Source organism: Anabrus simplex, chromosome 6 (genome assembly GCF_040414725.1).
Source record: "Anabrus simplex isolate iqAnaSimp1 chromosome 6, ASM4041472v1, whole genome shotgun sequence".
Taxonomy (NCBI): Eukaryota; Metazoa; Arthropoda; class Insecta; order Orthoptera; family Tettigoniidae; genus Anabrus; species Anabrus simplex.
In genome coordinates this window covers 42340878-43494310 of record NC_090270.1, presented here as the reverse complement: position 1 = coordinate 43494310, position 1153433 = coordinate 42340878, and the positions used below count along the sequence as shown (strand labels likewise).

Genomic DNA, 1153433 nt, shown 5'->3' with positions numbered 1-1153433 from the left:
AGTACAAAGAATAGCCTTGTTTCAAAGCGTGTACACATTACCTATCCATAATGTATGTATCGAATATCGTACTAAACTTCTTCCGCTAGACTGTGCTGCTATCTTAGCATAACCTATACGCATGACTTTAAGGTACAAAGAATAGTCATGTTTCAAAGCGTGTACACATTACCAATCGACTTTGCATGTATCGACTCTCGTACAAAACTTCTTCCGCTAGGTTGTGCTGCTATCTTAGCATAACTCATACACATGAACTTAAAGTACAAAGAATAGCTATGTTTCAAAGTGTGTACACATCACCTATCGATTTTGCATGCATCGAATCTCGTACTAAACTTCTTCCGCTAGATTGTGCTGGTATCTTAGCATAACTTATACCCATGAACTTAAAGTACAAAGAATAGCCATGCTTCAAAGCGTGTACACGTCACCTATCGATTTTGCATGTCTCGTACTAAACTTCTTGCGCTAGATTGTGCTGCTATGTTAGCATAACCTGTACGCATGAACTTAAAGTACAAAGAATAGCCTTGTTTCAAAGCGTTTACACATTACCTAATGATTTTGCACGAAACGACTATCATACTAAACTTTTTCCACTAGATTATGCTAAAATCATGTAAGTGTGCTGCTATCTTAGCATAACCTATCGATTTTACATGCATCGACTATCGTACTAGACTTCTTCCGCTAGAGCATGTAGCAATCGCTTTTGTGTATCCCAAACCCATGTGCACGAACTTAAAGCATAAAGATGAGCTATGTTCTAAAGCGTGTACACATCACCTATCGATAATGTATGTATCGAATATCGTACTAAACTTCTCCTGCTAGAGCGTACGAGTATCGCTTGTGTGTGTGTGTGCACGAACATAAAGCATAAAGAATAGCAATGTATAAAAATCTTGTAAACAAAGCAGCAGCATTACGTATAGTCAAGATTAAATGCGTGCACACATCATGTATCCATGATGCACACAGTACTAAACTTATTCCATTAGAATGTACAAAGTTCGCATGTGTTTGTACTGCTATCTTAGCATAGCCTATGTGCATGAACTTAAAGCATAAAGAATAGTTATGTGTAAAAAATCTTGTGAACATAGCAGAGTGTTAACTACGTAGGTGTAGACATTGAACTTTACATGCTGAGGCAACATACTACGTGACCGTGACGTCACGACCACGTGCTCTTGTTTGGTAAACATAGCCACGTGCTTTTTTGACAGCTGTCTTCTTGACGAACGCTAACCTCACTTTGAAGGACAATAGAGCGTCGCTAACCTCACTGCTGCCATCTTTACGGCGGTAAACCTCAAGGCTGCCACCTTTTGCATGTTATAGCGCGGAATTTTAAATCCAACAACAGAACATTGCTAACCTCACTCTTGCCATCTTTACGGCGGTAAACCTCAAGGGCTACCACCTTATGCATGTTGTAGCGCGGAATTTAAAATCCGACAACAGAACATTGCTAACCTCACTCTTGCCATCTTGAAAAGTTCAGTGTTCCAAACACCAGTTCGAAAAACGTAACTCATCGCACCTCGGGGATTTTATTAGGTAAGACGTAACCCCTAGGTTCCATTCCTTGTTCAGAACATAAAACCATTTACCAATAAAGATTAATTTTCTACAAAGTACAAGCGTTCTTGCTGATAGCGATCGATGAGGTTGTTGCACCTTTAGCCCTTTAGCCCTTTAGCCCATTAGCCCTTTAGCCCTTTAGCCCATTAGCCCTTTAGCCCATTAGCCCTTTAGCCAAGGAATGTGCGGTAAGGAGGAGGAAGAGTCCTTTCATCCTTTTTGCCCTTCTGATAAGATGTAACCCCTGGGTTCCATACCCTATCACGATTTTTTTTCAGCCATGTTTATGCGATAACTTGTTCGACTGATTTTTACACACAAGACGAATGATGGAAGGTAAATAATTTGAAGTTATACTTTGGCTATACCGTTTACCGAGCGAGTTAGCTGCGCAGTATGGGTACAGTGTGTTTTTGATTTTTACACTATGCAAATCATTGAAGTTGTAGTTTTGCAATATTGCTTACTGAGCGAGTTAGCTACGCGATATGTGCACAGTGTGTTTCCATAGTTTTTGATTTTACACTAAGCAAATCATCAAAATTGTACTTTTGCTCTGAACACATCAAACAATGTTCTGATCATATGTTGAGGTTAACAACATCGATTACAGTGTTCGATTCTAGTCTTGTTATGTTTCATTCTGATCTTCTTAGAACAAGGGTACCCCCTAACATGTTCTAAACACATGTTGTATTGAGTACAGTGTTCGATTCTAGTCTTGATCACTTATTTCGTGTTCTGAACACATCGATCAATGTTCTGATCACATGTTGTATCGAGTACAGTGTTCGATTCTAGTCATGATCACTTATTTTGTGTTCTGAACACATCAATCAATGTTCTGATCACATGTTGAAGTTAACAACATCGATTACAGTGTTCTATTCTAGTCTTGTTATGTTTCAATCTGATCTTCTTAGAACAAGCGTATCCCCTGACATATTCTAAACACATGATGTATTGAGTACATTGTTCGATTCTAGTCTTGATCACTTATTTTGTTTTTCTGAACGCATCAATCAATGTTCTGATCACATGTCGTATCGAGTACAGCGTTTGATTCTACTCTTCTTATGTTTCGAAAGTCTAAACATGCACAATAATGTTATCGCTGCACACGCTTGCCTTCGCGATGCAGGTTTAAACTTGTTCGATATAAAGCTATGCCTTGACATAAGAGGCGGAGGAGGAGGTAGAGAAGGAGGAGGGGGAGGAGGAGGAGGAGGAGGAGGAGGAGAATGATAAGACCTTAACAGCCTATGTATAGTCGCCATTGTTTTTAAAGATGATAGCTGTCAAAAGAATTTTTCAAATTATCCACCACCACATTTCAGCTAAAGAAGGCAGCAGGGTGCTCTGTTGATTAAGCACATAGAATTTCAAATTGCCCTCCACCACATGCATAACAGCAGCTGTTATCTTGCGCAGTAGCCTCTAAGCTAGCTTTCTTCATAAGAGTAGCCGCCATCTTGTGCGAGCACCCCTAGGCCGTCTCATAAGGAGCTATGTATAGTCACCATTGTGTGTCTGCCATCTTGCGTAAACATCCCTAGGACGTCTCAAGGCATCTTGTTTCTCATAAGAGCAGCCACCATCTTGTAGAAATAGATAGCTGCGAATGCCAAAGGGCTTAAGTAGGAATCGAACCGTTGATCTCATCATTAGACTATGTTTTTTCTTGTTCCTGATACTACGAACCTACGTATTAGGCGGAAAAATTTTGTCCGTTTTGCTCTACGATGCATCGTTTTCGAGATATTTAACATTTTGCATTTAAGCCTCCAAATTTAATGAATCGAACCTGCACGGTACGTTATACTCTCTACCATAGCTACACCTGATCATGTTACGAAGACTCGCTTCAATACAAGCTAAAACAGAGCAAATGTCAAAGGGCCTAAGTAGGAACCGAACCGTTGATCCCATCATTAGACTATGATTTTCTTGTTCCTCATACTGCGAACCTAGGTATTAGGCAGAAAAATTTTGTCCGTTTTGCTCTACGGTGCACCGTTTTCGATATATTTAACATTTTGCATTTAAGCCCTAAATTTAATGAATCGAACTATCACGACACGTTAGCCTCTAAGCTAGCATTCTTCATAAGAGTAGCAACTATCTTGCGCAAGCACCCTTAAAGCGTCTCATAAGGAGTTATGTATAGCTGCCATCTTGTGTCCGCCATCTTGCGCAAGCATCCTTAGGGTGTCTCAAGCCATCTTGTCCAAGGACCCTTAAGCCGTCCCATAAGATCAGCCGCTATCTTGCGCAAGCATCCCTAGGGTATCTCATAAGGAGCCATGTATAACTGTCATCTTGCGCAAGCATCCCAAGGGCGTCTCATAAGAACCTGTGTATAGCAGCCATCTTGCGTAAGCACCCTTAAGGAGTCATGTATAGCCACCATCTTATGCAATTAGCGTCGAGAGAGGGCTGCTGTAGAATTTTTCTTTTTAAATTATCCGCCACCACTTTTCAAAGGTATCTAGCTAAAGATGGCAGCACCGCGGATGACAGGTGACGAATTTACATCTACTACGATAAAGAGGGCAGCACGGTGCTCTCTGTATTAAAGATGGCGGATGACAGCTGTCAAAAAAGCACATGGCTATGTTTACCAAACAAGAGCACGTGGAATTTGCCGCCATCACATTTCAAACTAAAGAGGGCAGCACTATGCTCTGTTGATTAAAGATGGCGGATGGTAGCTGTCGAAAAAGCACGTGAGTTTGTTTCCAAACAAGAGCACGTGGAATTTTTCAATTTGCCGCCACCACATTTCAAAGGTATCTAGCTAAAGATGGCAGCACGGTGCTCTCTTGATTAAAGATGGCGGATGATAGCTAACAGAACTTTTCAAATTGTCCGCTACTACGTGCTTAAGGTAGTAGCCATATAGAGGGCAGCACGGTGTTCTGTGGATTAAAGATGGCGGATGACAGGTGATGAAATTGCCCGCATGATAGTAGCACAGTGCTCTGTTGATTAAAGATGGCGGATGACAGCTGCACGTGGCTTTGTTTCCAAACAAGAGCACGTGGAATTTACCACCACCACATTTCAAACTAAAGAGGGCAGCACTGTGCTCTATAGATTAAAGATGGCAGATGACAGCTGTCAAAAAAGCACGTGAGTTTGTTTTCAAACAAGAGCATGTGGAATTTTTCAATTTGCCGCCACCACATAGAGGGCAGCACTGTTCTCTCTGGATTAAAGATGGCTGCTTGTCGAAAAGCATTTTTCAAATTATCCGCCACCACATTTCAAAGGTAAGTAGCTAAAGAGGGCAGCACTGTGCTCTATAGATTAAAGATGGCGGATGACAGCTATCAAAAAAGCACGTAGCTGTCAAAAAGCACGTGGATTTGTTTATCTCGAGCTAGTGAGGTTAAGTTGGTAGCACTAAGGTTTAGGCCCGTCAAGATGGCAGCACTGCCGATGACAGGTGACGAAAGAGGGCAGCACGGTGCTCTGTAGTTTAAAGATGGCGGATGACAGCTGTCAAAAAAGCACGTGGCTGTCAAAAAGCACGTGGCTTTGTTTATCTCGCGCTAGTTAGGTTAAGTTGGTACTACTGAGGTTTAGGCCCGTCAAGATGGCAGTACTGGGGTTAGCGATGCGTTGTTGTCGATGACAGCTGTCAAAAAGCACGTGGCTTTGTTTACAAATCTGTCGAAAAGCACGTGGCTGTCAAAAAAACACGTGGCTTTGTTTACCTCATGCTAGTTAGGTTAAGTTGGTACCACTAAGGTTTAGGCCCGTCAAGATGGTAGTACTGAGGTTTGCGATGCGTTGTTGTTGATGAGAGCTGTCAAAAAGCACGTGGCTTTGTTTACAAATCTGTCAAAAAGCACGTGGCTGTCAAAAAAAAACACGTGGCTTTGTTTACCTCATGCTAGTTAGGTTAAGTTGGTACCACTAAGGTTTAGGCCCGTCAAGATGGTAGTACTGAGGTTTGCGATGCGTTGTTGTTGATGAGAGCTGTCAAAAAGCACGTGGCTTTGTTTACAAATCTGTCAAAAAGCACGTGGCTGTCAAAAAGCACGTGGCTTTGTTTACCTCGCGCTAGTTAGGTTAAGTTGGCACTACTGAGGTTTAGGCCCGTCAAGATGGCAGTACTGAGGTTAGCGATGCGTTGTTGTCGATGACAGCTGTCAAAAAGCACGTGGCTTTGTTTACAAATTCAAATTTCCCGCGGGAGGTGGAGGAGACCTCTGGGAGGCCTCTGGCTGAGGTGGAGGTGGAGGAGGCATCTGGGAGGCCTCTGGCTGAGGTGGAGGTGGAGGTGGCCTCTGGGAGCCTGAGGTGGAGGTGGCCGCAGAACCCGCCTATTATACTACTTTAATTCATAAGGATGTGGAATATTCTTTGGATAATTGTGACAGTTGAAAGACAGAAGTTTATATTTAAGTATATTGAGTGCTTGTTCTTTAAATTTATCACATCAGGATTTACGGAAACAGCTATTATTAAGACAAATGCTGGGGCTGTACCTTAATTAAGGCCACGGCCGCTTCCTTCCCACTCCTAGCTCTCCCCTGTCCCATCGTCGCCATAAGACCTATCTGTGTCGGTGCGACGTAAAGCAACTAGCAAAAAAAAAAAAAAAAAAGAAATAGCAAATCATAGTTGAGGTTAGGTATGGTATCTTCAGGTGGTAATATAAATTCAAGGGACGTAATACTTCTCGTGGGATTTATTCACTTAATTGTTATCGTATAACACGTTTTAGTGGAAATACAACGTATTGCAAATTTAAATACAGTGTGTGAAATTTCACAGTTGTGCGTACCACGGCGAAAATAAACTTTACAACTAAATATACATTGATATTTTCATTTTCTTCGTATGAGGGCAGGCTACTTTTATGAGAAACGAAAATCCCAACCAAAAAATTACCTGTTACAAAGAGTAAAGGAGGATGTTTCACTCATTTTCCAGAGCTGATGATGAGTTTTGCTTTTGACTTTCTTGTTACGCAGGTATACAGCAGGGCGTTTTATTCTTGATACAGAACAAGCATAAAAGTGGACAGCAACCAATTGAATCTACATATGGTTATTTCTTGGGTTAGTAATGTTGAGTACGCACTGCGTTTTCTCCCCAAAAATAATGCGAGTAAATACTATTCTTCGGCAATTTTGCGTGAATGTGGGAAGTAACCAACAGATCTTTCTGGCCAGTGCATTAATATTTGGGAAAACATAGGCTATGGCTATTCCTGAACAAAAAAATATACAAATGTTTGTGTGGAAGAAAGGGTTTCAAAGAAGTCTGCGAAAGATAGTGCCAGAAGTGTCAGAAAAAAAAGGGAAAAAAAACAAGAAAGCTACTGTATTTATGGCCATCTAGAGGTACGGAAGTAAACTGTATTATTGTTGTTATTATTATTATTATTATTATTATTATTATTACTATTATTATTATTATTATTATTATTGCCGGGCGAGTTAGCCGTGCGACTAGGGCCACGCAGCTGTGAGCTTGCATTCGGGAGATAGTGGGTTCGAACCCCACTGTCGGCAGCCCTGAAGATGGTTTTCCGTGGTTTCCCATTTTCACACCAGGCAAATGCTGGGGCTGTACCTCAATTAGGGCCACGGCCGCTTCCTTCCCACTCCTAGACCTTTCCTGTCCCATCCTCGCCATAAGACCTATCTGTGTCGGTGCAACGTAAAGGGAATAGCAAAAAAAATATTATTATTGTTGTTGTTGTTGTTCATTGTATCAATGCATAATAATTATTTGTTGGGTAAATAAACAAGTAAAACACTCAAGCTTTGTACGCGTAGATCGCTGTACAAACCAACTTCTCCTAAAATTACATAGACCTGACTTACGGAATATGACGCGATTACAGGTGTTAGTGATCTCAACTGTAATATTAATACAACATTTGTCAATATTCCATTATTAAAAGGGGTACAGGCATACCATGTCCTTGCATTGCACAGGTCGGACGCGGGAAATAGTTCGCCTCTTTGCGTGACGTCATCGGAGTTACAGTACGGCCTGTACATCACGAAGGCAGTGTTGCGACCAATTAGAGTATGCAGTAGATTCTTTTACCAATTTTTTTATTTTTTGGTGTGACCTTCAACGAGTTAAAAATTCATAATTTCTACAGTACTTGGACTAAATCAATAAAATCAGGCGACATATATCCTATTAGATGTGAGAACTGCGAAAGAAAATTACAGAGGTCTAGTGGCAAAATTTTAGGTTCTAGATGACATTTCGTGATTTCTTTATATGGTCTTAAACTTTTGACCGGTACTTTTGCTCAACTAGATAGAGAAACCGACGCAAAATCGAGAGGTTGTGGGTTCGAGTCCCACTGGTTTCCAATTGGCCCTTTTTGTTCTGCACTTAATACATCTTTAATCTGTACTATTTATACTGAAAAGTCCTAATAAGGTGAAAATTCACTTCGAACAAAATGTGGTCGTGAAAATCAAATATTCATTAAGATGAAACGTGCAGGAAAACCTTCAGAACTAAAAAAATGCTGAAATTCCTCGCTTATTATGTTCGGAATTTAGTCCCAAAAGGATTTCGTTCAATTCAGTACCTAAGTGCACTTAAGAATTTAAATTCCTAACACTTGCGCGTCAGGTGCCTGCTCCTTTTTTCATGCAATGGTATTTTTAAATTTCACTGAATTATTTACGTTTGTTTAGTCGAGCAGTTGACAGTATTACACTTAAAACTAGTGAAGAAGGCTGTGAAGCATTATTTGCAGTTGGTCAAGCATGGCGATTACTGCGGAAAGTTTGTTTTAATCAGAATGATAGAGTGTCAGGTTGCGTGATGAGAAATGCAATTGTTTTCTCCAAGACTTCCTTTTTCATGACAAATGTACCTCTTTGTTTTGAACTACTAAAGATATCAATCTGAAACTTTATAGACAGGTAGGCTTAACACTGTCACAGATTTTCCTGCAAGGGAATTACAAAATCTGTATTTTTACGGACTTCAGAGTTAATTTATTTTTTTAAATCGAAATAGGCATGCAATTAAAAATGCCTGCACCGGGCGAGTTGGCCGTGCGGTTAGGGACGCGCAGCTGCGAGCTTGCATCCGGGAAATGGTTCGAACCCCACTGCAGGCAGCCCTGAAGATGATTTTCCGTGGTTTCCCATTTTCACACCATGCAAATGCTGGGGCTGTATCTTAATTAAGGCCACGGCCGCTTCCTTCCCGTTCATAAGCCTTTCCTCTCCTATCGGTGTCGGTGCGACGTAAAGCAAATAGCAAAAAAAAATACCTGCAGAAATTAAATCACCAAGGTATTAGAAATCACTAAAGAAGTAATTACAAGGTCCAGGACTTCACCGTTGCTGAGGAAAAGGTACTTCAATATAGCCAACATTCAAACTTGAAAAAATATTTTTCCAAAATGTTTAGATAAAACATTAACTGATTAATGCTTGCAACTAAGATCAATGTATTTCAAATCAATTTCATGATTCTAAGGGAAATAGTCTCCGAGTTACAGAAATATTTTAAATAATAATAATAATAATGCTACTTGCTTTACGTCCCACTAACTACTTTTACGGTTTTCGGAGACGCCGAAGTGCCGGAATTTTGTCCCGCAGGAGATCTTTTACGTGCCAGTAAATCTACCGACACGAGGCTGACATATTTGAGCACCTTCAAATATTACCGGACTGAGCCAGGATCGAACCTGCCAAGTTGGGGTCAGAAGGCCAACGCCTCAACCCTCTGAGCCACTTAGCCCGGCAGAAATATTTGAAAAAATCAATGAATCACCGTCAGCAGCACTGAATATGGTTTTACGTAATTTCTCATTTACACACCAGGCAAATTCTGGGACTGTACCACGGCTAATCAACAACGAAATTTAGTTCTTACTGTCTCTTATTTCACAGTTGTAAAAGATTTTTCTTTCTTTCGTGTTAACTACTTGTTAGATACTTCAACTACGCCAAACAATGGAAGATTAAATTTTGCCATTCAGTTTGTTGCCACATAGTAAAAGATGTAGAAAGTTGCAGAAGCAAGAAAAATAAATTTCACCGGTGCTGTACAAAGACGTGCAGATCGTTTCAAGAGGAATTATAAAAGAGTTCGTATCTAATGGAATAGCCGAGTCATGTGCGCTGTATAATGATCTAAGATAACTCGTTATTTTATGGCTCTATGTTTACATGGCATTTCACTAACCAACAAGTCTAATTCGATATGGAAACTGCTATTAGCGGCTTATTTATGAAGGAGACTCAAAGCAGAGCAATGAGGGGCATCTTTAATATGCACGTTTATTTACTAGGAGTTCAGTCGGCAAAGATCAGGAGGCAGGATGAAGACGACAGCAATCTTAGTTACTGTAACAAGTAAGTTCGTTGTTATTGTAAGTTTATTTGACAGCAGCTGAACTACCCATTGCCGATGATAGGGATGTGTGCCAATGGCGCTTAGAACGAGGTGGTGGTGGTGATTACAGTTTTAACAGTAAGTACAACCATCCTCTATGTAACATTAAGCGGAGAGAAAAGTGGAAGGGGTCCGACAATTCGAAAAACAAAGCTATCGGCTAAAGGAAGACAAGGGCCATGAATGGCGTGAAATGAAAGGCATCTTTTTTTAACAAGTTGCTTTGCGTCGCAGTGACACAGATAGGTCTTACGGCGACGATGGGATAGGAATGGCCTGGGAAAGGGAAGGAATTGGCCGTGGCCTTAATTAAGGTACAGCACCAGCATTTGCCTGGTGTGAAAATGGGAAACCATGGAAAACCATCTTCAGGGCTGCCGACAGTGGGGATCGAACCCACTATCTCCTGGATGCAAGCTCACAGCTGCGCGCCCCTAACCGCACGGCCAACTCGCTCGGCAATGAAAGACTCCCTAGCACTCGCAACCTAATACCGTCGAGGTCGGAAAAGAACAAGAGCTGACCAAGGGAGGTCGGATAGGATAGATGAAAGTGAGGAACCTAGTATAAGTAAGTGGAAGCAATGCCAGAAATCAGCTAAGGAACCCGGGGTCGCCAACCAATGCTCCCAAGTCGAGAGCCCCTGGGGCCCCTTTTAGTCGCCTCTTATAACAGGAAGGGGATACCGTCGATGTTATTCTACAATCTTCAACGACAGGCGGGGTTAAAATGAGGAGGATCAGTACCTTCGGGACAGGGTAAGGCAAATAGCTTCATGATTACAAGTGGCGTACGTAAATTTCCTCCCATTAGGCTCACAGTCAATCATCGCGTAGTAAACTTAACAGTCTTTTCAGTGCCAGCCATCTAAATATGTATGGCTTTACTTAAGTTCTTAAACAAGAAATCTAGGCAACAGAAGAAATATCTTATGTGTAAATAATTATTTTTACAAAATAATTATTTGCGTTTGGTAAGAATAGATTGGGTTTGTGACGGCCGTTTGCTCTTCCTGGCTGTTTAAGTTTTATGACCGAGCGAGTTGGCCGTACAGTTAGGGTCGCGTGGCTGTGAGCTTGCATTCGGGAGGTGATGGGTTTGAAACCCACCGTCAGCAGCCCTGAATATGTTTTTCCGTATCCCATTTCCACACTAGGTAAATGGTGGGGCTGTACTTAATTAAGACCACAGCTGCTTCCTTGCCTCTTCTAGCCCTTTCCTGTCCTATCGTCGTCATAACACCTATCTGTGTCGGTGTGACGTAAGGAGCTTGTAAATAAAATGGTAGTTCGACGTTAAACCACTAGCAAAAGCAAAAAAAACTTACGACGAAGTATTTCTAACTGAAGCTGGCCTATATTTTAACCTCCTCAAACCTTGTATCCTTTTATAAGATATCAAAGTTTCAAAAGTCGAATCCCCGGCTGAAATACAATTGAATATAGGCCTGCGTATTAATATAAATACGTCTTATGGCTGGAGGGTCATTTCAGATTATGCGTTACGGAAGTTAGTGTGGCAGAAGTGTTACCTAGCACCCGTGCAGGCTGCGTTGTCAGGTGTGGGTGGATGGTCAGACAATGTTACCTAGCGACCGTACAGGGTGTGATGTAAGGTATGGATGGCCAGACAATGTTACCTAGCAACCGTACAGGCTGTGATGTAAGGTATGGATGGCCAGACAATGTTACCTAGCAACTGTACAGGCTGTGATGTAAGGTATGGAAGGATGGCCAGACAATGTTACCTAGCAACCGTGCACCCTGTGATGTGAAGTATGGATGGCCAGACAATGTTACCTAGCGACCGTACAGGGTGTGATGTAAGGTATGGAAGGATGGTCAGACAATGTTACCTAGCAACCGTGCAAGCTGTAAGGTAAGGCATGGAAGGATGGCCAGACAATGTTACCTAGCAACCATGCAGGCTGTGATGTAAGGTATGGAAGGATGGCCAGACAATGTTACCTAGCAACCATGCAGGCTGTGAAGTAAGGTATGGATGGATGGCCAGACAATGTTACCTAGCAACCATGCAGGCTGTGAAGTAAGGTATGGAAGGATGGTCAGACAATGTTACCTAGCAACCATGCACCCTGTGATGTGAAGTATGGATGGCCAGACAATGTTACCTAGCAACCATGCACCCTGTGATGTGAAGTATGGATGGCCAGACAATGTTACCTAGCAACCATGCATGCTGTGATGTGAAGTATGGATGGCCAGACAGTGTTACCTAGCACCCGCGCAGGCTGTGATGTAAGGTAAGGAAGGATGGTCAGACAATGTTACCTAGCAACCGTGCAGGCTATGGCTTATGGCAGGTGGTCATTTGAAATTAGCTGCCCTTGATAGATGAGTATGACCGAGAAACACATTCATGACCATTTGAGTTTCGCAAAGGGAAAAGTATTTCTTTCTTTCTTTCTTTTTAACGTAGACTTACGTTCCCTGACAATGGATATATGGAAAAAATAATTTTCAGAAGCTTTTAGTGTTTGGGTAGAACACGTGTATCACCTAGAGTATTTAATTTACGATTATGTTTAATGTCTCAATTGACATAAAAGAGAAGGGCACCTGTTGAAAAAATAATTGAAAATCTGAAACATACTTTTCATGAAAGTAAGGTAAGGGTGTATTCTGCCCGAAGGCAGGTCTGAACTTCCGCAGAGGTGTGCCTGAGCCGGAGTTTACGTGCGGTAGGGTGGCCAGTTCCTTTCCGCTCCTCCATTCCCTTACCTCCCACAACAGCGCGTGACAACCCATCCACATCTTGACCACGCCCAATGTTGCTTAACTTCGGAGATCTCACGGGATCCGGTGTTTCAGCACGGCTACGGCCGTTGGCACTTTTCATGAAACAGCGCTTCACAGTAAAGCAAAAGCTGTACTAAACATGTGACGTCACACTCATACTCTGTTATAAGATGGCGTTGTGTATGAATCGTCCGCCTCTGTGGTGTAGTGGTTAGCGTGATTAGCTGCCACCCCCGGAGGCCCGGGTTCGATTCCCGGCTCTGCCACGAAATTTGAAAAGTGGTACGAGGGCTGGAACGGGGTCCACTCAGCCTCGGGAGGTCAACTGAGTAGAGGTGGGTTCGATTCCCACCTCAGCCATCCTGGAAGTGGTTTTCCGTGGTTTCCCACTTCTCCTCCAGGTGAATGCCGGGATGGTACCTAACTTGAGGCCACGGCCGCTTCCTTCCCTCTTCCTTGTCTATCCCTTCCAATCTTCCCATCCCTCCACAAGGCCCCTGTTCAGCATAGCAGGTGAGGCCGCCTGGGCGAGGTACTGGTCATTCTCCCCAGTCGTATCCCCCGACCAAGAGTCTGAAGCTCCAGGACACTGCCCTTGAGGCGGTAGAGGTGGGATCCCTCGCTGAGTCCGAGGGAAAAACCGAACCTGGAGGGTAAACAGATGATGATGATGATGTGTATGAATCAGTCCAAATCAGTGTTTCTTTCTTTCTTTAGTCTGATCTCTTTCCGCTTGAGAGAAAATAGTCTTAAATTTCTGCTGCATTCTAGCGGATGTATATTTCACTACGGAACGTTTCCTTACGTAGATTGGTAGTATAAATCACCGTCATTCCACTGATATGCATGTTTTCATGATCTGGTGAGGATCCATATAAATCTTTCAACGCCTTTACGACTCGTAATTACTTGGCTTGCTGTCACTTTGAGATGCGTGACGCGGAATCATAGCACGATGAGGTTTAAATGTAAGTGAAAAAACAATTAATAAGTTTCGGAAGTTAAGGAGAAGTCATATTTCTTTCCCGAGCTCATTTTACCCGCAATCTGAAAAATATGTGTGAATGACAGATTAAAGCAATTTAATGTAGCGTATAAATGCATATTTCGGCCATTTTTTTATTTTCATCTTATTTTGCTCTTTTTAGTAGCAAACTCGTGTCCTCATCTTGAGGTGGTGCAGCTCTTTTCTGGCAATACCGGGAATCGACCCCTGGCCCCTGAGGACGGCGGATAATAACACTAACCGTTATGCTACGGAGGCGGAGAGCTCATTTTACTGGTATAAGGTCATATTTGATTCAGCATTTTTGTTTAAATTGAAGCGTCGTTAACAACGTACGTGTTATCTACGTCGAGTTTCAAACAGTGTAGTAGATATATTTTTTCTTCCTTTTCCCGAAAACCTGATTCCAAGAAGGTGCTGATGTATGGATGTCTTTAAGCACATCTTTCTGGGCAGATTAGATGAAATGAAATGTCGTATGGCTTTTAGTGCCGGGAGATCCCAGGACGGGTTCGGCTCGCCAGGTGCAGGTCTTTTGGTTTGACGCCGATAGGCGACCTGCGTGTCGTGATGAAGATGAAATGAAGATGAATACAACACATAAACCCATCCCCCGTGCCAGCGAAATTAACCAATGGGGGTAAAATTCCCGACCCTGCCGGCAATCGAACCCGGGACCCCTGTGACCAAAGGCCAGCAAGCTAACCATTTAGCCATGGAGCCGGACGGCAGGTGAGATTGCAACACGATACGCATGAACTCGCGAAACGTCACCATAGTGTGTTTCCACCTTTGAATATGATGTCACTCCAGTAGATATATTTAGCTCAGATGCAATTAGCAAACAAGAAAATTCTATGGTATCTCTCACCCAGTTTCATCCTTGACTGGTCTAGTTACAGCTCCCTTCTGCTTTCACTACCAACGTATTTCAACAGATTGGTCACACTTGTAGTACTACGGTGAACCTCGTCATAAGGAACATTAAGTTCAATGGAAGTCTAAAATTAAGTGAAAGTGTTCGCTGAAGAGATCTTCAGTACTGATTGAACATTTATTTATTTTGTATTTATTTATTTATTTATTTATTTATTTATTTATTTATTTATTTATTTATTTATTTATTTACCTAGGTATTTATTTAAAGCGTAAGAAGTTAAGGTAGCGACGATAAAGCGATTTAGGCCCGGTTTCATCAACTTGGGTTAAACATACTCTAACCCCGGGTTTGTTAACTTAGGATTAATATTTTAACACATTCTTAGGAGCCACTCGTTTCGGCAGAGGGTCAACTAACACCGTAATAACCCTCCCCGGAAACAGCTGCCGTAGCGATCAAGGAGGCAGTGACTAAAAATCAGAGCTTATGAACACACCTCTTGCGTTGTTCTTTTGTTTATTTCTTGCGCGGTAGTTTGTTTCCTTCCTCATTTCCACGGTAGATATTATTCTTTCCTGATCGTGATAGAACTGATTGCACTGATCGTAAGAGGGAGGAAGTTCAGAAGGGATATAAAGGCGAGAATTTTTCTGCTTGTTGAATTATGCAAGAAGACTGCCGGTGAAAAATTAAAAGAAAAGGAGGACACATGGGAAAAAATAACAGGGAAATTTAATAGCGTTGCACATGCTACAGGCCATCTTGCAACTATATAACGAATTTTGAGGTTAGAATCACTGATTACTCGACAATTAACACAAAAAAGGTAACCCTTGTTGTCTCCGATCATTGTATGAAACGACCCTGTGTTAAAAAAACCTTAATGCAATCAATACTTTTAGTATAGAAAAGAGAGGCCTGTTTCCGTCAGTTGTGTATTCTAATCTCCCGCGAATTTCATCGATGACTTTACTGACGACGGTTTTTGACAGTCTATACCTCTTCGGAAATTGTTCCTCAGATAGATTTTGAAAGTCGTTCCTTCTTATAATAGACCTATTCTGTTAGGAACACCATTTAACAAATTTGAATATAAAAACTCTGCACCAAACACATGGCTTACGGCGGCCATTTTGCTTTTAACCTCGAGTTAACAGTTTAACCCAGGTGAAAGGAGGCGTTAACTTAACTCCAGTCTTGATCTATAGTTAAAATTAGCCCTCCTTGATGGAACAAAATGAATAGTCAAACTGAGAGTTAAAACTGTATAACTCGGGGTTAAGGTTTAACCCACGTTGATGAAACCGGTCCTTGATATGCAACTGCGCTACGGCTGAGCATAAAAAGCTGTGCGAATCGACAGTCTTCTGAACAGAGCAGGTAGGCTCTTTTGTTTGATACAGCGAAATCTTCGTCTGCCAAACATTCCAATTTTTCAAAATCCTATGTGAAATGTTCGTATCTACACCGCTTTTCACAAGAGTTTAATCCTGATATAAACAAATAGGCGTTGCACCTTGCCTCTGCACGTGGACATAGAAGTAGTTGATTGGAGAAGCAACCGTCGCACTCACTCGACTGTATACGAGCTCGAAGAAAAGTAGTACGTAGCATTAATTTTATTTTATTTTAGTGTATTACATTTAGAGAGTTTGGAAGAGTACGTAATCAAATTAAAATATGGTTGTCATATATACCGATATATATATATGGTTTTGTTTTAATAAAATTGTGATTAAATAACGAGAAATGAAGGCACAACGACATGGTGTAATACAGGAAGTCTTCTCGTAGTGAGGGAAGTCTCAAGCTGTACAGCGTGGAGATAAGGTGTTGCATCTTGCAGCAGCGGTCAGTGTCAGTATTCATAGTGAGAGAAATGGAGCAAGAGAGTGTAGTGAAGCACAAAAGAGGAAAACCGCTCATAAGTGACCATAGGCAGTGCATTGTGAATGTGTTCAATAAACTAAGTGAACAGAATCCAGGTTTAGTCGTTTATTCAGAAGTTCAGATCTTCGCACTGTTGTCGTATGCTATGCGCAGCCCTGTACGTCCGAACACGAGACGTTGACGGGGTGGAGGTCGGTACCACACGCTCAGCGAATCACAACTCATTGTTTACTGGAGGCGTGGACATACCATATTTACATCAGGATTAAACTCTCGTGAAAATACATATACCAATATTCCGAGCATACAATGAAGTCGATCCCAGACGAGGGAACATAGCAAAAAATTTATTTGCCCTACCGTTATGAAAACACACTTCGAAAAATTAGAATATAGGCAGCTATGGAGTCTAGGTATCTGCTGATGAAACTACGGATGTTTGTGGAAGGTATGTTGTGAGTGTTATAATTGGCATGCTTCCCGTGGATCGTCCCGGCGATGTATATTTTCTTCATTCAGAGGTTCTAGATGCAGCTAACCATTCCACAGTTGTAGTACTTTTTGGCAATGCCATGAAGCTTTTGTGGGATGGTAAAGTTAAACGACAACGAATCTTGCATTTAGTAACTGGCGTTGCACCATACATGGTGAAAGCAGCAAGAGGACTTATGGTACTCTCCTCAAAAATGGTCCATTTAACGTGCTTGCTCATGGGTTGCACAGAGTTGCTGAAGAAATACGGCAGAATTGTCCAAATGTTGACCGGTTAATATAAACGTTACAAAAGTATCTGTGAAGGCTCCACTCAGGGTGTAAAAATTAAAAGACCACGCGCCTTCGCTTCCTCTTCCAGTGCTCACACGACGGGGAACGTGGCTTAACGCAGTGGGGCACTACTCTCAACACCACGAACCTGTGCCAGAAATCGTTTCTGCTTTTGACAATAGTGAGGCATCGCCAACAAATATTTTCCAATGATCTCTCGGGAAAATTAGCATATATTACTTCAAATTATAGAGATCTGTCGAAAACTATCTCTCGCCTACAAACTGTTGGTTTAGAATTAGGTGAGTGTTTGGAAATATTAACGGGCATGATACCCAGGATAGAACAAACAAGAGGTAGAATGCCAGTTACGGTGAAGAACAAACTCAGTATGGTACTGAGCGTAAATTAGGGATATGCATTAATGCGCAAAATCAGTGACATTTTAGAGAAGGGATGGCAAACTCTCTCCAAGTAGCGTGTCAGTAAAGATCTTGTCGATTACTTTTTTACTGTCTAATGTGCCATCGATTACTTTCTTCTAAAAACACCATGAAACAGTCTCATTTGACTTCGTTTAGGTATTAAACTGCATGTTTCATAGTGTTATTTTGAAAACACAGAAAATTACATTTATAAAAACACTAGCAGGTGCCCGCGGCTTCGCCCGCGTTTATTAATTCAACCGCATTATATTTCTCTAAACCATTTAATTAAATGCAAAAGAAAAAGCTATATATTTTTTACATCGTTTTCACTTTTAGTATTGGTCATTTTCTATTATTTTAACATTTCACCCCTTTTCAACTCCCCGCCGGTAGGGTTGTCTTTCCCAAACAGTAATGCATATGAGTATCATGTTTGGTGAATATAAGTTCAAGTGTGAGGACTCAGCCATTATACAATGCATAACATAGCTCAAACACAAAACCTATACGATATCCGATTAGTCCGCTAGGCAAAAGCGCGTTGACGTGTACTACACGCGAACTTTTTCTTGAGCCCGATTTTTACGGGGTGAGGAGTAAGGAGGGAGCGTTGCCGGTTCTGGTTATACTACCAACTAGATGGAAATGAAATCTGAATTGAATAGATAATATGATCGGTCGATATGAATTTTCTAAACATTTATTATCTTACGTCAACAACACTGTGTCCCACATACATTATTTAACATTATATAACATTTCTCGATGCGAATCTTGTTACTAGCATGAATGATATAGTTTGGCTTTGCTGTGTAAACAACAAGAGTACTAGTTCGTAAAGTGTACACCAGATGTCGCACAGCGATGAATAAGCGAATCATAGTTTGTGTTTCAAAGGTTGCCAATATAGATGTCGAAGATAACCGAGGTCTAGTGATTCAACACTAGGGAGCTCAGGACTCAAGAAAAGGTTCGCGTATAGTAGGTAAACATAGTTTCTTACGTCAACGAAAGAATGCATGGGATTGGATCCCCAAATGAGTAGTATCGGAATTGAATTGTCAAAATACATCCAATGTTTTGCTTCATACCAATATGGGACAGGTTCTAAAAGTAAATAAATTAAACGTATCTTCATTTCGTGCTTCCAAACGAAAAGAACATGCGTAATGGTAAATTAAAGCACTCTAGCTTACTGCTGCTTTTGCAGTGCCTATTCAAAATATCAAAATAAACGACACTAGGCTGAGTGGCCCAGACGATTCAAGCACTGGTTTCATGAACTTGGCAGGCTCGATCCAGGATCAGTCTGGTGGTATTTGAAGTGTTCAAATACGTCCGCTTCTGATCGGTAGATTTACAGGCATGTTAAAGAATACCTATGGACAAAATTCCGACACCGCGCGTCTCCATTGGGACTTGAACATCATCATTATTATTATTACTACTATTATTATAACGTGTTAGTCTATTATTACTAACTATTAAGGAAATAAAAGTTAATCGCCACACTCAAACTTCGTAGCTCGTAATCTGTCAGAAAACACTAAAGAAAATAGTGAACAGTCAACAAGTCCGAATTATTATTAATCTTATAATTCCGGATAATATTTCCGAAATTACTGAAACATGTACGTACAAATTGATTTACGTCGCACCGACACTGCTAGGTCTTATGGCGACGATGGGACAAAAAAGGGATATAAGTGGGAAGGAAGCGTTCGAGGCCTTAATAAAGGTACAGCCCCAGCATTCCCCTGGTGTGAAAACGGGAAACCACGGAAAACTATCTTCAGGGCTGCCGACAGTGGAGTACGAACTCACTATCTCGAGAATGCAAGCTCACAACTGCGCGCCCCTAACCGCACAACCAATTTATTCTAAGCTCTAATGCCGGTCTGACTAGCTCGGACGATAGAGCGCTGATCTTCTGATCCCACCTTGGCAGGTTCGATCGCTGCTCAATTCGGTGGTATTTGAAGGTGCTGAAGTACGCCAGTTTCGTGTCTGTAGATTTACTTGCATTTAAAAAATACTGCGGTACAAAATTCTGGCATTTCAGCGTCTCCGAAAACCGTGAAAATTAGTTAGTGGAACGTAAAGACATTATTAGTAGTGGTAGTAGTAGTAGTAGTAGTAGTAGTGGTAGTAGTAGTAGTAGTAGTAACATTATTATTACGGAAGTTTTACTTAAACGGGTCCATTACAGTCATCATTTTTACCTATCGGCACTTACTGTCTAGTAATAGGCCTTCTATCCGCCTCTGTTGTGTAGTGGTTAGTGTGATTAGCTGCCACCCCTGCTCTGCCACAAAATTTGAAAAGTGGTACGAGGGCTGGAACGGGGTCCACTAAGCCTCGGGATGTCAAATGAGAAGAGATGGTTCGATTCCCACCTCAGCCATCCTGAAAGTGGTTTCCCGTAGTTTTCCACTTCTTCAGGCAAATGCAGGGATGGTACCTAACTTAAGGCCACGGCCGCTTCCTTCCCTCTTCCTTGTCTATCACTTCCAATCTCCCCATCCCCCCGAGAGGCCCCTGTTCAGCATAGCAGGTGAGGCCGCCTAGGCGAGGTACTGGTCATTCTCCCCAGTTGTATCCCCGACCCAATGTCTCACGCTCCAGGACACTACCCTTGAGGCGGTAGAGGTGGGATCCCTCGCTGAGTCCGAGGGAAAACCAACCCTGGAGGGTAAGCAGATTAGGAAAAGAAGAATAAGCCTTCTATTACAAATGCCCGGTGGCAATTCCACAGTAGCTCTTTTTCCTTCGAGCAATGTTTATGATTAATACAACGACGGTTTTTGAAATTTGTCTCATTAATAACAATTTCACTGAATACGTATAGCCTTTTCTTTCAGTGAGCACCGTCATTTCATTGACCTGAAAATGTTATGAATAAGCATAGACAACTCGCATTGTCTATTGGCAGAAATTCATCGTAGACTGTCGTAATAACAGCACAGAAATGTTGCGCCCATTTTTCATTTACTTATTAACTATTTCCTTTCATTTTGTCAGCTTAGGTCACTGAGTAATGCCATTGGCGTCTTATAAATCACACACAACTACACAACACTTGATTCGCATGCATGTGCTGGTACGGATCTTCGACGTCACTGTAAGGATTCTGTGCACTTTTCACACCGACTACCCTAGACCGTTTTTCGAGTACAGCAAGTAGCCTGGCACGTGAGTCAACCTCTCCTACTTGCCAAGCCTTTAGGGGAAGAGCACAACATGTGTTGGCCTGCGATAAGAAACAGGTTCAACAAGCCCTATACTCTGCTACTGTACTTCCACTATGCGTGGACAGAATAACATAACCGGCGTATCCTGCTACGGCCGTTCAAAACACATTAGGTCCTGAAATATTTGGCTCAGTTATGGGCAAACTAATAGGACAAGGTAAAAAGTACATAGCATATATTGTGGGATGTATTTTTATTTGCCGACTGGCTTAATATCTGCACGTACACCCCTAACATTCTGTATATACGGATATAAGGAGCTCGCTTAACCCACCTATAGTAAACGGAGTTCTCTTGATTCATTGTGTACCGGGCGAGTTGGCCGTGCGCGTAGAGGCGCGCGGCTGTGAGCTTGCATCCGGGAGATAGTAGGTTCGAATCCCACTATCGGCAGCCCTGAAGATGGTTTTCCGTGGTTTCCCATTTTCACACCAGGCAAATGCTGGGGCTGTACCTTAATTAAGGCCACGGCCGCTTCCTTCCAACTCCTAGGCCTTTCCTATCCCAACTCCTAGGCCTTTCCTATCCCATCGTCGCCATAAGACCTGTCTGTGTCGGTGCGACGTAAAGCCCCTAGCAAAAAAAAAGATTCATTGTGTACTAAAACAGAGAACACAATAACGGTGAATGTCCGTGACGATGTGAAAGACAGTACAAGTCAATGTTCCGTGACAAGTTGACCACACAGTGTTCATAGTAAGTTTTTAATTACAGTACATTACCTCAATGCATATTTTGTTAAAATATTTTGCATGGTGTCCAACATTTTATAGTCACCCACTCTCCTTTCCTCCCTCCTTTTAAGTCTGTTCGGCGTAACTTCGTTGATACTGTCCGTAAGCGCATCAGCGATCTTAGTTCTTCTTCTTCTTCTTCGTTTTTTGTTGGGTTTTTTTTACTTGCGCACTACGCCCAGTTACTGGTTTGATTTGAGTATTACTAACCAAAACTAATAAACGGACGTACGAACTATTTTGGGAGAATTTGTTTATATGTTATACAATTAGGAATATTACATCCTTCTATAGGAGCAACTGTGGCAATTGTGGCTCAGGCGGCAGCGCGCCGGTCTCTCACCGCTGGGTTTCGTGGTTCAGATCCCGGTTACTCCATGTGAGATTTGTACTGGACAAAGCGTAGGCAGGACAGGTTTTTCTCCGGGTACTTGGGTTTTCCCTGTCATTTTTCATTCCAGCAACACTCTCCATTACCATTTCATTTCATCTGTCAGTCATTAATCATTGCCCCAGAGGAGTGCCACAGGCCTCGGCAGCTCGCACAATACCTATCCACGCAGCTAGATGGGGCTTCATTCATTCCATCCCTGGCCCGGTCAAATGACTGGAAACAGTGTGATCTGTTACGGCGTCTTACTACAACACACAAACATGACCAGATCACAAATAAGGGATTCATGATCTTTCGTATTATATCGCGAGACAAAATATTTTAAATGTATCTCGTCTTACATTTAAAATATTTTGTCAATGATTCTGCCATTTGAACTGCCGGATGATATACCAAACAAGAAACATTTAGAGGAATTTGAAATTTTATCGATATTAATTTGGAAATGAAATTTTGTTGCTGTCCATGATATTTATTACATTGAAACAATAAATGGTTTCTAGTGCCGACGTAATTAGCCTACCACAATTAAACGAGTTGTTATCCAGCGAAGTCTTAATGAACTACTTATATCACGTCTAGTGTACTGTACTTTTACGAACCATGGTTTATTAACAATTGTATTTTGGATATTGTTTATGTTTTACGAAACGGCGCCATTGTTCATTCCACTTTTCTCGGATAAATTTCTTGCACTGGGTTCAGTCATCATTTCGTGGGATCGCTATATGATATTGTAGGCCTTGTCCATTAGCTGCCTCATTTGCTAGCTTATCTGCCGTGATATTTCCTCAGACTACTGTACATGCTGCTAGTAGACCGAGATACGGTCGACTGTATGAGGGGTCTAATGAGCTTGAACAAACAAACCGGGTCGTTTACATATCTCTAGTAGATATCTCACTTAGAGCCATTTGGAAGTTATAGCAGTGTTTACGAAAAATCGGTCGATGGTAAGGAGAAAGCGTTTTGTACTCTTGAATATCATCTACAACAGTCCACCACCATAGACCAGCGCCATTTTCGAACCCTCCGACAACTCAATTCGCTATATGCCTCGATATTGTCGAATGCTTGCATCAATTTTTGTCATTTCGTCCCACAATTAATACAGCGTAACGGTGTTACAACTCATTAATCATGTTTTAATTATGAATACTAGTGGACCGTGCCTTTGCTGGAGGGACCTAGTGTTTACACTGCACTATGTCTTCTGGTATGGGATAGAGCAATTTTGTTACTTTCATTGATCTGTCTCTGTCTTATCCTTGGCTTTGACGATTTGAAAGTGACTGAGGTATGAGCCACGCTAGTAATGCCATTCCTTACGCAGCCAGTCCCTGCTATGAATGGTGTGAAACTGTTGCTCATAGGGTCGGTTGCTGCATGCATTTCAGTGGGCTTAGCAGACTGATATGTAATAGCAACTTCTGGCTCGGTGAGGAAAGCAACGGGAAACTACCTCACTCCTCATTTCCCTAGTACGCCTCTTCAGTGATGCCTAGGCCATCTATGACAGCTCATGGTGGAACTGTTGAGGATCCAACCAGCCTTCGGGCTGATGACTAAACATACATACTAGTAGACCCTCCCTGCTACGCAGTATTCCATATAAATAATTCAGATAAATCGTCTTGTTATGCTTGTCTTAGTCATATTGTTTTACCTTCCCTTTTCAATAGTTTTATGAACATTCAGCACCGGTACATAACAACCTGTTGGCGATAATGAAGATGAATGTGAACGTTGGAGAGAATATATAGAAGAATAGGGCCTATGGTACAGTGATGAAGAAATCAGAGACATAAATGAAGTACTGGACGAGGTAACAGATCTGGACAGTGATAAAAGGGGTCCGCCAATAACCAAATAGGAATTTGAGAAAGGCCTGTCAAGCTTAAAAGAGAGAAAGGCAGCAGGTACTGATAATATAACTCCAGAGCTTTTGTAAAATACTGGTTCTGACTTGAAGGATTGTCTTTTTAAAGTAATTGCATTGTGTTATGAAGCAGTAGAGATCCCAGACGACTTTAGTAAAAGCAGAACAATAACTGTCCTAAAAATAAGAACGGCTATATAATGTAGTAGTTATAGAACGATCTCAATCATAGCCCATGCCTCAAAAGTACTCCTGAATATAATAAAGAACAGGATAGAATTTTAGATAGAGCAGTACAAAGATGATGATCAATTTGGTTTTAGATAAGACAAAGGAACGAGAGAAGCAATCATTGCATTAAGAACGATACTGGAAAGAAATTTTAAATCTACAGAAAGGTGTTCAGAGCATTCATTGACTTTGGAAAAGCGTTTGACATGAAAATGAAATGGCGTACGGCTTTTAGTGCCGGGAGTGTCCGAGGACAAGTTCGGCTCGCCAGATGCAGGTCTTTTGATTTGAGGCCCGTAGGTGACCTGCGCGTCGTGATGAGGATGAAATGATGATGAAGACGACACATACACCCAGCCCCCGCGCCAGCGAAATTAACCAATTATGGTTAAAATTCCCGACCCTGCCGGGAATCGAACCCGGGACCCCTGTGACCAAAGGCCAGCACGCTAACCATTTAGCCATGGAGCCGGACGTTTGACATGATAAACCGGGAACTATTATTTAAATGTATGAAGAAAGTAGGAATTGGCTGGAAAATTTACAATAACCTGTGTACAAATGTAGTGGTGAATGTATGTACAAGAATGGCAAGAATTAAGAAATGAGTGAGCCAGGGTTGTCCACTTTCACCATTCCTTTTCAATTTGTTTATTTAAAAATCAATATGTGTTTTAAAGGAACGGACTAAAGGAATAGAGATAAATGGAAAAAGAGTCCACAGTATTAGATTTGCTGATGACATTTCCATCATAGCAGACTCTGAGAAGGAATTAAGTAGAATGTTGACTGTTCTGCGTGATACATTGAAATATTACAAAGTTAATATCAGTAGTCAGAAAACCAAAATCTTAGTTGTGAACAAAGATGGCAAGAAAATTAATACAAATATAAGATTAGGATATTCCAAAATTAACTAGTGCAGCATTTCTGTTACTCAGCAAGCATTATAACAGAAGGAAATCAAAAGAAGAATAGCTCTTGCTGAACAGGCCTTACAAAATAAAAAGTCATTTAAAAATACCCATATAAGTTTAGAAACAAGAAAGGCTTTTGCAAAATCCTTTGTCAGGAGTGAACTACTTTATGAGGCTGGCGAAGATCAAAAGGTAGGGGGAAAGGTTGGGCCTGGGATACATATGGAATGAGGATTGGAATAAAAGGGAAAGTAGGCTCCGGAGAGTGATTATTATGAGGGTAGAGGATATTCAAAGGCAACGTCAGATGGAGGAATGTCGGAAGAGAGCGTCCCTAAACAGGTTTAATAGGATAAGTCAAGTATTGAGGATAAGTATTAGCAATGTAGATAGAGCCACGAGAACAGGTTGATTATGGTGGATTTTGGGTCTAGACAAAAACAAGAGATGGATTCGAAAAAAAGGATGACATTTTATGTTTATTCTGTGCAGAAGTGAGAAATGACCTGCATTTATTAGTAAGATGTAAACAAACAAAAAAGTGAGAGTGAAAATATTGACTGAAAGTGAGCAGGAAATATTAAAACAGAATGATAATTATCGTAAAATTATTGGATGGGTGATAAAAGAATGGAATAGGGTAGGGAATTTAAATTGGTATTTAAATGCTGTTAAGAAAGTATACGTAAACAAAATAAAGGAAGTGAATGTGTGAGTAGTGCTCAAGAGTAGGGTTGGACAGACCGGAACGGTCAGTTGTTCCGGAACATTAGGAGCTTGAGGTGGAGTGTGCCGGCACACGGCACATGGGACACGGAACTGGAACTGCGCAGTAGAGAGAACTTCGTGAGGCAAGATGACATACAAAGAAGGAGGAATCGAGATATTCTATAGGAAATCAATGAATAAGGGAGACTGATAAAGGATATGGAAAGAAGAAAGATAAAACTTGTGGCTCATATTCTGAGACATAATGACCTCCTAGTAAACGTCCTTGAAGGAAAAATGGTAGGAAAGAAAGGAAGAGGAAGACGTGAGGAACTTGATGGGATATAAAGACTACAAGGAAGTGAAGGGAACAGTAGGACTGAGAGGGGAATGGCTTAGCCTTTAGTGTGTGATGATGATGATGATGATGATGATGATGACTAGGGAGCGAATTTTTATGTAATTACATATTTTTTGAGCAGGGGCGGTTTCTCCATAAGGTTGCAGGATTGCGCTACCCCCATTAATTTTTTATGTTTATTTTAGGTAAAGTTTTATAATTTGGATTACTCAACTACTGTATTTTCATTCAACAAGACAAACCTTTCAAGAGCTTGAAAGAACAAATATTGACTGCAGAAGACTACAAGCCGGTACACTTAGATGTTCACTGCAGGAGCCGAAAGTTTGCAGCAAAGAGTCAACCTGAGCTGGGATGAAACCTGGGCTGCCAGAGGGGAGAGGAAAAAATAGGCGTGGCTTCTTATGCATTGCTTAAATGGAGGTTTATCAACCTGACTCCTCCTACCACGGCCGACTTGATGCGTCGCTCTAGCTAGCTCATTGCAGCCCAGCGAGGGATCCAGTCGGCCGTGCTCCTACGTAACCAACTCTAGCAGAGTCGCTAGAGACCATTGGCACTTAATGTGAGAGTCTGTTAAAGAACAGGGATGTCACCTAGCGACATTGGATGGAAGTTCAGCTGCTGGATCACGGCCGACTGGATCCCTCCCTCCGTAAGGAGCTAGCTAGAGCGACGCATCAAGTCGGCCGTGGCTGGATATATAATTAATAGCTTTAAATTTGAAAATAAAAACCGCCATTTCTTTCAGTATAGTCGTGAGCTTTGTTATGTTCGTACAAGCTAAGTAGCTTATTGATTTCACTGTGTAAACATTCGTGTCAGGGTGTGTTTTTATTATTGTGCGTTTTTATCAGTTAGTGGTATTTTGCCAGATAATGAATTCGGTGCAGTCTTTAATGTCTGGGCCGTTTCCGCAACGGACTGCCGAAAAAAATTCCGAGGTGAAACGAATGGGTAGGCCCACGCGGAGTTTAATTTCGAAACCAGATACAATACCGGAATTAGGCTACCTCAAAATGTTTCATTTCAATATGGTAAAAGAGTTCTTAAATTAAAATATATATATGCCGGGCTGAGTGGCTCAGACGGTTAAGGCGCTGGCCTTCTAACCCCAACTTGGCAGGTTCGATCCTGGCTCAGTCCGGTGGTATTTGAAGGTGCTAAAATACGACAGCCCCGTGTCGGTAGATTTACTGGCACGTAAAATAACTCCTGCGGGACTAAATTCCGGCACCTCGGCGTCTCCGAAGACCTTAAAAAGTAGTTAGTGGGACGTAAAGCAAATACCATTAATTATTATTAAATTAAAATATTGTTACTGGGTTGTATTAATATTCCTGAAAATGGAAATGCAAAATGTCTGTTTTAGTTTTAATAATAAAAAGTATTGTTGATGTACCTGGATTTGAAAATTAGCCTGCAATCATATTATATGAATGGTAAAAATTGTGCACCACTGAACTTTTAAATCACCAGCCGCCACTGTTTTTGAGTAAGTTTTAACGCAAGTTACAAAAATCATTATTACTATTGTGCATTCCCGAGTGTAAACACTTAATCTTATTTCACATAAAAACACTTATTTTCATATTTTTAATGTAAATACATATTTTGAGAAAATCTCTAATAAGCACGTAAATCGGCAATATTTGTTAATCAATAAAATTTAAAATGCTTCTGTGTTATAAAATAATGATCATTTTTTCATTTTACAATTACGATATTGTTTTTAACTGTGTATTTAACATCATGTATCTGAATGTTTCCGCTATTTATAGACTTCCCTCCGTAAGTTCTAAAACTTGCTGATCACTGGCTACGTCGATACATTTAGACAGCGATTTGACTTGCTGCACAGGATGTTTCCTAACATGATGTCATTCCAACTCGCTTTTATGAGTCTGTCCGCTCGGGTTTTGTTTGTAGAATATCAGCGAAATGCAATCACTGAGAGATAAGGTGACGTAAAACCGTTGCGTTATTATCATTCCCGTGGTCGTGTGATTTTGTATGGATTTCTAAGAAATATTTCCTTCAGTGTCCGCTGCTATTCTTTTTATTGAAACAGTGATGCACCGTAAATGCGTGTGTCGTAACCTGCAAAATAATGCCAAAAGAGAAGTCGAGTACAAGGTCGCGTCTTCAACAATATGTAGTGGAATTTAAAAGCAATTTCACTACTGATGGAAAAGTATTATTATGCCAACCGTGTAGTAAAACAGTAAGAGCAGATTAACGTTCTCAAGTAACCCAGCATTTGTCTGGAAATAACCATACTGTGGCTGCTTCGCGTGTGCGTTCGCGACAATTACTAATAGCTGAACCAGCTACTTCAAATGCAGGCCCATCTAAAGATCCCCAGTATTATTTAGATGTGTGCAGAGCATTTGTTTGCGCCGACATTCCTCTTGGCAAAATAAATAATCCGGGACTAAGTAATTTCCTAACAAAGTACATTAATTTTGAGCCTCCAGACGAATCCACATTAAGGAAAAACTCTCCCAAAATGTTACGAAGAAACTTCGGAGAATTCGGGCAGTATGTGACAGCGAAAAACTGTGGGTGAGCATTGACGAAATCACTGATTCAAGTGGCAGAAAACTATGAAATGTTGTAGCTGGTTTGTTGAAGAATGACAAAACTGCTTCTACTTGCTAATTATTGTCAGTGAAACGATAAATAATATCATGGCAACAAAACATTAAAGGAGAAACTGCTTATTTGCTAGCGTGTAAAGAAATGCTTGTTGCAAACCTTGTCACTGTAGCTAGGTTATTCAATGAAGCCACGCACTTACTTTGGCAAAGATATAAAATTAGACCTTATATTGCTTTTCCTTACTGATATTGCAGCTTACATGAAAAAAGCAGCCGAAGGCCTTTCTGTGAGCTTTCCGAAAATGATACACGTAACTTGCGTTGTTCATGCTCTAGACAGGTTATGTGAAACTGTGCGGGCTCAGTATCCTCAAGTGGATAAATTAGTGTCTAATGGCAAAAAATTCTTCGTGAAATCACCCTCAAGAATCGATCTGTTTAAAGAGAAAAACCCGGGTCTTGCGCTTCCTCCTCTGCCTATTGTTACGCGGTGGGGTACCTGGTTTAGCGCTGTGGTATACTATGCAGACAATTTCGAAAGTTTTGCATCCGTTGTGAATGCACTAGATAAAAACGACGCGTCGTCAATTGAGATTCTTCAAGAGATACTGAAAGACAGCTATTTGAAAAATGATTTGGCGTTTATATCTGTCAATCTAAGCTTCTTGTGTAAAACTATAGACATACTTGAAAAAACCACTAACCTGTTGTCCGAAACAGCGAAGGAAGTGCGCGCTGTTGAAAATAAATTAGATTCATTCCCGACTTCGCAGGTACAGGGACTGTTAAAGGTCAAACATCAAAATTGGTTCAGGAAAAATAGAGGATTTCAAACAATGTGCCTAATTTCTAATGTATTAGAGGGTGCTCATGTCGACAAAATTGAGGCGTTAGTGTTAGTGACATTCCTCTCTTTAACTGTGCACGTCTGACTTTCTATAATATGGAGCGATCGTTTCCGCATTATAAGACGTTCTTTAGAAATAATCGGTATGCATTTGTGATGGACAATTTGGAGATGGCCTTTGTTGTTCACTGCAATTCTGAGACTACTTCTAGCAACTAATATTCCAGCGTGTGATGGGTGAATAAGAACTGGTACCATTTTTTCAAAGATGATAGGTTGCTTTTGCCATATTTAAACAAAACATTACCTTTAAACAAATAACCATTCATAATATCTACTCTGGCATATTAAAAATTAATATACCATACTGCACGCTTCCATAGCACCATATTCTAATACAAAACGTTATACTTATTTACTTCTTTAGCGCGAGTAGTTATGTGATATTTAAAGGAAAATACTTTTAATTTGTTATGACATATTTTAAAGTTTTTCAGCACCTAAAAAAAGTAATATTTTTCACATTTTTAGCACATAAAAAATCCTCTCCCTAATGATGACATAATAAATGATTCATTCCTAATGTAGTTTATAACACTTCTTTCCATACGATATTCACTGTGTTTCAACCACTCGGGCGTATCTGGATTTTAACATTTTCAAACGATCTCCTCCCATCTCAATTGGCCGCTGTTAGCAGTGAAAGAAGGTTGTCCTCTGCATACTCCCGCTAGTCGCGCGTGTCACTTTTTAAGCAAACAGCGAGGTTGTTTCGAGTTCTACTTGCTAATTATTGTCAGTGAAATGATAAATAATATCATGGCAACAAAATATTAAAGGAGAAATACTCTTAAATGCATCTTTGAATGTGAGAACAAGCCATCGGCGTGGGATCCAGTAACCGCTGAAACTCTCATCAGACCAAATCGACATGATTCAGCTGAACAATCTGGAAACTGCAGCATACAGTAAGGTAATTTCAACAGTGATTTATGAACCAGCGCTGTGTAAATATCGACGGATTCAGAAAATAGCGTTAAGTGATGTTCGTAAAGGAAAAGTTTCTGTGATGTCAGCTGACAGTGTACAAAAGAATGTCCGAATATTGTATGCCTCCCCCCACCCCCATGTATCTATAGAGTCCACTTCATTAGTGATAGACATATACTGGAAAGTGGTAGAACACAGAGAGGAGGAGTGGTCGCAGCAATATCCCTTCAAAGTACCCAACGGTAAACGTGCTATTAAAATGGTGTTACAAGACCCAATATCTTCCTTATTTTATATCGAAAGATTTCGCACACAGGTTATTTATGACGGCCAGACGAGGACACACCTTGCTTGTAATTTTCCCATTTACTTAAATTCGGACTGCCCGCTACGCCAGAATCGCTTAGTAGAGAGAAGGAATATGAACACTACAATAGACACACCTGTGAAATCCATCGTCAGAGCAAGGCCCCGCTAGACCAGTTTCAGCCTCGCTAAGCGAGCCGCACAACACAGCCAGTAAACAAGCCCCATGGGCAGATCCCCCTGTGGGTGGGGGCGGTAGAATAACACCCACGGTATCCCCTGCCTGCCGTAAGAGGCGACTGAAAGGGGCCCCAGAGGCTCTGAAGTTTGGAGCGTGGGTTGGCGACCACGGGGTCCTCAGCTGAGTCCTGGCATTGCTTCCACTTTCATCTATCCTATCCGACCTCTCTTGGTCAACTCTTGTTCTTTTCCGACCCCGACGCTATTAGGTTTGCGAGGGCTAGGGAGTCTTTCATTTTCACGCCCTTCGTGGCCCTTGTCTTTCTTTGACCGATATCTTCATTTTTCGAAGTGTCGGATCCCTTCCATTCTTCCCTCTGATTAGTGTTAATAGAGGATGGTTGCCTAGTTGTACTTCCTCTTAAAACAATAATCACTACCACCACCACACCCCATGGGCAGATATACACGATGCGCAAAACACAGCACACAACCCGATTATTGATAGGAATGAATTTCCTTCGGTCACGGAGACTAAGAATAAACGTATGAAGACTGAGTTGGAATCTATCATTTCCAAATCTGTGAACAAATCAGTGAAACCAAACACATTCCTACCATGTCCTTGGCCACAGCAAGCTCCACACATGCCCAAGAATCCGTAAATTACGTGCCGGATACACCAAGGATCCCCTTAATCCTTGATCTTAGCCGGATCCCGAACAACGTATCCCTTCTCTCTAAGACGGAAAATGAATGTATGGACAGCGGAGATATGTCCGATAGGGAACTAATAGATTCTGAAATGGCAGAGGAAGGTATGGAAGTGAAATGGAACAGAAAGACAAATTAAGGTGTCTTCACCTAAAATGCAAAACATAAAATAAATCACACAGTACGTTATCCACAGTGACCGAAAAATTGAAGGACTGTCAACTATCACAACTTCCTTAAGCCATAGGGAACTACACACAAGAAAGAAGAGTGCCGAGCGGAAAGGGTCTAATACTAAATCTTCTGTACCTAACTGACTCTGCACCAACCATTAACTATCGCACCTATAAATAACCACCTACGCAAAAATGAATATATCATCTTGGATTTTGGCTCTCCCTCTCTGTCTTTTTATGGTGAGTCTTCTCACAACTTACACCACCCATAATATTAATGGAGCAAGAAGTGTTACAACCCGAGCCATGCATAGTCTGTCTCTGAAGGAATATGATATTGATACTTTATTCCTCCAGGAAGTTAATGAGACAAACTTCCACTTCATATACAACTATGACTATAGAACGAACGTAGGTGATAACTTCCGAGAAACTGAAATAGTATACAGGACAGGAATTCAGGTCACAGATGTCATCATGGACACTACGGGAAGGTTTCTGTCTGCCACCTATAATAACACAAGGTTGATAAACGTATATAAACGTATATAGCCCATTCGGGTCAGAGTACAAACAGGAACGAAACTCTTATTTAAAAATGAAATAGTACCCCATATAATGACACTTCGTCCAATAGTTCTAGAAGGTGATTTCAATTGCGCTCTTCACCCACGAGACCAAACAGGTACTTTCAACTTTTGTCCAGGCCGTCAGACACTCACACAGCCTATGTAGCTCAAGAATGTTTGGCAGAAACTACACGGCTCATATGTCAAATTTACATATTGCCGTGGGTAATCTAAATCTAGGATAGATACGATGTACGTATCCACGTCACAAGTATAGCACCTCGTTAGCTATTAGGTGATTCCAGTTGCCTTTAGCGATCACCATAGCGTTCTAGTAATGATGAAGACAACAAGGAGTGAAAGATGCTTCATTGGGAAAGGAATATGGAAGATTTGAAAAATAGCCTGTAACTTCGTTATTGGCTGTTGAACAGCTTGCATCAGGATTTTGAAAATGATACGCAGCTTCAGCTCTTTGGCGTTGCATTGTTGGATGCGCTTGAGAACGGTTGGCTGTTGAGAGAGCTCTTGCATTATTGTAGTGATAAAGTAGTGAAAACCTATTGAAATAGCTTAATTTTGTGTATATCTGATTCATTTAGTGCTGTTTATATAGTGGTGTTTAGTGCTTGTTGGTAGAAATTGGGAGTAGTAATAATTATTTAAATTTTGTAACAAGTAATTCAGTTGGTCTTCAGTAAATTACGTTTTCTAGGTTAAGTAGGCTAGCTAGGTGCACCTTGTTTCGAATTTAGGTTTAGGTAATACTTTAGGTAACAATATTAACTTTAAAAATATTTGTAAATATCTATAGATTCGTTGGTTGTACTTACAAAGGCAGATTATCATAAGGAATAGTACCGTAACTTCTGCAGCAACTTCTCCGGTATTTCGTATAGATATCCGTTCAAACTATCGCGAAGGTAATAATTTACTACATTAAAAAAACACGATACGCCTGTAAACTTCCATTTAAAAAGAAGTTAAAGAGATTACACGGTAATAGTTAACAGTCGTATTGTTATTGATTATTGTCGCTCCTCATATTCAAATATTGCATTGTTGGCTACAGTCGTGAACAAAGGGTGTAGTGTAGTTAAGTAAATATAAATAAAAATCAGCTGACCTTGTATTCCATTCATTTGTACTTCTGAGTAGGTAGTTAGTATCCGTAATTTATATTTCGCTCCCTCGATCTTTCAGTATTTATGAGCGGTTAGCTAATAATAATAAAGTTCATATATCCCAGTAATTGCAGTTCAAGTCCCTGGAGTAGTAGTAGTTTTGATAGAAATATTAGAGAAATTATTGTAGACAACCTCGTATTTTTCAGTAGGCCTAATTAAGGACAGTTTTTTTTTCTCCGTCCCGTGGAGTAGGGAAAATAATAGTAATCCACCAGCTGTAATAATCACATAACCACATTTCAGTAGAATTGTAGTGAAGATAAGGTATAATATATTAGATAGTATCTTGCCAGTTATATTCGTGTTTTTCTTCGTGTACGGCAATCCTTTTGATACTTAAGCATTTAACCAAACGCAGTGTAGTGTAGTGTATAATAGATACATTGTAGTATAGATACAGTACATTTAGATAGTGCCGTATCTTGCGTGCTATATTCGTGTGTTATCTTTCGTGTATATCTATTAGACCGTAATACTAATAATAATTTGTCTAAGCATTTAGCTTCGTTGGTAATCTTTGAGTACAGTAGTTCTTGCAAATTTCATTTCTGTTGTGCTTAGTAGTGACATACGGTACGGTACCGGTATCGTAATTAGGATACGTCTGAAAGTAGTTTTAAAATTACTGTAGTGTACTGTACAGTAGTATACGAGTAATATCCTATTAGAATTTAGTGTGCTTATTTTATTATTGTAAAATATTTGTGTAGTACTGGTGTGGTAGAGGTATCCGTAGAAACTCTTACTAAAATATTGTTGAAATTAGGATAGGCTTAATTGCAGTTTGGAATTGTGTAGTTCTTGTGTATTACTTTCGATATTCAGTAATTAACAGCAGCTTTTATCCTGTTAGGGGTTGTAGGATTAAAAAATTTAAAAAATAATAATAATAGAGCACGACTAAGTAGTATTGTAGTGTAGTCGTATATTAATTACCTTATTGTTGTGTACTATCCCAGACAATATATCCCTCCGTTCATTTATTTTTTTGCAAATAAGTTATTTATTATTTTTAATTTAAAATTTTCTCCCCGTAAAGAATGGCTAAGGAGCGCGAGTGTACTTATTGTGGGTGTGGTGAGGCATTGAGGGGTATGAGGGAGGAGTTGGAAAGTTTGAGGGAGATAATTAGGATTCTCACAGAAGAGGGGAAGGAAGATAGGACTCCCTCAAACAATGTACAGGTTACAGTAGGTGTACAAGAGGGAGGGGAAGGAAAGGGAGGAGTTGTAGAAGACAGGTGGTCTAATGTTCTAAGGGGAAGGAGATTGCAGGCCAAGGGCTCTATTCAGGATCAGAATTCAGGACAGGTGTCTGTGCGAAATCGGTACGAGTCACTCCAGGTAGAACAACAGAGGGAAGATGAGGGACAGGGAACTGTTGCTGAGATGCGTGGAAGTAGGAGGAAGGGAAAAGGTAGGAAAGGGAAATGTAGAGTAGAGGATAGGAAAAGACAGGTGGAACGGGGTCATGGGAAGGAGAAAAGGGAGGAGGAAGTAGCTTCTGCAGCTATCAGGAAAGATAGGGCTGACCAGGAGGGGAGGGGATCAAATGAGGTGGGTAGGGTTGAGGCTCTGGTCATGGGGGATTCCATCGTTAGACACGTGGGGAAAGTGTGTGGAGGAAAGGGAACCAGGGTAGAATGTTATCCAGGAATTAGGTTGAGGCAGATGTTGAGGAAAGTAGAAGAGAGGGAGGAGGGGAAGGAGAAGGTGGTAGTGTTTCACGTTGGTACCAACAACGTAAGGCAAGCTGATATAAGTACCAACATAGTTGGAGATGTGTGGGATCTGGTAAATGCAGCACGGGTGAAGTTTAAGAAAGCGGAGATTGTTATTAGTGGAATACTGTGTAGGAGGGATAATGACTGGAGGGTGATTGGGGATTTAAATGAGACTATGGAGTGGGTATGTGGGAAACTGGGAGTGAAATTTCTAGATCCTAATGGGTGGGTAGGAGAAAGGGATCTGCGCTCGGATGGCCTTCATTCAAACCGCAGTGGTACGTATAAGTTAGGAAATTTGTTTGGAAGGGTAATAGGGAGGTACATTCAGGGAAACGGGATGGCCTAGGGAGCGGTGATAAGGGAACAGGGAACTGGAAATCAAGTAGGGATGACATAAAATTGTTAGTGTTGAACTGTAGAAGTATTGTAAAGAAAGGAATAGAATTAAGTAATTTAATAGATATAATGGATGCAGAAATTTTCTCACGGCACTGGAGTGTGTATCGTAGAGATAGGATAGGAAAGGTGGGAGGGGGAGTTTTCATTCTGGTGAAAGAAGAATTTGTAAGCTACGAAAAAGTTAAAGATGAGACACATGAAATTCTAGGTGTAAGGCTCATTTCTAAAGATAATAGGCAACTTGATATATTTGGAGTGTACAGATCGGGAAAGGGTAGCACTGATGCGGATTCGGAATTATTTGATAGGATAGTCAGCTATGTGGGAAACGACATGGAAAGAAATGTGATTGTAGCGGGAGATCTGAATTTGCCAGATGTCAATTGGGAAGGAAATGCGAACGACAGGAAGCATGACCAACAAATGGCAAATAAGTTAATATGGGAAGGACAGCTGATTCAGAAAGTGATGGAACCAACCAGAGGGAAAAATATTTTGGATGTGGTGCTGATAAAACCAGATGAGCTATATAGGGAAACTGAAGTAATAGATGGTATTAGTGATCATGAAGCTGTTTTTGTGGTAGTTAAAAATAAATGTGATAGAAAGGAAGGTCTTAAAAGTAGGACTGTTAGGCAGTACCATATGGCTGATAAAGCAGGTATGAGGCAGTTTCTAAAAAGTAACTATGATCGGTGGAAAACGGTAAATAAAAATGTAAACAGACTCTGGGATGGGTTTAAAGAAATTGTTGAGGAATGCGAAAACAGGTTTGTACCTTTAAGGGTGGTAAGGAATGGTAAAGACCCACCTTATTATAATAGAGAAATAAAGAGACTAAGAAGGAGGTGCAGACTGGAAAGAAATAGAGTTAGAAATGGCTGTGGAAGTAAGGAGAAATTGAAGGAACTTACTAGAAAATTGAATCTAGCAAAGAAGGCAGCTAAGGATAACATGGTGGCAAGCATAATTGGCAGTCATACAAATTTTAGTGAAAAATGGAAGGGTATGTACAGGTATTTTAAGGCAGAAACAGGTTCCAAGAAGGACATTCCAGGAATAATTAATGAACAAGGGGAGTGTGTATGTGAGGATCTTCAAAAGGCAGAAGTATTCAGTCAGCAGTATGTAAAGATTGTTGGTTACAAGGATAATGTCGAGATAGAGGAAGAGACTAAGGCCAAAGAAGTAATAAAATTTACGTATGATAACAATGACATTTACAATAAGATACAAAAGTTGAAAACTAGAAAAGCGGCTGGAATTGATCAGATTTCTGGGGATATACTAAAGACAATGGGTTGGGATATAGTACCATATCTGAAGTACTTATTTGATTATTGTTTGGCCGAAGGAGCTATACCAGATGAATGGAGAGTTGCTATAGTAGCCCCTGTGTATAAAGGAAAGGGTGATAGACATAAAGCTAAAAATTACAGGCCAGTAAGTTTGACATGCATTGTATGTAAGCTTTGGGAAGGCATTCTTTCTGATTATATTAGACATGTTTGTGAAATTAATTACTGGTTCGATAGAAGGCAATTCGGTTTTAGGAAAGGTTATTCCACTGAAGCTCAACTTGTAGGATTCCAGCAAGATATAGCAGATATCTTGGATTCTGGAGGTCAAATGGACTGTATCGCGATTGACATGTCTAAAGCATTTGATAGGGTGGATCATGGGAGACTACTGGCAAAAATGAGTGCAATTGGACTAGACAAAAGAGTGACTGAATGGGTTGCTATATTTCTAGAAAATAGATCTCAGAGAGTTAGAGTAGGTGAAGCTTTGTCTGGCCCTGTAATAGTTGAGAGGGAAGTTCCTCAGGGCAGTGTTATCGGACCTTTATGTTTTCTTATATATATAAATGATATGAGTAAAGGAGTGGAATCGGAGGTAAGGCTTTTTGCGGATGATGTTATTCTCTATAGAGTGATAAATAAGTTACAAGATTGTGAGCAACTGCAACGTGACCTCGAAAATATTGTGAGATGGACAGCAGGCAATGGTATGTTGATAAACGGGGCTAAAAGTCAGGTTGTGAGTTTTACAAATACGAAAAGTCCTCTCAGTTTTAATTACTGCGTTGATGGGGTGAAAGTTCCTTTTGGGGATCATTGTAAGTATCTAGGTGTTAATATAAGGAAAGATCTTCACTGAGGTAATCACATAAATGGGATTGTAAATAAAGGGTACCGATCTCTGCACATGGTTATGAGGGTGTTTAGGGGTTGTAGTAAGGATGTAAAGGAGAGTGCATATAAGTCTCTGGTAAGACCCCAACTAGAGTATGGTTCCAGTGTATGGGACCCTCACCAGGATTACCTGATTCAAGAACTGGAAAAAATCCAAAGAAAAGCAGCTCGATTTGTTCTGGGTGATTTCCGACAAAAGAGTAGCGTTACAAAAATGTTGCAATGTTTGGGTTGGGAAGAATTGAGAGAAAGAAGAAGAGCTGCTCGACTAAGTGGTATGTTCCGAGCTGTCAGCGGAGAGATGGCGTGGAATGACATTAGTAGACGAATAGGTTTGAATGGCGTCTATAAAAGTAGGAAAGATCACAATATGAAGATAAAGTTGGAATTCAAGAGGACAAACTGGGGCAAATATTCATTTATAGGAAGGGGAGTTAGGGACTGGAATAACTTACCAAGGGAGATGTTCAATAAATTTCCAATTTCTTTGAAATCATTTCGGAAACGGCTAGGAAAGCAACAGATAGGGAATCTGCCACCTGGGCGACTGCCCTAAATGCAGATCAGTATTGATTGATTGATTGATTGATTGATTGTTTCTTGGGTGAGGGTGGTGTGGTTCTAGTAATTTTTCTTCTAGGACTCTTGGTACTAGTTTCCTTATAATTGTCCAGCTCCATGGCTAAATGTTTAGCGTGTTGGCCTTTGGTCACAGAGGTCCCGAGTTCGATTACCAGCAGGGTCGGAAATTTTAACCGTCATTGGTTAATTTCGCTGGCACGGGGGCGGGGTGTATATGTCTGCATCATCATTTCATCCTCATCACGACGCGCAGGTCACCTACGGGAATCAAATCAAAAGACCTGCACCTGGCAAGACAAACATGTCTTCGGACACTCCCGGCACTAAAAACCATTTCATTTACCTCATAACTGGGATAGTTAGGGAACTCTGATGGTACAGAACCTTTCTTTATAACTCTTCTACTTTTGCCTACAAATGAATAATCTTGTTCTTTGAAGTGAAGGCTACAGACAACAGAAGAAGCAGAATTAATGTTAGGGACAAAGTTATCGCGAGAAATTGCTTTGAGCCATTCCTTAATTTTGTTCTGGTCTACAGGGAATTCGTGAAATGATAGTGTCCCTTTGCTCTTTGTTCCTGTTCGAAGTACAAAAAGGCACGCAGCAATAAATGTTCGAGTATTTCCCAACACAGTTAAAGAAAACCAAATCACTACACTACACAATTTAAAAAAAGAATTAGCGCATAAATTAGAATTCTTGTTTAGGACGAAGTTACGGCGAGAACTCAATTTCAACCACTCATTGCATGTGTTCTTGTTTGCAGAAAATTTATGTTCGAAGTACAAAAAGGCGCACAACAATATCACATATTCCAAGATTTGTAAACACGATTTAAAAATCAAAACGCTATACTATACACTAAAAAATGTAAGTTAATTAGCGCATAGCTATCAACTCTCAATAACAAGCCAACAAACACCTCATTACGAACCCATTACAAACACTTACGACAGCAACACAATATAAATGAAACTGGAAATGTGGTAATTTGCGGTATACCGCTTCCTGTTAGTGACTTAGGTGGCCAGCGCTCCAGCGGCATTACAGTGAAACTTCCCAATTACAGCTCTATGCTGAGCTTCACAAGCTATTGTCAAGGCAGGTAGAAGGAGCGCACGGAGAGATCCAGTCGGCCGTGCCGTCAGTGACTTAGGTGGCCAGCGCTCCAGCGGCATTACAGTGAAACTTCCCAGTTACAGCTCTATGCTGGGCTTCACAAGCTATTGCCAAGGCCGGTATAAGTAGAGCAGCGAGGGATCCAGTCGGCCGTGACTAGAGCTTAATGTTATCGTCAGCTCCCACTTGGAACGCTGTACAAGCACACAGGGAGCCACCTGGTGACGAACGAGCTTACCACTACAGCTCCATCGGTAAAGCATTCTTAAATTGAAACCCTCATTATTGTTGAAGTCTTCCTCGTGAACAGTCGAGGTTTTCTTCTGAAAACGCGGAGCAAATTCTCTGCGAAACGTAAAGAGATTTACCTTATTTTCTTGACACGACATGAACCCAAAAGCCCATATCATGTATATTAATGTTATTAATAATAACTTGTAAAAAGTGGCAAAAGAAACCTCTGCTACACAGTAACATACTGGAGAGTCTTTTAAGCCCCATTCATGCAGCGTGAAGGCACATCACCCACAGTTTATGCAGAACCTGTCCAGAGATGTTCGCTTTCTTACTGAAAGATCAACATCAGCTGGAACGTTGTTTGAATCAAAGAGGCAAGGCCACTCTCGAACTGCATGGATCCATTTGTATCAATTCCACTCTAGATCGAGGCCAGCATCTATCAACATTTTGGCTGTTTTGATTGCTGTACAGGACATTCCTGCAATATCGTGTTTGCTTTGAGATGCTGATCCAAAACAACAGTTTTACTGCAGGCGAAGGATCTTCCCTATCAGCTAACACAATGACATGGTAATTCTCACTCGGACAGTCCATGAAGAATTACGAAATTAATTTTGAGATGGACATCAACTAATATAATGGCTTAGGCTATTTTATCGGAAAACTCGTCTAAAATTACAAGACTAAAATAAACAAAAAATAAAAGATAATGCAACGTATAAATGGCCGATACTTAAAACTGGTTCAGGCAAACAGACACCAACTTGTTCAAGAGTGTGACCCTGCGCTTTATTAATGGTCATGCAGAAGACTAGTCGACTTGATACTTTTCCGTATGTGCGCACTAGGGAGTAAAGTACAGTACTCTCGGTGGCTATCCCTTGAAACGAACGGCCAACCCCCCCCCCCCCCCATGTACATACAAACTAAGTCATTTTAACGGGAGTAAGGGAAACTTCGAATCGCACAATTATGTATAATCGTTTTCACGGCGATTAACTGTAACCAAATTCTCTAGCCAACAGACCTGTTAATGATATATTAGTAAGCTCTACAGAAGCGTTTGTCACGACCCTCTCGCTACTTGAGGATCGGCACTATAAATTTTACTGAGAACCTTGAAAATAGGAGAAGTAAATCTTCACTAGATATCAGTTAAGACGAGGGGTAGATTATTAATAACGGCATACCACAATCTTAATGATTGGGGGAAATGTGCAATAAATCATCAAACTGGACTTAGCAACATTGTTTACCACATAGGCTATTCTAGAGCGGTGCTGGTGGTGATTATTGTTTTAAGAGGAAGTACAACAATCAAGTAATCCATCCTCTATTAACAGTAATCCGATAGGAGTAGTGGAAGGGGTTCAGCACTTCGAAAAATGAAGGTATTTGCCAAAGGAAGACAAGGGCCACGAAGGGTGTGAAAATGAGACTCCTTACGCCTCCACATGTAATACCGTTGGGGTCGGAAAAGAACAAGAGTTGACCAAGGGAGGTTGGATAGGACAGATGAAAGTGAGGAACCTGACAAAAGTGGAAGCAATGTAGGACTCAGCTAAGGGGCCCCTGGTCACCAACCTACACTCCTAAGTTAAGAGCCCGTTAGGCCCCTTTTAGTCGGCTTTTACGACAGACAGGGGATACCGTGGGATTTACTACCGCCCCCACCCACAACGGGATACATATTTCCGAAGTGTTCATTAGGTCTAACCTAATTTTTTTACGAAATATGGACAATGCTCGAAATACTAACACTATAACAATGGAGGTAATATAATATACTGTACTACATATTATAAACCATACTTAGAATCTTAGCCGTGAAATGTATTCCCGGAATATGTTTGGTTTTCCGATTCGTGCAACCGCACTCATAACACTACAACACCAACTTAATATTAGTATATCTTTTACGTTTTAGTAGGGGCTGCCTGGCCGAGGCGATAAAGGCCTGGAAGGACGTGGGTTCGAATCCCCGTCAGGAAGTCGTAAAATTTAAGAAACGAAATATCCACTTCCGGAGGTGCATATGGCCCTGGGGTTCACTCAGCCTACACCAAAAATGAGTACCAGGTTAATTCCTAGGGGCAAAGGCGGCAAGGCGTAGAGCTAACCACTCTACCCCATAACGTGCCGAGGTTAACAATGGAGGAAGACTTTTGGAAGCCTTTACCTTCCACTCCTCCAAGGGCCTCCATGGCCTGTACGGAGGTGACTTTGCTTTGCTTTACGTTTTAGTGTGTTGAACGGTGTTCACGTCTGAAACTTTCCGCAATAGCAATTTTCGTTCACCGTATTTACTTCAGTAAGCTGTGGTGGGTCTGACTGCGAAAAAACAACAAGCGTTCTCGCGTCTATAAACGACCACGCCCCCTATGTAGAGCACTGTCATTGGGCTTCACTCTCAGAGCTCCAAGGCATCTCCCTGCATTCTTTTCTCCCTGGTGCGTACGTCGACTGTTTTCTGCCAGTTATTAGGAACGTTCTGACATCTGTTGAGTATATTCAGAACCTGGGGGAAGGTCAGAGAATCAAAGAGTATCTGGCAGAGAAGTGTATACTCTCTGGCTTGACAGGTAGTAATCAAACATGGCTGCATGCAATCACATTACTAAGGATGAAAATCACACAATTCAGAATATTAAAGTGTTAGTCGCTTAGCAACCTGCTAAGTACAGAATGTATTGCGGTCTAGGGTAAGCCTTCACCTGCAATTATTGGAGTGGCCATTTAGGGAATTGATTTTAGGATTACTCAAAGTTTACTGAAGTTAGAGACCTGTCAATGTCTGATGATTCACCGTCATGTAATTACGGAGAGAATAAAACAGAAAGGAAGCAAATCGGTCCAGCAGTACGACCGGACGGACTGGACAAAGATGTTTTTAGTATTTGTTTATTATACAGGGTTATTCACCTAAGATGTGATTTGGAAATAACGTCTAAACCATTAAAGATATGGGTATTCTGCTTTCATATTCGTAGATGATACCCAGGGGCTTGTAAAATAATGCGGTGCATATTCTCATGAGGTGATTAATAACCAAGATATTGATACTAACTCCATATTGTTAAATTGAACGGCACAAATTCATCCAGCAAGCCTAAAAGTTCAACTGCGCGCAAGTTCAAATATGTAAGTATTTTCAGAATTGGACAATTACTTTTTTTTTTTTTTTTTGAAATATCAATAAGAACAGGATGCGCGGTTTTGCATGCCGCATCAGACAGCGTGCAGTCGGGCAACGAAATATTGACCCGAAAGCAGTTTCTTGGGTGTGATTCCAGCCACAGAATAGATACCAGGCATGTAAGCATATCGCACACATGTCATGGGTTTTTGTGCTGGGTAGACATTAGGAGACAAACAGCTCGAATTATTATGTGGGATGTCCATAGCTGATAGTGGTGAGATGACAGCAGCACTATATTTATTTATTTTACACGCATTAACCTGCGCGGAGCTCAAGCGCGACTCTAGTTGCATGCATTTGGGAGAGCGCAGCTTCGATTCCTGCCTCGCCCGACCTGAAAGTGATTTTCATGGTGTCCCATGTTCAACACCAGGCAGCTTTGAGATAAGCCACGGCCGACGTCCTTTTCAAATCCTTGCCATTCCCATCCGTGGGGAAAGTCGCCAAACTGAGCGCAACGTGTTACACATGGTTTTCAAAACAAAACAAAACAGAACTTCCCCGTTTTGTGTTCGCCAGTCATACAATAACGTTGCACACCCAGGGTATGTTTACGGTACATGCCTGATATCCATTATGTGGCTGGAATCAATGCCAGGAAACAGCTTGCATGCCAATACGTCCTTGGCCAACCGCACGCTCTCTGATGGGGCACGCAAAAGCCTAAATGTGGTTTTGATTGATATCTCAAAAAGTAACTGTCCTATTTTGAAAATACATATTTTAATTTGTACGCAGTTGATTTTTTAGGCCGGCTGTATGCATTTGTGCCGTTTGATTTTAAAATATGGAGTTAGTATCAATATGTCGGATATTAATCTTCCATGAGAATAAGTAGCACATTACAAGTTCCTGGGTATCATTTACGAATATGAAAACAGAATGCCGATATATTTAATGGTTTAGACTTTATTTCCGTGTAACATCTTAGGTGAATGACCCTGTGCTGGAGGTGGTTGGTCTATGTACACTCGGTCAGTAGCATCATCTTCTCACTGTGCGCTTTCTTCCTGTAACTAAGAGCTTGAGAAAATGTCGTATAAAATGAAACCAGTTCTACTCCTCAGTCCAGAATTAAAATCCTTGAACTGGTCTGAAAACAAACCCTGGGCCTTGGAATAAGAGACAGGGCTCTACACCACAGGATTGGCTAATAATAATAATAATAATAATAATAATAATAATAATAATAATAATAATAATAATAATAATAATAATAATAATAATAATATAATTATGAGGTTTATAATGTCCTTCATTTTCTCACAATCACGATTCTTACCACTCCTTTGTGGATACATTCATTTTTTTTCCGATTTATCTTCCCTGTCGGTGAAATCAAGGAATTCATTGTCTGTACCCCCGCATGTCGTAAGAGGCTACTAAGAGAGAATCTTTACTCGCTCTCTCCTCATCTAAGCCCCAATCGATATCCATGAATCTATGTTAGTCCATGTAGAGGAGAAAATGTACGAGTGCAAAGTTATTATTATTATTATTATTATTATTATTATTATTATTATTATTATTATTATTATTATTATTACTATTATTATTATTATTATTATTATTATTATTATTATTATTATTATTATATCGGTGATGCAGCATCGACGTAGGCAGGTCTTATGGCGACGATGGGATAGGTTAAGGGTAGAAGCGGGAAGGAAGTAACCGTGGCCTTAATATTAAGGTACATCCCCAGCATTTTCCTGGTATGAAAATAGTAAATAACGGGAAACCATCTTCAAGGCTGCCTGTAGTAGGGTTCGAAACCATTACCTCTCGAATGCAAGGTGATAGTACTAAAGAATCTTAAGTAACGAGGAGGAAAGGGAAATAAGCCTTTTGGATGAATAAGCTATTGGTTTATGTTTTGAGTAACATCGAGATAATGTTTCAGATTACTCAGTTGATCTCGTAAAACTCCTCGAGAATTCGTACTCGTATGGAAAGTATTTTAAATACCTGTTCTTTGTTCAATCAGAATTATCAGTGTTTTCGATCACATAGTTAATGGCCAGGAAAATGAGGACAGCAATAAAATCACGGTTGAAAGAATGGAGAAAAAGTAAACTACAGTGTCATTAACAGGAGTAGATGTTTGAAACCACCAGTTATAGTAATACACTGAGTGGCCAAAAGGCACGGGAAGGGGTGTCCCATTAGAAAATGTGCCGTGTATGACCCCTGAGCATTGCGGCGTAGGGGAGCAGTCTGTCACAGGCACCAGTGTCGTCAAGATGGCAACACGTTGCAAGTTAACCGGCTTTGATCATCGGCGCACGGCGCATGGGTCATAGCATTGCGGAGATTACACGCGAATTCGGTTTTCCGAGGTCAACAGTGTCGCGGGTGGATCTTCAATATCGCAGAGAAAATGTTACCACGCGAGTAAAACGCCCAACGGGAAGACCACGGTTGTTTAACGAACAGATATCACGCCGCCTCCGCAGAACCATACTGAGCGCTCAACGGGCTACTGTGAGTCAGATCACCACCCAGTTGAACGTTGGAAGTGAAGAACTCATTTCTACCCGGACTCTGAGGAGGCAACTGCACCGCATAGGCTTCACCTGCCGACGACCAACTCGTGTCCCTTTGCTGACCCTTCGACACAGAGAACAACGATGTGCATGGGTCCGCGAACATCGGCAATGGACCATAGAACAGTGGCGGCGTATGGTATGGTCCGATGAATCCTGGTTCCAGTTGTATCGAGCTGATGGACGCGTGAGAGTATGGTGAATGCTCCATGAAACTATGGATCCTGCGTGTCAACAAGGTTGTGTCCAGGCGGGAGATGGCTCAGTTCTGGTCTGGTCGGCGTTCTCATGATCGCAATTTGGCCCCATTGTCCTGTTGCAGGCAGCGCTGATTCGTGCACGTTATGTGGATATTCTTTCAGACCATCTGCATCCATTTTTGGCCCTAGAGTACCCAACAGGACAATGGGCCATGTTACCGCTCTGTGGTGGCACGTAGGTGGTTGGAGGAACACTCCAGTGAAGTTACGATCATGGATTGGCCCTCCAGATCCCCCGATCTTAATCTAATAGAGCATTTATGGGATGCCGTCGATGCTGGTGTATGCTCAATGAGCCCCGCACAAACTACACAAGACCAATTGTGGGTAGCAGTGCAAAATGCGTGGGTCCAGATTCCGCCAGGACGATTCCAATACCTTGTAGAATCGATGCTTCGCCGTGTTGCCGCCGTTTTGAGTGTTCGCGGAGGAGCAACTCGTTATTAACATCACATTCAGTGCCTTCCCATGACTTTTGTCCACTCAGTGTAATGGTGTATGACCTCCTGTGAGGCCAGGTGCAGGTCTATAAACGACCTATGCGTCTATGAGGATGGAGTCCGTACCTATCGTGATTTCTTATGTTGAAGACGGTACGCACACCTAGTCCCCAACTAGAGGAAGTAACCAATGGAGGTTCAGATCCCCGACCTGGCTAGGAATTGAAACCGGATACTAATTACAGTTATAAATAAAAATTAAACGGTTTCTCGGTTCATTAAGGATAGTTTACTTTTTGACTGGATGAATGCAATAATCGGACCATTCCATAGAAAGAAAACAGGAAGGTTTATTATCTATGAGGGGTAGTGTCTATGGGCATTACAAATCAGAATAGTACTGAAAAATCGCAACAATAGAAGAAGCTTTTAGGTTGTTAGCCGTGTGTGTTTGCAGTATTTATCCCCAAATGTAAAACAGGGCCTTTCAAACGCCCAAAATCTCACGCGTGCAAACCAGGCGCAGAAGTTCTGTGCACCGTTCTTCGGTCGGACTCGGCTCGGTTCGGACCTAAGTTTAGTCTCGGGGCGACTTGGCTAAAGTCGGCTAAAGTCGGCTAAGCTCGGCTCAACTCTGTTCGGATGCCGCAGCTCTGCAGAACAAGGCAGCATTTGCCTGGTGTGAAAGTGGGAAACCACGGAAAACCATCTTCAGGGCTGTCGACAGTGGAGTTCGAACACACTATCTCCCGACATAGCGAGCGAGACAGGCGTAGGGAAAGAGAGAGTCAGCGCTATTGCTCTTAATTGAGGAGTGGGAGTCTGCACTCTTGTCAACCTAGCGAAGTCGGCTTTTGCAACTTGCGCAGCGCAATGCACCGGTGCATGCACCCTGAGTGGCCCTGATGTAGAATGTGCTCATCAGTTGCGCTGGTACGCCTTTCCAAGACACTACTTAGCAGTCCCACACCCAAACAAGATATGACTGACCTCCTGGACGGCAACGCCGTCTTTTACACCAGGGAGATTTGTATCAGGGATGTGATTTGCGGAAAAGGTATGGTAGGTAGCTTTTTTTTTTACAAGTAGCCTTACGTCCCACCAACACAGATAGGTCTTACGGTGACGATGGGACAAAAAAGGGATAGGAGTGAGAAGGAAGCGGCCATGGCATTAATTAAGGTACAGCCCAGCATTTGCCTGGTGTGAAAGTGGGAAACCACGGAAAACCATCTTCAGGGCTGTCGACAGTGGAGTTCGAACACACTATCTCCCGAATACTGGATACTGTTCGCACGTAAGCAAATGCAGCTATCGAGCTCAGTAAAGGTGGGTAATGGACATGGCCTACAAAAGGATCTGTCCAGACATTTGCCTTAGTGTAGAAGAATGGAAAAGCACGGAAAACCATTTTCATATCAGACGATGGTGGGGACTAGCTACTCCATCTCCCGAATGAAGAGGCCTACTGTAATCGGTGAGACTGATTATTCCCCTTCTTCCAGTTGTTACTTCATCCTCCCCGTGGGGAGAGGGAATCCAGTTCACCAAAGGGAACTTTTGGCCATAGGATTTGTTTGGTTTTATCTGTATTTGTTTTTATTGATGTCGGTGTGCTATGTTACAAGTAATGTAAATAATTTCTTGTATTGGTCTGGCGTCGAGGTTTGTCACAACAACGTTCACCCAGTGCGGAGCTTGCGTCACACCTGCCGGGTTTTCATCCTGATATTCCCCGTACATTAATTCAAATTTATTGTAATGACATATTTAATTTATTGGAAATGATTTCGTTACAATATACGGAAATACTCCTAGGTATTAATTTGTACACATTTCTTCTTGTTTTAGACTTCAGTTTTTGCTTAGAGTTCTTTATCTTGAGTTAACCTACGTTTGTTTTTTTTTTTTTTTTGTTTTTTTTGTTTTTTTTTTAATTTGTCTTGCGTGAAGTTGCACAGTTGCTCTATTCTGATGTGGATGGAGAAATTACAATTTATTTATTCTGCAACAGTAACGCCCGTACTTTAGTTCAGTGGAGAGCATGGATTGACGCCAGGGTGTGCACGGTCCATGCTCAGAGAGTCAGAGAGAGATGGGTAGTATAATAAGTTCTTATTAAGTTTAAACTAGTGTTTATTAAAAAAACCGACAAATTATATCACCTTTTACAGACTAACAGTGAAGGTTTTGAAAATCCAGGTAGAGATAGGGAGAGACGTCCTCCTTCGGCGTCGGTGTCGGTGATGTCCCACGGTGGTTGACGACCTTCGATGTTCGCCTGAGACTCGAACCTGGGAGTCTGACGTCTGTTGACGTCTGCGTGCAGCGTGGAATATTTAATTAGCTTTTATGCCACCGAAATCCCATGAAGGGAGTAGAGAAATGTGTCGACTTCGCACAGAATGTTAATGGAATCTGATAAGACACTTCTCTACCGAACTGCACTAAAGACTGTTACACAACACTGTTCGAAAAATTCACACAAGTTCCACAGTTGCAGGGTTGGACGCGAAAAATTCGAATAAATTCAAATAAATTCAGTATCACAGTTTGTGTCGATGAGGAAAATTAACATAGTTCAAAATGTGAAAGTAATTATCGTCTGATACACTCGTCGACGCACTTGAAATTAATGGGGTAACACAATAATCTGGAACCTTCTATGACTTTAAGATTCAGTCTTACGAAATGAAATGAACACCATTACTCTGGCACAGTAAAATGAAAAGAAATAAATTAAGTCACAAGGACACAGTCTAACGTAATGCTTGAACACGATAAAACAAACGTACAGTTCTGTGAAAGCAAGCTAGAGCACTCAAATCGAATGAAAAGCAATTCAGTCCTTGCACGAATGCACAGTCTTATTTGAGCACAGTCTTAAAGAAAAAACTTTCACTGAGGCACAGTCTTTATGAAATGAGTTAAGCACAGTCTTATGAAGGACACAGTCTTATAAAAAAAGTCCATGCGGAACAGTCCTGTAAAATAAGTACAATCTTTGCGAGATGAAATTCCTAAGTCACTTCGTGATTGATTGAAAATAGGTATCATGCACCAGCCATGTACCGTAGTCTCCAGTTCGACACATTACGAAGCCGATTATATCGCTTTTTATTACTGTATGTAAAATTAGTCACTGTCAACAACTCGAGAAAATTCACCCCCTTCAACCTCGCACAAATTTAAAGTTCGAAGATCGCACTTTTAACACTAAGGAAATTTTACTGTATCACTCACGTCTGGGCCACACACAACTGCAACTCACACTATACTGAATTCTACAGGTTTTTTCGGGGGAAGGGGAGAAGCCCGCTTCCCCCCCCCCAACCCCCCGCGTGACCACGACATGCTATTAATTTCTAAGAAGAAAAGTGATAGCAGGGAAGAGTGGGAAGGGATACAAGGAGTATCTGCCGGTTTCCGAGTTAACTCGCTACCACGGCAAGCCTGTTTGTACGTTAGACGCATTACCAGGCAAAGTTTGTGTTGGTAAGGTGGTGTTATGGTGTGGTATTGAAGGGTCAGGATAAAACTACATAGGTAGAAAAGAGAAAGAGCCTACATGTTAAACCTGACATCTTGTGATAGCGCATGCAAGGATGTGGGCTGTGTTAGTTGAAAATAGGTATCATGCACCAGCCAGGTACCGTAGTCTCGCCATTCCAGTCGTTAGGAGATCCGTCTGTCTGGGCACTGCTGTGACTAGCGCAGGCCTTGCCGGCTGCGGAGCCATGAGTCAAGTGCCACTAGGGCCCGCCGCATAGCGCCGCCTCTTGGGGTCCCTCGTACCCAGTCTCCAATCCTGGAGAATGAGGCCAAGCCCGCCTAGGCGGGGGCCTCCTGGATGGGGGTGGGTCGTGACATCGGGCCTCCTTCCTCTCTGCCCATGCCATGGCCCGGTAGACAGGGCAACTGGGGTGGGTGGAGCCCTGGGTTGCGGCCGGTCGGCCTTCTCCTGGTGAGGCGGCGTCGTCTTCTTCTTCCTCGCCCGGGGGTGTAGTCTTCTTCTTCCTCGGCCGGGGGTGTCGTCTTCTTCCGGGGGTGGGGGTCTCTGCTCGGCAGGAGAAGAGGCTCCTTTCTGCTGGCCCTCCTCCCGGCCTGGTGACCCAAGGGTTGCTGATGAACCCGCTGTGGGGACGGCGTCTTCTTCATCCTGGCTGCGTTCCCTGTCCTGTAGGGCGCACGTCGATGTTTGCAGCTCGACAGACACGCTAGCGGGTCGGGCCTCGGTAGCAGCCTCCGAACGCCAGGGGGCATCCTTCTCAACGGCTGTGCTGCCGTCCACCGTTTTGGGCGCCTTCCTGGATTGCGCCCGAATGGTGGGCCCTTCCTGGTAGGCCTTGGTCTGTGTCCACTTAGACCACATCACTGCTGGTGGGCTCGGGACCTCGGTCTGCGTCCACCTGGCGGAGCCGAACCGCTCGGCCTGGGTTGCACAGTCGCGGCTCCGCGGAGCGGCGCGCACCACCTGGGTGGTGGCATCGTTGGTCTCCGCCTGGGTGGCTTGGACTAGGTCGTATTAACCGCCTTATGCCTCACCCTCCTCGGCGTCTGGGTGATGGCGTCCTTGGTCCCCGTCTCGGCCCTCCTCCTGAGGGCGCCGACGTTCGTCTCTGGCACGCCGTCCCTCCCTGGTAGGCGGATGACCTGGAACAGAGTAGAGAGCTCCTCCTCCGCGTCACGCATCCGCTCGTGATGCCTGATGATGAGGCCTCCTGGTAGGAAGTTCTCGACGGACATGGTCGTCAAGATGATCCTGCCTCCGTGGCGAGGGCGCCGCATCCTGTCCAGGACCAGGCCCCGTTCAGATTATAGAGGGCGCCCCGGCCTGTAGTATACAAGCAGCGCCTCGTACTCCGGGTCCGTGAATCCCTCGGAGAAAAAGCCGTTGGTTCGCACCCGTCCCTGTACGGCTCCGTCTCCTCCTCGATCACCGGCGCCTCCTGCTCCAGCTCCGGCTCAGGTGCCGAAGTCTCCGGCTCCGTCTTGCTCTCCGGCGCCGGTGGCACTTCAGTGAAAAAGTCTCAGAGCAAGAGCCCGATCTCCCTCGCACGCTCTTCGGTCGTCTTCGGTTCCATCTGGTTGTCCGCCGCAGTCCACCTGAAATAAATCTCCTGAAAGAAAAACCGAGCACTGAGAATTGCTCAGCTCTGACAAAAGCTCTTTCGGAAGCGTACCAAGAAGTACAGCTGCCTGACTAGTACTGGGAAAGTACAGTTCGCCTGGCGAGGAGAGGCGAGTCCGCGGGAAACACGTACGTCTTCACGCTACGACAGTCAAGCTCGTCCTCTGAATTCTACATGTTTTCAATCTACATGGCCTCCGACATGCTATTATTTCTAAGAGGAAAGAGATAGCATGGAAGAGTGGGAAGTGATACAAGGAGTATCTGCCGGTTTCCGAGTTAGACCAACACCTCCTAGATAATAAGGCCTAACAACAGCGTGGTGACGTCATGCTACGGAGGCGATGGCAATGCAGAGAAACGCGGAACATGGTTAAACACAGACATGATTTTAATATTTTTTGCCAATGGAATAATTTATTTACTAACAAATAGCGTTTAAATATTAAAGTATACTGAATTATACTGTCGTTATTACCGTATTTTAGTGACTCTGCCATTAAAGATAAACAGCAAACAGTTGTAAAACACGACAGCATCTTGCAATGTTAACTTACTTAGGCCGAATCGCTAACAGCACAATAGGATGTTACAAATATATTTCAATTTAAATAAGCATTACATGATCTTAAAAGAAAACTAGCACGTAGCCTATAATATTAGCATAGGACTAACATCTAAGCTGACGTAGCATCACTGGCAGTATTTGCACATGAGCCTACAATGTTTCTTCCCTTGAAGTTCATGTATGGTTTTATGAGAATTTCACCTACCATCGATGTTACCAATTTGTCATTCTGTTCGAAACCTTGAACTTTATGCTTAATGTATTCCAGAAAGTATTTAAAGTTAAAAACTTCATTATTGTTCCGTATTGAATAGAGAAAATAAGATGTACAATATTATAGGGAAGGATCCACCTTTCAATACTCCGTAGTAAAAAGTAGTTACAACCTGTTTAATGGGACCGGTTTCAACACATTTAGAGTGTCATCATCAGCCAAATAGCGAAGATCTTAACAATAACTAACATATTAAACATAGGCAAAATATTAACATTTTATCACATCGTGGCAATTCAGTTAATGTTCAAAACACAATAATCACAGTCAAGAGAGTAAACAGAACATCACTATCTTGCGCCGAAAACAAATATATTTGAAGTTCATAAGCAGATCAAGTATGCACTTATGTAAAGTCGTTGCTAGGCAGGTCTTGTAGGCATTTGTTTTCCGGCCGAAGGGTAAAAGGTGACGTGAATGAAGTCTTAGGGAAACAGTGTAGGATTTAATTTCGTCAAAATCAAAGTGGATATATAGGTTTTAAAATAATTTAAAACGTTAAAAAAGAATAAAGCCAAATAAAAATATATTAAAAATGGGAAGAAATAATGAAAGAAATACGAGGTTCAACTCGAAACAACTTGCCGTAGTAATTGATAAAGAAATGATAAATAGAGAAAGGGGGTGGGGGACGTTTATTAGAGGGTGGTGATGGTGGTTATTGTTATTAGAGGAAATACAATTGGGCAACAATCTTTTATATAACACTAATTCGAGGAAAAAAAGAGGAAGAGAACCGACACTTCGAAAAATGAAGATATCGGTTAAAGGAAGACAAGGGCCACGAAGGGCGTGAAAATGAAAGACTCCCTAGCCCTCGCAAACCTAATAGCATCGGGGTCGGAAAAGAACAAGAGTTGACCAAGGGAGGTCGGACAGGATAGATGAAAGTGAGGAGCCTGGCACAAGTAAGTGGAAGCAATGCCAGGACTCAGCTAAGGGCCCCGTGGTCGCCAACCCACGCTCCGAAGTTCAGGGCCCCTGGGGGATGGAGGGTGGGAAGGAAAGAAAAATGGAAGGGGTCCGATACTTCGAAAAATGAAGATATCAGCTAAAGGAAGACAAGGGCCACGAAGGGCATGAAAATGAAAGACTCCCTAGCACACGGAAACCTAATAGCGTCGGGGTCGGAAAGGAACAAGAGTTGACCAAGGGAGGTCGGACAGGATAGATGAAAGTGAGGAGCCTGGCACAAGTAAGTGGAAGCAATGCCAGGACTCAGCTAAGGGCCCCGTGGTCACCAACCCACGCTCCGAAGATTATTTTGGGCTAGATATGTGGATGACACATTTGTTATACAGGATGATAGAGTTTTCAATGCAGCTTCTACTCTTAATAGCCTCAATAAAATTGATCCACATATTAAATTTACTCTTGAAACAGAATCAAACAAATCAATTAATTTTCTAGACATAACAATAAACAGATTACCTTCCTCATTATCATATATGATTTATAGAAAACCCACACATACAGCTAATACCATAAAACAAGACTCTTTTCACCCACAGTCACATAAACGTGCTTCATACAACAGTATGGTTAACCGCGCCTTCAAAATTCCGCTATCAAAGGAAAACTTAAATAAAGAACTAAACATCATCCGCTCTATTGCCAAATTTAACGGTTATAATTCTTATTTTATTGAACAAATCATTCACAAATTTAAACACCGCCCTAACACAACACTCTTAAAAGATATTCCCAAACCAGCTGCTTACACCACATTTACATTCAATACAAACACCTATAGTATAGCTAATGTCTTCAAAAAACACAATACCATGATTTCTTTTCGAATTAATAATAGAAACCTTGAATTATTACATAACTCCTTCTCCTTAAATAGAACAAGTGTCTTTTCTAAATCAGGTGTATACCGTTTTAAGTGCCACAACTGTAATTCTTCTTACATAGGTCAAACTGGCCGTAACTTCAAAATTAGGTACTTTGAACACGTTAATGCAATAAAGCACAACAGATTTTCGGCAGTGGGACAACACATACATGACACAAAACATGCTTTCACTACAATAAACCAGGATATTGAAATTCTCAGCACTCTAAATAAGGCCCTCTCCTAGACATCACCGAAAACTGTTTTATACACCTTGACCAGTTTTTCAATCCAAATCTTAATCTGAATGATATTTCTGAGAAACCCAATGCCCTTTTCGATTTTCTCATCTCCTTTTTAAATAACCTGAAGTCAACAAATAAGGAATCAATCTTTCACAATTTACACAATACCCTCTCATGCCATTTCCCCCTTCCGCAACACCCCCCTTGATCCTCCTTAGTTCCCCCCTCCCCACCCAAGGGGCTCTGAACTTCGGAGCGTGGGTTGGCGACCACGGGGCCCTTAGCTGAGTCCTGGCATTGCTTCCATTTACTTGTGCCAGGCGCCTCACTTTCATCTATCCTGTCCGACCTCCCTTGGTCAACTCTTGTTCCTTTCCAACCCCGACGCTTTTAGGTTTCCGAGGGCTAGGGAGTCTTTCATTTTCACGCCCTTCGTGGCCCTTATCTTCCTTTGGCTGATATCTTCATTTTTCGAAGTATCGGATCCCTTCCATTTTTCTTTTCTTCCCACCCTCCATCCCCCAAGGGCTCTGATCTTCGGAGCGTGGGTTGGTGACCACGGGGCCCTTAGCTGAGTCCTGGCATTGCTTCCACTTACTTGTGCCAGGCTCCTCACTTTCATCTATCCTGTCCGACCTCCCTTGGTCAACTCTTGTTCCTTTCCGACCCCGACGCTATTAGGTTTCCGAGTGCTAGGGAGTCTTTCATTTTCATGCCCTTCGTGGCCCTTGTCTTCCTTTAGCTGATATCTTCATTTTTCGAAGTATCGGATCCCTTCCATTTTTCTTTCCTTCCCACCCTCCATCCCCCAGGGGCTCTGAACTTCGGAGCGTGGGTTGGCGACCACGGGGCCCTTAGCTGAGTCCTGGCATTGCTTCCACTTACTTGTGCCAGGCTCCTCACTTTCATCTATCCTGTCCGACCTCCCTTGGTCAACTCTTGTTCTTTTCCGACCCCGATGCTATTAGGTTTGCGAGGGCTAGGGAGTCTTTCATTTTCACGCCCTTCGTGGCCCTTGTCTTCCTTTAACCGATATCTTCATTTTTCGAAGTGTCGGTTCTCTTCCTCTTTTTTTCCTCGAATTAGTGTTATATAAAAGATTGTTGCCCAATTGTATTTCCTCTAATAACAATAACCACCATCACCACCCTCTAATAAACGTCCCCCACCCCCTTTCTCTATTTATCATTTCTTTATCAATTACTACGGCAAGTTGTTTCGAGTTGAACCTCGTATTTCTTTCATTATTTCTTCCCATTTTTAATATATTTTTATTTGGCTTTATTCTTTTTTAACGTTTTAAATTATTTTAAAACCTATATATCCACTTTGATTTTGACGAAATTAAATCCTACACTGTTTCCCTAAGACTTCATTCACGTCACCTTTTACCCTTCGGCCGGAAAACAAATGCCTACAAGACCTGCCTAGCAACGACTTTACATAAGTGCATACTTGATCTGCTTATGAACTTCAAATATATTTGACCGGGCGAGTTGGCCGTGCGCGTAGAGGCGCGCGGCTGTGAGCTTGCATCCGGGAGATAGTAGGTTCGAATCCCACTATCGGCAGCCCTGAAGATGGTTTTCCGTGGTTTCCCATTTTCACACCAGGCAAATGCTGGGGCTGTACCTTAACTAAGGCCACGGCCGCTTCCTTCCAACTCCTAGGCCTTTCCTATCCCGTCGTCGCCATAAGACCTATCTGTGTCGGTGCGACGTAAAGCCCCTAGCAAAAAAAAAAAAAAAAAAAAAAAAAAAACAAATATATTTGTTTTCGGCGCAAGATAGTGATGTTCTGTTTACTCTCTTGACTGTGATTATTGTGTTTTGAACATTAACTGAATTGCCACGATGTGATAAAATGTTAATATTTTGCCTATGTTTAATATGTTAGTTATTGTTAAGATCTTCGCTATTTGGCTGATGATGACACACTAAATGTGTTGAAACCGGTCCCATTAAACAGGTTGTAACTACTTTTTACTACGGAGTATTGAAAGGTGGATCCTTCCCTATAATATTGTACATCTTATTTCCAGAAAGTATGTAAGTTTCTGTCCTAATATTGGACTACCGTTCAGACCGGAGCCTACTCTTTTAAAAGTACTGACATGTGGCAACATTAAATTGCTACTATGTCTCATATATTTGTAAAAATCGCACGGCGCAACAGCCCTGAAGGGCTTGGCCTTGGCCCTGCTCAGCCCGAAGGCCTGCAGATTACGAGGTGTTTTGTGTTCGGCAGGACGAATCCTCTCGGCCGTTATTCTTGGCTTTCTAGACCAGGGCCGCTATCTCACCGTACGATAGCTCTCAAATGTAATCACGTAGGCTGAGTCGACCTCGAACCAGGCCTCAGATCTAGGTAACAATCCCTGACTTGGCCGGGAATCGAACTCGGGGCCTCCGGGTAAGAGGCAGGCATTATATCCCTTCACCACGGGGTCGGCCGTAAATTTGTAAACATGTGGAGATATCAGGCAGAAGGTTGAACAAATAACAAGAAAATCATTCACATACTCCTTTATGAACTAAGAAATGTTTTAACTGCGACTATTAAATTAACTGTGGGGACAGCATCCTCGGTGTTCAGTTCACCAACTAGGACTAGAATTAACTTATTTCTTGGTACATTGTTACACTCATTCCTTATAATGCAGCTATGATGTTTTGTAACTAAACTCATGGACACAAGAAAGACGGCAGGCCCATAGTGAGAGGATGAAGAAGTTTTGGGAAGATAAGAAGAACAAGATGAAGAATACCAGTGCTCTTTAATGGTTCCACGTGCTCCTTAAGGGGCTAAACGAATGTATATATATATATATATATATATATATATGAAAACTTTGCTTCTCACTAACAACAATTTTATGGTTTTCGGAATAGCCGAGGTGCCGGTATTCTGTCCCGCAGGAATTCTTTTACGTGCGAGTAAATCTACCTACACGAGGCTGACCGACCAGACTGAGTCAGGATCGAACCCGGCAAGATGGGTTCAGAGAGCCAGCGGTCTACTGTCTGAGTTACCTAGCCCGGCTTGCAATATTAGTTACAAAATGCCATGCATTGTCAAAATGTGAGGCTGCATGTCTACGTCTAGTACGCACGGGAACAACTGTCGGAAACTCTCAGAACATTCCAGACAAAGTGACTGTGATCTGAAGTGGAAGGAGAGCGAGAATTTAAACACTTCCTTTAGCAGTTGAAGGCCTCTGTTTGATGGGCACGCAAAGACTCTTATCGGGCAAAGTGGCACTAATAGGAGATTTACAGGACCTATTAAAATCCCATGCATGTCATCTAAGTCTGTAAACGAATTAATGACCACTACACTGTGAAGTAGAGCGCTTCAAATGATATACATTCTACTATGTTGTCATTTCGTTAATCATAACTTGCTTCCGTAATACACACCATAAGTCATCAACTCGTCGCCGAAGGGAGCAGGCTCTACTAGTTCAGCTCGTGAAGGTGACTGCGCCAGCAGACAGGCTTCATCAATGAATAGAAAATGGAATTTATTCGGTTGTTAAGTATATTACGTACAATAGACAATATATTCGTGCTTTCTTTCTTTGTTCTTCTTCGTAATCTGTTTACCCTCCAGGGTCGGTTTCTCCCTCGCACTCAGCGAGGGATCCCACCTCTACCGCCTCAAGGGCAGTGTCCTGGAGCTTCAGACTCTGGGTCGGGGGAAACAACTGGGGAGAATGACCAGTACCTCGCCCAGGCGGCCTCACCTGCTATGCTGAACAGGGGCCTTGCGGGGAGATGGGAAGATTGGAACGGATAGACAAGGAAGAGGGAAGGAAGCGGCCGTGGCCTTAAGTTAGGTACCATCCCGGCATTTGCCTGGAGGAGAAGTGGGAAACCACGGAAAACCACTTCCAGGGTGGCTGAGGTGGTAATCGAACCCACCTCTACTCAGTTGACCTCCCGAGGCTGAGTGGACCCCGTTCCAGCCCTCGTACCATTTTTCAAATTTCGTGGCAGAGCCGGGTACGAACCCGGGCCTCCGGGGATAGCAGCTAATCACATAACCACTACACCACTTGCCTTTCCCTCGGACTCAGCGAAGGATCGCACCTCTACCGCCTCAAGGGCAGTGTCTTGGAGCGTGAGACATATAGTCGGGGATACAAGTTGGGAGGAGGACCAGTACCTCGCCCAACCAGTTTCACCTGCTATGCTGAACAGTAGCCTTGTTGGAGATGGGAATATTGGAAGGGATAGATAAGGAAGGAAGCGGTCGTTAAGTTTGATACCACCCCGGCATTTGCCTGGAGAAGTGGGAAACCACGGAAACCCACTTCGAGGATTGCTGAGGTGGAAATCGAACCCCTCTACTCAGCTGACCTCCCGAGGCTGAATGGACCTCGTTCCAGGCCTCGTTCCTCTTTCCAAATTTCGTGGCAAGGCCAGGAATTGAACTCGGCCCTCCGGGTGTGGCGGCTAATCACACTAACCATAATATACCATAATATATAAACCAAACCAAACACTCTGACACAACAGCCCAGAAGGACCATGGCCTACAAAGCGACAGCTGCTCAGTCCGAAGGCCTGCAGATTACGAGGCGTCGTGTGGTCGGCACGACGAATCCTCTCGGCCGTTATTCTTGGCTTCCTAGACCAGGTCCGCAATCTCAGTGTCAGATAGCTCCTCAGTTGAAAACACGTAGGCTGAGTGGACCTCGAACCAGCCTTCAGATCCAGTATAAAGTCCCTGACCTGGCTGAATCGAACCCGGGACCTGCGTCTAAGAGATAGGCACGCTACCCTTTCACCGTGGGGCCGGCATAATATACATACACAGACTAGTGGCCGGGTCTACCATTCTCAGTAAATATCAAGCGTTACGAAACCATGGTAAAACTCTTACCGTGGTACTGTCTTTAACCTGTCGCACCACAGTTACAAGACTATTGACTATAGACGATAGGGGTCAAACCCAGGTTCGCTTGGCTGGAGACGTCAGCTGGATCCCACCCGGACTGGCACTATACAACGGCCCATTGTAAATGCGTTTCAGTCAATGATTTGCTTGTTTTTAATTAACTACTTTCTTAATATTTTTCAATTTTGTCAAATATATTTGTCAGTTGTTATATCTGTGCATTTATCTAATATGTTGTAAGTTATTTAAATATTTTTCAGAACATTACAAGTAATATAATAACAATGTGCTTAACACGAAATATTTCAGTACCTTTCTCAGTACTAAATAATATTTCGCTACGCAAATAAAGTATGTGTCCACCTCTGTGGTGTAGAGGTTTGTGTGATTAGCTGCCATCCCCGAAGGCACAAGTTCGATTCCCGGCTCTGCCACGAAATTTGAAAAATGGTACGAGGGCTGGTACGGGATCCACTCAGCCTCAGGAGATCAACTGAGTAGAGGAGGGTTCGATTCCCTCCTCAACCATCCTCGAAATGGTCTTCAGTGGTTTCCCACTTCTCATCCAGACAAATGCCGGGATCATACTAACTTAGGTCCACGGCCGTCTCCTCGTCTATCCCTTCCAATCTTCCTATCCCCCTACTAGGCCCTTGTTCAGCATAGCAGGTGAGGCCGCCTGGGCAGGGTACTGGTCCTCCTCCCTACATTTATCCCCCCGGCCTAAAGTCTCACGCTCCAGGACACTGCTCTTGAGCTGCCAGATGTGGGATCACTCGCTGAATTCGCGGGAAAATCCAACCCTGGAGGGTGAACTGATTAAGAAAGAAAATATGTAGGAATCGGTTTTGTATTTTCTATCCATCCAGTGATTCTGAGAACAATTTTATGTGTACCGTAGTTTTATTTCTAAAAATTAAAGAAACATGACCAATAACAAGGGCACGCTATTTAAGAGTTCTTTTGGCGGATTTTTGGTGATAAGTAGTGTTGTAAACGCCTGATATTACTTTTCTACGGATAAGTAATGTGATGGCTGGGGTAATGCTAGCAAAAAGTTCCTGAAGGACGTCAACCTCTTCCATTAAATCAAGAGTCAATCTTTTTGTGGGAAAAGAGGGTCCCATAGGCTTAGGCCGTATTGACCTACATGCAGAGGAAACCCTAAGTCAGAAAATGCTATTAAAAGCTCAGTACTTAAAAACACCTAACAACTGCTCAAAATTCTTATGACGGTAGTGGAACTGTATTCTTCTCCTCCTCCTCCTTCTTCTTCTTCTTCTTCTTCTTCTGCTTATTCTTCTTCTTCTTCTTCTTCTTCTTCTTCTTTATCTGTTTACCCTCCAGGGTCGGTTTTTCCCTGGGACTCGGCGAGGGATCCCACCTCTACCACATCAAGGGCAGTGTCCTGGAGCGTGAAACTTTGGGTCTGGGATAAAACTGGGGAGGAGGACCAGTACCTCGCCGAGGCTGCCTCACCTGTTATGATAAATAGGGGCCTTGTTGGGGGATGGGAAGATTGGAAGGGATAGACAGGGAAAAGGGAAGGAAGTGGCCGTGGCCTTAAGTTAGGTACCATCCCGGCATTTGCCTGGAGGAGAAGTGGGAAACCACGGAAAACCATTTCCAGGATGGCTGGGCTGGGAATCGACCCACCTCTACTCAGTTGATCTCCCGAGGCTGGGTGGACCCCGTCCCAGCCCTCGTACAACTTTTCAAATTTCGTGGCAGAGTCTGGAATCGAACCCGGGCCTCCGAGGGTGGCAGCTAATCACACTAACCACTTCCCCAGAGAGGCGGACTGCAATATATACAATACAAAATATTTACATTCAGATTTTTACTTGGTTCCTTTATTAGTTTACCCCTCCTTTAGGAACTCGTGTGTCTACGTTTGTTTATGTTTTTATCCTTATAAACGTCCTAGTTCTAATAAACACAAAACAAATAAATCGTCATGATGAAGATGTATTTTCCTTTAATAATGTAGAAATGTCTGGACATTTCTTAATAGAGTTTCCATGGGTCCACCTCTGTAGTGTAGTGGTTAGCGTGATTAGTTGCCACCCACCCCCCAGAAGCCCGGGTTCGATCCCCGCCTCTGCCACGAAATTTAAAAAGTGGTACGAAGACTGGAACGGGGTCCACTCAGCCTCGAAAGGTCAACTGAGTAGTGGTGCGTTCGATTCCCACCTCAGCCATTCTCGAAGTGGTTTTCCGTAGTTTCCCACTCCTCCTAACTAAGGTCCTCGGCCGCTTCCTTGTATATCCCTTCCAATCTTCCCATCCCACTACAAGGCTCCTGTTCAGCGTAGCAGGCGAGGAAGCCAGGGCGAGGTACTGATCCTCCTCCCCAGTTTATCCCAGACAGAAATTCTCACGCTCAAGGACACTGCCCGACGCGGTAGAGCTGGGATTCCTGGCTGAGGCCGAGGGAAAAAACCAACCGTGGAAGGTAAACAGATTAAGAAAGACAGAAAGAAAGAAAGAAAGAAAGAAAAAGAGTTTCCATGGAAGGCACTAAATTCTTGTTCCATTTTAATAATATAATTAATGCTGTGCGAGCCTCCGTGGCTCAGACGGCAGCGCGTCGGCCTATCACCGCTGGATACCGTGGTTCAAATCCCGGTCACTCCATGTGAGATTTGTGCTGGGCAAAGCGGAGGCGGGACAGGTTTTTCTCCGGGTACTCCGGTTTTCCCTGTCATCTTTCATTCCAGCAACACTCTCTATTCTCATTTCATAGCATCTATCAGTCATTAATAAATCACTTTGGGAGTGGCGATCCATCGTACTAATAGCCTATATCTGCTTCATTCATTCCATCCCTGACCCGGTCAATGACTGGAAAACAGGTTGTAGATTTTCATCATTTTTTCAATTAATGCTGTCGTCCTTGTGCTCCATTAAGTCTCCCTTGAAATAGTTTTTAGCCAATTAGGTGAAGGAGAAATGTTGACGGTTTGGATTATGTACATACTGGCTTTGTGTACACACGAGCACTCTCAACAGTAAATGACTCAGTCCCATTATAGGTATTAATCCACTGTAATTTAATATCACAATTCTTTGGAAAGCGATGAAATTTAAGGTCTAAGTCTTTCTGGTGTCTACACTTACCTAGCAAATGTCATGGGATAGTCACCTAATAGCGTGTGAGACGCCGTGGAAGTGAGTCGACAAGTCACTGGTAGTCCTCTAGACACAGCTGACACCAAATCGTTTGCAGAGCGACCGCCAATTCTGGTCTGTTCGTGGGTGCAGGATCAATGGCACGGAGCCTGAGTTCTAGGACATCCCAGATATGCTCGATAGGGTTCATATCGGAGCTCCTGGGTAGCCATGACAGTAGTTGGACCTCCGCTGCATGTTCCTGGAACCATCCCCGGGCGACGTGGGAGCGATGTGGCGGCGCGTTATCATCTTGAAACACCGCGGAACCGTCTGGGCGCTGGAAGGCCAAAAATGGGTGGAGATGGTCTCCGAACAGTTCAACATACCGCGTTCCATTCAAAGTCTCTTCCAGAACAACTAGGGGGCCCATTCTATAGCAGGAAAATGCAACCCAGACCATAACAGAGACACCAGCGCCCTGGACCACACCTTCGAGGCAGGCGGGATCCATCGCTTCATGTGGTCTGCGCCATACACGGTGCCTCCCATCGGCATGGTGCAGTTGAAATCGTGATTCGTCCGAGTGCACCAAGAATGGACAGCGGAAGTGGAATTAAGGAAGGTGCGGGCTTTAATATCAGAGCCGTTTACCAGTCACGGAAAAAAAGGGGGCGGTACTGAAGTCAGCGAAAACCGAGGCCATATGCTATGCTAAATATTTATTACTGCAAAGCATTCCTACAAGAATAAACTTCGTTTCAATGGGGGGACCTGCCCTTACATAATACAAAATCTCCACTATTCTTTTCGTAACATGAGAGGAGTATATCACAACCCAATTCTCAAATATTCAACAACTTCGGGGGCTTCAGGCCACATAAAAATTCAACTTCAATGAGGGCAAAATTATACTAACTGCCCAACCAACAGATCTGATTATACCAGAAAACCGAGGCTCAGCCTCGTAAGCAATGTCCATAAAACACAATATGACGAATTACATTAAAAACAAGTCTCATTCATTAACATTCCTTCAGAAAGCTTACTATTTCCAATCAATGAGGCCCGTAGCCTCTCCTAGCAGCGTAACAAATACATTACATTCCCAAGGTTAAAGTAACTCCTTTCTCAGCCCAAAGAAGGTTGATAAACATTCTCCCTACCTCCACACCCCCGGATGAAATGAGCGGAGACCAGCCGCTTTTCGACCAGACAGCTTGCTTGTACCGAGCGATCTGAACAACTCTCTACAGGAGGCACTGACCTTTGTCAATACGCACCACGCCCCTCCCTTTCGGGTGAAGCGGGGCGAGACGGGTGTGAAGATCGGAGGAACGCTTGCCAGCGTTAAGATGGTATAATCCACCAAGGCGGAAATAATTTCCCTTTTCCCTGGGGTCATAAAGGGGGAAGGGACGAAATACATTTTATTAAGGAACGAGGAAAAATAATAGGCTACATACATAAATATAAAATACACACACAGAGATCGATCTGGGCAAATAAATGAAGCTGAAAACAGAAATGAACGACGAGGGAGCGTAATTCATGGTACACCGACCCTATCACGTTACGCCATTGTTCCAGTGTCCATCCCTGGTGACTGGCGAAAAATGTGCGTCGTTGTGCTCGATGACGCTGGGTTAACAGTGGCACCCGTGTGCGGCGCCGGCTCCCATACCCCATAGAACCCATTTTCCTACGGATTGTCCACTGGGACACGTGTCTAGCATGGCCTGTGTTGAATTGAGCTGTGATTTGTTGCACGGTTGCCCGTCTGTCACTATTGACAATCCGTCTTAGATGTCGCCGGTCACGGTCATCGAGGGTGGCTGGACGGCCGGTTGTTCGTCTGTTGTGGACGGTGATACCCGCATTCAGCCATTCACGATACACCCTGGACACGGTTGATCGTGTGAAGCCGAATTCCCGCACCACTTCCGAAATCGCACTTCCCATCCGTCGGGCACCGACCACCATACCCCGATCGAACGGTGTCAGCTCATGACGACGTTCCATGTTACACATGTCACATGCACAGCCACTGCTCACAGGGTCTCCTATACAACTGCCGCTGGCATAAGGGGCGTGTGGTGCGCAGACAACACACCTGCGCATCAGTGCTCCGCTATCCCATGACATTTGCTCAGTCAGTGTACAGTGGTTTGAGCAACTGGTAACAGTACAGCACAACAGAGGAAAATTAAACTCCTACTATACTCCGAACTGCTTTACTTCTAAAATATTGGCGTAGGCGACTGGCCGATTTTGGCTCTGTCTGGTGGTTATGCGCTGAAACATGGACATCCAACCAATCCCAAGCTGCCATTCACATCTACTTACATCGGTAGAGTGCGATCTAGAAACCTAGTAGCCAACTCTAATGTTTACATTTACCACGTGGTTAATCTATCACGCTCAGCGTGCAGGTATTGTGTACGGTACGGTTCGCTATCTTTTGCATTTTTCTGCAGTAATTAGTGCTTTCATGTTAATCTCTCTAGTATAGTACAGTATAGCGTAGTTTACAGTTTACCATAGCATAAGTTAGTACAATACAGGTTTAATAGTTCAGTGTATAAAATTATCTGTAGTTTTATTCACGATCGTGCTTTGGTAAGTGTACTTAGTTCGTGCGTGTTTAGCATGTCTCAGTGTAGTTCGGGAAAGACAAATAGCAAGAAAGTGACTCTGAGATCCCTTCGTAAGCCATATCCTCCTTCCTGTGCAATCCATTAACGGTTAATGATGTGTTATTTCTTCATTTTCTTTTATTCTTAACAATGTGGTTTTTTTGTTTTTTGTTTTTGTTTTTTTTTGCTAGTTGCTTTACGTCGCGCCGACACAGATAGGTCTTATGGCGACGATGGGACATGGAAGGGCTGGGAGTGGGAAGCGGCCGTGGCCTTAATTAAGGTACAGCTCCAGCATTTGCCTGGTGTGAAAATGAGAAACCATGGAAAACCATTTTCAGGGCTGCCGACAATGGGGTTCGAACCTACTATCTCCCGAATACTGGATACTGGCCGCACTTAAGCGACTGCAGCTATCGATCTCGGTCTTAACAATGTATTTTCACCGGGCGAGTTGGCCGTGCGGTTAGAGGCCCGCGGCTGTGAGCTTGCATCCGGGATATAGTGGGTTCGAATCCCACTGGCGGCAGCCCTGAAAAAGGATTTACCGTGGTTTCCCATTTTCACACCAGGCAAATATTGGGGCTGTACCTTAATTAAGGCCACGGCAGCTTCCTTCCAACTGCTAGGCCTTTCCTATCCCATCGTCGCCTATCTGTGTCGGTGCGACGTAAAACCACTAGCAAAAAAAATGTATTTTCTTTTTAGTGTCGGATGTTGTTAGAAAGCGCAGTTTTCGTGAATTTGTTTCAATCCCGATTCATTAGCTTTTCTGAGTACAGTATTGCATTTTACAAAGTCTGTTTACCGCGGTCGTATTGCATCAGCTGTTCTCGCGGCAGTAACGCGCTGGCAACAGAGGTAAGGCGATGCTCATTTGTTCTGCGAAACGTCAGTTTAGAAGCAAAGCCGTGCAGCGTATAATAGCGCTCGGCTTGGCGTAGCCACTGCCTTCGTAATGTACAGGCCGTACTGTAGCTCGGATGACGTCACGCAAATAGGCGAACGGTTTCCTCCGTCCGACCCGTGCAGTTCAAGGATATGATACGTCTGTACCTTGTAATTATGAAATATTCACAAATTTTATATTAATATAACAGGTGGGACCATTAACACCTGTAATCGCATCATAACTCGTAAGTCAGGTTAATGTAATTTTAGGAGAAGTAGGTTTGAAGTATGACCCCGCGGTCAAAGTTTGAGGGTTTTACTCGTCCATATACCCAACACATACAGTAATTAGTATGCATTAATACAAATATGGAGACAAGAAACCTACACTAATAATAATAGGCTTTACTTCCATACCTCTAGATGGCCATAAATACAGTAGCTTTCTTGGTATTTTTGACGCTTCTGTCAATATCCTTCAGACCCTTTCTTCCACACAAACATTTACCATTTTATACATACATACATACATTTATTGAACATACAAGGCGACTTCGCCCCTATACATGTTCACATGCAAAGTAAAATAAATAATAAAGAATGATAATAATAATAATACTAAGGATAATAATAAGAAGAATAATATCTAGCAGTCATTAGCTGTAGCAGTCCCTCACTCAATGTTCAAACATATTCATCCAGTGTCCTTATTGTGTTCTGTACTTGCGTCACATTATTGTTCCTGACCTCAAACAACAACACTCAGCATTTCAGCACTTGCATTCCAGCTAACTTTAAAACAAACAGACCATGCAATCCTGTATCATTTCCCAACTCCGCATAACTAAGTACTCTATCCCTATATTCCCAAATCCATTAGAATTTTAACTATTCCACCCCCCCTATTCCCCTGCCTACCCTCTAACTCACTCTCCTTCATTTTACTCTCGCATGCCTTTTTTGTCGCACATAAATACCTGTTCAATTCACCCCCTTTCTCCCATTGTGTAATAATCCATCTCAGGATTGCGTTCTCATCCCCTCTCCCCAATATTTCCCGATGCTCGGCACTCAATAAACCATGTCTTAACCCCCTCGTTACCTCACAGTCTCTTAGCAAGTGAAAATCATCATTCACATCTCCGCAAAGTACACATCTTGTCTTATCCCTCCCCTGTAACCACCCTGTATTCCTTTGCAGACCTAAAAGCCACCACATCATCCCATACCGTTTTGACCTATCGACGTATCTAATATTCAACCCTGCTATCTCCTCTATTTTCGTCAAAACCGTCAGCGAATTTCTTAGTCTGCTTTCCCCCAATAATTTCTGCCTATGGATATCTCTAATTCTCCTTTCCAGTATATTCATCCCTCTCACTTCTGTCTTCGACCAAACCTCCCCCCACAGGTGTCCTAATCCTATCCTCCCCAAATATCCCTTTATTTTTTCTAACCATCCACCCTTATACATGCTCTTAAATTGCTGTGCATATGCTGCCTGTAATACTCTCCCACCTTCCTGTCTTTTTAAATTCATCCAGTATCTAACTATTCTTTTCACACCCTCTGATTCCAAATCCTCCCCACACATTAATTCCGCCCCTACATTTTCTGTACACCTCGGTAAGCCCATTACTAACTTAGCAAAACTACTAACAATCCTTCTTAGTTCCTCTCTTTTCTCATCCAGCCCCCAAACTTCTGAGCCGTATAATACCCTCCCAACGATTACCGACCTGAACACAAGTCTCAGTGTTTTATAACTGATCCCCGGGTACTTGACTAGCAAATTTCTGACTGAGGCTAAGGCTGCCAATCCTCTATATTTCACCCTTTTGATCTGGTCACTCCAAGTTCCTTTATCATTAAAAATAACTCCTAGATATTCCAACTTCCTTACCTGTTCCAATCTTTCTCCCTGAATTACCCAATTACCTTCTATCTTTCTTCTTTTGTCCACCTGTACTACTAATATTTTAGACTTATTTCCATTAATTTTCAATCCCCATTTCCTGGCAAATAGCATCACTGACTCTAAGGCCCTATTCATCGCCCCTGCGGTTAGCGTCATCAATAACACATCATCCGCAAATATCAGTCCTGGTACTTCAAAACCATTCATTACTGGTACAGCCCAATTTTCTGCCCCAAACCCCTCTAAAATATCGTTGATAAATAAAATAAACAGTATTGGCGATAACTTGCATCCTTGTTTTAAACCCACCTTGGACTCTAATGGTCCACTCAGTCTCCCTTCTCCCAATTTTACACAAAACCTGACAACCCTATATATTCCTTCCACTGCCCTCAACATCTTCTCCGAAATCCCTAGCCTGCCTAATTTCTCTAATAGGGCCTCTCTATTCACCTTGTCAAAAGCTTTCTCAAAATCTATTGCTGCTACATAAACCGTACTTCTAGCCATATTCTTATACTTTTCTAAAATAGTCTTTACTATCATTATATTATCCACTGTTCTTTTCTTTTTCCTAAATCCCCCTTGGTAATCTGTCAAAATTTCATTTTCTTCCGCCCACCCGCTTATTCTGTTCGCTAACACCCCAGTATATATTTTACTCAAAGAATCCAACAGAGATATACCTCTATAACTGTTCACATTGTTCCTACTACCCTTCCCCTTGTATATAGGGCATATAATTCCTGTTTCCCATTCCTTAGGGTAATTACCTCCCTCAAATATCCTATTGAATAGTTTAACCATGCCCTCTATCATTATCTCATTTTTACTAATTTCCTTCCAAAACTTGTTATTTATACCATTACACCCCCCGGCCGACTTCGCTCTGGCTCTGCTTATCACTCTCAGGATTTCCTCTCTTGTGATTTCTTTATCCAGGTCATAAATTGCCTCTCTCCTATTCCTCCAAATTACTTCTTCTCCCGAACCTCTCCATCTATCATCCCCTTTTTTTCCTAGTAATTCATCAAAGTGCCTGACCCATTGCACTTCCTCAATACTCGTTCTCTCTATATTCCTTCCACCCTTAATAATTTTATTAATCTTATCCTAAACTCTCTCAAAATTATTTGTCTTGCAGTCATTATTTATGGCTTCCATTTGTTCCTCTAACCACGTCTTTTTTGTCTCAGAGATTTTCTTTTTATACTCCTTCCTCAATCTACAGAAAAACTCCCTTTCTTGGCTCCCACCTTTCCTTCTATATTCTCCTAACGCGTCCATCACCTTCCTCCGCATTCCTTCACACTCCCTATTAAACCATTCTTCTCCCTCTTTCTTATTTCCCTTTCTAGATTTCGCCTTCTGCGCTATCATATTTATTGGATGTAGCAACAATTCCAAGGCTTTATCAGTATTATTCTCTTCTAACGCCCCTTCCCACCCAAATTTCAGAAGATGTAACTCCTCTTTTACTACCCTATTCCAATCCCGGCCCACCTTCTCTGTCCATTTATACTTATTATAACCACTCCCTCGTTTATCATTTGTCTCATCTTCCTTCATTGTACACTTCTCTTCCTCCCTTTTCAGTATAACCCTCACCGGGAAATGGTGTGATTCAATCCAGTCTCCTATTTCCATTCTTACAACTTCCTCAATCATCCCTTCCGAACTTAAAACCATATCTATCACACTACCACCCTTCTCAGTAACATATGTCAATTTCCCCATCCTGTCCCCCTCTATCCACCCATTCAGAATATACAAATTTCCCACAGCACACATCTCTAGGAGCTTCTCTCCATAACTATTTGTAATTTTGTCCTCACTCCTTCTACTTTCCAACAAACACATTCCATCCTCCCTACTATAAACTGGGCTCTGTTCCCCTATTCTCGCGTTCCAATCCCCAAATAACAACATATCCTCCTCACCTGGATACATTCCCCTTATCCTACCAATATCCACCAATAACTCTTCAAAAAAATATGTATTTGTATATGCTGAATTACTAGGGTAGCAGTAAACAAAAGCTAGATTTATTTTCTTCCTCCTTCCCTCACTCCCTCCCAAATTCAATCTCAGCCATATGGTTTCCATCATATCGGTCTCTATATCCTCTACTCTTTCACTAATTTCTTCCCTAATTAGAACTATCATCCCTCCTGGTGCTCGTCCCTTATTCCTCTCTTTTCTTCTATATTTATATTTTATTTCAAACCCCTTCCATGAAATCTCCCCCCCCCCTGTTTCCAACCACGTCTCCAAGAGTGCCACAACATCAAAACTTTCAATTACTTCCCAAACTTTCTTGTTTCCTAATTTGTTCCTTAGTCCCTCAATATTCACACATCCTATTTTCCAATATAGTTATAACTTTCCCTCCCTCCCTTCTAGGTCTCCCCCTCTATTCTTACTTCTAGTAGTTATCGACCTCTCGTCCTCTGTATCCTTCATCCCTTTACGAACTTTTCCCCATATGTCTTTTAAGCTCTTACTTCTGACTTTACTCATAATTTTTTTACCTTCCTGTCGATCTGTCTCCTCTTGACCTTTCTTGTTCACTACACCACTGCACCCTGCTCTCACCGCTTCTTGCTGCTCACCCCCACTCACCCCCTCACTATTTTGGACTTCTGAATCCATCTTCCCTTGTCCATTCTTGCTCACTGCACCCCTACACTCTACTCTCCCAGCTTCTTGCTGCTCACTCTCACCGTCCACTTCACTATCTTGATCTTCTGTCTCCCGGCTGCACTGCCCATTCTCTTCTGAGATGCTCTCCTCTCCTGCCACGTCCCTCCTCCTCTTCTTTTCTTCTTTCTTCTTCCCATCTTGCCTTGTCCTCTCACCACCCTCAACCCTCTCGTTTTCGTCCATTTCCTTTAGCTTCGTCACTGAATGTACTCTAACCCATCGCCCGTTTGTCACCTCCAACCTCAGACCTCTTATTCGGGCCTTTAGCCCCTGGTTCCTCGCTCTCCATAGGTGCCTATTCAAGATCTTCATATTTTCACTTCCTTCTCTTCCCATGTCTCCTTTCACCCCTATTTTCAGTCCTTGTAAATTCTTACTGTTACCTAACACAATTTCTGCCATTAAGGTTGAGCACAATTTAACCCTAATTGGCCTCCGACCTTTGGTTTTACCAACTCTCTCTACATCATCTATGTCTATCTCACTAAATCTTATCTTCATTGTATCACGTATAACTTCCACCACCTTAGATATCAGCTCAATCTTGCTCTCTCTCGCCCCTTCCTCAACTCCATATATAAATATGGCTTTTTTCAATCTCTCCTGCCTGTACCCCTCCGCTTCTTTCTTCATCTTCATCACCTCCTCTTTCAGGTGTTTCACTTCCCCTCTCAATAACTCGATTTCTTTCTCATTATTGTCCACTCTCCTGCTCGATTCCTCTGTCTTCGTTTCCAGCCATTTCTTCATGTTCCCTATCTCCTTTCTCTGCTCCTCCATCATGTCCTTTATTTCCTGCACCTTATCCCATTGACACTTTTCCTGCATAACTTCACTTACAACCACCCTGAGTGCGGCCAAATCCTCCGTACTAAATTTTCCACTGGTATTTGGGCCTGGGTTTACTTCCACCCCCCCAATAACCAGTAGCACCGCTATCACTGTCACTACCAGCACCGCTTCACTCATTTTTAATCCGTCCGTACTTATCACCAATCCACTCCTGGTCTCCTTCTTCTGCCTTGCCTGCCATTTCCCAATAGCGGCCCGGTACTGTTCAATGCCGACCATGTTTACAGCACGCACTTCACTACGCAACCCCTCTCCTCGACCGCTCGAGCTAGACTGACATTTACCATTTTTGTTTAGGAATAGCCCAAGTTTTTTTCAAATATTAATGCACTGACCAGCGAGATCTGTTAGTTACTTCCCACATTCACGGAAATTGCCGAGGAATAATTTCTTAATTATTACTTAAGTATTAATTACTTAATTATTAAGTTGCAATGCTTCTGACATCTAAATGTTATCTACCAGCAATAGTTTAATTTTTTAAATGTAGAACGTATGCACAAAAATGCTAAAATCATTTAACAGTAAGGTAAGGGTTATACTGCCCGAAGGCAGGTCCGAACCTCCGCAGAGGTGTTCCTGAGCCGGAGTTTACGTGCGGTAGGGTGGCCTGCTCCTTTCCGCTCCTCCATTCCCTTACCTCCACCAACAGCGCGTGGCAACCCATCCAACTCCTGACCACGCCCAACGTTGCTTAACTTCGGAGATCTCATGGGATCCGGTATTTCAACACGGCTACGGCCGTTGGCTCATTTAACAGAAGGTTACGTTTTATAAATTGCATTTAATTCTGCATTTTTAGACTGTGTTTTGATTTTATTCGCATTAACTTTGGGGAGAAAATGCAGCGTGTACTCAACATTACTAACCCATTGTAAGTTCAATTTTTTACTGTCCACCTTTATGCTTGTTCTGCACCAACAATAAAATGCTCTGCTGTAAATCTGTGTAACGGGAAAGTTAAAAGCAGAACTCATCATCAGCCCGGGAAAATGGGTGAAACATACTCCTTTATTCTTCGTGACAGGTACATTTTCGGTTGGGTTTTCAGTTTTCATAAAGGCATCCTGCCTTCATACGAAGAACATGGAAATAGTACGCACACCTTAGCATTGTGGCAACTGCATACTTTCACACACTGTATTTAAATCCACAACACATTACATTTAAACAAAAACATGTTGTACGATAACAATTAAATGAATAAATTCCACGAGAAGTATTACGCCCTAGAATTTATATCGCTCCTCACATGAAAATACTATTATGTTGGGTATCTAACCTAAACTATGAGGTCTCATTATCTTAATAACAGCTGTTTACGTAAATCCTGATGTGATGACTGTAAAGAACAAACATGCAATATAATTTCACAGTCACAATTATTATCGACAGAATGTTCCCAATCTTTATGAATTACATTCACAAGTACAAATTATGACATTCGCTTAGCCCGCCTCAGTTGATCAGCTGACGGGCTTGGCGCGTTTTCTACAGTACGGCCTGTATATTACGAAGGCACTGCCGTAGCAAACTTGGGTTCCGCGTGACGTCAGGAGGAGTGGTTTGCTACTGCGCATCCAGTTGATGACCCCTACCGTCTAGTCTAATAACCGTGGATACACATATTTTTCTTTCCATGTATCGAAAGTCTTATTTCTCCTCTGGGGGTGAGTCAAAGGATGCATTATCTGTACCCCTTGCATGACGTAAGAGTCTTCAGGGGCTCTTAACTTAGGACCTGGGTTGGCGACCACGGGGCCCTTCGCTGAGTCATGGCACTGCTTCCACTTACTTGTATCAGGCTCCTCACTTTCATCTATCCTATCCGATCTCCCATTGTCAACTCTTGTTCTTTCCCTGGCCCTTGTCTTTCTTTGATCGATACCTTCCCTTTTCGAAGTGTCGGACTCCTTCCGTTTTCCTCTCTGATTAGTGTTATATAGAGGATGGCGGGCTAGTTGTACTTCCTCTTAAAACAATAATCACCACTACGACCTCTCGTCTTCTAAGGCCAAAAACAAATCCATGAGTTTATGCTTTTCCGTGAAACAGAGAAAATGTGTGAGTGCAAAGTTGGTTTGTTTGGTTTTTTGTGTGTTTTTAAGTAACATCACAAGAAGGGAGCCTCCGTAGCTCAGGTGGCAGCGCGCGGCTTTTCACGGTTGGGTTCCGTGGTTCAAATCCCGGTCACTCCATGTGAGATTTGTGCTGAACAAAGCGGATGCGGAACAGGCTTTTCTCCGGGTAATCCAGTTTCCCCCGTCGTCTTTCATTCCAGCAACACTCTCCAATAACATTTCATCTGTCTGCCATTAACCACTGCCCGAGAGGAGTGTAACAGGCTTCGGCAGCCGGCATAATTCCTATCCTCGCCGCTAGATGGCGGCTTCATTCATTCTATTCCTGACCCGGCCAAATGACTGGAAACAGGCTGTGGACTTCCATTCTTTTTTTGATCAACTGGAGGGCGGCAGAGTGAGATGTCAACTGCCGTTAGACCCCACTTTGAGACTCTAGAGAAACAAGACTTCGTTCGTTCTGTCTCGGAGAACACGGCAGAAGGGAATCCAGGGTTAGATCATAATACAACAGTCGATAATTCAACGTCACAATAGAGATATTTCCACAATAATAATAATAATAATAATAATAATAATAATAATAATAATAATAATAATAATAATAATAATAATAATAATAATAATAATAATTGTACCGCGAGGGTACACCCGCTCCATTCATGTAAATCGAGCGCCTTGTGAAATGACATCTTACACTTAAAACCTGAAACAACTAGAGCAAGAAGTTGGGACATTCATCAACAGATGTCGCTACTAAAGTGATAAAGCAATTGTGTATTCCTGGGTTTACTACACTGAGTTGAATATCTTTTGTTTTTGGTATGTTAAAGTAGTCAACACTTAGACCTACTTCCGCCAACTTCAAAAGTGACCAATAGAAATTTCCTGTATTTAATTTTCAACCGATCAGAGCCTTCTTCTACATATTTAGTTATCCAATAAAAATCTGGTGGGAGGGTGTCGGGCTTTAGCCCACATCTCTCTCGAACCTTCCTCTCGAGTAAAAAAGCTGGCAATTTTCGAACTACCTTGTCTTCTTGATTGTCGAGTGTACTGAGTGTGTGCTAATAGTGGAGGCAGGGGCGTTTCACCCTTCATCGCAGTCCAGCGCAATAAAGTAATGGCAGCCATATACTAACTAGCTGATAGCCTCTGAAAGCTAACCCGAGGGGAAGGTTTCCAGTCTTTAAGAATGTAACTTTAAATTTCCCATTTCCAATAATGTAAACTTCTTCAAATGTATATCTCCAAACTAGCCTAGAAACTTAGTTTAAATTCGGGAATAGAGTCTGTAACACCCTCTCGAGTTCCCTATCAACTTGTATTTGAGGTGACTATGTTTTTGTAACCGTTTTCTATTTATAGCCTTGTAACTTAAATTTTCTCCATATAGTCACCTCTGTAACGCCGGGCAGTGAGCCCTACTAGGGTTTTAAACTTCTAAGTGCCAGTGGTCAAGGAGTGCGAATGTCTTCCTTCGCATGTTTTTGATTTTTGGGTCAGTAAATTTAACTTGTATTTTTTTCTTCCCACCAAGGTCCGGTAGAATTTAGTCCTGTAAAACCTATTTATTTCTGTTAAGTGTTGAAGACAGTGAAATCTGTTTGAACTATTAAATGTAGGTTGTGCCTCGAGAGGCCTGGAAACTGTAAATTTTTCAGTGAGCAAAGATGCTCGGGTTATAATGTATTAGGTTCGGAGCTCAGTCTCCTAGATGCTCTTCCTATTCTCGTAGACATACTCTGTAAATGAAATGAGGAGACCTGTCTCCTTAACTTTTGGGTGTATAGAGCAATACTGCTCACATAACAATTGTATAATTGGAGCTTCAAGCTCAGAGGTTTAAATGACTAATTTTGTTGATTTTCAGACTCCTACTACCTTGTATTTAAACTACTGTACCTGAAATCTTGTTCCTTCGCTGAGCGACTTGTTTGTTAATATTTTCCATTTGAAAAAAGAACATGAAAGAGGAGAAAAGAAATATAACTTTGATTTTAAAGCTTTTAATTAATCTTTTGATTGTAGTAGATAGACCCATTCATGCCCGCACCTTCTTTCACCTCTGTCCACCACAAAACACCGTAATAATAATAATAATAATAATAATAATAATAATAATAATAATAATAATAATAATAATAATGTTCGCCTCTGTGGTGTGGTGGTTAGTGTGATTAGCTGCCACCCCAGGTGGCCCGAGTTCGGTTCCTCGCTCAGCCACGAAATTTGAAAAGTAGTACCAGGGCTGGAACAGGGTCCACTCAGCCTCGGTAGGTCAACTGAATAGAGGTGGTTCGATTGCCTCCTCGGCCATCCTCGAAGTGATTTTCCGTGGTTTTCCACTTCTCCAGACAAATGCCGGGATGGCACCTAACTTAAGGCCACGGCTGCTTCCTTCCCTCTTCCTTGTCTATCGCTTCCAACCTTCCCATCCCCTATCAAGGCCCCTGTTCAGCATAGCAAGTGAGGCCGTCTGGGCGAGGTACTTGTTCTCCTCTCCAATTTCATTCCCGACCCAATGTCTCACGCTCCAGGACGCTGCCGTTGAGGCGGTAGAGGTGGGGTACTCGCAGAGTCCGAGGGAAAAACCAACCCTGGAGCGTAAATTGAATAAGGAAGAAGAATAAAGAAATTATAGTACAATCTGAAATGGATTTAATATAATTTTTATAAGCTGTGTTGAGAAGCCAATTTTGGAGTAACTGTTGCATTCGATGTGTTTTATCCAGTTGCTGCTGTGATTCTCTTCCGAAGAGCCGATGGAGCGGATTTCCATGAGGCTGAGACGGAGGTGACAAGCTGTCTCAATGATTTCGGATGGAAAGTATACAAAGTAAGTGTACCTAAATGTCGTCATGGTTTTCGTGTGAGCTGTTAAGACAAAACAATTCAAATGTATCATGAAATTCCCTCTGCCAAACACTGGCCGAACATGGCATAGTATTCAGGTTTGTTACTACACGTAACGATGGTGTTCATACTAATATCTGGATATAAGATGTTGAATATATGTCACGCCATGATACTCGTAATGGAATGTGTTATATTAACTAGTCTATACATTAGCTTCCTCTGTGGATCAGCGGTAGAGTTTCGGCCTCCGGAGCCCAAGATAGCGGTAGACAGAAGTAGTCTGATTTTGGAGGGTCGTAAAAAGTCCATTCGACACTCCCAGTCGTGTGATGTCGGCATGTGAAAAAGAAATTTGGTTTGCTCTGCTACCGTAGAGAGAAAGAGGACGTGCAGACAGCCAGATGACGTCAAATTAAAATTCCTGCACCCGGTAAATGAGGCCATATCTTCTTTCCTTTTTCTTTCTTAATCTGTTTACCCTCCACGGTTGGCTTTTTCCTCGGACTCAGCGATGGATCCCACCCGTAGCGCCTCAACGGCACTCTCCCAGAGTGTGAGACTTTGGGTCGGGGATAAAACTGGGGAGGAGGAGAAGTACCTCGCCCAGGCGGTCTCAGCTGTTATGCTGAACAGGGGCGTTGTCGGTGATGGAAAGATTGGTAGGGATAGATAAGGAAGAGGGAAGGAAGGTGCTGTAACCTTAAGTTAGGTACCATCTCGGTATTTGCCTGGAGGAGAAGTGGGAAACCATGGAAAACCACTTCGAGGATGGCTGAGGTGGGAATCGAAACCCCCTCTACTCAGTTCACCTCCCGAGGCTGAGTGGGTCTCGTTCCTTGCCCCCATACCACTTTTCAAATTGGTCTCAGGTGTGAATTGGAACACCCAGGTTTTGTCACCCATGATAATCGAGTCCAAAAGTTGTCCTTTCCGTTTGCATAGCGGGAAAGGCTAAACAACAATCTCGCGAGTGGCGACATCCCTCTTCGCCCACGCCGCGAAAATTCAAATAAGCACTGACGACGAGGTTCAACGCTTTCTCAACGGCCTGGTGGCGAGCTGGTAGGACATGGGCTTACAAAAACTGTCACAGCGTCTACAAAAATGCATCAACCGAAATGGTGATTATGTAAAAAAAAAATAGATAAAGTATTCAACCTTTAAACAGATGTAAATATTGTGGAAATAACGGTGCGTTGTATTTATAAAAAATAAGATACTTTTTTATTACTGTCGTATTTGACGCATTTTGAACATTAAATGCACTGATTTAACTTCGAGTAGATTTATTCAAAACTCACTTGAACATCTGCATGTTGAAGATCGGATATAGAACTGACAGTCTGACACGGAAACAATCAGATGAGAACACAGTTTCCTATTTCCGGCTGCATTACCAACCTATGAAGGGTATGAAACATGTAAACATGGTGCCAGCTTGCGAAATCAAAACTGAAAATTCAGTTCGTGAACACAATACTACTAAATGTTTTCATTCCTCCCCTAAAGGGGGAGGCGGGCCTTCTAGACGGTGACGCCGTCTCTCAGGCCGGGAGATTTGTATCGGAGAAGGTGAGAGGGTTGGCGGCTGTGGTCTGTACTAGGAACTGTCCCGGCATTCGCCTTAGTGCAGGATAATAGAAAAACCAGGGAAAACCATTCTCAAGACAGCTTACGGTGGGAACCAGCCCCCTCCGTCTCCAGAATACAGAGGCATAGAGCCACGGTAGAGCCGTACCACCCCTCGTCCGCTCGGTTGGCCGGTCGGAGTGCAGAGCTGTCGAAGCACGTTACTATCTACTGGAATATTTTACAATAAATGTATCTGTCAATAAACTGTTCATTTTTTCAAACACTTGAGAAAATAGGATGCCGGAACTGCTAATCGTTGCGTACTGGCAGAAAAAAATGCGCTGAATCTAGACAATAGTCAAGACGGTCATGGCGGCAGATTCCGTAAACTGGGAATGCGGATACGTCATTTTAGATTTAGAGAGTTACGGAACTACAGTGCTGCATTAAGGCGGAGAAATAATTCAACGAGGTTAAATTTGCTGTTCACTGATCCATAATCTCTCTGACTATACATATTTACATAAGTGTGTGAAACGGAGTTCAACCAAGCAGAGACGATTTCTAATAACAGTGTTCGGAAAGTACCTACTGTACCGTAAATGTAATTTTCCGTATACTTTTGAGTCTAGGAAAAAGTCAATTTCTTCATAGTATGGAATAAAATGTACCGGTAATTCTGCCTACAATTTTTCCTGTACATTTCAAATTATTGCCTTATACAGAGTGTTTCACTCAAAGTGGGGGCGGCCGGCCGGCGGAGCGCAGCAGGTCAGACGAGCACATGGCAACTCGCTAAGCTTGGGGCCGAGAGACCGCCCGAACGAATCGCATGTAAATAACAAGCACACATAATAACGCATAATCAAAGTAAAATTATCACATTCGTCTTCTTCTTCTTCTTCTTCTTCTTTGTCTGTTCACCCTCCAGGGTCGGTTTTTTCCTCGGACTCAGCGAGGGATCCTACCTCTACCGCCTCAAGTGCAGTGTCCTGGAGCTTCAGACTTTGGGTCGGGGGATACAACTGGGGAGAATGACCAGTACCTCGCCCAGGCGGCCTCACCTCCTATGCTGAACAGGGGCCTTGTGGAGGGATGGGAAGTTTTTTTTTTTTTCTTTTTTTTTTTTTTTGCTAGTTGCTTTACGTCGAACCGACATAGATAGGTTTTATGGCGACAATCGGACGGGAAAGGGCTAGGAGTGGGAAGGAAGCGGCCGTGGCCTTAATTAAGGCACAGCCCCAGCATTTGCCTGGTGTGAAAATGGGAAACCACGGAAAACCATTTTCAAGGCTGCCGACAGTGGGGTTCGAACCTACTATCTCCCGAATACTGGATACTGGCCGCACTTAAGCGACTGCAGCTATCGAGCTCGGTTGGAAGATTGGATGAGACAGGGAAGGAAGCGGCCGTGGCCTTAAGTTAGGTACTATCCCGGCGTTTGCCTGGAGGAGAACTGGGAAACCACGGAAAACCACTTCCAGGATGGCTGAGGTGGGAATCGAACTCACCTCTACTCAGTTGACCTCCCGACGCTCAGTGGACCCCGTTCCAGCGCTCGTACCACTTTTCAAATTTTGTGGCAGAGCCTGGAATCGAACCCGGGCCTCCGGGAGTGGCAGCTAATCACGCTAAACACTACACCACAGAGGCGGACAAATACTTACTCACCTTTTCATAAAAGATGTTGAAAATATCCTCCACGTGCATCTACACATTTCTGACATCGTCTAAAGAAATTTCCATTCACACGCATTAGTTCATCTACCGAGAAAGCCTCATTTCCGGATCAAGTACCCCATCATCAACACACTTTAACACCCAGTTACAGAAATTTACCCTGCTCTCATTATCACGTGGACGCTACTCTTGAACAACAGTGATCCTGTATGGTTTCAATTTTAACATTTTTTTGTAGCTCGACACGCGGTGGTAATCGAAATTTGTGTTTCCTGCGAAAGTTTTGGAGCGATTTTGTAGGAGTATGTTCTAATTCTTCCCCTACCTCGCTTAATTTCTCCTCAGTAAGCACACGCTTTGTTAATCTTCGCTTTCTATCAGAATCGAACCTGTGCTTCTTTCTTACAATTTCTCTACCTTGAATGTTCGCACCCGGGAATTTTCCCATACCGCCTTCTAACTTCTCTACAGGATGATGTCAATACGTATGTGTCGTGTATGAAAATCTTTTGTTCTAATGTGTACGCAGTTTGAGATATTATTGAAACAATAGTCTTTAACACTTAGCAATAACACGTCATAAATTGTTAAACACAATAACAGTTTACACGTCGTAATCAATAACTACTGACACGCACACACGCACAACTTATAACACTTATAATTGTATGTTGGGTATTCAGCCCTAAGGCTGGTTTGATCCTCTACAGCTCCACCAACAGCTGTCATAGATAGCCTAAGTGTCACTGAAGAGGCATTGTAGGGAAATGAGGAGTGAGGTAGTTTCCCGTTCCTTTCCTCACTGAACCAGAAATTGTTATTACATATCAGTCTGCCAAGCCCACTGAGATGCATGCACCAACCGACCCTATGAGCTATATTTTCACACCATTCATAACAGGGACTGGCTGTATAAGGAATGGCATTACTAGAATGGCTCATACCTCAGACACTTTTATATCGTCAAAGCCAGGGATGAGACTGAGACAGATTAATGAAAGTAACAAATTTATTCTAGCCCATACCAGAAGACATAGTGCAGTGTAAACACTACATCCTGGCAGGAAAAGGCATACTTATATCTTAAAATAGGCTATTAGCGAAATACGTGGTGTAGGTGTAGCGTGCCTGCCTCTTACCCGGAGGCCCTGGGTTCGATTCCCTGCCAAGTCAGGGATTTTTACCTGGACCTGAGGGCTGACTCGAGGTTCACTCAGTCTACGTGATTAGAATTGAGGAGCTATCTGACGGTGAGATAGCAGCCCCGGTCTAGAAAGACAAGAATAACGGCCGAGAGGATTCGTCGTGCTGACCACATGGCACCTCGTAATTTGCAGGCCTTCGGGCTGAGCAGCGGCCGCTTGGTAAGCCAGGGCCCTTCAAGGGCTGTAGTGCCATGGGGTTTGGTTTAGTTTGGATTAGCGAAATAACAAAGTCAACTTTACTCGGCAAATCCAGCTCCGCGTCGCCATGTGCTCGTCTGACCCTCAGCACGCCTTCTACTTGCTGCGCTCCGCCGGCTTGCCCCACCTTGAGTGAAAGACCCTGTGTTTGACAGAAAAGTGGAGAGCATATCGTCTCAGAAGTCTCAGAACTAACGAGCATCAAAATTCACGAATTCCAAGAAGAGTATTAGTAAGAGTGGATTTCTTTACCTGGACCAGTCTCAAAACTCACGATTCGGGCCAGTTCTCCTTTAAATGGATAAGTGCCCACCCTACCCACATAAAATGTGAAAATTTGAAAATTCAATCGGAATTGTCCCAAAATCCATTGTTAGCGGCAGCCAGAACCGCGTATCTTCCGATAATTGGCACCTCTCCGGTTCACGAGGTGGGTCTGCCGTATAGCCTCGCACAGAATATACTCGACAGAGGGTTGAGAAACGCACGGACACCATGGGCCAGCATACTGAGGCTTGCTTCATCAGGTACACGCTGGTGGATTGTTTCCAGTAGCGTAGCCAGGATCGGTCGATGAGGGGTTATAATGTGATGATAGAACACAGTGAAGGTACTTCTGCGTGTGTTATGTTGATATTCAGTACACTACAAAATCTTAAATTAAAATACAGAACACCGGGCAAGTTGACCGTGCGGTTAGGGTCGCGCGGCTGTGAGCTTGCATTCGGGAGATAATGGGTTCGAATCCCACTGTCGGCAGCCCTGAAGATGGTTTTCTGTCGTTTCCCATTTCCACATCAAGCAAATGCTGAAGCTGTACCTTAATTAAGCCCACGGGCGTTTCCTTCCCACTCCTACGCCTTTCCTCTCCCATCGTCGCCATAAGACCTATTTGTGTCAGTGCGATGTGAAGCCACTAGCAAAATAAATACAGAACAAGAACAATACGATCAAGCTCAACACCTTTGCAGCGAACGGTATGTTCAGTTTACATTCTAAAATCCAACTTTCGAGGCTTCTTAGAAAATAGATTCAACAGATCTGTTGGTTCTACAATTATGTCTCTAAATGTTTATTTAGTTTATTGTCAGCTGCTGTTTATCTTTGTAAAATTTCCATGGGGGTGGTTCTAACCGCCCCCAGTAACCCCCATTTGGCTACGCCCCTGGACAAATTAAAGTAGCTGGGTAGCATTTTAACAGTTGGACTTTGAAATTTACTGCTCAGTCAGCCCAGCAGCAGAAGCTTATCCGGCGCGTTTTCTCGTCCCATGACCAGCAGTTACGCAAGACTGTTCTGTATGCTTCTGATACTTGGTGTCCCTACAGACGGCATATCAAGATGTTAGGTAGTATCCACCTGAAATATTTCAGATCAATCCTGCGCATCAAATGGAATGATTACGCCAGAAATACTGATGGACTTCGAGGGCAAACTTATTAAATATTGAGACAGTATCACAAAAAATCAGTTACGGTGGACGGGACATGTTATCCGGATGCAAGACCATCAGCTACCTAAAAATATCGTAGATGGTGGATTACGGGACGGGAGAAGAAAGGTTGGCGGACAGAAACTTCGGTTCAAAGATGTCTTGAAGCATAGTGCTGATCTCCAGTGTTTGGCTAGTGATCGTTTCAAAATGGTGTCGCATAATTAATACATAAGAAAACTGACCCTTTCTGAAAGGAGCGTCTGCAGATACTGGACAACCAACGGGATGAAATGGAGAATAGGCAGGGGCCGATAACCTAGGAGTTAGGTCTCTTTAAACAATAATCATCATCATCATCATCATCATCATCATCATGAAGATTAGGTGGAAGCGGTAGATCGTTATACACCTATAATGCCAACAATATTCTTCAGTGCATCACTTGTCACAGTCACTTCAAAATACAGATGTGTTCACGAAGCAAAAAATAACATCGATTCCCACAAATATTTCACAGTCCATCACTCTTTGTCATATGAACTATCAAATTCAAACTGTTTCACTCTCAGGCTTTGGCCTTCATGTTAACACTGCTATGAATTCGAAGCAGAATCTTAAACTAATTAATCATTGAAAATGTTTGAAATGGAATATATTTCCCAAATAATACTGCGATCGAGATTTCAACTGTATCTTAGGAACAACTCAACAATATCGTGATCATTATTAGAAGTAATAATATCCTTCAATAAAAACTGGACAGGCTTGGACAACCTAACCACAATATAATTATGCAAGAAGTCTTCCTTTCCAGTAAATAATCGACATAGGTTTAAATAATCAGACATCGCACACTGGTTTTCTGTCCAACGAGTGAACACTAAAACACTAAAACAAACCACGGAGTCATGTTGACGCGTATAGCGTAGCGAGTTCAGCATTTATCTACAATTGAAACTTCTCATCTGGGAACTTGAGGATTATCCCCAGCCTTGATCTACCGACACTGTTATGCTACTCGATAACATGTACCAGAAATACAAATATTATGAACGATGCCGCCAGGTGGAGGCTCGTTCCCTGTGCGGTCCGCGAACCATATAAATGGCAATCCCAGTGTGAAAGGCCCCGAAGATATAGATGCACTAGTGACCGAGATAACTAACAGCATCATCTCGGCTGCTGAGACCTCCGCCGTGGGACCAGCAGTGGTTCAGTCCAGAAAGGACACCCTGCCTACTGAAATTCTGGACCAAATAAAAATTAAAAACAGCACCCGGAAACTTTGGCAAACTACCCGCAATCCCTATTTTAAACTCAAGTGGAATAGACAAAGAAGAAACCTACTCATCCTTATTAAACGTCACAAAATTAACGCATGGAAATCCAGACTAGCTGAGTTGAAGACCCGGACAAAGCAAATGCACTTGCTGACACACTAGAATCCACCTGTACCCCCAATGATGACCCTTCTGACGACGACTTCATTGATCGAGTTGAGGACGAAGTCGAGGAGCTAGGTGATACCAATCTTCCCCCTAATTTTAAATTTATCACCCCTTGAAAACTCTATGCAAGTATCCGTAGACTCAAAAATAGAAAAACCCTAGGTCTGGATAATATTTCAGCTACTTTTCTGAAAAACCTTCCCAAAAAAGCCCTCACATTCATTACTAAACTCTTTAACGCCATATTCAGATATGGCCACTTCCCTACTTCATGGAAAACAGCCAAGGTAATCATGCTACCAAAACCCCTCGCAGACTCCACCTTCCCTCAAAACTACAGGCCAATCTCTCTACTATTTATTCTATCAAAACTATTTGAAACACTCCTTCTCTCTAGGCTAAACACTATCATTGAGGATAATCAACTAATTAACCAAGAACAATTCGGTTTACGAAGTAAGCACTTTACGGTTCATCAACTCATGAGACTTACAGAAGAAATCACCAAAAACTACAATGATAGAAGGCACACGGGAGTCTGTTTTCTAGACATATCGCGTGCGTTTGACAAGGTATGGCATGAAGGCCTCATATTCAAACTTAACTCTTTCGGCATTCCCCCCTTTATGATACAAATAATTAAAAGCTATCTTTCAGACAGGAAATTCCAGGTACAAGTGAACAAAACCCTGTCCAGCCCTCGCCCAATATTGGCGGGTGATCCCCAGGGTGGAGTTCTTTCCCCAATTCTATTTAACTTGTATATGGCTGACATACCTAAGCCGACGCATGCGAAAGTCTACATGTATGCTGATGATACGGCAATATCCTCTGTCTCTTGGCAACCACCTAGAGCACAAAATTACATTCAAGACGCCCTCTCCACCCTCGAACCCTGGTTTCGGAAGTGGAGTATTAAGATCAACGTCAACAAAAGTAATGCAACATTCTTCTCAAAACGTACTAGGACTAACCCCCTCCCACTGGTCTTTTTCGGCGAAGTGATCCGGTGGAGAAATGCTACTAAATACCTAGGTGTTATCCTAGACAGAGGACTCACGTTCAAAGACCATATCAGTTCGATTTCGGCCCAAGCGAGCAGACGCTTATCTGAAATAATCCCACTCATGAAAGCCGATCAAGGCCTAAATCTAGAAAACAGGCTCACTCTATACAAGACATCCATTCGACCTACACTAGAGTATGCCAGTCCGGTCTGGAGAATGGCAGGCAAAACTCACCTGGATAAGGTGCAGCTCCTCCAAAACCGTGCGCTGCGTCTCATCTCTGGTGCTCAATGGTTTCAACGAAATCGGGATATCCATCAATCCCTAAGGATTGATGAGATCAGAACCAGAATAAAGAAGACATCCCGGAAATTCTTTTCTGGTCTAACTACCAAGCCCAACCCCCTCATCTCGACGCTGGGCAATTATGATACCCTTGGCCTCCGCTATAAGCGACCCAAGGTTGTCTTAGATTAGTCCCCCCCCTAAAAAGGGCGCAGGTCACATTCTGACCAGCACTGATTTCGTTGTTAACAGGTCCCCCTACCTTACATCAATGCAGCCTCTGTCAACCAATTAAGAGATAGCACCCAAGACCTACACGGTCGGAGGGCTAAAATCCTCAACGGATCCAAATCTTCCTGGATTCCGTCTGAGACTTGGGGCATGGCCCAGCGGAGGCGATAATGAGATCCATCAACGAGCTGAGAACTCAGGTGCAGAGCTTTCCTTAGCTGCTGTTAAGGCGAGCTCTTCCCCGAAGGCCGATCGGAGTTCTGACACGAGCCAACAACATTCTCTCGACTGAGAGGATTATCATGGCGTACAATATTGTATTGTATGAATTCTCTTTTCCTCCGAGAGATGATTCATTGCCTCGTGCCAGAACTGCGCGTCATATGTCTCGCCTGGTTGGTGAATCTCTTCTTGTGGTTGTTCGCCACGCTGAGTTGGGGGCGTGGTTGGGGCCCCCTGACCCACACCAGCTAACCATTACAGATGGGACTCTGAGTGTTCTGTGTATCATAAAATATGAAGCTAACGCACAATGTGTAACACATACAAACATGTTCGGAAATGTGAACGTGATGTAGAATGTGCAGCAAATAAATACATTAATATTATATTCTTGTCTCTTTGTATAGTATACAATAGCCGTGATCATTATTATCTTTATTAGAAGTAATAATATCCTTCAGTCAAAAGTTGGCGGTCTACGTTGTTTCACGTCCGTAGGTTTAACCACTACACTTCCCTACACGTGTCCCCTGGGATTGCGCTGAAATATGCAGTTGATGTCATCGTGCTTCAAGAAACACACACAACAGACGAACTACAGTTACATAGTACGGGAAAATTCCAGGCTTTAAATTGGTAGCGTCTATCATCAAAATTATGGCCTTGCAACTTATGTCAGGAATGATATAACAAATTACCAATTACTATCAGTAAACTCTGAAAATGACATTTTTACTACTACAGTTAATATTGAAAACTTGACAATAGTTAATGTGTACAAGCCACCAGATATTACTTGGCCTCCTATATCTTCTCTGCAGTATCCTACTATATATCTCGGTGATTTCAACAGTCAACGTCATCTTTGGGGATATAACAAGGATGACTCTAATAGTGAAGTTCTTGTGGACTGGACGGAAACTGAAAATTTGAATCTGATTTTTGATGCTAAGGACCTGCCTACCTTGCAATTAGCCCACTAGTCTCGAGGCTATACCCCAGATCTTTGTTTCACAAATCGGCTTCATAAGTCACACAATCAAGTTCAATGTACAGTGCTCAACGATTTCCCACATAGTCAACACAGGCCTGTTCTCTTGGAGGTTGGGATGTCTTTGCCTGTTGTTCGATCACATCCTAAACCAAGGTGAAACTTCAAGAAAACCAACTGGACTGAATTTGCAAACAGACTCCAATATAAGATGGATCAAACAAAACTACAGCAGATTTGTAGGGGCTATAAAAGGTGCAGCCAGACGATGCATCCCTAGAGGATATCGTAAGGAGTATATCCCTGGTTGGAGTTCAGAGAGTGAGGAATTACTACGAGAATATGAAGAACATCCTAATTCCGACAATGCAGCTGGTCTCCTCCAATCCTTGGATGAGAGTCGACGAAGGATCTGGCATGAAACAGTGGAATCCATAGATTACACCCATTCTAGCAGAAAGGACTGGTGTATAATTAGGAAATTGTATTCTTCAAACCCTGAAACTAAGAGATCAAAAACAGCCATCAATCTGAATGATTTTGCTAATCATCTAATGTCAGTTTCCAAAAACACAAAAGACAAGCGAACCAGAAAGGATATCCAATTAAAGTTGAACATGATGAAAAGAGCAGCGCCACAGTCTTCTGAATTCTCTACTCCATTCAAAGAATGAGAAACTAAATCCGCAATAAAAGTATGAAACTTAGAAAAGCTGCAGGATGTGATGGAATTTATCCAGAATTTTTGGCTCATTGCGGACCAGACACAATAAAATGGTTAACCAACTTCTTCACTAATATTCTGCAAACTGGAAACATTCCACCTATGATGAAGAAAACAAAGATAATTGCCATACTGAAACCAAATAAAGATCCATCTAAAGTGGAAAGCTACTGTCCAATAGCACTTCTAAGAGTCGCATATAAAATCCTTGAGCGACTGATCTACAACAGAATTTATGAAACAATCAACAGCTAAATTCCTATACAGGAAGCAGGATTTAGACCCGGAAGAAGTTGTAATGATCAAGTACTGCCTCTCACCACGTATATCGAAAATGGATATGAGAGGAAATCAGTAAGCGTGGCTGCCTTTTTGGATCTATCAGCTGCCTATGATACTGTCTGGCGAGAGGGACTCCAGATCCTTCAGTGTGATCCCATGTCGTAAACTTACGTCCTTGCTTAGCAATATGCTTAGTAATAGGTACTTCCAGATCTACGCTGATAATGACAAAAGTAGAGTGTTTAAATTAAACGATGGTTTAATTCAAGGATCAGTCCTCTCCACCCTTCTTTTCAGTCTGTACATATACGACTTCCCCGACACATCATCAAGAAAATTCATTTATGCTGATGGCATTTGTTTGGTGACTCAGTGCTCCAACTTTTATGACGCTGAAACTACTTTAGCCACTGATCTGGAAGCCTTGGATGCATACTCCAAGAAATGGTTCCTTCACCTAAATCCTCAAAAAAATGTTATATCTACATTCCACTTACGCAACAGACAGTCTAATTACAAACCAACAATAAAATTCCGAGGTCAAGTGTTGCCGTTCTGCAGTACAACAAAATACTTGGGAATAACACTTGATAGAACTTTCACTTTCAAGTAACATCTCTCAAATGTAGCTGCTAAAGTAAAAAACTAGAAATAAGATTCTTCAGAAACTTACTGGTACATTATGGGGAGCCAATACTCATCTTCTAAGATCAACAGCATTAGTCTTATCATATTGTGTTGCTTAATACTGCTGTCTCTCTTGGATCAATAGTGTTCACACACAGAAGGTCGATGTAGAACTCAATCAGGCAATGCACATAATCACGGGTTGCATTCGGAGCACGAACACACTATGGCTTTCTGTTCTCAGCAATATTCCACCTTCAGCCCTAAGACGACCAGCAGCTCTCCTAAAGGTCTGGAAGAACATTCAGCAGAACCCCCAACTACCCATCCATTAATATATTACACACACTGAACATCAACGACTGAACTCAAGGAAACCACCCTGGCGTACAGCAATGGATCTTGAAAGAACATCTTTTGATATTAACAGTTCATGGAAAGCCCAGTGGGATCAGTCTTCAGTAGTGAACAAACATCTAGTTGAGAATCCTTCTAAACACGTATAAGGATTTGATCTTCGAAGACGACAGTGTAGAAACATCAATCGGATAAGAACTGGACAAGGCAGATGTGGTTATCTATTGTGCAAATGGGGTTGGACTAGCTCTGCAGATTGTGATTGTGGTGTCTCTTCTCAGTCAATCCACCACATTATTGCTGACTGCCCAATTCGAGGTTTGAAAGAACGCTAACGGACATTCGCCACACATCGGATGAAGCAGTTGATTAGGTCAGAATGCTAGACCTAGAGTTGTAGTATTGCATGGACTTGTGACTACGCACATTTATCCTGAAACTATATATACATATATACATACATTCATCATACGATAAATAATAATAATAATAATAATAATAATAATAATAATAATAATAATAATAATAATAATAATAATAATAATAAACAGTCAAAAGTTGACAGGCTTGGACTGCCTAATAACCACAATACAATTATGCGTGTAGGTCTTCCTTACGACTAAATGAATAATATTGTTATGTTCAATTAAGTGAAATGAAATAACTGCAAAATGCAAAGAATGACGTGTCCAGACAAGATGGTTGAGGTTTATCTCTCTCAGCACATCTGCGCTTGTGTTAAACCATATCACTCGGTTTATTCGAGCTTGTGTTGTTTTTCAGGAACTTGCAAACCAAGCGAGGTAGTTTATGCCAGGGAGAGACTTACATGTAGATGATGTCATGCACTCAACGACTTTTTCAAAGACTGTACAATTTCCTGTGCGATGGAAGTTGTTGAAAAGAGAGAGTGCTTTTAAAAATAGCTGAACCATTTTGTCTAAACAGAAAATGAAAATCCACAGCATGTTTCTAGTGATTTGACCGGGTCAGGAATGGAATGAATGAAGCCCCATCTAACGGTGAGGATAGGAATTGTGCTGGCTGCCGAAGCCTGTCCCACTCCTCTGGGGCAATGATTAATGCTAGTGGCTTTACGTCGCACCGACACAGATAGGCCTTATGGCGACGATGTGATAGGAAAGGCCTAGGAGTTAGAAGGAGGCGGCCTTGGACTGAATTAAGGTAAAGCCCCAGCATTTGCCTGGTGTGAAAATGGGAAACCACGGCAAACCATCTTCAGGGCTGCCGACAGTGGGATTTGAACCCACTATCTCCCGGATGCAAGCTCACAGCTGCGCACCTCTAACCACACGGCCAACTCGCCCGGTGATGATTAATGAATGATAGATGAAATGTAATGATATTGGAGAGTGTTGCTGGAATGAATTATGACAGGGAAATCCGGAGTACCCGGAGAATAGCCTGTCCCGCCTCCGCTTTGTCCAGCACAAATCTCACATGGAGTGACCGGGATTTGAACCACCGAATCAGCGGTGAGAGGCCGGTGCGCTGCCGCCTGAGCCACGGACGCTTCTGTATGCTAGAATACCAGCGGTAATTTATTCCGAACTGGACCACTATCTGTCGCTAAAGAACGCCAATCTTACATGTTGGCTTTAACGAGGACCAAGGAACCCAACAGCAACCTTCTCCGTTATTATTGTTGCATCAGTTTTTTCCAATAACCATGACATTCATTGGATTTTTATGTTGATTTCATTCAGTAGCGTACGCAGGATCGGCCGATGGGGAAGGTATGATAGAACACTATGAAGGTGCCTGTACATGTGTGGTGTGCGCACGGAAGACTTGTGATCATAAGGACACTGATATAAGTGAATTATGTTGACATTCAGCCGGGCTCAGTGGCTCAGACGGTTGAGGCGCTGGCCTTCTGACCCCAACTTGGCAGGTTCTTTTTTTTTTTTTTTCTACTTGCTTTACGTCGCACCGACACATATAGGTCTTATGGCGACGATGGGACAGGAAAGGGCTGGGAGTGGCAAGGAAGCGGCCGTGGCCTTAATTAAGGTACAGCCCCAACATTTGCCTAGTGTGAAAATGGGAAACCACGGAAAACCATCTTCAGGGCTGCCGACAGTGGGGTTCGAACCTACTATCTCCCGAATACTGGATACTGGCCGCACTTAAGCGACTGCAGCTATCGAGCTCGGTTTGGCAGGCTCGATCATAGCTCGGTCTGGTGCTATTTGAAGGTGCTCAAATACGTCAGCCTTCTGTCGGTAGATTTACTAGAACGTAAAAGAACTCCTGTGGAACAAAATTCCCGCACCTCGGCGTCTCCGAAAAAGGTAAAAATAGTTAGTGGGGCGTAAAGCCATTGTTATTAGTTGATATTCAGACTGCAGTACAGTATATTAAAATACAGAACAAGAATAATATTATCAAGGTCAACAGTTTTACAGCGAATGGTGTGTTCTGCTTACAATCTAAAATCCAACTTCCGAGGCTTCTTAGAAAATAGATTCAACAGATCTGTTGGGTCTACAATTATGTTTATGGATGTTTATTTAGTTTATTGTCGGTATTTATTTTATTTATTTTTGTAAAACTTTCCATGGTGGGGGGTGTTCTAACCCCCGGTAACCCCCCTCCTCCTTTGGCTACGCCCCTTGTTGTTTCACTTACGCTATTCCGGCACACGCGGATGACAAACTTTTATGACAAAACCATACTGTTTCGCCCGGCTTGTCTCCTCGCTGCTTATGTATGTACGTTCAGTCTTCAGCCCTAAGACTGGTTGGATCCTCAACAGCTCCGCCATCAGCTGTCATAGATGGCTTAGCCATTACTGAAGAAGCGTAGAAACCTATAACCGCTGTACACCAAATTCAGCTCACCTTTTCGCGAAGTAATGAATTCCATGTTGTGCACTGCTCGATGATACCAAGCAGAATACTTGGAGAATTCCGTCTGTGGTAGTGTGACAATGATTCTTGTTAACAATACATGGGAAATACCATTCTAAAGCCGAGTTTACACGAGGACAGTATGCAAGACAGGACAATACTGTATTGTCCTAGTATTGTCCTGTGCTCAGTGAACAGTTCACTTGCGCAGGACAAGACAATATCAAGTCGTCCGCTTTCCATCATCAAAATGGATCCACAACGCCGTGCTCTTCAAGGAAAATTAAGAAAATTGATTCATAGCTTATACGAAGAAGTGTTAGATATAGTTGAAGACGTTATAACTTAAAATAAGAAGAGACTGTGGTTACGGAAATAGTTGTCACGCAGATCTTCATTAGGATCGTCTGTTTTATTATTAAAATAATTAGAAGAAGAAGAAGAAGATTCTCAAGAATATAAAATGTGCATGAGGATGTCAACTGAATGTTTTGAAGACCTTCTGAGGAAGGTCTCACCGATGATTCAACGTAACGGCACATTAATGAGAGAAGCAATACCCGCCAGAGAAAAAACTACAAATTATGGATTCTAACATACTTATCAACAGGACAACAAAAGCGTTGGGGGGGGGGGGGGAGGAAGACATTGTCCCGATAGATAGGAAGCGATGCTAACTCGTAAGACAGTAGCTTATTCATTGTCCTGTCCTCGGCTAGTTCGTTCACACGAAGACAACGTTGTCTTGGCCCACTGTATTGTCCAGTGTACTGTCCTCATGTAAACTATGTATAAAAGTGGGTGGACAAGACAACGTGAGTCACCGCGAAGCTGATCCCTCTCTGGAGTCGTACGTTTTGAGACTCAATAAAATGTTGTTTTAGCTAATAGTTCGTAGTCGTGAGTTTTCATACTATTTATTACGAATTTTAGTTCGTGAGTTTTGAGACTCGCTAATTTTGGGACGTAACTGTCGAGAGCTGGTTCATTGTACAATGTCTGTCTGTCTGTCTGTCTGTCTGTCTGTCTGTCTGTCTGTCTGTCTGTCTGTCTGTCTGTCTGTCTGTCTGTCTGTCTGTCTGTCTGTCTGTCTGTCTGTCTGTCTGTCTGTCTGTCTGTCTGTCTGTCTGTCTGTCTGTCTGTCTGTCTGAACATCACGGGAAAACGGATTCACACTCGGTATTTAAGTTCAGAGATATCCAGAGAGTGCCCTAGTTTAGGCGATTACAATTCCTTCCAGTAAAACGTCTATTGCTTCAGAAGAAAGAATCCGTCAATCTTCGAATATGCAACTGCAAAAGCAGTAGAGAAATTTGAATCTGTTCAATTAAAAATATTTTAGAGCGCAAGGATTCTGTAATTTAAAAGATTATGATCGATTTAAAGATACAAATACGGTGTAGTGCCGTCACCTCCCCATTTTGTCTGGTTGTTTGGCAAATGGGCCGGTATTCCTCATCGTTAAGTGGTATCCATAAAAGCTGTCGAAGAGAAAGAAAATAAATTGATAAGTGCAAAAAATGCACTTTTTAAAGTACGAAAGAAAATAGCACACTTTCTTAGAATTATTTAATCAACACATTGATATAACGAAAAAATTAATAGGACCTTACTTGCAGAATATGTTTTCTTTCACCTTTTTTGATAACCACTTCTGCGCTATAATTTCCCCGGAATATTTGGGAAAAGCCGATGTTGACGCCATTTTACCAAGATGGTGGTACGGAGGGAAATCTGATGGGGTTGTTAAAAATTGGTATGTTTCTTGAATTATCCAAATGTTACATTTTTACAAGTTTTCAGTACCAACTTGATGCAAAATTATTATTATTATTATTATTATTATTATTATTATTATTATTATTATTATTATTATTATTATTATTATTATTATTATTATTATTATATTATTTGCGTAGCCTATATAGATATGATTACAGTATTACTGTATTACTTTAATTACTATTTATATAGCTCACAGATTTCTCATATGATCTTTCAGTATAATTCCACGAATAAAAAATTATATTCATACACTCCCTGTAATTCTAATGAACTCTAAAACACACTCACAAATTCCATAAGGTAAGACCCGTTTTTACCATCTAGCCTCCTAACTACACCTCTAACAATAAGTTCTCACTTCCACGGTGTGCGGGCTCCACCTTGTCCACTAGATCCAGCATCTCCAACACATTATAACCCCATCTGCCATAACTGCTGTCATAACTTACAATAACAACTTAAAATTCGTTAAATAACGAACTACCAGCAATACGATTGCCAAATGCAAACAACTATAGCAAAAGGTAAGATAAGATTAATACCAATACTGAGGCATAATCACTTATTGCAGGCACGAAAACAATTCCAAGGACGCCATTTAACAACTGTCAGCCATGTCACCATTGGAAGGTTCAAATCATCGTACATTCTACAACGTATTACTAATTATATGTCATATTCAATTCCATAAATTGTTGTACTCATGTTGTAGTTGCTGTTGATGTTTTAAACTAACTTTATTATAACTTGTAATGTTAACCTGGTGGTAAGTTCAACCTATCGTTTTGTAAGCCATAGTGTTTTTGCTATTTTGCTTTACGTCGCACCGACACAGGTAGGTCTTATGGCGACGATGGGACAGGAAAGGCCTAGAAATGGTAAGGAAGCGGTCGTGGCCTTAATTAAGGTACAGCCCCAGCATTTTCCCGGTTTGAAAATGGGAAACCACGGAAAACCATCTTCAGGGCTGCCGACAGTGGGATCCGAACCCATAGCTTTAACCTTATCCACCGCTGCATTAAGTTTCGTCAGTTCTTTCGTGAATATGCATCCCACTAAATTTAGCCGATGTGCTCAACACTGGATACGAACTGCATCCACTCCGAGGAAGGCACTCAGGGAACTGAAGCACTTTGACAAATCGTTTACCAGTCCCAAGATGTTGTCGTAGTTAATAGAATACTTCTGTACAGAAATAAGTATTGCCGTGATGCAAGATTTTGCACAGCTGCTTCCAGAATGTACATCAGCAACATACAACTCCTGCTCTATTTTTGGTTCATGAGGGCGAATTAACACGACAAATACACATCGACCCAACCGATCTGTCGTTTCGTCACATAGTAACATAATCTTCTGGCCAAAGACTGCTTCTTTCACTTGTTGATCTCTTTTATCTCTCAGCAGTGGAAGATAACTTGTCTCTTAACAATCTAACTTGCGGAAAATTTCCAGCACCTGTTAAAAATATGTTATGAATTAATATTATAAAGTTCCGTTCCTGTAATGACAAATAATAATAATAATAATAATAATAATAATAATAATAATAATAATAATAATAATAATAATAATAATAATAATATTTCGGCAGCAATCTATTCAACATATCTTCAATGAATTCGTTCATAGCAGGGTGCTCCAATTTCTCTAGTTGTATATTCGCTTTAAGAAAAGACTCCGTAGTCCTCTTGGCAAAATTATCCCTTGCAGTTACTCTTTTGTTTGCAGCAAAATTGTACTGTACAATACTCGGTTGCCTCTTATGACAAGAGGATGTACTGGCTGTAGATGCTTTCTCCACAAGTTGGTGTTTCTCACTTCGCATATGCTCGGTACCCGTGCCTTTACTATCTCAAAATATCGTACAGTTAGACGCAGGGCCTCTCAAACGCCCAAAATCTCACGCGTGCAGACAGCGGCGCAGAGTTCCTGTGCACAGTGCATCGGTCCCGCTCGGCTCGGTTCGGACCAACGCTTCGTCTCTAGGCTACTCGACTACGCTCGGCTCAACTCGGCTCGGATTTGGAGCGCTACGGAGCAAGTGAGGAAGAGGGAGACAGGCGGAGCGAGCGAGACAGGCGTGGGGAAAGAGAGAGACAGCGCTATTGCTCCAGATCGAGGAGTGGGGGTCTGCACTCCGGTCAACCAAGCGAAGTCGTCTTTTGCACCGTGCACAGTGCATGTCTCTGACACATTGTGGGTTTTTTTAATCGGATGCATATAATCCGTCATTTTTAAATTCAAAAGCCCTTTCCTCTGCACAAACGCTCACCTTGGGCATAACACTAGTCGTAACAGAACACAGAGGGAAAACAATAAGACTGATATTGACCAGCTTCATAAGCAGAATGACGCACTTACATGAGTCGAGTTGATGGAGTGGGAGAACAAGTTGATTATGATGGACACGATAGTCTATTTTGGGGGTGCCGATGACCTAGATGTTAGGCCCCTCTAAACAACAAGCATCATCATCATCATCAGTCTATTTTGGCGGTAGAAAAACCTTTATAAGAAGGCAAACACCGTGTATTCGCATTATTATGCATATAAAATTGACAAAGTTGACACTTTCCCGTCATTGCCTCATTTCGTTTTATTTCCCGAAATAAATCTGTCTAATTTTCGAATTGTTAACAACATTATGTATAGGTAACTGTTTCCCAAGCAATTTAGAGAACATTTTTAAAAATTCTGTGTTATCGCAAACGTGGAAAGAGTTTATATATTATAAACTAGAATCACATAATCTTCTAGAAAAGACGGACAGTCCCACAGTAAAGAACAAAAAGCTGGTTATTTAGAAATTTCATTTAATCAAATGACAGCCCACCTAGTGGCCATGATCATTAAGGAGTCGAGTCCGTATGGTTTGATACCATAGTTAGCCGGTTCGAGTCCCGTTGGTCGAAAAAAATTCCTATCAGAGTGTTGGCCAGCAGGGTAAGCAAGGTGGCGTTATACAATTTCTAATCAGTAGATTGCGTGCCAAAAGCCTGGAATCAATCCCCAACCTCTCCGCAGTGTTCATATGGAGTGAGAGCATATGGACACTGTTGATGGCGATTCGTCCGTCGGATGAAGACGATTAGCATTGAGCAGACCCCTTGCTGTCGGCACCCGGTTTCACCTTCCTATTATCATATATCACGTCGATCATTTCATCTTATTAACTCCTCTGATGAGGTTGACATCAGGAAAAGTTATCCGGTTGTAAAACCTCCCTTCGAAGATTCATCTCACTCTACCTCGTAGAGAAACAAGAAAAGGGTTGGACATACATCCTTACTCAAATAACGTTTCCTCTCAGATTTCACGTCACTGGATAGTCGGAATACACTATAAAACTGTTTAAATGATAGTGATAACATCATTTTGAATGTTTAAAAAATAAATTAAGGTGTGAAATTGTTCAATTTATTCACTTTCATGAGAACTATGAAACATAACGTGTTGCCTTAGTTTCGAAGTGATGGACAATTTCTAAGGTTCAGCATCCAATAGAAGAAAATTACACCGGAAATGATAAAGCTAACCGAATTAACGACCCTGGTGTTGCTAAGCTTTCCTTTCTGGAAACTCTCAAAACATTTCACGCAATGATGGTAAACTTAGTAATGAAAAATTCACGCACCAAAGATATAATAGGTCTTTACCCATTCATGCGCATGAACGCAAAACTATATTGACTAATTAATGATGGAAGCTTCAATATGATGGAGTCTGCTTGATAACAGTTAACCACAGCTTGAATCAGAAAAGCAAAATGATGTATGCACATTACTCTTTTGCCATCGATTTCAAAATAGGCACGATGAATATTCCTAATCCACTCCTCTCTTAATGTTTTATTCCTTAGAAAACTTAAAAATAGTTGTATGAGAGGCATTGCCGAGTAAACCCGGTTCGCACCATGATCAAAACAAGGACATTTCCATGTTACTGCGTATAATTACAGTCCCTAAGTGACCACCGACTCATATAAATACACTCGCACATTTATATGGGCCTACTACAAAGAAACTAAGAGGTTATCGTCAACGTTCATGAAATTACACCGACCTCATAAGAAAACAACAAACCCACGTTTCCAACATGTCCGACTACTCGATTCGCCATCTTGGAACAATCGAGAGTAGCATTAATAGTAAGAATTAATTGCAGCCGAAGGCCAAACAAAATAGTTACATCTTACTGTATTAAGTTAATGGCATTGTTCTTTTAGTGCACTTTGTTAGGTGGTTAGGGTCTGAGGAAATAAAAACTGTTACTACCAGCTACAGAAAAATATACACTGATCTGGCAGAACATTATGACTCTCTACCTACTATTGATGTAAACCTGTCAGGCGATAGCAGCGTCACCTGACGAGGAATGGCTGCTAGTCAGACACACGCACGGTGCATGTAGTGTCAGTGAGCGTGCTGTCCGTGCGTAGAATGGGGAAGGCGCGCGATCTATCTGAGATTGACTGAAGGCAAATTGTGATGGCCCGGAGGCTCGGCACGAGCATTTCGGAAACTGCAAGATTTGTCGGGTGTTCGAGGAGTGCTGTGGTGAGTGTCCTCAACAAGTTGCGAAGCCAAGGTGAAACCACGTCCAAACGTCGAGGGGTTGGGCGGCCACCCCTCATTACAGATGTCGGACGTCGTAGGCTGGGCAGATTGGTAAAACAGGACAGGCGGCGAACTGTGGCGGAACTAACATCAGACCTTAATGCTGGGCAGAGTACAAGTGGTCTGACCACACAGTGCACCGAACACCCCTAAGGATGAACCTCCGCAGCCGACGACCCATGCATGTGCCAATGTTAAGACCACGACATCGGCAACTACGACTGAAATGGGCACGTGACCATCGTCACTGCACATTGGCGCAGTGGCAGAGCGTTGCATGTTCTGATGAATCCAGATACATTCTTCCACATGCCGATGGGAGTGTGCGGATCCGTCGTCTTCAAGAGGAACAGCTCCTTGACACCTGTACTGCGGGACGAAGACAAGCTGGCGGCGGCTCAATTATGCTCTGTGGAACATTCACGTTGGCATCCATGGGTCCAGTGGAGCTCGTGCAAGACACCATGGTGGCCCAGAAGTATCGTACATTTGTTGCAGACCACGTACACTCCTTCATGACGATCATGTTTCCCAACGGCAGTGGCATATTTCTACAAGATAATGCGCCATGTCAACAAGGCCGGGAGTGTGATGGAGTGGTTCGAGGAACACGGTGGTGAGTATCAATTGATGTGCTGACCTCCCAACTCTCCAGATCTTAACCCGATCTAATACATCTGGGATGTGATTGAACGTGGCGTCAGAGTTCATCCCCCCCTCCCCGGAATTTACGAGAATTAGGTGACTTGTGTGTGCAGATGTGGTACCAACTCCCTCCAGCAACCTACCAAGGCCTCATTGCTTCCATGCCAAGACGCGTTCCCACCGTTATCCATGACAAAGGTGGACATACCGGATGTTAGGTAGGTGGTCATAATGTTCTGGCTGATCAGTGTACAAAACTTCGGGAGAGAAGAGAGGCTAAGAGTAAAGAGATAGACCTAGACTTCTACGCTACAAGTGCAATAATGGAGATAAACTGGACGAAAGAAAATCAGGAACTACCAAGGCCGTACCCAGGATTTTTTTCAGACGGGGTTATGATTTGTGGGAGAGGGGCCTAACGAAAACAAAAAATATAGTAACAAACATTTTAACTTTCAGATAGATTTTACAGAAAAAAAAATGTGTGTTTTAGAGCAGTACCTTCTACACCTTAACGGGTGAAGTAGAAAGATACATTCACAGCGGTCTGGTGGGCAGAACACGTGCGTGCACTGCGACACAAAGATTTGTTTTAAAATGTTTCACTGTTCGTTCGTAATCGGTTTACCGTCCAGGGTCGGTTTTTTCCTCGGACTCAGTGAGGGATCCCACCTCTACCGCCTCAAGAGCAGTGTCCTGGAGCTTCAGACTCTGGGTCTGGAGATACAACTGGGGAGAATGACCAGTACCTCGCCCAGGCGGCCTCACCTGCTATGCTGAACAGGGGCCTTGTGGGGGGATAGGAAGATCGGAAGGGATAGACAAGGAAGTGGGAAGGAAGCAGCCGTGGCCTTGAGTTAGGTACCATCCCGGCATTTGCCTGGAAGAGAAGTGGGAAACCACGGAAAACCACTTGCAGGTTGGCTGAGGAGGGAATCGAACCCCCCTCTACTCAGTTGACCTCCCGAGGCTGAGTGGACCCCGTTCCAGCCCTCGTATCACTTTTCAAATTTCGTTGCAGAGCCGACCTTGAAAAGGCATTCGATAGTGTGTCACGCCGCTTGCTCCTCCAAAAATTGGAAAAATACGGCTTTAGGGGTAATGTGCTGGATTTTCTTGAGAGTTACCTGATAGATCGAGTACAGCATGTCAAAATTAATCAGCATCTAAGCACACCGATGAAGATAATAAAGGGTGTCCCACAAGGCACAGTATTAGGTCCACTATTGTTTATTATATTTATTAACGATGTAGAGAAAACAATAGCAAATGCCGAACATACGCACATCGTAACATATGCAGATGATACAGTCATTTATGTAGAGGGTGATAGCTGGAATCTCGTCAGACAGAGAGCAACTCGAGCACTACTTAAAGTTAAAGCATGGTTAGATAATAATGAATTATTTTTAAACATTAAAAAGACAAAATTTATGAATTTTTCAGTAACAGATACGCGGAACGATTTTAATGAATTAACTGTACACCACATCATCTGTAAATTTAATTGTAACTGCTACAAAATTCATAAAGTAAGTAATGTTAAGTATTTGGGATTATTAATTGATTCGAACATGAAATGGAAAAGTCACATTACCGACTTAAGAAAGAAAATCAGAAGAACTGTTTATATATTTCACAATTTAAAATACATATCCAGTATGAAATTGTTTAGAGAGGTTTATTACGCTTTAGTTCAGTCTATTCTTAGCTACGGAATATTAGCATGGGGAGGAGCCTACAAAAATGTAATCAATAAAATACAGGTTGTTCAAAACCAAATATTACGAATAATGTACCAGAAAGGAAGATTATACCCAAGTAGTCAATTATTTGCTGAAGCAAATATATTTAATGTAAAACAGCTCTATGCCCTTGAAATATACAAATATATTAACAAAAACAAAAATATAATTGAGAACATTAAACATGAATATTCAACACGCAGTAAGATGTACCACCGTTGTATGTTATACAAACCCAAACTTAGCATAACAAAGCGCAATTTCTTATACTTCATTCCAAAATTCTTTAATGTCCTTTCCGGTTCTTTACAAACTACTTCATTAAGTCAGAAAATGAGTCTGAAGTGTCTTAAATCCTTTGTCAGGGATAATAAAACTGTTATTGAAGAAATAACTAAATGAGAATATCACGTCACCATATTCAATTTCTATTCAATGCTCCACCATGTGCTGTTGATCATATCCATCATTCACTCATACCCATACTCGTACTTCAGGCATCATTTTAAAATATATTTATCTCTATGTAATTAATATTCTAAATTACCACACACAAGGTTTCACCTTACGTGGTATTTTACTGATATTTACTCTACTCTGTTGAGGCTGGTGTGGTTTTGTTATGTATAATAATAATAATAATAATAATAATAATAATAATAATAATAATAGGTCCCAGGAATTAACCTGGGAGGAGTCCATGTGGCTTTTGTCACCACATGGCTCTGGGCAAATGGGAGTGAAACGCGTCGTTGCTTGTCATCTGCAACTATAACATATTGGGTTCAGCAAGAGAATCCAACTTAGCCTCTTTCACTCCAACTCCAGCATGTAACCCACAAGAGGTGTCCCTGTTAAACCGAGCAACCCAGTGGAAGGTCGGGTAACCAATCCCAGCGGGAAACTGGGTCGGTGAGCCGATCAGTGCTGGTGGTTTCAAGGCTTACAACCTTGATAGTTAAAAACCCGTTACCTTTTAGGTAACCACCATTACGACTCTCGTAATACTCGAAACAAGGAGACAAAGAATATTCAGAAATGTACCCCAGGTGGTAAACAATCCACCCCCACACAGTCTGGGGCAAGCAGGTCATCGGATTCTGGGGAACCTGCACCTTCATGCTTCCCACTTCTATCTAATTCTGCTAAACGACAACCAAAGAGAAACATCGAGTACTTTGCTACAATAAATATTAATTCCCTACTGACGGTAGGTAAGCTCAAACAAACGCTTGACGTGATGGAAAAGTACAAGGTTATGGTAGCAGCGCTACAAGAGACTCGGTTTACCGACGAGGATACAATAGAGTCTGGAGTGTACAGAATCTACAAGGGGAAACCTGGTGAAAGAGTTATCAAGACACTTCCACAATTTGGTACTGGGTTTGCGGTACACCACAAGATGGTTGACCATATTTTAGATTTCACTTCACCTAACGGAAGGACCTCCTCGTTATCCTTCAGGTCTCGTAATAGAGCATACACAATCATAAATTTCCACTCACCCACGAATGACACAAACCGTTCAAACCTGGAAAATGTAGAACAATGCTGGGCCACCTTAGAAGAAACTCTAGATAAGATCCCTTCCCACCATTCCATCATACTCATGGGAGACTTCAATGCACAAGTCGGTAAGGAGTGGAAGTACCGGAAGATAGTAGGCCATTATCCAGCCCATAAGAGAACTAACAGTAATGGAGAACGTCTCATTGAACTCTGTGACAAGTACAACTTAGTCCTGAAATCAACAGCCTTCAAACGTCTACACAGAAAGGCCAAAACCTGGAGGAGTCCAAATCCTATGCTTGGTGAATTCCAGTTAGACCATGTCGCTATAGCACAGCAACATCATACGGACATACAGAACGTCAAGGTATTACGAGGAGCCAACATAGATTCTGATCACTACCTTTCACTTGTCAAGATTAATATGCAACCCTTTAGAAAAACACCAATTCTCCAAAGTAGTCGTAAGATACCCAGGTTCAACACTCTGCGACTGCACGATGAGGATTGTGATTTTCAGGGTACCCTCAGGAAGAATACAGAGAAAGAATGATGGCCTGCCTTACAAAAGGCCTTGCTGGATGCCGCTCAAGAAACTATCCCTGCCTCATCAACCAAAGGAAAACACCCATGGTGGAGTTCAAAGTGTGATTAGGTTATAGAAGAAAGGCGTAAAGCCTGGACTAGGTGGAACCAACATAAAATTGAAGCCAATTATGAAGCCTTCCTCATGCAAAGAAAAGCTACAGCTAACACCATCCGCAGTGCCAAGAGAATTTACCTCAGGAGCCTAATGCAACAAGCTGAAAATAATTTTCAGAGAAACAACTCAAGAGACCTGTACAAAGGACCTGTACACAGCTCCTAGCCTCATCCTCCACGGGCCAGATGGAAGACTTCAACTGAACAATAAAGACTGCACCAAAACTCTTGCAGATTATTCCCAGAAGCTACTAAACGCAGAGGAACCTAAAGAAAAGCTTATTTTCCATGAGCCTTCACACAGGAACCCTGATTCTCAACCACCTACGAGAGAAAAAATAAAGGACATTATCGCTGGTCTCAAGAACAACAAGGCTTCAGGTGAAGACGGCATAGTTGCCGAGATGTGGAAACATGCAGATGACCAGTCTTTGCAGAGCATCCATCAAATCGTAAAGGACATATGGAAAACAGAGTCCCTACCCGAAGGATGGACGTCTGCCGTGATTCATCCCCTCCACAAGAAGGGAAGTAAGACAGACCTCAACAATTATAGAAGTATTTCCTTGTTACAAATTACCAACAAGATCCTCTCTGTAGCCCTGCTCAATAGAGTCACCACACAGCTAGACTCACAGTTAGGTGAATACCAAGCTGGTTTCCGTAAGACTAGATCTTGTCCAGAACAGATACACAGTCTTAAGAGAGTTCTCAATTACAAAAGCCGAGGTGGACATCCCTGGGTGGTGGTCCTAGTAGATTTTCAGAAAGTTTATGACTCTGTGGACAGAGACACCCTTTTCTCCATACTATGGGTACTTGGTCTGGATGGGAAGACCCTACGATTGGTTCAAACCACTCTGAGAAACACGACGTCCAAGGTCAGGTTCAGAGGTGAACTATCTGAAAGCTTTCCAATCAGAACAGGAGTCAGACAGGGTGATGGTCTCTCCTGCATTCTATTCAACTGTGTCCTGGAAAAGATCATTAGAGAATGGAGAACGATGCTACCACCGGGAGCTGGACTGAAGCTTGGGTACAAGAGAGACAACCTCATTGTCCCGTGCCTAGCCTTTGCCGATGACCTCATTCTACTGGCAAACAATATAGAGGAGGCTACCTACAACTTACAGAGTCTTTATTGTGTAGCGGTGAAGATTGGTCTGAAAATCAGCATCCAGAAGACTGAATTTATGATCAATATCAAGGAGGCCCCTTCTACAATTCCTCTCACACACGCTACCATACGAAAAGTACCTGCAGTTAAGTACTTGGGAGAATGGATCTCTGTGAATCAGAGCGAGAACCCAGCCATAGATGCCCGATGTATCAAGTCTGAAAGGGCTTATCACTCGTGTCGTAGTATCTATTCATCTAAGTGCCTCTCCAAGAACCTCAAACTCAGACACTACAACTCGGTAGTCAAACCATCCGTTCTGTATGCTTCTGAGTGCCTTGTTATGGCTAGGAAGGGCCCACTCAGAAAGCTGGAGTTAAAAGAGAGGAAGATCTTGAGGAGGATATTAGGACCAATCAGAGAGGAAGGAGGCACTTACAGAATCCGCCATAATGATGAACTGTATGAACACCAGGAGGACATCGTCACGTGTATAAGGAAAAGGAGCCTGACCTTTTATGGACACTTGGCCCGTCTGGATTCCAAAAGACTCACCAACAGGATATTCACAGTAACAGGAAGAGGCAAGGCTTCTAAGAACAAATGGATCACGTCAGTTAAGTCAGATACGGAACAACTAGGTATCCCACCGGGACAAACTCATGACCGACTACTGTTCCGTCAAGCCATCCGATACGGAGTTTTCCCAACATCCTATACAAGTAAGAAGACTACAGGAACTAAGTGGACCGAGGAGAGAAAGCTGGCTCATAGTCAACAAATGAAGGAGTATTGGAAGAAGAAGAAAGCAACAACTTTACCCAATAGTAGATACGAGCCCCGTGGTCCTCAGTAGGCCTAAACGACAAAGGATGATAATAATAATAATAATAATAATAATAATAATAATAATAATAATAATAATAATAATAATAAAAATAATAATAATAATAATAATAATAATAATTTATTTATTTAATGTGTGCAAGAGATTAGTTACAAGTTCAATTTATTTTAAGTATTAAATGTTAATAATAATAATAATACTAATTTTTAGTCAATTTGTTAACTGTATTCTTAGAGAAATATTAAATGATGCCACAGATTTTATAGATTAAATGCTTGTTTTTCATAATATTTCTAATTTATTAGTTTCAAAACCCGTATATATTGTTTAAATTTGTCAAGTTCACTTTTATTTCGGAGAGGGTTGGAACCCAACTAACACCCCCTGGTTACGGCCTTGGGAATTACGACACGTCGTGACTAGATACGTCATTCACGGATTTCATCACAAAATATGCGCGACCAAATCGTGCCACAATCCCAGCGAAAATTGTATATGAAAGTTGTGCAACCAAGAGTAGCATTAAGGTCTGAGGATTGGAATCGGTTTTGTCACAGCCGTGGCTCTGTTGGGGAGACTTCCCACTAGGTGTCGGGACGTTTTTATGTGAATGGCATCCCATTCTTCGCGGAACACCGTAGCGAGAGAACGTATTGCTGTTGGGCGATAGGGTCTGGAACGAAGTCGCCGTTCTAACTCATCCCACAGGGGTTTAGGTCGGGTCTAGGGCGGGCTGTTCCAGTTGTAGAATATTGTTATCCTTAAACGACTGGACTACAGATCCCAATTTACGACTCGGAGCGTTATTATGAGGCATGATCAAAAAGTTTCCGTTTGAGGGCGTTGCTGCAGCGGACATGCGACATAGCGCGACTCCGACGCGGGTATATAAGCACGGACATGTAGTCAAAGGGATTAGCAACTAACATGTACAAGGTCTTAATTAGGCCAATAATCACGTTCGCACCCCCCGCATGGGGCCACACTGCTATAACGAACCTGGATAAGCTGGAACTAACACAAAATAAATGTATTCGAGCAGCCGCTAGACTCCCAACTGACACACCAATACGCCACCTACGCGAAATTGCGAAAGGCAGCTCGATAAGGCATCACATACGAAAACAAACACTCCGAATGTACACGAAGCCCTGGGGTTATAAGATCAACCCACTAGTCAGTAGAATAGGACGCTACGACGTCTATCTGTACACAAAATAACCCACTCCGAAACACATTCTGTTCAGCCACAGCGTTAAGAGGCCGGAGGTCGCAAAACACCCACCCCCCTTAAGCTGACACCCACTCACTACATCGCACCACTCAATATCTCGCACATATCCCACACTGCAAGCACTTGTATATATGTGCATGTGTATTTATGTGTGTTACAGCTATAACCACTACAGGGATGCAAGCGAGGAAGGATCGAGCGAAGACATTCAAATGACGAAGGCAACACAGCCATATAATAAGAGACGACTCAATCCACCTCCGCCCCCCGCCAGTGACAAGGAGGTGGACAGGAAGCACGCCACTAGAGGCTACATACTAACCATTCTATTATTCTATTATTTCATTACTATGCCGTTGTTTTTCAGTTATATATTTCCAATTGTTGTTTTTCAATTATATAGCTTGCAGTCTGTTACGATCGAGATGTGAACAAATGTGCAGATAACTAGCTTAGAATAGTTACAGTTTGCAATAAGAAGTGTGTGCCATCAACACCGCAACAACGGGACGTCACTAGGTGAAAAGAAGCAGCCCCTTTCTTTAAGTAAGGCTTGGCTCTATTTCCCTCCTCCTTAAAGGAGACTTGGCACCAGGGACCGCTGGCTGCTGGACCAAGGGACTAATCTGTGACCCAAAACCCAGACGCTAGTGGACCCAAGTCGCACCCGGCAGTGACAAGAAGGACTGGTCCCCATAATAACTGAGAAACGCAAGGAAAATGGTTATGATTGCATGACACATGTTCCTAACTAACACAGCCTCTGGACCAATCCAGCCCACATCCTTGCATGTGCTATACACAACAATCAGGTTTTACATATAGGCATTATTTCTTTCCGCCTATGTGGTTTTGTCCTGACGCTTAATACCAACCTACCATTACAAAATCTGCCTGGTAACGTGTCTGACGTGCAAACAGGCCGATACTCCTGTAGTATCACATCCCACACCTCCCTGCTATATCTTTCTTCTTAGAAGTGATAGCATGTCGGAAGCAATGTAGATTAGTGTCGATTGCCACGCGGGAGGAGCGCAATTCCCCCCCCCCCAAGAATGATGGTCGTGTCGTCCCGAGGTGCGTGAGTTAATGCGGTCACGTGAACTATGGCGACGTTATTACCAAATGCGTCCAAACAGGACCAACGTGCTTCTGTTCTTGGCTGCCGAAGGACAAACACCGGTGGACATCCATCAGAGAATGAAGACTACGTATGTATGAGGCAGCATGTCTGTCGAAAACCACCGTTGTGGAATGGTGCACCAAGTTCCGTGCGAGTCGCGTTTCGACACAAGACGCCGGTCGATCTGGGAAGCCAGCCTCGTCCATTACGGACAACAACAAAGCAACTCAAGTGGGAGACACTCGAGCACCCGTCATATATTCCTGATCTCTATCCATGCGATTAGCACGCCCTCGGTCCCCTCAAAAAGGCTTTGAGTGGTCGACGCTTCTTTTAGGACGAGGATGTGCAGCAGGTGGTTACGGACTTCTTCACGCAGCAGGACATGGTGTTTTATCAGACGGGGATCTTCAACCTCGTGCGTAGGTGGGATGAGTGCCTCAATTCTCACGGCGATTTTGCCTGATTGACATCCCAATTTAGGACTGTACGGCTGTCGAACGGGAACTTTTTGATCGCACATTATATATTGGTATAAACAACGGTCGTTACTGAACATATTTTCCACGGTAGATAGTATGAAAGTATTTACACTGCCGTGCAGACCTACTAGAGGGCCAAGTCCATGCCAGGAGAAACATCCCTACCCCGTAAATATACAGCTTCCAAACTTCTCAGCTTTCTAGTAGATAGCGTTTCTCGGTATTCTCCATACCCAGTTCATCTATTACTCTGCCACAATAATTTATAACGTGATTCATCACTCCAAATTTCCCGTTCCCACTGTTCCAGTGCCCAGTGGCGGAGTCGCACTGTACACCACGCCAGGTGGCGCCTTTTCTTAAGAGGAAATATTTGGTTCGTGGGCAGCTGCTTGAACATGAAATCCTATTCTCTTTAATTCTGGACGCAGCACTTTAAAATTCCTTGATGATTCTGATTCTTTCTACAAATAACCGACAATTTTCTCGCAAAACTGTAATAACCTTTCCTAAACCCGAACTGCCTTCTGTCAAATAAGCTAGTAATTTAGCAAACGTGTCTAATATAATAAGAAAGAATGCTTTCCCAGAGGTTACATACAACATATGTCAAACTGACTGGCCGTAATTACCTGCTTTATGTTTATTTCCTTTTCCCTTGTACGCTAGGGCTACTATTGCAACTCTCCATTCATTTGGTATCGTTCCTTCATGCGGGCATTAAATAAATTGATGTAAGCCAGGGCCTCTCAAACGCCCAAAATCTCACGTGTGCAAACCGAGGCACAGACGCTCCGTGCACTGTGCATCGGTCCAACTCGGCTCAATTCGACTTGACTCGGATGGCGTAGAGTGCTGAGAGCGACGAAGCGTTCGGTGATACACGGCTTGTTTATCAGTGAAATATATAAGCACAAGACAACAACATAATAATGGAGCAACCTTTTTCGAAGAAAGAAGACTTCCGAGAATCCATTTCAATCGAACTGGGAACTTTCGTATTTTTTCTCAGTCGTGGCTATAAAGCCAAATGCTTAATCTGTGAGACAATAATTACGTGATCACCACAAAGATTGTTTACAATACAATGACTCTGGACGAATTCTACGAAAATTTGTCAAATACAGATTTTCCTAAGGTGCATCGAGAAGCAGCTAAGATTATCTGTATCTGTATGTTTGGCTCTACGTGCATATGTGAAAACTTATTTTCTGTTTTGACTTGTACGAAAACTAGATTGCGTGCGAGTATTTCTGACTGTAATTTAAAGAACGCTCTCACAACTGCTGTTAGCCGATCCCTTGTTCCAGACATTACTGGTATCATTGCAAAGAAAAAGGAAAATAAGAGCTAGAGAAGATAAATTGTGTGCTCAAACCAAACTGAAAGATAGTTATTAACACCTGTAACATTGTCCCATACAATACAGTGTCTCCGCTCACCGCACATAAACATTTCGTAGTGAGGGGAGAATCAACGGGAAGGTGAAGAAGGCGGAGACAGGCCGAACGGATGAGACAGATGTATGGAAAGAGGAGTGGGGGTTTGCGCTCTGGTCAACCTAGTGAAGTCGTCTCGTGCACCTTGCACCGTGAAGTGCACTGGCGCATGCATCCTGAGAGGCCCTGTTGTAAGCTAAAAGTGCTTTCAAAAACCTATCTGTGTCGGTGCAAGGTAACATAGATTTTTTTAATTTGCGGTAGGCTGTCTCTATGGTAACGTGGTGGTTGTGATTATTGTTTTAAGAGAAAGTACAACTAGGCAATCATCCTCTATATAACACTAATCAGAGAGAAAAATTGAAGGGATCCGACGCTTCGAAGAATGGAGGTGTCGGCCAAAGGAAGACATGGACAACGAACGGCGAGAAAATGAAAGACTCATTAGGCCTCGCAACCTAATACCGTCGAGGTCGGAAAAGAACAATAGTTGACCAAGGGAGGTCGGATAGGATAGATCCACACAAAATACTACACAGAAGAAGATAAGTATATACACTTTTATCAAGGGCAAAAAATGAAGATCTACGAGGGCAAGTCAATAAGTATCTGCAATGTTGCTCTAATAATATTTGGCGTTGTGTGCTCACCAGTCGGTAGATGGCACCGTTGTCTACGTCTGTGGTAGGTTTCGGCGTGATCAGATCAGTAGAGCTTGCCCTGTTGCACCAAGGAAGAACAGCGCTCCGAAATCGGTTTTTTGTTGTCTGAGGGTGTACCAGGAGCGGAAATTCATAGATCAGTCACTCGTCTGTTATTCAGGATCATATCACGCACTTGTTCAATATTTGCATCAGTTACGGCTGCAGATGGACGCCCGGGTCTTACCTCATCCGTCACGCTCGTGCGACCCTTCTGAACTGTTCAATCCACTGGTAAACACTTCGCTGAGCCAAAACATTGTCCCCGTATTGTGCTGAAAGCCTTCTATGAATTTTCGCTCCAGGTACACCCTCAGACCACAAAACAATGGATTACGAAGCGCTGTTCTTCCGTGGAGCAAACAAAGAGTGGCACGGCCATCTTTACGTCACAATAGCGCAAGCTGTACTGATCTGATGACGCTGAAACCTCCCACAGACGTAGACAACGGTGCCATCTACCTACTGGTGAGCACACAACGCCCTGGAGCCAACCTAAAGACAAGTAGAGCAAAACTGCAGATACTTATTGACTTGGCTACGTATATAGCCTAATATACGTATTTTTTTATTTTGATGTACTGCGTCATATGTATGTATATCTAGAGAATGAATGAGACCTTACCTGTCTTCCGATAGTGAAAAACTACAAAAATGGAAGTGTAAATAACAGTTTTCGAAATGCAACTATGTTGACCATAACTGTTAGTATAGTGACAAACGTAACCGAAATGGGGAGCAATGCACATAAATACTGTTACGTGCCAGCTCCGTAGTAGCCCATTCAGGTACTTCCAAAGAGGCTAGTGACTCAGACGACCGGGGATCTACCAGCCGCCTTGTGTGGGGCCGGCCTTTCTCGGTATTGTTCTCGTCGGCCGGCTTATCTGTGAGTTCCTTGGAGATTCAACAGGAATGTTCTGCCTCTAGCCACCTCGCAAAAATTCTGGTTCCCATCACCCGAGCTATAAAAAGGAAGGCTAGCCGCGGACAGTCAGTGAGTGCTGGGCTCCGTGGTGAAGTCAGTGTTGATGCTGGACTCGGGGTCAGTGTTGGACTCCGTGGTGGAGTTAGTGTTTGTGCTAGACCCGGGGTCAGTGTTGGATTCCGTAGTGGAGTCAGTGTTTGTGCTTGACTCCGGGTCAGTGTTGGACTCCGTGGTGGAGTCAGTGTTAATGCTGGACTCGGGGTCAGTGTTGCATTCCGTGATGGAGTCAGTGCTTGTGCAGGAGTCGAGGTCAGTGTTGGACTCCGTGGTGGAGTCAGTGTTGATGCTGAACTCGGGGTCAGTGTTGGATTCCGTGGTGGAGTCAGTGTTTGTACTGGACTCGGGATCAGTGTTGGACTCCGTGGTGGAGTCAGTGTTAATGCTGGACTCGGGGTCAGTGTTGCATTCCGTGGTGGAGTCAGTGCTTGTGCAGGAGTCGAGTTCAGTGTTGGACTCCGTGGTGGAGTCAGTGTTGATGCTGGACTCGGGATCAGTGTTGGACTCCGTGGTGGAGTCAGTGTTTGTACTGGACTCGGAGTCAGTGTTAGACTCCATGGTTGAGGCAGTGTTGATGCTAAACTCGGAGTCAGTGTTAGACTCCATGGTTGAGGCAGTGTTGATGCTAAAGTCGGAGTCAGTGTTGGACTCCATGGTTGAGGCAGTGTTGATGCTGGACTCGGGGTCAGTGTTGGACTCCGTGGTGGAGTCAGTGTTTGTGCTGGACTCGGGGTCAGTGTTGGATTATGTGCTGGAGTCAGTGTTTGTACTGGACTCGCGATCAGTGCTGGACTCCGTGGTGGAGTCAGTGTTTGTGCTGGACTGGTGGTCAGTGTTGGACTCCGTGGTGGAGTCAGTGTGAGACTCAGTGTGTTGGAGTTCGGTGGCTGGGCTGAGGGCGACAGAGGTGTTAGCTGTCGCTAGTGTCCCACCGAGGTCTGAACGAGGAACTGTTGTGGTGTCGCAGAATCCAGTGAGTGGCTACACTGAAGACGTGCGGAACGGAAGACTGTACTATCTGAGAGTACTTTGTGCTTGTGTATTTGTGTGGACTGAGGCTCACTGTGAGTCAACGAGGGAAGTCGCTATCGTGAGTGCGAGGATAAATGGACCTGTGTTAATGTTCGCTGTTGTGAGTATAGTCCTGCTGCTGAATACTGTTGAGCTGTTGCTGTTTAGTTGTTCAATGCATGTGACTGTGTGAATTAGTGGACTGTCTCTGGAGTCGAACTAACCAATAGTCATAGTGTGTTCAGATCCAGCTGTCTATACACAGCTGCTGTATGAGGTGACTGGACTTGAGGAAGTGAAAGTAAGGATTAGCCGTCCTCAGGTACACAACGGGCCGGACCGCCTACTTTGCCGTAAGGAAGAGGGACTAAATTTTTAAATATTTTTTATTTATTTACTCAAGAAAGGTCACCTGAGCCGAGGGTCTTAACGGTGCAATATAAGGATGAAATACTGGCAGAGTTTACAAAATATTTATAATACAATAATACCTTATAGACGGTAATTAGTGAGTTTGGCCATTCATGGTCCATTAGAATTGTATGCGTGTATGTGTGTGCATTTATTGGGTCATTCGTAACAATACAAATAATTAAAGTAATTCAGAATACAAGGAATATTTAAAAATCCATCTATGTATACAGAGTGAACCGAAATTCGCACACTCGCAGCGCGGCTCCTCACATACCAGCAATAAAAAAGGTCTCTCACAGAAGTTCGTCCTGCGAGTATATCCGGCAGGAAAATGACGTTGAAGAGTGGCAGTCTGGCAACACTGTAACCACATGTAGGGTAACTACCTCTGTCAGCACATTTTCGGATAATTTGCTTAAGGGGTTTGTAAAAAGTACTGAATAAGGGGTTGAATTATTTTGATGAGGATACTTATATCTCAAAAACTGAAGTTGTTACTCACATGAAAATGTGTATTTGGAATCTTCTTTAAAATGAAAGAAAAACGTATTTTTTGTTTTCGGAAAATTCACTTAAGGGGGTGTAGAAAGGACTGAAAAAGGGGTTGAATTGTTTAACCTTAATAAAGTATTCATTCCCCCATTACTGTTCGACGTACAAAATAAAAATGTCACAGGTTAGTCGTTTTTACATCCTAGAAGTTAAATAAGATAGTGTTTAAAACATTCAAATTCTTCCATATGGTGTTCAAAATGAGTTTTAGAGCCAAAACAACTGGACATAAAGAAACGAAATTCTGAGGATATGTTTATAGTACAGTGTAGGTTCTCACTAAGGAAGGATTGTTGGATATTCCGTCGGTAAGGGAGTGAAAAGGATGGTGAATTTTTAAAATGAGTACAATATCTATATCTCAAAAACGTAACAGTTTAAAGACGTGAAAATTGGCATTGGTATCTCCTTTTATATAAAGAAACACGTATATTTTGTTTTCAGAAAATCTATTTAAGGGACTAAAAAAAGTTAAAAAGGGGTTGAATCCTTTTTATGATGATACCTATATCTCAACAACTAAAGCTGTTACAGATGTGAAAATTAGTACATTGAATCTCCTTTAAATGTAAAGGAACACGTAGTTTTTTCTTTTTGGAAAATCCCCGTAAGGGGTGAAAAGAAGGGTAAAGGGGTTGAATATTTTAAATGAGTATATCTCAATAGTCTGCCTCTGTGGTGTAGTGGTTAGTGTGATTAGCTGCCACCCCCGGAGGCCCGGGTTCGATTCCCGGCTCTGCCACGAAATTTGAAAAGTGGTATGAGGGCTTGAACGGGGTCCGCTCAGCCTCGGAAGGTCAACTGAGTAGAAGAGGGTTCGATTCCCACCTCAGCCATCCTGGAAGTGGTTTTTCGTGGTTTCCCACTTCCCCTATAGGCAAATGCCGGGATGGTACCTAACTTAAGGCCACGGCCGCTTCCTTCCCTCTTCCTTGTCTATCCCTTCCAATCTTCCCTTCCCCCCGCAAGGCCCCTGTTTAGCATAGCAGATGAGGCCGCCTTGGCGAGGTACTGATCATCCTCGCCAGTTGTATCCCCCGACCCAGAGTCTGAAGCTCCAGGACACTGCCCTTGAGGCGGTAGAGGTGGGATCCCTCGCTGAGTCCGAGGGAAAAACCGACCCTGGAGGGTAAACAGGTTAAGAAGAAGAAAAAAGTATCTCAATAACTTAACATGTTACGGACATAAATATTGGTATCTGAAATCTCCTTTAAAAATATAAAACACGTGTGGTTTTGTTTCCGGAAAATCCACTTGGGAGGGTGTGGTAGGTGAAAGGAAGTGAAAAACGGAGTGAATTTTTAAAATGAGTATATCTCAAAAATTAACATGTTACAGACGTAAAATTGGCATTTGGGGTGAAAATGATTGAAAAAGTGATTGAATCGTCTTTATAGGGATGCTTATATCTAAAAAACGGAAGATATTACAGGCGTGAAAACTAGTATTTGGAATCTCCTTTAAAAAAAAGAAACACGTATTAGTGGGTGGGGAAGTGGAAAGAGTTGAATTATTTTTATGAGGGTACTTATTTCTCAAAAACTGAAGATGTTACAGACATGAAAATAGGTATTTAGATTTAAAAAAAAAACAAATATACACGTATGTTTTGTTTTCTGCTGTCAAAACTAGGCATATGGATGTTTTAACCTCGTGTTCGCAACGGCACCAACATCAATACACAGATATTTTTCGCTATCTTGACTGCCACTATCCGGTCAAGTATTTCCTCCGTTTTATCACTTTCTCTGTGTCACCTATTTATTTTCAGGAGCTGAGTGAGACTCCAGGTAACCTCCTGTTTTCCCCGCTTAGTCTGGACTCGGTGTTGGCAATGCTCTGGGAAGGAGCTCGAGGAAGAACGGCTGGAGAAATAGCTGATGTCCTTGGTCTTCCTTTGAATTCTAAGACAATTTCTAGAGGATATCAGCAATTAATGAGGGACTTACATGTAAGTATCCATCTCATTCTGTATATCATACTATATAGTGCTGATCCGGCTTCCTTTGGAATGCGCTAGTACAAATGGATGAATACGAGACCTAGTCAGGCTTTGAAAATCACCATACAAATGCGGTTTCTGGTAAGTGGCACTGTATACGGGCCTCGTTCCCAATAAATAATTATTTACTACTCAGCAGCTGTTAACTTTATAGTGTTGAAAACATCTCTTAGCAGACAAAGGAATCATGAAAAACGTAAAAATTTTACCGAAATTTGAAGGGCTAAAGGGCTCGCAAAGATTTCAAATTGTGAGTTTTGGATAACTCTAACAAACTTTTAAAAAAATCGAAAATCACTTCCGGCCTAAATGCAGTTCCGGAAAAATAGCTTAAAATCACTTATTTCTTTACTTGTTTTCTTTCTTATTCAAATCCTAGCTAGATTAACTTATTTACATAATTCTTTCTGTAATGCGTTCCTTGGTTCAGTATCTTTAGGAGTATTTTGATTTTTTGAAAAACATCCACACCGAATGTAGTTATTAAGAGACAAGTTGAAGAGGTGCGCAAGTTTAGGTACATAGGAATCTCTCTATCTAAATGTTTTCATTCCCCTCCTGAAGGGGAGAAGGCGGGCCACCTAGAAGGTAACGCCTTCTCTCTGACCAGAAGATTCAGTGGGTTGGGAAATGTGAAGCATGATGAAGGGGTGTAGAGTAAAGGAGACTTGAAAGGTGGATTTCGACCCCCGGGCTAAGATTTTTCTTGCTTTTTATTTTATTTTGAAATTCACAGCCTCTTTCCAGTTATCTCACCGTGTCAGGAATGGAATGAATGAAGCACCATCTAGCGGGGAGGATAGGAACCGTGCCAGCTGCCGAAGCCTGTCGCACTCCTCTGGGGCGATGATTAATGACTGACAGATGACTTGAAATGATATTGGAGGGTGTTGCCGGAATGGAAGATGGCAGGGAAAACAGGGTACCCAGAGAAATACCTGTCCCGCCCCCGCTTTGTCCAGCACAAATCTCACACAGAATGACCGGAATTTGAACCATAGTACCCAGCGGTGAGAGGCCGGCGCGCTGCCGCCTGAGCCACGGAGGCTTTTATTGTTTTAATATTCTATTTTAATATTAAGGGTTACATATATTTACATACATTATTATACACTAGGTTTTTAATATTTGGGACTGCGTTATAATTTTGTTGACTGGGACTGTTACCGTGTTTTGGTGGATCGCAGAGAGGTGAAAGAAGGTGTGGGCTTGAATGGGTCTAACTACGATATCAAAAATTGAATTAAAACTTTGAAAGGCTATATTTCTTTTCAAAAAAACAAACTTAACTATATTTTTCACTGAGTGAACATAACAACATGACAGGTACAAATAGCAATCTTGAAACAAGACTTGGAAAATCCAAGATTAGTGAATTTTACAGATTTGGGGCTTCAAGCCCTTAGTTTACAAATTCTGAGATACCGGATCCAGTTTACAAAATTTTGCAAAATCTCAGTGTTTAGGCAAGGACAGGAATATCCCAATTTAAGAGCACTTTGCTCCAACAGATTTACAGCCTTCCAGAGGCACTCCTCAATATTACAGAAATTTAGGAAAGAGCCTACATGCTCTCTAACATTGACCAAATTTCTTCCAGCCCGCTTAAGGCGACATTACAAAACCTTACAATCTCTGGCCTCTCTAGGCGCAATTTACACTTAACAAAAGTCAGTACAGAGGGGTATCTAGTACCCAACCTACTGGGCCTTTGTGGAAAAAGAACAGGTTAAAATAAATGGACCGAACACAAACTGAATGGAGGCGTACTCTTGCGCTCCTAGATAATGAGGTATTAAAATCCTAACAGAGCTCTCGACCCGATGATACAGGGGCTAATCCCAAGCTACTGAGGTGACTCGAATGAAAGTTAATTTAATACATTACAGGAAAGAAAACAGGTACAAAAACGGAGTCACCTCAAACCAAGATGAAGGGGAACTCGAGAGGGTAACGCACTCTCTATCCCCGATTTACAGTTAAAGACTTTATGAAATTTTACATGAAAAGGAAGAAGTTTACATCAAACAGTTACATAGTTAGAAATTCGGACCTTCCCCTCGGATACGTTTGCGGAGACAGTTAGAAAGATAGAATATTGGTGGCTATTGCTTGGCTGATGTTCTGCCTGCCGAAGAATGAGGCGCCCCGCCTCCTGTCTTAACACACACACTCAGAAACACGACGATCAATGAGACAAGGTAGCCAGAGCAGCCGCAGTTTATATATCCGAAGGGAAGTTTCGAGAGGATTCTGGATTAATCCGGACACACCCTCTCAATTTTATTGGCAAATTCAAAAGTTACGCCCAAAGAACCAAAAAGAAGCCTGTGATAGGCTGAAAAATAATTACAGAAAAATCCCATTGGCCAGATTCAAAACTGGCGGAATGAGAACGAAGTGTTGCAAACTTTGAAATATATAAGAAAAACATATGAAAGTTGATTTACTAGAGAAAACCCATGAACACAGAATTTCTTTAACCTTGCACCAGAGTCTTTGGTAGTGACATCTATGGAGAAATGTCCAAACTTCTTGAAGTAAAAAAACACCAAGCGACTAAATGCAGTCAGTTTAGGCAACTTCACAATAACACAGTTACTCAATACTTCAGTCGTGACATCTTCTGATTAAAGTCCCAACTTCATGTAGTAGCAGTTTCACATTTTGTTGCATAGATAGAGTTCATTAAGGCGCTTCTTTTGAATGAGCGGAGATGAGGTGTAACTCCCGGTACAGACTATACACATTTTGATTAGTAATCTATTAAATGTATTTGCATTATGATAATTGTTTGGGAAATGTTACGAAGAATGGATGAAAGAAATTTACAGATGTACTATACATTTACCAAACAATTGACCATTACAATACTTTTCAATTACACTTTTGTATAATCCTATTTGCACTGTATTTTCTATTCCTTTTTCTCCCTCTCTAGGAGCAGTATATGAAGTCGTTGACTGGTGCGATGATAATTCTGGTTGTACTGGTTTCGTGGAATAACTTAAAACTGATAGAAGCTGTTGGTGTGAGATGGGAGGAAAATAGGTTTGGAGGCGTTCCGTCACACATCACAGCTGAACATCAATTTAAGGTGGGGGAAGGACCAGTAGAGATATAGAGGAGTTTGGGTGAAGTGTGGGGAACGGGAATACGGATCACGTAGGTGTTGGTGAAGAGAGGAGTGATCTTGGTTGAGGGCTCGAAGGAAGGCACGATGGAAATGTGTTAAGACATATCAATTGAGTTTAGGAAAGGAAGGATATTATACAAGTCAAAGGAGTGATAGCGGAATGACAGCGGAGGGTATGGCGTACAGTAATGTGTTCTATGGAGAGGGGGAGTGGTAAAGTTGGGACTAAAGTGGGCTATGGCTGCCCAGGTAATGAGACTATAGGTAATAGGGGTCGGATGATGGACTTTTACTTGAGGAGGAGAAGGGAAGAGTTAAGACCACACCGGGAATCGGCGAGGCGACGAACCAGTCGGGCACCAGTGGCAGTCTTGATTTTATTTTTATTTTTTTACAAGTTGCTTTACGTCGCACCGACACAAATAGATCTTATGGCGACGATGGGATAGGAAAGGGGTAGGAGTGGGAAGGAAGCAGCCGTACCCTTAATTAACCCTTCAAGCCGGTATTAAAGGTTGGCCAAGTTTTACCCTGCCATGGTAATAACTTTTAGAAAAACATCACAATTTTACATGCTGTCACAAACATTGAACTTCTAAACTACTTGTCTGATTTTGTTCAAAAGAAGTGGATATGCAGTTCATATCATGCAAATGTTGTATTTACATACAAAAAGGGGGCATACAAAGCAAAAAATGCCTAATTACCTTCTTGTGGAATCAAATTTGAATCAACAGTGTAACCGTACAACAGGATTACAGATTGCATTCAGCATTTATTAATATCATTATCATTAATAAATTAATTATCATTAATTGACCCGATTCATTACATTTTATATTCTGATTTTCATCATTTAGACTGTAATATAATTAGGCATCACGCATTTTATGTCATTTAATCATAGGATAAGGGAATTTTGTTTGTAGTTATTCTGTACGTAAATAAGTGAGATTTGTTGATTTGAAATAGTTATGCTGTGACTTGTAACTGTGGGTAGGTGAGCTGGCATGATATTTTGCAACCGAGGCTGTATTAGGCAAGTAAATTTTCCGCTGACACGCCTTTCTAGTCATCGTTTGTACGCGTGGGGAAGCTATTAAGACACATGACTACTTTTGTATAGTGCGTGATCACGTGTTTCGATCGAGTGTCTGTATTCGCTAGCTACCATGTGTCGGTGTGGAAAGGATTACGGAGTGGAAGGGATCTGAGTGGTCCTCACGAGTTTTTATAAGCCGATGTAAGGAAAGTTGTGCCGTCTAAGAGGTGTTCGAAGAGTGGTGGTCAGAGCTAAGAGGTGGTCTAAGAATCGTCGAAGAGGTGTAAGAGTGGTGGTCTGATCTCAGTAGAGACTTGAACTGGGCTGATAGCGTAGCATCAGCATCTAATTGAGGGGTAGAATTTTGCAATATAAGCCATTTCAGTAGATTTATCAGAGATTTAGTGCCGTGGTCTGCGGAGGTATAGGAAATATATATATATATCGAATTTAACCAATATATGCAGTTAACAGTCGTCTAGGTACTTCGAATTCTTTATTGAATTCTACTATGCAATTCGCGAACTTTGTTCGAGAATTGAATCTAACGTTGATACGTCTAACATCGCATAGAACTGTTGTATTTATTTCAACAGTCTCTATATTAGCTATCAGGACATGTGAAACTAGATAGAATGCCTGGATATTACAGGTCCTTTCAGTAATTTTTTCCAGTTTCTAACAATAAATATTGAGTGGACGTAACCGCATTGGAGCTTACTACACTCGGACAGAGAATGTAGATCAACTCCGGGTTACATAAGAAGCTAAGATAACAGCAGACGGCTTCCGACTTCAACCCAATGATTTTTCCAGGAATTTCAAGTTCAACAGTGGTGTGTGCAGACACCAGGTAATTACAGCATCAGACATGTTATGCATAAATAACATGAAGAAGAATATTATCGGCGGCGATATCATAGCTCAATTCAAGTTCATGCCGATAGCTTTCTTTATTTAGATCAAGTTTTCTGTAAATGTAACAACAAATCTCACAGGGTGTTTTTAGTGTTAAATTAAAATACGGCAATACTAGTTCATTGTGACGTAAAGTATAGCCATAAATTCAGTTTTCTTTTAACAATAATAAGTGATTATATTTCCAAGTACAATCCTCAATTGTGGAAATGCAACAGTAATCTACAATTGTCCTGATCCATATTCCTGTATTTTGCCAGGTGTGTGAGTTTATCACCTCACGCCTTGAGAATAATTGAGATAAGAGGCATGCTCTTCCGAATTTTGTTGCTCATTATAGCAACTGGCGCTCAACCAATTTAAAGTATATTGTGTGAAGGAAAGTAATAATAATAGTAGTGGCAGGAATAGTCACAACAGTTGTACATGACCACTCAGGAGTGCATTTACTTATGTATTACTATCATTATGTACACCACACGTACTTCCTGCTGTGCATAACACAATCACTAACACTTTTCTTATCATTCGGATTTTCTCATCACTACTTTTACCTAATAGGCGTTTGAGAGCTGTATTAGACAAATACAGACCATGCGAGGATGCCACCATATTGTTTAGAACGATCGACGTTGATGAAACAAATTCCTTTTATGCCAACAAAATACCGCATTAGGTAGAAGATACCCCCCTGGATAGAATGACACCCTGTGCTGCTAGCCGTGCTAAAAGTTCACATTGACAACCAACAGATGGCACGCAGATATACATCTAAAACTTCACTAGCCTAGTCCGTACAGGCATACGTCCAACTACTCCTGGCTTATGTTGTGTAGGTCCGTACACGTACACATCGAACCAGCTTAAGTGGTTAAAGTATAGCCCCAGCATTTGCCTGGTGTGAAATGGAAAACCACGCAAAATCATCTCAGGGCTGCCGACAGTGGGGTTCGAACCCACTATCTCCCGAATACTGGCCGCACTTAAGCGACTGCAGCTATCGAGCTCGGAAACTTTACTGGTATTCCCCTAAGTTCCCAACAGGTGTCTCTAGCTACATGCATATGTCTTCATTGCTCTACCGGAGACGTACTACTTACTGAAAGATTTATCACGAACGTCTATCACGAATATACCTCCCTTTACCCTATCTTACCTCTGGATTGTGGTTAAGTCGCACAGTATGTTCCTCATATTCGCAACGCTTGTGGGAGCCACTTCAATTAGCATACGAATATCTTCATCTGGATCTAGAGTAGTACCTAGCTGACATTTCCAATAACATAGCTTCCACTCCTTCCTCACAGCCACCGCCACACCGCTCTATAGTAGAATTCAATTTCATGGACTATATTGGGTCGCTCCTGACTGCGGTGGAATATCACCTTTCCACCAGCCAACAACAGGAATGAAAGTCCAATCAGTGAAGTGAAATATCAGTGCACTGTTTAATCTCAGGCTCCCTTTCAGTGAATCAAACACAATAGAAGTTGAGATAACGTAGTGTCACAACAGAATATTGCAGTACCATTAAACTGTGTACAAAATTATAATAATAATTGTACCGGAGGGTACACCTTCTCCGCGCCTTCTAGAAGGCCATCTGCGCTATGAATCTTGAACAAATGTAATACGAGATACTGGGACCTTCAACCACTAGGTGTCTCTACCATCGGCCTATGTGCCTCCTCTGGTGGGATTAAGGACAATTAATTCTTGAGGGAATTTCAATTTTCAAAATTTGTTAACCTTAAGTCTTGTAGGTTGTTTATCTTTATGTGTTAAAGTTGTCAACACTACTACGGCTTCGTTCTTCGTTAATTATTAACCAATGGGGAATTTTGTGTATATTTCTCTAGCCAGGTATCCTGCCCATCTGAAAAGAATACTGGAAGCTTTCCCTCTGAGATACTATCAAAGCTGGGTGCTTTAGGGGCGTATTGTCATCTTCTTCACTCCGGTCTAGTGAATGCGGCGTGTTATTACGAGACAGGGGCTACCTGCGGAAGGCCAAGCTACTCAAGGTAATGGCAGACATTTCTTAACATGTGATAGCTCCAGGCAGATAACTTGAGGGGAAGGTTTCAAACTTCTTTTATTAATGTAAAGTTTCAAAGTCACTGTTTAAATGTAAATTTTCGGCAAGTCTGAAGACTCTGTTCAAATCCTTGCAGGGAAACGTGTTAATTAAGAGAACAAAGAGTTTTCCCCCTCCGTTGATTCCAATTCAACTTGTATGGGATGACCAAAATTTTGTAAGTCTCTAAATTCTTCACACTCTTTCGGCATTTAATATTTTTCGCTTAGTCGCCCCGCTGTAGTAAAGGCTTAAACTCTGCAACTTCGGGTCATAACGCTCTTTAGGGTTTAAAGTGTTTTTCTGAAAGCAATGCAAGTGTTCCGCCTCCTAGCCTTTTGTCTATGGCCGCCATAAGACCTATCTACGTCGGTGCGACGTAAAGCAACATGCAAAATAAAAACAACAGTAAAGTCGAAATACTTAATCTGCAATAGGGAACTTTGTGATACTTATACAAATATTTACTTACCTGTATCACGAATGTACCTCTCTTTACTTTATATGTAACTTTGCCACCGGGCGAGTTGGCCGTGCGGTTAGGGGCGCGCAGCTGTGAGCTTGCATCCAGAGGAGATAGTGGGTTCGAGCCCCACTCTCGGCAGCCCTGAAGATGGTTTTCCGTGGTTTCCCATTTTCATACCAGGCAAATTCTGGGGTGGTACCTTAATTATGGAAGAGGAAAGAATCCCAAAACAGATGATGAAGATGCAGTTCAAGGGAGAGAGTGAGAGGGAGATAGAGCAAGGTGGATCGATTCAATAAAGAGGAGGGCAAGAAGAAGAAGAAGAAGAAGAAGTAAGTGATAGAAGAGGAATGGTGGAAGGAGAGAGGAGGGTGAAGCGCCATAAATGCTCCGACCCGGCAGGAGATAGATAAGGGGAAACGATGATGACGACGACGACTTTTGATACAGGGAAGTACACTATTCAGAGAGAACTGTGAATATACGAAACTGTTCAATCTATAAATACAGCACTGTGTTTCCATATCAATCAATCAATCAATCAATCAATCAATCAATCAAACAATCAATCAATCAATCAATCAAACCATTTATCTTCCAGGGTTGGTATTTCCCTCAGATACAGCAAGGCATCCCTCCTCTACCGCTCCAAGGCAGTGACTTTCGGTTGGGGATACAATTGAAGAAGAGGACCAGTACCTCGCCCAGGCAGCCTCACCTGCTATGCTGAACAGGGGCCTTGTGGGGGATGGAAAGATCGGCATTTGCCTGGAGGAGAAGTGGGAAACCACAGAAAACCACTTCGGGGATGGCTGAGGTGGGAATCGAACCCACCTCTACTCAGTTAAGCTCCTGATGCTGACTGTAACCCGTTCCAGCTCTCGTACTATGTTTCAAATCTTAAAGAAATTTACCAAATATCTTCCTTCGAAAATGACTCCAATCCCTACTTTCTCTTCCTATAAACGAATATTTGTCCCAATTTTTACTCTTGAATTCCTACTTAATCTTCTCTATTTTTAAAAACCCACCTCAATCTTATTCATCTACTAATGGCATTACAAGCCATCTCTCTACTGACACTTTGGAACATACACTTAGTCGAGCTGTTCGTCTCCTTACCTCCGAGTCTTCCTAGCCCAAAGTTTGCAACATTTTCGCAATATTACTCTGTTGTTGGAAATCCCCAGAATAAATCGTGCTATTTTCCATTAATTTAGTTTCATCTAATCACATAATTAATTTACTGACAACAAAAAATATCCTCAAAGGAATGTTATACTAATACTGACTGTTTGTTCCTTTTCCAGAAAAGGCAGATAAGTGCAACAGTTAAAATAGCTAATACGTTATTCCCAAATTCCAGTACACAAATAAAACCTGCCTACAAGAACTACGTTAAGCGATTCTTCTTATCCGAAACTCTAGAACTGGACTTCCGTAGCAACGAAGCTGCAAATATTATCAACAAATGGGTAGAAAAGAAGACCAATAACAATATCATGAATATTACTGGTAAGTTGATGACATTCAAAACAATATAACCTGCAGTAGTGGCGACTGGGAATTAGAAGTGTGGGGGAAAAAAAATATACAGGCAACAAAACAGGTTTATGGGACATGATATAGGCTTTTGGGCTTATGCCGTGCCAAGAAAGTAAGGTGAAATTCCTTACGTTTTGCAGAGAACTTTGCTCTGCATCATTAGAAGAAAATCTCGACTGTCCACGAGAAAGGCTTCTCAAACAGTTGCTTCTCAAAGGCTTCTTAAATATTGTTTAAGAAGCCTTTCTTGTGGGCAGTTGAGATTTTCTTCTAATGACGCAGAGCAAAGTTCCTTGCAAAACGTAAAGAATTTCACCTTATTTTCTTGACACGGCATAAGCCCAAAAGCTTAAATCATGTCTGTAAGTACGGGCTGTGAAAGCATCAATGGCAAGTTTGTGGGAGTTAGCGGGTGAGGTATATACATCAAAACTGAAGAAAAAGGCCACCAAAATGGTAAGTTTTTATGCTCTCTGAGCGAATTTCGACAGAGAGGTAAAGAAGTTTACCAACTTAAGTGCACTCAGGGGTTCTCTTTTGATACTCAGACACCACTTGTATTCGCCAGACTGAGACATTAATTACTTCCTTTTTTTTTTTTGAATGAAATTGTATGTGTATTCTTTGTCTTAGGCAGCCTCCGAGTGAAGGAAGATTTTGAAAATAAAATAGATTTTTGAGATTCTGATGCAATACTATAAATAAAACTTTCACAAACATCTGTAAAACTGTCATAAAAACATATTAGTTGGCAATGCATGTGTTGTATGTCCGGCGCTCCCTTCTCCCTCCGCCAGCCAGCTGCACGCGCGCCTGTGTATCATTCTGCTAGCTTCGACGCGCAGCCCTCAGTGCGCGTGCCTGACCATCGAGTGTACTATAAATAGGAGCTCCCTGTCTGCTCACTTGCCCACTTGCCCCGGTGTCCAGCTCCAGAATACACCCTACGTCGAGCACGGAGGCTACTCCTCTTGAAAATGTGCTTCGACCAGGTGGACTGAATTTCTGGCAGTACGAGGTTTCACCTCTGGTCACCGCTCCCTTACCTGTTTCCGCTGCCTATGTTCCGTAATTCTTTTACAAGCCATTTTCATTCCCTAAGTTATGCAAGCTCCCTTAGTTTCGCTAGGTGGAATTTCTTCAATCAATTGAACTTGCTTTTTAGGAATTCAGGCACTTCAACAAACAAGGACTCTCATGAACATTTATGTTAGTGTGCCAGATAGTTCTCGACTATCAATGTGTCAATTCACAAAGACTATCTTTTCAAGATAGAAGTGTATATAAAGACTGCAAACCTGTACATATTGTATAAAGACAGACTTTTCTCAAGATTCAATATTCCTTTTTGCTTCAAAATAAATTTCAGTTATTTGTGTAAATATCATAAAGTGAAGCAAATAAAGTTGTGTTCTGTAAACTTCAACCTTGGTTACAACACAACTCTATGGCGACGAGGTAAAAAAGCGACACTCCAATTCATCGGCCCCAGTCGCCAACTCTATGGCGACGAGGTAAACAAGCAACAAACTGCAATTCTTCGGTCCCAGTTGCCAACTCTATAGCGACGAGGTACACACGAAACCAACACTGCAATTCCACGGGCCCAGTTGTCAACTCTACGGCGACGTGTTAAACAGCAACGACACTCCAACCAGTTCTGACACACAGCTTACCTTACTCTTTCTTGCACGCATCTCGCAATGGCTACTGCGGAACAACTTGCTACGGTCTTCCAAGCCTTACAGCAGCAACAACAACAGTTTATGCAACAACAACAGGCAGCATTAATTCAGGCTATTCAAGCTATTTCTGTCTCTACACAGCCATCAGCCATTCCTCCGTTCTCTGCTTTTGATCCGGCTAAGGAAGAATGGTCAGTTTATTTAGCCCGCTTGCAACAGTATTTCATCTGCCATTCTGTCACAGATGATCAACGCCGCCGCGCACTATTTCTTAGTTCGGTTGGCAATGCTACGTGTGAATTACTACGTAAATTAAGTCCAGAAGAACACTTATCTGAGGTACCCTTCACACAGCTCTTGGCCCGTCTCACGGAACACTATGCCAAAGCTCCTCACATAGTGGCTGCTCGCTATAATTTTTTTCCGAGCAGAAAGCAACCCCATCAGACACATACTGAATGGATAACTGCATTGCGTGGTCTAGCTAAACCCTGCCAGTTCATCTGCTCCAAGGACGGTTGTGGTTCATCCTACACTGATTCTCTCATTCGGGACATGATAATTTTACATACTCCTGAAGACAAAATACGTTTTGACGCTGTCAAGCCGAGTAACCCTTCTTTAGAAGACGTCCAGCGTATTGCTACGGTTTATGAGCTTACTACCCAGACTGCCGCAGCCATAGCTTCTCCACACGCAGTTGCACAAGTCTCGCCTCAGGCCCGCAAGTCCTCTGCTACAGTGAACCGTACGGATAAGGCGCTCTCCACCAAGCATTCTCGCCAGGTTCCCTCTCGTCATGCTACACGGAAGCCCAATTCTAAAAGCACCTCGAAACTCCTGCCTTCCTGCCGAGGTTGTTTCAAGCATCATGAACGTCGTGACTGTCGTTTTTTCAAAGCTACTTGTGAAAGATGTAATAAACTTGGACACATTCAGACTGTCTGTCAAAGTTCGCTCCGCCCTGCTAAGACTACTGCAGCGCGCCGGAAGCATATACAGCCCCGCCAAGACATGGAAGTTGATCAGATCAATCTTATTCTTCCCACAAAGGATTCTCACAAAATCATCATTCCTCTCTCATTCTCTGATCAATCTGTCGATTTTCAATTAGACACTGGATCACCTGTCTCTATTATTAACCTGACTACCTACCACGACTTAGGTTCACCTTCATGCTCTCCAGCTGACATCCAGCTCGTGACATTTAACAAGAAGAAAATTGACATCAAAGGTCAAATTAAGCTTCAGGCTAGTTATAAAGGAATTCAGAAGGCCATTCCTCTTCTCGTAGTTAACAACTACACTGCATCAAACATTATGGGCATGGATCTATTCAACTTATTTGGTTTCCAGATACATGACAACATTAACGTCGTATCTACATTGCATCCTACTTCTGACGTTACCGCTCTCCTAGCGCAGTTTCCTGAAGTCTTCGACTCTCAACTCGGAACAGCAAAAGACTATACAGCTCACATACAGCTGAAATCCGGAGCTAAGCCTCGCTTCCTCAAAGCACGTCCAGTACCCCTAGCACTTCAAGACCAGGTCACGAAAGAATTAGAAAGATGGATACAAACTGGAATTGTCGTACCAGTTACTTCTAGTCAATGGGCTACTCCACTCGTGGTAATCACGAAACCTGATGGTAATGTTCGACTTTGTGGCGATTTTCGATCTACAGTCAACGCACAACTCGAAACCGATATCTTTCCTATTCCACGTCCAGAAGACTTATTCCGTCGTCTCTCTGGTGGACAATTCTTCTCTCGAGTTGATCTTAAAGAAGCATATCTCCAGCTACTTTTAGACGAAGAATCTAAGAAATTTCTCACACTCAACACTCCTCTCGGACTGCTCCAGCTCCAGCGGCTCCCATTTGGTGTTTCATCCTCAGCGGCTATTTTTCAGCGCTATTTGGCTCAACTCACCGCCTCAATTCCCGGTTGTGCTAACTACCTGGATGATATTATTGTTACTGGAAAAGATCATCAGGAACATCTAACCAATCTCCGCCTTCTTCTCCAGACATTGAAAGACAATGGACTACGAGCGAATCTCGCTAAATGTACCTTCTTTCAGCCTCAAGTTCACTACCTCGGACATATACTTGATAAGAATGGAATTCGTCCTAGTATACAGAATGTCTCCGCGATAGTAAACATGCCAGCACCTCAGAACCTCAAGCAGCTTCAGTCCTTCATAGGCAAAGCGAACTATTATAATAAGTTCATTCCACGCTTCGCTACAGTGGCAGCTCCATTAAACGCTCTACGCAAAAAAGGTGTTAAGTTTCAGTGGACTCCGCAATGCCAACAGGCATGGAAAACAATCAACAACGCCTTAATTCAAGCTATACAACTCACTCATTTTCAGCCCGACAAGATCATCACGCTAGCTACTGACGCTTCAGACTACGGTGTCGGTGCAGTTCTCTCCCAAGAGGATCGTCATGGACAAGAACGCCCCATCGCCTTCGCTTCGAAAACACTTAATGACCATCAACGTCGATACTCACAGATAGAGAAAGAAGCTTTAGCCATCATCTTTGGTATTCGCCGTTTCAATGAATATCTTTATGGCAACCATTTCCTGATCATTACCGATCATAAGCCTCTCGTACACTTATTCCATCCTGGTAATAAGATCCCAGAGAATTCCCTCAGAAAGCTTCAAAGATGGTCCATGTTCCTTTCTGATTATTCCTATCAGATTGTATATCGAGCCACATCCCAGCATTGTAATGCTGATGCCCTCTCCCGCTTACCCGTTGGTCCTGATACTGCCTTCGATTCTCAAGAATCTGAATGTCTTCAGTTAGACATAGAACTTGAAGATACTGTATCCAGTTTTCCTATTGATGCTACCTGCATAGCTAAAGCTACGGATAAGGACAGTACACTTGCTACTGTACGTACTTACATCCGCAACGGTTGGCCTCTTCAGAGCACCCTTCCTGCCCACCTGGCACCTTATCATCGTATGCAGCATCGTCTCACGACTCGTGCCGGAGTTGTACTACTAGAAGCAGGCACCATCTTCCGAGTGGTTATCCCACTTAGCCTACAGAAACAAGTTCTCGAGTTATTACACCAAAGCCATTGGGGTATCTCCAGAACAAAGCAACTCGCCCGTCAACACTGCTACTGGCCCGGTATTGATGCCGCCATCGAAAAGCTAATACGTCATTGTGAGCAATGTCAAACGAATCAGAACGCCCCGTCTTCTGATCTTGCTTCATGGCCTCCTGCTACTACTCCATGGGAACGAGTTCACATCGATTTCGCAGGTCCTTTCCTCAATTCCATGTGGTTAATAGTCATCGATTCACTGTCAAACTTTCCATATGTAGTGGATATGCATTCGACTACTACAACCGAAGCTACCATTCGTGCTCTCCAGAAAATCTTTACTACAGAAGGTTTACCGCAAGTACTCATTTCGGACAACGGACCTCAATTTACAGCTACTGCTTTTCAGAACTTTTGTACACATAATGGCATTCGTCATATCCTAGCACCACCTTTTCACCCTCAATCTAATGGTGAAGCTGAACGCTTCGTACAAACATTTAAAAGAAGTATGAAGAAAGCTGTCTCTTCAGGCTTAACTAAAGACCAAGCCTTGCTCCAACTCTTAAACAACTACAGAACTCTACCTGGCGCTGATAATATCACTCCTGCACAGAAGCTCCATGGACGCCCTCACAGAACTTTACTTTCTCTGTTACAGCCTCTTCCGGCCCAGCATAAGACCTCACCAACGAAGTTCTCCCTCAACGACAAGGTCTACACCAGGACATTCAAATCCAACCCACTCTGGATACCTGGAGTCATCTGCAGATCTTTGGGTCATCGTCTCTACGAGATACAGACTACGGAGAAACGTATCTGCCGCCATCAAGATCAGATACGTCTGCGCTACCGCCCCTGTCCAGCTATTGATGCTATTGCTAAACCAGATAAATCTATTGCAGAACGAGCCTTAGATCATTTAATAACAATGGGTTCCTTTCAGGACGAGACAGCGCCACTCCGCCCAGTTCCAGCTCCGGACAATACAACAGAGATATCAGCAGCTCCGCCCCAGCATCGCAGTCGCCGCCAGCGCCGCCGCCGTTTCACGCCGTACCGGCGCATTTAGGAGGGGAGGGTGTTGTATGTCCGGCGCTCCCTTCTCCCTCCGCCAGCCAGCTGCACGCGCGCCTGTGTATCATTCTGCTAGCTTCGACGCGCAGCCCTCAGTGCGCGTGCCTGACCATCGAGTGTACTATAAATAGGAGCTCCCTGTCTGCTCACTTGCCCACTTGCCCCGGTGTCCAGCTCCAGAATACACCCTACGTCGAGCACGGAGGCTACTCCTCTTGAAAATGTGCTTCGACCAGGTGGACTGAATTTCTGGCAGTACGAGGTTTCACCTCTGGTCACCGCTCCCTTACCTGTTTCCGCTGCCTATGTTCCGTAATTCTTTTACAAGCCATTTTCATTCCCTAAGTTATGCAAGCTCCCTTAGTTTCGCTAGGTGGAATTTCTTCAATCAATTGAACTTGCTTTTTAGGAATTCAGGCACTTCAACAAACAAGGACTCTCATGAACATTTATGTTAGTGTGCCAGATAGTTCTCGACTATCAATGTGTCAATTCACAAAGACTATCTTTTCAAGATAGAAGTGTATATAAAGACTGCAAACCTGTACATATTGTATAAAGACAGACTTTTCTCAAGATTCAATATTCCTTTTTGCTTCAAAATAAATTTCAGTTATTTGTGTAAATATCATAAAGTGAAGCAAATAAAGTTGTGTTCTGTAAACTTCAACCTTGGTTACAACAGCATGTGGTTAAATGCAGTAAGAATTAAAAAGAACAGTAATTATTACTACTGTCACCACCACCACCTAAGAAAGACAAAAATACACTAGGAGTGTATTTTAGAAGTATTCTGGTATCTTCAACTTTCTTATAGTTTATTGGAACCTTTCCAGAATATACCCTCTTTACTGGTGCTGGAAATAATTTCAGGGAACTCCTTTTATACAATGCAAATGTAAATGTATATGATCCTCCGATAAATGTACCTACTTCAACTTCACCACATGGTGAGCTTTTGTAAGTTATGGAGTTGTAATCTAACACATAAAATTATTAGTTCTCATTCTTTGCTTTTCCATTTGAATACTTTTATAATACAGATTTCTTATAACACTGCAGTCATTATTTTCCAGGGTAGGTACGGTACAACACAAAGTCATCTTCCAGATATGTCATATCTTCAAATCAAATACTGGGTTCATTATTCTCTATACACACTGGAGGAGATGTACAGTCCAGATGTACAGAAGGTCGTTCATCTTATAACCAACCAATTTTCAAGGGTACTCACCTTAGAAGATACCTCGCTGCCACTATCAGCCATGTGTTATTGTACCCCCCAGCACTGTGGACTATCGCCTCACATCAAAGTTTCCACTGAAGGAAACTCTGGAGGAGCACAGATATAGGAATTCTGTACCCTTCCTCCCTGTAAGATTTCCATAGACCAGGGCCTTTCAGACTGCATGCACCGATGCTCAAGGTGCATAAGACAACTTTGCTAGATTGACCAGAGTACAGACCCTCACTACTAGATTTTGAGCAATAGCTCTGTCTCTCTCTTTCCCTATGCATCTCTCGCTCACTCTGCCTCTTTCCCTCTTCCTCACTTGTTCTGTACTGATCCTACATCCAAGCAGAGTTGAGCCGAGCTTAGCTGAGTTGCCTCGAGACAAAACGCCGGTCTGAACCGAGCCAAGGCAGACCGATGCATGGTGCACAGAACATCAGCACCTCGTTCTGCACGCGTGAGATTTTGGGCGTTTGAGAGGCCCTGACATAGACCATCCAGAGTGCAAGGATGGCGATGTTTTCGGCAGTCCAAATGAACAGAGATGCACTGGACTGGCAACAGGGTTCTTCAAAGGAATGTCCTGGAACAGCATTATACGAATTCCTCATTTCTGCTCCATTTCCTGATTTTCAAAGAAGCAGATATGTGTTGGTGGTAGGACTTGAGGCCTTGTCCATATTGATCTGTTCCTGGTTTGAGTCTGCTCCCTACAATGTGGAATTTCTGTCCAATAGATATGTATCATAACAGATTCCTGGAAGTATCTTGCATTATTTCCATGTTTTTTCAATCTTTGCAACATCAAATCTCTCTCTCTCTCTCTCTCTCTCTATATATATATATATATATATATATAATAAGAGTTTTGTCTGTACATTGCTCAGAATTTAAAAAGGATGGTATTTCTGTATCGGTCGTGTCCACACTAGCAAGGAAATGCACATTTTAATTTTCCGTAATTTCTGTCTGTCTGTCTGTCTGTCTGTCTGTCTGTCTGTCTGTCTGTCTGTCTGTCTGTCTGTCTGTCTGTCTGTCTGTCTGTCTGTCTGTCTGTCTGTCTGTCCATGCATCACGAGAAAACGGCTGAAGAAAATTTAATGAAAATCGGTATGTAGTGTCCGGAAATAAGTTGCTACAATATAGGCTATAAATAATCTTATTCACGCTGAGAGAAATGGTAGTTTAGGGGAAGGCCTAAGATTTAATTCTCAAATATTTATGTTATTAGTGGTTCTATCTGAATGAAAATCGGTATGCACTGTCGGGAAATAAGTCGCTACAATCTAGGCCATAAATAATTTTATTCACGATGAGTGGAATGGTAGTTTAGGGGAAGGCCTGAAATTTAATTCTCAAATATTTGTGTTATAAGTGGTCCTATCGACAAATACTACATTACTTAAGTTATATAGTATTAAATTTCCGATCATTTATGTCTTATACATTTTTACTGTACCGGCTATGATAACAGAGATATTCAAGAATTTGAATTTTCATTGCTAAGTCCATATCAGCGCCAAGTCACGAGGAAATGGGTAAACAGAATTTAATGAAAATCGTTATGTAAAGTCTGGGAAATAAGGAACTACAGTCTACGCTATAAATAATTTCATAAGACACCCTAATATCACAGAGTCGAAAGAAAACCAAATGAGAAGGCCTACAATACAGAAGGCTCATAACATTGAACAATAACATTACATTGACCATTGTTTGTTGTGGTGTGCTTTGTGTCTTCCACTTGCCAGTCATGTCCAATAAATGGGACTACTGCTGTACAGGCCGAGTATTTTTTAAATTTGCTTTACGTCACTCCGACGCAGATAGGTATTATGGCGAAGATGGGATAGGAAAGGAAGCGGCCCTGGCGTTAATTGCGATACAGTCCCAGCATTTGCCTGGTGTGAAAATGGGAGACCACGGAAAACCATCTTCAGGGCTGTACACAGTGGTTTTCGAACCCACTAACTCCCGGATACAAACTCACTGCTGCGCGCCCCTAACCGCACGGCCAACTCGCCCAATCATACCGAGTATAACAGCATGCCTGAATATTAGCAGGAAGTATCTGGGGAGTTAGAAAACTTTCTTCTTTAGCATGGCATTCCTCTGTCATAAATTTTTCTGATACTACTGGTACGTAACAAACTGGATCATCATAGCATTCGAGCTATTCAATCCTCACCCTGTGGCACTGATTGGAATGAGCAGTGTGTATATTTAACGGAACAATGGCAGAGGAGTGTTCACTGCTGTCTGCAGCCTGGTCATTCCAGCACTGGAACTTTGGACTGTTAGATCGACACCGTAGTAGGCCTACTGTTCGTTAAAAGTGAGGAAATGTGCGGTTTTTCATTTGAGCGAGTATTTTATATGATAACATTGCTTTTAATCCCTACATTCCTACTGACGTTTTTGTAATGGCCTAAGTTAACTGTAGTTAGGAAAACCACAAAGGCAGTCTTTCTGAGAATCCCGTAGCGAAGCACGGGTACATCAGCTAGTACTTGTATAATTAAATCCTTGACAATCATACAGCCATTTAAAGATAAGAACTTCATAATGTTCCGTATTGAACTGAGTTCATAATTAAATTGAAATAAGATATATAATGGTTCAGCCTTTTCAATACAAGTAGAATTAGAAATGTAATATTATATTCCTAGTTGATTACAAGCGCTACCAGTTTCGACCACTGTTCCGGGTCATCATCAGCCAATCACTTAAAATACAAAGAACAATGCATAGGAAAACAATAGGTGAAGTATAAATCTTTCACCAGTCGCAGTTCATGAAGCACTATAACACTTTAGGGATTAGCACTGCATGTTGAAAGTTCCCAAAATCCTGAAGAATTCTAGGATCAGTCACATAAATGAAGCAAGACGCAAGTTCTTAGAGAGCAGCAAAACATACGTGCTGACCGGCACTGTGCTTCCAAATGTTTATGAAAAGTGGATGAAAAATTAAATAGTTCAAGGATCAAGCCTGCGAACATTGCTAGGCGCAAAATCGTACAGTGCACTACTTGACGATAGAAATATATATTAACTAGCTGATGTACCCGTGCTTCGCTACGGGATTCTCAGAAAGACTGGCTTTGTGGTTTTCCTAACTGAAATCAACATAGGTCATTACAAAAACGTAAGTATGAATCTAGCAATTAAAACAATGCTATCATATAAAATACTCGATCAAATGGAAAGCCGCACGTTTTATCACTTTTAAAGAACAGTGCTGCGGTTAGATTGCGGTGCCAATCTAATAGTCCAAAGTTCCAGAGCTGGGATGACCAGATCGCAGTTTGCCATGAACACTCATCTGCCATTATTCTGCTAAATATGCACATTGTTCATTCCAATCAGTGCCTCAGAGTAGGGATTGAATAGCCCGAATGCTATGATGATCCAGTGTGTTACGTACCAGTAATATCAGAAAATTTATAAACCAGGGGAATGGCATGCTAAAGAAGAAAGTTATCTAACTCCCCAGCTACTTCCCATCAATATTCAGGCAGGCTGTTACACTCTGTACGACTGGGTGAGTTGACCGTGTGGTTAGCGGTGCACAGCTGTGAGCTTGCATCCGAGAGATAGTGGATTCGAACCCCATTGTCGGCAGCGCTGAAGATGGTATTCCGTGGTTTCCCACTGTCACACCAGTCAAATGCCGGGTCTGTACCTTAATTAAGGCCTAACGCACTCCTAGCCCTTTCCTATCCCATCGTCGCCATAAAACCTATCTATGTCGGTGCGACGTAAATCAAATAAAAAATACTCTGTACGCAGCAGTAATCCTATCTAACAGAGATGAGGGGCAACAGAAGACACAAAGCACATCACGACAAACAATGGTCAATGTAATGTTATTGTTGATCAATGTTATGAGCTTTCTATATTGTAGGCCTACACATTTGCTTTTCTTTCGACTCTGTGATTTGTAAAATATTTTATACCGTAAACTGTAGTTTCTTATTCTCCGACTTTACATACCGATTTTCATTAAATACTGTTTACCCATTTTCTCGTTACTCGGCGCTGATATGGACTTACAGTAGTAACAAAAATCCAAATTTATGAATATCTTTGTGATCATAGCCAGAACGGTAACAATGTATAAGACATGAATAATAGGAAATTTAATACTATATAACCTTAGTTATGTAGCATTCATCGATTACACCTCTAATAAGAAATATTTGAGAATTACATTTTAGGCCTTCCCCTAAACTACCATTTTACTCAGCGTGAATAAAATAATTTACAGCCTAGACTATAGCGACTTATTTCCTGACTTTGCATACCGATTTTCATCAAGATGGGACTACTAATAACAACAATATTTGAGAATTAAATTTTAGGCCTTCCCCTAAACTACCATTTTTCTCAGCGTGAATACAATTATTGACAGCCTAGGTGGTAGCAATTTATTCCCCAACTTTGCATCCCTATTTTCACCACTAATAACATAAATAGTTGAGAATTCTATTTTAGGTCTTCCCCTAAACTACCATTTCACTCAGCGTGAGTAAAATGATTTATAGCCTAGGTTGTAAAGGGTCATACCCCGACTTCACATACCGATTTTCATTAGACCACTAATAACATAAATAGTTGAGAATTCAATTTCAGGCCTTCCCCTAAACTACCATTTCACTCAGCGTGAGTAAAATGATTTATAGCCTAGATTGTAGAGGCTCATCCCCCGACTTCACATACCGATTTCCATTAAATTCTCTTCAACCGTTTTCTCGTGATGCGTGTACATACATACAGACAGACAGACAGACAGACAGACAGACAGAAATTACGGAAAAGTAAAAAGTGCATTTTCTTGTTACTATGGACATGACCGATACAGAAATACCATTATTTTCAAATTCTGAGCAATGTACAGACAAAACTCTTATTTTATATATATATATAGATATATAGATATAGATAGATGATTATAGAATCTCGTATGTCAGATTCTTGAAGTTTGGAGATGCAGAACAGTTGACATAAAAACAATTGTGAAAAGGAAAAAGTTAAAAAGCACAATATTAGAACAATTGAGAAACGTATTTACACAGCGTGTGATTTCTTGAAGACAAGTCTCCGAATTTGTCAACGCCATAAATATAAATGAATAGGACATGGATATACTTAAAATTATTAACAAAGGCCCCCTTCTAAACACAACTGAAAATTGTTGTATGCACCTTCAATAATTCAACCCTGATTTCAATTTAAACAACATTTCTGAAAAACCCAATATTCTATTCGACTTCTTCATTCTCATTTTCAAAAATGCTAAATTTCTAAACCCAAATTCGATTTTCCATGCCTTACACAGTTACTACCCACGTTTTCTACGTCCAATAACCCATCCACCTGCCCCACCTTAAACTACAACTCCTCCTTTATTTCCCTATCCTATCTTTTTTCTTCTTTCATCATTCCACTTCCCACTCTATTAATCATCTCCTAATTCAACTCCTCTCTCTCTCTCTATGTATATATATACATATTTTCTTTCACCTGCTTTAGTCATTATTTATATTCTGATCCACACCTATTTACCTTCTAATTAACATCTTTGCTTTTCTCTCTTTTTCTTTTCCGCATTGAAATGTGTATTATATTATCACTTACGGTTCAGATCATTATAACATTTAAATTTAAATGTATACCTTATGCCACCTAAGGAACTACATGAGCTCTTGTCTTCAAGAACTCGTTGCTCTAGCACCGACATCTAGCGGTGATTCCGAGAACTTTTCAAACAGTCCTCGTATGTGCAGGACATCGTGAAACCCAAGGCGGGCTGTGATCTGGAGATGTCACGCACATTACAGCATAGTAGGGCATGCAGGCAGCTAAAAAAGGGCAGTTGCTTTTTGTCAACAGATGAGAAACATATAGGTACTGCTGATCTTGTCATTCACTTTGTGTGTGAGAACAAATTAATCAAGGGCATATAAATTCCAAGTGTTCTTTACTCAGTGAACTTGTGTTCCCTTTTACTGTACTTGTGATCTTTTCAGCTTTATAAAATCATTTTTGTTTTTTCTTGATTCCTTGTCAAATTCCTCCATTGAATAATTACATTTATTTCTTTTTCATTTTTGTCTCCATTTAATTTGTTCAGAGAGGATTATTACCAAGTTGTATACTACTTCCTCTTTGGACAATATCATGTTGAGTCCGTGAATTTTCTTGGCACGCCAGTCAGCTAATCTGCTGAAGCACTGCCGGTGACACTTTCTTTCGAGCGAAGTTCCTGGTGCTTTTCATGGGCTCCTGTAGTGTGTATAGGCTGCAGTTATGGGCAGGACATCATAAAACCCAAGGCAGGCTGTGATCTGGAGATGTTGCACACATTGTGGCGTAGTAGGACATACAGGCAGCTAGAAAGGGCAGTTGATTTTTGTCAACAGACGAGAAACATACATAAATATGTGGTGTTCTTCTGATGAACAGGAAATGTTACCCTTATTTTTTCTTATAAGACCAAGAAGCACAAAATAAATTTACAATGAGTATAATTAGACACAGGTAATGTCGAGAATTACCATCTGAGTTCAATCTAAGTCCTATCTCCCTCCACTTTTCTACTTTTTATTGGCATTTTTGTAGTTAACGTTTCCTCAGTCATACAAAAATGAGTAATTTTTTCACCTCTTCGATCAGTCCTTCCGAGTTCATTTCAAGAAAAAACGCAATAGGCCTACACTACACGGGCAACAGACTCAAAACTCAACTGATTGCTGTCCGTTCCGTTCTGGATGAGATCTTTACCGCAGACTGGTATGTGCATGACCAAGATGATGCAATAATATGAAACACTGTATGGGGTCCAGCCCGCTGTGGACAGCATTTGGAGAACATGGTCGCAGCCTGCATTGTGTGTGCCCATGCCTTAATGGGGCACAATAGCAAAAGCTGAGTCCTGGCACTGTTTGTCTACGCATCTGTACAAAAACTGAGCATGCGAAAGGGGCCAGTAACAGTTGATTTTTGGTGCCATTTAATGACACTCACGAACAATACTCACACAGATACAAGTTCAGACACAACACTGTTTGGGGCAGTAGACCCGTAGTTCCAGTGGTCATTCACTAGATGGCAATAGCATTGTGCAATTGGCTGGACATAAGTAGAATGACCTACTGTATGGGGTCTCCCTTAGAAACCCAGACCATCTACTCTCGGAGACCTAAGCAGCTGTATGGAAGGCATGTGCATAGTTTTTGACTTTGCAAGGAGCGTGCACGTGTTTGACCTAGCATCAATAGTCAGTCTGAATTCTCAACTGTTAACGTGATGAGACAGTTATCACTGCAACACAGTATTTTTGTAGGTAAAATTTATTTTAAGTACAAGTTGGTTCGACAGGTACGCGATGCATTTGTTCAGCAATTTCCTGGTGAAGTACCACCTACATGAGCACAGATTCACATAATTGTAAATAAATTTGAAACTACTGGCTCAGTGCCAGATAAAAAGGTGTGCACAAGAACAGTTTTAACAGAGGAAAAGCTAGATGACATTGGTGCGAATCTTGAACGGTCACTGAATAAATCACTCACAAAATTAGCTCAACAAGTAGTGGTTTTGTATTCTTCCGCACACAGAGCTACAAAGCTCTTACACGGGCCCGTTATTTAAAACCTGCTGATCCAGCCACAAGAGTGAGATATTGTGAGTGGTATCTTGCATCATGGAATGATCGTTTATTCAACCCACAGCTTGTGTTCTCTTCAAATGAGGCCTGGTTTCGTCTTAATGGTCGTGTGAATAGTCATAACTCTCACTATTCATGTGCAGAAAATCCTAATGGTGTTTATGAAGTCCCTCGTTAAGAAGCATGACACTTCCAACATTCATTATTTCTTATACAGGGTGGCGCACAAAATGTCATACATCGGAAATGTTTCATAAAATGTGCAAACCTGGGCTCACAACCATGTCCTTTCGTAAACAGATACCTTATTTCATGTGTGATCCGACAGGCAGCACCACATCTCGTGCATGGCGGACAAAGGGAGATTGACGCGTGAACAGAAGGTGAAGATAGTGTTGTTTTATGCGGAAACAAAGAGCAAAGCTCGGACCCAGGAAAGGTTTTGTGTTCGTTTCCGCACTCGGTGGGCTCCTTGCCGGCAGACGGTATACGGACTGGCCAAGCAATTTGAAACAGAAGGCAACATACTGGAGAGAAAACGGCCCCACCTCAAGCCGGTCCGCTCACCGGAGAATTTTGCTGCTGTGAGAGCGGCTGTGGCTCGGAGCCCCTCCAAATCCACCAGAACTGCATGTGTTCAGCTGGGTATCTCTCGTCGGTCATTCAGAGAATACTGCAGTCTCACCTTGACGTGTTTCCATACAAAATGACAATTAATGTTCTGGACTTCCTGAATGAACATTTTGGGCCCCGTGTGATGTCCCATCGATATCCCGAGCATTTTCAGAGCGGCTGAATCTGGCCACCGCATAGCCCCGATCTCAATCTCTGCGACTTCTTCCTGTGGGGATATTTGAAGGAGACAATCTACCGCCATAAACCAGAAAATGTACAGCAATTGCAAGCGGCCATTGTGACTTTCTTCCGAGGGTTAAGTGAGGACTTGTGTCGTAGAGTGATCGCGAACATGGAGGTTCGTCTCGAAGCTGTTGTAACACCAAGAAGGTGGACATATTGAACATGTCCTGCACACGGAATAACCATGCACATGTCAGTGAATGTTGTAACGCCATTTTGTATTCAATATGTTGTATACTACATTTTCTATAAACAATTTCCAGTGTATGACATTTCGTGCGCCACCCTGTAAGATTGTATACACCCTTAAGGCAGGGTGGCCGCGTGCGATGTAAGTTGGGCTGAGGCAGCTGAAGTAGTGTAGAGTATAAAAACCGTGCGCTTGGTCTGGCTTTATAAGAGAGACCCTGTGTTTACCTTTGAATAATAGGTAATTAAAGGAGGGTAAGCACTGAAAAAAGTAGATACGATGATTTTTCAACTTTTCGATTCAATTAAAAATGTCAATATCCCTTAGTTTTCAAATTTAATAATAATAATAATTGCAGATGCCACCAACACTCTCAACACAGCCTGTGGGGTCATAATTCGCCTGTTTAGTATCACTGCAGTCCGACTCGTTGGCTGAATGGTCAGGGTACTGGCCTTCGGTTCAGAGAGTCCCGGGTTCAATTCCTGGCCGGGTTGGAGATTTTAATCATTTCTGATTAATTCTTCTGGCTCAGACAATGTAGCACACTACCAACCACCACAGAAACATGCAATAGTAATTACTGTACATCCCTCCATATAGGGTTGGCGTCAGAAAGGGCATCCGGCCGTAAAACATTGCCAAATCCACATGTGCGTCGCAGTTCGCACCCATGACCCCACTGGTGTGGGAAAAGCGGTAGGATGATGATAATAATAATAATAATAACAATAGGAAGAAGAAGTATCACTGTAATAGGAAAACCATTTGGATTGGTCTCCAAGAGTTAAAAGAAAACTGATTCACCGTCATCCTCCTCCTTTCTCCTTATCCAGCACCTGCTGGGTTGGGGCATTTATGGCACATCTCCAGCTTCCTCTCTCCTTCTACCGTTCCTCTTGCATCATTTCGTCCCAGTCCAGGTTTCTTCTGCTTGCACTCCTCTTTATTGAATCGATCCACCTTGTTCTAGTTTGCCCTCTCGCTCTCTAAAAGAAAACCAATTATGGAGCTTAATCAGTAAATTAACTTTAAGTAGATCATCATCATCATCATCATCATCATCAATGTCCCACGCCAGTCGCCCGGGTGTGGTTAACAAGCCTCCTCTACTCCTTTCTGTCCTTCCACTTTCCCTGCTCCATTACTTCTGCCACATCCGATCCAGCTTCTCTAATGTCCTTCCAAATCTGATCCATCCACCTTCTTCTTGGTCTTCCAACTGGTCTCTTTCCCTTAACTTCTCTTTCCTATTCCATTCTTGCTACCCATTCCTTTCCCATTCTTTTTACATGTCCGAAAAATCTCAGTCTTACTTTCTGTACTGACAGTTCTATATTTAGCTCATCCCTGATTTTAATATTTAGACTTCTCTTCTTGTCTCTTTAACTGATGTTCTTAAAAATTTCATTTCTGCTGCTTACTTTTTTTTTCTTATTAGTTACCAGCATTTCTAGTCTGTATGTTACAATTGGTATGAAAAACTGTTCATATAATGTTAATTTTGTTCCCTTGGGTACGTTGTCATTCCATAAAAGCTCTCTGACCTGATGATATAATGTTATACCTTTGCTTAGTCTGTTATAATTTTCAGGGTAGATTTCATTACTTTCATTAATAATTTATTAATATGAAATGCGCACAAATGTGCATATAATTATGTAACATAATATGAATTATACTACTGTTCTTTACTGTATTCTCCTAGTGCACACACTAAAATGGTAACGTTCACATATCCTCTGGCACAGCTGCATACACATTGTGGTCTAGGGTCATGGGAAACTTGTCGTGTACATAAGGTGTGGTGAAATCCATGAAAAGCCAATCTGGTCACAGCACTGCGTAAGTCTTTGTTTGCTTTCATTCAGTTATGATCAGTCATTGCATCCGTGCTGTAGAAATCCAACCAAATTTAATTTCTCTTTTGGATTTTACTCTTTAGTAGGGTAACCTCCTGAGGAGTAGATGAAAGGTGTAGTCTTAGTCTCAGATCTTCTATAAGCAAACATTCGTTCATCAGTTCGTCAGTTCAGACACCCAAGACCCTTTTGAGAAATCTGGCTTTAACACTTTCAATAGCGGAAAGATTGGACATTGTTAGTTTTTCCCAGATAAGTTCTATGCCAACACTGGCAACATCTTCGTATGGAAAAGTGTCATGGCAGTTTGAAGGGCTATCTTAGTCGGATCCTTTATATCATACATTCCTCTGATAGCTGCAGCCGCTCTTTCTCTTAAGTGAATTTGGAATGATGAACCGGTCGGTTGTAGAGAGATACCCAGGTATCTGAAGGAGTTTACTACTTTTAGTTCGTTTGATCGATAGAAAAGTTTGTCATTTTCATATACATTTTTCCACCTTTCCTGAATATCATTTGAACCGTGTTGTTCTCATTTACAATCACTTGATTTTCTTCAACCCAGGAACGTAAACTGGTCAAAGTATCTTGAAGAGCCTGTCTGTCATGTGAGTCGATTACAATGTCGTCGGCATATAGACTGGATTTTGGTTTACAATGTACGTGATATCTGCTGTTGCCAATATGAATAAGAGGGGATTTATCGGATCACCTTGTAAGACATCGTTTGTTTGAACTATGGGTGATGATGACATTGCAACATCCATAATTTAAACATTGTTTTGGAAAATATTTCTTATTGAGGCTGTTATCGGGTTCTCATTTCCTACCATGTTTTCCAACTTTGACATTATGACTGACCTATCTACAGTAGTACATCAAAGGCCTTTGTAAAATCAATGAAAATTGCATAGAATTTTCAAGATGGGAGTTTTATAGTGTCAGGTATATTTTCCAGTGAAAGGTGGACAGCATGCAATGTTTCTCTTCCTTTTCTAAAACCAAATTGCGTTTTAGGAAGAAATTCTTCTGTTAAATTGGAGAGTCTCATTGTTAAGATTTTGGAGTAAATTTTGTAGATGTTATTCTCTAAAGCTATACCTTGATATGAATTGAAATCTGCACTATCACCTTTGCCTTTGTGTAACAGAAGTATCTCCGAGTTCCTCCAGGATTTTAGAATTTTACCAGTTTCAAAATGCTACCTAGATATGTAATCTATCTATTCTACATTCTCTAACTGTTCTCCGTCTATGTTCACTTGCCTTCTTTTTTTTTTTTCTCTTTTCCACAATGCATCATTACAGGTTTTTTTTTTTTTTTTTACAATTCCAAACTCCTTCATATTTTCACTCCAAATGTCCAGTCTCCTTTGTACTTCCTTTCCCAAATCACTACCAACTTTATCACTACTGATACCCTCTTTTACACGTTTTATGATTTCATCCATCAATATATTAAACAATAATGGCGACAGTGCACATCCTTGTTTGAGACTTTTTTTTTTTTTTTAAGTAGATATTAGGGTTTTATTTTAGTATATTTAAATTGGGATATCTACTTAACTTTCTCATTTTCAGAGTCTTTGGGACCTGAAACTTCCATGATCATGGTCAGTGCACTGTACTTCAAGGGAATATGGAGTTCTCCATTTGATGCAATGGATAGTTACCAGGGAGACTTTAAAATGACTGATGAATTGAGAAAAAAAGTTGTATTCATGGGACAGAGCAATCATTTTGGATATGCTGAAGATAATAATCTACAATTCTTAAAGATGGATTTTGAGGTAAGACAGTTATAACCATAACATAAGACGGTATATAAAAATTGTTTCCAATTTCTTTATCAACTCAAACTTCTTCTTAGGGAGATTTCCATGTCTGCGTGGTACAACTGTAACTCAGGCTTTGATGGTTTAAGATACGAGTGGGTATGAATTTCGCACGTACACAGATCAGCTGATGTTGCCTTGCACACTTCCCCATCATAGTGGTCTTCCCCTCCTACATCGATGTGGAAAAGTAGCTACCTGTCTCTCTTCTATCTGTCCTGCTCTGCCAGTGTGTTACCTCTCTAGGTCATTCCCCAAAGCTTCCTCTACTGTGTTTATGTATTTCCATTACATTTCTGATGGTAAAATCATAGGCCTGCATAGGACATTTATTTCCAGGTGGCCGATGTAATTACAGTAAGAGACAAATGGCATTGTTGGGCTAAGATATTCTTTGCCTCTGTAAATTTGATTGTAGAGATGGCTAAGCTGGTGGGGAGGTATAATACTTTTATGTGGCTATTACTAGCCTGGAACAGCCCTTGTAAGGCAGACCCTCCAACGAGAGTGGGCGGCATCTGCGGTGTATAGGAAACTGCTTGTTTTTGTGGTGGAGGATAATGTTGAGTGCGGTGTGTGAGTTGCAGGGATGTTGGGGACAGTACATACTCCCAGTCCCCGAGCTAGGGAAATTAACCATTGACAGTTAAAATCTCCGACCCAACCGGGTATCGATCTTGGGGTCCTCAGAACCAAAGGCAACTATGCTGACCATTCAGCCAAGGAGCCGGACGTTGGGGAGGTAATAGCATGACTCAGACCAAAAGCATCGGCCACGAATTTGAAAAACAAAGCTGCTTGTTCTTTAAAGGGCCCTAACATCTAAGGTCATTGGCCCAAAAAAAAAAAAAAAAGCATTCTGTGAGTTGCCAGCATTTAAATTGACATCAAGGGAGATCACGATAGGCATCACGGAATTGGGCTTCATGTCTCTTATCTTCTTTTGTTTTGATTAATGAAGTGTTGCCTGGTTGCACTTCCCCTAAAAACAATAATCACCAACACCAGGCTGAAATAGGAGATCCATGACTTGTAATAAGCTGCTATCTCAGCATTAACCTCTTTCTTAGGTCATCAGTCCAGAGTAATCCTGGTGAGGGTTCCATACATGGGAACTACACTCTAATTAAGGTTTTCCCACTATCGGCAGCCCTGAAGATGGTTTTCCGTGGTTTCCCATTTTCACACCAGGCAAATGCTGGGGCTGTACCTTAATTAAGGCCACGGCCGCTTCCTTTCAACTCCTAGGCCTTTCCTATCCCATCGTCGCCATAAGACCTATCTGTGTCGGTGCGACGTAAAGCCCCTAGCAAAAAAAAAATTAATTAAGGTCTTACCAGCAAATTATACATCCTCTGCTTTACATCCTTAATATAACTCCCAAAAACCCTCCTAAACATGTGAAGAGATATGTAACTTTTAATCACAACATCGCTGATGCTTGTTGTTTAAAGAGGCCTAACATCTGAGATCACCACCTTTGCTGGCAGGACCTAGTGTTTACAGTGTACTATGTCTTCTGGTATAGGTTAGAGCAATTTTGTTACTTTCATAGATCTGTCTCTGTCTTATCCTTGGCTTTGATAATATGAAAGTGACTGAGGTATGAGCGATGCTGGTAATGCCAACCCGTATGCAGCCAGTCCCTGCTATGAATGGTGTGAAAATGTTGCTCATAGGGTCGGTTGGTGTATGCATTTCAGTGGGCTTGGCAGACTGATATGTAATAGAAACTCTGGCTCGGTGAGGAAAGCAATGGGAAACTACCTCACTCCTCATTTCCCTTGTACGCCTCTTCACTGATGCTTAGGCCATCTATGACAGCTGATGGCAGAGCTGTTGAGGATCCCACCAGCGGCATCGCTGACGGACTGAACATACAAAACATCTAAGGTCATCGGCCCACGAAAATCCATATCCCCTGACCACTAACAGCCTCAGATCTAGGTTGAGATTGCAGTTGCTGAGGAAGTTCTTCATTTTAATGAAAGTGTTTATGCACATGCTCGATTCCTGCATCGTTCTCTTGGCTGGGCTCCCACAATTCGTTCAGAATACAACCAGGGTACTTTCACCATTGAACACGCTTGATCCCCTCAGTGCCTGGCACAAATCTTGCCTGGATGGATCTCTGCTTGCTCACGATCATGAACTTGGTCTTTTCTGTGTTCATCTTAAGGTCTCCAGTTGTTGCAAGCAGAGTTGACTCTTTCCAGCAAGACTCGAAGATACTTTGCGCTCTCTACAAGCAGCACGGTATCATCTACATAGCGAATGTTGTTTATACACTTTCCATTAATGCAGGTGCCTTCTGTTGTGGCTATCTCCAATGCTTCATCCAGCACAGTGCATGAATGTCTCGTCATTTGAGCTGAAGGCCTGGCCAGTGCTCGTATGAATATCATGTTAAATGAGTTGAGTGGGTTGAAATACCATGGACAACAAGAGTAACTATTGAAGAAGTCCTGAAATATGTGAACAGAGATTGAGAACTGCCTGTTACAGTTGAAAAAGAAAGACTGCATTCCCCAGAAACATGAAGAATTCCAAATATTACCCTATCTTCACTCTGCCTCCATTTGATATCACATTGATGGTGTACAGGTCAACTGGCATAAGCCACAAAAAGCAAATTTTTCAACAGAGATAAAAAACAGTTTGCACCTTACTACAGACACTGATCTGTCTTAATTATTGTTTATTTGAATTCTATAATGTATCTATAATGTATTGTACACTAATAAATATTTGTATATTATATGACAAAAATACTATTACTGAATTATGTACTTTATTTTAGTGACAACTAAATCAGACACACTCATCAAAACAAAGACAAACACTGTGTTACGCCAGCTGGCTTGCGCAGGATTGTGAGGTCGAGAGACTTAGCCGTCACAAGTATAGTGGCTTCGCTTACGCCAATTGACTGGTACAACCTACTATTAATTGTGCGTTACGACTAGTTGGTTACGTCAAGCGGCTTGCCTGACCTTGACATGTGCGGGGTTATAGGACTTGTTTTTTTTTTTTTTTTTTTGCATTAAAGGAAGGTGTTGAGGGTTACGCTAATTTACCAGAATGTGCGTTACAATGTTAACTACTTGATTCACACATAACCTCAATTTGAAAATTCAGGAGGGTTATGCCAATTGGCCTGTACACCATCGACATACAGATCCTAACTACCCCAGCAGTGATCAGTTGGCTAAGTAAGTCAATCACTGTCTCCATACACTGCACTTTGAATTCCCTACTTGCTGAAATCAGGAGCATGTCAAATGTATCAATGCACATCTGTACTACTAGTCGTAGTTGATCTCCCACAGGTGTAAACTACAGTGAGTTCCTCTCATTGGTTGGCCGGCAGACGCGCCCAGCTTATCTGCCTCCCATTGACTCATCACTCCCCGCACCACGACATAGCTACAAGGACAGCACTTTGCTCACTTTAGCCATGCAAGACAGAATATAACGATTAAAGTGAGCGTTTCGCAATGTCCAATTACAAAAATGTACCTGCTTATCATGATCACGTGAATGCAGTTCGTATACTACAGTTACCTTGTATGGTATCAATTGTAACATTTTTGTAGCCTGCAAAACCCCAGCTTCTTGTCCAAGTTGTCTTAGGGATTTTGTAGATTCTTCTGTTATTTCATTTACTTTTTCCTCAATAAGTACACATTGTTAAAACACTTCACTTCTTATCGAGTAAAGAAACCGTCCCTCTCAATATGTTTCCATGTTTCTGCACGGTCTCTCTATGTGGAGGGCGTACACCTGGAAATTGTGTTACAAATTTACTAACGACTTCCCTGCAAGACTCTGTTTCCTCATAATTATCATACATAAATACCCTTTCTTCTACCGTGTACACATGTGGAGGCATTATGTGAATTATACCCCGAAGTAACATTTCACAACTTAAGAACAGTTGGAGCGACTGATCAACACTTAATGCAATACCTGTGACAAATCCTACATTGGGCAGACTGGAAGAAACTTCAATATAAATACCATGAGCACACTAACGCAATAAAACACAATAAGTTTTCAGCTATCGGCCAACACATGCAAGATTATAACCATAATTTTACCAATATCGAACAGGACAGGAACATCCTTAAATTAGCAAATAAGGGTTCTTTACTCAACATAATGCAAAATTACTACATAGGCCTACACCTAGACCAATATTTTAATGCCAATTACAATATTAATGAAATCTCAGAGAAACCCAAAATCCTTTTTGATTTATTTATCATTTTCCTCAGAAACAATAATTCAGCCAACCAGAATTCAATCCTAAGTTTAATTAAAGGTACTTTTCTGAAACAATTACCCTTTCTCCCACACTCTTCAGCTACGCCTTAAATTCCCCCTCCTCCCCTTCCAACACCCCCCCCCCCCTCCCAAGCCACCTCCACTCTACCCAACCCGCATGCGCCTGCCTTCCTCCCCTCCCATATTTCTCCTTCCGCCACCAGTCGCACACTATCAGCAAAGCTACACACACACCACAGCGCAAGGTGAGTGTCCATTCTCTTTGTGGTAATCTTTTCCTCTTTCCGTGTACTTTGCATTTTACTGGTTTTTCTCAATTTTAAATAGGTCCAAATTGTTTTCCACTATAAACTGAGATTTCCACCAATTAATATCACCATGCTACTTCTCAAGAAAAATTCAAAAACTTCATATTAAGTTTGCACAATTCCAACAATCAACCATGCAGCCCTATCAACATAGCTTGGTTACTTAATACACCAAGTACCAAATTCTGCGCTTAAGCTAATACAGTGTATAGTCAACTCTTCTTCTAAAGAGTATCAACTACACATTTTGTTACTCAGACATTGTACATACTTGTATATTTTTATATATGTGTCAATTTACATTGTGTTCATTCTTAGTACCATAGCACTTGGTCCACAACCGTTATGTATTACCAGGACCTATTGAATTCCATGAGTCTTAAATCATACTGAAATTTTTAACCTACAACACAGAACATCTCATTTGTACTTTTATTCCAGACCTTTTAGCATGTTTAGTGTACTTGTATTATTTATTGTTTACCTATGTCACACATAATATTTCACTTTCATTTGCAACATTTTGAGCGCCATAGCCCTTGCCTAATTCAACCACACTTCATATTGTAAATTATATATTCATAAGATTCTTACTGCTTATAAACATGTTTTACGATTTTGTCAAATATTGTGTATGTTTAATATGGCTGATGATGACCCCCAAGTAGGGTTGAAACTAGTCCCATGTAATGCAAATAACATTGTAAATACAACTTAGTATTGAATACGAGGACGGTTTGAAAAGTTCTCGGAATCACCGCTAGATGTCAGTGCTAGAGCAACAAGGTTCCTGCGCAATAATCACACATCCTTTGTGAGTGAACATGTGGCGCGTCAGTGCTCTAGCTTCAGGAGTGTGGTAGTGATGACTCTTTGTTGTTGTTCCTACGTAGTGATTTGTGACATTGGAAAAAACTGAGATTCGAGCAGTGATTAAATACTTTGTAAAGAAAGGTATGAAAGCAAAGGAAATTCATACCGACTTTCAGAACACACTGGGGGACTCTGCTCCTTCATTTTCGACTGTTGCCAAGTGGACCAGCGAGTTTAAATTTGGTCGGAAGATCCGTGTAGTGGACGGCCAAAAAGTGTTACGACCCCAGAATTTATCGCAAAAGTGCATAAAATGGTCATGGAGGATTGTTGACTGAAAGTGCGGGAGATTGCTGAAGCTGTAGGGTTGTCTTCTGAATGGGTATATTATATTTTAACCGAAGAATTGGGTATGAAAAAATTATCCTCAAGATGGGTGCCGCGGCTCTTGACATTGGACAATAAACGCACCAGATTGGAAATGTCCGAACAAAGTCTGGCCCGTTTTCAGTGCAACCAACAAGATTTTTTGCGCCGGTTTGTGACTACAGATGAAACATGGATCCACTACTATACCTCAGAGACAAAACAGCAGTCAAAGCAGTGGAAACATGCTGATTCACCACCACCAAAGAAAGTAAAGGCAGTGCGTTCGACCGGAAAGGTCATGGCCTCAGTTTTCTGGGATGCAAAAGGCATTCTGCTGATAGATTATCTTCCTACTGACCAAACAATTATGGGGCAATACTATGCAAACCTCCTAGACCAACTACAGGAAAAGATATGCGAAACAAGGCCTGGTTTGGCAAGGAAAAATTTGGTCATCTTTCATCAGGACAACGCTCCGCCGCACACAAGTGTTATTGCCATGGCAAAACTTCATGAACTGGGGTACGAATTGTTGCCACATCCACCTTATTCACCTGATTTGGCACCATCAGACTTTCATCTATTCCCGAAAATTAAAATTTTCCTTGGTGGATGGAGATTTTCTACAAGGGAAGAACTGACAGCCGAATTGGAGAGGTATTTTGCAGGCCTGGAGGAATCTCATTTTCGAGATGGGATCAAGGCATTGGAACATCGCTGGACCAAATGTATTAGTCTACAGGGAGACTATGTTGAAAACTAAAAGCAGTTCCACCGAGATAAAATACTTAATTCTAGTACATTCCGAGAACTTTTCAAAGTACCTACGTAGGTGGAAAACTTTCCTGTGTATAATTTACATGTTTTAAGCATGGACCAGAACTGCGAAGTGCGGGCATTCGCGTGCTATTGCTGCGCTGTGTAACAGGAAATTATGAGACAATGGGAGGCAAATAAGCTGAGCGCACCTGCCGACCAACCAGTGAGAGAAACTCACTGTAGTACTACCTGCACCAGGTCTCTCCGGAGGCCATACAATATCACATCCCATCACATCACATCACTAATCACAGTGCTTGATTTAATACTGCCCTTACCAGAATCAAAAGCAATTGAACCATTGCCCTGTTTTTCTCTAGGATGGCTACAGTATGCTGGTTGTACTGCCAAAAGAAGTAGGTGGCTTAAGACAGCTTGAAGATGTTCTCATAAATTTGAAGTGGAAAGAAATTGAAGACTCCATACAGCCAATGACAATGTCTGTGAGATTTCCTAAATTCAACATAGAGTCAAAATTTCACCTTGTACCTCTACTCCAAAAGGTAAGCATTTTCTTCTTCCAACAAATGATTAAAAACTTTACGCCCACATTGTCATCGATACCAGCTAGCTGCAATCATTACTCTGTAGTATACAAAAAAGCATGTTAAGTAATGAAAATTTCAGTTACTACTGATCTGCATTTAGGGCAGTTGGCTAGGTTGCAGATCCCCTATCTGTTGTTTTCCTAGCCTTTTCTTAAATGAATACAAAGAAATTTGAAATTTATTGAACATCTCTCTTGGTAAGTTATCCCAATCCCTAACTCCCCTTCCTCTTGAATTCCCTGTCCTCTTGATTTCCAGCTTTATATTCATATTGTGATCTTTCCTACTTTTAAAGATACCACTCAAATTATTCTTCTACTGATGTCATTCCATGCCATCTGTCCACTGACAGCTCAGTGCATAACACTTATAAGATATAACAAAGATATTTTTAATGTTCCGCCTATTCAATACAACACACTGTTCTGTGGTTACATTTATAAAACAGCTATATACATAGATGAATGGTATATGTTTCACCCTTACTAGAGGGCATCCTCAGCCAAACCTTCAAGACACATTCCTGACATGTTGAAGAAGAAAATATATATTAGGCTTATATTCCTTATGTCAATGTTAGAACTCATGTTCTGCAATGCTAATAGTACAATAATCATGGGAAATACACAGGAATATAATGTACCAGTATACTTCACTGGAATAAACTTTCCTAAACCCAAACTGCCTTCTATCAAACAAGTTAGTAATTTCACAGATGCATCTAATAAATAAATAAATAAATAAATAAATAAATAAATAAATAAATAAATAAATAAATAAATAAATAAATAAATACAGACATTCATACATGAATAAATAAATTAATTAATTAATTAATTAATTAAATAAATAATTTTTTTGCTAGTTGTTTTACGTCGCACCGACACAGATAGGTCTTACGGCGACGATGGGACAGGAAAGGGCTAGGAGTGGGAAGGAAGCAGCTGTGGCCTTAATTAAGGTACAGCCCCAGCATTTGCTTGGTGTGAAAATGGGAAACCATGGAAAACCATTTTCAGGGCTGCCGACAGTGGGGTTCAAACCTACTATCTCCCGAATACTGGATACTGGCCGCACTTAAGTGACTGCAGCTATCGAGCTCGGTAAATAAATAAATAAATAAATAAATAAATAAATAAATAAATAAATAAATAAATAAATAAATAAATCAATCACAAACATGGTCAGAAAACGCCAACTAATGTTCTATGAGCACCTCGATAGAATGGACAGCAGCAGACACACACAGGGGATTTTTGATGTAGCTAAAAGCTCAATAAAGAAAAACAATTGGCTGAAAGAAATATGAAAAGATCTAGAACAAGCAGATATCAACACTGCAATGATAAATGAAAGAAACATATTCGGAAATAAAATTATGAATGAGAAATTTGAAGTAAACGAGAATTTTAAAAACCAGGGAAAGTATGGACTGAACAAAGGGAACAAGAACACAGTCAAAGAATGAAGAGAATTCGGGAAGAGAAAAGGAAAAAACAAGACAACATTGAATAATCATGTAACATTCAAGTTCTACCACTGTAATAATAATAATAATAATAATAATAATAATAATAATAATAATAATAATAATAAAGCAGGACTTAAAAGAAATGAACATCACAGAAGATATCATCAGGGATCGCAAGGCTTTTGGGAATCTGGTTGCAAAGCACACGTTCAGGGAAAAGGCTAAAAGAACCACAGGGAAACAATGGACGGAAGAACGCAAGAAACAGCATAGCGAGTTCATGAAGAGATTTTGGGAGGAGAAGAAGAAAGGAAAACCATCATCAAGCTAACAAGTTCCAAAACGCTCTGTAAATGGGCATAATGAAAAAAAAAAATATATAAATAATAATAATTGTACCGGGCGGTACACCTCCACGCTGCTAATTCAAATATTGCTTCAGTTGAAACTCCTCTACAAGAGAAAGCCTGAACTTTAACAAACTGAATTAACTCAACGGTTTTTCAGAAGATGTCACTACTGTAAATTTGGTAATTTTGAAGTGTTCTGAACTGTGTCTATTTCGATTTGTGTTTGTTTGCTCCGTATCAAGAAGTGTGAACATTCTCTAACAGATGTCTCTACCAAAAAAGACTATGGTAATACACTCTGGCGCAATGGAATGAACTCTCTTGAAGACATTTTGTATTCTTAAGTTTTGTCTTTACTAAATTTTGTTCTTTTATTTTGGGGTTGGCAATATTAATCTTTCTGTCCGCCAGTTTTGAACTCAGCCAATCCCGAATTTCCTTAATTAATTTTTGACCAATACTGTCTTTCTTCTTCGATGTTGATGCATAACTTTTAGCGACCCAATAAAATTGAGAGGGTGTGTCTACTCATTCTTGAAAGGTCTCGAATTCTCCACGAGGGTATAAAAACTGCTGATTTTCTTGTCTTGGGGCCACTTCAGTAACATCTTTCCTAGTGTGTGAATATGTAGCAGGGGGCAGGAAGCGCCTCTTTCTTCAAGCAGCAGTTCATCTACAAGGTAATGGCCTGTTAACATCTTTATTTCTTGCTAGCTCAGCAGTTTAACTCTCGGGGAGGGTTCGAAACCTTTAGTATGTAACCTACTTTTTTTAAATGTAAAGTCTTTTCTGTCTATCTATAAATTACAAATCTGTAAAGCGGGGATAGAGAGTGCTTCACCCTCTCGAACTCCCCTTCATTTTTGAAAAAGGAGGTGACTACGTTTTCATAACCGTTCTTCTCTTCTTTAATGTAGTAAAGTTTTCTCAGACGTGTCACCTCACTAGCTTGGGATTAGCCCCTGTATGATCGGCCTAGCGCCACATAGGTTTTAGACAAACTTGGTGTAGGAGTGCAAGTTATCGCCTCCATTCATTTTGTATTTTGGGCCATTTACTTAACCCGTTTTGTTTTCCTTCCTGCGAAGGCCCAGTAGATTGGGTATTAGTTACCCCTGTTTCCTTGTGTGCCTGAAGGGCAGATAGAAACGAAGTTTGTTGTAGCCTTTGATAGGCTTGTAAAATTGAGAGCGGGTCTGCTCTTTTTCTTAACATTGTAATTAGGAGCAAGTGCTCCTCGTACTTTGGGGTTTTCTGCCCTTCAGCAATTGCGGTTGTGAGCTGAGAGCTCAGGAATTAGACTTGGGGCTCGAAGCCCAAATCTTGTAACAAACTGTAATTTGTTAATTTGTTGATCTGCTACTTGGTACCTGTTATACTCTGTTAATTGTTGATTTTGAAAAGAAAATATAACCTTTGTTAAAGTTTTAAATTAACTTTAATTTTGTAGTTGAGACCTCTTCCAGCCCGCACCTTCTTTCACCTCTAACTAGCACGGATATCTCCGTAATTTTTTTTTTAAGTTCCGTTTGGGCCTGCTATGGACCACGTGGTTCTTATCTCTAGCAGCTTTCTTCTTTGACCAGTTACTCCTTCATTCTTGCACTGTGAATGTCTTTTCGCTCCTGAGTCCATTTCACACCTCCTCCCGGACGTACTGTTTTTTTCTGTTAGTGACTGGAGAGAGTTTGATGTTCTGATCAACGTTCTGTACCTATTCCTGTCATAAATTTCACTGGGAGCAATGTCCAATTCTTGAAGGTCTTTTCTGACGAGTCTTGCCCACTTGGCATTAGTCGCTTTCCCTCTAGAGATGGTGTGGAAGATTCTGGAGGTGAGCCTCTGATTGTCCATTCTCATGACATGACCGTAGAAGTTCAATCTCCTCTTCCTCATAGATGTTGTAATGCTCTCCAATTGTTGGTACAGTTCGTTGTTGTGCCTGATTCTGTACTTGCCTTCTTCTTTAATGGGGCCCATGATTTTTCTCAGGATCTTCCTTTCCTTCAGCTCCAGTTTTCTAAGTTTTACCATGTTTAGGCATTCTGAGGCGTATAGTACTGACGGTCTCACTACAGTAGTGTAATGCCTGATTTTGAGGTTAAGGGAGAGGGATTTGGATTTGTACATACTCTTACATAGGTGGTAGGCATTTTCCAATTTGATGCATCTGCTGTTCATGGCCTGATCTTCATTCATGTTTGGGGTTATCCATTCTCCTAGGTATTTGAAGGAGTTAGTCCTTTGTACTGTTTTGTCCCCCAGTGGGATTGATTTGGGTGCATCTTTGATGTTGGTGATAAACTGTGTTTTGTTGATGGCGATCTTCAGCCCTACTTTAGCTGCTATGTGGTCGAGAGAGGATAGTTGATGGATAGCTTCCTCCACACTGGATGCCAGGAGTGTAAGGTCGTCTGCGAAGGCTAAACAGTTGACTGTTAACTTGTCTTTCTTGTAGCCAATTCTCAATCCAGAGTCATCCTGTAGCATTTTCGTCCACTCACGAATGACTTTTTCAAGTAGGCAATTAAAGAGGATTGGAGATAAGCCATCCCCTTGTCTAACACCTGTTTTGATCTCAAATCTCTGGGACAGTTTCCCTCTGAATTTGATTTTGGCAGTAGTGTTGGTAAGAGTTGCTTTCACTAGATTCAAGGTTTTCTTATCTAGTCCCAGTTCAGCGAGTGCCTGGAAGAGTGACTCTTTATCTACTGAATCGTAAGCCTTCTGAAAGTCAACAAATGTTGCCACGTAGGGTGAGGCGCTTAGGTTTTTGTAAGTGATGATGGTTTTGAGGTTCAGGATTTGTTCGGCGCATGACCTTGACTTGCGAAACCCAGCCTGGTACTCTCCAATGCAGGAGTCTAGTTGAGCCTCTACTCTTGTGAGTAATACTTTGGAGAGTATCTTATACGTCACTGATACAAGGGAAATCCCTCTGTAGTTGTTGAGATCTGATTTGTCGCCTTTTTTGTGTAACGGGTGGATGATAGCTGAGGTCCAGTCGCTAGGTAACGCTTCTGTCACCCAGATGTTTGATATGATTTCATGGATACTTTGGATTGACTCCTCATCAGCGTATTTCCAGAGCTCTGCTATGATTCCATCCTCGCCCGCTGCTTTGTTACATTTCAATTCTGAAATGGCTTTCTTGATCTCCCCCTTTGTTGCTGGGAGAGAGTCCGACTTAGTAACATTCTGACTTAGTAACATTCTGAGGTTCGAAATGCAGTTTCTCCTTGGGTTCCCTTGAATTTAGAAGGTTGTTGAAATACTCTGCTAGAACTGTGGTGCACTCTTCATTGTTCATTTTCAGATTTCCGTCAGCTCCCCGAAGGTGAAGTGTAGGGGCTGAGTAGGGTGTTATTTGAGATTTAAAAGTTTGGTAGAAGTCTCTAGTGTTGTTTCTTTGAAAATCCCTCTCTGCTTGTTCAATGATATTTTTATTGTACTGCCTCTTGGTGTTCCTGATAATTTTAGTAGCAGTTTTCCTAACTTCTAAGAAGTTTTTATGGTTTTCCAGACTTTTGTTACGGTTCCATTTTAGCCATGCTTACTTTCTCTCTTCTATTGCTTTGTCACAAGTAGTTGTCCACCATGGATGTTTGTTCTTTCTGACTGCCGGGATGGTGGTTGTCGCTGCATCTATTAGTGCCTTCTGTAGTTGGGGCCAATCTTTTTTGTCTTTGTTTTTAGCCAGGGTCTCGGTGAAGTTATTGTTATCTTTCAGCCTGGCTGGATTGAACCTTGGAATTCGCGACTTGATGCAGTGGTTTTCCCTGCTTCTTTTAAGAGGGATGAAATTTGTTTTGATCAAAGAAAGATAGTGGTCGGAATCAATGTTTGCACTTCTCAATACTTTGACATTCAGCACTTCTTTGCTGTTGCTTCTACTGATGGCTACGTGGTCCAGCTGGAATTCCCCAAGCATTGGGTTAGGACATCTCCAAGTCATGGCTTTCCTAGGAAGGCGTTTGAAAGCTGTAGATATGAGGACTAAGTTGTAATTTCTGCACAGGTCAATCAGCCTTTCTCCATTCCTGTTGGTCCTCTTGTGGGCTGGGTAATCTCCAACTATGTTCTTGAATTTTCTCTCTTTGCCAATCTGGGCGTTAAAGTCTCCCATTAAAATAGTTATGTGGTGTTTTGGGATCCGGTCCATTGTCTCTTCGAGTACCCTCCAAAAGGTTTCCACATTTTCAATATCTTTCCTGTTGGTGTCATTAGTAGGTGCATGGAAGTTAACAACTGTGTATGCTTTGTTGAGAGTTTTAAAAGCTATAGTGGACGTTCTTCCATTTGGAGATGAAAAGGAGATGATGGAGTTGATCATTTTGCTGCTGACTATGAAGCCTGTCCCCAAGTGAGGCACATTCTTCATCACTCTTTCACCGGGTTACCCTTTGTAGATCCGATAACCTTGTGATTAGAGATGGGCACTATAGACTGATAACTATCGAACTAGTCGATAGTTTAAACTATCGTAATAGTCGACTACTTTAAAAAACAAGTCGACTGAATTCAGTCGCATTCCCGCCACGTATCTTTCCATGTTTCACTGTCCAGTCAGCACAAAACAAGTCGACTGAATTCAGTCGCATTCCCGCCACGGATCTCTCCACGTTTCACTGTCCAGTCAGCACAAAACAAATCGACTGAATTCAGTCGCATTCCCGCCACGGATCTCTCCACGTTTCACTGTCCAGTCAGCACAAAACAAGTCGACAGAATTCAGTCGCATTCCCGCCACGGATCTTTCCACGTTTCACTGTCCAGTGAGCACAAACAAGTCGACTGAATTCAGTCGTATTCCCGCCACACATCTCTCCACGTTTCACTGTCCAGTGAGCACAAAACAAGTCGACTGAATTCAGTCGCACTCAAGTCACAGCAACATGGAAGCGAATGGAACTATCGGTTTATGGTCACTTCGGATATGTAATATATAATTATATTAACTTCATATGTACGTACCTACTATATATGGCGATTTTCTCTTGTCGTTTATATGCTCTTTATTTCGTTGCATATTTGTTTATGTTAATCACGTTAAGCCCTATTCATATATAAGGCATAACTATAATAATAATAATAATAATAATAATAATAATAATAATAATAATAATAATAATAATAATAATAATAATAATAATAATAATAATAATAATAATAATAATAATAATAATAATGATCTGAATAACTATAATAATCTAGAAAATACGGTAGTATTGTGTTTGGCTGTTCTCATATACAGTATATCTTGATTGTGTACCGGTACTACAGCAACGCGTTTTACATATTATTATTGTTAGCATTGTACGGGAATAGAGCCTCATTGTCGTCTCTCTACGTTTCACTGTCCATTTAGCACCAAGAAAGGCCATTCGTATGATGTTGGTTCGTATTAAGGGCATCTCTCTATCTATTAGCCCCATGTACGAACGAGTGCGTAAATCGGATTTTAATGGGTGTCTATACAAGTGATTTCTAATTATTGGTAAATTACGTTAAAATGAGTCGAATTCGTAAAAGTACGACTCTCCACTTTTGATACGGAGATTTTCGACTGGAAACATTCGAATGTTTTTCATGGACTGACTACTTGCGTTATATGAATACTTTCATTCGACTGTTCAGTCTTCTCCACAGGAAGTAATGAATACTTTTGTTCGACTGAAAACATTCGACTATTTAGTCGATAGTTCGAAGGGACTATCGCCCGACTAGTCAATAGCGGTTTTCAGTCGATAGTGCCCATCTCTACTTGTGATTCTTTCACTTCTTGATCGAGGAATCTGGTCTCTTGCACAGCTGTTATCAGGATGTTGTGTTCAGTTAAAACATCTAGCGTATGTTTTAGTTTTCCTGTCTCTAGGAGGGAGTTGATGTTGATGGTCGCCAAGAACTTAAAACGTTTCTTCGTCTCACATGAAGGTGCAAGCTCCCCAGAATCCAAAGGCTTGCTTGCCCCATCAAAACTGGGGGTGGATTTTATACCACCTGGGGTAGTTTTTCCGTTGGTCGTTTTCTCCATGTTGCGAGAGTTAAGAAAAAAGTTTAGGGTGGTTACCCGCAGGTAACAATTTGTTAACTGTCAAGGTTGTAAGCCTTGAAGCCCCCAGCACTGATCTGTTCACCGACCCAACTTCCCGCTGGGATTGGTACCCAACCTTCCACTGGGTTGCTCGGCTTAGCAGGGGCACCTCTTGCAGGTTATGTGCTGGAGTTGGAGTGAAAGAGGCTAGTTGGATTCTCTTGCTGAATCCAATATCTTCATGTTGCAGATGATTGGCAACAACGCATTTCACTCCCATTTGCCAGAGTCATAATGACTCCTCCCAGGTTGATTCCCAGGACCCATCTCCGTAATAATAATAATAATAATAATAATAATAATAATAATAATAATAATAATAATAATAATAATAATAATAATAGAGTCACCACATAGCTAGACTCACAGTTAGGTAAATACCAAGCTGGTTTCCGTAAGACTAGATCTTGTCCAGAACAGATACACAATCTTAAGACAGTTCTCAGTTACAAAAGCCAAGGTGGACATCCCTGGGTGGTGGTCCTAGCAGATTTTCAGAAAGCTTATGACTCTGTAGACTTAGACACCCTTTTCTCCATACTATGGGAACTTGGTCAGGATGGGAAGACCCTACGATTAGTTCAAGCCACTCTGAGGAACACGATCCAAGGTCAGATTCAGAGATGAACTATCCAAAAGCTTTCCAGTCAGAGCAGGAGTTAGACAGAGTGATGGTCTCTCCTGCATTCTCTTCAACTGTGTCCTGGAAAAGATCATTCGGGAATGGAGAACGATGCTACCACCGGGAGCTGGACAGAAGCTTGGGTACAAGAGAGACAACCTCATTGTTCCGTGCCTAGCCTTTGCCGATGACCTCATTCTACTGGCAAACAATATAAAGGAGGCTATCTACAACTTACGGAGTCTTTATAGTGAAGCGGTTAAGACTGGTCTGAAGATCAGCATCCAGAAGACTGAATTTATGACGAACATCAAGGAGGCCCCTTCTACAATTCCTCTCACAGACGCTACCATACGAAAAGTACCTGCAGTTAAGTACTTGGGAGAATGGATCTTTGTGAATCAGAGCAAAAACCTAGCCATAGATGCCAGATGTACCAAGTTTGAATGGGCTTATCACTTGTGTCGTAGTATCTATTCATCTAAGTGCCTCTCCAAGAACCTTAAACTCAGACACTACAACTCGGTCATCAAACCATCTGTTCTGTATGCTTCCGAGTGCCTTGTAATGGCTAGGAAGGGCCCACTCAGAAAGCTGGAGTTAAAAGAGAGGAAGATCCTGAGGAGGATATTAGGACCAATTAGAGAGGAAGGAGGCATTTACAGAATCCGCCATAATGATGAACTGTATGAACACCAGGAGGATATCGTCACGTGTACAAGGAAAAGGCGCCTGACCTTTTATGGACACTTGACCCGTCTGGATTCCGAAACACACAGTAACAGGAAGAGGCAAGGCTTCTAAGAACAAATGGATCATGACAGTTGTCAGATATGGAACAACTAGGTATCCCACTGGGACAAACTCATGACTGAATACTATTACGTCAAGCCATCTGACACGGAGTTTTCCCAACGTCCCTTACAAGTAAGAAGACTACAGGAACTAAGTGAACAGAGCAGAGAAAGCAGGCTCATAGTCAGCAAATAAAGGAGTATTGGAAAAAGAAGAAAGCAACAACTTTACTGAAGAGTAGATACGAGCCCTGTGGTCCTCAGTAGGCCTGAACGACAAATAATAATAATAATAATAATAATAATAATAATAATAATAATAATAATAATAATAATAATAATAATAATAATAATAATAATAATAATAATAATAATAAACAGCCCTGAAAATGGTTTTCCGTGGTTTCCCATTTTCACACCAGGCAAATGCTGGGGCTGTACCTTAATTAAGGCCACGGCCGCTTCCTTCCCACTCCTAGCCCTTCCCTGTCCCATCGTCGCCATAAGACCTATCTGTGTCGGTGCAACGTAAAGCAAATAGTAAAAAAATAATAATAATAATAAGGTACGGAAGTATTTTGCGCGAAGGCAGGTCCGAACCTCCGCACAGGGGTGCCTGAACCAGAGTTTACATACGGTAGGGTGGCCAGTTCCCTTCCACTCCTCCATTCCCTTACCCCCCACCAACAGCATGTGGAAACCCAATAATAATAATAATAATAATAATAATAATAATAATAATAATAATAATAATAATAATGATAATAATAATAATAATAATAATAATAATAATAATAATAATAATAATAATAATAATAATAATAATAATAATAATAATAATAATAATAATAATAATAATAATAATAACTGTTGAATGGGGAGAGAAGGAGCACTGTCTAGATGTATGTTAAATGAAATTAAACATCATTTTGAGAGTATTAACTGTACACGGAACTTGAATTTTTAGTTTCAATTTCATCAGCAAAAGGCAATCTCATTATTATAATTGTTAAAAAGTGTTTGTGTTTAAACTGTATTAACTTATATTATTGTAACAATAGTGTATTAAGTAAGCATTTGATGTTTTATTTATTTCCAATCGAAACGACCGTACGCAACTCCTGACGTTACACTCGGCACGCGACCCCTCACGGGTTAAAAAAAGATTGATTTGTGCAACTATCGCCACTAATGACTATTAACCGGTGGCCCCTTCAGAGTCGTTACAACTGGTTTCAAATTTATTTTTAATTTTAAACAATTATTTATTTTTTGTGATGTGAGCTCCTAGCCTAGGGTCATATATTATACCTAGGTGTTCAGGATTTGAACCAGCCTGTTCTCTACTCGGAGCCTGATCTACATTGGATTGAGATTTAACCAGCTTCCATCAGGTTTTCCTAGATTGTAATCTCTCTGGATTCGAAGCATTCGAGGTCTGAGATATGGACAATTATGAATTCTTTTTGCAGAGCTATTTCCTTTAAATGTCAGAAGGATGAATGCTTCACAGCCATTTCAATGATATGCATAATATGATGGTACTCAGTACTATCCTCATTGTTTCATACAGCTGGATGTCAACTTTTATAGTCTGTACGCTGTTACGCTACACAAGACTGCAGCATTCTACAACTGGATATACTAAGTCAAGAGTGGCTGTTTGTAGAACCATTGGGATTGTTCCCCAACCTTTACCAGAGTCGCTGTTACTCTGACAAGTGAATTTTACCAATCACAGCTTGCTTCAATTCAGCCTCAGCTTGACTAATGCTAGCCCTGCTGCGGGTGGGGGTGGTATCCCCTGCCTGCCGTAAAAGGCAACTAAAAGGGGCACCAAGGACTCTGAACTGGGGAGTATGAGTTGGTGACCATGGAGCCCTTAGCTGAGTCCTGGCATTGCTTCCACTTACTTGTGCCAGGCTCCCCACTTTCATCTATCCTATCTGACCTGCCTTGGTCAACTCTTGTTCTTTTCAACCCGACAATATTAGGTTGCGAATCCTAGGGAATCTTTCGTTTTCACACCTTTTGTGGCCCTTATCTTTCTTTGGCTGATATCTTCATTTTTCAAAGTATGAGATCCCTTCCATTTTTCTCTCCGATTAATGTTAACCAGAGGTAGAAAACTATCAACAGTGCTATCGATAATATCGATAGCTCTACTACCATCTGATATCGATAGTCAGTTGCCTACTATCGATAGTCAACGATAGGTTTTTCCCCCCTCATTGGCTTATTTTATTCCCTAACAGAAATTGTACCGCTGCTTGCAGTTAAGTGGTGAGGAGTTTGTTCCAATTCAAAGGTGTGCATTTAAGTATCTCTGTGCACCTGTGACTTCAGTGCCAGCAGAAAGACTATTTAGCATTTTGGAAGGTGGGATTCTCCATTCAACCTAATCTTAGTTGAGTTGGTGCCAATACGGGACAAAAAATGAGATTTATAAGTTGTCAGAGATTGTATGTTGGCGAGAAAAGATAAGGCACATTTTAGGTCAAAGACTTAATGAAAACAACTGAAAACTCTCCTGCCAGCTGTTGAGAATGCTGTAAAAGATTTTTCCAAATATATTAAAATACCCAAGAAAATGTCGGGTGATCGCAAAGTGAACACTGCAGCTGAACAAGAATTTCTCAGGAGGTCACGTTATGGGCAAGCGCGTGCAGCCCAAGAATGTCTCTGACGTGCCACTGAAGAGATTTATGAGTGATTCCAATTTGAATTTCAGAAATTACATACTATGAAATTGTTGTGCTTTGTAATGATTTTTTGTAGATTGTGTTCAATAAATGTTCTATTTTCAGGCATAATGCTATGATTCGTTCCACTTTTTGAAAACATCGATTTTTTTAAATGCTGTTTGTTCGGAGCGTCGACCTATAGAGATCTTTTACCCCTACTTGCACTATGTGATATGAACTTGCATGTAATTGGAATGGAGGAAATGTAGAGTGTTGAATGTGAGGAAAGGAACGTTAAGGACGACACAAACACCCAGTCCCCAGGCCAGGGATATTAATCATTTACAATTAAACACTCCTGACCCAGCCAGGAATCGAACCCAGGCCACCGGGTGACAGGCGGACGCGTTGCCCCCTACACCGCGGGGCTGGACAAACTATCGATTACTATCGATATTAGAGCTTATAATATCGGAAAATATTGCGCCGTCCCCGCTCCCTGAGAGGACGCATAAGATCCAGGCTAGCTTAACTACGATCCTTTTTGACTAACATAATCTATCATTTGGGCTATGAGTTCCGAATATGAGAAAGACATGCCATACAGAGCCAAAGAAGTCTTAATTTACACATAGATACAACTTTCATACCTTACTTATTGAATTTCTTACGCTACCAAGATGTTGCAGCATTCATCCACTTAAATCTTAAGTCTCTACACTACGGTACACATTGAAAGAATGGTTTAAGTTTTACATATCTTGTTTACTATATACTTGTTTCAATCCAAAGGTTGAATATTATGCTATCCTCCCTAAAGAATTTCTAATAGAGGAAACTGCATGATCATCTTATCATACCATCCATCTGTGGCGAGCATGGCCTTAATTTGTTAAATCAATCTACTTCTTCTACCCGAATGCATAATCAATCATTTTACTTCCTCTCTTAGCCTCTCTCCTTACCAATATTCAGTTAATGTATCCACATTTCTGGCGTAAGGAGAAATCGAAGAAATGTCAGTATCGGGTAAAAATACATGCAAGCGACGTTCACCTTGAATCTGCCGGTGATTGACACGTCCGGCACCACTATGCATTATATAAGAAATGCTATCTGAGTTAGCCTCCTTTTTAAAAAAAAATGAATCTATTGAAATTTATTGCACTAGGTGCTTAAATCTTGACTGACCCCAAAAATCAAGGACAGAATGGAATATACGGCAAATTATTGAAGTCCGTATAACCAATTATTTAACTGAACATTACTATAACTCTGCTCGTAATTAATAAATTAAGAATTAGAAGTCTAAAGATGTCGAACTCACCATCTTAGGTTTTCAAAGAAATGATTAAATCGAAATAAAGTTAAAAATTAATAGATTGAAACAATTAATTAAAATATGTTTGAGTAATTAAAACATGTGGATAATCAAAACTTGTGTGGGTAACTAAAACATATTTGGGTGCACCCTAGCAAAGAAAAAAATATTTACAATATGATGCCTTACAAGCTAAAGTGTAGACTGAGGGCGGTTTCAAGATATTCAGGACGCATTTTAGGCCTAAAACCATATCTCATGAATTGGAATTCTCCTCTGTTGCCTATGAATTCTTTGAGTTAATTGCTGGCTCTCACTCGGAGCTCATATTAATCTGCTAACATATAATTATCCCTATCTTTCACACAACATATCAATAGATACCTATAAATGTCAACTTGGAAGGATAGTTCCCTAATATTTCTACAAACAACAGATGAATATTCATGCTTCTTATTTCTTTTATGCGCGGATATTGATAAGTCTTCTTTTAAATTAATGTAATTTTTATAAATGGTTCAACAAGTACCTGTAGGTTCCATATACTATTCCAAAATCTGAGTCTTCTCATCCTCTTAATTGAATATACGTGCGACTTTATATATTCTAATGACTACTCTACTAGTTTCTTCTGAAGTATACTAGCTAATGTGGTCTGCATTGTGCGAAGACTCGACCATAAGATACAATTTATACACCTACAGTCAGCCATCAGTGATAGAATATTGCCTAAGAAGTTACTACATTTACTTTCGCCTGAGAATAGATCAGAATTAGAAAACATCTGTGACATAGTGACTATGTTCGGTTTCATCCTCCTAACTGAGACTTCATTGGTACTACCAAGTATGCACGTTAACCAACAGGTGTCACTTCAATCATCTGTGAACTTTCTCATGCTTGCTCGTAAAAGAAATAGTACATATAAATGCTACATATTCATTTCCACTTAGTACAAACTCAACTTGAAACCATTAAGTCCACTACTACATCACCGTGCTCATACTCGCGAAGAGTCAATAACTACCACCATTCTAAATTATCAATCTCATATCAACTTCTCTTAAAATAATCATTATTATACTTCCAAACATATATTCCATCTCCTTTACTAAATACATATCCACTCCATTTAATCGTGGCATTTATTATTTTAATCACGGTTCATGGACATATTTCACGACATTATGACCTCAATTCCGTCATAACCTTAAATTATTGTAAACACATCTGTCTATTTAGCAAGCATATCCTACTGCTGGTTCCTAACTTGACATTCTTTGCTCATAAGCAACGTACACGCGTACCTAAGTCTCCCTTTGACATAGTATACAATTCACTATCACCTTAATGAACTCAATATTTCACACTACATGGATTACATCTCGAACATAGGCTTTCATCACTGATTGACTACCTATCTTTGGATTCGTCATTCATATACGAAGATTACCTATCCACCTTTGCTCTAATTCAATACACCACTTTTGTCGCTTCATTATTTCGCATGGAACAACTTAACATATCATATTACACTTACAAATGAATATAAACATTACTACACTAATTTAAAAGTAAGACTTATCTGAAATCAGCAGCTCCAGTCGTCGGCATATGTCCAGCTGACAGGACATACGGATACGCCTCCTTTTATTTCCCTAGGTGAATGGGAAATACTGGCATAATTCTCCTCTGGGCTTAGTTATCTCTCGGCAGGCAACGTCATCCGACGGCACCCATTTGGGCAGTCTGGCCTATCATCTTCTTAGAACATCTTGCTCATCTCTGGACTAGTTGGAATAGAATAATAAACAGAATCAATTAGCATTGCCATCATGAAAAGCCGTGATAATCTGCTTAACGCAAAGATTGCTTTCTTTGAAAGAGTTGATCTACTTGACAAATAATACTCTTGGGGTAGTATAATTCTATGACTCGAAATGAACAGATTTTTCTCCTTTGTCTTTCCAGGAGTTATTATAGGATTCCCACTTCTGTAGTTCTTTAACTTGGGTGATATCGAGTAATACGTCAGCAGAGACTGCCGTGACGTAAGCTTGTCGTAGTTTATACTTGAGTTTCCACGTATCTTAAAGTTCGCGGAACGAAATTAATAATCTTCTGCTTGATCTGCGACGCAGCTTCCAATAAATCTGCTCCTTGTTTCTGCTGAAATTATCTCTTGTCGATACCTTCTTTAATTCTGACGTAGTTGCTTTCCGTCTTCGACTCTGATTTAGAAGTAGCAATTCAATCTCGTTTTCTTATTTTTTTAATTTTTTTTTTTACTAATTGTTAGTAACAATCTTCACATTCGTTCTTTTTCACTGCCTTCTGGATCTAAATTCTTTTCTCTAGCGCCTAAGGTAAATACTTTTGCTTTCGCTCGCGGTATCATCATACATTTTGACGTTAATTATTCTTGGAGACCTGGACTCCATCTTTGTCCTTCTTACGGACGGAACTTCTTATAACAGTGAAATGGCACAATATCGATGGCGATTACTATCGATAGTTTGCCGCCTCTAATGTTAACAGAAGATGGTTGCCTAGTTGTACTTCCTCTTAAAACAATAATCACCACCACCACCACCACTGCCTAATGTTATCTGCTTCTTTCCAGATGGGACTGAACTCTCTTTTTGAAGATGGAGCAGATTTGGTGGGCATTACAGACAGCAATCTATATGTCAATGATGTGGTGCAGAAGACTTCCATCACTATCACTGAGATGGGGGTGGAATCTACTTCTGCCACAGGTTAGTTCTGTCACTGAAAAACTCATCAACTTTTATACTGTAATGGTGGTTGCAAAAGGTGGTCTTGCACACAGATGTCATAACATACTCTAAATTGCTCAACCACTTCACTTAGTTTAGATCTTTATGAAACCCATTTTGTTCATTGCCAATGTTATCATCGTAGTATTTGTAGTATTGGTACTACAAGAGAAGAGGAGTGCAACAAGGCTGCCCATTGTCACCATATCTCTTTAACCTATTTATAGAAAATGCAATAAGGGAAATGAAAGAGCACACTAAAGGGGTAAATTTTAATGGTATTCAGGTGCACAGAATCTGCTTTGCGGATTATATTGGTCTCTTAGCTAATTCTGAAAAGGATATGAGTAAGATGTAAAAAACAGTCAACAAATCCTTAGAAAAATGTAAACTAAAAATAAATATAAAGTAAACAAAATTCATGATAGTAGACAAAAAGAAGCATACAAGTAGAAAACACTTAAAGTTAAATAACACACCAATAGACCAAGTCACAGAATATTCCTATTTGGGTAGTGTAATTACCTCTGATAACAGATCCCTTTCAGAATTCAAGAAAAGAATAGTGGTAGCAAAACAAGCCTTCCGAAATAACAAAAACTTATTGCTGAACAACCATCTCAGTTTGGAGACCCGAAAATTCATTTCTCACGACCTTTGTTTGGAGTGTGCTACTGTATGGATGCGAAACCTGGACATTAGGGAAACAGAAAGACACAAAACTTGAGGCTGCAGAAATGTGATTTTGGAGGAGAATTACAAAAACAAGTTGGATTGATTAAAAAAAACAAATGACTTTGTTTTAAAACAGGATCAATATTTATTAAATACAATAAAGAAGAGGAAAACAAAATTCCTTGGACACGTACTGAGACATGACTCTCTTCTCGAAACCATCATTGAAGGTAAAGTACTGGGAAAGAGACCCAGGGAACGACCAAGGATGTCATACAAAAGGAACTCCATCGGTAAACTGGCATGTGGTTCATATAGCAATATGAAGATTTTTGCTACTTTGCTTTACGTCGCTTCAACACAGATAGGTCTTAATGGTGACAATGGGACGGGAAAGGCCAATGAATGGGGAGGAAGTGGCTGTGGCCCTAATTAAGATACAGCCCCAGCATTTGCCTGGTGTGAAAATGGGAAACCACGGAAAACCATCTTCAGGGCTGCCGACAGTGGGATTCGAACCCACTGTCTCCCAGATGCGAGCTCACAGCTGCACGCTCCTAACCGCACGGCCAACTCGCCTGGTGCAATATGAAGAGGCTAGAAGATCATCAGATGTGGCTACAGCGACAGTAGATGATGATGATGATGATTTTTTATGATATTGGTATAAATCTTGCAGGCTAAGTTCAGCAGACTAATACTTGTATAATTTCCTAAATCATCATTATATCCCTTTTGCATGGGTAAACGTCCATTCCAAACCATATTTAGGAACCTTAGAAAGCTGTAAATAAATTCTTCACTTGAGTATTTAATGAATATTAAATTAATTTGTTCTTCACCAGGAGCTTTATTGTTCTTCATATTCTTTAGAACAATTTTGATTTCTGGCAGGGAAGTCCTTCGAAATCAGTTTTTTCTGAGTTTGCCTGTTGAAAACTGTAATTATTTTAATCAAAATTACAATGCGGTCGTGAAAATTCGATGTTCATTGACTTGGTCTACAACGGGCTACTTACACGCACTCTACAGTGTGGTGGAGGTAGTGCCACATCTGTAGCTTTAAACCTTTCCAACAGAACAAATTATGACCTATGCCAACATAGCTCAACGATAGAGCAACCGACACAAAATTAGGATATTGTGGGTTCGGATACTACTGGTGTCCGGTTGGCCACTTATGTCCTGAACTTAACATCTCTTCAATACATACCAAATGTATGTAACACAACCCAACAGGTTGAAAGCTAATTTTGATTACAGTATGATTGTGAAAATTCAATACTGATGGTAATTATTTTGTCTGTCTTTTCAACTTACTTGACCTTCTTCCTGGCTTTTTCTTGACATTCTTCTTAACAGTCATCTACAGTGGGTATAATGGTCATTTCTAAGTCATCATTTCTTTCTTGGATCAAGTGCTTTAAAAGTTTCTATATTTTGGTCTGAGGCCTCGTTATTTCCGTTTCAGGGGAGTAGATGAAGTTTCCTAGCTTTCTCTACAACTTTTCCAAACTTCTCTGTTTGTTTTTTTAATGGCCCTCTTTCAATGGTAGTTTTCTAATTTTTTGGTTTATAAATATTTCTTGAAAGCTTCTCTCCTGTCTGTAATTACTTTCTCAATACGATCATTCCAGTGTCTTAAGCCGTTCTTTCCTTGCTGCCATTGTTTTCTTACCAGGACTATTAAAAGCAGATTATTTTAATATGGTTTGAATATTAGCCTATTCTTCTTATTGGTGTTGATTCACCTAAGGCTGCAAGTCTCTCCTGACATAACCATATTATATCAGAATCATGAGCCCCCTTAGGAGGGGTGGTGGTCCCCTCAGTGGAGGAAATGCCACTCTAATCCACCATGCAGCCTCTGTTCTCCAGGTTAGGGGTGGCCTTGTAAAATACCGGGCAGCAGAGATAAAATGCTTCAACATCAGGCTTTGCGACAAGCCGGTTGGTAAAAACATTTTTCCATCTCATGCACATGGCTGAAAGAAATTTTATTGCACAAAATGCTAGGGCGTCCCCTGCATTAAGCAACCCGCATCATTTTTGCCCAAATGGTGCGAGAAATGGGCGGGGGCTACCAACTCAAGGGCGGTGAGGGCTAAAGATGTTAGTCCAAAAATTAGATTGGCCACCATCAACATTGGTACTCTTACGAGTCGCAGTCATGAACTAGCTGATGTCTTGAAGAGCCGTCACATTGACATTCCCTGAATCCAGGAAACCAAATGAACCAGTTCAAAAGCTAATTAAACTGGAAAAGGTTATAAGTTGTTCTACCATGGAAAGACCTCCAATCAGAATGGCACGGCCATTATTGTGAGATCAATGTTCAGAGACAGTAAAATCGATAGTGGTAAAAAAAGTCCTACATGGGGTCTCCAGCTATGCTCCACAAACTGGGTGCGCCAATAATGAAAAAGATGAGAATGAACTCTTATTTGTTGGTGGCAATCTCAATAGGAACATGGGACAAAGTTAAGATGGCTATGATAGAACACGAGGTTGTCAGGGTTATGGACTGCTGAATGAGGATGGAAACTGATCTTGGCATGTGTCCCCCTGTAGGTGGGGGCGTAAAATAATACCCACAGTATCCCCTACCTGTCGTAACAGGCAACTGGGCCCTTAACTTTGGAGCATATGTTGGCAACCATGGGGCCCATGGCTGAGTCCTGGTATTGCCAGGCTCCTCACTTTCATCTATCCTACCCGATCTCCATTGGTCAACTCTTGTTCTTTTCTGACCCCGACGGTATTAGGTTTACGAGGCCTAGGGAGTCTTTCATTTCCACGACCTTCATGGCCGTTGTCTTCCTTTGGCCGATACCTTTATTTTTCGAAGTGTTGGACACCTTCCATTTTCCCCCTCTGATTAGTATTAATAGAGGATTGCTGCCCAGTTACACTTCCCCTCAGAACAATAATCACCACCACTACCACACTTGGAGTCTGCCAGAGCATGTGATTTAGCTCTGTTCACGAAACGTTTGTCACATCTAATCACCTGCTGCAGTGGTGGAAGAAATAGATCGATTACTGGTTGGTAAGAAGACAGGATCTAAAGTCATTCAAGTTATTCCAACAGACATCATCGTACCGCATCCACTACTCTTCCTAAGCTTCAAGATCCACCTGGATATTCGCATAGAAAATTTTGGTAAGCATTACTCCAGTTGATGCCGAAGATGGGAAGCGATGGAAAGTGAAGTGAAGAAAAGCGGACTCTGCAATTACGCAGGAAAAATGTTAGGGAGAAAAGGAATATATTGGGATCATTCAAAAGGCTTGTTCTAAAAGAGGCACTAGTATTTGTTGTATTTTGTAATTTGTTTTAGTTTTCTGTTACCACTTAGGCTTCAAACGAACAGAGCATTCTAGTAAATAATAATCAGATTCAATTTCTGGGCCTTTCAGAGAGTATTTTTCAAAACAAATAATATTGTCAGTTATGGATCTTTGACCACTTGCTTCACATTGAAACATGGCATTCAAAATTTTGTACCAAAATGGCATATGACTTTTAGTGCCAGGAGTGTCCAAGGACAAGCTTGGCTTGCTAGGTGCAGGTCTTTGAATTGACTCCCGTAGGCGACCTGCGCATCGTGATGAGGATGAAATGACGATGAAGACAACACAAACACCCAGCCCCCATGCCAACAGAATTAACCAATTTTGGTTTAAACTCCCAACTCTGTAAACCTGGGACCCCTGTGAACAAAGGCCATGGCTAACCATTTAGCCATGAAGCCGGACACAATCTTGTACTGATTATAGAAGTCAAATTCTATTTATACAGAGCCATATATAATGTACTATCTCTCCATTTATTATTATTATTATTATTATTATTATTATTATTATTATTATTATTATTATTATTATTATTATTATTATTATTATTATTATTATTATACACAAAGCTGGCCTCCGCTGTACCACAGCTATCCTTCGCCAGTATTTTTCAAACTTCACAGATTCAGCCCAGACTTCAGCACCATATAGAAGTGTCGAGTGGAATATCGACATCAGAAGTCGTCATTTGCTACACTTCGGACCTTTAATGTTGCTCATTAATCTACTCAGTGCAATCGTTGTTTTCACCGCCTTATCTGTCACCCATTTGATATGATCCCAAAAAGTAAGTTTGGTATCAAGTGTCACTCCGAGGTACTTTATACTTCTAGATGTTTCAATTTCTGTTTGTCCAACATACATTGCAATGATGGTCGTGATCCTTTTTCTTGTCAAGAGAACGATCTCTGTTTTATGATCCGCCAGCTGTAATCTGTGATTCGCCATCCAATCTTTCACCTGTCGCATTACTTGATTTAGCTTAAACTGAGCCAACTCCAAATTTCAAGCAACTATCAAAACAGCTATATCATCAGGATCAGCATAGCCCACTAGCATTGTGTCTTCCGGCATCTCTAACCTCAACAGTCCATCATACACTATGTTCCACAGATTTGGGCCAAGGATGGACCCTTGCGCTGCACCAGTTGTGAGCCGTTTCACTTCTCTGCCCATCTTCTGTGTGATGTACTAGAGTATGATCTTTCAAATAATTTCTCATTATGCGCATGAGATACTCTAGTAGTTTGAAAGTATTTTGAAGCACTTCCAATATGTCATTCCAACTTATCGAGTTGAAAGCATTCTTAACATCCAGAGTCATAAGGAGTGTAACTTTTCGAGAATGATGATTACCCATTTGTGCCCTTTTAGCTGTATTCAACACTTCCCATATTGCATCGATTGTCGAATGTCCTCCTCGAAAACCATGTTGACGATCAGAGAGGTCTCCAGCTAGTTGAACTGCTGAAAGTATTCTTGACTGCAAAAGTTTCTCTAATCCTTTACCAGCAGTATCCAGCATACATAAAGGTCTATAGCCCCCAGATTTTCCTTTGCTTATTAAAACTAGCCAAGCTGTTTTCCAGCAAACATTAAACACCCCCGATAGCAGGCAGCTATTGTACATTTTCAGCAGTAGTTGTGGACAGAAATCTGCTATCAGCTTTAGTATCTCTGCTGGAATACTATCTGGTCTCTGGCCTTTTTATTTCTAAGAGACCTAATCGCTCTCGTCGTCAATTCTTCTCATGTAAAAAGTGGTACATCATCTATGAAGTCATCATCATCATACCTCTCAGGATGATCTGGGAATAATGTATCTACAATATCCTTCATTGCATTTGAGTCCATGATCAGGTTCGAGAAACTTCCAAGTTTCTTCTTAACGATCTTGCATCCTAAACCCCATGGATCGTCATCCACTTCTTTAGCCATTTTCCACCATTTGTCGACTTTACTCTTTTTGATAGAATTTCTCAATTCTTTCTTCGCCGCCTTATACTCAGCTGTGAGTGAGGTGTCATCTTGGCTGACTCGTGCTCTCTGTACCTTCCGTCTAAGTTGCAGACAACGTCTTCTCTGGTCAGCAATATCTTTGGTCCACCAGTATGCTGAACGCTTCTTGTTTCGTAATGTATTACAAGTCATGGACAGATCACATGCTCTCCAAATAAGCTGCATGGTGACCTCAACACGTTTCTCAGCCGCTTCTTTCCCTTTATAACAACATATTTGTTCTTCTTCTTCTTGCGTTCCGGCCTTCTAAGGACCATGTTACAATTTCAATTGTTCCTCCTTAGTTGTTCTTTCCTTTTCTTCCAGTATTCTTTCATTGTTTCACTGTGTTTCTTTTTCCTGTCTTCAGTCCACTTTGTGCCTGTTTTCTTTTCCTTCCTCCCTTGGAATCCTTCCATTTGTAAGACTTTCTTCCTAAAAATCTTTCTTTCCAATAATTCTTCTTCTCGTATGTTGTTCCTTTCCAGGTCTTTCTTGACTTCTTGAATCCAGGTGGTAGTTGATTTCTTTTCCCAAAGGTACTTGAAGATTCGTTTAGTTAGTCTATTGTCATTCATTCTGTAAATGTGTGCAAGAAATAGCAATCTCCTTTTTCTTATTGTTTCTGATATGTTTTCTATGTTCTGGTAAATTTCATTGTTACTTTTTAATTTCCAAAACTCTGCAATTTTTAGAGGACCTAATATTTTCCTTGTAATTCTTCTTTCTAATATTTTAATTCATCGAGCTTGTAGTTCAGTGCTAGACATTCGCTGGCTTAAAGGCATTCTGGTTTCACTACTGTGTTGTAGTGCTTCATTTTAAGTTTTCTTGATAAGCACTTTTTGTTGTAAGTATTCTTAGTTATACCGTACGCTCTTTCCATCTTTTGTATCCTCTCCTCTATAGCAGATTTTCTTGAATTGTCTCACCCAAATATTTGAATTTCTTTACCTTTTCTATTTGACCAATATCCATTACTAAAAACTTTGGAGCACTTTTTATATTCATCAAAACTTTTGTTTTCTCGGCAGAGATTCTCAAGCGTGTCATGTTGGCTGTCTTTTCAAGGAGATTGACTTGCATTGCTGCATCTGTAAGGCTTTCTGAGAATATGGCAAAGTCATCTGCAAATGCTAGGCAATTTATTGCAACACCTTTGTTCTTCTTCCCCAGCATGAGTGGCAATATTTTAGATTCTTTCAGTTTTTCATTCCAAATTCTTACAATTTTCTCCATGACACAATTGAAAAGGAGTGGAGATAGACCATCGCCCTGCCTGACACCTGTATTTATTTTGAAAGGTCGAGATACTTCACCCATAAATTTTACTTTCGAGATAGTGTCTGTAAGTGTTTCACGAATTAGGTTTGCCAATTTAGTTTTAACTCCAAATTCACAGATTACTTTATCTAGGGTTTCCCTATCAACAGAGTCAAAAGCTTTTTTAAAGTCAATAAATGTTACAACTATGTCTTTGAAATTTATTAATCTGTGTCGAATTATAGATTTCAGGTTGAAAATCTGTTCGGAGCAAGATCTTCCTTCTCTAAATCCACCTTGATATTCACCCAATTGACTGTCCAGTGTCGATTTTACTGTATTTAGTAGTATTGTTGAGAATATCTTGTAAGCAACTGGCAAGAGAGATATACTTCTGTAGTTGTTGACATCTTGCTTGTTACCCTTCTTGTGTAATGGGTGTATTAAAGCCACTTTCTAATCCTCTGGGATCTTTTCTGTTTCCCAAATTTCTTCAAAGATTATTTGTAGATCTTCTATAACTTTGGCTCAGCCTATTTTATAAGTTCAGCTGTTATGGAGTCTTCCCCACTAGCTTTGTTATTTTTAAGATTTTTTAATGCTTCCTTTATTTCTTCCGCTGTTGGAGGTGAATCAGCTTCTAGATTTTCCTGAATTTCTGAAAATTCTAATTTATGATTTTGCTCAGGGCAGTTCAGCAGGTATTCGAAATGTTTTGCCAGAATCTCACAATTCTCGGCATTGTTAAGGCCAATATTACCATTTGCATCTCTGAAGCAAATGCTCCGGGACTGATAACCTAACGTCTGATAGAAATTTCGGGAGTTATTTTTTACAAAATTATTCTCAATTTCTACTAGCTGCGATTTTTCAAAAGATCTTTTAACCTGCCTTATTATTCTTGTTGTTTCCTTTCTTTGTTGTTTAAATAGCTCATAGTGCTCATTCTTTCCGGAACATTTCCATATTTTCCACTTTTTCGTTCTTTCCATAAGTGCTTCCTCACATACATTATTCCACCAAACTTTCCTTTTAGTTTTAACTGATCCAAATACTTTCTTTGCTGCACTATTAATCTGTTTAGATAATTCTGGCCATTTGCCATGCTGAGTTATTTTAATTTCTTCCTGAAAGTTTTCTATAGTTGCTTGTGTAATGTTGAGCCTATCTATGTTGTATTTCATTAATTTTCTCGGCCTTCTTGATTCTTGCGAGGTAGAAGATTTAGCTTAATTTTAGAGAGGTAATGATCGGAGTCAAACTCTCCACTTATTACTTTAACATTCATAATTTCCTTAATACATTTTTGAGAAATAGCTACATGGTCCAACTGAAACTCGCCTAACATCGGATTTGGGGACACCCATGTTTTAGCCTTTCTTGGAAGTTTCTTAAAGAAGGTCGACATTAATTTTAGGTGAAAGGATTTACAGAGATTAATTAGTCTCATGCCTTTTTTGTTTGTTCTTTTGTGTGCCGGATACACCCCTACTGTTTTGCTGAAAACTTTTTCTTTGCCTATCTGTGCATTAAAATCACCTAGTAGAATAATAACACCGAGCTCGATAGCTGCAGTCGCTTAATTGCGGCCAGTATCCAGTATTCGGGAGATAGTAGGTTCGAACCCCACTGTCGGCAGCCCTGAAAATGGTTTTCAGTGGTTTCCCATTTTCACACCAGGCAAATGCTGGGGCTGTACCTTAATTAAGGCCACGGCCGCTTCCTTCCAACTCCTAGCCCTTCCCTGTCCCATCGTCGCCATAAGACCTATCTGTGTCGGTGCGACGTAAAGCAACTAGCAAAAAAAAAAAAAAAAAAAAAGAATAATAACATTTGATTTTGGAATTTTTGACATTTCGTCATCTAGAAGACTCCAGAATTCTTCAGTTTTACTTGGGTTCTTGCTATTATCTTCATTTATTGGTGCATGACAGTTAACAAATGTATACTTTTTGTTCTTGCATTTAAGTGTGAGAAGAGATAACCTTTCTGAACTAGATTTGAATTCCATAACATTATCAACTATTGCTTTATGGACATAAAAGGTGGTACCTGGTAGTGGCATTCCTTTCATAATTTTGATTGCTGGTTTACCTTTAAAGATTCTATAATTTTTGGTTTCTGTTACATTCTCATCTATAAACCGTGTCTCTTGAGCTGCTAAGATCTGGATTTCATGTCTATCTAAGAAAATTTCCAGTTCTTTCTGTTTGCCGGTTTTTAGCAAGGAATTTACATTAAGAGTGCCTGCAAAGAATTTCCTCTTAAATTTAAGTCTGAAAGGATTCCAAGGATGCTCCGACTCACCTTTATTGCAGATGTTGGGACTCCCCAGAACCCTAGGTCCCGATGCATTGCATAACGCAATGGTGGATTTCTCTTCCGAGCTACCACCTAGGGTAGTGCTTTCATTCAGCGGACTATCCATTCTGCAATTGAAATTGTACATTGTACAAGGTAGGAAATTAATTCCAAGATAAGATCGGATTGTTAGTCTGAAATGATTTTTAATTCGTGCTTTACTCCACTAGGTTCTTCCGCTCTCTCCGCCATTGGGACATTAAATTCCTCATCTGCCTTCGAGACCGTTGACCAGGTTTCACCTGTAACCATAGGCAGGGGCCCTTACAGGGTGCTACCATCCGGAGCCAGATGGACCCAGGTTTTTTTACGAGGTTGTTACTCCTCCCCCTCCTCCTTCCCCATCACTTGCAAGATGAGGCCCTGGGCTTGGGACCGGCAATGGCAGAGTTAACATATTTGTTCTGTTATACTATCCATTTAATTTCTTAAGATAGCAAGAAATTTTTCTCTGTCCATACTTTCTATATTCCACCGTGTTGGTTTATACGATGTAATATTAATCTGTGAAGTTTCAGGAAAAATACGAAAAGTAATGTACCGGTGATCACTTTCCATGTATTCTTCAATCACCCACCAGTCACTGATAATCGACACGATGTCCTCAGATACAAAAGTCGCGTCCAGTATGGTTCCCCTACAGCCCGGTCGTCGAAAGGTTGGCACATTTCCAATATTAGTGACCATCAAACCCAACCTAGCGGCCATCTCCATAGTTTGGCGCCCTCTAGAGTCGCACTGTGACAACCCCATTCTAGTGCTTGGCCACTGAAATCACCAACCACGATTAAACCGTTGTCAAAACCTTGTAATACGTCCTCTAGGCCATCCAGCTTAGCTTGAAATTCAAATACTGACTCATCTGGCGTAAAGTAACAACTCACTAAAGTATATCTACCAGTGCGGACCCAAACAAAACCATCTCCGCATCCTTGGTTTGATACTGGGCACCCAAATCTGGTATCCAAATTGCAGCTGTCTCACAATTATCCATGAACCATCCTGGGTAATCTCTGTTTTAATAAGGTTCACTAAGAAGAAATACGTCTACTCCTATCTCAAAGGTAAGTAAGGAGAAATAAAGGAAGAAGAAACCTGAGAAATTAGCACGACACCGCCCTGAAGTACTGCGAGAGAGGTTCCGGGGTGGAGATATACGTCATGGGAAGAGGGTGTGTGGGTTTTAGTGAGTAGGAATCTCACACGCTTGTGGAGTGCGGACCCTCACAAAAGTCTCATGAAATATTTCCCACACATCCCCGTAAAAAATATTATTATTATTATTATTATTATTATTATTATTATTATTATTATTATTATTATTTCATAGCTGTACGAGGTATGAAATTAATGACAATCAAATACACAGGACTCTTGTTTAAATCCTTATACCAAACTTGATTCTTAGAAAAGTCTCTATGTCTAGGCAGGAAGGCCAAGTTCACTAGTCTACCCATCGAATATATACCAGAATTCAAAGCGGATCATCCTTTCATCTTCATACTGCGCCACCAGGGATCGGGAGTGAACCTTTTCATTGGCCGTGTCTTGCAGCCGTAGATATACAAGGTAAAACATTACTTACTAGTCGCATTAATTAGCTTCTTCAGAGACGAGGCATCATTCTTAACCCTATGAGTGCCAATGTTGATATTATCAATGCTTTGTTTAACTGAATGTAGTTCTTGCGAGATCTGTTGTAGCAGAATGTGAAATGAACTCAGTAAAGAATGTACACTTCCTTTTGTAAAGTAAGGTGTTATTCGCATCTGTTATTGCCTTTAAGAGTTCATTCAAGTTTCAAATATTGAATTGACATTGGTGCAAATGATTCCTGCTGTTTTTCTTTACACTAGAAAGCTGTGAAAACTTTTAAAAAATATTTGCATATGCCTGGATAATTCCACAAAATTATTAGTTTTCAGTAATTTTTTTTTTTAATTACAAGTGTTTTGTAAATTATTAATGAAAAATGCAAGAATTATTTTTTTTATTAGAAGAACATTATTTGTAACAGGGGTAAATGTTAATTGGATTTGATATTGTTTTTTTCATAAAACCCTTTCAAACGAACTTAAGAATCTGGTGGCTAAATATTTAGCCACCGTTCATTCCTACTGACAATAGGCTGGTGCTAAATATGTGCGCTGTTAGCTATTAGCTTCACATGGATTATTGACAATGGTTAAAAATCATTATACTTACATGAAATTATGAATATCAGGATATAATATAGCAATCACTCCAGAAACACTCAATATATAGCAACAAACTGAGAATATACACATTAAGTGATACTGCTAGGTATGCAAGAACTCGGTGTCTAAATATTTAGCCACTTTCGTCCTCAATGGCAGCACAGTGCAGGAAATGACGCACAAAACAGAAATTGGCCAAATATTAAGCCACTGAACGACTGCAGACACCACCAAATTCAATAAGGCTCAATATCAATGGCTTCTGTCAAGCACATTCAACTTTATTGAAGTGTCTAAATATTTAGCCACTGTTCATGTACGCAAACTAAACATAAAATAATGTGAGCATTAAGGGGTTAAAATATAATCATTTCTCTACATGAGTAACCACCACAAAGACTATAATCACAATTATACTACAATAGATCAAGATCTAAAAATTATACAGTGTGAACAAAAAGGTCCACTACTCAACATTTTAGAGAATATTTACATCAGTATGGATCAATATAAGAACCCAGCCCTCAACTTAAATGAGACAAATGAAAAAAAGAACGTAATATGGGAAACTTTTATTCCGATCATTTGTAGTAAAAAACAGGAACATAAGAACTCACAATTATTACATTCGGTTTCAGTCACTGCCACCATTATTCTGCACACTCCCATTCTCCCGCAAGCCCCGCTCCGTTTCCCCACTCCACTTCCTTGGAGCAACACGTCTTGCGTCTCGACTGCGGGAGAAAGTCAGTCAAGAGCTGGACTCCAAAATCAGAGAACACATGTGATACATATAACGTAAGTTAATTTTCGTTCTTCATAACTTAATCTAAATGTTGTTCCTGTTAGTCACCACTTTCCAACCTTAATTCGATTTGTATTATCCATTTTACAGACTAAAATCATACGGTTTATCTTCAATAATGCTTATGTATATCAGCCCACGTCGGAATACAAGAACTAAGCCAGTAGTATACAGATACCAGTTGATCCACACCAAAGGACAACAAAAAGCATTGACCGCACATGAATTACTTTTACAACACGAAAAAAAAAAAAAAAAACGAAAAAAAAACAGAAAGACTTCCAGCACAAGACTGTTTTAACGATCAACATATCACAGTTTTTTAACTTTCATCATGCTTCTTAAAAACTTTTTAACTAACATTTCATTTTGTGTGTCTCCTGTTTTTTAATACATCATACGTCTTACTGAGGATGACCCAATGCCGGGTCGAAACATGTCTATTTATGTGTGAACTTTCATCTTAATTGGACATAAAATATTTATATAGTATTGACTAGGAGGATTAAAATAGTTTTTGTACAATTTTGTAAGAAGCTTAAATGTTGTTACAGTGAAACTCGAAGATTATCCCTGATGTGCAGTTGCAGTCATTTGAGAAGAGTCACATAGTAGTACTTCTGCAAGGCGGGATGGACACATTGATGGACTGTTTCACACATTGGTCATGATGCATCTGCAGTATGGCGATGTTATTAACGGTCATCAGTTGACCTGCCTCATGCTCATATAACAGGTTTGGGACGGCTGCGTAGTACAAATGTAGGTCAAGATGAACGTATTGTTAGGACATTATTGACAGACCGTAATATATTCGTAAGAGAGATTTTAAAATATGTTGCACCAGTAGTATGCAAATGTACCACGGGGAACCATCTACTTGCAGCAGTGCTTTTGGCCCAGCTTCCTCTTCTGTCACAACATTGTTGTGCACTATTTCCTTTGGTTTCAGGCAATGAGAGCAGGTTCTACCTTCATACAAGTGATGTCATGTCACATTGTGATGTGGGACGCAATAACTTACCATTTCCATTCCCCTCTGATGTTTGTCCAGGGTCTGTTAAGAAATGCCCACCACATTCAGGACTTTGTTCAACATTGTTCGACATCTGCCCTACCCAGCACAATCCCAAGACCTCTCTTCCATTGAACATGTTTGGGACACATTGTTGCAATTATTTTCCTTCAGTGAAATATAAGTAATGTAAATAATGAACCATGTGAGTATGTGTTGTATTAGGTTATAAAGTTTTATGTTGTACTTAGAATAGTGTGATGACAGCACTGTGGTGTATTTGGGATCAGTTCCTTTTATATTATCAATCATATTGAATGTTTACAGGTTCCACGTTCTCTGTCTAGAAGTAACGGACACTTGGGTGCATCTCCCCTCCAATAACTCGTTCAGAATCTTCATAATTTTGCACTGTCACTACATCAAGGTTTCATTTTACTGATTTATGTATGTATTTGTTTTCTGTCTACCTGATACGTAAGTTGCAGTGGGCTCTGTTTATGAGCAACAGAATAGAGAAACTTTATTTTGTAAATTCTCCTTACATTAACTTGGTGTGAAAATATTAATGTATAAAACATGAATACCTCTTCTACTTTTCTAATAAAATAGAATGCAGGTGGCACAAGATTGAACTGCTGCTTAACCAAAAAAAGTATTTCTAGATTAAGGATATGAATAGGCTGTGAAAGAGGTGTTAGCATTCTACACCCTGAAGACATGAACACAATAAAAGTAAGGCTTATGAACATTTTTATACATCTTTTCATAGTGCTGAATTTAGGCTTAGGTAACCTAATCAGTTGCTTAGGGCAGTAGTTTCAAGGGGGTGATATTTTCTTATTTTTCATTTTACAGTGAAATTTGTTTTTAAAACATTTGTTAAATAAATGTAGCAGCAATTGAACACATATAAATAAAAATAAAGAAAATTTAGAACATTTAATAAAATTTAGAATTGTTAAAACCCTATAATAACATCAAAATTAAACAGGGTTAAAAAAGATGACAACTACAGGCAGGATGTGGACAGCAGAAGGAACGTTTTGAGGTTATGGATCAAAAGACTTTTGTGGCCAAAACTTCAACCAAACAATAATTTAGTTAACACGTATTTATTATAAAATCATTAAAGAAAAGAAAATAAGGAAGGCTACTGGTAGCATAAACACAAAATAGAAATACAAACTCTGATTTAATTAAGTTTCAATCTTACAATCTTGCCAGTGCTAGTCATCATGTCAATATTCAAAAACAATTACAAGATGAAAAAGCAACCACCTTCACAAAAATAAAATACAGGTCACAGGAAAACAATTTAAATGAATCAGATTTACTGAGGTCAAGGTCAGAGAGAATCTTAACCATAATAGGTATTTTATTTGATCCTGTATTGAATTGTCTAAATCTATTAGAGAAACTATTTAAAATAGTTTCTTTAATAGAGTTAGAGAGAAATTTTGTTCAAATTACATAACTGTTAGAGAAAGCTTGCCTCGTGCCAACGTGAAGATGGATGTAAAATGTCTTTACAGCATCATAAATTACAATTGATTTCTGATAGAAAGATCGATGGATAAACTGTGACAAATTAAAATATGAAATAAAATTAAGTTACATTAGGAAATTTAAAATTGCTTATCCCAAGTGAGGCCAGAGCTCCCGGACAACACGTCCACTCTACATGATCCCGAAGACAGAGAAATGAAGCTCCCCTGCAATTCACTTTCCAAAGGTAGCCCATGCCGGGTGATGCAACAGGAAAAAGCACAGCAAAATTAATGACCAATGACTGCACAGGAGTTACCTTTCAATTTATTTAAATCAATCAAATTTAAATTTTTAATTTGACTCTTGTCTTGCCCTTGGAAATTTCTTGAAGCTTGTATCTTGTGCAAGTCCCAGAAAAATTGGCACATGTGGTACACAGTCTCCTACAAATTTTGATGATAAAACTTAATACAATTTTAAATGATCCAAAATTTACTTGAAGAAGGCCAAATATATAAACTCTCGCAGCGTACATCACAATAAACTTTTCACAGGCTCTTGAACACCTTCTTAAGGATGTTCCGTAGAATTCAAGTCAGTGAAATTAAATACCTAAGAAGTATTATAGGAAAGACAGATTGAGAAACGAAGATGTAAGAAAGGGGGCTAGAATGGAAAACCTAAATGAAAGAATTGATAGGAGTAAACTAAAATGGTTTGGACATGTAAAGAATACCAAAACAGATTATGGAGATGTTTTCTTCTCCTTCTTCCTCTTCTTCTTCTTCTTCTTCTAGTCCGTATCCATTCCAGATGTCGGCAACCATCTTGGTTATGTCTTCTCTGCTTGGAGTAACTCTGCCGATGTCTTGAGAGTCCAGTCTCTGAGGTTTTTTAGCCAGGAGATTTGTCTCCTGCCAACACCTCTCTTTCCAGGCATCTTTCCTTGCAGGATTTCTTGCAGTAGATGGTATCTGCTTCTGTTTCTCATGATGTGACCGAGGTATTATAGCTTTCTCGTTTTTACAGTGGTCAGTACTTCCTTATCTTTCCTCATTCTTTGAAGGATTTCTGCATTTGTGACATGATCTGTTCATGACACTCTTAGCATCCTTTGGTATAGATGTTGATTCCCATAGGGAACCTAAAATATTTGTCCTGAATGAGTAAATTTATAATACCAATATAATGGTCCGTTATTGGACATTATAAAATTTCCAGCTAACTCATTCTTGGTTGCCAGCGTTTCACCCTCGTGTGCTAAGTTAGGCTCATCAGTTGGGACTTAGCACACCACCCAAGACGCAAGGCTAGTGCATACCGTGGAGGCTGCTACTACTAACAATGCTTTCATTCCCCACCCTGAAGAGGTGGGGCGGGCCACGTAGAGGGTAATGCCCTCTCTCTGGCCAAGAGATGCAGGCAGGTTGGGGAGATGTGATGGAAGAAGGAGGTGAGTAAAGGATGTGAAGAAGTAGGAGATGGGATAGGAATTATGTCTATGCCTAGGGATTGAACAAACGCTTTATTTAATTCATAAGTACATAGTAAAGCACATAAATGATTTACGGAAGGGTGTGAGGGAAAAGGTGTTGTGCAAGGGGGAGAGATGAAGTTTGGAAGGAAGTGCCGGGGTAAAGGTGCAAGGTGAGGAGATGGAGGGTGGCTGCCATATGACTGAGGGAAACGATGAGAAGATGAAGGAGTTCAAATGTTGGGAGGGGTGGAGGGATGATACCAGTTGGAGGAAGGGGTGGACACACTGGTGGAGATAGGTAAACAGGAGGAGGAACTGGCCGGGGGCTGTGTCATCCGTGGGATTGAACCTGCCATCACTGAACAGGAAATCCTGCAGGAACTGCAACAGGGGGGCATCCCTGTCCGCCGGGTATTTCGAATCTACAACACCGACGGCCCGACCTTCATGGTTCGCCTTTGCCTCGCCTCCCTTGCTGACGTAGACCATCTTACCACCAACGGCGTCCGCTTTAGAGGGTGAATCCATCGCGTGGAGCACTCTCGCTCCCCACCGCAGCTTGTCCGTTCCTCTCGTTTTCCACCCTCTCCTCCATCTCCTACTCCGCCATCACCCACCCCACCGTCGCCCACTGTTAACCTTCCTGGACCGCAACCACACTTCTTCCTTTCGCCGCTCCCTACTTTCGATCTTCTCCGACTACTTGCCACATCCATCACGAACATTACCACTACACTCTATTACCTTCTACTCCAACATTATCCGAACACTTACTCTACCTTCATGACGACCCCAAACATTGTACAAGCTTAATCTCTGTAATTTGCCTATTTACTTCTTTGTATTATTTTCAGAATGCGCGCCCGAGATACACTACGTCGCTGTAAAATAAATCGCTACCCTTCTCCCTCTGGTGTTTGTGAGGGTTTGCTTCTGCGGGGTGCTCTGCGGGTCTTCCCTGGGTCCCGCCTTGTTGTGACCGTGCCCATGCGCCCACTTCACGTACTCCCCTTTATGTATGTACAACACATACATCCTGTGTGTTTTTGTTTTCCTCTCATTACTTCTTTCGATGGCCAAAGAGCTGCTCGTTCAGCTGACGGGCCCGCCTGCCACTGCTGTGGCAGGAATGAAATAACCTATATCGCATCGCCTCCACGGTATGCACTAGCCTTGCGTCTTGGGTGGTGTGCTAAGTCCCAACTGATGAGCCTAACTTAGCACACGAGGGCAAAACGCAGGCAACCAAGAATGAGTTTGGAAAATTTATAATGTCCAATAACGGACCATTACATTGGTATCCTTTGGTATAACCACATCTCGAAGGCCTTTAATATTTTTCTAAGCGACTTCATTTAAGTCCATGTTTCAACACCGTAATAGAGAACAGAAAATACATAGCAGCAAAGGAGTCTCATTTTTGTAACTAGTGTTAAGTCACGACTTTTAAACAGTTTTCCCATTTTTTTGAACACAGTACTAGCTTTTCCAATGCGGGACTTCAACCGAATTATCCCCCGGATTCGTTCAACAGGTTTATGGTCAATTACTAGATGACAGGCAGGGATAAAATTTTTACTTATGACCATAACTTTGGCTTTCTTTATATTAATGTCAATACCGTATTCATGGCCAGTGAATGCTACTCTCTCAGTGAGATATTGTAAACTTTCTAAACAGTGTCATCCGCATATCGAATATTGTTTATCCACTGTCCATTTAAAAGCACTCCCATTTTGTATATCATCCAGTGCTTCCCTGATGATATATTCTGAATAGATGGATGGAGATGCAGTTTGAGGCCTAGAATAAGGTGAATCAATTCAATAAAGAATAGTGCAAGAAGAAGAAACCTGGACTTGGATGAAATAATGGAAGATGAACGGTGGAAGGAGAGAGGAAGCTGGAGAAGTGCCATAAATGCCCTGACCCGGCAGCTGCTGGATAAAGGGAAAGGAGAAGAATGACCAATGAAGAGGAAGTACAGACTCTCACTCTCCGCCTGCCTTTTTACATCCTCAGAAAGACTGTCTTAACCCCCTGTGGGTAGGGGTGGTAGAATAACACCCACGTTATCCCCTGCCTGTCGTAATAGGCGACAAAAAGGGGCCCCAGGGGCTCCTAACTTGGGAGCATGGGTTGGCGACCACGGGGCCCTTAGCTGACTCCTGGCATTGCTTCCACTTACTTGTGCTAGGCTCCTCACTTTCATCTATCTTATCCGACCTCCCTTGGTCAACTCTTGTTCTTTTCTGATCCCGATGGTGTTAGAGCAGTCGAAGCATAGGGAGTCTTTCATTTTTACGCCCTGCGTGGCCCTTGTCTTCCTTTGGCTAATACCTTCATTTTTCGAAGTGTCAGATCCCTTCCATTTTCTCTCTCTGATTAGTGTTATTTAGAGGATGGTTGCCTAGTTGTACTTCCTCTTAAAATAATCACCACCACCACCTTTTCTCACTGCCACTTCACAGATTCTTTAGACTTTGGTAGTGAACAGCAATGCTTAAGTTTCACAAATCAATCTCAAAATTAGCTAACTCAGTGAAAAAGTGGACCACACAACAAATAGAATGCTAAAAGAAAGCAAGAAGGAAATAGGGTGGTAATAGAAGGTGTAAAAATTACACAATTACATATAAATTCTGTTGTTTGAAGGAGTGGTGGGGGAAGGAGGCAATAGGCCTATACCTAAATTCGGCCCTGCCTCATAGTGCAATGTAATGTTCAACATTTAGAGAGTGTTTCTATGAAAAACATAAACTGGACTCAGAAATTTGTTACACATTTATTTTTGTTCATTTTAATAATCTTACAATATTTGTATTGTACTTCAAACATGGACTATGAACTACAATGGAAGGAAACAACCTTTGTTTGAAATGTAACAACAGGCAAGATATTCTTAAACAATTGAAAAAATATACATAACTATGTAAGATTTTTATTTAATTATTATCACTCCTCTTATTTTAAGTGTGTGAATATAATTTAGAACATTTATTTCCATTGGTATGGACGGTATAGCCTATGCATCACTATGATTAAGTGGGGAATTTAGTAACATGTAGAGAATCTGAACAGCTAACTAAGTTATAACAAGAAATTTCTCATGCCAGTTTCCTTCAACCTACTTAAACCAGAAAAATCAAGTTCTAATTAGCCTAATGCTAGTAATGTACAAAAATATGTCTCCCTAACATCATTAACTGCTGTTGTTTCTTCTATTCACTAAGCTGTTTTGTCTCACTATTATAACAATCAGTGATGTGAAGAGAACAAGGAAAAAGTAATTGGGCTCAATTACAATTACACTTACTTTGAACACAGTACTTTACAGAAATCACTGGTGGTTGGAAAATGTAAGTTTGTAAGGAAAAGATATTGGGTCCACTTCATTTAGTGTTTTTTATTTCAGAGAGACATTAAATGGCTATTATCACTAAGTGATACTGAACATAATACCTGGTAACCTTCAAAATTACCTACATACATTGTTTTTTTTCAGTTTTGGCAACCATGCTCAAGCACAGCCGTGCAATGGTGCCAGGCTCTGTTATTCTCACCAAGGTTTGCTGACCTGCGTCCCCTTCCCCAGAGCACAGGACCTCACTGTTCTCCCTCCACATCCATTATAGTGGCCAGGTAAAGATGAACAGTTGTGAGCAAGTGCTCACGAAAGACAGTCACCATGTTTTCCAAGCGTGAACAGAGAAACTGGTAAATAATCCAATGTGCTAGAGGTCAGACGATACAACAGTATCACCAAGGATGTGAACGTTTATGTCTCGATCTGTTCACCGACCAGTAAGTGACGAACATGTACAGACTGAGTCTGCATTCGAGGAGATGCATCGGATTCGATCTCAATGCATACTGTTCCTCCGCGGCAGACCGTTAATGCGGCGTACTAATGTTCATTTTTGCAAAAACAATCTGTGAGCAGCTCTGTAAAGAAAACAGTGACACTTCATGGATAACCCACCCATCGTTCTGAAGGACAATGCTATGGCACACACAGCAGGAGTTGTGTCTCAATTGTTCAATCGCTGGGGGTGCTCTAACGCCCCCAATACTTTCCAGATTTTAGTCCCTGGGACTTCGATCTAATCCCTAAGATGAAGAAGCCACTACGCTGGAAGCGCTTTCGTACAATTAAAGAAATTTTGGAGGCCACCAACTGATCTCTTCGCACCATTGACTGACTGGGCAGTGCCAAGGGGATCCCATGGCTTTCGCATCACTGGGAACACGTTGTACTCAATGCTGGTGACTATATCGAAGGCCTATGGAACTTAGACCCAAGTATGTATGCTGTGTATCAATAAATAAAACAGTTGCCAAAACTTCAAAACCAACCCTTGTATTTTTATTGTAGTTAATGACTTTCAGCATTTGAAATAATTTGTCATTTTCTTTGCAAATAAATTAATTGGTTCTTAAAATTCTCATTGCTCAACCTCAACATCTTAAGGGGGAAAGTACATCTTTGCATTTAATGTAAAGATGCAATACAGGGGCACTTGAAGGAATACCTGTGTTTAATTTTAAGAACATCGTTAGGACAAGTATGTTGTCTTTGAAAGTGCTGGAGAGATGAGAAAGTACCTCATCCAGCACTGGTGAAGCAAATAATTCTGTTATCTTAATCATAATCTTTTTCCCCATTCCTGCTTCCATGTGATGAATATCAATTACTAGAATGTAATGATTACAATTTTATTTTAAGAAGTAAATTCACTCATCCCAGGGAAAAACAAGATAAGTCACTTTTTTTGTTATTTTTTATTTTGCAGTAACCTACTAACGCCAATGCTCTCTATCTTTTGACACCAACAAGGTAAGTTATTTTGTCATAATATTGAAGAAATGGCGGCGGTAGATGCAGAGTGGGTCTCGGCCCATAAGTGGCCATGCCTGGTCCGTGGTCCAACAGCTCTGCACTCTGACCAGCCAACCGAGCAGAGGAGGGGTGGCCACGGCTCTACAGTGGCTGTACGCCTCTGATCTGGGAGACGGGACAGGGCTGGACCTCATGGCAGGCCCCAAACATCGGCTGTCCTGAGAATGGTTTTCCGTGGTTTTCCATTCTCCTGCACTAAGGCGAATGCCAAGACAGTTCCTAGTATAGGCCACGGCCATCAAACCCCTTATATTCTCCGAGCATCTCCTTCACAGTAACAAATCTTCCGGCCTGAGAGACAGCGTCACCATCTAAGAGGCCCTCTTCAGGAGCAGAATGAAAAGATTTTAGCAGTAGAAGTGAAGAAATAGTCGTATTTACTTCCAAATTATTTAAGCAAACAAAACAGTCGCCGGTAAGAACCAGGTAAGTTGAGTTATCTTGTTAATATTCTGAATATTGTTAATAAAAGCGTATTCCTTAATACCAATTTTATATTCTTGTCGAGCTGAATACCGGACCTGTGAAGATTACAAGATTATTTTGTGCATCTACAGAATGGTGGTGTTAATGAAGCTATGTAATATAGAGAGAGACTTTCAAAAGGTGGTTAAATGAAGAAGTTATATCATGTTCAAGATCATGCTTTCACGTCTCTGCACAGTATTTAAAATACAATTTACCGTTGGTCTTTATAGCTATTGTTGAGAGTGAAGGAGAATTTCCTGTTGTGTATGTTTATCAGGAACTCAAGGGAGACTTCATTAGTTAGTCAGAACATAGAAAAAATGATGAACTCTTCTCAGAAGAACTCTTAAGGTTTCACCTTACTTTTTCCTGCCTGCTGGCTCTTCAGAAATGTGTGCGCGTGCGTTTTGTATTCAGGAATCATTCAAGGCGAATATTTTCGCACTGCATGATGTGTGGTTAAGGTTATTTTTAATATGTATAACTTTTGCTTTCTCAACGATTCATTTGTTTCTATATTCGTCCCTGTTTTTATCTCCTCGTAAGATGTGTATTGTTTAATGTAACGCCTTGTGTAATATAAATGTCTACATGCTAGCCTATTTCCCACATTTTGGCTGAAGATGATGCCAAACAGCGTCGAAACTAGTTCCAAGTGTAAATATATGTTGTAAATAAACTATAACATTTTTGTATTGAAAAGGTGGACCCTTTTAAGTTTCCTACCTTCCAATAAAAGTGGCTCCAACCAGGTCAGTTTGTCGTGGACATTACTATATTCTAAATGAACTACTGATCAACAAAAACTGACTTTTGGTGGATATCTTGGTATCCAACATTCATTCTAAGACAACTGAAATATGTAAACCATTTGTCTCTATCACCTACCGTTCTTGAGATATACGACATCAACTATTTACATATCGGTATTCTACCCCTCCTGCGTCCAAGTCGGAGCATAGATGATCTCAGTAGCGTCTCAGGGAAAAATTTATTTCATCAATATTCTATTTATTCACCATAGGTTCTAGTCGTCTAAGTATAGCTCAATAAAACAATTCTGTCGGTGGACGTCTTAATTCGACATTCAGTATGAATAATTCTTAACGCAAAAGAATATGTGACCTTAACTCTATATATCTTATAACCTAACTTTCATAAATAATAAATCCAACTTATCATTATACTAATTTATTAGCATGCTAATCTGACGAAAAAATAAAAGTAACTTCGGTTAACGTGAGAAAAGAACAATGTGCTTCCATATAAAATCAAACGTATTTTACATTTCTGTCTGGCAATGAATCATAATTGAAATGGGATCTTCCTCTTGATAATAACTCATCCATTCAATACTGTACTTCCTAATATTGGATTATTTACCATCATCTTATAACATCTAAATCACACTTCGACTCCTCTGTCGAAAGAAATTAAGTTTAATGATATGAATAAGATGCCCTACTGAAAATATAATTCACGTAGATTAGTTGGTTTTCATCTAACTTCATTCATATTTAATATACCTAACGTCCCTATACAAGACCTTCATCCTTATTCTCTTTATTATTTGGGAAATTTCATAATTGGTTTCTTTTGACTTTGTCTTGGGAGTCTTGTCACTCCTTTGGGAACTGTTGCCTTTTCCTCGGATATTACACGTGCTCCATGCGGCCGGTTACCGCCTGTCCAGACATCATCTCTGGTCCCAATGCATTGCTGCTGCTCTGCTTCGCTATGGCATCCTAGGTAATCTTCTCTCTCAGCTTAAGCAGATTCCATGATGTTACAGATGCTCATGAAAGTAGAAATTAACATTGGATTGGTAGAATACATATTTAAAATATTTATTTAGCCTCTATATTATTGTCTCTGCGTGGAATTGCATCTCTATTACTATGTAGATATGGTTTCTTGTCAATAAATATATTTTTCTCAGGCTAATTATGGATTCCAATTGCTAATTTAATCACTCTTCAGTGTACTATATTGCATGAAGTACAGAGTTTTGACTTCTCGCCTCTTCTCTGCAGCGGTCTCAATATAACTTTTCGCTGGTATTTAAATTTAAAGTTCTCGGATATTCTCCATATTTCAATTGCTGTTCTCTGCTATATGGCTCGCAATTATGCTTCAATCTTCTATTTAAATTATTATTTTGTAATGTAAAAGTTTCAAACAAATTTATTTAAAAACCACCATTCCAATACTTTAAAATCTCTAAGTCTAAGATACAAATACTACATACATGTTAAAATGGGACATGTTTTGCTTAGGCTTTGTAAGCATCTTCAGCCATACTTAATCTAAAGCTAAGTCAGGGCCCTGAACTGGGTTTCTCATTAAAGTATAATAATACAAGATAAAACAGTCATAAAATCTAGTTTGTGGGAAAAGTAATACTTAAATGTAAATAAAATTCAATAATGAACTTGTCATAGTATTATATGTACATGGAATGAATACTAGTGTCCATTTAAAAAAGTACACATTAGTTATTTGTAGAACGAGACAGTCATAATGATCTGACACATTTGGATTGTACAGATTGCTTGACATTAATGAAGCATGGATTTATTAAAAATGTCGAAAAATAAAACTTCGAGCATTGTTGACAGAGAATCAGGTACGTAGAATACAGTAGAGTTGTTGACTCCAAGTGGTTGCGTAATAAGGTCAAAAGGCGCTTGAAGCATCAGTATTGAAGTGTTGTGTCTCCTTCTAGAATAATCGTCTTAGACAACCAACAAGACTAGTCACCTCTCTGTCAACACTAGGGTTTTCAACACCCACTACATTGCGAATTCCCCCACATCTAAGGCTTTATTGAACACCCTATTTGTTGAATCTACACTAGACAGCTCGCGACTACAATCTATTACAAAGATTATTCTAGAAGGAGACACAACACTTCAATACTGATGCTTCAAGCGCCTTTTGACCTTATTACCCAACCACTTGGAGTCAACAACTCTACTGTATTCTACGTACCTGATTCTCTGTCAACAATGCTCGAAGTTTTATTTTTCGACATTTTTAATTAATCCACGCTTCATTAATGTCAAGCAATCTGTACAATCCAAATGTATGTCAGATCATTATGACTGTCTCGTTCTACAAATAACTAATGTGTACTTTTTTAAATGAACACTAGTATTCATTCCATGTACATATAATACTATAACAAGTTCATTATTGAATTTTATTTGCATTTAAGTATTACTTTTTCCACAAACTAGATTTTATGACTGTTTTATCTTGTATTATTATACTTCAATGAGAAACCCAGTTCAGGGCCCTGACTTAGCTTTAGATTAAGTATGGCTGAAGATGCTTACAAAGCCTAAGCGAAACATGTCCCATTTTAACATCTATGTAGTATTTGTACCTTAGACTTAGAGATTTTAAAGTATTGGAATGGTGGTTTTTAAATAAATTTGTTTGAAACTTTTACATTCTGTACACCAATATGGCTATCATAATGAGACTCATAACGTGTAATATTATTATTTCTTTCCGTAACGGCTATAGATTCCATCTTCTTTCTTTTCCGATGTCTTATTTGATGCAATCCTTTTTTTTCTTCTAGTAAAGAATGAATTAGGTTTCAATTAATTTTTTAAAACAATACCTGTTCCATCTCAACGTTCTTATACAGGGTCTTTATAATTCTTCGCCTTCTAAACTTAGGATTGGTCTGAATTTCCGTGACATTTCCCGTATATTTATACTGCCTGAAGTTGCCGTGCACCATTTTGTCTGCCCCTTTTTCTTTCGTATTAGCATCTAGATCGTAATGTAATGGTACAGTATGTTTAACATTGTATCACGGAAAACAACTCACAAACAGAATTACATATTAAAAAATTCACTTTGGTCCCATATTGACATCACTACGTAGCCTCTGTGGCTTAGGTGGCAGGGCACTGGCCTCCTACCGCTGGGTTCCGTTGTTCAAATCAAGGTCACTCCATGTGAGATTTGTGCTGGACAAAGCAGAGGCAGGACAGGTTTTTCTCCAGATACTCCAGTTTTCCCTGTCGTCTTTCATTCCAGCAACACTCTCCAATATCATTTCATTTCATCCGTCAGTCATTAATTATTTGCCCCAGAGGAGTGTGACAGGCTTCGGCAGCCGGCACTATTGCTGTCCTCGCCGCTAGATGGAGGCTTCATTCATTCCATTCCTGGCTTGGTCAATGACTGGAAAACAGGTTGTAGATTTTTCATTGACGTCACTAAACTTGTACAAATGCAAATGTAATAGATCCACCAATTCAATACATGATATATTCAGATAAAATTATTATCTTACAAGTACTAGTACATGTTTCGTCCAATTATTGGACAGCTAATGCCATCAGTACTAAATCATTAACACTAAAATATTAAAAGAACAATGGAATAAAATCTATGGGAAACTAGTGTATGACTCATTAAAATTTAAAACAAAACATCAAATTAAAATATGAACAGACAGTGCATCTAACAAGTCGTAAAATCGCACATCCTGGCAACCTGATCACTAAAGTCTTAAAATTGTTCTTTGATGTGGTGAAATCCAAATTACGTATTGCATACAACAAGAGCATAAAACCATTTAAAATTAGGATATACTTCCTCCTTTGTCATAGATTAGTCTTATTTAATGTTGTGGTGAACTTCAACAGGGAACCATTGAGCCTTTTGAGATTTTGCTATTGACATAAATCGTGTGTGAGAGAACCGGTCGTATTATAACAAGGCTGCAGACCAGCCTGAAAAATTCTAACGGGGCCAGCAGAGAACCTATGGAATATACATCACAGACAGAAGTTTCACTAGAGCACTGATAATTACGTGGAGTATTATTGAACACGACTTTAGCTAATATTAGCGCAAATGCACTGCACGGCTCACATTGGATTTGTTTGTTATATAGCCACACACGTAGTGAAAAAGATCTGGTGAATTTATGCAACCTCTGGACCCCATAATGTCCACGGTTACTGACAATAAAAAAGAAGCAAATGAAAATATTCAGCTTTACATGAAAAATAACAAAAAGTAATAAAAACAATTCTTGATCAACGCTGTTGCATGAAAAATAAAACATTGTCAATATCTTCAAAATCTGAAGTGACAGACCAAAACAGATTTCAGATTTGAAATTAGCATGAAAAACTGCACTGAAAACAGTTAACATCATGTCAGATATCTACCACTTGTAAATCAGTGTTATTGGCAGTGAATTTGGCAGCAAAAGAGAACTATTAAATATTACTAGCTAACAATACACAAATGTGACTTACACGCTTTGCTTTTTACTGGTCCACATAAGAAAATAATGTCTGGTCAATATAGGACAAGTCAGTTTCATTCACAATCCAAAGTGGATACTTCATTCATTTTTTTTTTAATTTTTAAAAAATCCAACCTAAACCTTTATTTTAAGCTGTTTCATTTAACACAGAATGGTTTGACAACATTTGGTCAATCAGTGATTTTGTATTGTTTAAAAACAAAAAAACTGCTTCACCTAAGAACTTGACTTATCTTGTTATTCCCTGGGATTATGAGTGAGAATTACATTTTGTAAAATGTAATAATTACAAGTTTTAAAAAAACTAAGAATGTAATCGTTACAAGTAATTTGATTACTTCCTCTGATAACAATACATAATATACACTCTGACTCAACTTAATTGTTCACCTCAAATAACTCATAAACAGTCAAAGATGTCTACATTCTGTTTCCATTTCTGGTAATGTTTACCATGGAGCTCATAAATGAACCTGCAATATTTTTCTAGGCCTCCAATATCTGCAGGGTAGTGCTACAAATATTTTTTTAAATGGAACTGCACTGTATTCTACATCTAGCACAGTCTTTTTTTAATATTTTTCAACCTGCAGCACACTAAAGGAATATTTGATGCTGCTCAAAACAAAATCATCATAAATAAATACATCAAACAACACAGTGGTTTGTCTCCTATTTCATTTAATAGGGTAAACATAATGAGAGGTCACAGGTGATGTGCTGTAACTTATCATATAAGCAAGCTTGGATAGAGCATTATATGAAATAAATTTCATGTCTAAAAAAACCTGTATTGACAGTCTATATACTGGGTGGTACAGCTGCCCCCATTTTTTCCCAAACATGTGCAACCGGCTAGGAATTAAATGACTCTTAGTCCTATCTTGCGCAACATCTTACAGCAATTTTATGTGCAGTTATTCTGATATAGACTTCCCCGCACAATGCAAAAACAGTACAAGAGGCAGTAAGTGAGGCCCATCTCAAAAACACTGTACCATTTTATGTAGAGCGGAGTCCAATACTCCAGTTATTTTTGCAAAATATTACAAACCATAGTCACTCCTTTAGCTGTCGGTAGTGAATTGCGTACCTGATTGGTTCAAGAGGCCATTTTCTTTTAACAGAAAAGGGTGGTCACTGTATCATAGAAAACACGATAGATTAGGACCGATTACAGACATGTCAGTTCACCGCCATTTTGTATTGTCGCATCACATCGAAATTGATAGAAACACGTTTTTCACAGTATTTTATAATCTATGGCGCGTGAATGCTGTACAACAGATGTGATAGCTTACGCCATATAATTACTACCGTTCAATAAAGTCACAGAGCTGGACCGTAAGGCTGTAACACATCAGTAACTTCACGAAGCGAGAACTTTCGCTCTCCTCGTGAATACAGAATTGTAAGAGCTAGACGTTCAAACAGGAAGTAGCTGCACGGGATTAGGCATGTTAGATGTACCTGGATAAGCTACATCGAGCAGTGCGGGTTCGAAACATTGTTGGGTCATGCCTTTTATAATTTTCATTTCATACTCTTCTAGGCATTCTTTATGAAGACTTGACTTCTCTGAAGTGTCAGATATTCTTCTCCAGGAAGCTATAATAAACAGACATAATGATTATCCCAACGTAAGCACCAACTGCGGACAAATTCATTGTGAACACCACCTGAAACATAATGCTGCACTAATTTAACCAAGTAATAGGTACATACCCTACACGTAATGAATGATTGCAACTATTTGGGGTTATGAGAGACATAATTCTTTAGCATACTGCGGTGTTTGCAGCCAGGTAAACCTGCGTGCACATTGGAGTTCAGATCTTGTAACATACAAGATCAGTTTCGAAGCGATAGCATAGATTATTCCATTAGTACAGAGATACGAGACCTAGTCTTCATCGCCTGGAGTGGCTACATGGTACTAGTCACAGCCAGCATGTGATTTTTCCGATGGATTTAGAGTTCGAATCTACAAAGGTAATCCCAAAAATAAGGTCTCCTACATTTTTATCAATACATAGCCCTGTTTATTTCTACAATCGTTTACATCAATTTACAGCTTGAACATTTAGCTATTTTTCTACATAATCACCATTTTGGATGATGCATTTTTGTAGACGCTGTGACCGTTTTTGTATGCCCATGTCATACCAGCTCGCCACCATGCTGTTCAGGAAGTGGTGAACCTCATATTTCACCTCATTGTTGGTGCTGAATCGCTTTCCAGCCAAATGTTCTTTCAACTTAGGGAAAAAGTGATAGTCACTGGGCGCCAAGTCGGGACTATAGGGTGGGTGATGATGTTCCACTAAAACTGTTGCAGGAAAGCAATGGTTTGCCGGGCAATGTGCAGGTGAGCGTTGTCATGGAGAATATTTACGCCCTTGCTCAACATTCCTCTTCTCCGGTTCTGAATTGCCCATCTGAGTTTTTTCAGAGTCTCACAGTACCTGTCAGCGTTAATTGTGGTCCCAGCGGGCATAAAGTCGACCAACAATACCCCTTTTTGATCCCAAAACACAGTTGTCATGACATTACCGGCAGACTGTGTTTGCTTGAATTTCCGCGGCTTTGGCGAAGAGGGATGCCGCTACTGGCGTGATTGTCGCTTGGTCTCAGGTGTAAAGTGGAACGCCCAGATTTTGTCACCCATGACAATTGAGTCCAAAAAGTTGTCATGTTCAGCTCCAAAGCGTTGAAGAAATGCGCAGGAAGAATCAACTCGTTATCACATGTGGTCTTCAGTCAGCAGGCGTGGCACCCATCTTACGCACACCTTCCGGTATTTCAACTTTTCCATTCAAATCTGTGTGCGGTGCTTTGGGAAACCTCAGGAACCAAAGTGCAGAGCACATCCAAGGTGATCCGCCAATCTTCACGCACAATTTCCTCAACCTTCATGACTGTCTCGACGGAAATTGGCGGTCTCCCACTCCTTTGTTTGTCATGAATTTCAGTCCGACCAGCTGCAAACTCTCAACACCACTTACAAACATTTTTGACATCCATGCATGACTGACCATACACTTCTGTCAATTGGCTATGGATTTCAATCGGTTCAGTACCTTTTGCGTTCAAAAACCGAATAACTGCGCGCACATCACATTTGGCGGTAACATCCAACGGGAGCTCCATTCTCAATGGCTGCCAAGCCAAGACTGAGTGCCTCAGTGTCGCGTGCGTATCTTTATATGCGAGCGCAGGAAACACTCTTCACAATATTGTGACCAACAGCCACACAAACAGAGTTCTGTATTTATTAAAAAATAGGAGACCTTACGTTTGGGATTACCTTCATAGCTCCAAGGTTTTCATTTTAATTTTTATACTCTTAAAGCATTCGTAGTTAAGGTTTAACTTCCTTAAGTCTCAAAAGTCACTTTTCACCTTTAGAAAGAAAGCATAAATCAGAAAGAAATAATAACATGAGACAAACTGCTACAACAAATGAAGTGCACTGCACTGCAAGATTGTGACACACCCGTTCAACCAAGCAACTGCGCACGTTCAATTCGAAGAACGACTGGACTTCATACATAGAGCACATGAAACAGCACTTTACAGCAAAGTGCAGGCAGGTTCCACCACATACATTGCAGCAAGCAAGAATGACACACCTCTTCCATACTCAGATATGCATTAATGAAGGAGGTAGTCATTTTGAACATTTCCTTCATTAATCGAATGGCCATGCACAAGCCCATTGCACCTCTGTCGGTAACATCTTATTTTACTGAAAGGAGCTCTTTTAAGAGCTACTTAGAAATGAACATAAGAGAGTATCTGCAACATGAGAACTGATCATGATTTAGATTTGTCTTCAACTTCGTGACTCATACGAACATTTAACAATGAAATAAAAAAGTCGTCCTATATCGGACTCGAACATCCGACTATCAACCACCACTTTCCTCCTCACGCTCGGCTATCATGAGCTATCGCTGGCGAGAATTATATCAACAGTACTTCTAGTCATTCAGCCATCATATTCTCTGAACATGAAGTTTCTGTGATACAGGATTTTTATGACTCTTTACAATCATTCGGTATTTTATCATTAATGCTGATGTAGTTGACATGAATAAACGAATTATAGCAAATGTAGTAAGACCAGACATCGCTGTGAGTAGCCAAGGTCAATATTTTTAGGTTAGGGTATAATCTGTGGGTTGCATAACACTGAGTGAATAGGGGCAGCTGTACCACTCGGAATATATACCTTAAATTCTGAGAGAGGTCCACCCTTTCAGTACCAAACAATGTATTCACTTATTAAAGGAATATACAGTTATAAGTCAAGTAGGACATGTTTTATCCTTCATCTAGGACATCTACTACAGACACCAGAAGAAAGTTCGAATAATATAAAATAGATACATTAGAACAGGGTTTCCCAAACTTTTTGTCTCCGAGGCGCCCTGAGTATATCGCATGCATGTTCAAGGACCCCTTAGCTACAGAACATAATACTACATTCAGTAAACAAAAAAAAAAAACAGAATTTTGTAATGATTCCATGTTTGATTTTATTCGTATAATTTAGGACTAATACAGTATTTACTTTCTTTGAAAGTTTAACATAAAGATACTTTATAAATGCATAGAAATTATACAACAATGTAACATTTGGCTAATAATTACAACAGTCTGGATCTGGAAACTTATTCAAAAACATTCACTTGTTGTGATTTTCAGATCAATGGGATGGACAGTGCTGTTTCCCGAAGATCGACCTCTACATTAGCTCTGTTTCTGCATTTCGTTTTCATTTGTGTGAGAGCAGAAAAGGTATAATCAGTCGGGTATGTTGCCATGAAAGGCATTAAACTCAGTATTTCCCTTCTAGAAATTGCAGTGTATAGGGGATGTCATGGACACAAAACCAAATAAAATAATAAGTGAGTTATTCCACCTTTTCAATACAAATTGAATAGTGTTTATTAAATAAACATTTAATGGGACTAGTTTCAACCTATTTAAAGGTCATCTTCAGCCATATCGCTTGTAGAATGAAGTATTTGAAACAGTTGTTTTAAGACATCGCGTGTAGAATAAAGTATTTGAAAAACAAGTGATATGGCTGAAGATGACCTTTAAGAAGGTCAAAACTACTTCCATTAAATGTTTATTTAATAAACACTATTTAATTTGTATTGAAAACATGGAATAACTCACTTATTATCTTATTTGGTTTAATCAAAGTTCAATACGGACCCATAAAATGAAATTCATTTCTCTAGATGGACACAAAAGTCAATCAGAGAGGTGGAGTTGTGATACATTCTGGTACTTCCTGGAGCTAAACATTCCACTCCATCTGCTTCTGCACCCATATCATATAATTTAATGTTCAATTTCTCTCTACCAAGATAATTCAGCTAGTTGATCTTCCATGAGGGACGGTAGCTGATGTTCAGTTTCAAAGAAGAGTTTTTTGATCCATGAGATTATCTCAACCAGAGGCGGAAAATATGATCTGAGTGTGGATGGTAGCAATTCCAAGTGTCTCACAATTACATCACTTACACTGCCCTGTAGTATTCCTTCTTTCTCCGCTGCTAACGAGTACCCTCCATCAGCCAAATTAAGAGTTACACATACTGTATGTAAGTTATACAACAGAGAAGACATAGTTCCTGAATTTAGTATAATGCTCTATGAATTGTGCATGTACAATACATTTTCACTCTTCAAATACAACTTATATTATTATTATTATTATTATTATTATTATTATTATTATTATTATTATTATTGCAGACCCCTTGGATTATCGTCACGAACCCTCAGGGGTGCCCGAACCACAGTATGGGAATGGTTGCATTAGAAGATAAAGTAGTTCTGAAAAATTACGCTACATTTAAACACTATTTCACTTTCATAACATCTTGATGTTTAACATTGTTTCACTTAAATTTTTGTCCAGTTCCATGGCTAAATGGTTAACGTACTGGTCTTTGATCCAGTGGGTCCCAGGATCTTTTGAGAAGGTGAAAGTGAAAAAAAATCTTGAAGGAAATTCAGACTGGATGGAGTACACACAACAGAACCATTATCATCATCTGGGTATCCTTCTAGCAGGCCAGATAGGACTTCTGTGGACAATATGCCTCCATCGGTTCCTGTCATTATATAGTTCCTCTCCTTTCACATCCTGCAGTGTTGTTCCTTTCTTGATAACGTCTACATTTATTTGGTCCAGCCACCTTCTTCTGGAACGTCCAACAGGTTTCCTTCCAGGTACTGCCATTTCCAAGTATTGCCTGCGGGGTAGCTGCCTCTGTGGATCAGTGGTAGAGTGTCGGCCTTCGGATCCCAAGATAGTGGGTTCAAACCCGGCAGAGGTAGTCGGATTTTTGAAGGGCGGAAAAAGTCCATTGGACACTCCATGTCGCACGATGTCGGCATGTAAAAGATCTCTGGTGACACATTTAGTGTTTACCCGACAAAATTTATTAAATCTCAGCCATAGACACCCAAGAAAGTTTTGCTTTACTCAGTCTGCCATCTAGTGGGCCTAGAGTAAAATGGAATGTCGAAACTGATGAGCAGGCAGCCAGATGGCGTCAAATTGAAATGTCTGCACATGGCAGCTGAGGCCATATGATTATCATTATCATCGCCTGGGGGGTTCTAGCCTCTTCCATTCTTTGCACATATCCCATTTCAACCATGCAATGCGTAGTCTTTCTTCCATCGGATAGAAATATATGGGTCCAAATTTTTCAGCTGCAGCCTTAGTCATTGGAGGATAAAATATAAAGTCCCTACTATCCATCTATTTCCTTTATGTCTAAATTTGTCTTCCATTTTCTTTCCTGAGCAACAATAACAAGTCGGGAAGGGAGAAAAAAATTAGAAGTGAAAGCTAAGACAGTGCCTTCTTGATGAAGCTCAGTGGGGGATGATAATGATGATGATGCTATTACTCGCTCAGTGGGGTGGGAGTTGAGGAATTGACTGAATGTGGATACTACACGTTTTCAGACAGTGACTGCATAAGAGAGATTCACCACATGTTCCATATGATATTATCAATTTACTCATTCGGGACAAATATTTCAGGTTCCCTATGGGAATCAACATCTATATCATCTGATGACCAAGCAGAAATCAATTTTTGAAAATGAGACAAAATCTCTCATAGTGCATCGGCACTGCCGGTGGCTCCAAGTAGCCTACACAGTGGCCTCCACGGCGTCGGTAGATGCAGAGCGCGTTTTGGCCTATAAGTGGCCAAGGCTGGTCCGTGATCCAACAGTTCTGCACCTTGACCGCCCAGTCAAGCAGTGGAGGGGTGGCCACGGCTCTACCATAGTTCTGCGCCTCTACATTCAGGAGACGGGACAGGGCTGGACCTCACGGCTGGCTCCAACCGTCGGCTGTCCTGAGAATGGTTTTCCGTGGTTTTCCATTCCCCTGCACTAAGGCAAATGCCGGGACAGTTCCTAGTATAGGCCATGGCCGCCAACCACCTCACCTTCTCTGAGCATCTCCATCACTGTAACAAATCTCCCGGCCTGAGAGACGGCGTTACTGTCTAGGAGGCCCCTGAAGAGGGAGGAATGAAAACATTTTGATAGTAGCAGTAGTAGTAGCCTCCACGGTATGAACTAGCCGTGCATCTTGGTAGGTGTGCTATTTATCAACTGGGGCAAAATGCTGGCAACCAGGAATAAGTTAGCTGGAAAATTTATAATGTCCAATAACGAACCAACTATGTTGGTACATGTTCCTTAAATAAGGAGGGCCTCTAGATGAAAAAAATAAATGGCGTATGGTTTTTAGTGCCGGGAGTGTCCGAGGACATGTTTGGCTCGCCAGGTGCAGGTCTTTCGATTTGACTCCCTTAGGCGACCTGCGCGTCCTAATGGGGATGAAATGATGATGAAGACGACACACACACCCAGCCCCCATGCCAGTGAAATTAACCAATGATGGTTAAAATTCCCGACCCTGCCGGGAATCGAACCCGGGACCCCTGTGACCAAAGGCCAGCACGCTAACCATTTAGCCATGGAGCTGGACCCTCTAGATGAATCAAAACAGCATGGTGCAGGATTCATAGTAAAGAAGAGCCTTGTCGCTACCATCAATTTCCCATCTTGTGGGACAGAGCTGACTCTCTCCTCGTCTGGCCCTGTCAATGTCCTCACCATCTACACCCCATTCCGGTTGTCCCCTCAGAAGAGAATGATCTTTTTTAATGTTGAAAACATTTCTTATCAAACAACGTAGGGCTCCCCATACTATGAAAAACATAAAATTAAGCAATTTTTCTCAATTGTGCCAAAAGTTGAAGTGCCAAAGGTCCTGTAAAGGTTTTCAATTGTGAGTCTCGGATAGCTATATCAAACTAAATAGACAAATTTCATAAATCACTTCTGGTCAAAATGCAGTTTCTGAAAAACTGCCTAAAATCACTTGTTTCTCTACTCATTTTCTTTTTTATTCAAATCCTAGCCAAATTAACTTATTTACATAATTATTTTTGTAATGTATTCCTTGGTTCAATACACTCTGGATTTTTTTTTTAATTTTTTGAAAAATGTCCACAACGAATGTAGTTATAAGGGCTTAAGTGAAACTCTGCATTGACTCAGATTAGTGCTCATAGTGGTAGAAAAAGGCAAACTGCTAATCTAATCTACAAGATAGCGATGATTAAGAAAAGGATTGTAATTTTTAGGAATTAATAAAGAATATATTCTCATATTAAATATATTTTATTTATCTACCATTCATAGCTCATATCCCTAGGATATTTTCAACACTGAGTTGCTTGCCAGTAGGGTTTGAACTGTGAATTTATTTTACAAGCTCCTTTACATCACACTGACACAGATAGGTCTTACGACGATGATGGGATAGGAAAGGGTTGAGAGTGGGAAGTAAGTGGCTGTGGTATTAATTAAGGTACAGCCCCAGCATTTGCCTGGTGTGAAAATGGAGAAATCACAGAAAACCGTCTTCAGGGCTGCTGACAGTTGGGTTCAAACCCACTATCTCCCAAATGTAAGTTCACTGCTGCAGGCCCCTAACCGCATGGCCAACTTGCTCAGTTTGAAAACATATAATAATAATAATCATAATAAACTAAATTTTACGTATAGAGCTTCCAGATAAACTACATTAAGTGCCCTTGAATATTTTTTTTTTTTTTCGAGGGACTGTGGAAAATCTTCAAAAGACACTTGTGAAGGGTCCGCACTCCACAAGTGTATGGGATTCTTATCCACTAAATACCACACACCCTTTTCCCATGATGTGTTTCATCACCCCGGAACCACTCTTGCATTACTTCAGGGTGATGTTGTGCTTACTTAGTCTTTCAGGCTTCTCCTTTCTTCATTTTTCCTTTATGGGCATTCGTACGCTTCCAAATCCCTCTTCTTCTGACGAAGGACATCCTCCACATACACTGCCACACGATCCCAGGATTCCTGATTTCATAGCATTACAGAAATTATATTATCCAGTGTCAGTTCTCCCAGTTCAGTTTCCACACGCCTTCTCTTTATCATCCAATGACCGCACACAAAGAAGGTGTGAAGTACATCACTGATGTCACATTATATGCATGCTGCATCACTCGCTCCGCCCACTCTATGCAGGAATTTTAAAAAATATCCATGTCCTGTTAGAAGCTGCGTGAGGTAATAGCTGACTTCACCATGAACCCTTTCAACCCAGATAACCAAGCGTTGTATCAGTCGCTTGGTCCATTTACCCCGAGGGTCACTTTCCCATCTGAGTTGCCATCGCCTCATCCGTTGACTGAAGGCATGCTTCTTTGCACATTTCTTTCCCAGCTCTCCTTGGGTATGCCAGATTTCTTGTTACTCCAATGCAAGTAGATCTAATGGGGGTATTGATGCCACCGTGCAGTATGCACATGCAATACGTAAAGCTGTTCTCCGTTGTATGGCAGCTATCCTTCTCCAATACCAAGCAAATCTCAAGGATTCAGCCCGGATTTCAGAGCCATACAGGAGCACTAATTGAACCGTCGACATGAGAAGGCATCGTTTACTGGATTTCGGGCCTTCAATATTCCCATCTGTCTATTAAGTGCAGTCATGTATTTTACTGCCTTATCTGTCGCTCTCTGAATATGATTCCAGAATGTGAGCTTGGAGTCAAGTGTCACTCCTAGATATTTTTTGCTCATAGACGTTTCAATCACTAACTCTCCAACAGTCATTGGCACAAGAGTCTCGATCCTTTTCCTCGTCAGAAGAACTATCTCCATTTTGTGTTCTGCTAGTGTTAGCCTGTGACTCATCATCCATTCTTTTATGCACCGCATCACCTAGTTCAATTTCATTTGATTCATCTCAACATTACAAGTCACTATCAAGGCGGCCATGTCATCAGCGTAGCCCACAAGCTTCGTATCCTCTGGCATCTCCAAACATAACAAGCCATCATACATGATGTTCCAAAGATCTGAGCCAAGGATCGACCCCTGCGCTGCACCAGCCATCAGTCGTTTTGTCCTTTGTCCATCTTCTGTATCATACAGCACAGTGAGATTCTTGAAGTAGTCTCTCATTATACGCATAAGATATTGTGGTAGCTTGGATGTTTCTTCAAGAGCTTCCAACATGTCGCTCCACCTTGCCAAATTGAAAGCATTCTTTACATCCAGCTGATGACCGATATTATTCTAATTGATAAATCAAAAAGATCCGCATCCTTATAGAAATTGCTTGTCCAAACACCTCCCATCTACAAACAACAATAGCCACAAAGATATCAAAATACACAGAATTGGCAATAGAAATACAATGCCTGTGGAAACTAGAATCAGTCACCACAGTTCCAATACTAATTACATGTACCGGTGTTATTCCAAACAGCTTGCACAGCTCTCTGGCCGCATTAAACCTGCATCATCACACATACGTTGAACTACACAAAGCCACACTCCCGAGCACATGCCACATTGTGAGAAAGTTCCTAGGAACGACTTTTCCTCTGACTTAGCATGAAGTTCCAGGCCACAGATCCAGTAATACTGAAGGACAGATTCCCAAAACGGGTAGATAAGAAGTTGTTTGAAGTTGTTTGTATTTATTGAATAAATGTATATGTTGTAATTATTATGTTGTAGCTGTCTCTGTGGATGCGTGGTAGAGTGTCGGCCTCTGGATCCCTAGATAGCGGGTCAAACCCAGCAGAGGTAGTCGGATTTTTGAAGGGCGGAAAAAAGTCCATTTGACGCTCCATGCGTACGATGTCGGCAGGTAAGACGAGTACGCAGCATTATGTACACGCCCTGGGATATACAGTTTATCATGCTCTTATCTAAATTCGAGGGATCCATTCTGGTGAACCCTGGCGCCCATACTACGGACATTTCGGTTAATTATGCTTATTAATTTTATGAAGTTTTTGAGTAATTTTATTTATATTTTTTATTCATGATTTTATTTATTATTATCATCAGAAAGTTACAACATGATCAGGTAGCAAAAATCATTCACCTGAAGCTTACTGTAAAATGTGGTTTCTGGCGTACGATGTCGGCATGTAAAAGATCTCTGGTGATACATTTGGTTGTTGTTGTTGTTGTTATGTTGTAAATATTTGTAGATATATGTACCTACAAGAGGGTGATTCCTGGCTTAGGTTGATCTAACGCCACAACAAGAACATAGTGCTCAATATTTTAATGCATAGAGACTTTATTCTATTGTGTTTTATCCTATTTGACTAGATGGAATTTAATTCCATGCATCCACACTTTGATTTTTAACATGTTAAATTGTATAGGCAATAGTTTTGGATTTCTTAATGGGGGGCCCCCCTTTTTATTATGTCTTTTTGTGTACAGGAATTTTAATTTGACTAGCTGATGAAGGGAATGTATATAGATTCCCAAAACATGTACTAGACTTATGTAAATAAATATAAATAATTAATATTTAGTATTGACTAGACGGACCATCCACCTACATATTTGTTGTCAGCCCATTATGTTACGGCACAAGCCGAGCCTTCCTAAATTGATATAATAATAATAATAATAATAATAATAATAATAATAATAATAATAATAATAATAATAATAATAATAATAATAATAATAATAATAATAATTTTAACTAATTTTTACTTATAGAGCTTCCGGATAAACTATATTAAGTGGCCTTCCATTTGGAGCTAAGATGTATATGGTGTTTGAATAATAATAATAATAATAATAATAATAATAATAATAATAATAATAATAATAATAATAATTAGCAGTCTCCTGCTGGCTCCGCCCACAATGTACAAAATATGGTGTTGTTCGTTACTATCCTCACGTATATATTTGCAAAGTTTCGAGTTAATGAAATAAAGCACATGATCTGCTGTGGTAATAGAATGTAATATTATGTCAACAAAACACTTGAAAATGCATCACACAAAGAAATTGAATTAAAGGTTCCTTGGAACAACACTATGCATTGAACTGTTAAAAAGTCCTTCAAAGATCTTCATCATGGAGACAAATGTACTCATAACTTTTCTCAGAATCTACCAATTTAAGTAGTTATTACCTCAAAAGAAAGTGCTTGATCCACTGAGTGTTATTAGACCAAACCAAACTGCACACCTCAATTAGAATGAAAGATTTTATTGCTTCAATGAGAAAAAATGTTCAAGAAATGAGACGTCAAATTGAATGTGCACTCATAACTTTCCTCAGATTCAACCAATTTGAATAGTTAAGAGATGAATTGAAAGAGTTTGATCCACTGAGTGTTCTTAGGCCAAAACGAACTCCATACCTCAATTAGAACCAAAGATATGATTGCTTCAAAGAGACAAAAAATTGAAAAAGTCAAATAATTTGAGCAAGGCGGAAGTGACAAATGAATACCTTTCAGTTAAAAAAGAATGAAGGAAATCGACCAGATAGAATGGCCGGATTGACTGACCTCAGTTTTCATTAAAAAATTGAATATATAGATAATCCCAGTGGGACAGGCAACTACCCTCTCTGAACAAACAAGTGGGGAAGAAAAAGAAAATACAATCAATTATTGGATGAAGGAATCTGAAAACAAATTAAATGAAATTATTATTATTGGCTATGAAATTCCCATTCAAAGATGTAACATAAGTTGATTATCAATGTGAATGCTTGAATGCTAATGCAAAGACATTGATGATGATGATGAATGTGCAAGTGTAACTTGTTCCCATTGCTTTCTTTACTAATGATTTCACCATTTTAGTGTCATTCCAAACGTACTCAGTGGTACTAGCATGTACCCAAAGCTTTGCCCGTTTATTAATTCAACCTTTAGATGTTTTTAAACCATTTATTTCAAAGCAAAAATAAAAATGTACATAAATCGCATATACAGTGGAACCTTGGATTGCGAGCATAATTCGTTCCGGCAACATGCTCGTAATCCAAATCGCTCGTATATCAAAGCAAATTTTCCCATAAGAAACTATTGAAACTCGGATGATTCGTCCACAACACAAAAACATTTACTCGCATAACATTTCTAAAACAAAATATAACGTAAAACAATTAAACTGCACTTTACCTTACAATAGAATCATTGTTGGTGTGAGGGAGACGAGAGATGACATGAGAATTACTGTATAGCACAAATTTCACTAACGGAATCACTGCTATCGGTTGGCTCATTGGAAGTGTTTTCTTTAACTTTAACGAGGAACCTGTCCAATGACTGTTGCTTTTGCCTCTTTTTGAGGATTTCACGAAAATGTGACATTGCATTGTCATTGAACAGATTCATCCACTGTAATCATCTCCTTCTTCCGACCGAATTCCTTTTCAGCCTTCTTTTCGTTCATAGGGCCCATCGTTGCAGAATAGTTATATCACAAATGACAAAAACAAAACATGTAGTACACTCGTACGGTGTTGACTATGCGAGCGAGGCATGCCAACTGAAGTCCAGCGCGGGGAAATGATTACACACACTTTCCCAGGAAAGAGAGTGGCAGGGGGAGGGGAAAACAAAGACACAGGGGAGATGAAAACGTACGTAATCGTGACGCTCGTATTGCGAAACCTCACTCGCTTATCAAGTCACAATTTATTTAAAATATTTGCTCGTCTTGCAAAACACTCGTAGACCAAGTTACTCGCAATCCGAGGTTCCACTGTATTATGTTATTTTATTTTTAATAATATTGTTACTTTCAATGCCTAAGATACTGAGTGGATGGTACAAATAATATTAAAACTATATTAAGTGTCCTACCATTTGGAGCTAAGATGTATACAGTGTTTGCCTTTCCAACTCTTGAACAACCCAGATAGAGTTGATAGGTTGACTATGGGAGAAGCACCATTTCAAAGATCGAGTCCTACAACTTTAAGTGATTGTTCTTAAGCCTTGTTGATGTATGTAGCAAAACTCAAACAAACTGCAAACTTCAGACGTCTAAATTGGAACGGTATAATCGAAGGAGTGATATGAATCCAAGGAATGAATACTACTTCACCCAAGACATGTCCAGTCATCATGGTTGTTTCAATCATTTTCGGCATCAGTTTCTTGACTGAGAGGAGTGTTCCATTGCAGAACGCAGGAGGATTTATATTCCTGAGAAGGGTAATTGGTGCCACATCGTCCACTGCAAAATCTTTTGGGAGTAATCCAGTGGACTCCAAGTTGTTTAAAGGCTCTGTCGTGTAGTTGACAGCCTCATCTGTATAACAAGTCGTGTCGACAGACTTGTAAATTACACACAACAGATTACTTCTCGACAACATGCCTTCGTCGTCTGTCTCTACAGAGGACTGTCTTCTCCATTCCCTCATCCCAAACTATTTTTGATTTGGCCGGGTGACGCAGCAACTCTAACATCGCACCCAGCCGACCCAACAAAGCATATCGGCCAGGCACCAAGTTGGAAGTCGGCCTTTCCGCCATGTATTATACCTGTATAGTCCGTGATGTTTACCTTGCGATCTCCGACGAGGCCATCCAGACCGATTTGCGCATCCTCGCTGTTCATAGTGCCGCACGACTCTACGACGGCCCCGCACCATCACCGGATGTACTTCTGTATATCGACTCTGCAGATGCCTACTTCAACATTCACGATAATGGTGTGTTCATCCAACATCGCCTTCACCGTGTGGAATCTACTCCTTCCAACGTCTTCGTGCAGCTCATGGACAATGCGCCTGCTACAGCTGCTTCGCCCATCGCAACCCCTCCATCCCCGTCACCACCAGCACACGCGTCCTCTAGTTTCACCACCCCCGTTACTACCATTACTACTACCACCACCACTACCACCTCTGCGCACACCTCACTCAACACTCCTATTTCCACCACAACGATGTCCCATCTTTTCCCCCTTATGATGTCTTCTCTCCCCATCCCTCCCACCCCTGATCTATCACGTCCCCAGAGCACATCTCTTCAGCCACCTGCCGAGGGAACTATTACTCCTGATACTCCTGGAAGTATGTTACGTCCACCATCGACGCCACCGCCTTCGGACCGTAATATCCTGTATAGCTGTGTCGTTCGCGGTGTGGAACCAAGTATACCAGCTGACGTCATCGCCCAGGAACTCCGCCAGTCAGGACTGCCCCTGCGAAGAGCGTTTCGCATCCACAACGTTGACGGTCCGACCTTCTTAGTCAGACTCCATCTTCCAACTTCCGAAGACGCTCAACGCCTCATCAACAATGGGATAAACCTCTATGGCTGCCACCATTGAGTTGAACCATCTCGCTCGCCTCCCCAAACCTCGCCCCGACGTACCACACCTTCAACAATGAGGTTTATAACATGTAATGTACCACACCTTGTCGCCGTCCCCGGCCTGCCCCTTCTCCTCAACCACCTAGTCCACATCTCCGACCTTATGCACCCCCAACCCGTTACTTTTCGCCACCATCGCCGACCTCTCACCTCCTTAGCCTCCTACTCACTTCTCTTGTTAACTTCTCTTCCTTCTATCACATCCTTGCACCTCATCTTGTCCCTTGCAACCTTGGTTAAACCTTCCCTCCTCAGCTTCTCCCCAATACAAATATTTGTAAATCTGTCCACAAAGCACTAAATAACCTACACATCCGTTATTCTCATCTCCTTAACTTCTTCATACCGCATTACCCACCTTCCTCACTTCTCACACCTCCCAGTTCTCTTCGCATCTCCCGGCCTGAGCGAGATCATCACTCACTAAGGGACCCGCCCCACCCCCTTCAGGGTGGGGAATGAAAACGTGATAACGTAACGTAACGTTGTAAATTAGTAATACATCTGATAATTCCTGTAAAAGTTGTTTTTTGATGATGATGACAGCTTCATTTCTTAGAGCAAGAACTGGTCTTTTACAAAAAATTTCAGGTCTCTGTGTGCCATGATTTGGATGGGCATCACACACATACACATAAACAAACTCTTCTGGATATGAAAGACTGAATGAAAATGGCTTCCTATGCCATGGACTTAAAAATGGCACCTTGAATATGTATTACTATTCATTGTTTAGTATTATCAATCTTATGTTTCCCCTAAATAAACTAGCAAAATATAACATTGAGTACTCTATACAATTCCTCATTGTAATAAAACTATGTGTATATCAATATCTTATTAAAAAATTAATTTCACAGAACAGCTCCATTTATGACTTACTCGCCTTGTGTGGAATCAAACTTATTAATCATGCGAGTGAGGTTGCAACACAATTTTTTTCAAATATGGGTGTGGCTGTTTGTTTACAGTACACAAACTGAAACTCAGAACACATCTGTGAGTATCAACTACAAACAATCTATGAAACACTTTTCTACCTTGTCAATATTTCACATTTTATTATATTACCTCCTGTACATGTTTTGAGAGCTCAACTGCTCTCTTCCTCTGCAGTGCAAAACATCAAACAAAACTCCTTGGACTTGACACATTTGTACAATGCAGTCATCAATAAAACAAATCACACATAAATCTTCAAATTGTTAAAAAATTGACAAATTTGGTATCAGCTGAAACTGAAGTAATAAAAATGTTCACTAGTCATCTGAGTTATCATCTTTTTTGTACAAACTGTCTCTAAAGTTGTTTTGATGGTTGTTTATTTTAAAGAAACTTGACGGTTAAAAATAGCTCACATGGCTGGACAAGATTAAGAGAAGAAATTCCAATTTATATGAAAGGTCTTAGAACTTGAACAGTAAGTCAACTGACAATTTTTGGAATAAAATATACAAATAAGTTATTTGAATAACAGATTAGAAATTTAAATATAATGTTGTTTTTTTTAGGTGTAAGTAAGGATTTAAGGAAAGGAGAAGTTTTCAAGAACACAGCAGACAGCATTTCAAATTTTAGTTTATAGTGACTAACTTACTAGGTTTTATTCATTTTATGATTTGAAAATTATTCTACTTTTTAAAGTTTTTACTAAATGAGATAGTGTACCAGTAAAAGAGCCCGACTTTAAGATTTTAATTTTAACGTAAGCATGAAACAGTTCTCAGGGCGAAACTGGATGGACACTAGCTAGGGCTTGGTACAGGAGGCAGGGTCCTATCTACAAGAAAAATTTTAATTAGATTGAATAAGAGTTTATTCATGAAATGCATATCAAATTGCACATCACCTCTTTGTAGATAGGGCTTGTCTTCAACATCGTCCTTTTAATAGTCCGGGTCTCCAGCTCACCGGGCCGAACAGGCTGGAACACGTTCCGGAAGATGCCAAATACTCCGTTAAGATGAGGCCGGAACACCCAGGTTGGTCGTGTATGAGTGAGTCTCAAACTTCCGATGTTCTGGATGATTTCCGATGGTCTCTGACGATGTTGCAGGTAATCACTCATCACCCAAGTCCAATGTGGCTGACAGACTCAATGTCCACAAAGACTTCAAAAATGTGTTCTTCGTCACTCGCAGAATTTACAAGTCAAAGTTCATAAAGACCTCGAATAATTGGTTTCTCACCACTGGCAAAATTACAGGTCACTGTCCATAAAGACTGTAAGAATTCGCTCCTTAACACTCGCGAAAATGACAAGTCCATGTTCAGAAAGACTTTGAATAATTTTAGAGTTCACGCGCGCACAATTGATAAGTCCCATATGGCCGTGATGGTTTAAGTTCCGCATGAAGACTGTAACTACTCGAAGATAACCTCTGACGACTACGGCAGCATGTAGAGTCAGGCTGAATACTCAGCTGTGACTGACTGATCAGGCTAAAGTGAGCCCTCCTTATATTCGGTTTGGGGGCTTCTACATCATCATATAGCGTGATCCCTTCAAGCTGGTTATCCCATGAATCCCTTGACAGATTTACTTGAGATTCACGCTTTGCGACATTTATGTGATTCCCTTCAAAATGACATGTCGCTCAAGTCGCTACCATAATTATTAGAGGAGTTTAAAAATCTTCTTAATCGAATGTTCGTGAAGGTGTGACGCTTGAATCCAGAACATACCAGGTCAGGCCAGCTACACTTGGCGTGTCAGGCAGGTGATCTATCTTGCCCCTGCAGCTACATCACACACACAGTTGTCCTTGACTCGCTCGCTCGTTCCACTGAATGTAAACAAACCAGGCTTGCTCGGAGTATTACGCGTGATGATTAAATGCAATTAACTATCAAAAAATACACATGTACAGGTCGTAACTGGTACAATAGTAAGTATAGATGAACATTTTAGACAAACATAAGGATATTTTAACAATTTCAAGATTTATACACAATTTGTTTTGTTGATGACTGTAGTGATACAAATGTGTCAAGTCCAAGGATTTTTTGTTTGATGTTTTGCACCACTGAGGAAGAGAGCAGTTGAGCTCTCAAAACATGTATGGGAGGTAATATATTAAAATGTGAAGTTCTGACAAGGCAGAAAGTGTTTCATACACTGAATGCGAGTCAATATGGGCAGGATTGAACCATCATAGTAAAAATAATCAATTGTATGTATGTTGTCCTCAGCCCTAAGGCTGGTCGGATCCTCAACAGCTCCGCCATCAGCTGTCATAGATGGCCTAGGCATAGCTGAAGAGGCGTACTAGGGAAATGAGAAGCGAGGTAGTTTCCCGTTGCTTTCCTCACCTAGCCAGAAATTGGTATTATATATCAGTCTGCCAAGCCCACTGAAATGCATGCACCAACCGACTCTATGAGCAAGATGTTCACACCATTCATAGCAGGGACTGGCTGCATAAGGACTGGCATTACTAGCATCACTCATACCTCAGTCACTTTCATTTTGTCAAAGCCAAGGATAAAGCTGAGACAGATCAATGAAAGTCCCGGTCTAGAAAGCCAAGAATAACGGCCAAGAGGATTCATCATGCTGACCACACGACACCTCGTAATCTGCAGGCCTTTGGGCTAAGCAGCGGTCGCTTGGTAGGCCAAGGCCCTTCAAGGGCTGTAGTGCCATGGGGTTTGGTTTGGTTTGGTAGATCAATGAAAATAACAAAATTGCTCTAGCCCATACCAAAAGACATAGTGCCCTGTAAACACTAGGTCCTGCCAGCAAAGGCAACAATAATCAATTATCAGCTGCAATATAAGATACATTGTTACTAGAACTAGGAAGCTGAAGATCTATAAATTGCCTACAAAGAACCTATACACAGGGTGAACCAAAATTCGTACACTCGGGAGTCGCAGCGCAACTCCTCACATGCCGGCAATAATAAAATGTCTCTCACAAAAGTTCATCCTGCGAGTATATCCGGCAGAAAAAGGACACTGAAGAGTGGCAATCTGGCAACACTGTAACCACATGTAGGGCAACTACCTCTGTCAGCACATATTAATCGTGCTGTACAGTTGGTGCAGTGGATAGAGTTTTGGGTTAGCATGCAGGAGGTCGAGGGGTCGATCCTGGGTTGAGGCGTGCTGACAGAGGTAGTTACCCTACATGTGGTTACAGTGTTGCCAGATTGCCACTCTTCAGCATCCATTTTCTGCCGGATATACTCGCAGGACGAACTTTTGTGAGATACACTTTTTTATTGCTGGCATGTGAGGAGTCACGCTGCGACACCCGAGTGCGCGAATTTCGGTTCACCCTGTATATTCAATAAAATGAGCTAAAAACTGGCAAAAAGGATGTAAAAATGCTATCTAAATTCATTCATAATTTTAGTTTTAATTACATATTTAATGAAGAAATGTAATGTTTTAAGACTGCAAAATTCTGGTGGTATGCAACATGCAGTGAGATACTTCTTCTTCCAGACATTATGTATTTTTAGATTAACATAATTTTTAACAAGGAATTCTGCATTTGTTAAAAAATTTAATTGCTCCCCAGACAATGTTGCATAATCCATTTCATCTCGATTCACTCGCACTGATTTTTTAGGCTGTTTGTACAATGGGTTCACCACTCCCAAAAGCATTTTATTACCTTCTGCCAGGTTCAAATTAGGCCGTCCCTAACGTGGAGTCAGGTGCCTTTGTAGCCGCTCCTCTGGAGCACCTGTATCGTGGATTACAACAAAACAAGAGGAAACTAGAATACATGCAGCGGAGATGAAATTCCTAAGAGGTATCGAGGGCAACACCAGAAAGGACAGAATTAGAAATGAAGAAAAGAACAGGAATTGTGAAACTTCAAGACAGGATAGAAACAAGAAAGCTAAAGTGGTATGGGCATATGATGAGAATGGGAGAAGAGAGAGTGCCAAAAAAAGCTTTTTCGGAGAAGTTAAAAGGAAAGAGACCATGAGGAAGACCCCAAAACAGGTGGACAGACTCAGTGTGGGAATGCATAGAGAAGAGGAGAGGAAAACCAGAAGATGTACTTAAAAAAGGAGAAGAGTGGTGGAGAGACAGGCAGCGATGCAGGTCCTTGATTCACAAACCGACCCGGGAAGCTCGAAATGGGAAATGAAGATGATAAATCCATTTCATCTATACAGGAGAAGGTAAAAACAATATTGTTCAAAAATGCTTCATAAATATGAACTAGAAATGAACTGAAATTGTTTAATTGATATTTCTTTCATAATAAATGAGGCCAGCCAATTACATTTTCTAAAGGAATATACCTATAATACGCTTCAAAATTATAACCCTTTCAGACCTGTATGCACAATTGTGCGAGTTCATATTTCATTTATCTCTGAGTGTATTTGAAGTTTCCTTGGCAATAGACCAGACTGCAGTGCTTATGCAGGACACGTAGCATGTACTTCAGTTCTTTTTATTTAGAGCTTGACCACTAGGAGGCAGGAAGAAGAGATTAAAAATACAGTTGATGGTTAAGATGCAGTAATGCCAAAAGTAAGTATTTAAGTATTTATTTATTGCATTCATATTAATCTGGATGCTTTACTGAATATCAGAATGTAATCAATGAAGTATATAAATTGATTAGTGAACATAAATTGTTAAGATACAACATTGTACATAATACCATGAGGATTTGAATGTTGATATGCACAATTGTGCGGGCTAGGTTTCTCTACAGGCAATGCATATACAAGTGCTGGGTGCTGCCACCAAAAGGACTGTAAAAGCAGAACTCCTATTCTATGTATGAAATGTAATATATACGATTTTAAATGTTTTAAATCTTTCCACACTGTAAAATAGAACATTTGATCATGTTCATGTGTATACTCACATGTACTGAGCTGGTTTTTTTTGTAAGGAGTGAATTAAGTCCTGACACACAGAATTGTGTGGGTGCTGTTTTTCAGATGATAGTTTTTATTTTGTAAAATAAACTATAAACATATGCATTTAAGAACATTTTAGTAAGTTTTTGACATACAAACAAAAATTCACACCTCCAGTTTTCTTTACTGGTCTGACAGCAAGGTACTGCAACCAAAAGAACTCGTAACAGCAAAACTCGTACTCATTGTAAGAAATGTAATGTATACTTGTGTTTGAACAAAGATTTTAATTGTTTTAAATCATTTCACACTGTAAAATAGAACATCTGATCATGTACATATGTTTTTTTTAAAGTAGTGAATTAAGTCCTGACACGTACAATTCTGTGGGTGCATTTTTTCAGGTGCAAGTTTTTATTTTGTAAAATAAAGTATAAATATATATATATTTAAGAGCATTTTAGTCAGCTGTTGATGTACAAACAAAAGTTCACATGTCCAGTTTTCTTTCAGGTCTGAAAGAAATAAGAACATTGCATGTCCGACCTACTCTCTTTGAACAGCACTAGAAAATCAGTGCCATTATGTTTCATAATATAAGGTGAATATTCTTTCTACAATGATGTGAAATGGAATTATAACTAGTCTGTTCCATCTTGAAGCCACATGAAATTAATCACTGTTCCTAGAGATTCAAATTGCAGTAAAATTCTCTGTACGATGGTTCCAGAAAGTCACCCCTGGCTATCAGGTCAGCTGTATTTTCTTACTGATTGGAAGACTATATACTCTGGACGGAGTTCTTCAACTGGAACGATGTGATGTGGTTCGTGCCTGTTCCCTTTTCCTCTTTGATGCTTAGTAGTACTGAACATACTCCAGTGTTCTACCATGTTGTACCCTCTCCTCAATCAAATAACAGTAGGTTCATCTGAAGATACCCGTAACCATAGTGCCAAGGTGATTTTAAAATGTCTTTCTGCACATTTTGTTCAAGAATAGAAAAATCCAGAAAATGTTCCCTATCCATCTCCTTCACCACAAATGGATTGCTTGGGCAAGCAGTGTCTCTCCATGAAAAGACACCGTCACCCGCCGAGAATACCTAATAAAGGAAATAGATAGTGTGCAGAGGAAAGCAGCAAGATTTGTAACAGGGGATTTCAGGAGAAAGAGTAGTGTATCAGAAATGTTAAAGGAACTTGGGTGGGAAACTTTAAGTAAGAGAAGGGAGAAAACTAGACTTATAGGATTATATAGAGCCTATACAAGAGAAGAAGCATGGGGAGATATCCATGAGAGGCTTGTTGGAAAATAATTATATTGGCAGGACAGACCACAAATATAAAATTAGAAGGAATTTTAGCAGAAGCAATTGGGGTAAATTTTCATTCATTGGGAAGGGTGTGAAGGAGTGGAACAGTTAACCAGGGGTAGTGTTTGATCCTTTTCCAAAATCTGTACAGATATTCAAGAAGAGAACAAACAGCAACAGAGAAAATAAATGACCAGTGCAGGTTATCGTAAATAATAAAATGTGTGTGAATAAATTAATTCCATCCCCTGGTCTAAGGAGTTGGACAGCCAAAGTAGGGGACTGCCTTAAGGGGTGAAGTACAGTGGGGACTTCGAAGGCCCTGGGACCGCTACGGAAGCTGTGAAGGCCCTTCGGTAACTCTGAAAAGTGGTGGCAGAAGGGGCTCTGGTTAAGACGCAGCAGGTTGTTATGCTACTTAGGTTCCAGAATGGGTAAAAAAAAAAGAAAGTAAATGCAATGTAAAGTTTAATCTTATACCAGTTGTATAGTATCATTTGAAGTAATTCCACATACTCTATATCAGTTGACTATATTTGTAAGTAGTACAGGAGATATTATAACTAGAATTTTTTAAACAATATAAATTTATTAAGGATGAGCTTATGTTTAATAGAAAAAATTGTTAGCGTAAATTGTATAATATTGTATTATAAGAAAATTTTCTTCTCTTGTTAATTTAATATTTAGTACTTGACAATAATGTATTTTAGTACCATTTGCCACCGAGGTAGACACCTCATTTGCAAATAAAGAGGTTTTGATTTGATTTGATTTGATTTGATTTGAGTAACCTTCTGATACTCATTATGTATGCAAGAGCAGCTACGTTCCTAAAACAATCAATTACATGTTACATTAATGATGACGGAGGATATGACATGTAGTATTGCTTTTCCTCACGGATATGCAACGTTTTTATACTAACTTCATTTGGTGGCTTCAGTCCTGGTTTTATTACATTCCTCCTTGTTGTATATGCATTTCCGCTGTTCCTCAATACCTTGTTTTACACACCCTTCCACTCATTTATATTAAGCGACCATCATTTTCCTTTAATTATGAGATTAATAGATCCCCCAGACACTCAAATGCTGCTTGTGGTTGCCATCATCTCAACTACTGTAAATGCAATGTTTTTTCTAGGGACCACCAAATTAATGGCTTCATAATTTTTTGTTCAGTAAATATTTCAACTTTCTACCATGGAAACACCATCAGATATGGAATATACGTTTTTTCATCATTAACCCCATTTTGACAATGGATTATGCAAAGTTATTCTAGGGAGCTATTCAATTGCAAAATTTAGAATGAAATATTTTTTCCACCTAGAATGAATTCAGTGAACTCGCGATGGACATCCTGGCAAAAGAAATTGAAATTGGTATGACAGAAGGCAGTTTGGGTTTAGGAAAGGTTATTCGACTGAAGCCCAGCTTGTAGGATTTCAGCAAGATATAGCAGATATCCTGGATTCAGGAGGCCAAATGGACTGTATTGTGATTGACCTATCTAAGGCATTTGATAGGGTAGATCATGGGTGCTATTGGACTAGAAAAAAGATTGACTGAATGGGTGGCTATATTTCTAGAATATAGAACTCGGAGAATTAGAGTAGGCGAAGCTTTATCTGACCCTGTAATAATTAAGAGGGGAATTCCTCAAGGTAGTATTATTGGACCTTTATGTTTTCTTATATATATCACTGATGTGTGTAAAGAAGTGGAATCAGAGATAAGGCTGTTTGCAGATGATGTTATTATGTACGGAGTAATAAATAAGTTACAAGATTGTGAGCGGCTGCAGGGTGACCTCGATAGTGTTGTGAGATGGATGGTGGGCAATGGTATGATGATAAACGGGGTTAAAAGTCAGGTTGCAAGTTTCACAAATAAGAAAAGGCCTCCCAGTTTTAATTACTGTATTGATGGGGTGAAAGTTCCTTATGGATATCATTGTAAGTGCCTAGATGTTAATATAAGGAAAGATCTTAATTGGGGTAACCACATAAATATGATTGTAAATAAAGAGTACAGATCTCTGCACATGGTTATGAGGGTATTTACGGGTTGTAGTAAGGATGTAAAGGAGATGGCATATAAGTCTCTGGTAAGATCCCAACTAGAGTATGGTTCCAGTGTATGGGACCCTCACCAGGATTACTTGATTCAAGAACAGGAAAAAATCCAAAGAAAAGCAGCTTGATTTGTTCTGGGTGATTTGCAACAAAAGAGTAGCATTACAAAAATGTTGCAAAGTTTGGGCTGGGAAGACTTGGGAGAAAGGAGACGAGCTGCTCGATTAAGTAGTATGTTCTGAGCTGTCAGTGGAGAGATGGCGTGGGAGGACATCAGTAGACGAATAAGTTTGAGTGGTATCTTTAAAGGTAGGAAAGATCACAATATGAAGATAAAGTTGGAATTCAAAAGGACAAATTGGGGCAAATATTCGTTTATAGGAAGGGGAGTTAGGGATTGGAAACTTACCAAGGAAAATGTTCAATAATTTTCCAATTTCTTTGCGATCATTTAAGAAAAGGCTAGGAAAACAACAGATAGGGAATCTGCCACCTGGGTGACTGCCCTAAAAGAAGATCAGGATTGATTGATTGATTGATTGATTGATTGATTGATTGATTGATTGATTGATTGATTGATTGATTGATTGATTGATACATCACAATAGTCATCTCCAAGTTCTTAGGAGTAAAGGATCATAAATGTTTAGACAGTAAGTTGTGAAACATCGAGAAACTTCTCTCCACATCAACAGATATTAAGGATTCAAGCAAGAGATCTTCTTCTTCAAAAGCACTCACATCAGAATTTTCTCCTTTCAATACTTGCACATAATTTGATAGCCCTGGTGTTTTTCAAGCACTAGTTTCATTTCATTTAATTTCATTTCCTCTCTTTTCAGATATGATTCAAATATATGTATTTACTAGAGAAAAAGTTTAAGAGGTGATAGATAGCTAAAACAGACTAAGAAAGGACCAATAAGCCAAAAATTCAGGGGAAAAAAGGCAAAACAGACAAATAAAACCCACCTTTTTCTGGCTTACAATGACTCAGGATGAACATATATTACATTGGGCTTGGTTGTCTCCGGACACTAGAGAAAAAAGGGTTTTTCCCTCAACTTCTAAGCCCTAATAAGCAAGAGACTTCTTTTCTTCATGGGGCCTCTAAATATTAGTTCCTAACTAGAATTGACCTCTAAGATCATTTCCTACCATGTTTTTCCTTCATTCCCACCTAGATGTACCTGCTCCCTTCACAAACCTGCAGGTTGTTCTCATTGGGTCTTCTTGGATTCTTTTTTTCTCTCTCTCCACCTGGTAGTCCTAGAGTGGAGAGTCTCATTCTACCCAGCACCTCATATTCGAAAAGTATGTGTTCAGCTGATTCCTCTGCTTCATTGCATTTCCTACATATGTTGTCTCTTCTAACTCCAATTCTATGTAGGTGTTTTTTCAGATGGCAGTGTCCTCTCAATAGTTCTACTACTCATCTTATATTTTCTCTGCTGAGTTTCAACAGTATGCTCCTTGTTTGGTCCTTTTATCAGTTCCTTCGCAAGCCTGTGCATCCTGGAGTAATTTTCCGGTTTTCCAATTGTTTCTTTTGTAGCCATTTTCCTATGTACAGTAGTGTCAGGCTTGTCCATAGGAAATCCCGCATACAGGTTCTGGGCCAACAAAATGTGTTTCTGTCCCTTTCCTGGCCAGTGTATCTGCCTTTTCATTTCCTTCTATACATGGATGCCCTGGTACCCATATTATTTTGACAATGTTGTACTTTGAGAGCTGCAGGAGAAGTGAAGCAAGAGACAGTTTTTAAAATAATTTTATTTATAAAACTGTATAACAGCTTTTAAGTTACACCTAGCAGCTGAAGTTTTGTTTGTAATCCTGTAATGGGATTGAGTTAGTTTTTATTTGAAGAAGAAGAATTAGTTATAACCACTGTCATAATTGTAAGTTTTTAATTGCAAAGTAACATGTGATTTTTATAAATTTATCAATGTTTTTAGGGAATTATTTAGGCGGAGGAAGAGAATGGGCTATTTTCTCTAAACATGTACGAGTAAATAAAGTTTTTGTCTGTGTATAGTTCGTGTATCGCGCTCACTTGTTACTCTCCCTGGCCGCCTTCTGCGTGACGTCATGTGATATGAGACCGCTCGCCCGTCCTGCTGACACGTATTACCACTACAGTCTAAAATGGTCATAACTTCTGAACCATTCATATAAATAATGTCCTGACAAGGTTATTGTAATCCTTATAAAATACTGGAGGAGGTCAAACAATTTATTTTGATGAGGAACTCGAGGATAATATCGAAATATTTATTTAATTTTAAGAAGTTATATTTTTTACCGCAGACTATAGCATAAAATTGCTTCTAGAGGGCAGCCGGTTGGAAATAGGTACGTGCCATCACGGACTTTTTTGTACAGGTTTCTATGCTCTACAATTCGTACGCTTACACTTGGGGTCTATCGTTGATGGTTCACGCAGCGTAAGCCAAGAAAGCAAGTGACCGACCGACATTTTTGTCTCTTTCTACGTATTTACTGTATATCGGATCACGGATACATAATAATTTTACAGTGGTTCATTACGTGAACAGTGTTCGTGTTGTCAGTATCTGAAGTACAACCACTGTACTGATTAAAATGCAGTCAACATATTATGAAAACATGTGTGGCGCTATAAATTGTCGGCACATAAAAGAACTCCCGTGGGACAAAATTACGGCACCTTGAGTCTCAGAAAACCGTAAATGTTGTTAGAGAGACGTAACACAAATAATATTATTATTATTTTGCATATTATAAAGACAATAATGACAACAACCATCATAGCCAGTTAGTTTGCTACTGTGATGGCATAACAATGCTTCCTCGTCAGCAATGATTGGTTGTTGAAACACTTATCTCCATTATTACAGCTCGTATGGTAAAAAGGTGTCAGATATAAATGAATGAATGAAAATCATATTTTCTATAATTATTGTTATGTACTAATACTGCCTGCTGTCATTTCTTGATGGATACAGTACTTTTGCATCCATCTCTTGGCACAGGCCAGAGCAAAGTGTAGCTTCCACTGAAGTCCCAGTCTCATCCATGGCTGTGACAATATGGAAGCTGCTGGGGTATGGGTGGTACTGATTAATGACATTCAGAGCACAACCAGTGTGTCTGAGTGTCATGAAAGGTGTTGCTCATAGGGTTAGTTGTGCTACAATAGCACTGTCTGGCCCAGTGAGGAAAGCAATGGCAAACTACCTCACTCCTCATCTTGCCTAGTACGCCTCATTTTGGTACTGCCATTGGTTCTTGTGGTTTCCCTATAACTGCATAGCCTTTGGTGATGCTGTTTGAGGATCCAACCAGCCTCTGGGCTGATGACCTAACAGACAGACATGTACTAATAGCCGGGCTGAGTAGCAACTCAAATGGTAGATCGCTGGCCTTCTTAGCCCAACTTGGCAGGTCTCAGTCCGGTGGTGAAGGTGCTCAAATAAATAGTGGGACATAAAATCCAATAACATTAACATTATTATGTGCTAATCTATATATATATAAAGTAACTTGTCCTGACTGACTGACTGATTCATCATCGCCGAGCCAAAACTACTTGACATAAAGAAATGAAATTTTGAGGATACATTCATAATAAGATGTAGGTGCTCGCTAAGAGAGGATTTTTGGATATTCCGTCTCTAAGGGGGTGAAAAAGGGGGTGAAATTTTAAAATGAGTGTATCTATATCTCAACACTTTAAAGGTTTACAGATGTAAGAATTGGTATTTAGAATCTTCTTTAAAAATAAGGAAACACGTATTTTTTTGTTTTCGGAAAATTCCAATGGGAGGGGTGAAAAAGGGTGAAATATTGGTTGAATGCCTTTAGTGAGGATACCGGTACTTATATCTCAGAAACTGAACATATTACAGACCTGAAAATTGGTACTTTTGATCTCTTTTAAAAATAAAGAAACACGTATTTTTTTATTTTTGGAAAATCCAATTAATGGGAGGGTGAAATGGGGGGTGAATTTTAAAATTAGTGTATCTATATCTCAAAACTTTGAAAGTTTACAGATGTAAAAATTGGTATTTAGAATCTTCATTGAAAATAAAGAAACACGTATTTTTTTTTGTTTTCCGAAAATCGCAATAGGCAGGGTGAAAAGGGCTGCAAAATTGTTTGAGTGAATTTAATGAGGATACTTATATCTCAGAAAATGAAGATATTACAGACCTAAAAATTGGTGTCTGGGAGCTCCTTTAAAAATAAAGAAACGTGTATATTTTTGTTTTCGGAAAATCCAATTAATGGGGGTGAAAAGGGGGGTGAATTTTTAAAATGAGTGTATCTATATCTCAAAACTTTTAAAGTTTATAGATGTAAAAATTGGTCTTTAGCATATCCTTTAAAAATAAGGAAACACGTATTATTTTGTTTTCGGAAAATCCCAATAGGAAGGGTGGAAAAGGGTGAAAAAGGGGTTGAATGCCTTAAATGAGGCTACTTATATTTCAGAACATGAAGATATTACAGACCTGAAAATTGGCGTTTGAGATCTCCTTTCAAAATAAAGAAACACGTATTTTTTGGTTTTTGGAATATCCAATTAATAGGGGGTGAAAAGGGGGTGAATTTTTAAAATGAGTATATCTATATATCAAAACTTCTAAAGTTTATAGATGTAATAATTTGTACTTAGAATCTCCTTTAAAAATAAAGAAACATGTATTTTTTGTTTTCGGAAATGCCACTTGGGTGGAGGGGGTAGTTAATAATGACTGAAAATGGTGTTGAATTCTTTTAATTAGGCTACTGATATCTCAAAAATGAAGATGTTACAGACGTGAAATGTGATATTTGGAATCTGCTTTAAAAGTAAAGAAACACGTATTCTCGGAAAATCCAATGAGGGGGGGGGGGGTTAAAGAATAGAAAAATTAATTGACTTATTTTTATGAGAATACATAAGCTAATAAAAACTAAAATTGTTACAGACGTGAAAATTGGTATTTGGATCTCCTTTTAAAACAAAGGAAAACGCGTTTTTGGGGTGAAACCATCTTGGGGTGTGTGTGGGGGGGGGGGAGTGAAGAGGAATTGAATTCCTTTCATGAGGACACATAAATCTAAAACTGAAGAAGTTAGAGTCGTGATATTTGGTATTTAGAAAACCCTTTACTATTAAAGAAACAAGTATTTTTTGCCGGAAAATTCACTTAGGGGGGAGGGGGAGGAGTTTGAAAGGAAGTGAAAAAAGTGAATTATTTGTATGGGTATACTTATATCTCAAAACTGAAGGTAATAGACGTGACCACATTGGTGTTTGGAATCTCCTTTAAACATAAAGAAGCACGCCATCTTTTCATTCTTTTTTTTGGGGGGGGGGGGGTAAATAAACTTAACGGCGGTGGGGTGTAAAAGGAGGGGAGACCAATTGATTTTACTGTTCGCAATGTACTTACAAGGAGCCTCCGTTGCTCAGGCAGCAGCGCGCCGGCCTCTCAAAGCTGGGTTCCGTGGTTTAAATCCCGGTCACTCCATGTGACATTCGTGCTGGACAAAAAGGAGGCGGGACAGGTTTTTCTCCGAATACTCCGGTTTTCCCTGTCATCATTCACTCCAGCAACACTGTCCAATATCAGTTCATTTCATTTGTCATTTATTAATCATTGCCCCACAGAAGTGCGACAGGCTTCGGCAGCCGGAACAATTCCTATTGTCGCCGCTAGACGGGGGCTTTATTCATTCCATTCCTGACCCTGTCGAATGACTGGAAACAGGCTATAGATTTTCGATGAACTTATTCTGATCATAAACCGATCATTTCTAACCTTTCCTGGGTTCATTTTCAAGAACCATCTTTTCCTTCGGAGAACGTTCTTAGATTACAGTAGATTCTGCTGGCATATAAATAAAAATTTAAACTAATTTGAAATAAACGATAGGAAAGAGATTGACCGTCCGTTCACCTCTATAATAAGGTCAATAATGCACGGAAGTATGTCATTCGTATCGCCAGAAATCCCGCACATTTGCCTACGCGTGACGATGGTGCTGGTCACATTGTCAACAATGACAATGGCAGCGGGTGTAAGTTACCGCCAAGTAGCGGTCTTGCATCTTGCTGTGGGGTCCAGAACATCTATAATAATAATAATAATAATAATAATAATAATAATAATAATAATAATAATAATAATAATGTTGTGGACCGTCGTCAAATGTGCGGACCGCGCTGGAAACGGGTCCTGGACTGCTAATGACTAAGAATGCAGTCCGGCCGCGGGTTCAGTACCGCCAAGGCATCCAGGACGACACCATGCCGGATCTCCTGAACGATTTGATCCATATTTAAAATGCTTATAGGAAAAGATGGCAAAGATTTAGGGACCCAACTGACCGGGTAGAATATCTGGACCTAGCCCGGGGAAGTACGAAACCGATTGCTGGAAAGAAGGATTGAAAAATGGGAGGAAACTTGCCGTAATCTATTAGAAAACGAGTCAGATCTCGAATTTTGGTGGATTCTCGCAGAAAACGAGTCAGATCGCGAATTTCGGCATTCAACAATAAGCATTCAATTACAAATTTCGGTATAACACCGTAGCGAAGCACGGGTATATTGCTAGTAACTTATATTTCTGAATATATTTCGAAGCTCGTGAAATAATACAGTATCCGTGATCCGATATGCAGTAAATACGAAGAAAGAGACAAAAATGTCGTGCGAGGAGAGACCTGTTATCTCGGTTATTTCGAAAGGGGGCCTCACACATCCCAGGCATGAGTTGTTAAAAAACATAGCCCAGTTCGAAATTTCATTTGGTGTGTTTCACGGTAAGACTGTATCCAGATGCAAAAACGTAATGAAAACTCTTATTTCTATTATTAAGTAAAAATTTCCAGTATTCCATGACAAAACAATTTGTCTCTACGTAAGGACCAGGACATTTATTAGGATATGGCATTTCAATGCAAAGAGTAAGGAGCTAGCACTGAAAAAATATGCCAATAAGAAGGCTAAGCTTTGGGCTGGACGTACGTTTTAATAATTTAATATAATTCCATAAAGATGTCGATATGATGTATATTTTCCTATGCCATTTGATATAAATATTTACTTCATCAGGAAATAAATTAATTATTTTGAGTTGCATGGCAATATTTTATTTCTTATCGTATTATCATGTATTTGATAGTTGATATTCTACCTGCTCAGCATGTGACGAAATTTAACGCATTTTCACGTTCTTAAATCTATTGGAAGTGCCATTACTTATCGAATAAGACTAAACCAAACTATTATTTGATGAAAGATTGAGATGATGTTTCACAGGCACGAGAACTCGCAGGCTTGCTGTACTGCGACTGTATACCTTACTCGTTATCGTTCATAGCGCTCCAGCCAATGGAAGCTTCAACCGTCAGAGTAGCCTACCCTTTATTCTAGTTACCTTGGTGTATAGTATTGACAAGGCAGACTCCTATTAAACTCAGGATAATAAGATTAATGGTAAAAGTCAGCATGGGCCAAAAGAGGTCATAAAAATGGTCGAATTAATAAATTCATCATTGTTGATTCTCGAGTATTTGAGCAACATGAAGACAACTGTCCTTCTCCATTCTCCCTGCTCATCTGAGTTATCCCCTTTGTCCTCTGAAACTGAAATTCACCCTGAAAGAAAGTTGATTTTAGTCAACTGAAGAGATTAAACTGAAATCCCAGGTAGAACTGTATGCCATCCCTAAAAATGCCTCCCACACACTGAAACAACACAGGAAGCACTGTATAAAGAGAGGAGGGAGTACTTCAAAGGAGATAAAGCTAAGCCCTCTAAAGAGTTACTTTGAAGGTTCGGTTACATTTTGAACAGGCCCTGCATGATCATATGATCCATTGCCTTTACCTTCAAGGTGTGTATCTTGCCGATACTGAAGCAAATTTATGATATGGAGTGCATACAACATCAACAGCACTAATAAATACACAGCAAGTGGGTTGGATGTGAAGTTAGGGTCACAGTCCTTGCTTTCCCATTTTCATACCTTAATTAAGGCTACAGCTGGCCCTGCGTCTAGGGATAGCCTGCCTGCCTCTCACCTGGAAGTCCCAGGTTTGATTCCTAGCCAGGTCAGGGATTTTTACCTGAAACCGAGGGTTGGTGAAGTCCACTCAGCCTACGTGATTAAAATTGAGGTTAGATGGTGACCCTGGTCTAGAAAACCAAGAATAACAGCCAAGAGTATTTGTCACACTGATCCTAACCTGAGCAGCGGTCGCTTGGTAGGCCAAGGCTGATCAGGGCTGTAATGCCATGGGGTTTGTTCATTAGGGTACAGCCGCTATCTTCCCAATCCTACCCCTTTCCCATCCTTGCATTGCCAAAAACTTTTAATGAATTAGTGCGACGTTCAACCACTAGCAAAAATAGAAATAATAATAAATAATAAAGACAACATATTTTAATTACTATGTATCTCTGCTTGTTAGGATAATTATCAACAATTAACAGTGTCTAAAATTTAAAAGGCTTTACTTCCCACTTTTTAATTCATATCATGATCAAAGAACCAACTTTTTTCCCTTTTAAAATATCTAATTCATGACCACCTGTTAGGGAAACCCAAAAGTTTACTTCTGCATGAATATATTTTACAGATGTTTCAAGAGCAAAATTCCAAATATAATCCCATGTTCTTCAAGTGGAGAGAAAAGTTAATGGTTAGCTGATCACTCAGTAGTGTACATTATCCAGAGCTGTTTCTTGACATCATGTGATAGCCAGGAGATCTTTTCAGATAGACTGGCTGCCAGAATATTGTTGCTCAGGCAACAGTATAAGCACAAGAAAAAAACTCAAGAATGGCTTACCCCAAGGATCGGTTCTGTCCCCTCTGCTGTTCAATCTATACATCTCTGATCTTCCTGAGTCAAATTACAGGAAATTCCATTATGCTGATGATATTGCACTAGTCACACATCATCAAGATCTCAATAAAACTGAGGAAAGAGACCGAAGGAACAAAGCTTACCCTCCGAGAGTTTGGGAGAAATTATTTCCCCATCATGAACTGCCTGAAGATCATCGACAAAGCCCGGGATGGAGTCACCAAGAGAACTCTCACTTATGCCTGGGGAAAGCTGTGGCCTGATTGTGTTCTTGGGCGTGACTTTGAGGGGATTGTTGGTGACAATGAGCCACCGATTGTCGATGAAATTGTGTCCTTAGGGAATGGAGCTGGAGACGACGTGGACATTCTAGAGCTGGTGGAAGAAACTGGCCAACTGACCAAGAATGAACTGATGGACCTGCATCGCGAACAACAGGAGGTTATGGAGATCTCGTCCGGGGAAGGGGAGGAGGAACAGTCAATAGAATCTCTGACTTCAACTGAGATTCGGGAGAAGTTCAAAATGTGCGAAACGGTGCAAAATTTTGTAGAAAACACCGCCCGAATAAGGCTGTAGCAGTGCGAGTGATGAATCAGTTCAATGACAATGCAATGTCACATTTTCGTGAAACCATTAAAAAGAGGCAAAAGCAACAGTCATTGGACAGGTTCCTCGTTAAACTTGCACAAAAAGGAAACAATTCCAGTGTGCCAACAGATAGCAGTGATTCCGTTAGTGAAATTTGTGCTACACTGTAACTCTTCTCATGTCATCTCTCGTCTCTCTCACACCAACAATGATTCTATTGTAAGGAAAAGTGCAGTTTAATTTGTTTTAGGAATGGTATGCGAATAAATATTTTTGTGTTGTGGACGAATAATCCGTGGTTCAATTGTTTCTTATGGGAAACTTGCTTTGATATACGAGCGCTTTGGATTACAAGCATGTTGCCGGAACAAATTATGCTCGCAATCCAAGGTTCCACCGTACTTTGCAATTTATTTATCTGTGCATTGTTTTACACTTATTTGTGATCGGCTGATGATGACCAAAAATACTGGTCAAAACCGGTACTAATTTTAATTAAATAGGAATGTAAACTTACATTTCTTATTTTAATAGTATTGAAAGGTTGAACCATTTTATACTTCCTTTTAACTTATTAGTGAACTCATACTAAGTGGGAAAAAATTATTCTAAATTCTGCAAGTACTTTTTTTTTTTTTTAACAAACTCTGAATTCCTTTTATTATGTTAATTAATAATGATAATAATCGTATGGCATCAGCTACCATGTGCAGACATTTCAATTTGATGCCATCTGCCTGTCTGCTCGTCAATTTTGATGTTCTGTTTTTCTCTAGGCCCAATAGATGGCAGACTGAGTAAACCGAAACTCTCTTGGGCGTGTATGGCTGATGAATTTTGTCAGGTAAACACCAAATATGTTACCAGAGATCTTTTCCATGCCGACATTGTACGACATGGAGTGTCAAATGGACTTGTCTCGTAGACAAACTTACTGTACTATGACAAGCTGACGAATGACAACACTCATCGATGAAGAGTTGCTGTGAGTCTACTGCATGACATTGCTGAAGATATGTCTGATGTAGAGTGTGGTCCAGATATAGATGACCTAGGAGGAGAAGCTGCAGATGAAGATTACTATCAGTCAGGGATCACTTGGAAAGCAGCAATTCAGATCACGCTGAAAACCGGATGGTTCATGCTGAAGGTAAGTTTAAATTTTTTAAAATACAATTGGCTTTACGTCGCACCGACACAGATAGGTCTTTTGCCAATGAAAGGATATTAAAGGCCTAGGAGTGGGAAGGAAGCGACTGTGGCCTTAATTAATGGGAAACCACATTCAGGGCTGCCGACAGTGGACGCAGCCTCACAGCTGCCTGCCCCTAACCGCACGGCCAACTTGCCCAGTGTAAGTTGATATTATTATTATTATTATTATTATTACACAAGGAGGTACCCAAAAATAACTGGAATAACATTGCCGTGGGCGAAGCTTGTGTAGTACGCATTTCTACCACTAGGCGTGTATAGCGCAACTCATTGCCAGTTCAGTGCTGCCTGTGTTGTCCACCTGGCTTGTTCTGTTCGTCTACAGTGATTGTTTTTGTTAGCGCTGTTTTGTTCTTGTTTAGTTTTTTATGATGGCAAGTTTAAGTGAACAACGTGCAAACCTTTTATTGGGAAGTTTCAAGAAGATTGCGCAACAGTGTTCATTAAAAAAAAAAAAAAAAAAAAAAAAGACACGTTTTGTGGCAGACAGGAGTCTGGTTCGTACACCACAACGCACCTGCACAAATAGCCATCCCTGTTAGAACGTTTTTGGCTAAAAGTGGCATGGTTCTGCTGCCCCACGCCTGACCTGGCTCCGTGCAACTTTTTCTTACTTTCACGCATGAAAACGGGCACAAAAGGACACCGATTTGACAACATTGAAGAGGTCGAGAGAAAAACGAGGGAGGAGCTGTCAACCATTTCTAAAGACGACTACAAAAAATGTTTCGAACAGTGGAAGCACCGGTGGGGCAAATGTATTAGCTGTAATGGAGAGTATTTTGAAGGGGATAAGGTTGTTTTGTAAACAATTTGAAAATATATAGCTTTTAAAATATAATTCCATTTTTCGTTTTGGGTACCCCTCATAACTATCAGCACAACAACATTGGTGAAATTCCTTGATTCATACCGTATTCGAATTATAATGATGCCTCGCATAGGCCGAGTACTGACAAGTTTTCAATTATTCTATTACAGCTGTAAAAACTGTAACCCGTAAAGCATAGCATCATAGCGGCCACGACAACCAAGGTAAAAGCCTCTCAGGGCCAAGTAATACGTTACTACAAAGGGCACGAGGAAAGTTTTGCAATGTGAGTGAACGCTTTAGTCTTTTTCAAAATAATTTCCACCTTTCTCCATATGTCGAAACCAGTCACTGAACCAACTCTGCCACTTTTCTTCGGTTACATTTTCACACTCTTGATCCCATGCTGCCAGAAGCTCCTTGTCGGATGCAAAACCCCATCTCTTCAGCTTCATCTTCACTTCTGGGAAGAGTGCGAAGTCACGTGGGGCAAGATCAGGACTGTATGGAGGGTGATCAAGCACAGTCAACCCTGATCCGGCAAGAAAATCCATTGTTACATTAGCACGATATGCTGGAGCATTGTCGTGATGCAAGAGCCAAGTGTTGAACCATGACCTTGGACGGAGCTGCTTGAGAGCCTGGATGACCTGAGGCAGACAAGTCTCACTGTACCACTTCGCAGTAACTGTCCTTTGTGTTTCTAGCACAACCCGAGTCAGGATGCCCCGTTTAGTGAAGAATTCTGCAATCATCCTTTTCTTCACTAACCTTGACTTTCGCACAGTCACAGGAGTACCCTCATCTTCAAACAGCCACACCTTGTTCTGGGATTATGTTGTGACATCGTAATAAAAAAGCCAGGTTTCGTCAACTGTAACAATGCTACTGACGTTATGCGAAGTCCCATTTTCAAACTGTTTTAGCATTTTTCGGCACCATTTCACTTGATGTACCCTTCGTTCCTCTGAAATTGAATGGGGCACCCAAAGGGAACGAACCTTTCTAACATGGATGAATGAATAGGTGGTGCAGGGATGTGGAGGGCCTCTTCTACCTGCCGATATGTCAACCGCCTCTCTTGCTGCAACATTTTCCTCACAGCTTCAATGTTTTTCTCAGTCACTGATTCAGACGGTTGCCCAGAACAAGGAGAACGAGGATTGTCTTCAACCCCAAAATTTCCCTTCCGAAACTCTTCGTACCAGCAGAAAATTGTTGTCCGATGTGGACATTCTTTCCCCAGCACAGGAGTCATTTCCTCCAGACACTGGTCAACAGTTAATCCACGAGCAAAATTGTAGCGGATAATTGCACGATATTTACCTTTAGACCACACTGACATGTTAACTTGCTTTCATTCCCACTGCTTGGTAACAACTGGTGTGAAGGTCGCGCCTTGCTGTCTTCTAGACTGGTTTTCACCCCTCACCATAACAGGGGTGTCCAGCCAACCATTTTTGTGTATTGCAAAACTTTCTTAGTGCCCTTTGTATATACTGATGGCATCACAGAATGGACTGTAGAAGACTTTGGGAAGACTACACCTGGTTTGCTTGCTCACTATAACATCTTGAAAGAAAATCCAGGACCTACTCCATATTCAAAGCAGCATGTTTCTGACAACAGTGCGTGGTGCCTTTTTATTGACGAATCAATATTAAAACAAATAAAGCAGTGTACAGAAACAGAGGCAAAATGATAATGAGTAACTGTATCGAGGAAAAAAATATAATAATTTCAATAGCGGTCAAAATGAATGCATTGGCGGTTCTACGTATATAGTATATTCTGGCAATTCTAGTATTAATTTGAATCACTATCAAAATGTCCGGCTTCATGACTAAATGGTTAGCATGCTGGCCTTTGGCCACAGGGGTCCCGGGTTCGATTCCCGGCAGGTTCAGGAATTTTAACCATAATTGGTTAATTTTGCTGGCACGGGGACTGAGTGCATGTGTCGTCTTCTTCACCATTTCATCCTCATCACGACGCGCAGGTTGCCTACGGGCGTCAAATCAAAAGACCTGCACTTGGCGAGTCGAACTTGTCCTCGGACACTCCCGGCACTAAAAGCCATACACCATTTTATTACTGTCAAAATATCACACACTTCCCATATAGAAACCAACCCTGTGGACCTCCACAATAAACATTGGATCCATAGGTTCAGTGCACCTGCGAGGAACTTATACAATACCGTGCACTCATTCTTTTTGAGTAACTGTACATTGTCATTTATAACCTTAAATGTGTTGTAGGACTCTTTTTACCGTAACTTTGACATCAACGAGTGTTGAAGGCCAGCAGAAATGAACTCATCGAAGGCTGAGAAGAAATGGATGTAAAGAACTGGGAATATCGAGAAGGGTAGTTTATGAAGGTGCGGAAATTTTCCTGTCCTGTACTTTCAAGTTTGTCCTTGACCCTCTTTCTGTTGCTCCCACTCCCTACATTGTCCTGTCTTATAATACATTGCTATCTTTCTTTAAGTGTCTTGATTTATCATTGGTTTTTTCCTTTCCATTATTTATATCGTTATTGTTACTGAACATCATTTCTCTACCTAAAACAGTAACTTACCCAAAAATAAATACACAAATCAGAATATACCCGACTTGTACAATTGTAACTGCCACAAGGGAGCCACAGATGTCAAAAGTTTGGGAATCAATGAGCTACACCAAGGAATCGAAACAGACAATATTTAACTCTCATTACATGTAATAACTAGAGCCCGGATTTTTAGGTGCTGATAGGTTAGACTGCAAACTTATTAAGCCAATAAGAAGTGTACCCTACCGTGTACAACAGTTATGCTATAAGATTTGCATAGACATTAGGAGTACGGCCTATAGAATTCCTAAAATGTATGTTACTCTTCCTACAGTATGGAAGAGCGAGTTGTGCGACACTTCCTATTAACCAAAGCAGTTTGCATTCTAACCTATTACCATCTAAAAATCCGAAGTCTAGTAATAACTCGTGCTATATCCACACAAGAGCAGCTAACATCTACTGCATTTGGTGTTCCAATTTGTCCACTAAGTTGCCATTGAAGACACAAAAATCTGTCAATTGTGTATCTAGCATGGTAAAGTCCATCTGTGAAAATCAGTACTTGTTGGAATAATCTATCAAAACAGTGATATGCAGTCTAACAGTTTCCAATGAATACCGGATAAATAAGAATGTTAATTTTAAAAATAAACACAGACTAATGTATAAAATATAATACATTTATAATGTCCTCAAAATACATTCACACAATGTTATAAGTTATACCATAAATGAGATAATGAACAACAAGAATAATATTAACACTCTTGGTACAAATATGGCAAGAAATACGTATTGAGCCATTTAATGCAAATGAGAAAGGAATTTTTTTGGCAAAATTACATACCCAAAAGGGTAGCATGATACTGAAGTACCAATAATCTTAACTGAGTACACAAACCACTCAAAAAAAACTTCATTTAGTTACATTCCTTCCAAGATCTATAAAGATAGATACTGATGATATTTCTATGTCATGTTTACATTGTGAGAGAATATACAGCATGATCCAACAAACTATGAACCACCTGATGGTATTTTTCCACTGAGCGATCATGTGCCCAGATGGTGACGGGGACATCACAATAGCTGTTGGTGTGGATCGATAAGTGATCGAGTTCAGTTCAGTTATTACACGTGGTGTGTTTTGTTCTGATTTATTTACGATTCATATGTGTTACCTCAGACGGCTCGATAAGTTCAAAGATGTTTTGCAGAAAGATACCCGAGTGTAGGAGTTCCACGCTGTAAAACATCCATAATCTTAATAACAATCTTCAGACCACAAGTAGTAATCAGTCTAAGACTTTTATCTCTCGTTGGCTGAATGGTCAGCATACTGGCCTTCGGTTCAGAGGGTCCCGGGTTCGATTCCCGGCTGGGTCAGGGATTTTAACCTTCATTGGTTAATTCCAGTGGCCCGGGGACTGGGTGTTTGTGCTGTCCCCAACATCCCTGCAACTCACACACCACACATAACACGCAGTTACCTACACATGGCAGATGCTGCCCATCCTCATCGGAGGGTCTGCCTTACAAGGGCTGCACTCGGCTAGAAATAGCCACACAAAATTAGTAATCTCTGGGGTAAATTAAAAAATACCCTATACAAGACAAATCCATACACCCTTGGGAGAACTGAAACACAACATGAACTACAGTGAGTGATAGGTGATAGATAGATGTCTAGACAACAACGATAGCCAGTTTCAGCACCTCCTTTCATAAAGTCCATTAGAAATAGTTAAGGAAGCTGTTCTATGGTTCTATGATTGTGTCAGTGCCATTCTATCCACAGACAGCTACGATCACCATTCAATTCATAGTTCATTGAATCTCTCTGTATATAGCAGTTAGGAATTAACCTTACTTTGATGCAATGAGTTTCATAAATCAATAATAATTACTTTAGAAAATAGCTCAACATACACCCACTGTATTGAAGTACAATGCAGTTTCAATTACATTTTCACATAACATAGTAGAGGTGCAGACTGGAAAAGTTGGCATAATGAAATTCGATAGGAGTGTGAAGCCTTCACATGATAGGAACTTACTGATGGACTTCGTTCATGGGTCATTCCATGTAGGATCATCCAGTCTGAATTAAACTGTCTGCATGATCATTTTTTTTAAATCTGGAATTTTACTGAAGTGTTCTTGTAGATACATAAATGGATAACAAAATTAGTAATAAATTTTATCCTTGCTTTGCCTTGCACATGGCAGCATGTTTCCAACATGGCTAAAACAATATTTCCAGAATGTTGATGTTTACGAATAGCTTAATATATCAGGGTCTATAAAAGCTAAAGACCTGAAACAAAATTAATCTGTAGCATAAATAAACAGTTTACTTGTACTTTAATAAGCCTTTCCCTTTTCTTTGTCACAGCAGCCGAGCACGTACCTTAACTTTAACCACATTTTTGTTCGTTTTGAACAACTTTTTGAACTATCAGAACATTAATCTAGGACTCAACAGTACATCTCTTCCCTCACCGTAAGTAAATACAAAATTATCCTTTAGATATATATCTTTCTTTTTTGCATGGCATTGATTTTGTCAGAAATTCAATATTTGGAAGCTAACAACTTTGGTCTGGGAGAAACTTACAGGAATTGAGGGTCTGGATGATCCATATCCACAATAAAAATTTCAAGTACTAGACTTAGCTGATTTAATAGTTATAGAATTTCAAAGTTGAGTCAAAATATGTCAAGTACTGTCATTAATTACACGTGTTGTCCAATTTAGATGCAATGAAAAGCACCTGTTTGCTAAATAAACGTATTTTTCAGAGAAACTGTGGTTTTTAATCATAAGTTTCAGTGTGGATGTTAAGCATGTAAGCAAATTTTAATTGAAAAGCAGCATATTATTGCATTACAATGCGTGATTTACCCGCAGATCAAGGAATTCAGCAAAAGTCCACTATGAGTGGAACTGAACGGACGAGAAAGTGCAGGAATACCAAGGCCAGATGTTTTCCTGCTCACATGTCCAAATGGCTTGATCGACAGAGAAGGTCTCATAAGGAATTAAAAAAAGTGTCACTCAGTAATACAGAGAATGGCAGAAAGCAAGCGTTGCCACTGTATAACTAACTAGCTCACGTTACGGTCAATCGACTATGGATGTGAACATTGAAGATGCTAACAGTTTGTCTCGAACAGTAATAACCATGTATTTTGAGAAGCTAGCTGCTGTTTGATGTCATCACGGCAGAACTAATGCAGCCGACACACTACCTTTTATTTTTATTTTTTTCCTTAAGAAATTTTAATTTTGTACCAACATAGATAGGATTTTGGTAACACTGCAATAAAGAAAGAGCTATGACTGGGAAGGTAGCTTCAGTTAAAGAGCATCTTTAGCATGTGCCTGTTGAAAAAATGAGAAACCATCATCGAGACAATAAACGATGGAGTTCAAATTCACCATTTCCTGAAAGCAATCTCATAGCTATAATTATGATCCACTCTTCTTCAGAAATTACGATTATATTTTTATCGACAGCAAACCGTTATAGCAAAAATACCGAACAATTCACATTGGAGATTAGTCGCAACAGATAGTTCTAGTTCTTTTCAGAAAGAACAGAGAAAAGGAAAAGAGAGGAATATGGTGCTGGGTTGTTCTTAATTATGGTGAGCTGATGTAAAGATCACTTCTTGTTTTCTATAAAACTATTTAAGTTATCAGGCTGAAATTTCTGTAGCATATTAACTGTTACTGTATATTCTTTAAAGTGAGTATAATATACTTCTAATTTTCTTCATAACAGCTGAGAAAAATGTATTAGATTCTGTAATTTTTTAAGCAAAATTATTTTAGTCTTAAGTGATCTAAAATATAGAAAACAATTGATGTTACTATGCTCAATCTGTCAGATGGGATGTATTCAGATATATGTCAAGCTCTACGGTTATTTCTTTTATGTATACTGGTATCCAAGTGACAGTTGGGCTGTCAAAATTATTTCAAAAATTAAAGTTTGGAAATATTCTTTGTGAGAAAGGAATAAATCATATCTTTTTAATTTCTTAAATTAGTCAACAGGCCCTGAATGATGAGTGGTCCATAGTTTATTGACCTGTGAACATTAGAAAATGAGAAAGAGAAATGTATTATAGCATGTAAAATGAATGATATGGAATTATTCTACTCTAAATGCGTCTGCATAAACTAAACAATTTACTCTACAAGAACAAGAACATTCACCAGAGTTAAGAACCACGTGGTTCAATGTAGGCCTAAACGAAGAAGAATGAAATATGGGTTCAGTGACTGCGTTAAATAGATAGCTCATCAGAGGAAGATAATGTCTTTGTCCTCACCCATCTCCACACCCTGTAAGAACCATACCAAACCTGAAAAATAAGGATAAGGTAAGTCCAGTCCTATTTTATAAGCTTACAGGGAAAACTGAAAGAAAAAAAATCATTAACTTACATACAGCATTTATTGTTTCTCTATTACAGATGGAACTGATGTATGCATGAACAGACAATTAACCTGCCAACCAAGATCTTAATCAGAAGAACTGGAGGGCACATAAAAATTATAACTAACAAAATACTATAACTACCTAAGAGTTATTTCTCTCTTTAATTAAGTCAGTCTTTATAAATATGTGACATGGAGTAACAAGGTAATACTTCTTCACTCTTGAGTGACAATCAAAAAGTAAAATGTGTTACTATTTTGAAATATCCACACTACATTAAAAACAATGTGATCTCAATCCCTCACGTTCTCACATTACACGATATGGAATTATTCTACTCTAAATGTACCTGCATAAACTAAACAATTATCAATTCGTAGGTGGCTCTACTGTGTTCATGGAGGCTCATACTCTACAAGAACATTCACACAAGAATATCATAAATTAAATTCAGAAAACAAAAGAAACTAGACTTAAGATCAAGCAAATAAAGATCAAACTTTAATTCTGCACCAGACACTTTGATAGCGACAATCATTTAACACTTAGCCTAAACACACTGACTATCAAGGATGTCAATAGATTTTTTCATGTAATTGCTTACATTTTCAAGAGATTGCAGCCAAATATGATCAAAATCTCATTGAAGGGATTGGGATATCTGTTTTTTGTTTTTTTGTTTTGCTTTTTTAATCTAAAGAAATCCTTATCCATTGAAAATACTTTGTTTTGGCTTGTAAATGGATATTTAAGGAAAGTGAAGTGTTACAAGGAATATTTGTTGATCATGATTCAGAAAATAATTTAGTAACATGTCTGAATAAAAGGGGGAGAGAGGGTGAAAGTAATGAATATATTATGGCAAGTGTTTCAGATCTAAACAAGGTATGCACATTACCTACCAACCATTTGTTGCTTGATCTGAAACCACTTGGCTACACAATGACCATCGTTACAATACCGTACTAGAGTTAATAGGGCAGAGTTCACAGAAAAAAGTGGACAAGCTGCAGAGTTCATAAATTTTTTTAAAAAAATGAAATGGCCACATTCAGTAGGTCATTACATCACTGTTCCTCATCAGTTTGTTAGTTTTTATTTTGTTTTTGTGTTTTTTGTTGTTTTTTCATGTGTCAAAATGAACAACACAATATATAGAAAATTCCTTCTATCTTGCAGTATTTACAGTCTCTAAACCTCAATATTTAAACAGAAACATTAAATATTTCTGAAAAACTAAAGAAAAGCATCAAGTCATTTATTCCTTGTCTAAGCAGAAGAAAAAAATGTGGATGACATTACTGTATAAGATTTTTTGAAATGTGTTGGACAATGACCAAACTTTGATGTGAATGGGAAGAGCATATCTTTGAAAGTCAGCTATTAATATGGTACGAAACAGTCTTCAAAATTCATTTGCTCAATAATCTGTGTCTTAAAAACCAAAACTACCTTTAACTAGTAAAAAAAAAAAATTAATAATACTGAATCACTCACATTCATGAAACACATTGGGAACAATTTCACATTAAACTCTCAATACAGCTAGAGAAACAGATTGCTTGTGTGAGCTGAGGGATCCACATTAACATTCCTCAGTATTTGCTGCCTGATTGCAAATAATATGGCATTCATTTAGTTTTGCTCATAAAATATAATAATTTAATATAGTGAAACCGCTTCTTACAGACACTCCTTGAATATGGTCAGATTTTTATGTCCCAATTCAAATAAAATAGAAATAATTATGAAATCAACTGTTTCTTAAGAACACTTCCACATATGGACAACAAGACAGCTGTTTGATGGTTCTGTTCTCTTGATTATGGACAGAACTGGAATTTTGAGACCTAACACAGTGTACTGTGTGTTACAGAAATAGAAACATTGGTTTTAAGAACTGTACAGAAATGCAATGTATTGAAAGGAAGCCAATAAGGGTTCCTGCTATCGCTCCAATACTATTATTCTAAAGCGGGTGAATAAAGAAAGCCAGAAAACGTTGCCCGGCTGATGGGTCCGAAATCCAGGTATTATTCTAAAGCGGGTGAATAAAGAAAGCCAGAAAACGTTGCCCGGCTGATGGGTCCGAAATCCAGGAACTGCAATCAATTTGACACGTACTGTGTAGCATAGTCGATAGACAAGCCTGGCCGACTTTATTAACGAAGCTTCATAAAGCTGGGCTTTACATTACTTGCGAGTCAATGTTGTAAACTTACAATACTGCATACAGTAACTTGTTTTAGGCCAAGCAAAAAACTGTAAGGATCAAAAGTTGAGTTCCCAGAAGGAAACCATAATTTAATTTTATGAATTCAACTGCAATAATGTTTTACTTTCTTTTAGCCCTTTTTCAAAGTTTTAAAGCATTTACACCATTCAGAATTTCATTTAAAGAATGGAGATCTATACAATAAATTGTATCAATTTACAGTTAGAATGGGCAGCTTTCCTACCAATAAAGGACACCTCCTCCAAAGTCACAGAAAAAAAAAAAAAAAAAAAAAGGGAAAAAAAGTTCCTTAGAGGTTTGTGAATGAGTTTTCACTGGGTATCTGTTTTGTTAAACAGTATACACCATCTTTGATGTTTTAATTAGAATGTAGTACTTGTCTGGTACTAAGTGGGAGCATAGTATCTGACAGAATGAAATAGTGGACACAGGATTAAAACAGGATTCTTGTAGAATAAAGACTATAAAATTGGAACAGTTTGTTTATAATAATAAAACTTATCTGTGGAACAATACAAAACTTGATGTTCCTTGTTATCCATTTTAATACACTGACTTTATAAACTTGTTGTATACAAGATAACAGAAGAAAACAAAAACATTTTCACTGTTCAAGAACAGCCACTTCTGCTACTAATGAAAAATTCTTGTTTATTTTATTTCGTATGGCATGAGGATACATTGTTACAATTTGGTTATTAACTATATTTATATATTTGAGCTCATCAATATCTGCATTGCTGCTAAAGCTGAATGTCCAGTTTTGTTAGCCAACTCACAGCTTCATCACTGGCCTCGTGGATATCCTTTATTGTCCCACTGAATCTTCGGAGTGGGCACTCTGTGACGATATGTTGAACGGTCTGAGGCACATCAGAGCAGTCGCAATAAGGATCGCTGGTAATCTTCCACTTGTGTTTCCAGAAGTTGCATCTGCCATGTTGAGTTCTGATCCGATTAAGTGATGACCAGATTTTTCTGGGTAAGTTGAAACCAGGAGGTTGCATAACTGGATCCGAAATTAGACCTAATCTGTCAGGGTTTGAAGCTGCCCACCCATAGCGCCAGGCAGTGTTAGTATGAAATTCATCTTGGACTAGCCTCTTTCCTAGTAACCAAGAAGGTTTCCTAGATTTCAGCCTGAGATCTTCACGTAGGCAGTCTTGATGTATTGGTAGAAGAGGATTGTCACAGCATTTAACCCATTCTTGTTTAAATGGCACAAAATTTCATAGCAAAATCAGCTGTCTCAACACTGATGTTTGTGTTATACACTACTCTCGCTAATCCAGCCCTCAATACACGGCCTCCAACCATGACAACATTAAATAACCAGAACGCTGTTATGAATCAGCAGCAACTGTTACACTTTAGCTTATAATTGGATGCCAACGTTCTGGATGATTTTATTTGAAAGTGATGAAGAAGAGGACATCAAAATTTCTGACACTGCTGGTGCTGTAGTTTCCTGGTATGTACAGGATGGTCGGAGACAATATGAACGGGGCATATGGGCGTTAGAGGGTTGGTCATACTGGTAAATAATTTGAAACCAAAATTGATATCTTGCTTCGTAGTCATTTTATCAGCCAATCATGAACTTAGCCAATTAGGTCGCTTCGTGGGCAAATTCAAATGGGCTTTATGAGGCGGTGTAGCTAAATCTGAACATGGCTTAAGACTAGCTTGAGAGCACCAATCAAAGAAAAAGAAACTTGAATCACAGAGCTCCAAGCTGACAGGATCGCGCCACATCAAGTGCGCTAAGGTGACATCGGCTGAAACCCATGGTGTGTTTGTGTTTGATGCTGATTTCTCAGCATGGCTCTGAAACCAGTCGTAAAGTCATGTGCAGAGATAGCAAAATCATGTTGCAAAGCCCATTTGAATTTGCCCGTGAAGCAACATGACTGGTAACTTCAGAAGCTAATAAAATAACGACGCAAGATTTCAAATTATTTATTAGTATCACCAAACCTCTAACACAAATATACCTGGTCGACGTTGTTTCCCACCACCTTGTATAACACAATTAGATACCTGCAGTAATGTCGTAATATTTGTAAAGCAGTTACGTGATGAAGCATGCCACCATCTAGCATCATCATCACGCCAACAAAAAACTTGGAACAAGTTTTATAATGAGTGATACCACATGTAGAAAACTCAAGGACTAATTTTATTCCTCATTAATTTTTAAATCGTATGAATACTACACTGTCACGTCGAATTTAAAAACGTACAGTAAGTATTCAACTAAATTTCTCACACATTTGTGCTAATTTGGCACCCCCCTCTGCAATAAATGGTTGTATTAGTGAGAGTCTAGTGTACAAACAGAAACTTAAAAACCTCACATTCACATACTGTAATTATTCAAAATTTATACAATCTAGATATAAAACCTACAACACAGTCAAGTTTATTGGTACTTCTGTTCGGAAGTTCTTTCAAAACATATAAGCAACACCAGATTTGTATGTTTATTCTCTTGTTTTTTTTTCTTTTTTGACTTTTTCAAAGTACTTTTTTTAGTTTTGTGATGATTATTAAAATATCTTCATCCTATATCATAGGTACCTTTCCTCTAATAAAACACAATATTTTTCAACAATTTTTGTAACATCCAGTCAACAAAACTAATTTTTAAAATCAGTAATCCTTACTCAGTGTAAAAGCTATAAGATATAATTACTCATTATTTTTTATAATGGCTTCTTAGCAAAGCATCATTGGCATGTTTTGAAAGTAATTCACTATAGTACAAGAAAGTTTTAAAAAATACATCTTTTCAATATAAAACATGAAGATGGCTTTTGGACGATGGAGTTGATTTCAAGTGGTGGTGATGCTTCCTTCTAGAAATCCTCAAACAAATGGCACAGGAAGTAGTAGACTAGAGTTACCTCCTGCCACTATCCCTGAAACAGACAGAACACTCTAGTAAATTAAAAGAATATGCAGCACTTTAAGATAAAAAGGGGGGATCAAAATACATCAAGAGGGTAATAAAATCAGCATTTAGAGGTACAGTCAACCCCCGGATATACCGCCACTCTCAGTTATCGCCCACGATGAGGAAAAACAGATATTCCTGGTGAAAGTAGCATAGTAACTACCTCGGCATATTGCCACTCCCGCCATCTACCGTTGGTAACACAGATACAGAAATAATGTATAGTGTTAAAAGTGTTGATTTAAAATCATCAGCAGAAACCCAGAGAACTTATCTTCAAATGGAAGCATGCCTTTTACCCAATCTTTTAAAAATGTGAGCAGTGGCTGGATGTCACTGATCCTCATTAGTAGGTCATTATCTAAATTGGCATAGCCTGAGGTATTTACTGTACCTGCTCTGGATGAATGACGAAATGAAATGGCGTACGGCTTTTAAAGCCAGAGCGCTAACCATTTAGCCATGGAGTCGGACTGGATGAATGATCATGGCATACAACAGGGATCTCCTTATGGCTTATCAATGTGGACTGTTTCTGAGAATAGCTTTGGGACCCTGGACAAAGCAATTAGAGAGTACAGTGCTTGGTAGTACAAACTTCAGTCCAGTATGCTGCACTGAAATAATTTTTCAGACCTGAATAAATGTACATTACTGAGCTCATGATAACTGTATTAAATTTGCTCCTGACATCTGTCATGGTATTGTACGAATACATATCCCTACATAAATTAAATGTAGCATTAATACTATTCCAGAAAATCCCACACTCAGAACAATCTATGGCATTGCAACAAGGGATAACTGTACAAGAATGAATACAATGTTCTTTCTGTTGATAATGATATCTGGAAAAAGGATGAGAGAGATGTCCAAATGCAGACTGAAGCAATAAATGGAAAGAGTGCAGAATAGGGAATGAAAATCAGTTTAATTATATAACCTGCAAATTTCTCAGTCTGTCAAACACTATATATAAACACTAGTACACTTCTAAAAATGGCTTTCAGGGCTGCAGATCTTGAAATATCAGGAACAGAACCAGCCTTTGGGTAGTTAAGCCGTGTGTGTTTGCATACTAATACACTAATTTATGTCTGAAAAACAAAACATGTTTCGTTCTATAAGAACATGCTCAGATTTTTTTCAAATCACTTATTTGAATGTCTACAATACTGTTTATGTTAAGTCTACTTGTTACTGATTATGAACAGATGATATTATGAACAAGAGGAAGTTAAAATTCTGCATCTGCTTAGCGACTGCAAAAATGTTTTGTGAACGTGTCTTAGTGCAGTCTGAATCATTTCTAATCATCGCCAATACCTACACGTGGTATTACTGTCATACGTATATTTCTCACAGATGATGTGATCATGCAGTGTGCATGGCTGCCAACCCATCAACTCAGAAACTAAGACGAAACGCCATGCGATAGCAGCGCATTCTGTGACACTCTGCTGTCTTCAGTGACGAGAGTAAGTGATGGACGCACACGTGTATGGTGCAGACATTGTGAGCGGCCTATTCCACCGTGCATTCGCCCACGACACCCAGGTCCCATGGTGTGGGGGCCATCAGTCATTACAACTCGTGGTCACAGCTGGTGTTTTTGCAGGGTAACGTAACCAGTGCCCGCTACACTGCAGAGGGTTGTTGTCCATGCGCTACTGCCATTTCTTCAACAGGAAGGTGATGTGCTTTTTCAGCCGGACAATGCACGTCCACATACAGCTGTTATGAAGCAACATGTGGTGTACTACTGCCCTGATAAGCAAGATCACCGGATCTCTCGCCAATTGAACATGTGTGGGACTTACGTGTTCTCCGGAGCCTGCAAGAGCCATTGTCGAATTGCATCAAAAGGCGCAAGATGCTTGGGACAATCTATCGCAGGATGCCACCAGCACCTTTATGATTGTTTGCATGAGCAAATACAAACCTGCATTGCCGCCAGAGGGAGGTACACTCTGTACTGATGTGACTGTTTGGGCAGCCTCTACTGTGACGTATGTTTCATGTGGTCTGAATTGGTAATCGTATACTCCTGCAATGATGAACTACTTGTCACATTAGCCTACTTGTGAATAAAATATATCCCCGTAGTGCACTGTTGTCCTACAAAGGAGACTTGCAGTGGTGTCAGAACGGTACACTAGCTGCTACCATCTTGGAAAGGTGAGGCAATTTAACTGATGAGTCTACTGCCATACCGGGCAAAAGGCACGACTGAAACGGCCTAAAGAACGTTAATACTTTAATATTCACAATCGGAGAAATTTAATTGTTGTTTCTTTCTCAGAAATTCATCTTTTAATAAAGTAAATAGTTTTCTTACTATTTTGTTCTGTACAGTTACTGACTCGTTCATCATTGAATTTCAACTTGAGCAAAGGAAGAATTTAAAGAATTTCCTAGAAATGAGGAAAGATCATTAAAAAATTAACACTTCGGAACTGTAGCAGAAGAAATATTGAAAAGCATGATATGAGTATTAAAAATGCAACTGGTGTCATATCAATGAGAGAGGGGCCTCTTACTCATGATCAAATACCATAAAGGTACTGCCCAAATCCAATATTCCAGGTGAAAAGTATACAGAGGGAAAAAGTGGGCATTTAACATTTTTCGGCCATCTCACAGACGTATGATACCACTAAAGGGTTAAACATGGCAGTCCCAAGCTTGCGCCTTAACTCTTTGAAGCAAAGGTTGTAAGCAACATGTTTATCCCTTTTATGTACAGCAACAATTTGTAAATTCATTTTCTGCTACACGATATTTGAAGTAGATTAGACACAGGAAGTAAAATTACACCATTGATCATGTTAAAATATAGCACACATTCTAAAATAACACAAATGTAAAGGTGGTCAGCTCTACTGACCACCATGCAATTCTTGGTGCCATAACGGCTAACCATAAGTTGAGCATTTGAATGTAACACCTGGCTTTCTAGACTGAGTCAGCTATCTCAACATCAGATGGTTCCTCGATTATAATCACGTAGGCTAACCACCCTTCAGGTCCAGGTAAAAATCTCTGACCTGGCCGGGAACTGAACCCAGGGTCTCTGGGTATTAGGCAGGCACACTACCTCTATACCACGAGGCCGGCAAATCATAGGACATGTGGAAGGATTATTTTGAAAATCTTCTCAAAGTAAAATGAAAACTCCCCATTCATATTGCGAACAATCTAGCTCTTGGAGAAGAGAACAATGATGTCAGTGAAATTAAGCTTGAGGAAATGGAAAGGATGGTAAATAAACAATAATACCAATAGAGTTGGTCCACCATTGGACATTATAAATTTTCCAGCGAACTCATTCCTGGTTGCCAGCGTTTTGCCCCAGTGTGCCAAGTTGGGCCCATCAGTTGGTAAATAGCACACCGACCAAGACACTTGGCTAGTGCATACCATGGAAGCCACTGCGTAGGCTACTTAGGGCCACTGGCAGTGCCAATGCACTATGAGAGAATTTGTCTCATTTTCAAAAATTGATGCCTCCTGGCCATACGATAGGGAACCTGAAATATTTCAGGCTCCAAGTAGCCTATGCAGTGGCCTCCACGGTATGCACTAGCCATGCATCTTGGTAGGTGTGCTATTAACCAACTAACGAGTCCAACTTGGCACACTGGGGCGAAAGGCTGGCAACCAGGAATGAGTAAGCTGGAAAATTTATAACATCGAACAACGGACTAACTATATTGGTATTATAAATTTACACATTCGGGACAAATATTTGGGTTCCCTATGGGAATCAACAACTATATCATGGTAAATAAACCCATTGTCACAAAGCAGCAGGAATACCTGAAATTAGACCTGAAATAGTAAAATATAGTGGGAAAGTAGGAATGCTAGTGGCTTTACGTTGCACCGACACAGATAGGTCTTATGGCGACGATGGGATAGGAAAGGCCTAGGAGTTGGAAGGAAGCGGCCATGGCCTTAATTAAGGTACAGCCTGGTGTGAAAATGGGGAAACCACGGAAAACCATCTTCAGGGCTGCCAACAGTGGGATTCGAACCCACTATCTCCCAGATGCAAGCTCACAGCCGTGTGCCCCTAACGACACGGCAAAGTAGGGATGAAATGGCTGCACCAAGTAATAAGATTAGCCTAGAATATTAGTAAGGTACCTTCTACATAGTCCCTTTCATTGCATGGTGGTCAGCAACACTAACCAGTTATTGCACAGCAAAAAAGAGTTAACATAAGAAATGTTATACACATGCAATATATACAGGAAAAACATAAGAAAAGTGAAAGCAAAATTTTCAATGTTAAAAGTAAAACAGAGAAGAACAAATGCAGTTGAAAATAGGGTTGGTAGGAAGAAGGAAAATGCATATTAGTCATACCAGTATCTACAAGGTGGGCAAACAGTCCTTTTATACTATATACAGTAGATGCATAAAAATCCCTTTTTATTGATCTATGTGCTTCCCTCCAAGTTTGATGTAAACGTTTATGTGCTGACACATTCTTTTGTGCATCCACTACAACTTAACAGGGGGTGATCATTTGAAATTCTACACAAATTCTGTCTTTCAGCTCATCGTTACTCTCGTATCGCCACTTATACACCTCTCATTTACTGTAATTAGACCCCACAGTGCACTGTCTGATTGGGGGGGGGGGGGGGGGAGTGGGGCATGACAACAGGGCAGGAAAGTCTTGTGAACCATGTCCAATCCAATGGTTTGGAAACAGTTCGTTCAGCCGTCCGTGGACTTAGAGTGGTGAAAACGTAAAAGGCATAAATCCTTCCACATGTGGTCTCCCACAGGGCACCTAACTCCGCAGAACATTTACAAGTTTAATTTTTCGGTGATTGTTTCATTGAATCTGCCACAGGAACACAAGTCTCGGCGGGAGTGCTGGGTCTCCCACTACGTGGCGCACCGCAGCACCTCCCATTGAATATGCTTTCTTTTCCCATATCAATAATGTCTGCGCCGTGATGGTGCCGGTTTCCCAAAATGCACAACAAAGTCCCTCGTAACATCTTCCATTGTCTAATGTTTATTAACTTAACCACTGTGGCTTTGATTTTTATAATGATCCATATTGACTACAATCTCTACTTCAATAAATACACCTTTGATATTTAATACTGTCAATACTTAGAGTTGTTTAATTAATTATCTTCTATCACCTCATACACCATACATATTTCGAGAACCTACTGCCCTCTTCCTCAATGATTTTTCCTCTCACTAACAATTATTTCTTGGACTTCTCAACCTAATATTACACATCAAAAACTAAAGTTCTAAACATCTCTTAATATCAATCTAATATGTCATAATTAAAATAACATATATCCTAAATGTAATATACTGTAAGAACACTAAAACTACCCTATTCTATTTAAATTTTCTTAAAATGCCATCCTTGTCTATTATCTAATAACACAATCAATTTATTAAAATTAGTGTCTCATAAATTATTTCTACTAAAATCTTCCAATTCAGAGAGCATGTCAGTTAACTTTTGCTGGTAATTGCCATTTGTCCTTGAAAATCCTTAGAGTTGTAGCTCTTCCCTCCAATTTGACAATGCTGTTATCATACATAAACATAATTGGCCTGACCTTAGCAACGGGTAACACTGCCAATATCAGGATCACTACCTTTTTCCTCTATTTCCCAAATGGACGACGATTATTTTGACCCTAAATCTGAAACTCTGTCAGTTATACTATTTAAAATGTTTAGTGCTTTAGCTTGCCCTTGACCTCTGTTGATAGTCAATCGAATCAATATGTCATAGGATGTTCGTGAACCCACACACGACCCACAAAATGCTCCTCAATGCTGAAATCACTTGTATCTGTCATCGCATTACACTCCGACTAAACCAAGCAGGAATAATTAATAATAACGAAAGCTGCTTACAACTCAAGAGCTTTGTAATCAGTTACTGTGATAAGGGACTATCTATAAAATAAATCAAAAAATGTACACATATTCCTTTTTATTATGGGCTAGTGTAAAGGGACTTTTCATCCACCCTATAATTAATTACCTCAAGAAAATATCTCAAACGATTTCTAATTGAATTATTCAAAGAAAAAACAGAATTATAAACAAGAATCAACCCAAACCCTTCACATTCTACACAAGAAGAAATCTACAAAGCTAATAATAACATGCATAATTAACATCAGTTCTTTCAACAGTTGATTAAGTGAACAACACAGAAATGAAAAGAAGTTAAAGTCAAAGTTTCAGTAGAGGCTCTAAGACATCATTGACATCCATTATCTCTGACCACGCTCCCCAGAATAACCCAGTTATGGGCAATACATTCCCTTGTGGGGGCCTACTTTTTTACCCCAAGTATTCTGTTATGACGTATGCAAGTACAACAGAGAGTTAACCTCATGGTTGGTAGTTTCAGGTGCGCACAAAAGTCACCGAGTACGTCCAAATCAAAGATACGTATACATAGTAATTTTCAAGAAGCAATATTTTTTTTTTTTTTTTTTAAGAATGGCTTTGCACCGATAAAAGGAATCCTCAGACATGAAAAATGTGCTAATTTAATTTTATGTATTGTATACAGTACTGCCAGTAAAATCTGTAGCATGGTAATTGTGAATGAAGAAGCATAAGAACACTGTTTATCGTTGTCCACAAGGTCACCCTCACAACTCCGCCAGTAACCACCTTGCAGTGCCAACAGCAGGCAGAAGTGAAAGATAGAGTGGGGAGTGTATGAGAACTGTATCGCTGTTTCGGGGTTATTTCATTGCGGAAAGCGAGTTAAGGAAATTTTTTCTACGCTGAAACTTCAAAGTATCAATGAACGATTTGTGTTTCGGGCAATAGCAACGTTTAAACAAACGGGTGCAACTGTTGATCACGTCAGATCAGGCCATCTTAGGTGTGTATACAGAAAAGAAGTTGTGAATGCTGTTCATGTAAGGATTCAAGGCAATCCTTTGCGTAAACAAACAATTTTTTTCGTGAAACGAATCTATCTTGACGAACTACATCACATATTTTGAAGGACGAATTACGTGTTGGTGCATATAAAAGATACACACAGTATTTATTCTCTGTGAGAGAAGCTCAAGGTGATTGCATGTCAAAAACGGCACTGCAACAATGATATGTTAAAAAAAATCAATCACGTCATCTGTCAAAAACATTCCACTGGACACGATTTATGAGTGCCTCTACGTCTTCGCCGCTGTGTTGCCGCACGCGGTGGTCATTTCGAATAATGGGTTTGTACACTCTGTAGCATTTTTGTGGTTTTTCAGAATATAAGTATATTAACGGGTTTGTGTAGTTTTAGTTAGTAGTTATTATGCAAGGGCGCCCATGCCCGGCCCCCCTCTAGCTCTCGGGGAAAGGATAAAATCTAATGTGGTCGGGTGTTTTTCTTTCAAGAAATTGATTTAGAACTCGGTATTACGTAGGAGTGGTAGTACCACCCCAACAAACCGGTAAGGGATACCGTTGGTGTTATTCTACCGCAGAATACAAGGCACCATTCATCTTTTAAAATATTAAAAATATTACATACCCCCAGATCTAGGCCCCCCCCTACAAATTGTCATATGGGTGCCCATGGTTATATGCAATGAAAGTATTGATAGAACTGGCGGCAGTACTGTGTATAAAACCAGAAAGAGAAGAAATCTCGAAGGTTCAACAGAGAGACTAAACCTAGAAATCTAATGTTGATTCATAAATACATTTTTTTATGTATGTGTGTGTATATATATATATATTTTTTTTTTTTCTTTGCTAGTGAGTTAATGTCACACTAACATATCAAAGGTTTTCAGCGACACAAGAATTGGGAAGGAAGCGGTTATGACTGGGAAACCATGTTCAAAGCCACTGACGGTGGCATTTGAAAGTTCTTTCTTGGCATACGATGCTTAAACCGTCAACAATGGATCCCAAGTTTGTGTGGAAGAATTGCTGAAAAAAAAAAAAAAAAAAAAAAAAAAGTCTGCAACAGTATAAACTTATCTGTAAATAAACAGCCTTTGATAAACATTTCTATGTTATAGTTTACAGTAAAAAATTACTGTAACCTTAAAAACAGAAACTATATTTGAAAGTCGGTTTCAATTACAATGCGATCGTGAAAATTCAACATTCACTGACTTGGCCCTCAACGGGCGACTTAAACGCACTCTACAGTGTGAAGGCAGCAGTGCCAGACCTGTAGCTTAGATCCTTTCCAACAGAACAAAGATGACCTAGGCCACCATAGCTCAATTGGTAGAGCAACCGACGCGAAATCGGGAGGTTGTAGATTCGGATCCCACTGGTGTCCGGTTGACCATTTTTGTTCTGTACTTAACATCTCTTCAACATGTACTAAACGTACGTAACACGACTTAATAGGTTGAAAGTCGGTTTTGATTACAATGCGATCGTGAAAATTCAACATTCACCGAGTTGGCCCTCAACGGGCGACTTAAACGCACACTACAGTGTGAAGGCAGTAGTGCCAGACCTGTAGCTTAGATCCTTTCCAACAGAACAAAGATGACCTAGGCCACCATAGCTCAATTGGTAGAGCAACCGACGCGAAATCGGGAGGCTGTGGGTTCGGATCCCACTGGTGTCCGGTTGGCCATTTTTGTTCTGTACTTAACATCTCTTCAACACGTACTAAATGTACGTAACACGACCTAATAGGTTGAAAGTCGGTTTCGATTACAATGCGGTCGTGAAAATTCAATATTCATACCCTTAACAGTTTGTCATTTGTATACTGTTTTATGAGATAGTGTCATTTTTTTAGAAACTGCAAGAACGGTTTAAATATCGCATGGACAGAAAGGCTCACGCTAACTAGCAGGCAACCAGGCTGTGCTGAGCTAGGAACACACATCAAGAGGAAAAATAACTAATGATGTCAACAAGGAAATATAAGGCTTATTACCGGCAATTCAAAGTTACTTCCATGCAAAGCTGAGTGAGGTTGTTATCAGGAATGCTTTCTTTTCAAGAGGTGCGAGGAACAAAACAATGATCGCCTTGTTCGCACCTTACATTTATGTTTGTATTTTCCTGTCTATTTATTCTTACAAAACAATATGACACATGTTTTTCAAGACCTCCTTCTTGTTACTAAATCAGATATCAATTTAAATTGGGTCACTATTTTCAACTGCAATTTCTTCATAACAGAAAACACATTGGTTAAAAATAACCATACTTACTATTTCCCAAACTATGAAAATCAAGCAAATTCAGATGCACGTGGTGTACGTGGTTGAGCAAATTTCAAAGAACCAAAGCTTAAACGTGGAAGTTCCTTAAAAGAATCGAGCATAACTTTCATTCTCGGAGCAGAACTAATTCGTTTCTTGACTGATCCCAGCATGTCCATGGTCAATTTTGGAAGACCACTCAGGGTATAATACTTCTCCTTATCAAGTTTTTCAGAATGTTCAGCCGATTTTTCCTTAGGTGTTTTTCGTATCTTGCTCTTTAAACGTTCCAGAAATGACCTGTTCCATGTACAGTAAAATTACAAAATATTAATTCTTTCAAATGATTTGAGCTGACGATGACAAAATTGTCTGTTTCTTGCCTCATACCTCCAGAGAGGCCCTGTTTAGGGTTTTTATATTGACGCCCATGGTCAACCTGCATGCCTGTAAGGGTGGTGCTACCTGGCATGAACTCTTATGTTGAAGATAGCACAAACACCCAATACCCAAGGTAAAAATCTCTGACCCAGCCGGGAATCAAATCTGGGACTCGTTAGACCAAAGGTCAGGTTGGTAACCAATTAGTGGACAACTGTAGTTAACATCTTTGTTAGTTTTATGGCAAAAATTTAACCGAGAAGCTTCCACTCAGTACCAGTTCATTTTTAAAGAAGTTGTATGGAGCTACACATTTAGCATTTTGGAATAGTTGCTTACATTTCCATAAACATTTGCAATAATATTCTCAAAAACATTTATAAGTTTTCTGATTTAATACTGTTTTGTGGAAGGAATCTGAATGTAAAATTATAAAATATTATATAAAATAATATAATGCTTATACAAGACGTTACATTTCGAACTGCGTAGTTATGCCATGCACAGTAAGCATAAACAGCACTTATGGGTAATGTACAGAATTTCATGCATAGAAGTCATGGTTTCATCATACTCGTTACATTTGTTGCTAACTGTAACTTCCATCTCTTCAAACTTTTACATTAATTTTAAGACTTATCTCCTATCATTATAAGAATAAACACACATTCATCAGTCATACACAAAATACCATAAAGTTTCAAGAAACAAACTGATTTCGCCGGGCTGAGTGGCTCAGACGGTTGAGCTGATATCCATCATTGTTTGAAAGACAGCCAGTGAGTCGATATGAGGCACACCCTTACCTCCCTGCTGTTCAATATTAGTGAAATTATGTAGATAAGTAAACTCACAACACTGTACAAAGAATATTAAGCAAACGATCAAATACTGTAACATAAAGCCTAAAGTATACTGAAATTACACAGTGGTTGGCATTCAGTAATTATATTAACGTGGCTCAATATTGGTAAATTATATCTGCAAATGACTATAAATACTAAAATTACTGTAGAAGGAAACTAATTTAAAATACTGAATTTGTATGAGACAAGAATACAAACGATCTTATTATTCACAAATTCCCCATGAATATTGTACAATGAAACTACTTGGACACACAGTCTTTGGAATTGGGTAAATACAAACATACTGGTGATATATTATTTAAAGGAGAGGTTTTTAATTTTCTTGGAAGAGAAAGTAAAATGTTAGTCATTTTAAAAATCAGTATCATACGCAGAATTATTCTACAGCGGGAGCGATTGAGTTGGGCTTGAAATTAATAACATTACATGGAGGAGCATGTTCTTGACCAACAACAAAGGTTAGATGAAGGTGTAGCAGTACAAAGCTAAACTACTAAAACATTTTTCATAAACCTCAACATTATTCCTACAGCCTTGATTTTTCACTAATATAAAGGGGAAAGAATACAACTATCAAAATCTCCATTACACACACTGACAAACCAATGCCAATATAAATGGTCCATTATTGGACATATAAATTTTCCAGCTAACTCATTCCTGGTTGCCAGCATTTTGCCCGAGTGTGTTAAGTTGGGCTCATCAGCTGGTAAACAGCACACCCACCAAGACACATGGCTAGTGCATACCATGGAGGCCACTGCGTAGGCTATTTGGAGCCACCGGCAGTGCCAATGCACTACAAGAGACTTTGTCTCATTACCAAAAATTGATGCTTGCCTGGCATGCACAAATAAAGTGCTGTCCTTGTTGCTATGCTGCGGAGCGGGGAGTGATGAGTGATTAAAGTGGCTATTTATTATAACTGAATAGTTGAACACAGTATTGAATAGGTGGATGTACAGTGAGTTTCTCTCATCGGTTGGCCGGCAGGCGAGCCCAGCTTATCGCCTCCGTTCACTCGTGGATCCTCTTCAGCTAACATCAAAAATACAAGTTAAAATTAACAGAGTACAAAGACATTTAAATTTAAAATAAAACACACAGGCATACAGTATTTGAACCATTTTTAAATTTCTTGCTGGTCATATTTAAAAAGAGGATAAAAACTGATTCTTTTGGTGTTCTCAAAAAAAGCAGTAGAATCAATGGTGAAGAAATTGAGGCTAAAATAATCCTTTGTTATGGTGAAGGTAACTGTCATTAGGGATCAGTTCAGAATACTGCAAGCTGAATCTTCAACATGGAACAAATGTTGTGAAGATCGTTATTTGAAAAATCCAAAGAAATTTATAATAGGAACTGATTATCTTCCTGTCTCCAAGTGTATAGAAATTTATAATAGCAATTCTCTTCTTGCCTTGAAGCGTATAGATATTTATAATAGCAACTGATTCTCTTCCTGCCTCAAAGTGTATAGAAATTTATAATAGCAATTCTCTTCTTGCCTTGAAGCGTATAGATATTTATAACAGCAACTGATTCTCAACCTGCCTCAAAGTGTATAGAAATTTATAACAGCAATTGATTCTCTTCCTGCCTCAAAGTGTATAGAATAGCAACTGATTCTCTTCCTGCCGCAAAGTGTACAGAAATTTATAATGCCAATCGATTCTCTGCATACCTCAAAGCATATAGAAATTTATAACAGCAACTGATTCTCTCCCTGCCTCAAAGTGTATACAAATTTATAATAGCAATTAATTCTCTTCTTGCCTTGAAGCATATAGAAATTTATAATGGCAACTGATTCTCTTCCTGCCTCAAAGCGTAAACACACATGTCAATAACTTTGGAGTGTATATGCTTCAAGGCAGAAAGAGAATCAATTGCTATTATAAATTTCTATGACTGTTTATGTTTGCCATAATAATAAAGGAACATTTTAGCCTTGATTTCTTCACCATTGATTCTACCAAAAGAATCTATTTTTTATCCTTTTTTAGACATAAACAGCAAGAATTTTATAAAATGTTTTAAATATGTCCATGTGTTTTAGTTTTAATTTAAATGTCTTTGCACTCTGCTAATTTTTCTTGTTAGAGAACACCAAAAGTTATCCTCTTTTTAGATACAAAATAACAAGAATTTTATAAAATGTTTTAAATATATCTGTGTGTTTTTATTTTTTAATTTAAATATCTTTGTACTCTGTTAATTTAACTTGCATTTTTTATGTTAGCTGAAGATGATCCATACAAGGATCAAAACATGTCCTAGTTTAAGATTACTGGGCGAGTTGGCCATGAGGTTAGGGGCGCGCAGCTGTGAGCTTGCATCCGGGAGATAGTGGGTTCGAAACCTACTGTTGGCAGCCCTGAAGATGGCTTTCCGTGGTTTCCCATTTTCACACCAGGCAAATGCTGGGACTGTACCTTAATTAAGGCCATGGCTGCTTCCTTCCCATTCCTAATCCTTTCCTGTCCCATCGTCACCGTAAAATCTATCTGTCAACAAGTATAATTAAAGAACCACCTAATCGATTATGTGGTTCTTTAATTATACTTGTTGATTATACTCATCGATACGGTCATAAAGTGGACAACTTGCAAAACCTATCTGTGTCGGTGCGACGTAGAGCAAATAAAAAAATGTAGAAAGTTTAAGATTTAACTGAGTATTTATTATAAATGAATAGCTGAACACAGTACTGATTAGGTAGATGTATATTTGAACAAAATTTCCTTCTGGACATTTCTTGATCTTAAAAAATGTTACTTTAGCAGCATCAGGTCCAGGCCTGGATGAGCAATTGCAGCCCTGGAAAAATACAGACGTAGTACAAAAATGATAGCAAACTGTAAAATACAATTTGTATTTGTTATCTTCCTTATCACCTCCTTGCTTTTAGCCCTTATTTTCACATTTTATGCTTAATATCAGCAAAGTATACATGAGAGTTATGTCACCATTGACAATCCAAGTAACTAGCAACAGCTGCATTCAAAACAAACTCCTGAGTCCTCTCATGCTCACTATTTAAGCCAAATTTTTCAGCACAAAAGAAAAGAAGCATGTTGTAAGTACAAAATCATGTTTGCTTGACACATGTCTCAGGCAATTACTGGAAATACTACTGCAAAACAACGAAAGACTGCAGTGAAACTATTTTTTTAAAAATTAACATGTTCAACTCAGACTAAACAATGCAGCATGACACGTTGCCAGCAGCATGCAAGAATTACTTACTTGCTGGCTGGGATTTCTTGGTTCACATCCCATTTAGTCCAACTGATTTTCATCTATACAGGTACCTAACAGGGAAAAAACGCTCATTATGATAATATGGACTATCTAATGGTATTCTACAGTCTAGTCATCAAAAGAATATTCCATACTTTACAAGTTTTTGAATGTTATTCATTCAGACATGCAAAAGTAAAGTGTATGAATTTCAAAGTTTTTCTTCTACTTCAATGCTTGTCAAACAAACAGGCTGGATAATAAAAAAGGCAGAGAAACGGTGATTCTCCTAAGCAAAGACACTTGTCACTCTAACCTATTATGTAACTGCTCTTCATGTCCTAGACAGGTCAGTAGCTCTTAAATCAATTAATCAATCAATCAATCAATCAATCAATCAATCAATCAATCAATCAATCAATCAATCAATCAATCAATCAATCAATCAATGATCGGCATTTACGGCTGTTGTCCTGGTGGCAGATTCCCTAGCTATTGTTTACCTAGTATTTTCTTAAATGATTTCAAAGAAGCTGGAAATTTATTACACATTTCCCTTGGAAAATTATTCCATTCCCTATGAAAAATGAGCGCCTTTGCTGTCAGGACCTAGTGTTTACAGTGCACTATGTCTTCTGTTGTGGGCGAGAGCAATTTTGTTACTTTCATTGAGCTGTCTCTGTCTTATCCTTGGCTTTGACACTATGAAAGTGACTGAGGTATGAGCGATGCTAGTAATGCCATTAAGTGCGGCCAGTATCCAGTATTCGGAAGATAGTAGGTTCGAACCCTACTGTCGGCAACCCTGAAAATGGTTTTCCGTGGTTTCCCATTTTCACACCAGGCAAATGCTGGGGCTGTACCTTAATTAAGGCCATGGCCGCTTCCTTCCCACTCCTAGCCATTTCCTGTCCCATCGTCGCCATAAGACCTATCCGTGTCTTTTATACTTTATTCTTTGTTAAAAACCTCTTAGTATGTATATTCCTTGTATTATTAACTATTACCATAACATCTCATTTCACTTGTTATTCTTTAAAATAATATTGTCTTAGGATTTCGCCACAAATGATCTTTGCTCCAATACGGCTGATGATGACCCCTAGATGGGTCGAAACTAGTACCGTATAATTTTGTAATTTTGTGAATATATTGTATTGAAAAGGTGGAAACATTTACGTTATTATTATTATTACTTATATATTATAAAGCAACTAGTAAAAAAAAAAAAAAAAAAAGTAACGCCATTCCTTATGCAGCCAGTTCCTGGAATGAATGGTGTGAAAATGTTGCTCATAGGGTCGGTTGGTGCATGCATTTCAGTGGGCTTGGCAGACTGATATGTAATAGCAACTTCTGGCTTGGTGAGGAAAGCAACAGGAAACTACCTCACTCCTCATTTCCCTAGTATGCCTCTTCAGGGATGCCTAGGCCATGTATGACAGCTGATGGCAGAGCTGTTGACGATCCAACCAGCCTTAGGGCTGAAGACTGAACATACATACATATATACATACATGAAAAATGAAATGGTGTATGGCTTTTAGTGCCGGGAGGGTCGGAGAACACGTTCGGCTCGCCAAAATGCAGGGCTTTCGATATGACACCTGTAGGCGACCCGCACGTCATGATGAGGATGAAGATGACACATACACCAGCCCCCTTGCTAGCGATATTAATTAATGATGGTCAAAATTCCTTACTCTGCCGGGAATCGAACCCGGGACCCCTGTGACCAAAGACCAGCACACTAACCATTCAGCCATGGAACTGCACTCTAATCCCTATTTCTTCTTCCTATAAACAAATATTTTGAATATTTGCCCGAATTTGTCCTCCTGATTTCCAACTTTATATTCATATTACTGTCATTCCTCCCTTTACAAACTCCATTCGAGCTTATCTGTCTACTAATGTCATTCTGCGTCATCTCTCCATTAACAACTCGGACATACCACTTACTTGTATTTAGTTCACCTCCTTACACCTAAGTCTTCCCAGCCTAAAGATTGAACATTTTTGTAACACTACTATATTGTTGGAAATAACCCAGAACAAATCGTACCTGCTTTTTCTATATATCTTTTCCAGTTCTCGAATCAAGTCATCCGTGTGAGGGTCCCATACTCTAATTGGAATCTTACAAGGGACTTATTCACCATCTCCTTCACATCCTCACTACAACCCCTAAATACCCTCACAAACACATGAAGAGATCTCTAATCTTTATTTACAACCTCATTAAAGTGATTAACTCAATGCAGATCTTTCTTATGTTAACAACTAGGTACTTGCACTGATCCTCCTGAGGTACTTTCTCTATCAACACAGTAATTAAAACTTCTTGGTGAAACTTACAGCCTGACTTTTCACCCTCTTTACAATCATACTATATGCTGCTGTCTGTCTCACAACATTGTCAAGGTGTTTTTGTAATCATTCACAATCCTGCAACTTATTAATTACTTATAAGGTATATCCCTTGTCCATCCTGATTTAATTTTTTATAAGCTATTTTTAACATAATTTTCTTCTGATGTAACTTTGATTGACGCTGAGAGATCCAGGATCTAGTTCGGTCGCCTATTTTTGTAGACTATCAGCTATCCTGCATAAGCAGTCCGCTGCCCAGGGTACACCACAAAGAGGTTATCTACATGTCGCAGGATAGAAAATTATAGCGAGTCTTTTCTCACCTGTCCATGGATGGATCAATCATGCGTGCCAGAAATAATATTTGCAACATTTCACAAGTGAACTCCCAAAGAATGAAAGATAGAAATAATCACTGCCAAAGTAGATCATTTGACTATCACATCAGTTTACAAACCACCTCACTCCAACTGGCCAACTCCACCACTGCCTTCACTGCCCACTCCTCGTATATACGTAGGCGACTTTAACAGTCGTCACACCTCCTAGGGCTAGCCAAACTATGATGAAAATGGAGAAAAACTGGCTATGTGGTGTGATAGCCAAGATCAACATCTCAGTTTTGATGCTAAAGCAGAGAAAACATTCCACTCTGTTTTAGATGGCAATCTGACACCAACCCTGACCTGGTTATTGTTTTCACAGATGAAAGAAAACTCCCCATAGACCACACAAGAAAAGTCCTTCAACATTTTCCAAGAAGCCAACACAGACCCACTCTTATCAATATACGTCTTGAAATACCAGTTGTCAGATCCATACATAAACCAAGATGGAACTTCAGTAAGGCAAACTGGGACCAGTACAGATCAGAAGTAGATAGTAATCTGAGATGGATTCCCCCAAAGGCAGGTTTCTAGGCGTTGTCATTGGTGCAGCTAAGCGAAACATCCCCCGGGGATTCAGGAAGCAGTATATTCCATGCTGGGATAAAACTACCCAAAAAATGTATGATAGTTATCAGAAAACTGGAGATCCTGAAATGGGAAAAAGGATATTAGAAGATCTGAGTAAAGGAAGAAAAGAGAAATGGAGAAATCTAACTTCTCAGCTGAGCTTTACTCACTCCAGCAGAAAAGCATGGACCCTCCTTAGGACACTTGGCGCTCCTTCAAACATATGCCAAGATGAGCCAGGAATAGCACCAAATGAAATGCTACTACAAGAGCTGACAAAATTCCAATAGACCCCACTACGAAGAAACACACTGAGAGAGAGATGAAGAAATTGGACAACAGCCTTCAAAACGACTCTACTCTTGCTAATTCATGCAGCCAAGAAGAAACTGAGAAAGCCATCAACATGCTAAAAATTAAAAAGGCCGCAGGTTCAGATGGTATTTTCCCTGAATTCATAAGATATCTTGGGAAGCATGGGAAAATATAGTTCAAGAACTCCTCAGTGACGTATTAGAGACTGGAATCATTCCCCCGGAGTTCAAGATGGCTCACACCATGGCAATCCTCAAACCAGGAAAACCAGCAGATGACCCCTCAAGCTACCGTCCTATTGCACTACTGAGTGTCTGCTACAAATTGTTGGAATGCCTCATCCTCAACCGAATCCAGGAAATAATAAATGACATAACGCCAATATACCAGGCAGGTTTCAGAACCAAATGAAGCTGCTATGAACAAGTATTAGCATTAACATCATATAATGAAGCAGGATTCCAGAAGAAGCTTTTGTTGACCTGACAGCGGCATATGATACAGTATGGCTGGAAGGACTACTATTCAAAATTGAAAAGCGTACATGCTGCCAAAAGCTTACAGCCCTTCTGAAGGACATGCTGACAAATCGTTACTTCAAGGTCACCATAGAGCAAAAGACAAGCAAGTCTTTTACAATAAAAAATGGACTACCCCAAAGGTCTGTATTAGCCCCAATACTTTTCAACTTGTACACCAGTGACTTGCTGACACCATTAGCAAGACATTCTGCTATGCTGACGACTTAGCCATCGCTGTCCAAACTGTCACATGAGAAGAGGGGGAAAACATTCTCTCCAATGACTTGGAAACCTTGAATGCATACTACATGAAGTGGAGACTTTGCCCAAATCCGACTAAGACAGAAGTATGTTCATTCCATCTGTGTAACCAAATAGCTCACCAAAAGCTCAACGTTGTGTTCTGCCAACAAAGAATTAAACATAATTTCAACCCCAAGTACCTTGGCATCACCTTAGACCATTCTTTAACATACAAAAAACACCTGGAAAATACAAGTCAGAAACTTAAGTCAAGAAACATCATGAAGATACTAGCTGGTACGACATGGGGAGCTGATTCATCCACACTACGCACTACTGCCCTCACCACGGTTTATCCAGTGGCTGAATATTGTGCCCCGGTGTGGCAACGTAGCGCTCATACTAGGAAGATTGATGTCCATTTGAACAAATGTATGAGAACCATAACAGGCACACAAAAATCTACCCCAATCCCGTGGCTACATACTATCAGTAACATACCACCTCCGGAACTGAGACGACAGGAAGCAACTATACGTGAGTGGAAAAAGTTACACCACCCTGATCATCCACAGAATCTCCCAATCCATGAGGTCCTTACTGACCTACCTTCTTCTCGTCTTAAATCAAGGAACCCAATATGCCATGACATAACTGGCTTCAATATCCAGGAAAAATGGCGTCAAAGCTGGAGCTCTGCATGTGTGAAACACCAAGGCATCCAAGACCCTACAACTGAACCCCCAGGATTTCACCTGAAGAGACACCAATGGTCTAAACTCAACCGTTTAAGAACAGGCCACGCTAGATGTAATGCAATGCTACATAAGTGGGGACTTAAGTTGTCATCAGTGCTACACCCCCCTTGAATCAATCAATACTGATCTGCATTTAGGGCAGTCGCCCAGGTGGCAGATTCGCTCTGCTGCTTTCCTAGCCTTTTCCTAAGTGATTTCAAAGAAATTGGAAATTTATTGAACGTCTCCCTTGGTAAGTTATTCCAATCGCTAACTCCCCTTCCTATAAATGAATATTTGCCCCAGTTTGTCCTCTTGAATTCCAACTTTATCTTCATATTGTGATCTTTCCTACTTTTATAAACGCCACTCAAAATTATTCGTCTACTAATGTCATTCCACACCATCTTTCCACTGACAGCTCGAAACATACCACTTAGTCGAGCAGCTTGTCTTCTTTCTCTCAATTCTTCCCTTCTTAGAATGGCTACAGCAACTGGACATTGATATGTAAATGTGAACACTACCAACATTCTTGTCCTTGTATATGGTGTCAATTTTCTTTTTCTTTTGTATACTTGCCATACAATAAATTTTTAAAAAAACATAATTTTGTAATTCAGAAGCATTTGCTTTCAGTAAACAAAGGCTAGTATATATATTTGTCTCATGAAAGAACTTATATGTGATAGTCACCCGGAAATGATACCTTAAGGAGGAAAATATCATTTTTTACATTTTAATTTTTACAATACATAATCAAAATTATAATTTTCTTGAAATATAGAGGTCTCCAGCTTGAAAATTGAGCATGTTTTTTACGAGACTCTCCAGAACAGCGACAGCGCTAAGATGCTACCATAATGTAGTTGAAGGATCAGACTAACAGACAGCACTGAAATTGAAATATATCTCTCACCAAATCATGTCTTTTCCTCATTCTGTAAAAACTTGCTGCGTGACTGAAGGTACAGTTTCCCTGAGAGCATCATTCGCACACTCACCATGGTATCTCAGAAAGCAGCAATCTGACGAGAGTGAAAGTTAGTTAGGTTACCTATAAGCATTGCTGAGATTTTTAGGTAAAATACATCTTATTTTCTTATTAGCTGCAGTTAAAATTTTGTCCTGTGTTACAAATCAGGATATTTGGAGTAATTAAAAACATATTTTGTTTTCCATATTTCTGGCTTTGGCACTTGCTTTTACTTAATGTGGAAAACTCATGTATATTTACATAATTTAATATTTTACTTTAAATATGTTCAATATTTCGTGGTTTCAAAGTTATTCGATTTTATTTTACGAGCAACAATAACATTTCAAAGCTGGATTCTTGTATTTCTATGAAATGGAGAAAGCAAGTGCTGTTCTATGTACATTTTTAAAATTATTTTCTTGGCTTTGGCCTTGTCACTCAACCCACTGTGACCTGCACCTTAAAGGTTAAATTCTTATTCTGTGGTTTTCATGTTTAACCCTTTTGATGCCAGGCTGTAATGTAGTGGATGCGCTAAGAATGCCAAGACAATTTTAATGAAAATGCACACACTAAGGAAAAATATTCTCCTACTTACATTTTTGGAGGCAAATCCCTCTTTTTTCTATTCCATAGCACACAAGTGAATATAGAACACATGAGTGTGACTGTAATTGCAACATACTCTCATTTTCTTAGTTAATAGTACACGACTTTTTGAAAAAATTAAATTTCATAATTTGACCTAATTTTTACATTTATAGTGTATTTTTATCATGGTTATGATACCTTTGTGAGAATATTCAGATAATTTTGAATAAAAAACTAATGTTTTACACAATTATTGATAGTACTTTTTGAGAATTATGAACGTTTACAAAATTATGCACGCGCAGGTTAACTACACAGTAACCTCTTCTTATCTTCGAACATTTGTCAGTCGATAAATTATTCTCTAATGAATCACTTAACGTTAAAACATTGCGTATTTTAATCATATTTCATATACCTATCCATCCTTACACTATTGGAAGTAAATAAACAAACGTATAAACAAACGAAATAACAAGCAAGTGACATGAAGCGGCAGAGCGCAAGGCTACCACGCGCAAAACTTACAATACGTCGAAAGAAAGCTTTTATAAAACTTCACTGATATCGATATCGCACGTTATCAATATGTCCAGATAGTAAAAGCTTCAATCTTCCCGGCGCTATTACTTATGCTGCCATCGTGCAGCAGGAATTGAAGATACAAGCGAAAGAAAAACGTGGCCGACAGATAGGCCCCTGGCATTTTTAGCAGCAGCTCTCATGTCATATAAACACAAAACACAAAAAAATCTCAGAGCAACAGGTCGTGAGCAGCTTGTTTGTGTGTGCAGTACAAGGAAACTCCAAAGGGAAGAAAACAGTTAAGTTTGTAATCTTACACCACAAGACCTCCAGTTTTACGTGGAATCCAAGCCACAGAGACAAGATAACTTGATTCGAGAACTGGAAAAGATCCAGAGGAAAGCAACATGATTTATTCCGGGTGATTTCCAACAATCGATTAGTGTTACAAAAATGTTGCGAACTTTGATCTGAGAAAACTTAGGAGTAAGGAGATGAACAGCTCGACAAAGTGAAATGTTTCCAGCTGTCAGTGGCTTGGAATGACATTAGTAGATGAATAAGCTTGAGTGGAAATTTTTGAAGTAAGAAAGATCGTAATATGAAAATAAAGTTGGAATTCAAGAGGACAATTTGGGGAAAATATTCATTTGCCTGGTGTGAAAATAGGAAACCACGGATAACCATCTTCAGAGCTGCCGACGGTGGGGTTCGGATGCAAGCTCACAGCTGTGCACCCCTAACCGCACGGCCAACTCGCCCGGTAGAGGATATAATGGTGCTACTGAACAAATACATAGCATGAAGAATTTTATACAACAAAAATTAATTTTAAAATGGACTCGAGCAATTCACTGAACTTGTGTCACTACAGTTTATAAATCTCATATTCACAACCTTCCATATTGACAATTTCCTTACAAGCAAAGAATTAAAAATCAAGGTGGATGTTTTTTTTTTTATTTCATGAATGAATTGTATTGACTAAGGCGGATTTTTTATTTTTTACTTTTTAAGGGAATTTTGGATGTTGAACTTGTGACACTCAAAACTAGACTCTCAGTTTGCTTTCAGAATTGGGTTTGGAAATCGTGAAGCACCCTTACTATTAAACTAGTAATGTAATTCAATAATATTGCATTATATAGTATTGAAAAAGGTGGACCATATGACATTAATTTAATAATTATTACTGAATCTATACAGGAACCAATCTGCTTTGATGTTGGTTGACGGAATATTGTCTGAGAAGGTGTCATACTGACAGAGCTGCATTTTCTCATCCCTGTTCTTCAACATCTACACAGATAGAAAATCTTCAGTGAAAAGGTTATTAAAATGTTCAATTTATAATATTTTTCCTTGTTAGGTCTAAAGTAGAGATTTAGGTAACTTATAAACTGTGCAAAATTTAAGCACAGTACGGTCTCCATAATCTGGCACTTCAATAAAGTGGCACATCCAGAATTCCAGCCTTTTTTTTTCCCACCTGGCATACTATATTGAAACAATTGGATTTGAATTGCAAACAGTGTGGCTGTTAAAACTGTCCACTATCTTCTTTGTGTCTTGAGATGGCTGCATAGCCCAATGCAGGAAGCACACAATTCACTGCAATGAGCACAGGTATAATTGGGATGTCGAATAGGAAACCTTCTGTTTCTTCTGAGAACTTCCTTTTCTTTGCTTCATTGTCTCCTATCAGTCTCAGGACCTGTATTACAACAGCCAGATAAAAGTGTGGTATTAATTTATTTGGCAGTTTGGACATTTATCTGTAAGCTTGGTTGAAAATGCGTACTATGACTCGTTTTTGTGCTATCTGGGAAAATATTCTCGAGTATAGCTATGCCGAAGTTGGAGAGGCTGTTAACGCTCTTATCTGGGACTTCGCTCCTATCGGGAACGCTACTGTAAAGAATCAAGATGGCTACACATCAAGATGAATCTACATCTGCATGATGCTGTGCAAAATTAAGTTGTTATAATGTAATCTATGTATATGTTTATAAAGTATGTCATGCTTCCTGTCCAGCTATCACAGAATTCTTAAAGATTTCCCAACAAACTAGCAAGTTGTTGCTACTGACTATATCAGTAACACACAAGCAGGCAGCAGGAAGCTTCATGGGTAGCTGTGGTCGTTAGGGCATCATCGCTTGTTGCTGTGCAGTTTTTCGTGGGTTCGAGTCCCAATAGTCTAACATTTTTTTACCTTCTAAATGATAGTTAAATTGAAATAATAAATATGGTAGTTCAACCTATTCAATACAAGTAAATAAGAGATGTAGAGATTACATTCTTATTTAATTAAAAGTGGAAATGGTACCGGTTTCGACCCCAGTCTGGGTCATCATCAGCCGATTATAACTCAAAAAACAATGCATAAGTAAGAAAGAAGTTAACGGTCAAGTCCACACAATATCAGTTGAAGAGGATATAAAAAATGACGGGGGTAGGCACTGTAAAATTCAGACTAAGTGGAATGTAAGTCACTTAAAAGAAGTAATGCGTAATCTTCCGAGCATCAGCACGGCACACGCAATGTTTGGCACTGTCTCACAATGTTCACGAAAAGCAGAGAACAGTTAAATGAGCCAGACTGCATACACCGTCAGGCACAAAGTCGCAACACAATCCAAATATGAAGATCAATGCTGGGACTGTACCTTAATTAAGGCCACGGCCGCTTCCTTCCCACTCCTAGCCCTTCCCTGTCCCATCGTCGCCGTAAGACCTATCTGTGTCGGTGCAACGTAAAGCAACTAGCAAACAAAAAAAAAAAATGAAGATCTAAAGTCATGAAGAAGCCGAAGACGAGCAGCTGAACCGAAGTAACTTGCAAGCTCCAGAAGATCGGCACGGTGTTTACAACGTCAAGTGCTGTAGTTTCATACGCTGACGGAGATTGAAGTTCTTACCCACATTTTGTACCTAACCCACCCTCCTAACCCACCCTAAACTACCCCTCCTTCATCCCTATCTTATCCTTTCTCACCACCTTTCAACTTTAAACCCTTTTAATCTTTTCTTATCCACTAATCTTCTTTCTTTATTACTTTATCCTATTTTTCTTTTCACCCCTAAAAAAAAAAACATACGTTGCCACCTTCATTTTGGGCCCTCACTTTCAAATTTAAACTCGTGCCTTGCATCCGCCAACTTTGACTATTTCAATCACGATCTGAATTTTTTATATTCAAGAAATAGCACACTGTGCATACACATTTTCATTTTTTTTTTACCTGATCCTTAATCTATCCTTAACTTTTGCGTCCAGGTTACCTTTTTTGTGTTTTTATTTTCTATAACAGTTTCAGTTTCGTTATACAGTTAATTAATTTTAACATTTCTTCGTATGTGTATATTTCTGTCCTAATTCTCTTTTTGACCTGAACCTCCACATTATAGCTTAATAAGAGTCTGATATTGGATTCTAGTAACACAATTTCAAAAGGAATAAAGCTAAACAAATGAAAACACCAGGGAACACGTCTATCACCGGGCTAAATTTCACTGTATTTTCAGTAACCTTATTACCAACCCAATAAAAATATTACTACATCTTCCGCATTACAATACCATTGTTAAAATCCGTTGGTAGTACGCAAGAAAATATTTAACTTCTAGTTTGCAAAACTGCAGCCTCCGTATGTGGCTGTTTACCTGACAGTCGTAGTATAGGCCCTCAGTCTGCTGCAGGCTTTCTTCAAAACAGGGTGTACCATTACATTTCAGTGCCCTCCAACATGTACGGTACAAGGCTGATATCTCCCAGTTATTAATATCTATGTTGAACCTTGTGATATTTCCTTTAATTACATCTTCAAAGCGTTTCTTGGTGCTCCAATACCACGTTTACCCAGTGATAACTCACAATACATCATCTGTTTTGGAAGACGGTTGTTAGGTATGCGGACCATGTGATCCGGCCAGCATAACTGCCGTTGGACAATCGTAGCTTCAATACTTGAGGACTTAGCCTCATCGAAGACAGATATTTATACGCCTGTCATGTCATATTGTTGTTGCTATTATTATTAAATCAAAAGCACTATGATTTCCAGCAGTTATACTAAGCCAGATTTTACTCATGCCCATTCTGTCTGTCACTCAAGAAAAGATGCTTAGACTGGATGAAAGCATTTTTCACTATTGTTGTCAGTAATAAATTTAAGGACCTAAGAATGAGCTTCATTTATTGTCCGTATTTTCCCTCCCTCTCGATGATTATCTGGATATGCAACTAGGACAGCTGTTCCAGGACATCATATGAGGAGGAAAAACCTAATGATAGGCACAATCACTTTCATAATTCAAAGAGTGGGATTCAGCATGCTTAGCTTTAAAGGTTGACCTTGCCCAAACCTAGCCCCAAAGAATGAGAAATATGCATACCATAGACACCATAATAGCAATTATCATTTACAATTCACACACACAATAAGCATACAGTACTGACAGCCACAATACTATTAGACTCTGAAACAGAAGAACAGCAACAGTTCGAGAGAAAACAGGTATGACAACTTCCTAACAACTTGAAGAACATGGAGCAAGTTGACAAGTAAAGTACATACTGGTAACACAAATCACACACAGACCTGTCAACAGAGATATGAAGTGATCTGTAGAGGAGGATTAGGAGGAAGAGGAGGAGGAGGAGGAGGAGGAGGAGGATTACCAAGTGGAGCGGCCACACCTGTTAACATGCTATGGCTCTGCAATCGGAAGATGAGTGGCTTTGAGTCCCACTGTCGGCTGTCCTGAGGATGCCCTGCCTGACATCAGACATGAAAGTGGCAGCCAGATGTGAAAGAACTACAACAGCTATGTAATGAGCACACCCACTGCACAATAATATCAACTTGCTCATCAGTGGCTGAAATCTAGGATAAGTTTCCTGTATGCAAACAAATGTCTTACGGATTTGCCTTAATTATCCTGGAGGAGTAGAAGCCTTCACCTTGCTGGGCGGGTAGATCCCTCAGAAAATCCCCCAGCGGTCCTGTAGAGACTTGGACCACATGGGAGTATCTGAATGGGTTGTGTAGTGGGATTGGTAAACCAAGACCAACTTTAAGAAGAGGGCTTTCCCTTGTGAGTTGACTCTCTGTGAATGCAGAGAGGAGCAAACCAAGGCTCACTTCCTGAACTGCAGCTCATGCCCTCTCCAGTGGACCTAGTGAAAGCTACACCAATGGCTGAGACGTTGCTAAATATTAGTCCATTATCATCTAAGAAAAAGTTTCTGATTTTTTAAAAATATGTATTTGGGCTAGGGGGTTATCTGAAAATTTACGTGACGTGTCATGACATGACGCGATGCGACAAAATGTGAAACGGAAGCGACGTCACAAAATGTTTTACCTAGCAACAGCTGTAAAGTTTCCTTGACCATGAGAGGTGCACTGGCTGTAGATTTGTATAAATAGTGTGTGTTGAAATAAAAGGCACTAGTTTCAGATACATAGTGTAGTGCCATATGAAATTAATTTCGTATTGGTCCATATTGATTTATCGCTACCAACAAGGATGAGAAGATCCACCTATTCAATACTGTATTTATCATTATCATCATCATTTCCCCTTATCCAGCTCCTGCCGAGTCAGGGTATTTATGGCACTTCTCCATCTTCCTCTTACCTTCCACCATTCCTCTTCCACAATCTTGTCCCAGTCTAAATTTGGTCTTCTTATGCCGCTCTTCACTAATTCAATCCACCTTGTTCTGGGTCTTCCCCTTGCTCTCTTGCCCTCAACACTTTGCCTTCAGCATCTGTATTGAAATTCTATTCTCCTCTATCCTCTTTACATGTCTAAACCACCTTGGTTTATTCTTTTCAACTCTCTCATTTAGCTTTCACATCCCAACTTCCTAACATCTTCATTTCTCACTCTGTATTTCCTATCATACTGCTTAGGAATTTCATCTCACTGGCTTGAATTTTAACTCTCTTGCCTGCTACTCAAAGTTCAAGACTCAGCTGCATAAGTCAGTATGGGTATATAGTACATTTTGTACATTATCTCTTTACTTTTTCTTGATACTTCTTTGCTCCAAATAAGTTTTCTTACACTTTGGTAGAATGCATTACCCTGCTGTACTCTCCTGCTAATCTCCATGTACACTCTAGCATTTTGCATTAATTCACTTCCTAGGTATTTAAAGCTGTCCACAATTTTCAGACTCTGACTTCCAATTTTCACAGTGCCTTTTCCTAGCATTTTCCCTCCCGACATCACCATAGTCTTGCTTTTCTCTGTACTGATTTTCATGCCATACTTCTCAATTTTTTCGTTCAGCACATCCAGTTGTTGTTGCACTTCTTTGCTGTTCTTTGCTCAGATCACATCATCATCTGCAAACAGCAGTATCTTTATCTCCATGGGCTTCCTTAGTTTCCTTTACAATTTTGTTTTTGGCCATAATAAACAAAAGACGTGACAGCACACTCCCCTGACTTAGTCCAGTCTTATTCCTAAACCATTCTGTCTCTCCAACTGGGGTCAGTACTCTACTCACACAGTTGTTTTACATTGCTTGCAACATTTCTAGCATTTCTCTTCCACGTCTCGTTTTAACCATAATTTCCCAAACCTTCTCTCTGGAGACACTATCATATGCCTTATCTATATCTATTAAAGTCTACTGTTGATAGTAGTGTAGTACCCCGCTGCATCATGTCGGCTACACTTCAGATCAATGGCATCCCTCTCACGGTACATACTGTACAACTAATATGTAAATCCACAGCCCCCTGTTTAGGCTGACAGTCATCTGAGTTAGCAGCCGTTGATCTCTTAACCCATGTTCCAAAAGGAATCGCCTCCAAAAGTCCAGGATCAAGACAATGTTAATCACCTTTTTTGACAGCAGGGGCATGATCCACCAGGAATTCATACCGGAGGATCAAACTGTCAATGCCACATTCTATAAGAACTTTTTGAAATGGTTGCTGCTACACATTCAGCATTTTTGGCCGGAGTTGAACAGGAGTCTCCTGCACGACAATGCCTGCCAGCACACTACAATCCATACGCACAACTTCTTGGCTAAGCGCCGTGTACCTGTTCTCAAACATCTACCTTACTGCCCAGATCTCACACCTGCAGACTTTCTTTTTGTTTCCCCACTTTAGGAGAATCCTGAAATGTGCACACTGTGCTGACATTTCGGGCATCCAAAGACAAGTGACGTCAATGCTTCGACTGATTCCCAAAGACGCTGCCAGCTTCCTGCAGCTGTATACACGTTGCCAAAAATATATTGTGGTTAATGGAGAGTACTTAGACAGAGACTAAAGTTATTTTGTTTGTAACTTGTTTTCCTTGTGTTATTCACCAATATTTTTAAGACGCATCTTGTGTATAAATTCCTAAAAACACTAGACCTGTCACAGTTAAATGAGGTTCGTATGACCTTAACCATCGCAGACACACAACAGTGATTCTATCCATCCGTGTAAGTGTTTGTCAGGAAGAGCATCCAGCCATAAAACTGAGCCAAACCCACATTAATTGTCCACCCCAGTAAAATTTAGAAAAAGGCCAGAAAGAAGGTTACCACTAATGGTGATGTGGATTTTGGTTGTAACATAACCTCATCGTCTAAATGGCATGCTTAAGTTCTTCGAATCAAGCTTTTACACAAATGACTTATTTGTCACTTCAAACTACGCAGGTAGAAACAAGAGTGGCCAAACCAACAAAAATCTATAGTCTAGCCAACACTGATTTTGTCAAGCTCTTGCAAGATTAATCGAGATGGACACAAAATCAATGTTATCTGTTTGGAAATTCTCTAATATGTACTTAAATTTTTGAGATATTTAGCATTCAATTTTCAAACACTAATAATAATCTGTAGCATAGTGGTCACAGCACTGGCTCCGTAACATAAGATGCATGGCTTTGAATCTCCGTCAAGACATATTTTAAAATAAAATTTTAAAATTACTTTTACCCCCTACTCTTTTTTAAGTGTGCATCTCTTTTTCCAATATTCATTTTATTTTACATGTTGAAATGTATTAATAACATTGTCCCTATAATAATAATAATAATAATAATAATAATAATAATAATAATAATAATAATAATAATAATAATAATAATAATAATAATATATCTAGTGAACATTTTTTATATAACTGCACTCATTTTGTTTCCTTTGTCATCAATTCCATAGAAACCACGAATAAGATATGCAATATTCCTTTTACTATCAGCGTTGCCAAGGCCACACTGCCGGCCACTATATTGTCAGCCATTTTTAAGCCTGGCAATGTGACGCATATGTAATGGACAGCATAATGCATTATTACCTGGTCAGCTCACGTGGGGGTTTAGTTCCGAACTGAGTACGAACTAAGCATAAACCTGCGTGAGACACTGGGATGGGGCCCTCAACCCCAACACGGTGCGTCCCAATGGCTAATAGGGGAAGTCTCCTGTAGATATACAGGACGAGTGTGAATAAGACGTAGTCAAATAAGCACTCGCGGATCAACTGAGGAAACTAGAACTGTGGTCAACGGCTTCGATGGCAGAAGAGGACATGTGTCTCAATGGCTGAGAGGGCGGAAGAACCAAAAATAAAATCCACCTCGCGTCTGACTCGGATCGAGCGGTGAAGTGGTCAGCGTCTGTTTACCTAGTAGGTAAGGCTGTATAGTTATGTTCCAGGAACTAGCAATCCCTGGTCCTAATTTCCCAGTGGAAACACTGGATCAATCTTTGATTACAAGCTATGATGATTCGTGAGAGTAAAATCAGCATTACCCCAGGTGGTAACCAATCCACCCGTCATGAGACGGCTACTGGGTATTCGGATTCTGGGGAACCCAGGCAATCACGAACACAGAGAAAATCGGAGTTCTCTGGCAAACTAACATCCAAAACCTTCACATACATTGGCATGTTCAATGTAAATACCTTAATCCAACCTGGTAAATTGCACAATCTTGCAACAGAACTAGATCAACAGAAAATTCATATACTTGCCCTGCAGGAAACGAGATTCACTGATGAGGAAACAGCTGATTATGGAAACTACCGTATCTTCAAGAGTAAAACGGAGCGGAGAGTTGGTAAGGAACTCCTTACTAGGAATGGCCTTCATGGTACATAAAAGTATTGTAGACTCAATAAAAGAAGTTACTCCCATAAGTAACCGGCTCATGACAATGCGAATCCAGTGTGCTAACAAGAAATATACAATAGTGAATGTACATGCACCCACTAATGCGGACAATAAAAAAGAACCGCAAAAAACTGATGCATTCTGGGCTAAACTTCAGAAAATCATGGCGAAGATTCCAAAAGAGGATACAAAAATTTTGCTGGGCGACTTTAACGCACAAATTAGTAAAGAAAAAGAACACCAGAAAACTGTTGGCAAATTCCCTGCTCACAAATTCACTAACAAAAACGGGTTGAGACTCGTTGAACTGTGTCAACAAAACAATCTTAAAATCATGTCAACTTCTCTAAGAAAATCTCCACGGAAACAGAAGACCTGGAGGTCTCCCGTTCCAGGGATCGGTGAATTTCAAATCGATCACATTGCCATCTCTCATCCCATGCAGAGAGAGGTACACGATGTACAGGTACGCCGAGGAGCAAACGTCGATTCCGATCACTACCTAGTGAGAATAAACGTAAAATTCACCCCGAAGAAAATTCATCATAAGAGGTCACAAATCCCGAAGTTTGATACGACACAGATTAGAAATACTAATCTGCAAGAAGTGTGGGAAAGGGAACATGCAGGCACCTGGGAGAAATTCCGCAACAAAATCATCCAGAAAGCTCAAGAGCAAATTCCCCTGAAAAAGAATAGTAAACACCCTTGGTGGAATTCTGAATGTGAACATGCCTTGAAGGAATGAAAAGAAGCATTCCAGAAATACAACAGCAAGAAATCACCAGAAAACCAAACATATTTCAATGAAACTAGAAAACAAGAAGCCAAAATCATCAGGCAGGTCAAGAGAAAACACCTGAAGCAACAACTGGACTCGATTGAAGACAACTTTCGTAACTACAATGTACGAGATTTCTACAGGGAATTCGGAGGACAAGTCTGTGGGTACGCTCCTCAAAACCTGGCTTTCAAAAGATCAGATGGAAAACTTGCACTCAGTAATCAGGATAATTGTCAAGAATTAGCACTTTACTTCGCTGATCTCCTCAACTGTCCAGAGCCCCTCACAAGATTCCCTCAAGAACCCCCAAGGCACACTTTCCCAGAATCTCCACCACCGACAGAGGAAGAAATCCGCGGCCACATCCTCAAACTTAAAAACAATAGGACCTCCGGAGAAGATGGCATCATTGCGGAACTTCTGAAAAATCTTGGACCTAACTCCCTCAAGGAGCTCACTCAAATCATTACAGATATCTGGCAATCGGAGGAATTACCTCAGGACTGGAAGTGCGCCCTCATCCACCCATTACACAAAAAGGGAGATAAGACTGACGTAAACAATTACAGGGGCATTTCTCTTCTCCAAGTGACTTACAAAATTCTTTCAGCTTGCCTTTTGAAGAGAACGCAAGAACAACTTGAACAAAATATTGGCGAATATCAAGCAGGCTTCCGCCCTGGTCGCTCGTGTGCAGAACGTATATTCAACTTGAAGACAACACTTAAATACAAAGCATTGAGGAACAAACCGGTCATCTGCATTTTTGTTGACTTCAGGAAAGCGTACGACTCGGTTGATCGACAGTCTCTCTTCGTTGTTCTTGAGGAACTGGGGCTTGATTCCAAGACCCTCAACCTCATCAAGGCAACACTCACTGACACTATCTCCAAAGTTAAATTCATGGGGGAGATCTCTGAACCATTCCCGATTAAAACTGGTGTCCGACAAGGTGACGGCTTATCTCCGCTTCTTTTCAACCTCGTCCTAGACAAAGTCATCCGCGAGTGGGAAAAGGTATTGAAAGACATGGGATACTGGCGCCTCATACGACTAGGACGACCCAAAGACGGTATTGAGATATCATGCCTCGCTTTTGCAGATGACCTGGCCATACTTACAGATGATGTATTCACAGCCGTTAAACAAATTGAAACCCTTAGCGAATGTGCTGGAAAGGTTGGCCTACAAATTTCCTTTGAAAAGACCAAGTTCTTCTGCTCAAAATTTGACATCCAAAATTTGAACACGACACATGGGCAAATCAACCGAGTACCACACTTCAAGTACTTGGGAGAAATACTTGAACCAACGGGAGGCGAGAAGGCTGCCCAGAAAATTCGCCTACAAAAATTTCGGAAAGCCTACGGTAGGGTTCACAACATATACAATAAAAAGTGCTTGTCCTGCCATGTAAAGATCAGACACTATAATACAGTAATAAAGCCCGGAGTCTTATATGCCAGCGAGACCCTTACACTAAACGGGAAAGGTGACCTAGAAAACATTTTAAAAGAAGAAAGAAGAATCCTGAGGAAAATTCTCGGCCCCCGAAGAACAGAAGATGGATATAGACTGAGGTCACACAAAGAGACAGAAGAGCATTCCAACACTGCAGCAGACATCCGCAAAAGACGGCTGAAATTCTATGGGCACGTCCACAGATTGCCGGCAAGTAGACTGACACACAAGATTCTCACTTACATGGAACATCTAAAAAATATTCCATGGGTACTAGAAGTGAAGAAGGATCTGGAAAAAAGCCCAGATAAACCCAAATGACACCGCGGACAGAAACCTTTATAGGAAAAAAATTAATGGATGGAAAGTGCAACCAGAGAACGAAGTGAAAAAGAAGACTGTGAGCAAAGTGGACAGAAGAACGAAAAAGGATCCACGGAGAAAGGATGAGAGCTGTTTGGCAACTCAGAAAACAGAATCATTAGAGCTTTGCGTGATCCATTGGGTCCATACGCACATAATAATAATAATAATAATAATAATAATAATAATAATAATAATAATAATAATAATAATCTATGCTAGCATCATCTAGGCTGCCTGGTGATAAAGTAAACCAGATCTTCCCTGGTTCGATCTACGACTGAGTTTTAATTCATTTTGTCAGGTAAACATTAAATGGTGTCACCAGATACCTTTTACATGCCGACATCATACGACACGGAGTGTCAAATGGACTTTCTCCCGCCCTTCAAAAATCCAACTAACTCTGCCGGGTATAAACCCGCTATCTTGGGATCCAGAGGTTGACACTTAACCACTGATCTACAGAGGGTGCTATTCTTTCCAGCAGTAGCACATACAAAAAGCACTTTCCTAAGAGACAGTCTTGAAATATAAGACAAACAAAAACAAAAGCACAAGTTACACAACTCCCTTTTGGGTCAGTGAAACAAATGTAATTAATTTGCTTTAGATCCCACTAACTACTTTTACGGCTTTTGGAGACGCCGAGATGCCGGAATTTAGTCCCGCAGGAGTTCTACCAGTAAATCTGACAGACACGAGGCTGCAGTAAATGAAATGAAATGGCATATGGCATATGGCTTTTAGTGCCGGGAGTGGAAGAGGACATGTTCAGCTCGCCAGGTGCAGGTCTTTTGATTTGACACCCGTGGTGACCTACGCGTCATGATGAGGATAAAATTATGATGAAGACAACACATACACCCACCCTCCTTGCCAGCGAAATTAACCAATGATAGTTAAAATTCCCGATCCTGCCGGGAATCGAACCCAGGACCCTGTGATCAATGGCCAGCATGCTAACCATTTAGCCATGGAGCCGGACGAGGATGCAGTATTTTATCAACTTAAATGCCAGTAAACTAAGCCAAGATTGGACCTGCCAAGCTGGGGTCAGAAGGCCAGCACCTCAACCGTCTGAGCCATTCAGCCCGGCAGTCGGTGAAACAAATATCTTTGTCAGAGTAAAGGAAATGACTGATGACAAAATTAAAAGTAACTTACTTAACATTTGACCAAGAAAAAAAAAAAAACAAGTTAGGCTCGATGGAACTCAGTCAGGTAAGACTCACGGGTCTATACAAGAGTGAGATTTAATTATTTCTTCATTCAAAAAAAAAAATATATATATATATATATATAAAATCATCATTTTTTGTTATGTATGAACATTCTTATTAACTGACTGGTAGCAATGAGCTTGATTATTACACTGCCAGCCCTGTGTTGTACCTTATGTTCTTAACCTCTGGCAACACGATTGCGTGTTTTTTTTCACTTAGCCATGATGAACACTCTTTTATGTTTTCACACTTGTTTTATGTATGAACATCCTGATTGACTGACTGGTAGCAATGATATCCTACATGATTTTAATTTCACTACCAGCTCTGTATTGTACTTTTTGTTTTTTAACCTCTGTTCAACACGATTGTGTGTTTTTCTCTTGGCCATGATGAACATTCTATTTTTTTCACACTAGTTTTAATACTATTTAATTTTCTAAATGTAAATGTTGATTCTTAGGGTACCATATATTTTAAGGACACTAGGTTCGGGGCCCTGACCTAACTTTAAGCTAAGATTTATTTTGGCTGATGATGCTTACGACAGTTAAGCGAAACATGTCCCATCTTACAACGCCTGTTGTAATGTTTATATCCTAAATATAAGGATAGATAAGTATTGGAAAGGTGGTGTAAACTGTTATTCTTATTTTAATGTTCATACGGTCCAATACGGTCTACTATGAGATTCATTACTTGTAACATACCACTTAATCGAGCAGCTCGTCTCCTTTCTCCCAAGTCTTCCCAGCCCAAACTTTGCAACATTTTTGTAACACTACTCTTTTGTCGGAAATCACCCAGAACAAATCGAGCTGCTTTTCTTTGGATTTTTTCCAGTTCCTGAATCAAGTAATCCTAATGAGGGTCCCATACACTGGAACCATACTCTAGTTGGGGTCTCACCAGAGACAAATATGCCCTCTCCTTTACATCCTTACTACAACCCCTAAATACCCTCATAACCATGGGCAGAGATCTGTACCCTTTATTTACAATCATATTTATGTGATTACCCCAATGAAGATCTTTCCTTATATTAATACCTAGGTATTTACAATGATCCCCAAAAGGAACTTTCACCCCATCAACCAGTAATTAAAACTGAGAGGACTTTTCCTATTTGTGAAACTCACAACCTGACATTTATCCCCATTTATCATCATACCATTGCCTACTGTCCATCTCACAACGTTATCGAGGTCAATTTGCAATTGCTCACAATCTTTTAACTTTTTTATTACTCTGTACAGAATAACATCATCTGCAAACAGCCTTATCTCTGATTCCACTTCTTTACACATATTATTGATATATATAAGAAAACATAAAGGTCCAATAATACTGCCTTGAGGAATTCCCCTCTTAATTATTACAGAGACAGATAAAGCTTCACCTACTCTAATTTTCTGAGTTCTATTTTCTAGAAACAGAGCCACTCATTCAGTCACTCTTTTGTCAAGTCCAATTGCATTCATCTTTGCCAGTAGTCTCCCATGAGCTACCCTATCAAATGCCTTAGACAGGTCAATCGCGATACAGTCCGATTTACCTCCTGAATCCAGGATATCTGCTGTATCTTGCTGGAATCCTACAAATTGGGCTTCAGTGGAATAACCTTTCCTAAACCCAAACCGCCTTCTATCAATCCAGTTATTAATTTCGCAAACATGTCTTATATAATCAGAAAGAATGCTTTCCCAAAGCTTACATGCAACGCATGTCAAACTGACTGGCCTGTAATTTTCAGCTTTATGTCTATCACCCCTTCCTTTATATACAGGGGCTACTATAGCAACTCTCCATTCATTTGGTAAAGTTTCTTCATGCAAACAATAATCAAACAAGTACTTCAGATATGGTTCTATATCCCAACCCACTGTCTTTAGTATATCCCCCGAAACCTTATCAATTCCAGCTGCTTTTCTAGTTTTCAACTTTTGTATCTTACTGTAAATGTCATTGCTGTCATAGGTAAATTTTAATTAGTATTAGTCACCTCCTCTATTTGGACATTATCCAGGAAACCTACACAACACTGTTTACATGAATATAATAATTTCTTTAGTAATGTCTTGTACATAAATTCAACGAAAAACAACAAAAGAGTCTGGGCTCTTAGTTGCTTGTTTCTGGGAATAACAGGGTAACATTGAGGACAAAGATAATATTTCGATTTTACCGCATCATGTCAACGAGATTCAGGTAGACGAAACCCAGACAGACAGGATCTTCTTTTGAAAGTTAGACACTCGCCCTGTTACATCATGGGGACGAAAGGATTGTGAAACTACTGTTTATATTATACATATTTGTATACTTCACAGTATTTCTTGCCATGTAACAGCAAGAAATGCATATTGTCAGATAACAAAAAAAAAAAGAACATTCCCACAAAAAAAAAGTTATAATTTGTATTTTATCCTGACTATTAGATATTATTGTTTAAAGAATGAACACACAATACCAATAACTGCCAAAATAAACTTTTCACTTGTACAAAATTCCATTCAAAATTGCAAAACAAATATATTAGCGATTGTTTTATACTTGTATAATTTCTATTTCTTTTCTACCTTAATTTTTTTAGATTTCCATTGGTAGTGAGAGTAATTTGGTTCATTTTATTAATCTTTCTAGGCAGATCATTGTCAAAATTATAGGATACCTCACAGCTACAACAATTAAATTAATGTCGTAATGGTCCACCTTTTCAATACTACAATATGCAATTTTTTTTTTTTATTACATCACTAAACTAGGGACTAGTTTCAGCCTTGGCTGCCCATCATCAGCCTTAATGTAATACATCTAATAACTAAACAAATGTGCAAACACACAATTCACATTAAAATCTGGGATGAACTATATGTAAAATTTGAAAAATAAATTAGGCTCCAAATTCTTAGCATCTGGAGTATGCTCATCATCCAAACTCTTTCTTGCATTAATATTCACAGAATATTGCTAGTCCCATCACTGCTAATCATTACAATTTCAATTGCAAAACAGGAACTGGTAAATGTTGATTCTATAGTCAGATCATCAATCACCAAATCTACTTGAGTGGTATTAGCAGTATGCAAGCCACTGGACGCCACTGTAAATAACCACCAGCTGATGCAGAAATGCCAGATGGTGTTTCCACAATGACCAACGTAAATAAAATGAAATGTTCCTGTAGTGTTTGTTAAAATCATGCTGAAATGATGTTGAACATTGTCAGGACAGCACATGAAGATATGGTTAAAACTGACACATTCTTAATTTGTGGTTGGTATAAATTTGCAATTCATATACACATGGGCACACAACAATAGGCCATGCATTGTTGTTTACCAGTTCCTGTTTTGCAACTGAAATAAGTTATGATTAGCAGTGATAGAACTAACGATTATATGAATATTAATGCAAGAAAGAGTATGGATGATGAGCATACTCCAGAGGCTAAGAATTTAGAGCCTAATTTATTTTTCAAATTTTACATAGTTCATCCCAGATTTTAATGTCAATTGTTTGTACATTTGTTTTTATGTCAATTGTGTGTTTGTACATTTCTGTAGTTATTAGATGTATTACATTAAGGCTGATGATGACCGAGCTCGATAGCTGCAGTCGCTTAAGTGCGGCCAGTATCCAGTAATCAGGAGATAGTGGGTTCGAACCCCACTGTCGGCAGCCCTGAAAATGGTTTTCCGTGGTTTCCCATTTTCACACCAGGCAAATGCTGGGGCTGTACCTTAATTAAGGCCACGGCCGCTTCCTTCCCATTCCTAGGCCTTTCCCATCCAATCGTCGCCATAAGACCTATCTGTGTCGGTGCGACGTAAAGCAAAAAAAAAAAAAAAAAAGGCTGATGATGGCCAGCCAAGGCTGAAACTAGTCCCTTGCTTAGTAATGTAATTCAAAAATATTTCATAATATAGTATTGAAAAGGTGGACCATTATGACATTAATTTAGTTATTATTATTGTGATCACAATTCAATATGGATCACAACCATGAAGTTTATATCCTATGATACCTCACAGTTAAGAAAGATAAAAGATGTAAGTTTTGGATGAAACAGTAGAAGTACGGTATTATTCCAAGCTAATGGGGGATCTTGAGTTGGGCCCGTGGTCGGTGATGTCCATAAAAGGGACGGTTCAGTTGTGCCTATGGTCAGCTCGGAGTGATGGATGAGATTGCCCCCCATGGAACTGACCCCAGTAGTCACAACATTTTGGAAATCAGATAAAATATACAGTTAAAATAAGTTTTGGAAATCAGTAAAAATAAGTTTTGGAAATAAGTTAAAATAAATTTTGAATGCGATGTAGAGTCCGTTCTCAAACTAGGTTAGGTTAGGTGATTAAGTAATGATTTAATCATAAATTCTTTTAAACATTATTTTTATGTTTGTTAAAAAAAGACGTTTTAATGAAGACGTCATGAAAGTAATCATCGAATGGGGATGTAATTATTTCAACAACGGTCTTTAATTGATATTAAAATTAAATTTTGATACTTGTTAATATTAAGAAAGACATTAAAAAACAGGTTGCCGAACATTAGCAAATGGAGAACACTACCCCCACTAAACAGGGGCGCAACTAGACCTCGACCCTGCGAGGATCGACGGTAATCCGCAGGCGAATAGTCTGACCATGGGCCCAACTCAAATGTGTCCGTATGCTCGCCGAGGCAGGGATGGAAAGTCCATGTTAAGTAACTAGAAATCTCTGTACTGTAGAGAGGAGAGTGCGTTTTTCTTCGTCCACAACTGTACAAAGAGTATAAAAATTACAATAAAATTTAAAATTTTACAGAGCACGTTTCCCATTGACTCTGAATTTTAGTGTTGTTACTTGATTTAATTTATTGTGTATTTTACTGCACAATCAGCTCCATGTAAAAGAAAAAGGAAAAAGGTCTCTGGAACAGTTTAAGACATCAAACACAAGACATTTCATTACAGTTCAAAGACAAAACGAACTGGAAACAATTAAAGCAAAACAAAAGACAAAACTCCAAACAAAAGCTCATAAGCAAAGCCAAGCTTACCCTGGGCCAGGGTAATAGTATGGTGGGGGACGTTCATACTCAGTAGACAGCGGGGGACTGTGGTAACGAGGCAGGGCACCGTTCGAATAATCCCAGTGCCTAGAAAACACAGCAGTACAAACAGATTATTAAACTCTGCATAAAGTATACTTCTCTAAAATATGTTGGGTGTGAAAATCAGTACACAAAGAATAACTTGCTGAGGCAAGGGCACAGAAAATACTATCTCACTGCATTACATGGTAAAAGATTAATTTATGCTACAAATAAAACTCACTGGTAAATATCAGTACACAAAGAATAACTTGCTGAGGCAAGGGCACAGAAAATACTATCTCACTGCATTACATGGTAAAAGATTAATCTATGCTACAAATAAAACTCACTGGTAAATGTATACAGGATGTTTCAGACAGAGCAGTTAAGTACTGTAATATATCGCATTAGACCAATTACAAAGCTTTCACATCCAAGTATGTGGTTCACAAAACAACACTGCTCATCTGATGTTTACATTTTCCTATCAACAAAGTATGTTTTTATTGTACATAATGTCCGACTCGTTGGCTAAATGGTCAGCGTACTGACCTTCAGTTCAGAGGGTCCCGGGTTCGATTCCCGGCCAGGTCGAGGATTTTAACCTTCATTGGTTAATTCCAATGGCCCGGGGGCTAGGTGTTTGTGCTGTCCCCAACATCCCTGCAACTCACACACCACATATAACACTATCCTTCACCACAATAACATGCAGTTACCTACACATGGCAGATGCCGCCCACCCTCGTCGGAGGGTCTGCCTTACAAGGGCTGCACTCGGCTAGAAATAGCCATACGAAATTAAATTTTAAAAAATTGTACAATAATAGTTTGACATATCTATATATATAAAATAACTTGTCCTGACTGACTGACTGACTGACTGACTGACTGACTGATTCATCATCGCCGAGCCAAAACTACTGGACATACATAAAATTTTGAGGATACATTTATATTACTATGTAGGTGCTCGCTAAGGGAGGATTTTTGGATATTCCAGTGCTAAGGGGGTGAAATTTTAAAATGAGTAAAAGTTTACACATGTAAAAATTGGAATTTAGAATCTCCTTTAAAAATAAAGAAACACGTATTTTTTTGTTTTTGGAAAATCCAAATAATGGGGGGGGGGTGAAAAGGGGGGGGGTTGAATTTTTAAAATGAGTGTATCTATATCTCAAAACTTTGCACAGATGTAAAAATTGGTATTTAGAATCTCTTTTAAAAATAAACACGTATTTTTTGTTTCTGGAAAATCCCAATAGGAGCGGTGAAAAGGGGTGAAAAATGGGTTGAATTCCTTTAATGAGGATACTTATATCTTAGAAACTGAAGATATTACAGATGTGAAAATTGGTATTTGGAATCTCCTTTAAAAACTAAGAAACACGTAATTTTTGTTTTTGGAAAATTCAAATAGTGGGGGGTGAGAAGGGGGGGGGGGGGGGAATTTTTAAAATGAGTGTATCTATATCTCAAAACTTTAAAAGTTTACAGATGTAAAAATTTATATTAAGAATCTCTTTAAAGAAAACACGTATTTTTTGTTCTCTGAATATCCCAATAGAAGGGGTGAAAAAAGAAAGAAAAAGGGGTTGAATGCCTTTAATGAGGATACCTTTATCTCAGAAACTGAAGATATTAGAGACCTGAAAATTGGTATCTGAGATGCCCTTTAAAAATAAAGAAAGACATTGTTTTTGTTTTTGGAAAATCCAATTAATAGGGGTTAAAGAGGAATGACAAATTGCGGTGAATTTTTAGAAAGACCTTATCCACAGTATATCTCAGAAACGTTAAATATTACAGATATAAAAATTGGTATTTGTAATCTCCTGTAAAAGAAAAGAAACATAGGTGATTTGTTTTTGGAAAATCCACTTAAACGGAACTAAAAAGGGGGTTAAATTTTAAAAATCAAATCCTTGAGGAGATCCGGCATGGTGTCGTCTTGGGTGCTTTTAGGAAAAGATGGCAAAGATTTAGGGACCCAACTAACCGGGTGGAATACCTGGACCTAGCCCGGGAAGTACGAAATTGATTGCTGGAAAGAAAGATTGAAAAATAGGAGGAACTTTGCCGTAATCACTCAGAAAACGAGTCAGATCGCGAATTTTGGTGGATTCTCTCAGAATACGAGTCAGATCGCGTTAAGCATTCAATTATAAATTTCAATATAATATCGTAGCGAAGCACGGGTACCTTGCTAGTTGTGAATATGTATAGTGTTGCGTTGATTTCTGCAATTGTGGTTCTCACAACACAAAAGAAAAGTGTTCTCGTGGGCACATGGAGTGAGATTTCAGAATGGGCCAAGTTTGCTTCACGCCGGAGAACAGTCTGAAGAGCGATTTAATAAGAAGGCGCCAAATAACAGAACAATGTTAGCTTGTCATTCACGCGAGATCAGTCTTCTGACGATGAAAGGGGACAACAAGATGTCCAAGAACTCTCACCACAAATAAGAATCATGGACGACTTCTCCAACAGGTAATATATATACACTGACTGACAGAGCAAATGCAACACCAAGAAGGAGTGGTCAGAACTTTATGCCAATTGCAGGGTAGACTGACATCACTGAGGTATGCTCATGATGTGAAATGCGCCGCTGTGCTGCGCACGTAGCGAACGATAAATGGGACACGGCGTTGGCGAATGGCCCACTTCGTACCGTGATTTCTCAGCCGACAGTCATTGTAGAACGGGTTGTCGTGTGCCACAGGACACGTGTATAGCTAAGAATGCCAGGCCGCCGTCAACGGAGGCATTTCCAGCAGACAGACGACTTTATGAGGGGTATGGTGATCGGGCTGAGAAGGGCAGGTTGGTCGCTTCGTCAAATCGCAGCCGATACCCATAGGGATGTGTCCACGGTGCAGCGCCTGTGGCGAAGATGGTTGGCGCAGGGACATGTGGCACGTGCGAGGGGTCCAGGCGCAGCCCGAGTGACGTCAGCACGCGAGGATCGGCGCATCCGCCGCCAAGCGGTGGCAGCCCCGCACGCCACGTCAACCGCCATTCTTCAGCATGTGCAAGACACCCTGGCTGTTCCAATATCGACCAGAACAATTTCCCGTCGATTGGTTGAAGGAGGCCTGCACTCCCGGCGTCCGCTCAGAAGACTACCATTGACTCCACAGCATAGACGTGCACGCCTGGCATGGTGCCGGGCTAGAGCGACTTGGATGAGGGAATGGCGGAACGTCGTGTTCTCCGATGAGTCGCGCTTCTGTTCTGTCAGTGATAGTCACCGCAGACGAGTGTGGCGTCGGCGTGGAGAAAGGTCAAATCCGGCAGTAACTGTGGAGCGCCCTACCGCTAGACAACGCGGCATCATGGTTTGGGGCGCTATTGCGTATGATTCCACGTTACCTCTAGTGCGTATTCAAGGCACGTTAAATGCCCACCGCTACGTGCAGCATGTGCTGCGGCCGGTGGCACTCCCGTACCTTCAGGAGCTGCCCAATGCTCTGTTTCAGCAGGATAATGCCCGCCCACACACTGCTCGCATCTCCCAACAGGCTCTACGAGGTGTACAGATGCTTCCGTGGCCAGCGTACTCTCCGGATCTCTCACCAATCGAACACGTGTGGGATCTCATTGGACGCCGTTTGCAAACTCTGCCCCAGCCTCGTACGGACGACCAACTGTGGCAAATGGTTGACAGAGAATGGAGAACCATCCCTCAGGACACCATCCGCACTCTTACTGACTCTGTACCTCGACGTGTTTCTGCGTGCATCGCCGCTCGCGGTGGTCCTACATCCTACTGAGTCGATGCCGTGCGCATTGTGTAACCTGCATATCGGTTTGAAATAAACATCAATTATTCGTCCGTGCCGTCTCTGTTTTTTCTCCAACTTTCATCCCTTTCGAACCACTCCTTCTTGGTGTTGCATTTGCTCTGTCAGTCAGTGTGTGTATATATATATATACTGTAGTGGTCTCCAACAGGTGCTACAATCCTCAAAGCATAGTCTACAATGAACATCACTGAAACTTAGTCTGTTTGGCAGACGTTTAAAGAGCTGGGCGGATTTGCATACCACATTCAAGTTGGTCAGCATTTAAGAGAACTCCATTCCCATGCCCTTCCTGCCCCCGGAAAGAATCGGTTTTCAAGACAAATGAAAATCCACAGGCTGTTTCCAGTCATTTAACTGGAATGAATGAAGCCCCATCTATCCCTGAGGATAGGAACTGTGTCGGCTGCCAAAGCCTGTTGCACTCCTCTGGAGCAATGATTAACCTGGGAGGCGGCAAGCCGCAGCAGTATTTATCTGTTCGCCAGTTGTTAAGTGATTGTTCTACCTGCTGGGAGGTATTGGGTAGCATATACAGCATCGTCGATCGTTCAGTCATGATTGTGTTAATGCGGTGATTGAAAGTGTATTTTAGCAGTGCTTTTGACCGTGCACGCCCTGTGGCATACTGAGTTTTTAATATGTATTTTACAGCTTATTCCTGTATTTTTGTTGTTTTGTTCAGTTAGCGAATTGTATCTTTGACTTCATAATAGATCAGAAAGAAGGAATAAACATCAAAATAAACTCAGTTTGTCATAGAGAAAATGTTGCTCAAAAAAAAAAAAAAAAAAAAGAAAAGAGAAATCATTTGTACAAAACACAAAACACCTCCCACAAAAAAAATTAACAAGTAAATTTATAAATTGAGAAACATACAACAATGAACTGTGTTTGCTGTGAGTAAATACAAGGTGAGGTTCTATTGACCGCACGCGCCCTCTCATGTAAGTACTGGCCGTGCACCCTCTTCCGGGTTAATGACTGATAGATGAAATGAAATTATATTGGAGGGTGTTGCTGGAATGAAAGATGACAGGCAAAACTAGAGTACCCGGAGAAAATCCTGTCCTGCGTCCACTTTGTCCAGCACAAATCTCACGTGGAGTGACCGGGATTTGAACCATGGAATCCAGCGTTGAGAGGCCGGCATGATGCCGCCTGAGCCATGGAGGCTTCCAAGACAGATGACCCACCTACAAATATTCACTTTTTGTTCCTTATTGCAAACCTTTTTTGTCAACAATTCAATAATCTTCAGAAAGGTTATGAACAATGAGTGGCAAGTGATGGTACACATTTTGAACACACACTGCGCCAACGCAATTAAATAACATTTTAGTGTAGCTCATTTTGAAGCACATACAGTAAAGAGTGAGATAGCTCACCTCAAATGATTCTTAAATCATTAAAGATATTGAAAATCTCTTTTCATTTTTAGTAATGTAATCACACTTGCAATATTTTTCTAGAGTGCCAATATCTGCTAAGATATATATCTTTTTACAACATGCTTTGAGGCACCGACAAAGATAGGTCTTATGGCAATGATGGGACAAGGAAGAGCTAGACCAAGGTCTATCTGGGCTATAGTGCCATGAAGTTAGTTTGCTTGTTTTATTATGTAGCATTTATCAAGAAAATCAGTATTAATGGAGATATTCAAGAATTAATTTTTAGACCTTCCCTACACTAACTCATCCATTTCATTCAATTATGTTCAGCCGTTTTCTTGCAATGCATGTAGACACATACAGACAGACAGACATGACAGAAATTTAAAAATTGAATTTTCTTATTATTCTGGACATGACCAATACACTTTTTTTTCCTTTTCAAATTCCATGCAAAGTACAGAAGAAACTTTTACTTTATTTATACAGATATCACACAGCATGTCACATAATCAATTTCAAGATATTCTGCAAAACTTACAATTCTACTAACTGAATAGAATAGAATTTCAATCCTACTAAAAGCATTCATTCATTTAAAAGCATTCAAAACCAACCTTTTATTCCATCAAATGAAATGAGATTAGGTTAACATCAGTGTAGTACTTCTATTGTGGCTTTGCCCCAGCAAGTTCTATCTTTATTTGAACCAGGTAGAATAGCAATTATACAGCTTTTGTGTCTGATACTTCAATTACAAACAATATATACAACCCTTCATGTTCGACTCAACAGAAAATATTAACAATAACTAAATATGCACGAACCTCAAACAACAACAAAAACACACACAGATACATACAAATAGATGGCATTCTGAAGGACAGAAGACAGAGGAGGGTAAAACATAGCAGAAACTGGATGGATTGAGAAAAACAGAAAGATGTCAAACTCTTTGATTATTATCTATCAATTTTGCTTTACTGCAGCCTAAATATGAAAAGATAATCAATAAATTATGGGCTTTATATAGGTTTACTCTATGGGTCAGTGAAAAAGTGTTGGCCTTTGGATCCCAAGATCTGCTTTCAAACCCAGCAAAATAGTCTAAATTTTAAAGGGTAGGAAAAGTCCATCCAGCACTCACTGGTATACGACATTGGCATGTAGAAGTTGTCTGGTAATATATTTGGTGTTTACCCAAGAAACCTGTATAAATGTCCAATTAATCTCTGCTATTTGGTGGAATAAAATATAACATCAAAATTTACACATAAGCAGCATAAATAAAGTCAATCTAAAACGCTTAAACACAGTAGTCAAGAATAAAATAATTTACTGCAGCCTAAATATGAAAAGATAATCAATAAATTATGGGCTTTATATTGGTTTACTCTATGGGTCAGTGAAAAATAGGATTTATTTATATTTATATAGGATATTTATATAACACTATACTTAAATTATTATTATTATTATTATTATTATTATTATTATTATTATTATTATTATTATTATTATTATTATTATTAGATGCGAAAAAGACCAGAAAACTGATCACGCAAAGCTCACTTAGAAGTTGTGCATTTCCTTCTTTGCCAGGCAGCCTTCAGTTTTTCTCTCATCGTGGTTCTTCGTTCTTCTGTCCACTTAGCTCCTGTCTTCTTCTTGTGGTTTCTCTCTGACTCTACTTCCCACTTGTTGATTTTCGTTCTGTAGCAGGTTCGGTTAGCGATGTTGGTCACTTTGATTCCTGATTTTTCCAGGTCTTGGCGGATTTCCATTGTCCACCTATTTGTTTTGATGTTTTCTGTTGCCTCAAGTAAGATTCTTGTCAGTCTGTTTTCTGGAAGGCGTTTGATGTGTCCGTAAAATTTCAGGCGTCTTTTTCTGATGTCGGCCGCAAGTTTTGAGAGCTCGTCGGTTTTTGTACGAGATTGCAGTCTATATCCTTCGTCAGTCAGTTTTGGGCCGAGAATTTTTCTGATGATTTTACGTTCCTCTTTCAGGATGTCTTCGAGTACTGTTTTCCTGTGGAGATCCAGTGTTTCACTTGCGTATTGTATTTCAGGTTTAATCACAGTGTTGTAATGTCGAATTTTGGTGAAGATTGAAAGGCATTTTTTGTTGTAAATGTTTTGCGTTCGGCCGAGGGCTCTCTTTATTTTCTGGATGCGGACCTTGAGGGCCTTCTGTTCTTTTCCTGTTGGTACTATAATTTCTCCGAGATATCGGAACTCAGTTACTTTTTCAATTGTGCCAAATTTCGTGTTCAAATTCTGGAGGCTGCAGTGGTTGCACATGACCTTGGTTTTTGAGAAGGAAATTTGTAGGCCGAATTTTTCTGAGCATTTCTTGAGAGTTTCGATTTGGCTGATTGCCTGTTGTTCGTTTGTTGCAAGGACCGCGAGATCATCTGCGAATTATTATTATTATTATTATTATTATTATTATTATTATTATTATTATTGTATGGCCTCAGTTACAGTGTGCAACCATTTAAATTTGACACCTATCAAGCAGACTTGCATCTACAGTATTTCAGTGTTCCATTTTTTTCACCAGATGGAAGAGTGAACTGGATCATTTTGAGGTGAACTATACCTGAGCTTTTAATTAATTTTCTCAGGTAAAAATGAAATGTGCACCACAGATCTTATACATGCCGACACATTACATATATTGGAGGGTGTTGGTGGAATGAAAGATGACAGGCAAAACTAGAATACCCGGAGAAAAAGATCTATGGGTCAGTGAAAAAGTGCTAAGTTATATATATTTTTTTTTAACATGCTTTGAGGCACCGACCGGGTTTGGACCGGCAAAGTTGTGATCTGGAGGCCAACACTTGATCAGTGATTCACAGAGGGATTGGATATAACGGTGAAATCAAACAGTCCCGTCTAAATCCTATATAAATATTGTATTTCAAAAATCGGTTAGTACGACATCACTTGTTACGACATATCGTAATAATATCATATTTTTGGAGAAATGTATCGACTATAACGTCCTATGATGATTTTTGTTTGTTACGAATTTTGGGATTGCTGCACAACAATGCAAAGCTTATTTTCAAACTCTTGTTTTCAGTAGGTTGTAGGCTTCAAGTCAGTCTGTCTATTCAATAGTCAAGGCAAGCATCGCTGTGAACATGTCCCAAAAGAAAGGTAAATACTATGGTGATTACAAAATGGGGAGACAAACATTTTGGAACTGGAGCATCACACTGAATGATTTCTACAATTTGGAAGGACAGAGAGAACATCTCATTTATTAGCCAAGACCGTGTGTGACATATTTGATCAATTTACATTGTTGCTACTTCTTTCCTCACTTATTATTTTATATTTTGCTCACATATTACTGCTGTACGTACTGTGTAAATACTAGAAGAAGAATTCTTCTCATTCTCCCTACACAAATACTGTATTGTAAATACAGTACTTATTTCACTTGTATAGGATAGGACAGTGCAAATGGGTGATTTCAATGCGAGAGTTGGAAATAGAACTGAAGGATACGAAAGGGTGATTGGTAAATGTGGGGAAGATATAGAAGCTAATGCTGGACTTCTGTGCTAGTATGGGTTTAGCAGTTACAAATACATTCTTCAAGCATAAGGCTATTCACTGCTACACGTGGGAGGCTCCGGGTACCACATCCATAATACACTATATCCTTTTTTCGATTTTTCGATGAAACAGACCACTATCTGATCTGTAGTAAACTAAGTATCTCTAGGCCTAGGATAGAGAAAGTGAAATCTGTCTGCAAACGAATAAGGGTACAATATTTCCAGCACGAGGAAATTAGAAGTACATAGATAAGATTAGTGAGAAGTTTCGAGCAGTGAACAGTAAGCAGCTTCAGGATACAGAAAGAGAATGTGTGGCATACATGGGTGCTGTAGTAGCAACAGCAACATCTTGGTGAAATGATGAAGTGAGAGCAGCTTGCAAACGTAAAAAGAAGGCTTATCAGAAATGGCTCCAAACAAGGGCTGATGCAGACGGAGAATTGTACATAGATGAAGGAAACAGAGCAAAACATATAGCTGCTGAATCCAAAAAGAAGTTGTGGGAAGATTTTGGCAATAACTTGGAAAGGCTAGGTTAGCAGCAGGGAAACCTTTCTGGACAGTAATAAAGAATCTTAGGAAAGGAGGGAAAAAGGAAATGAACAGTGTTTTGGGTAATGTAGGTGAACTCATAATAGATCCCAGGGAATCACCGGACAGGTGGAGGGAATATTTTGAAAATCTTCTCAACGTAAAAGGAAATCTTCATGGTGGTGTTGCGAACAGCGGAGCTCATGGGGAGGAGGAATATGATAATGGTGAAATTAAGCTTGAGGAAGTGGAAGCGATGGTAAATAAACTCCATTGTCACAAAGCAGCAGGAATAGATGAAATTAGACCTGAAATGGTGAAGTAATGTGGGAAGGCAGGGATAAAATGGCTTAATAGAATAATATTAGCATCGAGTGTTGGTAAGGTAACCCCAGATTAGACAAAAGCAGTAATTGCATCTATCTATAAGCAAGGGAACAGGAAGGATTGCAACAACTATCGAGGTATCTCATTGATTAGTATACCAGGCAAAATATTCAATGGCATCTTGGAAGAGAGGGTCCAATCATTGGTTGAGAGGAAGTTGGATGAAAACCAGTGTGGTTTCAGACCACAGAGGGGCTCGTAGGATCAGATTTTCAGTATGCGCCAGGTAATTAAAAAATGCTACGAGAGGAATAGAGAGTTGTGTTTCTGTTTCATGACAGGATACCGAGGGAAAAGATGCTCACCATACTGGGGGACTGTGGGATCAAGGGTAGATTATTAAAATCAATCAAAGGCATTTATGTTGACAAATGGGCTGCAGTGAGAATTGACAGTAGAATGAGTTCTCGCTTCAGGGTACTTATTGGGGTTAGACAAGGCTGTAATCTTTCACCTTTGTTGTTCATAGTTTACAAGGATCATCTGATAAATAAATGGCATGTGGCCTCCGAAGACGCTGGGTGCAGGTTTTTGAAGTTGATGCCGTATAGGCGACCTGCGTGTCTATGAGAACAGGGTCCTACCTGTGATGAATTCTATAAAGTGGCAGGGAGGGATTGAGTTAAGAGGAAATGTAGTAAGCAGCCTGGCCTATGCTGACGACTTGGTCGTAATGGCAGATTGTGCCAAAAGGCTGCAGTCTAGTATCTTGCAACCTGAAAATATGTGCAATGAGTATGGTATGAAAATTAGCCATTCAAAGACTAAATTGATATCAGTAGGTAAGAAATTCAACAGAACTGAATGTCAGATTGGTGATACAAAGCTGGAACAGGTCGATAATTTCAAGTATTTAGGATGTGTGTTCTCCGAGGATGATAATATAGTAAACAAAATTGAATCAAGGTGCAGTAAAGCTAATGCAGTGAGCTCGCAGTTGCGATCAACAGTATTCTGTAAGAAGGAAGTCAGCTCCCAGATGAGACTACCTTCACATCAATCTGTTTTCAGACCAACTTTGCTTTACGGGAGCAAAAGCGGGGTGGACTCATGATACCTTATTCATAAGTTAGAAGTAACAGACATGAAAGTAGTGAGAATGATTGCTGGTACATGTAGGTGGGAACAATGGCAGAAGGGTACTTGGAATGAGGAGATAAAGGCTAAGTTAGGAATGAACTCGACGGATGAAGCTGTACACATAAACCGGCTTCAGTGGTGGGGTCATGTGTGGCGAATAGAGAAGGATAGGTTACCTAGGAGAATAGTGAACTCTGTTATGGAGGGTAAGAGAAGTAGAGGGAGACCAAGACGATGATGGTTAGACTCAGTTTCTAATGATTTAAATATAAGAGGTATAGAACTAAATGACGCCACAGCGTTAGTTACAAATAGAGGATTGTGACGACATTTAGTAAATTCATAGAGGCTTGCAGACTGAACGCTGAAAGGCACAACGGTCTATGATGATGTATGTATGTATGTATGTATGTATGTATGTATGTATGTATGTATTTTTTTGAAGTTTTAACATTATTCTGTTTAACCATGTTAAGTGCGCAACCTAAAACTTGCAGATATGACATTTTTAGCAACAATACCAACAAAAAACCTGGTTGGTGCGACTATCGCCATTAATCAGCGGTCCCTTCGGAGTCGTTATAACTGGTTTCGACTTTATATTCTTTTCTTTTTTTGCTTTACGTCGCACCGACACAGATATGTCTTATGGCGACGACGGGATAGGAAAGGCCTAGGAAGTGGAAGGAAGCGGCCGTGGCCTTAATTAAGGTACAGCCCCGGCATTTGCCTGGTGTGAAAATGGGAAACCACGGAAAACCATCTTCAGGGTTGCCAACAGTGGGGCTCGAACCCACTATCTCCCGATTACTGGATACTGGCCGCACTTAAGCGACTGCAGCGACTTTATATAGACAGTTAGGAACATGAATAAGAAGACATAATATAGTGAACAGTGACAGATCAGTGTGGGAAGTAGAGACAAGGAGAAATGCGAAAACAAAAAAGACCAAAATCTCCACATCTTCAAGTACTCGTAGATGGACTCTCTCCTCAATCCTCTGTTGTTCTACGTCACTTTTTTCTCAGTCCCTGACGAGCTCGTATCTACTTCCCAGTTTCATCAGGAGGGTGGGCTTCAACATTAATGAGGGGTCATCTTGTGAAATCTTCAGTCTTCTTATCCATACACTTACTGTTAGCCTATCTCCTTGAAGATGATGAGGCTGTCCTTGTCTCCCTTTCTGTTGTTCTCCTTTCTGGTGATGATCTGTCATTGTCTACATTCTTATTCATGTTCCTATCTCTTGACATACGACATTTTAAAATATTTTAAAAAAGGAAGCATATAAACTGATCAAGAATGACTCCTTGAAAGGCAAAAGTGGATTTCAACCCCAATGGCTGGATGTAAAATATAAAGAACATTAGAGCAATGCCCTTTTAAAAACTCTCCATTTTACCTTATTAACATGATAAAAACAAGTGAACTGGTTGTTTAAACTATGAAGACTAATGAGGATATGCTATAAGTTTCATTTTTGATCTGTATTTACACCAATTATGTATGATTTGGTTTTAAATGGTCCACGTATTCAAAACAAACACATGTGAATACAACTATATCTTAGTGTCAGTTATATCCTCATTTTTTATTTTGGACTAGTTTTGACCTTTTTTCGTCATCATCAACTGTCACAATCATTGGTACATAAATTATGAAAGTCGATATGATCGTCACTGTCAAGATCCCTATACAGACCTTTTAGGAGTGTTTTTTAAAAGTGTTTTTATGTGTGTTTATTCTATGTAGGGTTCATGTTTTAGACAGATACAGGTGTTTTAATGTTTTTTTTATACCAATGACTGTGACGGCTGATGATGACCAAGGAGGTTGAAACTAGTCCAAAATAAAAAATTAGGATATAACTCACACTAAGATATACATAGTTGTATACACAGGTGTTTGTATTGAACAACTGGACCATTTAAAACCAAATCACACGTAATGAGGATTATCCTAAGAAATGTGTCCAAGCAGGCTCATTATTCTAACATTCAAAAGAAGTATGGCAGATAGTAGAATAAGTACTGTTCTTTGAAAGTAATATAAATGTTTATACAAATTATTTAATAACTTACCAAGGCAACCAAACTACAACAATTCTACAATGCAAGAAGCAATTATATAAAAAGCAAGATGGATGCACTGAAATGTTTACCATACTAATCTGAGAAAATATTTCATGCATTCATAACAAGTCAGAAAGACAATTTATAATTTAGAAAAGCTTGAGTAGTAAGGCAGTGAGCTACATCTAAAATTATTCTTGAAGTAAGAGAAATATGAACAGATAGAGCAGTACAGATCTCAGCACCCAGCTATACACTTACCCATCCTACTCCTCCTACCCTACTTGGGTGTAATACATTCCCTACAACACACACCACCAGTGCACTGAACACAAGGCGTTCTGTTATCCCTCGACCTCTGGTGTCAGATCTCTAACACTGTTGCAAAACAATGATTCGAACAGTATGATTATTATTTGATAAACTAATTTAAAGACTCCTTGCAATCCGCAGGCCTTCAGGGCTTTTCCGTCATGGGGTTTAGTTTCATATCACTTTAAATCATTTTTAATAAAAAAACAAAAGAAACAACTCAAAAAACCAGAAATCAGAAAATCATGTAATGAAATTTTCAGTAAGTGAGTTTGGCAGAGGGTTTTCAATTTTTTTTTCAATAGAGAAATGGCTAAATTAGACCTTTTGCCTGAAATATTTTGTCAAGGGACTTACAGTTTAATCAGAAATTGACGTAATACATTTTACCACTACCTGGTGTCATTCACACATGCTGACACAGGACATGGTATTTTCGGTTTCCATTAATAAACTGTGCCTGTTTTAATAAAATATTGAACAACATGACAATGATAATGATGACTTGTTTAAATGGACAAAATAGTGAAGTCATCAGTCTTCAAGCTTGCTATTAAAATGTATTCCAATCAAGGAGTCACAATGGCAGGCTAAAATAAGATGAGGTGAAATGATTGTTAAAAGTAGCACTGGGCCCAATGAATTTAAGATCCCTACATTAATTTAAAATCCATAAGCTTAAGGGTACCTGGACTTGGAGAGCCATCAATAATTCACATTCTTAGATTTTTATTTCTTGAATACAGTACAGTAAGCTTTCCTGACCTCAAAAATAAATATTATGTGTGTATTCCCACAACAAAAGTGTATTTTAAATGGCTTCTTAAATAGCATCACCAATGTCACTCCCTCTCCGTCGTCGGCCAAAATTACATTTCCAAGGACAACATTCTTTAAATCTTTAGGCACACTTTTTTCAGGAACCATTGGAGTTAGAACAATCAAACTCTTATTTACCTCAAATATTCAAAGAAGGCTTGCAAGCATATATTTTCCCAAAATACGTGTAGCTTATGAATAACCTCCAAATTTTTTAGGAAAAAACATTTTCCTTCTTTAATATGGTAAAAACTTTTTGGATTGGTACACTTGTAGGTAGTTGATTTATTAACTTGTACAAAAAGAATTGTGAGGTAAAACCAATATGAAAATCTACAGCCTGTTTCCAGTCATTTGATCAGGTCAGGAATAGAATGAATTAAGCCCCCCATCTAGTGGCGAGGGTAGGAACTGTGCCACCTGTCAAAGCCTGTCGCACTCCTCTGGGGCAATGATTAATGACTGACAGATTAAATTAAATGATATCGGAGAATGTTGCTAGAACGAAAGATGACGGGGAAAACTGGAGTAGCCGAAGTACAAATCTCACATGGAGTGACTGGGATTTGAACCACGGAACTCAGCGGTGAGAGGCCAATGCACCGCTGCAAGAGCCACAGAGGTTCACAAAACAATATTTTCCATTAAAATTGTACCAAAATATTTATACCCCTGCTGATGAACTAAGGCAGGCAGATAGCAGATATTACGCGTGTATATTGCCCTTGTTGATGTTAAAGGTTACCCAGTTCATCTCTGGTGAGACTGTGTCTTCTGATATGTATGGATTAGAAAAAATTTACTTCCACTTTTCGGTCAGTGAAATCAAAAGAAGAATAGGTATGGCTAAGAATGCACTGTCTAGTTTAACAAAAATATGGAAAGATCATCCGAGAAAACAAAAAATTGACTGGTTCATGCTTTAGTGTTTCCCGCTGCCACATATGGCTCCGAGTCCTAGACTGTAAATGTTGCATGCCGTAGGAGAATTGAAGCTTTCGAGATGACACGCTATCAAAGAATGCTACAAATATCATGGATAAGAAGAAGAACGAATGAATCCATTCTGAAGGAGCTAATGCAGTAGGCATTGAAAAGCATGTCATTCAGGGCAAAGATGACTGAAAACGGTTGAAGGGATGTGCTCTAAACCAGTGCAATGACCACAAACAGTTTGACAAATCTGCCACTTGAATGAATAATGCACACTGCGGTATATAGAAGAAGAATTTTTCAGTCTCAAATGCATCCTTGAAACTGATGACATGAAAGTGACTGACGTATGAGTATTAATAGTAACACCATTCGCTATGCAGCCAGTCTTTGTGATGAATGATGTAGAGGTGGCTCATTGGGTTGGTTGGTGTATCCATTTCACTGGGCTCGACAGATTGATGCGACTGATGTCACTGACTGATGTGACTGATGTCTAGCTTGTCTAGCTTGTCTAGCTTGATGAGGAAAGCAATGGGAGACCATCACACTCTTAATTTCCTTAGTACGCCTCTCAAGTGATGCCTAGGCTACCTATGACAACTAATGAGGATCCAACCAGCCTTTGGGCTGAGTACTAAGTATGCGAAGACATTAAAAGATGAGCAATCTTTGGTAGTCATAACTTTTTAGATATGAACCAAAAAACAGGGCATTAAAACATTCAGATTCATATCCAAGTGCCCTAAAAGAAGATGTACGGTAACAACGTAAAGTGAGAAGTGACCACTCGTAGTTACAGGCCCACCTGTGTCCAAGAACCTACTGCAATACATCTCAATGTTTTCAGACAGACACACAATCAGCGCCATCCCCACACCGTTTATCACCATTCTCCTACCACAACCACGCGCACAACTGGTTGACGAGATCTGTACCTACTGCAATATTAATTTTGAAGCAACAAACATGAAATGCACGAATATTACCCTGTGCTGAGGCTTGTGGAATACTCCCACCATGGAGTACTGTAAAGTTATATTCCTGGGAAATACTCTTGAATGGCTTTCTTCGAAAGTCCTATGTGAGTATCATGCCAACAAATCTGACGTTCATCAACATCTTGGTACAAGTTTTGCCAGTCCATTACAAAATCACTAACTCACTATAAGAAGCCAGACTTGACAAAGAAAACAGGCTTAAATTATAACATCAATAACAGAACACAGTTGCGATACATCTGCTCAATGATAGAAAATAAAAGCACTGGAAATGAATTGAAATTGAATTATTTATGCATTCTGTTAACAGTTAAATGGATAACAGGAAAAACCTCTCAGATTAATATGGCACTAACTGAGGAATGCAGAAGCAAGGAATATCATACATGTATTACACCATAACTGATACAGTCATAGCTAATGGAAAAGAAGCATCAACAAACATTCAGCAGACTAGGAATAAACAGAGACATAAAATCAAGAGAAGGAAGTGTTTTTTTTAAAGGGACTTTTCATATAGCCGATTCATTTCTTACATTAATAAATGTCTCAACAGAGATTATGAATAAATGAAAGATAGTTAATGCCCTGTGGTTTTAAAAGTTGTCCACAAATTCCAACAAAGATCTTTGATTGAAAAAAATCTGCAAATCTCACTTATGGTAATTCATTCAGTTTCTTGTCACCCACAGACACACACAACTAATAAACACATAACATTTTTCACCAGTTCCTACAAATATTTTTATTAAAAAATTTGGGAAAATACTGTACAGGTCAGCAGGAGAGACATGACCCAAACACATGCCGGGAAGCTTCTTCCTCACAACTTCATAATCCCATGTGCTGACAGTCAGCGAGAGGGGCAGTGAAGATTCTTACAGCCTGAACGCACGTGGCTATCTGTCAACTTACTGTCTCTCTCTACCACCCCTCCTGGAAGTGGCTGTGCATAGCTGTGCATAACTCTTTGTTTGAATCATATAAAACCTCCATTTCACAATGGTAGAATCCTGGTAGTTTGAGGTCAAGCTGGTCTTACAAAAATTAAACATTTATAATATTTGGTAAATATCCGTTTATATGTTAATTTACAATATAGATACATAAAGAACTCTGTCTCCATACACTGTTATAGACTGAAAGGTGCCTTTAGGCTAACGTTTTAGGAATCCACATACTCTGCTTCTTGGTTTGTGCCTTCACTAATTGAGGTCCATAACCCCCACCTAGTGGCAGTTACTGCTAAAAATAAATCAGTGCAGGCTGACTACTATTGAAAACAGCAGAGCGCACACCTATACATTACTCCTAACCTTGACCAGTCTTTCAATTACTGATGAAACAATGAGAGAACCTGCTGAGGACATTGGTGATGAAGATGTGCCTCGACAGACTGTACCAGAGGTAGTGCTAAACGTGGCACTGAGTTACAATGAGCAGCATGTGGAAGCTATGCCAAATGACACAATGCTTCTTAGGACTTGGCACAACACTGCTATTCAAAAATGAGGCTCAATTTAAAAACAAAAGTTTAAGGACTACTTAAAAATTTGAATTCACATTTCTTTTAAATTTGGTAATGTTACCCAATATCTAACATCACTCTTTTAAAAGATAATGCTGGTTTTGTTTTAATTATATTTCACTGATTCCACAATCACTGCTTCCTCCTTTATAATAATTATAATAATTTTGCAAATTATTTCCAAATTCCATAAAGATGTCAAAATATGTTGGATCTATAGAGTTAATGCAAACTTATGTAAATTTTATAAACAAGGTTATATTTGCATGATGAGTGGACTGCAACTTTTATTGCCTATATATGCTGTGCATTGAAGGCCAAGTAATAGGGTAACTACTCAATATAATAAACTCACATATAGTCAAGGGACCATTTCGTACATTTTTCCTTCTCTTGATGCCTCCACAGTTATGTGTACATAATGGTGGTGTAACTAAATTAATCAGAAAGTAATGTCTTCACAGTCTTACAAAGCATTGCCACTACACTAAAATTCACACTCTTTAAAGCAGACATAAACAAAAGCACAAAAAGATAAGAATTCATGCAAAAAAAAAAAAAAAGACTAATCCAAACAGAAAAACAACATTAAAAATAAATTTTGTAGACAGATTCTAGATAATCTAAATTTCAAAACCTGATTTGCATGTCACATTTCAAGCTGCACTGCTTTGAAAATGTGCTGACAACACACTATTTCAGTTGAAGAAGCATGGAAAGTACAGAATATAATTAAATAAACCCCACTGCACTACCAAGAGACCGCTGCCTCACCCCGAGAGCCTCCAGATTGTGAGATGACACCTAATCAGCGCAACGAATCCTCTTTGCCATTATTCCTGGCAGGAGGAGGAGGAGGAGGAGTATTTCAGAACCTACTGTTGTTTGAACATTCTAGAGGAATAAGCAAGAACCAGCATACAAATTCTTAGCTTATGATCTTGACAATAAAATATTATAACTTTGGAATTAAATTTAAAAGATATAAAAATTAAGTTCTCCTCTCCCCTCTCAGAAGTGACTGTAATTAGTATCTGCTATCAAGTCAAAATTCCGTTGTATTCTGCAATGCCAAGAGTAAATGCTATTAATAATTAACTTATAAAATAAATTTTAAAATACAAGAAGAGAATTATTTCAGTATTGAAGTAAGTTTGTTGGAACTTTCTCTCCAGAGTCTTATATTTTTAACAATCCCACACAAAGTGCACTTTTCCAAGAACCTTTAGAGTACAAAAGTTTACACCGAAATTTTCATCAGTAAGACTCGATAAAAATTCCAGAAAAACAATAATTGCTACTTACTATGGAATTCCAGTAATTACCAGGAGTTGCCAACATACATTGATTAACCTAGAATCTGTCCACTTACAAAATACTACTCAAACAATTAAACAAGCAACACAAGCTTACAAGTTGTTAATGCTTGCATCACACACTATTGATAACAGCTAAAATGTTACAATGAACATAATTAATATTTGCTGAAAACTACAAGGATGACAATTTTCAGCCTAAGATATGTAAAAATCTACTTACATCCTCAAAGGATAGACACAATGACTAAAAAGGAAAATAATAGTAATACTTGTCTAATAGAAACTGGTTTATACACTCTACGTAGTTCTGAATTGAGCGCAGGTTTTTACATGCCCTGAAGAAGCAGCGTTGTATTACACATACAATTATTCCGACTTATATGCAACTAGATTTAAATGTAATTCTCATTTATGCAGACATATTTTCGTTCTCAAAGCTGAGTTGTAGCTATATATTCTTCTTCCATTCTTGCTCTCAGAACACAGCGCATGTATTATCATGCGGCAAATGGATCTATAAAAGATTGGTAAGAATTCAGAAGACTTGTGTGTATAACAAATACAGAGAGAGGAGACTTTACACTACAGTAGATCTACATGATAAATACACCACAATGTCAGAACAAACATTTGTCTATTTTCAAATCAGTGCAGTAAATAGATCAGTATGTCTACTGTAGCCAAGTATACAGTTTACTCAAGGAGTGGAGGATAACCCACTAAACGTAAAAGTACATATTGTGACTGGTCTTGTTTTATTGTGTATTTACTTTTGTCAGCTGTGCAGATGAGACATTGCTCGATTCAAGTTGGAGTGCACCAAGGATTGGCCCTGTCACCACTTTTATTTATCAGATCTCCAATTGCAACACCCATGGCCATTCTTATATGTCAATAATATCTGACAATAAGAAGCATCAAAGCATCCACGAGCAAGTTCAGAATTGGACCGAAAGGCTAGCAGAAAATGATCTGCGGGTCAACATTAACAGTCGAATGGAACCATTCACCGATCTCAACAAAGTAAACCAATTCAAGTATCGTCGTTCCTAACTTAGTGCTGATGGTGACACTCTTCTACATGCCCACGCTCGAGTCAAAGGAGGGGTATGAGGAGGCAGTAAACTACACGAGTTCTTTGCTACCACTAAGTGCTCATTCACCTAAAGTCCAAAGTCTACAAGAAACTGTCATCCAACCAGTCACACTGAATGGTTCCTAATGCTGGTCAGTGAACAAGTGCTGCATGCTATGGAGATCGTGATTTGGCCTAATCTGACTGAACCATGTCACAAAAGAAACCACAAAAAAAATCATAGATGTTGCTCCGACTGTAGACAAATGATTGAAGCCAGTCTCAGATGACATGGCCACTTCTTACACCACGAAGTAATATAAGACAGAACTTCATCTCGCCTCATCGGGAAACTGACCTCATAGTAGGCCCAAAAAACATTAGGTTGTTCCGACACTGGAAGATGATTCACTGGAGAGAATCAAGCCGCAGATCCTGCACCAATATGGGTTAAACGCTGGGAAGATAATGAATTTTGCAACTATTTATAAGTAGCATTTTTGTACATCTTTTCTGAATTACGTATTAATAAAAGACTTTTTTACATAAAAAAACATTGAAATAAAAAAGTGACAGGGTTGTGAATTAACACATAAAATCAAGTAAAAATTTTTGTATGATTTTATTCTTTACTTGAAAGATTCCTCTTAAAACACACAATTGTATATATAGTTCAAACTATTCCCCTTGAATTATGCATAAACCAGTTTCTACTGTATTTAGTTAGTAATTAAAATTCCGTAAAATAAAATCCCTCTCTGCTACACAATAATTGTGATGATGCAAGAAACAACTCATAAATGGGTGTCACAATCCACATTAAGCAGCCTTGAATACCCCAGAGGTGTGTACTTAGGAGCCATGTCATTATAGCGAGCATCTTCTGGGTGATACGCAGAGCCTCCGCGCTCCCGCCTTTCTCGGTCGCCTCGCCCCATGTGCGAACTGTAGTCACCCATATAGCCACTTGAATTGTCGTAAGTTTCATTGTAACGACGATGATGATTCTTCTTATCTGGACCACTAAAAATGAACAATATCATTACAAACATGCAAAACAAGACAATATTATTGGCAAACTGACTATGCTTGTCACTGAACACTAGAAACCAGTGAACAGAAAATAGGTCTATAACTCATCCCAGGGAATAACAAGATACTGTAAGTCAAAAAGTTAAAGTTTTCAGGGGAAGCATCTTTTTGTTTTTAAACAATACGAAATCACCGATTTACCAACTGTTATGTAAAACAAAAGCTATAAATTTTTGCCTATTTAATACTATTTACAAATAGTATATTGGTATTCAATATGGAATAAGATGAAATTTATTACCTATGATCACCAAATGTTGTCAAACCATTCTGCGTTACAGTCGAACCTCGATATCTCGAAACTCCATTACTCGAATTTTCAGTATCTTGAAGTAACTTAAATTTCCTGACCGTTTGTCCTATTCTTTCTCTATTACTAAAAATTCAGTTACACAAATACTTTGTAACTCAAATTTTTTGCAACATTAACTATGCAATACGGCATTTGTGGTTTGTGAGGAACAGTTTTCAAGTAAAAAAAGGGTTACACTGATGCTGGGAGCTATTATGGCGGGAACCGAAAAGCTAAAACTTCTAGTGATTGGAAAATCGGCGAAGCCTCGCTGTTTTTCAGGTGTGAATTAATAATCAGCGGTCGCGTACTAAAGCAACACCCGAAGTTGTGGATGAAAAGCTCCATTTACAAATCTTGGCTGCGAGGTACTGACGAGAAGATTTTTTCAAAAGGTGTTAACGGATGTACGTTTCTTGTTTCACTACTGTATGTACTGTATCCTGTCTTCTAAAAAGTTACTATAATAAAGGTTTTAATTAAAATGATGCCATACAATAGTGTGTGTTTGTATATTTTTAAATACTGTTAAAAATAATGTACTCAGTATAAGCCCGTACTCACATATGAAGCTCACAAACGGTATTCTCTATATCTTGAAATTTCGATAACTCGAAATAAAATGTAGAGCTCCCAAGGTGATTCGAGATATCAAGGTTCCACTGTATATGAAACAGCTTTTTAAATAATGGTTTTGGTTGGATTTTGTTTAATTAAAAAATAAATTCAAGTACCTGCTACGGAACATGAATGAAACTGACTTGTCCTATATTGACCATGCATAATTTCCTTATGTGAACCAATACAAAAACAACCAAAGTATGAGTGTCACATTTGTGTATTGTTAGCTAGTACGATTCCAACAGTTGTCTTTAAAAGAGGCTGCTAATTCACTCCCAACAATTCATTTACAAGATAACAATATCCACGTCCACCAGAACTACAGAAAATATGTTACACATAAGACAACTAACTAACTAATCTGGTTGAAGCCACTTTTATTAACAACACTCAGAATATTAACAAGATAACTTATCTGGTTCTTACTGGTGACTGTTTTGTATTCTTCAATAATCTGGAAGTAACATTTGGCAATTTCTTCAATATTATGATGAAGTGAGTAATCTTGTTAGTGTCAAAGAACAGAGAGCATTGACCTTAGTAGGTTATTGTAAAAAAATAATTTTAAAAACGAAAAAATTGACTTATCTGGTTTTCCCCAGGATGAGTGATATGATGACAACATTAAAACACTGAAGTAGCATCCTTCAAACTAAATGAAACACAAACACATCCTTCAAACTAAATGAATCACAAAACATATTTTTCACACACAAAACTAAAATAGCTAAAGGAACTGTTTGAAGGTATTAACCCTTTTTTTTAGGAATGTGCAATTTTAAGAAGTGTACAGTTAAAATGAACAATAGAGCTCCTTTTCTCCTTCTGTGTTCCTCGTCACTTACCACCTGTATTCATTTCTGTCTTTTTGTCTCTTGCTTCATCCTGTACTAATAAGGATTTCTTATTATCCCGCATTTCCCAGACCAAGAATGAAGATCTTTCAAGACGCCCCTCAACAAACGGTGATACCATCCATCCAAATGAAGCTGGGAAGCACAGACAAATTCACAGGAGGCTGGGAAGAAATAGTAGAAAAACTGGGAAAGATAGGGAGAGAGCCTATTTATCTGAACAACGACGATGATGATGATGATGACAAAGAAGTTTACCAGAAGGTGGAGAGAATCTCGTAGACCATGAAAAAGAGGAGGCTTGCATTTCTAGGAAATTTGTAAAGAATAAACAGAAATAGACTCACCAAGCAGATATTTGATTACTGCTGGAAAAAGAAGACTACTGCATCCTGCATATTTCAACAGAATGTTCCGTCCAGCGAGTCCTCTCAGTTTTAACTACTGCATTGAAATTAAAATGAAATGTTGTATGGCTTTTAGTGCCGGGATATCCCAGGACAGGTTCGGCTCTCCAGGTGCAGGTCTTTCTATTTGACACCCGTAGGCGACCTGCGCGTCGTGATGAGGATGAAATTATGATGAAGACAATACATACAGCAAGCCCCCGTGCCATTGGAATTAACCAATTAAGGTTAAAATCCCCGACCCGGCCGGGAATCGAACCCGGGACCCTCTGAACCGAAGGCCGGTATACTGACCGTTCAGCCAACGAGTCGGACATGTTCATTGATGAATTGTGCTTTCACCTAAAGCAGCGTGATGGACGTCTGCAGGTGTATAGTTGCCGTGGAGAGTGTTATACAGACGCAACAGTTCAGGAAGTGGACGGTCTGCCATGACTTATGGTGGCATCATTCTTGATGGCCGGATGGATCTTGTGGTGATCAGACACAAACTTATGGCTACCAGGTCCATAAAGGACATTGTGCTCAATCATGTTATGTCCCCTACAGCAGTTATGGGTCCCTAGCTTGTGTTGCAACAAGACAATGCAAGGGAGTATACAGCAGCCGCCACTAGGACTAACCTTAAGGAATTCCAGATTCAAATCCTGTAATGGCCCTCTTGTGAGTCCCAACCTCAGTCTCATCAAACACTTAAGGGAACAAGCTAGATCGACAAGTTTACAGTGTCCAAGAGCCTCTCAGACACTTCAAGAACTTGCAGATGCTCTGGCTGAAGAATGGGAGAACATTCCCCACGTAGAGGTGTTGCTACGGTGAAATGAAATGGCGTCTCCCATGGCTAAATGGTTATCATCATCATCATCATCATCATCACGCCTACGGGCGTCAAATAAAAAGACCTGCACCTGGCGAGCCGAAGACACATCCCAGCACTAAAATCCATACGCCATTTCCATTTCACTGTACGTACCTAGGTGTTAATATAAGGAAAGATCTTCATTAGGGTAATCACATAAATGGGATTGTATATAAAGGGTACAGATCTCTGCCCATTGTTACGAGGGTATTTAGGTTTCCTTTTTCTTTTTTTAATGATATTTTGCCACTACTTGCATCATATGATATGAACCTGCGTGTAATTGGAACTGCGTAGTGTAGAGTGTTGAATGTAAGGAAAGGAACATAAAGGACGACACAAACACCCTGTCCCCAGGCCAGGGATATTAATCATTTACAATCAAAAACCCCTGACCTGGCTGGGAATCGATCCCAAGGCCACCGGGTGACAGGCGGACGCGTTGCCCACTATACCGCACAGCCGAACATTTAGGGGTTTTAGTAAGGATGTAAAGGAGAGGGCATAAAAGTCTCTGGTAAGACCCGAACTAGAGTATGGTTCCAGTATATGGGACCCTCACCAGGATTACTTGATTCGAAAACTGGAAAAATATCCGAAGAAAAGCAGCTCTATTTGTTCTGGGTGATTTCCGACAAAAGAGTAGTGTTACAAAAATGTTGCAAAGTTTGGGCTGGGAAGATTTGGGAGAAGGGAGACGAACTGCTCGACTAAGTGGTATATGCGATACAGATATTGATTCCCATAATGCCCAATAACAGACCATTTATATTGTATGTTCCGAGCTGTCAGCTGAGAGATGGGGTGGAATGACATTAGTAGACAAATAAGTTTAAATGGTGTCTTTAAAAGTAGGAAAGATCACAATATGAAGATAAAGTTGGAATTCAAGAGGACGAATTGGGGCAAATATTCATTTATAGGAAGGGGAGTTAGGGATTGGAATAACTTACCAAGGGAGATGTTCAATAAATTTCCAATTTCTTTGAAATCATTTAAGAAAAGGCTAGGAAAACAACTGACAGCGAATCTGCCACCTGAGCGACTGCCCTAAATGCAGATCAGTAGTGACTGATTGAGTGAAAAGCACAAACATACTTTGACGGACACTTTCATCTGCATACATATAATTTATACACATATTTATGATTACTGAACCAACGAGGTATGTTCTATAAGTTTTAAAATATAACCAGCTGATGCCTGGAATGCTGCAATGACATTATTCATGATTAGCTTGAGAATTATGATGTTAAGATTCACTATGAAAGTGTGCAAAGTGAAAATAATTCATCTTCAAATGATATTGGTGAAGGTGAATCTGATTCTATTTCCAAAGAGCAAGTGCCAACAGATAATTCAAGATTTATACAAGGTGAAACAAATCAACAGGTAGGAACGTAAGTAACAACTGGATTTGGGAACATGAAGCTAGTGAACGTACTCATGTCAAATGTAAGCCAGTTTGTGAAATTTGTTCTGTGGAAAAGAGAAGGTTAGGAGATAATCTAGCAGAACTATAAGTGGACAATGAATTTCTAACCCCATAGTACTGGGATCATGAAAAAAAAAAAAAAACCAATGCTTATATTTTTAAATATCTTGCATCTGTGTCAAATTCCCCTCATACTGGTAATATTCCCTGGACATCTCACAGTCAATATACTGGCTACTACCTATCAAAAATAGCTCCAACTCAGAAGAAACTAGAGCCCTCCAGATGACGCAGAGTGTTGTAGCACGGGGCACTCTGCAAGGATACCTCATTAGAGTACCTCAAATGAGAGGCTGCTTTGCACGCAGACACATGTTTTTTTTTAAAGTGTTCCATACATAAGAGGACTTTCCAAACCATAAATGTAGGGTGGAATGCAAGGAAAAAAAGTTGTTTGTATGTAACATCCATGCATGCATGTTTCATTCCAGGCTTATGTCTATGTCTTACACCTGCCATATGTTACGCAAACACGATATGTGAACCGCTTAGTCTGATTGTGATGGTACAATCAGCTTCCGCTTTGAACGCTAGCGTTGTGCCATGTCCTGGGGGGCATCTGGTGGCGAATGAACGTACCATTTCCACTTCTATTATAACGTTCCGAAATTCAAAGTGTCATTGTTTAAGAAGCCTTTCTCGTGGACAGTCGAGATTTCTTCTGAGGATGCAGAGCACAGTTTTCTGTGAAACGTTAAGAATTTCACCTTATTTTCTTGACATGGCATAAGCCCAAAAGCCTATACACTATCATGTCTATAAGTACGAGCCGTGAAAGCATTAATGGCGACAACTAGTATTGTTCGAACAATCAATCGAGTGAGGAAGGAAATCCCGGAGTCAATCAAAGCACTACGTATCAATCTGTACAAGACTGTAGTACTTCAGAAGGAAGATCACACTACTCTCACAGTATATCAAGGAAAAGTGAAAAAGAATGTGCTTCTACTAAGCACTCTACATCCGAGTGTTCAAGTTGCTGAATATAACAAGAAGCTCCCTAGTACTACTGAATTTTATAACAGAACTAAGTATGGTGTGGATGTAGCTGATCAAATGGCGCATAAATACAACAATATGTTTTACGTCGCACCGACACAGACAGGTCTTATGGCGACGATAGGATAAGAAAGGCCTTGGAATGGGAAGGAAGCAGCCGTGAACTTAATTAAGGTACAGCCTGGTGTGAAAATGGGAAACCATGGAAAACCATCTTCACGGCTGCCGACAGTGGGGCTCGAACCCACTATCCCCCGGATGCAACCACGCGCGTAAATACACCATTAGGGCTGGATGCCATACATGTATTTTACAACGTACCTGATCTAGCAAATATAATTCATGGATAGTCTACAAGGAAGTTACGGGACAGAGAATCTCTGGACATGATTATATTCTTGAAGTAATACAAGAACTAAGATCTGCTTTTGTGAAGACAAGATCCCAGTTGATTGAACTCCCTACAATTCAGCCTGAGCCTCAGGCTCAGGTCTAATGTGCCAGTCGTAGGCGACGACAATGTCAAGTGAACTCCAATTGTAAACAGAACAAAACCTCTGACACGTGTTCTTCATGCAACAAAGTAGCCTGTGGAAAATATTCGTGTAAGGCAATAACCTGCATAAATTGTTTGTCAAGTGCCTAAATAGGCTTGTAAACAAATAGAGACGGTTATTTTTATCATAAGTTTTCACAAAGGCATTCAATAACAAGTCCGTCAAAATATTTCATTGTTACCTATTGTAAGTGAGAGAATAACAGTGGACTGATCTGTATACAATACAACTTCGTTGTTTTAAATTTAATTATTGAACGTTCCCATGTTTCCCAGATCCTGGATGCTAGATATATATCAGTTAGCGGCAGTGGTCATTTTGACCACCTGCGGCCGTTCTAGTGTTAAAATAACTGAGAAAGTATATAGTATGTAAGTGTACACACTTTTCAAACAAAAAAAAAAAATAGGTCAAAGGGTTAACAGAATGCAGGAAGATATGAAGAGGTTAAACAACTCAGAGCTCAAATGTTAGACAGAAATACATTTAGGAACAGAGTGAAAAATTTGGAAGGGTTTCAAGCCGAAGGATGTGCTAAGAAGTTCGGAGAGAACCTGGTCAGAAGAACAGAGTAAGGAGACCGGTGAACGCATGAAGGAGTGTTCAACACAGAGGAAACTCCACACAAAGAGAAAGAATAGATAGACTCTCTCTTAATCAAGATGGCAGTGTATGAAGATGTGGAGACTGTCCTTGTACTTTTGAGCATCTATGTTTGTCCTCGTCTCCTATTTCTTTCCATGCTGACCTGCCATTTTGGGTGTCCTATTATGTGCATTCCTTTCATATTACCATCCCCCCACCTCCACCCCACCTCTCTCTTTGACTCGATTTGACACTTATTTGTCTATGCTCATATAACCATCAATAATCTCAACCTTGCAAAATAAACCAACATGGTTAAGAAAGAGATAGAGGGGCAAGAAAAATTGAAGAGTGAAAATGGAAAAGGTTGAAAGTGCCATAATGGTGGTTTTTTTTGCTCAGAATTGGCTGAAAGGACCATTCGGCATAACATGGTGAAGGCTGGAAATTCATATTGTGCGTCTCCAGACTTCCAGCCTTCACTGTGTTAGACTGCATGGTCCTTTCAACCAATTCCGAGCAAAAAACAAAATTCACCATTAGGGCACTTTCACCCTTTTCCACTTTCACTCTTCAATTTACGTAGATAACAGTGAAGATAACAGTGAGAAGACACACAGCACATACAAGAACTGTTCAAGAAACAGCTGTACATCAGAAATGCTACGCAAATACAAAGTTTTGGTGGTTTCCGGTAAGTGATACTGTATAGTGATAGCCTTCGTAAGAAACTAACCATTTGCCGCATCTTTCTAAAAACAATTAGTTACTGCTCAGTAATTGTTAGTTTACAAGTGTGTTGCAAACTGTCCAGATGTCTGAATATTATGAGCAGCGTGTCAACATTTGCTTTTGGTTTACATTGGGGAAAACATCATGAAAAAAAGATGATCCATGGGGATTCGTCACAAGCAGAGAAAGCATAGCGAATCAGGTCAAATGCGAAAGTGTTGTTGACAGTCTTTCTCGACATCAGCAATTTTGTACACTATGAATTCTACTTGATTCTCGAATGGTGAACCACCGGTATTATCCCAGTCTTGAGACGTTTGACACAGAAAGACCAGACTTGTAGAGAACCAACTGCTGGAGCCTCCACTATTACAATGTGCCAGCTCACGCAATGCAATCATTTTCATAAATTTATGATGAAAATAAAGATAACTATGCTTCCCCATCCACCCAAAAGATGACTTGGGCCTGGCAGGGTTTTCTTTTTTTTTCACTTAATTAAACTGAAATTCACCCTGAAAGGACAAAAATGTTACTGATTTTGTGTCCCTCTAACTACTTTTACAGTTTTTAGAGACGCAGCGGTGCCAAAACTTTGTCCTGCAGGAGTTCTTGTAATAATAATGTTATTTGCTTTACGTCCCACTAACTACTTTTACGGTTTTCAAGGATGCCGAGCTTCAGAATTTAGTCCCGCAGGAGTTCTTTTACGTGCCATTAAATCTACCGACATGAGGCTGATGCATTTGAGCACCTTAAAATACCACCGGACTGAGCCAGGATCGAACCTGCCAAGTTGGGCTCAGAAAGTGAGAGCTCTACTGTCTGAACTACTCAGCCAGCTCAAATGAAGAGATCAACCTGAAAATGTAGTTACAAATGGATACGATCCCCGCAAACTGCCGACCAGGTTTGCTTCTGTAAGTGGAAACAGCATTGAGAGTGTTGCACTAATAGAGAAAGGGAGTAGTGCAAAGGAGACAAAGCTAACTGGGCTTAAAAAGTTAATTTCAGAGTTCAGTTACCTTTTCAACATACCTCATACAGTGGATAACAACAACACAATAAGGAAATACATTCAATATTATGTAACAGTCTTGTGTCATGTACCAAAAGAGTAATGAAACCAAAATGGAGCAATCTCCTAAGTAAGATACAGGAAGCCTAGTGATTTGATTTTGATTCCCACAGCACTTTTTTATGTTGGTGGGAAACAAAAAATATTTAAAAGTTTTAAAAATTAAAATTTCTCTATTTCATACAAGATAGCAGAATGAAATAAAGAAATCTGAGGGAAACAGGATATTGAAAAAACTTATCAGGAAGGGATTGCCTAAAGTGGTTTAGGCATTTGAAAAGAATGGAAGAAGGGCAGAATCTCAAAGGAGATTACAAAGCAGAGATTGGAAAGTAAGAGGAGAAGAAAATCAAGGAAGAAATGGAAGATCGGAGGACATTAGAAGACAACGTGGAGGTGGAGAGAATATTTAGAGAGGATTGGTGGGAAGAGAGGATCCACTGCTAACCAAGGTGGTTTCTGAACATGGGTTTTGGAACAAGGATAGTTGAGTACCCAAAGGCTACCACTCCCACTCATACCATAAGCTAAATGCAATGAGACAGAATAGAAAGTCATGGAAGTAACATCTTAGCCCTGGAAACAACTTACTTGGCAAGAGGTATGTTATCCCGATCAGCATATGCATCATACAAGTACTCACTGCAAAGAGACAGAGAAGACGAAACACTAGGTTACAAAGTGTTAGTCACGCACCCACAAGCAGGAAGAAATTCATGCAAACATAATTGTTATTAGGTCAGATTTTTAAACTAAACCACATCACCTTTTCATTAATCACATATACAGTACACTAATCACCAAAAGTCAATAAGATACTGGGTTAATTAAGGGACTGGATTAGCAAATTTGGTAAACCATTTGGAAGCCACTTATATAAGATTATTCATATAAAATACATTTTCCACAAAGCAAAACAATGCTTTTACTAAAACCAGCCTACATTACAAGGAAGTATGTTTCTACAACAACAGAGTACTATAGTTTTGTTTATAGAATTACAAAACCAAGTCACTCATAACAACAGCCAAATCATCAACATATTTTTTAATACTTGAAATATACTTTCAGCTTACATGCCGAAGCAATGTGAAGTACAGAACAAAAAGTCGCATGAAACAGATTTAATTTGTTCAATTAAATTTAGTTTTTGGTCATAATTTATAAGGGGCAGTCAAATTAAAACCGGACACCCGCCATAACACACATTCATAATATGTTGTTGTTGTTGTTTGAGTCATCAGTCTATAGACTGGTTTGATGCACCCATCCATGCCACCCTATACTGTGCTAACCTTTTCATTTCTACGTAACTATTGCATTCTACATCTGCTCTAATCTGCTTGTCATATCCCTTGGTCTACCCGTACCGTTCTTACCACCTACACTTCCTTCAAAAACCAACTGGACAATAATATATTGTATTGAAAAGATGGACCCTCTTGTCAATTTATTTCTTATACTGTAATTGCACTTCAATATGGAACAAAAATTATAGATAACACACATTCCGCGAAAAGGTGGCAAACTATTGTTATATATCGATACTGCCATCGCTGTGGTATGTTGGTGCACGGACTGGTCTAGTGTGTTCGTCCAGCTGTAGAAATGGAGGCAAGCAAAGGAGAGCAGAGAAGTGTCATTTGTTTTCTGGTGGCTGAGGGTGTTAAGTACGTGAAACTCACCGTCGCATGTCTGCTGTGTATGGCGAACACTTCATGTCGAGGACAAATGTGCACGAGTGGCACAGGATATACCGAGAAGTTCACACACAGGTCCATCGAGCCATTACTCCTGATGTGATAGGATGGACTGATGGCCTTATCCTGATAAACGACGAATCATGAAGGAAGAAATTTGTGTTCAAGTTGGCATTAGCCATTGCTTCACGCATGCCATTATTAGAGATCACTTGCACTTCCACAAAATTTGCGCGCAGTGGGTTCCGCATCACCTCATGGAGGGATAAAAGATCGACAGAATGGCATCATGTCTGAGTCATCTGCAGCGTTACCACGAGGAAGAATACGTGTTTCTGTTCTGTACTGTCACAGGGGACAAAATGTGGTGCCACCATTTCGAGCCTGAGAGCAAATGGCAAAGCCAACAATAGAAACATCACAATTTTCCCCCCCGCCAAAGAAATTCAAAACTGTTCACACAAGTTCTGGTAAAGTCATGATGACCTCCTTCTTTGACTGCAGGGGCCCTCTGATTGTCGATTTGTTCAAAAGTGGAACCACAATCAATGCGCAGCACTATGAAGACACTTTGCAGAAACTGTGACACACCATAAAGTCAAAACACCCTGGAATGCTGTCGGATGGAGTCATCCTGTTGAATGATAATGCTCACTCTGATACTTCCAATCTGGCAAAGGCTATGCTTCAGCAATTTGGTTGGGAAACACTTCAATATCCTACGTACAACCTGGATCTTTCACCTTGTGATTTTCACATTATTGGCAACCTGAAGAAAGACATTCGTAGACGTCGGTTTCATTCGGGCAAGGAAGTGCAAGGGTGAGTGCAGTTTTGGTTCCGTTAGCGACCACCTCTTTCTATAAAACTGGAATCGATCATCCGTCTCGCAGTGGGTTAAATGTATTAACGCTTTTGGTAATTACTTTTGAATAAAACCATTCCATTGTAGCGGGTGTTTGGTTTTCATTTGACTTTCCCTTTTATATATATCATAATTACCAAGTGCCTCCCCTATGAGACGTCAGGTGCCTTTTCTCTGATATTTCGGAGGATATTCTCAATTTTGTTTTTGTAACATGTAGGTAAAGTCAATCTAAACAAGGACTATTCATAAAGTAGCCTACATCGCGCAACATCTAGTGTCATCGGAGAACATCATTATGGTTCTCACTGAAAACAAAATGTTGTTTGAAGTGTAATTTTATGTGCTCAGTCGACAGAGCAGCCTTAAATTAGTCTAATGCAATATTGCATTCAAGGATATTTATTGACAGTGACAGTACAAGATAAATAGTTCCACATTTCGGTACAGTTCCTTGCTACGTCCACCTCGCCTGACCGCGCTGCCTTGTAGTGCACCGTACTGTCACACATCAGCCTCACTCAGCTGCTACTGACAAAGCAACTATTCCTCTTCTTGTACTGTCAACAGAATATTGCATAGACTAATTTGAGGCTGTTCTATAGATTGGGCACATCAAATTACAGTTAAAACAATGTTTCGTTTGCAGTGAGAAACAAAGCAACGTTTTCCACTGATACTGGACGTCGCATGATGTACCCAATGAGCATTCTTTGTTTGGGTTGGCTTTACCTACATATTTCAAACTGAAATTGAAAGCATCTTCAGAAACAGCAGAGAAAAGGTGCCTGGTGACTCTTAGGTGAGACACCCGGAATATAAAGAAAAATGCTATTAAATTTCCTTTTGGAAAAATTAAAGGATTATAAATATGTCTTTCAATAAAATGTGTACGCGATGTTACCTAGCAGCCGTGCAGGCTGTGATGTGAAGTATTGATGGATGACCATCACATACAGATCCATGGCCTGTGCAGCTCTCAAGGTACAGTTGCTAGGCAACATCACATCACACATTTCCTTACTATCAGTGAAACTTTTAGTGTCATTTCGTTTTACAGTGGTGATGAACAAGGAAGGGGCTCAAATGTTCCAGTAGAACTGCCAACTAAATGGAGCTTAAGTCTGAATTGAATCAATAGTATAACTGATATTGATTTTGCAAACCGTTATTATCTTAAGCCTACAACTGCATCACATCATGTCGCAAGAATTTTTCCATTGAAATAATAACAATAATTTATTGATTTGTCCACCTAATCAATACTATAAATCTAGTCTTTGTTAAATTACACTGACATGTTAATTAAAATGGTACATGTTTCGCCTTACATGTAGGCATCATCAGCCATGGGTTTAACCTTGAAATAAAATCAGGCACCTAATTTACATATAAATAAGATAAAACTGATTTATTAAAAGCCTTGAAGAGACTTGAAAGAAAATTAACATATAGTAAAAGACTAGTACAATGCTGGTTTTAAAGACAATGCTATGAGTGAGAAGTTTATAATTGGGGAAAGTATTTACAATAGTAACATTGAAAGACTATTAATATGAGTAAAATGAATAAAACAATAGTTTGTTATAGACTAGTAGTAAAATTGCTGTAAAATGATGTTGATCGACTAGCGGTTGGAACTAGATGATAATGAGAATGACGATCGAAATCGTATTATTAAAACATAATGTTGAATAAAATAAAGTTGAGAGATGGTCAACTGACCTGTGATAATTTGTTTACATAAGTTAAAAGTCAAAAGTCAATAGCATATGGTGATGTTGTGGTTCACCTTGATGCAGAAGTACGAGGTTGTCGTTGAAGGTTAATGTACGATGTTTATATTGGACCTCTATGGACCATCTCATTTGATATGATGTTATAACGTTGCTGAGAATATGGGGTTGTTGACAAGCTGTTCGAAAAGGCAATGTGACAGTAGAATGTAGCTAACGAGTTGAGTGTTGGGTCAGAAGTAAAATCTGTAAAAGGAAACCGAAAGCGTGGTGTTAATTGTATGAAAAAATCGTAATAGAATTTTTAGGTGGAAACTGTGTGCAGTTACCATTTGACGGTGGTGAGGGTAACTTGTTATGAGCTAAAACTTATTGACGACTGTCGAGCTCTTACTGCATGTGTTATAGCTGTAGGTTTGAAGTGGAGGGGAATCCGTTTGTGAAGGCGTGGCTATGGGCTTGTTTGTAGTACTTGGAGGGGAGCTACTATCGGTGGGGGAGAAAGAAGGAAGTGTATTGCTGAGCGTATTGTAGCGGTGGGATGCCGTTGGAGGGAGCGGTACTAGAGTGGGTGTAGCTATTGGCCTATTGGTTGTACTTGAATGGGAGGTACTGTCAGTGGGGGGAAGGGAGGGTGGTGTATTAGTTATAGAGGAGATGGGAGTGCTTATTAATTTAAGGTTGAAAATTTTGAAGAATACATTGGTGAGGGGAATTGATTCTTGTAATAGTAATAAAATCTGTTCGTACAAGAGGCTTTTTTTATAAATGATATTGTTTAAATTCTCATCTTTGTTAAACTGCTGGTCGAGGAATGTGATTAAATTTTCGTATTCTGTCATGAGTTCACTTTTTTCGATTCTTTTGGGGAAATAATAACATGGAACACAAATGAAAAAGAAGCAACAGAACAAAGAACAACTAAATTTAAACAAGCAAAAAGACTTACCTGGCCAACCTATAAAAAAAGATCTCTTTCGATAAATGCTAAGCTGAAACACTATAATTCCATAGTTAAACCAGAGGCAATGTATCCTAGTGAAACTTTATTCAAATTAAATGTAAAATCTACAACAGACAAATTACAGAAAACTGAGAGAAGAATTCTTAGAACAATTATTAATAAAAAACACCAAGTTGATGGACAGTGGAGATTGTTGCCAAACAATCGTGATCGTGAATGTGAATCAATAATATCTACAATGCGTAAAAGAAGACATTCCTTTTTTTGTCACATATCAACATTACCAGACACTAGGATATTGAAACAACTATTTGATTACTTTTTGAAAAATAAAATCAATAAAAATTGGTTCAAAGAAGTTCAGGATGATATGGAAGAATTGGGTATAACTCGGCAACAAATCCAAGACAGAAAAGAGAAGAGGATTTTGAAGAACAAAAGCATAAGTCTCAAACTAAAAACAGTTGAACGGAAACAATATACTATATCGGACACACAAAGAGCTTCCAGGTCGGAGAGGATGAGAAAGTTCTGGGACAAGAAAAAGAAGAAATTAACTCAAATGTATTGATTTAAGTGCTCCAATGTGGGCGTAAAATATGTAAACAAATAATAATAGGCAATTTTACATCGTGCTTCATAGGGATTGGTAATTGGATTAATACTATGGTTAGTGAACGTGAATTTAGCGTATTTTGGTTTGACGGGTTTTAATGGAGTTAAATTTGTAGCTAGTTTTAATTTGGTTTTGTTGATGATTTTATTAATTATATCAGTATCAAATCCATAGAATTTAGCTATTTCTTTAATGACTTGTAATTCTTTTTTTAAATTACTAGAAGACATAGGGATTTTTAATGCCCTGTATATTAGACTGTGATAAGTGGCTTGTTTATGTGAGTTGGGATGTAATGAATCATTTTTTATGGTTGTTGGAGAAAAGATGGGTTTTCTGTATATTTGGAAGTCAAACTTGTTTGATATTCATGTGATTTTGATGTCTAGGAAGATTAAAGAGCTATTGATCTCATCTTCTTTAGTGAATTTAATGTTATTATCCAAATTGTTAAGAAATGATAATATGTTATCACTGTTGTTGATTTGTTTTTCTATGATAGCTATGGTATCATCGACATAGCGATGCCAAAGACAGAGTCCGTTGATGTTATTAATTATTTTACTGTGTTCGAGGTTATCTAAGTATATATCAGCCAATATTCCAGATAACTGGTCTCCCATCGCCAAACCTTCCTGTTTGTAAATTTTCTTATTGAAGGTGAAGTAAATGTTGTTTAAAACGAAACTGAGTAATTTTAACCATTCTTCAACTTCGACTTTACTTAATGTGCTATGTTTTGGCTTAAGAGGTGTGTCAAGTACCTGTGTCCAATTGGTCATTCTCATTCTGTACTTAGCATCTCTTTGGCACAGAACATATTTATGGAGGTATTTCTTCTTTTCTTGTTTACAGAATTCTAAAACATTGTGTGGGATCTGGCGACTCTAACACATTTCTAGCTGACTCCACTAAGTCCAAATTCTAGTTGTGAAATATAACGTTCAACAATAATGCAAGCTGTTACTAATAGTACTTAGTACTGATACTACAAGTTCAGTTAAAAAAATAAGTGAAAAAATACTTGCAGCAAGTCATTAAGACCTCTGAGTAGCTTCTGCCTGACTGACTGACTGATTAATCAATTAATTGAAAGTATGGACATAGTTAAAACAGGGAGCTTTCATTCTAAAGACTTGTATTACATTTTCACCAAGAAAGTGTTATCACTCTCATACTTCTGTTAATATAGCAGTGTATTTAACTTAAAACAGCAGTTTAAGCATAAAAAACTTCTCCCAGAATGATGTAATTGTACATACTGCATCCATTAAATAATGAGATGCCTTTGAATGAGGTTTACGTCAATGAATGTCTTAGCAATTCACGGGTCTTCTGCTGGTTTTCAATAAAAGAGGAGAGAAAATCTGTTTGTTGTAAACATGATATACGCTTTTTGGGCTTATGCCATGTCAAGAAAATAAGGTGAAACTCTTTACAGAATTTCTCTTTTCAGGTGAAATTCTTTACAGAATTTCTCTTTTCAGAATTTCACCTTATTTTCTTGACACGGCATAAGCCCAAAAAGCCTATATCATGCCTACAATTATGGGCTGTGAAAGCAATGGTAACAAAACTGTACGTTATTCTCTGTCTTGCTTTGGGCTGTTATGCCGCATCTTGAGTTGGTGAGAGGGTGACATTTTGCCATTGTTACAGCAGGCTCTGCAAAGGCTTCGGCTCTGGCCGCAAAAGTCTAGGAAGTGAAATCTACATGACTTGCTTCAGCACAAACTAAAGTGTAGAAGAAAGTTAGGGAAATTTTTGCCCATGACAGGCAACTAGACTTCTTTCTCTAAAGCTTATTGGAGCAGTAAAGACCTATAGTATCCTAGAAGAATGTAAGTAATGGAAAGGAATATCAGTACATAAGTGACAAATTAAGCCCATGGTCCAGTACATTAGCATACTCTCCTAAGTAAACTACGCTTTCCCATTCACTTGAAATGACCCCAACACTAAAGCGAGTTTATGAGCTTGCATCCGGGAGATAGTGGGTTCGAACCCCACTTTTGGCAGCCTTCAAGATGGTTTTCCGTGGTTTCCCATTTTCACATCATGCAAATGCTGGGGCTGTATCTTAATTATGGCTGTACAGCTTCATTCAATGAGTTTATTCCTAATGCAGCCTTTATTTCCTCCTTCCGAGCACCCTCGTGCCATTGTTCTCACCTTTTTGTATCAACAAACACTCTCACCAGTTTTATGACCATTATTTACAACTCATGATTAAGACACTCTGAGCCTGCCAGCTTTCACTCCCATACAGAAAAGATAATATTGTCGGAGAGTTCTTTCAGAACAATGAGCTCACTGAATTAGCTTTCCTACACTTTGATTCAATCCCACTTACGAGGGGTGTTCAATATATAATGCAACACATTTTATTTCTCGGCCAAATTCAGTTTTAAAAAATTGTAATTTTGTTTGGGACATCTTTGAATATTCCCCCTTCGTCTCAAAGAGTTTCATTCATTTCCAGTGGTGGCAGCATGTGTTATAGCTGTAGGTTTGAAGTGGAGGGGAATCCGTTTGTGAAGGCGTGGCTATGGGCTTGTTTGTAGTACTTGGAGGGGAGCTACTATCGGTGGGGGAGAAAGAAGGAAGTGTATTGCTGAGCGTATTGTAGCTATTTCAATGGAAGCTAAACTCAGACATTACAACACGGTGATTAAACCCAAATGTCTCTATGGAAGTCAATGCCACCGAATTACCGGAAAGGCTGGTCTGAGAGAAGCTGAGAAGTTTGGGAGGAAGATCCTTTAAAAGATAATGGGCCCAAAGATCATGGCTTGAACAATACAAGTTGCAAGGACGAGAGGAACTTTATCAGAAAACCGAGCAACCAATGGAATCAATCAAGAAGCGAGACTGAAGTTCTGTGGCTACCTATTTAGAATGGAAGACAAGGAGTAGACTAAGAAAATAAATCTAACACGTGATAAGTGGTTCACGGAGGTCAGGAAGGATCTAAAAAACATTGGACTAAATTGTGAAGACATTGATAACAGAACCAAGCACAGACACCAGATCAATAACTTAAAGCATTTTTATGAAGAAGAACAAAGAAGATATATATACTGTATATATATACATATACTTATATAGAGGTCTACAGATTACAGACTCTAAAATTAATATAAATATTTCCCTCTACACCTTCATAACCAAAATGATCACAGGATAGTGTAGCATTAACTTTATCATGCCTACAACTCTAGATCAACTCAGCACCACCATCAAGGTCATCTTTGGAATATATTTTACCACTTACTTTTGCACTTTTCATTTGGTTCCAGTATTTTCTAGAAGAGAGGATGGATGGGTAGGAGGTTTCAAGGGAGCACGGTTGGGAACTTTGCCAAGGGATGTCAATCTGAAATTAGGAAGGGGAGATTATCACCAACAGTCATGCTTATTCACTCCATGCCATACAATATGTTAAATTCAGCTCAGTTGTCTCTTAAGTCTGGCTGGTTATGCAACTACCAATATAGCTGTTCTGCTATCTATTCTATTCTTAATCTCAAACTTGAGATAAAATCTATACCAATATGATAAAAAGAGAAAGTTAGTTTCTATGTAGAGGTTAATCTCGAGAATCACTGAAACAATTTTTGTCATTCTTTCACTATTAGCACGCTTATTTTTTCAAGATTAGGTTAGGCTACACAAGGTGATTCATAAGGAGTTACCACCATATCTTACACAAAAAGTGTTGTATGAACTTGTGTCCTATTATTAACACACACAAAATTACAATAATTTTATTTTTATTTCTTTAAATTATAACTGACAATCACTTCTCCTTAAGAAAATTAGCAATCTTTATTTGCAAACTTGATGGAACTGTGTAGACAGTCTACCGCTGCTAAGCAAATGTGTTTTAAGCTACCGATTTAATTTTTTTTTCAAATTTTCAGCACATATACTGCCAGACTCTTTTACATATATAGATTTGTCAAAACAAAAAATGATAAAAAGCATGTGATCTGGTTTTTTTTAATAATTTGTATTTTAATTATTGTGTGTTTTTTAGACAAGGGCAACACAAATTGTTTAAAACCTTTTTAAGGGACTGAATATTGTTAATAGCTTACAATAATATATGTTGGTGATTTTGATCTTAAAACAATTATATGCAACTGAAGATGCCTAAATCCAGGTGAAACATGTCCCGCAATTTGATATTTTAAAATGGATATGTAATCTAGTGAGATTATATGTTGTATCGAACAGGTGGATCATCAAGGAATATTCTTCTTTTCAGTGTTACAGTGTTACGTTACAGTTTTAGTTTCCTTAGTGCCCCCCCCCCCCCACGGGCCCGTTTCCCATTTCATCACGTCCTAATGTAATATAGCTAAAGAAGAGAATTAACATATTTCTTGAAACATGTATTATATATTCTAAAGTGTGAAACGTAAATAAATATTAATACATAGTATTGACTAAGTGGATTATCCATCTCTCTCTATTTACCATAATAAGAATTAGTGAGGTTATTTGCTTACAGTCTAAGTATAGTAATGACTCATTTCAACAAGTCCTGAATGCATGTTACAACCAGGATGCATTACAGAACACCACACCATACCCAAACTAGAAAAAGTGAACAATGAATATTTTGTTCTAATCCTCTGTAATAGGTTAGACTAACAGTTTAGTACAATGATATGACATTCTGGTTCACAGAATATGATTAATATCAGACCTGACATCACATTCCACAAACTGTATTCAGTAGACATATACTTACGTATCGGGGATGGCTGCATGGTAGGACTCGGACTTCCTGTACAGTGAAGCCAGTTTCACAGACAAGATGATGGCAGGAATGAAAAGGACTAAACACCAACCAATACTAGCCCAGAATCCATTCTGAAAATTATTACATACATTTTACAAACTAAACAATACATACCAGTAAGATAAATTATTAACAAACCATACATAGTTATGTAGGGACATGAATAGAATTCACACAATGACAGGTCGTCATGTAGAAGAACATAACAACAGGTTAGCAAATGATGGGGAAGCAATAGAAAAAGGAGACAATGACAAACATGGGGGAGAATTCCATCTCCATTTGCTATATATACTCTCCTCGGCTAGCATGACTGGGGCAAAACACTGGTAATTGTTTGACAAAGGAGTGTCCTGAATTTTATTTAGCTACCTCAATTAGAAGCCATATTTTTCGTCATGCTACCCTTGGAGATGGAATTCTCCCCTAGTACAATGGCACTGCATTTGTGCTTATGACATGATAGCTTGCAATGGTGTCCCTGCATCTCTTGGTGGGCCGCCCTACCCCTTCAGGGTTCAGTCAGTCAGTCAGTCAGTCAGTCAGTCAGTCAGTCAGTGGTGTCATTTAGGCTTCGGCAGAGCGGCTAGTTTTGGCTAGCCTAATGGCTCTACATTCGGAAGGCAGAGGAGTTGGTTCCACCTGTCCACTGTCCTGAGAATGGTTTTCCATGGTTTTCCATTCTCCTGCACTAAGGCGAATGCTGGGACAGCTCCTTTATAGGCCACGGCCACACCCACCTCACCTTCTCTGTAAATCACATTATCAACACAAATCTCCTTAGCCTGAGAGACGGCAAAACAGTCTAGAAGGCCCGCCGTACCTTGTCTGGGTATGGAATGAAAACTTTTACTCAACCCCAGTGATGCCACTACCAGTGTGCTAGCCAGCCAGCATCTTGGAAAAGTGCGGTATCCAACCAATGAGCTCATGCCGCACTGGGGCAAAACACTGGTGATTTTTTACAACTGAATGTCCTGAATGTTATCGGAAGCCATATTTTTGGACAACTACAAAATGAAATAAGCAATGATAATAAAAGTGAACAAACATTTAAAAAATCAAATACTAGCTATTTTATTTGGTTATGTCATGGTCTGGCTGGACCTATTCAGAGAGCACAGCAGTGTTGGGCAGGAACTTATTAAAAAGTAATGCAAGTATCATCGTCAGCTGCTACTCATTTCTTAAAATATGTTTTCACCTGCAATTCTTCTTAAAGTCTGTTGGTTCTATGGAGATGTCGCTGATGACTGATCAAGTCAATCTTCGCGTGAAACATGCGGCCACACAGGTCACATCATCATCATCATCATCATCATCATCATCATCATCATCATCATCATCATCATCATCAACAATCTCCAGTTGCCCAGGTGTGGTGTACAAGCCCCCACCATCTTTATCTGTCCATGAACCACTGTTCTCTCATAACATTCTCCCAATCTTGTCCTTTCTCCTCAACGTCTTTCTTTACTAGATCAGTCCATTTTTCTCTGGGTCTGCCCATTGGTCTTTTTCCTTCTACTTCTCTTTCATATTCCCTTCTTGTAGTTCTGCTTGCACTCATCCTTTTTACATGGCCAAACCACTTCACCCTTGCTTTCCGGATCCTCGAGTAAGGAGTCTCCTGTTCCCAACTCCTCTCGAACTTTTATGTTCCTAATCTTGTCCTTCCCAGTCTTCTGTATCATGATGCGTTTGGAGTTTGGAGTTGTCTTGTCTCATTAATGTGGTAGATTCCAGGCTATACATGAGGATGGGTTTATGTCATCTTAGCTTTCAGTGGTACTTGTTTATTCCACAGCAGTTGTCTTACTAGGTGGTAAAATTAAGGTGCCTAGCTAATTTGATACTCCGCGTCATATTTTGCAAGGTTTTCTTTTAATAAAGTTTAATTGTGCACAAATGTGCATGAACAAGGTTCTCATGAACCTTCTTCAGTACAGAATTTACTTAGAGATTCTACCCTCAGATTACACTTAGGAACATGATATCGTTCACAAAGTTCCCCACATCTTTTACATCGAAAGTTCTGACTTGGGTCATAGTCTACCCTTCGACACAAACAGCGGTGAAACCCATGCACCGCAAGCCGAGTCATAACGTGTCTAACTCATAGCCTCCTTGTGTCCAATTGCGGTTGATCATTGCATCACACGAATAGAAATCCTCCCATATGCTGTCCCTCTTTTGTCGAAGATCCTGTAAAAGTTCCTTATACACTGGGGTGGCCGGGAGCAGAAGCTTCAAATGCAACTCTTCCACAAAGAATAATTCCCTCAACAGTTGACACGTTAGGCGTGATAGGGTGTAGTTTGATAGGCACAGCACTTTCTTCAAATATGATGCTTTTACCTTTTCTATACTATGCAACTGCCTCTTTCTAAGGTAAATCCATACATTTTCTACGCCATAGGTTACAACTGGACTAACTTTCAGATGGAATAACTTGATGGCAGATGTGAGCGAAAGGTGGTTCAGATGTTTAATGTCACTGATCGATTTTATTGCAGCGTTTAAACGGTCCTTCACATATAAAGAGAACAAATTTCCCCGAGTTTGAAATGTGATTCCCAGGTATTTAAAATTTGCAAATTACTTTATTTGTTGTCCAGCGATTAGAAATGTTCCCTGTTTTCCTCCTTTCCTGAAGGTCATAGAGAGTCTTACTTTCATTTAATTTCTGCCCATTTAATCACACTCTGTAAATCTGGCTGTGAGGTTGACGTTCGAGCCATATCATCAGCATACACTTGAAGAAATGAGTCTTTCTCTTATCAATCTGCATTGGGAAGAAATGAGAGAGAATTATAAAACAGAAGATACTTGTCAACCATATTCTGAATCACCGTCACTATCATTCATGATTAGATGACTGCCTGACAGTCAAAAAACAAGTACAGGAAAGGAGCAAATAAGTGCCAAATCAAGTCAATCACAGAAAGAGAGGAACATGAAAAGGAACCCATAACAGGATAAATACAAAGACAGGTCAGCATTAGAAGAGATCAAAACAGAGATGACAACACAAAAGGATAAATTTGATCTCTACATCTTCATATATTGCTGTCTTCAAATAAACAGGCTCTTTCTTCAGCAATCCCAATTCTTCTCAGCCACAGAAGAATTCATTGATGACCATGTTTGTCCTTTTCCATGTCTAAAATTCTAGCTTTCAATTCTGTATCCATAGCTCTGGTTTTGAATTTGATTGAACCTAGACAATTGAACTGTCTGATTTAAGTGATCCTATTTTAGTTTCGAGGTTTCTTAAATTCTCCCAGGACAGCAAGAAGTGTGTTTTTTCTCAACTAACTAGGCTACAATTTTCCTGTTTTATCTGCTCAGTTTTCAATCATTATTTTTTGTAATATTTAAGAACTGCAAAGCTCAGACATTACAACACTGTGACAAAACCAGAAAGTTTGTGTGCAATCAAATGTATTTCACTGAACAGGAAGGGCTTACTAGAAAACATTGAGAAAAATCCTGAGGAAAATACTAGGGCCTAGGAAGGTGGGATAAGAACTGACTGTCACCAAATACGGAATTATAAAAAAAGACAGAGAAAATCACATTATCATTTAAAAAGAGAAGACCTGTTTCTATGGACAGATCAAAAGAATGCCACCAGACACACAGCAAAGAAAACTATGGAATATATGGAGGGGGGGAAAAAAACACGGCACAACAGTCCCGAAGGACCTTGGCCTACCAAGTGACCACCAATCAGTCCAAAGACCTGCAGATTAAGAGGTGTTGTGTGGTCAGCACGATGAATTCTCACGGCTGTTATTCTTGGCTCTCTAGACCAGGGCCGCCATCTCAGCGTCAGATATCTCCTCAGTTGTAATCACGTACGCTCGGTAAACCTTGAACCAGCCCTCAGATCCAGGTAAAAAATCTCCGACTTGGCCGGGAATCAAACCCGGGGCCTCCAGGTAAGAGGCAGGCAAGCTATCTCTGCACCACGGGGCTGGCACATGGAGAAAAGGAAGATACAAATGAATTGAATAAAAGGAGTCAAGGAAAATATGGAGGAAAAGAACAATTAAGTAGCAAATATTTAAGAAGATACGTACTTAAATATTGTATTTAAGCAGTCCGCCTATTCAATACACAAGTAAGTAACGCAATTTGAATCATATACAAATGCTGTGCAAAACTTAAGGACAAGATAGATAAAGTAACATAACATATTAACTACTCGGTGGAAATGAATGAATGTGCAGGAGCATATTGCCAGAGGTCTCCCACACATGCACAGAAAGCTGGGCGAGGTCAGCACGACTATAACGCCAAATAGGTCTGGCCCCGCAACATGAGGCGGTTGAAGGAATGGGACAAGACAGTGTGTGTCAATCAGCAAGTTTTTACAGTGCACTCTGGTAGTGTTCTTCATTACAACATGGCCCAGAGACAACACTTGGATGACTTCACATGGGAAAGATCGGGAAAGTAGGAGGAGGACGAAGTGTGACGACTGTATCCCAGGAATTTGATATTGCTCATAGTATTGTTTCACGTGAATGGGGATTGTTACAAACCACACAATTTTTCTGACCGAAGGAGAGGAGATGACCGATTACGGTCAACTACAGCAGCAGATAACCACTTCATTGTGTAACAGGTAAGAAGGGACTACGTCAAAAATGGAGTGCAATTGCAACCGCATTTATCAGGAGTGCAAGGCATGCAATCTCATGCTCCACAGTGCCACAGCAACTGCATGAGGTGGTCTGTTTGCCCGACGACCATTACGTTGTGTTCCGTTGACACCCGCACACCAGCGGTGCCATTGGACTGGCGAGGAGTGGGGTCGCATGCTCTTCTCAGATGAGAGCAGATACAGTCTGAGTAATGATTCTAGATGTAGCCTTCTGGCGAGAGATGGGAACATGTAATGCACCCAGGAAAATTGTTGAACATGATCGTTTTGGTGGTCCAAGTGTTATGATGTGGAGAGGCATAATGTTGCATGGGCATACCTACCTCCAAATCTTGAACGCGGTACACTCACCGGTCAACGTTACTGAGACAGTATACTCCTCCCCAATATGCATCTTTTCAGGGGTGCATTCGGCCCTGACTTCGTTTTTATGGATGTCATTGCGCGACCGCATCAAACAGCGCAGATGGGGGAGCTTTTGAAACTAAAGGAAATTTGGTGAATGGACTGGCCTGCCCGTTTCATCGACTTATCCCATCGAGCATGTGTGAGATGCATTGAGGAGACGTCCACATTCACCAACGAACATCCAGCAGTTGTCAACCACGCTGGTGGAGGAACGGAACACTCTAACACAAGAACTCTTTACCAACATTGTGGCCAGCATGATAGCATGTTGCAAAGCATGCATCACTGTCTGTGGTGAACACACACCCTTTTAAGAACCATGTTCCTCCTTTTGCAATGTCCCGGCAACCATCATGAGTCGCAGTGACTTCCGTGTAACTTATTGTCTCTATGTATAATTTCTGTTAATCTCATCGCATATTTCTTTCAGTTGCCTCCTGTACCACACTGTAAGAGTTCTTCCTATGTATGGTTCATGTTTTATTGAGCTATGTTATTAGACAGTGAGACAGCAAGCAAACGTTTTTTTTTCGTCCAGAAGTTTTGCAAGGTAGTGTATGTTTTTCCATCTTCCATCTCTCTCCACTTCCACTTAGTTTTCTATTCATTTCAGACTTACAGGTTCAATTCTACACCACTTTACCCCTCTTGGTCTGTTCTGACTTACAATCCAGAAGCAAAACTTGTTCTTCAGGGTAATTTGAAGGAACTGCTTCGAAAGATTATAAGTAGGGAGCGGATTTTTATGTAATTACATTTTTTTTTTTTTGCGTAAGTTTTAACGCAAGTTACGAAGTTCATTATTCCTATTGTGCATCCCCAAGGGTAAAAACTGAATCTTATTTCACATAAAAACACATATTTTCACATTTTTTAAATGAAATACATATTTTAAGAAAATCTATAATAAGCACATAAATCGCCAATATTTGTTGATCAATAAAATTTAAAATGCTTCTGTGTTATAAAACAATGCTCATATTTTCATTTTACGATTACGGTATTGTTTTTAACAGTGTATTTAACATAATGTATCTGAATGGTTCGGCTATTTATTGCACCCTTGAAAATTGGTTATTGGTTTGCATGGGAAGAATATTTTATTTCTAGTGTGGAACCATGCATAAATTTATCATCCAGGAAGGTGATTTCAACTCTGCATTGTCTGCTAGCCAGCGAGGGGAACAGGTTTTTCCCGTGCCGTGCATACGAGTCTGGGTTTTTTTTGTGCCTTGTTGAAGACAGCAGAAGGTGGCACGTGGACAGGAACTCGACCAGATTAAAAGCGATCAATACTTTGAGATTTTGACGTCATGATATTCAACCAATTGGACCGCAAGGTTAGCCTGATCGCAAAGTCTTAGCCAATAAAAATTAATTAACAGACACACCTACGTCTTGAAGGAATAAATACCCATGTACTTGAGGAAATCACTCTCTTTGCGCTCTTTTGCTTTCTTTGCTCATTTGCATTCGCTCAGTGCTCATTTGGTCTTTGCTCAGTTGTCTACGGGAAGAATTGTTCGAGCACATGTGTTACTGAAAGCGACGTATTCGACGTGGAATCTTACCAGTATTCATTTAAGGAAAGACGAGAAATTTTCTGCTTCCGAGGAAATTTTGGGACAAAAAAATATCGGAAACGCCGCAGTTCAGATTTCTTTAGTTTTATAAACCTGAAGAGAATTTATAAAGTAGGTAAAACTGTGCCATCTTGAAGAATCGAGTGTGTGTGGAGTATTTTTTCTAAGTCATATCTTTTAGTTTCAGCTTCAACCAGAAGACGCAAGATCCCCAGCAACCCAAAAATAGTTTGGAAGAATGGAACTTCAGCGTTACGACGAAGTGTGTGTTTATCCTAAGTCCTCGCCTGCTGCAGCCATGTATCTTTAAAATGTGAGGCATAATTCAGCCCGGGAGAGAATAACATCAGAGATGGAGTTTGGCTGGAGGGGCGTACCATTCCAGCTGATGAGTCCAAATGGCACGTCTGGACGAAACTCTGCATAATGCACACGGCCTAACCACCCAAAAGCGGGTTCTATTGCTGTGATTTTAAGATCTGCGGCTGTGAAAGCATTTTTTTTGACATTGTATCTCCAATGGGGGAGCATTTTTTGAACGGAGAAATGATTTCTCCTTTAGCAGGTTAGCAAACTTGATTTGCTAACACAGCGAGGCCACACAGTTTGGTCTGCTACTGCTAAGCAGAGTCTTAAATATTCATTGATCATCTGCCGAGTCCAGAAGCCAAGTCTACTACAGCTAAGATTTTAAATTATACTTTTCTCTTTTCTCTGTTGTAATAATTATGTAGACGTAGTCCTTGCTTGAATATTTAAAGTCATTTCTAATAGTCTTTGTAGTTAGGTTTTTCACTCTTCTTTCACTGGTGTTGGTAGATTTGATGTGTGTGAGAGTGTATTTGGGACCTATAATTTGTTCTATGTGAGTGAATGCTTCGTGACATATTCTCACTGTCCCATGTTAAGTCTAGGGAAGTGTTAAAAATATTTGACCCACGCGATAATAATTTTCAATTTATAAATTAATGATGGAATAATTTTTGATTTATCTGGGACAGAATATCGACGCGTTCCGTGAATTTAGGATTTTTCCTTGATGTTTTGTGGTTTACCATAGATCCGAAATAGAATAGAGTCATCTATGATTTCCTTAAACCATAGCCTGCGATGACGCGACCGCGCGCGTATAATAATAATAATAATAATTGACATTATTACGGTCTAATAGAATATTTAAAGGTCATGAGTGTAATTATTGCTGTGCTTATAAGTGATTAATGTGTGCTATTTTGAAGTAGATGTGACCTGGAATATTGGTCGTGGCTTGAATGTCCACAGATTTTGCATTTACTGTTATTGGTAATTTTTGAGACTTGTAAGTGGATCTTAAGATAGGATTTTATTTGTGTGTCCATTACATGAGTCAATTAAGGAAGAGAGTGTGTTTTTAAACATAATTTCTTCTTGTGCAGCACATGTTGGTCAATAATTTGTGATAATGAGGGATTAAAAATAACGTAATCGTGACTCATAGACCGTATGCGCGAATGTTTATTTATCTGTGACTGTAGGCAGTTCTATGGAATTTTTAGTGACGATTTCTACTACAAAATTATTCTGGAACATCGTTGTGGAATTTATTTCATTGGAAAAGTGGTAATCCTGTCACAATCACACGTCAGACGTTTGTAATGGTAACCCTTGTCTGATATGGTCATCGAGAGAAGTTCTCATGTTTCAGATAAAATTTAAAAATAAAATTCAAAAGATAGGATTCGATAAATTTATTTAATAATATTAACGTGGACCAAAGCTTGAATGTGAGATGGATGAATGATTGATTTTATTTATAATTGTGATTTCCATGGTTATATTTCGTCATGTTGTGTGTACGCTGAGCGCGTAAAGTTTCGTTTATTTTGTTGTTTTGTGGCGAGCATATTTGGCTCAATTATGAATCTTTAAGTGATTTTATGACGAAATAAGATAGATTATGATCTTTGCTTCGAGAAAAAATACTTAAGCAAGGATCGCGTCAATGAAATAAGCTCACAGAATGTAAAATGTTTAACGCTATAATGCGAGAATTTTAAGCCTTTATTGTGAGTTGTGCACAACACTAGGACAATTGACGTAAGAATAAGAATCAAATGAGTTAGATACTTGATTTCAAAATAATTTTGTTATATAATTTGAAGCTTAAATAATTAATTGAAATAATATTCAATTAATAGAAGGGAGTTATTGGATTTTTCGTGTGACGTAGAAATTTGACTCACAATTTAAATGAACCGCTAAGTATTGTCAATTTAAATTATAATTCAAGAAAAGGAGAAATAATTCATATTTTGAGATTTTGAGATAGGTTTTTCTCAAATAATAATTTGTTAAATTTCTTAGGACGATTTATTAAGGCTTAATTTCGTCTGTTTACAGAATTCAAATTAATGGAGAATTGCGGAAGAATTCCGGCAGGGAAGAATTATTTAATTTTATTTCAAGATTTTGAAAATATTTCTAGAACCTGGAAAGTGCTAATATTTTATTTAATAAATGTTAAAACCCATTTCTTTCTAGTGTTTTCATTTGTCGTCAGTCCTTAGATTGTCCCTGACCCCTATAATTTAGCGTCGCCTGTAAGCGAACGTTCCGCCTCTGGGAACTTTTGCTTACCGGCTGAGCTGCCCGGCAAAACGGGGGCATTATGGACTTCCCTCCATAAGTTCTAAAACTTGCTGGTCACTGGCTACGTCATTACATTTAGACAGCGATTTGATTTGCTGCACAAGATGTTCCCATGCATGATGTCATTTCAACTCTTTATGAGTCAGCCCTCTCGGGTTTTGTTTATAGAATATCAGCGAAAGGCAATCACGGAGAGATAAGGTGACTTAATTCCGTTACGACATGGGAGACTCGGAAGAATATTGCCCCACCATTAGGAGTGATGAAATTCCACTACCTAAGATTAAGGTTAGCTGTTCGCGTCCATATATCATTCCCGTGGGCGTGTGATTTTGTATGGATTTATAAGAAATATTTCCTTCAGTGTCCGCTGCTATTCTTTTTATTGAAACAGTGATTCACCGTAAACGCACCGTAACCGTAACCTGCAAAATAATGCCAAAAGAGAAGTCGAGTACAAGGTCGCGTCTTCAACAATATGTAGTGGAATTTAAAAGCATTTTCACTACCGATGGAAAAGTATTATTTTGCCAACCGTGTGGTAAAACAGTACGTGCAGATCAACGTTCTCAAGTAATCCGGCATTTGTCCGGAAATAAGCATACTGCGGCTGCTTCGCGTGTGCATTCGCGACAATTACTAATTGCTGAACCAGCTACTTCAAATGCAGGTCCATCTAAATATTCCCAGTATTATTTAGATCTATGCAGAGCATTTGTTTGCGCCGACATTCATCTTGGTAAAATAAATAATCCGAGACTGAGAAATTTCCTAACAAAGTACATTAATTTTGAGCCTCCAGACGAATCCACATTAAGGAAAAACTATCCCAAAATGTTATGAAGAAACTTTACAGAGAATTCGGGCAGTATGTGATAGTGAAAAACTGTGGGTGAGCATTGACAAAACCACTGATTCAAGTGGCAGAAAAGTAGGAAATGTTGTAGTTGGTGTGTTGAAGAATGACACAATTGCTTGCGAACATTCTTATTTGCTAGCGCGTAAAGAAATGCTTGCTGCAAACCACGTCACTGTAGCTAGGTTATTCAATGAAGCCATGCACTTACTTTGGCCAAAAGGTATAAAATACGACCATGTATTGCTTTTCCTTACTGACAGTGCAGCTTACATGAAAAAGGCAGCCGAAGGCCTTTCTGTCAGCTTTCCGAAAATGATACACGTAACTTGCGTTGTTCATGCTCTACACAGGTTATGTGAAACTGTGCGGGCTCAGTATCCTCAAGTGGATAAATTAGTGCCTAATGGCAAAAAAGTCCTCGTAAGAGCGCCCTCAGGAATCGATCTCTTTAAAGAGAAAAACCCGGATCTTGCGCTCCTCCTCTGCCTATTGTTATGCGGGTGGGTACCTGGCTTAGCGCTGTGGTATACTACGCAGACAATTTCGAAAGTTTTGCATCCGTTGTGAACGTGCTAGACAAAAACGACGCGTCGTCAGTTGAGATTCTTCAAGAGATACTAAAAGACAGCTCTTTGAAAAATGATTTGGCGTTTATATCTGCCAAGCTAAGCTTCTTGTGTAAAACTATAGGCATACTTGAAAAATCCACTAACCTGTTGTCCGAAACAGTGAAGGAAATGCGCGCTGTTGAAAATAAATTAGATTCACTCCCTGCTTCGCAGGAACAGGGACTGTTTAAGGTCAAATATCAAAATTAGTTCAGGAAAAACAGAGGATTTCAAACAATGTGCCAAATTTCTAATGTATTAGAGGGTGCTCATGTTGGCGAAATTGATGGCGTTATTGTTGGTGACATTGCTCTCTTTAACTATGCTCGTCTGACTTCCTGTGATGTGGAGCGATCGTTTTCGCAGTATAAGGCGTTCTTTAGAGATAATTGGCATGCATTTGTGATGGACAATTTGGAGATGTCCTTTGTTGTTCACTGCAATTCTGAGACTACTTCAGCAACTAATATTCCAGCGTGTGATCGGTGAGTACGAACTGGTACTATTTTTTCAAAGATGATAGGTTGCTTTTGCCATATTTAAGCAAATCATTACCTTTAAAAAATAACCATTCATAATATCTACTCTGGAATATCAAAAATTAATATACATGCAGCACGTTTCCATACACAGACATCATTTTGCCTTAAGGAGCACGTTTGGTAGCACCATATTCTAATACAAAACATTATACTTATTTACTTCTTGAGTGCGAGTAGTTATGTGATATTTAAAGGAAAATAATTTCAATTTTTTATCACATATTTTAAAGTTTTTCAGCACATAAAAAATAAATATTTTTCACATTTTTAGCACATAAAAATCCGCTCCCTGATTATAAGGATCCCTTATGTAACGTAAAACGAAATCTAAAGGTTTCCACTTATTAACCTATTTCACTCATCACAATCACACTGAGAACTTACACAAGACGTGTGATCGTGATGAGTGTGTTTAACATCCAAATCTTTACTTCTCTTACACTGAATATTAACAACACAAACTTGCTTCATAAATTTCATCTATAATAATTCATGTCTTGCCTTAACTTTATTGATTTTGACTGAAGATGGTCTCTACCACAACCAAAACTAGTTTAATCAAATATGTAACTTTTAAAAGGTTACAATAAATAGTACTGAATACATGGGAACCTCAAGCTTTTGTTCTACATTATATTGCTCTTCAATACGGAATAATATGAAATTTATTACCTATGAGCCTTTTTGTCATGAAATATTGTAATTCAAAAAGGTTTTACTCAACATCAATGGTCATTCTATGATGTTTTTATGAACAATTCTCATCAATATTATTGACAACATGGCTTGGAACTCTAGTCAAGTTTGCAATTATATTATTTTAAATGTCCTTGTATATGACTGTGTATTTTAACTCATATTCTAGCTGATGATGCCCCTTAGGGGAAGAAGCATGATCTAAATCAAAATCATATAAATATGTATTGAATAGGCAGACTGCTTAAACACAATATTTAAGCATATTGTTAAATACAGTGGAACCTCGATTATCCGTTTCCGGAAAAAACGTTTTCCCGGAATATGCGTTCAAATTACATGGACCCGCGAGCACGTTGTAAAAATCCCACATTATCCGTTCCTCAAAGAAACCATTTCCCGGATCAACGGTCCAGAAATTTCAGTCACATCAACGCTAAATCCTCGATCAATCGTTTTTTTAATAAACTGTATCTCACGAAAGGACGGCCATGACACTCTTATGGATCGTGGCGTTAACTCCCCGTCATTGCGCTAATTAGAGCAGATACTGTACTGGAAAAGCGATTGGCAGTGAACTTGCGTACGGGACCATCTTAGCATCGCATTCAGGTGTTATTGTTTAGAGAATCTCGGAAATCATAAAGCAGAGAGTGGCCACAACAATTGTAAGGAGACACGGCGCATTTCGACAACTCTACTTGAAGACGGAACAAGTTTCTTCAAATGTTCGCACTTATAAACGTCCACATTATGTCCACGGTTAATGTTTATATTTTTACTTTTTTTCGATCATACTGCCGAACAGGTTTTCGGCGCTTTCCTCAGGGCACTGTAGAGCAGAGTAAATGGGCTTTCAGGCAGGAATCGAAACTGCTTCTTCCTAACACAAATTCAGTATTTTAATATTATCGTACACGATTTTGTTATCGAAACCAGAACAGATGTTGCACCTCACTTTAAAAAAAGAAAGCCATGGGAGGTCTTGGGATTGCCTATTACTGTTTTGGTCCTAATGTAAGACTGGGAATTTTACGTTTTCGTGTTAAAATGCCAAAAACTGCAGTTGTTTTATTTGCGCAAGTTACATTTCAATGGTTTGTATCATTTCCAACTCGTACTGACATGTGCAGCGAGCGTGCTTTCCAGATTACCTCAAGGTCACGAATAACCGTAATTTCTGAAGTTTTGATGATTTTTTTTTCTCTTTCCAATTTGATTGGATTAGTGACGGGCAGAATTGAATATAATGCATTCGAGAACTTTTGAGAATCGATACTTACATTCGAAACCATGTTTTCGAGTTCAGCATAACCTTTATAAGTCGATGTAGGCCTAATTTACGCGGTACATGATTTCCAGAAACTGACTACGAACAGTATACCGAAGACCAAATTACAATGGAAGATTAAGAAAAGAAGGGATTTTGCCGTTATGTTGGGTGCTTTTGTATCTAATGTGCTTTATTTTATTAGATGAGAGAATTAACTACTTATGGTCGATTGTCGTTATTAGATTTTCGAAGAGCTTGGCCAATCAACGTTGCTGAACTGAAAGAAGTTTTCACGGGAAACTGACAAAGATTCCCCTGTAAAATTGAATATAAAGTATCGAGATTTTGAACTCGCGTACTGGTCATTAATGCGGTTTCGCGGTCTAACATGCCTGCCTCTGATCCAGAGGGCCCGGGTTCGATTCCGACCAGGTCACGGAATTTTACCTGGATATAAGGGCAGGTCCAGGTCCATTCAGTCTACGTGATTACCTTTAATTGAGGAGCTATCTAATGGTGAGATGCAACCCCGATCTAGAGAGCCAGGATTATCGCCCGAGAGGATTCGTCACACTGAACATGCGTCACCTTGTAATCTGCAGGCCTTCGGGCTGAACAGCGGTCGCTTGGCAGGCAAAGGCCCATTGGGGCTGTAGTTTGGTTTGATTTAAGAGTTTTTGTAAGATTATAATTACACGTATTTCATTTTTGTGATGTTTAACCAAATTGTTGATGGTTTTCATTCATTCCCGGATATTCCATTTTCCCGTGTTGTATGTTTTATTTTCACAGTCCCTCGAAAAACGGAGAATCGAGGTTCCACTGTATTTGCTACTTGATTTTAAAGTCAATACGGGTTGTTTTTAAAATGAAGCTGTTAAAGCTTGTTACTTGTAAGAGGAAAAGAACATATCACAGGATGCAGTACATAACGGACATTAATATAGGATGATCACAAAAAAATTTCGGGATCCTAAGATGAAACTATAACCAAGATCACACCAATAGGAAACGGACCGACAACTCATGGTCGCAACAACGTAAAGAAGCCCATTCCAAATGGATGAAGATATACAGGAATGATCAAAAGAAGAACAACTCGAAATGAATGCTGTTTCACATATTTCACATTGTCCATAGTAGACCTAACAAAAAAACATCACAACCTCCTCATTCTTGACCTCTTTCCCCAATTTACCGCAGTCAGCATTTTACGTGGATCTAGTCCAGTTTTATGACCTTCCTGACATCACCAATGTGGAGGGAGGCATAGATATCAAGGATAATTAAATTTAAAAAAACACCTATTCAATACTTTCCACGTTTAATGTGGTTATTATCTACATGATTTTATGTAGACTCATTTGGTCAGGTACATGTTTCACCCATTATTTTGGGCATCTTCAGCCTGTAAACAACCTTTTGTTTTTTTATTTAATTATCCTTGATATCTATGCCTAACGTCATCTTCAATACGGAACAATAATGAGAGTTGTTACTTGTAATGTGGAGGGATGTAACTATTGCATGTTTGGTGGGGTGGTTATTGTTTTAAGAGGAAGTACAACTGGTGTTGGGTGATGTAGTGTATGTACATGAAAAGACATACATTTTCAAATCTAATCAATGGGATGGTGGAGGTGGTGGTGGTGATTTTTGTTTTAAGAGGAAATACAACTAGGTAACCATCCTCTCTGAATAAATTAAGTGGAAAAGAATAAAGATAAAACACGAATACCCAAACCCCAGCCAAGATGGAGCAAAATACCTTGGTCCGGCTGGAAATAGACCGGAGCCCTCTGAACCGAAGCCATTCAGCTAAGGGAGCCAGACAAAGATTTAAAATATATTTATCAACAATAGCACTAAACGTGCTTGTCTTACTTACAAAGGGATCCAAGATGTCATTACACGTAAACACCACAGATGAATTATATATCTGGCTGAGTGGCTCACATGAACCAACATTTGTAGTAAAGTCGTGTACTACACGTCTCAGGTATCCATTCACCTTTTCCATAGTACCATTCGCAAAGGCGTCAACAAGCTGCAAAATAAAGATCATTATTACCATCATTTCATAGAAATATATTTAATAACTTTTCACAAACATTTTCTGAACAACTACTGTCGTGGTAAAAAGTATACACACCCGAGTATATGTTAATAAAAAATCTATCCCTTGTCCCACATAGAAACAAGCTACACGAAAATTTAGCTTAATTTATTCTACATTTAATTATGTGGAGTAGAAACTTTTATTGTACCCAATTAAAATTTTAACGCAGGTTGAACTAAAAAGTGCCAGTATTTTTTCCAATTTCAATGGAGCGCTCACTCTGAAAATTCATAACTTTGAAAGTATTGGATCTGATCATTGCCAAACTTCAATGCGTCTTAAAGCAACTTATTGTTGATCGGTATACCAAGCTCTTATTTCATCTGATATTTATGATAAATGTTGTAAATTTTGTGTGACAACATTTTCTCAATACTGGGTGATCATAGCCGTAAAAAATTTGGCTCGTTATGAAGCTCATGAGAATGTTGGGCTAAAATTAAAACTGTTTTTTGCCTGCATGCAATTGTTAATTTTATATTGATTTATATTTAACTGAGTGGTTTGAGAGAAGAAAGCAGCTTATCAGCCAAGCGTTATAGCCTAGTTGGCACATGCTGAACTCTGCCACTGCTCTGTATCAGCTTTGAGTCAAGTAGAGCTACTTTGCAATGAATGTGTTGTGTTGTGGGCTGAGAAAGTGGAATAAGGAAATAACATTATAGATGACGAAAAGTGGTATTTCTCCCCCATCACCCTGAAGTTTAAATACAAGATGTTTCAAAAGTTGAACACGTCCCACCATTACTATTGATACCTTGAAGAGAATAAACCCTATCACCTAGCCCCAAGTGAAGATAAATTCCATGAGAAAAGGTGATAGAAAATGGCATTGTTCTTTTAAAAAATTAGAGAAAACTTGGTTTTCAACCTCTATTATATTACAAGATATTAGAATCATTCTGTATTGATGGTTTTCACTTTACAAATGAAAAATTTTCAATGTATCCTCCTTACAATACAAACAGGACGAAATCACAGTGTTGAAAATTCAGAACTAACAGTCTTTGTAGAGTCACCATCACCATGAATGGCTAGGAGGGGAGCAAAAAAACTTGAGAATTCAAGTTTGAGAGGAGACAACATGCCAGGTGAAACGTATGTGACATGATGGAAAAACACCGATGAATTTCAAATTTAGAACAGCAGCATTCTCAATTTCTTCTCAAGTTCAGCGGTCCCGTTCTCGATGATTGTTTCCAATGTTGGCTAGGCTTGTTTGCCTTATTTTAAGTGGTCGGGAGGGCAGCGACAAAATTAAGAAGCTGTGTTAGAGAAGATAATAGGTGCATGGTAAACGGTAAGTGACCATAGTGGAAACCGTCAATGAAGTTCCAATCTGTAATGGAAAAAAATTGAATTACGTGCGTGCTATGAGAGTTTGCTGTAGGGGGAATACTACTGTCCTCTGTGTGCCCAGCTGATCGGAGTTGTTAGCGACAGCGTAATATGCACCTTCTAAAGTTCACGTAGAAATTAGACTTTTTGAAGAAATGGCTTCTTCTCTACTTCTAAGGAAAGTAAGATTCCAAATAATTCTGTAAAGTGCACTGATGCATTAATGACTACAAAACGAAGAGGTCCTTCTCATAAGCCAGAACTTACAGCAAAATATGAGATACACTACATAATTCTATCATTGATATATCAAGCGCTAGTCCCATAAATGTTTTGAACAACTGACAAAACTATAAACATTTACTTATTGTACAAGAGTTAATGTTCTACCCTACAACATGACTATAGAGTTTACAGGGCCAAGTGCATTGTTCTTGCCAGTCAATAGGCTGCTTTCTTCTCACAAAATCACCCAATTAAATATAAATCAACAACTGCATGTAGAAAAGCAGTTTTAATTTTAGCCTGACATTCTCATGAGCTTCATAACAAGCTAAATTTTTTTTTGGCTATGATCACCCAGTAATGAGAAAATGTTATTTCACAAAATTTACAACAACGTTTTTCACAAATCAGATGAAAAAAACCTAGGTATACAGTTCAATAAAAAGTTACTTTCTTTAAGTCATATTAAAGTTTGGTAATGATCAGATCAATAGTTTTAAAGTTATGAATTTTCAAAGTGCACGCTCTGTTAGAAATGGAAAAATACCAGCAGATGTTTTGTTCAACCTGCATTAAAATTTTAACTGGGTACAATAAAAATTTCCACTGGACATAATTAAATGTAGAATAAAATAAGCTAAATTTTGGCGTATCTTGTTTCTATGTGGGATAAAGGACAAACTTTTTATTAACATATTGTCTATACTTTTTTTCACGACAGTAAATAAGGTAGCACATAAATGTAGTATACTAAATAAGCAAGATTCACATTTATAATATGAAAATCTACAGATGAATATCCATTCTTCAAACAATAGGAAAAATAACTGAAAGATATTGCTGAACACCTAATCTCATATTTAGAAAAATATAAAATTAAGAATGAACAGCAACTTGCCTATAAAAAACAAAAGGATACAAATAATAATCTCAAGGAATTTTCAAATCTAATCAATGGTATGGTAGTGGTGGTGATTTTTGTTTTAAGAGGAAATAAAGTCAGGTAACAAACCTCTCCGAACAAATTAAGTGGAAAGGAAAATTAAACAATTTATTCAACAGAGTAATTTAAAAATGAACTTAAATAAACGCAACAAGAATTATTGTATTAAGCCAAAAAGGTACCTTCCGCATTAAAAGGGAAGCTAAATCCAGATATGCATATTTTGGCCATGTTTATTAATTTCTCAAAGGCAGTTTTAAAAACTGTACATATTTTGTGTACGCAAATAACAAACTAATTGTATCACTACATTGTTGCAGGGCATGTCCATTGATTTAAGTTTTAAATTATCCTCATTTATATCATGTTTATGACTAATTTTGTATTAACTGCTTTTTTGTTTATCTTTAGGGTGGATACAACACATTACCATACATAATCTAGAATTTACTGTATATATTTAAAAAGTACACAATGACTCAAGCCAAGTATCCATGGCAATGCATTACAGCCTACTTATTTAAAGTTAAAAACTTCATCACTGATCCAAAACCTTAATGATTTGTCTGAAAAACTGAACATTCTTTTTGACTTCCTTATCTTAGTTTTCAAAAGCTTCAAGTTGACAAGTAGGTGTTCAATCTTCCACGTAATACACAACACCACCTCGTTTGGTTCTTACTTCATCTTGTACTTCATGACAAGGCTAAATTAAAGTGAGCCTCATAATATTACTTACCTTATCATTTTCACTTTTCTATTTCTTATTTTTAATTTATTTTATTTTCCTTAGATCTCATAAAATACATATCAGTACTAATAGTCTCATATTCTAAGAGTTTTATATATACCACTATCCACCTTTTGAAGTACAGTAGAAGTCCGCTATAGCGAGTACGGCATATAACGAACACTCCGCTATAGCGATGATTACACTTTACAATGGCGAAAAATGAAAGTATCCTCCTATTCAATACATCATATATTCCGTCATTAGACGGAGTAAACAAGTTCAGACATGTTTCGGCTCGTTTGAGCCATCTTCAGTGAAAAAATTGTTTTCTGTCCCTTCAAAATTCCTATATTAAACTTTGTGTCGTCCTTCGGTTACACGAGGGCCCTATCACTGACGCATCCATTATTACGAGCGATTAAGTACGTACGAATTTTTCCGTTACCGATATTTATGCACCTCAGCGATGATATTGCATGCGATCGATTACCTTTGGCATCATTTCCTCACTATGTGCACTAGCGAGTTCTCTCGTCGACATTCGAACGCGATGTCGGAGTTGATTAGTAATACCTGTCGACTGCTGTTCCGTACAGAAAATTCGAAATGAAAGAGAACATATTTTCGTAATAAATGTGTAAATAACGTGTCTGATAACGGTTGTTAACTCGTTAAAAATGAAGGTTGACTAAACAACCGCTTAATTTTGAGGCTAAATACTGCAATTAAATAAGAATGGGATACACCTCAAGATATGGCAGAGTGCTTAATTGATTTCAGAGTTTAGTTTATATTTTCTCGCGTCTGGTTAAATTACCGAAAGGCTATTATGAAAATTAATAGCGAAAATGTTACCATTTCTCTACTGGCACATGAAGTGTGTTTTCATCATACGTGTAGTACGGTTAAGTTTGGATAGGTGGCGCAGTTTGAATAAGAAAACTGAAACGTTTGCAACAAAATGCGATCGATCATCTTCGGTATAGCATAGTTTTCTCACTTTGTGCATTTGCGAGCTCTCTCGTCGACATTCAAAGGCGATGTTGGAATTGATTAGTAATACCCATCCACAGCTGTTCTCTAAAGAAAATTCGAAATGAAAGAGGATGACACGTTTTCGTAATAAATGCGTAAATAACATAGCTGATAGCAGTTGTCAACTCGTTAAAAATAATTACTGAAGTAAATGATATCTTGATTTGAATGTTATATATGGAAATTAAGTAAGAATGTGATACACCTCAAGATATGGCAGAGTACATCACTGATTTCAGAGGATATTTCATATATTCTCGCGTCTAGTTAAATTTCGGAAAGGCGATTTACATGTAAATTTTTCGCGAGTTGGTTATAATTTCTCTACCTGCGTTTCAAATATGTTTTCATGATTCATATACTGTTACGTTAGATGACGCCGTTTGAAGAAGAAAACTGAAGTGTTTGCCACAGAAACCTCTGGAGTGATATCGTATTTCTCCGAATCCAAGACTTTTCTTCTCAGAATCGCATTCGAAAACTCAAGGGTTGTCTTGCATTCGCAGCCTAACAGTAAGTTAATGGATACCACTGGCAACTACCGCGGTAACCACGTTGCTTCTTTTCACACGCACACAAAACTCGTTGACAATAAACGACCGCCTCTTTACTATAGCCTACATCGCTAGCCACCGAGCTCGATAGCTGCATTACAAGTTGTCCATTTTGCCTGAGGCAATAATAAAGTATCGATTAGGTGGTTATTTATACTAACTTCTCGACAGCTGCAGTCGCTTAAGTGCGGCCAGGATCCAGTAATCGGGAGATAGTGGGTTCGAGCCCCACTGTCGGCAGCCCTGAAGATGGTTTTCTGTGGTTTCCCATTTTCACACCAGGCAAATGCTGGGGCTGTACCTTAATAAAGCCACGGCCGCTTCCTTCCCATTCCTAGGCCTTTCCTATCCTATCGTCGCCATAAGACCTATCCGTGTCGGTGCGACGTAAAAACAAAACACACATCGCTAGCCGCGACAACCGGTTGTACAGTGCCTGTGTGTAACGTCACTGGATCTCAGGAAATATTGAAGAGAATATGGCGTTCTATTAGCTTCTACAAAAACACTTCTCAAACCTGCAGAATGGCATCAAAACATGCGAGCCCTCGAATTCTTATAAAGGCCATGGCTACTCAGTGGCAGAGTTATAACGCGTCTACTGTACTTGACGCTTAGTAAAATTAAGTTTTATAGACAGCAGGAATATTTTCGTGGTGGATAGTTGTAAATATACATGGAAAAGATATTGCCGGCAAATTTTCAACGGGTTCTAGTCGATATTATGATGCCAATTTTAAGTTAATGGTTATTAAACACTCGTAAATGTAGACTAATTGTGCAGCCGCAAGAAAATACGGCATAGGCCTAACTAAAGCCAATATTTGGTATTAGCGTGAAAAATGCATAAGCCTACTGTACAAAAAAATGCATTCAGTGCTCCGCAACAAGGACGCTTTAAAGAAGTCGAAGATGAAATTGTGAGGTATGTGCACGAAAAACGCAAGGGCACAATGGCCATACCGTGGCGCAATAAACTCGTTCGTTGACCTTCAACGTCCGCAATCAGGCCTATACTATATAGAAATAATATGAATCACCACCTTATCAATACACTATTTTATTTACTACCAAACTGGTAAGTAGGGTCAATACCGGTTTCGACCCCTAAGGGGTCATCCTCAGTTGACACATATAAATATCTATAAAAACATCACATATAATAGTTAAAGTTTAAAATTGATGTGTCGTTAGTATACTGGTAAGTACATATGCATGTATTATGGAATTTATAAGTTTGTTCTATTAGAGCTATTATGTAGATTTTCTGTTTCTTTGTAAACAGTATCAAAAGTATTGTATTGGATGTGGTTCATCCATTTGACAAAATGCTAGTGGATTGAATATGTACATTTGCTGAGAGGTACATGCTATTCTATTTTACAATTTTGTTTTACATAATATGGGGTAAAATTATTACATTTGCACATATATGGTGATATTATGTACAATGTAGGGTGTTAAAGATGTACTATTTGAATTTTCAGTATCCTGATTACATTTCATGTAGTTGTTGTAAGGTTTACTGATTCACTTGTTTAGTTCAGTTAAATACATAATGACCTTGTTGGTTTGAATTCTTATGATTAAAATATTGGTATGTAATACCTAGTTAACATGAATCCTTAATATTAATATATAAGTTTGTAGCACCTCTTATTCCCGTTTTCAGTCTTAAAATAGAATTGTGTCTTGACACTTTATTTTGTTAGACATATAAAAGTCTTGTTAAAATAAAACTTTGGGGCTAAAACCGGTATGAAATACCTATTTAAAATACATTAGATAATGGTATTGATATGTGGTGCTATGTGCATATTCAAAAAATCTAAATGAAATATAAATATAAATTGGTGACAGTACTGTAGGTTGTTGTGTTGTAGTTAACGGCTGGTCCATTAAAAATATATATGTTTACTTGAATAGGATCGATCACATGCTGTACGCGTTACGAGTGAAATTGCATAATATATTCTAGTAATAACTGGTAATTTTGTAGGATACTGCTGTTGTAGTTGGAAATCTTGAATATCATTGAGAAAATGTTCTCATCTTGTCGCGTGTCGAATACAGGTTGAGTAGGTCACTATTAAGAGATGAAGTGCATATTGGATGTCGTATATCTAAATTAGGTTGTACGTTGGTTGTATCGTGGAGACGTGTTGTAAATTAATATATCTGTAAGTAGAAATAATAAGTGTGTGAGATAATGTATCGAAAGAATGTAATGGCAAGTATATATCGTATTACTTACGTTGGCTGTTGGGATCGTGTGCTCTGTATGGCTGTCTGTTGAGATCTGTAGCGTGTTGCTCTGAGGTTATAGTTTACGGCGGTAGAGGGGAGGCTTGAAGGGATGGGTGGAGCGCTTGTAACGGGAGTGGGATTAAAGGAGGGGAGGTCTTGGAGCGGTAGATTTGTATTTATGGATTTTTGTTTATCTATTCTTTTTAAATAATAATCTTTCAGGAGGGGAATAACTGTATGAAAAAGAATATTATTTCTGTCTATGTTATCGTTCAAGTTGGAATTTGGATTAACGTATTTGTCTAAGTTTATATAGAATTCTTCTAGTATACTGAGCAAGGGGCTTTTTGGGTTTATTTTGAGGATTTGCATATCATTACTGATGTCTGTAAACTTATGTTTCTGATCGTTGATGTGTTGTCCCATGGCTGAGAAGTGTCTATGTCTAACGGCATTTACGTGTTCGTTGTATCTTATTGAAAAACTTCTACCAGTAAGCCCTACATAACTGGCTTGGCAATCATTGCATTTTAGACGGTACACTCCTGAGTGGTTGTATTTGTTTATGTTATTGACTGATTTAGAATTGTATAATATGTTGGTGTTATTGTGTGTAGTTTTGTATGCTATTTTTAGGCCTTGTTTTTTGAAAATGTTGGTTATGGGGTGTATATGGTTATTGTTGTAAGTGAATAGTGCGTATTCTTTTTTATCTTTGGTGATTCTGGTTAACTTAGTTTTTGGTTGGTTTTTTACTTTGTTGATGATATGGTTTATCATTACTCTTTTATAACCATTTTGTTTGGCTATTTCATGAATTATGTTTAGTTCTTTGTTCAAATCTTTCTTTGAAAGTGGAATGTTATATGCCCTGTGTATCATGCTGTAGTATGCGGCTTTTTTGTGAGTGTGTGGGTGGGTGGAGTCTGTTTTTATTGTATTTGATGTATGGGTAGGCTTTCTGTATATGTTGTATGTTAGATGATTATTATGTCTGACCAACAAGGTCATTATGTATTTAACTGAACTAAACAAGTGAATCAGTAAACCTTACAACCACTACATGAAATGTAATCAGGATACTGAAAATTCAAATAGTACATCTTTAACACCCTACATTGTACCTAATATCACCATATATGTGCAAATGTAATAATTTTACCCCATATTATGTAAAACAAAATTGTAAAATAGAATAGCATGTACCTCTCAGCAAATGTACATATTCAATCCACTAGCATTTTGTCAAATGGATGAACCACATCCAATACAATACTTTTGATACTGTTTACAAAGAAACAGAAAATCTACATAATAGCTCTAATAGAACAAACTTATAAATTCCATAATACATGCATATGTACTTACCAGTATACTAACGACACATCAATTTTAAACTTTAACTATTATATGTGATGTTTTTATAGATATTTATATGTGTCAACTGAGGATGACCCCTTAGGGGTCGAAACCGGTATTGACCCTATTTACCAGTTTGGTAGTAAATAAAATAGTGTATTGATAAGGTGGTGATTCATATTATTTCTATATAGTGATACCAATCAATACGGACATGAAGCTTATAAATAATAATCAGGCCTATACATCGCTAGCCGCTGAATTTGGCCGAACCCGGCAAGTGAGACATGCGTGTAGCGGTAGCCGGTTATATCTGACGCTGGGTAAAAGTAACAGTTTTATAGAGAGCGAGAATAATTACCTGATGGATCGCCGTATTGTAGAAACGCATGGAATAGGTATTGCCGGCAAATTTTCAATGGTTTCTCTTTGCTATTATGATGCTAATTTTAAGTTAATGGTCCTTAAACCCACGGAAATAAAGAATAATTGTGCAGCCACAAAAAAAGAAAGGTCATGACGAAAGTTAATGCTCGGCGTCTAAACATAGTCTAAAAATGCCTAGGCCTACTGTACAACACAGGCATTCATATGATTTTACATAGTACTTTTTGAGCCTGATTTTCATTTTTTTGAAGGAAAAAGTGGGGTTCATCTTGGATTCAGAGAAATACGGTTCTACATTTTTTTCAGAATAAAATTAAACATACACTTTCATGTAGTATCGGATTTCAAAAAATAACAAGTAAGCCGTAGTGTGGATATCATCTGCGGAAACGCAAATTTTGATCAAACCGATTGCCGTTTCATTCCGATTTTAATGTATATGGGGGTTTTCCGACTTTTATACAAAAAGTAGGCCTACTGTACAACAAAGGCATTCATATGATTTTACATAATACTTTTTGAGTCTGATTTACATTTTTTTGAAGGAAAAAGTGGGATTCATCTTGGATTCAGAGAAATACGGAACTATATTTTTTTTTCAGAATGAAATTGAACGTACACTTTCATGTAGTATCGGATTTCGAAAAATAACAAATAAGTAAGCCGTAGTGTGGATATCATCTGCGGAAATGCAAGTTTTGAACAAACTGATTGCCGTTTCATACCGATTTTAATGTATATGGGGGTTTTCCAACTTTTATACAAAAATCGGATATAACGACAATCCGTTATAGCGAGTAAATTTTTCGCCATTATGAATTCTCGCTATAACGGACTTCTACTGTACTAAAACAAAATCATATCATTTGTCCTAGCAACAAATTTTATTCCTTGAATAACAACAATTGTGAATTATACTGCATCATTTTTTTAACCTCAAGATCTACAGCAAGTGTTCAAAAACTCTACATGAACTGCTATTTTTAATTCAAGAAAAGTGTCATAAGTGTTACAATTGTGTTGACTTCTTGCCATTTTTGTGTCGGCTGATGATGACATGGACATATGTCGAAACCAGTCCCAATGTTGCTACATTAATTCGTGCAACAATATTATTGTATTGAATAGGTGGAACATCTTTATCTTTTTAGCATTGTAGCCTAGTTATTGTAAATAATATTGTATTTATTATTTTTAATAAAACAGGACATGTTGGTTGCTGACATTATATAAATGCATAGTACGTTAAGAAACCACGTTTAGAATAAATTTTTATTTGATTCATATCAACTTTAACCCTTAACACTTTTTAAACATTATGCCCATACGGATATATGGGCGTGATTTTTGCACGTTTATAGGCAGCTGTAAATATCCCATATGGTTCCCGCCCCTCGTTTGGCAGTAGTAGTTTATCCAGTGTCCACTAGAATGCAGCGGTTATCAGGAAGTTCAAAATCAAACAATAAAAGGGGCACTTACTCCTTGCTGTGTCCTCTACCGAAGCACTTGCTGCACCAGGTGCTGAGTGTGCCAAATTTGTCGCTCTGTCAGCTGTGTTACTGTACAACCATGTCCTCAAGCCAGCTCAATGGCAGTAACATCTTGGATACTTTATAGGGAGGTGCAAGTTCAGAAAAGGGTGACAGTGATGACGACTCTGCTTACGAACCAGGTAACATATAGAGTGATAGTTCGGGCAAGATTTTTATTTGTTATTTCACTTATGAATGCAGGGTTTTAGCTGCATTATTTTATTCTGAATACAAACTATAGAAATACTTCACCTCTCCACAAATTTGGGCTTATTTTTTCGTTTAGACGATGAGATGCAGGCTGATGATTCACCTGCACCACAAAGAGAAAGAAGATGGTGGTGTTAGGAGTGCAAGGTTGGACTGTGCATAGCCCAATGTTTTCAGGGCTACTATTCCTAAACAGGTGAATTTTGTATTTCAGATGTAATTGTGTTTATTTGTAGTGTAAGTAGCCACATGAAAGGATTCATTTTTTTGTTTGAGCAAGCTTATTGGTATAACTTGGTTAATTTCACTGGCATGAGGACTGGGTGCATGTGTTGTCTTAATCATCATATCATCCTCATCACGACGCGCAGGTCGCCTACGGGTGCCCGATAAAAAGACCTACATCTGGCGAGCCGAACATGTCCTCGGACACTCCCGGCACTAAAAGCCATACACCATTTCATTTCATTGGTATAACTTGAATGTAAAAGTTTTTTCTGGACTTTTTTTATGCTTTTCATAAGACTAGTATAATAATATTACTTTACATGTATACTTCCTGATTAACACCTTCATTTTGGATGGCTGACACCTTCCTATGTTACAAAAATGAGGTACGTACTTTGTTTCACTGTTGTTCAAGAATGCATTAACATTCAGGAAAAAGACCCAGTTCACTGCCAGGGTCCATGTTAAAATATGGTAGTGCTGAAAGTGTTAATTGATGCGAGGTCCCTGGGACCATTCAACCCCGAATTTTGCGACCTTCGCTTGGATCAGTGGTCTTAAAAATCTCTTTCTCTGTCTAGCTTCCTAACTTCCAGTCTTCTCTGGGTTCCCACTGTAATCAAAGCTGCCAGTGTTTTCTGCAAGTGAAACTTGCGATTCTTTATATTCCTCATATGTGAATTGTCCACTTCCATAATGTGGTAGTTAGCACCGATACCTGCCGTCCTCAGAGGCCTGGGTTCAATTCCCAGTACTGCCACAGATTTCAAAATGGCAGGGGGGCTGGCATACGGTTAAAATGGTACATGCAACTCGCCTCCATTGGGAGTGTGCCAGAAAGGAGCCGCAGCACGTTGGGACGAGATCATGAGTTTACTTTTCTTTGTAAAGTACAGACATTGACAATGAATTGGCATATGGATGATAATCTGTACTGTCAAAAATGAGACCGACGAGCCTGTATTTTCTAAAACAAAGAGGCTCATGTGTTACAAAAATCTTGGAAGGGGGGTTTGATGTATAAGGGGGTTTGATGTATAAGGGGAAAGGAAGTGTTGCACAACTTTTTCTATTGTATGTGATGATTATTCCAAGCACCCTTTTAATATGCTCCGTTGTGTGAACACTAGGTTTAGGATGCAGTTATGTAAATGTGTGTTACAGACTGTGAATACTCAGCCATTCCCGAAGCCTCTTGTTTTGTAATAAAGAAGCTGCAACTTTGCAATAATATTAATTTGGAGTTTTAATATTGCTATTAACTGCTTATGTTTTATGTATTTTATTTCAGTAATGTACGTTTTATTAGAATATATAGTTAATACATCAAAATTAATTATTTGGCATTTTCTAACCCATATTTCTAGTAGTCATCCATGGGACCGCATGTCAGTAACTACATACAAAATGTTAATGTCTGTAGTTAAGGGTTAATTGGTGTCCTGCTCTTTTATTTATTTTGGAAATATAGTCACCCTACACTAACAGTAAATATTTAAAGTTACAATCCAAGATATTAAAAGATTGTACGAACCTGTGACATTTCTTCTGTTACCTTACTGGAATTCAAGAGCTTTTGTGCTTCTTCAATTTCGTCAAGTGTCTTGTTCACAGATTCAAATAATTGCATGTTCTCTTCTAATGCATGAGCAGTCTCGTTCAACTTCCCGGCTTTTACCAGTATCTCCTGTATCTTTTCAGTATGAAGTTTCCTCAGCTGCTCTGAATAAGACCTCAAGGACTTCTGAGTCTAAACACAATTAAACATTTTTTTTAAATCAAATAACTTTACAGCCAACACAAACATACTGAACACAGTTTATTCACTTAACCCTTCAAAGCATTATTTTTTTTTTTAATTTGAAATAATTACCATGGTTAGCATTTAGTAGCTACTTTTTTTTTTTTTTAACCTACAACCTGTTTTCCAGTCAATGACCGGGTCAGGGATGTGATGAATGAAGCAGATATAGGCTATTAGTACGATGGGGTCGCCACTCCCAAAGTGATTTATTAATGACTGACGATGCTATGAAATGACAATGGAGAGTGTTGCTGGAATTAAAGATGACAGGGAAAACCGGAGTACCTCAAGGAAAACCTGTCCCGCCTCCGCTTTGTCCAGCACAAATCTCACATGGAGTGACTGGGATTTGAACCACAGTATCCAGCGGTAAGAGCCCGACGCGCTGTCGTCTGAGCCACGGAGGCTCTCTTAGTAACTACTAAGCCAGAAAAATATTTTTAAAATCTAAAACTAAAATGAAGGTGAATAATTAATTATGAAGGGAGTTCAATATGTAACACAACACATTTTCTTTCTAAAAGCAGGTTAGTTTTATTGAGGATTCAGATACACCATGTTATTCCCCAAACCTTTTGCTGCATACCCTGTATTTCAACATAATCTCCGTTCAATGCTACGGCTTTACGCCACTGTAATGTGAGGGCCTGTATGCCTGCATGGTACCACTCAACTGGTCGATGTCAGAGCCAATGTCATGCCGCATCGATAACTTCGCCATCATCCACATAGTGCTTCCTGCAGAGTGCATCCTCCATTGAGACAAACAGTTGGAAGTCATAAGCGCGAGATCCAGGCTGTAGGGTGGATGAGGAACAACAGTCCATTGAAGTTTTGTGAGGCCCAATCGGGTGTGCAGACTTGTGTGAGGTCTTGCGTTGTCGTGGAGAAGGGTCACCGTTCTTTTGTCCACTGCCAGGTCTCCGTAGACATTTTGCAAGTGCCTTTGAATACCTGTGATGCCCTGGTTTTCCACCAAAAGAAACTCAATAACTGCTCTCTGTTTTGTACTCACCTCCGTTACAGATGCCATTTTGAATGCTAGTTATAGCGCTGCTACCTATCGGAAATTAATGAAACTCTATGAGACAAAGCGAGAATATTCAAAGATGTCCCAAACAAAATTCCATTTTTTTAAAACCAAAATTGGCCAAGAAATAAAATGTGTTGCATTATATATTGAACGCTTCTCGTATGCAGATCATCAGCTACACATTTACCACTCAAGACATACTGCATTTTGTTACACTGGTGTCTTCATTCTTTACTAACTCTTTCACAAAATAAATCCTGACATTCATTCAATTAACAACCAATATGCACTCAGGACTGTTGCAGGTAGCAGATTCCCTATCATTTGTTTACCTAGTCTTTACTTAAACAACTTCAAAGAAGTTAGAAATTTCCTCAACATTTTCTTTGATAAATTGATGATGCTTGATGTATAAAGGGGCCTAACATTTAGGTCATCAGCCCCTAACGCTATGAAATGAGACGAAATGTAATGACAATTTGAAAGTCCGAAAGTCATCCACTGACCAGAATTTAAAACGTGATGATGAAAAATGAATGGATGAATGTGAATTTAAAATAATCAGCAGATCCAACTCGCAATACTGAAAGTTAAAAATAATTTCAAAATTAATCCGGTGTCTAGAATTCAAAAAAAGAGACTATAAACAATGATCATGAACTCAAAACGATCAGTAGATTCGATCCGCAATGCCCCACCTTCCCAGAAACTATCTTAAAACAATAGTACATACTAACGAAAAGGCTGTTTCCAAAGTGCAATCCTGAATCGATGATGCTCGTTGTCTAAAGGGGTCCAAAATCCAGGTCAACAGCCCCTCATAATGGTACTTATCGCTAGGAAAGTAAGAACCATAGTATTTCTCATGTAGCGGTACTAATCATGAATAATGCAGACTTACGGTGTTCCACACATTGTGGTACTACTCACAGGTAATGTAATATACACACAGGTGATGGAGATGTATGGTGTTTCTTGCATAATGGTGCCAGTCATAGGCAACACAAACCCACCATGTTCCTCACATAGGTATACTAATTACAGGGACTCATACCATCCCATGGTGTTCCTGACATAGTGGGTACTAATCACAGGCAATGCCCAGACCTGTGGTATTTCTCACAATAGTACTTATCACAGGCAACATAAGACTGTGGTATTCAGCATATAGTAGTACTAATCACGAGTACTGTAAACCCATACTGATTCACCCTCTGTTGCTACTAATCACAAAGCTATTGTGTACCTAACATACTGGTAGGCCTTTACTCACAAGTAAATGTGACCCATGGTGTTTCTCACGTGATGGTACTAATTACAAGTAGTCTCATGGTTCTAATTCAATCATCCCTTGGTCGCCCCTTTTAGTCACCTCTTACGACAGGCAAGGGATACCGTGGGTGTATTCTTCGTTTGCGTCCCCACCCACAGGTGGTCTTTGATAAATTATTCCACTCCCTAATTCCTCTTTCTATAAATGAATATTTGCCCAAATTTGTCCTCTTGAATACCAACCTAATCTTCATATTGTGATCTTTCTTGCTTAAACTCCATTTATACTTATTCAGCTACTAACGTCGCTTCACACCATCTCTCCACTGATAGCTCCGAACATACTGCTTAATGATATACTAACAATTTGTTGGTTATTTTGATCCACCTTTTCAATACTAATTTGTAGCATAGTTCAATACGGGTCTAATAATGAGATTAGTTACATGTAATACTGCTTAATGTCGACCAAAATATTACGTGTACCTCACCATCATTTTCCTAGTTTAATTTTACATTGGGTCATGTAGGTTTTAAATTTTTAATTTATATTTTAATATTTTTATCACAGATGGAACACAAAAAGTGCCGGTTTTCAAGCGGGTTTCACCCATGCGTCAACTTAAGACACTGTTCCTCAAAAATCAGTCATTTGACCAAATCCAAAATCTAATACTGTATATTATACACTGGGATATTTTATATATAATTTATAAATTTCAGAATTTTATATTTTCAAGAAAAAACGTTATCATCAACTTTTTTAGATAACTTTTTCTCAACTTGGGGTGGTTGGAAACTTACATTCTTGAGTTTGTTGTGTTCTTTATATATTCAATGGTTATGCTGTAGGACAGTCAAATACATAAATGAATTCACTTTTTCAGTTTCAATTTGAATTTGTATTTGTATTTGTATTGGGTAGAATGATATGGATCAGTAGCTGGCCAGTGCAATGTAGGTCGTGCAATGTTGCCATGATGGCACAGATCACTGAGCCATGCTGAAGCTCGCTCAGAGTTCAAAATACTGATTACAAGTTGCATGTACAGTAACATTTGGTTCACCGTTTGCTTAAAAGCTTCCTCCAATTAGCATTTAAACAAATACTTTTAAGAGGCCATGAAAAACATTTCCCATCATGTTATCTTACAAGGGCTTTGGACCTCCAATGGCAGTTTTAAAAATGGTTAATTTGTGTTTTTTATGTTATTTTTTATTTTTATTTTAAGTATTTCAGGTTTTTATTTGCGTATATCTAACTTTTTATAACATATATATATATTGGTTTGAGTCAGCTTACAGTTGATCCCTAGAAATATCATGAACTTCTAATTCATGCCAACTGCTTTCAGAGTCAGAACTTTCAAGACCGACTACAACTTTTTTGTATATTTGTTGCAATTTGATCATGTCCCATTAAAATTACATATATTCTCTATTATGATGTTTTCTATTGAAATTACAACAATATGTCAAATTTGGATTTCAAACAGCAAAAAAAGCTTTATGTGATAGGCAAAAACGGTCTACATATTTGAAATCAACACACCTAAATTAGGGTAAATCACCTCTTCAACCTTTCGCCGGAGAGAAAATTATTTCTTTTTGCAGGCCGGTGTTATCAGATAAGCTCACCAATCATGCTTACCAGGAATAACATCAATTAGGTTATTTATTTGAAGGCATAATGTACATCATTTGGTAGATAATTTACGCTGTTGTTGTACTTTAATCCTGGAGAGTAAATATCTATGTCTCCACCAGTCATGAAACTCCCTCACCATGTAGAAAGGGAAATACTGTCATTCCCATCCAAGACATTGTAAATCGTAGCTTGTACGCTTAAACCCTGTATCTCTGTAAATTGTAAACTGTAAATTGAATGTATAAATATAAGAAATATACGAAATTAAAACTGTTTATATCAAGCGCAATATAAATCAAGCCAGAATATCTTGAAAAGATTGTGGGATTTTTTTTGCAATTATAGCTTCCTTTTTTTCTTCTTAGATACTGTACCCCATTCAGCATTTTGCTGAGCAGTGGAGGAGAGTTTCGTAATAACAATCAATCGTCACTGTTCCCTTCCCTGCAAAGTACTTTCGCTTTCTAGCTTAACTGTGATGTATGCTTGCTATGTAAGCTGCCCGCACTTACGTCACGCCAGCCCGGCCGCACTGAGCTAGCCTCAACCGGGGGCGTCCAGCTGAGCATCTCTGGTGTATACTGATTTAGTATCTTTCATAACACAACAAATCATCTTCTAGCCCAAGCGTATTGCAGAAGAAGTTCAACTACTAAAATATATTGTATATCTGACACTCATAAAAATTATATTTTTAAATATATATTCTTTCTAGAAAATAACACGACAACTTACGTTTTTATCCAGATCTGGACGTTCAGCAGTCTCATTCAGATTATTTGCAAGCTTCAACAAGCTGACGTTTTTGTCCACAGAAGAAAGCTGTAAAAGGAACAGAAATAATACTATTAAAGTACTTTTTTTTACAACTCTAAAATCACTACATATTAAAAGCTTGGTGTGAAACTAGCGTTACTACAAAAACCGACATTTTTAGGTTTTTACATCAAGCCATAGGAAATATGTTTTTCTACTTGGTGACAAAAGATCGTAACTCAGTTTCGAACAGTCTTTTGTCTGATACACCTTGTAACTACAAAACATGATGGTACATTTCAAAGTGAACATACTGTCTGTTCAGAATTTTGTTGTGATAAAATTCCAACATTTCTAATGTGAAAGAAACATAATATGTACCGAATACCACCATTGCTACATGTCAATTAGAAACAGAATCAAGAAAATGAAATAGAGGACCTGTGTAGTGATAGCAGTGAAAAAGATAGTTAAGAAAAAGAAGTATTTCTTAGTACAGAGAAGCAAAAGATAATGAAACTTCACTTTTATTTTTTTTTCCCCATCAGCTTGTTCGGTTACATCAGGATGTATCTCATTAATTATATTAATGCAATAGCGACTTTGCTTATGTTCAAAATGCATTCTAAATATGTTCCATAATATATATATATATATATATATATATATATATATGATGTTTTCATTATTAAAGATATAATAAATATGCACTCATCCATATTATGTTGAAAATGCAAAAAATAAACCAAACCCCATGGCACAACAGCCCCCAAGGACCTTAGACTACCAAGCGACCGCTGCTCAGCCTGGAGGCCTGCAGATTACGAGGTGTCGAGTGATCAGCATGATGAATCTTCTCAGCCGTTATTTCTTGGCTTTCTAGACTGAGGCCACTATCTCACCATCAGATAGCTCCTCAATTGTAATCATATCGGCTGAGTGGACCTCGAATCAGCCCTCACATCCAGGTAAAAATCCCTGACCTGGCCAGGAATCAAACCTGGGACCTCCAGGTAAAAGGTAGGCATGCTACTTCTACACCATGGGGCCGGCTTATGCAAAATATATACATTATATTTTTTTAAATGTTGTTTTGTCTCCCCTGAAAAAGTTTAAGATTTGTAGTTATGTTACTTTCACACTAAGCACTCAAGATGGTCTTTCAACAAAAGAAGCAATTCTATCCAGACTTTGACAGCAAAAATAAATTGAAACAAACCACAAGGAAATTCATGGATTCACAGAACAGAGAAGATATGATTCATTTTTCATTCACTCAAAACAACTTTCACAATTTATACAATAACATAAAGACTTGGAAACAAACAACGCTTGCTAACTTCTCTTTCTTCTTTTTCTCGATACATACAGTACAGCTTACAGTAAGGTTGAACATAAAAATTGTCACAAAAATGCACAAATGAGAAATTATACTTGTGCAAACTGCAAAAACTTATTAATAAGAATTTATTGCAGCCAGATGGCCATATAATGGGATACAACAGTAGGTTTCAAGGTTACAAAACAAGCATAAAATATTGTCACACAATATACTGCGATTTACAGATGCTCGAGGCGGTTTAGTCTTAGCTATAGTCAACTATGTTCTTTTCCCTGTTACTACACAGTGTTATGTGGTATTTGTTGCATGGCTTCTCACACAGAGAAATATACATTCTTTGTTCAGTTCATAATATTTTATGTTTTTGCAAATTTTGTGATGGAAGCCGTGTACCTACGTTTCTTAGTTCCTGATTTTCCTGTCTCCATCGTCTATCGGTCATTGCTTACGTTGCGTAAAAATCCAGTGGTATGTCCTGTTGCTTCAGATGCTTCTGCTCAAGTACCTTCTCCATTTGCAGGGTAGATGGCAGGTGTAGTTTGAATCGGAGGTCTTCGATATAGAAAGGTTCCCTTGCTAATTCATAATAGATTTGTCTGGACGGTGACGATCTTGCCATGCCCAGTGCTCTCTTAAGGAATCGTGCTTTCACTTTTTCTATCGGGGTGAGGTCTGTTGTGGTTAGCCTTTCCCATATTAGCTCTAGGCTGTATCAGATAGTGGGAGTTATTTTGGCGTGGAAGAGTGTCATTGCTGTTCGTAGTGAGAGTTTGGTTATGTTCTTCAGATCGTATATTCCTCTGATGGCAACTGTTGCTCGTTCCTTTATGTGGTGTCTGAAAGAGTGGCATGTTGTTTGCAGGGTGACGCCGAGGTATTTGTAGGTATTAACCGACGTGAGTTCTTCTTTGCTGAGAGTCATTTTGTTTTCTGCTGCTAGTTTTCCCCCTTTTTGGAAAGCCATGTACAGTCTTTCTCTGGTTTATGCTGAGATCGTTATCAACTGCCCAATTGTGAAGGTGGTTTAGTACTTTCTGTAGCTCTTGCCGGTTTGGGGAACCCAGGACCATGTCACCTGCATAAACATAGAGAGAAACTGAAGTTGTTTCTTCTAGAATCATTGTGATGTCTACTGTCGCGACGTTAAACAGGATGGGACTCAGTGGGTCCCCTTGCAGAACTCCATTTGTCTGGATTATTTCTTTTGAAGTTGATATTCCGTCACATACTTTCACTTTGTTGTAGGCCAAAATGTTCCTTATTACCCGTGTGAATTCATGGTCCTCCGTTAACATATGTTCTAGTTTCTGAACAAGCTCTGATCTGGTCAATAAGTCGAAAGCTTTGGTGAAGTCTACGAATACTGTGTGAAATATTCCTTTGGGATGTCTAAGAGCTTCCTCTACGTCGTTTAATAGATTGCTCATGGCATGGGTGGTAGGACCTTCCTTTCCTGAACCCAAATTGCTGTTCAGGGATCATTGGATCTAGTGCTGGAGTGAGTCTCTTGAGGATTAGGTTTGTAAAGACTTTGAAAATGCTGTTCTCCAGGGCAATACCATGGTATGAGTTTGGGTCGTTGCTTTTGCCTTTACCTTTGTAGATGACTTTTATTGTTGATTTCCTCCATTCATCTGGTATTTCCCCCGATGATAGGCATCTACTGAACAGGTCTGTCCATAGTTCTACTTAGTGTTTCTTCTGAGTCTTTTAGCATCTCGTTGTAGATCCCATCTGGGCCGATCACCTTCCTGTCTTTTGTCTCCTTTATTGCTGCTCTCACTTCCTCTGTTGTGAATTGTGAGACTGGGCTAGTTCCTGTGCGGTGGGTAGTATTATATGCAGTTTGTGATTGTGCTAGGATCAGAATCTGTGAGAAGAGCTTTTCCCATACTTCCATCTGGATTTCTGCTTGTTTTCTATTGGACTTTCTCCTGGTGGCTACAAAAGGGTCTTTAAGTGCTTCTTCTGCCTCCCTAAGGGCTTGATTTTCTGTATATAGTGCTTTTTTTGCTTTCAGCATGGCTTTGTACTCTTTACGTTTGACTGCATATGTTTCCAGAATGGTCCTTTCTTTATGTAGTTTGGTCTCATGTAGGGTTTGCAGAACTTCGTTTTGCAGCAGATAGCATTCTGTATCGAACCATGGTTTTGCTGTCCTTTGTATGACCGGGATGGTTGCAGTTTTTAGGGCTTCTTGTATTGTTACCAACGCAGGTTTATGTTGTTGGCTTTTAGATGCTGATTAGCTTCATATATTGCTCTAGTGTTGTTGTTTAAGGAATTGACATCTATCTTTCTGGAAGTTCTTTTGGTTATTTTGTTTGGTGCATTTTCTTTGGGTTCTTTGAATGTGATGGTCGTCCTGATGGGTATATGTTTGGTAAGTGGTGTAGTGGATGCCATCCAAAGACCACTTTGATTCCTTATGGAGATGTTCTCTCTGTAAAAAAACTAGATCGATCACACTTGTGCCGTTATGAGCGACATAGGTTATTTCGTCTGGTTTGTTGATCAGGGTGTATCCTTCTTTGTATAGCATATTCAGCATGGCCCTCATTTTATTGCTGGGCTTGTCGATTCTACAACTGAAATCTCCCGCCAGGATGATATTCTTGTCTGACTATGTTCGGGCAATGTACTCAGCTATTATCTCTATTGTGTCTTCTAAGGAGGAGCCGTACATTATATATAATCCTATTGTTGTTAGTTTTGAAGTTTTCATTATTACCGGGTTGTCTTCCTTAACTATTTTATTAACTGATCCAAATGAAGGTTTGTAGAAATTGGAGACCCCTCCCTCTGGTCTGCCTCTTAGCTTTGGTTTTGCAAGTAAGTGGATTGAGTAGTGGTTCGCAAGACTGAGTGGTTACCATGATGTCACACTCTGACCAGATGTCTTCAGATGCTTTGTTGAATGTGCTTTTTAGGCCTTCTACGTTCCACAGTATTAAGAGTTTTATCAGATTTACCCTCTTGGGTAGATTTTTCTATGTGGTTATTGCCTTCAAAATAGAAAGGTATGGTAAATTACCCTGTCTGGCCAAAGATCAGCATGCATAATTAAATTTCTTTCTTCCATCGGTATACCAATTCTGAAGGCCTTGCTTGTGCAGCGTGAGGGTAGTTGTTCGCATCCGATGATCTTGGTGATTCCATTTGATGTTAGGTGTTCTTTTATGTCCTCTTCCGCTGTGTCAGAGTCTAGTCTCCCAACAAATGTCCTAGCGGTCTGCGGTGCTGTTTCCAGCTTTCCTATCTCGGGGCCTCCGATGCCATGTTGCAGAGTCTCTTCTGTACTTCATCATTTTACTTGATTCTGCACATGTTGGAATATCATGGTTGATCCTCTTTATGGGTAGGCTGGGCCAGCCTTTGTTTGATTGTATCCATGTGTCCATTAGTTGGTCGCCACTGTGTCCTGTTAATGTTTCAATGGAGTTGATTGGTGGTCTGTACAGTTTTGCTGCTTCTGACGTTTCTACATTGCCTTGCGGTTTGGTGTTTTTCTGAGTTTGCCTTTCTGCTATTAGATCTACCTGGTGTAGTTGTGTCTCCAGAATGAGAGTCATTTTTTTCATTAGGGTATTGGAAGCTTCTTAAAGTTCTTTTTTTTATATCTTTGCAGGATTGTTTGTTTTGATGGCTAGATCTTTGACTTGTTGGCCTATCTCTTGGTTTGTTGTCGCCGTAGGGGTAAGACCATTCATTTTCAGATGTATTCTGCAGGTATCACACATCCACAGGAGCGATCTCTTTTTTGAATGCAGAGCGTTAAACTATGTTGTTGTCATTAGGGTACACTCTTTGTGAAACCAGCTGTTACATCTTCTGTCGCAGCTGACTGTGATTTCTTCTTTTGGGATGTCCTTGGCACATTTTTAGTGCACATGATGATTTTGTTTTTCTTGTGCTCCATTATGGGTTTTTTAATGTGATCCGAGTGTATTATCTGCTGTATGATTCTGTAGGACAACCTTCATGCCAGATTTTCCCCATCGCAAGACGTTTGCAGGTTGGAGAAAGATCTCTCGCGGTTGTAGCGGGTCGGCGGTTACTTCCCTATGTGAATCCTATCTCTCAGGAATCTGAACCAAAATGGCGCTCACCACCCGAATAAAAGCTCGTTGACCACTATTCCATGGCGCCAACAGATCGATGTACTCTTGGAAAGTGAATTAATAACAAATGTGGCTGACCTCGCCGAATCAATTCAAGCAGTAGATTTAAGCCAGTATTTACTTATAGTTATACTTATAGCCTGTATTGGATAACACTCCCACTGACGAGATTTGATACACCAATCAACGTAAGTAGTATTTTTATGCTCTCTTTACTTTTAAACTGTCGTTACTAACTTTTCGCTTTACTCACTATATTCACGCTTCTAACTATGTCAACTAGTAACAATAATTCTGCAAAAACTTATTATAATGTTATAATTTTCAATGTTATGTGATAGCAAGCACCTCTTTTTTTCTTTTTCTTTTTTTTTTTTTTTTTTTTTTAGATATTGATAGCAAGCACTTTTTTTTTTAAATATTGAATTTTCACCTAAATACCCAAAATGGCAATAGTGCTGGACTGGTAGCTTAGATTCTTTCCAAAAGAACAAATCTGACCTAGGCCATCATAGCACAGCTAACGAGCATCCGAGGCAAGATCAGAAAGTTGTGGGTTCGGATTCCAATGGTGTCCGTTTCGTCATTTTTGTTCTGTATTTAACATGTTTCTGGTATGTACTGCATGTACTGAACACAACCGAATACACTGAAAGTTTATTGTAGAGTTTGAGGGATGTTTCACCATTCCCTCAAACTTTACATTATTAGTTAAACGTCAACACGGAAATGAAGATCATATCTTACGAATGAAAGTTTATTTAGAGTCTTCTTTTCTTCTTTTTGCATATACAGTGGACTCTGATTAATTAGAATAAAAGTTTATTCCCCTTGAAATTCCCATTTTAATCAATGCAAAAGAAAAATGTATTTAATTTGAATTTCCTAAGCTTAAATTTGGATCATTCGAAGTCAGGATTTTATCGCAAGTTGCTTTTGTAATGGTTCCACCAACTGAAGCCTTCAAACAATTCCCAAGAATTTTAATTGCAATTTTCTAGTTATGGTCAGGTAGTCACTATTGTTACCAGACTTCGCCTTTATCTCTGCGACTCTCAATGAGAGTAGGATGGGTATGCTCTGAACAACTGCAAACTACATCCGTGAAGCAGGTTTCGCAAATAAAGAAACCAATGTAGAAATTGTTCCAGAATAACTAGAATGCACGTGGAACCTGAGCGATGACAAGAAGTAGCGACTGATGTCAGTTGTGACATGTATTTAGCTGCTGTTACTGAAGTTACAGTATGATAAGATCTGACAGGACATGAGATTGTACAAGAAGTGCTACAAAATTCCAATCCATCCAATGATGAAGAGGAGAGCCTGTACCGATTGAAGCTTTCAGAATGGTAGGAAATTTAAGAAGATTTGATGAAGTTCAGTCAAATGTTTATGACGACACGTTTCACTCTCTAAATCAAACAAATCCAAACAAACAAAAGTCACTAGGTTTTTTTAAGTGAGCAATAGAATTAGTGCATTGTTTTATGTGCTAAATTTTGTGTAAATACTGTTAATGCTGTTGTTTTACTAGTGTTTTTACACAGTATAGTGCCAGAAAGTCCGGCCCCACGGTGTAGGGAGCAACGCATCCGCCTGTCACCCGGCAGTCCCAGGTTCAATTCCCGGCCGGGTCAGGGGTTTTTAATTGTAAATGATTAATATCCCTGGCCTGGGGACTGGGAGTCTGCGACGTCCTTAACATTCCTTGCCTCACATTTAACACTACACTTCCGCAATTCCACTTACACGCAGGTTCCTATCGTATGGTGAAAGTAGTGACAAAAAATCTACAGAGGTCGATGCCATGAACAAATATCATGTTTTTAAAAAAATAGTGCCAGAAAGGTCAGAGGGATGCGAATAATGTGTGTAGAATGGGAAGCCAACATACAGCATAGTGTAGGTCATCATCAGCCTTAAAGCAAATCAACACAAATACATCGAAGAAAAAAAACAATGTATTAACACAAAGGTCTTAAAAACTGCATGCGCAACTCATAGAATTAAAGTTAAGACTGGTTACATAAAATAAAATTTCATTGAAAGTTCAAGTAATTTAAGACACAGTGCACTGTCAATGACAAAAATAAATATACATACCATGTAAGAAATTAAGGTAAGGTTCAAGAGATGTGCTGCACTACATTAAAAAGTTGCTCTATGATAGAGATTCATAAAAATCCGATGCGCTGAACCACATTAAAAAGTTGTTTACAATAGAGATCCTTAAATTGCTGGTCAAGGATGATGCGTAGAAGTTCAATAAAGGCTGACTCCATAAATATGCTGCTTTCTATTCAAAGTTCAACTGAGCCAAAGTCACGCTGTCCTCTCAAGATATTCATATACTGTATTCAGTATACATGAATGCAATGCACGATGTCAGAAAGGCTCTTCTGTTTTTAGAATCTTGAAAGAGGATAATTGTTGCGCATGGAGGTCTAAATACATAACAGTAATTAAAGGTGGTTGGATTTCGCAGTTCAATGCGAACTGTACAGTTGACCTGGATAAATGACAGCTAAAATAGAAAGACTTGTGTTAGGGGGAAGAATATACTTAAATGACGTATGTTGTATGGGAATCACCTCGTGTTGCAACAAGCTGAGCAAAGCTAAATGAAGCGTGAATGAGGAGTGGAGTGGATGAGGTTTTAACGAAGCCTTGAAAAGAGGGTGCGGGAAGGAAGGAAGGAAGGAAGGAAGGAAGGAAGGAAGGAAGGAAGGAAGGAAGGAAGGAAGTGAAGCGGAAAGAATGGTGGGGGGGTTCAAGGCGGGGCTGAGGGATTCGGGAATACAGACGATTGCCTAAGTAGTGTACTGTAAATAGAACGAAAAATAGGACCTTGACTATTTGATTTTGTGTTTCAAAAAATATGAATGAGCAGGTCAAACAGAATGTTTGGTTTTTTGGAAATGTCATTAAAATTGTAATTTGGATTAAAATATTGGTCCAAATGAATAAAGGAGGGGTCCTTTATTCATAACATTGAGGATTTCCATATCCTGCTTAATGTCAGTAAACTTGTGATTGTAATCGTGCAATCGTACAATCACAATCACGGTGAGATAGCGGCCCCGGTCTAGAAAGCCAAAAATAACGGCCGAGAAAATTTGTCGTGCTGACCATATGACACCTCGTAATCTGCAGGCCTTTGGCCTGAGCAGTGGTCACTTGGTAGGCCAAGGCCCTTCAAGGGCTGTAGTGCCACGGGGTTTGTTTGTTATATCAGGTTAGTCAAACAATCATTTGCCGGATTATATCAGGAGTTTCTGAAATTATGGCATCGCACACCAAAACAGACTACCATTATTTACATTTTTCTAGGGAAGTAACTGGACCTATTACAATGTAATTGCTACGGATATATTTGTCAAATCATTAAAAGCATTGTAAGGCTGGATATTCTACATTTGCATGAATATTTGTATAGGTTCGAGTACCTGGACAGCTATAAACATATTATATTAAGAAGAAAATTAGACTCGAGACATTTTCGTAGTTTGCATTGTCCACAACAAGTTTTTCCCACGTCATTCATATTCTAATGAGAAACTGCGTCAGTCTACTTCTTCTATATTATGTGCATGTACTTCGACACAAGTTCTTGCAGGTGCCATCTCAGCTTGCTGTTTTGTCATCATTTCTGATAACCAAATACAATATAGACTATCTTTCAACCTCAAAAGTTTTGTGCGCGGTCGCACGATGTCCTTTGATAAACAAAGCATAATAGATCATCCAACTATTCAGTAGCCAGAACTACACGATCCAGGAAGCTTGGGCATAATATACAGCACTGCCACATCTCCAGTGATACTTACTGTATCAATGAGTGTGCTCTTTAAGTGCTGTTTATGAAATGTAAACTCATATAAGTGAATACTTATTATAAGTGATCCCTTATTACTTAAGGGTTCCACTTATGTATAAGTGCTGATTATGAATTCGGCCCTCAGTATAGTCTGCCATTAAGACAAAGTCGTAAGTCATACTTCCTCATATACGATTATATAGGGTAATCCAAAACTTTCCCTTCAATGGCCGTACAGTCCTGAATCGGGATGCCAATCAGGCAAAATCGCCGTGAGCACTGAGGCACTCCTTCCACCCATTCACCAACCAGGTTGAAAATCCCCGTGTGATAAAACACCGTGTCCTGCTGCGTGAAGAAGTCCGTAACTGCCTGCTCCACATCCTCGTTCAACAGGAAGCCCTTCAAGGTTTCTCTGAGGGGACTGAAGAAGTGATAATCGCATGAGGAGAGATCGCCTCAGTCACCAACCACTTGTTGTTGTCTATAATGGATGACGCTTGCCTCCCAGATCGACCGGTGTCTTGTGTCAAAACGCGGCCCGCAGGGAACTTGGTGCACCATTTCACAACGGTGGTTTTTGACAGACGTAATGCCCCATACACAGTCTTCATTCTCCGATGGATGTCCACCGGTGTTTGCCCTTCAGCAGCCAAGAAGAGAATAACAGCAAGTTGGTCATGTTTGGACACATCTGGTAATAACGTAGCCACATTTAACGTACGCACCTCGGCACAACACAACTGCCACACTAATCCCTTTGCCTACATGTCCGTGCTTATATACCGTACCAGGAACGCCCGTACATGAAGTATTTCTTAAGAGGATACATCCCGTATAATTTCGAAGTGTTAGGAAGAGCGGCTAAGTAAAGTTACCTAGCATACAATGACAAAGTCTGACAGGGAGCAGCTAGGCAACCTGCCATGGCCATGATGTGTAGCTTAACAGCGTGCAGTTAAGGACAGATCACGTAAAGAACCTTCTAGATGATTCCACGCTGGAAAATTTTCTAACTTCTATAATAATTAATGCCAACATGTGGACCAGTTTTCAAACGTCCCTTTTTTTTTTCTAGTGGCTTTACGTCACACCGGGAGATACGTCTTATGGTGATGATGGGATAGGAAAGGCCTAGGAGTTGGAAGGAAGCGGCCGTGGCCTTAATTAATCCAATCGCATCATTTGACGACCCTAGCTTGTCATAGTTACTCGTGGCATATGAATCAAATGATGAGCTCTGCTCGCGGCGATGCACAGCTGTACATCAATCCATATAGTTCAGTCACTAACCCACAGACGCCACTTGTATGTATTCTGAGCTGAAGTTTACACATGTGGCTTCGGTTTTTTCCCTTTCACCAGTTTCTCGCACACTTCCGGAACAAGAGATAAGAGAATCTTTATTCACATAATTTCGCTCTTGTCAGTTGCCATCATGGCGTCAAGCAGATATGCTGGTGTTGATGAAGAAGGAATACGGAAGCTAATGGATAGTGTTCTAGAGAGTGATATTGAAGGCAGTGATGTTTGTGACGACGAAATAGACCCTGAAGTCCTTAGTTAGAGTACTAGCGATGCATATAATAGTTCTGATGACACGGAAAGTGAAGCAAATAACGACGGTGTGCCGAGTCTTTCAAAACGAGCTCGTACCTCGGCACAGACTAACTTGACTGACTGGAACTGGACAAAAAGTGACAATAAACCTGTTGTACATAAGTTTAGTGAATACAGTGGGGTTAGTGAAAATTTATTGAAAAAGTTTAATACGCAGCCACTATCTGAACTCTCAGTTTTTTGTGAATACATGAACCCTTTGACAAAATATCTGTCAAGACAAATTCATATGCAGCAAAACAGTTGAGCAATCTTGACAGAAAAAAGTTGAATGACGATGACAAATGGTTTGAGACTACACCCGACGAAATTAGGGCATATTTTGCGTTAGTTATACTAATGTTACAAGTGCGAAAGTCAAGAATACAGTTGTACTGGAGTAAAAATAGGTGTATAAACACTCCTATTTTTCGTGAAACCATGAGCAGGGGAAGATTTATTATAATTTCACGATTTTTACATTTTGTTGACGATAAACAAGTCGATAGTAGTGACAAACTAACAAAGATTAGGCCTATAATATAACATTTCTGCTCCAAATTTTCAGAATTATATTTACCTTCACAGGACATTGCTCTAGATGAAAGTCTAATGAAATTCAGAGGCCGCCTTTCATATGTCCAGTGTAATAGGTCTAAACGTTCTAGGTTTGGAATAAAAATTTACAAAATTTGTGAATCAAGTTCTGGCTACTGTCTGTCTTTCAAAATTTATGTAGGTGATGATGTAACGGATCCAAATCTGCCAGCAAGTACAAACGTTGTTCTCAACATGTGTGAACCCTTGTTAGGCTGAGGACATACATTGTTTTTAGATAACTGGTATTCTTCCCCAGATTTATTCAAAAGGCTACACGACAAGCAGATGAATGTAATTGGAACTGTTAGACAGAACCGAAAAGACATGCCTCGCGATATCAGTAAGACGAAACTAAAACGTGGAAAGTATGAGACGTGGGCTGCCAACAGTATGTGTATGAAGTGGAAAGATAACAAGGATGTTTGCTTTCTCACCACTAAACACAAATCAGCTGACATGACAGGGACAGGCAAACTCAGACGAAAGAGAGGACAAACCCCTAGGGGAGAAGTGATAAAGCCCAAGTGTGGCCTTGAATATCAGAAGGGGATGGGTGGTGTTGACCTTCAGGATCAGGTTACAGCTCTGTTCCCCGTCATGCGACGCACAGTGAAAGGATATAGGAAAATATTCTTTTACCTCCTGGATATGTGTATTTTCAATTCCTTCACCGTGTATCACAAGATCGCTGCTAACAGAAAGACGAGCTACACGGACTTCCGAACTAGCATTGCGCAGCAGCTACTAGAGACTGTTCAGTTGCCGGAGTACTCGGTTCGAGGTCGACCTTCAGCGAGCACCACCCCAACCAGATTACAAGCTAAATCATGGGCCCACTTTCCCATGCGTATTCCCCCTACAGAGAAGAAATTAAAAGTCACAAGAAGGTGTATTGTGTGCTACAGCCGGGGTGAAAGAAGCGAAAGTTGCTGGCAGTGCAAAAAGTGTGGCGTAGCTCTTCACTTAGAAGAATGTTTTGAGGTGTACCACACCAAGCAGACTTACTAAAATAGCGGCATTGATAAGTTTATTACTTCTTTATTATGCATGCAAATTTTCAGAAAGGAATATTTACTGGTTGGTTTTGTATGATTTTCTAAATAATAGTGTGATGACGACGGCCGTAGAGCGGTATTTAAATGCGATTTCTTAGTGAACTCCTATGGTATTTAAATGTGAGGCGAATGGGTTAATGTACAGCCCCAGCATTTGCCTGGTGTGAAAATGGGAAAAAATGGAAAACCATCTTCAGGGCTGCCGACAGTGGGATTCGAACCCACTATCTCCCAGATGCAAGCTCACAGCCGCGTGCCCCTAACCGCACGGCCAACTCGCCTGGTTTCAAACGTCTCCACATATCAATTTATTTAAAATCCATCCAGGGAAAGCAAAGTTATTCCATGTAATATACTGCACAGTCATAAAATGACGTAAGCGCTGTGGGGGATTAAAAGCAAGCTGCTCGAGCCATAGATATCTCAGTGATCACCGGTAGTTCAGCCACGTTGACTCGCCATGTGAAACTTTGTTAAATCTTTGTCATAGGACGAAACTCTGCCCAAGTGGAAGTGAAGACTTTATCTTCAAAGTGAATTTAGAATCTTGTTAGTAATATAGGAACTTGTAAATTTCCGAGAGTGAAACCTTACTTTGGAACTTGTAAATTACAAGAGTGAATTTGACTTCGAACTTGTGAATATTTCTGGTGAGTCGAACTGGTACAAACACCCTCGTGTGTTAAAATTGTCAAAACTTTTCTCAAAGTTACTTATTCTGAATTGTGATACATTCTGAGTTTGAACACTACATGCGTGATAGACTTGAACATTTCAATCAAAGTGCTTTGGAATTCTTTCATAAAAGTGAATAACATTTAGAAATGAAAAGTTTTTGACACTCGCTGTAATGAACGAGTGCATTAGTAGAAATACTTCAGACATTCAAGTTAAATATCGGTGTTAACTGCTGAACATTTTGCAAGAAATTTCAATGGTTTTTTTTTTTTTTTTTTTTTTTTTTTTTTTTTTTTTACGTTGCACCGACACAGATAGGTCTTACGGCAACGATGGGACAGGGAAGGGCTAGGAGTGGGAAGGAAGCGGCCGTGGCCTTAATTAAGGTACAGCCTGGTGTGAAAATGGGAAACCACGGAAAACCATCTTCAGGGCTGTCGACAGTGGGGTTCGAACCTACTATCTCCCGAATACTGGATACTGGCCGCACTTAAGCAACTGCAGCTATCGAGCTCGGTATGTTATATTTTTCATCGGACACTAACTCAGTGCTGATGTGTAGAGAAGTGAACAGTTTATTATTCAGTGCAAACAAACAGTGTTAACTCTCAGTTATTAACTGTTTTACGTGGAAAGTTACCGCATGTTATTATTTATAACCAAAGATTTCTATATTTCTCTGGACCAATACGCTAACCCCAATCATAACATTAACGACATTACAAAGAAAACCAGCATCATTTTTGATAAAGCCATTCCTGCAATAAAGAATGACTATCTCAAAATAGTAAACACACGTCCTAACAAATCGACGAATCACAGGCCTAACCCCGCCCCTACCTCCACAATAGCCACTCTCCTTCCCCTCCACCTGCATCCCTCCCCACAGCTAACATGAGCCCCAGACGTACTCGTAGCAGAACACAGCAAGTCTCCAAACATACCGGTACACAACCTCCACAACAACAACTGGTGTTTGAGGACAGTCAAATCAAATTAATAGTGAGTGACAACCCCGATCCACGACTTTCCAGAATCGATAACATGGGAACGTGCTGCTGCGGTCTGTTGCTGTGGTGCTATGGTAGGACGCAATCTGAAGGATCACTTAAGATGACGATGCCACGGAGACAATCAAATTTTTAAGGTGATATGCTATGAATTTTACTGAATAAATTCACTTTCCAAGAAAGACTTAATTAATTCAGTTAGAACCTCTCACTTTGTACTTCGCTCCAAGCTATGACTGTACTTGGCCTATAATAATAAGAAGAAGATATACCACATTAAACTCAATGATAAGAAATTCACAACATATGTCGGACATTTCCTGGTACAATACCCGCATTGGAGTCGTGTTACATTGCATGTCTGCTGCAGCAATGCCCTCAACTGAAACTTTTGTATCACGCCTTATGTCTCCTAACTCCTATGTCATAGTACACAATTTAAGATTGGTTTCTCCAGTCTCCTGTAAAGATGAAAATGTTGACATAAAAGGTTTGTAATTTGCACAATCAATGTAACTAAAATACATACCTCATCATTAAGGGGCTTCAAATCCAGAGATTCTCCTCCAAGCTGACTCAGCTTTTCCCTAGTGGTTTCATTCAGCAGTTCAAAATTGACGGGAATTTTGATATTTTCCTTTAGCTTTCTGATTTTCTCCAGGATACCAAACTTTTCTGGATAGTTCAAAACCTCTGATATATTTAATGCATTAGACACTTGCAATACATTGTAGAGACTGTCATTTGCATGACAAGAACTGAAAGAGAAAAACAACCACTTCACTAACTTGACTATGTATACGATTACCATACAAAAAAGAGGACGTTCATTATGGACAAAAGTAAAATGATACTAGCTCAAAATATGACAAAAGTCATGCCTCTACCAACAGTATGCTTTTCTAAAAATAATAAGTACAGTAGTTTCCTGCTAATCCAAAGTCTGTTCAGACTGGCTTATTTTCAGATTATCAGAAATGTCTTCCAAAATCCAACAATGCACCAGAACTACGAAGTTTGGCACAGAATAACCAACATTTTCAAGGAGAAATAAGTAAATTAATTTCTGTACAACCAAACATTATGAAACCTAATTAACTCTGTTACATTGCATACCATTAATTTTACTTTGATTTCTACATCAAAATACTATCACAACAGAGTACAGTGCGACTGTGGTGCGAACAGACAGACGGTGAAGCACATTACGCAGGAACGTGCTACTAGACCCTAAAGAGGAGACGTGTCGGACTTCATCTGCCCGAATTGTGCATTTTTGGACTATACTTCCTATTTGGATATTACATTGCAACTTCTTCCTTTTTCTTTGTTGCATTTGGTTCTTATAAATGTGATTATTTTGTAGTATATTTTTACTCAAAAATAAGACTCCCCTTTCTAGCACAATTTTGGTCACCTAATGGGGGTCTTACAAATAAAGGTATATTGGAAAAATTCCTCTACCCACTCAGTCAATGGATCATCCACTGCATCCTTTTTGGAGGACTGCGAAGAGAGTGGGATCCCCCTCCCCTCCAGTAAATAACCATGCTCAGTAGTACCAAATAATATCTGCTTGCGGCCTGCCCACCATTTTTTCAGCAAATACCGAAACATTTAACTTGAACTCTACAGAGAAACTCTTTCGTGAATTAATTTTACCAGTAACACTGACAAATATGGTAAAATAAAGAATCACTAACTAAAACAAACATGCTACTGTTCTAAAATTGGAGCCGAGCTGTTACACTGGTGTTCAAAATTAAATTTAATATTGTATGTGTAACAGCTCATGTCCAATTTTAATATTTTTATTTTAAAAGTACACGGTTTACTTACTTATTTAGGACTGCTCATTCTAGATTAATACCAATGGCAATGCCACACATGACGAAATTCGACTAGTGGACTTTAAATTCACTAATAACGGTGTTATAAACTGAGAGATTTTTACCTCTTTTGTAAAATAATTTGTAATATGTACATAATAATTTTGAAGTGTTAATTTGATTGTACAGTGAAACCACGATATCTCGAATCACCTCGGGAGATAAATTTTATTTTAATCGAAATTTTGAGATATAGAGAATAACGTTTTTAAGCATATACAGCGCATAATTGAATCATATGTATCTATGGGCTTATACTGAATACAGTATTTTTTACAGTATTTAAAAATATACTAACAAACTCGTATTTTACAGCATCGCTTTAATTATGATCCTTATTAACTTTTTAGAAGATACAATACAGTACATACAGTAGTGAAACAAGACACATACCTCCGTTAACACCTTTGGAAAAAATTTGTTAGTCTCTTCTGTCATTTACTGTTAACCTCCTTTTCTTCCACATACTTTTCAACAACATTTATCGCTGTGAGAAACATTATCATTTATATTCGACCTACTCTGTATATGATCCAAACAACTCAGCCAAAATTCGTAAATGGAGCTAGTCATCCACGACTTCTAGGGTTGCTTTTATACGTGACTGGTAATGAATTCATACCGGAAAAACAACGAGGCTTCGCCGATTTTCCAATCACTAGAAGTTTGTTCTTCAATCCCCATTATATTAGCTCCCAGCATCACTGTAACCCTTTCTTTACCTGCTAACTGATCCTCACAAACTACAAATGCTGTGTTGTACAAAATTCAAGTTACAGAGTATCTTTTGCTTTAAGGGAGGAAACGTTTGCTTCGAGAAATCGAGAAATTCATGTAACCGAATTTAAAGGTATATATTTTCCTGAAACCTCAAACTGATTTAAGGCAGCTAGAAGAATTATTCTTCAAACTTGCAGTGAAATCACGGAAAACATATGCCGTAAGGGTAATCACTAACATCAGCGTTAGTTTGAATTAGGTTAGAAATTGAAATGGTGCCCATGTTGAGCATATGCTGAGTTAGAACAATTCACCATAGTGTGTTTTTTATTGTAGTATAGGTTTGTGTTGATAGTACAGTTTTTATTCAAACAACAAAATGGTGATGCATTTCGTGCACCACCCAATATCTGAACTCTGTAGTTTTCTTTAAATCCTGGTCAGTGATGGTGTTAAAGCCTGTACATGTATAATTAAAGTATTAAAATTGGACCTGAGCTGTTACACATACAATATTAAAAATGGAGCTGGGCTGAGGTTTTTTGTTCCAAAAATTTGTGAAAAATATCCAAGTAAGTATGGTATTTGCAGGATTCTTAAACACCAAAAGATATTTTACCGTCTGAAATTGAGAAATATGCCATTCTCTGTTGGTCTGTCTTTCCAAGTTTGCATCTGATTTTGGAGTGCCAGGTGGCTGCCCGACAATAGCAAGAATATCAGTTCTAAATTAATCTCATCTACCATAAACTCTGATATTTACTACAACTCACCTGATTACCGTAGAAATATTCAGGTTCACATTAGTGTCAGCAGTGTACCCAATATTAAGCAACTTTTTTTTAGTAAGCATTGCAAGCACCTGGCTGTCTTCAGGTTGCCGTAAAGTCTGACAGACTGCTTTCTCAGCAGCAACTCCCAGCAGAAAATGTACCAATGTGATGAGCATCAGTACAGCAGAAAATATGAACATTACATACACACCACTGTAACAAACAAACAAAGTACCTTGGCTAACATTTAATATAATTTGAAAACATTCACAGAAATTAATTATTATACTCATATTTCCAATTCAACCACAACAACTGGCAGGTAGGAATTGCAACACATAACTTTATTCTTTTATCTTTTATAATTTTATTCCGTATTTTTTGTGTAAATCCCAATGTACGCTACTTGAAAGGAAAATTTTAAGTGATGTATCATAAATTTCATGTGAATTCCTATGTGACTGTTCATAATTACAATGTTAACCACTCCAGATCCCAAGATAGCAGGTTCAACGGTAGTCATTTTTTGAAGGGTGGAATAAAGGCCATTCGATATTCCATTTAATTTTTAATTTGATGTCGGCATGTAAAAGATCTCTGGTGTCACAATTAGTGCCTACACAACAACATCAATTAAAAATCAGCCATAGACATCCAAGAGATATTTAGTTTGCTCTGTCATGCCCTGATGAGCAGGTAGCTAGGTGGAGTCAAACTAAACTGCTTAGTAGTAGTAGTAGTAGTAGTAGTAGTAGTAGTAGTAGTAGTAGTAGTAGTAGTAGTAGTAGTAAATGAATCACTGAGACGAGTTAACCTTTGGATGGTAAATAATAAGTTGAGATTGGCTCCACATAAGACTGAGGCTGTAATTTTGAAAGGTTCCAGGAATTGGAAAAATGTCCGTTTCTTATTAAATGATACAGTGATTATCCCAGGAAAGTCTGTACGATACCTTGGGGTTCTTATTGACAGGAATTGCACATTTGGTGCACATGTGAAGGCAGTAACCCAAAAGGCAGAGAAGAAGGCATCGGCATTAGCCAGACTTATGCCTAACATCGGGGGACCAAGAACAGTTAAGAGACAGATTATGTGCTCTGCAGTATATTCCATTTTACTTTATGCTGCACCTATCTGGCACAATGCACTCAGGAGGAAGATTCACCGAAGGGCTATGGAAAGAGTACAGAGGAAAATGCTGCTCAGAGTTACCTGTGCATATCGAACTGTTTCGACAGCAGCTTTACAAGTTGTAGCTGCCAGTATTCCCATTGACCTCCTCGTTGTAGAGAGAAAACTTTGGCATGAAAGGGGTGCAACTATATCTGCTGAGGAAAAGAAAGCCTCGAGGAACCAACTCTTACTAGACTGGCAAGACCGATGGGATGGCACAACTGATGTTGGCCAATGGACAAAAAAGCTAATACCCAACATAGGAGACTGGCTTAAATGTAGACATCGGCAGGTAGATTACTATCTGTCGCAGATCCTGATAGGACATGGAAGATTCGGCGTATACGCCATGAAGATGGGAAAGACGCAGGGAGATGGTTGTTGGTACTGTTCTGAAAGGGATACAGTAGAACACACCTTTTTCTATTGTGTTCGATGGGAAGAACGAAGAAAAGCCTGCCAACAACTTGGCCGACAACTCACGCCAGGGAATCTGGTTCAGATTATGTTAGAGAGCCCATTTGCCTGGAACACAGTAAAGGCAATGGCGACAAGCATTATGGGGATGAAGGAGAAAGAAGAGAAAGGAAGAACTTAATAACATACATCACTCCATTCTGATGTCATGCCGACAAGCAGTTCCAGAATGGTCTGAGTGAAGAGGGCAGGGGTTTTTAGTTGGTGGAAATCCAACTCCCACACAGAGTGGTGTCTTTAAAAGATTTTCTCCTGCCATAACAAAGGAGGAGGAGGAGGAGGAGGAGGAGGAGGAGGAGGAGGAGGAGGAGGAGGAGGAGGAGGAGGAGGAGGAGGAGGAGGAGGAGGAGGAGGAGGAGGAGGAGGAGGAGGAGGAGGAGGAGGAGGAGGAGGAGGAGGAGGAGGAGGAGGAGGAGGAGGAGGAGGAGGAGGAGGAGGAGGAGGAGGAGGAGGAGGAGGAGGAGGAGGAGGAGGAGGAGGAGGAGGAGGAGGAGGAGGAGGAGGAGGAGGAGGAGGAGGAGGAGGAGGAGGAGGAGGAGGAGGAGGAGGAGGAGGAGGAGGAGGAGGAGGAGGAGGAGGAGGAGGAGGAGGAGGAGGAGGAGGAGGAGGAGGAGGAGGAGGAGGAGGAGGAGGAGGAGGAGGAGGAGGAGGAGGAGGAGGAGGAGGAGGAGGAGGAGGAGGAGGAGGAGGAGGAGGAGGAGGAGGAGGAGGAGGAGGAGGAGGAGGAGGAGGAGGAGGAGGAGGAGGAGGAGGAGGAGGAGGAGGAGGAGGAGGAGGAGGAGGAGGAGGAGGAGGAGGAGGAGGAGGAGGAGGAGGAGGAGGAGGAGGAGGAGGAGGAGGAGGAGGAGGAGGAGGAGGAGGAGGAGGAGGAGGAGGAGGAGGAGGAGGAGGAGGAGGAGGAGGAGGAGGAGGAGGAGGAGGAGGAGGAGGAGGAGGAGGAGGAGGAGGAGGAGGAGGAGGAGGAGGAGGAGGAGGAGGAGGAGGAGGAGGAGGAGGATGGATGGATGGATGGATGGATGGATGGATGGATGGATGGATGGATGGATGGATGACACCAGTTTTGCCAACTAGGTCGTTTGTAATTGCCACTGATGATGCGAAGAAGAATCTAATCCAGAGACCAGTGATGACAACAATGAAATTTAAGGTAAGTGATTTTAGTTTCATTTAAACTACGTTCATGAATGCGTTTCTGTAATCCACTTAAAGTGGAAACTTTTATGGTGTATGCAAAATTGCGGTAGAAACTAAGGTTAACATACAGTATTCTTATTCGCTTCAGGTATCCGAACATTGTCAGAGTGTTGATAATGCTTCCGAGTTCTTGACCATTTTTAAAAGTACAAATGCCTGTATAAATATAACTTACATTGCAATAAAGTACACCAACATAACTCATGTATCAAAATTCTTTTCTCTCACATAATTTATTTTTTTAAATGGTCAAGAACCCAAAAGCATTATCAGCACTCTGACAATGTTCGGAAACCAGAAGCGAATAAGAATACTGTATGTTAACCTTCTTTCATGACAGGTTTTTTTGTTCCAAAATGTGCAAAAAATATGCAAGTAAATATGGTATTTGCAGGATTCTTAAACACTAAGTCACTGCTTTTCTTCAGTTTGCAAAATCTGTATTTCACTTTGTTAAATATTTTATAGTTCTGGTGAGAGACTGAACTGTGCTATTGGCAAAACTGCAATAAAACAACAAAAAATTCAACACTAATGAATAATCTTTCATTTTTCTACTTACAACATGAGGAAGCTGGCACCTGTAGCTTTGTTACAGCAATCTTCATCATACCCGGAATCGGGGCGCTTTCCACAAAATCCATAGAAGAGTCCCAAAGTAATGCACAACAGAATTAGCAACATGACGGAACTAACTGATATGTCAACATAATACCTGCATGTAAAAGAAAACATATTAAAACACAATAACTAAAAAAAAAGGCAAGAAAAATACATTTCTGAAACTTGCTGATGACATGAATATATTTTACACTTTCAGTATCAAATGAATTATTGCCTACATGCAATATGATATTTTTTTATTTGTAAGTGGCTATGCATAAATAAGTTGTCGATAAATATAGCAAAAGCAGTTTTTTGTCATCTTCCACAAAATAAAGGGTATTTCTGTGATTATGATACAGTCTTTCAGGGATGCAGAAGAAGGCCACATGTATCAATCTGAAATAGGGAAACCCGATCCAGAAATGAATCAGTCACCGGGTATAAGCTAAATTTGTTTGCGAGTATGGGATAAAAAACGTTATGAATCTTTGTGTAGAGATATAATACATGTGCTAGGAAGACATTAAAAACAGCTGTCCAAAATGGCATCCCCCAGTTTTGATACACGCATGACATCACATTAACTTCTGAATTCACAAATTTGACCATGTTTGACATTATATTGGTGCGTATTGACTAAGCATGAAGTACACCGGGTTGTTGATGGGTCCACCCTGTCAATATTTTGACTTCATTAATTTAATCAAGATGTGCCTAGCCAAAGAGTTGAATGACACATGCTGCCTTGCTACATTATATATAAGAAGAGCGTCTACCTGGCACAATCTTCATATTTCCGATACACAGAAGGACTGATGGATCAGGTCTGTTTTTAATGGGGCTAGAATTTGTCATAGAATGAGGTTGGTCTTCTAAAGCATATAAAAAGGGTTAGTACATTTTATTTAAATATGTTATAAGTCTAGGATAGCCAAAAATTAGAAGGAAAAGATCATGTTGTTATCGTATCTGGACTACAAGTTTTTTTAATAACTTCAAGCAATCAAGACCATAATTTTCAATAAATTTTCAACACTTGATTTTATTCATATAATAATGGTGCCATTTTATAAAATCTTTTAGTGAGTTTTCAACATTAAGGCAAGAACAGATGCAGCAACTTTTAGTGAACATCGTAAAACTTCAGATGTTAAGATAAGATTTGTGGCAATTAATGTTTTAATTGTAATCAATGATAAAGGGTCTTGGATAATAAGGAGATTTTGCTTAAGATGTTATTATCGCTGATGAAGAGAATGGCCATTTCTCGAAACACGTACGATCGATGATTGATTAAATTAATGAGGTTATAATAAATATTGACAGGCGGACCTAAATTAATGAGGCCATAATAAATATTGACAGGGCGGACCTATCAACAACCCGGTGTACTTATTTCCAACAGTAAGTTCTGATGTATCCAGTCAAACAACTCTGGCATCGTTCTAACGACATTACAAACAGCGAGGATTCTTTTCAGGAGCGACTCTTCACATGACCCCACAAGAAGAGACCTCAAGTAGGGTCAAATCAGGTGAATGAGCTGGTTATGTAACAGGATCTCCTTGTCCATCAACCGAGCTCGATAGCTGCAGTCGCCTAAGTACGGCCAGTATCCAGTATTCAGGAGGGAGATAGTGAGTTCAAATCCCACCGTTGGCAGCCCTGAAGATGGTTTTCCGTGGTTTCCCATTTTCACACCACACCTTAATTAAGGCCACGGCCGCTTCCTTCCCACTCCTAGCTCTTTCCTGTCCCATTGTCACCATAAGACCTATCTGTGTTGATGCGACGTAAAACAACTTATTAAAAAAATGTTTAAGAACAAAGTATGAAAAGTGGACTGGAGCCCCATTGTGATGAAGCCATATTCGATGACAAACTTGCAACCTATGGAAAATCGCACTGGCGTGTAAGGCGTTATCATTAAATGAACAATCAGTTAGTTATCCAATCACACGTGTCCTCAATGTGCTTCATTTGGTCTTGTAACAATACATGATTGCAGACTTTACAAAATAGAGCTATTCATATTATTTATTGACTATAATAATTTAAACCTAGTACAAAAATACAGTATACAAATTACAATATATTTTCCCTTTGGATGTTATTATAAAATATTCTTCCAGCATTTTCATGAACAAAATAAATTATTTAAGTCATAGCAAATTCAGTTCAAATTTTGACAAACAGATTCATAAGTATGATACATGACAAAGATCTATACTGTAACTGTTAGCAGTCTGTCAAAAATAATTTTTGATTAAATACAACTTAGAAAATACTTTAAAAAAGAAAACATTTAACAACAGATTATACCTGGGGAAACAAAAGGAAAAAAACAAAAGAAACAACCAGTGAGGAGAAAAGAAACACATGACGAGTTATACCTGGGGTTCATTTTATATATTTTTAGATATTAATAATATCACATATTTTTACATAATATGATATGAAGAATGTAATATGTTTGTATATATGTATGTGATGGGGTTGCACAAACGATGAGGTACAGCAGAAACTAACCAATTTAAGGAGTTTGACCTCAAAAACATTGCCAAAAACATTGGCAGCATTGTAACTAAAATAGCCAAAGTTCAGCTGAAATCACCAACAGAGTTCAGAAAGTAGCCCGTTTTTACCACCTACTCAAGAACCTCCTTTGGGACAGTTAAGTGCCTTTGATATCAAAGATGACTCTGTATCAGGCCTACTTCATACCAACAACAACACATGGGCTGCAAATTTGCACCATCAACAGAAGGAATAATAGCAGACTCCAGGCTGCAGAAATAAAATTCCTGAGGTCAATGCTTCTGAAAAAACAAGACAAGATAAGATCACAAATGAAATGATGCGAAAAGATGTTCAAATGGAAGCATTTGTGAAACTCTAGTAACATCAAGATTGAAATGGTTTGGTCACTAGAAGAGAATGGATCCAGAGAGAGTAGTAGCAAGGAACGTGGAGGACAAGCGACCTAGAGGCAGGCACAAGGACAAGAAGATCTGCAAGCAAGAGGCATGGAATGGTATAAAGCTGAAGAGGAAGGAATGTACCTTAGCAGACAGAAATGGAGAGGGCTCTTACACCACACTCGGGAAACTGAAGATAGATGATGATGATGATTGTTGTTTTAAGGGGCCTAACATCGAAGGTCATCGGCCCAAACTGAAGATATTAGATGATGACGATGACATGATGATGATAACATTTCAACAATATTATTCAGGACAGAGTATCAAGGTGAAGTGCCTGGCTTTCGCTGATGATCTAGCTATCATTACTAAGACTATGAAGAAACCAGGTATGTCATAAAGCAATTACATGAGGTAGCAATAAAGACAGGCCTCCAAATATCGTATGAGAAAACTCATTGTATGGAAAATGTACATAGATGAAATATGGGATAATTTCATATGTGTCTTCCTTCAAATATCTTGGAGAAGCCATACTACCATCTAGACTGGACAGAAAAGCCAAATTAGAAAGAGCCACCAAACTCCATGAAGCATATAGAGTAACATGGAATCACTACAATAAAAGAGTGATATCACGTACCGGTAATGCAAAACTTCTACATTACAGGACAGTTGTTTTGCCAGAAGCATTATATGCCTCAGAGACTACATCTCTAGGAGGCCACTCCAAAACTGATGAAATTGGATGAAAAATCCTTAGGAAAATATATGGTCCTACTCATGTGAATAGCATATGGATTAAAAGAAAAACTGCAGACCTCTACACAGCAACAGGTAAGTTTAGTGATGCCATATGTAGAAGATGCTTGAAATAGCTGTAGAATGGACAATAATAGATATGCAGAAAAAACTATTAACTATAATCAATTCAAAGAAGGTCAACAACTGGTTGGAAGAAATAAATGCAACAGATTATACCATAAAAATGGTAAAATCTTTGGAATTCTGGCTGCAAATCACACATTCATGGAAAAAGCTAAAAAGACTACTGGAAAACAGTGGACAGAAGACCAGGAAAAAAACTACAGCAAATAGATGAAGATATTTTTGGGGAGAAGAAAAAGAGGGGGAAGGCGTCACACCAAACTAGCAAGTTCAAACACGCTCTTTAATTGGGCATAACAAAGAAAGAAGAGTGCACACAGGTTTTAACATAAAAGGTTTTACACTTCTTAATAATATTAATCAATTTATAATATTTTTTTTAAGAAGTGTGATTTGATAGAATCTGATGAAAAAATGAAATGTCGTATGGCTTTTAGTGCCGGGATATCCCAGAATGGGTTCGGCTCGCCAGGTGCAGGTCTTTCTATTTGACTCCCGTAGGCGACCTGCGCGTCATGGTGAGGATGAAATGATGATGAAGACAACACATACACCCAGCCCCCGTGCCATTGGAATTAACCAATTAAGGTTAAAATCCCTGACCCGGCCGGGAATCGAACCCAGGACCCTCTGAACCGAAGACCAGTATGCTGATCGTTCAGCCAACGAGTCGGACATAGAATCTGATAAATGCTCTTTCAAGAATGAAACATGTCATTCTATTTTAATAAAGCTGTTTATTTATTTTTTCAGATTCAATCTGTTGTTAAATGTTTTCTCTTTTAGGTAGGTTCTTAATTGTATTTAATAAAAAATTAGAGTTAACAGGCTGAAGAACCTAACGATTATAGATTAACAAACTGAAAAGAAATGGCTTCCACTAGAACAAAAAATATCTATACTACATTATTCACAACGCAACTCAATTAAATATGGTACAGTAAAGTCCGATAGTCCGGCACGTTCGGGACCGGCCCGGTGCCAGATTACCGAAAATGCCGGACTATCGGGCGGTACCTCTTACTATGATATAGGTTAAGGGGTACAGCGAAAACAGTTGTAACATGACGTTTTGCAGTAAAATGTTGATCAGCAGAATCATTAGTTTAATAACACACTCCTCTTTTCAAACATGTTGTTTCTTATTGCCATTCCATAATAATGTCGGAGTTTGTTGATGTTTTTATCTGTAAGTCTTCCTTTAACATTTAAGAGTCTTTCCATCTACAACTTCTGTTTTCGTTCTGTCCGCTTCGATTTTTGAAGGCATGTTCCCATCCGTTTTTGAACGTGGCCCATACATTCAATTACTGAAATCTGTTGGTTTTTTTTGTTTTTTTGTTTTGTTTTTTTTATCATATGGTTGGCTTTCCAGTACTCAGTATAGCGCACAGCCTTCTAGGCTGTATATTTCCAGAGATACTGTACAGATATTTAAGTAAATCAATGCATAACAAATGGATTTTTTTTTTTGCTAGGGGCTTTACGTCGCACCGACACAGATAGGTCTCATGGCGACGATGGGAGAGGAAAGGCCTAGGAGTTGGAAGGAAGCGGCCGTGGCCTTAATTAAGGTACAGCCCCAGCATTTGCCTGGTGTGAAAATGGGAAACAAATGGATTTTAACAGATACATTTGCACTATTAAATTTGAAATAATAAAAAATACACTTCGATTGGTTTTGACAAATAATGCATCAAATTGTTCACGAGAGATCATTATTAAGAGATAATAACATAAAAAGTCCTGGAATGGTGCCGGACCATTGGGCGTTCCGGACTGTCGGATGCAGACTAATGGAATTGTACTGTACAAGAAATGTCACATACAGGATGGCCGAGAAGTCCCTTTACATGTTATAGCATATGACAGTTGGTTGTTCACATATTGTCATTTACAAACGTCTTCTTTTATTACGCCCATAATGCACTGTTCGATGTGCTGAGGTCTGGGCTTTGTGAGGCCATGGCAACAACGCTAGAAGATCTCGGTGATCCACGTCTAATCCAGTGAAATGTGGTGGAGCACCGTCTTGTTGACGTGTCATGATGTCAGTTATACCTTTAGCCCTTAATTACGGAAGCAACCATGTGTTAATCATGTGAAGGTAGCTGTGGTGGTACACAGGACCATCGAAGAAATATGGTCCAAACACATGCTCTGCCGTTAACCCTGCCCAAAGCATAATATGCAGCAGATTGCACTCGATTTCTTCATAAAAGTTCAGATTGCTTTTTACCCAAATACAGACATTACGATTTTGTGAGCTAAGATAAATCGCGAACTCATCAGAGAACGTAACATTTTTTAAATCATCTGCATGTGGGAAGCATGCGAGCAGCATTTCATATGCATGCACGTGTTACTCCAAATCACGATCACTCAACTCATTCACTGAGGATGGCCGAAAACATGAAAGTCTCAAGTCCTTCTGCATACAGTCTTGCATAGTCGATGACGGGATGCCTACTTCCGCAGACTGCTTGCAGGTTGACATCACTGGCGATCGTTCAATCGATTCCGTGACAGCAGCACAAGTTTCGGTGTGAGTTGTAGGCCTTCTTCTCAGACGCTAATAATGTTCATCGTGATGTCGGTGGTTGTCCAAACCTCAGAGCGAAGTCCTTCAAAATGTCTGTCATTGTCTTCTTCGTATTCTGACTTTCATGAACCCGAACAGAAGCGACCAAACGCTCCTCAACATGAAAGCACTTGTATCCACCATGGTTTAACTCTTTCGACTGAAAGCAGTGAACCACGTGACATGACTTTCCCATGATAACCGAAGTGAACATGTCATGTGCAGGACTCAGCTTATGGCAGGAAATTTTTATCTCAATAATATGTAACAATAAATAATGTTAATAATAAATACTTATATGTCCTATGCTATAACATGTAAAGGGACTTCTCGGCCACCCTATAGATAATGTTTAGAAATGTTATTAACATTCTTGAAGCCAATGTTTAGAAACGTTATTAACATTCCTGAAGCCATCAAACTAACTAAAAGTCAGATTATCTTTAAGGCATTTTTCTGGGGTTTCTTCTTCTTCTTCTTTTTTTTTTTTTTAATTTAACTGAATGACTTTTCCCACCATTCATAGCAGGGACTAGCTGCATCCAGAATGACTTTACTAGCATCACTCATACCTCATATTGTCAAAGCCAATGATAAGACTGAGACAGGTCAATGAAAGTAACAAATTTGTTCTGGCCCACACCAAAAGACATAGTGCATTGTACCTAGGTCTCACCAGCACAGGCATTCCTCTATATCTATAATGAACAAATCAGACTGTGAAATATGCATAACAACGGAAGAGAGGCAAATAGATGCACGTGTCTCCCGCTCTGAGAGCATGAGACTTGTGTTGCAATGCATCACCTTGCGCTCCTATATTTACTGTGGCTGGCCATGACCTCACCTTCGCCGACTGACACCTCCTCCTAGGGCAAGCCTCTATTTATATAGAATCGAGGGTCTCATGTATGGAATACAGTACTTCCCGGGAGGGGGCACACGCCGGGTTATCGGCAGAGGCGATGGCCATCCACGAGATGGTAACCCCCATCTCAGTTACTTTATTTATCAAATCAATATACAGAGCTAATAAATATGCAGTCTGATGAAGGATAGCCCCACACCCGTGTTCCAGGGTACAGCGAGCAACAGAACTGTTGGTGAATACATTGAGGTGTGTGTAACCCAAGTGAGCATAGTCCTTCAGGAAGTGGTGAGCTGCCATGACAGCAGTAGCAGTCTTGGCAACATTTATTCATAGGCTCCACAACATTTAATTTCCATACAACAAATCATTTCGCACAACCTATTAACTAGTTCATATTAGTGGTCATAGTCGGCCACTACTCGTTTCCGAGAATACATTTTTCTCCTGCAATTCTTCTTAAAGTCTGTTGTCTCTGTGGAGATGTCGCTGATGACTGATCAAGCCAATCTTTGTATGAAACATGCAGCCACACAGGTCGCATCTAAAGGTGGGTGGAGGACACGGTTGGACAGGACACGGTTGGACAGGACATTTCCGCTTTTCATGGGTTTCAATTTCTTGTTTGTGACGTGCCTGCTCAAACAGCGAGACACCTTCTGCAGTAGCTTTGCGCCAAAGAACACGGTTTTGTGCAATTGTTGCCCAGGTATTAGTATTTATGTTGGTGCTATTCATAGTCTTCTTAAGCTGGTCTTTATAACGTATCAAAGGAGCACCTTGAGGCCTTTTGTCATGACCAATCTCACCATAGAGAAGTTATTTAGACAGTCTGCTATAATCACAATGTTGATCACAATGTATTCAAATTTTCTATAATATTAGAAAACATACCATCACATCCATTTCTTTATTCATTGAGTTATTAGGTTGTTGGTTCAAAACTCCATCCCCCTAATGGTGGTAATCGATGTATTTGTTACATTCTCATGTTGTATGAATCCCTCTAAACCAATAACAATGTAATTCTGGAAGTGGAATGATGCCCATGTACTGTATATCTGCTTCTATTTCCCCTGAGCAAGTGTCTTCACATTCTGTATCTATATTACCGTGTCGTAGGTACGACATCGTACTGTGTAAAACCTTCAATTATTATGTTTAATATATTTTAATTATATTTTAATAAATGCTAAATTATCTTTTATTAAATGTTAAACATAACTAATACATGGTTTCCCTGTAAATATGTATTATAAAATTTGTATAACCTCAAATACGTATTGTGTATAGGTTTCACCTCAAAATCTATATAGTCGAAAGCGGTAGGAAACTCTATAATGTTCATATATTAGATTTACTGTACTATAATTTGGTATATATGAAGGGTTCTGGAAACTTACTGCAAAGTTTATTATCCAGATACATGTACAGACATTAGGAATGTTAGAGAAATTTCTATGTATATTGGTAAACAGTAAACGTAAGTTCGAGCTGGATCCATTACTGGAGTACTCCATTTGACTAGCTGGTCAATCGCTGTTTTGAGTGTGTTCCATTAGTGTGTGGTAAGAATCCTTCCAGAAATTGATAATTCTAGATGGTTGATCGAACAGTATATATATATATATATATATATATATATCGAGCCGTTAGTCAGTGAGGCGGGGAGTTCAAGAGGGAGTATGTTATAGTGCGCGAGTCAGTGTTGTTGATATCTGTACTTGTCAGAATCGACTTCAGAGATTCAGCTATTAAGTGTTGTAGTGTCACTTGCTATTATGTATAATTGTGTGTTGTGACTTGCAGCGACAATAAAGTCATTTATGTAGGGAAGTGAACATGTTCTTGTGTGATATTTATTTCCGTCAAATAAAATCGCAATTGAGAACGATAACCGGAATGTGCCTGTTTGAATGCTGCATTGATATACATGCAAGTGGCTATCTCACTGAATAGTTTGTCTCCTCCTAACATATGTAAAATATAATATATTTCTCGTAATACTCTTTTGAAATTATGGACAGGTTCAACATCATTCATATAATCATTCAGAGTAACAAAACGAAATATCTGTGTTACCTGAAATACCGTGGCATCGCCATCAGGTGCGAATTCTCGATATCCGTTTTCACTTATATCACTGTTATCACTAAGATTATCTTCATTGAGACGTTATTCATTCACTAAAAATTCACCTCCACCCCTACTCAACGATTCTGTGTCACTTCCTTCGCCTATATTCAGCTCAGTTTCAATATCCGCAGTATTCAATCCCGCCATGTTCACAAACAAAACAGCTGACCCGCGCTCGCGGAAGTTCAAGACCGTTTCCTAGGCGACGTCAAGACAGATCATCGCTCTTCTTTCATTTCCTAAGCCTTGTAGATCGCACTGCATGTTCATAAATGTCTTATAAACACTTCACTGCCGAACAAAATGAAAAACTATTGCACAGATCGCAGAAGTGTGCAGATAATGCAGCTGGGCACTTTCGGGCGCTAAGGACCGGAAGGCAAAGTGAACAGTCGGGTGCTTTCGGGCGCTAAGGGCGGGAAAGGGTTAAATGAAACTGAATTCATCGAATTAATAGTACAAATGGTACAATTCCTTTTTCCTGCAATTTGGAATTTTTAAAATATTTTTAAAAGTCCTCAGCAAGACTGCTTACACAGCACTCAAAGATAAGAAAAAAATAAAGCTATGGTATAATGGTATGGACTGTATCTGCATACTACATAATCATTTACATACAGTGCTTTGTAGTTGTCTTCATGCACTTGTTTTGTTTGCACTTGTTTGAAAGTGTTATACGATTGTGAATTCATTTGTTTATTTGGAAATGTAAAATTGTTCTTTTGGACTGTACATATGTGAATATCTTTCAGTCAAGCATTGTCAGTCTAGCAGTCATTTAATAGAGAAATCTTTGGTATTAAAAAAAAACAAAAAAAAACATGCAATATGTCATGAGCAATCAAGACAAGGGAGAAAGTTCCAAGGTAAAATAAGGTAACATACCTGTACTGAGAATACTCTTTAATATATCCATCTAAGTCCTTTATAACAGGTTCAGACTCTCTGTCTATAGCAACGGTCGCGTTGTTCACTAAATTATTTATATCTGTGGACTTTTCCTTTATTCCATCTCCTGAAATTGTAAGACAAGTGATATTACTCAGTAACACAGTACAAATCTTGTATAACAACTAGGGACCGGATCTATATGCACTGAAAACGATTAAAATATGCATGCAATTATGCACTAAAAATGTAGAAAATATACATTAAAAATTGAAAAATATGCACTTAAGGAATAAGCCAGTTTTATTCACTCATTTCATATATGTATCATTCACTGCAGAAAGAAGCATCACAATAGATAACTAAAAGTTTGTCAATGTTTTTTGGAGACAAATTATGTCTATTGTCTGTCAAAGTAAATTTACAGGCTGAGAATGACCTTTGTACATCAGCTAAAGTGATGGGACAAAATGTATAAACTGGCACCAAAAGTTCTGAACATTCATCTCACAAAGACACCCTAATTCCACACAAGTACTGACTAATAGTTTGAATATTCTTTAGTCCCAGTATATTTTGGTTTACACAATATTTCTTCCGGAGTGATTGTAGTACTGGATTGTTTAATTTATTCCACGGAATATTGCTGCATACTAAAGCCTTACGAAGATCAGCTGAAAATGTATTAAGTAGAGGCTTCGGTTTTACATGCGTAAGAAGTAGTTTAATTGTGTTGTTGTTCTCTTCCTCCTTTGCCATAATATGTGCTGTCATTTTTGCATGTTGTTCAAGTTGAAGTTTCTCTTCACATTTCACTTGCTTCAAGCACACTTGACAATAGACAACATCATCATCACCCACTGATTAAATAAATACTTTCTGCTGCTCTTCTGTTTAGTCATTTTGAGTAAAAGATATGCAGACTAAGAATAAAGTAACAGACTGACTGAAGAAACTCCTCTCAAAATTAACCTCAGGCTACCGGCTGCCCACGTGGTGAAAGGAATGTCCCACCCTATCCCTTTCTTGAAATAGCCAGGCAGCGTGCTTGTGTAAAATACTGTTATCTGTTACTCAGAACGTTGCTTACAAAGGGACGCCCAACACATAGGAGAAACAATTTTGCTGTTACATTTAGAATATGCAATAAAGACTCTGTGACGAATCTTCGTCTAATCATTAACAAAACACTAACCTGGTCTGAACACGCAACAAAAATCTGCCAGCGACCTTTCTACACACTACACTCATTTAAAAGGCTAAGAGATCTTCTCACTTTTAAAACAAAGAAATTACCTATACAAAGTTTAATACTACCCATTTCGACTACGGAGACGTTATATACACTACTAGTTAGTGTGATTCATTCAACCCCGCTACTATCCGACTGTGGAATTTCCCGCTGGCTGAAATTAGACACATTCCTAGTACTCAGCTCTTCAAAAGAAGGTGTTACAAACATTACTTACATATAACAACATAATCTATAGAACATATCCAAGATAATTTAAGTTACTTTCTTCATGTAAATATTAACCGTAGGAACTAGTTGATAAGCTTTCCCATTTAGTCGGTAAGTCTATAACTTCTAGTACTGGTATGTTGTGGAATTCAACACATATTAAACAGTGCATTGTGGTTGGGCATAATAGCACGCTCTATAGCCGGAGTCACGCCATACAAATCAATCAATCAATCAATCAATCAATCAATCAATCAATCAATCAATCAATCAATCAATCAATCAAATCAATCCAATAAACACACAAAGTATGCATTTTCAAAAACATCCAGTCCCTAACAATAACAATTAAGAGACATATCTTCATCGTTTTCATATACCAGTACCAGGTGATTTACAAATTTGAGCAGAAAATGAAGTAGCCCATAGAGGGGATGAAGTACAGAACAACACAAGAGAGTCAGACGGGTGAAACAGATCACAAACAAAGAGACAATGAATCATGTTGGTGAGAGGAGAATGGTCTGGTGAAATATGAACAGAAGAGACAGAATGATGAACACATCTTGAGACAGTACAGTAGGAGTAGACTGAGACATGAATATGACAAACAGGTTACAGTAGATATAGGATGTAGTTAGTTATATAGAAATGAATATATCAGCATGGGAAACAGTGCCATGGAGAGCTGAAGCAAACCTGTCTATGGACTAATAACTGATGCTAAGAGTGGATAAAATTCTAGGAAATAGAACTCAGAGAATCAGAGTAAGTGATCTGATTTTGTAACAATTGAGAAAGGAGATCTGAAGGCAGTATTAGTGGACTTTTGTATCCTCTTCTTATATATATATAAATGATATGAGTGAAAACTGGAATCCCAGATTAGGCTTTTTTCAGATAATGTTATACGGCATAGGACAGTAAATAAGTTTCAGGACTGTTACTGGAAAAAGACCTTGACAATGTTGTACATGGACAGCAGGTAATGATATGATAGTAAACAGAATGAAAAGTCAGGTCGAGAATTTCACCAAGAGAAAAAAATTCCTCTCAGTGTTAATTACTGTGTTTATGAGGATCACTATAAGTACCTAGGTGCTAACATAAGGAAAGATCTTTATTGTGGCAATCACATTAACAAGGTTGTAAATAAAGGTTACAGATCTCTTCATGCTGTTATGAGAATATTTAGGGGGTTGTAGTACGGATTTAAAGAAGACACCATACAAGTCACCGATAAGATCACGATTAGAGTATGGTTCCAGTCTGTGAGACCCTCACCAGGATTACTAGATGCAAGAACTGGAAAAAATCCAAGAAAAAGCAGCACAATTTTTTCTGGATGATTTCCAACAACAGAAGTTTATGAAAATGTTACAAACATTGGGCTGGGAAGACTTAAGAATAAGGAGATGAGCTGCTCGACTAAGTAGGATAAATTTCATTTTTATTCCTTATTGAAGTGCAATTTTTCAATACCATTTCTTTTGTCACTTTGAAAGGATTAATATATTGTATTGAAAAGCTGGACCCCCTTGTCAATTTATTTCTAATCAGTAGGATGTTCCGACCTGTCAGTGGAGAAATGGCGTGGAACGACTGTACTGTACTGTACTGTACTGTACTTTGGATTTTGAGGCAGAAGCCTTATTAGTTACTTTAAGGGCATGTGTAAGCAACTGCAGATGCTTATGAATCATGAAAATTCAGTCCTACTGAGAGCTCTTTAACAGTATCTAAAATGTCTTAAAAGGATGGTTGATGCCTATTTTAATGCTTTTTGTTAACCCGATGAGTGCTACGCCCGCCTATAGACGGGCTGACGCGGCCGGTCCAGCACTGCTATGCCCGTCTATAGACGGTGCGCGAGAACTTACATTTTTTTTAAGTTTCCCAGTTCACTGTCGAGAGCCAATTTTATCTCCGACGTGATCTCCCATCTGTTGGGCATTATGTAGAACTAATTGATCACAAATTATAGCTTCGGGAAGTAACTTACAGAGCTTTTTGCAGACGTCTGTGGAGTTCATCTGTGATGTAAACAAATATGGCGGAAAAACAATCTAGTTGCTCTTGCAGCGATCGGAAAGTGATGATGGAGATGATGATTTTAATGAATTGTTGAGCGATTTTGAAAGTGAGAGTGATACAGAGCATGCCAAAAATATTGTATGTGAGAGAGAAACAGAGCTTCCTCTAAACAAAAGAAGAAAAAACAGTGAATTCAAAAGCTATTTTTTCACTATTTTCATGGCAGATGGATTACTTTTCACCACCAGACTTTGAAGTAACTGAGACAGCGTAGTGCTTGATGACAACCAGAAATTCATTGAATTTAAAAACATTTTTGCCAGTGAATTTGGTGCAGATAGTTGAACAAATCGACATCACAAACAACCAGTAGAAAACATTTAACTATCACCACATTCCAAGTTTAGAAAGTATTTTAAAATAATAACTTTTGCACTGCTAAGAAGTTACATGTATTAGTTGCATACAGATTTTAGGAAATATTATTCTTTTGGGGCACTTTACTTTGTATAAAAATAATGTACACATGGCCACAAAAGTGTAATTTTGTTTTCTCTCAAAATAATACTGAACGTAAGTGTAGGATTTTCCATTTGCATTTAAATTTATAAAGAACCAACATTTATAAACATTTTAAGCTAATCACCCCAATGATAAGTTAAAAATTGAGACTTCTAAAAAAAGTTTTACATACGAATGAAAAAAGTCAGCACTAAGGTACCAAACAGTCAACTGGAAACTCAGCGCTTAAAAAGTTAAACTGTCTAAAATAAAAAAATTTTTTAATTAATCCTTTTTTTTAATTTGTCTAATGTGCAGAAGGGCAGTGACATGCAGACTATATGTGAATTTGAGTCAATATGAAGGACTAACCATTCACATCTGGTCACCAATAATTGACATGCCTCTGGTTAACATTTTAATTAACAGCCATTTTGAATGCTTCAGTGACAATGTGCAATACATATTTTAAATTTCATTTCTAGTTTTCTTCTCTGTGTGTGACCTGGTGCTCATATCATGTATTGTCAGTTGCATTACACAGCAGTGTAAAGAGAAACGATGCCAGAAGCCACGTTTTTGAAAGCTTTTTTAAATTAATTCCAGGCTAGTGAATTATTTACGATAGGAAAATCAATTTTTGTCGTTTGTGTAACAAACAGGTAAGAACGAAATATTTTCTTGCAAATGATGAGGAACCTGGTAACACATTTTTAAGGAATGTAAAATCAAAGAACTTTCTGCTTTGGGGTTACAAATAGTTACTGCAAAGCTCCATCCCCCATTGCACACTTCAAGAGAAAATTTTCAGAAACACTTTTTCCTCATCAACCTATTCTAATCTGCTGGGGCACTTGGCTAGAGGCAGAGAAAAACTGGGATGACATTGCTGATATGGTAAAAGAGCTTCCAGTTGAGAGTACAGCTTGTGTTTCATCCATGAAGGTACTGTTAAAAAATCCAACATTGAAGCGAGATCTTGTGTACATCAAGGCAAATTTTTCATTCTTGCCTTTAACAATTGCAAAGCTGGAATGAAAAGCAAAACCTTTGTTGGAGCCGGTGTCAGAGATGCAAGAAACTGAAGCTAAGGGAGAAGTTGGGGACAAATTAAAGTATAAATGGGAGAGTGAAATGGGATGAAATCCTGGATAAGCTGCAATGAGTCGTGTGGTAAGTGTCCAAGTGGGGGAAGGTGAAGAAATTCTAGAAGAAATGAACATAAAAATGTAACCAAGTTTACTCTTATACCAACAGTGTCAGTGAAAAGGTTCTTTTCAGCATTCAAAATAACAAAAGGAATATACTGTACTGGTAATTATGAGAGAGCCTCCGTGGCTCAGACGGCAGCGCGTTGGCCTCTCACCGCTGGGTTCCATGGTTCAAATCCCGGTCACTCCATGTAAGATTTGTGCTGGACAAAGCAGAGGCGGGACAGGTTTTTCTCCGGGTACTCCGGTTTTACCTGTCATCTTTCATTCCAGCAACACTCTCCATTCTCATTTCATAGCATCTATCACTCATTAATATAAATCACTTTGGGAGTGGCGACCCCATCGTAATAACAGCCTATATCTGATTCATTCATTACATCCCTGACCCGGTCAAAGACTGGAAAACAGGTTGTAGGTTTTCATTTTCAGTAATTATGAATATGAATAACATGTGATGCTTATTGTCATACTAATGAATATATTTATAGCAAACTCTCGATTATCTTGTTTAATCAGTGGACAAATTCGAACGGATAATGAAAACACAGATAATACGATTTTGTCCATTTTAATGCAAAACGAAGCTTTTAATAATACAGAACATGCAATATTGTTTAAAAATGCAATAATGTTGAACAATGAACCTGTTCAATAACCACTTTTATCAATAAAAAAGACCAATATAAAAATTACTTACAACACTTGAGGTACGAAGGTATATAAAACGTCAGTTTTTTCCGTTTGGCAGAAAATAATTGGTAATGTTCTTTTGTTTTCGAGTTCCATTTAAGTTCTTTTGCATACAAATACGAATGTTCTGAAGTGCAACAACATTACTATAATTAACCCTTAAATGCGCAGCATTGCATATGTGCAAAGGAGATTTTGTAAGCTAGCTATGCTTACTCTTTGAAAGTATGGTAATGTTATTTTCCCTTTGTATATTCTTAGAGATGTGTATTTGCATGTGCCATGGATTTAAAGTGGCTAGATGGCACTAGTGAAGCAGTAATGCTCTCTCTTTGTTATGCACCTCTGGATTCTATATCTCCTTTGACAAGGCAATGTTTGTGTTAGTTCTGATGAACTGTAGCATCATCTACTGGAGTGTAAAATTATGTATTACTAAATGTGTACCTATTATTGACATTGGAAGTGTTTTGACCGTATTTGATACCTGTGGAGTTTGTATAACGACATAATTATATACTTTGCATATGTGCAAAGTTGCACCTATCGTAACTCAAACCATAATGGTGTTTTATAGAAGTTAGGATGTGCTGAACCAGTATTCAGTCTGTGACTTTTGCAGTTTTAGTGTGTTGTTTATTACTATTAGTAGTAAAAATGAACAGACTGAGTTTCCTTGAAGGTGGTATGAAGAAATTAGTTACGGATGAGGATATTATGGCATTAGTTTGTCCATCTGAAAGTGAAGATGGATTGGAAATTGACGATAGTGATAATGACCCAAGTATTCATGTTGATCAGTTTCTCCCAGATTCAGAAGATTATTCTGAGGAAGGTGAGAATAGGAAACAAATGTGTGAAACACACAGGACTGTTGATTTGAATGCAACTGGAATAAATTCTAGTTCAAGTAGCACACAGACAGTTGTATATGAAAACAACCAAGTAATAGCACGGTCTTCAGGAAGTATAAATGCAAGTTCTTCAGGATCTGTATCAAGTAAAATACACAAAACTAACACTGTAGGCTAAATAAAATGGAACGTAGGCCAGTTGTGTGGAAGAAAGAAAATGTTGATTATTCACAAAGAAAGCGGGAGTTTGTTGGAAATTCAGTGTTGCCAGATGATATAATGGATTTACAGTCACCATATCAGTTCTTCAAATACTTTTTTAGAGAAGACATTCTGTTTGTTGGAAATTCAGTGTTGCCAGATGATATAATGGATTTACAGTCACCATATCAGTTCTTCAAATACTTTTTTAGAGAAGACATCCTAGCAAAGTTGCCAAGTTGATCCCAATAAAGCCCTAAATGCAACACATTATGACATTCAGAAGTTTCTGGGAATTTGCATTATCAGTTCAGTGTCTTCACTTACTAATGTGAGGGATGACTGGAATGAAGTAGTAGGTGTAGATATTGTAAAAGAGACAATGTCCCTAAAGTAATTTGAAAAGCTACGCCGCTTTTTACACTTCAATGACAACTCAAAGCAACCCAAATCTAGTGATGATAATCATGACAAGTTATATAAAATTAGGCCTATACTTGATCATTTGAACAAGAAGTTTTTATCTGTTCCTATGAGTGAAAGGCTTGTAGTTGATGAACAAATGTGTGCAACAAAAGTAAGACATCATATGAAAGTATACATGAAGGACAAACCGCACAAATGGTGATATAAACTCTTTGTGCTGTGTGGAGACATGGGATTTGCTCACAAGATTGAAATATACAGTGGGCAAGAGAATGATGCAAAATTTCCACTTGATGGTGAACCTGATTTAGGAGGTTGTGGCAATATTGTTGTTCGACATGTAGGCTACAAACTGTATTTTGATAGGTACTACACGTCACTACCTCTAGTAGTTCATCTCTTCAAGCAAGGTATTTTTGCTGTTGGAACTGTGCAAAGAAACAGACTACCCAACTGTAAATTTCCAAGGGGTCAAGAAATGAAAAATAAACCTCGCGGATTTTCGTAAAAATATTCCACTTGTATTGACTGTTGATGTTTCAAGGATAACTGCAATGTGACATTTTTATCAACATTTATAGGGGAAATTCCAAAGACAAAAGTCATGCGATACGACAGAAAAAAGAAGGAACACGTTGAAATTGATTGTGCAGCTATTGTTCCAGTGTATAATAAACACATGCGTAACGTGGACTTGCTTGACAGCAATGTGGGAAGACATCACAACAAAATGAAGTCGAGAAAATGGTATTTTCGACTGTATTTCCACTTGGTTGACATAACTGTTATAAATGCTTGGATTCTGTACAGGAAAGTAAATGAATGTAAGCAAGCAAGTGGTAAGCTTCTCAACCAGAAACAATTTCGCATTGATCTTACACAAACCCTGTGTAAAATTGGAAAAAAGAATTCTAGGCGAGGTCGACCAAGTTCAGATTTCGTTGAGGAACAGAGAAAAAAGTTTTGAGGATCATCAATTCCATCGATTGACGTAAGGAAAGATTCTAACGATCATTGGCCCCTGTGGAATAAGAAACGTACAACTTGTAAGATGCCTTTATGCAAGGGTTACACCTTCATCACGTGTGAGAAATGCAAAGTGAACCTCTGCTTGAAGAGGGAAAAAAATTGTTTCAGGGATTTCCATGCTAACTAGCTGCAGTAGAGTGTGAATTGAGAGCAACAAATCCAAAATCAATCGCTGAAACTGTTGCTTAACTCAGGACATTCATGAACTTGAACCTGTACGGTTATGTACTTAATTGCACAGCTTTGCATCTGTGCAAAACAAAAGAAAACACTTATATGTTGACATTGATTTTGAAAAAAAAAATTTGTCTTTTATTTGGTGATTGTTTATCATAATTGTAACTGAAAATAAATACATTTTTGAAATTAAAAAAATTGCGCATTTAAGGGTTAAAATCTCCCTGTCAAACATAATATAAGAGAGTTTGAACACTTTTTCAATGCCGAAAGCATGTCCCACACATGCATCAATCCAATAATCACTTGCTAATTTCTTTACTGATTCACTTTTTCTCGAACTTTTCAATTAATTCAAACTTTCATTTTGCAGTTAAAAGCACTTTCTTTCGCTTTGTAGCCATGCTGCTATCACCAACAAAGAATTCCTAAACCGTACATTGTTTAGTGTTTAGTTCTTGAACAAAGCATGCCACCAACATACTTGCAGTTGAAAGCGAGTTCGAATTTCAAGGACACAGTTAATACGATTTCAAAATGTCATGACAAAAACAAAGGAAATACACTAAACCTCTAGGGTGCACAGATAACCTGCAAACCGGATAATTGGGAATTTGCTGTACCTTCCTATACAATTAAAAAATCAGTGCCTAATTTAATCATTTTGTAACCTACTTTTAGGTGCTTAAAACATCACTTTTTCATGCCTAGAATTCTAAGATCTACAGGTGACACAAACAACAATAACAATGATGATGAAAATGATGATATTCTTATATAAAGAGATATAGTGAGAATACGCTCTACTTTATTTGTTCATTACCTGCTTGACTTAAAGTTTGTAAAATGTCAGGTTTATATTTCTCTACAATATCAGTTATGTTCTTCTGAATGTCTTCATATGCCTTCTTTCCATTATTTATTCCAGTTTCTATGTCATGGATGCTGTTTACATCACTTATCTTCTCAGTGATGTCTGGCAACTAAACAAATAGCAAAACAAACAATTTAGTTTATAACAGCAAAAACTCCATACATATCAACAGAAAACATACAAAGATGTAAGAAAAATAATTCTGCTCACTGAATTTGTCAAGAGAAGGCCTGTTTACACGCAGACAGTAATTTAGTGGTAACTACATTTTAGTGGTAAGTGATAAGTAAACAATTAAGCAACAATTTAGTCAAGTGGAATACAATCCCATCCATTTTTCCTTCCAAGTTGACGTCCCACAAGCTGCACGTGCAACGATCGGAGTAGTGGGGGAAGCATTGTACTTGCTACTTACCACTTGCAAAACAGGCACAATTTAGTCAAGTTCATAAATTGTGGGTGAAGTTATGGAGTTGATCATCCCTGTGAGTTTGCTTTTCTTTCGATTGTTCACTGTTACTGCTGAGAACAGTGGCTACATGGACAGAGGATAACACTCTAAAATTCGTTAATGAATATGTTCAGCACAAATACCTTTGGAATACTAAAATGCACTACGCATTATAATATCTCTCTTTTGTTTTTTGTTTTGCTAGTAGCTTTAGGTCGCACCGACACAGATAGGTCTTATGGCGACGATGGGATAGGAAAGGTCTAGGAGTTGGAAGGAAGTGGCCGTGGCCTTAATTAAGGTACAGCCTCGTGTGAAAATGGGAAACCACAGAAAACCATCTTCAGGGCTGCCGACAGTGGGATTCGAACCCACTATCTCCCGGATGCTCTCTCTTTTGAATCAGAGGCTCAACTTTATGCATTAACTCAGTAAATTTTACTTCTGACATTCGCAAGGTTAACAAATAAATAACCTTATTCACTTTATGTCCCACAAACTGCTTTTATGGTTTTCAGAGACGCTGAGGTGCCAGAATTTTGTCCAACAGCAGTTATTTTACGTGCCAGTAAATCTACCAACACGAGGCTGGCGTATTTGAGCACCTTCCAATACCACCGGACTGAGCCAGGATTGAAGCTGTCATTTTGGGGTCAGAAGGCCAGCATCTCGTCTGAGCCACTCAGCCTGGCAGTTAACAAATATTCCTGTGGATCTTCCTTGGCTAATTATTTAAAGAGAATTGTACTTGCTCCAAGATTATTCCTTCAGGTTATCCATTTTCACTCCCATTCTCTTTTTATCCTAACTTTGGTCACCTAACCATCATCTTCCTCTAAAATATCACCTAACACGAAACAAATAATGTCATTAACAAGTTTTACTCATTACTGATGGCCATTCATCTTATCTCCGATCGAGATGACGACTGACTTAAGTAACAAATAGCCATTTTACTAAATGCTGGCTTACGTTTAAACTAGCCTACATGTCAATGTATTGAACAGGTGGAAACCCTTTATCCTTAATCAACACTGCAAATTTCTATTCAATACGGACCATAATGAAATTCTTAACATTAAATAGCCTACATGAGTTAACCACTTACTACTGTACTAAACACTGTCTGCATGTAAACTGGCCATTATAATTCTTGAAGACATGCTAGTATTTACAGTAGAAATTGCTCTTCTCACAATAATACCAATATGTGCAGTAATGAAATGGCATATGGCTTTTAGTGCCGGGAGTGTCTGAAGACATGTTCGGCTCGCCAGGTGCAGGTCATTTGATTTGACACCCGTAGGCGACCTGCTCGCCGTAATGATGATGAAATGATGATGAAGATGACACATACACCCAGCCCCCATGCCAGAGAAATTAACCAATGATGGTTAAAATTACCAACCCTGTTGGGAATCGAACCCGGGACCCCTGTAACCAAAGACCAACAATTTAGCCATGGAGCCAGACAATATGTGCAGTAACTACCAAGCAATGTTGCTAAGATAATCGAATGGATAATGGAAAGAAGAATTAGAGAAAAGGTGGAAAGTCAGTAACAAGAGGAACAATTTGGGTTCAAAAGTGGAAGGTCAACAGCAGAACCTATTTACATTCTAAGACAGACCATGAAAAGAGCTTGGAATATGGGAAGGATATAGTAATGACTTTTATAGACTTAGGAAAGACATACAACAGCATTCCCAGATAAAAAGTTTGGGAAAGCCTGACACACAGGGGCATTGGTTAAGGCATAACATTTTTGCATTCATTTATGTTTGATTTTGCAAAATAGGGCTAATATCATCACTTTAATTTCACTTTAATTCTTTCCTTTTATTCAAAAAAAGTTTAATTAATGAGATTTGTGAATTATTTATGTGAAAGATAGGTAAAGAGAACAATATTGACAATCATTCATTATTTCTTATGTAATCTTGATTAGAACAATAACACAGCTCTAATCAAGTTTACATAACAAATTACCATTTCACCCTACATGGTCATATATGGCTGTATCATTAAGGAATTTTATAGAATATTAATACGAAGAGATTTTCTTTTTTTTTAATGCTATTCATTCGGGGCGTTGACATACGAAGATCTTTTGCCGCTACTTTGCACCATATGTTATGAGCCTGTGTGTATTTAGTAATGGCGGAAGTGTAAAGTGTTAAATGCGAGGAAAGGAACATTAAGGACGACACAAACACCCAGTCCCCAGGCCAGGGATATTTATCATTTTCAATTAAACTCTGACCCAGCCAGGAATCGAAGCCGGGGCCGCCGGGTGACAGGCGGACGCGTTGCCCCCTATACCGTAGGGCCGGACTGATACAAAGAGATACTTCTGTCGAAATGAGAAATCTTATTGTCTTCTGTTTCCCTTCACACATATGATATTGGAAAACAATTTCAAGATCGTTATTTTCTATGAATTTCACTGCATTTTTGCCCTTATCACAAAATAAGTAACTTTCGCTTTAAAGTGGCCTTGCTGCTTTAATTTGGTGTAATTCGCGAAAACGAAATCACTAATTTCTTAACCAGAACCATATGATTCGTTCAAATACAGTATTGCAATATCGCTTCAAATATTTTTTGCCGTGTTGATCATTAATGGAAAAAAAATATCATGCCCCTAGGGATGGGCCAGAAACTAATAACAATGAAAAAAGCTGTGTGAAGACAACAGTGGGTAGAACAGAATGGTTTGGAACTGACACTGGGCTAAAACAAGGGAGTGTGTTATCACCTTTACTGTCCATAATGGTGATGTATGACATCATAAAGGCAGCAAGGGAAGATAACAGAGGGGAAAGAATAAATGTAATGATGTGAATAACAGCAGAGGACAACGGAACCTGGACTGGAACACAGTGTTGGAAGAGGAATGGTGGAGATCTGGGACGAAGTGGAGAGGAACCATATTTGCCTCCACCTGGTGACAGCTGGAAAATTGAGGAATTGATGATGATGATAATGATGATGATGATGATGATGATGATGATTATTGCTCTCCTCACATCCTATACATCTGCAACGAAACAGGAGTCACACTATTGTCCTCGGCACGTAAACGTAGTCATTAAGGGAACAACCTAACTCTTTCTCCCCTATTAACACTGAAGGTTTTGATTTTTAGTTACTCTCTAACTGTTCAGTTCGATTCAGTGTCGCCAACCATACAGTTTAGGGATCCTACTTGTTGATACGTCATCTTACAGTTACACTTTACCTTGCATGTTGACACTATGTAGTCATTTTTTCACAACTTGTGAGATTATTGCCATTGCCATGTTGCAAAAATCCCTACTGTTACATTTGCGAGTATAGGTAACGCATTTTTTATTTTTCTGTAGGATTGTAAATCTATTTGGATAATACCAGCTAAGTAGAATTGTGACATGTTTGAATAATGTATTTAATAACACAGCTGGTGTGAAATGACAAATGCAGCAGTTTATTAATACATTTCATCCAATTCTTATGCGTAGAATTTAATTACAATGTCTAAGAAGAAAAATCTGCAAGAGCTCCCCCGAAAAGAAAAGCGGAGATGGTCCTTGCTCTTATGTATGCGCTTTCTAACAACGTTATTGGTTTTACATCCCACTAACTACTTTTTTTTTTTTTTTGCTAGGGGCTTTACGTCGCACCGACACAGATAGGTCTTATGGCGACGATGGGATAGGAAAGGATAAGGAGTTGGAAGGAAGCGGCCGTGGCCTTAATTAAGGTACAGCCCCAGCATTTGCCTGGTGTGAAAATGGGAAACCACGGAAAACCATCTTCAGGGCTGCCGATAGTGGGATTCGAACCTACTATCTCCCGGATGCAAGCTCACAGCCGCGCGCCTCTACGCGCACGGCCAATTCGCCCGGTCTAACTACTTTTACGGTTTTCCGAGATGCCTAGGTGCTGGAATTTTGTCCCACAAGTTCCTTAATGTGCCAGCAAATCTACCGACACAAAGCTGATGTATTTGAGCTTCAAATATCCCACCGGACAGAACTGGGATCAAACCTGCTAACTTGAGCTCTACTGCCTGAGCTATTCAGCGTGATTCTGTGTTTTCATTCAATCGCTATTGTGCTGGTATGGTCTCTGTTCAACCTGAATCAATAGGTCTGAAAACAAAATTAGCAATTTTACAGATTTTTGCTGCTAGAATGAAACAAACAAAACAGATTTTTGCAATCTGCATTGATAACATTTAAAATTGCTGGGGCAAATACAATTAATTTGTAAGGTACATGTTCCCTTCAATATGTTACAAAGGAACAGTTAATTGCTCCAGAATCTGTATCAGTAGGCTAATTATATTAAACAGGTTATCAGGAGCAAAAACACACAGAAGTTACTGATTTCTTTCCAAAATAGACAAGTGCTGCAACACTTTATTTCAGTTTTATTATGTTGTTAAACTTGTTAAACACTAACTCGTTAAACATTACAGTATGTAAGTACTGTAGTGTAGCATTTTTATTTTAACTTTTTTTCATGTAATCTTAAATTAACCTGTAGGTCAAATAGTATTCTGCATCCAATTTACTATTCCCTAAATATAAGAACACCACCAACGAAACAATACGATCCGCATGGGCCTAAAATTACTGTTGTTCAGAGGTTTGGCTGCAGACGTTTTGTTTTTACACAAAGAGTAAACTCTTCACTTAAGAGAAGTAAAAAGAGATTAATCTTTGTATCCACTATCTGGGCTGGGTACTTAAATGAAAGCTGTTTAACACATTTCCCTCTATAAAGTAAAATCAGTTGTTTTCAAGTAACATCCATAAAAAAGAGTCTCTTCAATTGTCCATTTAGTCAGGTTCCAAAGCATTCTTAAAAATAATGTTTGTTATTGACTTATTAGTATTAGTTTTCAACATACAGCTTTGTTAGTAGATGCAAAAAGCTGCAAAGCAAAATAAATTAATGCCAAAGTACCTTAGTGATTAATGCTGAGTAAAAATTAGAAATGGTATTTCATAGAGAGTAATACACATAACAGAAGGTATTTTTCGAATCTTGGTTTTCAAAGGCTTAATAAAATCTTAACATTAAAATAAAGAACATTTGGACTTTGTAAAATTCATAGACAAACGTACTCCCTCTAAGATTTGAAATAATATTGTTTTTCTTCTTCTTCTTTTTCTACTGCTTTTCCCACATCTGTGGGGTCGTGGGTGCGAACTGTGTCACACATGTGGATTTGGTCCTTTTTTACGGCCGGATTCCCTTCCTGGCGCCAACCCTATATGGAGGGATTTAATCACTATTGCGTGTTTCTGTGGTGGTTGGTAGTGTAGTGTGTTGTCTGAATATGAAGATGAAAGTGTTGGGACAAGCACAAACACCCAGTCCCCAGGCCAAAAGAATTAATCAGAGGCGATTAAAATCCGCGACCCAGCTGGGAATCGAATCCGGGACCCTCTGAACTCAAGGCCTGAACGTTGACCATTCAGCCAATGAGTTGGACAAATAATAATGTTCATCAAAAATCATATTATGTTTCTAACAAATTTAGTTGTATTTTATCATACCAAAGGTCTATGGAATAGGCACCGGCAGGAATGCTTACAGGGGTGCAGTTCTGGCCAGAGGGAACAGGACACTGCACATGGAAATTAAAAAAATTTTCTCAGTCAGAATGACATGTCTTTTAGGCATTTCATCACCTAGAGCACGCCTGACCCCCATTATTCTGTCACTGCAGCTGCAGTGATAAGAACGAGCACATCTTGCCTTTTTAGCCAGCAATGCAAACCATCCTAGTGTTTCGTATGTTCCTTAGCAAGGCCAAAATGTGTTGATTTGTGCTAAGTGGAAATGAATTCATACTCTTCACAGCCACAATCTCTTCCTCTATACCCCTCTTTTTTCACAACACCATAGCACAGCGTGATCCACTCCAGAAACTGTTGACATAGGGCAGCGAGTCTGGAACTTCCTTTCCGACCACCACAGCACAGCTGTACAGGTCGTAGGGTGAAGTGAAAAATCAGTTTCATGTAGCACCACTTCGTGATTCACCCAACAGACTTCCAATACACATTCCATGAAGTATTTCAATGCTTACTGTCAGCAGCGGGCCATCGTATGCATTGCCCTGATGAAAGCCAATGAAACTTGGCTGAAGGCTTGGCATTTTTTTGCTAAGGATTTGTCAAATATTTTTATATGCATGGCTTTAATCCAGAATGTATTTTTATTTAATAATTATAATAAGTCATAAAAACTTACATTCATTGATTAGATTTTCCGAAGTTTTACTGCATTCTCATTAACTTATATGCATTGATTTTTGTTAAATTTTATACTAGACAACACAAAATTCAATGCATAAAAGTACATGGACTTGCAACAAAACTTTAGAAAATCCAGTCAATGTGGAAAACAATTTATGCTGGAACAAAAACTGAAATTATCTTGGTTGCAATCCAAATTTATCAGTCACAATTTAATGGTCTCTCCCACTCTCTTAATGCAAACACTGAGCCTCCCATTTCTTGCCATAAACCAATTCCAAGTTTTAAGGCACTGTGATCATTCAATGGTATATGTCACTGGGACTGTCAGACTGAATTCCCCTGTGGTATCCCCTGCCTGTTGTAAGAGGCAACTAAACGGGGCCCACTGAGATTGTATTAAGTTCGAGAGGCCTAGGGAGCCTTTCATTTTTTCGCTCTTCATAGCCCTCGTCTTTTTTTGGCTGATATTTTTATTTTTCAAAGTGCCAATACAGGATGGTTGCTCAGGTGTACTTCCTCTTAAAACAATAACCACCACCACCAGTCACACTGAATTTGATGGCTTCAGCTACAGTTGGGTAGAAGAGAGAGACTTCATAAATTAAAATGGCATGCCCAAGGGGTTCAGTAACCAGAATCAGCAGCACCTATTCAGATCCAGCGAGAATCTGCAAAGGCAATCCTAAATGAGGCCTTGAGAGGAACAAACATGGATCTAAAGATATCAGGTCGAGTTGTACACACACTGGAACTTGCAGACAAGCAAGCAATTTTTTTTAAACTTTATGTCGCACCGACACAGACAGGTCTTATGGCGACGATGATATAAGAAAGGCCTATGAATGGGAAGAAAGCGGCCATTGCCCTAATTAAGGTTCATCCCCAGCAATTGCCTGGTGTGAAAATGGGAAACCAAGGAAAACCATCTTCAGGGCTGCCAAAACTGGAGTTCAAGCCTACTATCTCTCAGATGCAAGCTCACAGCTAACAATAATTTTGTGTGGCTATTTCTAGCCATGTGCAGCCCTTGTAAGGCAGACCCTCCGATAAGGATGGGCGGCACCTGCCATGTGTAGGTAACTGCGTATTAATGTGGTGGAGGATAGTGTGTTATATGATTGCAGGGATGTTGGGGACAGCACAAACTCCCAGCCCCCAAGCCACTGAAATTAACCAATGAAGGTTAAAATCCCTGACCCGGCTGGGAATTGAACCTGGGACCCTCTGAACTGAAGGCCAGTACGCTGACCATTCAGCCACCGAGTCGAACAGTTCACAGCTGCGCACTCCTAACCGCACGGTCAATTCGTCCGGACAAGCAATTCTAGCAGGTAATCCTAACTACCCTGGAAAGACATCATCCTGGTATGCAAAATGTCCAATAAATATGGGGTGAAAAATCAATACAACAAAGAACAAAATTATGTCAGTAAGTAAACCAAAAAGACATCAACATTTCCATTCATGGTGAGACAAACAACCAGGTATCTTCCTTTAAATAGGCCTACCTGGGAAGAATAATAACTGAGGATGTCTACTGTCAACAAGAGTCAAGGTGTGACTGGGAGTGGCAAGAGCAGTGTTTTACAAATACCAGTTAATGCTGACTAACAGCGCACTGAGCCTTGAGCTCAGGAAGAGATTTGTGAGGCCAGTGGGGTTATGCAGTGGAGAAACGAGGACACTGTATGCCAGCTTATCACGACATATTCAGGTGTTTGAAATGTGGTGTTGGAGGTGGACATATTGAGTCACAAATGCGGATGTACTTATCAAACTGGTGAAGACAGAGTACCTCTTGGATACCTAAGTGAAAGACAATTAGTCTGGAGTGAGCACACACTGTGATACGGAGACTTACTACGAGACATAATGAAAAGCAGACTGGAGGTCAAGAACAGCAACAATGGTGACAACACACTTTCATAGACCAACTGAAGCTACAAGTGTAAGTTCATACTGAAAGACAATTAAAGAAGAGGGCTCTTTGTCCTGAAAACTGCACGGCAAGTTACATAGAGACAGTTTGATAGAGGAAGATGGAAAGGTGCCATAAACACCCAACCTGGTGGGAGCTGAATGAGGGAAATTGAGATGAAGACAACATTCACTGTAATTACAAGTGGTAAGTGATCCCCATTTGTACTTAATTTGCACTTAATACAACTATACTGTTTTACAATTAATAATAATGTTGTTGGCTTTATGTCCCACTAACTACTTTTACAGATTTCGGAGACACACCAGGATGCTGGAATTTAGTCCCACAGGAGTTCTTTTACATGCCGGTAAATCTAACGACACAAGGCTGACGTTTTTGAGCCCCTTCAAATATCACCGGACTGAGCCAGGATTAAACCTGCCAAGTTGGGGTCAGAAGGTCAACACCTTAACCCTCTGAGGCACTCAGCCCAGCTGTATTACAATTACAAATTACAGATCATAATATATAGAATAAGCTTGTTGAACTCACTTAGTAAAAGAATAGCTATAATGTATTTTTCTCCAAGATGCTATTAATTTCATGACTATCTGAATGAATGAATGAAAGAAAATGATGAATGAATGAGTTAATTAATTAATTAATTAACACTATTCCTTTAATGAGTGAGAATTCTGTTTCAATGAGCAATTCTGCAATTTACAAGGCAGTTGTAGAGTAGCAGTAGTTCTTTACGAAGCTGGAAATAAAGCCAAAAGAGATAATAACTGCCTGCAGCAGAGTATGACTTCTTTGTCCAGCATGCTCATGAATAGCATTTCCTTAAGAAATTTAACATGATCAGTCAATACGCATGCACTGCTAAAGGCCTGTCATTTGAAAAAAGCACTGCTGCATGCACTGTAAATAAAATTTATATACCTTAGGTAAATACCTGTCTAGGAACTTGAGCATGAAAAAAGACAAAACAGACAGAACAAAATTAGTCAGCATTCATATGAACATGTAATTAATGTACAGTATAAAAAGAGACACAATTGAATCATGAAATCCAGAAACCAAGTATGTCCACTTTTTTTGCTAAAACAAGTTAAGGGTCATTATGAGCTTACTAAATCACGATGCACGAATTATGCAGAAGTCCTTTATGTCCAAACCATCTGAGTCTAAATACAGAACGACAAAGTTTTCATAGTGCAAGACATAAGTTGGCAACCACGTTGTTTCTGTCCGCTGACTGTTTGCTATACTTTCTGTTCCTGATATGTAACATTTTCGTCCATATCTACCTCACAGTGCAAATACTCAAAAATGTTATGGTTAGGGCTCAGAAGTTTAATACCTATAAACTGCCAAAAGAAGAATTAAAAATACCAACAACAAAAAAAACGCCAAAAAAGGACAAATAAAACCCACCATTTTCTGGCCTGCAATGACCCAGAATGAACATACATTATGTTAGGTGTCGTCTTCGGACACTCGAGGGAAAAAAAAGGATTTTTCCTCAACTTCCAAGCCCTAGTTACGATTATATGATGACGTGGATGGAAAGAGAATGTTCACAATGGGTTGACACTGAATGTCGTCTTTAGTTCACTTTGCGATAATGTTCATCAACAAGGGGCACATGCTGTTTGTATATGGGGAAAGAATGTTTATTATTTTCATGTACTAAGGAAATGTAATACATAGTTTACTTGTCATTTATTGCCCTTTATTTATAATAATTTAAGTTGCCACACATATTGGAAAAACCCTACATGTTCACAATTTATTTGATGTTCTTTCTCAACTTGCACTATGTGTATGAATTTGAAGTTTTATAGTAATACTACTCTATGAAATGAAATGTCGTATGGCTTTTAGTGCCGGGATATCCCAGGACGGGTTCGGCTTGCCAAGTGCAGGTCTTTCTATTTGACACCCGTAGGCGACCTGCGCGTCGTGATGAGGATGAAATGATGATGAAGACAACACATACACCCAGCCCCCGTGTCATTGGAATTAACCAATTAAGGTTAAAATCCCCGACCCGGCCGGGAATCGAACCCGGGACTCTCTGAACCGAAGGCCAGTACGCTGACCGTTCAGCCAACGAGTCGGACACTACTCTATAACTGGTCCCCTAACCCACAAACTTCAAATGTATTGCTAGATAATAATGTACAGTTATTTTGTTCCTCCTGAAAAAATCACTGACTGGTCATGAGGAGTTACTGCATTTCATGATTCAAGTATAATATGTAAAGTGCCCTGATGACATGAAGATATTCACTAGATAAACATTGGGGAAAATGTTAAACTTACATCTGAAAACTAACTTACTTCTAAAAAAAAACAATATTTACTGGAGGGGGAATCCTGAGTCACAGAGCACTTTATACAATTTTTACATACTGGTTATTCATAATCAATACATACTGCAGAACATGGTGAAAGTATTTGAAAAACCTAATGAATGAATTCCTCTTATGAATGTGATGTAAACCAGTACCATTTAAAGGTTTGAATAACTCTGCAATTCAATATCACATTATTTTCTAAGCTATTAAATATCTCAATATTTTGAAACCTAGCAACTCACCTCTGAGAAATTAGCTGGATTACTCATTTTGTACACCTGGTAGTACGTTTCATTACAAGATGGCACCCCCAAACAATTTTTAAGTTCACGTGTAAGATTGTCCTTAATTTCCACAAGAACTAGAAAAGGAAAGAACAGATGCAGATAATTATTACATCCACAATAAAAGCTTCTCTCTAAACAACCAAAACATCATTAATCACTAGATCTTAGTTATAACAAGTGAGAAAAGGACAAAGATGTTCTTTCCAATTATATCAATATATAATATGTGAAAAAAAGCATCCAAACACCACTCAAATCTGTACTGCCCACTAGCGGATATCAAAATGAGGCCTACTCCCACCCCACCCTCTCTACAGTTGTCAGACTCCGTACCAAGCAAAGTCAGCGATATGGGTTGTTGGGGTCTGGAGTGAAGTCACCACTCTAGTTCTAGCTCATCTTGCAAGTTGGCACTATACAGTCATGGCTTTTCCGTGACTTGCAAGACTTACGTATTGCCACTGCCATATTATGAAAATCACTAGCGTTACATTTGTGGGTATAAGTAAAGCTTTTTTTTTTTTTTTTTCTGTAGTATTGTAAATCTGTTTGGGTAATACCAGGTGAGTAGAACTGTGGCATATTCAAATAATACATTTAGTAATGTAGTTGGTGAGAAATGATGAATGCACATTTTATTAATTACAGTCTTATTTTGTCCAATACTTACATATAGAATTTGATTAGGATGCCTAAGAAACAAGAAAAATATGCAAGAACTCCTCCGAAAAGGAAAGCAACATTATATGTCTTTTCACGAGAGTTTAAACCCGACATTAAAAAATAGGCGGAGCACGTTGCCTTTGCACGTGCACATATAAGTAGTTGATTGGAGAAGCAACCGTCGCACTTACTCGACTGTATGCGAGCTCGAAGAAAAGTAGTACGTGGCATTAATTTTATTTTATTTTAGTTTATTACATGTAGAGAGTTTGGAAGAGTACATAATCAAATTAAAAGTATGGTTGTCATATATATATATGTTTTTAAATATAAAATTGATTAAATAACGAGAAATTAAGGCACAAGGTGTGGTGTAATACAGGAAGCCTTCTCGTAATGATGGAAAGTCCCAAGCTGTACAGTGTGGAGAAAAAGTGTTGCATCTTGCAGCAGCAGTCAGTGTCAGTATTCATAATTGGGAACATGCATCATTTTCAAAAATATTTTTTTTGAAGAGTACACCAATGAAATAGTACGTAAACGTATTACATTGTGGTATGTTGCCTTGTTTTCTACCATTAAAAAAATATTTAATAGTGCCTTTCCGCAAGGCGAGTGAAACGGCCTCTGACGTAAGCGGCGCGCTGTGACGTCACGATCCAGTACCGCATGGAGCTCTATCAGCCGTTGTGCATCAGCCGTTGCTAAAAGCCGATTGTTTATTATTCACGATCGCGAATAACTTCGAAATGACAGAAGAAAGGTTCGAAACAGCACAGTCAGACAATCTACCATGTGTAGATGTCATCATTCTTGAAAAATGTGACTTTTGTGGCCGCAGAAATTCGCGGATAACAAGCAAGTTTGTAAGTGGCGTCTTTTATATACGTGCAATGTACTGTAACCCATAGTATTAGGATAACAACGAACCTGGATAGATATCACATCACTTTCAACATTTCCTTCTAGACTGATTCCCCTATTAAAGAATAACATTACATTTTCGGGCTTTCAGCATTAGTAAAGTAAGAAATCGGATTTCAGCACTAACATAAACATATAGGTAGCATTATAGTACTAGTCCGCTTCTGTGGTGTAGTGGTTAATGTGTGCCACTCCCGGAGGCCCGGTTTCGATTCCCGGCTCTGCCATGAAAGTTGAAAACAAATAGTACGAGGACTGGAACGGGGTCTACTCAGCCTCGGGAGGTCAACTGAGTAGAAGGGTTTCGAATCCCACCTCAGCCATCCTCGAAGTGTTTTTTCGTATTTTCCTACTTCTCCTCCAGGCACCTAAGGCCACGGCCGTTTCCTTCCCTCTTCCTTGTCTATCCCTTCCGATCCTCCCATCCTCCAACAAGGCCCCTGTTGAGCATAACAGGTGAGGCCGCCTGGGCGAGGTAATGGCCCTCCTCACCAGTTTCATCCCATACTCAAAGTCTCACGTTCCAGGACACTGCCCTTGAAGTGGTAGAGGTGAAATCCCTCGCTGAGTCCGAGAGAAAACCAACCCTGAAGGATACACTGATTAAGAAAGAAAGAAAGAAAGAAAGAAATAAAGAAAGAAAGAAAGATCATAGTACTATAGGGCTATAATCTATCATTCCCAAAAAAATATATATTTATGGTTGGGACAACTGGTCTACCCACTTCCAGGGCCCATGAAAGAGAATTAAATATCTTTGTGGAGGGAAAAATTTAAACATGATAAAGATAAATATGACTTCATCTAGTTTTCACAAGTCGGGCTGAGTGGTTCAGACGGTTGAGGTGCTGGCCTTCTGACCCCAACTTGGCAGGTTCGATCCTGGTTCAGTCCGGTGGTAGTTGAAGGTGCTCAAATACGTCAGCCTCGTGTCGGTAGATTTACTGGCACGTAAAAGAACTCCTGGAGGACTAAATTCCTGCACATCGGCGTCTCCGAAAATCGTAGAAGTAGTTAGCGGGGCGTGAAGCCAATAACATTAATTACATTTGGCTTTTAACAAGCTGAGCATATCAGGAAAGAAAAGTGTCCCGGTGACATTGTAGTCGCGCAATACAGGAATGTCTTTGGGTGCTGTGACTTTTACTCTTTTTTTTTTTTCTGTTTGCTTTACGTCACACCGTCACATATAGGTCTTATGGCGACGATGGGACAGGAAAGGCCTAGGAATGGGAACAAAGCGGCCGTGGCCTTAAGTACAGCCTCAGCACTTGCCTGGTGTGAAAATGGGAAACCACGGAAAACCATTTTTTCAGGGCTGCCGGCAGTGGGGTTCAAAACCCACTATCTCCCGGATGCGAGCTCACAGCTGCGCGCTCCTAACCGCACGGCCAACTCGCGCGGTATTTTTACCCTTCGGTTTATTGACTTGGCTTGTATAACCTAAAACTTAGGCTAAGTTGGATAATATTTTAAACACCTACATCACTATTTTCACCTGTGTGCAATTATGTTATTTATTTCATTAATATTATGATAATTATTATAATTGAGCATTGTTAACTTATAAGACCCCAACAGACAAGCATTGGTTTTGTGTAGAGTTATACATTTCTTAAATTCACGTTGTTTCCTTTCATGGTGTACACGCCTATTCTTTGTTACATTATAGAGTATTTAGATATAGCCTAAATTTCTTTACCAATTAAGCTCTTCAATAAAGACATACATAACTGTCCCATGCCAAGATATATTGGTAGAATTAGAGCTGTCAAAATGGTTCATAACCCCTTTGATTTATTATCTTGACATGGATCACCCAAAACATAGGTTAGGTTTGGAGAATACTTTAATAATCAGCATTATTTAATGCACTGTTTTTTACTTTCATATTCCAAGATGTAATTGAAGCATTTAAATAAAGCATCATACATTAAAATTTAAAGTTTTACCACTAGAACAGCTGACATGGAAAAGTGATTTGAAAATTCAAACAAATTCATCTTACGTTAAAATCTTCAAAAAAAAAATAAACTGTAGACTTTTCCGATATATCACCAGCATTTCTCCGGCTCGCCAAAATCCATTTCTCCCTAGTTTTAGCGTCTTTGGAACATTTATAAACAATTTGTTTGGTATGGTATGCGATGTGCTATTGCACATCGGAACTCTACACCATTTATAAGTTTTCTGCCTCACTGTCTGCGCAGGATTCATTTTAAGTCTAAAATATACCACTCAGATTATTATCCAATGTATAGACCTCGAATTTAACCATACTAGACACTAACGTAAAGTAGAAATACGCGAAGTGTATCCTGCTTCTCACAGCACACTATGTGTTACTTCGTCTGCTAATTCAGTCAACCTGTACGATGACGTCAGACCAATGAGATCGCGTGCTTGCGTGACGTGACATCTTCGTAGATTTTTATCACGTTTGGAGTTATTATTTGTACATTCTGATCACATTTTTGAATTCTGCATGAAATTTTGAATCAGATTAGCATATTTTTAATTAAAACCCCGGATCATGCATGTTCCCTATTTCATAGTGAAAGAAATGGAGCAAGAGGTAGGACCATCGTGTGAAGTGAAGCACAAAAAGAGGAAAACCGCTCACAAGTGACCATAGGCAGTACATTGTAACTGTGTTCAATAACCTAAGTGAACAGAATCCAGGTTTAGTCGTTTATTCAGAAGTTCAGACCCTCGCACTGTTGTCGTATGCGATGCGCAGCCCTGTACGTCCAAACACAAGACGTTGACGGGGTGGAGGTCGGTACTACACGCTCAGCGAATCACGAGGCGTGGACATACCATGTTTACATCAGGATTAACCTCTCGTGAAAAGACATATACCTCCTGTATAAAGAACAGTTCAGTTCAAATGGAAGGAAATTTCGTTATCAACTTAATCTAACCTTGTCTTGTCATGGCTTTGGTACGGTTTGCAGACTTAGCCTTTATGTATTTGTATTGACTTTGGTTGCATGTATTATTACAGCATGGTTTCACTTCAGACCGACAAATAATAGCAAATTTCGAGAGGTTATGGTCATGAAGAGATACGGGCAACCAATGGGACACATTGAAATGGAGGGGAAACAGCTACAGATGAACCATCAATTCAAATATCTTGGAAGTGTTATCTCTGATACTGGTTCTATAGATAAGGAAATTTCCCACAGAATTCAGGCAGGTAGCAACTTTTACAAAATAGTTAAAGACATAATATGGAACAAGAAAATACCAACAAAATGTAAGAGAGTCATATATGAAACTTATTACGTACCAATCCTGACCTATGGTTGCGAAACATGGACCATGAGAAACAAAGATGTTAATAGAATCAATTTGTCCGTAGCATGATCAGCAAAACACGGAGGGACAGAGTCCGTAATGAGGAAATCCGCAAGCAGGCTCAAGTTGTAAGACTGCAGGGCAACATAACAGTGCAGCGACTGAGATGGTATGGACATATGCGACGCATGGGTGATAACAGATTACCAAAAAAAAAAATGTACAATCTAAAACTTGCAGACAAAAGACCAAGAGGGCGACCAAGACTCAGGTACAAGGACATGGTGAAGATTGACATTCAACAGAGAGGACATACTTTGGAAAGCATTGAAGAAGGAGAGAAGTTCAGGGACCGCAACTGGTGGAGAAGCCTCGTTTGCCGACCCATCGCTTAAGATGGAACGACGTGGGGTATGTATGTATGTATGTATGTATGTAATATGTATGTGTGTATGTATGTATGTATGTATGTATGTATGTATGTATTCAAGAAGGGAGCTGAATTATTTACACAAGGCAAACACCTAAGAATACAGTTTTAGTAATGCATATATCAAAATGAAGGCAGAAATATAAAACATTAAATTAAATGAGTGTGAGAGAGAGTGTGTGTATTTCCTCAATGAGGTTGAAAACCGACTTAATTATGAATATCTTGATTGCTCATTTAGGGGAACCTCCATTGTTTGTGCACCCTTATCCCGTTTCTCTGTGGGGTCGGGTATGGGGTGAGGTGAATCCGTCACGGCGGTTTTTTATGACTGGATGCCCTTCCTGATGTCAACCTCATTGGAGGAGTTAATGAGATGAAATGAATGACGTGATATATGATAGTAGGAAGGGAGAGGGTGAAACCTGGTGCCGGCACATAGCCTACTCCTGTCGAATAGCACCAACGGGTCTGCTCAAGTCTTAACGTCCCCATCTGACGGACGAATCAACATCAACAGCACCATATGCCCTCACTCCATATGGGCACGCAATCTAGTGATTAGAAATTGTTTACCACCACCTCCTCTACCCTGCCGGCCAACATTCTGATGGTGAAATTTTTTTCGATCAACGGGACTCGAACCGGCTAAACATGGTGTCAGACCGTTTAGACTTCAACGCCTTAACGATCATGGCCACCAGGCGGGCTCTACAGGAACCTCCATTATTGTTACTTATATTGACGTTAGTTTGTTGATGTTTATGTCTTCCCTGACAGTCTATTTGTGCAAAGTGAGAAGGGGGAAATGGTCTTAACCAATTCCTTTCCGATCTGACAACTAGTAATGGTAACCATTCCATGTTCCCTTGCTGTACCCATTCTGAAAGTATCTCATAGCCCTCAGCTGCCTTTTATGGCAGCAGTAGACATAATGACATCTAAGAACATGTACAGAGAGATGTCCAGATACTTCTGATAGTGTATAACAAACAAACAGTTCTAGCCAATGCTGGAGATCGCTCAAGACAATAAACAGCTGCAGCTAGCTTCTCTCAGGACTGATCTCTAGGGAAATGTCCATACTCATCCCTCTTATCCAGCTCCTGCCAGGTTGGGGCATTTATGGCACTTCACCACCTTCCTCCTTCCTCATTCACAATATGCGTAAACCAAAATCAGCTTTAGCTAAGCAATGAATTGCTGAACTTTGGATGGGAAAGAAATGGGGATCGGCTATTACTGAACAGAAGTCTCCCTTGAAGAAACCAGGGACAAAATGACATGAAATATTATCCAAAGCAGATAAGTGTTGCATCAACTTCAAGCCATGTAAGTCCTGCACCTAGTCAACAATCATGACATGACAGAAACAACAATCCCCATAATTTTGACGGAAAAGTTGTATTGTGAAAAACAAGATGCAGCTAAATCATTTTCCATTCTCTGAAGAAGGAGAAGAAGAGACAAGCTTGCATAGCTATCAGTATTCGTACAGAAGCTGCTAAGAAAGAAAAGGAAGGAAAAACATACGGTTCTCGTGAATTTTAGGTAATGATTCAGGAAGAAAACATCACTTGAACTTTGCTTTAATTTTCCCGCAAATTGTATTATATTTAAATCTCATTTTCTCCCATAATATTCTGCCAAATATAACAAAATTTGTATGGTATATGTATCACAGCTATATTAGGAAACCTACATCTGGAATTTTTGATTGCAGAATTTTTTCAAGTAAGAGGGATTTTTAAGTCCGAAATTTTAGAACAAAAATTACACAAATTTAGTATGATATATCTCCTTATATAGGTAGTGTTTTTTAAAGAAGTATTATCTATCTAGTTAGAAATTTTCATTACCATGTTAATTACATTTCATGAAAAAATTATATTAAAAATTCAAAAAAATTCAAAATTTTTTTTTGAAAAACTCTTAATTGTATTTGAAAGAAATGTTTGTGATAACTCTGCTTTTATGTAGGTGACATTCCCACAAAGTATCATGAAAATCCATGCATTAGGTAAAAATATCTGTTTATCTCAGGACAGAATTTGACAGAAATCTACTATGTCATAATTAAAATAAAATACATCATAATTGCCATAAAAGAACACTAAAACCACCCTATTCTGTTTACAATTTTCTTAAAACGTAATCCTTGTCAATTACCTAAGAATACAATCAATTTATTAACATTAGTGTCTCAGAAAACTTTTACTACAATCTTCAAATTCAGAGATCCTGCTAGTTAAATTTTGGTGGTATTTCCATCTTTCCTCGAAAATCCCTAGAGTTGTAGCTTTTCACTCCAATCTAAACTGAATATGCTGTTTTCATACATAAACATAATTGGCCTTGACCTTAGCACCAGATAACATTCCTGTCAGCAGAACACCAATATCAGGATCATTATCTTTCTCCTCCAATTGCAAAATAGACAACTATTATTTTGATAACCAAATCTGAAATTCTGTCAGTTGTTCTATTTAAAATTTATTGCCCTTGACCTCCATGGGTTGTCAATCAATTCTCTCGTTTAGGTTTTCTATTCCGGTTTCCTTCCTAACATCTTTGTTTCTCACTATCTTTCCTTCTCTTTCCTATCATATTTCTTAGGTGTTTCTTTTTGCCGGCTTGAGTTCTACTCTCCTCCCTACTTGTCATTGTCCAGGTCTCAGCCACATACCGGTGCAGCATACATTATCTGTTTATACTTCCTTGGTACTTCCATACTGTTCTGGATAAATTATCTGAGCCTGTATAATTATTCAAGACAATCAACAATACACTTGTTAATTCTAAACCAGTCCTACTTGGCCAAGTAATAATAATTGTGCCGTGAGTTACGCCTCCCCGTCAGTTTAAAATGCTGGCATATCACTGACTGCACTGTTATCTATTCTGAAATTACTGAACTTGCAGAAGTCTTACCGTTTGGGACCATATGTCCCTAGCATCGATTTTCTAGTGCTTACCTTGGGTTCAGAAACTAGAACTATTATCGAGAATGTTTGTATGTGGAACAACTATTTGGAACTTGGGTAACTTGATAACATTCAATTGTTTATTTATTGTTTTAGAGTTATCATAACTGTGATTAAAGTGATCAGTCAATAATAAGGCTTGATATCAAAATCTAATCAGCCTATCAAAATTGATATAATTTTTTTAGTGGCTTTACGTCGCACCGACACAGATAGGTCTTATGGCGACGATGGGATAGGGAAGGCCTAGGAGTTGGAAGAAAGTGGCCGTGGCCTTATTTAAGGTAAAGCCTGGTGTGAAAATGGGAAACCACAGAAAACCACCTTCAAGGCTGCCAACAGTGGGATTCGAACTCACTATCTCCCGGATGCAAGCTTACAGCCGCGCGCCTCTAAAAATTGATATTAATGTGTTCTGGAACTATCTGCCAGCTCCCTATACAAGCTGTGAATTTTTGAGCAAAGTCATCTTGTTGCTGTATATTACTGACTACATGTCAAAGAACATCTCCTTCAGATCACTGGCGCGGGGGCTGGCAGGTTGGCATGCTGGCATAAGAAGGCGGCTTTAACAAGCAATGGCAGAACTGTATGTGAAACTTGCTGCGTGTGAAGATAGAGAAGATTCCAGTGTTCCCTTTTAGCATGTAACTGTCAGGTCATCCCAGCTTTTCTTTAATATTAATATAAGATTTTCCCCTTTCGGCTTAAATTAAATGTAGGTTTATTTAGGGAGTCTTTGGACTTTAAAATTACTCCCCTAATGGGAATTTGGTGTATACCCTCATTTCCCTTCCTCTAATTTTATTTTTGGTGCCTAAGTTTTCTAAATTTATCATCTTCTTTTCAGCCTCTAAAATTTTCTTCCCTTAGTCGCCTTGCAGTATGACTTAGCCTCCTTGTCATCGGGCCTTATGCCCCGTTTTTTTTTTTTTTTTTCCGGAGTGCTTACATGTTTCAGCCTCCACTCCAATTTTTGTTCTCGGTCTTTCTATTTAACCATTAATAATTAAATTCTTTATCTTTCATTTCAAGCTGTGTAGTGTGGGCTTTCAACCTCTGTTTACTTGTGGGGTAGTGAAAGTATTAACTAACTTGTTAAAGCAGAGTGTATTTGTGCTTGAAGTGTTAGTTATTTAACATTAGTGTAATCTCCTGGCCCAATAAAGGACGTGTGTAAAGTGATTGTAAACTGAACTCCAGGGTTCGAGACCCATTATGCAAATTTGTTCTAGAAGCTAAGGCCTCTTTCTCTGAAGTGTGATGCAAGTGGCTGAAATGAGGCAGAATGAAACAATGACCCTAAAACAAAAATATCGAAAGTTTTTGTCTGAACAGTGGTGTATGCTAGCATACCCACAGTAATTTATTCCCAACTCGACCACTGCTTGTCGCTAATGTACATCAATCTTACATGTTGACTTCAAGGAGGACCAAAGTGCCCAACAATAATGTTGCCGGTTAAATTTCCATCCATACTTTCCAATGACCATGTCATTCATTGGATTTTGAAGTTATTGATTAAATTTCATGTACTATGTATTTGTGCTCATAAGAAGGACAATAAAGCAATTAAATTATTACAATTTCACTGTGTTATCTGGTCTTTTTTCTGATCCAACGGCAATGAAACAAAAGCTTTGTAATTCCAATATACTGTTTGCTTTCTCCAGCCACCCTCGAGATAATGGTGAGGTATGTGTGTTTATCAACAAGGCGTGAGTCAAGCACGAGAACTATGTGCCCAACATCACAGCAAGCGGCACATCTCTTTCTAACGCCTAAAAATTGGAAACCCTTTAAAGCTCCAAAAGTATTTGTCGGATTTGCAAAATACACACATCACTGAACTTGTCGCGTAATTCTTAGTTGTTTTTTGATTAAAATTAGTATAGTAGCATTTAAAAAACAAAGTTGCTACCAGTTTCTCAGTAATTACATATGTGATTGAGAGAACTAGGACAGTATTCCATGAGTGCCTTAATACAACTTAAGACTCAGAAAACAGAGTGTCTATATCTTAAACGGATCAAAAGACATTCAAGGTGGACAACTTAGCTGAATCACCCTGTTTACCCTACCAGCCGGCAACAACACTAAACATGAACAATACTAATGCACTCTGGCAGCTGTTCTACCTGTCACAGATAATTGCAACTCTAATCATTTACATACCCGCATATGGTGAGTACATGTACGAAGTTACATTGACATCCAACCATTTCTTCTGGGTGCTTCAATTTTTTTTGTCCAGGCAGTGTAGTAAGTGGGTATATACACCTTCCACCATTGAAAATTAGACCATTTTATCAATGTTGTTCCTCCACTCTTGTAGGTAAGCTCTATCACAATGAAATTCAGTGAGCCTTATACACTGACTGACAGAGCAAATGCAACACCAAGAAGGAGTGGTTCGAAAGTGATGAAAGTTGGGGAAAAAACAGAGACGGCACGGACGAATAATTGATGTTTATTTCAAACCGATATGCAGGTTACACAATGCGCACGGCATCTACTCAGTAGGATGTAGGACCACCGCGAGCGGCGATGCACGCAGAAACACGTCGAGGTACAGAGTCAATAAGAGTGCGGATGGTGTCCTGAGGGATGGTTCTCCATTCTCTGTCAACCATTTGCCACAGTTTTTCGTCCGTACGAGGCTGGGGCAGAGTTTGCAAACGGCGTCCAATGAGATCCCACACGTGTTCGATTGGTGAGAGATCCGGAGAGTACGCTGGCCACGGAAGCATCTGTACACCTCGTAGAGCCTGTTGGGAGATGCGAGCAGTGTGTGGGCGGGCATTATCCTACTGAAACAGAGCACTGGGCAGCCCCTGAAGGTACGGGAGTGTCACCGGCCACAGCACATGCTGCACGTAGCGATGGGCATTTAACGTGTCTTGAATACGCACTAGAGGTGACGTGGAATCATACGCAATAGCGCCACAAACCATGATGCCGCAATGTCTAGCGGTAGGGCGCTCCACAGTTACTGCCGGATTTGACCTTTCTCCACGCCGACGCCACACTCGTCTGCGGTGACTATCACTGACAGAACAGAAGCGTGACTCATCGGAGAACACGACGTTCCGCCATTCCCTCATCCAAGTCGCTCTAGCCCGGCACCATGCCAGGCGTGCACGTCTATGCTGTGGAGTCAATGGTAGTCTTCTGAGCGGACGCCGGGAGTGCAGGCCTCCTTCAACCAATCGACGGGAAATTGTTCTGGTCGATATTCGAACAGCCAGGGTGTCTTGCACATGCTGAAGAATGGCGGTTGACGTGGCGTGCGGGGCTGCCACCGCTAGGCGGCGGATGCGCCGATCCTCGCGTGCTGACGTCACTCGGGCTGCGCCTGGACCCCTCGCACGTGCCACATGTCCCTGCGCCAACCATCTTTGCCACAGGCGCTGCACCGTGGACACATCCCTATGGGTATCGGCTGCAATTTGACGAAGCGACCAACCTGCCCTTCTCAGCCCGATCACCATACCCCTCATAAAGTCGTCTGTCTGCTGGAAATGCCTCCGTTGACGGCGGCCTGGCATTCTTAGCTATACACGTGTCCTGTGGCACACGACAACACGTTCTACAATGACTGTCGGCTGAGAAATCACGGTACGAAGTGGGCCATTCGCCAACGCCGTGTCCCATTTATCGTTCGCTACGTGCGCAGCACAGCGGCGCATTTCACATCATGAGCATACCTCAGTGACGTCAGTCTACCCTGCAATTGGCATAAAGTTCTGACCACTCCTTCTTGGTGTTGAATTTGCTCTGTCAGTCAGTGTATTTGAAATTTGCTCTTCAATATACACAAATATGTGAAATGAAAATGAAAATCCACAGCCTCTTTCCAGTCTATTGACTGGATCAAGAATGGAATGAATGAAGACCACATCTAGAGGCGAGAATAGGGATTGTGCCGGCTGCCGAAGCCTGTCGCACTCATCTGGGGCAATGATTAATGAATGACAGATGAAATGAAACGATATTGGAGAGTGCTTCTGGAATGAAAGATGACGGAGAAAACCGGAGTACCCGGAGAAAAAATGTCCCACCTCCGCTTTGTCCAGCACAAATCTCACACGGAGTGACCGGGATTCGAACCATGGAACCCAGAGGTGAGAGGCTGGCGCGCTGCCACCTGAGCCACGGAAGCTCACACAAATATATATTATCTCATTTTTAAAAGATTTAACTCTTAGATTTTTAAAAATTCTCATAGTGAAACCATCATTTTCAAAATTATTCTTAACATTTTGAAGTGATTTTTTTCTGAAGTCAATAGCCCGATTAATAACGTTGAAAGAAAATAAATACATATATTTTTAGCTTTAAGATTATTTTTTTTACCCTAAAATATTTTATAAATCTGGGCTAAAGACTGAGGTTCAGAATATAGATAGGACTGTTGTGCAAAGTTTCATGCAATTATCTTGAAACTTTTAATAAGTTACGATTAAAAACACAGTTTTGTGAAAACATGAGAAAAAAGGGGGCATGGCAGATTGGAGTTTATTTCATTGCCAACCAACTCTGATCACATGGATAACACAGTTAATTTTATAGATAACTGCACAAAAAAATTACAGAAATAAAGATGAAAGTTCATTAAGTTTATCTCAGTTTAATATAAAAATGAAAAATATCATCTCCCAAGACCAAGATTAATCTTGGCAACTTCATTTAAGTAGACATCCACCTAACAAACATTTTCTCTCAGAACATATAAAAGAACATGAAAGATAATTCCAGAAGAAATAATGAAGTTGAAAAGATGAAGTATCAGTAGATTATGAGGGTTTCTTTAAATTATTTACTTACTTAAGTTGACATCATTAGCTTCCTTCTTCAGTTCCTTAGTAAGAATCTGGATGTTATTCACATCTTGTGCAATAGATTGCAATCCTTCTCCAAAGCGGGTAAGACTTTCCAGTGCACCAGCAAGAGATGTCTTGTTCTTCAATTGGTCGGTCAAGTCTACAGAAGCAGCTGCAAAACACCGATAACCATTCATTCTCCAGCACAAGTAATCATAAATGCTCAGGTAAGAAAGCTAAGAGGAGCGAAATATACATTTGTAGGAAATGGGTGGTGGTGATTACTGCTTGAACCTGGGAGTGGTGGCACGAGGTCTTTTGTGACCTGGCGCTATTTTATTTTGTTCGATTGCACTTATTTCTAAACTTAAGAGACCTTTGCTGCCATATACCTCTCCCCACATTCCTTGCCTTTTGTCTAATGTCAGTGGCATTGTAGTGAAGAGTGATTATTGTCTAGCGGTGCAATAAAACGTCTTGTTAGACCCCATGCCACCGGTCCTGTTTGTTGCAAGTACAACAGCAGCAGTGATGAGTGTACCCAGCGACTTAATTGTGTAATCATGTTAGGAATTCATTCGGTCAATCCCTTATCGCTGAAATGATTTATGAAGAGTATGAGGCAAGAGTGTTTATGTCTTTTACAACCTGTGGAAGAGGAGGAAGTTTTAGTGAGCGAGGATAAATTAGAAGTAGTAGACTCTAACAGTGATACGCGATAGAACGCTAAAGAAGAAGTAGTACTGTAAATATTAGTGACCGGGCGAGTTGGTCATGCGGTTAGGGGCGCGCAGCTGTGAGCTTGCATCCGGGACATAGTGGGATCGAACTCCACTGTCGGCAGCCCTGAGGATGGTTTTCCATGGTTTCCCATTTTCACACCAGGCAAATGCTGGGGCTATACCTTAATTAAGGCCACAGGCGCTTTCTTCCCACTTCTAGCCCTTACCTATCCTATCGTCGCCATAAAACCTATCTGTGTTGGTGCGATGTAAAGCAACTAGCAAAAAAGAAAAAAAATAGTGATGATGATTTACCTCTTTCTCAATGGTTTTGGACCATAACAGGAAAGGATGGTGTTACAAACTGGATAAAAATTCCTCCTCCTAAGAACTCACGTACTCAAACCCATAATATTTTCACTCATTAACTGAAAGGGAAACTCTTAGTAAGAATGGATCATTGCCTAAAGAAGCTTCAAGCATTTTTTTCACTCATTGTAAACTGTACGAACCTGGAAACTGAAAGAGTCAGAGAAAATCATACTAGCAAACAAATAACTTATCATGATATGGATTGTCATGAAGAGGATAATCATTTCCAGTAGCGTAATTATTTTGGAAGTACCCCTCCCCACCACCCAGGGATATACTGCAGGAATAGCATTACGTAGTTATCAGAATCTATGCCTGTCAGCTGAATTCAGCAAGATAAGGCGTTTAATACAGATTATTCCTGTGCATGATAAGTTTTTACTTTTATAAGCTGTGAAGTGTTGTATCTATACATTTATTTTCCACAAAATATCGTGGAACTGAGTTAACAAACCTAACACATCAATATATGATACATAAAATTAGTAAATTTGTTATTAGAGCGAGTTCAATCATAGTGGTCAGAAAGTACCCCACGCCACCTCTCACGTTGCACCAACGAGCACCACCTGTCCAGAGTTAAGAGGAAGTACAACTGGGCAACCATCCCCTATTAACATTAATCAGAAGAGAAAAGGGAAGAGATTTGACACTTTGAAGGATGAAGATGTTGGAAAAAGAAAGGGAAGGGCCACAAAGGGACTACCTAGGCCCCACAAACCTAATACTGCCAGAGTTGGAAGAGAACAAGAGTTGACCAAGAAACTAGATAGGAAAGACTAACAGATGGAGACCAGCGACTTACCATGTAAGCAAGCATGAATGGAGTACACATAACGAAAACTCAGGGATCCAATATTTTTGGCTACAGCCTTCCTCATTGGAGGGCAGAATGAGAGTGGTAGTGATCACTGTCGACATGAAGACACCGTTGCAAGGTAACAGGAGGAAGGGGGGCAAGACGAGACAAGAGAATGGAAATGAAAAGGGAAAAGAGTGATTACAAGGGATGGTCAAAAACTAAGGTTACAAGGCTTACAAGGTTACAGTTATTTGATTTCTGTGGGCGAAACATGTAAGCGCGGCTGACGTTCACTGGCAGCTGGCAGAAGTTTACAGAGCGACTGTAATGTCTTGTCAGCATGTTGTAAAATGGTGTCCAAAGTTTGCAGATGATGGAGAAAAGGTCACCGACAAGGATCGCAGTGGCTGACCCAGCACGACATCAAGAGATTTGAACACAGCTCGCATGAAGGAGCTGATTCAGGACAACAAGAGGATCACCTCGGAGGCTGAGGATTCGCTTCAGACGAGGAGGTTAAACACTTCGCGACTACGTGGCTGAACACGCAAAGACAGGATTTTTACCAGAAGGAATATTCAAACTCGTCCCACGAAGCGACAAGTGCCTAAACTAATATGGACACTATAATGAAAAATAACCTAATGTACGTACTATCAGCTGGCTGTACTGGCTGTCTGAAATAAAATGTGCACATCTCACTGCAGGTTTTGTATCCTTACTTTTTGATCACTCTTCATATCTAGTATGTTCCGACATCTTGGTGGGGTCAGGAGATACGGTCTGTGGCCTAATTGAAAGGACAGATATCCCCCCAACACCAAACCTCTGTGCAGGGATGTATTCAACTATCATGTGTTTCTGTGCTGGTTGTTGGAATTGTGTATTAACATAAGCAAGAGGAATTAAGTCGATCCAACCAAAATCGAGGAATTGAACCCAAGTCCCTGTGACTTGCAGGCTGTAACATTGACCATTCAGCCAAGGTGCTGCATTTCAATATTAGCCTACTACTTCTAACTTGGCCTTGTTCACTCTACACCAGAGTACTGCTCCCCTCTATAGCTAAATAACTGCCACACGAAACTGATAGACATCCAACTACATCAAACGACGTACCCCATTACAGGCATGGTGAATCCCACTCAAACTTTCTTATAGTCACATTCCTCCACCTCACCTACGAAGGAAACATTCTCTAGTCAGCAAGTATAAGAAAATTGTCAACCCTAAACTATCTGCCCTCCCCCGGTCAACTCTTTTTCTCTTCTGACCCCGATGATATTAGGTTAGGGAGGCCTTATTTTCATGGCCTATGAGGCCCTTACTTTTCTTTTGCTAATATTTTCATTCTTTGAAGTGTCAGACCTCTTCTGTTTTCCCTCTGTTTAATGTTAAGACATGATAGTTCCCCAGCTGTACAGTACTTCCTCTTAAAACAATGATTACCACCATCCGCAAACCAACAAACATACATTATGTTGTTATTCATAATCTGCAGTATCCATTTTCAAAATAGTTGAAAACTTCCATAAATACTTTTGAATCAACACATGGAAAATAAATTGTTTGTAAGATGTGATGACTACCAAAAAAAGTTAAAAAATACAAGCTGCAATGCCAGCATTACGTCCAACGGCTATGCAGGTTAGATACAAAAGTGCATTGTTAGGCCGCAAGTATGCGGGGAACATTATGTTCAGTAGAATATTAGGTTCTGTACATGTTTCACAGGCACTATGCTCTTCTCAGTCCATATCATTGCTGATAAACATGCTAATTTTTACGAAGACATCTTGCTGAGGCACAAATTCCCGTATATGATGCATTGAAATCAGTAAGTGTGAGAGCTCCCCTCTTCACACTTGTATTCCACCCAGGTAAAGTCAAAAATTCTGAGAAATAAGAAAAGGTAGAAATTAGAACAACAAATAGAGTGCCAGCTAAATGGGTTTGGAACTATTGTGTGCGTCTTACTTACACGCAAGATGGATATGTCATTGAGCATGGCCGGGAACGTGCTGCAAATTGTTGTGTGTACTGTATGTCGTGTAGCCGTTGTAGCCTTAACACTGAAAGGTGTTGGGGAGGGGGAAGCAGCTTGGGGTGGGGTGGGGTGGGATGGGGTGTGTCTTTTGGGGTGTATGTGGATTTGCGCTTGCTGATTCTTTTTAGATATGTGCCTTTCAGAATGGGAATGGCTGTGTTGTAAAGAATGTTTCTTTTCATTTAAGTTGAAGTTATGATTAGCGTACTGGTGCATACTGATGTAGAAATCTTCCATTATATTGAGCGAAGGGCCTGCGGGGTTCATACTGGACATAATTGCAGCGAAAGATATTTAAACTTAACACAATATCACTGTCTCTTAAAATTTTAAAAATTGTTTCCTATTTTTTAACATTATAGCATAATATATTTTTTGGAATATGTTGCATTCGTGGGACTCCGGGAAGATAAAGCCTTTTAACTTCAGAAACTGTACAACATGTATATATTTTGACATTAAGCATTACATTTTAGCAGAATAGTGGCATTCTTGTTTAATCTTAGTAATGTTTTATTCTGTACAGTCACTCTTGAATAAGCATATTCGTCAACAGCCGGAACATAATGTTCTCCGCATATTTACGTCCCTACAATGCACTTTTGTATCTACCCTGCACAACCGTTGGACATAACTCTGGCATTGCAGCATAAGATATTTGAACTTGACACAATGATATCAGTGACTATTTAAACTCTAAGAATTGTTTCCTGTTTTTAACATTATAGCACACATGAAAAAACTCAGTGAACATGCTCTTACAAACAGGCTTCTCATAAATCCATCAAAATCGCAAGCTATCATTGTCGGTTCCCGGAAACTCCTACACAAGATCAATGATTCAATCATTCCTCCTCTACAAATAAATAATAGCACAATCCCGTACAGTAAAACGGTGAGAAATCTTGGGGTGACTATGACTGAAACTCTAAATTGGACAGAACATATCAAAAACGTAAGTCAGAAGGTGTTTGCTACTCTACACCCACTGAAATTAAATACAGATATTATACCACTAAATATGCGGCAAAGATTAACATAGACCCTAATTCTTAATATCCTTGACTACTGTGATGTTATCTTGGTAGACGCTACTAAAGAACAAACTAGGAAACTGCAGCGTTTTATGAATTGTTGCCTTAGATACATTTTTAACCTGAGGTATGATGTGCATATTACTCCTTACTATCAAGCACTGCACTGGTTAAAACCTGATAAGAGACGTGAATATCATATACTTATCTTAATACACAAACTTCTGCATAGTAACTCCCCCCAGTATATTTCATCTAAACTTCACTTTCTCTCTTCCTTCCATAACCATAACACTCGCTCAGGCTCCACTTTAGCTATTCCTCTTCACCACTCTTCTGTGTATAATAAATCTTTTATTGTAACCGGTTCCAGGCTTTGGAATTCCCTGCTAGTAAATGTCAGGGGCATTGACACTTTCCTCAAATTTAAAATATCTTGCAGAGACTTCCTGTTGAGAGTTACCGACTGAAGTGTGTATTGGTGTGTATTGTGTGCGTGTGATTGGTAATTGTAAAATTAAAAATTGTTTCTGTTAGTTTTATATAATGTAAACGTAAGGGTAGTTGATAAGTGTGTACAATGTAAGTGTGTGTACAAGTGTCTGTGTGAGATAGAAAAGAGGACTGAAGTAACGAGCTAATAAGCTAATAAGCTTCATATTGTGTGGGTGTGTAACTTAAGCTTAATTTAGGAAATAGTATAATTAGTATAATTAGTATAATTAGTAACAGGCAACCTTAATATTAATTCTTATATTGTGGTTAAGTGTAAGAGAGGGCAGTGTGCCCTAACTTCGCCACATGAAAGAAGCCATAATAAATAAATAAATAAATAAATAAATAAATAAATAAATATTTTTTTTTTTTTTTTTTTTTTTTTTGAATATGTGGCATTCAAGGGACTCCAGGAAGTTAAGGCCTTTTAACTTCAAAAACTGTACCATCTGTGTATATTTAGTCATTAAGCATTGCATTTTATTATAATAGTGGCATTCTAGTTTAATCTCAGTAATGTTTTATTCCGTACAGTCGCTACTGAATAAGCAGGTTCATCAACAGCTGACGATAACCTATTTAACAGGTCGAAACCGGTACTGTGTTTTAATTTAATTTAAATTATTAGACACTTTGTATAATAAAGTATTGATTAGGTGGCTAACTCTCATCCTTCATACTTGTGTGGTCAAATTATCAATACGGACAATGAAGCTGATAGATTATAGCTTTAAGAATCTCTCTAATTTTCCTTACTGTGAATGATCCACATTCACTATTAATTTTGAGTTTGTTAAAGCAACGGGTTCTTACACCGTCATAATCTTGAACAGCATTTACATGTTGATTATTGGTAGCTTTAAGTGTATTGTTGATATTTAACAGTTGCAAGCAGGCTTCCCACACGGCAAGAAGTACTGAGAGACCCACCCTTAAGTTTGTGACTTGTGTACATGCTATTTGGGTTGTGCAGCTGCAATCCTAAGCACAGAAGTGAGTTCCTACTCAACATCAATACTCAAGCAATCATTCTATTAAAACCCTGGAGAACATTTTAATACTTACAGTTTAGATCATTTTCAAGTGAACTTTTCAACTCCAGAAAGTTGTCTAATAGTAAAAACTTCACTTCCTAGAACAGAAGAATATGCAGTCATTAATTTACTGAATTCTTCAAATGGAGGACAATAAGTCCACATGATATTTTAAAATAATTTCAAGATTAAATCTTTAAACTTACAAACATTGTATTGTTAAGGTACAAATGCGCATCATTTACAGCAATATTCAGTTTCGAAGGCAGGTTCTTTATTCCATCTTCCATATATTCATTGGTAACAAAGGCACAAACAACACCATATCTGAAACAGAAAGCACACAAAGTACTGAACAATATTATACAACAAGGATGGTTTGAGCAGAGCTTGACCACTAGGCAGCGCATGTGTAGTAACTGCTTCTCATTTCTCTTCTACATCATTTATAGATATTTTTCAAACAAAATTTTTAAATTTACTGGCAGTAAACAGAGTTGTCATCTTCTGCTGATGCTGTGAAAGATAAAGGATAATAATGCAATGAAAATGGGTAATTTGAAAGCAGAATTCAAGAGAGGAAGTGGAAAATTAAACTATAAAGCGGCATAGAAATCTTCTCTAAGTACACACTCAGATAGTTCACATTATTGGTATTCTGCCTACCACATAACTGCCTTCTTACGCCGGCCGGCAACGTGTTGTCGCTTTTTCACATGTTAATGTAATCTACTGGCCCATTTGAAGGCAGCTTGTGAATATACCTAAATGTTATTTTACTTTTAGATTAGAAGCGTAGCTACATAAAGCACGACACTGGTACAACTGCAGTAGCAGAGACCTGAATGCAATTTCCCACTCGGTTCTTTATGATCCACAAGACCTTGTTTTGGCTCGTGTAAGACAGAAGTAATTATTTCAGACTTGGAATTGATAAACAACAACATTTTTAGAAAGTCTGAAACTAATTGTGCTCCAATTTCAAATTATAGGTCAATGTGATTCAGAATACAAAGGTTTATTGGATTTGGGAAGTGTTCAGAAACAATCAAATGCAGTATTGTCATATGAAAATTCTGTTTCGAACAAACCTTGATACTGCAGATCACACTTCTCTTAACTTCTTCCATTGAATCACATGCAACCACAGTTTCCGTAAGGGCTCTTGCTTAGGAAACTGGTGGTACGAATACAGTTGACGTTTAGTTTGCCACATTGAGGCATTGCAGTTTTTCTTGTGTGCTTCAGTCATTATTTTGATTACAAACTAAACAGTGCAAAAATGTCTGTGTTGACGGAGACTTTTTAATTTAAGGAAACAACCAAATAAATTATGAGCAAGAAATGCATACCATCTACTATTTGTGAGATATTTACTGGTAGTATTTCAACACACCCCTATTAAACTAGCATTTGGATTTTTTATTTTCTTTTTTTACGAGTTGCTATGTCACACCAACACAGATAGGTCTTATGGCGACAATGGGACAGGAAAGGGCTAGTTGTGGGAAGGAAGTGGCCGTGGCCTTAATTAAGGTACAGCTCAAACATTTGCCTGGTGTGAAAATGGGAAACCACGAAAAACCATCTTCAGGACTGCCGACAATGGGGTTCGAACCCACTATTTCCCGAACACTGGATACTGGCCGCACTTAAGCAACTGCAACTACCGAGCTTGGTGTATTTGGTTGCCTTGTGCATGTTGTTTAAAGGGGCTTAACATCTAAGGTCATCGGCCCAATATTTGGTTTCCAATGAGATAAAGGCAGTCGTCAGTACTCCATGTGAACAGTATGCGAGGCTTGTCAGCGTGAGCATACCCAATTAGATCTATGCTGTACTCCTTGTAAAGACCTTCACTGTCGCTTGTAAAGCCTAGCATAAAGCTGAAATTGCTAAGTTTCTTCATAATGCCGCTGGGGTGCTGGCTGCCAATGGTACCGACATTGAACTACGAGTTAGGCCTCTCCGGCTATTCAAAGACTTCGCCAGTTCTATGGTGATGTATTCTGTGTCATGAACTCTCTGACTGAAATAGTTTCAACTCTACGGGACAGATGTCTCTACAAGCCATTTAGTAGCGAAGCCTAGTGTTTGAGGACTTTAACTATACTGAGAAACTTTTTGTTTTTGAGCTTGATCACATAATCTGTTTTCTTTTGTTTGTCTGATACTATCCCTGTTGTTAAAGTTATCTTCCTTCTCTGTCTTATTCCTTCTGGAAACATCTTCTGTGTTGGTATTTAAGGGGTGGATTTTTTTTAAAACTAACATCTTGTGTTGTGGCAGTCGAGTCTAAATAATGTTACAGGAAGGAGAGTTCCTCTGAACGGGGATTATGCTAGAAGTGGGAGATCGGCCGGTGTAAGAAGGCAGTTATGAGGTAGGCAGAATACCAATAATGAGAACTATCTGAGTGTGTACTTAGAGAAGATTTCTATGCCGCTTTATAATATGTAATTTTCAGTTTCAGGTCTCTTTAAATTTTAAATGTAGGGTTTTCTCTTGTAAACTTCAACTTGACGTAGGCTTCCATTCTCCGTCTTCGGGCTTATAATTTTGCCCTAATGGGATTTTGTAACATATAAGGAAGCAAGAGGATGTACCTTCATTACACTTCCTCCCAAACTTAAATTTGGTGACTGTTTCTGTTAAATTTAAACTCTTCCCTTCAGCCTTTAATATTTTCTTTTATAATTTAGTCACTGAGAAGTATGAATTAGCCTCTGTTTAGCTAGGTCTTATGCCCTATCGGTAATGTTAATTTCTTTCTGGATTGCTTGGGTATTGCCTCCATTCATTTTGAATTTTGGCCTTTTGTAAATTTAACCTTCTTGTTCCTTCTTCACTTCTGTGGCTGTGTAGTGTGGGTCTTCTGCCCCTGTTTAGGATGGATCTGTAGATCCCTATTCTTGTGTACTCCCCCATCGTGTAAATAACGAGTGTATGAACTGTTTTTCAAGTAACGTGTTGTTGCTTTTTCACATGTTAATGTAATCTACTGGCCCATTTGAAGGCAACTTGTGAATTTGTGTAAATTGTATTCCTGGGTTCGAGACCCTTGTAAATTCTGTAAACTGAACTCTGGGGTTCGAGACCCGATTTTTAAATTGTATCAGAAGCTACGGCTTCTTTAGTGAGTGGTATTAAGTTTACCTTTGTCAAATTGTGCGGGCTTGCCTGACCCCATAATGATTTGTAAGTGTCTGAAAACTCTGATTATAAACTGTAAGGTGTCTGAGCTTCTGGGTTCATCAAGAGTTAATTATCCTGAGGCTCTGCGCTCTTTGTTGTGAATAATCTTTAACTTTCGAGCTGTTTTGATACAACCAATTCAGAGCTGACAACCTCTCCTTGTGGTGATAAGTAGTCACAATATTTCAAACTTTCTGAAACTTAACGCTTAACCTCTTGTTGTCTGAGCTTCCTGCTCTCTTTCCATGTTGCCTATTCACCAGGTGTATTATTGTTAAAGAGTTTATGCAGTTGAAAGAAAGATAATATAAAATTCTCAGAGTTTATTAGGTTTTCTTTAACTTTGATTTATGCTTTGTCCTGCCATTCACCCATCATGCTTCCTTCTCTCTACTAACCACGGGTAAGTCTGAAACAGTAATTATCATATTATCAGTTTCAGATGTATTGGGTTCATAAGATGTTGATTATTTACTGACAGTCGATCATTATGCACTATTTCAATTTTTTATTGTGCAGTGTAGGGTTTTTTAATTGTGCTGCAAATCTTTGAATACCAGGCGAGTTGGCCGTGTGGTTATAGTCGCGCAGCTGTTAGCTTGCATTCAGGATATAGTGAGTTCGAACCCCACTGCCGGCAGCTCAGATGGTGGTTTTCCATGGTTTCCTCATTTTCACACTAGGCAAATACTGGGGCTGTACCTTAATTAAGGCCATGGCCGCTTCCCTCTTTCTCCTAGCCCTTTCCTATCCAACCGTCGCCATAAGACCTGCATGTGTCGATGCGACGTAAAACTTTTTTTTTAATAAAGCCCAATCCTTCGAAAATTGAAGGACCAAGGGAGATCGGATATGATGCATGAACGTGAGGAGCCTGATATAGGTAAGTGGAAACAATGCCAGGACTCAGCTAAAGGCCCCGTGGTCGCCAAGCTAAGCTCCCAAGTTGAGAAGCCCCAGTCCCCCACTTTGGTAACATCCTACGACAGGGTCCTATGTGGAGGGATTTATTCACTATTGCACGTTTCTATAACAGTTAGTGGTGGTGGATATTGTTTTAAGGCAGCACTCTGGAGATAAAAAGATATTTTTACCTAATGCATGGATTTTTATGAAACTGCATGGGAATGTCACCTACATAAAAGTAGAGATATCATGAACATTTCTTTCATATACAATTAATAGTTTTCCAAAATGTTTCTTTTTGAAATTTTAATTGCATTTTTTCATGTAATTTAATTAACATGTTAATGTAAATTTGCAATTAGGTAGATAATACTTCTCTTAAAAACACTACGTATCGATTTTTCTGTACATAATTTATATAAGGAGACTAGCTGATGTACCCATGCTTCGCTACGAAATTTTAAATTTTATATAGAATTCTAGGTTAGGTCGTGTAAACGTTGTGAGCAAGATTGTATTAAGTTGCATAGCTCTTAAAGTTACCCTAGAAGGACGACGGGCAAGTCGCCAACATCTTTTCTCATATGAAGACTGGGTTAGGGAATTTTCATTGTAATGGTAGGCCTACTGTCAGTCACAATCAGGTTGGGGAGTTCAAATCAAAATCAAATCAAAATCTCTTTATTTGCAAATGAGGTGTCTACCTCGGTGGCAAATGGTACACTAAAATACATTATTGTCAAGCACTAAATATTAAATTAACAAGAGAAGAAATTTTTTCCTATAATACAATATTATACAATTTACGCTAACAATGTTTTCTATTAACACACAGCTCATCCTTAATAAATTTTTATTGTTTACAAAATTCTAATTATAATATCTCCTGTACTACTTACAATATAGTCAACTGATATACAGTATGTGGAATTGCTTCAAATGATACTATAAAACTGGTATAACATTAATATTTACATTGCATTTATTTATTTACTTTTTTTTTTTTTTTTTTTTTTACCCTTTCTGGATCCTAAGTAGCATAACGACCTGCTGCGTCTTAACCAGAGCCCCTTTTGCCACCACTTTTCAGAGTTCCTGAAGGGCCTTCACAGCTACCGTAGCGGTCCCAGGGCCCTCGAAGTCCCCACTGTACTTCACCCCTACAGGCAGTAGGGCAGTAGGGCAGTAATGGCAGACACTCACTCTCCGCCTGCCTTTATAGATTCTCAGAAAGACTCTCTTAGTGGTTTTCCCAACTGAAATGAACATGGATCATTACAATAACGTCAGTAGGAATGGCGCGATTAAAAGCAATGCCTTCATATGAAATACTCGATCAAATGAAAAACCACACATTTTCTCACTTTTAACGAACAGTACTATGCTGCCGAACTAACAGTCCAAAGTTACAGAGCTGGAATGACCAAGACGCAGACATCCGTGATCCGTGAACAATCTTCGTCCTTTTTTCGGCGGGGGGGAGGGGGTTTCAAATAGTGGATAGTCCCAGGACAAAATCTATGCCCGTTTACTTATCTGTTTCCTGGGAGTACCCGATGAGTCGGAAAATCTGAATTCACTACACTGGCGGGGGAAAGAACTGTCTGACGTGGAGGTAATTTTTCCTCCGAGCCAGAGAAGAAACCACATCTTCGCTGCTAATTTGGAATGAAATGAATATAGATTTAATGAAAGTGAAGAGGAAGAAGCTTTTCCTAAGAAACGGCTCTTTTCAGGGTTGAATTATGAGTTATTTAGTGAATTGTGGTACTATAATTTGGAATAGGGCTAAATTGTAATTGCAGACCAGTTCATACTACTATTCCTACTACTACGGTACTAACTGAGTCTCTGACTTAAGTGCGCACACTGCTCATTCAAAACAGCGCGTCAGAGTAGGTATCGAATAGCTGGCATACTATGATGAACCAGTGTGTTACGTACCAGCAGTATCAGAAAATGTATGAACCAGAGGATTGGCATGCTAAAGAAGAAAGTTATCTAACTCCTCAGCTATTTCCCGCCATTATTCAGTTAGGCTGTTATACACGGTACGCAGCAGTAATCCCATCTATCGGAGTTGAATGTCAGCATAAGAGACAAAGAACATTACAACAAACAACGGTCAGCGTAATCTTATTGTTGATCTATGTTACGCGCTTTCGATATTGTAGGCCTTCACATTATTGTCTTCAGGTTCTGAAATACCACTCTTATCATAGTCGGTACGGTAAAACTGAATAAAACATAAATGATCGGAAATTATATTCTCTATAACTTTTGTTATGTAATACTTTTCCATAGGACCAAGAACATAGGTATTTAAAAATTAAATTTTAGGTGCCTTCCCCTAAACTACCATTTCGCCCAGGGTGAATAACATTGTTTATAGCTTAAACTGTAGTTTCTTATTCCCCGACTCTATATACCGATTTTCATTAAATTCTGTTCACCCATTTTGTCGGGGCTCGGCGTTGATATGGACTTAGCAACAAAAATCTGAATTCATGAATATCTGTGTTATCATAGCCGGTACGGTAAAAATGCATAAGACGTAAATGATCAGAAAATTAATTCTATATAACTTTAGTTATGTAGTATTTATCGATATGACCGCTAACAATATAAATATTTGAGAATTGAATTGTAGGCCTTCCCCTAAACTACCATTTCACTCAGCGTGAATAAAATAATTTATAGCTTAGATTGTAGCGGTTCACCCCCCCCCCCCGACTCTACATACCGATTTTTATTAAATTCTCCTCAGCCGTTTTCTCGTGATGCGTGTACATACATACATACAGACAGACAGACAGACAGACAGACAGAAATTACGGAAAAGTATAAAACTGCATTTTCTTATTACTGTGGACATGATCGATACAGAAATACCATTCTTTTCAAATTCTGAGCAATGTACAGACAAAACTCTTATTTTATATATATAGATATATCGTACTAAAGTTTGTGTAATTTTTATGTTCTAACATTTTTTACTTAAAAATCCCTACTACTAAAAAATTCTGCAATCGAAACTTCCATACGCAGGTTTCTTAATATAGCTGTGATACATATACCATACAAATTTTGTTACATTTGGCAGAATATTATGGGAGAAAAATGGGATTTAAATGTAAAATTACAATTGACAAACGAAGCATTATTACAGTGATAAATTGTTTGAATTCAGCGGAATAACTTCATGACAAGAATAAAGAAACTCAATACCGGTACTTTCAATTTCAGTCATTTAAAAAATTCGTCAAAATGAGCACATATCTATTTTTTTCTCCGGAGTGTCGCCTTAAAAGGAACTACAACTTGGCAACCATATTCTTTCAACACTAATTATGGGGAGGGGGGGAATTGATAATTCCGAAATACGATTGTCAGAAAGAATAAACTTTGCAAAAAATTGATTAAAATATTGATAACGAACGATTTATTTGCAACATTTCATAGGGGTGGGTTCAGAGGATGTTTTATTTTTTCTCATCACGGCGGTTTGGTGATGCTGAGTAGAGAACAAACTCTACGTCAAAGGAACTAACTTAACTTGTAGCCGTAGCATCTTTGGGGATTAGCTGAAGTTAAATTTCGTTGATAATTTTCATCTCCGAAATTAATAATAATGTCATAGGTTTTACATCCCACTAACTACCCTTTTTTACGGTTTTTGGAGACGACGAAGTGTCAGAATTTTGTCCTGCAGGAGTTCTTTCACGTGCCAGTAGATATACCGACACGAGGCTGACGTATCTGAGCACCTTCAAATGCCATCGGGCTGAGTCAGGATCGAACCTGCCAAGTTGGGGTCAGAAGGCCAGCGCCTCAACCGTCTGAGCCACTCAGAGAAATGTTCGGAACAAACCCTTGCATTATTTGCTGACAACAAATCACGTCTTTTACAAGCCCCGAACCCAACGTTTATTTAGATCAGTGTCTTAAGGGAATGAATGAAACTATATGTTTCGTTCCTTTGCGCGTCTACTACGATGTATGCAGCCTACGAAGGCGTACCAAGCCATACTGAAAACTGTACACTATCAGTAGCGGCGATTAGGGGGCGGGGGGCGACAGGGGGCAGTTCCCCCCCCCCACTTTGTGGAGAATAATATTACATTTTGATTCCATTTTAGCCAGCTTAAACTAGGAGTTATTTAAAAGAGCAATTTGTACAAGCCCTGTTGTCTTATCCGCTGATTCTTTCCTTTATTTTCTGTAATTATTAACAAAACTATTAGCAGAAATACGCATAAAATGCCGTTCGTCCCGGATAACCGATTTGTACAGCGCCAAAGCAAGTAGTGAACACTTTGCATGTGTTGTAAGGAAGGGTAGCAGAGTACATTTTTCTGCCAAGATCATGGACACTGAGGTATGATTCACCCCTTGCCGCGCGTATTCGTCAGTTTGCAAGTCTCTTTAGTGTCTGTTAGTTTCTTAGTGTGTATACTCAAATACTAAATTATTTTAATTGTATAATCACGCCGTACTTTTATTTAATTGTAATAAATGTGTAATATCGTTTATACCGTGAAAGTTTTATTGTATAGCAATGAATCAAAATCTCACAAAACTATTATTACCGCACTTAAATTGGTAAACTGCCAACCACTACCTCTCTGTCGAAATTCCGCTGAGAGAACATTAAAGAGCTTACCACTTTGAGCTTTTTTTTTTTTTTTTTTTTCCAGTATTGATGAAATTCCCTGTTACTGTTTGTTGACTGTTTTTTTTTTGTTTTTTTTCCCGCATTTTAATTCCCAATCGCCGCTACTGTACACTATTGCTGCTTTTTACGTTGTATCACAGAACATAAAATCACGCTTTCTTTTACACCGCAGATATCACTGTCCTGTATTATTACCTGCTATCTTCTGCGTGCACAGCGATATTCGAACTACAGCTACCTAGTTCAGCGTGTGGGTCCCGCGTCACGTTACAGCTTCGCTTTGCTACTTGTGCATCTCTCCCGTGATACCTACCTCCTATTCTACGTACCTTAATATTCTCCAGAAAGTCCCAAATTACAAGATGTACTTACAAAATGATGATGGCAACAGCGGACAGAATTATTCCAAGTGTAATTCTCCGACAAGGGTCTCTCCGTTTCTCGAACGGCTGAGCTCTTCCGCCGCAGCGACCGGCACAGCGGCAACAGCAGAAGACTAGAGCGACCAGGGGCATCAGCACGACGAAGACGAGACCCACAAGAGCCACACTCACTACGCCAGCGTAGTGGCGGGCTAGCAACGGCCAGTCAGAGACCAGCTTATCAGTGGTGAACCTGCCATTCTCATCTTCAAGGAGATCTGTAAGCAGAAGATCAATAAAATGTTACATTAGGTCATACGGAATTGGTAAAAAAAAAAAAAAGAAAAAAACAGGGCTTTAGTCACTTTCTGCTAAGTTTTTTGAAATAAAGGAAAAAACATCCTTCTATTATAGCGAAGTGAAAAATCGGTCATCAATACAGGACATCCATTACTATTCCTCTTTAGAGGTTGTACAAACTCAACATTAATAATTGGATTTTACTGAATATTGTTAAAATTCTTCTGAAATCGAGTTAAGGGCTTCGCCCGCGTTTAATAATTCAACCGCGTTATGAGTTTGTAAACCGTAAAAGTTGCTTGCTGATGACGCTGAAAGCTTCATTTCTTGGAGCAAAAATCGCTCTATGACACAGCCATGTGATCGGTAAAATACTATGCCCACGTATGTTAAAAATGTCAGATCTCTATGTCCGGTAGATTTTGCTGGGCATCCCACACATACACACAGGCAAACAATACCGGGTATCACGGACTGAACGAGAAAATAGCTTCCTATGCCATGGACTTTCATGACATCTTGACTGATAAATTATATGTACTGTATTACTAATCCTTTTTTTTGTTTGTTTGTTTTTGTTTTTTTTACAAAATTGGCTTTACGTCGCACCGACACAGATAGGTCTTATGACGACGATGGCATAGGAATGGGGTAGGAGTTCGAAGGAAACGGACGTGGTACACATTTGCCTAGTGTGAAATTGCTAAACCACGCAAAACCATCTTCATGGCTGCCAGCAATGGAGTTCGAACCCACGATTTCCCGAATTCAAGCTCACAGATGCGCGCCCCTAACCGCAGAGCCAGCTCGTTCGGTTTACTATTCCTTGCTTATCTGACGTATGTATCGTATGCTTCCTCGTAATAAAATATAAGACTGAGTTTCTTGAAAGAAAATACTATTCACGTTTTATTGCTGGTATAGTGAAATCCTCGTATTCTCTAACATTTGAGTGAATGAAATGAATATCGGTTAAATAATAAATAAATAAATAAATGATTAAAACGATTAAAATATATACATAATTAATGAAAACAGGCCCTTACCTGTAAAAATAGTCATTGAACAATACACCTATGTTCAAAATTTCAGATTTCTGCGTGCCATAGATTTGGCTGGGCATCGCGCACACACAAACACTTCCTTTCATTATTACAGACTATAACGTAATTACACTTTACCGTACTGTTTTATTACAAATCGTCTCCGACTGGTTGAACTCCGCTCCACAGCATACCTGCCAACTTTTAGGAATCAAAAATAGGAAGATATTTTACTGTAATTCTTGGATTTGATCACGTACAGTATATTGCGCCACAGTCTCGGTGAAAAAAAAAAAAAAAGACAAGATAAAAGGCGGTGCAGTTACAATACAATTAAATTTAAAATTTTAAATTAAGAAAACAAAAAAATAGTGACGAGAAAATGAAACGAACACGGAAAAATAACAATAAACTAATGAAATAATTAACATACTGCTTCGTTTATAGTATTCAGAGTTTCTGTAGACATTACAATTACACATTTTTTCTGATGGTTGTACGTCACACCACTCCCACAGGTCTTACGACAATGATGGGATAGGACAGAACATCCCCCTGTGGTTGGGGGCGTTAGAATAACACCCACGGTATCCCCTGCCTGTCGTAAGAGGCGACTAAAACGGACACAAGGGTCGCAGAAATGTTGGAGCTTGGGTTGGCGACCACGGGGCCCTGACCTGAATCCTGGCACTGCTTCCACTTATTCGTGCCAGATTCCTCTCTTTCATCTATCCTGTCTGACCTCCCTTGGTAAACTATTCTTCTTTTCCGACCGCGGCGGTATTAGGTACCGAGGGCTAGAGAGTCTTTCATTTTCACGCCCTTCATGGCCCTTGTCTTCCTTTGGCCGTTCGAAGGGTCGGATCCCTTCCACATTTTCTTTCTGATTTGTGTTATATAGAGGATGGTTGCCTAAATAGTTGCACTTCCTCTTAAAACAATGATCACCACCTAGGACAGAACACAGGACTGCGAAGGAAGCGACCGTGGCCTTAACTAAGGTACAACCTCAGCATTTACTTGATGTGAAAATGGGAAACCATGGAAAACATTTTTTAGAGCTGCCGACGGTGTGATTCGAACTCACCACCTCCCGAATGCAACCTACCGAACTGCGCAGCCATATAGCTCGATAACTGAGAACACTGTATTAGTTTGCAAAGAAATGGTGGTGATGGAGAACAATAGCGTTATTGATTTTCCGGCTCACTAAATATTTTTGCCGTTTTCAGAGACGCGGAGGAGCTAGAATGTTGTCCCGCAAGAGTTCTTTCACGTACCAGTAAATTACCGACAAGGAGGCTGACGTATCTGAGAACCTTCAAATATCACTGGACCGAGCCAAGACCGAACCTGCCACCGCCTTAACCGTTGAAACCACTCAATCGGGGTGGTGGGTGGTGAAATTAGTAAGTTTTAATAGAATTTAACTCATAAAAATCTTTAAAAATCGTCTTTTACTTTTCAGATTATTTTCCTATGCAGGCCTTTGTAATTACAGCTAAACGCACATGACTACTAATACCACCACAACACGCATTTTCAGTGCCACAAACCAATATACGAAGCTGATAATAAAGGCTTATTATTAAAAAAAAGCTCCGCCCTTGTCTTTTTCTTTCTCAGACCGATCAGTAGTAGCCTACATCAAGGAGCAGATATCGGTCAGTACCAAGAATTAACGTTTCTCCGCGCGCAGTGTTCTAAAACACGAAATGCTATGCTAATAGCATCGACAAACCCGTTATTTATAGGAGAGCGAAGATAGATTGATCGGAATGAAGTTTAATGGCAGATCGATCGCTCAAGATTCCCTTCGACTTTCACATGACTAACATCGCATTTCCACTTTTAAAATACTGGAAGAGCCTGGTTTACTTAACTGGTTTCGCCTCTTTCTTCTCAAAACCACCTATTAAAAACGAGTGCATTTTGATTTCTCTGGGAGGTCCCACTGTGCTGATATCCACATACCAAGATCGCGGGTTCAAAGCCGGCAGAGAGTGGAAAAAGTGTGTTCGGCACTTCATGTTGGATGGTGTCGCCATGAAAAACACATATGGTGACACACTTGGTGTTGAGCCGACAAAATGAATTCAAGCTTAGCCATAAATTATCTGACTGGCAGCTAATAGAGCTGCCGACTGGTAGAAATAATAATAATAATAATAATAATAATAATAATAATAATAATAATAATAATAATAATAATAATAATAATAATTAGTGGACCCGCGCTGCTCCGCAGCATTCCTTATAAATAGGTCAGGTAACTCGTCTTGATACGCCTGTCGCAGTCATATTGTTTTGCCTGCCCTTTTCAATAGTTTTATGAACATTTAATATCGGTAATGTAGTTTATAACACTTCTTTCTATACAATATTCCCCGTGCTTCGACCACTCAGCCGTATCTGGATCTTAACATTTTCAAACGATCTTGCCCAAGATAGTGCAACTTTATAGTGCCGCGGATGAATACTGGTTCGGGTAAGTTAACTTTTTCAAGAGTTTGCCCCTGCGCTTTATTAATGGTCATACAGAAGGCTAGTCAACTTGATACCTTCCCGTCTGTACGTACGTAGCCTGTTTCCTCCTGGCAGCAAGTAAGTTATTAGGAACGTTCTGCCATATTCTTATTATTATTATTATTATTATTATTATTATTATTATTATTATTATTATTATTATTATTAATCTGGTTATCCTCTAGGGTCGGCTTTGTTTTCCTCGGACTCGGCGAGGGATCCCACCTCTACCGCCTCAAGGGCAGTGTCTTGGAGCTTCAGACTCTGGGTCGGGGAATACAACTGGGGAGGATGACCAGTACCTCGCCCAGGCGGCGTCACCTGCTATGCTGAACAGGGGCCTTGTGGAGAGATGGGAATATTGGAAGGGATAGACAAGGAAGAGGGAAGGAAGCGGCCGTGGCCTTGAATTAGATATTTGCCTGGAGGAGAAGTGGGAAACCACGGAAAACCACTTCCAGGATGGCTGAGATGGGAATCGAACCCGCCTCTACTCAGTTGACCTCCCGAGGCTGAGTGGACCCCGTTCCAGCCCTCGTACCACTTTTCAAATTTCGTGGCAGAGCCGGGAATCGAACCCAGGCCTCCGGGGGTGGCAGCCAAGGTCTGTCTAGGGAGGTCAAGTCACGAATGCTTCTTATGGAGCCGCCATATTGGGTCTTTAAGCGAGCGTAACCAAAGGCAAGTGCATTTGAATTTAGAGGATTTCGGTGCCGTACATTGAAATAAAAACAGAACATCAACTATTTTTCGTAAATAATTTAACTGGGCATGTACTGTTCATGTATATATAACTGTATAACACTTAAATGATATTAATACATTCACAGCTATTTGAATAGGAAGATAATTAGCAGAGCCTGATTATTTTTTTTTTTTTTAAGAAACAAGAATCAACAGGAAAGCTCATGTCCTCTTTTACTTCCTTACAACTTGGTCTTACTGTGTTTCCTATTAATATTATTTGTCAAATACGTAATCTTATTGACAGAAACATCGAAATCTGTACAGTACCTGTGTCATTATTATTTTTATTAACGGTACATGAAATACTGAACTTGAAGTACTATACTTAAAGTACTAAGAGACAGTTGTAATAAATTACCTTCAGCGTTTTCTTTATAAAGAAAGTAATTACCGATACTGCGTTTCTAAGGGGTTACCCCAGTATATTGACGAACACCGAATGCCTCTTGAGTTGAGTGCATTAAATGATGTACGGTAACTGTTGTTATCCATATATGTGGTATTTCTTTGGGTTCTAATGCAAAAATAATCTGCACATGTGCAACAAGAGTGACGTTCTTAGCTACTCTTAACTAGTTTATTGATAACCCATGCAGCTTATATAGTACCAAGAGGTGGTGGTGATTGTTGTTTTAAGAGGAAGTACAACTGGGCAACCATCGTCTATAAACACTAAACATAAGAAAACAAATGGAAGGGGTCCAACACTTCGAAAAATGAAGGTATCGGCAAAAGAAAGATGAAGGCCACAAAGTGCGTGGAAATGAAAAACTTCCTAGGCCTCGAATGCGTTAATGCCGTCGCGGTCGGAAAAGAACAAGTGTTGACCAGGGGAAGTCGGATGGGATAGAATAGGTGAGAGCCAAACACAAGTGAAAGCAATTTCAAGACTCAGCTAAGGGCCTCGTAGTCACAACCCAGATTGATTTCCCCCTGTGGGCGGGGGCAATAGAATAACACCCACGGTATCCCCTGCCCATCATAAGAGGTGACTGAAAGGGGCGTCAGGAGCTCCTAACTAGGGAGCGTGGGTTGGCGACCACGGGGCTCTCAACTGAGTCCTAACGTTCATGCATATAATAATAATAATAATAATAATAATAATAATAATAATAATAATAATAATAAAAATAATAGTGGTTAAGAAAATTACAGCCATTGGTAGACACGATTCCTTAAGAAATAGAAATTCAGTCACTATTAAGTTGAGTTAACCTAGGTTAAGCTATTTTAGGGATTACATTAGAATATTATGTTAGGCTACGGTACGTTAAATTACAGTAGTTGGTTAGTGCGAGTGTTGTGATCTTTAAGTATTTGTACAGCCAGATAATGTACGCCATAGAGCATTTTTTTTTATTTTTTTTTTTTTTTGCTACTTGTTTTACGTCGCACCGACACAGATAGGTCTTATGGCGACGATGGGATGGGAAAGGCCTAGGAGATGGAAGGAAGCGGCCGTGGCCTTAATTAAGGTACAGCCCCAGCATTTGCCTGGTGTGAAAATGGAAAACCACGGAAAACCATTTTCAGGGCTGCCGACAGTGGGGCTCGAACCCACGATCTCCCGGATGCAAGCTCACAGCCGCGTGCCTCTACGCGCACGGCCAACTCGCCCGGTCCATAGAGCATTTAAGGTGAATGAAATATAGCTGTAAATAATAACTACAGTACCGTAAAAGACTGCTATTAACAATTATTGTTGTAATGATGACAAGCTGGACACAAATTGTTGGTTTGAAGAGATAGGCCAGCGAAATTAACCAATTACGGTTAAAATTCCTGACCTTGTCGGGAATCGAACCCGGGGCCGCTATGACCAAAAGGCAAGCACGCTAATCATTTAGCCATGGAGCCGGACGCATGAAAAGGAAATTTTCATAAACAATACTACTATTACACATTTCCTGTTACTTTCCTTGCTTGTTTTGAAAGACAGTTCCCTTTTTTTGGGAGGTTTCCTATCATATGTCAAAGACTTGGGTGGATTAGGGACGTTGAAAATTGTTGGGATGGAATTCCACTTGAGTAGTTTCCGTCCATCTGCCCCCTTTAGTTCAAATAGCGATTCTTCAAAATTACGCTAGAAGAAAATGCATAATAAGACCTATAAATGTAAAACATCGTTCATACAAACATATTACTGTATTATTCAGGAATAATACGAGTGTATAAGTTCACAAAACCGCGCACAAGACGGAATTATCTGTAGATTACCATTTGTCATGCCTGCAGTTTTGTATCCACTGAGCTCTCCTTTGCTTAACTTTCGGGAAGCGAAACACTCTAATTCCGTCAGTTGTCTTATTTTGACAAATTTGGAGCGGCACAGTATCCCATTTTCTTTCAAAATACAAGGAATAACTCACATCATTACATCGTGAACGCCCACATAACAACGATATTTGAGACCCAATATGGCCGCCACCGCAAAGGATTGTGGTAGCGTGACCAGACCTCCCTAGACAGACCTTGGTGGCAGCTAATCACACTAACCACTACACCACAGAGACGGACAACGTTCTGCCAACTGTTGAGTATAATCAGAAGCTGGGGAAGGTCGGAGAACCAAAGAGCATCCAGCAGAGAAAAGTATTCTTCCATTATCAGGGAAAGTGTATACTCTGGCTTCACAGGTAGTAATCAAACATGGCTGCATGCAATGACATCACTAAGGATGAAAATCACACATCCGACTCGGTGGCTGAATGTCAGCGTGATGGCCTTCTGTTCAGAGGGTCCCGGGTTCGATTCCCGGCCGGGTCGGGGATTTTAACCTTCATAGGTTAATTCCAATGGCTCGGGAGCTGGGTGTTTGTACTGTCCCCGACATCCCTGCAACTCACACACCACGCATAACACTATCCTCCACCACAATAACATGCAGTTACCTGCACATGACAGACGTCGCCCACCCTCATCGGAGGGTCTGCCTTTCAATGGCTGCACCCGGCTAGAAATAGCTACACGAAAAAAAAATATACAACATATCAGAATATAATGAAAGTGTTTGTCGCTTAGCAACCTGTTAAGTACAACGGTTAGGGCAAGCCTTCACCTGCAATATTATTGGAGCATCATTTAATGATTTGTTTAATGATTTGATTCGATTATTAGTCTAAGTTGGCTGAACTTAAAGAGTTCTATCAATGTCTTATGTTTCCCCGGCAGGTAATTTCGGAAGGAATAAAACATAAATGAAGCAGATTGGTCCAGTAGAACGGACGGACGGATCTGCCAAAGCTGTTTTTATTAAACTCTTTTAATATGTAGATGATGATGATGATAATAATAATAATAATAATAATAATAATAATAATAATAATAATAATAATAATAATAATTTATTCGCTTCTTTTTCTTCTTCTGCTGCCTTTTCCGAATTACCGAGGGTCGACACTTTGAGTATACTTGGTTTAGTTTTACGGCTGGGTACCCTCCCTGACGCCAACCCTTATGTAGAGGGATGCATTCGCTATGGTGGCTTGTCGTGTGATATGTTGTATGTATTTGAAGATGTGTATTTAAGACGAACACATACACCCAGCCTCCGAGCAAGAGGAATTAACCAGACGCGATTAAAATTCCGAACCCGGGTCCTCAGAACTGAAGGACAGTATGCTGACCATTCAGCCAAAGCACCGAACATTTTTTTTAATTTCTCCGAAGATGAGAACCACTCAAAACAACTAGAAGAGTTTAATTCTGACCCATACCGCACCACAGCTGATACATTTAAAAATGAACGTCACAAGAGAAAATAATCACTACCCAATCTGATTACGATTGCTTAATAAAATGTCTCTAGTAAGCCAAAAACGTATCTAACGGAAAATATGTCAAATATGTCAGCCTCTTGTAGATAGATTAACCGGCACATGAAAGAACTCCCGTGGGGAAAAATTCCGACACCGCAGCGTCTTCGAAAACCGCGTAAGTAGTTAGTGGGCGTGGTGATTGTTTTAAGAGGAAGTACAACTGGGATAATTCTTTGGCTGCCGGTCCTTGACATACAGGTTATTGATAGCTTCCCATTGAATTCCATTTCGTTGGTTCGCAAAGTTGTTTCCAAGGAGTCCCTCGCGTCAAATGCAAGTGGGACTCCGTTATTCCCATAGATCCGAGGCTTGCTTGAAACGTTCTGAGCGTATTCGGTAAAAATTCTGCGAAGCAGGATGCTACCCTACTTACACATAGTCCCGGTGAGAATCTCTCCGGTGGATTATACAGAGCACAAGGAGCCATGACTCGGAATATGTACGAGATGCCCACTCCCATTCAAGAGCAACTGGTATCCTGACTCTCAGGACCACTTACTAGTCAACTCAGCCGTTGCCTATGTTCGCGAACTAGGACGTGACTACTGTAACCCCACTCTCGGCAGTCCTGAAGATGGTTTTCCGTGGTTTCCCATTTTCATACCAGGCAAATACTAGGGCTGTACCTTAATTAAAACACACTTGTATGTATGTTCATGAATTTTTATTTATTTACTTATTTTTTCTCAATATTAACGTCAATGGCTGCATAAATATATCTGCTAACTTCATCGCTTCCAACAGAAGCCGGAAACCACTCGTCTAAGTGTCAGGGTCAATTAGACTTTTTTCCTCTCTCTCTCTCTCTCTCTCTCTCTCTCTCTCTCTCTCTCTCTCTCTCTCTCTCTCTCTCTCTCTCTCTCTCTCTCTCTCTCTCTCTCTCTCTCTCTCTCTCTCTCTCTCTCTCTCTCTCTCTCTCTCTCTCTCTCTCTCTCCTCTCTCTCTCTCTCTCTCTCTCTCTCTCTCTCTCTCTCTCTCTCTCTCTCTATCTCTCTCTCTCTCTCTCTCTCTCTCTCTCTCTCTCTCTCTCTCTCTCTCTCTCTCTCTCTCTCTCTCTCTCTCTCTCTCTCTCTCTCTCTCTCTCTCTCTCTCTCTTCTCTGACGGTTCTTATGTCTCCTTTTCTGAAAATTACTATTAAGGTACGATTTACAATAATATGGTTATAGTTTTCTAATTATTTTATATCATATTTCGTGATTTAACAGTTACCATCTGAAATATCTCTTCTGATATGAAAATAAACGTCATCTTTCTTCTCAGACGACAACATTTTTAAATGACAGAAAGTTGGCCACAGAAACGCTGCTGGTTTGTCGGTCAATGTTAACTCCACCTACCTGACAATAGGCTTCTGTTACCTACGAACGTTTCAACCGGTTTCAACAACTTCTGCTGACAAAGAAGAATCAAATGAAAAATAGGAAATGTAGCACTGGCGCCACCGTTTACGAGAGAATCACTGCAGCGAGCGGAGCATGCTGAAATCGCGGCTGTTTGGCAAAAAGCTCACTCCGCTGTAGCCTACTTATCAATAAAAATAGGGGACTTTTAAAACTGTGCGGATATAGATAAGCTTTAAAATTTTTACCTGTAAATATTCTCAGATACTACAGTATACTTACGATGCTTTTCTCCGGTAAGAAAGAAAGCCCTAGAAGCATAAATACAGGAGAAATGTGTGATAAAAGAGGACGGTGTTCAGGTGCAGTTAAGTAACACAATCAATCTACTGTTCATATGAAGTCTTCTAACAACATAGGTTTAGAAGGAGGGCACGTGTATTTCGCTATCTTTTGTGTAAATGACCAGGACTTTGCTACCATTCTGCCCAACGACCGAAAATGTCTTCTCTCGTACGAAGAGGATGAGCGAGTTTTCAGGCCTAAAAGCGTTGGCGAGATTTGGGGGTAAAGTAGACAAAATATTGTCATCGCCGGTTTAGACGCTGGCTTTCTAAGCCCAAGTTGGCAGGTTCTAGCCTGGCTCAGTCCAGTTACAATTGAAGGTGCTCAAATATGTCAGCCTCTTGTAGATAGATTAACCGGCACATGAAAGAACTCCCGTGGGAAAAAATTCCGACGCCTCAGCGTCTTCGAAAACCGCGTAAGTAGTTAGTGGGACGTAAAACCACCACCATTATTATTATTATTATTATTATTATTATTATTGTCCATGTTTTCTAAATGCAATTACAAGTGGAAATATGACACTCGGTTGTGGTTTCAGCCTATTATAGAGTTTTTATTTAGCTTTCCCTCAAATGTAATGATTTGCTTTATGATTTTAACTTGTAAAATGATTTCCGTTAATGGAAAGTGAGAGTGGTAAATGATATGATTGAAGGGAACCGAAAATATACTTAAAATTATTTTTACAATTTGCTTTTTTCTTTCTAGTGGCCTTACGTCGTACCGACACAGATAGGCCATATGGCGACGATGGGATAGAAAAGGACTAGGAGTGGGAAGGAAACACCCGTGGGCTTAATTAAGGTACAGCCCCAGCACTTGCCTGGTGAAAATCGGAAACCACGGAAAACCATCTTCAGGGCTGCCGACAGTGGGATTCGAACCCACTATCTCCCGAAAGCAAGCCTACAGCTCCGTGGCCCCAACCGCACGGCCAACTTGCTCGGTCAATAATATATTATGCTTGTATATAGTCCTATATAACATTCAAGGGAATAATATTGACGAAAGTAAAGGACTCATGTTCACACGGTGTTGCACATCTAGGCTCTGAATTTTGAAGTCTGGTAAGGTATGAATGGGAACAGCTACACGTATTGTACGAAGGGAAAACAACAAACTGTATATCCAGAAAATATATTCAATAGCTTTTAATACTATAAATACTCACAGAAAGTGAAAAACGGAGCACAATTCCAGGCTATCATGCATTTTTTTTTTTTTTTTTTTTTAATTACCAATCTGCTTTACGTCGCACCGACAAACACAGGTTTTACGGTGACTATGGGACGGGAAAGGGCGAGGAGTGGGAAGGAAACGACTGTGGCCTTAATTAAGGTACAGCCCCAGCATTTCCCTGATATAAAAATTGGAAATCATCTTCAGGGCTGCCGACAGTAGGGTTCAAACATACTATTTCCTGAATGCAAGCTGGCAGCTACGTGACCTAATGCCTGCAGCCACTCGCTCGGTATCATGTACATGATTTTTCTGGATATTCGCTTTCAACGGCATGGCCATTCAGTGAAAGGAAAATGTCACCCCTTATATTTCCTAAAACATTAATTTCAGTCTTCAAGGAACGATCCAAAGAACCTCATTCACGCCGACAGGTGAATCAGCCCAAGTAGGACAATTCACATGTCAATAAGTGTCACGCAAAGTATTATTTTATACGCACGGAAATAAATTTCGAGGAAATATACCTGTGAAATGATACGCCATTGCCCTTTATGAACCTCACTATGCAGTCATAAGCTGCACAGGAGACTGGCATTTTCCTTCAGAGAAGATATATTCAATTTATCGGGAAACTCCAGTAGTGACAGTGCTTTTGGCAAACAGCGCTCTCGTTGAACTTCGCACGCGACTGCAGCGCCAGTACTACCTCTAGTGTATTATTATACTAACTCTATGAATGTATCGGCAGCACAGAGTCGCATAACCATTCCGGAGTTTTCCACAGTGAAGCATGAAGCTCTCGCATGCGTATGAAGAACTCGTGCTTAGCTTACGATAAGACTCCCGGCCCGTTGCCAATCTCTACAATGCAATCCACCATTACGTATTTCTGTGGTGGTTGATAGCGTGGTGTGTTGTGTGAATATGAAGTGTTTGGACAGATACAAACGCCCAGTCTCCGAGCCAGAAGAATTAATTAATGAGACTAAAATCCCTGACCCACCCGTGAATCGAACCCGCTACCCTCTGAACCGAAGGCCTCAAACGTTGACCTTCCAGCCGAGGAGTCGGACAATGTTTTCAACATTACTACGCTGTTATAGAGAGAACTGAAATATACTTTTATTAATGAGCTGCGAAGTGATGGGTGTGTGTGTGTGTGTGTGTGTGTGTGTGTGTGTGTGTGTGTGTGTGTGTGTGTGTGTGTGTGTGTTACTAGCAGTGTTGCCAACTTAGCAGAGTTTCCGCTAAATTTGACGGAATTAAAAGACTGTCGGCGGAGAAATATATCATTTAGAGGGACTGGATTTTTTGGCGGAAGTCTAGATTTATTACAGCGGAATTTAGCGTTTTATCCATTTTGCGATTTTTTAAAATTTGTACTCCAGTCTGTCTCCGAGCCATTCCGTATTTCTTGTCAGGAGCTAGCAGTCACATGAGGAAAACATGTTATTTGGATTTGATGTAATGAGATCATGGTATCAAATTTGTAATGCGTGGGGAAAGATTACTTATCTCTTAGTTGAGGAATGAAACTGTGAGGATGTAGCATTTATATTTATGCTATGAAGGAAGACCGTGAACTGGCCTCTTCTGTGTGTGGCCCTTGAGGTAGGAGATTCACCTATTTTGCACCCGGCACTAAAACGCCTAAGAGCCTCCGTGGCTCAGACGGCAGCGCGTCGGCCTCTCACCGCTGGATACCGTGGTTCAAATCCCGGTCACTCCATGTGAGATTTGTGCTGGACAAAGCGGAGGCGGGACAGGTTTTTCTCCGGGTACTCCGGTTTTCCCTGTCATCTTTCATTCCAGCAACACTCTCCATTCTCATTTCATAGTATTTATCAGTCATCCTATATCACTTTGGGAGTGGCGACCCCATCGTACTAATAGCCTATATCTGCTTCATTCATCACATCCCTGACCCGGTCAATGACTGGAAAACAGGTTGTAGTTCATTTTCACTAAAACGCCTACAAGTTTTAGCTCGCCAGCTCACAGGCAGGAGGTTAATCCCAGGGAACTCACAGATCAGGTGAGTGCAGACATTTATTATTATTATTATTATTATTATTATTATTATTATTATTATTATTATTATTATTATTATTATTGCTCATTTTTATTCCTCATTTGTATTGCTCATTGTTTGAGATCGGATTTCTTGGCGGAATTTTAGCGGATTTTTAGTAGTATTTAGGGGATCTTGAAAATATAAGTTGGCAACACTGGTTTATACCAAGGAGGAGACCGCACTATCTTTCCGTAACGACTGAACCGTGATAACGCGTGTGAAGTAATTGCGTTGTGTTTAACTTTCCCATTTTATATATACAGATAAAGTAATATACTGTGTATATTAGTTTGATAAAGTTGATCTCATTAAAAATACCGACAATATCATTCTGTAACATTTTCACAACCTTTAATCCACCTTTAATGACACTGCATTACCCAATTTGGCTGACATGTCAACCGCGCGACTGTTAAAGTGTTAAGTAGAAGCCATGTCAGACTCAGCTAGGAACTCCGTGGTTACCAGTGTACCCTTCCATACTGAGAGCCTCTTAAAGGTGGGGTTCCTGAGATCGCGTCTATCTGAAGTGCACTGTATAAGCTAATTGTGTATAGAATCGTAAAACAACTTAACGAACAATACTGGCCTACTTCTCTACATTAATGGCTTTAGTAGGGTATTGAACTGCATTACGTACACGAACAATGGGCATATCGAAGCGCAGATGTTAATTTGAATTTGAGATACGGAAGCTAACCGTTGGTGTGCGGTCCTCGATATTTGCACCGGGATCGTCTTGAAGTAATTCTCGAATATGTGCGAAGGTACTTCAACTGGTAACAAGTTCAGAGTTCACATAGGAAATTGTGGTTAAGGTTAAGCAATACACCAGCCTCGAGATGCAGGGGTAACATATGGTGGTGGTGGTGGTGGTGGTGGTGGTTTTAAGGAGAAATACAACCAGACAACCTTCTTCCGCCGCTCTTTCCAAACACTGGTAGGATCGCATGTGTGGACTTGACCCTGCTTTACGGCGGATGTCCTTCCTGATGCGGTGGGATATATTCACTATTGCATGTGGTGTGCTGTATGCAGATAAAAGTACACTCGTGTCCTCGTCCCGAGGAGACGCAGCTCCTTCCAAGCACATCCCCAATAGAGGTGAGCTACTTGTGTAATTTCAACAACATACCAGTGCTCCTGTTAATCTTAAATTTCTGGCAGTACTGGGAATCGAACCCGGGTCCCCGACGGCTGCAGCTAATAACACTAGCCGTCACGCTATGGAGGCGGACTGTGTGCAGATGAAGGGGAATGTATTGAAACAAAGACAAACATCCAGTTACCCGGCTGGAGGAATTAACCAGATGCGGTTTAAGTCCTCGACCCGGCCGGGAATCGAACTCGGAACCTTCTAAGCCGAAGGTCTCGATGCTGACCCTTCAGCTAAGGAGCCGGAGAAGTAAAGCTAGGCAAACCATCTTCTTTTATTCTTCCTGGCCTTTTTATTCAGGCAGGCAAGCGAGTGGATTTGGCCCAGTTTAACAGTCGGATGCCCTTCCCGGCGCCAACCCTATATGGAGGGAAATATTACTGTTGCGTGTTTCTGTGGTCGTTGCTAGTGTGCCGTGTTGTGTGCAAGTGAAGATAAGGGTATTAAGACGAACACAGACGCCTAGTCCCTGAGGAGAGGAATGAACCATACCCAGTTAAAATCCTGGGCCCGACCGAGAATCGAACTCAGGACCCTCTGAGCCGAAGGCCAGTACGCTGACCATTCAGCCAAGGATCCGGATCTAGGCAACCATTCCCTCTTAAATTTTAATCAGAAGAGTAAAGGAAGAAAGTCCGAACCTTCGAAGAACGAAGACATCGGTAAAAGAAACGGAGTGGCCACGAACGGCGTGAATAGGAATTATTTCCAGACTTCGCAAACCTAATAACGTTGGGGGCAGAAGAGAACAGGAGCTGACCAAGGCAGGTCGGCTAGGAAAGTTGAAAGCGAGAAGGCATGCATATGTGTAAGCGATGGTCACCAATCCACGCTGTCAAGTCAGGAGCTGTTGGGGGGATTCCTTTAGTCGTCTCGTACAAGCAGAGTATGCCGTGGGTGATCACCTCTGCCTGCAAGGCCATCTTACCCGTAGGCCTAGGGTTCGATTTTCAAAGGAGGGTGATAGCCCAGTGGTTCAACCAAGAGGACCGCGAATCGAATCTCGGTCAATGCATGTGCAGTTTACGTCCCTGTGATTTAGGTTCTGTAACTATGAATACGATATCTACAGTCACGTTACAATGCAACACTGTTTGCTGCCAATGAGCTCGTTGTACCACTGGAATTCTTTTACTAAGAAGAAAGAAGGCATCCTGACATTTTCTGTCGGTACTCGTTCTTAGAGACTGAGTGAAAAGCAGAGGTTGAGAACTGCATCAGCGTACTTGGCAAGGAAACGAGTAGATGTGACACTTTCTTGTGCACCTGTTTCTTGAGCACAGCAAGAGGTTCTGTAATTGCTTTGCGCATCCTGCTAATTACACGACATTCTCATTTCCACATCACATTACGAGTAACGGAATGAGTTAAGTAACGGAGTGTTGAAGCAGGTAATGTAAGCCTAATGGATGACACACAAGTGCTCTGAGGTACAGCCTTCCTTCCAGAGACGGTTCATCGCCCACCCGGTTTTTAAGCGGCCTACTTTTTCTGTAATAAACATATTTAGCCTGTTTTACATTTCCCTGGCGAGCTCTTGGAATATATCAGTGGGCTTTTCCAAATGCTGCAGAAAGAAAATCGGATAATGGGTACGGCAATGCAGATTATATAAATGAGCTGTTCCCAAACCTAAAAACCCTGCTTATTATTTAAACTAGGACAATGTACGCAGGCCAATTTGCAATTCATACATTTTCTATAAAACGTTAGAACAGTAGGCCCTATTTATTTTGGCACTCTCGAAGAAAGGTCTATCTGCGAAGTCAGCAACTCGAAGGCGTCCAATCATACTTTCACTTTTTTTTTTTTTTTTTTTTTACATCTTGCTTTACGTCGCACCGACACAGATAGGTCTTATGGCGACGATGGGACAGGAAAGGCCTAGGAGTGGTAAGGAAGCGGCCGTGGCCTTAATTAAGGTACAGCCTCAGCATTTGCCTGGTGTGAAAATGGAAAACCACGGAAAACCATTTTCAGGGCTGCCGATAGTGGGGTTCGAACCCACTATCTCTCGCATGCAAGCTCACAGCCGCGCACCACTAACCGCACGGCCAACTCGCCCGGTACACATCTTTTGTGTCTGCGCGCGTGTGTGTAAATATGAAAGTTCTAATATGGCAATTTTTTACTCTCAATTAAACAATATGCTGCAGAAAGAAAATCGGATAATGGGTACGGCAATGCAGATTATATAAATGAGCTGTTCCCAAACCTAAAAACCCTGCTTATTATTTAAACTAGGACAATGTACGCAGGCCAATTTGCAATTCATACATTTTCTATAAAACGTTAGAACAGTAGGCCCTATTTATTTTGGCACTCTCGAAGAAAGGTCTATCTGCGAAGTCAGCAACTCGAAGGCGTCCAATCATACTTTCACTTTTTTTTTTTTTTTTTTTTTTTTTTTTACATCTTGCTTTACGTCGCACCGACACAGATAGGTCTTATGGCGACGATGGGACAGGAAAGGCCTAGGAGTGGTAAGGAAGCGGCCGTGGCCTTAATTAAGGTACAGCCTCAGCATTTGCCTGGTGTGAAAATGGAAAACCACGGAAAACCATTTTCAGGGCTGCCGATAGTGGGGTTCGAACCCACTATCTCTCGCATGCAAGCTCACAGCCGCGCACCACTAACCGCACGGCCAACTCGCCCGGTACACATCTTTTGTGTCTGCGCGCGTGTGTGTAAATATGAAAGTTCTAATATGGCAATTTTTTACTCTCAATTAAACAATATAATATTATTATTAAACACGAATGTTTAATGTTGTACTAAATAGGAATGTCAAGGAGGCACAAGAAAAGTTCGAATTATTTATTGACGAAATCGAATTACCAAAGTTCTACTGTATATACGGTATGCGCCGGTACTGAAACTCGCGTATCTCACAAACCGCTACATAGTGCATGGACGGTATTGGTGTTCCGTCCCAGAACACGTTATAATAGATCCTATGAACACCCTGTGGGTGGGGGCGGTAGACTACATTCACGTGAGTTAGAAACCACGGGTTTCCCGCCTGAGTCTGGTATTGTTTTTCAGTACCAGGGCCCTCGCTTTCAACTTGCCTATCCGACCTTTCTTGGTCAACTCGTGTTCTCTTCCAACCCAACAGCATTGGGGTTACGAGGACCAGGGAATCTTTCATTGTTCAGCCCTTCGTGGTCCTTACCATCCTTTTGACGATATCTTTATTCTTGGAAGAGTCGAACCTTTTCTATTTTCCTTCTGATTAGTGTTAACAGAGGATTGGCTGCCCAGTTGTACTTCGTCTTAAAGCAATAATCACCACTATCACCACCAGACCCCTACTTCACTGAGGATGAGGAAGACAATGCTTTTACAGTCGCCCAAGAACTCTACAGAGTCATGGTGATCGGACCATTTCTTCAGGATATGACAAGGTTCTGTCGTGCAAAGGGCCTTCCAATGAAGACAGCGGTATCAATAGGACAGAGCAACCAGCCATTTCAGCTGGAGAATCTATTATCATTCTGCAGGACGACTTTCCAGAACGAACCATGCCATGTGGTACTGACTTCTCATAAACCCGTTCCATGTCTGCCATCTTACACCACGTGATGCCTACTTGTGGATAATGTTAAAGGAAAATGTGTTCAAGTGTGCAGATCCGCCAATAATTTTGTCTGCAATAGAAAAGCAAATCATCTTCATTTTTCGAAATGTCGGACCCCTACAATTTTTCTCTCTGATTAGTGTTAATAGAGGATGGTTGTCCAGCTGTACTTTCTCCTAAAACAATAATTACCATCACCACTACACTCGAAAAGCACTACTTAGCTCCACAGACGTATAAGCACAACAATCAGTAGCGTAATGTTAGAGCCTGCAATATAGGCGGCCCTGAGGCGGCCCTGAGGCGGCCCCGAGGCGGCCCGCAGGCCCCCCCCCCCCAGAAAATAAATGGATACATAATTTTAGCCGAATGTCAGTGTGCACGGGAAAGGTGGTATCGTGATGTAGTTGGAGTATGGGTCGAAAAATATTGTTTTTTACAATTCTAACGTAAGTAGACTAATTACCAAGTGGTTGTATCTAGCTGCAGTTATTGTGTTGAGTTTAGCACAGCTGTCTCTCGTAACACGGACGCCACACTCTCTCAAAAAAGACCTGCGCCAAGTTATAATAAGAAAAACCAATGAAAACTGGTACCAAAATATCATATTTTAGACCTACTAATTCATGTTAATGTTCCTTCCATAAAACGATCATTTTCGAATCTGAGATATTATACCTGAGAAATGGCATGACCCAAGAAAGACTCAGCGAACTCAGCTACCTTAGAATCGAATATGACATCCACTGAAAGCATTGAAATCGTTAATACCTTTGCATTCCAGAAAGAACACGGCGTGGTCCACTTTCTTTACACTCAAATACAATAGGTCTAGTTTCAAAAATTCAAAAACAAAAGATAGAAATGTATATTTATGTTGTATTTCAATCCCTGAGAAATATTTAATTTTCAAAATAAAATATATTAATATACCGTTTCAGTTCTGTAACAGTAAGTCCCTTGAATATACATACAGCATTGCAGTATCTTCTATAGTTAATTTTATATGTGTTATTGATAGGTGTTATACAATTTCTTTGAGGAGGCCCAATTTTATTTCCTGCAGGGGGAATCGTAGCATATTCGTTACGCCTCTGATAACAACTAGGAATACATAGTAGCAGCCTTCCTAACGTGCCCAGTAGACTTCCCTTTAATTTACACAACAGTTAGCTCTGTTATGAGATAACCAACCTACATTCTATACTGAACAACAAAGCAAGGTCTTGTGTAGCGGCCGCAGAGCGTGTGAAACGAGATTAACTATCAACAGAGATAAGCGGCGTGTTAAGTAGCGGTTTGTACGTTCATATTTAATTACTCACTAACAAAGAAACGCGATATTCCCCATGTAAATACATATCGTAGATAGTTCCATGGTCATTCATCTATTTCCCATTCGTAGCACCCTCCTCGTCCATCCGGTAACTATTATCTCTGTCCGTAATTTGCTTCTATTGGAGGCGATCGCACGTAGAGTTGCCGCCCGTCTGCTATTTGTCCGTACGTCCGACAAGAACTTAAATTTCTATTTAACTGCCCAGCATAATTTAGCGCTTTGGGGTTCTTTCTTCCTTTCTTAATCTGTTTACCCTCCAGGTTTGGTTTTTCTCTCGGACTCAGCGAAGGATCCCACCTCTGCCATCTCAAGGGCAATGTCCTGGAACGTGAGACATTGGGTCGGGGATACAACTGGGGAGGAGGACCAGTGCCTCGCCCAGGCTTCCTCACCTGCTATGCTGAACAGGGGCCTTGTGGGGGGATAGACAAGGAAGAGGGAAGGAAGCGGCCGTGGCCTTAAGTAAGGTACCATCCCGGCATTTGCCTGGAGAAGTAGTGTGAAACCACGGAAAACCACTTTGAGGATGACTGACGTGGGAATCGAACCCACCTCTACTCAGTTAACCTCCCAAGGCTGAGTGGATCCCGTTCTAGCCCTCGTACCACTTTTCAAATTTAGTGGCAGAGCCGGGAATCGAACCCGGGCATCCAGAGGTAGCAGCTAAACACGCTAACCACTACACCACAGAGGCGGACGCTTTGGAGTTAAAAGTTGAAAATATTAAAAGTACCGTGATATGTGACGCTTCACTCAACTGCCAAATAGACAGCATACCGGGGAGTAAGTCATCTTAACCTTTTGGTTCATGATTAGAGTCGCCTATAAAAGTGGTTTCCCATTAAATTTGAAGGTTTTCAATAGCCTAGGGTGAGGAAAAAAAATGTGTCAGAGACAGGTGGGAAATTTCGAGGATAAACGGTAATTCTGAACTTGCCGATAATGAATTAAAAGATGTCAAAAGTATGTTTAGAGAGAGCTACGTATACTTCTGCTGTCGATAATGACAATGGTGGTGGTGGTGGTGACAACAATGAGGATGAGTTAACACCATTATTGCACTAAATTGATATGTACATATTGTTACTTTATTCATCCTTGTGTTAAATGGAATGTTAACAGTGCATTGAAAGTGGAATTAAATGTATTTCCATATTATATCCAAATATTTTCTACCGAAGTTACATATTGTAGTTTTACTAACAGTATCCTATATCATTACTGCACTATGTTCTTTGCTGTTTGAGCAATGTGTTTATTGCTTCCGCTACAAATAGTACGTATTTAATGCAATAAAAAAAATTACTCTGAAAATAATATAGGTGGATTTTTTTTCAATTTCAGTAGATTTTGCTGGGATTTTACAGGCAGTTTGGAGGTTTCTGGAATTAAGTCGTTTACAACATTGCTCCGAATTCACATTACATCATTCTGTCACTGATCTGCGCCGTATGCATTCGTACGTTAATACAAGAAATGAATTTTCCGCATTCTTTCTGTGCAAACGACTAGTTTTCAAATATCTTGTATTATCTTCAAATAATGCCTTTGCTGGCGAGATGTAGTGTTTACAGTGCACTACGTCTTCTGATATGGGCTAAAATAAATTTTTAACTTGCATTGACCTGTCTCAGTCTCATCCTTGGCTTTGACAATATTAAAGTGACCGAGGTATGAGCGATGCTAGTAATACCATTCCTTATGCAGCCAGTCCCTGTTATGAATGGTGTGAAAATACCGCTCGTAGGATCGAATGGTGCATGCATTTCACTGGGCTTGGCAGACTGATATGTAATAGCAACTTCCGGCCCGGTGAGAAAAGCAACGGGAAACTACCTCATTCCTCATTTCCCTAGTATGCCTCTTCAGTGACACCTAGGCTATCTATGACAGCTGTTGGTGGGCGTTATGAATGATCAAACCAGCCTTCGGGATGAATACCCAACATACATACATTCATACATCTCCAAATGACACTTGCCGGGCTGAGTGGCTCAGACGGTCAAGGCGCTGGCCTTCTGACCCCAACTTGGCAGGTTCGATCCTGGCTCAGTCCGGTGGTATTTGAAGGTGCTCAAATACGTCAGCCTCGTGTCGGTAGATTTACTGGCACGTAAAAGAACTCCTGCGGGACTAAATTCTGGCACCTCGACGTCTCCGAAAACCGTAAAAGAGTAGTTAGTGGGACGTAAAACAAATAGCATTATTATTATTTACCAAATGACACAATAAGACGAATATGCTTAAGAGAATCTCGGGAAGAAAATGTAAGTTTTCTGGCGAACTGATGTAAAATTATCCTTGTTAAGATGGACGTAATGAAAGTAAAGCAAAGTATGAAAGTGCTAAGTACCACATGTGACTGTTCTGTAGCGGTAGGATATAAAGGTGCTCGTGATCTAGGAAGACATATCAATACGAAAAATATATTTTTAAACCCCTTTGGTTCGCTGTTCTAAAACACAACAATAATTAATTTTTGACCCTAAATATTCTTCCATGGGCAATAAAGTTCAGGCAACATTAGCATTCCATACAGTGTATAATCAGCAATGCTACAAGGTAGCACCTCTCAATTACATTACGTTAAAATGCAAATATTAACCTTTGTTCCGGTTTGCTTTTTATCAAAAGTCCGATATTTTTTTGCTAGTGGCTTTACGTCGCACCGACACAGATAGGTCTTATAGCGACGATGGGACAGGAAAGGGCTAGGAGTTGGAAGGAAACGGTCGTGGCCTTAATTAAGGTACAGCCCCAGCATTTACCTGGTGTGAAAATGGGAAACCACGGAAAACCATCTTCAGGGCTACCGACGATGGGATTCGAACCCACTATCTCCCGAATGCAAGCTCACAGCTGCGCGCTCCTAACCGCACGGCCAACTCGCCCGGTAGTCTGATATTTTATGCGTTTAAAATTTCTGACATGGTAACCCTACAATTGATGAATATGTTGGTTCAGCATTGACTTTGAACAATGACATAATTATTACCACTGATGCTTTCACGGTGCGTACTTACAGAGATGATATAAGCTCTTGGGCTTATGCTGTGTCAAGAAAATTAGGTGAAATTTATTTACGTTTCGCAGAGAACTTAGCCCTGCATCTTCAGAAGAAACTCTCGACTGTTCACGAGGAAGACTTCTTCAAGTTCTCTGCGAAACGTAAAGAATTTCACCTTATTTTCTTGACACGGCATAAGCCCAAAAGCCTTTAGCATGCCAATAAAATAATTCCTAGAAATGGAATATAGGTCAGATAGGAAGGAACTTGCATGTACGTTATCAAGAACACACAAACGCCAAAAAATACAATAGATTTTCGGCAATGAAAGAACATATGACAAGTTTTACTCACAGTCCTGAAGTTTCTATCAACCTCCAAAGGCATGTTCCCTTTCTAAAAAGTATCAAATGAACATATCTTTGAAATTATCCATTTTACTCCATATTTTCTTTATTCAAAGTTTAGTTTCATTTAATTAATGATAAAAACACTCAGAATCTTTACATTTTTTCCATAACAATACAGCAATTTATTAAATAAACATATGTGAATTAATAGCTGAAGGTCAAATAGACCGAAACATGTTCTAATATGTGTGTTTATATCTTTTCAAGTACTGAACGGTGGAAAACATATAATATTCCACTTATAGGAATTATTATTTTATGATGTTAACCCTAATCACAGGAATTTCACGTCAGGAATTCAAAATTGGTGGAGAGACCACTCAAACTAATTCAATGATTCCATTGCAAGTTCTAAAACAGACTGGTCAGCTAAATAACAATACCGAGCGCGCATAATACGTAGAAAAAACTGTATGTGGGAGCTCTTTTAGCAGAACGAAACACGCGGTCCTTCCCACCAGAGGGGAGCTGGTTAACAGGAAAGAGAGAATGAGACAAGACACGTCCACCGTCCCGTCTCGTCGGCACCAGCATTATCAGTCCATACCACATCCTCACCATCCCTCAATTCATGTACAGTATAGCCTACTCCAGTCTCACATTCAGAACACTCTACTTAAAACTTCTTCTCCAGACTCTCCGGGGAGAAATTAACATTTAAACCCATGAGAATTCAAAAATGAATAGCCCATATTTAAAGCTATCGAAATACTTGACAGGGGTGGGGGTTAAAATTATTTCTACTTCTCCTCTTCCCAATTAATTGGGGTCGGCTCTACATACAGATTAACCCCGCTCTCTTACAGACAGGTGCACTTGCTGACGGCAACGCAATGTGAAGGGGTGATGTCCGTTTTCTTCGTGTGGAACTAGCATAAAATATACAAGAACGAAAATTGTATTCTTTTTTATTACTGTTGTTAAACTTGTTTCTTTCAACAGGACTAGCATTCATAGATATATTTTTGAAATACATTTTAAGACTCTTTTCTAAACTGCTAGCACTAATTTCTTGTAATAATGAGATCAGCAGCGATGACATCAGTGTTCCGTTTACCCGAGAGCAACGCACAAAATATTTGGGAACATTACCTACGGTTGAACACCCTTTTGGAGCATAGCAGTTTCAGGGCTTCTTTTTTAACATCTACATTTTAAAATAACCTCTAGTGTTATAGTATTACATTTTATTCACTGTCCTATCTGAAAGTCAAGTACAGCGAACGTCAGCCGGAGAATTAGCGTAGGAGAAGCATTATCTGAGTCTGTAATGATTAAGAGAGGGTCCCGCAAGGACCTCCTGACATCACATAAAATAAGAATTGAGAACTGAAATCACGAATAAGGCTTTTTGCGGATAAAGTTATACTGTATAGAGTAATAAATAAGTTACAGGATTATGAGTAATTGCAAAATTACCTTGACAAAGTTGTGAGATCGATAGCAGACCATGGTATGATGGCAAACGGGATGAAAAGCCAGGCTGTAAGTTTATCAAGAGGAGAAGTCCCGTCACTTTTTATTACTGTGTTGACGGGGTCACGGGAACTCATGAGATCACTGTAAGCACCTACGAGTTAATATAAGGAAAGACCTTCATTAGGGTTAATAACATAAACGGGGTTGTAAATAAAAGGTCACAGATCTCTTCATACGGTTATGAGGGTATTTAGGGGTTGTAGTAAGGTGTACAAGTCACTGGTAAGACTACAATTAGAGTATTAGAATTGATACAAGTGTATGGGACTCGCCAGGACGACTTGATTAGAGAACTAGAAAAGATCCAAAGGAAAACAGCACGATTTGTTCCCAATTATTATCGTCAAAAGAGTAGTGTTAGGAAAAGTTTACAAACTTTGGGCTCGGAAGACGTGGAAGAAAGGAGGCGAACAGCTCAACTACGCGGAATGTTCCGACCTATCAGTGGAGAGATGGCTGCCTCTGTGGATCCGTGGTAGAGTGTCGGCCTCCGGATCCCAAGATAGCGGGTTCAAACCCGGCAGAGGTAGTCGGATTTTTGAAGGGCGGAAAAAAGTCCATTCGACACTCCATGTCGTACGATGTCGGCATGTAAAAGAACTCTGATGATACATTTGGTATTTACCCGACAAAATTAATTAAATCTCAGCCATAGACGCCCAAGAGAGATCCGGTTTACTCTAGGTCCGCTAGATGGCAGACAGAGTAAACCGGAACGTCGAAATTGACGAGCAGACAGCCAGATGGCGTCAAATCGAAATGTCTGCAAACGGTAGCTGAGGCCATACGATTATTATTATTATTATTATTATTATTATTATTATTATTATTATTATTATTATTATTATTATTAGTGGAGAGATAGCATGGAATGGTATCAGTAGACGAATGAGCTTGAGCGGAGTTTAGGAAAGGTCATAATTTGAAGATAAAGTTGAAATTCAAGAAGACAAATAGGGGCAAATACTCGTCTATAGGAAGATGAGTTAGGGATTGGAATAATTTACTAAGGAAGATGTTTGATAAATTTCCAACTTCTTTGAAATCATTTAAGAAAATGACCGACAGCCCTAAATACAGATTAGTGGTGACTAATTGGTCAAGAAATGCTTTCAAATTAATTCGTGTGCTTTTCAGTCGCTGAAGATGTCTGTAATTCCCATTTCCGGCGAGGTGATTACTTATTTAACAATTTAATTAGTGGACCCGCACTGCCCTGCAACATTCGTTATAAACAGGTGAGATAACTCGTCCTGATATAACTGCCAAAGTCATACTGTTTTGCCTGTTATTTTCAATAGTTTTATGAACATTTAATACCGGTACATAATAGGTGATTTATTCGTTATGTAGTTTATAACTCTTCTTTCTATACAGCATTCACTGTGCTTCGACCATTCGGCCGAGGTTGTTTCCGTGCTTTATTAACGGTTATGGCCATGGTCATACAGAAGGCTGGTCGACTTGATGCTTTCCCATCAGTGCGTAAGTCTATGTTTTCTATTAACAGCATGTAAGTTATTAGGAAAGTTCTGCCATCTGTCGACTATATTAAGAAGCTGGGGAAGGTGAAGAATCAAAGAAGATATAGCTTAGAATAATATTCTTAAATGATCAGAGGAAGTGTATGGTCTCTGGCTTGACAAGTAGTAATCAAACATGGCTGCATGCAATGACATTGCTAAGTACAGAACGTATTGAGGGTAGAGTAAGCCTTCGCGCGCAATTACTGGAGTGATCCTTTAATAATTTGATTTTATGATTAGTCAAAGATGGCTGAACTTAGAGACCTATCAATATCTCATGATTCACCAGCAGGTAATTATGGAGGGAATAAAACAAAATGAAGCAAATCGGTCCAGTAGAACGGACGGACGGATTTGCAAAAGCTGATTTTAGTAAACTCTTTTAATATATAGATTATGACAGTGTCCTACTTTAACTGACGTATGTATGTATGTATGTATGTATGTATGTATGTATGTATGTATGTATGTATGTATGTATGTATGTATGTATGTAAGACTGGGAGTGTGTATGTTTAAACTACCCGTAAACACAGAGAAGCCCAAAGATAAATGAAATGGACCACATAAGGATAACTTGAAAAGATGGAAGTACCCACTTCTGGATTAGGAATCAAACATGCGTGAAAGATGTTTCTGGTGATGTAAAGAAGAGGAAGTGGAGCTTGAGCAGGTCACACTGTAAGACAAATGGTTGGAAAATGGACGCAATATGTTCTAAATTCGATTTCTTTCCATTGTAGACGACCTGGAAGCAGACCTCACATAACATAGGTCACAAGAGAGCAAGTGGTTACAATTGGCCAAAGATCGTAAACTGTGGAAGAGACTGGGAGAGTTTTTGATCCAGTAGTGGACAGATAATGCATAATGATGATGAGTGAAGAAAACATCATGTTATCATAAGCAATAGCAGAAAATCTGGCTACCAAAACAATTCTTGTCACGGGTTGCTCCAATGTAACCAAAGCCCCAAACGAGATCGATGATATTGTGCAGCACTTCCAATGAAGAAGGAATGCATTGACAAAGAGTATAGAAGACACATTCCAACAAGACAGTCAGAGATCATTATTTTCTCTATGAACTCCTTGTTTTGTCTCAGTTTTTAACTATGTACCTTTTCATCTCATGTGAAGTTATAATAAATCTCACATTATTCTTAAACAACTTAAGTACATAGGGAATGATGATAATAATTTATTTATTTTTACGACTTGCATAACGTCGCCTCGACACAGGTCTTATTTATGGCAACGATGGGATAGGAAAGGGCTAGGAGTGGTGGTGGTGGTGGTGATTATTGTTTTAAGAGGAAGTACAACTAGGCAACCATCCTCTATTAGGGCTAAGAATGGGAAGGAGGCGACCATGAACTTAATAAGGTACAGTCCCAGCATTTGCCTAATGTGAAAATGAGGAACCTCAGAAAACCATCTTCCGGGCTGCCGACAGTGGGGTTCGGACCCTCTATCTCCCGAATGCAAGCTCACAGCTGCGCGACCCTCACCGCACGGCCAACTCGCTCGGTATTATTTTTCTTGGTGTTTTTCCCAGTTGCCTGGGATCGGCACTTTGTATGAATTTAGGCCAGCTATGTGGTCGGATGCCTTTCCCGATGCCAAACATATGTGGATGTATTAATGTTAGGTCATGATCATTAATGCGTCAAGTCTATATGTTACGACACCGTGGTTAGCCGGTTCGAGTTCCGTTGGCAGAAACAATTTTCACCATCACAATGTTGGCTGGCATGGTAGGAGAGGTGGTAGTATACAATATCTAACCGTGCTAAAAACCTGGACTCAATTCCAAACCTCTCCGCAGTGTTCACATCGAGTGAGGGCATATGGCGCTGTTGATGGTGATTCGTCCGTCGGATGGGGTCGTTAAGTCTTGGGCAGACCACCTTGTGCTAATCGACAGGAGTAGGCTATCTGCCGGCACCGAGTTTGAACCTTTCCCTTCCTGCTCTCATCACGTCATTCTTTTCATCTCATTAATTCCTGTGATGAGGCTTACATCAGGATGGGCATGCGGTAGTAAAAATTCGCTACGAAGATTCATCTCACTTTATACCCGACCCCGTACATAAAACGGGACATGGGTTGGATATACACACACATTATTATTATTATTATTATTATTATTATTATTATTATTATTATTATTATTATTATTATTATTATTATTATTATTATTATTATTAAAGGGCTTTACTTCCAGGTCACCAGCCTCTGATGAGATAACCAATAACCAGATCCACGTAAATTATATTTAAAATAAGCTGTAGCACCCGTCATTCACGTGTTAGTTTTTGTACAGTTGCAGCATAAATGTCTTCTAGCGGAGGTGAGTAGCAAATGAAAAAAACAGAGCACATATCAGTGCAATGTTAACTGCCTCTGTGGATCCCAAGATAGCGGGTTCAAACCCGACAGAGGTAGTAGAATTTTTGAAGGGCGCAAACAAAGTCCATTCGAAACTCCACGCCGTACGATGTCCGAATGTAGAAGAATTCTGGTGACACATTTGGTGTTTACCCGACAAAACTCATTACAGCTAAGCCAAAGACGCCCAAGAGAGTTTCGGTTTACTCGGTCTGCCATCTAGAAGGTTTAGAGTGAAACAGAACGTCGAAATTGACAAGCAAACAGCCAGATGGCGTCAAATTGAAATTTCTGTACACAGTAGCTGAGGTCATACGATTATTATTATATTTATTTATTTATTTATTTATTTATTTATTTATTTATTTATTTATTTATTTATTTATTTATTTATTTATTTATACGATTATTACCCTTAAGGAGAGCGACTGAACTTGAATACATAATGTAATCTTCGGGCGTTTTTCCTCTTTTCTTCCTAAAATCTCGTCATCGTCTCCGAATGCTTCCTGCTCCGCTCCTCTGTCCACTTTTCCCCAGGTTGTTGTGATATTCTTGACTCAAATTTTCCATTGTGATTTTATTTCGGCACTCGGTAAGGTCCTCGAGATTCGCTATGTTGATCTGTTGTAGGTATTCCATACCGCATTTACTCTTTGTTACGATATTGAGTAGTTTCCTTGCCATTCTGGAGTTGTCCATTCTGTAAATGTGTGTGTGAAACTTTGCTCGGCGTTTTCTGATTTCGTCCGTAATGGTGTTTATCTTTTCATACAGGTGAGAAACTTGAAATTCTGGGTGTAAGGCTCATCTCTAAAGATAATAGGCAACTTGATGATTTGCAGTGTACAGACCTGGAAAGGGTAGCGCTGACGCTGATTCAGAATTATTTGATAAGATAATCAGCTATGTGGGAAACGATAAGGAAAGGAACGTGATTGTAGCGGGTGATCTCAATTTACCAAATGTCAATTAGGAAGGTAATGCGAAAGACAGGAAGCATGAACAACAAATGGCAAATAAGTTAATATGGAAAGGGCACCTGATTCAGAAAGTGATGGAACCAACTAGAGGAAAAAATAATTTGGATGTGGTGCTGATAAAACCAGATGAGATCTATAGGGAAACCGAAGTAACAGACGGTATTAGTGATCACGAAGCTGTTTTTGTCGTAGTTAAAAATAAATGTGAAAGAAAGGAAGGTATTAAAATTAGGACTATTAGCCAGTACCATATGGCTGATAAAACAGGCATGAGGGAGTTTTTAAAAAGTAACTATGATCGCTGGAAAAATGGTAAATAAAAATGTAAACAGACTCTGGGATGGGTTTAAAGCAATTGTTGAGGAATGTGAAAATAGGTTTGTACCTTTAAAGGTGGCAAGGAATGGTGAGATCCACCTTATTATAATAAGAGAAATAAAGAGACTAAGAAGGAGGTGCAGAATGGAACGAAATAGAGTTAGAAATGGTTATGGAAGCAAGGAGAAATTGAAGGAACTTACTAGGAAATTGAATCTAGCAAAAAAGTCAGCTAAGGATAACATGATGGCAAGCATAATTGGTGGTCATACAAATTTTAGTGAAAAATGGAAGAGTATGTATAGGAACTTTAAGGCAGAAACAGGTTCAAAGAAGGACATTCCAGGAATAATTAATGAACAAGGGGAGTGTGTATGCGAGGATCTTCAAAAGGCAGAAGTATTCAGTCAGCAGTATGTAAAGATTGTAGGTTACAAGGATAATGTCCAGATAGGGGATGTGAGTAATGCTAAAGAAGTATTAAAATTTACCTATGATAACAATGGCATTTACAGTAAGATACAAAAGTTGAAAACTAGAAAAGCAGCTGGAATTGATACGATTTTTGGGGATATACTAAAGGCAATGGGTTGGGATATAGTACCATATCTGAAATACTTATTTGTTTATTGTTTGATTGAAGGAGCTATACCAAATTAATGGAGAGTTGCTGTAGTAGCCCGTGTGTATAAAGGAAAGGGTGATAGACATAAAGCTGAACATTACAGGCCAGTCAGTTTGACATGAATTGCATGTAAGCTTTCGGAAAGCATTCTTTCTGTTTATATTAGACATGTTTGCGAATTTAATAACTGGTTTGACGGAAGGCAGTTTGGGCTTAGGAAAGGTTATTCCACTGAAGCTCAGCTTGTAGAATTTCAGCAAGATATAGCAGATATCCTGGATTCAGGAGGCCAAATGGACTGTATTGCGATTGACCTATCTAAGGCAGATAGGGTAGATCATGGAAGACTAATGACAAAAATGAGTGCTATGGGACTAGAAAAAAGAGTGACTGAATGGGTGGCTATATTTCTAGAAAACAGAACTCAGAGAATTAGAGTAGGCGAAACTTTATCTGGCCCTGTAATAATTAAGAGGGGAATTCCTCAAGGCAGTATTATTGGACCTTTATGTTTTCTTAAATATATCAATGATATGTGTAAAGTAGTGGAATCAGAGATAAGGTTGTTTGCAGATAATGCTATTTTGTACAGAGTAATAAATAAGTTACAAGATTGTGAGCGGCTGCAGGGTGACCTCGATAGTGTTGTGAGATGGATGGTGGGCAATGGTATGATGATAAATGGGGTTAAGAGTCAGGTTGTGAGTTTCACAAGTAGGAAAAGTCCTCTCAGTTTTAATTACTGTGTTGATGGGGTGAAAGTTCCTTTTGGGGATCATTGTAAGTACCTAGGTGTCAATATAAGAAAAGACCTTAATTGGGGTAATCACATAAATATGAGTGTTAATAAAGGGTACAGATCTCTGCACATGGTTATGAGGGTATTTAGGGCTTGTAGTAAGGATGTAAAGGAGAGGGCATATAAGTCTCCGGTAAGACCCCAACTAGAGTATGGTTCCAGTGTATGGGACCCTCACCAGGATTACTTGATTCAAGAACTGGAAAAAATCCAAAGAAAAGCAGCTCGATTTGTTCTGGGTGATTTCCGACAAAAAAGTAACGTTACAAAAATGTTGCAAAGTTTGGGCTGGGAAGACTTGGGAGAAAGGAGACAAGTTGCTCGATTAAGTGGTGTGTTCCGAGCTGTCAGTGGAGAGATGGCGTGAGAGGACATCAGTAGACGAATCAGTTTCAGTGGTGTCATTAAAAGTAGGAAAGATCACAATATGAAGATAAAGTTGGAATTCAAGAGGACAAACTGAGGCAAATATTCGTTTATAGGAAGGGGAGTTAGGGATTGGAATAACTTACCAAGGGAAATGTTCAATAATTTTCCAATTTCTTTGCGATCATTTAAGAAACGGCTAGGAAAACAACAGATAGGGAATCTGCCACCTGGGCGACTGGCCTAAATAGAGATCAGTATTGATTGATTGATTGATTGATTGATTGATTGAACATCGGTCGTTCTGCGGTCTCTCCATCCAGATACCATTTGTCTTGACTGCCCCCATTAATCTTCCGAAGAATTTTCCGTTCCTGTTTTTCCATGTCCTCAATTTTAGAATGACCGTCGATCACCATTGTTTCAGCTGCATAGGTTGCTTCTGGAAGAATTACTGTTTTATAGTGCCGTAATTTTGCATCTATTGAAATGCTTTTCTTAAAATAGTGAGCCCACGTTAGCTTGTAGGCCTTCTGTAGCTTGGTGATTCTTTGTTCATTGGCAAACCGGTTCAGTCCCGAGAAATGTATAGTTTCACCAAGGCAGGTATTTAAAATGACTTACTTCTGTGATTTTACAGTATTGTGTGATTAGAGGGGCTTTATTTTCTGGCCATCTTTCCATATACCTCAACGGTAGTGTAGGGGGAAAGAGTAGATCTCGGTAAGGCGGAACTGGCCGAAGAGGCATACCATCCTGCAAAATACACAGTGCGTTTGACTTGCAACAAGCGGCAAAGTGGTCAGCGTTTGATCCTCTGGTTGAGGCGGCTGCATTAAAATCTTCTCGAACTCAAAAATCGAGTCGTACACCAGTGGTTTCAATTGAGATCACCCCAAAAGTCCCACCCCTCAACTTGAGCGCATGATGGAAGAGACGATTATTATTATTATTATTGTACCGGGCGGTACACGTCCACGCCGCTAATTCAAACATTGCGCCAGTTGAAACTCCTCTACTGGAGGAAGCCTGAACTTTAACAACCATGTTAATTCTAAAGTTTCTCAGAAGATGTCGCTATTGTAAATTTTGAAGAGTTCTGAACTGTGTCTTTTTCGATTTATATTTGTTTTCTCTGTAGTGAGAAGTGTGAACATTCTCTTCTAGATGGCACTACTAAAGAACTGCAATTGTGCACCCCAGTGCGAAGTGAAGGAACTGTTTTTTGAGAAATTTTGCGTTCATAAGTTTGTTCTTTGTTAAATTTCTTTCAGTCATTTTTTGGGTTGGCAGTATAACCCTTCTCTTTCCGCTTGTTTTGAATTTAGCCAGTCCCGAATTTCTCTAATTAATTTTTGACCAATAACGTATGTCTTCTCCGATATGGATATGTTGCTTGATCCTAGCCAATAAAGTTGAGGGGGGTGTGGGTTCTCATTCATGAAACGTCTCGAATTTTCCGCGAGGATATATAAACTGCTGATTTTCTTGTCTCCTGGCCACTTCAGTAACATCTTTCTTAGTGTGATTATGTAGCAGGGGGCCTGAAGCGCCTCTTTCTTCAGGCGGCTGGTCACCCAGCAAGTAATGGCCTTTTAATAACTTCTTTGCTTGCTAGCTCAGCAGTTTAACCCTCGGGGCAGGTTCGAAACTTTTATCATGTAACCTTCCTTTAAAATGTAAAAGACACTCGGTATCAAAATTCCGTCTCTTTAACTACAAATCGGGATAGAGAGTGCCTAACCCTCTCCAGCTCCCTCTCACATTGTTTTTGAGGTGACTACGTTTTCATAACCGTTTTTCTTCGTTTCATAATGTAATCAAGTTTTCCTATCGTGTCACCTCCGTAGTATGGGATTAGCCCTTGCATAAGCGGCCTAGAGCCAAATAGGTTTTTAAAAGGTGTATTAGGAGTGCAAGTTACGCCTCCACTCATGTTGGTATTTTGGGGCCATGTAATTATCCTGTTTCTTTACTGAATAGGCCTCAGTAGGTTGGTTTTTTTTTTTTTTTTTACCCCTGTTCTTGTGTGTCTGGAGGTCAGCTTGAAGGTGGAGTTTGGTGTGGCCTTTGAATAGGCTTGAACTTTGAGAGCGGGTTGCTCTTTCTTAAATTTGGTTTCTGTGTGATTCGAGCAGGCTTAACTCGGTAATTGGGAGCAAATGCTCCTTGGCATGATTGGGGTTTTCTGCCCCCTTGTTGAACCTTGTGTATAAGTAAAGTTGGGCTCATTGCTCAGGGATTGTGAATCTGGGGCTCGAAGCCCAAAATACATTAATAAACTGTAATTGTACATTCTTAACTTGTTGATATACAACTGAGTTCCTGTTATACTTGTTATTTCTTGATCTCGAAAAGAAAATATAACCTTTGTTAAAATTTAAATTAATTTTAATTTCGTAAGTTGAGACCTATTCATCCCAACACCTTCTTTCACCTCTAACTACCACGGATAACTCCGTAACAATTATTATTATTATTATTATTATTATTATTATTATTATTATTATTATTATTATTATTATTATTGTAATGTTATTGTTGATTAGTTCCTGAGGCTTGCTCTGAGGATTAGTGGTAGAGAGGCAGTCTACAGATCCCAAGATTACAGCTTCAAAACTGACAGCGATACCATTTCCTAGGTTATTCGCAATTATGTCAAGTCAGAGTTGGCTCTATCAAAAAATAGTTGTCATAACATAATTTTCAAAATTAAATTTGCGGTAAGTTTTATTTGAAACATGCCTAAATACAGCTGGTCGTTTTCAAAAGAGCAACTCTCCTCTGAGCACTCGTTCTTCTTTGGACGAAAATTGAGATTTTAGCACTATCTTGTAGAGGAAAGCTTGAACTACCTATAATAAATTCCCCACTGCGTTACAAGAGGCCATTAGTTGTCAATTAACTGAAAACCTGAGCGACTTAGCGGGAATCGGTTATACTGTAAATTGCATCAGTAGACTATGCGACGTTCCCAGTTTGCATCATTAGACCACGCACCTCATTCCTCACATTGCGTCACGTATGACAGCGAGGGAGCCCACGTTTTTCGATGATTCTAAGTTATTGAGGTGGTGATGCACTGAGTGGTTCATTTAGTGACGAAGTTCAGCGATGTATCAAGTACTTCCGAAAGTAAGGTGAAGGACAATGCTACTAACGCAGCTTGTTAAGGTTACGTCAGAGAATCATTCTCTAGAAGAACTTTCTAAGGTTAGTATCAAGATGAGATTGTTGCACGGTATCTAATAGGTAGTCTGCAATGAAAGCAATATTTCTGTATGGATATATTTGTTTGAAGAAGATGCGAAGGCTTCACTGTAACAGTGTTTTAACACGTTATGCTAGGCAATACGCACCGAATCAGTGAATTCCAGATCAGAATAATAAAAACAGTGACTTTGCAGATATTGAGCGTGCCCCCAAATATCATCAGGGTTTATACACAGTAGAGGACTAAGTAAATGTAATGAGAAACTGCAGGCGGAAAAAAGCCATTGTTGTTCACCAGATGGAAAACACGTTGTTGTTCAGTTGAGTAGAAAAAATGATCGTGAATCGGAAAACAGATGCACATGCTTGCAAGATTAACTGGCTGAAACTAAAAGAAATCCAGTTCTTGAAATCACAGCCGTTCACTATGTACATCAAAGCTAAATTTGATGGTGAATCTCAGGAAGTAAATATAAATAAGTCAAGACTGTGATGACCACTGGGAACTACAGTTCCCTTTCAACAGGCATTTAATAACTTTGTGGCCAAATGGAAAACCTATCTCTGCACCTAATACCTGCAGATGCCAGGCAATTTTACCAGAAATTTCAAGGAGATTCTCACATCGTGGACGACATAGATGGATTCAATGGAGATCCTGATTTCGAGATTGAATGAACCGAGAGTCTTATTACTTGTCCGGTGTTCTGTGTGAATTTATGGGAGCAAATATTTTTAAATCACATTTTCTGTTCCTATTATGTTTGACTCAGATAAGTAACTAAAATATTTAATACTTTCTTTCAGAATCGCTTTATTTTTCTTGGAATAAGGTAATCATATAACCACATATACCGACCTTCATATCCCTTACTTAGTTTAAGGGACTGCCATCCTGATGATGATGCTTGTTTAAAGGGGCCTAACATCTAGGTCATCGGCCCTTAATGGCATGAGAGACTGACATTCTACTTAGCAACTAATGTGTGTCTAAAGCAGAACAAAACTTACCCATAGGCTGGAAAAATATTACGTCAGTACTGTACTCTCAGAAAATAATAGGCAGGTTGTGAAGGAAAATACGCATTCCATTGTATAGACTAGAGTGGCTTATTTGTTACCATTTGTATTTGACTCAGATCAGTTGAAATTCATCAAATCACTACAGGATTATAGCAATAACTTTAGGGAATATCTCCCCTTCTAGAGTTTCTCCATCTAAAGCTTGAATAATGTGCCGGAGTTGTCCTTGGAAAGCTTTCTACCAGGTCTCATCACCAGGCATCACGGCCAGGGGCGGATGCGCGACGTGGAGAACGAGCTCTCTAGTCTGTTTCAGGTCGTCCAACTACCAGGGACCGACGGCGTGCCAGGGACGAACGCCGGCGCCCTCCGGAGGAGGGCCAAGACGGAGACCAGGGAGGCCATCACCCAGACGCCGAGGAGGATAAGGCATAGGGCGGTTAACACCGACCTAGTCCAAGCCACCCAGCCGGAGACCAACGACGCCACCACCCAGGTGGTCCGCGCCACCCCGCGGAGCCGCGACTGTGCGACTCAGGCCAAGCGGTTGGGCTCTGCCAGGTGGACGCAGACCGAGGTTCCAAACCCGCCAGCGGTGATGTGGTCGAAGTGGACCCAGACCAAGGCCTACCAGGAAGGGCCTATCACCCGGACGCAATCCAGGAAGGCGCCCCGGACGGCGGGCGGCAGCACAGCAGTGGAGAAGGACGCCCCCTGGCGTTCGGAGGCTGCTCTCCAGACCTAGCCTGCCAGCGTGTCAGTCGAGGTGCAGACATCGATGTGCGCCCCCACAGGACAGGAAACGCAGTCGAATGTCGGCACATACTGACGCCACCGCCGCCAGCCAGGAGGAGGAAGATGCCGTCTCTACAGCGGGATCACCAGCAACCACTGGGTCACCAGGCCGAGACCTCTTCCCCTCCCGAGAAGAGTTCCCCCCCCCCCCGGGAAGAAGACGACATTCCCGGACCAGGAGGAAGACTACGCCGGCCCACCAGGAGAGGGGCGCCCAGCCGCAACCCAGTACTGCTCCCAGGATAGCAGCCGACCGAGGATTCAATCAGAAGAGGACCTCAGCGGGAAGCGGCAATCAGGTGAGACCGAAACGTCCCCCTCGTCAGTTCTTGCAGTATTTCCGCTGCCTGAGGTGGAGCCACCGACAGGAGAGGCAATCCGCACACATGTGGGTTGTTACAGGAAGGAGTGGTGAGGAAATAACATTGACAGCTTAAAGGGTCTATGAGGTATCGGTTTCCGAGCCTCATGAGACATGTCTGGTCGTGACATCCCAGGGAAGGGTGGTAGCAGTTCCTCACCAGGGGTGATGTCGCGGCCGGATAGATTTAGTATATATTCATGTAGTAAAGTAGTTAGTTTAGTTAGGTGGTGTGTTGCATGTGGAGCTGGCGATCCGCCCATGTGCAGGATGCTACAAAGTAGATTTAGAAGTAGTTAAGTAGTATATTTATGTAGTAAAGTAGTTAGTTTAGTTAGGTGGTGTGTTGCATGTGGAGCTGGCGATCCGCCCATGTGCAAGATGCTACAAAGTAGATTTAGAAGTAGTTAAGTAGTAAGTAGTTAGTGTCTAGCTATAGTCTGTGAGTGTTTATTTTATTGGAACATTGTAACTGGGCGAAAGCCCGTTATGTTCAGTTCAATAAATTCATTCATTCATTCATTCATTCATCATTCATTCATTCATTCATTCATTCATTCATTCATTCACCGACAGGAGAGGTGTGGGCTCTTAGTGAGGTGCAACCGTTGTGGGGGTGATACTATTACACGGCCTGCGCAGCACTTAAAGAGGCGCCGGTGTGCGCCAAATGCGCGGGAGGCCAGCCGACCTCTCATCGCAGTTGCCCTGTCCACCGGGCTATGGGGCAGGCAGAGGTGGAAGGAGGCCCGGCGTCATGACCCCATCCAGGAGGACCCCTCCCAGGCGGGCTTGGCCTTATTCTCCGGGATTGGAGACTGGGTACGAAGGACCCCAAGGAGGCGGCGCTGAGCGGCGGGCCCTAGTGGTACTTGACGCATTGCTCCGCAACCGGCAAGGCCCGCGCTAGTCACGGCAGTGTCCAGAGGGACTGATCCCCTGATTACTGGACTGGCGAGAGTACGTTTCATGGCTGGTGCATGACACCTATTCTCAACTAACACAACCTCTGGACTTTCCAGACCACATCCTTGCATGTGCTATCAAAAGTCAGGTGTTACATGCAGGCTCTTTCTTTTTCCGCCTATGTGGTTCTCCCCTGACCCTTAATACCACACCTTAACACCACCTTACCAACACAAACCTTGCCTGATAACGCGTCCAACGTGCAAACAGGCAGGTACTCCTGTAGTACCTTTCCCACTCTTCCCTGCTATCTCTTTTCTTCTTAGAAATTAATAGCATGTCGGAGGCAATGTAGATTGTGTCGATTGCCACGCGGGGGGAGCGGGTTCCCCCCCCCCCCGCCGGTAAAAAAAAAAAAAAAAAAAAAAACAATTACTATCAGTGACAAATCTGTGCGGCTATGCTGTCGTGGTGTATGGAAAAGTCAAATCGTCAAATGGGACCCAGAGGAACCAACATAACATTTGAACACCGACAACTAGTGATCTTTACACATAGAAATATTGCCGGAGCACGGTTGGAAACACCATCCGAAGATACACTGTAGAGGACAGAATTGAATCTTTGCCACAAACAGGACGTCCACAGAAGCTGAGTGAGCGAGAGAAGAAAATGCTTATGAGGAAGGTAATTATTGATCCTAAAATGAGTGCACCCAGGAACAGGCAAAAGGGTTATTGGACACGAAGGATACAATGGAAGAGCAGCCAGGAAAAAAAAAAGCTTATATAAATAAGACTAACCGAGCCAAGAGGTTGCAGTTTGCTAAAGAAAACTGCGAAAAACAGATCAAGAATGGTGAGATGGCGTTTTTTAAATTAATGAAAGCCCGTTTCATGTGTCCGATATATAAAACAGGGTTCATGTGTGGCGCACGCCCAATACAGAATCGGACAGAAGGAATGTATACTTTACAGTAAAACACAAAGGTGGTAATGTGATGGTATTGGAGTGTATATCAGCAGGTGGAGTAGGAAATTTGGTGTTCACTGTAAATAATATGGACAAACTCCAATGCCTACAGATTCTAAGAGAAAACCTGCACCACTGCGCAGAGAAATTAGGGATCATTAATACATTTAAATTCTATCAAGATAACGATCCAAAGCACAACGCATATATTATCAGGGAATTATTGTTGTACAACTGCCCAAAAGTCATACATACGCCCCCACAGAGTCCAGATCTCAACCCATTAGAGAATGTATGGTACGAACTGAATAAACGAGTCAGATATTCTCCCATCACCTCTAAAAATCATCTTACGAGAAGACTGTTGCAAGAATGGGTTCAAATTGGGTTAGCCTATACGAGGAAAATTATTTCCAATATGAAATCACGCCTACTAGAAGTAACCAGACGTAAAAGATACTCTACGAGGTATTAAATTCAACCAGTGCGAGGGGAATACGCTTGTTTGTTGACAGAATATTTAAGTGACTTTGAAAATGCAACATGCACATTTAATGATTTTTTTAACAACAGCTGTTATAGCTTAGAAGAATGATACGGTTTGTTATTGATGCCAAAGGCTTGTAATTATTTGTACTTATTGCTATGTTAATGTATAATGTTATTTTCAGAAAAATAAAAGTTTGTGTTTCAGTTACATAACTTTGAACGATAATTTTTGTGGCTACCTGAAGTAAAAACGAAGTACTGATTTTTTTTTAACCCTGGAAGGTGTATGTCCCCCTTAAATAACTAACAGCCGAATACCCGATCAAAATAAATGGTCATTACGCAGGACAATCAGCCAAAGGAATATTAAAGTAGCCAAATGGACAATCGTACATAGCCTAATCTGCGTCTATATGTCAACACGAAACAGGCCAGGAAACGCGTGAATCACATCGATGAATCACGCGGGCTAATCAATGAAATATACAGCCACTACCAAGACAAGAGCCTTAAATAAACGCCGACAAAACAAGAAGGCAGCACAAGGAACAATTAACTACTGGTAATGCTCAACGAGCGGGTCAATTTGTAGTTAGTTATACTGGATTTCAATTAATGGCTCTCCTATGTCAAAGCTCAATGTGAGTCGTTAATGTAGCAATTAAGTAAAGTGAAGCTGTCCGTCGTTTTAATAACTAGTTACAATCATACTAGTGGCATGTAGTTGCTCTATTACTTTCCAGTGAACAGTAACATCTTACACATTGAGAGCTCTATCTCAGAAAAACACAAAATGAAGAGTAAATCCAGCTAGCACTGAATGATCGCATGGCGACCATCATAAATATTGCGCACTCTACATGAAATTAAAAAAAAAAAAACTGTGAAAAATACAGTAACAAAGATATGTGGTGGCGTGTATACGAACATGTTATAAAAGGGCACTACGATTTGGAGAATAATTTGAAGGAAAAAAAAGTTAAAATTACATTTGAAGCTTCGGCAACCTTCACAACAGCGATACAATTCAATTCGAAAGATAAACGTAGAGTTTTAGTTTAACAGGCCATGGAGACTTCAACTAGAAGACAACACTGGTGGTTAAACATGACACGGGATGGCATATGGCGTCTGTCTGATACTGAACCCGATCGTATCAGTACATGGCACAGGACAGCACGAAGAGATAATAAAGAAAACTTCATTCTACGCCGCAGGTAGACAGAACACTGTCCTGCCATATTGACAACGTAAATCACTTGCTTCTTTCAAATAAAACGTTTATTTCAATTAATGTTAAATTTGTATTTGAGCAGTAACTCATTACAGTGTTGGTTTTTGTTTGTGCCTTTAGAAGTGGCGAAGGTAGCGAATCTATACCAAAAGAGTCCGCAGTAGTGCCCGAAGCCCTTTAGAATCAACTTTCGGATCCTAAGCCATATGAAATCACGAGCTAGATTCCCAATACGAAGTCCTTACGACCAGGAATCTCAAATGGTATTCAAATATACCAAATTTGGTAATTTATTACTGTTAACTGTAAAGTAGGCTCTACATATCAATCGTAATCATTATCTGCTAAAGAATCAGCAACCGTTTGTGACTCATCTACCAGTTCGTTCCGAACTGCGTGGTGTTTGCTGGCTCTGCACACCTCATTTAATATCATGAGGGCTGATAATCTTGTTATTTTTCCCAATGTCGGTCTTAATGGCTCAGATTGCAAAGCGCTGGCTTTCTGAGCCGAAGTTGGCGGGTTCGCTCCCGGCTCAGTCCGGTGGTATTTGAAGGTGCTCAAATACCTCAGTATCGTGTCGGTGAATTTCCTTTCATCCGATTCCATAAAACATCGCAAAATTCACCTTTGTGGTGGCACTCCCTTTCACATATTAAATCTTCAATCATCCACTCTTAATTTTAAACATACGACAAAGATTACCCTTCAAAGAAAAAATATATCGGCAAGAGAAGGGAACACTCAGCACTGTGAACTAGCCAATGAACTGTAAAACATCCGGACACGACTGAAAGGTTGCGTCTACTTCAGACCAAGGAATATGTTTTGGACACGCAGGATACTACCCCTTACCTATCCTTTTATTAATATAATAAAACTGAAAATGTGTTTGCATTTTATTTTATTTAGCGGGAGTGTCCGAGGACATGTTCGGCTCGCCTGGTGTAGATCTTTCCAGTTGACGCCCATGGGCGATCTGCGAGTCTGGTTGCGAGATGATGATAATTAGGTAGGGAGAGTGTGAAAACCTGTGTCGGCACATAACCTACTGTTGTCAAATAGCATCAACGGGTCTGCTCAAGAATTAAACGTCCCTATCCGACGAACAAATCACCATCAACAGCGGCATATGCCCTCACTCTATATGAAAACTGCGGAGAGATTTGGAACTGAACACAGGCTATTGGCACGGTATTAGACCATAGAAAGATGACGCCTTAAGGATCATGGCCACCAAGCGGGAATGTTTATGGACGATCACGCCTGAATGACCTGATGTACCGAGCTCAAATATCAAATGAAATTACTATATATTATGAGTATGACCTATAGTTCAATTCTTATGAGTTTCTACTTGACATCTGAGCGCTGCCTTTTGGCGGAGGCTAAGTGAATTAATAAACAACCAATCATAGGCAGCTGGTCGCTCCGACAGAGCGCATTAGATTCTGGTTCCGGTTACCAGTGTTGTCGATCTGTTGTTTTTTGTAACCACGTGCTATCAGCTGTGCGTTGTACTGTGCTCAGTTCTTTCCGCGGACTTTGTCAGTTTACTAGGTCATTCTTGACAAAGCACCAACACTGGCGGCTAGAAATAATGAACTGATTGAGCGGTTGAAGGAGCACAATATTTCGGTTATCGATAACATAAAGAAGGGGGGAACTCGTGCACCTTTTGAAACAAAAAGCCCTAGCACCCAGTTTATGTGGCGGATGAAACTACCAGGAGAGTGAAACCTCAACAGACGATGACAATGCCGATAGCGACTCAGAAATGTGTTGTGTATTCTCTTTGCAGGACTTTTTACTTCCTTAGGGGAAACTAAATCTATCAGCAATGCGAGCTTTTTTTAGATGGTGTTTAGAAATTTCATTTCATTTTCTCGCGTTTTATCTGTTCGAGCATTGATTTTTATCTTATCGCCTTATTCTAAACATGTTATGTGTTATTGTTAATCTTACGTGAGTTATGCATTTTGTTACAAAGAATAATAATTGATTCTGGACTTATATTTGAGTATATACACATCCGTTCGTGTTATGTGTTGGGAAGAGCTGTTTGTACTCGTAACAATTTGGCACCAATACCTGACTTCCGGTTTACTGTCAAGTCGAAACTCATAGAAACAGAACAATAGAATATCTAATAGGCTGCTTATTATCAAGCCATGCAGCGAAAGTAAATATAAAGCAAATAAGAGGAAATATATTTCCAGTTGGAACCCTTAAAACTGAATGCGCTGCCTAGTTAGAACTATTAAAAATGAAGCCTTCCATGTGCACTTGAGTATGATTTACTACCAAAATCAAACTCATATGAATTTTCTTCCTAACTCTGACTTCCAGGAAAATGTGCTCGTATTTGTTTGGCGCATGTTTTACCCGATAAAAAACGAAAATAATGCGCGAACTGTTAGTCTTATAAGTACAGTATTTGGAATAAAATTTCCTATAAAAATGTTCATAACGCTAAACGGCTTGCCAGGAAACTGGGCTTACTGCTATGAACAGCTGTGTTAATGAATAGTGAAGCTGGAATATACATAGTATCTCTTTACGCCTGTTTTTCTATTACCAACAGATGAATTAATTGTTGTTTTCCATTTCAGTGACATCATTTACACTTCTGTGTGATTGTGATTTCAGTGCTCAACTCCACAATGACTCGAATTTTTCTATGCTTGAATGATTGGTATTTAACGTACTCTTATGGCGCGAATAGGAATAAGTCTCCATAACCGACAAACATAAATGCCATTGTTATCAAAACTCAAACTGCACATACAGTGTGTAACAATACGCTATGTTCAGAGTTTCAGGGCATATTCCTCACACTTAGAAGAAGAAAACATTATATTGACATGGGCCCAGAAACGCTTTATTTGCATGTTAGAACTCATTTTCTACAGTACATTAATCATGTGAAACACACAGGAACAGAACACAGCAGCATAACACATGAAATTCTTTCTAACATGATATATACAAAAAGTCCCCCATTACCATTGAATTCCGGATACATTGATGGCGCGGATTGATGCATGCATTCCTTTTTCATCAAGATATATCAACAAAGGTAATGTAAAAAAAGGCTGTAAATTATCAAAGAATGAAAAATGGTGGATGGGTGAGGCAATATTAAACGTTATTAAGAAAATAAGAGTATCTGGGTATGATAATAAGTGGAAAAGGAAAATGGTCAGAACAAATAAAAAGAGCAAACTGAAGGGTCTGGGATCACTGTCAGCTATTAACATGTTGGACAAAAAGATGCCAAAACACTGATTACAGGGTGCATAAAAATGCCTTTAATGGAATAGTTAATTAAAGGTATTGTACGGAACAGAGATCTGGGGAGTTGAAGAGAAGTTTCTACACTTGAGGTAATCACAAGTAAATTGGCCAAAATAATAATGGGACTACCCAATTTGTACAGCCAACTGTGGTGTAAGAATTATATGCAATGATGTAAGTCTTCAAGGAGATATTGTTAAAAAGATAATTGAGTATTGGTTAAGACTGAAGTTGGGAGCAGGAGGCAAAATATTACAGATAGCCTACCAACACCTAATGAAATATCAGAACCAAGGATACTGGGTGGACGGGGTAAAGAATATTTTGGAAATCGTAGGAATGGGGTACTACTGCTTAGAGCAGAAAAGAATATGTAAAAAAAATGTCCGAAGTGTGAAGGACATTGAAAAGCAAGAAACTGTTTCACAGTGTAAAAATAAAAGGTCACTAGCGGAATTTTTTAATGTAATTGGGAGAATGAGGATAAATGTAGATAATATAACAAAAAGGGAAATGAGGGGAATAATATGGTGGCTAATGGGAATACACACAAATAAAGCATTCAGAAAGAACAAGGATGATAACACATGTTTATTATGTTCTAAAGAAATGGGATAGGCATAGGCAAACCTTACAAAGGATTGTTTAGATAAAAAGGAAATAAGGAAAAAATTTACGGATGAGGAGGACAGGAGGAAAATTGACAATGAAACTCAATTGTATACGGTTGTAAAGTTACTGAACAGAGAATGGATGCATCCGGGAAGAATTGCTAAATTATTCATCATTGTTAAGGGAATGTGGAGAAATAAATTGATAGAGGTAAGAACTGATGCATGCTAGTTAGTGACGGAATTGTGTCTAAGGTAACCTAGACAATATATCTTTGTTGAAGTCTTAGAGCTATTAGGTACGTAGATTATATTTATAGCACATAAACAATGAATCATCCTATGCTATTTAAATTACATGTTCTGAAAGGGTAATGTTAATATTCAGTGGAGACGTTGGACTTGGTACGCAGGGACTGAGGATGACTACTGCGGTGACCTTCACTTTGGGGTGCCACGTTTCCGGAGTATCCGATGGACCTCATGGCATGTCCAAGGAGTCTCGTGTTTCCTTTTCGTTTGTATTTTGCTTTTAAAGTTCCGTTTATTAACATATTTTTTCTAACATTCGTTCTCTGTTCAATTCCTAAATCATTTATGTGTTAAAATTGATTTATGATTTTTCCTGGCACTGCTTTATTTCTGTTTATTATTTATTTTTGATGTATAATTATGCTAAAGGATATCAACATTTGTATACTGCATGTATCAAAAATAAGATTAGAATAAACAATACCCTCTCCCCGATCTGTGTTTTCGAGATTATGGGAGATGGATATTGTCTTATCACCAAGATATATCCATGCTTCCACAGGGATTTCGTCTGGTCCCGTGCCTTTTCCGCCTTTCATTTTCTTGATAGCTGATCCAGTTTCCCTTCTTCGGATACCAGCAGTGACGCCTTTATTTCGGATTCCATCCGCAAAAGATAACGCCAGGTTCCAAAACCTCAAAAATATGATCATGCCACCAAATGTCGTAGAGCTGGTGGTCATCCGAAAATTTGAGTAACGAAATAGTGCCATGTAACAACATGTGTAACGCGATCTTTCCTAGCAACAGTGCCTTGAGAGCTGCACAGGCCTTGGATCTTCTGCATATGTCATACTTCACATCACAGCCTGCATGGTTGCTAAGAAACATCGCATCACACATTTTACTGAAATGCATGATGATGATGATGATGATGATGATGATTGTTGTTTAAAGGATCCTATCATCGACGCCACCGGCCCCTTACTGAAATATATATTTATGATCATTTGATTTTCCTAAAGGGAATTTTCTTGTAACTTTTTTCAGCAGTTAATTTATTCAAGATTGTCAATGTTTAATAGTCCGGCTTCATGGCTAAATGGTTAGCGTACTGGCCTTTGGTCACAGGGGTTCCCGGTTCGATTCCCGGCAGGGTCGGGAATTTTAACCATCGTTAGTTAATTTCGCTGGCATGGGGCTGGGTGTATGTGTCGTCTTCATCATCATTTCATCCTCATCATCACGACGCGCAGGTCACCTACGGGTGTCAAATCAAAAGACCTGAACCTAATACTGTCCCGTGATCAACACATTCGTATTTGCCATTTTAGGCTCTTCGAATGATGGGAATTGATCTGTTGCACTCTTTAAAACTAGATAATGCTACAGATGGTGATTACTGCTTTAAGATGAAGTTCAGCTGAGCATCCATATTATATTAATACTAATTGTACCGCTAGGTACACGCGAGCACAGAAATGGTGTCCCAGTATAAACAAAGCGTGGTATACCCCCACCTCCACGCTTAACGCATTGCTGCAGGTAGACAGCCCGCTACAAGACTGCTGTGATTGGAAGGGGCACAGTGGTGGATGTATAGCAATACACACACTGTGCCTTCAGCACTACCCGTTCACTCCCTCCCCACCTTTTCGGTCTGGAGTGGCCTTCGACACTACCCCCTTCACTCCCTCCCTCCTTTTCTGTACTGGAGTGGGACAGTGTTGATTGTTTACGTCGGGACACCATTTCTGTGCTTGCATGTACACCCGCCCAGTTCATTCAAGCGAAGCGCCTTGAAGAATGACATCTTCAATATAAAATTGCAACAACTTGTGCAAGACGTTTGAACTTTTCTTCACAGATATCTCTACCAAAACAAACAAACAAACAAACAAACAAACAAACAAACAAAAAACATATGTTATGCCCTCTAGTGTGAACAGAAACGATTAAGACTGCAAAGTAATTTGTTATTTTAAGGTTTCCTAAACTGAGTTGATTTGCCTTTGTTATGTTTTTGTTCGTGTGCGTGTATCACAGTTGTCAACACTTCGATCTCTTTCCAGCAACTTCAAAATTGACCAATAGGAAATGTTGTATGTGTATTTTTCCACCAGTAATGCTCATCTTTTACTTATTTGATTATCCAATAAAAATTGGGGGTTTGTCGGGCCTTAGCGCAGATCTCTCTAGAACCTTCCGCTCGGGTATAAAAGCTGGTACCTTTTCGAGGCACCTTGCCTTATTGATCAGCCAGTTTACTTAGTGTATGCTAATAGAGGAAGCGGGGGCGTCTCGCCTTTCATCGAGCTTTACTGCAGATTAAGGTAATGGCAGCTATTCAATATCTATGCGATAGCCTCTGAAAGCTAGCTCGAGAGGAAGGTTTCCTGTCTTTAATAATGTAATATTTAATTTCCAGTCTTCTAAAATGTAAATTTCTACTGTAAATTTCGAACAAGCCGAAAAGCACTTAGCTTAAATTCGGGAGTAGAGAGTGTGACACCCTCTCGAGTTACCTATCAACTTGACTTCGAGGTGACTATGATTTTGTAACCATTTTCTGCCTGGAACTTAAATCTTCTCCATCTAGTCACCTCAGTAGTATAGGATTAGCCTCTGTAACGGCGGGCAGCGAGCCCAACTAGGGTTTTAAACTTCTAAGTGTAAGTTTCATGGAGTGTAAGTATCCGCCTCCGCGTCATTTTGATTTTTGGGCCAGTAACTTTAACCTGTGTCTTTTTTCTTCCCACAAAGGCCCGGTAGAATAAGTATCTGATACTCCTGTAAAAGTCAATCATTTATGTTAAGTGGTTAAACTGTTGAGAGTTTAAGACAGTGAATTATTTTTGAATTGTAAAATGTAAGCTGTGCCTCGAGAGGCCTGGAAAGTGTAAATTTTAGTGAGCAAAGATGTTCTGGTTGTTGAAGGTTGCCGTGATAAGGCAGTAAATGTATAAGGTCTGGAGCGTAGTCTCCTAGATAAATCCACAGAGCATAGACACACTTTCTATTTTTGTACATGTGTTACTATACTTTGTAAATGAAATTGGGAGGCCTGTCTCCTTGACTACTGAGTGGATGGAGCAATATTGCTCAAGTAACCTTTGTAAAATTGGGAGCTTTAAGCTCAGATGATTAACTGATAAATTTTGTTGATTTTCTGACTTCTCCTACTCCGTATTTAAACTACTGAACCTGAAATCTTGTTGTGTCGCTGAGCGACGTGTTTTGTTAAACAGAAAAGAAATATAACTCCGATTTTAAAGCTTTTAATTAATCGTTTGATTGCAGTACACAGACCCATTCATGCCCGCGCCTTCTTTCACCTCTGTCCACCACGGAATCTCCGTAACACTAATTATAAGTGGAAAAAATGGAAAGAGTTAGACACTCCGAAAAATTAGCCAAAGAAAAACATAGGCCACAAAGGGAGGGAAAATGAAAGGCTTCCTAGGCCTCGAAAACCTAATGACGTCGGGGTTAGGAAAGAACAAGAGATGACCAAGGGAGGTCAGATAGGAAAGATGAAGGCGAGGAGCCTGACACAGCTGGAAGCTATGCCAGTCTCTGCTGGGGACTTGTGGTCGCCAACACACGCTCCCTGGACCGCCTTTTAGTCGCCTTTTACGGCAGGCAGGGATTACTGTGGATGTATTCTACCACCCCCACCCAAAAGAGGTGATATTTACAGAGTAAACATGGGTATACAGGAATGTGAATTATCTTATTGTGATACTCTTCAAAATAGTTTTGTTTTATTTTTTCTTAATTCAAGGTTACCCCACGGCGCAACATCCTCGAAAGGCCTGGGCCTACCAAGCGACCGTTGCTCAGCCCAAAGGCCTACAGATTACGAGGTGTCGTGTGGTCAGCACGACGAATCCTCTTACTCTTACCCTTGGCTTTCTATACCGGGGCCGCTATCTCACCGTCAGATAGCTCCTCAGTTGTAATCACGTAGGCTGAGTGGACCTCGAACCAACCCTCGGGTCCAGGTAAAAATCCCTGACCTGGCCGGGAATCGAACCAGGGACTTCCGGCTAAGAGGCAGGCACGCTACCCCTACACCGCGGGACTGGTTTAATTCAAGGCTACTTATCATAAAAACGGTAGATAAGGAGTTGCATGACGTTTTTCTACGTTCTTGCTTTCACCTACTTCTTCCAAACTGTTCCTCCGTAGAATATGATAATTGTTCGTTTACGAAATTCTTCATTGTGCCATGAAGGGGAATAAAAATAATAACGGAGATGTTTTGTCTTCTTCCTCTTTCAAAAGAAGGCAGGATTTCCGCTATAAGGCGGATATTAGGTTACACACATGGCTTCGGTATGTCGAAACAAGTATGTAACGAGAGACAATGGAACTCGATACAGAACCATCATCCATGATTCCCGTATCGCCTACAGGTGTGGCTAACTTCTTTCGAATATAAGACTTCTCTGCCTCGTCTTACTTGGTTCTCTTTGTCATTATTTTTGGAAATTGCCTGGACAATCGGCTCCTGGATAAGTTTGATTTCTCATTTTTTTTATGAATTTAATTATTCTTCCTCAAACCCTTCATTTTGCAGAAAATGACACAGAATACTAATTCTACAGTGCTTCGAAAACAAAGAGAAAAATAAATAAATACACCACTAATTTCGTACGAGAATATACGGCTGCAGACGAATTCGACCCAAACAAGGATTGGGAATAACATTTATCCTAATTCGGCCCCAATAACTTAACTGAATCGACCCTGCCTATACCGACTTATGATCACGATTTTCTTGTATGTACACAAGCACGTAACGGACTGTTTACCTCTCCTCATCTCCACACATTTAAGATTACTGAATTTTTGAGAATTGTTCAGGGTGAGATATAGTGTGCTGAAAATACAAAATAAATCAGGAGGAAAAGGCTCCCCCATAATTTGACATTAATTCAACAGGTTTTCAACTGACATTTTAAATAAATGTTAACAATAACTAATATTAATAAAACTTTAAGAAAATGCTGCTATAGTATTGCCATACTAATGCTGATGGTCGTAAATCTGTACAAAACGGGAAAGACAATATTGTTGATTAATGGGGTCGAAATGGTAATTTCTACGGTGCCGACTTCGTTAATAGGTTGGGGCTGAATTAGTAAACTCCGGAATATACAGAGAGATAATTCATCTGATAGCAGCCTTTATTATGGAATCGAAATAATCGGTTTTCTAATCAATTCGTATGAACAATACTTAATTAATTTTAACTGTTGTTTAGATTCTTAGCGATTGAACGCATACAGCAGATTTCTAGCTGATGGAATACAGATGATGTCCTAAGATGGATATTCAAGCTTTCAGTGTGCGGATGTCCCACCTAATTCCATACACCACAGCTTGTGACTAGAAGTTTGGGAGCAGTTCCCCTCGCTTCCAGCATGAGCTCTATGACCTCGACGTCTTCTGACTTGTACTCGTCCACGTCATATGGAGAGGCAGGCATCCTTTCTACTCTTCATCCATTTCGTGAAGTGGGTTGCGGATAGGCCTCGAATTTAATGGTCGGGTCGAGCATGAAGCCTTTCTGGCAACCAGATTTAAAGAATAATGTCAATTCTTCTCGTCCACGGATCACCCACCTTATAGCTCAAATCTATCGCCATGCAACTTCCATACCTTTGGCCGTTCAAAAAAGGCACTGAAGGATCGTCGTTTCTACACGGACAATGAAGCCATGGACAATATTCGCTACTGGTTCCAATCTCAGCCGAAGGAGTAGGGTATTCGCCGCTTGGTGAAACAGTGGGACAAGTTCTTGGGTAACTTTGGAGATTACTTTTGAGATAAACCTTGTTGATTTCATTCTGAGGCCCTGTTTCGTTGTCATCTGATCTGCCCTTATACACAGTCGAATCACATTATCATGACCACTTGCTAGTATCCAGAGTAACCAGCTAGACATGCTGCAGTGACTCGGTCAGGTGCTAGGTCTCTGCGGGTATCTGGAGCCATTCTGTCTGACGTGCGCCCCACAACTGTTGAAGGGTGCTTTGAGGAGACAGACAGCGAACACAACGATCAAGGTCGTTTGGATTGAGATCTTTTTTTTTTTTTCACCGAAACATCGGGTACAGCCCCAGTATTAGCCTGGTGTGAAAATGTCAAAACCACGAAAAACCATCTTCAGGGCTGCCAACAGTGGGGTTCGAACCCTCTATCTCCCTAATACTGGATACCGGCCGCACTTAAGCGACTGCTGCTACCGAGCTCGGTAGGATTGAGATCAGGGCTATTTGGGGATTAGGGAAGAACTCAGAAGTCTTGATTGTGCCCTTCCAGCCACGTGCGGGCAGTTCTAAAGGCTGGAATATTCCATCCTCCCGAGCAAAGACAACCAGCATGTATGGTGGATATGATCACTGAGGATGGATTCATAAACAAGTCGATCAAGACTGTTTTCCACACGAATGACGGGATCTAGAGAATGCCATGAGAATATCCCCCAGACCATAATGTTGCATATTATTGGTTCTCCGACGTTTCCTGTCGGACACTATAACGTTCATCCGTTTCATGCAACTGAAGACGTAACTCGTCGGAGTAAGCTACCCGTCGACAATCAGCAGCTGTCCAGTCACCGTACCGTCGACCAAATTGCAGTCGTTTTCATCCATGTATGTATGTTAGCATGGGTGCAGTCACCCTCCGTCTTCTCTGGAGCCCCATTCGTAGAAGAGTTCGTGTCGGGATGCCTTGTGGTTCATTTGAACGGTGGGCCGTTCCAATGTAGCCTGTCGGTTGGTCTTTTATCGTCGTAATCAACGTTCACCTCGGACAGCAATGGCGTGTGGAGCTCCGCATTTTTAATGACAGTTATTCCCAATGGTACCATTCGTACACTCGCGATACACCTTTACCACAGAGGCACGTGAACAATTCACGGACGTCGATGTTTCCGAAATGCTGCCCTCTTGACCCGAGCCAATGATCATCTCTTTTTGCAACTCGGTTAAATCGCTTCCCTTACCCGTGACAGCAGGAAGTGCAATGTGTACAGCTAACTACTACTAGTAGTACTAAAACGTTTTAATTCCTCCCCTGAAGGTAGAAGCGAGCCTCCTAGACGGTAACGCCGTCTCACAGGCCAGGAGATTTGTATCGGAGAACGAGTTGTGCGAAGAAGGTGAGAGGATTGGCGGTCGTGGCCTATACTAGGAACTGTCCCGGCATTCGCCTTATTGCAGGAGAATGGAAAACCACGGAATATCATTCTCAAGAGAGTCGACGGTGGGGACCAGCCCCTCTCCGTCTCCCGAATGCAGAGGCGTAGAGCCACTGCAGAGCCGCGGCCACCCCTCCTCTGCTCGGTTGGTCGCTCGGAGTCCAGAGCTGTCGGACCAAAGACCAGCCGTGGCCACTTGTAGGCGAAACCCACTCTGCATCTGCTGACCGTGTACAGCTAACCTGTCTGTCCCACCCGCTTCACCAATGCAAGTCCCGGGCATACGTCATGGCCTAAACCCAGGCGGCACTTCTAGCAGGTGGTCATAATAATGCTATTCGACTGTAAATATACTTACTTATTCTGGCCCTTCATACTTGAAAAAAGTTGAACCTCGTTCGCTTGTTTATTAATCCACACAGTTTTACAGAATCAAGTCCCCTGCAGGTGTCTATACTGGTGCAACCTAATATCGAGAACCATCGAACGGGTTAGTATATTTTGAGGTTAATAACGTAATACTTATCAAAATAATTCTTAACTCAATAACATGTAGGCAAGAGTGGATATATAACAACCTGTCAGAGAAAGAGGCACTGATATCGAGAATCAACAAAATGAACTTGGCATACAAGCTAAGTACGAACACCTATAACAAGATGATCTCAATCAATGCAAAACTCAGACATTACCAGACAGTCATCCGTCCAGAAGCCTTATATGCAGCTGAATGTTTGAACCTGATAAAGGTAAGATTGGTCAAGAAGTTAGAAATGGTGGAGCGAAAAATTCTAAGGAAGATACTGGGAGCCCAAAGAACAGAGGATGGATCATACAGAAAGAAAGCAAACCAAGAACTGTACCCATCCCGTCCGGAAGAGCAGACCCATGTTCTTTGGACACATCTACAGAATGGACCTGGGAAGACTGACCAACCAGATAGTAAGGTTTTATGAGACCAGGAAAACTGTGGTACGCTCGAATCAGGAAGTGAAGATGGACCTGACAGAAATGGGAATACAGCGATCGGAACTATGCAACAGGGAAACTTACAAGTCGAAAATAAAGAACACAAAGAGTTTCCAAGAAAAAGTTCGCGGACCCAAACAACATGGACGAAAGAGAGAAGAAGGTTGCAGAGTGAAAGAATGAAGGATTACTGGGCGCAGATCAAAGCCCAGAAGCAGCTGAAATCGAATTAACGTGGTCCACAGTTGGCCAAAACGAAGAAAGAAAAAAAAAAATATGTAGGTAATTTATATATACGGTTGGTTTAGAGGTTATTGTCGTTTTAATGAAGGCGCGGGTATGGTATATACAATTATATCGCATAGGGAAAAAGAAACAAGGTGAAAGAGCCTTGTAGAAACGCCGACATGAGTTATGTTCAAACAATTAATGCCGTCCACAAGGAAATCTTAGGCCTATCATCATAAATTAGAAACTCCTACTGTACGAAGATGAGGCGGGTCACTAGTATTATTACACAGGATGCATCAAAACTAAACGGCAAAATTTCAGGGATGGGTTCCTCATACAGAGCGAAGGAAAAACAATGACGAGATGGGTCCGGAAACGCTTAATTACTGAGTTATCTGACCTTCAGTAATATTAGTGCAACCGACACTCCAACACTGTTGTACTGTTACACTCTAGCGCCGGCTGGAACACTTCGCTCACGTATCATATGAAATGTTCAAAGTGATCTCCTCCTGTCTGAATACAGGCCTCCGCTCGTCTCCTCACTGAGTATCGAACACGATCAGGTCGGTATATGCAAAGTGGGTCTCGGCCCATCCGTGGCCACGGCTCTACCGTTGTTCTACGCCTCTGCATTCGGAAGACGAGACAAGGCTGGACCTCACGGCTGACCCCAACCGTTGGCTGTCCTAAGAATAGTTTTCCGTAGTTTTCCACTTTCTTGCACTAAGGCGAATGCCCGGACAGTTCCTAGTATAGGCCACGGCCGCCAACCCGCTCACATTCTCCGAGCATCTCCTTCACCGTAACAAATTTCCCGGTCTAAGAGACGGCGTCACCGTCTATGAGGCCCACCACCCCCTTCAGGGGCGGGATGAAAACATTTATTAGTAGTTGCAAACACGATCAAAATTGCCTAGTGTAGTGCGTACTGTTTAGCAGGCTGCCACAATCCGCGCACGGAGAATTGATACATCATCAAAAGTAATCGAATACTCGACAGACATAACGTGTCCGCAAAGGTAAAAAATCCAGGAGGACTTAGGAAAACGTGATGCCCAAGCAAAGGTCGGATATCTCTATAATAATTATCCATGTCGTCATAGCCTTTTCTTCTTTGAAGTTTTGGTACACATGTACAACACCGTCCTTTTCGTTGATGCATTCTTTTTTCTTAAAACTCGTTGTTTAGCGAAGCTCACGGGTACAAAAGCAAGGTGTGGGGAGGAAGGGTGACTATGCAGCGTACGCTTCGCGTAACAGATACCAGTATACCGTCGCCTCATAATGTTCCATTATACGGGCAAAAGATAACTAATTGCACTATATCCAATATTCCAACCATATGGTCTGATAATACTAAGCAAACTCGTGGGGCTATTACAGTATCAGGTTTTCTGTCTTTGTTCCTCTTCTTGCTTCAACTGATAAGCAAAACAGTATATTTCCTGTGCTTGTAATAAAATGACTGCTTCCCAAATTCAAACTCACAATAAACCCAGGAACACATTTAAATGTTGTTTATGATACTCACCAAATACGACAAAGTTAACAGTTCTGTCAACACGAGATAATCGCTCGCATAGCCATGTGAGACGGCTAATGTCCAGAATTTTTCTTCTTTCCAGAGATAGATCCATCCGTCCGTCCTCCCCAGGGTTCCCCTCTCAGTCCTATCTTACGACATACGAGATACTGTGAATGTAATCTAACCCCCTCCCCCACCCCCACTCACAGGGGGTTCTGTATAGGAAGATGATCTATAGGAAATAGAAGTTACAGAGGCCATCGTCGGAGGTTACAAAAAGATCCAAGCAGGCTTAACTTGTACCATGAACAGCGACTGAAGAACAAGTCACAGCACTGATCACAAAAGTTTTCTCCATCCAACTCAAAAGCGAACTCCTTTGGAGCTGTAAACCTAAGGTTATTTGTCTAGCATTTCTAGGACATGTCCTGTTTTTGACATAAATATGTCTTATGGCTGGGGATTTTGAAAATTTGCTTTACGAAATGACCGTCACAAAATGTGTGACGAAAGTGTAACCTAACAACCGTGCAGGCTGTGATGTAAAGTATGGATGGATGGCCAGACAACGTTACCTAGCAACTGTGCAGGCGAAGTCTTATGGCTGGTGCTCATCTGAAAATAGCAGCCGTTGATGGATTGCCATGACTGAGAGACAGATTTATGATCATTTGATTTTCGGAAAAGGAAAAGTGGTTTCATTTGTTTAATCATTTGTCCGTACATCCGGAAAGAATTTGAATTTGTTTAATTGTCAGGCATTGAATAGTAATACTCATGTTTAGTGTGCGTTCTGCAGTTCAAAAGTTGAAGATATTAAAAATACACAAAAAAAATCAGTGGATCATGGCAAGTGACTCTGCACTCAACTGAGAACTACACAATATGTGGCGAGGTACGGGATGGGGTCCCTCTCTGGAATTAAACATCATCTCGACCTCTTTGTTCATTGTTCAAATTTCAATATTACCCTACATCAATCCGTCACTGATTTGCCCCGTGTGGGTTCGTATGCTAATGAAAGAGACGCAATTCACTCTTAATTCTTTCCGTGTTTTGCTCTGAGGATCAGTGGATGAGTGCCGGCTTCCGGATCCTATGATCGCAAGTTTAAACCTAGTAGTCGAATTTTTTGAAAGGAAGAAAAATGCCATGTCGTACGATATCGGAATGGAAAATATCACCTGTGATACATTGGGTGTTCACCCGACAAAGTTAATAAAAACGATCATCTGGTAGAGGAAAAAGGAACGTGGTGTTGCTGATGTTGTTGTAAACTAATTTTCTTGACGTGATAAAAAAAAACTAATATATCTAACCACGACCGACTTCATGCGTCGCTCAAGCTAGCTCGCAGATCTAACGCAACATAGATCTAGTTGGCCGTGATCTAACAATGGAACTACTTGGTAGGGCGAAACGTGGCCAACTCGACAGCACTGATTCGTTTTTTGCCGCTAAATATTCCACCACAGCAAGAAAGCTTAGGCAACATTAACAACCCATAAATCAGTCCTACAATTATACGGATTGTATTATCTAAATCACAGGTGTCGAACCTTGCCCGCCGTCAGTGTAGTACCCGTGCTAAAAAATACTTGACCGAGCTCGATAGCTGCAGTCGCTTAAGTGCGGCCAGTATCCAGTAATCGGGAGATCGTGGGTTCGAGCCCCACTGTCGGCAGCCCTGAAGATGGTTTTCCGTGGTTTCCCATTTTCACACCAGGCTAATGCCGGGGCTGTACCTTAATTAAGGCCACGGCCGCTTCCTTCCACTTCCTAGGCCTTTCCCATCCCATCGTCGCCATAAGACCTATCCGTGTCGGTGCGACGTAAAGCAAGAAAGAAAAAAAACTTGTGCAAGCGGACGCGTCTCTTCCACTCAGTCGACTTGCACTGTTGCACACCTACCGATGACAGGCTCCAGTTGCAAGTAATAACTGAAACATACACCTATATAGGCTGTGACATAAGGAGTGACACAGTAATTTGTTAGTGTGTGTGTTTGTGAACTCTTGTATCAACAGAGTTGTTTGAAGAAATGATGCTTTTATCGAAACCTGTATTTTGTTTAAATGTATAATTTTAAAGAATATTAACGTCCCACTAACCAATCTTACGGTTTTCGGAGACGCCGAGGTGCCAGAATTTAGTCCCGCAGGAGTTCTTTTACGTGCCAGTAAACCTACCGACAAGAGGCTGACGAATTTGAGCACATTCAATTACCACCGGACTGAGCCAGGATCGAACCTGCCAAGTTGGGGTCAGAAGGCCAGCGCCTCAACCGGCTGAGCCACTCAGTTTAAATTTATAAAGACATGACTTTGCTACAGAGGCGATATACTGCATTAGCGGCATAGTATTCGACATTCTGCTTCATTGTTATTGTTTATTGGAGAGTTCAGTATGTTAAGACCCTAAAAAAAAAAAACCCGTTTACTTTGTATTTCTTTGCTTTTGGCATTCTTTATAGTAATTACACTGACTGACAGAGCAAATGCAACACCAAGGAGGAGTGGTTCGAAAGGGATGAAAGTTGGGGGAAAAACAGAGACGGCACGGACGAATAATTGATGTTTATTTCAAACCGATATGCAGGTTACACAATGCGCACGGCATCGACTCAGTAGGATGTAGGACCACCGCGAGCGGCGATGCACGCAGAAACACGTCGAGGTACAGAGTCAATAAGAGTGCGGATGGTGTCCTGAGGGATGGTTCTCCATTCTCTGTCAACCATTTGCCACAGTTGGTCGTCCGTACGAGGCTGGGGCAGAGTTTGCAAACGGCGTCCAATGAGATCCCACACGTGTTCGATTGGTGAGAGATCCGGGGAGTACGCTGGCCACGGAAGCATCTGTACACCTCGTAGAGCCTGTTGGGAGATGCGAGCAGTGTGTGGGCGGGCATTATCCTGCTGAAACAGAGCATTGGGCAGCCCCTGAAGGTACGGGAGTGCCACCGGCCGCAGCACATGCTGCACGTAGTGGTGGGCATTTAACGTGCCTTCAATATGCACTAGAGGTGACGTGGAATCATACACAATAGCGCCCCAAACCATGATGCCGCGTTGTCTAGCGGTAGGGCGCTCCACAGTTACTGCCGGATTTGACCTTTCTCCACGCCGACGCCACACTCGTCTGCGGTGACTATCACTGACAGAACAGAAGCGTGACTCATCGGAGAACACGACGTTCCGCCATTCCCTCATCCAAGTCGCTCTAGCCCGGCACCATGCCAGGCGTGCACGTCTATGCTGTGGAGTCAATGGTAGTCTTCTGAGCGGACGCCGGGAGTGCAGGCCTCCTTCAACCAATCGACGGGAAATTGTTCTGGTCGATATTCGAACAGCCAGGGTGTCTTGCACATGCTGAAGAATGGCGGTTGACGTGGCGTGCGGGGCTGCCACCGCTTGGCGGCGGATGCGCCGATCCTCGCGTGCTGACGTCACTCGGGCTGCGCCTGGACCCCTCGCACGTGCCACATGTCCCTGCGCCAACCATCTTCGCCACAGGCGCTGCACCGTGGACACATCCCTATGGGTATCGGCTGCGATTTGACGAAGCGACCAACCTGCCCTTCTCAGCCCGATCACCATACCCCTCGTAAAGTCGTCTGTCTGCTGGAAATGCCTCCGTTGACGGCGGCCTGGCATTCTTAGCTATACACGTGTCCTGTGGCACACGACAACACGTTCTACAATGACTGTCGGCTGAGAAATCACGGTACGAAGTGGGCCATTCGCCAACGCCGTGTCCCATTTATCGTTCGCTACGTGCGCAGCACAGCGGCGCATTTCACATCATGAGCATACCTCAGTGACGTCAGTCTACCCTGCAATTGGCATAAAGCTCTGACCACTCCTTCTTGGTGTTGCATTTGCTCTGTCAGTCAGTGTATTTATTTTTTTGGTACATGTCGTTTCGCGCATTTCATACAAACGTCGTGTTGAACACATTTAACTACTGCATATGTCTTTATACGCAAGAATATTTACTTGTATTGTACGGAATACCGAGGTTATGAACGTGTAATGTTGATCCCTCTAGACTCGCGCTCTGTGATAACGTCCTGGACTAGCATTCGTAACAGCTGTTTCTTGTGCACGCAGAACAGTCAGTTAGCTCGTGATCTTGACAGGCCTGATCTAAATCAATCAAAAAGTAAGTCATTTTTTATAAAGATCGTCCTGCATTTGAAAATTCAGTCATGGCAACCCTATGTAAACCATGTAAACCTTTCCGTTCTACAGCAACCAATCAAATTAAAAACTCCACACAGAAGCTATATAAAAACGTACATTTATTTTTCAAGTCTTAGGAGTCACTAGCTGCAGACACATGCTGTGTTACAGATATTCCACCGCTCCCCAACAGAGTGAGTAGAAGAATATGTGCTATGTAAACGCGATGCAAATCCGTACTCCTGTTCCACTGCGGCGCGAAGCCACTCTCCTAGCGGCGAGAACCATAATCTCCACTTTATCAGATTTAAGGAATATTTAATGAACGAAACCTACAGCAGTCTCACTGCACTCGCTGGGGAAAAATGGCGAACGCGGCAATAACCAATTGACTCAATTACTGGGGCAACAACGGTTGGCCACTTGTACACGCTCAGCCGGCGGGCAGGACAGGGGGAATTTACTGCGGGAAGCTGTCCGTTCAAGAGGAACAGTCCAACTCGATAGGAAGTTACAGAAAAATACAGTGCACCGGAGGACGGTGCGAAACTAAACTGGAAATGTAAGCAAAATATAATATGTCATTAGTCATTACCAACCACTTGTCACTTGCATTACTTCTGAAAGAAATACAACATTTAGATAATAATAATAATAATAATAATAATAATAATAATAATAATAATAATAATAATAATAATAATAATAATAATAATCATCCGTTTGCTGCGTTCTTACCAACCGCCCAAGATTCTCACTGTATACGACAGAGCTCGCATCGTGTCCAGGCACAGGGCTGCTACAATTCGGTAAAAGTAAGAGAACCGCGAATTTGGGTAGGCCTACTGTCATGGCGTAGCTTTTTATCCCCTGTCAGTCAAGGCTGTCTATCCAGACCAATGGCCTTGTCACGGGATACTAGAGGCCTCGAGGTGCTTCTTACAGTCTATAATAGTAGAACAGAAATAATCGGTAGTAACAAATACAGTAGGAGATGGTCCAAGTGAACACATGTAACTTATGATCTCTTGCAAAAGAAAATGGCTCAGTAATGCGTTAATAAGCAAAAGTAGAGAAAATTAATTGAAGTTAAGGTAGTACCCAAACAACGAAATACCGAATTCCAATTTCAATATCTACTAAAGGTTATTTGTTCAAAGCTCACCGCTTAAAATGGTAGATGAAAATCATGATTTATTGCAGGAGTCGCCCTCAGTACTCGGAGTAAAATTACCAGAATTATGACTGATGGGAAACAATAAAATACTGAATTTAACATCAACGAGGCCGTCGATTTGTTAATCATTTCTACGCCTAACCAAGACCATTCACTTCCAACATCCGCAATAAGCAGCATTTCTTCCACTTAAGGGAACCATTCCAGGTAAAAAAATATAAAAAAAACAATACAATTTCTGGCAAGTATTACTTATTTTCACTTTTCGGATTAAAATTATATATAATTTATTACGAAACTCGATTAAGGATGGTTTATTTTTATTTTTAGAAATATACTGTATTTGCATTCAATTCATTGTTTTTTCTTAATCTGACATGCCACGCTTCAAAACTAAATCGTTTTAGGATGGTTGCACTTATATAGGAGGCTGTGGTTTGCAGCTATCGCTAGAGAATTCTACAGTCCTTATGTTAGCTACACTGTCGAAGGTAAATGACTACCAGCTGGTAGTGTGCTGAGGTATGAAGGCAGACCTACACAGTTTTCAGAATTCTGGCAATGATTAGAACTTCCAACTTTTTTACTTGCTTTTCTGAAAACGGACATTTTTTTGAAACATATGCTTTTTCTCTGGAATCGTACGAACCATCGACATTCATCACTTCCATCAGTATGACAGCCCTCCGTGAATCTTGACCTTCCTCAGAAGTTTCTGGCACTTTCCAGGACAATGCCATGTTCCTTCAGATTTAATTCACAGCATCTCTATGTCCTGGCGCAGACATTTCTCACAGATCGACTTTGTCTACTAACGTTTAAACATACTTCTCCTTAAATACTTTACAACGTAAAAAACATTCCATGACCCAATTCTCAAGTCCAGAAAACGTGAGATACGTCGTCTTTAAAGAAATCAGACTGGGTAATTCTTTGGATTTCATAACGAATTTCACTAACAGGTTGGGTGGGCTTCAGCCCTACGCCAACCCACGGCAATCCTAGAACCATAAGACCCAGACCTCCGAAAGTTTTACAACAATTTAATAAACTTAAACATACAAAATAAACCTGTAAACTTAACAAAATATCGAAAATCTGGAGGGAAGAAATAAATAAAATATATATCTTGATCTTTCTTGAAAACTTGGCCCCTCGTTAATAAAATTCTAACTGAACGAGATATGCCAGTTTTATATTTCAAAGGTTAAATAAACCTGAAGAAAGTCTCAGAACACTATCTCTCATAGAAAAAGAACCGTGAACATGGCTAATTTAACGTTACCGAGATAGGGCTACCCCAGTCACCTTAACAACTCCTTGAATGAGAAATGACGCCAATTAGGCGATCAGGAGATATCAGATATCAGGAGATATATGACCTTCAGCTAAGACTGGGTCTCATACGGATTCTGTGAAACAAACTCTTCTGAGAAATGAGTAACAGGCGTGGGTTTCATGAATACTAGGAAATGTAGCACAAAGAAATTCCTAGAGTGAGAACTGAATGAAATAAAAGTAACGGTATTCAACTACTGAGAATAAAAAAATACTCAGAACTGCTATGTGATCTGATGAAATGGCAAGTATCGCTTTAAAGACATATTTAAAAACGTCATCAGCTGATTGCATCAGCCCTGCCAATGCCCGCTGAACAACAATTCTCTCCAGCTATTGACAGAACGAGGGAAGAATACTAAATCTTCTCTCAAAACTGGTCTCAACGATCAGAGGAATAGGAGGAAGGATTAAAAATCTGGAGCATCTCGCTTAAATCGGAGCAGCTGGCACCTTTGTTTGGTAACCCGTTTATACCAGTCCTATCAGTCTTGGATTATGCAGGTTAACAAAATCAATCACACACCAAAACAAAAAAGGAACAAGTGGACTTATTAAAAAACAGTTGCACGTTTAGTGAAGCGAATATATTAGATGATGTATTATTCGTTTCAGATGCTCAGATCGCAAATGTACTTCAAACCTTGGCGGCTCAGGTTCGAATCCTAGCCAATGGACATAGATTTTTTGAAATGATGAGTCATGTCTCTTTGGTCCGGATTCCACGTAAACAAAAAATCGAAAATCCAAATACTTTATTTGCAGTACCTGTAATATACCCAGAATTCGATAGATCACAAAAATACTTCGTCATATGCCGTACATCAAATATTAAATCTACGTAACACAAACTGGCATACAAAATAGGGTTCTCTTCAGAATATTCTTACTCTAAAACAGTTGTCTGGCCTCTAGTTTTATAACTCTGCGTGTTACAGTTGATTACCATTTTGTGAAGAATAATATTATGTGAGCCTGTCCTGGACTGTCGAAATTGCTATGTTAATGTATAGCGAGCGCTGAGGACTGAAGAACCTCACAGTAATAGATTAACTAAGTAGAAACTGGAAAGAATTGGCTTTCCCTATAACAAATTACTATGTGTAACGAAATTACATACATACTTGAAATTACTTAACAGTCCAAATATGATGGTCATCAGTCCACTGTTCTTGTAATCTATATCTGGTGCCAATTTCAGCTTTCCTATGACACTATTTTACCTTCAGTCTTCTTATCAGTTCTGGAATTGAGGTGCATAGTGAGGTCCTTACGTTTCGATCCAGTTGGTACCATAAATTTCCAGTGAGATTCAAATCAGGAGATTGAGTCCCCTTAGGACAGTTGTATAGCAATCAAGAACGCACATAAGTAGTGTGCTTAGGATCGTTGTGTTAGTAACATTTCAATATTTCCAATATTCGTAATTTGTCAGCACCCCTGTGGGTGGGGGACGCAGACGAAGAATTCACCCACGGTATCCACTGCCTGTCGTAAGAGGCGACTAAAAGGGACGACCAAGGAATGATCAAATTAGAACCACGAAACTACTTGTGATTAGTGCCACCACGCGGGGAACACCATGGGTCGCTTTTACTTGCGCGTAGTACCACTATGTTGGGTACCAAATAGATTTGTGATTACAGTAGTAGCAAACGAGAGCGCGACGGCTTTTACAGTTCCTGTGATTAGTAGCACTATATGAGCGACACCAGGGGATGAGGGCACCCAAGGTTCTGGCTTGCCTATGATTAGTACCCACTATATGAGGAACACCACGGGATAGTACGAGTCCCTGTGGTTAGTACTCTTATGTGATGAACACGATTGTGTTGCCTGTAAATGGCGCCGCAATGTGCGAAGCAGCAGAGGTCTGTAATACTGTACACGTGCGAATTTCATTACCTGTGAGTAGTACCATAATGTGTGTGGAATACCGCGAGTCTGCGCTACTCTTGATTATTACCGCAACATGACAAATACCATGGCTCTACTTTCCTAGCGATAAGTACCATTGTGAGGGGCCGCTGACTTGGATTTTGGACGCCTTTCGACTACAAGTATCATCGATTCAGTATTGTGCTATAGAAGCAGTCCCTTGGTCAGTAATACTATTGTTCTACGCCAGCTTCAGTGCATGTGAGGCACTGTGGGTCGGTTCCACTGATCGTTTTAAATTCATATCCATCCATTCATTCTTCGTCCTCACGTTTTGAATTGTGGTCAGTGGATATTTTGGGGCTTTTAATTTATCATTTCATTTCGTCTCATTTCGTACCAGGGGCCGATGACCTAGGTGTTAGGCCCCTTTAAACAAGCATTATCATCATCAGTAATTTGTCAGCACTTCGTCGTAAATTGTCGTTGTAGATATTTATTCCTTTATACCTTTTATAAACACAACAATCCCCCTCCCCAACCCCCAACTCCACTGACACAAATACACCTATGAACCGTCACACAGTCTCCTCCATGTTTAACAATTGGTTGATGATAGTTTTATCTGAAGCTCTTCATTAGGCCTGCGCTATACTATGAACCACAGTTCTAGTTTTTTCAGTATCGTTGTGGAAGACAACAGAACTCAGAAATGGACATAGTCCGAAATCATGTCGATAGATGGAACTCTGCGCGTCTTCGCAGAAAGAAACGTACTTTTCTTTGAAAAGTGCAGAAATATCGTGGTCGTATACGAGGTTCATTGTATTTTTCACGTAAACAGAAGTTAACAACCTATATCTGGCGCAAATTTCAGCCGTTGAAATGTTCTGTGTTTCTCAAAATCGCTATGAAAGGTGGACATATGGATCTTTAATAGATTTCTTACTAGTAACATATTAATATTAAATAAGTATAAACTGGAGGTTCTGTGGCTTATGATACCGTTATCAACAGACACGTAAAACTACAATCTTTCTTTGCTTATTTTATAAATTCCACATGCTATGGCCCATATTCGAACTAGCGGCCGTAGAGACACCAGTGCGAATGGCATTCAGCTTCCAGCTGTCAAGTCGAGGCGTAGTTTTGACAACACTATCATTATTTTTCTAGGAACAACAAAGCCTAACTGGGCACGTTCTTCGGGCATTTTACCTTTATCTATGACCAGTAATTATTGTTTTATAAGAGCTCAGAAAATTAGGAAACGGGCCATGAGATATGGAAATCAGATATGATGGCCTTCAGAACAGTAAATACACATGCAATCAACAACGCATGCCACTTAGCTGAGCTGCAATAAATGAACATTTGCTGCAATCAGCAGTTTCACAATAACAAACCGGCCCACGATTTGTAATAAATTGTGAAGCCATCTGAGAACATGCCACAAGGAATGTTTACCGTTGCACCATACCATGAAATATCTTTACTTTCTTACGGAACAGAAAGGAATCTTACACACTGTCAGTCATGCTATGCGAAATATGTTTGGACGATGATTGGTTACATGTTTCAATAACTACTTCTACGGTTTTCAGAGACAATCAGGTGGCGGAATTTGTCCCGCAGGAATTTTTGATGATGAACATGATGATGATGATGATGATGATGATGATGATGGCTATTTAAAGGGGCCTAACAGCTAGGTCATCGACCCCTAATGGCACGAAGTGCAACGAAATGATAATTAAAACCTCAAAATGGATCCAGTGACGAATGATAATGACAAAATGATCATGAAACAAAAACAATCAGTGGATCCAATTGACAATGCCTTAATCACTGGGATGATGCTTATTATCTAAAGGGGTCCAAAATCCAGGTCACCGGCCCCTCACAATAGTACTAATCACAGGTATCGTAGACTCATGATGTTTCTCGCATGGTGGTATTAATCACAGGTAATGCACACCCATGATATGTCACACACAATTGCACCACTCACACGGGAAAAAAACCCATGGTGTTTCGCACATGAGGGTACTACTCACAAACAACGCAGACTCATGGTGTTCCGCACATACTGCTACTAATCACAGCCCACGTACTGTATACTCACATAGTGGTACTAATCATAGGCAATGTAGACCCACGGTGTATCACACATTATGGCATCACCCACAGGCAACAAGACCCTTGGTGTTCTTCGTATACTGGTACTACTCCCATACTAATCCTGCCCCGATGCTACAGACCCAGCTGGAGACCGTAGCGGTTCGCGTTCCTCAGGTAATAGTGATTATCGCTCTAAAAGGAAGAACAACCAGGCACATGTAGTAGTACTGATCGCAAGTAACGTCGACCATGGGTCTTGTTGCCTGTGGGTGGTGTCATAATGTGTGATACACCATGGGTCTGCATTACTATCAAAGATATGCTTCAGTAGCTGTTAGAGAATATGTTGACCCTTAAAAGGACCGCTGTTGCTTCTAGAATTTTAAATAAAGAACCACATGTCCCTTGAGAGACCAATGTACTAATCACAAGTACTCATGTTCTAATGTCACCCCTGGTCGCCCCTTTTAGTCGTAGGTGTATTTTTAATATGCGTCCTCCACCCACAGGGGGGTGCAGGAATTTTTACGTGACAATAAATCTACCGACACGAAGCAGCATATTTAAGACCTTCAAATCCCACCGGACTGAGGTAGAATCGAACCCGCCAATCTGAGCTGAGAAGACCAGTGCCCTAACGTCTGAGCTACTCATCTCCGGGAATTACGCTGAAATACATACAGTACATACTCAGGTCCCTTGGCTGAATGGTCGGTATAGTGGCCTCCAGTTCAAAGAGGTTCTATTCCCAGCTGGGTCGGAGATTTTAGCACCGTCAAGTTAATTTCTCTGGTTCGGGAATTGGGTGTTTGGGTTTATCTTAATATACACTGTACAACTCTTCACTTGCAAACAACACATCATCCTGCGACCACAAAAAAAAAAAAAAAAAAAAAAAGTACATTCCTCCACAGTGGGCGACGTCAGGAAGAGCATCCAGCTGTAAAACCGGCTTCAATCCACACGAAATGCCGACCCTCAAACCAGAGTTCACCAACCGAGAAACTCAGCGTTTCTCAACCGGGATGCTGTGGCTACCTGCGGATCCTCAGTACAGCAAAGAAAAGTTCTTAAAATGCTTTTGTATTAACTTTAAGATGCGCCTTTTCGCACTAATAATAATGTAGCTATTCTCTTGCAACCTTCTGATGTTATAGCATGCGTTTCGTTTAATTTTAAAGCGGGAAATATAAAAAGCTAAGAAGATGCGCTTGGTGGAATCACTAGTGTTCTCAGTCTTTCTGTACGACTGTGAGTCCTGGACCGTGAATGCTAAAGACAAAAGTTGAATTTATGCCAAGGAGATGTGGTATTGGCGGAGAATGCTGCGTGTACACTGGACGGAAAGAAGAACCAATGTTTCCATTCTGAACAAACTGAGCATCAAGAAACGTCATCTTCCCGGGTGAGCGAGTGTTACCTCCAGTTCCTTGGTCACATTTTCAGAAGATATCTTAGAAAAAGCCATTTTGCAGGGCAAAGTTGAAGGCAGTAGACCACGGGGAACAACAACAGCAAGCAGATGGTTAGATCAGGCGAAGAATATCAGAGGCCTAGCTCTTCAGATCAAGTTAAGGAAAGCTGAAAACCGCTCTGGATGGAGGCATCTCGTCAAGAGTGCAACGCAGAAATGATGAGTTATGAGGTTTCGACGCTCAGCAATGAGCAAAACGACTAATGATGATGATTTCTCAAGAGTTTCATTTCTATTCACAGATTATTATGACCTGTAAACACGTGGAGTAGGTTTGTGGTATAATCAGTTTACAAATTAACATATATTGTTAAACATTTGTTTGTTTGCTATTTCTTTTACGAAGCACCGATACAGGCAGGTTTTATGGCGACGATAATCGTTGCATTTTCGTGATCGATATACATCGCATTGAAGCAGAAACGGGGGAAAAGTACGCGATGATGAAGTAACATTTTTAGTTGTACTATAGCAAAACCAGCAGCCTCACCAGTGCTGGACGAACTACTTTCTTACCGCTCAAGGACTTTCAAAGATATCAAACTTACCCTACAATACCCATCACTACTGGGGATGTTTTTTCTTTTTTTTTTTTTTTTAAATAAACACAGGTGTCTTTTCAGCAAATGCAAAGTTGTACTTCCATTTAGCAACTAGAATTTTAACAACCAATTATTATTTGTAATACTAGAAGTCACTAACTAAAATAAATATGATGATTTTTTTTTTCCAATTTCCATCACTTAGTGACAATAGCCACTTAATGCACAAACAACACCACACAAAATGAAGTAATATCATTTCCCTTGAAACCGTTCGTATCATTCCAGCCCCGTGCGAAAAGAATGTCAGTGATCATCTTAAGACAGCCGTTCTGTGAAGTAATTGTTTTACAGATTAATTGTTGAAAAAGTCATTTGTAATTGTAACTGAGTGAAATATTTCTCAGGTAACTAACTGTAACTCATCCCAAGTACTGTTTTCTTGTACTCTTCCCATCGTTATCCGTTTGTAGACAGAAGTTTACATTTGTACATTCAAACGCACGATAAGTGGCCATCGCAAAAGATAACGTTATTGCTGCCTGGGAGAATGATTACCTCGGATGGAGGAAGGGCATTTCAGTCGCCTTGACAAAGAATACTGTATAGTATTCCAAACGTCGGCAAACTGTACGGAATGTACAGAAAACAACAGCACGGTTCAACCCAGAAGAACTAAATAATCGCAAAAGATGTTGACTTCCTTTCACAATCCTCTTGTTTCAAAACGGAAAAGTAAAAAGTGCACGTCCTTGTTACTGTGGAAATGAACGATACAGAAATACCATTCTTTTCAAATTCTAAACAATATACAGTCAAAACTCTTATTTTATACGGTATGTATAGATATATGGGAAAAGAATGTGTAATTGCATATAATCCGGGCTCTAGTGATGATGTGATCGATGTATTTGCCCAATAATAAAGTTCGAAGAAAACCTCTTCAGCAGTGGCCACATGTTGGTAACTAACCATAGCTTTATTGACTTCTGAAGTAACGGGCGAGTTGGCCGTGCGGTTAGGGGCGCGCAGCTATGAGCTCGCATCCGGGAGATAGTGGGTTCGAACGCCACTGTCGGCAGCTCTTCCATGGTTTACCTTTTTCACCCCAGGCAAATGCTGGGGCTGTACCTTATTACGGCCACGGCCGTTTCCTTCCCATTCCTAGGCCTTTCCTGTCCCATCGTCGCCATAAGACCTATCTGTATTGGTGCGACGTAAAGCAAATAGCAAAAAAAAAAAACCTTCTGAAGTAGCCTGCCTGGTGGCCATGATCCTTAAGGCGTGAAGTCGTTATGTTCTAACGCCGTGGTTAGCTGGTTTCACTATCAGAATGTTAGCCGACAGCGTGGTATACAATTTCTAATCACTACATTACGTGTCAAAAGCCTAGATGCAATTCCAATATTTCTCCGCAGGAGTGAGAGCATAATTATGACGCTGTTGATTGTTATTCACCCGTCGGATGGAGATATTAAGCCTTGAGCAGAACTCTGAGTGTTCTTCGACAGGAGCAGGCTATGTGCCGATACTGGGTTTCACCCTCTCCCTACCTCATAATTATCATCTCACACCCAGACGCGCAGATAGCTCATGGGCGTCAAATAGAAAGACTTGCACCAGGTGAGCTGAACATCTCCTCGGACACACCCGGCACTGAATAAAAAATCCCCTTTGATGTTTAGCCTGTAATGTGTATGTTGATTATTCACTTCATAGTCTTCATTTCGATTATTTTCACATATGCCAGCAATTTCTCTGGGAAGGGGGGAGGGTAAGTGCATTTTTATAATCACCGGGGATGGTACGAATGTTCAATACGACCCTGAATATACAAAAAGAATGTGGCTGTTTACTAAAGGTCTAGATTTTAAAACGTATTTCTACTCCTTCACGACTCAATTCTCCGCAAAGAATCGGAAGGAGAAATAGAAATAAGAAAAAGGGAGCGAGGCAGCGAGACGGTGAAGAACAGGAAATAACGTACTGATTCTATTTTCAAAGAACACAGCAGGAAATTACACTTCATAAATAAGTTTTCCAAATAGAAGACGCAAGGAAATTGCATGCAAGACGCAAAAAGGTACCCAATGAGCTCCAAGAACAACATCCCGGCTGGCCCATTGCCACCGAGTCAAAGATATGGAAAACGATAGGAACAATCCAACATACAGTGTATTCGAAATTATAGTTACAACAAACAAAAACGTCCTTTTCTATACAAACATAACACTCTCAGTTCTGAAGAGAGAGAGAGAGAGAGAAAGAAAGAGAGAGGAGAGGATGCGATAATCAACTCAAGTCGTAGTTAAATAGCAATATAGACTTAATAATAATAATAATAATAATCATAATAATGTTATTGGTTTTACATCCCACTCACTGCTTTTACGGTTTTCAGGGAAGCCGAGATGCAGGAATTTTGTTCCGAAGAAGTCTACCGACACGAGACTAGCGTATCTGAGCACCTTCAAACACTACTATGCTAAGCCGGGTTCGAATCCGCTTCCTTGAGCTCAGAAGGCTAGAGCCTCTACCTTCTGAGCCACTCAGCACAACTGAGAGGCGTAGTGGAAAAGAAGCACATCCTACAGTACATGGCTTGTGACTCTGAGATACAGTATTTGAATAATCACGCATTCAGTTCCATTGTGTGTTACAGTTACAAATTGCAACCACTGTAGCACGTACCCATCCCATGTAAACGAGCAGAACAAAACATCTTGTTTATGAAAAAATGAAATGTCATATGGCTTTTAGTGCCGGGATATCCGAGGACGGGTTCGGCTCGCCAGGTGCAGGTCTTTCTATGTGACTCCCGTAGGCGACCTGCGCGTCGTGATGAGGATGAAATGATGATGAAGACAACACATACACCCAGCCCCCGTGCCATTGGAATTAACCAATTAAGGTTAAAATCCCCGACCCGGCCGGGAATCGAACCCTGGACCCTCTGAACCGAAGGCCAGTACGCTGACCGTTCAGCCAACGAGTCGGACATCTTGTTTATAATCTTTGGATATCCGTAGCGGAAAACAGATGCATGCCACGAGTCGCTAACCTTATACAGTGGGAGCCTCCACCCAGTTGCCGGTTATTCCCTGTGCCATGTCTGGCCGGGTGGATGATGTAATAGCCGCCTGATCCATACAGCTCGCCCAGTAATATCATGGTCCCAGCTGGTCTGCGATAAGCTGCTGTACAGTGTGATTGTTTCTTACACACAGGGCTACCATACGTCCACATCTATGCGGACATTGTCCGTATTTTCAACGTTTAATGAAGCGTCCGCGTACATTTTTACGGTTTCTGGTACCATCCGCATTTTTTTCTGTTTGAGAAATAAGACTTTTTGATTTTTGTTTTCATCTCGTATCGTCAAAAAGTTATATATTTGTTATATCGATGATTGAAGTACATCGCTTGTTATTCACTTACAATCGATGTATCGATCTTTTTAGCTAGCTTAGAGATAGCTGAGATAGTTCTCCTTCCTTCCGGTTTCCACTGAACGGCCAGCTGCATCTTCATTAAATTACATGCTCCTCACCCAATAAATCATCTTATTAGGTAAGTTGATTTTCAAAATGTACAGCAGAAAAACATTCTTTTATTTTAAAAGTTAAGATGTTTTATAGCTGAACAATGCGTTTTGATCATGCCTTGTTTCGTTTTTGTTTAAAATCTCCAGCATGCCGAAGAGAAAATGAACATTTACGGATAAACTCCAAGAAAAGTACCGAAGCTTTCGTCCCGGAAGAGTACAGTCGAAAGCAGAATGTATGATTTGCTGCCCAGGGACTTATGTTTCAATCGCGAATCCGCCAGAGACCTAGAACTCCACTTGAAGACAGAGAAACATATAAACATGTGAAGTGTGTTAAGGGGTGCATGTTCATCAAGGAAAGTGACCAATTTGACAACATAAAATTGAACTAATAATGTTTCATTCGGGTTGAGCGTGTTGATCAATCCCGTTGAGGGTGTCCTCATTTTGGTGTTTCAGAATATGGTAACCCTAGTTAAATATCAGTACCTGATCGATTTAGAGCGTTTCAGGGCTCCTGAATTAAGTGTTGAACAGCGCGTGCTGATTCCTGAGGCTGAATAGCAGCGAGCAAACCGGAATATCATCACACGCTACAACGCTTGTTAGGCCGAGGGAAAACATTTTCAACACTTTCCGTAATGGGGTAAGTGTTATTGTTTTTCTTCTGTGTTATCTTATTTACAACGAGACTGAGTTCCCGAAACCTTTCCTTTTACAAACGATATAGTATGTAGGCCCACCTAATGGACACATGCCAAAGATTCCTAACAAGTATTTTTACTAAAATGGACAATAAATGCGTAGTATGCGATTATATTCTGGCCTATATTTAATTTGTGTGTAATGTTGTTCCTTTTCAGAACAAGTTTTAATTACTTCAGCTCCATGCCTCATTTTTTACACAACAGATACTTACACAAATTCCTCTTTCCAGTTAACTTATGGTTTTGTGGCACACACATACAATCAAACTCTTCCATTATTATTATTATTATTATTATTATTATTATTATTATTATTATTATTATTCATTCATTCATTCATTCATCGATATGGCCATTTGTGGGCCACGTTTACACAATCTACCTGCCCTTCTGTCATTTTTGCAACCTTTTCCCTAAAGGTTGTTCTGTCCTGTATCTCTTCCACCTAGGCACTTAGGTCCCTGTGAACCTGTGTAAGCCACCCACCCATGTTTTCCATTTTTTTCTGCAGGAGTATTCTGTTGGCCAACCTCTCTTGATTCATCGTTAATAAGTGTCCATAAAAGGTCATTCAACTTTTCCTCGTCGCCGCTGTAATTTTTTCGAAGGTTTTTACAGTTACTGGTTCGATCTCAACCGGAAAGTATTTGGAGCCAAGATTTTTCGAAGGAATCTTCTGTCTCTTTTTTTTCAAGGACTGAGTGTCCCACCATTTTCAGTATTTCTGTTCCACAAAGGCACTTCGTTCCGACCACCGTGTAGTAATGATGAACTTGGACTTTTCAGGTGTCATGGAATAGTCCTCCTCACACTCTCTTTTAATGCCCCCTTTCCATTTCCACTGGCAGTGAGAATTTCTCCCAAGTACCTGCATTTAAATTATTATTATTAAAGAAAGAAGTGTTCTGTCAGTCTATTTACTTCCATGCATAATATTTCACAATGAAGAAAGCTATTAATGCCGCGCAAACACAATGTAGCAAGCATCAAATGTACGATAAGAAAAATCCTCGTAAAAGTGTAATGTATAGGTACCGGTAGTAAAGGTATGCTGACCGCAAATGAAAAGGGATTGTGGAAACGAGTTATCGGAAGTGAGGTAATGATACGCTTTCCATTATACACAGTCCAAATATTGGCACACTCATAATAATGAAATGGAGCTCGGTTTGGCCTGTGCACGCAAGCACGTGTCAGACGATGACGTGGCTATAACGTTAGCTGATGTACTCAAACACGACAGCTCCCCAGGGGTAGAAAGTACAACCCGTAAGTAGATACAGGCATAATATGAAGAAAAATTTACCAGAATATGAAAAGAAATTAAAAATGTGAAATAGTTTAATGCTAAAATATGGCTGTCCTTAAACCATTTACAAAAGGTTACATTTGTCTGTCTGTCTGTCTGTCTGTCTGTCTGTCTGTCTGTCTGTCTGTCTTTCTTGTCTGTCAGCTCATCAACCAAGGGGCTTGTTGGAACCTCAAATAGTACCACCAAAGGTTGTGTGATTATACGGAAATAGCAAAAACCGAGGGCAGCGCCAAAATGAGGCAAACTAAGATTTACATCATTATTTACAAAATAAGCCTTTACATATTAAGTTCGTCTATCCGTATAAATAAAATAAGAGTTTTGCCTGTATGTTGGTCAGTATTCTTAAAATTTGAAATCTGTGTGTCCGTCATTTCCAGAATAAGGAGGAACTGTAACATTAAAATTTACGTCGTGTATGTGTGTATGTATGTATGCATGCATGCATGTACCCAGTATTCATCAATCAACACTGATCTGCATTTAAGGCTATCGCCTAGGTGGCAGATTACCTATAGCTGGGCCCAAGGGAGCTGGAGTCTGATGTTTAGCGCCACCGGCGAGGAAAAGTTGACTAACGCTCCTCGAAAATGGTCTGTCGCTATGGCAACAATAACAGAGGTGCCACATTTAAGGAAGCTATCGCCACATGAGTTGACTTGCTCTCAGTCGCTTTTGTGATATTATTCGGAGCGGTACTGTTTTAGTTGTGTTAGTTTCCTGAATATTATCTTTTATAAGTTAATCAGTGGTTAGTTGTACAGTTCTATTCTCTATTTAACATGTGCATTTGTTGAGGTTATTGCCAGTTTACTGATTATGCAATCTCGTATTTATCGGCAATGACGTGTTCTGTCTTAAATGCTGGAATTATTAGTACAAGCTTAGGAAAGGATCAAAGTTTATTGAATTACATTAGGCCTACATATTTGATTAAATATTCAGCCTGCATGAAAGTGTGAATGTCGCAGATGGAGGTAACTATGACAACGCAGAACCCTTCGTAGTTACCGCTTTCGCCGCTCAAATGTCAGACTCCAACTCTCGTGGGCCCAACTACAGTCTGATCTTAAATGGTTTCAAAGAAGTTCGAAATTTATCGAACATCTCCCTTGGTAAATTATTCCAATTCTCGTGTCCTTTTTCTACGAGAGCTATAAATAAAGTAACGGCAACGTAGTCCAGACACTCGCAGGAGATCGGGCATGCGCAAATAGAACATGGGAGCAATCAGGTGGCGTTGAAGTGAAGAGTGTCAATTTCACCGCTCTCAAGCATGTTTTCAAAAAGTGATCAGCGTTCCTGGATTAAAAGAGGCTGCCGTGGCAAAAATGCATCAGAATGTTACCGAGGATTACGTGAAGCCTGTGGCGAAAATGCATTACCGTATAGGACGGTTGCAAGATGGGTCAAGGCGTTTCATGCGGGTCTCAAACAATGTCAAGTTCTTATTGCAACGGTGGCAATGGGAGGGCTCGGAACGATTGCCCCCTCAAAATAGTTACGACAGCTTGTGTATAACGGTAATTGTTTAATATTCACAAGAAAAATACTTGACATTTCGTAGGGTTTGTCTTAACAAATTAGCCTTCAGTAATCACTAACCACAAACAAGATTCTCCTGTTATTCAGAGTTAGGTAACAGGAAACTGGGTAAACATACATTAATAAATAGATATAGTAAAAATGAATAACACGTCTGGTGGCCATGATCGTTAAGGCATGAAGCCTACGTGATCTGACATCGTGGTTAGCGGGTTCGAGTCCGTTGGTCGCAACAAACTTTCACCATCAGAATATAGGAGAGGTGGTGGTATACCATTTCTTATCACTGCAGTACATCGTGTGCCAAAAGCCTGGATTCAGTTCCAAACTTATTCGCAGTGCTCATATGAAGTTAGGGCATATGACGCTGTTGATGGTGATTTGTCCGTCGAATGGAGACATAAAAGCTTGGGCAAACCCCTTAGTGTTATTCGACAGGAATAGGCTATGTGCCAGCACCGGGTTTCACCCTGTCTCTTCCTACTACTGCATCGTATACCACGTCATTCATTTCATCTCATAATCTTGTCTGATGAGGTTGACGTTAGGAAGGGCCAAAGGTTGGACATACAGATCTAGTGAAACTACGTATTCTGGCCTACATTTCATTTGTGTGTAATATTGTCCATTTTTCAGAACATATAGAACAGTCTGACCGCGGTTGTTGCCGATGTCACGTACAACTCAGTTTGCCATGCTCGCCTTTAGGTTAAGACAGTCTTGACTATAAGTGTTCATTCACATATGAATACCGACGTGCTCACCTGCGTGACGAAAACATCGGTCATTACAATGTGCGAACTACTCACGCTGTACGTGCAGCAATGTGACGAATAGCACACAACAGAACACAAAACCGCATACAAACCGTTAATCCACATTTAAATACTACTTCATAAATCTTCGTGTTCGCAATATGTATACATAAATAGATAAATGAATGTTCGTGTACCTCGAATGGAGTCAAAAAACTACTGGACCGATTTCGCTGAAAAGTTTATAATTTGTTATTATTACTCCTGAGAGTGTATTTTTAATAATGGCTTTACGTTGCACTGACTACTTTTAGGGTTTTCGGAGACGCAGAGGTGCCGGAATTTAGTCTCACAGGAGTTCTTTCATGTGCCAGTAAATCTACCAACATGGGGCGGGCGTATTTGAGCTCATTCACATACCACCGGACTAAGCCAGGATCGAACCTGCCGAGTCGCGGTCAAAAGACTCAACCGTCTGAGCCACTCAGCCCGGCCCTGTGAGTGTTAAGGGAGTGGTTTGTACGAAATCCAATAGGTAGTTTTTTTACGATGAATAATTGAATGTAATCAATGTAATTGAAAGGCCGCGCCAAGACTAGATCAACCTTGATGGACAGACTGTCGCTAGCCGACGACTTACTTTGCATCATGATTGTCCGGTAAGAAATGCTGTATGTAGGAGGATGGGAACACGCCGCGATTTTTATTAAGTACCTTTTCACATCTCCTCATAAACCACTGGAGCAATTTCAGCCAAACTTGGTACACTTATGACTTACTGTAGGGGTGGCATATATAAATATTCGAAAATAGTGTCCAATCCACACTTTTCCGAGTCGCTGAGATTAACAGTGACACACTGGATGCTATTTAAGTCAAAGTTTATCCCCCTACCGGCATAGGGGGGGTTGATAAGAAAATGTCTAAAAATGGCCGAGATTATGGATGCATGTGTGTATGTTCCAGCATAGCTCTCAACTAAACTTGATAAAAATATGACTTGCTATCTGGAAAAAAAAAAAAATACTGTGGGGGGCAAGACACTCATAGGACCCCTAGGGGAGGGGTGAAATGTTAAAATAATCGAAAACGACAGATAATAGCATCGAATCCAGTTTTCGGCGTCGCTAAGGCGAAATGTGACACTTTGGATGCCGTTTAAGTCCAAGTTCAGCCTCCATTGGCATGGGAGTTGAGAAGGGGTGAACAAGAATAAGTCCAAAATGACCGATATTTGTGTTGAGTCCACAGTTTTAGTTCTGAAAGACTGAAAAACCTCACAGTACCGGGCAAGTTGGCCGTGCGGTTAGGGCCGCGCAGCTATGAGCTTGCATCCGGGAGATAGTGGGTTCGAACCCCACTGTCGGCAGCCCTGAAGATGGTTTCCGTGGTTTCCCATTTTCACACCAGGCAAATGCTGAGGCTGTACCTTAATTAAGGCAACGGACGCTTCCTTCCTACTCCTAGGCCTTTCCTATCTCATCGTCGCCATAAGACCTATCTGTGTCGGTGCGACATAAAGCAGACTGTAAAACATAAAATAAAAAAATCATAATATGAACATAATGTTGTAATTCAAGAGTAATAACTGGGGAAAGTATTCTTTCATACGAAGAGGAATTAGGGATTGGAATAATTTACTAAGGGAGGTGCTCGATAAATTTTCAACTAAACTGAAATTACTTATGAAAAGACCACCTGCGCAACAGTCCTAAATGCAGATCAGTTGTAAATAGAGTACATAGCAGACAACCTTCAAAAACTGTTGGTATTTCTCACTCGCCAGAATACCGGGGGCAGTAGAAAAAATATTATTTTGTTAACGCTCAGCATTAATCAAAATGTACTGCACTGCTCCATTATTTATTAGGCTAATTTGCATTATTTTGGTTCCATTATCAAGTTGTAGATTAAATAAGGCTGATTTAAAAAATGAAAAATTACTTGTCAGGCTTATCCCTTGGGCCTTGTCTAGCTGGATTTGTGGCCACTGACATACAGTACGTTTTCATGGGGATTGAGATCGATTTGAGTACTCTTACCATGTTGAATACGATCCCCGTTTACATGTAGTAGGCTATTTGAGTATCGCATTGAATCCGCCAGGCAACATCGACGTACACGAACGATGCAGAATTGTAATAAAATCGATATCACCTCTTAGAATTTAAAAACGCGAAATGCAGTAGAAGCTCAAAAAATAACTTTCAGTTTTGAAAGTACCGGTACCGGTATGTGTGGTACTCCAAATGTAATTGGTGCAATAGGCGGAACGCACATTCCAATTTTACTCCCAACAGAAGGTTATCGTGATTTTGTTAATCGCAAGGGCTGGCCGTCTGGCAGTTTCCGATTATTTATACAGGAAAATATATGCACTGGCTTATTATATTTGTTATTTTGACAGAACTTTGATGATGATGATTTCGTCAGAACAAACATGGAGAGTGTGCGCAGTCGTTTTCAATACGATCCTCAGTACGATCCGCGTTTACATGGAACTCAATTCGAACCGAGTACGATACGATCGAAGATTTTATCGTATCGACCTTGAGACTCAATCCGAACTGAGTCCCCGTGTACATGGCGTTTTCAATACGGGAAGTGTACTCCGATCTGAATCCTGCATGTAAACGTACTGATGGCCCAGTCTGACGAGTACACCAGGGTGATCCACTGACTGCCAGTTGTATAACTCCTAGTGTAGATATGTCCGGGCAAAGTCCCTGTTTCCTTAGTATCTTGTTAACGAAGCTGAATCCTCATTCACAAAATACTACTGTTACTGCAATACACGCGACTCCATAAAAAAACTTCCTTCGACTTACCTAGGGTAAGCGTTCAGGAAACTTCTGCAGAGTTTTTAAGAGCTCGCCTAAACCCTTTCAAGATAATGCCCTTCTTTAACCATATTCATTAGTTGAAGCCATTCTGATAGCAAAGCAAAACCTCATTTGTATCGCCATCAATAAAAATTGCGCTAATTGAAGAATTTCCCTACTGTCACAAAATGGTGCGAGGGTGTTATCTTGAGGCAAGCACAAGAAATCAAGAACGTGGCTCTTGGTGCATAGTTCGTTCTCGAACGTATCAAGGCGGCACTTCGGGTAGTGAACTGAGCGAACTGAGCTTCTGCTCAACCTGTTACGATTTTTGATTGCTAGTTGCTTTACGTCGCACCGACACAGATAGGTCTTATGACGACGATAGGACAGGGAAGGGCTAGGAGTGGGAAGGAAGCGGCCGTGGCCTTAATTAAGGTACAGCCCCAGCATTTGCCTGGTGTGAAAATGGGAAACCACGGAAAACCATGTTCAGGGCTGACGACAGTGGGGTTCGAACCTACTATCTCCCGAATACTGGATACTGGCCGCACTTAAGCGACTGCAGCTATCGCGCTCGGTCAACCTGTTACGAACTCGTTGGTTATTTTCTTTCGGTAAAAACCAACTCCTCGCCACAGGCGAGTGGGTGATTGCAATTTTCGAAAGCTGTAAATACGGCAAAATACTTTGCGGAAAAATTTGCCAGTATTGGAAGTAATATATATATTAAAAGAGTTTACTGAAAACAGCTTTGGCAAACCGTCCGTCCGTTCTACTTGACCGATGTGCTTCATTTCTGTTTCATTCTCTCCGGAATTACCTGCTGATAAATCGTGAGACATTGATAGGTCTCTATGTTCAGCCAACTTTGAGTAACCATAAAATCAAATCATTAAACGACCACTCCAATAATTGCAGGCGAAGGCTTACCCTAAAGCGCAATACATTCTGTACTTAGCAGGTTGCTAACAACTAACACTTCCATTAATATTCTGATAAATGTGTTTTTCATCCTTAGTAATGTAATTGCATGCAGCCCTGTTTGATTACTACCTGTCACGCCAGAGAGTATTCACTTCCTCTGATGATGGAAGAATACTATTCTCTGCTAGATACTCTTTGATCCTCTGACCTTCCCCAGCTTCTGAATATACTCAACAGATAGTATCACGTTCCTAATATCTTACTTGCTGCTAAGAGGAAACAGTCTACGTACGTACAGACGGGAAGGTATCAAGTCGACTAGCCTTGTGTATGATTAATAAAGCGCAGGGACAAACTCTTGAAAAAGTTTACTTACCCGAACCACTATTCATCCTCGGCCAATTGTATGTTGGAATATCTCGAGCAAGATCGTTTGTAAATTTTATGATCCAGATACGGCCGAATGGTCGAAACAAAGAGAATATTGTATGGAAAGAAGTATTATAAACTACATTACCGATATTAAATGTTCATAAAACCATTGAAAAGGGCAGGCAAAGCAACATGATTCCGAAAGGCATATCAAGATGAGTTATCTGACTTAGTTATAAGGAATGCTGCGGAGCAGCACGAGTCCTCTAGTAATGTTATTAACTTACACAACAATTACTACTCAAAGCAACATTATCCGTAAAAAGTGCAGCTATGGTTGCGTTAGAAATTTGATTTTTTAATGTAATTTATTGTTATTTGCATCCCTGTTGACGAATTAGGGAGACAAATAGTTGTCATTATCCAGGTATTCTTCCCTAGTTGATATTAAAGGGTAATAGTGTAACAAACAGTACCTACAGTACATATTTGCTGGAGATTTACCGTCCGACTAATTCATCGAAGGTTTTCGACGACGCAAGGATGGGAAAGGGCTAGGACTGGCAAGGTAGCGATCGTGACCTTAATTAAGATACAGCCCCAGCATTTTCATGGTGTGAAAATGGGAAACCACGGAAAACCAACTTTAGGGCTACCGACAGTGGGATTCGAACCCACTATCTCCCGAATGCAAGCTCACAGCTACGCGACCCTGACCGCACGGCCAATTCGCTCGGTAGAGTACCAACAAAAACGAATCTTAAAACATTCAGTTTCATGTTCAGATGCCCTTAATGTCTAGCATATTTCCACGTCAAAATATCCCAAATAATGTTGGGACTACATCAATACAGGGTAGCAGTGTGCCTGCAGCAGCTGGCCACAAGCAACGCGTGCTGTCACACTACCCACGCCACATTAGCGTTAATTTGTCGGGAATTTAGGTACGTATCCCTACTGTCATTACAAAGTCCTGGGATATGGACGCGACAGCTACTGATAGTTTTCCCAATATGGTCGTAAATCTCCCTAATTAATCTGTGATTAAATACGACTAATTATGGAGCAATATATCACGGTAAAACCTCGTTAACGCTACCAAATCAATATCTCAAAACCATATGAGGTCATACTGATCAGAGCACTGGATTTCCACCCCATTAGCTTTGGACTCCAATCTCGATACCGGTAATGTGAATTGACAATATTACTAATCTTGCAGTGGAATGTATTCATACAGGTACTCCGAAAAGTCATCCTATTCCGTCTTTCCCTTTGTCGTTAAATGATAGACAAGCTATTGTCAATTTTAGAAAACAGAAACTGCAAGTCGAATAAAGAACGCTCGGTGGATAGTTACATTTTAATTTTGGAGTAGAATATGTTTCAGAATGTATCAGACATGAAAGTAGCACGAATGATGGCAGGTACAAAGAGTCAGGAATTAACTCGACAGATGAAGCTGTAGGCGTACTAACAAATCGGCTTCGGTGGTGAGGTCATGTGAGAGGAATGAAGGAGTATATGATACCTAGCAGAAGAATAGACTCGGTCATGCAGGGTAAGAGAGGCAGAGGAAGAACAATCAATGTTTAACACGGTTTTTAACGATTTAATAATAAAATAATAACAATGGCGCGTGGCCTCCGAAGAGGTCTGATGCAGGTCTTTCGAGTTGACGCCGTACAGGCGACCTGCGCGTCTATGAGGATGCGGCCCTACCTATGATGAATTATAATTATGAAGACGACACACACACACACACACACACACACACACTCAGCCCCCGAGCCATCGGAATTAACCAATGCAAGTTAAAATCCCCGACCCGAAAGGGAATCAAAACCGGAAACCCCAGTACCAAAGGCCAGCACGCTAACCATTCAGACATGGAGCAGGACGATTTAATTGTGAGGTTCAGAACTAAACGAGACCACAAGTAAACGGTTGTGAAAGCGCATAGTTAATGCGCAAAGGATTTTTTTGCAACTGGTTTTACATCGCACCGCTCCGACGGTCTTATAACGACGATAGGGTAGGACAGGGCAAGGACTGGCAAGGAATGGGCCGTAGCCTTAACTACGGCGCACCCCCGGCATTCGCCTGGTGTGAAAATGAAAACAATGGAAAACCATCTTCAGGGCTGCCGACAGTCGGGTTCGAGCCCACTGCCTCGTGAATGCAAGTTCACAGCTACGTAATCCAAACAGCGCAGCTGACTCACTTGGTGGCAGAGGCTTGCAGACTTAGTGCTAAAAAGGCATAGCAGTCCATAATGAAGACGTACCAAGCATTAAATGCCTTTCGGCCTTTAATCTGCGTGTACCGACAACGACTTAAGCACCACTATAATCCACTATTCAATATCCCCTCTTATTAAAATCGTTACATACTGTCATCTATCGGATCACCCGCAGCTCCCACCAACCTCTATGTTCGGTTCTTGAACATCCCATCATTGAAGTACGCTCGGATATGGCTACTGGCGCCGGTGCCTGAATTAGCTCCTCTGCCAGTGCAGCGATGTAGTGACTCCATTAGTCTCCTTTTCATGAGTTATTATCTAATCTAACCCGTAAGCACAAGTGCCTAACATTACGAATACATTCCTGATGGTTCCATCATTTAAATAGGAAGGTTATTTATTTCATTCATACGTAGCATGAATGATCTGTATTTTTGAAACAGTGCAAATAGCGTTATACGTTTTACCTTTCTAAAACACAGAGTTTTTCGCAACCTTTATCTTTATTTGACTATGTACATGTATGCAGAATGGCAAGAAGACCATCTGTTCCCGATATTTTCACTGCGAGCAGTCCTGAGTTCAGTGACTCATCTCCGGATGGAGAGTTCTACGAAGTCTAGCCAGGCTGGTCAAACCTGCATAGACCAGCTCGTCACCGAGCACTGTATGGTAAGACGAGACTCGCCTTCTAAAGAATTTAAATGGAGAATAATGAAGTTTAGAAGGGTTCGGTGACGGAATGGGCTAGCCACAAGACTCCCAATCCCGTTTGAATCCCGAACTAAACTAGGACTAGACCAGAGGTTCTCAATATGCAAAAATTAATTCTTAGAAATAATTTATTATAAAGGTTCCACCTATCCAATACTTAAAATCGACCATTTAACAATTAAAAGTCACACCTAAAACTAGAACATGTTTCCGCCTCCATGTGGCCATCTTCAGCTAATTCTATTATATATTCTAAAACATTACAGAGACGCGTTAAAAACATGATATAAACATTGAAACATTTTTGTACAGAGGTTCTCAAATTACATTCCGTGTAACCCCAAAGTTCCGCAGAGCTGGTTCTAGGGTTCCGTGAAATACTGGGCAGCTTGGGCTGTCTATATTTCATTAAGAGGAAAAACGCAAGAAACGTTCGCCTTGACAACATGGAAATGAATGCACAGTAGAGCATCGAATATTCGAACACCGATCAACCGAAACATCAGTTAACCGAAAGCGTTGTAGTAGGCAAATTCTTATTTGCACGCTATGTAGGAGTTCCGCTAGTTGTGCCGTTCAAAATGGCGACTAAACGTAAACGAGTTGTTCTTCAGGCGTTTCCGATAAAATTAAAATAATAGCTCATTTGAAGAGTGGATCAAGCTTAGCCCTGGAATGTGGAGTTGGAAATGCAAGAATGTCGGGCGTTAAAGAGAACAGTGACGGCATTACAAAATCTGCAAATATACCTTGACAGTGAAGATGAAAGATTGCCATCTAGCGAAGAAGCCCTTCACTGCCTTCAGATGGCTATGAATAAGAAAGTGATGCTGTCCAATTATACTGTCCCTAAAACGTTTGCAAGATATAGAGGGAAAGAAAAAAACATGTAGTTTTGTGTTTAACATCAATAGTTTCGTTCTAATCACTAATAAAATATTTATCCACTCGTTTGAAACATTCCTCACACAGCAAATTCCTTACCAGCAGCGAGGACAACATATGAAACTGCACCACAATACACAATATATTTACTTTTAGGTAACATATGGTCCACGAGGGCCCAAATTCTTTTAAACATCAGCGACGAAGACAGGAATCCGATCAAGGAAATCGTAGAAAACTGCGAGAAAACGAATGACATCAAGGAGTTTTAGCAATTTCGACGTACCAGTACCGCGGGAAAACATGTAGTTCTAGAAATGGTTTCTTCAGCCAACTAAGAACGCATAATCGGCGACTTAATGCGCTGGAAAGACATCATTGTCCCTGCTGCACTGGAGCTCTACGTTGTAACTTGAGTACTGACGCCTAGTCTCGCAGACCAATGTATATATTTTTTTTAATACTATTCTAAATTATAACCAAGAAACAGTTTGAATTATTTTAGTACTTTAAAGAACAAGTCAATTTACAAATCAAATACTCCTGGTACATTTCACAGGTGCACTTAAAATTCTGAAAATTAGTGTCAAATTGAGTACTGGCAGTGTACCCTCGCCTGTACATCCAATCTTTAACCGTTTATAGCATGTGTATCAAAAATGCATACGTCAGTAGTAAATTATATAACTGCCAAGAAGGAAGACTAGCCAGTAAACTGTATATACCATTGTAAATAATCACTTTGTATACAACCACTGCAGCAAAACAATTCATTTGAACATACCATAGCAAAATTCACAGCATATATAAATATACTGTAAAATACCCTAGGAAATATGTCAGTTGTAAAATATCTAAGAGCTCATTATATATATTTAATGTAACAATACTTCAGTCCTATGTTAATATATCGCAATTAACACCATGTAAAAGCTCATATCAACTGTAATTAGAAGCTACAATTCAATTGTAAACCAACAGAAAATTGTAGATTGCTAACAAAACCATGTAAAAAGGGAACTATTGTAAACATCTCAAAACAGCAATAAAGAATACAGCCAGAGCCAAAATTCCCCCATCTCCATCACCATCCCAAACCAACCTAACCCATCCCCATATTCCATCAAACCTCCTTACCCCCCGAATCTCCTGGCCAGAAAGAAGGCGTTACCTTCTAGGTGGCCCGCCTCTCCCCTTTCGGGAAGGGAATGAAAACCTTTCCTTGTCCTTACTGTCTGTGAAACTGAGCATCAATGCTGCAGGGTTATGCGCGTCAACGAGTGAATGCGTATGATTATTATGATGTTTTTAAAATACATTTTCCTTCAAATTATACACTATCGTATCATACAAAAAGTAATATTTATTTATTTATTTATTTATTTATTTATTTATTTATTTATTTCGTAGTTAACAGATAAGTGTACGAAGTACTCCATTTTACACTGACTGTATAACAATATAAAATATTAACAATAAGAACAAACAATGAAAGGTAACAAGGAGAGGATTTCATATAAATTAAACGACAAGATAAAAAAAACCAGATTTAATCATGCCCGTGTCACTAGTAACGTTCTAGCCAGGTTGTCAATAGAGAATCGAGAGCTTACTCGTTTAGCACAGAGATGACAGGAAATGAAGATATAATTTTCATGCAAAACATTTGCTGTTGTTGGAAGTCTGATTGTAATACTTTTCGTGTTCATGATTCAGGCAAGTTAAATTGTCAAACCGTAAACAGCTAAACAAATCTCACTAAAAGACAAAATTTAGACGTCATTCATTCTTTCAAACTTCGGGTCCATTGCATCATGCCTAATTCCAAGAACATTGTACTACTGCTTCTTGGATAGAACAAAATAATGAAGAGAGTAGTATAATTGGACAGTTCTGCGGCCACCGCCACCTCCGGCTCCCAGTGGCCACCTCCACCTCAGCCAGTGGCCTCTTCCAGTACTGCCAACTTAACCTAACTAGCGCGACAGTACTGCCAACTTAACCTAACTAGCGCGAAATTTGAATTTGTAAACAAAGCCACGTGCTTTTTGACAGCTGTCATCGACAACAACGCATCGCTAACCTCAGTACTGCCATCTTGACGGGCCTAAACCTCAGTAGTGCCAACTTAACCTAACTAGCTCGAGATAAACAAAGCCACGTGCTTTTTGACAGCCACGTGCTTTTTGACAGATTTGTAAACAAAGCCACGTGCTTTTTGACAGACAACAACGCATCGCAAACCTCAGTACTGCTATCTTGATGGACCTAAACCTTAGTGGTACCAACTTAACCTCACTAGCGCGAGGTAAACAAAGCCACGTGCTTTTTGACAGCTACGTGCTGTTTTGACAGCTGTCATCCGCCATCTTTAAACCACAAAGCACTGTGCTGCCCTCTATATCGCAGTAGCTGCAAAATTCGTCACCTGTCATCGACAGTGCTGCCATCTTGACGGGTCTAAACCTTAGTGCTACCAACTTAACCTAACTAGCGCGAGGTAAACAAAGCCACGTGCAGCTGTCATCCGCCATCTTTGAGCACAGTGCTGCCCTCTTTAGCTAGATACCTGTGGTAGCAGACAATTCCACGTGACAGCAGCCATCTTTAATCAAGAGAGCACCGTGCTGCCCTCTATGTGGTGACGGCAAATTCCACGTGCTCTTGTTTGGAAACAAACCCACGTGCTTTTTTTGACAGCTACCATCCACCATCTTTAATCAACAGAGCACAGTGCTGTACTCTTTAGCTAGATACCTTTGAAATGTGGTGGCGGCAATTTGAAAAATTCTATGTGCTCTTGTTGGGAAACAAAGCCGCGTGCTTTTTTTTGACAGCTGTCATCCGCCATCTTTAATCAATAGAGCACTGTGCTGCGGGCAATTTCGTTAGCTGTCATCCGCCATCTTTAATCTAGAGAGAACAGTGCTGCACTCTATGTGGTGGCGGTAAATTCTATGTGCTTTACAAACCTATGTGCTTTTCTGACAGCTGTCATCCGCCATCTTTAATCCAGAGAGAACAGTGCTGCCCTCTATGTGGTGGCGGCAAATTCCACGTGCTCTTGTTTGAAAACATACTCACGTGCTTTTTTGACAGCTGTCATCCGCCATCTTTGAGAACAGTGCTGCCCGGTGACGGCAAATTCCACGTAGAAACAAAGCCATGTGCTTTTCTGACAGCTATCATCCGCCATCTTTAATCCAGAGAGAACAGTGCTGCCCTCTATGTGGTGGCGGCAAATTGAAAAATTCCACGTGCTCTTGTTTGAAAACATACTCACGTGCTTTTTTGACAGCTGTCATCCGCCATCTTTAATCCAGAGAGAACAGTGCTGCCCTCTATGTGGTGACGGCAAATTCCACGTAGAAACAAAGCCATGTACTTTTTTGTCAGCTGTCATCCGCCATCTTTAATCACCGTGCTGCCCTGTGACGGCAAATTCCACGTAGAAACAAAGCCATGTGCAGCTGTCATCCGCCATCTTTAATCACCGTGCTACCCGGTGACGGCAAATTCCACGTGGAAACAAAGCCATGTGCTTTTTTTGACAGCTGTCATCCGCCATCTTTAATCACCGTGCTACACTCTATGTGGTGACGACAAATTCTAAATGCTTTACAAACCCATGTGCTTTTCTGACAGAGCTGTCATCCACCATCTTTAATCACCGTGCTGCCCCGGTGACGGCAAATTCCACGTGCTCTTGTTTGGGAACAAAGCTTTTAATCCAGAGAGAACAGTGCTGCCCCGGTGGCGGTAAATTCCACGTGCTCTTGTTAGTTCGTGATTTAAAATCTAAGCTAGCTGTAAATCCCCGATTCTCGACAGATTCTTAATCCGAGTTGTCAGGAAGGGCAACCAAGAGCTTAGATACTGCTAGTTTTGCATCAGGGAGGGCGACTAGTCTTAAAAACAAATTCTTGCGATTTAAAATCTTAGTTTTGCGTCAGGAAGGACATCCGGCCGTAAAACAATAGTTCGTGATTTAAAATCTAAGAAGTGCATCTAGCTGTAAATCCCCGATTCCCCGTGTTAGACGTTGTAAAACAGATTCTTAATCCGAGTTGTCAGGAAGGGCAACCGGTCGTAAAACTATGAGGTTAGATACTGCTAGTTTTGCATCAGGAAGGACAACTCAACACATTCATGTGATTTAAACACATTTTTATCCCCAAGAGAATCGAACCCGAGACTACCGGGTGAGAGGCATGCATACTGTAGGCTATAGATTCGTTCTACAGTCCTCGAAGTATCGGCACAGTCATTCTGAGCGAGTTGTGTGGAATGCATGTGTTAGCTGAAATTGTATACGTATCTTCCGGCTCGACCTTGAGCGAGGACACTGATAAGCGGCTTGTAACTCGCGAACGTCTTCTTATGTGAGTACCATTCAAGATCTTAAAACACAGTACTAATTAAGGTTGTAAAATATTCTGAAATAGTCCACCTCTGTAGTGCAGTAGTTAGCTGCTACCCTCGGAGGTCCGAGTTCGATTCCTGGCTCTGCCACGGAATGTGTAGCATTTAGCCTATGTAAGTTCCTAACGTAAACTATCATGATTGTACGGAGAGGTTAAAACACACACAGTGCCTACTCCTATCGAAAGAACCTGCACGGTACCGGCATGTAGGCTTCTCCTGGTGAAGGAGCTTGCACATGGTTTAACGCCTCCTATCAACAGCCCTTACTTAATGCTGGCTTTTTTGCACACCCCGCCTCACACCATAGTTTTATACGACCGGCTGCCCTTCCTGACTAGGATTTTAAATCGCAGTATACGTGATAAATTTGTTGTAGCGGGTTTTATAACTAGATATCCCGGTACCGATACATAGCCTACTCCACTGAAGAAGCCTGCACAAGGCTTATTGCCTCCATCCGACAAATGAATCAGCATCAACACTCTTGTACTCAAAAAATCATTTTCGAAGGAGTCTGCACAAGGTTTAACGTCCCCATCAACAGCCCTTACTTATTGCTAGCTTTTTTGCACACCCCGCCTCACACCATAGTTTTATAGGACCGGCTGCCCTTCCTGACTAGGATTTTAAATCGCAGTATACGTGATAAATTTGTTGTAGCGGGTTTTATAACTAGATATCCCGGTACCGATACATAGCCTACTCCCGACTAGAAGAAGCCTGCACAAGGCTTATTGCCTCCATCCGACAAATGAATCACTGTCAAGTCTTGTACTCAAAAAATCATTTTCGAAGGAGTCTGCACAAGGTTTAACGTCCCCATCAACAGCCCTTACTTATTGCTAGCTTTTACACACACCCCGCCTCACACCATAGTTTTATACGACCGGTTGCCCTTCCTGACTAGGATTTTAAATCGATATCCCGACATAGCCTACTCCTACCGAAGAAGTCAGCTTAACACCTCCATCCAACAAATGAATCACCCTCAAACACTCTTCAATCATTCTCGCTACTTCGGAAGATAGCGGGTTCGAACTGGAAGCCGTAAATGTTAGGCGAGGGACCTGCGTGATCGTCATTGCATGATCTAGCCGGATGCCCTTCCCGACGGTATAAGTTGCCAGGATTTGAATCGCGTACCCTGACTAGAAGAAGCCTGCACATAGCTTAACGCCTCCATCCGACGAATGAATCACCCTCAACACTCTCCAATCATTCTCACTACTTCGGGGGATAGCGGGTTCGAACTAGAAGCCGTAAATGCTAGGCGAGGGGGGCCTGCGCGATCGTCATTACATGATCTAGCTTTAGCTCAATACCTACAGGTAAGGAATACCGCGTATGTACCCTCGAGAAGTCGAGGATCGCGCGCTAACTTTCCAAGGCTCGAACTCTTAAATTCTGACACCTCGGCATCAACAGGAGGTTTGAATACGTCAGCCTGCAGGTGGGAGCTCTTGTTTGCATTCGTTCCGACTGTACCGCAGTTGTCAGCTCAGCGATTATCATATCCGCTTGGTAACAAGCAGCGAAGTGCTCACAGTTCTCTGTATGCGTTTATTACGTACACACGCATCTCCCGTCTGCAGTGAATATTATTCTTCAGCTTAAGGTAAGGTAGAACTGTTAATTACCTTTTTTTTTATTTGCAAAGCAACTTCTACGCTAGACATCTACATTCATATATGTTTTTTTCTTTTTAGGTACCGTTCGAAAGTACGCAATTTTATTCATCCGAGTAACAGTCTGCAGCACGTGCATTTTTTTTAAAAGGTATGTTTTCGAACTTTGAGTTGTAAAGATAATTAGGTTAGATGATGCACCCTACACTACATTCATATATGTTTCTTCTTTTTTAGGTACGACCAGAATATTATCATTCGAGTTTCAGGCTTGAACGCACGCATTTTATACATCCGAGTAACAGTTTGCAGCGCGAAGATTTTAAGGTATGTCTGACCTCTATTCGTTGAAACTTGGTTTCTTCTAAAACATCGTAACTTTAGTCTATTGATAAATAGTTGTTCTCTTTAATCCTCACGCTATAGACGTGGTATAATTTCAAACACGTACACATAGCTATGTCTGCCCTCAACTGGCTGAAAATTGGTTTCTTCCGAACATCGTAACTTTAAGCTAATCATAAATAGTTGTTCTCTTTAATCTACATACTATAGACGTAGTGCGTACATAGCTATGTCTGCCCTCAACTGACTGAAAATTCGTTTCTTCTAAAACATCATAACTTTAAGCTAATCATAAATAGTTGTTCTCTTTAATCTACATACTATAGACGTAGTATAATTTCAAACACGCACACATAGCTATGTCTGCCCTCAACAGGTTGAAAGTTGGTTTCTTCCGAACATCGTAACTTTAAGCTAATCATAAATAGTTGTTCTCTTTAATCAACATACTATAGACGTGGTATGATTTCAAACACGTACACATAGCTATGTCTGCCCTCAACTGACTGAAACTTGGTTTCTTCCGTAACTTTAAGCTATTGACAAATAGTTGTTCTCTTTAATCTACATACTATAGACGTAGTGCGTACATAGCTATGTCTATCCTCAACAGGCTGAAACTTGGTTTCTTCTAAAACATCGTAACTTTAAGCAATTGATAAATAGTTGTTCTCTTTAATCCTCACGCTATAGACGTGGTATAATTTCAAACACGCACACATAGCTATATCTACCCTCAACGGGCTGAAAATTGGTTTCTTCTAAAACATCGTAACTTTGAGCTATTGATAAATAGTTGCTCTCTTTAATCTACATACTATAGACGTGGTATAATTTCAAACACGCACACATAGCTATGTCCGTCCTCAACAGGCTTAAACTTGGTTTCTTCCGAACATCGTAACTTTAGTCTATTGATAAATAGTTGTTCTCTTTAATCTACATACTATAGACGTAGTATAATTTCAAACACGCACACATAGCTATGTCTGCCCTCAACAGGTTGAAAGTTGGTTTCTTCCGAACATCGTAACTTTAAGCTAATCATAAATAGTTGTTCTCTTTAATCAACATACTATAGACGTGGTATAATTTCAAAAACGTACACATAGCTATGTCTGCCCTCAACGGGCTGAAACTTGGTTTCTTCCGTAACTTTAAGCTAATCATAAATAGTTGTTCTCTTTAATCAACATACTATAGACGTGGTGCGTACATAGCTATGTCTGCCCTCAACGGGCTGAAACTTGGTTTCTTCCGTAACTTTAGTCTATTGATAAATAGTTGTTCTCTTTAATCTACATACTATAGACGAGGTGCGTACATAGCTATGTCTGCCCTCAACAGGCTTAAACTTGGTTTCTTCCGTAACTTTAAGCTAATCATAAATAATTGTTCTCTTCAACCTACATACTATAGACGAGGTGCGTACATAGCTATGTCCGTCCTCAACAGGCTTAAACTTGGTTTCTTCCGAACATCGTAACTTTAGTCTATTGATAAATAGTTGTTCTCTTTAATCTACATACTATAGACGTAGTATAATTTCAAACACGCACACGTAGCTATGTCTGTCCTCAACAGGTTGAAACTTGGTTTCTTCCGAACATCGTAACTTTAGTCGTTCTCTTCAATCCTCATGCTATAGGCCTAACTCACAGCCATGTCCAACCTCTATAGGTTGAGCATCGCAACTTTAGGCTAATCTCTATTGGTTGTTCTCTTTTCAGAACTTGTTGCATACGCTGTTCACCTAAACACTTTATTCGAAGAAAGAGAAGACACTATGTTCCCATGCGAGCTGTGTAAGGCAATGTTCACAAGACGTGACAGCCTTGCACGCCATGTAAAAACAAAACATCATCAGCTATCTGCTTGCGACTATAACCCTACTATGTTCCCCTGCGAACAGTGTAAGGCAACGTTCGCAAGACAGGATAACCTCGCACGTCATATAAAAGCAAAACACCCTAGCATAACATCTGCTTTATGTGATGTTTGCGGGCTGTACTTCGCTAATGTAGAGCAATACCAGGCTCACTTAGCAGAGGTACATCAAATATCTACTTGCCCTCAGGTAGTAGTAGGGAAAAAGCGTGCAGCTACTGATGTAGCTGTAGAAAGTACTAGTAGTAAAAAACCTAGGAAAAATGAACTTCAAACTATTCACTGCGAGCACTGTAACACTGATGTACCATCTTCGCATTTTCAGGGACACTTACGGAGTAATGCGCAAAAAAATAATGCGTGTAGAAGTGGTAGTAACGCAAACATCGAGGAAATTAATACAGCATTTAAAAGTAGGATTGCTAGTTACCGAATTCGCACCAGTCAAAAGTTTCAGAGCACTTCAAACTTTTTAAATTGCGTTCAACCGGATGTACAACAGCTTCTTGCTAAATCTTTGTCCAATCATAGTTTATTTAAAGTTAATTTTGAACTTTTCGCCTTGTACATTAAAAGCACGGATGAATCCGAAATAACGGACATTAAATCATTTAATACGAAGAATTTTGTCATAAGTGAGTCGACTAATTTTGGTGATGTACTTAGGGATGTCTCTAACATTATTTCAACTAAGAGCGAGGGATTTCAGGAAAAGGAATCAGGGTGGGCTTTAGTTGAGATAATGTATCTAGAAGTTAACATCAATAAGTACAATCCCATGCGAGGTTCATCGTACATCGAGCTGCCGACATGGATTCAACAAAGAAAAGCTGTTGTAAACATCCAAAACAATGACGAAGCATGTTTCGCATGGGCGGTGATGTCGGCTTTAAATCCTGCGAAATCAGACGTAGCTAAGAGAACATCATCCTATCCACACTATTCAACGCAGCTAAATTTCGATAGTATAGAATTTCCCGTACAGTTAAAGGATATTAAGCGCTTTGAGGAACTAAATAACATTAGTATCAATGTGTATGGTGTAGAGAAAAAGTCCGTAGTAGGTCCTCTGTATTATACATGTCATAAGAAGAGTACTCACGTTAATTTACTCTATATTGAAAACAGTGAGAATAGCCACTTTTGCTGGATTAAAAATCTGAGTAGACTTGTTGGCAGTCAGTTGTCAAAACATGATGGTAAAAAGTGGCTATGTGATGGATGCTTGCAGTATTTCAGAAATGAAGATCAGTTAACGAAGCATTCCAAGAATGACTGCAATCATGTACGTACAGAGATACCTACTACAGGCAATAATGTTTTAAAATTTACAAATTTTCACAAGCAGATGTGGGTACCGTTCGTGATTTATGCAGACTTTGAAGCCATCCTCACGCCATGCAACACATGCTCACCTAATCCTGACAACTCTTTCACTAATACTACGCACATGCATGTCCCGTATAGCTTTGCGTATTACATCAAGTGTAGTTACGATAGTACGCTTAACAAGTTAGAGCTGTATCGAGGACATGATGCTGCGAAAGTATTTTTAGAAAGACTTGAAAGTGATGCAGTTCGTCTCGGTCGTATTCTGAATAGTAATATTCCTATGAAGCCACTCACCGACATTCAGTTAAATGATCATGAACGTGCTACAAAGTGTAGCATTTGTGATGGGGAATTTTCCGAAAATGACCCTAAAGTTTTTGATCATGATCATTTAACTGGTTTCTACAGATGTGCCGCTCATTATAGCTGTAATCTTAATTTATCCCTGTAATTTTTCATAACTTATCCGGTTACGACTCTCATTTCATCATTTCACAATTTGGAGCTTCAGATGAAAAAGTAGATATAATCCCTCAGAATAAAGAGCGGTACATTGCGTTTGCAAAGTCTGTAAAAGTAGATGCTGAGCATTCTATAAAACTGAGATTCCTTGACTCGTTTCGCTTTATGGCGAGTAGCCTCGATAAACTTTCTAGTCATTTACAGCCTGAACAATTTACAGAAATTCGACGCGTTTTCCCTGAAGAAGCGCAGTTTAATTTACTTCGGCGTAAGGGTGTTTTTTGTTACGAATATCTCGACTGCTTAGACCGCCTCGAAGAACGTGCCTTACCATCGAAACAATCCTTTTACAGCTCGCTGAATTCAGCAGATATTAGTGATGATGACTATTTACATGCACAACATATCTGGGAGCAGTTCCACATTCAAACGCTGGGTGAATACTCCGATTTATATTTAAAGACAGATGTACTTTTGTTAGCTGATGTTTTTGAAAATTTTCGCTGTGTTTGCATGAACACCTACAGCCTTGACCCATGTCAGTATTTTACTGCACCTGGGTTAAGTTGGGACGCGATGTTAAAATACACGCGTGTGAATTTGGAGCTGCTAACTGATATTGATATGGTGCACTTTATAAAAGCATCCATTCGAGGCGGTCTGAGTCAGTGCAGCGGCCGGTATTCGAGGGCTAATAATAAGTACATGCCGAGTTTCGATTCCAGTCAGGAATCTCGGTATATCGTTTACCTCGATGCTAATAATCAGTATGGGTGGGCGATGAGTCAGCATCTACCGGTGAGTGGTTTCCGCTGGCTGACGCAGTGCGAAATTGATGCTTTACAGCTACACGTCCTAGGTGATGAAGCTGATAAAGGTTATTTCCTCGAAGTTGACTTACAGTATCCTAAAGAGTTACACACTTCTCATAATGACCTACCGTTCTGCCCTGAAAATATGAAGTCCCCGTACATTGCATCAACGACGAAAATGCTCATTGCTAATTTATGCGATAAATCTAAGTATATCAATCATTACCGAAATTTAAAACAGTGTTTGCAGCATGGTTTGAAGTTATCCAAAATTCATCGCGTACTAGAATTTAATCAGTCACCGTGGCTAAAGCCATATATCGATCTGAACAATAATTTAAGAACGAATGCGGTTAACGAGTTTGAAAAAGATTTCTACAAGCTCATGAATAATAGTGTGTTTGGTAAGACTATGGAGAATGTTGACAAACGCGTTGATGTAAAATTGATTACAAACTGGGATAATATTAAGAAAAGGTATGGTGCTAACTATTTAATAAGTAAACCAAATTTCCACAGCTGCACCATCATACACGAGAATTTAGTTATTATACAGATGAATCGTGTCAAGGTTAAGTATGACAAACCTACCTACGTCGGCTTCACAGTACTTGAATTGGCTAAAACACTCATGTATGAATTCCATTACGATTATATGATGAAGAAGTACGCGCATAATGCGCAATTGCTCTACACAGATACCGATTCGTTTATTTATCAAATCAAAACTGATGACTATTACAATGATATAAAGCCTGACTTGGGTAGGTTTGATACGAGTAACTATCCTGCAGATAATCAATATCATCTACCGCTAGTGAACAAAAAGGTTCTAGGTAAAATGAAAGATGAATGTGCTGGGAATATTATCGATTCATTTGTAGGTACTAAATCCAAGTCATATTGCATAAAACTCTTAAATGAATTACAAATAAAGAGATTGAAGGGGGTTAAAAAGAATGTCGTTCAGAATCAGCTAAGTTTTGAAAACTATAACAATTGCATTAAAAGTAATCCACCTGTTTTGCATAAGCAAATGTCTGTCATTAGAAGCAAGAAGCACCAGTTGTACACTCATTTAATTAGTAAGGTAGCCCTTAATAGCGATGATTGTAAACGGTTTGTCATTCCAAATTCTACCAACACGCTAGCCTGGGGGCATAGTAGTATTGATAAGTACTACTTTACATAAACATTATGCTAGAGGTGTGTGTACTTACGTTACGCTGTCTTACATCACAATTCGGGAGAGGAACGCTGGTACGGCAAGTCTAAACTTGTACATTCAAGAATTGCATCGAGAAGTACGCTAGGGTGAAATGATTCGAGATAAAACTTGTACATACAAGATGTAAATAAATAATGTAGAATTGGCATATTCTTTTATTTTAGGTTAGGTATCACCTTCCTCCCGCTCCTTATTTGCAGGATAGAGTTTTTGTTTATTACTCATAGAAGAAAGAAGGTGATGAGCAGTTTCGTGAGTATAGTTCGGTAAGTATCTCGAGAGCAGAATTTTTTTTTGTCAAAAAAGCACATAGCTTTGTAAAGCACGTAGAATTTGCCACCACCGGGGCAGCACGGTGATTAAAGATGGTGGATGACAGCTCTGTCAGAAAAGCACATGGGTTTGTAAAGCATTTAGAATTTGTCGTCACCACATAGAGTGTAGCACGGTGATTAAAGATGGCGGATGACAGCTGTCAAAAAAAGCACATGGCTTTGTTTCCACGTGGAATTTGCCGTCACCGGGCAGCACGGTGATTAAAGATGGCGGATGACAGCTGCACATGGCTTTGTTTCTACGTGGAATTTGCCGTCACAGGGCAGCACGGTGATTAAAGATGGCGGATGACAGCTGACAAAAAAGCACATGGCTTTGTTTCTACGTGGAATTTGCCGTCACCACATAGAGGGCAGCACTGTTCTCTCTGGATTAAAGATGGCGGATGACAGCTGTCAAAAAAGCACGTGAGTATGTTTTCAAACAAGAGCACGTGGAATTTTTCAATTTGCCGCCACCACATAGAGGGCAGCACTGTTCTCTCTGGATTAAAGATGGCGGATGATAGCTGTCAGAAAAGCACATGGCTTTGTTTCTACGTGGAATTTGCCGTCACCGGGCAGCACTGTTCTCAAAGATGGCGGATGACAGCTGTCAAAAAAGCACGTGAGTATGTTTTCAAACAAGAGCACGTGGAATTTGCCGCCACCACATAGAGGGCAGCACTGTTCTCTCTGGATTAAAGATGGCGGATGACAGCTGTCAGAAAAGCACATAGGTTTGTAAAGCACATAGAATTTACCGCCACCACATAGAGTGCAGCACTGTTCTCTCTAGATTAAAGATGGCGGATGACAGCTAACGAAATTGCCCGCAGCACAGTGCTCTATTGATTAAAGATGGCGGATGACAGCTGTCAAAAAAAAGCACGCGGCTTTGTTTCCCAACAAGAGCACATAGAATTTTTCAAATTGCCGCCACCACATTTCAAAGGTATCTAGCTAAAGAGTACAGCACTGTGCTCTGTTGATTAAAGATGGTGGATGGTAGCTGTCAAAAAAAGCACGTGGGTTTGTTTCCAAACAAGAGCACGTGGAATTTGCCGTCACCACATAGAGGGCAGCACGGTGCTCTCTTGATTAAAGATGGCTGCTGTCACGTGGAATTGTCTGCTACCACAGGTATCTAGCTAAAGAGGGCAGCACTGTGCTCAAAGATGGCGGATGACAGCTGCACGTGGCTTTGTTTACCTCGCGCTAGTTAGGTTAAGTTGGTAGCACTAAGGTTTAGACCCGTCAAGATGGCAGCACTGTCGATGACAGGTGACGAATTTTGCAGCTACTGCGATATAGAGGGCAGCACAGTGCTTTGTGGTTTAAAGATGGCGGATGACAGCTGTCAAAACAGCACGTAGCTGTCAAAAAGCACGTGGCTTTGTTTACCTCGCGCTAGTGAGGTTAAGTTGGTACCACTAAGGTTTAGGTCCATCAAGATAGCAGTACTGAGGTTTGCGATGCGTTGTTGTCTGTCAAAAAGCACGTGGCTTTGTTTACAAATCTGTCAAAAAGCACGTGGCTGTCAAAAAGCACGTGGCTTTGTTTATCTCGAGCTAGTTAGGTTAAGTTGGCACTACTGAGGTTTAGGCCCGTCAAGATGGCAGTACTGAGGTTAGCGATGCGTTGTTGTCGATAACAGCTGTCAAAAAGCACGTGGCTTTGTTTACAAATTCAAATTTCGCGCTAGTTAGGTTAAGTTGGCAGTACTGTCGCGCTAGTTAGGTTAAGTTGGCAGTACTGGAAGAGGCCACTGGCTGAGGTGGAGGTGGCCACTGGGAGCCGGAGGTGGCGGTGGCCGCAGAACTGTCCAATTATACTACTGAAGAGAAAACCAGAAGGTGCGCCGGGTGGGGGACTGGAAAAGGGTACTGGGTACGTCCACCGCTGATTAACGAAAGAATAAAAAGAAACTCTTCCAAGGACAGTTGATTCTGTAACTGAAACAGAGACCTGTAGTTCGCTAACGACCACGCTGACCTTCAAGACTAGAAAACAAAGAGTAATCTCATTTAAGTGCGGAGAGGAGATGAAAGCATTCTAATGTTCCCTTTCCGACAACAACAACAACAACAACAACAACAACAACAACAACAACAACAATAATAATAATAATAATAATAATAATAATAATAATATCTTCATTATAGATAGCTACGCCTTTCAGTGTTCAGTCTGCAAGCGCTGTGAGTTAACTACACCCTTCCCAAACATTCCTGCTCCAACTACCTCTGGTCTCATTTAGTTCCACAACTATTTATATCAATCAAAAACCAAGTCTAGCCATCGCCTCCTTGGCCACCTGCATCTCTCCCGCTTCATGAACGACTCTATTATCTTCCTAGGCAAACTACCCTCCTCTATTCACGGCCCCAGCACCAAAGCCGGTTAATACACACAGATTCATCCATCGAGGTCATCCCTAACTTTCCCTTTTATCTCCCCATTCTGAGTACCGTCCTACCCACCTGTTTATACCAGCGATCTTCTTCTGCCACTTTTTCCCCACGCACGTGGTGCCGCTGGTGCGAACTGTTTTTACGGCCGCATATCTTCCCTGACGCCAACCGTATGTGGAGGGATGTTATCACTATTTGCGTGGTGGTTGGTAGTGTAGTGTGTTATCATTTTGATTCGTTACGCCCAACTAAGGAGCGCATTGAACTTATTAGCACTTTTTTGTGTTTTCTTTTTCTCTTCCCAATATCTCTTCATCCTCTCGTAGTGTTCTCTTTTTACGTTGTTCAGTCCATCCTATATTTAGTCGGATGGGCTTTACAGAAAATTTGTGTTTGTGAATTAAAATTCTGAATTTTCTTCTTGAATGGTTTCTTCACTAATGCTAATTTGAATTAAAATTATGAATTTTCTTTTTAAATAGTTTCTTCACTAATGCTAATTTGAATTGAAATTCTGAATTTTCTTCTTGAATAGTTTCTTCACTAATGCTAATTTGAATTAAAATTCTGAATTTTCTTCTTGAATAGTTTCTTCATTAATGCTAATTTGAATTAAAATTCTGAATTTTCTTCTTGAATAGTTTCTTCACTAATGCTAATTTGAATTAAAATTCTGAATTTTCTTCTTGAATAGTTTCTTCACTAATGCTAATTTCATTTAGGTCTTCACTGATTTCTTTTAGCCAATTAATGTGATTTTTCATTAATAAGGCTAAGTTTAAAATTTTCTTTGTGAGCCTGTTTTTATCCATTCTATACAAGTGACTATAAAAGTGTAATCTTCGTTTCATGATTCTATCTGTGATTTTTGTTGTAACTTGATAGGTTTCAATGTGATTTCTTTTTCATCCATTTTCTCATTTTGGTCCCAAGTTTTTCCTGAGGAATTTTCTTTCATGTTTTTCAATCATCTTTATTCGAGATCTGCCACCAATTACAATAATTTCAGATGCATAAAGTGCTTCTGGTTTAACTACTGTGTTATAAAGTCGTAATGTTCCTTTTTTTATATAGTTCTTTTATTGTATCCTCTGAAAATGAAATCCTACAACCTGTTTTCCAGTCATTGACCGGGTCAGGGATGTAATGAACGAAGCAGATATAGGCTATTAGCACGATGCAGTCGCCACTCCCAAAGTGATTTATTAATGACTGATAGATGCTATGAAATGAGAATGGAGAGTGTTACTGGAATGAAAGATGACAAGGAAAATCGGTGTACCCGGAAAAAAACCTGTCCCGCCTCCGCTTTTCCCAGCACAAATCTCACATGGAGTGACCGGGATTTGAACCACGGTATCCAGAGTTGAGGGGCCGACGCGCTGCCGTCTGAGCCACGGAGGCTCCCTTATTGTATCCTCTGTTCCAAGTAATTTTGTATGCTCTTTTAAGTTTTTCAATTCTTTCTTTGTTAGAGTGTTATCTGCATGCGTAGAAGAAAACATTGGGACAAACACAAACACCTAGTCTCCGACCAGAAGAATTAATCAGACGCGATTAAAATCCCCGACTTGACCAGAAATCAAAACCGGGACCCTCTGAACCGAGAAATCGAAACCGGGACCCTCTGAACCGAAGGCCTCTACGCTAGCTTTTTAGCCAAGGAGCCAGACTGTTTATACCATTAAAGATCCTTACTATTTTCGTATCTGTTAGTTCCAACTTATGAATACGATATAGTGTGTCCTCGCAGCTATCACTCCCGTACATAAAATTTCTTTGAATTTAAACATATTTTACTTGTGTTACCATCATGAAGAAGCGTGCACAGCTCCTCTGCCACTGGCGATAGATGGAAGTTCAGTGCAGTCGCGTCAACTTACCTGAAAAAAGAAAACAAACCCATTAGTTCAACAATACTGTGTAAAATACAAATCAAATAGTGAGACATTTTACGATATAATATTCTGTGAACAATGCCTGTATTACAGTACTGATTCAGAGATTCTAAAAATAGATATGCATTGATTTATAATCAAATTATCGTTTTGTCAGTGCCTTGTTCAAGACGAAAGAAAACCTTCCAGGTTATATAAACACCTCCTAGATCACGGAATGTAACAGTTAGCGCAATTAGTTGCCGTGCTCAGATTGCACGGGTTCGACTCCCGATACTGCCAGAATATTAAGATTGGCAGGAGGGCTGGTATGTGGTTTAAAAACGGTGTATGCAGTTCACCTTCACTGGAGGGTGCGCCAGAAAAGAGCTACACCACCTTGGTCCGTGGACACAAATTTACTTTTTACCGGCTTAATGTCTATGTATGTCAGGTGCAAACGGCAGGATATAATTTTATGAAACTTGGTATAGACACTTCACAATTGTTAACTTCAGTGCCAATCGTGAGGTCTACGGGTACAGAGTCTGCCTCTTAGCCTAAGGCTCCGGGTTCAATTCCTGGGCAGGTCAGGGATTTTTACCTGAACCTGAAGGTTGGTTCGAGGTCAACACAGCCTACGTGAGGATCCGTCTAGAAACCCAAGAATGATGGTCGAGCGGATTCCTCGCGCTGACCGCGTGTTACTTCGTAATCTGCAAACACTCAGTCTGAGAAGCGGTCGCTTGTTCGGTCAAGGTCCGTCAGGGTTGTAGCGCGGTGAGTTTGTTCGTTAAGTTCAAATTATTATTATTATTATTATTATTATTATTATTATTATTATTATTATTATTATTATTATTATTATTATATTCGTTTACGGCCATTTGAGACCACGTGAAACAACACACATTACTGGAAGCCTTGTTTGCAGCCCCAAAGCTTTGCAGTCTTTCTCTGACAGCCTCTCTTCTTTCCTCTGTTCATCCCCTATTCAGTTTCTGTTCGTCATGGAAGCCTCTGAAGCTGTCGATCACTGATCTATACTTTGTTCGGTTTAGGATGACTTCCCAATTTAATCCAGACTGCTCAAGTTCCTTTCTAACCTCCCTGAGCCATTTGTCGGAAATTTACGCCTACTGTCGGATTTTTTATTATGGACACTCGAGTTTAGGCTTTGATTACAAACGAACCAATAGGCCTATTGCAATGCGATTTATACCAATATTTTCCTTGTTTAATTCTACATTAGCGTATATTAAGACACATTGTTTTCGACGACCATTAAATATTTTTTATTTGAGGTTGTAATAAATATTGTCCGCGTTTTTTACTTCTTCTCTAGGAAGCGCTCACTTAGAAATATATACAAGGAAAACTACTTGTCTGATGGTAATGAAATGTTTATATGTTATAAAAAAAAAAAAAAAAACCAAACCAAACCCCATGGCACTACAGCCCTTGAAGGGCCTTGGCCTACCAAGCGACCGCTGCTCAGCCCGAAGGCCTGCAGATTACGAGGTGTCGTGTGGTCAGCACGGCGATTCCTCTCGGCCGTTATTCTTGGCTTTCTAGACCGGGGCCGCCATCTCACCGTCAGATAGCTCCTCAATTCTAATCACGTAGGCTGAGTGGACCTCGAACCAGCCCTCAGGTCCAGGTAAAAATCCCTGACCTGGCCGGGGATCGAACCCGGGGCCTCCGGGTAAGAGGCAGATACGCTACCCCTACACCACGGGGCCGGCTTTTATATGTTATAACCACGTGCATTTGTAGTGTAATACTCAAGTTACAATTTTTTTCAACCACCCCGAAAAAAGTTCTTATCATTTTTCTAAAGCAACTCTTTCTCAGCCCAGGATAAAACACACAGCAATAAACTTGGGCTTGTTTTGAAGCACTCAGTCATGGTTAACAGAAACTACAACAACAACAACAACAACAACAACAACAACAACTGTAATCGTACAGTGTGGTGGCGAATTTATGAAGTGTAATATTGAAGGGAGGTTTTGTGCACACCGGACCGTGCAATTAACAGCAGGCCGGGTGGTGAAATCGGGCGTAAGTGTCAAGTGTTTTAAAAATCTATTTTGTCAGCCTCTTCTCCTCCATTCAAAATAGATGTCCATAAAAGTTGAGTCTTCTTTTTCTTATTGACTCAATCAATCTTTCGCTTTACGGGTATAGTTTTCCCCTTCGTCGTAACCCATAATGGCCGTCCACGATTTTGGACCCATTATCTTGCAGAGGATCTTTCTTTCAAATTTCTCGGCTTCTCTTAGTCCCGACAATCCTGTTATTCGGAGGCATTCACTAGCAAGATCAGCTTTATATAGAAATATTTTAAATAAAATATACTTTAAATGTATTTGCAAACATTTTATTTCATGATTGCGAATAACCTCCAATAATATCCAAGAATGGATATTACAGACGATTTAAGCTAAGAGCAATAATATAGCACTGACTGTATATTGTTGATTTTGTTTCTTCTACTGCTACTCATATCCACCCATCAACGAGAGGCGTAATAAATGATGATGAATTTCTTCGTCTTGCGTTAGGGCCCACTAGGGACCACGTTCCAATTTCAATTCTTCATCCTTTATTGTTGTTCCTTCCTTTACATCCAATATTCCTTCATTGTTTCACTATGTTTCTTTTTTCTTCCTTCAGACCATTTTGTGCCAGTTTTCTTTGCCTCCCTCACTTGGAATCCGTCCATTTTTAAAACTTTCCTCCTGAAAATTTCTCTTTCATTACTTCTTCTTCTCTGATTTTGTTTCTTTCCAATTCTTTTTTGACCTCTTGAATCCAGGTGCTTGTTGACTTTTTCTTCCAAATATACGTGAAGATCCTTTTGGTTAGTTTATTGTCGTCCATTCTGTAAATATGTCCAAAAAATAGCAGTCTCCTCTTCCGTATTGTTATATATATTTTCTATGTTCTGATAAATTTCATTAGTACTTCTTAATTTCCAAAATCCTGTAGTTTTTAGAGGGCCTAATATTTTTCTTATAGTTTTTCTTTCTAGTACTTCCCAATCTTTCAAGTTTATAATTGAGTACTAAGCTTTCACTAAATATAGCATATAAGTATTCTGGTTTCACAACTGTGTTGTAGTGCTTTATTTTAAGATTTTTAGATATTATTATTATTATTATTATTATTATTATTATTATTATTATTTCCTCGGGTTTCTCAGGTGTTCAGTTACATTATACGGGATTACTAACCAAGGGTTCCGAAAACACTTGCCCGGAGTGACACTTGCACATAACCAACTCCATACAGAGCGACCTTGACAGAGTCACAGATCGGGTTGTGATGCCCGAAATAACGTGGGACACTGTATTTGGACGCTCTGTTTAAGGAAGGGGAGTCAAGTAAGAGTTTTAATTAATATTAAGTGGCAGACTTGTCATCCTTCTATACTGTTCACTGAGCCATGAATTCTTATGTAGAATATAGCCTATACAATTTACATTAATTTACCTTTCCCCTTCTATTTAACAGTTCCGCAGTCGGGGAATTTCCCATTATCTCGAACGCCAATAAGAGTAACCCTATCTCTCGATCTGTGTGTCACTGTCTTTATCATTTGAACCTCGGATTCACTAAGACAATGACCATTCCGTGCAAGTGTACCCAACTCCTAACCAAGTCTAGTGAAACAATGTTCGGCCTTATGATGTCCTTCAGTTATGAATCCTTTAAATTCCTACTGAGCACTTCCTTGTATAACGCTGTGGTTTTCTGAGATCATCTTTGCAGCCAGATCCTCCGTGGCTCAGCCGGCAGCGCTTCGGCCTCTCACCGCTGTGTTCCGTGTTTCAAATCCCGGTCACTCCATGTGAGATTTCTGCTGGACAAAGCGGAGGCATGTTTTTCTCCGGGTACTCCGGTTTTCCCTGTCATATTTCATTCCAGCAACACTCTCCACTATCATTTCATACTATCTGTCATTCAATCATCATTGCCCCAGAGGAATGCGACAGGCTTCGGCAGCCGGCACAATTCCTATCCCCGCCCCTAGATAGGGGCTTCATTCATTCCATTCCTGACCCGGTCAAATGACTGGAAACAGGCTGTGGATTTAAATTTTCCATCTATGCAGCTCAATGTACCGTACATGTTCTTGAGAATTAGCAGGTTGAGTCCTAGTGATCCCACCACTATTGGAAACTATTCTAGGACATTTCGTTCCACCGGACATTTCGTACCACTTGAACGTCTGATTACCTGCGAAGTATCAGCCGATGACTTTAAAATATTTAGGAGAGGACATTCCGTACCACTTGAAAGAGTGAAAAATATTGCGAAGTAAAGAAAAATATCCTAAAGAATGTAAGTTATATGTATATTCATTGTCCACTAGTGGCGCAGAAGCCTCCGCACGGTGTGACCACTATTGTTGTTGGGAGATGAGAAGAATGCACATGCCCGGTGAGGCACGGGGCGAAAGGATTTTCACCAGCAGAGCCAGTGACGCAATGGTTACCATAGCAACTCCACTACTACCTAGGCGACTTTTACTGGCAGCTCTTCGCTCTTGTCAGTTGTAATCCAGCAAACTGCAAAGTGAGAGTCAATGTTTTCCTGTAGCAGATAGAGCCGATCCGTCTGGGCAGAACAGGAAGTTCGTGCTTGCAGGCCACATTCCTCATGTTTGCATTCTTCTCATCTCCACACAGTACTGGTGTTAACCTTCCGTCGAGTACAACTGATCTGACTGGCACATGTGTTAATTCCCATCTCGTATTCGTCATTCGAGCTACTTCCACCTTTCAGTAGTATCCTATTTCCCCGTGACCTTCAAGCCCATATCGGCCAGTTCATCAGAATCTTTTATTTTACTTACTTGATGATTATTTATGCAGGAGTTTATAAATATTCACAATAATGATAATATTATCCATCTTTATGCTCGTCAGGCACATTGCGCCCGAACACGATGTGAATTTCTATTGCATCGTTTTGTTTCAGGATTTATACTTCAAAAATTCGACTTTCTTGTGATAATAGGGCCTATTTACGTAAACATACGTGATAAGTATAGTCCGACTCGTTGGCTGAATGGTCAGCGTACTGTCCTTCGGTTCAGAGGGTCCCGGCTTCGATTCCCGGCCGGGTCGTGGATTTTAATCGCTTCTGATTAATTCTTCTGACTCGGGGACCGGGTGTATGTGTCCATCCCAACACTCTCCTCCTCATATACAGACAACATACCACACTACCAACCACCACAGAAACACGCAATAGTGATTACATTCCTCCATATAGGGTTGGCGTCAGGCAGGGCATCCGACCGTAAAACAGGGCCAAATCCACATGTGCGACGCAGTTCGTGGGAAAAAGCGGCAGGAAAAGAAAAATAAGTTATTAGTATAGTTTAAAGGACTATTATTAAAATTGTATATCAGTTTTCTTCAACAAATGTTGTAAATTATTTTTGTTTCTGATTACGCCCGCTGGCGTGGACATGGAATTCCAATTTGACAAGAGGTACGGATTGTCCTGGCGTAAATATTTGGAGATTACGGGAAAACCGTTCGCAGGTAGGTAACGACCTAGGTGGTACGGAATGTCCGTGGTACGAAATGTCCGGGCACCACTGGAAACAGAGCAACTCGATCTGGTGCCAGCTCGTCAGCTCGTTCGTTCTCTCTCTCTCTCTCTCGTAGCATTTACCAGAGGAAGGTGCAGGTATCCTTCGCTTTGCGCGATTATTTCGCTCCGAGTGACCATAGCGTAATACGAAACGCGTAAAGTGAATGTATTGTAACAGGGGTTAGATAGGAGGTAGGGACTAGTTCAAGGTAAAAATAAATGAAAAGCCTATGAGTTTTAAGCAAGTGGAAGTTTGTTATTCATGCCATCAGTACAGTGTGAAACTCTACTACGTACATAACTTTGAGAGCCTTCACTCATTTTCTCCGGAATTGGCTCCATTATTTGTGTTATCTTGATGTCATTCTGATAGCAGTTTTGCAGCTTTCCTTAATTTGTTCTGCTTGACTTCTTATGGTTCTCGGGTTCCTGTAGCTCTGACAATGTCTATACTGCACCCATTGCCTTCATGTCGCTTTATAACTTCCTTTTCTTCAAGTGTTATTGGTTTCCTTTTTTGTGTTTTTGAAGCATTTCGATTACCTTTTCACGTTTCTAGAAACGATAACACACAGCTTATTAACTCAATGCTCTCTTTAATACTGACCACATGCCGCCAGTCAACAATGAGACAACGCAACACAGCTACTCAGTGCTCTCTTTGAGTCCAACTCCACGCCGCCATGCAAAGCCGCACACTCGGTCATCAAATCGTCCACCGGGTGAATGTAAATGTGCAACCTAACTTGTAAATATTTTACATAATTACGTACGTTTTTGAATCGCGTTATAGCGTAAACGCGTATAACGAGGGATAACTGTAATATTGTGAACACTTTCTTCTGATCATCTTCTGGATGTCCTCAGGAACTGGGATTGCAATATTGATCAGATATGTGACATTTGACGCCTTGTCTGTTAGTACAGAATCAGGCTGGTTGTAACTCGTTCTGTCAGTTTTGTTTCGATTGATGATTGTTGTTTAAAGAGGCCTAACATCTAGGTCATCGGTCCCTAATGGTACGAAATGAGACGAAATGGAACGACATATTAAAAGTCTAAAATTCTCCACTGATCAGAATTCAAAAGCGTGAGAACGAAGAATGAATGGATGGACATGAATTTAAAACAATCAGTGGATGCGACCCGCAAGGTCTCACATTCACATAAATTGACGTGACAAAATAGTATTACTGACCAAGGGACTACTGCTATAGCATAACGCAATCGATTATGCGTGCAGTCAACAGGGCGTCCTAAATCGAAGTTATCGGCCCCTCATAACGGTACTGATCGCTAGCAAAGTAGAACCATGGTATTCGTTCTGTTGCGGTACTAATCAAAAGTAGCAGAGACTTGCGGTATTCCACACACTACTGGACTACTCAGAGCTTATGAAATCCGACATAGAATACAGACCTATGTTTTTCTCACTTTGCGGCGCCATTTACAGGCAACGCAAACCTATGGTGTTCATCACATAAGAGTACTAACCACAGGGACCTCTCCCTATCCCGTGGTGTTCCTCATATAGTGGGTACTAATCATAGGCAAGGCAGAACCATGGTAGCTATCATCCCATGGTCCTGCTCACATGGTGGTACTAATCACAGGTACTGCAAAAGCCGACCGCACGGTGCTCCTGTGTGCTACTTATCACAAACCAACTTCGTACCCAATGTAGTGGTACTACGCACAAGTAAAAGCAACCCTTGGTGTTCTCCGCGTGGTGGTACTAATCACAAGTAGTTTCATGGTTCTAATACAATCAACCCTTGGTCGCCCCTTTTAGTCGCCTCTCACGACAGGCAGGGGATACCGTGGGTGTATTATTCGTCAGCCTCCCCCACCCACAGGAGGTGTGTGTTTGGTCCGCGAGAGGTATTTTATTTCCCTCAAGTCCACCGGCAAGCTGGTTAGGACCCCCCTATCCGCCACCTGGGACGCGCCACGTGGGAGTATCACCTCTCCCCCTGCTACGCCTGCGTAGCAGGTTCGTGGAGTTTTGTTTCAATACACTTCCTACTCCTGGTTATCGTAAACCGGCTGCGGATGGTATCTTTAGGAGGGTGTATGATCCGTAATAAGAATTTGGTCCAAACAAACAACCGCAGATAAATGATTTCAATCATGTTATCATTATCACGTAGCCGTGTGTACTCGCCGAAAGCTAGTGTGGAACAGGCCGGCCCCGCTGAGTTGGGGAAGAGTGCCTGCCTCTAATCCGAAGGTCCCTGGTTCGATTCCCGGTCAGAACAGGAATTTTTACCTGGACCTGAGGGCTGATACGAGGTCAAATCAGCCTACGTGATTACAATCAAGGAGCTATCTGACGGCGAGATAGCGGCCCCAGTCTAGAAAGCCAAGAATAACGGCCGACCATACGACACTTCGTAATCTGCAAGCCTTCAGGCTGAGTAGCAGGTCACTTGGTAGGCCAAGACACTTCGGCGCTGTTGCGCCATGGTGGGTTTGTTTTTAATGTGGAGCAGCACTTGTTTTCGCTGCTCGTGTTGTACATTCTACAGAGATCATTAGGCACGCGTAATTCCTGCAACCTTGAGCACAGAAGGTATGCGCCTAACTACACAAAATACGCACAATAATAATAATAATAATAATAATAATAATAATAATAATAATAATAATAATAATAATAATAAATGTTAATTGCTTCAAGTCCCACTAACTACTTTTACGGTTTTCAGAGACGCCGAGGTGCCGGAATTTAGTCCTGCAGAGTTTTTTAACGTGCCAGTAAATCTACCGACAAGAGGCTGACGCATTTGAGTACCTTCAAATACCACCGGACTGAGCCACGTTTGAACCTCAGCCACTATGTCTAATAGAATACGTTATCCTAGCCCGGGCATGGCGTGGCCATATTGTTCTACAGTTTGGACAATGCAGTGATAAAGATGGAACAAGAAGTTCGCACATGTCATGGAAGCATTTTAGTAATATAAAACAAAATGGTCAACGAATTATAGAATAAAGACAAAATAAGTAAAGTAAAATGGCAATACAGGATGTTATCCTCCTGCTAATTTTATTAATTAATGTTAAAATGACTGTTTATTAATCTGTACAATGTACAGAATATATTAGTCCATTTAAAAGGACAGCAGTTACAAAATGTTTGTAATTCAGAATTTCTTGCTCGTCCAACGCCTGGCTAATTTCATTTACGGCTCTGCTGAGGACAGTGTCACTCCTGTGCATGCAGAGCAGCGGTGGGAGGTGCGGTAACGCACGCATGGTATTGCACAAGCGCACACAGGACCAGGAGGACGCGGACGGGCGAGCTAATGATTAGTTCTGACCTTGATGACGACAGGTGGTTCCGACACCAGGGCATACCGGAAGTACGAAGCTTCACGATACAGCATCACGTTGATAGAACCACTAACATAATCAGAAGTTGTCCCTGAATAATAAAAATAATAATAAAGTTCACATGATCTGCAGTCACGTAAAACTACAAGCTTCCTTTCCCTATAACAAAGCTACACGAAATGCTATTTTACAACGTCATCGTGAAATAAGGACACGAGTAGCTACGGTAAAGCGAGAATTCTGTAACGAGCAATCCCTGTTATATCAAAGTAAATCCTCCTCTCAACGTGAACGGATAGTTTGGTCAGCTGCGTCGTACTCGAAAGATATCAAGAGATTGAAAACTCCGAAATGTACTATTGGCGTCGAAAGCAGAAAAATAAGTTGAACACGGAGAGTATTATAAATGTTAAAAAGTGGACATACAGTATATCTTACACACACACACACACACACACACACACACACACACACACACACACACACACACACACACACGACGAATTTCTTGTAAATTTCAATAGCCACTGTAAAGTAACGATAATATATGTGACGTCAAGATTATAAATCAACCGGAGGCCACACACCATTATTATTCAGTGAAAAATCTAATAGATACATCGATTCCTTTTAAAACGTTCCAAAAATAAATAACACGTAAATAATTAATTCATCAATATAATGATACCTATCAGAAAGATGGACAGTGGCGGTTAATACCTAACAAAGTCGTGTACAAAGAGCTAGAACCCATTACAGATACTATGCGTAAGAGGAGACTGGGATTCTTTGGACATATCATGAGGATGCAGGACTCGAGACTTCTAAAACAACTAGTACAACACAATCTCGTCTCAAAAAATACCACAACAGGATGTAAATGGATCAGAGAAGTAAGAGAGGATCTGAAGGAAATAGGCCTTACAACAGAAGACACCAAAAATAAGATAAAATTGAATACAAAACTCAAGAATACAAACCTCCGCTTTACCCTTACACAAAACAAACCAACAACACGCACATTTTCAACTGAGGAAAGGGCACGAAGATCGGAGCGTCTGAAGAAGTACTGGGAGGACCGCAAAGCCCGAACAATCCCTTCAAAGAGACCTGAACGACGGACTGACTAAAGTGATCCTATGTGGTCATAAAAGAAGAAGAAGAAGAAGAAGAAGAAGAAGAAGAAGAAGAAGAAGAAGAAGAATGATACCTATTCGTTCTAACTTCTAACTGATAACGGTATTACATGACGCAGAGGTGTCCGATCTCTTGTCCCAGTTCCTAAAGCGTGCCGGAAGTCAACAGTGGCACTTACACTGCCACCAAACTTGTCCGAGATCGAGCCTGCTGTCTTGGGAGCAGAAGATCGACAACTAACTGACCGTGTCATAGAAGTCGGCCATTTAAACCAAGTAATATGCATACTGATCTCTACAATTCGGATTTTTATGTAATTATATATTTCTTCCTTAGTATGTGTAGGCGAACTAGGCTACTAAGGACGTTCAATGTTATCATTACATATTTTACAATTAACTGCAGTACATATTTTTATATCAAGTTATATCCAGACCGAATAATGTTCAATTAAACACCTTGCAGAGAGAATTATAACAATAAATATCTGTATAATGATAATAATAATAGGCGACCTGCGCGACTGTGAAAATAGGGCCCTATCTAAGATGAAATCTAATGATGAAGACGGCACAAACACCCAGCCCCCAATCCATAGAAATTAACTAATGAAAGTTAAAATCCCTGACCCGACCGGGAATCGAACCCGGAACTCCTTCGACCAAAGGCCAGCATGCTAACCACTTAGCCATAGAGCCGGACATCTGTACACTATCGGTGAGGGATGAACAATATGTTTTACAGAATAATCCTACAATTGCACTTAAGTGGTGTATATCGACTGCAACTTCGGCTGAATTCCTGAAAGCATAAGCGACTATCACACTTTCACTCATGCAATCGACTGACATCACTGTGACGCAAAAAAATAAACGTAACACTCGAGTTGTGAGGATTCCGAGCTGTTTGCGAATTTCTCGGTTAACCAGGTGGCAGGGGGCGTTGACGCTGTCCGTGGAACTGTAGGTAAACAAGTCGAGAAAAATATTCAAAGAAAATCCATCAAAGAAATCCGGGTTATGCCAGTTTATCTAATGTTAATCGCATTCTCAACGGAGAAACGCGGAATCCTCCAGAAAACAATGTTTTTTTTAATGTCCTTTACAATCGCACTAAAATTGTGACTTAATGAAATGTGTAGTTTGTATGAAATTATGTTTTTGAATAAATAACATCTATTTTTTTTAACTTCGGGAGCAATTTTTATATTACTTATTCAGTACACATTCTGAAATTTTCTGAAGCTTTTTGTTACATGTTTATGTACATCTTTTTAGAATACTATTACAATAAATCCTGGACTCAAACACGTCATATGGTAACATCGGAGCAACGTACTCTCCATACACGCCATGAAGAATCTTGACAACACAACCATCACCAAGGTATATTTTAATCTATCTACATTGTTGGGAAAAGGCCTCGGGGAACACCTAGGAATTCATTCACAAACAGATATTAGAAGACACTGCCACGTAACAAGTGTGTAGTATGTTTCATTAATAAAGCACACAATAAAATTGTCATCGTAATTAGTTACTAAAATACTGACATACCGTAATTCAATATATACAATGTATACTAACGCTGCGTAATAGTTTATTCGCTGTCAAGAGAGGTGTCCTCATTTTAGCATTTCAAAATATGGCAACTCCACGATGGAACCATTCCGTGTCAAAAGACCAGTCCTTAGAGTGAATAGTTTTAATGATGATGATGATGAAATGTTACCTTTTGACATTCCCAGTCTTTAAAGCAAAAATGAAATGAAATGACATGGCTTTTAGTGGCGGGAATGTCCGAGGACAAGTTCAGTCTTTAAAGCGAAGTCCTGGGAGTGACATTCACATCAGGATCGCATACTCTACGGTTACGGACACTCGGCCCGTTTGGTCGGCTTATGCGAAGGCACGTGCTAGCATGACTGCATTTAATCCCCGCTAAGTGAAAAGGGAAAAATATTCCGGCTCATAACTATGTCCACCGGAACTACACCCACATTATAGCGCACAGTGTAACAAATGAAGGACGCGTCCTCAACTTTCATTACTATCACGAACATAACAAATATCCGTTTCCATGTTTGCGTGTCTGCTTTTGTTTACCGCCATGAAGGGCTGGCGATCGATGAAGTATCCTTTTAAAAACACACACACAACAGAGACGCTGCAGGACGAAGCGCTACCGATGTTAGCATGCAGTCTTTCATTGATATGAAAAACTTAACAATGTATATTTTAACCGCAGTAATGTTTTATTTGTTAGTACTATTCTGGGCGTTGGAAATGCAATCAACGCACTAAAAAATACATTAATAATCTCTACTAATACACTTAGAGCGTAATATAGTTTTCCTCTCCATCGCCTGGTTAACATTAAAGTAAAGCACAGCTATTTTCGTGTAAGACATTAAGACCCTTGAAGGTGTAACTTCGCTACTTGGTAGGGTAGAGTGGTTAGCTCTATGCGCGGTCGCCTTTGTCCCTACGAATTAACCAGGTACACATTTTTGGTTAGGTTAATTCAACTCCAAGACAATGTGCCTCTCCAGAGGAGGATATATAATTTCTAAAGTATTCGACTTCCTGATGGGGAATCGAACCCACGTGAACCAAACACGCCTTTAACGCCTTGGCTAAGCAGTCTCTGGCTCACATTAAATGCAATTTTAATGCATCAAGTACTCCACCATCGCGTAATTTCAAGTAATACATTTCTATTATTTATTTTGACCACGATATTATACATACACCATACATATATCTTCATTATAGACTATTATGCCTTTCAGCGTTCAGTCTTCAAGCCTCAGTGAATTTACTAATCGCCGCCACACATCTCTATTTGTAACTAGTTCTGTGGCCTCGTTTAGTTCTATAGGTATTATATGCCTCTAATCTTTAAATCGTTGGAAACCGAGTCTAACCATCGTCGCCTTCGTCTCCCTCTGCCCCTCTTACCCACCATAACAGAGTCCATTATTTTCCTAGGTATGTAACCTATTCTCCACCATTCGCCTCGCATGACCCCACCACCGACGCCGGTTTATGCGAACAGCTTCATCCATCGAGTTCATTCCTAACTTAGCCTTTATTTCCTCATTCCTGCCATTGCTCCCACCTGTTTGTACCAGCAATAATTCTCGCTACTTTCATGTCTGCTACTTCTATCTTATGAATAAGATATCCTTAGCCCACCCAGCTTTCACTCCCATAAAGCAAAGTTAGTCTACACAGACCGATGTAAAGATAGTTTCGTCCAGGAGCTGACTTCCTTCTTAGAGAATACTGTTGATTGCAACTGCGAGCTCACTGCATTAGCTTTATTACACCTTGACTCAATCTCACTTACCCTACTACCATCCTGGGAGAAAACACATCCTAAATATTGAAATTACCTGTCTGTTTTAGCTTTGTAGTCCTAATCTGACATTCAATTCTATTGAATTTCTTACCTACTGACATCAATTTAGTCTTCGAAAGGCTAATTTTTGTACCATGCTCATCGCACCTGTTTTCAAGTTCCAAGGTATTGTGAACTGCAGGCTTTCGGCACAATCTGCCATTAAGACCAAGTCGTCAGCGTAGGCCAGACTGCTTACTACATTTCCACGTAGCTGAATCCCTCCCTGCCATTTTATACCTTTCAGCATATGATCCATGTAAACTATGAACAATAAAGGTGAAAACAACAGAAACCATAAGAAAAAGGAGACTGCAATTTTTCGGACATATTTACAGAATGGATGATTCCAGATTGACAAAAAGGATTTTCAAGTACCTTTGCGACAAAAAGGCAACAACTAGCTGGATTCAAGAAGTAAAGAAAGATTTAGAAAGAAATAATATAAGAAACTATGGACAGAGAAATTTTTAGAAAGAGGGTAGTAAGTATGGAAGGATTCCAAGGAAGATTGAACAAGGAGCCTGGTGCGAAGCGGTCTGAAGACAGAAGGAAACAGCATAGTGAAATGATGAAAGAATATTGGAAGGAGCAGAAGAGAAAATATGAAGAACTAAACTGAAATTGGCACGTGGTCTTTAGCAGGCCTCAACGGAAAGAAGGAGAAGAAGAAGAAAGGTGAAGGATTACAGTCTTGTCTAACCCCTGTATACCTTGAACCAAGAATTCATTTTGCTGTCAATTCTCACTGCAGCCCAATTAACATCATAAATGCCTTTGATTGATTTTAATAATCTACCCTTAATCCCATTAATTTAAAATAAGCAATAATAAATTATTGTGTTTAAGTTATTTGAACCAGCCAAAAATTGCAATAAACTTTCTTCAGCTTATCCCAGTTATTACTGGGGTCACTGGAGCCACCCAGGTTTTGGCTGGGGGTTTAAGATCCGACGCCCCGAGATTCTTCAGATGAAACTACCAACCCACAATCGACCGGGATTCGAACCTCAGCCCTCCGAGTGAGAAGCCAGCAGCTAAGCCAATGAGCTGATCACTGTAATCAGTCCTTTTCATCTTTGTACACGTTTCCTTTTATTGAGAACAGTCAGTCTGTGTTGTTATTGCTGATAAGTAGGGCCCGGATGTTTATGACATGTTATATTCTTTTTCTTTATATTACTTCCATGGAAAATACAAGTTAAGCATGATTTTATCTACGGGGACTAAAATTATACAATTTTCACGGGTCATATTTTGGTTCTCTTAACGGTTCTTTTTCATATTCCGGCAATTTTTCATATTAAGGTCATATTTCCCCGTGAATTTTCGTATTTTTGTCATATTTTGTCATACCTTTTTATTCCATTTTCGCACGTCTGCTTGCAGTCGTCTTAAAGACGGATTTATCACCTCGCCTAATTGTTGTCTGTAATTTCTTACAATGATCTTTCTTAGAAATATATATATATATATATATTTATGCTTATTAGAAGGGTAAACTGTCGAAAAAAAAAAAAGAGACAGATGCGTATAGAGCGCCAGAATAGTGAGCCTCAATTGAAATCTAATGATTCTGACCCATTTAAAATATGCCCCAATAACATGATGCGATGCTGAGCGGGCTTCTTCCCGTTACAGGTCAATATAGCGAGAAAATAGAAGATCTTTCCTATTTGGAAACTTTAAAATATATCTAAATAGATTAACTATTGTAATTCTTTCTGATCGCCCATCAAAATATGACACATTTCATTCTGTGCAAAGTCGAGAGTTACCTTTGGACTAAGTAATTCAATACATTCAAAATATCATATTAAAATTCATATTATTACTTATTTATTATTATAGAATGTTCTAGATTTTAAAAGTATATTTTCAATATCATCTTCATTTAAGCACCGGCAAGATTTTGAAGTGGTGGTGATTATTGTTTTAAGAGGAAGTACAACTAGGCAACCATCCTCTTTATAACAGTAACCAGAGGGGAAAAATGGAAGGGATCCGACACTTCGAAAAATAAAGATATCGGTCATAGGAAGACAAGGGCCACGAAGGGCGTGAAAATGAAAGACTCCCTAGCCCTCGCAAACCTAATAGCATTGTGGTCGGAAAAGAACAAGAGTTGACCAAGGGAGGTCGGATAGGATAGATTAAAGTGAGAAGCCTGGCACAAGTAAGTGGAAGCAATACCAGGACTCAGCTAAGTGCCTCGTGGTCGCCAACCCACGCTCCAAAGTTCAGAGCCCCTAGGGCCCCTTTTAGTCGCCTCTTACGACAGGCAGGGGATACCGTGGGTATTATTCTACCGCCCCCACCCACAGGGGAACAAGATTTTGTAGATTCGAAAATGTGACCAAAAACTTTTAAGTCATATTTATTGTCATATTTTAATACATTTTAGGTCATAAATGCTTGCATATTTTTAACATTATTATGTCATAAACATCCGGGCCCTAGTGCTAAGCTTTAGGGTTTAGGACATTGAACGCCATCAAATTGTTAGTCTTCTTCCGGCTAAACGATATATAGCATCCAATGTCAAGAATGCCTTTCATTTCTCCTCCACCGATGACTTCTTATTCTCTCGTCCTCCTTTGCGTTTTCCTTCTATTTTGCTATTTGCTTTACGTCACACCGACACAGATAGGTCTTATGGCGACGATGGGATAGGAAAGGCCTAGGAAGTGGAAGGAAGCGACCGTGGCCTTAATTAAGGTACAGCCCCGGCATTTGCCTGGTGTGAAAATGGGAAACCACGCAAAACCATATTCAGGGCTGCCGACAGTGGGGTTCGAACCCACTATCTCCCGATTACTGGATACTGGCCGCACTTAAGCGACTGGAGCTATCGAGTTCGGTGCGTTTTCCTTCTCATTTTGAAGGTCATCTTAATTATCTTCCTGATCAATATGGACTGATACTAAAATCGAAGCATATTATGCAATAAATATATGTAAGTGGCATGTCCACCGAAAGACTGTACAGAAACTAGACAGAGAAACAGGAGATAGATGAAATCAAAAACGAACCTGAACTTTACACTCATGTTAAGTATTCAACAGAGAATGAAAGGCGCTAGGGAAAACGGCAAAACTATGTGATATTGTAAGGGGAATGTGGGAAAAGAAATCTAAAGAAGATGAAAACAGAGTAGATGGATGTAGCAAGTAGTAACGATATGCATGTGGAGGTATCGTACGCTCTATGACTTGGTTAAAGTTTAAGGAAATATTACATACGCTAAGTTTATCTAATAAAGTAAACTCTTGTCCTCGTCTCGAAGTGGTGCAGTTATTTTCAGGCACCTCAATTAAAGTTAACCACCAGCCCTCCTACCATTCTTAAATTTCTGGCAGTACCAGGAATCGAACCCGGGCCGCCGAGAACGGCAGCTAATAGTGCTAAACCGTTACACTATGGAGGCGGCCAGCCACACGCAACCAATCAAAGCCAGGTGAATGGTGGTGGTTTATCTAATCATTATACAGTATATTATGATATTGGTCTTTTCGTCCCACTACTCTTTTTTACGATTTTCGGAGACGTTGAAGTGCCGGAATTACCGCAAGAGTTCTTTTACGTGCCAGAAAATCTACTGACAAGAGGCTGACGTATTTGAGCATCTTCAAATACCACCGGGCAGAGCCGGGATCGAACCTGCTATACCTGATCATTAAAGATACGTCCAAGAAGTATTTATGGAATATACAGTATATTAGTAAATTATACATAAATAATTTCGTAACATCCTCGTAGTTAGATTATCTTTAATATTTTGTATTATAAAAAATCTAACTGCATATGATGACAATGAATGAACACTCTCTTCCCAGTTGGCGGTTTTCCATGACTGGCAAAGGAGAAACTCTATTCATTCATTCATTCATTCATTCATTCATCATTCATTCATATCTACGAAAACCGTAAAAGTAGTTAGCGGGACGTAAAAACAATAACATTACTATTACGCCATTATTCAATATAGGCTGATGAGCACGCGGTTTTACACCTTATAAAAGCAATCACAACAACGAACATCACTCGTTGTAGTACAATCAATAATATTTTAGTAATGAGCCTCTGGCTCCAAAAAGGTCTCTAACGACCCACTGATCAAGAAGAATGTCATAATTTGCGGAAAGGTATGGCAAGTATGGATCGAATCGGGCTAGTTCCTCACGATTAACTTCCCAGTTTCCCTCGCACTGATTCGAGTCCCATTCAAAAGGAATGGTAGGGTCTAATATCATTGTTTTAGAATCCTTTCTATGGACGGCTATGAGGTCTACCCTCGATAAAGAGTCTTATGTATAAACGTAATCGCAATGAACCTCCACATGGGCCTCCCACCCGAGCTGCCTCAAGGATTGATGATCCTGCTCGATGATGACGATTGTACGCAGTAGTACGGTGCTCCGGCAGAACCCCAACACATGTTCAAGGGTTTCAGTCTGGTTGCAATAATTTTGGCGGCAACGGGCAGTGCTGAAAACCTATCAGGAAGCGATCTTACTTCTGTCAAGTTCCAGGACATCTTCACTGTGCTTACATATTTAGAAGAATAAAAGGTGACTTGCGAGACATCTAGGCAATCTGCATACAAAATCACCCCCCCCCCCCTCCATTTTTTAAGTAACTATACATGTGGGGCAATTACATGGCTCCGACTGAATCAGGCACTGTTTCCACATAATTGTGTCCTATTCTCTTCAGTCTCGCCTCGTATAGAGGTTAAGCACTTACGGTTTAGTGCTAACCACAGTTGCATGTACATTAACGGGAGTTTGATTGGTTCAGTACGATTCAATTCACAGAGTAGGAAGTGGTAAGCCTTGGTTAGCACTCAGCAGCTAAAGAGTTGAGTCATCAAAAGGTTCCCTGTACAGCGGAAAGTAATGAGTCACTCCAGTTAATAGGTACCCACAATTAACACAGGAGTACATCTCACATCTATTGCACCTGTTGTCTTAATAAATAACTGTCCGGCTCCATGGCTAAATGGTCAGAGTGCTGGCCCTTGGTCACAGGGGTCAGGAATTTTAACCATAATTGGCTACTTCCCCTGGGTATATACATGGCGTCTTCATCATCATTTCATCCTCATCACGACAAGCAGGTCGCCTACGGAGTCCACGCGCCATTTAATTTCAATAAATAACCGAAACGGTGAACTTACGGCAACACTACCTGGGCCATCCATTCTTTGTACGGAAAGATGTTGTTAATCAACACTGGCTTTTCTTTCGAGAGGGCTGGGAAGGGAGGGGGGAATAGATTTTAAATTTTTAATTGCGATTTGCTTTACGTTGCTCCAACACAGATAGGACTCACGGCAACGATGAGATAGAAAAGGGCTAGGAATAGGAAGGAAACGGCCGTGGTCTTAATTAATGTACAGCCCCAGGGTAGAGGCATGATTTTTTCGCATTAACGATAAACGCGACAAAAAATATTTTGAAGCGATTTTGCGATATCTTTACGAATCATGTGTTTCTGCTTAAGAAAATATGGATATTATGTTCGCGAATTAAAGCGATAAGCCCATTTTAAAGCGAAATTCAATTATTTCGCGATAAGCGCGATATTACAGCGAAATCCGTAGCGAATAACGAACTTGATATTTTGTTCCAAGATTATGTATGAAAAGAATAGGAAGAGCGAAAAAAGATTCATCAGCAGGAAAGAAATATGTTATCATTAATGTTCTGGAAAATCTCTTTAAGACATGGCATCAAACAAAAGGGGTTGGCTCCAGGTTTCTTGCCAAACGAAATGTTTGGTATGTTGTTCTTGTGGTGGATAGTAATCCCACCCCAGCCTGTCTCCTCACGGCATTGTGCAATCCTGGAATCCCTAATGACGTCTACAAGCAGCACAACTGATTGGTGTATTTCGGCTTCGTGGTCAGGTAAAATTAAGAAAGTGATCAGAGACAGTAGTGAAGATTGGTCGATCGACAAGTGTTTCGGTGCACAGCAGAGCTAAACAGTTTGCGAATGAAGGTTTATACGTTTCGGAAAGCAATATTTTAATGTGTGCATTTTCTAATGTTCGTATCGAGTGGGAGAAAGAAGATACTGTCTCAAAACATTGTTCTAAAAATAAGGAACATTCAGAACGTAAATTTAGCACTTCAACAGTGAAACGGCAGGCAACAATAGAACTCTCATTAGATATGCAAAAGAAAGCTAAGAGTTAAAAACTTCAACACAAGCATTGCAGATCTACACACCATTACAAAAACACCATACATACTAGACTTCGCCCTCGACCAAGCAACGAACTTCTACAACAAAACACAGCAACATAACAACCCATTAATCAGATCTCTAGGCCAATACGAACCAGACCGTCACGACAAAATTCACCGTTTACCCAAATACATATTCTTAATAAAAGACATACTACAAAATCCAGACTAAAATACACCAACGCATAACGCCCACACACCTAAACAGTCATACACACACAACAAGATAAGGACCGTTTTTGTAACCTTTGCCACGAACCAAGAACCGCTGAGGCGGGTAGCACAATATGAGCAATACCGACAAGCAAATTGCAAAACAAATGCTGTCAATCTAAATTACAAGTGTCACAAACAACCGACACACAAGAATAGCATCCTATTCTAGCTTACAACCCAGCGACAGGGTCCGATACAGTTAAGAAACATCGGGCGTGGTCAGAGCTTGGATGGGTCGCCATCCGGACTCGGCCCCTGCCGCTGGACCACACAATTTAGATATATTCCCACAAAGCCATGGCACTCTGCGGATAATGTTGCGTTTTACCATATTCCCACATAACCGCAATCAATTACAGTATAAAACTTCACCATTTTTCTTTTTATTATTATTATTATTATTATTATCATCAATTCTCATATACTTATTATTTTTATACCTTATTTTCTACAACAGGCCAGGTGAGGAGCGCTACATAGCGCACCGGTACTGGCACCGCAATAGGCACCCCTTAGGGGTGTCCAAACAGACATATGGGAAAGAGTTAAAATATAGAATTTATTCACGAAACAACAGCGATGCTATTCAAAGCCAACATCCGAGAAAGTAGACGACCCTGCAGTCCGGAAATGGCTTCAAAAGTATGTACCAGATATGTACAGTCTATCAATTAAACCTCCACAATCAACGATCAGTGATAGTAATTAAACCTTTAATGATTCATTTTAGAATTTCATTAAAGCGAAATTAAAGCGATACGGCAATATCTATTTCGCGAAATAACGCGAAAATTAGTATCCTCCTCGCGAAATCGTTCAAAAATTAATGCGAAAAAATCATGCCTCTACCCAGGGGGAACCATGCAAAACCATCTTTAGGGCTGCCGACAGTGGGGTTCGACCCACTATCTCCCGAATGCAAGCTCACAGCTGCACGACCCTAACCGCACGGCCAAACTGCACGATGTTCAGCTTCCTATGACCAGAGGTTATCATTTGAGAAAGTATGATTAAATTTGTACGTATACATTTGAGTGGTAATTAAACATGACAATGCCTTGCCAATGCTAGTATATATATATATATATATATATATATATATATATATTTACTAGCCGATGTACCCGGGCTTGGCTACGGGATTCTCAGAAAGACTGACTTTGTGGTTTTCCTAAATGAAGTCAACATAGGTCATTACAAAAACGTCAGTAGGAATGTAGCGATTAAAAGCAATGATATCATATAAAATACTCTATCAAATTTAAAACCGCATATTTTATCGCTTTTAACGAACAGTACTACGGTGCCAATCTAATAGTCCAAAGTTTCAGAGCTGGAATGACCAGGGCGCAGACTGCCGTGAACATTCCTCTGCCGTTATTCCGTTAAATATGCACACTGTTCATTCAAATCAGTGCCACAGAGTAGGGAGTGAATAGCTCGAATGCTATGACGAACCAGTGTGTTACGTACCAGTAGTATCAGAAAATTTATGAACCAGAGGAATGGCATGCTAAAGAAGAAAGTTATCTAACTCCCCAGCTACTTCCCATCAATATTCATGCAGGCTGTTACTCTCTGTACGACTGAGCGAGTTGGCCGTGTGGTTAGGGCGTTAGGGGTGCGCAGCTGTGAGCTTGTATCCCGGAGATAGTGGATTCGAACCTCACTGTCGGCAGCGCTGAAGATGGTATTCCGTCGTACCGACACGGATAGGTCTTATGGCGACGATGGGATGGGAAATGCCTAGGAAGTGGAAGGATGCGGCCGTGGCCTTAATTAAGGTACAGCCCGGCATTTGCCTGGTGTGAAAATGGGAAACCACGGAAAACTATCTTCAGGGCTGCCGACAGTGGGGCTCGAACCCACGATCTCCCGATTACTGGATACTGGCCGCACTTAAGCGACTGCAGCTATCGAGCTCGGTTTTCCCACTTTCACACCAGTCAAATGTTGGGGCTGTACATTATTTAAGGTCAAAGCCGCTTCCTTCACACTCCTATCCCATCGTCGCCATAAGACATATCTGTGTCGGTGCGACGTAAAGCAAATAAAAAAAATACTCGGTACGCATCAGTAATCCTATCTACCGGAGATGAGTGGCAACGGAAGACACAAAGCACATCACAACAAACAATGGTCAATGCAATGTTATTGTTGATCAATGTTATGAGCTTTCTATATTGTAGGCCTTCACATTTAGTTTTCTTTCGACTCTGTGATTTGTAAAAATTGTTATAGCATAGACTGTAGTCCCTTATTCTCCGACTTTACACACCGATTTTCATTAAATTCTGTTTACCTATTCCAAATTTATGAATATCTTTGTGATCACAGCCGGTACGGTAACAATGTGTAAGACATGAATGATAGGAAATTTAATACTATATCACCTTAGTTATGTAGTATTTATCGATTACACTTCTAATAAATATTTGAGAATATTTTTTTGCTAGTGGCTTTACGTCGCACAGACACAGACAGGTCTTATGGCGACGATGGGATAGGAAAGGGCTAGGAGTGGGAAGGCAGCGGCCATGGTCTTAATTAAGGTTCAGCCCCAGCATTTTCCTGGTGTGGAAATGGGAAACCACGGAAAACCATATTCAGGGCTGCCGACAGTGGGATTCGAACCCACTATCTCCCGGATGCAAGCTCACAGCTGCGCGCCCCTAATCACACGGCCAACTCGCCCGGTGAATTAATTTTTAGGCCTTCCCCTAAACTATCATTTCACTCAGCGTCAATAAAATTATTTATAGCCCAGATTATAGCGACTTATTCCCCGACTTTGCATACCGATTTTAACTAAGATAGGACCAATAACAACATAAATTTGAGAATTAATTTTTAGGCTTTACCCTAAACTACCAATTTTCTCAGCGTGAATGCAATTATTTATAGCCTAGATTGTAGCAACTTATTCCCCATCTTTGCATACCAATTTTCATTAAAATACGACCACTAATAACATAAATAGTTGAGATTTAAATGTTAGGCCTTCCCCTAAACTACCATTTCACTCAGTGTGAATACAATTATTTATGGCCTAGATTGTAGCGGCTTATTCCCCAACTTTGCATACCGATTTTCATTAAATTATATTCAGCCGTTTATTTCGTGATGCGCGTACATACAGACAGACAGGTAGAAATTACGGAAAATTAAAAAAAGCGCATTTCCTTGTTACTGTGGACATGACCGATACAGAAATATCATCCTTTTAAAATTCTGAGCAATGTAAGACAAAACTCTTATTTTATATATATATACATTTTTAAGAATGTGATTTACGTCGTACCGATACATAGGTTTTATGGCGACGATCGGATAGGAAAGGCCTAGGAGTGGGAAGGAAGCGGCCGTGGCCTTAATTAAGGTACAGCACCAGCATTTGCCTGGTGTGAAAATGGGAAACCACGGAACATAATCTTCAGGGCTGCGACACTCGGGTTCGAACCCACTATATCTCGGATGCAACCTCACAGCTGTGCGCTCCTAACCCCACGGCCAACTCGCCCGGTAAAGCTAGTGTAAGTGATTTCGCATTAATGATACACAATCTCCCAGGGCAGTTACAACTGTGAAGTTCAAAAGCCGTTTGGAAAATTGTGGTATTAGGCATGTTACGTGGTAGGGCGAGCATGGCCCTAATTTAAATGGCAGAGAGCACTACTTTAAAAAACAAAATTGCTTTACTTCACACCGACACAGATAGGTCTTATGGCAACGATGGGATAGGAAAGGACTAGGAGTGGGAAGGGAGCGGCAGTGACAGCCACATCATTTGCCTGGTGTGAAAATGAGAAACCACGGAATACCATCTTCAGCGCTGCCGACAGTGGGGTTCTAACCCACTATCTCCCACGTGCAAACTGACAACTACGCGACCCAAACCGCACAGCCACTTGCTCGGTGTTAGAGAGCACTGTATACACCCAAGTAATTCAATTGCTTGTTTCATCCCTCCGAATAGGGTTGGCGTCAGGAAGGGATCCGGCCGTAAAACGGCCAAATCCACATGTGCGACACAGTTCGCACCCGCGATCCCACCGATGCGGGAAAAGCAGTAGAAAAAGAAGAAGAATTCAATTGCGTGTTTATAATACAACAGATGCTTACAGCCTGGGATGAACTATGCCATTTCAGGGGAAGTAACGTAGTGTATACAGAATAGTGCGAGCTTCAACTAGTGTCAACGTTTCATATGCAATGCATATTTCCCACTTTGACCGAGCCAGAATTGTGGCACTAATTCAGGACGAACATACACAACCAACAGTATCACACATCGCAGGGGTTACCCAAAGTGCAGTGTCCAAAACGTAGAAATGGTACCGTGAGACCAATGATGTCACTGACGGGTCGAGGGAGAGTTGACCGAGGATGATAACGCCACGTCTAGTTCGGTATATCCCCGTAACAGCGCAGAGGAGTCCAAAATCGACTGGTCTACAATTACAAGATGAATTCTTGAGGGCAACAGGGTTCCGTGTATCTGCACAAACTTGCAATAGGCTGCGTAATGTCCAATTAAGGTAATTTCGACCGGTTCCACTAGAGAATCGTCGTTGTGTTGAGAGAACAAGCTGGGCCATCCGACATTTTGACTGAGGGTTGGATGAACGGTGTAATGGCATGTTTGCAGATGAAACACGGATATCACTTAGGCCAGATACACGATGACAAAGGGTGTGTGGAGACGTAAAGGACGTCGTGAAAAGTACCAGCATGTTCAAACATGTCCTTGCATTTGAAGGTGGTGACGTATTCTTTCAGGTCGAGAATTGTGGGTTCTTCTTCTCTACATGTGGCTGCTCAGCATCGTCCTCAAACCTAACGGTCGGATCAACTACAACAGTACATACCATGTTCTTGTCAATTGCAATAATGTCCAGTCGACGCACTCAAGACACTTAACTTCCTCGTGTACCTCCCTTAATACATTTGCTAGCATCTTCCTGACTGAAAGATGGCGGACTTTCCTTAGAAGTTCTCCATGATGACAATATCCCAGAATATGCGAAAGGATTTCAAACTTGCTGCCGTGTCTACAAATGGATCCAACCTCCATTTGCTCTGCTAATAATGTAATTCTATCTGTTTTGTGTGTGTGTGATTACGCCTCTTTTGTGGAAAAACCATCGATTGTCAGATGTATATTCTTAATTATCTCGCCTCTTCCTTTTTCTTTCGATTTGTTTTATGTTGCACCCACAGAAACAGGTCTTATGGCGACGATGGCATAGGGAAGGGTGAACGTGGCCTTCATTGAGATACAGCCCCAGCATTTGTCTGCTGTGAAAATGAGAAAGCACGGAAAACCATCTTCAGGGCTGTCGACAGTGGAGTTCGAAGCCACTATCTCCCGAATGCAAGCCGACAACTACATGACTCAAGCCGCCATTTGTTCGGTTAATATAATTCTATACCTTTCCATTTGGGGGGGGGGGGGGGAAGCTCACATCGTTCCTTGTATTCACGACTCCTCAAAAAAAAAAAAAAAATCCTTTTTTGGTTCTTGGATGTCCCTAGAAGCACATCGAGTTTTGTTTTACCTCACATCCCCAACTTCCTGAGAGACATGAAGGCCACCAAGCGGCATAAAACGGAACTATTATAGCAGCCAGCGACCATTCTCAAACAAGTTAGTTTGTAGTTTGATATAAGTGTTGATATTGTGATTATAGCCTTGGGGCATTCTGTTCTATGTGGAATGCAAACCACAAGGATATGAATGAACTTCAAAAAACCCGCATGCATTAGCCACACATTGTAACGGCGGCATCTTTGGTGAGAAGCCAGTCGGCTATCACGCCTACTCAACCCATCAACACTACCAACTTGCACAAAATATTACCTTACTATCACAGCAGTCCATGAAATATCTGCCCGGAACATTCTTTCTTATGACCTTCGAGGAACATCTATGCCAACTTTCATTCTCATCAGTTGAAGGTTTTTGAGATATCGTGCTGAGTGGGTGAATGGTATTCCGCATATATATTAACAGGTAGTTAGCATGCTGAGCACTTTTTTTTTTTTTCGTCTTTTAAGACCTAACACAGAGCTCACTTAGTTGAGCTATGGTAAAAGCAACCGACCTCAGCCAGGATCGAACTCGCTACACAACGACTAACTCCTGCACCACCAGATGTGTTTAGCGCAGTAGCTTAGCAACCGACTTTCCATCCGGGCGGCTGAGGTTCGAATCTCAGCCAGGATCGAACTCGCTACAGGACAACGACTAACGCCTGCACCACCAGATGTGTTTAGCGCAGTGGCTTAGCAACCGAGTTTCCAACCGGGCGGCTGAGGTTCGAATCCCGATCGTTTCTGGGTTATCACGTGACGTCAGGGAAGGGTATCCGGCTAAGACCTGGATTTACCAGGGTGACCCCAGCGACCCCATATTTATCTGGGATATCTTCTTCTTTTTCTTATCTTCTTCTTCTTTCGTTTTGACCGACTATGGACCACGTTAACTCGAATTTTTCTTCATCTCGCCCAGCACCTCTTCACCCTTTCACTCTGCAACTTCCTACTTTCTTCTGTCCACGGCGCTTGTGCACGGGAACTAACTTTTTCCTGAAACCTCTTGGTAGCCTTGATCCTCGACTTTTGTATTCCCGTTTCTTCCAGGTCTATCTTCACTTCCTGATACCAGCGCACTGTACGCTTGTTATCTGATTGGTCAGCCTTCCCGAGTTTATTCTGCAGATACGTACGAAGAACACGGCTCTCCTCTTACGGATAGTATCTGAGATCTTTTCCTATCTTGAGATATAATTCTTGGTTTCCTTTTTTTTCTTCCGTATGCCAACGGCCGTAGCTGTGTTGCAACAGCGGATCCTGTGAGATCTCCGAAGTTAAGCAACATTGGGCGTGGTAAAGATTTGCATGGGTTGCCACGCGCTGTATTGGGGGGGGGGGGGGGGGGGGGTAAGGGAATGGAGGAGCGGAAAGGAACTGGCCTGGCTCAGGCACACCTCTGCGGAGGTTCGGACCTGCCTTCGGGCAGAATACACCCTTCCCTTACTTTTTTTTCTTTCTGTATGATCCATCCTCTTCTCTTTAGGGCCCCAGTATCTTCCTCAGTATCTGCATCTTTCCTATTATTAATTTATTATTAATTAATCAATATTCTATACCTCTTGAGGGTCGTCACTGAGACTTCCCATTACGGGGAATGGGTGGTCAGCACGTCATCACCCTCCCTCTTTATCCTTGGTTTTAGTGATCTGGTGCATTTTCTACGTTCTTTCAATCATGTTATAAGCCATCTCCGAATCTTTAGTTTTGGTCAAATCACTCAGGTAAGCTCGGTGAGTTAGAAATGAGTTAGAAATTTATTTTTTACCTCTTTGGCATCAGAAAATGAAACAGACGTTTGATGCAAGATATATAAATTTAAAAAAGCCAGCTGAGTGGCTCAGGCGGTACAGCACTGGCCTAGTGAGCCGAGTTGGTGAGTTCGATCCTGGCTCAGTCCGGCGGTATTCGAAAGTGCTCAGATACGCCAGCCTCGTGTCGGTAGACTGCCCAACATATTAAAGAACTCCTGAAATTCCGGCACATCGGAATCTCCAAAAATTGCTATAAATTGGTTAGCGGGAATTAAAAACAAGATTATTATTATTATTATTATTATTATTATTATTATTATTATTTTCTGGTTTCGTTATGCCCATTCATAAAGTGCGTTGGAACTTGTTCACTGGCTTGATGACTTTCGCTTTCCTATTCTTCCAAAATCTCTTCATGAGCTGTGTTGCCTCTTCCGTTCTTCTGATCACTTCGTACCAGTCCTGCTGCTAGTTTTGAGCACAAATGTGTGTTTATCTACTGAGGTCCTGAAGACTTCGCGATTTTCACGATGTCTTCCCCTGATGTTCAATTCATTCAGGTCTCCTCTTATTTCCGCCAGACAATTTATTCTCCTGTTCTGGGAATATATCACACTGAATAACCTTTTTGTCAGTCTATTATTATCCATTCCAAAAAATGTGTCCAAACATTTCAAACGTCTCCTCCGTACAGTATTGATGAAACTATCTGTGTAACTATAGAAGTCTGTAGTTCGCCCTTTGATCCAAATTCCATTTTCTTGTACGGGGCCGAAATTTTTCTAAGAATTTTATGTTCTTGCTTTTCAATATCTGCAGTTTTAGAATGGCCTCCTAAAGTTAAGGTTTGTGATGCATATAGAGCTTCCGGTAGAATAACTGTTTTGTAATGTTACAGTTTAGCATTACGTGACATTACTCGCTTATTGTAGTGATCCCATGTCAGTCTAAATGCCCTCTGAACTTTGATGCCCTTTCTGTATTGGCCAAACTGTCTAATCCCAAAGGAACAAATATTTCTCCAATATATTTTAAAAAGATACCTGTGAAACTGTCCCATATGCCGTTTCAATTTGATCTTTCTTGCACTTTTGCTGAAAATTCTCTATACTTGGTTTTCTCCTACCATATCTGAAGGCCTGCCTGTGATGCTATTCTGTGTAATGTATCGATAGCACACCTAGTTTCCTCCTTGTTCTTAGTGATGATAGCTAGGCCATCTGCGAAAGCCAAGCATTCCACTTTGATTTTGTTCCCACCAGTCCCGATGGTTATGCCCGTGATATATCCTTTTCCCACTCTCTGATGACTTTATCTAAAACCAAGTTAAACAGACGAGGAGAGAGCCCATCTCCTTGACGAACACTTGTGTGTACTTCAAAAGGATCAGAAATTTTCCCCAAAAATTCCACCTTAGATATTGTGTTTGTGAGGGTCTGAGGTATCAGTTCTCTGGTCATCTTGTCCACTCGCCTTCTTCAGGTCTACGAAGGTGACTATCGTGCTGTTGCTTCTGCGGATCTTCAGAATCATCTTCGGATTCCATATCTGTTCAGCACACGAATGTCCTTTCCTAAAATCCGCTTGGTATTCCCCAATCAAATGATCTGTTTGTTTCTCTAGTCGGTTTAGGAGGGCTTTCAATAAAACTTTACTAAGCAACTGTAGTTATTCGGATCTGTTTTGTCACCTTTTTTAATATAAAGGATGAATCAACGCGCACTTCCAGTCCTGCGGGATCGCTTCTATTTTCCAGATTTCTGTTAGGATTGCGTGAATTCTTCTAATAAGCTCTTCTTCTCCAAGTTTCAACATCTCTGAGGTAATGCCATCTTCTCCCGGTGCTTAAGAGATCGAATGATCTCTGCTGTTTCTTCTAATGTCGGTGGATGTGAATCTGGGTTTGGCATGGGCTGCAATTTCTCCTTTGGTGGGTCATAATTGAGTAGGTCTTGGAAGTGATTTGCTAAGATCTTGCAATTTTCTTTGTTGTTTGTCTCTAGCGTGCCATCTGACCTACGGATACATATGCTTGAAGTTAGATAATTGAACTCTCACGGAATGTCTTGTAGAAATCCTTACAGTTGTTTTTGATGAAATCCTGTTCTATTTCTAGGAGTTTGTTCCTGTCGTATGCGCGCTTTTCCCTGCGAATTCACTTAGTTGTCTATTTCTGAGTTTTAATGAATGCCTCCCATCGTTCAGTCGTCTGGTGTCCGTTCCATTTTTTTTTCTTTTTCCCAGGCTTTGATTCTGTCTTCAATTGCGTTATCACAGGTTATTATTATTATTATTATTATTATTATTATTATTATTATTATTATTATTATTATTATTATATGTCCGGCTCCATGGCTAAATGACTGGCGTGCTGGCCTTTGATCACTGGGGTCCCAAGTTCGATTCCCGGCAGGGCCAGCAATTTTAACCATCATCGGTTAATTTCGCTGGGACACGGGCTGGGTGTATGTGACGTCCTCATCACATCATTTCATCCCCATCATGACGCGCAGGTCGCCTACGGGTGTCAAATCAAGAGACCTGCATCTGGCGAACCAAACTTGTCCTCGGACACTCCCGGCACTGACAGCCATACGCCATTTTATTTCATTTTATTATTTTTATTATTAAAATCAAAGAGACAAACCGAAGTAGGGCAGGGTACAGATCAAATAAATAAATAAATAAATAAATAAATAAATAAACATCTTCGTTAAGAGCAATGTAAGAAACTCTACTTTTGGACTTCCTAAGCTCCAGGATATCTACCCTTATATATGAAACAGAGCAAATGAGCACACAGAATATACAGTCAGTTAACATATTCTTATCATCAGGGCTTATCGCCACAGCGGACTGCACATCACAAAAATAAATTTATCACAAATCCTTCAGATAAAATTTAAGGAAAGAGGGACACTTATAGAAATGACATCATATACGCCTGCATTAATACACAAAGCCTACTGTTATAATTAGATAACAAAAGTGATTAATTTACACGGCACTGCTCAACAACTACTCTATCTTTATCACAAGGAAGCATATTTTCTCGGAACATTTTAATCACTCACAAAACATGCAAATTCAAACGTCAGCAAACAATGAATTTGTATTAGATGGTCATGGAAAGAGTGAAGGCGTTGTTGCGTGTCGTAATGTAAAACGAATATTGCGACTAAAGGTGGGCGAACAACTGTTCACAATACCTTCCAATCGCCTGCTGACATCTCGCACTTCAAAACTGTATCAGTGCAGTAGAATCCAAAAAAAGTAGCAGTCCGTATTTCGAAGGCAACATATGCCCCTCATCCCCAGACAGTAGAGTAATCGCGTTCTGAGCCAAAGTTGGTAGGTTCGATCCCAGACATTAACTAGTACAGTCGAACCTCGATATCTCGAACCTCCATTAATTGAATTTTCTGTATCTCGAAGTAACTTAAATTTCCCGGCCGTTTGTTCTATTCTTTACGTGTATTTATTTCTCTATTCCTCGAAATTCGGTTACACGAATTTCTCGAAACAAACATTTCCTCCCTTGAAGCAAAAAAAAAAAAAAAAAAAAAAAAACCTCTGTAACTTGAATTTTGTGCAACATTCTAAATGTGCAATACGACATTTGTGGTTTGTGAGGAACAGTTAACAAGTCAAGGGAAGGTTACAGTGATGCTGGGAGCTAATATGACAGGAACCGAAACACTAAAACTTCTAGTGATCGCAAAATCGGAGAAGCCTCGCTGTTTCTCTGGTATGAATTAATTACCGGTCACGTACGAAAGCAACCCCCGAGTCGCGGATGGCAAGCTCCATTTACGAATCTTGGTTGCGTGGTACTGACGAGAAGTTTCAACGTGAAGGGAGGAAAGGTTAACCGTAACAAACAGAAGAGACTAAAGGATTTTTTTCCTTAACGGAAGTATGTTTCTTGTTTTACTACTGTATGTACTGTATCCTATCTTCTAAAAAGTTACTATAATTAATTAAAGTGATGCCGTAAAATAGAGTTTGTTTGTATATTTTTAAATACTATTATAATAATGTATTCAGTATAAGCCCGTAGATACATATGATTTAATTATGTGCTATACATGCTCAAAAACGGAATTCTCTATATCTCGAAATGTCGATAACTCGAGAAGCAAAATTAGCTCCCGAGATGATTCAAGATATCGAGATTCCACTGTACTTCAGCCATGAAAAAAACTACACCATTTGAGATTCTGAAGGTGATCGGAATCAGATACCGAGAAAGAAGGATTATCTACAATCTGTAAAAAAATCAGTCTGCAATGATAAGAATCGAAGACTATGGAACGGAAGCAGCAATCCAGAAAGGAGTGAGGGAAGGTTGCAATTCGTCCCCTCACCTTTTCAATGTTGGAGGAGTGGAAGGTAAAGGCTTCACCACGAAGTGTGATAGAGTAGTTAGCTCTATACCTGGCCACCTTTGCTCCCACTGTCACTCACTCCTGGAGTGGAAATCTCGTTTCATATATATTTTTACTTCCTGCGGGGTATCGAACGCAATTCTTTCCGGATGTACCAATCACGCCTTTACCGCCTCGGCTAGGCACATCTGCTAGGATTTTTTTTTTTTTTTTGGTAAGGTAGAAATGGTACAGTTCAGTTTCTAAAACTATAATTCTAAATTATTCTAGCCGGCCCTTCTGTCGACTAAGAAGCAGTTACAAAGACAGGATTTGTGAGGCTAGCGGCATACGAAAACTGTACGGAAGTGTGCAAAACTTGCAAAATCACTGGTGTAATAATGTATGAATCTGTCATGTAATTCGTGAGGAATCATATTTCTTTCATGCTATTCTATATCTTGACCGTCATCGTGGACCTCCAATATCACCTTACATGAAGGGCAGGAGCTGCTCTTTTTGGGATGAATAATAAATAGTACGGGTGAAATTAATTTAAAAAATCCGAGCACAGATTGCATACAATCACTTTGCATGTGCATGACGACATTCTTCCCCGCCCCTCACATTGTTCCTCAGATTCTGAGAGACATAAGTCAGCGGTTTGTCGTGAAGTGCTCACTTCCTTGCTTTCTGCGGCACTTCACACTTTCATTCTTTTCTGCATTATTGCTGATCTTGATTGGATTTCTTCCTATAAAAGAAAGCTACGTATCGGGTAAATATTCTAACTTTTGTTATGTAGTATTTATCGATGGGACCACTAATAACATAGACATTTGTAAATTTAATTTTAGGTCTTCCCCTAAACTTAAGAGTTGCCACCTGTCCCGTATTTGAGGTAAAAATTTATTGTCCGTTGTCCCGTAAAAACGAGCGTTTGACTATTTTTGTCTCTAAATATTTTCAAATCCGTATTTTATTTGAGCGCCATTGAAGTTCAAAGTAACTATTTCTTTTTGGAGCCTACGTAAATTGTGAAGTTATCAAAGCTCATCGAAGACATCAGTGTTAAGATGTCAGATTCTGATGAAAATTCAGTGTTTACTAGTCATAAACGACAACAGAAACTATAAGAATTAGACATTTTTTGTAATGAGTGTTCCTGGGTCAAATGCATTTGTTGAACGCATTTTCTCCTTGATGTCTTTTTCTTTACGTCGCACCGACACAGATATGTCTTACGGCGACAATGCGAAATGGAAGGAAGCGGCCGTGGCCTTAATTAAGGTACAGCCCCGGCATTTGCCTGGTGTGAAAATGGGAAACCACGGAAAGCCATCTTCAGGACTGCCGACAGTGGGGCTCGAACCCACTATCTCCCGATTACTGGATACTGGCCGCACTTAAGCGACTGCAGCTATCGAGCTCGGTCCCTTGATGTCTAACAAGTGGTCAGAGAGTAGAAACAGGTGTTCAGTAGATCTGATTAAAAGTGAACTAGTAATTACTGGAAACATGAACATGCCTTTAGAGAGTTCCATGGCATGATACAGTTAGACAGTGAAATTTTAAAGTCAGCTATGTCAAATGTGAAGTACAGATGAAAAAAAAAAAAATAAGGTAGTTCTAATAATGGTTTTCCTGCATGTTTTGTCATACCTAATGCATTACACTGTATGTACTGTTAAGAGGGCGTAAGTTAGTTTCTTTTACGAATTCCAATAATAATCTTATTGTTAATGAAACTAATTATAATCTAATAAATTGGTACCTAACGTTTGATTTTCAAGTAGTTATCAACTATCCCTTATTTTGGTGAAAAATCCCGCATTTTTAGGTAAATGTCCCTTATTTCTTATATCAGTAAGTGGCAACGCTACCTAAATTATCATTTCGCCCAGCGTGAATAGAAAATTATCATTTCGCCCAGCGTGAATAGAATTATTATAGCCCAGACTGTCGTGTCTTATTTCCCGACTTTACATACCGATTTTCATTGAATTCCGTTCAGCCATTTCCTTTGGCTCAACAATGATATGGACTAAGCAACACAAACCTAAATTCATTAATTATCTCTGTTATTATAGCTAGTACTGTAACATTGTATAAGACAAAAATGATCGGTAATTGCATTGTATCCTATAACTTTTGTTATGCCGGCCCTGTGGTGTAGGCGTAGCGTGCCTGCCTTTTACCCGGAAGCCCCGGGTTCGATTCCCGGCCAGACCAGGGATTTTTACCTGGATCTGAGGGCTGGTTCGAGGTTTACTCAGCCTACGTGATTGGAATTGGGGAGCTATCTGACGGTGAGATAGCGGCCCCGGTCTAGAAAACCAAGAATAACAGTCGAGAGGACTCGCCGTGCTGACCACACGACACCTCGTAAATTGCAGGCCTTCGGGCTGAGCAGCGATCACTTGGTAGGCCAAGGCCCTTCAGGGCTGTAGTGCCATGAGGTTAGTTAGTTATATCTGTTGTTATGTAGTATTTATCGATAGGACCACTAATATTAGTATATTTGATAACACAATTTTAGGTCTTCTCCTTCTCCTAAATTACGATATCACCCAGCATGAGTACAATTATTTATAGCCTATATTGTAGCTCCTTATTCCCCGAGTTTAAATGCTGATTTTCATTCAATTTTGTTCAGCCATTTTCTCGTGATGAACATACATATATACAGAGATGGTATAGAGAGAGGTGCCAACCTTTGAATTGGGTTATCAGTGATTTCTCTCTCTCTCTCTCTCTCTCTCTCTCTCTCTCTCTTTTCAAAAGAAAAATGTTCGACTCAAATCTAAAGCAGACTTCTCCCTTCTCTTACTTTTCCCTTCCTGATATCAGTCTATTCTAAAGTATATCATATTACTCAACATTTGCACATTTCTTGTTAGTTCTGTGACAAAATATTCTTTATAGCTTGTTTCGCACCCGGCAGCTGCTTTTCATTGTAGGTTTTCTTGAAGCGTCCTTTCTTCTATGATGACATATTCATCTTCTCAACCATAAGCGATTCCAATGTAGCTGTGTTTAATGTAGGCATGAATTGTCTGATTTTTCGTATCAAAACTGAAAACTGTGGGAGAGTTACTTTCAGCTACACTTAATACAGCAAATACAACATTACGTAACGTTTTACGGCGGAGAAGAACAGAGAATAGCTCTTTCATTCACAATGAATTTCAAAACTTCACGGGTAATAAAAGGTTGATGATGACGCTTGTTGTTTAAGGGAGCCTAACACCTAGATCATCGGCCCGGTAGCGAAGGGAAATAACGATCGAATAAGTATCGTTGCCAACTCACAAGCAGTGAAACACGGAGTGTTGAGCAGTAATGCTGAAAAGACAGGATATTTTTTCTTCTTTCTGTTATTTTTGTAGAAATAATTTTCGTGATAATGTAGCTTTTCCGTAATAATTTCATATTTGACCGTAATGCCGTAATCATGGGGCGAAATCCGTAATAATTGGGACATGTGTATAGAGGTATACAGAGATGGTGGAAAATTAAAAATGGAACTTCATTCCTACCGTGGATAAAACCGAAACAGAAGTACCATTCTTTATAAATTCTGATCAATGTACAGATAAAACTCTTATATTATATTATGCTATATAACATATAGATTTAGTGTCCGTGTCACTGCCAGCTACTAAGCGAGCGATTAGAATGATGTAGTTGGCGGTGGTCCGAGCACAACACATGCGTTCGATTTCTTCAGTATTATTGCCAACAGATGCTAACATGCACATGGACAGAACGGAATGAACACGTGTAAACAATGATTTATACAAGAACAGGAAGCAGCAAACGAGATGAACGCATGCGCCCAAACAGGAAATGATCCTTAAAAGCACAGAGAACGTCCACAGAAAAGGCAAAGATTTACAACCATTCTTTTTCCTTTCTTCATAAAGTCACAGTGTCGCGACCTTTTTACAGAATTAAAAGAAAGAGAAAAATATCTGAACAACATTAACAATCGAATCTGGATTAGGAATGAAGTTTGTTGCTACCATTATAGCACTTCTACAGTACATCTGCTTCGTTGCCGCTGCGCATATTCAGTGGCGGCCGCTTCTGATGTGCTAATGTGCTGTACATCTTACAGAAAGAAAACAAAAACGTTCTCTTCGCTCTATGAGCCGTTTAGTTAAAGAAACTGGCGGAAACCTCACACGGAAGCTGCCGCCTTACTACGGGCAGAAATTATAGTGAGAATCTATGACATCACGCAAGAGTGTAAACATGCTATGTGTCCATGTGTGGCTATAAATCACACATCGCGAACAAGACGACGCAAGTTGCTTACTCCCCCTACTCCTCGCAGATGCAGCAAAGCTATTCGATTTTCTTCTAAATTTAAGGAGTATTCAAGTCATTTTCCTTAATGTTGCTGCCCAGGCTTACGTACTGTAGACTGAAGACGGAGCTTTAAGTTTTTATATCAATTTCAATTCAGCCAGTGTTTTAAAAGGCACGTTCTTTCAAACTGCCAGATTGTTGAGAATATTAGTCAACAAGTTTGGCAACTGCTGAACCGGAAATATGTCTTCTTCCCTCAACGGAATCAAGACCTTTCTTCGAAACACACTGAGCGAATTGGCCGTGTGGTTAGGGTCGCGGAGCTGTGAGCTTGCATTCGGGAGGTAGTGAGTTCGAACCCCACTGTTGGCTACCCTGAAGACGGTTATCCGTGGTTTCCCATTTTCACATCAGACTGTACCTTAATTAAGACCACGGCCGGTACCATCCCCCCGTCGCTGAAAACCGTCGATGTATTAGCGCGAGGTTAAACAATTAGCCTATTCGAAACGCCGTATTACAGCTCTCAACTGACAAGAATATGACTGCCAACATCCAGGGCTTCAACTCTACAGCCATCAACACGCTGTGCAGCAGAAAACAGCGATGTGTGGACTACGTCAATGAGTAAATACTATACATGACTTATGGTTGGGCCCTCGAGAGGTGAAGTCTGACATTTGAGCGGCGAAAGCAGTAACTACGAAGTACGCTGCGTTGGCATAGTTACCTTAGTCTGCGGCATATCACCCTTTCATACAGGCTGAATATTTAATCAGTTATGTTGGCCTAACGCAATTCAATAAACTTTGGTCCGTCCTTAAGCTTGTGTTAATAATTCCGACATTTAAGACAGAACACGTCATTGCCGATAAATATGAGATTTCGTATTCACTAAACTGACAATAACCTCAACAAATGCACATGTTAAATAGAGAATAGAACTGTACAAATAGCCATTGATTGACTTAAAAGAAAAATAAACTAACAATGAAAATAATATTCACTTAAATTATTACATAAACCAGCAACAACTAACATAGCTAAAACAGTACTACTCCAAATATCACAAAAGCGACTGATAGAAAGCCAATCCGCGTGGCGATAGCATCTTTAAATGTGGCACCTGTTTTCGTTTCCATAGCAACAGATCATTTTCGTTTTCGAGCAGCGTTAGTCAACTTTTACTAGCCGGTGGCGCTATAAACGTCAGACTTCAACTCTCGTGGGCCCAACTATACATATTTCTGTGGGTGTAATCATTGTTTGTACAGTGTATTACTTGCAAATTATACCACACAGTTGCATTTTGGCAAGAACTGTCACTCTGTATACTGTCTGTATCTAAAGTAATACTCGCCAACTAAATACCAGAAACTACAGTAGCATAGGTTCGAATTCAATTTATTGCCTTTATTTAGCGTATGGCTTTTCGTGCCGGAAGCGTCCGAGGATATCTTCGGCTCGGCTGGTGCAGGTCTATCTGCTTGACGCGCAGGGCAAACTGCGCATCTGGACGTGAGGAGATGATGATGATGATGATGATGATGATGATGATGATGATGATGATGATGATGATGTAAGAGGGTGAAACCAGGTGACGACATCTAGCCTACATCAAGGGGCCTGTTCAAGGCTTTAAGTCTCCAGCCGATAGACGAATCACTCAACAGCATCACATGCTCTCATTCCACATGAGCATCGCGAAGAGGCTTTTGGCACTCGATCAACTGTTTAGAAATTGTATACCACTAGCTCTTCTACCTTACAACCCAACATTCTGATGATGGAATTGTTTTTCCACCAACGGAACTCGAACCGGTTAATCAAAGAGGGATACAATATCCTCCAAAACACAGTGATAGCTGGAGCTTAAAAAACTGCGAAAGCACCGAAGAAAGTTGAAGATCAGGATAAGAAATATTACCTAACCCTCACTTGTGAACCACACGATTTCGCTACTATAGTACGCTCTGGCACGCGCCAAATCACATTTCTTTACGTAGCACCGTGGCTGGCAACTCTCACTGGGTGTCACTCTGGCAAGAAGTTAGGCCTCACCACAGCTTTCATCGAGTCGTGACCGGGTTTTTCGACAACAGCGGAAGATCCAGTCTAACCACCTGAAGAACCAACGAGGCACTTCAAATGCGCCACAAGGAAAGAAATAACACATACTGTGTGAAAATGGGAAACCACAGAAAATCATCTTCAGGACTGCTGACTGGCGTTCGAACCCACTATCTCCCGGATGCAAGCTCACAGCAGCGCGCCTCCAACCGCACGGCCAACTCGCCCGGTGAAGTTCTTATTCGGGCCATGTGTGCGTCATCTTCTGTCACCTTGCATCACTAGTTGTAGATCCTGTTCCGCATCTCCTGTCCAAAATATTCGATTTTCCGTTTTTGACGGAAAATAATACTTCAATTTTCTTTTTAAATCAGTACATCACCTCAGAATTTCTCACTCTTTCCGTCCACGAGATTCGTAACATTTGTCGGTACTACCGTTTCCCACATTAATGTACGGAACGGAAGGATTGACTAAGACTCAGACCCTGCGCAAAAGATTGGAAGCTTTCGAGATGTGGAACTGATACGGCACGAGTACCAATTCAATTTTCCGCGTGGGGTAACACGTAGATCCTGACAATTCGAAGTCTCAGAACCAAGTTTATAAGGCGATTACTCAGAAGTTGAATTTTAATGAACGTGGTACGTACAATCTGGCAAGAAGGGGTGATTAACTGTCGAAGTCGCGTCATTGAAATCCACAGCAAGCATTCCAGGGATATTTCACTGTAGTGAAGGCCCAGCGGGAAGGTTTTCACAGTAAAGGTTCGTAGAATCGATAAGCCAGTCATGTGCTAGAATGGCGCCAGGAGGCTAAACGAGAATTTGCTGCTTGACATCCCGTAAACCTAATCACTGATATCTCCTGTCCAATAAACTAGAATCACCGAAACGTGCTCAGCTTGGCCTGAGAGAGCAACTGTTATGCACCAGAGTGAAACGGCCCATAAAGCAAGTGGATAAGGACACCATTAAGATAAGCGATCACTACCAAGCCGTGTTAAGCTTTTAAGGTGACCAGTTCTAACGCAGGCTGAAACACGGCTTATCACTATTGAAGACTGATTTCTTCGATCCTAGATCACGGCGATTTCCGGGGGTTGTGTCTTGATTGCGAACAGTCCAGATTGCGAACAAGAAATTAGTGTTGACGTGAGAGACATAAAACAGATACAATTTTCAAAACAGTCTCCTATGTAATTTTTGTTCTAGTAGTATTAACATTAACTGGTACATTGGGATGTTTTAGACAACCTAACCATATTTTTAAAAATATTTTTCTTATTGAAAATGTTTAATAACTTAGAGATGAAATGAAATGGCGTATGGCTTTTAGTGCCGGGGAGATAATCTTACCATTTAAAAGATTATCTTTTTTATTGTATAACATAACTAGAGGGGTAGTTGTTTATGGTGGATTAGTGAGAGTTGTATTATTAAAAAAAATTCAAAATAATACATAAGAAGTGAAATAGTCCGTTTATTTGGAAACAAGTGGGGATTTTCTTACATGCTTTTAACTTTTTTTTTTTTTTTTGTATTGCCCAGTACTCCAATTGTACGTAACAGAACTTGGTGTACCAACTGAGCGTTAGTTTTTCTGGCCGCTTTCTTCATTGCCAGAGCTGGTTTGCGAATACATTCAAATCTCCCTGGTAATAATGAAAGTGGCTTTCTAAAAAACTTCAGAAGACTGTAGGTGCATCTAGTGATGCATACTGCTGCCACAATCCACCTAAATAAGCAGCGTGACATATATAAATGATATATTCTTGCTCATTATATTCTCGCTTAAGCGCATCTACTTTATGCCTGGCCGCAATCTCAACTCATTAATGTGTGTCAAACCCAAATCATCCCCTTCAGGTAACCACTTGTTCCAGTCTGGACTGCTCGCAATCAAGACGACACCTTTCCGGGTGCTATGCTGAATATTCTTTACCGAAGGATTTCCCCACACTTTTTTTGCTAGTTGCTTTACGTCGCACCGACACTGATAGGTCATATGGCGACGACGGGACAGAAATGGCTAGGAGTGGGAAGGAAGCGGCCGTGGCCTTAATTAGGTACACCCCAGCATTTGCCTGGTGTGAAAATGGGAAACCACGGAAAACCATTTTCAGGGCTGCCGACAGTGGGGTTCGAGCCTTCTATCTCCCGAATACTGGATATTGGCCGCACTTAAGCGACTGCAGCCATCGAGCTCGGTTTTTCCCACACTATGGAAATCAGTATCAAGAAATTGGAAAGAACTTCCCACTCCCTCAATAATAATAATAATAATAATAATAATAATAATAATAATAATAATAATAATAATAATAATAATAATAATAGGCATTGCAACGGTGACCACCGTTCGAATGTGAGAAGTCTGTCCTGAGAAAATAATAATCTCTCGAATTTCATCCTGCTTCATTTCTTCTCCTCCGTATGCATGAAGTAATTATTAAAAGCAAAAACATTATACTATCGCCAAAGCGCAAATAGTTTCACGGAGATTCGCGTGATGGTAGACTGCTTGCTGTTCTAATGATGAATCAGTCACTTGAATCTATGGAAAGCTAATCTAGAAAGCTTAACACCAACTCTCATGTGATAACTAACCTTAAAAGTTCAACTCAAATGGGAAGACGTACAACTGGGCAACCATCATCTATTAACACTAGGTCCGACACTTGAAGAATTGAAGGTATCGGGAAAAGAAAGACAAGGGCAATGAAGGGCGTGAAAATGAAAGACTTTCTAGGCCTCGAAAGCTCTAATACCATCGGGGCCGGAAAAGAACAAGAGTTGACCAGTTGGTGTTGGGTAGGACAGATGAAACTGAGGAGCCTTGCACAAGTGGAATGGCCCCGTGCTCGCTAAACCATACTCCCAAGGGACCCTTTCTTACAACAGGCAGGACATACCGTGGATGTTATTCTAACGCCCCCACCCACAGAGGGACTCACCGCGTGAGATCTAACGTTCAGCTCCTAGTTGATTTCCAGGAATGTGCTGACAGATCCGGCCTCCTAACAAAAGGGTGGAGTGCTACCTCATTTCTCCTTTCTATTTCTCATTGTATAACAAAGCACCAACTTCAAACAGCAGATGGAAATGAACGCGTGACTCACAGAACGGCTAATAAAGGGATACACTTTTTTCTCTCTTTCTTTTAATCATGGTACTTGTCACAGAGCAGGCAGTACAGCTACAGGCTTGGCGCCCGGCCAATGTTGACTTGCAGCAGGAATTGGGGACACCTCTCAGGCCATTAGCTACAGACCGTAAGTCCAAAATAAGACTGCAATAGGGACCGTGCGAATGGCGAGTGGTGCGCTCTTGCGACTACCTCAGAAAACGTTTGCTGGGGTAAGCTGCAAGCCAGCGCTCGAGTTAGTTCATGACGGTGTAAACTGAAAGAATGGAGAGTCGAACGAGTAAAAGTAAACGAAACTTTCACTCATCTCCCAGCAAGGAATTGACATTAACATTTATTGTAGGGGACTTCTCCTTCAAATTAAAATGAACTAGCCTCGTTGTGTTCACCCTGTTTTATTATGAGACATAAGGTGGGTTTTACAGCATGGTAAGCCTCCCAACGTTAGCCAAAAAAGAGAAAGCAATGTCTTCTCAACCCCTGATAGCGTTTGGGACCGAATAAAATGTATCTTTGGTACTGTTAGTTCTCTGCATTGAAAACTTTGAAGTACGTCAGTGAGCAAAATAAAAAGATAAAAGTGTATACACGTGCCCCTCAATGTGACACTACCGGTACCCGTAACGACATATTCCGAATTAATGGCAGATAATACTGAAAATAAAACCTTTCCAATAAGGGAATGGCAGTACTCAGGAATTGCTCATGCCTTGAAATTTTCACAGTGATACTTCCTTTAGGAGAATATACAAACAGTTCACGTAAGTTGATGTTCAAAACATACATGGATATTTGCACTTGGGTGTAGTAGACGTAACTATCTCTAATATTAATTTCACCTTGTTGTGTCACATACGAATACGGTACACTGCTCCGTTTCTCTTGAATAATAGGCTTTCCTTTACACGAAAAGGACACTTAATTTCCAGGAGAGAAAAGCCATTGGGATGAAATACTATCCCGCCTGGACTCGAACACAGCAATGGGTGCTCTACTTTGATGCACACTCCCACCTGTATTAGTCCTTGAGTTTGCAGTACTCAGCCACCGCTAGTTGTTCAGTGTTCCTACCGTACCTCATCGCAGGTGTGTTAAGGGATGTGGAAATTAGAAATGACCTTGCAAGCTGATCATAATCACCACTTCTCAGTGTCTTAATCTGATCAGCTTGCTGGCTGGCAGATAAGCGTAATTTTCTTTGTTTGAACCATGTAACACTGCGATATTGAAACCTTGTGTCAAATGCAATTTTGTACATCTGTTCTGTTGTAAACGTAACATTTGCGATATAAAATAGTTGCACATCTTGAGGCAAGAAATTGAGGCAATTCACGGGTTTGATTGATAATTTAACAGCGGGCATTTTTGTAACAAAATAGCACCTATGGACTGCATGGGTATTCCGATTTTGTACTTCGTTCAGACACTTGATCAAATCCTCAATTTTGCTTCCTTCTACAGCATCATCTACAACTTTTTGTAGAATGGAACTTGCCACCACGTAATTTTCACTCTCACATTCGGCTTTAAGCATATCAGTGAGGGCACACTCAATATGTTTTTACTCGTTGGTACAAACACGTTTTATTGAAAGTGGTTGATTCTGTTTGTTCAGCAACGTGGACGTATGGTTTCAATAGTTCTGCTATCTTCTCTCCTTTCGAATATAGATCCTTACGAGCACACTTAGGTTTATTTTTTCCATTGCTGCACTATGGTTGTTTTGGAGGAGTCCCTCTCGGAGTTAATAAAGGAACACAAAGCAGCAATGTCCTTACAGCGTTTCGACTGACCTGCTTTGCATCCACAATCACCGTCAACAATGTTCCTGTTATTATCAATGTGAAAATAAATAAAAATACTTATAATGAGGAATTATTTATCGCATCACCTTTAGGAATTAAGTACTTTTGTTATAATCTTTGAACCATCTCATCATAATTCACAGCTTATCCCGCCTGCGCAGTGGAAGTACACTCAAGAAGAAGTTGTCGCCTTGAATTGCGGGTCGGTTGTCCTTCCTCACTCATTATTTATAAAGTGAAAATCTGTCGGGATTTGAACCACAGTCGCCGGAACTTGAAGCAAGCCGCTCGCTACCTCCTTTATAATAAAGTAGAATAACTGAGAAAAATTGGCTTGCTTTTACTATGTTAGCTTAGCCGCTAGCCTCTGACTTTAGTGACCGTGGTTTGAACCCCAGTGTCACTGAAGTGCAATTTTCAGTTGAAAGAATTGTGTTTCAGGAAAGGCATCCGACTCTAAATTCATGATTACAACTCTTACAGGACTCAGTGTATGTAATGGCCCCGCGCAATGATTCAATAATTTATGACTAAAGTTATTGTGAATAAATAATTAATTAACAATTTCCCGAAATAGGAGGAAAATATAGTAAATACCTTAATTTCAACGTTGTATGGTGAGTGATTAATACTCGTTTCCCTTAGACATTTACAGTATATTTCTTGCCCTAACCTTTCCTTCACGTCAAAGACATGGTTACTGCTATTTAAATCTGCACCTTTCTTTAGCGTGGATTCCCGGAAATAATCTGAGTGTTGCACTGTCTGAAACCCTACATAAATTATGGCGGTCGCTGCTACAGTCGAACCATTACTGTCCGGCTTTACCTATTTATTTTACAATCACAAGTCAAAGCTTACTGCCCTGGTTGTAATGAACTGCACTGTCAATGGTCTCGTGAGTGCCCCATCAAACGACTGCAGCTGCTTCCGTTAGGGGCGCTAGCTACTAAAAATCTCGTGCGCGCACGGTCCCTATACGGAAATTATTAACTATACCAGCTGTTATCAACACCTCCACATTCACTTATCTATTACTAAATGTGAGGAATATGTTCAGTGTATTTATAGGGACTCGGGTTCGATTCCCGGCCGGGCGGGGAATTTTAAGCACGTTTTGTTAATTTTTCTAGCTCAGGGGCTGGGTGTTCGTAACTGACTGCCTTAATACACAACGTATCACACTTTTCTAGTAACCATCACAAATACAAGCAATAGTGAGTACAACGCTCTACATAAGGTTGGCGACAGGACCGTAAAACTACATCAATTGTCGAACCCTGATAATTGACAAAAGGACCAAAAAATAATAATAATAATAATAATAAACATGTCGAATGAGAAAAAGGAGAGGTAGTTCCTCTGAAACATTTTGGGTCCTACGAAAGTGTCCGAAGGTTTTGTCTTTCACCTAAGGTCAAACAATGAACTGCATACGAAAGCCGAAAAGATCACCACCAAAGAAAAAAAACGAAGGCTAACTAACCTTTTAAGATGAAGAGAATGAACCCGGAGAGGTTCGCGCACAAGTTGCTCACTTTCCAGGAAAAATGGCAATCTCATCCCCGCTGCCTGAAGGAGGTGCATAAAGACATGCGGCTAAAATGATATAAGACCAGAGGACATAATGGAGAGGACCTACTTTAGGAAGAAAGCCCGCCTGGTGGCCGTGGTCGTTAAGGCCGGTTCGAGTCCCGTTGGTCGAAAAAAATTTCACCATCAGAATGTTGGCCGGCAGGGCAGAAGAGATGGTGGTATATAATTTATAATCACTAGATAGCGTGCCAAAAGCCTAGATTAAATTCCAAACTTTCCGCAGTGCTCATACGGAGTGAGGGCATATGACGCTGTTGATGGTGATTCGTCCGTCGGATGGCGACGTTAAGCCTTGAGCAGATCCCTTGGTGCTATTTGACAGGATTAGGCTATGTGCCGGCGCCGAGTTTCACCCTCTCCCTTCCTACTATCATATGTAACGTCATTCATGTCATCTCAACTCCTCTGATGAGGTTGACGTCAAGAAGGGCCCCCGGTCATAAAAACCCGACACGACAGATTCTTCTCACCTCATACCCGACCCCGTATAGAAACGGGCCAACATATAATATTTTATATATTATTACTTTACATTCGAATTGCCTTTCCCAATCCCCTGACATGTCTATACAACACACTGTTAAGAATGTGTGCTTAATTCGAATACTGTACTCTTTAACTCGAAGTCAAATTCCACACTGGAACTCTCTTGGTTTTCTTCAAAAAATCATAGTTCAAGATGATGGAACACTGCCTGTGTGGAAGAGAAAAGCAGTGTAGAATCGTGCCGGAAACGGAACTGTAGTTGTTGCGAAGCTAAGAAGCTCTTGGCCGCCTGAGGGGTACGATTCTTGAACAGCGAATTCTATGCACCGTAGCGAACGTTGACTTCGGAAACTGGGAAAATCCGCCCATCAGACCAACACCCAGAGCTCCACGTAACAGCTGGCAGCGGCTGAAACGATACATTCCACTAGGTCTGATCATGCGGACACTTGGTAAAATACCCGTCATTAATTGTAGATTAAGCGACAACGGCTAGGTTTTGCTACCGTCCCAAAAAACTAATAAGAAAGTGTATACGGTCGCTCAAACAAGAAGTGAGCGCATGATACTATATAAATTCCTCGCAGGTACACTTTTCTCACAAATAATCTATAGATACAATGCTAGTTTTTTAATGTCGCACTAACGCATTGAAGTATTTCAGCGATGCAAGAATGGGGAAGTTATAGAACTGGTATAGCAGCGCCCGTTGCCTTGATTAACGTAAATCCCCGGCATTTCCCTGATGTAGAAATGGGAAACCACGGAAAACCATCTTCAGGGCTGCCAACAGTGGGAATCGAACTCACCATCTCCTGAATGCAAACTCAAAGCTACGCGACGCAAACCGCGTGACTAACACGCTCGGTATAGATATAATACTTGTTTTTAGTAACTGCAATTTTTATCTACCTACAAGTCCGGCTCCATGGCTAAATGGTTAGCGTGGTTCCGGGTTCAATTCCCGGCCGGGGCGGGCATTTTAGCCTTCATTGGTTAATTCCGATGTCACGGGGGCTGGGCGTGTGTGTGCCGTATTCATTATTAGGACGTTAACTCGAAAGACCTGCACCAGGCCTCTTCGGTGGCTACGCGCCATTATTATTATTATTATTATTATTATGATTATTATTATCTACCTATATGAGAGGTGAATTATATTTTGACAATAATTAAAATGAAGTCTGATAACATTAAATGCGAGGAAAATACAACACCATGCGCTCATTCTAAGATATTCTTTGAGTGACTATACACTGCTCTGTTGTTTGCAGTACAGCGTTTTGTTTTTCAGTAGACTGCAGCACTGAGGCCAGCCTGGTCATTGCACCTCGAGGAAAAAGTGGAAATCGTTATGAATTCCATGTTCGAATAAGTACGTTGTTTACTTCGAATTCGTAGTTAATTCGATTACTTTTCTTTGAATCTCGAATTAACCAAGTTCTACCGCAATTTTTCTGCATTCCTTTCTGTTAGTCTCTTCCTTTCTTCGTATAAGCCAGCTTCTACCTTCTCGAATCCGTTTCATGAATGCATTTTCCTGCCCAGCCCAATATCATTCCTTCCAATATTTTAACTATAAAAGTACTGTTCCTGTAAATTTATTTTTTAGCTTACGATACAAGTTAAGCCGCGCACAAATTGAGTAACATATGAAAGCAACAAATAATTTAGAAAATATATTAAATATAAAAAGTCAAGGTAAAACATAACGTAGAAATCGAGAGAGATATGTACAATACAGAAAAATAGAAAGAAAAAGTACAAAAATAGAAAAATGATGTAAAATATAAGTAAATACACAAATTAAGAAATGAAAAATGAAAACTAAACTAGGACGTCCAGTTGTTGCAGCCAATGAATTGCTGTTGTTGAAGCTGTCGGGATGTCGTCGGTAGTTCCGCGGAAGGCTCTGTAATTAAAAAATAAAAATAAAAAATCCACAGCCTGTTTCCAGTCATTCGACCGGGTCGGTAATGGAATGAATGAAGCCCCATCTAGAGGGGAGGATAGGAATTGTGCCGGCTGCCGAAACATGTCGCACTCCTCTGGGGCATTGCTCAAATGACTGACATATGAAATGATATTGGAATGTGTTGCTGGAATGAGAGATGACAGGGAAAACCGAGTACCAGGAGAAAAACCTGGCCCACCTCCGCTTTGCTCAGTACAAATCTCCGATGGAGTGACCGGGATTTGAACCACGGAACCCAGCGGTGAGAGGCCGCCGCCTGAGCCACGGAGGCTCCTACCGGGCGAGTTCGAGTTGGCCGTGCGGTTAGGGTCGCGCAGCTGTGAGCTTGCATCCGGGAGATAGTGGGTTCGAACCCCACTGTCAGCAGTCCTGAAGATGGTTTTCTGTGGTTTCCCATTTTCACACCAGGCACACCTTAATTAAGGCCACGGGCGCTTCCTTCCCACTCCTAGGCCTTTCCTATCCCATCGTCGCCGTAAGACATATCTGTGTCGATGCGACGCAAAAAAAAAAGAAAAAAAACAAGGCTCCTGCTCTTGTTCCTTTTTGATTGAATCTTCTAAGAATATCTTCATTTGTCAGCCTAGCTGTCTACGAGGTCTTTTCCATCCTAATAATCATTCCAAACATCTACAGTATAAGAAATCGAATACATACAGTAGGACTATGTAAGAAGGACAGTATGTAAGAAAGCATGACCTGAAAAACAAACCTTCCACAAATCCTCGCTTTATTTTTTATTTTTATTTTCGCTAGCGGTATAGAGTAAAAACAAAGTAGATACAAGGAAGTAAGAAGTTGCAACTTTCTAACAAGTTCCCAAACGGACTACACCGCTTCAAACAGGACAGGAGAAACTGACACGTGTTTTAAGGAGTTGCAGAATATGAACACGTGTTAAAACATGCAGTAGAAGAACGAAACGAGCTTAAAGGTGTGATAACAAACGAGGCAGATGCTTTATCAGATTGAGGAACAGAATCTCAAAGGAAGTCGACGAATTTTGATGCAATAATCTACTTAAACTGATTTCAGCCGAGGCGGTAAAAGCGTGATCGGTTCACCCGGAAGGACGTGGTTTCGATTCCCTGTCAGAAAATCCATTTCTGGAGCAGCACATGGTCCCGAGGTTCACTCAGCCTACCAGACTAATACCTGGGGTGGGGGTGGAGGTGGTGATGATTATTATTATTATTGTTTTAAGAGGAAGTACAACTGGGTATCCATCCTCTATTAACATTCATCAGAGAAAAAAAATGAAGGGGTCCAAAACTTCGAAAAATTAAGAAAGAAAGAGAAAGGTCACCAAGAGCGTGAAAATGAAATACTCCGTGGGCCTCGGAAACCTAATACCGTCGGGGTCAGAAAAGAAAAAGAGTTGACCAAGTGAGGTTGGATAGGATAATAATAGCCTAATAATGGCGTGTGGCCTCCGGAGAGGCCTGGTGCAGGTCTTTCGATTTGACGCCCGTAGGCGATCTGCGCGATGATGAAGACGGCACATACACTCAGTCCCCGTACTAATTATGGTTAAAATTCCGATCCAGTCGAGAATCGAACCCAGGACCCCTGTGACGAAAACGCATCACGCTAGCCATTTAGCTGGACGGATAGGATAGATGAAAGTTACACAAGTAAGTGGAAACAATGCCAGAAATCAGCTAAGGGCCCCGTGGTCACCAACCCACGCTCCCAAATTAAGAGCCCGTGGGTACGCTTTAGTTGCCACTTACGACAGGCAAGGGATACCGTTGGTGTTATTCTACCGAGCCCAACCACAGGGTGTCTAATCTCTGAGGGATCAAAAGCGACCGCGCACAGAGCTAACTACTCTGTTCCACTTGGTGTTGGAGCCTTTAAGGCTACGCTTACACTAGCAAGTTCTTGCAGCAATTTACTTGCACAGAGCAACTTGCTGCACCACGTGCAAGTCTAAATTCCCCAGCAAGCTGACATGCAGCGGTTAGCAATTTCTTGGACAAGAAACTTGCAGCCAGTCTCCTGCAAGCAGTGTGAAGGACATTTCGTGAAACTCCGCAAGTTACTTGCACCGACAGAATCCAATCCTATTTTGTGCAAGTGGAAGGCGCAAGTACTGGGAGTGTCCAAGGACATGTTCGGCTCGCCAGGTGCAGGTCTTTCGATTTGACTCCCTTAGGCGACCTGCGCGTCATGATGAGGATGAAATGGTGATGAAGACGACACATACCCAGCCCCCGTACCAGAGAAATTAACCAATGATGCTTAACATTCCCGACCCTGCCGGGAATCGAACTCGGGACCCCTGTGACCAAAGGCCAGCACGCTAACCACTTAGCTATGGAGCCGGACAACTGACCATAGAAAGCGGGAAACGAAGAAGTGGGCGGGGAAGATTATTCTGGACGCAGAACTTCCGACCGCGATTCGATATCCACAATACGAGAAACAAAAAACAGCAAAAGAAGTCCCTGATGGTCGCCAGCCTTCTGTGAGAAGATAACACCAAAATAAGCATAAAAAAATAAGATGATGATGATGATGATGATGATGATGATGATGATGATGATTCAGTGTCATTCAACCTATCGAGTTTAAAATTTATATTGAAGGAAGGGTCAGGTCGAGAGGGAGAGAGATTACCTATACAATGAGGACAGAGATAAAAAAGACTGTCGGCAATCTTACAGACTGTTACATAACACTTGGAGTGGCTTTAAAAGTAATTTAAAATTCTACTCAGAACTCAAAATAGGTATCGTATTCTTTAATTCATGACTTTCCATTCTACAAAAAAGTTAAAAATATTTAATTAATAATAGGCCTACAGTAAAATCTTATAGGTTTTACACTCCACAAACTACTTTTACGGCTGTCGGAGACGCCGAGGTGCCGGAATTTAGTCCCGCAGGAGTTATTTCACATGCTAGTAAACCTACCGACACGAGGCTAACGTATTTGAACACCTTCAAATACCACCGAAATGAGCCGGGATCGAACCTGCCAAGTTGGGGTCAGAAGGTCAGTGCCTCAACCGTCTGAACCACTCAGCCCGGCAGGTGGTTTTACAGTATGACTACAATGAGATGTTTTGCGCTTGGTTTGGTTTTCTCCGCAGCTGAATACTATGCTCTAGTTTGACTCAACAACATGTTGAGGACCATTTCAACTCCTACCCGCTGGCTTCACGTCTACAGGAGTATCATGTCTTTCCCACTTCGTAGAGCATACTGACAGATAAACAACAATCCTCATTTGCCCATTCGTTTTCGTCTTTCTGATCTCCGGCGAAACCTACTCAAATCTCGCCACCAGTCAACTATCAATGCACAGCCGACAGAAAGTAATTTCAATCCCAGTACCCAATGGAAGGAACAGAAACCTATCTCTGGCCGCTGCTTCGTTCTAGCTCGAGGTTTGACCTAACGAGAACAGCTTGGTCCATCCTCAGTAGCATCTGTTGCAGTCATGTTCCAGTCTGATAGTAGGGCCTCTCCTCATACTATCGACACATTGCGAGTGTGATAGAAGAAGCTATTCTGGTGAGTCGTCCAAATTTCTGTAGGGAAACATAGAGACACTGGTTTTGGTCATTAATAAATGCGTTTGTATGTTTTTTTTCTTTTTTCTTTCGTATACAGCTGCCATACGAAACATACAATTTTAATTTCATTTTCCCCTGAAGATAAGTATTCACGAGTTCCCTGGCAATTAAATGTGTACTGTGGATCCACTTTGCTTTATGTGTCCTTGACATTATGTAACGAAACAAACGTAAAAGTACCTAAATACAAACAGAATTCTGTTTACAATACTCGATATCCAGCAAGATACGAACTGCTTACGCAGAACTTCCTATGTTTAATTACAATAATTACCTTTCACAATGATAAAAGTTCATCATTCGCAGCATTTATCTGCAGTATGTAGCTTAAAATATCCATAACGAAGTATTTCTCACTACCAGTATCTATTGTTAGATAACAGAATTCTTGAAGACAGCAATTATCAATAAGCTTAGTAAAAACTTTATCAAATGAAACGCCTGTCATCGTCAAGAATGTTTCTAAGCGTCATTTTGCCACTAATTTAGGAGCAAACAGAATTTTCAAAAGCAGAACCTGTGCAAGAATAAAACCGCGGTGATAAGATTATGCAATAGAGGGATATCAAAGAGAAGAAACTACATTGAAGAGAATCAATCCAGGGTTGAGTCTACAAGGTCGGTCAAGATATAAATCACTAACTTAATGATGACATATCAAATGTGTTTTATTATGTTCAATGCCAGCCCATCAATACAGAAGCATAATGAAATAGAACAATTAAAAACATTCAATTTATGACAGCATTGAATCATCAGCAGGTGTGGAAAGAGATTTCTCTACTTTTGCTGCAGTGTATTCACAACTCAACGGGACAGAGAAACCTTTCAGATTGATTTCTAATAAAACCGTTTCTCAACATCCAATAGCTTTAAAATATGGTATTACATTTATAATAGAGATGTATTTTTAATAAATGTTTAATCCTATTCTATGGTATGCTATATCAATTTAACTTTGCATTGTAATATTCTGTGTCACTTTATACTATACTAATGGCAGTACAATTGATTGATATAATTATTATCCATGCAGGCTACTTTCAATTTTCATTTCAAAATGCAATAAAGAATCGTATTATGAAAAATTATCACTCTTTAAAAGACACGCAATGCAACCATGTAGGAGCCGGTGAACAGAGTAAATTGAAATTAATAAAAATAAAATGATCAGTGCATGAAAAAGTCTGGTTTAAATAAACACCTGATTTACTAGATTTTTCATTAAAACATTATAAGCCTATTTCATCTTGTTTTTTTAATGTGTATAGAAAAGGTCGGTAGGCCTAATGAAAATTAAAACTTCCCTTCATCGATCGCGGTAGGTCAACACTGTTCTTGCGATCCCTATGGTACGGTATCAAAGTTTGTGAGGTTCAGGAATTCTTCAATTTTTCCGTCTCTCATACGCCTGTTCATTCTTCGCAGTCTGTGCATCTAGCGCCCGCTCGATCCAATGTAAGTCTCCGAGTAAAAAAGAGATTGAATTACAATATCTTCTTACGAACTAACAGCTACCTCTATGAACAATATAACTGAGGAGTGTCTGTTCAACAGTACCTATTTCCACCATAAGAAAGTTGTGGGAAAGCGCAAGAAACATATAATAACAGGAAAATGGGACGTACTCATGATGGGGTATGGTACAACTGTTTAAAACTATGCTGTGATCCCACATGCACACGATGGGAGTTCTATCGTTAATATTAACGTTAATATAATTATAAACAAAATGGAAATAGTTCCTTTTGATCGGATTCCACACAAAAAGCCCTTTTTGCTTAGACACGCCGGAAGTGAGAATATAGCACGCAACAAACCAGCAACAAATAAACCATATATTTACCTACTTTCATAACAATTTGGGTAAGTTGTACACTAATTAACAAGAGAACATGACACTTTTCACTGTCGAAGACAGGCTTACGTAGACTACTGAGAATCCCATCGAAATGTTTGCATTGCTTGAGCTATGTAGGCCCTACTAATATTTAACTAGCAAGTTAAGTCAAGAGGACTTATCACGATGTTCTGCAAGCAAAGGCTCAGTTCACAATGCACCGCCAATGGTCACCGCTGCGTAGACAACCGAAGAGTAATACATCAGACGGCTTCCCCCAGTGAAAAATGCCCAGCTAAACGACGTTTCAGCAATTTGATCAAATAAAAAAAAGGATGGAAAATCTGCAATGCAAATTTTAAGTCTCCAATAAGTAGTATTGCATTATTTTTATCATTTATTTATTTTTGAAATATTTAATTCGTATTTGTAAATACTCAGAAGTGTTACAGCTGAGGCAGGACATCGTACACTATACAGGAAACAACGTGAGTTGGTCATACTGATAAATAATGCATGCCTTCCAACTTTTAGAAATCAAAAATAGGAAGATTTTTTGACTCTAGGATTTCATCACGCAATATTGCTCCACGGTCTCGGTGAAAAGGGGACAAGATAAAAGGCACACAGATCTACAATTACAATGCAAATTGACCATTCAATTTAAAATCTTAAACTAAGAAATATAAAAATGGTTACAAGAAAATGTACCGAATCATTCTCATTTGACACATAGGAATAATAATGTTTATATCACACCGATACACGGAACAAAATGTACAATAGTTTCCTTTATCAGACAGTAAAATGAACGGAAATTCAATTTTATTGGTATCTCAGAACACTTGGAGATAACGTTTGTTATGTTTTGTGACCATAACGTGAAGAGAAAATACCAAAATCTGTCACCGACACAACTCTCTGAAATATATTCAAATTAAAATTATGAAGTTAAAATGAATAAAATGTGCGCTAAAATACGCGAAACTACCACATACAAAACAGATCAGTACAAGGGCGCCCATACCCGGGGGCAAGGTGGGGCCGCCCCCCGCCCCCTAGCTCTGAGGGCAAGAAAAAATCTACTGTAGTCAGGTGTTTTCCTTTCAAGAAAATGATTTAAAAGTCAGTATTACGTAGTAGCGGTAGTACCGTCCCCCACCAACAGACAGAGGATACCGTAGGTTATTCTACCGCAGAATATAAGTTGCCATTTACCTTCCAAAATATTAAAAATACTACGTACCCCCCAGGTCTGGGCCCCCCTCTACAAACTGTCATATGGGCGCCCATGGATCAGTATGTCTCATATATCATTAACATACAACTTCGACAGGTCTAAAAGCACAGAACCGCAAGAAAAAACACGTGGCCTACAACTCCAATGAAACTAAACACAGAATCGACGCTAACAGGACGCGAACCACACGTACAGAAGAATCAAACTCGTTCTTTCGTCCCGATTAACGGAATCGCTAGCGCCCACCTAGCCTCTGTTGCTTGTAGGACGACTGCCGTCCCGAATAGTGTTGGCTACTGAATGCATGATTCGAAGCAGTGTATCGATTCATTCAAGTGTCCCAGTGAATCGACTCACAGGAACGGCGAGCTCACGGCACGCGATTCAGTTTACTCCCAGCGGACAGTGCTGAGTGGTTCAAACCCGGCAGAGGTAGTCGGATTTTTGAAGGGCGGAAAAAAGTCCATTCGACACTCCATGTCGTACGATGTCGGCATGTAAAAGATCTCTGGTGATACATTTGGTATTTACCCGACAAAATTAATTAAATCTCAGCCATAGACGCCCAAGAGAGATCCGGTTTACTCTGCCTGCCATCTAACGGACCTAGAGTAAAACGGAACGTCGAAATTGACGAGCAGACAGCCATATGGCGTCAAATCGAAATGTCTGCACACTGTAGCTGAGGCCATACGATTATTATTATTATTATTATTATTATTATTATTATTATTATTATTATTATTATTAGTGCTGAGTGGCGCACTCACTGGACGTTGACGGCGTCAATTCCCAACTGTAACGCACACACGCTGCTGTGGTGAGCGGGAAATACGACCCAAGGCGTCGGACGATACGCTCGCATCAAATAAATACGCTTGAACATGAAGTTGCGTAAATTTATCCATTATCCCAGGGGAAGAGTGTTGAGCGTCAAAAATAGGAACAAGTAAACATAAATCGGAAAATCGGAAGGGTTGTCAGGTACGATAACGTGAAAAAATCGATATCTTGCGCCGTTGCTATTTTATCAGCTGCTGAAGTTGGCGAATCAGATCTGCACGTGACCTGAGACCGGCTCGAGAGCAGCAATCGAAGGAATAACTTCGCTACGGGAGGGATTTGAAAACGGACCTCCGAGATGGCAGGATCGCGCCTCAGCTACGGTGACACCGGCTGAAACCAAAGAGTGTGTTTATGTTTGATGCTGATGTCTCGGCGTGGCTCTGAAGCCGTTCTAGGCCATCTGCAGGTTTCAAAACAGCGCTGCGCAAAAGCCCATTTGAATTCACCCGGGAAGCGATCTGACTCGCTAATTTCAGCAGCTGATCAACAGACAACGGTGCGAGATATCGAAATAGTTGTCGTATTATTTATCTGTATGATGAACCCTTAACGCTCACATTGTTTCCGACCACCCTGCATAAGTATACTTAAATTACTGGCTTCTCTAAAGCAGCTGCAGTTACGGGCCAAAGATATACGAAGTTTCAGTAATAAGTTACTCCACCGCATGTTACCATGAACTGTGTTATAACAACATTTCCAAACTGAAAATAATGAGCACTGAATTTATATCAGAAATGTTATATTTTGAGTTGTATACTTGACTGAACTTATTTTCAATGTTTTTTTTTTAAATATTAATGCCGGTCTGAGTGACTCAGACGGTTGAGGCACTGGCTTACTGACCCCAGCTTGGCAGGTTCGATCCTGGCTCAGCCTGGTGGTATTTGAAGGTGCTCAAATATGTGTCAGTAGATTTACTGGGACGTAAAAGAACTTCTGAGGGACAACATTCCGGCACCTCGGCATCTCCGAAAACTGAAAAAGTACTTAGTGGGACGTAAATCCAATAATAACTGTCTGCAAAAATGTCCAACAAAGTCGTTACAAGTTAAACTTTCAGTTCCGCTTTAAAATGTATGGGACATTAAAGCAAAGAATTGGACATATTTTAGCTAAGGTGAATATTTTATTTTCACGACCGCATGGCACCTGAAATAAACTTCTGGCGTTTCAGGGTTAATTGATATTTTAATTACACCTATCTCAAGTAATCAGCTGTACAGTTGTGCCGTTCTTCATGCTTAACAAATATTTTTCGTGAGAAGCTGGATGACCGATATTTCAAAGCGACAAGTACTGTTTCTCTCTACAATGAGAAGTCCACGCTACTAAGCTCCTGAGAAGACATACGTACACGATTTCCCCATTTATGCTTGAAATCGTAATGCTAGGAATGGACGGGAAATATGCCTAGAGTCGCAGGCAATTTTGTTCCAATGATGAGATATTATCACGGGACACACACTAATGGACATAATACACGATATTTGCATCAAATACGGACACATTAACATTAACTGAAATGAACTACTAAATGCGTCCCCCCCCTCTCTCTCTCCCTCCGTCCCTTTATAACGCATTTAAACCTACGGAGTCAGTTTATAAGGGAGACAACAGGTTTACGTACAAAGACTAATCTTCGAATTCCCACCCACCGTACCACCAACTGTAAGAAATCTTTCGTTTGCACGACACCAAGCAGCTTTAACGCCTTTAACCTTCAAAGATTCACAAGCAACATCTAATATCTTTCTTGCGGTACGTGCTCGCAAGAGACAAAACTAGGTGGGTGCTGACTACTAAGAGCGTTTCTAAATCAGAAACTCGGAGATTTCTTACGCAACTGTTTTAATTTAACTCGAGTTGGTATCATAAGAGCACAATCCTAATATGAATCTATTTTAAGTGTAATTAAATTAATACATGAAATTAAATAATGAATAATCTGAATCGTTGGCTGAATGGTCAATGTAGTGGCCTTCAGTTCAGACCGCCCAGGTTCGATTCCCCTCTGGGTCGCGGAACCATGTCTGGTTAATTCGTTTAGCTCGGGGGACGTTTGTGCTCATCTTAATACACAACTTCACTTACACAGACACATCACATTACAAACCATGACGGAAACATGCAATAGTGAAAACATCCCTTCACGCAAGGTTGATGTCAGGAAGGGTATCCGGCTTAAAAACTGGGCTTTATTCACATATAGTACCGACCACAAGTAGTTGGCAAAAGGCCAAGAAGAATAATAAAAAGAAAATGAAGAGTTAATTTGTACATTCTTTTGCAATTGTTGTATAACTGTTAAGGTTTTTGGAGACGTTGCAATACGAAAGGGCCAGGACTGGGAAGGAGCGACCGTGGCCTTAATTGAGGTAAACCCCCAGCATATGCCAGATGTGAGAATTCGAAACCACGGAAAACCGACAGTAGGGTTCGAACCCACTATCTCCCGAATGCGAACTCACAGCTACGTGACTCGAACCCGCAGCTAGATCGCGGTAGTATATTATTAGACATGTACAGGATATTATTTTGTGCAGACGCTGCATAAATGAGAGTTTCAGCCTCGGTGACAAGTAAAGGTAAGGTAAGGTAAGGTAAGGTAAGGTAAGGGAGTATTCTGCCCGAAGGCAGGTCCGAACCTCCGCAGAGGTGTGCCTGAGCCGGAGTGTACGTACGGTAGGGTGGCCAGTTCCTTTACGCTCCTCCATTCCCTTACCCCCCCAACGGCACGTGGCAACCCATCCAAATCTTGACCACGCCCAATGTTGCTTAACTTCAGAGATCTCACGGGATCCGGTGTTTCAACACGTCTGTGGCCGTTGACGGTGACAAGTAAGTTATCAAAAAATTCAATTCAAGTCTTCCCACAGAAAGTACCTCTTAGATGCATAAACCAGTGGAGTGAATCTTGATGAGTGAATGATGGTGTGTGTGTGTGTGTGTTAACTAATTTTCATTAAATTTCATTTAGTAGTTTTGACAAATGATATGTTCATACTGGTATAGTTATTAGGATGCATTTATTTTGAATTTGTATTACAAATTAGTTTATTTCAACATATTTAACATCCACAATTTTTCTGTTAAGTGTAAGAGAGGACCATGAGTCCTAACTTCGCCACTACTAAAATAAATAAATAAATTAATTAATTAATTCTCTCTATCTTTCCGTGTGCGTGAGGATTACAGCGTGCAAGCTTCCCTAGCAAAGCCTTCCCAGTTTCCCCAGTCAACATTGGTATAACCCTTGTTATCCGCGCCGCTATAGTCAATATTTGTATCTCCTGTGTACAAATGTTGTACCATATCACGTGACTTTCGGTTGCCTGCTTCCTTTACCGTGTTTCTGGTCGCATCCAAGCGGTCATGGCGACACCAGCAGTCAAATATGTTAATCCCATTCGACAGTATAGCCTGGCTCACAACACAACTGCCTTTTTCTGTAACTGCAATATTTCACCTCCCCCCTCCTTCCCTGTTTAATGACAGGTATACAGCATACAATGAAACCCGGCATTGCCAAATGAATAGGCGCGGTCTGTTCACACTGTCCGCTGCTTACAGTTGCAATCTGGGTTTTATACTACGTGGCACGTGGGTATTGTTACTTACAAAAAGGTGAGGGGGGGGGGGAGCACGGCTGTGAGGGAAGTCGTCTTGTTCTCAGCCAGATAACAGAGAAGCCTGTGCTGCTCAGAGAACCCGACACTAACAATAACAATCCGAATCTGCGCAGTTATATAATGGCCCGATCGTATCCTGCTAAGAGTACACCAGGTTTTACGAGGAAGCTCGTATCCAAGTGGCAACAACCAACTAATTTGAGGTAGATTTAACTCAGGCCTAGTATATTGTCTTCCCTGCTATTCTTTAGTTATATTGAAGTGGGTATTCTTCAATTCTATTGCAGTTCTTATTGGCGAATTTCGAGACCTTAGAAGATTCAAATGGACATAAGCGATATCGCTATTCATTGTAACTGGGGATTACTCATTATTTTCTTGAACTCCCTGGAGGAGAGCGTTTTTACGTCGAAGATCTGGCGGGGAGATATGGCTGAGGATAGGTAGACAATACTGTATGTGGGTGTAGAGCACGGCCTCTCAGGGTGCAGGCGCCAGTGCATTGCGCGGTGCACGGTGCAAAAGACGACTTCATTTGGTTGACCAGAGTGCAGACCCCCGTTCTTCGATTTGGAGTAATAGCGCTGTCTCTCTCTTTCCCCACGCCTGTCTCGCTCGCTCCACCTGTCTCCCTCTTCCTCACTGGCTCCGTAGGACTCCACATCCGAGCAGAGTTGAGCAGAGCTTAGCCGAGTAGCCCAGAGACGAAGCGTTGGTCCGAGAGGAGTGGGACCGATGCACTGTGCACAGGAACTCTGCGCCTCAGTTTGAACGCGTGACATTTGGGCGTTTGAGAGGCTCTGGTGGACCTTATTGTGCCGGTTATGAGACGCATCGTGGTGTTGAGATGCGTATCTATCGAGGTTGGTGTGAGGGCCATTCAACCAAACAGGAGCACAATACTCGGCAGCCGAAAACACAAGTCCCAAAGCTGTGCACAGAAGACTTTCACTAGAAAAGGAAAAGAATTTCTAAACCTAATTGCTATTGTGGTGCCTCTAAGCAGACCATCACACATATTATCACCGAGTGTCCAAACAGAAAGTACAGTGGGGACATCAATGATTTTGCTTGTGCGTTTCCAGAGACAATTAGCTACATAAACAACCTGGACATAAAGATATAGTTTGCTTTCAAAAATGTATTGTTTCTGTAAAGCCATGCGATAAATAAATAAATAAATAAATAAATAAATAAATAAATAAATAAATAAATAAATAAATAAATAAATAAATAAATAAATAAATAAATAAATAAATAAATAAATAAATAAATAAATAAATAAACTATCCGAGTATTTTCAATTGATGCTTTCACGGTCCGTAATTTTAGACATAACATAGCTTTTGGGTTTTTGCCGTATCAAGAAAACAAGATGAAATTCTTAACGTTTCGCAAAGAACTTTGCTCCGTGTCTTCAGAAGAAAATCTTGTCTGTTCACGCGGAAGACTTTTTCAATAATTACGGTTTGCATTTAAGAAACCGTCATTATCAGAGAAGTCCTCCTTTCTCAAATTCAAACCGTCGTAATTAGAGAAGTCTTCCTCGAGAACAGACGAGATTTTCTCCTGAAGACGCAGAGAACGTAAAGAATTTCACCTTGTTTTCTTGACACGCAAAAAGCCCAATAGCTGTATTACCGTATCGTGTCAATAACTATCCTGCTTACAATCTTCCCGCAATTCCCACTACAAATAATACCACAAAAATGATAAGATTACGAATCATTTCGAGTCCTAACGCCTCTAATCCCTCCCGTTATTTAAGTACGTCTGTATGCATGTCTACTCCTTAGTCCCATTTCTTCATACGGGGTCGGCGATGAAGTGCGGAACAACTTAGATGGCATGGTTTTACGTTCGGATGCCCTTCCTGTCGCCATTCTCAGTTGCGGAGCTTATAAAGTTCAAATTAATGATGGTGAATGATATTGGGCAAGGAGCTGGAAGGAATCGGTTGTGGCCTTTCAATAGGAACTCTCCCAGCATTTACCTGAGGTGAAAATGGGAAACCACAGAAAACCATTCTCAAGACGACTGACGGTGGAATTCGAACCCAAGCGTCTCCTGAATGCAGAGCCTGGCCCCATAGCCGTAGCGCGTTGAAACGCGCAGCCACTCCGCTTGGTTTCTGAAGGAGGTATATTATGAATATTTTGTCTCCATTTTTCTTTTAATATTTACCCCCATACGTACACTCCGCTTGATTTCTGAAGGAGGTATATTATGAATATTTTGTCTCCATTTTTCTTTTAATATTTACCCCCATACGTAAGTTTTTTCTCGGATTACGCCTGTTGTGGAGGGCATTGTAATTTAGGCTATAACTTATATTAGGCACTACTGTATTCCATTTGTACGTTCGGCTCCTTGGCTGAATGGACAGCGTGCTGGATTTCGGTTCAGTGGAGCCAGCATTCGATTACCGGCCGGGTCGGAAGTTTTAACCCCATAGAGTTAACTCTTTCGGTTCGGAGACTGGGTGTCTGTGTTCGCCGTACTATACTTATCTTCTTATAAATTCAACACACCACACTGTCAACCACCACAGAACCACGCAAGAGTGAACAGACCCCTCCACACAGGCAAAGGGCACTAATTTACTTTGTACTTCTACAGCATTTTTATTGAATATTCCCTCGGTGTTGTATTGGCCTTGTAGACAAAAAGTAGTAACATGTGTATTAGGCTATAAGAATGTCCAAAGTGTTTCACAGTAACATTTTTACGCTATGGGTAGACCGCGGGACCGGCGTACAAGATTAATAACCTGCAACAAAATATCCACTGTAACGAACGTAAGTAGAAAACCAGTTTCCAAGGAGGTCCCTATAGGAGTAGAAGGCAAAGGCTTCCATTATTCATAAACTCCGCACTATTTAGAACTGAATGGTTCTACATCGGACCGCCTTTGCCCTCACGAATTAACTTGGTACTCATTTGCAGCGTAGGCTGAGTGAGCCCCAGCGCCACGAGGGACTTCCTGGTCGGGAATCGAATCCGTCCTTCCGGGTTAACCAAGCACGCCTTCGCCCTCTCTGCTAGACAGCCCTTTCTTCATGGAGAGAGCTTATTTTAACCTATGTATACAGTATACCTAAAATCAACAGGCTTACCGAGAGTGTCTCCTATACAGTAGCCTACGCTTAATTTTGCTTTCTCTCCACTTAACACGAACAGGTTTTCGGCGACGCTGGGATAGCAAAAAGCTAGCACTGGTAAGGTCTTGGTCTTAATTAAGGTTCAGGTACAACAACTGCCCGGTGTATAAATGCGGAAACTACGGAAAACCACTCTGAGGGCCACAAGCTTAAGCTACAAAATCTAAACTGCGCAGTCAAGTTGAGCGGTCAAAATTATTCAATTCCTACTTGGCAAACAGTGTTGTAAATGCCTCCAAAACGTTCTATAGTTTCTACAAACATTGTGCATTCGTTCCACGAATTAATAACAGCAACTGAAATATAAAGATGATCTAGTGGCTGTACAGAGCAAACAGAAATGTTCTATTTCCAAACTGTCAAACATACATAATAGCTACAAAACAAAATAATGTAGTAAGGTACTGCTTGTGTGCCACGGGTTGATGGCCTAAGAGCATTACCACGGGTGATGTACTTGTGTTAGGACCTGGTTTCTTTCCTCCAATAAATGAAGCAGAGGTATTGATTTGGTGCAATGAGTTTGAGGAGGCTTCGCAGTTGACAATGCTACCCTCACTCGATTTTTCACCTTCCATTTTGTTCTACCATTCATTGTTGCTATAATAGTTATAATTCACCTCTTATTCCTTCACCAGACAGGGTCAAATAACCCTTTAGGTTTAAATAGAAACTCGGATAAAATTCCATTTCATCCTTATTTCACCTTTAAGGACATTTATCAACAGTGTGAGGTTACTGTCAACACAGACGACACATCAACGTATTTCGTATTCCAAGTAAGGAAAACAAGTTTCAAGCATGGAAAACATTAGTCTCACTGCTGGCCATGCCACCACTTGAATGTCCAGTTCTCGCAAGACAGCTCTGGTGATGCGCGCGACATGAGCCCTGGCATTGTCGTGCATAAGTACGAATTCAAGGCCAACACCGTATGCAGCAACCAATACATGATGTAGCAGTATCTGCTGGATGTACCCCGCGTCGGTAAGATTACCACGGGCGACGACAAGATCCGCACGGCCATCAATACTGATGCCACGTCACACCATCACAGAACTTTACCCGAATCGGTCGTCTTCCTGGACAACATTTGGCATGTACTGCTCACCACGGCATCTCCACACACGTTGACGTCATTCACGCTGTGTCAGGAGAAATCTGGACTTGTCTCTGAACAACACAGGTCTCCATTGGCGAAGTTGCCAGTTGACGTGGGTACGAGCAAACAGAAGGCGAGCTGCGCTATGTTGCTGCGTTAAACAGGGCACTCGAAAAGGACGTCTGGGTTGTAAGGACACATTTCTTAACCTCTTTCTTACTGCCTGGTCAGACACCGTGACGCCAGTGACCCACCTAAGGTCTTGTTGCAGTTCTCTGGCAGTTGCTGAACGACGCCGCAACGCACAAGTAGATTTCGGTTATCTTGTGGGGTTGTCATGAGTGCACGACCTTGTCCAACCCTCCTTGTGAATTGGCCTGCCTCATTGTAGCGATTCCACAAGCGTTGAATAACTGACGGAGAGATATTGAGATCCACAGCAGCACGACGAAAAGTCCATCCTTCCTGGATCAAATTGACGGCCCTTGCGACTTGAACCTCGTTAAGATGTCTCATGGGATGTGCTGGTTTAAGTACAACGTGCTCAAATGACCGCAGTAGTCTGTGTACCTCACAACGACTGACGGACGCACCGATATTCACTTTGTTTTGAGGGGTCACCTGACATTTTAATACATGGCTACGCCTAAGTGGAGGATAACTTCGATTTGACATACCCTGAATAGCTAAGGTCTCAAGGTATGCTGTACGACCATTGGAACCCCATCTACCAAATTAACGTTCACACACCAGACGTTACAAAACATGTTCCCCTAATTTTTTTTAACTGTGTATATTATTTCACAAAAGTTAAACGAAAACGGAATAGCTTCAAGGTGGTAGTGAAGGTTCATGTCCATAGATGTGGTTCCTCAATATGGCTATCAACCCCTTTAATGCGGCTGTCGCAATTATGTGCAGAAGGACAGTACATAGACCAAGTCCACGGGTAGCCGGGGGAATGGTCTCTCGAGCACCAATCATAAATTCGGGACTCGCGAACCCGAAGGCTGGTTTTATCTCTGAAAGCTCCACCAGCCTAGATATCGATGAAGAGGCGTACTAGGAAAATGATCAGTGAATTCGTTTCTCGTTGCCTTCCCCACAGAGCTAGAAGAGTCTACTACTTATCAGTCTGTGATGGCCACTGAAATGAACAAACCAACCGACCCTGTGGGCATCACTTTCCCACCATTCATAACAGGCACTAGCTATATGAAGAATGGCTTTACTACCACAGCTCTTACCTCGGTCACTTCCATACTGAAACAGATCAATGAAAGTAACAAATATGGCCTAGCCCATACCAGAAGATATACTGCATTGTAAACACTAGGCTATAATTATCTCACCAGAGATGGATCCAGGTCAATGAAACAAAAAATGTCTTGAGAGTTAGGAAAGCGCTGGTAAACAAACGACGCAACAAGAAGTAATGCCAACAATCACAATTTTTTGTACGTTCATTCATAAACAACGCAACTTCATGTCTTGTTATATTTAGCCTCTAAGAGCTTTATCATATTATGTAACACATAAACTGTGCATTAGTGCTGCGACAGTGTACTCTCTCATCTGTCACTTTATCACAATGAACACATTTTATAAATCTTCAACAGGAATTTGCCACCGGACACAGCCTCTATTCGTTATGCTTGATTAATATGCAGTGTCACATTTATTTATGAGACTACAGCCATTACGATAATATTGGATAAGAATAGTTGCTTGTATGAAAGATGTATTTAATAACCTTCTTGGTGTAGAATTACATCTTAAGTTCCATCAAATATGTACTCAAAAACAAATGGTGTTACAACCCTGGTGGACACTGGCCAACCAAGCGACCGCTGCTCCTCCCAAACGTCCGAAGGTTCCCTGTGGTCAGAGCGACAGTACCTCTCGGTCATTATGGTTGATTTTCTAGAACGAAGTCACTATCTCAGTGTCAGATAGCTCCTCAATTGTTCGCTCCTAGGCTAAATGGACATCGAACCAGCCCTCAATCCAGTTAAGGATCCCTGACCTGGCCAGGAATCGAACCGTAGGCAGGTTCAGACCACGGGCTGGCCAATTATGTCTTCAGGTACTGTAATTACAGTAATTTATTGACCGTATGGCTTTTAGTATTCGGAGAGTCCTGGGGCGCATACTGCTCGCCTGGTAGGGACGGGAGGTGAAATACGAGGGGGGATCAAATATAAACGGGATTCTTTTTGCTATTTGTTTAACGTCGCACTAACACATCGAAGGTTTTCGACGACGGAAGGGTGGGAGATTGGGAAGGCGGCGGCCGTGGCCTTCATTAAGGTACAGCCCCAGCATTTGCCTGGTGTAATAATAATAATAATCGTATGGCCTCAGCTACCGTGTGCAGACATTTCAATTTGACGCCATCTGGCTGTCTGCTCGTCAATTTCGACGTTCCGTTTTACTCTAGGCCACCACTAGATGGCAGACCGAGTAAACCGAAACTCTCTTGGGCGTCTATGGCTGAGATTTAATTAATTTTGTCGGTGTGAAAATGGGAAACCGCGGAAAACTATCTTCAGGGCTGCCAACAGTGGGGTTCGAACCCACTATCTCCCGAATGCAAGATTATATGTTTAATTTAAATTCATTTATTAAAAACACAAGACAATGACAATTTATTTTTCCACATAGTTTCCTGCTTTGGAAATGCATTTGTCCCAGCGTATGGGCAGCTTTTTGATGCCCCCACCGTAAAAAAAAAAAAAAAAAAAAACAGGGTCGTGTCACCAATAGAGCTTCTTTAAGCGGCCCGAACAAGTGGAAATCGCAGGGCGATACGTCCAGGCTGCAAGAAGGATAATCAAGTGTAGTCCAAGACAGAGCTGCAGTATGGGGAACCATCTGGAACACACTTTACGGAACTACAGGTCGTTTGTGATGATTGCTTGATAGCTCCCATAACTGATTCCGACTTGTTCTGCAATGTCTGATACTCTCGCCCGTCGATCGTCGTCAATAATGTCTTTAAACGCACGAATGTTTTCGTCTGTAATGCTGGTCCGAGGACGGCAATCGCGTTGCTGATTTTCCACACGTTCTCGTCCTTCCTGCCAGGCAAACACACGCGTCCTTGACAATGTTTGATCACCGAACTGGGCACTCAATCTCTGGCAAATTTCCGCCGCTGTAACTCCTTCACGAGCAAGAAATTTTATAATTATGCGTTGCGCAGTGGAGGAGTGCACATGTTGCTCCGACATAGTGAGCGTTACTGACGAAACGGCGGGAAATATCTAACAGCACGCTCCCCCCACTCCTAACGGTGCCGCCTAAGCACAGCAGAAGCGTGGGGCCAGTCCTACCAACTGTCGACGTTTAGAAACAAAAATCCCGTTTATATTTGATAGACCTTCGTACCAAGAGGTCTACTGAAGAACTGACGTTCCCATCCGACGAACGAATCACCATCAACAGCGTCATATGCCCTCACTCCATCTGAACACTGCAGAAAGGTTTTGAATTGAGTCCAGGCTTTTGATAAGCAATCCAGTGATTATAAATTGTATACCACCACCTCTTCTACACTGCCGGTGATTTTTTTTTTTTTCCATCAACGGGACTTGAACCGGCTAACCACGCTGTCAGACCACAGAGACTTGACGCCGCGCCGTAACGATCATGGCCACCAGGCGGACTCTTAGGTAAGTTTGTCTGTTTGTTCGGGGTCGGATATGAGGTGAGATAAATCTATCGCGGAGGGTTTTTATGACCGGATGCTCTTCCTGACGTCAACCTCACCAGAGAAGTTAATGAGATGAATCAAAACTCGGTGCCGGCACATAGCCTACTCCTATCGAATAGCACCAAGGGGTTTCCTGAAGGCTTAACGTCCCCATCCAACGGCCGAATCATAATCAACAGCGTCATATACCCTCACTCAATATGAGCACTGCGGAGAGATTTGGAATTTAATCCAGGCTTTTGGCACGCAATCTAGTGATTAGAAATTGTATACCACCTCCTCTTTTGCCCTGCCGGCCAACATTTTGATGGTGAACATTTTTTCGACCAACGGGATTCGAACGGGCTAACCACGGAGTCAGACCACTTAGACTTCAACGCCTTAACGATCATGGCCATCACTTAGGTAACAAGATCCTGTCTGATAGCGTAATGTTGGCGATGTTCATAAGTAGTCTAACTATTCGCAGCAAAGATGAATCTTCTTTAGGTCTAGCATATTTCCTTTATATAAACTAATTTTACATGATTTCAGCTATACTTGTTTTCCAATCAAAAGTCGTGCCGTTAACCTTATTTCCATCACATTTGAGTGTCCAACTGTGGCATATCGATCTTTGGACGTGTCCACTGCATGTCACACTAATAACTCGTCAAGCGGAACAAACACGAGTCCATTGTCTCATAAAGCTGACCAAGTGCACCATGTCAACACAGCGAGTGAGTGCTCCACTGTTTGCACTTCTCATACGCGGGCATCGGGCTTTGCCATTTGAAACCCTATTTTATATTTGTTGACGGTACTACTAGAGCGCAAACATCATACGTGTGCAAATTATGAGCCCATGACAACAAGCTAATTGCAATGTTTGGGTTGGGAAGAATTGAGAGAAAGAAGAAGAGCTGCTCGACTAAGTGGTATGTTCCGAGCTGTCAGCGGAGAGATGGCGTGGAATGACATTAGTAGACGAATAGGTTTGAATGGCGTCTATAAAAGTAGGAAAGATCACAATATGAAGATAAAGTTGGAATTCAAGAGGACAAACTGGGGCAAATATTCATTTATAGGAAGGGGAGTTAGGGATTGGAATAACTTACCAAGGGAGATGTTCAATAAATTTCCAATTTCTTTGAAATCATTTCGGAAAAGGCTAGGAAAGCAACAGATAGGGAATCTGCCACCTGGGCGACTGCCCTAAATGCAGATCAGTATTGATTGATTGATTGATTGATCGAAGTTAGCACTAATGAGAATACCTCAGGTGGTAAGGCAATCAGGCTGGTTCACGATGGTCCGAAGCTCGAAACTTCACGCAGGCAGTAGTATCTGGAGTATGCTTTACTTAGTTTGTTCTTAAACTCATTCTAAGCAAATTCTTATGGAATGTATATTAACTTACGTAATAAAGAACCAAAATTCTCGATCTTTTCTATTTCAGCTACCGCAAACTGTCGCGGCCGTCATTAACGGGTTACTTTTGTGAGATCTGTATCAATGGCTGAAAGGTCATTGTTCGTTCAGAGGGTCCCGAGTTCGATTACTGGCCGGACCGGAGATTTTAACCACTCAAAGATAATTCCTCTGCTCAGCGATTGAATGTTTGTGCGCTCTTCTTAATCTTCATGATCATTATAACTATGTATCTTCATACACTCACAACACATCACACTACCAACCACCACAGAAACATGCAAAAGTGAACACATCCCTGCACATAGGGATGGTGTCAAGAAAGACATCTAGTTGTAAAACTGGGCTATAATTTCGACCCCAAGTAATTGGGAAAAAGTCAGGCAGAAGAAGGCATCTGCCGGGCATAAACCCGTGATCTTGGTTCTCTAGGCAGACGTCAACACTACTACTGATCTACAGGAGGGAGGGAGGGAGGGAGGGAGGGAGGGAGGGAGAGAGAGGTGGTGGTGGTGGTCGTGATTATTGTTTTAAGAGGAAGTGCAACTAGGCAACCATCCTCTATTAACATTAATCAGACGGAAAAATGGAAGGCATCAACCAAAGAAAAACAAGGGTCACGAAGGGCGTGAAAATGAGACTCCCTAGGCCTCGAGAACCTAATACCGTCGGGGTCGTAAAAGAACAAGTGCTGACCAAGGGTGGTTGGATAGGATAGATAAAAGTGAGGAGCCTAACACATGTTAGTGGAAGCAATGCCAGGACTCAGCTAGGACCTCCGTGGTCACCAACCCACGCTCCCAAGTTAAGAGCCCTGGGGACCCTTTTAGTCGCCTCTTACGACAGGCAGGGTATACCGTGGGTGTTATACTGCCGCCCTCACCCACAAAGAGAGAGAGAGAGATATATTACAATTTCACATCTAGTACGAAATAATCATAGCCTATAATAATAATAATAATAATCTCAAGAGTATGAGGTGGTAAACGATAAATCTATGTGCGCGAGAAGCTATGGAAATTCAAATGATTTTATTGGAGTGCTCCTTGAACAAAGGAAACTTTGATGTAATCAATCCTAGGGACTTGCTGTAATGCTCTTACGCCGGAGTGCAAATTAATTCAGAGAGCCGGGCGTGATGGAGCAGGGAAGCGGATGGAAGTCCCGTTAAGAAGAGCAATAAAGCGTGATGTATTTATCCTCAAGCAATTCGACCTGAGCCGACAATTTACAGAACGAGCTAAGCTGTCTCATAGACTTCAACTAATACGACGATAGCTAGAAACTTGAAATATCTATCTATCTATCTATCTATCTATCTATCTATCTATCTATCTATCTATCTACGTATGAGTGTTTGTATGTTTGTTTTACTACGTACCTTTATTTTTCATAGTATGCATGGATCATTTACTGTGGGAGGGAATTCATTTGGGCTGAAATGCAGTCAGAAATTTGGCCGATGCTGACGAGTTTATCCGAATGGCCGACTGTGCTGAAAGCCTGCAATCTAATGCAATGCATAAAATAAAAGTGAGCTCTCGCTCACGAGCCGTTTCCCATGAGGAAGCTGAGAACCAAGCAGCGGCTCATTGGTTTCATAAAAATGAACCAAGGCTTTGTTGTGGTCTAATGCCCCCACCCCTGCGTTCGGTGCAGTTAATGCACCAGCCCTATAACTCGAGGTTAAGCTTCACTGTATTGGTAACCATCACAGCTGACAAGATTAGTAGTTTTCATTAGCGTTCTGTCACGCTTTTGAAAATAGATGTTCTATTATAATATTAAAAGCTCAGCTGCCAGAAGCTACAAAGAAAAAGAAAAAAAAAACAATTGTAGCAGTGAGGCGTCCACTGCAATAGAGATTTAAAATTCCACTGACGGAGAACCAGATGCTATATGGGGTAGCGACATTGTAATATGGCATCATTACCCATGGCGCAATTACATGAACCTGGGTCTCTAAAGAAAATTATACTCGCAGTATTACCTGCCATTACTCTACACACACAAGAATTCCTCCAAATACCTGACAAACGTGCATTAGGCCGGGACAGCCGGTATACACACTAGTCAACTTCTCTCTTGCATGGCAAGTAGCCTGCATATTGTGCTTCGGGCTGATAAGAAGCGTCCTGGATTGCTGGCCGGCGTTCCGCCATCATTAGTCATGCGTACACATCACCACCGGCCGCGAAGTCCAAGAAGCAAAACCCTTTTCGTCCCCATCCCCATCAACAACTCTGCCGGCCAACATTCAGGTGGTGATTTTTTTTTTTTTTCGACCAACGAGCCTCGAACCGGCTAACCACGTGTCAGACCATATAGACTATATGCCTTAACGATCATGGCCTCCAGGTGGGTTGTATTATTATCAAAACGTTCTTCAACTTATCTCAATTAGTGGAGTCGCTGCAGCCACCCAGGCTCATTTTGGTTTTGGTCGGGGGTTCAAGACCGGATGCCTTTCCCGACGGAACGTGAATCTGGAGAAGAAAATCTCGACCCAGAATCGACCGACATTCGAACCTCAGCCTTCCACGTGGGAAGTTAGCAGCTTAGCCACTAAGCTAACTAAGGGGCGCGACTGAACTTATTTAGCAGATGAATTTGCTTTCTTCTCTTCCCAGAGTATCTTCATCCTCTCGCTGTACTTTTTCTTCTGTTCTTCCGACCATGCAGTGGTTGTTCTCATCTTGGGTTTTATGTTTGTTTACCAGCGTTTTACAGCTAGGCCTGTCCCACGTAATTTCACCTGTTAATGCTGATTTCTTGAAGGTCTTTAACGATTTCGATTAGTATCCAATTATTCTTGACTTTTAGTGAGAAGACATAATTAAATTCCTTTTTAGTAAGTCTTTCACTGTCCATTCTTTGAATATGACCACAGGGCCCCATTATTATTATTATTATTATTATTATTATTATTATTATTAATACAATGTATAGGTTTATTTAAACGATATAAATTAAGAAATGTTAATGGAATTAAACCATTAAAATAAAAAGTTAGCAGACAATAAGGCAATATGTCGTCATCAGGAAGGAATACAAGAAACTGCTGTCGGTAAAACGAAATAAACATATAGAAAAGGAAGCGGTAAAAATTGTGAAGGATGCCATCAAGAACCCGTTTGTAGCATTAAAGCCTAGGAAAATGCAAAGCAGTGGAATGATAGAAATGGATACATGGGAAGATCACTTTAGGAATATACTAAATGTTGATGAGGACGTCAATACTGAAGCTGCGATAATAGGATCATACCAAGAAGTAACTGACCCGTTCACAAAGGAAGAGGTGTACGAAGCTATTACTCGTATGTCACTTAAAAATAAGAAGGCCATAGGACCCGATGGCATATACATCGAACACACAAAAGACTCATCAGAAACACTATTACCGGTGATTTCAAACCTAATGAACCTCTGTCTACAAGTATACAACATCCCAACATCTTGGAGAACCTCGACTATGAAAATGTTGTACAAGGGAAAAGGCTACCAGTCAGACCCTAACTCATAGAGAGTAATAGCTATAGAAAAATGCATGCTAAAAATAATGACAAAGCTTCTCACAAAAAGAGTTGCAGACGCAGTAGAACACACACTCCCAGGGGAACAGTTTGGATTCCGTAAAGGAAGGAGCACCCTCCATGCCATTAACAACCTCATCAATGACATTGAAGAAGCCCTCAGACATCCAAGAGGCAAATTCCATGCAGTATTTATTGATTATGCAAAAGCTTTCGACACGTTAAGCAGACTACTAATAATCGCAAAGCTGGAAGCAATAATGGGGAAAGACAAGCTCACGACTCTGATAAGTAACATACTGACGACAAACTACATACAAATTGATGACCAAGTCGCGACTTCGAAATTGATCATGCAGACCAACGGAGTACTCCAAGGAGACCCACTAAGCCCCTTGCTGTTTAACATTGCGACGTACGATGTGGTAAAGGTTACTCAGCAAGGTATAGAGGATTTGAAAATATACTTATATGTAGACGATATGGTCATTGGATCAAGTTACCTACATGATGTGCAAAAATCTGTAGACAATCTAGACAGGTGGGCAAAAGATAACAAGATGAAAATTAACACAGAGAAAACAGTGAAAATGACATTTCGGAAAGGTGGCCGATAGGCCGCAAGTGACAGGATACACCTAGGATCTACAGTCCTCAAGACTGTCAATACATTTCAGTATCTAGGACTGACCATGCAAACAACAGCAACAACCTATAGAATCCACATGAAGTCTAGAGCAACGGCGGCCACCAAAGCAATATATGATATTAAAACAATTAACAAGCTTTCACTAAAAACTGCTATGAAACTATTCGATGCGAAAATTGCGCCAATCGCCAAATATGGACTGGACATTATATGGAATAAATTGGGTCTGGCTGAGTTGAAGATAATTGAAGCAGTCAAGTCGCGCTTCCTGAAAGCTACACTGGGAATATCAAAATACACAAAATCAAGGCTTGCATATGAGCTTGCAAAGGAAACCTTCTTCATCGAGGACCTCCGAATGAAGCGAGGGTTTCCATCCACAGATGCTTGGGAAAAATTAATGCAGGACAGAGTGAAGAAGAGGGAAGAAATCTGCCTCGATTTCTACTCAACGGAGGCGATGATGAATAGAACATGACAAAGACTAATCAAGACATGCGACATTTCGTTAACTCGATGGCGGTTCATGGGTATCGTCATAAACTGTGCAACACCGAGTACTTCCATGACCCCGACGAAACCTGTGTTTGCAAGCTGTGCAATGAGCATTGCAGTCGATATCACGTAATCACATGCAAAAACCGGGGATTATCTATTGTGAACTTTTGTAATAGTGAGAAGTGACAGTACATATGACAAACTTTGTTTATACAATGCACAATTTGTGTGGTGTATCTTTATTAATTATGATTAATAAAGTGTTTATTATTATTATTATTATTATTATTATTATTTCTACTTACCTTTACCATCGGTGAACGTTCTTTCCGTACCATTCTTCACCGTATGTCCTAAGAAGTTTTATAACGAACCAAATATGCCACGAGAGGGTCATATGTTCAGAGTCGATATCATTTTTTTTTTCAAGTACAGTGCTAATAAACATAGGGCACAAAAATCATTTACGGAACCATTCTTAACGATGATTTACTTTCGTAAACGAGATTCCAACCAGCAGCTAAGAATATTAAGTCTGTGAATAACAGATCACGTTTCTAAAAGTTAACAAATAATCAAAATAATAATAGCCCCAATGATGAACAAATGATATGGACCAAAAACAACAATGGACTGTGTCAAATAATAAACAACATTCCAGACCGTTGAGGGAAGGTATGAGCGCTCCAGGACACTTCTAAAAATACCGTCCCCTAGCTTCTGCTCTCTTCCCGAGATGTTTCTGTGGCCCGTGTCTTTCTCTTATCCTCCTATAACGATGGAAACATAGTGGCAGCGAGGTTGATCCGGTATTATTATTATTATTATTATTATTATTATTATTATTATTATTATTATTATTATTATTATTATTATTATTATTATTATTATTATATGCGTATGGACCCAATGGATCACGCAAAGCTCTAACGATTCTGTTTTCTGAGTTGCCAGACAGCTCTCATCCTTTCTTCGTGGATGCTTTTCATTCTTCTGTCCACTTTGCTCCAGTCTTCTTTCACTTCGTTCTCTGGTTGCACTTTCCATCCGTTAATTTTTTTCCTATAGAGGTTTCTGTCCGCGGTGTCAGTTGAGTTCATCTGGGCTTTTTCCAGATCCTTCTTCACTTCCAGTACCCATGGAATATTTTTGAGATGTTCTATATAGGTGAGAATTTTGTGTGTCAGTCTACTTGCCGGCAGTCTGCGAACGTGCCCATAAAATTTCAGACGTCTTTTGCGGATGTCTGCTGCAATGTTGGAAAGCTCTTCTGTCTGTTTGCATGATCTCAGTCTATAACCATCTTCTGTTTTTCGGGGGCCGAGAATTTTCCTCAGGATTCTTCTTTCTTCTGGCATGGGCTACAGCAATTTCTTACCTTCATTGAACTGCCTCAGTCTCATCCTTGGCTTTGAGAATATGAAGGTGACCGAGGTATGAGCGATGCTAGTAATATTATTATTTATACAGCCAGTCCCTGTTATGAATGATGTGAAAATATCGCTCATGGGATCGGTCGCTGCATGCATTTCAGTGGGCTTGGCAAGACTGATGTGCAATAGCAACGTCTGGCTCGGTGAGGAAAGCAACGGGAAACTACCTCACTCCCCGTTTCCCTAGTATGTCTCTTCAGTGACGCCTGGGCTATCTATGATAGCATTTGGTGGAGCTGTGGAGATCAAACCAGCCTTCAGACTGAATACCCTAATTATTATTATTATTATTATTATTATTATTATTATTATTATTATTATTATCGCTTATCCAAATTATAGGCCTGTCTGCAGAAAATTCACCAGTTTTTAAATGGTGGAAAAATACATAGCAGACATTTTTCTTAGTACTGGAAAAATGTTAATTATGTTGAGAATGATCACCAATATGCTCACCAAAAAAGAAGAAAGGTAGTACCACCTACTGTAGATTTCTTAGACAATTTTGCTAATATTATAAATGGAAAAATGAAGGTACGAATGTTCTTGAAATATCAGTAGATCTTCCCAAGGTACCTCATTCATCAGATCATCTAAATTAACTGAAAGCCTTACAGAGTATGTGTGCGATGGGATCGACCCTTAAATTATTAGAAAACTATTTGTCAAATAGGTCATTTGTGGTTCAAGTTGGTAAAACCTTTAGTAGGCCCATTATGATGGACAGAGGTGTTTCACAAGGCAATTTCGCAGATCCATTCTTGTATTTAATACGTATATGAAAATGATATCAGTCTGTTTAAAAACAGATCCGTATTTTGATAACAAGTTGATAGTATACGTATGTTCACACAAAGATCCAATAATAGCACATAAATAATTTTACAAAGTGAATTTATAAAATTTTAACCAACAGTGTCACAATAAATGTTTCATTATAAATGAAAATAAGACTAAAGTAATTTACATAACTTCACCTCATATGGTGATAAATCCACCAACTATAAAAGTCACAGCAATCAATACGTACATCCATGAAAATAAAATATATGACCGTTCATGTGGTAAGAAAATCATAGTTTCAGAACAAGGAATCCTGGGTGTTGTTATGTGCTGACAATACGACTTAATAAACACGGAGAGGGAACATTAGAGGTACTAGTGTCAAAGTTACAAAATACATTGCCAAATAATTTTAAACATCTAAAACGAAGAGCAAGGCTGAAAAAAATACGCAAATAATCTATTTCAGGAAGAATGTAAGGGACACAATAATACCCAGGGACTTAAATTTAGATATTAAAATAGCAAATGTTTTAAGATTAATTCAACTGTAAAGAACTGTGTACATTTTAATACTATAATTAATATCTCAGAAAGAAAGAGAATAGAGGCTTTTGAAATGTGGTGTACAGAAAGGTGAGTAGATCAAATCACGAATAAAGAGATACTGAATGAAATTGGTGAGAGGAGATCGATTTGATTACATCTGACAAGACGAAGAAATAAGAATGATAGGACACATCTTGAGACATCCAGGACTTGTTCCGTTGCTTTCTGAGGGAAGTGTAGGCGGTAAGGTATGAATATGACAAGCAGATTAGAGAAGAAGTAGGATGTAGTAGTTACGTAGGAATGAAAAAGCACAGGATAGGGTGGCAAGGAAGCTGCATCAAGCCAGTCTATGGACTGATGACTCAAACAACAACAATTAATATCCACACGTAAATTAATACCAAGTAATTTATGATAAAATAAATAATACTATCATCAGCTGACAAGCACATGGGCGCTAAGCAGATGTAAATTGTAGCAAATTAAAATTTAATAAGATAACTGAGATTGTGCAAATAAATTTATAAAGTGGATTGGATTGAAATGTTTATTATTATTATTATTTCCTTTGCGTTTAGGCCATCTGTGGACCACGGTGCTTGTGTTCTAGCTGTGTTTTTGTCGTCGTCTGCCCCTTTTAGCGTACTGGATTGTGTTCTTAGTAGCCTCTTGAGCCTTCCTGTTGGCCCAGTATTCCTTCATTTTCTCGTTGAATTCTTTCCTGCGCTCCTCTGACCAATTCCCGGCTCCTTTGTGGCTAACTGATGTAAGGGATGTTAGGAAAGGTTTACTTTTGACCATTAAACGGTATGCATTTCTGTCAGTAATGGCGGCTTGATTAATATTAAGCTCTGCAAGATCTTTGTCCACTTGTTTGATCCAGGGGAATCCAGTAGCTTTGCCTTTGTTAGCAACCTTGAAGATCTTATGGGATAAACTATTAGGATCCATTCTGTATTGGTGTCCATAGAAAGTCAGACGTTTTCTCCTGATGGCATCTATGAGGTTTTCTTGATGCTGGTAGAGCTCATTGTTGAGTTTGTACCATCGCCTTCCATCTGGTAGGATCCTTGGCCCTATTATTCTTCTCAGGAATTTCCGTTCTTGCACTTCCAGGGCTCTCAGTGGTTTTTTTTAAAGTTAGGGATAGGCATTCTGCTGCGTAGAGGACTGATGGTCTGACTACTGCATTATAGTGTCTCAGTTTTACATTATTTGATAAATGCTTTGAGGCATACAGTTTTCTGCAGGCATGGTAGGCCTTGTCTAATTTGATTCTCCTTTGTTCAAGAGCCATCGTTTCACTTAGGTCCTCCGATATCCACTCTCCGAGGTACTTCACATTTTTAGCTCTCTTGCTGTGTTTTGTATCACTGACTCCCATTGTTGTAGGGGCATCTTTGATGTTGGTCATTATTATTATTATTATTATTATTATTATTATTATTATTATTATTACATAATTCGCTGGGGCCATGAAGGACCACGTTAAGTCTTGTTGCATTTGACACTGAACTTGGCCTTCTTTAGAGCCCAAATTTCCCTCATTCTTTGTGAGTGGGCCTGCTTACGCTCCTCTGTCCAAGGGGCACCGTGTCTTCTCTTCGGTTGCTCGTCTCGGTTTAGCCCGTTCGTCAATATTTTCTTGCGGAAGAGATCTCTATTAAGGGCGTCTTCAGCTGAGATATGTAGCATTTGCAGGTCTTCTTTGGTATTTCTAAACCAGGGAATTGTGGTTTTGGGGTTTGAGTCAAAAAAGTGAAAGATTTCTTTAGTTAATTTTCTTCCGTCCATTCTTTTCAGATGACCGTAAAATCGTGCCCGTTGTTATTATTATTATTATTATTATTATACTAAGCGAGTTGGCTATGCTGTAAATATGAATTCAGGAGATAATGGATGCGATCCCCACTGACATCAGCGCTGAAGATGGTTTTATGTGGTTTTCCATTTTCAATCCCAGCCCTAGACCTATTGAATTATTAGGTTATGACCATAGGTTGATGTGCATTCATCTGATAAGCAATAATACTTGTACAGTTCGTAGAAAATGAGAAAAAAATAGCAATGCAGCAATTTTCGTGATTTATTTTCTGGAAAAGAAATGTGAAGTGAAGCTTCAAAAACCTCACCAAGAATGCTTCATCGAGTTGTAACGTGTGCATTCTCCACTGTGTGAGTCTAATGTTAAATTTACTACTTTAATAGTTAGCTCTTGCCTTTAACTTCTGTCGGAAGTTTTAGGCTTGGGAATGCGTTCATTTATAATGTTAGTAACAGTGAGATATCTTTTCTCTCCGGATTTTAACCACTGTACCTTGTAAAGTGAGCTTAGTTTTTTATGAGTATAAATTTTCATTACAAATCAATCAGTGGTTCTGATGGTTTGTTAAAACTTCAGCTCGTAGGCTGGTTTGATCCACAAATAGCAGCATCAAAGGTTACGACTGTGGCAAATATATAGAATGTTACGTGCCAGCCCTGTGGTAGCCCTTTTCTGTACTTCCTGGGAGGGGTAGTCAGTCAGACGACCGGGGATCTCCCAGCCAGCCTGGAGGGCGGGCCCGGCCTTCCCGTGTATTGTTCCCGTCGCCTGGTTTCCTCACGAGTTCCTGGGAGATGCAACGAGAATGCTCCGTCTCTAGCCACATCGCGAATATTCCAGTACACATCATCCAAGCTATAAAAGAGGAGGCTAGCCGCGGATAGTCGATCAGTGTAGGACTCAGAGGTGAAGTCAGTGTTGAACTCGGTATGTTGGGGGTCGGTGGCTGGGCCGAGGGCGACAGCGGTGTTGGCTGTCGCTAGTGTCCCATAGGAGTCTGAACGAGAAGTGGTTGTTGTTGCATCGGAGTGTCGAGTGGGTAGCTGGGCTGAAGACGGCGTACGGGACAGAAGACTGTGTACTGCCTAACGGTGCGTCCACACTATCTTGTATCAGATCACCGTATTTGTATCATGATCGGCCTCGTGAAAACAGAGTTCTGTATGAAGATCGTGTGTCAACTATGATACAATGAGCGGATCGGAGATGTTCCCACCGAGCGTCGGTCTTTTGCCCTCGCATCAAAGGGAAGATATGTGATACAGGCACGGACAGTGCGGACGCAGCGTTTCCCCGATCTGTACTTCGTATCATCACCTCGTGTGCTGTGCATGGTTGGAGTCCCCGTCACTGTTCGATTCACCCGTACCCTATTCACCGTCCTTCAGAGTTTTGTATGAACTTTTATTTGGGGATCATCCGATTTGAAGAAAAATGGATTCGGAATGGTCCGTGGAAAAAGTTCAAGAGAGAATAATTTCGTGTGGCTATTTCTAGCCGAGTTCAGCCCTTGTGAGGTAGACCCTCCGATGAGGGCGGGCGGCATCTGCCATGTGTAGGTAACTGCGTGTTATTGTGATGGAGGACAGTGTTATGTGTGAGTTGCAGGGATGTTGCGGACAGCACAAATACCCAGCCCCCGAGCCACTGGAATTAACCAACGAAGGTTAGAATCCCCGACCCGGCCGAGAATTGAACCCGGGACCCTCTGAACCGATGGCAACAGTTGATAAGTTATTATCAACAAAAGACCGTTTTGTGGGACCCAAAGGATCTGCACCATTGTAATCGGTTGAAGAAGAATGACGTATGAGAGGAAATCGCGAAAAGACATCGAACTGTGCAATATATATATATCTGATCGCGACTCTTAGAAGAGCTGGCAACAGCCAAATGTAGCTGGAGAGCCAACATTCAACAGATGATACAAGACCGATGTGTGGAAAACTAACAGATACGCATAGATGACACAGATCGGGCAGCGTTGTCAAAAGACGGTTGGATTATGGTCGCATATCAATTCTTGATACAGATACGTTGATCTGATACAAGTATGGACGCACCTTTAGAGTACTGTGTGTGTGTCTGCGAGATATATATATATATATATAGAGAGAGAGAGAGAGAGAGAGAGAGAGTACTTCTGTGGAATGAGGACCGACGTAGTCAGTGACCGGAGTAGATATTGGAACAGTCTTAATGGTTGTTTTGTGAGGAGTACTGTCCTGCTGTTTAGGACTGTTGAATCGAAGCTGTTTAGTTCACTGTGTTTGACTGTGTGAATTAATGGACTGTCTGAAGTCGAGCCAAGCAACAGTCATTGTATGTGTCGGTGCGACGTAAAGCAGCTTGTAAAAAAAAAAAGGATCGTAACAAGATCATCCATGCACTGCATGCTCTAAGGTCGAAGATGCCCTCTGTAATTAATATATGTTACATCATATTTGCATAATTTTATAATTATATCCAGAGATTTTATGCTGCAACTTAGTATATGGACCCCATGCACTTGACCAGGGAAGTGCTTCTAAATGCCTGGAAGCATCTTGCTAATTACGAGACTCAGGGACAAGTCATGACAAAAGAAACGGGAGGGGTTGGGGTTGAGGAAACACTCAGTTTTTAAAACTCCGACCCTCTGTATACATTGGACTTTCTAACAAGACACTGTGTTTATCCATTCGAGAATCCATACTTCTTTCTCTTGCAATGCAGTCTTCCATGTGAAGTGCGCAGAGTTTTCAGTGCGAAAATTAATTTAGTAGCTTTTACGTAGCATTGTGATAATGGGTGATCGACATGAAATGTGTCAGTGGGATATTGGAAAACTTAAATGGAAACTTTTCCGACTTTTAAAGTTTGAGGAAAAGCAAATTATACTCTCTTGGGATAGAACAATACCTAAATTAGCAGCACATTTCATATTCAATTATCAGAAAAGGCTCAACCATCATTTAAATGCAAAACTCTACGGAAAAGTTGTTAAATGGGAGTGAAAAATCAAACTACAGTGAAACTTCTCTTAACCGACACCTCTAAATAGCGGGCACCCCCCAATTTACGGACATTTTTAAATTCCCCGCCTACCGGGCGAGTTGGCCGTGAGGTTAGGGGCGCGCGGCTGTGAGCTTGCATCCGGGAGATCGTGGGTTCGAATCCCACTGTCGGCAGCCCTGAAGATGGTTTTCCGTGGTTTCCCACTTTCACAGCAGGCAAATGCTGGAGCTGTACCTTAATTAAGGCCACGGCCGCTTCCTTCCAATTCCTAGGCCTTTCCTATCCCATAGTCGCCATAAGACCTATCTGTATCGGTGCGACGTGAAGCCACTGGCAAAAAAAAATCCCGCCAGAAATACATGGGGTTTAATGGCAATATTACTTCACACTAAAGGGCATTTTCAATAACGGACGCGGACACTGAAAACTACTTACCCAACGCAATTAACATTTCTCAATAACGGAAGGCCTGAAAGAAAAAGGCCGTTATTCCCGGAATTCGACACAATAATAGACAGTTTTTCGAATTAGCGCGCAATGTTTCATGTTACTACAACGCATTTGTTTTTACACAGCAGCCAGTACTCGGTAGGCCTACTCTTGAGAAGTGTGTGTCACGCAAGCTACGAACGATGTCACAGAAACTCAAATAATTGACTTAAAGAAAAAGTGAAGTCATCGATATCAACCAGAAAGAGAAACTTAAGTGTTCGAGACATACCCGTGCGGTTTGCTGTTGGAAAAACACAGATCAGAGGCATTTTAAGAAACAAAAGTGACATCCTTAAACTGTGGACTGGGAGTGATAAATATTTCTGATTTTGTAGAAAACGCTCATTTCCCCAATACACCAGGCTTGACAGTTGACAAATCAAGCTTTGAATGGTTTTGTCGGGCACATAACAACACACTTATCCCAGAAAAGACACTCAAAATTACTCAAAAATTTGGGTATCATGAGTTTAAAGAATCCGTGGGCTGGCTCGACAAGTTCGGTGAATCGTGCTCAGTTGACGAAATCAATGTGTCAGAGTGATGATTTTCTTTTCAGAATAGCGGACATTTCTTAATAACGAATATTTATTTTTACCCCAGACCTGTCCGTTATTGAGAAGTTTCACTATATTTTGCTGACCATGTTTATTATTTGAGAGCTCTGAAATTAAGTTGCTGTGGACTGGTACCAGCCAATAGTGATCTTAACAACTTACATACTACCATCCGCAGACATGAGAAGTCTGTGAGTCACATTAATGCGCATATGACTCTTTATAAGTTATAAAGAGTTTGAAAGGGCGCGTGTAGATCTTGCTTTAAATGAATTCATGAAGAGAAACTCACCTTCCGCCTGTTATGGTGCCGTAATTGAAGAATTCTGAAAAGGGTGCGGCGGTTGCATTTCACGTATAAGTAATTTGAGAAGTTTTAAACAGTATGCCTTAAATTTAAAAATAAACTTGTTTTTGTATTAAAAGACTATAATATGAAATTCCTCCTCTGCGAACCATGTGACCTTGCCGCGGTGGGGAGGCTTGCGTGTCCCAATGATGCAGATAGCCGAGCCGCAGGTGCAACCATATCGGATGGGTATCTGTTGAGAGACCAGACTAACGAATGGTTCATCGAAAGGGGGGTAGCAGCCTTTCGGTAGTTGTAAGGGCGGCAGTCTAGATGATTGACTGATACGGCCTTGTAATAATACTCAACATGGCTTAGCTGTGTTGATACTGCTACACGGCTGAAAACAACGGGAAACTACAGCCGTAACTAACTCCCGAGGACATGCAGCTCTCTCTGTATGAATGATGTACTGATGATGGCTTCCTCCCGGGTAAAATATTCCGGAGGTAAACTAGTCCCCCATTCGGATCTCCGGGTGGGGACTACACGAGAGGGGGCGATCACCAGGAAGATGGATACTGACATTCTGCGAGTCGGAGCGTGGAATGTTAGAAGTTTGAATCGTTGTGGTAGGTTAGAGAATCTGAAAAGGGAGATGGATAGGCTAAAGTTAGATGTAGTTGGTATAAGTGAAGTACGTTGGCAGGAAGAACAAGATTTTTGGTCAGGCAACTACCGAATTATCAACACAAAATCAAACAGGGGAAATGCAGGAGTTGGTTTAATAATGAATAAGAAAATAGGGCAGCGGGTAAGCTACTACGACCAGCATAGTGAAAGAATTATAGATAGACACCAAACCAATGCCCACCACAATAGTGCAGGTCTATATGCCTACTAGTTCAGCGGATGATGAAGAAATCGAAAGAATATATGAGGAGATAGAAGATTTAATACAATATGTAAAAGGTGACGAGAATCTAATTGTGATGGGAGACTGGAATGCAGTGGTAGGCCAAGGAAGAGAAGGTAGTACAGTAGGAGAATTTGGATTGGGACAAAGGAACGAAAGAGGAAGTCGGCTGGTTGAATTCTGCACTGATCATAATTTAGTCCTTGCCAATACATGGTTCAAACACCACAAACGACGACTGTATACGTGGACAAGACCTGGAGACACTGGAAGGTATCAAACAGACTTTATTATGATTAGGCAGAGATTCAGAAACCAGGTGTTGGATCGCAAAACTTTCCCAGGAGCAGACGTGGACTCTGACCACAACTTGTTGGTCATGAAATGCCATCTGAAGTTGAAGAAATTGAAGAAAGGAAAGAATGCAAAAAGATGGGATCTAGATAAGTTGAAAGAAAAGAGTGTGAGGGATTGTTTCAAGGAACATGTTGCACAAGGACTAAATGAAAAGGCTGAAGAAAACACTATAGAGGAAGAGTGGAGAGTCATGAAAAATGAAGTCAGTAGGGCTGCTGAAGAAATGTTAGGAAGGAAGAAAAGATCAACTAAGAATCAGTGGATAACTCAGGAGATACTAGACCTGATTGATGAACGACGAAAATACAAGAATGCTAGAAATGAAGAGGGCAGAAAAGAATATAGGCGATTAAAGAATCAAGTGGATAGAAAGTGCAAGGTAGCAAAGGAAGAATGGCTGAAGGAGAAGTGCAAGGATGTCGAAGGCTGTATCGTCCTGGGAAAGGTAGATGCTGCATACAGGAAAATCAAGGAAACCTTTGGAGAAATGAAATCTAGGTGTATGAATATTAAGAGCTCAGATGGAAAGCCACTTCTAGGGAAAGAAGACAAAGCAGAAAGATGGCAGGAGCATATCCAACAGTTGTATAAGGGTAAAGATGTAGATAATTTGGTTCTGGAACATGAAGAGGCTGTTGATGCTGATGAAATGGGAGACCCAATTTTGAAGTCAGAGTTTGACAGAGCTGTGAGTGACCTCAATAGGAACAAGGCACTTGGAATTGATGACATTCCCTCTGAATTACTGACTGCCTTAGGAGAAACCAGCATGGCAAGGTTATTTCATTTAGTGTGCAAGATGTATGAGACAGGAGAAGTCCCATCCGATTTTCGGAAGAATGTTGTTATACCTATTCCCAAGAAAGCCGGTGCTGACAGGTGTGAAAACTACCGCACCATTAGTTTAGTATCTCATGCCTGCAAAATTTTAACACGTATTATTTACAAAAGAATGGAAAAACAAGTTGAAGCTGAGTTGGGAGAAGATCAATTTGGCTTCAGAAGAAATGTTTTTTTTTTTTTTTTTTTTTGCTAGTTGTTTTACGTCGCACCGACACAGATAAGTCTTACGGCGACGATGGGACAGGAAAGGGCTCGGAGTGGGAAGGAAGCGGCCGTGGCCTTAATTAAGGTACAGCCCCAGCATTTGCCTGGTGTGAAAATGGGAAACCACGGAAAACCATTTTCAGGGCTGCCGACAGTGGGGTTCGAACCTACTATCTCCCGAATACTGGATACTGGCCGCACTTAAGCGACTGCAGCTATCGAGCTCGGTCAGAAGAAATGTAGGAACACGTGCAGCAATCCTGACTTTACGTCTGATCTTAGAGGATCGAATCAAGAAGGACAAGCCCACGTACATGGCATTCGTAGATCTAGAAAAGGCATTCGATAATGTTGATTGGACCAAGCTATTTATGATTCTGAAGATGATAGGGGTCAGATACCGAGAACGAAGAATTGTCTATAATCTGTATAAAAATCAGTCTGCAGTGATAAGAATCGAGGGCTTTGAAAAAGAAGCAGCAATCCAGAAAGGAGTGAGGCAAGGCTGCAGTTTGTCCCCTCTCCTTTTCAATGTTTACATAGAACAGGCAGTAAAGGAAATCAAAGAGAAATTTGGAAAGGGAATCATAGTCCAAGGAGAGGAAATCAAAACCTCGAGATTTGCCGATGATATTGTTATTTTATCTGAGACTGCAGAAGATCTCGAGAAGTTGCTGAATGGTATGGATGAAGTCTTGGGTAAGGAGTACAAGATGAAAATAAATAAGTACAAAACAAAAGTAATGGAGTGCAGTCGAATGAAGGCAGGTGGTGCAGGAAATATTAGATTAGGAAATGAAGTCTTAAAAAAATAAGTAACGATGGCAGAAGTAAGGAGGATATAAAATGCAGACTAGCACAAGCAAGGAAGAGCTTTAAGAAAAGAAATTTGCTCACTTCAAATATTGATATCGGAATTAGAAAGATGTTTTTGAAGACTTTCGTGTGGAGCGTGGCATTGTATGGAAGTGAAACATGGACGATAACTAGGTCAGAAAGAAAGAGAATAGAAGCTTTTGAAATGTGGTGTTACAGAAGAATGCTGAAGGTGAGATGGATAGATCGAATCACGAATGAAGAGATACTGAATCGAATTGGTGAGAGGAGACTGATTTGGCTAAATTTGACGAGAAGAAGAGATAGAATGATAGGATACATCTTAAGACACCCAGGACTTGTCCAGTTGGTTTTTGAAGGAAGTGTAGGTGGTAAGAACAGTAGGGATAGACCAAGGTATGAATATGACAAGCAGATTAGAGCAGATGTAGGATACAATAGTTACGTAGAAATGAAAAGGTTAGCACAAGATAGGGTAGCATGGAGAGCTGCATCAAACCAGTCTATGGACTGATGACTCAAACAACAACAATATGAAATTGTATGTAATGAATTATAATTACAATATAAAAATTATATTAAACTAATTGTAATTTGCGTAGAAATACGTTTTTACAATTTTCCTTTACGTCGCACCGACACATTCGTCTTATGGCGACGATGGGATAGGATAGGGCTAGGAGCGGGTAGGAAGCGAGCGTAGCCGTAATTAACTACAGTCCCATCATTTGCCTGGCGTGAAAATGGGAAATCACAGAAAACCATCTTTAGGGCTGCCGACAGTGGGGTTTGAACCCACTGTCTCCCGAAAGCAAGCTCACAGCTACCCGATCCTAACCGCACCGCCAACTTGCTCAGATATTTGCGTAGAAATTAGTATAATTGAATTAGGCATGCCTTCGACTTGAACTCGCGTTTCGCCACTGAGTTATGTGATGGTAGGGGAAACGATGGCGGTGCTATATTGAGGTGAACTAGGCAAGATGAGGAGTGAGGTAGTTTGCTTTCTCAGCGAGTCAGAATGGGCTCCTGCAGTCATGATCCGAATGTCATTAATTCGCATCTCCCATACCCCAGCAAGTTACGTCCGACTTATTGGATGAATGGTCAGTGTTGAGACCTTCGGTTCAGAGGACCCCGGGTTCGATTCCCGGCTGGGTCGGGGATTTTAATCGCCTCTGATTAATTCTGGCCCGGGGACTGGGTGTTTGAGTTTGGCCCAACACTTTCCTCTTCATATTCACACAACACACTACACTACCAACCATCACAGAAACACGCAATAGTGATTATATCTCTCCATATAGGGTTGGCGTCAGGAAGGACATCCGGTCGTAAAACAGGGCCAAACTCACATGTGTGACACAGTTTGCACCCGCAACCCCACAGATGTAGGAAAAGTGGTAGAAAAAGAAGAAGAATTTTCCCCCAGCAATTCTCATACTGCCAAGTCGTCACAGCCGTAAACAAGACTTGAGGCGTCGGTGAAAGCGACATTTTGCTCCATCAGTCAAGAAATAGACGCAAATAAATCCATCAAGAGATAGCAGCGAGCAGGTTCTGAATGTAGGAACATACCGGTAATAGTGGAACAGGAGTAACTTGATAGGAAGTCCACGAACTCAAGTAGCGCTTTTGTAAGAATGTTTTTAGTATTTAAAAAAAAAAAATGGAATGAGGTGCTGCGTGCCTTAGGCCTATTCACGATTCCATCAGCATCGTCATCACAATTATCACGAAGAAAATAAGTTTTATTTTCGTCCTAATTCAACACAGCTTGGCATTATACATTCAGAGAACAAATCGAAGTAATTTTCTTCCTAACAAAGGGCGTAATCATATATATTACTAGCTGATGTACCCGTGCTTCGCTACGGAATTCTACATTGTATACAGAATTCTAGGTTAGGTAGTGTACACGTACTGAGCAAGCCTGTATAAAATTGCATATCTCTTAACGTTACCCTAGAAACGCGACGGGGAATTCATCAAACGTCTCTTCTCATATGTAGACTGGGTTAGGGAATTTTCATTGCAACGGTAGGTTTACTTGCCTACCATCAGTCACAATCAGGTGGGGCAGTTCTCATTATAATGGCAGGCACTCACTCTCCACCTGTTTATTTACATCCTCAGAAAGACTGTCTTAGGGGTTTTCCCAATTGAAATGAACATAGGTCATTACAATAACGTCAGTAGGAATGGCGCGATTAAAAGCAATGCTTTCATATGAAATACTCGATCAAATGAAAAACCACACATTTTCTCACTGTTAACGAACGTATAGTACGTTGCCGATCTAACAGTCCAAAGTTCCAGAGCTGGAATGACCAAGCCACAGACAGCCGAGATCCGTGAACACTCTTCGTCTTTTTTCGGCGCGTGGAGGAGTGGGGGGGGTGGAGTCGGGGGTCGAATAGTGGAGATTCCCAGAGCAAAAACAATTTTACTAATATGTTTCCTTGGAGTACCCGATGAGTCGGAAAATCTCAATAAACTACACTGGCGGCGGAAAAATCTATCTGACTTGGAAGCACATTTTTTCCCAAAGCCAGGAGAAACCCCCTCTTCACTGCTAATTTGAAATAAATTATGTAGAATTTAATAAAAGTGAAGAGGATGAAGCTTTTCTTAAGAAACAGCTCTTTTCAGGGTTAATTTTCAGTTATTTTGTGAATTGAGGTGCTATAATTTGGAATAGGCCTAAATTGTAAATCTAGACCAGGTCATACTACTCTGCCTTAAGTGTGCACACTGCTCATTCAAAACAGCGAGTCAGAGTAGCGATCGAATAGCTGGAATACTATGATGAACCAGTGTGTTACGTACCAGCAGTATCAGAAAATGTATGAATCACAGGAATGGCATACTAAAGAAGAAAGTTTTCTAACTCCTCAGCTATTTCCCGCCAATATGCAGTCAGGCTGTTATAGCCGGTACACAGCGGCAATCCCATCTATCCGAGTTGAGCGGCTGCATAAGAGACAAAGAACATCACAACAAACAATGGGCAATGTCATGTTATTGTTGATCAAAGTTATGCGCTTTCGATATTGTAGGCCTTCACATTCAGTTTTCTTCCGGCTCTGAAATACCATTCTTATCATAGTCGGTATGGTAAATGTGAATAAAACATAAATGATCGGAAATTGTATTCTCTATAACTTTTGTTATGTTGTACTTTTCGATAGGACCAATAACATAGGTATTTAGAAATTAAATTTTAGGCCCCTTCCCCTAAACTACAATTTATCCAGGCTGAATAAAATTGTTTACAGCTTAGACTGTAGTTTCCCCGACTCTATATACCGATTTTTATTAAATCCTGTTAACCGATTTTCTCGTGGTTCGGCATTGATATGGGACTTAGTAACAAAAATACAAATTAATGAATATCTGTGTTATTATAGCCGGTACGGTAAAAATGTATGACAGAAATGATCAGAAATTTAATTCTATATAACTTTAATTATGTAGTATTTATCGATAAGGCCGCTAATAATATAAATATTTGAGAATTAATTTTTAAGCCTTCCCCTAAACTACCATTTCACTCAGCGTCAAAAATGATTTATAGCCTAGATTGTAGTGGCTCATCCCCCGACTTTACATACCGATTTTCATTAAAAGTAAAAGTAAAAGTAAAAAGAGCATTTCCTTGTTACTGTGGACATTTTGAGCAATATACAGGCAAAACTCTTATTTTATATCTATATAGATTTTGAGGCGCTCACAACTAACCGATCGTGACAAATGAACATTCAATAGAAAAGAACTAATTGCACTCTAATTTCATAAATATCGATAATTTCTTTAAAAAATAACTTTAAAAATGTACGAAGAGTGCGATTTGCAAATACTGCTAGTGTAGGAAAATACGCGCCACATTGCTGTTCACTTCACAAATTTGGCCGCTGGAACGCCTGTTTTATGCCATTATAACATGATGTAATTATCAGTAGTCGTCTATTGTTTTAAACTATTAAACGTCAATTCTTTTACAGGTTTTTCTTCTGTCATTTCGCATGGATTTGAGACATTGTAAATCAATGGTTTGAGTACTCAAATCGTATAACCGGTGAGTGTTAATGCTAAGCTGTCAATCAATGGACTCGGCACACAAATCATTCGTTTGAACAATGGATTTATTGCATTCCAGGTTTGTTAATATGCCCCGAAAGAAGTCACTCAGCGTGAGAGACGGCGCAGACAACAAGCTGCAAGGAATGAAGTCATGTCACAGACAGCGGAGGCCCTAAAAATGATCATGCGATTTATTTATTTTTTTTTGCTTTACGTCGCACCGACACAGATAGGTCTTACGGCGACGATGGGACAGGAAAGGCCTAGGAATGGAAAGGAAGCGGCCGTGGCCTTAATTAAGGTACAGCCCCACCATTTGCCTGGTGTGAAAATGGGAAACCACGGAAAACCATCTTCAGGGCTGCCGACAGTGGGGTTCAAACCCACTATCTCCCGGATGCGAGCTAACAACTGCACGCCCCTAACCGCACGGCCAACTCGCCCGCTCATTGCGAAATAATTAACAATTACATTGTTAAAAGTATAGTTCGAGGCGAAGCAAAATCTTATTACAGCTGTGATTCAATCGTAAGCGAAGGTGATTTTTCAGGAAAACCTTTACTCGGATGAATTGTTTCACCGTTTAAATCCCTCCGGCCTTCCGTCGCACAAATTAGTGCTAAATAAAAATACTATTGCAATGCTCATTAGAAACCTCAATGCTAACGAAGACCTCATCAACGACGCGAGAATGGTCATAGCTCAGTTGCATGACTTCACTGTCACTCCAAAAGTTATCAGTTCAGGAAAAAATGTTGTATTTCCCAGAATATCCCTAACCCCCATCGGATCCTACTATCCCCTTCCATATCACGCGAAAGCACTTCCCCATTAAAATAGCATAGGCTATGATATGACTTAATTAATAAGTCGCAAGGTCAAACAATGCGAAAAGCAGGACTGCATTTGCCCGAGCCCGAGTTCTATCACGGCCTGTGTACCTTTCTCCAGAGTTAAAGCTTTCAATATTTTCGCTTCTATCTGCAAAAACGAGAAACAAGTTGTACTGGAAGACTGCATTGTCACTTCCAATGTTGCATTTAAGGAAGTACGGTAAATATACAGTAGATATAAAAAATTGTAAATAGTGTTCTATAATAATTTGCTTGAAATAAAAACATAACCTTTTCTCTTAGGTCTCTCATTATAAACCTATCTCGCACGAGTCCGCTAGTTTTAACACAATTTTAATACGAGGACGAGGTCGATTGCTGTTGTGCGCATTTGTACATTTTAAGTGCGATGCATGGCGAATCTTCCTCCTTCACTTCAGCTTCATTTGCGCTAATGGGCAATCTCTGGCGGTAACTCGCTCGTGTTTGGCACATTACCCAGTCGTAACTGTCGAAATAAGCAACAAAGCCAATAATCTCGTAATACATGATGACACAAGTGTGAAGGAGATGCATATCAAATGTTCATTATGTTACGGAACAGTAATTTTCGCAGTGTGAATTGGGCAATTGAGTTGAAACCTAGGTTAAGACATTGCCAAGAAGAATTGCGCGATATACCGGGTGAGTTGGCCGTGCGCGTAGAGGCGCGCGGCTGTGAGCTTGCATCCGGGAGATAGTAGGTTCGAATCCCACTATCGGCAGCCCTGAAAATGGTTTTCCGTGGTTTCCCATTTTCACACCAGGCAAGAAACTTTCAATTAGATAACGAAATGTCAATTATTGTGAATATAAACTGACATGCCAAAAGTCATGGGATAACCGTACCGTGACGTCTTGGAAATGCACAGACCTGTATTAGGTGTGACTGTCATCTCGCGAGTGAGATGATGATGTTGATGATTGTTGTTGTTGTTGTTTAAAGGGGCCTAAAACATCTAGGTCATCGGCCCCTAATGGGACGAAATGTAATGACAATTTAAAAGTCCAAAACTTATCCACTGACCAGAATTCAAAACATGATGATGTAGAATGAATGGATTAATAGGAATTTAAAATAATCAGCGGATTCAGCTCACAATATTGAAAGTTAAAAATAATTCCAAACTTAAACCACTGACTAATTTTAAAAGGAAGTGACGATGAACAATGATTATGAACTCCAAACAATCAGTGGATTCGACCCACAATGCCCCACCTTCCCAGAAACTATCTTAAAACAATTGTATATAATGACCAAGGGCCTGCTTCCAAAGCACAATCCTGAATCGATGATGCCTGTTGTTTGAAGGGATCCAAAATCCAGGTCAACGGCCCCTCATAATGGTACTTATCACCAGGAAAGTAAGAAACATGGTATTCCTCATGCAGCGGTACTAATCATGAGTAATGTAGATTTACGGTGTTCCACACATTGTGGTACTACTTACAGGTAATGTAATACGCACAGGCAAAGCAGACGTATGATGTTTCTGCCACTCATAGACAACGCAAACCCATGGTGTTCCTCACATAGGTGTAGGGCCTACTAATCTCAGGCAACGCAGACCCCCGGTGTCACTCATATAGTGGCACTAATCACAGGTAGTGTAAACCCACAGTGAACCACTCTCTGCTGCTACAAATCACAAATACCTAACATAGTGGTACTGTTCCCAAGTAAAGGCGACCCATGGCGTTTCCCGCGTGATGGTACTAATCACAAGTAGTTTTATGGTACTTATTCAAACATCCCTTGGTCGTCCCTTTTAGTCGTCTCTTAGGACAGGCAGGAGATACCTTGGGTGTATTCTTCGTCTGCGTCCCCGGTAAGAATGAGAGCAAACACCATCTGTGCTGGTCGTGGCAAGGCGAGGCGAACCATCGTCTTTCGAACGTGACATGATGGATGAGGGGGCCAAATCGATGGAACATTTCATTGTCGAAGTTGTGCGGACAACATTCCTCGACCTACGGTGTCACATGCGTATCGGGAATATCTCGTGGAGGGGATTACCAACCGCAGTGGCAGACGATAAATGCTTAATGACAGCGATTAGCAGCGTCTGGTTAGAATTATTGTCCGTGCTAACAAACTGGCTCAAATCACATACACATTCAATTCAGGAGCTACTAGACGCGTATCCAGGAGGTCAGTGTTGCGTTCTTGAGGCTGAATGCACAAGACGTGACCACGGTAACTGATGTACTGCGCATGACACCATGATAAGATGGCCGTCAATTTTTGGCAGTCGAAAGCCAATTTCCGCGCGGTGTATTCTGGTGTGCAGATGTCGCATAGAGACGAACTCTACCGGCTGTAGGTATAGCTTACCATGATTTTTCTTTGTAACTCTAATAGTTGTTAAAGAATATTACACTTATGTGTCAAAGCACGCATCCCAGAGCCTCTAAAACCTATCAATAAAAACACTACACTGACTGACTTAAGCTTAGTTGAAAGAGTTCAACAGCTAGTTTATGTGCGTATACAGTCATGGAAAAAATATTTATACAGTATGCACTGGAAGAAAAAAAAACCCGCATTTTTATACTACATTAAAAACCACATTCAGGCTGAAGCGTACCATGATGTAGCAAAGTATAACAAAGTCATACATTATACATATTTTTATATGCCGGGGAAATGTTCTATACAAATAAACGATGTTGTAATTCGTACGGCATTCAACCGGGAACAAAGTATTCATACACCAGACTAGCTGTTACCAAAACAACGGCTCATTCAACACCACAGTGCAAGGAACAATTGTGTAGTCGTGCGGTGTACCGTGAAGTAAGAGCTGGCAAGACATGCGTACTGTGGAACAGGAGAGTGGGCCGCAAAGCGAAGGAAACGACCATAGAGGGGGGGAAAAAAAAAACATTGTTGTCTCCCAATACCTTCAAACACAAATTACATTCTGAAACTGCAGGTACAATCGGAAGAAGTCGAGGCAATCCATCATTAAGTGATATAAGAACAGAAAAAGAAAAAAAAGTAATTAACGGTGAAAGAAACAGTCGTCCACGTAAGTTTACGACAAAAACTACAATTCTGCTAAGAATGAACAAGAAATCCCCTAAATTGTCAGCGTCTGCACTATCTGCACATATGCGTAACCAGTTTGGAAAGGACATCGCTTGATGGGCAATCCGCACCTTTCTCAATTGTTCGGGCTATAGAGCCAGGTACGTAGAAGAAAACCTTAAAATGGCAAAAAGAACAAGAAATGTAGATTGGAATTCGCGCAACAGTATGTATCTAAGGCAACATATTTCTGGGGCACGGTATTATTTACGGATGAGAGTAAATTTAATAACTTTCACAACTTGGCAAGACTGTGGTTTGGAGGAGATCGAATACTGACCGAGACCCTCAAAATCTTCAAACAACGGTGAAGCAAGGAGGTGGTGGAGTCATGGTTTGGGGATGTATGGCAGCCTCCGGTGTTAGGAAACGTGTGTTTATTGATGGTAACACGGACAAGTTTGTGTATTTGAATATGTTCAAAAAGAATTTACAGAGTACTGATGCCTTGAGAGTTGCGAGAAAAGATTACTTTCAACAGGGCAATGACCCAAAACATGTATACGTCTGTGGTTGCTGTACCACACTGCACACACACTCTCAAAACTCCAGTTCAGAACCCGGACCTGTGAAGTGAATTTGAAGCAAAAGTGAGAAAACGCGAAATTCGTAGTACGACAGCTTTGAAAGAATGCCAGTTAGAGGAATAGCAAAGTATCACGTCGGAGAATACAAGAAGATTGGTCAATTCCATGCCAAAGAGTTTGAGAGAGGTGACACATAGTCTATTTTCAGTCAGTGTATGAATACTTATTTTGCAGTGCAAAACAGATCTTGACAATGTGTTTCTGTATTAATTTTGTAAATGCTTGTTTTTCTACCGGTAGAGCTAGAGTTTTGAATGAATAATGTACATGTTAAAAATCCAGTGAGTATTTTTGTTTCTATAGCAGCAAAAGTAAAGTTCACTTCTCTACACTGCAGTGTTTGAATACTTCTATCCATGACTCTATATATACTGAATTTCTTTAGAAACTAATAATGGGGCTCAAAAACTCTTGCAATATATATAAAATAGCGTAAACTCATTTACCGCTACCTCTCCAGTACAGCAAGATCATGTACACTTAATACTCACGTGACTTTCTTTTACGCCCGGAAGAGGTGTTCAGGCACGACTGGCACCTCACGTGCGTGCTTCAATGATAGCAGGTAATGACACGTATGTCACGTCAACTTACCTGAAAAGAAACAAGGGAATGAAAAACGATTAGCATTTGACTTACAGAGGCAGGTTCTGAACTGATGTGTAAATGATGATGATGTTTGTGTTTAAAAGGGTCTAACAGCTAGGTCATCGGCCCCTAATGGTACGAGGTGTAATGAAATGCAAATTAGAACTTCGAAATGTATACACTGATTAGAATCTAAAACGAATGGTGATGAGAAAATGATTATGAAACAAAAACAATCAGTGGATCCAATTCACAAAGTCTTAATACTGCTATGATGCTTATTATCAAAAGGGATCCAAAATCCAGGTCACCGGCCCCTCATAATGGTATTAACCACTAGTAAAACAGAACCATGGTGTTCCTCCTACAGTGGTAACAGGTAACTTAGACTCATGGTGTCCTCGCATGGTGGTACTAATCACAGGTAATGTAAACCGATGGTATGTCACACACAATGGCACCACTCACAAGCAACGCAGACCCATAGTGCTCCTCACCTAGGTGTACTAATCACGGACGCCGGTATTCCCGTGGTGTTCCTCACCTGGTGGAACTGATCACAGGCCACGAATACTCATAGGGTCACTCACATAGTGGTACTAATCACAGGCAATGCAGACCCACGGTGCATCACACATTATGGTAACGTCCACAGGCAACACAATCCCATGGTGTTCCTCACATAATAATACTACTCTCGGCCAACGCAGACCAATGGCTTTCCTCAAATAGTGGTACTAATCACGGGTGGCAACCAAACTCGTGGTGTTTCTCACATAGTAGTACTAACCGCAGGCAACGTAGACCCGTGGCGTTGTACATAAAGTGGTACTACTCATACGTAACGCAGACCATACTGAACACAGTGGAACAGAACACTGGAATACACACGACGACCTCTTTCAGAAGGAACACTCAGACCCATAATGTTCCGCATAGAATGGCACTGCTCCTATATACAGTAACGTAGACCCTCGCAAGGTGGTACTAGTCACAAGCAACGTGCGACAAATGGTGTTCCGCACATAATGGTACTAATCACAAGTAATCTCATGGTTCTAATGCCATCATCGCTTGGTCGCCCCTTTTAATCGTCTCTTACGACAGGCAGGGGATACGGTGGGTGTAGTCTACGTCTGCGTCCCCCACCCACAGGGGGTAGAGAGAGAGAGAGAGAGAGGGGGGGGGGAGGAAAAAGAAGGCACTCGACACTTCGAAAAAATGAAGTACCAGACAAAGAAAGACAAGGGCCACGAAGGGCGTGAAAATGAAAGACTCCCTATGCCTCGAATGTTCAAATACCGTCGGGGTCGGAAAAGAACAAAATTTGACCAAGGGAAGTCGGACAGGATTGATGTGAGGAGCCTAGCGCAAGTAAGTGGAAGGAATGTCAGGACTCAGCTAAATGCCTCGTGGTCGCCAACCCACGCTCCCAAGGTGAGAGCCCCTGGGGCCCCTTTTAGTCGCCTCTTGCGACAGGCAGGGGATACCGTGGATGTATTCTTCATCTGCGACCCCACCAACAGGAGGTGATGTGTAAATGGATCACCATCTTCCATACTGAGAAATTCTGACGATATGTTCAAAATATAGGCCTAGGATAATAATAATAATAATAATAATAATAATAATAATAATAATAATAATAATAATAATAATAATAATAATAATCTACACGCCAAGCTACACCACGCGGCGACTGACTTTCAACAGCCAAAAACAAATCTTAACCGAACGGCCATCTTGTGACAGTGACATGCGCAATACGTCAGCTACCGCGGTCACATTTGTGTATTCAACCTTCTACGTCAAAATAATATATAAACCATTCCCGTTTATGTCATACCTTTTAGCTAGAATCACTTTGTGTGTTACATGAAAAGTGTCACTGATTTCTCTCCGGAAACTCCCGACCCCAATTTTAATAGCGTTTCACCTCAATAGAAACCGGTTAAATCCCTCGAATAATGTAAGGTGTCGACGAAAGAAAGGGAAAGACCAAGAAGGGCGTGAAAACGAAAATGAACGACACCCTAGGCCCCGCAAACCTAATACCATCGGGGTGTGACAAGACCAGGAGAGGTCAGACAGGACACATGGAAGAAGGAACCCACGGTCACTAAACAACACTACCAAGATGAAAACTCCTGAGTCCCATTTTAGTCGCAGGGATGTATTCTACCGTCCCCACCCACAGGGAGTGATTGATGACCTAACAGACATTGTATATACACTGTTTGTTAATACAAACACACATGCATGCATATACACATAACCATGTACATTAGTTCTCAAATGAGTACGTTCAAATACGAACACCTGCATAATTATAAGACACTTTTCAAGTAGGCTTATGCACGCATGAGCAAGTAAATATGAGATAGCTGCCGTAGCGTGTACCGTGGGCACGTGGTTTCAGACAAAACCACCGAGTCTGTGGCCGGCCCGGCGAATGTAATAGTAGGGCGTGGCATGTAACAGCAAGGACGTCAGACTTCGTACGGGCTGTATGAGTAACAGCTGACTACAGAATGGGTAAGACAAGAGACCTCAGTGCATTTTATTGCGGCCAGATTGTCGCCGCCAAAACGTATGGGCCACTCCATCTCTGAAGTCGTGCAGGCAATGGGTAATGGCCTTTACAGGAGCCAGAGTATTAAGAGTGCACCGTGAGTACGTGGATTCGGGCAAAACTGCCGCTGCCAGGGTCAAATGTCGTGGTGTACGACGCGTTGATGGCAGGGGCCTCCGTTGGTTAGCTCGGATCGCAAGGGCGGATAGACAGGCTACAATGCAGCAAATCACTCATCAATTCAATGCTGGACAACAACGACGTGTGAACAGTCGTACCATCCAGAACCATCTCCTTGTCACAGAGTAGAGAAGAAAGTGTCCCATGAGGGTATCTCTGCTCAACACCCGTCACAAGGCACGACGACCGACAATGGCAAAGCAACATCACCAATGGACGTTAGAAGCATGGAAAGAAGGTCGCAGGGCCAGATGAGTCGAGGTACCAGTTGACGTGAAATAGCGTATGGCTTTTAGTGCCGAGAATGTCCGAGGACATGTTCGGCTCGCCAGCAGCAGGTCTCTTAATTTGACGCCCGTATGCGACCTGAGCGTCGTAATGAGGATGCAATTATGATGAAGACGACACACACACACACCCAGCCACCGTGCAAGCGAAATTAACCAGTGATGGTTAAAATTCCCGACCCTGCCGGGAATCGAATCCGGGACCCCTGTGACCAACCATTTAGCCATGGAGCAAGAAGTAAACGCCGATGGCTGGGTACGAGTGCGTCGTCAACCACATTAGGCAATGGATCGCTCTTGCCAGCAGGGTACATTTCAGGCCTGTGGTGGTCGTATCTTTATAAGGGTACTGTTCACGTCGGATGAAAGGGGAGCCCTGACACATCTCCTCACTGGTGAACGTTACAGGAACTTGCTGTCAGATCAAGTTCACTCCTTTTTCGCCCCTAGCACCCTGCAAGCGACCTGTACCAACCCAAACTGTGGCCAACTGATTCGATGAGCTCTCCACGGATGTGAAGATGTTTGCCTGTCCCCAGAGGAGCCCAGATCTCAATTCCACTGAGCACATCTGGGATTCTGCCAAGACGGATGTGCATGGCCTGGACACTACTCCGATCAATCTTCCAGGATTATGGGAGGCTGTGCAGCTATCAAGGATCAGTATACTGTAGCTCTCCAAAGCTCCCGGTATCTTGTGGAGTCCATGCCACGCCGCATCGCCGCCGTCATAATAGCTACACGCTACTAGCCATCTAATTCAAATGTTCATGAGTATACATAACTGTCGAGTCACAGCACGCAATTTCTCTATATCAACACTAGTTCTGAGAGTGGTGGTGGTGATTATTGTTTTAAGAGGAAGTACAACTGGGCAACCATACTCGATTAACACTAATCGGAGGGAGAAAAAAATGGAAGGAGATGTATTAGGGCTTCCCTCCGAACAATTAAGATATCGACCAAAGAAATAATAATAATAATAATAATAATAATAATAATAATAATAATAATAATAATAACAGCAAAGTCTTCTCCGTACAGGCCATGAATGCCCTTGGAGGGGTAATCGTAACCTCGGCACGTGATGGGGTAGAGTGGTTAGCTCTACGCCTGGCCGCCTTTGCCCCCAGGAATTAATCTGGTACTCATTTTTGGTGTACGTTGAGTGAACCTCAGGGCCTTATGCACCTCCAGAAGTGGAAATCTCGTTTCTTAAATTTTACGACTTCCTTACGGGGATTCGAACCCACGTCATTCCGGGCGAACCGAGCACGTCTTTACCGCTTCGGCCAGGCAGCCCCTAAATAATAATAATAATAATAATAATAATAATAATAATAATAATAATAATAATAATAATAGCTTTACGTCCCACTAACTACTTTTACGGTTTTCGGAGATGCCGAGGTGCCGGAATTTAGTCCCGCAGGAGTTATTTCACGTGCCAGTAAATCTACCGACACGAGGCTGACGTATTTGAGCACCTTCAAATATCACCGGACTGATCCAGGATCGAACCTGTCATGTTGAGGTCAGAAGGCCAGCGCCTCAACCGTCTGAGCCACTCAGCCCGGCAGCGAGAAGATTAGCACACGTGATGCTGATGATGATGCTTGTTGTTTAAAGGGGCCTAACATCTAGGTCATCGGCCCCTAATGGTACGAAATGAAACGAAATGTTATAACAATGAAAAAATCCATAATCCTCCACTGACCAGAATTCGAAAACGTGAGGACGAAGAATGAATGGATGGATATGAAGTTAAAACAATTAGTGGATCCGACCCGCAATACCCCACATTACCAGAAACTAGCGTTAAACAATAGTATTACTGACCAAGGGACTGCTTCTAAAGCACATACTGAATCGATGAGGCTTTTAGTCGAAACGGATCCAAAATCCAGGTCATCGGCCCCTCATAATGGTATTTATCGCTAGTAAAATAGAACCATGCTATTTGTCATGTTGCGGTACTAATCAAAAGTAGCGTAGACTCGCGGTATTCCACACATTATGGTACTACTCACAGGTAAGGAAATTCGCACATGTAACACAGACCTATGGTGTTTCGCACACTGCGGCGCTATTTACAGGCAACGCAAACCTGTGGCACGTAAGTGGACTAATCACAGGGACCCGCACTATCCCGTGGTGTTCCTCACATAGAGGGCACTAAGCATAGGCAAGGCAGAACCATGGTGTCGCTCATATAGTGGTACTAATTATAGGTACTGTAAAAGCCGGCATCGTACTCTTTTGCTACTATTCACAAACCTATTTTGTACCTAACACAGTGGTACTACGCGCAAGTAAAAGCGACCGATGTTGTTCCCCGCGTGATGGTACTACAGTAATTACAAGCAGTCTCATGGTTCTAATTTGATCATCCCTTGGTGGCTCCTTTTAGTCGCCTCTTACGACAGGCAGGGGATACCGTGGGTGTATCTTCGTCTGCGTCCCCCATCCACAGGGGGTTGTGTGTTTGGTCCGCGAGAGGCATTTTATTTCCCTCAGGTCTGCCGGCAAGTCGGTTAGGACCCCCCTATCCGCCACCTGGGACGCGCCACGTGGGGGCAACACCCCTGCTACGCCAGCGTAGTAGGTTCGTGGATTAGCACAAGCAAATGAAATCAATGCCAGGTTCAGCTATGGGAACTGTGGTCTCCAACCCACACTCAAGTTGAGAGTTCCTGGTTGCCCCATTTGGTTGCGTCTTAGAATAGGCAGGGGATACCATGGGCGTATTCTACCGCCCCCACCCAAAGAGGGACTTGTCCTGAGAGCTGGTGAATTTTACCAGCAGACCTAACTCTCCCTCCCTCCACGTAGTCGAAAGCAAGGAAGTTCCTACAGAATAACAGCTTCAGTCTGATAAAACAGAAAAATATTTGCGATCTGCTACACCTCTGTTTGAACAAATATATCTTCTGCAGACGAGGAAGCAAGCATTGTAGAGTATCTGATAAACTGAGTGACGCCTATTGAAAAATCCGTGTACCTGTAAGATTTTCCATACTTCGTCTCACGTGTGATACAATTTACTCATCCGATTTTGCCAGTTTACAAAACGTAGTGTGTATAACGCTATAATATTACATCTCCACATTCTCCGCAGAGCAACAACTCGGCATAGTATAATAACGTGCGTACATTCAATCAGTTCCGCTGTCAAGGTGGAATGTTACGAACATAAATGGCTTGCGTGGGTAGGTAGCTAGGCGCGTGGTGGCCGCACTGTCGGGAGCTGCGTTAGGTGTTCTCAAGACGAGCACGACTTAAAAATGTTTCTGTCGAAGTTGGGAAGAAAATGACTTCTTATTGAGAATTCTAGTTTGAAGTACGAACTATTCCACCTGCGTTCTTCTTCTTCTTGTCGGATACACAAATAAAAGGAAATTGGAGCTGTACCGTAGCAGAGAGATTATCCGTTACCTGAAAACGTAATCCAACGCTACAATGGCCAAATTTAATTTCAAACAAACAACAGCAACATTCATTAATATCACCACTTGTAAATGCTTTAGGTATCACAAATGAATGCATATAGAAATAAATAAATAAATACATAAGACCGAGTTTGTTACTAACATCAAAGATGCCCCTGGAAAGATGAGAGTCAGTGATAATATCTACATCAAGAGAGTCAAAAGTGTAAAGTACCTTGGGGAATGGTTCTCAGAGGACCTCAGCGAAACAATGGCTCTTGAACACAGGAGACTCAAACTAGATAAGGCTTACCATGCCTGTAGAAAGCTGTATGCTTCAAAAAATCTGTCGATGAATGTCAAACTAAGACACTACAATGCAGTAATCAGACCGTCAGTCCTCTATGCAGCAGAGTGTCTATATTTAACTAAGAAGACCCCACTAAGAGCCCTCGAGGTACAAGAAAGAAAGTTCCTGAGACGGATAGTGGGACCAAGAATTTTACCAGATGGAAGCCGATGGTATCAACCAAATCGTGAGCTATATAAACACCAAGAAAATCTCATAGATGCCATCAGAAGAAGGCGACTGGCTTTTTACGGACACCTATCTAGAATGGACTCAAATAGATTATCTCATAGGATCTTCAAGGCTGCTAACAAGGGCAAAGCTACTGGGTTCGTGTGGATGAAGCAAGTGGAGAAGGACCTTTCGGAACTCCACATAAATCAAAACGACATAGCTGATCGGAGTAACTATCATACAACTCTTAAAACTAAATCCTTTGTAACATCCCTCACAGAAGTTACCCACAGACCAAAAGACGAGACCAGGAAATGGTCTGAGGAACGTAAGATTGAATTTAGCCGGAAAATGAAGGACTACTGGGCCATCAGGAAAGCTCGAGGTACCAACAAGAAAACAGCTGCCAAACCAGCCGCTAAGAACACCAATTGTGGCAAACAACGACGATGATTTCAAGAAACAGCTAAAACACAAGCACCGTGGTCCATAGATGGCCCTAACGAATTAAAAAATAAATAAATAAATAAATAAATAAATAAATAAATAAATAAATAAATAAATAAATAAATAAATAAATAGTCTATTGATTTCTACTTATACCATCTTTGCCAGTTTCCTGCGCTACTCTTCCCAAAGCTTTTTGAGACAATTGCATTTTTATAAAGCCCATGTGATAAGTCCTGCAACGGTTCTCCTTTAAACAATGCTGACACAAACAATCCATCCATTTTCCAGTCAAAAGTCAACAAAAGTTACGTAAAATGTACGATAAGTACAAAATCAAGTTCACGTTCCTATCTGGATAGAGGCTTGGAAAAACAGCCCAGATCGTTCGCTAGGATAGACGCTTTAGCGACTACCCAGAGAGCCAAGTCAAGCCAAGCGCTTGGTGCGGCCGCTTCCATTCGTTCTCGAATCATCCAACCGACTATCCTCCATCTAGGCGCTAAGCAAGCCACCTCTGGTGCGGAAGTGCGGAAGTAGCTTAAGAGAGAGGAAAAAGGAAGAAGTCGCAAACCTAATATCGTCAGGGCCGAAAAAGAACAAGAGTTGACCAAGGGAGGAGACTGGTACAAGTAGTAGAGGGCACTAAGCATAGGCAAGGCAGAACCATGGTGTCGCTCATATAGTGAACACAATGCCAGGCTTAGTTCCGGTATTGGCTACGTGCAGAGCCCTGATGCAGATCTACTTTAACTGCAAAATTGTCAGTGGACCCGCAGAAACTGCGCACAGATGTTTGGCATTCATTATGCATATCTTGACTGATGCTGATGTACGAACGTGGAACATTTTTCATCTTAAGGACCCACCAAATCAGATCCCGTGGCACTCAGTCATAGGCTTTTTCCAAATCTATAGGATGACAACTGGGCATTTTACGAGGGTCCTGCCACAGTACTGCACTTGCTTGTTATAACAATTTACAAGCATGCGGTAAGTACACAAAGCTAAGATATTTTAGTATTTAAGCTCCATACAAAGGACTTTTTTTTAAACAAAAGTGAACAAAGAATTTTTCTTTTTTTGCTAGTTGCTTTTACGTCCCCCCGACACAGTTATGTCTTATGGCGACGATGAGATACGAAAGGCCTAGGAATGGGAAGGAAGCGGCCGTGGCCTTAAGGTACAGCCCCAGCATTTGCCTGGTGTGACAATGGGAAACCACGTAAAACCATCTTCAGGGCTGCCGACAGTGAGGTTCGAACCCACTATCTCCCGATTACTGGATACTGGCCGAACTTAAACGACTGCAGATATCAAGCTCGGTAAAGAATATTTTATAGTACTTCAAATCTTAACCAGGGTCTTAAGCATGCAGACCATTACTACTCCGCAGCTCAGTTCATTAAAGCCTCTCAACAGCGCGGTGAAGTAACGCTAAGAAGATTGCAATCCAAACAAACGCGGAGGATGGTCAAACACAAACATTATTTTACTAATTTTCCCTGTGGCATAATTTATTTATCAACAAATAACGTTAAAATTTTAAAGGACATTGAATTTTATTGTCCTCATTACCGTATTTTAGTGATTTTGTCATTAAACAGCACTCCGTTTTAAATCACGACAGCATCTTACAATGTTAACTTACTCTAGATCGAACTACTAACAAAACACAATAGAAATTCACAAACATATTTCAATTTAAATAGCCACTGAATAGGCAGTAAATGATCTCAAAACATACTGTGATCTTGGAAGAGGAACAGAAAAAGAACTCCTGTCTTTGAATCTGTGTCAGTTACTTCCCACAAAATCTGACATTCAAATGTCTCTGGCACACCTATAAAACAACATACAACTGTGAGTCAACTTCATGCACTTACTGAGTGAACACGCCTACATATTAACAGTGCTAGTTGCTTTACATCGCATCACAAATAGGTCTTATGGCAACGATGGCACATGAAAGGGCTTGGAAAGGGAAGGAGGCGGCCGTGGCATTAATTAGGGTACAAACCCAGCATTTGCCTGGTGTGAAAATAGGAAACCACGGAAAACCGACTTCAGGGCTGCCGACAGTGGGGTTCGAACCCACTATCTCCCGAATACTGGATACTGGCCGCACTTAAGCGACTGCAGCTATCGAGCTCGGTCACATATTAACAGCTGATGCATGTGGTTTAATGCAAATACTACGTTTAATAATAATAATTCGGCAGTATTGTCTTGGAATTTCACGTAAGCATCAATGCCGCATAACATCTTTCGGAAACTTAAATGCATGCGCTTTCTTATCACCGTCATTATTATTCGTACATTTGGGTATATTACACTTGATTACCATTGTACACAACGGTATTCGCGATTGGCACCACTAAACAAATTAAAACCCTCGTAATTGCACCGTTACAAGGCCAGGAGGTGTTGGCCAAACTCATTGCTGTCTTCTTCTTCTTCTTCTTCTTGAATGGTGTGGTTGGACCAAATACAGTAGAGACAATACGCAACACTTACGGATTTAGCCTTGTTAAAATGGGAGACAATTCCACGGTGGCGCTCCTAGTGACTTGACCTGAAAAGTCGCGCTAAATTCAAATATCAATGGAAATGTATATACGAAAATGGATAGATAAATTACGTCTAGAAAGAAAGTATTATTGAGATATTAACTTCGAAGTTGCTAAAGCAATTCTGGATAAATGAATGAAGAATTATTTAAAAGGATATTATTTAAAGACTGAAATTAGACACATAAACAAGATGTGAAATGGACTGCTGTGAAATGGGTTGATCTTTCATTTATGCATTACTTTTTTTGCTTTAGCATTCCTGCCTGAACTTCTACGGTTAGATTTGTCTTTTTCCTCGTTTAAAAACATATCATCACATTAAGATAGTGTCAATAAAAATATCGGCACATTCCTTACACACATGATGCAATGAATTAACATTTAAAATCTGGACAATTTTCCTCTTAACATGAAGCCTACGAACAGAAAGAAAATCTATTAAATCCCGGCTTTAATCTGAGAAGAGGAATAAAAGAAAAAAGTATGAAAATGTTGTCGATAGTGATGCCTTGAGGAATATTTACGTACAGTTAGAGTAAAAATGTAACATACCCTTGGCTGTATAGTCAAAGATTTTTAAAGTCGCTGGCCTGGAAATGATCTGAACAGATCTTATAAAATCGTAACGTCCCTTCTTTCTTGTACACCTTATCCAAATCACTTCTGTGACATTTCAAAACCCACAGATCACACCTACAAAACACATCGGTATTGAAGGTTAACTGCTGCACTATACAATAAAATATGCGTATTATATTTTAAGCCAGTCGAGCAGGTCAGAATATTATGAAGTACTATAAAAACAGCTTTGTCACTGGAAGAATATATATGCAAACACAATATTACTTACATTTTCTTTTCACAAGGGACGCGAAAGAAAGACCGCGCTTTCTTCTCTACATCATAGTTACTGCAGCCAAACATAGGAACATGCCTTTCACCTCATGTTGAGAGGAGATATCAAGGAATGACACACGCTACTATTTAATTATGTCAGCTCACTGAAAACGCATAAATAACACCAAAAACTTCACACACAAATACACGTGCTCTTATAACAGAAACAGTAGTTATCAGGGCTACCCGCTAGAGAGAGCTCTAATAGCTGTCCCTCGATATCTCGCTGAGTGTCTAGTATTGTCTTGGACTCATGTTATCGTCCAGTCACGAAACATTATTACTGAGAGAAGCTTTAAGTTCAAAGCTTGCCTCCCGGTTCTGACGTCACAGTGTTTCCGGAACGGTTGTGTTACCTCAACGAGCTAGAAAGAGGACTATAGAGTGGCTAACATGGCTGCTACAGCGCTCTGGGTGGTGCCAAGACGAAATAGCGACTCCATAGTTTAAGCGCCTTTCTTCCGCTTACGATGCGTTACTTTTAATAGATTAGATCGAATAAATTATGCTCTCTACGTGTGTGGTAAGCTAATGCATAAATTGTAGGAAAAACACGACGAATGTAATCATATTTCAAATAAGATTATTATTATTATTATTATTATTATTATTATTATTATTATTATTATTATTATTATTATTATTATTATTATTTTTACTAAAGTACACAGTTATGGGCGATTAGCAGAATTGCGTTGCCTGTGTAGCACAATCCAGCACGTGTAGGGTAGGCCTACTTTTATTTTCGTGTAGGAACTGACCAGACAGCCAGACATGATAAACTGTATCCTGCCTGGCTGAGTGACTCAGACGGTAGAGCGCTGGATTTCTGAGCTAAGTTGGCATATTTGGTATTTGAAGGTGCTCAGATACGTCACCCTTCTATCAGTAGATTTACTAGCACGTAAGAGAACTCCGGCGGGACATATCTCCGCCACTTCAACGTCTCCGAAAACCGTACTAAGTAGTTGGTAGGACGAAAAACTAATAACACTATTTATTATTACATTGTATCCTACAGAGCACATTTCCCCAGCATTTTGAAAAAGAAGTAATGTGAACAAATACTTATTTTTCGTAAATTATTATTAGTTTTACGTCCTACTAACTACTTTTTCTGATAAGCCGAGTTGCCTGAATGTAGTCCCGCAGGAGTTCTTTTGCGTGCCAGTAAATCTACTGACACGAGGCTGAGGGATTTGAGCACCGTCAGATACCATCGTATTGAGCTAGGCTCGAACCTGCCAAGTTGCTTTGTGTCCGGCTCCTTGGCTGAATGATCAGCGTGCTGGCTTTTGGTTCAGAGGGTCCCGGATTCGACCGAGTTGAGGATTTTTACCGGGTAGTTGACAGTTAATTCCTCTGGATCGGCGACTGGAAAACCTTCTTCATCTACACACAACAGAACATACTACAAACCACCACAGAAACACGTAATAGTAAATACATCACTCCACCTAGGGTTGGCGTCGTCGTCCGGAAGGGTATCCGGTCGTAGAATTAGGCTAAATCCATACAAATGCCAAATCCAGGTAACTGGCAAAAAACCAGGATTTATTATTATTATTATTATTATTATTATTATTATTATTATTATTATTATTATTATTATTATTAAAGTTATAGCAACCTCCGTGGCTCAGACGGCAGCGCGTCGGCCTTTCACCGCTGGATACCGTGGTTCAAATCCCGGTCACACCATGTGAGATTTGTGCTGGACAAAGCGGAGGCGGGACAGGTTTTTCTCCGGGTACTCCGGTTTTCCCTGTCATCTTTCATTCCAGCAACACTCTCCATTCTCATTTCATAGCATCCATCAGTCATTAATAAATCACTTTGGGAGTGGCGACCCCATCGCACTAACAGCCTACATCTGGTTCATTCATTACATTCCTGACCCGGTCAATGACTGGAAAACAGGTTGTAGGTTTTCATATTCATTAAAGTTATATGAATTGGTTGAAACCTTATAAACTCAGTGCTGTAGTGTTTTGGTGAAGTTATTAGTGTCCAGTTCAATTCCTAGAGTGAATTTTAATTCGAGGAAGTGTTATTCACAAGAATAAAAGTGTGGTATAGTAAATATTAGTTGAATATTAACATCACACAGTTCAGTTTTGAAAGGGAAGCCATCTTACTTTGTGACGAGAACTGGGTGCGCTCCTTATATTGGGTTAGGCTTCAAAGACACAGCCCTCTTGAGTTTGTAAAGATCAAGCAGACAATGGGAGACAATCAAAGAGAAAACAAATGTGCAAAATGCGATACAGCATTCTCAAATGAAGATAGTGTTATTGGCTGCGACGGAGTATGTAATCTCTGGTTTCACAGAAAATGCACGTCAGTCAATGTAACGGAATTCAAGGCCCTATCATCAAATAATGGATCCCTTATGTGGATGTGCGGGTCGTGTAGGCATCGTCTAAAAAACTACGGGCTCAATTCTGCTATACAAGAGAACAATGAAGCCAGGCAAGCCACACTCGAAAACAAACAAACATGTGACGACATCAAAAAGAAACTAGAAGTAGTGAGTGAAGAGTTGATGAAAAAAATGACACTTATCTTGGAAACACAACTTCAACAAGCAGAAATATTAGCTTCAGGACTAGGAAAAGTCTCGAATAAACCAGTACAGGACCCAGAGGGATTAAAGCAAAGAACATCTATTACCAACAAGGAGGAAGAATGGACAAAACATAAGAATACCAACAACAACACGGAAAATGCTAGGAGTATGATTGAGTTCGGAAAACCTACAGCAACAGCCCAACACAGGTTATCCTCTCCTAGAAGAGATACAAGACAATATGAATCACCAAGAAGACTCCCCCAACAAGGCACAGGAGGCAAAGAAAAAGGAAAACTAAGAGCAGCACCCAGGACAGCATGGGTGTACGTGGGAAGACTGAAGGATGACATCACAGAAGAAGATCTGAAAGAACATCTCTCAAACAACGGCATCTCTAAAGTAATCGAATGCGAACAATTACCCACACGAGGATCAAACAAAGCGTTTAAAATAGGCATACCTATGGAAGAACGGGAAATAGTCTTTGACCCAGAATTCTGGCCAAATGGAGTAACCTACCGCACTTATCGATTTCGTAAGCAATAAAGACGAGACTCCGAGAGAATTCCAGAAGACGACAGGCAAGACATTGGATATACTACTTTGGAATGTGGAAGGGTTAAAGAGTATTGTAAATACAGCACCAGATTATATTTGGATAGGACAAGATGTAATAATAGCTACAGAAACTTTTTTGACGGAGCCTTTTGGCATCACAGGATACTACACAGCACACTCTTATGCTAAACCAAAAGCTTTAGGCAGACCGGAGGGAGGTGTATCCCTTATGTTCAAACACACCATAGGAAAAATTAAAGAGATAGTAAAGGAAGAAAACATGACAATCGTAAAATCCACGGACATTACAGTAGTGGGGATGTATATTACATATGGCACGTCAATAGAAGATACAGCGGAGCAGGTATTAGGGGCTATATCACAAGTGAGAACAGAAGAAAACGTAATTATTGCAGGAGATTTCAACTGCAGAATTGACAAACCAAATAACAAAACAACAACTATACTGAATATTCTACAGGAGGAAGGTTTTAAACTCATCAATAAGGCCGAAGATATAACCTATATAGCGTACAATGGAACAAGCACAATAGACTTAGTTTTTTATAGAGGAAAGAAGATCATAGTTAAAAACCAAAAAAGGAAATGGAATACCTTAAACACACCTCTCACTAAACATATCCCCATACATACCAGATTTCTACTAGTAAGAAACATAGATGAAAAGACACTTCCTGACTCACATAAAACAACAAGGAAAATAAACTTAGAAATATTACAAAACAATACACAAGCTATAGAAAGCGCGAAGCGACACCTAAAAGACAATGATATCAATCTCACCATGACTACCATTCAAGATGCTATAATTGCAGCAACGGTACCAGCCAAAATAAGGAAATCGAAACCATGGTTTGACACTGAGTGCTACCAACACCGAAGAAAAACGTTAGATGCCCTACACAAAGCAAGACTCAAAAATGTAAAAGATGACCTAGAGGAATATGCTAGGAAGAGAAAGGAATACAAGATGCTCTTGAAAAGCAAGAAATCACAATTTATAGAAAAAGAAGCACTAAGAGAAGCAGATGAAGCACGCAAGGACCCCTACATAGCACTTAGAAGAAAGGTCACCAGAACATCAGATGAAATCCAAATGGAAAGTTGGGAATGCCACTTCTCTCGAATTTTAAATAAAAGACAGACAAACAAATCACATGATAGTAGGACACCGAATGAGGAGGAAAAGACCTCCCAAATTACAACAGAAGAGGTTGAAACAATAATCAAAAACACAAAAAACAAAAAGGCAGCAGGACCAGACGGTATTTATAATGAGATGTTAAAGGAATCAACAGGAGTGTTAATTGAAATATGGACAGAGTTATTCAATAAATGCCTCAGCTCAGGAGAAATTCCAGATAGCTGGAGAAAGTCGACAATCAAAGTCCTATACAAGGGATCAGGGGATACAAATAATCCGAATTCTTACCGTGGTATAGCACTTGAAAATAACATATTTAAAATCTATACAAAGTTACTCAACAAACGTCTCACGGAGACAATAGATCCATTGATTCCAGACCAACAATTTGGCTTTAGAGAAGGAAGGTCCACCTTACAGGCCGTATGTAATCTTCTTAATGACATTGACCAAGCGCTGAGACATCCAAAAGGCAAATTCAGAACCGTCTTTATCGACTACACAAAAGCCTTTGATTTGTTGAATAGGACAAAACTCGTAGCAAAAATGGAATCCATGACAAACGGAGGAAATGTAGTTACAACAGCCATAAGAAATATACTGACCTACAACAGAATACAAATAAAGGACGGAATAACAACTTCAAGAGAGATCCTGCAGACAAATGGGGTTCTACAGGGGGATCCCATCAGCCCCACCCTATTCAACATCGCCACCGCAGATATCGTGAAGATCTTAAAAAAATCGAATTCATTATCTTTATATATGTATGCAGACGACATGGTCATAGGTTCCTCAAACAGACTTGAATTACAAGAAGCACTAAATGACTTACATAACTGGGCAGAAGAAAATGACTTCAGTATAAATAGTAACAAAACAAAATACATGGTGTTCCGGAAAGGTGGAAGATTAGCAACAGAGGATAAAATGACTTTAGGAGGGAAGGAACTGCAGACAGTAAACTACTATAAATATCTAGGAATCACCCTACAAACAACACGCAATTCATTCAGGATACACGTAAAGGAAAGAATAACAGCTGCTATAAGAGGAATATATGACATAAAGAACATAACCAGTCTATCCCTCCAGACGGCTATGATCTTATTTAATGCTAAAATATCGCCAATGCTGACCTACGGATTAGAATTGATATGGGAAAACCTATCTTTTTCAGACCTAAACTCAATGGAGAAAGTAAAAGCCCGATATCTGAAAAGAGCACTTGGAGTGGCAAGAACAACACCTTCCAGGCTTGTTTACGAATTGGCAAGAGAAACATTCTACATCGAGGACTTACGTTACAAACTATCCCTGCCATCTACTGAGCAAGCGACAAAACTGATGCAGACAAGAGAGAAGAAGCGCGAAGAAATCCCTCTGGACTTCTATAGCACAGATGCAATGATCGACAGGAGATGGGTAAAAGAAAATCAAGAACTTAGAAATGTAATTACAAGATTGGCAGTGCATGGTTTTCACCATAAAATTTGTAAAAACAAAAAGTTTCATGAACCAAACAATGAATGTGTATGTGCATTGTGTAATAACCACTGTGACAGATACCATATAACCATGTGTCCTAAACGAGAAAGATCGATCGTGGACTATAGCAAAGAGTAACTATATAGATGCGAATTGTCCTTTTAATTCATCTATGTACATTAGTATGCAATAATAATAATAATAAAGTTATATGAATTATTTCTCGATGTTGTTATATTACTTTGTTCAAGGTTTTCTGTTCTATATTTTCATTCCCTGTATGTAGGTCTAAATTTGTTTAATGGCAATGTACTATTGTGATATGTTTTGTAATTAGGGCTACCGTACTGGAAATACACTAATTTTCTTTCTTTATACAATATGTAAGACGGAGCTCGATAGCTGCAGTCGCTTAAGTGCGGCCAGTATCCAGTATTCGGGTGATAGTGGGTTAGAACTCCACTATCGGCAGCCCTGAAGATGGTTTCCTGTGGTTTCCCATTTTCACACCAGGCAAATGCTGCGGCTGTACCTTAATTACGGCCACGGCCGATTCCTTCCTATTCGTAGCCCTTTCCTGCCCCATCGTCGCCATAAGACTTATCTGTGTCGATGCGTCGTAAAGCCAACAGCAAAAAAAAAAAAAAATGTAAGTATGTAGTCTGTACCTTGTATTTTTAATGTCCTTTTAAACAGGCATTATGCATCTTTGAGTGCTTCTCTAATAAAGAAAACTGTGAAACTGTATTTATTCCCGCAGCTTCTGTACTTGCTTCATCACACGCCCACTCGATTTGATCGCTTACAATATGGTGGACGTGGCTTCCAAGTAGATTCAAATATGGCGGTCCAATAGCCACTCTATAGTCCTCTTTCTAGCTCGTTGTGTTACCTGTTTCAACATTATAGGTTATTCCTTGATTTATAAAATTATTCACAGCCACCTATTGAGTTGACCGAAGCGCCGAAGATTGGTCATTCAATACCCTGACCATCAAGATGGCCTTATAACTGCCATCTGAAGGCAATACTAGAAGATCGCCAAAGAGGCGCTATCTGATATGACTTCTGAACTAATGATTGTTGATTATCTTATGTTTAGTTTGAAAAGGTTGTTTGCGCGCAAGCCCAGCACATCCTAGGCAACGGTAAGTTTAGTACAAACTTTTACTGTGAACAGGGCAATCATAATTTATTTCGCGAAATTCCGCCCACCCAAACATACAATTTCAAATAATAACGTTCTACCTCCTTGATTATGCGCTAGTCATGCCTGGTGTTTCTATAAATGACTTGTTGCGTTTAGATGTTTTTCATCAGCAAGAGCAAATCTAATCACGAACTACAATGCTATTGTAAAATTGTTCGAGGTGCAAGGTGACGTCAAATCATCTCTAATGTTGAACAATTGAGCTGAGGGGCATATCAGCTGAATGCATTCATGTTTTTTTCAATCAAACTCTCCGCTCAGCCCAATAGTTTGGCGATAGATCGCAGTCCGACAGTCATTTTAAGCCATCACAATGATAAGCAACTATTATTGCGCACTGCTGATTGATGGGATCAAGCCGAATCCATTCGCATGGAAGACTGAGAAGAAATTTCATTTTCCTGTGAATCACGCAAGTATTATACGGTATCACATTACAAAGTGAAAATGTCGCATACCATCTTGCTCATTCAAACAGGTCTCGGTGCGGACACGAAAACGTACTCCCATTACGATACGCTTAATGAATGCATTGAGGGTGTGTGCAAGATTTACGAAGAACACCTGAAAAGAGACAATCCCAATTCACAGTTTATAGTTTACAACATCGCACAGTTGTTTCATTTTGTTGACCAGTTGGCTGGTCTGTCGTGTCTGATCCACCACAAGAGCACCAATTCATATGCAGCATACAACAAGGACTGGATAAAGAAAAAAATATATGATCTCCTGCGGAGACAAGCGTATCTTCGTCAGAAACAAGAAGAGTGTGAATAAAGTGCAGCAAATAACGAAAATTCATATGAACATACACTTTCTATGCCACTTACTACAGGTTGACGTTGTTAATTTCTTACATAGCGACGAGGATAATAGGTTATAAATAACTGTAATGTATTCAATGTATATTTGGAATAACATATTCGAGTTACGAGTGCCATTATAGTAGCAAGCAGATTAGATTTTTATAGTTTTCTGTATAGACAAGATAGGAAATGTGATGGATGAATATTAAGATCTATAAAAGCATTAAAGAGGATATTTTTTAAACACAGTGATCTAGAACAAATGTATGTACTTATTCACTTCCTTATAGCAGGAATGTTGGTGGTCTAACGTTTATTTATATTCGAATCTCTACAGGCGAAAAAAATCACGTATAGCAAAGCATTTTTCCGAAGTATTATTATTTTTCTTCGGGCCTCGGAGTGCGCAACAGGTTCAATATTTATAAATGTTATTTTCTTCTACTTAATCTCTTCTCATTATCTGTTCTTTCACCAACGAAGGAAATTATGTTCAATGCACATTGTACGCTGCGAGTGTCTCATGCTGGTGTGTTTTAACTCCCTTATAATGTTTACTAATTTAGTTATTTATAACCAAACTTGGACACAAATCAAATATTACTGACAACTACCATAGATTTTTGTTGGTCTTCTAGGTCAGTGTTGGACTTTATTTCTGAATTATGTGAATCAAATAGGTTACCAAAATGTGGGAATTACATAGAGGGTACATAATGCATCCGTACGTTCACTCAAAAGTGTCCAATTTAAAACCTAAGAATAATGTATTTCGGGCTTTAAATCATTGCAGATACCCTGATTATATCATGCAGTAACGGATTCGTTTATTTGACTTCATTATCGTTAGGCCAAACAAGGAAGCAAGTGAGAATTGTCAATATGAAAGGTTTTATCGAAAACGATGTAAGAAATACCGGTACGTCTAACCTTGCCAATAGCTTCATGAATACCGAATTAAATTAGCGATGGGTAAGTCTGTGTTAGTTGAGAACAGAATCAACAATATAACGTGACAATACCATCCATTTATCAATATTAAATTTAGAGATTATTTCCTTGCTGCCACGTTGAAAGAAATGCAGTTGCTTATAAAATGATTTTCTGTCTGAATAATAAAAAGATATGTCGACCCTCTATTGATACTCAGCTTTTTTTACGAGTCAAAATAATCAGTACCATTAAAATTCAATTGTGTACAGTACATTAATGTATATGTCTGAAAAGAGGTTCCTAACAGAAATAACCAACCCCACCTACAGGGTTTTCACAAATTTGTTATGGTGAATCAAACACAAATTAAAATAATATTTATCCTGAAACTCCTTCTGAACGTTGCTACATGGTTGTACAAATTTCCTTACACCACTTACCCATTCCCAACTTAATCGATTGAGTTAATAAGAAGAATATCAAAGAAATACGACCAAACGGTAAAGTGCTGATCAAAATCTTGATTGTTTTACGGCCGGATGCCATTCCTAACACCAATTACATGTGGAGGGATGTGTTCACTACTGCGTGATTCTGTTGTGTTTGGTAGAGTGATGCGTTATATTAAATAAATATGTGTATTAACAAGAGGAAGGTCAGACCTTCAGAAAACTGATTTGTTCAAAACTTCACACACATATGTGGAGGACTCTTAGAACAATATACTGTTCAGGCAGTACGATGCACTTCTCAGGCTTTTTTCGATAGAGAATGGTTGCCCAGTTGTACTTACTCTTAAAACAATATAATCACTACCACCACTCAAGCTTTTTTGAGAAAATCGAGAGAGAAGCTTCACGAGATGAACAATACGATATTCGTCCTACACCACACGAATACGCGATTTCCAATTCCTCCACGGGGCACAACTTTATTTACAAACAAAAAAAACTTATCTGTTGCCATGTCGTCGTCGGCTGCAACTCGTATCCATATTCTTCAGCAGTTAACATTTTCACACAATGCTTTGTGAATATGTTTCATATGGCTTATTAGCCCAATCTTGGCATAAAAGGGATCACATGAATGGCTGGAGGAGGGCGGGGCTGAGCTTGACGGAGCTTCCGTGCTTGTCTTTTATCCTCGTCACGTCTTCACTGATGTAGAAACAATGTGTACGATTCTCAGCAAGCGTGTCCCAGGATTGAGTGTTAATTCCAGCTGTTTTCATAGTATTGTAACTGTCATGTAATTTTGATGCAAACCATATGTATTTCAACATATTTTAAAATAATGGCGCAGACAATTGATTCTGTATTTTTATGAATGGATTTTGATAGCATCTTCACCAGATAAAATCTAACTTTCAATTTCGATCAGATATGATCAGTTCTGGACTCGTTTGATAAAAAATTTACCCTATCTGTAAAATTAAACATCACATGGCTGAGGAAGAGGTGCAGGGGAGAGGTTTCTACCTTGGTCAAATTTTAAAAAACTATTCCAGTAACATAGACAGTAATGTGATTCTCTAATAACTGAAAAAAAAAAAAAAAACACGTAACATTTTGCTTATATACGAGTACCAGTTATGATAAAAATATGAAAGAAAGTCTACACTGATAAAAACATATTTTGTAAAATTAAGCAATCAGCCTAAGGTACACCTAGGACACACCAGCACAGCACCTTCACCCACACACGTTTCTCAGCAAAAAGTAGAGAGAAAATTATCATCACTACTAGAGCTGGATTCTTCTCGCGTGTCGTTTTCTTTGCACTGCTTCCCTTTCACCAAAAACATTTTTTCTTTGAAGCTGAATTGTCAGTTTTCATTCTCCTCCTATACTCTGATTTTCTGGCGAATCGGTTAAAACTCTTCAAATTACACGTTTCCTCCCTTTGCTCTTCTGTTACTTTTTCAGTAGTGCTCGTAATAATTGGAGATGTTTTATTATAATTCGAAGGACGTGTAGTAGCGTCATGGTTAATGACTGCGAAATACGTTATGCTCTTAGACATTCAGAATTCGTCTGTTCTAGAATTCTACGTTCCACATCCTCCGTCAAAATTGGACATTTCTTGCCTGTGTTATATACAAAACAAGTCATTCATTTTTTTGAGATACATTTCCAAATACAGCACGAAATCCATACTTCTAGGCATGTGCAGCAAACAATATCTAATTGCAAACAAATATGAATTTCTTCTATCTAGGTGTAATTCTCGTAAGTGGCTTAAGGTTCAAGTCTGTTACATTTTTAAAGAACCTTAAATTCATTATTTCTAGGACAAATTATATATGATATCTTCAACATGAAAGTCATTACAATAAGACATGATATAGGATATCTTAGTAACTGTTAATAAATTACAATTGCAATCAAAATTGAAGCAAAACATTCTGCAGGAATATTTGCTGGAAAAATTAATGAAATAGCTGCTAGAAACGCCCTTTTCTTCATTCTTCCATGAAACTAATATGACTTCCTTCTTAAAAGATAAGCAATCTGTACTGTATAAGACAACGAAATTCCTAACTTCATAGTCTAAGATAACAGAAAGCTCCAAGGTACAGTACAAGGTACAAGCCTCTCCCCTATTTTTACGAGGAATAACTTTAACTGTATAACCCTCATGTGGGTGGGGGCGGTAGAATACACTCACAGTATCTCCTACCTGTCAAAACAGGGGACTAAAAGGGGATTCCAGGGGCTCTCAACTTGGTAGCTTGGGGTGGTGACCACGAGGCTTCTAACCGTGTGGCATTGCTTCCATTTACTTGTGCCTGTCTCCTCTTTTCAATCTTTCCAATTCGACCTTGCTTGATTAACTCTTGTTCTTTTCCGACCCCGACGGTATTTTGAGAGGCCTAGGAAGTCTTTCATGTTAACGCTCTTCGTGGCCATTCCCCTTTTTTCCCCGATCCCTATATTTTTCGAGGGGTCGGACCTCTTCTATTTTCCCTCTGATTAGTGATAATAAAGAATGGTTGCCCTGTTGCATTTCCTCTTAAAACAATAATCACCACCACCACCCGGGTCCTCGTCACGACCCGTTTCTAAGAATAATATCCAGCATACGCGCCACGACTAAAACAGTATAGTGGAATGCTGATTTACTCCCCAACAAAACATGCACATTAAAACCAAGTGAGACCAATGAGTTTGTCTAATTTAACACTGTTGTGCTCGCAGAAAAAACTGCACATCTTTTTTTAAAGGAAGTTGGTATCCACATCTCCGTTATTAACAATCCCCCAGGAAAGGGGAGCAATATACGGGCCCTTTTATACCACTTAAGAATATGAAAACAGAATGTCGGTGCTTTTAACAGAACTGGAGATACAGTACAAAGGGCACTAGAAAAGTTTTTCAATACGCAAAAACGGTTGGCTGGACACCCCTGTTATCGTGCTAATATAACAATGGATTTTCTTGCCAGATCAGGGTTGACTGTGCAGTCCTGATCTTGCCCCATGTGACTTCGCACTCTTCCCAGAAGTGAAGATGAAGGTGAAAGGGTGGCAATTTGCATCCGACGAGGAGCTTCTGGCAGCATGGGATCAAGAGTGTGAACATATAACCGAAGAAAAGTGGCAGAGTTGGTTCAGTCACTGGTTTCGACGTATGGAGAAGTGTATTGAGTGAGGTGGAAATTATTTTGAAAAAGTCTAAAGCGTTCACTCACATTGCAAAACTTTCCTAGTGTCCTTTGTATCTAAGGTGGACGATTTTATTGACTCGTGTGCGATATGTGTGTACGTTCCAAGCCCAGATCATTACGTGTAAAGATGTGACTGTATTATTGCGTATATCTTGAGATCTTCACTTCATTTACGAGATAAAGTAACCGCTATTTCAGGAGTATAATAGTCACCATACTTACACAGGAAATAAGGAGATAACTAGCCAGTCCGTCACCGGTTATCTATTGTACGCGCACTTTTTAGTGATATATTTTTGTACTCAGTTGAGGAGTAAGAAGGGAGCACTGTCGGTTCCGGTAGTACTGCCAACTGAATCGATAATATGATCGATCGATATGAATTTTCTAAACCTATATTATCTTAAGCCAACAACTGTGTCATACACACAATAAATTATACTATATATTACTTCCCTATGCGAAACGTGTTCCTAGCATGAATTCTATAGTTTGGCTTTGCTGTGTAAACAACAACAGTACGAGTACTTAAAGTGTACGCCAGATGTCGCACACCGATGATAAGCGATTCTTAGTTTGTGTTTCAAAGGTTGCCAATACGAATCTCGAATATAACCGAAGTTGACCGATTCAGCACTAGGGAGTAAATCTATCGCTAAAAAAGTGCGCAGATAATACTGTGTCATTTATACCGAGAATAGGATTGAACGAAACTCTTACGGTTCATTTGAACGCTATCTACAGAGTTAAATCATATTTAGCTCAGAAAAGACGTAGAGAGAGGAATTGCTGTGAACTGGCTTGCAACTCCGTAGTTTCGAGAAGGAAACCACGCCGTTTGTTCCATTTCGTTGCTCTCCGATGCCATTGGACACGCTATGGAACTCTTTCCATCAGCATTGGCACTGACCTAAGAAGTAGTCATTCTGCCGTTAAGTTTCACAGCTTGTTTTATTTGTTACAGTTCCCTTGCTTTGCATCGGGAAGAATCAGAAGCGGACTAAAAACTCTTGCTTTTTTAAAGAGCAAAACCGACACTCGTAAGCTCCAAGAAAGAAAGGCTAGCAAGTTTGTAGTTTTCATGACTCCTGATATCATGATTAGTCACAGGACCTCCAATTTTACGCGGAATTCCACCTGCCTGACGTAAAAGGTAGCTAAAAGGGGACCCACGAGCTTTCATATTGAGGGCGTGGGTTGGCGAACACGGGACCCCTAGCTGAGTCTGGCATTGCTTCCACTGGATGAGCCGGAAAATCTCGATTTTCATAAACTAGCGGGGGGAAATCTATTTGTTTTGGTGGTAAGTGACCCACAAAATCAGAGAAGATACCCCCTTATCGCTACAAATTTTGAATGAATTTAGGAGAGGTTTGGAAAGGAGAATCTCTCTTCTTAAAAAAACGTTTACTTTTCTAGGAATTGTATAATGCCGTGTGGTAAAAATTTGGAAAAGTCGTAAGTTATTTGCTTTTAAACAAGGTCATAAGGAGCCCAGGGCCCCAATGTTTATATCGTGTATTCGGTTTCTTGGTCATTACGACCTGTTTAAGACTTGTTTGACTGAGCAACGAGGATCCTAGACTTGGTCATCTTAGCTATTTTATTTATCTGGAATCTAACAGTCGGAATACGAAATTCGTGTCGTATATTTTTATTAAATTTCAACAATGGAATTCTTGTCAGCTTGCGTAGTGATTGTTTTGAAAAGTTTGTAATTTCGAAAGTGGAGATTTGGAATATAGCACCAGGCCTCACAACCATATGGGCTTGATACATGGAAAATAAGTATTCCTCTTGAAATAAGCGAATCACTGCATCAGAATTCTTGAGGAACCACACCGTAAGTTTAGTGTGAACTAGCCGATTAGAGGTGAAGCCTTGACATTTTGAGATGACCGATCACATCATACATTTCTTGCGGCTGTTGAAAAGGGGCTCTTACTGAGCTCAATGCCTGCAGTCGCTTAAGTGCGGCCAGTATCCGGTAATCGGGAAATAGAGGGTTCGAGCCCCACTGTCGACAGCCCTGAAGATGGTTTTCCGTGGTTTCCCATTTTCACACCAGGCAAATGCCGGGGCTGTACCTTAATTAAGGCCACGGCCGCTTCCTTCCAATCCTTTCCTTTCCTATCCCATCGTTGCCATCTGTGTCGGTGCGACGTAAAACAAATAGCAGAAACAAAAGGGGCTCTTAACTTACGAGAGTGGGTTGGCGACCACGTAATCCTCAGCTGAGTCCTTGTATTGCTTCTACTTACTTGTGTCAGGATCCTCACTTTATCTCTCCTATCCGACCTCACTTTGTTTTTTTTCGACCCCCCACCCCAACGGTATTAGGTGACGAGGCCTACAGAGACTCATTTTATGCCCTTCGCGGCCACGGTTTTTCCTTGACCGATACCTTTACTTTTCGAAGAGTCGGGCCCCTTCAATTTTTTTCTCTGATTAGTGTAAATAGAGGATGGTTACCCAGTCGACCTACTCTTAAAATAATCACCATCGAGACAATGAGACGGTTGTCCATAGTTTTCAAGAAAAGGAATCAAGTGTTTCAACAAATAAATAAATAAAGACAACATAATAAATGTTTCAAACACCTAACAAGTAACTTTAATTTTTCAGTTTTAATATTTTTTTGCTGGTACACTAACCAAATGTTTTTATTTATGTCAGTAAGGTGCACCGACCCGTATCGTCCCAATTACAGCACTGGCATTAACAGATGGATGGTAATGATGCAAAGCACTGTATATAAGATCATCAAAGAGGATTTCCTTAATTATATCTAAAGAGAGTGCGTTTTAAATGTTGGTACCAAAAGCTGCATCCGATTATTCATCTCAGGATCCATGACCTGGAATCCCCACTTGTGAAAGAGAAGGAAACATTGTATATTCATAGTGTCCTTCACCAGACGAGCAGCGTGCACGGCCTTGTCCTCGCCACCATCTCGACACTAACCTTGACAGTAACCACGAGAGCACACCGGAAGTACTGCACTGACAGCACTATTGTCTATCACAGCGAGCCATATTGTTCCCGAATCGCCCACCACAAGAGCCCAGAACAATGGAAGGCTGAAGACACTCATCAAGTGCACTCGGAATACAAGAGTCGACTTTTCATTTTATCTCTCCACTCCGCAGAGCCCCGCATTCAAAAACCAACTTCTCTGCAGGAAGACCTACATATTTATAAATTCCGATTAGGCCTATTCTATCTATACCAGGGGCAGACTTTCAAGGGAATGCAGGTTTGTAAATCCCGAGTTGTTTTTCTTAATTCCCTATTCTATTATTAAATTATAATTCCACAGTCATCATTCTTGACTATAGTTGGCGAACTGTTTTGTACGTGTGTATGAACCTTCGCGTGCAGTGTTCCCAACACGGTGGTTTTCCCACTAAATCTAGGTTTACTAGCTCTTGGGCAGTGGGTAAATTTTCACTCGCGATGGGCAGTGGGAAATAGTCATTTTCATGTTTTTTTTTCAATTACAGTTTTATATAATGTAATACTTCAAATCTAAGTTATTGACATTTACAGTCGGAATGCCGTCAAAAACCGAGCCGGAGAAGACCTGAACTGTAGGCGGAGCTTGGATGCAGAGCATTCCATTAAAAGGGAGCAAGAAACGTTTCAGTGCGTACATCTTTCATAGGAAAATGTCACTTCTTCAAGTGTCAAATGCACTTAAGGCTGTTAGAGAATAATTGAATCCCCTTCTTAAATCTTGTAACATTGACGTCAGCGCAAATATGAATGTATCAGCTGAATAAATGTGCCCTTTGTCAAATGGTCTCAAGCCATGGACAACGCTAATTTCTGGTGTAAAGTGATGACATTCTGCCGTGCAAATAACAACAATCCGTTTCAGGAGCTGGCACCATTTGCACTGCCGCGCCTAGTATTGCTGAGGTCAAATGAGGAATTGGAGATAATTTTAGTCATTATTAAAACTAAAACCAAAAGTAAAATGAGACCCGAGATATAAATTTGCTTTCATCGATTCGGGTAGGACAAAAGAAACAAACAATGCTGTCTTACGAGCTACCAAACGTAGTATTTAAAAAATTAGGGACTTTGAAAACATATGAGACATCTTTCTTCATCTATGCCTTTTAACGAAGTGTTAGGAAAATACATTAACGATCACTAACTATTACGAGTTCACTTTAAAATATATTTCAAATACTTTTAACCATTGAACTACAAGGATGTATTTCATTTTTTTTTTTTTTGATGTAGTGTTTTCGTAACTCAACAAAGTTTAACTTTAACAAGGGAAGTTGGGGGCGGGGGTATGTTAGTGGTTTCTGGTGGATTTTCAAGCAGCCGTGTAGTGGGTAATCCTATTCCACCGTTGACAACACTGTTCGCGTTTGTAAATAAGTTTCAATCCTACGGAAGATAGTTTATAGAAGATTTCGGCTTATGTGGGAACAGGGAAGTTATGAGGCGTGGAATGCTTTTCTATTTAGAACACACTCTGGCATGGCTACAAACATGCAAAAGAAACGTTTCCGTTTTAACTTCGATAATTTTATTTATTCGGCTTACGCAATGAAATGTCGCATATATTGCATAAACATCCACACACACGACACGGTAATGATATGATCTTATTTTCGGTATTAAAGTAAAGGCGCTGTCGTTCCGAAACCCATTTTTTAACCTGTCGGGTGACAGAAGCACTCATGTTCCTATGGCGGCCTCTATCTTAATATTCTTTGGTGCAGTGGCGGCGATTAGGAGGCGGACAGTCCACGCCTACCCCCCCCCCCCCGCCCCACATTTGTGGAGAAAAAAATTAAATATGCATTTCATTTTAGCCGCCTCAAAACTATGAAGACTACAAAAAAGAAAATAGTACAAACACTGTTGTATTTTCAGCTAATTATTAAGAAAAATGCTTAACACGAATTAAAATGTCGTTCGTCGCGGCTAACTGCCACAGCTAGTAGTAGAGACCCGCAAAGCAATGTACTCGTACAGTATGTGCTGCGACGAAGTGAAGCAGGGGGAATATTTTTGCCGAGGTCGTGGACACAGGTATGATTAACCGCTTGCAGCGCGCATTCGTCTGTCTGGCACTCACTGAAGCAATTGTGTCTGTTCAGTTCTATCTAGTGCCTGTTGCTTTGCTACTGTGTGCTCAAATACTAAATGACTTCTTAATTCCATAATCACACCGTACTTCTATTTAATTGTAATACATGTGTATTTATTGTTCCTTTGGTGAACGTTTTATTGTACAGTATTCAATCAATATGTCAAAAAAATATTACTACACACTTAAGTTGGTAGACTAGCTTTTACGTCTCTATCGAAATTCGCTCAGAGAGAATTATAAAAACTCACAATTTTCTTGCTATTTTTTAAAAATGTTGATGTTTACCCCCCGCCCCGAACGCTATATTGCTTGGACTCAGTTACATTTTGTTGTCTATAAATGTCTGTGTCCCACCCCTCCCCCCACGTCTACTTCCCAATCGCCGCTACTGCTTTGGAGTTTTCGTTGCAACCTTCCTCTTTATTCATTGTTATAAAAACTCCTTTTACTGTTTCAATATTTTAAGCTCTTTGTACCAGCACTGTACTTTTCGCTTCATAAACGAAAATATGACATGTTTTCCTCCTCGTTTGGCCACTGATATATATATTCTTTCTTATAGGGAATATCAGAGGCTATCCTACTATTCCCTTTGATTCCAATGAGCACATCTACATTTTCAAATGATCAGTCGCCACTAATATAAACGGAGTAAAACGCTGATAGTTGTAGGTATTTATACATGTCACATTAGCGAAATGATGTCAATGGACTTTCCCGGCTTCAAAAATTCACCAAGTATGGTCGTACCTGCGTTTTTGGGCACTAGCCAAGTTACTAACCACTTGGCCACCTGAGCGAACAATGCGAAGAAATAGAAACAATTAATGAGTGGAAGATATCTAGTGACACATTGGTGCTTACCCAACAAAATTACCTTAAAACTCATCCAAAGACCACCCAACCGAGATTCGGTCTACTTCGCCATCTAGAAGAACAAATCGGAAAGTCGAAACTGACACGCAGGTAGCCTGTATATTGCATACAAACATACACGGGACAATAACAAATATCTTGCCTTCGGCATTAAAGTAAAGGCACTGTCGTCCCGACAATCGACATTTTCTTACGCTGTCAGGAGATAGGAAATAAAAATGCCGCACACTTAATCGCGTAGGCAGAATTTCGTTAAGGAGAAGGAGTGTTCATTTTAAAGACTTATGTAAGTAGTTTACTGCTATTTTAACGGTTTAGTACTACTATTTGGTCCGACTCAATGGCTGAATGGTCAGGAAGGGCATCCCGCCGCAAAACAGGGTAAAACCCACATGTGCGAGACAGTTTGCACCCGCTACCCCACATATGTGGGAAAAGCGGTAGACGAAGAAGTACTACTATTTGGTTTGAACGACGTGGCGAAGAATGCAGAGTGGGTGTCGGCCCACAAGTGGTCACGGCTGGTCCGTGGTCCAACAGTTTTGCACTTCGACCGGCCAACCGAGCAGAGAAGGGGTGGCCACGGCTCTACCGTGGCTCTACGCCTCTGCATTGGGGAGACGGAACAGGGCTGGATCTCACGGCTGGCCCCAACCGTCCGCTGTCCTGAGAATGGTTTTCCGTGGTTTTCCATTCTCCTGCACAAAGGCGAATGCCGGAACAGTTCTCATTATAGGCCACGGCCGCCAACCCCCTCCTTTGTCCGCACATCTCCTTCACCGTAACAAATCTCCCGGATTGAGAGATGGCGTTACCGTCTAAGAGGCCCGCCTCCCCCTTAAGGGGAGTAATTAAAACATTTTAGTAGTAGTAGTAGTAGTAGTAGTAGTAGTACGTGAACGGGGTATATAAGCGTTAGAGGGTTGTTCATACTAATAAAAAGTTTGACAAAAATATTTAATTATTATGTCTGGCTCCATGGCTAAATGACTAGCATGCTGGCCTTTGGTCCCGAGTTCGATTCTCGTCAGGATAAGTCAAATACACCCACGGTATTGCCTGCCTGGCAAATGAGGCGACTAAAAGGGGCCCCAGGAGCTCTTAACTTGGGAGAGTGGGTTGGCGACCACGGGGCCCTCAGCTGAGTCCTGGCACGGCTTCACTTGTTTGTATCAGGCTCATCACTTGCATCTATCCTATCCGACCTCCCTGGGTCAATTCTTTTTCGACCCCGAAGGTATTAGGTCCTTCGGGCTTTTGTCTTTCCTTGGTCGGTACCTTCATTTTCCGAAGTGTCGGACCCCTTCCACTTTTTCCTCTCTGACTAGTGTTAATAGGATGGTTGTCTAGTTGTAATTCCTCTTAAAACAATAATCACCACCAGCAACTGTCTCTCGACAACATTTCTTGTGGTAATATGAGCTATGTTATAACGTTGTTCTGCTGGGGAGGTGGGATTTTGAATAGGTGTAAGGAGGAAGGATTCAAAAAGATAACCATTCGCTAATTCTCTCATCTCGATACGCTCTCTCAGTCGAGATTCGCGAAATATAGCGCTATCGCTAGTCGAACCTGGTCATCTTGCTACTATATCTCTTATCATGAGGTTCGAATCGCTCATAGTCAGCATGTTTACAGAGAAATAACCTTTCCTGTTTCCACCTCCGGGAGGCTGCTTTCTCAAAATAATGAGTGCAGTCCAACGCAAGCAATATACCATGGAAACCAGCTATTCTATGAAGGCCTTCCATAACCTTTCTTTGTTCCAGTTGCTTAATAGGAAGTTTAATGGACTGTGGCGACAACGAAGCAACTACATCTGAAATCTTATGTATTATGCGGTATGCTATTGTTCTGTCAACATCACAGACGTCATCGATAACTCACTGAAATCTCTCGTGGGTGGGAGCGGTAGAATAACAGCCACGGTTACCCCCTGCCTGTCATAAGAGGCGACTAAAAGGGGCCCCAGGGTTTAGAGAGCGTGAGTTGAAGAACACGGGGCAAATAGTTGAGTCCTCGCAATGCTTCCACTTACTGATACCAAGCTCCACACTTTCACCTATCCTATTCGACCTCCGTTGATCAACCCTTGTTTTCCAACCCCGACGGTATTACGTATGGAGGCCTAGGGAGCCTTTCACTTTCACGCCATTTGTGGTCCTTGTTTTTCTCTGGCAGATACCTTCATTTTTCGAAGTGTTTGATCCCTCCAATGTTTCCCTCTGATTAGTGGATGGTTGCCCAGTTGTACGTCCTCTTAAAACAATAATCACCGCACGGGCGGTGAACATTATACCACGGTAAAAAGTCGGTAAACTCGAAACGGAGCTTGGTGCAACAGAAACACGACTTTACCCTGGTAAATTATGATATTTGCCGCGGTATTCTCTTTACCGAGGTTGTACTCGAGCATTGGCTCTTAAGTCCAGTTTCATCAATAGGTGCCAAGTTGTTTGTTAACACCGTATTAAGAACTCTCGCGAGATATACGAACAGTGTGAATCTAGAAAGCAGTGGCAAAACCATGCGCATTTTGAGCGCGCTCCAATGGGATTTTTGTTTGAATACATTTGTAAAAAGAAACAAAATTAAAAAACCGCGTGTCCTGATGTGGTTTACAACGGTTTTTAGGTCTTGTTTCAGGATGAAAATGTGGGGTTAAAAGTTTCTTAAAAGGTATCCACTGTCGACAATCAGGATCCCTTTGTAACTTGTCCCCACCTCAAACAGTGCTCTGTTACGGAAGTTATTAAATATCGTACTACCGTTTACATAACCTGGCCATCTAGTAACCACATCCCTTATTTGGAGGTTAGGATCAATAATTATTTGAAAATTTATAGAAAAAGTACGGCTTCCGACTGCAGCACATTTTAGCTCTTTTTCTTCCAGGTGATTGGATTCTTCCGAGAGTACAATCCATCGAACTGAAAACACAGCAGAACGGCATATTTCATATAAAAATCTATAATCTGTGGACGCTCTTCTGCTGAAGGAAGTATTACGTACCTTCTTCCCATGGATGCTATCGCTGCAAAAACTCGGCTAACAATTCTACTAATTGTAGCGTTTCAAATTCTAGTTCTTTTAAAATTTGTTTATTAACAATTTGCTTTACGTCGCATCGAGACAGATAGGTCTTATGGCGAACATGGCATAAGAAAGGGCTACGAGGAGGAAAGAAGCGACCGTGGCCACAATTAAGGTACAACCCCAGCATTTTCCTGGTGTGAAAATGAGAAACCACGGAAAACCATCTTCAAGGCTGCCGACAGTGGGGTTCGAACCCACTATCTCCCGAATGGAAGCTCACAGCTGTACGACCCTAACCGTACGGCCAACTCGGTCAGTTCCTTCTAGCACTGTCTCTTTTTTTTTTTTTTTTTTTTTTTTTTACAAGCTGCTTTACGTCGCACCGACACAGATAGGTCTTATGGCGACGATGGGACAGACAAGGGCTAGGAGTGGGAAGGACGCGGCCGTGGCCTTAATTAAGGTACAGCCCCAGCACTTGCCCGGTGTGAAAAAATGAGAAACCACGGAAGACCATCTTCAGGGCTGCCGACAGTGGGGTTCGAACCCACTATCTCCCGAATACTGGATACTGGCCGCACTTAAGCGACTGCAGCTATCGAGCAAGGTCTAGTATTGTCTTGAAACATTACATGACCTTATGATTATTAATACCTGAAAGTATGGGAGGAAGAGGCAATTTCTGTTCGTGGGATATTCTAACCTCACTTGAATCTTGTCAATTACTTTAATAACGACTATTTTCGATAGCCTGTACTTTCTAAACACTTTGCATCCGTCACATTTTCAAAATGCTTATGTCGCACAACACTTCCTCCACCAGGAATGTTGTTCAAACGAAACAATAGTTTCGTATCCAAAGCGCGAATCATAACAGCCATTTTGTAGCAGTTAGCAAATCTTAAGACATTTAACACTGAGGGAACGGGGTGTTAACATGCAATTCAACAAACTGTTAACGTTAACATAATGTTGATGAAGCATATATTTTATTAATTCTAATGTTAAACCAGAGTAGTTGCTCTATGACCGGCTGCCCTTGCCACCTGATTTCTTTCAAAATGAAAATTCAAAGACAGTCAGGAGAGCTCTCAATACAGTGAATAACCAACAACAAAGCTGCCGCACCATTCATTCACATTTATAGAAGGTGGATTAGGAAATAAGCTTCCAACGAGAGTTGTGGCATTCATAAAACCGCGAAGCTACTATATTCTAGTGAGAGCAGAAACCAAGGGACACTTCTAACACGAAATACGATCGAACTTAATTAAAAGGTCCCAATGAATTTCCACAAAACCCGCGCTTACCACAAACAACGCCATCACATATCTCGTGCCACAATCACAAGTAACAATGTTCCGAATGAGAAAAACATGACCCAGTTTTTGCTTATTCTCTTGCGAAAGGCTCCATCGGGCTTTAATTTTTAAAGCACGCACAGCAAGACAGAAGCCGTTGGAGACAAAAGGTCGCGAGTACTGAACAAAAGACGGACATTAATACACTGACCCCATAATGGAAGGTCGAAGTTCACAACTAGTTTTAAACTTACAAAGAGCTCTGCTGAGGTAATACATCCATTAGTGCCATTAGCACAACCACCTAACGCTCTGACGAACCGAGAAATCAACAAAACATTTTGGATTTTATGATTTAATTAGCACACAGGTTTAGAGTTTCAACATGTGAAATATTCTGGATTCCATCATTTACGAGATTGAACACTGCTATTAATTAACAAAGAATGCAGCTTAAAAAAAATATTTAACAAGAACAATTCAACGAGTTCTCATAACATCCACATCCACGGTATATCCTGCTTGTCATAAGAGGTAACCTCCAACGGCTTTTGAAGTATTTGAGGGAAATATTTGGGTTCGAATGCTCCAATTTGCATGAAAATTCGTAAGAAAGCTCAAATATGGCCACTGAAAACGAACGCAGGTATCTATTCCGTGTAAAATTACACATTTGGTCAAACGAGTAACTTCAGGTAGTAACAATAATTGTGTGATGCATTCAACATTGCGAAGCAAATTGAAAGCGAGTTATCGAGAGCACAGCCCGGCTCCAAGGGCTAAATGATTAGCGTGCTGGCCTTGGGTCACAGGAGTCCCGGGTTCGATTCCCGGCAGGATCGGGAATTTTAATCATAATTGGTTAATTTCGCTGACAAGGGGGCTGGGTGTATGTGTCGTCTTCATCATCATTTCATCCTCATCACGACGCGCAGGTCGCCTACGGGTGTCAAATCGAAAGAACTGCATCTGGCGAGCCGAACTTGTTCTCTGACACTTCCGGCAGTAAAAGCCATACGCCATTTCATTTCATCGAGAGCACAGGAAAAATTCGACGTGAATACACAACATTTTGTAAACTTGGCTGACATTCTTCGTGGATAAGGGGCAGAATTCGATGAAAATGAACCGGGACTTTTCGCTAACGATTTGACGTTTTTCACCTATGTTCTCGTTACGTCGCGTGATGGTCCGATGTAGAAAAAGATTTGCCCAAGTACAAGGATCTACTTGACAACCGCAGATCATTCAAGTCTGACCATCTGAAACTGCATGTCGTCATCCTGTGCAATTCTAGTAAAAATGAAGGCCAAGAGAGGTATGAATTATTTAATCTGTAACTAATACTGCGTAATTAACTGCATTTTTTCGTTCATAGTTTTAATTTTCAAGTCATACTTTAGTAATTTTAGAGCATATGTTCATGCATATTTCAAGAGTTTCTAGGTCAAAGAAATCCGAGGAATAATAATAATAATAATAATAATAATAATAATAATAATAATAATAATAATAATAGGAAGATAAGGTTACTTTAGGAAGAAATCTAGTTGCAGCAGGAGCGTAAATTCAAATGATTATTTCGTATTTCGTGCCAGGGCTAAAGAGTATAAGTCAAAAGTACCTGCATTTCAGAATATAAGTTTGACGTTTTAAAAACAGAGACAATATTAATTAGAGCATTTGAAATAAATAGGCCAACATCAACATTTTGCAGAAATTGTATTTTCCCTTTTTAGTAATCGTTTTCTTCTGCTAACTGTTGAAAATTAAATCAGAGACTTGTACTATGATGACCCGATATAACACGACTTATACTTTTACTCCCTGGCACGGAAGATATATCAGCGAGCACTGAGCAACTTTCACTGCCTTACGTTGTTATATTAACAGTCTCCCAGAGTCTATGGGAACAACTAAATTAGAGAGAGCTTACACCTGGAAAGAAGTATCGGTGATTATCATACACTTTCCAGTTGATCTACATGTTCAGCTGGGTCAGATTTATAAAAATCAGTCGTTTATTGCATTAGTCTCATTAGCCTGCCTGGTGGGCATGGTCGTTAGGCGTCGAGTCTCTATGGTCTACCCCTGTGGGTGGAGGCCTGCCTGTCGTAAAAGGCGACTAACAGGGGACCTATGGTCTCTTAACTTGGGAAGTGGGTTGGCGACCACGGGGCCCTTAGCTGAGTCCTAGCATTGCTTCCACTTCCTTGTGACAGGCTCCTCACTTTCATCAGACCCAATTCTTGTTCTTTTTCGACCCCGATGGTATTAGGTGTCGAGGCCCTTGTCTTTCTTTGCTCGATACCTTCATTTTTCGACGTGTCCGACCCCTTCTATTTTCCCCCCTGATTAGTGTTGATAGAGGAGGGTTGCTCAGTTGTACTTCCTTTTAAAGTAACCACCACCACCATTTATAGGATATGAATAAAGGCTGCGACAGCATCATAAAATCTCCTTGGGTGCACTGTCAACGTACTGGTCTTAAATTATCAATTCCCTTAGCTCGGGTACTGGGCGTCTGCACGTCCCTAACACTACTCTCCAACACAACACACTCACCAGTTATCCAATCCTTTTGGGTAGGACCATAGAATATCCCATGCATGTCGTACGAAGTGACTAGAAAGGGCGACTCTCAAGCGTGGGTTGGCGACCATGGGTTTCCTGTAAGCCTATACGGCAGATGCCGCCCACCCTCTTTACATGGTCTGCCTTAGTAGAGCTGCACCAGGCTACAAATAGCAACACGAAATTATTTACTTATCATAAAATATCATGCTATGAGATTATGTTTAGTAAAAATTTTCATTAGATCCGTTAGGTATTAAAGTTTCACTTCACTATAATGTACTGAATCTTCACAACATTTAATATTCAAAGAAGATAGTTTAAAAACTTCTGGTTTAACACTCATTCATAATACGTTGTAAACCAGAAACTGCTTGTTCTCTGTAAAATAAAAAGCGAAGCACCGAGGTATCGCGCAAAATGAAAGGAACAAATGTAGCACAAACCTAAGTGTAATCAATGTCGGATTCATCATGCTTCTCATGTGCTCCGTTTCCGACTTCCTGGCTGTAAGGGTCTGTATTTTTAAATTTGACGTAATCCGGATTCTTCTGTGACATACTCGCCGATATATTCATTTTAGTATCTTGAGTATACCTCCGCACTTCCGAAGAAAAAAAGCGCAAGTTCAGTTCTTGGAGCCTTTTCTAGTCGATCACTACGCATGCATGTGGGTGTACAATGTGGAGTCATGAGTATGTGTTTAACTGCAAGTGGGAATGACTCATATCGCCCAACAATGGGTGACATTTACATAATGCTTGCAAGCTTTGAAAAACTGATTTCGTAATTCCTTTTTTGCATACCTCACCAGAATGAGTAATGCGTATTTGATAGATCGTTGCATGTTTAAAAGTGGTGATGGGGGTGATTATTATTATTTTAGCCCTAAGTCCGGCTCCATGGCTAAATGGTTAGCAGGCTGACCTTTGGTTCAAAGGGTCCCGCGTTCGATGCAGGGCCGAGTCGGTGAAATGAACTCAATGAGTTAATTCCTAGGCTCGGCGTCTGCTCGAAAGACCTCCGCCAGGTCTCTCCGAAGGCCACACGCCATTATTCTACAGTTTTAAGAGATAGCTATACCCTCTTCGGTAAAAAAAAAAAAAAACAAAAAAAAAACACCAAAAACCGTGCAAGTGGCTGAGCGGTTTGGGTTATGTATCTCTCAGCTTGGATTCGAGAGATAGTGGTTAGTCGGCAGCCCTGAAGATGGTTTTCCGTGGTTTCCCCATTTACACACCAGGAAAATGCTGGGGCTGTACCTGAATTAAGGCCACGGCCGCTTCCTTCTCAGCCCTAGACCATCGTCGCCAAAAGACCTACCTGTGTCGGTGCGATGTAAAGCAAATTGTTTAAGAAGAGGAAAAATGTAGGAGGTCCGACCTTTCGATGAATGAGGGTATTGAAAAATGCGACAAGCATTACGCATACCTTTCTCGATGTCCGACCACATCAACTCACATGAGGGTAAGAGACTGGAAAAGGTTAGAAGTGAACCTGACCGGTTCTTAGTCCGCGACCCACTCAGCTAGGAAGAGGCATGTTACATCCTCTTCGCAGATGTGTCACACACATGCACCGCCCAGTAAGTCCACGACCTCCAGCCAAGGGAAAGCTCAATAAATTAACCATCCTTTACCTACCAAGAACTCAGTTTCATGAATCAGCCGGAGAAGGGCACATTCCTACTTCACCACAAAGAAGGACAAGAATTCGTCACGAAAGAGAACTCCACACATTTATTACATCCGCGCCGCAACTCATCGTGTTACCTTTGAACACTACACAGTACAAGGTGTTTCAGGAGGAATAGTACATATTTTGAGAGGCAGTAATATGGACTACTGTACTACAAATACAACATGCCATAAACATATACCCAATGAGTATGTGGAATTACAGCTGTTTGTAAGGCACGCATAAGAACAACTTTACAAAAAATATTAAAGACACATACATACCATATTGATGTGTCTATCCATTGACACAGAAAACCTACGTAAAGTTCAACAACTCAGTCCAAATGACTCACTGATGCACAATTCTTACACAACTGCAAATAGAGAGTTTCATTAATCCTGCGGGGTCCGCTTCGGTAGCGTAACTGTTACCGCTATGAACTGCCGTCCTCGGTGGGCGGGATTCGATTCCCGGTACTGCCAGAGATTTAAAAATTGCATATACAGTTCACATCCACTGGGTGTGTGTCTGAAAAGGACTACATCACCTCGGAATGATGACACAAGTTTACTTTAGTTCAGCGTGCTTGTCATGTTTTTTTTTTTTTTTGTTTTTTTTTTTTGTTTTTTTCCAGTGGCTCTTAACTTGGAAACGTAGGTTGGTGACTACGGAGCCCTTAGCTGATTCTTGACATTGCTTCCATTTGTGCCAGGCTCCATACTTTCATCTACCCTATCCGACTTTCCTTGATAAAATTATTCGAAGCCTAGGGAGTCTTTCTTTTTCACCCTTTTTTAATGCTATGTGTTCGGGGCGTCTACCTAGAAAGATCTATTAAGGAATCGAACACGGGGCCGCCGGGTGACACGCGGACGCGTTACCCCCTACACCGCGGGGCCGGACTTCGTGGCCTTTGTCTTTCTTTAGCAAATACCTTTATTTTTTGAAGTGTCGGAGCCCTTTATTTGTTTTCTCTCTCTGCCTGGTGTCAAAAGAGAATGGATGCTTAGTTGGACTTCCTCTTAAAACAGTAACCTGGTCGTTTCTATTTTTATTTTTTTTTACTTGCGCGCGCAACGGAAGTGTAAGCGCCCAATTTGAATAGAGGTAACTTTCCATCTATTGAAAATGGTTCCAAAGGACTTAGGTTTGTACATCAATTAGCCATCTGTGTATCTTTAATAATTTTTAAAAGTTTGTAAATCCACACACTTGCAAATTGGACACATGTTTATATGCCCCTTTTTACTCGAAATAGTCAATTCTACTGCCATCCAACAAATTACCAATTCCTCTTGTAAAAATGTGTATAACACTAGCTAAATACGCTCACGCCACTTTGAGGACGGAATACAACAACGGTATCCCTTGCCTGTTCTGACCAGTCTCCTCACTTTCATATTTCATATCTGCTGTCCCGTCGTCAACTCTTCTTCACTTCCGACCCTGATGGTATTAGTTTTGTGCGAGGCTTAGAATGTCTTTTCATTTTCACGTCCTCCGTAGCCCTTCCATTTCTTCCGTGAACACGTTCGTTTTTCTAAGGATCAGAACTCTTCCATTTTCATTTCTAATTAGTGACTGACTGATATCGTATAACCTCCAGAGAGGCCTGATGCAGATCTTTCTACTTGACACCCATGAACATCGCGGAGAGGTTAGAAATTAAACGCAGACTCGGAATCTAGTGATTAGAAGTTACTTCTCCTACCCTACCGGCCAACATTCTGATGGTGAAAATGGTTTCCACCAGCGGGACTTGAACCAGTTAACGGCGGTGTCAGTCCTTAGAGACTCGACACCTTAACCATCATGGCTATCAAGCGGACTTCCTGATTAGTGTTAAGAGAGGATAGAAAATAACAAGCACCACCAGTTATTCAGGCACGTACAATCAGGAGTCCATGCGAGACGAACACTTAACTACCGGTATATGACGGTGGCAAACAATCACTGGTGGCCGACCTAAGTGGTTCAGACGGTAGAACGCCTTCTGGGCTCAAGTAGATGGATTCGACCCCGGCTCAATCCACTGGTATTTGAAGGCGCTGACATACGGTAGCTGGGCGTCTCGAAAACCGTAAAGCCGGGCGCACATGGAGAAGCAGTTAGCCGCAGAGCAGGACAGCGCAGGGCTTACAAAACTGCGAAGTGTATGTGAGCGCACATTGCCACGCAGGGTCTCGTCAGTTTTCAGCAAGATGGGAAGACAGAACATGTTTTCTTCATACTCTGTGATATTGAGGCATCCAATGTAAAGGAAGCTCCTTTTCTTATTCTTAAAGCATTCGTGATTTTTTTCACACGTTAATAGCCATCTTCACAATTTTCCTTGTGCTGATGACCACGCGGTTGTTCACCTTAAGACAGTACCGATAAAAACCACAACCATCGCCAGTTTACAAGACTGAATAATATTTCCATGTTAGCGATGTTCATATGGACTAAGCAACAAAACTCTAAATTCATTATTACTTTTTAAATTTGTTTTACGTCGCACCGACACGGATAGGTCTTATGGCGACGAAGGGCTAGGAGTGGAAAGAAAGCGACCGTGGCCTTAATTAAGATACAGCCCCAGCATTTGCCTAGCGTGAAAGTGGGGAACCACGGAAAACCATCTTCAGGGTTGCCGACAGTGGGGTTCGAACCCTCTATCTCCCGAATGCAAGCTCATAGCAAGGCGATTCTAACCGCACGGCCAACTTGTTCGGTGAATTCATTAATACTTATCTCTGTTATATTATTCTACTGTTATTCGCTTTACGTCCCACTAACTACATTTACTCTGTTATAGCCGGTACGATAAAACAGTAGAAGAAATAAATGATCGGAAATTGTATTCTCTTTAATTCTTACGTAATATTCATTAATAGGATTATTATTATTATTTCGTATGGCAGAAGGATACAAGTTTAAAAACAATGATGACGTGAAATACCCGATGAAATGGAATGAAATGGGGACCCGATGTTGCGGGAACATGGGCCACGGATTGTTATCCCCCTGTGGGTGGGGACAGTAGAATAACACCCACGGTATCCCCTGCCTGTCGTAAGAGGCGACTAAAAGAGGCCCCAGGGGCTCTGAACTTTGAGCGTGGGTTGGCGACCACGGGGCGCTCAGCTGAGTTCTGGCATTGCTTCCAGTTACTTGTGCCAGGCTCCTCACTTTCATCTATCCTATCTGACCTCACTTGGTCAAGTCTTGTTCTCTTCTGACCCCGACGCTATTAGGTTTGCGAGGGCTAGGGAGTCTTTAATTTTCACGCCCTTCGTGGGGCTTGTCTTTCTTTGAGCGATATCTTCATTTTTCGAAGTGTCGGATCACTTCCATTTTTCCCTCTGATTAGTGTTATATAGAGGATGGTTGCCTAGTTGTACTTCCTCTTAAAACCACCACCACCACCACCACCACCACCACCACCACCACCACCACCACGGATTGTTACATAGATATTTGAGAATTAAATTTTAGGCCTTCCCTTAAACTACCATTTTACGTAGCGTAAATAAAGTTATTTATAGCCTAGACTGTAGTACCTTCTTCCTCGAATTTACATGCCCATTTTCATTAAATTCTGTTCAGCCATCTTCTCGCGATGCGTGTACATACATACATAACGGAAATTAAAATTAAACATTGCACTGTAGTCCTCAAGGTTCACACAGTACTTACTAACAGAGTGAAACCGAACGGCTGTGGTAATTTTCTACTCCATTTCTTAACTACGTGACACGTTGCCGTTGACACGTTTCCAAGACTGCGTGTAATAGGCGGAAGTAGGTGCAAAATCGGCCTGCTCTACTCTGCCCTGCACTGTCAATTTGCGATGGTGCAATGGTTTGCGTGGATTACAAAAATCTGCGCTGCGCTGCTTTAGCCGCTACGCCTTGCGTCCCAATGTGCGCCCAGCCTAAATAGTCATCAGTGAGACGGAACACCAATAACATTAGAATTATTTATTGATCACTGGTGTTAATTAACGTGCAATGAAGTTTGATTCTGCTAACTTGTCTTCCTTCATTAACTAATTCAAGGACTACGTACTGTACGTACGACTCATCTAAAATTCACCTTAATGGCAACTTCTCAACCTCGTCACAAGTCAAGTCATTATGCAGAACACACAAAAGGAGTACTTCAAACAGAGCGATGACACGTTCAGACAGCCATCCGTCATGCTTACTAACCATAACATTATTTACGGCTCTAAGGTTTTCCCACACAGTACTTATATTATCTTAGAGTGTATCACTGAAAAGTATTCCATTACTGATTAACTCTACATAGGTAAACACGACAATTTCAGTCACGGTTACTACACAGCGTAGCCTACTCTTAGTTACATATACAGGCAGAGTGAGGCGTAATTCGCGCACTCGGGCGTCGCAGCGCGACTCCTCACATGCCAGCAATAAAAAAAATCTCTCTTACAAAATTTCATCTTGCGAGTATATCCGGCAGAAAAACGACGTTGAAGATTAGCAATCTGGCAACACTGTAACCACATGTAGGGTAACTACCTCTGTCAGCAAACATTACTCGTATTGTACAGTTGGTGCAATGGATAGAGTTTTGGGTTAGCATGCAGAAGGTCGAGTGGTCGATCCTGGGTTGAGGCGTATGTTTTTTATTTCGTAAATGTAGTCCAGGTGGTATGGTATCTGGCATCTTAATCGTCAACAGCGATTGCAGTGGGTCCTCTAGAAACCATTTGCACTTACATACTACCATCCTAGAAATGGACGAACAATCGTTTTCATTGGTCAGCTTTGAAAGGCGCCCTTTCCACGTCGTGGGCGTGAATTTATTTGCACCACTTTATCTACTAGATGTGAAACCTGTTTTCTTTGTACCCTCCTCCAATGGTCCCATAGATTAGTACCAACTATTATTCTTGCCTCGTTCAGGTCCATTACATTTCGTTAGGGCCTTACGTTACCAGTAGGCCAAGCAACGTGCTCTGCGAATAATGTCCAAACTCGGTTACAATTTGTATGTGTTATCACCATGGTCCCAATAATTCTGCCTTTCAACACTGCGTGTTGCGTCTGGTAACCGCATGCTGTTTAGTACGTATCTCAATGTATTATTATTATTATTATGTTGTAAATGTAGGATACATGTGACCTCAGAAACGGTGTCTTACTGTATCACAGTAGGTAATGTCAGATGGAAATTAGCAAATAAAAAATGCGCCTCAACCCAGGATCGAACCATCGACCTCCTGCATGCCAACCAAAAACTCTACCCACTGCACCAACTGTACAGCACGACGTGGATGTGCTGACAGCGGCAGTTACCCTACATATGGTTACAGTGTTGCCAGATTGCTACTCTTTAACGTCCGTTTTCTACCGGATATACTCGCAAGACGAAATTTTGTAAGAGACATTTTTTTATTACTGGCATGTGAGGAGTCGCGCTGCGACGCCCGAGTGCGCGAATTACGCTTCACCCTGTATAGAGCCTACAGTCGGAATTGACCAAGCAAACTCAGCAACGTGTACAAGCTCGCATTGAAATGAGTATAATTATTCTAGGATAGCAATCAATACTGTATTACCACATTTATCATCTCGGTTAAATCGGGCACGTGAACATTTTAGTGTTCGAGGCATACGAAATACAGTGTATGAGGTATATTGTTGCAAACCGTGTCATGTCTACAGGAACAGAATTTTAGATGGACTTTGATACAACTGCCCACTCACCTCTTCTGCCTTCAAAACATGATTTCAAGAATTACTCATCTTTTTTCTTAAAATTTCAAGGATAAAGTAATATTCTTAAATGTCTGGGGCTGGCGTAATGAGGTGGCAACATAAGGTAAAGCAGAACTATCATCTAATTATGTAAACTCTAACTACGTGTGGTAAAGGGAAGATTCCAGCGTCCCTCCTTATACGTAAAGTTTAGGCCAATTTGCATTTCCTAAACTTAATGTAGGGTTTTCTTCTTTGCTAGGACTTAAAATGTAGGTTTTCTAGGCAGTCTACGGACTTAATGTAATCAGCCCTCATGGGGAGTTTGTAAAATGTAAGGACGCACGAGTGTGTACTCTCGTTTCCCTTATTCACTTTGTTTTCTGGTGACAATTTTCCAATTTTTAAAATTAAAATTTTTCTCCCCTGGTTTCGGACTTATACTTATCTTCCTTAGTCAACGAGTAGCATGGCTTATCCTCTGTGTCATCGACCCTTAAGCCCTTTTAGGTTTTATCACAAGTCTTGTACTTTGAGTGACCGAGCTCGATAGCTGCAGTCGCTTAAGTGTGGCCAGTATCCAGTAATCGGGAGATAGTGGGTTCGAGCCCCACTGTCGGCAGCCCTGAAGATGATTTTCCGTGGTTTCCCATTTTCAAACCAGGCAAATGCCGGGGCTGTACCTTAATTAAGGCCACGGCCGCTTCCTTCCCATTCCTAGGCCTTTCCTATCCCATCGTCGCCGTAAGACATATGTGTCGGTGCGACGTAAAACAAATAGAAAAAAATGTACTTTGAGTGCTTGAATGGATTCAGCCTCAATTTTCATTTTGTTCTCGGGATTTTCCATTAACCTACATTGTTTGTTTCTTGGCCTTGTAGTATGGGCTTCGGCTCCTGCATTTTCAGATGTGACTCCCTTGTTAAATAAGGGTAGCGAGAATGAAAGCTGTTTAATCTTTTAAGAGCAAAAAATGTATACTGCTGTAAAGTCATTTTGTAAATAAATTGAACTAATGTCCATTAGAGGCCTTTTAGGCCACTTGAACTGTAAATTGTGGCTCAGGCTGCATGACCCTTCTGATATGATGTACCTTAAAATTTGAGGGTTCTGTTCCCCTCTGGATAACTTTATTCTAGAAGATGCGGCTTCTTCTTTTGAACAGTGTAAAATTCTATACTTCCTCTGCTAGGGAACTCTATTGTGTAAAAACAGTGCATAACTAAATGATACCAAAGATTTGTATAATGTTTCGACTAAAGTCTTTGGTAATGGAAATGGGAGCGGTTGTGCATTGATTGAGCTTATGAGCTTGTGAGCTTGTTTGTTGATAATTTTCTCTTGTTAAATCAATTTGTTATCGTTGTTTTAGAAAAGGTTATCATTCAGTTCAGAAACGAAAAGTAACCGCTAAATAAAGTGTCAAGATTTAATGTCTGGTTCATGTTTTGTCCAGCCATTTATCCCTCACGCGTCTTTCCCTCTATGGTCCACAAAAAACAAGGTAACAGTACTATAATAATAATAATAATAATAATAATAATAATAATAATAATAATAATAATAATAATAATAATAATGTTGTCAACAACGAAGTCCTTGAATCACAAGTCGTCCAGAGAAGAGCTTTCTTTTTTGGTCGAATTAGTTTTAGCTGTAAGAATGTGAGCACGCCTCTTACCCAGAGGCCCCAGGTTTGATTATCTGCCAGGTCAGGTATTTTTACCTGACTCTGAACCTGCAGTTTAGCTCGAGGTTCACTAAAAACTCGTGTGCTCATCCCGAGATGATGCAGCTCTTTTCAGGCACACCCCCAATGGAGGTGAGCTGCATGTACCATTTCAACCACATACCAGCCCTCCTACCAGTTTTAAATTTCTGACAAGATCGGGAATTGAACCTAGGCCCCCGAGGACGACAGCTAATAACACTAGCCGTTACGCTACGGAGGGGGGCGAGGTCCACACAGACTGCATGATAACTATAAATTGAGGAGCTATCTGACGGTGAGATAGCGACCCCCGTCTAGAAAGCAAAGAATAACGGACGAGAGGCTTCATCGCCCTGAGCAGCGGTCGCTTGGTAGGCCAAGGCACCTTTGGGTTGCAACACAATGTTCCTTTTAAATGACAATGCGACAATGAAGCTAGTTTTCAACGGTAATAACTTATTCTACCAGTCATCACTAGTATCGGGCTGTGAACAACTACCTTATATATTTTTTTTTTTTTTTTTTTGCTAGGGGCTTTACGTCGCGCCGACACAGATAGGTCTTATGGCGACGATGGGATAGGAAAGGCCTAGGAGTTGGAAGGAAGCGGCCGTGGCCTTAATTAAGGTACAGCCCCAGCATTTGCCTGGTGTGAAAATGGGAAACCCTACCTTATATTAGTCATCTACAGCAGACCACTGCGTGGGCAATCGCCGGTATGGGTTACACACTTTGACAAAGTCAGCGGACCATTTCAATTCTACCGTACGCAAACCCGTTAAGGGCCGGTATTATAATGAGAGTTTAAACTGAAGATTGAGTTAAACTGTAACTTAAGTTTAAACCGATGTTGAGTCTTATAATGGCCGGCCTAAGTTAAACTGAGGTGAAGAAGGAAATATACGATCTTGGTAGCAGTGACTTGCGAGAAAAGATGACTGTCGATAATGTTTTGCTGTGACTTGCAAGAAAAGATGACTATCGATAATGTTTTATTTACAACTTGTAGGTAAAATGGCGGATAACAGAAATAAACGTTGTCCTAATTTTACTTGTAAGGATGTGGAATTGCTTGTGCAATTAGTACAGACATATTTATATAATCCGTGAAAGAGTGGCCTTATGAATTCCTCCGAAATCTCCCATTTTAATAAACATACTACGGGAGGCATAAGACCGCAATGCTATTAGTAGCTGACTGAGGGGTTCTACAGCATGATTTCTGAAATAGAAGGAAGTTGTTTAATTTCTAAAATTTACACTTTTGACATTCAAACAGTTCAAAAAGTCATTTTTTACACTCTTACCTTTTCGTTCTAGCACCAATTTGCCGAAATAGGGTTATGACAGTCTGGTTTGTAAGCCTAAACCTATTTAAAAAGTATTTTTCATTCTGTATATGAAAGTGGCATCCCCTTGCTCGGAAAACTCGTAGTGCCCGTGGTCGTTCAATAATTTGAACCACTTCTTCGTCATCGCTTAGTATTTCTTCAAACACCTCAAAAATATCTTCGAGGTCCATTCGTTCTGCCATGTTGTAAGGTTATGTATTTTTAAACTTCAGTTTAAACGGTAGATGAGTGGCAGTAAAATGAATCTCTAGTTACACTTAAGATTAAGTTTTATAATACACAACTAACAGATAAACCGAAGTTTAAACTGAACCAACAGTTTAAACCTCTATTATAATACTGGCCCTAAGTAACGTCCGATGATCGGACCGCTTCATGGACACTACCATATCATCAATACATTAGGAATGCTGCTTACATATAGATTCGTTTAGAACAGACATTAAATGAACTCCTATCTAAAACCATTTCTGAAATAAGGAAGGAAGGAAGGAAGGAAGGAAGGAAGGAAGGAAGGAAGGAAGGAAGGAAGGAAGGAAGGAAAGCGAGAAGAAAGGAAGGAAAGCGAGACGAAAGGACGGAAGGTTCACAAACGCTTCTTAAAACTAACACTTCCTTGTGCAGTATTACAGTATTTCATATTCTCAATCGGTATGAATATGTCGTACGACTAATGGACAACGTAACTAGCTTCTCTGTCGTAACTGGACTCCCACTCCTGTCATACCATGAATGCGAAATGAAAATGGTTCATTTGAGCCAATACGTAGCTTTACTTAACTTTCCTACTGTTTGGAAAAACTAACAAGGTCCTCCTAGTAGACAAAAGCTCATAAACTAGACACCCACAGTATGAAGATCTCGGATTCAGAGGTCGAAAATAGGTTGACCTGCATTTTGTTTGTTTGTAGATCTGCATTTCGTTTGTTTGTATTTCCGGCCTGTAGTAAAATGCAACTGAAAGGGAATCCCAAGGGCTCTCAACTTGGGAGCGTGGGTTGGCAATCACGGGGCCCTAGCTGAGTCTGGTTTTTGTTTCTACACTTGTGCCAGGATCCTCACTTTCACCTTCGCTATCCGACCTCCCTTCATCAACTCTTGTTCATTTCTGACCTTGACAGTATTAGGTTCTATTGCCGATAACTTCATTCTTCAAAGGTTTAGAACTCTTCCAATTTTCTCTCTGATTAGTATTAATACAGGATGGTTACTCAGTTGTACTTCTGAGATGTCATCCCGTGAAAACTGTCGAAAATAAATTTGGGACAGTCGTATTTAGGTTGCGGGAAAGAGGGATAGAAATACAGGACGACGAGAAAGATGTGGTAATGGTTGTTTCTTTCCAATTGACGTCACTTCAGTCTTAGCAATACTGATATCTATAGGCCTATTACTGCTGTTCTTTTCAAGTTGCACGGGATTAGATTATTAGTTTTTGATACAATGAACGACCGAAAAGCCAACATTATTCAGGCATAGTTGGAAGTATATATTTTCATAAGAACATCAGCATACGCACTGCGGTGACCACAACGATCCTGAATTTTACAAAAACGTTATTAGACGTAATGTTATAGTTCGAAAAAAAACCCGCATGCACAAATACAGAACTGCTTGAACTCATACTTCACGAAGGGAAAATGCAACAGTTTCATAGGGTGATTATCCCACGAAATGGGCTAGATTGACAAGCATGAAATGTAAAAGTGATGGTTCAGAATGCTTAACGAGTCTTCGATAATGCCTGTTATGATAGTGTTGAGTGTATTTCGGGGGATACCTAATCCTTTCACGATATTCCATGTGTATTTTGTAGTAGCTCGCCTGCTACCACATTGGGCCTAACAATCCTTTAACTGACCAGTGTTCAAGTCGGATGTTGTAATAATTCATAAGTATCTCGCTTTTCTGTGTCAACATCAATCGCCTGTTCAGTGTTACTTTCAAAACGTATAGTTGGATGCAACAATAAAACAGTGTGCTTGTATGGGTGAATGACAATGATGTCGGCTCTTCTATCCGACCCCGTGGAAGACACATTGCGAACTTCTTTGTAAACTTGTCGGTTCATTTCTCTTAATGCTGAGGCTAGAGCTGATTTAATCCTGTGATGGTGGTTATTCTTTTGCAGTGCTCCCTTGGGACAGATACCAAGCCCGTGTACAGTTTCACTTGAAATCTATACAACTTTGTATAAGTCGGTAATTGCACTACATTTGGCTCGTAAGAGCCTGTGCTACTACTCGACAATCCATGTCGATTAGTCCCAGTTTTATCGCCGGATGCCATTCCTTTTCTTTCTTTTGCTATTTACGTCGCACCGACACAGATAGGTCTTATGGCGACGATGGGATAGGAAAGGCCTAGGAGTGAGAAGGAAGTGGCCGTAATCTTTCAGTAAGGTATAGCCCCAGCATTTGCCTGATGTGAAAATGGGAAAGCACGCAAAACCATCTTCGGGGCTGCCGATAGTGGAGTCCGAACCCACTATCTCCCGGATGCAAGCTCACAGCTTCGCGCCCCTAACCGCACGGCCAACTCTCCCGGTGATGCCATGTCTGACGCCAAGCTTATGTGGAAGTACGTATTCACTATTGCAAGTTTTCTCTGGTGGTTTATACTGGGATGTGTTGTGCGTAAACGAAGATGAGTAATAGGAAGAACACAAACACCCAGTCCCCGAGCTGGAGGAAATACACAAACGCGGCTAAAATCCCCGGTCCAGCCGGAAATAGAACCGAGGCCTCTGAACCGAAGGCCACTACGCTGACCATTCAGCTACACAACCGGACGAATTAATTATGGCTTCCTTGTCCATCAAGTTCGTACGTCAGGTCAAGATGGACGAAGCGAAATCAAAGCTCTTCCATCTGAGATGCGCAAGTCAAGCATATAATTCAAAATTAATTTGTTTCTTCTCGGAGCTGTGGCTAGCGGACCCATCAGTTGGGGGTCAGGTCACAGGCAAGGAGAGAGGAGTGCCCTTCAAAAGAATACCCAGCCAGCATAACATCAATACGGTATGTAGGTTAGGAGACTGAATGCGTCATACGACATGCGGATATTCGCTTATTCGGCACATACAGGTACGTTTCCACTGCCCACGTTAACGGTATCAATGCAGTGGCCAAGCCATTCACGTCAACAATTCCATCTTAGATGAGGTGTACTGAACTGAATCGAAGGAGAAGTAGGATAAATTTTCTAACATACGCAGTTTTGAACCCGCTGAGGGTGGGCACGGTAGAATAACATCCACGGTATTCCCCACCTGTCGCAAGAGACGACTAAATGCCGCCCTGGGGGCTCTAGGGAGCATGGGTTTTCGACCACGGAACCCTTAGCTGAGTCTTGCATTGCTCCCACTTCCTTGTGTCGACCTCACTTAGCCAACTCTTGATCTTTTTCTGCCCCGAAGGTATTAGGTTTTCGAGGCCTAGGGAGTTTTCCATTTTCACGCCCTTCGTGGCCGTTGCCTTTCCTTTGCCAATAATTTCATTTTTCTAGGCGACGGACCTCTTCAGTATTTTTCTCTCTGATTAGTGTTATATAGGAGGATGGTTGTCTAGTTGTACTTCCTCTTAACAATAATCCCCACCTCTAAAAATACTTATCTTTATGGTAATATTTGGTATTTACACCAGACACACAGTCAGGAATGTGCACATCATTTGTAGTCTTGTCATGTATTATTTATAAAATATCTGAAGAACTCGTACCCTTTTAACAATTATTCAACTTCCGGTATTAATTATTTAGCGTATGGCCCATACAATGAAGTTGAGTACAGAAAGAAATTATATACATATTTACATACAAAAAAGCAAAGAACAAGGAAAGACTCCTTACAACTGAATGTCAAGATCATTGATCCACTGTATTGCTCCTGGAGTTGTCATCAGAAAATCCACTTTTCTGCCTGTGTATGCCCGCGTTTCACACTCTCCGACATGGTGTATGGTTTGTCGTGCAGCTCCGCAGTCACACGCGGGTGTCGGCAACTTGTTCCATTTAAACAGCATGTCTCTGCATCTGCCATGGCCTGTTCTTATTCTGTTCAGAGCAGACCCTGTTTTACGTTGTAGCTAGAATCCATTTGGAAGTTTGGAATTCGAGAACATACTGTGCAGGTGGATCTCCGTTGCTGCTTCCCACCGTCTTTTTCACTCTGTAGTTGGGTTGTAGCCCCTAGCAACCATGTCTAAGGCGTTACGTAAAGTTGGATGGCGTGAACGTAATCTGTTTTGGTTTATAGTTCGCAGATCTTCATGTTCACGTAGATTGGGGTTCCTTAAGGTTTTGTTTAAATTCCTTGATGAGTACGGTGGATATGCGTAAATCAGATGGCATTATTCCAGACAAAAGCGGGAGCCAATGAGTTGGCGTAGATAGAATTGTGCCAGTTATTATGCGCATGGTGAAATTCAATTCAGTGTCAATAAGTCTTGTGTGATGACTGTTCATCCACACTCAACTTCCGGTAATAATGTACGATGATATGAAAATGTCAGGGAACTGTAAACTACAGTATATACCTCATATTAATTACATAGGCTCTTAACTTCGATATGTTGCGTCAACAGCGGAAGCAGTAAAGTAGAGCTATCGGATATGGAACGCAAAAGATATGCTTCATTAAGAGAGTTAATATCTGCGCATAACAATCAATTCTGTGAAATGGAAGGTACTCTCGATCAGAGAACAGCCAAGAGAACTCTCATAGCGACTATCACCAATAATAATTAAGGTTAATTTCTACTCAGAACTATTTGTCTGGATTATTCCCTCCTTAAGAGTCTGAAATTGTGAGTACTAAAAAAGTTAAATATATTAAGTTTGTTAAGTATACGCCTATTTCTCCCTGTGGATTTGGACGGTAGAATATATCCATGGTATGGGTATACGCTGCCTATCGTAAGAGGCGACTGAAAGGGCAACCCTAATGCCTCTCCAAACCAAACCCCATGACACAACCGCCCTGACCTACCAAGGAATCGCGGCTCAGCCCGAAGGCCAGCAGATTACCCCACCCTCCGCCCCTGTGGGTGGGGACGGTAGAAAAACATACACTCTATTCCCTGCCTATCGTAAGAGGCGACTTAATGCGGCCCTAGGGGTTCTTAAGTAGAGAGCATGGGTTGGCGACCACGGGGCCCTCAGCTGAGTCCTGCATTGCCTCCACTTGTGTCAGGCTCCTCAATGTCGTCTATCCTATTTGACATATCTTGGTCAATAATTTTCATTTTGATACCCTTCTTTGGCCGCTATTTTTCGAAGTGTCGGACCCGTTTCAATGTTTCCCTCTGATTAGTGTTAATAGAGGATGGTTGCCTAGTTGTATTTCCTCACAAAACAATTATCAACACCACCACAACCACAACCACAACCACCTGCAGATACGAGGTATCACGTGGTCGGCACGACGAATCTCTCTGCTGTTATTCTTGGCTTTCTAAACCAAGGTCACTATTTCACCGTCGGATAGCACCTCAATTATAATCACGTAGGCTGAGTGGACCTCCAGGCCTCAGTTCCAGGTAAAAATCCCTGACCTGACCAGGAATCGAACCCGTGGCCTCCAGTGTAAGAGACAAGCACACTACCCTAACACCACGGGACCGGCTCTCATCCTGGGGGTCAGCGGGTTGTCGACCACGGGATCCCAAACCAAATCTGACACTGACTCCAATTACTTGTGTCAGGCGCTTCACCTTCTCTATCCGGACCTCCCTAGATCAACTCGTATTCTCTTTCGACCCGACGGTATTAGGTTTGCAAAGCCTAGGTCTTCTTTCAATTTCACACTCTCGTGCCTCACCCCCCCCCCCCACACACACACACATTTCTTTTTTTCTGAAGCCTTCATCTATCTTTGAAGAGTTTTTCCCCTGATAATAGTTATCTTGAGGTGGCTGTTCTTTCCTTCATTCTCTCCATTTGGTGTTTGCTGTGAAAGTTTCCAAGGCTCGTAGATCAGTCCAGGGTGGTTTACGTGATCTTAACCGCATCCCTTGTGGATCCTGTAAAACTCTGTACAAGAGTGAGTTTGTGCGCGCCTCAGTCACAAAAATAATAACGTTGCCAAAGCCATTCATCAGCGAACATGTTTGCATACAGGTCTTATCACCTATCAAATACCTACTATAAATATCATTCGCAACCGCTTTACGATAACCGGGAGTGCAGTGTTCTGGAACAGGAAAATACAGACTGACGGAAAGAGTCACAGCCAGAGTCGGGAACTGAGTAAAGGTAATGGTATTACTTGTAACGCGGTCGCTAATGGGAATTTATAAAAATAAGGGTCAGAGAGAGAGAGAGAAATAACGAAAATCAGTGTCTACTCTGTGGAAGTAAAGGAAGAAGCACTGAGAGTAAAATATCTGGGGGCCGATGACCTAGATCTTAGATCCCTTTAAACAACAAGTATCAACATCAAAATATCAAAATACCGTTAAAACCCTTTCAGACATAGAATTCAAAATTATATTATTGTATTAATTTATGTTAATACCTGACCTTATAAAAACTATATTAGGTGAAATATATCAAGAAATAATTCACCAGCAATTTTTTTTTTGTCCAGATATGGGGTGGTTACATTTTGAACCACTGTGAGTCAAATGTCTAATTTTGCCCACGGTATGACAGCTGAGTAGCTGATTTTGTGCTGCAATATACACTGACTGAGCAAATGTCATGGGATAGCCGAGCACTGATGCGCAGGTGTGTTGTCTGCGCACCACACGCCCCCTGTGCCAGCGGCAGTTGTACAAGAGACCGTGTGAGCAGTGGCTGTGCATGTAACAGGTGTAACATGGAACGTCGTCGTGAGCTGACACCGTTCGAATGGCGTATGGTGGTCGGTGCCCGACGGTTGGGAAGTGCGATTTCGGAAGTGGTGCGGGAATTCGGCTTCACACGATCAACCGTGTCCAGGGTGTATCGTGAATGGTTGAATGCGGGTATCACTGTCCACAGCAGACGAACGACTGGCCGTCCAGCCACCCTCGATGACCGTGACCGGCGACATCTGAGACGGATTGTCAATAGTGACAGACGGGCAACCGTCCAACAAATCACGGCTCAATTCAACACAGGCCGTGCTAGACACGTCTCCCACTGGACAATCCGTAGGAACCTGGGTTCTATGGGGTATGGGAGCCCGCGCCGCACACGGGTACCACTGTTAACCCAACGTCATCGGGCACAACGACGCGCATTTGTCGCCAGTCACCAGGTATGGACACTGGAATAATGGCGTAACGTGATATGGTCGGACGAATCACGATTTCAACTGCACCATGCCGATGGGAGGCACAGTGTATGGCGCAGACCACATAAAGCGATGGATCCCGCCTGCCTCGAAGGTGTGGTCCAGGGCGCTGGTGTCTCTGTTATGGTCTGGGGTGCATTTTCGTGGTATGGAATGGGCCCCCTAGTTGTTCTGGAAGAGACTTTGAATGGTACGCGGTATGTTGAGCTGCTCGGAGACCATCTCTACCCATTTTTGGCCTCCCAGCGCCCAGACGGTTCTGCGGTGTTTCAAGATGATAACGCGCCGCCACATCGCTCCCACGTCGCCCGGGAATGGTTCCAGGAACATGCAGTGGAGGTCCAACGACTGCCATGGCCAACCAGGAGCCCCGATATGAACCCTATCGAGCATATCTGGGATGTCCTGGAACGCAGGCACCGTGCTATGGATTTTGCACCCACGAACAGACCAACATTGGCGGCCACTCTGCAAACGATTTGGTGTCAGCTGCGTCCAGAGGACTACCAGGGACTTATCGACTCATTCCATGGCGTCTCACTGCTGTTCGCAGGGCCAGAGGAGGCCCCACACGGTATTAGGTGACTATCCCATGACATTTGCTAAGTCAGTGTACACAGCGTCTGGAAATTGTATGTACTGGTAGATGCTTTGGTTCAGTCCTCCTTTCAACGAGTACAAACCAAACCCCATCGCACTACAGCCCTTGAAGGGCCTTGGCCTACCAAGCGACCGCTGCTCAGCCCGAAGGCCTGCAGATTACGAGGTGTCGTGTGGTCAGCACGACGAATCCTCTCGGCCGTTATTCTTGGCTTTCTAGACCGGGGCCGCCATCTCACCATCAGATAGCTCCTCAATTCTAATCACGTAGGCTGAGTGGACCTCGAACCAGACCTCAGGTCTAGGTAAAAATCCCCGAGCTGGCCGGGAATCGAAAAGAGGCAGGCACGCTACCCCTACACCACGGGGCCGGCTTTCAACGAGTACAACAGCTTCGAAATTCTTCATCCTCGGTTCACCGGATGATGTCGGTTGTACTCCAGGACTTCCTTTGAAAGAACTGCTTTCTACAAGACTTATGACCTGCGGACGTCCTTTAGAGGAATCTTTCTATTACCACTGATAAGGCAATAAAGAATGTAGGCATTGCCAATACATACATCAACAAAATACCAAAACAATCTGTGCCACCACTTTCTTGACTGCCTGTCCATACAGTCGAAGCTATTCATCATATCTGCTTTGCCCACGCAGCCCATGTTAGCATTATACTTCTTCACTACTTCAGAGCAAGGTGTTTGTGTGTTTGTCTTGTACTTTTCCTGTTACTGGTGACAGCCAACCTGATACTGTACCGACAGACGTGTCAGAGGTCACATATTTGATCGATATTGTAATCCAAGCTCCTGAGGATATCCACATGATCAAAGAAAAGGTCCACAATTATCTTCCTCGGGCAAATGAAATAAGATCTGGTATCAGGATAGAGTTGCTGTTGTTCCAATAGTAGTAGTAGGACAAATTATCGCCAGCTGTATGATGCATACTACTTGCCAAGTCTAGTGAGCTGCAAAAGACTTCCTATTAAAACGATAACCACCACCACTCTTCTACTTTTTCTTCTTCTACCGCTTTTCCCACACTTGTGGGGTCGCGGGTGCGAGCTGTGTCCCCACTTGTGGATTTGACTCCGTTTTACGACCAACGTTATGCGGAGGCATGTAATCACCATTGCATGTTTTTGTGGTGATTGGTAGTGAGGTCCCCCTGTGTGTGGGGAGGTAGAATAACACCCACGGCCTGAAGTAAGAGGCGACTAAAAGTGGCCAGAGCGGCTCTTAACTTGGGAGCGTAGGTGGTGATCACGGGGGCCCTTAGCCGAATCCTGACATTGTTTCTACTTAAGTGTGCCAGGCTCTTTCCTTTAATCTATCCTATCCGACCTTCCTAGGCCAACTTTTGTTCTTTTCCGACCCTGATGGCGTAGGGAGTCCAGGCCAGCGAACGCAAGTAGTATCTGACACCGAGGAAACTCTACACAAATGGGAAATAAATGTTGTAGCGTACTCCTAAGTCGTCAATTCGCTTGAAGATAATAATAATAATAATAATAATAATAATAATTAATAATTAATAATAATAATAATAATAATATTGTCTTTGCCAGGACCTCTGTATCCGTCACAAACTCAGTATGCAAGAGGAGATACTCATTCGGTTGAACGGTACTCTTGGAAGTGTTGTGCCAAACATCGTTAATATTCGAGCCTGCAAACGCCTCATTCAAGTAATTGCCACTTGACTACTAATTACATTAGATTCGTTACACTGCCAACACTCTCATGGTTTCTTTGCAGTTCTTAGCACGCGATATTTCATCTAATGAAGACTTTTATAACTTCTTAAGAGTGGGTTCGAACTCCACTGTCGGCAGACCTGAAGATGATTTCCCTTGGTTTTCCATTTTCACACCCTTAATTGAGGCCACGGTCGCTTCTTTCCCACTCATAGCCGTTTCCTATCCCATCGTCACCATTAGACCTATCTGTGTCGGTGTGACGTAAAACAAATAATAATAATAATTGCATCATCATTATAGACCGTTTTGCCTTTCAGCGTTCAGTCTGTAAGCCTCTGTGAACGATACGTCGCCACAATCCTCTATTTGCAACTTTATTATTAGTCTATTATTATTATTATTATTATTATTATTATTATTATTATTATTATTATTATTATTGTTATTGTTACGGAGTTTTGGTGGATCAGCAGAGGTGAAAGAAGGTGCGGGCTGGAATGGGTCTAACTACAAGTTCGAAAAATGAATTAAAATTTCAACAAAGGTTATATTTTCAAAACTTAACATTGGTGACATAGAATTTGAAAACTTAACAAGTCAACAACAAGCCAAAATCAGGTACAAAGAAATTACAAGTGTTAGGGGATTATTACACGATCTGGGCTTCGAGCCCCACAATGACAATCCTTGAGCTATTAGCCCAACTTTACCAAGGTACAGAATTAAACAAAGGGGCAAAAAACCCCATCATGCCAAGGAGCACTTGCTCCTAATTACAATGTTAAGCCTCCTAGAGGCGCACAGAAATCAAATTTAGGAAAGAGCAGACCTGCTCTCAATAGTTCAACTCAACTGCCCTTAAGGCAAACTTATAAATCAACAGGGGCAACTTGTACCCAATCTACTGGGCCTTAGTGTGCAAAAACTAGGTTAGTTTAAATGGCCCAAAACAAAAGGACGGAGGCGATTACTTGCACTCCTACACTAAAGTTTTTGTTTTAAAACCTATGTGGCGCTAGGCCGATAATACAGGGGCTAATCCCAAGCTAGGGAGGTGACCCGTATGAAAAAACTTTAACACATTAAGGAAGAGAAGAAACGGTTACGAAAACGTGGTCACCTTAATTTCAAAATGAAGGGGAGCTCGAGAGGGTAAAGCACACTCTATCCCCGCTTTACAGTAAAAGATATTTGTAGTTTTTACATAGACTGAAAGGAATTTACATTTTAAAGAGATGGGTTACATATTAAAGGTTTCGAACCCTCCCCGAGAGTTAGACTGCTGAGCTAGCAAGAAATAAAGGTGTTAAAAGGCCATTACCTTGTAGAAGAACTGCTGCTTGAAGAAAGAGGCGCTTCCAGCCCCCTACTACATATTCACACACTGAGTTAGATGTTATACTAGTGGCCAGGAGACAGGAAAATCAGCAGTTTTTATACCCTCGCGGAAAATTCGAGACCTTTCAAGAATGAGTAGACACCCCCCCTCAACTTTATTGGATAGCTTAGAGCTACATATCCATATCAAAGAAGACGTACATGATTGGCTGAAAATTAATTAAGGAAATTTGGGATTGGCTAAGTTCAAAACTGGCGGAAGGAAGGATTAATATTGCCAACCCAAAAAGTAAAAGAACAAAATTTAGTAAAGACAACAACTTTTGAATACAAAATTTCTTCAAGAAAGTTCATTCCTTCGCACCAGAGTGCGTAATCATAGTTTTTAGTAGAGACATCTGTTAGAGAATGTCCGCACTTCTTGATCACTGACAAACAAAAGTAAATCAAAAACGCTCAGTGACATCTTCTGATAAACCGTAGAGTTAGTTCGGTTTAAAGTTCAGGGTTTCTCCTGTAGATTAACTTGGCGCAAGATTTGAACTTGCGTCGTACGGGTGTACCGCCCGGTACAATTATTATTATTATTATTATTATTATTATTATTATTATTATTATTATTATTATTATTATTTGGTTTTACTTCTTTTCTTTGCCTGCTGCCATTTCCTGATGGATACAGTACTTTTGCATCCATCTCTTGGCACAGGCCAGAGTAAAGTGTAGCTTCCACCGAAGTCCCAGTCTCATCCATGGCTGTGACAATATGGAAGCTGCTGGGGTATGGGTGGTGCTGAGTAATGACGTTCAGAGCACGACTAGTGCATCTGAGTGTTATGAAAGGTGTTGCTCATAGGGTCAGTCGTGCTGCAATAGCACTTTCTGGCCCAGTGAGGAAAGCAATGGCAAACTACCTCACTCCTCGTCTTGCCTAGTACGCCTCATTTTGGTGCTGCCATTGGTTTTTGCTGTTTCCTTATAACCACATAACTTTTGGTGGTGCTATTTGAGGATCCAACCAGCCTCTGGGCTGATGACCTAACAGACAGACAGACTTCTTTTCTCTATGTACTGTTCCACATCTGCATTATTTTTTTAAAGACGCTTTTGATTATTCTTCCATTTACAAGCTCTTCGGACTGTACTTTTACTGGCACGTAAAAGAACTCCCGCGGGACTAAATTCCGGCACCTCGGCGTCTCCGAAGACTTTAAAAAGTAGTTAGTGGGACGTAAAGCAAATAACATTATTATTATTTTTATTATTATTATTATTATTATTTTTATTATTATTATTATTATTATTATTATTATTATTATTATTATTATTATTATTATTACGAACTTTACTAACAATCGTGATGTAAGCTTTTCACATTTTAATACATACTGTAGAGTTGTTCCAATACTTTCCCTTCACATCTCTAGTACAGTATCCATACAGGCCACCTATTCTAATTCAATACCCCGGAGCTACTTAGTGTCCATTCTCTGGAACTTATCACTGATCATGTCCATACAAGTCTACGTACTTCTGTCGAATTTTAGTTATCACGGATAGAATACGAAATAAAATACGTAGACAAGTCAATAAGTATCTAAAATTTTGCTCTAATTGTCTTTCGGTTGGCTCTATGGCGTTGTCTGCTCACCAGCCGCTAGACGGCACCGTTGTCTACGTCTGTGGTAGGTTTCAGTGTTATCAGAACAGTACAACTTGGTTGTTACGACGTAAATATGGTCGCGCCACACTGTTTGCACCAAGGAGGAACAGCGTTTCGTAATTAAAAAAAAAAAAAAGGGTCTGAGGGTGTACCAGGAGCGGAAATTCATAGAAGACTTTCAGCACAATGCGGAGACAATGTTTCGCACTGCGGAGTGTTTACCAGTGGACTGAACATTTCAAAAGGGGTCGCGCGAGCGTGAAGGTTGAAGAAAGATCCGGGCGTCAATCTGCAGCCGTGACTGATGCCAATATTGAACAAGTGCGTGATATGATCCTGAATAACAGACGAGTCACTGTTGATGAAGTGACAAACCATATCCACATTAGCTCCGATCAACAGGTGAAGGAAGCGGTGCATACGTAGCTTGCTGTGCAGCCAACAACCTTTTCTGCAGAGGGTATCAAAAAACTTGTGAAATGGTGGATCATGTGCATTGAAAAGCAGGGTGACTATGTTGAAAAATAATATCAATAAGAAGTGTGTACACTTTTTTGTAATAAATTATAAAAATTGATTGCAGATACTTATTGACTTGCCCTGGTATATTCTTATTCAGCTTCACAATCCACAGTAATTTGCAGATAAGACAGTATTAAAAACCGAAGACAGTACTGCAATATTCATATTATGCATAAACACAAGTGGCACATATTGTAAATACGTGTTCAATATAACTACTGTATGTGTATGCTTATAACTTACAGACAGAAGACGACTCTTCTGAATGTTACTCATGTAGCAGCAGTACTCACCTAGAAAAAGAAACAATGATTGATATAATCACTTTGTTTTAGCAAATCGCTGTCAGTGACGATATTAAAATCAAATTATAACATGAACTTAAATTAACTGCGGAGGACAAGATTTTACAGCAATCCAACTAGAGAACACAATGTATGAAATATTAGGATAAACACACCGTCATTCACACAGGGATATTTAAATCTCACTTGTAACGGTTCACAAAATATATACTTCTGCAATTAGTCTTGCTAATAAAGTAAGTCACATGTATGTTAATGAATATTATTTTCTAATCAAGAATTCTTGATTGATGAATGTTGTTTAAAGGAGCTTCACCTCTAGGTAATCGGTCCAATCGATAAATCTCTTTCGAAAAAGCACCCTCTACCCTCAAACTGATCATCTGAAAAATAACAAATTTATTTATTTATTTAGCCTATAAAAGTTTGTCAAGAAAACTTAGACCTTACTACAATCTCCACCATAAAATTTAGAAGTCAAGAGTGAAAAGCAAGACAAATTATGAAGCTTCAGTTCCATTTGCAATCAATGTCATTACATGTACGTTCGTAGATAAGTGGATATCACGCTCTGCGGAAAATCTGAAAAAGTGCATTATTCAAAGTTCCTATTAATAAATTCTGTAGCTGGCAGTCTGTGCGTTGACCATATTTTTCCCACCGATATTACCATATTCATTCCTGGTGTATTTAACAGACCATCGTCTCATTTCAGAGGTATTGCGATAGATCCGCGCGCGTAGTTTCCTGCCGTGTTGGAAAATCCAGTACCAGTGTGCATTTCCCTGTTTCAATAATGTTCCCTAGAAAACTTATGTGCCGTAACTATGACTGATGAAGGAATGTACGACAGTCCCAGATACTATAACAATGTGTTCCGCATTGGTCCACCTTACACCAGCAGAGGTCCTTTTCAACAAAGGAAGGCGCAGCAGGCAATATAATAAGGCACCAGTTTTCTGATTATTTCGTCGATCAGTGGTAGGAGAACTATTTAGAGGGACAAAGAACAAACAATGCCGCAGCAACACTCAATACAGGTGATCCACGTGAAAAAGAAAACCATCCATTTTCAAAACATGTCAGCAATATGCTGGTGAGAGTGAAGGAAAGCTGTTGCACAGGGCATGCGATGACCCTCTACACAAGGTGAAGTATCAGATAGACCTACAAATAACATATTCGAAAATACGAGCTCTTTCTAACATATCTGTCGTACAGCATAATCGGGTAATATTTTAAAGGATAAATTATTCTTATTTCTCTGTTCTATAAAAAAACTTGAAATAACACACCGATAGAACAAGTCACAGAATATTCCTATTTGGGTAGTGTAATTACCTCTGATAACAGGTCCCTTTCGGAAATCAAGAAAATAAAAATGGTAGCAAAACAAGTCTTCCGAAATAAGGAAAAACTTATTGTTAAACAACCATCTCAGTTTGGAGATCAGAAAATCATTTCTCAAGACCTTTGACTGGAATGTGCTAATGTATGCATGCGAAACCTGGACATAAGGGAAACAGGAAGAAACAAAACTTGAAGCTGCAGAAATGTGGTTTAGGAGAAGAATTACAAAAACAAGTTGGATGGATTAAAAAACAAATGACCTTGTTTTAAAGAACGTAAAAGAGGATCGATGTTCATTAAATACGATAAAGAGGAAAACAAAGTTCCTTGGACACGTACTGAGACACGACTCTCTTCTCCAAACCATCACTGAAGGTAAAGAACCGGGAAAGGGACCCAGAGGACGATCAAGGATGTCATACATCAGGAACAGTCGGTGAACTGACATGTGGTTCATATAGCAACATGAAGAGGCTAGTGGAAGATGGTCAGATGTGGCTACAGCGACAAGACATTGTCTTCAGTAGATGATCTATTGAGAGATGTGATCAAAGTACAGGTTCCGCACTGTAATGGGAATTTCTATCTTGAGTCTAGTAACTATGGAGTGACAACTGCCATTAAGAGTTTTCATTCAACTCTGTATTTACTTTGAAGTTGATCCTAGTAGGTTTGAAACGCGTCACTGCACAATAATTATAACATAAAATAATATAATGACATTCATTTTTCTTTCGATTTATTGGAACTCCTTAACTCCCTGAGGTTGGAGTAGAAGGATTATCTGTACCCACTGCATGTCGTAAGAGGTCACTCATAGGAGAACAACCAAAGAATATTTTTCTTCTTTTTTTGGGGGTGGGGGGTGGTGTTTTAGGTCTTATGGTCACAATCGGATAGGAAAGGCCTAGTAGTGGGAAGAAAGGGTCCGTGGCCTTAATTAAGGCACAGCCCCAGCGTTTGCCTGGTATGAAAATGGGAAAGCACGGAAAATCATCTTCAGGGCTGCCGATAGTGGGGTTCGAACCCACTATCTACCGGATGCAAGCTCACAGGTGCGCGCCCCTAACCACACGGCCAACTTGTTCTCTCGTCTTCTCACCATGCAGCGGAGAAAATGTGCGAGTGCGAAGGTTTTTTTTTTTTTTTTTTTTTTTTTTTAACGCTCACCGGCCTAAGTGCGGCTCTACGTCAAAGTCACTTTAAGCGGGTTGTTAATTCCACCAAAAACAAATTTCAGACTAGCCTACATACATCTTGATTGATAAATACATACAGTCGAAACCGGTAATAACGACTCCCATGGAACTGCCAATTAACGGTCGTTATAGGTGAAAGTCGCACAAACCGATCTTATTTTTGTAGCCAACAATTTCACACAGTATCTGTAAGTTTTAGGATAATTGACAGAATACATTAAAAATTTTAAAAAATAAGTGAAATAAGTACTGAATTTGCAATACGTTATTTGTGGAGTGGGGCCGAGAGCAAATTTTCTTCTAATGTTTACACAGTACGAACACCAATTATGCCAGCAAAATATAAACTAACAAGTGAGGAAATAAGCAGCAACAATGTAAATTGATTAATAATGTCACAAACGGTCTTGGCTAATAAACAAGATGTTCTCTCTGTCCTTCCAAACTTGTAGAATTCCTTCGCGACACTGATGTTTGTTTCCCCATTTTGTAATCGTTTCTTTTGGGACATCTTCACAGCGATGCTTGCCTGGCCTATTTGACAGACTGATTTGAAATCTACAATCTAATGAAAACAAGAGTTTGAAGATAAGCTTTACACTGTTGTCAGAAATCTCCAAACGCGTAACAAACAAATAACATAAAATAATATAATGACATTCATTTTTCTTTCGATTTATTGGAACTCCTTAACTCCCTGAGGTTGGAGTAGAAGGATTATCTGTACCCACTGCATGTCGTAAGAGGTCACTCATAGGAGAACAACCAAAGAACGTCATAGTCGATACAGTTCTCCGAAAATGTGATAAAAATAAGTCGTCTTATATGATACGTTGCAATAATCGATGTCGTGCTATGCGATTTTTTTAAATACAGTAATTATATGGAATCAAATACTGTATTTGATGGAATTTAAAAGGGGCCGTTAGATTTCGTTGTTATATTCATTACGTTGTTAAACGCGATGTGGCAATAAACGGTTTGGACTGTAGTACACTAATGTGAGAACTCGCGTTTCACTGCGAAGAACACCTTCGACCACGCATATATTTTATCACTGTGCAATCGTGCACGATAAAGGAACGCTGACAATTCGTGGCAGCAACTACTGGAAGGTGTGGTTAGGCGAGGAGAGGAAGTTGTCATGTTTCCTGCTGCTTTGAAGATACAGGAGTGGAGGTAGGAAATTACAGTAAAGAGCACGCCATGGGGTTTCCTAGAGTCGACAGTCGGAAACGAAGACACTACAGTGATATTGTTAAAAACATTTCCCAGAAGCGAAGAGCAAGTATCCTTTTACAAAAAGAGCCAATAAAAAGCCATCTCAGTACAAACGAGGGTTAAGGGGGCGATAGAAAGAGAACCCCAGGGGCTTCGATAGTCACCGTGGATCCCTAGCGAAGTCTGGTAATTTGTGCCATTCTTTGCATTTTAATCGTTCTATCCGACCTATCTTGCTCTGTTGAGAAACCTACTACGGTATTACGTTTCCAAGGCCTAGGGAATCTTTCATTTACACGCCCTTCGTGGCCCTTCTCTTTCTTTTGCCGACACTCTCATTATTTGAATGGTCGGATCTCTTCCTTGATTAGTGTTAATAGAGAATGGTTGTTCAGTTACATCTCCTCTTAAAATAATAATCACCAAAATTTCCATCATTTGACATCTCGGTTATGCAGCCCCAGACTTGTAACAAGAGTGAGGCCTGGCGTAGGACTTCCACAGACGACCAGCGCGTCTAGATGTGTGGTGGTGGTGGTGGTGGTGATAATGAGATAGAGGGTGAAACCCGGTGTGTCGGCATTTTAAGGCGAGTCAAGAATGTCGGATACGGTACCGAATATCCTCTTGAACTTGTTACAGTACAATACTTTTAGTAGGGCCTACTGTACTTTCTGTGATCACCTGACATATCTGTCCGATTCCATGAGCACAGAGATTATGTTTCTTCGTTTCAACAAGTTGACGGAGAGAACGATCGAGCGAGTTGGCCATGCGATTAGGGGCGCGCAGCTGTGAGCTTACATTCGGGAGATACTGGGTTCGAACCCCACTGTCAGCAGCCCTGAAGATGGATTTCCGTTGTCTCCCTTTTTCACACCAGGCCTTAATTAAGGCCATGGCCACTTCCTTCCCACTCCTAGTCCTTTCCTATCCTATCGTCGAGATAAGACCCATCTGTGTCGGTGCGACGTAAGGCAATTTGTAAAAAAAGAAAAAATATGTGGAGCTCGCTCTTTTCTTACTGTATTTCCCATATTTAGTTCCCAGAACTGGGTTATAATAATAATAATAATAATAATAGTAATAATAATAATAATAATAATAATAATAATAATAATAATAATAATAATACAAACATTCCGACACCCCTCGTCTCTTAATTCCATCACTCTCTGAACCATCTATACACGTTCTGAAGAACCGTTCACAATTCACAAAGAGCTTGCAGGACAGCGTGAGTGCAAACGAGAAGCCCATGCTTCGTGTTTACAGGCCAACCGACAACGAGGCTGAGAATTTAAAGGGGGCAAATAGTAGCGCAACAAACAAGCTGACTCAGAGCGCCATTCACATTAACTCGGCCGAGAGGTCTTTAACTGTAGCAGATAAGGCATGAGGACAAAAATTACATTTCACAACATACGCTGCTGCTGACTGCACAGAGCAGCTCTGTGGTGATGGTATAGGGAATGACGTGTACATAAAAGCCCTGAGGAAACGTGGGAAACCCATTTGCGACACGACAGTGGTTTTATACTTCCTGCTACAAGATAAATCTATTTCCCGTTGGTATATTATCTACGTTAAAGCAGTCGTGTTTCCACGCTCAAAATAACATGAATTTACACTTCCAATAAGGTGACTCACGAATATCTACATTTATTTTCTTTAAGTTACAACTGAAAACTGGAAGGCTTATTCTTACAGATGAAACTTCCACTGCTTTCCGTGAGCCTCCTCATTTTCAATAAAATCTTGTTTCGATTTTGTCTACCACTACACAGAGTCCCCTTTACGAAGTATTCATTCTAAAATAGGCCTATGTGTTAGTTTGACTATTTGTGTAAATAATGCTTGCTTATGCACTGGTTGTTTTTACATTTTTGTTTCGAAATCCACTCATTCACTTCAATTGTTCTTCAGGAGCAGTGCTATATAGTGCAATGGTAATAATTGTAGCATTTACCTCCTAATTCCACTCACAGGAAAAACAAGTTTCTCCATCTGTCTTATGAAGACTTTCCGCGTTGCTTGAAAACGGAATGGAAGACTCCAATGGCCGAATAAATTGGGCTATCATTAACGAGAACTGGTCTTTCCTGAGATCCAGCATCGATTCCAGGGCAAAGTGCTCGTGCCTAATTTTGTGCTATCTATCTGGCCATGGCAAATTTCAATCATATTTCGAGCGATTTAATATCAATGTCTCAGATGAATTTAATTTTTGATTGTCCTGCTTTCGAAAGACTAAGATATACCATAGTATGTCACCTGAAATTTTGAATTGAACAAACCTCTATTTCATATCCGGCCCCGTGGTGTAGGGGTAGCGTGCCTGCCTCTCGCCCGGAGGTCCTGGATTCGATTGCCGGGCAGGTCAGGGATTTTTCTCTCGACCTGAGGGCTGGTTCGAGGTCCACTCAGCCTACGTGATTAGAATTGAGGAGCTATCTGACGGTGAGATGGCGGCCCCGGTCTCGAAAACCCAGAATAACGGCCGAGAGGATGCGTCGTGCTGACGACACGACCCCTTGTAATCTACAGGCCTTCGGGCTGAGCAGCGGTTTGCAAATTGTATGTAATTGTTAAACTAATATGCTTTTGCACAATAGGGTTCTCTTCTATTTTTACTGGAAATTCAATAATAATAATAATAAGAAGAAGAAGAAGAAGAAGAAATGAAAATGTCAGTTCCCCGGCCACTGCTGACCGCTCAGTTTTGGGCTGCTTCTGTAATTTTACTCCCAAGGGGGTTACGAGGTTTCCTTTGTCCAGCGACGATTAATACACTATTGTTATTATTGGAGAACAGGATGGTGTAGCTGCTTGCTTGTCTTCCCGGCGACCGTGGGTTGATTCAGTTGAAAATTCCGTGGTGTCAGGAAGAGCTTGCGACTTTACATCCCCGGCCGCAATTCTTGCATGCCTTAGTGCTTGCAGAGACCCTGACCAACCGGGTTAAGCTGCGGAAGATGATGGTGATGATTATAGTTAATATTACTTGGCATCAGCAACAATAATTTGTTATTTCTGGTACAATCGCAATATACTCGTACTTCGGGGGGTACGAAGATACAACAATTAGATTTTTTTTTGGGGGGGGGGGTTACGCCAATGAACGAGTTTGAATGATACTCTTCTATACAATAGCGAAAACCACATCAAAATCCTTTCGGTGGTTCTCGAGTTTACACGGTAGAGCTGTGCAATACGATATGTAGCCTCCCGGGCAGTCTAGACTCATCCAGAGCTTCCTGCTCAAGAACTCTGTTCAGTGGTTCTAGGACATTTCGAACCACCGGGCATTTCGTACCACCTGACCGGCTGATTACCTGCGAAGTGTCAGCTAATGACTTTAAAATATTTAGGAGAGGACATTCCGTACCAATCGAAAGAGGGGGAAGTATTTCGAAGTAAAAACGATGTTCTAATGAATGTATTCATGTGTATATCCAGTGTCCACTACTGGCGCAGAAGTCTTCGCACGTGACCACTACTGATATTAACCTTCCGTCGGGCGCAACTGATCCGACTGGCACACTTGTTAATTCTTATCTCGTATTCGTCAATCGCGGGGAACTATCTACTTCCACCTTTCAGTACCTTCGTGTTTCCGCGTGACCTTCAAGCCCATATCGGCCAGTTCATCAGAATCCTTTATTTTACTTACTTGATAATGAAATAATGCAGTAGTTTATGAATATTCACAGTAATAGTAATATTATCCATCCTTAAGCTCGTCTGGCACATTGCGCACGAACACGATGTATATTTCTGTTGTATTGTTTTCTTCAGGATTTATACTTTAAAAAATCGACGTTCTCATGATAATATTTACGTAAACATAAGTGGAACTGATGAATATAGTTTAAAGGGCAATTATTAAAATAATATAGAAGTTTTCTTCAGCAATTGTTGTAAATTATTTTTGTTTCCGATGTCTAAATTGTGCCTGTCAGGCTCATTACGACCGTTGGCGCAATATGTGGAAATGGAACTGTCATCTGACATCAAGTGATACGGAATGTCCTGGTGTAAATATCTGGGGATTAAGAGAAAACCGTTTGTAGGTTAGATAATGACCCAGGTGGTACCAAATATCCTCAAGAATCAAGTGGTACGAAATGTCCGGACACCCTGTTCAGTAGGTGATGCATCATCATCATCATCATCATCATCTACCGCTTTTCCCAGACCTGTGGGGTCGCGGGTGCGAACTGTGTTACACATAAGGATCTGGCCCTGTTTTACGGCCGGATGCACTTCACGACGCCAACCCTATATGGAGGAACGTAATCACTATTGCGTGTTTCTGTTGTAGTTGGTAGTGAAGTGCGTTGTCTGAATATAAAAAGGAGTGTTAGGACAAACACCAACACCCAGTCCCCGAGCCAGAAGAATTAATCGAACCCCGGAACCGCTGAACCGAAGACCTCAACGCTGAACATTCAGCCAATGAGTCTGACTGTTCAGTAAGTGATTGGAAGGACCAAACTCGAAAATGAGTGAACCGAACTGCCCATGCTGTCTAATTACAATGTGCACAAACAGATCGAGCGGCTCGGGAAACTTCGAAGTTCAGTGACTCATATGACTCACTCATTGGCACACTGTTGCTACATGCACTGGTTCTCCGAGCATTTTTCTTGTACAGCCACTGCATATAACACTCGTAACGCACGAGTATGGAGCAAGAAATGAAAGAAACCACCACTATTCCCCTTGCGAAAATTATATGATCATAAATATGCCTCCCAGTTATGGCCATCCATCAATAGCTGGCAGCAGCGGTGATAAGCCGGGGGGGGGGGGGGGGAGGGGACAGTTTGTGAAAAAAAACATTACATTTTTATTGCAATTTATCCGGCTGAAACTAGGAATTATTATAAAAACAACTGCACAAGCCCTGTTGTCTTATCAGCTGATTCTTTCCTGTATTTTATTTAATTGTGAACAAAATTATTAGCGGAAATACGCACAAAAAGTCGTTCGTCGCGTTAACGGATTTGTATAGCGCCACGACAAGAAGTGGAGATTTCACAAATGCTGTGAGGAAAGGTAGCAGGGGTATATTTTTTTTTCCAAGGTCGTGGACACTGAGGTATGATTCCCCCGCTTGCCGAGCGCATTCGTCAGTCTGGCAGTCTCTTTAGTGTTTTGTTAATTTTGTAGGGGAACCCGGGGTAATTACAACATTATCATATAAATACCAAAAAGTAACTAATGATATATGTGCATTCCCACACATTATAGTGTGTTACTAAATTTGTGCAAGAGGTTTTTTTTCGAATTACCCTATCAATTTTGTTTTCCTACATATGGTATTAATACGATAATGTTCTAATTTTTGCAAGTTGATTTACGTCGCACGGACACAGATAAGTCTTATGGCGACGACGGGACATGAAAGGGCTAGGAATGGGAAGGAAGCGGCCGTGGCCTTAATTAAGGTACAACCCCAGCATTTGCCTGGGGGTGAAAATGAGAAAACTATCACTACCTTTACCTACCTGTCTAAATTCGCTCAAAGAGCATACAAAACTTTCAATTTTGTAGCTCCCCCCCCCCCCCCAGTTCTGATGCGTATACCCTCCGCCCGCTATATCCCACAAACCCGGGTACTTTTTGTTGTCTGTACATTTTTTGCGGCCCCCGCCCCAATTCTAATTCACAATCGCCGCTACTGATAGCTGTAATTTCAGATGGCAACCAGCTGTACGACATAGCCTACACGGTTGCTATGTAACAACACTGTCTGACCATCCATCTATACCTTACATCACTGACTGCACGACTCCCATGGTCCGTCACACATTTTGTCGCGTCAAGTCACACATTTTGGAGGACCCCCAGTCATAAGATATATTTATGTCAAAAAAAAAAAAAAAAAAAAGACAACTCGTAGTCTGATTGCCCACTGAGTGTGTGAACAATAGAATGTTCTGGTGTACCGAGCCTGTTATCGAGTTTCGAATTTAGGTTGACAGGTCATTGTTCAAACAGTGCCCATTTCAACAAAACAGATATTACAGATAACATAATAACTTACAGAGAGATGTACAGACAATAGTAAGTCTTCCAGTCGTCTAATCCCAAAATTATGAATTCAACGATTATATACGGGAATAGCTGCAGTACCCGTCGTTAATGGTACAATCATTTAGAATGTGCAAAGTTATCTTAACTCTCGAGCAACTTCCCGCCAATATTCAGGCATGCTGTTTTACTCGGTCCGCAGCAGTAATCCCATCTATCGGAGATGAGTGGCAGCAGAAAAGATAAATCACATCACAACAAAGGTCAATATTATAATGTTACTGTCAAAGTGTTCATCAGTTTTATGAGCTTTCGATATCGTAGGCCTTCACATTTAGTTTTCTTCGAACTCTGGGTTATTAGAGCATCTAATGAAAGCCAGTCCTTCCTATTTTCATGGTTCTCTTGTCTTATTCTTCAAGCGATCGTTTCTTCACGATTTTTTCTCATTTTTTTGTAATCATCATCTCATTTTTCCTTGTCGATACCGACCGACGACCACGCGGTTTTCCACCTTAAGACATTTTTTTTTTTTTGCTAGGGGCTTTACGTCGCGCCGACACAGATAGGTCTTATGGCGACGATGGGATAGGAAAGGCCTAGGAGTTGGAAGGAAGCGGCCGTGGCCTTAATTAAGGTACAGCCCCAGCATTTGCCTGGTGTGAAAATGGGAAACCACGGAAAACCATTTTCAGGGCTGCCGATAGTGGGATTCGAACCTACTATCCCCCGGATGCAAGGTCACAGCCGCGCGCCTCTACGCGCACGGCCAACTCGCCCGGTCTTAAGACAATTAGGACAAAACCATCGCCAGTTATTAAACAATATTTCCATGTTAGCAATATTTGGCGTTGATATGGACTAAGCAACACAAGTCTAAATGCATTATTCTATTATCATAGTCGGTACGGTAAAACTGTATAAAACATATATTTTCAGAACCTGTATTCTCTATACTTTTGTTACGGTATATAATACTTTTCGACAGGACCAATAACAGAGGTATTTAAAAAATTCAATTTTAGGCACCTTCCCCTGAACCACTATTTCAACCAGCGCGAATAAAAATTATTTATAACCTAGCATGTAGCACCTTATTCAAAAGTTTACATACCGATTTTCATTAAATTCTGTTTACCCATTTTCTCGTGGTTCGGCGTTGATACGGACTTTGCAACACGAATCGAAATTCACGAATATCTGTGTTATCATAGCCGGTACGGAAAAATGTATAAGACATAAATGATGGAAATTCAATTCAGTATAACTTTAGTTAAGCAGTATTTATCGATAGGGCCGTTAATAACATAAATATTTAAGAAATAAGTGTTAGGCCTTCCCCTAAACTACCATTACACTCAGTGTGAATAAAATTATTTATGGCCTAGATTGTAATATATTATTCCCCGTCTTTACATACCGATTGTCATTAATTTATCTTCAGCCATTTTCTGATAATGCCCGTACATACAAACAAGACAGAAATTACGAAAAATTAAAAGCATTTCCTTGTTACTGTGGATACGACCGATACAGAAATACCATTATTTTAAAATTCTGAGCTATGTACAGACAATATATATATATAGATAGATAGATAGATAGATAGATAGATAGATAGATAGATAGATAGATGGTTGCCCAGTTATACTTTCTCTTAAACCAATAATCCCACCACCACGCTAACGATTATTACATCCGATGTCAGTTCAATATTTGCGGCCTTGATTACTACGTAAGCCAAAAGGGGACAATGAGTCATTGCATTCAGGACACTCCAACCACAACATTACTACATTTCACTGCCCTTGACGAAAGTACTGAACCACGCGCTGTTACACCAATTTACAGCTCAGATCTTGAAGGAGAGTAGACAAGCTCCTGTTTAATTTATTGAACAAGAAGCTAACAATCCAACTACCGCGCAGCTCCCACAGCGGTACTGGGTTCAATTAGGCAGCAACCGGAACAAAATTCGTTTACGGCTCAATGGGAGATTCTGAGAAAATGAAAAAATGCCGGTCTCTGTACCCATGAGTAACATAAAACAAAATGTTGTTTAAACAGAAACCAAACAGTTGTTTAATCTTCCCCCAATGGTTGTTGTGCAGTAGATTACGAACTTCAATGAAATTCATTCTATCCATTCCGAAGGCAGCAATACTTTAGTTGCAGTAAGCAGGGGCAGGTTTTGCAGGGAAATTTCCATAAAAATATTGGTAACCTATGTGTATATTGGATGTTTTATTTTAACAAATAATACCCACCACTCGTTGCATTTTTGGCTTTGCTATACACATTGGGCATCCATGTAGCACCACTCACTGTCTTCTTGTAAAATCTGAACGCTAGCACAAGAATGCTAATCCCAACATTCACAAGCACCACCAAGAAGTTCGTCCTCTGAAGATGTCACCAATCCACCTACAACTCAAGGTAATGATTCCAATCAGGAAATTCTCTAAAACCTTGAAACCACCGGGCGAGTTGCCCGTGCGGTTAGGGGGGCGCAGCTGTGAGCTTGCATCCGGGAGATAGTGGGTTCGAACCCCCACTGTCAGCAGCCCTCAAGATGATTTTCCGTGGTTTCCCATTTTCACGCCAGGCAAATAGGTCTGTACCTTAATTAGGACCACGGCCGCTTCCTTCCAACTCCTAGGCCTTCCCTCTCCCATCGTCGCCATAAGACATATCTGTGTCGGTGCGACGTAAAGCCAATTGAAAAAAAAAAAAACACCATCCTGAAATCTGCATTCGTAATGGTTTTGCATTAGACACATTTTGATCTGAAGTTTACATTCTATCTCTATGAATAAAGCATGCTTTACAACGGTGCCCATATCTCACTGGCTTCTTGAATGAGAAATACGGTTATTTTGTTATGGACAGCCGATAATACAATAATGATGTCATTACTTTTACGTCCCGCAGATTACTTCTAAGGTTTTCGGATACGCCGAAATGTTGTCCCGCAGGAGTTATTTTACGTGGCACTAAGTCTACTGACACAAGGCTGGCGTATCTGAGCACGTTCAAAAACCACCGGACCGAGCCGGGATCGAATCCGCCAACTTCAGGCTCAGAAGGCCATCGCTATACCATCTGTGCTACTAAGCCCGGCTGATACGTACATTTACTATATTTAGTAAGAATATGATCTCTAGTATAAGTTGCCATCCTTTACTCAAATAGACTAACACTGCATTAACACTTCGATAGGTGGGCTGTGTTTGTCAAATACAGTAGAGACAATACGCGACACTTACGGACTTAGCCTTGTTAAAATGGGAGACAATTCCACGGTGGCGCTCCTAGTGACTTGACCTGAAAAGTCGCGCTAAATTCAAATATCAATGGAAATGCATATACGAAAAATGGATAAATAAATTACGTCTAGAAAGAAAGTATTATTGAGATATTAACTTCGAAGTTGCTAAAGCAATTCTGGATAAATGAATGAAGAATTATTTAAAAGGTTATTATTTAAAGACTGAAATTATACATATAAACAAGATGTGAAATGGACTGCTGTGAAATGGCTTGATCTTTCATTTATGCATTAATTTTTTTTTGCTTTAGCATTCCTGCCTGAACGTTTACGGTTAGATTTGTCTTTCTTCTCATGTAAAAAAAAAAAAAAAAAAAAAAAAATGTATCATCACATTAAGACACTTGTCAATAAAAATATCGGCACATTCCTTGCACACATAATGCAATGAATTAACATTTAAAAGCTGGACAATTTTCCTCAACATGAAGCCTACTAACAAACAGAAAATTTATAAAATCCCGGCTTTAATCTGAGAAGAGGGATAAAAGAAAGAAAAGTATGAAAATGTTGTCGATAGTGATGCTTTGAGGAATATTTACGTACAATTAGAGTAAAAATGTAACATACCTTTGGCTGTATAGTCGATGATTTCTAAAGTCGCAGGCCTGGAAATGATCTGAACAGACTTTATAATTCTTATATAAGCGTAACGTCCCTTCTTTCTTGTACACATTATCCAAATCACTTCTGTGACATTTCAAAACCCACAGATCACACCTACAACAACATATAGGTATTGAAGGTTAACTGCTGCAGTATACAATAAAATATGCGAATTATATTTTAAGCCAGTCGAGCAGGTCAGAATATGAAGTACTATAAAAACAGCTTTGTCACTGGAAGAATATATATGCAAACACAATATTACTTATATTTTCTTGACACGAGGGAAGCGTGCATTCTTCTCTACTTCATAGTTACTGCAGCCAAACACAGCACATACCTTTCCCCTCATGTTGAGAGGAGATATCAAGGAATGACACACGTTACTATTTAATTATGTCAACTCACTGAAAACGCATAAATAACTCCAAAAACTTCACACACAAATACACGTGCTCTTATGACAGGTCTACCCGCTAGAGAGCTCTAATAGCTGTCCCTCGATATCTCGCTGAGTGTCGCGTATTGTTTTGTAACAAGCATACTATAGGCACGCGGTCTACCTCTGCAGCCCACAATGTTGTTAAACATTTGTGAATTCCCCTGTGAGCTTCATATACAAAATATCTATTTATACCAATCTATACTGTAGATTATTTTGAATAATAATAATAATAATAATAATAATAATAATAATAATAATAATAATAATAATAATAATAATAATAATATGAATACAAATTTGAAGCATCTCTTTGTATATGTGCTCATATCTAGATTTACATTTTCAACTTTCGTGTAACCGAAAGTTACCTCGATATTAAGCCCTCATGTATTATTTAAAAAACACCACTTTACGTCTAGACGCTCGCCTAGCATTCTCGCTTGGTCCTAATAGGTGAGTGACTATGTTATGCGCCTTGGTTTGAACATTTCGATCTGCGACATTTCTTTTCCACCTTAAATTGTCTTTTACAACGAAATATCTGCTTATTATTTCCTCTGTAAGAGTTAGGAGACTCCTGTGTCACCTGATCTATATCGTCTTCATCATTATCAAACTTGATTTCATTATCCTCATCCAACCAGTTCGGTGCAATACTCATTGCTAATTCAGATCGCATCTAGTTAGGCGTTCGGCTCTCGTCGCGTCGTCAAGGTTGTAGTATCGAATCCTGACACAGTCCCTTGTTTGCTCGAATGTTAGGGACCTAGATCAGTTATTTTACTGGCACGGTAAAAATGTCCAAAGATCTCACAACTTGCTTATGGAGACTTTCATTTGCACGCTCTTCGCGGCCCTTTCAATTTGTCTGCCGATACTCTTCATTTATTTTCGGGTCGTACCTCCAGTTAGAGTGACAGAGATGTTAATTGCCCAGCTGTATTTCTTACAACAGTAATCACCACCGCATCCATAAAGATGACAAAACATGTGATTTTTCGATAAGATGACTATCTCTTCCCCGAACGAAATAATCTGTATTACCCAGCCCTTATCGCATACTCAACCAACTACATCATGGGCAGTGACGCACGGGTTATGGAAATGCACTCGTCCACATCCCCGACTGACTCACAACAGCTGAAGATGACGTCACAATTCCCGATATTATCGTTGCTCCCGCTTTCTAACTCGATATCGAGATAGCGAGGGGACCTTGATATCCAACATCTCGTAGCCTCGCATAGGACGCAATAAACTTTAAGCCTAGGGGGAAATATTCAACAGTTTCCACATGAATTCAGAATATTGAAAAATATTTCCACCGACCCTGTTAGCCATCACATTATGTACAGTCCCTTGCATTTTGTAAGGGAGATACAACGCTACCGAGGAGGATTACTTCCAGCAATACAAACATTTGTTAATACATTTCGCAAATAATAATAATAATAATAATAATAATAATAATAATAATAATAATAATAATAATCTTTTTCTACCACTTTTCCCACAGCTGTGCGGTCGCGGATGTGAACTGCGTCGTACATGTGGATTTGGCCCTGTTTACGGCCGGATGCCCTTCCTGACGCCAACCCTATATCGAGGGATGTAATCACTATTGCGTGTTTCTGTGGTGGCTGGTAGTGTGGCGTGTTGTCTGAATATGAAGGGGAGAGTGTTGGGACATGGAGAAACACGCAGTCCACGAGCTAAAAATAATTAATCAGAAGCGATTAAAATCCCCGACCCGGCCGGGAATAGAAACCGGGACCCCCTGAACCGAAGGGCAGTACGCTGACCATTCAGCCAACGAGACGAATAATAATAATAATAATAATAATAATAATAATAATAATAATAATAATATATTCATGCCCTCGACCTTCAACGGAGGTGAGCTGCATGTAACTATTTAACCGCCCAACCTCCTGCCAGTCTCAAATTTCTGGCAGTACCGGGAAACGAACCCTAATCCCCTCGAGGAAGATATATAATAGTGCTAAACGTTACACTACGGAAGTATAAATAAATAAATAAATAAATAAATAAATAAATAAATAAATAAATAAATAAATAAATAAATAAATAAATAAATAAATAAATAAATAAATATTAAATCTTCATTATTCACCGCATGCATCATAACGAAACCAAGTGGTTTTGATTTGCCTGGGAGAACGTGTCCACTCTAAACAGGATGAGGAGAAACCGAAGTAGATGTGCTGATCTCCACTACAAATGGAGACAAATTCCTTCCCCGGAATGCAGTTGTGGCACTCCCAAACAGACTCTACGTCATAAAGTACAATAATGTCCTCTAAGCTCCAAGAATGGTGAATTCAATGATTTTATAGAAGTTTCAGATATAATAAGTGATATTAATAACGTAACAGTCAAACTGTAAATAGTGTAATAAGTAATGTAATATATTGCTAAGTGTGATACGCATTTGCCACACGATATATATATTAAGGCTATGTATGCATTGCAGCGTTCAGTCTACAAGCCTCTGTGAATTAACTAAGCGCCTTCGCAGTCCTCTATTTGCAACTAGCTCTTAGTTCCACATCTTTTATGGTTCAATTATTTAAAACCGAATCTAACCGTCATCTCCCTCTTACACTTCTCTTACCGTCCATGCGAGAGTCCATTATTCTCCAAGGTAACCTATAACCTATCCTCATTCATTCGCCTCATTCGGTTCATCCATCCAAATCATTCCTCATCCCGCCTTTATTTCTCATTCCGAGAACTCCAGTGCTATTGCTCATATCTGTTCGTCTGTTACTTTCAACTTATAAATAAGATACCTTGAATCCATCCAGTATTCATCCCCCGTACAGCATGGTTGGTCTGAAAACAGGCTGACGAAAGGATAGTTTCGTCTGATAACTCTTTCTTTTCTTACAGAATACCGTTCAACGCAACTGCTTGATCACTACATTACCTTTGCTAAACCTTATTTCAATTTCACTTAATATCCACGATAATGTATATATCCTGGTAAAGTTAGGGATAGATACACTTAACCAGAAACAAAAATAAATTGATACATAAATAAAAATCTTAACTAATTAACCATTCATAAAGTTAGACTACTTAGAACTACTGAACTGTAGCTATCAGTAAGACATATATAGGCCTAACGATACAAAAGTCCAGGAAAAAGTAATACGATATTACAGAAACCCAGTACAGTTTTGAAGAGATACGTAAACACTAAAGTTGTTAAAAAGAGATATTAAAAAACAAAGTAGAATGATTATATTTGAAATAAAAGTTACTCGTGCACTGTTGGGTTTCCACCCAAGTTGAAACAGGTACAAGGGCGATGAGGACAAAATAAGTGGACGAAGGAGTAGGTAAGTGACTATGTCTTGCTGCCATGCTATTTGGTCTTTCCACCAGATATTTTTGTGCATGCTCGTTTAAATTTCTTGGGTTCCGATATCCCTCTGACGAATTGCAGCAACTGTGAAGGAATCGTCATCTATAGAGGACTTGTGAATATGCATGTGTTTTTTTTTTGGCGCAGAGAGGTTATAGAAACGTTCTTTAAGGTAAGAAGGAGAACTGAGATACTACCGTAATGGGATTATACACAGGTTAAATACCAAACGTCGGAACTGACGAACAAACAGCCTGAATAACGTCAAATAAAAAAGCCAGCACACAGTAGCTGAGGTCATTCTATTATTTATTATTATTATTATTATTATTATTATTATTATTATTATTATTATTATTATTTATTCCCTGGGGCCATCGAGGACCACGTTAAGTCTTGGTACATTTGGCAGAGAACTTTGATTTCTTTTGACCCCAGAATTCCCTCATTCTTTTTGAGTGGGCTTGCTTGCGTTCTTCTGTCCAAGGGACACCTTGTCTTCTTTTCGGCTGTACGCTACGTCTCGGTTTAGCCCGTTTGTCACTATCTTTTTTCGGAAAAACACCTCTGTCAAAGGCCTTAAGTACGTAAGGCCCCGGGTTTGATTCCCGGTGATTTTACCTGCATATGGTTCATTCGTCAGCTTCGGGGACCGCGTATTTATTGTCGTCTTACTACTCGTACACTTTTCTCCAACAAACACACAACACGCCACACTACCAATCACTACAGGAACACGAAAAAGTAATTCTGTACATCCCTCCTCAAAAGTTTGGTATCAGGCCAAATCCATATCTTAGTGCAGACCCCAAAACTGGAATAAAGACAGGGACGAAAATAAGAAGAATATAATTTTAACACGGATATGTTTTTGGACTGAGGTATGAGCGACGATAGTGTAGTAACACCACTCCTTATGCAGCCAATCCCTGTTATGAAGGTGTGAACATATCACTCATAGGGTCGGTTGGTGCGTGCATTTCAGTGGGATTGGCAAACTGATATGCTATACTGTAGCAACTTCCGCTTCAGGCAGGAATGCACCGGGAAAATACCTCGCTCCTTTCTTCCCTACAACGCCTTTCAGTGATTCTCCCTGTGAGTGGCGTGGGGGGCAGTAGAATAACACCCGTTGTATCCCTTGCCTGTCGTAAGAGGCGACTAAAAGGGCCCCAGCGGCTCTTAAGTTGGGAACGTGGGTTGCGACCACGGGGCCCTTAGCTGAGTTCTGGCATTACTTCCACTTGTGCCATGTTCCTCACTTTCACCTAACCTATCGAACTCCCTTGGTCAATTCTGGTTCCTTTCAAACTCGACGGTATTAGGTCACGAGCAGGGGCGTAGCCAAGGGGGAGAGGGTTACTGGGGGTTACGAAGTTGTGACACTTGCACGGAGTGACACTTGCACGGAGATGGAATGTGTTGACACTTGCACGGAAAGCCAAAAATTCCCGGAAATTACTAAGCATGGCTATTTCAAACAGTGACACTTGCACGGAGGCCCAAGGAGGGTTGGAATGCAGAAACAGGGGAGGGGATTTCAATGCCCTTCAAAAGATTTGAAGTTGATGGCAAACTAAGACCATTCCTAGTTTGAAACTAAGACCATTCCTAGTTTGTGTTGCTTACGCTCAGAAACTGCAGTGAAATTACCCTGGAATATTACAGGATTTTGTAAATCATGTAGGACCTAAATTTTCTAAATATATATAAATATTCTGAATCATAATGAATAAAGAAAAAATATAACAAGGGAATATCACTGGATAATCATGCAAATATGTTGAATCAGCATTTAAAAAATTCAAAACTTAACGAACTTGCATAAAGTGAAAAAAGTATATCTATGAGGAACGCAAAGAGACTACCTCCCCGTGGTGTTCCCTGGAAACGGCGCTAAGTCGGCTAAATGTCTCTTACGATATATAAAATTGACCAGGAAAACAAACCCCATGGCGCAACAGCCCGTGAAGGGCCTTGGTCTACCAAGTGACCGCTGCTCAGCCCGAAGGCCTGCAGATTACGAGGTGATGTGTGGTCAGCACGACGAATCCTCACGGTAGTTATTCTTGTCTCTCTACACCAGCGCCGCTATCTCGTTATCAGATGGCTCCTCAATTCTAATCTAATCACCTCGAACCAACCCTCAGATTCTGGTAAAAATCCCTGATCTGGCCGGGAATCGAACCCGGGGCTTCCGGGCAAGAGGCTGGCACGCTACTCCTACACCATGGGGCCGGCAATTATAAAATTCACAGTTACCTCGTTCGAATCAGTCTGTGTGGTACATGTGGAAGAGTAGCTCACGGCGCGGAGGAGTGTACAACTCCGTACAAGTGCACTAACGGCTCTGGTCTTAATTCTCTTCGAGATCGGAACTGTGCATCTAAATTCACTGCCGTGATTACCAGAGCTAGGTTTTTTAATGACATGTCATCTTTTAACTGGTTGTAAATAGACACAGCTAACTTATCGTAGTTCCCACATTGTAAAAATGCTAATTACCGAGCAAGTGGCCGTGCGGTTAGGGTCGCGCAGCTGTGAGCTTGCATTTGGGAGATAGTGGGTTCGAACCCCACTGTCGGCAGCCCTGAAAATGGTTTTCCGTGGTTTCCCATTTTCAGACCAAGCAAATGCTGCGGATGTATCTTAATGAAGGCCACGGCCGCTACCTTCCTAATCTCCAACCCTTCCGTCGCCGAAAACCTTCGATGTAGTGCTACGTACGAATTTATTGTCCGGCTCCATGGCCAAATGGTTAGCGTGCTGGCCTCTAGTCACAGGGGTCTCGGGTTCGATTCCCGGCAGGGTCGGGAAGTTTAACCATAATGGGTTCTGGGTTCATTCCGCTGGCACGGGGGCTGGGTGTGCGACCCGCAGGTCGCCTACGAAAGTCAAATCAAAAAGACCTGCACCTGGCGAGCCGAAGACTATTTTGTACTGTTCGAGTCATTTTCTTGCATGTTGAAGCATCCTTTCTTTTTTTCCATTTTGTATTATTAGGTCATTTTATCAAGTTGTAAGTCATTACGTGGTCATTTTATGGAATTTATTGTCCGGCTCCATGGCTAAATGGTTAGCATGCTGGCCTCTGGTCACAGAGGTCCCGGGTTCGATTCCCGGCAGGGTCGGGAAGTTTAACCATAATAGGTTCTGGGTTCATTCCGCTGGCACAGGGGCTAGGTGTACGACCCGCAGGTCGCCTACGGTGTCAAATCAAAAAGACCTGCTCCTGGCGAGCCGAAGACTATTTTATACTTTTTGAGCAATTTTCTTACATGTTGAAGCATTTACGCGTGTGGTATTGGATTTCCATTAGAGGCCAGTATTTATGTGCATCTTCGTCAAAGTACCTATCAAATTAGATTAGGTATCCAAAATTTATGTTAGTATGACCATCCTACTTCTGACTCATGTTAGATAATGAAAGTCTCCGTGCAAGTGTCACCATCCTACTTCTGACTCATCAGGTAGAGTGAAAGGTTCCGTGCAAGTGTCACTCCGTGCAACTGTCACTCCGTGCAAGTGTTCCAACCCCGGGGGTTACAAACCCCCCATGGAAATTTTACAGAAAGAAAATAAACAGAAACTGACAACAAACTAAATACACACTCAGAGACATAATTGTAGAACCAACAGATCTGTTGAATATATTCTGTAAGGAACCTCTAAAAAAGAGGAATTTTAGATTGTAAACTGAACGTACAGTTCGCTGTAAAACTGTTGACCACGATCGTACTGTTCATGTTCTGCATTTTTAATGTAAGATTTTGTAGTGTACTGCAGACTAAATATCAACATAATTCACTTGTATCAGTGCCATGATGACAAGTCTTGCATGCGCGCACCACACGGGCACAAGCACCCTCATTGTGTTCTATTATCAAACTATAACCCCCACCCGCATCGGTGGCTATGCTACTGCTCACGAGACCTAGAGAGTCTTTAATTTTCAAGCCCTTCGTAGTCCTTGTCTTCCTATGGCCGACACCTTCATTATCCGAAGTGTCGGACCCTTTCCATTTTTATCTCTTATTAGTATAATACAGAGGATGGCTGCCTAGTTCTACTTCCTCTTAAAACAATAATCACCACCACCACCACCACCACCTCCTGGCTCAGTCCGGTGGTATTTGAAGGTGCTCAAATACGTCAGCTTCGTGTCAGTAGATTTACTGGCAAGTAAAAGAACTTCCACAGCCTTCGCGGCTCGGGCGACAAGCAGGCCGGTCTATCACGGCTGGGTTCCGTGGTTCAAAACCCGGTCACTTCATGTGAGATTTGTGCTGGACAAAGCGGAAGTGGGACAGCATTTTCTCCGGGTACTCCGGTTTTCCCTGTCATCTTTCATTCCAGCAACACTCTCCAATATAATTTAATTTCATCTGTCAGTCATTCATCATTGCCTCAGAGGAGTGCAACAGGCTTTGGCAGCCGGCACAATTCCTATCCTCACCGTTAGATGGGGGCTTCATTAATTACATTCCTGACCCAGTCAAATGACTGGAAACAGGTTGTGTATTTTCATAAAAGCCTGCGGGACTAAAGTCTGGCTTCTCGGCGTCTCCGAAAACAGTAAAAAGTAGTTAGTGGGTTGTAAAAGCCAATAACATTATTTATTCGATTATTTATTCCAATATTTTAATAATCGGATGGAGGTTATTCGAATATTAAAAGTATTCGATTATCCCATCACTAGTGTCGGGCGTCTTCCATTTTTTTTTTTCTCACTCTGAGGATGGTTGCCTAGTTGTAATTCCTCTTGAAACACCGCCTCTTCAGAGACACATAGGCCATCTATGACAGCTCATGGTGGATTGCTGAGGATCAAACCAGTTTAGAGCTGAATAGCGTCATTTACACGTGAACGTAAGCTCTCAGTTACACGTTATAACTCGCTCTCTGGACTTCTAAGTCTAAAAACATATTCATGATTTTATGCTTTTCCGTGCAGCGGGGAAAAATGTAGGAGTGTTTTAATTATCATTTCTACAGCGTTATGCCCATCTGTGGAGCGCGATAGAACTTATTTAGCTCATGTTGACTTTTTCTTCTCCCGAACTCTTCATCTGGCCAGTGAACATTTTCCTCCGTTCACTTATTCTTTCATCAAAATGATGGTTGTTGACTGCTTTTTTTGAACTGGAGTCGATCTTGAACAATTTCCTGTGGGATGTCACTTTCCTGAAGGTCATTTTTTTCTGTTTCACTAAGCCAGTTGTTCTTGACTTTAGCCCGCCTGGTGGCCATGATCGTTAAGTCTAAACGGTCTGACACAGAGGTTGGCCGGTTCGAGTCCCGTTGGTCGAAAAAATCTTCACCATCAGAATGTTGGCCGGCAGGGTAGGGGAGGTGGTGGTATACAATTTCTAATCACTAGACTGCGTGCCAAACCTCTCCGCAGTGCTCATATGGAGTCGGATAGGGACGTTAAGCCTTGAGCAGACCCCTTGGTGCTATTCGACAGGAGTAGGCTATGTGCCGGCACCGGGTTTCACCCTCTCCCTACTATCATATATCACATCATTCATTTCATCTCATTAACTCCTCATTAAAACCCGCCACGACACATTCATCTCACCTCATACCCGACCCCGTAGGGAAACGGGACAAGGGTTGGACAAACAAGTTGTTCTTGACTTTCACTGAGAGAGCAAGGTTGAGAATATTCTGGTGAACCTGTCATTGTTCATTCTGAAATATGGCCATACAACTTCAATCGCATTTTCCTGATGGTGTCGGTGATCTTTCCAGAATGCTGATAAAGCTCCCGAGACTTCCGTTCGATACAGATTCCCTCTGAGTAGACTGAACCAAAGATTTTCCTCTCCTGTTCCTATATGTCTTTAATAAGTTATCTGCCTTCAATGATCAAGGTTTCCGAGGCGTATAGTGCTTCAGGTTTGATAACTGAGTTGTAATGTCTTAATTTTGCTCTCCTGGATATTGACTTTTTGTTTTATCTGTTACAGGTGAGTCTACGGACCTTCTGTAATTTTGAGATCCTCTCCTTATTCACTTGATTAATTCTGCCGAATTTAGAGGTTTCTCATCTATATAACGAGCAGATCCTTTCATGTACTGAATTCTTCATACGATATTTGGCATCCAGTCTTAGCTACAATTATTATTATTATTATTATTATTATTATTATTATTATTATTATTATGAAACAAAATATGAATTTTAAAATTAATCTCCTGCCTACTGGTCGTGAGACTCATACTTCTTCATGTCTCTTATCTGAATACAAATGTATTATATTTTACTCAACAAATTTCTGCTGTTCTTCACATAGGGCCTCCAGCTAAACCGCGAAGGTCGTCTGAGCCTGATCTCATCGATGTGGCCTTGGTGTTCTCACCGGTCGCTCATCTCTATCTGCAGCTGCTTCTCATTACAAACTAAATCATCATCATATATTATCTTCCTTTGGCATTATCCTTCATAGTGGCAATTTCAGGAGAAAACATTTGAACCGTCCAAATAATATGTTCAAAGACCCGAAAAGCTCTTCTCTAAGTACGGTAATCATCAATATTCGCCCATAACTGTAGAATTTGAGAATACCGCACAAATGTTCAAAACCCGAACAGAAACGAGTAGGGAGTTTCGAGCTTCGGGGAGGGAGAGGAGATGGTGGTGGTGATTGTTATATTAAGACGAAGTACGCAGCTATCCTCTCTTTAACATTAATCAGAGGATAATTTGAAGAGGTCCAACTCTTCGAAAAATGAAGATATCGGCAAAAGAAAGGAAAGGCCTACGAAGAGCGTGAACACGAAAACCCCCTAAAGCCTTGCAATCCTAATACCGTCGGAATCGAAAGAGAGCGGGAGATGAGCAGGGCAGGTCCGTTTGGAAACACGAAAATGAGGAGAATACCACAAGAACGCGTGGAGACAATGCCAAACTCAGACTCATCTAGAGGCCCCGTTGTCGCCAACCTATATTTCCAAGATCAGAAACCCAGGAGTCCTCTTACGACAGGTAGAGGATGTATGTATACTACCGCCCCTATTTTACAGAGGGAGTCTCGGGTAATGGCATTCCATGCAACATCAAACTAAGGAAGATTATTTTATTGTGAATGCAGTTCCGATTGGAGTGCTGCTGCACTGACTGGGTGCTGTGATAGCCAACGTGTCGTAGTCACAACACCAGACTTGTTTAACCTTGAGCTAACTTAACTGTTCTAGTCGAGTTCATTGCGACCGCTGGCACAGAGAGCTCATCCAACATCTGTCCAGGACATATGGCAGGGAGGCCATACACCTTGCAGTAGATACGGAAGTGTTTTATACGTTATTACCTGCTTGATTACGAGACGAAGGGCAAAACAGTTGTCAGTTCTATGATACTGTGTTTAAAATTCGGAGTAATAATTTACACAGAACTAATTGAAGAGTTCGCTGAGAGAACCTCGTAACCCTCATTGAGGTTTCTTCTTTCGTTTCCTTCATCACCGGTATCTTATCCGCTTGCATGTGTACAGTGGTGGTGAAGATTATTGTTTTAAGAGGCGAAAAAAAATGAAGGGAACCGACACTTCGAGAAATGAAGGTATCGGCCAAAGAAAGACAAGGGCGACGAAGGGCGTGAAAATGAAATACTCCTTACGCCTCTGAAACTAATATCGTCGGGGTCGGAAAAGAATAAGAGTTGACCAACGGAGGTCTGATAGAACAGATGAAAGTGAGGAGCCAGGCACAAATGGGAAAAATACCAGGACTCAGCTAAGGGCTCCGTGGTCGCCAACTCAAGTTTCCAAGTTTTGAGCCCCTGGGGACCCTTTCAGTCGCCTCCTACGGCAGAAGCGGGATACTGTGGATGTTATTCTATTGCCCTCACCCGCAGGAAGACGCATGTGTAGAAAATTTCAACACTCTCCTATTAATACAGACAGCGAATTGGAACATTACAGTTGCCTAAATTTAAACTAGTGGTTTACTGCACGCAGCCGGTAGCATGCGTTATGATCGGTGGCTAGCAATGGCTACAAATCCATTCGGAAATTATATTATCTAAAGTAGCTTGGAAGCGGTTATTCCGGTTATTTTATTTATTTCAATTAAATTAAATCTACGTTTCTTTGTAACTGAATTGCTGTGAAATCAATTTATTCAATTCATTTTAAACATTTAAATTTAATCCCAATGTCCAATGCAACAAAAATTAAAATATAGTTTTGTTTGGATTGATCACCTGATTTCCATAGCCTACCGGTAATATCTATGAAAAATTCATTAATTCTCCCGCTCTAATACACTGGCATATTTTACAAATTAAAAGAGAAAACAACAATTACGTTCTGTCATCTTCTCTATAGCTTAATGTTTGTTACTTCACTGCGAGTTACAGCACACACCTGTATAACATATTTTTGACCGAGAAAGTGGCCGCGCGGCATGGGTCATGCAGCTATCAGCTTGCATTCGGGAGATAGTGGGTTCGAACGTTCGCTTCCTTCCCACTCCCAGCCCTTTCCTACCCCATCGTCGTCACAAGACCTCTCCGTCGGAGCGACGTAAAGCAAGTTGTAACACATTTTTGTATCTGAATACTTTAAACGTCAATATCACTATTTCATATTCTTGAAGTTTAGGAATTTCTTGAAAAAACTCCTAAATTGTTGCTTTATGGAGAAAAAACGGAGAAATACTGAAAACTCAATTCCTTTTAATATTACGCCTATCTGAAGAAAGGGAAGAAAATATAATTTTTGAAAAATAAAGGAATCGATTGAAGAAGAGTGAATGACACAAAAGGTCCTAATACCTAGGGCATTTTGAACATTTTGTGTATATTCACGTGATATGCTGGTACGTTCTGTTCCTGTGTGTTTCCCGTGATTAATCTACTAGCCTACGAAGAGTTGTAGAAAATGAGTTCTAACATTAAAATAGAGCGTTTCCGGATGCCTATCCGTGTAATTTTCTTCTTCTACATGTAAGGAATGAGAGTTTTTCTTGGCTTTCTAGACCGGGGCCGCTATCTCGCCGTCAGATAGCTCCTCAATTCTAATCACGTAGGCTGAGCGCACCTCGAACCATTCCTCAGGTCCAGGTAAATATCCCCGACCTGGCCGGGAATCGAGTCCGGGGCCTCTGGGGAAGAGGCAGGCATGCTACCCCTACACCACGGGGCCGGCCAGACCCTGTTAACAAAGTGTTAAAATGTCGCTCATAGGGTCGGTTGGTGCGTACATTTACGTGGGCTTGGCAGACTGATAAGTAATAACAACTTCTGGCTCGGCGAGGAAAGCAACGGGAACTACCTCGCTCCGCATTTGCCTTGTAAGCCTCTTCTGAGACGCCTAGGTCATATACAACAGCTGATAGCAGGTCTATTGAGGATGCGACCAGCCTTCGGTGCTGACTACTCAACACACATGAGCCAGCGGAAGGAATGATAACAGTTGCGCGTACGTCAGTCAACAACCGCAGTGTTTACTTTTAAGCCGCTGAACTGAACCCGTCATCTCATAATAATGTATCTGTTGTGTTGGAGCTGTTTTAACTCGAAAAGAATAAATACGATAGGGAAGATAAATAAGTATGTAGTTTAAAGGAAGGGCTAAGGAAATCCCCTACGTGTAAGTTCAGAGAAACCAAATAAACTTGCGAGATCTTTCGTCTTGGAAATATCTTTCCGTGTTCCTCCGATGTTTGTCTCACGCTTAGACAAGAATAGCCACCCACACGAGAGTCACGAAGTGCCAGGAAGTTCTCCATGTTACATTTCACAACACATAAGATCCAGACCAGGACTGAAAGCGGTTGGCTCTTGGTTATCTGCGGAGAAGTGCGTCGCGTCGCGGTGAATTAAATGTGCATAAAGCATAGTGAACGTTAAGCTTTCCTATTTTTTTTTAACCATTTGCTTTACGTCGCACCGACACAGATAGGTCTTATGGCGAAAAGGAAAGGCCTACGAGTGGGACAGAAGCGGCCGTGGTCTTCATTAAGGTACAGTCCCAGCATTTGTCCGGTGTGAAAACGGGAAACCACGGAAAACCATATGCAGGGCTGCCGACAGTGGGATTCGAACCCACTATCTCCCGGATGCAAGCTCACAGCTGCGCGCCCATAACCGCACGGCCAACTGGCCCGGTCAAGGTTTCCTTTCTCCGAAGGGTAAGACCACTTCTTTTTTTTTTTCTTTTTTCCTCCGATTAGATTTAATATAAGCTATTGGTAGACAAATAGAATGGCTGAAGACAGGGCAGCGTGGAGAATTCATGTGAAGACCTGCCGATAGGCAAACCACCAGTGATGATGATAATGATGATTACAATAAAGAGAGGAAGGTTGCGCAGTTGCACTTCGTCTTCAAACAATGATCATCACTATTTCCGCACAGGTAAAACCCCGGCACTAACAAAGACCACATTTATGCTCCATTAAATAGATTTGTACCACAGCGTAGAAACAGGCTTCTGAGTCAATTAATTCACTGGTGATAGTTGCTTTCTGTACAACTATCCATGTGTGTGTTAGCATTCTCTGAACACTAAAGCTTGAAGAATCGGATCAACATGAAAAAGGCTGCGTTGGAATGTTTGAACTTTCTGATTCTGTTTTTCACTAGAACAATTGATCATGTACAGGCTATGCGAGGTTTTTGAATAAAATACCTAAAGCAATACACATTACTAGCGACCATTATAAAACCTGTAAAACCGAGGTTTAAATCCCGCCGTAGGTAACCCAAAGATGGTTTTCGGTAGTTTCCCATCATCACACTAGACAAACGCTGAGGCTACTACCCAATCCTAGCCTTCTCTCGTGTTCGCGTCGCCGAAAACATTCGATGTGTTAGTCTTGTCCGATGGCTTCCAATAACTAATTATTTTATTATAAACGTCTCTAAAAGAAACCCCACTACTCCTTTCTAAGCTATGAACTGCAATGTACTTGAGACTCTTCTACTTGACGTAACTTTGCCTTACAGTATCGAACAGCAAAGCCAGACCGATTGCTAGTGAACCCCGCGACTAGAAATGAACCTCCAGAGATCCTACAAACCATAAACGGAGAACGTGTTCGGCAAACGGACTAAACTACGTCCATTTCTGTAGCTCTGTGTCTCATGCGAAGTGCTGTCGGAAGCACATCCTTCCTGTAAAGTTTTACGGTTTTGAGCCTTATGAACCACCGTTGTGTCAACTAATCCTGCAGGAAATGCCGTTTAGGAACGTAGTAAAAAAATATATAGCCCTGCACTCAACTATGTGCACGCCAATAGATAAGGCTAAGAACAAGCAATTGTTTCACAAGCTTAGTGTAAATTACAAATAGAAAGAAAAGGGAATGAGAGAGATCTATATTTCTTTCTTTCCTTCTTTCTTTCTTTCTTTCTTTCAGTGTTACTGTATGCTTTCGTTAGAGAGATTCAATTTTTTAATATATAAATAAAGTTATAATTTTGTTTGTACAATTCAAACTTCTGCCTCATACTTTTTAAAATTCGGATTAGATGTATTATTAATCTTTCTTTTCTTCTTTCTTTCTTAACCCGTTTACCCTCCAGGGTTGGTTTTCCCTCGGACTCACGAAGGGATCCCATTTCTACCGCCTCAAGGGCAGTGTCCTGGAGCGTAAGATCTGGGTCGGGGATAAAACTGGGGTGGAGGACCAGTACTTCGTCCAGGCGGCCTCACAAGCTATGCTCAACAGGGGCCTTGTGGGAAGGATGGGAGGATTGGAAGGGATAGACAAGGAAGAGGGAAGGAAGTAGCCTTGGCCTTAAGTTAGGTACCATCCCGGCAATTGCCTGGAGAAGTGAAAAACCACGGAAAACCTCGAAGATGGCCGAGGAGAGAAGCGAATCCCGCTCTACTCAGCTGACCTCCCGAGGCTGAGTGGACCCCGTTTCAGATTTCGTGGCAGAGCCGGGAATCGAAACCGGGCCTTCGGGGGCTGGCAGCTAATCACACTAACCACTACACTACAGAGGCGGACTATTATTATTATTATTATTATTATTATTATTATTATTATTATTATTATTATTATTATTATTATTATTATTATTATTATTATTTTACGTCCCACAAACTACTTTTTGACAGTTTCCGGAGACACCGAGGTGCCGGAATTTTGGCCCACGAGTTATTTTACGTGCCAGTAAATCTACCGACATCAGGCTGGCGTTGAGCACCTTCAAGTACCACCGAACTGGGCCAGGATCAAACCTACCAAGGTGGAGTCAGAAAGCCACCCTGAGCCACTCCACCCCACATTAGATGTATTTCGGATTATAAGTTCATCCCAGGCGCACTTTTCTCAGAAACAAATGAACCTATAGATATAACGTTTGATGTGGACATCCATAATGTTTTGTATCTACATGGAAGGTGAATTATATTTTGAAAATAATTAAATCAAAACTCTGAGATTTGCCGATGATATTGCTTTTCTTATCGGAGTCTATAGAAGATCTGGAGAAATTGGTCAATGGTATGCAGACAGTCTTGGAGAAGTAGTACAACATGAAAGTAAATACGTTTAAAACAAAAGTAATGGAGTCCAGTCGATCGAAGTCAAGTGATGCAGGAAGTATTAAGGGGGGAGACCTAGCTTAACACAGGGAAAATAGGCCAATATTCATTCGATTGTCATATATGCTACGAACGTAGTTGACAAATGCTTGCACATAACCCAGTATTGGCATGCTTCAGAGCAATCAGAATCAACTTCAATAATGTCAAAATTCTAATTACAACATTTCAAAATAAAATGTTCAAAATTTCCCGCCTTTTTAACGGTTTCCTTCATAACTCCCTTACTGTTTCACGGATAATTATGAATTTTTCAGAGTTTCCTCCCATAGTGTTGTACTACAATCTGTACCTCATTCAGATCAATGGGATTGAAATTCGATTTTACATAATATATTTATTTACAAAAATATTAATATTTTCTGGTGCTCGGAATAAAAACCCAACAAAAAGTCCGAATTACAGTGTATGTTAATGATTGAGGTTCATTTTGTAGTTGGAGGTTTTATACACACTTTAAAAATGGAAAACTACGAAAATTCTTATAAACTTGGAATTTATAAGGGAAACAGTGATATACTGTTAAAAAGGCGGGAAATTTTGAACATTTTATTTTAAAATATTAAAATTATTAAAATTCTGATATTATTGAATTTGCTTCCCGTTGCCAGGAAGCATGCCAACACTGGGATATGTGCAGGAATTGTCAACAACAATTGTAACATATTTAACAATCGAATGAATATTAACCTTCTTTTTTCCTTTGTTAAGCTGGGTCTCCCCGCTTAAAATAGGAAATTAAGCCTTATAGGAAGTAAAAACATAACGATGGCAGAAGTAAGGAGGAGATGCAATGCAGACAATCACAAGCAAGGACGGCCTTTCTTAAGAAAAGGCATTGCTCACTTCGCTTGTTGTTTGTTGCTGTTCGAACATCGATATAGGAATTAGAAAGATTTTTTCAATACTTTCGTCTGGAGCGTGGCATTGTGTGGAGGTGAAACAAGGACAATAACTCGCTCAGAAAAACGTGAATAGAAGCTTTTGAAATGTGGTGCTGCAGAAGAATGCTGAAGGTGAGATAACATAGATCGAGTACGAATGAAGAGATACCGAGTCGAGCTGGTGAAAGAAGAACAAATCTGATCCGAAGAAGATATAGAATGATAGAATGACACATCTAAATACACCTAGGACTTGTTTAGTTACTTTCTGCGGTAAGGGCAGGCGATAAGAATGAGAGGGACCAAGGCATGGATAGGTCAAAGACATTACAGTAGACGTAGGATATAGCAGTTACGTAGAAATGAATAGGTTATCATAGGATAGGGTGGCATGGAGGACTGTATCAAATTGTCTGGTCTGATGACCCAAACAACATGCGCTCATTCTTTTTGAGCAAATATACAAACGTCGAATTCAGTTCAGTTTTTCTGTTTGTTTATTTATTACATCACGAGAAAACGGCTGAACAGAATGTCTCGAAACTCCGTCAGGTATAGTAGGGTCGTACACTAGGCTGAATATTATTTTATTAGTATACAGTGGCTTGGAATATTATGCGACCGAAAGAGGAAGTGTCAAATGTCTCCGTTAATATTATCTGCATCTAAAAACCGTAACTTATGTAAGTATTAAAAGTTGCGCAAAATATAATTTTTAACTTGAAGACGATATTGAAATATATAGCAACCTGAAGCTCTCCGATTATTTGTAGTTTCGTTGACTTCAAGAAAGCGTACGATTCGGTCGATCGACAGTCTCTCTTTAACATTTTAGAAGAACAACGGCTTGACCCAAAGACATTAAGACTCATCAAGGAAACACTCACGGACGCGAAGTCAAAAGTGAAATTCATGGGTGAAGTATCGGAGCCCTTTGCCGTTAAGACCGGCGTGCGACAGGTTGATGGATTGTCACCACTGCTTTTCAACCTTGTTCTGGATAAAGTCATTCGAGAATGGGAGAAGGAATTGAAAGTTCAGAAGCACTGGAAACCCATTCTACTTGGCCGAAAGAACGCCAAAGCGATCAAACATATTGAAGTCCTCAAGGAATGTGCTGAGAAAACTGGACTACAAATCACATTCGAGAAGACTAAGTTTATTTGCACTAAATTCGACATTCAGGAATTACAAACAAAATATGGGCAGATCAAACGAGTTCCATACTTTAAATATCTCGATGAGATCCTAGAACCAACAGGGTTGGAAAAGGAAGCACAGAAAATTCGATTACAAAAACTCAAAAGAGCATTTTGGAGAACCCGTGACATCTACAACAAGAAATGCATGTTCATACATACAAAAATCAAACATTATAATACGGTGATTAAAGTGCTGTATGCAAGTGAAATCCTGGTACTTAATAATCAAGGTGATCTGGAAAACATCTTGAAGGAGGAAAGGAAGATCTTGAGGAAAATTCTGGGCCCAGAGAAAAAAAGAAGAAAGACATATACTCAAATCACGCACAACTACGGAAAGACTGTCCAACCTTGCCGCGGACGTCAGGAAACGAAGACTGAAATTCTATGGACACGTTCCCAGACTATCGTCTTCAAGGCTAACCCACAAGATTTTGACATATACTGAAAAACGGAAGAACGTACCATGGATACAAGATGTAAAAAATGATCTGGAAAAGGCCCAGACAGAACCATCAGAAATACTGGACAGAAACATTTACCGTCACAAGATAAATAGATGGGTAGTAAAGCCAGAGAATGAAGTCCCTAAAAGATCAGGAACTAAGTGGTCACAAGAAAGAAAACAGGCACACAGTGAAAGCATGAAAACATTATGGTCTGTTAGAAAGGCGAATCATAAATGTAATGCGTGATCCAACAGGGTCCATTCGCAAATAATAATAATAATAATAATAATAATAATAATAATAATAATATAGAGAACCGATTATTTCATTCGTGGTAGTTTCATACGCCTGAGTTAGTTTACCCTCTTTCAATGCACTGAATCCTACTCTTGTCGGCTCCAAATTCCATACAAATGTCTCTCGAAAACGACGCAAATAAATTAATCGTAATAAATTTGAGTTACATTGATCGAAAGACAATTATGATCATTTGACTGTCTCAAAATCAACAATTCGCCCTGTCCTTCTTTAAATAGTAGATTTACCAAGATCGTTAGTTCAGAGCAGGACGGACTTCCATACGGCTACGATCTGACAAGAGGAGTGAGTCATTGATATTTTTTGCCGCTCTAGGGCTGGTTTCTCAGCGCACAGTAAACATTCAACGGTATCTGAGCTTTGTCCATTCCAGCTCTTTGTTCCAATCCGTAAAGAATTGTTTGCGACGATGTTGATGTTGTATTTAATGGAGTCACGTGTAAGAGTTTTATGTCTCGTTAAATTCGCCAGTGAAATTTTTATAGTCCGCACTCTCCAGCGTGCCACATGCACTATATTGGGTGTGCAGAGAATAAATAAATGTGGTTACGACAACTGCATTACCTATCAAAAGAAATGTGCAACGTGCCCAAAACAGTAAGTTATTGATAAGAAAATGTATCTGACAAACAATTTAATTCATGCATTCTTTTGAACTGAATCAAAGGAACGAATTAAACTTCTGACCGATCTTTAACAGTAGACAGATGATAAAGTAGGCACGGATTTCTGACCTAAAACTCTGGACATATGCATATACGCCTACTTATAATGCAAATATATTCAGATATGACACAAAAACTTGGAAAATAAGTTACATCTAAGACCGTTTTTTTCCACACCCGGGTGGGGTCGCGAGTGCGAACTGTGTCACAAATGTGGACTTGATCCTGTTCTTTTTTCTTGTTTACAACTCGCTTTACGTCTCACCGACACAGATAGGTCTTATGGCGACGATGAGATAGGAAAGGACTAGGAGTGGGAAGGAAGTGGCCGTGACCTTAATAAAGGAACAGCCCCAGCATTTGCTTGGTGTGAAAATGGGAAACCACGGAAAATCATATTCAGGACTGTCGACGGTGGGATTCGAACACACTATCTCCCAAATTCAAGCTCACAGCCGCGGGACCCTAACCGCAGGGCCAACTCACTCAGTGTGATTATTTTAATAATAATAATAATAATCATAATAATAAATAATAAATAATAATATTTTAGCTTCACGTCCCACTAACTACTTTATGATTTTTGGAAACGCCGAGGTGCCAGAATTTAGTCCCGTGGGAGTGTTTTACGTGTCAATAAATCGACCGACACGAGGCTAACGTATATGAGCACCCTCAAATACCACCGACTGACCCAGGATCGAACCTGCCAAGTTTGGGTCAGAAGACCACCGCTTCAACCGTCTGAGCCACTCAGCCCTCTGTGGTTGTTTTCATAAGCTACAAAAACTGCTTGACCATTAGCTTCTATTGAACGCGAAGGTAACTAAGATGACTTTCGAAATGAGAACAAAACCGTGGAGGAACGATCGATTACTCGAAGAATGAAGTGAAAAGGAATCGTAAAAAGGGGAATGCTCTAACATCACCGATCCAGAAGAAAACAGAATGATATAACCTACCTAGTCCAAACCCCTAAAAACACCAACAATAGCATTACACTAACTGAGATGTGTTTTGTTTCGTCTGTTGCCAATTATCTCCGCCAGATAGCATTACATTACATCTACAATAATTACAGAAACTACCCCGTTAAAGACGGGCACCCTATAGTTAAGTTTTAAAATACTGTAAGTCAAAGTATGTTTCTCACTAGGGTTCAGGTGTTCAATATTTTAAAATCGTCCAAATATGCAAGAAAACATGACCTTAAAAGTGACGAATGATGTCTCAGAAAAATTAAATATGACCAAACACTTTAAATTGAAAATCACAACTGAAAAATTTGTTATGCTAAATTCTTGTCTAATTATTATTTTCCTAAAAGATATTTCTATATTGATTATCAAAGGTAATGCACCTTAAGTGGAGCAGTTTGTAAGGAAATTGAACCGGTATTGAGCACGATTAGGAAAAAACGTATATCATTCTTTGGACATCTCAGAACTCCTGACATCAGAATTAGCAGGAGATTAATTGACAAATTATGGAACAGGAAGACCACGATTAAACGGATTACGGAAATTAAGGATGATATTAAAGAATTTCAAATAACAATAGATGATCTTAAAAACATAACAGACAAAATTAAAATATTTCAAGACACACACACACACGAGGCTACAGATCAAGATAAATAAAATGTCTAATGGGAGGGTGTTTTCAATTGAAGAAAGGAAAGCAGCATCTTTCAGAATAAATAAGTATTGTGCTGATAGGAAATTTTAAACCGTAAGAGAACGGGTGGGACGGGCCCACCCGAAATATGTAAAAGAAGGGAGAAATGTGAGAAGCGGGATAAGGGAGGAGAGCGGCTCCAGCTTTACGTGGCCGGCCGCAAAGGAATGGTGAGAGAAACGCACTGTCATCTGGTAAAGTTGTTGGGGTCTTCCTTAAGGCCTCACGGATAGGGCCGGTCGTGTCATCATCGGGAGGGCGGCTTCTTCTCACCAGGGGTGATGACACGGCCGGGCAGTAGCGGTAGATTGTCCTTAATATTAGTTGTTTTTATTTTATTATCCCTTATTGTTCATTTAATTTGTTTATTTAATATTTTATGTGAACAAGGGGCGTGACATGTAGGGAATGAGGATGACTGCTGTGGTGACCCTCCCTTGGGAGTGTCACGTTTCCGGGGTATCCAATGAACCTCATGGCATGCCCAGAAATTTTGTAATTCTGCTTTTCTTATTTTGTTGTCAGCTGTCCTTGTGAACATGTATTGGGCTAATTCGCCTGTTATGTTCAATATATACAAATGTACAAATGATAGGAAATTAAAAAAAAACACTTTGTATAATTTACTAGAGGGGTCCAATGTAGACCATAAAATAAAAAATAAAAAATGAACAATATCATAAGGTTTCTGAATATACTATATATAGGCTTACGCACTTAAATGTCTGAACTTTCCCTCACCTCTTTAGCACGTAAATCCCCTCTTAGAAATATATTACATTGATTATAGTGTCATGAATAAAGTAATTACTTTTTGAGACCGGCACGTATAAATTTTAAGTCACGTGAAAGCAAACGAGTCGGTGACAGGTGTTTTCTATTTTCCTACTTGCAACTCTAAATACATAGAGTTGCCATCAAATATGACGCTATAAACAAGAATGCTAACAATATGACCCAATGTCAAATAAGACCTAAGTATGCTTTTAAATGACAAAAATAAATTAATTATCGGCGACGAAAAACCACTGGGTTTGAAAAAAAAATAAGCATGCAAATAAAGCCAGGAACAAAATATTACTTTTCATATACAACCCAGCCCTATTTATCTCAGTTGTCACATATTCTAATAAGGTCGCATGACCTCACCTGGGCCTTATCTTATCGTATACTATCTTATCTTATAATCCCCGAACAAACATTTGCCAATTAAATGACTATGCTCAACTCGTCAAACAATTTGTCAAACAAGTTCCATGTAGGATAAAACACTCTTTTGTAAAAAAAACATGCACATCAAGAAAGAATTGTCGGAACCGCATAAAAATTAACATGGATGACGGTAACGTTGATGTAAGTACAGTATTTGTTATCATCACTTGTTAGAGATTTGATCTGTACAAAAACATTGTGACTGGGTACATATTCACGACTGCACCAAAAATCGTCAACTCCTCAGATATGGTACAGGCTATTCACAAGCCTCTGAAAAGGATGTAGGGTATAAAGTAAGAAGGAAGTTGCTACCAGAGTAGGCCTACTCACAACCGCCAACTGACATGGGTGAACTTACCCAGTTGGTGGACAAGGTCGTGCTGGCGGACAATCAAGCAGTCCATTTACTCCATTAACGCAGTCTATCGAAAGCATGACCTAATCGAGAGAAGCAGCTCACACAACGTATCAAACAGCATTTTAGTCGATAGCGGAAAATTTCAAACGCAGAAACAGAGATGTCCACAGTAGAAACAGTAGAGACGGATTTTTTCCGCTGTATGCAAAACTAAAGATCTTAAGTACATACCTCCGTTACATAATCCGGCAGTAGTTATGACTGTGGGCAACAGTAGATACAATAATGACCACTAGTAATACTGTACAGTACTGTCATTTACTTCTTCCACTATCCAGAGTTGTTCGTTGGACACAACTATCCCTGGCAGCACGGTTCTGAATTAAAATGCAAACAATGTCGAACAATTTCGCGTAACTTTTCGCTAGCGATGTTTTCTAGCGCCACCTCTGTCTAAACTTGTAGATCAATGGCCACGCAATATTCTGCACTGACATTGCCATAATTACACTGTTCGATAGTTAGTTGTAGGAAATTTTCGTTTATTATGGTTCCTTCGTCAGGGTGACAAACAGTGTGGAATAATTTCGCGTCATTTTTCGCTAGCGCAAAAAAAAAAAAAAAAAAAAAAAAAGACTGAATGTTCTTTACGGTTGAGATAGGGCACGTCGGCAGCACACACATTTCCTGGCCGAATGCTATCTCGACCATCTTAGATACATTCGGATTACACACGTACTGAAATGGGTTAGGAAGGAAATTTACATATCCCCCCCCCCCCCCCCCCGGCCTTATACTGTAGTAGAAAAATTCCGTTCCGATTCCCCGTCAGAGAGGTTCCGCTAAATACACGTAAACTTACATAAATATTAAACCATAATTCAGAGGACCGGGGAAATTTTCCAACACGCACAGTTTTCCGCTTCACAAAGGTTCCGCTAAAGGCAGGTTATACAATATATTCATTGTGAAGAAGGACAGAAGTGCGAAAACACCATAAAGCAATGGCAACCCATAAGCGCGAAAAATATTTGAGGGCTCATGTAAGGTGGTGATTTTTTGCTTTAAGAAGTACGACTATGCAACCATCCTCTATTAAGACTCATCAGAAAGGAAAAAAATGAAGATATCCCGCGAAAGAAAGGGAATGATCTGGAAGGACGTGGAAATGAAAGACTGACTAGGGTGTCGTCCTGATTGCGAACAAGTGGGAAATACCAAATTGCCCAACCCGCTTGATAGAAATGTTGACAGGGATATGAACAAAATTCTAATTTATGGGCTGCAGAAAAATTAACCCTCAGTTGGTACACCAAGTTCTGGTACACACAATTGGAATACTGGGTAATACACAAAAAAGTTAAAAGCATGTGAGAAAAATCCCACTTTTTTCCAAATAAACTGACTAGTTCACTTCTTATGTATTATTTTGAATACCGGTAATAATAATAATAATAATAATAATAATAATAATAATAATAATAATAATAATAAATATTCTAAAGGATAATGACTTGTCGATGCAACCACTCACTTCTTTCATTGGCATAATAATAATAATAATAATAATAATAATAATAATAATAATAATAATAATAATACCGGGCGAGTTGGCCGTGCGGCTAGGGGCGCGCGGCTGTGAGCTTGCACCCGGGAGATAGTGGGTTCGGATCCCACTGTCGGCAGCCCTGAAGATGGTTTTCCTTGGTTTTCCATTTTCACACCAGGCAAATGCTACGGCTCTACCTTAATTAAGGCGCAGCCGCTTCCTTCCAATTCCTAGGCCTTTCCTATCCCACCGTCGCCATAAGACCTATATGTGTCAGTGCGACGTAAAGCCACTAGCAAAAAATAATAATAACAACAACAATAATAATAAGAACCTATTAATAATACAACTCTCACTACTCCACCATAAACTACCCTTCTAGTTATGTTATACACTCAAACATCGCCCACAAATTGGTTACTTGACAACAAACGAAAATATCAACAAAAGTGTACAGTTGGCAAAAAGAGTCTATAATAGGCAAGTGGCTGCCAGGAAACACTTAAAAAGGCCACAAACAGCGAGTGGGTTGAACATACTGTATGTGTTAGAATAAGCTTGAGATGATCCTAACATGACTTTTCATAACGAGAAGGCTAAGTAGGAAAAATTGCACAGTATTTCACGGACTTACTTCTCTAGAAACTAATGAGTGTTTCTGAAAACATATTTGCCGGTGAATTCGAAAATGTAATGTTTTTGGCTCCAATTTTGGGAAAAATAGGGATATTTTCTAAATGGTAAGATTGCCTCAAACTAAATGATTAAACATTTTCAATAAGAAAAATATTTTTAAAATCTGAAACATCTAAAACATCCCAATGTACCAGTTAATGTTAATACTACTAGAACAAAAAATACATATGAGACTGTTTTGAAAATTGTATGTTTTATGTATCTCACGTCAACACTAATCTCTTGTTCGCAATCAAGACACAATGCTAGCTAGACCTCGCAAACCTAATGCCGCTAATACGAAGGTGAAGAGACTGGCACAAGTTCGTACAGTGATCCCACACTCAGCTAAAGGTCCCCTGGTTGTCAACTCACGCTTCCAAGTTGACTGCCCCACTGGTATCCTCTTACGACAGGCAGGGGATATCGTGAATGCATTCTACCACCCACCACTGGGAGAAGAACAAGAATTGACCAAGAGAGGTCGGATGGGAAAAATGAAAATGAAGAGTGGAAGGAATGCAAGGCTCACGTGGTGGCCAACTCAAGTGCCCCCCTAGTCGCCTTTTACGACAGGCAGGGGATTCAGTAGAGGAATTCTACCACTTTCACCCACATGGAGATTCCCAGGCACAGAACCCTTGGCAGAGAGGTTGCGGAGAGTTGGATAGTTGCCAAAGTAGGTGCGGTTGTTCTCAAACAACTCCACTTCATACTGGTCCTGTGACCGTCAAGCAATCCCTGACCTCAACCACATCTTCTCGTGCCATGTTTATAATGTGCAGCAGAAAAAAAATAATAATAATAACTACTTTCTGTCAACTTCCAACTACCACTCAACACACAGTACATTTTATCATCCGAGCAACCAGAGGTGTAATAATACAATCGCCATATTCTTAAAAGACACCGAATTAAGACTATACAGTCTGACGCAAAACAACATCGGAAAAAATAACTCAACATACTACAGTTGCAGTGTTTAAATTTCTTATCTCTGTGTGTGTGCTCTGTAAGGGCTCAGAACTATTAAAACTACGAAATCCAAGTACAATATTATGGAAAATGAAATGAAATGGCGTATGGCTTTTAGTGCCGGGAGTGTCCGAGGACAAGTTCGACTCGCCAGATGCAGGTACTTTTGATTTGACTCCTGTAGACGACCTACGCGTCGTAATGAGGATGAAATGATGATGAAGACGACACATATACCCAGCCCCCGTGCCAGCGAAATTAACCAATTAAGGTTAAAATTCCCGACCCTGCCGGGAATCGAACCCGGGACCCCTGTGACCAAAGGCCAGCGCGCTAACCTTTAACCATGGAGCCGGACAAGCATTATGGAATTATGATATTATGGGAGATGCATATGTATTTATACATTCTAAGTGTATATTTACTGTTTATATTTTGTATTCCAATGTAGTAGCTGGCTGTTGGGTCTGGTAGGGTCTATCTAAAGCCAATAACAATAATAATAAAACAAAAATAACTCAACTTTACCTCCCATTTATCAAGGAGAGCTAATGCGAATTAGGTTATGAACATGGGTACTAACAAATCAAACAGAAACTTTAAGGCGACCCTCTGTAACCCAGTGATTGAGAAACAACGCCTTAAACAGTCATCCATCAGACACTCAAACATCGCCCACAAATTGGTTACTTGACAACAAACGAAAATATCAACAAAAGTGTACAGTTGGCAAAAAGAGTCTATAATAGGCAAGTGGCTGCCAGGAAACACTTAAAAAGGTCACAAACAGCGAGTGGGTTGAACATACTGTATGTGTTAGAATAAGCTTGAGATGATCCTAACATGACTTTTCATAACGAGAAGGCTAAGTAGGAAAAATTGCACAGTATTTCACGGACTTACTTCTCTAGAAACTAATGAGTGTTTCTGAAAACATATTTGCCGGTGAATTCGAAAATGTAATGTTTTTGGCTCCAATTTTGGGAAAAATAGGGATATTTTCGATAAATGGGTTCCATAAATTATTGTCTTTTCTTACGCGAATGGGATAGTAGGGCGAAGGAAGAACATTACATAGAAATGAGTTGGCATTTCCGTGCTTCACTTACTGCACAAGAAAAACAAATATTAAAGAAGAACGTATGTACTATCTGAATCATATCAGTATAAATACATCAAACAGTTTCTTTTTTTTTTTTTTTTTTCAATTTGCGCTTTCGTCACAACTAAGCGTGACTGAAACAAATTGATTTCACCGGAGACATCAGTGACACTAGTATTAGGGCCTATAATATTACACACTTTCTCAGAACTGTATTCTTTTGTTGATCCCAAAGGGTGATCTGACTTCTCCTATACATGCTCGCTTTAGTCAAGGTTTTCTGTGAAGTGAATGAAGAATGAGGGTCTCACGATCCGAGTGAAAACATTCCTCTTATGACAGATGTCTTCACTTGCCCTTATGGCAGTTGATAAAATATATACATTTCGAATACTGTACATGCTTAATGAAGTCGAGGAAATGGCAGGAATCGCAAACAAAAACATCACAGAACTCTTTCTGGGAAACAGAGCGAACTACTGGTTGTAGAGCTACCATCAAGCTAGCACGACACTGAATGCAACATGTTGGAGGCACCTGGAGTGTTTTATTACTTGAACTTGAAATGAGATACGTCACAGGGTGGATACAATAGAAACCTCCATGAATGACATTCCTATGTAGTCATAACCTACAGCATTGTTTTCAGATTTGCTTTACTATGCGTAGTCAAATGCATTTTAATTCTCTCCATATAAATATGCTTTAATTAAACGTAAATCACTTCCTTGGAATATCTACTTTCACATACAGTGGGTAAAATAAGTATTCATGTGCAAATACTTCATACCCTAGTACATGAATTGCATTTCTTAATGAAGTGTGAAGAGCCGCCTACGGTTAGAAATTATGCAGCCTTTACAACAAAACAAAACGAATATAATTTTCTGTCCGCAATATTATTATTCATGTATGTTTAAACAATGTCCTCAAACACACAGTTTGACAATCGTATGCTTCTCTGGGCATCTATAACTGCTTGAAGCCTTCGCGACATAGAGCTTACAAGGTTTGATGTGGTTTCGGCATAAATTTTCGACCATTCCTACTTCAGATGATCAATGAAATCTACTTTTGACGAACACGTCCGTTTCCTTAATTCTCCACTCCAACAATGCCCACAGATTTTCTATGGGAACTGAGGTCTGGGGATTGTGGAGGCGTTGAAAGTTGCTCGCAAAGATTTTACAGCAGCCATTCTTTAGCTATACGAGCCGTATGCTCGAGATCGTTGTCTTGTTGAAAAACAAACGAGTCCTCAAGATTTAATTTCGCAGCACAGGATAGCAAATTATCACGGCATGGCATGACCACCGCCATGCTTGACAGTTGGTACAATGTTCTTAGGGTCAAATTCTTCATTTGGTTTACACCACACATACCTTCGCCCATCAGATCCAAAAAGGTTAAATTCTTGCTCTCATCCGAGTACACAACCTTTAACCAGTGTTCCATGGGTTTGTCGAAATATGTGCGAGCAAACTCCAGTCTTTTCACCCTATTGCGCTGATTAATGAAGGGGTTCTTTCTTGCCGCTCTGCTTTTTAAGCCAGCTTCGTGAATTCAATTCCTTATGGTTTGGGGTGTTACTTCCTTGCCTGTTGCTGTTGCGACGTCTTCAGCAAGCATTCGCTCGAGTTCTTGCGCGCTTTTTGTACTACATATTGCGACCCTCAGTCCGTTAGAGCTCTACGACGTCCAGACCTTCGCACGTTCGCCGTAGATCTTGTTCGTTTGTATTTGTTCACAACACACTGGACAGTAGGATGCGAGAGACTCAGTTTTTTAGCAATGTTTCGGTATAAGTCCCTCTTGCCATAAGGAAACTAGTTTTTTTTTCTTTTACAACTGACTTCAATTCACACGATCGACGTGCCATTCCTGTACACCATAGTTCCAGGCACTAATACTGTTAAACTGGATACTCGATGAATGATTTGTTTTGAGCCGTCAGTCGGCGACGTTTCCATACCATATGACTGAGGTCTAATTGTATGAAAACTTTCTCTGTTTGCCGTTAAACAATACTGTGTCATAAGTAGTATAATAGGACAGTTCGGCCGCCTCCTCCCGCGGGAAATTTGAATTCTGGCGGGAAATTTGAATTTTTGGCGGGAAATTTGAATTTTGGCGCGAGATTTGAATTTGTAAACAAAGCCACGTGCTTTTTGACAGCTGTCATCGACAACAACGCATCGCTAACCTCACTGCTGCCATCTTGACGGGCCTAAACCTCAGTAGTGCCAACTTAACCTAACTAGCGCGAGGTAAACAAAGCCACGTGTTTTTTGACAGCCACGTGCTTTTTGACAGCTGTCATCGACAACAACGCATCGCTAACCTCTGTACTGCCATCTTGACGGGCCTAAACCTCAGTAGTGCCAACTTAACCTAACTAGCGCGAGGTAAACAAAGCCACGTGTTTTTTGACAGCCACGTGCTTTTTGACAGACAACAACGCATCGCTAACCTCAGTACTGCCATCTTGACGGGCCTAAACCTCAGTAGTACCAACTTAACCTAACTAGCGCGAGATAAACAAATCCACGTGTTTTTTTGACAGCCACGTGCTTTTTTGACAGCTGTCATCCGCCATCTTTAAACTACAGAGCACCGTGCTGCCCTCTTTATCGCAGTAGTTGCAAATTCGTCACCTGTCATCGGCAGTGCTGCCATCTTGGCGGGCCTAAACCTTAGTGCTACCAACTTAACCTCACTAGCGTGAGATAAACAAATTCACGTGCTTTTTTGACAGCTGTCATCCGCCATCTTTAAACCACAGAGCACTGTGCTGCCCTCTTTATCGCAGTAGCTGCAAATTCATCACCTGTCATCCGCAGTGCTGCCATCTTAACGGGCCTAAACCTTAGTGCTACCAACTTAACCTCACTAGCGCGAGATTAGAATCGGTAAACAAATCCACGTGCTTTTTTGACAGCTGTCATCCGCCATCTTTAATCTATAGAGCACAGTGGTGCTCTCTTTAGCTACTTACCTTTGAAATGTGGTGGCGGATAATTTGAAAAATGCTTTTTGACAGCAGCCATCTTTAATCTAGAGAGCACCGTGCTGCCCTCTAGCTAGTTACCTTTGAAATGTGGTGGCAGGCAATTCCACATGACAGCAGCCATCTTTAATCAAGAGAGCACCGTGCTGCCCTCTATGTGGTGGCGGCAATTTGAAAAAACCTACATGCTCTTGTTTGGAAACAAACTCACGCGCTTTTCTGACAGCCGTCATCCGCCATCTTTAATCAACAGAGCACAGTGCTGCACTCTTTAGCTAGATACCTTTGAAATGTGGTGGCGGCAATTCGAAAAATTCTATGTGCTCTTGTTGGGAAACAAAGCCACGTGCTTTTTTGACAGCTGTCTTCTTGACGAACCCTAACCTCACTTCGAAGGACAATAGAGCGTCGCTAACCTCACTGCTGCCATCTTTACGGCAGTAAACCTCAAGGCTACCACCTTATGCATGTTATAGCGCGGAATTTAAAATCCAACAGCAGAACGTCGCTAACCTCACTCTTGCCATCTTGATGGGCTTAAACCTTACTGTTGCTACCTTGGTTATACGCTTTTGTGTTAGTTTACTGTTAATCGCTAAGCTGTTCGCATCATCGAAGTAGAGAGTAACAAATGTCGAGTAGATTTAAAGAAGAATCTGTTAGCAGAAGATAAAAGTCAGTCATGGAAAAACCTATTTCCAGGTATATTTGCGAAGAGTGTGGAAAAGCATTTTCCCGAAGCTATCACAGGAGACGTCATGAGATATCATGTAGGACAATTTTTCAATGCAAACATTGTAGAAGAGAGTTCAAGAACGCATACAACGCTCAACGTCATGAAGCTGCGTGAAATGTAGCTTCATCGGGAACAAAATACAAAGAGCTCAACCATATTCCAGCGAACACTGATTTATGTTTAAAAAGTACACCTCTGCGAGAGATTTTTAATTCTCCCTTGTTGTCTAGGCCTGCTGCAAGTTCTGTTACTAAGCACAAACTTCAAGATAAAGAGAGGCAAGATCATGATTATGATTGTACCGGGCGGTACACCTCCATGCCGCTTATTTAAAATTTGCGCCAGTTGAAACTTCTCTGCTGGAGGAAGTCTGAACTTTATCTACGGTATTAATTTTCTACTTTCTCAGAAGATGTCACTACCTGGAAATTTTGGAGTTTTTGAACTGCGTCATTTTCGACGTATTTTTGTTTTGCTTGTAGTAAGAAGTGTGAACTTTCTCTTCTAGAGGACACTACTGAAGATCAACAATAGTGCACCCTAGTGCGGAGTGAAAGAACTGTTTTTTTGGAGAAAATTTAATTTCAAAAGTTTGTTCTTTGCTAAATTTCTTTCAGTCATTGTTTAAGTTGGCAATATTAACCCTTTCTTTCCCCTTGTTTTGAATTTAGCCAATCCCGAATTTCTTAAATTAATTTTCCACCAATGATGAGTTTCTTCTTCATCTTGTGTAGGGGTTTTCTTTAACCACCAATAAAATGATTGTGGGCGGGTGTTTTCCTTCATGAAACGCCTCGAACTTTCCGCGAGAGTATATAAACTGCTGATTTTAGGGTCTCTGCGCCACTTCTGTTCCATCTTTTCGTGTGTAAAGTACATAGCAGGGGGCGGGAAGCGCCTCTTTCTTCGGCGGCAGTCAACAACCAGGTAATGGCCGATTAATTACTTCTTTTCTTGCTTGCTCAGCAGTTTGACTCTCGGGGCGGGTCCAAAGTTTTTCCATTATGTAACCTTCCTTAAAATGTAAAGAAACTTGTATCTATTCTATCTTTTAAACTACATATTGGGATAGAGAGTGCTTAACCCTCTCGAGCTCCCACTCATATTGTTTTGAGGTGAACTTATTTTCTCAACCTATTCTTCCTTAACATTATGTAAATTTGTTTCTTTCTAAAGTCACCTCTTTAGTATGGGATTAGCCCTTGCATCAGTGGCCTAGAGCCAAATTAGGTTTTGAAACAAATACATTAGGAGTGCAGATCGCCTCCTCTCAAATTGTTATTTTAGAGGTCATGTAATTATCCTTTTATCGCTTAATAGACCTCAGTAGGTTGGGTATTTTACCCCTGTGCTTACGTCCTTAGAGGACAGCTTGAAAGTAGAGTTAGGTGTGGCCTTGTGATAGGCTCAAAACTTTGAGAGCGGATCGCTCTTTTGCAATTTGTTTCTGCGTGCCTCTAGGAGGTATTACTGTGTAATTCGGAGCAAGTGCTCCTGGGCATGATTGGGGTTTTCTGCCCCTTTGCTAAACCTTATGTACATGTAAAGTCGGGCTAACTGCTCGAGAATTGGAAGTTCGGAGCCCGAAGCCCAAAACTTGTAAATACCTTTGTTGCTCTTTGTTGCCTTGCTACTCTGTACCTGCCATTCTTGTTATTTCTGAGTTTGAAAAGAAAATATAACCTTGTTAAATTTTAAATTAATTTTACTTTCGTAGCTTGAGACCTGTTCACCACCCCGCGCCTTCTTTCACCTCTAACTACCACAAAAACACGGTAACAATGATAATAAGGATAATGATGTTGATCAAAACAGTAGTAAAGGGAAAGTAGAAGAAGAAGAAAATTCATTGCCATTACAGCTTGATGATTTTACTTCATTTCCTAAGCCTACTACACGTTCTGTCGAAGTGCAAACATCTCAAGAAGAGATGCAAGGTAAAGAAGAAGGAAATTTCAACGCTTCATCGCTATCAAAACAAGTTAAGTTTGTACCTAGAAACGCTACTGCTGAAGCACGTATTACATCAAAACAAGTCCCTGCACATCAACTGTCTGCATATAGACTCAAAGTTCACAACAAGCCTCTGTTACCCTATGTAGATATAAGCTACTGTAAAGACCCCAACGTACTCGTAAAACGTTTACAACTGCTAAGAGCCTATCATGATGCTGGTTACACACAGTACAAAGAAGATATTTTTGAAATAGAGTATGAATTACGTCGTGTAGGTATTATTAAGTAAGCGCTTACCCTCACCTAAGTCATCCATCTGTAGTATATAGTCGATCGAGTAGCTATATTCGTATAGATTATTTCCCAACATTCTCCCTTCCTTAGGGTGTTAACTCCGCCTCTAGTTGTAGAGCCGGTCTCAAGCCCGGATAAAGAGAGGAGAGGCACCCTAGCCCTTTAGCCCATTAGCCCTTTAGCCTATTAGCCCTACAAGGAATGTGCGGTAATCTAATCTTCTTAGAACAAAGGTATCCCCTGACATGTTCTAAACACATGTTGTATCGAGTACAGTGTTCTATTATAGTATTGATCACTTATTTAGTGTTCTAAACACTTCAATCAATGTTCCGATCACATGATAAAGTTAACGGCATAGAGTGCAGTGTTCGATTCTAGTCTTGTTATGTTTCTTTAGTGATTTGCAAGTCTAAACATGCATAATGACGTCATCACTGCAACACGTGCTTACTCTAGCTATCCTGATGCAGGTTTAAACTTGTTCGATAGAGCTATGCCTTGACATAAGAGGAGGCCTTAACAGCTTATGTATAGCCGCTATTGTTTAAAGATAGCTGCTGTTAAGAAAAAGCACGTAGAATGTTTCAAATTACCCGCCACCACATTTCAAAGGTATGAGGTTTAGTGCTGTAAAGATACCTGCACGATGCAAAGCTAGCTTTCTTCATCAGAGCAGCCACCATCTTGTGTGAGCACCTCTAGACCGTATCATAAGGAGCTGTGTATAGTCACCGTCTTGTCGCTGCTACCTTGCGCAAGCACCCCTAGGGCGTCTCATAAGAGCAGCAGCCATCTTGTGCAAGCGCTCTTAAGCTGCCTCATAAGAAGCTATGTATAGCCCCCATCTTGTAGAATTAGATAGCTGCCAATGCCAAAGGGCCTAAGTAGGGATCGAACCGTCGATCTCATCATTAGACTATGTTTTTCTTATGCTATCATATTCCTGATACCGCAAACCCAGGTATCAGGTTTTGCTCTACGATGCACCGTTTTCGAGATATTTAACATTTTGCATTTAAGCCCCAAATTTAATGAATCGAACCTGCACGGCACGTTATACTCTCTACCATAGCTAAACCTGATCATGTTACGAAGACTTGCTTCAATACAAGCTAAAACAGAGCGAATGCCAAAGGGCTTAAGTAGGAACCGAACCGTTGATCTCATCATTAGACTATGTTTTTCTTGTTCCTCGTACTGCTGATGTCTAGGTAACCCAAAGCGCACAGCCATTTGCGGTAAATTGAGCTGTTATACTATAGAAGAGGATTAAACAATTATCGTAAAAAGAGACTTCTACTACTAATTGTAAAAATCACAAACATCTTCCAAGGTCCTTTACGACAAAAATTTTAATGGCCAAACCAGAATTAGGACAGCCAGGTTATTTGATTGGTGATGACCAAATTTATAATGTAACTGCCACTGCCCACGCATTTGTAATAGCCTAATTTTTTCATGGTAATGCCTATTATAATTGGGGGTTTTAAATTTAATACCTCACACTTAATTATATTGCCTGTTATTGTGTATTTAACCGTTTTATTAGAAACCAATCTGAAAGCTTTCTCCCTAATTTATTTCTAAGTGGTGAATGAACTACAACAAAAGTATAAGCATACATTCCCACACCTGCTGTTGATGCAAACAGCTGTTATGGATTGAGAAATTACGTATTTTTCAGTTGGTCCTACTTCATTATGCTTACGCATTGTCAGACCTGATTAAAATCATGATTAATTTTATTTAAATATTGGCGAACCCTGAGTAACAGTGCAACGAGTCATCACGGTCAGTACCTGCACTTGTAACATTTGAGTGAACTGAATACTCGCAAGTAATTAAACTGTAACCTCTATAACTTGTTATTTCTTGAGCAGATGTTAAAAGATGAGTGACTATCTTGCAGTAGACCATCGGGTACATTTCCTTACTTTCATTGCAGCTTATTATGTAAGAGTACTTACATTTTACTTTCAAACTCAGTGACATGCAAGACACTTTCATAGCACCGGTGAGGCTCAACTGGTCTTTCATTCGGGACAAGTGTTACAGCACAGTGCACGAGCCGGAATGACAGGCAATAAATGAAACAATACAGGGAACTCATTTCACTGGCATCGCTTTTCTTGTTCGATCCGTTCGCAAATGAAACAGCTTCATGTTTTCTGGCCGCCAACGCAATAAAACCGTCGAACGGGCAGCTAGGGAAAAATATATTACAACAGGCAATAAGCGCCGACGAATTCACTCACCAGTTCACTATTTCAGGCTCACATATGAGAGATCCAAGAGTTTTTGAAAATCCAATAGCTGAAAGGAAAATTTAAATTCCCAACATTTACCGCCGTCTTTCTCTCTCCAATATTTATTCATGTTTGACCTACAGTACACAATAAGCGAGGCGATTCAAAGTAAAGCGTATGCGGCTGTTGATATCGTAGCCACTGACTAGACCTCCAGTTTTTCGTGCAATCGTCGAGCGAGTTTGGGCCACGTAGCTGCCAGATTGCATTCGGGAGATAATGGGTTCGAATCCACGTGTCGGCAGCCATGAAGATGGTTTTCCGGTGTTTCCCATTTTCACACCAGCCACATGCTGGGCTGCAGGTTAATTCAGGCCACCGTCGCTTCCCTCCCAATCCTATCCCATCGTCAGCAGAAGACCACTGATACGACCGCGACCGCGCAGCCAACTCACTCATTGTGTTTCCAATGAACATTATACACGATGTTTTCGTGGGGTAATACTGAACTGGTCCGACGGTCAAAATTTTCCAAAGATTCTTCCATAGCGAAAGGTCGCATATGTACTGGTTCGATGGCGCAGGTGGAGGAAGGAATTCTCGAATGGCTTACTGACCTAACCCCCTATCCCTCAACAACTGCCTCATTTCTATAGACTGTCAGTTCTCAGGCAGTCTCAGTGCAGTGTAGGACCAGTAGAACTGCACAATGGTTTCCATGTTAAGTGACAGGGACTTGAAGTTAGTCGTATTTGAAGGATTTAAATATTCAAAAGGTGACATGACACAATCGGGTCAAAAGTACCTAAACCTAACCTAAACCAACCCAACCTAAATGCCACTACATTAATACATTATTGGAGGACGCCGAAAAGCCGCTACATATATTTACTATATTGTCCAGTACAATTTCATTGGGTGTGAGGGAACTATCAGGCTTTTTCGATCCAACGAAGAAGTTGTAAGTATTAAAATTTACCTATGACAGCAATGACATTTACAGTAAGATACAAAAGTTGAAAACTAGAAAAGCAGCTGGAATTGATAAGGTTTCGGGGGATATACTAAAGACAATGGGTTGGGATATAGTACCATATCTGAAGTACTTGTTTGATTATTGTTTGCATGAAGGAACTTTGTCAAATGAATGGAGAGTTGCTATAGTAGCCCCTGTATATGAAAGGGTGATATACATAAAGCTAAAAATTACAGGCCAGTCAGTTTGACATGCATTGTATGTAAGCTTTGGGAAAGCATTCTTTCTGATTATATTAGACATGTTTGCAAAATTAATAACTGGTTTGATAGAAGGCAGTTTGGGTTTAGGAAAGGTCATTCCACTGAAGCCCAACTTGCAGGATTCCAGCACGATATAGCAGATATCCTGGATTCAGGAGGTCAATTGGACTGTATTGCGATTGACTTATCTAAGGCATTTGATAGGGTAGATCATGGGAGACTACTGGCAAAAATAGCTGCCTCTGTGGATCAGTGGTAGAGTGTCGGCCTCCGGATCCCAAGATAGCGGGTAAAAACCCGGCAGAGGTAGTCAGATTTTTGAAGGGCAGAAAAAAGTCCATTCGACACTCCATGTCGTACGATGTCGGCATGTAAAAGATCTCTGGTGACACATTTGGTGTTTACCCGACAAAATTCATTAAAATCTCAGCCATAGACGCCTAAGAGAGTTTCGGTTTACTCGGTCTGCCATCTAGTGGGCCTGCAAAATGACCTCGATAATGTTGTGAGATGGACAGTAGGCAATGGTATGATGATAAACGGGGATAAAAGTCAGGTTGTGAGTATCACAAATAGGAAAAATCCTCTCAGTTTTAATTACTGCGTTGATGGGGTGAAAGTTCCCTTTGGGGATTATTGTAAATACCTAGGTATTAATATAAGGAAAGATCTTCATTGGGGTAATCACATAAATATGATTGTAAATAAAGGGTACAGATCTCTGCACATGGTTATGAGAGTATTTAGGGGTTGTAGTAAGGATGTAAAAGAGAGAGCATATTTGTCTCTGGTGAGACCCAAATTAGAGTATGGTTCCAGTGTATGGGACCCTTACCAGGATTACTTGATTCAGGAACTGGAAAAAATCCAAAGAAAAGCAGCTCGATTTGTTCTAGGCGATTTCCGACAAAAGAGTAGCGTTACAAAAATGTTGCAAAGTTTGGGCTGGGAAGACATGGGAGAAAGGAGACGAGCTGCTCGACTAAGTGGTATGTTCCGAGCAGTCAGTGGAGAGATGGTGTGGGAGGACATCAGTAGACGAATAAGTTTGGATGGTGTCTTTAAAAGTAGGAAAGATCACAATATGAAGATAAAGTTGGAATTCAAGAGGACAAATTGGGGCAAATATTCGTTTATAGGAAGGGGAGTTAGGGATTGTAATAACTTACCAAGGAAGATGTTCAATAACTTACATTTCCAATTTCTTTGCAATCATTTAAGAAAAGGCTAGGAAAACAACAGATAGGGAATCTGCCACCTGGACGACTGCCCTAAATGCAGATCAGTAGTGATTGATTGGCAGTCTTACTCTTACTTATATCATGCTTTTACTGGGTCAGTAGTTGATATAATATATGAGCGGACGATAAGGCTTCTTCGATCCTTCGACCCCACTACTTGGTTGATCTCCAAATTCCTATATTCATCGGACCAATTTGACATCACACGTTTCCGTGATGGTGATACAGACTTGCAAGGACGACGGAGAATAGTATGTATCAATTTGAGATAGGGTACCCGGGCCCGGAAACGTCTCAGTCGCTGGATATGTACCAAATTTGTTATGGAATACTTATGAATGTGGGATTCGAAAAAACGTATTTATGTGGGGATTTAATGCCTTTTATTTACCTGCACTGCATGCATACACTACTAAGAGATGTCCATCAGTTGTTCTAAGTAGCAGTCAACAGTAACTTCTGGCGTATCCGGTCAAACATCTCTGACGTCGTTCTAGCAATGTCATATCAGTGAATATTCTTGACAGGAGCTCATTTTTAGTCCACACAAGTGTCTCTTGCAGACAAGACTCTTCTCGTAATTCCACACGAAGAAATCAATTGGGATCAGATCAAGAGGACGAGGAGGCCGCACAACAGGATCTTCTCCCCCTACCCAATTTTCCGGTAACGTCTGATTAAAGTGTTCTCGTGTAGCATGTGACAAGTGTGCTGCGGCAGCATCAGGTTGAACACGTATGCGTACACAAACCAACGAAAAACAGTGTTGGTGCATAAGATGAGACTGAGCCGTTTCCGCACCAGTGTTTCCAATGCGCCCTTTTCTAGCGTCTGCATCATCACGGAAACATGATCTGCGCCGTAGTCGCAAGTCTTCAGAGTACAATCTCCCTCATTCTACGAGATGACGAGCAGTCAGCAGACCTCGTCATCCATGTTATGAGGGACAGTGGCCTGTTTTATAGTGTTTAAACGTGAAGTTTTATTTAGTTTTAATTTTTAGTTTTCTTAACCATAGTTCTATTCTTTTAACTCTGTTTTAACCGGTGTGTATTTTTATGTTCTTTAAACTTTTAATTTGAATGAAATGTATACTTTTACTTTAAATGCAATGCTTTATTTAATTTTAAATCATTTTATAAGATTTATAAGAACTGAATCCACTGATTATTTTTAATTCTTAATAATTCTTCATAATCATTTTTAAAATTTGTCCGACTCATTGGCTGAATGGTTAGGTTGAGGCCTTCGGTTCAGAGGACCCCGGGTTCGATTTCCGGCCGGGTCGGGGATTTTAATCGCCTCTGATTAATTCTTCTGGCCCGGGGACTGGGTGTTTGTGTTCGTCCTAACAACACTTTCCTCTTCATATTCATACAACACAATACACTATCAATCATCACAGAAACTAGCAATAGTGGCTATATCCCTCCATATAGGGTTGGCATCAGGAAGGGCACCCGGCCGTAAAACAGGGCCAAGTCCACACATGCGACACAGTTCGCACTCGCGAGCCCACAGGTGTGAGAAAAGCTGAATAAAAAGAAGAAGAATCATTTTAGAATGTATAGTCAGTGAGTAATTTTACGTTTTCAATTATTATTCCATGTCGTCTCATCTCAAACCATTAGGGGCCGATGACCTAGACGTTATAATAATAATAATAATAATAATAATAATAATAATAATAATAATAATAATAAGAAGAAGAAGAAGAAGAAGTTCAAAAGTGATTAGTAACAGTGATTTATTATTTCATAAAGCAGTCACGGACAAAGCCACGATACCTTAAAACATGGTTATGTTTAAGAATATATTATCTGGCTCTAATAAGGCTTGCATTAATGACACAATATCATACGGTGCGAAACATAATGTTTCAAGATAAAAATATGCTATGTTTTCCAGATTCACGTATCGTGAACACAATACGAAAGATTGCGTAGGATTGCTACAGAATGTTCGGCTTATTTTTCATACTCAGAAGTTACAATCAACAGTGGTGTACGGCAGTGGCATAGCCAGAATAGGCCGATAGGGGATGGAGAGGGGTTATAGTTACAAGATGATCATAGAGCACAATGATGGTGCTAGTGCATGTGTGGTACGCTCATGCAAGACTTGTCATTATAAGGACACTGATACAAGTGAATTATGTTGATATTCAGATTGCAGTACACTACATTAAAATACAGAACAAGAACAATACGATCAAGGTCAACAAATTTACAGCGAATGGAATGTTCAGTTTAGAATCTAAAATCCAACTTTCGAGGCTTCTTAGAAAATATATTTTACAATTATGTCTGAATGTTTATTCAGTTTATTGTCAGTTTCCGTTTATTTTATTTTTGTAAAACTTCCCGGGGGGGGGGTCTAAGCCCCAGTAACCCCTGCTTGGCTACGCCACTGGTTTATGGAAACCATGACTACGGCAGAATACACGCGTGCTCTGTACGGCTATTGATAACCCTCTCCGTGTCTCCCCAAGATGGTCCTCCGAAAACACGTATCCTATGTTAAAGCACCGTAGATATACGGAACTGATAACTACGAAGTTCCTAGTCCGTAAAATACGCAACAACATCATGTGGAAGAAGGTAAAAACTTGCTGCCGGTCGGCCGCCAAAAGTGAGGTCAGCTCTCAGCTGACAGAGCAGAGCAAGGCGATAAGCGGCGCGTGCGAACAATGCAAGGTGCTGGCTGCTCTAGCCGTCTGGAGCTTTCACTTGGCTTCCGCAATTACAGCTGCTCGTGCCAGCCCCCGACAGGTTTTTTACAATACCGCAGAGTTCCCAACCAACAAATCGAACTTATTTTATCGCAATATTCATGACTAGGCCATGAAAATACACTATACGACACCACTGTCCAGGCCTGGTGACAGGATTCTCAAAGCCCCCGAAACCCGGCACACACCCACACCACCGTTTAATGCGAACTTGCAGATTATTTTTATCAGCCTCTGGCGGCGGAGTTTGCACCAAAAATGGGTGTAATAATGGTGTAAAATTGGTGCAAATTTTTTATCTGTGCAAACGTGGCGTATTTGTGGCATTAATTTGGTGCAAAAGCGACAACGGATGCACCGATTTAATACCAATGAAAAATGTACCAAAATTGCACCATACATTTTTTCACATTAATTTGCACCATTTTTACATCAACGCCAAAAATGAAGTACATTAATCGGACAATTTCTGCATCAAGTTCGCGCCAAAAATACAAAGTTTTTCTTTATTGTCAACAACACTGTTGGGCCAAGTGCTCCACAGTTATACCCATAGAGTTAGTATATTATACACTAGAGGTAGCATTGGCGCTGCAGTCGCGTGCGAAGTTGAACGAGCGCGCTGTTTGGCAAAAGCTGGATTGTTTGGCACTGTCACTAATGGAGCTTCCCAATAAATTGAAGTTTATACTTCTTTGAAGGAAAATGTCAGTCTCCTATGCAGCTTATGGCTACATAGAGAGGTTTATAAAGGGCCATAGCATATCATTTCACAGGTATTTTTCCTTGAAATTAATGTTCGTACGTATAAAATAATACTTTGCATGACACTCATTGTCATGTGAATTGGCCTACTTAGGCTGACTTCGCGACTGATTCCCCTGTGGGCCTGAATGAGATTCTTTGGATCTTACCTTGAAGACTGAAATTAATGTTTTACGAAATATAAGGGATGACATTTTCCTTTCACTGAATGGCCATGTGCATGATACCGAGCGAGTGGCTGCAGGCTTTAGGTCACGTAGCTGTCAGTTTACATTCAGGACGTAGTGGATTTGAACCCCACTGTCGGAAGCTCTGAAGATAGTTTCCAATTCTCACACCAGGTAAATGCTGGAGCTGTACCTTAATTAAGGCCAAAGTCGTTTTCTTCCCATTCCTAGCCTTTTCCTGTCCTATAGTCATCGTAAACATGTGTATGTCATTGCGACGTAAAGCAAATTGGTACAAAAAAGAAACTAAGGAAAGATGTGCATGATAGCCTGGAATTGTGGTCCGTTTTTCACTTTTTGTGTGTATTTATAGTAGGCAATTAAAAGCTATTGAATATATTTTCTATATAGGCCTATACAGTTTTTTGTTTTCCCTTCATACAATGCGTGTAGGAGTCACCATTCACAGCTTACTACATTTTACAATGTAGAGACTAGATGTGCCACACCGTGTGAACATCTGAGTCCTTTACTTTCGTCAATATTATTATTCGTTTAAATGCCATACAGGACTGTATACAAGCATAATGTATAATAGACTGAACGAGTTTGAGGTGCGGTTAGGGCCTCGCAGCTGTAAGGTTGCTTTCGGGAAATAGTGGGTTCAAACCCCACTATCGGCAGCCCCGAAGATGATTTTTTGTGTTTTCCCATTTTCACACCAGGCAAATGCTGGGGCTGTACCTTAATTAAGTCCACGGGCGCTTCTTTCCCTTTCCCAACCCAGCATCGCCGTAAAGCCTATATGTGTCAGTGCGATGTAAATCAAATTGTAAAAAACATTGTAACTACTTTTTCAATTCTCTTCAATCATATGTTTTACCACTCTCCCTTTCCATTAACGGAAATCATTTTACAAGTTAAAATCTTAAAGCAAATCATACATTTCAGGAAAAGCTAAATAAAAACTCCATAATAGGCTGAAACCACAACCGAATGTCATATTTCCACTTGTAATGATGTTTAGAAAACATCGACAATAATAATAATAATAATAATAATAATAATAATAATAATAATAATAATAATAATAAAAGTGGCTTTACGTCCCACTACGTACTTGCACGGTTTTTGGAGACGCTGAGGTGTCAGAATTTTTTCCCCACGGGAGTTCTTTCATGTGCTACAAGAGGCTGACTTATCTGAGCACCATCAAGTATCACCGGACTGAGCCAGGCTCGAACCTGCCAACTTGGGCTCAGAAAGCTAGGGTCTATCCGGCGATGATAATATTTTGTCTACTTTACCCCAAAATCTCGCCAACGTTTTAGGCCTAAAATCTCGCTCATCCGCTTCGTACGAGAGAGGACATTTTCGGTCGTTGGGCAGAATTATACCAAATTCATGGTAATTTACACAAAAATAGCGAAATATACGAGCCCTCCTTCTAAACGTATGTTGTTAGAAGACTTAATATGAACAGTAAATTGATATTTGTTACCTAACTGCGCCTGAACACCGTCCCCTTTTATTACGCATTTAATCCTGTATTCATGCTTTTTTGGCTTTCTTTTTTACTGGAGAGAAGCATCACAACTATACTGTAGTATCTGAGAATATTTACATGTAAGAATTTTAAACCTTATGGATATCCACATAGTTTTAAAAGGCCCCGATTTAACATTGATGAGTACGGCGGAATGAGCTTTTTGCCAAACAGCTGCGATTTCAACATGCTCCGCTCGCTACATTGATTCTCTCGTAGACGGTGGCGCCAATGCTACCTCTAGTGAATCATTTACTAACTCTATGGTTATACCAAGGACTTGGGTGCATTTAAGGAATCACCCTGGAGTTATTTTAGTGCAAAATTTGTGCAATTTTCTTCGTATTTACTCCACAAGTATAATGGTTCAAAATTGGTGTCCTCCCCCTGTGGGTGGGAGCGGTAGAGTAACATCCACGGCATCCCCTGCCTGTCATAAGAGGCGACTAAACGGGGCTCTGAACTTTGGAGCATGGGTTGGCGACCACGGGGCCCTTAGCTGAGTCCCGGCATTGCTTCCACTTACTTGTGCCAGACTCCTCACTTTCAACTATCCTATCCGACCTCCCTTGGTCAACTCTTGTTCTTTTCCAACCCCGACGCTATTAGGTCTGCGAGGGTTAGGGAGTCTCATTTTCACGCCCTTCGTGGCCCTTTTCTTTCGTTGGCCGATATCTTCATTTTTCGAAGTGTCGGATCCCTTCCATTTTTTCCTCTGATTAGTGTTATACAGAGGATGGTTGCCTAGTTGTACTTCCTCTTAAAACAATAATCACCATCACCACCATTCAAAATTGGTGTAATCTTGCTGTAAAGTTGGTGTATTTTTCGAAACAAGCATTGCGGTAAATTTCTGGAGAAACCGTTGTGCCAACTTTTTGCAACATTCGTGCATATTCTTTCGCATTAACCCCCAAAATATAGTACAAAATTGGTATAACATTGCCAACAACAACAACAACAACAACAACAACAACAACGCTAACGTCATACTTCTCTGTTGAACACTAACATACATATTATCTTGGTATGTTTTTTCACTTTTTAAACAACAAAAGTTTGTATTGTTATTGGCATTAAAATTGGTTCAATCTTTAAATTTGTATTTTTAATCCATTTTTTTGGTTCCGGGTCCCCTGCGGACCCCTGGGTATTTGCCCCCTCTATCCCATCTTTGTCGCCGGCCCTGCCCCTGCCTAAATCGTGCCACGACTTGCGACCACCAAAGTGTTAGAACACAAGAGAACAGAGTGAAGGCTTCATAACAACAAACATGCATGAAAAGAGACAACTGTGTGAAGGAGGAACAGTCTGTTTCAAAAATAAATACAAACATTCGCAATGAATTTTCTTCTTGGCCTCTTGCCACTTACTTGTCCGGCTCCATGGCCAAATGGTTAGCGTGCTGACCTTTGGTCACAGGAGTCCCGGGTTCGATTCCCGACAGGGTCGGGAAATTTAACCATCATTGGTTAATTTCGCCGGCACAGGCGCTGGGTGTATGTGTCGTCCTCATCACGACGCGCAGGTCGCCTATGGGAGTCAAATCAAAAAAAGACTTGCACCTGGCGAGCCGAACATGTCCTCGGACACTCCCGGCACTACAAGCCAGACGCCATTTCATTTTTTGCCACTTACTTGGGGTTGGCACACGATGTGGATTAAGCCCAGTTTTACGACAAGATGCCTTTCCTGACGCCAATCCTGCGTAGGGGGTGGGGTGGGGGTGTACACATTGTATATTAAAAACAACTTGACTGGTGAAACTTAACAGAATGCCAAGTGCTACGTACAGTGGAATCTGCCCAACAGGTTGCAACCAATCTTAATCCCGTATGTTTTTCCAGCCATTTCATTGTTACGTAATCTGTCTATAACCGAAACAACAGATTAACCGTCTACCTCAAGGTAGTACCCAGACATCGCACGATTAAATGTTCAAACTAATTCATTATCAACGGCTCTCAATTGTGGAACATTATGGACCTCCACCTGATGCTTCAGAAATACCAGCAAAACTAAATATAAATACACGCATGTTAACTTCCATATCTACTTTGTAGACTATTGGGTACATTTTTAATTCAATGTTAATCAGTGTATATACTAATGGACACTCAAACTTACGGTTGTTAAGTTAAAATAAATTACAGCAGCTTGTGTAAAAATGTTTCTTTTTGTTTTTCAACATCTTTAGGCCTACTACGCAAAGGATTGTGTAATTTGCCAGTCTTCCCATTTAAGACTGGCTCTTCTAAGAGGCTCAAGACAGAACCCGTGACCGTGAGTTCATTAGTCAGAAACTCTACCTCTGATCTATGGAGCCATCCAACACTTTAGAAGGAAGGTGTCATCTCATCGCGAATGGAAATGCGTCACTGAAAGTGACCTCAAGTTTATTAGGTAATGGGTGATTCTGAGTATTGGCTGAATAACCTTTTACTTCTTGAGATGACGCACAACTGGTAGTTCTTCAGAATTTTCTGTGGAGTGGCCGCACTGTTAACGCGCTTACGGCTATGCATGACGGCTATGAAGCCAATCTCTGCATACGGAAGGCGAATGGGTTCAAACCCCACCGTCGGCTGTCCTTAGAATGGTTTTCTGTGGTTTGCCATATTCTCTTTCAGGCAAATACCGGGACAGTTCCAATTCATACGCCACAGTCGATTCCTTCCACCTTCTCACCCAATTACATGTCATTCATTTTATCTCTATTCATTCCTCAACTGAAGTTGGCGTCAGGATGGGCACCCGGCCGTAAAATATGCCATTTAATCTCCTCTCACCTCAACCCCAACCCCGTATCACGAAACGGGGCTAAGGGGTAGACATACAGTGTTTTCTTTGGCCAGTATTTCCGCATCTAACATACGGGATGATGGTTGTGATCGCTGTTTTAAGGGGGAGTACAATTAGGAAAACATCCCAACTTAATCCTAATCAGAAGAGAGAAAGGAAGGGCTCCGACCGTGTGGAGAAGGGCAAGGTGACGGCGAGGGAAAGCGAGGAACCATCAAGAGCATGAAAATGAAACTCACCCTAGACCTTGCCAACCTAGGATCATCCAGCTGACTGACAAAGAGAGGTCGGATACGAAAAATAAAAGCTGGCACAAGATGGTGGTGACTATTGTTTTAAGTACAACACTAGAAAAAACGGGAGAGGTCCAATTTTCGAAGAGAAAGGCCGCGAAAGGCGTAACAATGGAAGATTTCTCAGGACTCTCAAACCTAATATATAAAAAGAGCAATGCCATCGCCTACAGACGGGGATTCGAACTTATGGCTTAGGCCTATCAGGTGAAATTAACACGACTTTAGCGCCTCAACTAGGCAGCTCTCAAACCTATAGTATCACTGTCCACAGTCAAAAAAGAACAGAACACGGACTGAACAATGGAGGTCACACGTTGTTATTCTACTGGTCGATCATCGCTTTCTTACTGCAACACACAATGTCACTAATAATTATGGGATGAGGTGAGATGAAATTATATGGCATGTTTTTATACGGCCAGATGCCCGTGCCGACGCCAACCTCAACAGAGGAACTAATGGAGATGAAATGACTGATGGTGAATGAAAATGGGTAAGGAGGAGGGAGGAATCGGCTGTGGCATAGGAGCTACTCAGCATTTGCCTGGAAGCGAAAAGGGGAAACCATAAATAAAATAAAAACATTCTCAGGACAACCGACGGTGGGGTTCGAACCCACTCATCTCCCGAATACAGAGCTTGGCTCCATAGCCGTTTACACGCGCGGCCACTCCGCTTGGTACTGCCTAAGAGGAAAGTAAAACGTCCTAATCTTGACCTACATCTACGACTACCGCAATATAAACCGGTCACGCTATCGTTGGCGACAAGTGGCATTATAATCTGCTTCCTGCAACATAATTTGCAGTGGCGTAGCATTACATGTGTAAACAAATAAAAATGCATTCCCATGAGAACCAACATCACAGAAAGTCCCATAACATAACTGGAAACACACTCCGTCACAGCTCGTCCGTTTTTTAACGAAGACTTACACTTCTCAACAACTGGAACATGGAAAGAAATAGTTCAAGACGGTGTTTGGGTAGAACGCGTACATCGCCGAGAGTATTTAACTTACGATTATGTTTAATGTCTCAACTGACAGATAAAAGGAGGCTACCCGTTGAAATAAATAAATAAATAAACAAACAAACACATAAATAAATAAATAAATAAATAAATAAATAAACAATACTGAAACGCAGTTTTCATGAAATAGTGCTTCAAAGTAAGGCAAAATTTGCGCTAAATATGTGACGTCACGCCAGGGTACGAAATTAGTAAGAAACGGTGGTGGGGTAGAAGGAACATAGGGCTTAAATACTGGTGTTTATTTCAGGTAGTATCCGGCGGGGGAGGGGGTATAAAATTCCCCTGTAAATAAAATACCCCTCCCTCAAAAAATGTAAATTATACATCTTTTTATTTGAATTTTGTTGTGATAACAAGAATGACAAACATTGGAAAGTTATTCCAACCAGCTGATACGTTTATGATAGACTGTCCCTTTCTTATGAAAGGCCAGACGAGGCGCGATTTGTCCTGACTTATTGCTTTATTGTCCGACTCGTTGGCTGAATGGTCAGCGTACTGGCCTTCGGTTCAGAGGGTCCCGGGTTCGATTCCCGGCCGGGTCGGAGATTTTAACCTTCATTGGTTAATTCCAATGGCCCGGGGGCTGGGTGTTTGTGCTGTTCCCAACATCCCTGCAACTCACACACCACACATAACACTATCTTCCACCACAATAACACGCAGTTACCTATACATGGCAGATGCCGCCCACCCTCATCGGAGGGTCTGCCTTACAAGGGCTGCACTCGGCTAGAAATAGCCACACGAAAACTACCAGGGCTAAGTGCTGACGGACAAATTTATTGGTTTGTACACACCTTAAGTAAATATTGTTCTATCGGAAACACACCTTCTCCAAGAAGTACAGGAGTGGTGTAAGCTCGAGCTACTTAGAGCAATGACAAAGGGAGGAGAGCTTCAAGTGATTTACGGTACATTTTTGCCCGCGTTTCAGATGGACTTGTCAGAATGAAACATGAACAATAGGCTGCAGGTGCGCATTGCCACTGCTGCGTTGTTTTCTTGCTCAAGGTCCGAAAGTCATTTGATTTATTGCTGATGTTTCTATGAAAATATGCACGGTAAAAATAATTACTTTCAGTAATAAACTATACGTGCTCTACATTTTCATTATTTTATAATGAAAGAATCCCCCCGGGCAATTTTAGTGGGGGGGCGGGAACCTTTGAAATAAAATCGTCGGTGGGGGGGAAATCCCTCCCTTCTCCCCGCGATTTCGTACCCTGCGTTACACCCATACTCTGTTATAAGATGGCGCTGTGTTGACTCGCGCCCTCGGTTGGAGGTTAGCTGTCGTGAATACATCGAGGTCAGTTGTACATAATAACAAGTTTAATGTCCGGCTCCATGGCTAAATGGTTAGCATGCTGGCCTTACGTCACAAGGGTCCCGGGTTCGATTCCCGGCAGGGTCGGGAATGTTAACCAAAATTGGTTAATTTCTCTGGCGCGGGGACTGGGTATATGTGTCTTCATCATAATTTCATCCTCATCACGACGCGCAGGTCGTCCACGGGCGTCAAATAAAATGGCCTCTATCTGGCGAGCCGAACTTGTCTTCGGACACTCCCGGCACTAAAAGCCATACGCCATTTCATTTCACAAGTTTAATAATCCACATAATATTTGTATTTTATTGTAAATGAGTCTACGAAATCCTCAGACCGTTACAAGACGGACAGCCTACCGCCAAATTTTTTGGTTTAAATTTTCGTGGAAACATACCGGTATATTCTTCTTCTGCTTCTTTTCTTACACCTGTAGCGTCGCGGGTGCGAACAGTGTTGCACATATAGATTTGGCCCTGTTTTTACGGCCGGATGCCCTTCATGGCGTCAACCCTACGCGGAGGGATGTAATAACTATTGCGTATGTCTGTGGTGGTTGGTAGTGTGGTGTTCTGTCTGGATATGAAGAGAAAAGTGTTGGGACGGGCACAAACACCCAGTCCCCGAGCCAGGAGAATCAATCAGACACGATTCAAATTCCCGAACCGGCCGATCCTTTCTATCTTTGTACGAATTATAACAATGAAAATATTCGGGAATTGAGATGTTTACGCTAAAATCACCAATGGCACCGATGTGGAAATATTGTGTAGGCGTCATAGTAACTAGTTAACTGTGAACCTCTGAACCGAAGGCCTCAACGCTGACCGTTCAGCCAAGGAGTCGGGAAAACATACCACGATACAAATATAAAAATATAATTTAAACAAATAATGGCCTTTACTTGGCCATCCTAACACAAAAGAAATATATCATGCGAGCTAATTTATAATTTAAACAAATAATGTCCTTTCCTTGGCCATCCTAACACAAAAGAAATATACCATGCGAGCTAATTAAGAAAAGTCATCTCAGCTGTCAATAATAGTATAAATAAATAAACTTATAAATTTATGAAAATAAAAACCCGTAGGTTACACTGTAGTAAGTTCTTTTTCTTTTTTTACAATTGGCTTTAAGTCGCACCGACACAGGTCTTTTGGTCACGATGGGATAGGAAAAGGCTAGGAGTGGGAGGGAAGCGGCCGTGTACTTAATTAAGCTACAGCACTGTAGTAAGTAGTCCAGCTTGTGCCAGTGACGGCAAGCTCAAATGTTACCAGAACCCATAGGGTGGGCGAAAAATCACTGTACACTAGCAAAGTAATGTGTGCATGTTTTTTAATATTTACTTTATTTCTTCTTCTTGGTTCGTATGGGCCTACTTTGGACCACGCTTGTTCAACTGCTGGGCTTTGATCTTTGCCTAATATTCTCGCATTTCCTGCCGGTGCAACTTCTTTCTTTCATCTGTCCGAGATACGTAGAATATAAGGTAAGTATCACGGGAGAGATGCGCAGTAGCAAAGAGCAGCTGTGATGCCACATGGGACCCTCACAATGAAACTGCCATGAACGAGGTAGAGGTACTGAAGTTCGAACAAGAATCGCTGTGCACGCAGAAGCTAGGAGCTAATACACGATAGTAGCACATGTGTGGTATTCCCTATCTGCACGTGGTCTAAGGCCGGCTTGAGAACACCAATCGTTGCAGTGCGAGTCCACGTGGCTGTTTAACGAACATTACCGTAAATGACCACGCTAGCAGCCGAGAAATCAGCATCAAACACAACACATCGTGGGTTTCAGCCGGTGTCACGGCAGCGAACTTGCTATGGCGTTATCCTATCAACTCGGAGGTCCGTCCCCTGGCGAAGTTTTTTCTTCGACTGGTGGTCTTAAACTACAAGCAGATTTAATAACACCGCCTTGCAAAACCCATTTGAATTCGTCCGCGAAGCGATCTGATTGGCTAACTTCAGCAGGTGATAAAATGACTATCAATATGACCAAGTAATATTAAAGTCTTTGTGACCAACCAGCCTTCTAACGCTCATACAGGCAGTTCACGTTGTTTCCTGCCATCCTGTACTGTGCAGTGTAGAAGGACTTCTCGCCCACTCAGAGTTCAAGAACGAAAGTTCAGGTCAGCTGACGCAGCAACAGTTAGCGAGCAGATACAAAGCCTGCCAAGACGACTGCTGGCCATCAAGACGGCCAGTATAACTGGAGATGGTCAGCGTGACGGCATCGTCATGGCCAGGTCGCAGCCTCTCACATTGGACAGCTCCTTAGTTGGTCTCACGAGGCTGAGTGAGCCTGAGTCCTGTCCAGCAATCGAACCTGAGGTCTCCTGGCAAGAGGAGGCACGATACCCCTACATCACGTGCACCTGATGGCGCTCTACTAAAGACTTACGCGCCTCGAGACGTATCGCAAGCATAGTGACGATTCACTCAAAATATGCCCTATGGGCAGCAACCAAGTATCGTCAATTCATGACTTCTGTGCTTTAAATGTCTGAAATCTTCCATTACCTACATCATACATTATGTTTCAGATTCAATCCGCAACCATCTGTAAATTAACTAAACGACTCCATAATATTTTTATTTCCAACCAACTGTCGTCTCATACATTCGCCTCACATGACATCTCTACCGTATACGCTGTATATGTACATATTCATCCATCGAGTTCATTCTCAGCGTTGTCTGGATCTCTTCATTAAGAATATCCTCCTGCCATTCTTCCTATCTGTTTCAACCAGCAACCATTGTCGCTAATTTCATGTCCGTCACTTCCAACTTCATGAAAAACGTATCTCCAGTCCACCCGGCTTTCACCCTCTAACAGTAAAGAAAATAGAAAGAAATCAGCTCTCGGACGAAACTAGCTCATGATATTTTTCAACACTGTAAACACGTAGAATTTTATTATGCAAATATATACATGCGGCTTATTTTTCTGACCCTTTCTTAGACAACGTCTCTACACATCAAGTCTAGTATACACTTTTGTCCGATTTTGTTCTGAAAGAAACATATTGCTCTAGTAACGATGCCAAGAAGGTCAGGAGTGTGGTGGCGGGTGTGATAAATTACACGTATCGAGAACTTGGCCAACGTCCATACATGTGTGTCGTGGCAGACGGTGGATTGCTTAGATATGTTTGTATGCACTGTATTTGATACCGGCAAGAATAATGCTTTTCTTTCCAATCGGCTCCAGTTTGATTCTCCTTAGTCGCATTGGTCAAGATGCCTTAGAATCAGCTCTGATTCGGTGAATAGACAAGAATAACAAGTAGCCAAACTCAGTTATGGCAAACACAAATGCCATCATAACGCATAGAGTGCAGGCAGTGGCGGCTCTAAGAAGATCGTCCCGCCCCCTCCCCCGCAATAATTGAAAATGGGCCCCTCGTTTCCTGATAAGGAAAGTTACAAGTTTATTTCGTAGTGCAAGGTAGTATATTATTACAATGAACAGCAATGACGATGATAATAATAAGAAGAAGAAGAAGTTACACAATTTAGTTTTCAAATCCGAAAGGAATTAAAAGAATATATTTATATGGTACGAACACACACACACACACACACACACACACGCGCGCGCGCGCGCGCGCACAAGAAATGCATATTCCAATTATATTAACCAAAGACGCCGACCGTCACAATATTAAGAAATAATATCGTTCTTAGCCAAATAATTTACAACTCAATCGTCCATCGTAGGCCTACTTAGCTACACTGACTGCCGAGAAGTATAAACAGCCTCGAAACTTCAATATTTCGAGTTTAGATAAGGAGGATGTTTTGTTATCGCATCTTCGCTGACTACTGGGTTCTCAGAACTGGCTAATTACTTCAAAAGCCTTGCTGATTGTTGTGAGTGGCAGCAAGGGATGGTTACCTCGTAGGTTACGTGCCAGATGCGACCCGGCCATTATCGTGCCAATAGCGACCGAGCGGATAAGCATCGTGCCGCATACGACCCATCAATCACTTACAACTGATCTGCATTAAGGGCTGTCACCAAGTGGCAGATTGCTTATAAGTAGCTAACTTGGTCTTTTCTAAAATAAAGGTCCGACTCCATTGTTAGCAGGTTCGAGTGCCGTTGGTCGAAGGAAAACTATAATAATGTTGCTGGCTTTAGGTCCCAGTAACTACTTTTATGGTTTAAGGAGACGCCGAAGTGCCGGAATGTAGTCCCGCAGGAGTTATTTTACGTGCCAGTAAATCCACCGACACAAAGCTGACGTATTTGAGCACGTTTAAATATCACCGGACTGAACCAGGATCGAACCTGCCAAGTTGGAGTCGGCAGACAGCATCTCAACCGTCTGAGGCGTCTGAGCCACTTAGCCTGGATTAAAAAATAAATCACCATCAGAATGTTGGCCGGCAGGGTAGGAAAGTTGGTGGTAAACAGTTTCTAATCATCAGATTGCAAGCCAAAAGCCGGGATTCAAATCCAAACCTTTTCACAGTGTTCGAATGGAGTGAGAGGATATGATGCTGTTGATGGTGATTCGGCCGTCGGATGGCGACGTAAAGCATTGAGCAGACCCCTTGGTATTATTCGAGAGGAGTAGGCTACTTGCCGAAACCGGGTTTCATCTCTCCCTACTTCATTATCATAATCCCACATCCAGAAGCGCAGGCCGCCCAAGGGAGTCAGATAGAAAGACCTGCACCAGGCAAGGAATGGGAAGGAAGCGACCCTGGTCTTCATTAAAGTACAGCCCCAGCATTTACCTGGTGTGAAAATGGGAAACCACGGAAAACCATCTTCAGGGCTGCCGACAGTGGGATTCGAACCCACTATCTCCCGGAAGCAACCTCAGGACCGCGCGCATCTAACCGCATGGCCAACTCGCCCGGTGGGAAAAGACGTAAACGCGTCACTATGTTTCGTGTTGTAAAACAAGTTTTCCCCAGAAGTGTTATGTAAATTAGGGGCAGTAGTTGCTTATAGGACTTACTGAAATGGCATTGTAGTTCGTTTAGTTCACCTTATCTTGGGTGATGACACAACTTATCAAATGACAATTTGCTTGTCAACGCCGGTCGCATCCGGCACGGTTACAGATTATGCGGTCGCTAATGGCACGGTCGCATCTGGCACGCCACCACCTCGTATTATTGGAACAGGTTGGAAATTCACATTCTTTCAGAAATACAGTAACTACCGGACTCCTATTGACAAAAAAAGCTCTGCACTACGGCAGCCTAAGTTTGGAATAACCCTCTGTAATACAAATAACACTGTGTTGTGAGCTGTAGCTTTATCAATATGCAAAATCACTCTTCAGCTACTGAATTAAGAAACGGTCATGGACCCCTCACAAGCCATGGGCCTCCCGCCCCGCGGGGTCCCTATCGCCACCACTGAGTGCAGGCGTTAAAAAAACAGGAAGGATGACGTAAGCATGTTCAGCAAATAGACATGAAGTATAGCAATGCAGCAGGTACGGTTTATGTTGGCATGTCGGAATGTAAACATAAAATCTCTTCCAAATATGTTTAATAAATGTAAACATTGAATAACGAGATAAAGGACAAAAACTTGTATTTTGTATATACAGTATATACGCTATCTCGGGTTCCCAGTCCCTAGATATTTCCTAAAATAAGCTTTCTTAAAAAGTTGCTTTACGTCACACCGACACAGATAGGTCTTATGGCGACGATGGGACAGGAGAGGGCTAAGAGTGGGAAGGAAGCGTCCGTGGCTTTAATTAAGGTACAGCCCCATCATTTGCCTGGTGTGAAAATGTGAAACCACGGAAAACCATCTTCAGGGCTGCCGAAAGTGGGATTCGAACCCACTATCTCCCGAATACTGGACGCACTTAAGCGACTGCAGCTATCGAGCTCGGTATAATAAGCTATTAAAAAATACCCCTTTATATCGCGCTTCCCACCCTTTTAAGGCGTTTCTTTTGCAGCGAATATTCTTCGGTTAATTTTCAGCAAAAATTCAGAAGAAAATTAAAATTTTACATCCCCGTCGCAGGTTTACTTACAGATCTGAAGACTAGGTAGAGTACGTTGACAATCGGCCTCGTTGTTGTTGTTGTTGTTGTTTGGGTCATCAGTCCATAGACTGGTTTGATGTAGCTCTCCATGCCACCCTATCATGTGCTAACCTTTTCAGTTCTACGTAACAAGTGCATCCTACATCTGCTTGTCATATTCATACCTTGGTCCACCTCTACCGTTCTTACCGCCTACACGTCCCTCAAAAACCAACTGAACACGTCCTGAGTGTCTTAAGGCGCCTGTACACTGTAGAGAAATATCTAGCTAGATTAGGCTCTCTCTAGCTAGGCTAGTCTACTGGATCGTGTACACAGAGGGATAATTTACTCTCGATAGAGTGGAAATAGAGTATCGCTAGGGTAGCTCTAGCTAGACCACTCAAATGTATATGTACACTGGCCTTGCCGTTTTAAGAAACGAAACTAAGTTCAAGAAGGGGAAAAGAATATGGGCGAGGAACTGGATAGCAAAAAGAGAAGAAGAAAGACCACATGTAAAGTTGCTGAGGGAATTAAGTACTGAAGACGTGAATTCGTATAGGCCTATGAATTTTGTACGAATGTCTAATGAGGATTTCCAGTGTTTGCTTGCGTTAATTGCTCCAAAAATTAAAATGCAGGATACACATCTCAGAAAAGCAATTTCACCATCACAGCGACTCACTCTGACCCTAAGATTTCTTGCTACAGGTATGTAAGATAAAATAATTCATTAAATTAAATAATTATACATTTTATTTTCAAATGAACGAAAGGTATGGGCCTACAAATTTATCATGTTCTATTCATAAAATGAACACAAGGAATCTTTCTTAACAGGTGACAGTTACCAATCCCTAAGCTATTTCTTTCGTATACCTGCGACAACAATTTCGCGGTTTATTCCCGAGGTTTGCCAAGCGTTGTTTGACTGTCTGAGACTGACTACCTGAAGATAAGTATTCTGTACACGTGTCGAAGTTCACAAAGTAGTTTCTCAGGACAGAATTGCTGTCAGGAAGCAAAATGAGTTGATTGAGCGGCTCCTCAGAAGTATTAGATGTTCCTTCAGATAAGTTGGAATATGAAGAAACGTCCAGTGGTGTAGAATTTCCAGAAAGGGAATTTTCACAATCTTCTTCTTCCATTGCAATAATTCCCTTCTGGATTGTGCGTTTTAGCCTCTTTCTTCTTTCTTGCGAACGATTTTCTCGTAATTCTGCGGCTACGAAATCTTCAAATACATCACATTCATCTCTTGGTTTTTCTACTACGGCTCTTGCAGTTTGTTCTTTACATAGTTTTTTGCTATCACGAAAAAATTCCAGACGTTTGTATGCACCTACAGGGAGATTTGACAGAGAAGAACTAAGGAATTCTTCTCCAGGTAATTGGAGAGAAGACGGGAATCCAGAAGGCACATTATTTCCCTTACAAGTAAATCCAATGAGAAATGCTAGTCACTCCGCCAAACAGGTACGCGACCATTTCACAGCCTATTTTATGTCTCCAGAAGGAGAAATTCCTTGGCAGTATAAATACATCTAATTCCTGTACATAGCATTATAATGTTAAGTATCAATACCTGGAATTACTAATGACATCTGCATTATAAAGCATAATATTAAGATACAATGTATTACTTAATGATTGTGGAATAGTTCCAACGCTCTTCACACATTCAGAAAATCCTGTCATGAATTTCAAGGAATCGAAAAACTCCCACGTGCTTTTTGTTACGTCGTCTAAACCATCCCCACTCTTCTTTTGTCTCATCTTCCTCGTTTCCGAATTCATTTGGCAACGAAGATCATGCAGTTTTCTAGTAACTCCGTCCGGATTAACCTCCAAAATTTCTGCAATAGCCTCGATAGATTTAACTTTTAGTTGACGGTCTCTGTACACTTTTAATGAACAATTCCATAATTCAGGATGTGACTCTATAAGTTCAATCAACTGATGAAGTCTTATTCTTTTCCTGCACTCCACCCATCTTGTCTTTTTCCCTCACACGAACTTTAAAACAATGTCACTCTTACATATATAATTTCCATTTATTTTGGAAAGACCCGTATTTACAGGCTGCCGCTAAGAACAAGGTAAAACATACCAATTTTCTGTAACCGAGCTCGATAGCTGCAGTCGCTTAAGTGCGGCCAGTATCCAGTATTCGGGAGATAGTAGGTTTGAACCCCACTGTCGGCAGCCCTGAAAATGGTTTTCCGTGGTTTCCCATTTTCACACCAGGCAAATGGGTGTACCTTAATTAAGGCCACGGCCGCTTCCTTCCCACTCCTAGCCCTTTCCTGTCTCATCGTCGCCATAAGACCTATATGTGTCGGTGCGACGTAAAGCAAATAGAAAAAATAGCAATTTCCTGTAAATATCTATGAATTAAAGAAAATTCAAAATTAGATGTAGAGGTGGTGCCTCAGGATCTTGATGGAGCCTCGGAGGAAGAGGATCGCGAGCTCCGACCATTATCCCTATTATTTCAATTTCCTGAAGGTGGTATTTAGATTTGTAGTAAGGGATAGTGGGTTTGTATTTGTTAATCTTTTCTAGATTAACCTCCTCTGGCTGACCACTATGGTGCTCGAACCTGACAGTTGGATCTAATATGAATTCTTGAGAGCTGTTGTTTTTAAAGGCTATGATGTCAATTCTCTGCGAACTACCATTTATGGCCAGTCCGTGTACCTCCTCATGTACATTGAATCCCTTCTTTCTCAGTTCTTCGGCAATGAAGGATCTGATCATGTGGTGTCGCATGTTTCTTATGAGCTCCCCGCGTGTGCAGAATCCCAGGACATGACGAAGAGTTTCTTTCTCTCCGTGGTAATGCCGACAGAGGTTGTTGTCCAGGGATCTGCCTGGCACCGAGCGCACCGCAGAAACATTAGCAGTCATCTTTATAGCCTCTCTCTACTCGTTACAAGACAGTCCAGTATGATCTCGCACCCAAGAGTTTGCTGATGTATACTCTTTGTAAAGTTGTACTCCGAGTCCTTTTTGCGGTAGTGAACACCAGGAGGTGAATTCACGTTCTCGTAGCTTTTGACGGATCTTCTTAGTATCGTACAGGCCGTTCTTGGCGGTTATTTTCTGGGTATCAGCGTTTGTTAGTTTTAGGCGTTCTATACATTCCCGGCTCACCGCGTGAGAATCCCTCGAAGCGACATCAAGTAGATGTTTAGTCTTCAGCAAGATATTGCAGGCATTAATGCACGGTAGGTAAACTTCCCACGAGGTTTTAAACAGAGCGAGTCCTTTGTATTTCTTTTCGGTGTACATCATGCCATCTGGGGTATCCGTCGGCAACTGCAATATCTCCTTTGTTGCACTTTTAATCATTTTATCGCTATCGGACAAGAATTTCTGTGCAATTTTCTTGAAACTGCATGTCAGGAAAGGGTATATCAGGGTGGGACAGATTGAGGAATTTAGTACTATGAGCTTTTGGTCTTCCTTAAGCAGTGACGACGATGTTAGAAGTTGGAGCTTATTGTGAAGGTCTTTCATTACAGCAGTCTCGTCGAACACTAGAGTATCCCTGAAGGTAGTTCCAAGGTAACGAATTTGTTCGCCGTCTCCGATTAAGTCAATGCTACAGTCTTCCTCCCCGGATAGCGACCTCTGTTTCAATTTGTCTCGGATTACACATATCCCTGTACACTTCTGTGGATTGATATCAAGACCAATTTCTTCGAACCTCCTGCGGGCTAGTCGAGTAAGATCTAAGGCGGCTTCTTTGTTCTTCCCGATGATGACGGTGTCATCGGCAAAACCCATTACGGTTATAGAAGGTAGTTCGGGTGACAGAGATGTCCCGTAATGCCGCGATAGACTATCTTCGCTTAGCTCGTCTAAGATATGATCTACGGCTAGGTTATATGGGGCTGGTGATAATGGAGATCCCTGCATCACACCTCTCTTCATGAGGATAGGTTTTGTTCTACCCTTCTGCGTTTCGATTTGAGTGACGTTCCCGGTCTGCAGGTTGCAAATTACGTCTCTGAGTTTTGAAGGTATTCCTTCGGACTGTTAAGAGTTTTTAGAAGGTGGCCGTGATCAATATTGTCAAATGCCTTTCGAATGTCCAAGAAAATTACCGTGATGTCTTCTATCCTCTGTTTAGCAGATTTTAACAATGCGCCGAGAATGGAAGTATTTATAATGGTGCCTGGAGTTGAACAGAATCCTCGCTGGTGTTCATTATAGTGGATGTACTCACGTAGGCGACTGTCAAGTACTCTTTCTATTACCCTCCTAATGACTGAACAGATAGTGATGGGTCGCCAGTTCGACACGGCCTCCGGATCGCCTTTCTTATATAGCAAAATTGTTCGTGCTTTCCGCAGACATTAGGGAATTTCGCCAGTTTGTAGCATTCTGGTTGCTATTTTTGCGATGATAGCCTGTACGTCGTCGTCTTTAAGGGTTCTCATCAAAACGCGATCTGGGCCCGGTGCAGTATCCACTGCGATATGACGGACGGCAGCAGTAATTTCCTCCTTCGACACCGTGGGCACGAACGTTTCATTAATTTCCACACGCTCCGCTTCCGTGATTTTTGAAGGGTAAGTCTCCCTTTCGTGTAAATTTTCATGGGAAAATGTATCGGAAAAGGAGCTATGGATGTTTACAAGGTCGATTTTATACCCCTCGGACTTGTTTTCCAACACCCACCTCACTGCCTTCCGTCTCTGATTGTAGAACTGGTATTGGGTCAGTTCGTAGTTATATTTGTTTCGCCTCTTTTCGCGGGCACGTTTGTCTGTACACTGTGGATTTGACGAGTGACTGTGGTGTTTTTCGTTACGAGCTAGACGGCGTTTCTGCCTAGCCTCATAAAATTTGATTGCTGGGTGTTTGGGGCCAGGCAGGAGGTTAATCGATGTGAAGAGGAATGTTACGAAATCTTGAACCAATTTATTATAGCCATGATCGTCGTTGAATTGTTCAAATTTTTATTTCCAAACGCGAACTTCTTGTTTGTACTTTAGAGATGAATTATCTGATATACCCCCGTCGTCGCTAGGATTGGGATCTTCGCTAGGGACTGGACCGGATGTATCTGTTTGAGATACTTTGGCTGTGTGATTCTGAAGCAATCTTTCGCGATGTCGGTCGGGATGAGAGCGACTAATATGGACGGATACGCCCCTCTCACCACGAAAATACTGGCTACAGTATTGACATTTGACTTCCCGAGGCTCTTGTGAATTGTTTTTGTTTTCGTACGAATTTGCGTTCCCGGTTTCCTAGGTATCAAGGCGTTCGTTAGGTGTTAATATCGAATGATCTTCGGTTGCGTAAGACACGATGTGCGTGCTTGATGTCACGCTGTGATCGGGATGTGCGCACCTTAAATGTACCGAAATTTTACTCCTCATTTCTCCTTCATATGTATTATTTGCGTCTCAGCGTTTATCCGGTTCTTGTAAATGGGGCGATGATAAAGATGTGTCGACATCTTCCAACCCTACATTTGGGTTAGGTGTAGGAGTCAAAGAGGTCGTATCTACAAGGGAATCACGATATTCTTCTGGATGGGCTTTGATAATTTTAAGTCCTTTGTACCTGTCACAAGTAATATCAGTCATATTGATGGTTATATATAACGGATAACTCAGGATGAAATTAAAAGTCTGGGAACTAATGATGTGTCAACGAGCGTTGTGGGTAATGAGAGGTTATGTCTTGCTTTATGGTTAGTTGTCATTTATATATCAAATATTCGTTCCTAAGCACATTGGAGACGATACAAAATGAAGGAATACCTAAAAAATTGTATATATAAATTCTGTACTGATCTTATGTTGAATATTTCTTCCGTTCTAGCAGCTATTGAAGAAAAAGAATATAAAATATGTGTATAACTTCCGCGCCAGATAAATTTCCGATTCTTCCGTATCGATGTATACCTAGCTGAGCTTTATCGTTCTATGAAAAAATGGGATACGCAAAAATATATACAGGACACCGCCGTCTCGATCCTCTTATATTGCCTGCTCTATGCCACTAGTTTAACACAGGAAGGCGCGACTACCAATATTTCTCCAAGTCGCCGTAAGAGTGCAGCAGTAGACGCACAATCTTGGCTGTCAGTATGGGGTGTAGCACTGTGTTATTGGAGCATGAATGTGTGTGAAAACCTGAGTTATTCCGTACAATGAGTAAACGTGTCTGGTCACTTCCGTTCGTACATGAGATATTTTGTATAGAACTGTGAAATGAATTAATCATGTTATGCTTATAGATATTTCAAAAGTGATATTAAGGTGTTGGTACTTGTTTCTTCCTGTTCATGCAAGGCATATTTTTCGTAGAACTGAAACTTCAGATTCTTTCCCCGAAATATTCAACACTTGTGTACCATTTTGCCAATCTCAGCAAGCCAGAAAAGGTACGACTCCATGAAATACCGTCTAGAAGGGAATTAAGAGAAAAGTGGCTGTCAGCTTTATCTCGGCAACGGCCTAATAAAGGAAGAAATTGGATATCCTCAGATTACCCTCGCGTCTGTGCCTTTACAACTTATTTCAGAAGGTGATGGAGCCTCCGCGGCTCAGGCGGCAGCGCGCCGACCTCTCACCGCTGGGTTCTGTGGTTCAAATCCCGGTCACTCCATGTGAGATTTGTGCTGGACAAAGCGGAGGCGCGACAGGTTTTTCTTCGGATACTCCGGTTTTCCCTGTCATATATCATTCCAGCAACACTCTCGAATATCATTTCATTTCATCTGCCATTCATTAATCATTGCCCCGGAGGAGTGCGACAGGCTTCGGCAGCCAGCACAGTTTCTATCCTCGCTGCTAGATGGGGGCTTCATTAATTCCATTCCTGACCCGGTCGAATGACGGGTTTTTCCAGAAGGTGAATAAAGCCGTGGAGGATAGTGGATTCCTTGTGATAAGAACTGTGACGGACAATCACAAAACAAACTCTTCATGTTTAGACATTTTGGACAACCTCAGATATCCAGACGATAATATTCCAATCAAACTAGGAACAGGAAATCAAATTCTAATTTGCGGGTACTAGGTTCGTGTTGTTAAAGAGAGGATGGAGTGTAGGGTTGCCAGATGTACGGTTTTGCCCGGAACAATACGGTTTTTTCTCATTTTGTTCCGCGTACGGTGCACCATTTAAACCGTACGCCCAATGTTCCGTTTTTTAAATATCATGGTTTTGACAATAGTATTGTATCCAAAAAGTGCGCGGTTAAGATCAAAATATTCTGTATTATGACCCGACTAATGATCAGCCATCATAGTTGAGAACAGCACCTCTGGCAGTATTCTAGCGGCACTAGCAGGCGTGGGGTCTCCTCCATTTTATATACCAGTGGTTTAATTGGCCCAGAAAAACTGAAGAACATATTAATGGTACTCAAGTTTGTCTTAAGTTATTTCCATCGAATGCTTATACTGAAAGAGTATTTTCAGCAATGGCAATAAAATTTAAAGATGACAGAAACAGATGTTCAGTAGATATAATTAAAAAAAATGCACTTTTTGGGTGCTTCAACTATGATGAGAATTGTAAGGAATTTCTCAAGAAAGTTTTGTTGAATAAGAAACTGTTACATATTGCTTCTTCAAATGACAAGTGTTTGTTAAATGTTCATTTCAATGTAAAGGCTAACGCATTATTAGTTTGTAATAAATTAAGCACCTACATATTTCATGCTGGCGCTGTTATATTGTTACCGGTATTTACTTATTAACATAACCCTGGTCTTTTCTCTTAATCATGGCTACGGTGCCTTAATTTAGCGCTATATGGCAAGGATATGGAAGTGTTCCTTATTTGCCATCCGGAAATCTGGCAACCCTAATGGAGTGTGACATTTGTTTCAGCAACATCTCACTGCCTAAAGCTTCGACACCGCTAAATGGAACTGATTATACACTGACTGACAGAGCAAATGCAACACCAAGAAGGAGTGGTTAGAACTTTATGCCAATTGCAGGGTAGACTGACGTCACTGAGGTATGCTCATGATGTGAAATGCGCCGCTGTGCTGCGCACGTAGCGAACGATAAATGGGACACGGCGTTGGCGAATGGCCCACTTCGTACCGTGATTTCTCAGCCGACAGTCATTGTAGAACGTGTTGTCGTGTGCCACAGGACACGTGTGGCACTCCCGTACCTTCAGGGGCTGCCCAATGCTCTGTTTCAGCAGGATAATGCCCGCCCACACACTGCTCGCATCTCCCAACAGGCTCTACGAGGTGTACAGATGCTTCCGTGGCCAGCGTACTCTCCGGATCTCTCACCAATCGAACACGTGTGGGATCTCATTGGACGCCGTTTGCAAACTCTGCCCCAGCCTCGTACGGACGACCAACTGTGGCAAATGGTTGACAGAGAATGGAGAACCATCCCTCAGGACACCATCCGCACTCTTATTGACTCTGTACCTCGACGTGTTTCTGCGTACATCGCCGCTCGCGGTGGTCCTACATCCTACTGAGTCGATGCCGTGCGCATTGTGTAACCTGCATATCGGTTTGAAATAAACATCAATTATTCTTCCGTGCCGACTCTGTTTTTCCCCAACTTTCATCCCTTTCGAATCACTCCTCCTTGGTGTTGCATTTGCTCTGTCAGTCAGTGTATATCAGGACGGAGGAGGAGTTCGATACCCAAAACCTTGTTTTGTTGCTCTGGTGAAACATCTGCAGGAGTTCGTTTAAGCTGCTGTGCAGTATTGTCGAAGTCCTTCAAACGTACGAGCGTAATACGAGGACTTATGACGTCTTCCCTTTCAGAATACCGGGCGAGTTGGCCGTGCGGTTAGGAGCGCGCAGCTGTGAGCTTGCTTTCGGGAAATAGTGGGTTCGAACCCCACTGTCGGCAGCCCTGAAGATGGTTTTCTATGTTTTCCCATTTTCACACCAGGAAAATGCTGGGGCTGTACCTTAATTCAGGCCACGGCGGCTTCCTACCCATTCCTAGGCCTTTCCTATCCCATCGTCGCCATAAGACCTATCTGTGTCGGTGCGACGTAAAACAAATAGCAAAAACCACCTTTCAGAATGTGTTTTGTTACAGTTTGAAGTCAAAGAACATCAGCAAACTGTTAGTGATATTATCCTAACGAAGTTCGTAAGACCTCTATTATTTGATATTGCGTTGGCAAGAACATAAAAACGGTGCCACTCCAAGCCTTCCTCCAGGAAAATCTTTAAATTGTGCATGAAGAGGCCAACTGCGACTTCATACAGGTAATATGACCGATATTTAATATTACTGATGTAATTTACGAGCTTCAGTGACCATATGACCATACTCCATAGTGTTTTGTAGGCTGTCGTCATTAGAATAAGTTTAGAACATTGTGCGTCTATGTCTGCCATCTAGCGGAGAAATTTTGTCGCAGCCTAGTCGCAAAAAGGCTCGCATAGAGCAGGCAGTATAGGAGGATCGAGACGGCGGTGATACAGGATAACAAAAACTGTCGAATCGATAAATCTTCAATATAAAATTATGATGTAGGCCTACATTCTGTTTCACGGGAAGGAAAAAGTAGATAACACTCACGAACTTTCTTCAGATTACTGGCACGCCTTAAATGACAAAATACTTAAACAATAACCAACTTTAACCTTACATCATCTCAAATATAGCAAGCATCATCACTTTCCATCTGGTCAGTTCCAAAGCCACCGTATGAAGTCTATTCGACCGCGTGAATGGATCTAGATCAGTCTAGCTAGCTTTCCGAATGGCTGTGTTCACTACACGTGGTTGCTCTCTCTCTCTCTGATAAAACTAGCTAGAGCAGGGGTTTCGAATTTCTAAGGGCTCGAGGGCCATTTTGGAAACCTTAGTCATGTTCACAGGCCGCACTTGAACAGGCCAATTTTCGTAAAATTCTGCAAATAGTACAGAAGCACCATTAAGAAATAATATGCTTAGTTCAATTGAAATGAGGGTTTGATCACTTCAATTGCTTAATAAAACATTATCTAAAAATGCATAAAAGAGTGAAATTTGGAGCCGGGCTGAGTGGCTCAGACGGTTGAGGCGCTGGCCTTCTGACCCCAACTTGGCAGGTTCGATTCTGGCTCAGTCCGGTGGTATTTGAAGGTGCTCGAATACGTCATCCTCGTGTCGGTAGATTTACTGGCACGTAAAAGAACTCCTGTGGGACAAAATTTCGACACCTCAGCGTCTCCCAAAACCATCAAAAGTAGTCAGTGGGAAACAAAAATAATAACGTTATTATTTGAAATTTGGATTTTAAATGATTTAAAAAAAATTGTTGAGAAGTGAATACTTGAAAAGAGGAACTAGTATTAAAGAATCATTAGTTCTGACTTGGGCCTATAATGTGTATAAAAAGTAATACGTAACACGAATACACATATCTTACAGTGCTCTAGCGGGCCGCAAAAATGGCTTCGCGGGCCACCATTTGGAAACCCCTGAGCTAGAGCTTCGAGCGTTGTCAGAGAGATCTAAGTACTGTGTACACACGTAGAGTTCCGCTGGATAGACCTTTTGCTAGTTGCTTTAAGTCGCACCGACACAGATTGGTCTTATGGCGACGATGGGACAGGGAAGGGCTATGAGTGGGAAGGAAGCGGCCGCGGCCTTAATTAAGGTACAGCCCCAGCATTTGCCTGGTGTGAAAATGGGAAACCACGGAAAACCATCTTCAGGGCTGCCGACATTGGGGTTCGAACCTACTATCTCTCGAATACTGGATACTGGCCGCACTTACGCGACTGCAGCCATCGAGCTCGGTCTAGATAGATCTAGCTAGGGCAGCTCTAGCGGGAAAAGTCTACAGTGTACAGGCGCCTTTAAGATGGGCCCTATCACTATATCTCTTCTCGTCAAATTTAATAAAATCAATTTCCTCTCACCAACTAGGTTCAGTATCTTTTCATTCGTGATTTGATCTATCGATCTAACCTTCAGCATTCTTCTGTAACACCACATTTCAAAAGCTTATATTCTCTTTCTTTCCTTCTGAGCTCGTTATCGATTATCGTCCATGTTCCACTTCCATATAATGCCACGCTACAGACGAAAGTCTTAAAAAACCTACTTATAATTCATATATCAATGTTCTATGGGAGAAAATGTCTTTTCTTGAGAAATGACTTCTTTGTTTGTGCTAGTCTGCATTTTATGTCCTCCTTACTTCTGCCAACGTTAGTTATTTTGCTACTTAAGCAACAATATTCATCTACTTCCTTTAAGACTTCATTTCCTAATCTATTATTTCCTGCATCACCTAACTTCATTCGACTGCACTCCATTACCTTTGTTTTGGATTTATTTTCATCTTGTACTCCTTCTCCTTGTCCATACCACTGAGCAATCTCTCCAGATCTTTTGCAAACTTAGATAAAATAACAGTATCATCGACGAATCTCTGAGTTTTGTTTTCCTCTCCCTGGATTGTGATTCCTTTTTTTAAAATTCTTCTATGATTTCCTTTATAGCATGTTCTATATAAACATTCAAAAGGAAAGGAGACAAAATATAGCCTTCGATTGTTAACATTGCAAACTGATTTTTGTACAGATTATGGGTAATTCTTCTTTCTCGTTATCCGATACTATCACCTTCAGAATGCATCGGACTCTTAATCTGCTTATTTTAATATCACTATGGCGAGACTGCACTGTATACAGACAGAACAGAGATGGACTAATAGTGCAGAGGCGAAAGCCACGAGCAGACGTTTTTGCCTAAGCTGCTCTGATTGAACAACGAACTAGAAATATTTGGGAAAAATGTCATTTTTATCCAAGAACTGTTGATGCGAAATATGCAAAGGTGCAGTGAACATGGCGATATTGTTTTAAGAACAAGTACAGCTTCGTAACCTCCCATTTTTTACAATAAATAGAAGACATAGAATATATCTACAGTTTCGCTTGGTCAACACTTGTTCTTTCCCGACCCCGAAGATATTAAGTTTGCGAGGCCTACAGAGTCTTTCATTTTCACAGCATTCGTGGCTCTTGTCTTTCTTTGGCTGATACCTTAATTTTTCCGAAGTGTCGGACCTTCCATTTGTCTCCTCTGATTATTGTCAATAGAGGATGGTTGTCCGGTTGTACTCCCTCTTAAATAATAATCGCCACCAGCAACACCACCATCACTTAGAACGTGACGACACACGAATCGCTATACTTACATGAGCCAACCATGATGCGAATACGGCAGTTTGTTAACTTCCTATGTAAGACCACAAACAAATTCGGAAGGAAAGATGTGTAATACTTACTTTCTGCCGTATGTAACAATAACCAAATCAAACACCTTGTTTTATTTTAATTTGTATGCTTGTTTCTTGTTCTTTCGTTCTTTACATTTATGTTCTCACGTAAAATAAATGCATTTAATACATGTAATTGAACAACTCCGTTATAAGGTCATAAGGGCGTACTATTCTCTACAATTTTCAGGGAGTAAACACTGCAGGTTTAAACATATGTGATATGCAAGAAGCACGCATTTACAGAGATGCTTTATAATAGTTTGAGAAAGAGTTCCATGTGGAAAGATTTGAGTTATTAAGCTTATATTACGTTAGCAACGGTTTTCCAGTCCAGCGCGCAAACCTCGTTCCAAATTAATCGCACTGGTGGGTACCGCACTTGAACATAAGACGACTCAAGGTTAAGATAGAAGAATGAGCAAAAGCAGCGGTAAGAAGAGTTATTTACAACTTACATATCCCTACAATATGTTTACATCATTCTGTTGTTTTACAAAACGAAATAACACCAATGCACTTAAATTCAAACATGTCAAGAGGATCATTCTCTCCCGAGCTAGTAATTGCTGTGACTTTATGGCATAATAAACTGCAATTATACCATAACAAACAGAAAGATATCTCAATGCTTTCTGCTCGGCGCCAATGCAGCTTTGCCTGGAATGATGAAAAAGCAAAGCATACTCATTGCCTGTGCTACGATTTAACCTTCGAATCTCAGGGAACTGTACCTCCTGAGTCACATGTATTATGGGCTATTGTTCTACAATCTCAAACCTCTGCTGATATGTTATACCAATCACAACTATCATGCAAAATTTGTTTTGTCTTAGTAACGGGAAAGAAACTTAACAGAATTCTGGAAAATATACTTAAGGTCAGAGATAGCCGACTTGTGCACTACGCTATACATCATTTAAATAGTAGCCTATGCAGTGGCGTAAAAACATTAAGGGTGCCAAAACAAGATTTTTTCTACTTAATATTAGCTGTATCGAAAAACTGTACATAACAAAAGTTGTAGAAATATATAGTTCCTGATCTTACACGTTTCATATGTTTTCACCATGACAGGAATAATAATTGAAGATAACCATTTATTATATTTTTCACAAACATTCCCTTTACCCTGCAAATATCAGCTATAATACCGATACAACACAAAATGTGTAGAAAACACCATTTACAATATTGCATGACGTATACCTTTTTATCGAATAAGGTATGATAACGGAGATATGAAGGACCTGCGATTGATTTTTACTGCCTAGTCCATCTAAGGCGAGCATCGCTGATATGGAAATAATACATTAACCCGGCACCAACAGATAGTGCCGCTACTCCAATAATATTGTGATAATTAGACATAGGCCTAGGATTTTTATGCATTTGCATATTTGTTTGCCGATATATAAGCCTCCAAAACCGACAAGGAAGTGCGTTTGAATGTGAAATTGGTTGGATTATTAAGTTTAATAGTGCATATATATGTATATTTGCAAATATTTGAGATTAGTGCATACATTTCAATTTTCGGATTTATTGTGCATGTTTTAGACTTTCATTGTGCTCATTTTAACATTTCTTTCCAAGAAAATTTCTGTTCAAGAAAATGTAAAAGTAATTAATGCCGTGAACTCTTTTGGCAATGAAATGGTTTGAAGGGAACTGTCAGTCATCAGGACACACTTCCAAATCATACCAGAAGCAATCAAGACAATAGAAACACGTGTGGTGATTCGCTGGACATTATGGAGAATGTGAAACGTGAACTGGAAACCTCGGACATGTCCTTAAACGAAATCCGGGCTATGACATCATGGTAGCTATAACCAAATATTTGGCTGGTAATGATAATGCGGATCTACCAGAATGTTTAAAACGTGCACTCGCTCCCGAATTCAAGTACTGCCCTATCACATCCGTAGATGTAGAGAGAGCATTTTCCGCACTGAAGCTGGTTTTAACAGACAAACGCCATATATTTATATCAGAAAACTTGGAGAAGGCTGTTGTAGTATAGTGCAAAGCAAATTATGGACGGGAAAAGTAGGGTATGCAGTGTAAAATGAAAGAGGAATGTGTTTGAAGTAAAATTCAGGAAACTCAATCGTCAAAAATTACCAGTCTTTCGCCCAGAGTGCGGTATCCAAACGATGAGCCCATACCGCACTCTGGGCGAAACACTGGTAATTTTTTGACGATTGAGTTCCCCGAATTTTATTTCTAACTATCTCAATCGGAAGCCATATTTTGGTCATGCTAGCCCGGGAGGGCAATACAGCAAGTGGAGATGCAATTCTCCCCTAGTACGTCGGCACTGCATTGTGCTTATCACCAGGCCCCGATTTACAAATGGGCGGACTGGGCATTTGCCAAGGGCGCCAGTTTTTGAGGGGCGGCGGCCGGCGGATCGAGTAATTATGGCCTGCGTGAGTTACGTCTTAAATTAATTCCACTCAAATTACTTTTACATTCCACAAATTATTCCAATTATTTTATAGCCTATATAAAACCTTTAAACGATTCTAACTTTAAAACCTGAATTTAATCTATATATTTAAATTTTATGAAGAAAATGTGCCTTATTTCTAAAATTGAACCAACGGCTTTTTAAATAAAAATAAAAACAGCCTGATTCTTATTTGGCTGTTACCTTTATTTGGCTTGATAAGTTTAATTATGAGAATTAACTGTATTTGCATAATGTGTTGTTTTAAAACTCATAATCTTGAAAACTGTAATATTTAATTTGTAAACAATTTTTTTTTTTTGCTAGGGGCTTTACGTCGCACCGACACAGATAGGTCTTATGGCGACGATGGGATAGGAAAGGCCTAGGAGTTGGAAGGAAGCGGCCGTGGCCTTAATTATGGTACAGCCCCAGCATCAATTATTTTTAGAGGAACAGGAAAACGAGCAGAGGTGGGGGGTGGGGCGGCTAAATATTGTTTGCCCAGGGCGCTAACTACTTGAAATCGGGGCCTTCTTATCATATGTATGGCTTGCAGTGGTGTCGCCACCGGCGTATCTCAATCGGAAGCCATATTTTGGAGAAATGTGTTTCTTTATGTTTGTGTTTTCTTTTCACGGTTGTCTTACAACCTTACTAATTGATTTATCATGTGAATTAAACAACACACTGAGTCTTATCTGAGAGACATATGATTATTGGTTTAACAGTGAACATGGACAGATTGGTACGTCTCAGAAACTATGCATGGATTGTTTGTACTAGTGGAAACAGGCGCAGTTGCTTTTAGTGTGATTTTTTGTCTTTTATTCAGTTGTTTATTAATAATAATGACTTTATGTATTGTGGATGAGTCTAATAAAGGAATGTTACGTTTGCATTTCATACAAACAATTAGTGATTAATAGGATGAAAATAAGTGCATACTTAAATGCATATTTCAGCACATTGTGCAGCATAGCTGCATGCTTATATTTATACAGCATATAAATCCGATGTCTAGTGATAATGAAGGCCAAGTGCAATAATGCCAGCCAGAGATGTTGCGGCGGTGACAATGTGGACGGGGGAGCAGCGAGCAAAACAGCGCCGGTGAACTGTCGAGGCTCGCCATAAGGAAGCTTCTAGAAGAAGCTGGAAGCTGATTAGTGATTAACAATGGACCAGTCATCAGAATGATCTGGAAATGGGAACTAAGAGAATCTTCCACGGACCTGCACAAAGAGCGCGACTGGGCCACGTGGGTCAGTCTCGAGTCACTCAGTCGGCTACGAGAAGTTCAATGAGCTTCGTTAGTTACGGACTGTTTTAGAACGACACCGCGTTGTGAGAAACCGTGTAGAGAACAAGGATCCGACGCGCCGGAGTACAGTCCTATCGTCCGTGTGTCCTGTATGTGCATGTGTGCTGCGCGTTGAAAAAAAAAAGAGTCGAGTGGAAAATTCAAAAGCGAGCGAAATTGTAACTGTAAATAGTTGTTAGGCAAATCGAGTATCTAGTGCATAGTAAAACACGCTACCTGTGTGTGTAGTAATTTGTTTTTTCAGGACCTCGATAAGCCGCCACAATAACAACTTACCGTAATAATAACTAACTACCCACTAACTACTTTTACGGTTTTCGGAGACGCCGAAGTGACAGCATTTTTGTCCCGCAAGAGTTCAACGTGCCAGCAACTCTACCGATACGAAGCTGACGTATCTGAGTACCTTCTAATACCACCGGACCGAGCCAGAATCGAACCTGCCAAGTTAAGCTCAGAAGACCAGCACTCTACTGTTCGAGCTAATCAGCCCAGCAGGGTATTTGTTTTGACTACGGTACCGTAACTTATTCTAATTAACATTGTGTAGTTATTAACATTTTTCTAAAAGAAAAACCCTTTGGATTGTTGAAAAGAATACTACCATTAATAATTACTGTCAAATGTTATACAACGTAGTCGTGATAACCTGTACTAGTTCTAAAATGTTTAATTTAGAGTTTTTATCACGTTTATGTTGTGTTAATGTGTTTTACTATTTTCAGCCCTGAGATTTCTATAATTTATCTTTTATTTTACGCATTAGTCTTGTAGTATATAGACATATATGTTGTCTAAATTTTTGTACACATTTTTTAACCTTACGTGGTTAGGTGTAAGATAATGTCTGGAACCCTAACTTCGCCACGAGCAATAATTAATAATAAAATAATAGTACTATAGATTTTCTTTTACGAGTTGCTTAACATCGCACCAACCAGTTAGGTCTTACAGCGACGATAGGACAGGAAAGGGCTAGGAGTCGGAAGGAAGCGGCCGTGACCTTAATTAAGGTACAGCCCAAGCATTTGCCTGGTGTGGAAAACCATCTTCAGGGCTGCCGACAGCGGGGTTCAAACCCACTATCTCCCGAATACTAGATAATGGCCGCACTTAGCGACTGCAGCTATCGAGCTCGGTGGCACAAGAGATAATGCGAGAGTATGTTCATCTTCATTTTTTGAACATTTCTTTAAAACACGATACATTACTTTAGAAACACTCTTGCATGATCTTGCTTCGGAGAAGTGTTCGTGAAGAATGATCGTCTCTGGAATAGACTGACGTAAACGTTTACCAAATCAGAACCGAAAGTCACGTTTTATGTCCTCATGAATGACTGAGAAACTCTTACCAGGTTGAGGAAGTGAACCCAACTACATCGCTCGTAACAGTCGTCTCAGTAGGTCATGAAAGAAATAAAACCTCCAACCTCTCTCTCTAATAGACCATTGTAACGCCAAGAGGGAAGTTCTTTTCCTTGGTGAGAACTCCACCAATACTCAGAAGAAGAGATACGGAAACAGCTCGTAACGACGTGCCGTTTACAAGAGGTGTTATTACATCCGGTTAGAAGTGTATCAGGAGTAAGTGTAAGGAATGTTTTATTAGTAAATCTTACGCTCGTTTATCACCATTATATATGATTAATTATATGATTAATTGCTGAAAGATAGGCGGCTCCGAGCAAATATAACTTTACAGCACAATGACTATTACCATTAAATTTATATTGATCTTGGTCATCCCACCGGGTTACATTGCGATCGGTTTGGTCCAACAGGTTCCTTGTGAGATACTGAAAATTCTTAAAACTAACAAAATTAAAAAAGCGGTCACTCAACCATTAATAAACAAATGTTCACTACTCGGGATGATGTTTTAAAAAAGGAGCACTAATCCGCCCTGCAGCTCCATAAAATTTAAGTGACTTATAGCTCGCATCATCACAATATAACATAAGAACAAAAACAGCACATTTTTGTAGTGTAAATGTTCACTGCGCTCTTAAGTTAATTTCCCCAAGGAATTTACACGTGTGACGGGACCCTGGCATTGCTTCCACCTCTCTTTTGTCTGACTCACTTGATCAACTCCTATTCTCTTCCGATCGCAGTGGCCTATGAAAGAATGGTCTTGTTTTCTTTCCACCTTTCCTTCCTTTAACAGAGACTTCAAATTTTCGATAGCTTGGCCTTTAGTTTTGTTCCTTGAAACAACGATCACCCATGACATTCCCAATACATTTCAAACGAGAGACGAGCTTTCGTGACTATCTTTCAACGTTCGATTCTGTAAACACCGTACTTCCACTATTCGTTCCACTCCTCTCCTCCCTTCAGTAGATTCGTGTTTCTTCCCACTCTGTTTCTGAGAACAAAACCTCAGGGGACGGGTATTCTCGGGCCTTGCTACACTAGACATCCCGAGTCTCAATGTTACGTTCCCGACTGGAACAATGCTGGATCTGGTACAGCTTCTACTTGCGCTAGATTCCTCTCTTTCATCTTTTGTATCTGACCTCATTTAAATAACTATTTTCTTCCGACCCCGATGGTGTTCCACCGGCGAAGCCTAAGGTCTCTTCATAACCTTTTCTAGCCCAGTGATACCATATGGTAGTTTAACTTCACACTTTGTCGGAATAGAGAAAAAATAGTATTTTAATGTTCACTTAGTCTTCATTTCACGTCACTCTTGAGCCCAATTTCTGCTTACATTTCCTGGTTCTATAATTTATTTCTGATTATATAGATCACATCTTTGCCCCGTGTGTTTTCATTCCATCGATACTGCTCTTTATCTCAGAAATATCATCTGCCTCTATTCGCGTACTAAAACAAAAAAATATATCTTATTCATAGGACATTTTGATTAATGGTTTTAAAATGAATTCCTGTTTCACCCATCTGAAGAACTTTCACGCGGACTTATTCTGAAGCTATCCTATAATACCGTTTGGTGTAAAGTCCGATTTTTTTTCCTTTTTGCTATTTGTTTTACGTTGCGCCGACATAAGACAGGTCTTATGGTGCAGGGGCAGGTGTAGGAATGGGAAGGAAGCGACCGTGGCCTTAATGAAGGTGCAGGTACAGCCCCAGCATTTGGCTGGTGTGAAAATGGGAAAACACGGAAAACCATCTTCAGGGCAGCCGACAGTGGAGTTCGAAACCACTATCTCCAGAATGTAAGCTCACAGCTACGTTAACTCAAAACCGTACATCGAACTCGCTCGGTTAATAAATGTTAGCAGCACCCACCAACTTCAGTAATTCTTCATGAAAGAGTATGGCATCTCATCTCTCAGAAGAAATAGGCCTGAGGTCTTTCATGGCTTTTCCCGCTCTTCAGTTGATACGTTCATTCTTCAAAGAGTTTGTTTCTAAGAGAACCCAGCCTTTTGCCGATGGAAACAACAATCACTACCCGCCACCAATACCATCTGCATTACGTTACCGAAAATAACAACAAACAGAAAAGAGACAACTTACCTTCTGGGTATATTTCCTTCCTCTGGATGAGGTCGATAAAAAAGTTGGTCACATAATAAAGCTGTTCCATAGCCTTAGCGTTAAATTCGGTCGAAGAATTGTAACTTAAATCAAGTTTGGGGGTCGTGTAGTTCACATGTTGCTCTTCACTTTCGCTCCCGCTACATTGTTGCACTATCACCAACACTAAAAGCCACACACATCCACAGCATACACACTTACTAGTCCTCCGTCGACTTGTAAAACCGAAACTCGACATGATGACGGAACAAGAAGGCCTGGCGTCTATGCGGACCACCAGCCTAGCACACACTGATCTTGAAACAGCTGTCAAACATTATCAACACGTACGTGGCGCCAAGTAGCGGCAGACGCGCGTACTACCTTCTTCGCTTCGTCTTCATGGAGCTCCTCCCGCCGGCTGAAAAGAGAAAAGAAAATGTGGTCATGTTTTGTAGTTCGTTCTTCATTCATTCCTTCGTTCGTTAGTTCGCATAAAACGAACAGTGTAGCGTTCATCGAGCTGATGAAAGGGAGAAGAGAAAAAGAGGTCAACACAAAGGAAGATCCCCTCAACGCCGCCAAGGGGCGACCACTGATGTCAAACCGGCTCCATCACCCTCATTATTATAAAGAAAGGACGAAACTTGAAGTGTTTAGCAAGGGTGAAGAGATCTATGGCGACAGAGGAACGCAGTATATAAGACGTTACATCTATCTAACGGAAACTATTTGAATAAATAATTCTTCGCTTATAACAATACAACAATAATAATAATAATAATAATAATAATAACAAGGGCTCGAGAGTTAATGACCTAAAATAGTACACAATATGCACGCAAATGTGTCCTAAAAACTAGTTAAATATTACCTAAAAAAGAAAATATGACTTAAGCATTTTAGGGATAGCAAGTATAGAGTATTACTAACATTAAACGTGCAAAAAAGTGATCAGCTATAATACAGCAGACATATTTAATTACACAAACTGACAGAGCTACTGTAGGTACGTTAAAACTTCATACATTTTTTCAGTATCAAGTCCTGAGGCACAGTTCTCACTCTGTTTTCCTAAGAAGGTACCAAGAAAACGGAGAATTAGCATGTACTTTGATATCTGTCAGCGTACGTGCGTACATCTCTTCCTCGGAATCACGCTAAACCTGTTACCTATATATTTCGGAAAAAGAAATAAAAATACATCTACTATAGTATTTTGAAATCCTGTGTTTTAAACTCGACGCAGATAACATGTACCTTGTTTAAAACGACGCCTCAGTTTAAATAAAAATGATCAAAATATAACCAAATATGTTCGTATGTCACTAAAATGAGCAAAATATACCAAAGCAATAAAAATGGCCAAAATGCATTTATATGCAACATAAAATTGCTTTAAACGGGGTTAGGGATCCATCATTTACAGTTCAGATTTCGGGTAAAATGACCTCAGGAAAGAAGTATGACTTTTCCTTAACATACGAACTTTAATAATAATAATAATAATAATAATAATAATAATAATAATAATAATAATAATAATAATAATAATAATAATAATAATAATAATGGCGTGAGGCCTGGTGCAGGTCTTTCGAGTTGACATCGTATAGACGACCTGTGCGTCTTTGAGGATAGAGCCCTACCTAGGATGAATTCTAATGATAGAAGACGGCACATATACCCAGCCCCCCCCCCCTCCCAGCCAGAGAAATTAACTAATGAAAATTAAAATTCCTGACCCTGCCGGGAATCGAACCCGGGACAGCTTGGACCACAGGCCGGCACGCTAACCATTTAGCCATGAAGCCGGACATAAATAAATAAATAAATAAATAAATAATAAACGTTGTCCGGCTCCTTGGATAAATGGCAAGCGCAGGAGCTTTCGGTTCAGAGGGCCCCGGGTTCGATTCCTGACCGGCGATTTTAACCGCCTTTAGTTACTTCCTCTAGCCCACGAACTGGGTGTTTGTGACAGTCTTAATATAAATCTTCACACTACTAACCACCACAAGTACACGCAACAGTGAAAGCATCCCTTCACACGTTTGATGTCAGGAAGGCCGTAACACTTGGCTTCGTCTACATTAAGTGCCGACCGCATTAATTAAGACAAAATCCAGAAAAGAAGAAATATAATCTCTATAAAACAGTTATCAAGCCAGCTGTATGTAAATCTATCGACACGAAACGCATACCCTTTTCTTCGCAATGTAATATTACAACGTATAGATGAAGCTACTGACCTAGTATACATAGATGACGAACGCTGGTTGCAATGGTTACAATGGTCTGGGGAATGGTGTCAGGACGAAATAGCGGCGTCATATTTTAAGGGCCTTTCACATAGTTTCGTTCACTTACTGTATAATGTTAGATTTGCTCCAGTAAATTAACTGCATGTGCACCAATGTAACTATGGCGCTTTTCTAATGAAGAATATTGTGTAATGGTATTATTATTCCTACATTTTGTATCATACAGCAGAGACAATACACGACACTTCCGGATTTAGCCTTGTTAAAATGGGAGACAATTCGCAAGTGGCGTAACCTGGAAATTCGCGCTAAATTCAAATATAAATGGAAATGCATATACGGAAATGGATAAATTAAATTAAATTACGTCTAGAAAGAAAGTGTTATTAAGATATTAACTTCAAAGTTGGTAAAGCAATTCTGGATAAATTAATGAAGAATTATTCAACAGGTTATTATTTAGAGACTGAAATTAGACATATAATCAAGATGTGAAATGGACTGCTGTGAAAGGGCTTGATCTTTCATTTATGAATGACTTTTTTAGCTTTAGCATTCCTGCCTGAACTTTTACGGCACAATATTTACTTACATTTTCTAGTCACGGGGGAAACGGAAGACCGCGAATCCTTCTGCACTTCATAGTTATTGCAGCCAAACACAGCACATATCTTTCCACCCATGTTGAGAGGAGATATAAAGGAATGACACACGCTACTATTTACTTCTGTCAACTTACTGCAAACTCATAAATAACGCCAAAAACTTCACAAACAAATACACGTGCTTTTATGACAGAATCAGTAACTCAGGTCACTCCGCTAGACAGAGCTCTAATCGCTTCCCCTCGATATCTCACAGACTGTCGTGTATTGTTTCTACTGTATTTGTAAATACTGAAGAACATCTGGAGACTACTGAAAATGGAGAAAGGAGAGTTTAGGTTTAGTAGGAATACGGTCTATACAAGGATGGAGAAAACGAAAGGTTGTCACACAGGGTCGCAAAGAAGAGAATTAAGTTCTTTGGTCACATAATGAAGATGAATAACAGCAGAATTACAATACGAATTTTCAAGCAATTTTACAAGAGCAAGAATGGCAACCCGTGAATCCAAGGAATAAAGAACGATATGGCAGACATCGGGATAACCAAAGATATAATGCACGACAGACCAACTTTCGGAAGGTTGAAATGAAATATCAAGAGTTTCCAGGAGTAAATGTGTAAAGAAAATAACACCTAAAACGAAGACAGGAAGAAACAGCACGATGAAGCAAGAAATGAAACACGAAGATGAATGAATACGGTTACTTTACACTTTACTTAAGTGGCCAAAATCGACAAGATTATAATTTACATGTACAGTGAAACCTCGGAATGCGAGTAACTTGGTCTACGAGTGTTTTGCAAGACGAGCAAACATTTTTAATAAATTGTACTTGATAAGCGAGTGAGGTTCCGCAATATGAGCGTCACGTGTGCCTACGTTTTTCCTTCCCCTGTTCCTTTGTTGAATGGATGAACGAGGTCTTTGGTCCTGTAGTGAAAAAATACCTTTCAGAAAATAATCTGCCGCTCAAAGTCTTGCTGGTTATGGGCAATGCTCCTGCTCATCCTCCAGGCCTTGAGGCCTTGAGGACGACTTAATGGAGGAATTCAAGTTCCGGGTTAAGTTACTTCCTCCCAACACTACTCCAGCCAATGGATCAGCAAGTCATTGCGAACTACAAGAAGATATGCACCAAAGCACTATTTCAGCGATGCTTCGAATTGACCGAAGGAACAAACCTTACCTTCCAAGAGTTTGGGAGAAATCACTTCCCCATCATGAACTGCCTGAAGATCATCGAAAAATCCTGGGATGGAGTCACCAAGAGAATTCTCACTTCCTCTTGGGCAAAGCTGTGTGGCCTGACTTTGTTCTTGGACGTGACTTTGAGGGGATTGTTGGTGACAATGAGCCACAGATTGTCGATGAAATTGTGTCCTTAGGGAAGACTATGGGGCTGGAAGTAAATGACGTGAGCATTCAAGAGCTGGTGGAAGAACATAGCCAGGAACTGACCACCAACGAATTGATGGACCTGCATCGCAAACAACAGGAAGAGGTTATGGAGGAGATCTCGTCCGGGGAAGAGGAGAAGTCAGTGGAAACTCTCACTTCAACTGAGATTCGGGAGAAGTGCAAAATGTGGGAAACGGTGCTAAATTTTGTAGAAAAACACCACCCGAATAAGGCTGTAGCAGTGCGAGCGATGAATAAGTTCAATGACAATGCAATGTCACATTTTCGTGAAATCCTCAAAAAGAGGCAAAAGCAACAGTCATTGGACAGGTTCCTCGTTAAAGTTGCACGAAAACAAAAACAATTCCAGTGATTCCGTTAGTAAAATTCGTGCTACATAGTAACTCTTCTCATTGTCATCTCTCGTCTCCCTCATACCAGCAATGATTATACTGTAAGGAAAAGTGCACTTTAATTTGTTTTACGTTATATTTAGTTTTATAAATGGCATGCAAATAAATATATTTGTGTTGTGGACGATCATCCGCGTTTCAACTGTTTCTTATGGGAAAACTTGCTTTGATATACGAGCGCTTTGGATTACAAGCATGTTACCGGAACGAATTTTGCTCGCAATCCAAGGTTCCACTGTACTGTAGTAAACTATGGTTAACCTAGAGGACGTTAATATATATATTTCAATGGGAATATTAGCCTTAATGAATACTTCTAAACATGATAGCGATTCATGAAGCCAAGATCGCGAGCTCGATTCTGGTTTCGGCAGTCAAGTTTTGAAAGACAACATCTTTCCACTCGAAGTCATATTGCTGGAATATTACAAGATGAGTGGTGCATTCAGCGTCCTTCCTACACAATTAACTAGTTCCCTGTCTCCCTCTGTGGGTCACTAGAAGAGTGTCGACTTCCGCAGCCCAAGATCGCGTGTTTAACCCTGCCAGAGACTATCGGATTTTTAAAGGACAGGGAAAAATCCACTCCGCACTCTATATGATATGATATCTGCATGTAAAAGATCTCTGATGACACATCTGGTGTTTACGAAACAAAATTAATTACAAACTCAGCGGTAGGATATCCAGTTGATTCTCGATTTCTCTGCCAGCTGGTGGCATAAAACGGTACATCGAAACTGGTAAGAAGGCAGCCTAATACAAAACTGATGTCATACCGTATAAAATGTCTGCAATAAGATACCAGAGGTCACCATTATTATCACAAGGGCCCGGATGTTTATGAACTAAAAATGTTAGAAATATGCAAGCATGTATGACCTAAAAAGGTATTAAAATTTGACAATAAATATGAGTTAAAAGCTTTTTGGTTATATTTTCGAAATCATCAAAATCTTGCCGCTGTTTAAATTAACATTATACTGAAAATATACTTTTAAAATCTAGCACATTCAATAATAATAATAATAATAATAATAATAATAATAATAATAATAATAATAATAATAATAATAATAATAATAAATAAGTAATCATATTTATTATTATTATTATTATATTCTGCATTTATTTAATTACTCAATCCGTATGTAACGGTCGATTCTGCTCAGAATGAAATAAATGCCACTTTTATTTTTTTACTATTTGCTTTACGCCGCACCAACACAGACAGGCTTTATGGAGACGATGGGGTAGGAAAGGCCGAGGAATTGGAAGGAAGCGGTCGTGGCCTTAATTAAGGCACAGCCCCAGCAAATGCCACATTTTGATAGGCGGTCAGAAATAATTACAATAGCAAATTACATACTTTTAAAAGTTTTCGAATAAGAACCATCTTCTATTTCCATCGCAGGATGTTATTGAGGCATATTTGAAATATGTCAAATCATTAGCAATTGAGGTTCACCTTTCTGTCGGTTTCTACGCATCTATCTCTTCCTATACAGTTTACCCTCCTATCTCACACAGAGTATATAGTATGTACTGTATATATTTCTAATAAAGATAATTGTAAATATTACAGACAATACGCAGGAGATGTGAAAAATCCGTCTTTGACACCACTGCAAGCAGGTATGCAAAAATGGAATAAAAACATAAAAATGCTAAAATTCACGGGGAAATATGACCATAATATGAAAAATTACCAGAAAATGACAAAAACGTTAAGAGAGCCAAAATACGACATTGACCCGTGAAAATTATATAATTTTAGTCACCGTAGATAAAATCATGCTTAACATGCGTTTTCCATGGAAATAATTTAAACAAAAAATATGACATGTCACAAACATCCAGGCCCTAAGTTAATTATCACCGTATTGTTAAACCGAACTTTTCTTTCGCTGATTGATGAAAAGGGCATATCCGACATAATACAGAAAATCTGAAACCTAGTAGCTGAATCAAACTATTATTGAACACGAAATAAGATTCTTGCTTCCCCCCCCCCCCAAAAAAAAATTATGCTGTGGCTACGCAACTTTAAAAATTATGGGCCGGGGGGAACAAACAAGAAAACATACTAGTTATTACGTATTGGCAATAAACAGGAATAATAGTTCAGATCACCATCAAGACAGGCAGGGCTTACATAGATGTATTATGCCGCCTCCACCCACAGGGGGAAAGTGGAACCTCCAGGGGCTCTATTCATGGGAGAATGAGCTGGCAACCAAAGGACCCCTAGCTACAGTAAGTGTTTCATTGTTTCCACTTGTACCAAGCACCTCATTTTCATCTCTCCTATCCGACCTCCCTTGGTCAACTTTTCTTCTCTTTTAACCTCGAAGGTATTATGTTTACGAGACCTAAGGTGTCTTCCATTTTTTTTGGTAGTGGCTTTACGTCGCACCGACACAGATAGGCCTTATGGCGACGATGGGATAGGAAAGGGCTAGGAGTTGGAAGGAAGCGTCCGTGGCCATAATTAAGGTACAGCCCCAGCATTTGCCTGGTGTGAAAATGGGGAAACAACGGAAAACCATCTTCAGGGCTGCCGACAGTGGGATTCGAACGCACTATCTCCCGAATGCAAGCTCACAGCTGCGCGCTCCTAACCGCACGGCCAACTCGCACGGTGTCTTCCATTTTCACGCCCTTCGTTGTCTCTTTCTTTTGTCGATACCTACATTCTTCGAAGATTGGACCTCTTTCCTTTTTTCCCCTCTGAATAGTGTTAGGAGAGGGTTGCTGCTCAGTTGCACTTACTCTTAAAACAATAATCACCACCATATAAACAAAACGTGCTCTACTGATCTCTTAGGAAGGAAAATTGATTAGAACTGATATTAAGGTGCGTGAGATGTTGAATCGGTCAGGATACTACACTCGTTCGCAGTAATCAGCACTGCTAAAACTTCTATAGGCTCACGCGACATTAATTTGTCGTATTTTAAGGGGAAATGCTGTTCCAACTGAGAAGTTATTTTTCAAACAAGCTTACTCAACTGAATTTATCCAGTTGCATGCACACAGGGTACCGTATCAACTCTTCTCCACTGAGAACAAGCATTTACATAAAACAATGTCAATGCACTCTCACGAAGGCCAGTCTGTATAAAGAACGTGCATTCATTGTATACACCACAAGATAAACATGTTGGACATCGGTAAAGATTACTTGCTGTCAGCAGTGAACATATGTAAATCTACAGGTAAAGGTCGTTCTGAAGGATACAGATTCAAGGTATATTCTGAGTACGCGTGTGATGCTCCCCCTATACAGCCCGGCCCCCCTGTGGGTGGGGGCGGTAGCATAACACACACGAAATCCACTACCTGTCGTAAGACGTGATTAAAAAGGGCCCCAGGGACTCTTAGCATGAGAGTGTGGGTTGGCAACCACGAGGCCCTTAGTTGAGTTCTGGCATTGCTTCCCTTACTTGTGTCAGGCTCCTCACGTTCATCTATCCTATCCGACTTCCCTTGGTCAACTCTTGTTCTTTTCCGTTCTCGACGGTATTAGGTTGCGAGGTCTAGGGAGTTTTTCATTTTCACTCCCTTCGTGGTCCTTGTCTTTCTTTGGCCGATACTTTCATTTTTTGTAGTGTCGGACCTTTTATATTTTTTTTCCCTCTGATTAGTGTTAACAGAGGATGGCCACCCAGTTGTATTTACTCACAAAACAACAATCACCACCGCTACCACTTGGGAGTGTGGGTTGACGGCTACAAGTTCATAGCTGAGTCTGTTATTTTTTCCACTTACTTGCGCCAGACTCCTCACTTTTGTATTTACTATCCGCCCTTCCTTGGAGGACTCTTGTTCTTTTCCGACCCCAATGGTGGGGAGTCCTTAACTTTCACGCCCTTCGTGGCCCTTCTCTCTCTCTCTTTTCCCGATGCCTTCATTCTTCCCAGTAGCGTACCTTTAGTTTTTCTTCTGATGAGTTTAAAAAAGGGTGATTACCCAGTTGTACTTCCTCTTAAAACAATAATCACCACCTCTACCTTTATTCTCATTGTGAAATTAGTGGGTTAATACCGGATATCAGTTTGCGTTAAAATTTGTTAAATTCGTTAAATAGCCAGGGAAATATGGAATTTTAGTGAAGTTATGTAGTACGGTAATCTCTGACAACTAGGTGTAAAAACCAATTTTGCTGGGCTTGCAATATTTTGATAGAAGTTATAAGTAATATACCAATAGCAGTGTAAGCGTAAGTTAGAATTGGAAATGATGGTAATGTAAATAAATTTAATATTTTTTCTGTGACAGTCGAATTTTTAACTGTACTAGCGGATAGAGCATTATGTTGTAATGCGAGTATTTATGACTTGGATTCAATTTATGACCTGATTAAATTAGTATTATGAGTGAGATTACGGCGCCATAATTTATTCGTAAAATACGTAGGCCTATATTGCTTTGGTTTTATTTATATTTACTTTTTCATTTTATTAATCACAACTCAATTTCGATGAAAATATTTTGGAAGTATCTATGAGGTCAGCTTTGCGTGATATTGGTAAAACGGCTGTGTCATCTGCAAATATGGCTGCAATGGTATTTTTTTAGTTGAATGCCATTTATATAAAGTAGAAGAATGTGGTGAATACTGTAATGGGGCAGGCCGCCCTCAGTGGCTCTTGGGGTGAAATCATATTCATTAATATTGTACGTAGGCTAGTCAATAAACATCTGCAATTTAGCTCTAATTGTCTTTAGGTTGGCTCTATGGCGTTTTGTGCTCACCAGCCGTTAGATGGCACCGTTGTCTACGTCTGTGGTAGGTTTCAGCGTTATCAGTAGGGATGGGTTGCGAACGGAGTCGCGAAGAGTCGAGACTGCTACCTCTGGAACAGACACTCTCGACTCCAGTTTCGACTCCACTGATGCAATAACGCCATCTATCAACTATTGTCGGAACTGCTTGGAATTATAGTTCCACGTTCCTCCCTTGGTAACTCGAGATACGATGAACACAAGATGATTATTAGCCAGCAAACATTAAATATGGTTTCGGGATTTTATCATCGTTAGTGTTAATTTTGTAGGTCTATTTTGGCGAAGATGATGATAATGATGATGATAATTTTCGTGGTAATAATAATCTGACAGTATACTTTTACATACTCCCCAATATTGACTCAACGAGTTCAGCTCCGTGGTGTAGGGGGCAAAGCGTGCGCCTGCCACCCGGCAGTCCCGGGTTCGATTCTCGGCCGGGTTAGGTCTTTTTAATTGTAAATGATTAATACCCCTGGCCTGGGGCATAAAACAGAAAAAAAAAAAAGGAGCGAGTGCTTAGAGTATAATTCTAGAACAAATATGTTACCAAACATTGTGCGTCATATAGCCGCCTCCGCAGTCTAGGGAGGCCCCGGGATCGATTCCGGCCAGGCCAGGGATTTTTACCTGTATCTTAGATTTCGTAATCACGTTGAGGTAGAGACCGGGTCTAGAAAGCTAAGAATAAAGGTCGAGAGGATTCGTCGTGCTGAACACACGTCACCTCGTAATCTACTGACCTTCGAGCTGGGCAGAGGTCACTTGGCAGGCCAAGGCCTACCAGGGCTGTCGCGAAAAGGGGCTTTTGTGTATACTACTACTACTACTACAAATAATAATAATAATAATAATAATAATAATAATAATAATAATAATAATAATAATAATAATGCAACAAGACTTAACGTTGTCCTTGAATTATAATGATTACCTACAACCTGTTTTCCAGTCAGTGACCGGGTCAGGAATGGAATGAATGAAGACCCCATCCTGCGGCGAGGATAGGAATTGTACCGGTTGCCGAGGCCTGTCGCACTCCTCTGGGGCAATGATGAATGACTGGCAGATAAAATGAAATGAGGGAGAGTGTTGCTAGAATGGAAGATGACAGGGAAAACCGGAGTACCCGTAGAAAAACAAATCTCACGTGGAGTGACCGGGATTTGAACCACGGAATCCAGCGGTAAGAGGCCAACGCGCTGCCGCCTGAGCCACGGAGGCTTTTAATGGTGCAATCTATGTTCGAATTATGTTAGGAGGATTTAGGCCCTACCCATATTAGATTTGTTTTCATCGTTCATGTGCAATTCATAATGATTTACCATCGATATCTCTTTATCATTTTCCTGATCACGACAAAGACGTGAAATTAAATGTCCGTGGTCTGCTATACCGATACTTTCTGACACGTTTAATTTTATTTCAACTACACCATTACGCTCGTCGTCTTCGTTAACGATATCGTACTTCACTCTACAATACTCTAAAAAAAACCAATGGGCAAATGAGCAGCAACAAGTATGATTTTTCATGTTATTTTCCGCGCCTTGACACGCAAGCGGCCCCGCAATGAGAGTCAAGTTCGCTTGGAGTCGAGAGGCTTCATGCGAACCGGGACCGGTGTTCAGAGTCGATGGAGTCGACACTCTCGATTCCAGGCTTCAGTCGCGCCCATCCCTAGTTATCAGATCAGTTAAGCTTGCGCTGTTGCGACGAAAAGGTGACCGCGCCACTCTTTGTTTGCACCAAGGAATAGCAGCGTTCCGTGATGTGTTTTTTGTGGTTTAAGGGTGTACCAGGAGCGGAAATTCATAGAAGACTCTCGGCACAATACGGGGACAATTTTTCGCTACAACGAAGTGTTTACCAATGGACTGAACAGTTCAAAAGGGGTCGCACGAGCGTGAAGGATGACGAAAGATCCAGGCGTCCATCTCCAGCTGTAACTGATGACAATATTGAACACGTGCGTGATATGACTCTGAATAACAGACGAGTGACTGTTGATGGCATGGCAAACCATATGCACATTAGCCATGGTTCTGCATATGAAATCATGCATAACAGGCTTAACTTTCATAGTCTGTTCGAGATGGGTTCCAAAACAAATCAATGAAGAGCAGAAGCGCAATCGTGTGAGAATCTGTCAGCACCTACTGGACCGTCATGTTAACGAAGGTGAAACGCTTCTGAAACGGATCATCACTGGAGATGAAACATGGGTACACCATTTCGAACCAGAGAGCAAACAGCAGAGCATGGAATGGACGCATCCCCGATCCCTAGTCAAAATGAAATGCTAGAGTCAACCTTCTGCAGGAAAAAGTGATCCTCACAGTGTTTTGGGACTCTCAAGGGCCAATCGTGGAACATTACCAGGAAAAGGGGGAAACAGTAAACAGTGAACGTTACAGTGATATACTGGTAAACAAGCTGAAACCTGCAATTCGCAACAAACGCAGAGGTCGATTAACAGAAGTTCTTTTGTTGCATGACTACGCGCATCCACAAACCGACGCCCACACTGCTAAAACTCTTCAGATGCTGCGTTTCGAGGTGCTGGAGCATCCTGCGTACAGTCCCGATCTCATCCCGTCGGATTACCATCTGTTTGGTCCACTTAAAAATGCTCTACGACGGCGTCGATTCAGCTCCGATCAACAGGTGAAGGAAGCGGTGCATACCTGGTTAGCTGCGCAACCAAAACTGGTTTTTTTTCCAGAGGGTATCATAAAGCCTGTGAAACGGTGGACCATGTGTAGTGAAAAGCAGGTTGACTATGTTAAAAATGATATCAATAATACGTGCCTGCTCTTTTTGTAATACATTATAAGAATAGATTGCAGATACTTATTGACTTTCCCTCGTAACGTGGCGGCGGCTAACAAATAAATACACAACTGGTAGCGTTAGAATTCTATGACGGTGTTATTAATTGCTAATACTTAAACACTATACAGACACGCAAGTACACCAGTTTGCGCTTTCTCTACTCTCGCTATATCAGTCACAGCGGTTGTCCACTCTATCACTTACAACTAACACAATCACCCTAGCTACACAGTACACACTACGCACAGTTCAACGCTGTCATTTATACTCCAACACAATTCCACAATTATAAACGTTGTACGCTAACACAGCCACACAGTCCACAGTTTGCTCACAACGCAGTCTCACAATTCTGAACATCGGATACTATCCGTCACAACTGCCACTAGCACTCGTCCATTGGTCGTACATTCACAAAAAACTTCATTCACTCTCCGTTGCCGATCCCTCCCACGCTGCACCAAAGACACAACATTCACTTCACAGCAGCTGGTCACGAGAATAAACTTCTCGGCGACACACAGAACAGAACAATATACTCAGGTCCACGGATGTAACACTCGCTTCGCGGTACTGACTGCGCTCACTCGACTGACGCACTCAGCTGACACTGTTCCACTGACCGACTGACTGAACGACCGAACTCGTCCGGTTCACCTTAAATAGGGAAACCGGCTTCTCGAGATACACCTCGAAAGAACAAGTCTCTGGAGTCCTCTAGATTTGGAATGATCTGGGTTTATCTTCCAGGTCTTACTTGCACTGTCAGGCGACCTCCATGAAAGGACAGAGCGATGACAAAAAATAAAACAAAAAGGCTGGCTTTTCGCTTGTGACTCATTCCTGACTTGTTGCCTGAGCGCGCAGGGCAGGGCGGGGCCAAAATTTGGGTAGTAACGCCGGTGGGCTCGCTTCTCCCCAAGGTCTTACAATAAACTGGCGGACACCCTCACAATATGAATGAAAACAATGTACTAATTTACTATATACATGGTGTAAATTTACATTACTTAAATTATCCGTACGATTTAAGTGATGTACCCCATAAAAAGCTTGTGCGTAATCTAAAAATATTGCAGCAGTCCCTTGTTTACGTTGAAATCCAAGGAGAAATTGTTCAGTAACTCGAAGAAGTTGGTGGGTTTCAGAGTGATTATTGTAGAAGCCAAATCGTTCATTTATTAATTTATTGAATACTAGCAAATGTACCCGTGCTTCGCTACGGTGTTCTACATTGTATATGGATTCCTCCGTAAATTACTGTAAAGGTAGTGAGTAATATTAAATTAAATTAAATGCCTCTTAGCGCTATCCTAGAAAGAAAACAAGAAGGTCAGAATATGTTGTTTGTGATGTAAGGTAGGCATTGAGGAAGTTTTGAGGATAATGGAAGGCCACATTTTCTACTGCCAATCACAATCGAGTACGAATGATTTGATTATAATCAAGAAATGAAGTGCTATCTAACGTATCAACAATCAGACAGGACAATAATTCATACGACCAAAGTTGATGATCTCTCCAAACAGAACGGGGATTGTGCTGTCTGTTTTGTAATAGGACTTACCGTTTAGCCACCAATTATCCCGAAACGAAGGTCCACATCGTCATTAAAATTGCATCCGTATTTCGATATTTTTCGGGGCCGAAAATTATATATTTGTATATCTTGGAATTTTTCCTCAAAGAAAAGAGTTTCCAGGTTTCAGGATTATCACTCGCATACAGACCGACTCCATGGCTAAATGGTTAGCATGCTGGCCTTTGGCCACAGGGGTCCCGGGTTCGATTCCCAGCAGGGTGGGGAATATTAACCATAATTGTTTAATTTCGCTGACACGGGGCTGAGTGTATGTGTCGTCTTCATCATCATTTCATCCTCATCACGACGTGCAGGACGTCAAATCGAAAAACCTGCATCTGGCGAGCCGAACTTGTCCACGGACACTCCCGGCACTAGGGAGCGGTGATAAGGGAACAGGGAACTGGAAATCAAGTAGAGATGACATAAAATTGTTAGTGTTGAACTGTAGAAGTATTGTAAGGAAAGGAATAGAATTAAGTAATTTAATAGATATATATTCACCAGATATTGTAATAGGAGTTGAATCATGGCTGAGAAATGATATAATGGATGCAGAAATTTTCTCACGGCACTGGAGTGTGTATCGTAGAGATAGGATAGGAAGTGTGGGAGGCGGAGTTTTCATTCTGGTGAAAGAAGAATTTGTAAGCTACGAAAAAGTTAAAGATGAGACACATGAAATTCTAGGCGTAAGGCTCATTTCTAAAGATAATAGGCAACTTGATATATTTGGAGTGTACAGATCGGGAAAGGGTAGCAATGACGCGGATTCGGAATTATTTGATAGGATAGTCAGCTATGTGGGAAACGACATGGAAAGAAATGTGATTGTAGCGGGAGATCTGAATTTGCCAGATGTCAACTGGGAAGGAAATGCGAACGACAGGAAGCATGACCAACAAATGGCAAATAAGTTAATATGGGAAGGACAGCTGATTCAGAAAGTGATGGAACCAACCAGAGGGAAAAATATCCTGGATGTCGTGCTGATAAAACCAGATGAGCTCTATAGGGAAACTGAAGTAATAGATGGTATTAGTGATCATGAAGCTGTTTTTGTGGTAGTTAAAAATAAATGTGATAGAAAGGAAGGTCTTAAACGTAGGACTGTTAGGCAGTACCATATGGCTGATAAAGCAGGTATGAGGCAGTTTCTAAAAAGTAACTATGATCGGTGGAAAACGGTAAATATAAATGTAAACAGACTCTGGGATGGGTTTAAAGAAATTGTTGAGGAATGCGAAAACAGGTTTGTACCATTAAGGGTGGTAAGGAATCGTAAAGACCCACCTTATTATAATAGAGAAATAAAGAGACTAAGAAGGAGGTGCAGACTGGAAAGAAATAGAGTTAGAAATGGCTGTGGAAGTAAGGAGAAATTGAAGGAACTTACTAGAAAATTGAATCTAGCAAAGAAGGCAGCTAAGGATAATATGATGGCAAGCATAATTGGCAGTCATACGAATTTTACTGAAAAATAGAAGGGTATGTATAGGTATTTTAAGGCAGAAACAGGTTCCAAGAAGGACATTCCAGGAATAATTAATGAACAAGGGGAATGTGTATGTGAGGATCTTCAAAAGGCAGAAGTATTCAGTCAGCAGTATGTAAAGATTGTTGGTTACAAGGATAATGTCGAGATAGAGGAGGAGACTAAGGCCAAAGAAGTAATAACATTTACATATGATAACAATGACATTTACAATAAGATACAAAAGTTAAAAACTAGAAAAGCGACTGGAATTGATCAGATTTCTGGGGATATACTAAAGACAATGGGTTGGGATATAGTACCATATCTGAAGTACTTATTTGATTATTGTTTGGTCGGAGGAGCTATACCAGATGAATGGAGAGTTGCTATAGTAGCCCCTGTGTATAAAGGAAAGGGTGATAGACATAAAGCTGAAAATTACAGGCCAGTAAGTTTGACATGCATTGTATGTAAGCTTTGGGAAGGCATTCTTTCTTATTATATTAGACATGTTTGTGAAATTAATAACTGGTTCGATAGAAGGCAATTCGGTTTTAGGAAAGGTTATTCCACTGAAGCTCAACTTGTAGGATTCCAGCAAGATATAGCAGATATCTTGGATTCTGGAGGTCAAATGGACTGTATCGCGATTGACCTGTCTAAAGCATTTGATAGGGTGGATCATGGGAGACTACTGGCAAAAATGAGTGCAATTGGACTAGACAAAAGAGTGACTGAATGGGTTGCTATATTTCTAGAAAATAGATCTCAGAGAATTAGAGTAGGTGAAGCTTTATCTGACCCTGTAATAATTAAGAGGGGAATTCCTCAAGGCAGTATTATCGGACCTTTATGTTTTCTTATATATATAAATTATATGAGTAAAGGAGTGGAATCGGAGGTAAGGCTTTTTGCGGATGATGTTATTCTCTATAGAGTTATAAATAAGTTACAAGATTGTGAGCAACTGCAACGTGACCTCGAAAATGTTGTGAGATGGACAGCAGGCAATGGTATGTTGATAAACGGGGTTAAAAGTCAGGTTGTGAGTTTTACAAGTAGGAAAAGTCCTCTCAGTTTTAATTACTGCGTTGATGGGGTGAAAGTTCCTTTTGGGGATCATTGTAAGTATCTAGGTGTTAATATAAGGAAAGATCTTCATTGGGGTAATCACATAAATGGGATTGTAAATAAAGGGTACAGATCTCTGCACATGGTTATGAGGGTGTTTAGAGGTTGTAGTAAGGATGTAAAGGAGAGGGCATATAAGTCTCTGGTAAGACCCCAACTAGAGTATGGTTGCAGTGTATGGGACCCTCACCAGGATTACCTGATTCAAGAACTGGAAAAAATCCAAAGAAAAGCAGCTCGATTTGTTCTGGGCGATTTCCGACAAAAGAGTAGCGTTACAAAAATGTTGCAATGTTTGGGTTGGGAAGAATTGAGAGAAAGAAGAAGAGCTGCTCGACTAAGTGGTATGTTCCGGGCTGTCAGCGGAGAGATGGCGTGGAATGACAGTAGACGAATAAGTTTGAATGGCGTTTATAAAAGTAGGAAAGATCACAATATGAAGATAAAGTTGGAATTCAAGAGGACAAACTGGGGCAAATATTCATTTATAGGAAGGGGAGTTAGGGATTGGAATAACTTACCAAGAGAGATGTTCAATAAATTTCCAATTTCTTTGAAATCATTTAGGAAAAGGCTAGGAAAACAACAAATAGGGAATCTGCCACCTGGGCGACTGCCCTAAATGCAGATCAGTATTGATTGATTGATTTAAAATCCATATGCCATTTCATTACTCGCACACATACGGAGTAATTAACGAAGAAAGTAATACAGTTAAGAAAGTTGAAATTAATAGGAAATAGGATTTTATCTGAGGACAGCCGGATAGACACATATGTAAATACCAAGTGGAGATGTATTGGAAAATCAAATGTCCCTCAATAAATTATGAAGGTGTGTGTTACGGATATAAGAAAGCGGTAACAGAGGAAAAATTTAGGCGCAGGGATTCTTATGTAAACAGATATGAAGATGATTTATGGTGTTATTACTTAAGATATTTGAGGACGGTTATAACCTCCAACGATATTCCGCCAATATCCCGCAGAATGGCCGATTGACGTCTCTCTTTTCTTTCTATGCAAGGAACAACCACGAGTTTACAGGAATGATGACGAAAATGGCAATACGTTACTTCCCGTCTGGCAAGCAGAGATGTTGCCATGGTAACCTGTAGGTTCGTTGTCGGTCTGTCGGTCACTCAATGCAGAGCATGATATCCACAGAAAATAGCAATTTTCTCCGTCATTTGAAGAGTAAGCTAAATTATGAACATAACAAAAGTTGTTTATAAGGAAGAGACGTTTCACATGCAATCCACGGATTTTACAGAAAATCGATAGTATATAAAATGGAGGAAAACTCTTCTGGTTTTCCTTTAAACCCCCCGTCTATTCGAATATTTTAAAATCATATGCAAATCAAAACCTTCCCCGGCATGAGTATACTCTAAATGAGACATTTGGTCGAGATCTATTCAGCCGTTTCGCGATGATGGTGGAAGAGGCAAACAGAAACCAGAAATAAAAACAACATATTCGGTCTTGAGTAGACCTAAAACGGATAAATATCTGAAAAATTGGTAAAACAAACGAAGTTACAGACAGCGGAACCCTACAACTTTATTTATATAGATAAAATGGTGTGTAATAAGCTGATGGGCGTTTAATTATTAGGTTACGCTTTATCTTTCCCTGGTTTAGGGAAGCAAATAATTTTCCAACATTCAAATAATAAAACTGTCTTAAATAATAAACTTTATTTAAGTAGTTGATTAGGAATTTCACCTTCGCCAGGATCTTTACTGTTTTTAACATTTTTACATTTCGAATGAATTAATCATTTTGGTTGTTAGATTATTATTAGGTTTAAATTATTGTGATAAATTGTTAGCAGGCAGTTCAGCTGTTTTAATATTATTACTACTACAGTACTACTAAATTATTTTCATCATCCCCTGAAGTGGGAGGCGGGCCTCTTAGATGGTGACGCCGTCTCTCAGGCCAGGAGATTTGTTGTAGTGATGGAGATGTGTGGAGAAGGTGAGGGGATTAACGGCCGTGTCAGTAGTGCAGGACAATGGAAAACCACGGGAAGCTATACTCAGGACAGCCCCTCTCCGTTTCCCAAATGCAGAGCTGTCGGCCCATGGACCAACCGTGGCCACTAGTAGGCAGAAGCCTTTTGTGCAACCGCGACCTTGAATATTACTTGATGCCATTGTTCCGTTAGGATTATTGCGAGATTGTATAGATACGGGGTTTTAGTGATATGTTAGTGATTTGTCATAAAGAGTTTCGGAGGTTGTCAATTATTTTTTCTGTCTATTTGTCATTTCTTTATTTAAGTTCCTCTTTTTACCACTTAAGCTATTGTTCAGAATTTTATCAATATGAAGTTTAGTTTTTTGGAACTTATTCCGAACCTTATTTTTATCGCAAATTAACTGTAATAAGTATAGTGAAAGGGAAGAGGTATTGTTTATACATTTCACACTGCCTCACTTTTAATTCTTCTATGTAAGTAAGAATACTTTCTGGGGCGGGCTGGTGGGTCCCTGGCCAGCATAAAGGAAGGGTATCTTCTCTTCGTTACTTCAGGTGTCGTAAAACAATTTTTCTATGCTTCCAAACATGTCGGATGGGTTCCAAAGCATCATCCCAAAAGCTTCTGAGAATGAAGTCATGCCACTTACAGTTGGATCAAGGACTGTTTGTATAAGAGAAACCAGTGGTCGGGAAAATTGCTAGTTCAATAAAAGCCACACTTCACTTGCATGATACGATAAACATACATAACCTATGAATTTCGGACAAGGAAATTCTGCATGCGACAATACATCATGTGCGGGATTCGCGGAAACTTAAAATGTTATGGGCTGAGTCCAACAAGAAAGCTTACAGCCTATTCTTCTTCACAGAAAGCATAGTCACCGATCTCTCTCGAAATGCTACAGGTCAGCCACAGACTCCCCCTGTGGGTGGGGGAAGTAGAATAACACCTACGGTATCCCCTGCCTATCGTAAGAGGCGACTAAAAGGGGATCCAGGGGCTCTCAACTTGGGAGTGAGGGTGGCGACTAAGGGGCCCTTAGCTGAGTCCCGACATTGCTTCCACTTACTTGTGCCAGGCTCCTCACTTTCATCTAACCTATACGACCTCCCTTGGTCAACTCTTGTTCTTTTCCGACCCCGACGGCATTAGAGCACTCTAGGACTAGGAAGTCTTTCATTTTCACGTTCTTCGTGGCCTTCTTTGGCCGACACCTTCATTTTTCGAAATGTTGGATCCCTTCTATTTTTTTCTCTCTGATATGTGATATATAGAGGAAGGTTACCTAGTTGTACTTGCTCTTAAAACAATAATCACAATCACCACCATCACCACCGCCACTCAGCCACATTCTTAGAGCGATTTCACCCACCAACAGGATGTAGGTCCCGTTTTGTTTTTTCTACAATGAGGTGCGGGCCTATCTGAATTAAGTAATCCCGCAAAGATAGGATGGGGTCGCGTCCGCTCACCATGATGCACTGAGGAAATGGTCTTCCAGAACATCTGACTTGACGACCTGTGACTTGCGTTCATGGGGCCACGTGAAGGACCCGTCTCAGTTATCAACCACCTTCTATCAACAGCAGGATCGCACCCACGAGAGCAATGCCTACCGTCGACATGATCATACTGCGGAATGTTTGGGATGAACTTCAATGGATTGATACTTGCCGCGTCATGCACAAACATCATTAACCTGCAACCATCTTTAAACTCCGGAAGTTTATCTACTTTACACATGTAAGTAAACATTTTTATCTATATGTGTCTACTTGCATTGTAATTGGCCATGACTGAATGCTATAACTGAATGCTCTGTTTTATATGATGTTTTATAGATTTCCTTTAAGCCGTTGTGTAGTTCTTACTGGTGTTTAAGAGTTCTTATTCACGTGATACTGTATTTTTATGAGTTTTATATTTGGATGCAGCGAATATTCAGTTATTTATTCTATCTTCAGAAACAGCTGACAACATAATGGCCATGCACAGAATAACTTACTCCCCGTTTATATCTTTCACAATACATACATACATACATACATACATACATACATACATACATACATACATTACATTACATTACATCTTCATTGTAGAGTATTATGTCTTTCAACGTTCAGTCTGCAAACCTCTGTGGTTTTACTTTTTGCTATGGGCTTTACGTCGCACCGACACAGATAGGTCTTATGGCGACGATGTGATAGGAAAGGCCTAGGAGTTGGAAGGAAGCGGCCGTGGCCTTAATTAAGGTACAGCCCCAGCATTTGCCTGGTGTGAAAATGGGAAACCACGGAAAACCATTTTCAGGGCTGCCGACAGTGGGATTCGAACCTACTATCTCCCGGATGCAAGCTCACAGCCGCACGCCTCTACGCGCACGGCCAACTCGCCCGGTGTGGTTTTACTAAATTCCGCCATAATCCTCGATTTGTGACCGGTTCTGTGGCCTCGTTTAGTTCTATACCACTTATCTTTAAATAATTATACACTGAGTGTAACCACTGCCGTCTTAGTCTCTCTCTCTCTACAGTACGCGAAACTTTTAGTGATACTTCGGCTCTCTAGTGCTGAATCGGTAGACCTCGGTTATCTTCGAGATTCGTATTGGCAACCTTTGACACGGTCCTTAGTTGAGTCCTGGCATTGCTTCCACTTACTTGTACCAGGCTGCTCACTACCATCTATCCTATCCCACCTGCCTTGATCAACTCTTGTTCTTTTCCGACTCGACGGTATTAGAGCATTCGAGGCCTAGGCCTAGCATTCGAGATTCGTATTGGCAACCTTTGACACGGTCCTTAGTTGAGTCCTGGCATTGCTTCCACTTACTTGTACCAGGCTGCTCACTACCATCTATCCTATCCCACCTGCCTTGATCAACTCTTGTTCTTTTCCGACTCGACGGTATTAGAGCATTCGAGGCCTAGGGAGTCTTTCAATTTCACGCTCTCCGTGACCCGTATCTTTTTTGGCCGATATCTTCATTTTTCGAAGTATCGGACCTCTTCCTTTTTCCCTTCCGATTAGTGTTAATAGAGGATGGTTGCCCAGTTGTACTTCCTCTTTAAACAATAATCACCACCACCACCACCACCACCACCACCACCACCACCACCACCACCACCACACTCGCTGAGTTTAGTAAATATTTTGCAAAAACACGAGTTAACCAGAGGATAATTAAATGGCCCACTCCTGTCGCCGATTTCTATTCAGTCGAATGAAAATCTACCTCCGTAGGAATGTTCACTTAATCATAGATACGGCGGGAATGGGAATGAGGTTGGATCTTGAATCTCCTGCAAGCCAAAACAATAACAAAGAAGGGCAATAAAACTCACGAGATATTCTTACTTTTTCTTTATACAAGAAGGAGAAAGTTCAACTTCGCAGTTTCACGAGGGAGTCAGCGCAAATTGCGATCGCGATTGCAAGTAAGGGGGCAATGGATATGCGCCAGAATTCTGTTCGGGTTTCTGTGCTGGCTGATAGTGTGATGTATTGTTTATGAGACGAACAGCAACACCCAGCCTGAGAGCTACAGAAATAACCAGATACGGCTAAGATCAAACCGGGACCCTCTGAATCGAAGGGTACTACGCTGACCACTCAGCCAAGGAGCGGGACTACTCGCCAACTACAGTACATCAGTATATACATTTCACAACATATTTCGTTGCAAACTTCTTTTCAAGCCAGGTAGCTGGTTCGGTAATACATGTTTCGAAATGGAACCCAACATGCTTTTCCGTGATTGTATCGGCCGCCAAAAGTGGGTCAGCCAAAGCGAGAATGGCTGGAGATAATACGATCACTTAAAAAGTGCAGCTCATTGCGCACAGCGCCTCTCACATGACGAGCGATGGATCGACTGGTTATTCAGATGAATGCTGCTGATAGAATCGAGCTAAAACTGACCTCAAAATAGTACAGTGTCTTGTTCCACTTCTCAACTGCCAGTTGCCTAAGACAAAAGAAATCTATTCTATTTTAAGGGCATTAAAATATTTTGGTATTTTACGATTTTCAAAGAATGGCCAGGTTAAAAAAGTACAACACAACATGTTTATGTACAGAAATATCCACAAACAAAAATGTCCAATACTGAATGTCCAAGGAAAAAAGTTCACGCGGAAAAATCCACTGCAGAATGTCTAATAACAGTATATCGAACATTATTCATTATTAAAATATATTCGCACATTTCCCACCAAAGAACTAAGACTTGCGTGTCTAGGAATAACAGGGGCACTGGATACTACACCATTATGTGCAATGGAGGGCATCCTAGATCTTCTCCCCTTACATTTATACGTTAAGGAAATAGCGGGAATGAGTGCCTACCGCTCCTGGTCACTCGGAGGATGGTCCTTCAAGAATCCGAATAGAGGGCATGCCTCTATTCTCACAAGGCTTCACCAGACCTGCCCTACGATAATGATGATCGGGGACCTAATGAAGCCTAGTTTTAATTTGAATTATACATTCACAGTGGTGATACCCACAAGGGAGGAGTGGGCCGCGGATGCTGGGGCCCGTCTTAGGTCTGGGGGCTGTATATGGTATACAGATGGCTCGCGGACTAGTGTTGGCTACTGAATGCATGATTCGAAGCAGTGTATCGATTCATTCAAGTGTCCGAGTGAATCGATTCACAGGAACGGCGAGCTCACGGCACACGATTCAGCTTACTCCCAGCGGACAGTGCTGAGTGGCGCACTCACTGGACGTTGACGGGGAGCCGAGCTTCCGCTGCAGCGAGACAGTGAATCATGGCACATCCAAAGAATCGTGAACGAGCGCGGCTCAGTGAGACACATGATACACACGGCTCCTTATAGGCTCACTGGACACGCGGAGAGCCGAGCTTCCGCTGCAGCGAGACATACAGTGAGCCATGCTACACTGAAAGAATCGTACGCTATAATGGACTCTCGAGCTCAGCTCATTTGAAAATAATACTCATTTGCATTCAATGTCCTCTTCTTACAGGGAGGTTTAAATAATAGATGGATTTATTTGCAGTGTTAAAAAGGTAGTCACAACATAATTCTGAAGTAGCTAGTAAGTAGGTAGGCTATTAGGTTATACTATTTATTAGTTTAATGAATGTTAGTATTATAACTTAGTTGACATTTGACAATTAAACTCGACCCTAGCCTGCCCTATGACTATGAGTCATGCTCATAACCACTCAAAAGTACCTGTTTTATATTGGGAAGAACGGCTCAGTATTCTCTCAGTTCATATGTCACATCGTTGCGCAAGACTTCAATCATATGTGGACAGACTCAATAACAGTATGTTGAATCAGAAAACCAGCGGGCTACTGTACATCTCGGGTAGCCTATACAAAATATGACGATTTAAAAAAATCCTCAGCTGATAGAAAAATACTTTTAAAAAAAAGACTGAGCGAGTTGTCGTGCGGTTAATATCGCGTGGCTATGCGCTTGCATTCGGCGGATGGTGGGTTCGAATCCCACCTTCGGCAGCCGTTGAGATGGTTTTTCCGTTGTTTCCCCATTTTCACACCAGGAAATGTGGGACTGTACCTTAATTCAGGCCATGGCTGCTACCTTTCTAATCCTAACCTTTCCCACCCTGCGTCGCCGGAAACCTTCGATGTATTAGAGTAACTAGCATTTTTTTTCTAAGAAAGGAGTTCATAGTATGAAGACCAGATGGCAGCTGCGAGCACTGAATGCTGTTGCTGCTGTCTTACCAGCACATACTACACAGATGCAGTAGGAGCGGTGACCAATCCGTGAATCGGATCACTGTATCGATTCAGTAACGTGAACGGAATCAAATGAATCGATTCAGTAAAATGAATCGAATGTCCCATCACTATCGCGGACAGAGAAGGGCACAGGCGCCGGGGTCTGGGGGCCTAAGACAAAGCTCTCCCTACCTATGGGTAAATACGCTACTGTTTTCCAGGCCGAAGTATACGCAATACTGGCCTGTGCTGTATATATATGGAACATGCCTCGACACAGAAGATGCATCACTATTTGCAGTGATAGCCAGGCAGCGTTAAAAGCACTATGTGCAGTTAAAACAACATAAAAAATGGTATGGGAATGCCAAAGGATGTTAGACCAGCTGTGTGAACTTAGCTCAGTTACCCTATTATGGGTCCCTGGGCACACAGGTATCAGTGGAAATGAAAAAGCTGATAAACTAGCGAAACAAGGCTCAAAAGGTCCTTTCATAGGACCAGAGCCCTTCCTGGGAGTGTCACTTCGAAGCGTGAAACTGGTAATATCCCAGTGGACAAACCAGTCACACTTAGACATTTGGAAGAGGTTAACTATAGCAAGGCAGGCACGTGAACTTATCAAAGGGCCTAGCCAAAGTTATAAAAAGGTCCTGATAAATTTGAATAGGACCAGAATGCGAATGGTAGTTGGACTGTTGACAGGCCACAATACCTTACAGAGACACCCACACATCATGAAAATCAGTCAGGATCCGATGTGTAGAAGATGCGGTAGGGAGGAGGAGACCTCCGCGCATGTGTTATGTCAGTGCGAGGCTCTTGCAAGCACTAGACAACGATACCTCGGCTCACATTTCGCGAGCCTGGAAGACATCAGGAATGCCAACATCCGGACACTGGTATCCTTTATAGGAGCACTAGGACTGGACTAGGCAAACCCGTTTAAGGGACACAAAGGGTCTTCACAGACCTACGTGTGGAGCCCTGCGAAGGCAGGGTTCACCCATTCTTTATCTATCTATCTAACAAGGCAATAGAAGCGTTCCAAAGTAAATTTCAGAATAGGGTTGCTGCTCACCACGTCAGTATCTGGATATGTCTGCAGCACACAAGAACAAAAACGCGAGAACGGAAAAATTATAACCCGTCCATGCAGACCATATAAACGTTAGGCCTCCTACAAGTAAGACGCATATTTCAAATGAGAGAAGATACAGTGAATACAAAAACTATTCGCGTGTCATATTATACAACATAACATTTCGTATACAGCCAGAGGCATAGGGCGAAGAGGTAGAGTATTGGTAATTACGAATAATAAATTGTATTGTTCTTACATTGACAATTTTTGTAATGAACTCAGTGTACATATGATATATAAATTGGACATAGTGTAAGATGTAGTATGGACCTTTCTGTATACGGACATTCTGCACTGAACTATTTAAACTCCAACAGACAAAACAATTTGGAATTTCCTGGTGAATCAGTAGTTAAGACATTCGTTCTAGAAACGAATGTTTTATGTTTACTAAGTTGTAGTTAAATATAAATGAAGTATTCATGGGCTTCTCTTGAAATCCCTGCATTTTCAAAATTAACTACCAAAGAAGGCTGATATTTTCATGAATTTGTAAAGAAATATTTATTATTCACCAGTTTAGCATTGTCAAAACGACGACTATGACTATCTGGAGTTTTCTTTATAACCAGCCAAGTTGGGATGAGAAGACCAGTGCTCTACTATTGGAGCCATTCAACCCGGAACCTCCATAAAACATGGCCGAAGCCACTTGTGATTCGCACCCGTTAAAATCTCCACACCCCCACCCCACCAGCTGTGAGAAAAGCTGTGGAATATGATGATTTATTGTAATATATAAGTCAATTTTGTGTTTATTAGATTCCTATTCTTTGCAAATATACGAGTGTTACGCTTTGTTTGGCCAGCAGTGTAGGACACTCCTTAAAGGAAACCATATCTTAAACCACAAAGGTTGAATGAACCTACAACAGATGCTAAAAACAGATCAATACACTCAGAAATTCCGTGTCCTGCCTGCATTTTAGCAAGGACTACCATAGCGGGAGGAACCTACTTAGACTACTGAGCTGAGAGCCGTTCAACACAATTGACTGGCCTCGTGGCCTGCCTACTGATTCAAGAACTTGACTGGCTTTTCATCCAATTCAAGTTGCCTGCTTCCTATTACTTGTTCCCAGAGATACGGTCTTAACCGGAATAGTACGAATTTTCTCGTTTTGTTCCACGTACGATGCAAAAACAACCCACGCCAAATGTTTGAAAGTGATTGCATAACTTGGAATCCAGTCCATTAATTCATGCAATCAGCCATCCATCAATTCATACTTTTATTTAGGCAGTCAGTATTTTAGTCATCCACAATGGAATGTTCAAGTCATTTAATCAATTCACAAAAAAGCACTCATCCTTTACTATATGCTCTGTCCCCGGTTGGTGGCTATCTGTGATTGGGAGAGAAGAGTGTTTATTAATTCATTCAGGTATGAACACAATTCAATCTTGAAAGCATCCATTCATCAATTCATAATTCATGCATGACCACAATTCAATAATGAAATCATCCATTTACCAATTCATGCAGTCATCCACTCATTCAAATCAGTCATAATGTATGTTGTAATGGTAGGATAACTTCGTAAGACATGCGACACAAAAACCAACCCCATGGACCATGGCGCAACAGCCTTGAAGAACCATGGCAAGCGACCGCTGCTCAGCCCGAAGGCCTACAGATTACGAGGTGTCGTGTGGTGAGCACGACGAATCCTCTCGGCCGTTATTCTTGGCTCTCTAGACCGGGGCCACTATCTTACCGTCAGATAGCTCCTCAATCGTAATCACGTACCCTGAGTAGACCTCGAACCACCCCACGGATACAGGTAAAAATTCCTGACCTGGCCGGGAATCGAACCCGGGGCCTTCGGATAAGACGCAGGCACGCTACCCTTACACCGCGGGCTTGTGACACAAAAGTAACCACCAAATAGGCCTAAGCCAAGGAAGGGGAAGATACAGTACATGTTGTCCTGGACTATAGATAGATAGATAGATAGATAGATAGATAGATAGATAGATAGATAGATAGAAGCCTTTATTTTCTGTGGCAAATAAATTATATTCAGTGTAGTAATAGTCAAATAATTGTATTGAATTCAATGAATTTAACATATTTTTGGAGAGTAGGACGAGGACAATGCAAACTACGAGCAATGCTACCATGGTAACGGCGAAGGATGGACTTCTATTTCCGAATAAATGTCGAGAAACCTCGTCGAATCAATGCCCCGGCGCCACCTAGCTGTAATTAAAGCGAAAAGAAACCTAACAAAGTGGTAAACAAAGAAACCCTCATTTCAATTCCTTTTTTCTTTTTGCCACAAATAAGCCGTACACGAATACTTTGAACACTGACGTTTTCTTTTTCAGAACTTGCTTTACGTCGCCTTGGTTAAGGTACAACCCCAGCATTTGCCTGGTGTAAAAATGGGAAACTATGGAAAACCATTTTCAGGACTGCCGACAGAGGGGTTCGTACCCACTACCTCCCGAATTCAAGTTGACAGCTACGTGACTCATAACGCTTAGCCACTCGATCGTTTATTGTGTATTTCTGTTTCCAAATTTTCTTACACTTCATTCTGTACACTGATGTTCAAATTTTACGGAGGTGTACATGCATGCACGGAAATGGTGTCCGAATACATAGTATGGCGCCCCCTCACCTTCTCACTTAACGTATTGCTGTAAGTAGACAGCCCGCTATACGTTAAGACGGCTGTGATTGAAATGGGAACAGTGGTGGATGTATGGGAATACCCACACTGTGCCTTCAGCACTATCCGTTCACACCCTTCCCCTCCTTTTCGGATACTGGAGTGGCCAACGAGCTACAATAACATACAGGGGCTGTATGTCTGACATCAGCGCTCCTTGCGGAGGCAAGTAGATAAAGGACAGCCATGTTTCAAGTTGTGAATAAATAATAATAATAATAATAATAATAATAATAATAATAATAATAATAATAATAATAATAATTGCTTTACGTTCCACTAACTACTTTACGGTTTTCAGGGACTCGAGTTGTCAAAACGAACCGAGTTGGCGCAAGAACCGAAGATAAGGTGACATGGAGACTGTACGCGGCCACTGAACATCGTGAGTTTTAAGAAGTGAAAAGATGGATTCTCTCCTTCAAGAATGCCAGCCAGCTGTATGCTCAGTGTACCGCTGCACCAACCGGAGTAAACTGATTGATAATGTTCCCTCTTTCAGACTTATAAGTGATGATTTCTTGGTACCTATTTATCTTTGCCCTTGAAAGTTCATTTTTTCTTTTTTGGCCATCTGCTGTTAGTGTATGATTCACTGAAGTTTGACATTCAGTTGTTTTTTTTTCTCCATAATGGTCCTGAAGACTGGTCTTGTGCTTGGGCATTGGTTTGATGTAGACCTATATGAGTCAAACGTAAACCAAGCATGGTAAATACAGTGTTTTACTGGTGTTCGTTAAATTTATGAAGTGTTTATTGTATACAGTGCGAGTTGGCCAAGCGGTTAGGGGCGCCCAGCTGTGAGCCCTGAAGATGTCTTTTCCGTGGTTTCCCATTTTCACACCAGGTAAATGCAGGAACTGTGTCTTAATTAAGGCCACGGCCGCTACCTTCCCAATCCAAGCCTTTTCCCACCTTTCCATCGCCTAAAACCTTCGATGTGTTCGTGCAACGTTAAACAAGTAACAAAAATAAATAAATAATTACATTAAAATTTATAGTGGTACTCATTACAAAAATTGTCCAATGTAAAAAAAAAAATACAATTTATTATTCGTAATAACCAGTACTCATGGATGCAATACGTTTTAAAATATCATCAGAATGAGGTAACCTATCATATGTCCCTTTCGTTTTAAGTACTTCATAAATACTCATTTATGTCCACGGTTTTTGTTGTAATTTACGCTTAATCACAACAACCAGGCAGGGCAACGCTCGTGTGGCCTGTTCGTATGTCTCTGTATGATGATTCTCCTTATATCCTTGTCGAACTACTCTACTATCAGCTGATCGTGATGCTGGCCTCGCGCCGTAATATGGATGAAGTGGAGCTATTCGCACTCTGTGATTATTAATGCTCTAACCTTTCGGCTAACTGTCTTTAATTTTACACCTGTGATTCTATAAAGAGTATTTTCAATATTTTTCGTCATTCGACAGCCACGTCCCCTTGGTTCTGTGACCACCGAAAATATGGAGGACGTTCGTTCAATTAGCTTCATCCAGGCAGCGCTTTCGCCTCTCTATGTTATTCTAGCTCGTTGGGAGTGGCCTACAACATTACCCCTTCAATACCTTCCATCTTTTGCAGTATAGGAGTGGGGCAGAGTTGACTGTTTACGCCGGATCGCCATTTCTGTGCATGCGTATGCAAATAAAGAAATGTATTGTCTTTGTAATCCTAGCCCCAACTCAGCCAACTTTAGTCGTGCAGCACTGGTGAACGAACACTTATGAGTGATTGATGTGATGACATTCACTTTATGTTCAAATAACTTGAACGGTTACTCGACCCATGAAAACCAGCCTTCAGGATTGGAATGTAAAGACTAGTTACGCTCTTGAACGGTTTTAGTCTCATTTATTAACACTATCAAATTTTAATTGATAGGTTGAATATGTACTGCTCTATTTCAAATACACGACCGTTCATTAAAGTTACGATCGGAAAGAACAGACCCGTGTTTAATTAAACAATACACATTGAATGGTAGCCATACAGAACTACATATAACAATTCCTCCGATAATTGAATGACAGCAATGCTTATAAACACAGGAATGTAGTTTGTCTCGTAACAAGCGTCCATCAATGCTAGGAAACGATATATTCCCTCTCCGACTGTGCTTAATGGCATGCTTACTTCTAAATGGCCAATTACCGAGTCTGTACTGTTAGAAAACGGAAATGAAAAGGGACGGAACACAATACAGTGCTTAAGAGGGAGGAGAAGCAGGTTAAAAAAAAAAAAAAAAACGAAAAAATAGTCAAACTGGGACACACACAATTCAGGGTCACTCTTTAACTGGTTATGCAGTGTAGTTGATTAGGCTCGTGCCTTATGAGGATAGAATCCTTGCACAGGCAGTGGTAATTAATGTTTATGCCACCAAGAGAGTGACTCCAATTATACGGGACTTTAACAAAATACAACTTCCAAAATGCTTTATGAAAACAAAAAAGAAATAATACGTACGAACAAAATGAAAATATGGGAATTTAAAAAAACGAAAACATTTAAAGAGAAGTAAAACAAGGCAGCCATCCCTTCTTAACACTAATCAGCAAGTCTAGGCTTTATATGTAAATACATATTTATTTCTCACAAAGATAGTCATGTTTCTTACTTACCCTTACCAATTATGATATTTGTAATACAAATTTATTGTACATATAGCACATGGAATTCCTTATACAATCTCTTTACCAATTATACAAATGGACATCATTTGTCTGTGAACTTCGGGATTTTATGTTTACACTATTAATCATGCACTTAACCTATCAGCCCGTGCATGCACATAAATATTTGGGTATTTCTCAGTTAGAGAATCAGCATCCAGTAATTGCACCGCAGATAGAATCAAATCCTGATGAAATGTTTAAAAACGTATTGTTAAATTTAGGTCTTTTTTCCTAGTGAACATTATTCTATTTTTTTTAATCGACGTTTTTCGTCATTATTTCTAATTTGCATTACCTATTACAATAATATATTTTGTAATGTCTGTTGTAATTGGAATACAAATGTTACAGGCATGTCATATATATATAAAATAAAATTTTGTCTGTACATTGCTCAGAATTTGAAAAGAATGGTATTTCTGTATCGGCCATGTCAACAGTAACAAGGAAATGCACTTTTTACTTTTCCGTAATTTCTGTCTGTCTGTATGTATGTACACGCATCTCAAGAAAACGGCTGAAGATAATTTAATGAAAATTGGTATGTAAAGTCGGGGGATGAGCCGCTACAATCTAGACTGTAAATCATTTTATTCACGATGAGTGAAATGGTAGTTTAGGGGAAGGCCTAAAATTTAATTCTCAAATATTTATATTATTAGTGGTCCTATCGATAAATACTGAATAACCCAAGTTATACAGAATTAAATTTCCGATCATTTATGTCAAACATTTTTACCGTACCGGCTATGATGATATATTCATAAATTTGTATTTGTGTTGCTAAGTCCATATCAACGCCAGGCCACAAGAAAATGGGTTAACAGATTTAAATGAAAATCGGTATGTAGAGTCGCGGAATAAGAAACTACAGTCTAAGGTATAAACAATTTTATTCACCATGGATTAAATTGTAATTTAGGGGAAGGCGCCTAAAATGTTATTTTTAAATACCTATTTCATTGGTCCTATCAAGAAGTACTTCATAACAAAAGTTAATAAAGAATACAATTTTTGACCATTTATATTTTATTCAGTTTGAATGTACCGGTACAGACTATGATAAGAGTGGTATTTCAGAGTCGGAAGAAAACTAAATGTGAAGGCCTACAATATCGAAAGCGCATAACATACATCAAAATAACATTACATTGACCATTGTTCGTTATGATGTTCTTTGTCTCTTATCCTGTCACTCAACTCCGATAGATGGGATTACTGCTGCGTACCGAGTATAACAGACCGACTGAATATTGGCGGGAAATAGCTGGGGAGTTAGAAAACTTTCTTCTTTAGCATCCCATTCCTCTAGTTCATACATTTTCTGATACTGCTGGTACGTAACACACTGGTTTAACATAGTATTCCAACTATTCGATCCCTACCCTGACGTGCTGTTTTTAATCAGCAGTGTGCACATTTAAGGCAGAGGCTCACCTAGTAGTAGTGGTGACTATACCACACATTCACCAGCCAGACCGGACAGAGCACACCTCCGAGCACTTTTCGAGCAATCTCCGACGCCCTGCCCTGTCATTGCCTCTGCTACGGGTGTTAGCACTCTCCAGAAGCTCTCCGTGGTCTCTCTACGTGATAGCCCTGACTGCCAGGTCTTTCCCGGCCATCCACTGCCGTCTACATCAAGAAATACCAGCCCGGGAATCATAACTGGTAGTTGAAAGGTTGGCCTACCCCCAGCTGCTCTGCGGGCTGCAGCCCTGCCGCTCCACATCTACAGACGTGGCCAAATTATTAGAATAAAGTTCAATTTCAGTCTAATGGTGCCTAAAATGGCCAAATATGCCCATAAGTAGATATGTGGTGGATTAATTCTGATAGGCATTATGGTACTTGATATATTTTGTACCTCTGGGATACTTTTGCTCGACAACAGTTGGCAAGAATGAAGAACAAATGAATGATGAAGTGCACATGTTGTTCAGCCAACGAGCTAGAATAACATAGAGAGGCGGAAGCGCTGCCTGGGTGAACCTAATAGAACGAACGCCCGCCATGTTTCCTGTTGTCACACAAGCAAGGGGGCATGTCCTTTAAATGACGAAAAGTGTAGAAAATGCGCATTTTAGAATCGCTGGGGGAGAAGTAAAGTCCGTTGCCGAAAGCTTGAAGCATGAAAGCGAATACCGCCACTTCATCATATTGCGGCACGAGGCCAACATCACGATCAGTTGATTGTAGGGTAGTTCGAAATCATCGCACAGTGACATACGAATAGGCCTCGAAATCGGAACAAGAGCGTTACCCTGCTTGGCTGTTGTGGTTAAGCGTAAATTAGAATAAAAACGATGGACATAAATATTTATGACAGGAAACCTTAAAAACATAGGGACCTATAATAGGTTACAACCTCATTCTGTTAATATTTTTAAAATTATTGCATCCTCATGAGTGCTGTGTTCCTTTCTTAATCTGTTTACCCTCCCGGTTTGGTTTTTCCCACGGACTCAGCGACGGATCCCACCTCTACCACCTCAAGGACAGTGTTCTGGAGTGTGAGAGATTGGGTCGGGGGATACAACTGTGAGGGAGGGCTGCACCTGCTATGCTGAACAGGGTCCTTGTGGGGGGGGGGCAGAAGGAAGCGGCCGTGGCCTTAAGTTAGGTACCATCCCGGCATTTGCCTGGAGGAGAAGTGGGAAACCACGGAAAATCACTTCGAGGATGGCTGAGGTGGGAGTCGAACTCACTTCTACTCAGTTGACCTCCCCAGGCTGATAGAATCCCGTTACAGCCCTCGTGCCCCTTTTCAAATTTCGTGGCGGAGCTGGGAATCGAACCCGGGCTTCCAGGGGTGGCAGCTGCTCACGCTAAGCAGTGCACCACAGAGGCGGCCCATGAATACTCTACCACAATAATCGTTTAGTGTAATTATTTATTATAATATAGGGGGGATATCATGTTTCTCCCATTACCATATCATACTGAGATTACTAGCTTGAAAGTTGTCCATTATGAAGTGTGGCATAGTTTTAAAAACCAAGGCAACAGACATCTACAATAAAGGCTGTATACATTTCAAAAATAGCAGTAAAATGCTGTATTTATCATACTTGGTGTACGTTTGAACGAAATAAGTGATTTTTTGTGGTTACGTTTTCTTGGTGGTGGGCGTTCCATTTCCTTTATTTGTAAATGTGAATGAAATTAAATAGGGCTGGAAATGTACAGAGCATAAGCAACTGAATTGAGTGGGATACCATTTATCTCTTTTCGCCCTCACAACGCATTGTTCAGTTAATTCCTTGTTCTTTAAACGAAATCTGAAACAAAATTCGACAAATAATTACCGTGGCTATCCGTACTTTCGCTAAGTAAACAATAAAATGGATTTAATTACAAACAGAAATTACAAAAAGGAATCTCGGCTATAATTCAGTAATACTTACTTAAAGTACGATATATCCTTGGTTTTATTACTCCGATTAGTATAACCATGCGCTGAGCTTACGGCTGGCATTCTTGAAAGCGAGAATCTATGTTTTCACTTCTTAAAACTTAGGGAATTAAATTGGCATGCACGATCTCCCTGTCACCTCAACATATGCTCTCGCGCCAATTCGCTTTGTTTTGACAACCGTTAACATGGCTGCCCCTTATCAACTTGCTTCAAGCAGGGAGCGCTGATGTCAGGTATACAGCCCCTCTATGTTATTCTAGCTCGTTGTGTTCAGCTGAGATTTCCCGCCTTGTGACTACTGCCGAGTGTTCATATCTTTTGTGTTTCTGCTGTTTTACACTGCAATTTTATCACTGTTTTTGTGTAATACAGTTCAACTAAAAGGTATTTTGAAGTATTCAAAGTTTGTTCTAACCCTGATGAGTCAGTGGTGTTCCATTATTGTGTGAGTGAAATATTTTGAGGTTATGGGGAAAAAGTGTGACCTTTCCCCAAGAAAAATTGGCATAGTAAGGACCTTACTTGCTAAAAAGATTTACACACAACAAGCAATAGCCCAGAAATTAGGTATTTCACAAACTTCAGTGAATAGAATAAAAAAACATGAAAATGGTGGAAAAATATATGCTCAGGACCGAGCAGGCAAGTGTGGACGGAGCAAGATTTTGAGCCCCAGAAGCACGAGAAAACTTAAGAATCTTGTGATTAGTAATCGCAAACTTACAAGTACTGACCTGAGCCAGACAATGGAGCAGTGTGGGGTTAATATATCCCCCAGATCTGTACGAAGAGAGTTGTTCAACAGCGGCTTGAAAGCAAAGACACCACGAAAGAAGGCTAAGGTTACACCTTCCATGGCTTCCCGGCGAATTCAATGGGCCAAGATTCATTAAAACTGGTCAGCGGATGAATGGAAGAAGGTATGTAGTATTTCAAAGGTTTCATAATCATTTTGCGAGCTAAAACCTGCTAATATATTCGATTTACTTTCATGATTACATGGAATACAAAAGTACCTGCCATTGTTTGCTACATTTTACAACACTGTAATGGACCAGTTATTAGAGGAAGCTTTATTTCTTTCATCAGGTATGCTTCAGCGATGAAAGTATCTTCTCCATCGGAGAAGGGACCAGCCAATATGTGAGACGAAGGGAGGGAGAGGCGTTCAAGGTCGACCGTATACAGCAAACTGTGAAACATCCTACGGCAATTATGGTGTGGAGTGTCATGTCATGGCATGGTTGCGGGGAAATATACATTGTTGAAGGGACAATGAAACACGATCAGTACATAAAAGTGCTGAAAAACAAGCTGATACCACAAATGGACCGATGGTATGGGGGAGAAGACTGCATCTTTATGCAGGATGGTGCCCCATGCCACAGAGCAAAAAAGTCATGGATTTTTTTGGAAAAGAAGGGCAGAGTTACTGGATTGGCCTGGAAATAGCCCAGATATTAACCCCATTGAAAATATATGGGCGATTGTCAAGAAAAAATTGAGAAAGACCAAAATAACAACACGGGATGAGCTCATAGCTAAGGTCCAAGAAATCTGGTTTAAGGACGATGACGTCGGAAATGCATGCCAAACACTGATTAATGGGATGCCAAGGCGAATCAAGGCCCTCATTCAGTCTAAAGGGTGGCATACAAAGTACTAAAACAACAATCTCTCTAATTTGTCAATGTAACAAAAATTTATGTCAATAAATTCTGAAAATCCAATTTTATTCTAATAATCTGGCCACGTCTGTACATCGCACCTGTCGCCACTGCATCGCATCACCTCCCTATGGTACATCTCAACGTGTCAACTACTCACCCTAGGGGTGACCAAATCTACTGAAGACATGGGCAAAGCCACAAGTACCAGCACAGCAGCCCAGTAGCCAATCATTCCAAAAGAGCAAATAATAAGAGCAAAATTTGTCTTACGACTACTTGGTCTGGCTTTTGTTGGTCTAGGTGGCACTCCTGGCTTCATCGTTGGACTCCACCACCTGGCTGGTAGATAGGCATTATCACAGCGCCAGGTGGGGGCCCTAGGACTAACAGTAGGCTCCCCATTTTTCTTCCCGAATAGCGGCCAACGTAACTCCCTTCGTAGCTGGGTTCGAAAGCCGGCTCCACTGTGAGACTCGCCGAAACCTAACAGTGGCAACATAATCTTAGCTCACAGTCGTAAGCCGTACCGCGGCTCCCCTGGTCCACCCTAGGGTGTTTGACCTCCCCCCTTCTGCATATTTTACCATTTTCATTGTGATATGACTGAATGGTTACACCGATGATAACAGCCACTGCCGCACGCCACGACACAGCTCCTGACCTTGGCAGGAGACGCTATTAGGCACATTAGGCATATTTTTCCAAATTAACTCCGTCCCCTAAAGCCACAAACATGGCTAAGGTTGGCAATGCCAAACCCCATACTATGGGGACGACCCCCCCCCCCCCCCAACACTAATAGTAGGTTCAATTAAGCATGTCGGGCCGCGCCGACAGCGCAACAAAACAAAAAATGTCCGTGCGGCTAAACAGGGCGCCCTAACTAGTCACCCATGCACGTCGACAACCCTAATCCCAAGGATACGACTTCTGCTACGAACAACTCCAACCACGCAGGAGCACAATCACCGGCCTCCACGAGAAGCTCTCCTCCATCACCTCCGCTACTGAAGACCGTGGCAGCTCCCCAGAAACTGACGTCAGCTCCACTGACACAGGGACTGAAGATTCAAAAGGCATGACCATTGTAGAACACAAGAAGAGGATGAACCCTAAGGGTCAATACCCCACGGTCTATTACGCTACCTCAACCCAAACCCATCCCCACAAGCACCAGATATGATGCACTCAACCACCCATCAACCAGCGCCACCTCTGCGCCGCGCCGCCCCCAACCCAGAACTCCAGTCCGTCCAGGCAACACCTTAACCCTGCCACGCAGGCCCCGAGGCAGCAAGCCACATTGACCCACGAGGCAGAAAGCCAGAGACAGAACCAGCCAAGACACCCGAAATTAAGGATACCGCCCATCTACATTAAATATGTGAAGGACGTTAACGAACTTGTCAAGACTCTCCGGGATAACCAAGTGGACTACCGACTCAAACATTTCCATGATGCAGTTAGGGTTGACACTAGGACCAAAGAAGATCATGAACTGGTCACCCAAATTGTTACTTCTCGTACGTGACAATACCATTCCAGGCCACTACTAGACAAACGCTACCGCAAAGCGGTCATCAGAGGTTTGCACTCCACACAAGACCTGAGCGAAGTACAGGACGAACTCGTTGCCCACGGCTACGACATAGCGTCGATAAAATAACTGACATTCCAGAGGAGCAAGCAAAATATCCCACTATTTCTGGTAACGTACAATGGTTATAAAGCCCAAGAAAATTCGATCTACGAGATCAAAAACCTCGTAGTCAAGATTGAGAGGTACCGCGGCTCCCAGGGCCCGGCACAATGTTACAGATACAAAGCCTATGGGTACGGTTCTTCAGGTTGCCACTGCAACCAAAAATGTGTCATCTGTGGACAACCCCACTACGCCTCTGACTGCCCTATGCGCGGACAACAAGAGTTCAACCCGACCTGCGCAAACTGCGGCGAAAAGCACACTGCCAACTACAGGAAATGCAGTCTCTACCTGAAAGTCATTAATGGCAAGAACAGACTGCCCTCCACCAGGAATAGTACCCCCACCCCCACCCCCACCCGTATCCGTAAAACAGCTCACACGAAGGACGGTGTCTCATTCATCCACTCAATGAACCCGAACCCTCAACCCTCACAACCAGCCTCTACCCCCGCCCCGCCAGACCTCACATGTGAGAACTTTCCCTCTCTCCCCCAGGCTAATACCACCCCCACCGCCCAACACTTCTACACGCGCTAATAACCAGGCTACTGACTTATTAGAACTTGCCTCCGGGATTTCCTTGGGGATTTCCTCAACCGAACACTCGCCCACACAAGGAGAGGATCCTCAAGGAAAATCCCTTGGGGATTTTCTCAAGGTTCAACTCCAGGTCAACACAAAAGTTCTCTTGACTGGTGGTGGTTGGTTGTTCACGTGGTGTTGCAAATAGTTTTCATCATGGTAATTTTTTGAACTCACTTGCTACAAGCAAGGTTCATTCTGGTATATTTGTATACATTATGTTAAAAGTTCTCGAGACATGACGATATATGACGCTCCCGACGATCACTTCACATCACAAATCCTCAAGGCCTACTGCCGTCAACACATACACGCAGCAAGAGACTGGGAAAATTCGGCCTGCTTGGCCTCAAAGCGGAAAATAATTGAATTTTGTTCGGGATTTTTGGATCTCCCGCACGCAGCGCGGCCTCAAGGACGCCGCCACACACGTTGGGGAATTCCTCAAGGATTGGACTGTTCAGGCCGAACCTTGAGGAAATCCCGCTCATGTATGGCCGCCTTTAGAGGCAGCCCTCTCATGGTTCAGTAATGGGAGCTAGGCCCCATACACGACCGAAGCATTTAAGAATCCTCTACTACGCCGACTCACTGTTTTTTTTGTTTTTTTTTTTTGCTAGTTGCTTTACGTCGCACCGACACAGATAGGTCTTATGGCGACGATGGGACAGGGAAGGGCAAGGAGTGGGAAGGAAGCGGCCGTGGCCTTAATTAAGGTACAGCCCCAGCATTTGCCTGGTGTGAAAATGGGAAACCACGGAAAACCATTTTCAGGGCTGCCGACAGTGGGGTTCGAACCTACTATCTCCCGAATACTGGATACTGGCCGCACTTAAGCGACTGCAGCTATCGAGCTCGGTATTCACTCTTAACAAAAATGAAGAACTCGCTCTCAGAGCGTAAGAACTATACATAGACATTATCTTGGTGGGTGAAACACACCTCAAACCCCCTAACAAAATACATACACAAAACTTTTTCTGTACAGGAACGACCGCCCCGGCTCAAAGGACGGAGGCGGCACGTGCATATTCATAAGGAGAACACTCAAACACACACGAATACCCACACCTGCCGGCCTCACTACTCTAGAGGCCACACTAGTTGTAGTTGAGACCAGAAGAGGACTCTTAACAGTTGCTTCGTGCTATCTACCGCCTAAAGTAGCGCTTAATACAGAGAATTTTAATAAAGTACTGTGAGCCAAACCAAGAGTAATCCTCGCAGGAGACCTCAATAGCAAGAACATCAGATGGAAGAGCCGAATGACTACTTCTAGAGGAGAAGCCCTTGCTAGGTACTGCGATAGGAACAACGTCCTAGTTCACTCCACCGACAAACCCACATACTACTCCTACCGCTCAAACATTCTGCCTGAATATCTAGATATAGCCCTGTCCAGGAACCTAAACCTGTACCCCAGCCTACTCACTCAAGACTTCCTAGACTCCGACCACAAACCGGTACTACTCACTCTCGACGCAGCCCCTACCTATGAACCTGAAATCATTCCTCTGAAGCAACGCTCTATAGACTGGCAACTCTATCGCAGTACCCTAAACGACAACATCAATGGCAATCCCAGCATTCGCTCTAAGGAAGATATAGACATGCTTGTTATACACTTCACCAACTCAGTACGGAATGCAGCTAACTCTTCCACCGTGGGACCAACAATCCGTAAACCGAAGGCTAGGACTCTCCCACTAGAGATCCTACAACAAATTAAAATAAAAAACAGGACACGTCGGGTGTGGAACGAAACCAGAGATCTTCGCCAGAAATACCACTGCAAGCTACGCATAATGTTAGAACACCGCCGTAGAGCTGCATTCCAATCTAGACTATCTGAATTAAGCGCCACAGACGGCTTTGTTTACCGCATGACCCGTAGGTTTACTGGTACTAGGAGAGGCATACCCACACTCCACGGACAGCAGGGACTAGCTTACACAGACAAAGAAAAGGTTGAGGCACTGGCAGACACGTTGGAAGCAACGTGCGCTCCCAATTCCGAACTTTCCAACGATGACTTTATTGACGAGCTGGAGGAAAATCTGCTTGTAACAGAAGACTCCCATCCACCTCTCAACTTAAAATTCGTAACACCGTCCGAGGTCCTGTCTCACATTAAAAGGCTACAAAACAGGAAAACCCCCCGGCCTGGACGAGATCTCAGCGGTATTTCTGAAAAACCTTCCTAAGAAGGAAATCACGTTTCTGACCAAACTAACGCTATTTTTCGCTTCGCACATTTTCCGGGTAGCTGGAAAACTGCGAAAGTGAGCATGTTACCCAACCCTAATCTGACCCAACGTTCCCACAGAACTACAGGCCTATTTCATTCCTTTCTGTCATTTCAAAACTATTTGAAATGATTCTCTTATCCCGTCTCCAGGCGATTATTGGCGAGCTTGGTCTTGAGCCGGATGAGCAATTCGGCTCCACGAAAAGGCACGCCACAACTCACCAACTCCTAAGACTAATAGAGGAAATTACTAAAAACTACAATGACAATAGGTACACCGGAGTCTGTTTTCTGGACATCTCACGAGCCTTTGACAAGGTCTGGCATGACGGTCTCATCTACAAAATGAAAAATTTCGGCTTCCCCCTTATCTAATTGCTCTCATCCAGAGCTACCTCTCTGAAAGGAAATTTCACGTCTGTCAGAAACGCGCTCTCATCTGCAAGGGAAATCACATCTGGAGTACCCCCAGGCAGCGTGATTGCTCCGATCTTATTCAAAATATACATATCCGACATGCCTAAACATCCAAAGGCTAAGCTCTACATACATGCTGACGACACGGCTCTTTCCTCGGTTTCATGACAAGCACTTAGAGTCGAACAATACCTTCAGGAAAGCCTCTTCACTCTTGAGCCCTGGCTAGAGAAGTGGAGAATCAAATTTAATGTAAATAAGCGCCATGCCACCTTATTCACCAAACGCATGGGCCGACTCGAGGGCGGTCTGAACTTCTTTCGAGAAGTAATCAGATGGTCTTGGAGTTCGAAATACCTAGGTATTACCCTGGACCGAGGACTGACCTTTCGGCAGCATGTATCACAAATTTCGGCCATGGCCCACAGTAGGCTCTCAAAATTATTTCCACTATTGAAAGCTGATGACAGCCTATCCCCAGAAAGCGAACTCTCACTGTACACTTCACTAGTACGACCGCTACTGGAGTATGCCTGTCCTATACGGGCCATTGCCGCCGATTGGCACCTGAATAAGGCGCAAGCCGTACAGAACCGGACACTTCGCGTTGTTATGAGTGCCGATTGGTACGTGCGCAATGTGGACATTCATGATGAGTGTCACATTGCAACCCTAAGGGATAGAAGACAGAGCATGGCTGAGAAATTTTACAGAAAGATACCCCAAGCGGGTAACCCACTCTTAACAACACTCGGCAAATACCAAACCGTAGGCCTCAAGTAAAAGAGGCCGAAGATTATCCTGAATTAGACAGGGCCCAGCGCTAGGCCACACACTGGTCAGCCATGATATCGATGATGATGATGATGATGATGATTGTTGTTTAAAGGGGCCTAACATCGAGGTCATCGGCCCCTCATGGTACGAAATGAGACGAAATGAAATGACAAATTAAAAGCCCCAAAACATCCACTGACCACAATTCAAAACGTGAGGACGAAGAATGAATGGATGCATGGATGGATGGATATGAATTTAAAACGATCAGTTGAACCGACCCACAGTGCCTCACATGCACAGAAGCTGGCGTAAAACAATAGTAGTACTGACCAAGGGACTGCTTTTATAGCGCCGGGCTGAGTGGCGCTGGCCTTCTGACCCCAACTTCGCAGGTTCGATCCTGGCTCAGTCCGGTGGTATTTGAAGGTGCTCAAATACGTCAGCCTCGTGTCGGTACATTTACTGGCACGTAAAAGAACTCCGGTGGGACTAAATTCCGGCACCTCGGCGTCTCCGAAAACCGTAAAAGAGTAATTAGTGGGACGTAAAGCAAATAGCATTATTATTAGCTTTTATAGCACAATACTGAATCGATGATACTTGTAGTCAAAAGGGGTCCAAAATCTAAGTCAGCGGCCCCTAACAATGGTATTTATCGCTAGGAAAGTAGAACCATGGTATATGTCATGTTGCGGTACTAATCAAGAGTAGTGTAGACTCGCGGTATTATACACATTATGGTACTACTCACAGGTAATGAAATTCGCACATGTATTACAGACCTACGCTCGTAGTATAATTGGATGGTTCGGCCGCCACCACCACCACCACCACAGCCAGAGGCCTCCTCCACCACAGCCACAGGCCTCTTCCAGTGCTGCCACCTTAACCTAACTAGCGCGAAATTTGAATTGGAGAACAAAGCCACGTGCTTTTTTGACAGCTATCATCGACAACAACGTATCGCAAACCTCAGTGCAGCCATCTTGACGGACCTAAACCTCAGTGCTACCAACTTAACCTCACTAGCGCGAGATTTGAATCGGTAAACAAATCCACGTGCTTTTTGACAGCTGTCATCCGCCATCTTTAAACTACAGAGCACCGTGCTGCCCTCTTTATCGCAGTACCTGCAAATTCGTCACCTGTCATCGCCAGTGCTGCCATCTTGGCGGGTCTAAACCTTAGTGGTACCAACTTAACCTAACTAACGCGAGATTTGAATCGGTAAACAAATTCACGTGCTTTTCTGACAGCTGTCATCCGCCATCTTCAATCTATAGAGCATAGTGCTGCCCTCTTTAGCTACTTACCTTTGAAATGTGGTGACGGATAATTTGAAAAAAGCTTTTTGATAGCAGCCATCTTTAATCGACAGAGCACCGTGCTGCAGTCTGGTGACAGGCAATTCCACGTGACAGCAGCCATCTTTAATCAAGATAGCATACGGCTGCACTCTATGTGGTGGCGGCAATTTGAAAAATTTCACACGCTCTTGTTTGGAAATAAAGACACGTGCTTTTTTGACAGCTACCATCCGCTATCTTTAATAAAGAGAGCATCGTGCTGCAATCTCTAGTTGAAATGTGGTGGCGGCAATTTGAAAAATTCCTCGTGCTCTTGTTTGGAAACAATGCTACATGCTTATTTGACAGCTGCCATCCGCCATCTTTAATCTTTAGAGCACAGTGCTGCCCTCTTTAGCTGAAATGTGGTGGCGGATAATTTGAAAAATGCTTTTTGACAGCAGCCATCTTTGAGCACCGTGCTGCCCTCTTTAGCGAGATATCTTTGAAATGTGGTGGCAGGCAATTCCACGTGACAGCAGCCATCTTTGAGCACCGTGCTGCCCTCTTTGTGGCGGTGGCAAATTCCACGTGCTCTTGTTTGGAAACAAACTCACGTGCTTTTTTCTGACAGCTTTCATCCGCCATCTTGCATCACAAACCTCAGTGCTGCACTTTTTAGCTAGATACCTTTGAAATGTGGTGGCGGTAAATTCCACGTGCTCTTGTTTGGAAACAAAGCCATGTGCTTTTTTGACAGCTGTCATCCGCCATCTTTAATCTACAGAGCACCGTGCTGCCCTCTTTTTGACATGTAGTAGCGGGCAATTTGAAAAGTTCTGTTAGCTGTCATCCGCCATCTTTAATCAAGAGAGCACCGTGCTGCCATCTTTAGCTAGGTACCTTTGAAATGCGGTGGCGGCAAATTGAAAAATTCCACGTGCTCTTGTTTAGTAAACAAACTCACGCGCTTTTTGTCAGCTGTCATCCGCCCTCTTACATCGCAAACCTCAGTGCTACACTCTTTCGGTACATACCTTTGAAATATGGTGGCGGATAATTTAAAAAGAAATATTCTACAGCAGCCATCTCTCGACGCTAATTGCACAAGATGGTGGCTATGCATGACTCCTTAAAGGTGCTTATGCAAGATGGCCGCTATACATAGGTTCTTATGAGACGTCCTTGGGATGCTTGCGCAAGATGGCGGTTATACAAGGCTCCTTATGAGACGTCCTAGGGATGCTTGCGCAAGATGGCGGTTGCTCTTATGAGGCAGCTTAAGGATCCTTGCACAAGATGGCTAGAGACACCCTAAGGATGCTTGCGCAAGATGGCGGACGCAAGATGGCGGCTATACACGACTCCTTATGAGACGCCTTAAGGGTGCTTGCGCAAGATGGCTGCTGCTCTTATCAAGAAAGCTAGCTTAGAGGCTAACGTGTCATGCTAGTTCGATTCATTAAATTTGGGGCTTAAATATAAAAATGTTAAATATCTCGAAAACGGTGCATCGTAGAACAAAACGGACAAACATTTTCTGCCCAATACCTCGGTTCGCAGTATGAGGAACATGATAGCATAAGAAAAACATAGTCTAATGATGAGATCAACGGTTCGGCTCCTACTTAGGCCCTTTGGCATTCGCTCTGTTTTAGCTTGTATTGAAGCAAGTCTTCGTAACATGATCAGGTCTAGCTATGGTAGAGAGTATAACGAGCCGTGCAGGTTCGATTCATTAAATTTGAGGCTTAAATGCAAAATGTTAAATATCTCGAAAACGGTGCATCGTAGAGCAAAACGGACAAACTTGTTCTGCCCAATACCTCGGTTCACAGTATGAGGAATAAGAAAAACATAGTCTAATGATGAGATCGACGGTTCGATCCTAGTTAGGCCCTTCGGCATTGGCAGCTATCTAATTCTACAAGATGGCTGCTGCTGTTATGAGACTCCCTAGGGGTGCTTGCGCAAGGTAAAAGCGACAAGACCGTGACTATACACAGCTCCTTATGATACGGCCTAGAGGTGCTCACACAAGATGGTGGCTGCTCTAATGAAGAAAGCTAGCTTTGCATTGTACAGGTATCTTTACAGCACTAAACCTCATACCTTTGAAATGTGGTGGCGGGTAATTTGAAAAATTCTACGTGCTTTTTCTTAACAGCAGCTATCTTTAAACGATAGCGGCTATACATAAGCTGTTAAGGCCTCCTCTTATGTCAAGACATAGCTCTATCGAACAAGTTTAAACCTGCATCGGGATAGTTAGAGTAAGCACGTGCTGTAGTAATGACGTCATTATGCATGTCTAGACTTGCAAATCACAAAAGAAACATAACAAGAGTAGAATCGAACACTGCACTCTATGCCGTTAACTTTATCATGTGATCGGAACATTGATTGAAGTGTTTAGAACACTAAATAAGTAGAACCGAACACTGTACCCGATACAACATGTGTTTAGAACATGTCAGGGGATACCTTTGTTCTAAGAAGATTAGATTACCGCACATTCCTTGTAGAGTAATAGACTAAAGTGCTAATGGGCAAAAGGGCTAATGGGCAAACGGGCTAAAGGGCTAATGGGCTATCGGGCTAGGGTGCCTCTCCTCTCTTTATCCGGGCTTGAGACCGGCTCTACAACTAGAGGTGGAGTTAACACCCTAAGGAAGGGAGAATGTTGGGAAATAATCTATACGAATATAGCTACTCGATCGACGATATACTACAGATGGATGGCTTAGGTGAGGGTAAGCGCTTACTTAATAATACCTACACGACGTAATTCATGCTCTATTTCAAAAATATCTTCTTTGTACTGTGTGTAACCAGCATCATGATAAGCTCTTAGCAGTTGTAAACGTTTTACGAGTACGTTGGGGTCTTTACAGTATCTTATATCTACATAGGGTAACAGAGGCTTGTTGTGAACTTGAGTCTATATGCAGACAGTTGATGTGTAGGGACTTGTTTTGATGTAATACGCGCTTCAGCAGTAGCGTTTCTAGGTACAAACTTGTTTCGATAGCGATGAAGCGTTAAAATTTCCTTCTTCTTTACCTTGCATCTCTTCTTGAGATGTTTGCACTGCGACAGAACGTGTAGTAGGCTTAGGAAATGAAGTAAAATCATCAAGCTGTAATGGCAATGAAACATTAAGATTTTCTTCTTCTTCTACTTTCCCTTTACTACTGTTTTGATCAACATCATTATCCTTATCATAATCATGATCTTGCCTCTCTTTATCTTGAAGTTTGTGCTTAGTAACAGAACTTGTAGCAGGCCTGGACAACAAGGGAGAATTAAAAATCTCTCGCAGAGGTGTACTTTTTAAACATAAATCAGTGTTCGCTTCAATATAGTTGAGCTCTTTGTATTTTGTTCCCGATGAAGCTACATTACACGCGGCTTCATGACGTTGAGCGTTGTATGCGTTCTTGAACTCTCTTCTACAATGTTTGAATTGAAAAATTGTCCTACATGATATATCATGACGTCTCTTGTGATAGCTTCGGGAAAATGCTTTTCCACACTCTTCGCAAATATACCTAGAAATAGGTTTTTCCATGACGGACTTTTATCTTCTGCTAACAGATTCTTCTTTAAATCTACTTGACATTTGTTACTCTGTACTTCGATGATGCGAACAGCTTAGCGATTAACAATAAACTAACACAAAAGCGTATAACCAAGGTAGCAACAGTAAGGTTTAAGCTCATCAAGATGGCAAGAGTAAGGTTAGCAATGTTCTGTTGTTGGATTTTAAATTCCGCACTATAACATGCATAAGGTGGCAGCGTTGAGGTTAGCGACGCTCTATTGTCCTTCAAAGTGAGGTTAGGGTCCGTCAAGACGACAGCTGTCAAAAAAGCACGTGGTTTGTTTACTAAACAAGAGCACGTGGCTGTGACGTCACGGTCACGTAATCAATCCTTAGCTCGACGTTGTTAACATCAACATTAGGATTAGCTATGCTTAAAAGTCTTGGGAACAGATCAGCAATATGAACAGCCATGTTCCAAAGCGTGTACACATTACCTATAGATTTTGCATGCATCGACTCTCGTACTAAACTTCTTCCGCTAGATTGTGTTGCAATCTTAGCATAATCTATACGCATGACCTTAAAGTACTAAGAATAGTCATGTTTCAAGGCGTGTACACATTACCTATCGACTTTGCATGCAACAAATATCGTACTAAACTTCTTCCGCTAGGTTGTGCTGCTATCTTAGCATAACTTATACACATGAACTTAAAGTACAAAGAATAGCCATGTTTCAAAGCGTGTACACATCACCTATCGATTTTGCATGCATCGACTCTTGTACTAAATCTTCTTCCGCTACATTATGCTGCTATCTTAGCATAACCTATGCGCATGAACTTAAAGTACAAAGAATAGCTATGTTTCAAAGCGCGTACACATCACCTATCGATTTTCCATTCATCGACTCTCGCAGTAAACTTCTTACGCTAGATTGTGCTGCTACCTTCGCCTAACCTATACGCATGAATTTAAAATACGAAGAATAGCCATGTTTTAAAGCGTGTACACATCACCTATCGATTTTGCATGCATCAAATATCATACTAAAATTCTTGCTGATCTGTTCCCAAGACTTTTAAGAATAGCTAATCCTAATGTTGATGTTAACAATGTCGAGCTAAGGATTGATTACGTGACCGTGACGTCACTGCCACGTGCTCTTGTTTAGTAAACCAAGCCACGTGCTCTTTTGACAGCTGTCGTCTTGACGGACCCTAACCTCACTTTGAGGACAATAGAGCGTCGCTAACCTCACTGCTACCATCTTGACGGCGGTAAACCTCAAGACTGCCACCTTATGCATGTTATAGTGCGGAATTTAAAATCCAAAAACAGAACATTGCTAACCTTACTCTTGCCATCTTGATGAGCTTAAACCTTACTGTTGCTACCTTGGTTATACGCTATTGTGTTAGTTTACTGTTAATCGCTAAGCTGTTCGCATCGTCGAAGTACAGAGTAACAAATGTCAAGCAGATTTTAAGAAGAATCTGTTAGCAGAAGATAAAAGTCCGTCATGGAAAAACCTACACTGACTGACAGAGCAAATGCAACACCAAGAAGGAGTGGTCAGAACTTTATGCCAATTGCAGGGTAGACTGACGTCACTGAGGTATGCTCATGATGTGAAATGTGCCGCTGTGCTGCGCACGTAGCGAACGATAAATGGGACACGGCGTTGGCGAATGGCCCACTTCGTACCGTGTTTTCTCAGCCGACAGTCATTGTAGAACGTGTTGTCGTGTGCCACAGGACACGTGTATAGCTAAGAATGCCAGGCCGCCGTCAACGGAGGCATTTCCAGCAGACAGACGACTTTACGACGGGTATGGTGATCGGGCTGAGAAGGGCAGGTTGGTCGCTTCGTCAAATCGCAGCCGATACCCATAGGGATGTGTCCACGGTGCAGCGCCTGTGGCGAAGATGGTTGGCGCAGGGACATGTGGTACGTGCGAGGGGTAAAGGCGCAGCCCGAGTGACGTCAGCACGCGAGGATCGGCGCATCCGCCGCCAAGCGGTGGCAGCCCCGCACGCCACGTCAACCGCCATTCTTCAGCATGTGCAAGACACCCTGGCTGTTCCAATATCGACCAGAACAATTTCCCGTCGATTGGTTGAAGGAGGCCTGCACTCCCGGCGTCCGCTCAGAAGACTACCATTGACTCCACAGCATAGACGTGCACGCCTGGCATGGTGCCGGGCTAGAGCGACTTGGATGAGGGAATGGCGGAACGTCGTGTTCTCCGATGAGTCACGCTTCTGTTCTGTCAGTGATAGTCACCGCAGACGAGTGTGGCGTCGGCGTGGAGAAAGGTCAAATCCGGCAGTAACTGTGGAGCGCCCTACCGCTAGACAACGCGGCATCATGGTTTGGGGCGCTATTGCGTATAATTCCACGTCACCTCCAGTGCGTATTCAGGGCACGTTAAATGCCCACCGCTACGTGCAGCATGTGCTGCGGCCGGTGGCACTCCCGTACCTTCAGGGGCTGCCCAATGCTCTGTTTCAGCAGGATAATGCCCGCCCACACACTGCTCGCATCTCCCAACAGGCTCTACGAGGTGTACAGATGCTTCCGTGGCCAGCGTACTCTCCGGATCTCTCACCAATCGAACACGTGTGGGATCACATTGGACGCCGTTTGCAAACTCTGCCCCAGCCTCGTACGGACGACCAACTGTGGCAAATGGTTGACAGAGAATGGAGAACCATCCCCCAGGACACCATCCGCACTCTTATTGACTCTGTACCTCGACGTGTTTCTGCGTGCATCGCCGCTCGCGGTGGTCCTACATCCTACTGAGTCGATGCCGTGCGCATTGTGTAACCTACTTATCGGTTTGAAATAAACATCAATTATTCGTCCGTGCCGTCTCTGTTTTTTCCCCAACTTTCATCCATTTCGAACCACTCCTTCTTGGTGTTGCATTTGCTCTGTCAGTCAGTGTATTTCTAGGTATATTTGTGAAGAGTGTGGAAAAGCATTTTCCCGAAGCTATCACAAGAGACGTCATGAGATATCATGTAGGACAATTTTTCAATGCAAACATTGTAGAAGAGTGTTCAAGGACGCATACAACGCTCAACGTCATGAAGCCGCGTGTAATGTAGCTGCATCGGGAACAAAATACAAAGAGCTCAACTATATTGAAGCGAACACTGATTTATGTTTAAAAAGTACACCTCTGCGAGAGATTTTTAATTCTCCCTTGTTGTCCAGGCCTGCTACAAGTTCTGTTACTAAGCACAAACTTCAAGATAAAGAGAGGCAAGATCATGATTATGATAAGGATAATGATGTTGATCAAAACAGTAGTAAAGGGAAAGTAGAAGAAGAAGAAGAAAATCTTAACGTTTCATTGCGATTACAGCTTGATGATTTTACTTCATTTCCTAAGCCTACTACACGTTCTGTCGCAGTGCAAACATCTCAAGAAGAGATGCAAGGTAAAGAAGAAGGAAATTTCAACGCTTCATCGCTATCGAAACAAGTTAAGTTTGTACCTAGAAACGCTACTGCTGAAGCACGTATTACATCAAAACAAGTCCCTACACATCAACTGTCTGCATATGGACTCAAAGTTCACAACAAGCCTCTGTTACCCTATGTAGATATAAGATACTGTAAAGACCCCAACGTACTCGTAAAACGTTTACAACTGCTAAGAGCTTATCATGATGCTGGTTACACACAGTACAAAGAAGATATTTTTGAAATAGAGCATGAATTACGTCGTGTAGGTATTATTAAGTAAGCGCTTACCCTCACCTAAGCCATCCATCTGTAGTATATCGTCGATCGAGTAGCTATATTCGTATAGATTATTTCCCAACATTCTCCCTTCCTTAGGGTGTTAACTCCGCCTCTAGTTGTAGAGCCGGTCTCAAGCCCTGATAAAGAGAGGAGAGCCACCCTAGCCCTTTAGCCCATTAGCCCTTTTGCCCTTTTCCCCATGAGCCCTTTAGCCCATTAGCCCATTAGCCCTACAAGGAATGTGCGGTAATCTAATCTTAGAACAAAGGTATCCCCTGACATGTTCTAAACATATGTTGTATCGAGTACAGTGTTCTATTTTAGTCTTGATCACTTATTTAGTGTTCTAAACACTTCAATCAATGTTCCGATCACATGATAAAGTTAACGGCGTAGAGTGCAGTGTTCGATTCTAGTCTTGTTATGTTTCTTTAGTGATTTGCAAGTCTAAACATGCATAATGACGTCATTACTGCAGCACGTGCCTCCTCTAGCTATCCCGATGCAGGTTTAAACTTGTTCGATAGAGCTATGTCTTGACATAAGAGGAGGCCTTAACAGCTTATGTATAGCCGCTATTGTTTAAAGATGGCTGCTGTTAAGAAAAAGCACGTAGAATTTTTCAAATTACCCGCCACCACATTTCAAAGGTATGAGGTTTAGTGCTGTAAAGATACCTGCACGATGCAAAGCTAGCTTTCGTCATCAGAGCAGCCACCATCTTGTGTGAGCACCTCTAGGCCGTATCATAAGGAGCTGTGTATAGTCACCGTCTTGTCGCTGCTACCTTGCGCAAGCACCCCTAGGGCGTCTCATAACAGCAGCAGCAGCCATCTGGTGCAAGCGCTCTTAAGCTGTCTCATAAGAAGTTATGTATAGCCGCCATCTTGTATAATTAGATAGCTGCCAATGCCGAAGGGCCTAAGTAGGAATCGAACCGTCGATCTCATCATTAGACTATGTTTTTCTTAATTCTAATACTGTGAACCGAGGTATTGGGCAGAACAAGTTTGTCCGTTTTGCTCTACGATGCACCGTTTTCGAGATATTTAACATTTTGCATTTAAGCCTCAAATTTAATGAATCGAACCTGCACGGCTCGTTATACTCTCTACCATAGCTAGACCTGATCATGTTACGAAGACTTGCTTCAATACAAGCTAAAACAGAGCGAATGCCAAAGGGCCTAAGTAGGAGCCGAACCGTTGATCTCATCATTAGACTATGTTCTTCTTATACTATCATGTTCCTCACACTGCGAACCGAGGTGTTGGGCAGAAAATGTTTGTCCGTTTTGCTCTACGATGCACCGTTTTCGAGATATTTAACATTTTATATTTAAGTCCCAAATTTAATGAATCGAACTAGCATGACACGTTAGCCTCTAAGCTAGCTTTCTTCATAAGAGCAGCAGCCATCTTGCGCAAGCACCCTTAAGGCGTCTCATAAGGAGTCGTGTATAGCCGCCATCTTGCGTCTGCCATCTTGCGCAAGCATCCTTAGGGCGTCTCTAGCCATCTTGTGCAAGGACCCTTAAGCTGCCTCATAAGAGCAACCGCCATCTTGCGCAAGCATCCCTAGGACGTCTCATAAGGAGCCTTGTATAACCGCCATCTTGCGCAAGCATCCCAAGGGCGTCTCATAAGTACCTATGTATAGCGGCCATCTTGCATAAGCACCTTTAAGGAGTCATGTATAGCCACCATTTTGTGCAATTAGCGTCGAGAGATGGCTGCTGTAGAATATTTCTTTTTAAATTATCCGCCACCATATTTCAAAGGTATGTACCGAAAGAGTGTAGCACTGAGGTTTGCGATGTAAGAGGGCGGATGACAGCTGACAAAAAGCGCGTGAGTTTGTTTACTAAACAAGAGCACGTGGAATTTTTTAATTTGCCGCCACCACATTTCAAAGGTATCTAGCTAAAGATGGCAGCACGGTGCTCTCTTGATTAAAGATGGCGGATGACAGCTAACAGAACTTTTCAAATTGCCCGCTACTACATGCCAAAAAGAGGGCAGCACGGTGCTCTGTAGATTAAAGATGGCGGATGACAGCTGACGAAATTGCCCGCATGATAACAGCACAGTGCTCCGTTGATTAAAGATGGCGGATGACAGCTGTCAAAAAAGCACATGGCTTTGTTTCCAAACAAGAGCACGTGGAATTTACCGCCACCACATTTCAAAGGTATCTAGCTAAAAAGTGCAGCACTGAGGTTTGTGATGCAAGATGGCGGATGAAAGCTGTCAGAAAAAAGCACGTGAGTTTGTTTCCAAACAAGAGCACGTGGAATTTGCCACCGCCACAAAGAGGGCAGCACGGTGCTCAAAGATGGCTGCTGTCACGTGGAATTGCCTGCCACCACATTTCAAAGGTATCTCGCTAAAGAGGGCAGCACAGTGCTCAAAGATGGCTGCTGTCAAAAAGCATTTTTCAAATTATCCGCCACCACATTTCAGCTAAAGAGGGCAGCACTGTGCTCTAAAGATTAAAGATGGCGGATGGCAGCTGTCAAACAAGCATGTAGCATTGTTTCGTAACAAGAGCACGTGGAATTTTTGCAAATTGCCGCGACCACATTCCAACTAGAGAGTGCAGCACTGTGCTCTCTTGATTAAACATGGCGGATGGTAGCGTTCAAATAAGCATGTAGCATTGTTTCCAAACAAGAGCACGTGGAATTTTTCAAACTGCCGCTACCACATTTCAACTAGAGAGTGCAGCACGATGCTCTCTTGATTAAAGATAGCGGATGGTAGCTGTCAAAAAAGCACGTGGCTTTATTTCCAAACAAGAGCATGTGAAATTTTTCAAATTGCCGCCACCACATAGAGTGCAGCCGTATGCTCTCTTGATTAAAGATGGCTGCTGTCACGTGGAATTGCCTGTCACCGGACTGCAGCACGGTGCTCAGTCGATTAAAGATGGCTGCTATCAAAAAGCATTTTTCAAATTATCCGCCACCACATTTCAAAGGTAAGTAGCTAAAGAGGGCAGCACTATGCTCTATAGATTGAAGATGGCGGATGACAGCTGTCAGAAAAGCACGCGGATTTGTTTACCGATTCAAGTCTCGCGCTAGTTAGGTTAAGTTGGTACCACTAAGGTTTAGACCCGCCAAGATGGCAGCACTGGCGATGACAGGTGACGAATTTGCAGCTACTGCGATAAAGAGGGCAGCACGGTGCTCTGTAGTTTAAAGATGGCGGATGACAGCTGTCAAAAAGCACGTGGATTTGTTTACCGATTCAAATCTCGCGCTAGTGAGGTTAAGTTGGTAGCACTGAGGTTTAGGTCCGTCAAGATGGCCGCACTGAGGTTTGCGATACGTTGTTGTCTGTCAAAAAGCACGTGGCTGTCAAAAAACACGTGGATTTGTTTACCTATTCAAATCTCGCGCTAGTTAGGTTAAGTTGGTACTACTGAGGTTTAGGCCCGTCAAGATGGCAGTACTGAGGTTAGCGATGCGTTGTTGTCGATGATAGCTGTCAAAAAGCACGTGGCTTTGTTTACCAATTCAAATTTCGCGCTAGTTAGGTTAAGGTGGCAGCACTAGAAGAGGCCTCTGGCTGTGGTGGAGGAGGCCTCCGGGAGGCCTCTGGCTGTGGTGGTGGTGGTGGAGGAGGCCTCTGGGAGCCGGTGGTGGTGGTGGCGGCCGAACCATCCAATTATACTGCTTACGCTGTTTCGCATATTGCTGCGCCATGAACAGGCAACGCAAACCTATGGTGTTCATCACATAAGGGTACTAACCACAGGGACTCGTACTATCCAGTGGTGTTCCTCATATGTATGTGTATATTCAGTCTTCAGCCCTAAGGCTGGTTGGATCCTCAACAGCTCCGTCATCAGCTGTCATAGATGGCCTAGTCGTCACTGAAGAGGCGTACTAGGGAAATGAGGAGTGAGGTAGTTTCCCGTTGCTTTCCTCACTGAGCCAGAAGTTGCTATTACATATCAGTCTGCCAAGTCCACTGAAATGCATGCACCAACCGACCCCACAACCAACATTTTCACACCATTCATAGCAGGGACTGACTGCAGAAGGAATGGCATTACTAGCATCACTCATACCTCAGTCACTTTCATATTGTCAAAGCCAAGTATACGACAGAGACAGATCAATGAAAGTAACAAAATTACTCTAGCCCATACGAGAAGACATAGTGCACTGTAAACACTAGGTCCTGCCAGCAATGGCATGTTCCTCATATAGTGGGTACTAATCATAGGCAAGCCAGAACCATGGGTTCCCTCATCCCATGGTGTCGCTCATATAGTGCTACTAATCACAGGTACTGTAAAATCCGTCGAGCCCTCGTTTGCTACTAATCACAAACCTATTTGGTACCCAACATAGTGGTACAACGCGCAAGTAAATGAGACCCATGGCGTTCCCCGCGTGGTGGTACTAATCACAAGTAGTTTCATGGTTCTAATTTGATCATCCCTTGGTCGCCCCTTTTAGTCGCCTCTTACGACAGGCAGGGGATACCGTGTGTGAATTCTTCGTCTGCCTCGCCCACCCACAGGCGGTAGCCATGATATCAACACTCCGTACTCTAATCCGAAACCAAAAACCATTCAGTCAGGGGATAAACTCTTAAGATAGGGCATTCAAGACCGGTACCGGTCGACAAGCTACAAACCGCCCCAGTGCCGATGAAAGAAAGGGTGTGCAGTAGTAGTGGTATGATCTGGTCTAGAATTACAATGTAAGCCTATTCCAAATTATGGCACCACAATCCACTATGTAACTCAAAATTCAACCCTAAAAAGATATGTTTCTTAAGAAGAGCTTCTTCCTCTTCACTTTTATTAAATTCTACATTTTTTATTCCAAATTAGCAGTGAAGAGGGGGTTTCAGCTCCGAGTCAGATAGATTTTTCCGCCGCCAGTGTAATGAATTGAGATTTTCCGACTCATCGGGTACTCCTAGGAAATATATTAGTAAAAGCGCATAGTTTTTGCCCTGGGAGTCTCCATTATTCGACCGCCCTCCCCCACCCCCCCGCCGAAAAGAGACGAAAAGTGTTCACGGATCATGGCTGTCTGCGGCTTGGTCATTCCAGCTCTGAAACTGTGGACTGTTAGAACGGCAGCGTCGTACTGTTCGTTAAAATGTGTGGTTTTTCACTTGATCGAGTATTTCATATGAAAGCATTGCTTTTAATGGCGCCATTCCTACTGACGTCATTGTAATGACCTATGTTCATTTCAGTTGGGAAAACCACTAAGACAGTCTTTCTGAGAATGTAAAAAGGCAGCTGGAGAGTGTCTGCCATTATAATGAAAACTCCCCAAACTGATAGTGACTTCCCGCTCCACCAGAACCTTCTCCACATTCCCCACACTCAGCACTCAATACTTCAACGATCTTTCCTAATCCGTCTCCCAACACTCTTTAACAATATTAATAGGAGACAAGAGCTTGATATAGCATCAAATAAAAGTGTATTCGAGAGGTGTGTAAATAGTCTCTTAAAGATAAGTTGATGTGAAGGGATTGTACCGCCATCTTAACCCACGACGACTTGGCTATGAACATGGACATTCTCATGGTTTTCGATTTGGACAGTTGTTATTAGTAGGCTGTGTACCTGATCTTGTTATATTTTGTTATGTTTGTTGTATTTTATTATGAAAGTTTACGTTTGTTAAATAGTCCGTTGACAGTGCAAGTGAAATTTGTTCAGTGTAGCTGTATCTTGTGTTTCGTGAATAAATAAATGGTAGGCAAGCGAGCCTACCATTACAATGAAAATTCCCTAACCCAGTCTTCATATGAGAAAAGACGTTTGGTGACTTCCCCGTTGCATTTCTAGGATAACGTAAAGAACATGCAATTTAATATAATCTTGCTCACAACGTGTACAACACTACCTAACCTAACGAGAATAGCCAGCCCTTCCTATGTTGATCTCAACACAGCTCCACTTTAACTGTTAAAAAAGAAAACACTCATTGTGACAACACACTCGTGTGAAATTAAAAGATTTAAAAAAAATTTCAACACTTTAGATGGACCTTGGAGTCCGAAAACCGGGTTTGAAATAAAATTTAGTGTGCTGATACGACTGTATATGATTAATTATAATAATATAATCCATCCGTATGTTTCTACATTGACAAACGTACATCTACTTCTACACAGCAATAAAACTAGCACAGGTTTGCTAATACAGTAAAACTTGTCCTCAGCTAAAACCCAAGAGACCGGGATTTTTTATCCGCTGTATACAGGGTTCCGGTTCATAAAGGTGGTTAAAAATAAACATAAAAATCGTAAGTGCGTACCTCCGTTTGATAATCCAGCAGTATATTTATATGATTTTATTTTATGTATGTAAATAGTCATTAATTAGTGAACTGTTGTAATTCATTTTGAAGTATTGTGTGTGTATTTACAGTATATTTATGGGTGTGTTCTAAATGATATTAATCAATAAAACAGGCAGTGTGCTTTTTCGTAACAGTATGTGTTAAAATAGTCAAAATGCATGCGTGTATGTAATTACATCTTCTTAAATATACAATTCTCTAAAAAAGTTCAACTATCAATTCTACTTTTTTTTATTAGTTTGTACTACATATGGCACAAAAATGCATCAACCTAAAATATAATCAATCAACTTCGCATTTTCATTTCACTTTTCTTCCACTTCGTAATTCAGTCTGCTAATGGAACAGTATGCCACAAAAAGCTGTTTGAAATGTTAAAATGCGAAGGTTCTGTTATCTCGGAAACTTAGTGAGCAAGAGCAGAATAGTGATTGATTGGGCTGGTTGATGTTTCGCAGTCAAGTGAGAGATTATCGTGCCAATTGTTCAAGCTAAGCCCACATATTGTTAAATCTTTCTTTGACTTCACGTTCAGGAGCTATTTTTGTTTATAGCTATAAACTTTACCTGTATAGGCTTAATTTCTGTCACTGAAAATGAGGAAAGTTCTGATGGTCTTTACTGCAGAAGAAAAATATGTACGAATATCGCATTAAAACTAATAAGTATGGTTTAATATTTATTTTTTTATTCATTTGTACTAAGCCCAGAAATATTTATTTATTTATTTATTTATTTATTTATTAGCTGATGTATCCGTGTTTCGCTACGGAATTCTACATTGTACACAGAATTATAATAATAAGTACTACCATCAGCACTGTTAATAAGATGGCTTTGATATTTTATAATGATTATAATTCGTACCATTATATAGTAATAAACTACGTTTGTTTCTTCATTAAGCGCTTTCAGTGATACTAAAAGGGGTGAGTTTTACAGTGAAAAGCACATTAAAACTGTAATTCATTTGAATAATTATAACATGCTTAATGAAATTTAAGAAGAGTTCAAAATATATATTCTATGTACAATAACAAACTTAACCTCCTCCAGTTACAAAAACATAGTAAAACAGTAGTCTGAGTGAATGAACTAACTTGAATAATTATAAAATGAGAAATGAAATCCATGACGAGTCGGAAATCGGAATTTTACGTACATTAACAAACAACCTAAACTAGTTACGAAAGCATAGTAAGATAGTTAATAACGCGGAGTGTTTCCATGGAGGTGAAAGGATAAACAAATGCACCGTCGCGGTCTCAAAGCTTTGCTGTTTCGAAGCATCGATGTAGCTGACTTGTACGGAACGACTGCAGTTTCTGTTCACGCGACACGACACACGAAGTGATCTCAAGGTACGTAGAATACAAGGTAGGGATCACGAGAGAGCTGCGCAGTGGCAGAGCAGAGTTGTGACGTCACGCAGGACCCTCGCGTTTGAATCTGCCTGAATGAGGTAGAGGTAGTTCGAATAAGAATCGCTGCGCACGCAGAAGCTAGGTGCTAACAATACACCGGCAGTAACATATCTGTGGTATATAAGAAACCGTGTGTGTTTATTTTATGAGATAAAACGTAAAAAACAGTAACAGTTTACACTTTTCAGTATGCTTCGTCGTGCCATTGCAGGCTGCACAAATCATAGCAGGCACGCGAAGGAACGAAACATACACTTTCATGTATTCCCTAAAGCCACTGACCTAAATGAATGGTGACAGAAGTAATCAAGACATTATCGAAAGCTATCTTTCTCAGCTTCTAGGGTTCGGAAGGCTTTATGATGATCCTCTTCAGACAGCTGTGAGGCGAAAGGTGAAATCATTGCTTCTAGCCTCAATACTTCCGAGACGATAAGAAATTCCAACTGTTCTCCGGAAGATTATGAAATATTACGCCCAAATATGTACTGATGAACTCGATCAGAACTCGGATATCGTGTGCCAGTCTAAGGCCAGCGTTGAGCCCACAACATCCTATTTTTTATCGGAGGATGAGCAAGGGTTCGTTAAAGCCCTTGAAGATCTAGTAAAACAGCTCGAGGACAGTCGTGAAACCAAGGAGCTGCTTGAAGACTTCACTGGCTATATAGCTTTTAGGATAAAGAAGAAGAACCTCGACATAGAAAGTAATTACGGAGAGAAAACAGGTCATAATACAAGGGGTGGAAATTAAATTGCAAAAAAGAGTCCCAATTTTTTTTTTCAAGTTGCTTTACGTCGCACCGACACAGGTAAGTCTTACGGCGACGATGGGACAGGAAAGGGCTAGGATGGGAAGGAAGCGTCCGCGGTCTTAATTAAGGTTCAGCCCGTGCATTTGCGTGGTGTGAAAATGGGAAACCACGGAAAACCATCTTCAGGGCTGCCGACAGTGGGGTTCGAACCCAATCTCCCGAATACTGGATACTTGCCGCACTTAAGCGACTACAGCTATCGAGCTCGGTGGTTTCAATTTTACCACGGGAAAGAACTGAAAGAGGGTTCTAACATCATCACAAACCTTACGGATATCCTGAAAAAGAAATTCCCCGAAATTTATGAACTTGCAAGTTGCTTCGTGAGAAGCCGTTCTTTTATTCGATTGGACGCTTTAAACAAAAGTAAGGCATTGAAGAGACCGGGTTTCAGTTAATACAACACCGATAAAGAAAGAAGAAAAGCAAAGATATTCCACTGATGCTATGGATAAGTGTGTTTGATATATATTTTTTTTAATATCAGCATTATTCTTTGTGTATAACATACCTGTTTTTTATGAAAGGCAATTTATTACGTTGTATATGAAACCAGTGCTAAGAATGTTAACATACAGGCTCATTAATATGGCCTATCTAATGTTAACGTGGAATTTGTCATTTCCTGGCACTTGGAGGAGAACATTTACTCTACTGTTGGTGTTGTGGACAGTTTCCTAACATTTGCTGTTTGTGTTGTTGACAGTGTATATAGTTTCCCAATATTGCTTGTAACAACGGACATATTTACTGCAGTCATCAAGCTTTAATGTTCGAGTCTGTAACAATTAGAGCCCCTTGGTATTGTTATCATAGGTGTTGAGAACATGAACATATGGAATGGTCATTCCACTGCGATCACAGTCTTAGCATTGTTAAAACCTTTTATACGGATCGAAATACTTCAGAAACGCAGCTGGATTCACACTGTATTTGATCTCCTATTAGTACTCTACTGTAATAGTGAAGTGTAATGCATTTTCTTAGGTGATGTTAAGATATCAATGAAGTTCTCTTTTGGCTAAAACAGAATAGCTTACAGTAGTGTATTAGCCTACATCATGCAGAAGACAAGGCGCTGAGGGCACTGGCGTAGCCAGGGGGGGGGGGGGGGCCAGGGGGGCCGGGCCCCCCCCCAAAATATTTCCTGAAACTAGAGCGAGGATTAGCCGTTGTTTTACGTACGGTACGAACAACTTAAAAACGTACGCCGAAATGTTAAATTAACGTAGCGACAAGAATCTATTAGTAGGGCTCAATAGGGACATACATAATTCTCCATATTTGTACTGCTTGAATGAAAGGAAGACACTTAGGATTGTGATGCGCGAGGATATTTTCCTGTAGAGGCCTCAGTATTGGGAATGAAACCGTGTATTAACAAATGTCAAGACATGAAGAAAGGGCCAATTAGCAAGGGATTACTCACTAGGGGGCCGGAACGTGACCACCGAGATAACGGGGGCCACGTCCAGAAACAGCTGCGAGCTTACAACATCGTGTCAGCTTTTGCAGATCGGTTCCAGGAAACAACAATGTCCTAGGGATCCTCGGGTTGTACCGTGGTTGAGAGATGTGCTGTGTTTGAGTTGCAGCGTTGGGAAGACTGTGACAGGATTGTGATCTGCACGTTAGTTCCTCATTTTGTGCCATATAAGTAACATTTTTTGAAGAGGGACCGTTTTGTCACTGAAAAGCCAACACTATGTGCATCCTCGGTAAGTTATGAATTTTTTTTTTTAAATTCTTACAGTGCCAAGACAATCGCGGATGCGTGCCTAAGTTCGATAGGTAGGCCTATATACTTTTTCAAATGCCCGGGGACTGATTGGAACCTCAAATGGCACCATCAAAAGTGCGGGTAAATACTTTATAATTGGCGGGCATGATAACTCAGTTCCAATGCTTCTATCTTCTCATCAGGACGGCCCAGGCTTGAATCGCAGTCGATACATGAAACATTTTTAAAATGGGAAGTTACGTTCTATTGATACGGATTCTACTTAAAAACTAGATCCCGTCCCTTACCTTTCCTTGTACTTTTGAGTCAGAACCGCATCATTTATGGTGGTGTATTTTGAGTATCCAACCATTCTTCGGACTTACCTTGTACCTTAAATGGTGAGTGGATGCAGTGGCGTACCCACTAAATAATTTCAGTGGGTGTAAGTCCAGGCCAGTAGTGTGGATACAATTTTCCCTTGGAAGGGGTTGTGAAAAGATTTTTTTATTTTTTATTTAGAATTTGCTTTACGTCGCACCGTAGGTCTTCAATGGCGACGATGGGAAAGGAAAGGGCTGAGAGTGGGAAGAAGCGGCCGTGGCCTTAATTAAGGCACAGCCCCAGCATTTTCCTGGTGTGAAAATGGGAAACCACAGAAAATCATATTTAGGGCTGCCGACAGAGGTGTTTGAACCCACTATCTCCCGGATGCAAGCACACAGCTGTGCGCCCCTAACTGCACGGCCAACTCGCCCGGTGAATATGAAAAGAAAGCCGGTCCTACCGAGTGCGGTGACGGATCTTCAGTAGATATTGTTGGTTTTGATTGTTACCATGTACAATCATAGCTTTTGTACTTTTAACATAAACCGGCTGCATTATTGATAATATCGTTCTTCGTTTGTGAGGAAGTAGAATCTTCATTTAATTTGTCTTCTTAAAAAAAAGGAACCACTTTGGTACTACACCCCGTGAAGGTGACTACCTTCCAGGCCGTATATATTTCGATTACGAGAGACTCAAGGAAAACTCTACTGCACCCAAAAACAAGGCTTTATCCTCCCCATCCCATGCCTTTCTTAACTCTGTCAGTGCCGGGAATCGAATGCAGGATGTCTTAAGTCAAATTCGAAAATAAGGAGACCTAAAAGTACCAGCCGGCTCCACAGTGTACGGGTAGCGTGCCTGCCTCTTACCGGAGGCCCCGGATTCTATTCCCAGCCAGGTCAGGGACTTTTACCTGGATGTGAGGGCTGGTTCGAGGTACACTCAGCCCACGTGTTTATAATTGAGGAGCTATCTAACGGTGAGATGGCGGCCCCGGTCTAGAAAGCCAGGAATAACAGCGGAGAGGATTCGTCGTGCTGACCACACAACACCTCGTAATCTGCAGGCCTCCGGGCTGAACAGCCGTCGCTTGGTAGGCGATGGCGCTTCGGGGCTGTTACGTCATGGAGTTTAATTTGGAAAAGTGAACAGAGAAGGAAGCGACACCCCTGCAAGGTTCCTTAGCTTCCAGCTAGTTCTTCTATCCGGCCTCGTGCGTTTAGGACAGTAAGAAAACGTACGCCTTAATAAATGCTCCTCATAAAACCTTTGTAAAAAATACTAGCTGCATCTATTTATAACAATAATCACAAACGCCTCCTTTTCATGTGGCTCAGTTGGTTGAGTCGCTGTCCTTCTGTGTCTGAGTTCGCAAGTTCAAATCCCGGATTGGATAGGTAACCCTTAAAACGGTGTTGAAATGGCAACAGCTCAGTGTCGTTGATTTCTGGCACGTTAATGAAAATTATAGATACGAATATTAGCGTCACGAAACTCTAACTTTATACTACTATATTCTGTATCCCAGACTTGCGTGGAAAAGTAATTAACAATTTACTTTACGTCACACCGACACAGATAGGTCTTATGGCGACGTCGGGATAGGAAATGCCTAGGAGTGGGAAGGAAGCGGCCGTGGCCTTAATTAAGGTACGGCCCCAGCATTTGCTTGGTGTGAAAATGGGGAAACCACGGGAAAACATTTTCAGGGCTGCCGACAGTGGGGTTCGAATCCACTATCTCCCGGATGCAAGCTCACAGCTGCGTGGCCCTAACCGCGTTGGAAACTAACAGGACAAGGTAAACCCTACATAGCATTTGTTGTAACGTGTATTTTTCTTTACCAACTAACAAAATATCTATACCCATACGCTTTACATTATTTATTTATTTATTTATTTATTTATTTATTTATTTATTTATTTATTTATTTATTTATTTATTTGTCTGTTTATTAGTGCCTTCAGTACAGTGGCGAAGTTAGGGCTCCAGGCCCTCTTGTACACTTAACCACACACTAATCAAAAATCTTAAATAAAATACGGAAATTCTTAAAATAGTTAAAACTACATAAATTAATAGAATTTAAAATATATTTAAACAAATTACTTACTAAATATTCGGTGGTGGGGTCATGTGAGCCGAATGGAGGAGGATAGGTTACCTAGGAGAATAATGGACTCTGCTATGGAGAGTAAAAGAAGAAGAGGTAGACCAAGACGACGATGGTTAGACTCGGTTTCTAACGATTTAAAGATAAGAGGTATAGAACTAAATGAGGCCACAACACTAGTTGCAAATCGAGGATTGTGGCGACGTTTAGTAAATTCACAGGGTCTTGCAGACTGAACGCCGAAAGGCATAACAGTCTATAATGATAATGTATGTATGTAAATTAATATTAGAACTAATTAATATTAAAAACTCTTAAACATGGCTATTCCTCAGGAACGCACACATTCATATTTCAACCATTCAGTCAGCTGTCCTCAGCAGGTAGTCTCGGCAGGTGACCTTAAATCGTGATTTAAAAAAGCTAGTTTCTCTGACCTGAACTGGCAGGGAATTCCATAATCTGGCGACAGTCACCACAAATGATCTAATAATTTTATTTGTGCGGTACAGTGGAATAGAAAGAATGGATCTAGAACGTGTATTAATGTTGTGAAATGATGATAAAAAGACGAATTGAGAAGAAATATACATTGGCTGACATTCAGCTACCACTCTGATCACCATCGTTAAAGTGTGCAGCTGCCGACGTTTATCAGACATCAGCCTTGAGACAGCCTGATAGTATGGGGTGATATGAAAATCGTACAGTACTCGATATTGTAAATAAATCGCAGGCAGGAATTCAGTGCTCGTTGAAGTTTAAGTGTTTCTTCTCTCGTCGTGTCAACTAAAACAACGTCACAATAATCAAGAATAGGGAGAATGAGTGTCTGTATTAGTTTGGCCTGTAGCTCAAATGGAAATGAATTCCTCTGTCGTTTAAGAGGGTGAAGTACTCCAAAAATCTTTTTACGAATTTCTTTCGTTTGATCAGACCAGTCAACTGTTACATTCATCATTACGCCGGGATTTTTAACCATTTTACTGTAGGGAATAATGTTACCATTCAGTAGGATAGGCGGGATTGCGACATTGTTTGAGAAGCTCAGTAATTTTCGTGATCCAATTATAATTGTTTGAGTTTTTTTGCAGTTTAGTATAAGAGAGCTTCGTTGTGCATATACAGTACACTGAGTCGTCGGAGGTCCATGTTAATATCTTGTCTTGCAGTGTCGATATAGCCTATTTAAAGATCGTCAGCACAGAGGTCATGTGTGTTATTTCCTGTCACAGATGGTATGTCATTGATATAAATACAAAAACTTAGGGGCCGTAGAATACTGCCCTGTGGGGCAACACTAAGTTTCATTTTCCTTTTAGAGGCCTTGTCGTTTACTGTCACGCGCTGTTGACGGTTACTCATAATGTTATGTACAAAAGTAATAGGAATATCATATACACCTGTAGTCTTTGATTTAATCGAGTACAAAGCCTTTTAACCTGATTTTCTGTGACACTGTGAAATGTGAATGGCGGATTGGCTGGAGGGGAGGGCGGTGAGTCGGTGCAGTTAATTTGGGTAGGTTGAATATTTATTCTACTAAAGTAATCGTTCAGTTCGTCAAGTGGAATGTCAGGAGTTGTCTGTCTCTGTTGATGTTTTCCTATTCCCAGAGCTCTAAGTTGGTCCCATGCGCGATTAGAATTTAAGTCGTTAGCTGAAATCCGAAAATATATGCATTTTTTAAATTTCTGATTAACTGCTTTGTGGGATTTCTTAAGACGCGGTTAGATTCGAAGTCTGTGATCTAGGGTTTGTTTATAATGTCGAAATAACGAGTCACGGTGGGCCATCATTCTCTTGCCTTCATCATCTAGCCATGGACAAGAAGGACGAGAAACCTGTATTCGACGCGCGCTTTGCGCGTGTGTGTTTGTGTGTGTATCTTTGCCGCATTATTTGTATAAAATGTCACTTCTTTATTGCTTATCACATGACCATTATTATTATAACATTACCGTATTTGTTCTAAACCTGAATATTGCATCCTTACTCAAAGTGTTTATTCTTGCATTCATTTCACTTCTACGCGGAATATATGAAATGCTGCAGTTATGTTGGGATGGGAGTAACAGAGGTAGCCGGGGGACAGGGTTGTCGTCCAAGGAGTCCAGACACCCCAGGAGTTTTAACGAAAGTTCTTTTATTGAGCATTTTATATATAATGTGCATTAATATTAGCTTCCGGAGTCCGACTCATTGGCTGAATGATCAGTGTTGAGGCCTTCGGTTCAGACGGTTCCGGGTTCGATTCCCGGCTGGGTCGGGGATTTTAATCGCGTCTGAATTATTCTTCTGGCTTGGGACTGGGTGTTTGTCCCAACATATTCATATTCAGACAACATACTGCATTACCAACCACCAAATAAACACACAACACTGATTACATCCCTCTATATAGGGTTGGCGTCGGGAAGGACATCCGGCCGTAAAACAGGGCCAAATCCACATGTGCGACACATTTCGCACCCGCGACCCCACAGATGTGGGAAAAATGGGGAAGAAGAAGAAGGAAATTACTATTAGCTTCCGGAATCCGCACGAATACACCACTCTTACTTGGATCCAAGGACACTCATTTCCTTTTTCGGTATTCTACACCACCTAAACTATGGAAGTTTGGATACCTATCAAAATAAAATTCTGGATGAATGGGCCCCCCCCCATACTGAAATCCTGGCTACGCTACTGGCTGAGGGTTCATGTTGACGTCATCGACGGCCAAGCGTGGTGGGGAGACCTGCGCGTGATCCCTACCTCTTACTCTAACTATTGATGCGAGCTGAAGAGAAGACTAGCGGGGCGTGAGGTGGGACACGGGGGAGCAGCTTTCTCTCTCTGTCGTCTCGGCTATGGCTCTTCCTAAAACTATCGTCAGCCAGCCAGCAGCCAGTCTGCCTTTGATGATGCAAGTGGCCAGTCGAACAGTTCGGTAGCGTTCATCTTGTCTACGTGTCGGAAGTGTTGAACAGCGATTTAAATACTGAGGCTTACATAACTGTGTTATAAAACATTTATGTTATTATAGTGCTACTTTGTATTACAATTATGGAACCCTGCCGGAAGAAAGGAAAGACTATCCACAGCGAAGCTAGGGAGGTTATCAGGCATGTTATCCAAGAATGTGATGAAGAGGCACGAGAAGGGCAACTGAAACACTTACTGAGGCAAACTAATTTGCGTGTATCTAATTACACGGGCATTTCAGTCAGCACAGTGAGTAGAATTCGCAAGGAAAGTACAGCAGCTGGCGATACGTCACTATCAACACCAGGGAAGCATCGCCCACAGCCCGAAGAAAGAAAAGTGCAATGTGATGGGTTTAATAGAGATGTAATAAGAGAAGTAATTCAAGACTTTTATGTAGTCCAGAAGAAAGTGCCTACTTGCCCCAAGCTTTTGAGTGCCATCAAGGAGAAAATCGAATTTCCGTGGGGCGTTCATTCCTTGAGGCGAATTTTAAGAGACATGAGATTTAAGTGGAAGAAGTGTCAGAATTTCAGAAAAATTTTGGTGGAGCGCCCAAACATTGTCAGTTGGCGCTGTAGGTATTTAAGAGCTATGCGGCGTTATAGAAGTGATAATCGTTCTATTGTTTATATAGATGAAACATGGGTAGATAATAATTTAACATTTAATAAGTGTTGGCAAAGTGACAATCAACCTGGTGTTATGACCAACAGAAGCTCATCGAATCGCTTAATTATTGTACACGCGGGATGTGAAGATGGGTTCCTGGAAGGAGCGTTGGTTATTTTTAAGGCCGGGAAATCATCAGGAGATTATCATGGCCAGATGAACGCAGAGAATTTTGAGAAGTGGATTCGTGAGAAGCTGTTGCCTAACCTCCCTAAGAACAGTGTTATAGTGTTAGATAATGCTTCGTATCATTGTGTGCAACAGAACAAACCCCCCACGAAGTATGCTGTTAAGAAGGAAATGAAAAGCTGGCTAGAAAGGAACTATGTGCCATACGGTGAGGATATGAGAAAATCGGAGCTCTTTCATTTGATTGAAATTAATAAAGGTCCCGAGAAAATCTTCCGGATTGATGAGATGTTAAGGTCGCATGGGCATGACGTAATTCGTTTGCCGCCTTACATGTGCGAGTTTAATGCCATTGAACTGGCTTGGTCAAAGGCAAAGAGGATTGTACGCGAAAGCAATGTTACCGGGGACATTTCCATGACAAAGCTTGAAGCCGTAACGAGAACTGCAATTTCTTCTATTACCAAAGCAGACTGGGAAGGATATTGTTCCCACGTTCGTAACAGTGAGGAAGAGTACTGGAAGAACGATGGACTGATGGAAGACGCGCTCGAAGAATTCATCATATCTCTGGATAGTGACTCTAATGAATCAAGCGATGACGAGTTTTCCTCGTCCGAATCCGAACTTGCTCATCCCCTAACAGACAGTGAGTAACCCATCGAAGATGCTCTTCAAATACTTCTTCGTAGGGTTTCTGTTAATTCGTTCGTGTAACTTTAAGTAAGTGTTCACCTTAGGAAATATTGCTTTTAATGATATTTTACTTCGTTATTTCGTGTATCATCAAGAAGTGTGACATAGGGACACAAGGCTTGCTGAACCTAATTTAGGCCTAGTCTATTGTTTTAAATGTTAATTTATTTGATGGTTGTGTGTGTCAAGAAAGTGACATAGGGCCACAAGGCTTGCTGAAGCTAATTTAGGCCTACAGTCTATTGTTTTAAATGTTAATTTATTTAATAGTATTGTGTATAAAAAATGTGACACAGGGACACAAGGCTTACTGAACCTAATTTAGGCCTACAGTCTATTGTTTCAAATGTTAATTTATTTGATGGTTGTGTGTGTCAAGAAAGTGACATAGGGCCACAAGGCTTGCTGAAGCTAATTTAGGCCTACAGTCTATTGTTTTAAATGTTAATTTATTTAATAGTATTGTGTATAAAAAATGTGACATAGGGACACAAGGCTTACTGAACCTAATTTAGGCCTACAGTCTATTGTTTCAAATGTTAATTTATTTGATGGTTGTGTGTGTCAAGAAAGTGACATAGGGCCACAAGGCTTGCTGAAGCTAATTTAGGCCTACAGTCTATTGTTTTAAATGTTAATTTATTTCATAGTATTGTGTATAAAAATGTGACATAGGGACACAAGGCTTGCTGAAGCTAATTTAGGCATACAGTCTATTGTTTTAAATGTTAATTTATTTTATGGTTGTGTGTGTCAAAAAAGTGACATAGGGTCACAAGGCTTGCTGAAGCTAATTTAGGCCTACAGTCTATTGTTTTAAATGTTAATTTATTTGATGGTTGTGTGTGTCAAGAAAGTGACATAGGGCCACAGTCTATTGTTTTAAATGTTAATTTATTTGGTGGTTGTGTGTGTCAAAAAAGTGACATAGGGACACAAGGCTTGCTGAAGCTAATTTAGGCCTACAGTCTATTGTTTTAAATGTTAATTTATTTGATGGTTGTGTGTGTCAAGAAAGTGACATAGGGTCACAAGGCTTGCTGAAGCTAATTTAGGCCTACAGTCTATTGTTTTAAATGTTAATTTATTTAATAGTATTGTGTATAACAAATGTGACATAGGGACACAAGGCTTGCTGAAACTAATTTAGGCCTACAGTCTATTGTTTTAAATGTTAATTTATTTGATGGTTGTGTGTATCAAGGAAAATGACATAGGGACACAAGGCTTGCTGAAGCTAATGTAGGCCTATAGTCTATTGTTTTAAATGTTAATTTATTTGATGGTTGTGTGTGTCAAAATGTGACATAGGGACACAAGGCTTGCTGAAGCTAATTTAGGCCTTCAGTCTATTGTTTTAAATGTTAATTTATTTAATAGTATTGTGTATAACAAATGTGACATAGGGACACAAGGCTTGCTGAAACTAATTTAGGCCTACAGTCTTTTGTTTTAAATGTTAATTTATTTGATGGTTGTGTGTATCAAGGAAAATGACATAGGGACACAAGGCTTGCTGAAGCTAATGTAGGCCTATAGTCTATTGTTTTAAATGTTAATTTATTTGATGGTTGTATGTGTCAAAATGTGACATAGGGGCACAAGGCTTGCTGAAGCTAATTTAGGCCTACAGTCTATTGTTGTAAATGTTAATTTATTTGATGGTTGTGTGTGCCAAAAAGTGACATAGGGACACAAGCCTTGCTGAAGCTAATTTAGGCCTACAGTCTATTGTTTTAAATGTTAATTTATTTAATAGTATTGTGTATAAAAATTGTGACATAGGGACACAAGGCTTACTGAACCTAATTTAGGCCTACAGTCTATTGTTTCAAATGTTAATTTATTTCATAGTATTGGGTATAAAAATGTGACATAGGGACACAAGGCTTGCTGAAGCTAATTTAGGCCTACAGTCTATTGTTTTAAATATTTTGCGATTAATAATATTCTATAAAATTATGTTCTTCAGTAAACTAACTGGTCGAATAATGAATAAGTTATTTCCCCTCTCACCCATTTCAGACGGTACAGCACTGGGTTTCTGAGCTTACAATAAGTTTGTGGGTTCAATCTCGGCTAAGTGCAATGGTATTTGAAGGTGCTGAACTACGTCAGCGTCGTGTCGATAGCTTTAACGACACATAAAGTAACCCTTGCGGCACAGAATTCGTGACGCACAAGCGGGAACATTGTTATACAGAATAGTAGAATAGAATACCCCTTCCCCGAGTTCCGGATCGCCTGGAAAGAGTAATCATTTATTGCTATTTTTGATATGAATGCCCTTCTTGTATCTATTACCACATTAAACATTATAATTACTCCTAATCATTATTTACACCCAATCTTAAATTGCAGTTTTTAATTTTGTTTCCTTATAATTCTTTTTGTCCTAGACATTAACAGTGTTATATTGTCTAGAACAACACGTATCTTGCCCGTACTCCTATTATTAATTAGTGTAAAATTGTTTATAAGTCCGAACAGATTTCTCCTTAGCTTACAATAGACATTATATATTAACTGAATGAGGGAATGACTGCATGTCTGGATGAGTTGCATGATTGGATCGTAATCATAAAAATTGTTATACGCGCATATATTCAATCTGGTTCATTATTATTATTATTATTATTATTATTATTATTATTATTATTATTATTATTTTCTTCACGTAACGAACACGCCGGTACATGTGTGTGTGAGAGAGAATGCATTCGTAACTCGGCACACTGACGAACGAAATTGACCTGCCTGTAGCTCACTTCTTGAAACTTACTACATTTGAAATATAGGAAATAAATATCGTCCTCTTTTTAGTGATCTAATCGTCATGGGACATTTTGTAAAAATGTGTAAAAAGTATTATAATAATTAATGCAGTATATATATTAAAATAAAAAATAATAACAGAAGCTCTTTCGATTTGCACCTTGAGGATGGACTCCGCTCCTGATAAAATCGAATGTTGGCATAAATTCCCAGTGTCAGTGGAAATTAACCTAGATTACTATTAGTTGGAAACTGCCTTGTCTTACTATTTCGCTGGTCAGATGTAGTCTATTAACAGATGAATAATGTTACCCACCTGCGATATATAAAAATACATCGAGTGCCTCGCAGGAAGAGACCAGCAAAGGACACTGCGACTGCGAGGACGAACGTTTTCAGAAACGCAAGTACATACACCAGCTTGGTGACGTGAAGCCAGGGACGAGGGGAGAAGCGAGGCCTAACGCAATCCCGGCCACATTCCTAGCGGAACTCTTCTCTTTAGCTCCCATCAATACCTTGAAGTGATCTCATGTCTTCGAAACGGTTCTCTATGAGTTGCGCCGAGTAAAATTTGCGCCGTGGAGATTCCCCGCCGGGAGTAGAAGAGGTTTGACAGCTGTCTTAAGCATCTGCTACCTGCGCTGCACCGCAGGGTGTTATTTTCAAGTTCAAGGAATGTCTGTGAATATCTGTAGTACTGAGATTTTGAAATTAATATATAAAAAATATTATTCACTCTATATTTTTTTTGCTACTTGTTTTACGTCACACCGACACAGATAGGTCTTACGGCGACGATGGGACAGGCAAGGGCTAGGAGTGGGAAGGAAGCAGCCGTGGCCTTAATTAAGGTACAGCCCCAGCATTTGCCTGGTGTGAAAATGGGAAACCACGGAAAACCATTTTTAGGGCTGCCGACAGTGGGGTTCGGACCTACTATCTCCCGAATACTGGATACTGGCAGCACTTAAGCGACTGCAGCTATCGAGCTCGGTATTCACTCTATCAATGTTGGTTTCTTGCACATTTAGAAAACCTGCATCATATTTATATCAGTGGGTGAAATGTCTATAACTACGTAGTTTGACTTAATTTACAAACCAAGTGTGGAAACATGGAATCAGTCTTTCAGTCTTATGAAGAATATCCACAGCCTGTTTGTGGCTAACTGACAGGGTCAGGAATAGAATGAATGAAGAATGAAATACCGCTAAAGGAAGAAAATACTGCCGAATGCGAGATCTGACGTGCTTTTGCGGACAAAGATTAATGGATGGCAAATGTAGCGAATTTATTGAATAAAGAATGACGAGTGAAAACAGAAAAGAACTGTCTCACCCTACGTTTCCCCGACATGCACCCCTTATGAAGTGATAGGGCTCAAGAATGAACCATAGCTACTGCCAAAGAAAGGAAATTGTGTGCCCTGGCGAGGCCTGTCGCATTCCCCTGGGTATAAAAGATTAATAAATGACAAATAAAATTGTTTCAAACAGTGATGCTGATATAAATATAAAGAAATCAGAAATAATGTTTTGAACGCCAGCTTTGTATGTTTCCGCCCTTTTGTTAGGTAAAACATACAATAAAATGTTGGTAATGTTGAAGGAGAGAATTCCTGACTGGAAACCCGAAAGGGTGATCATTGATTTTGAGTCTGCCAGCATTTGTGCTTTGAAACAGTCATTTCCATTAGCTGAAATACAAGGATGTTTCTTTCATTTTCTCCAGTGTATTTGGAGAAAGGTACAGGAAATCGGACTGGCAACACTTTACAAAGAATGTCAAGAAGTGAGGCTGACAATTCGGAAGTGCGGGGCTCTTGCCTTCTTGAAGCCTGAAGATGTGGAAGATGACTGGCTCCATATCGACGAAGAAGCGCCACAGAATCCTAAACTTGTCCAGTTTTTGGGCTATTTTGTGGAAGAATGACTTGAAAATCATAATGTACCACAAGCAATCTGGAACTGCCAAGGAAGACGCCACAGAACAACAAATGCTGTTGAAGGGTGACACCACAAAATTAACAGTATTCGAGGGAGACCGCCCCACGAGTTAAAGATCTCATTTTGTGTCTCAAATCCGAAGCAGAAAGCTTGAATTTTAAGATTGCCAGGAATGAACTTCATCTTGAGGGCAAAAGAAGAAAAAGAAGTTACGTGCAATTAGACCAAAGGATCTTGAGAGCAACGGAGGTCTATTTGGAAAGCCGTAATGTAATCATTCTGAAACACGAAACTTCCCTGTGGAATTCCCAAACAAGACCTCTAGTTCTTAGAATGATTAATGACCACGGGGCAAGTTTTACTGATTTTAACACGGCGCAACTTTTACTCGACGCAACTCATACGACACCTTCGAAACAGTGAAGCGTTGTTGTGTCGAGGCATCGAGACGGCTGATTGTGCCAGCTCATTTGTTTCAAAGCATACACACACTAGCCAACTCCACTGTGAAGCGTTCTGGACGCCGCTGACCTAGGAGAATAATGGGAGTGGCCATGAAGGGTACGTAGGAGTACAGGACGACGATGATTTGACTCAGCTTTTAACAATTTAATGATAAGAGGTACGTAGAACTAAACAATACCACTGAGCTAGTAGCAAAAAGAGGATCGCGGAGACGGTTATATACGCTTGCAGACATAATGCGAAAGACTTATCAGTGTATAACGAAGATGTATGTTTCTTCATGTGGTGAATCAGTTTTAAACCACTGTTGACACAAACTATTCGGAGAACTACTGGCCTGGTGTGCACGACATTATCAGCGAGCCACGAGCGTAGTAGCCATTTCCTGGAGAACAGGAAGGAAGGAAGTAGGTTTTCCGATCAGTCCTCTCTCGACATTTCAACAGCAGCCATGCATAGAACTAAAATCACTAAGCTACGCTCTAAACAAGAACAATCAGGCCGTATTTAGGGCAGGGCCGAGTACAGCATCTTTTTATTTTAGAAAAGGCGAGAACGAAGCAAATCTGAGAACGTTGAGGGGGGAAATGTCGCTGCCGTAGTGAGATTTAAATGTAGGGAGAAATTAAGGAAATGTAATTGAAAACAATGTTGATACTACCGTTTATCTTTAATGTCATGTTTCGAAAGAGTTCGTAACATACTCTCCCCTTTGATATTTCCATAGGTGAATAATGTCAGTGTTTTTTCCGTCCCACTAAGTACTTTATGAGACGCCTAGATGCCGGAATTCAATCTCTAAGGAGTTCTTTTATGTGCCAGTAAATCTGCCGACATCGGGCTGACGTATTTGAACACCTTCAAATACAGCCGGACTGAATCGACATCGAACTTGCCAACTTGACCTCAGGGCACCGCTCTATCTTCTGAGCTAATGGGGCTGGTGATTAGGCCTATTGTTTTAAGAGGAAGTACAACTCCTCTATTAACACTAATCTGCAGAAGTAACATTGGAACAGGCCCGACACGTCGAAAAATGAAGGTATCGGCAAAGGACAGGCAAGAGCCACGAAGAGCGTGAAAATGAAAGACTTCCTAGGCTTTGAAAACCTAATATTGTCGGAGTCGGAAGAGATGATGATGCTTGTTGTTTAAAGGGGCCTAACATCTGGGTGAGCGGCCCCTAATGGTAAGAAATGAGACGAAATGTAAGGACAATTAAAAATCCATAATCCTCCACTGATCGGAATTCAAAACGTGAGGACGAGGAATGAATGGATGGATATGAAGTTAAAACAATCAGTGGATCCAACCCGCAATGCCCCATATTCCCAGAAACTAGCGCTAAACAATGATATTACTGTTAAAGGGACTCCTCCTAAAGCACAATACTGAATCGATGATGCTTGTAGTCGAAACGGGTCCAAAATCCAGTTCATCGGCCCCTCATAATGGAACTCCGCTAGGAAAGTAGAACCATGCTAATTGTCATGTTGCGGTACTAATCAAAAGTAGCGTAGACTCGCGGTGTTCCACACATTATGGTACTACTCGCAGGTAATGTAATGCGCACATGTAACACAGACCTATGGTGTTTCGCACACTGCGGCGCTATTTACAAGCAACGCAAACCTATGGCGTTCCTCACATAGTGGCTACTAAGCATGCACCCCTTATGAAGTGATAGGGCTCAAGAATGAACCACAGCTACTGCCAAAGAAAGGAAATTGTGTGCCCTGGCGAGGCCTGCCGCATTCCCCTGGGTATAAAAGATTAATAAATGACAAATAAAATTGTTTCAAACAGTGATGCTGATATAAAAATGAAGCAATCAGAAATAATATTTTGAACGCCAGCTTTGTCCAGCATAAACGCTATCTAAACCCTGATAAGGGGTAAGTAGGGAGCTGTCACATTCTGAAACACGAAACTTCTCTGTGGAATTCCCAAACAAGACCCCTAGTTCCTAGAATGATTAATGACCACGGCTCAAGAGTTACTGATTTTAACACGGCGCAACTTTTACTCGGCGCAACTCATACAAACACCTCTCAGGCCGGGGGATTTGTTACGGTGAAAGAGATGCACGGAGAGGGTGAGGGGGTTGGCGGCCGTGGCCTATACTAGGAACTGTCCCGGCATTCACCTTAGTGCAGGAAAATGGAAAAAACACGCAAAACCATTCTCAGGACAGCCGACGGTTGGGGCCAGCCGTGAGGTCAAGCCCTGTCCCGTCTCCCGAATGCAGAGGCGTAGAGCCACTGTAGAGCCGTGGCCACCCTTCCGCTGCTCAGTTGGCTGGTGGGAGTCCAAAACAGCTGGACCACGGACCAACCGTGGCCACTTGTGGGCCGAGACTTACTCCGTATCCACCGGCCTAAAACAAATGAACCCTCGCCAGCAAATTTCACGAACCGCCACTAGCTTGAGGTATTATAATTGACACTAGCCACGTACGGCCACGAATGAAGGGCGACTGCTAAACAGCTGTTACTTTCCTCATGGTACATTATTTTATGCAAATATATAATGACAGCTCCCTCTGATGGTGTGTTGTGAACCTTGTTCCTCCAACGGGAAGAGATTACACAAGCCAGTGGTGAGGGGAAGTGCGTGAGTAACATGGGCGGGGCAGCCTCTGTGGGTTACTGATCGCTAGAGCCACTGGAATGTTACGCTCCACCAGTATGCTTTACTGCAATACGCATAGGCTGAACTTTACATTCTGACTATGTGATAGGTTCCTCAGTGGACCAGTGGCAGAGTGTCGACTTCCGTATTCCATTTTTGTGAGTTGAAATCCGGCACAGGTAGTCGGATTTTTTAAGTTCATTCGATACTCCATGCCGAACGATGTCGGCATGTAACATATCTCTGATAATCCATATTGGTAAGCCTATATACCCAACAAAATTGATCAAAACTACCAAGCGAGTTGGCTAAGCGGTTTGGGAGACGTAACTTGTGAGTTTGCATTCGGTAGATAGTGGATTTGAACCCCACTGTCAGCAGGCCTGAAGACGGATCAGTTCCTTCCAAATCCTAGCCCTGTCTTTCCCATCGTTGCCCTAAGACCGATCTGTGTCGGGGCGACGTAGAAACAAATTAAAAAATAAAGTAAAACTAACAAGGAGATCATGCGTCAAACCGATTTCAACGAGCTTCAATACAACTGTTGGGGGACACTCTACAGTAACTCGTGTATAAGGGTTTAGGTCAATATGCTTTCATTTTCGAAAAAAATTGAGGCCAAATGTCATGATACAGGATCCGCTTCGGACCAATTAGAGGTGACAGAACATTAAAAGGCGAACAAATCTGACTTAAACATGTCAGCTCCGCAACCTAATAATTTCCGAAAAAATTGATGAATCACAGATTGCAATGCAACGTATTATATTTACATACTTGGAGAGTTACACCGTAGTCAACCGGAGCGATGGCCGAGTAGTCACCGTACTTGTCTGCGAACCTCGCCGACGTGAGTTCGAGTCTCGTTGCAGCTGTATCTTTAGTACAAAATAAATATTTGAGGGAACATGAAGATAAAAATGCGAATAAAAATATTAGACAAACTGCAGTGAACTTTATGTTATACCTCAAATTAACATAAACGTTCTAACAAATACTATTCGATCTCTCGTTGACTGACAGACTGACTCTCACTCACCACTTCCTCCTTGTTTGCCTTCACAGTGCGTTGGATGGTATTCATCATAGACGCACGAAAAGAAGAGAAATCCTCTGCACCAAGCACATTGGATGAAAGCAACCTTATTGTACGCACATTTCTCCCGCTCAATATACTTCGGAAAGCAAACCTGATCACATACGTACATTAAGGCTCATTGAAATCTGTTGACGCAGGGTCTGGCCTCTCCTGATAAGCCATGGGTCGCTCAAGAGAGATCCGGTTTCCTCGGCCATCTAGTAGAGTAAAACGCAACGTCGAAACAGATGCGCAAGCAACCTATAATATATGATGTCAAATACCAGCACTATGTAGCAGATACTGAGGCTGTATCATCATTGTACCGGGAGGTACACCCCAACGCCGCGCATGTAAATCTAGAGCCTAAATGAACTCCTATTGGTGAAATCGTGAAATTGAAACTACACCAAATAGGAAATTTACTCAGAAGATGCCACCACTAAACTATGACGTAATTTTATTATTGTGAAGTTTCCTGAACTGACTGTATTTCTACTAGTTTTGTTTGCTATCCATCAAGAAGTTTGGACATTCTTCCACAGATGTATCTACTAAAAACTATGATCATGCACCCTGGTGCGAGGTATAAGAAACTATTATTCAAAGAGGTTTTGTATTCGTAAGGTTTTTTTTTACTGATTGATGTTCATTTATTTTTGGGTTGGCAATATTTCCTTTTAATTTCCGCCAGTTTTTAATCTAGCCAATCCCTAATTTCTGTAATTAATTTTCTACCAATTACAGTCTTCCTGAAGTGTAACTTTGAATTCGACCAATTAAATTGAGAGGGTATAGCTGGTTTATTCCTGAATGATCTCGAACCTTCCCCGAGGGTTTATAAACTGCGGATTTTCTCGTTTCTTGGCCAACTGATCGTCATCTTACTAAGTGTGTGTGTCAAAGTAGGAGGCGGGCGGCCTCTTTCATTAGGCAGCAGTACATCGACAAGGTAATGGCCACATAACATCTTTACTTCTCGCTAGCTCCGCAGTTTAACCTGAGGGAAAGGTCAGAATCATTAACTATGTAACCTAGTTTTCCTAAAAATGTAAGTTTCTGCCGGCTGAAGTAAAAACGTCATAAAATCTTTAACTGTAAATCGGGGATAGAGAGTGATGTACCCTCTCGAGCTCCCCTTCATACTGGTTTGAGGTGACTAAGTTTTGTAACTGGTTTTCTTCCTTTCCGTAATGTTCTAATCTATTTTTATACGAGTCACCTCCATAGTTTGGGAATAGCCCCTGTTTCATCGGCCTAGTGCCCTTTAGGTTTTAAGTGTTCATATCTAGGAGTGCAAGTGGTCGCCTCCATTCATTTTGTGTTTGAGCCATTTATTTAGCCGTTATTCTTGTTCCATGAAGGCCCAGTAGGTTGGGTATTAAATACCCCTGTAGAATCCAGAAATTGTAAGTTGATGTCGCCTTGAATGGGCTTGGAAAACTGAGAGCCTGTTAGCTCTTTTTCAAAGTAAGATTAATGAATGCGTCTTCAAGGCTAGATGTTGTAATGTTGGCAGCAAGTGCTCTTTGAATTAGGGGATTTCTGCCCTGGTATAAATTTGTGCTCTTTGGTAAATTTGAGCTAGTAGCTCAGCAAATGTAAAGCTAGGGGCTTAAAGCCCAAAGTGTTAAGATTCTGTACCTTGGAGTTCCCCCCATCTTGTTTAATGATTGCTACTTATACCTGTAAAAATTGTTAAGTTTGAAGTTTTTGAAAATATAACCCTCAGTTTAAGTTTTAAATTCAATTCTTGACATTGTAGTTAGACCCATTCACCCCGCACCTTCTTTAGCCTCTTTCTGCTCCACGGGTAACCCCGTAACAATCATCATCATCATCATCATCATCATCACCATCATCATTTGACTGGTTAAAAGTCGTGCTCTTCAGTGTCGATTTGTTAATTAACCTTCAGCAGTCGAATATGTTTTTTTGGCTGGTTTAAATCTGCTAGTGGCAATACTGACGTGACAACTTCTGCAAAAACAGGAAACGTATATTCGAACCTTAAAACACCCTATGGTGCTACAGCCCTGATGTGCCTTGGTTTACCAGGTGACTGCTCCATCTCATGTTTCCAAAGCCTGCAGATTACGAGCTGCGCGTGGTCAGCGCGACGAATCTCCGCCGTTTTTTTATCCTCACGACAAGCTAATAGTTTGTAGTGCATGTGTGTTAACAGGAGCCTGAACCACAGTGTCCATCTCTCCGTAGGAGCAATACAAAATCCCTAAAAATCATCAAATCACAAGCAATTTTCGGAAGGTGACTTTTTTCTAACTTGCTTTAGATCGTACCGACACGGATAGGTTTTATGGCGACGATGGGACAGGAAAGGGCTAGGAGAGGGAAAGAAGCGGCCGTGGCCTTAATTTAAGTACAGCCCCAGTATTTGCCTGGTGTGAAAATGGGAAACCACAGAAAATCATATTCAGGGCTGCCGACAGTGGGTTTCGAACCCACTATCTCCCGAATACTGGCCACACTCAAGCGACTGTAGCTATCGAGCTCGGTAAGAAACATCCCCAGCATTTGCCTGGTGTGAAAATGAAAAGCAAAACAAAACGGAAAATCATCTTCAGGTCTGCCGACAGTGGGGTTCGAACCCATTATCTCCCTAATACTGACTGGCCGCACTTAAGCGACTGCAGCTATCGAGCTCGGTAGGTGACTTAGTAAAACAATGTCTTCCAAATGGAGCTCACAGAACTACAGTGCAATACCAGGCTAAAAGGTATTGTAGGTTACTACTCTCCTACATTAGAGTTACCCGGCGAATTCCCTAATCGGCAATATCCGAGACTACATAAACAGGTGATGGGATAAGAAAGGACCAGGAAAGGGAAGAAAGCGGTCGTAGTCTTTATTAAGATACTCCCCCAAGCAAGTTGTTTTACGTCGCACCGACACAGATAGATCTTATGGCGACGATGGGATAGGAAAGGCGTAGGAATGGTAAGGAAGGGCTGCCAACAGTGGGGTTCGAACCCAATATCTCCCGGATGCAAGCTCACACCTACGCGCCCCTAACCGCACGGCCAACTCGCCCGGATTTATTTGTTTGTTTTTAGTTCTACTTACATGTACATCTGTGAAAGCATATATATTTCTTTTGTTTGTTTTCTTTTTAAGCTTTATTTCGGTTAATAGAGGTTCTACTGTATGTGTAAGAGGGCGGGGCGGCACTGGTAATACGTAAGAAGCGGCAACATTAGTGGCCAACCTTGTATGACGCACATATTTCTCCTGCATGATGGCCGAGTGGACACCATCAGTGACTGCCATCACTCAGTGTGTCCTTGTCAGCTACGTACTTCCGACACCATTCGGCTACACGAGGTGACACTTTCCCCACACACATAATTAGCACCTGAGTGTCAGTCACCGGAACGTTCCTGTTGTAGTTGTGTAAAATTAGGAGCCTGGGACACAGCGGTCAACAAACTGAGAGTGTGAATAATATTTACAAGTTAGACAGATGGATAGATTTATCAGCAAGACGTTATTTACCCAGTTATAGATGATTCAATAAAACATTATATACAACAAGTGAACCTTAAATAAATAAAACCAATTTCCTAAAATAATTAATAAGTTTAAACTAAATCCAGAGACGTTTATACACACATACAAGGACTGAACCCCTTTTTCGATCTTTCTCTGCCCTTCCCTGTCCTTCAAGTGGGATTTTCCGAAAACAAAAGAATATGCGTTCTTTTATTTGTAAAGGGGAGTCCAAATACCAATTTTTACGTTTGTAACAAGTTAAGTTTTTGAGATATACTAATTTTAAAATTTCATCCCCTTTTTCACCTATCTTCCACCCACCCTTAAGTGGATTTTCCCAAAACAAGAAATAAGTTTTTTTTTAATTTTTGAAGGAGATTACATGTATTACGTCTGTAACATGTTCAATTTTTAGATATATGTATCCTCACTAAAAGAATTCAACCCTCTTTTCACTTCATTTCATTTCATTTATGAAATAAAAATATGTAGGTATTTATTTTTAAAGGAAATTCGAAATACTAATTTTCACGTCCTGAAACTGCCCGGCTCCATGGCTAAATGGTTAGCGTGCTGGCCTTTGGTCACAGGGGTCACGGGTTCGATTCCCGGCAGGGTGGGAAATTTTAACCATCATGAGTTAATTTCTCTGGCAGGGGGCTGGGTGTATGTGTCGTCTTCAGCATCATTATTTCATCCTCATCACGACGCGCAGGTCACCTACGGGAGTCAAATCGAAAGTCCCCCACTTGGCGAGCCGAACATGCCTGCGGACTAGTGATGGGCAACGCTCTCGCTGGAGACTCTGTCGCAGATCTCGAGACTCTCGCGAGAATCTCGAGACTGATCCTCCTGTAGTGCAAGCTGTGCGACGTACCAATAACTACGACTGTAAACTTGATAGTATATCATTGGCAGTTACTGCGCGAAACAACGTTCTTATATGAAAACGTGTGAGCCAATACATTTTGTCAAAAGCCTAGAGAAGTAGAAGTATGTTCAACTATGAACCCCTTAATACAATTAACGAAAGTGAAAACAGAATGTCAGTATCTTAAACTGTTCACTACTTATTTGGGGTGGACATCTTAGCTGAACAATCCTGCGTAATTTGTGGATAACTGTAGATAGGATGTACACCTACTCTGGATACTAGAGGCGTGCATTATTCGAAGTTGAGACGGGGAAGGTGTGCTTTGCTACATATGCAACCCCCATTACACATGAGTGGAACGTGTAATCTAAAATGCCCGACCTTGCTCCAATTCTTTCAGCAGAGGTGATGGGCATCGCTCTCGAGACCGATTCTCGTGTGTTGCGAGCTGTGCGACGTCCCATTTACTACGAGTGTAAGCTTGATAGTTACCATCAGCAGTTCTCATGTAGAAACGTGTGTGAAAGCACTGCATGTTGAACTATTAATAGCATTAACGAAAGTAAAGACAGAATGCCAGTATCTTAAACTGTTCACGAGTTATTTCAGGTGGACTTCTTAGCTGAATAACCCGTATAAGTTGTTAATAACTGTTATTAGGATATAAACCTACCTGGATGCCTCGCAATCGTTGTCGACAGGGTAGCTTTCTGTGATGCAGGCCGGGCCGGAGGTGTTCATTTATATTATGTGTTTTTAAGTGTCAGATCATCCCAGAAGTATTTCTGCCGACGTATTTTACTTCTTTTGAATAAGCAACACAGCGGGCTGTGCTATGTGACATCTCTTCAAAATAACAGACATCTATGACTTACGTTGCGTTTCGGACATCGTCTTCAAGTTGCCGCATACAACTAGACACAATTTCACATTGCACCGTCATATATCGAAGTGCCTAATTTTAACGCAAATACTCTATAACATTGTAAGGAATTATTTCATTCGCCACCAAAATATCGGTAAACATAAGCAGTGGTCATATCTTATTGAATGTGGGGTCTGATAACGATGCACACCTACCTGTCGAAAGAATTGGAGCAAACTCAAGCATTTTCGACCACACATTCCACTCATGCGTAATGGTGGTTGCATATGCAGCAGGGAGCATCTTGCCTCGTTTCGAGTTCGAATAATGCACGCCTCCAGGTTCTGTACTTAAACCACTCATTCGTGTACCTGCCAGTGCATACAATGCCAGAATACTGCGTCAAAATAGACCTCGGTAGAAACGAACGCCCTAGTCGCTTGCTGAAACGTATTTACGAAATGGAGAAGGTCCGTGGTTGGCTATTCGCATACTCGACACAAACAACATTCAGCTCCGACTACCTGTATGACTTCGACACGCTGCACGCTGCACAATGCGGGGACAACGCTATCGAGATCTCTCGAAATTTCTCGCGAGAAATAGTGCCTGCGCTAGTCTCGAGAAATCGCGAGAAATCTCGAGACCTCGTCTCAGACTGCCCATCACTACTGCGGACACTCCCGGCACTATAAGCCATACGCCATTTCATTTTACGTCCTGAAACTGTTAAGTTTTTGAGATATATGCTCATTTAAACAATTCATCCCACTTTTCACCCCCTTAGCATCGGAATATCCAATAATCTTTCCTTAGTGAGCACCTACACTGTAAAAAAATGAAATTTTGGGGATACATTTATATATGTCCAGTAGTTTTGGCTCGGCGATGATGAATCAGTCGGTCGGTCAATCAGTCAGTCAGTCAGTCAGTCAGTACATGTTATTTTATATGGCTAAATTTACACCACCTTAAATGCCCGGCTCTATAGCTAAATGGTTAGCGTGATGGCCTTTGTCACAGGGACCCCGGGGTCGATTCCCGACTGGCTCGGGAATTTTAACTATCATTGGTTATTTTCGCTGGCATGGGGGCTGGGTGTATGTGTTGTCTTCATCATCATTTCATCTTCATCACGACGCGCAAGTCGCCTGCGGAGGTCAAATAGAAAGACCTGCACCTGGCGAGCCGAACATGTCCTCGGACACTCCCGGCACTAAAAGCCATACGCCATTTCATTTAGCACCTTAAATAAATGAAAATGAATCTCTTAAAATAACTGACAAGATTAAACTAAATCTACATACATTTATATACAGATTTTTACATATTTAGGCCTATACAAAGTGGTAGCCGGGCTGACTGGCTCAGACCGTTGAGGCGCTGGCCTTCTGACCCCAACTTGACAGGTTCGATCCTGGCTCAGTCCGGTGGTATTTTAAGGTGCTCATATACGTCAGCCTCGTGTCGGTAGATTTACTGACACGTAAAGAAGTCCTGCGGGACTAAATTCCGGCACCTCGGCGTCTCCGAAAATAGTAAAAATGTAGTGAGACTTAAAGCAAATAGCATTATTATTATTATTATTATTATTATTATTATTATTATTATACAAAGAGGATCTTACGTCCTTGAGGTTGTCAGGGAGCGTCTAATTTTAGAGGGGGTGAGTGAAAAAGGTTACCTGATTCACCCACCTCATTCGGTGATTTTAGTGCCATCAGCAGCCACGAGTTTGTCCGAGCCAGAGTTCCCACTTTAGACAGATAAGAAAATATACCTTTGCCTAAAACTGCGGCGAGGGACATGTAATGGAATCAACTCCAACAATGCTGAGCAAATTTACTTCAGACACATATATTTATATATTTTTAAAAAAAGAGGGCATTGGTACATCGAGATACAAGGGAAGGTGACTGACAACCTTCAGCCGGAGTTTTTTTTTTCATTTAGACATGATACTGTATAGGCTTTTGGGCTTATGCCGTGTCAAGAAAATAAGGTGAAATTTTTTACGTTTCGCAGAGAACTGTGCTCTGAGTCCTCAGAAGAAATCTCGACTGTCTACTAGAAAGGTTTCTTAAACAACGACCCTTTAAATTTAGACGTTATAATATAAGTGGAAAAGGTACGTTCATTCGCCACCAGATGGCTCCCAGGACGTGGCACAACGCTAGCGTTCGAAGCGCAAGCTGACCGAACCATCAGAACCAGTCTAAGCGGTTCACATAACGTGTGTACGTAACATATGACATTGACAGGTGTATAACATAGACAAGCCTGGAATGAAACATCTGGCGACGAGGAACGTACGGATTTGGAAAACACCAAAATGGCAGACTCTCTAAGTCTTACACACTGTCAAGACCGGAAGAGAACAGAAGCTGACCCATGAAGGTTGTATACAGAACATGAAAATGAGGAGCCTGGCACACAAGTTACAGCAATGTCGGACTCAGCTAAAACGCACATATTTCGCATTCAGTCACCGAAATTGGGATGCAGTGTTAACCATCTGATATATCGAGAGTTCAACAAATAGACGGAGAATACTACTGAATGATCTAAAGGAAAAGAAGCAGTCATGTCATTACGAACAACAGAGGCCGCTGAAGAGACATAATTATATATTTAAGGTCTCCATTGCAGTTAACCTCAGCATTAACTGGAGTTGGGTCTTCTTTATCCCAGGTACTCATTTCTGGCATCGGTTGAGTGAAGTCTAGAACCGTATTTCCCACGATACGTTGTAACCATGCCTTTGCTGGCAGGACCTAGTGTTTACAGTGCACTATGCCTTCTGGTAAGGGCTAGAGCAATTTTGTTACTTTCATTGATCTGACTCTGTCTTATCCTTGGCTTTGACAATATGAAAGTGACTGAGGTATGAGCGATGCTAGTAATGCCATTCCTTGTGCAGCCAGTCCCTGCTATGAATGGTGTGAAAACATTGCTCATAGGGTCGGTTGATGCATGCATTTCAGTGGGCTTGGCAGATTGATATGTAATAGCAACTTCTGGCTCGGTGAGGAAAGCAACGGGAAACTACCTCACTCCTCATTTCACTCGTACGCCTCTTCAGTGATGCCTAGGCCATCTGTGACAGCTGATGGCACAGCTGTTGAGGATCCAACCAGCCTTAGGGCTACAAACGTTGTAACCTAGTCTCGTTCTAAATTCCTCGAATTTCTGGCGAGGACAGGACTCAAGCGATAAAATCCACTCGGGAGAATCAATTCAGTTATTGTAGAGAAGACATGCTAAAGAACCATCCTAAATTGAGGAGTTCGCTATAAGAACCCAGTGCCGCTGATTACGAATATAAAATGTTTTTGAGCTGCGGGTCTATGCGGAATTGTTCGCCACGTTCAAAACCACCTGTTACACAGTAAAACCTTCCTCGCGCTGACGTAAACAAGACGTTTATGGAGGGCTGTATGGAGCGGAATCTCTCGTTCCTCAAATCGATTCCCAGCTCCATACAGTACTGGATGCATCGGAAGAAGGACGTGTTTGCGATGCCCGTCAGCTAGGAAGACTTTGAAGATAGAATTGTGGATATGAACTTGCCCTCTCGTCCTCTAAGTTCGAAAACATACCTCTGATTCACCCCTAAGGGTGGGGGTGTTTCAGTAACACCCACTCTATCCCCTGCCTGTCGTAAGAGGCGACTAAAAGGAGCCCCAAGATGGTGGTGGTGGTGGTGATTATTGTTTTAAGAGGAAGTACAACTAGGCAACCATCCTCTATATAACACTAATCAGAGAGAAAAAATGGAAGGGATCCAATACTTCGAAGAATGAAGGTATCGGCCAAAGGAAGATAAGGGCCACGAAGGGCGTGAAAATGAAAGACTCCCTAGGCCTCGCAAACCTAATACCGTCGGGGTCGGAAAAGAACAAGAGTTGGCCAAGGACGGTCGGATAGGATAGATGAAAGTGAGGAGCCTGGCACAAGTAAGTGGAAGCAATGCCAGGACTCAGCTGAGGGCCCCGTGGTCGCCAATCCACGCTCCAAGGTTCAGAGCCCCTGAGGCCCCTTTTAGGGACCCCAAGAGCTCTCAACTGGGGAGTGTGGGTTGGGGAACACTGCGCCCTTAAAGTCCGCTACACACGTTCAATTCGACTTGTCAGTTAGAATTGACAAATCTAACTGACGCAGCAATCGCATACACACGTTCAGTTTGGTGTGTCAATTCGATGTGGTTAACTCCAAAATTTGGTCGTGCTTGTGTTTCGGAAATTGCAACTTATTGTTTTCGGACGATGAGTTAATACTGATGTATGGTGCAGTGGCTTGTGAAATTGTGAAAATAAGGCGTCAATTCAAGCGGAATGTGTGGGTTAAAGACTGGCTTTTAAAACGAGCCCAGTTTAAAACTCCCATGTTAACCTTTTAAAAGAGCTTCGGTGTCACCCCAACGATTGGCATAATTATTTGCGGATGAACGAAGAAACATATCTAGATCTGCTGTCCCGTGTTTCTCCATTGATATAATAATAATAATAATAATAATAATAATAATAATAATAATAATAATAATAATAATAATAATAATGTTATTTGCTTTACGTCCCACTAACTACTTTTACGGTCTTCGGAGACGCCGAGGTGCCGGAATTTAGTCCCGCAGGAGTTCTTTTACGTGCCAGTAAATCAACCGACACGAGGCTGTCGTATTTGAGCACCTTCAAATATCACCGGACTGAGTCTGCGTTGATAAAGAAAGACACTGATAACGAAGATTTGGACATCATTGGTACCTCTTGATCCTTTAGGAATAACAATTGATCGAAGTTCCATAGTTTAGGTACATACACGTCGTCTGCTCTCATTCCACTAACCAAACTGTCTGTTTTACAAAGTTCTTTACGAAATGCAGTTCTCAAACTGTTTATCTTCTTTGTCACAAGTGTTTTGTTGCCAAGAGGATCGATCTCTTTAACTTTTGCCTGGTGTGAAAATGGGAAACCACGGAAAACCATATTAACTGAAGTAGCTTGGAAACATTTTACTTAATTTCTTTTAAATACCGAATTCAATTTGCACCGAGCAAAGTGGCCGAGCGTGTTAACGCGCTATGGGGCATTCGGGAGACGAGTGGGTTCGAACCCCGCCGTCGGCTATTCCGAGAATGTAGTTTCTGTGGTTCATTTTCACTTTATGATAATCTTTACAGGTTATTTTCCGCAGGCATTCTTCCCCCCTAAACAACTCTATGAACTGAAGAAGGAAATCCTTTACGCACACGGGAAAAAAAAAAAAAAATACACGGGGCACTTATTGCTAGACAGACGCCAATCACTGGTGCGCATGCGCAGAACAGCTGATTTGAGGAACTGAACTACTGAACTGACGCTCCCACACACATGATCAATTCGGCTTGTCGTCAAGCCGATGTATCAAGCAAAAATGATGAATTTCCATCATGTCATCAGTTCAGATTTCTGGCTTGAGCTCACATCGTTTGAACAAACTTTTGCATACACACGGTCAATTTGGCTTGTTCACATCGAATTGACAGGCCGAATTGAACGTGTGTAGCGGATCTTAGCTGAGTTCTTTTTGCTAGGTGCTTCTGTGGTTCATTTTCACTTCCATGAAAATACCGAGACAGTTCCTATTCACAGGCCACAGCCGATTCCTTACACCTCCTTACCCAATTTAACTCACCATCATTCATTTTATCTTTATTAGCTGCTCACCTGAGGCTGGCGTCAGGAAGGGCATCCGGCCGTAAAAGCACGCAATGTAATTTCATCTCACCTTACCCCCGACCCCGTATCAGGAAATGGGACTAAGAAATGCATTAAATTAAATCTGCATTTGTACAATATTAATTGAATTCGCTTGGAACCTCCTTTATTTAATTTTTGTAACATTATTAAATGTAAGAACTATTATTAAAATATTTAAATTTGTTTTAGTTTATTTCTATGTCCAATAAACCTAAAAAGGAAAACATGTTTGGAACGATTAATTGAATTCTGCAACCTGAGATGAAAAGAGAAACAACAATTAATTTCTGCCCTTTTCTTCTCTGTTACTTTCCTTGTTTGTAATTTTTGCTAATAATCTGTACAACATATTTTGTGTTTGAAAACTCTGAACGTCAATATAGCCTATCATATCTTCATGTTTTCGGGGTTAGGAGGCCTTCCACAGCATTTCTCAACTGTGATATTGCCACATGAAAATGTGTGCTTCCTTTGGTGATCGATATAGAGAGTCGTTAATGAGCACAAAAGTCGCGACAGACTCTTTGTGAAGACTGTCACTGCAAGACAAAGAGACAGGACACCAGACCACAGTCGCTATAAACGTCATCTCAATTGTCAGAACATCGCCTTCAAACCACAACTTCCTTCCATTTCTTATCTTTCAGATTCTCACAAAGCAAGCGAGCAGCTTTGTCCGTTCGTACTTAAGATTAAAATCGGAGCAATAGAAAAGGACAAGACCGCCCCTTCCTCCAACGACTCCTTGTTAGATGTGCGTAGCCATCATCAGACCCTCGGGGTCTTACAATCGTTCCTCTTATGCTAGGTTCCTCTGATATTCTTCAATCAATCTTGGTCGTTGCCGACAACATTGGTATCGGCTTTGTGTGCATTTCTCGTAAATTCTCAACGGGATAATGTGCGAATTCGTCGTAAGCATCCCTCCGTAGTGGCATTGGTTCGGCTTCCGGTCAGTATAAGGCAAATTTCTGAAATGGAAAGTCATATTCTAGTGGTTTAAATACCACAAAAACTGTAGGTCTCATGGCTTGTGGTTCACATTAATACACACGTCAAACATCAATATTCTTTCTTTTTCCTTCATCCGACGCTTACATAAGCATAACCCTGCGTGTAGGGATATAAAATATATCTGTCGTAAGAAAGAAGTAAAAGGGGCAACCCCCAAGAGTTCTCAACCGGAAAGAGAGGGTTGCCGACAATGGGGCTCCAATGTCTATTTACTCTTGCCAAGTTTCTCGCTTTCAGATTTCCTATCTGTCCTTCCATGGTCAACTCTTATTCTCCGCGCCTACCGTGTCGTCTCAAAGTATCCGAACGCGCCAGCTTGCTACCTCGACGGCGAGTCTCAAAATATCCGAATTTCGAATGGTAGTACTGTTTTGAAACATCCTATGCGTAAACAATATTATTAAAATAAGCTCAAAAATACCAAACTCACGATCATTGACCGCGGAAATCAAGTGCACTTCACAGGTCTATTAAAGGGACTGGAGTTGGTTAATGACCTTGTATACTTTGGGTCATGTATAAGTGACACAGGATATTGCGAGCAAGAGATAAAGAGATCTGGCAGAACAGGACAATATCCAAAATCACGAAAATTCGATTGGTTGAAGCACTAGTATTTTCCGTGTTCTTTTACGGTTGTGAGATATGGACCGTCAAGGCTAAGGACAAAGACCACATCGATACCTTTGAGATGTGGTGTTGACGTAGAATGCTACGTGTAGCTTGGACCGGAAAGAGAACAAATGAGTCCATCATTAAAGAGCTGAAGATAGTGAAACGTCTCTCTACACGTGTCAGTGAAAGAATACTTCAGTTCCTTGGACATATCTTAAGGAGAGATGGAGACAACCTGGAAAAGTCTACCATAGACGGTAAAATAGAAGGCAGAATACCACGTGGAAGGACAGCAAACATAGGTGGCTCGATCAGGCTAGGAAGATAACTGCGGTAACTGCCCTTCCTCTTCAGAACGTCCTAAGAAAAACTGAAGATCGAGTTGGATGGCGACACTCTGTGAAGCATGTAACTCTCTAGGGACAAAATAATGGGTTTACGACACTCAGTAATGAGTAATACGACTGATGATGATGATGATGATGAATACGAAAATGTGCGAAAAGGTTCAATCAGTCGGACTGCATGCCCTGCCTCAATCTTAAGTTGAGCCTGCCGCATAGCTATGCAAAAACACATAAGACAGGAAATCAGTGGACCCACGGACACCATGAATCCGCGCAAAGTCAGGCCGGGTCCCATTTTTAAACGCACCTGTTGCTTTGTCATATACGTAAAATCCTGATTATTTACAAATTTTACTATGAAAATAATAAACATTTATTCTAAACGTTGCCACAGGTTTCAGTCCATTTCATTTTTTAAAAACTTGTTTTACGTCACACCGACACTGATAGGTCTTACGGTGACGATGGGATGGGAAAGGCCTAGGAGTGTGAAGGAAGCGGCCGTGGCCTTAATTCAGGTACAGCCTGGTGTCAAAATGGGAAAACACGGAAAACCACCTTTAGGGCTGCCGACAGTGGGGTTCGAACCCACTATCTCCCGTATGCAAGCTCACGGCTGCATGCCTCTAACCGCATGGCCAACTCGCACGGTCAGTCCATTTTGATGACGTAAGAGATTTTTCTGAAAAACACGTCTATGTCTTCAGTTCCGTCATATTTAGCTGTAAACCTTTCAGTTATTTCACCTACAATGCGATAGTTATTTCTTTTCTTCGAACCTTAGGGATTCATATCCATTTGGAAATCAGATGTTTCAATTCCCCCTCCCCCCTCTAACTAGATACCAACTTCTTGAAGCGGGGATGTTCTTTTATAAATCTTTGTTTGATTTGATTTGATTTGATTTGATTTGATTTGTTTATTTATCATCAACAGAGTTACTGATTCTCCAATAACAGATGATGTAATACATTCAAATAATAACAATATTAACAGAACTTACTACTACCACTAATTATAAATAAGCAATATATAATATATATATTTACAAAACACATTAGGAAGAAAAAAAGACATGAAAACAGAAAAGTGTTTATACATTTGAAATGACCGAAGGAAGGAAGTATAACTTTCAGTTACTAAATGGGCAGAGCAAGATACAAGGAACACTGTCTATGAAGCGTCCATAAGATGTCTGCGAATTTCACTAGCTGACGAGTGAAATATATCCACTATCCCGCTAATTTCGTTCAGGGATCTTAGGGCCTGCATAAACCAAGAGCTCCTGTGTGATTCCGTTCTGCACCTGGGTAAGTGAAAGGTGACAGCCTGTCTGGTATTGCGGGAAGGAACATGAATTGGTAGCAACTGGAGTAAATTGGGACAGTCAAGGAAATTACCGATACATTTGTGTATGAGACGTGCGTTGACATACCTGCGCCTAGTCCTAAGCGACTCAATACACATATTTGTACAAAACAAATCATAATCTGTCGATGACAGCTTGATACCCAAACACTTTTTACTAATCCATTTTGAGAATCTGATCTGTACTCGCTCTAAGGTATTAACTAAGTATTGCTGTGAGGGATCCACACTTCAGAGCAGTACTCTAGACTAGATCGTATAAGCGAAAAATACAGGGTTTTCAATCGGACAACAGATTTAAAACTCTTGCAATTTCTTTTGAGGAAGCCTAACGTTTTAAATGCCTTGTTAACGATATTTAACACATGCTCATTGAAAGACAGACCATTTTGATTACCTAAAATAATACCAAGATCGTTAATTTTATTAACAAGCTTCACTTCTTGATCCCGTACATTATAATTGAATACATTAACTTGCATTTTTCTCGTGAAGGATATTGCACTGCACTTTGAAATATTTAGGGTTAAATGCCACTTTTTGCACCAATCACTCATATTATTTATATCAGACTGTAACAATTCGCAATCACTCATCTTTTCAATTACCCTGTAGATTTTAAGGTCATCAGCATAGAACAGGTAGTTGCTCGAATGGATTGTGATGGCAGATCATTAATAAATAGAAGGAAACATAAAGGTCCCAGTAGTGAACCTTGTGGGACGCCAGACATAGGCTGATAAGGGCGAGAAATGATACCCTCGTATTTTACTGAATACCTTATTTCGTTAAGATAGCATTTAAACCATTCAAGCAAGCTTCCATGAATGCCATATGCTGACAACTTAGTCAGAAGAGCATTATGCTGCAATGAGTCGAAAGCCTTGGAAAAGTCCGTGTACACGGAATCAACCTGCTTGCAATTGTCCAGAGCGCTAGATATGGTAGTTGAGCGTTTCTGGACAAACCCATGCTGGTTAATATTAATTAAACCACTGACTGCACTGTACACGGCTTTGTAACAGAGAATTCCATTCTTCAACAGCATTGTTTATTTGGTGTCGTTTCCTATGCTAAGTCCGCAACTCAAGTTCAGCCTCTGGTCGACGAAGTGGTCGACAAAATCTTAAATCTTTGTAACAGAGAATTCCATTCTTCAACAGCATTGTTTATTTGGTGTCGTATCCTATGATAATTCCGCAACTTAAGTTCAGCCTCTGGTCGACGAAGTGGTCGACAAAATCTTCCAAATAAAATGAACAAAAATAAGAATTCACCATCACCGTAGCAAAGTACAGACACAGAGCTAGTGAACCTAAAACCTGTTTTTAAACGCTTGGCACCTATGCAGCTACCTACGCTTCTCGGATATTTTGATTTTGGTTTCTGTCAATTTCATGGTCGGATACTTTAAGATTCGGACATTTTGAGACTGCATTGCGACCCCGACGGTATTAGGTTTGGAGAGAGGAAGCCTCTTTCATTTTCATCCCTTCGTGACCCTTCCCTTTTTTGACAAGTTGTTTCACGTCGCACCGACACAGATAGGTCCTATGGCGACGATGGGACAGGAAAGGGCTAGGAGTGGGAAGGAAGCAGCCGTGGCTTTAATTAAGGTACAGCCCCAGCATTTGCCTGGTGTAAAAATGGGAAACCACGGCACGAAGTCTACTCCAGTTTAATAACACCAGGGGGGGGGTCTGTTTACGGTTTAACGTCTCCATCCGACGGACGAATCATCATCAACAGCGTCATATCTCCTCACTCCTTACGAACAATGCGGAGAGGTCTGTAATTACAGTAAATCTACGCTTTTGGAATGTAATCTGGTGATTAGAAATTATATCCTAAACCACTACCTGTCCTATCCTACTGGCGAACACTTCGATAGTGAATTTTTGTTTCACCAACAGGACTCGAACCGGCTGAGCACGGCCTCAGACCTTAAAGACGTAACGCTTAACGATCAAGGCCACCGGTAATAAGAGGTGACTGTATAGCTGTACTGCTCCTAAAACAAGAATCGCCACCACCTTCGTCGGTCTAAATGGCGCGTTCAGTTAGTATCTAGCCTTCTATTTCCAAGACAACGGGACAAAATTCCGGTATCTCGGCATGTATTAAAACCGTTGGCAGTAGGAAGAATTAACTTTTACTACTCTTATTCTAAATTAATTGGTGTTGACAAGTAACAATCCATCTATATTTATATAAAATAAGAGTTTTGTCTGTACATTGCTCAGAATTTGAAAGTAGTTGTATTTCTGTATCGGTCATGTCCACAGTAACAAGGAAATGCACTTTTTACTTTTCCGTAATTTCTGTCTGTCTGTCTGTCTGTCTGTCTGTCTGTCTGTCTGTCTGTATGTATGTATGTACACGCATCACGAGAAAACGGCTGAAGAGAATTTCATGAAAATCGGTATGTGAAGTCGGGGAACGAGCCACTGCAATCTAGGCTATAAATCATTTTATTCACGCCGAGCGAAATGGTAGTTTAGGGGAAGGCCTAAAATTTAATTCTCAAATATTTATACTGTTAGTTATATAGAATTCAATTTCCGATCATTTATGTCTTATACATTTTTATCGTACCGGCTATGATAACAGAGATATTCATGAATTTGTATTTTTGTTGCTAAGTCCATATCAGTGCCGAGCCACCAGAAAATGGGTTAACAGAATTTATTGAAAATCGGTATAGAATCGGGGAATAAGAAAGTACATTCTAAGCTATAAACAATTTTATTCACCCAGGATGAAATTGTAGTTTAGGGGAAGGTACCTAAAATTTAATTTTTAAATGCCTATGTCCTATCGAAAAGTACTACATAACAAAAGTTATACATACCGGTAATAAAATTTTCGATCATTTATGTTTTATTCAGTTTTACCGTACCGACTATGATAAAGAGTGGTATTTCAGAGTCGGAAGGAAACTAAATGTGAAGGCCTACAATATCGAAAGCGCATAACAATGACCAACAATAACAATACATTGACCATTGTTTGTTGTGATATTATTTGTCTCGTGGTGCCACTCAACTCCGATGGGATTATTGCTGCGTACCGAGTATAACAGCCTGACTGAATATTGGCGGGAAATAGCTGGGGAGTTGGAAAACTTTCTTCTTTAACATGCCATTCCTCTGGTTCATACATTTCCTGATTCTGCTGGTATGTAAAACACTGGTTCATCACAGTATTTCAGCTATTCGATCCCTACTCTTATGCGCTGTTTTGAATGAGCAGTGTGTACAATTACGGCAGAGACTCACTTAGAAATAGTAGTAGTAGTATGCCTTGGTCTAGAATTACAATTTACCGGGCGAGTTCGCCGTGTGGTTAGGGGCGCGCGTCTGTGAGCTTGCATCCGGGAGATAGAGGGTTCGAATCCCATTGTCGGCAGTCCTGAAGATGATTTTCCGTGGTTTCCCATTTTCACACCACGGCCGCTTCCAACTGCTAGGCCTTTCATCCCATCGTCGCCATAAGACCTATCTGTGTCGGTGCGACGTAAAGTCACTAGCAAAAAAGAATTACAATTTAGGCCGATTCCAAATTATAGCACCACAATTCACTAAATAACTCAAAATGCAACCCTGAAAAGAGCCGTTTCTTAAGAAAATCTTCTTCCTCTTCACTTTTATAAATTTCTACATTCATTTTATTCCAAATTAGCAGTGTAGAGGGGTTTCTGCTCTGGCTTGGAGGAAAAAATTGCCTCCAAGTCAGATAGCTTTTTCCGCCACCAGTGTATGAATTGAGATTTTCCGACTCATCGCGTACTCCTAGGACCCCTTGGACTCTCCACTATTCGACCACCCCGCCGAAAAAAGACTAAGAGTGTTCACGGATCATGGCTGCCTGCGGCTTGGTCAATCCAGCTCTGGAACTTAGGACTGTTAGATCGGCAGCGTAGTACTGTTCGTTAAAAGTGAAAAAATGTGTGGTTTTTCATTTGATCGAGTATTTCATATGAAAGCATTGCTTTTAATCGCGCCACTCCTACTGATGTCATTGTAAAGACCTATGTTCATTTCAGTTGGGAAAACTACTAGGACAGTCTTTCTGAAGATGTAAAAAGGCAGGTCGAGAGCAATTGTCTGCCATTATAATGAAAACTCCCCAACCTGATTGTGACTGGTGGTAAGCAAGTGGGCCTACCATTACAATGAACATTCCCTAACCCAGTCTTCATATGAGAAAAGACGTTTGGTGACTTCCCCGTCGCGTTTCTAGGGTAACGTTAAGAACTATGCAATTTAGTACAATCTTGCTCACAACGTGTGCACTACCTAATCTAGAATTCTGTATACAATGTAGAATTCCGTAGCGAAGCGCGGGTACATCAGCTAGCATACAATAAAACCTGTCGTAAACGGACTCTCTATTAAGGAGAAGCTTGCATTTTAACGGAAAATTACTTCAGTCCCTTTATTTGGGGGTAAAATGTAATGCAAATCACTCTGGATTAAGCGAAAACTGTTACACACGGAAACGGAAGCCAAAATATGCCCTTAAACGAAAACTTTCCAATCCTCCTAGTGGATTATTTAACAATATTTTCGTGTACATTCTGGACGGTACCTGAAGCAAGGGCAGGTACTGGATATCACACAGTACATTCTTTTCCATCCTCGTTGTTTTGGGGAGTAAATACTAGATATTTCCTTCGGTCTGGACAATTCACTATCGGTATGGTAATCTACTCTTATCATCTATGGAATTCACAACCTGTTGTTCAGTAGTTTTCACTACTTGAAAGAGAAGAGGAGGAGAAACGACTGACCGCAGATTGAAGACTTATCACGACGTCGGAAATTTAAAGGAACTACAGGAATTCGCTCTACGACGGAATTATTCGGATATGTTCCTTGTAATTTATGGGGTCAAAGATTCAGTGGAAGGTAAGACAATCAAGATTCAGACCATTACCGTTAAGTAAACTTTATCTGACTGGTCGAGAATGTATAGTACTGTATCGGTAAGAAAACTTTTCAATTGTATTATTCTGATAAAGGTTGACACTCGAATACACGTGTGATCACATTACATATTACGTCAAGTGTGATCAGATTACAGATCAGTTCATGTATTCTGATAATCTCTGCCGTGTTTTCAAGTGCCTAGTGCGAATAAATGGAAAATGTACACTATGTCCTAGTACACCCTCACTAAGCGGAAACCTAGCTTTAGCGGGAAAATGACCAGGTCCCTTTCGATTCCGTTTAAGGTGGGTTTTACTGTATTAAAACGGAGGACTGATTTTTGTAACACCTCGTGTGAAGGAACGGCTAAACCAATCGTACTCGGAGATGTTTTTAATTAAAGCTCTCTTTCTGAATAATTGCAGTCTGTCTTTAAAGCTAGGTTTCCGCTTAATGAGGGTGTACTAGGACATAGTGTACATTTTCCATTTATTCGCACTAGACACTTGAAAACACTCCAGAGATTATCAGATGGTCTTTAATCGGTGCGACTATATCATTTAAATGATTGAAGAACCACCGTCTTCATTCCCCGACACCAACGCTGAAGCCATCGAGTTTAGCAGCGCCACTACATCGGCTTGCTCGGTGATTTGAGGAAACTTTTCTCCACGTTCTGCCCATTCGTTTCCTGCGCTGGTGTAGAAATGTGTGTGGTGTATATCGTGTTATATTCAACATGGAAGTTTCCAATTTTCCCGGAGGATGACGGCATGTACGTACTGCTCCTATGAGTTAGTTTAACTGAGACCGGTCTGAAATTGCTTACTTAAAAACCACGTGGCCTTGATGCTCACAATATAGGCTCTTATGATGTTCAGTGTGGTTGATGTCAAGCGTTACTCTTTAAATGTGAGGCGATTCGCGGTCACGTACCGAACCGTGATGTTGGCAGCAGAAAGTCAACAACCAACCAAGGTCGGCTGTAAAGGTTCTTTCCACGTGTATTTTCTTCAGAATTAGCCATTCACCGTTTCAACTACATAGTAAAACCATTACAGGCTATTTCATACAAGCATAAGGCACGCAGTTTGCGTGCAAATGATCAGCAAGTATTAATAAAACGACATCAATCGATTATGTTCTGTTGAAGGTTCACTTCATTCCAAACACATTACGAAAATGGGACCACCGCTAATCAAGTCCCTATAGCAGCCGTCAAAAATGGTTGGTATTTCTCACTTGCCAGCACTGGGGGAAGTCGAAAAATGATTTTGTTTACGTTCAACATAAAACTTTTTTTTTCTGCTAGTTGCTTTACGTCGCACCGACACAGATAGGTCTTATGGCGACGATGGGAATGGACGGGCTGGGAGTGGGAAGGAAGCGGCCGTGGCCTTAATTAAGGTACAGCCCCAGCATTTGCCTGGTGTGAAAATGGGAACCACGGAAAACCATCTTCAGGGCTGCCGACAGTGGGGTTCGAACCTACTATCTCCCGAATACTGGATACTGGCCGCACTTAAGCGACTGCAGCTATCGAGCTCGGTAACATAAAACTAAATGTACGGCTCTATTATTTATTGGGCCAATTTGCATTATTTTATTTCTATTATCAAGTTGTAGATCTATTAATGCTGATTTAAAAATGAAAAATACTTTGTACACTAATCCCTCGCACCTTGCCTAGCTGGACTTGGAGTGTTTGGTCTTGTGACCACTGATATGGCTCTGCCACCTGTCTTTGCCTACATCAGGGTTGAAGTCTTCGAAGGGTGGTTCATATTCTGCCAGCTATATGGCATCTCCTAGTGTAGTGATGTCCAGGGAAAGTCCCTGCTTCCTTTGTATCCTGTTAACTAAGCGCTCAGAAAACTTGTGTAGAGTTTTTAATATCTCACCTAATTCCTCAGAATATTCTTTAGTTAAAGCCATTCTGATAGCAAATAATAATAATAATAATAATAATAATAATAATAATAATAATAATAATAATAATAATAATAATAATAATAATAATAATAATAATAATAATTACATCAACATCAGTAAAAAGTTCGCTAACTGAAGAATTTCCTGATTGCCAAAAAAATGCTGTTCGGGGTGTTATTTTGAGGCAGGCAAAACAAACACAGAACGTGGCATTTGCTGCATACTTCACTCTCGACTGTATGAAGACGGCACTTCAAGTAGAGAACTGTGTTTTTGCTCAACTTGTTCCGAATTGCCTAGCGATTCTCTTTCCTTTTTCGGTAAAAACTAACTCACCACTGGCAGATAGAATTTTCGAGGGCTGCCTACAGTGTATTTAATATCGTTCTAGAAAACTATTAAATAACGCCTTTACATCATCTAATTTTACTGCTGAACCTCACAAGGTTATGGAGCACGAACTGCATGACTCCCCCTCCATATGCGACAGTATTAATCCACTGTGCTCCACTTCCCGCCCTCCTTCCCGGATACACAAGCTTAGCGAGCTGGGAACCACAACGATAACAGCAAAGTAGACTCAGTGACCTTTGTTCTTATAATTCCGCCGTGCGAGTGCACGTAATGAGTTTTAAATGTCCTCACAAGACGGAAAAGAAAAATATCCACATGTACTCGCCCCCTCGGAACTAAACAAGCTATCATTTGCGAACAATACGAGATCTGGAAAAACTTACCTTTCCGTGATACAAGGGTATAGAAGTACTTTGTATTTGGCTTTTGGCCCCATCAACCATACAGCCAGCAAACCATTAAAATTTACAAGTCACACAACAATGTATTTATACATATGACTGACACAAGAAATAATGAATTATAGAAATGGCAGGCAGAAATACCACTTGAGACAGTCTCTTTCACACTACACACTCCCCGGATGTTCCGACATCCACAACTGATGATTAGCACCTTTCTTTCGAACATGACTAAAATCAATACAAATTTCTGATTACATAAGAGAGACAAAAATGACACACATTATATATTTAGGTCACTATTTTTGAGAAATTGGGCTAAAATCGCATATACTCTCTGGTTGACAGGAGAAAGAACTGGCACGCTGGTTGGAGACAGTCTCTTTCACACCACACACTCCCTGGATGTTCTGACATTCACAATTCATGATTTGCACATTTTTAACATGACTAAAATCTATACACATTTCTGATTAAATAAGAGAGGTAAAAAACCACAAATTACATATTTAAATAAATATTTTTGAGAAATTCGGCTAAAATCGCATACACACAGGAGTTCTCGGAATGCTTAAAATCAAACACATGGATTTCCACTAAAATGGCATTACCTCATCCCAATGAATTATAACGTCATCGCAGTACTCCTTATATAGGGAGCGAAATTAGCTACTCGGTGCCCCTAGTTAGAGGAAAATTATTTCCGTTCCTCATTTCGACATGAATATATCACCAAGTACATTACATCTGTACGTAGTTGAATATAAATAATAATAATAATAATAATAATAATAATAATAATAATAATAATAATAATAATAATAATAATAAACAGGCACAAAATTTCATGGAAGCAAAATATGGCAAAATTAAACGAGTATCACAGTTTAAGCAACTTGGTGAAGCAATTACGGAAAATGGACTGGAAACAAAAGTCAATGAAATTAGATGCTAAAAGATGGAAAATGCATATCGACTAACCCAAAATATCTATAACAAGAAATGCATCTCCAATGACACAAAACCAAGACATTACAATACAGTCATTAAACCAGAATGTCTTTATAGACCAGAAACGCTAATTCTGAACAGGAAAAGCAGACACTGAAAACACTGAGACAAAGGAACGCAAAATAATAACAAAAATTCTATGCCCAAAACTCACCGACGGACAATACCAAATTAGAGGCAGACAATACACAAATATTCACAGTAACATTAGAAAATGCAGGCTAATATTCGATGGACATATTAAAAGAATGCATCCAGACAGACTTACCAAACAAATATTCGAATTCTATGGAAACAGGAGTAAAGCTAAAACAGACACAATGAAATGGGCTGGCGAAATCAAAACCGATTTGTAACAGGCAGGAATTACACCAGCAGATGTCCAAAACGGATAATCTTCAGATCCAAAATCCACAAATGGCAAGCTGACCACGAGTAAAGACCAAAGAAGAAGACTGAAACAACCTGATCTGAAGACAGAAAGAAAGCCCACATAAAATGATGAAATAAATATGGGCACAAAGTAAGGCAAATGCGCGCCTCTAAGTACTTTGCGGGGTCCTAATAGGCTTATTCGCACATATAATAACAATGATAACAATACAAGACGCATATTGAACTCACCAAACTCAAGTCAGCCAACAAGTGGTTTACGGCGAACTTTCTTTGTTGCGAATTCGTCGATTACATTTTCATACTGTGTAATGTCAGAATTCACGGACAGTATGGCAAAACCGTTGACTCGATTTTGCGACATGGATGATCATCAATAACTCTTGAGTGAATTTAAGAGTGAGAAAGAGCGCTCGACCGAACATTGGTTGCAGTGGTTGACAAAGACATTCGTAATGCAATCTCTAAATTAGTAAACAGTTCTTGAATGTTGATTACAAGCAATACTTTAGGCCAATACGATGCATTTAAGGAGGAACTTTTTATTTTGTTGTTAATATATGCTTCAAAAAGAACAACCTCAGCAATCAAGAATTCTCCCAAGTCGTCTTTGTAACGCTCTTGCTGTTTTCTAACACACATTATTATTATTATTATTATTATTATTATTATTATTATTATTATTATTATTATTATTATTATTATTACAATTTGCTTTACGTCACACCGACACAGACAGGTTTTATGGCGGCGATGGGATAGGGAAGGGCTAAGAAGCTCCCGTGGCCTTAATTAAAGCAAAGCCCCAGCATTTGCCTAGTATGAAAATGGGAAACGAACTGATAGCTGATATCTACGTGACTCAAACCACTCAGCCACTTGCTCGGTCTCTAGCACATGTTAATGAGTTATTTAAGGTTACCACATGAAAAGGCATGGCATTGAAAAAAAAAGTGTTAACGATCGCATTGCAACGACGTGACGTTACAATAATACTAAAACAAAACCTGACCTTATTTCTGTTGCCAGACCGTTCATTAAACTAGAGCTGAATATTACCAACGTTATTCAAATCCATCCGGTCTCGAGAACCAGCAATAATGGCCGAGAAGATTCGTCGTGCTGCCCACACGTTACTTCGTAATCCGCAGGCCTTCGGGCTGTGCAGCGGTCGCTTGGTAGGCCAAGGCCCTTCAAGGGCTGTAGTGCCATGGGGTTCGTTTCGCAAAATTAATGTTATGCCCTATTTTAAGAGAAGTTTTATCAAAGGTTTTATATAACTTGAATTTGACCGTAAGCTACGGAAATGTTATAAAATTAAATTATTGTACAATAAATTTGAAGGAAAATTTTACTGTGAGCAACAGCATTAGCTTTAAGATTTTTTATAGGAACGTTGTTGACAAAGATGAAAATTAGTGAAAGAAAGTTTACAGAAGTGGATAAATACGTTCTCCACGACCGAATTGTGGCTCGAATGTAAACAGATAAAGATGCTACAGTAGAAAATCCCTATATAGAATTGGTCTTGTTTGCTCTTTCCGCCCTAACTCAAATACATAAGTCGAGCGTGTGGTCAGTCAGTTGATCATCGCTAACAAAAGAAAAGAAACAAGAGCGTAAGGTTTGGACTAAGCCGTATGTTTTTTTCATATTAGCATCCCTCGGAGGTTCTTCGATTTGTTGGAACAAGTGCCAAGTGCTTCTGGGAGGGGTGCAGTTGAGGAGGGATAAGGATGATGTACTGTATGTTTTTGTTGGGCGAGTTCAGTATAATTTGAAACAAATTGTACGTTCATATATTTTTCTTTTTCTCGCTCATCTGCTACACTTAAAAAAAACAAAAAAAAAACACATTTGTAGCCCTTCAGGCAAGCAACTCAAAGTCGAAAACATCTTAGGGATGTCTGTCTGTTAAGTCATCATCCCAGAGGCTGGTTGGATCCTCAAATAGCATCACCAAAGGCTATGCAGTTATAGGGAAACCACAAAAACCAATGGCAGTACCAAAATGAGGCGTACTAGGCAAGATGAGGAGTGAGGTAGTTAGCCATTGCTTTCCTCACTGGGCCAGATAGTGCTATTGTAGCACAACTAACCCTATGAGCAACACCTTTCATGACACTCTGACACACTGGTTGTGCTCTAAATGTCATTAATCAGCACCACCCATACCCCAGCAGCTTCCATATTGTCACAGCCATGGATGAAACTGGGACTTCAGTGGAAGCTACACTTTGCTCTGGCCTGTGCCAAGAGATGGACACAAAAGTACTGTAACCATCAAGAAATGACAGCAGGCAGATCTTAGGGATATGAGCTACGAATTTAAGATAAATAAAATATAATAAAGTATGAGAATATATTCTTTATTTCTCCTTCTTGCTCCACTTTTTCCCACATATGTGGGTTCGCGGGTGCAAACCGTGTTGCAAATGTGGAATTGGCCATGTTTACAGCCGGATGCCCTTCCTGACGCCAATCCTACATGGAGGGATGTACTGTAATTACTATCGCATGTTGTCTGAATATGAAGAGGAAAGTGTTGGGACTAACACAAACACCCAGTCCCTGGGCCAGAATAATTAATCACACGCGATTAAAATCCCAGAAAAGTCCGGGAATCGAACCCGGGACTCTCCGAACCGAAGACCTCGACGCTGACCATTCAACCAAAGAGTCTGACAGAATATATTCTTGATTTATTCCTAAAACAATTACAATCCTTTTCTTAATCATAGTTATCCGGTCTATCAGATTAGCAGTTTCCTTTTTCTACCACTACGAGCGCTAATGTTAGTCAATGCAGAGTTTCACTTAAGCCCTTATAACTACATTTTGTGTGAACATTAAAAAAAAAAAAAAAAAATCAAGAAACGCTTGAGGGTATTAATTCAAAGAACACATTACAGAGAGAATTGCGTAAATAAGTTAATTTGGCTAGGATTCAAATAAAAACAGAAAACGAGTAAAGAAAAAAGCTATTTTGGGATGTTTTATCCGGAAGTACATTTAGTCCGGGAGTGATTTTCGATTACTTTTTTTTAGTTTAATAGAGCTACCCAAGGCTCGCAATTGAAAACCTTTTCGGGCCCTTTAGTACTTCAACTTTCGGCACAGTTAAGGAAACTGCTTAAATTTACGTTGTGTGTGTGTGTGTGTGTGTGTGTGTGTGTGTGTGTGTGTGTGTGAACTGACACTGTCTTATGATGTACACTTGTGCATATAGCGACTATTTGCAAGCTACTCCATATACACTGACAACGGCCGTAGCCGTGTTGAAACACCGGATCCCGTGAGATCTCCGAAGTTAAGCAACATTGGGCGTGGTCAGGAGTTGGATGGTTTGCCACGCGCTGTTGATGGGGGGTAAGGGAATGGAGGAGCGGAAAGGAACTGGCCACCCTACCGCACGTAAAATCCGGCTCAGGAACACCTCTGCGGAGGTTCGGACCTGCCTTCGGGCAGAATAACCCTTACCTTACCATATACACTAGAGTCCCGTTAATCTGAAAGTCCGGTTAATCCGAACGGAAATATTCAATTTTTTAAAAGAATCTCCTTATTGAAATGAAAGAACATATTATAGAATGAAGATTTACTTGCATTTTATTAGTCATATTTTACTAGAATATCTTAAATGTAAACATAATTACACATGTCCGACTCGTTGGCTGAACGGTCAGCGTACTGGCCTTCGGTTCAGAGGGTCCCGGGTTCGATTCCCGGCCGGGTCGGGGATTTTAATCTTAATTGGTTAATTCCTACGGCACGGGGGCTGGGTGTATGTATTGTCTTCATCACCATTTCATCCTCATCACGACCCGCAGGTCGCCTACGGGAGTCAAATAGAAATACCTGCACCTAGCGAGCCGAACCCGTCATGGGATATCCCGGCACTAAAAGCCATAAGACATTTCATTTCATTACACATCATAAACCTTCAATCACTGGTTGTTTATCTTTACAAAGTCTGTTAGTTTCTTTTGCCGTAGTGATTGGAAACTACTGGAAGATGCAGTGTTAAACCAGCGTCACATAAACATCACATCAGTGGGCGCAGCAGCGGAGTGTTGCTTGACGTAGCGTACGGCAAATTCTAAGGCGGCCGCGGCATCTGAATGTGACACTAGTTGTTCATCGTGGTCTTCTTCGTCGTCACTCTGTTCCCCCATCAACTCCAGATTCTTTCTCCACCAAAGCTACAATTTCTTGGTCTGTTTGTAATTGATGACAGTCAGCTTACATCCACTAGCTAACGTCATTTTATTTGCCGTTTTCTCCTCTACGGGTTCTTAACTACCCTACTGTAATTTTATACAGTATTTTATTAATGTAACTGCTAACGAATGGACATTTCAGATTACAGTATGTACCGTACTGTAGAAACTATTTTCCTCAGACGGCTAAGGCGCTGGCCTTCTGAACCCAACTTGGCAGGTTCGATCCTAGCTCAGTCCGGTGGTATTTAAAGGTGCTCCAATAAGTTAGCCTCGTGTAAGTAGATTTACTGGCAAGTAAAATAAATCCTGCAGGAGAAAATACCGGCACCTAGGTGTCTCCGGAAAACAAAAAAGTACTTAGCGGGACGTAAAAACAATAACATTATCATTAGAAAATATTTTCCAGTTAATCCGAAAATTTCGTAATCCGAACAGACTCCGGTCCCAATTAGTTCGGATTAAGGAGACTCTACTGTATTTAGCCATTTCTGACCATTGTGGCAATCAGTTTTAGCTACGTTTTGCCATAAGATGTTGACAACACTGGTCAGTATCTCTGGTAGAAGCCACTATACGAAAATGAAACCCTTTCACATCTTCTCTATTTCTCCCTCAAAAGGGGATCTATTGCGAAACAATAGATACAACACAGTCCAGATCTGTATTGTCAGTTGTACAGCCCCAGCATTTGCCTGGTGTGAAAACGGGAAAACACGGAAAAACCATCTTCAAGGCTGCCTACAGTGGGGTTCGCCCCACTATCTCCTGAATGCAAGCTCACAGCTGCGCGTCCCTCACCGCACGGCCAACTCGCTTGATGTAATATTTCTCTTCATCTGCGCATCGCTTGAAAGCCTGGTCAAAAGAGGTACATCTGTTTTATGCTAATATTATTTGTTACAAAATAAAAATAGGTTAAATGTACTACTGAATGACCGAAACAGGTGAGTGACCAAATATATGTTTAAACGTTCTGAATATCCGCCACCAGGCTCCAGAGTATGTGCATAGGTATTTCATGTTTCGTTTTCTACTACTTCAAAAACTGATTAAACTTAATGAATGGTACAATATGCCTAGGCCTATACACTGCGAGCCTCAGCCGAGTTGCCGGTTATTTCCTGTGCCGTTTTTGGACGAGTGGATGAAGCAACAGCCACCTGACAGCTCGCTATGTCAAAGTCTCAGCATGTCTGCGATAAGCTTTCGTACAGCGTAATTGCTTCTTATACAGTAGTAACTAATCGGTTTAATGCGTTTTACGGCTTCTAAATTGTTGAACAGTGTATTTTCGTGTGATGTATATTTTTAAATGCAATTAGCGCCGAAATGTTGAACATTCATGAGACTGAATTGAGAGAGTGAGCCAGAATATCATCAAACGCTACAACGCTTGTCTACAGGATGAATGAGAGCATTTGTCAACACTTATTATGTGATAAATTTTATTGATTTTCTGTTTTTAATTTTGATGATGATTCTTGTTGTTTAAAGGGGCCTAACATACAGGTCATCGGCCCCTAATGGTACGAGATGAGACGAAATGTAATGACAATTAAAATTCTAAAATTCATCCAGTGACCAGAATTCAAAACATGATGATGAATAAATGAATGAATTTAAAATAATCAGCGGGTCCAACTCACAACACGGAAAGTGAAAACAATTCCAAACTTCAACCACTGACTAGAATTTAAAAAAAGACGAACGATGATTATGAACTTAAAACAGTGAGTGGATCCGACCCGCAATGCCCTACCTTACCGTAAAATAACACAAAACAATTGTATAAACTGAACACAGTGGGTACTAATCACAGACAACGCCCAGACCCGTGGTGTTTCTCACAATGGAACTAATCACAGGCAGCGTAAGCTCGTAGTGTTCCGCATATAGTGGTACTAATCACGGGTACTGAAAAACCCATACTGATTCACTCCCTGTTGCTACTAATCGCAAACACATTGTGCACCTAACATAGTGGTACAACTCGCAAGTAAAGGCGACCCCTGGTGTTCCTCGCGTGATGGTACTAATTACAAGTGGTCTCATGGTTTTAATCCAATCATCCCTTGGTTGCCCGTTTTAGTTGCCTCTTACGACAGGCAGGGGATACCGTGAGTGTATTCTTCGTCTGCGCCCCCCACCCATAGGGGGTCTATCTGCTCTTACCATTCGAGTTAGCTGACGTGTGACGTGGAAAACCCTGAGTCTGTACGACTTCGGAGACAGAATGGTCCATACTTACGGCACCGAAAATTGTCTGCGACCATATGCGCTGAGATGTGTCTGACCATCCTGTGCTCAGCTCTTACTCGGCTAGCAAGAGGCCTGACGACTAGTGTTGGCTACTGAATGCATTATTCGAAGCAGTGTATCGATTCACAGGAACGGCGAGCTCACGGCACAAGGCTTACTCCCAGCGGACAGTGCTGAGTGAAGCACTCACGGCTCACTAGCGGGACACTGGACGTTGGCGGGGAGCCGAGCTTCCGCTGCAGCCAGACAGTGAATTATGGCACACCGAAAGAATCGTGCGCAAGCACGGCTCAATGAGACACAAGATAGCCTACAAACGGCTCCTTATCGGCAGGCACACTGGACAATGGCGGAGAGCCGAGCTTCCGCTGCAGCGAGACATACCGTGAGCCATGGCACACCGAAAGAATCGAAAAATGAAATGGCGTATGGCTTTTAGTGCCGGGAGTGTCCGAGGACATGTTCGGCTCGCCAGGTGCAGGTCTTTCAATTTGACTCCCGTAGGCGACCTGCGTGTCGTGATGAAGATGAAATGATGATGAAGACGACACATACACCCAGCCCCCGCGCCAGCGAAATTAACCAACGATGGTTAAAATTCCCGACCCTGCCGGGAATCGAACCCGGGACCCCTGTGACCAAAGGCCATCACGCTAACCATTTAGCCACAGAGCCGGACGCACCGAAAGAATCGTACGCAGTCACGGATCAGTGAGACAACACACACACGGTTCATTATCGGTACACTGGACATTGGCGGGGAACCGAACTTCCTCTGAAGCAATATATACAGAGTCATGGTACACTGAAAGAATCGTATGCTATAATGGACTCTCGAGCTCAGCTCATTTGAAAATAATACCCACTTCCATTCACTGCCCTCTTCTTACAGGAGGTTTAAATAATAGATGGGTTTATTTGTAGTGTTAAAAATGTATTTATGTACGTTAGGTATTCAGCCCGAAGGCTGGTTTGATCCTCTGCAGCTCCGCCAACAGCTGTCATAAATAGCCTAGGCGACACTGAAGAGGCGTAGGCTACTAGGGAAATGAGGAGTCAGGTAGTTTCCCGTTGCTTTCCTCACCGAGCCAGCCGCTACTATTACATATCAGTCTTCCAAGTCCACTGAAATGCATGCACTAACCGACCCTATGAGCGATATTTTCACACCATTCATAACAGGGACTGGCTGCATAAGGAATGGTATTACTAGCATCACTCATACCTCAGTCACTTTCATATTGTCAAAGCCAAGGATGAGACTGAGACAGGTCAATGAAAGTAACAAATTTGATATAGCCCATACCAAGTCAAAACATAATTCTAAAGCAGCTAGTAAGTAGGCAGGCTATTAGGTTATACTATTTATCAGTTTAATGAATCTTAGTATTATAACTTAGTTGACATTTGACAATTAAACTCGACTCTAGCCTGCCCAATGACTAAGAGTCATGCTCATGATCAGTCAAAAGTACCTGTTTTATATTGGGAAGAACGGCTCAGTATTCTCTCAGTTCGTATGTCACATCGTTGCACAAGACTTCAATCATATGTGGACAATAAGAGAGCCGACTGACGCAATAACTTAACCAACAGTATGCTGAATCAGAAAACCAGTGGACTACTGTACATCTCGGTAAGCCTATACAAAATATGACGATTTAAAAAATCCTCTGCTGATAGAAAAATACATATTTTCAAACATGACTGAGCGAGTTGGACGTGCGGTTAGTATCGCGTAGCTATGCGCTTGCATTCGGGGGAAGGTGGGTTCGAATCCCACCGTCGGCAGCCGTCAAGATGGTTTTCCGTAGTTTCCCCATTTTCACACCAGGAAATGCTGGGACTCTACCTTAATTAAGGCCATGGCTGCTACTTTCCTAATCCGAGACCTTTCCCATCCTGCGTCGCCGGAAACCTTCGATGTATTAGAGTGACTAGCATTTTGGCTAGATATTGGAGTATAACAACACTTATAAGTGTGACAGTTGAAGCAATCTGTATACTGATACACAGAAGAAATAGTGACTTAGAGAGATTACCTGAGTTTGTAACGTAGGGTTTTACACTACCAACACCTTCCGATTCATGCTGTGGTTATCTGTTATCAAGCAGACTGCGCCGAACTGAAGCTCGTCCATGTGGTTAAATACCAATGTTTTGTCAAAAGTGTTTTTGCACTCATGTTCTAGAATGGGTAAAACCTATTATATCTTCAGTGTCTGAACGTTTCATTACTAAGGTTACTATCATTGTGTGAAGTGCTGATATGCCTTTGTCAACATTATGTTAACATTACCAGGGCCTTTAATTGGGTTAACATACTCATTTCGGGTGTACTTGGGCTGAGTGACTCAGACGGTTAAGGCGCTGGCCTTCTGACCCCAAGTTGGTAGATTCGATCCTGGCTCAGTCCGGTGGTATTTGAAGGTGCTCAAATACGTCAGCCTCGTGTCGGTAGATTTACTGGCACGTAAAAGAACTACTGCAGAACTAAATTCAGGCACTTCGACGTCTCCGAAAACCGTAAAAAAATGTAGTTAGTGGGACGTAAAGCCAATAACATTATTATTTCGGGTGTACTTCCCATTCATTGGGTGCTGAATTTAAATTGTCCACCACTTCAAAACCAAGGCAACACATTATGTTTCACAGTTCTCATGAGAGCGAATAAATCGAGGAATTTCGCACCTAAATTTATTTTGAAACATTCAAAATGATGTTAAAAATATCATTTTAACAGTATTATCCTGGATTTTCATCTATCCAGCGAAGCGGAATATAAGAGAAAACGTTATTTGACGAATTGAAATTTCCTAAATAATCAGCTTGTTGGTCTCTTTTCTAGTAGATTATATGTGATTCTAGTTGATTATATGTAGTGCGTACTCGTTGGCGAAGCGTTTTCATACGTGTAAGAGTAATTTTCCCTATGATGTTACATTTATCATGTTAAATTACTGCTGTTTATATAATATGTACGTGATATTTTCGTGTTAGCCAATACCAGCAATCTGGCTACTTCGGCCGCCATGTTTTTTTTAAATATTACGGTCTGAGGATTGGGGTAGGTCTTGCTCTAATGTGCCGTGAATCGGATCACTGTATCGATTCAGTAACGTGAACGGAATCAAATGAATCGAATGTCCCATCACTACTGATGACATTCACAGCGTCAGCTCTCTAATTCAAGTGTTCATCAGCGTATTCTTCTGCTTTTGACTAGCAAATGACAGCGATCACTGCTAAAATAAACGTCTCGCTCATATGAAGTTCTATTAAGAGACGTAACTTTTAGGCAAAATACGGTAGCAGAGTACTCACTAGAAGCTAAAGATGCGTACCTCAAATCGAACGTACTAGAGAGAGAGAGTAGTAGGCAGGGAGGGGAGGGAAGAGTAGCGCAGGTTTTTCCATTTTGAACGACCAGAAATACTTCTATACTCCCTGGCACGTTACCCTAGACACCAAGGGTACAACCTTAAGCCCCATTCACAATGCAAACGTAACGTAACGTAAACTTAAAATTAACGTTAACTTAGAAGTTAGCGGCCATGTTATCTAATGGAACCATTCACAATGCGCCGACGTAAACGTAACAGCGAGTCCGTAAAGTTAAGGGATTGCAAACTCCAAGCTCTTGCGGTTAATTTTACGTTAGCTTTAAGAACCAGCCAATCAGAGCAGATGTTTACTTATTTAGCGTATGGCTAACACATCACATTACAGATACAATAATAATAAATAATATTTACAATTTGAAGTATTTACAGGTTCAAATTATTTACATATTCAACACACAAGGGTGAGAGCAGAAAAAAGTCTCTTGGTTTTCCCTGGTAGGCAGTGAGAGGACACTGCTCCACAATGTACCGAACTGTTTGCTTCACAGCACCACAACTGCACGCTGCCGAATTAAGTATTCCCCATTTATGGAGGGAGTCGCCACATCTGCCATGGCCAGTACGAATCCTGTTGATAGTTGTCCAGGTCTTCCGTGGAAGATCAAAACCCTCTGGTTTGTTTTTCAGCCATGGTAGATAGTGATATTCTGATGGAGCACTGGATATCCATACTTGCTTCCAGGCCTGAAGCAGATTAAAGTTAGCGTCTGCTAGGTTTCTGGCTGTTCTAACAGGTGGGCGTCTTGATTTTAGCCTGTTAATAAGAACATCATTCATGTCGCCATGAATTGGCAACTGACTGTTGTTAGTTATTTTCTTATAATCTCGTAGGAGAGCATTTTCTCGGCGGAGGTGAGGTGGTGGAATATGGGATAGAACAGGTAGCCAGAAAGTGGGAGTAGATCTAATTGTCCCTGATATCATACGCATAGTGTGATTCAGCTGAGTGTCAATTAATTTCGTGTGACTGCTGTTCAGCCATATTGATGAGCAGTATTCTGCAGCAGAGTATACAAGACCAAGAGCTGAAGACCGTAGGGTAGATGCTAATGATCCCCAGGTGGTTCCACACAGCTTCTGTAAGATGTTGTTTCTTGATCGTAACTTAGCAGCCGTATTCTGAAGATGTTTCTTGAAGGACAGAGTTCTGTCAAGAGTAATCCCTAGATATTGTGGATATCTGTTGTGGGCAAGACAAGTGTTCTCAAACTGAACCTTCAGTTCACTATTGGCCATTTTGTTGCTAAGGTGAAAACATGTAACTTCACTTTTATTTGGATTCAGTTGTAATCTCCATTTGCGAAAGTACTGTCCCAAGGTGGTAAGATCAGCCGTCAGTGTTTCTTCAGTGTTTTCCATGAATTTATCTTGTACTGCCAGAGCCCAATCATCAGCATATCCAAATTTCCTAGAGCTAGTTTCAGGTATATCAGCTATGTACAGGTTGAAAAGCAGAGGAGCTAATACAGAACCTTGGGGAAGGCCATTGTTTAGAGTTTTCTCACTGCTAGTGCCATTTCCCAGTATTACACGAAACTTCCTCTTGGTGAGCATGCTATCAATAAGTCGTGCAATCTTCTCACATGGCAAAACACGTAATAGTTTGTAGATAAGTCCTTGTTTCCACACAGTGTCATAAGCTGCAGTCAAATCAATAAATGCCACAGAAGTTTTCAGTTGTTTTTGAAAGCCTGCCTCAATAAATGTTGTTAGTGACAAAACCTGATCTGTACAGCTGCGGTTTGGTTGGAACCCTGCTTGTTCAACAGGCAAATTTTGAAAAATTACGGAACTAATTCTGTTATAGATTAGCCTTTCCAGAAGTTTGTATATTATGCTCAGAAGAGCAATTGGACGGTAATTTTTGGGTTGATCGTTAGATTTTCCTGGTTTTAGGATAGCAATGATCTTCGTCCGTTTCATAAGCCGAGGGATAGACCCTCTCTGCAGGATGTCAGAGTAGAATTTAGCAAGCCATATTCTAGCATATTTTCCACAGTGTAACAGAAATTCAGGGTGAATACCATCAAACCCAGGGGCTTTGCCTGACTTCATACCTTGTAAGGCATTTGATATATCTTGTGGAGTGAATGGTTTGGAATAAGTACTCTCTTCTGGAATGGTTGCCCTCAATGTTTTCAGTTCACGTTTTATCCGTGTAGTATGATCCCGATCTTCTGGAGCTTGTGAATTGTTCACAATCTGTGCTGCAACCATATCCGGAGTTACTGGAGAACTAATTCGATCTATCCGACACCCCTCTCCTAGCTTTCTTAGAATGGACCATGCTTTTCGACTTGAGCGTTTGAAGTCAAGGTTTACAACTGTTTCTGTCCATTTCTGCCTGCGGGCAGCATCCAGACTGTGGATTAATTCATCTGCTATGCACGGGTCACCAGTTGTAAGGAACTCTTGGTAGAGAATATCACTGTTTTCATTCCAACCAGGGATATATTCCTTTCGGTAGCCTCTAGGTATAAACTTCTTTGCTGTGCTTTTTATAGCACCAATAAATCTCTCATAGTTGTCTTTTACAGGTGGAATCCATCCTAGGCACTTATCAAGGTGTTCAGCATAGCCAATCCAATTTGCTCTCTGAAAGTTCCAGCGTGGATGAGGAATTGAGGATACTATTGGAACTTTAATTCCAATTTCCACTACAACTGGTCGATGTTGGCTATGGGGAAAATCAGGGAGAACTCTTCGCATGGTTGGTAGAGGAACAGTATTGCAGTCGGTAGACACATAGCATAAATCAGGATTATACTCTCTCCTCCAAGCAGCTGATCTGAAAGTACGCCGATCTTTAGAGTCATAAAGAAGATGGAAATTGTGCTCCTCAGCCCACGAAGTCAAAGCGTCTCCATTGGAATCAGTCACAGAATATCCCCATTGCTCATGGTGACTGTTAAAGTCACCTAGATAGACAGTTGGGTGAGGGTATGGTTGAATGACATGTGCTGGCCAGATGGTAGCAGGAGGTTTATAGATATTGATGACTGTAACATCTCCTATCTTGATTACAATGGAATGGACATCATCTCTTGTGCTTGTAGAGATCAGGGAAGCATTCTCTACTGCATTTCGTATATATGTAAACATTGTATTTTGTGCACGATATAATGATTTCTTTCGATGAAATACTTGTAATTCTCTTTCAAAACAATCTATGTGTGTATGTATGATAAAAGGGAAAAGAATGACAACGACGCTGTACCAAAAAATAATACATGGAAATAAATATCCTGTAGCAATGAAATCTGACGGTAAATGGGAGACATGCTGTCAGAGCTGGCGAAAGGACGAGAGACATTCCCTCTCATAGATAAAACAGTGTCCCTGTATATTTCTTAACATTATGACGGACTACTAGTTTACGAAAACGATATCATCCAAACAAATAGATACAAACATCTCATCGGGGTGTGATAGCTAGGGGCACAGGAGACCTTACACTTCTTTTTATTAGAAAAGGGGAATCAAATTGTAAGATAGTGTCAAAAAGTTCAGGTTTCATCCACATGTACAAAACGAACTGATGAGGGTCATTTCTTACAGTAGATTACCGAAATCGTTCTGAGATAACCTTTTTTGATTCAAAGGATGAAACCATTTTCTGCACCGTTGCTTAGTTCGCCTTTTCATGTACACAGCTCCCAGAAGCAAAGCAAGAGATGTTTGAAGTAATAAGAATTCCACTACCACGTTGTTTGATTCCATCCAGGTATTAAAATATAAAACTGCGAGATAGCCCAAAACTTCCGTGCTAAATAACATGGCAGTATTTTGATTGGCTGCTGTGTACTCTTACGTTCCTCCATTGTGAATACCTCAAATTTTACGTTAATTTTACGGTTACGTTACGTCGTTAAGTTTACGGTTGCGTTTGCATTGTGAATGGGGCCTTACTCTTTCTCCCGTATTAATACTGAAGATAGCTATTTTTAGTTATTTATTAACTGTAGGGTTCGATTCAGTTTCGCTAATCGTACAGTATAGGGACCCTACTTGCCGATACGAAGGCTTACAGTTACTCTTAATCTGGCACATTGGCACTATACAGTCATGCTTTATTTCGTTATCTGTGTGACTTACGTATTGCCACCGCCGTATTGTTAAAATCACTAGTGTTACATTTGCAGGTATAATTTAAGCATATTTTCTTTTTCTGTCGTATTGTAAATCTGTTCTGGCAATACCAGGTAAGTGGAATTGTGGCACGTTCGATAATGCATTTAATAACTTAGCTTGTGTTAAATGAAGAACGCGGTATGTTATTGATTATGGTCTTATTTCGTCCAATTCGTATGTATAAAATGCAATTAGGATATATAAGAAGCAAAAAAATCTACAAAAACTCCTCCGAAAAAGAAAACAACACTACCTCCTCTATAAAGATCAGTTGAGTTCAAATGGAAGGAAATTTCGATATCAACCTAACTTAACCTAACCTTGTCTGTCAAGACTTTGGTACGGTTTGCAGATTTAGCCTTTGTGTATTCTTACTGACTTACGGTATATGTACATGCAATACATTTGCTTGTGTGTATTATTACAGCGTGGTTTCTCTCCAGTCCGACAAATAATAACAAATTTCAAGAAGGGACCTGAATTATTTACACCAGGCAAACACCGAAGAATATGGTTATAGTAATGCGTATATCAAAATAAAGGCAGAGATATGTAACATTAAACTGAGTGGGGGTGAAAGAGAGTGTGTATATTTTCGTAATTTCTCATTAAGCTTGAAAACTGACTTAATTATGAATATCCTTCATCGATAGTTTATTATAATTTACTTGGGTAAGTAAGGGAACCTCCACTATTGATACATTGAGGTTAGTTTGTAGATTGTTAAGTCTCGTGATTTCAATATGTAACTAGTCAAGTTGGCATCAGCGCTCCCTGCGGAAGCAAGCTGATAAAGGGCAGTCATGTTAACGGTTGTCATAATCATAACAAAGCGAGAAGATATGTTGAGGTGACAGGGAGATTGAACAATGTAATTTAATTTCGTAAGTTTTCGTGAGTTTTAAGAAGTGAAAACATAGATTCTCGCTTTCAAGAATGCCAGGCATATGCTCAGCCTACGGTTGTTCTAATCGGAGTAATAAAACCAAGGATATATCGCATTTTAAGTATTACTGAATGATAGCCGGGATCCCTTTTTGTAATTTCTGTTTGTATTTAAACCCATCTTAACTGGTGTATAGCCTTACGTGACGAGTACTATACTGCAAAGCGGTGAGCACATTCTTTTTATTTATTTATTTATTTATTTATTTATTTATTTATTTATTTATTTATTTATTTGTCTTTTTGAAAGTACACAGGCAGTATCCCAATACAGTACCTTCTTAACACAACAGTACTTATAATGCATACATGTAAGTAAAGATAAATACATAATAATAATGCTGAAGATAATAAAGACAAGGAAGAAGAATGAATGGAAAACACATATACAGAGAAAATGACAATCCACAGATTATTTCTACACTATAAAAATACAGGAATTGAAACAAGTATATAATAAAGTAGTAAGTGACTATATTAATAAATAAGTTAAAGAGCACCTATTAAATAGAAAAGGAGTCTGAATTTATAAATTAGAAACACAGGCCTTTAAATATGAATTAATGACAGTGTGTGATTCTGAAAATAAATATATTCCTGCAGCAAATGTGTTGTAAAATCGTAGCATTTTAATAAATGGCGAGTTCAAGTGATGAGATGTTCTTGATCATGTGAATTAATGACAGTGTGTGATTCTGAAAATAAATCTATTCCTGCAGCAAATGTGTTGTAAAATCGTAGCATTTTAATAAATGGCGAGTTCAAGTGATGAGAAGTTCTTGATCTTGGGAACTTGAAATACTGTGTTCATGCGAGCTCCAGCTCGTGGAACATGAAAGGAGATAAATTTGAGCAGTCCTATGGAATTAAATTTATTTCTTACGATTTTGTTTAACGTTTTAGAGAAATAATGATTCTCCTGTTGCGCAACGACGTGAGGTTAAAGTTACTTCTTAAATACCGTGTTGATGTATCAAAAGGGCAAAATTTCTTATTTGTTTTATAATACAGATACAGCAAAAACTTGTTTTGAACAACTTCAATAGTATGTATTTGTTCGTTAGAACATGGGTCCCAAATTACCGAAGCATATTCTAATTTACTCCTAACAAGGCTAGTAAATAACTGAATAACAATCGATGATTGAGTAAATAATTTAGAACTTCTTATTATAAACCCGAGCATACGGTTGGCCTCGTTCGTTATTTTTGTAGTATGGGCGTTGAATGTTAATTTTTCATCAAATATTACTCGTATAAGTCTCTTATTGCCGAAACTGTTTCTAATTTGGTATCTTTTATATAGTACGACGCAATAGTTGTGACTTCCCCTCTTGGAGAACAATAATTGAACGAGAAATGCAACCATGCAAGCTAAGGGCGCCAATCTTTAAGTTAATGACTTAAAGATAAAAATTTATAATCAAGCTTGGACGGACTCTTATCACAGGGGTGGGGTGATAGTGCACTAATCATTAAGCAGGAGAATTAGAAATCAAAAGGCTAATTAAGGCAGATTGATTAAAGTGAACTAGGAAAATACTATTTATTATATTGAATATAAATGACGACGGTTTAACGAGAACTGAATTTAAAATAGGACATGAATTTAACAAAAAGTTGAATGACTCTACTTCGCGAAAACTTGCAATATTTTTAACTCGCTTGCTCACCATGTAGTCTTGTTCTGCTGGTCCTTGGAAAGCTTCCATCCTTGTAGCTGGAACATCACCGGTCGTCTTTGAGATATCTTCATCTGCAGCTAAGTACCATTCCTGCCTTGCTAAGTGCACCGACCACTAATTGGAAGATGGCTTCAACACTAACACTCCCTATTATGCTCTATCCCATATATTGGAGATGAGCCCTAAGTCATAGTTAGAAAAACCTCCTTGGGTTATGTGGAGAGGATACTCAATTAATAATCCTTCCAACTTTACTGAAAATGTGCCCTGAAGTTTCATTTCTATCTAGTTTAATACTACCTATTGTCTTAGACTGGTACAAACCGGTCTAGTAGCCGAGCTGTCCGTACTTCCTGATGAGAGTGGCTATACACCCCTCATTCAGAAATTCCTAAGTACCACGTCGTGGTAACGAAGTAATTAATGTAGAAGTGATAAACTATCACACTAGTCCACTATGGTACAACAACCATAAGACAAGTTATCAGACCTACAGCGAAATACAAGATAGAAGAATCAAGAATCCAGAAGAAGAATAATAACGAATGCAGAATGATGCCAAGAGCTCCAACACGCCCTTTTATAACCTTCTCTGGCTCTAATTACAGGTCGCTACACGTGGTCCAATCAGTTGACACGTCTCTCCCCACTCCAGATATTAGAGTTGATGGGTCCAAACCAAGATATCAACTGTTCTTCTATTAGCCCTTTCACTCAGTATCCATGGCAACATGACGCTCCTTTGAAAATATAGGCGGTGATCAGTTTGAATTATTCTGGTCGAAATACGGTAGCTGTCGTTACAACGCTTGAACACGTGCTCGCTTTTCCCAGAATTTGATGTCTAAATTTGTCCTTCCTTCTTCCTCGGTGATGTGGCAAGATAGAGGAAAATCTACTGCAAGTTAAATTTAAACGAATGTCGCAAGAATCTAAGTTAATATTAGGATATTCAGCCCTCGTTTACAAGTCGTAGTTACAAAGTAATGAAATGATAGTGAGCAAATGATTAAACATGAATTATAATAAAATTACATACCAAGATAAATATCATGACGTTAAATTCCGGAATTAATTACACATAATAAAATTAACATAATTACACTGTGACGTCTGGAACGTTACATAGTACCTTTCTTTTTCCTGGTAAAAGTTACTGATTTACATTTCTTTACATTAAGAGACATACGATTCATATCGCACCATTGTACAACACGATCAATGTCCTGCTGTAGCTCATCCTCATCCTTCTTGTGATGTACACTGACTGACAGAGCAAATGCAACACCAAGAAGGAGTGGTCAGAACTTTATGCCAATTGCAGGGTAGACTGACGTCACTGAGGTATGCTCATGATGTGAAATGCGCCGCTGTGCTGCGCACGTAGCGAACGATAAATGGGACACGGCGTTGGCGAATGGCCCACTTCGTACCGTGATTTCTCAGCCGACAGTCATTGTAGAACGTGTTGTCGTGTGCCACAGGACACGTGTATAGCTAAGAATGCCAGGCCGCCGTCAACGGAGGCATTTCCAGCAGACAGACGACTTTACGAGGGGTATGGTGATCGGGCTGAGAAGGGCAGGTTGGTCGCTTCGTCAAATCGCAGCCGATACCCATAGGGATGTGTCCACGGTGCAGCGCAGGGACATGTGGCACGTGCGAGGGGTCCAGCCGCAGCCCGAGTGACGTCAGCACGCGAGGATCGGCGCATCCGCCGCCAAGCGGTGGCAGCCCCGCACGCCACGTCAACCGCCATTCTTCAGCATGTGCAAGACACCCTGTTGTTGGCTGTTCCAATATCGACCAGAACAATTTCCCGTCGATTGGTTGAAGGAGGCCTGCACTCCCGGCGTCCGCTCAGAAGACTACCATTGACTCCACAGCATAGACGTGCACGCCTGGCATGGTGCCGGGCTAGAGCGACTTGGATGAGGGAATGGCGGAACGTCGTGTTCTCCGATGAGTCACGCTTCTGTTCTGTCAGTGATAGTCACCGCAGACGAGTGTGGCGTCGGCGTGGAGAAAGGTCAAATCCGGCAGTAACTGTGGAGCGCCCTACCGCTAGACAACGCGGCATCATGGTTTGGGGCGCTATTGCGTATGATTCCACGTCACCTCTAGTGCGTATTCAAGGCACGTTAAATGCCCACCGCTACGTGCAGCATGTGCTGCGGCCGGTGGCACTCCCGTACCATCAGGGGCTGCCCAATGCTCTGTTTCAGCAGGATAATGCCCGCCCATACACTGCTCGCATCTCCCAACAGGCTCTACGAGGTGTACAGATGCTTCCGTGGCCAGCGTACTCTCCGCATCTCTCACCAATCGAACACGTGTGGGATCTCATTGGACGCCGTTTGCAAACTCTGCCCCAGCCTCGTACGGACGGCCAACTGTGGCAAATGGTTGACAGAGAATGGAGAACCATCCCTCAGGACACCATCCGCACTCTTATTGACTCTGTACCTCGACGTGTTTCTGCGTGCATCGCCGCTCGCGGTGGTCCTACATCCTACTGAGTCGATGCCGTGCGCATTGTGTAACCTGCATATCGGTTTGAAATAAACATCAATTATTCGTCCGTGCCGTCTCTGTTTTTTCCCCAACTTTCATCCCTTTCGAACCACTCCTTCTTGGTGTTGCATTTGCTCTGTCAGTCAGTGTATAACTTTAAATAGTTTTACATCGTCAGCAAACAGCAAACAATTGGCATGACGAAGATTATTCGGCAAGTCGTTAATCAAAATTAAAAATAGAAGGGGACCCAAATTAGATCCTTGAGAAACACCGGAGTAACTAATGAAGTTGTCTGAGATTTCGCCTTTAAAAGACACAAACTGACGTCGATCTTTCAGGTAAGTACATAACATTCGAAGTAGTGGTTTCTAGAACCCAAACTGGTGCATTTTTTGGACAAGAATTCTATGATCTAACTTGTCGAATGCTTTTTCGAAGTCTGTATAGACAACATCCGTTCTTCCGTTGTTATCCAATACATCATACAGTGTCTGAGTAAATCCTACAAGATTTGTAATAACAGATCTATTAGGCAAGAATCCATGCTGAAATTCTGAAATACCCGCGACGGTACATTTCTTTAAAAATTATTATATTGTGTGTGTTTACGGAAGGAGTGATCACCTTGAAACAATGAGTGCTGTTAACGACCCTAACGAAGAGTGTGAATCATGCAATATAAGGCTCACCGACTCTTCAAATGGAAGCTAACAATTAAGAATGTAATATTCTAGACTTACACCAAGATTAAGATAAGAGAACAATACACCAGTCATTGTGCAATTCTACAGACAGTCGTCATAGTCCAGGTATTCCTGACATTGTCATTACAAGTAAACAAGACAGTGTTGATGTCACTCGTGGCGTAATAAAACACAGATAGAGGAAATAGCACAGCAATGAGCAGTACTCAGAATGAAAACAGTCATACGAGACGGCGAGTATTCACGATAACGTTTCGAAGAGCAGGATTATGTGATCATTGATGATGATAATAATAAGAAGAATAAGAAAAAGGCGGTGGTGATTATTGTTTTAAGAGGAAGTACAGGTAGGCAACCATCTTCTAAATAGAGAGAGAAAATCAGAGAGAAAAAATGAAAGGGACCCGACACTTTAAAAAAATGAAGATTATCGGCCGAAGGAAGACAAGGGCCACGAAAGGCGTGAAAATGAAATGAAAGACTCCCTCGGCCTCGCAACCTAATACCGTCGGGGTCGAAGAGAGCAAGAGTTGACCAAGTGAGGTCGGATAGAAGAAGAAGAAAAGCAGTATGCAGAGACGAACCCCAAGAACATAGGGCCAAAAGCATGGAAACAAATTTTCACTTCTGTAAACTCACTTATCAACCGGGTCGATCCCATGCCAGGCCAAATAACCGCCACCACGCTACAGAAGAAGTTCCTGAAGCCCTATATCCTAGTGAGTGTGTGGTCCTCACTCACCGTAGCACTTTATGGACAACTGAAGTGGGGATCTGACTGGGACATGTGAAGACCTGAGTGAGAAGAACTGGCATTAAGTGTCTGAAGACCTACATTCTCCACAAAGATGCAGGAGGAGGCATACTGGGAATCCAGAAAGGCTGGCAAGTGGCCGAAAAAGAACACCCATAGCGCAAAAGCCCCGAAGGGCCAAGACTTACCAGCGACAGCTGCTCAGCTCGAAGGCCAGCAGATTACGAGGTATCATGTGGCAAGCACCGTAAGTACGACGAATCCTCTCGCCAGTTTTTCTTGGCTTTCTAGACCGTGTAATCAGGTAGGCTGAGTGGGCCTCGAACCATCCCTCAGATCCAGGTAAAATCATTGACCTGGCCGGGAATCGAACTCGGAACCGCGGGTAAGAGGCAGGCATGCTACCCCTGCACCTAAGTGGCCGAAACGTACAGTATGTACAAATGTAATAGAGTTGACTGTGCGGTATAGGTCTTGTAAATATACGTTCGCATGTGAGAGGAGAAATTGTGTTCGAATTCCACAATCGGCAGTCCCAAAGAGGGTTTTTCGGAATTACCCCATTTTCACACCAGACAAATTCTGGAGCTATATCACGAATGCTACCGTCCCAATCCTACCCCTTTCCCATCTTTGCGTAGGCGAAAATCTTTGATGCGTTAGTGCGACGTTAGACCAATAGAATAATAATAATAATAATAATAATAATAATAATAATAATAATAATAATAATAATACATTTTACGTCCCACGAAATTCTTTTCTTTATGGCCTTCGGAGACAAGATACCGTAAATTTTGTCCTGCAGGACTCCTATAAAAAATCCACCGACTCGAGGCTGGAGAATGTGAGCATCTTCAAATACCACCGCGGCCTGCTCCTGGATCGAACCCGCCAAGTTGGACTCGGAAAGCAGCGCTCTAATACCTAACCCACTGAGCCCGGCAAAGTTCTGTTTCTTCTTTGTGACAACTAACAGAACATGAAGTATAGCATGGTACCAAATTGTATCCACATGAGTAACAACAGTCTTGATCGTCAGTTTAAAGAAAGAAATATGTTTCGGCCAGAACGACTGGGATCGAATTTATATAGTAAGGGGGCTGTTTAGTTTATTGCAAGTACGTAAACTGACTCTTGCTTACTCGAGATGATGTACGTTAATTGCCTTCCACTTGCCTATGACGTATATCTTCAAATCTACTGAAGGAATGAGAGAATATTCATAGACTACATTTTGGACAATGCATATCAGAAGCCTCTAGCGTCCATCCTGTGATGTACGCAGAACAATCTATTGGACGCACCAAAAATTGCGAATTATTACATTAAAAAACTCTTTCAACGACAGCCATCCAATATTTATCACTTCGCTGAAGTTCTGTTTTACATTCCTGCCGGTTTGAAAAAGTCAGTCTTTAACGTTTTATGACGATTTTTTAAACTGAAGCTGTCCAGTATTTTAATGAAATGTAATCATACCAGTAATTAATTATGCACGTAAGCCTACATTACTGATAGTCATCATCTGCAAATGGGAAGGAGAAAGTGGTTACAGTGGCATAATAAACGAGAAGCATGTTCGCTCTCAAGTAAAGAGACAATTCACGTACCGTAGCTCATATAAATAGGACGCAATTTACATCATTTTTGAGGTGGGGGAGCCGGGGGGGGGGGAAGCAGTTTACCTCTAGTCTTGAGCCACACTTCTCAGCAGCTGCGACCACCAGCGGTATAGGAGTAACGCGCTTGCTTCTTATCCGGAGGTTCCGGGTTCGATTCTCGGTTAGACCTGTTCTAGGTCCGCTCAGCCTACGCGATTACAATTGAGGAGCTACCTGACGGTGAGGTAGTGGCCCCGGTCTACAAAACTAAGAATAACGGCCGAGAGGAATCGTCGTACTGACCACACGACACCTCGTAATCTGCAGGCCTTCGGGCTGAGCAGCGGCCGCTTGGTAGGCGAAGGCCCTTCAAGGGGTTTGGTTTTGGCCTTAATTAAGGTACAGCCCCAACATTTGCCTGGTGTGAAAATGAGAAACCACGGAAAACCATCTTCAGGGCTGCCGACAGTAGGGCTCGAACCCACTATCTCCCGATAACTGGATACTGGCCGCATTTAAGCGACTACAGCTATCGAGCTCGGTTTACCGTTTGAGACTGATGCGTTAATACCAGGACTGTCAGAGAATAAACAGGACTCAAATGAAACTTTTATTTAGAGTTGTGGTTGTGGGTGTAACGGCGGTTAAATGAATTTTATGAAGTGGACAAAGGTTGGGCGTATTAAAACCGTTGAATTTTAAACTATCCAATTTCAAAACAAAGGATTTTTCTGTAACACTTTGCTTCTTCGACAGTGCTACCCTTTTTTACGCAATTATAGCTCATTTCGAATTTAGCAGTTAACACGTCCTTCCTTATAGGGGACACTTATATTTACTGTTAAAAATAATGCTCAAATTGTTCAAACATTCATACCGAGACGTTAAGTAAACAGCTGCTGAAAATATAATTAGCCTACTTTCATCTATCTCTATGTACAGTATGTCTACCCCTTAGTCTCGTTTCTTGATATCGGTCCGGGGATGAGATGAGATTAATTTATACCGCATGTTTATACGGCCGGATGCCCTTCCTCACACCAACCTCAGTTGAGGAGCTAATGAAGTTGAAATGTGTTATGGTGAATGAAATTACGTAAGGGGGTGGGAGGAGTCTGCTCTGGTCTATGGATAGGAACTGTCCGGCATTTGCCAAGTGAAAATATTACACCACGTAAAACCATTCGGAGAATAGCCGACGATGGGATTCTAACCCACGCGTTTCCCGAATACAGAGCTTGGCTCCACAGCCGTAGAGCGTTAAAACGCGCGGCCACTCAGCCTACTTTCACCTATATAAATAAAATGATAATTATCGTCTCTACGCTTGGATATGATGTACAAGATTCCAGAACTTCATATTAGGAAAATGTTTAGATTAAAATAAGTTGAAAAAATGATAATTCTATAATGCTAGCGCGAAAAGATGAGATTGTATTAGGGAAATAGTGGGTTCGAACCCCATTGTCGGCAGCCCTGAAGATGGTTTCCGTGGTTTCCTATTTTCACAACAAGCAAGTGTGAAACTTAATTAAGGCTACGGCCGCTTCCTTCCCACTCCTAGCCCTTTCATATCCCATTGTCGCCATCAGATCTATCTGTGTTGGTGCGACGTCAAGTCAGCGGTAAAAAATAAACACCCATGTCACCAAACATCCCTGACTTTTCCGTAAATTTCTGTAGAAGTATCCATAATGTAAAGCACAAGACTTACCTCTCTTCGTCTCAATGACCTGCATTTCGTAAGTAAGCACGCAGATAACAACAAAAGTTACATCAACGATGGATGACTACAGCTGGAATAATTACAGTATGTTAAAAACTATAGATTAATATTACCTCAAAAAACGTTCAAGAGAGAGGGGACGGGTTGGGAGAATCCTCATCACAGGGTTGTGCGGAGTACTCCCTAATTAGCAGTCCCCCGGCTGCATGGACGTTGGAAAACCCTGATATGCTGCTGATCGCAGAGATCGCAAATGGGACACAACCGCGGAGTTCATGCAGTGGGACAGAGGGCAGATTAGTTCTTAGAACATTTAACCTACACTGCTCATACTTCCTAGTTCGTAGGACGAATGAACGCTAGGGAAGGCAAGTCCAGGTGCAAGACTATGGCTAGTGTAGACAGATAATACCATAAGTAATCTGAAGTTGCGGAGGGTGCATGGTCGTTTGAGGACTTTCTTCCGGAAGGCTGACTCAGATCAAGTGCTCCTTCCAGGGACAATAGCAGCCACGCCGGTGACGTAACTGCGAAAATGTCGCCATGGCAACTCTTTTATGTTGGAGCTATTTTAATACGAGAAGAGTTCATCACAGTCCGTAGGGGAGCTGTATCCTGTGCAAAATGTAAACAAGGCAGAGTCAATGAGCCCACGTGTTCGATTCCACAGCCGCCAGGCTAGAAACAAGACTGGGTCAATGGATCCGCGTGTTCGAATTCACGGTGTCGCGAAAAGCGCGAAAAGACAACCAGCCTAATCCGAAATTTCTTTCATGTACTTGTATAAGGCTTCTCACTTTCATCTTTCCTTATCGATCTCCCTAGGACAACTACTCCCTATGGGAGGGTGCGATTAAAAGGAGACGTAGGGGTTTGGGAGCGTGGGTTGGCCACCACAACTCCCTTCCCCCACTGAGTCCGGCATGCTTCCACTTACTAGTGTCAGGATCCTTGCTTTCATCTTTACTATCCGACCTTCCTTGGTCAACACTTGCTCCTTTTCTACCCCGATGTTAATTAGGTTAGCGAGGCATACAGTTTCCCCCTGTGAGTGGGGGTGGTAGAATAAACACCCACGGTATGTCCTGCCTGTAGTAAGAGGCGACTAAAAGGGGACAAAGGGGCTCTTAACTTGGGAATGTGGGTTGGCGACCACGGGTTCTCAACTAAGTCCTGTCATTGCTGCCACTTGCTTGTGCCAGGCTCCTCACTTTCATCCATCCTGACTGACCTCCCTCGGTCAACTCTTGTTCTTTTCCAACCCCGATGGTTTTAGAGGATTCGAGGCCTGAGGAGTCTTTCGTGGACTTGTCTTTCTTTGACCGATACCTTCATTTTTCGAAGTGTCGAACCCCTTCCATTTTTCCCATTTGATTAATGTTAACAGGGGATAATTGCCCAGTTATATTTCCTCCTAAAACAAAAATCATCACCACATGAGTTGATCTAGTAAACTACTTTCATTTGAGGTTATTTTAATGAGGTGCCGCAGTCCAAAAGAAGGTAAATTGAACTGATCTTAAACATTCGAGATAGTAAACTCGTGTCCTCATCGCGAGGTGATGCAGCTTGTTGGGTCACCCCCACCTCCCCATCCCCCTGGAGGTAAGATGCATGTACCATTTTAACCACATACCAGCTTTCCTGCCATTTTTACATTTCTGACAGTACCGGGAATCGAACCTGCGCCCCCGAGGACGACAGCTAATAGTCCTAACCATCACCCTACGGAAGCACACATAATTTGAGATGAATAATAGTTTATAAACTTGAGGGTTGCCTAGTTGAGGCGGTAAAAGCGTGCAGAACGTGGGTTAAATTCCCTGCCAGAAAGTCGAAACATTTAGAAACGGGCCGCGTGGCACCGCCACTGGCTTCTAACTACCGCGACCGTGGTTCGAATCTCGGCCAATGCACGTGGAATTTTAAGTGAAAAGCCAAGTCTCTGTAAAACAAGCGTAGCTGCAAGCTTGCATTCGAGAGATGGTGGGTTAGAACCCCACTGTACCTTAACTAATACTATGATCGCTTCCTTCCATCCTCGTCAAACATCTGGGATAGAGCAACATTAAATCACTAGCAAAACAAAAACTACAAGCTTGCTTGCATGGCCTCTACGAGATGGCTTTGCCATTAGTTAACAATAATTATCTTGTACTCTCTTAAGTGTTCCGTCGATCCTCACCTAACTTTGGGAAGATGCATGAGCAATACGTTAAAATAATGCATTATAAATCAAGATACAAAGTGACACACTTTTCTTGTGAATAACATTATGTTTAACTTTTCTGTAACGTACTTGAATCCTAATAAACTCACTCTTTTTCTTCCTGAAATGTTGGAAACAACAGGATTAGAGATCTGGACTCAACAAATGGAATATAATGTATAAATAACACTTTACCGGAGCGGAGTGGCCACGCGTGTCAAGCTCTACATTCGGGAGACAAGTGGGTTCGAGCCCCACCGTCAGCTTTCCTGAGAATGGTTTTCTGTGGTTCCACATTTTCACTTCCAGGCAACTGCCGGAACAGTTCCCATTCACAGGCCACAGCCAATTCCTTCCATCTCCTTATCCAACACCTTTTACGGCTGTCAGTCCTGCCCTTCCATTGTACACTTCAAGACTTGACTCAAGCAACTGAAGTGGGAATTGCTGTTGCCCATTTCTGGGCAGACTTTGTGTGAAACATGTTTGTGACATAAGATGTACTTGTTTTGTTTGTATATAATATCTTATGTATGTGTAAGCTTTTTTCAACACTCTGACACGAAATAAATAAAATAAGATCCTCAAATGAGGTTGGCGACAGGAAGGGCATCCGGCCGTAAAAAGCGTGCCGAATAATTTCATCTCACCTCACCCCCGACCCTGTTTCAGGCCCTTCCAAACGTTTTCTTTTATTAAATTATTGTCGTACTCTGGGTTGCTGATTTATAAACACATTCATATTCTAGCACCAATTATGAGATTTACAGAGAGATGAGTGATAAGAATACACGTGCTATAACAGCAGCTTACTTTCTCGCATTGAACTACAGGAGGCTACGCTCCCCTTCGGTACAAAGATGGGCTGTAACCACATTTGCCGAATACTGCTGCAGGACCAGTGGCTACCTGTTCCTAATTTGCACATACAGAGTTGTGCGCCAGCTGTGTCGAGTCGTGATGGTGGTGATTATTGCTTTAAGAGGGAGTACAACTGGGCTGGGTAACCATACTCTATTAACACTGATCAGAGAGAGAGAGAAAAAAATTGAAGGGGTCCAATACTTCACAAAATTAAGGTGTCGGCCAAAGAAAGACGTAAAAATGAAAGACTTCCTAGGACTCGACACCTAATACCGTCGGGGACGGAAACCAACAAGAGTTGGCCAAGGAAGGTCGGATAGGATAGAAAAAAGTGAGGAGCATGATATAACTACTGTAATGTCGGGTCGTGACCTTGAAGAACCGCTTTCGAAACGGCCATGGTCAGGGAGCGTCCGTATCGGAGCTCGTTTGCATGGGTAGGTGCCTATGTATTTAGATAGGTGTGTCGATAGAAGCTTAAGCTCGGGAAAGTGGGACTCAGTCCCGCCAACCTGAGCGATGAGGCGGCGCCCAAGGGAAGGAAAGAGGGCAAGAAAAGACGGATTCGGCGGAAGGCGTCACGTAAAGTCTTACCCACCCCCCCCCCCCTCCCCGCCGGCAAGCCGGTGAATCGGACTCCGACTCAGATGAGGCAAGACTGGTGATAGATGTATCAAGTACATCCCAGGATGCCGACTCTGACGGCACGGAGGGAGAGGAGCCGTGCGGGCACGGGGTGACTGAAACCTTGGACCCAGCCACCCAGCCACCCAGCCGGGAAACCAAGATGACGGTTTTAGGGAGGCCAAGAGGGGTAGAAGGAGAAAAGGCGAGGAGAAAGGGAAATACACCAAGCCTCTGAACCGTAAGGCTCAGCAATGCGGGGGCCGAAAACCGAGTACCCGAGCCGAAAGCTCAACTGACACTTCCATGAATACGATTATGCCACCACCAACAACACAAACTACACACACGAGGCGGACACTTCTGAACCCACCTCAGCCACACCTAACAACGAAACCAATCACCCGTAAGGGGTCTACCTCCCACCCCTCACGGTATACACCAAAGACACGAAGGCACTTGAAGAGGGGCTCCTCAAAAAGCTACCACATGATCAGAGAAAATACTACTTCTCTAGGCCGAGAGTTGACGCGCACGAAGCGATCCGGCTACACATGACTAGTTTTGAGAGCTACGAAACTGCTATCGGTGTGCTAGAAGGGCTAAATATTAATTCTGTAAAAGTATTGCCCAACAGCACTATGAAGCGGTTCGTAGTGAGGACCCTCATCAACCTAGTGGCAAGCCAGCTGGAAGCTGGACGGTGAGATAGCGGCCCCGGTCCAGAAAGCCAAGAATAACGGCCGAGAAGAATCGTCGTTCTGACCACACGACACCTCGTAATCTGCAGGTCTTCGGGCTGAGCAGCGGTCGCTTGGTAGGCCAAGGCACTTCAAGGGCTGTAGTGCCATGGGGTTTAGTTTTTGTTGTATATTGTGAGTAGCAAAACATCGTCATTGCTCTTCGTATGGAAGGCATTGCATTTTTAAATAATAATTCCGTTGTTGTGTTATGTGCTTGGTTGTTCTTCGTCGTCGTCAGCGTCAAAGAAAACATTGAATCCATCCTGTATTAAGTGACAGGTCATCAAATGGACAATTTGTGCTCCTACACAATAAACTAAAAGACAACCAAGATAATTTTTTTGAGTATTACAGAATGTCCGTGACCTTATTTGAACTGCTTTTCTGTATGTTGAAAAATGCTACCAGCAAAAGAAACACAAGGCTGCAGGAATGTATTCCTGAGGAAGAAAAACTCGCATTGACATTAAGGTGTCGTAAAGGCATGGGTACCTTTGTACCTCCAAAATGATCAGTTCACTGTCTTACATTCTCCTAAGTTTTAAACACGAACAAGAGCACATAAAACCGCAGCGTCTTCTTCCCTCAAGTGTGGCCAGTCGCATTAAAGTCAGTGTTGTGCATTTTTAGTGCGGGGTTTTCCTCAGTCCCGCTGCGGGAAAACACGCAAGTGTGGTCGTAGCCTTAAAAAGGTAGGATATGGGGTGGCCGCACTGCCCGGAGCTGTGTTGGTTACTCTGAAGGCGCGGACGACTTAAACATTTCTCTGTCGAAATTAGGAAGAAAATTACTTCCTATTGGGAATTCTATTTTGAATTACGAACTATTCTAATTACGTTCTTCTTGGATACACGAAGTAAATAAGCCTAGGTCTGTGAATGGGTCGTTTAATCTTCTCTACAAACAGTTACAAAATCATCCGGACACAAATGTTTACGAATGACTATAGAAACGTCCGATATTCTGCTTACTAAAATTCAAGAAATACTGCACAAGCAGGACACCAACTATAGGAAATGCATATCACCCAAAGAAAGACTTGTTGTCACTTTGAGATTAGTAAAAGACCAAGGTATCTTTTGTTTTTATTTCATACTTAATTTTCATTTGACCGGGCGAGTTGGCCGTGCGCGTAGAGGCGCGCGGCTGTGAGCTTGCATCCGGGAGATAGTAGGTTCGAATCCCACTATCGGCAGCCCTGAAGATAGTTTTCCGTGGTTTCCCATTTTCACACCAGGCAAATGCTGGGGCTGTACCTTAATTAAGGCCACGGCCGCTTCCTTCCAACTCCTAGGCCTTTCCTATCCCATCGTCGCCATAAGACCTATCTGTGTCGGTGCGACGTAAAGCCCCTAGCAAAAAATAAAAAAATAAAAATAATTTCATTTGAAGAAAAAACTGCGCATAAGTCAAGTTAAAAGTCAACAAAAGCTACGTAAAAGGAAAGTCAAGTACAAAAACAAGATGTGGTTTCTATCTGGACAGAAGCTTGGAAAAACAGCCCAGTTCGTTCGCTAGGATAGACGCTTAGCGACTTCCCAGGAAGTCAAGCCAAGCAGAGCGCTCGGTGCGGCCACTTTCATTCGTTCTTGGGAGTTCGTTCGTTTGGATGAATCATCCTAGCGACTATCCTCCATCTAGGCGCTAAGCAAGCCACCTCTGGTCAAGGCCAACTAGATATACAGGCCATAAGGCTCCTCCTCCACTTCCGGCGCTACGTCACACAAAGAGTCACCCGCTTCATTTTTCGCCAGTGACTTGTAGGCTGATATGAACCTCGCAGCAGTAAGGCTATCAATGGTGTTGAGTGACTTAAACGTGTGTGAACATTGTGAATTATGCCCACGTCGTGTTGTGTACCTGGTTGTAGAAGCAACTATAGTTCAGAAGAGCCCAGTATTTCAGTGTTTAAATTTCCTACTGATTTGGTTCGGAAACAAAAGTGGATCATAGGCATCCATCGAACAGAATTTGTCCCTTCAGCAAGCTCAGTTGTGTGCATAAAACACTTCGACGAACGTTTCGTAATTAGGGAGGATTCTGTTAAAAGACCTGATGGGTCTATTTTAACAGTAACATTTTGATCACACAGTTTAAATTATTTAGTGTACTTATAAGAGATAAATTTGAATCGAGGTTTTTACATGGTGATTCTCAAAGAAACATTCTGATTTTGCTTGTCAACAAAGTTCTGGAAAATGAAAACGCCATGTTTGAAACATGCAGTGATTGTAGAAGTAGTTTTAAAGATTACGTTGACAAATGTATATACATCTTTTGTAATATATTATTAAATAACTATAGAAAAGTTATCGCAGACAAACTCGTTGCTTTATGTATGTATGTATGTATGTATGTATGTATGTTTAGTCATAAGCCCGAAGGCTGGTTGGATCCTCAACAGTTCCGCCATGAGCTGTTATAGATGGGCTAGGCATCACTGAAGAGGCGTACTAGGGAAATGAGGAGTGAGGTAGTTTCCCGTTGCTTTCCTCACCGAGCCAGAAGTTGCTATTACATATCAGTCTGCCAAGCCCACTGAAATGGATGCACCAACCGACCCTGTGAGCAACAGTTTCACACCATTCATAGCAGGGAGTGGCCGCGTAAGGAATGGCATTACTATCATCGCTCATACCTCAGTCACTTTCATTTTGTCAAAGCCAAGGATAAGACAGAGACAGATCAATGAAAGTAACAAAATTGTTCTAGCCCCTACCAGAAGACTTAGTGCAGTGTAAACACTAGGTCCCGCCAGCAAAGGCATAACTCGTTGCTAAGAAGAAGAAATCCTCAAGTAAGGATAGCCATAAATCGGCGAAGAAAAGGAAAATTGATAAACTGAAACCTTAAGAATTGTTAGATAAGTTTTAAGTTGAAGCCTAATTTCTAAGAAAGGTTCCAGACTATTGTTGTGAATTGCTATCATGTATTTGCATAGTAACATTACAAGTATTTTTATACGTATTATGGGTTTTAATCTTTTGCATGAAACCGTGTTCCGTTACAAATGACAGATGTCAGCTTAATTTTACGTAAATAAATGTACATAAACTGTTCCGCTAGTTTTCCCCCGCATAAAACTGATGTAGTGCACAAGCCTAAATAAAACCACAATTAAAGGTGTGTTCAGTTATATCGTTAAGGTTCAATAAATTAATAATATCATGGAAACAGTGAGAGCGGGCCGTATACTACCATGCTGAACGCCAGCCACTGGCGTGACGTCACGGTCCGAGCCTTGTGGCCTGTCTATCTAGTGCGGCCTTGCTCTGGTGCGGCAGTAGCCTTACACTTCAGGAGGCCCGCTCCAGCCCGTCGCGATCGGGAATGAAAACATTTAGAGATAGATTTAAACGGTCAGAGATGAAACAGTCCAGCATGTCTGAATAACATAAACCTATGCAGTACATTTCATATGTCGATTACCGTATAGCAAAACAAATACAGTCCGTGCACACCACGCTGTGTGTAAATAAACCTTCATGGTGTCGACGGATGGACAATAAAGGCATCGTCAATAAGTCGACTGCAACCTTTAACGACTTCACGAGGAAAGTATCTATTCTTACAGGAACTGAATCTCCAACACAACGAACTTGTATACCATAACAACAAAAAGTACGCAAGACTCCGCAAGATACAGAAAATGATAGATGGTGCAATCTTCCTAAGAAAGGTAAAACGGGTTACTCTTGTTAAGGATACACCCAATTCAACAAGTAGATTCGAAACCACCAAGGACTCACTAGAAACGATTGGCGTGATGGCTCTAAGATGGTAGGCAACGTAGGAGCAGTAACCGTTGCCGACAGTGTTACAACCGAAGTCGGAAACTCGACCTCATATCTCAGATCAACGAAACTCGAGGTAACGCCAGACACCACAGCATTCGTTAGATCCCGGCACATCACCATTAGCAGAGTCCTGGCATTACTTCCACTTAGTTGTGCCAGGCTCCCCACTTTCATCTACCCTAGCCGACCTCTCTACGTCAACTCTTGTTCTTTCCCGACCCCGACAGTATTAGGTTTGAGACGCCTAGGTAGTCTTCCATTTTCATGCCCTTCGTGGCCTGTGACTTTCTTTTGCATATACTTTCACTTTTCGAATTGTCGGGCCTCTTCTTCATCAGTGTTGCCAACTTATATTTTCAAGATCCCCTAAATACTACTAAAATCCGCTAAAATTCCGCCAAGAAATCCGTAATAACAACATATGGGTAATAACAACAGTAATAATAATAATAATAATAATAATAATAATATGAGGAAAATACTTGGCCCCCGAAAAACAGAAGATGGATATAGACCGAGGTCACGTAAAGTGACAGAAGAGCTTTCCAATATTGCAGCAGACATCCGCAAAAGACGTCTGAAATTTTATGGGCGCGTCCGCAGACTGCCGGCAAGTAGACTGACACACACGATTCTCACCTACATAGAACATCTAAAACATATTCCATGGCTACTGGAAGTGAAGAAGGATCTGGAAAAAGCCCAGATGAACTCAAATGACACCGCGGACAGAAACCTCCATAGGAAAAAAATGAATGGATGGAAAGTGCAATCAGAGAACGAAGTGAAAAAGAAGACTGGAGCAAAGTGGAAAGAAGAACGAAAAAGGATCCACGGAGAAAGGATGAGAGCTGTTTGACAACTCAGAAGACAGAATCGTTAGAGCTTTGCGTTATCCATTGGATCCATACGCACATAATAATAATAATAATAATAATAATAATAATTGTACCGGGCGGTACACCTCCACTCCGCTAATTTAAAATGTGCGCCAGTTGAAACTCCTCTGCTGGAGGAAGTCTGAACTTTATTGATGGTATTAATTTTCTACTTTCACAGAAGATGTCACTACCTGTAAATTTCGGAGTTTTTGAACTGTGTCATTTTTGATGTGGTTTTGTTTTGCTTGAAATAAGAAGTGTGAACTTTCTCTTCTAGAGGACACCACTGAAAAACTACAATAGTACACCCTAGTGGGAAGAAAAATAACTGTTCTTTGGAGAAAATTTTATTTCAAAAGTTTGTTCTTTGTTAAATTTCTTTCTGTTATTGTTTAAGTTGGCTGTATACCCATCTCTTTCCCCTTGTTTTGCATTGGACCAATCTCGAATTTCTGTTATTAATTTCTGACCAATCATAGGTATCTTCCCCCAACTTGAATATGTTTCTGTACCCTAGCCAATAAAAAGTTTGTGGGAGGGTGTTTTCTTTCCCCTAACACCTAGAACCTTCCGCGAGAGGATATAAACTGCTGATTTTTGGGTCTCCGGGCCACTTCTGTTCCATCTTTCAGTGTATAAAGTACATAGCAGGAGGCGGGAAGCGCCTCTTTCCTCGGCAGCGGTCAGCAATAAGGTAATGGCCGATTAATAAATTCTTTCTTTGCTAGCTCAGCAGTTTAACTTTCGGGGCGGGTTCGAAGCGTTCCACTATGTAACCTTTTCCTAAAATGTAACTACTCTTTTCATCTATTCTCTTGTAAAGCTACATTCTGGGATAGAGAGTGCTAACCCTCTCGAGCTCCCACTCATATTGTTTTGAGGTGAACTTACTTTTCTCAACCTATTCTTCGTTAATGTAAAACAAATCGTTCTCTTCTTAAGTCACCTCTTTAGTATGGGATCAGCCCTTGTATTAACGGCCTAGCGCCAAGTAGGTCTTAATCAAAGTGTATTAGGAGTGCAAGTTCGCCTCCTCTCAAATTGTTATTTTAGAGGTCATTTAATTAACATTCTTTTTGTTTAATAGACCTCAGTAGATTGGGTATTTTACCCCTGTGTTTATGTCCGTTGAGGACAGCTTGAAGGTGGAGTTTGGTGTGGCCTGGGAGAGGCTTAAATTTGAGAGCGAGTGGCTCTTTTGAGTGTGGTATGCCTCGAGGAGGCTTTTCAGTGTAATTTGGAGCAAGGGCTCCTAGGTATGAATGGGGTTTTCTGCCCCTCTGTTAAAACTTGTGTTTGGGGTAAAACTGAGCTGATTGCCCAAACATTGTGAATTCGGGGCGCGAAGCCCAAATCCTGTAAATATTGTAACTACCTTATTTGACTTGCTACTATGTATCTGCCATGCTTGTTACTTATTTATTTTGAAAGGAAAATATAACCTTATTAAATTTTAAATTTAGTTTACATGCACTATAATTTCGTAGCTTGAGATCCATTCACACCCGCACCTTCTTTCACCTCTACCTACCACGGAAAACTCCGTAACAAGTGGTAGCAGAGCGTGGTTGAATGGGTCTCAATTTAGCCCCTTTTGACGGCTAAACATTGTTTTGTTCCGAACTCTAACTATTTTCCCAGTTGCTGGAATCTTTTGAGTTTTTCAAAATTGTTCTGTCACCATGCCCGGCCCTCGCGATGTTCTCCATCTTAATTATTTGCGCAAAGAGGAGTTGATCTATGAATTAAATATCAGAAATGTGCAATCTGGAGGCACGGTTGCAGTAGACACTAACAAGCTTAGAGAGTCCCTTGATTTGCCCATTTCCATCCCCAATTTGGGAGAGAAAGAAATTGATGACTCTCTTTCCACGATCGTCGAGAATATTACTGGGCTAGCTTCTGTAGTTAGTTTTTTTGATGAAAATGATCCGTCTCCTAATCAAATTAAGCGTGTGCAAGGCAGGCTATATCATTTTTCGAATAGGGTTAACGATCTGTTGTCTCTAAAACTGAATGACTTTCAGAGGAAGGAAGCTAGTACGCTCCTGGAAAATATTTCCGAATTATCTAGTAAGGTCACTCAATTGTTAACTGGGGAAGTTCCTCCCAAATCTGATCAGCCCACCATAGTGAATGTAGGTAGCGAGGAAGAACCTGCTAAGGGAGAAGTAAATAGGAAAACCATCGCTGCTCAAACTATCTCTGCCCCATTGGACAACGAGTCTGAACGCCGTGCATCGTTGAGTAACATCCGTTCTGAATTAACTTCTTTGCCATTGAAACCTTTACCTACTATGTCACTCGGGTTTAGTAGCTTGCCTCATCCATTGGCAATGTTGCTCAGAGGTATATCTAAGTTTTCCGTTAATACCACCAGTGACGTAATTTCATTTTTAAGATTTCTAGTGGAATTTCAGGATCATGCCCTTGTTTTTTCTCTTTCTCCATGTCAAATCTTGCAAATCATCTATCCGTATGCTATTGGTATTCTCTCTGATAAAATCGTAAGAGCCATTGCCGAGCAATCATCTATTGAGGATTTCCATGCCCACTTGCTAGCTAACTTCATCCCTGCTAGGGCCAGGTCCTCCCTTATTCAGAAGTACTATTATCGGGTACAGCGCTTGGATGAAAACTTGGCAGACTTCATCCAAGATATTAAGTTTTATACTAGGGTGTTTGCTCTTCATTTCCCTGAGGATCAGATTGTACAAGCTATTGTGGAAGGGATTTCACCACCCTATAGGTCATATTTGTGTTTCACGGCGTGCCCGCAAACTTTCTCTGAACTTGAAGCATTGGCCGTCTCAGCGGAAGGAGTTAGATACGCCGATTCTTTGCGTGTCGCGAAAGAACCCCCGCCTTCCTTTAGTAACACTCGGCCTCCACCTCGCCGACCAGTCAATCCCCGTAAATGTTATGCTTGCGAGTCGCCTGACCATCTGCGCAACAAGTGTCCACTGATCAAGTCAAGTGGGACAAGGAATGGAGCCGGGTCATCACAAGGCTGTTTTAAATGTGGGGCTTTCTCACATATTGCCAAGAATTGTCCCAATTCGAATAGCACCCCCTCCTGCTCAATTTCTGGTGCAAATTCCACCTATGCCAATAATAAAAAGTGACTAGTGGCTTCGGCTGAGTCGACTAATCCATCTTCCCGAGACTCAGCCCCTGGTAAACAGGTTGTAAATTCAGGGAACGAGCAATTTTCAAATTCATCTTTTGAAGGTCCCAAAGAGTGTCTTAGGATTGCGGCGGATTCCCCCGCACCGGTCCCCTTTCTCAAAATTGAGTTAAATAACGAGCCTATAACAGCTCTCTTAGATTCAGGTAGTGTTTGTTCTATTATTTCGGCTGATTGGTATTCAAAATTGAAATCTGTTTGTAAGCTTCCTAACTATTGTTTGTCGGCGATCCAATACGTTTCGGCTAATTCCTCTCCATTAGAAATTCTCGGTTCCTTATATGTCAAAATTCGTATTTTTAAATTTACATGGAAAATCAAACTGTTTGTGGCCAAGTACCTGTCTTGCCCCATTATATTGGGAGCTGACTTTATTTCTCACACTGGTCTTGTGCTCGATCTTCAGAGTAGGTCTTGCACTTTCAAATTTGCCGCTAATTGTAATATCCCTCTATTAAAGTGTAATTCTGCATCATGTTCTTCTATTTCGCCTACCCAGGATGAGATGTTGTTAGACCTTAGACATCTACCTGAGGAGCAGGCTGATAGTATTCGCAATCTGTGTCAGTCGTTTCCCGAGGTGTTCTCTGATACTCTTGGTGTTACTGACCTTATTGAATACAAAATTGAGGTCACGGATTCGATTCCTGTCCGTTTTCCACCTTATAGGCTATCTCCACCTAAAATGAAGGCTCTGAAAGAAATTATCGATCAGATGTTGAAGGATGGTATTATTAGGCCCTCTAAGTCGGCGTATTCATCGCCTATTTTTCTAGTCCCGAAACCCCAAGGAGGCTTCAGGCCTGTCATTGATTACAGGGCTCTCAATCGGAAGGTGGTGTTGCAATCTGTGCCCCTTCCTGACCTTCATTCTTGTTTTTCATGGTTTCGTAAGGCCAAGTTCTTCACCATCTTGGACTTGAATCAGGCCTATAATCAAATTCCCCTTGCCGAAGAGTCTAAACACCTTACAGCGTTTGCTACGGACTGGAATTTATATGAATACAACCGCGTACCTTTCGGGCTCCCCACGGGGGCAGCTGTGGTCACTAGGCTACTAGATAGGGTCTTCTCCGACATCAAATTCGAGTACTTATATCACTACTTGGATGATGTCGTCGTATTTTCAGAGACTTTTGAAGAACATCTAGATCATCTGCGAGAAGTTCTCGATCGCCTTCGTAAGGCTGGGTTAACTGTTAAGTTGTCCAAGGTTGCCTTTGCTAAGCCCTCTATGTCATTCCTAGGGCATATTGTGTCACCCGATGGTGTAGCAGTCGATCATTCTAGAACACAGGCCATCCGTGATTTTTAACCTCCCAAAGACATTAAAGGTATCGCCAGGTTCATTGGTATGGTGAATTTCTTCAGGAAGTTTATTCCTAACTTCGCTAATAGAGCGGCGCCCTTAAACCTTCTTCGTAGGAAAGGCATCAAATTCGAGTGGGGACCTTCTCAACAAGCCGCTTTTGAAGATCTTAAATTAGCTCTCTGTAATGCTCCTGTACTTGCTATGCCTGATTTCTCGAAGAAATTCATCGTCCAAACCGATGCGTCGTCGTCAGCAGTAGCGGCAGTCCTTCTTCAAGAGACTGAACTAGGGAGGCGACCCATCGCCTACGCATCTAGGACTCTATCGGCTCAAGAAGCCAAGTACTCCATCTATGAGCTCGAAGGTTTGGCAGTCTTATTCGCCTTAGAAAAGTTCCGTCTCTATCTGGAACACGTCAAATTCGACCTGGAGGCAGATAATCAAGCTTTAAGTTGGGTCTTAGGTAGGCCGCGTCGTACTGGTCGTATAGCCCGTTGGGCCATCCGTATTTCTGCCTTCCAATTTGATGTTAGACATATCAGAGGTACCGAAAATGTTGTTGCTGATGGACTCAGCCGTATGTTTTCTAACGACGTCGAGACCCACGAACCGGTCGACAGTTCATCACCTTCCGAGTCCATACTATTTGAGGTTAATGCCATCCTAACAGATGCTCCCATGCTTTTTAGGGATATCGAGAAATACCAACGTGAAGATCCGACGCTGGCTCCGATAATGGAAACCCTTTCTTCTGGGGAACATGTTGTCCCTTATGTTCTGAGGAATGGGGTTCTATGTTGCCCTTCGAGGCATGATAAGATGATGAAAGTTGTTGTTCCAGCGGTTCTTGTACCTATGATCTTCAAGTATTATCATGAGACCCCATTAGGAGGGCATCCTGGTATCTTTAAAACTCGTGAAAAGATTCGTGATATGTTCATCTGGAAAGGTATGGACGGTGAAATCCGTGAACTAGTAAAGGCTTGTAAATCCTGTTTGCTCAGTAAACCGACCATGTCCACCAAGGTAGGCCTCTTGTCTTCTCAGCAAGCGTCGCGCCCCATGGAACGCCTGTATATTGATTATGTAGGACCCTTCCCCCAGTCGAAGGGAAATGCCAACAAGTTCATCTTTGTGTGTGTAGATGGTTTTACCAGATTTTCTTGGTTATTTCCGACTAAGCTGGCTACCGCTCAGTCTACCATTACTTGCTTAAATTCTATTTTTGCTTCTTTTGGTCCGTGTCAATATATTGTATCGGATAATGCTAAGGCTTTTACATCTAATTTATTTCGTAAATTCTGTTTTGACTTATCCATTTCTCATGTAACTACTTCTGCTTATTACCCTCAACCATCTCTGGCTGAACGGGTTAACCGTAATCTCAGGTCCGCACTTATTGCCTATCATCATGAAGATCTTTCCAGGTGGGACACGTCCCTGCATTGGATAGCTTTTGCTTTGAATTCGGCGGTTCATGAATCTCACAAGTTTACTCCAGCTTCTTTGATGTTCAAGTTTGTTCCCAACACGCCGCTCTCTAACCTCTGGTCTCTGAGTGACATTCTACCCGAGACAATAGATCCGGACAACATTAAAGATCTTTGGAAGAAGGCTAAAGCCAATCTTAAAGTGTCTCATGAAAAGGTTAGGGAAAGGTATGATCGTGGACGGAGACCCACCCCTTTGAAGGTAGGTGACCAGGTTATGGTCAAGAATTTTGTTCCCGCGGGCAAGCTTGCCCCCAGATTCCATGGGCCGTGTGTCATTCTCGATTTCCTTACGCCGGTTACATTGTTAGTAAGCAATCCAGCCACCGAGAGGATATTTAGGGTTCACCTGTCCCAGGTGAAACCGGTGTAAATCTTGTGTCAACTTGCTTCATATAATTTGATAGGAATATGAAGGTTATATATTTTTTTTGAGTTCCACTCTTAAGGCATTCTGCTCCTTCTATTTTATTTTATATGTAAACATTTCTGTGAAACCCCCCCCCCCGATTTGTTAAACTGCCATCCTGTCCTTGCCACGGCCATTACCACGCTCCCGTCTCCTGCTCCACTACACGCAGTGGCTGGCTTTGATGAAATGCCATGGATATCTGCACGCCGCTGGCCCCTCAATCTCTCTACAAGCCTGTGTCCTCAAAGAAACATGATGGTCCAACACAATTCTGCCGCCTAGTTTTAATGTTTCAGTGCCCCCGCAGCCGCGCGGCGCTGTCCCGCGGCTGGGTTCGAGGACGGGCCCCCTCGGCCCCAGCGAGGACGACATGTGCACGGCAAGCCGGAGCTCTCCTCCCGGCCAAGGCTGATGTGCGGCGCACGACCTGCTACTTGCCCGCAGCCGGTATATGTTCACCGCGGGCGCGGCGTGCTTCAACACCTCTGCTCCCCTCATAGTGCGGGCGAGCGGTATCTCAGGGTACTTGAGGGGTCCGAGCGGCTTCCTTTGGACGCAAGCTGTAACGGACGGTCTGGCCATCCAACTTAGCCTACATCAACTACATAGACATTCCTGTTCAACCTTAATACCGTTTCATGAGAATTCAACAGCAATATTTGGTGGACATTGCAAAATTTTTCTTCACTTTTAAGTATTAAAAGTTTATCTTCAGAATTCAACTACTACAAACAGAAAGACTTTACTTCACCTGCAACAACAAAATTTTGAAACTGAAACAAATCAAATTAAGAAAATCTCATAAATGCTTCTGCAATCTATCTTCGTATTCACATCATAACTTGGAACTTGTTTCAAACTGACTTCATGTGTCACCCCTGGAGGAACTTTTTGGGGGGGGGGGGAGGTCTGTACCGGGCGGTACACCTCCACTCCGCTAATTTAAAATGTGCGCCAGTTGAAACTCCTCTGCTGGAAGAAGTCTGAACTTTATTGATGGTATTAATTTTCTACTTTCACAGAAGATGTCACTACCTGTAAATTTCGGAGTTTTTGAACTGTGTCATTTTTGATGTGGTTTTGTTTTGCTTGAAATAAGAAGTGTGAACTTTCTCTTCTAGAGGACACCACTGAAAAACTACAATAGTACACCCTAGTGGGAAGAAAAATAACTGTTCTTTGGAGAAAATTTTATTTCAAAAGTTTGTTCTTTGTTAAATTTCTTTCTGTTATTGTTTAAGTTGGCTGTATACCCCTCTCTTTCCCCTTGTTTTGCATTGGACCAATCTCGAATGTCTGTTATTAATTTCTGACCAATCATAGGTATCTTCCCCCAACTTGAATATGTTTCTGTACCCTAGCCAATAAAAAGTTTGTGGGAGGGTGTTTTCTTTCCCCTAACACCTAGAACCTTCCGCGAGAGGATATAAACTGCTGATTTTTGGGTCTCCGGGCCACTTCTGTTCCATCTTTCAGTGTATAAAGTACATAGCAGGAGGCGGGAAGCGCCTCTTTCCTCGGCAGCGGTCAGCAATAAGGTAATGGCCGATTAATAAATTCTTTCTTTGCTAGCTCAGCAGTTTAACTTTCGGGGCGGGTTCGAAGCGTTCCACTATGTAACCTTTTCCTAAAATGTAACTACTCTTTTCATCTATTCTCTTGTAAAGCTACATTCTGGGATAGAGAGTGCTAACCCTCTCGAGCTCCCACTCATATTGTTTTGAGGTGAACTTACTTTTCTCAACCTATTCTTCGTTAATGTAAAACAAATCGTTCTCTTCTTAAGTCACCTCTTTAGTATGGGATCAGCCCTTGTATTAACGGCCTAGCGCCAAGTAGGTCTTAATCAAAGTGTATTAGGAGTGCAAGTCCGCCTCCTCTCAAATTGTTATTTTAGAGGTCATTTAATTAACATTCTTTTTGTTTAATAGACCTCAGTAGATTGGGTATTTTACCCCTGTGTTTATGTCCGTTGAGGACAGCTTGAAGGTGGAGTTTGGTGTGGCCTGGGAGAGGCTTAAATTTGAGAGCGAGTGGCTCTTTTGAGTGTGGTATGCCTCGAGGAGGCTTTTCAGTGTAATTTGGAGCAAGGGCTCCTAGGTATGAATGGGGTTTTCTGCCCCTCTGTTAAAACTTGTGTTTGGGGTAAAACTGAGCTGATTGCCCAAACATTGTGAATTCGGGGCGCGAAGCCCAAATCCTGTAAATATTGTAACTACCTTATTTGACTTGCTACTATGTATCTGCCATGCTTGTTACTTATTTATTTTGAAAGGAAAATATAACCTTATTAAATTTTAAATTTAGTTTACATGCACTATAATTTCGTAGCTTGAGATCCATTCACACCCGCACCTTCTTTCACCTCTACCTACCACGGAAAACTCCGTAATAATAATAATAATAATAATAATAATAGTAAATGTCTGTACTCACCTGATCTGTGAGTTCCACTGGGATTAACCCCCTGCCTCCGAGCCGGCGAGCTAAAACTTGTAGACGTTTTACTGCCGGGTGCAAACTAGGTGAATCTCCTACCTCAATGGCCACACACAGAACAGGCCAATCATTAAACGGTCTTCCTTCATAGCATAAATATAAATGCTACTCTCTCACAGTTTCATTATCTGTCGTCATTCGTCAACTAAGAGATAAGTAACCTTTCCCCACGCATTACAAATTTATGATACCACGATCACATAACATCAAATCCAAATAACATGTTTTCCTCATGTGATTGCTAGCTCCTGACAAGAAATATGGAATAGCTCAGTGACAGACTGAAGTATACATTTTTTTTAAGTAAAATGGATAAAACGCTAAATTCCGCTATAATAAATCTAAAAAATGCGCTGTCCGCAAAATGGTATATTTCTCAGCCGACAGTCTTCTAATTCCGCCAAATTTAGCGGAAAATCCGCTAAGTTGGCAACACTTATCTACATTTCCCTCTGATTAGTGTTAATAGAGGACGGCTGTAGTTGTACGTCGTCTTAAAGCAAATCACCACCACCACGACCATCTCATGGCTAGTCAACGCCACCAACGAGCATGCAGTCCGTTTAACATCTTTCTTGGTATCCTCTCTTCTCCCATTCTCTTAACATGTCCACACTACTGCAGCCTTGATTTGTCTATCTTTTCCTGTAGGGGTACCTCATTTACCATTTCCCGAACTCTCATTTCTTACTCTGTCCATTCTTGTTAAACCTACTCGACACCTTTGAAACTTCATTTTCACTGCTTATATTTTACTTTTATCCCTCCCCTTCATCACCTACGTTTTTGATCCATACATCAAAAATTGGCACAAAGTAAGTCTTGTAGATAATTCCTTTACATCTCTGTGGTACATCCCTGTTCCATATCAATCCCCTCCCCCCATCACACTCTTAAAGAATCCATTTGCACACCTTCACCCTATGTCAGATGTGCGGGGAAATTATTTCAAGTCTTAATCCCCGCAACAAGTAGGAAAGCAGCCATTTTTGTGACATCTTCCGAAATTACAAATACAGCCTGATACAACTGATAATAGAAGGGTCTATTGAAGGGAAACGTGGAAGTAGATGGAGAAGATTAGGAACCTTTGTCAACTGTTCAACAAGCACGATACGAATAACTCTGATATAGGAAACACAGAATAGTAATAATTTCGTGTGGCTATTTCTAGCCGAGTGCAGCCCTTGTAAGGCAGACGCTCCGATGAGGGCGGGCGGCATCTGCCATGTGTAGGTAACTGCGTGTTATTGTGGTGGAGAATAGTGTTATATGTGGTGTGCGAGTTGCAGAGATGTTGGAAACAGCACAAAAACCCAGCCTCAAGGCCACTGGAATTAACCAATGAAGATTAAAATCCCCGACCCGGCCGGGAATCGAACCCAAGACCAGTACGCTGACCATTCAGCCAACGAGTCGGACACACAGAATAGTCAAAAATACTCTGTGGTGGTCACTAGCCTTAGGTGATGAGACGGCACAATAATAATAATAATAATAATAATAATAATAATAATAATAATAATAATAATAAGGCTTTAAAAGAATCAACTGGAAGTACATTCAGGAATATGTGGGTTAAGGCAATCACTTCGAGTACTTTTATCAGCGACTCTAAAGACTGTCGGTCCCTTAAAATAACAAGCATCATCGCAAAGACTGTCGGTAGCCCGCCTGGTGGCCATAATCGTTAAGGCGGACTCTGACGCCGTGGTTAGCCGGTTCGAGTCCCGTTGGTCGAAAATGAGTTCACCATCAGATTGTTGGCCGGCACGGTAGGAGAGGTGGTAATATGCAATTTCCAATCACAAGATTGTGTGCCAGGAGCCTGGATTCAATTCCAAACCTCTTCACAGTGTTCACATGGAGTGAGGGTATATGTCACCGTTGATGGTGATTCGTCCGTCGGATAGGAACATGAAATCTTGAGCAGACCCCTTGGTGCTATTCTACAGGAGTAGGCTATGTGCCGACACCGAGTTTCACCCTCTTCCTACCTAATATCACGTCACTCATTTCATCTCATTAACGTCCCTCTGAGGTTGACCTCAGGAGGGGCATCCGATCGTAAAAACTTCCTACGGAGATTCATCTCACTTCATACCCGACCCCGTAGAAAAACGGGACACGAGCTGGACACACTCTAAAGACTGTCACTAAATCCATAACAGTTCTGTGAAATGCGAGGTCTCCGTTTCAGGAAAGTTAGTCACCTTGAACATACTGGCTCGGCCATGCGATTCTGTCAAGCGCCAACAGTAACGTCCTTGTTCAGTAGTTATACACCAACTGTTCGGCCAACCGTAGTTAAATTGTTCACTTTCACTTTATCACTGTTATCGACGTATCCTCGTCACTTTTCAAACCATCCATGACGACAGAATTGGATTTAGAGTCATGAGATGATGATGATGATGATGACGATGAGAAGAAGTTCATGTAATATATCTTACATCCTTCTAACTAAACTTACGGTTTCAGAGACGCCGAGGTGCTGGAATTTTATCCCTCACGAGTTCTTTTACGAGCCAATAAATAGATCGACACGAAGCTGACGTTCTTGAGAACCATCACATACCACAGAACTAAGCCGGGATAAAGAAAAAATAAAACGCCAACTTAAGCTCAGAGGGCCAGCGCTTTACTATCTGAGGTTCACAGCTCGGCTGAAGTCATGAACAAATCTACGACACACTGAAAATGAAAACCTACAACCTGTTTTCCAGTCAATGACCGGGTCAGGGATGGAATGAATGAAGACCCCATCTTGCGGCGAGGATAGGACGCACTCCTCTGGAGCAATGATTAATGACTGATAGATGAAATGAAATGATAGTGGAGAGTGTTGCTGGAATGAAAGATGACAGAGAAAACCGGAGTACCTGTAGAAAATCCTGCCCCGCTTCCGCTTTGTCCAGCACAAATCTCACATGGACTGACCGGGATTTGAACCACGGAACCCAGCGGTGAGAGGCCGACGCGCTGCCGTCTGAGCCACGGAGGCTCAAATTTACGACACACTATCACCGCAATTCACTGAACAACAATTCATTTCGAGGAAGATAAGGTGTAGTAGAGGGGAAAATGAAGGAATTGATGGGAATTGAATGGTATATCGCCAAGGTTGAAAGAGGAATCGAGCTGTAACGAAACTCAGTACAAAAATCAAAACTATGAAAAATATAATTTGCTACGTTTTATGTTTCCTGCTTTTTACCGTGCGAGGAATAAAATGGAGATAGTCGCGATTATTATATTTTGCACAAACTTCCAATTATCCCCGGAAATATTAATTCTATCTAAAAGTGTATGTAAGTTACTTATCGAAGAACTAATGTTTCCAATCATCGACAATGGGTCAGCTGTGTACAGTTACATATATAAAATAAGTTTTGTCTGCACATTGCTCAGAATTTAAAAAAATAATTCTGTATCGGACGTGTCCACAGTAACAAGGAAATGCACTTTTTAATTTTCCTATACGTGGGCCTATGTATGTATGTATGTACGCACATCACGAGAACATGGATGAACAGAATTTAATGAAAATCGGCATGTAAAGTCCGGGAGTGAGGCATCACAATCTAGGCTATAAATCATTGTATTCACGCTCGGTGAAATGGTAGTTTAGGGGAAGGCCTAAAATTCAATTCTCAAATATTTATTAGTGGTCCTATCGAAAAATACTGCATAACTAAAGTTATGCAGAATTAAATTTCCGATCATTTATGTCTTATACATTTTTACCGTACCGGCTATGATATATATAGATCTTAATGAATTTGTATTCTTGTTACCAAGTCCATATCAACACCGAACCACGAGAAAATGGGTAAATAGTATATGTAGAGTCGGGGACTAAGAAATCACAGTCTAGGCTATAAATAATTTCATTTACGCTGGGTGAAATGGTAGTTTGGGGAAGGCACCTAAAATGTATTTTTTAAATACCAATGTTATTGGTCCTATCGAAAAGTACTACATAACGAAAGTTATAGAGAATACAATATCCGATCGTTTATATTTTGTTCAGTTTTACCGTATCGACTATGATGAGAGTGGTGTTTCAGAGTCGGCAGCGTAGCACTGTTCCTCAACAGTGAGAAAATGTGAGGTTTTTCATTTGATCGAGTATTTCATATCATGACATTGCTTTTAATTGTAACATTCCTACTGACGTCATTGTAATGACCTGTGTTCATTTCAGATTAAAAGCTATCATATGAAATACTAAGGCAGTCTTTCTGAGGATGTAAAAAGGCAGGTGGAGAGCCAGTGTCTGCAATTATAATGAAACTTCCCCAACTTGATTGTGACTGATGGTAGGCAAGAGGGCCTATCATTACAATGAAAATTCTCCCGTCGCGTTTCTGGGGTAACGTTAAGAGCTATGCAATTTAATACAATCTTACAACGTGTACATTACCTAACCTACTAGAATTCCGTACCGAAGCACGGGTACATCCGCTAGTTGCATATTCAATTGCAGAGTGTTCAGAATGTCTGTGTTTGTTACATTTTGAATGTCAGTCATGATGAACACATTGCACCTCATTATGTACAATTTCAGTACTTAACTTCGAGAATGTAGGCAGCACTCCGTTGCGCTACTTACGCACAAGATATTGTATACTAAGATCCCATGTTATATCTATAATCTATTCCGATTAATGAACACCATTCATGACACAAATAACTGATACACAAACTTTACACTTCAGACTCCCATACGTCGTACTGTAGAATACAATATATCTTTCCTCTGCACAGCATCACGGCTTTTTAAAAACATTTTTGATCTTCACCGATTTACGAATTCTGTCAACATCGCGTCTCTCAAAAATATTTTACGACCTGCTTCTTGGATGAATACAACAAAAAAGGCATTCATTAATGAAGAATTTCTCTGCATAGTATGCTCTCTAAATCACCTCATTTTCCATAAAACATTATTATTATGATTATATTTCTTTTTAAATCAGGAATTTCTTTCCCTTGTAGAATGATTCCTTTCTTTGGGCAGCATTAAAGGTAACTAGATTAACACCTTGTGAATCATCAGCATAGCTCCTTATAGCAAGCCAGTTAACCAATATCAATGTTTCTAATACTTGATGTTTATGTACTTTATGTTATAATGTTTAAGATTGTTCTTCAGATTTCAAACTGCAGTTTAATACTCTCCTACCGGGCGAGTTGGCCATGCGCGTAGAGGCGCGCGGCTGTGAGCTTGCATCCGGGAGATAGTAGGTTCGAATCCCACTATCGGCAGCCCTGAAAATGGTTTTCCGTGGTTTCCCATTTTCACACCAGGCAAATGCTGGGGCTGTACCTTAAATAAGGCCACGGCCGCTTCCTTCCAACTCCTAGGCCTTTCCTATCCCATCGTCGCCATAAGACCTATCTGTGTTGGTGCGACGCAAAGCCCCTAGCAAATATATATATATACTCTCCTACTTTTTCCCCCTGTAACAACTGTTCTGTGCATATAAATGAGCTCATTAGCCTCAGTGGCAAACTGTAACCAATAAATTCAATGCAATAAATAACAATTATTTATATCCGATACATTTTTACAGTACGAGCAATAATAACGGAGGCTAAGTCCACCAACAGCTAGCATTGCTGGTGTGCAAATATTGTTCAATCGTCAACGGCAACGGACTAACTGGCGATGGCGGCGGCTGCTGTCGTGATCACTTTTATAAGCTGCACAATCGAACGGCCCCCACTACTGATCAGGAAGATAATGAAAATGACTATCGAAACGAGAAAAATGCGAAGGAACGATTACTCGAAGATTAAGGCAAAAATTAATCACAAAAGGGAGGGGGACGGGGGTTGAAAGACCTAATATCGCCGAGCCGGATGAAAACAGAATAAGATGAGTGATGACCGACAGTGCCCTAAGTACCTAAAACTTATCAACAGTAACACTGACTGAATATTGTTGTTAGCTGACGTGTGCTTTGTCTCTTCCGCTGCCACTAATCTCCTCTAAATGGCACTCTAATCTGCTAACACAACAGCTAGCCTTATTAAAACAAAGGGTTAAATTCATTTCATCTGCAAATATCCTCAGACTATTTCTACAGTGACACGATGTTTTCTTTTCTTCAAATGCACTTTGGTACAATTTGGACTTCTTCAGCCCTGTTTAATGATCAGTTGGAACTTATACGAAGAGAGACATCTCTGCAAAACTATCATCGCACCAGTGAGCCCTCGTCAAAGGAGAAGAAAATGCACTGCAAATAAAATTAAACAATATTGTAATTGCAAAGTACTGTAATGGTCAATCAACAAAATCACAATGTACCGGGCGAGTTGGCCGTGCGGTTAGGGGCGCGCGGCTGTGAGCTTGCATCCGGAAGATAGTGGGTTCGAATTCCACTGTCGGCAGCCCTGAAGATGGTTTTCCGTGGTTTCCCATCTTTACATCAGACAAATGCTGGGGTTGTACCTTAATTAAGGCCACGGCCGCTTCCTTCCATCTCCTAGGCCTTTCCTATCCCATCGTCGCCATAAGACCTATCTGTGTCCGTCCGACGTAAAGCCACTAGCAAAAAAAAAAATAATAAGGAAAAAGAAAAGACAGCCCAGAGGCCGAAATTCCCTTCACAAATCTCCTTACTCTCTACTCCATACATCCCCGCTTCCATAATCCTTCCTATCTCCCAACCGCCTGAATCTCCAGGCCAGAGAGAAGGCGTTACCGTCTAGGTAGCCCGCTCCTCCTCTTTAGGGAGTGGAATGAAAACATTTAGATAGAATCGAAGTCGGTGGGTTCAGAGTTAGTTTCCGCCGTACCATGAGCTTCGGCCTACCCATCGCCACGGCTCTACAGTCGTGCATTCGGGAAACGTGGGCTGATGAAGCTGGTATATAATGCGACCGACAGGTTAGCTGGAGGTCGGTGGTTGTAGATTGGGCACGGCTGTCCGTGGTTCGACGGCTTTCCACTCTGACCAACCAACCAACCGAGCAGAGGAGGGGTAGCCGCGGCTCTACGCCTCTGCATTTGTGAGACGGAAAGGGGCTGGTCCACACCGTCGGTTGTACTGAGAATGGTTTTCCGTGGCTTTCCATTCTCCTGCACTACGACGAATGTTGGAACAGTTCCTAGCATAGGCAACGGCCGCTAACTCCGCCACCTTCTCCGAACATCTTCCCCGAATCAAACCTCGCTAGCCTGAGAGACGGCGTTACCGTCAAGGAGGCCCGTCATCCCCTTCTTGGACATAATAGACAACCTATGTAGTAGAAATAGTAGAGAATCTACACTGGCACACTGTCTCCATATTGTTTCAAGACAATCTCCAGGAAACTTTCGACATGAGGTTTTATAGCGTTCAGAGCCCTCACTATGACATCCGCAGAACCACCCATTTAACATCATTTGCACTGCTTTCATCAACCGCTAAATATCTTCTCCCATGTTAACTTTGCATTTAATCTCTGATCAATTAATTACAACGGCTCAAATAGAGACACTTCTTCGAATTGAGTTCTGCTAGGGTAGGAGGATATCAACAAACTCATCTTTTCAGAAACCCTCCAGAGCAACCTGCCGAAAGGTAGATTTTGCTGGACCTGCTGTTTTTATAACATTAATTAAAGTATCTTGGTTGTGGTTTATTAAAATAGACTCCATTTCCGATGTAAAAATGATTACTATTATATACCAAGTAAATATTAGGGCCGTGCGCAGCTCTGAGCTTGAATCCGGGAGATAGTGGGTTCGAATCCCACTGTCGACAGCCCTGAAGATGTATTTCCGTGGTTTCCCATTTTCACACCAGGCAAATGCTGGGGCTGTACTTAAGGCCACGACCGATTTCTTCCCACTCCTAAAACTTTCCTATCCCATCGTCACCATACGACCTATCTGTGTCGGTGCGACGTAAAGCAAGTTGTAAAAAAATATAATAGGAATGAAAAATAATGCTTCTTTTGAAAATATAAATGGATGCCTAGCTCAGTACCCTATTCCTGTAACACGAAGGAGTAAACAGTACAGAAAACAAATAATTCTGGCTGTTCGAACCGGTGATAACAAGGGCCCGGATTTAAAAAAAAAAATGCATATGCGTATATTCAGATACATATTTTGAAGGATAGTGCATATTTCATGAAGAGTGAGCACCGCAAAGGTTACTGTCCTTCCTGCATGCCGCGTGTCGGTAACTGAGAGCGCGGTCACCGTCACATCGTTCCCGTACGGTCGTAGAAAACCCATCAACTTCGATGAATGAAGAATAAGGTTGAAAAAGCAGCAGAACTTACCCCATTACAGTAAGTGTTGAAAATGCTCTCCGTCAGTCTGTAGACAAGCGTTGTATCGTCTTCTGGTTCACTCTCTACAATCTCTTTTTTTTTTTTTTTTTTTTTTAGGTCTTATGACGACGATGGGACGGGAAAGGGCTAGGAGTGGGAAGGAAGCGGCCGTGGCCTTAATTAAGGTACAGCCCCAGCATTTGCCTGGTGTGAAAATGGGAAACCACGGAAAACCATCTTCAGGGCTGCCGACAGTGGGATTCGAACCCACTATCTCCCGAATACTGGCCGCACTTAAGCGACTGCAGCTATCCAGCTCGGTCCAGAATAGTTTAGAATTAATGGTGACTTAAAAAAGCCCTATAATTCTCTTAGCTCTAATAGCGCACCAAATTCCTATTTTAAGATCATGAAGTGAGTTCCATGAATTATTCTAGGATTTTCTTATGACCAATATGCTATTTTGCGAAATTACGTGTTCATGCAAATACAACCACGCCTCGTCAAAAAACAGCACTCATTCGGGATTTAATTCACCAGTATTGACAGACTGAATGAAACAATTGCAATATCTTTTTGCGGCTGGATTTGAAGTGAAGAGGGGTCTAGCACCATTACGCAGTTTTGGGGATATATTGATAAACTTCCTTTATGTGCTTCTTCCGTCCAAGGTCGTCTGGCTAACCTCACTCGCACAGGTGACAGCGAAGTCAGCCAGATGCGTCAAGGACTTTCAAGGCCTGCTGAAATTACGAAACGACTGTGGCTAGATTGCAGATCTACTGAAAATAAATGTATAAAAAGCGAAACGCAAACATCATGATGGAATCAGACGGGAGTTGAAAAGCTAGCGTTTACTTTCCTACCTTTGAAATGAATGTAAGGAGAAAACGTCAAATACGGACACACACAAAAGAGAGTTGGTGTGTTTTTCATTCGTTGACTTGACACTCGCTATTGAAGTTCAGAGATAGCCGTGCTGTTGTTCACCAGGCTATTTATTAATCGATTAGTATGGCGTTGGGCAACGGCTGAGTGGTCCTGAGAGTCGGGATACCAGTTGCTACGGAATGGGAGTGGGCAGCTCGGACATTTTCTGAGTCATGGCACTCCTTGTGCTTAGGCGGCTAGGACTATACAATCCATCGTGGACTCTAACCCGTTAGAGGAGAGATCCTCACTTGGACTATGTGTAAGTAGGGCAGCATCCTGCTTCATGAATTTACCGAGCTCAGAACATTTTAAGCAAGCCTCGGACATATGGGAGTAACGGAGTCCCACTCCCATTTGACAGACGAGGGACTCCTTGGAATCAACTTGGCGAAAGAAATGGAATTCGATAGAGAGCTATCAATAGTAATGGAGCTTGTACCGGGAGGTACACCCCAAAGCCGCGCATTCAAATTCAGCGCCTAAATGAACTCCTCTATTGGTAAAACAGTGAAACTGAAACTACACCAACTTAGAACTTTACTCAGAAGATGTCACCACAGAAATATGATGTAATTTTGTTATTGTACAGTTTCCTAAACTGAGTGAATTTCTCCTTGTTTTGTTTGCCATTTTCATCGAGAAGTTTGGACATTCTCCCATAGATGACACTACAAAAACTTAATATGAGCATGCCCTCTGGTGCAAAGTGAAAGAACCTATAATTTAAAGAAGTTCTAGGTTTTTGTAACGGATTGATGTTCATTTATTTTGAGATGGCAATATTTCCTTTTTATTTCCGCCAGTTTTGAATCTAGCTAATCCCTAATTTCTGTAATTAATTTTCAGCCTATCACAGGCTTCTTGTTCGATTCTGAGTGTTACTTTTGAAATCTACCAATAAAATTTAGAGGGTGTGGCTAGTTTATTCTTGAATGATCTTGAACCTTCCTTGAGGGTTTATAAACTGCAGCTTTTCTCGTTTCTTGGCCAATTCATCAACGTCTATCTCAGTGTGTGTGTGTGTGTGTTAAGCAGGAGGCGGGCGGCCTCTTTCGTCGGCAGCTAGAACATCTACAAGGTAATGGCCGCATACCTTTATTCCTTCTTGCTAACTCCGCAGTTTAACCCGAGGGAAAGGTCCGACTCTTTAGTTATGTAACAAGCTTTTCTAAAATGTAACTTTCTTCCGGCTAGTGTAAAACCTTCATTAAATCTTTAACTGTAAATCGGGGATAGAGAGTGAACTACCCTCTCGAGCTCCCCTTCGTCTTGGTTTGGGGTGACTACGTTTTTCTCAAACTGTTTTTCCTACTGTAATGTGTTAAAGTAATTTCTATACGAGTCACCTCAGTAGTTTGGGAATAGCCCCTGTTTCATCGGCCTAGAGCCCCTTAGTTTGTTTTAGTGTTCATATCTAGGAGTGCAAGTATACGCCTCCATTCAGTTTGTGTTTCGGGCCACTTACTTAACCTGTTCTTTTCCGCAAAGGCCCTATACGTTGGGTAAGAGGTAGCCCTGTTTCAAATTGTAAGTTGGGCCATGGAAGGCCAGAGTTTGTAAGGTTTTTGAGGGTGCCTCGAGGAGGCTGAAAGAAACGGAGAGCCGGTTAACTCTTTTTCTAGTTTTGTATTTGTAAAGAGTGCCTTTGGAAGGCTAGGAATTGTATTTCGGGAGCAAGTGCTCCATGAATTAGGGGATTTCTGCCCTTTACTAAAGCTGTACTTTTTTTTGTAAATTTGAGCTGGGAGCTCAAGAATTGTAAAGCGAGGGGCTTGAGGCCCAGGATTTGTTAAGACCACTAATCTTGTCTTTTCCTAGACTTGTTTTAAGATTATCACTGTACCTGATGTTTCATTGTTACGAAAAATTGTTAAGTTTGAAGTTCTGAAAATATAACCTTCAGTTTAAGTTTTAAATTAATTTTGATATTGTAGTTAGGCCCATTCAAGCCCGCATCTTCTTTCGTCACCTCTGCGTTCCACAGATATCCCGGAATAGGGCTTACGCGAGAAAGAAAGCAGAACTGGCTGAGTCAGCAAAGAGGATGCACATGGATGTGCTAGGAGTAAGTGATATTCGCGTAAGAGGAGATAACGAGGAAGAGATAGGATAATATAAGGTGTACTTGACTAGTGTTAAAAAGCGAAGGGCAGAGTATGGGGTAAGATCGTTCATCAGGAATACTATTGCACGCAACATAGTTTCTGTTAGGCACGTAAATGAGCGAATGATGTGGGTAGATTTGGCAGCTGGAGGAATTAGGACCAGAATTGTCTCAGTGTATACACCATGCAAGGGTGCAGATGAAAATGAAGTTGACAAGTTTTATGAAGCGTTGAGTGACATCGTAGTCAGGGTCGCCAACAGCAAGGATAGGATAGTGCTAATGGACGACTTCAAAGCGAGAGTTGGACACAGAACTGAATGATACGACAGGGGGATTGGTAAATGTGGGGAAGATATGGAAGCTAATAGGAATGGGAAGCATTTGCTGTACTTCTGTGCTATAGAGCATCCAGCGTTAAGAAAAGACTACAGGCCTTATGGGCTTTTACTTCTGTTGGTGTTACCCACTTTAGTTCTACATGTATATAAACATTATAATGAATTCCTATCAAAATGTATACTTTTTCTTATGAAACAAGGATTGGTTGTGCCATACAATACTAAATAAGACGTAAAATCATTTTGATATCTTTGAGTTTATCCTTTTAAATATCGTATATGCGGTTCAGTACACGGAACAGCCGGCCATGCTTGTCGCATTGCGCGCCACATTTCAGCGTGTAGTGCGGAAGTGTGTACAGTAGACAACACGTGTAATAACTCAGCTTAACCACTGAGGTCAGTGCGGCATGTTTCCCTTTTTGTGTGTGTCACTCATTACAATGATTGGGAGATATTCGGCAGAGTGAAGTGATCGTCTTCCTGGGGCGCATAGTGTTTTGTTATAAATACAGTATAATTTATTGTGTTTCATTTTTCGTGTATTGCATTGCTTTGGTTGTGTGTATCGTGTATAGTTTTTGTCTGTGTAGTATTTTTTATATAATCAGTCAGCGAGTAATACATTTAAATTATAGCTGAACATGTGAAAAGGATAAGTAGTGAAGTTGTCAGGAGAAAGGAACGGCAAATGGTGCTTAATTCATTTTCATATTTGAAAACAAAGCATCCAGGACGAAGTGTAAACTAGGTAGTAGATAAAGCCGCAAAGTTTTTAGGAATTTCGAAGACTTCCGTCTTCAAAATAAGGAAGGAAGCCAGCGAAGGGCACTCCAGAGTCCCAGCAAGAAGCGGGAAAGGAAACAGTTAATTCGCAGTAATTCCAGACTCATTAAATACCATGATTTTGTCAGAAGTGGAATACGGCGCACTGTTCATGAATTCTGAACACAATCCTCACTTCCGAAAAACAGCAACACCGAACTACCTGATTTTAAGAAATCATACGAATAGGTCATTCAGCATTCCGTATTTTATGCTGCGGAAGAATATTTAAGTTATCGTATTTTGTGATAAACATGAAGCCCTTGCATCTGTTGTCACTTACGAGAAAATTTATCTGAAATGAGCTGAAGGATACGTCACCGAGACAGAGATATCTCGCCGTCAGTTTCCCGTGTTGTAACCACACAGTATATGCCTTAATAATGAAATGTTTCTGGGGGCTAATAGACTCCGCACTGCGCTCCCTTAAAGCAACAACGATCATGAAACTTTCTCAGATATAAGAAACAAGACAATCATTTCGGTTTCTGGATATGCATATTATTATTATTATTATTATTATTATTTAGTTCGCATCCCTGCATGTTCAAACTCTTCCTCTATTTCGAATGATACAGTCAGTGGGCTATTATCCTTAGAAACGTTATGGCAAAACGAAATTTCATTAATTACTGGAGATAATCTGGCATTTATATTATTATTAGTCTTGCAACAGCTGTACCAAGCGTTGTATAATTTTATGTCATGACTGTATTTCGCAAGCAGTGTCCGAGCCGCGCTGAGTGAGCGAGTATGGCAACAGTGGAAGGCAGCAGGCCCATAAGGCCTGTAGTCTTTTCTTAACTCTGGATGCTCTATAGTGTGAGTTTAGCAGTTACGAATACATTCTTCAAGCATAAGGCTATTCACCGCTACACGGGAGGCTAGGGGTTCCAAATCCATAAGAGACTATATCTTAACAGACTTCGAATTCAGGAAATCTGTTAGGAATGTACGGTTTTTTCGATGATACAGACCATCTGACCTGTAGTGAACGAAGTATCCCTAGGCCTAGCATAGAGAAAGTGAAATCTGTCTGCAAACGAATCAGGGTAGAAAACTTCCAGTACGAGGAAATTAGAAGTACAGAAGATTAGTGGGAAGTTTCAAACAGTGGATAGTAAGCAGGTTCAGGATATAGAAAGAGAATGGGTGGCATACAGGGATACTCTAGTGGAAACAGCAAGGGAATACTAGGAACAACTGTGTGTAAAGATGGGAATAAACGAACATCTTGGTTGAACGATGAAACGAGTGTAGCTTGTAAACGTAAAAAGAAGGCTTATCAGAAATGGCTCCAAACAAGGGCTGATGCAGACAGGGAATTGTACGTGGATGAAACAAACAGAGCGAAACAAATAGTTATTGAATCCAAAAAGAAGTCTTGGGAAGATTTTGGTAATAATCTTGAAAAGCTAGGTCAAGCAGCAGGGAAACATTTATTGACAGTAATAAAGAATCTCAGGAAGGGAGAGAAAAAGGAAATGAGCAGTGTTTTGGGTAATTCAGGATAACACATAATAGATTCCAGGGAATCACTGGACAGATTGAGGGAATATTTTGAAAATCTTCTCAACGTAAAAGGAAATCTTCATGGTGGTGTCGCAAACAACCGAGCTCATGGGAAGGAGAAAAATTACGTTGGTGAAAATACGGTTGAGAAAGTGGAAAGGATGGTAAATAAACTCCATTGTCATTAATCGGCAGGAATAGATGAAATTAGACCTGAAATGGTGAAGTATAGTGGCAAGGCAGGGAGTGTTGGTAAGGTACTTTCAGACTGGACAAAAGCAGTAACTGAACCTATCTATACGTAAGGGAACAGGAACGATTGCAACAACTATCGAGGTATCTCATTGATTAGTATACCATGCAAAGTATTTAATGGCATCCTGGACGGGAGGGTGCGATCAGTGGTTGAGAGGAAGTTGGATGAAAACCAGTGTGGTTTCAGACCACAGAGGGACTGTCAGGATCAGATTTTCAGTATGCGCCACGTAACTAAAAAATGCTACGGAGGAATAGACAGTTGTGTTTATGTTTCGTAGATCTAGAGAAAGCAGGGTACCGAGGGAAAAAATGTTCACCATACTGGGGGACTATGGGATTAAGGGTAGGTTGTTAAAATCAATCAAAGGCATTTATGTTAACAATTGGGCTTCAGTGAGAATTGATGGTAGAATTCTTGGTTCAGGGTACTTACAGGGGTTAGACAATGCTGTAATCTTTCACCTTTGTTGTTCGGAATTTACACGGATCATCTGCTGAAAGGTATAAAGCGGCAGGGAGGGATTCAGTCAGGTGGAAATGTAGTAAGCAGTCTAGCCTATGCTGACGACTTGGTCTTAATGGCTGATTTTGCCGAAAACCTGGAGTCTAATATCTTGGAACTTGAAAATACGTGAAATGTGTATGGTATGAAAATTAGCCTTTCAAAGACTAAACTGATGTCAGTAGGTAAGAAATTCAATAGAACTGAATGTCAGATTGGTGATACAAAACTGGAACAGGTAGATAATTTCAAGTAGGATGTGTGTTCTCCCAGGATGGTAATAGTGAGATTGAATCAAGGTGTAGTAAAGCTAATGCAGTGAGCTCGCAGTTGCGATCAACAGTATTTCCTGGACGAAACTGTCTTTAAATCGGTCTGTTTTCTGACCAACTTTGCTACGGGAGCGAAAGCTGGGTGGACTCAGGATATCTTATTCATAAGTTGGAAGTAACAGACATGAAAGTAGCGAGAATGATTGCTTGTACAACCAGGTGGGAACAATGGCACGAGAGTACTCGGCATGAGGAGATAAAGGCGAAGTTAGGAATGAACTCGATGGATGAAGCTGTACGCATAAACAGACTTCGGTGGTGGGGTCATGTGAGGCGAATGGAGGAAGATAGGTTACCTAGAAGAATAATGGACTCTTATGGAGGGTAAGAGAAATAGAGGTAGACCAAGACGACGATGGTTAGACTCAGTTTTTAACGATTTAAATATAAGAGTTATAGAACTAAATGAGGCCACAGCACTAGTTGCAAATAGAGGATTGTGGCGACGTTTAGTAAATTCACAGAGGCTTGCAGACTGAACGCTGAAAGTCATAACGATCTATAATGATGTATGTATGTAGTATGGCGTAGCAATATTAAGGGGGTCAAAACAGGAAATGTCAAATTTCTCCGTTTATTAGCAGTATCGAAACAATGTACATAAGAAAAGCTCTGTAATACTTGAGTAACAAGGGCCGAAGGTGAGTTTTTAAGTATGAGAGTATGTGGGGTTCTGCCAGAATTTCAAAACAAATACGTGAAACGCTTTCGCACGTGTTATACAATATGTTAAACACATGTAAGCTCTTTAGGCTTTTCAATCGTTTATATAAAACAAACTTGTAAAAATGAAAAAATAAAACAAGCATAGCACTAACTTTTCCCTTGTACGTTTTGCCTATTTAATAATTTTGTTTAGATTGTTTTGACTGCATTACTTCTCTGAATATTTTGTTTTATGTTTATTTAAGCGCAGGCATCACAACCTTGTCCCTCCTTTCACTGCGTTGTGTGGATTACGGGAGAGCTGCTTATCTAAGCAGCCACGGCTGTGGCCAATGCCACTGATATCTCAACAATTTGTCATGCCTGCTGTATACCTAATCTGATCGTGGTGACAAAGCACCAATCTTACCGTAGAACGCACAATAGTGACAAACAGCTGAAATACCACTGGCTCCAGATAAGGTACTATCACGGCATATTCTTGAAATCTTCCAGCACCTATCCCAACCCGAGGCTAAAATAATTACCTGCACAATCAGCCACAGAACTCAAAAGATACAGCTTATCAGTGTGTCTCTTCGCTATCAAACTGTAGGCGCAGGAAGAGAACAAGAGTTGACCAAAAGGGGTCGAACAGAAAATATGAAGGTGAGGATACCGGCACAAGCAGAAGCAATATCAGACTCAACTAATGGCTCCGCGGTCGCCAAACCACGCTCTCACAATGAGAGCCCCTGAGGTCTCCTTACAGTCACATCTTCCGATGGGCAGAGGACACTGCGGATGTATTCCATCCCCCCCCTCCCACCTAACCTACAGGGGAAATACCAGGTGACTGCCTGATCAACTGAACTCAGAACTGCCATTTGAAGGTGCTCAAATACGTCAGCTCGTGTCGGTAGATTTACTAGCACGTAAAAGAACTCTTGCAGGCCAAATTTCGGCCCATCGGCGTCTCCGAAAACCGCCAGAGTAGTTAGTGGGACGTAAAAAAAATTGATGCCATCCCCTCGTCGGAGGGTGTTGGTTATTTATTTTTTCATTCTCTTGAGTCAAAGGCAATGCCATTGGGTGTTATAAAGGAATGTTACAGTTATAAATTGAACATTGAAAAAAAAGTCTCAGACTAGATCTTCGCCCAGAAATGGGCCATTTTCGTAGCACAATCACGTGGACGAGTATGGACACAGTTCGCAGGTGTAACATTGTCTCTCCTCACACTCGCAGAGATCTGTACCCTGTAGGTATCCCCTCACGTAAATTCACTCTACATCTCCCCACCACCACTCCGAAGTCTGTTGAGTAATCGCCAGATTTCCCAGTTGGTGGTCGTAATTTCCAGGAAGCCTTTCTTTGGCCTTCATCCACTCTGGTGGTATAGTGGATTGCCATAGCTGTGTCCTATAGCTACCTCAGGTTTCGCAGTGAGGATTTTCAGACAGTGGTGGTGGTGGTAATTAAAGACGAAGTACAACTGGGCAACCATCCTCTATTAACACTAACCAAAAAATAAAAAAGGAACAGGTCCAATCCTTCGGAAATCGTAGGTATCGGCAAAATAAAGGCAAGGAACACGAAGGGCGTCCTTAGGGGCATCGTAAACCTCGTTCAGTCGATGTCGGAAAAGAATAAGAGTTGAACCTGACACACGCAAGTGGAAGCAATGCCAGACTCAGCTAGGGGACCCATGGTCACCAACCCACCTCATCAGAGAGTCCTTACAAGATTAGCAACGACTACACAAAATTGAATTAAGCGCTCCCTTTCATATTTTGCTACAAATTAAGCACTGGGTCTATTATCATTTAAACGTGTACTAAAAGCATAGAAATGCACCCTTTTATTGGCAGCTACGGACTATGACAATGTGCTCTTTGGCTGATTAGTCAGCATCGAAGACTTCGGTACAGAGGTTCCCGAGTTCGATTTCTGGCCAGGTCGCATCTGGTTAATTCCTCTGATTCGGAGACTGGGCGTTTGTGTCTTCCCAACACACTCGTCTTAATACGCATACAATACACTACACTACCAACACAGAAACACACAATAGTAAACAAGTCCCTCCATATCAGGCTAGCGCCAGAAAAGACATCGGGCAGTAAAACTGGGCCTAGTCCACATCCAGTTCCGACCCCAAGTAACTGGGAAATGGCAAGGAAGAAAAATATTTACTTACTTAGTAATAAGATGATTATTCTTGGTGTGTAACGAGCTCGATAGCTGCAGTCGCTTAAGTGCGGCCAGTATCCCGTATTCGGGAGATAGTAGGTTCGAACCCCACTGTCGGCAGCCCTGAAAATGGTTTTCCGTGGTTTCCCATTTTCACACCAGGCAAATGCTGGGGCTGTACCTTAATTAAGGCCACGGCCGCTTCCTTCCCACTCCTAGCCCTTCCCTGTCCCATTGTCGCCATAAGACCTATCTGTGTCGGTGCGACATAAAGCAACTAGCAGAAAAAAATAAATAAATAAAATTCTTGATGTAAACAGTGCCTGTAACGTAATGGTTTTGTAGGCAACACTGAGCACAACTTTATCCCATGGATAGGTTCGTATAATCGAACATTTAACTTGTAACAATGTCTCTTTAAATTTTAATCGGGTCTACTAACAAGGAGTCGGAAGTGAAGTGTCATAAAGGACGACGTTAGTTACTTCCACAGCTACAAATTGGAAGCGGGAGACAGACGTGCAGGCGGTGATTGCTGTTTTAAAGTAAAGTACGAACATACAAACGTCCCTCACGTATATCTATGTATATAAATAAGAGTTTGTCTGTGCATTGCTCAGAATTTAAATATAATGGTATTTCTGTATCGTTCGTGTCCACAGTAACAAGGAAATATACTTTTTTTTTTACAAGTTACTTTATGTCGTACCGACAAATATAGGTCTTATGGCGACGACAGGAAAGGGCTAGGAGTGGGAAGGAAGCGGCCGTGGCCTGAATTCAGATTCAGCCCAAGCATTTGCCTGATGTAAAAATGGGAAACTATCTCCCAAATACTGGCTGCAATTAAGCGACTAGAGCTATCGAGCTCGGTAATATACTTTTTAATTTTTCGTCATCTCTGTATGTATGTACGCGCGTCACGAGAAAATGGTTGAAGAGAATTTAATGAAAATCGGTATGTAAAGTCCGGGAAAGAAGCATCGCAATCTGGGCTATAAATAATTGTATTCAACGTTGAGTGAAGTGCAATTATAGGAGAAAGCCTAAAATGTAATTCTCAAATATCTATGCTATTAGTGGTCCTATCGATGAATACCACGTTACCAAAGTTATACGGAATTAAATTTCCGATCACTTATGCCATACATTTTTATTGCTAAGTCAATATCAACGCTGAATCACGCTAGGCTATAGCCTAGAGCGGAGTGCCTTATTCCCCGACTTTACATACCAATATTCAACAATAAATGAAGCCTCCGTAGTTCAGGCAGCAGCGCGCCGGCCTCTCACCGCTGGATACCGTGGTTCAAATCCCGGTCACTCCATGTGAGCTTTGTGCTGGACAAAGCGGAGGTGGGACAGGTTTTTCTCCGGGTACTCCGGTTTTCCTTCTCATCTTTCATTCCAGCAGCAACACTCTCCATTAACATTTAATTTCATCTGTCAGTCATTTATCATTGCCCCAGAGGAGTGCGACAGGCTTCGGCAGCCGGCACGTTTCCTATCCTCGTCGCTAGATGGGGCTTCATTCATTCCATTCCTGACCCGGTCGAATGACTGGAAACAGGCTGTGGATTTTCATTCAACAATAACATTTGACCGTGATTTGTCTTTTTTAGTGTCACTCATCTCCGACAGATGGGATTACTGTTGCGTCCCGAATACAGTGACTCTATATGTACAGTGTGGCCAAGGCCAGTCCAGCCGCCATGTTTTTGCCAAGTACTCAATCAGCTGATAGATGAAGTAGAGTGATATTATTATTATTTCAGTAAAGAATAGACTAGGTCGATGTTTTAAGATGTTATTTATTTTGCTTATGCTGTATGTATATATTCATTATATTCAGAGTCTGACTACTTGACGTAAGACTTCAAAATTTAGAGTAATACGTGGTATAGACCTACAAGTTTTAATTATTATTGAAGAGGTTAGAAATTCTGTGTTGGTAGCTAGGCCTGTCATAACATTTATATTATAATACATGTGGCATAAAATAGTATAATCATTGTCTTGAATAATGTATGTGATGACTGTAAAGTTAGCCTACATTTTTTTCTATTTCCTTTACGTCGCACCGACACAGGTAGATCGTATGGCGACGATGGGACAGGAAAGGCCTAAGAATACGAAGGAAGCGGCCGTGGCCTTATTTAAGGTACAGCCCCAGCATTTTGCCTGGTTTGAAAATGGGAAACCACGGAAACCATCATCAGGGCTGCCGACAGTGAGGTTCGAACCCACTATCTCCCGGATGCAAGCTCACATCTGCGCGCCCCTAACCGTACGGCCAACTCGCCTGGTCATTTAAATGTAAAAAAGTAACATTACCATACATCAGGTTACATGGTTTTACATATCAGAATGTACAACGCAGTATCATAAAACTATACGTAAAAGTGTACTTTTTATATATGACTTATCGGTATGTATATAATCTGAACACACGCAGAAGATAGAAAATAATATGACTAGTTAACCGATGGGTAGACAAAATTGTATTACCTACCTCCATATTTATGTTAACGTAATATAAGTTAGCATAATATACTGTACCATTTTACTCGTCGTACCAATAGTAATAATAGAGAAAACCTGCTACTCTTTAGTGGCGAAAACAAGCAACTGCCATGGTCCCCGGGTTATGTATAGTGCTCCTTTAATGATCGCTACTGTTTGATCCACGTAACGAGGAATTAAATGTTAGTATCACTATACAACAGGCCTATCGTTTGAGAAAATACTACGTGTTGCTCGGTGAAAACAAGCAGTTTTCCTGGTCCCGGTGTACTTGTATTCAGGACTCAATTATCGACCACCCGCTGTTCGATTTCAGTGATGTGCGACTAATTCTGTGCCCCGGTTCGGTTAGTACTGGTAGATATCCGCTGTATTTTAAACATTCTGTTTACTACTATAGGTTTTGCTAATGCATTGCTATCACTTATCAATACCTTCTTCTTTTTTTACCGCTCTTTCCACAACTATGGGGTTGTGGGTGGGAACTGTGTCATGTAGCTTTGGTCCCGTTTAACAGCCGGATGCTATTCCTGACACAAATCGTATATGGAGTGATGTAATCACTATTGCGTGTTTCTGTGGTAATTTGTAGTGTGGTATGTTGTCTGAGTATGAAGAGGAGAGTGTTGGGACAAACGCAAACACCCAGTCCCCAAGCTCGATCTATTAAAATACCCCACCCGGCCGGCAATCGAACACGGGACACACTGAACCGAAGGGTAGTGTGCTGACCATTCAACCACGGAGTCAGACTATTATTGTTATCATTATAATGCATGGGAAAACTCAACTTGATGCTAGGCGGCACTTATAACCAACCACGTCCTTCAACAGATGAATAGCCATAAAAGTTTGAACGATCGGGAGTGACCTTTCCTGTAAGTTTTGTTAAGTACAGGTTTCAGATAAAACAGATATTTTCGGGGATACTTGAACATTTCTGAAAAATAATATAATCGTGAAAATCTCTTATTTTCCTTACACGGTAAAATCGCACAAAATGTAAAATGTTGGAAATTATATGCTAAACAACTTTCATTATGTACAGGTTTTCGATACGGCGAATATTAACGGAGAAATCTGACATTTACTATCCTGGACTCTATAAAATTACTAACCCATTTTGTTATTATTGTTACCATTATAATGCACGAAACAACTCTACTCGTTGTTGGGAGCGTCTTATAACGTGCTGAAAATAAGCAATGGCCTAATTTCATTTTTAAAACCTTTCCTGATCTGTTTCTGCAACCATAAGCATAACAGCCTGGCGTAATTTTATTCAAAACTCAGACCTCAGAAATACGTAAATTCACACGCATTTCTTAACTAATAATACTAAATAATCTTCCGTGTTTAATAAGAACATATTTTCGGTGTATTAAGGTTAAAACAGGTAGCCTGCACTTCGCTTAAATTGCATAAAGAGTGATCTTACCCTGTGCTGAAAACACGTTTAAATCAGCTGACGGGACATTTGGCAAAAACATGGCGGAGCCAATCAGAATGAAGCACTCATTGGCCACACTGTACATATAGAGTCACTGTAGTCCCGAATACAGTGACTCTATTATGTCATATACAGTCACTGTAGTCCCGAATAAAACGGTGTCCGGACATTTCGTACCACCTAGGTCGTTATCTACCTGCGAACGGTTTTCCCGTAATACACAAATATTTACACCAGGGCAATCCATACCACTTGATGTCAAATTCGAATTCCACTTCCACGGCAGCGGGCGTAATGAGCTTGACAGATACACTTTAGAAATCAGAAACAAAAATAATTTACATCTGCTAAAGAAAACTTCGATATTATTTTAATAATCGCCCTTTAAACTATACTTGTCACTTATGTTTACTTAAATATCATCATAAGAAAGTCGAGCTTTGAAGTATAAATCCTGAAACAAAACAATACAATCGTGGACGTCGTGTTGAGCGCAATGTGCCTGATCAATACAAGGATGGATAATATTACTATTATTGAGAATTTTTACAAACGAACTGCATTATTTCATTATCAAGTAAGTAAAATAAAAGATTCTGATGAACTTGCCGATATGGGCTTGAAGGTCACACGGAAACAGGAAACTACTGAAAAGTGGAAGTAGCTAGGTCCCCGCGAATGACCAATACGAGATAAAAATTAACACGTATGCGAGTCGGATCAGTTGCGCCAGATGGAAGGTTAACTAACACCAGTAGTGGTCACACAGTGCGGAGAATTCTGCGCCAGCAGTGGACAATGGATATACAAATGAATACATTCATTAGGATATCGTTTTTACTTCGCAATACTTCCCAATCTTTCAAGTGGTACGGAATGTCCTCTCCTAAATATTTTAAAGTCATTCGTTAGCTACACTTTGCAGGTAATCAGCCGGTCAAGGGGTACGAAATGTCCGTGGTACGAAATATCCTAGAACCGAATAAAATAGCATGCCTGAAAATTGGCGGAAAGTAGCTGGGGACTTGGATAATTTTGCACATGGTTCCGTCAACAGCGGGTACTACAGCTAGTGAAAAATAAAAATGAAGGGGCCCGATCCTTAGAAGAATTGAAGGCTCCGGTAAACGAAAGGGAAAGGTCACGAAGAGAATGAAAATTAGACCCCCTAGATTTCGCAAACCTAATAACGCCGGGGCCGGAAGAGAATAAGAGTTAACCGAGGGTGGCCGGGTAGGAAAGATGGAAGAGAGGAGACTGGTACAAGTGGAAGCAATACCAGACTCAGACAGGAACCCCTTTTAGTCACCTTGTTCGACAGACAGAGTATATCATGGAGGTATTCTACCTCCCTCAGCCGCAGAGGGTTGGCCTAGGGACACCAGACAGGAAAGATGAAAGTGAGGAGCCCAGCACAAGCCAGTGGAAGGAATGACAGACTCAGCTAGGGGGCACTAACGTCGCTCACCCACGCTCTCAAGTAGATTTCTTCTAACAGTACCATGGAGTTTTTTCCCCGCGAAGAAGCAGACTATAGAAGGATGTAGAATTTCCAAAAGCCAAAACGAGTAGTGGCGATTGGTAATTAGAAGTGGCCGGGGGGGGGGGGGCAAAATGTATAGACAACAAGACGTACCCGGGTTTGTGCGATAGAGCGGGCGGGGTATAAACATCAAGACTGAAAAAAAAAAAAAAAAAAAAAAAAACCTACAAAATTGTAAGTTCTTCGATGCTCTCTGAGCGAACTTCGACGGAGAGGTACAGACTGACGGTCCATCAACTTACGTCCGATAATAGTTTTGTTGTTGTTGAGATTTTGATTCAATACTATACAATAAAGCTTTCACCAAAGGAACAATATTACACATGTATTACAATTAAACAGGAGAACAGTGTGAACATACACTTAATAATCATTTATAGCCGTGACGAACAACATTCTGTGCAAACTTCCACTAGTAATTTTGCTAATAACTAAATAAAAGAAAAGAATTAGCTGATAAGCCAACAGTGTTTGTAAAAAATAGCCTTTACTTAAATCCTCTTATAATTTCTAGTTTCAGCCGGCTAAAATGGAGTAAAAACGTGATGTTTTCTCCACAAAGTGGGTCTATCGCCCCCCTTCCTCCCAATCCAGCTACTGGCCAAAACAGCACGTGATTTCACCTGAGAAGTGTTTCCAGAAGCTCATACAGACGGATGTAAAACAGAAATGAGTAAGCGGCTAAGTTTTACTATCAGAATTCTTATAAATACTGAGGCTGACTTTGGCCTGAACTGTGAAAAAATACCGAGAGTACCTAACTAATAATAACATTATAGTATTATTTATTGTATGGCTTTTGTTGCCGAGAGTGTCCGAGGACATGTTAGGCTCGCCTGGTGCAGGTCTATTTGACGTTCATGGGCAACCTGCGCGTCTGGATGCGAGATGCTCATTATGATGGTAATGACGTAAGGGGAGTATGAAATTCGGAGTCGGCACCTGTCGAATAACTACAAGGGTCTGTTCAAGGTTTAAAGCCTACATCCGACAGTCAAATCACCACCAACAGCGTCATGATATCCCAACTCCATATGAAATGTCGTATGGCTTTTAGTGCCGGGAGTGTCCGAGGACATGTTTGGCTCGCCAGGTGCAGGTCATTCGATTTGATGAGGATGAAATGATGATGAAGACGACACATACACCCAGCAACCATGCACAGAAATCAACCAATGGTGGTTAAAATTCCCGACGCTGTGACCAAAGGCCAGCACGCTAACCATTTAGCCATGGAGCCGGACACTCCATATGAACTCCGTGGAGAGGTTGGGAATTGAATCCAGGCAATCTAGTGGTTAGACATTGTATACCACCCCTCTCCTATCCTGTCGGCCAACATTCTGATGGTGATTTCTTTCCGAACAACGGGACTCGAACTGGCTAACCACTGTGTTAAGACCATACTTCACGCCTTAACGACCACGGCCACCAGACGGGCATTACACCATTAACATAGATCTCTAAATAACTTACGTTTGTAGAAAAATATAATATTCATTCTCCTTGTATCTAAATCTCTTATTATAAATAATCTACATAAAAACTACTTTCAAATTAAGAGACATGACTGATAACGGAAAATAGTTTGTTATATTATTGCCAAAGAGCAATATGCAGCTTCCGCAGAAGTATCAGTTTTTTTAATTTTAATTTTTTCAATTTGCTTTACTTTGCACTGACACAGAGAGGTCTTATGACGATGGGATAGGAAAGAGCTAGGAGTGGAAAAGACGCACCGTGGCCTTAATTAAGGTACAGCTCCAGCCTTTGCCTTCAGGGCTGCCAACTCTCTATCTCCTGAGTGCAAACTGACAGCTACGTGACTGAAACCAGATAGCCACTTGCTCGGTAGTCTCAGTCCTGTTTGTGGCTGGGTGTTCGGACCTTTAAAACAACAATAATCATTATTTGTGGCTGTGACAGTATGGAAACTGGCGAGGTATGGGTAGGGCTACCATACTACCAGTTTTTACTGGAGACCAGCCATTTTTGAGACCCTACCCCCAACCCCTGTTCAGTTTTCCTAGATCACCCCATTTTTTCATCTACCACCAAATTATTTTATATGAGGCGGTCCGTTCCAAAACTCGCTTTATCCATTTAAAAAAATGAGTTAGAGGTAGCATTGCCTTCTTGGTGATGTTTGTGATAGTTCTATCACAAAATTAAGCACCAAAACTCGCCTTTCCCCATAGAAATCTGTCACCAAACTTAGGCTATTGTTCCATAACTCGCCTTATCCACGGCGCTTGTCGTTCCAAAACTCGCCTTATACAATCAACCAATAGGAAGGGATAATTTCAGCACGTGACTCACGCTACTATTTACCCGCGTTTTATGGAAACTTTTATGAATGCAACAATAAGATTCAACAAGATACATTCACTTTAAAGTATCTAAGTATAGAGAAGCCCAAAAGGGAAAAAACTGTCAAGGAGGGAAGTTGAAGAAAAGGTGTCGGTGTTCAGTACTATATAAAACTTGCTAATACAGAACAGTTTCACATTCAGGTCTGCCAAAATACATTCTTGAATGTATTGCATGTCAGCAAAGATCGGGTTCAGAGGATTGCCAGAAATCACTTCACTTCCAACAGAAAAGAGGGGAGGAGCTAGGATCAAACCAGGGTACACTGAAAAGAGGCACTCCGTGAAACGTTTCAATGAAAGTTTGCAGTGTTGTGAAAGTCACTATTGCCGCGGGAAAGTCACCGGTCAGACAGTATCTACCCGGAAATTTAAGCATCGCTATGCTTTACAAAATGTATAACAACAAATCGCCTGAAGAACTCAGGGTGAAGCGGTGGTTCTTCCGTGAAATTTTTACGCGTTGCTACAACATAGGATTCTGAACACCAGTTACTGACGCTTGCTCAAAGTGCATAGAGCTCAAGGAGAAAATTAAACTTGAAAGTTCGAACGAATCACTGAAGAATGATTTAATTTTGGAACTTAGAGTACACAAACTAAGGGCTGCAGCTTTTTTCAAAAAGCTCCAAGAAGAAAGAGACAGCATGGCAATATTTTCATTTGACTGCCAGAAGAATCTTGTGAATCCAAAAGTTCCAGATCAAATTGCCCATTACAGTCGCCAATTGTACACCTATAATTTTACCATTGGGAGCGGTACATCACATGCCAAGTTGACAAAGGAGAATGTTTTTACACACACATGGATGGAGCATGAATTCAAGAAGGGGTCTAATGAAACGTCATCTGCAGTTTACCATCGGTTATCACCAACTGATTTGTCAAACTTCACAACTATACGACTTTGTGCGCATGGCTGCGGAGGACAGAACTGCAATTCTACAATGATTGCAATGTGCTCATATTTCTTGACACACACAACTCCGCCTAATATAGAAAGTGTTGAATTGGTCTTTCCTATGACAGGCCACTCATTTCTGCCCTCTGACAGGGTATTTGCTCAAGTAGAGAGAGAGAGAGAGATACGGAAACGCCCTATAATCTGTAATCCAGCAGAATATGAAGACATCTTTAGCAAACATGCTGAAGTCTTCAAGTTTGGCAGAGACTGCTCGGTGAACAATTGGAAAATGGTTGCTGAAAATATGATGAAAAAACCTGCATCTTGGCACTATAAATTTTCTTCCGTGAAATGATTTGTTATTAGCAAAGACCGACTGGGAAATGTCACCCTTAGGGGGGAACCTCATTACAACTCAGACATCGGTTTAGGAAAATCGGTAATGAAAAAGGGAAAACGCCTGCAAGATATGCTAATGCCACCTGAATTATTGCCAGGAGTAAACTTGAATCCTGCCAAAGTAAAGGACGTAAAAAGTTTGCTTGAAAAGCATTTTGGAATGGATTGGGAAAGGGACGAGTTGCTTTCTTTTTATAAGAATCTGTTCACCTCAATTTCTGTAGACGAAAACAATCTTGTTGAAGAAACAGAAGTTCTTTGTGATGGATCTCAAGAGGGAACAGATTTGAGAGTTTGATTAACAACAAAGTGATGTTTTATTGTTCAAGTTACTTCTACTGAGAGTGCAGTGTAGCCTATAAAGGAAGAATTCTCTCCAAATACCATGGATAGGATGTAAATATGATAAATAACACTGCTGTGTTTAATTTATTAGTGAATATCATTATACTGATATCAAAAAGGTGTATTAGTGTACTGGTGAGTTTTATTACATTATAATCTCAATTATTTCATTTTTCTTGTTTTAAAATAAGCTGTGTAAGGTAATATATCTGGATTTTTTTGAATGCTCCAAAACTTGTCTTATCCAAAATACAAATGTAATTTATTGACGTTCTACTAATTATATTTATAATTCTTCAGTAAGACGACCCTATGACATTCGACTTGAACGCATCATAATACATTTAAACATGTGAGACTTGTATTACAAAAATTACAGGTTTTTCGCTTTTCCTGCAAAATCACTTATGGTGGATAAGATGAGTTTTGGAAAGGACTGCCTCATATAGGCCTAGACTATATCATTTTAAATTATTTTGATTGCTGGCAAACAATACATGGGAATACAACTACTTACAGTCATCTACCGTAACCCTTTGGCTAATTCTTCACACTTTGTATTTTATTCTATTTTATTTAGGCTATAGATTATTTTTATAGATTTGAGTAGGGCCTACATCTGGTATCATTTCCCTCTTTGCTGAACTCAGTTTAATCCTGACAACACTGAGGGCTCAAGGAAACAATGTGTTCCTAGAGGAACAAACAAAAAAGAGAGGTGGAGCCACTCAGACTTACAATAGTAAAAATTTCTGGAAATGAGACTTTCACAAACAGCAAAGTTTCATATTTGTAAAATTAGTCATGGCATCCATAAATTAATTTCCAATTATGAGATTATTCTGTTTCCTTATTTACCATTCCTGTCAACTAGGTACTGTACACACTTTGTTCGTATCTAGTCCCATTTTACACAAACATGAACATTCTCATTTCCAGACTGTTCCCATCCTTGCATCACCAAAAACCTACAATATGCCAGTGAGACATAAAAGAAAAAGTTGTTAGTTGTTTGTTTACACTGGTAGTTTTGTTTTCAGCCCACAGAAACAGAACACACTGTAAGAATTACTTGTCAAGAACTGTTGTCATTATATCCCAGAAATGGAGGCGAGCACAAGATTCGTTGTGCATGATTTCTAAGATACCTCATCATGAGTTGCAGGTAGATAAGAGGCTCAAATCCCTGACAGAATTTTGCAGTGTGAAGTTCACAGAGTGTCACAGTTTTCTAACTATGCATTATTAAATACTGTATCTTATATGACCACTGTTGTCAATAATTTCATTCCAATACTTTCAATAAATGCCTTTTCTGGCAGGACCTAGTGTTTACAGTGCACTATGTCTTCTGGTATGGGCTAGAGCAATTTTGTTACTTTCATTGATCAGTCTCTGTCTTATCCTTGGCTTTGACAATATGACAGTGACTGAGGTATGAGCAATGCTAGTAATGCCATTCCTTCTGCAGCCAGTCCCTGCTATGAATGGTGTGAAAACGTTGCTCATAGGGTCGGTTGGTGCATGCATTTCAGTGGGCTTGGCAGACTGATATGTAATAGCAACTTCTGGCTCAGTGAGGAAAGCAACGGGAAACTACCTCACTCCTCATTTCCCTAGTACGCCTCTTCAGTGATGCCTAGGCCATGTATGACAGCTGATGGCAGAACTGTTGAGGATCCAACCAGCCTTAGGGCTGAAGACTGAACATACACATACATACTTTCAATAAAAATAATTTTCTGTCTTCCATGTTACTAATAAACAAACATCATGTAGATAGCCTAACCCTCAGAAAATAAAAAATAACAACAGCCAAACTGCTCACCTCTTTTAACACAGAGCATCTGGTTAAGGACAGAAAACATTTCTGATTCAAACTACAGTAAAAATATGTGGGCCATATACGTATTCAAATGTGAAGAGATAAAAACATTATTAGTCAGCAAGTACAGAAATAACTGAGTTAAGATGAAGAAAGTGTTTAATAATCAAAATCAATCAAAACATTTCATTTGTAGATTACTTTCAAACAAAATGTTTAGGGAGTGAAACTGGGATGATAGATATTGTGAAGCTGTCTAACTTTTAAAACATAGTTTCAACAAATCCTCACAATCATTAAAAAAATTCACAACAAATGCATCATGAGGAACAGAACGCAGACAATACAACATCACGAAAACTGTTCTCACGGCTGACAATGATAAAAGAAGAAAGAAACAATTGCACTAGAAAATTTGTAACATTCATTCAAAAATACTGAGCTTTGAGAACAGTCACCCCACCATTAATATCAGTCTGTACCATACGTAAACAAATGTAATTATCTCATAGGAAACCTGAAAGGGACGTAATACCACATATAAACTCGCTGCTCGTAGGTTTTATCAATATTCAGAACGTAAATGATGGTAATGAATAAAGGAAAATATCCGATAATAATATTTTGAAATCCTTCAATGAAGTACCAGCTGGCCTTGACCTTGCTGACAGAAAGCAGCAACACAACAAATGACAGATATCTGCGAATGCCTACCGGCATTGACATTTTTAAGATAATGAAGGTGTTTTCCATAACATTATCTGAAACATACTGTCAAAGTATAATTTTGTTATTTTCAACGACAAAATAATTCTCAAAAGATTAGTATGCCAGAACATATGATCAACAAAAATAAAACAACATCCATAGAAATTACCTCAAGCTGGGGCAGATACAAGGATGCAAGCTTCTGTGACCGTTAAAATAAAATAAAATTTACTTCCGTGGCTCAGTGTCACGAAGGGAAAGTAAAATTGTCAACAAATACACAAAGAAACATCACTTCACACCATTTTAAAACGTAGTACCTCAAGCTGCCTGTAGAGCGCGAAACAAAGCAACTAATCGTCGCGAATGGCGCTAACTTCAACATCCGCAGTCTAGGCTTGCAATGCCATAATCGACCGAAGTTACTTCCTTCCGTTGAGAATATAATATTATTTATTATTAATATATTTATATTTAATATGAGATTAAAGATAGTATAATGATAATAAAAATTCCACATCTGTTTCCACAGGCAGGGGACTCTATTCCAAGTAAAGCCATAACTACAGTACATGGCAACAGAATGCTAGTGAGGAAGGGGTCAATATATCAACAGTTTTACACAACTGTTGTTGTTTTGGTCATCAGTTCACAGACTGTTTTGATTCAGCGCTCCATGCCGCCCTATTTTTTTTTCTTTTCATTTCTACATAACTAGTGCATCTACTGTAAACTGTTCGTCAGATTCGTGCCTGGTCTTCCCCTTTCAGACTACACTTCCCTCAAAAACTAATTGAGCAAGTCCTGGGTATCTCAAAATCTGTCCTATGATTCTTTCTATTTTTCTGGTAATATTTTGCCAAATTGTTCTTCATTTGTGATTCAATCAACCCATCTCACCTTCAGGATTCTTCTGTAACACCACATTTCAAAAGCTTCTATTCTCTTTCTATACTTTGCCACACTTCAGATGGAAGTCTTCAAAACATCTTTCTAATTTGTATATCAGTTTCTTTTCTTGATAAAGACCTTCCTTGCCTGTGCTAGTCAACATTTTATGCCCTCCTTATTTCTGTCATCATTTGTAATTCTACTATCCAAGTAACAATATTCATCTAATTCGTCTAGGATTTCATTTCCTAATCCAATATTTCCTGCATCACCTGACCGTTCAACTGCATTCCATTTATTTGTTTTTTATTCACTTATTTTATCTTGTATTCCTTCTCGAAGACTGTGGAAGTGCGGATGCAGATACTGTTTTGTACATCCGCGCAGGGCTCTATCTATAGGACCACTTCCAGCAAACATGGAGAGATATGCTGCAGAATACAAAACAAAAACTCCTCATGCCTGCTCCTCCCATATCAAGTTTCATGCAATTCTGACAACTCCTTGGTGTGCAAGACTTTTGACAATGAACACATATTGACATATGTAAATTTCCACAAGAACTTTTCTTTCCTCTCTGACAATAATGTATTTTAGTGTACCATTTGCCACCGAGGTAGACACCTCATTTGCAAATAAAGAGATTTTGATTTGATTTGATTTGATAAGTGTTAATAGAGAATGGTTGCCTAGTTGTACTTCCTCTTAAAACAATAATTATCATCATCACCACTCACAGGCAAATTTTTCCAATAGTGACAATATTTTTCTTCCTGAGCATGATGTCTGTGTTTCATTCGCAACTCAACATAATGATTTTCTAGAGAAAAGTTGCGAGATAGTTCAACAGGAACTGGCCACATGTTTTAAAAACTTTTTATCAAATGAGCAATGTGATCCTAAGAAAGAAATATTGGTCAGAAGTGCATTTATCAGTATGCGGACCCTTTTTACTAATCAGAATATCTGAACTCCGATTAGTGTTCAGATGCAGCACTATCACATTTTCCTGACCTTCGCTATGGTTTCAAAGACTGAACACCAAATCCATCACTCGAACATCAAATGGAAGCTTCCAAGATGTACAGAAGAACATTCTGAATATCCTCACAAGAAAGGAAAACTAATGAGGAAGTCCTTACCTAAATGAGTAAAAGTAAAGTGAGGAAGTATTTTTATTTTTACAAGTTGCTTTACGTCGCAGTCCTTACCTGGATGAGTAAAAGTAAAGTGAGGAAGTATTTTTATTTTTACAAGTTGCTTTACGTCGCACCAACAAAGATAGGTCTTATGGCGACAATGGGATAGGAAAGGGTTAGGAGTAGGAAGGAAGTGACCGTGGCCTTACTGAAGGTACAGCCCCCAGCATTTGCCTGGTGTGAAAATGGGAAACCATGGAAAACCATTTTCAGGGCTGCTGACGGAGGAACCCACTATCTCTCGAATGCAAGCTGACAGCTACGTGTCCCAAACCATGCGGCCATCTCGCTCGATAGATGAATAAGAGTGATGAAGTCCTTAGAATGGTAAAAGTAAAGTGAGAAAGTCCTTAAATGGATGAATTAATGTAAAGTGAAAAGTCCTTAGAGGGATGAGTAAAAGTAAAGAACTTCAGACGATCCTTAAAGACAGAAAGCTCCAGTATTTTCGACACATCATGAGGGGCAAAGTATAAGAACTTTTCCAAATCATCATTGAGGGGAAAATTGAAGGAAGAAGATCCATGGGAAGATGCAGGAATTCGTGTCTAAAGAAGCTGTGCCTTTGGTTGAGGCAAATATCTTCCAGAATTTCCAGCTCTGTAGCTCATTGAGTAGTCATAATCAATTGAATTGCCTATCGTTGAATTTTCCAATTTTGCAAGCTGGAATTTTTTTTTTATCAAATCAATTTCTTTCATTTACCTTGGATTAATACTTGATTAATAATGTTTTGGAATAGTTGCAGATATTTCCTTCAGGAATGACTACCTGCAGTTGATCATGAGCAGCTTCCAGATAATTCTTTTTGTCATGACCATAAGCTAGGAGTGAATTTGTATGTTCAGAAACATAGCATCTTTCTTGACAGCGATGGATTACTTGCAACATAATCATTTAATTAATTCACAAACATGTTTTTACATCAATGGGTTATTGTATTTTGTAAGAGTAGTTTTATTTGTCACTATATCATTTCATAAACACTAGTACAGTAGTTTACAAAAACCGATAGATCAAAATTATTCCATTTCTAACGTGACAGGTAGGGAAAAGAGACCAGTGGAGAACTCTTGTAGCGGCATGCCATCCTTCTTTTTCATGTTTGTTTTATGACACACTGACACAGGCAGATCTTATGGTGACAATGGGATAGGAAAGGGAAAGAAGTAACTGTGGTCTTTTTTCAGTTATAGCCTCAACATTTGCTTGGTGTGAAAATGGGGAACATTGAAAGACCATCTTCAGAGCTAATGACAGCAGGGTTTGAATCTACTTATCTCCCGAATACAAGCTGACAAATACGTGATGAAATCCATGTAGCCAACCTGTTCGGTACTCATGGTCCTCTGGACCTGATACATAAAGATACAATTAAAGTTACACATACAATTCTTTACGTTAGTTTGAGATCATTGTACTAATGTTAAAATTGAATAATTGAAAAAGAGGTTCAACCTATTCAATACATAAGAGAAAGAAATGTAGTGATTATATTCTTATTTAATAGTAATTAGAATTGGGACCGGTTTCAACCATAGTCCAGGTCATCATCAGCCGATCAAAACATAAAAAAACATGAAAAACAATGCATATGAAAAAGAAAAAGATTAAGTGAACTCTGGATTGGTATAAGAGGCAATATAAAATGATGATGGGGGTAGAAACTGTGAGTCACTTAAAAGAAAACAGTGCGTAATTTTATGAATGGTGGTACGGCACACGCAATGATAGGTAAAGTCTCACAATGTTTATGAACAGCGGAGAACGGTCAATGGGTCAGTTTTTACACACCGTCAGGCACAAAGTCACAACACTATCGAACAACATATGAAGATCTATCAATATGTTGAAGTCGAAGACGAATAGATTTATAGAAGCAAACTGCCAGTTCCTGGTGATCAGCGCGGTACACTCAAGGTCATGCGCTGTAGTCTCGAACGCCAAAGTAGAATGGAGAATATCCTGAAGATCCAGTATTTGCCTCGGTTGCAGGAAATTAAGTACGTATATATAGATACATACAACGCAATTCAGTATAATTGAATGAGTAATTGTGTTACTGCTGAATTCTTGGAAAACAGTTGACTTGATAAAACAATTGTAAAGAGAAAAAAATATAGTAAGGAGCGCAATATCGGAAAAACAAATGAAAACAAATATGCACAGTGCGCTATTTTTAAAATGAAAAAATTCAGGTCATGATTGAAGTAGTCGAAGTCGACGCAAGACAAGAGTTAAAATTTGAATGAGGAGAAACGAAATGAAGGTGGTGGATTTTTTTTTTTTCTTTTTAGAAAAGGTAGAATAAATTAATAGAGGAAGAGGGATAGTGAAATAAGAGATGAATAAAAGAAATTGAAGTTAAATGGTGTTGAGGAAGGATAAGATAGGGAAATGAAGGAGGAGTAGTTTAGGGTGGGTTAGGAGGGTGGGATATTGGAGGTAGAAAATGTGGGTAGGAACTTTGTAAGGCATGGAAAATAGAATTGGGGTTTTGGAATTTGGAATTTTTGAGAAGAAGAATTAGGAAGTCGAAAAGGGTACATTCTTTAAAGTACACGGCTAAGTCATGTAAGGGCGGAAAGTAAGTTCCCGACGCTTAAATGGGGACCAATCAGCTAAGGGAGACAACCCTAACAGAAAACATCAGTCCTCCAGGATTGCTGGGGGTTGAAGCAAGGCTAACAACCTCGCTCCGGAAAGCAAACTGTTGCAAAGCCCCAGAATATGCCTCGGAATGGTGGCGAGATCAACAAGTTTGGCGGAGAGCAACTGGGGAGGCCATGGCCCGAAAACAGGCCGTTGCACCATACGTAACAGGACATCATCATCATCATCCTAAACCATCTCCAGTTTCCCGGGTGTGGTATATGAGCCTCCTCCATCTCACCCTGTCCGTGTACCATTCCTCCTCCACCAATTTGTCCCAATCATGACCTCCCAGCCGTGCATCATTCTTAACTAAATCTATCCATTTCCTTCGTGGCCTTCCCACAGGTTGTCTTCCTTCTACTTTTCTGTCAAATTCCTTCCTTGCAGTTCTGTTAACTGGCATCCTCTTCATGTGACCAAACCACTTCAGTCTTGATATCTAAACCTTATTGAGGAGAGAATCATCTATTCCTACTTCATCTCTAATTTTCTCATTCCTAATCTTGTATTTCCTGGTTTTCTGGCTCATAGTGCGTACAAATTTTATTTCAGCTGCCTGGAGTTTGGAATTATCTCTATTGGTTAGTGTTGTGGTTTTGAGACTGTATGTAAGAATTGGTGTATAATAGGACTTGTACAATGTCATTTTTGTTTTCATAGGTATTTGCTCATCCCACAGCAGGTGTCTTACCTGGTGGTAAAATTGTGTTGCCTTATTGATTCGATTGTTCACCTCATGTTTTGCTAGGTTGTCATTTGATATAACGCTACCCAAGTATTTGAAAACTGGAACGCTGTCCAGTTGAGCTTCATTTAACATGACTATTGGTTCTGCTCCTTCCCCATACATTTTCATCACCACTGTCTTGGTCTTACTGATGTTCAAACAATATTTCTTAAACTTCTCATTCCAGCTTTGCATTTTCTCTCCCAATTCCTCTTCTGAGTCACTCCAGGTCGCAACGTCATCTGCAAATGTAAAGGCTTTGATATCCCCATGTCCTTTCCTTTTAATAGATTTCATTACTACATCCATCACAATAATAAATAGAAGTGGTGATAACGAGCTTCCCTGCTGCACTCCTCTCTTTGTTTCAAACCAGTCCGACAAACCACGTCCTACTTGAATACAACTTCTATTCACTCTATACAACATTTTCACTTTGTCTATGAGGCTGTCTCGCACTTGAAGTTCTTTTATGCATTGCCAAATTCTTTCCCTTGGTACACTGTGTTAGGCTTTCTCAATGTCCAAAAATATCAGAAATAAAGGCTTGTTCTTCTCCCAGTATTTTTCCATTAGCATCTTAATTGCAAATATAAGGTCTGTAGTTGACCTTCCTGGTCTGAAACCATATTGCTCTTCTTCCAAAATTGGTTCAACAACATCTCTGATTCTGGTCTCTATTATTTTTTCCAATATTTTCAGGACATGAGACAGTAGTGTAATACCACGATAATTAGTACATTTTCATCGGTTTCCTTTCTTGACCAAAGGTACAATGATGCCCATCTTCCAGTCCTCAGCAATAGTATTTTCCTCCCATATCTTGTTGAGCAGTCTGTAGAGCCACTGGATTCCTGGAATTCCTGCCGCTTTCAGCATATCTGCACTTAGTTCGTCTATGTCCACTGCCTTTCCTTTCTTCATGCTCCTGAGCACATTTTCAACCTCAAAACATGTAATTAATTGGTGGTTCAGATGTGGTTCCTCGACTTGGCTCTCCTCTATCCGTTGTTATGTTTCTGTATCTCCATTCAGTAACTTTTCGAAATAGATAGGAAATAGGAAAGAATTAGCTGATAAGACAATATGACTTGTACAAATTGCTTTTTTCATGATTCCTATAATTCCTAGTAGTGGCAATTGGGAATTAGAAGTGGGGTGCATAAATATTAGACAACAAAATGTACCTGAGTTTGTTAATAATGAAAGAAAATAAAGGAACAAATTAGCTGATAACACAACAGGGCTTGTACAAATTGTTTTTTTAATAAATCCTATAATTCATAGTTTCAGGCGGCTAAAATGGAATTTAAGATGTAATGTTTTCTCCACCTCCCCCCCCCCCCCCCCCGAAAGATTGCATTTTATTTTAGCAGTTGTACCTATAAAAGGAAAACTATATTACTGCTATAAATAACAGCAGCCCTGTATTGTCTTCCTACAAGGATATAGAAGTATACGGAACTGAAATACCAGCACTCTGTTATCTATATGATTAAGTCAGAAGTATGACGTGAGGGGAAGTATATACCATACAATGAGTAACGGAAGGTTGATAGTTAGCTGTGGTGATCTGATGGAACGAAGCCTAGCACACCTATACCCCCGGTCCTCTCTTCTGTCCGATATACAGAAACAAGCCGCGGCGGTGAGTAGAGGGGAGAGGGACGAGAGGCTGGGTTGCAATACCAGTCTGCAATGCCTTGCTATCAGAAATACGTGCAACATTTTTTCTCATTGCTTTTAAGTTGCATAAATGGAACAATGTGTCAGATGTTTACATTATAATGTGCTTAGACTTCCATCATTCTCAATTGAGGTTTGGGCTTCACCGATAGCCTTGGTGAGGGTAGCCCTCAGTATATGCCACTGCAGTAGTATATGTGTTTTCAGAAAACAAAAATATTAGTCAGCAGTCTGTAAAGATAGTTGGACACAAGGATAATGTTTAGGTTGAGGAGGGGACTAATACTAGCTAAGTACTGAAATTTATCTATGAAAACAAAGATATTTACAAAAAATGATACAATAGTTGAAACCTAAAATGAAGCGGCTGGAACTGATAGGATATCTAAGGATATACTCAAGGCAATAGGTTGGGATATAGCACCATACCTGAGGTACTTGTTTGTTGTTTGATTACTGTTTGCATGCAGGAGCTATACCAAGGTATGAAGGAAATAAACGAAATTAATAGAGAGTTGCTATATAATAGTTCCAATATACAAAGGAAAGGGTGATAAACATGAAGCAGATAATTACAGGCCAGTCTGCTTGACATGTGTTTCATGTAAATTATAAGAAAGCATTCTTTCTGATTACACCGGTCAACAATTAATTTTTGCCGAAAAAGGTAAACTTACTGTGAGGTAGGGATTGGTGTGCTGATTTCAGGTCCGGCTTCACTTTTGTCTTATCGCATATAGTTTTCTATTTACTTGTAATTTCCGCTTTGTTTATTTTCATAGGTATGACTGCAAGAGGAGGGCCATATTTCCTTCTTATCTTATCATCTGTTGACGTACAACTTCCTGTCATAGATAATTGTCCTTTTCATCCACATCAAATCATCTCCCATAGTCACAGTTTGTATATTGAATGCAACACATTCATCAATCAATCACTACTGATCTGCATTTAGGGCAGTCGCCCAGGTGGCAGATTCCCTATCTGTTGTTTTCCTAGCCTTTTCTTAAATGATTGCAAAGAAATTGGAAAATTATTGAACATTTCCCTTGGTAAGTTATTCCAATCCCTAACTCCCCTTCCTATAAACGAATTTCCCCAATTTGTCCTCTTGAATTCCAACTTTATCTTCATATTGTGATCTTTCCTACCTTTAAAGACATCACTCAAACTTATTCGTCTACTGATGTCCTACCACGCCATCTCTCCTCTGACAGCTCGGAACATACCATTTAATTGAGCAGCTCGTCTCCTTTCTCCCAAATCTTCCCAGCCCAAACTTTGCAACATTTTTGTAATGCTACTCTTTTGTCGGAAATCACCCAGAACAAATCGAGCTGCTTTTCTTTGGATTTTTTCCAGTTCTTAAATCAAGTAATCCTGATGAGGGTCACAATCTTGTAAATTATTTATTACTCTGTACAGAATAACATCATCTGCAAACAGCCTTATCTCTGATTCCAGTTCTTTACACATATCATTGATATATATAAGAAAACATAAAGGTCCAATAATACTGCCCTGAGGAATTCCCCTCTTAATTATTACAGGGTCAGATAAAGCTTCGCCTACTCTAATTCTCTGAGTTCAACTTTCTAGAATTTTTCTACGGTCCCAATATCTGCAGGGTAGTGCTACAAATATTTTTTAAATGGAACTGCACTGTATTCTACATCTAGCACAGTCTTTTTTAATATTTTTCCACCTGCAGCACACTAAAGGAATATTTTATGATGCTCAAAACAAAATTATCATAAATAAATACATCAAACAACACAGTGGTTTGTCTCCTATTTCATTTAATAGGATAAACATAATGAGAGGTCACAGCTGTAACTTATCATATAAGCAAGCTTGGGTAGAGCATTGTATGAAATCAATATCATGTCTAAAAAAAACCTGTATTGACAGTCTATATACCGGGTGGTACAGCTAGCCCTATTTTTTCCCAAACATGTGCAACCAGCTAGGAATTAAATGACTCTTAGTCCTATCTTGCGCAACATCTTACAGCAATTTCTAGTAATAGTGAATCTTGTATGATAGTGATATAAAAATTTGGTAGTGCTGTGTAATTTACATCAAATTAATAAGGTGAGTGGTTCTGTATCATATACTAGTGCATGTAGTCTTTCCTATGACCCTTCAAGCAGATGCCTACAGATTCTAAACAAAGTAATTTATTTGGATAACCTCTAGGAAAATAAGTACCGGTACTAATAAGGCTTGAATCACTTATCATGCCCTACAAATGTCCAATCATCCCAACAACTTCTGTTACATACGAGTATTCAGTACTTTTCCTCCAAAAGAGAACACAAGGACAAACGTGAATACAGTACACTAAAAGGCAAGGACAGTCTCTCTATCTCCATTAATTGCTATCTTCAGATGTATAGGCTTTCTGCTCATCTTTACATTTTTTACAGAGTATTTTTGTGTATGGTCTAATATTTTTTTTGCATAAGTGATATTTTAAAGTTGCAGTCACTGTAAACCACTATTCACTGAGCTGTCTATCTTAGCAGTAATCAATTTATACATACATTATCTTTAAATATATATGAAGAGTAAGCCCAGTAACGATTTGCCAGAATGTCGGAACATCATACATACCTATGATACCAGGTCATCTTATCATCTTGATATGCCGTGGTGTAGATGAAAGAAAACTCAAGAATGTCATATGGTGTTAAGTATAACCCTATATAATAAATTAGGTAAAAAATTCCATCAGCTTCCATCAAACATTTTCAAACGTCTTTATAAATGGTAATTGGTAAAGCCATTGTTCTCCATTGCCAAGTGCATTAAATAGGACTGTATTAAGTTCTAGGTTTCTATATTTTCAGAAGGAGTATGGTCTTCCACCATATTTGCTTAAATATAATGTACATCTAGTTATTTAACTGCGCTGTGTATAACTGGATTCATCGACAATATTTTAAACATTTTTTTCTTGTTGTTCTGATTTCATTTGAATGACCACTATGCATTGAAATGGATGAGAGTCCTCTGCCAGATGTTACCAGGATTCAAAGGCGAGATGGACTGACTGAGGGCGTGGATGTGGATGGACAACAGCATCACTGTACTGCCAATGGACTTTTTTTTGGCAATATTATAATTAATTTGTTGTTAGTCGCATATCTGTCAATTTACTTGAGTATTTACTTGAGCCATTGATTGTGGCATCATGCACAACCATCAACCCGGCTCAAGGGAGATAGGGTCACTTTCCCTATCCTTCACTTGAGTAATTCTTGTCTGGCGCAGGGTTGCAGGGGTGGGTATCTTCCACATCAGTAGGCCGGTGTGAAGGAAAGCTAAGTTCAGGCAGGGACCCAATCTCACGGGGTATAACGTGGAACCCATGCCCAGGATTACAGGGTGAAGACCTTAAAAGCATCTTAGGCAGAGAAGGAGACCTTCGGAATGGCGAAGATGGTGGATGAGGCAACCTATCCTCTCTGGGGAAAATTAGAAGAGGAAACCACTGCCTTGTGGAGAAGAGGGATCTTCAAAGGCTAAGGGAGTAAACCCCGAAAGAAAATCCTCAGATGCGTTAGGCTTAGCAGATCAGCAGATGAGTAAATTTGGTCTTGCTTTCAACTATAACACAAGCCTCGGATGGAAGTTTAAAAATGGAAATGGAATTGAGAAGCCTCTGGCTACAGTTGCACAGTATGATGGTAATGCTGATGTTCATGCAAGTGTTAGATCAGATAACAAAACCCAATTTGGAACAATAAATATTTTAACAATGAATGGGAAGGAAAATGAATTGATTTACCTAATGGAGAGACAAAAACTCGACATCGTGGGATTAAGTGAAGTAAAATGGAAAGGGAAAGGAATGAAGAAACTAAGAAAGGGGTACACCTTGTACTGGATGGGTAACAGTAAAGAGAAAGAAATGGAGTAGGATTTATAGTGAATCAGAATGTTGAACCAATAGCTGAAGTTGAGTATGTAAATGAAAGAATTAAATAATGCACATCCATGTAAACAAGGAACTACTGAAGATAGTACAGGTGTATGCTCCACAGATAGTATGTAGCGTGGAAGATTTCCTCAATGAACAGGAAACACATATTGTTGGAGATGGGATCATGATAATGGGAGATCTGAATGCCCATGTGGGAGCTGATGGAATGGGATATGAGAATGTTCTGGGCCCACATGGGTATGACAATAGAAATGAAGATGGAGAGAAACTGTTGGACTTTTGTATCAGAAATAACCTGATAATAAAGAACACATGGTTTATGAAGAGGAGTAGCCATAAGATCAGCCAATATAGTTGGGACAGACAGTATGGAACACTCATCGATTTTGTAATAACGGACCGAGAATAGGGAAGATACATCATGAATACAAAGATAATCCCCAGTGAAAGTATGGAAGGTGATCACAGATAATTAATTGTGAAATTAAAACAAGTAAAAATCCTTAAAATTGTACTGAAGAAGAAACCAAAGATCAGGATTTGGGAATTGGAGAAGGACAATAAAAGAATTGCATTTCAAGATTTGACAAAAAGGAAGTTGCCTAACATGGAAATACGAAGTGGAGAAGAAGAGTGGGACAATTTAAGACAGACATTTGTGGAAGCAGCAATTGAGGTATGCAGGAAAACAAAAGCAAAGGTTAAGGGAAAGGAGACACAGTGGTGGATAGACAAAATAAAAAACTAAACAAAAGAAAGGAACAAGCTGAAGAAAGAAATGGATAAGGAAAAACAAAGGGATAAGGAAAAGCAAAAAAAAAAAAAAAGTATCAGAGGGATGAGAATAAGATAGAAATGTTACATGTGGAATACAAAAGATTGAAACTACAAGTAAAGAGGAGTATCAAGGAAGAAAAGGAGAAATTTTGGGGAGAGTTTAACAAAAAAATTGAGCAAGGAAATCAGAAACTATTATACAGAGTAATAACAAAAAGAATAAATCAAGAAAAAATCAAGACATTAGAGAGAGAAGATGGATCCATTGTACATGATGAAAAGGGTCTTCAGAAGGTGATGACAAAATATTTTGAAAGGATGACTGCTTTGAGGAAAAAGGAGATAAGAAAATAGAAATAATAGATGGAGAAAAAGAAGAGAACCCGATAACATGGTTGGAACTTGAAAGGGTAGTGAAAGCAATGACCAAAGGTAAAAAGCAAGTGGAAAAGATGAATTCAATGCTGATATGATTAAGGCAGCAGGAAGCAGTGGACTACAGTGGCTACACGGAGCCCTCAATGCCATATGGAAGGATGAAAGGATACCTGAAGATTGGCAACAAGGAAGCATTGTACCATTGTTCAAAAAAGGAAATAGGAAGAAATGTGAAAATTATAGAGGTATAACCCTATTAACACATGGGCTAAAAATAACAGAGAAAGTTACACACAAAAGACTGAGGGATATAAAAGAAACACAGTTAGAGGAAGAACAATATGGCTTTAGACCGAATAGATCAACAATAGACTTGATATTTACAGTGCGAACGATAGTGGAAAAATATCGGAAATGAGCCAGGAAATCATATTCGTATTTTTGGATTTGGAAAAAGCTTATGATACAGTTAACAGAAAACATGTATGAGAATGCCTACAGAAAAGAAATGTACCAAAATCATTAATTAACAAGATAAAAATGTTGTATCATGAGAGTAAAAGCAGTGTACAAGTGGGGAGAGTGGTGACTCTGAAACATTTTATATAAAAAAAGGTCTCAAGCAAGGAAGTGCACTGTCGCCATTATTGTTTATTATATTGATGGATGAAATCGTAAAACATGTAAAACAGAGTACCAGTAGCGATGAAGTGAATGCTTTGGTATTTGCAGATGATGTGGTGATTTGGGGAAAGGGAAAAAAGGAAGTACAAAGGAGACTGAACATTTGGAAAGGAGTTTGGAATGGTAATTAGTAAAAAGAAAACTGTAGTCATGCACTGTGGAAAAGAGAAAAAAGAGAAGCTAAGTCAACATAGATGGAGAACTGTTAGAGAACGTAGAACAGTTTACATATCTGGGTAGCATTATTAATGGAAGTAATGAAATCAACCCCTGAAACTAATAACAGACTATGTAAAGGTACAACATTTTATCATCAAGTCAGAGAGGTTTTACGGGACGACAAAGTACCCAAGAGAATGAAATTAACATTATATAAACAGTACCGGTATTTCATACCAATTGTAACACATGGACCAGAAACGCTGGTAACTAATAAGAGACAAGATAGTAAGATCCAAGTAGTAAAAATGACATTTTTTAAGAACATCAGTTAAAAAGACAAGAAGAGATAGAATCCAAAATATTAAAATCAGAGAAGAGCTAAATATAGAACCGTTAGTACAGAACATACAGAAAGCAAGACTGAGATGGTTTGGACATGTAAAAAGAATGGGAAAGGAATAGGTAGCAAGAAGGGAATTGGGAAGAGAAGTTAAGGGAAAGAGACCAGTTGGAAGACTGAGAAGATGGTGGATGTGTGCGTGCTACTTGCTTTACGTCGCACCGACACAGGTAGGTCTTGTGGCGACGATGGGACAGGGAAGGGCTAGGAGTTGGAAGGAAGCGGCCATGGCCTTAATTAAGGTACAGCCCCAGCATTTGCCTGGTGTGAAAATGGGAAACCACGGAAAACCATTTTCAGGCCTGCCGACAGTGGGGTTCGAACCTACTATCTCCCGAATACTGGATACTGGAAGCACTTAAGCGACTGCAGCTATCGAGCTCGGTAAGATGGTGGATGGATCAGATTTGGAAGGATATTAGAGAAGCTGGATTGAATGTGGCGGAAGTAATGGAGCAGGAAAAGTGGAAGGACAGAAAGGAGTGGAGGAGGCTTGTTAACCACACCCGGGTGACTGGAGTGGGACATTGATGATAAATGTGTAGTTTTTACAGAGCATAAATTTGTACTGATACAGAAGTGAATCCATTGGTATGTTAGATATTTTGAGGTATATATAGTTTTATTATTGGAGTAAGCTTGTTTAGTTTATACGGAGAATATCTTTATCTGTATATATTAATTTATTATGGCAAAGGTTATTTGCACTTGTTGTTTAATGCCAAATAAAAAATGATTCAATCTTCTCTTGATCTTCTACATCCATTTCTTCTCAGCATCCGATGAGCTTATTTTTACTTTCCAGCTTCATCATGAGGGTGGGCGTAAACACTAACTGAGGGGCCATCTTAACAGATCTTCAGTCTTGTTTGTGGAATGCAAATATAACACTTAGAATACCATAAAATACCTGTAAAAAATGAACAGTTATAAGTTATATTAATAGATTCAACACTGAAAAAAAAAATAGCTTCATTCTTAACAAATGGATCTTCAGTTTTGATATGGCAAGTGTAAGATAAGAAGAAAGACGTTATGTGTACTCCTTGAGGGTGCGGTTAACTTCCAATAATTCATTAGGGGAACCTAACCCCTACAGAGTGCATCTCCAGGTGGTGGATAGGGGGCCCCTACAGTATGTAGGGCTGGTTTGAAATAACCAATACAACCTGCAGACCAACAGGTAGCCCAATTATTGCTGGGAGCTTTAGAATACTGGGACACCTTCTCTCCAGGGGTCATAAATATGGAGGGCCCTTGCCCTGGTTTAAGGGTGAAAACCTCAATGGCATCTACGGCTGAGAAGATGGACTTCAGTACAGTGGAGATGGCGGAAGAGGCAACCCATCCTTCTGGGGGTGTACAGATGGAACCTACTGCCTTGTAGGACGAGGAAGGCATTCTCAAAGGCTAAGGGAGTAAACCCTGAAAGAAAATCCTCTTATGCATTAGGCCTAGCAAGTCAGCAGGAGAGTACTGAGTACAGTCGCTTTCAATAAGAAAAAGAGCCTCGGAAAGAAGATTATAGACCGGACTGACATGTCCTCTCAGACAATTGTAAAGTATGACGACCGTAATGTTGATGATATACAATGTTCTGAAAGGAAACCCAAAATAAATAAGAGATTCAAATACCGAACTGGAACTATGAACATTCTATCATTAACTGGAAAGGTAGAAGAACTCCTGGACATGATGGATAGAAGAAAAATATCAATATTGGGATTAAGTGAGACCAAATGGAAAGGGGTGGAAGTAAGACACTTTGTGGAGGATACAAATTATACTGGAATGGACAGGAGAAGGTAGTGAAAAATGGTGTTGGATTCTTAATTAATGAAGGGAGTGATGCTACAGCTGAAGTTTCTGCAAAAGTGATAGAATCATTAAAATGTTCATGAAACTGGAGAATACTAAGTGCACCATCATACAAGTGTATGCCCCACAGACAGGCTGCAGTGAGGAAGACAAAGAGAAATTTTGGCAAGACCTGGACGATACAGTTAATGAGGAAACGTTGTTGTTATTATTATTATTGCTATTATTATTATTATTATTATTATTATTATTATTATTATTATTATTATTCCAACGAAACAAGCCAGTAATGATCCTGAAAGTACAGCGCTTAGCGAAAGTGGGAAACGACCTCATTCTAAATCTAGGAGTTGTTCAGAAGCCGTAATCATCAAACCAATCGCTGATGATTTGAAGGATATCAGGAACAGGGTGAAGCCAGAAGACAGTGGAGCAGGCATTCGATCTATCCGTAAAACAAGAGCTGGAGTTGTTCTTCTTGATTTCAACAAAACAACAAAGATTGAAAATAGGGAGGTATTCAGTAATTCTCTGAGAGAAGCCCTCGGACGAGATGGCGATGTAAAGGCTTTAATCCCCTGAACTACACTGGAGATTCGAGAGATGGATGGCGTCACTACCACTGCAGACGTGGAGGAAACTGTAAGACGGGATTCCGGCAATCCCCATGGAGAACTGAAAATATGGGTCTCGAAACCAAACAGCTGGGGACAGAAACTTGTGATCTTCAAAACCAAAGACAAGGATGCTCGGAAACTCCTGGAAGCAGGAAGAATTAAGATAGGATGGCTATACTGTAGAGTATGAGCTAGAACCATGTTACCTCGCTGCTTTCGATGCCTATCATATGGTCACCTGGCAAGAAACTGCACAGGCCCCGAGAGAAGCAAGCTCTGTTTTAAGGGTGGAGAATCTGGCCACAAGGCAGTAGACTGTAAAAAGAACAATCCATGATGCATGCTTTGTACAGATAAGGGTGTCAATGAAGCTAAACGAAATCATATTCCTGGATCGGGAGCATGTGCAATATTTCGTGAAGCTCTGGAAAAGGCAAAAAACCACAGTAAATGATACGAATACTTCAAGCAAACATGCACAGGAGTCAAACAGCTAACGATCTTACGACACAGCTGATTTACGAGATGGAAGTAAACATTGTTATTATTAGCGAACCCATCCAGGGTGGTTTGTGGATAACCTCAGAACAGCTGCAATTTGGATACCAGATCTAGGAAAAGTTCCAGTAACACAGCATGGATGCGATGACGGTTTTGTTTGGGTACAGACTGGGGAAATCACTATTGTAAGCTGTTATTTTACACCAAATGAATCTGTTGCCAACTTTCAGATGAAACTTGATGGTCTTGAGGATGTAATACGCAGAATGGAAAAAAAGCTAATGGTCGCTGGTGACGTAAATGCTCAAGCATCGGAATGGGGCATGCCACAAACAGACTCCAGAGGACGTCGTATAATGGAGATGGCAGCCAGAATGAGTTTGGTGGTCAACAACATTGGAAATGTGCCAACATTTCGATGGCCAGGATGTCAGGGAACAATACTGGATGTAACCTTCTCATCGGAGGATATTGCGCCTAAGATTTCTGAATGGCAAGTGATCGAGAACTACACGGGGAGTGATCATCAATATATCATCTTTCGACTACTCCAAGAATCTCCTCATGAAAGAAACATCTTGTGTAGGCCAGCACGGTGGAACGTAGCCGGTATCGACAAGAAAAAGTTCATTGATGTAATACGGAATGGAATGGAGAACATAACTGAAAAATGTTTTGTTCGTAGAGGGAAAGAAGCAGCTGGTGTATGTGTTGAACTCACTATGCAGCTAATCCATCAAGCATGCAACGCCTCATTGTCCTGAAGGAGACCGCGAAATAGCAAGCGCCCAGCGTACTGGTGGACCGAAGAGATTGCTGAACTGAGATAGAATTGTCTGCGACTTCGACGCAGAGCTCAGAGGATGAGAGGCAGTTAAGAGAATACCTCAGTCACAGCGGAGTACAAGTCAGCGAAGAAGGAACTCCGTAATGCAATCACAAAAAGTGAAGCCGACAAATGGTGGGCACTGGCTAAAGAAGTAGAAGATGATCCATGGGGACAAGGTTATAAGATTGTAATGAAGAAACTCGGGACATTTTCAACCCCGAGTGCGGATCCGCAAACCATTAAACAAATTGTGGATATCCCATTCCCAGACCATCCAGAGAGGATTGACTGTGACAATGAAAAAGAACTGGATGATATACCCCTCTTCACAGTAGAAGAGCTGAATAGAGCTATTAGCTCTCTTAGAAACAAGAAAACTCCAGGACCAGATGGTATACCTACAGAAGTGAAAATGAAAACCTACAACCTGTTTTCCAGTCAGTGACCGGGTCAGGGATGTAATGAATGAATCATATATAGGCTGTTATTACGATGGGGTCGCCACTCCCAAAGTGATATATTAATGAATGACAGGTGCTACGAAATGAGAATGGAGAGTGTTGCTGGAATGAAAGATGACAGGGAAAACCGGAGCACCCAGAGAAAAACCTGTCCCGCCTCCGCTTTGTCCAGCACAAATCTCACATGGAATGACCGGGATTTGAACCACGGTATCCAGCGGTGAGAGGCCGACGCGCTGCCATCTGAGCCACGGAGGCTCCCACCTACAGAAGTGCTAAAGATAATATCAGAACTATGTCCAGAACTGCTGCTGAATATGTACAATCATTGCCTGCAAACAGGTGTTTTTAGTCCCCGATGGAAAATGGCTTGTTTGGTTCTGATCAGCAAAGGAAAACTTGAAGGTTATAGACCTTTATGTATGCTGGATACAGCTGGAAAAGGCCTAGAGAAACTTCTGCAGCCCAGAATCCTCTCAGCAGTTCAACTAGCAGGGGATTTATCTGTTCGCCAACATGGATTTCGGAGAGGACACTTGACGCTAGATGCAGTGTGGGAGGTGGTTAATACAGCAGAAAGGGCACAAATGGGCAACCATCATTCCCATAAATTGACACTTCTTGTGACCCTGGATGTGAAGAATGCCTTCAATTCGGCAAGATGGAGCGACATGTTGGTAGCTCTTGAAGAAACTTTCAAGCTACCACAATATCTTATGCGCATAATGAGAGATTACTTCAAAGATTGCACTCTGTTGTATGATACGGAAGATGGACAAAAGACAAAACGTCTGACGGCTGGTGCAGCGCAGGGATCGATCCTTGGTCCAGATCTTTGGAACATAATGTATGATGGCTTGTTATGTTTGGAGATGCCAGAGGACACGAAGCTTGTGGGCTATGCTGATGATGTGGCCACCTTGATAGTAGCTTGTAATGTTGAAATGGCTCAAATCAAACTGAACCAGGTGATGCGGCGCATAAAAGAATGGATGATGAGCCACAGCCTAACATTAGCCAAACACAAAATGGAGATAGTTCTTCTGACGAGGAAAAGGATCAAAACTCTTGTACCAATGACTGTTGGAGAGTTAGTGATTGAAACATCTGCGCGCATAAAATATCTAGGAGTGACACTTGACTCCAAGCTCACATTCTGGAATCATATTCAGAGAGCGACAGACAAGGCAGTAAAATTCACGACTGCACTTAGCAGACTAATGGGAAATATTAAAGGTCCGAAATCCACTAAACAACGTCTTCTCATGTCGACGGTTCAGTCAGCGCTCCTATATGGCTCTGAAATCCGGGCTGAATCCTTGAGATTTGCTTGGTATTGGAGAAGGATAGCTGCCGTACAACGGAGAGCGGCTTTACGTATTGCATGTGCATACCGCACGGTTTCCGAACCTGCAATCCTCACGGTGGCAGCAATAGCCCCAATAGACCTACTTACATTGGAGCGAAATGAAATCTGGCGTACCCAAAGAGAGCTGGGAAAGAAATGTGCAAAGAAGCGTGCCTTCAGTCAACGGATGAGGCGATGGCAACTCAGATGGGAAAGTGACTCTCGAGGCAAATGGACAAAGCGACTGATACCACGCTTGGGTATCTGGGTTGAAAGGGCCCATGGTGAAGTAAATTACTACCTCACGCAGCTCCTAACAGGACATGGATATTTCCGGAAATTCCTGCATAAAGTGGGCAGAGCGAGTGACACAGCATGAATATACTGTGATGGCATTGACGACGTATTTCATACCTTTTTTGTATGCGGCCATTGGACGATTCAGAGAAGATGTGTGGAAACTGAACTAGGAGAATTGACAACAGATAATATTATTTCGGTGATGCTGCGAAACCAGGAATCCTGGGATCGCATAGCAGTGCATGTGGAGGACGTCCTTCGTCAGAAGAAGAAGGATTTGGAAGCATATGAACGTTTGTAAAGGAGAAATAAAGAAAGAAGACGTCTGAAAGACAAAGCACGATATCACCCTGAAGTAATGCGAGAGAGGTTCTGGGGTGATGACACACAATGTGGGAAAAGGATGTGTGGTTTTTAGTGGGTAAGAATCCCACACACTTGTGGAGTGTGGGTCCTTCACAAGTGTCTATTGAAGATTTTCCACAATCCCTCGTAAAAAAAATTTATTATTATTATTATTATTATTATTATTATTATTATTATTATTATTATTATTATTATTATTATTATTATTATTATTGGAGACCTAAACGCGCAAGTTGGGGTAGACAGCCTGGGGTACGAGAACATCATTGGTCCACATGGATTTGGACAAAGGAACCCAGAAGGAGAACAACTATTAGATCTGTGCAGAAGAAATGATCTTATAATCAAAAATACATTCTTCAGAAAAAGAGACAGTCATAAAGTAACAAGGTACAGTTGGGATGGCCAGTATAGAACATCGATTGACTACATAATCACAAATAAAGATGGTGGTAGATACATCACAGATGTAAAGGTCATCCCCAGTGAAAGCATGGACAGTGACCACAGATTGCTGATAGTAGACTTCAAATATAAGACTAATGAAACACAGAAAATTATTATGAAAAAACCAAGGATTAAAACTTGGAAGTTGCAAGAAGTCCAAATTAAGGAAGAATACAAACTTAGGAGTCAACAGAGTCTGCTGAAGGGTGAAGTAACCAACGTTAATGAAGAATGAAAAGCTTTCAAATACACTTTTGTGGGAAAAGCCAAAAACCTATGTGGAGTTACAAGTTCCATCAAAAGAAACAAGGAGACACCATGGTGGAATGATTGTCAAAACAGCGGTGATAGAAAGAAACCAAATAAAAAAAGCACTGGACAAGGAAAAACAAAAACAGGGACAGAAATACAAAGACTCCAAGGAGTATACAGGAACAAGAAACTTGCTGTAAAGGATATTGTATGGGAAGAAAAAGAGAAGAAATGGAATGAGTTTGCAGACAAACTGGAAGAGGACAGTAGAGGAAATATGAAATTGCTATACAAAGTAGTGAAAAACAAGTGAAGGTATCAAGAGACCATAAAAGCAATAGAATGTGATGATGGAACTCTGGCATAAGAAGAAGGAGAAATTAAACAGGAACTCAAGATCTATTTCGAAAAGTTGCTGAATGGAGATACAGAAAACATAACAACGGATAGAGGAGAGCCAAGTTGAGGAACCACAACTGAACCGCCAATTAATTACATGGCTTGAGGTTGAAAATGCGCTCAAGAGCATGAAGAAAGGAAAGGCAGTGGGCATAAATGAACTAAGTGCAGATATGCTGAAAGCGGCGGGAATTCCAGGAATCCAATGGCTCTACAGACTGCTCAACAAGATATGGGAGGAAAATACTATTCCTGAGGACTGGAAGATGGGCATCATTGTACCTCTGTTCAAGAAAGGAAACCGACGAAAATGTACTAATTATCATGGTATTACATTACTGTCTCATGTCCTGAAAATATTGGAAAAAATAATAGAGACCAGAATCAGAGATATTGTTGAACCAATTTTGGAAGAAGAGCAGTATGGTTTCAGACCAGGAAGGTCAACTACAGATCTTATATTTGCAATTAAGATGCTAATGGAAAAATACTGGGAGAAGAACAAGCCTTTATTTTTAATATTTTTGGACACTGAGAAAGCCTATGACAGTATACCAAGGGAAAGAATTTGGCAATGCATAAAAGAACTTCAAGTGCGAGACAGCCTCATAGACAAAGTGAAAATGTTGTATAGTGGGAATAGAAGTTGTATTCAAGTAGGACGTGGTTTGTCGGACTGGTTTGAAACAAAGAGAGGAGTGCTGCAGGGAAGCTCATTGTCACCACTTCTATTTATTATTGAGATGGATGTAGTAATGAAATCTATTAAAAGGAAAGAATATGGAGATATCAAAGCCTTCACATTTGCAGATGACGTTGCAATCTGGAGTGACTCAGAAGAGGAATTGGGAGAGAGAATGCAAAGCTAGAATGAGGAGTTTAAGAAATATTGTTTAAACATCAGTAAGACCAAGACGGTGGTGATGAAAATGTATGGGGAAGGAGCAGAACCAATAGTTATATTAAATGAAGCCCAACTGGACAGCATTCCAGTTTTCAAATACTTGGGTAGCGTTCTATCAAATGACAACCTAGCGAAACATGAGGTGAACAACTGAATCAATAAGGTAACACAATTTTTCCACCAGGTAAGACACCTGCTGTGGGATGAGCAAATACCTATGAAAACAAAAATGACATTGTACAAGTCCTATTATACACCAATTCTTACATACAGTCTCAAAACCACAACACTAACTAATAGAGATAATTCCAAACTCCAGGCAGCTGAAATAAAATTTGTACGCACTATGAGCCAGAAAACCAGGAAATACAAGATTAGGAATGAGAAAATTAGAGGAGAAGTAGGAATAGATGATTCTCTCCGCAATAAGATTCAGATATCAAGACTGAAGTGGTTTGGTCACATGAAGAGGATGCCAGTTAACAGAACTGCAAGGAAGGAAATTTGACAGAAAAGCAGAAGGAAGACGACCCGTGGGAAGGCCACGAAGGAAATGGATAGATTTAGTTAAGAACGATGCACTGCTGAGAGGTCATGATTGGGACAAGTTGGTGGAGGAGGAATGGTACACGGACAGGGTGAGATGGAGGAGGCTCATATACCACACCCGGGAAACTGGAGATAGTTTAGGAAGATGATGAAAAACAGTTAAAATAGGCTCTAACGTGTAAGGTAGGCAACAAAATAGGCATGAAAAAATTACTTAAAATTTAATAACACACACAATTACTATAAAAAGAATTTACAAGCAACGTTTCAATGTTTTCCGGTAACAATCTTGTTCTCTCAACAGATCTCTCAACATCACATGAAGTGATTGGACAAAACTTCAGTGAAGTCACTTCATCTGGTTTTATTTTGCTGACAGCAGCTGCCTTCCCAGAGGTTCGGTCAGAACTTCCCCTGCTTCTTCCACAATCCTAAATGACTCCACCAGGGGCATGCCACTCTTCTGCAACTTGGTGGTTGCTCCCGGCAGCTTGTTAAAATTTGAAGATGCTCCGGTTTATGCAGGGGCATATTAGCTCCCAACATTGCAGTGCATTGGTCTGAAGAAAATGGCTGTTGGTCACTGCCCAAAGTGGACTGGTAGAAAGGCTATTTGATACAGATTTCTGTACTCATATCAGATGCATCGCAATATTTCTAAGTTGATCTATGAGGTATTTTTCTCACATTTGATCTGAAAAATAATAAAATTGACACAATTTACACTGTCCCTATATCTTAAATTTCTACAGTTGGGCTAATTGGCAATAATGCTTAGTATATATCATGCATTTGTTTCATACAAAAACTATTAGAGGTGATGTTTCTAGAAGTACAAAACTTTAAAGTAGGAACAAGGGAATTAGTAATTTACATGGAAATATGTCTTCAAGGATTTTCAGTTATAATTTGGCAGTATCATGTCGAGTTCACTGTGTGAAAAATATAATAAAAGGAAGTTAAATGATACCGGAGTGGCATAGAGGAGAGATCCATCCTTTATGCTTGCCAAGGACCCACCAAGCTGGCCCTAGCAGTATTCTTACTTATATAGATTTGCGAACATTTTATTTGTTTTTATTCGTCGGCTTTGGTCAGCCAGGTCAGATGTCATGAAGACTATTTTCTGTTGCCTGCAACAGATCCTGCATCATGTGTGCCCACAAGGACACCACCCTTGTTGAAAATTAAAAACCATGTAATTTGAAATTGTCGTGACATGCACCTATAACCTTATTTTTGTCACAGTTTAGCAAGACTCTAGAGGGGATGCTAGAGGCTTGTTAACCTGGGAGCTTATGCCCCTCAGACTCACTTTGCTCCCCTCCCCCTTCCCCAAAGCACAACAGCTACTAACCGGACCTCACCAATCCAGACCAACGGTCTTTTCGCTGGCCTGGTCTTGTAAAGATAATCTTGGCAACCTTATAAAACACGCTGTGGCATCATCCTAGCTGGGCTACATTGGATCTCCAACCTGTGTTTCGTGAAGGCTTAGTGGAAGTGTAATAGAATTCACAATTTTTTAAAAGGAGTTTTAAAATTGCATTTCAGTTGTAAATCTCTATTTTCACAGGAAATGAAATACAGTTCAAAATACCGATATAATTTTCATCCCTTCTGTGACAAAAGACCACCAGCGTTCTAACTCCTCATTCAATGATTATTTGCATTTAGCAATATAAATTATTGAAAGTTCACGACCAATACAGCATTGCAACAAAACAACTTGCCGCAATACATAAATTAATAGGAGTACAATGAAATGCGATCATAGTTCTCAATCACAAGAAAGATAAAAGGAACGAACGAACTTACCTCCTTACAGCAAAGCTTGACAGACTACCCCTCCATCAGTAGTGAAATTGGGATCCCCTGTGATCCACTGCTTCATCCAGTAGGACTTCAATGATTTTTCTTTGGGCATTGCTGCAAACACACTTCTTCTTCTTCTTCTTATTCACAATAAATCACAACATGTTCTGAACATAAAGTGTACACGTACAGGCAACAGTTCGCATCGAAAGGGAGGTACAGGGCATATCGGTTGTGCAACATAGTTCGGCGTTGGCTGGTTCTCGCATATGTCTTAGGAGGTTGGAGGAGTTGAAGGCTTCGAGGTCAAATTGTTCGTTGTTTCTCCTGATAGAAATTTCCCTAGAACTATATCTGGTGACTTCTGAGAATTCCCTTTTTTGTTCATGGGGCAAACAGGTATTGAGAAAAGAGAAGATAATTCCGTCGAGCACACTAGCTATAATCTCATGCGCTGGAAGAAAATCGGCTTTTTTAAAATACAGTCAAAAGGTATCAAATAGGCAATTACACACCAAATAGGCACAAACCCCTGAAACAAGCAATTATAGGCACAATAAAACCAATGAAATATAGCTAAAAAGACCCTAAAACGGATTTATATCTCAAAAGCCTATCTTTCTGAACACAGGAATAAAATAGGCAAATAGGCAAATTCCTGTCTCTAGTTATGTGTTAAGATGGCCCCTCAGTGAGTGCCCACCCACCTGATGAAGAGATGGATGTAGAAGAATTAGGATTGGTGAGGAGAGAGCCTATATATTTGAAGATATAGAGATTGCCCTTGTCCTTTCGTATTTTCATTTTTGTCTTTGTCTTCTCGCTCTATTGCTCCCTCTTTGTACAATGACCTATCATTGTCTTTGTCTTATTATGTGTTCCTTTTCATGTTCCTATCCTTATACGACTTGACGAATATCAATCTTGGTACCATTCTCGAAAAGATGTCTCTTAATGGGACTCGATTGGTCCAGACAGAGGGCCGATGACCCAGATGTTAGGCCCCTTTAAACAACAAGCATAAGGTCTAGACAGACCTGACTTGTAGTGTCACTCCACTGTTTTAAATTGTCAGTGGGTACCTAGTAAAGAGTCTCTCTGGCAACTGACGGGGGGAATGTGGCACTTGAAAAAGTGCCACGGTAGGTAACCAATTCTATCTGTATTGAATTCTAAGAGTGACTGACGTGTGTGGTATAGGAATAGTTGCATAATTTATATTTTGTTACAAAAGTAAACATATTTTGAATGGCAGGTTGGTGGGTTCCTACCCTTGGCATTCAACACTTCACCATCCTACAAGTGATACAAAGCAAGATTTATATGATTTACCCCTCAAAATAATAATAAATTTATTGATTACAAATATGGAGAGAAAAAACAAATTGGTGTTGTTATGGTGCACAGAAGCAAGTTTTATCAGTTGAGAGGTAACACTAAAATTAACTGACAGAACCGCATGGAAATTCATAACTAAAACATTTTATTCAATCATGTAAATAAACATTGCGATACATAACAATGACCCTGAACACAACGTAAAACTGTTTAAAATATATCATATGTGTTTAAGAATGTATAGTTTATTAATAACATATTTTCTCGATTCTTAACTACAAATGTGAGATAGTAGGTATGAATTAAGTACAACAGAGAACATACATGAAAAGTAATATCAGTATTATGTACTATGGTAAAACAAACAAGTTTTATAAACAATAGCTGAAATGAGAAGAATTGTACAGGGTTTATCAAACTTACATTTATATTCTTATACAGTAGAATGAACATTTATTTTATATTCTTATTTTTTTTTTTCCAGACATAATGGCAAGAGGTGCACTCTGGAGAAGAAAGAAATGGAAAGCCTGATAAAAGTGCTTTGTTCTCCAACCATAATTCTGCAAGAAGTTCCGAGAACAGCCTGCTTGGTAATTAATTTTATATAATTGATGAGGCCTTTTGCAAAAATCTGAGATGTGAATTGTTAAGTATGATTTTTGCAAACTGCTTATACTATTATCTAAGACACCCAAGCATTGACAGGAGATGAAACATATATGTATGGGGAAAACTGGACATCGTGTTACAGATCACATTCAGTGATGGTGATATTTTTCACACTGGCAGCATTTGAACCAGCACAACACTAGTTTTTGTGATACCAAAAACTATTAATAACATGGGAGCATTAACAAGCCTCCCTAAAGGTGAATGTATGGTTTGGTGTTACCAATGATGATGCAATTTTATCTTTTTTTCTGACATCTCAACAGCAAATTTCAATCCCTTTTATGAACGAAAAAGTAACTGAACTTTGAAAATGCAGTGCTAATGCAAAGTTTTAATGGTTTCTGGTAAATGGTGCCATTTAGTGGTAACTTTTTAAAGTAACTAGCCATTCACCACACATTTCTAAAAGAGTTAGTTCACAGCAGTTGTTAGTTTGCAAATGTCTAGATTATGTGTTGTAAATGTTGACAAGTCTGAGAGTAGCATATCAGTATTCACTTCTGCTTCAAACTGGGGAAAATGTTTACATAGTGGTGTGGAAAAAATCAGCCGAAACCAAAGAAAGCATGGCAGATCAGGTCGAATGAAAAAGTATTGCTGATGGTCTTTTCTTGACATCAACAGTGGTGTGTACCACAAATTCCTACCTGATAGCCAAATGGTGAACCACTCATATTATCCTGAAGTCAAGGGAAAAAGTCAGAAGAAAAAAATCAGACTTATAGAGAAATAACTCTTGGAGCTTCCACCATGACAATGCACCAGCTCATACTTTGCTGTTGACTCTTGATATTTTGATGAACACAAAGACAACTGTGGTTTCCTATTCACCCTAATCACCTGACCTAGTCCCAGCAGACATTTTTCTATTCACCAAACTGAAATTCACTGCAGTGGAACAATAATTTCAGTCAAATGAGGAGATCTAACTAAAATCACAGGTGGAACTTCACACAGTTCCCCCAAATTGCATATGAGAAATGCTTCTGTAAGAGGAATAGCAATGGGAGCATTGTATTAATAGAGCACGGGAGTACTTTGAAGGAAAATTTCTAATTTTCCCACCCATTACTGGATGCGGAATACAGTGAAAGGAAAGAATTACAAAAAGAACATTTACTCTATATCCTTAAGAATTATGCATCAAAGCATTAAATACCTATTATGTTCAAATCAATGATAATTGTCATAAAGAATCTTGCAACATTGAGGTCATCTATCCAAATGCTACTTTCAGTCACTTCCATCGGTGTGTTGATAATTGGTAAAAATTACTCCTGCCTAACCAGAATGCCTCATGGTCGGTGTAACAACATCCTCAGCCATATTGCATTTGTGATTGGGTCTGCTGCTTCCCATTTCAGACTGAGTGAACCCCATTCCAGCACTCAGACCTGAATTAAAATCCTTGGACTTGCTGGGAATAAAATGTGGGGTCTTTGGCTTAGAGGAAGGCTCATACACTACAGAGCTGACTCAACTATATACAATAAATATTTTTTACATTCTGGTACACAGAAATATTTTTAGTATCTCAAGTTTACATAATTTTGATGACCTTGTAAATGTAATGTAGTTACTAGGGGGAGAATTTGTGTGATATTTATTTATCTATGCAAGATACAGTCTAAATTTACTGGGAAAATGCAAAAAAGCCTATTTCAAGTTTCTTACAGAACATATCATTTAGCTAATTAGATATTTAAGCAAAGTCATGTATAATATAAAGTCATGCATAAGACATTACTAACAAGGGACTTTATCCCTCACAACTTTGTGTTCAGAAAATTCATACAAATGCTCCTCTTGTATATTTAAAATTGGACAGTATAGTCATAGGTTTCAATATCTAATCAGCTTATTTTAGGTACTGTTCCACTGTTGTAATCTGCACAATACTAAATAAAGAATTTCAGTCTGAAGAAATTTACTGCCTGTCATAAGGCTCACATTAGGTAGCAGAATATTCAAGGGTGTATCGAAAAGTAAGATACAATATTTTTTAAATGAAGTTGTGACTTTTCTTCATGCTAAAATTGAAAAGTTGATTAGAAGGTACTCAAAACATCCATCATACAGTACAGCCCTTGCATCGTCTGATTTTCAGCTATTTGGACCTCTGAAGAAATCCTAGGAGGTCAACATTTTAGTCCAAATGAAGAAGTAAAATCAGTCAGCTATTTGGACCTCTGAAGAAATCCTAGGAGGTCAACATTTTAGTCCAAATGAAGAAGTAAAATCAGTCATATGCAGGTGGCTGCTATACTCCCTGGGAACAGAGTTCTATAAATGAGGCATATTCAATTTGGTGTCATGATGGAAGAAATGACTGGTGTTGGTTCAAGTGTTTGAAAGCAAGTAAAATTTGTAGTTTTGCTGGATATTTTTTTGTTTCTCTTACTCATTAAACACTTCATTAAAAAATGTGTGTTTCTTTTCACCTGCCCTCATGTTTTATATTATGGTACTTCTAAAATTACCTTTTAATGTATAATACCGATGATGTTCAGGTATTAATTATTTCAGAGATTTTTTCACTCTGATATTTCTCATTCTTTTAATTGCATACCATAGAAAATATGAGGCTATTTAATTTAATAGTTTCAAATTCTGGATTGCTTTTTAAGTATATTTTCACAGTTATAGAAGTATTGTATTTATGTGAGCAATGATCTTATTCTTATTTCTCATCAAAAAAACAAATGAACATCACTCCAGGTAAACAAATTTCTTAACAGCACCTGTCTAAAACATTCTAAGATTTAGTATCTTCTTTAACAGAGAGCACTGTATTATCAAGACAGAGAAGAAAACACCAAAAGGAAAGAGTGATGACACACGTTGAGATGAAGAATGCAAGAGAGATTTTAAAACATAGTGAATATTTCAACAGTTTTCATCATGAGATGTTGTACAATGTACTTACCTATGAATATCACATTTATTTTCTACTTCTGAATGACAAAATATTTTAAACTATTAAAGTCATTTTTATAATGTATTTTAATTAAAACCTATCTTGACAGACGTCTATCAAATACTCTGAGGAATATTTCTTTGCTAGCCAAAACTTTTTTAGTATAACAAAGCTTTCCCTAAAAAGTATTTATTTTCAAGAGATCACAAGGAAACTATCTAGAAACATCTTAGTGATATCCCTTAATATCAGCTTATTAAAAAAATAACCAAACTTTGAAAATCCAGTGCATTTGCAGAGTGTTAGGGGTTTCCAGTAAGTGACGTTGTGCAGTGGTATCCTTCCCAATCATTTGTTGCACACTTCTGAAACAACTTGTTACCACTGAGCAGCTGTTAGTTTGCAAGCGTGTTGAGTATGTGTTGTGACTGTTGAGACGGCTGAATATTTAGAGCAGCATTACAACATTAATGTCTGCTTCAAACTGGGGAAAATATTTATGGAGGCATACCAAAATATTTATGGAGACATACCTAATGATGATGACAGATTATGGCGATCAGTGTATAAGTCGTACACACTAGTATGAGTAATTCCAGCATTTCAAGGACAATTGATAATCAACAGACCTATGTACAGGATGGCCCTCAAAGTCGTGATGACATTCATGTTGCCTAAGTTCACGAAGTACGTGTTCTAATCATCATTTGACCGTAATATGTAATATCTCAATAGGATCATAAAATGAAATTCTCAGGGAAAAAGTGAGAAATGAGTCAGAAAGATTCAAAGCTTGTTCCATAATTCCTCATTGAGGACCAGAAAGACCTTTGAATTTTTATCAGGAACTAATGGATCATGCTAATGAAGATGAAAACTTTATAATAACTGTTGATGAAATATGGGTTTATGGATATGACATCAAAATGAAAATGCAATCATCACAGAAAAAACTACAGTAAAGAAAATATATAATTATTCCACTGGTATAATCATGAAAACTTGAGAAGGGAAAATGTCAAGAGAAAAAGGCCAGACTCATGGAGAAACAACTTCTTGAACCTCCACCATGACATTGCAGCCACTCATTTGTGAACTTTTGTTAAATATGAAGGTAACAGTGTTTTCCCATCCGCATTACTTGCCTGATGCTACCCCTGAGGACTTTTTCTATTTTTCAAACTGAAATTCATGCTCAAAGGATGATGATTTCAGTCAGTTGAAGAGATAACACTGACATTTCAGGCAGAACTGTGCCCAATCCCCTAGGACTTCTTCCATTTACTGGAACTGGCATTAGAAGCATTGTATTAATTGAGGGGAGTACTTCAAAGGAGACAAAGTTAATTAGGCTGCAGGTAAGTCTACTAAAGAGTTAATTTCAAGGTAAGGTTATTTTTTGAACAGGCCTTGTATGATTTAAATATTAAACTATTGACTTCATAAGCTATAAAAATTTTGGCTCAGCAAGTCAGTCTTCATGTTTGCTAGATCTCTACCCATTGTGATGGTAACTGAGAGTGGCACAGAGAAATGTCCAATATACTTACAAAGGAAACTTGTATCTTCTAAAACACCTTGAATCATATCTGCAGATGAGAGTATCATAAGTAAATTATTTAAAAAGATAAATAAAAGAGCAAGCTCAAAAAATAAGAACATTTTAAAAAGAATTGTAAGGTCTAGTACATTCTTGGAGCTCAATCACACATCCCTGACTACTTCAGAGAACTCCTGCAAGAAAAATTAAGATAATAGAAACAAAACCAATGCATATTCTTAGAATGAAAGGAGTGGGTGCATCAGTAAACAGACTTACAAAATAATTCATAAACAGAAAGGTAAGAACATGAATAAGAATACATAACAGAATAAACACATGACAGGTCAGCTTTGAATAAGGGCGCAATAGAAAAGGAGACAAGGACAAATGTGAAAACACAAAAGTGCAAGGACTATGTTCAGATCTTCACACAAGGCCCGTCTTCAGCTGGCTAGTGAAAGATGGTCTGAAAAGGAAACTGAAACATGTACTAGTGACAATTAATTATTTTTCAAAATTATAATTTTAGTGTCAAGTTTTTCAAGATTGTATTGTATGGAAAGGTAGACACAATATAATAATTTTTTCTTAAGAGTAAATTCTTTGAGACTGTAAGTCAATATGGAACCAATCATGAGGTTTATTGTGTGTAAGAAGAAAACAAGGTAGACCCAGACTATGGCTGTTAGACTCAATGAAAAACAGAATAACAATAACAAACCTGGATTGGAATACAGTTGAGGGGGTGGTAGTGATTTTTGTTTTAAGAGTAAATACAGCTGAGGAGTAGCAACTGTGGTTCAATGAGACAGAAAGGTGCCATTAATATCCCATCCTGATTGGAACTGGAAGAGGGGAACTGATGATGATGATGATGATGATGATGATCACAGTATACCTGAAGAATGAAGTGCATGATCATGAAGGTAACTCTCCTCAAACTCTCGCCACAACCATGGATGAAGAATTTTTCCCGCATATAATTTTTGTTTCTATTAACGGTTTATTAGAGCACACAAAATTGATATTTGAATTTCATATAATATTTGGGTTAACATTTATACATTAAGGGATTTTCAATTCATTTTGACTGTTGGATATAGGTTTTCTTACCTCTGAAAGTGTCCACTTGTACATCCTTCACCTCCCATACTAACTCGTCATGAACCTGCAACACCAGGTGAGCTTCTATCTGGGGGAGGGAAGAGAGCAGATGTTCTGTGTGTAGCATAAATGCTTTACATATATCTGCTGCTGAGCCTGAAATAAAATATATCCTCTTAACTATGGTACAAAAATACAGAAATTGTCATATGAAAGTAAGAAAGGTGCAAAAATAATTAAAAAAGTTACTCATGTAAAGGTCAGCCTACACATGCTTACGAGATCTACTTAAGAGGAACATTCTTTCTAGCATACCTATGCTTACCGCTAGGTTTATTCTTAAATAGTGATATTGGTACACATAAAATTGACAGTAAAAACAAACCGAGCAAGCTGGCTGTGTGGTTAGGGGCGTGCAGCCGTGAGCTTGCATTCCGAAGAAAGTGGATTTGATCCCACTGTCGGCAGCTTTGGAGATGGTTTTCCGTGGTTTCCCATTTTTACACAAGGCAAATGCTAAGGCTGTACCTTAATTAAGCCCATGGCTGCTTCCTTCCCACTCCTAGTCCTTTCCTACCTTATCGTCGCCGTAAGACCTATCTGTGACAGTGCAACATAAAGCAACTTGTAAATTTTTTAAAAATAAATATGAATCTCAAAAAGTATTAGACATGATAATCTTTTGGGTTATTGCAATAAAGAAATAAACTGCTGCTGCGGAGCCTGAAATCCCTATTATATAAAGCCAGACTGCCTGCTATCATTTCTTGATGGATACAGTACTTTTGCATCCATCTCTTGGCACAGGCCAGAGTAAAGTGTAGCTTCCATCGAAGTCCCAGTCAACATCCATGGCTGTGACAATATGGGAGTTGCTGGGGTATGGGTAGTGCTGAGTAATGACTTTCAGAGCATGACTAGTGCATCTGAGTGTTACGAAAGGTGCTGCTCATAGGGTCAGTCGTGCTGCAATAGTACTTTTTGACCCAGTGAGAAAAGCAATGGCAAACTACCTCACTCCTCATCTTGCCTAGTACGCCTCAGTTTGGTGCTGTCATTGGTTTTTGGGGTTTCCTTATAACCGCATAACCTTTGGTGGTGCTGTTTGAGGATCCAACCAGCCTCTGGGCTGATGACCTAACAGACAGACATAAAGCCAAAAGGCTAACTGACAGACTGACTGACTCACTCTCTCACTCACTGACATTAATGTTTGCCCACTTCCAGATGAGCTAGGAACTTGCAATTTGCAATGTGATTGTTATTAGCATGCAACCTACTGAAAAATTAAAAAAAAATTCAGATTTTTAAAATTTTTTGCCTCCCTCCCCCAAACAAAATGGCGGACAGTGTGCTGCAGTGCCCTAGAAAATTCAAAATTGACAAACTTCTTGCTCTTAGCCTGTAACCAACGGAGAAATTGCAAGAAGTTCAAATACAGTATTTAATATTTTATCCGCTAAAAATATCGAAATATTAAGCCAAATGTAATGATGATACAGACATTCATTTTGAGCTGTTTTGTGTCTAAACGGTAGTTGCTATCAACAAACAGATTGCACTTTCGGTCCTAAAGTGAAGAGTTCTACAACTTTGGTCCTATGGCTTTTTGTTGTATCTCGACCCCTTCTACCTTAGATTGACCTTCATTTTCCCGGTTTTGGTCAATTTTTGTTCATTTTCCAATAATTATTTTGCTGATTCACACATTCATTAGACAGATAGATGCACAAAATTCAGTGGCTCCTTGGCACGATTATTGGCCATATGTGGACCGACTTTCATTATTCTAGCTGCATCAAATGTATGGGAAAATGGAAGGAATATGTGAAAACACAAATCAAATTTCAACTGAATTTATGTTTCTTAAGCAATCTGAGGTGAAGCCGATAGAGATACGGCAAAACCTCAAATAACCAAAATTGTAGGCTGTTTCATCGTCTATATGCCTGCCAAGTTTCAAGACTGTGGCTGTCTGCTAATTTGGCAAAATCGTTTTTCAACTTGTGAAAAGCGGACGAAATTTGACATGGATCAAAACGTTCACCTGTTTCTATGGTATAAATAGCCTAGATACGACAAAATACCTTAAAACAAAAATGTAGGTGAAAAAAAGGCTCATCTGATGGCGCAATCCATATCTTGATACGACGTACTGTTTGGCCTCAGTACATTTCCAAATGAAAATATGCACTATTTAGCATGCGCATTGCAGCCATAACTAACTTCCGAGGACATGCAGCTCTCTCTGTATGAATGATGTACTGATGATGGCTTCCTCCCGGGTAAAATATTCCGTAGGTAAACTAGTACCCCATTCAGATCTCCGGGTGGGGACTACACGAGAGGGGACAATCATCAGGAAGATGGATACTGACATTCTGCGAGTCAGAGCGTGGAATGTTAGAAGTTTGAATCATTGTGGTAGGTTAGAGAATCTGAAAAGGGAGATGGATAGACTAAAGTTAGATGTAGTTGGTATAAGTGAAGTACGTTGGGAGGAAGAACAGGATTTTTGGCCAGGCGACTACCGAATTATCAACACAAAATCAAACAGTGGAAATGCAGGAGTTGGTTTAATAATGAATAAGAAAATAGGGCAGCGGGTAAGCTACTACGGCCAGCATAGTGAAAGAATTATTGTCGTCACGACAGACACCAAACCAATGCCCACCACAATAGTGCAGGTCTATATGCCTACTAGTTCAGCGGATGATGAAGAAATCGAAAGAATATATGAGGAGATAGAAGATTTAATACAATATGTAAAAGGTGACGAGAATCTAATTGTGATGGGAGACTGGAATGCAGTGGTAGGCCAAGGAAGAGAAGGTAGTACAGTAGGAGAATTTGGATTGGGACAAAGGAACGAAAGAGGAAGTCGGCTGGTTGAATTCTGCACTGATCATAATTTAGTCCTTGCCAATACATGGTTCAAACACCACAAACGACGACTGTATACGTGGACAAGACCTGGAGACACTGGAAGGTATCAAACAGACTTTATTATGATTAGGCAGAGATTCAGAAACCAGGTGTTGGATCGCAAAACTTTCCCAGGAGCAGACGTGGACTCTGACCACAACTTGTTGGTCATGAAATGCCATCTGAAGTTGAAGAAATTGAAGAAAGGAAAGAATGCAAAAAGATGGGATCTAGATAAGTTGAAAGAAAAGAGTGTGAGGGATTGTTTCAAGGAACATGTTGCACAAGGACTAAATGAAAAGGCTGAAGAAAACACTATAGAGGAAGAGTGGAGAGTCATGAAAAATGAAGTCAGTAGGGCTGCTGAAGAAATGTTAGGAAGGAAGAAAAGATCAACTAAGAATCAGTGGATAACTCAGGAGATACTAGACCTGATTGATGAACGACGAAAATACAAGAATGCTAGAAATGAAGAGGGCAGAAAAGAATATAGGCGATTAAAGAATCAAGTGGATAGAAAGTGCAAGGTAGCAAAGGAAGAATGGCTGAAGGAGAAGTGCAAGGATGTCGAAGGCTGTATCGTCCTGGGAAAGGTAGATGCTGCATACAGGAAAATCAAGGAAACCTTTGGAGAAATGAAATCTAGGTGTATGAATATTAAGAGCTCAGATGGAAAGCCACTTCTAGGGAAAGAAGACAAAGCAGAAAGATGGCAGGAGCATATCCAACAGTTGTATAAGGGTAAAGATGTAGATAATTTGGTTCTGGAACATGAAGAGGCTGTTGATGCTGATGAAATGGGAGACCCAATTTTGAGGTCAGAGTTTGACAGAGCTGTGAGCGACCTAAATAGGAAAAAGGCACCTGGAATTGATGACATTCCCTCTGAATTACTGACTGCCTTAGGAGAAATCAGCATGGCAAGGTTATTCCATTTAGTGTGTAAGATGTATGAGACAGGAGAAGTCCCATCCGATTTTCGGCAGAATGTTGTTATACCTATTCCCAAGAAAGCTGGTGCTGACAAGTGTGAAAACTATCGTACCATTAGTTTAATATCCTATGCCTACAACATTTTAACACGTATTATTTACAGAAGAATGGAAAACAAAGTTGAAGCTGAGTTGGGAGAAGATCAATTTGGCTTCAGAAGAAATGTAGGAACACGTGAAGCAATCCTGACTTTATACATCAGATCTTAGAGGATCGAATCAAGAAGGACAAGCCCACGTACATGGCATTCGTAGATCTAGAAAAAGCATTCGATAATGTTGATTGGACCAAGCTATTTAAGATTCTGAAGATGATTGGGATCAGATACAGAGAACGAAGAATTATCTACAATCTGTATAAATGTCAGTCTGCAGTGATAAGGATCGAGGGTTTTGAAAAAGAAGCAGCAATCCAGAAAGGAGTGAGGCAAGGCTGTAGTTTGTCCCCCCTCCTTTCAATGTTTACATGGAACAGGCAGTAAAGGAAATCAAAGAGGAATTTGGAAAGGGAATCACAATCCAAGGAGAGGAAATCAAAACCTTGAGATTTGCCGATGATATTGTTATTTTATCTGAGACTGCAGAAGATCTTGAGAAGCTGCTGAATGGTATGGACGAAGTCTTGGGTAAGGAGTACAAGATGAAAATACATAAGTCCAAAACAAAAGTAATGGAGTGCAGTTGAATGAAGGCAGGTGATGCAGGAAATATTAGATTAGGAAATGAAGTCTTAAAGGAAGTAGATGAATATTGTTACTTGGGTAGTAAAATAACTAACGATGGCAGAAGTAAGAAGGACATAAAATGCAGACTAGCACAAGCTAAGAAGAGCTTCCTTAAGAAAGAAATTTGCTCACTTCAAACATTGATATAGGAATTAGAAAGTTGTTTTTGAAGACTTTCGTGTGGAGCGTGGCATTGTATGGAAGTGAAACATGGATGATAACTAGGTCAGAAAGAAAGAGAATAGGAGCTTTTGAAATGGGGTGTTACCAAAGAATGTTGAAGGTGAGAAGGATAGATCGAATCACGAATGAAAAGACACTGAATCGAATTGGGGAGAGGAGATCGATTTGGCTAAATTTGATCACAAAGTTTATACAAGGAGTAATTTTAGTACCACCTATTCAATACAAATTTATTCCACTATAGTGTGGTTAAATACACATGGAAATTATCAGAAATTTGAAGTACATGTTTCGCCCACTATTTATTGGGCATCATCAGCTTCAATTAATTTTAAAACACACATGGTCTAAGGAGTCATAATGACACGTAAAAAATATTGATGAATATTTACAAGTGTTAATACTGTGGATGCAAAATGTTTACAGTAAAAAAAATTGGTATTAAAAACAGAACTTATACTAAAATCACTTTGAAAAAATGATGTGTTCATCTAAAAGTAATAGTCATATATTGTTTTTAAAAAGTAGTCCATGTCTGACACTGAAATGGATCTTCTTGATGAGAAGCTTAAGCAATATATATTACATTAGGAAAACAGAATATCAAAAATAAGGTGTCAACAGGATAAGAACAAGACGGTTAAAAGATGCAGTAAAAGTTCATATTTGAGGCCAATATTTAAAATAAGGATGAAAAGAAGTAGTTGAATTGAAGGCAGTGTAGTTTATGACGTCTTGGAAAGTTGGATTAAAATAGTGGTATGTCGTGAAGTGCTGAAAAACATTGAAGAATTTGCCGTAAAACGCTGCTAAAATATCAAATAAAAGAACGTAGGCTGGACGACAAATTTGTGTAACAGAAAATGCCTCTTGTACACGTAGATGTCCGTAGTAAACAATGTTGTCAATTTATTCTCAAGATGTAACGTATGTCCGAATGTATCTGCAGCGTTAGTCTGTTAATTTTGACGAGAATTTGACGAGAAGAAGAGATAGAATAATAGGATACATCTTAAGACACCCAGGACTTGTTCAGTTGGCTTTTGAAGAAAGTGTAGGTGGTAAGAACGGTAGGAGTAGACCAAGGTATGAATATGACAAGCAGATTAGAGCAGATGTAGAATGCAATAGTTACATAGAAATGAAAACGTTAGCACGGGATAGGGTGGCATGTAGAGCTGCATCAAACCACTCAATGGACTGATGACTCAAACAACAACAACAACAACAACAACATGCGAAGTCGGGGTATAAGTCGCTACAATATAGGTTGTAAATAATTTTAATCACGCTGAGTGAAATGGTAGTTTAGGGGAAGGCCTAAAATTTAATTCTTAAATATTTATGTCACCAGTGGTCCTATCTCATTGAAAACTGGTATACAAAGTCGGAAAACGAGCTGCTACAATCTAGGCTATAAATAATTTTATTGACGCTGAGTGAAATGGTAGTTTAGAAGGCCTAAAATGTAATTCTCAAATATTTATATTATTAGTGGTCGTATCGATAAATACTACATAAACAAAGTTATATAGAATTAAATTTCCGACCACTTATATCTTATACATTTTTACCACAGATATTCATGAATTTGTATTTTTGTTGCTAAGTCCATATCGACGCCGAGCCACGAGAAAATGGATTAATAGAATTTAATGAAAATCGGTATGTAGAGTCGGGGAATAAGAGACTACAGTCTAGGCTATAAACAATTTTATTCAGCCTGGATGAAATTGTAGTTTAGGGGAAGGCGCCTAAAATTTAATTTTTAAATACCTGTATTATTGGTCCTATCAAAAAGTACTACATAACAAAAGTTACAGAGAATACAATTTCCGATCATTTATGTTTTATTCAGTTTAACCGTACCGACTGTGATGAGTGGCTTTTCAGAGTCAGAAGAAAACTAAATGTGAAGGCCTACAGTATCGAAAGCGCATAACATTGATCAACAATAACATTACATTGACCATTATTTGTTGTGATGTTATTTGTATCTTATGCTGGCTCTCAACTCTGAGAGATGGGATTACTGCTGCATACCGAGTATAATAGCCTGACTTAATATTGGCGGGAAATAGCCAGGGAGTTAGAAAACTTTCTTCTTTAGCATGCCATTCCACTGGTTTATACGTTTTCTGATACAGCTGATATGTAACACACTGGTTCTTCATAGTATTCCTGTTATCCGATCCCTACTTTGACTCGCTGTTTCAAATGAGCAGTGTGCATACTTATGGCACAGGCTGACCTAGTAGTAGTAGTAGTAGTAGTAGTAGTAGTAGTAGTAGTAGTAGTAGTAGTAGTAGTAGTAGTAGTAGTAGTAGTAGTAGTAGTAGTAGTAGTAGTAGTAGTAGTAGTAGTAGTAGTAGTAGTAGTAGTAGTAGTAGTAGTAGTAGTAGTAGTAGTAGGGCTTGGTCTAGAATAACAATTTAGGCCTATTCCAAATTTTAGCACCACACTTCAGTAAATAACTCAAAATTCAATCCTGAAAAGAGCCTTTTCTTAAGAAAAGCTTCTTCCTCTTCACTTTTATTAAATTCTACATTCATTTTATTCCAAATTATCAATGAAGAGGGGGTTTCTCCTCTGGCCTGGAGGAAAAACTTGCTTCCAAGTCAGATAGATTTTCTGCCGCCAGTGTAGTGAATTGATATTTTCTGACTTATCGGGTACTCCTAGGAAACAGATTAGTAAAAGGGCATAGTTTTTGCCCTGGGAGTCTCCACTATTCGACCCTCTCCCCGCCGAAAATAGATGAAGAGTGTTCACGAATCACGGCTGTCTGCGGCTTGGTCATTCCAGCTCTGGAACTTTGGACTGTTAGATCGGCAGTGTAGTCCTGTTCGTTAAAAGTGAGAAAATGTGTGGTGTTTCATTTGATGGAGTATTTCATATGAAAGCATTGCTTTTAATCACGCCATTCCTACTGACGTCATTGTAATATTTGTTCATTTCAGTTGAGAAAACCACTAAGACAGCCTTTCCGAGGATGTAAAAAGGCAGATGGAGAGTGAGTGTCTACCATTACAGTGAAAATTCCCTAACTCAGTCTTCATATGGGAAAAGATGTTTGGTGACTTCCCCATCGCGTTTCTAGGGTAATGTTAAGTGCTATGCAATTTAATACAATCTTGCTCACAACATGTACACTAGAATTCGGTATACAATGTAGAATTCGGTAGCGAAGCACGGGTACATCAGCTAGTATATATATATATATATATATATAAAACCCTTTGGTTCACTGAATGACATACTTAATGTGCCGTTTCACAATTCTTTATAAGAGCTAGAGCAACAAAGATGGAGTCTCTGCGGTCAAAATCTCAAATAAAATACATTTAACGTCAGTACGGGCCAAATTATAAGTCTTTTCGTCAGTCGGTTACGGTAATAGCCGCGTTTAGAAGGCGCAGAAAAAAAATGACAGATGGACATTATTTGAAACCATTATTCAAGAAAAAAGATGCTCATCTTTTATTATCTAATCTGACTTCGGTGTATTAAGAAGACGTAAACTCATTTTAAAGGAATTATCCAGCGGAGCGATATATTGGAGATTTGGAAACGAAGATTAATTCCCGACCACACGCTATTTTGCGGAGATCAAGATTTAAACGCCACGCGGGAGATTTAATACGAGAAACAATAAGAGATAAGATATACTACTGTGGAACTACGTCACGCAGTGACGCAAGCCCTTGATGAAATTTGCCCGACACCGTTTAACATTGAAAGACACTTACGGACCAGTAATTGAATGCATTTAGGCTGATAAAAGACGGCGGAAAGAAATTTATTTTCAAATCAGAATATACCGAATATATGTCTTAGACAATTCTGGACTATTTATTGATTTAACTGTGTCCCAGTAAAAACCTATGCAATCTGAGCAACGCAAGAGCTATAGTACTTGGAAAATGTCAGCAATGAGTCAAATATTCTATCATTGTTCTGTTCCATACGCACGAGTCTTCACCATGGGTCTGTAAGGAAGCAAGGCGATGCTGCTTGGATCCTGACGAGGCGAGACGATGTTGGCTGTCCCGGATGACCAGTGAGCGATGATGAGAAGCCACGATGTACCCGACCACTTGTGGAGGAACCAGATGACCGGTTCCTAGTCTCAGATGACCGGAGAGGAGGAAACACCGAGACCATCTTGAGCAAAGCTAAGTCCAATATCCAAGTCGTTTTCGTAAGTAAGAAGATATTATTTCTTTATTTGCTTGGTAATATTTATTTGTGCGAACACAGTGCGTAAATAAACATCTAGCTAAATTGATTGGAAGTAGGTACTCATCCGTATGAAACGTCAATTCCATTTGTAGGCGTGGTCACCAAGTGATGTCCCGATCGTAATGTTTTCCAGAGATATGCGTGAAGAGATCGCTAAAATTATTATTATTATTATTATTATTATCAGTGATGTGTAAAGAATGAAGTAGGCATTTATATCTGCGTGTCCTGAATTTAAGCAACGTCAAATTGTTCGAGATCATGCATAGGATTTGTGTTATGAAGGAATGGCAGTAGACTACTCCAAGTTACGTTAAATTTGGCACTATGACTGTAGTAAATAAAGTAGGCATTTTAGTAATGTCGCGGCACGTTGATGTGCAAGTCAAGGTAATGAATTACGTGATGAAGTGATAGTGTGGTTATATGAAATAAGAGTAATAATTAACGCGTCATGGATATGATATAGAGTTGTTGATGATGTATGATGGTTGTAGTTATTGTTTCTTCGAGAGAGAGTCATAGTTGCATGAAATAAGGTCTCGTGACTTCAAATGTTATAATTGAGAAGGTCACTGATTTCTCGCCAATTCCACGCAATGATTCTAAGCCTATGCATTTTATCTAGCTCAGGACATGATCTCGGGACGTGTAGTGCAATGTTTCTTTTATCCATATTAAGTTACCTGGAGAAGCATATGCTTACTCTGGATAGATTTGAGCCTTCACTGATTCGCTTAGGAAGATCTCGAGAACTCTCACTGAATAATTACATTTCTGTATAAATTTCAATCTATAGGCCGATCACTGGTGACCTAGGGTTTCGAAGGAGAATCATTTTCTTTTAGCTGGAGATAGAGTCATCCGATTAAGTAGATTTTCCATTGGTAGCATGTGTTATTATAACCCTGTATAACCAGTGTGGTGACGTTTCTTGCTACTTCGTACGCACGTAGTCTATGTCAATAAGATAAGGTCATATTACCTTAAATTCATGAATTAAATCTTGCGAAGATGTTACTTATTGGATGATTACGGCTTACAATGGACGTAGCTTAGCTCATGATGTGTAACACAAGGAAATATGAGTGTCTAAGAAGCGACTAGATAGGCAGAGATCAATATTTAAGACGTAAAACATATACGTGTGTACTTGTCAGAACAACGCAAGAAGAGTTTATAATAGCCTTATTGATAGTCTTAAAACTACAGACAGCCAATCAGTCAGTGAAAATTTAAGTAATGTGACAGTTTTTAGAATAAATATCAGGTGTTAATTACCATAATCTAATGCGATTTCCAAGAATGGTTGACTTAAACAAATGGAACTCCATTTCTTAACTGAACAATAGCTCAGAAATTCCATATGCGATTCTTTATTTCTCAAAGGAATACAACTAGAAAGACTGTAAATAATAGTTGATAGGAGTTTTCTTTTCTTTTCTGTGGATGCATCCTACATTTTTAATGTAAATAATTTTCATGTTTTATTTTCTTGCCAAGAAGGCACTTGTAAATACTATTAGCTGTGTTCAATTTAATTTATTTACTCATCACCCAACTCGCTAGGTGAATTGAAAGAGAAGGATAGGGCAGTTTCTTTTTAAGAATCTTCCCACATGTAACTTGTCATTTACACTATTAATTGATGATTTCGGAGATGAATGAGTACTAAGAGAGGAAGCTATTTAAGCCGGGAAGGCATTCAATCATTTAGGGTGAAGTCGAAAGACGTGATTTTTCCAAAGTTATCGACGGACATGGATTACTAGGTCGACAATGAGTCACTCATTACAAAGGCTACTTCATTAGTAAAATTTTGAAATAATTTCTTGAATATCTGATTTAATATTTAAATAAATTTTGAATGGTGAAATCTAAAAACTCTTTCTCTGTGTTCTTAGCATAAGGATTAGTTGTAAGACTGTAGTGGTAACGATCGACGACGATTTCCTTAAGAATTAATGAGAATGGTACCTAACTAAATACGAGTAAGAGACGTCTTTCTGCGTTAGTTAGAGAATACCGTTGATTGACCTGGACGTTTTTCTGTTGCGGAACTCACACCCGTAGAACTCAGTCACCGGATTTATTGAAGTTAGAGCTAGTCTGGATCTCTTGTGTCCTTGCCTGGACGCGGGAACGGCGCAATATTTACCCACTTCGGCATGAGGTAGGAACATGAAATTTGGCAATTGGATAGCTCTTAGCCTGGAACCTGTGGAAAAATTCCGAAAGTTACCCTGTAACCGACGGAGTAATTATAGAAGTTCAACTGTTTAACATTTTACCCCCCATAATATCGAAATAATGAGGCAATTTTCATGCCAGTGTAGACCTTCTGTTCGAGGTATTTTGTGCCTAAACTACAATTCCTATCAAAAGTGGATACCACATTTGGTCCCTGGAATGAAGTGATCTACAGCTTTGGTCCTATGACTTTTTGTCTTGTCACGTCTCCTTCCTCTACCTTATATCGAACTTCATTATCCGATTTTGGGTCAATTTTGTTTATTTTCCATACATTATTTCACTGTTTGAAATGCTTACAAGACAGATTGGACCACGAAATTCAACACACCCCTTGCCACGTCCATTGGTCATACATGAACTGGCTTTCATTATTCCTGCCACCATGTAGCTATGGGAAAACGGAAGGGTTATGTGGAAACACTTACTGAAATTTCAGCGTTATCTGTGCTTCTAAACGTCAAAAACAAAAATTACAGATTATTTTGTGGTCGATACTCCTGCCATATTTCAAGACTGTAGCTGTCTGGTAAGTTGGCGAAATAAATTCTCAACTTGTTAAAAACGTACAAAATTTGACCTAGATCGAAATATTTACCTTCATCTATGCCATAAATAGCCAACAGCCATAGCCGTTTTGAAACACCGGATCCCGTGAAATCTCCGAAGTTAAGCAACATTGGGCGTGGTCAAGATTTGGTTGGGTTGCCACACGCTGTTGTTGGGGGTAAGGGAATGGAGGAGCGGAAAGGAACTGGCCACCCTACTATATGTTAACTCTGGCTCAGGCACACCTCTGCGGAGGTTCGCACCTGCTTTTGGGCAGAATACACCCTTACCTTTTATGCCATAAATAGCCGAGATAACTGAAAATGTCTTGGGAACAAAAATGTAGGCTGCTGAAGGGGCCATCTAATGCCGCCATCTGTTTATCGATACAACCAACCATTCCACCACAGTGAATTTCCAAATGAGTGTCTGCACTTAAAACTTGTAAATCTTCAATGCTTATCTATGTTATATAAAACTGTACGGCTGACTGACTGACATTAAAGATTGACCACTTCCAGATGAGGTAGAAACTTTAAATTTGCCAATGTGTGAGGTATTAGGCTGTAGCATATGGAAAAGTTCCAATTGTTCAATTATTAAGGTTTCTTTTACTTCCGTTCCCCTAGACTAAATGATGGACGATATGTTGCAGTGCACCAGAAAATTAAAATCTGGCGCAGTTATAGCTCTTGGCCTGCAACCGACGGAGAAGTTAAAACAGTTCCAATGTTTAACATTTTACCTCCAAAAATTATCGAAAAGTGGAGACAGTTTTCATGACAGTGTAGACCACCGTTTCGAGATTTTTTGTGGCTAAGCAATAAGTCATATCGCCAAATGGAGAGCACATTCGGAATCCATTGTGAAGAGATCTACAACTTCGGTTCTGTGACTTTTAGTCGTATCTTGATCTCTTATGCCTTAGATAGAGCTGCATTTTCAGATTTTACGTCATTACTGTACATTTTCTAAAATTCATTTTACTGTTTTAACACTCATAAGACCGATAGAATCATGAAATTCGGCAGGCTCACTGAAACGTCCGTGGGTCATATGTAAGCAAAATGCATGATTCTAGCACTGTGTATAAATGGAGAAATGAAAGGAAAATATGGACACTGTATTCCTAATTTAAGGTTCTAAACCAATCTATGGTTTACACAATGCAGATACAACAAACCATCAAGAAACGAAAATTTAGAATGTTTCAACCACGATACACCTAGCAAGTTTCAAGACTAAAGCTGCCCATTACGTTAGGAAAATAATTTCTCATCTTGTTAGAAACATACGTAATTTGCATCGGGTTGAAACGTTTAAATCTATCTTTGCTATAAATCGTGAATATACTGTGCGAGAAAATAATATAGGACCAAATATGTACGTGAATATATGGGCCATCTGGTCGTGCAATCCATTTTTCGCAATGACGTACCGTTTCATCATAGCAATTTTCCAAGTGACCACTTGTAATGTAGGGGAGTTGGGGGTTTGGGGGCGGAGCCCCCAATGAGCGGAAGTGAGTCTATATATATAAAAGAACATGTCCTGACTGACTGACTGACTGACTGACTGACTCATTCATCATCGCAGAGCCAAAACTACTGGACATAAAGAAATGAAATTTTGAGAATACATTTATATCACAATGTAGGTGCTCGCTAAGGTTTTTTTTTTGATATTCCGTCACTAAGCGGGTGAAAAGGGGGGGGTGAATTTTAAAATAAGTGTGTGTGTGTGTGTGTGTATATATATATATCAAAACTTTAAAAGTTTACAGATGTAAAAAGTGGTATTTAGAATCTCCTTTAAAAATAAAGAAACATGATTTTTTTGTTTTTGGAAAATCCCACTAGGAGTGGTGAATAGGGTGAAAAAGGGGTTGAATGCTTTTAATGAGGATACTTATATCTCAGAAACTGAAGATATTACAGACCTGAAAATTGGTATTTGGATCTCCTTTAAAAATAAAGAAACATGTATTTTTTTGTATTTGGAAAATCCAATTAATGAGGGTTAAACAGGAGTGACCAATGGGGTGAATTTTTAGAAGGACTATATATACAGAATATCTCAGAAACTTAAAATGTTACAGACGTAAAAATTGGTATTTGGAATATCCTGTAAAAGTATAGAAACATAGGTGATTTGTTTTTGGAAACTCCACTTAAGGGTGAAATTTTAAAATGAGCATGTCTATGGTATATCTCAAAAACTTAACATGTTAAAGAAGTGAAAAATGGTATTTTTTTATCTCTATTAAAAATAAAGAAACATGTATTTTTTTTGTTTTCAGAGAAACAACTTTGGTGGGGGTTAAAAATGACTGAAAATGGGGTTGAATTCTTTTTATTAGGATACTGATATCTCAAAAACTGAAGATGTTACAGATGTGAAATTTGGTATTTGGAACTCCTTTAAAAATAAGAAAAACGTATATTTTAGATCAAGCCCGGTTTTATGGCTGGATGACTTTCTTGTCTTGGGGGCGGTAAACTAGATCCATGATACAGTATCTCCTACCTCGTAAGAGGCGACAGAAGAGAAAATTCCCAGAGGCTCTTATGTTGGGAGTGTGGGCTGTCGACCATGGGGGCCTTAGCTGAGTCTGGCATTGATTCATTTACTTATTCCAGATTCCTTATTTTCATCTTTCCTGTCCAACCTTCCTTCGTCAACTCTTGTAATTCATCAACAGAAATTTCGGAGATAATTATGTACTTTCCATACAGCACGTATTTGTAAAATTATGGTACACTTAAGATTTGTACAATATAGTGCAAAGTAACATGAAAATGAGGTTCTGTAATTACATTTGCACTTCACTCTGCAGCAATCTGCATTATAATTCAATCTACCAACACTTTTAGTAGGAATTAAATGAAAGGAAAGACAATTGCGGATAATTCGCAGTTTTTGAAAATTCATGGAGTGCTGTGGGAATTATTGGGAATGCACTGATAAAGTTAAAAACAGAAAACAAAGCAGTGTACCTTGAATCACAAAATTCATTGCTTGTCTTTCAGTGTGAGCTCTGACTACTGGATTACTGCTACAAATATTAGGAAACAGTCGATGACGGCCACTAATAGTTTGAAGAAGTCCTTTCTCTCGGCACAGTTCTGTCATGCGGTGTGAGAAAGTGCGTAAACTAGGAAAATGATCTGAAAAAGAAATGATTATATCATTATTACATTTAAACATAGATTTGAAATATTCATGTCAAATAAAATCAAATACAATCAAGTAAGATTTAGGAACTTCACTGAAGACTACCCAGCTCACAAAAAGACAAATCGAAATCAAGAACGAGTGATAAAATTATGTAAGAACTTTCAGCTTTCAGACACTTCCAGAGAAAACAAAAAAATGTTTCCTATCATCAACCTGGAAGAGTGAATACTGGCATGGATTAAGCCCAGAAGTAGCTGAAATTGAATTAACGTTGTCCACAGTTAGCCTAAACAAGAAGAAGAAGAAAAAATAAAACCAGTTTAATTGCAATAATGATCAATAGCTTCAGTGCAAAATAAATAAAAAATACTGTATACTACAACAACTAAGATAATACCGTGCAATTACATAATTAGTAATACCTCTACGATTTACTTATTTCTTTATTCATTCAAGTCAGAAGCCATAATATTTTAGAGAAGAACAAGAAGGAAAGAAAGCTATTATATATTCATACTTAATTTATTAAACACATCAGATTCAAAGAAAATAATGTTAAAAATAGTTAAATGTTAATACTTAATAAAATAACTTAATGCAATAAACAAGAGGAAAGGAATAAAAAAGCATGACATTGGTATGGTGCTTAAAAAGAATGTTTTTAAAAATAAATATTTCCTTTGTTGGTGAGACCTAGTGTTTACAGTGAACCATGTCTTCTGGTATGGGCTAGAACAAAATTGTTACTTTCTTTGACCTGTCTCAGTCTCGTCTTTGGCTTTGACAATATGAAAGTGACCGAGGCATGAGCAATGCTAGAAATGCCATTCCTTATGCAACAATCCCCGTTATTAATGGCGTGAAAAAGTCATTCACAGGATCGGCTGGGGCATATGTCTCAGTAGGCTGAGTATGCAATATACATATTATAAAAATATGCCTGCGTTGACCATACAGTATTTTACTGAGAGGAAAATGGGACATTGGAATGGCAAAATCAAGACAGGGATTTAGAAATATTCTGTATTACTTACATAAACGTATTAATAAGTGGAACACTATAATTAGCCACTTTTTCAGTGACTGAACCCAATATTTTAGGTAGATGTAGAGGGGGACTGTATATTAGCATGATCATACTAGGAATATGACTCAGGTGAAGTGAACTTCCGCAGCAAATATCAATCTTTCAATATCATACCATAAAAACTTGTCACAGTCCACTACACAGTTTTGTCCTACAACTAAGCAAAACCCTCATTGTCTCAACATTTAATCTAGATTTTTCGTTAGACTATGTGTTATTCATGATAGAAAATGCACTCCCAACAGTTGCTGTACCTCCTGGAAGACAAATAATAAATGGCACAACATATAAAAGTATTGGAAATCTAGACATTTTTCAATAATTTCAGAAAAAATCTATAGGCCTAGCCATCTATCTGATATAGAAATATTCTCTTTATGACATGTATCCAACTAGGTCACAATTATATGTTTCATGATGACCCACTGATCAAATACATGAGATTTTTCTGTTTTGTTAAGTGTGACAAGTTTCTCATTCAGGTTGTCCTGTATTTCCTTCCATTCAGGTGTCTTCTTTAATAGCAATCACTTGAAATCACATTTATTAATGTTGGTTTCATAGAAATTTTCAACTGCCTTACATTAATTTATTTCTCCTGAATCTACCAACATTTTGAGTTGTTCTTTTGACATCAGTCATTGCATAGATCTCACTATTTCTGGACTCTAAATTGTTGACAAGACAGGTTTTGAATGTACACATTTGATTTCTAGCAAACGACAACCACAATGTCAAACAAGGATCTTTAAACAATTTTTGCAACATAAAAGGGCATTTTTCTTGCAAAAGAAAGTCAGAAGGAAGCCCATCAAACATGCTTAGAATTCCCACAATGGATGGATTCCAGGACAAAAGTCTTGATTTCCATGCTCTAACAATTTAGCATAATTGTTTCCTGCAAAATTACAGTACAAAAGTTTGTGAAAACATTTGTATAGGCCCTACTTCTACTGCAAAACATTTGATATCTATTAGTAAACAGTCAACAACACACTGGAGAAAATATAAGTGTAGACATTGGATTTATATGCTCTATAAATCACCAAGATAAGCATGAAACTATGCTATCTTTATGCTATTAAACACTTGCATTTAATGCAAATTTCTTAACTAGACACACATAATTCACCCACACTAATACATAAAATGAATAAACAACTGAATAAAAAACAAAAATCGCACTACTTACAGCTGCAGCCGTTTCACTAGTACAAACAATCCATCCATAGTTTGCAAGATGTACCAATCTATCAGTGTTCACTGTTAAAACAATATGCACACTTATCCTAGATAGGACACAGTGTGTTAATCAATACACATGATGGATCAATTAGAAAAGTTTTAAGAAAACTGTGTAAAAAAACCACAAAGTGAAGAAACGCACTTAAATACACATTCCTCTTACATTTAACATTAAACACCTTATTTTTCAAGTCCATAATTCGCTTTTCAGTACACTAGAACAGTATTCTCCAAGTTTTCTGTTAAGACTAGCTTCAATGTGGAGAAAGTTCTATCTACATCCACGGATGTGACAGGACAGAATTTCAATTCGGGAGAGAGGATAGGTAATAAACTTTCTGGTAGATCCACATTATCAGTACCAGCCAAATATTTGTTTATACCTATTATGATGTTGTAACCCAGATTTAGTTTAACGATATCACAATATTTTGTTTTCAGATGGAGTCTGAGGTTTCCTGGGATACCTATCATTTCACACTTCTTGTTTTCCATAATGTTCAGCAAATCATGAAGACACCATCCACGTGTTTCTAGCTTCTTGATTGATTCTGGTATGATTTGGAAGTGTGTCTTGATAAGTGCCAGTTCCCTTTGAATGGTTTCATTGCTGAAAGAGTTCACGGTATTAATTACTTTACATTTTGTTGAAGGCTGCTAGTAAAACACATTAAAATACGCATAATAAAAGTCAAAACATGTACAAAAACTCCAAAATTTGAAATGTATGCACTAATCTCAAATATATGCAAATATGCATTGTACATATATGCACTATTAAAAATCATTCATCCAATTTCACCTTCAAATGCACTTCCTTATCGGTTTTGGGGGCAAACAGAATACGCATTTGAATACAAATCCAATGTCTACAGTAATTACAACGCCCCACAAACAATACAATACTGAGTTCAATTTCTAGTTTATACCACACATTATTTTCATCAGTCTTCTGCACCCACCAAAATGAATTCTTTGCACACAAAGCAACAATTTTGTTTTCTGATGCAAATTTGTCTATTACTACCTTCAACACAGCACAATGTAGGTCAGATATTTCACCAGGAAATGATATGTGGACATAATTTTGTCCTGAGCTCCACAATTAGGCAAAAAGTACTGCACAATGACTGAGAAAAGTTTCCTTACTTCACCTACATGTGATGATAAAAACATTAGTAATAGTTGCTTCTGATTTTGTTAGTGCAGAAGAAAGTTTCTTTACTAATGTGGACAAGCAGTCATTTGCACAAAAACTTTTTTTCAGAAAAGTTTATCAAAGTAAAACCAGATGACTTCTTAATATGTTGTTTAAAGTGCTCTACTACAGTAAGAACAAACAGAACAAACAGTATCAAGAAACATTTTAGTGTGTGTGTGATAAAATAAATTTACGATTTTAAATATTTTCTGTATATGTGAAGGTTGTTAGATGATAGAATATGGGAAGTTTTGTTTTGTGATGTAGAAGTCACTGATGAAGGGAGTGGTGCCTCCCGAAACATGTATGAGTCAAAATAATTGTATGAACTTACGAATTTGAGAATATATTGACAGGGAGGACCCAACTATTACCCATAGTGTTTATATGAGCTTGGTCAATATGGATCAAATAAAGAATAAAAATGGTCAATTTGTTGGTTCCAAAATGAAACACAGTGTTGTTAACATGTCAGTGTGCAATAATAGTACCGTAATTTGGTTGCTCAGTCATTCTTGTGCATGTTCCGTGATGGATTTGAGCAAGCTTTTGTGCTGTCAATTGTCACTGAAGCTTGTGCTGGCTAGTGTTTTAAGAAATCTGTATAGTTTTTACTTTTATGTAATAAATTGTGAATTATTTTTATCATTTCCTAACTTGATGTTACAGCTAGTCTTTCTTCAAGGGAAATGAATGGACAGCCACAGTCTGGTACCTTAATGCATATTTTGAGGTCCAGCTGTTAAGCTGTTAATCAGATTGTCTTTGTTTATGTGGAAGTAATTGAAAAGTTTGCAATCATCACATTCTCTCAATACACATCACAGCTTGTAAAAATGACAATTCAATAACTATGAACTAAAAAAATATTTTCTCACATCTTTGTTTATTTCATAATAACAGAATCCACGTTGAATCAATGTCCCTAGTTCATAATGGCTGAAAATACCAACTTTTTAGTCACTCAGTTATTTAATGTTCTGCAACTGATATAAAATCTTTACATAATGACAGATTTAGTACATACTTACTAATAAAACTGTTTATTATTTGATTTGCTTCACTTTTGTCAATATGTAAAAACTCAGCCAGTTTTGAAGGTCCAGCTCCATACATTACAGAGTAGACAATTCGTTTAGTTTTCTCTCTTTCCTCTATTCCAATTGGCTGTCCAGATTTATGAAGCCTGAAAGTAATACCATTATATACTGACAATACAAACTACAGGATAATCTAATGTATCTTTCTTGACACTGCAATTTTAAAGGCTAGTAATGTGTAATAAATATAAAGATATCCTTCCTATACAAAAAATTAAATAAAGACTGTTTTTTAATTAGATATAGACTGACTGATTACAGGAGAGATAAGATAAGTAAAAATTAAACAAGAGAAAACCCATCTTACCTAAGGAAACTAAAAAAAAAAAAAAAAAGGCAAGCTGAACTCATCTGAAGTTAAAGTGTGGGTTTCTTTCCTACTAAGAAGGGAAATGTTTGGTTTACACCTGATGGACTGCAATGCAATTTGGTAGGATCATCACTTACAACATGGAACATGGTGCATCAAAGGCACTGTATGCTATAAAACTTGGAATGTCCCAAGCTCGGCATTCTGAGCAGACTTCAACATCATCTATGGTGTAGATGGTGGACTTCAGTACAGCGAAGATGGCAGAAGCTAGTGCTGGGGCACTGATAAAGAGGTGTGCGCAGTAGTGTCTGTCTCCCAGGTGAGGGATGGTTGCCACTTTGGGTAGGCAAACCCATTAGTCCAGTAAGACATTTGCCTATGAGAAGGTTACTTAGAAAAGAAACTCAGAATTCAGAACTGGCCAGTCAGTTGTAAACCTTGGCCAATCAATGAATGTCAACTATGTCCATGAATGTTATGATCAATGGTAGGGCATTCGCATGAAGTGATGCATGTTGTCCTCGCCTGAACAACGTAAGAAGTAAGTAACGGCTACCTACACAAGGATGGAGCAGGCCAAAGAAGCAAACCCAGCACTTATAATTAGTGTCTATCAACATCAGTACGCTGACAGGACCAAGCTGAGAACTTGTTGCTCTTTTGAAGAGTCGATGCGTTGAAATGACCCGCATGCAGAGACGGAGTGGGCAGAATCAGAGGGTAAGAACATAAGCGAAGACTATAAGATCTGTCATGGATGCAAATCAAATAAGAATGATGATGTAGTAGTGGCTGTAGCTGTAAATCCAAGGGACAGTATAGTTGAAGAAAATCACACATGTGGTGAAAAGTTTTGCCTGATTTTGTCATTTAAAAAGAAAAGTAATTTTAGTATATTTTTCTCTATTTTATTTCGTCAATAACTTCACAAAATTTTATATTCAAAAAGCTGATGTACCCGTGCTTTGCTACAGGATTCTCAGAAAGGCTGACTTTGTGGTTTTCCTACCTGAAGTCAACATCGGTCATTACAAAAACGTCAGTAGGAATGTAGCAATTAAAAGCAATGTTATCATATAAAATACTCGATCAAATGAAAAACCGCACATTTTCTCACTTTTAACGAACAGTACTATGGTGCCGATCTAACAGTCCAAAGTTTCAGCGCTGGAATGACCAGGCCGCAGAGTGCCATGAATACTCCACTGTCATTATTCCATTAAATATGCACACTGCTCATTCCAATCAGTGCCTCAGAGTAGGGATTGAATAGCTGGAATGCTATGATGAACCAGTGTGTTACATACCAGTAGTATCAGAAAATATATGAACCAGAGGGATGGCATGCTAAAGAAGAAAGTTATCTAACTCCCCAGCTACTTCCCATCAATATTCAGGTAGGCTGTTACACTCGGTACGACATGGTGAGTTGGCCGTGTGGTTAGGGGTGCACAAATGTGAGCTTGCATCCGGGAGATAGTGGATTCGAACCCTACTGTCAGCAGCCCTAAATATGATATACCGTGGTTTCCCATTTTCACACTAGGCAAATGCTGGGGCTGTACCTTAATTTAGGCCATGGTCGCTCCTTCACATTCCTAGCCCTTTCTTATCCCATCGTCGCCATAAGACCTATCTGTGTCGGTGCGACGTGAAGAAAATTTTTAAAAAATACTCGGTATGTAGTAGTAATCCTGTCTATAAGAGATGAGTGGCAACAGAAGACGCAAAGCACATCACAACAAACAATGGTCACTGTAATGTTATTGTTGATCAATTTTTAGAGCTTTCTATATTGTAGGCCCTCACATTTAGTTTTCTTTCGATTCTTTGATATTAGGGCGTCTTATAAAATTATTTATAGCATAGTTCCTTATTCACCGACTTTACATACCGATTTTCATTAAATTCTGTTTACCCATTTTCTCGTGACTCGGCGCTGATATGGACTTAGTAACAAAAATCAAAATTCATGAATATCTCTGTGATCATAGCCGGTATGGTAACAATGTATAAGAAATAAATTATCAGAAATTTAATACTATATAACTTTAGTTATGTAGCATTTATCGATACGACCACTAATAGCATAAGTATTTGAGAATTAAATTTTAGCCCTTCCCCTAAATTACCATTTCACTCACCGTGAATAAAATTATTTATAGCCTAGATTATAGTGACTTATTCCATGACTTTGTATACCGATTTTCATTAAGATAGGACCACTAATAACATGAATATTTGAGAATTAAATTTTGGGCCTTCCCCTAAACTACCCTTTTTCTCAGTGTGAATATAATTATCTATAGCCTAGATTGTAGCGACTTATTCACCGACTTTGCCTACCAATTTTCATTAAGATACGACCACCAACAACATACTGTAAATATTTGAGAATTAAATTTTAGGTATTCCCCTAAACTACCATTTCACTCAGCGTGAATAAAATTATTTATGGTCTAGATTGCAGCAACTTATTTCCCAAGTGCATACCAATTTTCATTAAATTCTTTTCAGCCATTTTCTCGTGATGCGTGTACAGACAGACAGACAGACAGACAGACAGACAGACAGACAGACAGACAGACAGACAGACAGACAGACAGACAGACAGACAGACAGACAGACAGACAGACAGACATTACGGAAAATTAAGAAGTGCATTTTCTTGTTATTGTGGACATGACTGATACAGAAATACCATCTACATATATAAAATAAGAGTTTTGTCTGTACATTTATCAGAATTTGAAAAGAATGGTATTTCTGTATCGGCCATGTCCATAGTAACAAGAAAATGTAATTTTTACTTTCCCGTAATTTCTGTCTGTCTGTCTATCTGTCTGTATGTATGTATGTACACGCATCACGAGAAAACGGCTGAAGAGAATTTAAAGAAAATCGCTATGTAAAGTCGGGGGATGAGCCGCTACAATCTAGGCTATAAATAATTTTATTCACGCCGAGTGAAATGGTAGTTTAGGGGAAGGCCTTAAATTTAATTATTGAATATTTATATTATTAGAGGTCCTATCGATAAATACTATATAACTAAAGTTATATAGAATTAAATTTCCAATCACTTATGTCTTATACATTTTTACCGTACCGGCTCTGATAACACAGATATTAATGAATTTGTAGTTTTGTTGCTAAGTCCATATCAACGCCTAGCCATGAGAAAATGGGTTAACAGAATTTAATGAAAACCGCTATATAGAGTCGGGGAATAAGAAACTACAGTCTAGGCTGTAAATAATTTTATTTGTCCGAGATGAAATGGTCGTTTAAGGGAAGGCACCTAAAATTTAATTTTTAAATACCGGTAGCTATGTTATTGGTGCTATCAAAAAGTACTACATAACAAAAGTTATAGACAATACAATTTCCGATCATTTATGTTTCATTCAGTTTTACTGTACTGACTATGATAAGAGTGGTATTTCAGAAGGCCTACAATATCGAAAGTGCATAACACTTATCAACAATAACTTTACATTGACCATTGTTTGTTGTAATGTTCTTCGTTTCTTATGGTCCCGCTCAACTCTGATAGATGGGATTACTATTGCGTACCGAGTATAACAGCCCGACTGAACATTGGCGGGAAATAGCTGAGGAGTTGGAAAACTTTCTTCTTTAGCATGCCATTCCTCTGGTTCATGTAGCCTCCGTGGCTCAGACGGCAGCGCATCGGCCTCTCACCGCTGGTTACCGTGGTTCAAATCCCGGACACTCCATGTGAGATTTGTGCTGGACAAAGCGGAAGCAGGGACAGGTTTTTCTCCAGGTACTCCGGTTTTCCCTGTCATCTTTCATTCCAGCAACACTCTCCATTCTCATTTCGTAGCATCTATCAGTCATTAATATATCACTGGGAGTGGCGACCCCATCGTACTAACAGCCTATATATATATATATATATATATATGCTTCATTTATTACATCCCTGACACGGTCAATGACTGGAAAACAGGTTGTAGGTTTTCATTTTCATTTTCCTCTGGTTCATACATTTTCTGATACTGCAGGTTCGTAACACACTGGTTCATCATAGTATTCTAGTTATTCGAACCCTACTCTGACGCGCTATTTTGAATGAGCTGTACGCACACTTACGGCAGAGGCTCACTTAGTAGTAGTAGTAGTAGTAGTAGTAGTAGTAGTAGTAGTAGTAGTAGTAGTAGTAGTAGTAGTAGTAGTATGACCTGGTCTAGAATTACAATTTAAGCCTATTTCAAATTATAGCACCACAATTCACTAAATAACTCAAAAGTCAACCCTGAAAAGAGCTGTTTCTTAAGAAAAGCTTCTTCCTCTTCACTTTTATTAAATTCTACATTAATTTAATTCCAAATTAGCAGTGAAGAGGGGGCTTCTCCTCTGGCTTGGAGGAAAAAATTGCCTCCAAATCAGATAGGTTTTTCCGTTGCCATTGTAGTGAATTGAGATTTTCCGACTCATTGCGTACTCCTCGGAAACAGATTAGTAAAAGGGCATAGTTTTTGCCCTGGGACTCTCCACTATTCGCCTTCCCTGCCCCCACCCCGCACCGCCAAAAGAAGACGAAGAGTGTTCACGGATCAGAGCTGTCTGCGACTTGGTCATTCCAGCTCTGGAATTCCAGCATAGTACTGTTCGTTAAAAGTGAGAAAGTGTGTGGTCTTTCATTTGATGGAGTATTTCATATGAAAGCATTGCTTTCAATCGTGCCATTCCTACTGACGTCATTGCAATGACCTATGTTCATTTCAGTTGGAAAAACCACTAAGACAGTCTTTCTGAGGATGTGAAATGGCTGGTGGAGAGTGAGTGTCTGGCATTATAATGAAAACTCCCCAACCTGGTGGTGACTGATGGTAGGCAAGTGGGCCTGTCATTACAATGAAAATTACCTAACACAGTTTTCATATGAGAAAAGACGTTTGGTGACTTCCCTGTTGCGTTTCTAGGGTAACGTTAAGAGCTATGCAATTTAATACAATCTTGCTCACAACGTGTACACTACCTGACCTAGAATTCTGTATACAATGTAGAATTTGTAGTGCAGCACGGGTACATCAGCTAGTCCTTTTTAAATTCTGAGCAATGTACAGATAAAACTCTTGAATGAATGAATGAAAACCTACAACCTGTTTTTCAGTCATTGACCGGGTCAGGGATGGAATGAATGAAGCCCCCATCTTGCGGCGAGGATAGGAATTGTGTCGGCTGCTGAGGTCTGTCGCACTCGTCTGGGGCAATGATTAATGACTGACAGATGAAATGATATTGGAGAGTGTTGCTGGAATGAAAGATGACAGGGAAAACCAGACTACCCACAGAAAAACCTCTCCTGCCTCCACTTTGTCCAGCACAAATCTCACATGGAGTGACCAGAATTTGAACCACAGAACACAGTAGTGAGAGTCCGACGTGCTGCTGCCTGAGCCACGGAGGCTTAGACAAAACTCTTATTTTATATATATATATATATATATATTTTTTTTTTTTTCAGCAATAACAGCTAAACCAACTGATAGCATATCTGCAGTAACATCATAGTTTATTTTTACATATGTACAAGAAACATGTAAGTTAAGCTTCTGATGAAAACACATATTATACATATATCAAAATAAGGATGTATGGAAACAAATTATCCTGACACTTTAACAAGTAGGACCTGGCCTGCATACATAATTTATACATCAGTCTGAAAAATACAGAGGTATCATGAGTGACATATTACTGGGAGTTAGAGCTGTTCCCTTGTCAGACATTATGTAACAATACATTGAAAATGACCTTTCACTTTCAACATTACTGACTGGGATCCATAAAGCCCTCAATGTAGCTTCCACAAGAAGCCCATATTCTGATTTCAGTGAAAGAAGAATGGCAATAACTTCAATATCTTTACCTACTCTACATGAACTACCAACTAGATCCCTAAACACTGTGTATGGTTCAATATATTCTGATGTTGAAAGTTCTTGTAGGATGGAATTTGTGTCATTAGAAGAGAGACTTTATCATTTTAAAAATCACATTTCATTATGCTTCTTGGGTGAAGAAAGCAAATCCACGTAATTTCCTGAATTATTTAGTTATTTTGCTTAAAAGTAAATAATTTTGCATTTTGAGTCAAATTTGTAAAATTTTGCAAAAATATGATTTTGCACTTCGCAAAAAACAGGTAGCTCTAGTGATAGGTTACTCTCCATAAAGGTTATCTCCAACAATGCTAACACACATGTTATCTAATGCTACGCAACCCAATCAGGCTGTTCAAAGAGTGAGAAAGAGACCTCAATGGCCATGCAGGAGGAGCAATGAGGAATCATGGTGTCCAGGGATTTGGCATCTGTAATGAGAAAGGCTGTCTAATTCTTGACAGCACAGAAGCTCATGACCTTGTCATTGCCAATACTTTATTTAAGAAATTATCAATAGATGGAGATCTCAAATCAACTATTGGCTGGTCCAGCAAAATTATCTGAAGCTAGGGGTGAATGGGAAAGTTATTTCATCAGAACGTAATGCTCCCCAACATTGCCTGCTTGTCCTGGATGTTACGTTCAACTTTGGATATTAGAAGAGACCCTACATCTCAGGGCTGCAAGGAATTCATGATGATGATGATGATGATGATGATGATGATGAGCACACCCAATAGTGGAAACTGCAGGAGCAAAAGGGTGAGTTGACAGCTGCCCTTGACACACTCACTACTCAATGTATACTTCCAGTAGAGGAACTGTGTAATGCTGCTCTGGATCACATCCATGTCACACGTGTTGAAATCGTAGGAAAGACTAAATCTGGAAGACGATATATTAATTCTAAAAAATCTGGTGATGGAATGATACAGTGCAGACCACAATCAAAGAAAGGAAGTTGGCCTATAAGAACTGGCAGGCTACATGTCAAAATGCTGATCACCAACAGTACAAAGTACTGAATTATACTGCAAACCGACCTGCTATGTTAGCTAATTCCAGTCACGCTGAGTTGTATGAGAATTTGGATACACCCGTGGGGCCATCAAGATATTCCAACTTGCTAAATCTCACCACCATGCAACCCAGGATATTGGCCACATCAGGGATATAAAAGATGATAACTATCAAGTTCTTCGATACCCAACTGCCACTGTGGGCAGTGGAGCAACTACTTCCACAAGATTTGCGAGGAGTTTCCTCATTTGCCAACTGTAAGTGGCAGACCTATACTTGAATTGGTTCCTCTAATCACAATAGCAGAAATCTAACAGGCCATTGACAAGATGAAGAATGGAAAGCCAATTAGTCCTGATGACATTTCAACTGAGGCCTGGAAACTGCTTGGTCAACATGGTGTTAAATTTCTTGCAATCCTCTTTAATCAGATTGTGAAGGAAGATACACTTTCTCAAATCCGGACCACCAGCACAACAGTGCCTATCTGGAAGTGCAAGGAAGATGTCAGGGAGTGTTCAACTACTGACCAATCCACTTTGTCTGTCATGCAATGAAATTTTTAATACATAATAATTCTATTTGCTTTACGTCCTACCAACTACTATTTTACGGTTTTCCATATTTGAGCACGTTCAAATACCACCGGACTGAGCCAGGGTCGAACCTGCCAAGTTAGGGGCAAAATGCCAGCACCTCAACCATCTGAGCTACTCCGCCTGTCCAAAAATGTTTAGCATGTTGTCAGTAATTTTTGGAAGTTAGCCCCAACCAATCTGACTTTGTCACAGGAAAAGGGACAACAGACAACATTCATGTCACCAAATTACTCCTGGAGAAAAACCATGAAAAGAGTCTACCAGTTTACATGGCATTCCTTGATCTAGAGAAAGAGTCTGACAGGGTTCCTTCAATCTCATAGCATCCCAGAAGTGTAATGTTTATCCACTGGACACAGTTCCTATACCACCATTCCAGCAGAGTTGTGAAATGTCCTATTGGAACACTGCCTCCTTTTCCAATCCAGGTTGGCATTCATCAGGGTTCAGCTCTCTCACATCTTCTTGTCACGGCAGATATTCAAGATCTGCAACCATGGACTTTGCTGTGTGCTGATGATGTTTTTTTAGTCAGAGTAGACTGCCAACATATTCAACAGCGAGTGCAAGAGTGGGATTTCAGGTTGACCACAAATGGACTGTGCCTCAACGCAATGAAAACCGAGTTACATGGAGTGTGGAGTTCACATTGCTTGAACCATCCAAGTTGGCAGCAAAGACCTCGATGAAGTGAGCCAATTCAAGTACATTGGCTTTGTAATCTGTGCAGATGGTGACACCATTCCCGATGTCTGGGCCTGTGTCAATTTGACCTGGATGAACTGGCATCCTCTGCAACTGAAAAAGATCTATCAACCTAAAGAGTAAAGTGTACAGGTGTGTTGTGTGATCAGTTGCCCTTTATGGATGAGTGCTGGTCAGCCTCTATAAAGCAAGCCCTTTATGTAATGGAGATATGCATGCTCCAATGTCCCTAGGCTTCACATGACTTGCCCATATTAGAAATGATGTGCAGTCATGGGAGTGGTACCCATAGGAAAAAAAAATCCTGAAAGGTCATGTGTAGTGAGGAGCAGTCGGTGGCCAAGATAATAATGTGCTTGAATCCAGCTGGATGTAGGCCTCACAGGCTGCTTAAAAAACATTGGCTTGACTGTATTAAAATTATATGAAGCTCGCTGGTATCTCATCCAATGATGTATTGGATCAACAGAAATGGAAGTCAACATGCAAGAAAGCAGACCCTGCACCACTGGCATATTTTCTTCACTCATTCCTCCACTCTCTTCAGCCATCTGTTCCTTTGTCTTCCTCTTGGTCTCCTGCCTTCCACTCTCATCTCTTGTATCTTTCTGGATATCATCTTTTCTCCATTCTCATCATGTGTCCATACCATCAAAGCCTCAATTCCTCTATCCTATTTGTCAATGGTTCCACCAGCACTAGTTCTCCTACCCTTTCATTTCTTATCTTATCCATTTTTGTTACTCCTATTCTACTTCTCAAAAACTTCATCTCAGTGGTGTGGATCCTGCTTATTAACTTAACCATTGTGTACTCCAATAATATATACCTTAGAGTTATTTAATAATTATTTTCTATCACCTCATACACCGTACATGTTTTGAGGACCTTACTGTTCTCTTCTTCAGAGGTTTTTCCTTTCACTATCAATTATCACTTGGAGCTCTTAACTTAATATTACACATCAAACACCTAAGTAGAAATCTAATATGTGTCATAATTAAAATAAAATATATCCTAAATGTCATATAAGAATATTAAAACTACATTATTCTATTTACAATTTTCTTAAAATGTCATCCTTGTCTATTACATAAGGATACGATCAATTTATTCAAATTAGCATCTTATATAATTTCACTAAAATCTTTCAATTCGGAGATCATGTCAGTTAAATTTTGCTGGTATTTCCATCTGTCCTCAGAAATCCCTAGAGTTGTAGGTCTTCACTCTAATACATAATACATAAACGTAATTGGCCTTGACCTTAGCCTCGGGTAACATGCCCGTCAGCCGAACACCGATGGCGATGATGGGATGGGAAAGGGCTAGGAGTGGGAAGGAAGTGGCCGTGGCCTTAATTAAGGTACAGCCCCAGCATTTGCCTGGTGTGAAAATGGAAAACCATTTTCAGGGCTGCCGACAGTGGGGTTTGAACGTACTATCTCCTGAATACTGGATACTGGCCGCACTTAAGCGACTGCAGCTATCGAGCTTGGTAACACCGATGTCAGGATCACCACCTTTCTCCTCTATTTGCAAAATGGACAGAGTTTCAGATTTGGATGTCAAAATAATCATCAATTTTATTGACAAGGCTGACTTTTAATTATCAAGGGTATATTTATTGGAGTAGATCCTGCTTATCTCACTTCTCATCATTACCAAAGTTTCTGAAACATATGTCAGTGCTGGATATTTGTCTCTCCCCCCACATGCTCATATATTTCCTTATCGTTTCTTCCCTTTTCCTGTATTAAGCTGTCTCGGTACTTGAAGCTCTCCATTTTCCTCACTTGTTCCCCACCAAATGTTTATTCTAGTTGTTGGTCTATACTTCTTCCTGGTCATAAACACCATCTCACTTTTCTTTATATTAAATTTCGTGCCATACTCTTCATCCCCTGCATCCCACTGTTCCTAAACTTACTCCTCCCTTGTAAGAGTCGAAAATGGGAATATCTTTTAACAGTTAATATGTCATTTCACAGAGATTAAGAAGCAGTACTACCATATCAGAATGACAAGATGCTATAGATGATGATGACAATGTGATGATGATAATGATACTATATCTGAAAAAGTTCATCCTCTGCCAGGGGGGATATCAGCCCCTCATGATGGAGGAAGGATTTGATCACCCTCATACTGGTAAGGTTGGTAAAGAAGCACATTTGAGTATGGTAAATCAGAAAGGCATGATGACAAGAGAAATTTGATGCAGATTCTGATGGTGTCCTGTAGTTTACACACAAGTCTAACAAGTTGCCTGCCACTCCTATGTCTTTTTACAAATAGTCAAATTGTATTTAATTATCCTCCTGATCAATACATAATATACATCTAGTTGAGATGAGTTTTCAATTAGACATGTTTCATCCTAACATAGGGTCATCCTCACTAAAATATATTATAGTAATCTAAAAACATTAGAGACATGGTTGTATACAGTGCTTGTTAAAAATGTTTTTCTTTAAAAATCATGATGAAATTAAAATATGAGGTGATGGTCATTGTGCAAGTTTTTGTACTAGAGGTCTTTTTGTTGTAACTTCCTCATTGCCCCTTGTTGCAATTCAGATATATCTGTACACTGTTGACTCTCAATTATTGTGTTAAGTCAGAGGCTAACATTATGTGAGTTGCTAGTGAAGTTGAACCGTCTGTTTCATGTTACGTGGCCCACTTGGCCTTCGCGTGTTTGCTGACTGCAGAGTCCAGCTCTTGAATAATGTATCCGATAGTTTGTAGTCATGCCGATAAACCAAAACCTTGGAACAGCAACAGCAGCAATAGCTGCAATATAGTGAAGTGGTGATGTGATGAGGTGCATATAGTGATAATTTTTCTTTGGGAAAAGAACACTGAACATGTGGACATTTACTGGAGGAATGTATCTGTAAAAAGAGAGAAAGTGATGTCTGGCCAACAAGTGTGGGAATGATGCTGGGAATTTGCAGAGGGTTGGATGACTGTAACAGATGACAAGAGGCGTAGCTGTCAATCAGTAGCAGATGCATTAATTAATGCTGTCAATGAAATGGTGCGTGAGAACAGATCTGTAATGTTGATCAGTTAGAGGTGTTCAATGAACCGGGCACCACTTTCTATCGTCAAGGAAAGGAAACATTCATTTTACACTATGGAAAATGCTTTGGTGATTATGACAAAAATAAAGGAGCAATGTCAAAATAAAGCAATGTTCTTTATCTTGACCTGTCTTTACCAGTTCATATAAAAAACATTAGGGAAACTTATTTTTTGACTTACCCTTGTATTATGATATGATTCTATTGAAACCATGCAAATTTATTCAATGACCAATAAAGATGCTATATTAAGACACTTACCATTTCTGAGCCAAAGAATAAAAAATGTCCCCTGGTTGTTGAAATATTGTTAGCAGAGATGGATCTTGAGAAAAGTGGGCAAATACTCTTAGCTCAATGTGCTGAAAGTCTGCAGCCACAAAGATAAAGCCTTTGTGAGGGAGATATGGAGATCGTAACAATAAGAGATTGGTATTATTACCTGAAAAAAAAAAGGAATACATATTAGAGAAAGGAAGAACCTAAAAGAGCTCAAAAATGGTCTGTAACTGCCAAGAGATGAACAAAAGATTAATGAAATAAATCCACAAACTTGTCATTAGATGATGACAACATCACAGAAAAAACAAACATCATCAGTAACAACTACTATAACAATTAAGCTATGTTCTGTTTTTCTTCTTCTTTTCCCTGATCTATATGGGCAGAGTGGGCACTCCCGAGTACATCTCAGCATTGAGTCTTCTGATCTGTGGAGAGGATCAAGGTACTGCTACTTAACATTGTACTACTGGATAACACACTCAAACATAGCTTACTCAAATGACCCCCAACACTTCCTGGTAAACAACCTTTCTAGTGGTATCTGTAGTGCACAAATAGAAAGTGCAGATCTGCTGCTGATCCAGGAGCTGGCAACATAGAGCTATCCATGAGAGAAGCAGTTTAAATGCAACCTGAAATGTGTGGCCTTGAGACTTGTTGATAATTGTCATGAAGCAGATGCTTAGTGAAAATTGCAGGCATTTAAACTGAAAAGGGAGATTGCAGCTTGGCTGATCACTGCCTGATAGTTGGGGAGGGGAATAAACCAGCAGGAGCTGTTGAGCACCACCTTCTCTCCACCGCCATCTTGTATGTCTTCGACTACCTTCAGAGTAGAAAACGAGCTCGAGCTCTTGCAACATACATTGATAAGTTAATTTAAAAGAATCAGTGGCAACTTTTTTTTTTCTTTTTTACAATTGGCTTTACGTCGTACTGACACATATAGGTCTTATGGTGACAATGGGATAGGAAAGGCCTAGGAGTGGGAAGGAAGTGGGTGTGGCCTTAATTAATTTGCCTGGTGTGAGAATGGGAAACTACGCGAAACCATCTTCAGGGCTGCTGACACTGGGACTCGAACTCACTATCTTTTGAATGCAAGCTCACAGCTGCGCACCCCTAACCACATAGCTAACTCACCCGGTAGGCAACTTTGTAATTTAAAAAAATAAAAATAAAAATCAAAATCTCTTTATTTGCAAATGAGGTGTCTACCTCGGTGGCAAATGGTACTCTAAAATTATTGTCAAGCACTAATATTAAATTAACAAGAGAAGAAAATTTTCCTATAATACAATATTATACAATTTACGCTAACAATGTTTTCTATTAAACACACAGCTCATCCTTAATAAATTTATATTGTTTACAAAATTCTACTTATAATATCTCCTGTACTACTTACAAATATAGTCAACTGATATACAGTGTGTGAAATTACTTCAAATGATACTATACAACTGGTATAAGATTAATATTTACATTGCATTTATTTATTTACTATTTTTTTTTTTTTTTTTTTTTTTTTTACCCGTTCTGGATCCTAAGTAGCATAACGACCTGCTGCGTCTTAACCAGAGCCCCTTTTGCCACCACTTTTCAGAGTTCCTGAAGGGCCTTCACAGCTACCGTAGCGGTCCCAGGGCCCTCGAAGTCCCCACTGTACTTCACCCCTACAGGCAGTCTCCTACTTTGGCTGTCCAAACTCCTTAGACCAGGGGATGGAATTAATTTATTCACACACATTTTTTTAAATTTACAATAACCTGCACTGGTCGAATGCCCTCTAACACTTCATTTATTTTCTCTGTTGCTGTTTATTCTCTTCTTGAATATCTGTACAGATTTTGTAAAAGGATCAAACACTACCCCTGGTAAACTGTTCCACTCCTTCACACCCTTCCCAATGAATGAAAATTTACCCCAATCGCTTCTGCTAAAATTCCTTCTAATTTTATATTTGTGGTCAGTCCTGCCGATATAATTATTTTCCAACTGAAGCCTCTCACGGATATCTCCCCATGCTTCTTCTCCTGTATAGGCTCTATATAATCCTATAAGTCTAGTTTTCTCCCTTCTCTTCTTAAAGTTTCCCACCCAAGTTCCTTTAACATTTCTGATACACTACTCTTTCTCCTGAAATCCCCTGTTACAAATCTTGCTGCTTTCCTCTGCACACTATCTATTTCTTTTATTTCTAGTATACATGTGTTTAGTCGAGAGATTGATGTCAAGGAATGATACATGTTTGGTCACTGGTGGGCCATTTTACTTGGGTTGTTATCACTGCCAGACAGTTGGAGAAGGGTAAGAGGGATTTCAGAAAATTTCATTCTAATGAAACTTTTCATATGGCAGTGTAATCTATCTGAATAAATAATAATAATAATAATAATAATAATAATAATAATAATAATAATAATAATAATAATAATAATAATAATAATAATAATAATAATAATAATAATAATAATAATAATAATAATAATAATAATAATAATAATAATAATAATAATAATAAATAACAATTGCAATATGATCAAAATAATCAAATATGAATAAAATAAAATACTTAATCGCCTCACGCTTGGGCGTCAATTGAAATCTAATTCAAAATTTATGAATAAATACTGAATAAATTAATAACACAATTAAAATTTTAAAAATTAATAAAAATAATATTTCAAAATGTCTGTAGTATGAGCACCAAAGTTCACCAGAATGGATCCCTCAAATTTTGATAGAGCATGATAATTCTCTCTCTCCCAGGGCGTGTACATAAAGCTGCATACTCGTACATCTGCTTCAGGCCTTACCTAACCTTCTGGAGACCTTCCAGCTTAAAATATTGAGAATAAGTAATTATACAAATGAAATAGTAATAATAATAATAATAATAATAATAATAATACAAATAATGACTATAATATCTCTCACTTCTGAATACAGTGCAAGGGTGTGATATATGTACTATCACAGCAGAAGTTACTGCAAATTAATTTCTGAAGCATTTTTCTCCCGTAACATTTTTAGCTGAACCCAGTATTAAGGGAGATATTCTGAAGTTTGTATTTCAAGCTTCCTTATAAGGTAGTTTCAAATTTGAATTTTGAAACAAAATGAATCCTACACTTTAACTGTGGCCTACCTTAGTCTAAATACCAAGTTTCAATTAAATATCTTCATCAGTTCTTGCGTGATGTTGGAATAAACAGACAGACATACATACATACAGAGACACAAAACAATATTTTTTCATCAATTAATTTTTAAAAAGTCTGAAACATGTAAAAAACTGAAATTGACACAGAAATTGAAAGAACAAACAGATGTTACTGTTCCTTCTCTCTTCTTCTCTTCTCTTAAAAAACATCTTTAAACAAGAATGTGTTGATATGGTAGATTGTCTACATTATCAGTAAAAACAACAAGAAATAGGAAGATGGGCACTACTCTCTACAAGAAGTAAGATGTTATGGTGAACAAGCAGAGGGGCTTTAAAGGACAAAAGTGAGAATGATGGACACCTTAGGTCTCATATACCCAACAGAGTCAAAGTCAGAAAACAACAAGAGTTTGGATCAAATAGATGATGGAGTAGTCTACCATAATTAGAGAAAGGGAGCAAAATTCACTTTCTAGTGGTTGCCAGACACTTTTAAGTTGTAAGAACCAAACGAAGAAAGTTAGTTACAAATCAATTTAGTTTGCAATCAAAGCTTTTAAGAAATTATTCCAAACAAAAACCAATATCCTTGTTCTATGAAGTGGCAATTCAGTTCTTGATAATGGTCGTGGTGTTGGTGTTGATGATTACACGAGATGCAACAATTTGACATAATTTTAATCTATGACAACGGACATGGGAATATCACATTAATCGCATTTGTGGCATATTATCCACAGAAGTATAATATTAATACATTATCACATCACATACACAGTTCATTCTTTTAAATTTTATTTCCACAATGTAATTAATAATATTAATATAATATTAAAAATAATATATTATAATATTATAAGAATGTCGTATGGTTTTATCTATATTTAATTTCTGTATCAGAAATATTGGACCTCAAGCAAGACAGACACCCTCTGCGCCAATGTTCAACTTTCAATTCTCTACCTGAAGATGCACTTGAAATTTAGAACTCAATAGAAGTATCTGGACTTTGCATTCAACCAGCATATTTCACTTTTAAAGTGCAATTTTAGAGTATTCACTAACAAGGGCATATTTTAATCATCATTGTAAAAATGGTGTGATACTATTCTTACAGTCTAATTGTAACTGTAATTGATGTAAATCCTGAAAATTTAATTTGTCATTGATCAGTACAACATTATTTTATCTATAACATTTCATCACTCCACCATTTTATATGTACATTATCGTATCACATACACAGTTCATTCTTTTAAATTTTATTTCCACAATGTAATTTTGTCTTAGGACTTCTGCAAATCCATAAGTGTATCTTAGTTAGGCTGATGATGACCCACATAGGGTTGAAACTAGTACCTTGATAACATATTGTAATGTATTTATATACATTGCAATTATTGTACAGTATTGAGTAGGTGGAAGAAACTTTGTAAATTATATGTTGTAATATGCAGCTGCAATGCAGGTGCACAATTTCATTTTACTGAATTCAACAATGAGTTCCATTTATGGACTTTCCAGTACATTATTATAGTATGGTACAATAACACTACTTTATATGACAATGGATTTTTGTTATGATATTTATATCCTCCTTTCCTATACAAATTCAAAATCTCACCAACTTCTTTCTTATTGCTTTAAAAGCAATTATTGCCATTTTATCTTAGCACCACAAGATCTCTGCTATACTGAATTCTCTTGTAGACTGCCTATTTCTATGGACTTCTGCATAAAGTATTACCCTCCATTTGAAGCTCGTTTCATAGAAATCTGTTCGCTTTTTGTCTTCCATTTCTTGATGAAGTCAGACTCACAAGATACAATGAAGTTTTTATTAATGCCTACAAATATACTATCAGTGGTAAAATAAAACACAAAAAAATGCAAAGCAGAGGTGGGGAATGATGAGTAATAAGGTTACCGCGAATAGAGTTGAAGCACATGCAGAAGTGGGAAGTTAACACATTGCGGACGGGAGACGAATTTAGTCGTGTTTGGTTGGCCAAGCGTTGCAGATGGGAGACGAGTTAACTTGTCTTCACCAGACTTGTACGTTCAGTGACATCTGTCGAAACTTCTGGAACTATCTGGCGGTCAAGGTTACTAGAATCTCGGTGTTGAAGCTTTTGTTTATTCCATGCTAGCTTTGCTTTACGTTCTTCTTCTGTTTTATGATTAATTTGCTAAGTTTTCCAACCTCATGTTTACATTGTTCAAGGAGCCATGTGGTGGGTAAGATGGCGCTTCCCAGACTGAACAGGAGCGTAGATATACACAAGATTTTTAATGAATTATATGCGGATAAGTATTCAGATTGCCCCAGTGATGTTGACGATGTTCGATGTTGATAGCTATTCTGACAGAAGTGTCTTGGTTGATATGTCCTCCAAAACAACATGAAGTAGTGCTGATTGAGAACGAGGCTGAAAGTGATGTTGTGAGTGTACCGGGCGGTACACCTCCACACCGCTAATTTAAAATGTGCGCCTGTTGAAACTCCTCTGCTGGAGGAAGTCTGAACTTTATGGACGGTATTAATTTTCAAGTTTCTCGGAAGATGTCTCTACCTGTAAATTTTGGAGTTTTTGAACTGTGTCATTTTCGACGTATTTTTGTTTTGCTTGTAGTAAGAAGTGTGAACTTTCTCTTCTAGAGGACACTACTGAAGATCAACAATAGTGCACCCTAGTGCAGAGTGAAAGAACTATTTTTTTGGAGAAGTTCTTATTTCAAAAGTTTGTTTCTTGTTAAATTTCTTTCTGTTATTGTTTAAGTTGGCTGTATACCCCTCTTTTTCCCCTTGTTTTAGATTTATCCAATCCCGAATTTCTTTGAGTAATTTCCGACCAATCCGATGTATCTTCCCCCAACTTGGATATGTTTCTGTACCCTAGCCAATAAAGTGATTGTGGGCGGGTGTTCTCATTCCCCTAACGCCTAGAACCTTCCGCGAGAGTATATAAACTGCTGATTTTTTGGTCTCTGCGCCACTTCTGTTCCATCTTTCAGTGTGTAAAGTACATAGCAGGGGGCGAGAAGCGCCTCTTTCTTCTCCAGCTGTTCAACACCAGGTAATGGCCTCTTAATAACTTCTTTTCTTGCTAGGTCGGCAGTTTAACTCTCGGAGCGGGTTCGAAGCGTTTCCACCATGTAACCTTTTCCTAAAATGTAACCAATCTTTTCATCTATTCTCTTTTAAAGCTGCATATTGGGATAGAGAGTGCTAACCCTCTCGAGCTCCCACTCACATTGTTTTGAGGTGAACTTATTTTCTCAACCTATTCTTCGTTAACGTAAAACAAATTGCTCTTTTCTAAAGTCACCTCTGTAGTATGGGATTAGCCCTTGCGTTAGTGGCCTAGAGCCAGATTAGGTTTTAAAAACAAGTGTATTAGGAGTGCAGATCGCCTCCTCTCAAATTGTTATTTTAGAGGTCATGTAATTGCCCCTTTTCATTTAATAGACCTCAGTAGGTTGGGTATTTTACCCCTGTGTCTATGTCCAGTGAGGACAACTCGAAGGTAGAGTTTGGTGTGGCCTTTGAGAGGCTTAAAGTTGAGAGCGTGTGGCTCTTTTGAAAATTGAGTGTTGTATGCCTCGTGGAGGCTTTTTAGTGTAATTTGGAGCAAGGACTCCTAGGCATGAATGGGGTTTTCTGCCCCTCTGTTGAAACTTGTGTTTGGGGTAAAACTGAGCTGATTGCCCAAGCATTGTGAAGTCAGGGCGCGAAGCCCAAATCCTGTAAATATTGTAACTACCCTTTGGACTTGCTACTTTGTACCTGCCATGCTTGTTATTTCTTTGTTTTTGAAAAGAAAATATAACCTTGTTAAATTTTACATTAACTTTGATTCCGTAGTTTGAGACCCGTTCACGCCCGCACCTTCTTTCACCTCTACCTACCACTAAAACACGGTAACAGTGAGTATAAATGGAAGTGATATATTTATTTCTTCTGATGAATGGATAGAAAATAATAGTTCACCGACTTTAAGGATTTCCCATTGATGAAGTAGTAGGGCTTATTTTTTGTGATGATTTCTTTTAACTTGTTGCCGAGCAGACGAACTTGTATCACCAGCAAACTCCTTCCTCACAACATAAAATATCCCCTAAGGGCTTGAAGTGGCCTGATGTAACTAGTTGTGAGATGCAAACAGTTTTTGCTTTGTTTATATTGATGGGACAGGTAAAAAAGTCATGTTGGAAAGACTACTGGTCAGCTGATCCCCTCAAAATTTGCTGTGTGCCCCTTCATGGAGGTCATTGCTACACAGCCTACCACACCAGGAAATTTTTGCTTTGTTTATATTGACGGGACAGGAAAAAAGTCATGTTGGAAAGACTACTGGTTAGCTGATCCCCTCAAAATTTGCTGTGTGCCCCTTCATGGAGGTCATTGCTACACAGCCTACCACACCAGGAAACATTATTTGGACTCTTACCAAAGGTCTCCAGTAAATTTCACCATAATCAGAAGGTTAATGAAGTTAGTCTCATTTGTTTATGTGCATGAGCTGTAGCAGTAAGTTACATAGAAAATGGCTGGGTACAGGGGTTGAGCAGTGTGATGAGCAACCGGTCTGCAATGTCTTAAGCATAATTTACGATTAGGCATTATGAATCTACTGCACCATAAATTCTAATGCACATCCCGATTTTGGAGACTAAATTTGACTGGGAAAAGTGTGCATTAGATCTGAACAAATACAGTACAATTTTATTCGTTGGAGATGGTTATAACATTTGATTTGATTTTTATTTCATTTGAATGACCACCACACACTGCCCATAATGAGCATCTTCTATATATATTATATAAATAAATCATCTGTCCTCCAATGAGGGTGACCATTTGGATTCAGAATACAGTTTCAGTTTCAATGAAGTTTAAAAATATCAAGAAATGAAAATTTAATCGTCGATGCTGTTATCTTCTTTTTTTCTCTCCAAGGTTAGTGGGAGAGGAATGTTAATCACGTTCTCAGGTACAGGTGGAAATGAATGATTTGCAGAGAGTCCCCCAGTATCAGTGTTACTATTTTTTCTAACTTGCAGAATGGAACTTTCAAGTTTTGTAGGAAGTTTGATGTCTGACTGCTCCGAATAGCAGGCCTCTGACAATCCACCGATCGACAGGTATTTTATATTTAGATGAATGGTAAGGCAAGCATGGAACATAAATAGCTTGCTTTTCTAGGGCCACTTCCCAAGCTTGATTAAGGTCTCTTTCAAAGCGAATGGTGGGATCTAAGACCATTGCTTTGATGTCCTCTCTGTTGATAGCTACAATGTCCACCCTCTGATTAGAGTCATCAGTAGAGATGCAGTGAACCTCCTCGTGCACCTCCCATCCACGCTGTTTCAAGCCTTGAGCAATCGACGTTCTTACACGGTGGTGGCGATGGTTGCGCATTAGTTCAGTGCTCCGGCAGAATCCCAGCACATGTCCAAGGGTTTCTGTCTCGTTGTAGCCATTTTGGCGGCAACAGCTTGTGTTGAATAACCTACTGGGAAATGACCTGACTGCGGTGAGGTTGCATGTCATCTTCACTGCATTTATGTATTCAGAAGAGGACAGAGGTGATTTATGAGTCATCCAGGAGTTTGCTTTCGGGCAGTCTGAATATAATACTACTCCTTTTTCTTTGTGTGGTAGCTGGCACCATGACTGAAGGAACGATTTCCCATAATTTCATGTAGTTTCCTTCCGTCAATTTTTGGGGGGAGACTTTCTTATGTCAAGTCTGTGGAGTGTCATATCTTGTTCTTCAGGTAACTTCCTTACGTATGGTAGGTGAACGTCCTGAACATGGAGTAAGCGATTACAAATGTTGTAATGCTGTATATTTGCTTCCCATTCTGCACAAATTATTCCCATCCCTCTGACTTTTCTGGCACTATACAGCATTGAATTTGGAGTATCATCTGGCAGTATCATTATTTCTTTTACAGAACTTCTTATAATTTTGTCCAGATCTTTAAGAAAAGTGTTTGATAGTTGTGTCTGAGGGGCACAAGATCAAACCTGGCCAAACAAACTCATTAATAATCTTGATCTTTTGCTCTGGTTTTAGAAGTTTTGTTTTTACCCAATTATTTAAGTCAGAAGTTATTGTGCTTATTAGTTTATGTCTGTCAAGAGAAATTTCATTATTGAAGTCAATTCCTAAATACTTGATTCGTTCATTGTTTGTTTTTATAGATGGGATTATTGATCCTTTGACTGTAGTGATGTTTCCTTCAGTTAATTTTCCTTTCTTAGGATTATAGATTTGCTTTTAAGAGGATGGATATGTAAGCCAATTTCTGCAAAGCTGCTTTCAGCTAAATTTAACAAGGTAGTAGCATCATTTTTGGTTTTGCTGAGTGTGACTAGGTCATCTGCAAAAGCAAATGAGGATAACAGCAGTAGATCATCAGATAAAATATAGCCATAACATTGGGATATGTCATGGTCAGTGAGATTTTGTATTACAGTTGATTGCTAAATTGAACAGCAGCGGTGAGATAGGGGCCCTTGAGCTACGCCACACTTAATTTCGATGGGTTTTGATTTCTTATGATTAGCTTCCACTGGAACTGAGTTCTTTGTAAGAAATGCTTCAATTAATCTACATAAGTTAGGAGGAATTTCAGATTGTCGAAGAAATTGTCTGATATGTTCATGTCCGATAGAGTCAAATGCTTTTGTGACATCTAAAAAAATGACGCAACATGACATGAGTTCCAGGTAATGGCACGAAGCCACGCTGGTGAGGACTTAGTGTGACATATGAACGCAGTCTCATATCTAGTACTTGTTCAGTTATTCTCCTAATCACTGAGTATATGGTTATAGGTCTCCATTCTTTAATATCATTTATGCCTCCACCCTTATATATTAAAATTGTTCTGGCCATTTTGAGTTTTGAAGGTACGTAGGAAAATTGAAGCATCGTGTTGATAAGTAACGTCAGAAATTTTGTAGCCTTGAGATGCCGTAATACACAAACTGTAATATTATTTAGGCCTGGTGAGGTGTCAGCTTTAATGTTGTACAATGCCTTATGGACATCATCTACTGAAATATTAATATCAGCAGGTAAGTCAGTGCTTTTTTCCATAAGAGAAAGAGGAGAATTGTTATTTTCAGTACCAAAAGTCTTTTCAAAATGATCCAAAATCGTAGTTATTGGGATTTGACAAGAATGGGCCTTATTAGTTTTGTCCAAAATTTTGCAAGCAATTTTCTGCCTCTGATTATAGAAATGATAATGGGCTACCTCATAGGCATAACACTCTCTGTTTTTCTCTCATTGCCTTTTAGACCTCCGCTGTGGGTTACTAGAGGTTTTATGGACATATTTAAGATTTTGTAAATTTCTACTTTTGTAATATCTAACAGCAGGATTAACCTGATCTGCAAAGAACTGCATAACCTCAGAAGTAAAAGATTCCAGCTGATTAGTATCACCGTTTTGCATAATGTTTGAAATCCTATCCTCCCAACTCTTCATAGGATTAATATTTTCAGTTTCATAATCAGAGACCGTTGGGGTGTCTTCTGTCAACTGTAAGCATCATTCATGTTACTAGCATATTGTGTTATGATTTTATTTCTCCTTTTCTCAGGGTGAGCTTTTCCTATGTGAATATTTACTCCTATCGACGACTTACAACGTTTATTACAGATAGGACATGGAATTTCATCACCAGACTGTGAATGAATGTTAGGCATTTTTATTCTGTATGTTTATTTTAATGTGGCAGGAGATGAAGAGTAATTTGTTTCTTCCAAGATTTGGTAACGTTTAAGTTAGTCTGCCTCGAGAAGAACAATGTGCAATCAATGCCAAGCAATAAATAAAGATGGCTGTTGACTTTGGCACTAATTTAACTTCACAATTAAATGAAGAGTCTCCTAACGGGAAGATCGCATAAGACAGACAACACTACTACTTACGTAGAACATATTCTTGCATCCTAATTTTGATTAAATGACATTATGGAAGTCATAATTTTTGTGATCAGCATTAGTAAACACCATCACCACTGGGCATGTATCATTATGTGTAGCCGGAGGTCACTTCTCCTACCGAATATTTGTTGAAATCCTGACAGTAAAAGGGCCTTTCCCTGTTATGAAAAAGCGTGTGGGTGCAAAGATTACTAAGTAGATGAAATGTCTTATTGCACTCTGTGCAGGGGTTTGGCTTTACTCCAGTATGTACAGCTGCATGTTATCAGAGGCTATCCCTAACTTTGAATGCTTTATTGCATTTTAACAGTAGGATGGCCTTGCTGCAGTATGCATCATGGTGTGTTGCTTAGGAGAAGAGCTTTGACGAAACGTTTAATTGCATTCCTGACACTGAAATGATGTCTCTCTATTATGAGCAAACAGGTGTTTTTGTAGATTACCTTGCTGGGTAGACGTTTTATTGCATTTCCGGCACTGGAATAGCCTTAATCCAGTATGTATAACAGCGTGTGTTTGCAGTTTACTGTTAGTTGTAAACGCCTTGTTGTATTTTTGCAGCGGGTTGGACTGTCTTTAGTATGAAGCGTCATGTGTTCTTTCAAACATTGTTAGAATCCTGGCACTGGGAGGACCTTTCATCTTAATGAACAGACCGGAGGATTTGGAGCTGAAATACTTCGGTAAACGTTTTATTGCATTCCCTGCACTGGAATTGGCTTAATCCCGTATGAAAAATTTTGTGTCTTTGAAGAGTCTCCTTTCTGTAAACTGGCATATTGCGCATTTTACAGTGGAACGGCCTCTCTCCAGTATGTACGTTGGCGGAGTTTACCCCTAGTAGTGAACGCTTTTTTGCATTCGACACAGCGGAATGGTTTCTCTGCAGTATGCGTACACTTTTGTGTTTGTTGACTAACCTGGACCCTTGGATAAGAGTACACAAAATAATTCTTCATATTCTTTACTAAAGAATCTCCAAGTACGGCGAGACGAAATTTAAGCTTGACCTCCTTCAATTTTCTCTGTTTATTAGAACTCACTCACGCGTAATCAGCTGTTAGTATCATGTTGTTATTATTTTTCTTGACCCTGTGTACATAACACCTGTCTACATCATAACTTGCTCCATTTACACTTGCACATTTCCCCACTCTATCTGTATACTGGTACTACCGTTTTTTAATCATGACTTAACAAATTTCATTACAGCGTACTTCAGGTCTGAAAGACTTGCAACAACCCTCGCATTGATGTACCAGACCTCTGGTCCACATGAGTTTCGTTGTTTAGGTGGTTGATTTGCAGGTTGTTCTTCAAACAAGTTAGAAACTCCACAGTGCTTAGGGACCCTGAATAATGTCTTATCCGTTCCCTAATACAAGAATATCCACTAACTAAAGAGCTACCACACAAATTCATTATAGAATAATTAAGTAAATATATTCTTGTTCGACTAGGCGAAATAATTGCCTTGTCGTTCGTGGTGCTATTACTACAACACTGGCTTAGATTTCAGACGCTGTCACATTACCCCAGTCGTAGTCAGTAAGTTACGTATCATCTTACGGAAAGTTTGAATGACTTACAACAACCCTTGCATTAAGGTATTGGACCTCTGGTCGACATGGGTTTTGTTGTTCAGGTGGTTGATTTGCAACCCGTTCTTCAAAAGGTTAGAAACTCCACATTGCTTGGAACCTTGAATAATGTCCTGTCCATTCCATAATACAAGAATCCACTAAATCAAATGCTGTCACATGAATTTATCATAGAATAATTAAGTAAATATTTTTGTCAACCCAATAACTCTTGTTCTACTTCGCGAAATAATTGCCTTATCATTCATGTTGCCACTACTCCAAAACTAGCCTGAATTTCAAATGCTGCTATGTTATACTCAAAACTGAAAGACAGGATGACAGATTGGGAATGTGGAGAGATCAGTGCATCAGCACATCGCCGACGAACAATTTTTTATAATACGGTACTGTAGTGTAGTTCATTTATTGTAAACTGCCTTATCTTTCAATAATTTGAATATGTTCATTTAGTTTAGGTTTGAGTTATACAGAGTGTATACAGGTAGTAAGTAGGGACCCTCTTCGGAGGCAACCCTACCCAGGGAGTGGCACCCTGCCTATGTGAGACCCAGAGCACACTGACGCAATGTGTAACATCTGGTAAGGGCCCCAGCTCAGGGCTACGAGTAAAGGGGAGGGGATCAAATGAGGTGGGTAGGGTTGAGGCTCTGGTCATGAGGGATTCCATCGTTAGACACGTGGGGAAAGTGTGTGGAGGAAAGGGAACCAGGGTAAAATGTTATCCAGGAATTAGGTTGAGGCAGATGTTGAGGAAAGTAGAAGAGAGGGAGGAGGGGAAGGAGAAGGTGGTAGTGTTTCACGTTGGTACCAACAACGTAAGGCAAGCTGATATAAATACCAACATAGTTGGAGATGTGTGGGATCTGGTAAATGCAGCACAGGTGAAGTTTAAGAAAGCGGAGATTGTTATTAGTGGAATACTGTGTAGGAGGGATACTGACTGGAGGGTGATTGGGGATTTAAATGAGACTATGGAGTGGGTATGTGGGAAACTGGGAGTGAAATTTCTAGATCCTAATGGGTGGGTAGGAGATAGGGATCTGCGCTCGGATGGCCTTCATTTAAACTGCAGTGGTACATATAAGTTAGGAAATTTGTTTGGAATGGTAATAGGGAGGTACATTCAGGGAAATGGGATGGCCTAGGGAGCGGTGATAAGGGAACAGGGAACTGGAAATCAAGTAGGGATGACATAAAATTGTTAGTGTTGAACTGTAGAAGTATTGTAAAGAAAGGAATAGAATTAAGTAATTTAATAGATATATATTTACCAGATATTGTAATAGGAGTTGAATCATGGCTGAGAAATGATATAATGGATGCAGAAATTTTCTCACGGCACTGGAGTGTGTATCGTAGAGATAGGATAGGAAAGGTGGGAGGGGGAGTTTTCATTCTGGTGAAAGAAGAATTTGTAAGCTACGAAAAAGTTAAAGATGAGACACATGAAATTCTAGGTGTAAGGCTCATTTCTAAAGATAATAGGCAACTTGATATATTTGGAGTGTACAGATCGGGAAAGGGTAGCACTGATGCGGATTCGGAATTACTTGATAGGATAGTCAGCTATGTGGGAAACAACATGGAAAGAAATGTGATTGTAGTGGGAGATCTGAATTTGCCAGATGTAAATTGGGAAGGAAATGCGAACGACAGGAAGCATGACCAACAAATGGCAAATAAGTTAATATGGGAAGGACAGCTGATTCAGAAAGTGATGGAACCAACCAGAGGGAAAAATATCCTGGATGTGGTGCTGATAAAACCAGATGAGCTCTATAGGGAAACTGAAGTAATAGATGGTATTAGTGATCATGAAGCTGTTTTTGTGGTAGTTAAAAATAAATGCGATAGAAAGGAAGGTCTTAAAAGTAGGACTGTTAGGCAGTACCATATGGCTGATAAAGCAGGTATGAGGCAGTTTCTAAAAAGTAACAATGATAGGTGGAAAACGGTAAATAAAAATGTAAACAGACTCTGGGATGGGTTTAAAGAAATTGTTGAGGAATGCGAATGGAATTGATCAGATTTCTGGGGATATACTAAAGACAATGGGTTGGAATATAGTACCATATCTGAAGTACTTATTTGATTATTGTTTGGTCGAAGGAGCTAGACCTTATTATAATAGAGAAATAAAGAGACTAAGAAGGAGGTGCAGACTGGAAAGAAATAGAGTTAGAAATGGCTGTGGAAGTAAGGAGAAATTGAAGGAACTTACTAGAAAATTGAATCTAGCAAAGAAGGCAGCTGAGGATAACATGATGGCAAGCATAATTGGCAGTCATAAACATTTTAGTGAAAAATGGAAGGGTATGTATAGGTATTTAAAGGCAGAAACAGGTTCCAAGAAGGACATTCCAGGAATAATTAATGAACAAGGGGAGTGCTTATGTGAGGATCTTCAAAAGGCAGAAGTATTCAGTCAGCAGTATGTAAAGATTGTTGGTTACAAGGATAATGTCGAGATAGAGGAAAAGACTAAGGCCAAAGAAGTAATAAAATTTACATATGATAACAATGACAAAAGTTGAAAACTAGAAAAGCGGCTGGAATTGATCAGATTTCTGGGGATATACTAAAGACAATGGGTTGGAATATAGTACCATATCTGAAGTACTTATTTGATTATTGTTTGGTCGAAGGAGCTATACCAGATGAATGGAGAGTTGCTATAGTAGCCCCTGTGTATAAAGGAAAGGGTGATAGACATAAAGCTGAAAATTACAGGCCAGTAAGTTTGACATGCATTGTATGTAAGCTTTGGGAAGGCATTCTTTCTGATTATATTAGACATGTTTGTGAAATTAATAACTGGTTCGATAGAAGGCAATTCGGTTTTAGGAAAGGTTATTCCACTTTAGCTCAACTTGTAGGATTCCAGCAAGATATAACAGATATCTTGGATTCTGGAGGTCAAATGGACTGTGTCGCGATTGACATGTCTAAAGCATTTGATAGGGTGGATCATGGGAGACTACTGGCAAAAATGAGTGCAATTGGACTAGACAAAAGAGTGACTGAATAGGTTGCTATATTTCTAGAAAATAGATCTCAGAGAGTTAGAGTAGGTGAAGCTTTGTCTGACCCTGTAATAGTTGAGAGGGGAGTTCCTCAGGGCAGTGTTATCGGACCTTTATGTTTTCTTATATATATAAATGATATGAGTAAAGGAGTGGAATCGGAGGTAAGGCTTTTTGCGGATGATGTTATTCTCTATAGAGTGATAAATAAGTTACAAGATTGTGAGCAACTGCAACGTGACCTCGAAAATGTTGCGAGATGGACAGCAGGCAATGGTATGTTGATAAACGGGGTTAAAAGTCAGGTTGTGAGTTTCACAAATAGGAAAAGTCCTCTCAGTTTTAATTACTGCGTTGATGGGGTGAAAGTTCCTTTTGGGGATCATTGTAAGTATCTAGGTGTTAATATAAGGAAAGATCTTCACTGGGGTAATCACATAAATGGGATTGTAAATAAAGGGTTCCGATCTCTGCACATGGTTATGAGGGTGTTTAGGGGTTGTAGTAAGGATGTAAAGGAGAGTGCATATAAGTCTCTGGTAAGACCCCAACTAGAGTATGGTTCCAGTGTATGGGACCCTCACCAGGATTACCTGATTCAAGAACTGGAAAAAATCCAAAGAAAAGCAGCTCGATTTGTTCTGGGTGATTTCCGACAAAAGAGTAGCGTTACAAAAATGTTGCAATGTTTGGGTTGGGAAGAATTGAGAGAAAGAAGAAGAGCTGCTCGACTAAGTGGTATGTTACATGTAATAAATATCATTTTTGGTCCGTATTGATGATATTAGATTGAAATAATAACCTAATCAATACAAAATCGTATTTTGTATTGATTAGGTGGTCTAATAAATAACTTAATGTTATTATTTCAATCTAAGTGGTATGTTCCGAGCTGTCAGCGGAGAGATGGCGTGGAATGACATTAGTAGACGAATAGGTTTGAATGGCGTTTAAAAAAGTAGGAAAGATCACAATATGAAGATAAAGTTGGAATTCAAGAGGACAAACTGGGGCAAATATTCATTTATAGGAAGGGGAGTTAGGGATTGGAATAACTTACCAAGGGAGATGTTCAATAAATTTCCAATTTCTTTGAAATCATTTTGGAAAAGGCTAGGAAAGCAACAGATAGGGAATCTGCCACCTGGGTGACTGCCCTAAATGCAGATCAGTATTGATTGATTGATTGAAGACCTCAACGGTATCTGCGGCGGAGAAGGTGGACTTTAGTATGGTGGAGATGGCGGAAGAGGCAGCCCTGGACCCAGGGATAAATAAGAGTACAATCTAAAGAGGCCAATGGCTTTGGGCAGATGAGGCTCTTTAGGAGGACCAATGGTCCCTCAGTAGAGGAAATGCTACTGAAACACCATTACTCAATGGTTTACTCAGCGAAGATGGGCGTCAGTACGGCGAGTGAAGTGGAAGAGAAAATGCCAGGTGGACTGGCTATGAAGGCGCAACTTGGTTTTTCTCGAGCGAGTTCAGTCCGTTGCAGTTTTGATGTTCGACACTGCACATCTCATGCATCTGTGTCACAGTGAAGGATACCGAAATCATAGTGTGTGGGTCACTTCCTGGCAAGCTGTGATCCCTCTTAAACAAATCCACACTAGTAGCACTTTCTTCAGCTGTTACTTTTCACTCAAAGTCCAAAGGCGATGGGCCAAGGACGGTGGAGGCAGGTTCTTAGGTGAAACTGGAAGCCTTCAGTTTGGACTTGCAGGTTGGCAGCAGGTGTGTGATATTCGTCTTTCTAAGAATTCTGACTACTTGGAAATTCGGTCCTGCACCTGTGTTTGGGCAGGCCTATTTAGGATCACCGCTGCCCACCCCTGAATGGAGAAGGCCCTAGAAAAGGTAGGCTGAACATCGTAAGTCACACTTTTGTCTGGCACTCAGTGGGTCAAAACAATCAAGGAAAACATTTTTATAATTGCAACATGGAATGTCCGAATACTGCTTGACACGAAAGAGAGCGACAGACCTGAAAGGAGAACTGCTCTTGTTGCCCACGAGCTTTCTAGATTGAATATTGATGTAGCTGCCTTGACTGAGACATGATAATCCAGTGAAGGCAAAGTTATCTAATCGTATTCATGGTGTTGGATTTTCCGTGAAGACAAATATAGTTGCTAATCACCAACTTGTCCCAACTGCAGTTAGTGAAAGACTTATGACTCTCCGTTTACCACTCTCAGGAAATAGTTACACGACTCTCATTTCTGCTTATGCTCCGACATTAGATGCTGATGAAGATGCTAAAAACCAGTTCTATAACTTGCTTTCTACAACCATCTTCAACATACCAACTGAAGATAAACTCTTCCTACTAGGTGACTTCAATGCTAGAGTTGGGAAGGATAATCTGCTATGGGAAAATGTAATGGGTAAACAAGGACTCGGTAGTTGCAATGCCAATGGATTGCTGCTTCTCGGTCTATGTACGAAACATGAACTTTTCATAACTAATATGCAGTTTCGGCTACCTAATTGCTTCAAGACCACATGGATGCACCCTCAGTCTACGTATTGAAGTATTGGCACATCTTTTATTACATCATCACTCGACAATGTGGTAGGAAGGATGTCCTTATCACCAGGCCAGTTGGAAATGTTGATGATTGCTGGACGGATCATAAGTTGCTATTCTATCGTCTTAAAATCAGTCAATTACAAAGTTTACACAAGGAGTAATTTTAACCCTTTGACCACCAGCCTCATACGCGGTGTCCATATCCTATACCGCCAAAGCCTAATGAGCACTTTTTATTTTGCAGTAAATTATTCGTAATAACTTCTGTTCAATTTATGTAAATTGGATGGGAATTTTTTTGTTTTGAAGGTAATGCTTCAGACATTTTATTGATGTAAATTAATGCACATTTATTTTATAAATTTTTATTTTATGAAGTGATAATTCACATAAATATTTCGTTTCTTTGAAAAAAAAAGAATTTCATGGTCAAAAATCAGTAGGAAAAAAATATTTTTACTATCAAAAGCTGCATTATTTTAGAGAGGTGGTGTTTCCTATGCTACATATAAAAAATACCTTATGTATAATATTACAGTTACAATATTATTATTATTATTATTATTATTATTATTATTATTATTATTATTATTATTATTATTATTATTATTATTATTACATTAACGTGAAATTTTCTAATTTTACATTATATGCAAATGCTGCAGTTTCTGTTTCATTTTAAGTAAAAAATGACTACTAATGTCTATTTCACACAGACTTAACGCTCAAAAATTCACTTTTTGCCTTCAAAATATGATACAAGAAATTATTTACTAATATTTACACATGTTTATGATGTGTTCTAGCAAATGTGCTTAGGGAAGCACAAAGGGTGTACACCATTCTTACACTGTTTACAAATGTATCTGGTATTTTTTCCATTTACCACCTTGACTAGTACTAATATTTCTGAATACAGAACCGTTGCGTTCCTTTTTTTTTTTCCTGGTAAAATAGTGAGGTTCATTACCTGCCCGCAGGAGCTGAATTGCCGCTTGGCCACCAAGCCACTCGGCAGCAAGTTCCTCAACTAAACTTGTTGTATATAGTCTTATTTAATCCAATACTAGTCCAAAACATGTATTATATGTTATTAAAAGGAATAAATAACTTGGAAAGTATTTTTTCCAGAACATCCGATCAACCGGACGTTGGCGTTTTTAGACTGAACCTCGAACATTCGATCAATTGGATGTTGGCGGTTAATACCACCTATTCAATACAATTTATACCACTATTGTGTGGTCAAATACACATAGAAATTACCAAAATTTTAAAGGTACATGTTTCGTCCACTATTTTGTTTGGCATCATCAGCCTCATTCAATTTTAAAACACACACTGGTCTGAGGAATCTTAACAATTTACATAAAACATATTGATGAACACTTACAGGTGTTGATCCTGTGGTTGCATAAAAAAAAAAAAAAAAAAAAAAAAAAAAATTGAATAAAATAGATACATATACTAAAACCACTTTGAAAAATTAAAACGTTCGTCTAAAAGTAATTGTCACACATTGTTTTTTAAAAATAATCCATGTCTGACACTGAAATGGATCTTTTTGATAAAAAGCTTGAACAATATATATCACACCTGGAGAACAGATTATCAAAACCAAGGCTTGGTTTACCATGCTGTTGTCATATCAACACTGCTTTACAGTTGTGAAACGTGGACCCTCTACCGTCAGGATCTTAAAAAGCTAGTGCGCTTCCATCTGCAAAAACTTAGATCCATCTTGAACATCAAATGGGAGGAACGGGTCACCAACCTTGCAGTTCTTGAGAAAGCACATGCTATAAGCATTGAGGCTACCATCATTGGCCACCGCCTCAGATGGATAGGGCACGTCCATCCCATGAGTGAAACCAGGCTTCCTCGTCAACTTCTGTATAGTGAACTCTGTTCCGGCACAAGACCTCATGGAGCCTCTTTGAGGTGTTTCAAGGATGAGCTAAAGCACTGTGAAAAGAGCTGGAATTAACACTCAATCCTGGGATATGCTTGCTGAAAATCGTACACTTTGGTGCCACACTGTTTCTACATCAGTCTCGGTGTTTGAAGAGGAATAACGGTGACGTGAAGAGGATAAACGACAAGCATGGAAGCTCCAGCAAGCTCAGTTCCGCCCTCCCCCAACCATTTCATGTGATCTGTGTGGATGTATGTTTCATGCCAAGACTGGGCTACTAAGTCATATGAAACATATTCACAAAGCTTTGAGAGTGTGAAAATGTAAACTGCTGAAGAATATGTTTACTCGGATACGAGTTGCAGCCAATGATACAGAGTGTATAATCAAATTGATGTATATGAGTGTATAATATTACGAAGGATATTGCATTTGTGTTCAATGCCCAATTGATTCAATGGGAAAAGGAGAGCCTCAAAATTTCAAATTAATAGGTACAGTATGGACAGGCATATAATGTCTGCCTCAGTCAGTCTAAACCTCACCTGAAACTGAAATAGGTTGTTTGGGAAGGGCCTGCAGATTGGGATTAGAGGATGTAATGCGTCCTGTTGCAGCTGAAGTGAGCTCCCTGCGAAAAACAGAAATTTTGTTATAATGTTTTTAAAATAACAATTGCATTTGAGATTAATAAACCAAGTTGGACAAGGAAGAATGAAAGATTTTTTTTTTTTTTGCCAGTGATTTAATGTTGCACTAGCAGTTTTTGGAGACACACGGATGGGAAAGGGCTAGGACTGGGAAGTTAGTGGCTATGGCCTTAATTAAGGTGCAGCCCCTGGTGTAGAAATTGGAAATGAAAGAAATGAAGAATGACTTACCTGGAATGAGGAAAACATAAGCACATCAAAATGTTTCTTCTTTGTGTGTACAGAAGAACTTTTCTATTCTTGCCTATTTAAGCCATTCGTCATCTCTTTTCTTTTTCTTGTCCACCTCCACAGTGCAGTGGTTAACAATATCAGCTGCACCTTCAGAGGCCTGGATTTGATTGCCGGCACTGCCAGAGATTTAAGATTGTCAGGAGTGTTAGTATGTGGTTAAAAAAGGTACATGCAGACAGATTAATACCATTGAGGGTGTACCTAAAAACAGCTGCACTACCACGAGGAATATGAGGACACAAGTTCACTTTATCTTTCTCTTATCCAGCTTGATTTATTGCCAATATTTGGCCATTCTTTAATGACTATCTCAAGTTAAGAGATGTGAACATTTTGATTTGAACTAACCAAGTTGAGAAAATATGCTCTCCATTTATGTGCTGTAGGATGGCTTCTACATATGTGGATTTCACTTTCTGCAAATGTCGATATTCAAGGATAATACCAGGTAGAGGATGTAATGGTTTTAGGAGTTGAAGCTGTTGAGAAAACAAGAACAAGGTACAGAATTTGATAAGTTTAAGCATTTTTACTAGATAAATCTCATCATCAAAACTATCATTTGCAATATTACCATTGGTTCTGAAGTTGATTTTGCCCCAGTTGTGTTAGTTTCTTTCACTCTGATATTATGTTTTTCATCAAGTTTCAAATCTTCATATAAAATTTTACGCAGCTGCAGGGTAGAGTTTAGCTGAAACTGCTTTCCTACAATTTTATAAGCAGATTCTTGAAGTATCTTCAAACTTGCCTGGCAAAAAATGGAAGAAATGAATGGAACATTCTATATATCTGAACAGTACTGTAATAAAATTATATGAAATGAAAGAAATTTTCAGTAAGGAGACTGCCAATCTAGAAGCAATTAATTTTATCAAACACTGTGAAGAGGGAGAGAAAGAAGATCCTATTGTTACAAATAAAACACTGACCATTCTATTGAACCAATTTAATTGAGGATGACCCACTCAATACACACACATACAATTATCCTCAACAATGAATGATAACACTTCATTAATTACTAGTTATTTATAAAAGTCTTCGGCTGGCAGTCTTTACCTGGAACGGGCGATCCTCTGTAATCTTGACTGAGAGGTCTCACCATTCATTTTGTTGCACATGTATCACAGTCACTTCACACAGCAGCTCAATGCAGCCAGGCTCGAAAGTACGACTGATGTTTATCACAACACGACTGCTGTGTCCGGACAAGACCAATAACTCATACAATCAATTCACACTGAACTCCCAGCTTACAACTCGTAACTGACTACACAGCACAGCACAGCACAACACAACACAACACAACACAGCCTCTTCTTGGAGAGCCTGCTTTTATATACCAGCTGATGAAGATCTAGTACCTTCAGGGTATGGCCAGAATACAAGTGTTCTATTTTTGCCTTCCAGAAAATTCATGAGGACACCAGATGAAGGGACAACAGAAGCAGAGATTGTCACGTGCCTGCAGGCTGGCTGGTAGCTGCCCAGTCTGACTCACTCATCCCTTCCATGAACTAATGAAGAGGGCTTCAAGAGAGCTGACAGTTGCATTACTGCATAACACTAATGTATTTAAAATGTGCTCAATCAATTTCACTTCTTTACATATTCAGATATCTCTAAGGGTAAAGATAATATCTTTCAGTAATCTAAGAGCTTCACTCCACACTTTTACCAATCAGCTATAACAACAGTGACATAAAGAAACATTTAGGGCCAATGACTTTAGATGTTAGGCCCCTTTAAACAACAAGCATCGAAGAAACATTTTTCAATTTTGTGTGTGATCTGGGATATTTTCAAAATTTTCACTTTTTCCATCCCATCAATATCTTGTGACCATATGGCTTTTTTATAAGCTCATTTTATCCTAAGATTAATAGTGCAAAAATAATTATCTATTTGATGCTGTTACCGTATGGTACCCCTTGTTCTAGGGCAGCTATCCCTTGTGGACTCTCTCTCTTTAGACAAAAATGTTCCATGCAGGAAACATTACTGATTTTTAATCTGCAGCAATGGAACTTTAAAAATAATCTTCACACTTTTGTTAACATTATGATATTACATTTTAGCTACCACATGAAAATAGAGCTACCATTATGTTCAAATTGTTATGATTTACATAATTACTAATTTAGAACAACTTCCTAAAGTCAGATGTTACCACGAGACAAAGTGTATCAAACAATTTCATTATGGTAGTTACATACATACATATCCCTCGTCGTTCCGTCATAAGCGATAGGTCGGCGAACGAGGCTTCTCCACCAGTTCCGGTCTCTGAACTTCTCTCCTTCTTCAATGCTTTCCAAAGTATGTCCTTGCTGTTCAATGTCAGTCTTCAGCATGTTCTTGTACCTGAGTCTTGGTCACCCTCTTAGTCTTTTGTCTTCAAGTTTTAGATCATACATTTGTTTAGGTAATCTGTTATCTTCCATGCATTGCATATGTCCATACCATCTCAGTCGCAGCAATGTTATTCTGTCCTGCAGTCTTACAACTTGAGCCTGCTTGCGGAATTCCTCATTACGGACTCTGTCCCTCCGTGTCTTACCAATCATGCTATAGACAAATCTCGTTTCTGCTGACTGGATTCTACTGACATCTTTACTTCTCAAGGTCCATATTTACAAACCATAGGTCAGGACTGGTATGTAACAGTTTTCATATATGAGTCTCTTATATTTCGTTGGTATTTTCTTGTTCCATATTATGTCTAACTATTTTTGAAGAAGTTGTTACCTGTCTGAATTCTGTAGGAAGTTTCCTTGTGTATAGAACCAATATTGGAGATAACACTTCCTCACCAAGAATACCTAATAAAAGCACTAGATGGTGTGCAGAGGAAAGCAGCAAGATTTGTAACAGGGGATTTCAGGAGAAAGAGCAGTGTATCAGAAATGTTAAAGGAACTTGGGTGGGAAACTTTAAGAGAAGGGAGAAAACTACTTATAGGATTATATAGAGCCTATACAGGAGAAGAAGCATGGAGAGAAATCCGTGAGAGGCTTCAGTTGGAAAATAATTATATTAGCAGAACTGACCACAAGTACAAAATTAGAAGGAATTTTAGCCGAAGCGATTGGGGTAAATTTTCATTCAGTGGGAAGGGCGTGAAGGAGTGGAACAGTTTACCAGGGGTAGTGTTTGATCCTTTTCCAAAATCTGTACAGATATTCAAGAAGAGAATGAACAGCAACAGAGAAAATAAATGAAATGTTAGAGGGCATTCGACCAGTGCAGGATATTGCAAATAAAAAATGTGTGTGATTAAATTAATTCCATCCCCTGGTCTATGGAGTTTGGACAGCCCAAGTAGGGGACTGCCTGTAGGGGTGAAGTACAGTGGGGACTTCGAGGGCCCTGGGACCGCTACGGTAGCTGTGAAGGCTCTTTAGGAACTCTGAAAAGTGGTGGCAAAAGGGGCTCTGGTTAAGACGCAGCAGGTCGTTATGCTACTTAGGTTCCAAAATTGGTAAAATATAAATATGTAAATAAATACAATGTTAATTTTAATCTTATACCAGTTGTATAGTATTATTAGAAGTAATTTCACATACTATATATGAGTTGACTATGTTTGTAAGTACAGGAGATATTATAAGTAGAATTTTTTAAACAATATAAATTTATTAAGGATGATGTGTGTTTAATAGAAAAAAATATTAGTGTAAGTTGTATAATATTGTATTCTAGGAAAATTTTCTTTGTCTCTTGTTAATTTAAAATTTAGTGCTTGACAATAATGTATTTTAGTGTACCACTTGCCACCGAGGTAGACACCTCATTTGCAAATAAAGAGATTTGATTTGATTTGATTTGATTTGATTTGATTTGATTTGATTTGATTTGATTTGATTTGAAGATATTTGAATTGATGGTTCAACTGTACCTGTTTTCCCTCCGTTTCAATGTGTCCCACTGGCTGTCTGTACCTTTTCATGACCATAACCTCACTTTTTTCTTGGCTGAAGATGAGTCCATATTCTTTAGCAGCTTCTGTCCAGGAGTTTATTTGTTCTTGAAGGTCTTCTTTAAAGTCTCCCCACAAGAATATATTGTCAGTGAACAAGATAACTTTTATTTTATTACTGGTACCTCCAGTGGTTTGGTGAACTTTTCTCTGAATCTCATTCATCACAGTGATGAAAAGAAGAAGAGACAAAACACCACCCTGTCTTAACCCAGATTTTATATCAAAGGTTTCAGTCATTCTTACAGGTGTTTTGACTTTACTGCGGGTATCTTCATACAAATTCTTGATCCTGTGTATCATGTCATCCTGTAGGCCTACTCCAATTTTTTTCAGTGTTTCCCACACCTCTCTTTTCAAAGCATTAAATGCTTTCTTGATATCCAGAAAGGCTAACCACAAATCTTGGTTGTGTTCATAGTATTTTTCCATTAATTGATGGATGGTAAAGATTAAATCAGTTGTTGTTCTCTCCTTCCTGAATTCATACTGTTCTTTGAAGAGGTTCTCTTCAATAAGGTGTCTGATTTCACACTCTATAATTATTTCATGAAGTTTACCAACTTGAGATGTTAAAGTTCTATAGTTGAAACATTTCTTTCTATCTCCTTTCTTGAAAATTGGAATTATGATGCCTGTTTTCCAATCAACTGGTATGTCCCCTTTTTTACAGATCTTACAAAAGAGTCTGTAGATCCAATGTTTTTCAGAAATGCCCATAGCCTTGATCATTTTTCCATTAATTTCATCAGCACCAGCTGATTTTCCAGTTCTGATGTATTTCCAGGCATATTCCACATCATTCCATGTTAAGTTTGACCCATTGTTAGAGGCAGATTTGTATGAGATAGTACTGCTTTTTGTCTAGGCTGCATGCAATTCACATTTAGCAATTCATCAAAGTAAGCCCTCCAAGACTCTTTGATCTTATCATCTTCAGTGATCAGTTTTCATTATCATATCTTAGGTATTTGGAGTGTTCTTTATCTCTTTTTCTATTTTTCATCATCCCATAAAACATTTCCTTATTACCATTAACATCCTCTTTCAATTCATCGCTCCACTTGTTCAACCACTTCTCTCGTTCTTCTGTAACAACTTGTTTTGCTTGTTTTTAGCAACCCTGCATAGTACCTTATTATGGTCAGTCCAGTCCTTGAAATATTTTCTGAACATGTTGTTCTTGTTCAGGACAGCAGTTCTTGTCCTGTCATTCTACCATGGAGATTCCTTCCATCTTATTGTGCCACTGGTTAGTCCACATACTTTCTCAGTTATCGTTACTAGATTTTCTTTCAGATCATTCCATTCCTCTTCAACTGTTTTTTCGCCTGTCTTTGGCAGTACTGTTTTGATGTTTTCTTGAAACTCTATTATTCTGTCATTGTTCTTCAGCTTCCATGTCTTGAGTTTCTTTAACTGTGTGGTTCTTACTTTCTTTAACTTACTTTTTCCAATGAAGAGTCTATGATCACTTTCCAGGGAGACACTAGGAATAACTTTTACATCTAACAGTCTATTTTACAACTGTTTCTCAATCAAGAAATAGTCTATGAGAGATTCACTTTTTCCATCCCATCCATATCTCACGACCTTATGGCTTTTTTATTTTTGATACCACAAGTTCCCTATTACAAGGTTGTTCCTCAGACAGAGATCAAAGAGTCTAGTTCCTTCTGGGTTTTGTGGACCCCATCCATATGCTCCTAGAATACTTTCATATCCATCTCTCACAGTCCCTAGTTGAGCATTCATATCCCCTATGATAATCGTTCCATCTCCTCTTATTCTTTCCTCTATGTCTTCTTCAAAATTTTTGTTTTCCTCCTCTTCACAACCAGTCTGTGGTGCACAGCAGTGAATGATGTTGATGTTCTGGGAAGAATTCAATTTCAGCATGATATGAAGAATCCGATCAGAAACATATTTTACTTCTACTACATGGTCTTTCATTTGATGATCCATAACAACACCAACTCCATTTTTTGTTTGATCTCCACCTGACATGAATAGATGTCATCCCTCTCTGAGTTCCTTTGATCCTTTTACCTTCCACTTGGTTTCACTGAGTTCCAGTATGTTTATGTTCCTTGTTTTCATTAAGTCTACACATTCCTCTATTTTGCCAGTTGGTGTCAGAATGTTTAGCGTGGCAATTTTGATTACAGTCTCATACTGAGTTTTGTGTGTTCTCCTCTTTGGTTGTGGTGTAGCATCGGGTGTTGACCCATCATTTCTATCATTACCAAGAGGGGAACTAGAGTCATTATTCTGGTGATTACAATATTTCCATCCGAGGCCTTGTTTAGTTTTGAAAGCAATTCCAAATTATTCAGAAGCTGACTTGGTGGGCCTATCACTTCCAAAGATTTTTCTGTCAGGGTTATCTCCCTTAGCCTTTAATAGTCCCTTATCAACCTGCAAGGCAGCAGGCCATGAATCAGTTCTCAGGGATCAGATATTGCCTCTTCCGCCAGATCCAATGTACCAGTGATTTTCACTTCCGCCTTCACTGGCGTCGAGGTCTTCACCCATATGCCTGGGCATGGGTTCCATGTTATACCCCATGGAACTGGGTCCCAAACTGAACTCAGCCATCCTATCACTCCAGCTGACTGAAGTGTAGGGTGCCCACCCCGCGACATGGACGCGCCAGACAGGAATTACTCAGGTGGAGGTAGCAGTTCATCATCATCATCATCATCTTCCTTCCAAGTATTGGGCCATGTGTCCCGTTACGGTCTTGCATTTTACTTTTTGCAAGACTTGAAATCAATCAAATGTCCTTCCAATGGGTTGCTAGCCTGAAGGAAGTGAGGTAGCAGTTAATCATGGCAAATACTAGCAGGTGATGTTCATATACCACAAGCTATATTGCAGGTTGTGAAATGTGCAGAGGAACATGGGAATAGAAATGTTGATAGACATTTTGGAATACTACCAAAAGAAAAAAATTATTAGAACATGGCATGGTCAGAACATTTTGAATAAGCTGTGTAAAGGGAAGGGCACAAAACGCGGGAAACATGCCAAGTAGCCATAAATAGAAAATTTGTTTATTCAACTCTTGTCCCATTTCTCTACAGGGTTGAGTATGAGTTGAGATGAATGTGTCGTGGCGAGTTTTTGACTGGATGCCCTTCCTGACATCACCCTCATCAGAGGAGTTAATGAGATGAAATGAATGACGTGACATATGATAGTAGGAAGAGAGAAGGTGAAACGTGGTGCTGGCACATAGCCTACTCCTGTTGAATAGCACCAAAGGGTCTGCTCAAGGCTTAACGTCCCCATCCGACGGACAAATTATCGTCAACAGCATCATATGCCCTCACTCCATATGAGCACTGCAGAGAGGTTTGGAATTTAGTCCAAGTTTTTGGCACATGATCTAGTGATTAGAAATTGTATACCATCACTTCCCCTACCCTGCCGGCCAACATTCTGATGGTGAGATTTTTTCGACCAACGGAACTCGATTGCAAGAGACTATCCTCATTTTTTCCGTATTGAAAGTCTGTTAAAAGGAGAACAATAAAACTTTGATTTCCACCTATTCAACACATTTTAATGTATTGTTCTCCTTTTAACGGGACTCAAACCAGCTAACCACACTGTCAGATTGTTTATAAGTCAACGTCTTAACGATCATGGCCATGAGGCGGCTAGCCAGAAATAGAAAGTGAACTGTTGAAATGGATTCAAGGAAACTGCAAAATGGCATTATGATTTCAACAAAAATAATTTAAATATCACGGTTAAAATAACCTATGAACATATGGCTGATGATTTCAAAGGGCGAGTATCAGTGTTATTGTTTCACGAAACATAATAGACTCTCTATGCTTACGAAAACTAAAATTTGTCAGAAATTGCCAAAAGAATATGAAAATAAAATTATTTCCTTTCACATTTTTGTGATTCAATAATGGAATAAAGAACAATACCAAAATGGGATAGGAAGAGAATATGGACAAAACACCACTCACATTTGATGTACCCTGAGAAAGGTGAAAAAAGTGATACAATGAAAATGAGTAGACATGAAAAACACACTACACTGTTCTACTTGCATTAAGGTACTGCTGATGATAATCTTCAGGAAAAAGATTCAGCTTAAGGAAAAGATACCAGAAGGTGTAGTTGTACACGTACATGAAAAGGGTTAGGTGGATGAAAATGGCATGAAAGTATGGACTGATAAAGAGTGGGGAAGGAGGAAAGGTGCATAACTAAAGAAGAAAGCTCTTCTTGTACTGGATCAGTTTTGATCACACTTGATGGAGTCCAAGAAGCAAAAATTCCAACAATGCAATACTGTATTGGCTGTTATCGCAGGAGGACTAACATCTCGACTGCAGCCCCTTGATGTTTCATTAAACAAACCTTTTAAAGAGTAGTACAAGAAAGAAGAATGGAACAAATGGATGAAGGACACCAGTATTCATCAGGTGATGCAGAAAGGGGCTCTAAAATCATCTACAATCAGGCAGATGTGCAAGTGGATTAAGGCTTCATGTTCGCAAGTGAATGAACAAATTGTCATTAAATCTTTTGTTAAGTGAGGCGTCCAGTAATGCCTTTGATAAGAGGAAGAAGCAAACATTGATGGTAATGATGATGTGAGTGGGGCAGAAGATTCAGATGGCAATTACATGGATTTTTTCAAGTTTTTAGAAGGTCAGTACACTGTTTAAAACCTATTACAGTATTTTGTTAAGAATTTTTATTTTTCAATTATAGTCATTCTTTTACTTGAACCCGCCTAATGGCCATGATCGTTAAGGTGTGAAGCCTATATGGTCTGACACTGTGGTTATCTGGTTTGAGTCTCGTTGTTTGAAAAAAATTACCATCAGAATATAACCGTCAGGGTAGAGGAAGTGGTGGTATACAATTTCTAATCACTAGATTGTCTGCCAAAAGCCTGGATTAAATTCCAAATCTTTCTGCAGTGCTCATAAGGAGTGAGGGCATATGAGGCAGTTGATGGTGGTTTGCCCATCAGACGAGGATGGAAAGTCTGGAGCAGACCCTTTGGTGCTATTCGACATGAGTAGCCTAAGTCCCGACACTGGGTTCCACCATCTCCCTTCCTACTATCACATACAGTAGCACATAATTCATTTTGTCTCATTAACTCCTCTGATGAGGCTGATGTCAGGAAGGGTATCTGGTCATAAAAACTCGCTAGGAAGATTCATCTCATTTCATACTTGACCCCTTAGGGAAATGGGACAAGGACTGGACATACATAGTTATTCTTTTATTTTCAATTTTGTTTCTTTCTCAAAAGTTTATTAAATTTTGGGGTGCACTTTATTCAAAGGAGCGTCTTATCCACTGGAAAATACGGTAATCATTAACTGATAAAATCTATAAAAAATGGAACATACAGCACTTGAAACAATCTGATAAGTTAAAACAATTCTACTGCATAATTTATAGTTAGGTTGTAGATGCAAAACTTTTATAAAAAGCAGCCTTTTAATATTACCCTGGTGGACCCATAGAAAGGGCATTACCAATCTTACCTTCAATGAATCTCCCATTTCTTCTAATTTCTTTCTTTCCACACGAATGCCATGACACTCCATATCTATAAAATGAATAAATTCACTCTCAACATGCAAAGTGTACTAGTATACCAGAATAAAACAGTATGAGAGACAATTAACTCATTCTCTCTGTGAGTCAGTCTACTGTAACTACTTACATAGGCCATCCAGAAATTCAGTTTCCCTAAAGATGAATGTCACACAGTGGTCCCATTCCCAGGCGGCAGACTTTTACGACACTGACATACTAAAGTTGATCCCACAGTATGACAAATGTCTCAATTCTGGGGGTGACTATGTTGAAAAATAGCTCCAATGTTTGAGTATCAGGTGCCAATAAAGTTTTTCATGTAACTATGTTGTCTTTTTCTTTTTTTTTAAATAGAGAAACTTAATTTCTGGATGGCCCTCATACAATGACCCATAGAGTACCTTTTCTGTTAATCCTATGTTCCTAAGCTTTTGACACTTCTATTTGTCTTTATTTTTTTGTCTCGTCCCTTTTCCTGCATTTATTGAGTGTTTTTCCTATCCTCCACTTCCCATACTGAGACTGAAGATCTGTTAAGATGGCTACTCACTGAGTGCTCAAGCCCAACCTCCTGATGAAGCTGGGAGGCAGAGAAAAGCTTTTTAGATGCTGAGATTGATGAGGAGAGAGTCCATCTACAGTATTTGAAAATACTGTGATTTCATGTTTGTCCTTGTCTCCTCTTCCTATTGTTCCCACTTCTGATGCTGGCCTGTCATTGTGTTTATACTATTATGTGTTCCAATTCATGTTTACTTTTTACACTCATGTTCATAAAAACCAGAACACCTTGAACGACTAGAGATAGGAAGTTCATATTCATAGGACATGTGCATTAGTATGTTTTGAAGAAATTATTAGCATTTGAACCATGTCAGCCCTCAGGTTCAAGGTCCAGATCTATATCTTGGCGCACCACCACCAACTGGTAAAATGTGCCTGTGGCTTTCGTTGTCGCTATAAACTGAAGGTAATGGATCAGTGTGACTTCAGCAGACATGCAGGATGCCTCACAGACATATGCGAGAACCGTACCGTCAAGTGAGTGAGTTTGAAAGAGGGCGCATTATTGGCATGAGAGAACGTGATGCATCCATCTGGAAAATTGCTGCTCATGTGGGATAAAGTGTGTCGGCACTGCAACGGGTGTGTATAGCTGAGACGGGCAAAGCGTATCCAGCAGCATTCAAAGAGTTCGGCAAACGTTTGATCTCCCTGGCCATTCACTTGCTTAGCAGGGGTGATTTATGACGGCAGTGGGCTTTAAAACGGAAGTTCGCATTCCCCTTCAGAAATCCTCACAACTCTGTTGCCAATGCACCTCTTGTTAAACAGACGTCAGTCTCTTTTTTCAGCTCAGACAATTCACACTTGCTTTGTCCGCTGTTTGAAAGTTTTGGATTATTTCTTTGCTTTGTTAATTAATATTTGTGAAGTGTGTTGCTTTTCATTTCACTTCATGCAGTGATGTGGAGACCATGGGAATCACACCTGGAAATTATACAACCGGGGAGAATGACCAGTACCTCGCCCAGGCGGCCTCACTTGCTATGCTGAACAGGTGCCTTGGTGGGGGATTGGAAGATTGGAAGGGATAGGCAGGGAAAAGGGAAGGAAGCGGCCGTGGCCCTAAGTTAGGTACCATCCCGGCATTTTCCTGGAAGAGAAGGGGGAAAACACGGAAAACCACTTCCAGGATAGCTGAGGTGGGAATCGAACCCACCTCTACTCAATTGACCTCCCGAGGTTGAGTGGACCCCGTTCCAGCCCTCGTACCACTTTTCAAATTTCGTGGCAGAGCTGGGAATCGAATGCGAGCCTCCGGGGGTGGCAGCTAATCACACTAACCACTACACTGCAGAGGCGGACAATTAATATTATTATTATTATTATCCCAGTCCCTAGTTCGTGATTTTACTTTTCCTTTGCTGGGCGAGTTGGCCGTGTGGTTAGGGGCGCGCCGCTGTGAGCTTGCATTAGGGAGATAATGGGTTCAAGCCCCATTGTCGGCAACTCTGAAGATGGTTCTCCGTGGTTTCCCATTTTCACACCAGGAAAATGCTGGGGAAGTACCTTAATTAAGGCTACGAGCACTTCCTTCCCACTCCTAGGCCTTTCCTAGCCCATCGTCGCCATAACACCTATCAGTGATGGTGCGACTAAAACAAATTGTAAATAATTGTTGTACTTTTCCTTTCTTTACTGAAAGCGAGACACTGATATTAGCAGCATGAAATTACGTATAATATTTTAATAGGCCTACTTTGGTATCAATTTAAGTTTAGTCTTTGTCGAGTTTATTTGCCAATTGCTTCTTCCTGTTTTTTCTTTCTCTCTTTCTTTCAACATCTGCGACCACTGCACGTGTTAACCACGAAACAAATTATTCTGCGATATCGGTGTGTGCTGTGGTTCATGATCAAGTTTTTATATTTATATTTTGACTTTAAGAATAAATTAAATAATCGACAACCTTGCTTTTGGCAGAGCTCACTTGCCTTTTAAACGACACGCGCCTCTTGTGTCCAGAGGAAAGAAACCGACTGACAACCCTCATTATCACTAGGGCGGGCAGAATGACAACCCTCATTATTACCAGGGTGGGCCAAGTTTTGAGATCAGAGGATACCGCGTGGGTATGCTTTGAGCGTCAGGACTATACAGAATGGTTCACAGAAGGCCGTAGAACACAACGAGATGGGTCTGGTCGCACCACCCAGACCACCACCCGAGAAGATCGACACCTCATCCAAATGGCATTGCAGGACAGATCTGCGTCCTCCTCGGCTCTGACACAGCAATGGAACAGTGTAACACATTGTACACTATCAAGAGTGACAGTCCTTCACCATTCATTATGGTCTGGGTTACCGGCGTCTCGTCCACTTCTCCGCCTCTCTTTGACTAATGTGCACAAACATGCTAGACTGTAATGGTGTATGGAATGACATCACTGGGGACAGGAATGGTAGCAGATAGTGTTTTCGGATGAATCCAGGTTCTGTTTGAGAATGCTGACCGCATTTTGATTCGCCGCAGACAAGGAGAAGAGGCATCACATTGACTGCATTCGCACAAGACATACAGCACCAACTCAAGGCCATATGATGTGAGGTGCTATTGGGTATAACCACAAATCACAGTTGGTGAGTGTCCAGGGCACTGTGACCAATTTGACCTGCGTGAATGACATCCTGCGACCTGTAGCCATACCCTTTCTGCACAACACCCCAGACGCCATATTTCAGCAGGACAATGCACAACCACATGTTGCTGCATGAACACGTGCGTTCTTGTTGTCACAGGATGTCACTGTTGGTCTGGCCCGTCCGAACACCGGATTTCTCGCCAATCGAAAATTTCTGGGATATTGTGAAACAATGGGTGTGGCGCTGTGACCCAGTGCCAACCACCAAAGATGAACTGTGGAACCAGGTGAATGCAACATGGGTGGCTATACCCCAGGACGCCATTCATGCCTTATACGCATCGATGCCATCACGCATGGATGAAGTTATCAGTACCCATGCAGGACCCAGTGCCTACTAGGAAACAGGACACATGCTGAACCTAGGTGACTGAAATGCTAATCGTTTTTGCACAACATACTAATGAACATGTCCAGTGAATATGAACTTCCGATCTCTAGTCTTTCAAGGTGTTCTGTATTTTATGAACATGAGTCTACAGTATATATGAGTTGACTTGTTACCTGTTTGTTCCTTTCTATTTTTCAGTGGCAATAATTAGGGGAGGTGAGTCACCGACTCCCTCCACACTTTGTGGAGATACCAAATTCTTTCTGGAATGAAGATTCAATCGTTTCTTAGGAGATGGTTTCCCACCTAGCCCTAAATATTTTGAAAGAATTGCATTGTGTATACTTTTTTACCCTAGGGTGTCTAAATTCTTCCTTTGGTAGAAATAGAAACCAGGAATTACTGTATAGGAATTATTAAAATAAGCAACTTCGCCATAGGACGTATCTGTGTCGGTGCGATGTAAAGCAACAAAAAAAAAAAAGAGCAATTTGTACAAACCATGTTGTCTTATCATCTAATGCTTTCCTTTAATTTCTTTAATTTTTAACAAAATCTTAGTGGAAATATGCACAAATTGTCGCTCATCGCGGCTAGCCGAATTGCAGAGTGGCACAGCAAGTAGTGGAAACCTGCACTGCAGCATGTAGCATGTGCTGTGAAGAAAGGTAGCAGGGGTATATGGTTGCCAAGGTCATGGACACTGAGGTATGATTCACTAGCTTGCCACGTGAATTTGTCAGTCTGGCAGTCTCTTTATTGTCTGTTAGTTTGTTAGTGTGTAGTCAAATACTAAATGATTTAATTGTATAATCACACCGTACTTCTATTTAATTGTGATACATGTGCAATTATTGTTCCTTTGGTGAAAGTTTATTGTATAATATTAATCAAAATCTCAAAAAACTATTATTACCACATTTAAGTTGCAAGACTGTCAACCTTTACCTCTCTGTCGAGATTTTCTCAGAGAGCATAAAAACTTATCTTTTTTTAGCTACCTTTTTTTCAGTTTTGATGTATTCCCACCCCCTATATCCCATGTGCTTTTTGTTGTCTATAAATTTTTGTGCCGTCTCCCCCCACTTCTAATTCCCAATCGCAACTACTGCTATTATTTATACTGATGCACTGAGCTCCTTTCCTCCTTTTGAGTCTGTCCACATGAAAAGTGGAGATCTGTCCAGATGACCCCTCAATGAGTGTTGAATCCTGCCCTCCTAATGAAGCAGAAACAAGCTCCTTGGGGACTGAGAAGAAATGAATGTAGATGAACTGAGATTGTTGATGGCAGAGGCTATGTATTTGAAGATGTGGAGATTGCCTTTGTCCATTTTTTTTTACACTGGTGATAAAAAATATTCAAACACCAAGAAATAAGGAATGTAGAATATGGAAATTTTGGCAATATATTTAATTAATTAAAGGTACAAGACTATCTGCATGAGAAAAGCCATCACAAATGTGCCATGCCAGTCCATTAATAATCGGTGTAATCACCTGACTGTTGAATGCAGGCATGCAAACGTACATGCATTGTATCATACACATGCTGGATGTCAGCTTCTGCGATGGAGTTCCATGCCTGTTGTACTTGGTCGGTCAATACAGGGACGATTAATGCCGGTTGTGGATGATGCTGGAGTTGTCGTCCAAAGATGTCCCATACATGCTCAATTGGGGACAGATTGGGGGATCAAGCAAGCCATGTCGACACTCTGTAGAGCATGCTGGGTTACAACAGCGGCGTGGGGGCATGCATTATCCTGTTGGAATTCACCTCCAGGGATGCTGTTAATAAATGGCAGCACAACAGATCAAATCACCAGATGGACATACACATCTGCAGCCAAGAGAGTGCTCGTGCTGTTATAGGAAATTGCTCCCCAGACCAGAACTCCCAGTGTACGTCCAGTGTGTTGATGCCGCAAACAGGTGGACTTCAGGCACTCACCTGGCCTCCTTCTAACCAACATATGGCCATCACTGGCACCAAGGCAGAATCAGCTTTCATCGGAAAACACAACGGGCCTCCACTCCATCCTCCAATGAGCTCTCACTTGACACCACTGAAGTCACAAACGGCAGTGGTTTGGGGTAAGTGGAATGCACGCCGCAGGGCGTCTGGCTAGGAGCTGTCCTTAAAGTTACCAATTTTGAACTGTTCGTTGCGTCACTGTAGTGCTAACTGTTGCTAGAATTGCTGCTGTAGACGCAGTCCGCTGCGCCACAGCCATATGCCGAATATGTCGGTCCTCCCTCTCGGTGGTGCCACGGGGACGTCCGGAGCCCGGTCTTCTTGCAAGTGTACCTTCTCGTGATCACTGCTGCCAGTACACATGCACAGTGTAGACAATCCTGCCAAGTAGTTCTGCAATAGCGCAGAAGGAAAATCTACCTATTATACGGCCTCGTTCAACTGCAGTGAGCTGTTGATACTGGCCTTTTCATCATTGTAAAGGCATTCTTGACCCACTCACAGTCACTCCATCTAATCTCATAGGTAACTAACACTCTCACACAGTACAGCCTGTATTTAAACAAACCCGATGTGTTAGGTCATGGGGTCGCTACTAGTGCTGCGCTAATGCAATTTGGGGGAAATTTGAATCAACATAATTTTTCAGGTGTATAAACACACCTACCAATGTTCGTTAATCTAGCATAACCCCTTCTTGGTATTTGAATAATTTTTTCCGCCAGTGTATTTCTCCCTCTTCGCACAGAGAAATGTCATTGTGTTCTTACTTTTCTGTATATGACTTAACTACTGTTGTTATAATTTCTGTTACGATGGCAGTAATTAATGTTATACAGACTTGAAATAATTTATTTTCAATACTTTTAATGAATAACTTACCTGCTAAAATGGGTATTATTTTCATTTCCATATTTACAAATAATCTCCAGAGACCATTCTGATCTAGTTTCTGATAAAGAAGTTCCATCACTTTGGACAACTGTTGTAATAATTGGCACACTTTGGTCTGTGGATCTTTTGAAAAAATTTTATTCTGTAAGAAAGAAGACATGTCATTTACATACAATAAAACTGCCTAAATTACGACAAAATGATTTACATCACAGGATCATTACATTATAGGGATTACAGTAGCACAAGAAACCAAATCCATAGTTAGTAAGTTTGTACTGCATTATATTGAATTATATCCTTGCCCAGGTGAGGTACATTCCTCAACACTCTTTGACCTGGTTGTCTGTAGTAGATCCTGTAGCCTTATTCCACTGCTTCTTCATCTATATATCTGGTCTCTTGCAGTGCTGTTATCATGTTATTATATTTTGTTAGGACATCTAATGTACGTTTCAGTTTGCCTGTCTCTAGGAGGGAGTTGATGTTGATGGATGCCAGGTAATTACTCCGTTTCTTCCTCTTACATGAAGGCTCAGGTTCCCCAGAATCCAATGACCTGCTTGCCCCATCACAGTGGGGGTGGATTGGTTACCACCTGGGGTGATTTTCCTTTAGTTATCGTTTGCTCCATGTTGCTAGAGTTATGAAAAAGGTTAGTGCAGTTACCCGAAGGCAACATGTTGGTTGTTACCTATCAAGGTTGTAAGCCTTGAAGCCCAACCCCCCGCACTCAACGACTCACCGACCCAGCTTCTCGCTAGGATTGGTTACCCAACCCTCCACTGGGTTGTTCAGCTTAACAGGGGCACCTCTTATAGGTTACGTGCTGAGTTGGAGTGAAAGAGGCTGGTTGAATTCCTTTGGTTAATCCAATATGTACCTGTAACAGATGAGTGGCAACAATGCATTTTACTCCCACTTGCCAGAGTCACAAAGACTCTTCCCTGAATAATTCCTGGGACCCCCCCCCATATTATTATTATTATTATTATTATTATTATTATTATTATTATTATTATTATTATTATTATTATTATTATTATTATTATTGTTGTTGTTGTTATTATTATTATTATTATTATTATTATTATTATTATTATTATTATTATTATTATTATTATTATTATTATTATTATTATTATTATTATTATTATTATTATTATTATTTGCTTCAGCCTCTTAGGACCACAGTTAAGACTTGTAAGCCTTTCTGTATTTTCAGTACTCCTTCAACTTGATGGAGAATACAGTTCTTCGCACTACGGACAACTTTGTATCAGGTTGTTTTTCTCACTCTTTCCAGAAGATCTGTTAATCCATGCACGTAGTTCCTGAACTTACTTCTTTCTTGAACCATTGTCTCAGCTCCTCCTTCGCTACAGTTGCCCATGGAGTGGTACATTTCCAAGTCATGAGAAGATCAAGAATTCTTTCAGAGGCATTAGAGACAGATGATTGTAAAACATAAGATCGTGTTCCCTCATAACAAATTCAAATTTAGAATACAGCTTTGGATTTGACCTTAGGTGATATTCATCCTCAGAATTTTGATCTTATGAATTTCCTTCCTTTCATTTGGATTCTCTCTATCTCACCGTGATGAATGAGGGCCAAGCATCAGCAGCATTTAAGGCTTCAAGACATACTACTGTGGTGTAGTGGCAGTATTTTCCATGCAGTTAGCCCAATATTTAAGAGCTTCTTTCACCAATGCATTAAAGGAAATGATCTCTTCAAGATTATCATCATCATCATCATCATCATCATCATCATCATCATCATCATCACAGTAACAAAAGCCCAGATTCATTTGTGGTGAGACAAGTCTTCTTGTATGGGCTAGAACAAATATATTATACCACACAAGATTAAGATTCTCAACGACACACATGTGAGACTATAAACCAAAATTAATACAAGGGACAAAGGTAGTGTGTTCTCAACTGAAGAAAGGATGCTGGCATCTGAGAGGATGAAGAAATATTGGAAGCATAGAAAAGCTAAATTTTCTTTCTATAATTGACTGGGGTGGTCCTATGTTGGCCATAAAAAGTTACAATTATTATTGTCATCATCATCATCATCATCCACTCCCTTCCTGGTATCATACATCACATCATTCATTTCATCTCACTAACTCCTCTGATGAGGTTGATGCCAGGAAGAGTATTCTCTCATAAAAACTTGCCACAAAGATTCATCATACATCATACCCAACCTCATAGAGAAACGGGACAAGGGTTTGACACACACAATTATTATTATTATTATTATTATTATCATCATCATCATCATCATCAGTCACCCTCATATGCTACGAAGGTTATGCCAAAAATTTTTAGCAGCACGTAAACCGTAATTCTGAGGACATTGGGATTATTTTCATTTGAAAGAGCAATGTTTTTCGAACTTGGAATGTGCGTGTGCAACCCCTCCTAGCGGTAGTTCCTCCACAGCGAGGGAAGAAAGCACAGGCAGTGCTGAGTCAGACACGGTGCAAGATGGATCTGTCGCGCCACGATTTTCGAGCAATGATTTTTTATGATTATAAAAAGAAATTAAGTGCCGAAGAATGCTATTCTTCTTTGCTGCGCATTTTTGGTGAGGCTGCCCCTTCTAGAACCACAGTTGGAAATTGGTTTTGCAAATTTTCAAGGGGTCAGCAGTCAATTGAAGATGAACCTTGTCCCAGTCGCCCAGCAATAACTGTGACTCAAGAAAACATTGATGCTGTGAGGGAAATGATCAAAGCAGATCCACATCTTACATTTTGTGACATTGAAGGGACCTTAAATAGTGGGTCAAGAGTAGTGCAGACCATCGTTCACGATTATTTAGGCCTTACCAAGAGATGTGCCCATTGGGTGCCACATTCCCTGACAGAAAGCCGAAAGGAGGAAAGAGTGGACTGGTGTCATTTCTTGCTAGAAAAATTCAATGGAGGGCAGTCCGAAGACACCTACAATATCGTCACAGGTGATGAAACATGGGTCTACCATCATGACCCTGAAACAAAGAGACAGTCTTCTGTGTGGTGCTTTCCAGGGGAGGAACTACCCACAAAAGTTTGAAGAAGTTGGACCTCCGGAAAGAAGATGGTGGCAACTCTTTTTATGAAAATGGGGCATCTCACCTCTGCGACCTTGGACACACATCGTACAGTCAATGCCGAATGGTATGTGAATGACTGTCTTCCCAAAGTCCTCACCACTTGGAGGTCACAGCACCCAAAGTCCAAGAGTGGGCACCTTCTGCTGCATCGCGACAATGCATATGCACACAGGGCTGCCAGAACAATGGACTTTTTGGAAAGGGAAAAAGTGCGAGTGTTACCTCATCCCCCATTTCACCTGACCTGGCCTCATGTGACTTCTTTCTGTTCCCTAAGACCAAGGAAAAAATACATGGGCAGCAGTTTTCGTCAGATGAAGAGGCCATTGCAGCGTACGAGAGTGCACTAAGTGACATCCCGAAAGAAGCTTGGACTGAAAAGTTTTCTAAGTGGTTTCAGAGAATTGAAAAATGTATACGTGCTCATGGAGAGTATTTTGAAACGTTGTAATTGTTGTTTCGCAAATACATTTTCTTCTCACACTCTGCTAAAAACTTTTGGCATAGCCCTTGTATAATCACAGTAACAAAAGCGCAGATTCATTTGTGGTGAGACAAGTCTTCTGGCATGGGCTAGAAGAAATTTATTACACCACACCTGGCTCACAATATGAAAGTGACTGGGTGTCCAGCAATACTGGGTGTAGAAGAGAATATCAGAGTTTTGTGAGGTTATTATGGCTTTGTAATTTATTCAAGCCATCTGTTTTTCTTGATTGAATGAGAGAGCAATTCTGAAAGTTTATATGGTAAGTGGCAAATTCTTGTTTCCTCACCCTGTTGCTTTACAGCACCATATGTCGAGTTCTGGTTACAGATGGCAGCTCCTGTGTGCAAAGCTTTCTGTGTACAGCAGTTTGCAAAGTATAATTCGGTAGGTATAGTTTGGCGTGAGTTTCAGCAACAATATGGTTGTGATTTTCTTTCTGACAACAGCATTAACAGTGGTATAAATAGTTCCAAATGACAGGATGCATGTCTAAAGGGTTTGAGACAACCTCAAGCATCAGATAACATGGTTGAATGTGTCAGGGCGACTTTCATGCGCAGTCCTAACAAATCTGTGTGACAGATTAGTCATGATCTAACACTGCTGACAATGACAGCGTGGAAAGTTCAACCACACCATCTTCAGCCATTACGGTCTGCAGACAATGAAGCAACTGCAGCAGCTAATGGAAGGGGATGAAGGTTTCTTTAACTGTGTAATCTTCAGCAGCAGTGGCGATTGGGTGGGGAGGGGGGGGGGGGGCAATGGGGGGCAGTCGCCCCCCCACCCCACCACACTGTGGAGAAACATTATACAATTTGTATTCAATTTTTTCTGGCTAAAACAAGGAATTATAGGAATTATTAAAACTAGCAATTTGTACAAGCCCTGTTGTCTTATCAGCTAATTATTAACAAAATTACCAGCAAAAATATGCATAAAATATTGTTCCTCGTGGTTAACCTATTTGTGTAGCACCACAGCAAGTAGTGGACACTTTGCATCTTCTGTGAGGAAGGGAAGCAGGGGATATTTTTTGCTACGTTGATGGATACTGAGGTACGGTTCACCCGCTTGCCGCGTGCATTCGTCAGTGTGGCAGTCTCTTTAGTGTCTGTTTGTTTCATTTATTTTCTTAGTGTGCAGCCAAATACTAAATGTTTTTTAATTGTATAATCACACCGTACCTTTATTTAATTGTAATACATGTGTAACTGTTGTTCCTTTGGTGAAAGTTTTATTGTATAGTATTGAATCAAAATCTCAAATTACTAGTATTAGCACACTTAAATTGGTAAACTGTCAACCTTTATCTCTCTGTCGAAATTCGCTTGGAGAGCATAAAAAACTTACCCTTTTGTAGCTTTATTTTTTCAGTTTTGATATATAACCCCCACCCTCCTACCCCATACGCTATATCCCACAAACCCGGGTACTGTTTGTTGTCTGTATATTTTTTTGCCCCCATACTTTTAATTCCCAATCGCTGCTACTGCACAGTCACTGCTATTGTCAAATTCATCATGCAAGACATGCTGGCTAGAGTGTGAAAAGAACTTGTTTATTGATCTATTACCAATGACCTGCATTTAGGGCAGTCACCTAGGTGGCTGATTCCAACATTCTCTCCAACTATAGAACCAGACGAGAAGACACATCACACATTCCAGATACTGGTGAAGAGATCATGGAAATAACTCCCATGAGCAACAGAGATATCCATGTTCATCTTAAGTCCACAGAGTAGATCTGCTCATATATATGGTTGCAGAACTAGCTATGGATGAAACTAAAAAGTCTTGCCTTTTGCATCTGTCTAGAGTCACAGTCCAATGTGTAGAATTGGCGGTGGGGAGAATTTTCTTGCTGCGTCAACTGCAGGAGAAGTGCCATGAGCAGCAGAAACCATTCTTCAATGTGGTCATTGATCTGACTTACTTAGCACTCATTTTTCTTTAAACTACAAAGTTCTTGGCATGATAGTCTCTTTCAGAGAGAACATGCAAGGCACTATTTGTTACAATGGTTCAACATGTGAAGTATTTCCTGTGAACATCACAGTTAAGAAGGGATGGAATAATAACAATAAGTTAATTTATTAATTTGACTACCTACAATTATATTGATTAGCTGGTCAAATTAATAAATAAACTTATTGTTATTATTCCAATCAAATATCATCATCAAGGATCAAAAATGATATTTATCACATGTAATAAGAAGGGATGTGTAACAGTTCCTATGCTCTTCAGCGTTCTTTTTTTTTTTCCCTGTTCCTGAAGTATGTTTTTGGTAACAGCAGCAAGGGCATACATTTATACACCAGAGCTGATCTGTTCAATACTGCTCACCTTAGAACAACATACATACAAAAACAGATGAAATATAAAATGAAATGTTAATTTTACACTTAAGGATTCAGTCGAGACATATGAAAGAAACATGTCACTTTTCTACATAATCTTCTAATTTAGGACCAACTTTTTACCATCAAACTGAAAGTTTTTAATTCCATCATCATCATCATTGAAGAAAGAATGGGGACATGTTTGCAGCCATTTGAACACAAACTCCTCTACTCACACATCGCTATTTGCTCAACACCTCTTTGAGAGGTCCAAACAAATGGCAATCACAGGGCAATAAATCTAGGCTGCAGGGAGGGTGTTCTAGAGGTGTCCAGTGAATTTCTTGCAGCTTATCATGTGTTGAAGCAGCAGTATTGCATCATCATGGAAAAGGGTGTCTTGGATTTGTTACTGACATCATTTGTTGTGATATGCAGCATTAGCATCATCCAGTAGCTGGCAAATTAGGCAGCATTCACTGTTCATTCATGGAGGAAATCAAAAAACAAAATGCCCATGGAGTCCTAGAAAACAGCTGCACGAACAATTTCCAGCTAACAAGCAAATTTTGGCCTTTAGGAGCACAGCTGCCCCTCTTAAAATGCACGTTTATTTATGGATTTGTCATGGAATCTTCTCTACTGATCACACCATTTGGACATAGAACATGTGAGCAGTAGGAGCACTGGCAGCACTTGTACCTCACTGAATGGAGTCCATGTGCTCTGCTTTCTGGTATTCCTCTACACCACCCTGTCCATGGCACCCTTCGCAATTAATTTCCTAATTAAATTTTACTTAATATTTGAAAACAATACTTTTGCATTTCAATAAATATTCTTACTTTTCTCTTAAAAATACCATCCTCAAAGTCAGGAAATTTGTTATATCCGTACCTCCAAATACACAAAGAGCTTTGAGTAAGCCATAAATATGATCTAGGCTTAACTGACTCGTGTCTGCAATTAGTGAAGAGATAGAAGAAAGGTTCAGAAAGAGAGCTATTCGACATGTAAGTAGTTGCGACAAAGGGAAATCCTCCACAAACCTCTCACTGTGGGGGGGCTAGCGCCAGGTATAAGGCCCTCTCTACTCACGGAGCCAAATATAGCCGCATATTTATTTTGCCAAACAGAACCACTTCCTTATGATTCACTTGCTTGCAATGCCATAAACTACCTGCCATGACAGAGTTTCACCAGGACGACAATGGGACACCCAATTCGCCCACAAAGTAACTTTAATCCCAACAAAGCTGTGCCATAAACAATGTACAAACGATTTATGAAAGTCTTGCAATTGGAATGTTCCCAGTTCCTACCTTTCAGGCGAACATTCAGTATTACTTGTGAGCTTATGCAGGGCTTATGGAATACGTTTTGAGTGCCTTGTGTTGTGATAAGCTGTACATTCAACATTTTTCATGTGCTCTTGTTCATTACTATTCAAACTTTAAATTATTCAGTTTATAATCAGTTATATTTCATTAAACACAACTCTTCTTAACATGGCTAAAAGGCAAAGAAATTATAACTTTAACAGTGAATGGGAGGACCAGTATTGCTTTATTGAAAACAAAGGAAAGTCTGTGTGTTTATTGTGTAATGCTAGCCTATCTGTTCCTAAAAGAAGTAATGTACAGCGACATTTTCTGACTAATCACAAAAAATTTGATAGTGAATTTCCTGTTAATTCTGAACTAAGAAAACACAAAGTGAAAGACCTAAAATCTAAATTAGCATTGCAACAATGTGCATTTAAGAAGCCAGTTCAGCAAAGGCCTAACCTGACAATAGCTTCTTACAAAGTTTGTTACGTCCTAGCCAAAAAGAAAAAGCTTTCAGTGATGGGGAAGTAGTGAAAGAAGCTATGCTAAATGCCACTTCGAACTCCCATTGAGCTTTGTTACACCAACTTTTCTAGCCTGAACTCCTACCGGCAGAACAAATTATAAGACGTTACCATATCAAGACTGCTGGTGATAAAGTTTATAAAAGAAAGTTACAGAATTCCTCAAAAGAACATAAAAATACAGTAAAAAAAAGCAAATGGATTATTCGTCTTCTATGAATTTCTGTTCTACACTTCCCTTTTTACCATGGATTATCGAGGTTCTACTGCATATTCCATGTGATATACTAAGATTGAATAGATTTAATTCTATCTTAAATTCTAGGTCAAGCCCCTATGGAAAGACAAATTAATATACTTCTTTGTCTTGCTTTATTTTTACCTTATTGAAGCCTAGTGCAGCTTTCACAGCAGAGAAATCATACACAGGATGATCAGGATCAAGCAGCCAGCAACCCACCATGGAATCCAACAGAATCATATCCACAGACACTATCATAAGGAAAACAAATATTACAGGAAATTTATAAAAACAAAAACAAAAGTTTTTATAAGTAGATGCTATATCATAACTGGAAATAACAGCCAAGAAGAATTTAAAATTATAGAAAGGTTAAGAAAAGAATTTTTTTATTTTAAATTTCTTTCTGACATTGCAAGTTGCCATAAGACAAAGGATATAATATACAATAAAAAGGAAGTCATAACTTGAAGAAAATGTTAAACTGTTTGATAAACTGAAGTTTTCTATATACACACATAGTTATTCTTTATAAGCAAGAAAAATGATTCCGTAGAATTTGTATAAAACTTTTCAATGTAAGAAGGTCCACTTCTTGGCTTAATTGTTTAGAAATTTAAAATGACCTGCAAAAACTCAGAAATGTCTTTGAAATAGTTCTGCAGCTGCAAATCTTTAAGTCAAAGGCAGAAGCTTTCTTCAAAGTGTATTTTTTGTTGAAGAATTCTATTGTAGGTTCATATATTCTCTTTTTCTCAAGGTAATTTCTTGAGGCTGTTCAGAGTCTATTCCAAATTTGGATTGATTTATGAAACCCAACTAGTTTTTCTTGTTAATTGCAATGATAACAACTCTTGTACCATTTCTTTACAATATTAATGGATGATATATTCAAAGCTAAATCAATACTGAGGAATTTCTTAATTTGCAGCTGGAAAATGAAACAAGTTAAAATACCTGAATTAGTAGGCCTATTATATGTGGATGACATTGTACTGTTCACCACATCACAAGTAAATCTGAAGAGAAATTTGAAAATATTGAACTCGAAATTAGTAAAGATGGTAGTGATTTTTGTTTTAACACTTTCAACAATATGCCCATACGGGATATGGGCGTACTGCTTTCCTGTTTGTGAACGGCGCCCGTGTACCATACGGTGTAATTTTCGTGTGCGTTTATAGGCAGCTGCACGTATCCCATATGGTTCCCGTCCCTTGCTTGGGGATAGTAGTTTATATAGTGTCGACTAGGATGCAGCAGTTATCGGGAAGTTCAGACTGAAATGATAAAAAGGGTAGTTTCTCTTTGCAGTGACCTATACCAAAGCACTCAATGTGCCGGGTGCTGAGTGCGCCAAATCTGTTGTGCTGTCAGCTGTGTTACTCTGCAAACGTGTCCTCACGCTGGCTCAATGATAGCGATATCTTGGATATTTTATTGGGAGAAGCGGGTTCAGAAATAGATGACAGTGATGAATACTCTGCTTACGAACTAGATAACACATCAAGTGATAGTTTGGGTGGAATTTTTATTTGTTATGTCACTTTCGAATGCAAGTTTTTACCTGCATTATTTTACTCTGAATACAAACGATACAAATACTTCACTTCTCTCTTATTTTATCATTTAATGAAGAGACACAGGCTTATGATTCACTTGTACCATGAAAAGAAAGTAGATGATGGTGCAAGGAGTGCAAGGATTTCAGGGCTGCTATACCAAAACAAACTATTCCTAAATAGGTAAATTTTGTATTTCAAATGTTAGTGTTTATTTGTGGCTTAAGTAGCTACATTAAACAATTCATTTTTATTGTTTGAGCAGGATTTTTGGTTTAACTTGAATGTAAATTTTTTTCTGTACATTTTTCATGTTTTTCATAAGACTAGTATAATTAAATTAATTTACATATGTACTTCCTGATTAACATCTTCATTTTCGATGGCTGACACCTTCATATGATAAAAAAATCAGGTACGTACTATGTTTCGTTGTTGTGTATTATAGTTCAGGAAAAAGACCCAGTTCACTGCCAGGGTCCATGTTAAAATATGGTAGTGTTGAAAGTTTTAAGAGGAATTACAACTGAGCAACCATCTTCAATTAGTAAAGAGAAACATGGTTATACATTAGGGATAAACTAAGATAATGACAGTAGGAAGATCTAAGAAACCCTGCATAATAAAAATCATGGAAAGGTACTAGCGCCAGCCCCTGGTGCAGGGGTAACATGCCTGCCTCTTACCTGGAGGCCCCGGGTTCGATTCCCGGCCAGGTCAGGGATTTTTACCTGGACCTGAGGGCTGTTTTGAGGTCCACTCAGCCTGCGTGATTAGAACTGAGGAGTTATCTGACGGTGAGATAGCAGCCCCAGTCTAGAAAGCCAAGAATAACAGCCGAGAGGATTCGTCGTGCTGACTACACGACACCTCATAATCTGCAGGCCTTCAGGCTGAGCAGCGGTCGCTTGGTAGGCCAAAGTCCTTCAAGGGCTGTAGTGGCATGGGAGAGGGGGGCGGGGGAAGGTACTAGAACAAGTAGAAAATTTCAGGTGCCTGGGAGTTACTGTACAATTAATGAGAATCTAAGAATTGAAAAGGAGAAGGAGAAGAAGGAGAAGAAGAATAAGTAAAACACCAGACTGTCAAACATAAGTAAACATCATTGTGCTATTAACAGAGACCAGCCCCACAGTCTAGGGGTAGCATGCCCGCCTCTCGCCCGGAAGCCCCAGGTTTGGTTCCCGGCCAGGTCAGGCATTTTTACTTGGACCCGAGGGTTGGTTCAAAGTCCACTCAGCCTACGTGATTACAATTGAGGAGCTATTTGATGGTGAAATGGTGATCCCGGTCTAGAAAACTGGAATAATGACCGAGAGGATTCGTTGCACTGACTCTACATCACCTCAGGCTTTGGGCTGAACAGTGGTTGTTTGGTAGGCCATGGCCCACCAGGCGTGTAGTACTATGGGGTTTGGTTTGGTTTGGTTATTGACAGAGGATTCCTAGGAAAGAAGGTGATAAGCCAGAAGACAAAAATGGCAAATATATGAGAGGAGTTACTGGCAAAACAAGAAGAGATAATGTTAACATGGTTGTCAGTCATTAAGGATTTACGTAGGTAGTTCTCTTCCCTGTCCTTTCAATATTGTTATTTTGTTTTGGTATTTTCCAAATTTGTAGCTTCCTCATCATCAGATGGTTCATTTCAGACTATGTGTTAGTGGCATACTTTCATAACAGGTGTACACCCTTACCTCCCAGACCATCTCAAACTCATTATCCTCTGTTTTCTACACACTTTCTTTCCATTCTTCAGCTCAGTTCTATTCTTATATCCTGGGTGTCTTTTGTTGCACTTTATTTTATTTTAGTATTACTGTATTTCTTTTTCCTACTTATTTCTTTTACCACATTCAACCATGATTCATCTGATGACCTTTCTGTTACTTTGCACGCACACAAGGTGGAACAAGAAACATCTTAATTGGAGCTTAGATGGTGTCGTCAGTTCCTGCTTGGAATGCTAGTGCTGTGCCAGCATACAGCGAGCCATCTGGTGATGAATGAGCGCATCACTTACTATGACCAACGGTAAAGCATTCTTAAATTCAAACCCTCATTGCTGGAGAAGTCTCCCTCATGAACAGTGAAGATTTTCTTCTGAAGACACGGAGCAAAGAACATAGTATTATTTTACCTGGCAAGATTAAGGCCTTCAGGCCTTCTCTTCCATCTAACCAGACACTGAAATATACATATATTAAATTGTGTTGCTTTGCACTAAAATGGTGTATGGTTTTAGTGCCGGGAGTGTCCGAGGACATGTTCGGTTCGCCAGGTGCAGATCTTTGGATTTGGCGTCTGTAGGCGACCTACGTGTCGTGATGAGGATGAAATGATGATGAAGACAACACATACACCCAGCCCTAGTGCCAGCAAAATTAACCAATGATGGTAAAAATTCCCGACCCTGCCGGGAATCAAACCCAGAAACTCTGTGACCAAAGGCCAGCATGCTAACCATTTAGCCATGAAGCCAGACACTCTGCTCTAATTAGATTAAATTAATAATAATACAAGAATGATGAGTGATGAGATTAAATTAAGATGAAATAAATTCAATATAATAAAAGGAAATTTCTTAAAACTACATGTAAAAAGGAGGTAGTACATAAAATTTTATAACATTTGAAAAACAAAACAATTAGTTATTTTAAGCTAATCTTCTACCAGGACATCCATGACAATAGAATGGTTGCGAGTAGCAGCATTAAGTTTACAGATAATCCTTACTGGTGCATAAAATGTCTCCAAAGTGCTTCCTTGAAAGCAGGAATAGCGCTTAACCCTCTGATACTTTTGAAAATGAGGTTCCACTCATGGCAGGCAATTAATGTGAATGATTTATCGTAGATGGCAGTTCTATGGGTAGGCAGAGCAAGGATGGAATTATTAGTAAATCTGGTGTTAAGATGAGAGGTATTTGAAATATGAAGTAAGGTAAAATGGCTGTGAAGAATGACGGATTTTATGCCAATGCACTATGTGACTTTGTCTCATTTTCAAAAATTGATGCCTGCCTGGCCATCAGATGATAAAGATGTTGATTTCCATAGGGAACCTGAAATATATTGGCACTGCTGGTAGCTCCGAGTAGCTTATGCAGTGGCCTCCACGGTATGTACTAGCCATTAAATAACACTAGTATGTTTTTCTTGTTCTCCCACCTATTCAATACAATAGGTGAATAGGTGGGAGAACAATAAAAACATACTAGTGTTATTTAATACAAATACTTTCAAAATGGACCCAAAAATGAATTTTATCACATGTAATGTACTAACCATGCGTCTTGGTGGGTGTGCTATTTACCAACTGATGAGCCCAACTTAGCACACGGGGCGAAACGCTGGCAACCAAGAATGAGTTAGATGGAATATTTATAATGCCCAATAACGGACCAACTATATTGGTACTATAAATTTACTCACTCGGAACAAATATTTCAGGTTCTGTATGGGAATCAACATCTTTATCACGGATTTCTAGTCGGGGTCCAGATAGGTAGTTATATGAAGGAGTTACATGGTCATAGTACCGTAGGTTACAGACATATCTCGCACATGCATTTTGACCACGTTGTAATCTGCTCAATAACTTGCACCCAGCGTCTCTATAAATCGCACCACAATAGTTGAAATGAGGGATAACCAGAGCTTCTACCAGCATTTTTTGAGTTTTTCGGGAAATAAGTATTTATATCCAAGCAGCATGTGCAATGCAGAGAATGTTTTCTGGATAAGGTTCGTTATATGCATTTTTCATGAGATGTCATCATCGAAAGTAACACCTAGGACTTTTACTGATGACATAAATGGTATGTTAGTATTATATAACCTTATATATGGAATCTCTGGTCGATTGACCTTCGCGAGTAATATGCAAAAGCAAAGTCATCTCCGTACAGGCCAAGAAGGCCCTTGGAGGGGTGGAAGGTAAAGGCTTCCACTATCCGTAACCTCGGCACTTGATCGGGTAGAGTGGTTAGCTCTACACCCGGCCACCTTACCCCCAGGAATTAACCTGGCACTCATTTTCGGTGTAGGCTGGTTGAACCTCAGGGCCATGTGCACCTCCAGAAGTGGAAATCTCGTTTCTTAAATTTTATGACTTTCTGAATGGGATTCGAAGCCACGTCCTTCGGGGCGAACCAAGCACGCCTTTACCGCCTCGGCCAGGCAGCCCCTGACCTTCGTGAGTAATTTAGGGTATTCAAGGATGATGGCTTGAATTTTTTGCTGGGTTTAGCGTAAGAATAAATATAAAGAATTTCACCTTATTTCCTTGACACAGCACAAGCCCAAAAGCCTAGAAGAGCTAAGTTACAATTCAAACTATTAGAACAACATTAAACTTCCAGCCTCTACAAATCAGGTGAAACAAGCTAAACTTAGATGGTTTGAACACCTGAACAAACCATATAACAAATAATTACTCAAGCAGGTATGAGAAGCATGGCCAGGAGGACTCTGGAGAGCTGGAACATATCAGGGGAAAGCACCAAGGAAAGAATGACAAGATCTCTGCAAAACATAGACAGTGGATGGTAGAAGAGGATTGGATTATTTAAGCAAGTAGGTTAAATACAAGTCTCCAACTTACCTTCTCTTCGATGCAATCTAAATATTTTTATCAGTACCAGTATTATTTCTTGTGCCTTAAAACATATCTTCCGGCAATGGCATTTTAGAATTTGGGATATTAAAGTCCTAAAATGAAAGCAAAATGCATGTATTCAGTTTGCAACTAGATTACAGATAAAGGCAACAAGAGGATACCTAACTCAAAGAATCAAACAATGATGTTTCATTTTAGAGCATGTTTGTTCAAAATTAAGATTTTTGCATCATAACCATACTCACTGAGAAAGTGTGGTCCTTAAGAAAAAATTTATTTAAGTTTAGTTTGGATATCAAAGTGTTCCAAAGAGAAGGATCAATGCTCAATGTATTATTCTCAGATCTCAACAGCGAAAGTCCATTAAGTTTAGGCGATAACATTTATGGACTTAGGATAATACAGTTGAATTTCCATACAACAATACCTTCAAAATAAAGCAGATTGTATTTTTTTATATCAGTGCTATTGCTATAATGAGGAAATAGGAAATTACATTGAAAATACTATTTGATCTATAACTGGGTTAAATATAAGTCTCCAACTTACCTTTTCTTCGATGAAATCTAAATACCGGTATTTTTATGAGGCAAAAATGACAAAGATAACAAATATGTACTAACATGCATTTATATAGTTTAACTGTCTACTAAAAACGTAATGCATTATACAACAGTACTGAAATAAACAGTTGTTGCACTTATCTATTTTGGAAATAAATAATTTTTTGTTTGTTTTTGTTTTTTTGGTAGTTTCATAAAGATTCCAAAACCATTGCTAGCTGTAATGTTCAACTAAGTAGTTTGGCAGATCACAGGATCTCCTATAGGAATATTTTGATTCATTGGTTCTCTGACATCCTCATAGGTCATGTCTTCTTCATTCTACTTCCCAGTCTACTACTACATTTACCTACACTCATTCATTTTGTGACAGTATAAAGACAGCAGTGGGAAATGATTTGAAATTTCATATTTTATTGTATATTTTTTTGTATATGATTTTATTCTGTTTGGACTGAAATTTAGAACTTGGAAGAATTGTTTCGATCTTATAAACCTGGACATATCCAGAACATTTTAAATTGACTGTTCTAAAAACTCTTATTTATGGGTTGTAGCAAAATTATCATTAAATCTGAGGATTTCAATATTTTCTTTTTTGGTCAAATTATTGTGAAACATCCTATACCTACACGCACAGTCCTGGAAGCACATTTCCTGTTGCTTATACAAAAACTTTTCTCGAACATTTATTATCACTGTATCAGCAAGAAAGAAGACCGACCTAATTGGTCGGAATAACAAAAAATATAATCGGTGAATGTTAAATTCGAAGGTGAATTCTGCATTCTGACTGGTTTTCTTTAGTGGTTGCACCATTTCCTGTTTCTCGATCTTGCCGTGTTTCTTTGGTGGGAGCGAGGTAGCGTCTGTGTCTTTGATCATCTGACCATCTTAGCGAGTGGATGTGCTCGTCCTTCGGTCCGCGCGTGGGAAATCCGGTCTCTGTTTCTTCCTTTATTTCTGTTTTTAACTTCATTCAAATGTGATAATTGACTTTCTTTCTTACGCAGGAGTTTGCCCTCGAATTTCACGTTCACCGTTAATTTTGTGAAAATGACATAGCTTCTCAGCTAAGATCATATAAAATTTGTTTAGAGGCAATACTCTTTTTATTAACCTTTTGTGTTATATTCTAATTATCCTTAGGGTTTGCCTCCTGGTATCTCTGTGTCACTTTTCATACCTACGGAAAATCTATGCACATTATATGAAGTGTTTTAGATGATGATGTAATTTTACTGTACCTCTGTGTTTGGTTTAATTTCTATATTTGTTTGTGTAGAATGGCACTAGCCCTTACCTTAATTGACATGTATCGTCGGATTAGGTTTTCACATTTTCAATTTTGGTGCCAAGGTACATATATCAGTTAAAGTCGTTGTTTATGCATGATGTAAAGATGCAGGTATGTCAAAGAACTCTTATTTCCCTTTAGTAAGCTGCCTCTGCGGATCAATGGTAGAGTGTCGGCCTCTGGATCCCAAGGTAGCGGGTTCAAACCCGGCAGAGGTAGTCGGATTTTTGAAAAGCGGAAAAAAGTCCATTCGACACTCCGTGTCGTACAATGTTGGCATGTAAAAGATGCCTGGTGACACGTTTGGTGTATTATTATTATTATTATTATTATTATTATTATTATTATTATTATCATCATCATCTTCCTTCCAAGTATTGGGCCATGTGACCCGTTACGGTCTTGCATTTTACTTTTTGCAAGACTTGAAAGCAATCAAATGTCCTTCCGACGGGTTGCTAGCCTGAAGGAAGTAAGACCATTGGTGGGGCTGCCACCTCTCAGCTAATGGACTAGCTGAAATCACAGCATTTCCTCCATAATGGATGTAATGGTTATACCGCCGTGACTCTGTCAACAGGGCTGGGAACAGGTTTTTTCATCTCGGGAAGGTGAGGTTGGCCTTTGGGCAGGAGAGGTTATGTCATAATCATCATCCTTCCAAGTACTGGGCCATGTGGCCTGTTACAGTCTTGCATTTTCTTTCCATCGCTTCATTGGACGTCCTATAGATCTCTGTCCTCTTGGTTGATAGCGTAGGGTCTCCTTTGGTAGTCTTCCAGATTCCATCCTTTGAACATGACGTTTCCAGTTTTCTTGGTAATCATAGATGTAATTGATTACTGATTTCACATTCAGTCCCTTAAGCACATCTTCATTTCTTATACGATCCCATTTCATATAGCCTGCTGTTCTGCGCATGAATGTCATTTCACGTGCTGTAATTCTGGAAATGTCTTGAGTTCTTATTGTCCATGCCTCACTGCCGTAGCAAAGCGTTGGTCTGGCTAAAGTGTTATAAAGACGTAAGCGAGTGTGTTTTTGGACAAGAGATGGCTTCATGATATGATTTATGATTCCTGTTGTTCTGGTAAATTTGGTTATTTTTGCAGAGATATCAATTTCCCCTTGGTAAGATAGATTGTATCCCAGATAATTGAATTAGTTGACTCTTTCCAAAATTTTATTATCTAAACAGATTTTAATTGGGATAGGGTCCTTCCCCTTAAAGGCCATTATTTTGCTCTTTTGTGGTGAAATGATCATGTCGAATTTTGAAGAGACTTTCTGGAGATTAAATACTGACCACTGAAGATCATCTTCTGATGATGCTACCAATGCAACATCATCAGCAAAGAGTATGGCATCTAGATGTGTGAGATATCTGCTGACTGGGATTGATCCATGCCTTTCATGCCTCCATTCCTGTATTATGTTGTTCATATAGATTATGAACAACAAAGGAGAAAGTCCACAACCTTGTCTCACACCTCTGCTGATCGGTTTCCATTCAGTCTGATGATTACCTAACTTTATTGCAATAAGATTGTCACTGTACATGTTGTATATGTTATCTATTAACTGTTGTGGGACATTATCTTCTGCTAAGATATTAAGAAGTCTGTTCCTATTAACTAGGTCAAAGGCTTTCTTAAAATCAACAAATGCTATGTGAGTTTCCAAGTTAAATTCCCTGCGTTTTTCGACTAAGATTTTCAAGGTAAAGTAAGCATCAGCACATGAGCGTCCCTTTCGAAATCCATGTTGTTCATTTCCAATAACATTTTCATAATACCTGAATAATTTTTCTCTGACAATATTTGAGTAAATTTTGTAACCTGAGTTGAGTATACTTATCCCTCTGTAATTTCCACAATCTTTCACACTGCCCTTCTTATGAAGAGGAATAACTATAGCTTTTTGCCAATTCTCTGGTGGTCTGTTGCCATTCCAAATTAAATTGATGAATTTGAGAAATCTTTGCTTGAAGGGCAATTACCCTCTTCATTTCCTTTCATAGCAAAGGGCTACGTTCCATTACCTCTGAGGATTCCATGCCGCTTCCCACATCCATTCCGTAGTTGTCATGTTTCCTAACCTGTTTGTTTAGATTTTGTGCTGTGATGCTTTGGCTGAGTCTAAGTTTTTTTTTTAGATTAAAATTTCCTTCTTCAATTATCATTATGTATTACCTACCCATTGTGAACAAAGGTTACACATTTCTATTATTTATTTTAAACTTCTTGGATTCCTTCTTCTTCAGTGTTCCTTGTCTTCTATCACCTGTAATAACTTTTTTCTTCTTTCTCTCTCTCTTTTATTGTTTATATTTATCTACCTTTCTCCTTAACATTTCCACATGAAGAAAGACCAATTCTCAAGAACAGCCCATTCAAGAATTATTGGTGCACAACCCCTCTGATGAAGTTGTAAACAGAACTAAACAGTCAGATACTGAAGTGAAAACGATCTAGGAGAACATTAAGCGAAAGTTTTGTACAATCCCGATGAATTTCCTATCTTAATAGAGTAGACCCTCACATATACATCACTAAAGAGAACAGTACATGGTTGGTACATAAAACTGTAAAATATGGTAGGTTTACAGAAACTAGACAATTTCATATAACTCTGTGACTGTAATTACAGAAGAATTAAATACTTTAAAAGTTATTCTTTTATGTGTTTAATGAAAAAAGAAAAAAACAACAACAAAAAAAACACCCCCCTCCCGGTCATTACACTAGGTTTAATACACGGTTTAATACACTATTTGTTGTTGCCAGCTGTTACTTGTTTCTGAGTATATAATTTCTCCTGCATACAATCTACTTACATTCAATGCTGTTTGTGCTTGAACTTCCAATGACTGAACAATATTAAAACCTACAGTATTGTATAAAAATTACTTTACAGAAGTGATTTCATTTGAAATACTTGGTAATGAGCTTTTGTTTCAAATTAAACATTCTTGATTTTGTGGATGCATCCCTTCTATTTCTTTACCCACAAAATGCCCATTAAAATTGCCACTGGATACTATTCAATGTATTTCAACCCGAACTCCAACAATTCCTTGGCTGCAGAGTAATTAATCTTTTAGTTTCCTTTATCTTCATCATCCATATTGTATTCATCCTAGAGAACAGCAGTAATGATTTGATCATTATTAAGCTCTTCGTTGGTGATCTCAGTGATGTCTCGTTCAGCAAGCCACTTGTCTAAATTGGGTGGTTGAATGTCCTGCTGAATAGTCTGCAGATCTTGGACGATTTCCACTACATCAATATTTTGGAGGGTAGTTGGATATGAGAGGTTCTACTATAATGTTAACTATGTGTCTAAAAGTTTTTCAGTTTTTGAGTTTCTGATTTTGTCTTTCATAATAAATGTTGTAATACAAGAGCAATTACCCTCTTCATTTTCTTTCAGAGCAAAGGGCTACGTTCCATTACCTCTGAGGGTTTCATGCCACTTCCCACATCCATTCCGTAGTTGTCATGTTTCCTAACCTGTTGGGATAGGACAGGGCTAGGAGCGGGAAGGAAGTGACCGTGGCCTTTATTAAGGTACAGCCCCAGCATTTTCTTGGTGTGAAAATGAGAAACCACAGAAAACCATCATCAAGGCTGCCGACAGTGGGGTTCGAACCCACTATGAATCCATGGAAGCGTGAAGTACTCACTCAACATTTAAAAATAGCCAATCCTCCCAGTTATTTTCTAGTGCATGGGTGTAACATAGGTATGACCAGAGTTGGGAAATAATTGAGTAAAAGTAATCAAATTACTTGTAAAAATTAAATTCTTAGTAATTTTTACTCATAATCGTTACTTTTAAAAAATAAAATTTTTACTTGTAATTTACTTCTTGAAATAAAACTGTAATCATTACATTCTAGTAAATGATATAACTTAGATCAGATGGAAATAGAAATTAAAAAAAATAAATTATGATGGAGATAACTTTTTAACTTCTACTATAGCAGAATCAATAGCTTCATCAGTTCTGGATGAGTACTTTCTTACCTCCTCGGTACTTCCGAAGACATTCTAAAGATGTTCTTAAAATTAAACACAGACAATTCTTCAAGTGCTCCTATAGGGTGTCTTTTCTGTAAATGCAAAGATGTGCTTACTCCCCTTAATGATGATCATGGATTTTTTTTCAGTTTCGCTTTTATGTCGCACCGACACAGATAGGTCTAACGGCGATGATGGGATAAGAAAGGGCTAGGAGCAGGAAGGAAGTGACCATGGCCTTTATTAAGGTATAGCCCCAACATTTGCTTGGTGTGAAAATGAGAAACCACAGAAAACCATCGTCAAGGCTGGTGATAGTGGGGTTCAAATCCACTATCTCCCAGGTGCAAGCTCACTGCTGTGCACCCCGAATTGCTTGGCCAACTCGCCCAGTGATGAGAATTTTAAGAACCAATTAATTCATTTGCAAAGTAAATGGAAAATCACCGGGCTGAGCAGCATGGACGGTAGAGCACTGGACTTCTGGGCCCAGCTTGGCAGGTTCCATCCTGGCTCAGTCTGGTGGTATTTGAAGGTGCTGAAATATGTCAGCCTTGTGTTGGTAATTTATTTGCACGTTAAAGAAGTCCTGCAGCACAAAATTCCGGCACCTCAGCATTTCCGAAAACTGTAAAGTAGTTAGTGGGACATAATATCAATAACATTATTAAATGGAAAATAATTTCAAACACTAAAAGCCACTAACTAAAATAAAAATAATGGGAAAAGATAATTTTGAATAATCATGTTTAGTCTCACCTAGTGATGATAGCCACTTAATGCCTCTACGCTAAAAAAAAACCCTACACAAAATGAAGTAATTTATTCCTTTTCCTTCCAAACTTTTGTATTATTCCAGCCCCAAATGAAAAAGATAACTCAGTGATTTCCTTAAGACTAACATTCTGTAAAGTAATTGTAATTTTACTGATTACTTTAGAAAAGTAATTTGTAATCTTAACCGAGTAAAACATTTCTCGAGCAACTGTAATCGAGCCTACTTACTTTTTTCTTGTACTCTTCCCATCACTGGGTATGATCTCTGTTCATCAAATCAAATGTCCAGCTCCTTAGCTAAATGGTTAGCGTGCTGGACTCTGGTCCAGAGGGTCCCTGGTTCGATTCTCGGTCAGGTCAGGATTTTAATCTTCATTGGTTAATTCCAATGGCTCGAGGGCTGGGTGTCTGTGTCATCTTCAGCATTAGAATTCATCATAGTTACAGCCCCATCCTCACGTCAAATCAAAAGACCTGCACCAGGCCTCTTCGGAGACCACACGCCATTATTATTATTATCATCAAATCAAATGAGATTACTGGTATTTAATTTCTGGAGAATGGAGATAAACTTAACTTTTGTTTGACATGCTAGTTTCTAAGATTTGTGGCATGTTAAACAACATCAACTCAAAAGAATATTTATTATGTGTGTTTTTCTGGGTCGTGAGGGCACTGATCAAAAATTTCTCTTTTGTTTTCAAAATCAATTTACATACTTCATTTTATCATCGGTTCTCTCAATAATGCTGCCAGTTTTACTTACCTCGGGAGCTGCAAATCATTCCAGTAGTTAACATCCAGACTAAGGTACAAATACTCAGGTTTCATATCATCTGCATTTAATGATATCATAATTCCACTCGGGGTACAAGATAAGAACTTCCATCTATCAACACACTGATTTAGCTGGCAAAAGCCATTCCTGAAACAAAGCAAAGATTATCAGCAGACACAAATGGTTTGTATTATTACTGTTCTAGCTTACATTTCCAGACGTGTCACAATCAGAAGATGATCATTCCACAAAATTTCACTACTTAAAATAAGAATCAAGTTACATCAGTCTTACATAGACAGGAACATGAATAGGAACACATAGTAGGATAAACTCAATGACAGGTCATCATCAGAAGAGGGAGTGATTGGGAAGAAGACAAGGAGAAACATGAAAACCCAGCAGAACAATAACCAAACTCCATGTCTACATAATGTGTTGCTTTCAAATAGTTAGGCTTTCTCATCGTCAGTCCCAGCTCTTCTCAGCCCCTGAAAATGTTGTTTCTGCTTCTCAGTTTTATTAGGAAGGTGGGTACAGGGTTGCCAGACATCTCGGATTTTACAGGACAGTACCATATTCATGTTACATGCCCCGCCTCCCGAAGAGTTCCTATTCAGGATGGCAATTGTCCCGTATTTTGAACCTCGAGAGAAATATGCCAGTGTTTCCACCTCTGATAAATAACAAGAGCTTTCCTTCTTTCTTTCAAAGAGGATATATTTTTTCACTCCTTGGTTCTTTATCTAGTGTGAGTTCGTATATTTTTAAAATGGTTTTTTATTTTTTTGCAGTTCTTGGGTTGTCCATCCCGGCAAATGAGACACGTAATAGCGGACAACTACTTGAGGTAGTCCGAGTCCACTGCATGTTCGTGTGAAATTGTCAGCTGTGAGAAATATTATGTTCTGTTGACTTGATTAGGTCTGAGCTGTTCATTTCTGTAAATTTTTCTTCAATGTTATGCAGAAATGTTTATGAAAGTGCTAAGAATGACAAAAAACTGTTAACAACTCTTCAGAGAGATTAAAATATATCAAAATTGAAAGAACTGGTACCAATAATTAAATACAGTAAGTTTTCCTGTTTGTTTTACATCGCACCAACAGAGGCAGGTCTTACAGTGACAATGAAATAGAAAAGGGCTAGGATTGGAATCGACCATGGCCTAAAAAGACAGGCTACAGTCCCAGCATTTGCGTGGTGTAAAATGGGAAATCACGGTCCATCTTTAGGGCTACAGACAGTGGCGTTCGAACCCATCGTCTCCCGAATACAAGCTCATAATTACATGACCCAAACTGTGCGACCAACTTGCTCAGTACTGTAAGTTTCAATCTGTGTTAAAACGTGCATTAATAAATTGCACTATGATGTCAACATAATTATAAGCGTATCATTCTGAAACAGAGTTTATAACTTGTAGAATACGAGCCCGTTGACTTCCTCAATCGCACGCCTGTCCCATATTTTGATTTCAGGTATCTTACAACCCTGGGCGGGCATCAACAATCATTGAGGAACCATCTTCACAAATCTTCAGTATGATAAGAGGAAAGCTAGATAAGCATAGGATTAGGAAAGAGATAAAAAGATAAAAGTGTGATACAATGTTGTGCGGCCCCCAAAGAGGCCTGGTGCAGGTCTTTCTAGCTGATACTCATAGGCAACCTGAGACATCACGGTGTAATGGTGATGATGTTAATAATGTGAGAGGGTGAAACTGGCTGTCAGCACATAGCCTACACTTGTTGAATAACATCAAGGGGCCTGCTCAAAGCCTAATGCCCCCATCCGATGGATGAATCAACATTAACAGCATCACATGCACTCACTCTGTATGTCCATTTTGTATATTTGCTATAGAATGTTTTATGTAAGCGATGATTTTTTTGTATATTTACTATTTTAAACTATGATATTTAAGCAATTATTTGTTGGTTTACTCAGTACTTTTACACTACTAAATGTAAATTATTGTTTGTTTGTATATTTGGCACTTTTATAAGTCAATGATGGTTTGTAATTTATCCTCTTGCCATACTAATTAACTGAAACTTAAGGATGGTTGTCTAGATGTACTTCCTCTTAAAACAATAATTACCATCACACCATTAACCAAAACTGTGCAACTCAACTCCAGAATCAGAAGGCCAAAGTCGATTCAATGTTGGCCAAATATCAAGATGTCTTTGCCATTGAGAAGTGTCCATATGGATTCAGCAATGCCCATTACACTTGCCACTCTCAAGAAAAGAGAAGGCATAAAAAATAGTTTGTAACATGTGTAAACAGGTTGTCATTAAACCGTCCAATAGTCCCTGGACATCACTGGTGATATTAGTGAAGAAAGAGGATGGGTCAACCAGATTTTGTGTGGTCTACAGACTGTTAAAGAGCAGGACTGTCAAGACACTTATCCTTTACCTAGGATAGATGATAAGACACTCTGGACACATTGTTTGGATCTTAAGTGCTTTCCACCATAAGATCTGAAAATAGGATATTGGCAAGTTGAATTGGACCCCAAAAATAGAGAGAAAACAGTAGTATTCCCAATTAGTACGGAGTTTTGGCATTTTATGATTGGACTGTGCAACACACCAGCTATGTTCGAGAGACTGATGAAGATAGGATTGGGAGGTCTTTCATCGAAAACCTCCCTCGTTTACCTCAAATGACGTCATAGCGGTAGGGGAGATGTTCAATGAACACCTATCCAACTTGGAAGAAGTCTTTAAGTGACCACAGGGTGCCAACCTTGATCTGAATTTTAATAAATGTCAGCTCTTCTAGGAAGAATACAGGTATTTAGACATGTAATTTCCAAAGAGGACGTAGCTGTAGATCCGGAAAAGATGTGCACAGTGAAGGAATGGCCTGTTCCCAAGTATACGCATGAACTTCATAATTTCTTGTGGTAGTGCTCCTACTACCAATGCTTCATTCCTAGATTTGCCAACATAGCCAAACCTTTGACAAAACTTATCAAGGAGGGATGAGAATACTCGTGGTACGATTGTAGTCAGTCGGCTTTCGAATGACTGAAGATGCTGCACGTCATAGCACAAATTCTGAGCTATCCCCGAGCTACCAGCATGTTTGTGTTGGACACTGATGCCAGCAGTGTGGGAATGGTTGGAATTTTGTCCCAGATACAGGATGGTCAACAGAAAGTGATAGCATATTTCAGCAAGGTCATGGGGTTTTGAAATGGCTGATGCATTTTAAGAACATTTGCAGGAATACATTTTTGAGATTGAGAATTGAGAATCAAACAGGACCCAGCCACAAGAAATCAGATGCCCTGTCAAGAGAACCATGGCCAGTGGATTGCAATCATTGCGCTCAACAAGAAGCAAAAGTGGGTCAGGCAAGACAATTGACTATAGTTGATGATGCGTGACAAATTACAGGGCTTTGCTAAAATCAGTGTGAAGATTAAGATCTTGGAAGGATAATTTGCTGGAAGGGAACAGGATGTCAAACCACTAGAGAAGAAGTTAATCTACTTGGTCCCAAAGTTAAGTTGCATGCCAGTTCCTACTGAACTTTCTGCAGTTCGAAAATGGTACGTTAAAGCACACTGTTGAAAATACAGATAGAATATCCATAAGAATGCAGATTATTATCCCTCAGGAAAAGATTTCTGAAGTCTTGCATTATGTGCATGATGGAACTTCCAGAGGACATTTTGTTGTGAACAGAACTTGAGCAGGGGTTAGAGAAAGGTTCTATCAGTTAAACTCAAGAAAATATATTACAAACTGGTACAAGAAGTGTGGGATCTGTACTGCAAGAAATGGGCTAAGAGGAAGTGAAAGCACCTATGCACCAGTATGATGTGAAGAGCCCATTTGAGACGGGTGGTTATTGATGTGGCAGAGCCTTTTCCTGACACAGATTCTGGAAACAAGTACATTCTCATAATCATGGACTACTTCTCAAAATGGGTTGAAGCCTATGCGCTTCCGAACTAAGGTTCCTACTGAAGGAGCTTTCCTCACATTTTGGTGCTCCCTTGGAGTTGCATTCTAACCAGGGAAGGAACTTCAAGTCAGTAATCTTTCAGCAAGTTGGGAAACGACTCCAGTACACCCTCAATTCGATGGAATATTTGAACAGATGAATAGGACCATCAGAAAACATCTTTCCAAAGTGGTAGCAGAAAATATTTTAACTAGAACAAACATTTTCTGTTATTCCCAATGGCATACTGGTCTTTGATCCATGAAAAGACAAGGAAGACCCCAACTTATGTTCTCTTTGGAAGGCAGTTATGTTTACCCTGTGACATGAAGTTTGGCAGCAAACCAGGTGAGGAACTACTGATTGGGGATGACTATGTCAACCATTTAAAAAGATGGTCTGAATTCATGCCCTTATTCAAAGAAATATAAAAAAATGCCAGCAACAGAATGAAGCATGTATATGATGCAAGGGTAGAAGAAGGGGGATTCAAAGCCAAGTACCTGGTGTGTTTCTTTAATCCATGGAGATGACTTGGTTTGTCAACCAGATTCCAACGATTGTCGTACAAACTGAAGAAGTGGATCAATTATATTTTTCAAATTTGCAGACTCCCCAGAGGAAAGCTGATGGTGGGCCACATTAATCAAGTAGCACCTGAAGAGATTGAAAATGGATTCTTGACTATTCTGGGATAGAACAGCCTTAGGAAAGGGGCAGTGTTATAGACAAAGAGAAAGTAGAAGAACACTGTAGTAAAATGAAAAGTAGTGGAACTTAATAAATCTCTTTGTAGACAAATGAGGTAATCCACCTAATCAATACAATATAAAATTAGTACTTTAAGTTATTTTAATCATGGTACTAGTTTTGGCCTATTGATATTAGGCCATCTGCCATAAGGTTTTAAAAAACTTAAAAAACTAATTGGCCATATATAATAAAAATAATACTTGAAAATAGTTCTCATCTGATATTCAATATGCATTAAAATAAGTCACTGTATTATGCTATCTATTTTTATTATATATGGCCAATATATTTTTTTATGAGTGTTTTAAGATCTAATGGCTGCTGATGGCCTAATATCAATAGGCCAAAACTAGTACCATGATTAAAATAAAATGAAGAACCATACTAATTTTATATTGTATTGATTAGGTGGATTACCTCATTTGTCTACAATAATTATATTGTCATCAATACAGAACATGAAAATGATAAACTTTGATTACTCAATCTTCTTGAGTATCCTTGACAGTAGACAAGACTTGATGATCGCAGTATGGTAGTTTTGTTGATTGTGTAGTCATGGAAAAGGGGAAGGTAGTATGCCAAAAGTGACATAACTGTGTTACATTGTCAGTTATAAATTATTTTATGATGATCTTGTTATGTATTAAATAAATAAATAAATAAATAAATAAATAAATAAATAAATAAATAAATAAATAAATAAATAAATAAATCATCATCATCATCATCATCATTTCCCTTTATCCAGCTGTAGCCGGGTAGGGGCAAATATGGTTCCTCTCCACTTTCTTCGGTCTTTCCACCACTCCTCCTCCAACACTGTGTCCCAGTCCAGGTTTCTTTCTATAATGCTGCGTTGGATGGTATCCTTCCATCTCAATCGTGGTCGTCCACGGCCTCTCCTTCCTTGGACTTGCATTTCCATCACCTTTTTTGGCATTCTTTCGTCGCTCATTCGCTTTATGTGCCCAAACCATCTTAGTCGGCTCTTCTCTATTCTATCATTCATTTTTTCCACTCCAATTTCTTCCCGGATTTTCTCATTCCTTATTTTGTCTCGTCTACTCTTCTGTATCATACTCCTCAAGAATTTCATTTCAGCTGCCTGTATTCGACTCTCATCCTTCTTTGTCATTGTCCAAGTTTCTGCTCCGTAAGTTGTTATGGGTACGTAATACATCTTGTACATAGTATCCTTTGCTTCCATTGGCACATCTTTGTCCCATAACATATTTCTTACACTATGATAGAAACAACTTCCAGCTTGAATCCTTTTACTAATCTCAGCATCCAGTCGAGCATTCTCCATTAATTCACTCCCCAGGTATTTAAAAGTTTCCACTACTTCCAGGGGCTTGTCTGCAAGTCTAATCTGACCTTTCCTTTCTTTCTCCCCTCTCGTCATAACAAGAGTTTTACTCTTTTCTACACTTATTTTCAATCCACATTCTTCAATCTTCCCATTCACCACATTCAACTGTTCTTGAACCTTCCGGTCGTCTTCTCCCCAAATCACAATATCATCTGCAAATAGCATCGTGTTCATTTCTCTTCCTCCATATGCTGCTTTTGCTGTTCTCATGATGTCATCCATTACTATTGTAAACAGGATTGGTGATAGAACACTTCCCTGTCTCAGCCCACTAGTTATTTTGAACCAACTTGTCCTGCCAACTTGTGTTTGCACGCAACTACAACATTCCTTATACAATGCCATGATCATTTTTATTAATCCCTGTCCAATTCCTTTTTGCACCAGACTGTCCCAAACTTTCGTCCTAGGGACACTGTCATATGCCTTTTCAATATCAATGAATGTCATCACCATATCATTCCCGTACTCCCAATGCTTTTCCATTAGTTGTCTCATAATGAAAATGGGCTCTATTGTTGATCTTCCACTTCTGAAACCAAACTGATTTTCCTGTATCTGCTTCTCAACCCTCAACCTTATTCTACTTTCCAGTATTCTTTCCATTATCTTAGCAACATGGGATATTAGAGTAATTCCCCTGTAGTTCTTCAAAACTTTCTTATCACCTTTCTTGAAAATTGGGATGATTATTCCTTTTTGCCAATCCTCAGGGACCTCCTTATTCTCCCAGACATTCCTGAGAACCCGATATGTCCACTGCAGGCCTACAGCTCCAGCTGCCTTTATCATCTCCACTGAAATTTCATCTATTCCAGCAGTTTTTCCATTCTTCATCTTTCTTACTGCCATTTCAATTTCATTCATTGTAATTTCTTTATCCATTTCTTCGTCAACTAATTGTCTTTCCTGGTCGTCCATTGAATGACTGTCATCCGTTCTTATGTTCAGCAGCTTCTGAAAATACTCTCTCCATCTATTTCTTATTTCTTCTGGCTTTGTTAAAATTATGCCACCTTCATCCTTCACAAATCTGGTGTTTACTTGATCTCTCTTTTTGTTTCTTAAGATACCATACAGTAATTTCTTGCTGCCCTGCGTATCATCTCTCAATTTCTGTGTGAATACAGCCCAGCTTTTCCTCTTTTCTTCCTCCACTACTTTCTTGGCCAAATTCTTTGCCTCCACATATTTTCTTCTACTTTCTTCAGTCTTAGATGTTTTCCATGCCTTCCATGCCATTTTCTTTTCCTTCACTTTAATCTTTACCCTATCATTCCACCAGTGTGTTTCTTTGTCTTTCACATTTCCTGATGTTCTACCACACACCTTTTCTGCACATCCAACTACGGGTAACAATTAATGGAAGTGTGATTTCTTTAACTACAAACATTATACTATTGTATGTTACTATTCACATTACTATCTTTCTATATATGGTTTGTTTTGACACTTGTTTGTTCCTTTAAATTTAAAATGTTGCATGTAAGAAGCACAAAAAAAAAAAAAAAGGTTTTAAACCTCTTAGTGCCACGCCTGTTTACAGTGGGTATGCTAAGAATGCCACCAGCTTTATGACCAAATTGTAAGGCTGAACAAAGAGCGAAATTGTGCTCCTGACAATTTTAGCAAGAGTTGGGAGGAGTGCGATCGTGCTCTTTGGCACTCTAAGAGTTAATTTATATCTTCCAGTGAAAGAAATAAAGTTCATATCCTGATGTTAACACTAACCTGTATGTGACTGTGAGTCCAACTTCCAACAGTTTCTCATTTGCTAGTTTCTTTTCCAACAAAGGTAAAGAATTCTGGTCTAAGACAGTTATATGGAATTTTATGTCAGAGGAAACTTCACTTTTAACATCCACTCTGTTTGATTCCTGTAATATTGATAAGTATGAAGGTAAGATGAATAATGAACAACACTACTAAGCAAAGTCACATAAAAGTAGCATGGCCCAAGCTTCTTGTTAACCCTCACATTACCAGGTGGGATATTCTTCTTTCCCCAGGCTACATTCTTGAAAATTTCTTTAATGGCATGTTGCCTCTGAAGAGGCCTGGTGCATAAGATATAGTATCCTATGTGTGGCCCTACCAAAGATGAAATCTAATGCTGAAGACAGCACAAACACCTGAGCCATAGGAGTCAAACCTAGGACCCCTGGACCAAAGGCCAGCACGCTAACCATTTAGCCACGGAGCCGGACTTCTTGGAAACAGGATCATTATGATTTATAACAGAAACTTGTAACTTTGTTTAGTATACCTTTCACCTTACAACAATGTCCAGCTCCTTAGCTGAATGGTCAGCATAGTGCTCTTCGGTTCAGAGGGCCTTGGGTTCGATTCCCAGCTGGGTGTGAGATTTTAATGGTTAATTCCCTTGACCTGGGTGTTTGTACTATCCCCAACATTCCTGTTAGGGCTGCACCAGGCTAGAAATAGCCACACCATCACACCATGTGAACTGGCCAAGCGGTTAGGGATGTGCAGCTGTGAGCTTGCATTCCAGAGATATTGCATTCGAACCCCACTGTCGGCAGCCCTAAAAATGGTTTTCCATGGTTTCACATTTTCATAACAGGCAAATATTGGGGTTGGGGCTGGCAAGTTGTTCAGGGAAATGTTCCTGCTTTTTGGTTGGTCCTAAACCAGGACCATGGAAGCTCAAGCCATTTAGTTTGAGATGTTGGATGTTTCGGGCGAAGGAGTAGGAATGTTCGTAACAATCATAGCAGAACAGAGTGTGTACACTTCCACCTCCTGTGCACTTCATGGTACATTTATTTGGAGCAAGTTTTAAGGTTGTTTAAAAACCACCTGGGGTAATCAGAATACCCTGCTTGGTATGTTGTCCTGTTTTCTTACTACTTTCTTGTCTGACTCGTTGGCTGAATGGTCAGCGTACTGGCCTTTGGTTCAGAGGGTTCCGGGTTTGATTCTCGGCCGGGTTGGGGATTTTAACCTTAATTGGTTAATTCCAGTGGCCCGGGGCTGGGTGTTTGTGATGTCCCCAACATCCCTGCAACTCACACACCACACATAACACTATCCTCCACCACAATAACACGCAGTTACCTATACATGGCAGATGCCGCCCACCCTCATCGGAGGGTCTGCCTTACAAGGGCTGCAATTGGCTAGTAATAGCCACACAAAATTATTATTATATACTAATTTCTTATTCATTCTATCATTGCTGATTTAATTTCTATCATTGATAAACTTAAAAAATTCTCTTCAAAACTTAAAACTTCACAGGGATGCCAAAATTGCAAAAGAACTGAAGATCAGAAAACATTATGCTGCATAACTTGAAAGAAACCTGTTTAAAAGATACTCAGAGGAGAAACAGTTATTGTAAAATGTGTGAAGAGAATAGGAGACAATGTGTGAACTGTTGCAATACGTACTGTATTTATAGATGTTGTCTACTCAGCCCCAAGGCTGGTTTGATCCTCAATAGCTCTGCCACCAGATGTGATAGATGGCCTAGGCATCACTGAAAAGGCACATAGGAAAATGCTTTCATCACTGAGCCAGAAGTTGCTATTACATATCAGTCTGCCAAATCCAATGAAATGCTAGCACCAACAGCCCCTATGAGCAATGTTTTTACATTTTCATAACATGGACTGGCTGTATAAGGAATGGTATAGCTAGCATTGCTCATATCTCAATCACTTTCATAAAAACCAAAGATGAGATTGAGGCAGGTTAATGAAAGTAACAAATTTGTTCTAGCCCCTAATTGAAGACACTGTAAACACTTGGTCTCACCAGCAAAGGCAGGAATATGTATCAAATAGTGTAATTTTCTGACACAACTAAATATATTAGCATTTAATCATAATACAGTCTGTCAGTACTAATATTCACTTCAGGTATCTCAAGCTTTTTTTTTCTTCTCAGCTAACAGTTTCTTTATGGTAAAGAATGTATTATGGTTTAACCAATTTAGAGACCATATATAATACGACTACTTAGTACAGAAATAAAACATGTTTTCATGCCTAGTATGTTATTTCTGGTTTCCACCTCTAACCATAAAATTAATAAATATAAAAGTTATTAATAATCTTTAAGTTATATGCATTTTAATTCCTTGAATTTATTGTTTAGGATACCACAAAGAGTATATTAAGTTTACAAATCCATAGAAACTTTGGGTATTCTGATTACCCTGCTTGGTAATCAAGAGGTATTGGAATGCATACATAGAAATAAAAAATGAAAGTTCCTCGAGGTTATGGATGATGACTAATGAGCTTTAATTTTGTTTGAAATGATGTCTTATTTTACAGTTTCACAGATGGACTTAACTTTCTCCAGATTATTTCCAATGCCTCTGAAAAGATCCCATGATTGTTATTAAACTCTATACTGTTTCACAATGCCTTTGCTGGTGAGACCTAGCGTTTACAGTGCACTATGTCTTCTGGTATAGACTAGAGCAATTTTGTTACTTTCATTGATTTGCCACAGTCTTATCCTTGGGTTTGACAATATGAAAGTGACTGAGGTATGAGCGATGCTAGTAATGCAATTCTTTGTGCAGCCAGTCCCCGTTATGAATGGTGTGAAAATGTTGCTCATAGGGTCGGTTGGTGCATGCATTTCAGTGGGCTTGGCAGACTGATATGTAATAGCACCTTCAGGCTCAGTGAGGGAAGTTCCAGAAAACTACCTCACTCCTCATTTCCCTAGTATGCCTCTTCAGTGATGCCTAGGCCATATATGGCAGCTAATGGTGAGGCTGTTGAGGATCCAGCCAGCCTTTGGGCTGAGGAATGGACATACATACACTGTTTCACACACAAAAATGTCAAATATAAACACAGCTTAAGTTCTCTTAACAGAAGAGTATTGCAATGAAACCTCTCCTAACGGACATGGACATGTCTCAAAAAAAAAAAAAAAAAAAAAAACACTCTTGTTTACCTTGTTTACAAACATATTCGGATAGACAGCTGTTTGAGTGTACAGCTTACTTTATCTCTGGATATGGACAGAACTGGGATTTCGAGACCTAATACACTGTACTGTGTGTTACAAAAAAAAAAAAAAAAAAAAAAAAAAAAAAAAAAAAAAAAAAAAAAAAAAAAAAAGAAGGTTTTGTGGACTGTACAGAAATGTACTGTATTTACAAGAAGACAATAAGGGTTTCCTAATGGTATCATACCAGTTAGCTTTTCAGAACCGTTAGCTGGGAGCAGGTGAATAAAGAAGCTTGACTAATGAATCCCAAACCCAGTTACCATGATCAGTTCAACATATACTGTAAACTTTACTTTTCACTTCACTCATTTATAAATTGGTTTGTCTAGAGTGCCATGGCATCTAAATGTGAATTTGTTAATTTGCAAAGAAGCTGAAGTTATCAAGTGAGCGGAATAAAACTACATGAAATATTTGTGTGTTTACAGATAAATTCTATGCATGAAAGACACTTTATGTTTTCCTTTCTTTTAATATTTTCTTTCAGAGCTTTAGAGCATTTGTATTGTATTTAGAATGAAAGTAATTTTTTTTTAAATTTAAGGAATGAAGGTATACATCAATGACAGCACTTGACCTATATCAAAGTGTTAGCACACTAGTTTGTAGAAACATCCATAAAAAACAATTTATGGGTATAAGTGCTTAAATAGAAACCTTTTTTTGTTAAAGTGGAAGGCATTTTCTTTTCAGTTTTTACTTATGATTCATTAACATTTTAAGTTTTTCACTCTGTCAAAACTAATGTGAGATTTATAAGCACTAGAAAAACTGACCAAGAAGCCATTTGATTAATAACACAATGATATATTTTGTTCCTGAAAGAACATCATCAATTCTATCAAATCAAACATTTTTTCCATCTATATTCTGTTATTATGTAAATGTTTTATTTTTAAAGATATTTTCTAGTGCTCATTACTCTTACGTTAGTAGTGATAGATTGGAAAAACATGCAATTTAAACTTACAAAAAACTTTAAGGGGAGGGGGATGACATTACAGGGAAAAATGACATAAAAATAGGTAAGATTTGAACTTGAATATCTTACTTCATTTTTGCAATATAAATTAAAAACTCTTAGAATAGGTAAATTTGTACTTTTTCTTAACTGTTAACATCCTAAAAGTTTTTAATATTACTAGGAAACAGAGTTATTGAATATTTTTTATATATAGTACAATATAATTTTGAGTAGCCTCCGTGGCTCAGATGGCAGTGTGTCGGCCTCTCACCGCCGGATACCGGCTCAAATCCCGGTCACTCCATGTGAGATTTGTGCTGGACAAAGCGGAGGCGGGACAGATTTTTCTCCGGGTACTCCGGTTTTCCTGTCATCTTTCATTCCAGCAACACTCTCCATTCTCATTTCATAGCATCTATCAGTCATTAATAAATCACTTTGGGAGTGGCAACCCCATCGTACTAACAGCCTATATCTGCTTCATTCATTCCATCCCTGACCCAGTCAATGACTGGAAAACAGGTTGTAGGTTTTCATTTTGTTTTCATAATTTTTAGTATTCATCCTAAATTTCAGGTACACTATACTAAGGAACTATTAAATATACAGAGCTGAAATTAAACATTCTATTTATGTGTACTGTCATCTGTAAGATAGACTTTAAAAAACAACAAATTTATTCCTTACTGACCCACAGCACTTATTTTTTGAAAAAAGTTTTTTATCTTCATCTGAAAATAAAAAGTAAGTATAATTTTTGTTCTAACTGAAGTCTATTATCACATACCAAGCCTATTAGGCACGATTCTGAAATTTTACTTCCTGAGGTACAGCCATTACCTAGAAAAGTTTACCTGAAATTTGGGATGCATACTAAAAATTAAATTGTACTATATTTTAAAAAACACTATTTTCCAGTAACACTGAAAACTTTCAGAATGCTAACAGTTAAGATGTACAAGTTTACCTGTTCTGAGAATTTTGAAGTTATATTGCAAAAATGGAGTAAGATATTCTAGTTCAAATCTTACCAACTTTTATGTCACTTTCCCCCATAATGTTGACCCTCCCCTTAAACATAGCTCTATCCAGCAAATTTTTGGCAGAAATGATGTCTCGGAATCATGGAAACCCCGATGCTTCTCTTAGCCTCTCAGGAGGTTCTCCTTAATTGAAATTAATGACAATTCTGATAATCTTTCTTGTATTTGTGTACTTCTTAAATCAGTTGTTATCTGTTTCATTAATAAAATAAGATTGTTCGATAGAGGCACTAGTAGCAGCAGGAATAGTCAAAACTAAAGAACAGAATTTGGCTACTTCAGGTAATGCCACATTTAATCCTGAACATGTTAAATACTCATAAAGTTCTAGTATGCAGGATTTCTTGAATTCTGTCACATAGAACCAGAACACTGAAAATTACAATATGATTTAACCAGGGATTCGAATGGCCATGCAAAAAAAAAAGTCTGTGAATGTTGCAAATAAGGCAAAAATTTCTAGCAAGAAATTCCTGCTTATTCAGTTCAGAAAAATTGATAGTTATATATCAAACCACCGTATTGAGCATTTCACAATACAGTCTGTAGTGTGATTTCTTTTTGACACTTTCTTCACCACTCTGCTACCATTTTCATTTGATGGAACTGATGAATGTTTGTACACTGCTTCCAAAATAAATCAAATTTATCACACTTGTCATTCAGAAATCTCTTGAATTCGTCGACCTTAACAGCCCAATATCTTATGTCATTAATAAGGTTCGGATGTTAAGGAAAAGTCATATTTTTTTCCCCGAGCTCATTTTACCCAAAATCTGAAAAAATAAGTTTGAATGACGGGTCCCTGACCACATTTAAAACAATTTGATGTTGCCTATAAATGCATATTTTGGCCTTATTTTTTGTTTTGGTCATATTTTGCTTATTTTAGTGATATAAGATCATATTTGGTTACAATTTCAGCATTTTTGTTTAAAATGAGGTGTTATTAACAAGTTACGTCTCATCTGCATCAAATTTCAAACACAGGATTTTCGAATAGTGTAGTAGATAATTTTTCTTTCTTTTCCCGGAACAGGCAGGTAGCAGGTTTCGAAGACCTGATTCCAAGAAGGTGCTCCTCTATGGACGTCTTTTAGCACATCTTTCTGGACAGGTTAGATTGCGAAACTGTATGCGTGAGGTCACGGAACATGACGATAGTGTGTTTCCACCTTTCAATAGATGTCACTCCAGTAGATATATTTAGCTCAGAAGCAATTAGCAAACAAGGAAATGCCATGTTATATCTAACCCAGTTCTTCCTTGCAGGGTCGAGTTAAAGCTCCCTTGCTCTTTCACTACCAACGGATTTCAACAGATTGGTCACACATGTAGTACTGCAGTGAACCCCATCATGCTGAAAGTGAAGTGTAGTGAAGCTGTAAAGTTAAGAAAGTATGTGAAAGAGTTTGATGAAGAGACGTACAGTACTGACAAAATAATTATTTTTTGTAAAGCGTGTGCAGGTAAGGTAGCGGCGATAAAGCGATTTAATGAGCAACAGCACTGCGCTATGGCTAAGCATAAAAGCTGCGCGAATTGAAAGTCTTCTGAACAGAGCAGGCAGGCTCTTTTGTTTGATACAGCAAAATCTTCGTCGACCAAACTTTCCGATTTCTCAAAAGACCTATGCGAAATGGTTGGTATCTACCAATATTCTGCTTAACAAAGTGAACAATGAACACTTCTGAAAATTCTTAACTGAATACACAACACAGTCGATCCCGGACGAGGCAACATTAGAAAAAGTTATTCCCTCCAAGGGAACTTAGAATTTCCATTCGGAATTGCTAGGCAGGCATTAATTCCATTGTGGAGTTTTATCTCCCGTATGGAGTTATCAGACTGTGACTCTTAAATAGGCTTCTGATAAGTTCACCTGCATACACCCCAGCATCATTGGGTAGGGTCTGACACATCCCACTCCGAAGAGTCTAGTGTCAGACCTAAGATGAAACGCTGGTTAATAGAGCAAACACCTGAAAAGCCATACATCTAATTTTTGATCTGATTTTTGATATGCTCTATTGGTGGTAAAATATCTAATTCCCTCCAAGGGAACTTAGAATTTCCATTCGGAATTGCCAGGCGGGCATTAATTCCATTGTGGAGTTTAATCTCCCGTATGCAGTTATCAGACTGTGCCTCTTAAATAGGCTTCTGATAAGTTCACCTGCATACACCCCACCGTCATTGGGTAGGGTCTGACACATCCCACTCTGAAGAGTCTAGTGTCAGACCTAAGACAAAATGCTGGTTAATAGAGCAAACGCCTGAAAAGCCATACATCTAATTTTTGATCTGATTTTTGATATGCTCTATTGGTGGTAAAATATCTAATTCCCTCCAAGGGAACTTAGAATTTCCATTCGGAATTGCCAGGCGGGCATTAATTCCATTGTGGAGTTTAATCTCCCGTATGCAGTTATCAGACTGTGCCTCTTAAATAGGCTTCTGATAAGTTCACCTGCATACACCCCACCGTCATTGGGTAGGGTCTGACACATCCCACTCTGAAGAGTCTAGTGTCAGACCTAAGACAAAATGCTGGTTAATAGAGCAAACGCCTGAAAAGCCATACATCTAATTTTTGATCTGATTTTTGATATGCTCTATTGGTGGTAAAATATCTAATTCCCTCCAAGGGAACTTAGAATTTCCAAACTGAGATCACCCGCTGCAATCATGTTCCTTTTCATATCGTTTCCCACATAGCTCATTATCTTATCAAATAATTCCGAATCAGTGTCAGATCTACCCTTTCACAGTCTGTACATTCCAAAGACATCAACTGCCTACTATATTTAGAGACGAGCCTTACACCTAGAATTTCATGTTTTTCATCTTTAACTTTTTCATAGCTTACAAATTCTTCTTTCAGCAGAATGAATACTCCCCCTTCTACCATTCCTATCCTATCTCTATGATATACACTCCAGTTAAATGAGAAAATTTCTGCACTCAGCCATGAATCAACTCCTATTACAATAACTGGTAAGTATATATCTATTAAATTACTTAATAGTCCTTTCTTTACAATACTTCTATAGTTCAACACTAATATTTTTATGTCATCCCTACTTGACTTCCAGATCTCTGTACCCTTATCACCACTCCCTAGAACACCCCATTTTCCTGAATGGATGGCTATTTTGGAACCATATAACTTATATGTACCAGTGAAGGCCATCTGAGCGCAGATCCTTATCTCCTACCCACCCATTAGGATCTAGAAATCTCACTCCCAGTTTTCCACATACCCACTCCATAGTCTCATTTAAATCCCCAATCACCTTCCAGTCAGTATCCCTCCTATACAGTATTCCACTGATAACATTCTCTGCTTCCTTAAAATTCACCCGTACTGCATTTACCAGATCCCACACATCCACAACTATGTTGGTACTTATACCTGCTAGCCTTACGCTGTTGGTACCAACATGAAACACGACCACCTTCTCCTTTCCCTCCTCCTTCTCTTCTACTTTCCTCATCATCTGCCTTAACCTAATTCCTGGATAACACTCTACCCTGGTTCCCTTTCCTCCACACACTTTATCCACATGTCTAACAATGGAATCTTCCATGACCAGAGCCTCAACCCTACCCACCTCATTTGATCCCCTCCCCTCCCAGTCAGCCCTACCTTTCCCGACGGCTGTACAAGCTACTTCCTCCTCCCTTTCCTCCCTACCATGACCCTATTCCACCTGTTTTTCCCTATCCTCTAATCTATAGTTTCCTTTCCTCCAACTTCCACACTTCTTGGAACAGTTCCATCTTCCCTCTGTTGTTCTACCTGCAGTGACTCGTACCAATTTCTCACAGGCACCTGTCCTGAATTCTGATCCTGAATAGAGCCTTTAGACTCCAATGTCCTTCCCCTTAAATCATTAGACCATCTGTCTTCTACAATTCCCCCCTTTCCTTCCCACCCTTCTTTTATACCTAATGTATCCTGTACATTGGTTGAGGGAGGCCTATTTTCCTACATATCCTCTGAGAGAATCCTAATAATTATCTCCCCCAAACTCTCCAACTCCCCCCTCATACTCCTTAATGCTTGGCCACATCCACAGTTCCTACACTTGTACTCCTTAGCCATTCATTACGGAATAATGAAAAGAAAAGGTGAAGAAAATAACTAATTCTGTGCACAAAATATGAAAGGAAAGAAATATTGTCTAGGTTAGTACACAAAGATCACACAACAATTAATATACTACAATACTACTTAGTCGTACTATATTTTTATCCTACAACATTACCTCAGGGTGAAAACTGCCGTTAATTACCGAATACCGAAAGGAATACACAAGAATTACACAATTCTAAACTGCAGTTAAGCCCATCCTAATTACAACAACAGAATTCTAGTATGAGAATTTCTACAGAAATGTACTTCTACTACACAAATATTTCACAATAATAGAATAAGCACACTAATTTCTAATAAGTTACTACAATAATTTTAAAACTACATTGAGACGTATCCTAATTACAATAGATTATTACTAAGCACAAACAGAAATGAAAATTGTAATTAAAGATTGTAATTTTGCAAGAACTATTCGAGGATTACCAACAAAGCTAAGTGTGTCGACAGATTATTATTAGTACTATTTTATCCTACTAGGCTCTATAGAAATGGAAACTGCCATTTGGTTAAATGCTGAAGTATCAAAAGGGTTATCATACACAAAAATACACACGAACATAACAGGCAAGATACTATCTAATATAACAGGCAAGATACTATCTAATATAACAGGCAAGATACTATCTAATATAACAGGGAAGGTACTATCTAATATACCGTATCTACACTACAATTCTCAACTGAAATGTGGTTATGAGCCATCTATAATGGAGTAATTCAACAAAATCTCCTCTATTAATTGAGTCATTATCAGTAGGGCCCCTAAAAGGCAGCTCTTGCTCAAAATCCCAGCATTTATTAACTACTGTATATACCTGTTTGCTTTACCTTTATGTTTGTTCTGACTGCAGGCAAAGCTCAGAGATTCCTCTATTCTAGTGCTTCCAAACTTCAGTAAAGCTATTTTGGAATTAACATGGTTTGCAGACTGCTCACATCATTTCTTTAGTACAATAAAGTTGTTAACATCAAAAACTCCCTTTCTTGTCTAAACATTTCTATCTGTTGAAAATAAAAGGCATGACCAGCTATACAAGACATGACTTTCTAGAGCCACAGAGCTATGATTCATTTGCGTACTATCATCATCATAATTTCTTCGCTCCAGCAAGCCGGGTGCTGTTGTGTATGAGCCTCCTCCAGTTTGTCCTATCCATCCACAGATGCTGCTCATATATGCAATGCCAGTTCACATCTCTAATTTCAAGGTCCTTCAATATCTGTTTGTGCTTACCAGGAATCATTAAAACAATGCACTTTGCTTCTTATTCCTGTTACCATAGTTTATACAGTATATTCTGGCCTCACGGTATAGGGGTAACAAGCCTGCCCTTTACACGGAGGATCCAGGTTTGATTCCCAGCCATGTCAAGGTTTTTTAACTGCATCTGAGGGCTGGTTCAAGTTCCTCGCAGCCTGTGTGATTAGGGGAGAGTGGGGCACCTTGAAATGGAAAAAATATTTTCACTGCTACTCATCCAGTAATTTTAACACAGACCTGCAGTTTTCCCCCTTTTGAAGTTGAATCATTCAAGTATCAAATGCCCTTATATGAATATACTATGAATAGTAGTTTCTAAGCTGCATGTCTTTAAATAAAATTAGGTAAATGGTTCATTCTTCCCCACCCTTGGGGTACCATGAACCAGTATACAGAGTTTCAATAGAAGAACTTAATTAGAGAGTTGTTTCCAAATTTAATGTAATCTTCACATACAATCCTCTTATAAATTATATAACTAAGCATATAGGTATTCAACCACGCATACACATTTGAAATTAATGGACTTCGATGGACTGGAAGTTAATTCCAAATTTGAAGTATGATTTTTGTCTCTTTGTCAACCCCTGTTCAGTGGGATTTGGCAGCACATATACTATATTGTTTGCTGAAACAGATGCATCATCCCTTACCTGAGGAAAAAAGAACTTTCCACCCATTTTTTCACTCTTTCTCAAAAATATCACTTGATGGCCGCCTGCAACATCCTTCGGTTTCAATATTTTCCCCACATAGTAAACATACTTTATTGCCGGCCCCGTGGTGTAGGGGTAGCGTCTATGCCTCTTACGTGGAGGCCCCGGGTTCGATTCCCGGCCAGGTCAGGGATTTTTACCTGGACCTGAAGGCTGTTTCGAGGTCCACTCAGCCTACGTGTTTAGAATTGAGGAGCGATCTGATGGTGAGATAGCGGCCCCGGTCTCTAAAGCCAAGAATAACGGTCGAGAGGATTCATCGTGCTGACCACACGACACCTCGCAATCTGCAGGCCTTCGGGCTGAGCAGCGGTCGCTTGGTAGGCCAAGGGCCTTCAAGGGCTGTAGTGCCATGGGGTTTGTTTGTTTGTTTTAGTAAACATACTTTTTGTTTTTCAGTTCAAACTTGGTCAGAACAAAATCATATGTTTCTGGAAATTTGTCCAAATCCTCAAAGTTGTGTTCGGATTCATCAAACTCCTCCAGGTTGGCATCGCTCTCTTCGTACTGAACTTCACTGTCCTATTCCTCAGATTCCTGCTCAAAAAGCTTCCGTTTGACCTTTTTTATGGGATGTTTTGTGGCTTTCAACAAATTTTTCTCTGGTGTATCAGTTGCAATTAAACTTCGTCCTTTCTTGCATTTAGGCCTACTGCTCTTCTTTCTGTTCTCAGCTTTTGGATATTCTTGAATTACTTCTGGAGATAATCCTTTAGGAAAAGATGTTTGAGTAGGCCTACCTTGTACTACACATGGTCCTGCTTGCTGCTGATCTTGTGACAGGCTAACACTACCAGAATTAGCATCTGATGTTGTTCCATTATTTTTATTAACTCTGTTTGTCACCTCACTGACCATATAATCTTCATCGGTGAATATGTCATTATTAAAAGGAAAAATTCCAGTTTTTTGAAAGGCAGAACATATGTTAGAGGGTGTCATAGATCTGTCGTGAGCAATTTTAATGCATGCAGCTACATCGTAAATTGTAAGAGGAATACCCTTACTTTGTAGGAGTATGAATTTAGTGCTGAGTAATAACTTCCCTTGAATGAAGAGAACACGCCCACATCTAGAGGGTGCAGTTTGTTTGAGGTATGTGGGGGTATAGTCAGCATAACAACTCCATTGGCCTTTGCTAAATCTATCACGTCAATAGACAGATGGCTTTCGTGATTGTCTAAAATCAGAAGTGAAGGATTATCTTTGCTACAACTGGATTTATGAATGAAATGCTTCATGACATCCACAAAGAGTTCACTGTTCATCCAGCCAGTCTTTGTAGCTAATCCGAGTGTGCCTGTTGGTGCACTACTTGTCATATGTTGCTTAAAATGTACTCAAGGAAATACCACTGCTGGTGGCAAGAAAGGGTACCACTTGCACTAATTATGCAGCAGGTGGTGACCAAGACACCATGTTCACCACTAGTAGTTTGAGAAACCTGTTTGGTTCCTTCTGTGCCACAATCTTTGGAAGTCTCTCTGGTACAGTTGAGGTACTGGTTCCATCTAAATTGAAGACCCTGGTACCATCAGCAAACTCAGGATACCTCCAGTACAGTTCTTCCAAGTTGTTGAAGAAAGTCGAAACATTATATTTATTAAAAGACGTTGCGCTGGACAAGCTGCAGCCTTCTGTGGTTCGGATACTTAAACTAGAATTTCATTTCATGAACCCATATAACCAGTCCACACCTGCCATTCCCTCATTCCAGTTCCCTGGAATTGTCAGACCATTTTTCACAACCAGCTTACACGCTAAGCGCTGGCATGTTTTGGTGTCAACGCCGAAGCATATCCTAGAAGAATGCAACACATACTCCACCAATTCCTTTTCTTGCTCCGCAGTAAATACCTTATGATTGTCATAGTTTGGTGCCAATCTTCCATCGGAATCACTTTTCATTTTTTGGACGTATCGTCGAAGAGTAAGGTAAGGTATTGAATGCGATTTAGCTGCTTGGCGAACCGACATTCCAGTATTCAGAACATCCTGTACAGCATCTTGCATTACATCATGACTAGTTTTACCTCTACCCGTCTTTCTGTGATATGTACGAACCATCTACATGATTGATAAAAGAAAATAGAACTAGTTAAATTGTTTAAATGAATAGACATTACCAGCACCTAAGTATTTACCCATGTTGAGAAACCCACAAAAGAACACATGGTATTTAGGGAAAATTAAATCACTCCTGGGGCACAATGAACCATTATGGGGCACAATGAACCATGGCTCAATGTGCCCCAGCAGTACATATTTTATACAAAGCTACTGTGAGGTTATGTGTGATCAGTGTTCATATTTTAAGATATATTACATTAAAACATGATTCTGATGTTATTATAATAACTTAATTAAAGTGAATTGCAACCAATCATTTGCCACCAAATGTTAATCTACCAAGTTCTCAAAAAATTACTTCACTGTAGCCGTAACCAAATAACACATGCAGAGAGCTAATGGCGGGAACCAGATGTTGCAGAAACAATATGCAAGTAGGTAGAGCAGGTCTACCAACATACCCAGAGTGAGAAAATAATTTCTTCATTTATACTGAAGTTATGTAACCTGGTTCATAGTGCCCCGTCGTTCAATGTGCCCCACTCTCCCCAATTGAAGAGTTATCTGATGGTGAGATAGCAGTCACAGTCTTGAATGCCAAGAACCACCACCATGAGGATTTGTTGTGCTGACCATGTGACACCTCATAATCTGTAGGCCTTCAGGCTGAACAGCAGTCACTTTGTAGGCCAATGCCCCCTTGGGGCTGATAATGCGGGGGGATAGCTGATATACTACTTATTGGTCTCCCATTGTGTATGATTTGTTTTTTTTACAGAAAAATTTCAGATAGAGAGTGAATGTTTTAATAAGTCCTCAATAAAAGAACTGCATTTGGACTCCATTGTAACAGAATCTCCCTTTAACAACAACAAAGCCATAACAGGCAAAAGACATACTCATAACAATCACCACTAAGCACTACAAGTGATTACTGTTAATTTAGCCTCTAGACAGCATGGTCAGCTGTGTGCTGAGTTTCCAAGTGCACTGAATGTGCACGCGCATCGCATCTGAATTCTGAATGCTCGGGTCTGAGAGGTGAATGATATGAACATTTACAGCTCATCATCAAGGGGAAAATTGATGGGGTATGATCTGTGGGGAGATGGAGAAATTCCTGGCTTAAACACCTGTGCTGCTGGTATGGACGAACTTCTACTGAAATCTTTTGAGCTGATGTTTCATAAGTAATCATAATCAATTGGATCACCAACTTTCGAAGAAAGACATCATCCTAAGAAGGATAAGAAGGTCTGCCTTAGAGAAACAGCACACAGAGTGCACAGATCACTTCATCACTCGACTGATGTAAAGTTTTCATCACTGAATATATTATTTATATGGAAAAGAAATTGATTTTTATGGTTGTTCTAACATATTATGTAGTCATTTTAATTATCTTTCGTTTTTCATTTTGGATGGTGTTGGCCCAGCTATCATGGCAAACATAGGCCCGCTGCACCTGCATGTCATAAATTTACAGGTAGACTGGGAAACCTCCCTTGCAATAAAGGACATCTCCCAGATGGTTATAAATTTATGCATCCCTTCGATGTCTGTAAATGAGAGGTTTCACTGTATATTAAAATATTTCTTAGTGTACAAGTATGGTAAAACACTTACCTTTAATTCTGAATTTCTTTTTTTAAAGGGTACTTTAAATTTTTGCATATTTTTATTGCAATCTCCTTCATCAGATTTCATTTTGTCAATGATTTTAGAACATGGATCACTGTCTTTGTATTTCTTCCTTTGTGGTGAGGATTCCTTCACTAAGGTTTTGATCTGTCTCTTCTTCTTTTGGGCGAACATGTCCGGTATGGTCTGAGTCTTTAAATGAGTAGCAATATCTTTTAAACTTTTCTTATTGTTGCAAAATGTCTCTCCTGGACTGAAACTTTCTGAAGAGGGAATGCTTTTTACAGACTTTGTCATATATTTAGATAGGCCTTTTTTCATGGGTAACTGAAATGAACTCTCTGATTGTTGGAATGGTTCTGGATTGAAATTTTCTGTACAGGGGATGGATTTTGCAAACTTAGCCATGGGTATATGGAATAAACTTTCTGACTGGTGGACTGGATGTGGGTTGGAAGTTTCTGCACAATGGATGTTTTTTAAAGACTGCATTATATATTTTGATGTGCCTTCCTTCATGGGTAGTACTTCTCCATGGAATGAACTCTCTGACTGTTGGACTGGTTTAATAACACTTGATATACATTTCTTATTGAAAGGATCATTCTGTATATCTGAACTTGAAAGAGAAGAAACTGATTCTTCTGACATAGTGATGTGTTCAGTTCTTGCATCTTCAAATACTTCTATACCATTGTCATTAGGTCCTGATGAGAAAGGTGTCAAGGAGGGATTCATATTGGCAGAGGGTATTTCCTTCTCACACATTACAGTTTCATTCTTAAATGGTACATCAGTGCCTAATTCGAAGCTACAAACAGATTGTTCCTGAGACTGCCTAAAATATATACTTGTATGAATGACTTCATTTTCCACTTCATTTCCAAGTGCTGATCTAGTTTCTTTGTTATCTTCATATTCTAGTATATCTTGAAAGAATTTATCTCCATCAGCAAACATACTGTTTATGTCATCTATTTCTTCACGGGATATATTCCCAGATGCCACAAATCCTCTGAGTCCATTGCTGGTAGTGGGCAATCCTACAAGGAATACATTTAAAACACAAAGTTATTATTTGAAGATCTGGGCGATCAGATGACAGAATGAAAGTCCTGGATCAGGGCCCAGATTTTTATGTAATATCAAAGTGTGAAATGTGTACATAAATATCAGTGAATTATGTAATTAAAAACAACCTGTGACAATAAAGTTTGGTGAATAATCCTGTACTATCAACATAGATGAACAATGCATGACAGTGACCTTACTGTCCTTCGAAATAATCCCCTCCCAAAACTATGCACTGCTGAGATCGGCGATACATGTTCTGGAAACTTTGCAAGAAGGCTTCCTTTGGGATGGTGTTCAAAAGCCTCATCATGTTTCGCTGGATGTCAGGAATATCGTCAAATCTCTTTTCTTTCAAAGCGAGTTTAAGTTGTGGGAATAAGAAGAAGTCTGGAGGATTGAGATCTGGCGAGTATGGGGGATGTTCAAGTTGCACCACCCCCTTTTTTGCCATGAACTGTTTGACGATATTGGCTGTGTGTGAGCGAGCATTGTCATGGACAAAAAACCATGAACATTGTTGTGCGTACTGGGGTCATACCCTGCGTAGATGCTTCATGAAACGGGTCAAAATTTCTATGTACTGTGCAGCATTCAATGTCATTCCCTCAGGTAGAAATTCCTTGTGGATAATGCCTTGACTATCGAAAAAGGTGATGAACATCGTTTTGATGCGTGACTATCTGACTCTGACCATTTTCCATACTTTGCTGTTTCCTTTCAGGGTCGTACCTGAGACACCAGGTTTCATCCTCAGTGACAATACAGTTCAAGAAATTTGGTGTCGCATCCGCCGTTTCGACAAAATCCTGTGAAGCCCATAAACGTGCCTGCTTCTGATTGTCAGTGGAGTGATATGGCACAAGATGAGAACACATTTTCCTCTTACCTAACTTCTGGGTAACGATTTGTCACACGGATTCACAGTTAATCTGCAGATCATTCGCTATCATGCGCACAGTTAATCGCTGATCGTTCATGATTCATGCCTTCTCAATGTTTTCGTCACTGACGGCAGTCGCCGGTCTTCCGCTACAGGGGTTGTCAGAAACACTTTCCTGGCCTCCTCGAAAACAGGCGAACCACTCGTACACACACTTCAAGGACAGTGCTTGATCTTCATAAACACGTACCAACATCACATGCGTTTCTTTTGGTGTCTTGCCAAGCTTAAGACAAAACTGTACATTGACCTTTTGGTCGTTCATGTTCCTGTTCGTGGTTCAGAACCAACACACTAACCACGCACTGTGTCAAACAGGTCTTACACGGCACACACACGATGCTCAACTGAACAACGTTGGGAGTAGGTGGTCAAGACCTGCTGCAGGTGCAGCGTTGTGTGTCGCCAGTGTTGCCGGATCGACCGTTCTGTCTTCATTCACCGAACTTTATTGTCACAGGTTGTATGTAATATCCATAAAATATATAATAGTATTAATGCAGTAAATTTACAAAAATATTCATATATTCCATTTATTATGACTGACTCATTGGCTGAATGGTCAGTGTACCGGCCTTAAGTTCAGAGTTCGATTCCCGGCCGGGTCGGGGATTTTAACCTTCATTGGTTAATTGCAATGACGCAGGGGCTGGGTGTTTGTCCTGTCCCCAACATCCCTGCAATTCACACACCACACATAACACTATCCTTCACCACAATAACAGGCAGTTACCTACACATGGCAGATGCCGTCCAACCTCATCGGAGAGTCTGCCTTACAAGGGCTGCACTCGGCTAGAAATAGCCGCACAAAATTTTATTTATTATGACTAGGGCCCGGATTCATATGCACTAAACACTCCAAAATTTACAAGCACAAATGCACTAAAAATGTTGAAAATATGTGTGAAAATATGCACTAAATATAAAACAAAATACACTTACCAAACGCATTATTTAATTTTAACTCAGTGTTAAGTTGATAAACATGTTTCATTCTATGCAAAATGATGCATGGCAGTAGATTATCAACAGTTTTTCAATGTTTTCAGGTGTCAATGTCTTTCTGTTGTTGGACAGAATTAATTTATACGCTGAAAATTATCGTTCTACGTCAATGGACATAACTGGGCAGTAATTGTATATTGACACTGACAGCTCAGAACATTCTTCTGGCAAAGACTGCCTGACTCTACTTATGTAGTTGCTTATGGATTGGGTCTTCTTCAGTCCTGGGTTTGAGTCCAACACTGCACTGAGTTTCCTTTTAACATGTTCTCCAGTTTTCCCAGAGACATCATTTAAAGACCTAATGGTGTTTTGAATTAACTGAAGGGATTCGTGTATGGGAGCACCACGAGTTTCTAGGCCCATAATCGCCTTCAAAAGTGACGAAAAATGCACATGGATGAAACTGATATCTTTATATACAGTTTCAGATTCAAATGTGCACCTTCCTTCACAAACACACACAGTATGACTATCGTCAATACTTTTAACTACATCTTTCACTTGATTAAAGTTCTCCTGGTAGAACGATACTGTGAATAACAAAGTTCCCCATCTTGTGAGAACAGGTTCCAGCAAAAGAGAAACCTGAGCAGATGAGTTTTGTACAACTGTACATGAGCCGGTGCTTTTAGGAACAGTATTTTCCCACTTGAAATTACTTTGTTAACAGATGGAAAGAGGGTATGTATCTCTTCTGCACTGAGCCAAACATTTGACATGTATGAGATTTTGAAAAAATACTCTAAGAGACTGACCAGCTTTCAACACATACGAAGCTTCATCTGTGGCTAAAAGGTGCACTTTGTAGCAATCACTCTCTGATTCACAAGGCCACAGAAGTCGCAGGGAATTGTTAACAAATCTTGCAACTGTAGTATGGTTGGATTTTTCTAGCACTTTGCATGAAAGCAGATGAGGTTTGTTCTTCTGGACATAATTTACCCACAATGAAGTTCGCAATGAATCGACCACACAAATTGGTTGTTTCATCTACCAATATCCAGACACAGTTTCCTCCTAAGTCAGATTGTATCGAATCCATGACAGAAGCATGCAGTGAAAGTGAATAGTTCTTCATGCGGGTAGATTCATCTGGTATCCTTTGATTAGCATAATACTTTTCAAGAAATGAGTGTAGATGTGAATTATTTAATTTATGCAGCGGAATGTTGCTGCATACAAAAGCTTTACAAATATCAGCAGAAAATGTACTAACTTCACACCGAGTTTTCACATCAGTTAAAAGTAGCTGTTGCATATTCTTACTCTGTTCTTTTGATCTGAGATGTGAAGCTGTTTTCAAATGCTGTTCAATTTGAAATTTTTAATCATATTTTACAGTTTTAAGTAAAATTCTTTCAAGAAAAAAATTACTGTGTCCACCTATTCAATACAATTATATTTTGTAGTGATTAAATCCTACATGAATTATAAACACTAGTTAGGAACATGTTTCACCCTGATTGGGGCATCTTCAGCCTAATACTAATCTTAAGGTCAAGTCAAACATTGGAACTTAATACTAAATACAATGGTCTTATGCTAAAAATATTTTTACAAAAGTTGATATCTACATTGTTTACATTGTTTAAAAGTCAGAATTTGTGAACAAGGAAGCAACTAAATTATTTTATTTTACAATGACTAGATAACGTCGAAAATGTAATATGGATTTCTTCTACTGTATGGAAGAAAGTTTATGCATATGTGTTCATATTGACTAGATCACAGCGTGAATTGGGGTTTCACCAACAATATGGATGAACATTAGGTTGAAGGTTTTACAGTTGGTTCGTTCAAAGGAGGCTATTGTCACTTATGTCGTAAGTATATTGTTACCAAACTGGAACCGTGGCATAAAGCCGATCATGTTGGGTTTGAATATTCCTTTAGAAAGAAGCATGGTAATATTTTATAGGTTAAATCATGTATGTTGGGAACATATTGTGCTCATCTAATAAATTTTTTTTGGAATATTTTGCCATTCTTGTCGATTAACGTTCGATTAACAAGAATGGCACAATATTCCAAAAAATTTTTATGAGATGAGCACTAATGAATGATATCAACAATATATTTCCAACATACATGATTTAACCTATAAAATATTACCATGCTACTTTCTAAAGGAATATTCAAACCCAACATGATCGGCTTTATACCATGATTCCGGTTTGGTAACAATATACTTAAGACATAAGTGACCATAGCCTCCTTTGAACGAACCAACTGTAAAACCTTCAACCTAATGTTCATCCATATTGTTGGTGAAACCCCAATTCATGCTGTGATCTAGTCAATATGAACACATTTGCATAAGATGTTACAAACGTGAAAACTGGTATTTGGAATCTCCTTTTAAAATAAAGAAACACGCATTTGGAGTGGGAATCAACTTGGTAGGGTGAGGGGGGATGAAAACAGAGATGAAATCCTTTTACGAGGATACATATATCTGAAAACTGAAGATTTTACAGTCATGATAATTGGTATTGGAAGGTCTTTTAAAGAAACAGGTACTGTTTGTTTTTGGAAAATTCACTTGAGTACGGAGTGTGAAAGGAAGTAAAAAAAAAAAAAAAAAAAAGAATTATTTTCCTGGAGAAACTTATATCTCAAAACTGAAGGTTACACACGTGGAAATTAGTATTTGGAGTCTCCTTTAAAAATAAAGGAACACGCATTTTTTGAGTGGGGGGGGAAACCAACTTAATGGGCAGGGTGGTGTGAAAAATGACTTGAATTCTTTTCATGAGGATACTTATATCTCAAAAACTGAAGATGGTACAGACATGAAAATTTGTATTTGGAATTTTCTTTCAAAGTAAGAAACACGAATTCTTTTTGTCTTTGGAAAATCCACTTAAGAGGGGTGAATTAATTGAAAAATTAGTTGAATACTTTGTATGAGGATACTTATATAACAGAAACTAAAGATGTTACAGACGTGAAAATTAGTATTTGGAATCTCCTTTTAAAAAAGAAGCATGCATTTTGGAGGGAGGAGGGGCAAATCAACTTGAGTGCGGGGCGGTGAGAAAGGAGTTTAATTCCTTTTTATGAGGATACATATATCTCAAAACTGATGATGTTACAGTCATGATAATTGGTATTTGGAAGCTCTTTTAAAGAAATGGGTACTGTTTCTGTTTGGAAAAATCACTTTAGTGGGGAGTGTGAAAGGAAGAGAAAAAAATTGAATTCTTTTTCTGGAGAAATATATATCTCAAAACTGAAGGTTACATATGCGGCAATTGGTATTTGGAATCTCCTTTAAAAATAAAGAAGCACGCATTTTTTGGGTGGGGAGAAACCAACTTAACAGGTGGGGTGGAGTGAAAAAGGAGTTGAATTCTCTCATGTGGATACTTATATCTCAAAAACTGAAGATGTTACAGACATGAAAATTTGTATTTGGAATTTACCTTCAAAGTAAAGGAACACGTAATCTTTTTTGTTTTTGGAAAATCCACTTAAGGGGGCTGAATTAATTGAAGATTAGTTGATTTCATTGTATGAGGATACTTATATCTCAAAAACTAAAGATGTTACAGGCGTGAAAATTAGTGTTTGAAACCTCCTTTAAGAATTAAAAAACATGCATTTTTGGGGGAAAATGAGCTTGGGGGCCGGTGAAAAAGGAAGTTATTTCCTTTTTTATGAGGATAAATGTACCAGTATCTCAAAACTGAAGATGTTACAGTCGTGATAATTGGCGTTTGGAAGCTCCTTTATAAATAAAGAAACAAGTATTTTTGGTTTTCGGAAAAATTCACATAAGGGTGGGGGTGAAAGGAAGTGAAAAAATTGAATTATTTTTATGGAGAAAATTATACCTCAAAAACTTAAGGTTAGACATGTGAGAGTTTGTATTTGGAATCTCCTTTAAAAATAAAGAAACACGCAATTTTGGGGGGAGGATCAACTTAACGGGCTGGGGTGAAAAAGGAGTTGAATTCTTTTTATGAGGATACTTATATCTCAAAAACTGCAGATGTTAAGAGGCATGAACATTTTTATTTGGAATCTTCTTTCAAAGTAAACAAACACGTGTTCTTTTGTCTTCGGAAAATCCACTTAAGGAGGGGAATGAATTGAAAAATTAGTTGAATTCTTTGTATGTGGATACTTATATCTCAAAAACTAAAGATGTTAAAGACGTGAAAATTGGTATTTTGAATCTCCTCAAAAAATAAAGAAACACGCACTTTTGGGGAGGGGGGAATCATCTGAACAGGTAGGAAGGGGTGGGGGTGAAAAAGGAGTTGAACTAGGTATGTTTAAGAGGATACTTATATCTCAACAAATGAAGATGTTACAGACGTGAAAATTAATATCTGGAATCTCCTTTAAAGATGAATAAACACGCATTTGTTTTTTTCGGAATATCGGCTTAAGGGGTGTGTAGCTGAAAATTAGTAAATAAAAAGTTGAAATATATTTATGAGGACACTTTATGTTAAAAATTGAAGCTGTTACGGACGTGAAAGTTGGTATTTTGTATTTCCTTTCAAAATAAAGAAACACATATTTTTTTTTTTGGAAAGTCCACCAAAGGCGGGAGAGGAGTGGAAAGAAGTGAGGAAGAAGAAGTTGAATTATTTTTATCAGTATACATTATCTCAAAAACTGAAGGAGTTACAGACGTACAGACATATAAACTGGTATTTGTAATCTCTTTTAAAAATAATCAAACGCGTATTTTTTTGTTTTCGGAGAATCCACTTACGGGACTGAAAGGAATTGGAAAAGTGGGTGCATTTTAAAAATGAGTACCTGTATAACTACATTATATGTCAAAAACTTAACATGTTAGAGACAAGAAACTTGGTAATTGGAAAGTCCTTTAAAAATACAGGAACATGTACCTTTTTGTTTTCGGAGAAGGCACTTAGCGGGGGGGTGAAAGGTAGTGAAATATAGTTGAATTATTTTTTATGAGGATACTTATATCTTAAAAACTTAAATATGTGAGTGCTGGTATTTGGAATATCCTTTAAAAATAAAGAAACATATAATTTTGTTTTTGGAAAATACACTTAGATGGGGGTGTGGATGGGGGAAGGACTGATCTAGGGGTTGAATTCTTTTTATGGGGATACTTTTGTATAGCTCAAAAACTGAAGATGTTACAGATGTGGGAATAGGTATTTGGAAACTCCTTTGAAAATAATGAAACATGTATTTATTTTTTCGACTTGAGAGAAGACATGTACAGTTCTATGTTGCATGGTCGTCTTAGACCCAAAGGTAATACTACACACATGGTTTACAAAGAATTTCTGGGTTAAATGAAACTCAATTTTTGGGCGAGTTTTTATACTTTAGGAATTTTCAGATAATGTCTTAGTACAATGCCGAAGAACGATTACTTTGATCAAATCACGAAATCAACACGAGCGAAGCCGCGGGTAATTGCTAGTTGTAAAATAAAATAATTTAGTTGCTTCATTGTTCACAAATTCTGGCTTTTAAGTAAACTATGTAAACTATGTAAACTATGTAAATATCAACTTTTGTAAAAGTATTTTTAGCATAAGACCATTGTATTTAGTATTAAGTTCCAATGTTTAATAGATTTAAGACTTAACCTTGAGATTAGTATTAGGCTGAAGATGCCCCAATTAGGGCGAAACATGTTCCTAAGTAGTGTTTATAATTCATGTAGAATTTAATCACTACAAAATATAATTGTATTGAATAGGTGGACACAGTCATTTTATTTTTGAAAGAATTTTACTTATTGTATCTTCAATACGGAACAAAATGAGATTAGTTACTTGTAATTTTACAGTTTTATCACACACTTGACAGTACACTACACCACCGTCTCTTGGATAGTCACTATTGTCTAATATCCACTGTTTAATTAAAAAAAAAAAAAAAAAACCTGGAGCTCTTAACTTTAAGGATTTTTACAGTTCAATCTGGTAAAACACTGCAACAGACAAAGAACAAGTTAACAGATGAATGCATTTGTTTAAGCAAACCTTGGGAAGCTACTGTAAGGAGACATGAATGTCAGAATGTAGGAAATAGCTGTTGTGAAGAGGGTCATTCTCAGTCTACCTGCTTGAATTGCAACACTGAAAGAACTTTCCTTGATCAGGGAAAGCTTCTCGTGTTGCTAAGGGATGTACAAAATATAGAGTTCATTAGATTTTCATTTTGTTCAGAAATCTCAGATAATCGATCTCAGATAAGAGAATCTGTATATACGCTAACATTCAAAATATGTATTTGCATATGCGCATATGCATTTAAAAAAAGTTCAGGCCCTAATTATGACTTATGGTCATGATATGAGACAATAACATTGTTTTAAATATCTCCATATTCCATGACAAAGTCGTCGTTGCTTTAGATATTTTATAGTGTACTGTTTTCTAATTTGGACAGTATTAAATAATCAAATTAAAGGCATAATCAAAATACTTCAAATAATTAAAAAGAATGTTATGCACTGTAAATCGCAGAGTATATTATATAATGTATTGCTGTAGCTAATTTCCTGTTGCCCTCATGCCCTGAAAATGAAACAAATAAATATTACTAAATAAAGTTAATATAGAATCTGTCTTTAAAACTCTATTAAATAATACAAATTGTATGGTAACCTTTCTCTCATATGATATTAGTTCCATTTACCTGTATTGATGACTGCGCAATTCACAAATATAAAGGTTGGATGTTTCCACCTAATCAATACCAATCACTGTCACAGACTGTTTTATATACCTCAATGAAATAACCAATAAACAAATATTTTATATAATGCCATCATTCCCCTAATTAAAAACTTTTATTCCAAGCAATAGCTTGCCACAAGCTAGAGACAGCAAGCAGTACACCGCCAACAAGGCCGCAGGAAGCAGGCACACGAGGACTCGAGGGCGTAAGTCTCAAAACTAGTATTCCTTTCACTGATGTTCACATCTGATGAGGCATTATCCAATACTATTTTTCCTTTTCTTTTTTCAGACATCATACAGTACATTTACCATATTTCACAGAATAGACATAACTTGTTATTCTATAGTTCACATCCACTTTAAGCCATAGCATGTGTTCAGGCTGGCTGGTATGAGTTCTCATTATACAGTACGTTGTTCACAGAAAAAGAAAAGCTCCACATTATGGAAGAGGCAGAGCAAATTGGTTACCGTGCTGCAGGAAGAAAGTACAATGAGGACGAGAGTTGTGGTATGGTCCTTGATTGGAGAAAATAATAAAGCTCGTCTTGAACAGAAAAACAGTAACCACAAGGCTTTTCACAGGAAAAAAGCAAAATTTCCAGAAAATACAGAATATGTGAATATGTGACCAAAAAGAGACAGTCTGGATGTGTGAGCAGAGTGAAATGTGTTAGTTGAAAGCTAAATTACAGGATGAAAGGCCACCTGTGGATGTCACACATGTGTTTTTGAACTAAATAACTTCAGTTTTTGTAAGAAAACGAACATCGTGTGATGTCTCCCAGCCTATTAAGAAGAAAAATAATGAATTTCCACATACAGTGGACGCCACTTATTATGATCACTCTGGAACACAAATAATTTGATAACATTACCATTGATAACAGTAGCCGAAAAATAAAAATTGATAGGTAGCCTACTGTATTTATTCATAACCTACATGCACTACAATGAAACAGTAAAATGCAAGACCGTAACGGGTCACATGGCCCAATACTTGGAAGGAAGATGATGATGATGATATTCATAATGTTATTGGAAGTCCACTGACTTACTGCTGAACACCTCATCGCAAGATATCTAGCGCCTGTCGCATTTCAGCATTCGTTGGTGTTCGGGAAGTTTCGGTAACATCGTCATCATCAGCATCACTATCTTCTGCTCCGTGTTCTTCACCTTTCATATCTAATTCTGCGGAAGTAAATGCCTCACATATGTCGTCTTCTGTCTATTTCGCATCAGTAATGATGCCCTCACCTATGTTCATCCATTCCTGAAATTCGTCGTATGTTAAGCCTGTTGGACAAAGTTCAACATTCTCCTCTATTTATGGTAACTCTCTTAAAAATCCCCCATGTCCGAAACAGTTCCTTAATGTATGTGCTGAGACAATATCCCATGACATGGCTAGAAGATGCAGGGCATCGAGAAGGCTGGTTGTTTTGGCAAGAGTGTTGGCATTAGTTTTATGTGAGTCCTCTGTTTTCTAAGATTCTTGTGTGCATTTCATGGTGATAATAGGCTTTCATAGGATGAATGATCCCTTGATTGCATGGTTGAATTAATGAAGTCGTATTTGCCAGTAAGAAAACCACATTGATGTTCTTGAGCTCACAATTCACTATGTGTGCTGCACAGTATTACCGGCGTAATAATTTATACCCTCTCTGTAAACATTTTTGGACTGGCTGCATGGCTATTGAAATTTGTGTTCTTATAGTGGTTCGTCACTGCGCATTCAATAAGTAATTCATGTTTGCTGATACCATGGTTTTCAAAGTTAATAAACTGAAACTTCGACTGGCTTAAAAGGTTAAGATACCCATCTGTTGTGTATGCCTTAACGTTCCTTTTCCCTGTATTCTCCTGCATTCTAGTGTCGAAGGTATGAACTACCTCGCCACGTGCCCCCCCACCACTGGGCGTGTATGCGCGCGCCATCATTGCGGCTGTGCACTGACTGGAGGCTCCTGGGTAATCGCCATTACTGTTTTAAAAGGGAAGCAGGATGCTTGAGTGGCGTGCCTCTCTGCCTGCCGGCATGGGTTTGATCTTTAAAATGGAACCTGGTTGAAGTGAATTCGATTGGGTTTACGCCCTAGTGAACTTCAAGTTTTTTTCTCATGATTTTATTTTAATTATCTTTCTCGTCTGGAAATTCTGTGTGCTTTTAAGGATACCCTCTGCCATATGTAAGTAAAGATTGGTGGTTGGAACAACTTCTCTACCGCAGCAAGCGGATACCATGTAAGTGTTTTTACTACGCTCATTTTATCTGATTCCGTGTGGTGAACTGAAAATTTCGGGAAGTGGAGTGCACTCCGGAACATAATGAAGCTTTCAGTCATATAAATTCTGTAATTTAACCTTGTGGTTTTCGAACACTTTTCCTCTTTTGGTTCCAAAAAAAAAGGAGTAATTGTGTGTCAACTAGTTATGTTCAATGAGGACTTGCGTCTCAAATTGTAAATTTAATATTTAACGTTTGGTGGTGGCCTTTCTAGGCCCAATTGGTAGTGATTAACGCAATGTTTTGGCAAAGTTACTAACCAAGCGAGTTACTACAAGGACGTGGGGTTTACATTCATTTTCCATTTTCTTTCTAACTTCTTTTTTGGCTTCTTAACCTAATATTATTATTTATTTGGGTCGCATTTTCATGGTATTTCAGTGTCCAGTTTTTCTCTTGTCTCCAAAAATGTTTTTGGCCCATTGTTGATTGGTGGCCTGCGATTGGCCCCTTCCCTGAACTGACCTAGCGTGTGTTCGTTGCTATGGGAATGCTAATGTTGTTATGAAAAATGCTGATTGTTGATGAATGTTGATGGAAATGAATTGATGTTCCTGTTATAAAATTGGTTTGGTGGGTGGTTCTGCCTGTTCCCTTTAATTATATTTTGGCACTTTACTCTCCCAGTTGGCATGTGTTCCCACCCCGTATCGCTGACCTGATTATTATTATTATTATTTTGTGGAAAACTTTTCTTGACATTCAATTGTGATATTACTCCTTTCCTTGTAGGAACTGCTTGGGATGTACCTCAAGTAACATTTTTGCTAAAAAAAAAGAAAGAAAAAAAGCAATTAAGTGAACTCGATTCTTAAAATTGCAAAAGTAAGTAATTTAGGGCTATATCAAATTTGGAGTGAGGTGTATTGGTTTTACACTATATGTAAAAGGTGGAAGAGGTGTTTTAATATGGCATATGGCCTTAATTAATTAATTTTTTAAAATTAAATGGTTAATTTATTTATCCTATTGATTTCTAACAAATCGGTCGACCGTAGGTTTTTCTTAAAACAACTTTTAAGTGCTAAGTTTTATTTTTGATCTATTTGCTGCGAGGATTTTTCGATTAATGTGTAAGTTCTTATGTTTTATCATTAAATCTCTCTTTGTTTCCAAGTTGTGGTTGTGTTCATTTGTAAAAGGTAAACATTTTTAGATGACCAGGTCTCCATTTAATCCACCCCTCTGGTGTCACCAATTCATTAAGCGGTGAGTTCTAGTTCATTTTTCTCTTTGATTTTGTTTGGTTTTGCACGTTTCCACAACTTGGATCCGTACCTTTTAGGTATGGTCCAAGAATTTGTGCTGTCACTTAGAGTAATTGGGTAATTAATTGCGCTAAGTGCTACAGTAAGTGGTAGCAAAGCATGGTTATCAGTTTCAAGGTCGAAATTTACATGTTCAATGAATGGTCTGAATTTTTCGAGTGCAAACAGCACGCCCAAACTTCCAACTCATAGATGGAGTACTTACTCTCCAGCTTATTGAGGATCCCAGATACATAAGCAACGGGTCTACGACCCTTCTCATGTTCCTGTAAGAGTACACAAGCAACAGATTTTCCTGAGTCATCAGTTTGTACAATGAAACGTTTACTTAAGTCGGGTATGGCCAACACAGGAGCATTCGATAAGGCAAGTTTCAGGGTTTCAAAGGCTTCTTGCTGGTAGGGGCCCCAGATGAACTTGACATCCTTACGCCTTAGATAGTTAAGTGGTGCAGCTACCTCCACAAAGTTTGGGATAAATTTGCGGAAGAAGTTCACCATGCACACAAAGCGAGCAACCCCTTTCACGTCCTTAGGTGGTTGGAATTCCCTGATAGCCTGGGTTCTTGGATGATCAACCGATACTCCGTTGGGCGACACGACATGGCCAAGAAAGGACATACTCGGTTTGGCGAAGGTTACCTTGGATAGTTTCACAGTGAGACCGGCCCTTTTCAAACGCTCCAGGACTTCCCGGACATGATCCATGTGTTCTTCAAAGGTGTTCGAGAAGATCACGAGGTCATCGAGATAGTTGAAAACAAACTTCAATTTTATATCCCCAAGAATAGAATTCAGTAATCTGGTCAAAACAGCTGCTCCGCACGACAAACCGAATGGCAAACGGAGGAACTAATTCAGATTCCAGTCCGTGATGAAGGCAGTCAGGGGAATAGAAACTTTAGAGAGCGGAATCTGATAATAGGCTTGATTGAGATCTAAGACAGTGAAAAATCTGGCTCCGGAGAACCACCCAAAACAAGTATGTAAATCAGGCAAGGGAATAGATTGCAAGATGATCTTGTGGTTCAGGGATCTGTAATCGATAATGGCATGATATCCTCCAGAGGGTTTAGGTACCAGAAAAGCCAGAGATCCATAAGGAGAAGTGGACAGTCAACCACCAGAACTATTTTATGGTCCAGCCTATTATCTCACTTCAGTAGACATCAGGGCAGTCATCCATGCATTAGAGTTGAAATGATAGTCCACTGGAAACTTACTGATGCCTTTAAAGCAATGTGGGTTCTTACTTTCCCCAATCACTAACAGTCTTTTCTTTATAGCAGACATACTCACACAGCATAACTGTTACTCGTTCCTTGGAGGTTTTACAGCCTTAGCACTTTCATTTTTGAACAAGGAAGTGTGTTCAGGCAAGGCGCGATAATACAGTGCCGTCTCATCAGCATTATGCACACACTCGGGAGGGAATTCAGAAGCAATTTTAGTTCACTCTTCTATCCACCTCTCAGCAGCGACATAATCAGTGTCCTTCTGCTCACCATGCATTCGTTTGTACACTAGATTTTCTCATTTCTTCCAAGACAGGTGCAGTGTAAAAACAGGTTTTTAAAGGTTGAGAGCATTTTCATTGTATGCACTCTATTCGCATATTTCAGAACGAAATCCTTGAAAACAAATGTGATAACATAAACCGAATCCATGATCACAATAAACAGAAGATTTTCAGTGCTTCAGTATTTGTCCATACGGGACTTCATAAAAGTGATTATATAATACGGTTGACAACATTATCCGTGATTACAATAAACGGCGTCCACTGTATTTGTATGTAATCGATTTGCATCAAAACAATTCATACATACACTCGCAAATTTGTACTGCAGACCAGACACCAGTATATTTTCAAATGCCGCTGTAGAATAGGCTACTAATGAAGCTCACGACGCCAGGAATTCTTCTTTGTCCACAGCTTTTCTCACATCCTGGTGAATTTGTGAGTGCGAATGTGAATTTGGCCCTGCTTTATGGATGGATGCTTTTCCTTTTGCCAACCATATATGAAGGGCTGTATTGATATTGTACATTTCTGAGGTGGTTGGTTATGTGGTGCATTTTGCGTATATGAAGAGGAGAGTTTTGGGACAAACACTAACACCTAGTCCCCAAGCCAGAAGCATCAACCATATGCGATTAAAATCCCAACCTGGCCCAGGTATCAAACAGGAGACCCTCTGAAATGAAGACCTCTGCACTGACCAGCCAAGGATACAATGCAATGAAATGTTTCAAATTTTATAATTTAGTGGACTGTAGTAGCCTATTTACAGTTTTCAATATACAGTAAATATTTAGCAAAGCTAGACAAACTCAAAAAAATATTTTGTTTTCGAAATTTCCTTTCCTAAAATTAGGATGTAGTGGCTATTCAATGGTGGGGATTATTCACGTATACATGGTATTACCTGCTATTTATTTAAGAGGCACAGAATGATTTTGACAAATGTATAAAAAAGGGGATATTGAGGATAAAATCATTACCTTTGGGCTGATAATCAGGAGATAACAATGATCTACATTCCTCATTTGTTTCAGGAATAATGACTGGGAACACAGCTTCCACTTCCATTGGACTTCGAGAATTTTCAGTTGCAGGTGCTCCACAATCAGAAAAGATGTCACAGCTCAAAGGGGGCCATACCTGAAATATATGGTTATGTTCATTTAATGAAAATAACAAACTACTCAGAAAACTATGTTAAAAGAATTCTTTCATTTCTTTCAAATGCTTCTTTAAATTAATTTACTGAATGACTTCTCTAAGGGTACACAGGAGGTTGGTTTCTGGACCTGGTATTTATAGTCTTGTTTCCTGCAGCCAATTACTTTTGGAGTCTCAGTGAAAATCTGATTGATTGTATAAATTTAATTATTAGGAGAGTCATATTGCTGTTTGAGATTGCCACCGTGATGTGTATGCAAGCAGTCACCCAACCATGTGGTGACCACAACCAACATTGCTTAATTGTGATAGTATAACTGTTGTAGTGTTACGTCAGCGTTTGTGAGTTCAGTCTGAGTGAGTGAGTGAGTGAGTGATGTTCATCCTGAATACCAGATTAGTTTTTTGAGTGGTTATCATCCAAGAGGTAACCACAATGGATGTGGTTTAACTTGCAGGTGTACGTGATGTTTTGGATACATACCAGAGTTGTTTTGTGGAGGCACCTAACTGTCTATGTTGAGTTTATGTTTGAGTGTGTGTTTTGTAACAGCACAGCATTTGCTGGGTGGAGAGGTAAGAGGATATAAATTCTTAATGTATTTGTTACAACATTCATAGTTAGAGTGTATGTCCTAGATTAGAGTGGGTTTTGCAGAGGACATCTCATAGCAAGCAAATACATGGGTTGTCATTTTCTTGCAGCTTCTTTGTCTATGTCATATTGTCCTAGTGTGCTTATTAGTGGATTTATATGGTTCTTCAGTTTTCTGTAATATCTGTGTTATGTAGTCTAGTAGATACAAGATGTTGGTCTTGGAGTGTAGTCCAAGTCTGTCAATTTTTAGAGCAAGTCTATATTTCTTTTTGAAACCAACTTTTCAATTATTATTTTTTCAAATAACTTGTGAGCTATTCTGTGTCCTTTGGCAAACACAAACTTGTGTCAGAATAAATGAATGTATGGTCAAGTGCACCATTCTTGATCAACAGTTTACTGTGGTCAAGTTTACATCTGACCCTCTTCAACTCTAAATTCTGGTGCATTGACCACGGTCAAAGCAGAATGAGGGAGATGACCATGATAATAATTAACCATGGACTGACATTAATTTTTCTTGAGATGATGTGGATTAAATCTAGACATACATTATATTAAGATGACAGCATGTTTTGATGTTTTAAGATGGCCACGAGGATGAAATTTTGTATTTTGACTATTGCAATCATGACCAAAATCATATTTGAGTAATTGTGGAAAGGGGAAATACTTTCAAAGATTATGGTGACAGGAAGTATGAAGAAATATTTTGTCCATCTAAAAGAAACATTATGGTGGTTAGTAGGCCAAATAAATGACAGGTTATAACTTTCTAGTGATCGAAAGAACCCTGTCTGGCCCAAGAACAGACATATAATTATCTTAATTATCTTCAACTGGAGCTTTCAACACAGTAATTGGGCATTATGCTAATATACATTGCAGAAAGCACAATGCATCATTAGTGACATTGGAGATCAGCATTATTGTCTCCTTGCTACATAAAGTTTCCTTCAAGAGCAGAATTCTACACTCTCTGATATGGATGGAATCAGTCTACTGGATGAATTTCCTGGTGCTGTCGGTTACATGGATTGTTCTCATATCAGGATTCAGTCTCCTGAAGGCTTCCTTGTTTTTGTTTTCTTAGTTTTTTTGTATAAATGAAAATTAATTAAAAATGAAAGAAGAATTTATCAGCTCCTCAAAACTGAAAGAAGAATCATCAGAACTTGCATAAATAAAAAATACCATGTCGAAGGAGTCTGGAGAATCCTTCCTAATGAAACTGTCTATCGAGAGATTGACGCAACCACCAGCACAATGAAGAAGAAAAGAATCTTGTATTTCTTTCACATCTTGCGACTGCCAGGAAATCAGCTTTTACGACAACCAGTGATGAGAAATCTTGGAAAGAAGAAAGGAGGGCAATGGATCCATGATCTTCAGCAAAATTTCAAAGCATTAGGACTCGAGATAGCAGACGCAGAAAACAAAATTAAAATTAACACCCTTCTTAAGACACAAATTTTCAGCAGAAATGACACATAGAAGGGCTATAGCAATTTAACACAAACTGAGAAAATAATGATTGGAATGAATGAAGAAATACTGCAGAGATCACAAGAACCAAACAATGCAAAATTCAAGGAGAATGTGAATGTGGAACAACTCAAGCGGTCCAATGTGACCAATAAAGTTAATAATAATTTATTTTTGCTACATATCATATGTATAATAAGTATCAATGTGTACTTTCAAACAAACAAACAAACAAACAAACAAACAAACAAACAAACAAACGAATGAATAAAGCAGAACTTTTCTGTAATAGGAAATCATATTTTCCCCTCAACTGTCAAACCATCAGTAACCACAATTTATTAATAAGCGACATTGTGGCTTGATGGGCAGACTCTGTGCATGAATGTATCATATTCCATAACTTACTGTGCTTGCAGAGCTCAATTTGAAAATGGAGAAATATCACAAGGTCACTTAATGGAAGATAGTGGTTTTGCAAGCAGATCTTACCTAATGACACCGTTTTTCAATACACAAACTCAAGCAAACCAATAGTACAACAGGTCGCATGTTAAAACAAGGAACACTGTTGAAAGATGATATGGTTTGTGAAAGAAGAGATTTTCCATTTTATTGGTGTGAATAACGTGTAGTCTGTAGAAAACAATAGCGATAATAGTAAGTATGGCTATTTGGCATAATATTGCAAGGAACACCAGCAATGCAGAGCCTCCAGAAGATCTAGAAATTGCATGACTGTTGAGGCAGTTACAGTGTCTGACATCAAAGATTACAAGCCTGTGTGCCCATGGATAACAAATAATACTTTGCCAGGACACTGCGCTATATTCAATGAACATTTCCAGTAAAGTAATTATTAAATTTTAGTTGTTATCTCTAAGTATAGTAATAGTTGTTATTATTTTCATATTATTATTATTGTTACAGAAGTTCTGAATGATCTTAAAAGCAGACCTGTATTGGAATACATCTATGAATACCAGAGAAATTGGCTAGAACACCTAAACAGGATGGACACAAACAGGATCCATAAAGCAGTCATAAAATACTGCCCTGGTGGGAAGAGATCTCTGGGACACCCCAGGAAGAGATGGCGTGAAAATGCATATCTTTTGTATAGACTAACAGTTCTTCTATAGGGGATGACCGTTGCTCATGTCCGCAGGATTTTTTACCTATTGATTGCCCTGCATGTGTCCCCGGGTAGTGCTAAGTGAGCAACAGCAACATAAGGTGATACAATTGAACGACATAATGTCTCAAACGTTTGAAACTAACGGTTCTTCCCAGAACCACTCAACAATAGACAATGGACCTTCAGTCCATATTTTCCAACTAAATATTGAAGGCTTAAGTCGTGCCAAGTGTGAATATCTTAGGAAAGAGCTAAATAACCTCGACATTGATTTTGTCACCATTCAGGAGACGCACACCACACATGAACAGGACTTTGACAGAAGAGGACGAATATTGGGCTATACACTAGTCGATGCTATCCACCATCAGCAGTATGGGATTGCCATCTATGCCAAATCCAGTCTTACAGGAGTTCAAGTTGTTGAGTCAAGTGTCAAGGATCTCATTTTCTCTATAGTATTACAGGTTAATAACCCAACAGTTGTAAACGTGTGTAAGCCTCTTAGCATCAGATGGTCTCCTAGCATTTTGCCAAACTTCAGCCATCCCTGCATTTACACTGGAGATTTTAACAGCCATCATACTAACTGGCGATATGACATAGTTGATGGTGATGGTGAGGCATTAACTCAGTGGGCTGAAATATCCGATCTGCACCTAGTTTTTGATGCGAAAGACAAGGGCACTTTTCATTCTGCTCGTTGGAGAAGAGACTACAACCCTGACTTAAAATTTGTGTCCAAGGATTGCTTTGATCAACCTCTCATTATTACACCTATAATATTGTCGAGTTTCCCAAACAGCCAGCATCGACCAGTCCTGTTGGAAGCAGGTATGAAGATACCCCTGGTGACCTCAGTACCTTTACCCAGGTGGAATTTTAATCGTGCAAACTGGGATAAATTCTCTAAAGAACTTGATCAGAAGCTGTCTGACATAAATCTAGAACTAACTGCCAGTAACTATGATGACTTCGTCAGCTTAGTCATTTCAGCTGCCAAATCGAACATTCCGAGAGGTTTCAGAAAATATTATGTGCCCGTTTGGAACCCAGAAAATGAGGCCCTGTATGAATAATATCAAACAACAGGCAGTTATGAAGTAGATTCACAGCTTCTACAGTCATTAGACAAGAATAGGAGAGAAACATGGGAAGCAACAGTGAAAGACATGGACTTCGCAAAATCAAGCAGAAAAGCTTGGAGAGTCTTAAATCGACGTACTGGAAAACATTATTCTAAAAAGCAGTGCACTAACTTGAGGCCAGATGCCATTGCAAATAGAATGGTTGAAGTCACCAGAACCAAAAGGGATAAATGCCATACGAAAACTGTGAAAAGTCAAACATGGAACACAGAAGAATGAAGAACTGTCTAGGCCATTCTCTATTCAGGAAGTTGAAGCTGCTATCAAAATGCTGAAAACTGGTGAGGCAGACAAATTCCTTTGAAATATGGGCCCACACAGCATAAAGTGGATCACTTCTCTATTTACTTACATCCTTCAGGCTAACAACCTGCCAAAGCAGTTCAAACGGTCAAAGGTGATCGCCCTTCTTAAACCTGGAAAGTTGGAGCACAGACCTGAACAATAGCACTTCTTAGTTGCATTTATGAACTCCTGGAATGAGTCATCCTCACTAGGATAGCACTACTCATTGAAGCTGTAATCCCTCCAGAACAAGCTGGTTTCAGAAGAAATTGTAGCTGTAGTGATCAAGTTCCGGCTCTTACCACTCACATCGAGGCAGGCTTCCAAAAGAAGTTAAAATCAACAGCTGTCTTTATTGACCTGACAAGTGCATATGATACTATCTGGCGACATGGACTAATTCTTAAAGTGCTGGAAGTAATTCCGTGCTTGGAAATTGCAAACCTAATTTCCAACAAGCTCTGTGAGAGAGAGTTTGTAGTATTCCTAGGTGATTCTAAAAGTCGCAAAAGAAAACTAAATAATGGTCTGCCACAGGGATCAGTACTGGCCCCAGTTCTCTTCAACCTCTACGTCCATGACTTACCATCAACCACAGCTACTAAGTTCATCTATGCAGACGACATTGCACTGGTAGCTCAAAGCAGAAATTTTGAGATGGAGAAGGCATTCTTTCAGCAGACTTGGACAAAATGGCAACATTCTTCAAGCCTTCGCGATTGATCCCAAGTGCCTCTAAGAACGAGGTTTCATGTTTCCATGAAACATGCTACAAAGAACATCTCACCAAGCTCTCTCACAAAAAAGCTACAAGGAATAACATCTTGCACAAGCTTTGTGGCAGTTCGTGGGGAGCCTCGGCTGACTGCTTAAGATTAACGGGTATCAGTCTTGTCTACTCTGCAGCGGAATATTGCGCCCCAGTATGGCTGGAAAGTCCACATGTGCATAAAGTGGATACTAAGCTGAATGATATCATGTGCTGCATAACTGGTACTGTAAAGTCCACACCTTGCCACTGGTTACCCGTACTTAGTCATATACCACCACCTCACCTGAGGAGAAAGGGAGCCCTGCTGAGAGAAGCAAAGAAGATCTGTCATCTCCCTCACTAGCAGTTCACCAAGAATTTTGTTACCCATCGCCACAACGATTTCGATCTAGGAGACCAGCAAGTGTACTGGCTGGCTGACTCTTGAGGGATAATTTTACTCTAAACCAGAGCTGGCAGGTTGAGTGGTCAAATTCAACACTTGAAACTAATGCTCATGAGCTAAATCCAACTCGGAAAATGAAGGGATTTGATCTTCCAAGAAAAGTATGGTGTCGCCTCAACAGACTGAGAACTGGATATGGATGCTGCAATTTCTTACGCCATAAGTGGGGTTGGATGGATTCTCCAATGTGTGAATGCAGTGAAGAGGAGCAGATCATGGACCATGTCATCCTGTGCTGCCCTCTTCATGCCTACTCCGGAAGCCCCAGCGACCTGTTTCATCTTTCAGAAAGTGCTGTAGAGTGGCTGAAAAACTTGGACCTGGACTGATGAATTTGTTGTTATATTCATCATATGATTAAATAAATAAATAAATAAATAAATAAATAAATAAATAAATAAATAAATAGGACTAATACATGAAAGGATGATGATGATTTATTTATTTTACGCCCACATTGGAGCACTGAAATCAATCTATATACAGTCAAGTCTCATGAATATTGGTTACAAATTTGGTTGATGTTTCTTCTTTTGTTCCCAGAAATGTTTCATTCTCTCTGACCTGGCTGCCCATTCTTCATCAGTTATGTTGTACTCTTTACGTGTATAGGTCTTCAGTTTAAGTCTCATGTCTTTATTTCTCAGGATCCTCTTCTCTTCTCTGTTTGCAATTTGTTAAATTGTCCAGCCTAATTCATTTAAATCTTCTTGGACTTCTTTGAACCAGTGATTTTTAGTTTTACTTTTCCAAAAGTAGTTGAATAAATGTTTGAGTATCCTAGTCTCTGGTAGTCATGATATGTGACAGAAAAAAGCAACTCTTCTTTTCCGCATTGTATCTATTATAGACTCAGTTTCCTGGTATACAATTTTATTGGGTAGTAATCGCCATTGTCCATCTACTTGGTGTTTTTTGTTCAGAATTGTTCTAATGAGTCCTATCTATTTTCTGTAATTTTTCTGTAGTTGATTTTGTATTCAAATTGAATAAGGTTTCACTAGCATAGGTTGCTTCAGGCTTAATAACGGAGTTATAGTGTTTAAATTTTGCATTTATCGAGAGAGATTTCTTCTTGTAGGTTGGCCAAGTAATGTGTTATGCTTGTTTTAATTTGGTAATTCTAATTTCAACTGATATTTTCTCTTTTAAGTTCCAAGTTATAATCTCTCCAAGATATTTAAATTTATTAACAACCTTAATTTGTTTGTTATTAGTCAGTGTGATAGGTGATGTTTCCACTTTGAAGGATGGCATCATTTCCGTCTTTTCAAAGGAGATTTGTAATCCAATTTTTGCTGCTATTTGTTCTAATTCTTCAGTTTGGAGTTTGGCTTCTTCCACACTACTTGCAAGTAGCGCAAGGTCATCTGCAAATGCTAGACAATTGAGTTTGATATTTTTGCCAATCTTGATGTTTGGCTGACATTTCTTAGACCATTCTCGCATGACTTTCTCCAATGCACAGTTAAACAGTATTGGTCCAGTATTGTCAAAGTCCAGTCCGGATTTCAAATGATTCAGACAACTCTCCTCGGAATTTAACTTTTGCTGTAGTGTTCTTGAGGGTAACACCAACGAGGTTAATGAGTTTATGGTATAACCCAAATTCTTTAAGGATTTTAAGTAATGACTCACGATGAATACTGTCATATGCTTTCTTGAAGTCGATAAAAGTGATAACTTGCTTTTTGTTTCTCATTCTTTGATGCTTCATAATCCACTTATGACTAATGATTTGGTCAGGACAACTTCTTCCAGGTTGAAATCCCTCCTGATACTCTCCAAGTTCTTGGTCAAGCTGTTTTTGAATTCTCATGAGGATAATTCTAGACAGGATCTTACATGTGATATAAAGTAGAGAGATCCCTCGGTAATTATTTGGATCCAGTCTATCCCCCTTTTTGTGTATTGAATGAATTATAGCTGTATTCCATTTTGCAGGCAGTTTTTCAGAGTTCCATATGTCTGTGATATGTTTGTGTAGGTTTTGAAGTGTTTGGTTATTTGCATTCTTCCACAGCTCAGCAACCACTTAATTTTCTCCTGCAGCTTTATAATTCTTGAGCCAATTAATTGCTTGAAATACCTCATGGAAATCTAGTGGAATAACCTTGTCTAAGCGTGTTTAATTTTTTGGATCAGGTGAAAATTCTAGGTATTCTTTTGGGTCTTCAGCATTTAGTAATTCTTTGAAGTGATCAGCTAGAATTTTGGCATTCTCATGATTATTGTGTGCTAGTTGTCCTTGTTTATTTCTCATCATGAGTGTAGGTGGAGTATATCCTGATTGATATTGTTTAAATGTCCTGTAATAGTCTCGTGTCTTATGTTGTTTGAATGATTCATCTATGTTAGCTAGGTTTTCTTTTTGATGGTCTCTTTTGATTCTTCTAAGTTCTTTGGCCGTTTGTCTTCTAGCAATAGTTAGTTCATCTCGAGATTGTGCCGTTTTCTTTTGTTGGTCATTTAGTCATGCTTTGTGTCTTTTCTGTATTGGCATATCACATTCCTCATTCCACCACGCGTGTTTCTTTCTCCTTTTCATAGGAGCAATTTCTTCAGCAATATTTTTTAGTTTATCAATAATTGTTTCCAGTTTGTCGCTTAGAGGTGTTTTGGATCTCTCTGTATACACAGAATTATTTATTAAGTAACTGGGGTCATATTTCCTCCTTCTAGTGAATTTAGATGGTTTGTGATGTTTTCTTGGGGTTAACTTGATTTTAATCTTTGAAATATAATGATCAGAATCGATGTCCACCCCACGAAGGACTTTGGCATTATAAATTTCTCTATGGTATTTTTTATCCATTGCTATGTGGTCTATCTGAAACTCACCCAGTTTAACATTAGGGCATTTCCAGGCCATTAATTTGTGTGATTTTCTCTTAAATCTTGTGGTTTCAAGAATAAGTCCATGGTCTGTGCAAAGCTCAATTAATCTTTGACTATTTCTATTTGTCAATTTGTGTGCTGGCCATTTACCTACCACTGTGCGATATTTTCTCTCTTGTCCAATTTTCGCGTTGGAGTCTCCAAGTATAATTTCATCATGGTTGTCAGGGATATTTGAAATCAGTTGGTCAAGCTCCTCCCAAAACATTTCAGTTTCCTCTTTATTTGTCCTGTTTTTTTCATTTGTTGGTGCATGGACATTAATCAGTGTATATATTTTCTTCTCTACTCTAATCGTTAAGGTTACAGTTCTTGATGAGTTCGATGAGAAGTCCTCCACTGAATCTAATATGCTAGTATGAACCAGGAATCCCATTCCAAATTGGGGAACATTTTTCATTACTCTCTTTCCTGGAGGTCCTTTGTAAAGACGATATCCCCCAGATTCAAATGGGTCCTGATCTGTGTTCCGAAGTTCTTGTAGGGCTGTGATTAGAATCCTGTGTTGATCCATGACATCCGTTAAGTGTTTCAACTTCCCAACTTTCATTATTGAATTGATGTTTAATGTTGTAAAGAAAGAGAATTTTCCTGGTTTACTGAATTTAAGTCTGTGTCTGTATCTGTGGTTCGTCTGTTGGGCTTTCAGGCGCTCCGACTCGCCATGATCTTGTATGTAACACCCTACCATATCCGAATGGTGTCTTTGCTCGGGTCTAGAATGTTGGATGTCCAAGGTGGTGGATTCTTTCATTAGAAGACTCTCCATGATAAGTTGATTGTCTGATCATTGATCAATGTTCTGACCGTAGTCAGGAGTTACAATCCCAGATGTGATCTGGGAAGGTGATTCATCCTAGTTGTTCAGGACTGGGAGTAGGCATTTCCACCATACCTCTCAAACGTTATGGTTTTCCCGCCAATACTCAGGTGGCTGATTGCAGTGGTTTCCCACTGGGCGGTGGGGTTGCCACATCCCTACGCCTGATGATGATATTATTATTATTATTATTATTATTATTATTATTATTATTATTATTATTATTAGATGCAAAAAAGACCAGAAAACTGATCACGCAAAGCTCACTTAGAAGTTGTGCATTTCCTTCTTTGCCAGGCAGACTTCAATTTTTCTCTCATTGTGGTTCTTCGTTCTTCTGTCCACTTAGCTCTTGTCTTCTTCTTGTTGTTTCTCTCTGACTCTACTTTCCACTTGTTGATTTTCGTTCTGTAGCAGGTTCGGTCAGCGATGTCGGCCACTTTGATTCCTGATTTTTTCAGGTCTTGGTGGATTTCCGTTGTCCACCTATTTGTTTTGATGTTTTCTGTTGCCTCAAGTAAGATTCTTGTCAGTCTGTTTTCTGGAAGGCGTTTGATATATCCGTAAAATTTCAGGCGTCTTTTTCTGATGTCGGCCGCAAGGTTTGAGAGCTCCTCGGTTTTTGTAAGAGATTGCAGTCTATATCCTTCATCAGTCAATTTTGGGCAGAGAATTTTTCTGATGATTTTACGTTCCTCTTTCAGGATGTCTTTGAGTACTGTTTTCCTGTGGAGATCCAGTGTTTCACTCGCGTATAGTATTTCAGGTTTGATCACAGTATTGTAATGTCGAATTTTGGTGAAGATTGAAAGGCATTTTTTGTTGTAAATGTTTTGCTTTCAGCCGAGGGCTATCTTCATTTTCTGGATGCGGACCTCGAGGGCCTTCTGTTCTTTTCCTGTTGGTACTATAATTTCTCCAAGATATCGGAACTCAGTTACTTTTTCGATTGTGCCAAATTTTGTGTTCAAATTCTGGAGGCTGCAGTGGTTACACATGACCTTGGTTTTCGAGAAGGAGATTTGTAGGCCGAATTTTTCTGAGCATTTCTTGAGGGTTTCGATTTGGCTGATTGCCTGTTGTTCGTTTGTTGCAAGGATCGCGAGATCATCTGAGAAAGCGAGACAGGAGATTTTTACATGTTTTCTTGTCATACTTAATGGTTTCCATCTTCCTTGAGCTTTTAGAGCTTGTTCCCATTCTCTCCTGATTTTGTCCAGGGCTATGTTAAAGAGTTGTGGGGAAAGTCCATCTCCTTGTCGGACACCGGTTTTTATCTGAAATTTTTCAAATATATTTCCCATGAATTTTACTTGGGAGATTGTGTTGGTGAGAGTTAGTCTGTGAGTCTTGTTGTCCAGTCCATATTCACTCAGTGTTTGGAAGGGGGATTGCCGGTCAATGGTGTCGTATGCTTTCTGGAAGTCCACGAAGGTGCAGATTGTGGATTGTCTTCTTGTGTGTCGTAGTTTCAAGATGGTTTTCAGGTTGAGTATCTGTTCTGTACAGGATCTGTGGGGCCTGAAGCCCGCTTGGTATTCGCCTATGAGTGGTTCTAGCTGTTCCTGTGTTCTTTGGAGGAGGACTGCGGAGAGGATTTTGTATGCGACTTGCACCAGGGAAATTCCCCTGTAATTGTTCACATCTGTTCGGTCACCTTTTTTGTGAAGTGGAACGAGGAGGGCGTTTGTCCAATTTTCTGTTAGTTTTTCCATTGTCCAAATTTCTTGTATGATTTGTGTGAGTTCTTGGAGAGAATTCTTTCCTAGATGTTTAAGAAGCTCTGCTACGATGCCGTCATCTCTGGATGCCTTGTTGTTTTTCAGTCGTATGTGTCGGTGTATTTCCTCTTGTGTAGGTGGGGATGAGTTTGGGTTTGGGTTCGGGTGGGGTTTAAGTGGAAACCTTTTCATTGGTTCTGGGCAGTTAAGTAGTGACTCGAAGTATCTCGTGAGTTCCTTGGTGTTTTCATCATCTGTGAGTGCCAATTTTCCATTTTGTTTTCTGAAGCAGGGGTTCTTGGGCGTGTACCCATTTAATCTGTTGCGGAGGACGCTGTAAAAATCTCTGGCATTGTAGTTGTGGAAGTCCTGTTTGGCCGACTTCAGTTGGTCCTCCAGGTATTTCCTCTTGGTTTGTCTGATGAGTTTAGAGGTCTGTCTGCGAACTTCATGGAATTTTTCTTCATTTTCAGGTGTACGGTTGCTGATGAACTTCTGGTATGCATTTTTTTCTATTAAATATGGCTTGGTCACATTCGGTGTTCCAAAACGGGTGTCTGCTCTTTTTCTGTAGTGGGATTTGCTCTAATGCACTCTTCATGATTTTGTCGTGGAATTCGTTCCAAGTTTTGGCTGGGATTTTTCCCCACGTTTCCCTGAGATTTGATGTTTTTATTTGTGCTGTGTCCAATTTTTTGTTTGCCTTGGATTTCTGGTAGAAGCGTTTTGGGGTAAATTTCACTTTGATTCTCGTTAGATGGTGGTCCGAGTCAATGTTGGCTTCTCTGCGGACTTGAATGTAGTGTACTTCTTTTTGTGCTGGGAAGGAGATAGCGACATGATCGATCTGGTGTTTGCCGCAGCAGGTGTTGGGTGATTCCCATCTGAAGAGCTTATTGGGGTTTTTCTGTAGGGATGTTGACATGAGATTCAGGTCGTGTTGTTGACAGAGCTCGATGAGGCGTTTGCCATTTTTGTTGGTCTTTTTGTGTGCTGAAAATCTTCCTGCGGTTTTTCTGTAGCACTTTTCTTTACCAATTTTACCGTTGAAATCGCCGAGGAGAATGATTGTATCTTTTTCAGGTATTTTGATGAGTGTGGTTTCAAGTTTGTTCCAGAAGTTTTCTGTTTGTTTCTGATCTTTGCAGTCATTGGTGGGTGCGTGGGCATTTACAAAGGTGTAGTGGCAATTTGCACAGTGAAGTCGCAAGGTCATTAGTCTGTTGTTTATGGGTGTGATCTCTTCTACGGAGTTCACGATCTTTTTGTGTACGAAAAAGGCCATGCCTAACATTGGTGTGGCTTTTCCTACTGTTCGTGTAGTTTTGCTATTGAAAATGCGGTAGTTACCATATTCTGATGTCTCTGACTCAGTGAGTCTGGTCTCTTGTACGGTGCGTAGCTGGATTTTTTTGCTGATCTAATTCTGATGTTAATCTGAGAAGTTTGCCAACTTGTAGGAGTGTGTTTATGTTTAGCATGCCAATGTAGAAGGGCGTTTTTATGGGAAGTTTACCAGAGAGCTCCGACTCTCTCTTTCGTGTCAGCCCGGCTCCTCCAGAATCCGAGTGACCGGTTGCAGCCTTTATTTCCATTTGGTGGGTGGATTGGTTACCACCTGGAGTAATGTTGTTCTTACTTGCACGAATCATGGTGTGCTTGTTCTCAAGCGATTGGGTTGATCCCGAGGGATCGGAGTACAATCAGTTGGGTGAGTTCCTGAAGGTTTTCTGAGGCAGCCGCTCCGACTCGGAGTACAGACGCTGACCAGTTGCCACACCAAATAGGTGAACAGATGCTACTGGATTTATTATTATCCTATGCCGTTGGCCATCTAGTGGCTCTTCTGCCTTTAGGGGCAGTTTCCCACCCCAAGGGCAAGAGAGTGCCCTGAACCTCTACCCGCTTAGCCGCCTTCCGAAGAGCCCGTTGGCACTTGGTAGAGGAGGACCACTTATAACCAGTGGTCACTTGGTTTGTGGACACAGTTTAACGTCATGCCCGGGACATCATATTATTATTATATTATATTATATTATATTATATTATATTATATTATATTATATTATTTTGCCCGTTGCTTTACGTCGCACTGACACAGATAGGTCTTATGGCGACAATGGGACAGGAAAGGCCTAGGAATGAGAAGGAAGCGGCCGTGGCCTTAATTAAGGTACAGCCCCAGCATTTGCCTGGTGTGAAAATGGGAAACCGCGGAAAACCATCTTCAGGGCTGCCGACAGTGGGGTTCGAACCTACTGTCTCCCGAATACTGAATACTGGCCGCACTTAAGCGACTTCAGCTATCGAGCTCGGTATTATTATTATTATTATTATTATTATTATTATTATTATTATTATTATTATTATTATTATTATTATTATTGTTGTTGTTGTTGTTGTTGTTGTACACAATTAACAAAAATTCAATTATTGTTTTATAGAAAAATAGGCTTATACATAAAATTAGAACACTATTTTTAAATATTGTTGCTGTCTTAAAACAGAAATTATTCAAAATCACAAATTATATTCAGAACAACATAAAGAAATAATATTAATTAGGTGACGAAAACAGCTAATTGTACACATGACCAAATATTTAAAACAAAATCATTAGTATAAGTGCAACATGCTAGATGAGAACAATAACACTTATAAAGAAGAAACATTAGACAGCATTATTCAAATTTTTACACTGGATATTTTGTTAATTTTTCATTTAACATATTTAAGTTTTTACTCATATCTCTTACTTATGTTCAATTTCCATCATTTTAAGTTGAACCTTGAGTACTTGCACTTTCTTTCTGCAGATATTATTAATTGGAGTACCTGTACCTGATATCTTGGATTTTGGAGGCATCCTCCAATGATACCATTTGGGTGGTGGTGCTATGGTTGATGTCTCTGGCTCCTCAGGTGCCTGCACGATAGGTTCTGGGTCAGAGATATCCAGTGGCAGAATATTTGCTGGTGTCTGTGAAGTATTATATGGTGTAGGCCCTGACTTTGGGATGTGTGGTGGCTGCATAATTAATGGTGTCTGTGAAGTGGATGGTGTATTCAGACTGCCAGCGCTGCCAAAAGTTGACTTCACATCAACAACATCCAAATCCAGTATTATATTATATTGACAAATATGAATCGAAAGAATTATTCCGCTTCATGGAAGATCCCTTGATTTCCAGCAGCTTAGAACCATGAAAGTTTGGCTTGAAGATTGCTTTTCCCCCCTTCTGCTTTGTACAACTCAAACTGCAAAGTCACTCCACAACCTTCTTTTCATGCTCTCATAGCAGGTTACAAACTTATCATGAGACTTCTTCATGACATCTGAAATAAAACCCATTATGTAGTTGCCGGTACCATAAAATAAATTCTTGCATTAATGAGCATAGGTTCAGTTTCATTTTGTGTATCTTAAAATATTGTTAGAATATAAATCTAAACAACATTGAAAGTAGTTATTTTTATTTAATTTAGTAATATAAAGTTGATTAATTCATGTATCCAATAAAATTAAACTTACTTGGAGTAAAATAACATTTGACCACATTGCCTGCTTTTCCTTCAAATTGCAGCTGTTCACGTCTTTATTTTCTATTACGGATGAAAAAGAGCCGACCAATTCTAGAAGAACATCCTCTTCAAGCTTGGAAAAATTACAGGTTTTTTCCTTCATCTATGCAGCCTGCACGATTACAAAATGGAAGTTATGAATTTAAATAAACACAAATTGTGGATTTGAATTCCATTGTCAGCAGCCCTGAAGATCTTTTTCCATAATTTCCCATTTTTACACCAGGCAAATGCTGGGACTGTACCTTGATTAAAGCCATGGCCGCTACCTTCCCAATCCTGTCACTTTTCCATCTTTGCATCACTGAAAACATTCAAAGGGTTAGTGCAACGTTAAACTACTATGAAAAAAAGAAAAAAAAGAAAATAAACTACTCAAACTGAACCGCATGATAGAATTGGATACATCGTTCACCAACCATTATCAAAATGATCCATAAAAGAGTCCAAAAGGAATCACTGGATCAGAACTATAGAACACCCAGATCTGACAAGAGATGGATGGTCATAAAGCATAGAGACTACTGAGGTGCCTAAATAATGACAAAAACAAGGCCGCTGAACATTATAAAATCTCTGCCAACCAGATTGCACATCAGCTGGTCATGAATGGGAAAGCAATCCACAAAGGTAAAATGCTGAAATTTCAAGGAGGTCACAGACTCAGAAGTGACCTTACAACATCATTTATCATTTTGGAATTAGAAACAGCTATCAAACAGTGCAAAAGTGGAAAATCAGCTGGCTAGGATGATATCTGAATAGGGCAAATAAAGCATTTTGGCTTCATAACAAAGAAATGGGTTATGAGCATATGTCAAATTCAACAGATATGGAGGAAGAGTCAAGTGATTGCCCTACTGAAACCTGGCAAAGAAGGAAACCATCTAAAGAATTTCAGACCAGTTGCACTTTCATGTCACCTCTATAAATTGCTAGAATGATTTTAAATTGAATTTTACCTGCGACAGATCCTCTGCTCATACCCCCAGAAAGCTGGATTTCGTCCTGGCGAAAGTTGCACCGGGTAAATGAATCTTACACATTTTATAGAGGACAGATTTTAATATTGTAAGGTGACAGGAGTGGTATTTGTTGATATATCAGTAGCATATGACACTGTCAACCATCCGCTACTATTAGTTAACCCGCGAGGGGTCGCGTATGGAGTGCAACGCCAGGAGTCGCGTACGGTCGTTTCAACCAGAAATCAATAAAACATCAAACGCTCACTTAATACGCTACATATTATTACAATAATATAAGATAATACTATTTAAACACAGACAAACACTTTTTAACATAATAATTATAATAATGAGACTGCCTTTTGTGATGAAATTGAAAATAAAAATTCAAGTTCTGTTTACGGAAAATATTTTTAAAATGTTAAATTTCATGTAACACACATATAGATAATGTTCCTTCTCCCTCTAATCATCAATGAATGATAACAGTGCACTTTCCGCATTATAAATAAGTCTACGCCATGATGGTTGAATAGAACGGAGGTAGGTAACGTGAGGAGTTGCGAGCGAACGAAACGAGCGGATAGCCAGCTTGTCACTCACTGAAGGAGTGGAGAGGGATAACAGTGGTGTGACAGAAGTGTGGACGAGTCCATTGAAAGGTATTGAGGGGTAGAAGGTATAATAAACAGTGTTCGCGAAAGGATTGACCAAAATAAACACAAATGGTTGAAACGACCGGACACGACTCCTCACGGGTTAAGGTCACAATCTAAACAATGATATCAAAGCTAACCAGGTTTATTTCCAGTCTTCTCCAGAACTGTAGATTCTTTATAGACTTCCAAGGGCAGCACAATCAATGGTCTTCCCTAAAGACGTGTACTGGTCTCAATTCTGTTCAACATACAGTATATACAAACAACCAACCTATAGCCCCTAGCTGAGGAGTTTCCTGTGTGCTGATGATCTCACTCCTGCCACACAGTTGAATGGCCTCTCTCTCAGGTGTAGCACCGCCCTCTGTTCGACGAGAAGAAGCAGCGAACAAGGAAAGGATGAAAGTGGAGCATGAGAGTACCCATCCACTGTATGGACATGAAATGCCTGCACAAAGACTTAAGCCCAGGAAGAATTTCTTAAGAACATCAAAGGAACTTACAATCCCACTGAAAAAGGCCTGGCTGAAACTGTAGGCAGCAAAGAACTGCGTCTCCTCTGGTGGGAAAGAACTAGCTGGAAGTTTATCATTGGGCCATGATGAGCGCATGGTGGTGGTGGTGGTGATTATTGTTTTAAGAGGATATACAACTGCGCAACCACCCACTATTAACAGTAATCAAAGGGAAAATAATGGAAGGGATCTGACACTTCAAAAAATGAAGGTATCAGCCAAAGAAAAACTAGGGCCATGAAGGACGTGAAAATGAAAGACTCACTAGGCCTTGAATGCTCTAATAATTTCAGGGTCAGGAAAGAATAAGAGTTGACCAAGGGAGGTCAGGTAGAATAGATGAAAGTGAAGAGCCTGCCATAAGTAAGTGGAAGTAATGCCGGTACTCAGCTAAGGGATGGTTGGTATGGAAGTCTTTGAACAGGCTGAGGTCAGGCATTGGAGGGTCCAAGGAGAACTTAGTTAAGATGGGGCTACATTAAAGATGATAATATCATATGTGAATGTGGAGAAGAACAGAGTGTCAGGCACATGTTTCAGTGTAGACTGTGCCCAACTTCATGCTTGGAAGAAAATTTCCATCAGGCCTCAAAGAATGCATTGGATGTGGCCAGGTTCTGGTCAACAATGTATAATGTATATCAGAAATTGTTAAAAATTATTATTATTATTATTATTATTATTATTATTATTATTATTATTATTATTATTGTATGATGCATACGAGACAGTAAAAATAAAAGAATATGTACAATTTATACAACATACAGCATTAGGACCAAAAGGAAAATAACTTTAAATATGGATTGAATCCACACTTTTCAGTGTCGACTATAACATGTTCTTGTAGAACAAAACATGTCACTCTTTGTATAATAGTGTGTATTTTTACAGGTATGTTTATAATGTTATAATTTATATTGTAATTGCAGTGTGTTTGACAGACTGAAAAGTTTTATTTATTTATTGGTGACAAAAGGTCCCATGAGCCTCTGGCTCGTGATAGGGACAATACAGTACATACTTTTTTAAGGCAACACCATAATTACATTTCATATACGATGGCTTTTCTGTAAAGTGACAAGTACTTTTTTTTTTTTACATGTTAGGATCGTAATTTTTCAGAAGTATATTCAGATATTGCATGGCTGTAATATACTAAATATGGACAATATATATATTGTTGTATTAATTAAAGCAAGTTATATAGAGATTATATTAAGATATCTGTAAAAGAGTAATATTCCTTCAGTTTTTTCTTAAAACATATAACCGATTTAGAGTTCTTTATAACAGGAGGCAACACATTATATTCCCTAAACATTGATGATTCTATGCCTTTCACTCCGTACTTTACTGAATTAGAATGAGAGGGATATATCCTTAATGATCCTCTAGTTTCATATCCATGAATTTCACTAAAATGGGAGAAGTTAACAGTAGAATGGGTTAATTTCCTGTCTAGCTTATACATAAAGACTGCTGATGAAAATGCAATTTGTTTATGGAATGGCAGAATATTTGACTCTGAAAAAACTTCATGTGATGGTTTGAGGAAGGGGAATCCATACATGATTTTGATGGCTCTTTTTTGTAGGATTTCCAAATTATTAATGTAATCTTTCCTACATCTTCCCCAAATAAAGCTTGCGTATGTTAGATGTGGGTGGATCATTGCATAATATATACACTTCAATTGTTGATGAGAAAAATTACTGTATCTTAATCTGTGCATTATTCAGTTTTTGTTACATTTATATCAGAAATGTTGTAACTGCACCTATACTTATGTTTTTGATACGAGAATAATAATAACCAAATAACTTACATATTCATAGTTCTTTTATCATGTTTGCATCTTTACAAGTGCTTTTCTTCGTAGTACCTTGGTCACATGTATGGTTAGCTGATGGTGTTTTACTGACTACCAGTCAATGTTGGTGCACTGCAGACATATTTTGAACACAGTAATTGTTTTACCAAGTTCACAGGATCCTCAGTCATCAGGTTCTCTGACTGAGATTGGTATACTCACCATTGGTGCCCAGTTCTCTCCTCTCTGTAGTTTATGGAATATTTCTGCAGCAAGAATTCCCCAGGCATGAATAGCATCAACTGAGTACTGGTCTAATAAGTATTCTTTTTCCATCTTTTTAATAGTAGAAAGTGTTTAGAAAGACAGAATGGTTTAGAAATGAAACTGGACTAAGACAGGGGCGTGTTTTGTTACCTTTTTTGTTTCTAATGGTTATGGCAGAAATTGTAAAGGAGATAAAGGAAGCATATGGGAATAAGGAGATGAACTTATTACTATTTTCAGATGATAATTATGGTCTGGTGAACAAACAGCAAAGAAGTACTAGAATAAATTGATGTACTGAATGAGAAAATTGAAAAATATGGTATGAGAATCGGTGCAGAGAAAAGCAAGACCATGGTGATATCAAGAAGAGAAAGACAAGGGAAAGGCATTGTGAAAATTGGTGGTGAAAGCCTTGAAATTCTTGACAGTTTCAAATATCTAGGGAGTGAATTAATGCAGAATACATGCAGATTAGCAAGAAGGTCATGTATTCTACCAGAGCGTAAGAAACCTTGTCTGGGATAAGGAAGTACCAAGGAAGTGTACGGAGATAATGTACAAAATGAATCATTCACCCATATTGAACTATGCGGCTGAGACCTGGACAATGATAAGTGGGGAGGAGACTAGAATTAAAGCCAGTGAAATGAAATACCTAAGAAGTACAGTATGATAGGAAAGGCAAGGAAGGGCAGATTGAGAAATGAAGATGTGAGAAGGAGGTCGGAATGGAAAGCTTACATGAGAGAAGTGATGGGAGTAAACTGGACATGTAAAGAGGATGGAGGAGAAAAGAATACCAAAACAGATAATGGAGATGTAGTTTAAGGGTAAATGAAATGACGTATGGCTTTTAGTGCCGGGAGTGTCCAAGGACAAGTTCGGCTCGCCAGGTACAGGTCTTTTGATTTGACGCTCGTAGGCGACCTGCACGTTGTGATGAGGATGAAATGATGATGAAGACGGCACATACACCCAGCCCCCGTGCCAGCGAAATGAACCAATTAAGGTTAAAATTCCCGACCAAGAAAGTGAGAGGGAGACCTAGAGTAAGGTGGATCGATTCGATAAAGAGGAGTGCAAGAAGAAGAAACCTGGACTGGGACAAAATAATGAAAGAGGAACGGTGGAAGGAGAGAGGAAGGTAGAGAAGGGCCTTAAATGCCCTGACCTGGCAGGAGCTGGATAAAGGGAAAGGAGGAGGATAATGAAAAAGAGTTTTTCAAGAAATACATGCTGAGCAGTGGGTAGAATGCTAGTATCTGTTGTTTTTCTGTTGGGTCATCAGCCCCATGGCTGGATGGATCCTCGAATAGCACCACCAAAGGTTACGTGGTTATGGGAAAACCACAAAAACCGATGGAGGCACCAAAACGGGGAACACTAGGCATGGTGAAGAGCGAGGCAGTTTGTCACTGCTTTCCTTACTGGCTACTGCAGAACAACAGGCCCTATGAGTAGCACCCTTCAAACATCCAAATGCATTAGTCATGGTCCAACTCAGCACCACCCATACATTAACAGCTTCCGTACTGTCACAACCATAAATGAGACTGAGACTTTGGTGGAAGCTACATTTTGTAGCCAAGAGACAGATGTAAAAGCACTTACATCCAGCTGCAATCTGTCATACAGCATTTTAAAATAATGATATGAAGTATGTTAGTTTTATTCAGGAATTCTTTGATGAGTCCCGTCTTTAAACTGAAGGTGCCAATCTCACAAGCATTGGTTGTTCTACAATGACAGTCATTTAGAAGATGCAAGGATCCAAGGTGATATCATGAGGCTACATTTAAATTTTACCATTTAATCATTTTTTGAAATGCATGGTAGGAAACTGGAAACTATTCTAGATCAGAGTTACCCAACATTTATTAATTTTTGCCTCAAGTACCACCTCTCCTGATCCCAGTGCTTAATTTTGGCCGAAACGGCTCGTTCCAGCACCTCTCAGGGATTTTTTTGCTCAATATTTAAGGGGATTGTTCAATAAAAAGTTACTTGAACATAGTCTACACCAGAGATTTAAAATAGTACCCTGCACTTGTATTAAATCGTAACTCTAACTGTAGAATATTACATACCACCTGTTGTTTGTATTAAATCTTGTGGTTTTTAAAAATTGCTTTGATTATAAGAAATTATGTTTTAAAACCTGAATTTCAGAAAAGTATTTCATAAAAAAATTACTTTTCATTGTAAGTTTTATCACAAGTTTTCAAATATATAAACCTGGGTCGTTTATTGAGGGGATGGGGGAGGTAAGACGTATGGTTGAAAAGGGGGCAAAATCTGTGGGTATGCATTCCAGCACCTCAAATTTTAGAAATTAAGCACTGCCTGTTCCATTAGACTTGACACTGTTAACAATCATGGCCACCAGGCAGGCAATAAACATGTGACATATTGGGACAGAGCAAGTGACAAACATGGACATTTACAAACAGGCCATGGAAGATACAGGGACTCACTCTACAAGTGGAACTGCATAACATCAACGGAATGCGACTGTGGTGCCCCATGGCAAACCATCGCTTACATCATTAGCAGCTGCAAGCTACGTACTTACTCAGGTAGCTGGGCTGATTTCTTTATACCATCACAGACAGTGTTAGAGTGGATGGAAGGGCTGAGCATTGTTTTCTTGTTACTGTAATATATTCAATTGTGTATCTATGTAGATTTTATGCCATATGCTACATAAATAAATAATAATTTTGAAGTATTAGACATAATTATTTCTTTCACAACGTTAACAGAGAAAGCATATTCTATAAATACAAAAATCATTTTGAAAATTGCAATGTTAAAAGGTATGTACCCCCTCAATTAATTCAAACTTATCTTTCATGTTGCATAGTTTAAAAAATGCTTGATGATAAATGTTTGCTTACACCTACGCTGATTAAATATTTGAATTCTAATCTCAGTCAGAGTTGGGAACTGCGATACCAATCAAACCTATGTTTAATCTCTCTAAGATGAAGCACATACTGGAGAGGCTGCCAATGATAAATGTAGTCCTTCATCAGCATCTGTTTGCTCTGATGGCAAGGAAGACTCAAATATTTCTTCTCTGGTATCCAATTTCTCTGCTGGAGAATATTCTGTTACGTTATCACTTGCAGAGGAACCACCATCTTCATACTGTGCAATTTCATCATTTCTGTGAAAGAGAAGAATTAGAATGCTGTTACTAATAATTATGTCAGATCCTCATCAGCTCTGCCATTGGCTGCCATAGATGACCTATACCTGCGGCCACATTACACAATCCAATAGTATTTAACTACAGTATTTAAAGTTATATTGTAAACTTTAAACAAATAAAAACTGATACAGATTAATGCGTAATCTGAAAGTACTTAGTGTCCTGTGTCCTGTGCTGGTGCATGCGACCTTAAACAACGACATTTATATGGCCATTTTCCAGGAAAACTAAAAGACCCATGGAAACATGGTTCAGATAAAAAATTAAGTTAGACGATTTTCTACATTTGTCCTGTAGACAACATTTTATTGGCTGAAGAAACAAAAACGTGGCTGCTTATTAAAAATTTCAATACATGATCTTATGGATTTAAATTTACTTGTTCAGGTCTTTACTCTTAATATTTATATTAATTGGTTTATGCGAAAAATAGTTATAGCACTGAAATCAGCAGTCTTTCCTGAAGCTTGTAGTAAAATTTGTTTTTCAAAATTATAGGATGTAATATCAGGAGCTTGGGATAGAACAAACTAGAGGTCCATTGTTGGATGCGCTTGAGAACGGTTGGCTGTTGAGAGAGCTCTTGCATTATTGTAGTGATAAAGTAGTTAAAACCTATTGAAATAGCTTAATTTTGTGTATTTGTGATTCATTTAGTGCTATTTATATAGTGGTGTTTAGTGTTTGTTGGTAGAAATTGGAAGTAGTGATATTTATTTAAATTTTATAACAAGTAATTCAGTTGGTCTTCAGCAAGTTACGTTTTCTAGGTTACGAAGGGTAGCTAGGTGTACCTTGTTTCGAATTTAGGTTTAGGAAATACTTTAGGTAATAATATTAACTTTTATGCCTGTAAACTTCCATTTAAAAAGAAATTAAAGAAATCACATGCTAATAGTTAACAGTCGTTGTATTGTTATTGATTATTGTCACTCTTCATATTAAAATATTGCATTGTTGGCTACAGTCGTGAACAAAGGGTGTAGTGTAGTCAAGTAAATATAAATAAAAATCAGCTGATCTTGTATTCCAATCATTTGTAGTTCTGAGTAGGTAGTTAAAGTATCAGTAATTTATATTTCGCTCCCTCAATCTTTCAGTATTTATGAGCGGTTAGCTAATAATATTAAAGTTCATATACCCTAGTAATTGCAATTCAAGTCCCTGGAGTAGTAGGAGTAGTTTTGACATAAATATTTTTGAGAAATTATTGTAGACAACCTCGTATTTTTCAGTAGGCCTAATTAAGGACACTTTTATTCTCCGTCCCGTGGAGTAGGGAAAATAATAGTAATCCACCAGCTGTAATAATAACATAACCACATTTCAGTTGAGAATTGTAGTGAATATAAGGTATAATAATATTAGATAGTATCTTGCCTGTTATATTCATGTTTTTCTTCGTGAATGGCAATCCTTTCGATACTTAAGCATTTAACCAAACGCAAGGTTTCATTTCTATTAGAGCATAGTAGGATAAAGTAATACTAAAGAAATAATCTTCTGTCTATGCTTTTAACTTTGTTGGTAATCCTTGAGTACGGTAGTGGTGGTGATTATTGTTTTAAGAGGAAGTAGGCCCTACAACTAGGCGAATTTCAAACTTTAGACCTAATTGCAATTTTCATTTCTATTTGTGCTTAATAATAACCTATTGTAATTAGGATCCATCTGAACGTAGTTTAAAAACTGTTGTAGTGTATTGTAGTGATATTAGAAATTAGAGAGCTTATTCTATTATTTTGAGTAGTCTTGCGAATTTCAAACTTTAATTGTAATTTCCATTTCAGTTGTGCTTAGTAATAACCTGTTGTATTTTAATTAGGATACAACTGAACATAGTTTAAAATCATTGTAGTGTATTATAGTAGGTATCTTATTATAAATTAGTGTGTTTATTCTATTACTGTGAAATATTTGTGTAGTATAGTATATGTAGTATCTATAGTATCTGTATTAACTCTCTTACTAGTATTCTGTTGCAGTAATTAGGGTAGACTTAACTGCAGTTTAGAATTGTGTAGACCTAATTCTCGTGTATTACTTTCGGTTTTCAGTAATTAACAGCAATTTTCATTCTGTTAGGGTGTTGTAAAAAAAAAATTCATACAACTAAGTAGTATTGCAGTTTAGTAGTAGCTTATATTAATTACCTTGTTGTTGTGTGATCTTTGTGAACTATCCTAGATAATATTTCTTTCCTTTCATTTTTATAAGCAATATTTCTTTCCTTTCATTTTTATTTTGTACAGAATAAGTTATTTTATTTTTCTCTTTTCTTCCCATTATTCCATAATAATAATGACTAAGGAGTGCAAGTGTAGGAACTGTGGGTGTGGCCAGGCATTAAGGAGTATGGGGGAGGAGTTGGAGAGTTTGAGGGAGATAATTAGGATTCTCTCAGAGGACAGAAAGGAAAGTAGGCCTCACTCAAATAATGTACAGGATACAGTAGGTGTAAAGGAGGATGGGAAGGAAATTCTGGAATTGTAGAAGACAGGTGATCTAATGTTTTAAGGGGAAGGAGATTGCAGGCTAAGGGCTCTGTTCAGGATCAGAATTCAGGACAGGTGTCTGTGAGAAATCGGTACGAGTCACTGCAGGTAGAACAACCGAGGGAAGATGAGGAACAGGGAACTGTTGCTGAGATGTGTGGAAGTACGAGGAAGGGAAAAGGTAGGAAAGGGGAATGTAGTGTAGTGGAAAGGAAAAGACAGGTGGAACAGGGTCATGGGAGAGAGAAAAGGGAGGAGGAAGTAGCTTCTGCAGCAGTGAGAGAAGATATGGCTGACCAGGAGGGGAGGGGATCAAATGAGGTCGGTAGGGTTGCGGTTCTGGTCATGGGGGATTCCATCGTTAGACATGTGGGGAAAGTGAGTGGAGGAAAGGGAACCAGGGTAGAGTGTTATCCAGGAATTAGGTTGAGGCAGATGTTGAGGAAAGTAGAAGAGAAGGAAGAGGGAAAGGAGAAGGTGGTAGTGTTTCACGTTGGTACTAACAACATAAGGCAAACAGGTATAAGTACCAACATAGTTGGTGATGTGTGGGATCTGGTAAATTCAGCACGGATAAAGTTTAAGGAAGCGGAAATTGTTATCAGTGGAATACTGTGTAGGAGGGATACTGACTGGAAGGTGATTGGGGATTTAAGTGAGACTATGAGGTGGGTATGTGGAAAACTGGAAGTGAGATTTCTAGATCCTAATGGTTGGGTAGGAGACAGGGATCTGCGCTCAAATGGCCTTTACTTAAACCGCAGTGGTACATGTAAGTTAGGAAACTTCATTGTTAAAAACTTTTATGTACGAATAGTAAGGATTGGTGCAGAGTAATTATTAGTGTTATAATGATTAGTTAAAAAGGAGGAGATTTTCTTGGGGGGTAATATTTTTTGAAAAAGTGCACATTTTTTTGCATAGGCAGGTACATTCAGGGAAACGGAGTGGCCTAGGGAGCGGTGTTAAGCAAACAGGGAACTGGAAATCAAGTAGGGATGACATAAAATTGTTAGTGCTCAACTGTAGAAGCATTGTAAACAAAGGAATCAAATTAAGTAATTTAATAGATATATACTTACCAGATATTGTAATAGGAGTTGAATCATGGCTGAGAAATGATATAATGGATGCAGAAATATTCTCATGGAACTGCAGTGTGTATCGTAGAGATAGGATAAGAATGGTAGGAGGGGGAATATTCATTCTGGTGAAAGAAGAATTTGTGAGCTACGAAAAAGGATGAAAAACATGAAATTCTGTGTGTAAGGCTCATCTCTAAAGATAATAGGCAACTTGATGTCTTTGGAGTGTACAGACAGGGAAAGGGTAGCGCTGACGCTGATTCAGAATTATTTGATAAGATAATCAGCTATGTTGTGAATGATATGGAAAGGAATGTGATTGTAGCAGGTGAACTCAATTTACCAAATGTCAATTGGAAAGGTAATGCAAACGACAGGAAGCATGAAGCATGAACAACAAATGGCAAATAAGTTAATATGGGGAGGGCAGCTGATTCAGAAAGTGATGAAACCAACTAGAGGGAAGAATATTTTGGATGTGGTGCTGATAAAACCGGATGAGCTCTATAGAGAAACCGAAGTAATAGATGGTATTAGTGATCACGAAGCTGTTTTTGTTGTAGTTAAAAATAAATGTGAAAGAAAGGAAGGTATTAAAATTAGGACTATTAGGCAGTACCATATGGCTGATAAAACAGGTATGAGGGAGTTTTTAAAAAGTAACAATGATCGCTGGAAAATGGTAAATAAAAATGTAAACAGACTCTGGGATGGGTTTAAAGCAATTGTTGAGGAATGTGAAAATAGGTTTGTACTTTTAAAGGTGGTAAGGAATGGTAAAGATCCACTATATTATAACAGAGAAGTAAAGAGACTAAGAAGGAGGTGCAGGTGGGAATGAAATAGAGTTACAAATGGTTATGGAAGTAAGGAGAAATTGAAGGAACTTACTAGGAAATTGAATCTAGCAAAGAAGTCAGCTAAGGATAACATGATGGCAAGCATATTTGGTGGTCATACAAATTTTAGTGAAAAATGGAAGGGTATGTATAGGTACTTTAAGGCAGAAACAGGTTCAAAAAGGACATTCCAGGAATCATTAATGAACAAGGAGAGTGTGTATGCAAGGATCTTCAAAAGGAGAAGTATTCAGTCAGCAGTATGTAAAGATTGTTGGTTACAAGGATAATGTCCAGATAGGGGAGGTAAGTAATACTAAAGAAGTATTAAAATTTACCTATGATAACAATGACATTTACAATAAGATACAAAAGTTGAAGACTAGAAAAGCAACTGGAATTGATTAGATTTCTGGAGATATACTAAAGGCAATGGGTTGGGATATAGTACCATATCTGAAATACTTATCTGATTATTGATTGGTTGAAGGAACTATATCAAAGGAATAGAGAGTTGCTATAGTAGCCCCTGTGTATAAAGGAAAGGGTGATAGACATAAAGCTGAAAATTACAGGCCAGTCAGTTTGACATGCATTGCATGTAAGCTTTGAGAAAGCATTCTTTCTGATTATATTAGACATGTTTGTGAAATTAATAACTGTTTTGACAGGATGCAATTTGGTTTTAGGAGAGGTTATTCCACTAAAGCTCAGCTTTTAGGATTTCAGCAAGATAGAGCAGATATCCTGGATTCAGGAGGCCAAATGGACTGTATTGCGATTGACCTATCTAAGGCATTGATAGGGTAGATCATGGAAGACTAATGGCAAAAATGAGTGCAATTGGACTAGAAAAAAGAGTGACTGAATGGGTGGCTATATTTCTAGAAAATAGAACTCAGAGAATTAGAGTAGGCGAAGCTTTATCTGACCCTGTAATAATTAAGAGGGGAATTCCTCAAGGCAGTATTATTGGACCTTTATGTTTCCTTATATATATCAATGATATGTGTAAAGAAGTGGAATCAGAGATAAGGCTGTTTGTAGATGATGTTCTGTACAGAGTAATAAATAAATAAGTTAAATAAGTTACAAGATCGTGAGCGGCTGCAGGGTGACCTCGATAGTGTTGCGAGATGGGCGGGTGGGAATGGTATGATGATAAACGGGGTTAAAAGTCAGGTTGTGAGTTTCACAAATAGGAAAAGTCCTCTCAGTTTTAATTACTGCGTTGATGGGGTGAAAGTACCTTTTGGGGATCATTGTAAGTACCTAGGTGTTAATATAAGAAAAGACCTTCATTGGGGTATTGACATAAATTTGATTGTTAATAAAGGGTACAAATCTCTGCACATGGTTATGAGGGTATTTAGGGGTTGTAGTAAGGATGTAAATGAGAGGGCTTATAAGTCTCTGGTAAGATCCCAACTAGAGTATGGTTCCAGTGTATGGGACCCTCACAAGGATTACTTGATTCAATAACTGGAAAAAATCCAAAGAAAAGCAGCTCGATTTGGTCTGGGTGATTTCTGACAAAAGAGTAGTGTTACAAAAATGTTGCAAAGTTTGGGCTGGGAAGACTTGGGAGAAAGGAGATGAGCTGCTCGATTAATTGGCATGTAAGATAGGAAAAACTAGAAAGGGTCCACCTTTTCAATACAAAAATGTTATAGTTTATTTATAACATGTATTTGCACTTGGGACTAGTTTCGACGCTGTGTTGGCGTCATCATCAGCCAAAAAATGGGAAAATAGGCCAGTGTGTAGGCATTCATATTACACAAGGTGTTACATTAAACAATACAAATCTTGCAAGGAGATAAAAACATGGATGAATATAGAAACAAATGAATCGTTGAGAAAGCAAAAGTTATACATGTTAAAAAATAACCTTAACCACCTAAACTATACATCACGCTCTGTTTCTTCTTCATCTCGCGACATAGCTTTTCCGCCTCATGTCCCGCAATAAACATCACAGAAACCTGCCCCCCCCCTACACGTAACGCTGCAACAATACACCACAAATACTGGCACAGTCAACCTCCAAACTCTCAAAAACGTATTCCTGAATACCAATTTTATATTCTTGTCAAGCTGAATACCGGACCTGTGAAGATTACAAAATTATTTTGTGCATCTACAGAATGGTGTGTTAATGAAGCTATGTAATACAGAGAGAGACTTTCATAGGTGGTTAAATGAAGAAATTATATCATGTTCAAGATGATGCTTTCACATCTCTACACAGTATTTAAAATACAACTCTTCTCAGAAGAACTCTTAAGGTTTCACCTTACTCTTTCCTGCCTGCTGGCTCTTTAGAAATGTGTGCGCGTGCGTTTTTGTATTCAAGTATCATTCAAGGCATATATTTTCGCACTGCAAGTTGTGTGGTTAAGCTCATTTTTAATATGCATAACGATGCATTTGTTTCTACATTCGGCCCTGTTTTTCATCTCCTTGTAAGATGTGTATTGTTTAATGTAACACCTTGTGTAAAAATTGGGTTAAATGAAGGAGTTATATCATGTTCATAATCATGCTTTCACGTCTCTGCACAATATTTAAAATGAAATTTACCGTTGGTCTTTATAGCTATTGTTGAAAGTGAAGGAGAATTTCCTGTTGTATATGTTTATCAGGAACTCAAGGGAGACTTCATTAGCTAGTCGGAACATAGAAAAAATGATGAACTCTTCTCAGAAGAACTCTTAAGGTTTCACTTTACTTTTTCCCGCCTGCTGGCTCTTCGGAATTGTATGCGCGTGTGTTTTATATTCAGGAATCACTCAAGACGAATATTTTCACACTGCAGGATGTGTGGTTAAGACTATTTTTAATATGTATAACTTTCCCTGTTTTTATCTCCTTGTAAGATGTGTATTGTTTATTTTCCTGTTGTGTATGTTTATCAGGAACTCAAACGAGACTTCATTAGTTAGTCGGAACATTGAAAGTATGATGAACTCTTCTCAGAAGAACTCTTAAGGTTTCACCTTACTTTTTCCTGCCTGCTGGCTCTTTAGAAGTTTGTGGGCGTGCGTCTTTTATTCAAGAATCTTTCAAATTCAAATATTTTCGCACTGCAAGTTGTGTGGTTAAGCTTATTTTTAATATGTACAACTTTTGCTCTCTCAACGATGCATGTGTTTCTACATTCGTCCCCGTTTTTATCTCCTCGTGAGATATATTATTTAATGTAACACCTTGTGTAAAAAATGGGTTAAATGAAAGGAGTTACATCACGTTCAAGATCATGCTTTCACGTCTTTGAAAAATGAAATTTACTGTTGGTCTTTATAGCTATTGTTGAGAGTGAAGGAGAATTTCCTGTTGTGTATGTTTATCAGGAACTCAAGGGAGACTTCATTATTTAATCGGAACATAGAAAAATGATGAACTCTTCTCAGAAGAACTCTTAAGGTTTCACTTTACTTTGTCCTGCCTGCTGGCTCTTCAGAAATGTGTGCACGTATTCATTTGTTTCTATATTCATCCATGTTTATGTTCAGGTTAGGACAAACAAACTTTGGTTAGAAAATGAACTAAAATTTCTCTATAAGAAAAAGTCGTTTTTAAATCATCGATTATATGAAACTCACTTAGAGGCAGCCACCTTACTCTCAAATGCTCAATGGAATCTTTTTCAAGACGAAGTCCAACTCAAGTTGTTCAATATTTTGTCCAAAAAACAGACAACACTAGAGAAAAAACTTGAAGCACTTAAAAATAAGGTAAAACACAGCAACTCCCCTCCAAAACCGAACAGCAAGCCTAACCTCGCTAATGACACTCTACAACAATTCCACCCACCAGTAATTAATCTTTCCACCACCAACTTAGATGAGAACGATACAAGAATTCTTTCGAAAGGTCCAAAGCACAACTGGCCTTGTTTCAACTCGGCCCTTACAGCCTCCAAACTCGTAGTTGAATCAGAAGTTGCTATCAGCAAAATGCCACATGAACTACAAGACAAACTCAGAATGGATGTAAAAAAACAATTAAACAAAAGTTTTTTCTCAAAAAATCGCACTGCGACCCCTATCACCAAAATCAACAAAGATTCCCTTACTGAAAGAAAACAAATTCTCAATCTTAAAAAGAAAGTCAAAGACAACCACCTCATCATTACAAAGGCCGACAAAGGCAACACAACAGTCATTATGGATAAAACAGATTACATTCAAAAAACCAAAACTTTCTTAGATAATGACTCCTTTTCGATAGTTAAGAAGGACCCAACACAATCAATTCAAAGGCAACTGAATCAAATTCTAAAAAGCACATCTTTTCTCCTCACTGAGCAAGAAAAACAAAAGTTAATTACCATGAACCCAGGCCTACCAACAGCTAAAGCACTACCCAAAATCCACAAAACCGGTGTCCCTATTCGACCCATAATAAACTACAGACCAAGCCCCTTATATAAATTATCTCAGTTTATCCAACAATTTCTTAATAAACATTATAAATTCTCATCAAATAAATCTATCAGGAACACTATAGAATTAGTGAACAAACTAAACAGTTTCAAGCTTCAACCATATCATTCAATGCACTCCTTTGATATAGTCAACATGTATCCCAGTATAAAAACCAACTCATTATTCCCGATCATCGAAAAGAACTTACTTGCTAACAATCAACTAAGTAAACTAGAAGTTCAAGACTTTATGACCATACTAAGACTACTAATTAACAATAACTACTTCACATTCGATAAGATCATTTACAAACAAGATGGTTTGGCTATGGGTTCACCAGCCTCAGGAATTTTAGCAGAGATCTACCTTTATTTCCTAGAGCACACCGCCATCGACAATAACATCAAATTTGCTAATATCCAACTCTGGGCGAGGTACGTAGATGACACATTTATAATCCTAGATGAACGCTCCATAGACGCACCATCCACCCTCAAAAACCTTAATAACATTGATCATGACATTAAATTTACCTTAGAATCAGAGACAAACAACTCCATCAACTTCCTAGACCTAACAATCAATAGGCACCCCTCTTCGTTCACATATAGTATCTATAGAAAGCCCACTCAAACGGCCACTACTATAAGAAATGACTCACTACACCCCCAAACACACAAAGCGGCTACATATAATAGCTTAGTAGACCGAGCATTCAAAATTCCGATGTCAAGAAAAAACTTAAATAAAGAATTGAACACCATCCGCTCTATAGCAAAATTCAATGGATATAATGAATCCTTTATTGAAAGAATAATCAATAAATTCAGACACCGCCCAAAAACCACCCTAATAAAAGACAATACTAGCACTGCCATGTTTTCCACATTTACCTTCAATAAAGAAATTTACAACGTCACTAACGTCCTTAAAAAACACAACGTTAAAATAGCCTTTCGTACTAACAATAGAAGCACAGAGATTCTACACAACTCTTCATCAATAAATAAAAGTAGTCCTTTTTCTAAATCAGGTGTATATAGGTTTTCTTGCCAAGACTGCAAAAGTTCTTACCTAGGGCAAACAGGACGCAGCTTTAAAATCAGATATGCAGAACATGTCAATGCCATAAAACACAACCGTTTTTCCGCGGTCGGCCTACATATAAAAGAATTTAAGCACAACTTTACTGAAATAAATCAAGATCTTGAGGTACTAGATATTCTAAACAAAGGTCCTAGACGTCACTGAAAACCTCTATATTCATTTAGACCAATATTTCAATCCCAACCTAAACTTAAATGATATCTCAGAGAAACCAAAGATCCTATTCGACTTTCTCATTGAATTTTTCAAAAACATGAATATCCCGAAAAACAGATCGGTCTTTCAGATTATGCATAATACTTTGTCACGCCACACACCTTCACCACATCACCCTCCATACTTCCCCTCCTTCCACTCCTCCTCCCCTACCACTCCTCCCCTCCCCCCTCCTAATCCAACAATGGCCGCTCCCCAGACCTAAACTATACATCACGCTCTGTTTCTTCTTCATCTCGCGACATAGCTTTTCCGCCTCATGTCCCGCAATAAACATCACAGAAACCTGCCCCCCCCCCCTACATATAACGCTGCAACAATACACCACAAATACTGGCACAGTCAACCTCCAAACTCTCAAAAACGTATTCCTGAATACCAATTTTATATTCTTGTCAAGCTGAATACCGGACCTGTGAAGATTACAAGATTATTTTGTGCATCTACAGAATGGTGTGTTAATGAAGCTATGTAATACAGAGAGAGACTTTCATAGGTGGTTAAATGAAGAAATTATATCATGTTCAAGATGATGCTTTCACATCTCTACACAGTATTTAAAATACAACTCTTCTCAGAAGAACCCTTAAGGTTTCACCTTACTCTTTCCTGCCTGCTGGCTCTTTAGAAATGTGTGCGCGTGCGTTTTTGTATTCAAGTATCATTCAAGGCATATATTTTCGCACTGCAAGTTGTGTGGTTAAGCTCATTTTTAATATGCATAACGATGCATTTGTTTCTACATTCGGCCCTGTTTTTCATCTCCTCGTAAGATGTGTATTGTTTAATGTAACACCTTGTGTAAAAATTGGGTTAAATGAAGGAGTTATATCATGTTCATAATCATGCTTTCACGTCTCTGCACAATATTTAAAATGAAATTTACCGTTGGTCTTTATAGCTATTGTTGAAAGTGAAGGAGAATTTCCTGTTGTATATGTTTATCAGGAACTCAAGGGAGACTTCATTAGCTAGTCGGAACATAGAAAAAATGATGAACTCTTCTCAGAAGAACTCTTAAGGTTTCACTTTACTTTTTCCTGCCTGCTGGCTCTTCGGAATTGTATGCGCGTGTGTTTTATATTCAGGAATCACTCAAGACGAATATTTTCACACTGCAGGATGTGTGGTTAAGACTATTTTTAATATGTATAACTTTCCCTGTTTTTATCTCCTTGTAAGATGTGTATTGTTTAATTTCCTGTTGTGTATGTTTATCAGGAACTCAAACGAGACTTCATTAGTTAGTCGGAACATTGAAAGTATGATGAACTCTTCTCAGAAGAACTCTTAAGGTTTCACCTTACTTTTTCCTGCCTGCTGGCTCTTTAGAAGTGTGTGCGCGTGCGTCTTTTATTCAAGAATCTTTCAAATTCAAATATTTTCGCACTGCAAGTTGTGTGGTTAAGCTTATTTTTAATATGTACAACTTTTGCTCTCTCAATGATGCATGTGTTTCTACATTCGTCCCCGTTTTTATCTCCTCGTGAGATATATTATTTAATGTAACACCTTGTGTAAAAAATGGGTTAAATGAAAGGAGTTACATCACGTTCAAGATCATGCTTTCACGTCTTTGAAAAATGAAATTTACCGTTGGTCTTTATAGCTATTGTTGAGAGTGAAGGAGAATTTCCTGTTGTGTATGTTTATCAGGAACTCAAGGGAGACTTCATTATTTAATCGGAACATAGAAAAATGATGAACTCTTCTCAGAAGAACTCTTAAGGTTTCACTTTACTTTGTCCTGCCTGCTGGCTCTTCAGAAATGTGTGCACGTGTGTTTTATACTCAGGAATCATTCAAGAAGAATATTTTCGCACTGCAAGATGTGTGGTTAAGGTTATTTTTTAACATGTATAACTTTTGCTTTCTCAACGATTCATTTGTTTCTATATTCATCCATGTTTTTATCTCCTTGCAAGATTTGTATTGTTTAATGTAACACCTTGTGTAATATGAATGCCTACACACTGGCCTATTTTCCCATTTTTTGGCTGATGATGACGCCAACACAGCGTCGAAACTAGTCCCAAGTGCAAATACATGTTATAAATAAACTATAACATTTTTGTATTGAAAAGGTGGACCCTTTCTAGTTTTTCCTATCTTCCATTCTCAGTTCAATACGGACCAAAAATGAAACTCTTATGTTTAAATAATTGGCATGTGACATGAGATTAGTCACTTGCAATAATTGGTATGTTCCGAGCTGTTAGTGGAGAGATGGCGTGGGAGGACATCAGTAGACGAATAAGTTTGAGTGGTGTCTTTAAAAGTAGGAAAGATCACAATATGAAGATAAAGTTGGAATTCAAGAGGACAAATTGAGGCAAATATTCGTTCATAGGAAGGGGAGTTAGGGATTGGAATAACTTACCAAGGGAGGTGTTAAATAATTTTCCAATTTCTTTGCGATCATTTAAGAAAAGGCTAGGAAAACAAGAGATAGGGAATCTGCCATCTGGGCGACTGCCCTAAATGCAGATCAGTAGTGATTGATTGATCAAACTACCTCGTGCTCCGAAATGAAGTATTCAATTAGATATTTCTTCGCCAGTTGCTACATAACCTTGGCAACAGCATAATTTGTCTGACACGCCTAATTTGGTGGCCATGATTATAGTCATAACTGAAGAGGCATACAAGGGAAATCGGGAGTGATGTAGTTTTCTGTTGCTTTCCTCACTAAGCTGGAAGTTGCTGTTCGATATCAGTCTGCCAAGCCCATTGAAATGTACACACCAAATGACCCTATGAGCAATATTTTCTCACCATTCATTACAGGGACTGGCTGCATAAGGAATGACATTACTACGAAGCATGCTTTTGAAGTGTGTACTGTTTTTAAACATGGCTGCTGCAGCACTTCGATTGTCGTTCAGAGCATGCGCGCTCAGTACATACATCTGTAGGCCAGCCATAAATGCCATTATGGAAGCATTCATCCGTATTTATGTTTGTTTGTGCGTATTATAAATGCCTCTGACAATTAACAGTACTGTCGAGTATGAAGTACACACTGTGATTAGTTTTCTAAGTGCAAAAGACGTGAAAGCTGTTGAAATTCATCAGCAGATTAGTGCAGTGTATGGAGAACACACTATGAGTGTAGGAATGGTAAGAATATGGGTTAGAGAATTTAAAGAAGGCCGTAATAATGTACACGACGAGAAGCGTAGTGGGTGACCGTCTGTCATTAATGAAGACTTGATGCAAAAAGTTGATGCAAAGGTTTGAGAAAACAGACGCTTTACAATTTTGTCTTAAGTTATGAGTTGCCTGAAATTTCAAGGAGTGTTCTTTTAAGAAACTGTGTCAGGACGCTTAGATTATCAGAAGTTGTGCTCACACTGGGTACCGAGGATCCTGACAGAGGTGCTTTAACGCATCGGCAGTGCTTTGACTTTCCTTGAGTGGCACAGTAACGAAGGTGATGCATTCCTAAGCTGAATTGTCACCAGTGACAAAACATGGGTAGTTTATGTTACGCCAGAATCAAAACAGCAATCCATGGAATGGAGACACTGAACATCAGCCAAGAAAGTGAAGTGCAAGCAAACAATTTCAGCTCGCAAACTCATGTGCTCTGTGGTTTGAAATAGGCAGGGCGTGTTACTTGTGGACTTTTTGCACCACAGTGACACAATAATGCTGAGACTTATTGTGAGACCTTATGTAAACTCTCTCATACAATACAAAACAAACAGCGTGGCATGCTCACAACGGGGATTCTTTTGCAACTTCACACGGATAATCGAACTTGAGACTTCATCGCTTCATTTGGTTGGGAACACTTTGATCATCCTTAGTAGAGTCCTGACCTAGCATCTAGTGTCTACCACTTGTTCCTGCACTTGAAAAAAACACTTAGGAGGTCAGTGCCATGACGATGATGACGACCTAAAAATGACCGTGCTGCAGTGATTGGCATATCAGGTAGCAGATTTCTATGGGGATGGAATTCAGAAACTGGTTTCACAATATGACAAGTGCCTTAATATGCTTGGAACTTACGTTGAGAAGTAGTTTAAGATAGAGGCTTACATGTAAAAAAAAAAAAAAAAAAAAAAAAAAAGAAGTTAAAAAATTGCATTATTTTTTCTGCATCAAAATGGCACTTACTTAAAAAGATGCCTTGTAGCATTGCTCATACCTCAGTCACTTTAATATCATCAAAGCCAAGGGTGGGACCGAGAGATGCGAATGAAAGTAACACATTTTTTTCTAACCCATACTACAAGACATAAACACTAGGTCTCACCAGCAAAGGCATGAAATGTAAATGAAATGTCGTATGGCTTTTAGTGCCGGGATATCCCAGGATGGGTTCGGCTCGCCAGGTGCAGGTCTTTCTATTTGACTCCCGTAGGCGACCTGCGCGTCTTGATGAGGATGAAATGATGATGAAGACAACACATACACCCAGCCCCCGTGCCGTTGGAATTAACCAATTAAGGTTAAAATTTCCGACCTGGCCGGGAATCGAACCCGGGACCCTCTGAACCAAAGGCCAGTACGCTGACCGTTCAGCCAACGAGTCGGACAGCAAAGGCATAATAAATATGTACTATCCATATACTGGAAATTGATTTTTAAACTCTACTTTTCTAATACCACATCGGGGCCGATGACCTTCGATGTTAGGCCCCTTAAAACAACAAGCATCATCATCAGCATCATCTAATACCACATCAACAAGATAAAATAGAAACTTCTGACCGGGCGAGTTCGCTGTGCGGTTAGGAGTGCGCAGCTGTGAGCTTGCATCCGGGAGATAGTGGGTTCGAATCCCACTGTCGGCAGCCCTGAAGATGGTTTTCCGTGGTTTCCGATTTTCACACCAGGCAAATGCTGGGGCTGTACCTTAATTAAGGCCACGGCCACTTCCTTCCTATTCCTAGGCCTTTCCCATCCCATCGTCGCCATAAGACCTTTCTGTCGGTGCGACGAAAGAAAAAAAATAGAAACTGTAACATAGTTTACTAGTATGGTGAGTGTGACTGTTTGTAGTATAACCTGTGTTTTGTATCACGATACTGCTTAAATGTTATTTTTTTGCACTGTGCTACTCACAGTTTGTCTTGAACTGCCAAAATGGCCGAGAAACGTAAATGAGTAGTGTTAATAATATTTTTTAATTTCGTGTGGCTATTTCTAGCCGAGTGCAGCCCTTGCAAGGCAGACCCTCTGATGAGGATGGGCGGCATCTGCCATGTGTAGGTAACTGCGTGTAATTGTGGTGGAGGATAGTGTTATATGTGGTGTATGAGTTGAGGGATGTTGGGGACAGCACAAACACCAGCCCCCAAGCCATTTGAATTAACCAATGAAGGTTAAAATCCCCGACCCGGCCGGGAATTGAACCCGGGACCCTCTGAACCGAAGGCCAGGACGCTGACCATTCAGCCAACAAGTCGGACAATGAGTAATGTTAAGATTATCCTATAAAATTGAGATCATTAAACTTCCAAGGAAAGGTGAAAGTGCTACAAGTACTGTACCACTTATGGTATCAAGTGAATAACAGTCAATGATATCACATGACATAACGAAAGGTCTTAATGGCTGGGTAACTCCACCTTTACTATACTGTACAGAATGTGTACAAAATTGAAAGCCATGTTCTGAAAATGCAAATGTGAAAGGTCGATGAAATTGGCAACAAATGATCAGTTGGACACTGTAATATATCAGTGGTTCATTCACGCCTGCAGCCAAGCCTCGGATCAATAATAATCACAAAAACTACTGATATAAACAACAGCTTGGTGGAGATCCATCTTTCAAAGCAAACTTAAAGTTGCTAAATAAGTTTTGTTGTGGTATTAGACAGTTAGACATACGAAGGTGGTTTGAAAAGTCCGTGCAAAGTCCGAAAGATGGCACCGCTGGCGTGTATCGAGGTCATGTTTAGTTAGTAGCATCTCTTGAATGAACGCACACCAAGTTTCAGCCATACTGGTCTATTTCTTTGTGTTTGGCATTCGTGCGAATCAAGGAAGTCGAGTGAATTTCAAGAAATGGACGAAAAAGAATTTTGTGTGGTGATTGAATATTACTTTATGAAAGGCATAACTCCTCGGGAGACTAAAGAGAAGCTTGTTAAACATTATGGTGACTCTGCACCTTCAATTAGAACAGTTTATAAGTGGTTTCAAAATTTTCGGACAGGCCATATGGGCACAAGTGACGCTGAACGTTCTGGACGGCCTGTGGAGGTTACGAATCCAGAAATCATTGATCAAATCCATGATATGGTGATGGATGACAGAAGAGTTAAGGTGCATGAGATTGCTAGTGCTATGGGCATCTCGACTGAATAGGTACATAATATTTTGCATAAACATTTGGACATGAGAAAGCTATCCGCAAGATGGGTGCCGCGATTGCTCACGCTTGACCAAAAACGGAATAGTGTGAAGTGTTGCAAGGATGGTTTGCAGCTGTTCCAGAATCCAGAGGATTTTAAGCATCGTTTTGTCACTGTGGATGAAACATGGATACATTACTGTACTCCTGAAACCAAACAACAATCTAAACAATGGTTTACCAAGGGGAAATCTGCACCAAGAAAGGCGAAGACTGTTCCTTCGGCCGGAAAGGTTATGGCGACTGTCTTTTGAGATTTGCAAGGGATAATCCTCATCGACTATCTGGAAATGGGTAAAACTATTACAGGTGCATATTATTCATCGTTATTGGACCGTTTGAAAACCGAGCTGCAAGAAAAATGCCCGCGATTGGCCCACAAGAAAGTCCTTTTCCATCACGACAACGCACCAGAACACACCTCAGCAGTTGTGGTCGCAAAATTAATGGAAATAGGATTCCAACTCGTTTCACATCCCCCCTATTCTCCAGACTTGGCTCCCTTGGACTACTATTTGTTCCCCAATTTGAAGAAATGGCTGGCGGGGCAGAGATTTTTTTCAAACGAGGAGGTGATTTCAAACACTAATGGATATTTTGCAGACTTGGATAAATCCTATTATTCAGAAGGGATCAACAAACTAGAACATCATTGGACAAAGTGTATAAGCATAAAAGGAGATTATGTCAAAAAATAAAAAAGGTTTACCCCAAACACGTAAGTATTTTTTATTTTTGGATGGACTTTTCAAACGCCCCTCGTAAAGTGAAGAACTGAGGATGGTTAGTGCAGTGAATGTTTTCTCTTTTTATTCTAATATTCATCTATTCTCATTTCCGTCACAGCCTCGGCCCCAACCCTTGGCAGATAATTGAGTTTCTACTCTTCTGATAATACTCGGAATGTCTACTGCACTGCTGTCCTTGAAGAAAGCTGAACAGACATCCACAGTGGGTAATGTGGTGGTTCAATGAAGGCATACTAGAGACAGAAATGAGTTTCTACAGTTTAGCCATGAACTACAGCACAGAGACCATAAAGTCATACAATGGATAGACCTTAAACTTACATGTTCTTGTAGCCAAATCATGCAGTGTTTTCTGAGGGTGTTTTTATGGTACAAAACGGTTCAAGTATTGCTGCCCTCAATTCATACTCTTGGCTCATGTCTGAATAAATCATCACCATCTTCAGTTTCCAGCTGTTGGTCGGGTCTACTTGTCTGAATAAGTACCTATTGCAAATTGTTGGCTCTTAACTGTTATTGAATGACATTACTACTCATATCCTTGAGCATCCAGAATTCAACTGGTCATCTCATCTACAGTAAAACCTGTCTTGAGCGGAAACCCAAGGGACCGGAATTTGTTCCCACTGTATGCAGGATTCCATTTCATAAAGATGGTTCAAAAATAAAATAAAAATCATAAGTACATCCAGCAGTAGATTTATATGATTTTGTGCAGTAGTGGATACAATAATGAAGTAATCACACATTTGTATACACTAGTTCATCAGCACTAATACAAAACTGTTCTTCTTACAGCGCACAGCAGTACAGAGCATACACTTATCTAATACACATTACATGTTTTATGGAAATAACATCAATAGTAATACTGTACAATACCATCATTTACTTCTTCCAGTAATCTAAAATTGTACACTGGACATGACTATCCCTGGCAACACAGTTCTCAATTAAAATGCGGGCATGGCAACTAATGCAGATCAATTTTGTGTCATTTTTTGCTAGCGAAAACGACTGAATGTCCTTTACGGCTGATAGGGCATGTCGGTAGGACTTCACGTTACATAAACCATCTTCTTCGTCGTCTTCGTTGTCGTCTTCATCACCATCAATTTCCGGTATCTTTTCTTGGAAGTGATGGGTAACAAACTCTTTGATGTTTTCTAATGCCACCTCTGTCTCAACTTCTCAATCAACGGCCATGTAATTTCTGCATTGACATCATCATGATTCCACTGTTCAAGATTTTGATGTAGCACATCAGTATTTTTGTTTATTATGGTTCCTTTGTCAGGGTGTGAAACAAACTTGACTTTGTGAAAGCAATGACGAATCATATTTGGTGACACTCCTTTCACTGCTTCTGTGATCCAAATAACAGCAACGAGCACAGAGACAGACATTTCCTGGCTGAATGCTATCTCGGCCATCTTAGATCCATTCGGAATACACATGTACTGAAAAGGGTTAGGAAGGAGATTTACATATTTTTTTTCCATTATAGTAGCAAAATTTCCTTCTGTTTCTACATCAAACCGATTCCACCAAATACAGGTAAACTTACGTGAATATTAAACCATAATTTATGGGATCAAGAAAATTTTCTGATATGGACAGTTTACAGTTCAAAAAGTTTCCAATAGAGGCAAGTTTTATTGTATAAGGTTGTATTTACCTAAACGGACTAGTATATAAAACTTAAGTTGCCTTAGATATACTTCAGTAAGAACTAAAGAGGGCATTCAGGATAGACTGTATGATGAGCAAATTACCTTATGTATTGATCATGCTGATGATTCTCTACTATTGGCTTTATCTCCTGCAGAGTCCAGAGTTTGGTACTGCTGACCTGTCTTGGACCTGAAAAATATTTAACTCTGATTAATAGTACAAAATAATTTTCCTTCAGGAAGAGAGATACTAGGGATAATAGGCATGAATCTCTTAAAAAATCCTCAGCTCAGTAAACATTTTATCTATGAGATTAGCACAATTTAGAATGATGTTCTACCTTACAGCAATAATACAACCCATAGTTTTCAGAATAGCCTTTGTTTCTGTGTTGATGCTTTATCCCATATATATAAAACTTGGGCACTTAATACGTGGCTAGTAAAAGTCTGAGAAAGGAGCAAAGCCCTTATTAAAGTAGTATGTGTCCTTCCCCTCCCTCTACAGTTAAACCCCTATACAGTAAAACGCCACCCGATATACTGCCACACTCAGTTATCACCCACGATGAGCAACAAAGAGATATTACTGATTAAAGTAACTATCTGGATATAATGCCGCTCCCACCTACCAACACCTGTCATTGGTAGCACAGGTACAGAAGTGTTGCGCAGTGTTAAAAATGTACTCTAATATCATCAACTGTGGATTTCAAATCATCGGCATGTACTGTACTTTTCTTTGCTTATGAAAACTACTGTATATAAAATTTGCATGTAACATCTGTAACATCTGAGTACAAAATACCTACATAAATTAAATGAATTAATACTATTCCAGAAAATCCTTGTACAGTGCAGTACATCACTATGTAGTGTAAGTCATTAAAATTAAATGTTTTAAAACGTGACCTCGATTTAACGCCACCCCTCTTTATTGATTATATTTGTGACATGTGCTGCAAGAGTTTATATATTTGGCCTTCTTCAAGTAAATTTTGGATCATTTAAAATTGTATTAAATTTTATCACAGAAATTTGTCAATTTTTCTGGGACTTGCACAAGATACAAGCTTTGAGAATTTTCTGAGTACAAGACAACAAGCATCAAATTAAAAATTTAAATTTGATTGGTTTAAATTAATCAAAAGGTAACTCCTGTGTGGTCACTGGTCATTAATTTTGCTGTGCCATTTCCTGTTGCACCACCCAGCATGGGCTACCTTCAGGAAGCACATCACAGGGTGGTTTAATTCTGTCTTCGGCATCATGTAGAGCGGACGTGTTGTCCGATAGCTCTGTGCTCCATGGGAGCTCTGCCTTCTCTTGGGGTAAGCAAATCTTAAATTTCCTAATGTAATTTTATTTTATTTCAAGTTTTAATTTGTCACAGGAGTTAACCTGTCGATCCTTCTATCAGAAATCAATTGTAATTTAGGATGGTATAAAGACGTCTTACATCCATCTTCACGTTGGCACGAGGCAAGTTGTTTCTAACAGTTTTGTAATTTAAATTAAATTTCTCACTAAGTTTGACCTCAGTAAATCTGCTTCATTTGAATTACTTTACTTTGACCTGTACTTTATTTTCACATTACAAGTATTTTCCATGAAGATTAGTATTGGTAAGATTGAAATACTGCAACTTCATTTCATCTGGATTTGTATTTCTATCTTGTGTTTATGATACCGGAACCTTTTCTTCAATGTTTTTTATAATAAATAGGCATTAACTAAGTTTTTCTTTGTTATAGTTTCAGCCATAAAAGTTCTTCGATCCACAACCTGGTAGGGTTCTTTCCACTGTCCGTATCCTGCCATTAGTTTCTGTGTGTTTTACTTTGTTTAATCTTGATTTTATGATATTTTTAATGATTATAAATTTTATTTAATGTTCCAATTTTTTTTTTCCATTTATAATTGTTTTATTAAACCCTCAATTGCTGCTACAATTTTAACCATGATGGTTCAATTTTTGTCCATATTGACTAACATTCAATCTATGAAAAACACTTTCCACCTTGTCATTACTTCACATTTTATTACCTCCCATACATATTTTGAGAGCTCAACTGCTCTCTTCTTCAATGGTACAAAACATCAACAAAAATCCTTGGACTTGCCATTATAATCTATGTCTTAATTCTACCCTATACTCTTCATGGTAATTTTAAACATACCTAGTATTACTAAAGCCTTATCTAACTTTCATTTTCCAAATTTGTTCAATCCTGAGGTCACTGACACATATGTACAACAGCATTCTCCTCGTCAGTTCAAAGAAAGCAAGTACTGGAGTCAGGACATATTTATTTTGGTTTAGACAAGTAAAATTTTGTTCAAATTTAACAAATTTTGGATACCAGCTGAAACTGGAGTGAGAAGAACTTGACGATTATGGCTCACATTGTCACATGTAATTAAGAGGAAAACTTCCAATTTTATATGAATGATCTTACAACCTTACCAGTCTAAAATAAGGAACAGGATTTATTTATTTATTCTTCAAGAATAGAGCAGACAGCCTTTCAACATTTCAGCATATAGTGATTGATTTAATAGGATTTTATATTTTTTTTTGGTAAATTTTAAATTTTGTGAGGATAAATGTAGGGATAAATGACTGAACAGTTTAGACACAGGAAAGGAATGTTTTAAAATTTTCAAAATATTATGTATAATTTATCTTATTGATGACAAAGCGGAAAGTGTTTTTCATAGTATGACCCCTCTTTATTGTGCCAACTACAATCAGAACAAACAATGGTGTTATAACAAGGAATAACTGTACTTTGCTTGGTTAGTTACTATTATGATGAGTGAGAGGAAGTATATTGTTCTGTTGCACAGTGGATTATAATTAAATTTCCAGTCAGTGAGAAGGTTAGGCCCAATGAAATTTAGTGCAGATTATGTACACTATATGGGAAATCAACATTTTCAAAGAC

General features: G+C 40.2%; 2 protein-coding genes and 1 long non-coding RNA gene across 13 annotated transcripts; 2 read left to right on the top strand and 1 right to left on the bottom strand.

Annotated features, from left to right (window-relative positions):
* Positions 1-233482: 233482 nt before the first annotated feature.
* LOC137501273 (uncharacterized) lies at positions 233483-239730 on the top strand. The gene is made up of 2 exons (XR_011018450.1): positions 233483-239291; positions 239361-239730. It is a non-coding gene; the product is annotated as an uncharacterized lncRNA (long non-coding RNA).
* A 977-nt stretch (positions 239731-240707) lies between these two features.
* Positions 240708-948473, bottom strand: promL (prominin-like). Of its 11 annotated transcripts, none has more exons than XM_067149728.2 (22): positions 948345-948473; positions 776612-777032; positions 435107-435374; positions 426165-426285; positions 425990-426056; positions 419457-419624; positions 406281-406399; positions 404618-404641; positions 394996-395155; positions 385582-385711; positions 375259-375411; positions 371853-372065; positions 369000-369228; positions 354225-354311; positions 349267-349482; positions 336708-336866; positions 321500-321621; positions 311451-311501; positions 302126-302311; positions 281415-281513; positions 256153-256217; positions 240708-242418 (listed from the first exon to the last, which is right to left on the bottom strand). In XM_067149728.2, exons 2-21 carry the CDS (start codon positions 776868-776870, stop codon positions 256202-256204), a joined length of 2847 nt encoding a protein of 948 aa, XP_067005829.2. In that variant the 5' UTR covers positions 776871-777032; positions 948345-948473; the 3' UTR covers positions 240708-242418; positions 256153-256201. The 11 variants fall into 11 exon arrangements, with proteins under 11 accessions (XP_067005829.2, XP_067005831.2, XP_067005828.2 ...); XM_067149730.2 differs by having other exon boundaries at positions 302141-302311; XM_067149727.2 differs by lacking the exon at positions 256153-256217.
* On the top strand, positions 646738-647067 carry LOC136875374 (enhancer of rudimentary homolog). Its single transcript, XM_067148928.1, has one exon. It carries the CDS (start codon positions 646738-646740, stop codon positions 647065-647067), a length of 330 nt encoding a protein of 109 aa, XP_067005029.1.
* Positions 948474-1153433: the final 204960 nt, after the last annotated feature.

Excerpts from the sequence above, each read along its gene's own strand:
- LOC136875374 (XM_067148928.1), top strand. The coding sequence starts at position 646,738 with ATGTCGCATACCATCTTGCTCATTCAAACAGGTCTCGGTGCGGACACG.
- promL (XM_067149722.2), bottom strand. The coding sequence starts at position 776,870 with ATGTCGAGTTTCGGTTTTACAAGTCGACGGAGGACTAGTAAGTGTGTA. Across the intron at positions 419,625-425,989 it reads ACTTGAAAATGATCTAAACT|CTGCTTCTGTAGACTTGACC; the intron begins GTAAGTATTAAA and ends GGTGTTTTGCAG. Across the intron at positions 336,867-349,266 it reads TAACAGAAGAAATGTCACAG|CTTGTTGACGCCTTTGCGAA; the intron begins GTTCGTACAATC and ends TTTATTTTGCAG.